Raw genomic sequence first — 1,153,433 nt, 5'->3', positions numbered from 1 at the left:
ACACGCCTCAGTAAATGTTGGTGTAATAACAGCATGTAAATAGTAATACTTATTTCCAATTTTAAAATCTATGATTATGAAGGCTGTAGAATGATTTAGTACTATGGTTCAGCAGTTAGTGCATGAAATAGGAAGTAATATTATAACTTTTACTTATATACAGGATTCATTCAGATAAATGGGCCAAAATGAGTATGAGAAAATTTTATGTGAATTTCTTTCGACAAAATAATTTTATTATATACAAAACAAACTACTTTTGCTACATTGTCTTTGGTGAACATAAAATACTTAGTGTGTCTTCTTTGCAGTTGCTTAGTTCTCAGGAACCTCACAGTGGCCATTGTATCAGCTACAAAGTGATTAGATTATGTTTAAGGCACTGTTTATTTATGAAAGAAGACCAGATACAAAGATGATCTATAACTCTGCCTGTGTAATGCCATAATGCAAAATTTCTCTCTTTTGGAAGCCACTGAATGCCCAAGAATATTTGACATTCTATCCCATTCTGCTCCCTGAAGGGACTCATTTGTTCTTCCTAGCTTGATTGTTGTCATTTGAGCAAAAGGAATATCACTTTACAAGGCTGGAAATTACCTTTAACAGCCCAATGTTTGTTGAGAACTCCCCTGCCTGGGTTACAGACCCAAAGCTATTTATCATCTGGAAATATTTCACCTTCTATTTAAGAGAGTAGAAATTCATTTCAAAAGGGCCCACACCTCCGCCAAGGTAAGCCAAAGAAGAGCAAAGAAGAACAAAGACTATTTGCAATGCTTGGGAGCAACAAAAGCTGATATGCTTGGATATATTATACATCCCATTAAAGAAAAATATATACTATTCACCCGATGTTCTCTCTCATCTTTCTTTTTCTCCTTGAAGATTGCATGTGTGGTTACATGTGAGGGGCATCCTAACTATTTTTTTAGATTGTCATATTTTATGACTTTACCTTGACCAGATTATATTATATCATTTGAGAGTGTCACATTATATTAATAGGTACTACTGTAAAAGTTTAAGAGGTCATTGGCATGGGCCCTGGATTTGGGAGGAAAAATATGGAGAAGAAGGTTAAAATAATTTCTTTCCTACATTTCCAAAGCTGTAAAACATTTTTCACAAAGCCAGGTTTTAGGTAAAAAAAACATTTCCAGACAATAAACTAGTCATCAAATTGTCAGTAACAGAATCTCTATGTGGAATAAAAGTGAATTTTATGTACGATTTCAAATGTTGTTACTTTTCAGAATACTAGATAGGTTTGTATGATTTATTCTAGATTTAAAAGAAATGCCAAAAGTATACAAAAAATAATGCCAATAATCATGGTTTATTAATAATCATAGTACAGTATTATAGCTAGATATCATTTATTAAGTTATTACTATTTTGTATCTATGTTATTACTTTTATTATTAGCCCTTACTGAATATTAGGCACTGTGTCACACATGTTATAAGCTTTACTTAATTCTCAAAAAAAATGATATGCTACTATTATAAATCTGATAGATAAAATTTTTAAACTAAATTCTAATAGTTCAACATGTAAAATGTAATTTTCAAAAGCTATATGTTCTATCCTAACTTCTTAGTACATGCATCTAATAACTCTAATAAAGCAGACAGACCCAAATCTTAACTCTAATATAAAACATGGATTGATCTAAAATCCATGATTATGAGCATCAAAATTTGGGGTGAGAGTCCCAAACCCATTGGTTCTTACCTGGATGTTACTATGTAAGTTAACAAATTTCTTTGGACTTCAGAATCCTCGTATGTAAAATGTGGATTCTAATATTTGTATCATAAAATATGGAGGATATAGTAGAGAACTTAACTTCATAATGTCCATTTCCCTTCATTTATCTCTATTTACATCCAAACAAGCCCAGGATAGCAATATTTGTTTCCACTTCACTTATATTAATTTATGTAAATAGGTGCAAGAAAACTAATCGGATACAAAATAATGTTAGGAAACCCTATCAAGCTTCTACTTTTAGCTAGACAATTTTCTAATGGCTTTATATACTTTATACACTCTAATACTCAAAACAATCGTATGAGTACAACCCTACTATTATCATCCCCATCTGGTAGATATAGAAATTGAGGCACAGAGAGGCCAAGTTGGCTCGGGACACACACATAGAAAGAAACAAAGCTGAGATTCCAATCAGGTAGTCTAATCCCATGCGACTAGCACTTAAAACCAAAAGAACTTTCTTTTAATTTGGTAAGTATAATACCATTTTCCTTAACTTTCAAAACTGGGTCTCTCTTGAGAGGAAACACACACACACACACACACACACACACACACACATTGAATCATCTTTGGTCAGATAATTAGCTTAGCCACAGATGCTAGCTACCCAAGTATTTTGTGACATCAGTTGGAACAAAACCCAAATGCATTATTATGGATGCATTCCTGAGATTGGCTTCATTCAAAAATGCTTTGGACTGCCCACTAGTGATTGCACTAGGCTCTAGAGAACATCACGTAGTATTTGTTCTTAAGGACACAGGAGTCCAGAGTCCAGTAGGGAACACTATGTGTCATAACAACAAAGATATCCATTGGAAACACTGTTTCTTTTTATAGTTTTCTGCCTCTCAAATCCTAATTTTCTAAAGAAAATGTTTATAAGCATATGCTGTATAATTTAAAAAATGCTATATTTGTGTTTTATTAAAGTACAAAGTGGTATTACATTTATAGTTAGAAATCATATAAATAATATGCTGTGTCAATTATAGATTTGAAACAATTAAGTCAACTAGAAAATTGTGAAAAATATTTATGTTGAAGAGAATATAGTTAACTTTTATATCAGTGAAATTCTTCAATGAAAATTATTTTCCTGAGTTTCTGCCCATGGTTATACTATAATTTGCTTTGAAACATATAAAAATCCATTATGTTAAAGACGAAATGGAGTAACTATTTAATTAGAGAAATAGTCATTAACGCGTGTGGTTTCTTTGTCACAATTTACTAATAACCGCACAAATAGACATGTGAATGTGTGTGAGGATGTTTAGACATGTGTACATGTTGTATGTGAGAGAAAAAAAGAGAGAGAAAGAGATGGTATTTATACATGTTTTCATGTGCTCACACATGCACATTTCTCCGAAATGAATAAAGGTCAAGTAGATGTACATACTCTAAAACAATACTCTAAGAACACAATCTGAAATTATATTATCTGCTTTTTTTCAAGGGTGGTTTGAAGGTGACCCATTTTCTGTAACATGCATTACTGTGGGGGTTGCTTTATGTGTTAAAGCACAAAGCCATCTCATTGAAGTCTTTTATTTCCTTTCCTCACTTTACAGTAACTACTTTAAGTGGATTTTGAAAGTATAATATCACCAATACAAAAAAAAAAAAAAAAATCCAATTACTTAAACAGCTTGCTTTCTTTGTATCATGAGTTAAGCTTTATGTCATATTTACTGTTAAGAATTCATTTCTCTCAGTCTTATATCCTATAACAGTGCCATAAATATTATCTTATCTGCATGATAATTTATACTTTAAATATTATTTTTTGCCAAAAGTATAAAAATGAGTAACCTTAATGTTAAATTTCAATTTGTTAAAGAGAAATAGAGTTACTATTCTGTGTAAGAAAGGCAGTAGGTTACCTCTTGTTTCTAAGTATAGGTTAGCTTTGTTTTTTTTAAAAGCTCTCATTATAAACACATTAAGGAAAGAATCATTCTCAGGATTCACTTCCCACTAGGGCTAATAGGATTCCCTAGAAACCACCAAAGAGATAATAGGTCCAATTTGACTTCAACTTTAAAAGGAAAAAGGAAAGAATAAAAAAAAAAGAAAAATGAGCACAGATTTCACAGATATTAGAACCTCAATTCTGACTGCTTTTTAGCAGATACATAGTATTGGATGCCTGAGTGAAATAAACTGTTTTCAGGCTATTGCATTTTTACAGGTCAAATTTTTTTTAAACAAAGAATTCAGGATTATAAGGGCAGATGTTTAATTTGATATTGATTGAGGCCTTAAATGAATAAATTTCTCAAAGTTTGATTACTTTTCAAAAGAAACTGAGTTGCTTTGTGATTAAAATTTCCTAATAATTCATAGAATCCATGGAATCATGTATGTATGTGTGTTTGTAGCACATGTTCCTGAAACTGACATATGAATACCATAGACTGTATATTTGCATTATTTCCAAAATTAAAAAAATGTATTTTACTGATCTCCTTTCATTGCTTGTTACAATATTTTTCTCTTCATATATCATTGATTGCTGATTAAGGTAAGTTATAGGCAGAATTTCTAAGATCAAGCAGGGTCTGATCATACTTCACTGTATTATTTTAGATCATAAATAATACAGAACTGAATCCAAATCAAGCCTTAATTCTAAATTATGATTGAACTCCAACATATATGGTGTGATAGGCAGGATTCTACTATATTGCCTAAGATTTCTCTCCCCTTGGTGTACATTCCCTGTAAAATTCCCGGCACTGGGAAGACTACGGATTTAACCCTTAAGGTTACTTTATGTTTGGTGAGCCTGATCTAATCACATGCGATCTTTGAAAGCAGAAGGGTTTTTTCCCAGGTGTAGAAAAAGGAAGTCAGAGACACATACTTCAGATGGCTTGGAAGAAAACAAATACCCATGTTGAAAATTGCTAATACAGAAGGGAGTTGAGGGCAGTCCCCACGTCATTGCTAGCAGTATGAAGACACCTCAGTTCTACAATAGCAAGGAGATAAATTCTACCCCGCTGACACCTTGGTTTCAACCTTGTGAGACCCTGAGCAGAGAACCCAGTCATGCTGTGCTAGATTTCTACCTGCAGAATGTGAGTTAATAAATAGGTGTTGTCTTAAGCTGCTAAGTTTGTGGGAATTTGTGATGCAGCAAGAGAAAACCACATGTAGATAATTACAGAAATCAAATATTATTGTTATTTATTTTTAAAAAATAAGTCGTGACTTTCAATTAAAGAGATAATTTTGATTTCTTGGTTATGTGCTCCAATTTTCTAATACATTACTGAATTTGTTTGCTTGTTTAATTTTTCCTACCAATATCTTTATTATTTCTAGTAAACACATTTGCTGCTTCCTTTGTATAAGTGATCCTGTACCAATCCCCTGTGTGAATCTAGTGATGTTGTTAAGTACTGCATTTTGTCCCTTTGGCCATTCTATGGGCAGAGACCTCAGATCTCAGATCTGGTCAATGTTAGTAAGAATCTGCCTTTCCAGTCAAAGAAGTCCCTGCTTGACTATTAGGATAGTCCTCATCTCACTCTACATGCTGGACAACATAATGGAGACACCTCGAAAACAGAAAAAAACAAAGTCTACATACAAAGGCAGACTGAGATGAGAGAAACAAGGAAAGGAGAGAGGGAGTCATTCTGACACCATCGTGTCAATTCCAGGAATCATTCAGACTTTTCCATGTAGAATGAACCTATAAATCTCCTACTCTGAATTTGGTTTTGCCAGGTATTAAAAAAAAAATCCTGTCTAATTGACCCCAAAACAGAACCACCCACTTTCTTTTTCCATACAATAAGCACTTATTGAATACTGACTGTATTCCACAGATCTGGGGGCAAATCCATCAGTAAGTCCCCAAAGATCAACATGGGTAGAGGATCTGATGTTCTACATCAAAGTCAGCAAAAAAACTGAAAAAGATTTTATTGTTGCTAATTCTTCATCCTTTACACGGTTTAAAGTGACTGTTTCTTGTATTAGGTCAGAGTAAAATGTCTGCCAATCTTAACTTTATAATGTGGGAAACGTGGGTAGTTGATCTGGTGTGTGGTGAGCTCAGGACTGACAGAAGAGCTGTCACCATGTAAATCATTGTGTGAAGTCAGATGAGACGTGCTGTCTCATTATGTACAGACACTCACACAGTGGCGAAGGCCTCTGCTCCTCTTGCCATTCAAATAACGACCATTAATTAAACTTTAATCAAATGCTTGGATTCATTAATTTTATCATGTTCTTATGAGTATTCTCTAAGCCAACTGTTCTAAGCATTTATTTTTAATATGGGATTTTTTTTTAAAGAAAGCTTAGCGGCTACATCACTATGCAGAATATGTTGAATGAGACAGGGTCAGGGTCACAGTTTCTCCCCACTTCCTTTCCCTGATCCAGAATCACGCGTACACCTGGAAAACTTGTAACAATGCACAGAAAGCTTCTGCAATTCTCTGCTTGAACTTTTATGATACCACAATTTAGCTGCTGCCCAAGCAGATTCCCCACCATTGTGGGGCAGGAAACACTTTGTGTTGAACGTAATGTTTCTTTAATTCCAAGTTTTGATTCTGTTCACATAAAAATACAAATAATGATGTATTTTGGTTTAAAATAGGCTCAATTCATTGCCTTCTTAAACACTGAGTCCTTCGCTTCTGTGGTCCTTCTATGCTTGCAGATATGACAAAGTTGCCACTCATTTTATATCCTGACGCCTTCTCTGAGAACTCGGCGTATCATTTGTTGGTTTTGAGTACACCACTGCTGCTAATGATGCTTGAAACTTATTGGCCCTGTTCATAGAAAGAAGAATAAAAAGGCCTTTGAGCAGTCAGCTCAGATATATAGATATAGATATATAGATATCAGTTCACATACAAATTTTTAAAAAAGGCATTCTACTTGAGGTTTAAGCTTTGTCTTTCATGTTCTAGAACTATTTCTACCATGACTCTTGAACTCAGTCCAAACCACTGCATAATTTCTTGACTGGAGAAACCAACCACTCTGGCTGTCTCCCAGCTGTGTTCATCATAGGCAACTCTTAAACTAAATAATACTTGGGATCAGCTATTCCAAAAATATTTAGTGTAATTTCAATTGGTGAAAAAGGAGACATAGCTTTAAAAAGAAAAGAAAACAAATAGCCTCAATGCATGGCTCTGTCACAACATAAAATCAGGCCTCTGGAACTGGAAAGCACCTTAGAGAACGTTGTTTCAATTACTTCATTTCACAGTTGAGGAAATTGAGATTCAGAAAGGCTAAGTGATTTCCTCAATATCATGGAGTTAGTTAATTACAGAAATCAGAATAGAATCTGGGTTATCCAACTCTCTGCCCAGTGTTTTTTTTCATTACACCAAGTGAAATTATCTGCCACTATTTTGGGGCCAGATGACTCATGAAAGCAGCCTAATAATACTTAATAAACCAAAATATTATGTGCCTATAAAATTTAACACACAAGTAAAAGAGCCTTAATTTCCTGATGGTTTCAGATAAGATAAATTACATTAAATGTATTTCATTATAATTGCATATATAAATGTGTTAGTGAATTTATATGAAGAAAAAGTCAGTACCAACAAAAATGATCAGGGACTGAGACTAGATCTATGTTGAAATTCAAAAGGACTACATCAATTTCAAGCTCCATTAGCAACACAGGAAAAATAACATGGAGTGAAATTAGTAGACATAAGCTTTATTATCAGACTTGGGTATGTGTGTAGAGAACAATATAAATCAAAGGAAATGGGATCTTTTGATTATTAATAATTACATTAATGTTATCTATTTGAGTAATTTATATAAATATACTAATTATTTTATAGATATTGTTTTCTTTGACATCATTAATAATCTTTTCCTCCTTTGTGATGAGAATGAGGCGCCTGAGGTTTGGGATATTAAAATATTTGTTCCATATTTTGCAGCTCGACAGTTGAGAGGCTGGAAACAAAACTCAGGTATCCTGACTTAGTCTAATATTGCACATGCTCTCTTATTTTTAATTTTACTCTAATCTATTTTGGAAGTTTTTCAACAACAACAACAAAAAACATTTTCCCCCAAGATTTTACCCTATTTTAAAGGCCCATAACTTGTGGTCACAAAGAAGTAGTTAATGGTGAGTATTTTCTGCACTTCACATTATATATTGTGGAACATAAAATTTTATGAAATTATAGTTACATGCTTGAAATGGATGTCAAATCTCTTCATCTTCTATGTCACAAGTGAGAGCTGTAAACCTGAAAAATTAAAGCTACAATATAATTTATCTTACCCATAAATAGTCTACTATACGTTATACGCTTTTGAAGTAAATAATGATGGATAAGTCTAAAAATGATATTTCTCCATGGAACACTATGTGACAAATAGCTAGAAATGCCATGATATAACTGGAATTATGTCACCTGCATATAGAAAGAAGACGCTCAGCTCCTTTTCCCTACACTTTTACACACAAGAAATAGTTGAGTATAATTGGTTCAATGAGTAAAATTTTATTTTCTTTTTTTATGTGGACAAGAATCTCTCTTTCTCATGACAGTTACGAAAATGTCAGTAATACATGTATTTTTAATAGTTGTTTCTTTTTTCCCTGCAACTAGGTAAACCAAATAAATCTATATATTCCAAAGCAAATAGACTATATATTAAGTAATGTACCTGTTATTTAAAAATATTCATGAAGTCTACAGTAATTTCACACCTTGCAATATAGTTTTCAATTTTAGGATAAGAGTTTTAAAAGTTATTACATGATATGAAGTGATTTGAGGGCTGTGGATATACTTCCTTAGCAGGAAAGGTTGCCATAAAAATGTTTTTAAAAAGACTGCTCTTGTTTTTGACTCTTTCAATCTGGTAGACTGAGGTTATAATATAAAGCCAAGAATTATGTGTGAAGTAGACAAAAAGGAACTTCAGTATTGAGGTATAAATTCTCCCTTCTCCTTACTTTCTTCTTAGTACCCTATAGAACTGTTAATTTTCCTCCTCAGTGACCTATGCATTTAATTAGAATAAGCACTACCTACATACACAGCAAAAACAAAAACAAAACATTTAGTGATATAGAGCAACAACAGTCAGTAAAGGAAAGAAGAACAAAGCTGCAGAGTATCTGTTTTAGAAAATCTGGAGTAAATTTAAGCTTTCAAAATTTTTATGTATATATATATATATACACATACATCCCAATGATACTGCAATTCTAGACCATCCCCCATAAATCATGGGTAGTTTTTACTATTAGTACCAACATTAATATTCTCTTGCATATTATATCTCAAGTTGATTTTATGTAGTACATAGGACACAGATTATTTCCTGCTTAAAATAAGACCTAATAATTTTGTGTCATTAATAACTTTAGCATCAAGTCATACATTAATTATTTTTAAAGTATTTCTTCAAAATATCAGGAAAACCAGCTTACTTAGTATTTGCAATTTTCTGAGTAAAATTTCATTGATATTAAGTCTTTACAAAATATATCCAGGGTCAGCATTTCAAGAAGACTAGTAGTAAAATGGTTTCTTACATAAAAGAAAATTTAAACATATAAGAACCATCTATTCTCTTGTGACATTGCAATGAATAGCCTCGGTGAACCACTGTTGGTCTCCTGAGAAGTTAATCCACCCTTTAGTACATTACCCAGCCCAATAGCCTCTGCCTTTTCTTGTTCTTTTCCCTCTTATGGGAAGTTAAAAGATTTCTTCCTTCAAAATATGACACATATAAAGAAGAATCTGATTTTCACTACATTTAACACACACCTAAAACGTTGTTGGAAGCACCACACCTAGTCAATTAAATACTGAAACAATCTTAAAAAGGGTCTTAAGGGTCCTCTAGTTCCCTTCAAGGTGCTCAGATTTGAAGTGCTTCTCCCATTTACACTTTGCAGCAGGATACTTGCAGGGAATCCTTTATTAAAGCAATAGCAGTCATTGATTTCTTTCTTTTTTATTTTATTTTTTTACAAACTAGCTTTTATTTACTATGTTTTCTTAGCTGAGATTCATCAGTTCTTCAAATATCAATTAATGTCGACATATTGTTCCACCACGAGAAAATTGTTCAATAACTTCTAGATGCTTTTTTTTGTCACATACTTTTATCCTGGTCTTAAAAATGAAGCATGGACATTTAAAAGGCAAACTTGAGGCAGTCTCTTCTAACTTTCCCAATGCATCTAATATTATTTGATTCAAAACCCGAGTCTAAGAGCAAATAAAATTGACTTCTTTTTTTCATTTCAGAATACGAACTCATTGAACTATCCCTTCAGGTTTATGCTCCATCAGTTAACGCTACTCTATTTTCACAAGAAATATGATTTGATCTGAGAAGAACTGCAGCAGCCAGAAACATATATTTCCAGAACGTGTCTCTAAGAATACTGTAGCCATTAAATGTCTTCCATAATGTCTGTGATAAATTTTACTATTAGTGAACAGTATCAGTTAAAGGCATCTCTTTGGAACCGCTAGTCTAGCCTATAGGTGCCCACCTGCTATGTAATTTTCCAGTCATAAACGTGGATAGGTCAATCTATCAGTGTTTCTCTCAAAGCAGTAACCTCAGCAATAGTTGAAGGCCTCCATTTTAATTTAATTGTTTTATTTGTTTGCTACTTTTAGGTAGATATAACATAGACTATCCTTTAAAAGCACAGACTTTGGAACTTAATTGCCTAAGTTTGGTGCTATGACCTTGGGCAAAATAGTTAATTTCTTTTGTGTAAGATGGGAATAATAGTGGCGGTTGTGATGATTAGATAAGATAGTAAAAGAAAAGAGTTTATTACAGTATAAAAAGTAAGCACTCCTAAGGGTTAGCTATTATTTCCTTCCAACCCCTTGTGCCTACATTCTTGCCTCTAGTTTTGTTGGAGCCAGTATGCTCTGAATATTCCTGAGGTTTAATCATGGTTAAACTCTTGCCTTCTGCCTCTTCTTATGCCTAATGTTCTTCTGTGCTTATATGCTCATATTTGATAGGCTAAGCCAACATCTATGTGTACTCTATAAAAGACACATGGAATACTGGGACTTGGATCTGTCTGAGATCAAATTATCTCTGCAAAACAAAATAGATCAAGGGGTATGTATAAGTCCCAGAGAGAGCTAGAAAACTAGACATGGGCGGTCACTTTACCTGGTTAACCTAGACCAAAAAGCAATGAGCTGGACTAAACCTCTTGATTTCTGCTATAGCAACTCAGAATCAGTCTGTCTCCATGATTGTTTCCAGATGTAAGGTGACACAATTATTGCTGATTCATTCTCCAATTATAATGTGATAGCTGTTACTGATAATATTGCAGCATCCAGAAGGATGCTCACATCTTTGCCATGTAAAAGAAACAAAGAATACTGCATTCAATCTTCAAGTGATGGCTGGAATAATACAAAAATGTTTTACTTGCCATACATACCAACACAGTCAATATGCAATTTGTTTCACTATATTCTTCAGCTATAAAAGTATATTTACATACACTCTATTGAATATTTACTCTACTTAAAGCCTGCAGTAGTTCTTAAAATCAATGAATTGTTCACTTTCAATTGTTTACTTACATTATCAGTAATACTGATAAATAAAATAAAAAGAAGTAATCAAGGAAAATTCATCAACAGTTTTCCTTTTTCCTGAATATTTTATTCGGTCATTAAAAATCATTATTGATTACATGAATTTTGAAAAAAATGGGAAGTCATACGACAATTGTTTCTACTCTATGCAAAATAATGTGCTCACTTGAAAATTTCTCGCATCGTATAAATTAAAAAAAATCACTGCCGAGACATATTGAATAACCATAGCTAGAAGATAGGGAGTAAAAAGGCAGGTGTAAGTCACTCCACACTCTGCATTTCCCACCTTTACTTGCTGCAGCTTTCAGTAAATAATTACTACAGAACATTAAATCATAAAAGACAGTGAGATCTGCTACCTTTGATTCCACTGAAGTACTTGAACTTCTATTTTTAGCGATCTCTGTCTTTGTTAGCCTTTTGGGATCTGGTTGCAAAGTCGATAATGAGTATGGCAGTCACTGCTAGTAGCCTATCCAATATCCATTTCCTCTTTCTTCTTATTAATAGAATCATTCCATATTAATAGAATCTATTATCAATGAGCTGTATCTTGGCTAGCAGTATGCCTAATTAAAATGCTCACCTCCCCAAAATATCTTGGAGACAAGGTAGACTTGGGATTCCATTTGACTAATAAGATAAACCTGGAAGAAACCTTTTGGAGCTTTTAGGAGAACTTTTTTAAATGGATGGACTCATCTGGTATGTACTTTTTGCTGATTTTCTTTCATCTCTCCCATTTTAGTTCCCTTCATCTTTTCCACGTCTTGCTGACATAATGACTAGACACACAGAAGCCACTTTATGAGGATAGAGAAGAAAGAAAGCTTAAGATGATGCATTGGAAAATAAAAGGCCATTTTTGATGTTATCTTGGAGTTGCTGTACCAAACCCAGGATGTTTATTTCTGGACTTCTTTTACACAAGAAAAATAAATTTCAACTTGTTGAAGAGGTTATAGCTGGATTTCTATTCTATGCAGCTGAAACCAATTCTGACTTAGTAGATTTTTTCTTTGTGCAACAGTATTTGTAAAAATTACTTACAATTTGTAGTAATAAGTACATATATGTAAAACACATGTAAAAAAAGAGAATATTAAAGTCATATATTCAATTGATAAATGTAACAAAAAATAGACTAAACAGTTTTGTTTTTTTTAAATAATTTTTTTGATGTGGACCACAGTTAAGGTCTTTATTGAATTTGTTAAAATACTGCTCCTGTTTTATGTTTTGTGTTTTTTTTGGCCGTGAGGCATGTGGGACCTTAGCTCCCCGATCAGGGATCAAACACGCACCCCCTTCATTGGAAGGCAAAGTCTTAACCACTGGACCACCAGAGAAGTCCCTAGACTAAACAGTTTTTTTTAAAATAGATATTAATTGGAGTATAATTGCTTCACAATACTGTGTTAGTCTCTGTTGCACAACAAGGCGAATCAGCCATATGCATACATGTCCCCATATCCCCTCCCTCTTAAGTCTCTCTCCCATCCTCCCTAACCCACCCCTCTAGGTCATTGCAAAGCGCCGAGCTGATCTCCCTGTGCTATGCTGTTGCTTCCCACCAGCCAACTATTTTACATTCAGTAGTGTATATATGTCGTTGTTACTCTCACTTTGCCCCAGCTTCTCCCTCCCACCCCATGTCCTCAAGTCCATTTTCTATGTCTACATCTTTATTCCTGCCCTGCAACTAGGTTCATCAGTACCTTTTTTTAAAATTTTACATTCCATATATATGTGTTAGCATATGGTATTTGTTTTTCTCTTACCGATTTACTTCACTCTGTATGACAGACTTTAAATCCATCCACCTCACTACAAATAACTCAATTTCGTTCCTTTTTATGGCTGTGTAATATTCCATTGTATATATGTGCCACTTCTTCTTTATCCATTCATCTGTCAATGGACACTTAGGTTGGTTCCATGTCCTGGCTATTGTAAATAGTGCTGCAATGAACATTGTGGTACATGTTTCTTTTTGAATTATGGTTTTCTCAGGATATATGCCCAGTAGTGGGATTGCTGGGTTATATGGTAGTTCTATTTTTAGTTTTTTAAGGAACCTCCATACTGTTTTCCATAGTGGTTGTATCAATTTACATTCCCACCAACAGTGCAGGAGGGTTCACTTTTCACCACACCCTTTCCAGCATTTATTGTTTCTAGATTTTTTAATAATGGTCATTCTGACCAGTGTGAGGTGATACTTCATTGTAGTTTTGATTTGTGCTTCTCTAATGATTAGTGATGTTGAGCATCTTTTCATGTGCCTCTTGGCCATCTGTATGTCTTCCTTGGTGAAATGTTTGTTTAGGTCTTCTGCCCATTTTTTAACTGAATTGTTTGTTTTTTTGATATTGAGCTCCATGAGCTGTTTGTATATTTTGGAGAGTAATCCTTGGTCTGTTGTTTCATCTGCAAATATCTTCTCCCATTCTGAGGGTTGTCTTTTTGTCTTGTTTATGGTTTCCTTTGCTATGCAAAAGCTTTTAAGTCCCATTTGTTTATTTTTGTTTTTATTTCCATTACTCTAGGAGGTGGGTCAAAAAGATCTTCCTGTGGTTTATGTCAAAGAATGCTTTACCTATGTTTTCCTCTAAAAGTTTTATAGTGTCTGGTTTTACATTTAAAGTCTTAAATTAAGACTTATTTAAGTCTTTAATCCATTTGGAGTTTTTTTGTGTGTATGGTGTTAGGTAGTGTTCTAATTTCATTCTTTTACATGTAGCTGTACAGTTTTCCCAGCACCACTTATTGAAGAGGTTGTCTTTTCTCCATTGTATGTTTTTGCCTCCTTTGTCGTAAATTAGGCGCCCATATGTGTGTGGGTTTATCTCTGGGCATTCTATCTTGTACCATTGATCTATATTTCTGTTTTTGTGCCAGTACCATACTGTCTTGATTACTGTAGCTTTGTAGCATAGTGTGAGGTCAGGGAGCCTGATTCCTCCAACTCTATTTTTCTTTCTCAAGATTGCTTTGGGTATTCAGGGTCTTTTGTGTTTCCATACGAATTGTAAGATTTTTTGTTCTAATTCTGTGAAGAATACCATTGGTAGTTTAATAGGGATTGCACTGAATCTGTAGATTGCTTTGGGTAGTAGAGTCATTTTCACAATATTGATTCTTCCAATCCAAGAACATGGTACATTTCTCCATCTGTTTATGTCATCTTTGGTTTCTCTCAATAGTGCTTTAGTTTTCTGAGTACAAGTCTTTTGCCTCCTTAGGCAGGTTTATTCCTAGGTATTTTATTCTTTTTGTTGCAATGGTAAATGGGAGTGTTTCCTTAATTTCTCTTTCTGATTTTTCATTGTTGCTGTATAGGAATGCCAGAGATTTCTGTGCATTAATTTTGTATCCTGCAACCTTACCAAATTCATTGATTAGTTCTAGTAGTTTTCTGGTGGCATCTTTAGGATTTTCTATGTATAGTATCATGTCATCGTCAAACAGTGACAATTTTACTTCTTCTTTTCCAATTTGTATTCCTTTTATTTTTTTTCTTCTCTGATTGCTGTGGCTAGGACTTCCAAAACTATGTTGATTAAGAGTGGTGAGAGTGGACATCCTTGTCTTGTTCCTGATCTTAGTGGAAATGCTTTCAGTTTTTCACACTTTAGTATGATGCTTGCTGTGGGTTTGTCATATATGGCCTTTATTATGTTGAGGTAGCTTCCCTCTATGCCCATTTTCTAGAGAGTTTTTTTTATCATAAATGGGTGTTGAATTTTGTCAAAAGCCTTTTCTGCATCTATTGAGATGATCATATGGTTCTTATTCCTTAATTTGTTGATTGATTTGCATATATTGAAGAATCCTTGCATCCCTGGGATAAATCCCACTTGATCATGGTGTATGATGCTTTTAATGTGCTGTTGGATTCTGTTTGCTAGTATTTTGTTCAGGATGTTTGCATCTATGTTTATCAGTGATATTGGTCTATAATTTTCTTTTTTGCGATATCTTTTTCTTGTTTTGGTATCAGGGTGATGGTGGCTTCGTAGAATGAATTTGGGAATGTTTCTCCCTATGCATTTTTTGGAAGAGTTTGAGAAGGATCAGTGTTAGCTCTTCTCTAAATGTTTGATAGAATTCACCTGTGGAGCCATCTAGTCCTAGACTTTTGTTTGTTGGAAGATTTTAAATTATGTTTCAATTTCATTACTTGTGATAGGTCTGTTTATATTTTCTAATTCTTCCTGGTTCAGTATTGGAAAATTTTGCCTTTCCAAGAATTTGTCCATTTCTTCGTGGTTGTCCATTTTATTGGCATATAGTTGTTTGTAGTAGTCTCTTATAATCCCTTGTATTTCTGCAGTGTCAGTTGTGATTTCTCCTTTTACATTTCTAATTTTATTGATTTGTGCCCTCTCCCTTTTTTTCTTGATGAGTCTAGCTAAGGGCTTATCAATTTTGTTTATCTTCTCAAAGAACCAGCTTTTAGTTTTATTGATTTTTGTTATTGTTTTCTTTGTTTCTATTTCATTTATTTCTGCTCTGATCTTTATGATTTCTTTCCTTCTACTGACTTTGGGTTTTCTTAGTTCTTCTTTCTCTAGTTTTTTAAGTGTAGGGTTAGATTGTTTATTTGAGATTTTTCTTGCTTCTTGAGGTGAGATTGTATGTCTATAAAACTCCTCTTAGAACTGCTTTTGCTGTCTCCCATAGGATTTTTTTTTAAACATCTTTATTGGTGTATAATTCCTTACAATGGTGTGTTAGTTTCTGTTTATAACAAAGTGAATCAGCTATACATATACATATATCCCCTTATCGCTTCCCTCTTGCATCTCCCTCCCTCCCACCCTCCCTATCCCACCTTGCTAGGTGGTCACAAAGCACCGAGCTGATCTCCCTGTGCTATGCGGCTGCTTCCCACTAGCTATCGGTTTTACACATGGTAGTGTATATATGTCCATGCCACTCTCTCACTTTGTCCCAGCTTACCCTTCCCCCTCCCCTTGTCCTCAAGTCCATTCTCTAGTAGGTCTGTGTGTTTATTCTCATCCTGCCCCTAGGTTCTTCATGACCATTTTTTTTTTTATTCCATATATATGTGTTAGCATACGGTATTTGTTTTTCTCTTTCTGACTTACTTCACTCTGTATGACAGACTCTAGATCCATCCACCTCACTACAAATAACTCAATTTCCTTTCTTTTTATGGCTGAGTAATATTCCATTGTATATATGTGCCACATCTTCTTTATCCATTCATCTGTCGATGCCCCTTATGTTGCTTCCATGTCCTGGCTATTGTAAATAGAGCTGCAATGAACACTGTGGTACATGACTCTTTTTGAATTACAGTTTTCTCAGGGCATATGCTCAGTAGTGGCATTGCTGGGTCGTTTGGGTCACCGTGTTTTCATTGCCATTTGTTTCTATGTATTTTTTTATTTCTTTTTTGATTTCTTCAGTGATCTCTTGGTTACTTAGTAGTGCACTGTTTAGCCTCCATGTATTTATGTTTTTTACAGTTTTTTTCCTGTAATTGATTTCCAGTCTCACAGTGTTGTGGTCAGAAAAGATGCTTGATACAATTTCAATTTTCTTAAATTTTCTGAGGCATGATTTGTGACCCAAGATGTGATCTATCCTGGAGAATGTTCCATGTGCACTTGAGAAGTGTATTCTGTCACTTTTGGGTGGAATGTTCTATAAGTATCAATTAGATCTATCTGGTCTATTGTGTCATTTAAAGCTTGTGTTTCCTTATTTATTTTCTGTTTGGATGATTTGTCCATTGGTGTAAGTGGGTATTAAAGTCCCCTACTATTATTGTGTTACTGTCGATTTCTCCTTTCATGGTTGTTAGCATTTGCCTTATGTATTGAGGTGCTCCTATGTTGGGTGCATAAACATTTATAATTGTTATATCTTCTTCTTGGACTGATCCTTTGATCATTATGTAGTGTCCCTCCTTATCTCTTGTAACAGTCTTTATTTTAAAGTCTATTTTATCTGATACGAGTATTGCTACTCCAGCTTTGATTTCCATTTGCATGGAATATTTTTTCCATCCCTTCACTTTCAGTCTGTATGTGTCCCTAGGTCTGAAGTGGGTCTCTTGTAGACAGCATATATATGGGTCTTGTTTTTGTATCCATTCAGCCAGTCTATGTTTTTTGGTTGGGGCATTTAATCCATTTACATTCAAGGTTATTATCGATAGGTATGTTCCTATTACAATTTTCTTAATTGTTCTGTGTTTGTTTTTGTGGGTCTTTTTCTTCTCTTGTGTTTCCCACTTCGAGAAGTTTCTTTAGGACTTGTTGTAAAGCTGGTTTGGAGGTGCTGAATTCTCTTAGCTTTTGCTTGTCTGAAAAGCTTTTGACTTCTCCATCGAATCTGAATGAGATACTTGCTGGGTAGAGTAATCTTGGTTGTAGGTTTTTCTCTTTCATCACTTTAAGTATATCCTGCCACTCCCTTCTGGCCTGCAGAGTTTCCACTGAAAAATCAGCTGATAACCTTATGGAGATTCCTTTGTATGTTATTTTTTGTTTTTCCCTTGCAGCTTTTAATATTTTTTCTTTGAATTTAATTTTTGTTAATTTGATTAATATGTGTCTTGGTGTGTGTTTCCTAAGGTTTATCCTGTATGGGACCCTGTGTGCTTCCTGGACTTGGTTGACTATTTCCTTTCCCATGTTTGGGAAGTTCTCATCTATAAGCTCTTCAAATATTTTCTCAGACCCTTTCTTTTTCTCCTCTTCTGGGACCCATATAATTCGAATGTTGGTGCATTTAGAGTTTTCCCAGAGGTCTCTGAGATTGTCTTCAATTCTTTTCATTCTCTTTTCTTTATTCTGCTCCTCAGCAGTTACTTCCACCATTTTGTCTCCCAGCTCACTTATTCGTTCTTCTGCCTCAGTTATTCTGTTATTGATTCCTTTTAGTGTATTTTTCATTTCAGTTATTGTGTTGTTCATCTCTGTTTGTGTGCTCTTTAGTTCTTCTAGATCTTTGTTAAATATTTCTTGTATTTTCTCAATCTGTGGCTCCATTCTATTTTTGAGATTCTGGGTCATCTTTACTATATTACTCTGAATTCTTTTTCAGGTAGATTGCCTATTTCCTCTTCATTTATTTGGTATTGCAGGTTTGTACCTTGCTCCTTCTGTGACATATTTTTTTGCTGTCTCATTGTTGGTGTTTTTTTTTTTTTTTATGAGTGGGATTGTGTTCCTGTCTTATTGGTTGTTTGGCCTGAGGCTTCCAACACTGGGGTTTGTAGGCTATTGGGTAGAGCTGGGTCTTGGTGCTGAGATGTGGAACTCTGTGAGACTTCACTCTGATGAATATTCCCTGAGGTCTGAGGTTCTCTGTTAGTCCAGTGGTTTGGACTCAGAGCTCCCACTGCAGGAGCTTTGGCCTGACCCCGTGCTCATGAACCAAGAGCCCGCAAGCTGTCTGGGCAGCAAAAAAAAAAAAAACAACTAAAAAAGTAAAAAATAAAATTAGAGTAGGAAACTAACAGATATGTTAGGAAGAATATAAAAATAAAAATATAGATGAATCGACAACCAGAAGGTACATCAGTACCACAATCGTAAAAAAGAGGAAGGAAAAGAAAAAAAAACTAGACTAAACAGTTTTGATTGAGCCATTTCATGTTGTATTTTCCTAAATAAATACCTTATGCAAAGAAAACATGCCATAAACTCTCTAATAATTAATGAAACAAATGTCTTGTAAAGAATTTTAAAGACAAGAAAATTTAAGGAGAATTACCTTTATGGAAAACACAAACTACCCTCTCTGTTGCAAATCAAAGTTCTATGTACTAATTTGGAGAAACTTGTTTTGAAGTTTGTGTTTTAATAATGCCATTTTCATTGTTTCACTGTATTTTCTAACAAAATAAAAGATATATTTTGAAATAATTATCTTTTCTTTATTGGATTTCTTCTCCATATCCTTTCGGCAGCATAATTAAAATACAATCAAACCAACTGCAAATTGTCTATGTCTAGTTTTAAGTTGTTTGAGCTTCTGTAAATAATGTTTGAGCAAAAGTAAGTAAGTTGTTAAGAAAAGTGCAAATATAGTGATTTTTTTAGGGATGTATAGGTGATTCTTTTAATACAGAATATTATGTACAATTTGATCATAATAGTTCACATATCTCCATTAGCCTGGAGACATATCATGAAGTAAAGTATCTCATTAGCCTGCAGAAACAAGATTTAGTGTGCACAGTAATATTGAAAAAAAATCAATATTATGAATATATTTATAAAGTTAAGATTTCCTGATTAAAGTATGATTCTCTGAAAACTGACTCAAAATGGATACATGTAGAAGTACTTGCTTACTGAGTACTCTAAGAAAAAATTTGGAATGCACTTATAACTGACAGGTATCTGATTGGTCTTGTTTTGAACATTATAAATTGGACTTTTAAAAATGATATAATATAGTTGAAGAAAAATATTTAAACAAAAATGAGCTTTTGATTTAGTGTATTTATGCCTAAAATTTTAATGTTACCTGTGTGGTAACTATATATGTGTGTTAAGGGATCTTACATCCAGTCAGAGAATGGAATTTGCTTCTATAAATTTATTAATGATTCTTGCCTTACATAGTATATAACATTTTTAGGATAATGGATGTATATTATACATGTATAAAAAGAACTGTAATCTTCACATTTTCTCCAAGTATTTATGTGAATTCTGTGTAAGTTGAGGAAAGAATCAGTGTTTATTTAATTGGAATTAGTAAATGCAGTCAGATCTCACAGTTAATTAAAATATGATTATTTTTCTTGCATTGCTGTTCCTTTTCCTTTATCAGAGTAACTTAAACAATCCTAAAAGCAAATCATTAACACTTGAAGTAGATTTTACATTTATAGGTCCAGTTATCTAGAAACTAACAATTTCATTTAATCATGAGTCTGTTAAATAGGAAAGTCAAGTAGAAAATGTCAGAATAAACACTGTTATTGGGAATCAAGTTCTGAAATAACTTCAGTAGCATTCACAGTGGGTTGTCCTTCTGAGTACTAAGGGACAGAATCATTTCATTGAATAATCTCAGTGTTGCATTGGCAGGGCTTACACAAAGTGGGTAATTGGCATATACTTACCTAAGGAAAAATACTTTACTAGGACATGAAAAATCATGTGGAGATGATAAATGAAGAAATAATTTGAAGAGTAAATTATAGAATTACTACTTGACTTTCTAGAAAATTATTTTCCAACCAGCTCAAAATTAGAGCAGTAGGTCTAAGATACAGTAACTTTAGTTCTTCCACACCCACCCAAAGAAATAGAAATTTACTTTAGGTGCAAAAAGTATATAGGTGCAATTTGGATTTTTTTGTTTCTAATAAAAAAGTTTACCCTTACAGAATTCTGTAGATCAGTTTGATTTTATTCTTAACCATTGTTGTGTCTGTGTATTTCAATACAATATATTATAAATAACACATTATCATAGTTATGGCTTCTCTGTTTTGGTTAATATTTACTGAGAACAAAATTAAGAACAATGAGTTGACTGTCATATTGATTTGCCTTTGGTATATGGTCCTGAAAGATGGATTTCCTAATCATAATAATCTAAACAACCTTACGTTACCTGGTAAATCATCATTATCTAATGTGTCCTCTTAGAAGCTATTTCCAGATCTTCTAATGGGCTCCCATGTCTTTATTGTGTTTTTCTCTGTTCATGCACTACTCATGCACAAGGCATTCTTATCCCTGGACTGTGAGCTCTGTAACGCTACTTTTTCTTTACTTCATGTTTTTAATTGAAGTGTAATTGGCCTACAACACTTTGTTAGTTCCTGTTACACAGCATAGCGATTTGATATTTCTATACATTACAAAATGATCACCACAATAAGTCTAGTTACCACCTGTCACCATACAAAGTTATTACAATAATATTGACTATATTTCCCACACGGTACACTTCATCCCCATGACTCATTTATTTTGTAAACGGAAGCTTGTACCTCTTAATCTTCCTCATCTATTTCACTCATCCCCTCCAGCCCCCTCCCCTCTGGTAACCATCTCTTTGTTCTCTGTATCTATGACTCTGTTTCTGTTTTGTTATTTTGTTCATTTGTTTTGTTTTTTTTAGATTCCACATATAAGTAAACTCATATGGTATTTGTCTTTCTTTGTCTGGCTACTTCATTTAGCATAATACCTTCTAGGTCCATCCATGATGTCATAAATGACAAGATTTCATTCCTTCTTATGGCTGAGTAATATTCCATTTTGTGTGTATGTGTGTGTGTGTGTGTGTGTGTGTGTGTGTATATATATACACCTCATCTTTTTTATCCATTCATCCATCTATGGGCCCTTAGGTTGCTTCCACATCTTGCCTATTGTAAACAATGCTGCAATGAATATAGGGGTGCATATATCTTTTCACATTAGTGTTTTTGTTTCCTTTAGGAAAATGCCCAGAACTGGAGTTGCTGAATTATATGGTATTTCTATTTTTATTATTTTGAGGAAACTCCACTCTGTTTTCCAAAGTGGATGTACCAATTTACATCCACATCAGCAGTGCATGAGGATTCCCTTTTTGCCACATCCTCACCAACACTTGCTATTTGTTGTCTTCTTGATAACAGACATTCTGACAGGTGTGAGTTGATATCTCACTGTGGTTTTGATTTGCATTTCCTTGATAATTAGTGACTTTGAGCAACTTTTCATGTGTCTGTTGGCCATCCATACGTCTTCTTAAAGCTTCTTAAAGAAAACATTTCCCAGTGTTTAATTCTTTGTACATAGTGGGTAAATAAAACTTCATTTTCTTTGTTTAGTTTTATAAGTAATAAATGAATGGCCTGTAGGCCAAAAAAAAAGGAAGAAAAAAGATTTAAACTTATTCTAAAGCAAATTCAAGAAGTATAGTATTTAGTTTCTTTTTGAAACATATTATTTAAAACATCATGCTGTATTAAAACATTTTTGATTCAGAATTATCTTTTTTCTCCTCATTGTCCCAGAACCTTGAATTAGTAATTTAGTTCTGGAAATGGAAGTGATTTAAGTAAGGAGAAATAGGATGGCCCAATTTTGGAAAAAAAACCCTCAAATTCTGTATTCAACCTATTTTTTTATCAGTGTTATGAGAACTACAAACATTCTTATAAAATCCCCAGTCCATTTTCCTCTCTTTTCTTCCAACACCACCATCTATTCTTTTCTTCTCTCTGTTCATTATCAAGCTGAGAACATATGGTCCTGAATTTTCATAAGACACTTGTCAAAAGTCAGTTCTTTGGTCACTCTTTGTATAGTAACTGTCAAAACAGATGGTGAAGGCAACTCTCAGTGCATACGATCCACAAACTGAGCACGACTGGAGAAAATCAGGGACTAGCGCACATTGTCAGCAATAGAAATGGCTCTTATTTCACTCAAGAAAGGCTAGATCCTTGCAATGAACTTTAAATCCCTCCATTTTCTGGCCCCCACAGTCCATTCCCATTGTTTCCTTAATCTCTGCTGCTTTTCCTCTCCCGTTGCTCACTGGACTCCATGCACATGGGTCTGCCACCTCATGGAACTTGCATTGCCTGTCTCCTTGCCTAGAGTGCTGTTCCTGGATATCCACATGGCTAATTCGTACTTCCTCTGGTCAATATTATTGCTCAAATATCATCAAAATTAAGTATATTTGCTAACCCTAAGTTAGATTGCAACCCACTCTTACATCTGAACCACTCCTGATCTTTCTAATTCTGGTCTGCTTGTTTTTTAAATAACACTGGTCGCCTTCGAAAGTACTGTGTAACATGTTCTACCTGGCATTCATTGTTTCTTTATCACCCTGCTAGACCTTAATTTCCCAGAGAGCAGGGGATATTGTATGTTTTTACATCCAAATGTGCTCAGCTCCCCAGAACAGTGCCTTGCTCACTGGAATTATTCAATAAATACTTTTTAAATTAATGAATACATTTCTAATCACTACTCCAAACGTATTTTTTTTCCCTAAATTACCTGAAATTGCACATTTACTCAACTTGTTCTCCTGCTGTCTGCAATGGTGATGTCAAACCTATACACCACACTGACAACCTGCAGCCCTATCCCTCCACCTGGGCAGCTTGATAAAGTTATATAGGCTCAGATTGGCTTAATTCAATGGAAAATTTTTCAGTCCTCTCTCTACCCGCCTTTGATGCTATTTACCATTTTCTCCTTGAAATAGTCTTTCTTTGACTTCTAAGACACTACCTTAACTTGATTATCCTTCTACCCATCTGACCCTCTCATCAGTTTTCTTTGCAGGTTTATAGTCCTTTCCCCGCCCACTGGATCTCCACCTGTATGTCCCTGTTTCAGGCCACCTTCTCTCCTTAATTGGAATCCTATCTCAGGAAATGTCATTTACTTTCACAGTTTTAATCCTTGTTAAGACACTCAAACAACCCTCTCATCTAAAGTTGTGCTTCTAAGTTCCATACTGTTGAATATAAATATTCATCACAACTTAAATGTGACAACACCACAGTATTGAATCACATGTCTCAAGGCTTTGGTAGGTTCACCTATAGATGTAATATTTACAAACTAATGAATGACCTTGGGCTTTGAGTCAACTATTGGTGTGAGTTCAGGTTCTCTCCTTTAGAGTCTTCATTAGTTTTCTTATCGTCTCTATTTCCTCATCTGTGTAATATGATCACTAACGGTAACTAGCATGAAGTGTCACTCTGAATATGAAAACATACAAGGCATATAAAGTGTTTACCCAATAACAGGCTTGCATCAATCTCTCAGTAAAGGGTTTTTGTTACTATTACTGAAATTACTATCATCTGTTTTATTCTCTTGCTTATATCATTTTATAAACCTTTAAACTAATATGTCATTTTATTTCATCTTTGAAGAAATTGGGCTATGAACCATAAACAAATCATTTTAAGAATACTGGCCTCCACAACTAGCTGCATTCAAGTTCACTAAATTTGGATTTTAGGAAAATCTCTATTTCTAGATTGATTAGGACATATCTAAGAAGATGAATACATAGAGTTAGATAAGGAAACTAATCATGGTAATCAAAGACAGAACCCGGATTCAGTCTTCTCATGCATTAATATAAAAAGAAAGTGGAGACACTGACCACAACGTATTAATTGTTGTCTCCACTATCCCTACTTTGGAAAAATCAGACATTTCAGTGTTTGTACCAATTAATTTGCAAAATCTAGAGCTGAGGAATTTATCTTGTCTGAATCATAACATTTTCTGGTTTCGCTTAATTCTACTGTTATTGTTGAGAATCCTTAAAGAATGACTTCCTAGAGATACAAATTGAAAATACTAAGGAATAACCAGGCAGCTGGAAGAAAATGACTGGTGAAGTCAGAAATTCTTCCTAGATTTCCTTCATTTATACACAACCACCGAGTAGCCAGGCTACGTAACATGTATTGGCTGATGTTTTCAACGCCTGTTTTACATAGTTTTGTCATGTTGTTGCTGTCTTAGATTTCTATCACTGTTACTGCCATTCTGTTTATTTTTGATTGCCAAGGAAATGATTGTGCACGTGTATGTGTGTGTGTACATGAGTGTGGTGGAGGTAGGGGGAAGAAAGAGAGGACAGAGAAAGAGAGAAACACAGAGACAGAAGGAGATACTAGAGGGGCTAATGTGAAATTTACATTCATCAAAAGGCAAGCACGGGACTTCCCTGGCGGTCCAGTGGTTAAAGACTTCGCCTTCCAATGCAGAGGGTGCAGGTTCGATCCCCGGTCGGGGAGCTAAGATCCCACATGCCTCACGGCCAAAAAACCAAAACATAAAACAGAAGCAATATTGTAACAAATTCAATAAAGACTTTAAAAATGGTCCACATTTAAAAAAAAAAAAAAAAAAAAGGCAAGCACCATGAAGGCAATGGGTTTTCTCTCTTTTCTTCAGGGCTGTATTCCCAACACTGCCGTATCCTTACGGTTCCTTGGCACTTGAAGTGAAACGGAGCAGGACCCTATGGTCCTTCCCCCACCATGTCTCTGCCTGCCTTTTGTCTGTAAAGAAACTTTAGCCGAACAAAAGTTTAATCAGAGAAATGAGAAAATGCAGAAACAAAGGAAAAGCAGTCAAACAGGACAAAACAATACTAGTTTAGTCATTAAGCAAAGTCAAAGAGCTTTAATTCCTCCTCAAGGGCTATAGATAATGTTCTGAACCCTATCCTGTGAGCTGTCCTGTAGCTACTGAGACCCCGACCAGATGGAAGAAGTTAACTACAGGATGACCAGACTGTAGCCATGACATGAGCTGCTGCAATTCCGAGAATTGGCCGCAGAGAAATGGGAACAAACTGACGCCGGAACTGAAGATTAACTGTACCTAAAACAACCAAGATGACACTGGTCAGACCACCGCATGACCAGTTTCGAGATGACGGTCAGGGCTGACCGTGCTGTTTCTGCATGTAGCCCCCTCCCTTCACCTATAAAAGCTCTTGCCCCCTGATTGTCGGTGAGGAGAGTAGTCCTTTGAACACAAGTCTGCCTACCACCCCCCAACCCAGGCTGCCCGCCTCCAAAATAAAGCAAATTTCCCTTTCCACCAACCTTGCCTCTCAAGTATTCGCGTTTGATCGGCAAGCAGCTAGACCTCACTTTCGGTAACAGGAGAACACACGGACATATATTTGTTAACTATGTGGTGGAAGTAGTAACATCTACCTTATGGGATTGTTGTGAGGATGAAATGAGTTACTTACCAAAGCAGTTAGGACTTGGCCTGACATGTAATAATATGCAAGTTTTTTTAATTGTATTTTTATTATTAAAACTCTCAAGTTCCACAACCACTTCAGCTTTGATTATACATTTTGCTTTTTCTGTACACTTGCTTATGGTGACTTGTCTCTTTGTGTGATATGTGATGTTTTTGTTGTGAACTCATTTTGTTGGAATTTTATCTGAGGAAATTTTTGAGATCTGAGTTTAAGGAACATTCCTCAGCAGGTGATTTGGGCTTGCATCTCCTGGGTCTCTGAGATCACTTTTAACCTGAGATTTTTTTTAAACTACATTTTTTGACTTGAAGTTTTTCTGAGACCACTACCCAGTGCCAAGGAAAGCCCATGGATAAGAATTCTCTGGAGAGACTTTTCTTCTCTTTCTCCACTCAAAGCAAATCTGCAGGTTGCAGACCTCTATGACTTGAGCTAGAAGACTCCCCAGCTGCCCAGCCAATGATCCATTTTTCAGAACTGCTCTGTGTCACGTGAGGGTCTTCCTACACATCCTTCCTCCTTTCACAGGTGTCAGACCTGCATCACAATCCAAAGACTGTTTCTGTCTTCTTTTGAACCTTCTGATTGATGCTTCACATGTCTTTTCCCCCAAAAAATCTCTTGCACATGTAATCACAACTTGGTGATTAGAATTGACACAAGTGGCCAACACTATTCTAGGATAAACATAATTCCCTGGAGCAACATTACTTTTTGATTCTCTTTCCCAAGCATTTACCTTATATTAACATCAACTCAACAACTGTACAGTACAAAATAAAATAAATAAAATAAAATAAAATAAAATAAAATAAAATAAATAAAATTTTACTTTTAACACTAGGCCTTCTAGGAGGAAGGTCTTAGTTTCCCCTATTGCCGAAAATGAAGATCAACCCTTTCTTTTCCTCATCAGTTTAAAATAAGGGGCACTTTGGCTAAAAATATTAAATGTATATGCTAAGTTCTTTTTTATCTTAAATATTTCCTTTTTACATTCATCAAACCCTTACTTTACCCTCATATTGGAGGGCATGTCAGTATTGGTCTAACATTTTCTGTAATCTGATGATGTATAAATGTGACTATAGCTTAAGCTAATAAAAGTAATTGTAAAATTTCTCCTCCTCTTCACCCTGTTCCATGACAGTTTTCACATAAACATAAAGATCTTTTAATCCTGTGAGAAGGTTCATTTTTATTTATGGTCCTTAACCCCCATCCTTTTAACCACATGCATTTCATGTGTCTTGGGTTTAACCAGGGTTGACTTAGCAAGGCGTTTATTCTGGGTGAGTGCCTCACTTCACCCGAATCACAAGTGCTCTTTGCTTCATGGAACTCTATTGCTTTTGTTGCCCAGACCCAATTATATATATATATTTTTTTGTTTTGTTTTTATTTATTTATTTTTGGCTGCATTGGGTCTTCGTTGCTGTGCATGGGCTTTCTCTAGTTGCAGCGAGAGGGGCTACTCTTTGTTGTGGTACACAGGCTTCTCATTATGGTGGCTTCTCTCGTTGCAGAGCACGGGCTCTAGGTGCACGGGCTTCAGTAGTTGTGGCATGTGGGCTCAGAAGTTGTGGCTCGTGGGCTCTAGGGTGCAGGCTCAGTAGTTGTGGTGCACGGGCTTAGTTGCTCTGCAGCATGAAGGCTCTTCCCAGACCAGGGCTCGAACCCATGTCCCCTGCATTGGCAGGCGGATTCTTAACCACTGCACCACCAGGGAAGTCCCACCAATTATAGCTTAGCTAATCTCTTGCCCCTTTAATTCTCCTTGATCTTTTTCAGAATGAAATGTGCAAACTGCTAATGCAATATTACTCCCACTTTCCGGTTTATCCACTCTTGGATAAGAACACAGAATTGTCTCCAGCTTATTACAAATTCACTATTCTCAATTGTGTCCAAATACAAGATTTCTCTCGCCCTGGGTCAGCAATATTCTCAGTCATCTCTATTATTTAACTAATTCTTTCTCTATTGTACTGTCTACAACAGATGCATGTTATTTAAAATTATAGACATGTGTATATATGTGTATGTATCCAGCTCCCCACAGGCTTTATATTTTGCATCTTTCTGCTTCAGAATTTGGGGGCTTAATTTCTATTCCTTAGTGTGTTAAAGGATTTTGAGAGGATGTTTGCTGTTGAGGAATCATTGAAGCGTCTCTCTAGCAGAAGTGAACTGACCTTTGTTTCATAAATGTGTCCTTACAAGGCCCTGGATTAGCTTTTAAGTATTTGACTTGCAATTAACGCTCAATAAAGACTTGCTGAATTCTAGTTCCTTTTCAGGGGAAATGACCGTGTACATGCTCCCATTCGGTTCATGTGAAGATAGTAAAGACAAGCAACATTTAGGAAGGATTGTTGGAAGGACAGTAGTCCAACATTTTCTCTCGATATAGGAAATTCTTCCTTAGATTAAGCCAGTCAGATATTTTCTTATCTGACTAAAAGGAAAAATTCATCGTGCTAAGAAAAAAAGATGTGAGTGTGTGTGTGTGTGTGTGTGTGTACATTTAACTTCTGGAAAGTACTATCATGCAACTGTGTCATATTTTCTGTATGCAGATAGACAGAAACAGAGAGCTAAGCACCACATGTGAACCCCACTTCTAGAAAATAATTCTTGCTGGCAAGGACTTTGTATACTAAATTAATCCCACATTTCATAGAATTTTTCTTACTTTAATTTTCTCTCCATTCTTATGTCCTCAGTCAACTAATTTTATTTTATTTTATTCTGTTAAATTATATATAATTAGAAGACATATTAATCCTTTTTGAAAAAAAGCAGAAAACAAGCAAATATGCAAAAAAGATGAATTGCTATAACAGTTCAAATCTCATTCTTCCACATGCTATCAAAGGGCATGCAGTATTTGACATTTCACATATGCCTAGCGCACATTTGTTTTGCAAATAAAGAAAGCTAGAATTTGGAAGGCAAAGCCATTTCTTCAATGTGTTTTGTTTACTTTAAAGAATTAGTAGAGTTTATAATCTTGGCTGGCTTTTATCTCAACAAAGTCAACTCTCTATTACCAAAGTACAGATTAATGTCTTAAAAATTAATTGCATTCAAAATTTACAAATATATTTATATTATTAAAAGACACATTGTATTTTTTAAAGTTATTTTAATTATCAAAAATCAGTCTACACATCTAGAGATATCCAAAAATGCCTGCTGTCAGAGCCTCTGAATACCAGCAATGCCATGCTGGGTCTATAATGAAATGTAAATTTCCTTTTCCATTGTTTGTATTGTATTTTTAAACATCAAGAAAAAGAGAGAGAGAGGAAAAGTTTTTAAGATTTCAATGTAATATAATTTTTCAATAATTGAAAAAGTTGGTAGACTAGAAAACGTGCATTGCTGTAGTGACAAGGAGAATAAATGATTTGTGATATGAAAGAGAAAGAAGATGAATTAATATATTTTGAATTTCAATTCAGTTCTTTAAGCAGAAGGAAAAAGTGCATCAGTGTCTCTCCAACTTACAAGTTAGATTTCTTTTTAAGAGTCAGATTTGCTTGTCTTTCAGTTGATGGCTAGTTATAGGCAAAAAGATTTTACCCTACTGATTTACAGACTTGCTAAAATGTCTATGTGCAATTCCACAGAAAATCATAATAGACCTTAGTAGTATAGAACTATAAAAGATGTCTCTGTACCTTTAATATATTTAATTGGTTGGGTTACATAACTTTCAAAAATGGAGAATTGGAGCCTGAAAACCTTGATTTCAGTTTAGCCTTTGCTACTTACTGGGTATGGGATCTGCAGCAGGTTATTTCATTACTTTCAAACTGTGTTTCCTCTGTGACAATATCTACTCTTCTTTAATGTGGATTATTGTGAGACCAAAATGAATTAATGTATATGAAAGTATAACTATAACTTGGTTTTAAGTTACTTTAAAACTACTTACTAAGTAAAACTTGATCTTATATGAATATAACAAATTTCAACTCTAAATGCAAATGTAGTGTTTTCCTTATTTGATACAGATGAATTCATGTGGAATTTTTTCCGAAATGTATACCAAGTTACAAGGTGTCAGGAGAAGTGACCAAATTACATGGATATGTCAAAATATAGAGTGAAAGATCTAAATGTTTATGAGCTCATATCAGTTCACTCATGCTTCTTCTTAAATGCTAAAACTATAAATAAATACATAGACAATGAATGGGGTGTAAATCCGCATAAACATCTATGAATGTTCCATAACATGTGAGGTTCTTAAGAGTCTCTACTATTAAGTCCACTCACATTGTCTGTGAAATATCATCCATAAAAGGAATGCAGGTTAAGTTCCCATTTCCTAGCTATTTTTAGGATAAGGAACTAAAACAAACAAAAAACCTCAGTGTAAGATCCTAAAATAGAAGGCTTAAAGCTTTCGATTGAGTTTTTCAAAAGCTAATTGATTTTTATATTAAGGAAATAAAGTTATTTTCTTGTTGCTCAGATGCTGTTTGTGAGTCACATTTTTAAGTTTACTTTAATATACTTCTTTTTTCAGCATTAGCTTCTAGAAAGAATCTTGAAGTAAGAAAAGAGAAAGGATTCTACTTCTTGTGAGATGAACTGTCTTAGTAATGTGCAAATAAAACAAGGGAAGAGTTCTGGTTTCATATTGGCTGGGAATATCCCATAACACCATTTATAATACTTGGATAATAAGGAAAGTTCACTAAGTACACGTTCATTTAAATATATGGGTTTTCATGACATACAAACACACACATAATATATCTCAGATATATCAAATGATTTTATATATCCAGAATTTATGTAGGACGTGTGTGCATTTATTCTGCAAACTATGTAAGGAAAGTTGATAGACAGAATCTTCCCTTGATGGTACAGGTTAGGAATAACTGGCTTATTAGGGTAGAGTGGGTTGCACTTGTCCTAGCTACAGATGAATCAGTGTTAAATGTCAGCATGAAATAGAGTCATCCTGCTATGTAACAGAAGCATAGAAAGAAAAGAATTCACTATGTGAGAAAAGTTTAAATCATCATAACATCATCCATTTGCCTCCTAAGTTATTTGGCTTATCTGGTCTGCCATGGAACCACTTAATTAAAAAAAAAAAAAAATACAGTGAACACATCATGAATACACTAAATATTCACTGAATCCACTGAATACAGTGAATACATCATAATCATTTTCAGATTCTTGTAGTACAGCTCCAAAAAGCATGTCAATATTTAACAGTGTTAATTTTCAGCAGAAAAAAATATTTACATATAAGAGGCATGCACTTTAAAATATTTCATATATATGCAGAATATATCAAATTTTAAATATGCATATATAAGACCTAGCTGATGTCACTGAAGCATAAATACTATAAATATAGACTCATTCATGAATATCGTGATAACCTTCCCCTATAAGTATAAAAAGCAAAAATAATGGAAAATTTCCAAAGAATTAAAGCAGGAGATAAAACTGGAAGAATGTTGGCTCAACTATTCATTGTGATCATCTGTTAATTTTCTCACAACTGATTTTATTTAATTAGGAGATGACATTAGCTAACTTTGCAGTTAAACATTATTGCAAAGACAAAAGAGGAAATCTTTAACACACTGTGTCTTTCCTATTAAAAAAATACTTATTCAGTGAGTCTTTAGTATACTTTTCTATGTTGTATGTTATTACTCCTAAAGTAATACTTTTAAATTTCAGAATACAATAGCTATCACAAAATATAGATATACATATTGTACCAATTCCTTTTAAAATTAGTGCTAACATAGCATGAAGGAAATGTAATTCAACTAGAGAAATGAAAATTTACATTTTTTATCTCTGAAACTGAACACTGATTCTCTGAAAATCATTTGCATTAATAAAATCTGTCAAAACGTGTTGAATATATGCAACATTTAGACAAATGTCACCATTCTCTTGCTCAGGCATGGTTTAAGGCCCATGTTCATCATGTCCTTTATTATATCATCCATGCATATTAAGACTACAAATGACTTTCAGCTACTTAAACATATAATCATGATATAATATCCATGGCTTTATAGAGTCCCAGCATAATGTTTCATACTTTCTTCTTTTCAACTTACTTTTTTCTTTCACAGCGAAGTACTTTGACAGATAGTTACACCAGAGATTTCTGAAGCAAATAATTGGTATAAATTCATTTAGCTTACAATAGCATATTGAATGTTCATACATGGTCAAAAAAAGGAAAGCTGACAAACTTAGTTGAAATGGACACTTTGTTTCCAATCATATGCCTGTAATATGTAATTAGTTTTTTAAAGGTAGGTGGAAGGAGGAATTTGCCTGTTATCACCCTACTTGGTAGAAATCTATTATTATCTCATTATGTAGGGCAATGTCACAGTTATATAGTATCCCTTTTAGAATTATATAATGATAATTTGCTATTAAGGTATGGCCACGGGCTTCCCTGGTGGCGCAGTGGTTGAGAATCTGCCTGCCAATGCAGGGAACACGGGTTCGAGCCCTGGTCTGGGAAGATCCCACATGCCGCGGAGCAACTGGGCCCGTGAGCCACAACTACTGAGCCTGCGCGACTGGAGCCTGTGCTCCGCAACAAGAGAGGCCGCGACAGTGAGAGGCCCGCGCACTGTGATGAAGAGTGGCCCCCACTCGCCGCAACTAGAGAAAGCCCTTGCACAGAAACGAAGACCCAACACAGCCAAAAATAAATTAAAAAAAAAAAAAAAAAAAGGGTATGGCCACTGATAATAGCTAAACTAAATCAGAATAATTATGAATGCCATTTTTTTATTATACTTGTTTTATCTGTTGTTTTTAAGAATGAGATAAGCCTGCACAATCACAGAGCTAAGTTACATTAGCATTTCTATAGACCACATTGATTATCACCCTCGATTATACTGAAGTTCTTACTAAAGGACTACAGATTTCTCAAGCTATTAAAGTAATAATAATTACACTTAGTATCTTTCTAGTCATTAGGAGGACATTAAGTGGAAAGCTTTGGGAAGCTTCTATGGAAGCTTTTTCTCTACTGAAGTATGGTTGATTTATAATATTATATTAGTTTCAGATGTATAGCATTGTGAGTCAGTATTTTTACAGATTATACTTCATTAAAAGTTATTACAAGAAAATGGCTATATTTCCCTGTGCTATACTCTGTATCCTTGTTGCTTATCTATTTTACACACAGTAGTTTGTGTCTTTTAATCTCATAACCTTAACCTGCCCCTCCCCCTTCCCTCTCCCCTTTGGTAACCACTAGTTTGTTTCCTATATCTGCAAGCCTGTTTCTGTTTTGCATATACATCAGTTTGTATTATTTTTTTAGATTCCACACTTAAGTGATATCATACAGTGTTTGTCTTTCTCTGACATTTCACTAAGCATAATATTCTCTAGGTCCATTCATGTTACTGCAAATGGCAGAATTTCATTCTTTTTATAGCTAAGTAATATTCCATTGTGTACATATATATGTGTATATATATATAATGTGTGTATATGTATACAACATTACATATATATGTGTGTATATATATATATATGTGTGTGTATATATATACAACATGTGTGTATATATATGTATACTACATCTTTATCCATTCATTTGTTGATGGGTACGTGGGTTGCTTCCATATCTTGACTATTATAAGTAGCACTGCTATAAACATTGGGGTGCATGTATCTTTTTGAATTAATGTTTTCATTTTTTCTGGATATATACCCAGGAGTGGAATTGCTGAATCATACGGTACTTCTATTTTTAGTTTTTTTGAGAAACTTCCATGCTGTTTTCCACAGTGGCTGCACTGAATGTCATTGTTTTGAAATTGCTGTACACTGATATTTTGTGATCACTGAATATATTACCAAATGGAAGAAGCCATGATACTTTCCTCAGATTGTAGCCTGTGATCTTTCTGGGTGGCTGGTAATAATGGAGATGCACTTGTTTTAAAGTGTAAACAGAACACTTCTGTGATACTTGCTAATCTGAATTGAGTGATTGCAGTCAGGTTCATGTAGGCTCATACAAGCCAAATATTTTGCAATTTTATCCTTTTCCCCTTTATAGAGTCATTTGTAGGAGATGTTAAAAGTTCTCCTTTTCAATCTTCACTCAGTGTAGGAATACCTTACACAGCAATAACTGTATTTAACTAGCTCCACTTCAGTAATTTTTACTCCTCTTTGAAGTAAACCTGTTCTCTTATAGACAACTCTGACTGACATATTGTATTAGCCAAAGAAGTCAGTAGTTTCCTTCAGTAACTAGACTTATTGAAACCACATTTATTGACTTTGTTTACTTTCAGTGCTAGACTTCTTCTGTGCCAGCCCATTTCTGTTACTTTAAAAAATGCCTCTGCTTCAACCAAAGGAAGAACCCAGCCTCTCTTTCCACTTTATAACCCACCACCACAACTGAACCTGATTGGATTAAGAGTGGACTCTTGGGTCAATAAGGGCTACAGTATTATTAACTTAGACCTAGATTACCTTGCTATGACACTAGTCTCCTTTCTTTCTTTTTCCTTTCTTTCCTGTCCTCTTTTTCCCTGTCCCTCCTCCTTTATGTTTTTGATTAAACCATGACTATCAGGTAACCCTAATGGCGAATAGCAACAGCTCTAGGAAGAACTGTTCTGAGAGAGTTTGGGCAAGGATTACACCAATGATCCCAAATAAGAAACATCTAAAACTAGAAAAATCCAATTGTTCCAAGCACAAATTTAGTAGCAGTTAAAGATGAAGAAACCACAACCTGGGCTGGACTCTAAGATCACATACCCCTCTCTTCTCCTTGCTCTCTGAAAACTCCAATCCAGCTGCTGAGAGAGTTAGCTGGTGTCCAGATGCTCCTCACTATGCATCAACTGAATTAAGTCTTCAATCTCTATTTGAGCAATAATAACTTTTTCCATTACAGTTCTATTTTCTATGAATTTTTGGACAAGCTCATAAAAAGACTAATCTCAAGAAATGTCCTTCTATTAAATGGAGATGATGTAAACTTTGGGGCCAAGAATGTCATGACCTTAGAGAAGCAAATAAAGGAAAGTGTTAGGGAGAGAAAAAGATTGAGGATGAGTAGATGCAGGGACATGTAGGCTGGTTGGATTTTTTTCAGTGAAGGTCTCTGTTTGCTTTGGCTCTTACCATTATTTAGTCCAGGTTATCTGCTATTTTTTGTATATAAAAAAATTATAGTGTCATTCCAATAAGTATCTTTGTTTTTTTTTGATTAAACTAGTTTGAAGTGCTTCAATTTTTAAAACCAAAAGTAACAATAGACACATTTTGAAAAAACAAATCACCTCCTTCTTCTTTATGGTAAAGATTAATCAGTGCTTACTCTAAAAAAGGCTTATCAGAGCTAACCCTCCCCCCAAAAAACCCACTTTTACACACGTTTATTGCCTTATCATTTTAAAACACTTACTGTTATTAAATCTTAACACAATCTGTAAGAAAGTTTATGTTGTCTTAGTTGTATGGATGATGATTAACTCAGTAAATGTGACTCAAAAAACAATATGAGCTCCATGATGACAGTGATATTCCCTATTTGGTTCTCTGTGAATTGCACACATGTTGGTACTCAATATTATTTGTTGAATAAATGAATGAATAAACAAATATTCAAGGACACGCACAAATATCTTGAGACTAGAAACTAGACTGTCTGAATTGAAGTCAGACTATGCTTCTAACTAGATCCTGGATAAGTAGGCGAGGAACTTTGTTTATGGTTGTTACATGGAAGTCATATTGTTTTAAAATATCTTCTACACAACTAGCATAGAAGATATTTTAAACTAGTACTTTCAAGTGTTAGACTATCAGTGAGTCCGTGGTAACAGTTATCAAAATATGATCTACTGAAGACTAGGGCTAATAGTAGTGTTAAGTACAGAAATATTCCAATGGTCTACTAAAAACAGAAATGTTTCAAATTTTCCTGATTTTATCATTCGGTATTTTATCATTTTATCATTGGGTATTTTATCACTGGGTATTTTATCATTTTATCATTGGGTATTTTATCACTGGGTATTTTATCATTTTATCATTGGGTATTTTATCATTGGGTATATCATTACACATAAGCAACCCTGCCCTGCCACTGGTCCTGTTCTGTATGTTGAAGACAGACCTACAACTAAAGTGATACCTTGACCTTCATGTACCCTCTACTTAGGTGAGGGGTATAGAAGTGAACATATGTCCTAAGGAGTAAAGTTAGGAAATTTAAAGAGTATGTATTAAGAAATGTCTGTGCTGAGTGTCAAAGTGTGTGTCCTTGGCCCATGGCTTTGGTCATTAGAACTGTACCATTTATTGAGCAGAGAAAATGATGCATAGCATTTCAGACAAAAAGTAAAATAAAATAAAGAAAATAGAGAAATCATATACTTAGGAACTTAGGACAGAAAGACTTCAATATTTTTCTGGGAGCCCAAAATAGTTTGTTCTAATGTGAGTTTCAGATATAAGATTTACATTTACATAGATACATTTAAAGATATAAGATTAGTGAAATTATTATAATAATAATTATAATACTGTGGAATTACCACTATATGAGAGGGTGTGCTAGTCTGCTCAGGTTGCCATAACAAAACACAACAGGCTAGGTGGCACATATAACAGAAATTAATTTCTCACAGTTTTGGAGTTTGGGAAGCCCAAGTTCAAGGAGGCAGAAGATTCGGTTTCTAGTTAGAACTCTCTTCCGGTTTGCAGATGGCTTCCTTCTTGCTGTGTCCTCACATGGTCTTTCCTCAGTGTGTGTGCTGGGAAAGAGTCAGAGATTTCTTTCCATTCCTCTCATTATGGCCTCCAGTCCTATGGGATTAGGGCCCCACCCTTACAACCTCATTTAATCCAAATTACCTCCTAAAGGCCTTATCTCCAAATACAGTCACATGAGAGGTTTAGGGCTTTGACATACAAATTTTGGAGACACACAATTCAGTTTATAGCTCAGGGATTCTGGTAAATTCTTTACATGAAATATTTCTTTAAATAATCTTAAAGTTTCTATGTGATGGTTACTATGATTATCCCTATTTTAAGTGCTGTTTTATTATACTAAACCAGGAGGGATGGTATTGCTCTTGGGGAAAGAAATGAGGAAATGAGATTTGTCAGAGAAAAACATATAAATCAATCAGTCAAAGGTGGAAGCAAAGCAGAATGACTTTGAAGTGAAGCCAGTGAAGACTGCTTGAAAAGTGGAAATATATATTGATATTACATGGTATACATTTTTGAAAATGAGACTTTAACAAAGCTTTTAAGAACAGTTGGTATAAACCTCTCCTTGATATATAGGTAGGAAAAGAGCCAGCCACATATTCAGTAGAGAGGTAGAAAGTGGAAATTGAAATCTTTTACCTCAGGATGCCCACTTTTTCCCTATAATCTTCCTAAAACTGCTGATGCAGCCCAGAGAAGCCTGTCTGCAGCAGAAGCCACTAGGCAAAGCTCCTGAACTAATGGCCCAGAGAACTGTGACCAAGGACTTCTCAGTGATCCTTCGTTTTATCAAGAGAGCAAATCACACCATGCCAAGGAAAGAATGTGAGTAAAAAGAGCATCACACTGGGGAAGAGAAAATAAAAATGTCCCTCAAATTGAATATGGTGAGTCAATAGTCACAGATGACTGAAAAAATTGTGTTGACTTGATCAATCCTAAATGTAGCTAGACAATTTGGTTCTGTCATTAGAGCAAGTAATTAGAAGAGGCATGTGGCTATTCACTTCAGACATCCTATTATGAATGGAGTATCTGTTTATCATATCCTGAAGGAAACTGATAGAGCAAAACGTTGGACTTGGTCATTTTGCACTTTTAAATAATCTCTAAGTATTAAAGCCTATATTCCTTCTTTCTAACTCATAGTTCTTTTGGTCATACTACGTAACATTGATTTAAGCTAAAAGCCAAAGTCTAGAAGTCACCTTTGTTTTTTCCCTTCTTTTGATACCCCAAAAATAAATTACTACCAGTACATACTGTTTGATTTGCATACAAATGATACATGGACTTTACTTCCTTGTCTTTATTTCCATGCTCACCATAAACAAAGACTCATTATCTTATATCCAAAGTACTACAAAATAATCCAACTGATCTTCTTCCTTCCATCCTAAACAATCTGCCAGCAATAATTTCAAAGAGCAACTATAAGACCTTAAAAAACTGCAATCAGGTCATATTGTCCCCCTCATTCAATCCATTCTATAGGTTTCAACTATATATAGCACAGCATCCAAATTCCTTGGTCTGCAAGGCCATGCATGATCTACTTGACGTCTATGACTCCATCTTGTTCCATTTTCCCTTATGTCTACCAACCACCCTGAGTATTCACACCCTACCAAAATCAAGATCTCGTCGGACTCAGATCCTCTGTGTATGCTTTTCTACTCTGTAGAACTGCCTCCTTCACATTAATGAACTCTCCGAAGGATGCACTCCCCTCGGGTATCACCTATTTCAACACCCTGTTATTTCATTTTCAATTGTACAGATTATAATTTACTTAATAATTAGCACATGGAAGTAATCAAAAATATGTATTGAATAAATAAGCAAACAGTTTGCTAGTTTGGGGTATACAATCCAATGATTAGGACAGGATCTCTAGCCTCATGAAGCTTTTGTCCTCTAAAGTATGCATAAACAGCTTTCTACAAAGCTAGGTGAAATAAACTAAACACGTACTACACATAAAGCAGACCGCTATGGACGTAGAGGTGGAAAAGATATTCAATGTACCACGGAGATAAAAAATGCTTTCAGGGGCATATTAAAAGAGGCTTGGGTAACCTGTGCTAATAAATTAACTCATAAATATAAAAGGTTTAACACACCAAAGGTTAAATTACCAAGTTGGCCATGTGTTTGGGACATTCTAGGAGGGCATTCTTTCACGCAGTTATTCAAGATGGAACCTAATTTAGCTCTGCACTCTCAACACATGCCTTCCAGGTTACTGATGCAGAGGAAGCAAGATGTGGAGAATTATTGGACAGTCCTTAAATGTATCACTTCCACTCACAGCTCATTGGCCAGAAATAGTCATGTGATCCCATGCAACCGCAAAGGGCCTGGGAGTTGGGTGGGAGCACAGGGGTTGTCCATGATCTACAAAAGTTCCAATCCTCTGGGGAGATGATTGTTTAGTATTGTGGTGAGGTAAATTTATTACCCAAATGAAGGGTCAGCAGTGATTGAGATTTTTGTGAATTGAAAATATAATGCTACTATCTTCAAAACTACACTATGCAGTGGCTACAGATATAGAAGATAACTACCCACTTTCCTTGCATAATACATTATAGTGTTTTGGCCCTTTTTCTTCCTGAATGTTTTACCTAGTATATCACAATAATCCTTTAGGCCTGCAATATAAAAGTGCTTATGCCTCTTTGGCTCCACTTTAGATAAAAATGGCAAACAATAATCTTCAATTTAAGAAATCATTTGCATTTTCTCACTTAAAGGGACACTGAATGGTTTTAAAAGTACAGTGAAAATAAAGCTACTCAACAATATATGTAACTTCAACAATATAAATAACTTTAAAACATCATCATGTATAAAGCATATTTAAATTAGTACACAGAAAATCCAAACGCAAGCACTGCCTTGTGCCACACTACATTATTTTAGATGTTATTTTTTTACTTTTTATTAGACATTTACATCAATTATTTTTTTTTGTCCTTATAAAAATCTCATTAAAAAGTAGAAAGGAACATGTGTGTAGTGAGTAAATAATTTTCAGCAATTGTTCTGCCAATCTGATTCCCAATCTAAAATTAACAACAAAAAACCCATTGACTTAACTATGAATACAGAGAATAAAACATAAACAAAAGCAAAACATCACTGCAATAGATCTGACTGATCATGCATAAATGCAAAGAGGAAGAGAAACAATCGCCAACAATTTTTAAGTATTCATTTCTTTGAATTTGGAATTCTCAGGATCTGCAATTTATAGAATTAATGACACATGGCTGACCTTGGCTAACAGAGAATATAAATTTTCTAATCCAACGAATTTTCTTTCCTGACTTTTATATTTATTAATGAATAAATCTCACAGATAGGAAGATAGATAAATATAAAGAATATATATTATAGATAGATATAAATATTATATATAACAAATATAAACATTATATATAATAATATAATAATGTTTACATATAAACAGTATAATTATGTTTATATAGTAATATATACTATATATGATTTTATATAATATTGATATATTATATAATAATCATATAATTAATTTATATATTACATATAATGTTTATATCTATCTGTATAAAAATATGCATTCTTAGAATTATTGATATGGAGCATAAAATAAATTTCTACAGCTTAAGGAAATGAAAGGATGGCATTACTTCAGCAAATACCTCTTGACTTCCTATTGTATATTAAGAGCAGGGGATTCATTTTGAGAAAGGTGGCCCAGTCCCTTGCTTATCAGGACCTTGCAGCTGAAGGGAAAAATGACAATATATAGAGTAAGGGCTCCCAGCGCAGAGCTGAGAGCAGAAGTTCAAGATGCAATGGGGAACACAGGAGGGGTTCATAGCCTTGCCAAGGTGGGTCAGAGGAGATCAATAAGTCAAGAAAGTAGGGACAGTTTCCCCAAAGTCTTTGTATTGCTAAAATAAATATTCTTACCTCATGTCATGAGACTATATAAACAACTTGCTCCCCATCCCCCCAAAAAAAGAACGGGGCAGGGCTTAGAAACTATTATTTTACATTTTTTAATGACAAAAGAGATGTAATTTTGTAATGAGTATAAACATAGAAATTTTAGAAATGTATTTTTCTTGCCAAATGCACTGGTATACCTGAATCCTGTGAGTGAAAATGTAGCTGTAGTTTATGTGTTCCAGGAAATTTTCTTATGATATGGTCTCAGCATTGCAAAAGTGAAAGAAGCAAGTTTGGAAGTCAAGTCTACTGTTCCCGATGTGGTTTAGGTACATGTTTGAATTCTTCCAAAGCAGTCCACAGTTTTATATTACCTCAATTTTGTTAGAACTGACAAAGACAAAAATCTTCTTCTAAAATATTGCAGAACAGGGTTATTCATAGAGAAGCAAACACTGGTGTTTCAGATGAGTCAATTATATAAAACCTCTTATTTCTGTGTCAGTTTTAGAAGAGATGGGTTCTCTAGAAACAGCAGTTTGGATCTTCCCTGGATAGAAATATCTACTATGATGGTTATTTGAAAAAGAGAAAACACCTCTGCAAGAATTCTAATTCAACAACAACCTTATTATTATTATTATTATTTTAGATATTGCTATTCTTCTACAGGCAAAAATAACAAGGATGGATATTGAAACCTGAGGATAAAGGAAGAGGGGAAACACTTGAATTCAGATAAAATAGTTCTTACATGTCGATAAGACAGCGAGAACCACTGTCAACTTCTTACCCAGTATAAGAGCCCGGTCGTACCCATGCTATTCCTTCTCATAGAGTTTTGGATGTTCCCTCTGTAGTACTCACCACAATTTGTAATTGTAACCTTGTGTGATGGTTTGATTAATACATTCTCCTTCCTAGTGTCTATGAATATAAGGAGCATGAATATTTTTCTACCTGCCTCTCTCATTTTAAGTCTTCAATATATATTTAAATAAAGTTGTTGAAGGAAAGATTAGAAAATGATTCCATGAGTGAAAGAATTCTGATTAATTCTCTAGAGTTAAAGTGGCTCATTTTTTTTTCGGTATCCTAAGGGAAAATGATGTGACACACAGTATGTTTCTAAGCACCTGTGGAAAGAAAATACCATTCGAGGAACCGTGCAGCACGTGTCCTGCAGTAGAGATCCCAGGACAAAATGAAGATTCCTGCTCTCTCTGGCTTCATGTTACACCAAAGACCTTAATTTATAAAGGATAATTTTCTAGCCTCACTATTCTACATAGACAGGACATTATTCACAGACTGGCTGATATAAAGTAAGCTTTATAGAAAATCAAGCTTTCATAGTTGAAAAATATTTTACTGTAACTTTTGAGGAACTGTTCAGGGGAAGATATAAGTCAATTGTCAATTTTCCAAATTAGTAAGAATAATGTGGTATGAAGAATAGAAACAAGTAATTAAAATTATATTGGAGTCTAGGATATCACTCTTGATACAGGTAACTTTAATCATGTAAAACTTGTCAGTGTTCTCGATAAGCAAATGAGACCAGATACTTCATATAAATGTCCCATATCTGCTCATACATAATTATCCACTAGTACTCCAGTCACTGGTTAGACTGTGTTCTGAGTGCTGAAAAGGTCAGGCTTCATTCATGAGTGTTTTGGGTCCTGTGGAAAATTGGAATGACTTGGAGTTGCAGTGTTTTCCTCTCTCCACACAAAGACCTACTCAAGTAGCAGAATAAAATAGAAAGACTGTATTATTAGTCATCAGCAGATCAAAGGGAAAGATCCAGTTTATATACATTATTAGAAGCATTAACCTTGTGTAGGTAAGTTAATTTTTCTGGCCTTAGCCATATTATATGATATAATATTAACTGTTCTACCAGCATCCAGTCTTACGGAGAGCAGTAAAGAACATGAAGTATGCTAACATGCTGTGAAAACTGTAAAGAACTAAATAATGTTTATTGTTTTATTATTTAATACAATGAGAACAGCAAAGGTAATAGGGCTAAAATGTATGTAAAAACTCAATTGCCAACAGAAAATCAGAAAATTAGATAATCAATCATCAGGTGTTCTTGACTTCAGTTTAGAATTGAATATGATGAAGAAAAACAGGTTTAATTTATGAAAAGAGTTAATTTGTTTCCTTTTACATTTCACACACACACACACACACACAACCCAAAAGAAGACTCTAAAAATCTGGTCTTGATTTAATATTATGAAAAACTAAAACCCTCCAAAAATTCTAAAAGGAAACGACCACTGCTTCAACTCTTCGCTATGTTTATGACAGCTGTTAAGCCCTACAAATGCCAGCTGCCAGAATTCATTAGGATTATATGAGAATCCCCTTTGAATCCACAGAAATCCATTGATCGATTCTGAGTATCTACCACTCCTATCAACTAAGGTTAAACTAGAAGCAACTACCTACTGTTGGAGAGAGGCAGCTGGCATTGACATATAAGGGCCATTAACTGGCTTCTATTACACATTTGTGGAAAAAAAAAAAAAAGTACCTTATATCATATGATTGGTGCACTGAACTAATAATGGAAATGCTTTTTCCTCTGGCTTACTGTTAATCAATTGTTGCATGTGCTTGTGCAGGAGGAAAATATCAATTTTTTGAACGTTGGTTGCCTTCTCCACACCTATTGCTTATAATGATTGAACGCTAAGGGACATGTAACATGCTGAAGATGAAAGCAGTGGAGAATTACATATTGGTGTATCCAGGGACTATAGTCACAATTACTGGACGATAACAGAATGCATTCCCAACACGGTATGAAAATGACAATATGATAAGCTGATCCAAGAAAAGAACTTGTCAAACCCAGGAAATGGAGTCTTTTTCAGAAAGCCATAGTTGGAAAACGTTTTCTCTAGTGGATAGTCATTCACAGAAAGACAGAGAGATGGAGTTCTGTCGTTGGGCTCAGTGTAGAGATTTTCTTTTTTTGCCCATAGCTATCTTGGAATAATTACTACATGCAGAGTTTCAGAGCCATGACATTGTTAATGAACCTTATATATACAGGGCATATTTCTTTGTCATCCGGAAAAAGAAATTGTTACTAGCCTTTAGGGCTGTAAAATTTAATCAAGCTTAATTGATGTTTTAAGGTCCTATAAAATTTCCCTTAATCAAGATTTCACATGAAAATATTTTTAATAACAGATCTTTCTAAGCTAGTAGCTGCCAGCCAAAGACACAAAAGGACAGCTTTGAGAAAACTTATTGCTTTGATTTAATACGGTTATTTCTCCTAATCTAAGAGAATTTTATTTTTGATTACTTAGGAAATGAATATTGATTTTTGGGAATATTGGAAGAAAATTTATATTTATTTGTAATCCTCACCTGTAATTTGTGTTAACGAACTCTAAAATTGAGAATGGAGAAGACTGAGTACAAAAATAACTGAATTTGGGAAGCAAGATCAACAAAGGTACAGAGGAATCATATATTATCCCAGACATAAAATATGAAAATTCCTGGAAACCATAACCTTGAAAATCAAAACCCAGTGTAGTAGGCAGAACAGAGTTCTCTCCTTTCTCCTAAAGATGCCCACATCCTAATCTCTGGGATTTGTAAATATATTAACTTATATAGCAAAAGGGATTTTGCAGATTGTGATTAAATTATTTTGAGATGAGGAGATTATCCTAGATTATCAGGATAAACTCGGTGTAATCACAAGTTTCCTTAAGAGAGTCAAAGAAGGAGATCTGACTCTGAATGTGTAGAACCAGAATGATATAACCTGGGAAAAACTTGCAGGTTACTGATGGCTTTGAAGATGGATGGCTGAAACCCTAAACCAAGGAATGGAGGCAGCCCCGACAAGCTGGAAAACACAAGGGAAACAGATGTCTTCTTGGGCCCTGTCCTTCCAGCACCTTAATTGATACTCATGTCAGATTTCATACCTACAAAACTATAAGATACTAAATTTGCATTATTTTAAGCCACTAAATTTGTGGTGATTTGTTACAGCTGCTATAGGAAACTAACACACCCAGCTAATTCATTGGTATTAGAAAGTAGCCTTGCCAATGGAAATATAATGGCATACCCAAATGGAATTACAAAATTATAAGCAATGTTGAGAAAATTATTGGCTTTTTACTTCTTCAAATACTGTAGCTCTTCTGAGTGAATTGATAATCAAACCAACAATCTTGACTATTATAAAAACAAATGGCCACTTGAATGGTTTCACAAGTTTTACAACTAAATACACTATCTATTTAATAAAAATGTTTACTTTACAGCCCCAGGGAAATTTAGCCATAGTTAATTAAAAGTTGCTGCAGTACAGCAGTTCTAATAAAGTAGAAAAAGCCATGAACCCTGAATCCAAAGATTTCCATCCTCATCCTGACAGTTACTAGCTTATAAACTTGGCAAAGTCATTTAACTATCTCAGTTTTAAAAAAAAAATTTTTTTTAATCTGTAGTGTGAGAATATTACCCTGAAGAATCAAAAGCTAAAATATATGTGAAAATCATCATAGTTGAAAAGATGTTGACTACGATAGTCTGAGACATTTTTACACTAAATCTGATTCACAAAACCCTCTGCATACAAAGGCCAGAGATAAACCCACACACATATGGTCACCTCATCTTTGATAAAGGAGGCAAGAATATACAATGGAGAAAAGACAGCCTCTGCAATAAGTGGTGCTGGGAAAACTGGACAGCTACATGTAAAGAATGAAATTAGAACACTCCCTAATACCATACACAGAAATAAACTCAAAATGGATTAAAGACCTAAATGTAAGGCCAGACACTATAAAACTCTTAGAGGAAAACATAGGCAGAACACTCTATGACATAAATCACAGCAAGATCCTTTTTGACCCACCCCTAGAGAAATGGAAATAAAAACAAAAATAAACAAATGGCACCTAATGAAACTTAAAAGCTTTTGCACAGCAAAGGAAAACATAAACAAGACAAAAAGACAACATTCAGAATGGAAGAAAATATTTGCAGATGAAGCAACTGACAAAAGATTAATCTCCAAAATTTACAAGCAGCTCATTCAGCTCAATATCAAAAAAACAAACAACCCAATCCAAAAATGCACAGAAGACCTAAACAGACATTTCTCCAAAGAAGATATACAGATTGCCAACATACACATGAAAGGATGCTCAACATCATTAATCATTAGAGAAATGCAAATCAAAACTACAGTGAGGTATCACCTCACACCAGTCAGAATGGCCATCATCAAAAAATCTACAAACAATAAATGCTGGAGAGGGTGTGGAGAAAAGGAACCTTCTTGCACTGTTGGTGGGAACATAAATTGATACAGCCACTATGGAGAACAGTATGGAGGTTCCTTAAAAAACCAAAAATAAAATTACCATATGACCCAGCAATCCCACTACTGGGCATATACCCTGAGAAAACCATAATTCAAAAAGAGTCATATACCACAATGTTCACTGCAGCACTATTTACAATAGCCAGGACATGATAGCAACCTAAATGTCCATCAACAGATGAATGGATAAAGAAGATGTGGCACATATATACAATGGAATATTACTCAGCCATAAAAAGAAACAAAATTGAGTTACTTGTAGTGAGGTGGATGGACCTAGAGACTGTCATACAGAGTGAAGTAAGTCAGAAAGAGAAAAATAAATATCGTATGCTAACACATACATACGGAATCTAAAAAAAAAAATGGTTCTGAAGAACCTAGGGGCAGGACAGGAATAAAGACGCAGACATAGAGAATGGACTTGAGGATACGGGGAGGGGGAAGGGTAAGCTGGGATGAAGTGAGAGAGTGGCATGGACATATATACACTACCAAATGTAAAACAGATAGCTAGTGGGAAGCAGCCGCATAGCACAGGTATATCAGCTCGATGCTTTGTGACGACCTAGAAGGGTAGGATAGGGAGGGTGGGAGGGAGACGCAAGAGGGAGGAGATATGGGGATATATGTATACGTATAGCTGCTTCACTTTGTTATACAGCAGAACCTAACACACCATGCTAAAGCAATTATACTCCAAAAAAGATGTTAAAAAAAAAAAAAAAAAGGAATTACTGGAGGAAGTAATGGAATGGTAACTCAAGCCCAAGTTAGAATTAATAAAAATGTGAAAGGATTTATACAGATATCCTACTTTCAGGAAACTAAATTGCACAGAGGAATGAACAATTCTGTGGTTCAAATCAAAGTCTTAATATAGCCACTGAAAGTCACTCCAACTCTCTTCTCTCTACCTTAATTTCTCCTTCTGTAAAATGGGGTTAATTGAAGGTTAGGATGTTAGGGACAGAAATAATATAGGGTCAATCATTCATAGACATTCAATAAATCATAGGTTTGTTTAATAATAACAATAGTTACCAATAATTGGGCTCTGACTACACATCCTTAATTATATACTTACTGTGTGTTCTTATTTCCTTCAAATAGCTCATGAGATTGAAATTACTTTCCACATTTAAGACATGGAAATCTACCCTTAGAGATATTAAATATTAAGCAAAATTACCTAACTAGTATGTTGTAGAGCTGCGGTTCAAACACACGTAGTCCAGAAACTCTCCTCTGAAATGCTTTAACTTAGTGCAAACTCATACATCAGAAGGAATGTTTACTTTCATATTTTAATGATTAAATCTTCCTAGCCATAGACTAAAATTAATTTAATATAGAAACCCTGCTAAGGGGTAACTGATTAAAATGGAAGACTGGTGGTTACCATTTTTGATATTGTAATAATGTTCACTCATCTACATGTTTGTGTAGCTCAGTGTAGGTTTTACATCTATGAGGTAAAATTATAATGCCAGTGTAAGTGTTATTTACCAGATCAACTCTGTATATATTAACATCAATTTTGTGAGAGATGTATTACATTTGTGTAAGTTTCTTGTAAATGTAAATAGCATATTTTCCCTTACAGAACATTCATAATCAAATTATTTGTATTCATGATGAAACTCTTGAATTGCAGTGGCTCATACTAGAAAACACAGTTTCTAAAAATAGAGATCTTACCAAGAATAGTCAATAAGACTAATTTTTATTTATTAGTTTATAAAGACAGAAATGAATGTAAAAGTACAGTTACTCAACTTGCTTTCTGTAAGCTTCTACTAGCTTCCAATCTTTTGAATTTAGCATCAGTGATGTCCTACAAATTTTATATTTTAAGAAGTTGCAAAAATGTGGCAAGAGTGGAGGTACTGAAAAAAAGTAGATGTAAAGGTTATTGGAGTATAGAAAATCAAAGAATGGAAGCTGATTATTGCATTATTTTATATGAACATTTGAATTTCATTCATTTCTTCATTCAACTAACTTAGCAGTTAGTTTTCAAACCAATTCTACCTGATGGGCACTGTAATAGATTTGCTGCATTGCGCTAGTCAGATAGGGTCACCTCCTGGAAACAGACTTGTTTCTTGTTCTAAGTGGTCATGGGACAGTGGAAGGACCACTGTCCATTTCATAGATGAAATGACAACTTTGTGGAGAGGCTAAGGGGAAGAGGAATCAAAAATGGAGAACAGTTTGTATTAGACAAGCCTGGGAAGATATGTTGGCAACAAGTAAGTATAGTATAGTATACAGGCAAGTGATTATTTTTTTATTTGTATTGATTGAAGAATCCAAGAATTGTGTATGAAATAAAATATCATCAAGTTTTTAAATAAATTATTTACATATGCTCATTTTGAGATTCCCAGGATGGATTTTTTTTTGGAAGGTGATGGAGGGAACCTGAATTTCAACAAATAATACAGCCAAGATTTACTTAACACTCAACAATTCTGGGTAATTAATCTCAAATCTAGATCTACCTATTCTATCAGGTCTCTTGTCTCACATCTCCAACTGCCTCTAGAATATTTCCACCTAGATGCCTCATAGCCAACATGTCCAAAACTAATCTCAAAACCAGCTTCTTTACAAACCTCTATTTCTGTCAAAAAAAACCCCACTTCAGTCACATAAATTGAAGTTTTAAGGTTCTTTCCACTTTTCAATCACCATACCCATCCAGACAGTACTTCTTACTTATTCTTCATTCGTACAGACTTTTGTATTATATCCCTCTTGAATTTATTTAAATTTCCCAAAAAAAAGTCATGATAGAATTATGAGAAAAAAAATGGGAGAAATTATACAAGACGTTTCTTGAGCATTTATTAATTGCCATGTACCCATGACAATGTCATTTACAACTGTTGACTTAAAATAGTATTTCTGAAGATGTTGATAGAAGACCAATTTTTTATGCTAAATACTTTCTTGAACTTCTAATTTACGATATATTTACACTTACTCTTTATTGGTCAAAATAATTAAACTACAATTAATTGGATGCATACCATGTATTCGATACACACATTTCTCATGTATTTAACAAATTTATAAGAAAGGCATATATAGTGCAGTCAAAGAATGTATAGCTTGCAGAATTTGAACAAACTGCCCAAGATTATATAACTGATACATTTCAAACTAAGTTTTTCCTTATATCAAAACCTGTGCTTTCTACATATAGTAGCATGAATGTCAGGGTGGTTAAACAGGTGTCTACTGCTGGCTCTGTATTAACAGAATGTCTAAATGTTTACGTGCCAAGTGAAAACTCTCATTTCCCATGTCTTCAAAATATGCTCCTCTTTCAATCGTCCTCATATGAGGAAGCTACACAGACATGTACCCAGCTGATCAAATTATATAATTACGAAAATTTGTCCTGATCAATCTATCTACGAAGTCTCCAAATTACCTACTTCTTTCCTCACTGCTAAGACATGAAGCCAAACTCCCATTATTTATCAATTGGACAAATTTATTGCCCTCCTAACTGATCTACAAATATTGTCATTCACCAACAAAATTCATTTGCTCCTATTGGCCAGAGTGATATTTAAATTTATAAATTATATCACATTATTCCTTTGCCTAAAACCCTGTGTAGCCTGACACTGTACTATGAGTGAGATGCTCACATCTTCTTTTGATCTAGTAAACGTTCTGATCCCATTCTGCCCAGTTTCCCCATCCTCACCTGGTACTGCTCTTTTTAGCACCTCAGACGCTCTAGTCTCACATGCTTTCTGGTCTTAGAAATGGACAAGTTCTGCCTTAACCTCATTACATTTGCACTTGCTTTTCATAGGTCTGGAAAATTACTTTCCTAACTTGCTGTGTACAGGTTCTCCCTTAACTTTCGGCTCTCCATACTACTCTGTCATCTTCTCAGAAAGGATTTGCCGGTCTGGCCTTACTAATCATCCCAGAGTTCCACCTGGTTCCTTCCCAGAATATACCTCAATGTGAAATGATCCCTTTGTGTATTTGTTCACTGTCTGTTTTCCCTCCTGATTGAATATGAACCCTAGGTTCAATTCTTAATCACTGGTTCTTGGAGCAGGACCTGACACAAAGTCAGTTATCTATCAATACTTGTGAATGTATGCATGAAAAGTAAATTTCGTCAGAGAATAAGATCTTTTCTACATAGGAAAACACATATATCCAAAAAAATATATACTTACAGAAGTACTGCTACAAATGGAAGTATATATTTTAATTATAACAGTACTGAGTTACTGTTATATAATATTTTCAAATACAGTAACAGACTCATAAATAACTTACAGTAATGAATTATCTAGTTTACCATGTGAAACTTTGTGTGTAATGTTATATTTGAAATCAATATTCCATCTATTAGCCAAGCAAATAACTTAAACTTGTAAAGTTTGGACAAGGGCATATGAAAGTAACAAATGCTTGACAGTTGTGAGCATTTTAAGTTACTTAACATTCACACAGAGTTTTCTGCTATGTGATTCACACCACAGTAATTCCAATGAAATATACCTTCTAAATCTACTCCTAAGAGAAAGGGTCATTTATTTGATTTTTCTAAACCTCACCCAATATCTTTAAATGGTTCCTAGAGGATTTCACAAATTAATATTTTATCATAGGCATACTTTACAATGCCACACAATGACACAGCATAAGAAAAGAGGAATAAAGTCAAAAATTAATCTCAAAGACGTAAAGTACTCAAAATGTAGTAAAAAAAAAACGAGAACAAGAAATGCTATTGAAAAGTCATCATCTATCCAGGAACTACTGTAAAACTGCCTCTCACTGGATGTGTTTTTTGCATTTGTATTACTGTTTTTAATTTCTGAAGTAATAGTAATTACTACTGATGATACACTATAATTTTGTTGAAAAGACTGACTTGAGATTAAAAAAATTCAGCACTTTCTAAACACACACACACACACCCTGTGTATCGTGATCTGAAATTCAGTATATCTTTTTATTGGCATTTGGAGACTTTGTCTAATAAAACTGCTATTATGGACCTGCTTTAAAAATTCCCAGTCAACCTAGATAATTGTTTTATTTTTTATGGCTCCTAAAATAAAATATCTATTAGTTACAAGGCTTCTTCCACCCATTCATGGTTATTATATAGCCTGATGTAATATAAAGACTTATAAAAGAGATAAATAAGAAGTTTCAAGGAGAGTTGCTTTGTAAATAACAGAACATTTTAAAAGGAAAACTATGTTATCAAAGAATAATGAAATATTAATTCATATAAAGAAGAAACAATCAACCAACAAAAAACCCCCAGGGAATCCAATGAAATTAATCATCATAAATTCTAGAACAAGAATCAAGGAGATTGGATCCCCCATTTATTGAAGTTGTCAGAAATGAGAGATGCCACAGTAGTAATCTGAAATTTCTTTTTAAATGATTATTCTGTCAAGTATTTCCTTAAAACTGCTATGAAAATCAGCAAAGAAAAATCTTTTAATGAAGAAGCCAAATGGTCAAGGAGAAAAAGTGAAACAGTACAACTGGTTGTTTAAAAAATATCAATAATAAGAACTATCAAGAATTGGATGAAGTTAAAAAGGGAGCGCTGTTATGGATAAAGCTTCATATACATGTACTGAAGTGTCTTAGGAAGGATTAATGTTATGTCAATGTTTATGGAAAAGCAAGATGGACTTGAGCTTCTTGAAGTGAATAGTGACTTCTATAAGAAACTAAGTCATTTCATCATAAAAGTGAAAAAAGTGAATTTACAAATACATAAATGAATCTGAGTTTTTAATCAGATTTGGTGAAAAACAAGTTGGTCTGATCCATCTCTACGTACAGAGATGAGTTTGTCAGACAATGAAAACACTATATAATTTCACCTTTCTTTTAAGAAATCTTAAGATTTTGCAGTTTCAAAAATATAATGAAGACACATGTTATAATGATGACTTTGGAGGGAAAGAGCAAATTGAAGGGACCACATGTAAAATTAATACAAAGTTCCTATATTCAGAAAGGTCACACCACATATGAAAATCAATCTGAGAGAAAGAAAGGGAGATTAGGATTTCATTTAGGTTATATGTATAAATAGAATAAAACTAAATAGTCACAGACTTTGGTAGTTTATTTAGTCACTAAATTATGTACAAAGAAAAAGGCTGTCGCAAATGAAAATACAACCCCCCAAAAGGCACGGGTAACAGCAGAACACATGGTGTCAATATTCATGTATCAAAGGTTTTTTAAAAAATTGACTCAGAGTCTTGTTAGAAAGTAGTATGATCACAAGGCTCATAGCATGAAAAAAACTTAAAGATAATATAGAGGTATGCCCTGAAATATAAATAAATAATTCTAGGGCTAGCTAAAGGGATTCAGGGTATTTAGTATAGAGGGAGAGGGCACAAAATAGACTGATTAATATTTTTCAATAATGGACACATTATAGTAAAAGGTTACACCTGGGAAAAGCACTGCAGAAGAGAAGAGACATTCAGTTTTATCTGCTAGCTTCCAGGTCACACCTTAAATGAGTTATGAGAAGTGTGTGGATACAAACCATTTTTTTTTTAATATTCAAGGCGTAAATTTATAAACAGCTTGCCTAAAAATAGAGAAATGTATTGAAGAATCATTGTTGTTAGAGATTTTCCTTCCATGCTGTAATTTGCTGATAGTTTGTAAGCCATGATGTATATTTAATAATTTAGCTGTTTTGTTGCTCCAAAATATGTATTATAAATATAATAGGAGAGTTATAGACTTAAATTTTCTTGGCAACAAAGGTCATATTATTTCCCATGTATTTATTTCTCTGGAATTATTTATTAATTCCTTTTTACTCATTGTTAATAGCAAATCTTTGGAAGACAATAAGTTTAGTTCAGCAGATATAGGATATATGGCCCATATAACTATATATATATATATATATATATATATATATATATATATATATATATATATATATATATACACACACACACACACACACACACATATATATACTATTAACACAGATATATGATTCCCAACCATCCATTTCCATCATTTAAAACCTGAATTAGTTAGAATGTATTCCAGAATTAAATAAATGAGGTGAGAACTCATTTTGTTCTTCAGGTCTGACAAACAGAGGAAGGTACTGCTTTAATAAATAAACTTCAGAATGTGCAGATTATTTCTTTTATGAAAAAACCTCTCTGGTCGAAAAAGTTAAAGCTAGAGGTGACAGCAGTAAGCACTGCTTCCTTTATGTCACAAAGTCACACAGAATTCGGGTGCACTGTTGTGTCACCAATCATATTTTATTCCTCAAGATGAGAAAGAAGGGGCGATGCTGAACTCTAATAATCAAAGGACAAGGTAGGGGTATCCAACTTAGAGACAGCTACCAAAGCTCTCCCAGATAATAATAATTATAGAATAACACTAATTATAATAATTACTCCCAGATAATAATAATTATAGAATTATAGTAATTATAGAATAATAGTAATTATTACTATTTAGTAATCAAAGGACAAGGTAGGGGTATCCAACTTAGAGACAGCTACCAAAGCTCTCCCAGATAATAATAATTATAGAATAACACTAATTATAATAATTACTCCCAGATAATAATAATTGTAGAATAATAGTAATCCCAGTGACTTTTAGTAGTTCTGACAACATGCCAGACTCTGTTCTAAGCATTTTTCATGTATGAACACATTCAACCTGATCAACAACCTTATGAGGAGGGTTATCTTATTAGAAGCATTTTATAGAATGAGAGACACAGGGATGTTAAGAATTTTCCATAGATGATGCAGCTAGTGTTCAGTGTCAACCAAAAGAGTTTGACTTAGCCCCTGGGTTGTATCACCTCTTCCTATGTATCTCCTCCTGGGGAGATTCTGTTAAACACATGCACGTGTGCATGTCCACACAAATGTGGAGAGCTACATTTTCCTCTGAATGCACTGGGATGAAGTTACATTTTTTATAGAGAAATTCTGAGTAAAACATTTAGGTGAGTTTTTACCTGGTATTTTTATTCTTATTTAGTCTATGAAAACACAAGAAATATATTCAGAACAAATGAAGATATCGATAATATACTGTATATTTAATAATAGTTAATTGTAAAATGACTTAAGCTTAACTATGTGTACATGTGTACATATATGTGTGCATGCAAATGCACCACATATGTGTTCTCATGGCTTATCCACTTCCATGACTTATATTTTAAATTCACAATTTTAACTGCTTTTATTGTTATTTATATATTGATTTTTCAGAGAAAAAGGTAAGACTCTCGTTTTGAAAAGAGATAATTAAATAAGAACTTTTTTGTGGAACATATGACTTCATTTTACTCAAAAGCAGCAATTACTTTCTCTATTCAATTAGTTTCTTGTGATTTTTGAGTACTCAGAGTAATACTGAACATTAACCAGTATTACATTAAGACAAAAGATTAATACATTAATTAAGTATTAACATTAAGACAGAAGATTATATCAACCTGGAGATACTCACCCCCAATGGCTGCAATTTGTTTAGTTAATCCTAGAACAGTGATGGTGGCAATAAAATCAGTGACTGTCATGTGACTCCTCTGAAGATGGGTTTAGACTGCTTTGGTTGTCAATACACCAAACCTGCGGCCCGCCACACTCCCTCCAACAAGAAGCAAATGGTCAGGAGCATCTCAGAACCTTTTTTACACACTTTTGGTACTTGCTTTTTTTAAAGGCTAAACCCAACTACTAGACATGACAAGAGTTAAGGACTTATTCTGTATAAAATACCTATAGTTAATTCAAAAATAAGCAATAATCCAGCCAGTGGAAAAATCAATGTACTCCATCTTTTATATATATATATATATATATATATATATATATATATATATATATAATTGATACTTAGATGTTAAAGTAGTAAAAAGAAGACAGCTTAACCTTTTGTTTATTCCCTCAGGACACTTTATTGTAAAAACTAGACTGCTTACTGATTAATACTTTCAAAACAAGTCTCAAATAAAATGATTCTTCAATAAAATCTATTACTTGTAGTAACACAGTTTCACAAAACAGAAATAGGATCTTTTGTATTTTGTCCCAGTCTTAGTCATAAACTAAAACCAAAATTACTTTAAATCTCTTTTCCTATGTCATTTAAACAGTCTATAAGAAACTCTTCAATCTTTTCATAGAAATCTCAGACAATTTTATTGTCTCTTTCTAATTTAGTGTACATTAATTTAGAACTATGATAAGTTATTTTAGCATTTTATCTAACAGTAGTCAGTTAAGAAAAATTACCTTTCTTTCTCTACCTAATACATCAATAATTCTGCATGGTTACCAACTGCTTTTCATGAAAAATTATTTAACCCCTAACATTTATCCTATTAATAATTTCCTAGCAATTCATTGTTTTTTGTGTGTGTATGTTTTTAATGAGGCATGATTGCTCTTTCTTTTAAGATGTATTTGCCGGCCAGTACCAGAAAATCCATCAATACTGTCTTCTAAAACACTGATTTTTTTCCCCCTGCATAACAAGGAACCTGGGGCTAGCTGGCAGTGTTTAACATATTATCAAGGAGTCAGACCCTTCTCAGTGATGTGCTGTAGCCACCTCAGGGTCTTCACTTTTGACCCATGCACTGTCATCTGATGGGCACAAGACTGCAGATATAGCTTCATGCCGCATAGCTATCAAGAGGAGCAGCTGAAAGGCTCTCTCACTTCCGCTATTAGACAAGGAACTGCCTTCCCAGAAGCCTCCAACAGAGTCCTCATTGATCCTAATGGGAACACATATCCACCTTTAACTGAAATGGAGGCGGAGAAAGCAATCCCTTGGTTTTATATTTTACATACTTAAGGTGAAAGGAAGCATGGGGAAAGAGATTGAGATATGACTTCTAGATGTCAGCCCTATCACCTACAGTACGATCGTTCCCATAGGAACTGTTTTATTTAGGACTAAGTGCTGAAACGAGCATGAAATACAGAGCACTCCTAGATATTGGATGAAGTTCCGTAAAAGACTATCCTGAGATTTATATCTTTTATTAAAATATTTTTAAAGTATTACTTTTTAAAGATTAAATATTTAAAAGGGACTAAGAGAGACTTTTGGACATTCTAATTGAAAAAAATTGCATAATCATGTGTTACCACAAGGGATCTCACAGATAAGTATACTGGTTCAACATAAAAGTAAAATGTGAACATGTTTTATTAAATCAAACTGAAGTTTAAGCACTAGAATAATGTAAAATAATGAAATAGGGTGAATACAACAAAATAGTGTAGATACATACATACTATATATAATTATATATATATTTATCAAACACAACAAAAACATTGTACTGATATTATTTCAGGCCATTTGCTTTATACCCAACCCCATATATTTAAAAACTTATGTTATCTGTTTTCTATGATCAAAAATTATCAGCTCTATTTTTATGGACAAGTTCAGCATGAAGACATTCTCATAGTAATGATTTATCACTCTACTAGTTTTCCTGTAAAAGATAATCTAATTTTCAAATGTGTGTGGTATTAAAATACTAGAATAAACATAATTCACTGCTTTGTTGGACAATACAATTTTGTTGTTTCAAATTTATTTACAAATTCCAATTATAGCGACATTAATTCACAGAAATGCCCATTAATTACATTTATAGCATAACTAGGGAGGAAATGAACATGAATTATTATGCCCAAATATTTAAGGCACACAGATGCCTTAATCTCTCAGGAATTAAAAATGTATATAGTCATTTTTGTGTGGTATGTAATAAAATAATTATTTCAAATAAAATATGCTTTTAAAATATGTTTAATATATGCTTTAAAAGTTCTTTTACAGATTGTTTAATAATATTCATCTTTACAGCCAACTTTAATTTTATACATATTTAAGTGACACATGGACTAATTTATATTAAATTAATAATGTAAGAAAAATGTGAGTTTTCTATAAAAGATTTTTTAAATTACACATAAAGTTTAGCTTTGAAACCAAATTGATAGTTTTAACATGAGAAAAAACAGTCCCCTTTTCTTTGTACTCACCTTAAAATAAGTCAAAAATGAGAAACCTATACTCCATTTTAATGAAAAGAGGAGACATTCATAACCCCAGTAACATCATATAATGCCTGAGTGCCCTCAGTCATAATATATAATGTCTGAGAGCAGATGGTGAAATAAAAAGTAATGTACCCAGCCAAATGGAGGAAAGTTAACCTTAAGTTCCTGTAGAGGGAGATGTTGAGAGAAACCACCAATTTATTATACCCAGAACCTTTAGAAAGCTCAAGAATCAGGTACCCTCTGAAGCAGAAGTCAGGAGGTTGGTGGGAAGAGTATGTAAGTCTAAAACAAGGCGTTGGTGTGAAAGTTACATTATGAAGCAGTTAGACCTCAAATCTTCACTAGCACCGCTACCCTTCCCTTATCCTGTCTCTAGAAGAGGACGAAGTTACCCAGAAGACGGAGAATTGAATGAGAAAAACTTTGGACTTGGAAACATCAAGCACAGATAAAGGGAGCAGTGATATTCTAAATGAAAACAGAGAGACTGAATGGAAGTCTATATAATGAAGAATGGAACCCTAGCCCCTTTCTCCAGTTTGGCTCTGGAAATCCTATAAGCAGACTTCTACCTACTAAGCTGGCCATTGAATGATCCTTTAATATAAAAGCTCAAACACCTGTGAGGAAAAGCCACCGATAGTGAAAATTGGGGGTTTCCAACAAAAAGCACAGCTTGCCACCTGGTCACCCTATAGGATATTCCACCAATTTACTACCCTTCCTTACTCCCAATAATATCCATATACATCCAGGTACACACTCACACATATACACAACATCAGAGCTTGTAATAAGAATTTTAGGAAGTCTAAATCAAAATACACAAATATCACCAGATATTTTTGAAAATTTCCATCATGAAAGACAATAACCAAAATAAACACAAATTACAATGCAGAAACAATACCAACAATACTGAGAATAGAAGAATCAAAAAAATTATAAATACTACACTCAAAGATATGTGCAAAGATATCACAATCATAAAATAAAAGTAGTAAGGTGTAGAAAACACAGGATCAAAAATTGTCTTAAAATTTTAAAATAATAACAGAAATATGAAAATCAGTAAAGGAATTGGAAGATGACATTAGAGAAAAAAAACGAAGATTATAATAGGCAAGAGATTTTGAAGATCAACCCAGGAGGACTGCAAAAAGGACCAAAAAATAAGAGTTATAGTAAGAGAAAAAAGATGAAACACAGTTCTAAAAAATATATTTTTTTTTAGAATTGAAGATTAAAAATCCCCTGCCTAGTCTTATTACTCTGAAATTTCAGAACTTTATTGACAAAAAGGAAGATTCTGAAAGGCAATTCTGAGAAAAAAAAATATTAGTTCTCATCCAGAAAATCTGGAATAGGAAGTCATATGCTTTTCCATCAGCCACTCTGATGTAAATGTGAAAGAAAGAACAAAGACTTTCAGAGCTAGCTACAGAGTTTCAAATAATCTCTTTGTTCATTTACTAAGAAAAATATTACAAGTTCTGCTCCATCGAAATAAAGAAGTATATCACACATGAGTTCCAGACACTAGAAAAAGCATTAAGAAAGAAGCAGAGGGATTCTCAGCAAATCAGGACCCCAGGACTATAACACGTAGTGGGCAGATTCATCAATCCATCCTGGTCCTGGATGGAGGAGGAAGTAAAAGAGCATAGGAAAGAGGGTCACGTGACACACAGACTTGAGAACTGGACAATGCAGATCATCTGAGAAATTCAACTGTCTAGAAAATTCTTTTGACATGTCCCTTAGTAACTGGAGAGTATGAAGGACTTAGCCTTAGGATAAAAAAAAGTAGATTAAAAACAAAATATAAGGCAAATATTAACTCCAGAAAAAAAATGAAATTTCAAAAAATCTCTAAACCAAAATGATAATGTATACTACAATCTCAACAGTGAAAACATTTCTATAATCATCTAAATTAAAATTTTGAATAATGATTTAACCAAAAATGTATAAGGAGTATATGGGAGCCAGAGATATATATGCTAAGGTAACTAACATCTCCATTTAACACAAGAGGTTGATAAGTAAAACTGACAAGTCAGTGGATAGATCTGATAAATCAATATATAGAATAAATAGTTAAAAGAATTTAAAATAGTTGTTTTTGGTGTGTAGCAATTTGGAGATGGAGTATAAAATTGACTTTTGCTATTGCAATTTAATTCTTACATCTTAGCTGTTACATGTTACATGATACATTACTATAGTACATTGATAAAAAGAAAAATTGATGCAGTCCCTCATATTTAGCTTGAAATTTAGCTTAAGTACAAATATTTTGAATTCTGGTATTTTACACTGTAAAGAAATAATTGGCTTATTTTTATATTTATTTTTAAATAGTTTGATAAAACAGATGGTTTTAGGCTGCTATTTACAAGCATTTTCCTCCAAATAGCACATTTTGCTGTGGATAGACTTTATGCCAAATAGCTGAAAACCCAAATTGGATACAATCATAATTATAATAGTTCTCTTTTTTTGTATTGATTTTTGAAAAACCTACCCATGTCCTACCCAATCATTTTAATCAAATATTAGACAATACATCACGGTGGTGACGAGCTTTGTTTGCTCTGAATTCAGACCATGTCTGTTCAAATTCCAGCTCCCTCCTTCTCTGTGTGACCTTGGCCAGGTTTACATGGCCTCTTTGTGCCTCACTTCTCCGATATTTAATAACACAAAATAAATAGGCCAGAATCATAATGTTTGTGGGAATTAAATTAGATAATTCACAGTAATAAGTTAGAACTGCACTTGGCAGTAGTAACAGCTTTATAATTATTAGCCATGTTACCATTCTCAGGACAAGGTGTTATGAGTCTGGTGAAGAACAACTTGAGAACATTTGAAAAATCATTAGACGTTTTATCCTTTTTGCTTTCTTCCTATATTTTGTCATTCCATCTTTATTTCATTCATCCATTCATTCATAAGTATATGTTAGTATTATTTTTAACAAAATAAAAGTTTTAAAGAGAAACAAGGGTTTTCTTGCATTTTCAATCTTTTCATCAACTGTATCACAATATACTAATGATCCACATATACACATGCACACACACACATACACACACTTGCACGTACACACACACTCACACTTATAAATAAGATTCATTGTAACTTAAAACCATAAAACTCAAAACCATCCCAATTGTAGGTCACTCTGAAGGATTAATTAGCCAATCAATTGAGTCCTAAGTACATTCCCAGGAAATCTACGAACTGTTGTCTGTATTTGCTCTCTAACTCCTGATAGCATCTTCATCATTTCTGTTTTAAAGCAATATATAGAATTTTTATTGTAACATTTTCAAACAAAACTAAAATAAATACCAATATGACTTTTAATATTGTGGATTCCCCAACTCTATAGAATGATAAGCTGGAAACATTTTTTTCAGAGCTTCTAAGAGTGTGGGTTCTTATGAAAATTCTCCTAAGTCTGTGTTCTCATCGAGTTATTCAGTCCTTTTAAACCTCTTCTTGCTGATTCAGACAACAGAGATTCTTACCATAAGTTCTATCTCAACAAACTGGTAAAGTAATTAAATGAGATAGTGCTTGAAATGCTTAAAATAGAGCTCAGAAAAAAGTAGTTATTAATTGGAAGGTTAAATTATAGCAAAACTACAGCAATGAAAACACTTGGTAGGCTTTTAATTATTTTCATGTAATATTCAAGTTTATATTCAGCCAGAAAAAGAAGTTAAATGTCATTACAAATGTTTTGGTACATTCACTAAAAATGATCTTGAACTTGTTATATTTATACTGAATTCGGCAGAGTTACCCAAGGATTTAGAATAATTACACAGTAGAGGAAAAAGTATCTTAGAAAGTATCCAATTTCCTCATTTTACAAGGAAAAATCTCTACAGACAGCCAGGGCAGATAGAATAAACATAGTACATCATATTGCACAATCTATTTTACTTTAAGAAATATTTGGGAACTGGAGAGGAATGTATTGTTTTATTAAAACATATATGATACATTATGTTAAACCTAGAGTTCAAGAAAATTTCCAAATATAATAAGAATGCTATGACTTTCTGTCTTCACCAGAGTCCTACACGTATTCACTCTGTGATGACTAGTACTTGGTGAAATTTTTTGAAAAGAACTGATACGAGTAGTTGGTAAAATTGGTTACACATTAGAAGTACAATGACATCACTTAAAATTCCAATTCTGCCAATTTTCTCCACAGGAGCATTTCCACTTTATTCTTTCTACTGAGTTCTATGCCTGAGTGAGAATAATTATGCCTTTTTCTTAGGTAAGCACATACTGAGAACAGGACAAAATCTGAACATAGTCCTTCTGCGTTGCTACTGCAAATGCAACTGATAATAGAAGAGAAACTGAGCTTAAGAATTGATTTTAAAAATTAAATTATTAAAATTAATCTATGGAACCAACTAAGGAACCTTAGACTTGGCATTGAGCTTAAGGAGCCAAAGTATATGAGGCACCATCTAGGCTTAGAGGATGGTTCCCGATTAATCTGTGGTAGCAAATTCCTAGAAACAACTTCAAGTAAATCAAATTAAAAAATCATAACAATAAAATTTATTATATACTTATATTCTGATGCATATTACCATCCTGGCCTGTTTGGGCAAATTTATGTATACGAAGCTGACAGTATAATACAAAGCATACTGTGATAAGTATAAATAATGTACAAAGAGATTATTGAGAAACTAAAGATGAATTCTGACTAATTTCACTTGAACAGTATTCAGAGAAGAAATAAAATTATGATGAGGCTTGAAGTATTCATAAACTTCAATATGGAATTATGATGGAGAAAGATATCTTGAGCAAGAATAAAGATGCGATAATTAGAAAAATATAGGGTATATGTCAGGAAGAGTAAATGGTCTACCAGCTAAAGAATGTTGCTGGCCATCTGGTTCTACAAAAATGAAGTCACTAGCCCTGCAGCCACTGACCTTCAACACCCCCTGAAAGAAGTCCAGGGTGGAGATCAGGAATGAGGCACTCTGTACTCTGGAAAAAAACTGGCAAAACGGGCCTGCAGATAGTTAGGTATTTTTAGGACAAAATTTGATGAAGCCAATTTCTTGCACCTTCTCATAGCTAGAAACGCACTGAAATCATTGACGGAGACATCTGCTCCTCGTGACTAGCAGCAGCCGTCTATGGAGATGTGGGCTTGACTGCATGTACTCCTTCACCAAAATCACAAATGTGCTGACCTCCCCCGACCTCTTTGTACCAGTTCCTCAGAGCTCTCTGAGAGGCTGTTTCCCTGGCTACAGTCCTCAGTAAGCCCCAAACAAAACTGAACTCAACAGCTCTCATGTTGTGTTTTTTTGTTTTTGTTTTTTTTTCCCCAGTTGACAAGTCCTCTATTTACTGTAAAACATCTAAACTATATCGAAAAGTAGTTTATGAAGATAAAACTGAAATGTTTACAGCAGAATACAAAGAGTCTTGAATGAATGGTGTTATTTTTTTTTTTGTAGTAAAACTAATCATTCCACATTTTAATTGTGACAGAAGAAACGTACCTTGAGGAAAAAGGGTACTTTTAGCACATATGTTCACTCATCATGCGGATCAGATCAACCAGTTCTAGGAATTTACCAGATGACCTTTTTCCTGGCACTGATTTCTTTTTGTGGACAGAAAAATATAGAGGAAAAAATTGGAGAAGAGTATCACTAAAACAAATGACTATAGTGGGCCTGAGATTTTTGATTTTGAATTTCTCTTTAATTTTCATACAATAATTCAGCAAGAAACTGTTTTTTAAAAAAAATCATGGCATATCACTTGGCAAAACTATTCCTCAGTTCCATGCATTTTCTCTTCCATTTCCTTTTGATTTTCTCAAATCATGTAAGTTAAAGAAAAATGTACTAGAATCAAAACTTCAAAAAACTGTTCAGTGTTGTTCTATGGAATATAATCCTCACCTTTGAACATCTACATAACAACAGACACATTTTCAAAGGACGATTTTCATAAAAAATAACAGTTTAAATACCTTTATGAATATTAAACAGATGTTCTAGTATCCTTAATATTTTTCCTTGTTTGTAAATTTCTCAAGAAGGCCCCATCTAACTTTAAAATCATAAAATTTTGACCATGTTCCACCACAAATGGTCAAATAACACAATTTCCATTAAAAGAAAAGTAGGCTTATTTTGTCTAATATTTTATAACATTGTAAAATCCTTACATGTTTGTTTTTGGCTACCTCCACTTTAAGAAAATAACCAACACACAACATTTCTTATAAATTTGAACATATGAAGTTATCTTCCTTCCCTCCCCTGTTTATCTAAAGTAAAATGCCTTGTTCATCATTAGATTGCCAAATGATAATATGACTCAATATGGTTTTAATTAGTAATCCCAAGATCTAGACCTTTGCCGGTTAGCTCTTTTCTATTTCCTTCCTCTTGTTTCTTTTACTGTTGTTCCTCTCACACTTACTATCACTGCCCCATTATTTTTAGGAAGTATATGAATAATATTTGTTAATTCTTCAGAAGTGCTTAGTATTGGTTGTACAAGGTCATGACACAAATCTATTGCCGCTATTTAACCAATCCTACTCTTTCAGGAATAAAAATGTCAGTACGCAGTAACACAATATTTAGTATTTCTTTAGAGGTGCAAATTCATTCATTGAAAGTTGCCACTTTTCTAATTAGAAAACTATCAAATTGTTTTTTACCCAATGTTTTGTGATGCAGAACTTTTATAAGCATAATGGACCACAGAAAAAATATATTATTTGATACTTCATTTGTTGCCTTACTTTTGATTGTTTTTCTCAGATGTAGGGGGGAAAAAGCAAGGAAAGTAATAAGAGAGAATTTCCTTGAAAAGTGCAAGCATTAGTAATTTTCCCACCATCTAGCTGGTAACAAGCAATCCCTCAAAGGGAGCTACACACGTTTTTACTTAGTGGAGATAGAATCTTCTATCATTTCTCAAGGGAGAAGCTTATAAAATATTGATGTTCTGGAGGGAGCGTAAAATAATACAAATGCTCTTCCATTGCTTTGCTGACAGCTCTGCTTCCTTTCTCTGAATGTGTTCTTATCCGATCTCTCTCCTCAAGGGAGACTGTGATATTCTCCTTTGCAGTCTCTGACCCACTCCAGTTTTGATTCAAAGTTCCTGTGGAAGCCTGCCTCTCTGAAAGGCAGAAAAGCCACGCTTTTGCTTCCCAGCACCTCTCCTATCCAGAGGGTCACAACTTAAGGAGAAGGTGGATCAAATAAATTATCACACCCTTTAAATTACTATTTAAGAAAAGAGGTGAGTAGAGACAGAGGGAATAACAGCACTCCCTCATTTTAGAGAGATGAACCCACTATGTATTCTGTTTCCACAGGTTGTAAGAGAAGCACTTATTTCCTGAATCATTAATTTGGTATACTTATTTAGTTCAACCACAGAAATTTCTAAGATAAATGATTAATAATTATCACCAGCCAGGTCTAAGCTGAATGACTTTTGGTATTTTGTTATGTTTGCCCTTTTTCTTCCCTGGTTGTGAAATGTCTTATGAATTTCATAACTACAAGTGGGAGACAAAAGGAGATGTAGCTTTTATGTTTTTCTACCAGAGTGATATGCTGAAGAAAGATTGAGCTATTTGGGACTGCATTTTGAGTAAACTTTAACATGATGGGGTATTTTTGCAGTAACTGTAATATTCATCCAAATATTAAAGGAAATGGTACCATTAGATAACCCTAGATGAGTGTCATTGTATAACAAATGTTTTACTATAATTTTAAATAAAAGCTAATGTATGAAATGTTTATGCCAATACTAGTATCAACTGATTCAGCAGTCATTTAGTAATAGATCTCATTCCAAATGAACCCTTATTTTACAAATATTTTTGATATGAATGTTTCTTATTAAAAACTCAATATTTGTGTCATTTATTTCTCACACAATTTTATTGAAAATCAATGACTTCAAGTATTTAGAATCCCTATGTGGAGGGGCAAAAATAACTAGGGAGGCAAAAATGATGTAAGACTTTTTTTTTCCCCCACCTTCACTGTTTTATTTATTTATTTTTAACATCTTTATTGGAGCACAATTGCACCACAATGGTGTGTTAGTTTCTGCTCTACAACAAAGTGAATCAGCTATACATATATATATATCCCCATATCTCCTCCATCCCACGTCTGCCTCCCACCCTCCCTATCCCACCCCTCCAGGTGGTCACAAAGCACCGAGCTGATCTCCCTGCGCCACGCGGCCGCCCTCCACCAGCCATCTACCTTACATTTGGTAGTGCACACATGTCCATGCCACTCTCTCACCTCGTCCCAGCCCACCCCTCCCCCCTGCCTGTGTCCACAAGTCCATTCTCTACATCTGCAAATGAGCCAGGACAGGAATAAAGTTGCAGACGTAGAGAATGTAGACTTTTTTAAAACACTTTTGTTTGTTTTAGTAAACAAAGGCTGCACAGAATCTATGCAATAAATCAGTTGTAAAATCAAAAGACCAGGTGTTTTAAAAACATAATTTCGCTGAAAATTGAACAGATATTACTTGTGCTCTATGGAGGAAAATAGTACTTAATCCCTGGCATGTTATAGAAGACTCAGTTTATTAGGCACTTCTTCTGTGGCAGCTGTAACATTAAACACATACACACATTGACTCATATACAGTTTTTGCAGCATGAGGTGTGCAACATTGCCATTTCCAGATGGGTAAACAAACTGACATTCACATGACTTAAGTGGATAAGCTGTGGTCATACAACTCTGGGGTCTTTGATTCTAGATTCTAACCCACAGCTGCCATCTCCAAACACCGGTTTCTAAACAAGAGTGCATCATGCTAAGACTCTGAGGCTGAGGAAACATTACTCACGTGTCTTGGCAAGTTTCACCTTTACCCATTCTATGACCTTGTGTAGTTGATGACCACTGATATACTTTGAGCTCCTCAGGTGGAAATATATCACTCTATCACCCTATTTAATTCATACCACATACCTATGAAGAAGCAAGACACTATTTAATTCTTAATATAACTGGAATGAAGAACCTTTGATTTTTTTTTTTTTTATCATTCAGGGTATTAAAAACCAAAGCGAAACAGATGGAGAGCCAGAAGTGAATATAAGATTAACAAATAGACTCAACACCCAAAATATAAATGGAGACCCTCTAGGGATTAAACTCTACTAAGGCAGTCACATTGAGTAATTATTGTTTTCTCTCTTGGTTTCTAACTATTTTAATGTACATTTAAAATTTTTCTGTTTTATAATAACTCAGTGCTTTCAACTAAAAGAAATGTAGTAAGTCTATATTTATAAATAATATATGGAGAAATACTAAATGTTGTAAAACTGTTTTTTCAATGTCAATAAATTTATTTATATATCTATTTCTCCTGGTATGTTCATAGTAATGAATTAAACCTGTTTTAAGGCTTTCTATGTATGCGAGGTACTTCTTCACTTTTATTTTATAGTGAAATCTACTTTCTAACAATTCTTACTGAGTAATGTTTAAAACCAGTTTGGTACAATTCAGTGAGAAAATGGTACCCACAGGACAGTTTCCCACACAACAGGCACTGTGCTAGAAACTTCCAATGACCTGTTTTATTTAATCCTATTACCAACCCTGTGAAGTAATGAAATTTTTCCCATATTTTGAAAAAGAAAATAGATGCTTCCAAAGGCTAACTAAATTGCTCTCAAACTTGTAACCATTAAGTGATAGAGGCTAACTATAAACTAGGTGCAGTGGCTCAAAAATCTTTCTGTGACACCACAGAGTTTTGGGGAATACGTTCTAATTTCATTGTGCACGCATGAGTGTTAGAGTGTTTATGGAACCATGCTGAAAAAAGAATCGGATGGTTATACAAGTAATTAGTTAAGGTGTGAGTCCCTTAATTACTAACACTTAATTTTCCTAAACTACAAATTATTTCCCAGTGTTTGACCTCATTCAGAACCTAATACTAATTTGACATTGAGACCAGGAGATAATTTGATAATCAGATAGGAGAGTTAGGGTAGTTGATGATGGACTTGGGGTGGAGCAGAGGAAAGGCTAGTTAGCAGAATGGATTTAGGTTAAATTTAATTAATATTTGTTGAACTCCTAATAAGTGAATGCCACAGTATTAGTTTGCTAGGGCTGTCATCACAAATATCTCCGACTGGGTAGCTTAACAGAAATGTATTTTCGCACAGTTCTGGAGGCTGGAAGCCAGAGGTCAAAGTGTTTGCAGGTTTCCTTCTGAGGCCTCGCTCCTGGAGTTGCAGACGGCCCCCTCCTCCCTTTCTCTTCACATGGTCTTTCCTCGCTGCTGTCTGTGCCCTTGTCTCCTCTTCTTATGAGGACACCAACCATATTGGATGATGGCCCACACTAAAAACCCTATTTTAACTTAATTACCTCCTTTAAAGCCTAATCTCCAACTATAGTTAGATTCTGAGGTATTGGGGCCTAGGGCTTCAACATATCAGTTTTGGGGGGGTACATAATTCAGCTCATAACTGTTATTATGCTAAGTTCCATGTTAGAAACAAAGATAAAATGAAAAAAAAAAATTGCCTTCAAAAAATTCCCAGGCTAGTAGGAGAAGAATTGTGTCTTGAACTAGTGTCTTATTCTTAAACCAGGTCATCCTATAGATACCACAAAATTGTTTTTCTACAGCACAAATTAATGATGCTTCTTCTTCCCTGAAATATCTTTAGTGTGCTTCTAACATTTAGAGATGAATTTCACACTCCTCAGCATAACGATTAAAGTCCTGGTTCACGAGTCCGTCTTCTCTCAGTACAGTAACATCTTCTCCTGTGGTACCTTCTCAGTTCCCGAAACTTTCTCGATCAGCAACCACCCATAAACATTCTAACAACGCTGACCATGCTCTTATTTCCCTCCTGTGCTAGAATTTCTTTTTCCATTTGAACACATTTCTTTCTACCTTGGAATGCCTCTTTCCATTTCCATCGTAGAGTAGGCTGCTAAGCTGGTATTTACAATTGTAAATCTTTTTTTTTTTTGAGACTATATTGCCCAGATTTTCTTGCAATTATATGTAGACACATTCCTGAATCTAGTCAAGGAAATGAGAGCACAGATGATAAGGGCCATTTCTGTGTCAAGACTTTTTTTGAGGAAATGGTTTGTCCTCTTCTGTCACTCAGATTCAGATAGTATAGACCTGAGGGATGGGCCTGAGTCTCTGAATTACCCAGGGAGAAGTGTCACCTATCCACTTGGATAGCACACAACTATAGCATGATTGAGAAAAATAGTTCCATAGTGGCTGAGACATTATATATCCAGGTCTATATGTTCGTTCATTCTAGCCTATCCAAGCAATATATCTAAATACTGAATTCTTGATTGTATTTCAAAAACCAGCTCAAACATTATTTTCTATCTAATATTTTCTTCCAATTTTCCCCCTTCTGGACCACAAACCCTGTAGATCTAGACCTAGTAGCAAATATAAGACATTGTAAAGAAAGCATCATCAGGATTTAATGATGAATTAGATGGTCTGAGAGGATGAAGAGTAGATGGTGTAGGAATGGAAAAGAAGGTTGGAACATAATTCTAAGTTTAAAGAATAAAGGAGCTATTTGAGGAACAGAGCTAATAACTTCAAGCTTCGATATGTTAGGTTTCAGATGGAACATGAAATTAGATACATCTAACCACTATTTATAAATATAGAAAGGCTGGAAATAAATATATATTTATGAATGATCCTCTAAAATTTGTTTGGCAAGTCTATCTGAGATGAAGTACACAAGGGAGAAGTGTGGAGGAAAAGGCAAAATGACTGAGAATAGAATCCTGAAGATTTTGAACTTTAGAAAGATCAACTTGGAGGTCCTAAGATAGTACTGTGCTATTACAACAGAATAAATAAAAAGACAATTTAGAAAGGAGGAGTCATGTGAAAGTTGAGCAAAAACATGAGAAAAGCTGTAAAAATTCATGGAAGATTAATTTAAATCATTGTGTTACATAATCATTAGTATGAGGATGTAAGCTCTCTGAGAGCAGGATTTTTTTCTTTCCCTTTTTTTTTTTTGCACTTTCATATTCTCAGTACCTAGAATAGTGCCTGACACATAATAAATGGTCAATAAATAAGGTTAAATCAGTGGATTGAAACCTTTGAAGAGAACAGTCTTATTGAATTATTGAACTATTAAAGACAGATACATACTAGATTACAGGACCTTAGAAGAAAAAATTCAGATCAACTTAAGGTGGGAGTCTGAGCATCTGTGAATAGAGAAGGTTTGAAAAAGAGGAGAACATCTTGAAAATAAATTCCCTGTTGGAGGTCTTAACAAGAATAAGTGAAATCATGACTGAATGGACTTCAACAGCAAATTGAATACAACATCTTACGATATATGAGTATCTTGGTAATGTGGAGGGTACACTTGGTAATAAAGCTAGTAGCTAGCAGATCACCTGGAACATAGAGGACATTTAATAAATCATCACTGATTTATGTCATAAGTTAATCAATGGAGTGGTGGAAGAACGATCAATATGTTTTATACGCAGTGACTTAAGACTTCTCTGGTTACTGGGAATAAGCAGATTACCTAGTGAATCCTAAGCAGACCCACTGGCTTGAGACTTTAAGCCAGAGAAGAACCCTATAAATAAAGACAATTTTCATGAAATAAATATACTAGGAAGGGTATCAGTATGTCAGAGCAGCTTCCATAATTCAGGAGAAGCAAGAGTAAAAGTCCCTGTAGAGCATCTATGTACCCATTCCTTACTGAGAAGGACAGGTGTGGGGCTGGAAGCAGTTGGATCCTGTAGGAGGCAGTCCAGAGGGAGGGCCCCCATTGGTCCTGCTGAAGAGCCTCTGCAGGTTGTCTCTGGCTCTCCTGGGGATTCTCCAAACAAGCTAAGGCCCTTTAAGAAAGTCATTTTTTGCTTAAGCCAACTAAAATGGATTCTGTTGTATGCAACTAAGAGTATATTGGCGGTTCAAATAAAAATGTCATTTTTGCCTATTATATTGACATTCATAGTGGCTGAACTTATCATCTGTTCACATATCAGTGCCTGTTTCTTTCAACTGCTCTCCTTTGTATCCCCAAGGCTAAGAACAGTATGTATGTGATATATAAAAAGCAGTTAGTAAATGCATGCCATATGAGTGAAGGAGTTAATGAGTGAATACTTCCAAAACTCATGTCCATAAGGGACATTCGGGCAGAATTAGTTTAATAAAGGAATGTGACTTTTACTGGTTCCCTACCTTCAAGCCTGAAAACCCCTAGTTACCCTGTGTGAACTAGCGAGCTCAAGCATGGCTCAGGAAGAACCTACATCTGATATTATTGCAAAGACTAACAAGTCAGAACCACTCTTACAAACAGGCCAACCACATGGATATTCCAGCTGGGAGAATGTTGATAGAACACCTGGGTATAGCCACGTTCCATGGTGTACCCTTACACAGGGTCATTAGAAGAAGACAGACTCAGCCTGCCACCCCACTCCCATAAGTGCAAATTAAATATCAAGAGTGGGAATCCAGAGAAGAAAAATAAGAAAGACACTTTCTATGGTAATAAAGTATCACAAATATGTATAAATACAATTTTTATGAGTGGTAAAAAAAATTGGTCAAAGACAACATCAAATAGCATATTTATTTGGGAATTGCTGATTTATATAAGTGATAATTTTTGTGAACTATTTTTATCGTCATCATTATTATCATCATTGTTAATACTGCCTTTTAGTTAGGTTTCACCTAAATACCACTATATTTTCAAAGATTCTAGATGAACTATTATGTGTAGAAGCATGCGATCTACAATAGACAAAACAGCTTTTAATCTCATAACCCAAATATTTGATGATATCTGTTTATGGTGCTTAAATCATCATTCCCCATCTTTGATGTACTATTATATACTATTTTATAAACATAAATAACTGTAGGCCAGAGAAAGAGGAAGAAACAGATCCATGTCTTTGCACTTCCAGTAAATGAAGTAACATTTCAAACTGCCAGAAACACTTGTTAATTGCTTCCACTGATTATTCCATTCCGTTGTGGGAATCCAGCTTGCCTTCCCATCTCCTCTGCATTGTAAAGTGAGGTATTATTTGATTCGTGATTTCTTAAATTGAAACTGAAACAAAACTTCCCTCTATTACACCCCTGTGTATACCCAAAAGCTTACCTCTTCTTAGCCTATCTTTATTCAGCTTCCTTCCACTGTTTCAATTCAAAGAAATGTGGCTATTATCTTTAAACATAACTGGTTGGTAAAACTGACACGACACACTGTAGATCTTTCATTATATTCTTTTTGATCCTGAACACAAATGCCCAAAGTAAAATAAACTGATATTTAATACAGGTATTCATTTAAAAATATATATGTATATGTGTGTGAATGTTATTATATACTGAATATATATGTACATATATTGATATATATACATATATATTTATTTTTGACACAAACTTGCTTGGATTTTTTTCTTCTAATTTTTTTGTGACTTTAAAATGTAAACAGATTTTTTTCTTTTGTTTGTTTCTAAGAATGTAATGCCAAGGAACAGAGGGGCAACTTAATCTCCAAAATATGTCACTAAGGAAGGTGACTATACCCTTATAGGAATTTAAAATACTATATTACTCCATAAGAAATACTTAATTTTGAATTAAAATAATAATTTTTGAATTCTAACACAATGATAATGATTTAAACAGGAAATAAACCTAAACACAGAGTAGCAAAAAAAAAAATAGATGAAGAAAATTAAATACTTTCTGCTGATACAAAATCTATTTTTAGTCCATTGCTAATAAATTCCTAGATAAACAAAGAGGGTTACTTGTTTATATGTGTACTACACAAAGACATCAAAACATTCTAGTAGAAAATCATGTATACAAATAAAAGACTCAAGGTTAAATAGTTGAACTAAAGGTGACATGACAATGAAGATATTTTTATGTAATATAAAGACTAGATTGTCTTGCATTAGATACCTTTTTGTAATCCCATATCTTCCTGCTCACAGCCTTAAAGAATTAGTTCTTAATTAGTATATGTGACTTAATACAGTAAAATAATCTTTTTCTCTTAAAAAATTTATCACATAATATAGAAAAATATTAATAATAACATTCCTTTTGTACTATAAATTGTTTCATGTTCTAAGAGGGAAAGTTGCTAAATAAATAATTTATGGCTAGAGCAATTAATGTTTTTATGTATGGGTAGGGTGACTTTGTACCTCAGAAAAGATGGAATAATAGAGTTTCTTCCCTGTGTTTTCTATGAGTGGTCCCCTAGTTATAATGGAAACTGATATTGCCAGTTTCATCAAGATTAAACTAACTTTAAAATGTAGTCATTTGAATCCAATGTTCTGTAACTGAATAAGCTTAAAATAAATGAATGTTTTGCCAAAGGCAATGAAATTCAAAGCTAGTTTGGTTGTCTTTTATGTACATAAAAATAACTTTACTAATTTGTTTTTTTGAATAAAGATGAGTTTTATTCACACTCCATGAAAAAGGATTAATAGAATAGACAAAATTATAGTCTTACAGGAAAACATATCAATTACTTGCAGGTGAAACTGACATATATTTGAAAAATTCCTGTGTACATAATAAATACACTCACACAATGAAATGTTCTTATTGTGCTGCAGTGTCAATCTACTTAAAGATAATATACTATAAAAATTTTAAGAGATGCTAAGGTGAAAGGCAAATATAAATCTCACTTGAAATATAAGTAGATTTAAAAGGTATTTCTTGACATTATAAAATGAATATAAACATTTATCTGCAGTGACATTTAAAATTGCTGTTAATTCCATTGTCACGGTATTGACACAATAACAAGTCAAATAGGCTAAAAGCGCATGTTGGTATATAGTCCTTGTACATGAATTAAGTACTTTCCTTTTTCACATGGATCAAGGAATAAATTTTATTATCAGATTTTCATAGGCTGAAAAAAAAAACCATGCCTGAGTTCTTTTCTATCTGTGGAACACGAACTACTCTTTGAAAATGGAAGAAATGAGTAGCAGACTTAGATAGGAAATAATTCATCAAGTGCCTACACATCCACAAGAAACTTCTTTGGAGACAGATACCTAATATTCTTCTCAAGTAGGGCTAGTTATTGTAGTTTGTTTTTAAACTGGTATAAATTGTGGGATCCATTCATGAATTCAACATCGCTCTACCTTAAACCCTCTTTTAGACCTGGGCAAGATGATAATAATAAATCTATACTTATGTAAATATATTACACACCAACAAGGAGAGGTTAAGGAAACTAATTAACCAGTAAAGAATCGGAGAGTTGAAACAAGGTGGGAGTCAATGTAATGTCAATACAAGAGATGAAAAGAGTATAGCTCAAGTTTCATTTTTTAATAATTGTCCTGAATTCCGGTCAGAGACTGACGTGAATAGTAAGCTGTTACAGTGTATCTTCTATTGCTCTAGTCTGATTCTCTTCTGCCTATTTAGCAGTGCTTTTTATCCAGGTCTATTTCTGTTTCTGCCACTAGCATTGTCTTTCTAGAGCAACCTGATTCCTTCAATCAGAGTTACTGAACCTCCTCTGTGTTAAGGGTTGTATGTGTGGAAGTACTGAAAAACAAAATATACAAAATGATTTGTAAAATGAAAGTAGTGAAATACATTTCAGTTTCCTTTCTCATTTAAAAATATTCAATTTTTCCAAAATTAATTAATAGTATTCAACTAATGGTGATAAAACATCAAAACTCTTGGTTGCATATGTTTCTGTTTTTTCCAGTTAATGAACCACAACACTCAATCTTCTTTTTAGTATGTGTCTCCTAAATTTTAGCAATACATACATACTTGATCAAAACGGGACTTAGGTAAGTTATTGATAGGTCGATATAACCTATCAGCACTATCACATCAAACTAAATACCTGTAATATTTGTTGGTAGTCAACAACTTCACATCAACAAATCTCATCTTCCTGATAGGAAAGCAAAGGCATGCTGTGGGAAAGTATGTGTTTTGGAAGATTCTTGCAAACTACTTAATAACAACATACTCTTCATAAATTCTGGACTCCTGTTTTGAAAGGATTTTAGAGCCCCTCTGAATCAAGAGTCTTCAGACTCGTTTGCTCAGAAACCACAGTAAAATTTAGATGTATAGCACACACACACACACTCAGAACAAAATTTCATAATGTAATGTGCAATGCACTGTTATTTTAAGCTTACTTCTTGTCATTTCTAGTTTATCAAAAGTGCATTAGTATAGAGTCATTAAATTGATTTTATAGGCTTAATCAATTGAAGCCAACAATTTGAAAATATTGTGATAGATCCAACTCCATTTTACGTATGATTTAACTTTGCATCAACAATTGTGACACTGTTAAGGTGGTATTGCTAAAATATCATCTGAGGTAAAATGTACACTTTGAAAATAATGTGATTCCTAAACTAATCCATCTACATATCTTATTTACTCTACTCCGAATATTTGCAATGTTAAAGCTTCAACACGTTATCCCCAGCCTTGCATATAATTAAAAATAACATGGGAAATTATACTTGAAAATTAGCATATGCCTTTTGAAATATTTCCAAAATTAGGGCACTGTCTATTGAAAAAGGAATAGAGTAAATAGTGTCAAAATTTTCAAAGGTGTTGTATCTACTCAGTAGTGCTCTTATATTGCTAAAATACATATAAGACTTTGTTTCTCTGTTTCATATTCCTCATTAATTATATTCTAGTAGAAAAAATGATGAATTTCTAAATACATAATATGAAAAGAAATCAATCATCCATATTCATATTCTCGAATTCAATTATTCATTCATTAAAAAGGACTGTAGGATATTCATTCAAAAAATGTGTTTAGAGAATTCGGTCAGAATTCAGTACTGAATCAGACACAGCATTAGATCCTAGGGAGTGTAAGATTAATGTGACATGATCTGAGCTTGAGAGTATCAGCTTTGGGGAAAGATAGTAGAATAAATTGTTAGAAACTGATCTAATAGAGAGTCCATCTGGAGTATGTAGAACGTACAACAGCTAAGACAGGGACTATATGGTAAAAGGTAAGCGGTATGGGTTGAGCGATCAGCACATCCGGGGTCATGTCTTAAGAGACTTAGTTAGAATGTTTACCTGTGAGGAACAAGATACATTTCAGAGGTTCTGCCTAAAATGGATGTGATATCTCCTTCCTATGATGAAACATAAAAACGAAAGCAAAGACGGATCTAATGAGAATCATTACCAGGCAGACATTCTACAGGATCTTTCTCTGGCTTGGCAGAACTGAGGAATAAATCTTCAGGCTGGAGTCAACAACAGGCTAGCCCAACCTATCTAAACCTATGGCTGAGAACTACTAATTTTCAATAATACTCTGATGTTTTCCAATGTATTGGCCTCCAAAATTTGGGAGAAGCAAGCATACTGTTTTCTGAAAAATCAGGTATTTCTGTTTACAGATTTCATGAGGTCTTATTTAGTTAAAACTTCATTGAGTAGACATCAGCCTAGCTAAACATCCTTCCATGCATGTGCAGAGAAAACATAACTTCAGAGTCACAGGGTTTTAGGAAGTCATGCAGAGGATAGCAGCTAAAATGAAATTAAGGCCTGAGAAAGAGAGTCTAGGCAAAGAACACAAATGTTCAAGGACACAGAGTCCTGAAAGAGTTTGGTATATCTGAGGCATCTCCAGAGTGTCATTTTGCAGGAAATGGAGAGGGAAGCAGACTGGAAAGTTAGACCGGGCATATCAAAAAATATCACCCATGCCAAGCCTCTGAGTCTTAACAATGGAGATCCCTAAAAGACAAAAATAGGGGTCTGACAAGGCTAGACTTTCTTTCCTTTCTTTTTTTTTTTTTACAAATTTGTTTCTCTGTGTAAATATATAGACCAGAATGTACCATTTTCTCAATTTACAAAGCCAAAAGAAACTTTTGATAACTTTAAAAGTAGGTACAGTCATTTTTGTGGAAAATAGTTGATGAAATTAACATGGAAATAGCAACCAAGCCACAACTAATTGATTTCACATTCATATTGACTTAAGAAGCACCAGAACCAGTATCTAAAGTGTCACTATCATTGTGTGTCTGCATGCTGTGTGCTTTCTTTGCTTTCTTGTATGTGTAAAATGGCATAGGGATCATATGTGTTTGCATCTATATTTGTGTGCATGTGTATTTAGTTCCAAAGATGGCATTAGTTATAAACAGAGAAAGCAATCAAAATAAATCATCTCATCTTGATATGAAAGAATACAATATACCTTTCATATGAAAAAAAAAGCTAAACTGTTACACATTGATTCCAACTTGACGGTTACTGATTCTAAACTCATAACCTGTATAATAGAGTCCAGATAATTCTCTAAGAGTACTGAATTCTCTTTTTTCAGTTTCAAAATATCAAGGACTATTTTTATCATTATTATTTTGATTTCAGGGAATCACAAATTGCAAATCAGAAAACTAAAGATAAAAGGATTATTTAGATCAATAGCAAATCCAGAATTGCAAGTATTTAGATTTCCAAACTTAAATTATCATCAGTACGGTTCAATCAAGTGATGTTTTTCTGGGGCTTTCTAAATGCATAACATCAATAAAAATGATTAAAACAAATGTCTTAGGTGCAATAAATAAGGTTTTCACATCCAGAGGAATAGAAACAGTCGATGTAAAATCTTAGCAGAGCTGAATATTAGCTCCATGAATGCAGAAACTGTATCTATCTTGTTAATTGCTATGCTGCCAATACCTAGAACAGTGACTGCATCATAGGGCTCCATGGTACTTGTTGAGTGAAAGAGTATATGCAGTAGCCCAGGTAACATGGTTGGTTCATCACTGCAAAACATTGTTATGGCATCCGAGAAACCAATATCACGGATACCCAGGAGAGGAACCTAGCCATAAACTAGCTTGGCTATTTGGCACCAATAATTTTGTACTACAGAATTAAAACTTTCAAACATAGAATCAAATGAGGTGTATATATTGACATATGTTGATACTAAGTGCAAGCAGATGGTATTAACAGGACATAGCTCTCTAATACCTTATCTAATACAAGAATCATAGAAATTATATTCTCTTAGATGGAAGATACTGGAAATCTGCAGCTCAAATAGAGAATTATTTGTGGACATAAGTTACTCTTGTATCCAGTGCCACATTAAATGGCATAATCTGATGGCAGACGGTCCTGGGAGGCTCAATTATGCTGAAAGGCAAGTTATGCCATAAAAATAACTGTCACCTCCTCTGAAAGTGTCATTTCTCATAAACTGCTGAATAAGAGAAAAACAAAACAAGCACAACTAAACTAAGCAAAATGCACTTGCTGCCTACCTAGATTTAATTGGTCTAGCCGTTATTGACTGTTGCCGGAAAGAGGTCTCCAACCAACAGCTTGCTGCGCTTCTGACAATGCAGGTCGTAGGAGAAATAATGATGATGCCAAGTAAAAGTGCCAGCAATTGACGAACTGGCAGAGGAGTGTGGGCAAATATTCAGATTCAATGGATCAAATATTCAGACGCCGCCAAAAGGTAACTTAGGGGTTCTTTTTTTAAGTTACCTTCCAAATGAGTGTTAATCCAAATGTATATATATTTTTTGCAAATAAGAGTGTCTAAGGAACTAAGGGGAAAAGGGCCAGTTAAAAATATTTTAGGTCCCTACTTTAAGAGGAACAACCATCATAAATGGTAGAACTATATTTTTGGTATCCGCAAATTACATTTAACAGGATACAATGACAATTTAAACCGTCAGTGATGTTTAGTCATGACATACTCCTTGGCCGCAGATTGTACAAAGCCTCTACTTGACCTCACTGTAACATGTCCTAGGACCACTTCAAGCATGTTTGCTTATTGTTTGTTTGTTTGTTTATTTATTTATTTAAGATTCCAAGGGCATTTAACTGAGAATGAATGACAAACGTCTATGGATTGTTCTCCTTGGGACAGTGGTTGGTGTCCATATTTGCACAGGCACACATTAGCTTGCTCTTTAGAAACCACTCATAGCAGGAACTCAGAATAATGCATCTAAAATTATGGGTCTCGCCTTTCAGCTCAGCTCTTAAATATTACCTCCTCCGTATCATTCTGTGCTTTTATACTATCTGTCTGTTTCCCTCATGTTTTAGGTAATTGTGTATTCATTTCTCTATCTCTAGTTGGTAGATACATTTTAATCAGGAAATTCTATTGTTGATCTTGAGGTCCTGAAGCGTTCTCAAAAAAGATTAGAATCAGATAGTCTTTCTCTGTCTCTGTCTCTGTCTCTCTCTCTCTTTCTTTCTGTATCCCTCTCTCTCTCCCATAAATGTAAATGCTCGAATTATATGTTGAATTGCGAGAAGGATGGGATTTTTAACTCCCAACCTAAGCACTAAATGATATTAACTTTCTACAAAATGAAAAATATATTTGGGAATGGGGAGAATTTAGTTCTAATCTTGTTTCTTTCTCCAATTAATCTCTCTAATCATCAATTTTCTTATCTGCAACAGGAGAGATTTGGATTATAATTTATATAAAACCCTTTCTAATTCTAATAATATAGTATTCTTGCTCTATTGCTAGGCCTTATAAATCAAGGAAAGAACTTCTAATTGTATAATAGACACTTGAGGAGTTCCTATCCAGTATTACATTTGACCATGTCTATTGGTGATGTGGGTAATAACACTGAATATGTTAGTATCGGGAACAAGTCCTGTTATAATGTCAAATGTATTTTAAGAATCTCATGAATTACTTTAGCTGCTTAATAAAAACCACCTATTTGTTCAGAAACCAAATTTTGAAAGGTGTGAAGAATCTTTGTCAGAAAATCATGTAATGTTTGTTTAAGTAAGTGAGTGGCATGGCTTTTCTTGTGTGAACTATTCAATAGGGAACCTTAAATGAATCGCTTAAACACACATCTAACACAAAATGCTTCAAGCATTTTTGAAATCCTTCATAAACATTTTACATGTTTTGCTTTTATCTTCTTGAATAGAAATGAGACACAAATCTCAAAAAGACTAATATCCTTATCTGTGATGGTCAAGAGATAAAGAAAAGTGGGTTAAAAGTTTTGGAACTTAAATACATCTTAAGTTAAACATTAAATAATACTATGTTTTGCAAGGAGCCTACATGTAGTAGATTTAAATATTTTCATCATTTAATTAAAAAGACCAAGAAAATACTGATCTGTGTTGCCACAGCGTTTGTGTACAGCACTTTGTTTTGTTGTTACAAGGGCTTCCAAATTGTGTAACATGCAGGAAACAAATTCTCAGGATTCAGTTTGAATTAGAGATTTAAGCAAAATCTGCACCTGGGAGCAATCACATAATTAATTTTAATAAGGGCTTCCCCGGTGGCGCAGTGGTTAAGAATCCGCCTGCCAATGCAGGGGACATGGGTTCAAGCCCTGGTCTGGGAAGATCCCACATGCCGTGGAGCAACTAAGCTCGTGTGCCACAACTACGGATCCTGTGCTCTAGAGCCCGTGAGCCACAACTACCGAGCCCGCGTGCTGCAACTACTGAAGCCCACGCGCCTAGAGCCCGTGCTCCACAATGAGAAGCCACTGCAATGAGAAGCCCGCACACCGCAACAAAGAGTAGCCCCCGCTCGCCGCAACTAGAGAAAGCCCACGTGCAGCAACGAAGACCCAACACAGCCAAAAATAAATAAATAAATAAAATAAATCAAAAAAAAAAAAAGCCATCTCCATAAAATGTTACAAAAAAAATTTTTTTAATGAAAAGGAAAAGGCATACATGATCGGAGGTTTAAGATAGGATGAAATTTTTGGATACAAGGGTAAGATCCTTTGGGAGAAAAAAACAAGATACAAACAGCCTTAAGAAAAGAATCCAAATAGCATTAAATGTCTCTTGAAGGGACCACATCTGAAATAGTAGATATGAAAATCTTCCTGCACTCATAAGGTCCTTCAACTTAAAGGAAGTTGGTAGACATTTACAAGTACCAAGAAACTCATTTCAAGTACTGTGCTGACAGGCTTGAGCACAGATGAATAAATAAAGCTGGTGGAGTAGAACTGCATAGCAACTATCAAACTCAATTCCTGTAAGAGTATTAATCTAATTAAGCATAAGTGAAGCAGTGTCATATTTTTATTTTTTATGAAGTTCATATTTTCAAATTGGAGATATACATTTGAGAAGGCCTTCATTCCTTAAGAATAAAATAGGATTATTTTCAAATAAAACACATTCATCAACTCTTCATTTACTAAGATTGGGAACCTCACTAAGTAAATTGAGCTGGTGTTCATTTCAATCTTTTTTTCTAGTTGACGGAGGTACTATAATTTACCTTATTCATTCCTACAGAGTGCCTAGCACTTGCCAGGCATGTATAAATGTATGTGAATAAATAAATCAATAAATAGAAGTTTATTCTCTGATCAGAGTGTTTAAGAAACATTAGAGTTGGGGGAAATATCACCTCATTTCTTCTGCACACATTTATACCTTCCAACAAGATTCCCTCTAAGTTATACCTGAAGTAAGTGGTGAGATTCAAAAATCGTCTAAGGTTGGCAGTGAGGTGACATGGGATCCACTGGAGTTCTCTTCCTCACCGTCAACAGTTAAGTCTATGGTTGGCTCATCGGAATCGGATATGGCCATTTAAGCCTTTTTTGGCCATTGCTTTATTTGATATGAAAAAAAAAAAATCCCAAAGTAGAGACGCAGCCAGTCTGGCAGTCAAGTAAAACCTGAACTTTTCATTTGTTTGTTAACAAATACATCAGCAAAAAGCTAGCATTGGTTGTAAAAGATGTATTATTCATTTATGTATAATTGTCATTTGCAGACAGAGCCACAAATATTAAGCTTTGTTGAACATCTAAGGTTTCTCTCCAAGGTAAATCAAATCGGTGTAATCCTCGTGCTTTTATACACTGCTTTTAATATAGTAACATTTTCTTCCTTCACATTAGTGATTTCTGCTGTTCCTGACTTTTAAACAGTCTCAAATTAAAAGTAATGGAGAAAATGACTTCTGGGTTACAGAAATCACTGTTACAAGGACTAAACGTTAGAACATCATTTAGAGTTTCTTTCTTTACTTAACAACTTTGATTATCTGGTTTCTTAAACACTACAGATTAGAAAAAGAAAATTAAAAGGAAGGAGGCTGTAAGGAACATGCAGAGCCAGTTCCCTAGAACTAGCTCTGCAGAGAAACAGTATATGTGACAGATACAAATGGACACTAAATAATATTTGGTCTCCATAATGATTTGGAGTGTAGAAGGAAAATTATCCTTCCATTTGTTAAAAATGTCAAGGAAGACTTTATTAAAGACTATTTTAATGGAGCTCAAGACTACTGAAATAGGGAGAGAGATTGAACTCACCTACAAATACAACAAGGACAACTGGTGATTGACAGCCAACAAACAGAGTAAGAGGGTAGATAGAAAATTACTAAGAGCAACTTGGTTAGTATGAAGGATGGGGGAAGAGGAGTGTGGCTGGATATCAAGGGTGGGAGGATTCTCCATAAACTGGTTTAGCAGGATTCTTTGCCAGAATTGGACAAGGTCATGGGGCTAAGACAAGGGAGGCGGGGCAAGAATGAGGCTTAGTAGAAAAGTGGGCTCAGGGGAACCTGAAAATAGAGTTTGGTCAAGGCGGGAGTTTTTGTCCATAGTCACCAAGAAAAGGTTCATTTAGGCTTTGTACTTTAAAAGAAGTTGGAGAATCCCACGCAGCCTTCGAGATAAACGTTTACTAAAAATGCTTATTTTCCCCCCAATATTCCAAACGAATAGCAGTCTCCCACTATGTACAAAATGCACTAATCCAGAGCACTTCAGTTCCTAGCAATGCTTTTCATATTGATTAATACCACAGACAAAATAACTGTCCTTGACTTTTCCAAAATTTAAAAAGGCACATGAAAGAAGGATTAAAATGTCTGGGTGAATTGTGCAATAACCGTTATTTGCCCTTCTATGAACAAGGTCACCAATATTTTATGATGGTTTAAATGTGATCAGCAGTAAATTAACAAGAAGGAGGTAAATTAACATTTGCCTACAATGCAGCCTTTTGTATATCACCTTAAGAAAACAGAAGAAATTCCCTGCCTGTAACTGAAGATTTTTAAAAGTTCTACAACTTGTTTTATAGCGATGGCTTAATCTCCTAGTTGAAAATAGGCCAATAGGTTGATATTTTGGAAGTTCCTTCTAGCTTTTAACTTTGTTATCCCGAAATGCTTTTCCTTCCAATTCTTTTTCTTCTTTCATTTTCTTTCTATTTACACTTTTTTCTTTCCTTTTAAAATTTCTTCTTTCCTCCTCCATCCCTTCGTTCCTTGTATGTGTGTTTCGATGCCCTGTTTTTTTTGTCTCCATCTTACGTATAAATATTTTAATGGTGATTCTTTCTCCCCCATCCCAACCTCACTCATTCCTTAGGACTTTCCTCGATCTTGAACTGACTCTCTTTCAATTTTATATACAGATATCCTTTAAAAGATGCATTAACTTTATTTTAAGGTATACCACTCGTCTCTAAATTGACGCATCTATGCTCTACTTTACGTGGTTGGAATTCTGAAAACTCTATTTCTCATTGTTTCACATGGTTGCCAGGTAAGCTCCACCAATATGGAGTGCTAGATTAAAGCTGGAAGGCAAGGGAGAGCGAGTTGAAAACGTTTGTTCCTTCCTGTTGGCCTGTTCTTCCCGTCAGCATCACTCCATTCTCTCTCCAGCAGTGATCTTTCGCCAAGCAGCAGCAGTCATCCCCAGTTTCCAGCAGCTTTGGTTCCCCAGTAACAAACATCACTGTCTCCCTTCAGAGGTTCTAGCACTCGCTAGGGGACGGCCCATTCCTAGAGGTCTGGACCCAAACTCTTTGGGGTCCAACCTGTGATCTCCTGAGGTACTAAGAGTAGCCAAGCAGTGCCTCCTCTTCAAAGTCTGGAGCCTAGCTCTGAAAACCCCCATCTCTAAGCTCCTGTGCTATTAGCTGCATCTGTATGACACCCACTTCTTAGAGAGCTGAGTCTCAACTCTCTAGGGCATCTTCTCTAAGTTTCCATATTCTGAAAGCTCCATGATCTTCCCTTTGTGCCTTAAGCCTTAGGGGTGTAACTCTGTTGTACCTTAGTGTTCTCTTTTGATCTTTCTATTTTCCAACACCTCTTTATCCAATTCTATATACTAAATTCTTTCTGTTGCCATATTTAGAATGACTTATCTCTTCCTAACTGGACCCTGAGTTTGATACTATATTGGTACCAAGTATATTCCCAGGGAAAAAACCTCATAAATAAGATTCATGAATTGGTTAGTTGTATCCTCGACCTCAAAAAATGTGCTGAGCTCCTTATCAATGGGAAATAAGAAATCAGTAAATCTTGGCATTCCATGCATCATGATTAATTAAATTGTCACCTGTGATCAAATGTCTAAAGACACTGTGGAACCGAGTACCTACTCTTGATGCACATGGGCTAGGATATCTTCTTACTGTACTGAGAGCAGGAAGAAAACAAATGACAAGCTCAAGGCTTTACAATCTTAGCTCCACTGACAGATAAAGAACAAGAGATTTTCTACATGTCTCTAGAAGAATTTCTTATTTCACTGAAAATAAAAATTCAATTGTCTAAGCTGTAGAAATAAAGACGAAGTCAAACTGACAAATTCCCAGGGCTGGACAACCCAAGGAAAGCAGTATTATAGCATGCCTAGAGGTCATCTTATTTCTTTAGTTTTAATACTCCTGTATCTGCGACTCACAAAACATCATAATAAGCAGAAGTGAACAATATAATGATCCTGTTGTACTTTCCAGAAAGGTGATATTTCCTTGAAGTCTATACATAGAGATGGTAGAAGACACAATGGACATGGTTACAATTGTTCAGGATGAGTTGACTAAATGAGAAGAGATCTTCCAGCAGCCCTAGGAAGCTGATAATAAATCCATTTCACCTGACCTGAGAAAATAATTATGAAAACTTGTGAAGGGAGCTGATAGGCCTTTGAAGAGTGGGACAGGTGGATGGGTGTACTGCAGATTATGGCCCTGTAAGTAGGTCCTATTTGATTTTCTTTTGTTGGGTCTCTTCACTGGAATTGGCTCACTGATCAAAGAGTAGGGTCCAGTATTCATTGTTCATCAATGTCCTCTTTTACTTCTTCTTTCTTCATTCAACAAAGTTATCAACACAACTCTCCCCACCAACACTGTTGGTACTCCAGGTCCTTTTATTTTATTTCGTTTTTATCAAGTTTAATTTCCCTGAAAAAACATGACTAAAAGAACAAAAAGTATTGTACAATACCATTTAAAAATGTATTCCTTCTGTTCATTCACATGTTATTTCGAAAGTAAACATGAGTGTTTGAGGGTTTTTTCAAGTCTACTTTAAGCTTTATGTTTGAAATATCTTACTTTAAAATATCTATATATCAAAGAAAATGTACCAAATATAAATTTGTACATACAACTGCACTGTCCTTTAAGCATGCTTAAAGGACAAATATGCTTTCTTTAATTTATGCAAACATATGGAAAGTTAATTTTCTTTAATTTTATTTTAATTTTTAATATCTTTATTGGAATATAATTGCTTTACAATGTTGTGTTACTTTCTGTTGTACAACAAAGTGAATCAGCTATAAGTATACATGTATCCCCATAAACCCTCCCTCTTGAGCCTCCCACTCATCCTCCCTATCCCACCCCCCTAGGTTGTCACAAAGCGTCGAGTTGATCTCCCTGTGCGATGCAGCAGCTTCCCACTGGCCATCCATTCTACATTTGGTAGTGTATATATGTCAACGCTACTCTCTCACTTCGTCCCAGCTTCCCCTTCCCCTTATGTCCTCAAGTCCATCCTCTAAGTCTGTATCTCTATTCCTGCCCTGCCAGTAGGTCCATCAGTACCGTTTTTTTTTAGGTTCCATATGTGTGCGTTAGCATACGGTATTTGTTTTTCTCTTTCTGACTTACTTCACTCTCTATGACAGACTCTAGGTCCATCCACCTCATAACAAAAAATTCAATCTGTTCCTTTTTTATGGCTGAGTAATATTCCATTGTGTATATGTGCCACATCCATTCATCCGTCGATGGACATTTAGGTTGGTTCTATGTCCTGGCAATTGTAAATAGTGCTGCAATGAACACTGTGGTACATGTATTTTTTGAATTATGTTTTTCTTAGCGTATATGCCCAGTAGTGGGATTGCTGGGTCATATGGTAGTTCTATTTTTAGTTTTTTAAGGAACCTCCATACTGTTCTCCATAGTGGCTGTATCAATTTACATTCCCACCAACAGTGCAGGAGGGTTCCCTTTTCTCCACACCATCTCCAGCATTTATTGTTTCTAGATTTTTTGATGATGGTCATTCTGACTGGTGTGAGGTGATACCACATTGTGGTTTTGATTTGCATTTCTCTAATGTTTAGTGATGTTGAGCATCTTTTCATGTGTTTGCTGGCAATCTGTATGTCTTCTTTGGAGAAATGTCTATTTAGGTCTTCCACCCATTTTTGAATTGGGTTTTTTTTTTTTTGATATTGTGCTGAATGAGCTGTTTGTATATTTTGGAGATTAATCCTTGTCAGTTGCTTCGTTTGCAAATATTTTCTCCCATTCTGAGGGTTGTCTTTCATCTTGTTTATGGTTTCCTTTGCTTTGCAAAAGCTTTTAAGTTTCATTAGGTCCCATCTGTTTATTTTTTATTTTATTTCCATTTCTCTAGGAGGTGGGTCAAAAAAGATCTTGCTGTGATTTATGTCATAGCGTGTTCTGCCTATGTTTTCCTCTAAGAGTTTTATAGAATCTGGCCTTACATTTAGGTCTTTAAGAAGTTTTTAATTTATTTTTGTGTATGGTGTTAGGGAGTGATCTGATTTCATTATTTTACATGTAGCTGTCCAGTTTTCCCAGCTCCACTTATTGAAGAGGCTGTCTTCTCCATTGCATATCCTTGCCTACTTTGTCAAAGATAAGGTGACGATATGTGTGTGGGTTCATCTCTGGGCTGTCTATCCTATAGTTCCATTGATCTATGTTTCTATTTTTGTGCCAGTACCATACTGTCTTGATTACTGTAGCTTTGTAGTGTAGTCTGAAGTCAGGGAGCCTGATTCCTCCAGCTCCATTTTTGTTTCTCAAGATTGCTTTAGCTATTCGGGGTCTTGTGTTTCCATACAAATTGTAAAATTTTTTGTTCTAGTTCTGTGAAAAATGCCATTGGTAATTTGATAGGGACTGCACTGAATCTGTAGATTGCTTTGGGTAGTATAGTCATTTTCACAATGTTGATTCTTTGAATCCAAGAACATGGTATATGTTTCCATCTGTTTTTATCGCCTTTGATTTCTTTCATCAGTGTCTTATAATTTTCTGCATACAGGTCTTTTGTCTCCTTAGGTAGGTTTATTCCTAGGTATTTTATTCTTTTTTTTGCAATGGTAAGTGGGAGCATTTCCTTGATTTTTCTTTCTGATTTTTCTTTGTTAGTGTAGAGGAATGCAAGAGATTTCTATGCATTAATCTTGTATCCTGCTACTTTACCAGATTCATTGATTAGCTCTAGTAGATTTCTGGTGGCATCTTTAGGATCTTCTATATATACTATCATGTCATCTTCAAACAGTGGCAGTTTTACTACTTCTTTTCCACTTTGGACCCCTTTTATTTCTTTTTCTTCTCTGATTGCTATGGCTAAAACTTCCAAAACTATGCTGAAAAATAGTGGTGAGAGTGGGCAACCTTGTCTTGTTCCTGATCTTAGAGGAAACGGTTTCACTTTTTCACCATTGAGAATGATGTTGGCTGTGAGTTTGTCATAGATGGCTTTTATTATGTTGAGGTAAGTTCCCTCTATGCCTACTTTCTGGAGAGTTTTTATCATAAATGGGTGTTGAATTTTTCAAAAGCTTTTTCTGCATCTTTTGAGATGATCATATCGTTTTTATCCTTCAATTTGTTAATATGGTGTATCACATTGATTGATTTCCACATATTGAAGAATCCTTGCATTCCTGGGATAAACCCCATTTGATCATGGTGCATGATCCTTTTAATGTGCTGTTGGATTGTTTGCTAGTATTTTGTTGAGGATTTTTGCATCTATGTTCATCAGTGATATTGGCCTGTAGTTTCCATTTTTTGTGACACCTTTGTCTGGTTTTGGTATTAGGGTGATGGTGGCCTCGTAGAATGAGTTTGGGAGTGTTCCTCCCTCAGTTATATTTTGGAAGAGTTTGAGAAGGATAGGTGTTAGCTCTTCTCTAAATGTCTGACAGAATTCACCTGTGAAGCCATCTTGCCCTTGGCTTTTGTTTGTTGGAAGATTTTTAATCACAGTTTCAATTTCAGTGCTTGTGATTGGTCTGTTTATATTTTCAATTGCTTCCTGGTTCCGTCTCGGAAGGTTGTGCTTTTCTAAGAATTTGTCCATTGCTTCCAGGTTGTCCATTTATTGGCATATAGTTGCTTGTATTAGTCTCTCATGATCCTTTGTATTTCTGTGGTGTCAGTTGTTACTTCTCCTTCTTCATTTCTAGTTCTGTTGACTTGAGTCTTCTCCCTTTTTTTCCTGATGAGTCTGGCTAATGGTTTACCTATTTTGTTGATCTTCTCAAAGAACCAGCTTTTAGTTTTATTGATCTTTGCTATCATTTTCTTCATTTCTTTTTCATTTATTTCTGATCTGATCCTTATGATTTCTTTCCTTCTGCTAACTTTGGGGGGTTTTTTTGGTTCTTCTTTCTCTAATTGCTATATGTGTAAGGTTAGGTTGTTTATTTTTGTTGTTTCTTGAGGTAGGATTTTATTGCTATAAACTCCCCCTTAGAACTGCTTTTGCTGCAACCCATAGGTTTTGGGTCATCGTGTTTTCATTGTCATTTGTTTCTAGGTATTTTTTTATTTCCTTTTTGACTTCTTCAGTGATCTCTTGGTTGTTTAGTAGTGTATTGTTTAGCCTCCATGTGTTTGTATTTTTTACAGTTTTTTCCTATAATTGACATGTAGTCTCATAGTATTGTGGTCGGAAAAGATGCTTGATACGATTTCAATTTTTTAAACTTACCGAGGCTTGAGATGTGATCTATCCTGGAGAATGTTCCGTGTGCACTTGAGAAGAAAGTGTATTCTGTTGTTTTTCAATAGAATGTCCTATAAATATCAATTAAGTCCATTTGGTCTAATGTGTCACTTAAAGCTTGTGTTTCCTTATTTATTTTCTGTTTGGCTGATCTGTCCATTGGTGTAACTGGGGTGTTAAAGTCCCCTATTATTATTGTGTTACTGTCGATTTCCCCTTTTATGGCTGTAAGTATTTGCCTTATGTATTGAGGTGCTTCTATGTTGGGTGCATAAATATTTACAATTTTTATATCTTCTTTTTGGATTGATCCCTTGATCATTATGTAGTGTCCTTCCTTGTCTCTTGTAATAGTCTTCATTTTAAAGTCTATTTTGTCTGATATGAATTTTCTTTAATTTTATAAAAAGTTATTAGCTACAGCCAAGGAAATTATTTTGCTTAAAAGAAGAATGAATTGTGACTGAAACCCATCTTTACCCAGAGAGTTATGCATCTCAGATCATAAAAAAATTTTTTTAAATGTTTACCACCGAATATTTCTGTTGGGATCCTGCCTGATACTTATCAGACTCTGGTTATACCCAAACATTTGCTCCTCTTCTTCCTCACTGATGCTGGGAAGACAAATACACTACTTATTTTTATAGACTCCTTAATAGCTAGAAAAGGCATGTGGTCCATTTCTAGAGAGTATAAGCAGAAATTTGCAGGGGATAGAAGGGAGAGAGTCACAGGGGAGAACTTATGAAAAGCTTTTACTTTTCTAATTAATCAAACTTCAATCACAAAAATGAAAAATGAACAGGTGCAGCCAGTAAAGCCCTTCCTATTTATTGCCCTACACTTAGGTCTGATACCTGGCACTGAGACAGCTCTCTTGAACACATGAATAACAAGCATGTGGGAAAGGCCAAGGAGAGTTTCTGGCTACATGGAACTAAAAGAATACCTAATGTTTACTGAGAGAAATTATGGATGATTTTCAGGTCACTACTTCATGGGCTTGAGTAGACTGGAGTAAATTTATGATACCATGAATTCTTTTGCATATTAAAATCTTGATAAAACATACCTTCTTTTGTTAACTTGATTTATCAATTTAGTTGCTAACTTATGTCTCATGCCTGGCTTATATATCCTCCCTGAAATAAAAATCTAATTTCTATCATTAGCAGCATCTCATTTTATACAGTACCTTTTTTTTTTTTTTTTTTTTGGAAGCAAATATCAGGTAGAACTTTTTCCTTGGAAACAGAGATTTTTAGAATCTGGGAAAGAATTCTTGAGCTATTGGACACAAAACTTAATAACTAAAATTTATAATAGACAATAAAATTATTTTAGACTTGTAAAATTTCAAATTGAGATAACAAATAGATAAAAACATTTTAGGAAACTTTTCTTCATACTTTCTAAGTATTGATCAGCAAATGTTCTATACATTGGTCATGAAGATTTTGTCATTGTCCTTTTTATGTTTTGGTAAGAATGTGGTCTAAAGAAAGGTTAAAAGAGATGCTAAAACAACTTCTCAAATGATATTTTTAAAAGGTATTTTTGGCTTGCAAATATTTGAATAAGTCCATACACACTTAAAGACTGGAATTTAGGGCAGTGACATCATCAGAATAGCAGTATAGGCATTTCCTACCATATTCCCCACAAAGGACACAAATTTTGACAATCATCCATGGATGAGTGGGCTGTTGTGGAAGTTTGGGAGTTCAGCAGAGAAGTTCTAGCACATCACTGGAGCAAATAGATCCAAACTGGATGCATTGAAGAGGGTAAGTGGAACAGTTTCAATTTACCTGTGTCACCCCAAGGTGACACCACCCAGTGCCAGGAGAGAACGTCTCAGACTGCGAGTTTTTCCACTAGAGTAAGTGAGAGCGTGTAGGTGAGCACCCAGTTTCCCCAGCCACGCAGGATGCTGCCTTAGAGACCCACTGCTTTCTCGCTTCATCCCGAATTCTGAGTCCTGAACTACGCAACTGGTGGGAGGTGAGTGACTGGGAGAAGGGCAGCCAGGGCTCAGAACAGAATGTGTCAAAGCGAGTGAATCAAATCATGATGTCTTGGTCTCCAATAGGAAGCCTGCTCACAAGCTGCTCAGAACACCTTGACTGTGGATCCACCTCACTGGTCCACAGGCATCCTACACACACCCCCACTCTGTGGAGGCCCCTGACAGCAGGGAGAGAAAGCACCTACAGATGGCTAAGGAGCACATTCATAAAGCCGAACCACCTTGTAGGGTTAGGAGAAACAGCACTAACTTGGGCAGTCAGCACTGCCCTGGGGAAAACAAATAAGAAACTATCAGTACCTGACCTGGTTTTGCAGGCATACAATCTTAAGAATTAATGGGAATGGACGTTAATTGTTAGAGAAATGCAAATCAAAACTACAATGAGGTACCATCTCACACCGGTCAGAACAGCCATCTTCAAAAAGTCTACAAATAACAAATGCTGGAGAGGGTGTGGAGAAAAGGGAACCCTCCTACACTGTTGGTGGGAATGTAAATTGGTGCAGCCACTATGGAAAACAGTATGGGGGTTCCTTAAAGAACTAAAAATAGAGTTGCCATATGATCCAGCAACCCCACTTCTGGGCATATATCCAGAGAAAACTCTAATTCAAAAAGATACATGCACCCCTATGTTCATAGCAGCTCTATTCACAATAGCAAAGACATGGAAAAATCCTAAATGTCCATTGACAGACGAATGGATAAAGAAGATGTGATACATATATACAATGGAATACTACTCAGCCATAAAAAAAAATGAAATAATGCCGTTTGCAGCAACATGGATGGACCTAGAGATTATCATACTAAGTGAAGTAAGTCAGAAAGAAAAAGACAAATACCATACGATATCACTTATATGTGGAATCTAAAATATGATACAAATGAACTTATCTATGAAACAGAAGCAGACTCACAGGCATAGAGAACAGACGGTGGTTGCCAAGGGGTGGGGGAGGGATGGATTGGAAGTTTGGGATTAGCAGATGCAAACTATTATATAGAGAATGGATAAACAACAAGGTCCTACTGTATAGCACAGGGGACTATATTCAATATCCTGTGATAAACCATAATGGAAAAGAATATGAAAAAGAATATATATATAACTGAATAACTTTGTTTTACAGCAGAAATTAACATAACATTGTAAATCAACTATACCTCAATAAAATAAATTTTAAAAAAAGAATGAATGGGAATGTAAATTGGTGCATCCACTATAGAAAACAGTATGGAGATTCCTCAAAATATTAAAAATAGAACTACCATATGATCAAAAACTCCCACTTCTAGGTATTTATCCAAAGGAAATAAAAGACATACACCTCCATGCTCACTGCTGCATTGTTTTCAATAGCCAAGACATGCAAATAACCTAAGTGTTTATTGATGAATGTAGGGATGAAGAAAATGTGGCATATATACACACACACATATACAGTGGAATATTATTCAGCCATAAAAAGGAAAGCCTACCATTTGGGACAACATGGATGGGCCTTGAGTCATTATGCAAACTGTAATAAGTCAGACAGAGAAAGACAAATACTCTAAGATCTTAATTATATGTGAAATATTAAAAAAAGTTGAACTCATAGAAACAGAGTACAATGGTAGTTTCCAGGGACTGCAGGTAGGGTGGGTAAATGGAAAGATATTAGTTAAAGTGTACAAACTTCCAGTTTTAAGATCTAGGGCTCTCGTATACAGGATGGAGACTATAATTAACAATACTGTATTATATACTTGAAAGTTGCTAAATGAGTAGCTCTTAAAATTCTCACCACATACACACATACACACACATGCATAGACACACACAGGATTAATTATGTGAGTTGATGGATATATTAACTAACTTTATTTTGGTAGTCATTTTGCAATATATACATGTAGCAAATCATCATGTTGTACACTTTAAGGTTATATATGCCAATTATATCTCAATAAAGCTGGGAAAAATTAAAATTTTAATTTACTATATTTCAAAGTATATGAATTCAAGTTTAAATTTGCCCTTTTATTTTCAATTCATTTCAAACTGAACTCATTATAAGGTAAGTTAATATCACTGCAAATTGGGTCAATGAAGATGAACATTTTATAACACACAGAATAAATTATAGCTATGAAAATCTATATCACCAGAAAAACATAATTGATTAGAAGAGCTACTATGCTTCCAACTTATTTCTATACATAGTCCCCTAAGAAACCTATGGAAAGAAATGTATCAGCTCTATTTCATTAATGATATTCAATTTGTAGTGCTTTCAAAGACAAAGACTTAATTGTGTGGATAGCTAGAAATCATCTGGAATCCCTGGAGAAAGATATTTCACAGAGTTTGAGACAGCAGGTGTTCTTTAAAACATGTAAAAATATATATAATTAACATATAAATGTTTCCAAAAATAATGGATATTATCATGGGATTATTCTTGTTAAAAATGTGAGGCATGTTAGACAGGGTTGTAATATGCATTTTCTGTATTATTTTGGAATATTCAATTCTTCCACAGAGAAAAGGCAACAAACAGGTGGGATAAGACTCAAAAGAAAAGTTGAACGTATATAGAAATTAATCTAGTAGTTTACAAGAGACAGTCAAAATGCATCAGGTATGTTAATTGTATAAAATGTCTAAGCAAGGAGCTTGTGAAACTTGGGTGGTATTTATATGACTTATTAAATTTATATAGTAAGTTAGTATAGTAATAGTAATCTGTGAAATACACTGAAGATTTGGTGAAAAGAATTACAGTGTAATGAAGGACATGACTGGAAATATCAAGTCATGATGACACCACAGCTGGGCTGTTAGCTGTGTTATCCTAAGTCAGCCACGCATTTGATGAAACCAGCTGTGGTTGGGTGTACTTGTGTCTGTATCTTACCATTAAGGCAAGTGTGTGTCACTGGTTGCCCTCACTTTGCTTACAGTCGTAAGCACACTGCCAGTGTGGAAGGTTGATGCGGTACAGTGAAGCAGGAGGCATCAGCATCGTGTAGCCCAGACTCAGGGAGTGTTGCCTTTCTACTCGCACCCTGTCCTAAGTACCTTAACCTACCCCACCTCTTCTTTCCAACTGTGTTTGAAACTGATGTGATCTGAGCATCATAATTTGATCTGTGAGCCTTCTGTTCTATGATCTTTGGGATGACTTGCCTGGTGGTATCTTTTAGAGGCTATAAATCCATCCAAGTAATTCAAGATCTGCTTTAATTTTTCACCTTCATTTCCCATTTAAGAAATGTTGAAAAATTTTCATACAGCAAATAAGCTAGAAGGAGATTATCTCATGCTTTGGTTAGTTTTAGTGCAGAAGAAAATAAAAGTGCATATTAGGCTTACTTGTGATCAGCATTTCAACTAGAAAACCCCCTTTTTTTTGTTTGCTTTCTGTTTCTGTTTCTTGGGTTTTGTTGTTTTTTTTTTTAATGGAATGATTTATTTATTTATTTATTTTTGGCTGCGTTGGGTCTTCGTTTCTGTGCGAGGGTTTCTCTAGTTGTGGCGAGCGGGGGCCACTCTTCATCGCGGTGCGCGGGCCTCTCACTATCGCGGCCTCTCTTGTTGCGGAGCACAGGCTCCAGACGCGCAGGCTCAGTAGTTGTGGCTCACGGGCCTAGTCGCTCCGCGGCATGTGGGATCTTTCCAGATCAGGGCTCGAACCCGTGTCCCCTGCATTGGCGGGCAGACTCTCAACCACTGCGCCACCAGGGAAGCCCTCTGTTTCTTGGGGTTTTTTCCCCACAATATACGGGAGAGAGAAACTCAGTTGTGTGGTTAGGCGCTCTGATCCTGCTCAGCTTGCCTGTGTTAAAGTCCCAGCTCTTTGGTCACCAGGTTCTGTCTCCTCGGTCAAATTAATATTCTCTTTGAACCTCAATTTCCTCATTTAAAAACTAGAGGTAATAATAGATCCTACTTTCACAGCAATTGTAAAGATTTAATGAGAAAATACTTGTAAAATGCTTAGAAAACAGCCTGATACCTGGCAGCACCCAATAACGGCTGTTATCTAAGGGAGAAAAAAATTAATCCTTTTTAAATGTGGCAAGTAATTCAGACAACTATCACAGAAAGTACCATGTTCTTCTGAAGCAGAATAAATATGATAAATAATAAATAAGATAAAATGTGTCAGGCAGTTAACTGGGCCTGTAGAAAAGGAATGTGTCCTTTGGCTTCTAAAACTGCAGCTCTCTTATGTACCTAGTCCATGGGCAATTTTACTGTTTATTAGAGTTTCTGTTTTTGATTTGTCTTCAGTCGGGTAAGGACGGTTGACAATAACAAGCTTATTTCAGGCTGCTGCCTTATCAATAGGTTTAACTTTGTTTTAAATTCGTAGTCTACTTTTTATTTACTTATTGTCATTCTCATAAAGATAGAACCGGGTTGCATTCACATTACTTTCATTTGGGGGAAAATTTATATGAAATAAAGATTACAGAAGTAATTAAGTATCCTGCAGGTAATCTACAATATTCATATTTTTAAAGATTGTTGTATAGAATATGGTTCAGAAACAGATATCAAAAATTACTTATGTATTGTCAAATAAGTTTCAGAAATAAGCTCGGGGTATACTGTTTTACTCCAAGCATAGGAAGAACACAAGAATAAAGAGGAAATAACTCTCAAGAACTGTGCAGGGCTTGGGACTTCATGTTCCTTACTAGCTAATAATCTACCTACTAGTGTTTTACACATGTCGGCAGAAAACATGAGATTCCTGGATCAGAGACAATGTACTTCATTGCAGGCAGCAAAAGCTGTAGCCAGAGATTCCAGTACATATGTGCTCTTTTTCCCTTGTGCCCATGGGAGTAATGCAGGGCCTATGATAGAGGATTGTTGCCTTCATCAGTTTGAGCTGCTATAACAAAATGCCATAGACTGGGTGGCTTAAACAAGACTTTTATTTTCTCACAGTTCTGCAGGCTGAGAAGTCCACGATCAAGGTGCCTGCAGACTTGGCTCTTGGTGAGGGCTCTCCTCCTGGCTTGTAGATAGCCCCCCTCTCAGGGTGTGTTCATATGCCTTTCCTCGGTGCAGAGAGAAAAATTTCTGATGTCTCTTCCTCTTCTTAAAAGGCACCAATTCTGGGACTTCCCTGGTGGTGCAGTGGTTGGGAATCCGCCTGCCAATGCAGGGGACATGGGTTCCGGCCCTGGTCTGGGAAGATACCACATGCCAAGGAGCAACTAAGCCTGTGTGCCACAACTACTGAGCCTGCGCTCTACAGCCCGTGAGCCACAAATTTAAAAAAAAAAAAAAAAAAAAAAAAAAAAAGCACCAATTCTGCCACGGGGTTCTACTCTCATGACCTCATGTAACCTAATTAATTACCTCCCAAAGGCTCCACCTCCAAATACCATCACATTGGAGATTAGGACTTCAACATAGGAACTTTGAGAAGACACACACATTCAGTTCATGACAACAGTACATCCACTGGGTTGTGTTACTGAAGAGGAACTTGAGCTTAGGGAATTCACTGCTACTAGAGCAAACAGAAGCAAGACTATATTTTGTCAAGGGGAAGCATTTCCATCATCCTTCATGTTTGCTTCCTGCAAGCATGCCCTGATAAATGACCCAGGTAAAGAGTAGTCAGAGTAATGCATTCTTGTTCTACCCACAAAGAACATGCAGGGACACTGATGGCCCATTGTGAACTGACTCTCCTAATACTAGTGAACACTTAGAGCCTGAAGAAAACTGTAAGCAGAAAAGAAATCCGTATACTCCTCTATTTCAACAGAAACGATGACTGGCACATAGTGAGCTCAATAAATATTGATTACTATAGCTGAATAATTGACGAAAGCCATTGGACTTTGCCTTTTGAGCAACAGGAGGGGATTACATATGGCCACCTACGCCCCGTTAGGGAGTTTGGACTTAGCTGAGAAATCACTGAAGTTGACTATAAGGAAGCGGCATGGGCAGATTTACATTTTGGAGCAACCACTTTGACCTCGGTAGAATGATGGATTTAAGGAGAGCAAGACAAAGACAGGGAGACAAATTAAGGAGCTATTGCAGTAGAAGGAAAAGATGGTGATAAGGGTCTAAGTTAGAGAATCACTGCACAGGACAACACTGAGAGTGATTTTAACAATATTTAAAGAACAATCAGCAAGACTTAATGCTTGATAGAATGAGAGGAGAGGGGTAGAGACCGAGAAGATGCCTGGTATCCTCACTTGAGTCTGGGGGAATGTGCCTTAAGCAGGAATCAGGAATTCAGAAGGAGTAGTGGAGCTTCTATCATTAGATCCATTCAAATGAAACTATTTGATAAAACAATTTCTATTTTAGTTTTCTGATTTCAAAGGTATGTAATTTTCCACATCCACATACATACATACAAAATTAAAAATTTAAATATTATCATTATAAATGCCTTTTTAGATAGGAACATTTATATTTTCTTAGACCATCCAAATACATAATTAAAAGTGAATTCTCTTTTCTAAACAGATACTTTCTTTTCTCATCTGTTTCATGCCCCACACAAATTTCTGTGATCATATAAGTAAAGATACTGTTCATCTATATGACTTACCTCTTAAAAGGTTTACAATTTAATCTTTTGTGATTATATGCCTGGTAACCTTGGTTTTGATGAATTACTTTTTGGCTTATATTTCTTAAGCCAGCAACTTTCTTATATTTGGTTAAAAAGACAAATCGAATTTCACCAATAGCTATAAATAAAGCCATTGATTTGAACTAGGAAGCTCAGTAGCTTCCTTCACCAAAACCTGGTAAAATTTTAGCATAAAAGATGGCATTTAAATGGAAAAGTATGTATGTATGTAGAAAATATAAATATTTGCATGATTCTGAACTTTTAATAAATGGACTTTCCATATATTTTTAAATGTGTGAAGAAATTAATGTGTCCCATTTTACACACCTCACTATATTCTAACATTAATCCAAGTAAGTATATTTAATGGAATTAACCTCCCCATATTTGTAGTGGTTTAAAAGAAAATCATACTGATTTGTTATTCTATACAAAGTTATTTATTTTATTGTAAAAGAATTGCCCTATTTATTTTTAGCAAAGCAGGGATAGGATTGGCTAGGGAGGTAGGGTTCTGGTTTCAATGTAATCCTCTCAGTATTTCTTAAAACCCTGAAAGGAAGATATTATGAGTCTCATTTTAGGCTCCACTGGGTAAAATATCTTACTAAAGCCATATAACAGTTTGTGGCTAAACTGAGAGGCAAGTCTTAAGATTTAAACCTAAGTTTTTCTACCATCTGACCATCAACTGTAAGCAAATAATCTTTCCAAATTATACATTTTTAAAATATAGGATTACCTATGGCAATATGTACATCTTTAGTAAACCCTTGTTCTGAAATGAATTTTAACTGAGAAATTCTGAGTCAGGGGAAGTGACTTCTAACCAGATTTAAATAATAATGGATTTTGTTAGGTGAGGAATAGTGGATCAACAGGATCTCAAACTTATAATTGAATTAATATAATTCCTTGGCTCTGTGTAAACATCTAAACTGGTTTGTTTTTGTCTTGAACGAACACTGTGGACTGACTGTAAACATCCATCACACTTTTTTTTTTTGAGAAATTCTGAGTCGGGGAAGTGAATTTTAACCAGATTTAAATATTCATGGATTTTATTAGGTTAGGGGGAGAGAAGTTTAATTTAGAAATAAGCTTCGGAAAGCCTCCTGATCAGAAGGGAGCCTAAGGGCCTACCCACCCCACCCACCCTTGGAGAGAAAGGCCATTATGACGGGTAAGGCCCCCGAAGGGGAGGGGACCGCATGGGACCTGGTGCAGGAGCTCCACGAAGCTGGTCCTGGGCTCGGCAGGTACTGGCAGAGCCTAGAGTGAGGAGTGGACCGGCTTTCTCAGGTAAGGGGCCCTGCTTCTGACTGCGTTTGCATTTGCACTTGCCACTCAGGACGAGCAAGATTTCAGGGATACACAGGAGCACTGCACAGATCATCCCGCCCAGCTGCAGGCCTTCCCAGTCTTAGTAGAAGGGACTGTCTTTATCAAGCAGGTCACTGGCTTCCAAGACAGGCAAGCCTGCGGCAGGAGGAGGACAGCCCAGGTCACTCCGTCTACGACACAGCTGCAGGACAGGGCCTTCTCCTAAGCGCACCTGAGGGCCCAGTGCAGGGAGCAGGTCTGAGGAGGCAGCTGGTGCTGCCCAGTCAAACGTCTCGCATCAAGACAAGTCCAAGCTGTTCAGAGAAACCCAAACTCTTATTCTCAATGCAAACAGAACCACTTAGACTCACCATGCAATGGCTTTAGATAATAGCTTATGTTTTGCAGTACAAAATCTAAAAAAACAAATATTCCCATTTGATAGCACTACGGAGACCTGAAACCACCTTCAGTCACAGTGTTTCATATCTGCATTAGCAAGACTTCACCATTCAACACGACCTTACTCTGCCTGATAATTATTCTCCAGGATGAGGAAGAAAAGACATTTTAAAACAAGATGCTTCTTAATAATGCTGCTTTCTAAGAAGAAATCTTTTAAAATGTATTTAGTTTTCTTTTTATGGACATAATAGACATTTGTTGTAAGGCATCTGAAGAACACACAATAACTTTAAGAAAAGCGTAAAAACCACCTAGTAAGTCACATGTACTTGCCAATAACATTTTGCTTAACATTCTACATTATATGCATAAAAATATTTGCTAAGAGGGAATTTCTGATTTTTCTGCCCAGAACTCCTAGAATAAACTTAATCCTATTTTCCCCTGAGATATACGCCCACTCATCACAAAAAGGAAAAGAAAAAGAGATGCACATCATATACACATACTATGTGTGTACAAAGTACAGTCACATGGTACAAAATCCAAAACATTTCAGCTGAGCGGGGGTGGGGATAGTGGGTAGCAGCTCCTTGAAAGCGTTGTTAGGAATCCCTGTTCTTCCAAGGAGAATCGGTGCATACAAAAACAAATACCTATATCTATCTCAGTGATTCTCAAACTTGGCTGTATGTTACAATCATTAGAGTAGATTTTAAAATATATATATCGACGCCTGGGCCCCATCCTCAAAGATTCCAACTTAATTAATCTTGGATGTAACTGGGATATTGTAATTTAAAAGCTCTCTAGGTAATGCTTTTGTGTAAAGTTGAGAAACCCCGTCTCTGCTATAACGTAATTTGCCATTTTTTATATAAAAAAGGACATTTGAGATCTCTCCAAATTTCCATTTCTTAAGACCATATATTGAGGTATGGGTGACATACAAAAAGCTGTATATATTTAACATACAACAATTTAATGAGTTTAGAGATAATCATACACCCCGAAACCATCACCAAAATCAATGCCATAAACATATCTATCACCTTGAAAAGTTTCTTCTCACCTTTCTTTCTTCCTTCCTTCCTTTCTTTCTTTCTTTCTTATTTCAAATAAGAACATTTAACATAAGATCTACCCTCTTAGCAAAATTTTAAGTATACATTATTGTTAACTATATAGGCACTATATAGCACATCTCTAGGAATTACTCTTCATAACTGAAACTTTGTAACCTTTGACCACTGGTAACCACCATTCTACTCTCTGTTTCTGTAAGTTTGACTATTTTAGAGTCTTCATATAAGTGGGATCATATAGTATTTGTTCTTCCCTGTGTTAGTAATGTCCTCCAGGTTCACCTATGCTGTCACAAATGGCAGAATTTTCTTTTTTTAAAGGTTGACTAATATTTCACTGCATATTAATACCTCATTTTCTTTAGCCACTCATCCTCCGATGGAGATTTAGGTTGCTTTTATGTCTTGAGTATGTGGTAATGCTACTATGAACATGGGAATGCAGATATCTCTTCAAGATCCTGATTTTAATTCTTTGGATATATACTCAGAAGTTAGATTGCTGGATTGCATGATTTGATCATATGATTCTATTTTTAATATTTTAGAAATCTCCATACCATTTTCCATAGTGGCTGGCACCAATCTGTATTACCACCAACAGTGTACAAGGGCTCCCTTTTCTCCCTTGCTGATACTTTTTATCTTTTGTTTTTTACTTTATAATAGCCATCCATTTTTCCAAAAATAATACATAATTCTCCATTGTTTGGATGTACCATAATTTGTTCAACCAGTGTCCTAGATTAGGGCACTTTATTTTATTTAATAGTTTTTTAAAATTTCATAGTGTTGTTTTGGAACATATTGTTTGATATATGGATAATATTACTAGAAGATATATTCTTAGAACCATAATATCTGCATCAAATTGCATGAGAATTAGATAATTCTGTGAATATTCTGAAATTGCCTTTTAAAATTTGCCCTACTACTTGCATTATAGTATAATACCTGTTTTCCCACAATCTACCAAGGTTCCTCAGGCTCTAATTTGCACATGAATCACCTGGGGATTTTGTTCAAATGCAGATTATGTAAATCCAGAATAGGCCCTGAGATTCTGCATTTTGAACATTTCTTCATTTTATGGTTACTTAAGGTGGCATATTGGGATGTTTACTTGAGATTTTTCTTCTTCTTCCTGCAGGTATTAATATCTGTAAATTTCTCTCTAAAAACCTTTCTAACTGTATCTCATAAATTGTGTTTCTTCTTTATTCATCTTGATGTATTTCATTACCTTGTGATTTCTTCTTTGGTCATTGGTTATTGAAGGGTAGCTAATTTGTGAATTTCCCAGTAACTGATTTCTTACTTAGCTCCATTTTTGTTAGAGAACATACTATGCTGATGTATGATTTCATTTTTTTTTTAATTTATTGCTTATTTTATGTTCTAACATATGGTCTTTCCTGGACAATGTTCCATGTATGCTTGAGAAGAACATGCATTCTACAGGTGTCATTCTACTTGGTTTAGTAAGTATATAGCATTGTTCAAGTCTATTTTCTTTTTGATCCTCTCCCTAGGTGTTCCATCAATTACTGGCAGAGGAATCCTAACTATTATAATCGAATCGCCCATTTCCACTTCAATTATTTTCATTTTTGCTTTATGTATTTTGAGGCTTTGTTGTTAGATGAACAATTGCTATGTCTTCCTTTCAGATTTATCATTTTATCATTGTAAAATGCCCCTTTGTTTCTAGTAACAACCTTGGTCTTAAGTACTATTTTGTCTAATATTAATCTATTTGCCTAATATTGTCTATTTTATCTAATATTAGTATAGCCACTCCAACTCTCTTTTGGTTCTTGCTTGTATAGCATTTTCCATCTTTTAACTTTCAAACTATTTGTGTCTTTGAATCTAAAGTGTAAGTCTTGTAGACATCTTAAATTAAAACAACAAAATTTGGATTGAAATTAATACCAACTTAATTTCAATAGTAGATAAAACTACTCTGATATAACTCTCTTCTCTGTCTCCTCCTCTGTGCTATTATTGTCGTACAAATGGCATCTCTGTAAATCGAAAGCCCACCATCATAGTTTTATATTTATTATGCAGTTGTTTAAGTTACTCAGGTTAAGACTAGTCAGAAATAAAAATACATTTATATTATACTTCATGTTATATTTACATATAGTTGGCTTTGCTGGTGCTCTGCATTTCTTCATTTGGATTTGAATTACTGTCTAGGGTACTTTGATTTCAGCCTGAAATAACCTCCTTTATGTTTTTGTTTGCTTGTTTTTGGTTTTGGTTTTGTTGTTGCTGTTGCTGTTGTCATTTTAATAAAGAAGGATTGCCATCCTAGAAATGTTTTTCCTCATCAGCTTTATAATGAGAGTTGCGGATATTTATATTTGTCCATTATATATTTTTTTAACATTTTGATATTTTGGTACTCAAATTAATTATTCTTTCTTTTTATTGTCACATTCCTAAAAGCTGGAGGGGAAATTTAGAGAATCTTTCTCTCTCCAGCCTCATCACTTTCTTTCTCTTAAATTTTACCCTTTACCTTACTTCTATGTCATTGAATAGTCATGTCCTCTTTTGCCTCCTGGTCATTTTAATACTGTATCTTCTCACTGGAGTCCTTTTCCTACCACATCCTACCCTTGGTAAACTTCTCTCCATGTTTCAGACTTTAGGTTAGTTACATGATCCAGAAAGCTTTACCTAGGCCTTCCAAGTATGAACGACCTGCTTCTCCTATATATTCCCTACACATCACACCTGTTTACTTCTTGGTGACCCACAAGAATAATTAAGAATGAGGAGGATCATGCCTGTTCAGATCACTATTAGCTTCAATATGTGGCACACAATAGGTAGTAACAAACATATAAATAGATTTCTGCAATTGAAATAAGTTTGATTTATGTATTTAGCTATGTTCACACATGAAAAAAAGTTGTAAGCCATATTTATTGCAGGTAACTAGATTAAATCAGCTTACCTGTTGCTAGTACAAATTATATTATAATGCAAAGGTGAATTTACTGAAAACCTAATAAAACTTAAGCTTCAGGCTCCCTTGGTTGTCTTAATTTATTACAAGGTCATGCTTTTAAATTTTACATTCTTTTTATTTAATATGCAGCTAGGGTTGCCAGATTTAGCAAAGGAAAATACAAGATACTCAGTTGCATTTGAATTTCACGTAAATAGCACATAAATTTTGAGTGTAAGTGTAATCTACACAATATTGGGACATACTTGTGATGAAAAAAGTTGTTATCTGAAATTCAAATGTAACTAGGCTTCTGATTTTTTTTACTGGCAGCCTACAATAAAACCACACCCCAACACCACCACCAAACTATACAAGCTGCAGCCCATACAAACCCTGAGTCTGCCTCTCTTCTGTCGCTGTGATAGAAATTTGAGTTATCCAATGGCCAACTTTGGAGCTGAGCTTTAATATTTCCATTGCACTTTAACCAACAAATGTATATCTTTTGAAAACTTAAATGGATACTTGTCCCTACTGCATTTTTCATATTATATATCTTATATAATTAAATACATTATATTGGTTAAACTTTGATAAAAAGACATACCATCATCAAAATTGCCAGACTGTCCGTGAGCATCATGTAGATGAGTATTTTCAGTTAGTTACTGCACACTGAACCCTACTGTGCTCCATGAACTGCACAAGACTTTCAGATGCAAGATAAAGAAAACACAGTCCTGATCATTTTAAGTGTCTGGAAAGATTCTATAGTAATGTCACACCTTAGACACATCAATCTACAATTGTAATATAAAGTTACTCTCGTTAAATACCAGCAAAAGACCATCAGGTTCCCATTCAATAGCCAAAGAAGTTTGATTGTTTTGGGAAGATATGGACATATAATTTTTGCCAAGCAATACATAAATATATGTATCATTCTGCTATATGTTTTCTTCAAATAAAGGTGTCATAATTTTCTCCTATTTCCAGGCTTTTCTGCTTTCAAAAGTCCTCCTAAATGATAAGTTTCAGAGAGGTATGAGACTGCAATTTGATATACACATTGAAAAATATAGAAGGATTGTAGATTGTTTTAGATGTTTCGAGCAACCCAGTAGTACTGTGATATTTGCAAAAGAGCATCTCTATTATAGCTCAAAATGTCATGGAAAAGGATTCCAAACACCCAATATTCAGAATATTTGTCCAATAAGTAAAAAGCCTTAGCATTTATTAGGGCCTGACATATAATCTCAAAAATAAATAAATCTCCAAGTATGAAAATCTAATGATAGTCCCTATATATGGTTAATTAGTATAATAATAGTTCTACCAAACTATTGAATAAGTCTTGGCAATAGACTACGAAAAGTGACTTGTTCATTTACTACAGGCATGTTAGTAAGAGCCCTGACTTAGCAACAATCAGATGGCACACTCAAATTAGGATAACTTGAGAAAAGTTTAATAAAAGGACTATTTACAAAAGTGTGGGAAGGGGTAGTGTAGTATCCTGCAACTAGTAATAAACAAGTTTTTACCATCTTAACTCCAAAGAACAAAGGGGAATAGTTACCGGAACTCAGAAAAGAGATTTGGATATAGAGATGTTTGCAGTAACCTTTTGTCATGGGACACAGCTAGCCTGTGTTGACCTTAATGGGAAAGAACCCAGGTAATAAATATATCAATCTCATTCTACTCCCTCCTTTTGACCTTTTGTAGCTCCCTTTTGGCCAAACCCAATCTGAAACAAATTCAAGCGTTCCTACTGATGTTATCAATATAGAACAGGCTCCAAGGGCAGAGAGGAGAGAGGTGGGGTAGAGAGCAGATCTGGAAGGACAAATGGAAAATGTACAAACTAGAAATCACCAAGGAAAAGCAACCATTCAGCGGCTATCATTTTGCTTTACTTACTACTTCATCCATGTAAATATGATTAGGTTCTCCTCTTTCTGATACCTGATTCTGATACTTGGACAAGTTTGGACTAATTTGCCCCCAAAATTTGGAGCAATATAAGGAATGGCCTGATGTAAAATACTGAATATAAGATACACATAAAATTCATGTTGGGGTGACTGCAGACCATCTATAAATACAGTCACCCTCAGAGGAGCTGAATTTAAGGTATAATGAGGGCTTTGGGTGACTGCTGTTTAGGGCAGAAGTTCCAATCACATTAGGACATCATAGGCCAAAGAGCAAGCAAGCAACCAAGCAACAAAGATCATCTCAAATATAAGAACCAAATTAAAACTCACAAGAATAAATGCTCTTCGTGGTCGACTGTGACAAACACTCTTCTACTAAAATGGGGTAGGCTCGTATAGCATGCTTGTGATCTTTTGTTATAGGTTATCACAGTTCATATTAGCACAAATGTAAAATCTCAGAGAAATAAAATTGGCAGAAAAATCTAAAATTCAATAAATCTCTCAAGAGGAAAAATGGTATATGTGGAGGTTTAATAATGAATTTTATGTCTATCATTTCTTGAATTATTTAAGAGACTAGAAAGATATATATCAATATTTAAGGAAACACTTTCAACACATACAAAATGGCATAAATACCATATTATTTTACCATTATAATACATGTATTTGCAGATAATGCCTCGGCAATACCAAACTGAATGTCTAATGAAGAATGAAGCTGCTAAGATTTTCTCTAGTAGAGAAGGCAGTAAAGGGAACTGCTGTAGCTTTTATTATGAATTAGAGGAGAATCCTTCATGAGACAACTGAGTTTTCATGAATGTCAGGTTGACCCTGGCAAAATTGATATGTCTTGACATTTAGATGAGTTCTACAGAATGACGTGTACATGTTCTGTCATTATGCACACAATACATTTGTAATGTTTAAAGCACTTAAAATAATATTACTGTTGTAAGAGAGTAAGAACAAGTCTACTTTTAAGTACAAGCAGATTTCAGACTTGAAAAATGAAACAATGACATCTGATTTAAAAGTTGGATCTCAAAGCAAAACAGATCAAAAAGTCAAGCTATTGGAATAGTGTTACATGTTCTTATTTTGTAAAAGAACACTTTAAAGTTTTGACTTTCAGGGTAGAAGAAAGGCAATGTGCCATGTTAAAAAGAAGATAGACAATTTTCATGTTGAGCCCTAAAAAACTGCTGATATCCAAACATTTTAACTTGCAAAGGAGACAAATTGCAAATGATATTCATTGAGTGCTTTCTATGTGCCAAGCACTGTTCTCAGACCTTCACATGTTTCCACTCATTCAGTGCTCCCCAAATCCCAAAAGGCTGGTACCGATAGTATTCCCATTTTACAGATGAGAAAATGAACACAAAGAAATTAAATAACTCACCCAGTGCTGCACAGGTAGTTAATGACAAAGGTTATACCTGAAGCCAGCTTGTGCGGATACAGAGCTGTGCTTTTAACCACTATGTCATTCTGTTTCAAAAGATGGAGTATGGGCTGGATGTGGACTCATTTAAACATCACTGGGTTTATGGTTTGTGATGCTTTGAAATGCTCTTCTTGCCCTTTTTTAAGAGTTTGAGGGGTCTCCAAGTCTAAGAAATGTGACAGCAAGCCAGTAATTCATCAGTTTACTATAAGCAATGCCTTAAGATGATTAATTCAGAGGCAGTGTGAATGCAAGACAACGGTGGACAAAAGACTGGAAACCAACAGGCTGGTTAACAATTTTTAGGAAATGTAGGCTTTTCCTAGCACAGTGACAATGGGAAATGGGAAGGGAGTTTACAGAGGAAACATTGCAAAAGGAACATACAGCTTCTGATTGGATATAATAGAGAAAGGAAGAAAGAAAGAAAAGAAATGCCCACCTTTCCATCCCAGTTAACTGAGAAAATTACCTTAAAATTGTTACGAATAGAAAATTTAAAAAGTCATGTTGAAAAGTATCTTAAAATTGAAGTTACAAGGAAAAAGTTATGTGTTTTATATGCTAACATACCCTATAGTAGTTTTTAAGTTTTTTATAAGAAATGAAATAATGTAAGTATGTATTTAATAAGTGCTTAATAAATGGTGGCTTCTATTATTATTTTATGAATTTTATTATTTATTTACAAATTCATTTCAGAAGCTGAATGTGACTATTTGAACTCTGAATAAATAGTATGACTATTCTTCTACATTCACCTAAATTTCTATTTCAAAGAGAATATATTTTTGGAAATATTTAATTTTGATTTTTACAAGGAATTCCTCTGCAATATTTGGGAGAGGAAAAATGTAAATACTAATAGCTTGTTCTCAAAATTGTTAATTAATATTATAACACATTCCTCCCAAAAATATCAATATAAATATTGTTCTCAATTTTGCATAAGGTTTAAAAAGTGAAATGTGGTGATTTTACTTTCAAAATGATGTCTATAGTCACATAAATATGTACGTGTGTGTGTGTGTATGTAAAACATCTGAGGGACTCTACATTGTTCCTACTGTTGATTTCAGAAAATTCAATTCACTAAAAGTAAGTTTATACATTTGAGCACATGCCTGCAATGATACTTAAACAAAACAAATAAACTAAACACATGATAACAGGAACCTTGTCACATTCATGTATATGTTTTCCAAGGCCAGGCAGAGTGTCTTGCACTTGAAGGTGATGGATAAATGCTTCTGGAAAACAAGGGAATTCAGTTGATCCATGAGGTAGGTTTGCTCAAGATAGGCCTTTCACACTCATAGGAGAGTTTCCTGTACTAAAGGTTTTTAGCGGGTATACCTTTGTTTTCATTTTCATTGTTACCTTCCACAACAGGAAATATAGTTCCTTGAAAATAGTAAGTATCTGTAATATCATATGACACACAAGAATCTACATGTCTCCTCTCTTTTTCTCTAGAGGAGGGAGCACTCTCTGCTCTCCAGAAGAAGGAAGAGCAGCAAATCTGACAGGTGAGAGCCTGGAATTCACTGGGCTACACTGCACGAGTGGAGAGAGCTATCCATCCCTCCACCATGACGAGGCCTCATCTTCTTTTCCTGCATTTCACATGGGGAACATCCTTGCCCTGTCCTAAGCTTCCTGCCTTTAAGCCCTGAGCATTCATGTACGGATAGGTTCTGGGCATGATTTCCATAGGCAGGAAACTGTTAGTGTGAACAGTTTGGTGACTGAGGAAGTTGACATGAGGGTTCTGAAATGGAGACCTGCTATATTCCATTTAGAGGTGACTGATGGGCAAAATACAAGAATAAGAGAGTTACTTTGGCACTAGTTCTAAGACGTTATTAAGTTGAGCTTTAACTGAGAATTCTCATCATCAGGGGTTTGGGGTCACCTTCTAGCAGTTAAATATTTTGAGACTTTAGTTAAATATCTTGTGGGTGTATTCTCTACTTCACTTGTGCCTCAGAAGGGAGAAGGAGACAACCTCAGTCTTCCCTCATCACCCAGGTCCCTGGTCCTTTAGAATGAACCAGCGTGTTATTCTCTAAAATATTAATCTTGAATACATTGACTACCATGTGGAATAAAACATAGTATGTGGAGAGATCAAGGCACCACGCGAACGTGGCACATGTGCATACTGACAGCCAACATTTTGGTTGCACATGACTTTGTAGGCAGATTATACTCTTTGATTATATGAAAAAGAATATATTTTGATTATAGTCAGGTTTCATTCTAAATAGGAAGACCTATATTTGATATTTTAGACGTCCATGATTGAAACCTTCATTAGGCAGGGAAAAGAGAGAGAGGGTTGTGCTAGGCTATTAACCATAGTATGCATTATCTATTCTACGTATACCTCAGTGCTCAGCCCTCTAAATTTTATTCTTGAGATCTGAAGTCTGGTTTTTGTAATTCCAAGGAAAATCTTTTCTCTAGCAACAGAATTCAGCCTTTGCAAATCAATTAACTCTGGCTTTTAGAGTATTTCCCAGGAGTGGATATAATAATAACAATCGGGCTTCCCTGGTGGCGCAGTGGTTGAGAGTCTGCCTGCCAGTGCGGAGGACACGGGCTCGAGCCCTGGTCTGGGAGGATCCCACATGCCGCGGAGCAACTGGGCCCGTGAGCCACAATTACTGAGCCTGCGCGTCTGGAGCCTGTGCTCCGCGACGGGAGAGGCCGCGATGGTGAGAGGCCCGCGCAACGCGATGAAGAGTGGCCCCCACTTGCCACAACTAGAGAAAGCCCTCGCACGGAAACGAAGACCCAACGCATCAATCAATCAATCAATCAATCAATCAATCAATCAATACAATCAAAATAATGGTCATGGTTTTGTGAATGTTACCTGTCACTGTTCAAGGGTTTTGTTTGCATTAATCAATCATCATAATAATGCTCTGCAGTATACACTATAATAATCCTGTTGGGTTGCAACCTCGAGACTTTCCCAGGTGAAAACTGAAGCTAACCTCCATACACAGAAGGCAAGGAGAGACCTACGAAAGAGGCAGACCACTCCAGATTTGTACATGGCATGTTTACTAAGCAAGGGAACTGACATAAGAGGCTTGTCTTGAGCGGCTGCAAGACGAGTAGATCTCTGTCCCTGTCCACCAGAATCTTAAAGCCTTTATAGAGACCTCACCTGGGCTCAGTCGCTATCAAGATGGTCTCAACAACACCTTACTCTCTCAAGGCTTTGTCCTTGGAACAGATCCTGTGGTAGGACCAGGGGGCAGAGCATACGATCCAAGGACAGGGGAATGGGTGAGTAGCTTGTGATTGCCGAGGTCCACCTCGCCGGTCAGCTGGTGGTCACATCCTCTCAACTACCTCCTCCAACAAATCCATGTTGCATTGATGAGGAAACTGAGACACAGGAGAGAAAGTGACTTGTACAAGTAAAAGGATGTAACCAAGATTTGAACTAAGTGTTCTGGTTCCATGTAAATTGTTTTGAAGAATATGACTACATTGTTTCTGCCCAAAACTCTATTTGAAGCTTAAGGATGGCCTCATTTTCATTTCCACAAGATCATCTTCCCATGGAGTCACATGCTCCAGAGCAAAACTACAAGAGTATGTACAGTGTTTAAAACATAGCAGAGTTAACACCTCCTTCGTTTAACACGTCCAAATATTTTCTGCAGTATTGGTTTTTGCCCCAAAAAACCTGTTCATGATCAGACTGCATCCTGATTTTGTCTCCTGCTTTTGTGAACACGATAGACAAAGCAATGGCTACTTTCCAGGTCATGAGATTAAACAGCAAAAAACATTGCACAGCAAAAAAACAAGTAAGCAAACAAAAAACTCAAACAGAGTTTAATTTAATTACTATCTTTCACAGGAATGAGTTAAACCCAGTGGTGATGCTTATAGGTATAAAGGGAGGAATCAATTAAGGGAAGACTGAGGATAAAATGAAGAAGGGATGACCAGTACATTCTGGAGACTACAGAAGAATTCAGAAGGAAGCAATAACGGCTGTGGATCATAACAACTGCATAATCAACATCAAGAATGACGTTTACAAACAACCACCTCCATCAACAACAAAAATTGTCTTATGTCCCCTTGTCTTTCTTTTACAGAAGACTGCAAATATGTGTAATAATGCAAAAATATTGTATTCCAGAATGGTGTATAAGCATAGAACTCTGTTGTCAAAGAAAGAAATTGAATTGAAATTTTAAGAGTAAATGACATTTCAAGTTATATTATTAAAATTTTATATTAACACCTATATTAAATATAGAGAAATTTTTAAAAATCATAATACTGATTAATGTGATTGATTAGTGTGAAATACTTTTATAGACTCTTATGACTAAATGAAATATTATAAGGGCTCTTTCAATAAATTTATTTCAATAAACATTTTAATACTGTTCTACTAACATACCAAATTATGGCTACTGTTATGTTTAAGCAATCTGAGTAAACATAATGTTGATATTCGGATCATAATTATTTTTCTCTGAGAAACTATTATACTGTATTAGGTTTTAATGCCTTGAATTATATTTTAGTTCCAATATTGCATTAACGTAAATTCAAATACAGTCTTTACAAGTCTCATATAATATAAAGTGCAGAATACAATGTACTTGAGGAATTAAAGCTTGAAGCAATAATTTAAAAAATCAATTGTTAATTAAGGTGGCAAATTTATTTTATTATGCACTTTTAATTTTAAATCTGTAATTGTGTTTCCACACCTGCTAATAAAGATGTAAGAAAGCAGTGGTTTCAATCACATTTGCAGGGATGTTAAATCACTGCCCTTGAGAGGTCTGATTTTCTGGTTTCTAATACATGTCTGGATTGATCATCCTGAAGGGAAGGCAGCTTTCCCATTTTCTAATCATGCTTAGAAATCTATAAACATTTAAAAATCTTCAAATTAGACATTATTGGTTTCTCTGCCATTTTTATTTTCAGTGACTAACGAACGTCAAGAATAGGGAGATCATTTCCAAGCAGTTACTGAAAGTAAACTGATTTATTACGCCATGACCTATAATACAGGAATACAAGGTACATTATACGATTTCTATTGTTATATGAAATTGGGAAGTTCTTTTCAGAAAAATCAATAAAATTTTGCACACTTGCAGTGCTATTAGAATCTGAGTTCTCTGTTGCTATATAAATTATGTTTTAGATATCATAAAATTATTCCTCAGATAATGTTTATATCCAACAACTCTTTTCCATACTTTTAAATAAATACATACAGGCTAAGGATTAGTAATTACATTATATTTCAGAATTTCATTGTTCCTCCAATCACTAAAACTGTCTTTGTATTAAGCTCTTAGCAGAGATTATGAGTAACAGCCACATTTTACTATTTCTCTAGTCCTAGCTATGCACAGGCACTCTGATTGTTACAAGTTGTCCTTTCATTACAAGGAGCAATGCATCATCAGTGACTCTAAGCTTAATAGAATTCTTTTCCTTGATTACATCCCGTGTGAGGCATGGAGTTTGAGTTTTTTAGGAGAATGTGCATCTTTGTTCTGCTCTTTCATCCTGTTTGTCCTCATAGACAGATAATGAACCAGGCCTATTATTTTAGCAAACTTAAAATCCTAATGGTAACTTGAGAAAGAGGAATGTGTTCTACTTTGCTAACTCTCCTAAAATAATCCATAAATATCATAATAAATATTCTGAAATCATGGTTGGGGAATAAAGGTAATGTTGCCTTGCTGCAAGGAAAAGACAGGGATAATGTGAAATGGATAATGTCAAAATTACAGATAGCCTGGAAATGTTTTATGGATTCAAAAATATACAAAATTGAGTGTTGTTCATCAAAAATAATGGAAAATAGGATCAGTTTACCTAAAGATTATTTCAGTTAAGGATTATGTAAGTCAATCTGGCTACTGTGCATAAGGTAGCAGTGGTTACCAACATTTTCCATCTCCAATTCCAAGGCTCATCTTTTATTCAGCATACATGTTTTATACAACATCTATAATCTGCTATGATTCTTAAATGTCAGGAATGGCATAAATGGCTGCCTCTACTTAAAAAATATAACAGTAATTAAAAAAAAATCAAGTCATTTATATACACATTTACTATAATGTGTATGGAAACTGAGCACGTTACACTAAGAGAGGTAAGACAAAGGCAAGTACTGTATGATACCACTTATATGTGGAATCTAGCAAAGCCAAACTCATAAAAACAGAGAGTTAGATGGTGATCACCAGGACATGGGGGTTGGGGGAATGGGATGGATATTTTTTGAGGACACAAATTTGCAGCAAGTAACAAATAAGCCCTCTCTAATGCACAGGACAGTGAACATAGACAACAATATTGTATTATAATCACCAAACTTGCTAAGAAACTAAAATTTAATTCTTCCAACCACTAAACAGAAAGGATAATTATGTAACATGATAGGGTGCTAAGTATTGCTATAATTATAATATATATTATAATTATATTATAATATATAAATGCATCAAAGTAACATGTTATATACCTTAAATTTGTAAAATGTTATATGTCACAATTATTTCAATTAAAATATATAAATAAATAAAAACAAAGAAAGATGCTAATTATCTTGTATTTTTTGGTATCTCCATTTCATGTTTTGCTATTTCCCACTCGTTTAGATAATTTCCATTTGGCAAACATCTACATATTTTAAATGTCTCTACTTTCTCTAAAAAGCTTTTTCTCTATTACCCAGAAACGACCGGTCAAGTTTTCTCCCCTGTAAAGGATTTTCTCACAACCTTCATAAATGTAATTTAGAACCTCTGTCGAACCATGATTTTATAAGATAATGGTTCTTTAAACTTAGACTGATTACGTATGTCAGAGGTGAATGAGTAACACAATACAGAGACTGTTGAACTTACTATGCCTTCATAGCAAAACTGTTGGTTAAATGGTCGTGATAAGTAGGGCCCACAGAAAAACTAACTAAAACTGGTAAACGATACAAGTCAGGATGATAAAATCAAAGGGGTAAATGTAAAATACATTATCAATATGCATGAAACTTGTATTGGAATGCTGGATAAAGAATTCACAACTGTTAGAAATTGGTCAACCTAAAGAAGACATTATTATTTTCAAAAGCTACCTATATTTTCCTTGGATAAAGGCAGATCAGCACTACCCTTTTCGATTCTCTTCACAGCACAGTATATAGCAGTGATAGTGGCAGCCATATGGCAGCAGGCAGCAAACTAATGATTTTTACCACCAAACAAAAAGGAAAAGACAGTAATAGGAATGTAGAGTGATAAGAAGGATTGAAGGATCATTACCTTACATGATACCCAATCTGAATTGTACACTGTGAACAATTCACAATTATCACAGATCACAGGCACTGCTGTTCTGCTGTATTTTTCTGGGAAAACTCATTTGTTCTATTCATTTCTGTGTGTACTGACATTTAAAACACATAAAATATTTTTAAAACTAAAACTAAAAAGATGCTACCAAAAAAAAATATTTAATTGAAGTAAAAATTAGAAGACTCTTATCTTTGCCACTGCCCTTCCCAATTCTCCAGAGGTTGCTCCTATTAGATATACTTTTGCAAAAGTAAAGTTTCATCACCACAAAAATCTTTCTTTCTTCAACCTTTTCAGTGAAAGTGCCCTTTACAGTTTTGCTCTAGTGGATGCCTGGATCTCCCCTGAGGACACTACTAACTTCCCCTGCAGGGCTCCAAAGTGGGAGAGGATTTTGGTTATGTTTTATTTTTGCTTCCTCTATATTTCTCTTAGCACTGAGCTTGTTAAGTCAAATGGGGTTTGTATCAATATTTGCACTTCCTTGTTCTTTTCAGTCTATTCTCAGTCTTACACAGAGATTTGAATCCCGTGTTATCAGGTATTATCTCTTAGGACCTCTCATCATTGCATCATCTACAGATACCCTGGGCTCTCACTGATTCTTGATGTCTCTAGTTCCCACTTCACCGTTACTTTGGCTGTCAGAATTTTTAATGATTTTAATCCTCAGAGTGAACAGAAAATCTAACTATACTGTGGCTTCTCAGCTTCCTGAACTATTGTGAAGTTCTTGTCTTGCATACTCCCCAGGCCACTCAGTTCCGTAGTCATGACCTAGTCCTTGGCATTACCTATAATAGCAACTCCTCCATAATCTCAATTTCACGCATCACACTCTGTCAGCTCGACTTCCTGACTTCTTGCTTGTACTCACTGCCTCAAGCAACCCCACTCCAATAAGCCATTATGCCACCGGGACGTATATTTATTGATCCCACATTATTTTCACTTTCCCTCATCAAACTTATATTTTTCTCTTCCATAAAAACCAAGCTTAAATTCCACAGTCAGTTGTTTTAATGACTTCCCTGCATATACCCTCGACTACACTATTCTTCGTCAATTTTGTCATGCAACTTGGCTGTACCCTGACTCTAATTAAATAATTCTTTACTAATCCAGTCCTGAATCTGAGCACTGCCATAACTGGAGAAAAACACATAACTATACTGCCTGATCTCGTTTTACATTCTCCTTAAACCTTAAGGAAATTCAACTTTCTATTCTTTTCTCTCCTACTCTTTTAAATGACTATTCTATACTCTATCTTTCCTGCTCTCCTCAAACATTCATCATCTCCTCCCTCATACGCAAATGAAGTTGATGGACCTGCTTCCTAATTTGCTGAGGAACGAGGTCCAATCGCCTGTCCTCACACCTATGTTCCTGATAGCATTTATACCTGCATACTCTGACTTCACTCCTATTAGTGTGTCTAAGGCCAACACCTCCACTTATGTAACGTTGGCAAAGGCCTCTCTCCAGGGTCTTGATCTCTATATGAGGTCTCTTTGCAAAGAAAAGGGCTCCTCCTCCTCTGAGTGGACTTAGCCCTTTGTTGAGATACAAGCGCTGACAATAAGCCTGAGCTAGATGACAGTTCCCCTCGCCTCCTGAACTCAGTACCCTCACGTGCTACACGATTCTAAGTAGGGAACCGGTCGCGTGCTTACTCAGGAACATCTATCTGGTATTCCTGTACTCTCTGTCTCATGCCATCAATTTCCTCTCTCTACTAGATCACTCCTGTCCTGCTGTTATTTATTCTACCCTAAAAATATAATCTCTCTTGACTCACCCCCCCTCCTTTTGGCTCCCTTACATTTCTATTTTCCCCATTGCAGCTAAAATTATTCTAAGAGTTTTTTATACTCTTTCTAATTCTGCTTTCCCCAATTCTGCTTTCTTAAAACCACTCTAAGTGGCCATTCTCCTTTTCCACTTCACTGAAAATATTTTTTAGTGAGGTCATCAACGTTTTCTACTGATAAAGGTAAGGCTGGTTCTCAGAACTTATGTATATTGGACAAGTCGATAGTTCTCTCTTCCTGTAAACACAGCTTCACAAATAGTACCCTCTGTGTATTTGATCCAATCACTCCTCATTCCTTTTCATTGCTGTCATACCACCATGGTCCAAGCCACCATCCTACTGAACTTGAATTATGGCAGTAGCTTCTTAGCTGGTCTCCCTGTTTCCATCCATGCCACATATCAAGGGTATTCAACATAAATCACAGTAATTATTTTAATATACCCAACCATTAAGTTACTTTTCTGTTCTCAACTCTCAGTTGTTTTCCATGTCACTCAGAGTAAAACACAAAGTCTTTATTTATAATCATTGCAAAGAATTAATAGCTTCATTACCTCTCAGATTTAATTTTCTTTCTCTCAAACGTATCTAACTCTATCTCCTATCATAGGTCTATAATACTGTTTTCTCTAACTTTATTTCTTTGTTTCCAAGATATTTCTAAAATTTCATCCCTCATCTCCTTCAAGCTGTCACTCAAACATCACATTCACAGTGAGGCCTCTTCTGACCAAACTGTGTAGGACTGCATCTCTCTGCAAGGACTCCCACCTGCCTTGCTTTATTTTTCTCCTCAGCACTTACTACTTTTCCCCATATTACATTACATTTATGAACTCTCTTACTTTCTAGAATGTAATTTCATTGAAAGCAGGGAGGTTTTTTCTGTTTTGTTCATTGTTGTACCTTCTCAAGCCCCTAGACTAGTTCTAGGCACATAGTAGATACTCAATAAAAATTCATTAAATTGAATTGGAGTCTGTGTCAGACATTATTCTGGCCCCTGCAACTATAATGTGAACAAGTCATCTTTAATCTAATATCTTCATAATTTTCCTGATGCCCTCTAGTTTATATATTTTAAGATTTTTTTACCTTAAAAAAGAAAACTAGACATATGTTATATGATACCTCAGTAATAAAGACAAAAATCAGCATAACCATCTTTAATGATAAACTTTAAGGGGATGAGTTGTAGAAGTCAGATGATTAGTGTTCAGACATAATTTTTTTTTAATTATTTATATTACACGTACAGTTCATACTAATGAGATTCTGTCTTTGAGTTTTGTCATAAAGTTTCTTATTTGAAAGAAAAAGAGACTAATGTGAACTATGGACTTTGGATGATAATGATATGCCTGTTTAGGTTCATCGATTGTAACACATGTCTGACTCTGGGTAGGGCTTCTACGGGTGGGAACAGGGAGTAATGAGAACTCTGTACTTTCCACTCAGTTTTGCTGTGAGCTCAAAAGTGCTCTAAAAATAAATTTTATTAATTAAAAAAGGAGAGATACAAGTGAATATGATTGTGGATTCAATCTGGAAATGATTACGTTTGGCAGTTATACACCATATTTGACTAAGAATCACCAAAAACTAATAGAAGGTGAGTGTTTGTCCTTGGCAATTAGAAAAGTTTAAACCTCACCTTTGACCCGTGTGTTATGCTTGACTTAACTGTAACGACTGAGTTACTTAACTGTTATTTGAGCTTATCAACATGCAATATTATTTGTACCATTTTATTACATGATGTGGGATTTTTTTGATACACACATATACATACTTGCAGTATACCTAACCAATTTTTCACATCCTGCTCTTCACTTTTTATTATCTGTACCATTTTTTAGAAATGAATTTTTATTTTAAGTAATCTATGTACTATTTTTAAATAGGTAATATCATGTGTGAAACATTTGTTATTTTATAAGACATGGTAATCAGCATATATAAACCCATTTAAGCCACACAATAATTCATACAAGAGTTATGAGTAGGCATCAATACTACAAGCTTATAGTAAAGAAAATAAGCATTAAAATGTTAATTCTCTCAAGCTTCTATATATAATGAGTTGTAAAGATGAGATTCAAACATAAGACTGTCCAATGTTAAAGGATCTTTATGTTCGTAATGTCTTATTATATTTAATACAACTGTATTGAAGTTACTGATTAGAAAACAAAGAAAATACTAAAAAGAAAAAAGTAACCCATGCCGAATAAGGCAAACTGTCGACATTTCAATGTATGTCTTTCAAAATTTGTTTGATTTTGTATAATTTATAATGATAATACTTAAGATATTATTTTATGACAGCACTTTTATAGTTAATATAGGTATTTTCTTATGTCATTCCATTAACTGAATGTGCCATAGCTTCACTAATTCCCTCTTTTTGACATTTTTTTTCCCTATTTTACTATTATAAATAATGCTGTGACTGGTTTTTCTTGTACTTGAAGATAACTTTCTTCACTTCACATGAATTTCTTATCATGTTCTTAGAATAAATTTATACAATTAAAATTCACTTTATTAGTCAATGCATGTCTCTCTGGCTTTCTAAATAAATTCTTAAAGTGTCACCTAAAATGCATCAGTTGCCAGTTTCAAGACCAGTTCACGATTTCTTATTTTCTATAATTTGTCCCACAGCTAGGTATTATTACTTATTTTGGTTGGAATTGTGTTTGTACTTGATAATTTTGATAATAGCATCTCAATATCAGATAAACTTACTTGTTTCAGATCAATAGTGAGAGGAAACATCATGCATAAGATTATATGCCATTTATGTTCTTTCCTGCTTTTGGAATGTGCTATTCCTTTTTTTGTTTTATCTGCCTCAAACTTTGATGATTTGCAAATGCTGTTTAATACTAAGAATATTATCTTTTGGCTTACCACATAATTTGTGAATCTTTTCATCCTCCAAGTTTGTGAAAGCATCATTGTGTTTTCATTGGCACCCATGCCAATTTGTGAAATGGAGAATTTAATTTTTATTTAGCCAGATCTTTTTGGTATCTTATTTTTGTGCTTAGAAACATCTTCTTAATGCTAAAACAAGATTGAAATAACTATATTTCCTTCTAGTATTCTTATGACTTTTACATTTATTTCTTTGTTCCAACCGGAATGTGTTTACCTTTGAAATGTTAGACCAAGAGCTAATATTTTGGATCTAAGTAGGTTTAAGTAACTCTTCCAGCTCCAATTGTTAATACATTTTAGTCACTGTTGGCAATTTTATCTCCACTAGGAATTCCAATCACTTTTTCTAAGCTGATACCCTATTCTTGCTAACTTATTTCTTAGAGATTTAGTTTTCTTTGTCTTTCTGAGAGGGAAGTATACATGGTACCCTGCACCTGGCCTTTGCTGGTCAATCAGTTCTTATTCCTGGAACTTAGGAACTGGCTTTTGGAGACTTAGTCAATTCATTTAATATTGGTCATTGAAACCATAGGACTGGAGAAATCATTTTCTACATGAAGAGGCTGACCTACAGAGAGAGAAATAAAACAATAAAATAAATGCCTAAAAGGAGTGGTGACAGATTTTATGCCTCAAGGAGAAAAAGTAAATCAGGGAAAGCAGCTGCTATGGCTCCTGGTGGATGTTCAGGACATTTGTAAGTTATTGAGAGGAGATGCAGTGTTTGCTGAGAGGTACCCTTTCGTCATTCCAATAAATTCTTCTTTTTCACTGAACACTATGGATTCTTTTGTTTGCAACAAAATTATCTCTGATGAAGACTCAGTCAGTTATACTAAAGTGTATTTTTTTTGGATTTTTATTCCCATTTATTGCTCTCTATTTGTTCTTACAGCAGGACCACATTAGCTTAAGTGGCATAACTTCTCAGTACATCTGAATAGCCAGCATGAGAAGTCATCATCATATTTTCCTATGAATATTCGTATACATATATCTTTATATAATATATAATACATATATATATATTTACAGGAGAACTTCTGTATCATTTTATCTTTTTTGCCAAATTAAAACAAAATCCATGAAGATTCTGATTATACTCTAATGTGTAAAATAATTCAGTAAGACAGAAGATTTTTGCAATATTTTATATTGCATACAAAAAAAGTTCCTGTATTAGATTTTAGATTTTCATTGTGTGAGAATCCATGCCTGTGTCATCAAAGATGCACCAAACATTTACCGAGTTCCTATGATGTGCCAGGCCTTCGCCAGGGTAGTGGATGGCTAGAAACAAGAGCAGGACTGACACACTCCTGGACCACAGGCAGTTGATGTCTAGGAGGAGGACAAGCATTAGACCAGCGGTCCCCAACCTTTTTGGCACCAGGGACCAGTTTCATGGAAGACGATTTTTCCATGAATGGGGGGGTGGGGAGGGATGGTTGAGGCAGGAATGGGAGAGATGGGGAGCGATGGGAGAGGCAGCTGAAGCTTCACTTGCTCGCCCGCCGCTCACCTCCTGCTGTGCGGCCCGGTTCCTAACAGGCTGCGGCCCAGTACCAGTCTGCAGCCCAGGGGTTGGGGACCCCTGCATTAGACAATCACTGATTGAGATGACTCTGGAGGGGAAATAGAGACTAGATGATTCCAGCCTTCATCGGTCAAGATAAGGGTTTCAGTGTTTATAACAGGAGTAAGGAAAGTCATTGATAACAGGCTTTAGGCAGAGAAGTGATATGATCCAATTGGTATAAGATATATTCATGAACACATATTTTGGTAGCTTTTTTGTATTATAATTCCAACTGCTTTACATAGGAAAGCTATTGATTTTGGAGGGTATGTGTGTTGTTTATTTGTCGTAATTGTAAGTTCTAAAAGGTTTACAATTTTCTAATTTGAATAGTCTAGGTAGATAATAATGTAAATTTATATAATAATAATATATATAAGCACAATGAGAATAAACCTCTTTATTTTTCCTAAGATTGCCTCTAGTTTTCCCCTGTTCTAGTGCATATCTTTCGCTTTTGCCTATTACATTATTCAAGGTTCAGACAGGGAAAAAAGAACATGTAATGGGTATTTCAGACAGAAATATATTTAATCCAGAGTATTAGAGGCTTATATAACCATTAGGATGGTTGAAGTACTGAACATCATGTAGACCACTAAGAGAAAATTCAGATGTGTCTGGAGTCATGCAAGTCGTCATAATGATTCCAGCTGTCTGCAAAACACATGTCTCTCAGGAGAATACTTTAGAAGAATACCATGAGAAGTGTCAACTAGTAAGTAATCTCAGCTACTTCCTGCTAACAGAATTCGAAATTTCCTATCGGGAGAAATTCTTGACCCACTTTTAGTCCGTGTAATTTAAACAGACTTGAAATCTCAAATCCTGTTCCTATCAGTAAGGATGTTACTAGTGACTGGCCTTAAAAATTTGCACATTCTACTGGTCACAGTGATTAGCTGAGAGTTCAGCATGTTACCAGGTCAGGTCAATTAGTTCCCACCCTGTAAATTTTACTGAGCTGACCTATGTTCCCTGGACTTATTTATTTAACAGAAGGTGATTTTTAGACTGATGTTGGCCATCATTGTCACCACATGGAAAAACTGCCTGAAAAAACCACCATAAAGGAAAACAGAATATAAAGTAGACCAGTCATATTTTTTAAGACGTTTTTGAACAATTGATTTCAGCAACATTTGGAGCTTAGTTTAGAACTGTATTTCTGGATTATATGATCCAGTTTTGCTTAAACGAATTGACTTGGAGTTCTTCATTTCCAAAGAATGGATTCCAATGATTATAGCTATTAAATGTACTTTTTATATTCTTTTAAGAAGCATTTGACTTTCTATTATTGTAATAAGGATTTCTGCAACCATATTACACATTTAGAATATTCCGTGCTGCCATTTTAAAGTTTCTTATGGTGTTAGAATAATATTACATAAATTGTAAAGTTCTCTTTTTCTCACATTAAAAGCTTCTATTGATTGAGATTTTTTTAATTAAATAACTTTAATGTAAAACTGTCTATTACCAGGCATCTGTCTGCAGAGAAATGCTTTAGCAATTTAAATTTATATTTCAAGATTACCATTCTGTTTAAGTTTTCTATTTCTTAATCACTCTGTTTTTGAAATTCATATCATTCTATTCACAGAGATTTTCAAATATATTAGCTTACGAACAGATTGTTCAACTTTCCCTGTGTTTGCTTCTGCTGTATATTTCATTTTATTGTACTTACAGTAGTTTAGGGATGTTATAGTAGTTTTTCCGCTAGTGTCCAGTGGATTGCTTTATAGAGGGAGGGAGGGTGCAGTTAGAAACCTTAGGGAACAGAATTCCCCTACCGGGAAAAAACAATAAGATAAACCTTTGGAAGGATCAAATGATGGACAGATTTCAAATGGGAGACTGTTGCTAAGGTGTGATTCTGACACATGGCAAACAATCCACTGGAAACTAAAAGGGATAGGTGGAAGGAAATGAGTGTTTCTACCCCCTTGTTAGCAGTATTTGGTCTGTTTCATTCTCTCCTTTATTTCAAGCCTCAGGCACTTTGTGACTCTAGCTGTTAATTTCTATCTCTCTCATTTTCTCTTTCCTGACTCTCTTCTCTCTGTCACTCCTACTATACCAGTGTTTTAAGGTTGACCGGTGGCTTGAGTTAATAAAACTTTTTATTCTGTGGGCTTTCCATTCAAGATGACATGTGTGTAATGATTGCTGGTCATTCAAAGAATTAACTCATTTCTAACAAAAAGGGCAGAAGGCCAGTTATCTTTCCTGAATATGACCCTGGGCACAATTTAAACCCCAATAAGGATGGGAACATAGAAGTGACATTGCATGGAGCCAAAAATGAAGGTCAGTAGATTGCTTAAACCATCACGTAGGCATAGGGCCAAGATCAAAGAGAATGGGTGCCAAAGAGTGTTGACACAGTAAATACTCATTAAACATTAAGGAGGTATATTCAAATACATTTAAATTAATAACAAGTATTTTTATTATTTTGTTATTTAATTAAAATATGCCGTCCTTGGTTTTATCAATTTGAGGACTTAGAGAGTCCACCTTCCTCTACAGAAGGACATTTCAATTATAAACCTTACTAATTGAAAGAAGTGACTCTTTTTTTTTGGCCGCGCCATGTGGCTTGCGGGAACTAGTTCCCTGACCAGGGATTGAACACAGGCCACAGCAGTGAAAGTGTGAGTCCTAACCACTGGATCGCTTTCACTTTTTGTTAATAAAATATCTACTTCTAGAATATATTCTATTCTTAAAATTCACAGTTTCAATATGAAATTAACAAAATCAAGTAATAACTGAAAGCATCCTATCTAATTGATAAGAGGTAAATATTTATATTTTTTGTGCTATAAAACACAATTTCTAATTTCAGAAATCCCAACATACAGAAAGTAATTATGGATTTTCAAATAGATCCAGTCTTTGTTATATCTCTGATCCAATTACTCCACATAACTTATTAGGAAATGCCAAGAACTGTCTGACATCTTGATGACAAAATTACTGTAATGGAATAGCAATACTTTATATTTTAAAAAGAAATTTTAAAAAATGTAAACATGAAGGAACTCATTGTTTATTATCAGAAAATCTTTAAAAATATAGAACATTTTAAAAGATGGGCACCATATGATATTATTTCCACTATGATAACCAAGGTGTTATTTTCTTTGAATTCTCCTAACTCACATATAAACACACTGTTAGTACATGCACAGCATTAGTAGTTTCAAAATCTGGTTCTGTGAGTTTTGAGAGAATGATTATATCAGTTTAAAAATGTTTCTTGATAATGTACTTACTTGTTTCTTCCTTTTAATATTCTCTAAATTATTGCATCAACTGTATCACACCAAGAATCAATGCACATGACTTTGGGTATACATGGCTAATATTTTTGAAGGACAAAATTTATCATACTGGTCAAATTTCTTCTACGTTGGTCAAAGTGAGATTTATAAATTTAAAAAGTTAATCATCTTCATGAATTTGATCTTTCGTGTTTTGTTAGTTCCTAATGCTTATATTTTCATATTTTATTGCAATCTTATTTACTAAATTTTCTTTTCAAACTCACATATACAAATGCTAACACCACACACATATTACCTGAAATTGCTTACTATTTCCATGAATACTGACAATTTGTAGAGTGGGTATTCAAACATTATAGATTAGAATTTCTATTTTAAGTGTTGCTTAGTATGTTAAGTTTCAAGAAACAAGCATCTACCTATAATATATATTTATAGTATCTTTATTACAATGCATTTTAAATTTACCTTAGTGGTAAATACAAAGCTGATCAATGATTTCTTATTACTTCTCATAATGTAACGCAAAGAAATGTGACTTGAATATGATTTACAGTGTTTTTAAAAATACATTATATGGAAGTCCAAAATCTTTTAAAGGATGGTGAAAAATAAACGTGTAAATGGTGTGCATGTGTGTATATAGTGTGTGCATTTAAATGCACGTATTCTTATGTATATACGTTTTTATAAACAAAATAAAGTTCACCCAACTGCTTACTTTCCATTTCAAATCAATTCAACCTCTCAAGTTTTTGGTTTTTTTTTAATTCGTATGCCCCCTCTTTCAATTCTTCTCTCTGTGTCTATCTATAGAAGTAATGTGATATGATACTGAATCTATCCTGCTTTTCAGGCTTATTGATGGAAAAATTTACTTTGCTTTCCGTTTAAATACATCTCTTTATGTTTTCAGAGATTAATTTGAGGATAAGTTGTGGAAACAAAAATGGGATATGTTGTAGGGAAGAGATGCTATTGTTAATATAAGAAATGAAGTAGTAATTTCATGGCACACAGAGAAAGTATATGAATAAAATACTGCTCTATAATGTTTTCTAGTAAGTAGTAAAATACTACTATATTTTAAGTTTTACTGGCAACACACATGAAAGAGTTTTAAGCAAAAGAAGTGATGCAATAGGCTCCACTGGGCCATTCAGAATCCTCTTGCCACTGAACCTACAGACCAAGGGGTTTGCTGTTTTGGCTGAGTGTTCCTGATTATCAAGAGGAAAGTACATTGCCGTACCATAGTGAGTGCAGAGAAGAATGTTCCTGGAACCTATGGGATTGACTCAGGTCTTATTGTAAGTATGAATGGAAAACTAGATAAACCTAAAACAGACAAGACTAGTAAGGACCCTGATCTTCAAGACTGAAGTTCTGGGTCATTTCATCAAGTCAAATATCCTGGAAAAGTTTAATGATATCTAAGAGCAAAAGGAATATGGTATGGAAAGGTGAATAAATAAGTTATAAAGACTAACTCTGGTCTTGTAAACAATGGCTGAAACAAAGACTATACAACAGTATATGCTTCACTTATATATATTAAATATAAATAATATTATATATTACATCTACACATTTACATTTATATTACATAAATTATACTCCATCTTGTTTGCCTTTTGTGAGAGTGAACATCTTTATGATTTAATGTTCAGGTTTATGATTATTAAAGTGGTATGGTGATCAAATTAGAATGAGAATGAATGTTATCTAGAGTTAAAAAAGCAACTGATGGATTTGATATCTTTTTTTTTTTGGACAAGGGATTAGTATGTTCTTATTAACATGCACGAAACTTCATTGCATTAGATGGGAGCGTGTTGTTTTTCCTGTTTCTGTTTTCACATTTAAATATATATCAAAGGGGTGTGTATTGATTCTAATAGTAAAGAGGCGGATTGTACTAGATGTTGTCTACTAGATTTTGGCAACCTTTTCAATCCCTCCTAGTTAACTTTAGTATCTCAGAGACTAGAAAGCTAAGAACTGTACTGCTAGATTCTGTTACTTGGATTGGAGACAAAATGTGTTTTTTCTTCATGAGCTTCATTGACAGGAAACCTGCAGGGACGCCAGGGAGGCAGAGGATGCTTTTCTTGGAGTGGCTGCAGCCAAGGGCCCGGCTGCAACAGACAGGACTCTTCGCGGGGCTCGAACCCACATTCTGACTGTGCAGGCGTTCTGAGCGGCAGGCAGCTGCTGCAGAGGCACCACTGGCTGCAACCACTGCTGTTTTCCAGACCTCTGGATCCTCACTGTGGTAGCAGGGCCCGGAAACCAAGTGTTGCATTCCCATAGCAGGCCTGAGTTTTCTCCTCTAACCCTCCAGGGATGTGGAGGCACCGAATTTCCTGTTTGTTCATCCGTTCTTAAAATAAATGAAAAACTCAGAGTTTTCTGTTTCCTACACTGTGATTCCTGACGCACATACATATTTGTCAACCATATTAATAGGTTTCAGAATTTATTTACAATTTCTTGGGGAGAAATATTGGCATCATAGGACTAGATCAGTAACATTTGTTTTATGGGTGATAAGAAATGTAATTATTTTAGAAAACAAAGTATATATCTCTATATAGATAGATATAGAAATAAATATAGAGATATAGATATAGATATATACTTAGTTATTCTCTCTCCATGTTCATAAAATATTAGATTTTAGCATTTGGAAGTTCACTATGTCTAAGATCACTATGTAGCCACAGGATATCAAAAGGCTTATTTTATTTCAAAGTGTGGAAATATACATCCTAAGGAAACTTGACAATGTTTGCATTATTTGTCTCAATTATATATTAGACAGTTACGAGCATGGAATTATGAATTGTATCCATATATGTATTATTTTATTAAATATTGTGCAATATTTTAAATCACATGACAATATTTCAGATTTTGATAGCGTAAAGATAAATAAAACTTGTTTAATTTTCATAGATTTCTTCAACCTCAATTCAAGATTCTAATGTCAAGCCTGCACATGAGATGCTGTAGCCGTCTACTCAAGCTGTTCAGTGAGTCTGAAGTTGCATTTAGCGATGGCATATCTCTCATGGGCTGATTGGCTGTCCTGCCTGTCATTTCCATGGATGCCATTTCTCTTTTATACCTTGCACTTCCAAAAATGTCATATATTTTGTTTCAGAGAAAAGATCTTTTTATCCTTTTCAAATTTCAACATGTTAGTGTAATTTCAAAAGACATATCCCAGAGCTATAAAATATATTAATGGGATTCTAAACGTTTGATAGACATTGAAAATACTTTTATCTGTATTTAAATACCTATGTACTGCTTAAAATATTGAAGTTTGTAATAGTGTTTTAACTAGGTCTATACATACACATGTACAATAGTACAATCCTGTTAAAAATGCTTTCGCTCGAGGGCTTCCCTGGTGGCGCAGTGGTTGAGAGTCTGCCTGCCAATGCAGGGGACACGGGTTCGAGCCCTGGTCTGGGAAGATCCCACATGCCGCGGAGCGACAAGGCCCGTGAGCCACAACTACTGAGCCTGCGCGTCTGGAGCCTGTGCTCCGCAACAAGAGAGGCCGCGATAGTGAGAGGCCCGCGCACCGCGATGAAGAGTGGCCCCCGCTCGCCGCAACTGGAGAAAGCCCTCGCACAGAGGCGAGGACCCAACACAGCCAAAAATAAATAAAATAAAATAAATTAATTAAAAAAAAATACCTAGCTCCATCATTTAAAAAAAAAAAAAAATGCTTTCGCTCGAGATGAACCACTTGAAGCATTTTCATGTATCCTTTTAAGACATTTCTTCTGACAAGGTGAGCCAGTCTTTCACTATGTTAAGCATGGTGTGACATGCAGGGCATTTGGATCCCTTGAATCTTACTTCATCATGGGAGCTTTCAAAATTTAGAGAAAAGGATGGTATCACAAACATTATGAGATACCTTTCTGATGGCTTGCCATCTATCAAAACTATTTCTTCCCTAAAATACTCAAAACAAACAACATGTACGCTGGATTTAGAATTTAAATGTTTGCTGTTGACAGGATATAGGCAGTCAATATGCTGTGTATGCACGCGTGTACGTTTGAATGTACTTTGTTAAAACTATTACGTGAAAGGGAAATAATAAAATTAGCTCTTCATAGTTTCTAAATAAAAATCACATTTATGTAAATCTAAGACATCACTGAGAGAGGAAGACGTTGTCTGAAAACATGATTTCTCATAGAAATATTTATTAAGTGGCATCTATATGCCAAAGTAATGTAACAAACTAAAAGTAGTTTCAACTTTCATAGTTAATTTCAGTGGCAAACTGTTTTCCATACATTTATATCTCAACATTACCTCTTGAAAGGAAAATTTGAGTTACTAAATACTGACTCCATATCTCCCAAGTTTAGCTAATAGTATTCTACACCTACTCTGGAAAATAAACAAACGACTCTAAAAGATAACATTATATTTATTTTTAAAGATGATGAGATAGCAGATTTTAGTAAATTGGCCATGATCATATGGCTAGTACTGGGTATGGAATGTTTTAACAGTAAAGTAGCAAAACTTCCAAGCATAAGTAAAGAAATTATTTCTACTTAAATGTTTTAGATAGGTAATTGCATCATTAAGAATTCTTTCTTTGTAAAAATAGTCTTTTGTAAGAGCTCAAAGTTTTGGATTGCTGATATTCTATGACCTGTTTGTTGGCTTATGTAATTCACAAATAGCTTGTAATGCGTCCATAATACTAACTATATCCTAGTTCAGGATAAAAAATACTTTCCCACATCCTTCTATGATTCTTATATTTTTACTTGTAGTTATGCCTTAGATTCCAAAAAAAAAAAATCACAGTTTTTCTGAAAGTTAATTGAAGTTCTAAAGCTCTGGGTGGAAATGTCATGGTAATTTGTTTTTGAAATAATATGGAACTCTACAGCTAAAAACAAAGCATTCAAGACAAAACAAACCATGGTTACTGTGGAAATAAAAAATTTTAACTTCTATTTAGGCTTTCTTTAATGCTTTAATGGGTCTTCTTTGTATTCTAACATTCATGTTATCTTCTCCACAAATAGATTCAACGTCTCTAAAATGTCTAAGGAGGATACTAGAATGTTGTTTCCATATGCAAACTGCAAAAGTCTTTTTCTGTATGCTCAAACTTATCTGAGAGAACTTTAAATAAGTAGCGACGCAATAATTACTTCCTGCTAAAGACTGATAGATTGATATTTTTGATAGATAATAATTTGGACTCATAATATGCAAACATCCTCCCAAGCTATTTTTTATGATCAAAAGACTACAAATTAATGGCAATCATTATGGTAGATCACTTCTAGAAATCATAGCACGTTCATGGACCTCAATGGTAATGAATTTTAACTATTTCCTTTTTCTTATAGGTCACAGCCAAAGAGATTACATATGTGAATTTCCAGAATGAGAGACCCAGAAAATGCCATGGTTTAGTTCTCCAACTCCAGGTACAGATTTATTTCAGTTTCACTATTCAACTTTAGTGTAAAGAGTTGAGAACACTTTAGGTAAATAATCAAGTAATGAAGAAAAAGAGAAAATGGAGATATGATAACAAAATACCTTAAAGTCCAAGCAGATGGAGTAAGGCTATCATGAACAAGCTGTATAGAAGTCTAAATATTAGTTCAAGAGGAAGGTAAGTAAGAGCATAGATGCAGACTGCAAGTTACTTAGTGATTAACAGTCTGGAGTTTGAGGTCAAATTCTAAACCTGCAATTCAGTAGCTGCCTGATTCTGGGCAAATTGCTTTACTGTCTATGCTGTGCTTTTCCATATTCATAAAATCATTTAACATTTCTAACTTCATAGAATTCCTGTAAGTGAGGAATGAGAGCACGAAAAAGGCACAGCTCAACACCTTGTACATACTGAGCACTCAATACCTTTCAGCTCTTCTATAATTCAGCTCTTCTCAAAATAAGAATACTTTGGGGACCATAAAATGTTAAGTTATGAGGTACCCTTAACATTTTGAGGTATTTTAATGGAAAGTAAGTAGATCCTTTCACAAAATTATCAAAGGACTTCAAAGTAATATTTATTTTATTTATATGGCATAACTCTTTGTAAATTTAAGTATATACGCAGTTTTAATGTAGACCGAAGGTATACACAATATTTTAATTTTTTCAATACTTCCTGCTGGCTTGGGTTCTACAGAGAATTAACATTATAAAACCTGTCTAATTTTTTCTTATAATACTTAGGTATACTCTGTGCTTTATTTTTAGTCTAAAAAGGTTTTGGTAAACTGAGTATTATTTAAAATTTTCACCATTTTTCATGTATTGATTTCCTGAGCACCAGGAAACTGAAATATGCACGTGATAAGTTTAGTATTTCTAACTTTCACACAGGAAAATTTTAGGTAAGGGGATTCATCTTTGTAACAACTAAGGATGGCTTTTTACTTAAATTTTGGACTCCAGTTATCATAATGTCCAATTGCCCTATTCTTCCTAACTTAATTTCTGCCTAGTTAATCATGTATTTATTTTATTTTATATAATACAATAGTGTCTTATTTTCATATTATTCCAGGTTGGATTTCTTCCTGCTTTGTAGAAAAACCTGAGCATGTTTAGCAAATATTTTTGATAAACAGATCATTTGTATATTCTGAGAGACATACAGCACCCCCCTTTGGGGATTTAGTCTCATCAGTCATAGTAAAGAATAGCCTTAATATTCGCCTAAATAAAACTGTAATAAAATGTAGTGATATATATTACACAATAATATACTCTCCAAAGGTGCATTATAAGTGATTATCTGATTATAGGCTGCTTTGGTTTTCAGTGTCACCTTGACCTTTCTTAGGAAAGATCATTGAAAATTGACTGAATACGGACAAGTTTAGCATTCAAAATTAGCAGCAATTTTAATTGTCTAACTATTGTAAATTAACACATTTTACCACATATTTTGTATTTCTTGAATTTCTCCTAGAAAAATTGTGGAAAGGTTACAAGAAGAACAGAAATCAAGTGTGTACATGAAAAAATATAGTTTTTTGCTTCATGACATCGTAAATGTTATACATGTAAAATATCATTTGTGAAGTTTCATTTTTAGGTTTATGTGGGAATAACTTTGTCTTTAAATTTGACAAGAAAGGTTGCTCTTGGCAAAGTTCTATGTAAATAAGTAAACGGTATAACCACAGAAAAAATTTATAAGTTGTATTTATGTAAGATGCTTCAAGTGCTTGTAGTTGTACAAATAATCACACGTGAACAATATTAGAATATATAAAATAATGTTAAATTAAATTATAAAATACATTAAATATCTTGATCTCTCATTTTTCTTAGAAATATCGTTAAACAGTTTTGCAGTAATATTTTGATAGCTCAGACATGCCTCAGTGAGTCTTTTTGTGCTCATTGCTGAGTACAATTTATTTAGAAGACTAAAGTTTGAAAAGGATAGATGTATACTGACAGCCTCTAAGAAGATAAATCAGCATATGATCAAAGAAAGTTGAAACACACTTAAGTAGGTAATAAAGAATTAAAAACAACTATTTGTGTCATGTACTTGGAGAAGTTCTTCAGTGTCAAGAAACTGTGCAAAACATAGGTTTGTTTTGTTTTTCATTCTCCCTGTTTTCTATTTGTGGAAATAAACAAAGACTACCCCCATAAGAACAAGCAAAGGCTCTTTATTCAGAGCTTGCAACAGAAAGAGAGTCAGCAACCGTCACGTGCTTTTGGCTGGCAGGAGGGATTGAGAGCTTTACAGTGAGGACAGGAAAAGGCTTTGATATGCTCTGAATGGAAGGGGTTGGGAGGGAGAAGCTGGAGGCAGGGTAAATAGAAGTGAGGTATCTTACATGATTGGTCTGGAAGCAGATTTGACCCTCTCTGGTTGGTCCTGAGTTATAAGCAAGGGTAAAAATTGGGAATCTGGCAGTCACTGATCAGGTTCTGACTCTTCTGGGTGAATTGCTGCAAAGATTGTGGGTTGGCTTGTTGGCTGGTGCTGCAGACACTGTAGGTCAGAGTTCTACTGTCATATCTGGTCCAGCCATTATCTGTGTGCATTTTCAGTCTCTCATATTACACCTGACTGGAGACTAGTTATAGATACTATTATTTTTCCCAAATACAATAGCTTCCTCAGAGCTAGATAAATAATTCTAAATCATTTCCAACTTGAAGTGAATGAAATAGATCATACAATGAAAACAAACAAAACACTATCATGACACAAAATGTGAAATACTGCAAACTGAGGACAGATATTAGAAGTATGATGGAAGAGGGTGAAAGTGGAAGAGGAATCAGAGCAGTAGCAGAAGTGGCAATTATCACAGAGAACACTCAGTGTTACTCAAATTTAAAATTATAAAGGGTAGTCGTAAGAGGTAAGATGAAAGAATTGGGAAGGAGACCTTATATAATTTTACAAGAATTCAGTTTCAAGATGGCAGTATACATTTTTTCCCCTTATTCTTTTTTCTTAAAATTGTCTGAGAAAATATAATCACATTGAAAACTAGAGATCAATTTCAATGAAAAAGGAAACTGCTTGTAATACCAAACCACACCATTGAAGCATGCCAGTCAAATATCATCTAGTCTTTGTCAAACCTGGGGAGGGATCCTAAGCTCTTAGATCTCCCCTCATTTAAACTACAGTTTAAATTCTAGACGGCCTTTCCATGACCTCTTTGCTTAGAGCAATGAAGTCCAGGAGGCTGGGTGGGTCTGGAGAAGGAGAATGTTCCTATAGAAAACCAAATCATCACCAAGGAATGACCAACGCAAGAAGCAGAAGGGGAAGCAGGATGACTGGCTATGTTAATGAATCCATAGCCCTGAATCCTGCCCAAAGGAGCCCACAGGGATGCAGTGAGGGGCAGGGAAGGAGGATGCATTTCCACATGTCATTTAGTTTCTGTTAGGTGCCACCCAACTGCTGAGTGCAGATAAGAGAAAATGTGAAAACAGGGCAAAGGTGTAAACATTACAGGTCAAAAGCTTCATGAATATACAACTGTGATCTTCACTTCTCTATAACTTAACATAACTTGACCATCAGATGCACCATGTTTTCTCCATCGTGTGCCTATCTGGCCATTCAAAAACTCTAGTAACTCAGTCTGTTCCAGTTTGGAAATCTCTTTTGGGTAAATCTTCAGATCAGGGTTCTCTCCCACTCTCCTCCTCTTCTCTCATATACTCAGGAGATTATTTGATATTCAGTTATATTGGGTAAATTTTAAACTCCTTTTGACTGTTTCAAACATTTTCTGAGGCAACAAATGTCGATGGTCCAGAGGAGTAGGAGGAAGGAGTGAAAACAATAAAGAATGCTTAAAGGAATACCTGGGTCAGGATTATCCTAACGTCTGCCACAAAAATAAAATGATAATATTGATGAAGTCACACTATTCAATCCAGCTGAGGATGATGACTAATTGCTCACTTTCCCCATTTCTCTCTGATTGTACAATGTTTAACTGCGAGGACCTTCTGCTCATAACACCTACCCACAGAAACAGGAAGAAGTAATAACGCAGAAAAAATTATCCAGGAAACAAAGAAAATATTTACACTAATAGTGCATCAGAGTGGGCACAAATCACGATTGATATCATTTCCATTTAATGAAGGAGATTGCAGAAAAAATATACTGAAGTGTCTAAAAGAAAGATTATGAGACAGATGCAATTTAAAAATTGAGCTTGCAGAACTTAGAAAATAAAATAATGGGAAAATACAATAAAAATAAGGCATATTAGAAACAATAGTCCAGGGCTTCCCTGGTGGCGCAGTGGTTGAGAATCTGCCTGCCAATGCAGGCGACACGGGTTCGAGCCCTGGTCTGGGAAGATCCCACATGCCGCGGAGCAACTGCGCCCGTGAGCCACAATTACTGAGCCTGCGCGTCTGGAGTCTGCGCTCTGCAACAAGAGAGGCCACAATAATGAGAGGCCCGCGCACCATGATGAAGAGTGGCCCCCACTTGCCGCAACTGGAGAAAGCCCTCGCACAGAAACGAAGACCCAACACAGCCATAAATAAATAAATACATAAAATTAAAAAAAAAAAAATGGGGGGAAACTTTATTAAAAAAAAAAAAAACAATAGTCCAGTATAATTAGCAATGCACCTGAAAATTTAGTGAGCATGGAGTAGAAATTGAATAAGTTGCAAAATATAAATATATAAATTGGAAAGGACAAAGAAGTAAATTCAGTATTAGAGAAAATGAGAAATATGTCAAAAGAAGATCCAAATGTGCATAAATAATAATCATGAGATGAGAGAAAAAAATGAGACAGAAAAACATGAAGTGAAAAAAATGAAAGATAATTATTCTAAAATAGATATGAATCTGAAGACTGTAAGAGCACACCTTATACAAAGACAAATTAATGTAGAAAGATTAACACCAAGAATTTTCCTTATGATATTAGTTATCTTAAAGAAGGAATGCATAGCTTCTGGGAAAGAAAAGCAAATTAGTAGAAGAAAAAAAAAATAGGAGAAATGGAGTCCAGTGAAAAATGAGATATTATACATGTAACAAATAAATAAGATCAGACATCAAAAAAAGAAAAGGAGAAACAGTTTGTCTTCAGGTTTTTACAATGAAAAACAAAGAGAGCTAAGCTAAGAGACAGTGCTGCAATAGTCACGTTCTTTTCTTTTTATTTATTTATTTTTTATTGAGGTATAATTGACATAACCACAACTGGTTTTGTTTGTTTGTTTGTTTGTTGGCCGCACTGTGCGGCTTGTGGGATTTCAGTTCCCCGACCAGGGACTGAATCTGGGCCATGGCAGTGAAAGCGCCGAATCCTAACCACTAGACCACCAGGGAACTCCCCACAATGTTTTCTTATAAAGGGCATGACTCCAATATTTTATATCTGACCATACTGTCTTTCTAACACATGAAAAATTAAGTAGATAAAATACGGTAATTTTTTTAGGAGAAAAACTAGTGGACTAAATTCTGCTAACCAAAAAGTAAAGAACTCTAGAATCCAGAATATTTAATTATTTAAAATAAATGATTGATGAAAATTGTTATAAATAGTAAATGTTCTCAAATATACAAATAAGGAAAAATTGTGGGAATTATTATTTCAGAGCAAAAGTTGACAGTAACAGGGGATGAATTATAAGCACCTCCTCACCCTTTGTACTTGTGTGGTATGGGGAAAATTAAGTGTGCTCTTCCATTCACTAACTTAATAAAGGTTAATTAGCACCTGCTATGCAGAAGACCCTGTTTTACAGGGAATACAATTGAGATCATTGACTTCAGGTAGCTTTCATTCTTGTGTTTGGGGGCTGGGAGAGCGGATAAAGACAATGAACATAACAAATAAGTAAATTTTATGGCAGGTTAGAAATGACAGGTTCCCCAGAGTGAAATAGAGGAGAAAAGGCACAAAGGGACTAATTGCAGGTGGTGATGGATGGGTGGGGATGAGAGACTGTTCTGGGTAGCCTCACAGAGAAGGTGCTGACTGAGCAAAGACTTAAAGAAGGAAGAGAGTAAGCCATTCAGAAATTTGAAGGAAAAGCAAACGTCAAAAGGAAAAGCCAAAACAAAAACAGGTGCTCACTGAATTCATGGCATGAAGCTCATGAGGCTGAGGTGGAGAGAGCCAAGAGGGAATAAGTAAGAGAGGGCTCAGGATATTTTGACCCTTATAAGCAAGCCAACGTGAGAGCTTTCACTTTCTCTCATTTTTCTTGATGGGGAATCAACTAGTACTGAGAAAATTTAGAATAAGAGTACAAAAGGAGAAAAACCCATATTGTTTTTTATTAACCACCACCCCATGAAGGTGGATGTTTTAAGAAATAATGCTTTAAAAATGAAAGAAAAAACCCTCATGAGGAAATACTCTATATTATCTGAGAGATCATTCTTTTAAACGTGGGAAAATCTTATTTCCATATTTTGTGGATTAAAGAACACTAGCTTTATACTCATATGACTTGATGGAATTGTCAAGAGAATAAATTATGTTTTGTACCAGCTATCACGACTCTCTCCCTCTCGCGTATATGCATGTTGAAATGTGTTTTTCTGCATCTAAGCTCTTCCTTATATAGGAAAGATAATTAAATTATAGTGATAATTTCCTGTCTGTCTGAAATCCATCTCACATCTATTGTCATTCATCCCATTCTAATTTTCCCTACTCCTGGGAAAATTTCGAGATTACCTGATCATAATTTCTGATATATGAATAGAAATGTTTATTTATTTAAAAACTTTTCATGTTTTATCTTTGATAAGTAGATGACTCTGGAAAGATTAGGGTGATATTAGCTTTAAATTAACTCTATGAGATTTCACTAATTTTATCACCATGCTAATGTAATGTTATCACAATATTTTAGTTAGTTAATAGAAGACTTCGGTTTAACTTCTCGTAATTTATATTTTTAAACTATTCCAGTTCTATGGTGTTAACATTATTTCCAGAGATTATTACAAAAACATCAAATTAGGTTTAACTGACTAAATTTAAAATAATGGATAACTTTTTGAAATGTTTAATACTGTGACTATTCTAAATGCTATACTGAAATTGAATATTTAGATCTTTAGTCAATTAAGACTTTGGACCAATATTAAATCAAGTTAATTAATAAATAATTTGGGGCTTCCCTGGTGGCGCAGTGGTTGAGAATCTGCCTGCCAATGCAGGGGACACGGGTTCGAGCCCTGGTCTGGGAAGATCCCAGATGCCGCGGAGCAACTGGGCCCGTGAGCCACAACTACTGAGCCTGCGCGTCTGGAGCCTGTGCTCCGCAACAAGAGAGGCCGCGATAGTGAGAGGCCCGCGCACCGCGATGAAGAGTGGCCCCCACTCGCCGCAACTGGAGAAAGCCCTCGCACAGAAACGAAGACCCAACACAGCCAAAAATAAAAATAATAAATAAATAATAAATTAAAAAGTTTAAAACAAAACCAAAAACATAAAATCTGGAAATAAATAAATAAATAAATAAATAAATAAATAAATAATTTGGATACCTGGACACTTTCGAAGTAAAATGATAAAAACAATGGTCATTGAACATAGTTTTAAATTAAATTCTCTGTTTCTCATTGTTATGTATAAAACGTCCATAGCTTGGTGGGACTTACACATGTTTTTAAATGTCTGGTTCTGCGGGCTTTTGTACTGAGCATGAGTTTCTGGGTTTAATTGCATATTCTAGGTTCTGGTTTAGAAGTGCATTTCAAACTCCTCATAATCCCCTTATTCTGCTTGCTTCAAGAAATAGCAGCTCCTCAAAGGTAAGTTTATGAACAAACTAAACAATATATTTATAAAAACTAACCGTTTTCTCATCAGGACTTGCTTTAGGGACCTCATCTCATAGTTCCCGCTAATACAGTTACTACATTGTAACATCTACCCAATCCCAACCTGCCCCCTGACTTAAAGGATTCACCTTCGAATTCTGCAGACCCTAAAACTATAAAACTATACTGCCGGGACTTCCCTGGTGGCGCAGTGGTTAAGAATCCGCCTGCCAATGCAGGGGACACGGGTTCGAGGCCTGGGCCGGGAAGATCCCACATGCCGCGGAGCAACTGAGCCCGTGAGCCACAACAACTGAAGCCCATGTGCCTAGAGCCGGTGCTCCGCAACAAGAGAAGCCACCGCAGTGAGAAGCCCGCGCACCGAAAAGAAGAGTAGCCCCCGCTCACCGCAGCTAGAGAAAGCCCCTGAGCAGCAACAAAGACCCAACGCAGCCAAAAATAAATTAAATAATTAAAAAAAAAAAAACTTTACTGCCTTAATGCCTCATTTGAAGCAGTACTCAGACTCTGTCACAGTGTCTGACATTCTTCCTTACAGAGTAAATCTAAGAAATTAGCTTTGCCTGATCAACAGGTTTTATAGTGGGCTTCTAGATGTCAATAGCCACCAAATGCGAAGACAGTTTGGTAAATGAATGCATGAGGTATCTTACACATGTAGCAAATGAATAATTTAAATTTTCTGTACATTAACAAATTGCCATCTCAGAATATATAAATTTATACTTAATACGAGCCATGCCTAATTCGAATAATATATGAGCATGCCTATTCCCCTTGTGCTCACCAAAAATAATGTCATAAATTATTTCAACTGTCACTCCTGTGAGGATATGTAGATTTTCAAGTTGTCACACACACTTATAGATATAAATTGATATGTATGTTTTGAGACTTATACCTGCCTTCTGCCCATGTGTCATCGTATACTTTTTATAAAAAATTTAAAAAATAATTCCTGTGACTTTGTTATGCAGAATATAAACATCTTAATATCAAAGGCTAGAAAATGCCTATAAATATTTTATACAGTGTTATATTCACTCTTAAACAATTAAATTTCAGACGATATTTTTAAAATACATTTAAATAACTTTTTTAAAATACAGTTCATGTATCATTATTCTTATTGAACTGCTTTGGAATCTTAGAAATGTGGTAGCCTCCATTAAGTAGATTATGGTATGAGTTTTCAGAAAATAGAAATAGATTTTTGATGCTCACGTGCAAATGGTTGGCTAACAACGGCCCAGCTCTTCTACTTGCTCGTTCTCCTAACAAATGCTGCGTTTCAAGGAAACAAATTCTAAATGTCAATATACCAACACTCCTGGGCTCAAACAGTAATTATTGGAGTGAATGGGCTAGGGGCACCTGGGGAATTGGGCAACTCATCTCACCTCTAAATTACCTTGAACACCTGGGGAAAAATATAATGGCCTGCAGCTGGTCTGTAGAGGAAACTTGTGATTCATTATCAAAGGAACGGAGAGGTTTACATGTGTTTTGAACATGTGCGGCCCCTTCAGAAGGCACAATGTAAATGGGTTTAAAGCATCATTAGGTACCTACTTTAGCACAGGTAGGAAAACTGACTGCACAGCAACAACTGCCATGAGGTGGGAAAGCACACTGCGGTGCAGTGTCAAAATATGGGCACGGCTGAGGCTACAGATGAAGTGCGGACACATAATTCCAGTGGCATTCATAAGACAGGTGCCTGAAACGTAAACCCAAATTATCATTATGGAGTTTCACCGAGTACAATTTCAATATTAATGCTGACATTACAAAGGAATATTTGGTATTTAATCAGTTAGATCTAGGCTAAGATATAGTTTATATTTTTAATCTTTTTGTTTTAACTTAAGAAGAAGGATTCTGCAGTCCAAATCTAATATCACTAAACTCAAATTGGCCCTGGAGTAATAACTCAACTGCAAGGACACAGAAATTCTAAAGGCTTTGGGCAATTTTAGTCATTCTTTCTCAAATGTGAGTATGACATTATAGAGGAAACTGAAATGTCAACTCTGCCAATACCTAGCTAAGTGACCTTGAGTCATTCCTCTAATATGTTTCTTTATATCTTAAATATAGAATTAAATATCTCAAAATACTCTCCAGCATTACAGACAAGTATAATTCTTAAATGTAAATAATCGAGAGACTGTTGAAAGCAAATATTCACATGTATTTATACTGCCTGATAGATCAATGGAAAACTGTGATACTGTACAAACAGCGCTCTGAAGCTTTTGACCTATATCACTAAACAATCAGTTATTTCTATAACTTATCCTGGTGTTACCAAAACCTACAAATTTAACAATTTATATACATATATATAACTCCTTAGAGATTAAATAAGAGGCTAGAAGCACTTGTGCCTATTTACAAAGGAGTACAAACACAAGTTGAATATTTCTTGTTAGTCCATTATGAAGTTGAACTTCTTTTAAAAATGCATCTCTAAACATACAGATACCATGTCTTATTATTTTAAACAACAAAAAGACTGGATTAAATCATAATGTTAAATAACAAATAATAGTTTGCCGTTAGAAAGTCATACAAACGTATCGTAAAAAAAGAAAACAGAAGGTATATCCCCCAAAGGAAAAACCTCTTTGACACTGTTGTTCAGAAATGAACCTGTCGGGCTATCCCAGATATTACTAAATGTAGTTTTAGAGTAGACCGCTTATCTGGCAAAAACAGAATGTTTAAACAATGACGTTTTGCTTTCTATATTTCACGTCATCCTTCTTAGCACTATTCCAAGGATGACTAGTTTCATTGTCCGTGGACTGTTTTCTAAATCCAGAAGATGGATGCTTTAGGTGAATGTGCATGACACACTCAAACTGTAAACACAAGTAAGGGAAAGTATAACACACTGGTAGAGGTCAAGGTATATTAGCAGCAACTCAAAACCACCTCAAAGTTTGACTTATTTGTCCATTACTTAACGCCTAAAGAAACCCTGTGCTGTCAAGGATGACAGAGCTGCAATCGTTGTCCATGATTCTTCAAGCAGTTAGTGACAATGGGCAGATTAATGAAGTGGGCAAGGAATAACCAGCTGGGGGATTGGTAGAAGTGTTTGCCTCCTATGGACATCTTTTTTTTTTTAAAGTGTAGATGAACCTGCTTCGTAAATGTATTCATTCAAGTACTGGCTTAAAAAACAAATAATGGTGATGTGTTTGAATTTCAATGATACATATGGTCCTGAGTTTGACCTGAGGACAGACAAGGGATATGATAAGGTGAGGAGGTCCTTGGAACAATCTTGGGAAATGACCAAAGCAGATCTGTGAAACAGGTTTCACAACTACCTAAAAGAAACAGGAGAATCAGTCGGGTCTAGTACATCTATAAACTGGAATTGGGCATTTTGATGGGTTGACATTTTTCCTTGACAAGTTCAGAACCTTAAGTGATCTTAGAAATGTCAGAGAGGAGCTTAATAGGCACCTCAAAGAAAACATTAACTATACAATTAAACTTAATGAGAATAAATTCTCCTTTTATGAGAGAAAGGTCAATGCTAGCCTGATCTTGGACAAAAAAGAAAAAGGAGTTCACACACACATGAAGAAAGCCAATTAGAGAACTAAAGTTAATATAGTGCTGCAAAGAGAGAGGTTTTTATCAGCTTTCTCAACTATTACTTTCATATTAATTCAAATTTGTGTTATGAGAAAATACAGTTTAATAATATCTGTAATCTCATAGACAAGCCACAAGGAACTCCAAGGAACTTCAGGATTCTAAACATGTAATAACCTTCTCTTCATATCATTTTTTGCACATATTCCCCACCAATGGCACAATGAAATTTTTAAAACTTTGAAATTATATATAAGTGAAAACCAAGCCCAAAACTAAGTGATTGAGGCTCTTACATGTTTATTTCAAAGTTTACTCCATTATTCATTGACCTTCAAAATAATAAAGGCTAACATTTATTGAGCTCCAACTATGTAATAAACTTTAAATCCTTACAGCAATACTCCTGGATGTGTAATATGATTATTTCATTTTATATACAGGAGATGTGCTTAGTCAATATACTGGTTCACTCAGATAACAAGAAGCAAAAACCAGATTCAATTTATTTCCTGGAATTTCCACAAAATAATTTCAGCTTTTTATTTCTTGTTCATTTCTGTGATTTTTTTTGACAGCTAAAGACCTGTCATATGAAACTCATATAGATATTATAATGTTTAAGTCACATTTCATAAAGTCATATGTGTGTGTATAAAATAATATTGAATAACACAGTTAACAAAAAACTCTGTGATAAATAAATGAAATTATACAAATATTTTGAGTATTTATCTAGAATAAGAGTTTTGCAAAATACTACATTGAAATCAATTTTTTTCTCTCATAAGCAGCTTATGATCTGGAAATATAGAAACTATATCATATATACACAACATAATACAAGAAAGATTGATGCAACTATTATGAGACTAATACTTTACAGTGAAAGGAAGCTCTACCAGAAGCAGAGATCAAAATGATTTTAGGGAAAGCAAGAAACTTTAATGGAAAAGATGAACAGGTACATTAAATTTGAAAGACAGAGACTTAGGAAAAATGGACAGGAAAGGGGATTTTAAGCAAAGATACCAGTAAAAATATAAATCCAGAATATGGGAGGACTATCAGACTGCCTAAGGAAAAGGTACACGTAGGTAAAGAATAGTAGAATAAAGAGAAACATAAAGTAGAGAATATAATATGAAGATTCTAAACAGAAAAGTGACATGATTAGACTTGTTTTTGAAAGTGCCCTTTAGGACAGACTGAAAAAATACTAGAGAGATTTATATGAAGAATATTCATGAGAGAGTTAGAGATCACTATATTGTCCAATTTAACATTTTCTATACATCAGACTAAGATGATACATATTTCAGTAAAGGTGAGAAAGTAACCTCATTCGTTTTGTGGCATTATTTTTCTAAGATAGTATAATGGTATACTGAATTACAAATATTTCATAATTTCAAATTTTCACATACAAAACTACTAACACATTTTCATCCGTTTGGTGTAGTGCCCGCCATCTTATATGTTATATTCACAAGTTATTTAAAACTAATAATTTTCTTTCATATATATATTTTACTAAGGTACCATATAAAGATATACAAAGGAGTAAGTCTGAGATATATTTTTGATTTGAGGTCAAAAACTGGTGGACTGTAACGTAGATGTGACTTAGAGATCCATTTTCTGTACAGTGTTGCAGTAACATTTCAAAATTTCCCATGAAACTAAACAAGTTCAGCTTCTCTTTAAAAACAACAGGTTATCTGGAACACCAAGCCCCAACTTCTGAAAGGAGGCAGTCAGCGAATCTGCAGATAGATTGTACTCTCTCTCCACACTGGGAATACACTCTTCCATTGGCATGTCCCCACCGTTCCTGGAGACCTAACATGTAGGCCACTGCACTCACGTATGTCCCCTGCCTGACATATGTCCCCTGTTGGCCTTTGAATTGCAACCTGTGATTTAGAGAAATAATCATCAGGACATCGCCACTGACTAGACAAGGAGAGTGAAAAGGTGATAAAGGAGTCCAAAAAATATGATTTTAATTTAGTTTGGCACAAATAGGGTCACCAAATTAAAGAGCTTACTGAGGCACTGGGATTCTCACCTAAATCCTACTTGCTGTGGACATACTCTTAAAGTGACCCTCATGATCCCTGTACGTGGTATTCATTCCCTTGTGGGAACTCTCATGCTGAGTGTGTGTGAGAACTCTGACTTGACTTTAAGCTACAGGATACAAAAAAGGTGGTGGGATATATGTGATCATGTGTCCATAATTATGTGGTTAAGTTACATAAGAGCTTAGGGCCCACTTGCCTCCCTGGTCTAAGAATGCAAATAGCTATGCTGTGGAACCCTGCCTGGCTAAGAACTGCAGGTGGCCTGTAGAAGCTGAAGACAAACTTGTAACTGACAGACAGCAAGGAACTGGAGCCCTCAGTCCTACAACCACAAGAAATTGAATCCTGCCAACAGCCCATGAGTGGGGATGCAAATCTACCAGATGAGAACCCAATCCTGACCAACAACTGGATGGTTACCTTGTGAGACCCTAAAAAAAAGGACCTAGGAAAGCCATGCTCAAACTCTGGACCTATGAAAGCCGTGAGCTACTAAATGTATATTGCTGTAAGCTGCTAAGTTTGTGGTAATATTCTTACACAGCGATCAATAACTAATGCAATACAAATTTTCATTTCTTACTTTAAAAAATAATTACTCAGAGATGCCTTCCCATATCTCTAAAACTGTTAGGGTCCCCCTAGTTAATATTTACAAAGATACCAATGTTCCTTATTTACAGAAACCTGCAAACTTGTGAGGATCTGTTTATCACTATTTATAATTATTTACTTGAATCTTCTTGTAATTATTGGCCAGATCCCTACCTCTTCCACATACCAGGAATGATGGATTAAAGGTATCACAAAATTTTTGTTACTTCTGCCACCAACAATTAAGTTTTGTTTTGGATTTTTTTTGTTTGTTTTTTGTTTTCCCATTGCCTGGAATCTGGCTGGGCCTGAGACTGCTTAAACTAATAGAATAGGACTGAAGTGATACAGTATGAAGACAGACCCAGCTCTGAACAGATTGCTATCTTTTGATTCCTCCCTTTGATAGTCCCTCTGTCTTGCTGTAAGGAAGCCCAGGCCGCTTTGTGAAGTGTCTCTTATAGGGAAAAATGTGAACCACGACAACAGCTTTAGCTGAGCCAGCAAGAGTTTTGCCAGCCAAGTAAAAGAGAAGTCTTGAGAATGGCTCCTCCAACCCAATGTTGAGATAGATGACAATGCATAGAACAGAGATGAGCTATCTAAACAGCTACAACCAGATAGGAAACTCATAAACAAGCATACCTTTGCTGAGTTAAGCCTCTACATCTTGTGGTGTTGATTACACAGCAACAGACAATCAAAATATCAGGAACAATGTGTACATTCTCAGTGCTAAAAGTGTAATTGGCATACAGAAGCTCTATCTTTTTGGCAGGGATTAATGTTATATTAAGTCTCTTAAAGGAGATTTACAAAAAGCAATTTAATATGAGGATCTGAAATTTATTAAAAACACTTTGGAATGGAGATGTATTTTTAGATAAAGATTTTCATGAGAAAATATCTGGATTTGGAGATGCAGATCTGCAAAGAGGAAAAAATTTAAATTGTGGGAAGCTTAGATATCACCAAAGTAAAAGAAAATAGCAAAAAAAAGAGGCTTAACAAGATAACTGGTGTTGGCAGAAAGGCAAAGATAATTCTATATCTTAGGTTTATCTTTATTTTTAAAGGACATGTTTTTATTACTGTACTTTCAGTCTCTAACTGAGAAAGATATAACATTCTTTGGAAAGGAAAAACATATTACTCACCTAGTACATTAATGTTATTTCTTTATAAAGGCATTTGAGCATACTCGTTTACGTAACTCTCCTCAACTATATAATTTTAAATAATTACTAAACCTAAACATTTTATTTCTCTCTTTAGACAATACCTAGACATGTAGGTATTTTTGTTACTCACATCTGACAATAGTATACAGCCTCATTATTTACAGTAAGTTCCCTACGTACGAACCTTCAAGTTGTGAACTTTCAAAGAAGCTAACGTGCATTCACATGTCCAATCATGTAAGTCAGTTCACGTGTCTGGCGTACATTGTCACGTGCGTGCATCCTCTACAAGTGGTTGTGCTTTTGTGTACTTTACTGTATAGTTCTGTATAGAGTACAGTACAGACATCACTGGATCGTTTTTTCAAGAGGGTAGATAGAATTGAATCCAGCAAGGAATCAGAAGCTGTGCCATCAATGTCAGGCGTGAGTGAAATTACAGCTTGCCCTCCGTCTCCTCTTCCTGATGATCATTCAGCTCTACCATCTCCCACCTCCTCTCCCTCCTCCAGTCAGTAACTCTTCTTGCCTGTTTGCTCAATGCCAGCCCCTGCATACCAGCTATTGTACTGTACTACTGTACTTTTCAAGGTACTATACTATAAGATTTAAAATGTTTTATTTTTTTTTAATGTATTATTTGTGTGAAAAGTGTTATAAACCTATTACAGCACAGTACTATATAGCCAACTGTGTTAGTTGGGTACCTAGGCTAACTGTGTTGGACTTACAAACAAATTGGACTTATGAAATCACTCTTGGAATGGAACTCATTCGTATGTAGGGGACTTACTGTACTAGGAAACTTCCTCTTGCCATGTGTCTTAATGTTTAAATGCTTTTGATTTATCAAAGAATAAAGCATTAAATGAAATAATGTCACTATGATGAGCATCCTTAGGTTTAGTGAATAGTGGGGAGATAGGAGAGAAATAGAGGGTATCACAAAATTTTGTAAAACTCCTCTGCAAAAGTGGTTATGTAGTCCACTTACATATATCTCCATCTCTGTGAAGATAATAAAACTGTTCCGAAACACTCTACCACTTTAGAATCCAAGGCTCAGAAATTCAACACATGCTAATTAGCTTGATACATGGGGTCTTTCTCTAAATTTGGTATCTAAACCTTATAAAGTTTTAGGAATACGATTATATTTACTTTATCTGGGGAAGTTTTGCTATTAAATTATATTAGTATAATATATCTTTGGGGAAGTCCTGTGGTAATAAAACTGGCTTAATCCAGCATGTCTCAAATATATTTCACTACAGTTGACTTTATTTTAATGGAAGGGCACATTAATCACACAAGGAAATAATGATCTATGATACCACTTTGGGAAATAATATTTTAGGTAAGAGGGACTTCAAAATTCAAAATGAATTGATTGGCATGATCCTCTGGGAAGGAAGTGAGGTTTGTAGGTACAGCTGGCCCTCCATGGTCTCAGGTTCCCACATCCACAGATTCAACCAACCACTGATCACAAATTAAAACAACAAAAAAAATTCAGAACATTTCAAAAAGCAAAACTGTAATTCTTTACATAGCATTAAAAGAATGTATGTATATATATAACTGAATCACTTTGCTGTGCAGCAGAAATTAACACAACATTGTAAATCAACTATACTTCAATAAAATAAATTGAAAAAATAAGTAACTTGGAGATGATTTAGACTATATGGGAGGATGCACATAGGTGGTATGAAAATACTAAGCCATTTTATCCAAGGAACTTGAGCATAGGATTTTGGTGTCCATGGGGGTCCTGGAACCAATCCCCCATGGATACTGAGGGATGACTGTATAAAAAAGCTAGTTTTATATAAAACTCATCTATTGTGATCCTAGGGGAAACTGTTAGTTTCTAGAAGCTCCAGATCCTTTGTTAGTAAGATCATATTACTTTGACAATTCAAAAAGATAATCCTAAAGAAATTTTTTTATGAACTAAAACACAGTATATGAATTTTCATAAGTATCATCTCAGTCATCACATCATACAATCTCTGCCTGAATAACAGAAATATAACTATGTAAAAAATGTCGGCTGAGGTGAAGCGATTTCCTGCCTTATCTAAGGGTTGGAGGCAGAAGCTCTGGCTGGCTCTTTCTGCTGCCCTAATAAATAAGAGGTAGCGGTTCATATGGGCACCAAGTCCGTGGTTTCCCACTAGGTTTTTCAAGCAAGTTAGGCACTGTTAAGAAAAGCAGAACAAGCAAGACAGGAACACAAAACCACCCATCAGCACACAGACTACCTAAAGTCATACTAAGATCACAGACACCCCAAAACACACCACCTGGCACTGCTCTGCTCATCAGAGGGAAAAGACTCAGCTCTACCCAACAGAATGCAGGCACCAGTCCCTCCCATCAGGAAGCCTACACAAGCCACTGGACCAACCTCACCACTGGAGGCAGAGATCAGAAGCAAGAAGAACTAAGACCCTGCAGTCTAGGGAAAGGAGACCTCAAATACTGTAAATTAGACAAAATGAGAAGACAGAGAAAGATCTTGCACACAAAGGAGCAAGATAAAAAACCCACCAGACCAAATACATGAAGAGGAAACCAGCAAACTACCTGAAGAAGAATTCAGAGTAATGATAGTAAAGATGTCCAAAATCTCAGAAATAGAATGGAGAAAATACAAGAAACGTTTAACAAGGACCTTGAAGAACTAAAGAGCAAACAAACAGTAATGAACAACACGATAACTGAAATTAAAAATAATCTAGAAGGATTCATAGCAGAATAACTGAGGCAGAAAAACAGATAAGTGAGCTGGAAGACAGAATGGTGGAAATAACAGCCACAGAGTAGAATAAAGAAAAAAGAATGAAAAGAATTGAGGACAGTCTCAGAGACCTCGGCAGCAACATTAAGTGCACCAACATTTGAATTATAGGCGTCCCAGAAGAAGAAGAAAAAAAGAAAGGGTCTGAGAAAATATCTGAAGAGATTATAGTCAAAAACTTTCCCAGCATGGGAAAGGAAATAGTCAGTCAAGCCCAGGAAGCACAGAGAGTCCCATACAGGCTAAACCCAAGGAGAAACACGCCAAGACACATATTAATCAAATTAACAAAATTTAAATAGAAAGAAAAAAGATTAAAAGCTGCAAGGGAAAAGCAACAAATAACACACAGGGGAATCCCCATAAGGTTAACAGCTGAACTTTCAGCAGAAACTCTGCAGACCAGAAAGGAGTGGGAGGATATATTTAAAGTGATGAAAGGGAAAAACCTACAACCAAGATTACTCTACCCAGCAAGGATCTCATTCATACTTGATGGGGAAATTAAAACCTTTACAGACAAGCAAAAGCTAAGAGCAACTACATGCCAATAAAATGGACAACCTGGAAGAAAAGGACAAATTCCTAGAAAAGTACAACCTCCCAGGACTGAACCAGGAAGAAATAGAAAACATGAACAGACTTACAACAAGCACCAAAATTGAAACTGTAATTAAAAAACTTCCAACAAACAGAAGTCGAGGACCAGATGGCTTCACAGGTGAATTCTATCAAACATTTAGAGAAGAGCTAACACCTATCCTTCTCAAACTCTTCCAAAATATAGCAGAGGGAGGAACACTCCCAAACTCATTCTATGAGGCTACCATCACCCTGATTCCAAAACCAGACAAAGATATCACAAAAAAAATTACAGGCCAATATCACTGATGAACATAGATGCAAAAATCCTCAACACAATACTAGCAAACAGAATCCAACAGCACATTTAAAGGATCATACACCATGATCAAGTGGGGTTTACCCCAGGAATGCAAGGATTCTTCAATATACGCAAATCAATCAACGTGATACACCATATTAACAAACTGAAAGATAAAAACCATATGATAGTCTCAATAGATGCAGGAAAAGCTTTCAACAAAATTCCAAACCCATTTATGATCAAAACTCTCCAGAAAGTAGGCATAGGGGGAACCTACCTCAACTTAATAAAGGCCATATATGACAAACCTACAGCCAACATCGTTCTCAATGGTGAAAAACTGAAAGTATTTCCTCTAAGATCAGGAATAAGACAAGGGTGCCCACTCTCACTACTATTATTCAACATAGTTTTGGAAGTTTTAGCCACAGCAATCAGAGAAGACAAAGAAATAGAAGAATCCAAATCGGAGATGAAGAAGTAAAACTGTCACTGTTTGAAGATGACATGATACTATACATAGAGAATCCTAAAGATGCCACCAGAAAACTACTAGAGCTAATCAATGAATTTGGTAAAGTAGCAGGATACAAAGTTAATGCACAGAAATCTCTTGCATTCCTATACACTAATGATGAAAAATCTGAAAGTGAAATTTAAGAAACACTCCCATTTACCATTGCAACAAGAATAATATACGTTGGAATAAACCTACCTAAGTAGGCAAAAGACCTGTATGCAGAAAGCTATAAGACACTAATGAAAGAAATTAAAGATGATACAATCAGATGGAGAGATATACCACATTCTTTGATTGAAGGAATCAACATTGTGAAAATGACTATACTACCCAAAGCAATCTACAGATGCAATGCAATTCCTATCAAACTACCAATGGCATTTTTCACAGAACTAGAGCAAAGAATTTCACAAGTTGTATGGAAACATAAAAGACCCCAAATAGCCAAAGCAATCTTGAGATAGAAAAATGGAGCTGGAGGAATCAGGATCCCTGACTTCAGGCTACACTACAAAGCTACAGTAATCAAGACAGTATGGTACTGGCACAAAAACAGAAACAGATCAGTGGAATACGATAGAAAGCCCATAGATAAACCCACATACATATGGTCACCTTATCTTTGACAAAGGAGTCAAGGATATACAATGGAGAAAAGACAACCTCTTCAATAAGTGATGCTGGGAAAACTGGACAGCTACATGTAAAAGAATGAAATTAGAATACTTCCTAACACCATACACAAAAATAAACTCAAAATGGATTAAAGACCTAAATGTAAGGCCAGACACTAAAACTCTTAGAGGAAAACATAGGCAGAACACTCTATGACATAAATCACAGCAAGATCCTTTTTGACCCACCTCCTAGAGAAATGGAAATAAAAACAAAAATAAACAAATGGGACCTAATGAAACTTAAAAGCTTTTGCACAGCAACAGAAACCATAAACAAGACGAAAAGACAACCATCAGAATGGGAGAAAATATTTGCAAACAAAGCAACTGATGAAGGATTAATCTCCAAAATATACAAGCAGCTCATGTAGCTCAAGATAAAAAAACAAACAACCCAATCAAAAAATGGGCGGAAGACCTAAATAGACATTTCTCCAAAGAAGATATACAGATTGCCAGCAAACACATGCTCAACATCACTAATCATTAGAGAAATGCAAATCAAAACCACAATGAGGTATTACCTCACACCGGTCAGAATGGCCATCATGAAAAAAAACTACAAACAGTAAATGCTGGAGATGGTGTGGAGAAAAGGGAACCCTCTTGCACTGTTGGCGGGAATGTAAATTGATACAGCCACTATGGATAACAGTATGGAGGTTTCTTAAAAAACTAAAAATAGAACTACCATATGATCCAGCAATCCCACTACTGGGCATATACCCTGAGAAAACCATAATTCAAAAATAGTCATGTACCACAATGTTCATTGTAACACTATTTACAATAGGCAGGACATGGAAGCAACCTAGGTGTTCATCAACAGATGAATGGATAAAGAACGTGTGGCACATATATACGATGGAATATTACTCAGCTATAAAAAGGAACACTATTGAGTTATTTGTAGTGAGGTGGATGGACCTAGAGTCTCTCATACAGAGTCAAGTAAGTCAGAAAGAGGAAAACAAATACTGTATGCTATCTCATATAAATGGAATCTAAAAAAAATGGTACTGATGAACCTAGCGGCAGGGCAAGAATAAAGACACAGACATAGAGAACAGACTTGAGGACACAGGGGGAAGGGGAAGGTGGGACGGAGTGAAAGAGTAGCATTGCCAAGTATACACTACCAAAGGTAAAATAGGTAACTAGTGGGAAGCTGCTGCATAGCACAGGGAGATCAGCTCGATGCTTTATGATGACCTAGAGGGGTGGGATAGGGAGGATGGGAGAGAGGCTCAAGAGGGAAGGGGTATGGGGATATATGTATACATATATCTGATTCACTTTGTTGTACAGCAGAAACTAGCACAACACTGTAAAGTAATTATACTCTAATAAAGATGTAAAAAAAAAAAAATGTCACACATTCTCCCTAAGTGATTCTAATTGTTTGAATCTCTTCTTCACAGTGATGGAAATTCTAATTCCCATAATATTTACTTATCTAATTCTACCTGCTGCACAAAAGTTTTGTCTTGAACAACTGCTGGGTTACACCATGTTCTCAGATAGGAAGACTCAAAATTATAACAGTGGCATTTCTCCCTAAGTTAATTTATAAACTGAATGCAATTTTAATAAAAGCACCACCAGGATTTATTTATTGGAGCTATACAAAGTTGACTAAAAACTTCCTCTCTTCTAGAAGGTTAGACAAGCAAGAATAGCTAAGAAACTTGAGGGGGAAAAAAGGCATGTAAAGGTGATGGCTAGTAATTGAAGATGTTAAAACCGTGTAGTATGTCGTTAGAATAGACAGATAATCCAATAAAACAAAATAGAAAATCTAAAAGTATACACAAGTGCATGGCGAAATTAAATATGAGATTTAAAAATGGTATCTCAAATTAGTAGCACTAAAATTATTTAATAAGTTGTAATGGGATAATTGGATAGCCACATGAACAAAGATATGGCGAATATATCCTTACGTCAGTATAAATTCTAAATGAATCCAATCTAAATTTAAAGGGGAGGTGGGGCAGACTATGGTGAATTCCAGGTATGACTCACAATCCAGAAGAAAAGATTAGACTATGTAGTTGTAATATAGGGAGTATGCAAGGAAAATACCATAATCAAGTTGTAATAAATGACAAAAAGGAAAAGAATACTTTCATTTTATATTAAGTTACAGCAAAGGATCAACATGAATTAGATAAAGCTTCCAAAAGTAGAGACAATACTGACAATCCATAATGGGACAAATGTATGGCCAGATAGTTACGAGGAAATAAATGCAAACTGTCCTTACATATAAGAGAGTTAGCTTTTCTCATAATAAAGGCAATGTTAATAAAAGCTACCAGATAAGGCTTTTTTTTCTTTCTTTTTTTTTTTTTTACCTACAACACTGGAAAAAAATGTTGACAATATAGTCCACTGTCGAAACTATAGGAGGCACACGCACATTTACATTTTTTTTTTCACATTTACATTTGATGTACTTTAAAATGGTATCAGCCCTCTGAGTGGTGAATAAAATTATATTCATAATTGCCAATCTTGCTAAAATTTCTTGTTAAATTTAATATAATCACATCACTTGCAAATAAGTTTTTTTTTTAATTTTCTCACACTCAAGCTTCATACGTGCAGTCTATCCACTCAGGATTTCTCATACAACATTGAATAGAACTGATGATTGTGGACTTCTTGTCTCATTTGTGATTTAATGAGCATGCATTTACCATTTCACTATTAAATGTGCTCATTTCTATAAGGTGTTTTGTTTTAAACTTTTTATTTTGTTTGCTGATGAGTTTATTTTATTTTGATTATTGGATACTAATTATCATCTTTTGATGGTTAAGAATTTTTATATATTAAAGAAATTATCAATTATTTTGTCAGCCTATTTTAATCTCTAATTTTTTGATGATTTATATTAAATTTCTTAAAATAATTTTCACACTTATAATTTTCATGCAATTTGTTGTTGCCTTACATTTGTTTACATTTTAAAAATATTTTTGTATCTATATTCATGATTGAAGTTGATCGTTTTTTAATTTTGCATGTTAAAAAATGGATAATTGATGTTATAATCATGTATTAACATGACATAGTCCATATGACTGTAAGTTATGTGAAAGTAAAACCCATGGTGTATTTCTATTCATCTTTGTATTTTCTCCTTCCATCCTCATATAACTTGCAAACTAAGGTGTTCTAAAAGCTTAAAAAGTGACCTAACGTGGATGTTTCTCCTCTAAGAAGTCTCGGTCTAGATTTTTTTCTACATCTGCTCTTCAGTCACAAATGATTTCTCCTTCTAAAAAGACCCAGAGCTGTTGAAACTTTATTGGATTCTTTATTTTCTTTCTTGAACTGGGCACAATAATTCCATGTAGATTTTCTCAAATGTTTGATAGAGTTAGTAAATAAATGAATATCATAGACAGCAAAAAATATACATGTTGCCATTAAGAAGTAAGCTCAGAAATAAGTCGTCTCTCTGTAAATGCTAATAAAATGGAAAGGACAAAAAAATAAATAAAATCTTAAGAGGAACAGTTAGTTTCATAATTATGATGCAAGGGAGTTCCACTTTCTGTAGAAATGCTCTTCTAAGACTCACCATGGTAAATTCTCTCCTAAACCCATTTATATTTTCCCATGAGGAAAATTGTAGCTTGGAGTTTTGACCAGTGGCCAAAGTTTTGCATCAAATCAATTGTAGGAATGATAAACAATGCATCATAAGCACAGATATTCAAGTAACTGTTTTAATATTACAATGTAAATGCATGTTTCAAATCTTGAGTAGGCAGAAATGTCCACATTGATCAAATAAAGGTCTCAAAAATACTAGGAATGTATATACAGATATATAAAATGCTTCCTTGTAACTTTTCTGTCCTAATGCTCATAGAGATATCATTACAAACATCCATTAGCTCAGCACACAAATGTCCTCTTTTTTTTTTCCTTTAAGATATTTAGAAGAATTTGGAGAGTTAATTTGGATGTTATGTATCTCTTCTAAAAATTGTACAGCAAATTGGCCTGACCATTTTAATCTTCTAAAAAAAATGTCTGCAGCAAAGAAAGAAATTTTTAAAAATCTATGCAGTTTCTAATTAAAGAATACTTTACATCTAGCCATTCAGTATACAATTATATATAGGAGGCATTCATGATGATGATAATGATTAAATTTACATAGCATTTATTATACTGCTTCACCCTTCAGGATGCACTTTCACAAATGTTAATGTAAAACTTCTTTCAATACCATAAGGTAGGTAGAATGGCTATTATATTCACTTTGCAGTTAAAATTATTCTCCTTTATACATGTCCAAACCTCTCCAATGTTAAAACAAATTTCTTCCCTTACCCCACTGTATTTTCTAGCTACTTTCCTATATATCTCATCCTTTCCATTTCCAAAATGTTTGACCAAGGTATTTCTTTCCATAAATATTTCTTGACAGGCTGACTTAAACATTAGCAAACTGAGTCTGACAGAGGGAATGGTACACCTGGAATCATATGACAAGTGAGTAACAGAACCTTTGTTATAATGACTCAGCATAGAGGAAGTACTAGCGTCCTGGATCAGGTTGCTAGTTTATATCCTTTCATTGTTATCATACCAATATCAAGCACAGTCATCATGATTTCTTCTTTATGTCAAAATCTTACCCCGTCTTCAGTAAGAAGACGTTTAGAGAGCAGGACTTCAGGCCTTTGTTTTGATGATAGTTGACTAGGGTGATTTTGGTGGCAAATGACATATCTGTGAGCTGACTGCATGAGCACAAGCTCTTTGTATGTGTCTGTGTATAATTAACACAAGTTTATTGTACTACCTCTTAGGCCCCACCACATAACATCATTGGATTGATGCTGAGATGGTAAGATGATACACTGCTCAATAAAGCAGGGAATTAATAAACATTAAGCAACTTGAAAGTGACAAGTGAAAAGAATAAAATATTTCGGTTATTTAAATTGTGTTTTCTGGTGTCTTTTCACTAAAATTCTTTGGCTATCCTGTACTGTAAAGTTTCTCACTGGCAATTTGGGATTAACTGTACATTGTCCTCCTGCACTAGCTCATACTTCATGGATACTTCCTCCTAAACAATCTTCTTAAAGATGACTACATGCCAGTGAAGCAATAATATTAATTGTGGGGAGTGAAAAATTACACACAAAAAAAAAACACACTAAGAAAATACCAACATAAAAGATGAAAGAGACAGCAGTGGAAAGGTAGGTAAGCTCTGAGTCTAACATATCGTGTGGCATACGTATGTGTCCAATATATACTTTTTGACTGAATATTAATAAGACAAAATGGTAAACTGAATAGATACTTGTTTGAAAAGGGGAATGAATGAATTAGTCAAATGTGCAATAGTATTCGGTATGAACTAGAATCTAAATCTTAACAGCGGCAATGTTTGATAGGGGATGAAGGGGAAAGAGAGTGAGAGTGACAAATTAAAAAAAAAAAAGAAAAGAAAACGAAAGTCATGACCACTTCTTCCTATGGGCTACTGAGAATGAATGTTTAAGTAGTTTATTAGTCTCGTGCCAAGGAAGCATGCTTACCACGTCGGCGGTTGGTCATCTGTCCACTAAGTGCTGTTGCCCAAGATTTCATTTCCATTTGTCTTTGCATTAGACACATACAATTTAAATTCCAGCTAGACAGCCATTTTTGTCTGCTACTGATATGTTCCATTCTCCTGAATAAGATCCAACAATTTCCATTTGGCAGTTTTTCAATCAAAACAAATTCAATGCCTTACACTAGACTTACGTAGCTAATGAAACCCATCTTAAATGTTGGCTGATAGTGTATTACAGAATATTCACCTTGGAACGTCTTTTCACATATAGTTTAGAAACAACAACTAGCTAATTGACTTAACAGCAAAGTTTGCAATTTCCCCAAAGTATATGGGAATTCTGTCTTAGAAACTAATGATAATTCCATGTTTTCCTTTGATGGGTGTTGGCAGACTTCTCACTTCCTCATGTATAAACGTTTACAGTTCTATAATCAGCAGAGCCAGGAAATAGATGAAGCTAAGTTGCTTGACTAATTGACTGGCATTAACGTAATTAAACATTAACGTAATTAAACATATTAAGATCCAGATTGATAGCCACCGAGTGACTTTAACGACTAGCATGTTCGTTTCAGTTAATTTGTCATTAGCCCTTTAACATGAGGGGCTCAACAGAACACAAAGTTATTAGTATCAAAACTTTTGACATATGAGATATCATTATTAATATCACCATAAAATTACATATTTAACAGCGAATGATAATTTTAAGAGGTTTGCAATAATCATAATGGTGGCTGTGTTATATTGAAATTCTTTCATTTAGTAGAACATTAATGAAATGTAGGATTAGCTGTGGAGAAATTCACTGTTGGCAACTTTTCATTAACACATTAATTCATCTCTTAATGACCTTCTATATGCACAGAAGTGCAACAGGCTTCAAGAAACCCTGAAGTGTTGAGAAAGTAGTTGGGAAAAGGTTTTATAATCTTATAAGGAACACATAAAACACAGCTAAAAATCAAGTGGAAAATACAGTGAGATAGTTTCCTGAAAACAATATACACGTTTCTGAGGGAATGTAAACAAAATCATCAACAGGGTAGAAGAGAGGTACTAAGAAAAATTATTTTAATAAAAGTAACTTTGGGCTCACTTTTTGAATTAGACCGTTGTCATTCACTGGGAAATAGAAAGTGATGAAAACATCAGGGTTTTGTGCGTAGCACCTAGGCAAAGAAGGCAGCATGGAGAGGATGGAGAAATTAGGCAATGCTGAGAAACCTTATATTATATTAAGAACCGATTATAGGTTATATTTTCTCTAACTTGTCTGTTTGTCTCTCATTAGCTTGCTATGAAATCATGAACTGATATGGAATGTATAACACTGTGGCTTATATGAATACTTATAATAATTTGTATGTGTTGAGGTAATATCTTGCTTCCTTTTCAGTTTCCCATAAGGACTTCTTAACTCTGTAGAGACAGAAAACAGAGTTTACAACTTTGTTCATTCCAAAAGGTGCTGAGGAATTATTTGCTTATATAATAAGCAAACTTTAAATGATAAAAACTGTTTAAGTGTGATTATTCTTTCTCTAGAAAGTTAATCAACTAGAGTACAGTACAATGCGTAGCAGATAATCTTGCACAGAGTAGAAATTTAACAAAAATGAATGAAACTTAAAGCACATTTTGTATTCTTGAGGTAAGAAAGGAGAATTATGTATATTTCAGTGTAATTCTAGGAACAATGTCTAATCCTAATGATGTCTAATAATCCTAATTAGGATTATTGTTTACTCATTGATGATTGTTACATGCTTCTGAACTAACTAGCATCTATATTCTAATATATATTTCACTTATTAATAACAGTTTGTTATAAAACTACTAAGTTTTAAGTCATGAATATAGAGAGGAAGCATAAATTTTTTTTTATTACAAAATTTTATTTATTTTTATTTAAAAAATGACACGGCCCGAAAGTCTTAGCCATTTTTATTGCTACTATTTGTGAATTTAAGAGTTCTGCTTTCTTCAAACCAACTGACTTTTAGTCAATTAGCTTTCCTTTGGCGTTTTCTGGTAAAAATTATTGAAAAAATATTTTTATTAGAAAATATTCAAATATATTTACAATTATATAACAAAGAGGTTTGCATCAACAACTCAGTTCTAGTAAATATCTTCCACATTTACTTTAGTTCTTTTTCTTTAATACATGTTGCACCCCTCCTTAATCCTGTCACTCCCTTCATAAAATTTTTAAAATTATGTATTTGTTTATATATACTTTCCTTTCTGTAAAAGGTCATGATGGCATCAGATAAAAATGGGTACAGTGAATAATCAAGCAGAATAAACCAATTAATATTATTCCTAAAGGCATATGTTATAATAGATGGAATAAATTTACTTAATGGACATTTACAGTGAGTATATTAATATTCTACATAAAACAAATAAGCTGATTTTCAATCAAAACTTCACTTAACTTCCTTGACCAATGATTATTATTAGCAAGTGATTTGAAGTGCAAAGCAGGCAAATAATTCAAATCTGACAACCTGAATATTGTTCAATAAATGTTGGTTCCTTTCATTTAACTAACCTTGCATTCATGCTGAGGTTATATAAATAGTTAAAGTATAATGCCTGCTGATAATGTTCTTATAAGGTTCTTGCACTTTTTAGGAAGGTACTGCATGTACAAAAATATAAATATCTCAGATCTGTAAAAGTAAGAGCTAAAAAGTTAAAAACTTGTTTAGGGCTTCCCTGGTGGCACAATGGTTGAGAATCTGCCTGCCAATGCAGGGCACACGGGTTCGAGCCCTGGTCTGGGAGGATCCCACATGCCGCGGAGCACCTGGGCCCGTGAGCCACGATTGTTGAGCCTGCGCATCTGGAGCCTGTGCTCCACAACAAGAGAGGCCGCGACGGTGAGAGGCCTGCGCACCGCAATGAAGAGCGGCCCCCGCTTGCCGCAGCTAGAGAAGGCCCTCGCACAGAGACGAAGACCCAACACAGCCAAAAATAAATAAATTAAAAAAAAAAAAAAATCTTGTTTAAAAAAACATCTAGGGAATCTGAGAGAAGATCATTTCTGGAGCAAGGTCCTTGTGTTGGCAAGTGTGGACAGGATTTAGTATAAGTTACTGACATACACAGACACACCATGCTCATTTCTTTTTAATTTTAATAAAATTGAATTTTTGGACAATGATACTAATTAAGAAAAGCTGGAAAGAAACATTTTTTGTATAAACAACTGTATTCAATGTGGTCGAATCTTACTATGAACAATTAAGGTGTGTTATGGGATGAACTATGTCCCCCTTGAAATTCCTATGTTGAATTCCTGACCCCCAAGTATATCAATATTTGACCATTTTTGGAGACAAGGTCTTTTAAAGAAGTGACTAAGTTAAATGAGGTCTTTATGGTGAGCCCCAATCCAGTATGACTAGTGTTCTTATAAGAGGAGGACATTTGTACAGGTAAAGAGAGACACCAGAAACATGCACGGACTGAGGGATGACCATATGAGGACACAGAGAAAAGGCAGCCATCCATCTGCACAATAAGAAGACAGGCCTCAGGAGAAACCAAACCCGCCAAAACCCTGATCTTAAACTTCCATCCTCCAGGGAGAGACCTTCAAGATGGCGGAAGAGTAAGACGCGGAGATCACCTTCCTCCCAACAAATACATCAGAAATACATCTACCTGTGGAACACCTCCTAAAGAACACCTACTGAACGCTGGCAGAAGACCTCAGACTTCCCAAAAGGCAAGAAACTCCCCCACGTACCTGGGTAGGGCAAAAGAAAAAAGAAAAAACAGAGACAAAAGAATAGGGACGGGACCTGCACCAGTGGGAGGGAGCCGTGAAGGAGGAAAGGTCTCCACACACTAGGAGCCCCTTCGTGGGCGGAGACTGCGGGTGGCGGAGGGGGGAAGCTTTGGAGCCACGGAGGAGAGCGCAGCCACAGGGGTTCGGAGGGCAAAGCGGAGAGATTCCCGCACAGAGGCTCGACGCCGAGCAGCACTCACCAGCCTGAGAGGCTTGTCTGCTCACCCGCTGGGGCGGGCGGGGGCTGGGAGCTGAGGCTCGGGCTTTGGTCGGATCGCAGGGAGAGGACTGGGGTTGGCGGCGTGAACACAGCCTGAAGGGGGCTAGTGTGCCACAGCTAGCCGGGAGGGAGTCCGGGAAAAGGTCTGGAGCTGCCGAGGAGGCAAGAGACTTTTTTTTGCCTCTTTGTTTCCTGGTGCGCGAGGAGAGGGGATTCAGAGTGCCGCCTAAACGAGCTCCAGAGACGGGCGCGAGCCGCGGCTATCAGCGTGGACCCCATAGACGGGCATGGGACGCTAAGGCTGCTGCTGCGGCCACCAAGAAGCCTGTGTGCGAGCCCAGGTCACTATCCACACCTCCCCTCCCGGAAGCCTGTGCAGCCCGCCACTGCCAGGGTCCTGTGATCCAGGGACAACTTCCCCAGGAGAACGCGTGGCGCGTCTCAGGCTGCTGCAAAGTCACGCCGGCCTCTGCCGCCGCAGGCTCGCCCCGCATCCATACCCCTCCCTCCCCCCGGCCTGAGTGAGGCAGAGACCCCGAATCAGCTGCTCCTTTAACCCCGTCCTGTGTGAGCGAAGAACAGATGCCCTCAGGCAACCTACACGCAGAGGTGGGTCCAAATCCAAAGCTGAACCCCGGGAGCTGTGCAAACAAAGAAGAGAAAGAGAAATCTCTCCCAGCAGCCTCAGAAGCAGCGGATTAAAGCTCCACAAACAACTTGATGTACCTACATCTGTGGAATACCTGAACAGACAACGAATCATCCCAAATTGAGGAGGTGGACATTGGGAGCAACGATATTTTTTTTTTTTCCCTTTTTCTCTTTATGTGAATGTGTACGTGTATGCTTGTGTGTGTGATTTTGTCTGTACAGCTTTGCTTTTACCATTTGTCCTACAGTTCTGTCTGTCCTTTTTTTTTTTCTTCTTTTTTAGTATAGTTTTTAGCACTTGTTATCATTGTTGGATTGTTTATTGGTTGGTCTCTTCCTTCTTTTATTTTTTTTATTGAAAAAAATTTTTTTAATAATTATTTTTTTATTTTTTCTTTTAATAACTTTATTTTACTTTATTTTATTTTATTTTCTTCTTTCTTTCCTTCTTTTTTCTCTCCCTCTCATTCTGAGCCGCGTGAATGACAGGCTGCAGGTACTCCAGCCAGGTGTCAGGGCTGTGCCTCTGAGGTGAGAGAGCCAAGTTCAGGACATTGGTCCACAAGAGACCTCCCAGCTCCACATAATATCAAACGGCAAAAATCTCCCACAGATCTCCCTCTCAACGCCAAGACGCAGCTCCACTCAACGATCAGCAAGCTGGAGTGCAGGACACCCCATGCCAAACAACTAGCAAGACAGGAACACAACCCCACCCACTAGCAGAGAGGCTGCCTAAAATCATAACAAGGCCACAGACAACCAAAAGCACACCACCAGACGTGGACCTGCCCACCAGAAAGACAAGATACAGCCTCATCCACCAGAACACAGGCACTAGTCCCCTCCACCAGGAAGCCTACACAACCCACTGAACCAACCTTAGCCACTGGGGGCAGATACCAAAAACAATGGGAACTACGAACCTGCAGCCTGGGAAAAGGAGACCCCAAACACAGTAAGTTAAGAAAAATGAGAAGACAGAGAAACACATAGCAGATGAAGGAGCAAGGTAAAAACCCACGAGACCTAACAAATGAAGACGAAATAGGCAGTTTACCTGAAAAAGAATTCAGAATAATGATAGTAAACATGATCCAAAATCTTGGAAATAGAATGGAGAAAATACAAGAAACGTTTCACAAGGACCTAGAAGAACTAAAGAGCAAACAAACAGTGATGAACAACATAATAAATGAAATTAAAAATTCTCTAGAAGGGATCAATAGCAGAATAATTGAGGCAGAAGAACGGATAAGTGACCTGGAAGATAAATAGTGGAAATAACTACTGCAGAGCAGAACACAGAAAAAAAAAAAAAAATGAAAAGACTTGAGGACAGTCTCAGAGAACTCTGGGACAACATTAAACATACCAACATTCGAATTATAGGGGCCCCAGAAGATGAAGAGAAAAAGAAAGGGACTCAGAAAATATTTGAAGAGATTATAGTTGAAAACTTCCCTAATATGGCAAAGGAAATAGTTAATCAAGTCCAGGAAGCACAGAGAGTCCCATACAGGATAAATCTAAGGAGAAACACGCCAAGACACATATTAATCAAACTATCAAAAATTAAATACAAAGAAAAAATATTAAAAGCAGCAAGGGAAAAACAACAAGTAACACATAAGGGAATCCCCACAAGGTTAACAGCTGATCTTTCAGCAGAAACTCTGCAAGCCAGAAGGGAGTGTCAGGACATATTTAAAGTGATGAAACAGAAAAACCTACAACCAAGATTACTCTACCCAGCAAGGATCTCATTCAAATTTGACAGATAAATTAAAAGCTTTACAGACAAGCAAAAGCTAAGAGAATTCAGTGCCACCAAACCAGCTTTACAACACATGCTAAAGGAACTTCTCTAGGCAGGAAACACAAGAGAAGGAAAAGACCTACAATAACAAACCCAAAACAATTAAGAAAATGGTAATAGGAACATACATATCGATAATTACCTAAAATGTAAGTGGATTAAATGCTCCAACCAAAAGACACAGACTGGCTGAATGGATACAAAAACAAGACCCATATATATGCTGTCTACAAGAGACCCACTTCAGACCTAGGGACACATACAGACTGAAAGTGAGGGGATGGAAAAAGATATTCCATGCAAATGGAAATCAAAAGAAAGCTGGAGTAGCAATTCTCCTATCAGACAAAATAGACTTTAAAACAAAGACTATTATAAGAGACAAAGAAGGACACTACATAATGATCAAGGGATCGAACCAAGAAGAAGATACAACAATTGTAAATATTTACACACCCAACATAGGAGCACCTCAATACATAAGGCAAATACTAACACCCATAAAAGGGGAAATCGACAGTAAGATAAACATGATAGGGTACTTTAACACCCCACTTTCACCAAAGGACAGATAATCCAAAATGAAAATAAATAAGGAAACACAAGCTTTAAATGACACATTAAACAAGATGGACTTAATTGATATTTATAGGACATGCCACCCAGAAACAACAGAACACACTTTCTTCTCAACTGCTCATGGAACATTCTCCAGGATAGATCATATCTTGGGTCACAAATGAAACCTTGGTAAATTTAAGAAAATTGAAATCGTATCAAGTATCTTTTCTGACCACAACGTTATGAGACTAGATATCAATTACAGGAAAAAAATCTGTAAAAAATACAAACACATGGAGGCTAAACAATACACTAGTTAATAACCAAGAGATCACTGAAGAAATCAAAAAATACCTAGAAACAAATGACAATGAAAACACGACAACCCAAAACCTACGGGATGCAACAAAAGCAGTTCTAAGAGGTAAGTTTATAGCAATACAGTCCTACCTCAAGAAACAAGAAACACCTCAAATAAACAACCTAACCTTACACCTAAAGCAATTAGGAAAGCAGAACAAAAAAACCCCAAAGTTAGCAGAAGGAAAGAAATCATAAAGATCAGATCAGAAATAAATGAAAAAGAAATGAAGGAAACCATAGCAAAGATCAATAAAACTAAAAGCTGGTTCTTTCAGAAGATAAACAAAATTGATAAACCATTAGCCAGGCTCATCAAGAAAAAAGGGGAGAAGACTCAAATCAATGGAATTAGAAATGAAAAAGGAGAAGTAACAACTGACACTGCAGACATACAAAGGATCATGAGAGATTACTACAAACAACTATATGCCAATAAAATGGACAACCTGGAAGAAATGGACAGATTCTTAGAAATGCACAACCCTCCGAGACTGAACCAGGAAGAAATAGAGAATATGAACAGACCAATCACAAGCACTGAATTTGAAACTGTGATTAAAAATCTTCCAACACACCAAAGTCCAGGACCAGCTGGCTTCACAAGCGAATTCTATCAAACATTTAGAGAAGAGCCAACACCTATCCTTCTCAAACTCTTCCAAAATATAGCAGAGGGAAGAACATACCCAAACTCATTCTACGAGGCCACCATCACCCTAATACCAAAACCAGACAAAGACGTCACAAAAAATGCAAACTACAGGCCAATATCACTGACGAACATAGATTCAAAATCCTCAACAAAATACTAGCAAACAGGATCCAACAGCACATTAAAAGGATCCTACACCATGATCAAGAGGGGTTTATCCAAGGAATGCAAGGATTCTTCAGTATATGGAAATCAAACAATGTGATACACCATATTAACAAACTGAAGGAGAAAAACCATATGATCAACTCAATAGATGCAGAGAAAGCTTTTGACAAAATTCAACATCCATTTATGATAAAAACCCTCCAGAAAGTAGGCATAGAGAGAACTTACCTCAACACAATAAAGGCCATATATTACAAACCCACAGCCAATATCACTCTCAATGGTGAAAAACTGAAAACATTTCCTCTAAGATCAGGAACAGGACAAGGTTGTCCACTCTCACCAGTATTATTCAACATAGTTTTGGAAGTTTTAGCCACAGCAATGAGAAAAGTAAAAGAAATAAAAGGAATCCAAGTCGGAAGAGAAGAAGTAAAACTGTCACTGTTTGCAGATGACATGATACTGTACATAGAGAATCCTAAAGAGGCTACCAGAAAACTACTAGAGCTAATCAATGAATTTGGTAAAGTAGCAGGATACAAAATTAATGAACAGACATCTCTTGCATTCCTATACACTAATGATGAAAAATCTGAAAGTGAAATTAAGAAAACACTCCCATTTACCACTGCAACAAAAAGAATAAAATATCTAGGAATAAACCTACCTGAGGAGACAAAAGACCTGTATGCAGAAAATTATAAGACACTGTTGAAAGAAATTAAAGATGATACAAATAGATGGAGAGATATACCATGTTCTTGGATTGGAGGAATCAACATTGTGAAAATGACTCTACTACCTAAAGCAATCTACAGATTCAATGCAATCCCTATCAAACTACCACTGGCATTTTTCACAGAACTAGAACAAAAAATTTCACAATTTGTATGGAAACACAAAAGACCCTGAATTGCCAAAGCAATCTTGAGAAAGAAAAACGGAGCTGGAGCAATCAGGCTCCGGAGTTCAGACTATACTACAAAGCTACAGTAATGAAGACAGTATGGTACTGGCACAAAAACAGAAATACAGATCAGTGGAACAGGATAGAAAGCCCAGAGATAAATCCAAGCACATATGGTCACCTTATCTTTGATAGAGGAGGCAAGAATATACAGTGGAGCAAAGACAGCCTCTTCAATAAGTGGTGCTGGGAAAACTGGCCAGCTACATGTAAAAGAATGAAATTAGAACACTCCCTAACACCATACGCAAAAATAAACTCAAAATGGATTAAAGACCTAAATGTAAGACCAGACACTATTAAACTCTTAGAGGAAAACATAGGCAGAACACTCCATGACATAAATCACAGCAAGATCCTTTTTGACCCAGCTCCTAGAGAAATGGAAATAAAAACAAAAATAAACAAATGGGACCTAATGAAACTTAAAAGCTTTTGCACAGCAAAGGAAACCTTAAACAAGATGAAAAGACAACCCTCAGAATGGGAGTAAATATTTGCAAATGAAGCAACTGACAAAGGATTAATCTCCAAAATTTACAATTAGCTCATGCAGCTCAATATCAAAAAAACAAACAACCCAATCCAAAAATGGGCAGAAGACCTAAATAGACATTTCTCCAAAGATATATAGATTGCCGACAAACACATGAAAGAACATTCAACATCACTAATCATTAGAGAAATGCAAATCAAAACCACAATGAAGTATCATCTCACACCGGTCAGAATGGACATCATCCAAAAATCTACGAACTATAAATGCTGGAGAGGGTGTGGAGAAAAGGGAACCCTTTTGTACTGTTGGTGGGAATGTAAATTGATACAGCCACTATGGATAACAGTATGGAGGTTTCTTAAAAAACTAAAACTAGAACTACCATATGATCCAGCAATCCCACTACTGGGCATATACCCTGAGAAAACCATAATTCAAAGGAAACATATACCTCAATGTTCATTGCAGCACTATTTACAATAGCCAGGACATGGAACCAACCTAAATGTCCATCGACAGATGAATGGATAAAGAAGATGTGGCAGATATTTACAATGGAATACTACTCAGCCACAAAAAGAAGTGAAATTGAGTTATTTGTAGTCAGGTGGATGGACCTAGAGTCTGTCATACAGAGTGAAGTAAGTCAGAAAGAGAAAAACAAACACCGTATGCTAACACATATTATGGAATCTAAAAAAAAAAAAAAGTTTCTGAAGAACCTAGGGGCAGGACAGGAATCAAGATGCAGACGTAGAGAATGGACTTGAGGACACAGGGAGGTGGAAGGGTAAGCTGGGACAAAGTGAGAGAGTGGCATGGACTTATATATACTACCAATTGTAAAATAGATAGCTAGTGGGAAGCAGCTGCATAGCACAGGGAGATCAGCTTGGTGCTTTGTGACCACCTAGAGGGGTGGGATAGGGAGGGTGGGAGGGAGACACAAAAGGGAGGAGATATGGGGATATATGTATATTTATAGCTGATTCACTTTGTTATAAAGCAGAAACTAACACAGCATTGTAAAGAAATTATACTCCAATAAAGATGTTAAATAAATAAATAACAAATTAATTAATTAAAAAAAAAAACTTCCATCCTCCAGAACTGTGAGAAAATAAATTTCTGTTTCGTAAGCCAGCCAGTCTGCAGTGTTTTGTTATAGCAGCCCTAGCAAAGTAGTAAAGGATAGAAGCCATTTGACTTCAACAACCAGGTGTTATGCTCCTTTTCAGTTTGCTCAGCAATTACTATCAAAGGAACTCAATAAATATTTGCTGATATGATTTAAGTGATACAGATAAAAATAACTGGTTAAAACTACAGTTTATGTGCATTGTCTTTAATTTTAGTTCACTGCTCCTGAATATATTTCTTGAGCAACAATGCACTTCCATATTTATGTTAGTGAGGATAATACATGGATTATCCAAAGGGAACCACATGGAATTTCTTTTCATTTGAAAGTCGAATAATATTAATTTGAGGCAGCATAAGGTGAATCTGAAATGTTATATCCTTCCCTAAAGGCAAGAGTGCACCTTATTTGCTATTTCCAGAACATTTCAGGACCAATAAATTTATACTGAAAAAAAAATCTCTGAACAGATGTTCTCAGATAAGTCTACAACTTTTCATGAAGTGTTTTTCATTACAGACATGATTCAAGTTTTAAAAGAATCTTATTTCTAATTTATGTGTGCACACCTGTAACTCTTCTAAAAAGCATGTTGAGGAATAAAAATTAAATCACTCAGAGCCATATCAGTAATTCTGTTGAGTATGACTTCTAACTGAATAGTGATTAATATGCAACCAATGAATCAAAGTTCTTGAGTTTTACCTTCTTGGAAGTGACAATTTGCCTTATTTCCGTGCTAGTCATGGAACCGCAAGATGCAGGAACTTAACTGAGAACATTCTTAAAATTCTTCATTTTAATACACTGAAGTTCATTTATCTGCAGTTACTTAACACTGTGCCTCTTTGTGCAAGATAGTCACTGCCTTTGCAACCTCATTTCAATCACTTTGCAAGTGGTATGTTGCTAAAAACTTTAATTTTTACTAATGTCAAAAAAATTTTTGCTGAAAGCAGTTTTGCTCATGCATTCCTTTTGCAAATGTCTTATTCTTTGCCATCAGCTGAACTGACATTTTGATCGGTTTGTAAATCTGGGAAGAATGCTGGCTGAGAAATAAACATGTTCTCAAGCACTTCTGTCCTTCTGGTAACAGGCTGCGTGCTGACCCTCTACAAGTCTGAATTTAGCTGAATCCATGTTTGGATCCTTTACATCATAATTATTATAGTGATCAATGGAACCACAGTTTACTATTAAATGTAAACTAAACAGGGTAATTAATTTGTACAAAATATTTTTTCATATCACAGAATATTATAATGGAAATATACACAGGTACATAATTCAAATACTGGATATTTCTATACTTAAAAAAAAGCTGTGTGTGCATGTACATGAGAGAGACAGAGGAAGGAAGGGAGGGAGGGAATGATGAAGAGAAGTAACATTTGTTTGTCCAAACAGGCTAAGCTGAGGTAAATTTATATAGTTTTACTTGGGAATTCATCTTCTTTGTATTAAAGTTTTATGAATTATTACTATATTCCACCTATGTGAAATGAGCTTTTCTTATCTGTCCAATGAAGTTGAGAAAATTTGATCATAAGCAATGTTATTCTGGCTCATACAGAATATCCTATTTAACTTCACTGAAGTGTATATATATATATACATAAATATACATATGTGTGTGTGTGTGTGTGTGTGTGTGTGTGTATGGGACTGGTCCTTGTCAGATTTTTTAACATATTATAATGTAGCTGATTAAAAGCTTGTAATAAAAGGAAAGTTGTCTGTTTTTACTTTTCTTACTTGCCTTATTATATCTTTAAAGTTTCTTTGCAAGAATCCTTTAAAGCTGCTATTAATTTTATAACATTTACATTAGCTTAATCAATCTGGACAAAATCATCATAAATCCACATACCATAGAATATACAGCTTTATTTCACCCAGTATGTTGCAGGGAAATGAACGAGAAAGGGGATCTGCAAACCACTCTTGGTGGAGCCCCCTCCTTTTCTAGAATCCTGAAGTAGTGTTCAGAAAGTGTGACCACGGGAGCTACAGGCGCAAGGGGGGCACCAATGGTAATCTCAACAAATTCAGTTCTAATTTCTCCAAGTTCTTAAGATAAAAATAAGGAGCAGTAGAAGCACTAATATCTCTCTTCACCACCACAGATTCAGTTCATGTAAATGTTAGAGATAACATCCAAGATTATCTTCTTTTTTTCTTTTATTTATCTAGGGTAAGTGATGACCTGAGAAATTCTTCTTCTTTTCTTTTAAGATAGATCAAAATAAGCCATTTCACTGACCTAGTTTTTAAATTAAATGCAAAATAGGATGCTGGATAAGTAAAACAAATAGCAAGTTAAAGGGTGCTTGATCCATAAAGTGGCTAATAAATTGGGAGGATTAAGAGAGGGGATTGAGTAACACAGGGAGGTGGAGAATGGTGGCTTTGGAGAACTTGGGGTGCATCCTCGGGTTTAAATTTTACTTTGAAATGTTGCTTAATAGTCCTATCTTTACTAAGAAGCCTTTTTCTATATTTAAAAAAAATTAAGTTGCATTTCTCAAATTATATTTTCCCCTGAATTAAAAAAATCACACTTGAAATAATCATTTATAATTACTTAAGAGTGGCTATCAGTTTTCATAGCTAGGCATCTGAATGCCCTTATGTTTTCAAACTTTGACAAATCATTTTTATGTGTTTGTTTGCTAGAGAGTTCATTAATAGCAATATGTGCTCTCATGTGTTAAATGCCTATGCTGAAGGAGAGTGTGCCAGAAATCTTACATGTTACAGAGTTAATATTAACATAGTCCCTCAGGGTAAATACACATATGTCCACTGAACAGGTGAAGAAATGGACAGAAGACTCTAAGTTAAATATCACATTCAAAAAGATAGTTAAGTGACCAAGCCCTGGACTGCCTAAATCTTAAGTCATTGTTCTTTTTATCATGTTTCCCTACATTGTCATTATTTCACACTACATGAAGATTATATAATTTTTCAAACCTTTCAAAAATAAATTGTTATCTAGCAATTGAGCACAGGAACTAATGAATGCATGCAACACTGATTTCTGCAGATGAAGAGTGAAAGCTTCATTTGTAAGCCTGGAGATCTCCAAACTGATTTTATAAAGAAAGGACCATTGTTCTAATAAAAACTAAATATCCATTACCCCCTACCTGTACCTAACCTATGTCTATATAACATGTGTTGTGAGCTTTGTTTTGTTTTGTTTTGTGTGTGGATTGATTACTCTAGAATTGGCATTTGGTTCCTTCCTTTGTATAACTGCATTTCTCAAAAGAACACTGGCTCCAGAGCTAATTTTCTTGTTGTAGGAGAAGGAGGAAGTGACGCTTGGTGGTTATTTGAGACTTCCATGGTTCAACATATGATCAGCTGAACGTAACATAAATTTTCTGACTTGACATTTGTGTTTTTTGTGACTGATCAGACTGACTTTAAAGATATGGCTTTCATTAATCTCTGCAGTGATCCAGAATTTGATGATTGTATTTTCGGATGCCACACATTTGGTAAGTTTTCACTTTGTATATGTAGCATTATCTATAGATGGGTGAAAAATTTAAATGAAGTTGCCTTTCTTTTTATTCTTCCACAGCATGGAACTATCCCTCTTTGTTTCAGATGGCTGGAGAGATCAGTAGTGACTCTGGCATCTTAGAGAACTCCCAAGAGTAAAAATCTGGTAAAATTCACGTTTAGTGTTTTGAGAAACCTCCTTACTGTTTTCCACAGTACCCGCACCAATTTATATCCCCACCAACAGTGCACAACATCCTCACCAGCATTTGTTATTTGTGTTCTTTTTGATGACAGCCATTCTGACTGGTGTGAGATGATACTTCATTGTGGTTTTGATTTGCATTTCCCTAATGATTAGTGATGTTGAGCATCTTTTCATGTGCCTGTTGGCCGTCTGCATTTCCTCTTTAGGAAAATGTCTATTCAGTTCTTCTGCCCATTTTTTAACAGTTATGTTTTGGTTTTATTTTTTTGATGTTGAGTTGTATGAGCTGTTTATATATGTTGGATATTAACCCCTTATTAGTCATATAATTTGACCCAGAAATTCCACTCCTGTGTATATATCCAAAAAAAACCCTAAAATACTAATTTGAAAAGAACCATGCACCCCAATGTTCATAGCAGCATTATTTACAATTGCCAAGATATGGAAGCAATCTAAGTGTCCATCAAGAGAGGAATGGATAAAAAAGATGTGGTATATATGTACACAATGGAATACTACTCAGCCATAAAAAATAATGAAATTTTGTCATTTGCAGCAATATGGATGGATTTGGAAGGCATTATGCTAAGTGAAATAAGTCAGACAGAGAAAGACAAATACTGTATGAGATCACTTATATGTGGAATCTAAAAAATACAACAAACTAGTGAATATAACAAAAAAGAAGCAGATTCACAGATGTAGAGAACAAACTATTGGTTGCCAGTGGGGAGAGGGAAGGGGGACGGGGCAATATAGGGGTAGGGGACTAAAAGGTGCAAACTTTTAGGTAAAATAAGCTACAAGGACACATTATACAACACAGGAATATACCCAATACTTAATTATAAATGAGTATAACTTTTAAAAATTGTGAATCATTATATTGTACACCTGTAACATATAATATTATACGTCAACTATACTTCAATAAAAAACTATATTGTTGGGGCTTCCCTGGTGGCGCCAATGCAGGGGACGCGGGTTCGCGCCCTGGTCTGGGAGGCTCCCATATGCCGTGGAGCAACTGGGCCTGTGAGCCACAACTACTGAGCCTGCGCGTCTGGAGCCTGTGCCCCGCAACAAGAGAGGCCGCGATGGTGAAAGGCCCGCGCACCGCGATGAAGAGTAGCCCCGCTTGCCGCAACTAGAGAAAGCCCTCACACAGAAACAAAGACCCAACACAGCCAAAAATAAATAAATAAATAAAAATAAAAATAAAAAATTATATTGTTTAAAAAAAAGGAAAATTTTAAAAGCTGGTAAAGTTCAGCTTTGACATGAAAACTAGGATTTGACAGCAAGATACCAGGTGTGAGAAACAAGTGCTGTTGAGAGAGAAAGGATTTTCCAGGTTCCTTTGTGACTCTTTGGGCTATCAACAACCAAGCCTGGAGGTCTCAAGTCTGCATGTTTATGCGTGAGAAACATAGAGCTCCTTGTTAATCAGCAATGGCCTGAAGTTCCAAGCAAGAAAGAAGTCCTGGAAGTGATGGGAAGGAGACGCAAAGAGGAAGAGAAGACAGCAAAGTTTTCAGAGCTAGGTGGATTCTCCTCTAGGCCCTTGCCTGGGGAGAAGGTGGCCATGTTCCTAAGATGACGGAAGGTGCCCTGAGTGTTGCTGTGGTTAAGGAACCTATTTCCTGTTGGGAATTTGAAAGCAACAATGTGAGGAGTCACAAAACTAATAATGCTGTATAATCACACCAAGACTCTGTGGTTTTAGCTCTTTAACTTTATATACATACTCATATTCTTGGAGGAATCCCAGGTACCTGAGACAATGTCTGGGAAACTTGCCAGACAGGTTCATCAGAGAAAGAGTGACACGTCTTTTTAGGAAATGCTGCTAAATGAACCAGAACATGGCGGGCCCAATGGTCATCAGAGCCAGACCTCTAGGGGCCTACAATGTCAGCAGTGCTGAGAGGAATCCAATTCAAGGCAGAACCCCATGAATCTTTCCACACAGGACGGACACTAGCCACAGAATTTAGCCACAATACCTGTAGGCAGAGAGAAGTATCCTGGGGACTAGAGAGGGCCGATGACCTCATGGCCCGGCAGCCCCACTCCTCTAGGTACCACCCATAAACATGCTTCTCTCTCCATCCTTCTCCTACTCATGGCAAGAACAACGGAAAGAAGCAAGGAGCTAGCTAGCTAGCCCATCACCTGGGAGATGGAGTTTCTTATTCATATTAGCACCAAAGATGACTATTTAAATTAGTTTATCTTACTAAACTTAAATTGAGTTGACAAAATTATTTCTCCAATTAATCAACATGTGGGTTTTGGAAAGAAAATCAAATCAGCAAAAGGTAAAATAATTGTATTATAACTGCTCATCTAAGATAAGGTGTAGGTCTACACCCCAATTGTTATGCATATCCACACTACACACACACTCACACACTCACATACAAATATATACTGAGATAAGATCTTAAGTGGTTCATCCATCCACTCATATTTAGGTTATTTTATGACTCAGAGCTTTTCAAACTCAGAATTTATCTTTCTCTGAATTTAAAGAAGGGAGTCTCTTGTGTGACAGTGAGAATGGCAAGAGGCAATATTTGTCAGTTAAGAATGTTATAATTCATTCAATTTCTTCTAGGTCCAAATTATAGAATGGTCCTAAATGTACTGCCTAAATATATGTATATACTGGTATATGTGTATCTCTGTGTGTGTATACACACATACTATATGTTAAATATTTTTATTAAGGCATTTAATAAATAAACTTAAAATTTTACACTGGAAATTTAATAGGAAAAAAAGGACATAAAAATGGGTACTACTTCTTACTCTCTCACTGATAATCAACGTAGAGAAGGAAACTAAAAGTTGAGTAAAGGTTCTCCATAAAATAGTGTGATTTCTCTAGAGTATCCAATGCATGTGTGTTTTCGTGTGTGTATGTGTATTTACCTACACATACAAATACCCACCCTACCTCCAACCCATTTCAGGTTTCAGATTTTAAGTCCTGCTGATTGTAAACTATTGTCAATCTATCTATAGCCACTTTTTACTTTCTTATACTTACTAAACTGTAACCAACAAGTGTTTGCTATCTATCATTGCTTAAGTTCTCTCAGTTTCTCTTTTTTTTCTTGTACATAATGTTATAACTTCCCACAAACATTTTTATTATATTGCTCTTCAACTCAGGTGACTTCTTATACTACAGTATTTCACTCATAACTCCCAAGCTCACATGACCTCCCCAACTGATCTCTCCATAGTTCTATGACCTGCAACATTATTTCTGAAGCCAAGTACAGTCTGAGATCTAAGATGATCTGCATGTTTTTTATCCCACTTCTTGTTGTTTCTTACCTAAGAATGCTTCAGTATGTCCATGATATTTCTTCCTAAGTCTTTTTTCTGCCAATACATTTTTTGACAGTTCATTACCAGGAACTCTTTCAACAAATTAACTAAAAATCTCAAGCTTTCTAGGGAGTCTAATAGTCTTTTGCAGTATTTCCGTTTAGTTTACAATTCAATCATCTTACTCAATATTCAATTTGTTCTGTATTATTGTGTAGATTCTTGTACAGCTTTGCAATATTTTAATATTATTTCATAAACAATCTTTTCCATCAGAGACTTGAAACTCTCTCTTAAGGGTTAAATTGCCGCCCACCGCCCACCCCCAAGTTCACATGTTGAAGTGCTAACCCCAGTATCTCAGACCATAATCTTATTCGGAGATAGGATATTCACAGGGATATTCACAGAGGTAATCAAGTTAAAATGAGGTCATTAGATCCGGCCCTGATCCAATATGACTAGTGTTCTTCAAAAAAAGGGAAAATTTGGAAGTAGACATGCACACATGGGGAAATCCATGTGAAGAAGAAGGCAAAGATCGGCACGATGTTTCTACCAGCCAGGAACTCCTAACATTGCCAGCAAACCACTAAAAGCTATGTGAGAAGCATGGAGCAGATTCCCTCACAGTCCTCAGAAGGAACCAACTCTGCCAACAGATTAATCTTGAACTTCTATCCTCCAGAACTGTGAGACAACACATTTCTACTGTTTCAGCACCCCAGTTTGTGGATTATGGTAGCTCTAGCAAGTTAATATACTCCTCAAAGGAGGAAAAAACATCTCACTACATCTGAAAATCAGGCTGCTTGTACAAGGCAAGCAGTAGGCATGCAAAAAAATGAGGGGTTTTGACCTATTTAAGTATTTAAATATGCTGAGCCTTAATTTTATTTGAGTAAATACATAGCATAAAATTTCCTGATTTTAGATTTGTAAATCAAGTGAGTAGAAAAATATTTTAAATGTGCTACATTGAAACAAAGTCTAAATAGATGTATAGTCTTCTCTTTCTGGCTATAAACAAATCATCAACATTATCAGCATTTTCATGGCATTCATTAAGTTAAGTAGATCTCTTTACTGAGATATTTAATTTATTATCCTTTTAACTTTGCAAAAGAAGATACAAATATCTTATGTCCTTCATGTAAATAGGCATGCCATTTTCTTTTGTATGAGCTCCTCTGATTTTTGTTTCTTTATTCTTTGAATTTTTTTCACTTCACTATTGTTGTAAGAGTTGATACAATAAAAAGTGTTTAATCAGAACTTCATATTAATCAAAAATTTAAATTGCTGATGTTAGCAATCTCCATAGAAAGACTTACAGTACCCATATTTTGCCTTAAAATGGCACAGATTTTCACATAAAAAAATGTTTTTTGAGGGTCTAAATAAAGTTTAAAATGTTTAAATGGTATTATCCATGTCTCTCCCTGTCACACACACACATGCAAACATACACACAATCTTAATTCCTTTTTGATGTTTCAACATTTTCATAAGAAAAACATCTTGAATATGTGAAGTACATTAGAGGTTAAGACATTGTATGAAATGATTTATTCTCCATTGGGTTGTAAAAATTACAGCACTCACTTTGTAAATAGTAATTACAAATATAAATAATAATTGAAAAAACTTTGACATTGAATAAATTTTATGAGTTAATACTAGCTTTTGGAAGCTATGACAATCTTTTAGTGTATGTAGCAAATTGCAATGTAAGTAGATACTTCTCTAGTTAAAAAATTGTCTGATGAAATATGACTTGATAGTCAAAGATACTAATTTAATGCTTTGATATTACATAAAGAGAAACAATCAAGTAATACATATTTTTAAAATGAAATGAGTATGTTGATCTCTACATAGATATGGTGCAAAACACACAGACAGCATACAATTTTATTTGTCAGTTTTCATGGGGGCAGTAGTTAAACCATTTGTGAGTACAGAAAGGTGATTTTTTTTCCTTGTCTGTCTCTTTAAAAAATCCAAAGTTTTCCTCATGACTGAAAACTAAACTTTTTGGTCACTCAGGTGACTTTGATCTGAACAGATCTGCCTTTAATTTAATATGATACTCTTTGTACCTGCCAGTCGAGGATTGCTTTTAGCTTTTAGAAGCCATTTTCATTCCTTGATTCACGCATGGACCCCTTGCTTCATCTTCAAAGCCAACAAGGGCAGGTCAAAGCCACACATGCTTCACATCTCTCTGGCTTTTCCCCTCTGCTGCCACATTTCTCTGACTGATGGTTCTGCCTTCCTCTTCCACTTTTAAGAACCAAGAGATTACATCTGGCCCAACTGGATAATCCAGGATAATCTCTCTATTTTAAACTCTATAATCTAGATTCCACCTGTAATGTCCCTTTTGCCATGTAACACAATCAACACCAAGGATCAGGGTGTGAAGATTACATTCCTTGAGGGGGACAGACAGTATTAGTCTGCCTACCACATAAAGCCCTTCTGAGGAGTCTCGCCAATGCCCCATGTAACTGATGTCTCTCTCTTCTGACTACTGGGATTATAAACTATTCCCAGCTCCGGGGAATGTTTTGCCTACTGAGTATTAATGATTCTTTCCTTACCCTTCTTTCATTTCCTCTCAGGCAGAAGTGCATATTTTTGGAGGTCTCCGTGCAGTGTCTCCCTCTGGAGGTCTGAGCCATAATTTCTAGCCATCTTTACCTCACCAAATTCTAGCCTCTAGCTCTTTAGCTCAGTCAGATGATTGGGGTGTACTTTGCTTTCAACTTCCTACGCTGTGTCCTGGAAAATACCTCACCTCATTTATTTCCTTTTTCTCAGGGACCACAGTTCTGTGGTGCTTATTGTGCAAAGTCTAAAATCATTGTTTCCTATAGTCTTTTATATGAAAACTAGTCTAGTCTTCTAGTTTTAATTTTCTACCTCGAGGATAATTTTTGTAGCAGTTAATATTTATGAGCAGAAACGGATGTCCTTCAATATATGCTGATTAAAGAAATTTTTCCTACAGCAATTTTTATACTACATTTTTTAATAATGTAAAAACCAGTGGATTAGTTGGTGAATGTAATTTATATTAGTCTGAATTTTTTAACTGATTATAAAATCTAAAGAATTGTGGACCAGTTTGGGTTTAGAGGGGAAAAAAATGCTTAGGCAAAAAATAGCTCCCAGTTTGAATGGCATTCTTCTGTTTTCATAAAAAATAGGTGGTGAGGATCTCAATACTGAGTATGTCAAAGACCTGTAATACTAGTGAGAAAAAAATTTTAAGACCCTCACAGTTTTTAATAAAGGAAATACTTGCTCAAAAATTGGATTTGCACAATGATGTTTAGGTTTTAAACTATGTATTTGCAGTTTGGAAAATCCTTTGTAATTGAAACCCTTTCAGGAAAATATACATTGTGAATTTGATGTTACCAAGTACCTAATTCCTTTTCTCTTGTAGTGAAGCATGCTATTTCAGGATACCCACTTGTCCTTTCATAAGTTAAAAGGGTGTATTTCAAAGAAGACAGACCTGTCCTATACGAAAATGGGCACAGCTCATTTTTTACATGGATTCTGGATTGACAGATATCAATAATCTTGATGGAGGATATAATTCAGCATTAATTTGCACATTTTTCCAAACACTGAAACATGGAGGGATCGTCACAGATATTATTCATTATTGGAGGAATAAAGCTAACCACCAATTTATTGTAGAGAGGTGATTTTGTCTGTATCATTCACAAAGAGAGACTTTCTTACTCATAACACAATGTTTTTCAACCCTGCTTGTATTTTAGAACCACTTGCAAATCTTAAAGAAATACTGATATCTAATCTAATCAGAATAAACAATGTGAATAAACAAATAAAAACTTTCTGCATGATGCTAATACATGCCTAGTGTTATAAACCACTTCTTGCGTGGAAGGAATTAGTTAAGCAAAAAGGCAAGGAAATAGGAAATTAGTATCAAAAATCCTAAATATCTATATAAGTTTTATTTATCCACACGTAGCTGAGGCCCCTTCACAAATCCTGTTGCTTTGTTTAAAGAATCGATTTTTTTTTTTTTTGCAGAGACCATGAACACTATCTGAGCTTATTTTCTCCTATGATTTTATTCTTCAATACGATAATATAAATCTAACTTCCTTTAAATGGGCATCTGTTTATTATAATATACATGACTTCCTTTTCATTAAAAGACACAATAAATTTTAAACAGTTTTTAGAATGTTACACTATTCCTGGATATAACATTACCAACTTCTCTTAAGTATTAATTTCAATGAGGAAAAAGGAAAACATAAATCTAATTACCAAAAAAAAATCAATAGAGGTTAAATTATATTTTTAACTGCAAAATATTTGGCAAATTCCTAATCTTCTCTTCTGCCACTAAAAATAGCTAAAACTGTTGGTAGTCAAATCACCCTCAGAAAGAACCCCATGCCACCAGTTCTCTGCTTTCCCTTATATTTCACCACTGCCAGCAAAGTCCTTCTATCCACTTATTCAATATTTAATGAACATATTCATTGTTCCCCCAAAGAGTCTGGAATTCAGTGAATAACAATGAGGAAACAGCTAAAAGAAAACAGCAAGAAAAGTGTTTTGGCAAGACTAAATCTTCCTAATATTTCTGAGTATGTAGGCGTGACTGGCCCCTGGGAATTAGAACTGGTGCTTCAAAGTGCTTCTTATCAGCAGGCAAGAAATGGTTATAAATGGGAGTTCCAGGAGGAGCTTGATAAAAATGAGTTAGTCTAGCACACTACAAGTTATTACTGTATGTAACATGTTTCAGAGAAGACTTTCTACTTAGAGGAAGTTGACAGGGCAGGACACTCAAAGTGGTAAGAGAGTCTCTTGGATTGTTATAATTTAACTCTTCAGGAAACTCTAGTGGTTCTGCCTTCATTTAGCTTTAAATGAATACAGTACTTTTGATCGTTAGGGTTATGGAAGATATTGGGAAGGGGGAGCATGATGATGGAAAAGCTTTGTTCTGCATAAAAACAGCCAGTTGGAGCCTTGGGTGGTCTAAATGGGTGTAAATCTGCAAGTAACAGTCTCTGAATTGAGGAGATCCGCTTACCTCTCCATTCTCAACAGTGACACTCTATGTGGGAGGGTGGGCTTGCTAACCCCCTCTTTTCCTTTGCCACAGGTCTCTCTCAGAACCTGCTGTACACCAGGCTTTAGCCCATCTCACGGATTTCTCTTTCTGTCACAATCTTATAGTACACGATACAGTGTTGAAAATTTATATGTATAATTTTGCTCAAAAGTGCCTAATTTCTTCATACACGTATTTTATGTTATAGCTGCAAATTCTCAGAAGAGAACAAGATGATGTGATGTTTCCTTTTCCATCTCACCACCTAACTCACTGCATTGGAACACCTAGTTTGTTTCTTGCGGATCATTTAGCAAATGACTCACCCACTCACCTACCTGTACTGCACCCTCAGCCTTTGCATGCTACCACCCCTAGAGCCTTCATACTCCATCTTCCCCCAGGGATCCAGCCATGCACTGTCTCACTCATGGGATGTGAACACTACACGTATGACCAACTACTGAATTTCTAATAAATTAAAATTTGTGTTGGGAATGAATGAATGGTGGAGAAAAAGGAAGAAGTTGCATGAGATTTACCCATACCCTGATTTTTGGTCAGAGAAGGGAGGGAAATTACACACAGAATAAAATTAAAGTGTGCCCACTCCAATCACAATTATATTTCTCTCTAACAGAGGTTTAAAATAGAATTGAAAGAATACTCCATACCTCATTTAATCACTCAAGAATTTCACAAGAGGCTAGTAATTGTCTAGTAACTAGCCCAATTAGTTATCAGATAATAATGTTTTCTTCAACATACTTAACTTTTTGAATGCCTTTTTTATCTGTATTTTTCTGATTTGTTTTGGAGTGCATTTATGGGCATGTGTGTGTAAGCATTTACATGTGTGTAGGTGTTCATACAAATATAATTCTACTGGGAAGCTACTGGTAAATATTTAACTAAAATTATAATAATATTCCTCGACAAATATGAAATCAAGCCCTTACAGCAAATATGAACACTGAAAAATGTTCCATTCTACAGTCAATGTTTGCTTTCTATTTTTTTTTTTTTTAATTTTATAGCTACTTTATTTATTTATTTATTATTTATTTTTGGCTGTGTTGGGTCTTCGGTTCGTGCGAGGGCTTTCTCTAGTTGCGGCAAGCGGGGGCCACTCTTCATCGCGGTGCGGGGACCGCTCTTCATCGCGGTGCGCGGGCCTTTCACTATCGCGGCCCCTCCCGTTGCCGTTGCGGGGCACAGGCTCCAGACGCGCAGGCTCAGTAGTTGTGGCTCACGGGCCCAGCTGCTCCGCAGCACATGGGATCTTCCCAGATCAGGGCTCGAACCCGTGTCCCCTGCATTAACAGGCAGATTCTCAACCACTGCGCCACCAGGGAAGCCCGCTTTCTATTTTTTTTAATCAGCACATAGTAGCTCCATTTCTGAGATCACGTAGTAGTACGCAAAGATCTTTCCCACCATTTACCTTAGCCTAGTTTGAATTGCAAAGCCCTATGGAATGATCCTTTGGATTATATTTACAAAAGACCATTATATTTACAAATATTTTGAATACATTAGAAATTATATCATGAAGTCAACTCCAAGTATTCAGACTCTGAAACTTCTCAGTTTGAATTTTCACTTAAGTTATGAGCATTACTTCTCCCTTAGGATAAGTAGTAATGTTTCCCATGCGTCATTCAATTATCCTAGTTCTCAGTTTGTTTCTCATTACTAGAAAATTTGGGACTAAAGTAATAGGGAGTTAAATATTTGTTTCCAAAAATGTATGCATTTATATTAAATTGCAACAGAATATGTATGATTACAACATAATAATGGTTATGGAACAGAGGTATTAATATATTCATAAGTATATTATTAATTCTTATAACAATGTTAACATCCCTTCAAGAACTGATTTCTTAAAATGGTGGAAAGCACTGAAATCTATTAACTTTTAAGTTACTAATTTTACATGTAATGAAACTATATTGTTCTATAAGAATTAGCAGTACTTTGACATATTTTAAAATATTTGATAAAATATGTATTCCTATAAATTATGATTTTATAAAAACACACTAAACCGGAACTAAAAGAAATAGAAAACTTACTGATGCAACATGGAGGGTTAAGATCTTAAGGTGTAAAAGATATTAGAGCTGTAATTCATGAAGAATCAAATGCCTTATAATTCAAATACTGAGCATCTAGAATTAAACTAGCACCAGAGCCAACAGGCAAAATGAAACCAATGCCATATACTCTTTTAAGTGTATGGAAAAAACTTTAGAGAAAAAATAATTTTTTGAAGAATGAAAGCCTATGAGAAAATCTGTTCAAAGTTTCTAGTTTTGTGAAATATTATTTATTCTTCTGTGGCATCAGAATCTGGCTACATTGCGCTACAGCAACTTAAAGTTGTGCTATCCTAGCCCCCATACCCTATACATCTGAGAAATATGAAGTTAATATTTAGTGAAAATCCGTTTGGGGAATTTGGAAAAGTTTAAGAGCAGGCTTTTTAAAATTTGTATGTCCAAATAGAGCATAGAAATTAATCTTCTCTTTGTGTTTTACAGAATTTAATTTGAGGACCATTTTATTTTGTAACAGAAAATACAGCTTCTCTTTTGAATGATAAACTCAGAATTACGATGACTTGCCAACGGAAAGAGAAAAGTACAGAGACACTGAAGACTAAATGCCCCATTTTCCTAAAATATAGAATAAGTGGAAACGTAAGAAATGGGCAGAAATTCAAAATCTGCAATTCACAAAGCAGAATGATGGAAAGAGAATGGGAGGAGGTGTAGGGGTGAAAGCTGGTTTCAAAACTACTCCTAATTAAACTGATCAAAGCCAGTTGTCCAGTGTATTCATCATGTGGATAAGCTGGATGCTATAAAGGAAATGGTTCCTTCATCTCTTGATTTTAATCTATTATCCTTCACGATAGACTCTACTGTATAACCTAATATATCCATGTTAATACTTTAATTATATGATTTCAATGGTTTTTGCTGGGAGTACACATTCTAGAATGAGGGAATATCAAGCGACTAAGTAGCTTGACCTTTTGGTCTCGTCTGGCTTTGTGGCTGAAAGCATATATGGCTCTAGTAGCATCTCATGCAGAATAATGACAGAATAATCACTGGGGCATGAAACTACAACCTGCAGGCAGTTAATCATGACCATTAATCTCCGCCACATTCTTCTAGTCTTTGAGGATGGGAGCAGTGACAGATTTCATTTTGTTTACTGAATGTAAATGAATTCCAAATCAGCTTCTCAGCTTCTTGGTAGAAATGAAAAAGAAAACAATATTACAAGTTAACTAATTTGAAATTGCATATTGTGTAAAATTGAGACTCACTTCTGTTGGGGGATATTTGATCTTTTACTGTAGTTGTGTCTCATGCGAGGACTCAGAGGATACATATCTACATTGTCAAGTTCTTATAATCAAAGTTCTCAGGCACAGACATCTGAGAGAAGTTTATGGAAAATAAACTTTCCTGACATCCTCATTTGAAATAAATTATAGTCATGAAACTAAAAAAAAACAGATTCCTTTTTTGAACTTTTTACACTGCCTTTCTAGTATTGTCTTAACCATGATTACTGCCTATACTTATACAGAATTAATGTCAGCTTGCAGCTTCTAAAATTCCACTGATAATATTTCTTGCAAACAACCCAAAAGAGCTTTGTAGACTGAAACCAGGAATCATAAGACCTTATAAGAATGTGTTTTTCATAATAAAGCAATGAGAAATTTGTCTGATATTTGAAGGTAGTGGAAGTTGGTAGATAGGGCTTTTGAGCATTTGGGAAAGAGGTCAAAATACATTAAAAAAAAAAAACCTTAGCAAAGAGTTTGACTCTGTGTCTAACTTAAAGATTTGTGTTAGGTACAACAGTTTTTTTAAAAAAAAAACTATGTAATATGCATTACTCACTACCACCATTACCATGCGCACGCACACACACACACACACACACACACACACACACACAGCCCCACAGAGGAAAATAATAAACACAATGAGGAAGAAATTTGTTGCAGAAAGAAGACTGAATTTAGCTTGAAAATTTCCTGATTGGAGACCTGACTTTGTCTCTCATAACTTATGTGAACTTGGACAAATTAAACTATCTAAGTCTCAGTTTCCTTACCTCAAATGTGAAATAACTGAGCAAGCTATTTTAATGGATAAACTGTCAAAATGTTATTTGTTTAATAAAACCAATTACCTAAATGTTTATGTCTAAATTTTAATGTCTGAACTAGCTATATTAGTGTCTATTTCTACCCCAAAATAGTATGCACAAATCCATCTGATTTCACTAAAGCTTTAGTATCGTCCAACATTGTTTTGAATATATCAGGTAGTAGACACGTCAGAGAGGCTCTCAGTGCTTCAATGGTAACCTGAGAAAGTATACAGACTTGTGTCTTCTAAAAGTACACATATTTAGGCCTCATTGCGCCTATTGTTTTTCCTAACTTGCAATTAAGTCTATCAGTATTACTCATCAAATTTCAGGTAATAGTAAATTACAAGAAAAAGCTTTAAAAAAAAGAAAAAAATGCAGAATAAACTCAACAACTTGGCAATCATAATTACATGTCAATACAAACTAAGTAAGGGTCAATGTAATAATAATAATAATCCTCCTCTTCATCATCATAGCTATTTATTATTGAACCCTTTGCACTAGGCACAGTTTTAAGAGAAATATATCATGTCATGAAATTCTGTATTAGTCCAACAATTTTGATATATTTGTCCCAATATAGTAATTACATTTTGAAATAATAATCTGTCTCCATGAGTTAAATATTTGGGATTGGGGAAATATTGATTATTACTTATATTTTATAGACAAGTAAGACTCTTAGGCTGGTATGAGAAAATAAAATCAGGTAAAACTACTAAGAAAAAAAAATCTTACGCCATGTATAAAATTTTTGAGCAACTGCAAAAAAGGGGAAAATATTCTGTAAGTGTGTTACCGTTATGCTCAACCTGACATCTGGGAGCACACCTAAATGTAGCACAGTATCCGTTGTCAGCAATGAACACTTAGGATCACGAGTAAGAATCAATTCCAGAGTTGCTTCTAGCAGGAAGTAAACCATCAAATCATTCAGCAAAATTTTAGACCTATTTTCAGTCTGAGGATAACCTCAATATCAGAGCTGATGACCTTGGTCAAATACATACCAATAAAAGTGATTGATGGTGGAAAATATGGTGCTTGAATGTCCGAGTAGATGGCTCATCAGAGGCTCCTTATAAAAGTTTCTAATAGTTAAAGACATGAGTGGTGATAGAGTGAGATCTCTTCTCACATTCTTGATTCCAACTTAGAACCATTTGGAGAAGGTCTTTGTGTCATCTGGTACATGGCACATGATAATCTCTCTACTGGATTAAATTCTATCCTCTTGAAAGAAGTTCAGAACCAGAAATGAAAGTCTATTTGAGGTCACAATAGGTAGGAAATTTATAAATAAGCTAGTGAAGATTTCAACAGTACTATATCAAAGAACCTAATAAAATTTTCGGAGCCTTGAGTTTCATTTGTTACTGAAAAAGCTACTGAACCTCCCCTTAACATGTTTCCACCACCCTGGAAACATTTTTTCTGTGTTTCAGACACTGCTACATTGGTTTAATACTAAATGCTTGAGACATTGAATTGTATCATTAAAATTATTAAAAGTCTGCTGGTAAAATAGGTTAACAGGCAAAACAGAGTGACAGATAATGACAAGATAAATGCCAGTCTTTGGATGAATCTATTTACAGCTTTGCCTTTTACACAATGAAGTTGAGGCAAGTTACAAAAAAATACAAAAAATGTTTTAATAATTAAATGTCTACATATAATAGTAACTAAAAATATAATTAGGATCAAGCGAATATGACACATATACGCCAGGGCAGGTGACTGGTAGATCTTGCTCTTTGCATCTCATCACAGCCAAGCAAAGGACACACAACAAAAAGTAATACGGTTGTAATTGGGTGTGAGTTACAGAGTGAATCAGGACATTAATTAAAATTTTACATGTCGCTTCAGCATTCTGCTCCTTCGGCAAATATGATTTCTTCCTCTACAATATGTTTTGAGAAAGAGTGAGTGGCACCCAGTTATACCTCGTACTCTGACTCAAGGTCCCAGAACACTAGGATGGCATGTAGAATATTAAATGCAGATTCACATCCTTAGAAAATCACAGAAAAGATAGCAGGGAGAAAATATTTTTTAAAGTATGAATAGTGATTTGCTGGGATGGATTGCCATTTTCCGTTATTTGTAAATTTGGGGGCATCATATACTTGTTTGAGCCTCTACTAAAAATAAACAGTCCTATCTTCTACAGACTACACTAATGCTGGATTATATATGTATGATATATATGCCTTAGAAATGAAGGATAAAACAAATTCTGAATACATATGACTTTGAATATTTGATGTATATTTTTGAGTGAATTACCAAATTTGACTAGCCGGTAAGTTTGATGTTAAGAATAATTGATTTAGAGTATTGGTTAAGTAAGAAACATGTGTCTCTCAAAACGAGACAAGATATCCTCATTGACCCAATACATTTGATTCAACTAAGCACCTCCTCTTTGGAATGAGTTTTAAGAGGAAACAAGCCAGTGAGGAATATATGTTTCACCATACTGTAACATTCTCCAAAAGATAAATAAGCAGGGAACTGTTATATCATATCTTATAGGAGAATCATGTGAGAGAGTACTGTGGAATGATTAAGTGCAGTGTCAATATATTAGTTTCGAGTTTTCAAAGTTAAACCCAACGTTTAACATTTATTAGTCTTGTATCCCTTAACAGGTTATTGGATATCTCAAAACCCAGTTTTCATAGTATCTACTGCACTGTTTATTGTAATGAATTTAGCAAAGGCTAGTTAAATAGTGTCAAATAACATCGATTATTATTATTAACATTAGTAGCAGCAGTAGCAGCAGTAGTAGTAGTAGTAATAGTAGCAATAAATAGTAAATACTAAATAAACATTAATTATTATTGTTATTTTTATATGAGATGGGAAGAAAATGGGGCAAGTATTTATAAAGGATCCACATTACGGTCTTGTGGTGAGAATTGTTCTAGCATTATAATTTATATAAGTATATATCATATAAAATTATAGTTGCCTTTTTATGCAAATATTTTATCCAGCTGGATTTAAACCTTGTATATGGTGTAGGGTCAGGATTTAACTTTTTTATTTTCCAGAGGAGACTCTTTCCTTCTACCAAATAGTTCATGTTTTCCTCATTGATTTATGATGCCACCAATATCATATCACGATTTTATATTTCCATGGTTCTAGTTCAGAGCTCCTCAATTTGTTCCATTGGTTTATTTAAACATTCTTATGCCAATTCCACAACCTTCTTAATAGTGTAAACTCGGAGTCTCTCTTAATATCTGTTAAAATCTACATTCTTTGCTCTATTTTAGATGCATTTCTTAGTTTCAAAATCATACTTGTGGCACTCCCTCATTTGGTGAATAAAAGTTATTTGGTGAAAGATAATTTAACATTTTTTTGGCCTTTCAAGGATTCATTCACACATGGAAATATAGGTTTATTTGCTGGCAAAACACTGTCATTTATTTGTTTTAATATCCTAAACTCTTTTGATAATGTAAATAATTGTACAAGATCATTGGGTATAGCACAAGTTGTTACAGAAATAAAACAATCTACATATCTTGTTGTTAAATACATATTACATAAACATCTGTCAAGGCAATTACACTGTACTTAATAGTTCTTATAACAAAAGTAGTAGATAAAACAATTAACTGATTAACACTTTTATTCTGTATTTCATGTTATTATTAAAAGTTTAAATTTTACACATTTGCAATTTTTTCTTATAATTCTAACAGTGTCTTCCCAATTCAATATCAATATTTTCAGTTTTATGTCAGTTATGTGGCAATATTTATAACTATAAAAACAATTTTTGTGCTAAACTGTAAATTATTTTCACATACCTCCTCCAGTATTTTCTCTTATTTTGCCATTGCTTCTCTCAAATCATGAATTTAAAGCTGCTAATACAAATTTTCTTTCATGCCTTTGATATGAAAACTGAGTTTTTCCAGAAAAGAAAGATTTTATATTGCTTTCAATTAGAATGGCAGTTGTATAACGCTGCCTAGAGATGCGAGATTCATATTTTACCCTTACCACAGTTCCTATTCTGGATGACGATGTCTTGGTCTCTACTACGTGTGTAGAATTACACGTGGGAATTACAAGAAATGTCTTCCATAAAACCTACCCTCTGATAACTTTGATCTTTCTACTCTTCTTGGCTCAGTTTATTATTTATCACTTCAGAAATAAAAATATAACAACTAAATTCAACTCACTGTATACAGACAAGTGCAATTTTATATTTTAAATATTTGCCATGATTCTATTATGTGTATTCTGGCTGAGTAACTACAAAAAATAGAAAATAGAACCTGATTATAACAAAAGTTTTTCAGAGGGAACTATTATTCTTGGAATGTGAAATCTAGTTTCTATTTTTAATTTTTCTGTAAATACTCTAGGAACATAGAACATGCTTTTCTTTTCTTTCAAATGTTTATGAAATGAGTTCTTGACTTTTTTCATTATTAATACTTCATTCTCAATGATCAAGATCAAACATGTGCAAGGCTTTTCAGTTCACAGGTGATTAGGTTTACTGCTGAATCTATTTCCCTCTTTGTCTTGCCAGATTTGACCGTGGCCAAACATATTACAAAGAGAGAGATGCTAATTCAAAGAGACTTTTACAGCTGTTGCTTTAGGAGAACTGCATGGACTTCAGTGTCTGTGGAATATTCAGAGACACACTTGAGAAAGATTGGAGATAGTAGGTTACAGAGGTAACCATGGGCCAAATAAGAGAATCTTATATTTAAAATTAAGGAGTTTGTACTTTATCTTGATTCTATGGGAAAACATTACAGAATTTTAAGCAAGAAAATGAGCAGATTAAATGTGTTACTTTGAAGTATTATCTTAGCTACCATAAAGAAGGAAGTGTTGTGAGGCAAGACTGAATGAGATGTGGGAAGTAGTAAAATGGACTGCTACAGTAATTCAGGAGGCAGTTGCAGTTGTTTTACTCTAAGACAGTAGCAGTGACGATGGAGAGTTATAGTGATCTTATAGGATCTGAGGGTACATAAAAAGAAGTGTGTAGAAGAGTCTCCTAAGTTTTCTTATGTATTTATTATACTCCAGCATATTTATCATATGTGATGAATTCTTATTCAAAGAAAAGTAGCAATACAAATTTTTTTTCAACACATATACTGGAGGTGAAGATAAAATATCAATGATATTTTTTAGTGCATCTTCAATGTAAAATTTTTCTAATGCATCCTAAATCTTTGAAATGACATTTTTCTCTATTTAAAGTGCCCTTTACAGTCTATCAACTAATCCAAATATCTAAAAGACAGTGATTATCTCATATAAAATGGTTTGTTTCATTTTGAGATTTATCATACTCATCATGTTTAAAGACTGAACACTAGGTATCATTAAGTTTAGGTAGAAAGATGTGACTAATGTTACTTTGCAAGATAACTGTAAACAGTTATACTAATACAACACTAATAAAACCAATGCTGGGCATATTGGAGAAACTTCTAGTGCATGTTGATGTTCTGTTGAAAACATCAGCTTAAAGATCTAGTGTCTTACCATCTATGCAAAGTGACTTAAAGTCACAGTTATTACTTTAAAACTACTTGGCAGCTTGGATTGCAATCCACAGAATTTTAATAATGCAAGTAGCTGGAGGTTAAAATAATAAATGAAAGTTAAATATTTTTTAAAGTAATAGTGTGGCCAATAGCATTGTCTTTCTCTACATCTGAATTTTAATTTTGATTTAATCAATACCTCTAGCTAATAGTAATGTTATCCATCAAAGAAATATCTATGGAGCACATGCAATGCACACACTGTGCTAGAAATTGAATGGAATTTTGAAAGAAGAATCTGTCACCACAAAGTATATTATTGAGTGCACTAATAAGAAATATTAGAATCATTTGAGTGGTGCTTAATAAATATACTGTTTACAAAGTCATGGACAAGGTAGAGCAGAACTAGGCAAGGCTAGTAATGGTAAAGTCATTGCCTCCCACAGGCTTGAAGAGATGAGAAGAGGGATCTGTTACTGCAACCCTGTACGAGAGTTCTGGAGATAGAGCCGCGCTGAGAGGGAGAGTGCCTTTTGTCAAGAGGCACTTACAGCCCAAGGTACCTTACAAAAAAGAACAAGAGAAAAAATAATATCGAATTCCATCACTTCCGCCTCTCTGCTCTTGTACTGGGGCTTCAAATTGGCCAAACCCAAATGGAGAGCAGAGCGTAAGGGGCCTGTTGATGACATTCATCCTCACTGACATTCCATGGAAGAGAGAAGGGCAGAGTGTGTGGAGAAAATTCTCAATGAGCGAATGGACAACACCCAGAAGTTACAGAATCTAGTAGGCAGGTGATCACAGTGCTTGGATGTGCCTGCTCTGATAGCAGTGAATAATTCCACTTGTGCTTAATTCTGTTCTGCTGAGGTCCTCGAAAGCAACACACAGCAAGAAATTCCTATTATGAGACACTAAGAATGAGATGGAATTAGCCAGGCAAAGAGAGTAGTCTCATCCTAGACTCATATTTCTCACACTTTTGTACAATCATTCACAGATCCATTTTAGGAGGGAAATAAAAATATAAAAACCCATAGGTTCTAAAATTGGCTTAAATTATTTAAATATAACGACTATGTTCAACTATAAAGCTAAATATAAACATATATGTAGCTTATCGCATACGCTGCAGTATAAAGTCTCAACAAAACAAGTTTCTTAAAAACAACAATATAAAACAAAATTTAAATTAATATTGATGTAATTGAAGAATGAAATTTTGTGGAAATAAAGTTGCTTATTGTGGAATATAAAGCAAATATAAATATAAGAAACTGTTGTAGAGAGCATGCATATACAACCAAAGTTGAGAACTAGCTCAATTTTCTTTCCTCTTGAAACATTCAAGCCACTGGGGAGTCTTCATTCACAGTTAGTTATTTTATGCGTGTTTGTTTTTTCTTCTCACCTTACAATAATGCGTCTTTTACATATCAAGGTTATCTTCATTCCTACTTTATCTAATCATGAAAATCAGAGTAGCTCGTCCTATGGCCAGTACTGTGGAGAATACAAGGAAGTATGAACACTGTCTTAGTCAGTTAGGGCCACCGTAAGGAAGTACCATAGAATGAGTCGCTTGAAAACAGCAGAAGTTTGTTTCTCACAGTTCTGGAAGCTGGAAGTCTGAGATCAGGGTGCCGGCATGGTTGAGTTTGGGGAGAGCCTTCCTCTGGGTTGCAGAATGCCAACTTCCCTTTGCATCACCACACCCCTCCCCTTGGAGAAAGAGAACCAGCTAGCTCCCTGACCTTTTCTTATAAGGGCACTAATCTCATTTCTGAGAGCTTCATCCTCATGACATAATTACCTCCCAAATGCCCCACCTCCTAATACCATCACATTGGGATTAGATTTCAACACATGAATTTTGCAAGGACACAAACATTCAGTCCATAACGAACAATTTACATGGTAGTTCTGGCACTTAGATTGTCTTGTTTCAGAATGTGCTCATATTAGTCTTCTTTAGGCCATCATAAACATAAACACAAAAGTATATGTCTGTTCACAAGTATGTATCTGTCCTCAAATTAAGGAACTGTGCATTGCTCAAATTCTTATTGCAATCATGCAAATATTTTGTGGATTTCGGAAATTTGCCTTATGTTACACCAGTGTTTCTAAAACTTATAGTGAAACAAATCCCTTGGAGAGTTTCCTAAAAATGTGATATTTCAATCCAATTCTAAATATTGATTGGCTGGGGTTATATACTTTAACAGGCATCCCAGATGATTTTGATGGAGATGATTCACTGCTGAGATTTTAGAAAACATTGATTTAAAGGTTCCATTAGAGTCTGTTAAAAATGTCTCAAATTCTTATTTAAAATATTGGGAAAGCAGTGATTAAGTGAATTTGATTAGGATTTATTTATGGTTAGAATTTTTTAGACTAGATTAACACATTAACACAGAATCTTATTGTGTATTATTTCTTAAAAAATATGTCTTTATTAAAAAATACCAGGTTGCATGCACACCAGATCGAATAACTTTCAAGATGCCTCCTGCCACCTGCTGGGACTTTGAACTTATTGTCCTTTCTGACCTGCAGCTTCTTCCTCTTACTGTCAGGTTTTCAATTCTTAAACTTTTAGTCATCCTTTGGTCCCAGCTCAAAAAAAAAAAAAAAAAAAAATCACTCATCAGGGAAGCTTCCCGTTAGGCAAACTCCCCTGAAAAATCCTCTTTTAGCAGCATGGACCTTCCCTCTTAAGTACTTGTTCACATCTATTTATTAACTCTTTACGATGGACTCCAAATATCCTAGTTCTCTTCCCAGAGACCCAGTAGGATCTTTCCTGTCAAGCTGAAGTTAAGTTTGGATGTGTGACATGGGTAATCAGTGAAAGGTGAGTGGAAGTGACAGGTATCACTATTACATAGAAGCTTTAAGAGCCAATATGCAATTCTCACGGTTCTCTCTTTCCCAACATGCTCAGGTGGCACCTGCTACTTCAGTATAAATTCCACAGTCAGAACTATATGGAGCAGCCCTTGTTGACAAATTACAATATGTGACATGAGTGAGAAATAAACTTTCCATTTTAAGTCCCTAATATTTAGAGTAGTTTATCAGAGCAAAAAAAACCAGTCTGACATGTCACAGGTGTCATTTTATATTTATGTGACTGATTATCTACCTACCACATCTAATTATGATCCCAGGGATAGTTTTAATTTTCACTGCACATGATTTTTTAAATTTTTATTTTATATGGGAGTATAGCTGAGTAACAATGTTGTGTTAGTTTCAGGTGTACAGCAAAGTGATTCAGTTATACATATATATGTATCTATTCTTTTTCAAACTATTTTCCCATTTAGGTTATTGCAGAATATTGAGCAGAGTTACCTGTGCTATACAGTAGGTCATTGTGGGTTATCTATTTTAAATATAGCAGTGTCTACATGCATATGATATTTTTGATACCTAGCAAATACGTAGTATATAGCAAGCACTTGTGTTGGACAGAATAAGGGTCTCCTAAAGATGTCCAGGTCTGAATGCCTGGAATCTGTGAATATGTTACCTTGAGTGGCAAAAGGTAATTTGCAGATATAATAAAGGTTAAAAATATTAAAAGAAGGAGTTTACCCAATTATCATGGTGGGCTTAATTTAAATCTGTGAGCTCTTAAAAGTTCAAGAGGAAGACAGAAGGGTGAGAGATGTGACAACAAAAGAAGGAGGAGGAGAGATTCACCGTTGTAAAGACCAGACCAGCCATTGGCTGGCTTTGAAAATGGAGGCAGGAGGCCCTGTGAGAAGGCACGTGGGCAGCCTATAAAAGACAGTAACTGCTGTCAGATGACAGACAGAAAAGAACCAGGGGTTCCAGTCCTACAGCCACAAGGAACTGAATTCTGCCAGAAACCTGAATAAGCAAGGAAACAGATTCTCCCCAGAGTCAACAGAAAAGAATGCACCCTGCTGTCACTTTCATTTTAATTTGGTGAGACACATGTTAGTTTTATAAGATTATACATTTGTGCTGTTTTAAGACCCAAAGTTTCTGGTAATGTGTTATAGCAGCAATTGAAAATAATACATGTCTCAACACATTTGTGCTGAAAGAATAAATTATTGAGTGAAAGAAACATTAATAACAGATTTCAATCTCTCACATGAAAATTTAGCAAAGAGATAAAATATTATCTAAAATGTCATTATTTTTAATATGTTCCTGTTTTTCTTATTCCATAAAGATAAATCTTTCATTGTCACTCATTTAAAAGACTTTGGTTAAAAGGTAGTTTGCTCAGGGATGATTTTTGGTGCTTAACCAGCCCCTGATTTTTAGAGAGGTGTCAAAACCTGCTAACTAGGTTTTTACCCCTTCAAAGGGAAGCTCTTAAGTGTCTCCTAACCCCAAATCTTCTAGCTCTGCCAGGGAAAAAATTGGTCTAATTACTCCAAGTTAAGTTTGTAATTGCCTTTCTACATTTTATGCCACGGAGCCCCTGTCTTATTTCCACCCACTGTTAATGAAAACAGAAAGAAAGAGACACTTGCCCTGCTTGCCTCACCAGCTTTCTTTAACACTGATTGTTGCCTCTAACCTGCAGCGCCTCTGCTTTGACTGTCACAGGAACAGACGCCTCATTGTCTCTTCAGAATGTTACTCCTTATACTGACTATGTTGTAATGGCCAAAGATGGTATCTTCAACAAATTTCCAAACTTCTAATCATTTTAATTTACTAACTTTGCCAATTTTTTTAAGGGGCAATATATGCATAAGTCTAAGAGTCAGTGGAGTTAAATGGGATTTCTTCAAGATATTGAGTCTTCAAGAGGAGATATTATGTCATAATTCAAAGAGGAGTTATCTTGAGCAATGTACCTCAGAGATGAGAAAACAAATTCTTAAAAGGAAACAAGAATATTTCTTTGAAGCTTTAGTGGGGAAGACTATTCATTGGAACTCCTACGTTAAAATAAGAGAAAGACAAAAGAGGCTATTTCAGGAAATTACTAGCATGTATGTTCATATTCCTGGCAGTAGTAGGCACAAAATAAAAACTGGTTATTATCATGAGAAATACTTTACTGGTTTTCTTTGCTTCACATATAATAAGAAACGTTTTATAGAGAATATAAAAATAATATACACCTGAGTTTGGAAGTGAAAATCCAAAACAATGTCAGGCAAACAATCACACCAAGAGAATGGAGAGCAAAATCAAGAGTAAAATAAAATGAATAAGAATTCTTATCATGATAGTTATATAAAAACATGGTAGAGGAGATATATATTAGCAGCAACATATGTGAAGAAAACTCAGATTTTCTCCATGTCAGTAAATTCAATAATTTGCTTTGTAGCTACAAAAAAAAATTGGTATACATCTTCATTAACAGAAGTGCTGTATATAATTAGGGAGATGCTACGTCCTTTATCCTTCACTGATAAAATCAAATATGAAGGACTGTATTCAGTTCTGACCACCATATTTTAATGGCACCATAGGGAAAAAGGTGTAAACGAGAGTGACTACAGTGGTGAAGGTTTATGTGAAGATAGTTCAAAGGAATGAGGAAATAACATGAGAAAGCCCCAGAGGAGCGCTAAAGCCAAGGAATGGGAATCACAGAGACACAGACTTTGGCTTGGTATAAATAATTTTATAACAATCAGACATGTTTATTTCAGTTTTCAGTAACTTGAGCTGCTCAATAAAAAGGAAGGATGACTACTCGGTGGAAGATTTTACACATTTACAATTCAACATAGGCCACGGAGAGGAAAAAATATAGATTGATAGATAGAGATAGATAGATAGAGATATGTATATGTACAGATATATAGAGAGAAATGGAAGTGCCTCCTAAGGAGAGTGTATCTTGTTTTGTAGAAGACTTTTTGGCCTTCTGAAAGCTTTTATGGGTTAGCCTGTAGCTTGAGAGGAGCAGTAAGAAAGAGATGAATAGCTCCAGACTACAAAGTGAAAAGAACTTGAAATTCTTTTGAATAAGTCAGGAAGTAAGGAAAGAGGTAGAGAAATTAGGGAGAAAGAGACAGAACAGCCTCAGAGCAGACATGACCAGGTGCTTCCTATAGCAAAGAGGCCAGAGCAAAATCTCTGGTGGTTTGGTAGTAGAAAACATTAGAGACAGGGGTGTCTGTGATTCCGTGCTTAGTTTGTAGCGTTCCTGTGATGCAGCCATCCATCCCTTCTCCTCTCCTCTCAAGTTTGGATTAAACACTATTGTCCACACAAAGTGACATATGAGAATGTTTTTACATTTTTATTTTATCTGTGGACACTGGGAAGGAGCTAGTTCTCAAAAAGAGATCAAGATTAGGTCCAGACTTATGCAATTCAGAAGGAAAAAAAAGGACCTGAAGACCAGAGAGATTTTTCATAAACTAAGAAGGCCTATATGTGGACCTGATGATTTTCCAGGATTTCATAGCACTCTCAGAGAAAACTTTGGGTATTTCATTGCTTGAAATTGTGGAAAGTGGGCTGACTTGAAATAAATACAACTTTGATAGCTAACAGGAAATCCCAGTTGACAGCTGGTTTATATGAAGTCCATCTGTTCTGCCTGTTACAGCCTTATTGGACCATATTAGCCCTAAACGATCCCTCTCCTCTCTGAACTCAATTCACTTAACATGCACCATGCAATAATTTGGGTTGCACTTTGCTGTTTGGAACACTCATTTAATTAAGGCTGTCCTGTTCGCATTTGCATGGGCTTGTATCGTGCCTCAGGAAGTATTTATAAACTGCCAAAAGGCAGGGTCTGTTTTAGAAAACATTTTGACTTTACACACCACCTACCTCCTGCCTTGTTCAAGTAGGCACTGAACAAATACTCGTTGAGTTGACGAACCTCTGTATGAAGCTAGAAACGTTGTTTATGGGCAGAGTAGATTAATACCCACAAAGGACCCAAACACTTCACTTCTTGTCTCAGAAGTCACTCACAATTATGCCTATGTGAAAAATTATTTGGCAATGTAAATTTTTTTTTAAAAAATAGGATTGCATTAACATGTAGGATTTTCAGGCAGAAAAACTATGTAATTCTGAATATATTTTTCTCTATTCAAAGTTAAAATTAACTGGTAGTTATCCATTCATCACAGTTTGCTAACACCTCCCTCCCCGGTGTTAATATGAAGATTAGTCAGATCATACATGTAAGCAGTTAGCATGTTGCCACATTCTCTGGACTCCAAATATGTTAATGGTTGTTATTTAATAAAGTGTCATTCTTACAATTAAAACACATATATTACAAGTTATTATTCAATTCATACATCAATTTTGAAATATCCTGTGGAATATAATCTAGCAACCATTTAAAACAGTTTAAAAAGTGCTAAAATTTCAGAAATTACATGTTAATTTTATGAAAACCAGTATCTAAATAAATCTCATGTCATTATTTGCTCATAATGTAGTGATTAGAAGCACAGACTTCAATTCTGAGAGATGTATATTCAAGTTTTTAATTGGACCACCTACAAGCTCTACAACCTCCAGAACATCATTTAACCTGTTTATTCACTCAGCTCCCATAAATGTGACTAAATACATCATCTGCTTCATAGTTTCTTGTGAAGGTTAAATGACATAGTATGTGTAAAGCATGTAGCTAATAGCATTTAGTAGGCACTCAGAAAAGAGCAGTTGTTATGATTTTATTGACAGTAATTAATAATGACATTTTTATAATAATTACAAACATATCAGGTTTCTCAGTTTAATCTAATAGGAAAATATTGTATAGAAATGTGAAGGAAATTAAAGATAATACTGAATTTAAAATTGAATCTGATAATATAAAAAGCCAGGAATCACTAAATACTTCCAAGGTCAAGGTTTAAGGTTTTCTGCAGAGGTTGATATCTAACCACTAACATCCCTAATAAAAGAGGAAAGCATTTAAAAGTTTGTTGCATGCTTTCCCCAGAGGTAGTAAAATTAATTAGGGAGATGTGCAGGCTGTTGATTCATTCGATTATATGTTTCTACCTAAAGTGCAAAATTTCCCTGCTAGGTCTGTTGCCTAAAGGAATTTTGGTTGATTCATCACCTCTTTCACTCAGAGGGTTGATCATTGTAAATGACTTTATTGACCCGTGGCTTGGTTCAGCATCATATGCTCCAGTGAACCAAGCAATAAACAGCTGCTAAGTGCAGGTGAGAAGTCATCATGGAAAATTCAAGGACTGAATAAGCATTCTTTCTGTCATCAAGCTCCCGAGCTGTCACAGATTTTTGAATTTCTTGTTTAACAGGCATGATTTTTAAAGGGACTTGCCCTAGAATAATATATTATCCTATGGACTTTCATGACTTTTACATAGTCATAGAGGACACTATTTTCATCATCCATTTTCCAAATTCCTGGATCCATAGCCATAGTTATACTACATTTTTAATGGTTTATTAGGTGTCAGTGGAAATCTCAAGTTAAATACAATTTGATAAAATAACATATAATATTGAAGAGTTGAAATAACATTTTAGAAATCATCTGATGACTTCAAACACTGCAAAAAGAAAGAAAACAAATATCTATTAAAAGAAAAGTCAAAGGTAATTCAATAGCTGAGAGATCCAGAGTAGAGATATCTCAGCTGCCACCAGCTCCTTTTCAACAAGTATCCTCAACAGATTCCCCCAGTTAGAAACAGCCTGATCTTCAGGACAACTCTTTTAGTTAAAGCTGATTTTTTAAAAATCTTAGACCTTTCCATTAGACTAAGTTTGGGATGGATTCAGTTTTATTGTGGTCAAAAGTATACAGTGAATGTTTTTCAAGTAGGTGAATGAATTGAAAAGTAAATTCTAAAATTATATTCAGTATAAAGAGAATTGAAAAACAAGCCACAGCTTGGGAGAAAATATTTACAAAAGACACATCTGATAAAGGATTGTTATCTAAACTATACAAAGAAGTGTTAAAAACTCAACAATTAGAAAACAACCTGATTACAAAATGGGTCAAAGACTCGAACAGACACCTCACCAAAGAAGATACACAGATGGCAAATAAGCATATGAAAAGATGGTTCACGTCATATGTCATTATGGAATTGCAAATTAAAACGAGATACCACTACACACCTATTAGAAAGGCCAAAAGCCAGAACACTGAAAATACCAAATGCTGGAAAGGCTCTGGAGCAACACACACTCTCATCTGTTGATGGGGGCAAAGCAGAAGGGGACAGCCACTTTGGAAGACAGTTTGGAGGGGTCTTATAAAACTAAACTACTCTTACCACACAATCCAGCAAATGAGCTGGAAACGTATGTTTACATATAAACCTGTACCGGGATGTTTATAGCAACTTTATTCATAATTCTCAACACTTGGAAAACACAGAGGTCCTTCAGTAGGTGAATGGATAAATAAATTGGGATATATCCAGAAAATGGAATTATTCAGTGCAGAAAGAAATGGACTACCAAGCTTTGAAAAGATATGGAGGAATCTTCAATGCATACTGCTAAGTGAAAGAAGCCAATATGAAAAGGTTAACTACTATATGATTCCAACTTTGTGACATTTTTGAAAAGGCAAAACTATGGAGACCATAAAAAGATTAGCGGCTGTCATGAGTCGAGGGGAGGGAGGGGTGAATAGGTGGAGCAGAAAGGATTTAAATGGAAAAATATATATATGTGTATATGTAGTAAAAGATAATTCCCTTAATCTAAGTAATTCCAGGTTCACAGTTGAACAAGATTATACATACAACTCATTTAGTCATTCTTATATTGTAATATCTTCATTATTAATCTTTTCAGTTAACAAAAAGTCTAAAACAAAACAACTTCCTGCATTTTATACTTGAAAATATGAATTCTGATACTATGTTAACACTTATACCACAAGTCTCAAATCAAGTTGCCTCTTATACACACAAGGGGATGCAATGATTTTTACAACAATATGCAAAGGTTTTGTGATAAAAATTTAGGTGTTAGAAAATTAATAGAAGACATAGTCTTATAAAAACTAGATATATATAATACAAAAGAAAATAGGTGACCTACTTTGAACATTCACAAATCCGAAGGGTAAAGGAATTTGGTGGGAAATGATTTTTCACTCATAAGAGTTAATATTTGTAATAAACTTTTGAAAGGAGAAAGAGGAATTAGTATCAAGAGTTTTAAAATTGCTTGGGGACAAGAAGCAGGCATATAGCTATCATTTTTCAATAATGCCTGAGGAATCTTCCTAGGATCAGAGTGCGGGAATATTTGAGGAAACACTTTAGAGCAGCCTTATGTACCTCAGTTATTAAGTAAAATGTAAAACAGGGTTATTAATTAACATTTTAATAATATGAAATATATAGAGGAATGGTTACCAAGGATTCAGTCAACTCAGAATACTTTGTACAAAAATATTCAAAGGTATACTAGTACCATCTAATAAAAATAATACAATTAGGTTTAAATCATAGAATAACTAATTTGTTTAGTACTTCTCATTCTTTAATATGTCTGTAAACCACCTGGGGATATTGCTAAAATGCAGATACTAGTTCATTTGACTCTAGTGTATTTCTGCCATTTCTAACAAGCTCCTAGTTAATGTCAGTTCTACTGGTACATGGATCATACCTTGAGTAGGAAAAGTTTTTACCATAATCCACTAATTAACTTAGAATATTCTTTTTACAACACATGGAAAACATAATTCCAAAAGTGGCAAGAGATCTGAATTTACTCTGAGTTGATCATTAGTACAGGACTCTAGCAAGAGAGCAAAAATGCATGTGACTCTACAACAACTAAACTATGTTTTTATTTTCCCAGTACCATCCAGTTGGAAAATAGGGGTCGGGGTAGAATGGGGAAAAGCACAGTGGTATCAGCAGGGAGTGTTTCTCAGGTTAAGTTTGTGACACCATATATATGAAGGTATCCTTTAAACACATTAACAGTCTAAAAGTTACAAGTTAAAATATTCTAGACACACTTTTCCGTGTTTGATCAGCATTTTGGAGCACTGTTTTAATCTTTAACAGAATAGCTATGTTCTTTTATACTTTTTGCATGTATACATAGCCAGGTCTTGAATGTCTCTTTAATATTCCTCCATTTAATTATTGACAATAAGTTCAACTTTTAAAAAATAAATAAATAACATTGAAAAAGGAAACTATTTAAATGCTAGTGAATAGTTTTGTAATAAGTGTTCACTGGGTTTTAAGATCTTTTGCTGCTGCAGTTCAGATACCCAGTCACAAGCTTAAATTGAACAGCTGTTTGTGACAGAGCTAAAGTGTGCTTAGCATGCTTAAAACACTAACTGATATGTTGAGGAAGTCCTACTGCTTTAGGCGACTCATTTATTTATATTAGATCTAGTACAGTAGTGGTCCCAACAGAACTCCTTAAACTCCTGTTATTAGCCAAAACAAAATGGAACCTAACTCAGGTTGCAATAGGAAATGAAAAAGCTAGTAGAGAGGCCTATATCCAATATGTTTGCCCCACATTCTCCAATTGGAGAAAGAACCCAGAGCACATGTATTCTATTATTATTAACACTTAAGATAACAACTTATAATTTTTGGGCAAATTAGATCATATTATCCCATGCACTGAAAATATTTAAAGGCTTCTCCCTGAAGTTTATATTCCTTAATGTCATATATAATATACTTCGGTAATCTGTTTGCCTATTTATCCAGGACCAATAGCCCCTGCATCCTCATAAAGACCCTACATCCCAACCAAGCTGGGCTACCTGCACTTTTCCCAACCTTCCACGGTCACTCGGAATATCCCCCCTTTCCCTCCAGTTCTTTCGGGCAGTTTTATCACCATTTTAGAGACAACTTAAACATCAAGTTCTCTGGAACCCCTTTGCAGATTGAGTGAAAAAAAAAAAAAGTAACTGATTTCTTCTTTATTGTCTCACATTTTGCAAAGCATCTTGCATTAGAAAACTTTTTGTTTAGCCATTATTACATGCTATATTATGTTTGCCATTTTGAGGGGAGAAAATTCCTCCAAAATTTCACTTGCCTCTTCCCTACATAATATTGTCACTTTAAGGGTCAGAAATGTTGCCATCAGCAAATTATTTTTATATTAAGTATACTTTCAGAAATCAGGGAAATAATGACAGAGTGTGTTAACATAACAACTGAGCCCACTGTGATTCAAATGTAGTTCACAATTTCATATATCATCTGACCACCATAATCTCTTACTTTGGTAGATCACCATGTATTTGGGGTCACCAGAAACTAGCAACACTACACAGCCAGAAAGTAACTTTCCAGGGATTGATATTTTCTACTCTTATTTGTATGGTCACCCTAGTAAGTGACCATAGGCTTTTTTGAAGCAGGTATGGAGGGAAATTTACAAAATATACTTGATACAGTGTGGCTGGTCTTTACTCAAGGGAGCCCACCATCCCTGTCAATCAAGCTGTTCCAGATATGTGAACTGGCCTTGTTTGGGGAACTGAGTGAGAGGCTAGGCTTCTCCATTGTGGAAATTTAAGTCACATTTCTGGATATAGACATAAAATGTGTTGTTGTTATTGTATACATCGAATACAGTTTTAGGAACAGCATGATCAACTGGCCAACAGCAAAGATCCCTGAAGGTAAAAATACCCTGATTAGTACTTTGTTGCTGCTGTTTGTTATGTGCATCATCTCAGCCTGGGCAGTTATCTCCTTGGCTTCTGTGACTCTGGATTCTCTCCATCTTATACACTACTATCAGGAAGCTCATCTCAATGGTGACAGATGAAGAATCAATGGTGACATCTCCCACTCTCATGTCTGAACTGCTGTGGCTAGTACCACGAAACTTTGTAAGTGGTACTTGAAATGTCTGGTATCCTCACCTCTTACTGATTTTTTTCACTGCCTTCATGAAGAGAGTATCCTCTAAGTCCTCTAGATGGGAGTGATGTGGAAGAAAGGAGGGAGCCAGCTTGCACATAATAAACCTGCTCTAACATTCCTCTCTCTCTAAGCTTTTGCAGTCTTTCTTTTATGTTATGATAAATAAGTTATGGCATTTCAACCTCCTTCAATTTAGGTCACCAATCAACCTACCAAATAGCTCTTAGTGCTACTTTCAGATGTGCAATCAAATCTATTAAGTATAGAATCCCTGGTAGGTACATTCATATCAATAAATCCAGCACAATCCACTGTTATATTTTGTCATTCTTTGTTTATTTTTCTTAGAATACAGTACCTGATGTAGTCCCTAGCTTTTTGCTGGTATCAATTAGCAAAATCTTGCAATTATTTTGAAGTGTAAGTTAGGTCCTCCTAGGTCAGATTTTCTATGTATCCTTTCAGAGAACATGCTGAACTCTAGAAAGCTCTGACTCTAATTATGGGTCAGGAGATAATAACGGGGAGGTTGAATCTTGAGGAAAGTAAACAACTTTTGCCTGGCAAGTCTATCAGGTGGATTACTGTGGGATCTTCAAGCAAGAGAAAGCTAGTCTCCTCAAACAGAAAAAGAAAGACTTTTTTTTTTTTTTTTTTTTGCTAAAGAGAGAGGCGTAGAGAAACTCAAGAGTTTCATGTTTATCAGCTTAATCCAAACCCACTCAGAATGCTTTAGAAGCTTCCTGATTTTCTTGCAATGTTATGAACTAATAATTTAAAGCCATGAGCTTTTTTGCCTGGTATGTTTGTTTTGTTTGTTTATCTGTAAGCTCTTAAGTACTAAAACAAGTATTCCATCTTATACTCTTGTAATCACCACCAAATAGTGAAGATCAGTTACGACTTGGTTTCTGGAGCTTCGCTTCAGAAGGCCCTTCATCGTAAGTAAAGATGTTTGGTTATTTGGTAAGTCACAGCATGCTATAGGTTTCTAGTATCCTATTTACCATTAGCAAATAGTTCAGTATCATGCCATGGCCAAGGACACGATCAAATCAAATTCCTGGACCTAACATTGTTTTCCTACTCCGTTACTATTTTCAACTCCTCTGGTATCAACTTCTAGTATCAGCTCTTTATTTAGTCAGTACTGATTCAGGAGAACAGAAATCATAATAGTTATGTTAACAGGAAGTTAATACATTCCTTGGAAGACTGAAAATACAAGAAGAAAACAGTGAGTTAAGAAAGAGATAGTAAATGCTGGAAGCAGTTACCACCCTTAAGGCTGGGGGAACAAAGGAGAATTTCTTGGTTCTTTTTCTATGATCTTTCAGATTCAAATAAATGCTTTTTAAAAAGTGATATGAACAAACCTTTAATTTACACTCTCTGTCTTGAAGTATTTTTCCTACCTTTTTAAAAAAAAAAACAAAGGACTTTGAAATATTTTGTTTTCTCAAGGACAACTATTTATTAAAGATATAAGAACCTAAAAGATGGAGAAGGGGCCCCCCGGAGCGAGTGGAAGGGGTCTGCGTGCCTGGCTCCTGGTCCCCCACTGGGAGGGTCACAGTGAAACCAGGTCTGTGAGAACGGGAAGCAGCAGGAAACAGGAAGCAAATGCTGGTTGAGTCAACGGCCAGACTGAGGTGAAGAGCAGTGTGAGGTAAAGCTGACAAAGGCAGCAAACAGAAAGGGAAGGAAGACATTTTCTTGCCTTTTCCTGCCTTCCAACTCCCTCTAGTACCTCCTTAGCAAACCTGATGGGAAGCAAAGCTGGAAAAGAAAAAATGTTGTTTCAACAGCCTCTACCTCCACATTGGAGGACGGGGTGGGGGGGGGGGTGCGGTCACATCTGAGGCTATAAGAACAATAGTTTCATTACTGACATGATTTTATTCCTTGTCTTCCACATGGGGAACCCCTAATATATTCTTTATTCATCTTTATAGCCTCTCAAATAGTTAAGAATAAATTTTCATGCCTATTAGCATCCCAACAATGTTTCTTGAATGACTGAATGAATGATAGTAAGAAGGCATTTTAAATCCATTTTCAAGCACTGTAGATTCAGAAGCATTTAATGTATATCAATCCTGCTGTTGTTTTTATGCCTGTGATTATGGTAGTCACTCTTCTAAGCTTTTTACCCATATGATTTTTATTGAACCCTTGGATCATCTCTATAAGGTTAGTTAATAGCATTATCTTCCTTGTTATAAAGCGGATGAAACTCAGGCTTACAGATATTCAAAACAAAACAAAAAAGCCACAGAAAAACATTTCTCAAGTCTGTGGAGTAAGAGAGGCAATAATATAAACATAGTGTTTTTAAAATGTGCTTCAGAGATGGAAAGACCTGAATTTGAAATTCAGCTTGTTTCTCTTTTTCCTTCTATCAGATGAATTTCAAAATTGGCCTTCAGAAATTTGTTCTAAAAAAACCTCTAGTGTTCTTTCTTGGCGGTGATTTTGTTGCTTTCGGTCAAAGTGTTCTGTCCTCAGCAGATTTAAGGAACAGTTTATCAAGGAGTATTCTTGGCAAAGAATTGGTGAGTTCTCTAGTTGCAAACCAAGAAGTTAAAAAGTTATATTGATTTATGACAGAAGCATTCGATGACTAGATGGTAGAAGTGATACCCTGAGTACCTCTACCAGCCAACAACTAAACTATGAAAAAGAACATTAAAATCACATATAAATTATTAAATGCATGTCAGAAAAGCGCATTTCAGAATATAAGTTAATTTACAAGAAGTAAATATGCCAAGACACATATCCACACACAGAGAAGACAATGGCATTTTAAATACTTTTTCCTATCTGTTCTTTTGCCGGACCTGTAAACATCTTCAGAGACCAGCATTTTTTTATGTTTCAGATAGACCTTGATCTGTGCATTGTTTCAAGAGACCTTCCAAAATTTTATTAGCATGTTAACAAACTAGTTCAATTGCTTGGCTCTACTTTCAATATATTTTAAATTAAAATCAATGCCCCAAAAGAGAGCATAAACAAATCTCTACCTTGTACTCTCTGCCTTAGATTGCTTTCTTTTAGCAAATACCTTAAATTTTGTTTTCTGAGGGGTATCTAATAATACACACTGTATAATGACCCTATATTCACCCACAGAAGTTGTCATCTGTAAGAGACATATACACATTTGCGTAGCTACCATTAATACAAGTGCATGTTGTTCCAGTGGGTAGACAGAAAAGCAGGAGCAGGGCAGCTAAGTGGTGTGAGTACAAGTTTTATAGGTACCTACCTTCATATAACGATTCGCAGATGAGACCTTTCCACCAACTGGAGTGCCCTTCTTTTTTTTAAATCAAAAGAAAAAGGGGAATAAATGCAAGGGTATTGGAGACATGAAAAAATTTTCAAAAATCATTTACAAAGTTTATACTAATAAGAATTAATGTTTTGATATATTCCTTCAACAAATAGGCATTAATAAGTAGGATGAACATTGCATTTTAAGGACTGCAAAAAATAAATACAAAGGATTATCTTTCTTTTTCTTAATCATATAGTTTGCATAGAAGGATGTAATAAAGATACAATCAATGTATCTTTCTTAACAATGTATCTAGTTAACAGTGCAAGGCCTTATGTGATTAATAGTAGAGGAATTCTTAATAAGGATTTATAGAAAGTTTGGTAATATTTGAATTAGTAGAGAATGTAAGGAAGGCAAATCAAATCAGGAAGACTATTCTAAGCAAAAGTTGAAAGCTGAGAGAAAGTACTTTGGGGAAAGGGAAAATATAGCTGAGCTTGAGCTCAGAGTAATCACCAGTGATATCAGAAACTGGTTAGGGCCAGATTATGAAAAATGTCAATCTGCCTGAGGATTTTCTTTTTCTCTCATAAGTAATATGAAGCCAGACATTTCTACCCACAGTAGAAATATGGCTAGAAGTAACAATATGGAAAGGCAAAGAAAGAAGAGGCTTGACAAAAAGAAATCAGATTGGATGCTGTTATAGTTGTTAGGTTTTCGACATACAACAAAGTCTAAGTGATGATAGCTACTAAATTTTATGGGGTTTTATGTCCCTTAATTCAATCACAGTGCTTGAAAAAGAGAAAATTATTATTATCTGATTACTGAGAAATGCAGGATTGAATTATTTGATTGCTCTAACTTATACATTCATTCCACCAGAGCCCTAAATTGTGAAGAGTGAATGTGAGTTACAAATAATGGATGACTCCCTCCTCACCAAACACACACCCTGTCCAACTGATTATGGACATGTTTCCTGAAGACCCATGATGTCCCTTGGACTTATTCTCAACATGGCACAAGCAGATTATTACCAATCAAAAGTATATGTAAAAAACAGCAATGAGATATAGTATATACCTAAAAGAATGACTGAAATCCAAACCACTGACAACACCAAATTCTAGGGAGGATGTGGAGCAACAGGAACCCTCATTCATTGCTGATGGGAAGGCAAATGACACAGTCATTCTGGAAGATCGTTTGACAGCTTCTTTTAAAACTAAACACGCTCTTATTATATGAGTAAGAAATCACACGCACTGTTTTTACCCAATCAATTGAAAAGTTACGTCCACACAAAAAACCTTTCCCTGAATGTTTACGGCAACTTTAATCAGAATTTCCAAAACTTGGAAGCAACCAAGATGCCCCTCAGTAGATAAATGGATTAAAAAAAAAAACATTCTGTGGTTGATCAATGCAATGGAATATTGTTCAGCAATAAAAAGAAATGAGGTCAAGTTTCCAAAAGACATAAACAAACTTAAAATGCATATTGCTAAGTGAAATAAGACAATCTGAAAAGACTGCACACTGTATGATTCCAACTATATGACATTCTCGTAAAGACAAAGCTATGCAGACAGTAAAAAGATCAGAGGTTCAGAGGGAGGGAGGGAGGGAGACATAAATAGGTGGAGCACAGGGAAACTTTAGGGCAGCGGAACTTTTGTTCATGTAACTCTATGGTGGATATATGTCATTATGCATCTGTCATAACCCATAGAATGTACAGTACAAAGACTGAACTCTAATGTAAACTATGGACTTTAGTTAATAATATCTTATCATTTATCATAACAAATGTATCTTGAAAATGTCAGATATTAATAACAGGAGAACTAGCCAGGTTGGGGGAGGAAACTAGTAGGGTAGCAGGGAGATGGAAGTGAGGGAGTATATGGGAAGTCTATGTCATTTCGTCTTATTTTTCAGTAAATGCAAACTAATCTAAAAATTTAACTATTTATTTAAAAAATGGATATCTTATAGATGTTTGAAACCCATTTGCCATGTCTGCTCTAAAATGCTACTTGTTATATACTATGTTTTGCTACTGGACCTTCTCCCACTTTCTTTTTCTGCCAATCACAGGTTAGAATGGATTACTTAACATGAGTGGTATTTGTATATCCTTTAGACAAGTAATAAAGCTCACTCTTATTTCTACCTATACCTTATCCATTCTATGAATTACTAAAATGTATAATACATTATCTTCCATTATTCTCAGTAACCCTGTGGTAAAATCTTATTTACAATTTAGGGTAACTGGAATTTGGTAAACAACAAGATTTAAGGATTCAGTTACATGATTCAAGACACAGTTCTAATGGACATGCAACAATGCCCATTAGAAGAGAAACAACATGGATCAATCTAAGGTTATACGTAAGCAAGTTCTAATATAACATAGCTAGAGGTAATCATATTGGCCGTTTATGTGTGTGTACCAGTGGGGCGGTGGGGGGGATTTGAATACAATGTGGATAACTTATTAAAGTGGAAAATGGAAGCTATAGAACACAAATCATGTTGCATAGTAAAGGTGATTATATTTTTATGTTATTCAAACTCTGTAAAAACTATACCCGTATATCCACACAGATATTTTCACCCAATCATATACACACACAGTTTTACGAAAACAAACAGGCTCAGGAGTGATTTTATAGAAAAGTGCAATTCAGTTCATTGGTAATAGCAACAAAACAAGTATAGACAGATGCATGCTTTCTAATTCTTTATATTATCTTTCTCAATCCATTAGATTAAACTCAATAGGAATAAGCTATCTTGTTTCCTTTGAAAGTCTACTATTAGGCCACCATATTAGTAGCTACCCATACCAGGTACTGATTTTTCTACTCTTCACATCTCTATAGAGATTTGTCCTCATATCATGTGAGGTATAGAAAGTTACATTTCAGTGGTATTTTTACCTCTTTACCATTAAATAGAAAACATGAATATTTAACTTGCATTGTTATATTTAGCTCTTAGTTCTGGGTAAAATTTTGCAATATAAAAAAAAATCAAGTACAGTCACTGCATTTTCATTTCTTTGTCTTATTTTGAAATTTAGCCCTTTTTTCTGTCTCCAACATTGCCCTACTTTAACATAAAAGACAACCTCTTTTTAGAAGAAAAAAGTTAAATTTCTTAAAATATTTTTCATACTGATTACATTGAACTGTAGCATTAGGATGCCCACTCAAGTTTTATTACTCAATAATTCACATAAACAAAATATAATTTTGTGAGAAAGAACTGCATTAGACCATATACCAGCCTATTCCAGATATACTTGGAATGGTTACCACACAACTATGTATATTATACTAGTCGCATTCAAAATTCACTCCTTTCAAGGTATGCATATTTTCAGACAAAGAATAAAACCCTTACATGTCTACTTTCAAAACACCAGTAAAGGAAATGACTGTACCATTTCCATCTTCCCATTTTATTTAAGCAACTACTCTTCTACCCTAATAAGTTAATGAACGTTCAATAAAGGATTGGAATTCCATGATTCATTGCCCAGAATCCCTCCCCTTCCCTCACTTCCCAAAATAAATCTCTCTCAGAAAGTGGATGTCACTTCTTTCTCATTCCCTGGAGTTGCCATCATGGGATGAAAAGCCCAGACCTACTAAATAGATTACTTTTGCACAGAGACATCATTAAGTGTTGACTAATCCCCAAATAAGACCTGCAGTCAGGGGACATCTTTAGCTGTTTTGGAGATGGAGGAATGTGTTTCCATTTATCAGGAAAGTCTGCAGTGTAATTCAACATGCATGGCTTCAGAAGTGATACAGGAAACACACTTCCCCCCATAATCAGCCCTTGCATCACCCTCTGTGTATATGTATGAAACCTTCATACAGTACGATGAAGAATTTGGGGGGGGGGCAGATACTTAAAAATAGAGTTCCTATCTGTATTTGGACACGTGTATGGACATTGACACCATCCTATTATTTTCAATTCTTCCATGTCTATTTTTGTAGAGAACAAGTAATATTCTCTTAGCTGCCTGCTGTTCTCTTCTCCTGAAAGCAAACTGCATGTAAGCCCAGAGTCACTCATTCTGTCTATGTGGTTCACAGATATTTGCAGACAACTGTAAAAGAAGTGTCTTCCCTTTAGTTTTTTCCTTATTTGAACATTTCAGATGCTAGTGGCATAACATATAATCTTTATATTTGTTTAAAATCAGTCACTTTAATATTTGAAGCCTCTGTTATTTTCAAAAATTAAACCTCTTATATACAAGAATATTTGAAAGAGAAAAAATTTAGAAAGCATAAGATAAATTCACTTTCCTGTGAAAATAAAGAATTCTTATTGATCTGAAATGTTTCTTTTTGTGGGGAATAGGAGATACCTACTTCAAGCAGCACTCGACATTTTAAAAACAGGGAAACACTTTAAGAAAGCAGTAGAACCTCTCACAGTGGTTTGCTGAGTAGAACATAGGAAGAAAGAGCCCCCTAACGGTTCAGATATCTACAAAAACAGAATAGGTTGTACTTTCTCAGTTCTTGTTGGTTCACTATGGCTGGAAGACATCTGATACTATGGAAATGAATGGAAAGTTGAATAAAATGTCAAATGGAGCCTTCTCAAAAATGCATAGAAAAGTGAAGATTCCTAAGCTGAACTAAGTAAACGGCTGGATTTGACTCAGACTGTAGTTTATATACATGACTGCTAGGACATGTGTCTTCCTCAGTCATGTTTGCTGAGAAGCACTGATCAGGAATGCAGGAGCCATATTAATTACATAGTTGGGAAGTGTGAAATATTTTTTTAAAAAATAACTTGCTTTTTTTCCCCAATCATGATACCATTTCTATGAAGAATATGGGGAATCCCTCTTAGGAGTAACCACAGAATATGTAAGATAAGAAAAAGAGAGAATCGAAGTAATACTGAGGGTAAGCTAAGAAGATGCCCAAGTACAAGAGGTACATGGATTAAGAAATTATTTTAAAAGTCTTTTTAAAGGAAAAATATGCCTATTCATGGGAAAAAATTAAGTATGGAGATTTACATCTGTCCGTGCTAAAGTATTAACTGTCTCATAAAATCATACAATGCAATTAAGAATTAGTTTTGTTTACTGTGTATACCTCAATAGAACCCATAAATAACTGCTATAAGGAAAATGTACCGTATAAATAGCTCTGACACTAATATTGTTGCAACAAAAGTTACGGAATTTTCAATAATTTTGTGTATTAAATATAGAAATTACCAAATTCGCTAAAACTTAAGTATATCCTTTGTTGAAATCTCATATCATTTGCATAAACAATAAAATGGAAGGATTAAAACACTATTTTGGATAATTTGCACAAAAAGTTAGCATAATATAATACACAAAGCAATAATTAAACAAGATTAAAACTGATTTAAGACAAATGCTGTATGTGGATCCGATACAACAGTGCTAATATATACATAAATGTACGGTCTACAGTGCCTGCCACTTTCCTCAGTCCATAGTTTGGCATTAGTTTCTCAAACATAATACCCAAAAAAGGTGTATATTCTTTTCAAATGACTCAATTCAAAGTTTAAAAATCCAGTATTCTCTAATCCACATTTCTATTCCTTTTGTCAAACTGCAGTTCAAAAAATGTATAACAATGATACAATCATTCCCTTCTGGTATAGCTATTATATATAGAAATATCTGGGTAGCTATAATATTTAATAACAAAACATGAAAATATTATTTCACATTTGGAAGACAAAATAGATATCATGAAAAGCTGTGCTCTTCAAATATGTAGTTAGGTTTAAAATACGAGACAGGGTGAAACACATAAAAATACTGGCGTTCAGAGTATGTAATACGCAGAACTTCAGCTACATTGGCTCCCAAGCGGGTTGGCCATCACATTCTCATTTGAAACATTGTATAACACATTAAAAAGTCTTGCGGACTTATCACAGATGGAACCTTGGTTCCAATTAGAGGAGTGACTCAGCGAACTCCACTTGAAAGGACAATCAGAACAGCTCTTGGGATAAAATATCTCACTTCTTTGATCCAAAAGCAAATCAACCGCCATCAGAAAAACCTCACAAACCATTTTAATTCTAGAAAGGATGAAATAAATCCTTTTTGTCTCATAGTACAATGCCGTCTCTTTAGCAGTTGACATTTGTGACCTATAAACCTAAGGTTAACCAACTACATCAGCACTGCATTGTCCCAGCCTGTTATTCCTATTCCACCCTATCACTTTCCTTACAATCATGAAAACAAATCCCCATTCCCAGCAGAGACTTTAATATGTGCAACGTTCCTATATATATTCCCAGGCACTTTACCAGCACATACCATCACTGACACTTAAATCATTAACTGAGGGAACGGAGGGAACTGCAGCTCTGAGCACTAGCTAAACATCTCCAGAGTCATATTTCTTGGCCTTAGCTCTGTACTTAAGGCCAAACGCTAGTTATCAATAACTTAGCCATAATAAGATGGCAGTCTAATGTCACGTCATTTAAGACACATGATGTTTATGTTGAAGCGTTAAGACTGCAATCAAAAGACATTTAGCGAAAAAAAAAAAATCACCACTGACAATCACTGAAAAGCACCTAGTAGCTTCTATGTCTGCATGAAATGTAATAGTAGACATTTAATTCAGTAATGGTCCTTTCAGGCTTTGCTATTATTGTTCAAAGTTGTTTAACAGCTAAGAACCGTATATGTGAACATATTTCGAGGTTGTCACCAGAAATGCTCTTTTTCGTGAGGACTTTATTTCTCTTCTTCGTGCAGACTATCTGCTCATAAACTTATAATCTAGTGATCTTATAAAACCAACAAAAAACTTATATGTACCTGGAGATAAAATAGCACACATATTCACATAAATATGCATTAACACATTTCTAAATCCACGTGCCTGTGTATTGTATTAACTTTAATACATCACTGCAAACTCAGTTTTTAAAGCATGCAGAGTTCTGCTGTATTTTATCGTGTAGGACTAAAAAGACAACCAGATATAACAATTTAATTTTCTTACCTGGAACAGGAAACTGTTTCTGTTCAATTCTGGAACAAAGTGGGGCTGGAAAGGGGACTTGACTGGGGTTTTCTTTCCAAAATCCTCTTTGATGAAGCAGGAGTGGGTGAACAAATCCAAGGTGAAGTCTGTTATTCCTTGCCGGGGCTCGGAGCTGACATCCTCTTGCAAAAGAAAAGGCACCTCAGAAAGTTGTTGACCGAGGGAGCTGTGGAGCCAGGCGAGGGGCACCAGCGGTCACCCAGGGATGCGACGGAACGCGCCCCGCTGCCCTCCCCCGCCCCGAACCCTGCGTCCCCCTCTCTCTCCTTCTCACCCTGACGCTCACTCCGCTCTGAGTCTCGGCTCTCGCGCTGCTGCTGTATAATCAATCTAGCCCGTCTGAAGCTAATGGTCCTCTATTTAACCAGCCAATCAATAGGAAGGATTCCACTTCTAGTCCCAAGAGTCTTTTTCCAAGTGTGGTACAAACAGGAAGAGTTTTGCCAGCGGTTGAGCCAAGTAGTTTTCATTAATTTATCTCCCGGTAGAGACAGGGCTAGAGAGCGCAGAGGCTCAGAGCAACCTTAGTCTGATGGCAGATGTTTTGCATTTTAAAAATGTACCTCTCCTTATCCAGCTGATACTAATTTATAATTACACACCTGCTATCCATCATCATTTAGGAATTACTACAGAGTTGCATATGTGATTTTTCAAAAGCTTTCTAACTGAAATATATGAGGAAAAAATAGAGGAACAAAATTACACGCACTGACAACTTTTTTTTTTTTTCTGGAAACGACAGTGCCGTTAGGAGCCTAAATGGCTTGGATCAATTAAAGAATACCTCATTATACTTGATGGATGTTCAAAGTTATTCATTTTATTCTAGGAAAATAATGATCTATAGTGTTTCTTTTTCTCAAAAGGAAAGAGAAGCGATGTTTGTAGATTTTATTGAACTAGAGCCTGCGTCAGCCTGTGTAAAATGTTTTTCAATTTTATAGCATAAATCTACAAAAGGATCCCTCCGAATGTATCAGAGCATTTCACAGCTGATTCATCCCTTCAAGGTTAAGAAGATTTTCTTCTTAAAGTGACACATTCACTGCTCATCTGCCGTAACTGACCGTAATAAAGAATCACAAAGTGAACCACTGAAGACTAGACTGACTTTTTATTCCCCAAATACTTCCAAGGGGGAAAAAAACATAAAAATAAAAAGAGCATTTGGGTTCAACTTAGTCTTGGTTCGAAAAGTTGCCCCAGCACACAGAAAGCAAGGAGAGACCTAAGAAAGAGCCAGCTACTCCGGCTGGGCAGGGGGCAGGTTTTAATAAACAGGAGGACTTAATACCAGGCTTCTCTTGGTGGCTGCAGAACCGGGAGATCTCTGTACCCGCCCACAAGATTCTTAAGAATTTATATAGAGGCCTGAACTGGGTTCATGAAGACCATCCAGATGGTCTCAACAGTGCATTTCTCTCTCAATGCTGTGTTCTTGAAAATGGCTCCCACTATGAAAATGTTGGGCAGAACATACATTTGTACCGAGGACGGGAGCGGTGATGAGCCCTTTTTTTCCCCCCGGGGTCCAGATCTCTCGGGTTCAACCAGCAGTCACGTCCTCTCGATGACCTCCTGCAACACTTAGCCAAACCCTAGAAATGCCGCCGTCTCTTTTCATTTCTAATTAGGAGGTTGTTGCTTACCTCAATTTCACACCGCTTGGTCAACCAACCTTTTAGTTACTTTTTCTTGGTAATAATACATTACTGCTCTCATTAAAGTAAATTGTATAGGAATGGTTAACTGCACCACAATTCTCAGCTGGAATTCAAATCCAGTCCCTAGTCCTTGTAGCTACAACTTTCAACATCCTATAATACAAATTAAAGTTTGGAATATTTGCTAAAGTATCTTGTAAATGAAGACCAAAAAGGCCGTAAGATATGTATGGTCATGCAGTTACACTCAGTTAAAGTTCAAATTTTAAAGTGTTGTAACATTTATTAGAGGCAAACTTCCTTGATTTAATTGACTCGATTCAGCAAATATTTATTGAGCAACTCTTTGTATTAGGCCTTGTACTCTCAGTAATGAAAAATAATTAAGTAAAGGAGAGAACAAGCTTCTTTGTATTCTTGCTGTTTTCAGTGCACTTAGTAGGAGTAGTCAATCTTCTAGGAGTTAACAAACTGGCGGGGAGATAAGGAATCCTCAGGTAAAGGAAATACAAGGGAGAGCAATTCATGCCTTCTTTACTAGTAGTTCAGAGGGCAACAAGTACTCAAAAGCAAGATCATCTCTCCTCTAGGAAAACAGAAAGACCCTATAAAAAACATGGCATTTGCAATTATTCTTATTAAAGAAAATAAAATAGATTTTACAGGCAGAAGAAAAAAGTGACAGAGGGGAGAGCAATAACATAAGCAAAACCACAGGGTCAAAGGAAGCAGGAGATGGGGGAGGGGAGTTGGAGGAAGAGCTAAGTGGGAAGGTGGCTGGAACCCATACAGCCTAGAAGGTATAAATATACCAAGAAGGGGGTGATGTGAAGGATCTTGGATGCTAGGCTGAGAGCAACTGGATTATTGGGAGCCTTTCAAAAAAATTTTTTTTTTAGCAGAAAAGTGATATAATTTGAACTGTGCTTTGGGAACTGTTGCCGAAATTTGGCCTCTGTACACCGGTGCCAGATTAAATCTCGGAGACAGAGTTTTGGGTGAAGTAGAAATAAATAGCTTTATTGCTTTGCCAGGCAAAGCAGGGCCACAGTGGGCTAATGCCTTCAAGACTGTGTGTCCCACCCTGGAGGGGGTAGTGAGGAGACTTATAGTGCTCAAGGAGCAGGGCATGATCAGCTGGTGGACATTCTTCTGATTGATTGGTGGTGCGGTAATTGGGAGTCAATATCATCAACCTTCTGGTTCCAACCGGTTTGGGGTCTACCTGCTTGTGGGCAGCATGCAGTTAACTTCTTCCACCTGCTGGGGTTTTCAGTATCTGCAAAACAGCTCAAAGGACATGGCTCAGAACATGATCTATAGCCCTTGAAGAAGAACTAAATGTCCTTGACTTTGTTTAAATGGCTAAAGTGTTATTATTTTGTCTTGCTTGACTGTTTTCCTTTCTTTCTGCATTTTCTCACTTCTCTGATTAAATTTATTCTTTGAATAAAGTTTTTCTACAGACAAAAGGCAGGCAAGGTTGGGGTCTATTCTGGGAATGCCTCATAGGGTCCTGCTCAGGTACAGAACCTCAATCAAACAGAAGGTCGTAGGTTGCATTGGAATGAGACCTTGGTGAGAATGAGGAAGCACTAGGGACCATGGCCAAGGTCTCCCTCAGGAGTAATAGAGGGAGAACCAGTGTGCTCATGGTGGGAATGGGCAGAATGAACTAATACTGAGACACATTCTAAACTAGTGTCTCTACATGATGTCATAACCTACTGAGGAGAGGTGCAGCTTAGGAAGAATTTAAATATTCAGCTAAATGGATGACTAAAAGAAAAAGTGAATTATAAATGGCACACTTATTTCTTCTCATCTGTTGTTTAGTTCCTGTTATGGAATGCAGCCTTCCTTAATTATATATTATTTTTTTGTTACATGAAATTTCCTACAACAATGTAAGCTCCAATGAAAAGAATTGAATTTTTCCAACACTTCTTCCCTCACATTTGTCAGAATTGTTCCTGACATATATTAGTTGTTCAATAAATGATAGTAAAATCATTGCCATTTTTGGAACGACTCATAACAAGCTCTGAGCTAATAATTCTGCAAACATTATCTCATTTAACACTCTATGAAATAGACATTATCCTATTTTATAGCTAAAGAAAGTAAAACTTGAAGGGGCTAATAAGTACCTTGTCCAATGAAATACAACCAGCATCTGTTGAATCTCAAAGCATAAATTCTGAATAGTGTTGAATTTTTAGGAACCAGAAGTATTATAAAAGAAATTAGGGAATTCCCTGTCAGTCCAATGGTTGGGACTCCAAGCTTTCACTGCCCAGGGCCCGGGTTCAATCCCTGGTTGGGGAACTATGATCCCGCAAGCCACGCAGCACAGCCAAGAAAAAAAAGAAAATAATGAGCTGAATACTGATTTGTGGGTCATATAATTGGAACAGGCGGAGGAGGCAAAAATAAATGAAATTAAAACAAGAGGGTCAAAGGGATGTATATGAAGGATAGGAAGCTAAAGATTTCAAGTTGAGTAATCATTAGACTCATGTACTGAGAGTAAAGAAGACTGTTAGGAGGCATTGGCAGGATGGCTAAGTAGCAAGTTGTTTGCGATAGAGATGGCTGCTGAGCTAAATGACAGTGGAGACTTTACTAAGAAGGTTGGCTGAGCTGCTCGGAGGGCCCAGCTGAACCTGCAAGCCATACGTTTCCAGTGGCATCAAGCTGTAAGATTGCACGGATTTCCTGAGATGTGCGCAGCAGCTTGGATATCTGAGAGATTGAAAGGATCATAAGAAAGCAAAAATTTGGTTTCTTTTCTGAGAAATTTGGCAGGAATGGGAAAAGAAAGGAATGAGAAGCAGAGAGGGAGGAAGAAGAGAGCATAATATCTTGCATAGTTTGAGTTGTTTTAATAATTGGTGGTAAAGAGTACATTTCTGTACCTAAGGTACAGTACTGGTTGAAAGAGACAACTTGAGAAAGCAAGTGAGAGAGAGAGATGCTTAATTTGTCAAGGTCACAATAGAAATGGAAATGTGAGGCCAAAAGTTTTCATGGGAGACTTAGTACTGCCAAACAAGAGGGGGTTATTTCTTGGAAGGCAAGAGTAAAGAGATGTGTTTTATACCAAACACTATTCTGCTGAATTAGTTTATTTATTTCAAAAGTAATAACAAACACCTTACAGCTCCAAATAACCTACTAGGAGCTGGGGATTCAAATAGAAAGATAGCATTTCTTCTGTCTTCAAGTCGACTGATTTAATGAAAAGATATATATTTGTAATTACATAAAATGTATATAATTGTAATTATTAATATGAGTAAGTTCTACAATCAAATTGTATGCATAGCACAAAGAATCATGGAAATGGAAAATCTAACAATATTGGAAGATGAGCAGGCAGGTGTGGTAAACAGAATGAAAAATTATATGTCAGAAGATTTTAAAAGGAAGAAGAAAAACTCTTTTAATGAAAAATAAAAAGGGAAAGAATACTTGAGCTTAGTTTGGGGTTCACAAGTTTTTATGAACAGAAAGTAATGTGCTGAAGTGAGCATAAAGGAATGGTTATGAAGGTGGAAAGTGTTGATCAGCAATGACTTTGCTTCTATGTTAAGAAGAGATCAGGAGAGAAAACAGTGAGTTCAAGGTATATTTTATTTCTAATATTATATTGTTTCCCTATAATCTTATAAAAACATTGAAGAAATAAAATCATGAAAATGGTATTATTGTACATTGGAAAAAATCCTTATAGAATGAAGTACTTTTGGAAAGAATGATGTTTTGGAAATACTAATAGTATTAATACTACTACTAATAATGTTTTAGAAAGAATATTCAGTGGCAACAAGATAAGGGGAGATTTTACAGAGGCACTAGCTGTGGGAATAGAGATGAGGGAAAAAGTTTGAGCAGTCTTTAGGTGATAAAATGTGCAGGGCTTTATGAATCTTGAATGTTGGTTCAGGGTTAAGACAAAGATTAATTATGGGTCTATTTTGATGTTGAGTGCGGATAGGGGCAGAAAGGTATATTTTGGTTTTGGAAATGATGATGTTGATATTTATGGTGGATGAATAGGTGTAGAGTCCAGCAAGTATTTAGTAACTGGGTTTCTGATACTTAGGACAGTTATTTAAAAACAGAAGATATAGATATACATAATCATTTATCTTATTCCAGACAATCAAGAAAGAACATCTAGAATAAAGAGATTAAAGGCAGAAACACGGAGAACCCTGACATTTGAAAAGCAATCCACAGAGATAAACCATTGACTGACACTGAGAATTGGCATGAGAAATCCAGAAATCAGAGGTTTAAAGAAACCACAGTGAAAAATGTATCAGGCATTTACTGTTACTTTAAAAGGAGCAGTTTTATGTTTGTACTGTGGTCCATTAGGATCAATTACAGTAACGGAGGCGACTAGTGAAGGAAACATATATAAAAGAACCAGCTCTTTGATTCTTTCCAGTTTTCAACAACTGGTTATTTTCTCACATGTGTTTACTATTCTTTGGATAACTTTATATTGAGTAACTCTACATGCAAAAATCAATGCTAGACATAATGTAGAATGCAAAGCTGACATCAACAATGTCCTAGAACTTAAAGAGCAAATATTATAACATGAAAATGAGATAATCATTTCCTATATAAGAGATAAACAGAATTCTGTCCACACAGATAAGCTTTTTAAACAGTCGATTAGAATGTTGAAAGGATTCAGTCTGTAGTGAATCCAATAGGTATTTAATAATTAGAAATTACACCAAATGCAGAGAAGCAGGAATTTAATCCTTTGAATTTGAATTTTTGACAGTTCATAAAATGTTTAATCTTTGGAATTTTGACAAGTACTTGTTTTATTAGCTACTATGTACTAGTATATTTAAAAGGAATTCATTGCAGGTCTTTATAATGTGTTTACATACTAATCCTCAAACATTATCAATACAACTATTTTATTTTTAAAATTTGCTCCTTCACCTTTGAAATATGATTTGTGCACATCAAACATTAACCTTTGAAGAAAGATTTTCTTGACAAGATACTTTATCAGAAAAATGTCTATACAATGAAAAGCCAAGTTAATAAGTAAATAGATTCCTTTGCTGTTGATAAACCATCATTTTCACTTTCATATTAATATTTTTATTTTATTAAACTCTAGTAGTACATAATATCGCTACCACTCATATTGTTTGGTATTAACTATTACCTATTCCTATAAGTTTACTTGTTCTCATATATATTTTAGCTCTCTGAAAAAACTGCAAGCAATTTTTAAGCAAAAATTATATTTCACGTTTGTCTTCTATAATAACCAATAAGCGGTTTTGAATTATTCAATTATTCAATTATTTTAAATTATGAGATATTATGTCGGTATTGTGAAGAATATCATTACTTTAAGATATGAATACATAATTATTTTCAAGAACTATCTAGTTTTAGGACAGATCTTGCTTTAAGGTGAGCTCTTCTGAGTATATCATGAATGAGCTAGGGTTACCCAAGGAGAGATAGGTAAATAATGGTAAGTAAGAAATGAGTGGGATTTTGAAGGTGTGGTTAGGTGAGGAGTAGAGAAGATAAAAGGGGTTGGGTGGAACAACACGGCATCAGAGACCTGCTGGAAAGAGGAGCTGGGTTAAAGTAGTTCATAATAGCAGAGTTGGCTGAAGCAAAATTTAATCACACAACTCTCCTCCAATACAGCAAAATACCAGAGGAATCTCTACAATACAAACATGTGTGGTATGCATAGTGATTGAGACTTTGATTCAATTCTAGGTCCGCTGAGGGAAGGGAAATTCTCAGAATACAAGTTGAAATAGAGATGAGATATTTATTGGAAACAGGAAATAAAAATAAAGGCTAGCCAAGAGAATTTAACTAGGAATTCACAAAACACTGAGCAGCCATTGACTTTTTCTTAGTTGTGGGATAGTTTAGAGCCAAATTTATTTAAAACTCCAAAGTGTCCATGACAACAGCTGAAATACAGGTAACTGTGGAAGTCACACTCACCACTCTTTTCACAGTCCTTTTCCAGGTCTCCCTGTATTAGAGAGTCCTGAAATCTAAAATCTGCTTTTTTTAGGCTTGCTTTCTCATAAGTCATTGGTGTGTGTCTTTGTATCTGCCAATCAAATGTATCGTCATGAGACTTGAAAGTGGAAATGAGCAAAGTGAGATGGTTATTGACTACAGCTATCTGCTAGTAAGCATGGCAGTGAGTGCATCTGTTTGGGCTGGCGGTGGGGCAAGGTGGGTAAGAGACAGCAGAAGCAGAGTTCTTGGGTCTGTTGCCTATTGTTCTAGGTGACAAGTGACGTACAGTGGTGTTTCCATTAGAAGAATGTCTGCGTTCATCAACTTTTCTCGATTTCCTACCCTGAATATGTAGTTTCTGAGTGTGTAGAATCCCAGCCTGGTTCTCTCCTCTCCTGGTGAATCTGTGACAAAAATAACATCCTTAATAAATTCCTAACTGCTAGAATAGTCAGACTGGTTCTATTACCTGCAACTAAAAGAATCCTATAGGAATAAATATATATGAAAATGTATCATAATAAATCACAGTATAAGTGTTTTCTGGTGTAATTTGAAATAGGAGGTAAGTATGGCATTTTGAATGCCATGAATTCTGGTGTAATATCAAAATGCCATTTACCAAACATCTTCCTAACTCCCTGAGTTACTCCCCCACTACACAATGTCAAAAACCATCTGACCCAATTGAATAAGAAAAACGCCCAAAGCCTCTGTAATGGAATATGGCATTTTTAGCAAAATTTCAGAGATTTTCAGTATATCAAAACTAAAAAGGAAAAAAGAAGTGAGTTTTCCATTCCCAGGGCTTTCCTTCTATAAGAATCAGTTGGGAAAGTAAGAGAGAGTGTATGATTACAAAAGGCCTGTTAAATGTTTCAGTATAGGGCACACAATAACAGTTTCCCCAAAACATAATTGTTAAGCTTTGGTTGTAGGAAAGGGGGGAAAGTTGGCCATAAAAATCTCTTTACATTAGGAATTATGTAAACTCTTAACTATTCTAGATTCAAATAGGGAGCTGAAATGAAACAGAGAATCAGATAGGGAAACTCCTGCAAAGCAGAGGAAGATACGCCAGGTGTTCCTTCCACATAATGGCCTGAGCTCTGCCTAGAGTTTCTGTCTACACAGCTGTAGTCTCGGTATCAGATGGATGTGAACTGACACTACAAGAAAAGGTATGTACATCTGGGGGTGCTTACAGTGCTAAGAAGCATAGTGCTGCTAGACCAGATTACTCCACAGGGGAGCACTGTATAAAGGCTGCAGCTAGCACCAGCTTGAATCGCAGCTGAAGCACCTGGTTATTGGTTTGCACATGTTTTTTCAGTGAGTTGTTCTGTGCATTGCTCATCTTCAGTTGCATTGCTTCTTTCTCTGTAGTCTGTGTTTTTATCGAATTGCTTCAACACTGCTCTTCCTGTTCTGGCCTTTCTGCTCCCAGAAGAAAGAAACATCTTGATGTTGAAATAGATTGATTTGTAGCATTGTACACAGGTAATAGAAAGATCACAGGCTTCAGTGAGACTGTTAAATATCTATGGGAATGCTTATTGACTGCGTGTCATTATATATAAAAAAAGAGAGTATCATGTTGTTATCTTATAGAAAAATGGATAATCGTTCCCCAAAAGGACATGTTTACTCAGATTTTTTTTTGAGTTTAGTTTGCTTTCTGGAGAAGATTACAGTAATTCTGCAGTGAAAAGGTTTTTCTACCACGGGAAGTATCCTGCTTTGAAATAAATAATGGTGCTGCCTAGCTAATCTAATAAATAGTTATGAAGTTTTACAGAACTTAGAGCTGATGTTTCCATTGCCATCATATTCATTTTATTAAGAATCCTTTCAAATACACTCTGAGAGTTTACTCTATATTCCTATTTTCTCTTGAATTATACATAGAGAGGAAAAAAATCACAAGCTTTCAAGATGTAAAATGGGAAAAATAAACTAGAAGTTTAAAGTGATGGTTGGGAGGTGCGAGCGAAAAGAAAGCAAGGAGAAAAATCAATACTATCACAGGAAAGAGAAAGTATCAGTGATATGAACAAGGCTGTCTATCAAACTGTAAAGAAAACAAGAAGTCCAGTGAATTTAGGGAAGTAATATTCTAGGGTTGCTAGGGAAAGAGCCCGAGGAGAAAGATGCACTGAGAGAACACTGGGGCAAGTCTCTTGTAAACTCATCTCTAAGGAACAGACCAAGAAACTCTCAAAAATGTGGGCTCCCTGTGAATTGCTATTATGTATGCATGTATGTATGTATGCATGTATATACACATACATATGTGTATATACATGTATATATATTCATACATACATACGTATGTATGTGCATACTATATATACACACACACACAGAGAAATGGAGTGAATTACGATTTTAAGTGCTTCATTTAAATGGGATAAAAACAAGATGCAATTAAAAATAGAAATGTCACTGTCAACAGTTTTAAAGCTGCAGAGGTTGGTGTTAAAACCTATGAATGGTAGAAACAAAGAGCAGTGGATACGTACACCTGCCTGTAACCAATACTTATACCGTGAAGATACTTTTAGGAGACAAATAAAATGTGACTAGCTTGTGAATTAGTTCTAGAAGAGGTCAAAACGTTCTCTCACTTGGACTTAAAATCCGTGGGTTAAGATTGTGTATCATGATGGATGCTTGTCCTACCAGAGGCTCTGGGGAGGTGGTCAACAAATTTAACAATCTTAAAATAAAGGAAATAAGAAAAAAATAAAGTTGACCAAGTCCAAGGAATGAAATTAACCAACCAGCCAACAAACAAATAGACAAAAGAAACCAAATAAATAAATGGACATTTATGGTGCACAGAAGACTTTGTCCACAAGTTAGAATTGCTTAGGATTAAGGGCCGTTTATTAGCTAAGAATAATAATGGAAATTGAGAGAGATATAAAATTGCTCACTAGAAATTTGAGCCATAATTGTCAAAACATTTTGTTTGCATAACTCTTTGGGAAAAGAAGTGAGGAATTACAGCTGAAGAATAAAATTATATTTTTAATTAAGGATATTTTTCATAGACGTCTCTCCACTTTTCAATTTTTTTACCTCTAATAATCTGTGATCATTCAAAACGTATTTATACTTGCGTTTGGAATGTAGTAAGATTTTTAACTCAATTTAGTTAAGACATTTAAAGTAAATAAAATGTTAATATTAAAATATTTATTGAAAATAAATATTTTATATTTCATAAAAAGTAATTGATATTTCAAAATACAGTTTCTGTCACAGATGTCTTTAAATTTGTTGTCAGAAATCTGGGCTTCTAGGGAGTAAGAGGCCAGAGTATTTAAGTGTATTGACATTGTTACCTCTGGCATATTGTAATGACGCCATCAATTTTATAATTATTTCAGTCATTTTCATTTTACTGTTCTATTTCAGTTAAAAAGGTATCACTCCACAGAGTACCCTTTCTATGAGTGCCCACCTACCAGACCAAAGTTAGCTTCTGATTTTATTGATATTATTGGACACTCCATATTTGTGAGATTATCTTGAATTTTATATAAAATTACCTGTAGGAGAAGCTGAGGAAACTACTGTGACCCAATTCTATGCTATTCCTAAAAATTAGAAATTGTCTTGTCAATTTATGAGTCCTTGCTCTATCCTTCTTGATAGAAAATGTCACAGAAAATAGCAGAAGTCATTAAGTTCCACATTTCACACACCCACATTTAAGAGCAGACACTGAGAACTCAGGGGGAAAAGAGGGAGACTGAGATGGTTGTGAGCTCCTTTTTTTTTTTTTTTTTTTTTTTTTTTTTTTTTTTTTAAAGCACTTTTCTTTTTTTTTTTATAGCTACTTTATTTATTTATTTTATTTTATTTTTGGCTGTGTTGGGTCTTCGGTTCATGCGAGGGCTTTCTCTAGTTGAGGCAAGTGGGGGCCACTCTTCATCGCGGTGCAGGGACCGCTCTTCATCGCGGTGCGCGGGCCTTTCACTATCGCGGCCCCTCCCGTCGCGGGGCACAGGCTCCAGACGCGCAGGCTCAGTAGTTGTGGCTCACGGGCCCAGCTGCTCCGTGGCATGTGGGATCTTCCCAGACCAGGGCTCGAACCCGTGTCCCCTGCATTAGCAGGCAGATTCTCAACCACTGCGCCACCAGGGAAGCCCGTGAGCTCCTTTTAATTGCTGAATGTGTGAGAGAGAGACAGAGAGAGAGAGAGAGTATGAATGACAGAGAATGAGAGTGAGATTGAGAGTCCTAAGATTATAAAAATAAAAGAGAATTACACTGCTAGGATTATAATAATAAAAAAAGAGACTGACATTATAAAAAATTTAAAGTAAAATTAGAAAATTGTTATGGTGGCTTATTCATAACATGACAATGAATTAACTCATAAATAAAGGAGAGTAGAGAAGAGCCTGTGCTCTCAAAAGGAGTGGAAACATCTGTAAGAGTCAGGGTTCTCCAGAAGAAAAGAGGGGAAAAAAAAATACACACACACACACACACACACACACACAAATGAATTGGGGATGGCTCAAAAGTTTGTAGGGGCTGGCAAGCCCAAAATTTGTAGGACGGACCAATAGGCTAAAAAGCTAGCAAGGAGTTTATACTGTAGTTTTGAGAGAAAAGTTTTCCTCTCCAGGAAATCTCAGTTTTTACTCTTAATCCCATCAACTGATTTCAAGAGGCCCACCTACATTATTGAATGTAATTCCTTTACCTAAAATAAGCTGATTTTAGTAGTTAACCACATCCATGAAATACCTTCACAGCAACGCTTACATTAGTGTTTGATTAAATAAGGAAGTATAGGAAAAAAACATAAAAACTAGGTACTATAGCCTAGCCATGTTGAGACATAAACTAATCAACATGATATCCAGGGAGTCTCATGTTTCAAGATTCTTCCAGCCAAGAATTAATAAACACATTTTCTAAAACTTAATGGTACAATACTAAATTCTCATGTCTAAATTATTACGCATTTCTGTGTTGTACTAGAAATTATACTGATGGAAAACAATATGTTAAATTTATAAATTATAGTCTGATTACTTTGTCCTGTTATCATGGTAAAATCCCTTCCTGTTCTGTACACTGTCAGATATAAATGAAAACATTCCAGCTATCTTTTGCCTGGCATTTGTATAGAGCATCTAATTTCATCTTTCTATCTATGTCTTCATTATTTAAAATAGTTATGTTAGGTAGTTAGTCAGACATTAGCAGCAAGGAGGTGACAGTGGCGAAAAGACAAGAAGGGAGTAGTCAAGTTACACCCCAACCCTCTGGGGACCCTCCCCTGACCCCACCCAGCACGGGCACAACTATGGTTTCTATCTGATATCCTGATAAAAAGGGAGCACAGTAACACGAGGGAACTTCCCCCGGGCTGCGTGTGCCCAGACTAGACAGGTGTGTAACCTATAGTAAACCCAAACTCATTATACCATCATTATAATAAAATCTGCATGTGGTTTTGCCCCACCCCCACCATGGGCTTTTCTTAGCAAATCAAGGGTGAGGGCATGTGCAGTAATGAACTTGTTTCATAGCTCAGGACTGTCAATCAATTAATGATCCCCTGTCGCTCACCCACGATCGCACCCCTCCTCCTAGCAGAATGCTCCTTATAAACACGCCTAAGCCTGTACAGGAGCACTGATTTCACTTTGCAGAAACAGCCCGCTCTCCCTCTGAGAGTGTAACGTTGCTTTAATAAACTTTGCTTTGAGCTTAAGCCCAAAGTGGTAGTCTGCAATTCTTTGCTTGCTGTCACAAGGACTGAGATTGCTGGTCCGGGTCTTCCGCTGACCTCGTTTGAAGCTATTTTGACACAATGCATGCCAAGCCAGTAACAGTTTCTTTTAGACAGCCTATGGTTGGATCTTACTTTTTATTCAATCTGGCAAATGTCTGCCTTTAAATTTATTGTAATTATCAATATGGTTGAGTTTAAATCTGCCGTCTTGCATTTGTTTTCAATTTGTAATTTGTCATTTTTCACCTTTTTTCTGCCTTTTTTTTGGCTAATGTAATATTTTTATAGTTCCTTTTTTCTTTATTACTGACTTACTAGGGAATGAGAACAGAATTTGCCACCCCAAAATATGCCTCTTTGGCATAAAGATTATCTTGAAATGGTTATTTTTAAGAAACAGCCAACACAGAAAAAGCTTTGAAAACCTAGAAGGTACACTTTTGTAAGAGACATTAACCTATTTAAGGGAAATCTCTATCTGTAAACATGTCTCCCTCTAGGTGTCAAGAAAAGAAGGATGACTAACTAAATCTAGAAACTCTTGTTAATGGAGAAGGCAGAGACTTAAGCCTGCATAACAACCATACTCTACTTTACTGTGCTTTGCCTGAAAATCTCCTGTATTTGGTGCCCAAACCCCCAACATCTTCTTTTGTTTTTCATTGGAGATTGTATTTAAGGTGTTGGCTTGGGGCATTTCAGAAAGTTACTCAGTTTCCTGGGTCTCCCTTGGACAGGAGGTATGCGTGTTATAAACTGTTTGCTTTTCCCCTGCTAATCTGTCTTCTATTACAGGGTGATCTCAGCCAAGAACATAGAAGAATAGAGAGAAAATTATTTTTTCTCCTCAACATTAGTTATGTCTTTTGTCTTAACTAACTACATTAGCTATGTCTTTTGTTTTCAAGGTATCCAAATTGAAAGAGTGGCATTGGTTCAAGGATCGATCAACGACAGAATGGAGGGACCATTCTTTAGGGAAAGAATAGTCTTTATAATAAATGTTGCTAGGTTAATATTGGAAAACCCATGTAAAAAATGACACAGCATAGAACAATTAAGTTATGATGGATTATAAATATAAATGTTAAAGTTAAAACAACAATGCTTTCACATAAAAACATACAAGAGTATTTTCATAATTTGGGATTGGCAAGAATTCTAAAAATTTACAACAAAAGAATATTAAAACTTTTGAAAACTTAAGAATTGGACTTCATTAAAATTAAGAACTAGTCATTAAGTGATAATATTGAGAAAATTAAAAGGAAATCCACAGATTGAAAAACAAAGTCAGAACTCAATAATATACTTTACCAGAATGTCTACAATTAAAGGTCTGACAATACTCAACATTAGCAAGAATATTAAACAAGCAGAAATTGTTATATTGCTTAGGAATGTAAATTGGCACAGGCATTTTGGACATTTTGGCACTGTCTTCTAAATTAAACATATTAATGCTCTAGGAAGCAGAAATTCTTCAAGCAAGATAAATGAATGCTGATATCTACCAAAAGACATATACGAAAATATCCATAGCAGTGTTATGTTTAAGAGCCAGAAACTGGGAACAACTCAAAATGTCCAGCAGCAAGTGAATATATTACGATACATTTGTACAGTGGAGTATAATACAGCAATAAAAAAGACAAACCACAACTACTCATAACAACATAAATAAAGTATAAGTATAAAGTATAAGTTTACATAAGTATAATGCTAAACAAGCCATTTACAAAAGGTTATAGGCACAACTAATCTCTGGTGCTAGGAATCAGAATAGTGGTTATATTTGGAGTGGTATGGACTCCAGAGAGTCATGAAGGAGTCTACTGGGATACTTGAAATGATTTATATCTTCTCCTGGGGGATGAATAAATAGGGGTACATATAAGTAAAATTCTGACAAGCTATATATAGGCTTAATGTTGTGCCCTTTATTTTGTAACTTACATCTCATTTGAAAAAAAATAAAAATATGAAAAAACAAGAAATATTATGTTTGGGAGAGATTTTCTTAGAACTGTAATTACCTAATAAATTGAGAAATGATAGCTCTCTGATTTGTTCAGAGCTTTACCAAGCATTATTTACTATAGTGCTACCATAGTCTTTGAGACTCCAATACAATGTACTTGAATCCGTTTTTGCTCATCATAATCCTGAGGATTTTTCACTGGGCACAGGAATCTCACTCCTTTATTATATATTATATGCCTATTGTAGTCTATTGTGAAAAATGGAATATATTTCTACGTTAAAATGAAAGCAGCTCTTTTACCCTTTTTCTGTTCACCCATTTCTGTCCCCCTGTAACCTTAAAAGCCTAATTATAGAAATGAGATCACTAAGCAATTGAAACGAACTCCTAACGTACACTTTCCTGAATCCACACCATGCCTTGGCTAACCTGTTGATTCTTTTCCTAGATAAAAAGAAGTAAGAATGAAATAGTTTAAGAATGATTAGCTGCCTACCCCTAACAACCCCCTAAGGAATCCTGCAGGCAAATCAAGCGGGCAAAATAACATCTGAAGAGAGAGTCAGCCAATCTGTGCACAATGGTGATTGATGCAGAAGCCAACCTCCTGCCTCTATGATTCACAGAGATTCTTCCCCTCTATTTTTCTCTTTAAAAACTGTCATGGCTGAGCAGGGTCTTTGGAGTTGGTCTCTAGACATGAGTCCACCATCTCCCCAGATTGCTGGCTTTTCTGATTAAAGCACCTTTCCTTTCTACTGACACTTGCCTTTCGAAATATTGGCTTGTGAGTAGCTGAACCTGAGTTTGGTACCAAAAATACATGTTTTATTACTACTTGTTTTCCTTTTATTTCTCTTTTATATTACAATTTATGCATCATGTTGAATTTTTGAAGTTAGGCATAGGTAACGTATATCATCTATATGTGATATTAGGATTAAGGGGGTTTTTCAATATTTTCTACAACAAAAGTAGTGTAGGGTACAATAGGGATGAGAGCCCACAGGGTAGTCACTGGATATAGTAGAGATAGCAAAAATAATTACTGTTAACATGGAATAAATGTCCAGTGGAAACATAAATAAATAAATATATGTAAATAATAAATTGATCAATCCCAGATAATTCAGATAATCACAAATTTTATTGGTGCTTTGAAATAAACAAGATCATCTGGTCAGTCAGTAATAGAGAGGCCACTTTAGACAAGATGTTCAGAGAAGGCGTCTCTAAAGATGTAATATTTGAGATAAGATATAATGTTTGGGAATGAGTGTACCATGCAAGGGACTGGAGAAGAATGAATTCAATAGCCAGTGGGCAGGAAATAATTGGTATTTTCCAATAACAACAAGAAGACAGTGTGATGGTCAGCAACTGTGGCTCACATTCTAATGGTATAGCTGCTTCTTTAGCAGCTGTTCTAGAGCTGAACTAACTGCCATCTCAGGGATGTCTGGTGCCTGGCATCATGGTCACTAGCTCCACCAATGATCTACCCACATTCCTTGGTGTCTCTCTCTCTCATTTTACCTCCAGTTGACCCTAATCATCAATCCTCCTGAAAGGTTATCTCTGTACCCTTGTGGAATGTCTTCCAATGTCTTCTACCTCTAGTGGACTTATCAATCTTCTGCCATTTCCAAAAGAAGAGTACTTGGAATGAATTTCCCCCATCTGGTTGTGAACAATCATGCTAGGAAAGTCAATTTTTTGAAAAAAAAAAAAAATTACCTGTTGTACAACCTAGCTAGGAATGAATTTCATGTCATCACACATGGCATGAATTAAAGAATAGGCTTTCTTGGGGAAATAAACACAAGTCCAGGGTCAAGAAATGAAGAGATATCAGTTTCCTTCATCCAAGAAAAGGCTTCTCATCCAAAAGAGAACTTTGTTCTGGGAAGAACTCCTTCCCATTTTTCACTCTTCTTATTTTAGCACGAGAAGCATCTTTTAATGAAGGACGAAATAAACTGCCTATGGGTAAAACTGTCTAGACTTGGGATGCGTATGAATCCATCTGCCCAACATCTAGAGCCATAGGGGCCAATGGGAGATTCATAACCCTGCCTGCCTGTCAGGGGAAAATATCCATTGGTTCCCCGGAAATTTGAATTTGGAAACAGCTCCTCTTAGATAGGCGAAGTCTCCTCCCTTCTCTCGCTGTCTTCATACTCTCATCTGGTTTATTTGCTAACAATGCAGGAGGAAATCCCTAGGGTCAACTCCAGACAATCTCCTTGTTGTATCACAAAGATGACTACAAGTAGAGGAAGACACTGAGGTTTACTCTGAAACTCATTAACATCTCTTACATCCTTTCCTCAAGCAGAAACATTTTTCCCAAGAACAACACTGGTAGTATGATGCTAGACACGCAATTTTTGAAACACAGAAAACTTTCATACATAAATAATATTTTAAAACATTGGACATTTAGAAATTGTACTGACTTTGAGATAGTGCTTATCTCGGAGTGTGAGAGGAACAGTAGAGGAGTACAAAGGGACTCTCACTCCATTCATCATGATTCATAGCTAAAAATAAAGAAATGAAGTAAGGCTGATAAAATTTTAGCATTTGTTAAACTATGGCAATAGGTGTTTGTGATATTATTCTAAGAATGTATTTTTCAGTATGTTTAAAATATTCCTATATAATAAAAAGAGATAAATAAGTTCAAGAGATCCTGAATGGTGTCAAAAAATGAAAATATATTGTAATCATACATGTGACAGTTCTATTCATTTTCAATGTCTTCTTCAGATGAAATAAATACATCAGAAAATGCTTGAGAAATATCTAAGCCATAATTTTAAGCTGTTTAATCTTTGGTAAGCATTTGTGCTCAAGCAACTACAATGTCCATTTCAGTGTCTTTCTGCTTCACCTCACTACATGATAAAATTCCTGCCATGCAATTAAAACAAAACAAACAAACAAAAAGTTTCCAGGGAGAAGTCCTAGAAAGTTAGAGGAATGGTTGAGGTGGAGATAAGTAGGAGTGTAGATTCATTCTCTAAACTAAATGTTATTTGACAAAGGTAAGAAGAAATTTATTATGACAAAAAAAAGTGTGTATGGTATTTGAAAGATCAATTTTAGTATGAATATGTGATTTTAAACACATATTCCCATGTATTGCTTTTAGCAGGTAAAATTTTACATCAACTGATACAAGTCAATGTGTTTCCTTTCATTTAGGGAAAGAAGAAATATGCCAGACACTGTTATAAGAATGCTGAAGTACTGACCATGAGCTGCCTTAAAATATAATACAGAAAATATCCTTGAATCTCACTGTAATTCTATCCTATGGTATTATGAGATTATATGGTTAATTTTTTTATATACAGTAAGTCCCCTACATATGAACCTCCCAGTTGTGAACTTTCAAATATGCGAACATACATTTGCATGTCTAATCACGTAAGTTAGTTCACATGTCTGGGCATACACTGTCATGTGTGTGCATCCTCTATAAGTGGTTATGCTTTTGTGTACTTTATAGTACTATATAGAGTACAGTAGATTTTTACTTCAAGCCCAGGATGTCCAGAGGCAAGCTTAAAAGCAGTGGTGATGTAGCTCGTACTGGTATGACGAGAAATAAAGAGCTACTACCCAGACGTCACTGGATTGTTTTTCAAGAGGGTAGATAGAATTGAATCCAGCAAGGGACCAGAAACTGTGCCATCAATGTCAAGTGTGAGTGAAATTGCAGCTTGCCCTCCGTCTCCTCTTCCTGATGATCATTCAGCTCTACCATCTCCCACCTCTTCTCCTCCAGTCAGTAACTCTTCTTGCCTGTTCACTTGATGCCAGCCCCTGTATGCCAGCTGTTGTACTGTACTACTGTACTTTTCAAGGTACTGTACTGTAAGATTAAAAATGTTTTCTTTATTTTTTGTGTTTGCTTTTTATTTATAATGTGTGTGAAAAATATTATAAACCTATTATAGTACAGTCTATATAGAGATAAATAATTTTATACATCCTCATATATCATTATCTGGACATAGGGTAATAAGGTACTAGCTGGAAACAGAATAGTGCTAACACTAGTATTATTATTCTTATTTCACAACAGGCTTGCAATTCAAAATCTATTAAACGTGCATCAATTTGGTAGGCTTTCCATAACAAAATACCACGGACGAGGTGGCTTAAACAACAGAATTTCTTTATCCTTACAATATGGAGTCCAGGAGTCTGAGATTAAGGTGTTGGCAGGGTTGGTTTCTCCTAGGCCTCTCTCCTTGGCTTGCCGATGGCCGTCTTTTCCTTGCTTTGTCTTCACATGGTTGTCTCTGTGCGCACACACGTCTGCTGTCTCTCTCTGTGTCCTAATCTCTTTTTATAACAACACCAGATATATTAGACTAAGGCCTACTTTAATGACCCCATTTAACTTATTTACCTCTTTAAAGACTTCAAATATTGTCACACTCTGAGGCACTGGGAGTCAGGGATTCAACATATGAATTTTATGAGGATACAAATCAGCCCATAACACATTGTTTATTATGCTACCAAATAAAGTATCAATTCAACTTGGAGCCTTCATTTATTTTATGGAAAATCAGCAGAATGGTACTGTATTTATAGAAATGTAAAACAAGTCACCTATTTCTGTCTGCGAGTATTGGTGGACACCTATGCACATGCATATGTGAAAACAAAAGCTATAAAGCCAGCGTATGTCTCAACACATGTGCTCTTGTGTACTTTTATTTTTAAGAGGATTGCCTTTCAAGGAGTTAGAACAGAGTTTCATTGCTTTAATATGGAGTTAGACGAGATGTCTGGTGGCCCACATATAGTGTTATTTAGGATTAATTATTTCAGCCTATGTTCAGTGCTATGATATTGTCTCCCAGACACAGAGGTCTGATAACCCCTGGCAGAGAGGAGAGGGGGTGTGACACTGAAATAAATGGATATTTGTGCTGTCACCCACATTTAGAGTAATGAAGAAGCTTTGAATTTGAGGAAGAGCATATGCTCCCCCATTATTCTTTAAAGAGTTTACTGAGATATAATTGGTATAAAAGAAAAAGTGAACATACTTAATATATACAATTTGATAAGTCTGGAATTATGCATACCCTTGTGAAACCATTACCACAAGCACGGTAATACACAAGATCTTCATTTTAGATATGAGGACATAGATAACTGAAACTGAAGGGATGAATAAAGATATCCCACGCAAATGATAAAAAAGAAAACAGGGGTAGCTATGTTTATATCAGACAAAATAGACTTTAAGTCAAAATCTGTCACTAACGACAAAGAAGGTCCTTATAGAATAATAAAAGGATCTCCCTCATTATTTTTTTTATTGAAGTATAGTTGATTTACAGTGTTGTGTTAGTTTTCCCCCTTATTGCTTAAGCTTTGGGAATCAGGACACAGAAATTAAGAATCTGGTGAATGGAGGACTCAGAGTTCAGTTCAAACCAAAAAGAAATGGATGGATTGTAACTGAGCAGACCTTGAACATATGAAAACTTCCAGGGATCCTGATATTTGTCTTGGACCTTTGGGCCCTGAGAGTAATCACTTTTTTACCGTGGGGAAGCCACTTTCTGTATTGCACTTCACTTCTATCTTAAGCCTCTAGAAAAGTTTTGTTAAAAATTGCAGCCAAGTAAAGGCTAAGTTCTGATCAGTGGCAGAAGTGACTTATGTCCAATTTTGGTGAAAAGTTGGTATGGGGAAACGCAACACAATCTGTGACTCTGTGGAAATATGTATTGACCCCCAATGTGTTAAAGCAGCAATCAAATAAGACTTTCTGGGAGAGGAAACAAACAAACACCTGGATAGACATTATGACTGTGCAAATATCATGCAGGGATTCTCAGAAATGCCTTGCAGAAGAGAATTTAGTTTAAAAAACTGCTAATTGATTATTAGGACTCACATTTGTTGTAATTTGGATACTGCAGTAAATAGATATACACAGAAACGTGAGATTTTCAGACATACCAATACCTGACCAATAACTCCCGAACTACACCCTATAATAATAGCTCTTTTATAAGTGTTTTTACTGCAATAATCAAAAACAATAACACCTCTTTTTATATGTACTTTTAATGTTTCCCCAATGAAGATAAGGGTAAGAGAAAAGAGGAAAGAATCTAGCATGTATAATTTTATTTCCTGTATGAAATCTACTAGCTGATCACATTTACATATGTATGTCTACCAGATTTTTCTCTCTGCGTGTCTCTCTGTGTGTCTCTCTGTCTCTTTCTGTCTTTGTCTCTCTGACACTATGAACACAGAACACCTAATTTTAGAAATGTATTTTATTTTTATCATCATGCCCTAAAAGTAAACATACCATTGGTTACCCAGTCCAGCTCCTATCCATCTCCAAGCCCAGAATCTTCTCCCACCTCAAACAAAAAATAACAAAACAAAAATAAACACATCAATTGTAGCAAATTTCTAGCACTATGTAAAATATGAGCATGTCCCAGAAATAGAACTAGTCCATGCTTTACTAAAAATATATTTCTTCATTAAAAGTGAAATATCAAATGTTACTAGGTCACATTCAAACAAGGCATATTTATATTGCTTCAGTTATAATTATAGTCATTCACAGCTAAAATATCTGGGATTGGTTTATGCAGATATTTATATTAGTCACCAGTTTTTCATTCAGCTTATATTGTTGACTACATTAATGAAAAATATATCAAAAATACTTAATTCTGGCAGGACTCTGAACTTCACTGTTTTCCTGAAAATATAGTTTTGTGGGACAAATTGCCAATAAAAGTTTTCTGGATTTTGGAAGGCATGGCATGGTATCATAGTCAATAGAGAAATGAGGCCTGTGACATTTCCTTCACTATTACAAATATTTTGCATTACAATTATTCTTTTAGTAAATCATTAAATAGGTGTTTCAAATTTTTCTATTATGGTAGAATTGATTTTCACATTGTTTTGATATCCTGTGGACATTACCTCAGAAGTGTAAATGTGACCTTGAGATGCCTCTTCATTTTTATTTAATAAATCGAGACGAAAGCCCCCAGACGCATGCATGAACCCAACACTCTACATTTCAAATGTGTTAGAAGCTCTGTTAAGAAGTAATAAGATTTTAGCCACATTCCCCGCAGCACTTTGGGGTACTGCTGCTTCATGAGATTTTCTCTAAAGTAACCTTTCAAAGTCAGCCACAAAAGCTCTTATTCTAGATCATACTGGCATCTGACCTTTGTAAACTTACACACAAGAAAAAAATAGGAAAAAGGAAGATGCTAAGGGAGACATGGTTATCTATTTCAGACTGCAGTTATACCCACAAGCTACAGAGATATCGTGACCTATAAAGTTCAGAGTTGTGTTGATTCTTCCTAACAATTACCCACAGCTATTATGATTTTTCTCCCATTACTAAATATGTCATTACTGAGATAACTGCTCCAGTTTGAGACGGTAGAAGATTTAACCAGTAACTCATATGTAAAAGATAGGGGGAGGAGGAGAGAAGTGGTTGATTTGATTACTGCCATTTTAAACTGCTAATAGGCCAGTGATAAGATGTCTCATTCTCTCTGAAACTTCATCGTTATTCAGGCACTACTCACAGTGTTTTATTCTCATATATTTCCTTGAGATGTAGTATTTTTTTTCTTCTTTTAAATTGGCTCTGAGATGGCCAATGTCCAATCTAATTATGTGATAATGACAGTATTATCAGACCGTAACTGGGCTTCATTAATGTGTCTCATGATGATTTTCAGTCTCTGGTGGCAGGTTATGAAGGAAGGAACTTGGGTGTTCCAGATTACATCTGAATGTAACAGTTACGATCCACAGCCAGGGGAAAAGAAGGTATCAGAGACACCCTTAAGCTTTTTCTACAGACTTTGCTTCCCCAAACCTAAGCATCCATCAATTCCTTCATAAAATCCACCATAGACCTTCAACATAATGAAAAAAACAAGGTCCTGACTTGACAAAAAAATGTGTAAGATCATTTGAACTGCCAACGTTGATATACTTTGGTAGAAGTATACAGAAGTCCATGTACAGAACACCGCCAGCTTGATTATCCATAAACAGGTTCAAACTGTTTAGACAGAAGAAACACTTAAAAGGTTTGCACATTTTTAACTGTGTTCACCTACACAAGTAGTAATACTCAAATGAGTAGTAATACTCAAATGGGTATTAGCACAGATTACAATTCCCCTGATGTGTCCTGCTTACTTCTTATAGTTTCTATTTAAAATAACTGTGTGTGTGTGTGCGTGTGTGTGTGTGTGTGTGTTTATGTGAAGCATGTATTAGGTTAACAACTAAATTGCTGTAAGTGAGAATCAACTAAAACTTTAAGATTTACTTATGACCAAAAATTGGTCTTATTAATATGACCTAGATTAAAAAATATGGGTAAGACATATCTGTCCCACACTTTTACAATGTAGGAGTTTTGAGAAATAAAGCTTTGTTATGTAAACAAAACACTTTTTTTTTTTTTTTTCCTGAGGGAAAATGAGCCTTGTTGAATAGGCAATTGTAACTGAATCACCAGGGATGTCACAAGGGCTCCACCCTAAATAGGATGTTAAATGGAATATGTTATTATATTTTCAAAGTAGAGACTAGGTTGAGGTTTATATTTGTATTTTTGAATATATGTGATTGCTTTCTTATATCTAATAAAATAAATAAGGCTTGAGCATTCTTAGGGCCCAGGGCAAGAATAATAATCAAGACCCATATAATATATGTTTCAATATTTAAAAGTTATAAATCAAGTTAAACTGTTAAATAAAATATGCTTTGTTCTCCCACTTTGACAAATATGCTGTCTTAATAAAAGCCAGATTTGAACTACAATTCTTGGATCTTCAAAGTTCAACCCCAGATTGTGAGGGCATGAGGCAAGCTGGCCCCCAGACCTTGTCCCATAAGAGGCCTTGTGGGCAGGAGTTCAGCTGACCTGTCCAAGCTCAGTCTACCACCATTCCTCCTGCAGAAAGCTTCTTATTGGCCACTATGGTCTCTAGTTTTGTACATTGTACATGTAGCTCACACAAAAGACAGAGCTGAAGGAGAGGAACGTGGGTCCTGGAAGCAGCCTCAGAGCCCTCTGGGGACAGAATTCTAAGTCTCAATGTACCACAGCATGATCTAAAAGGTGGGGGTAAAGTGGATGTCATCAGCTCCAATTAGCCCCATCCCCTTAGCCTTGTTAAGTTCCTTTTCCTATGGGGAGGAAGATGGCCAGAGCAACAGCCATGGTGAAGCCCTCTAAAGCCCAGGGCCCAAGGCAGGGTATTCTCTGGCTCAAGCTTACAGTATTAGTTTCTTAATATATATTGGTACTTGCGTGTTACCATAGAGTGATTTCAATTTAATACTGCGATAATAGAAAGATAGTGGTCTGCATAATGGAGGGGTCATTTGTTAGCTTATTCAGTAGGAAGACTAACTCTTTTTATAGAAAGTATCTAAAGCCCCCCAAAACCCCCTCTCTATTCACAAAAGAATACTGAATTTCTTCCATGCTAGAAAACAAGAAATATTGTGTAGTGATTAGAAAGAAGACAAATAAAGAAAAATAGCAATAAGGAAGAAAACAGAGAACCCAAACTTCACATACTTCCAGAGACCATTCTAGAGGGAAATGAAGATTTTTATAGAAATAGAAGCTAAGGAACAGATATTTAAGAATGCGCTTGGAACAAGTGTGTGTAAAATAAAGTTTAGTACAAAAGTCCAGGGAAAAATATTTTGTATGAAAATAAGACCTCATTGAATATACGAAAATTGGATGCCAAAAAAAATATTTATTGGACTAATGTCATTTCCTTAGGCACTCTGATTAATACCAGTTCTTTAACTAAAGAAAGCTAGAGATTAACATCAGAAGGCTCAGTATAGCCTTTTTATTTTATTACATCTAATTATTTTGGCCAGCTGTATAACTTTTATTCAGAATACAGGTTCATTTAAATCTCAGTAGATGCATTTTATATGTTTATAACTTTCTGGGTTGAAAAAACAAAACCTCTTCCATCTAGTGCAGTAATTGACTATTTGGACCAGATGATCATTACATGTCTATTGCCAGTAAGATTCTCATGCAAGATTCATCACAATAAGGCAAGTTGCATAGTTGATAATAAAGTTCTCAATGAACACTACTTTTGACTGAGTGTGTTTCTTGTTAACCCAGCAACGCACCATAGAGGTAAGTATTGGGACTTCATATGGACCACTTATAGAAATGTAAATTTGCTACTTCTATATCCAATCCATTTCTAAACATGATATATTTTAGATAAACGTTTACTTTCTGTCTGAATAAAACATTTCTCCCAGGCAAGTGAGATGACTTTATATCATTATTAGCATGCACCAAAGAACATTTTTATGTTTTCCTTATCAATGTATTCTTAATTCCCTGTAAAACATTTTAAGAAAAATAAAAGAGAAATTAAGCTTAGACTATTCCCATGTATAGGCCTGAAGTCCCTTAAGATTCAATAATCACCACATAATTCTGTCCTCTTTTTGCATATAAAGCGTACAATCAAAGTAAATAAATTGAGAGTTAATTATTGGTCTCAAGAAAGTCACACAAATATCATTGCTCACCTTTCTCAAAAAGATATATTTTACTTATTCTTGTATGGAATATGTAATGCTTAGAACTCTCTTGTGAGATATTTATAAAACTTATCTGTTTAATGTTTCAAGTTATTATTAAGGCAGAAGCCATTTCAAAAGCTATAAAAAGATGTCATTACTGCCCATGATTTCTGATCCAGGAACGGTTAGAAACGTGTAGACTGTAGTACTTCTGCAGCATACTGCAGGTAGTAGACAAAACCAGGCGTCACCTGCCCGCCCCCCCCTTAGGTAGGTATCCGAAATTTCACATGGTTACATAAAAAATGTCTCACCTTCCCCAAAAAGACTAAAGTCAGTGTGTTAAAATTACATAATACAAGTATTTTGAATACAGAATAAGCATTTCAATTTTTTTTTAATCTCTCGGTTCCCTAAAATGTATAATTTGTTAATTATTTTCAAAGAACAACAAAAAATAGAAGCTACCTGTGCTTTGGGGAGGTACCTAATATAAATTGTTGAAAAATATAGGGGAAGTCAATGGAGAAAGATCATAAAATTCCATCAACTTGTGGGCACAGAGCACAGGGTCATATTCTTGAGAGCAGGCTGGAGCTCTGGAGGTTATAGGTACAACATTCAGTGAGAGATATACTTACCATTTCTCCAATAGTCAACTCCTATCCACCTCATTTTGCTGATGAAGAGGGTTGAGTTGCATCTCCTCGGGTTCCAGAATGACTTACAGGTAGAGAACTCTGGTCGTGCTTGCCTGCTAGCCCATTCTTCTCCCTCTCCATCACCTCCTGGAGCAAGAAAGAACAGCCTGTGAGACTGAAAAGTTTTGAGTCCTCCCCCTCCTTGCCTTGTAATGGAGCGCAGCACCTCATGGGGGCTTACAGGTAGAGCTGACCCACATTTAAAATTAACAGGACTATGACAGTTTAGTGAAATCAATCAACTTCACTGAAAAGAATTTCTCATGTTGTTCCCTAACAGATTTCTTAGAGCAAAAATTAATTGAGGGAGTCCTCATTTTATCTTAAAAATGAAGACTGCTTAAGATAAAAGAAAAATCCTTATTCAACAGTGTTTTAGGATGTGATGATAGATGAAAAGGGATCTAAAAATTTCACCAACTGTCCAGGGATCTGGCCATCTCTGTACAGAAGTCTTCAAAAATAAACTCATTAATTAAAGGACGGATGATCATAAGGATAACATTTCAAGGCCTGTGCGGGAGTTATTTTACCTGTTAGTAACTCTTTTTTACTGTGGGAGAGTGCCTCTTTCTGACTTGACATTAAAGTGTCCATATTTCTGTAAAAGTGCTTTGACCTTTAGCAGTGTGGTATGATCAAAGGTATTATAAACTGATTTGGGTTTTTTTAAAAATAAAAGACACATGGGCTTTTCAGAGATTTAGAGCTAGGTATCTGTTTGCAAAAACTGCATTCCTATATTTCAAGCACAAAATTTAAAACAATTAATTGAGACATAAGCCTACCCTTTGGAAAGAAATGTAAATGCGCGCACACAAACACACACACACACCTGTATATACACACACATCACACACACACTCCTGATTTTCTGAAGCTTTTCTTTCAAACATGAATGCTTCAGGAGTAAAGTTGTAGGCAGAAAGAGACATGTTTTCAGTATGAAAAAACTCAAAAGTTGTGGCATTTATCAATTTGAAGCTGCTCACTAATTTGACAAAGCCAAAATGTGATTACTGTTTTAAACCAGTAATTTTAAATTTTAGCACTTAAAAGAAAAAAAAAACAAACATGTCTATTCTACTGTCCTGGAAATTGGCAGTACAACAACATAATCACAGAACATATGCCAAGGATATAGATCAGGTATTTAAAACAGATTTTTGGGTATTTAAAACAGATTTTTTTCTGAGAATAAAAAGTTGAAGAGGAAAAAGAACCAGGTTTTAAACTATTTGCATGGTCCCAATTTCTGAGCTGAGATGCAAAAAACTAAAAGACCTTACATATTACGTTTCATATATATGTATGAAATATGTATATGTATGCATTATGCATGTATGTATACGCATTTATGTGTATGTACTTATACTTTTATAAGTATATATATATGCATACATACAGATATATACATATACATGTACATACGACTGTGTATTTGGGAAATTTTGGTTTTCTTAATTTAAAAGAGAAAAAAATGTGAGTTATAGAAGCAGACATTTCAGTATTTTGCTTTATGGTAAATTTCTGCTTGGAATGTTGAAATGTGTTTTTGTAAGATTAAATTACTTAAAATTGCTTATTATTTTCATCAGGGTAATCTTATGGTTACCACAAAAACAAAATAGAGACAACAGTAAGGATACACTTTAATCCTTGCAAAAATTCAAATATTTTCATTACAGGTAAAAATGACCAAAACTTTCATTACTTCAATTTTGAAAATATTATACAGAATAAAATATGTAGTGTAATAAGGTGCATAGTATAAGATAACTACCCAGACTGGGAAAGGAGAAAGTATGGCAACATGGACAAATGGAAATTATTTCAGTCTTTCCTATGCGTGTAGTAAAAAATTTGGCCTTTCTCAAAGAGAGATCTGGCCTTTGCCCTCAGCTTCTGGGAGGTAATCTATGTCATACTTGATAGGAGTTTTATATAGTATCTGAGCATGTCTGAAATCTCAGCAAGAATAGCAATTAACACTGGACGCATGTAAGTGGCCATCCAAACTCATCTCCTACTTAGGGTTTTAAAGCACCTTTTAAAAATAATACAGATTTCTTCACATTTCAGAAATGTCGTTTTAACACTCACTGTTACCAATTAAATAGCTCAAAAGTACTCACTAAATATATGTCAGGAATTTCTACCACTTAAAACTTTTGACATATTTGATATAATTTAACTAAATAATCTGAAAAAAATATCAGGAATGTATATAATATCCCATGCTTTCATCTGGCAACTAGTAGAAGATGATGGAGTTGAGAACCCTGTCATTTTTGCAAAGTTTTATTATGTTCTAAAAGGGTTATATTGTGCAACAGTTAATATCTTGAACTGTAGAATTCGACTATCTGCATCTGAAACCATGCTATGTCACTTTCCAGTGGGGAAACTCCAAAAAATTACTTAATTCCCACGCGCTTAAGTTTTGCCATTATAACACATACATTTGCTGTGAAGCACACAAAAGCTAACATGCAATGCTCTTAGAAGAGTGCCTGGCACATATTAAACAATAAATAAATATCATCTATTTTAATAAAAATATTGAATTACAAAATTAATATTATTATAAATGTGAATATCTGATATGGAAAAATGAAAAATGGATAAAACAAAACAAAAAAAAGCAAAATAATAGTTTTTCTTGAAATATATTTGACCTGTGTACTATACCTAAAGTGCAAGACATTTTAAAAAAAAACCTTTTGAATGATTACATTACACATGGAGATGTATCAAGTAGCTCTCACATTAAACAAAAGGCACGCCTGCATATTTCCAGAGTTAATTTTTCAAGCAATAATCTATATCTATTCCTCACTGGACTGATGGCCAGGTATATTTGGGAGGGGAATTATCATAAGATCTTCCATTATATTCTACTTTTCCTTCCCTTCTTCTCTACACAAATAAGAGAGAGAACAACAGAACAGAATAAAAAGTATATAACTCACAAAGCAGAAATAATATGTTGTGGAAATATTTTAGGTAAAATATTTTAAAATATTATTGTAAATATTCAGCCATCAATGAAGACATGGATTTATATTTCAGCACTAATATATAATAACTGGGTATCACTGGGCAAGTAAATATATAAGCCTCAGAATCTATATCTTATGGAGAATACCTAAGGTCATTAAAGAGGTTAAATTTCACAACCAATCTGAAGCACTTAATAAATTACTTGATGTACAGAAATTGCTCAATGATTTTCCATAGTTATTATTATCCTCCCACAAAAATTATTTTGAAAACCAGATGTGTCTTTTTAAGGAATACTGAATCTGACCGGCAGCTGTCATCAATAGAAGTATCTCTCAATGAAACATTTTGTTTTTGACTATATAGTAATAATTCAATCATCACCAAATTCTTTATCTGTGGTAGTAAAGAGAAAAAATGAACTTGGGTTATAATAAATTATTGGCTGCAATTTTTTATTCTTTTCTCTATGCATGTTCTTTGCCATGAAACTTTGCAGTTCCTTTAGTAATTCAGAAGTAGTGAACTTGCTCTCTCTTGATTTGGGGGCCAGCCATGTGACTTGCTTTGACCAATAAAATGTTAGCAACTGATTCAAGTAGAGACTTGAAATGCGCTTGTGAAGTTTACTGTGCCCACTCCATCTTCTATCATTGCCCTTAGAAAAGCATGCCCACCCTGACTAGCCCCAGCTCATTGGAAAGGGAAAAGATACATAAAGCAGAGCAACGCTTGTCAAAATGGAGGCAGAAGAAGAGCTACACCAGCTGACCTACTGACTAATATAGTAGTTAACAACAGCATTTACCATGACATACATACATATACATATATATAAAATATATTTTAGGCACATTATCATCTTCCTCCTTCTACCTATGCAAATCTTTACAAGTGCAAATCTATTTGTTAAAAAAAAAAAGCAAGCAAGATTATGAAATTAGAGCAGTTGCCTGACATTTATTCCTTTGGACATGTCAATATTAAAATTTAAAATGACAAAAAATTTTCAAATCATCTCCTGAATATGCCTATCTGAAATACACACACACACACACACAGTTATCTCTAAAGCCTGCCTAAAGCATTTATCAGACATTTATTAGAACACAAATAATCACTTAAGGAGATATGGAAGGAGTTCTTGATTTTAATTAATTTTGCCTGAGATTGTTTCAAAGATTTGTAGAATTATTGCCTTTAGTAAAAATTGGGTATATATGGGGATTTAATGAGATTTCCTGAGGCAAGAAGTAGAAACAACATGATCATTCATTTTTCTTTCTGTGTCACATAATCTAAGGATATAAATATTTGAGAAAAAAGAATGTGTTATATATATGACTCACCACCATTTTCCCATCTAAATGCATCCAGTGTTAACTTTCTATGTCACCTTTTTTTCACATTTTCTTTTCTAATATTTACATTTGGCTTTCCACTCTGAAAAAGGTAATTTATAAAAATTTCATCCGACTATAGATGACTATAATTAAAGCAAAGTATCATCAACTAAAATTGACATTCTCTAGTATAAAAATATCAATTCTTGAAATATTATTCTTGAAATATTGATCAAGACTAGAAAAATTTGAATTCCTGAATACTGTAGTTCTGAAACATACATGAGTGTTAACGTAAATATCTAAAGGTGATATGTTGTACCACTTGGCTGCCCACCCTTTATCGTAAAAGTACTGATTTTTGGGGACTTCCCTGGTGGTCCAGTGGTTAATACTCCACGCTTCCATTGCAGGGGGCATGGGTTCAATCCCTGGTTGGGGAACTAAGATCCCACATGCCGCAGGGCACGGCCAATAAGAAAAAAAAAAAAAAGGTACTGATTTTTTAATAGGACCCTCACCTAGGTGGTATGAAAACTAGGACTTATCCATTCCCCAATTTTAATTCAATCCTAATGTTTAGCTTCAGGAAATTATGTGAAAAATGAAAGTACTATGGTAGGCAGAGTAATGCCCTCCTCAAAGGATTCCACCTCAATTCCTAGAACCTGTGAACATGTTACGTTACATGGCATGAGGGGATTAAAGCTGAAAATGAAATTAAGGTTGTAAACCAACTGGCCTTAAAATAGGAGGATTACCTTGGATTATCTGATTGAATACAATGTGATCACAAGAGTTCTCAAAAGATGGACCAGGGAAGTAGGAGAATCAGTATCAAAGTAATGCAATGAGAGAGAGACTTGACCAGCCATTGCTGGCTTTCAAGATGGGAGGGGAGCATGATTCATAGATTCTGGGCAGCCGCTAGAAGCTGGAAAAGGTAAGAAAATGGATTCTCTCCTAGAGCCTCCAAAAATGAATGCAGATTTGAGGACACCTTGGTTTTAGCCAAATAAGACACATTTTGGACATCTGACCTCCAGACCTGTATGGTAATAAATTTGTGTTGTTTTAAGCCATACATTTTATAATAATTTCTTACAGCAGCAATAGAAAATTAAAACAGGTACTGATATAAGGGAGATCTCCCCAAGCACAGTATAAACTAGAGAGTGGCCTGTGTAGGGTTAGAGGAGCAGGCATGGAGAAATTTCTGCGGCACAGTCTCCCTGACATCTCATCTTCAAAACAGTACAGGGTCTGACAAAAAGGGAAAATATTGTCAAATCATTGGGATCATTCTATGCTTTAGAAAGATGTGGCAGCTTTCAATATAGAAGATCAGTGACATTCTAGCATTATAAGGTAGATTAAGATTTCTGCCCTAGGAGAGTAACACTAGGAGACTTTACTCATCAATCAAGTTCTCAGAGCTTGAATTGATTTTTTTTAAAAAGCATATTCTCAATTTAACAATTCTGATGGCATTTAATGTAGGAGATCAAAAGAAGACGTATTATTTCAATTTTTTAAAAAGAGAACATAATAGTGATAAAACTAACACTTTTCTAGGTTTTTTTAAAAGTTTTTTTGTGAGTCAGTGGATTTCACTGTGTGTATTCAAGGGTGTTTGAATGTGTATGTGTGTGTGGGTGAGTGGGCATTGGGGCAGGGGTGCAAACAGGATGATTACAGCCAGAAGTTGTAAATGCCACCAAATGTTAAGAACAGTTCCCCAGTGACAGAGATTAAACAAATCCTTTCAAGAACTGGGAGGCCTGAAAGCATTTACAGAGGAGAATAGAAGAGGCTGAAGATATAAAAGATAATTTCGAACCAGATTGGAACATTTTCCACATTAATGGTAAAAGAACTCCTGGGAAAAAATTAGGGGACTAAAAACATGAGGGTAGTCATTACTTTTTATCTTGCTCTCTAGAAGAAGATGGCTTTCCTGAGGACTTTCAACGACATAGTCCAGCTGCAAGTAGACTCAGCACCAGCTACATAATTTGTGAGGCCCAGTTCAAAATAAAAATGTAAGGCTCCTTATTCAAAAATCATAAAGGATTTCAAGATGGAGACAACAGAACACTAGACCAAGTGAGAGGCTCTTCTGAGCCTGGGACCCCGGGCAACTGCACAGGTGGTACACCCATGAAGCCAGCCTTGAGTGGAATGGTGTGTTAAGAAGGTCTAAGCTGAGGCTGAGAAAGGACTTGAAATAACTGCTTTTTACACCCCTGTTGAGTTTCTTTCTTTCTCCTGTGGGCCCTGGGGGCGAATCCATATGTTCCTGCACACTAGACTGCAGTTTGGAAGGGACTGAGAATGGACAGGTGTCTGTTTTGCTTTCCGAGGGGGTGATAACAGTGTAAAGTGGTTGAAGACATAGCTAATTCGCTGGTATTGAGAGCCCAAGCCACATAAAGGTGTGGGCTGAGTCTCAGCGTGAAAGCGTCAGCAGTGAGCCTGAAGCAGCTGGAGAACAGACTGCCCATCTCAGCCCCTCCCAGTCTCTCTATCCCAGTACAACATCACAGACATCAACAGTGAAGACAGTAGAGAGCCAACCAGGGCCCAGCTGACCTTTTCTGAATACCATAAAATAATGCCTAAGGCCCCGGAATACGGATCTTTTCTAATAGGAAGAGGAAATGAAGAGCAAGTGGGTATGTATGGGCGGGTGTATTAAAAGGTAAACTTGAGGGTGTACACCTCATTGAGGGTGTACTAAAAGGTAAACTTAATTTAAAACCAGAATTGCGTATGTACTTATACATGGAGAAATTGAGTTTTTTGCGACTCTGATATATGGGTAAAAGAATTTTGGTAAAAGAAAATTAAAATTGTATTTTTTTTTCATGAAACTTATAAACCGTAAAATGTATGTTTATGCTGTTTAAAATATAAAATGGAGACTTATAATTACTCTAATACACTTATGAATTAAGTAAATATTACAGATTTTTTAGTTTTACTACTTTACTAAAATAAAATACCAAAAACTAATCATTGACTTAATCATTAATTATTGAAAAGAGAATAACTGGGTAAATATATTTTTTCACATTTTCGAGTATAATATAATCATATAATGACTTACCACACACTATATATTTTAACTATATAACTGCTTTGTTATGCTGATTAATGGAGGATTATATAATTTGAATAAAGCATTGGATAATAAGAAAATCCTCAGACAACAAAACATAAAATGATGGACGTATTACAATAAACATCCTTTTTAAATCAATACTTGGAATTTCAGGAAAGTAATGGAAAAGAGGAGACTGAAAATGAAAGTTGTCTGAAGCTTTGATGCTTTATTTGGAATAGAGTGATCTCCCAGAAATCAACGAATATGGTATTTGTTGCTGTACAGCATGGGAAAGTAGGTACTGAGTTCATACCAACTGGGGCAAATTAGTGTTGAGAATCCCACATAAAGATGGGAACCTTGAGAAGTCATTTCAAAGGTAAACTGGAACGCAGACCTAATAAAAAAGGAGATTCCAAGAAAGTGTGAGTATCTTATTTTTGATGTTTCAGAATTTAAAATCACTCACATAGGCTTGTCGAGAAATATATTCTCCAGCAAGGATGTGGTGTCGTCAAGGTGGAATATTTACATTAAAAGACAGATACTGAGGCAGGATTTCTGGAACGATAGAGTAAGAAGCCTGGTAGACTTTCTCCCCAGCAAAACAACTATTTAGCTAGTTAAAAAATATATTTTTATTACAATGATTTAACTTTCAGGAAATTGACATAAGGGCATGTAGCATATGGAGAAACATTCATTTAAAAAAATCTGCTACATCTTGGTAAGTACAGCCAGTCAGTTGCAACCTGCTTCCTCTCTACTTCCCCATGTCATCCAGCCTCTCCTCCAGGTTCTCTACTGGAGGAGAGTCTGGGTGGCAATGGCCAAGAAGAAGGGGACTCTCTTCCTCTAGTTTCCAGTCTAAGACTAGAGTTTTACCCTTGGAGTGACAGACTGCTCGCACTTCTTAACCCCATCGAATGCCACCCCTCCACTCCAGCCCCTTGTTACAGAAAATCTATCCTGGGTGGACTGGGCTAAAAGATGGAGGCTCCCTTTCCCACTCAGCCCATATTAGCAGAGGAGAAGCTCCATTTCCAAGCACCAAAGGCCAAGAATCCTGGTGACCATGGATCCTACCTCAGCTCACTTACAGGGAGGAGATTTGACGCTGAGAAGGGCAAGCTAAGGAGATGATGGTCTACCCTCCCCCACTCCGAGAGTGCCTGCTCATTAAGCACGGGTGTCTCTCAGGAGAAGTGAGCTGCTGCCCACACTCCCAGCTCCTTTGTTTTGGTGCAGTTTCTTTCCAGGGGAAGAGGCAAGCTAGGAGTACGAAAGTTAGGAGTACAAAGATATCCACTGCTCCGCCAGAGGGGATTTTGTTTGGAACAGAGCATGAAGAACGTTATGCCCAAAGACATTGTCAAAAAGAAACGAGGGCCTGGTGGAGAACAAGTATGAGGATCCTGATAGGTTCATGATGCCAGTGGCAACAAGTGAAAAAACAAAGCAGCTAGAAATTCATCAGAGAGAACCAAGTTGGCCAAGAAAAATAATACTGGGATCCAAGGAGCCTCTGATCCCTGAGGGCTGGGGAAAGCCACACAGCATGGGCTAACCCGCTGAGCAGCAAACAGAGTAGGGCATGAGTTAGTTCAAAAGCATTTCCCAGCCGACACACAGATCCGTCGATGCAGGGAAGAAGCCTCGCAGGCACAAGGACCTTAAGCACAACGTCTAATGAAAACTGGCTGAAGCATGAACTTCTCTTACTCAGGGGCAACAATTACGAAGCCAGAAAAAAATCAAATTGCACACATCCTTGACAGTCTGTAGGACTGTACCTGTTCAAGGATTCACCTTCTCAGGAGTGATCAAAGAGCAAACCTCCAAGCAACTGTCATTGTCTGAATATGAAGCAAAAATATAAACTCCCTGTAGCAGCTTCTAAGTCACACAAATAACCAACAAAGAGGAAAAATCTAACTGGCTAAAGGGGCTTAAGCACAACCTGTGACCAATAAGAGGCATACGCCAACCCAGTGGTGACACCCTAAGTAGCCAGTTTAAAAGATGACAACAGGAAAAATAAATTATCTGAACTGGGACATCAAAGGCAGCACAAAGCAAGGGAATTAGACTTCACAGAGACAGTTTAACCAAGTCACTAAAAAAATAAATAAACAACCAAATAAACAACAACAACATCAAGCAGGGATGTTGTTACTTGAAGCTGACTCTGGAAATAAATGCGTGCTCTGCCAGAGACTGCAGGTCTGTTTCTTTGTGACCTGGAATGGTCAGAGCAGCCCTCACTACCCCCACCCCACACCATTCACAGCACTTTTCCTCATTTAGCAAAAAAAATGTATTTCATGGAAGATATGAGGAGAGAATTGACTTAAAAATATTGTAGATAATTTCAGTGTTTTCTGTAACCACCCCCCAAAACAGCTGTGTCGCTAAAAATGGCTTAATGGCTCCAATTCTGCCATTTGCTCTTCCAAACATTTATACTGTCCATTATTTATAAAGGTGTGTTTGGAGAATTGGAAGAAAAAAAAAAACAGATTTACCAAAAATAAAAATAAATGCAATTATTACCAAAATAAGAAAACTGTATTGAAGAAATTAGACAGTAACTGGAGTCCACATGAAGAATGAAGAGAAACAGAAATGGATAAGAAGAAGGTTAATAAACAACTATAAATTCTCTCTGTCTTTCTACATACACACACACACACACACACACACACACACACACACACACATATATATATTTAGCTTTCCTCTTAGCTTCTGTAAAAGGCATAAGATTATATGAGTGTTAATTATAACAATATGTTGGTGGGTTTGTGACATATATAGATCTGATACTTATGAGAGTATTAGCACACAAGAGGCGGGAGGGAGTGGAGCTGTATAGAAACGGAGTTTCCCTATTTCACTGCATTCAAGTCAGTACAAATGTGAAGCAGATTTTGATGATGTTAATAGCCATTTTTAAGCCATAGAACAACCACTAAAAAAAACTAAACAATAGAATTACACATCACTAAATACTGTACTAGAATATGTTTAAGAAAAAGGGACACAGTATAAAAGGAACAGAGCTACAAAAAGACATGAGCCATATAGAAACAAAAATAAAAATGGTAGCTATAAATCCAACCATATCAATAATAACATTAAATGTGAATGGATTGTATAAAACAATTGAAAGTCAAAGATTGTGAGATTTTATAAAGAAAATCGAGATCCAACTATATGCTGTTTAGAGGGAGACACTTTAGATTCATATATAAAAACATATTGAAAACAAAATACTAGAAAAAGATATGTGAAGAGCAATCATGAGAGCTCAAGTGGCTTTATTAGTATCAGAAAAAATAAACTTTAAAACAAAAAAATGTTACTAGAGATAAAGAGTGACAGTATACAATGTCGAGTCAATTGATCAGGAATATACACAAAAATTAAATATATGTGTTATTCAACAAAGTCCCAAAATGCATTAGGATGAAACTGACAGAATCGAAGGAAAAATAGATAATTCAACAATTATAGTTTTGAGTTTTTAATATTCCTCTTTTAATAAGGATGGAACAACTAGGCAGATTAACAGGGAAACAGGAGGCTATAACAACACTAATAAACCAGCTAAACCAAACAGACATCTACAGAACACTCCACTCAGCAAAAGCAGAGTACATATTCTTTTCAAGTGCACAGGGAACATTCTCCATGATAAATCGTATGTGAGGCCATAAAAAAAGCCTCAATAAAATCAGATTGAAATCATACGAAGTATATTCCCCAACCTCTACAAAATTAGAAGTCTTTATCAGGAGGAAACTTATAAATATATGGAAATTAAACAACATACTCTTAAATGCCAGTGGATCAAATAAGAAATTAAAATGGAAATTTGAAAATATTTAAAGATGAATGAAAATGAAAAAGTTATAGCAAAATTTACATGATATAACTAAAGCAGTTCTCTGATGGAAATTTATAGCTCTAAATAACGGTATTAAAAAAAAGAAGAGATGTCTAAAGTTAACGTTATAAAAGAATATTTCAGGTTCAGCCTGAGAGAAAATTCATAGCAGCAAAAAGGCGTACTTAAGGATTACCACAGAGAGGCAAGGCAAGGGAGAATCTGAAAGAGTTTGAGAGATGTGTATGCAGAATGAGAATGTCTAACACATATCTAGCAAAAGGCTAGGAAGCCATGGAGTGTGAAAGAGGGAATCCTACTTAAGGGATACCAACTGAGATTTTTCCAGAATTGATGAAGGACATGATGTCTTTCCCCAGATTGAGGCAGCATGATTCCAAAACTGTTGCATCCTACAGTCCTAGACGAGTGAGTGACTGGCACTTAGCAGACACTCAATAAACATTTGTTGAATAAATCTAAACACATTCAGGTAAAATTATGAAGAATGAAGTATAAAGAAGAGATTTGAAAATGTAACATTCATTCAGATTTCCTAAGAAATAGCAATTAAATGACAACAGAATTTTCAACAACAAAAATTGAAGCTAGACAACTTCCTAGAAAGAATGCTGGAAGAAAATAATTCTCAGCTTAGAACTGTACACACAACTAACCATAGATCAAACCTGAGGGAAAAATAAAAATATTATTAAATAAACAAGAGCAGAGAACTTAACATTAACAGACTTTCAGTGAAGTTGTTGTATTTTTTTTAAGTGATAGCTTTCAGAAAGTAGGCATAGATCCTATTGTGATATCAGAAATGGTAAAAAAGGGTGGTGAATCTAAAGTGTTAACAATAAACAAATATTTGATGCTGGATATTTGGGGGTTAGAAAAGATGTAATTAAAATACAGACAATGTCATAAATATATATCTTTATAAATTACATATAATTATGTGTGTATATGCATATATGTAAATATATAATTATATATTTTTATCCATCCATGCATATACATATTTAAAACTAGATTTGGCTACCTCAGTTTTTTAAAAGTATGTGTCAATTACAAAAACAATTAAATAGAAAATTATAAGTTGTGAATATATGTAACAAAGTAATAGAAGAAAGATTAATTTTTTAAAAATTTATTTTTGGCTGCATTAGGTCTCTGTTGCTGTGCCCGGGCTTTCTCTAGTTGTGGCGAGTGGGGGCTACTCTTCGTTGTGGTGTGTGGGCTTCTCATCACGGTGGCTTCTCTTTTTGCGGAGCACAGGCTCTAGGCCTGCGAAGCTTCAGTAGTTGTGGCACGTGGGCTCATTAGTTGTGGCTCGTGGGCTTTAGAGCACAGGCTCAGTAGTTGTGGTGCACGGGCTTATTTGCTCCATGGCATGGGGAATCTTCCCGGACCAGGGCTCGAACCCTTGTCGCCTGCATTGGCAGGCGGATTCTTAACCACTGTGCCACCAGGGAAGTCCAGATTAATGTTTTTAATATCTAAAGACTGTAAGCAAATCAATTAAAAGTCTGTTATCCCAACAGAGGGCGGAATGAACGAAAGTAGAAGAACAACAGCCAACAAATTGTAGCAACAGAGAATAAACTGAAGAGATTAGATTGTTATTAAATTTTTTTAAAGTTCTACCCCACTAATTAAATGGAAAAATACCCAACCAGCATAAAGCACTTAATTTAACCCAAAACTAGAACCTATAAAAATGAGTCATTATGCTGCTGTTGTAGTAGACATGAAAATTGAATGCTCAGATTGTGTTGGGAGATTAAATTGGTGCAATTATTTGTTTTTTCTGAGAGCAATTTGTATTTCCTTATAAATATGAATGTCTATTAAATTTTTCAATTGTATTTAAAATTTTTTTCTTAGGGTACATTGGAGCATGAACAAAATTGCTTTAAGAATGACCATCATGGTGACGTCTAAACAGTAAGTTGAAAACCCCCTAAATGCTTAACAAGGACAATAAAAATTTATTATAAAAATGAATGAAATGCATGAAATGCTATATTTTTGTTACCTTTAATCCAATTAAAGAACACTGACATGGAAAAAGAATCAAATTGTTAATAGAAATAAAATTCATGTCATTTAATAATGTTTGTAATACCATAGCAATATTATGAAAAAGGAAAACAAACAAAAACTATATGTGCAAATAATTCCAGAAAGTTATACACCCAAATGCTGATATTAATTCTTCATAGTAAGACTAATAAATAGGTGATTATTTTTCTCATCATTATTTTAAATATAAGTGTATGTATTTTTACTTCTGTGAAGAGAAAAAATAAGCTAAAGTGAGGCACAATGAGATGTGATGTTTCCCATCATAATGACATATGAAAAAAAAGCAGTTCTTTCCTTGTCTCTGAGAGAACACTGAGATTTTATCATGTGCTGCTGATGTGTGGCTATACAGTATCACAACAGATTTTTTTTTAACTCAATTTTACCGTATATAGCAAGAGGTTTGCATTTATTTCACTTCAAGGAATCTGTTTTGAAATAGACTTTTATTGACCGTGTTTATGTCAGATTTATTATATTAATGAAAAATTGGACTTTCACTAATACACTGACAATGGTGAATAGATGAAAGGCATTTTGTATATCCATGTTTGGAGTACATTTTAGCCTCTTTCAGGTGCAGGGAGGAGAACTAAGCTGGGTTACTTGAAACATCATTGAGTCTGAAGATCTACTAGGAAAGGAGGAAGACAGGCCTACTAATAGAGGCTCAGAATGGATTGAAAGTTGATCTAAAACAGGCAAGGAGGCTCCCAAACCTGTAACGTTGACCAAGGTTGTCGAAAATATACAGGGACCATCTGGAGCTATTCTGTAGAGTTCTAAAAAGAGGGGCGCAGCAGGGCAGCAGGCATTGTAAAGCTTCCCAGTAGAGCAGCAGGCATTGTAAAGCTTCCCAGTAGAAGTCTGCATAGTACAGTAGGTAAGGCACTCCCTTGGTCTGGTCAGTAAGGAATTGCATGAGTTGGTTAATGTAAATTAGACCAAGTGTCAGTGTTACATGAAGTCTGCCTCTGTGTGATGTAAAGAGAAAGAAAAAAAAAAAGCCTGATTCTGTTTAGATTGTAAATGATAGTAATAAAAATAGTAGAAAACATTTATGGAACACTTAACTCTATGCCAGGAAATATGCCAACCATTTTCACGTACATCATTTCACTTACTGTCGCATCAATCTGACAAATTTTTGAAATGCTTCTACCCATTTGAAATGAGGCTTATGAGTAACTTGTCCAAAGTCACACATTGGTAAATGGGAGACCCAGGATTCAAACCCAGGCAGTCTGCCTTCAGAAACTGAGCCCTTCACCTTTACATGGTAGATATTATCAACTTAATTTTATTAGTAGTATGATTTAAAAGTAAAGATAGACAAGCTATATCATTTTTCCCATTGTCATTCAGTTTGCAGGGTTTTTTTCTGCCATACTATATTGATATCTGGGAAATATGGATAGGATTTCTTAATTCATCTGTAGCAAATATTCTACGTGAAAAAGTCCTATTAATGTAATGTAGAGCAAATATAATACATAAAAACATATAAATATAGGTAAAGATGCATAGAAAAAAAGATTGGAAGGAATAATGCTACCACATTGACAGTGTTAACCCTGGGTTGTGGATTGATATATTGGGTAATTTTAATGTTCATTATTATGACTTTATTTCAAGTTTTCTAAAATGATAATAAACATCTTTATTATAGAAAAACATGATGTTGATTTCAAGAAAAGAGGCAAATTGCAAAACATCTGGGGAAATATAATATGTATAAAAATAAAAGACTAAATGGCACATGTCACATAAGTTGGTAGTGAAGCTAAATTTTATAGCTTTGGAGACTAAACATTCAGCATCTTTCATAAAATTTTATTTTTTAAAGTGTTGTAAAACTTAAGATAACTGGGAAAATGAATTTAATAGACTAAAATATGAATGTTATTTAGATTAACTTCTTTTTAGAATGATATGATGCATTATCTTTAAAAATAGGATAGAGTTTGACATAGTTTTGTAAATGTTATTTTCACAAAATTAGGAAAATTATTTACTGACTCTGCTATTTCTCTGGGATTTTAAGAATTTCCTTCTTGTATTTATGGTAACTTTCAAAACTGCTAATATACCATAAATTTCAGAATATTATGATAAGAAAAGTAAAGGTAATAGTAACAAAATGAATTAATATATGAAAACCACAAAAACAATGACTGGCATACAGTAAACTACAAACATGTTAGCGATTTTTACAAAAATGATACTAATAATTATGGTAGTTGTATAATTAGTTTTTAGTTTTAGTTTTACTAGTCTTAATAACTATGTTATTATTTTAGTCTCCATGTTAAACATCTTACTTGTATTGATTTATCTTCTCTTTATGACAATGTTCTGAATATATGTTAATATTATTGCCATTTTATTGACTAAAGTCGTTTGCTAAAATTAACAAAGCTGCTTGATTTTGTCACTAGTATTCACAGAAATGAGTCCAATTACAATTTATATGCTTTTAGTTTTTATGTGATACTCTTTTCATATGACAGGCTTTTAAAATTTACCAAAAGGCTATTAAATAAGCGTTTAAATACACCTGTATTTCCTATTTAAAATTTACAAAGTCATTCTATCATTCTTAAAATAGTTTAAAAAAATTTTAGTGATGTAGTATATTTCATGTTATTTAGCTAGCTATGTTGACTGATATAATAGCATAGTTTTCACAATTTAACAGAGCATTTGTTAAAATTATGACCCCTCTGTTATTTTTATATGTTAATAACAATCTCACTTACCTTAATTTTTAAAAAGTAATTTCATGAAAGTACTTAACTAAATGCACCCAATCTTAACTAAATGTACCCAATCTTAATTTTAGAGCATTAAAATTTCATAATCTCCCAGAGCCATTCAGTTTGCAGATCTTTTTCTGCCACACAATATTCACATGTAGAAAACATGAACATGTGCATTTAAGGCATAAAAATGAATTAAACAAATATTAAATTCAATTTTTGATAGCAGAACATAAATGCATATGCTGCCTGCCTTACTGAAACAATTAGTATTTTTCAAAATGAGGCAACGAAGTGGTACCCAAAAGATAACAAGCACATTTTCTTCTGTACAAAATGATAAGTAAATTTACTGAGAACATTACATAAATAAGGACATGGCAAGGCATATACTCCTCAGATTCCCATAGCTCCTTATTGGAACTATCACCTGTGTGTGACTTCATCCAGCCTGAGTAAGGATTTCACTGGAGAGGAAAAGCTCCCTTCCCTTGATTGTGAGAGTTTTCTATCCTTACCCAGCTCTGTCTCACTTTTCTGGAGACTCTGACTTTGTGCTTTACTCCCCTTATAAGGTAAAAGTAACATTTGTGGTACAATTGAACAAAATTCTCAGCACATTTCTGACATAAATGTCCAGTTTTCAGGAGCATCCTTTGACAGGCTCAGTCTTTAGTTCTGTCTGTGGTTCAGTTTTGTCCATCACACATTAATGTCAATGGTTAATATCAATGGAGACTAGCCAAGTTGAACAGTAGGGAAGGATTTAAATGACTAGCTCTGCTCAAATCATATGAAGCTGTCCTTTCATTACGTAACAAGTGAAGCTTTGAATAGTCTTCAAGGTGAGTCTCGCACAGTGTCAACCGTTCTAATTCAATTTTAAGTTCTCTAAAATACGAGGAAATTATCTATGAAATAAAAATTCTCTGTCCTGTCTACTTTAATAAAAAATATTAGAAATAAGTTATTCACAGTTCCTGTATTAATGCATTGTTTTCTCTTTACACCATTGAATATATGTTTTTCCTACACATCTCACACCCTAAGTTTATAAAATATATAATGAAACTCATGGAATTAAAATTCTAAATTGATTTTAACCCTTCCTCAATAACTACTAAGTTTCCGTATTCTTCCTTACCTTCTAAAATTGCTTATTATTGGCAGCATTTCCAAGATGTACACAAATAACTCTCCAATAGGAGAGCTCAGGAACTGTGGGGTCTATCATATATATTAGTTTCCTTAAATTTCCTTTCTCTTGCATGCACTTTTTTAGTAAATTAATGGCAGGGTACAGCTGGATGCTTCTGGAGATGTTAATCTTTGATATCATTGAAGTGTGGACCTAATAAGAAATTAGACCTCTTGACCCAAAATGGGCTTAAGATGTGCATAATTGTAAACATTTGGATGTAATGAGGGGCTGGATTTGGGAGGTGAGCAATAGACCAGAAAGCAGTAAGTATGGCCTTCTGGGGTGAAATAACTGACAAATGATAGATTGGTCTATATTGTGTAACCTAGAGAAAGAGAGCAGAGCAGAGTAACTAGAGCACAGGCTCTGCCTGGAACCAGACAGACTGGATTCAGAGCAAGCTCTAGCATTTATTCAAATTCTGCCCCATAATTTCCTACTGTCTCAGCCTCTGGAGCTGTAATCTCTTCCTCCTTAACTCAGTAAAGTGAGTGGGGTCTGCTCACATTCTTCTGCTTCTGAAAATTGTTCCAGCCAGAAAGTTTAGGTGATTGTAGAGCTAATAATGTTTATTTCCTTTCTGCCAAGGAGTATCACATCACGTTCCCAATGTTTTGGAGTCAATAGTTTGATTTTGCCCAGTTCTCCTGTTGTTTGAAGTCAAAAGTTAAGTCTATTCTTTGTTATTTTATCATGGCTTGAAGAGGAATTCTCTTATTTACTTAAATTTCTATATCACCATTTACAACCTAGCCTACCTAGGCTTACAAGAAAAACCTTACTTCTCTCCTCCACTTATGCTACCCTCTTTTATAATCCTGGTAAGGTTGCCTTTGTCAATCCACAAGATTGATGAATTTGAAATGATAAATAATTAAATCCCAATTTTTAAACCATATTTTCTGTTGTAGTGCTCGAATTCATCCAGTCATAATATCTCACCTCTTGATCTCTTACTGATCACTGGTCATAAACTATATTCACCTGAATTTGGCTTGCCTTCCTTCCTTCTTTCTTTCCTTCCTTTATCTTTCTTTTACTAGGGCCGCCTCCAAATGGCTATCATGAAAGCAAGTCAAACTCAACAGTCCAAAATAAAATTCATCAAATTTCTTCATTAAATCAACTTATTTTATGGTGGTTTTTACTTCATTAAATGGCACCAACAGCTATCCTAAGCATCTTCATCTCTTCCAACATCCATTCACTTACCAATTCCAGTCAACTCCACCTCCTAGATAATTTTGGATTCTATATTTACATTCTACCCAAATTGTCACAATTCCAGGTCAGTTATTCCTCTTAACCTGAATGATTGCAATGACATCTTAATCTGTTTGCCTGTCTACTTCCAATCTATACTGCAGTCAGAATTTAAAATTTATTTTTAAATATAAATCTTAAAAATATAAACCATACTTTATTACCTGTTCAGTGAAAACTCTTAATAGTTTCCCATTTCCCCTAGGGAAGGGAAAGCTACTTAACATTTGGCATTTGAACCCTGTTGACATCTGTAACATTGTATTCTCAGCCTTCCCACTGTTGACAGAAATAATAAAAAATCTATAATAATAATAGAGAAATGTTTTATTCCAGCCAAAATGAGGACTACAGCCTGGAAGACAGCCTCTCAGATAGCTGTGAGGAACTTCTCTATAGAAGCATGGTTTTCAGTATAGTTTTATATCTTGTCAGAACAAAAAAAGCAAGGAAGGTACATTCCTTCCAGGTTTAAGGGGGAAAAAAAAGACAGAATAGTATGTACACAGTGGATCAGTGTGGCCTTGACACCTGGGAAGGGAGTCTTACCATTGAAGGAATAATGGCAATTGCATCCCAGGAATGGAGGCATTTATCTCTATCTTCAAAATAGACGTTCTTTACTTCTGGACAATGCACCCTTTAATGGTTAAAGCCAAAATGACTTCCCTGTACCTTAATAGGTGAAATTTTCTTTCATCATTTCCATGTTTTGATTGCAAATCTTTTGATACAAAGCTTTGATGATCAAAATATTTGTTCCTCGATGCCAGGGTGGTACTACCTGCCTGCAGTGGGTGCATCGTGTCCCTCAGTGACAGGCTTTTTCATACATATATATATATGTATTTTTTCCTAGTTATCCATTTTGGGGGGAAAACTAATCAGATATAGTGAACAAGCACAGAGGTATATGCTGACAGGGAAACATTTTATAGGCTACACATATTATCAGTGATGTCAAACTGTTGAACAAACATTGTATTTGTACTTTTAGCAGTAGATTTAAAGCAAGCAGTGATACATGTCATGCGTAGATTTATAACTAGGAAAAGAATAGTGATACCTACTATGACAATGATAAGCATCTGTAAAGCAGAGTGGGAAAAAATTCTTATTTCTGAGATGAGCCAACTGAACAGATCACTTAGAGTCAGTTTGCCTTACATCTTGTAACCATTTTATCTTTTGGGAATGTTTTTCTAGGTATATCTCTTCTGCAGAGGTATTGATATAAGGGCAACAAGTAGTGTGAGCAGTAGCACAAATACTTCCTTGTTTAGCCAGTGGAAAATCGAAGGCAACCCTGTTATCTTATACTTTTTGTCTGTTCTGAAATGATTTTTAGAGAGCCCTCAGCTATTTGATGGTAGCTGATCGATTTCTGATCATATCTCTGTTTACATATACTCTTGCACTAGGAACCAAGATTCCCAAAAGACTTTGCTACCAAGTATCTTGATATCCTGCTAACATGGATTTATTGCCTCTGTAATAAAGAGAGAAAGAAGGTTCTTCTATTTCCATATGTATAGACAATGGGATAACATAATATCCTAATAAACATAAACCTTCTATTTGCCAGCTATTAAGATATTTCTGTGCACATCCTTGAGAAGGTGGGTCAATTCCAATACTAAGACAAAACCTGGGGGAGCACAAGTGATTCCTCCCAGGGTGCTCTCATTGATAGTCTCATTAACTGGAAGTTTAGTTAACACAATGTTAACCCATGAATCATTTTTCTTGCAGGCTTTCCAAAAGCCATCTGTACTGTATTTAACATATGGGAGTTACTGGCATAACTTACTCATGTTTTTTCTCTTTAAGACATTTGTTCATCAAGTAAGAGATGGGGCAAAGGAGCCTTGGGGTAATCTGTGCTCAGTCTCTAAGAACTGAGGATAGTATCAGACAAGGGATGGATCCATTAATATGTTGAAGAATTTGAACCTGAAGGCCAGACAGAGGTTAGTCTAGTTGAGTGGTAATTTTAGGAACATCTGAAAAGTCGGTGACAGGAATTATGAAGGGCTTGTATCAGTATTTTTATTGACTGAGGAATTTGATGAGAGATCCAACCAATCGGTTAGATTGCCCCCAGTAGCTATACTTTGTGACAACTTTACCAGATAATTTTCTTTCCATAATGAGCATTGAGGCAAAAGTATAGCTAGAAGTAAAACAATAACTTTCATTTAAAAAAAAATAACTTTCAATTTTCATAGTGAGACAGATGTTTAGAAACCAGTTCATTTGAACTAGTAGGATGGGTCATACAGTCCTGGTTCTGATTCTTGGGTCAGCTGTCTACCATTGCTGTCATCTTCTCCTCCTGGTGTGGGTGTTCTTTCTCCTCTGTTTGAGCACTGACTTAAGTCTGAGGTCAGCATTCCTCTCTACAGACCAGTCCAATGCAAAAACCCTTTTTGAAATGAGGGATGTGAATCCATCAGTCTATGGCTTTTAATTTGGCAGTGCATGGATTAGTTAATAATACCTAATAAGGTCCTTTCTGACATGGCTACAAAAAGTCTTTGATTTGATGTGTTTTCTAATTAACAAAATCTCCAGATTGTAATCCATGATCCTCAAGGTCTTTGTTTCTGGGGAGCTCACTGTGAAAGGAATTAGCTACCAACTTTGCATTTCTTTTTAGTGCCTCAATAAGACCCTGAGAACAATGTAATATATCTCCCTTGAGTAAGGTTGGTTCACATATTCCCTCATCTAATTACATAGGGTGTCCTGTTAGTATTTCAAAAGGAGACAGCTGATGTTTAGCAAAATGTATAGACCTACGTTTGAGAAGCACTAGCAGAAGAGCTTTTGCTCATGAGAGATTAAATGCTTCTGAAGGTTTTGCCAATTGAGTTTTGATAGTGACATTAATTCTTTCCACCAGTCCCAAAGATTGGGGGTGATAAGTGCAGTGAAAATGCTGCATTATTGGCCATATGTCACAAATAGATTTAATTATTTGTCCAGTAAAATAATTTCCCTGGTAACTGTGTAACTTGGAAGGAATTCCCCAAACAAGAATTATCCTTTCAAATAGCAATTTAACCTTATAGCCATTGCTCTTCTTCAAGGAAAAGCTTCAACTCAGTGTGAAAACATACAGATCATTACCAAGATATATTTATATTCTTGAGACGGTGACATTCAGACAAAGTCCAATTGCTATACCTCGAAGGGACCCTTAGGAAGAGAAAGTGGCCTTGTGACCCATGAAGTGATTTTCTGGGATTATATTTAGGGTAGATACTAAAACAAGCATATACTTTATGAGCCATCGTGGGAGATATTTTCCAAACATAGTGTTTTCCCCATAAAACCATTTTCTCAGGTGTCCAATGAGTTAAAGAATGTACATGCTGGGGTAATGGCATTTGAGCTCCAACAGGCACTATAGTTTGTTTGTTTGTTTAATTATTTCCAAATTATATTTGTGTGACAGGTCCAAAATTCCCCCTTATTGTTGCCCTATTTATTTCTCTTCTTCAATGGCATATTTCTTGAGCCGGCAGATGGAAATCTTTCACTGGGTTGGCAGGGTTAGCAGAGAGCGCTGACCATTCTCAAGGCTAGACAGCATGGGTATTGAAAGCTACCTGTTTGGCTGCCTCATCAATAAGCTGATTTCCTTTAGCTTCCATACTGTCAGATTTGGAATGCACTGGTATTTTAATAATTGCCAACTGTTTTGGTAGTTGTATACCACTTAATAGTCCTGCAACCTGTTTTCCATTTTTAATATTTTTTAATAAGCTTTCCTGATTATAGCATCAAGCTTTAATAAACCCTTGATGTTTCCGTAGCATTCCAAAGTCATGTGCCACTTCAAAGGCATAATGACTGTCAGCATAAACATTTGCTACCTGACCTTTAGCTCGTTGATGAGTTGATGAGCTCAAGTTAAAGCAATTAATTCTGCTTGTGCTGACTTTGTTTTTTGGTAAAAAAGAACTTTCAGTTATGTCCATTGTGGATGTTTCTGCATATCCATCTTGGTAATGCCCTCAATCATTTTTTAAGTAGGACCCATCTGTAAACCAAAGTAGACCAGCATTATCAATAGAATTTTCTTGTAAATTATTCCTAGGAGTAAGAAGATAATCTGTTTCTAAAATGCAGCTGTGGTCATTTTCTTCTTGTGGTTCTGGAAGCAAAGTTGCAGGGTTAAGGTTATTTTTGTGACATACAACAATTGTAAAATAATAACTAAAATTATGACTAATAACATTAAACCAGAATATATCCAAATTTTAGCAATTTCATATAATCTCTACAACATATGTTTATATCATTTACCCATACTATATAACCTAAGAAGATTTACCATCACTCATTTGACAGTGTTTCCCATGTGATTTAACATACCCAATAAGCCTAAGTTTATTTTTTTAACTTTGTATTTTATATTGGAGTATAGTTGATTAACAATGTTGTGATAGTTTCAGGTGTACAGCAAAGTGATTCAGTTATACATATACATGTATCTATCCTTTTTCAAATTCTTTTCCCATTTAGTTTGTTACATAATATTGAGCAGAGTTCCCTGTGCTATACAGTAGGTCCTTGTTGGTTACTAATATTGGAATGGATTTAATTAAGTTTAATTTCTATCTTTGAGATGCTTCAGGTGCCTTCTGAAGCATCCCAAAGTTACCTAAAGGTCAAAAAACCTTCATTTAGAATTTGATTTGAGGAAGTTTGTCAAAGACATCAAAAGGTTTTAAAAACACTTGGCTAAGTAGGATCATAAGTCAGTATGAAACAATACTTATGCACTCAACCAAAGTGACAATAAATGATTTCAAGGGCAAATACAGAAAGTTACAACAGACTGCTTAAAAAGTAAAGAAACTTTACAATTTGTTATCAAAAGCAGATCAATACCTCAAGAAAACTCTGTCACCTAACAGAGAGAAAATCTAATTCAAACTTTGCACCAACTGACTTTTAATATCAAAATTCACTTAATTAAATCCATTCCAATATTAGTCAGTCCCGAGAACTCTTTTCTCAGGGTTCCTTTTCCACACACCTTCTACAACTTTCTATAGCCACATTAGTTTGTCACTTATTTTCTTTTGAATTTGGAAATAACCAGCTTTGGGACAAAATTATTTTCCCTCACCAAAAATACATTTCCATTCCTCATACCATCTTTTATGGAAAACACACACCCTACTTTCCTTTCATGGAAATATTTCTCTTATTATCTTTAGTAGTTCCAATCACATTCATTAGTCAGAATTCTTAACCCTTGAAACCCCAATCTCTAGCAAAAACCAAGAAGCAAGCAATTGTGAACTGTCTGTCATACCAGCATTTCCTGATTGGTAAATTTATAAGTATATTCCATAACCTCTAGAAACATACATTTTCTAACAACATAATTACTTTCCTCAATGTGGTACAAGATGTGTGTCCAATAAACCAAAGCATCTTTAGTTTTTCTTTAATAAGACAAAATAGGTAAACTTTGACTTACTTAGCAATTAATGTTTCAATATTTCATCTAATTTGAAAATGATCTGGATATTCAATGAATCCCTATCATTTAACTTAACATAGCAAAGCTAAAATTTCAAGTTATCAAAAAGATTTGGAGAAACTAATTGAAGTAGACATACCATAAAACATAATTATTCTTAGAGGTCATCTGAAAGCTTTTATCTCATTTATATTACTTAATTTACAAATAAATCATGATACCCAATTTTGGCTTTCTTGCTGACAAATCTGTAACAGAGATAATGTGAACTTATTTGACGTTTAGTAAACTTAGGTACAATAAAAGTTTTATACTTCAGGTTGTTTACTGTGAAGATAGACCTATTTAATTAAACCAGTAAATGTAAACTTGTTTTCATTCATTAAAGAATAATCTTAGATCACCTGATCCTTTAAAAAATTCAGTTTGGTTTCCATTACATTTAGAAATACTTAATTTTTAAGCACTTATTTTAAGTCAATTAAATAGAGCTCTTTTACAAACTAATTTTGATAAGATCATTTGAAGGTAATGATATATCATGTCTCTAATGTACGCACAGACATGTAAACAGACACAAGCAGAGATCTCATAGCTTCATTTTAAAACTTAGTCGTGAATCAGGTATTACAATGTAAACTCACTAGTTTGTAAATAAAAGTTGGAATAAGTTAAATTTACTTGCTTGAGGTTAAAAATGCCTCTTTCCCACCCCCCACCCCCCTTTGTTTTTTTCAGTTTTGGGTTCTACTGATTGAGCAAAGGATGTAGTCTCAGGCAATGTGGTCTGTGTTTACGTTTCAAGGACATAATAAGAGTTATAACCTGAAGCTTTCTCCTAGGAGTACTTTTGTTCCCTTAGGGTCAGAATTTTGAAAAGATATTTCATCAAGCCAGCTTTTTTTTTTTTTCCTAGCTGTGTATGCAAAAAAAAAAAAAAAAAAAACAGTTTAGGAATGTCAAAAGAGCCCCATCTTGGCCAATTAAGAGTTAAGTTGGGGGCTTCCCTGGTGGCGCAGGGGTTGAGAATCTGCCTGCTAATGCAGGGGACGCGGGTTCGAGCCCTGGTCTGGGAAGATCCCACATGCCACGGAGCAGCTGGGCCCGTGAGCCACAACTACTGAGCCTGCGCGTCTGGAGCCTGTGCCCCGCAGCAAGAGAGGCCGCGATAGTGAGAGGCCCGCGCACCGCGATGAAGAGTGGCCCCCGCTTGCCACAACTAGAGAAAGCCCTCGCACAGAAACGAAGACCAAACACAGCCATAAATAAACAAACAAATAAATAAATAAATAAAATTAAAAAAAAAAAAAAGATGAGCCCCCTGAGAGCCATGGCTCTTGGCCTGTGGCAATTTAAAAAAAAAAAAAAAAAAAAAAAAAAAGTTAAGTTGGGCCCCCCGGCGTCCAGAGCGCGCACGCAGGGCACGCACGGCCGGCGGGGCCGGCGCTCCAGGCTGTTGGTCTCCCCGCCCGGATCGCGAGCGTTGGGAGTCCAGAGCGCGCACGCAGGGCACGCACGGCCGGCGGGGCCGGCGCTCCAAGCCGTTGGTCTCCCCGCCCGGATCGCGAGCGTTGGGAGTCCAGAGCGCGCACGCAGGGCACGCACGGCCGGCGGGGCCGGCGCTCCAAGCCGTTGGTCTCCCCGCCCGGATCGCGAGCGTTGGGAGTCCAGAGCGCGCACGCAGGGCACGCACGGCCGGCGGGGCCGGCGCTCCAGGTCGTTGGTCTCCCCGCCCGGATCGCGAGCGTTGGGAGTAAACACCCCCCATGGAGATCCAGGCGTGTTCGCCGCGGAGGCGCCGTTATCCCGGACCGGGCGGACCCGAGCGTGAGGCCGCCGCAGGTATGTCAGGCGGCCGGCTCCCAGGAGCCGCCGCTTCTCCGTACCCGCGGGGCCGTCCGTGCTCTCCGGCGTGCCCGGCGTGCTCGAGGCCCCGAGGGCGGGGGTCTGCGCTGGCGGGGGCGGCGGGCGGCGGCGTGGCCTCGTTGCGCCCCGGGAACCGCGGGGCGCCGACTGGGCGGTGCGAGGGCGACGGTGCGGGGCGCGGGGAGGACGGGCGGCTTGACGCTCCGGTGCACTGCATGCCTGCCCGTGGGAGCCTCGCGGTCCCCTCCGCTCGCCCCAGACCGGCCCGGCTCCCGGCTGGTGTCCCCGCATGTCCAGATTCAACGGCTTTTTTGTTTAAACTCTATTGTTTTGAAATAACTCTATTTTGACCATAAAGCGATAAACATACACAATATTTATTATTTTATCTTGGAAACGTTAGGGAAAATTTATGTAGGCAACTGAATTATGCAGAAATCTTCACCAATAATTGAAACCCTGCAACTGTGTGGCATTTTCTTCTTTCCACTTATGTGGATTAGAAGGAAGCAACCCATTGTCCAAAAATGCCTTCCCTGACACCCTGTCATCACTTCTTGTATTCACTATGAAAGTGACAACATTAAAAGCAAATAAAATGGAATGCCATATTATTCAATATCAGTTGGAAACATATCTGAAGGAATTAATTTATTGCCTTCCACAGTGACACTTAGATAGACAAAATGTTTAATTAGAAACAGAGAAGTAGACACAAAACATAGGCACTGGTTTTAGTTATCTAAACTATAATTATGTCATAGGTCAGCCGGGGGGCAGAAAAATGCAATAATCCTTAAAAAATGAATTTATTTACTTCCTCACATTTGCCATATTGGAGTTGAGACACTTACACCATAAAATCCACAAAACAGACCCCAAAAATGTTTTAAATAATTCTGAATACATTTATAGACAGAGGATAAGTATCAGGATAATTTATTAATAGGAATAAATAAAAAGTTGGCCTATGTATAAATTTATTTTCTTCTATACTCAGTAGAATTGTATATAGCAATTTATACATTATAAATTATTTCGTACGTATAATATGTTTTAATATACCTAAAGTACTTGTGAGTATGGCATAATTATTTCTCTACTTTTCGATTCTGAAGCAAAGGCTCAGTAAACTGTGCAATAGAGTCAAACAGTCACAAATTTAGTAAATGACAGGACAATATTTCAAATAAAGTTCCTCTGGCTCCAGTACCATACCATGCCCTTGGCACTTGGCACAGAAGGATGTACTAGTCCCTCACAGGAGGGTGAGGGACTGCCAAGAACTGAGAAAACCTCTGACACAGAAGTACAGCAATATCTCAAAATATCTTGAAACACGTTTTCAAGTGCTTCTTTTACCAAATATTGATTTTCTTCTGATTACCTCTTCATTCTCCATTTCCACAGCCATGGTCTTAATTCAGAACCATCAAGTTACACTTTGACTTTAGTGGCAGTTGAATAATGTCTTCCTAGTCTGACACCTATGGTCTTACCCCTTGCTTACTCATAACTTTTCTCCCCCTAGTCACCAAAATTACCTTTCTAGAACAAAAATCTAATAATTCCCTTCCCTTATAAAATTTTAGAGTCTGTACCAAGCTACCATATCCAGTATCAGTGTGTAGTGTATGATTACATTTTCTCAAACCCTATAGTTTATTGTTACCTGAAAACCATGTGCCATTTATACCTTTGTCCCATGACGCACTGTTTCTTGGATCTCCTTTCTCATCCTTTTACCTGATAAGGTTACCATGGGCACTGTACATTTTATTTACTATTTTAAATCACTTGAAGAAAATATTAGGAGAAGGTATATAAACCCAAGAACTTATAACTTCACTAACACAAATGTTTGCTCCTTCCCATCTGGTCAAGGGTTCCATTATCAGTGGAACATAAGCAACACGCAGGCCAGATATTTTTTGTTAGTTTTGTTTTGTTCACTATGTTCCAGCATCTAGAATGATACCTGCCATGTAATTCACACTGGAATATATATTGAATTAATGACCACATGAATAGCAATTTCAAAATAGCAAAAAACAAACCATCTAACAAATGAAAATCTTCTCACAGAAGGATAACATGATTGACAAAAGGCAGATGACTGAGTAAAAAGACCAATAACTGCATAATGCAATGGCTTGCTTATGAGAGGTACTTAATAAGTATTTATAGAATTATTTTTATGTAGAAATTCTTATCCTCAAAGATCCCACTGAAGATTTCTTCCTCTGTATTAGCTCTAACATTTCTCTAGTAAAAGTTACCCTGAACTCCTTTGTATCTCTTTGTATCTTTTACTTATAAATGGTATTCCATGTATCTTTAAAAATGCAAATTTTTCAAGAGCTGTCTAGAGATTTAAAAGTGTTCATTCCTTTTGACCTAGTATTCACAGCATTCTGAAAAAATGAGCAGACGCCTAAATCCCACACACTTGTAATGTCAGTGAATCTTCCTTTTTTCAAGATAGAAAACACACTTAAATGTAACAATAACACGATATTTATTGTGTATAATTACATGATGAAGTTCTTATGCATCAAATTACCGGTATTTTATGAGGATAGTCAATGATTTAAAAACTGCTTATGCCATAATATTAAGTGAAAGCTTTGACATACAGTGTTACAGATTGTGTGTGTGTGTGTGTGTGTGTGTGTGTGTGCGCACGTGCGTATTGATCTGAACGCCAACATAAAGCACTGAAAAAAGACTAAGGAAAATAAGCTGCTGGCATTATATATTTTCTTTCGTCAGTTCATTTATGCTATTCCACACTTTTCACATATTTCTTTAATGAACATGCATTACTTTCATCCTAAAACCAAAACAAAAGTGAAAGCCTGTTTTCTACTCAATATTATACGGATGAAGTAAAAGAAGGCAAATATTGTAACACTTAAAACTCAGAATTTGCAGTGATATAAACTCGTTTTCAATGATATAAACCTATCTTCTGTTGACTGCCAAGTCCTAGCTCTGTGGCGTTGATAAAGACACTTAAGGCTCTTTAACCCCTTCATAATTCTGGATTTATAATTATACTTACTATATTGAGTCATTGCATTGGTTAAATGAGGAAATGCATGCACCTAATGTACTGTTTGGAGCAAAATAATTATTTTATAGATATGAGGAACAGCAACATTATAGTCAGTCTCTTTTATGTAGTTTCATAATCAAATAGTCATTATATATAAATTTAGCTCTCCTGTAATGTTTCATGTATCACTGGTACTCAACACATATTAATAATAAATAAAAATCTTTTAAAAGCACAATTGACCCTGGAAAAGTTCAGTTGATTTGTACTCCTAATTTCTAAATGGCAATCAGGGCAAGACAGAAATTTCAGCTGGCATTTGACATTACCAGATCAATTATATCTCTAAAGTTACTTTTACATTGATTATAAACATTTAAATAAGTGCTCCTTTGCAAATGAAATATTTATTTGACTTATTATTGAGTTCTAGAATGAACATTGTAGAAGGACAATGCTACCAAAAGCAAGTTTCTACATTTGAGAATCTAGAAATTCCTCCTTCATAAGGAGACCACCAAAGGAGTTGGGCTGATGGATTTTGGAAACGGGTGGAACCAAGCAAGCCGTAAGAATGAGGAAATAAATTCTTCTTAGTTGCTCTACGTTAACATTCCGTATACAGGACAGTAGTTTCTCACAAGGGATTGGTTCCAGGACCCCCCTAGGATGCCAAACTCCTCGGATGCCCAAGTTCCTTCTACAAAATGGTGTAGTGTTTTCATATAACTTATGCACATCCTCCTGTATACTTTAAATCATCTCTAGATTACTTATAACACCGAATATAATGTGAGTGATATGTAAATAGTTTCTGTGGGAGGCAACTTTAAGTTTTGCTTTTTGGAATTTCCTGGATTTTTTTGAATAGTTTTGATCTGCAGTTGGTTGAATCTGCAGATCTAGAACTTGCAGATACAGAGGGTTGACTGTAATCTGTTAATGGATAGGGTGAAATTAAACAAATGACTTAATTTGACCAGTCATCTAGGGCCAATGGTAGATACATAGAAGTAGAGGATCAATTCCTGCTCATAAGGATCTAATGATCTACTTAGAGTGATACATACTAAATTATAGAACAATGAATAAAAACACAGTGGCACAGGAATTATCACTTGTACTTAAATTAGAGTCTCTTGAAGTTCAGAAGACGTGTGGCCACTTCAATTTCAAATAGATGAGAGTTCATGGGATAGGACCAGAATTTCGTGGCAGAACAGGGCATTATTGTGACTTTCTCAAACAATTTTTTTATCCCCTTGTGTTCCTGCTTGTTACATGAATAGTGCAGCAAATCATTTTAAAGTTCATTTTTACTATTAAAGAATCATTATTGAAAGCTACTTTTATCCTATTCCAAATGAAATCTTGTTAAACATATTTGAGAGTACAAAGAATGAACACAGCCCTGGAAATAATGCATTCACTGGTTTTGTTGTTGGGGAGGAAGAGGCAGTGGCAGTGTTGTCTGAAATATGAAAGATTTGGGAGATTATCTGATTCTTTTGAATGAATAAATCTCATGAGTATTTGAAAACTCACACCTCCAAAAGTCAGTTTCTATTGTTATTCCCCAATAGAATTTGGAAAATCATACCCGTCATTCCTAGACTTAGGAGAGTATATTACAACCAGTGAAACAGAATTTATTTCTTACACCTTTAAAATCTAATGTGTGATCATTTCTTACACTGTCACTCCTTGGATTTCTAAAATATAACAGTAATAATAATAACAAAACATATTTCTGTACTTCTGTGTACCTGGCTTATTATTGACTGCTTTCTCTGAGCCTTACTCAAATAAGAACATGAAGTAGATACTACTGTTACACAGATTTGCTAGGTTATGTGCAATTCTCCATTACCATCAATATCTTAGTAGCTTACAAAAGGGCGATTGATATTTTGCTCATGTATGTACTGTCTGTGGGTTGGCTGCAGCTCTATTTATCACAACTTCTTAACTCTAAGATTCAGGTTTAAACATCAACTTCCATCTGAAACATGCTGTCCTAGTGCAAGAGTGGGGTAGGTGAAGGCAGAACTTCATGATTCATAAAGCTTCTGCTGTGGAGTGGTGCATTCCACCCATTCACATTTGATTGGCCAAAGGCAAGTCACATGATTAATTCTGATGTCAGTGGTGTAGTGGTGTGTATTCCTCCCACGTGGAGGGGGTCTGAAAGCACTATGACACCAGGAGGTGTTGTATGAGCTTCTTGTGAAAGCAGAAAATAATTTGAAAGAATAATACAATTGACCACAGGCGCTTTTCCTATTTTACTGAAGAGGAGAAAAATAACTTGATCAATGTCACACGGCTAGTTGGTGGCATAGGTAGAGTTCACCTCAAACAATGTGGTTCCAAAGTCTACTTTATTATGTCTGACGCTATTTTGTGTTATGACACTTCTTTATTCAAATACGCATACTCTTATATCCCAGAAACAAGACCCTAATTATGCTCTGTATTTGCATTTAACTAACAAGTGAGCAGAAAGGATCTTGCTTTCTGCTGGTTCAGATTTCCTAAGTGATTCATACTGAATGTACACTTAAGATAAGCAGAGAGTGTCACCAGGCAGATCTGTGAGAGAGTAAGTATCTCCATTTCAAAATACAAGTATTTTATACTTCTGGAGATATCATTCCAAAATCAAATCGCAACAGCTTCACTCCCCAGGAGCAAGTGATGGAGACTCATTTGGTCCTTTGAAGAAGCTTGTAGATAATGAGCTGAAATACAGGGACTGGCAATTTCTGCAGATAGTACACCTATAATTGCTATACTTTTGTATCATCCCATTACTTCAAATCAGCAGGTTGTCTTGAAATAACCTGCTGCTTAACAGAGAATATTAAATATATGCATTAATGTTCTAGCTGTGGCTGTTGTCAGAAGGTAATGAACTCTTATGTGTTTTAAAATATAAAAGGAATGTTCCATTTTATAATGCAATAATCTAAGTCTTTAATGATAATCACATGATAAACCATTTACTGAATGCCTGAGAATAAAATGTAAATAAGACTAACAGCCCACTGAGAAAGCACCATTTCTCTAGAGAAAGCCTATATGTTATGTATCAATAGGAAAATAAAACAATAAAATAGTATCTGCTCTAACATCCCTTAAATGATTTTCAGAATTCTGAAAAATTTGATTATTCTTTAGTTATTTCAATAATTAGGATAAGATTATGCGTTATTAGGAAGGGAAAACTTCTGAAATCTGCAGGGTAATAATAGCAAAATTTTCATGAAATTAAATAAAATGAAACTGCTTTTTGAAAAGCAGTGTTATGTAAAGTATGTATAGTAGACTAAAAAACACTCTTCAAAGGTATCAGATCCTAATGCCTGGAACCTGTAAATGTCAACTTATTTAGGGGAAAAAAAATGGTCTTTTTTACACATGTGTTTAAGTTAAGGATCTTAAGTCATGGATCCCAAATGCAATCACATATATCTTTACAAGAGGGAGGCAGAAGGAGATTTGAAATACACAAGGTACTGTGAAGATGAAGTCAGAGACTAGAGTAATGTAACACAAGCCAAGGAATGCTGGCAGACACTAGAAGCTGGAGGAGGCAAGCAACAGATTTTCCCCTAGAGCTTTGGAGGGAGTGAAGCCCTGCCAACACTTTGATTTTGATCTAGTAACACTGATGCTGGACTTCTGGCCTCCAGAACAATGAGACAATAAAATGTATGTTCTTTTAAGTCACCAAGTTTGTAGTGATTTGTTTAACGACCCTTAGAAAATTACTATAGATTTAGGTACAGGGATATAGGATATTGTGTAATAAATGCCTGAAAATATGGAAGGGGCTTTGGAATCAAATAATGTATAGAGGTTGGAAGAATTTTTTGCCACATTATAGAAAACATCTAGATGCACATAAACAGACTGTTGGTAGAAATGTGGGTTAAAGGAAAGGGCTCAGAAGGAAATAAGGAACATACCACTGGAAACCGAGGGAAAGGCGAATCTTGCTATATAGTGACAGAAATAGCTGAATTGTGTTCTACAACTGTTTGAAGAAGCAAAACTTGTAAGCAAGGAACTTGGATATTTATCTGAGGTTAATTCCAAGCAAAGCATTGAAGGTGTTAACCTGATAATATCAAAATGCAAGCAGACAAATATAAATTAAGAAAAAAAAAAGCTTAAGCAAAAGGGAACCATCACTTGATGATTTGGGAAACAGCCTATCAGATGGCAAAATATGATAAAATTAGGATAGTAACTGTTAGGAAAGTATACTTTGGAGAGAAGGCCCATGGCATGTCTGGATAACCTGCTACTAGTGCTGAAGAGATTACATAAATGGCTCATGAAGTCACTCAACCAGAAGAAGCCTTGAATAAAGATGGGATTATCAAACCAAAGATCTGTGGAGGATGCTGTGGCTAAAGGTGTGAATCCCTGTGATATACCTGGGCAACCTGAAAAGGTTTTTGAGAATGTTGTACCACCATAAACACTACCAGATTGGACTGGAATGGATAACACAGGATAAAATGAAGAAAGGCCTTTGAACTACCAAAACTCTACAGGCAGGCAATTGGGTGATAAAGCTACTGAGAAGCACACATATGTTCCCTCTGAAGTAAAAGGAAAGATGATTCTGAAGGCAGAGACTTGGGCCCAGAGGTCATAGCAATGGGCTCAGAAGAAGAGATGTAAGCCAAAATCACAGCAACAGAAGATGGAGCTGTGTTGCAGATGTTGGAGTCAAGGTACAGAGGGTTGTTCCCAGGTCTTAAAACTTACTGAGAATCTGCCCTTCTTGATTATGAAATTGCTTGGAATTTGTGAATCCTTTCTTCCATTTTCTCCCTTTTGGAATGGGAATGTCTATAAATATTATACTGTGTCTATCCCTCAGTTGTATTTTGGCAGCAGATAACTTTCTAGTTTCACAGTTGTATTTTGCAGCAGATAACTTTCTAGTTTCACAGGTATAGAGATGGAGGAAAATTTTGTCTCAGGATGGATCATACCCAGGGTCTAATACAATCTTAATTTAACTGATTTAGATGATGAGATTTGCAATTTTGGAACTAGTATTTAGGCGACATTTTGGACTTGTGTTGATGCTTTACTGTGTTGAGAATTTTGGGGATCTTGGCATGGGTGAATATATTTTGCATCTGTTATAGATAGACATGAATCATTGGAGGCCAGAGAGAAGACTGTAGTAGGCTGAATTATGCCCACCAAAGATATCAAGATCTAATCCCTTGAGCAAATACTCACAAGGTACTTGTTACTTTATTTGGGAAAAATGAAAAGCTTTTGCAAGGCTTTTGCAGACCTCATTAAAATGTACATGTTGAGATGAGGAGAGTATCCAGATTACATGGGTGATCCCTAAATTTAATCACACATATGCATATAAGAAGGAGACAGAGATGAGACACATGGCAGGAAGGCAGTGTGACTATGGAGGCAAAGATTGGAGTGATCTGGTACAGACCAAGGAATGTTGGCAGTATCAGCTGGAAAAGGCAAGGGGCAGATTCGACCCTGAGTCTTCAGAGGGATCGTGGCCCTGCCAACATTTAGCCCAGTGATACTGATGTCAAACTTTTGGCCTCCTAAACTGTGAAAGAATAAATGTTTATTGTTTAAGCCACCAAGTTTATACTAATTTGTTACAGCGGTCATAGGAAACTCATACAATATGTAAGATGCTATTTCCTATCTGAATTATATTAACACTTCTTAATAAACTTAAGATATTATATAAATTATCCCGATCTAATCTAATGGTGTGAATATCTATTTTATAATTACTTGTGCCTATTTCATTAATGAAATCAAATGCTTATCTGAACAAAATGCTTCATATTAAAAGATGGGCTGTATTATCAAATTTTTAAAAATAAATTTATTTTATTTATTTATTTTTGGCTGCATTGGGTCTTCGTTGCTGCGTGCAGGCTTTCTCTAGTTGCGGCGAGGGGGGCTACTCCTCTCTGAGGTGTGCGGGCCTCTCATTGCGGTGACTTCTCTTGTTGCAGAGCACAGGCTCCAGGCGCGAGGGCTTCAGTAGTTGTGGCTTGCGGGCTCAGTAGTTGTGGCTCACGGGCTCTAGAGCGCAGGCTCAGTAGTTGTGGCTCACGGGCTTAGTTGCTCCGCAGCATGTGGGATCTTCCCAGACCAGGGCTCGAATCCGTGTCCCCTGCGCTGGCAGACTGACTCTTAACCACTGCGCCACCAGGAAAGCCCATTATTATCAAATTTTAAAGAAGCAAAAAAGAAAAAAAAAATAGAGTAGGTAAAGCATATGAATGTATGTAATTTTATAGTTTGGTGCATAATGCATCTATTTACAGGAGTTCTGGTTTCATTTCAAGTCTGTTTTTCCCTGCCTCAGAACAGTTGTGAGGATCAAATAACCTAGCAAATATATATTAATAACTTCAGGTCTAAAGTGGCATGTAAATACAGAACAATGATTATTGATTTTTGCCCCTACTGTTATCTTATTAGAATCTGGTGGACTGTTCTGTAACCTGCACACCTGCATCTCTTATCATATCTTTCTTACTTTTCTAGTCATCTTATTTCACTGAGAATTTCCTACTTTCACCTATTTTTCAAATTGAGCACAACTGCAAATATTTAGAATATGAAAGTTATACTCTTTCTTATGGGGTAGATAAAATATCTTACTTCCAGAATTTATCTATATTTTCATCTCTGATAATTACATTTGATGATTCTTTTGTGGATGGCAGTGATGATTGTGATGTGCGTGTGTGTGTGTGTGTGTTAATGTGTGGTATGCAGGGTGCATAGGGTAATGTAGAATAGCTTATAGCCCTGGGATAGGATGATTTGAAACAAAGACTTTTAGAAATCTCATACTTATGTTAGTTTTAAGATAATATCTAACTCAGATTATATATATTCAACTTATCCATTAGACTGGTGTAACACTAGTAATATAAATTTTTTTTGCTTACATTGCCCCATACTTATTTCTCTAAAGACCAGTCCTTATCTAATGATTTCACTCTTACTCATTCTTGTTATAAATAAGTAAAGATTTTCCATTTTAAATCTCTTTATCAAGGTATTCAAAGCTCCCAGCTCCATATTGCCTTTTCTGCTTTATTTTCCACTCAAGTCACACAGAATATAGTGCTATGACCTGAAGTAATCGTGCTTTTACAGCTCCATGATTTACAAGGTGTGCTCTTTATTCTTTTTTTTTTTTCATAATGTTTCTCTCTTTTTTTTTTTTTAATTTTTTTTTATAGCTACTTTATTTATTTATTTTTGGCTGTGTTGGGTCTTCGGTTCGTGCGAGGGCTTTCTCTAGTTGCGGCAAGCGGGGGCTACTCTTCATCGCAGTGCGGGGACCGCTCTTCATCGCGGTGCGCGGGCCTCTCACTATCGCGGCCCCTCCCGTTGCGGGGCACAGGCTCCAGACGCGCAGGCTCAGTAGTTGTGGCTCACGGGCCCAGCTGCTCCGTGGCATGTGGGATCTTCCCAGACCAGGGCTCGAACCCGTGTCCCCTGCATTAGCAGGCAGGTTCTCAACCACTGCGCCACCAGGGAAGCCCGCTCTTTATTCTTAAAATAAATTTGCACCCTTATCTTTGTATAAAACTTTACATACTTCAAGTTGAAAAATTAACATTGTGTATACAATTCTCTGTCCCACCAGGGAAATATAGCTGCACCGCATGCTGCTTTTCCGCTGCCCTTTGTGTATCTTCATTATGGGATTTACTATGTAAGAGTGCCGTATATTCCAGTGCCTACTTCTGTAGACAAAAACTGCTCAAGGAAAAGTATCTTTAGTAAAATCATTACGTTGCTAAAGCTTTAAAATCATTTTTTGGAACAATGCAATTTATATAATTGTATGTACATGTTTCAGAAAAGATGATATAGGGTGAAAGATACAGTGTTTTGCAGAGAAAATATAAAATTTAATCAAAAAGAAGATACAAACACAGACCCACAAATTAAAATTTGATTTTTAAACTTTTTCACAAGATTATTCTTCCTTTAAAAAATCCAGTAGGCACCAATCTGTTTTTATCCATAGATATAATTTTAACTTGAATAACTCCAAGGGAAGTTTTCTAATTTAAATATAACACAAATTCTTTTCATGACATTAAAACATAATCTCTAAATAAGCCATATATTTTCTTAACATTTTCACAGGAACATTAGAAAATTATGAAATCCCTTAATTTTTATAGACAGGAAATGTGAGACATAGTGGAATTGTCAATATACATGCAGCAGATCATTGTAGATAAATAATAAAGTATACCCTCTATAATCTACCCCCAATTGTGTTTTACTTCTTAATATAGTTTGTTCTGACATTGAACTTCCAAACAACTTGATGTGCTTTGCAAATATTTTCTTCATATTACTTAAAACATCTCTACAAGATTTTGGCTCAAAAGTGTTATTATGTTATAGAGTATTGGCATGGGATATTTCTCTATAGTAACTTTCTTTCTTGATGATGGTACCCTAAAGATTATTAACAGTTGTGAGAAAGAATATTTTCAGGGTTAAATAACAATGCACGTGTTAATTCCGTATTTGGGGTTATTGTATTAAGTATAAAGGCCATCATCCATGCTTTCTTGATAAATGACGAGATCTTTTTTAAAAAAAAAAAAAACACAGAATCTTTATTTATTTATTTATTTTTGGCTGCGTTGGGTCTTTGTTGCTTCGCGTGGGCTTTCTCTAGTTGTGGTGAGTGGGGGCTACTCTTTGCGGTGCGTGGGCTTCTCATTGCGGTGGCTTCTCTTGTTGTGGAGCACAGGCTCTAGGCGTGCAGACTTCAGTAGTTGTGGCACGCGGGCTCAGTGGTTGTGGACCACGGGCTTAGTTGTTCCACGGCATGTGGGATCTTCCTGGACCAGGGCTCAGACCCGTGTCCCCTGCATTGGCAGGTGGATTCTTAACCACTGCGCCACCAGGGAAGTCCTAAATGGTGAGGTCTTAAATATGATTTTCAACATATTTTTTAAACCAAGATACAAAGACAGAGATGTCAAGGTTTCTGAAGCCAGTGAGAAGAGAATGATTGTATTTGCTTCCAGTAATACATAGCATCCTGAAACACATTGGGAGCCCTGCATGTTTCTTAATTTACAAAGCAACACTAAGCCTGAAAATTCTGGTTAATGTTTTGTTAACTGCCTCTCAAGGGAAATATCAGAAAGGTCACAGTGGAAAGAAACAAACGTTTCTCAATATCCACAATACATTCAACAGCCTGATCTGAAACTGGAGAAGATACAGAGATAGAGATCTCAGAACATCCACAATACTGCCTTTTGATGCTACCCAGGAAGGGAAAAATGTCAGGAAACTGAGTGGTTGAAAAGTGTTGGAGTACTGAAATAGGATCTTCTCACCTGATACCATCTCTCAAAAAAAAATGTGGACTCATTTTTTAAATAAAAGGAAGTAGAAGGACTGCACATCTTATAAAATTCTAATGTGCAGGCAAACATAGCCAAAATGCACTCCAGAGAGAGATTATACTTTTTCCCCTAATTCATAATAAGATGCTCACTAAAGTCACAGAAATAATGTTATAATTCTGAATTCTTGAAAACATGACGAGGTGAACCACATTTCAAGTCTAATTTACTATAATTAAGTCCACCTGGCCTCATGTGTCATTTAAGGCCTGTGTTTCCTTATTGGTTTTCTGTCTGGATGATCTGTCCATTGATAGAAGTGGGGTGTTAACGTCCCGCCTATTATTGTGTTACTGTTGATTTCTCCATTCATGGCTGTTTGTATTTGCCTTATGTATTGAGGTGCTCCTATGTTGGGTGCATATATATTTACAGTTGTTACATCTTCCCTCGATCATTATGTAGTATCCTTCTTTGTCTCTTATAACAGTTTTTATTTTAAAGGTCTATTTTGTCTGATATGAGTGTTGCTGCTCTAGCTTTCTTCTGATTTCACTTTGTATGGGGTACAGTCTCCACCCCCTCGCCTTCAGTCGGTATGTGTCCCTAGGTGTGAAGTGGGTCTCTTGCAGACAGCGTATATACGGGTCTTGTGTTTGTACCCATGCAGCCAGGCTGTCTTTTGGTTGGCACGTTTAATCCATTTACATTGAAGGTAATTATCAATATATATGTTCCTGTTGCCATTTTCTTCATTGTTTTGGGTTTGTTTTTGTAGGTCTTTTTTCTTCCTTCCTGTTTTGTTCTCTTGTGACTTGATGACCACCTTTAGTGTTAAGTTTGCGTTGCTTTTGCTTTTTTGTGTGTGTATCTATTGTAGTTTGGGTTTGCTGTTTTTATGAGATTTTGATATAGCAGTCTATGAATGTACAAGCTTGTTTTAAGTTGCTGATCTCTTTCCCGCCTAGAGGAGTTCCTTTAGCATTTGTTGCAAAGCTGGTCTGGTGATGCTTAATTCTTTTAGCTTTTGCTTGTCTGTAACGCTTTTGATTTCTCCATCAAATCTGAATGAGAGCCTTGCTGGGTAGAGTATTCTTGGTTGTAGTTTCTTCCCTTTCATCACTTTAAGTATATCCTGCTGCTCCCTTCTGGCCTGCAGAGTTTCTGCTGATAAATCAGCTGAAAACCTTATGGGAGTTCCCTTGTATGTTATTTGTTGTTTTTCCCTTGTTGCTTTTAATATTTTTTCTTTGTCTTTAATTTTTGCCAATTTGATTACTATGTGTCTTGGCATGTTCCTCCTTGCATTTATCCTGCCTGGGACTCTTCCTGGACTTGGGTGACTATTTCCTTTCCCATGTTAGGGAAGTTTTCAGCTGTTATCTCTTCAAGTATTTTCTCAGGTCCTTTCTCTGTCTCGTCCTTCTGGTACCCTGTAATGCGAATGTTTGTGCATTTAATGTTGTCCCAGAGGTCTCTCAAACTGTCTTCATTTCTTTTCATTATTTTTTCTTTATTCTGTTCTGTGGTAGTGATTTCCACCATTCTGTCTTCCATGTCACTTATGGGTTCTTCTGCCTCAGTTATTCTGCTATTGATTCCTTCTAGTGCGTTTTTCATTTCAGTTATTGTATTGTTCAAGTCTGTTTGTTTTGTTCTTTAATTCTTCTAGGTCTTTGTTGAACATTTCTTGCATCTTCTTAATCCTTGCTTCCACTCTTTTTCTGAGATTCTGGATCATCTTCACTCTCATTATTCTTAATTCTTTTTCCAGAAGGTTGCCTGTCTCTACTTCATTTAGTTGTTTTCTGGGGTTTTATCTTGTTCTTTCACCTAAGACATAATCATCTGCTGTTTCATTTCATCTAACTTTCTGTGATTGTGGTTTTCATTCTACAGGATGCAATATTCTAGTTCTTTTTGCTTCTGCTGTCTTCCCTCTGGTGGATGAGGCTATCTAAGAGTCTTGTGCAATCTTCTTGATGGGAGGGACTTGTAGTGGGTAGAGCTGGATCTTGGGCAGGGCCATGCTCAATAAAAGTTTAATCCGCTTGTCTGCTGATGGGTGGGGCTCTGTTCCCTCCCTGTTGGTTGTTTGGCCTGAGGAGGCTACAGGCTGTTTGGTGGTGCTAATGGCAGCGTTTGGGAGGGCTCACATCAGTGAGTACTTCCCAGAACTGCTGCTGCCAATGTCTTTGTCCCCACAGTGAGGTACAGCCATCCTCTGCCTCTGCAGGGGAACCTCCGGTGTTAGCAGGTAGGTCTGGTCCTGTCTCTTATGGGGTCACTGCTTTTTTCTCCTGGGTCCTGGTGCACACAGATTTTGTGTGTGGCCTCCAAGAGTAGAGTTTCTGTTTCCCCCAGTCTTGTGGAAGTCCTGCAATCAAATCTCTCTCAACTTCAAAGCCGGATTCTCTGGGGACTCTTCCTCCCATTGCTGGACCCCTAGGCTGGGAAGCCTGACATGGGGCTCAGAACTTTCACTCCAGTGGGAGAGCTTCTGTGGTATAATTGTTTTCCAGTTTGTGGGTCGCCCACTTGGTGGGTATGGGATTTGATTTTATTGTGATTGTGCCCCTCCTACCATCTCGTTGTGGCTTCTCCTTTGTCTTTGGATGTAGGGTGTCTTTTTTGGTAGGTTCCAGCATTTTTTTATTGATGGTTGTTCAGCTGTTAGTTGTGATTCCAGTGTTCTCCGTGAATATGTTACTTCTTAAGTTTATCTAAATATTATCTAGACAACACCCTGCAGAATTTATGTATAGGTTTATTTTCACATATTTAAAAGTAAGTGAATTTTATTTATAATAGTCCTTTTTTTTAAGATTTAAACTCCAAAATATATTTATATTAAATTAAAAAAAAAAGGTTACAGGCTTCAGTTAAAGATTAAGAAATTGGAATCTTGAAAATGTCATCAGTGAATAGAAAGCAACAAAGCTTGGGGATTCCCTGGTGGTCCAGCAGTTAGGGATTCATGCTTCCACTGTAGGGGGCATGGGTTCAATCCCTGGTCAGGGAACTAAGATTCCCCAAACTGAGCAGCACAGCCAAAAAACAATAACAACAACAAAGTTTGCTCTAAATGAAATACCAAAGATAAAACAGATACAGTCCTAATAATATAATGGAGTTTCATAAACTTATCAAAAAATACACTTTAATTTTAAAAATTAATATGCTAATGACATGAGACAAGCTTTACAATTTATTGATAATTAAAAATAAGCGAGTATGAAATTTTACATTTATACTGTCTTCAAATGTATCTTAGAATACAGAGAAATTTGCCTATATTCTGTGTTGTATCAGTACAGAGAAAAAGTATTTTAAAAGGTAGTATATTATAGATATCTTCTTAATAGCTGACATAATATTTTCATTACCTTCCACCTCAATAATCCCCAACGTAGAAAGGCAGATTTTTGTTCTTGCCTACCCTTCTTTCTTTAATCTCAGGAAATTTTGAGGGCTATACATTGTTCTCACAAACCAGAGCTCCTCTCCTCTCACAGGATGGCTTGTACCTGACTGGGAGTATGTATTGTAGCTGCCCTGTTCTGACCCTGGATACTGTTGTTCCATTAAAATTGTTTCCTGTACATTTCTCCAGTTTCTGCCAGCCACTGTCCTCATTTTAACAGTGCTCAGCTCTGTGCTTTCAGCAACATCAATTCACAGATGTTTCTGCTGCCTTTTGTCCTGACCAATCCACAAGAAATATATTGACACATTGAACTACAGAAAAAGTTAACGCTGTCCCATAATGAGAGACACCAATAACTAAGGTGATAGACAAAGAAAAGAGGTGAGAAAATCTATGTGACCAATAATTTAATAATTAGTGAAGAGTCAAAAGAATAACAGATGTATAAAGGAAGTTCCTGATAAAGAAGTACCAAAAATTAATGAAAATGAAAACTAGTTCGACTTGAACCTAAAATTCAGGCAATTGAACATAAAAAAAATTGTTCGCAAAATATATTTTCTTATGTTCACAGGTATAGTAAATAATAATTTCATAATGCTCTATGTTAGAAAGGAACAGGAAAAATAATTTCTCTCTTAGTGTTATGAACGGGGGCAATTTAAATTCCTCTCAAAATTAAAATGTTTACACATTGTCTATGTCAAATTTATATCAAACATGTATTTCTTGTTAGAAATCTTTTTAATAGACTGCAAATACATATATAAAGCATGTCCAATGTGGTATTATTGTAAAATAAAAATATTAGAAATAGATCTGATCAATATAAGAAAAGATTATATAAATTATTATGTTTCCAATGTGTAATAGTATATTGACATTTCAGAGAGTGAAGCATATTTCCATGTACTGACAGTTTTTAATGATAGTTTGAGGTAGGTGTGTTTGTGTGTGTTTCCTTTAAGAATTGAAATGTAATTTACTAAAATGTATTTCCTTTTCCTCCCTACTTTTTCGTGTTATTCTTGTCATATATTTAGTCATATATTTTATATCTATACATGCTATAAACTGAACAATTAAAGTGTTACAACTAATGATTTATACAAGTAATTTTTAAAGAAACTTTAAAAAAGACATAGAAAGGTATATGTATGCATCTTTCATACTAACCCACATATTTATCATTTCTGGACTCTTCATGTAATTTTGAGTTATTTTTTGTAGGTATTTTCTTTCCATTTGAAGGATTTCCTATAGCATTTCTTATAAGTTAGATATGCTAGTAACAAATTTTCTCGGTCTTTCCTTTTCTGGGCATGTCTTTATTCACACTGATTTTTGTTTTAATGGATATTTTGCTGCATATAGAATTCTTTGTTGACAAATTTTGTTTGTGTTTTTCCTGTTCTATGAATGCATCATTCACTCCACTGTCCTCTGGCCTCCATAGTTTCTTATGGGAAGTCACATATTTATAGTATTTTTGTTTCCGTATCCAATAAGAGTTTTCTCTTGTTGTTTTCAACACTTTCTATGCTTTAATTTTAGTAGTTAAGTATTATGTATGGGCATCTGTATTAAGTTTATTTGGGGTTCATCAGCATCATGGAACTTATGATTAATATTTTTTATCAAACATTGTTTTATCAAATATTGTTTTAAGCTCTTTTGTCTTTCTTCTCTCTTTTTAGGATATTTTAGGTAGCATATTATAGCAACTCTGAATTCTGAATTAGTTCTTTTTTTTTTTTTTTTGGCCACACCACACAGCATGCAGGATCTTAGCTCCCCAGCCAGGGATCCAACCCATGCCCCCTGCAGTGGAAGCGTGGAGTCCTAACCACTGAACTGCCAGGGAAGTCCCTCTGATTAGGTTTTATTCACTTATTTATTTATATGTTTATAATTTGTCCTAACGTATTCTATAAGAAGTCTCTCTTACTATTTGAGGCTGCTGTTGTTTCTGCTCCATTTTTTGATGTTTATTTTTCTTATTTAATTTTTTAGCTTTGCATCCTAGGAGTTGCCTGTGTTTCTGGTCAGCCAATGATTGGGTAAAAGTCGTGTGTGAATACTGAAAGCACATAAGTCTTCCATCACTGCCAGTGGATCTGACTGTAGCTTGTGTAGAACAAAGCCAGGAGGATTTAAAGTGTGCCTCAAATTTAGCTTTCCTCTGTTCAGTCTTATTTCTCCCTGGTGTATGCTTGTGATTTCCAGTCAGAGATATGTAGAGAACTTTACAAAATCTTCATATCTCTCATCATTTCCAGGATTTCCCCAGTAAATTGCTGGGTAGTCTCCTGCTTGCCCATCTAGGACCCTGAACCCAGGCTTTTAAGGCTTTGTTTTTTCTCCTTTAAGTTCCAACTGAGTTCCTTACTTTTCCTGACAAGGGCAATGGGCATAAGTGGGTTTTTGCCCTTCATTCTTAAGGAAGTCTTCCCTCTATGGAAGCTGAGCTGCTGCATTTCACTGCCCACCCTGGCTTGGCAAGTCAACTACCAATGTTCAAAGAAGAAATTATGAGGTATTTTGCAAAAATTTGAAGTACATGCTAATGAAAACATACCATATCAAAAGAAATTAATGTAATGCAGCCAAAGCTGTGCTAATGGAGAAGTGTATAGTTCTAAATTTTCTTACTTGAAAAGAAGAATTCTTAAACTTTATATTTCCGTTTTTAGAAACTAAAAATAAGTGAACAGATTAAAAACAAGCAAGCACAAAGAAGGAGATATGTATTAAAGCAAAAACAACAACAGTAAGGAATTGGATATCAGATGAAAAACACAAAACAAAATTGCCGAAGTTAGTTTTTTAAATAAATTTGAAGAAATTGTTAGTCTTCTAGACAGACTGGAGGTTTCACAATGTCATTAAATTCTGCAAAAATTAAGATAAGGTGATAATGAAGTAAATTTGGGGTTTATCAAGGCTAATCATGATTTGAAATTGAGGATCAAATGTAAAGCTTAAGGTAAATATCTGGAATAATTTATTTCCATTCTTTTCTAGAACATTTGGAAAATAGTAATCAATGCAATGAAAATGTAAATAATAGATTACAGAATGACTTCTTGGTTAGTGCTCATCAAATGATTTCAATACAAGTGGCTCATCTTATCTGCTGTGACTCTTGTGATGAGTTTAGCTCATTTGAGGAAGAAGGCCAAAAAATGAGTGGAAACTAACTAGTTTAGCATAAGGGAAAATAGTTGGAATTCAGTGAAGCCAAATATCCCTGCATATAAAGTTATGGCTTACATGTAAATTAAACTAATTAGCTAGAAAGACTTAATGCAGCTTCCAAAAGCCCTGTTCTTAATAGTGAAGAACAGTTTATGAATTGAATGAATCGGGTTCATAAAGTCTAAGTCTTAATATAGTCTAATCTCCACTTCTTTCTTTCACAACTTAGAATCTTGAGGCATGGAAAATTTGTAAGAGTTTCCAAAGTTCATACCAGTAGTTAGTAGAATAATTCACCCAATTCAGTGTCCATTCTGCTCCAGCACAACATTTTAAAGCCAGTTTGATATCATTTACTTACTTTACATCAAATGTAAGCATCTTTAATATGAAGTTTAATGTGTAATTTTCTAATGTTAAAAATTGATTGGCTTTTGCACAGTTACTTGTGCTCCATTTATCCCTACCATTTTGCTTTCTCATCTGGGATATATCTGCTTTCTGGGAGAAAATACACATTTTTACTGGTGTTTACAATATTTATCTCTATATAAAGAAATAAAAGTAAAACAGCAACCTATTTCTTTCCTGAACTGTGCATGAAGATTATTACTAAATAATATCATATCTTTTCCAATCTATGTGTGCAAATAATTGATTTGTTTTAAAACAGGCATTTTTTAATGGGATAGTTATAAAATTTATTCTCCTATACTGAAAATATGGCTAAATCTAAAATTTAAGTATAAATATGATGACCACCATAGTAAACACAGTCTCTATTTATAGTTATCATTTGTTCCTGGAAACTATTTTCTGAATGTGTTTCAAAACAAAATTATGACTGTAAAAAGCCTGCTGTTCTATTTATACTCTAACCTTCCATTCATGCATAGATTAAGGTCAGTCTTTGCCTTATAGTCTCACCATTATTTTGTTAATTTTATCATGTGTTTATGACATGCCTAAGTATGCTTGATATTAAGCTAGGACCTGAAGATAAAATGAAGACAAATATAGCTTCATCCTCAAGGATTTATGATCTAGTGGGAAGTATTTTATTTTCTGAATTTCTGTATAAAACATATATTTGACATATGTCACCTTATTTATTCCATTGCCTTTGTCACACATCTACAAATAGATTGTGAGCATTCTCAGCAGAGTAATGATTGGTTATATTCTTATCATTATCGAGAATGTAGTTTAAAAAAAAAAAAAAAAGAACGTAGTTTACTCCTGTGAGTAATATATTTGATGATAATCAATAACTATATTTGGGTAAGATGCTTGTTTTTAATCTAAAAATAATGTTTTCAATTTTGGCAAGAATGGTTTAAAAGTTATGCAGAAACATAAAACATATATAATATAGATAAGTGGATAAATTTTTAAACCAGAAATGTATATATTTAAATTTTGAGATGGGTTGTATAGACTTAAGTTGAGTATAAGTATTCTTTACATTGTTAAGGGTTTATATTATACTATGATTTAAATTAAAATAAAAAGTTAAAGTTGTTCTGACCAAAGACCTAGTTTAACCAATTACTGCAGTGCATCCAAGAGTATGTATTTTATTGTACTTTTCCTTTTAATGGAAATGTTGCTTTCCAGGGAAGGAGATTTTAAATCAGTGAAAAACAAAGAAAAAAACCCGACATTATCCAAGCCATGAAATCTATATGTAAATTTTAATCCCATTAAAGGTTTGGAAATTTAGCATCGTTTGCCGAATTTTTTTTTATTTTGACAAATGTAAAATTGGCAGACTCATACAGCTATAGTAAAAAGTATTGGCTTTCATTTTCTGACACAGAAAGAAAGGAATATATGTTTCTAAAAAGGCGATTAGCTACAAATAGGTATATGTTGTGCCTTAGATTTAATTATGTGCATCAGACTGAAACTTTCCAAGATACGTTGACTTCCATGTGACATATTATTAGAATTTGATAATTAGAGGAGAAATCTTAATGTATTCAACTGGGTATATTATAATAAAAGATTCAAATATTTATTTTGAAAAATTAAAATACTTTTTATGTATGTACAATTGTAAGTTACTTATGAGGACTTCAGGTTTATAGAAATAATTGATTATCAGAATAAAAAGTAAATGAAATGTAAAAACTTAGTGTATCCAAACTTATGGTCCATTCTTTTTGTCTGTTTTTAGTAGATGACTTTATGTCCTACTTCACAAAGCAAAAGGAAGTTGTCAGTCTGTTGAAAACTCATCAAACTTACACACTTATCAGAGATTCTCTTCATTTTATGTGTGTGTATAAATACACAATACATAGGTATTACAAAGAATGTACTCATTGAGTGTTTATGTTATATAAATATAGCCCATGGAGTAGAATATATTTTGAGCAAGATGGAATTATATGAGTAGTGACTTGCGTTTGTTTACATCAAAAATTTCTGTATTATCTATAATATAATGCTTTATTTGGGGCAATGAATTTAAGATATAGATATATATATGTGCATATATATTATATATACATATATATATATCGATGATCTTAGTGAAAAAAAATCTGTCAGCACTACCTAAATGTTTGAAAGACACACATAAATACAATTCATTCTTTAAACATTGTTGTAGGAAATCTTCCTTTCTCCTGGCTTCATATTTTCATGTCAAGGGGGCTCCACTAAATAAATACAGGTGGACCTTGTACCAGAATGGCATCACTGCTCTAAAAGATGAGTTTGTAAGGATAAACTGAGAATGTAGGAATTCCTCCTTCTCTCTTTTGCAAAACCTGGTTGATTGCTAGAGAGGTTCTTTCTGCTACTACTTTTAAAAGCTATTACAGTCTCTTCCTCAGGGAGGGTAACCTGCTGTGGGGTTTGTGAGTGATAACAATGACTGAGTGATTTTTGTTCAATTTTGGGGTGTGGTCATAGGAAGCTCAATATTGTCATACTCTATCACCTTTATCAACATTAAAATTAATTTCATCTTCCTTTGCTTGACTCCTGATGTTCTTTTTTTTTTTCTCCTATGGATCCCAACCTAGAAATATAGTATAATCACTGGAAAAAATCAGTGATTGCACATCAAATTAACAGCATATTCATAGTGCCAAAAATGAAAATCTATCTGAATTATTCTAGACAGTATTTTCTTTATTAACAAAACAGTTAAAGATTTCTTTATCCTGCTATTGAATATTTTTTGTGTGAACCCATACTGCTTAGAACTGTTGCAATCACCTCGCAACCCCTAGTATAGATTCAAAATGCTGAGAATGTTATTTTTTTGTGTATATATACTGCATTTCTTCATCCATTCGTCTGTTGACAAACAGTTACGTTGTTTCCTGCCATTTACAACAAAGTAGATGAAACAGGAGGATATTATGCTAAATGAAAGAAGCCAGATGCAGGAAGACAAATACTATTGATACATCTCCCTTTTACGTGAAATCTAGAATAGCCAAACTCATAGAAGCAAAGAGTAGGGTGGTAGTAGCCAGGGGCTGGGTAGAGGTGGGAATAGAATGTTGATCAAGAAAGCGGGTAGAAAGTTTCACCTATGTAAGATGAATGAATTCCAGAGATCTAACGTACAACAATATAATGATTGCCAATGCTGTATTGTATACTTGAAATCTGCCATGAGGGTAGATTTTAAGTGTTCTCACCACCAAAAAAGAAAAAGAAACCAAAAAAGAAAAAGGTACCTGTGTGAAGTGATGGATATATTAATTACCTTGGTTTTGGTTGTTATTTCACAATGTATACATAAATCAAGTCATCAAAGAACAGAACTCTTTTGTGTAATGCTCCTTCTGAACAGCTTCTTTCCGAAAAGGTCTTATTCTAGTTCACCATAAATCGTGGTTCTAAAAATGTATGTTGGAATAAAGAAACAAACTTTATCCTATAGGTGGTTTTACCATCCATTATATATGACATTGGAAGCATCACACAAATTGGCAACAAACACTCTAACCTCCAGCTATACTGAAATTTTAACTATTTCTTTCTACCTTAACCTTATTTATTTTGCTCTGACTTTGTATATGATACTTCACTTATTTTTTTTATTACCTATTTGAAAAAGACTTATTCATCTTCACCAGCAGGACAAAGAATGCCACGTCTGAAAATTCTTCATGGATTTTTTAGTCTCTAGGCTATTATAGTGCGCAGTGGACATTTTAATAATAACATAGTTTATAGTGCAAGTTTATTATTACTTTCTCTTTCCCACTATATTGTGAGTTCATGTAACAGAAATTATGTCCTGTTTATCAATATGTCCCTCTTCTGGCACCTAGCCATAGCTCAATACATAAAAATAAATTAGTATAATAAAACTTTCAATTTTATATTTATGTACTTAGTACTTGACAAAGAAATAGATATATATTTATGCAGAATTTATATTCAGAATATATGCAGGTAAGGAAGAGAAAGAAGAAAAAAGTAGTGAATTTATAGGAATGAGATAAAAATGGAGCCAGAGTATCAGTAAATACAATGAATATGAATGGTGTTTTTATTACCTTGACACTGGCCATGATAGCAGAAGGAACAGAGTTGGGATAAATAATTTTATAATCGTTTTCTTTTTTAAGTTTAATGATAAATTTAGATTAAAACATATTCTGGAAATGATCTAGAATACAATGAGGGAGAACAAAGTTATCTTTAAACAAGACAACTTTAAAACAGCATATGACTCATAATATGAAAAAATAAGATTAATTTTATGAATGTTAGTTTTATATTTTGTTTTTATTTGGAATATTAATTCTAATGAGTTGTAAAGAGCGCTCAGTCTAAAATTTTTCATTCATTCCCTCATTAACCAAATAACCAAATGAATATTGAAGAGTCACTAAAACCAAAAGTGATAAAACATGTTAAAGCACAATATAAATGGAGACTGTAAAATAGCAAAACCTCAAAAATAGTTTGTAGTTATTTTGGGGGGCAAATCAAACAAGTACAAACAGAGTTTTCTCCTTAAGTTTTTAAAAAATTCAAAAGCTTAGGATTCATAAGACATGCCTTAGCAGCCACAGGTATCAAAAGAGTTGGAAGATTTAAATTTTCCATGACTTAGGTATGAGATATGACATTGATAGTTGTATAATATTAAGAGTTAAAGAGAGGATAAACCTCTCTATTCTGTGGCCTTATAAAACTAGCCCTGAAATATTTATGTTCTGTTTTGTTCACCCAATTGTAACAATAATACCTAGAGCAAATTCATGAAACATCTGTTACCTGTTCTGAAGAAGGAGCCTGAAATTCATGTCTCATTAAAAGTAATTGAAGGAACAAGTAAGTTTAGCCTGCAGAAGAGGAGAGATAGAGTGAACTTAATATTTGAATCAAATGTATTAAAAGCTCCATTTTACAGGATATCATGTATGATATTTCCTAATGCCTTGGGAAAATCAGTTAAAAAATCTTACATTATAAGGACAGCCATTAATAGAATATTCCACACATTCCTTGGGTCTAACAAAGACAATTAAGAACCAGTTCTACACTATTGGTATTCCGGACATTTATTTTAATCTCTTCCTCCAAGTCTCATATCCTGTATATCTGAGATTCATATTCTGTCTTCTTAGTGACTTTTTCTTTAATATGTCTTAATCAAGTTCATCTTTCTAAAATTTCATTTTACTCATAATTTTTCTCCTTCCCCATGACAACGTGCTGCTTTTAATTGGAGCTTTTGTTCCTGTAATTTCTATTTCTTTCCTCCATTTGCCACTTCAAAATTTGAAATGCCAATTTTTAAGATCATCTTGTATCCCATGGTTAATAAGCTCAAATGTTATTTTATTTCTTTGATTGCTTGCAGACTGTGTGTCAATTTTCATATAGTTCATGGTATAATTATCTTTATTTGAACTTTTTCACCTATGTTATCCATTTTTCTTACTTACTATTTTCGTGCAATTAATTTACTTAGGTTCTATGATGACCATTTTCCAGTGATCACTCTGGGGATTAGGTCACGGATGAAAATTTCCTCACCAACACACCACCTCTATATCTAAACCAGCCTATATACTCTAGGTATTGTTCTGAGTAAAGAAACCTTCTTTCCTGCAGCAGATGTATATTTTAGAATGTTTTTATGAACTTATTGCACAGTAACATTTGTTCAGCTAATTAAACCGGCTAGTGACAGGAGTGTAGGCCATAATCTCTGTATCCTGTCTTCTATTTTGCCAAAAAAAAAAAAATTTGTTTGCCTTTTTTTTTTAATCTGGTTCTGCCACTCTTTACAAAATCCCTCAGTAGAGACACATCTGGCCATATGAAGGAAGATTTCTTGACTACCCCTCATGAAACATATTCTATTTCCAGGAACTCTGCACTGAAATAAATTTGTAGGAACATGGGTTCATGCTTTGCTTCAACACAATTTTTACTACATTTCTTCATAGTTTGTGGCTACTGATCATGACTGATTTCTCCTTTCATTGAAGATTTAAGTATATTTGTTGCTATTCCAATTTTTGCTAATATTTTGAAGATTTTATCTTTCTGTCTGAAGTTAAAATACTGACACTTGCAAAAAACACTGATATAATAATGAATAAGGGAACTAAACCAAAGACAGGCCTTGACGTGCCTAATTGCCAAGCCCTAGACATGCCTGATGCAAAACACGGTTGCCTGATCCACTGCTGTCTGAACTTTAGAGAAGGCATGCATCAGGCTCAGAAAAGGCCATTGGGAAACTGAAAGTGGTATGAGAGCTATGGATATAGGAGAATCCAGGAAGCTCAGACCATTCAAATATCCCCACCTTGAGCCCATATCAACTTTCAGGACAGTCACTATAGAGAGCACATAATGTGAGCATTATATTAGACAAAAAGTTTAGCACCACAGGAGGATGAAATAAAGAATTTAGGGGTTAAAGAACCCTCACACTTGGATGGTGTTGGAGAGTATAAGACAAAAAGGAAAAAAGAAAAGCAACAAAGCCTATTGAAAAACACTATATATCCATGGAGGAAAATTTAAATGACAGGGAGAGAGAGAAATCAGAAGACAAACTTAGGGTCTTTAATTTTTCTTTTGAACGTAAATAGTTTCAAAATCCTTTTTTAAGAAGTGTAAAAATAATTAAACTGTGCATTAAAAGAATAATGCAGGGCTTCCCTGGTGGCGCAGTGGCTGGGAATCTGCCTGCTAATGCAGGGAACACGGGTTCGCGCCCTGGTCTGGGAGGATCCCACATGCCCTGGAGCAACTAGGCCCGTGAGCCACAACTACTGAGCCTGCGCGTCTGGAGCCTGTGCTCCGCAACAAGAGAGGCCGCGATAGTGAGAGGCCCACGCACCGCGATAAAGAGTGGCCCCCGCTTGCCACAACTAGAGAAAGCCGTAGCACAGAAACGAAGACCCAACATAGCAATCAATCAATCAATCAATCAATCTTTAAAAAAAAAAAAAATGAAGTGCTGCCTTCTTTCAAGTTTAAAAAAAAAAAAAAGAATAATGCATCATTACTAAATGAGGTTTGTTGCAAGAATACAAGAATAATTAAAGAGTAGAAAACCAATCTGTGCAGTAGTATTATAATCAGAGGATAAAATAATCATATGCATGAATTTTTCATATAATAGTGGTCACATTATAAATATGAGGGAATCATGAATTATGCAAAAAATTGTTTTGGAAAAATGAAAAGCATATTAGTTATTTTATAAATTAGCCTATGTATTCATCAATGAAAATATAATATGTGAAATGTGGTGATTAAAAAAATAATATAAAATAATGAAATAAATGCACCAAATGTATATGTTTGTCTTCATGGATTGATCTCAAGTATAATGTGTACTGACAGTATGGCACTCCTATTTTATATCCATACTTACTTTTGTCTGCTTAATTTATCAAGGCAAATGAGTCAATATTTATTTCGTATATAAAAATTTGTTTTCACAATTGTCAACAATTCTCTATAAAATCAGATGCTTTTTTATTTGGCACATAAGATTCAAGACAATTATATCATTATTTGAAATTATTATTAAAGTAACTCTGGAATTGTCAAATTACTTATTGTGTTCTTAGTAATTTATGACATGATTTCACTTGGATTGAAATTGCCTGTTCTAATTTTACTTTACCCTTTTACCTTCTACAACCCAGAATGATTTCATTTTTGAATTGTTCCCTGTAGAAACTATGGTACAATTTCTTACTAATTCTGAAACTTCATTTATTTAGAGTAACTATATTTTCAATTATGTATACAGAACTGTCTCTGCATTTTTTCTTTGCACTGGCTTTTTCTGTATGTGCTCACTGTGTCCTACTGTAAACCTCTGAAACTCCTGATTGAACGATCTCTTTGAGGTTCAACATGGGTAAAAGCAAAATTGCCAGAGATATAAAGACCCTACAGCAGCGTTCAGCCATGAGCAGAAGAGAGATTTCTTTTCTTTTGCATGGGACAGCTCTTAGACATTGTTTCAAAAGCCTATGTAAACATTTCCATCAGCATTGAGTAGGAAATCTAAAACTCAAGCTCTTGATTTAGCTAAAGATCAGCAGAGAGACACAGAAAATATGTAAGAGATTTAAGAGCTATAAATGATAGAAAGACCTAATCTGCCTAACTAGATGGAGACTGCAGAAATAATGGAGGAGAAGCAAAATTTGAAAAATTGTGATAAATTTCCAAAGTTGAACAAAGACATGAATCCATACGTTAAGGACTCATGATGTATTCCAAGTGGAAAACAAAGCTATAACTCAAAGTAAATGAAAAACACTAGAAATTTAATATCATTAAATTAATATCTTTTAACATCAGCCACAAAGAAGAGAATGAGCATCTAAAAAGGAGGAATCATGAGACTAACCGATTATGTTTTAAAAGAAAAAATGGAAACCAGAAACTAGTAAAATATTTTAAAATAATTGTGAGAAAATGCATACCTAGGAAAAAAATTTATGATTTAATATTTAATATCATAAAATATTATAAAATATTTCCAAGTAAAATAAAGCAGAGAATTTAGTATTAACAGTAGTTCATTAAAGGAAAGTATAAAGGATGTATTTCACGAGGAAATTAGTCACTGAAAGAATTTCAGAGGCAAAATTATGTGTGAACAAATAAAATGCTAAAAATTATTGTTAGAGTGTCATGTGACTCCATCAGATGCATGAAATATATGTGACATGACAGCAGAATATTGGTGAAATTTCCCCTAATCACGTCTTACGGAGTATACACACACACATACCTGTATATGTGTGTGTGTGTAATATATATTATATATGTGAATATGTAACATATATTATATACCTATATTATTTTATATTTATATATATGCTTTTAGGGTTGTAAGTCTTTTTTTTTTAATTACTCTTTTAGCTTCATTCCACAATTTTTAAAATTCTATATACCAGTGAAAAAATATATATATCAATTATGGCACAATTTAAAATGTTTATATTTGCTTAGAGACATTACATTTATTATTTAGTTCATTTTTTTCTCCTTCTATTATTTTATTTTAGTGTTCTGATATAGATACAGATAATTTATTGAGTCTTTTTTTGTGTGTCTTTTGCCTTTTACTTACACATTTTAATTTGCTTTATGTGTTTTGCTGTTATTAAAGTTATTTAGTATGTAACATTTCTTGTCAGTTATATCTGCATTATAGACTCTATTATATAACATTTGAAAGTTTAAGTTTTTATGGGCAAATGTTTCCTCCTTAAATTAATGTGATATAAAATTAATAATCTCCTTTCTTATACGCACATTTTTCTGGCCTTTTTTTTCCATTCATTTACTTTCTTCTGCATGTACATATGGGATATCTAAATATAAGAATTTTTCTATCTAAATGAGTGTATCTCATTAAAATTATTTCTTTAAGATGTATATTCAGTATTATTGCTATTGTCTTATTTTACTCTGTTTTTCTTTTTTTTTCCTTTTTTTTTTTTCTTGGATTGCTACTTTGATATATCCTTCCTATTGTATCATCTTTGGCCATGTGTTCTGCATTTCCTTCGTGTCTTTCTCATCTCACATCCCACTCATGGTGGTTCACTGTGTCTCTTCCCATTCATCCTTCATTTTGCAGGAGAATTACTGGTATCTCTTTTTCTGTTTTCTGGTGGCATTAGAAAGTAGGGCTCAGCTGGGCTGTTGGTAATAGCAATTGTTGGATTTGCCCTCTACATTTTTTCAGTTATTGAATTGAAAGTACTTTGCAAGGATTTATTCTTTTGTATAAAAGGGCACTGAATAATCCTTCAATTCAGGATGCACTCCTGAGCCTCTGCCAATGCTAGAGGCTATTTGATATTTATATCCTCCCATTGCTAACATGTAACCAGAAACTGCTCTTCTCTTCTCACTCATCAAAACAAACACAGATAGAAAAGAAAAAACCCCCAAAAACCTGGTTTTGGTTCTAATGACAGCAGAAGACAATTACATGGAGCTTTTTGAGCAGTTTTCTTTTATTACCATCTTCTCATGAGGATTTGCTGTCCTTTTGTTTGTTTAGTATTTTTATCAATATTTTATATAATTTTATTAGAGAGGATAGAGTAGGCTGTATTATTATAACAAATAAGCTTCAAAATATCGGTGGATTAGCCCAGCAAAGTTTTATTTCCTACTCATATCACAGTCTGGTGCAGGCTGGCCCTTCCTCATTGGTGACTTGGGAATCAGGCCATTCCATCGTGCAGATATAGATCTGGAACACACAGAATCCAAAGTCCCTGCTTAAGGGCAAAAAGGAAGGGTAATGTTGTACAATGGGCCAAATCTAGAAGTGTTTTATATTACATATGCCTATATTCCACTAGTCAGAATTTAATCATATGGTCTCTGACCTAACTGCAAGAAAGATTTGGAAGGTCAGATTGTTGTGTGTCCAAGAAGATAGTAATTTGAATACATCTTATCATCTTTGACAGAACATTTTAGTTACCAGATTATTTTATTCTGCTTTCGCACATGGAACACTCTCACTCTTTCCTGAGAAAGACAACATAAAGTCCCATCTGGTCAGTGATTATTGTTCAGAGTCCCTGTCTCTGCGTGCCATCAGATCCAGATGTGGCTTCCTTTAGTCTGCAGAACTACAAATGTAAACCGCAAATTATCTTCCCTTTCCAGGACAAACACCTAGAATGTAGTGATGGAGCAGGCACTGGGTACACACAATTATGGCTCCCATCTGGAAAGGCAAAGAATGGGAGGCAGACAGTACCAACTGGAAAACAACAATGTAAGCGGGGAAGAGCTTTTAATGAAGCTCCCAGGCACACACGCTGAGGGGGAAAGGAATTACCTTGATTAAACTCTGATTCCCACAATAAGTCTAGTTGTCGTCTGTCACCATACAAAGCTATTACATTATTCTTGACTGTATTTCCCACACTGTACATTTCATAACTATGACTCATTTATTGGGTAACTGAAAGTTTGTACCTCAATCTCCCTCACCTATTTCCTACCCCAGCCCACTTTCCACAGATTAATGATTCAGATGATGACTATATGCTTTTGGCTCATGTACTTTGAAATAATCTTTTTCTAATTATATTTTTAACTAAGAATTATTGTGTAAGTATTTATGTTCAGGAAATTATTAAGTAAATGAGGAAACTGGAAATTTTAAAACCATCAACTAATATCACTGAGAACACTTAAAATAATATGTCATTGATTAAACAATTAAATCAAGTTTTTGCAAAAACCAATTAACCTTATGATAGGGAAAGCAATAATTTAAACAGTTTACCAACTGTAATGTATGCATTTATGTTAAAGAACTACAATGTGTGGAGAATCAAAGTAGATGAAATATAAAAAAGAGAGCTAATACTTCCTCAAAGAATGCAATAAGGAAAAATGCATAAGTGAGGTAGATCCCTTATGAAATTTTCATTGTTAAGATATTTACATATTTTGAATCATAGTTTATGCCAAAACTCTACACACATAAGCAGTATAATTATTTAAACTTTTTGAATAACTGTATTTCTAGATCATATTTATCCAAATACACTTGTGTGTGGAATATAAAGGTAAATAGTTGGGATTTTTTAAAAACCTACAAATAAATTTTGGTCTGTCAAATAAAATGTATACTATCATTGTTATTTGACAGATTGTTAAGTGGCTTTTGAAAGATTACTGACAGTCTTGAAATACTAGTTTTAGAAAAAGGAAAAAGAATGATGTCTGATATTAACGAAACATTCCTTCTTTGAAAGTAGTGATTACCTGTAATATTTTTATATGCTTTACAATTTTTTTCTCTCTTCTACTCTATTTTTCAAGTATTGCCAACTCTAGTTCAGGGATAGAATCTATTTTTAGCTAAAAATGCATAACTAAACAATTTACCTCTGTAAATAACATTCAAATTTGACTGAAGTATTTTTTTCAACTCTCTTAATTCATTGTCATGTCATTATAGGTGCACTAAAATCCGTGGGCGTGAACTTGAGCTTTCTCATTCTATTTGGCTTAATAATGTTTCTTGATTTCCTAGTATTTTCCTTTTCCGAAAAATTGTAATTTCAATGTCTCCATCACCTTTACAGGGATTTTATTTTAAAAAGCTGCTTGCTTTTTTTTTTTTTAAATATAACATGCTGTTTATGAATAAAAAGATTATTCTGAGATAAGAGAAATCAAGATATTTTGAGTTGGTTAGTAATTTTTTCACTGCTATGGATAACAGGGGATTAGATATAGTATTAGGTTTCCATACTGAGGTTTCTGACAATTATATTAAAAGTCATTACATATAATATATCTATTATTGTATCTGATAATTTTGCAACTTGAATAAAGTTTGCATGAAATAGATTATCAATAAAAACCTTTTTTCTCGGAATTTTAATATAATAGAAATGACATCACTGTGTTTTGTTTTAGAAAATGCAACATTGGAGGAGCTGCATGTTGTTTCTCTACTAACGAAATCAATCCTTGACAGTACCTTGTATTTTTTTTTTAATTTGAAACATTTTTATTTCACAGAACACAAGATATCTACTCTTAAGTATAAGTAAAAGTAGTTACTGTCATACTTAATAGCAATATATTTAAATACTATACTAGTACAAGCCTGAAAGTAAGGAAGCTATATACTGTCATATTTTGTATTTTAGAATTCATAAATCTAAGAAAAATTTCCTATAATAGTAGTCATTTTAAAACAAGCCTAATTTTTAAAAAACTTTTTGGCTTATGTGAACTATGAAAAAGTACAATCAATTCAGAATTTGAAATAAGCTACAAAATATATGGTGCAAGAAATAGTTTTGTTCTTATTAGTCTCATCTTTACTATTTCCTTAAAATTCCTTAAACGTATACACATATCAAATTTCCTTTTTCTTTATAAAAGTAAAGTAAATACTTCTCTTCATTCTGAGGTCACCTAACTGTTAACTCCAATTCATAAGTCAGATCATGTGTCTCCAGTGCACAAAGAGCTGAACCCAAAATCAAGTCAATGTCTTTATGGTACCTAGAAGGCTCTAGTAAATATAACCTCCTATTCTCTTTCTGACATCATCTCTTCTATTCTCTTCTATTCTCTGCCTCTGTTCACTTCAGCCTTACTGACCTACTTGCTATTTCTCATGTACAGAGCATCTTTGCACTGGTCTTCCCCTCCATCTGGAGAGTTCCCTACCCCATATCTGCGTGTACACCTCTCTAATCCTTCCAGTTTGTGCTCCATCTTTCTCAAGATATACAGACCAGCCTCTTCAAATTTACAAAGCCTCAGAATTCTTATGCCTTAGTCTATAGTTTCTGTAAAGTGTATTATCTTCTCACATACTTTATACTTTTCTTTGCTGTTTATTGTTTATATCTGACCTCTAGAATGTGAGATTCATTAGATAAAAGATCTTTGACTATTATCTTCTTTGCTCTACTCAAATCACCTTGAACGGTACCTAGCACATGTTTTGCACTCAATAATACTTGTTGTCATTTGTGAATGTTTTCTCAAATGTCCTAGGAGAAATTGTGACACTCAGGGAAAGTTCATGTGTAAGTGCATGTGTTTGTGTATGAGAGAGAGTGTGTGTGTGTACTCATGTGTGTGTGTATGTGTATGAATGTATGTGCATACCTGTGTCTGGAGGAGTAGCTTGGAAGATAGTGGAGAGCAGATACCAGCCTTGGCATGCTGAACACAGGAAAGAATATTCCTCTCAAAAATGATTGTGTTAAAGTCTAGAGAGCAAAAAGGAATTGTGTAGAAGTAAAGATTAAGGATTTTAATGTTTTAGATAATCCACTTTTTGTTGCCAGCAACTGGATTGTAAGGGATGAGATAGATGCAAAGGAAAGCTATAATTGTCCATGTTTGCTGGACACTGAGTATTGAGCTATAATTTATGGACTTCATTCTGCTAATCCCCCTGTATATTTAAGAAGGTAAGTTGAGCAGCAGTTTAATAGAAAGAGATTCCTATCTATTGGTAGAGACTGGGATGGCACAGAAAAAAAACCTCAATTGAATACAAGTAAAGAGGAGGAAATTGTGGTTTGAGGCCTATAGAACAAAATCCTGCTGAACAAAAGAGAAGAATGTGACTTTGAATTATCAAAATAAGAGCAGAACTTTGGAAATATTTTATTAGAGAAATAAGAAGGCATATTTTTGAGAAAAATTCTTTAAATCTTACTAGAAACTTCATAAACTGGATAATGAAAGATAAAATTGAAAGGAAAATTCTGACAATATCAAATGGAAAGGATAGAGATAATAGGATAAGTGCTGACATACTTACGAAAGACAGAAAATGGAGATCCAATCTTAGAATTGCTCATTCCAGAAAAAAATACCAGAATAACTGGAACAGAGGTTATCTAGGGATATAAGTAAAATGTTCCAGCCCTTATAGGAGACTGAATAACATAGACCAAAATTCTCATTAGCTTTGAGAAAAAATAAAAGTCATTCACATGTATTAATTCTGATAATAATTTGTAAAATTATCAATAACTAAAAATACTTCAATTATTGAAAGGGAAAATATTTAAAAAGAAAGGGCTTTTGAATAAAGAAATAAACAAATATAAGCAAATCATAAATCAAAAAAGACCATAGCTTTTCCTTCTGAGACACTATGGTTTAGAAAGTGTTCCCTGGTTACAAGTAACAGAAACTGATAGTTGGAAACAGGATTGTTCTGAGGACCAACATGAGGAATGAAAAAGGTGAAGATAATGAGGGCAAATTCATATGAATCACAATGGCTGAAACACAGAATATGAGAGAAACAGGGATGAGCTGAATTTGATGGTGTGGTAAAGACTGCTAACAATCCTCGAATATCCATTTTCTGCTTCTTCCTTATAGAGAATTTCCCAGCTGTTAGCTAGACTTTCCATTTACACACTCTATTTCATTGTTTTCATTTCATTTACTATCAGTTGCAGACTAAGTTTGGGTCAATGGAATGTGAAAGGAGAGATGGACAATTTCAGATTGTCCATGGAGAATTTCAGATTGTCCTTAAACCCAAACTTGTTGGCCCTAGAATTCCTTTTCTTCACTTTTCACAGTCTGGAATAGGAACATCTCTCTGAAACTTGCTTGAATCATACAGATAACGGAAAACTTTGAGAAATATTTGGACAGAATAATGAAAGGGACCAAGTTCCCTTAAAAAGGACTAGACCAGAACCTAGTGATATATACTTCTATCTTTTCAACTACTGTTTGTTTTTTTGTTTTGGGGGTCTATTTAATACAGTATCATAGACTCTACCATAATTATTACAAGCAATTCTTACAAGCCTTGGGCTAGACTTTGCAAAGTATAAAGAGATAACCAGAGAAGTAATAATATCAGGTTTTTATTTTAGAAAGATCTCTCTGGCTACAGAGTGGGGATCCAATTAAATTGAATGGTTTACAAAGGAAATTGGTTTGCTAATACAGGCAAGGTAGGTTTATAACTCTACTGAGTAGGGTGGATATGATTTACATAGAAAAGAAACAGTGGAAGAGGAAAAGGTTTGGGAGGGAAAAACATTAAGGTTTTGAGGTCTGTGGGAAATCCATATTTTCCAGTATCATCATGGAAATACAGGTGTGGAGTCTACAATGTTGGAAAGATTGTTAGAAAGATGGTTGAACTAATAAAAATAGAGTTGTGTGTATTCTAGCTATGATTTATTCTAATAGCTTAAAATAGAACTTCAAATGGTACAAATTGGAAAATAAAATTAAGTGGTTTTGCTTTGTTTTGTTTTAGAAATGTCACTATTAAATAACATTAGAAATGACCTGCATTATGTAATTCAGTGGCATAAATATACCAGTTTTTGTTTTTGTTTTATTAAGGATGCTCAGAAAATGATGAGTTAAGGGAAGTCATAAAACACTGTCAACTTTAATAACACTATTATTTTATACCATAATCCAAATTCTATCATTCAAAAGATCATCTTCAGATTAGAATTCTGTGTACATAAGGAAAAAAATTAAAAATACATTAGGTCAGTGTTGAGGGTGAAAATAATAAAACAAATATATGATTGCAGCTACTCCTATTCTTTTTGTGCCCAGCTTACAAGTACATGTGTACAATGTGTATAGATAGAGAAATTTCAAAGGAATGTGATCGCTCTTTTATGTTAGTATGACAAGCTTCTATTTGCATATGTACAGAAATCCATATTCTAATCTGTGATTTACTAGAAACTAGGATTGTCACCAGTGTTTCAAAAATAGAGTGAAAGCATATATGTGCTAAACAAAATTTTTGTTTAGGTGAATCTTTAAAATATTAATATGTTTTGTTCTTGCTCTGGTAAATGTTGAAGAGTGAGAGATGCATTATTCATTTCCCATCTCAAAATTCTAGTGGAGCCTCTGAGTTGTGAGATATGGACCATCGCCCAGGGCAGAGTTGGAATGGGGAATATGAGGTGTTTGTATTTCAGTGATATCCTGAAGAGGAACCATGCGTGTTTAGGCTAATCAAGGGAAAGAGGTTCAAGGGTTTGAAGGAGATAGAGCTGGAATAATTCAAGAGAGAAATATTGAAGTTAGTTGAAGATAGGGAGGGTTTGATGGAAAATCAAGGGTAGAAGTTTGCAACAAGTTTGAGAGTTTGAATGTCTTGATAGGCTGAACTATCTGTCATGGCCAAGGGAAAAAAAAAATCCAGCATTGACGAGGTTGAACCCACTTGTCTTTCAACATATCACTCACATGTCAACGATGAAATCTCAGTAATCATCATAATGGAATGGAAAATATTGTTCCCCTTTCCCAATTTTCTTGTGCCACGTTAGAAAAGGAAACTGACCTCAAAATGTAATAAGTGGGATACTATAACTCTGGATTGGAAGGCCAACAAAATATATCTAAATCAAAATATTAATATTTTGGCACACAAAAAATACATAAATAGAAACATTTATTGTAGCCCTTTCAAGTGTGAGCCTTATTCTTTTAAACTTGAAATTGGAATTTTTAAAGATGGGCGTATATATCATATTCCCAAATCATCAAAAGCTGCTTGTACAATTTGATTACAGTATACCTAGAGGTATAATTATTAAAAATGCGAAGATAATTTCTTATTCATGGTTTATCAGAGACATTTGAACAGAGTTGTAAAACTGAAATACACTTTTCCTACTGTAGAAGATTTTGTATTTGCAGCAACTGGAGTAAGTACCAGAATTCATTCTATTCCAGGGTCCCTCATGCAGCAGTAGGGCTGTGTTCACATAGAAGGAATTTTAATCTGAGTTTAGATGTCTATAGTTCCTTTTTTTTTTTTGATTTTTTGAAGGATACTTGATTTACAATGTTGTGTTAATTACTGCTGTCCTGCTAAGTGATTCAGTTATACATATATATATATATATATATATATATATTTTCTTTTTTTTTAATGTTCTTTTCCATTATGGCTTATCACAGGATATTGAATATAGTTCTCTGTGCTATACAGTAGCACCTTGTTGTTTATGCATTCTATATATAAAAGCTTACATATGCTAACCCCAACCTCCCACTCTATCCCTCCCCCACTCTCCTCTCCCTTGGCAACCACCAGTCTGTTCTCTATGTCTGTGATTCTGTTTCTGTTTCACAGATAGGTTCGTTTGTATCATATTTTAGATTCCACATATAAGTGAAATCATAATGGTATTTGTTTTCCTCTTTCTGACTTACTTCACTTAGTATGATAATCTCCAGTTGCATCTATGTTGCTGCAAATGGCATTATTTCATTCTTTTTTATGGCTGAGTAGTATTCCATTGTATATATGTACCATATCTTCTTTATCCATTCATCTGCCTATGGACATTTAGATTGTTTCCACGTCTTGGCTATTGTGAATAGGGCTGCTATGAACATAGGGTTGCATGTATCTTTTAGATGTCTATAGTTCTTTAATGATTCCTGCCATTTTATAAATCTCTCTTTACAGGTTGGAAACAAACAAAATTTTTTCCAAATCAGATCAGAGAAATAGTATGTTTCACAGTATTCACAACTTCCTTTGGGGGAGAATTTTGCATTCCTGATAAAATGTCTAAGCAATTTTGTGATAAATTTAATGGTATGAAGAAGACTTCTGGGAATCTAGTACCCAACAAACCCAAGTAACTGTCAACCATATGTATTATTATTTTATTCAAACATATTTGCCCCTTGTTTTTAATCTAACAGTCATTATCTAAAGTTTCTCTTTTGTAAACATCCTTATGAAAAAAGAATCTTGTAGTTGACTTCTAGAGTTATCTTTTCGGCAACATGTTTGTAATAAAACTTTGACACTGTTTTTAATTATCCAAAATTTGTTGGTTTTGTTTCATTTGTAACAAATGCAGCATTCACTACAGTTTCAATGAACTGTGACTAAAACTGGAACATGGTGCAACCAGGAAAGAAATATTTGGAAACTTATATACAAATAACTACACTTTCCACTGAGATGATTATGTTGCATTACCTGATTTCTCTAGTGAATTGTGCTACTTCCTAAAAATATTTTAAAAGCATTATATAAAATAATATAAACTGAACTTATGTTAAAATGAGAATATTTAAAATATTTTGGGGGATGTGGCGCTATGTTCTATCTGATACTGTAGTTTTATTGTTTTTAAATTTTAAATAACTGCATGTCAATTTCTTTTTAAATATATATTTTAAAAAATTATGATCATATAGCTTAATCCTAGAATAAAGACCCCAGCTTCTTAAACATTTAGTATCTGTAATAAATAGATGGAAATATTCATTTCAGTAGAGGAAATGCATCACGAATAGTTATGGTAAAGCTGGACCATTAGGGTGAACCTTGGGATTTTGCTGTTGTTATTGTTTGGGAAGGAAGAATTTGGCTATGTTTTCTTGGTCTTTTAGATATAAGTCCTGTTGTTATTTTTGCCTACAGGGTAGCATTTTTCTTAAATACCAAATGACGTTAAATAATTAATCACTTATTATTTTAAAAAAATAAAAGCAAGAAAACAAACACCCTCTCAGATTTATTAAAAGAGACCTTCATAACTGCTGCATCAGAAATTATAGCTTAGAAAAACATCTTGGTAGCTGTATCCTTCCAAAATATTTTATTAAATTCTCCAAAGATTTTAATTATCTCTCTCCATAACTTAAGAAAAACTGCGTAAATGTTTAGCTTCAAGATGCCTGAAGACAGAGCTATATATGGACTCACATTTATTTGAGTGAAAGAAAATGAAGCTGTCATTTTGAAACCGACAGCATATCTTCTCTTAAACGATGATATTCAAACATAGAGTTTTGGTATTTTGAATTTCTTTATATAACCCTAATTTGTTTGTAGGATGAAATAACCATTGTCTTTCCTTTTAGGGTGGGAATAGTCAGAAAAATTGTATAGTATAACTTGGATCCTCCTTTTTCCCTAAGAAGTGTGATGTATGCTCTTGACTGAGCATGGATTAGAAGAAAGCCTTCACCATGTTTTCCCAGATTGTTTTAGTTTTGTTTGGTTTTGTTGTTAATGTCCTTTTCAGTTAGGTTTTTTTTTAAAATTTTCCTTCCAATTGGGAAATTGATTCACAGTTGTAGGCATTCATTGTAATAAAGTACCCAAGATGAGAAAGGGTTATTTAAATTATCATAGGTACCTAGCCAAACTTGTCTCTTGTTATTATTCTTTTATAAAAAGAGTTGTTAGAAAAAACGCTTCTCTTTATGAAAGTTTTGACTATACCTGAAATGTTGGTGAAAGGAGTTGAAGGAAGAATTTTCTCCCTTTGTGTCCAAAAGAAAAAGAAAAGGGTTATGCTGTATATAAACAAATGAGAGGTTAGAAAAATTGCACAGTGCTAATTACATCTTTTTTTCTTTGATTGTAATTTACTTTATCAGTGTTGAATTTCAGGAGATCTCAGTAAGAACAGAAAGCTATATGTAAAATAACATCTACTTAGTATGGAAAACCATTTTGGTCATTGTTTTATTTCTAAAATCAATGTGTATATGTAACATTAAAAATGCTTAAAAATGAAAATAAGCCAGTTTTTAAAAATATGAATGAATATATCTTTCCTTGGAATTTATCACAATATATCGAATAGGAGAAAATTACAGTTTTCTCTGTGGATTCTTTCATAAAACTCAACGCTGTATGTGCTGCCACCTTTTAAAAGTTTATGATTGAAAAGAAAAAGTTAAAGACCTCTTCACAGCTTTGATAAAAATTGCTTTATAAAAGTCTGGCCATAAGGAGATATAAATATCATAAAGAGAGTAAGTCAAATGGTACATTATATAAATAGAACCAACAACATCATACATTTATAGGATACTGCAAATCATCTGGATTTTAGCTCTCAGAGACAATAATCGTTTCAATGTTTCAACTCAGTATTATTCAGTAAAGTAGTTTTGTTGTATTTTTATAATATGCTCCCTCCTGTATACTTGTCAGTTTCATTCAATATTTTCAATGACAGAGTTCGTGCATCCATCTACAGAAGAAAATCATGTTTAAAAATATTTCAGGGATATGACATAAATAAAGGTCATAACATTTCAGTCATTAACATTATTCCCCGATTATTTTCTAGATTAGATACTTAACATTTTAAAAAATGACTCTGAGTTGAAACTTTTTAAAATTATGAATTTTCTATAGTTTGCAATTTATGCAGCTGTGTTAAAACACATCTATTCCTTTGTGTCACTACAATTACCTATAGTTGTTTGTCCCTACTATTAAATGATCATTACTAGGATCATAAATTCAGACTAATCTTGGAATGACCAAAAGCTTATGACAGACAGATCGGCTCTGGGAACTTACAGTCCTGTGATAGAAATATAAGTATAATGAACTTGAATTTAATTAAACACTGGCCAGAAAATACAGCATGAAAAAACCTCCACATTGGTTGGATAGAATTTTATAAGTATTGTGTTTCAATATAATCATTTTAAATGTTTTACGGGTCCATTAAAACTGTCTATTTTGTCTTTACAAGTTACAAAAATCGCACACAATGGTCAGTAATTTTCTAGATTCTTTTTTAATAAATTTATTTATTTATTTATTTATTTTTGGCTGTGTTGGGTCTTCGTTTCTGTGCGAGGGCTTTCTCTAGTTGCGGCAAGCGGGGGCCACTCTTCATCACGGTGCGCGGGCCTCTCACTGTCGCAGCCTCTCCTGTTGCGGAGCACAGGCTCCAGACGCGCAGGCTCAGTAGTTGTGGCTCACGGGCCCAGTTGCTCCGCGGCATGTGGGATCCTTCCAGACCAGGGCTCGAACCCGTGTCCCCTGCATTGGCAGGCAGACTCTCAACCACTGCTCCACCAGGGAAGCCCAAGATGACATTTCTTGATTTGGATGCTGGTTGCACAGAAAGTTTAATTCATGAAATTCATTCATGTAATTCATGTATACGTTTATGATTTATACACATTTTAGCATACATATTACTGTTCTCAAAAGGTTTTGCTTAAATAAAAAAGGAAGACTTCAATATGAATTAAGGTCTAAGTGATCATATTTGATGATCTTACTGGATCCACAGACCATGGATATATTTCCATTAATGGAGCAATAGTCTCCACCCTGTTCAACCTGCTGCAGTGGTTTGGGTTCAGATTTACAATCCATCTCACAGCACAAAACAGGCATCACCCTGTTTTAAGGTGGCTTAGTTTTAAGAACTAAGAAAGAATTCATGACAGGCAACAGTGTAGCATGCAAAGCAACAGCATAACTTAACTTTCGAGACTCTGAGGCACAAATTCCCATTGCCCTAATTTAGCAGTTCAACATGTGGTCATGATGATAATGGTTGAATGTTTACCCACATTTATCAGTGATGACTTGCCAATTTTAAGCTGGTCATATAGCCTGAGACACCAGTTCACCTGGTAACTGTCTTTTAATTTGATCAGACTTTTTCTTCCTCTTAAGGTGCACTGTTTGAACATGGCCAGTTTCCTTGAAAATAGCTCCCTCTTGTGTTCCTATCTAAGTTAACAAGTCCTATCATACCCAAGGTGAGCCTCCAGAAAAATCCTTTCCATGTCCAGTCCATACCAAATCCAGTTTCCAAAGCCCTAAGAACATCTTACTACATTGGGGCAAGTGATAGCTGAGTCATCAAAGTGCTGAGTACTTGTGGTAATGGTGAAATTCAAGTAAATGATATGCACCCTCAACAAATATGTCATCTGGGCAATTGTTAGCTGATCATATTCAGAGATGTGTTTCAAGGTGCATTTCAATCAATATGCAAAAATGACTTTGCATAAATATCTTTTCTGAAGTTTCAGAAACAAATTATCACTGATCTTTAACTGTTACATCACCAACATTCATCATTTCGGACGTTAATGCTGTTTCAATAGCCACTTTTATAATGATCCCTCCATACTCATACGTGGTCTAAGAGCAAAGCAGAATCTGATAGAGGAGCAGGCAGTAAAAATCCCTTTGCTTTGTACCCATGCAGTTGTCTAAAAAAAATGTCATCCTGGTTCACGGCCACATGGTGCACCAGCTGCTCTCTGCCAGGCATAAAGCATACAGTCTAGTCCTAAGGTAGTATTTCTTTTAAGGTTATAAAAGAAACTATATGATAACACAACCAAGGAAGTGCTACAGATGTGATCAATTCAACTGCTGTTAATCAGGATATTCAACAAGAAATACTGGCTGATGTCTTTCCTTCAAACGATTCAAGTTGTTTTGGGGTAAATCTTAGGATTTGGCTTCAGTTACATTCTCCTTTTCAGTGGAAAAGACATCTTGGGCTTCTTCCAACTTTGAACATAAGTCAGCACTACATCAAACAGAAATGGCCAAGAAAATCATTATCTTGCTTTGGGAAGCTAAGTTAGATATGGAGTGATAATTTCCTTTTCTGGTTTCCTTATCCATCTGTAAACTTCCTTTCAATCAATCACAGTTTCTTCCTACCTCCACCCCGGTGTACCATCTGTTAACCTAGATTTTGTATCCCTGATAGTGATAATGAAAACCCACAGGGATAGCCTTAGCATAGCTTGCATTGTACATATTTCCAGGAAGAAGGAATAGATTTAGAATAGATTTAGAATTACAAAAAGGCAATGTGGAATAGTACAAAGAGTTTCCATATACTCCACACCCAGATTCTCCTATTAATGTCTTACATTAGAATAGTCCATGTGTTACCATTAATTAACTAATATTGATATATTATTAACTAAAATTCAGTATTTATTCAGATTGACTTAGTTTTTACTTAATTACCTTTTTCAATTCCAAGAGCCCATCCAAGATACCATATTGAATTTGTAGTCCTGTCTCCCTAGGATCCTCTCGGTTATAATGGTGACAAAGACTTTCACTGTTTTCCTTGACCTTAACAGTTTTCAAGAAAGCTGGTCAGGTATTTTGTGGAGTGGTCCTCAGTTTGGACTTGTTGATGTTTTTCTCATTATAGACTGCAGTTGTGGGTCTTACAGAGGAAAACCACAGAAGTAAATCATCATTGTTTATCACATTATATCAAAGGTATGTATCATAAACATGGCTTATTACCACTGATGTTAACGTGGAGTTTGTCAGGTTTCTCCACTGTTAAATTAATCTTTTTGCCCCCCTCCATACTTTTCATACTCTACTCTTTGGAATAAAGTCATTTTCACAGTCTACACTTAAGGAGTTATGCTTCACCTCCTTGAGAGTGAAGAATTTACACAAATTATTTGGCAATTTTCTATATGGAAAATTTTTTATTGTACCCCATTTATTTATTTATTGAATCATTTATTTATAACACTTAGGACACCTGGGTATATATATTTTATATTAAAGTTTATAATGCAATACTATTTTATTTTGTGGCTCAAAATTTCTGGTTTTAATTATTTGGAACTCTTTTGGTTGGCTTCTCTGTCCCTTTGACATACTGCCATCATTGTTTCTTTTTCGCTTATAAGTACTTCCTTACTTTGGCAATGAAAGATGCTCCAAACTCATTTATTTTCTGCCCCAGTCCTAGAGTCAGCCATTTCTCCAAGGACACTGACTGATTTCTTTTATTGGCGAATGGTACTAGAAACTGGTATCTTCTGCTAAGTGTGCTCATTGATCCTGGGGTGTCACTGCTTCTAGGTTTTCTCAGCCAACAGGGCATAGGAATATATGTATATGTACTAACCTATATACATATACGCTCCCTCTCTCTATCTATCTACACATGTATATGGATTGTTGCATTCCATTTTTTAATACCTTGTTAGAATTTTTTTTTCTTTTAATTTTTGTCTATGTTCCTGACTACTATTGTTCTGAGGGTTTTGTTTTTTTTTTTTTCTTGTAATGTCATTATTGACAAATTACTGAGTCAGAGTGGAGAAAGTGCCTTAGACAAGACACTGTATAAAGTGTTCTCTGAATGGGATTCTTACTCTAGGAATGCTGATATGTGTATGAGCATGGCTGGCCTGAAGGATGTGAGTTCTTGACTGCAACTCCTCCTAGAAACTGCAATGTACTGGTGTGGGAAGGGCAAATTATCTTCCTCCCTTGGCCTTGTGAAGACCATCAGGCAAAATCTTATAATTGCCTATGGTCACATCTGAAAGAGCTAGGATTTGGGGCTAGAACCAGAATTGAAGAGTTGAGGAACTCTAACTCTTGATCCTTTAGGACCTGAGTGAGTAATGTAGGCTACCCATCATGTACTCAAATGACTGCAACATTAAGAGGCTGTGAGAATAACTGGTTAATCTGTCTGAGGCAACAGCAAACCAAGATTATAGTAGAAATTATTCCAAACAGGATGACAGGCTGCCTAGAGAAGTGAACATAGCCAAGAGCCTCAGTCGTTACCAAACCAGGAAAAGATGTCCCATAGGCCAATAAGTTCTTTTCTAGAAGACCCAGGAGGTCTTGTGTTCAAGCCTCTTATGGACTGTCGTACTTTGTCAGTTTCATTGATCCAGATGTAACACTATGAGTTGGCAATGGAACATATTGTTCCAGAACCATTTGTTGAAAATGTTAGGGAATTACCATCCAGTTTCTCACCATTAAGTATCTCATCATTAAGTGATGGTAAATCTCTCAATATTAAGTATCTTACCATTAAGTATCTAAAGTCTCAGATCCAGTTATTCCCTAAGTTTAGTCATCGTACTGGATCCTCTATTACGCCATATTAATTAACCATCCTCAGCTAGTAGTATGTGTATACTTTCACAGTTTTAAATTCTTCTTTGACTCTTTTCTCTGAGAAGAACGGACATGTGGACACAGGGCGGGAAGGGGAGTGTGGGATGAATTGGGAGTTTAGGTTTGACATAAATACACTACCATGTGTAAAGTAGATAGCTAGTGGGAACCTGCTGTATAGCACAGGGAACTCAGCGCGGTGCTCTGTGATGACCTAGATGGGTTGGATGTGGGGGGGTGGGGAGGGAAGTCCAAGAAGGAAGGGATATAGGTATACATATAGCCGATTCACTTTATTGTGTAGTAGAAACTAACACAACATTGTAAAGCAATTTTACTCCAGTAATAAAAAAAAAGAAAGAAATACATCATCCTATTATTTCTGTAATGAATCCATTTTATTTTAATAGGGATGAAATTGAAATTTGGTTTCTGGATTCAATATGCTTGCAAATTCAGATACCCTGCATGAATGGGAGGACGGTGATGTACAGTAGTATAAAAAAGTGAATTTTACTTCATTTCCTTTCAAAGTTAGAATAAAATAGGAAGCATTCACCAAGTTTGTGTGAGAATATCAATTCCTTTAGACTGTGGGACTTCCTGATTAACTTTTATCATGTCTGATACTGTGTAGGGTAAAATGCATGAATTTATTCTAACCACAATAATCAATAGTTACTCTTCTGAGCCATTTAATTTTTCACAGGGCACTCAAGACAGATGTATTGCAACTTGGTGGGGATTAGTGCCCTTTCTTTCAACATTTCTTATGTAAAGCTGATATTTCTTGTCCTTGTAAAATGTGATACTACTTAATATTCACTATAAAGTAAGGTTTTGGGAAGTTTTAAGTATTCTCATGTAGTATGACCAATTAAAACCGGGCAAAGGGGACACTTGCCCAAAATCCAACCATAGGTAATAAATGTCAAAGCCCTCTGCACCTCACTCCTATCCCAATCATGCATTTATGAATGAGTGATGACACTATAAGGTCTACTTTTCTTTCTTGTTTTCCACTTTGTTATTTCACTATAGTCTCAGTGTCCTCCACTACAGCATCACTTCACCCACCAAGATCTACATTTGGCTTACTGATAACCCCCTCACATTCTCCATCAGGTATTGCAGTACATTGTGCACTGGTTGGCAATTATCATTATCCTCGGGTTCATTTAGACAACAGCAAATGCAGCAAATGGTCCCTGATCTCCTGCTGGGTAATAGGCAAAAAGTTTCTAGACCTCAACTCAATCATCTTTCTTCCCACTGCCATAAGAAATTGAATACATTTAATACCCTGCTCTAATACCCGTTTCCCAATTCTATCCACCGTCATTGGACTTATATTGTTTTACCACAATTGCCCTGGTAAGTTTATCAATGACTTCCGTATACTTATTTTTCAATCCTCATATTTCTTTGTTTTTAACATCTTTATTGGAGTATAACTGCTTTACAATGGTGTGTTAGTTTCTGCTTTATAACAAAGTGAATCAGTTATACATATACATATATCCCCATATCTCTTGCCTCTTGCGTCTCTCTCCCTCCCACTCTCCCTATCCCACCCCTCTATTCACCTCATATTTCTTGATTTCAGTCGATCTCTCATTCTTCTTGAAAACTCTGTGTCCATGGACTTTACAGCAGAACACTTCCCTATTTTTTTTTCCTTACAATCTGAATACTTTCTGGATCTTCTGTTTAGATTTCTGTGCCCTCCGCCTTATTTTTAAATGCAGAATATTCTTATCCCTCTAGTCTACACTGTCTTACAGTCTTTTCTTATAACTCTATATTCTCTTGATAATTATGTCGGGGACTCAGCAAACTTTACTCAGTAAAGGACCAGAGAGTAAATATGACCAGAGAGTGAATATGGCTTTGTGGATCATCTGGTCTTTGTCATAATTACTTAGTTCTGTATTGTAGTGTGAAAGTAGCATAGACAATGTGTAAACCAATGGTGTAGCAATTAAAAAGCAGCATTTAATTTACAAAAATAGGTAGTTTGGCCCTTGGACCATACTTGACTGGCCACTGATCTTGTTCAGTATTGTGAATTTTATTTGTCTCTGTACTATTACAATATATGTACTTTCTAGCCAAGAACACTTTTGTTACCGGTAGAGTTTTTGTTTAACCCATTATTTGATATCCCCATTTGGCTGCATCACAGAATCTCAAATTCAGGATTTCAAACTATAGTCATAATTTTCTATTTCAAAAATTTCTTTCATCTCAGAAAATGCCAATATTATGTTAAATCATTCTTTCAAGACAGAAAATTATGAGCTACATTTGACTTCTTCCTTGTCATAATCTCTTACATCAAATCAGTTTTAAACTTGTGTCAATTATTTTACCTAATTATGATATAAATATGCACCTAGATAGTTATCCAAGGGAAAAGAAATCATAGCTATCCAAGAGAAACTAAAACATATGCCCAAATCAAGAACTACACATTAATATTCATAGCAGCATTATTCATGGTAGCCAAAACTTGGAAACAATCAACTACTCATCATTTGGTAAACTGACATACTAATTGTATGTATACTATACATATCCCATAGTGGGTTAATCAGAAAACAAACAAAATTTGGATCCATACTTAAAACAGACTATGTGGAAAACATTTAAATACAATAGACTATGTATAAATTACATGATTCCATTTATATGACATTCTAGGGGGAAAAAAAACCCTATAGTGATAAAACAAAGCAAATGATATAGATGGTTGTGCAGGAATAGAAGAGAAAATTAACCACAAAGGGCCTGGATGGAATTCTTTGGAGTATCTGGTACATTCAATATCTCAATTATGGTGGTGGTTTTATGACTCTATAAAATTGCCAAAACTCATCAAACTGAATACCTTACAGGGAGATTTTTTTGATATGTAAACCATACCTCAACAAAACTGTGAAAACAGACAAAATATAACCAAATAGAAAAAAATCAATCGATTCTGCTCTATTGAAAAACATTTTTCTGACATTTGACTATCATGTAGGTAACATGACCTACACAACTCTTCTTATTTCGACTCCTACCTTTCTATCAGTTTTGTCTCCCACCAGTTGATTCCTGTTTGTCTGCATCAACTGTTTCACTTTAATAAAGGTTTCAGTTTAATAAAGATTCAGTGGTTTCAGTTTAATAAAGACTCAGTGGTTTCTCCTCTGTTCCTCCTTCTCTGCCATCTTCCTTAGCTAGCCCAAACACAACTTTGAATAGATTTGAAATAACTCCATAAGGAAAAACTCTCATGATAAACTTTACTTAGGACTCCTGTTGTCTGTTCTCATAATGAACTGTACAAAAGTTTTTCACACTCATCAAACCTATCATTACATATGCAGTATTAGTTATTCCCACTCTGAGTGTATGTTAAAGTCAGAGATGGTGACTTTCTTGTTTATTGCTTTTATATTGTGGAGAACCTAGTGAAAAGTAGATTCTGAAATATATATTAAATGTATACATTTTTAAATATCAGTTGTAATCTGGTAAATTAGTTTGCTAGGGCTACCATAACAAAATATCACAGACTGGGTGCCATGTACAACAGAAATTTATTTTCTCACAGTTCTGGGGGCTAGAATTTCAAGAAATGGCAGTGTTGGTTTCTCCTAGGGCCATTCTCCTTGATGTGAAGATGTCTGCCTTTCTCTGTGTGTGTGTGTATATCCCTGGTATCTCTTTTGTGTCCAAAATTCCTCTTCTTACAAAGACACCAGTCATAATGGATTAGGGTCCACCCTAGCGGCTTTATTTTAACTTAATCATTTCTTTAAAGACCTTATCAATGTACTAGGTATTAGAGCTTCAACCTATGAATTTGGGAGATGGACACAAGTCAGTCCATAATATCTGAGAAATAAAATCAAATGTAGATGGCAAAGTACACATTGGCTTTTTTTTTGGGAAGGAGTAGTCTAACAATCTCTCTGGAGAGTGAGTTCTCAAGGACAAGGTAATGTGTTATTTTCCTTTCCTTCTCTCTGCACCTAATAGCCTGGCACCTAGTAGAGAATTTAACCAAAAAAAAAAGTTTGTTATATTTAATTTCATTAAACTGAATTAAATACAAGGACACAAAATAAGCTCCTTTACCACTGAGCAATTGATATTCACTTAGCATATACATATTCTTAATGCATTAATTATGTGAAATACACACAGAACTTGAGGGAGAATCTGGATATTTTCAGTGCTGTACTTTTTAATTTTCTAGCTTGGATTCTGCTGCAAAGTAGCGAAGACAGGTGAAACGACCAGTATTGCCACAGAGAGGTAATCAAACCAAGTTTTTTTTAAAAAATAAATTTATTTATTTTATTTACTTATTTTTGGCTGCGTTGGGTCTTCGTTGCTGTGTGAGGGCTTTCTGTAGTTGCAGCGAGTGGGGGCCACTCCTCATTGCGGTGCACAGGCTTCTCATTGCGGTGGCTTCTTGTTGCAGAGCATGGGCTCTAGGCACTTGGGCTTCAGTAGTTGTAGCGTGTGGGCTCAGTAGTTGTGGCTCGCGGGCTCCAGAGCGCAGCCTCAGCAGCTGTGGCGCACTGGCACAGCTGCTCCAGGGCATGTGGGATCTTCCTGGACCAGGGCTCAAACCCGCGTCCCCTGCATTGGCAGGCAGACTCTCAACCACTGCACCACCAGGGAAGCCCCCGACTTTATTTTTTAAGATTAGCTTTTAAGAATTAACCGAGTCTTAGTTAATTCATTGCATGTTTGCTCAGCAAACTAAACTTGGGATTCTTTCTAGCACAACTTACTCATTTTATTATTTCTTTAAAATCATGAATTTATGGCAGATTATTTCAACTGTATGGGAAATAGTTAAAGATGCCTTACATTTGTGGGTTTTATCTATTAGTACTCTTTATGCAAGTTCAAGATGTTTAAGTCGTAGCTACATATACAGGGTGAAATTAATCAGGCTTTCTAGAACATTAACATCTCTCAGAAGTGGAAGGGTGTTTGATCATTTTTGGAATGTAAAATCATGATGAAAGCTGATGTGATATGCTTTCACATAAGTATTTATAGCATGAATAAATCAACTCAAAACGTTTGCTCCAACAATAAATGCTGGAGAGGGTATGGAGAAAAGGGAACCGTCCTGCACTGTTGGTAGGAATGTAAATTGATACAGCCACTATGGAGAGCAGTGTGGAGGTTCCTTTAAAAACTAAAAATGGAACTACCATACGACCCAGCGGGACTACTGGACATATACCCTGAGAAAACCATAATTCAAAAAGAGTCATGTACCACAGTGTTCATTGCAGCTCTATTTACAATAGCCAGGACATGGAGGCAACCTAAGTGTCCATCAACAGATGAATGGATAAAGAAGATGTGGCACATATATACAATGGAATATTACTGAACCATAAAAAGAAACAAAATTGAGTTATTTGTAGTGAGGTGGATGGACCTAGAGTCTGTCATACAGAGTGAAGTAAGTCAGAAAGAGAAAAACAAATATGTATGCTAAAACATATATATGGAATCTAAAAAAAAAAAATAAATGGTTCCAAAGAACCTAGGGGCAGGACAGGAATAAAGACGCAGACATAGAGCATGGACTTGAGGACATGGGGAGGGGGAAGGGTAAGCTGGGACAAAGTGAAAGAGTGGCATGGACATATATACCCTACCAAATGTAAAATAGATAGCCAGTGGGAAGCAGCTGCATAGCACAGGGAGATCAGCTCGGTGCTTTGTGACCACCTAGAGGGGTGGGATAGGGAGGGTGGGAGGGAGACACAAGAGGGAGGAGATATGGAGATATATGTATATGTATAGCTGATTCACTTTGTTATAAAGCAGAAACGAACACACCATTTTAAAGCAATTATATTCCAATAAAGTTAAAAAACAAAACAAAACAAAAAGCATTTGCTACTTCATATGAATCAGGCAACAAATATCACCTTTCATAGCAATTGATTTTTGCCATTAAATATTTTCTGCATATAGTTTTCAAATTAAAACCTTGAGAAGTATACAAATAGTTTTATCTTTTCCAAGTATATGATATATGTCTTTCATAAAAATTGAGAAACAGTTAATGTTCATTTACTTATGGGATAATTACTCATTTGGGGTTCTTTTTTGTGTTTTGGGGCCAAGATTGGTTAAAATTTTTTAACTGCTTTACCATTTCTGTTTAAGCAACTTTTTCTTGAGCCAGAGTTAGTGCACTAATTTTTCTCAGTGAAAATGATTAAAAGATGTCCAACTTAGACTAGAAGGGAAGACCGATTTCACCTAGGGATTAATGATTGTGAGGAGTGCTAAGAAAGGACAACAAAGGATTCTGTGGAAACAGTAAAAAGACATTAATACAAAAGCACCATTTAGAATAAGAAGGAATAGAAAGTGCTTAGATCAGTAAGGATTCCCAGCTCTGGACAGACTTCAGCAACCAGCTCCTCAGTGGTAAAATTGCCACAGGCCAAGAGCCATGGCTCTCAGGGGGCTCATCTTTTTTTTTTTTTTTTTTTTTTTTAAATTTTATTTATTTATTTATTTGTTTGTTTATTTATGGCTGTGTTTGGTCTTCGTTTCTGTGCGAGGGCTTTCTCTAGTTGTGGCAAGCGGGGGCCACTCTTCATCGCGGTGCGCGGGCCTCTCACTATCGCGGCCTCTCTTGCTGCGGGGCACAGGCTCCAGACGCGCAGGCTCAGTAGTTGCGGCTCACGGGCTTAGTTGCTCCGCAGCATGTGGGATCTTCCCAGACCAGGGCTCGAACCCGTGTCCCCTGCATTAGCAGGCAGATTCTCAACCCCTGCGCCACCAGGGAAGCCCGGGGCTCATCTTTTTAATTTTGCTTCTCTCTGGGATTGTAGCCTTGTGATGCCTGCCATTCACTAGCCAGAAACAGTTATTTAATGTATATTATTCATTTAAAAAAAATTATTTATGGTGGTAGGGCTAGTCTGGTATCATTTTCTTTACTTTTACTAGAATTAAAGTGTTTATTTTATTTTAAAATGCTCCTAAAATATATTTTCCAAATGAAAAATGATGCTGAGCAACTTTTCATCTTATAGGGCATTCAAATATTCTCTTTTGTTATTTACCTCTTTAACTTTTATTCATTCCTTTAAGTGATGTTTTAAGCCCCGAGGTTGTCATCTTTTCTATTTTGCAACTCTCTGTACTTTAAGACACCACCATGGTTCCCGCATCACTTGAACTCCTCATTCAAATTATACTAGTCAAACATACCTGCTCCGTCTGCTGAAGTCTTGTTTCTAGTAGGCTACTTTTGTGATAATGTAACTGTTTTGCCATTGTGTGTCATGCACTATTGATTTCCATTTCCAAGAAGACTAGAATCATCTTTGCATTCAAACCCAAACAGTTCAGATAAGCAATCCCAGATTTCCAGTTTTGAGGATCTGTTACTTAACTTTATTGTTAAACATTATGTCTATCACTGTTCAATCCAGGGAAGATAAACTATCTATCTATTTTACCAGAAAGAATTAAGTACAAATATTTAGGTAAATAATCTTAGAAATGGCAGTGTGTTAGTTTGCTAGGGCTGCCACAACAAAAATACCACAAATCCGATGGCTTAAAACACAGATTTATTTTCTCACAGCTCTGGAGTCTTGGAGTCAAGATCAAGTTTCTGGCAGGGTTGGTTTCCTCTGAGGCCTCTTTCCCTGGCTTACAAATGTCTGCCCCCTTGCTGCCTCTTCACATGGTCGTCACTCAGTGCATGTGTGGCGCTGGTGCATTTCTCTATGTACTAATCTCTTCTTATAAGGACAATAGTTAGATTGCATTGGGGCCCAGCCTAATGGCCTCATTTTAAATTAATTACCTCTTAAATACCTTATCTTCAAACATAGTCCCATTCTGTGGTCCCTGGGGTTAGGACTTTGTCATACAAATTTTGGGAGGATGCAATTCAGTCCACAACAGGTAGGATACACCAGCTCTAGGTTGTAAATCTAGAAATGGCTTCCAGAAAACCACAAAACTGCCTCTCTAGGGATTTAGGAACACAACTGGAACCAAGGAATTCAAGTACACACTATTAAAACTGGCCTCAAAGTGTTACCGAACTCAGGAGGTTTGGCTCCTTACCACTCATAAGCCAATAATTCAAGAGGCAAGTCTCAATAGAAAGGAAAGCTGCTTTAGTTAGGAAATCCAGCAATCTGGGGAGATGTTGGACTTGTGTCTAGGGACCAACTCCAAAGATTCTGCTCAACCATGACAATTCTTAAAGGAAAAAATGGGGGGAAGAATCTCAGTGAATTATCCAGGCAGGAGGTTGGGTTCTGCAGCAATCTCCATTGCATGCAGACTGGTTGACTCTCTCTTCAGATGTTATCTTGCCCTCATGATCTGCCTGCAGGATTGCTTAGGGGGCTGTTGGGGATAGAGAGCTAATTATTCTTTACTTAATTCTTCATTCTTACTTTTTATCTAGGAAAAGAATCAACAGGTTAGACAAGGCATGGTGTGCATTCAGGAGAGCATAAATCAGGAGTTAGGTTAAATTGCCCAGTGATCTCATTCCTATAATTAGGTTATTTTAAGGTTAGAGGGGAACAGAAGTGGGCAAACAGGAAAGGGGCAAAAGATCTGCTTTCAAAAGGATCAGGAAATGACTGAGAAATGCACTGCATTGCTTGTCTGATACCCTACTCAGAACTGGTTAAAATACTTTAAATCCTCATCTCTTTTTAAAATGCCTTTAAAAAAAAATCTTTAGCCTAATTAAATTTCTGATTGCTTCAATTTTCTTGATTCTTTGAGTACAGATAGACAGGTATTATGATTTTGTTTGGTTTTGTCTGGGTGGACATGGCGTTGTAACAAAACAGCTTCAACCGAGGAGGTCAACGGAAGACCCTCACCAGCAATCGGTTCCAAGATAGTAAGCAAAGAATTGCAAACTACCATGTTAAGCTTAAGCACAAAGCAAAGTTTATCGAAGCAGAGGTACACTCTCAGAGCGGGAGAGAGAGAAAGAGAGCGGGCTATGTCAGCGAAGTGAAGCAAGCCCAAAGCAAAGTTTATCAAAGCAGAGGTACACTCTCAGAGAGAGAGAGAGCGCGCGGGCTGTTTCTGCGAATTGAAAGCAGCATTCCCGTACAGGCTTAAGGGCACCTTTCAGGAGCATTTTGCAGGGAGGAGGGGTTGAGTGACAAGGGATCATTATTTGATTGACAGTCGCGAGCTATGTAACAAGTTTACTGCTGCGCATGCTCTCACCCTTGAATCGCTAAGAAACGCCCACTCGGGGGCAAAACCACATGTAGGTTTTATTATAATTATGATGAGTTTGGGTTTACTATAGGTTATACGCCTGTCTGGTCTGGGCATGCGCAGCCCGGGGATGTCCCCTCATGTTACTGTGCTCACTCTTTATCAGGATAAACTGCCCACCACACAACCATAGTTTCGCCCATTCTGGGTGTGGTCAAGGGAGAGTTCCCAGATGGCTGGGTGTGAATCGATTTCTTCTTGTCTTTCTCGCCACTGTCTCCTCTTTGCTGCTAATGACTACCTACCAGTTTAATTATTGTCATTAATTGTGTACATATCTTTCTCAATAGATCACCATTTTTCCCATTGACAATTGCATTAGTCATCAATTGTTAGGCTTCACCTTTCAAATGTTCATTTTGCAATTATATTTATTGGGCATGTTAAATATTGTGCATTTGTAAAACACATTTCCCATATTGAAATAAAGTAGGTTTGGCTCAGAACACCTTCGTTTTGTTTATTATGCTGACATTTTGAATCTGTAACTAGGTTTAATTTTAGCTTTATAATACTCCTTCTCAGGTTCACTGTCATTCATTCTATAGATGAATGTCTTAGTTGGAATATTTGTATGAGACATATTCAGATGGAAGTTTAAACATGAGACAGGTTGAGGATGGAAACTGTAAAGTATATTTTATAACAGATTAAATATGAGTATGGAGGAAACATAGAAATCCAGCAGTATAATTTATATATTTATGGATGATCCTTTCAGTTTTTCATTAATTTTGCTACAAGTAATTATACATGTTAATTCCCAAAGTTATGAAAAATAGATTTTACTTAAATACAGTGACTGTTTCACTGAATTCCCTTTTGTTGCTTTGGATTGTTTACCTGAGTGGAATCTATATTGATTGCATTTCTCGTTACTATGTTGGTAGAGACTTAGAAGGAAAAACAGATGAATTTGGGATTAAAAAAAGAAACTAAATTGCCTTTGCATAGCTGATTGTGGTGTTAAAAAGCGTTAACCTAACAAATATGTCTATCTCTGTGTCTCCGTATCCACTTTCTATTTCCCTGTTTCATTACACCTTCAACCCAGAAAAGAGGCAAAGTCCACCTAAGTGAGGAGATTCCTGACCCTGATTGGATCATGTTTATCAAGGTACAGTTCTCTGTGTTGAAAAGTCAAGGGCTTTCTTTTGTCCCTTCGAATTTATGCTTCTTAAGCAATGATATAAAATATAAGGCTATTCCTGGATCTATATGGTAAATTAGTATTCTTGCTTACTTCCTTTTTTTTTCTTCTACAAGATATTACGTACTTTGATAGTCTATTCACTTTGGGTTCGTGACCAACTGAAAATTAGAGAGTATTAGAAATTAGGAATATGTCAACTCTTAGAGGAAAACATAGGCAGAAACTCTCTGGCATAAACTGTAGCAAGATCTTTTTTGGTCTACCTCCCAGAGTAATAAAAATAAAAACAAACAAAAAAAACAAACAAGACATAATAAAACTTAAAAGCCTTTGCACAACAAAGGGAACCATAAACAAACAAAAAGACAGCCCACAGAATGGGAGAAAATATTTGCAAATGAAGCAACTGACAAGGAATTAATCTTCAAAACATACAAACAGCTCATGCAGCTCAATATCAAAAAAACAAACAACACAATCAAAAAATGGGTGGAAGATCTAAATAGATGTTTCTCCAAAGAAGACATACAGATGGCCAAGAGGCACATGAAAAGATGCTCAACATCACTAATTATTAGAAAAATTCAAATCAAAACTACAGTGAGGTATCACCTCACACCAGTCAGAATGGCCATCATCAAAAAGTCTGCAAACAATAAATGCTAGAGAGGGTGTGGAGAAAAGGGAACCCTCCTACACTGCTGGTGGGAATGTAAATCGGTATAGCCACTTCGGAGAACAGTATGGAGGTTCCTTAGAAAACTAAAAATAGAGCTACCATATGATCCATCAGTCCCACCCCTGGGCATATATCTGGAGAAAACCATAATTCGAAAAGATACATGCACCCCAATGTTCATTGCAGCACTATTTACAATAGCCAGGACATGGAAGCAACCTAATGTCCATCAACAGAGGAATGGATAAAGAAGAGGTGGCACATATATACAATGGAATATTACTCAACCATAAAAAAGAACAAAATAATGCCATTTGCAGCAACATGGATGGACCTAGAGACTGTCACACTGAGTGAAGTAAGTCGGACAGAGAAAGACAAATATCATATGATATTGCTTACATGTGGAATTTAAAAAAAATGGTACAAATGAACTTATTTACAAAACTGAAATAGAGTCACAGGTATAGAAAACAAACTTATGGTTACCAAGGGGGAAAAGGGGGGAGGGATAAATTGGGATTGACATATACACTCTACTGTATTTAAAATAGATAACTAATAAGAACCTACTGTATAGCACAGGGAACTCTACTCAATACTCTGTAATGACCTGTATGGAAAAAGAATCTTAAAAAAGAGTGGATATATGTATATGTATAACTGATTCACTTTGCTGTACAGTAGAAACTAACACAACATTGTAAATCAACTTTACTCCAATAAAAATTAATTTAAAAAAAAGGAATATGTCAAGGTCTTGGCTGAAATTTTTGCAGAGCTTAGCACTGACACCTGCAGAAAGATATGAGATATATACCTTCTAGATAATAATTCAATATTTCATGTTCCTTCAAGCATCTTACAGAAGAACAGGTGATAGTTCAGGAAGAATTCCTGTATTTCTTATCATTTTTGTCAAATTCATATTGAAACCCTATCCTTATCAAATATATCTGTACTGTCAGAGCAGAAAAACGAATATGTGACAGGACAAGAATCTGGAGATTCGAGTATCATTTTGGTATAAATAGCTCTAGAATTGGTAACATACTTTCCCTAATAATTGGAAATTTCCATTATGCCACAGACACTAGCAAGAAACGGGTTAACTCTTGGAGTTAGAAAAGATCACCTGGATAACAAAAGTAGAGAGCAGCTATTTTTTTTTTAAATACTGTTCTTGCACTCAGAGGATCATTTTGTCACCACACCATGCAGAAGAGGCCACTGCACTTCTTAGGAGTAGGATTCCATCATGTGGTAGATAGTTGCCACATCTTGCTTTCTCAAAATTGAAACTACGTTTTTAGCAAGTCCTCCATGTTGTAAGTCTGGTGAAATCTCTAAGGAGGGAAACTGTCTTTCTCTCCACTTGTCTTAGTTAGTTCTCAGACATGGTCCTGATGAATCATCACACCTCTCAATACTCACATCTTAGTGTAGCCCCCTCACCTATTAAATTAGTCAGGCCCTGTGATTCACTTTAAATGTGGCAGAGGCAACCTTGTGCCAGTTGCACAGTTTGCCTTATGAAGCCATAATAGTTTCCACTTTTCACTCCTGGAAACCCTGAGTTATTATATAAAAATTAAGAAACACTACTGGGAGAACACATGGCAAGGCCCCAGAAAGAGGCCATCTGGACACAGCAAAGCTGCACTGAGACTGGGACTCAGGAATTCAGTGTCTTACTGAGCCCCAAAACCAGCCTTCCCCAGCAACACAAGATACATACACGAAGCCATCTTGGAGCAACCATCTGACCTTAGTTACATAAGAGACTCCAAACAGAAGGGCATAAGGACACCCAGTTGGGCCCCAGTCAAACAACAGAATTATAAGGAATAATGTAATTATGGTTTTTATTAAGCCACTAAGTTCTAGAAAAGTAGGTAACACAATAATAGATCACCAAAAAACTACAGGCTGGCAACTAAGGCCTAGGTACATGACCAATCTTGGCCAGTTGTTTGCTGTCACTGGGAGAAACCTGTCCTTGTTTAACTGGGTTAATTGAAAGTGACAGCACTGAAAATTCAATTCATATTTAGGTATGGGACTTCAGTATCCCACAAAAAACACTGGCAAAGGAAATATTTTTATTATTACTTGGAGACACCTGGAATGTTGTAACATGCAGTGCAGTGAAAGCAGGTTTTTGCAGGAAGCTTTTTTTATTTTCACTTAAAGGACGGTAGAAATGCAAGAGCTTTGTGGGTATACTGGCTACTTCATTAAGTGAATTAACAAACAAACCTGAAAGCACAAAGTTTTCCCACCAAGAGAATTATAGTATTTAGATAAAAATACTGGGAGTGGGGATCTGGAAAATGTGTGGTACTAGATACCATATTAACAGATCCTGAGGGTGGTCCACTAAAAAGTAAAGAACATGAATATACATGAAAAAACTTATTTAAATATGTACAAGCAACTAGATACAGTGTGGTAGGTCTAGCAGCTTTGAATGGTTTTAATTATTTCTTAGGCTAATTGACTAAGACCTGGCCTCAATAGCTATACATAATAAATTAAGTGGCAATGCTGGAAATTCTTTAGTACAATTTAGATGAAGAAACTGTAAGCCTTTTGGGGATTTTACTTCTTGAGTGACATTTACTTGTTATATATAGCCAATATTACTACTCAAAAGATATTTCTGCTGATAAAGTTCAGAGGCTAGAGGAGCCTAAGGAAACATGACAAGGCGATGTAATGAGGTATACTCATTGGCATCCTGGAACAGAAATAAAAAAGGATATAAATAAAAACTAGTGATATACAAATAAATTAAGGACTCTAATAATAATGATGCATCAATATTGGTTCATTAGTTGTTATAAACGTACCATAGTAATGTAAGATATTAACAATAAGGGAAACTGGGTATAGGGTATTGCAAAAAGCAAGGCTAGATTTTCTTGAAGAGAACCATACAAATATTAGATGTATATCTTCCTTTTAGCTTTCTCTCAAGGGAATTTCAGTCCATGGTAGCTTTGCACTAAAACAAAAGGATCTGACCTGGCCATAGAATTATAGGACATTATTTGTGAAGTGACGTTAATACCTGTGGACTCAATAAGTCACCTGATATATTGGTGAGAGGTGGGGTTTATAGTGGACTGATTACATAGACGGTTTTGACATGAATATGTCCCAAAGAAAGCCTAGGGAAAAAAAAGACTGCATCTTGTGCTTACTTTCTTTGTAATTGAGTTTATACTCAGAATAGTGATGCTTACCAATTGGCAAAACCACTACGTTGGATCACTGAATAAATGGGCAATGTATATTTAGATAAGCACATCCAAATAGATGACTTTAAGCTACTGGAGATCTCCCACTCCATCTTAAGAATGTATCCAAAGGCATCTCCTGCTAGGAATCAAAGTTAAAATCCTGCACTACCAAAAATAAAACAAAACAATACCTCACCACAGAAATAACAGTTACACAAGCAGTAGTGGATGAATACAAAAATATAAAAGAACATGGAAAATTTGCAGGTAAGGAAAACTAGTCCCACCTTCTAATCTCTACAAATGTTGCTCCCAAGCAGGTGAAAATTGTCAAAAATATCAATATTGATTGAAAGAATTTTTTGTAAAAAAAGTAAGAATGGTCTCAAAACAGATATAAAAGACTCCTGATTGACAACAGAAGAGGGTGAAAAATAAGCTAACAAAGTTCAAGAAATATATAGAAGAGAAGTGGAAATGATTATAGAAAATGACCCCATGTAAGAGGCAATACATAGGAAAACAGACACTGCTGAAAATAGAGTAACATAAAAACTAAAACTGAGAAACACAATATTCTATTTTTTAAAGATCAGAACTTAAAAATAATTGAGATTATAAATTGACCAGGGTCTATATGTTTATCTAAAATAGACCAGAGTCAATTTATAAGAAATTGGCATATATGATGATATATCATATATAATTATGATATATGATATCATTATTATAATAATTATAAAGCAAAATTTTTAAATCTAATATTTGGACACAGTGACTGTATTTTCAGTTGGCCAGAGCCTTGGATTATGTGGGAAGTCCCTAAAGCAGTAAGTGAGTTAACATTGAAGTAAGAAGGGACAGATCTTACTCAGGGGGAAACCACTTGAAACTGTTTGGAAGATGCACTCATGGTCCTAAATGCATGTCCTGTATCCAATATCTCAAACTCAGATTGCTCAAGATGGTAATCTCTGGATTGATAACAACTCTCTAGTAACTGTTATCATCAGACCATATTATTTGACTACAAAACAGTTGAGAAATCAATAAGTAAAACAAAAACATGAAAACTTTAAAAATTTAAGAATACATCAACTTTTAAAATTAATAAAAGTAATTTTAATAATTCATGAGACAATTAGATCATAATGAAGACCTGAACACCCACAGAAAATAATAATGTAATTCTAGATAACAAAATGTCTAGAATTAAGTCAAAACACATTCATGGATATTGATAGCCTTACATTCTGCATCAGACAGGGTAACAATAATAAGTTCAACATCAAATTTATAAATTAGAAAAAAAATAAACCTAAATCACTTGAAAGGGAAGATTTAAAGTTAAAAATAGCAATTAGTAAATAAAGAAAAGAACTTTTAAAATGGTGAAGTTAAAGCTACTCTAACCTATTTTGTACAGAATAATAGACATATAGAAAAAAATACTGAAAGCACAAACAATTCATAAATGTAAAGGGAATACAATGACATTTACATCAGCAATGAACATATCAGAGAAAAATTATAAACTACTATAAACTTACAGATTTGAAAACTTATTTGAAATCATCAATTTAGACAAATTCCTAGAAAAATATTACTTACTAAAATTAGCCCAGGGCATTAGTTAAGCTTGAATATTTGGGGGAAATTTTAAAAAATTAAATCAACAATAATAACTTTTATAAAACCAAAACACTTAAGGAAGATAGTATTATGAACATATTTTATAATATAATAATTCTGGCCAATTTTTTTCTATTCTGTAAAGTGGGTAATGCAAAGCACCTGTGAACAATTCACAGAATGTAAAAAGATAAATGGTTCTATTTTTGACTTTCTGGAATAGGCAAAACTAATCTGCAGTGAAAAAAATTGGATTAGTGGTTGCCTTTGAGGAAATAGGGTCAAGGAGCCTGGGAAAGAGATTGAAGGAACTTTCCAAGGAAATGGTAATGATTTATCATGATAGAAGTTTCAATTATATAATATATGCATTTCTCAAACCTCTCATGAAGAGTATACCCAAGATTTGTACATATCTCTGTGTATAAAGTTTACCTAAAAACAGATGAAAAAACATGTAAACAAATATTGAATTCTAGTTACTTTTGTGCATGCTGAACTCTTTAGGGTTGAAATGGATTATGTCTGCACCTTCATTTGAAATGCATCAGAAAACTGAGATAGATTGACAAATGAACAGAAGTATTAGTGGACAGATAGACAGATGATAAAATTATATGTTCATTCTAGAATCAAGGAGCTACATATATAGGTGCATTATTTCACCTTCTCTGTATGGTTACAGTTTTTCATAAGAAAATATTTTAAAACTGTAATGACATATGTTTTATTTATTCGTATGGGTTTTTCCCCCCTCTCTCCCATCAGAGAAATGTATCACCTTAACTCGCTTTCTTAGGCATTAATAACATTATCTAGTTAATCTACTGGTAGATTTATCTTCTTAATTTGTAACACTTTTCCCTTCTCCTTCCTCTCTTCCATTTTGAATGAAGTTGGAAAAATAAGGCAAGATTGATAGAATAAATATAGTAAGCAGTTAACGTAAGTGTGTAAAAATCAGACAGGAAACCGTCCATAGTAGAGGTGAAAGCGCATATTTGGTCCAGGAGTTTGTGAAAAGCAAAATGAAATGAGTCCCAGTGAAACCTAGCGTGAGGCTTAGTAGACCTGGTGTTTATTTTTTCATTAGAGATTGGAAGAACACACTCCTGGGAATAGAGTGTTTTAAAGGAAGGTCCTTGTTTTCATGTTAATTAAAAATCAGAACTAACCTCAGACTGAGTAAAGAAATAGCAATTGCTTTTTTAACATGGGCAAAGCACCAGAAAGAGCTTCATGGCATTTAATTGCTATGTGTGAACTTGAAGTTAATAGTATTTCACTCTAATAATTTATCACTCTGTACTAAAAAAGCCTCATAAGCATTTATTGCCTGCTGGGCTTGGGTATCCAAATGATTCTCTGGGTCACAAATTTTGGTTATGATTTTGTGTTTTCTTTATTAACTGTAAATAAAATAATAAAACACATTTTTCTAAACATGATGGTTCAAACTTATATAAACAAGTCCTTTCCAAAATTGTAAATAAATCAATTTTGTCTACTTAAAATTTTTATTTCTTTTCATACAGAAACCTTTATTTTGCCATTGAAATTATAGAATCCATTGCAATGCATTTTCAAATAGGGATCAAAAAATAATTTAAATATATCCTTTTCTGAGAATAATGTGGCTGCATTGCAAACTTTGAAAAAAATAAAAATAAAACTTTAATATAAAAGTATTTTGTTATATCTTTTTTCAAATAATTTGTAAGAATCATATAAGTAAACTGTGTAGAGGACAAATCCAATAAATTTCCAATCTAAAACCAGAATGTTTTACAGAACTTTGATTTAATGCATGGTAGTCTACTAAATATTTTAGATTAAGAATCATATATTTTAAAAATTATTACAAAAAGTAAAGCAATCTGAAAGATTTTAAAAAATATTACAGACTCATAAAATTTTCTTTTTTTTTTTTGAAAAATAAAATTTATTATGTATTCATTATAAAAGTAATATGTGCTCATTATAGAAAAAGTTAAAACATAGAGAAAAGTAATGATGAAAATAAAAATCAAGTATAATACTACCATCCAAAAATAACCACAGTTTACAGTTTGATGTTGGTTCTTCTATTCTTATCTTCATATTTGTAGTTACTAAATTGGTATTATACTCTATACACATTTTTTTTCCACTTGTTCTGTGTCATTAACTGGTCTTCAGAACCTTGATATTAATAATTACAGACTATTCCATTATGTAGCTATACTATTGTTTATTTAACTACTCATTTATTATTAGATATTTATAGAGGGAGGGGTTCCCTAAGGTTTGTCTCTAAAAATAAATGACAGTCATGTTTGTTTTGGGAATCCCAAACCCCCTGGCATTCAAAGCCCTTCACAATTTAACTCCACCCTGTCTTTCCATCCTCAGCTGCCTAAGTCTCCGGTGCAGGGCAGATGTTTAGCCTGTGTGCACGGATGGAGCTGTCCTGTTTGTAAAAATACTAAAATACTTCAGCAGAGGGTTAAATTGCTAGGAAGCCATCTCCGACTGCTGTCCTGAGCAGCAAAATGCTTATACCTCTAGATTAAGGGAGGAAGGCATTGGGTGAATGAATAAAATCACTTCTAGGGTCCTGTTGTCTGTTCCAGAAACAAAACAAGAGAATTTCAAAGCAACAAACTAAAGTAGAGTCTATAAAATATATTTCAGAAACAATAACTGACTTTCAGACTAGAGGTTTATAAAATTAGACATTTTTACAGATGCCATCTTTGCTGAAGTATTAATTATAAAAACCATATGGAAAACATGTATTAAAAACTGGTTTGCCCTTATGTATAGCACTTAAAACAGTATAAACTCCTAAATTTAAGACTTCAGTTTTAAAGGCCAAGGTACTAAAATGTGACTATGCTTTGATACAGCAAAATTTGCATAAGGATAACTTTATTGAGCTTTATTGAAGAACTAATGAAATTTGAAGTTTCTATGCCCCAAAATATGATTATGTTACGAATGCTAAAATAAAAAATTATTATCATTTTAAGTAATAACATAATTGCTGTATCAATTTATACAAAATCAAAGAAAATTTAAAAATAAAAAAAATTACAAAGCCCCAAGGGCTAGGGAGAAATCTTATAATAGTGAAATAGTCTACAGATTCCAACAGTGTTCCATTCCGAGAGACAGTGCATAAAAATAGAGAATAAAAAAATTATAATACCCTACAGCATGCATGTCTCTTCAACAAAATATGCCTAAATTATTGAAATTCAATTTTTATAATACAATTTTTCCGTATGCAATGTAGGTCAAATTTTACCAGTGTGGTAACATTTTTATACCCTGATCCAAATTTAAAATTAATAAAAGATCTACAACCCAGAAGAATATGGGCTCAATATATGCACAATAGCTCACAGAGAAATATACACAATTGCCTTTTAAATGAATGAAAGTATGTTCAGATTTCTTATAAAACTGAGACTGTAAATCAAAATTACAGTGAGATATATTTTCACACTTTACAGGTTGAAAAAATCTGTAATTTTAAAACCCTTCTGTTGTGAAGAAAGAGCCAATTATTGTTGAAAATACAAAATGGTACAATTTCTATGGAAAAAAATTGTAACACCTTTGACTTTCAATTTTGGGATTTTTAGAAAACAATTCCTGAAGTAAAGATAAGTGCTCATTCTTATTTGGTGAGGACAAACCCAAGACACTGAGAATGAGGACAAAAAAGGGGAAAAATAGAGAAAGAAGGAGATCTGTTGGATGCTGGGATAGACTCTCCCTGCACAGAAGAGCAAGGTATTCTAGGCTATTCAGCCAAGTAAGATGTTATCAAACAATTTGATTCATAATCTATACCTCAGATCAGTTCACAGGTGGTAGAAAAGAGAAGGGATTTATTAACCGAGTTCTTTCCTCTCTCCTAATTCTCATGGTCAAGATTCATCTTATGGACTGACAGCTTTACTGCGATTTAAAGTCTTATTGTTTGGCTCCTCTCCTTACCAGGCAGGAAGTCAGTTTCCATCTCCTTTATTGTTTCCTTTGGAAAACAAAGACTCTGGGCATTGGTTGGTCATCTGGCTGCACCTGAGAAGCAGGGTTCAGCACCAGTGGGCAAGCAGAGTCCATCAGCTGTGAAATCACCTGAGGCACAGTAGGCAGCTGAGGGTTTACTGGAGGGACCTCGGCAATCTGAAGAGGCTGATAATATGTACTGTTTGTACCACTCAGATCCGATTGTTTGTCTGCATTATAACAAGCTTCCACAGTACAACTTAGTGTCACTAGTTTTTGTCAGTACAAAATATACTCAATTTTCCTAAGAGGATAGATCACAGAGTCTCTTTCAAGGTGGTTCTAAGTCACAATCCCCTGTAAAATTTAAGGATACAGAAAAACAAAAGCACAGTCCCTGCTGACTCAGCTGGTCTCAAGGTTACGTAACAGATACGTATCATCTTTCTTCCGCCAAACCGTTCTAAATATCCCTCACCTCCTGCCAACGCTGTGACTGGTTTAGTTTGCTTACCTGTTGGAGAGACTGAGGTCTTCAATCTCCAAAGTGTCTGAACTTTTTAATTCCTGCTAGTGTCTGGATTTTTATAGTGCCCAGGGACAGTTACTACTTGACTGGGAGACACAAAAAGACATCTAAGTAAATTCTCTGGATTCCAGAGTGGTCCTTCTTACCCTCATTATGTGGTAGTAACCTTAGTTTCTCGTGGTAATGAGGATTGATTGTTTTAGCAAGTAATTTTTTTTTCCTTTGCTTATCCACTATCATGAGGAACCCAAAGTAGCAGAGTACCGCACATATTCCAGATCAATGAATCACTTGCCAGTCCTCTTATGAGGTGTTGCCTCCCCTCCATGAACAGTTTTTGTAACCCAACAGACCCAAGTTCTTAAGAATGGAGAGCACAAATGCCAGACATGGAAAACTGAGTTTGACAGTGAGATAAGCTAATCATTCTTACACTCTTTGGTCTAGAAAACCATGTGTAATAGCAGTTGGAGACACAATCTAATTTATTGTTTGTTTTAGTTCAGTGCATCTATCTCATTCTATATAAAAGACTGCACATGTTTCAACTCCTTAAGATACTCTTCATCTGAGTCTTCCTCTATCTAGCCAAATGTTTCCCTATTGGTATGCATTGAAAGTTAACTCTATAGTTAGAAGTCTATTGTTACTGCTCCTTTAATATAAAATTTTCTTTTGTTCTGAGAAAATTGTATAGCATACCATGCTGGTATTTAAGGCATTTTGTAGGACTCCAGATTTTAGTGTTGGTAAACTATATATATATGTATATATATACACACACACACACACACACACACACACACACACACACACACATAGGCAATGGCAATAGGTAGATCAAGCTCAGTGAAACGGAGCCTGTGTGCTTGAACCCACGCAGACCCCTTGCCCACTTACCCGAAACACTCTATCTTTGGCTTGTAGAGCACGCACAGGTATAGGCAAGAAGAGAGGCTGGCTTGCTGGTTTAACCCTGCTTGGTGTGTGCAGCCTCTGCAGGGCATACTCTCTAGTGGGCTTAGACTTGAGCCATAAAGATCATCACTCATTATATACACCCTGAGAGCTCTATCCATGTATCTTTTCCCCACAACTCCTTGGTTGTAGCTAGATCACTCTTGATGAGAGGAAGTCCATATGGTTTACTCCTACCATTTGCTTCTTGGAATTTTGAGAAGTGATGTTTTGGCATCTGTTTTGTTTTGTTTTGGTTGTGCCACTAGATGGCAATCTTGCATTTCTGCCATGCCATATGGTGCAGACACCTGGGGGTTTGATGATCCAAAATATCTTGTATAACAAACTGTGTGCAATATAATTACCATGGACAAGGATCTCATGCGATATCAGAAATTAGCTACAAAAATTCCAACATCACATATTATCACAACTCTATAACTAATTCTCAGCATAGACATAGTTTTTAAAAAATTTTCCTGCTTATATAATGTTTTAGCTATAAAATTGTATAATTGTTACAAAATTCTAATGTTTCCATTGAAAGAATTTGTAACATGATGGTGATATAAAGGTTCAATTTGAATTAACTTTTATGAGTTTTGAGTCAATAATATTTCTAAAGTTGAGGTTTGCTAACTGCTTTTGAGTACCTGTCATATACTCCTAATGAATATCTTCATGGTTATAAGACATAAATCAATTACATTTTAGTAAAGGGATGTTTTCATTTTGATTATAATGTATCACCACATGTAGTAGATTAAATTATTGTTCTTAATTTCAATCCACTGCAGTAATATTCTGCACTGATTATGGCATCCTAGTGAATGGGATTTTATTTGCTGCCTTTGAAATTAATATTTTTCCAAAACACACACTTACATATGTGTGTGTATGTGTATATAAATATATATACACACATATAAAAAAATCTTAAGATTTTAAGACTTTATTTTTTAGAGCAGGTTTAGATTCACCAGAGTGGTACATTTGTTACAGTTGATGAACCTACATTAATACATCTCTATCACCCAAAGTCCATAGTTTACATTAGGGTTTACTCTTGGTGTTGTACATTCTATGGATTTGGACAAATGTGTAATTAATGACATGTATTCATCATTATAACATTATGAACACTGTTTTCACCGCTCTGAAAATCCTCTGTGCTCCACTTATTCATCTCTCTCTCCCCTCACACCCTGGGAACCACTAAACTTTTTACTGTCTCCAATGTTTTGCCTTTGCCAGTATGTTATATAGTTGGAATCATACAGTATGTAACCTTTTCAGAATGACTTCTTTCTTAATAATATTCATTTAAATTTCCTCTGTCTTCCAGTGGTTGGATAGTGCCTTTTTCAGTGCTGAGTAATATTCTAATGGGTGGATGTATCACAGTTTATTTATCTATTCACCTATTGAAGAGCACCTTCATTGCTTTCAAATTTTGATAATTAAGAATAAAGCTGTTATAAACATTCATATGCAGATTTTTGTAAGGATATAAGTTTTTAACTTTTGGAGTTATTGCTGGATTGTATGGTAAGAGTGTGTTTATTTTGTAAGAATTGTCTTCCAAAGTAGCTGTACAATTTTACATTCCCATGAGCAATAAATGAGAGTTCCTATTGCTCCATATTCTAACCAGCATTTGGTGTTGTCAGTGTTTGGGATTTTTGGTTATTCTAATAGATGTATAACGTTATCTCATTGTTGACTTAATTTGCATTTTCATGATGACGTGTGATGTGGAACCCCTTAGATATTTTTATAATGCAATCAAATATAACAGAAATGTGATTTCAGTGGTTTACTAAAAAGAATCTTCGTAGGAAAAAATTGTAAATGTCTTAAAACACATGAGCTTTAATGGGTTCATGGAATGGCTCTCAGACCTAAACTCACCCACAAATAATACACGATATTCACAAAACAAACTCAAAATCACTGGGCAGCCCTGGCAGCTTATAAGAAAGGGTGGACCCCTTTCTTTTAAGAAAAGACCTATATAAATTTATATGCCAGCTTAATTAAAATCAAATTACCTAATTTGTTTTTTAAGCCAAAAACTGGTACTTATTAGATGATTTCAGTCATAAAAAGTTATAAAAAGTACTGGAGTATGTTTACTATATTTCTCTAAGCGTAAAAATACTGTTCTTTTAAATTTTAACATTGTGAACATAAATATCAATTACAGCATAAGCTTTAGCACATAAAGAATTACTTTTAGCTTGCCATCTAATTTATCTATATGAAATAAAAAATTATCTGATGATACCAGAAAAATAAAAATACCTATACTTAACTCATCATGATATTGATAAAAAGTAATGATGTTAAACAGAAATAAATGAATTTAATATTACACACCACACAAAATTTTACATTCATTAGTGTTAATAATTTTATAACTTAGAGTTGTACCATAAATACTAGAACCGAAATCTTTGACTGTCAAGTTTTAAATTATATTTGTTATTCACATGGTTTCAAGTCAAAATATTACAAATACTTGAGTGATTTGCATTTGACCAGTATAGGAATGCACATAAGTCTTTCTAAGGAAATAAATTAAAAATTAATTTATAGCAATTCAAAGTAGAGACCACATAAAATCAAAATGAGCCCAGAAACACTGCTGATCCAAAATGATAGATTATAATACATCCACCTGACAGTGCAGAAACCAAGCCATCATGAGTAAATATAAGAAGAGCCTTGAACAGCTTAATAAATTCCTGTAAATCACTGCCTCAACTCCATTTACTGTGTCAGCAGCAACAAAGATACACACATTGGTAAATATGATGGAACTTAAATTCTGATGATGAGGAAAAGATTGAATCAGATTAGCAACCATAGTACATAGACTTCTTTGTGAAAAATTTTGGAGCCATACTTATGTATAGAAATAATTATTTCTTCTCTTTATAATATGTGTGTAAATTTTGACATTCAGATGTTTATTATTTTGAAAATATTTTCATCAGAATGTCTAACTATGTGTGTGCGTGTGTGTGTGTGTGTGTGTGTGTGTGTCCAATCTGTCAAGAACTTAAATGTTCATTCACATATGAGTCTGAAAACCAAATTTCTAATTAGTTTAAATGCCCAGGGATTGTGAACCTAAAATAGTGTTGAGCAGTGAGGAAGACTACAATAAAACGTGTGAATTTGTGGAATAAAAGTTTGAATTAGTGACAATAAGTTAATAAATATATAAAAGAAATTATTTTTCAGACACTTTCAACTCTAATTTTTTTTTTTTTAAATTTTATAGCTACTTTTATTTTTATTTATTTATTTATTTTTGGCTGTGCTGGGTCTTCGGTTCGTGCGAGGGCTTTCTCTAGTTGCGGCAAGTGGGGGCCACTCTTCATCGCGGTGCGGGGACCGCTCTTCATCGCGGTGCGCGGGCCTTTCACTATCGCGGCCCCTCCCGTTGCAGGGCACAGGCTCCAGACGCGCAGGCTCAGTAGTTGTGGCTCACGGGCCCAGCTGCTCCGTGGCATGTGGGATCTTCCCAGACCAGGGCTCGAACCCGTGTCCCCTGCATTAGCAGGCAGATTCTCAACCGCTGCACCACCAGGGAAGCCCTCAACTCTAATTTTTAAAGCTTGTGTAATTCAGAAATTTTGAAAACTATATTAATACACAATTACTTAGTTTTGCTTCCTTTTTTTCCCCTCTTTTTAAGCCCATTGATTTAAACGGCCTTCTCAGAGATTCTAGACATAGAAGTAAGGTGGCACCCAGGTCTCCTCCTCATCCTTATTTTAACCAGAATGTCTTCCTAAAATACTCCATTTGAGGAAATCCCTAAACTATTTAATTTTAAAAGCTGTTTTTCCCTTTCAGCGCTAAAAAGAAATGAGCTATCAAGCCATGAGGATACATGAAGTAATCTTACATGCACATTACTAAGTGAAAGAAGCCACTCTAAAAAGGCTACCTACGGTATGATCCAACTCTGTGACACACTGGACAGGCAAAACTATGGAGACAGTAAAAAGATCAGTGATTGCCAGGGCCTGGGGAGAAGGGAAGGATGAATAGGTGGAGGACAGAGGATTTTAGAGTAGTGAAAATAGTCTGTACCATAGTATAATGATGGACACATATCATTATACCTTTGTCCTAACCCATAGAATGTACAGCAGCAAGAGTGAAAGGTAATGTAAACTATGGACTTTGAGTGATAATGATGTGCCAAGGTAGAGTCATCAGTTGTAACAAATGTATAAATCTGGTGGGGAATGTTGATAATGTGAGAAGCTATACATGAGTGAGGGTAGGGGTGGTTAGGAATCCTGTGCTTTCCCCTCAGTTTTGTTGTGAACATAATACTGGTAAAAAAGAAACTCTATTAAAATAATAATACTGTACAGAAATTTTCCTTTATTTAAAAAAGAGTTTCTATTAGATTTTGAATTTGCTTTTAATGTATTCATTTCTCAGTTTAGTGTTTCTCTATTCTGGATAGCTCTCTGTTCTTTTTTGCAGTAAATGTCAATATTGAAGATGAGGTATAATTTTTGTCATCTTTATATTTCATACTTCAGTAGATTTTTTAAAAAATAAGTATTTACTTCCTGCAATTCTCTGGCATAATGTATTCTTTCACTTGTAATGTTCACTTTAGTAACAGATTGTTTGTATGTTTATTTTTCCTTTTTTATCCTACATTAAGGTAAATGTTTCAAACTTTTTATTTAGTCTTCAGACATAATTCACACATTTCTCTTAGCTCTTCTCACTGTACACCACAGACATAATTTACATGATATCTTTAGCTTTCCTCATTGTATACCTGGATGAATTTCAGGTTTTTTTAAAAAAAATCAGGTTTAGATATTGAGTGAAGATAGATATGCCCATCTCAGACCAATATCTCATGTTCATCATAAATGTTAGTATTCTTCAGACCTCAATCATCAGTCACCTTATCTTTTCAACTTTTTTTTTTTTTTTTGGTCCTCCCAGGCTGATTTCATCCACATAATTTTTGTTTCAACAGTACCCATAAGCTGATAAAATGTACACATATATTTCTATTTAATTCCTTTTAGTTTTTCCTGAGTTCTAAACCACATATAATTGCCTAAATATATCTCAATTTGGATGTCTCTTGAGCAAGCCAACAATTTCAGCATGCCAAAATATTAGCTCATTTTCCATCTACATAAGAACTTCTTTTCATTTAATCAATATTTATCAGTCTGCTCCTTTACCCTCCTTCTAAATACAAACTGGTTTATCAGTTATCACTTCTTAATGAAAATTTGACAAATTCCTGACTTTGCCTTGGATCTTTTGACTATTCAAATCATTTCCAAAATTCTGGAAACTGGGGTTTCTAAGTCACAATAATTTTTCTGTTGTTAACATTCTTTTCTAAAGCAAATAATATTCTCTTTGATATAGTTTGATTTTCCTCGATTCACTCTAGAAGTCTCTGTCTCCCATCAATTTACTTTCTCTCTAAACCTTCCTTAACTATATCTTCACCAAGAGCTCCTACTACATGAAATAAATTCATGTTCTTCTAGAGCCATTTCCTCTTATGCCTCAACATCTGTAAATGGCACAGTTTCTGACATTTCTTTACATTTACCCCAAATTAAACTCTTCATCCTCTTGGAAGTATTTTCTAAATCTTATCTTTCTTTCCTATATCTGGAGAGAGAGAGATATATATTATACACACATATAGATATGCATATATATCTGGCTATATATATACATAAATATGCATAAATTATATGCGTATATATAAATTATAATGTAGCTGATATTTACTTGTTTTCTCTGCCACTACCTGGAAGATAGATAATGTGTTTTTAAATCCTGGATTCCTAGCATTTAGCACAAGTGTGGCTGGAGACACATCATACTTTTTATAAGGGAGTTTAATAATTGAATGCTTAAATTTCTAATATATGTATGATATATAGATGATATTAACAAATAATTAGTAACTTATCTGATATTTTTTAACCTTAAAGTGAGATAAAAATGTAAAGTGCATAACTTTGTATAATTTATATTAAATCTCTTAGATGACCTCACATCTCTGCCTACAAAAACTCATCCACCAAAACCAAAAAATTATGTATAGTGTGTAGATAGTGGGTTTTGTTTCAAATTAAATATTAAAATTAATCATAATTTTATGTTGTAATAGAACAAAGCTAGACAAATGTTTTTATATTTAACTTGTCTTAAGACTCAACTATTGAGTCAATAGGATTTTTTATTTTTCTCATTTCTGGTTGCATAATGAAAAGAACATTTATGTTACTGAGTCCAAGCTCATACTACTCATGGCATGACAGGCCAATAAACTGAGAGACGAGGTGTTGAGGTAAGGAATAGCGACTTTATTTGGAAAGCCAGCAGACCAAGAAGATGGTGGACTAGTGTCCCAAAGAACTGTCTCACCAGAGTTAGAATTCAGGCTGCTTTTACACTAAAAGGGGAGGGAGTGTGGCTGGTCCTTGCAGACTTCTTGGTGCCGGCCAGGTCCTGGAGTGGATCTGATAATCCTTTGTTCTTGCAGCTGCCCATGTAGAGCTGGTCATCATGTTTCTGTAAACCTCCAACAAGACAAATGTTATTTTCTGTTCTGCCACTTTTTATCTCTATAGGAATGAAACGTTTTATGGCTTTAAAGGTCAAGCCTGGGAGGCAGAGCCTTGAGAAAGGGCTATTATGTATCCTTCAGGCTATAGGCAATATTCTTTGACTGATTGAAGAGACCAAGGTGCTGAGCCTGCATGACTAATCACAGGCAACAGAGCACAAAGGTTAGAGCTAAAGTAATAGATCCAATATGGAGTCAGGTTTGTTCTTCTCTGTTGTATTGAGACTGGAAGTTGCAACTTCTACTAATGATATAAAAGACTTCCATATAATGGACTAGTGAGCAGCTGGTTGTGATTTGACTGAATACATTTGATGTGTTTAGCAATTAAATAAACAACCAGATACCTGAACTAAGGTTGCATCAGCTGTAATTGCAGTCATCAAAGTTATGATGATGGCTGAGATCCTATATTACTTTTCTGGTTCTTAGACTGGGGAAGATAGTAGATTATCTATGATACAGGGAAGCTTGGAAGAATAAAAATATTATGCACAAAGAACAAGGTGTGAGAATTTGGGGTGGGCACACCGAATGATAGAAATCAATTGAAAATATTTTTATTCAATTATTTGTTGATTCATTCTCATTTCAGTTATTCAATAACTGTAAATTAGAAAACTATAACAGATGTTCAAGTTTAAGAAAATATCAGTGTCTTAGTGTTTATTGACCATGCATATATTCAATACATTAAAAAAACCCACTTGGAATACACTGAAAAGAAAAAACAACTTAAATATAGTCTCCTTGAGTTTAAAACATTCTTAACATATGATATTTGCATTTAGTAGTTAAAAAAAATTATAAAAATTTTATCAGGTAGTCAGATTTCTACCTCTTAAAAAGGTAGGAAACTTATTGCTGCTTTTTCTCTTCCACAGTCCAATATTTGAAGATGTCATAGGCGCCAAAAAGCAACTAATATGAGAGCTTAGTTTAACCAAAAAGAAAAAAGAAAAAGAAAGAAAGGAGGGACGGAGGAAGGAAAGAAGAAAGAAAGAGAGAGACAGGGAGGGAAAGAAGGGGGTGGGAGAGAGACAGAGGTGGGGGTGAAGGAAGGAAACAAGGAAGGAAGGAAAGAAAGTCAGATCCCATTATGAGACTCCATGATCTGTTGCTCAAAGTGTAAGAGGAAAAGCTCCCAATGATAAGAAATTAAGAGAAATATTTTAGTTACATATTTTATTTTCTCTACATTGTGCTTCTACCCCATCACTACTGCAAAGCAGAAATGCAGCAGCAACAGTATGTGATGGAGTGGAATCGTCACACCAAGCCAACTCACAAAGCATGGCAGGCGTGGGAGCTGATAAGAGACACAGGCCCACTGCTCAGCCCAAATGCATTTTCTCCTTACCTCTAGGGTACTGCAGCTCAAGAGAACTTTTGGAAAGAGCAATTCCTCTCACAGAGCACAGGGAGAGTTTATTCTTTGGTTTGTGGGTGGGAGGAAAAACAGCAAGTGGTTGAGCCAGACTATAAAATAAGAGCAGCTAAACCAAGCTAAAACCCACAAAAGTATTCTCTGCTCTGTCAGCAGCTATACTAACCAGGACCTGAGCTCTAGGCCCTCATACATAACCCACTGAGAGAGCATATAGCCCCGGAGTAATACGAGTCTAATGGTTAAAAATACCAAGGAACTCAACTGGCCTAAAAGAAACATCACAAATGAAACAACCTATAGCAAATGAAGCAGAATCATGTACCCAGGACAAGTTAGTATTGCGAACAAATTTTCATATATTCCCAGAGTTTAGAAAAATTAGAAAGTAGGATTAGAACATCCAAAAGATGAAGGAGAAAGTACTGGATAAGAAACGAAAAAAGTGAAGTCAAAGAATTACCAAAGAAGGTAATGGGTGGGTTCAATATCAGAATAGACACACAGAATAAAGGAATGAAGTGGAATAATAGTCCGAAGACCTATCCTAGAAAGTATAAGGGAGAGAAAAAGAGAGGCAATATGCATCAGAACGCTTAGGTGACTGGAGTTTAGATTTAACATTAATATATGGTAAAATATTAATGACAGAGAAGAAATAATTGAAGAAATGACTAAAAATTGCCTATACTTAGTAAAGATATTAGCCCTCAAAATGAAAGAGCTAATGTATTTCTAGTAGGTAATAATAAAACATCACTGAACCACACTACAGTGAAAATTAATAATAAAAAAATTGGAGAAAAATCACTAAGCCTCTAAAGAAAAAATAGATCATATAAAGTAAATAGAATCAGATTAAAATAAGATTAATCAACTGCAAAAATGGATATAAGATGACAGTAGACTAGTAATTTCAAAGTAATACTGGAAAACATCTTCAATTTTATATCATGCAAAATAATTATTTAAATCTGAAAATAATATAAAGATATTCTAAGTCACACAAGATCCTCTTGAAAATAGAAAAGCTTGGAGAAAATCAGTCATAAAAGAAATGCATTTACAAGAATGCAGTTGTGAGAAAAGTAAATAATTGATTCATTTTCCAGTCACAAAAGTAAAATAAAATAACAAGAATATTTATAAACACACGCACACGTTGATAATATTAAGACATTTAAAGAGTAACTTTTCAAAACCCAGCCTCTCCTCTTGATTTTTTAAAGTACCATTTTATAGAATATAGATGACTAAAAATGCTTGCCTATGCAGACTTACCTACCTGGGTGGGAGGGGGAGAGGGGGTAGCTGGAAAACATGTCTGACCATTGAGTTGAAAGGTGAGGTTTATCCAGAAAGATCCTTACTTTGCTAATAGAGTAACCCCTGCCTGATTCAAATGTTCTGTTTTCACCTGAAATGTAGGCAAATTGGGAAAATTTCGCCAGTCGTATTAAGACTAGGGAGCAACAAAGAGTTGGACTTGTGAGATGTACTCACAAGTACGACATAATTAAAATATGGCAAGTGTCTGGGTTCTGCTATTATCACTGAACTATTCTGTTTTCTTCCCTTCAGTTTTACTATTACATGATGAACATAAATTCCTCTCTGTTTATGCCACTGTAGCAGAGATTTTTAAAAATTTTCAGCTAAATGCATTTTACATTTTAAAAATATCAATGTATCTAAGCCAGAAAATAAGACAATAAATACTATTTTTTAAAAAAGATAATAAAGAGAACCATGAAATAAAATGGCAGATACACCCTCATTATAATACTTAACACAATAATAAATGTGCTTAACCCACATACCCAACAATATAGGTGAAGGTTCTATAATTAACAAACAAATATAAACAAAACCAAAAAATAACTTTTAAAACTTACAAACATGATCTGCAATTTATTTTCTATGAAACACTTTAATGGTTACATGTGGAAATATAGAATGGCAAAATATTTAGAGAACTGGAAAAAGATGCAGTAGATAAAGATGACTGCAAAGAAGAGCAACTTTAATCAAATTTAAAGCTAAATATCTTAATTGACAAAGAGGAACATTTATAGATATATTCAAACTTTCATCCAACTTTTATTTTTTCACTTCATGTAGTCCTGACTTGTTTGAAAACTTGAAGACACAGAGGCCATAATGTAAGCTACCATCCCCATTAAATTTGCATCTGATGGTATTCCTAGCTATGACTGGGTGTAATCATAATACATGGAATATTTACTTGAGCACTGGTCCCATTCCATCCAAAGGGCTTTTCTCCTGCAGTTGTCTCTTCACTCTTCATTTCTTCCCTTTCTATAAAATAATTATCCTAGAAACTCCATGAAATATTGCAGTGCATATGGTAAATGACTGAGGTAGCACTCAGAATCAATCTTTACCTCCTTCTAGTGTAAATTCCAAAACTAGAGAGGCTGAGATACTAAACATTTTATTTCCCAGAGCCCTTGTAATGAGTGTTTTGGATATCAGGTAGGTTCTACCACCTTGCTGCATCATGAGAGATTCGGAAGCAGCACTGGGATAAGAGTGTGTCTTCTAGCTCTTTTACTGTCAGGCAAGCAAAGTCATAGAAAAATTGGAGGTATTTGACAGCAAAGTGTCCACCATGTCATTAGCTTAGTCTGGAGACTAGCTTCATTGCTGTTACGTGGTGATTGCAAGAGTGGTGGTTGCTTCGTAATCGTTAAATACCAGCTACCTTGAAGTCAGTAGTTCCAATGAAGGACTTAGGATTCCCTGCATTTAGGGAGGGGACTGTCTGGGAAGAAAATTCACCCCAAATATTTCAAATGAACAACTGTAAATGGATTAATAACAGAGGTGTGGGCAGGGGTAAGGGAGCACAGAAGGGATATTGATGCGCCCAGCATTAGTTATGTCACTTGAGCTGAGGAGGCAAGGTGAATACAAAGTGTTACTGTAGCCCTGGGAGAGCTCCACCCCGGGGAAGCTCTGCTCGGCAAGAGCTGATGTCTTCTACTAGATTGATGTTGTTGTTTCAATATCTAATTACATGTCTCTTTAGTCTTAAAATCATTGTGTAGTGTTTCTATTTCCTGCCACAAAATCCTAAACCCCTAATTATAAAATTGCTGTCTTGATTCCACATCCTTACTGCATCATTTCTATGCAACTCTTTACTGCAGCTGAAAAGTTTACACACTCCCTGTCTCCATTTCTTCTCTAATTTTCTATTTGGCCCAATCCACAACGAGTCATCCCTACTCTTTCGCCCTCACCTTTCTTCAGATCAGGTTCTTGTCAAAGTCACTAGTGGCTTTCATTTGCCAGAAACAATGATGAAATTTTAGTTCTCATCTCTCTGAACCCTTGAGTAGAAACTTTCTGTAACACTCTGTTGTTTCCTCCACTCTTCATGAATTCACATAATCCATCACTGAATAACTTTCATCATCGCAATCTCTACATATCTGAGACCTTCCCGGTTGCAGTTCTCAGACCTCTTCTCTTCCTTGTCTTTGCTTGCTCTTCAGCTAATCTCATTTAGTCCCATGGTTTTAAACACAATCTCTATTCTGATGATTCACGAATTTATATCTCCAAACCTTCTTCCCCTTACATTTAAGACTTATATAGAAATGTCTCCTCAACATCTATATTTGTATATCTAATGATTATTTCAAATGTATTGGGCTTGAAGCAACTTGATCTTTCCACAACTAACCAACTTTCTAAATGGTATTTCCACATTTTCTCATGTTCAGGCAAAAATATTTGGAGTCATCCTTGATCTCTTTCTCTCTCATACTTAATAGAAAATATGCCAGGAAAGGCTGCTGGATCTATGTTTAAATTCATTCGGAGGCTCTCCACCTGTCACTATAATCACAGCTAGCAATTTGACCCAAGTAATCATAATAACTTTGCCTGGATTACCAAGACAATTTCCTATACTGTCTCCCCATGTTTTACCAATTTTACCCTTTATTCTTCATACAGAATTCAAAATGGGCCTTAAAAGCTGTAGGTTAGGTTGCGTTATTCCTCTGCAAACAAACACTCTAAACGGTTCATATCTCACTCAGAGGAGCAGCCAAGTCATTCATTCCACAGACTAAAAGCCCTACATGAACAGCCAGCTATTTCTTTTCATATTTCCCTACCTTATCCTGCCCCAGCCAGGAGGGGCTTCTTTATTTTCCTTGAATACCGAACTTGCATTTATCTCATGCACTTAGTACTTGCTATTCTCTCTGCTGGGCTATTCTCCTAGAATATGTCTGGTTCACTTCTTCACATTTTTTCTCAATATCCTATGTCAAATACCATTTTGCTTTTGATCTCCATTTCTTAAATTGCCTGTATGGTCACTTGGTATATTGTTGTTCTTGTGTGTTTGTGTGTGTGCATGTATGTATATATATATTTCTTTGATGCCTCTCCTCCAGCAGTAAAATGCAAACTCCATGAAAACAAACACTGTAATTCAGGGCTCCTGGTAGGCAGAATTCTAAGATGGCTCCCACTGATACCCACCTCTTTGTTTCCATGTCCTGTATAATCCCTTCTCATTAGTGCAAACTGGGCCTAGTGACTTGCTTGTAATGAATAGAGTGTAACAAGAGTTATGGGATGTTACTTCTGAGATTAGGTTGCAAAAGACAGTTGATTTCCACATTGCTCTCTCTCTCTGTCTTTCTGTTTCTTTCTGTCTCTGGTTCTTCTTGGGTACTTGCTCTAGTAGAGCAAACTGGAGGGACCCATATGGCAAGGAACTGAGGATGGCCTCTAGCCAATCACTAATAAGAAACTGAGAGTTTTGTTCAACAACCATTGAGGGACTGAATCCTGAATCACATGAATGTGCTTAAAATTGGATCCTTTCCTAGTGAAGTCATCAAAAGAGACCAAAGACCTGGCTGACATTTAAAAAAATTTTTTATTGGAGTATAGTTGATTTACAATGTTGTGTTAGTTTCAGGTGTACAGCAAAGTGAATCAGTTATACATATACATATATCCACTCTTTTTTAGATTCTTTTCTCATATAGGCCATTATAGAGTATCGAGTAGAGTTCCCTGTGCTATATAGCAGGTTCTTATTAGTTATCTCTTTTATATATAGTAGTGTGTATATGTCAGTCCCAATCTCGCAATCAAAGCTATTATGAGGTATCACCTCACAGTGGTCAGAATGGCCATCATCAAAAAATCTACAGACAATAAATGCTGGAGAGGGTGTGGAGAAAAGGGAACCCTCGTACACTGCTGGTGGGAATGTAAGTTGGTACAGCCACTATGGAGAACAGTATGGATTTTCCTTAAAAAAACAGAAAAAGAACTACCATGTGACCCAGCAATCCCACTCCTGGGCATATACCCAGAGAAAACCATAATTCAAAAAGATACATGCACCCCAATATTCATTGCAGCACTATTTACAATAGCCAGGACATTGAAGCAACATAAATGTCCATCAACAGAGGAATGGGTAAGGAAGATGTGGTACATATATACAATGGAATATTACTCAGCCATAAAAAAGAACAAAATAATGACATTTGCAGAAACATGGATGGACCTAGAGATTGTCATATTGAGTGAAGTAAGTCAGACACAGAAAGACAATATCATATGATATCGCTTATATGTGGAATCTAAAAAAATGGTACAAGTGAACTTATTTACACAACAGAAGTAGAGTCACAGTTGTACAGATGTAGAAAAGAAACTTATGGTTACCTGGTTGACATTCTGATTGTAGCCTGTGTGAGATTCTGAAGTAGAGGACCTGGTTAAGCCATGCTAAGACCCTTGACTCTCAGAAAATGTGAGAAAAATGTTGTTTTGCTCCAATAAATTTTGTAGTATTTGTACACAGAGCATAAATAATGAAGTGCTATATCCCCTCCGTAGAGGAAATACTCAGCAAATACTAGGAAAATCATATTAAATTGTCATTTTTAAGGTAAAAAATGTTCAAATGTCAATATTTTCATAAACTTTAACATACATTTGTTGAATGGAGTAATGAAGAACTTGCAGAAATGCAAACAGGAACATAAAAGTATAAAGTTCCTTAAAGAACTTAAATAATTTAAAGTAGTACTTAACTCATTTAAAGTAATTAAGAGGTAACCAGTATAACTTAGTGGAAAAAAAACAGTGGTTTTGAATGTCATTTTTCCAGTTTCTGGCAATGAGATATTTGGTAAATTATCCTCAAATATTTTTTAATGGATAATATTAAAGGTCATGAAGAACCTAGTGGCAAGACGGGAATAAAGACACAGACCTACTAGAGAATGGACTTGAGGATATGGAGAGGGGGAAGGGTAAGATGTGACAAAGTGAGAGAGTGGCATGGACATACATACACTACCAAACGTAAAATAGATAGCTAGTGGGAAGCAACGTCATAGCACAGGGAGATCAGCTCTGTGCTTCGTGACCACCTAGAGGGGTGGGATAGGGAGGGTGGGAGGGAGGGAGATGCAAGAGGGAAGAGATATGGGAACATATGTATATTTATAACTGATTCACTTTGTTATAAAGCAGAAACTAATACACCATTGTAAAGCGATTATACTCCAATAAAGATGTTAAAAAAAAAAGACAAAAAAAAGTTATTTTGGAGTATTGTTATGAAGATGAAGTAATAAAAACTAGAGAGCATAACTAGTTTACTGTTTGACATAGTGAGTTTTTAAAAAATAAGTACTGTTCAAGAAAAAATATTGCTTTATTTTACTATATGTCAATATAAATTTGGGGGGGGGGGTTTACCGTAATATGAGGAAACTGAAAAATAAAGAAAGCCAGCTAAATATTTGGTATAAAAATATTGGGCATAAATAATCTTTCTTTACACAATCCACTTTCTAACATTAATCATTTATAATTTTATTTGGAATATTTATTTCTATAGAATCAAGATAAAGCTCTTAGAAGTTATTTAATCAATTAGATTTAAGGTCAATATTCTCAGATAGCATCATAGTTCAAAAGGAAATGATTATCTTAGTTTGAATCAAAGCCATATATTTAGGTTCAGAATTAGACTTTTCAGTAACAGCTTCTATAAAATATTCAAAAGCTAGAAGACATTTATCTTAAATGTCAAGTAAGGGACACACATTTTAGAAGCAAATCTTGGTGATTTATGTCTGATGTTTTTCTATTTTTTGTTAATACAGATATATTAGTAAGTTAAAACTTTAACAAAGGATAAAGAAAAATGGTGGAAGAAATCTCTTTATATTTAAGAAAGCTATGAGAAATATTTTCATGATGGTTGTCCAAATAGAAAGAAAAACAATACTAATTTGGGGAGCATATCCTTATGTCCGGAAAACATAGGAAATATGTATGTATAGTATATGTCTGTCTCATTTGAGGAAGACGGTGAACATTAACTGCTAATGATCTCACCTTATATTCACAAATTTTGTTAAAACAGTTTGTTCTCCGTTATAAATATTTATATACTATGTTTTGCATTTTAAAATTATGTGAAACGCCAAAATATTTTATTCAATTTGTATGATTCCAGATATGCCTTTCTTTCAGTAGACATTTGAAATATACAGAGTATGGTTTCACATAGATAAGAAATGTAAACTATTGCCTGAATTCAATTCAATTATAACTAAACACAACTATTTATGAAATTGAAGAGCATATTATGATTATGAACTAAATATATTAGTATGGTATGGACATTGGTGACATATAAAGAATGAAAAAATATGAATAAATATGTAAATGGCACAATCATCTTAGAATGCTAGAAAATATTAATATTATTATGGACTTTTATGCATTTGTAATTTTTTTGCTTTAGTTGTAAAAAATGTAAGCCTATTGACAAAATTTGTATTTTTATTTATAAAACATTAGGTTGATTGTAAAATATGTATGTGTGTACACACATGCACAGAGTACACATATACATATATACATATATGTAAACATATTAAGACATGTATACATACATAAAGTGGACAGTACATTATAAAATCACACTTGCATAAAATATCACCAAGAATGACACAAGAAATTTAATAACTGGATTGACTTTGAGTAAATAAAGTGGGTGACTGAAGTAACAATACTGTGATATAGAATGTTTCCTGTCTAACTGTATCAGTCATTCCTTACACTACAATTTAAGTTCTTGAGCTCTCACTGGTGCAGTCTCAGCTTGAACTCGAACTGGCTTCAACTGGTAAAATACAAAATGCTTCTGCCTTATGTTCATAACCCCCCCGCATTTGGCCCTCTCACTGGTGCTTCTCTGTAGATTTGAGATGCGAGATCCCCTGGGATCCACCCATAACTGCACAACCAAAACTATAGGTGAGTTATTAACCATGCGGTGAACTCTTGATAAATGAGAATTGGAGACAAGCAAATTAATTCTTTGCTTTTCTTTTGGCTCTCCTACTTCCCTTGCCTCACTGGCTTTTTTTCACCTTAACTCTATTCCCTGGAATTATAGTTCCTAATAGAATGGTAGTATATAAACTTTTACTGTGATTTCTGCTTGTTGGGGGGCATAGGCCAAGACAGTTGGTTCCAGGAGTGTTCTTAAAACCAAACCCTCAGGATGGAATTTTGGAACTACATTACTCATGGTCCTGATGGCAACAAGTTGGTCTTAGTTAACCCCTGGCATCTGTGGAGTCATGATGATTATCATTCTCAACTATTATTAATTGAGATCAGTACATTTGGCAAATGACCTGTTGACATATGCAGTAACTGTGGGGCTTGAAGAGTAACCGACTCAGTGATAAGAAACATTGTCCAAACCAGAGGCACAAGGATTTTCTCAGTTTCTTGTATCTTTTCTTATAGGGGTTTTATAAGTTTTAGCTTTTACATTCACATTATAATCCATTTTGAGTTTTATTTGTTTGTTTTATGGTGTGATTATTGGGTTGAGGTTTAGTGTTTTCCCATCAAGTTGTTAAGGCAATATTCTTTTAGAAGACTAATCATTCCCAATTATATTGTATGGTAGCATTTGTTGAAAACAAGTTGACCAGATATATGTGGATCTGTTTTGGCCTCTCTGTTCCTCTCTGTGTACCTTTATGTCCATCCTAATACACCCCATCCCCCTACCCCTAACAAAATCACCATCTTGATTAATGGAGATTTTTATTAAATAGCAATTTGATAATATAAGTTCTTCTACTGGGTTTTTCCTAATGAAAATGTTATTAACTATTCAAGGTCCTTTGCATCGTCAAATAAATTTTAGAATCACATATATGTGTGTGTGTGTGTGTGTGCGTGCGTGCACATGTACACACACACACATAAAGTGGGTGGTGTTTAAATAGAAAATGCAAGGAGTTTATAGATCCACTTGGGGAGAATTGAAGTCTTACTATGCTGAGTCTTCCAATCTATGAACACAGTACATGTCTCCATTTATTTGGGTCCTGTTAATTTTTTCTCAGGATGGTTTTGTAATTTGCAGTGTACATATTTATACATATTTGTTAAATCTGTTAATACATTTTCATCTTTTTCGATATTATTGTGGGTTTGAATCAAATTATACTCACCATAAAGCTAATGTTGGTAGAATTTTTATTTGTCATAAGTGATCCATTTATTCTCCACAGAAAATTTTAGTGTTCTTTTTTGTTTTTGTTTTGTTTATTTTGTTTTCTTTATAACATTCCTTTGTGTGGGTTGTTCCTTAGATTTTTTTTTTTTAATGGTCTATGGGCCCTTTAATTCTAACAGCTACTTTTAAAAAATTATGTAATTAATCCCCATCTTTTCTTCAAATATTTTCTTGTCTGTCTTAAATTTTACTTCTTTTGAGTTTCCTGGTTTGTTCTTCTGTGCTTCATTCTGGGTGGTTTCCTCAATCTTGTGTTCTTATTCACTTATATCTTAACTCTGTTTGCTATATAGACAACTTATTGTGTTCTCTACCTCTCCAATTATGTATTCTAAAGCTAATTATTTGCTAATTTCTAACTATTGGCTGACTAATTCTAATGTTGCTACAGCTGATGAAATAGATAATCTAGAATACTGTGTTAGACACTGCTCTGTCAACAACATACAGGAAGGAAAGCTATCGTACTGTTCATAGCATCCCCAGAAAGCTGTCTGTAGTAAAGTAGATGAGTCTTTGGGTGGAAGATACATAAAATTGAAGAGGAAATCACAGTTAATTAGATCTCAATTCATAAAACAACTTAAATTCAGAATTTCTCCCTGCACCCCAAAGTTAGACAGTTTATGAGGTGAAACTTACTAAATGGCAGTTGACCATGATTGGACTATAAGGGTGACTGCTAGTTATCACTTTGTCCACACATATTTGTCTCACTTCTAGTATACCTGGACTATGTTCTGAGTTGGGGGCGAGGTCTGTGGTTTTAAACAATGATGGAGAGGAAGCAAGGGCAGAACTCAACAATTCCTTTCCTATTTTGTCTTCTTACAACTACTGTTTCATTTTTATCTTTGTACATATAAAAAGGTGGCTATTTTACACTTCACTTTTATTTCTTCTATATTTAGCTAACTTTTTCATTGTACTTCCTTAATTTTAAAAAAGTGTATTTAGCTATTTTTGTGGGTTTGAATTCGTATTCTTTTTTCCAACTACAAATTTTTAAATAGGATTTTATTTCCATTTAATAAAAATTACCTTATTTTTCATTTTATCAGAGCTTCATTATTCAATAAATCCAATAATCTCCACATTGCACTGTAGATCACTCTGATCCAGTATTTTAATTCTACCCTTTTTTTAACCCCACAAATTATTATCTGTGCTATTACTGGTGATTTTATTTTTATTTCAATATAAATATTTATTAATATTTATTACATACTACCTATTCTTTTGCTTACTATTTATTCTCACATCTCCAGAATTCCTTCTGAGTTCATTTCCTTCTTCTTTCTGGATTCTGTCCTTTAGGACTTCCCGAGCATTGTGGAGATATTTGTATTTTTGTACTCTCTCTTTTTTGATCTCCCTGACTCTCTTTCTCCTTTGTCTTTTTTTTTTCTTTCTTGAGAAAACTGATTACTGATTCATTGGTACATAACTCTAGGTTAATCGTTATTTCCTCTCAGGATTGCAAAATATATTTCATCTGTTCTCTGTGATAATTATAGGTTTAATTTTTAAAATATATTTCCACTCATATGTTCTTTTGCTGCAAGTGTGTAACCTGTTTTATAGATATCTTTCACCAATTCTAGACACTTCTTAGCCACTTTCACTTCACATACTGTTGCTCACTTCTATATTTTCTACATTCCCTCCTTCTGTAGTTTGAACTAGATATTTTGGACCTCACTTTGCCCTCTTTTCCTTTTATTCCATTTCTAAACTTTCTTCCCTATTTTCTTTATCTACTTGGCATTCAGTAATTTTTCAGATATATCTTCCAGTTTAACTATTCTCTATTCAGCTATCATTCACCTGAGTTATTTAAACAACTTAAATATTGTCTTATTTTTAAAATCTCCTGGATTATTTTTGATTGTATCTTATTCTTTGAGCAATATTTTAATTATATTTTATCTTTCTGAAAATCCATAATTATTACTCTCAATTCTATAATAATAATTTCATTTTTTATTTCTTTTTCTGCTATCACTTCTTTTGTGTTGTTTCTCTCTGTGTTGCTGACTTTCACTGGAGAACTTATATTTGCTTGAATTTACTTTGTGAAAGCTTGGAAAAAACTAAGTAAGGATGTTGTTTTTGCCCTAGTTTGAATTTGAAGTTGCTTCTTTATAACTAAAGTGTTCTACTCATCTCTGTTCACTGATTTATGGTTTCTAATATAGACTAGTTTTTCTCTCCCACCTCATCTTCATTGCCACTTATAATATTGATATTTGCATTTTCTTCAAAATTAACACCACATGTTTTAGCTCACCTTTTATTTCTTACCAGATTTGCAATAAGGCAACATTATGTACTATTTAGGACTTAGTGTTCAAAAGCAGAATATTTTATCAAAGTATCTGTTCTGCCAGATATAGTACCAAACCCATTTAATTATCTTTGTATGTGGCCAACTGCCTACTAGCAAACAAAATATGTTAGATAATATTAGGAGTGATTAGGATTAATATTAGTGTGATTACCATATATAAAAAGATCTACATATTTATTTGAAGCAATATAAATTCTGATATTTAAAAAATTTTTCCTGTAAAATAAAACACCACTTATCATTAAAATTCAAACATAAGCTAATGAAATATTTTCAACTTTTTAGAACTCATACAATCGGATTTTAAAGCAGCACTTAATTTTTAATGTACACTCTTCCAAAGAAATGTGTTAGTTTGTACTTATTTGTATGTTTTGTTCATCTAGCGTGTATTGTAATGTATTCTAAAAGTGTGTCCTTAGAATCTCAGATTAGTTTATAAATTTGTCAATAGAAAGGACATATTTCTTTCCAAATTTGGAATTACCTTATGGTATGTAGCATTCAATTTGGTAAAAAAAAAAAAAAAAAATGTGATTTTGCAATTCTTTTTCATTTTAATCATTTGAAATTTGGTTATTAAAATATGCAATATTTGGTGGCAGACATAAGCAAAGTAGCTGTGAATCATAAAATCTCAACTTCACAATTCAAAAAAAATAGAAAAATAGGCAAAATCCTCAGAAAAATTATGAAAAGGTAAAGAGTATATGTTAGTGAATTTTTCTACAGTAGCGAGTAATTCCCCCCAAATCCCATATCTTACAAGAAACATCCATACATTGTTCTCATTATATGCCAAGGTTGTGTACTACCTGTTGTAGCATTTTCTACTGTTTTGACCTTCCAGGATAGAAGTTAAAGTGATCCCCTACTTGAGATGTATCATTCTTTTTGTAGAGGAAAAGAGCATGAAAGCTGGCAAGATTTGCAATAAGTTAAACCTTTAGTTCAGAATTGTCCCATGGCATGCCTACTCAAAGCTCTTTGGTCAAAGCAAGTCACATGCCCAAGGCCCTACCTCAAAGAACATGTTTTCAAATTGCAATAGATAAGGAGATATAATCCTACTTCACAAAAGAGACGAGCAAGTATTGGATAAAATATAAATACTGACTGTAATAAGAGAAAACACACACACAAAAACAAAGAATAGATTTGTTTGTACTACTTTTAAAAGAATAGGTATAGTAACTCTTTGTGATGAGAATGCTTGAGATCTTCTCTCAGCAAATTTGAAGTATACAATACAGTATTATTAACTATAATTACCATGCTGTACCTTGGAGCCCCAGAACTTTTTAATCTTATAACTGAAATTTGTACCTATTGTCAATTATGCCTCAATAAAACTGAAAAAGAAAGAAAAAAAAGGAATATATGCAGTTCTATAGCTGAACAATAATGCTCTGTTTTCTTTTATAAACTATATTTATTGAATTGAAAGGATATGTATGTCACGCAGCCTCTACTCCATCCTCCATAGAAAAGCCTTTTGTTAAAGACTACTATAATTATTTAAATTCTGTTACCTAGAATTTAAGTGCGTGATTTGAACATTTACAGAATGTAGATCTTATAGGACTAAATTATTTTTAGTTAACGTAAGATGACTGGCACATAAGAGTGAAATGAAAGAAATCTATTTAACTTTGTTTTGTTTCCTAAGTCTAGGAATGTTTGAATTCCATAGCTTTCCCATGGAGAGAGATGACAACTGTCATCCCCTAGTATTGAAATGTGTAGCTTATGTTTTGTGTCTTTTTTCCTTCAAGATTCTGTCATGGTAGATCAGTAGAGTTATCAGCTTTCATTGTGCAAGAATATATAAAAATAACAGAGGGATAGCTAATAGTAAACTGTTTCAATATTTTCCAAATTTGAAACAATAACCATATGATATTGTTAGTATTACTTTGTTAACCTAATATGTCAAAAAGCTACACATTGTATCTATACAGAAATGTGGGACTCAGACTAACTAAATTCAGGTCAGTGATAACACAATTATAAACTAATTTCTAAAATTTAATTTTAGAAATTAAATTTTAGAAACTAAAAATTTCTAGAAAAATTTAAAAATTTTTAGAAATTAAATTTTACTAATTTATGTATATAAAAAATTATAATGTACAAGTTATTCTTCATAGCAAACAGTGGTTTTTCAACAATTTTGTTAAGTTCAGCAGAAAATCTAGAATTAAAATATTCATTTATAAATAACCAAATTTCAAACTCCAAAACTACGGTTTTGGTGGCATTGCTGATGATTTCACTATTTCCTTTATGTCATTCTATTTCCTGTTTCTAGATCTTGCTCACAATTCTATGGGAAGAGCTATATATATTCCTCAGAATTATATGTTTTAAATAATACTCCGAAAGGATATTTATTAGTGTTTCAACAATATCATGGTCATGAAAATTCTCAGATCTCTTGCTGTGGGTTCACACTTCTGGAAGCATTACCATACCCATGTCTAGGATGTGCTTCCCAGACTGGCCACCAATCAATGACTGAGGATGGTAGATACAGCAGAGCCAAGACACTCCTGACTCTAAAAAGCATGGTTTGAGATTTCCCATGGACCTGGCCAAAGCTTCCTCAAATCTAAACTACAGTCTGAGCCACATCCTGCCCAACTCCCCTTATTTCTCTGTCTCATTTTAAGGGTTTCATCCCTGCATGAAAGCCTGGAGCCTCTCCTTGCCTGCTCCTGCCTCTTCGCCTTTATCTTTTGCAGGTATCTCCTCAATAAAACCACATTTAATTCCCTTTAGAAGAGCTTAACTGACTTAGGTAGCAGGAAATGGTTCAAGAAAAAGGTGGTAGATTATTCTTGGGTTCCTTACTTACTGCCTGGCAAGCTGGGGAAATGTCACTTTGTGTGGTAAGTGGGCTATGGATTGTCTCCAGTATAAGATGGAGTCCCACATGCGCATGATTTCACTTGTGGCGACTGGAGAAAATGGTCCAGTGAAGAGGACTGCCATTACACTTACAGTGATTCAGGCTTTTGAAAGATTTGGGGGAGAATACTGCCTTTAAGGAATGAGGAGTTGACTGGTTTTTGATGACCTGTATTGATGTCCAGCAGAGAGATTATAGGAGACTAGGGCCATTGTTGGTAAAATCTGGGATGCTGAATTGGGGGATGGGGATATCTGGATAGATTCTCTAGAGAGATGATCCTGAAGAAGTTGTCTGTGCTGGAGCCCTGGAATCCTCAGAGTTCACAGAGGTGACTCACCAGTCCTTCCTAGTGAAAGCTAACAGTTTATGCCTGACAGAGAACACTGTAGTAGCCTCTCTCACAAGGGCAACAGGTGACCACCTTTCCTCAAGAGATTCATTTCTTCTCCCGTGGGTCACAGGCTGGGAATTAACATTAAATTGCAACCTAATCCAACTGGAATGTGTTGATAAGAAAGAGCATATACACTTATAGAGGAGATATAAGAATTAGCTTATATTAGCAGGAGTTGAAGGAATGACCCAGGGATTGCACTTTGGGGGTACTTGCTGAGTAGGCCAGAATATAAGACTGCATAAGCAAGAATTCTCAGGACATGAGGATTTAACACTCAGGCAAGGGCCCCAGAAAATAGAGATATCTCCACACTCTAGAAGAATGAAGAAAGAAATGTCCCATGTTGAGCAACAGACATAGCTGAGTTGCCATGACAGAATAAAGAGGCTACAGGAGGAGAGAAAGCTGGATAGAATAAATTACGTGAGTCCAGAAAACCTACCAGAGGAGAGGTTTTCAGGAGGAGCCAGAATACATACCACTCGCCAGGGCCATCCAAACTGCATTGATGAGCGGCATCGGCAACACAACAGGTTAAGTGGTAGCGCTCTTCCGTAAGGCTGAGTTGATGACAAGGGAGGCAGTAACAAACTTGGAATTGTTCATCTATGGATCTCAAAATAACAGGAGTGACCTCCAATGTCAGAAAAGCAGCTAAGGTTCATGTGACCTAAAGGTGGTGGTAAAGATAGTGAGCATAGTGTTCCAAAGGGCAAAAGAGACAGGCAGCCAGCTTGGGTGCTGTTAACGTCTACAGCAAGAAAATGGCACGCATGGCGGAGCAGAAAGAGAACAGTAGTCACTCCGGTAAAAAGTCATAATTCTCTCCTCAGTTTCTGGAACTGTGTCTATTTGAAGATCCATAGCTCATTTATTGGTGAAGAGCCAGATAGCTAGAACAAAGGGTTTTTTGCAACAATGCAGTCAGTACATAGGACAAGGATTTCTTCAGTTCTTCCGCAAAGAGACATATGGCCTTTTCCTTAGGTGACAGTAAATTAAGGAGAGAGCTACAGTTTGATTCTGAAGGCTGTCTGCTGGCAGAATTCCCTTAAGAGGCTAATTAGCTATGGCCCACCCATATTATAGAGGGTAATCTGTTTTACTCAAAGTTTACCGATTTAAATGTTAATCTCATCTAAAAAATACCCTCACAGAAACACCTAGAATAATATTTGACCAAATATCTGGTTGCCATGGCCTAACTAACTTGATACAGAAAAGTAACTATTCCTTTATGTAATATTTTTTCTGTCTTCATTTTCTCCTTCCTCTTCTCTCTGTTCTCTTCTTTCTCCTTCTCCTTCTTCTTAATATCCTTATGCCTTTGTTTGTGTAGAAAGGAGATTAAGAGGTAATAACCAAGAAAGATACATGCAAACACTAGTCAACTGCATTCTTATGGTAACCTATAAAGATCAAACTGTGAGAAATCATGATTATTATAAAATAGTGTTATTAATCATGACACAGAGGTTTTGTGTGAAATGAATATTTTGATTTTATATTTTTCACCTGCTGATTCTTAATTTACTTCCCAATTAACTTACAAAGTTTTTCAGTTTTTGACGGCAACAATGATTTTTTTTAAAAAAAGTGTTACTCATAGTTTTCCTGACAGCAATATGCAAGAAAAATGCTATGTTTGATAAGTCTGAAACTTACTTAAAAGATTGCAATCTTTACTTCTGTGTTCTCTGTTAAATGTCAGCTATGTTTGGCCATTTACTTAGAGCTAAAATGAGTAGTCAGTTAACCTGATAAGATAGAATTCACAGTGCATTTTTCAAGATGCTCTGAGGGAGAGTCAGGTGAGGTCCCCAAAGCAAGTTGTACATTCCATCCTGTTGTTTCATATACTGAGAACTGTTGTTTCGTGAAGAAAAATTCAATCTACGCTTTTTATTATTTATTTTTCTGTTATGTAAAGACATGCAATAATATTTAGAAAGGGCTAATTTCTACTTCATGCACTTTGGAAAAGAAGAAGTATGGAATGACAAAACCCTAAACTTTTAGCTAGTTGGCTTAACTTACTGACGGGAACATTTTGATACATTCATTTAACTAAGAAGTATTTTTTGTGTATACTGTATCAGGTCAGGCACTGTGCTATACAATGAAATTATTATGGTAAATATAAGGTACATTGTGTGCTTCCTCTTAAAGCTTGTAGACTATGGAAAAGAGATAGAAATAAAAATGTCAAAACCATTATTATAGAATGGGAAGTACAGGGTGTTATTCCCTGGGCCCCTAATTAAGAGTCAGGGAGCTTGATTTATTCAAGTATAGTGGAATACTTAGAAGACAGGAAGAAGTATTCCTGTATCAATTGGTAGAGAAGTCACTAGTATTTTTGTGTCTAGGAGAAAATGCAAACTATCTTTTGGATTACCATTCTTTTTCAGACTTTTCCATGGCCTGGCCCCTTCTCAGTGATGCTGACTGAAAGGGATTAGGGATCTTTTTGCCCCAGAAAAAGTTACAACAGTGGTGGCAATAGCTAGAACAGATAGTGTTGCATCCTGTTGCAGATACTCCTTGAGAGGAGGGGATGATGTTATCACAGATTATGAACCTGGTATCTTCTCTTTGGACGAAAAACATGATTAGAACCTCTTTATAGATTGTCCAGAATGAAGTCCGCTCACATTAAAGGCTCCAAAGACCTCAGAGGGGAACTCACGAGGAAGCAAGAGGGCATCTTTATTTGAGATCCAGAAATATCTCCAGGACCTGTTGGTTTGTCTAGATTATTCCTCTGTGGTTATGTTTTGAGTCTTTGCAGCACCAGCCACCCAGGCACAGTGGCAGACCCTCAAAACAGAGACTGGATGTGACTGTGCATAAGAGTTCTAGCCTTGGACAATAAGCATGAGCCTTTGTGGGACCCTAGAGAATCTTTCCAGGAATATGACTCACTAGATGAATCATCAAAATAGAGACCAAGATTCACTAGAGTGTGCTAGACATTTTTTTTCCAGTTAAGGTTTATTGGAACTCTGTGGTCTAATTTACAATGCTCAAATCTTCCAGCAGTCAAGGAAAATCTTTGCAACTGATATTTTTGTAATTTGGAGCTTCCGGCAAAGGGAGGCAGCTTCCATCCAGACGTGCCCCTTGGGGTTTTGGACTCCCTGGGGTTTTAATGACCCTGACATAACTAGTAGGTACATTGCTTTTATTTTTTGTTTTGTTTCTGTTTTTTTGGTTGTTGTTTTGTGTTGAAGACAAGGTGTTAGAAACCACAAACATTTTTTTGTTTAATTTTTGTTGAAAGAGGGTAAGATTTAACTGGGTTGGAGATATACACTATCCATTGGGGTGGGAAAAATTACTTTAAAGTTTTTTAATATAATATATATATATATATATATATATATATATATATATGTATAGATATATAGAGACATATATACTACTGTATTTGAGGAAGATCTGATTATTGTTATAGTAACCTCTAAATACCTGATCAAGTATTTCAAAATGATTTGCTCAGTGGTCTGTTTAAAATTGTAATTTGAGTTTTTCTTTATAATGAAAATTCCCTGTAAATATTTCCTCTATGTCTGTATTTAGAAAGTGTTATTTTTGAAAATTAATTATACACGAGTAGACCTGTATGTTTATGTTACCTGAAAGATTGATTATAGTAGGTCTATTTATACATTAGACTAAGCATTGAGGGGATGAATATCCTTGTCTGAAGTTTCCAAATCACATCAAAGAAATAGAGCAAAAAATATATATGTAATTAACAATGATACAAAAATATTGGTCACTTTTTACATTTCATAAAGAATCATGGCTACAGATTTTTTTAAAGTATTATTACTATTTTTAATTTCAGGCAGTTTTTTTTTATTGGAGTATAGTTAATTTACAGTGTTGTGTGAGTTACAAGTGTAGCAGAGTAACATTTTTTTGGTAATACAGTTTATTACAAAATATTGAGTATCGTTCTTTGTACTATACATAGGTCCTTGTTGTTTATCTATTTTATATATAGTAGTATGTATATGTTACTCCCAACTTCATAATTTATTCCTCCCCCCCACATTTCCCCTTTGGTAACCATAAGTTTGTTTTCCCCTTTGGTAACCATAAGTTTGTTTTCTTTATCTGTGAGTTGGTTTCTGTTTGGTAAATAAGTTCATGTGTATCATTTTTTCTTTTTTTAAGTTCCACACTCTAGTGATATCATATGGTATTTGTCTTTCTCTGTCTGACTTAACTTTACTTAGTATGATTAACTCTAGTTCCATCCATGTTGCTGAAAATGGCATTATTTCATCTTTTTCATGTCTGAGTAGTGTTCCGTTTTATTTATTTATATATATATATATATATATATATATATATATATATATATATATATATATATATATATATATATATACCACATCTTCTTTGTCCATTCATCTGTCGATAGATATTCAGGCTGCTTCCATGTCCTGGCTATTGTAAATAGTGCTGCAGTGAACACTGGGGTGCATGCATCTTTTTGAATTATGGTTTTCTCCAGATATGTGCCCAGAAGTGGGATTGCTGGATCATATGGTAGTTCTATTTTTAGTTGTTTAAGGAACCTCCATACTGTTCTGCATAGTGGCTGTACCATTTTACATTCCCACCAACCGTGTAAGAGGGTTCCCTTTTCTCCACACCCTCTCCAGCATGTATTGTTTGTAGACCTTTTGATTATGGCCATTCTCACTGGTGCGAGGTGGTTCCTCATTGTAGTTTTGATTTACCTTTCTCTAATAATTAGCGATTTGAGCATCCTTTCATGTGCCTGTTGGCCATCTCTATGTCTTCTTGGGAGAAATGTCTATTTAGATCTTCTGCAATTTTTTTCATTGAGTTTTTCTTTTTATATTGAGCTGTGTGAGCTGTTTGTATATTTTAGAGTTTAATCCCTCATGGGTTCCATCGTTTGCAAATATTTTTTCCCATTCTGTAGGCTCTTTTCGTTTTGTTTATGGTTTCCTTTGCTGTGCAAAAGATTTTCAGTTTAACTAAGTCCCATTTGTTAATTTTTGTTTCCATTTTCATTGCTCTAGGAGGTGGTTCCAAAAAGATTTTGCTACAATTTATGTCAAAGTGTCTTCTGCCTATGTTTTCCTCTAGGAGTTTTATAGTATCCATTCTTACATTTAGGTCTTTAACTCATTTTAAGATTATTTTTGCGTATGATGTTAAAGAATGTTCAATTTCATTCTTTTACATGTAGCTGTCCAGTTTTCCCAGCACCACGTATTGAAGAGGCTGTCTTTTCTCTACTGCATATTCTTGCCTTTGTTGTCATAGATTAATTGACCATAGGTGGTTGGGTCTACTTCGGGGCTCTCTTTCCTGTTCCATTGATCTATATTTCTGTTTTGTGCCAGTACTATGTTGTTTTCATGACTGTAACTTTGTAGTATGGTCTGAAGTCAGGAAGTCTGTTACCTCCAGCTCGGTTTTTCTTTCTTAAAGTTGGTGTGGCTAATAGGGGTCTTTGTGTTTTCATACAAATTAAAAATTTTTTTGTTCTAGTTCTGTGAAAAATGCCATTGGTCATTTGATAGGGATTGCGTCGAATCTGTGGATTGTCTTGGGTTATATGATCATTTTAACAATATTGATTCTTCCAGTCCAAGAACATGGTATATCATTCCAACTGTTTGTGTCATGTTTAATTTCTTTAATCAGCATCTTATGGTGTTCAGAGTACAGTTCTTTTGTCTCCTTAGGTAAGTTTGTTCTTAGGTATTTTATTTCTTTTGATGTGATGGTAAATAGGATTGTTTCCTTAATTTTTCTTTCTGATCTTTTGTTGGCTTTAAGTGGGCTTTAAGGCTTCAGTTCCCCCCTATACTCCTGGTCTAACCACACACCTGGGGGGGCCTTCAGGCAGATTTTTTTAAAGCTATTTGAATGTATGTTCAAGGGCAGCAACAAATCTCTCATCCTTGGATTTAATACATCTTTTTATTGCATTATAGATGAATTTACTTTATAAGATAGTTACTTACCTTTGCTGTGATAGGTTCACCAGTTCTTTTATAATAAGTTTGGTTCAGCTCAGCATCTAAATTCTACAAAATTAGTCTTGCTCATTTCCATTTAGATGAGCGCCTGATTAAAGTACAATGGCACTCTGACTTCTTAATATAAACCTTTACATTTTTTTATAGGAAAGTTTTACACAGTTTAACACAATAAAATTTGATGCCATTCAAGCACTATATATTTGTCTTAGTTCATGTTTTCATTATGATGTGCTTGAGTTCTAAGGTTTGTGTAAGTGTATAAAGATTTCTAGTAACATTTTCCCCAGAATAGTATTTTAATTTTTATCAGGAACTTGAACATTAATAGTTAGTATATGAGGAGAAACATGTGAAGAATAAAGAGGTGAATAAAGATGAAAAATTAAAAATTGAGGATAATAATGAGGATGTGAACTAAAACCCTGGCTGCATTGTCTTCTATGAATAATTTTCCAGACTTTACTGAGTATATCCATGTTTTCTCATTCTTCTCAAACATTGGAAGGGCTTTCTTTCTTTTAAATCTCTCAGTAATTATTCTTGTTATCCTCTACTAGTGACTTATGAAAGAAGTTTCTCCTGCCGTTACTTGATTTTCTCTGTTTCATTAATCTCTTCCTGTGTATTGGATCATCACATCAACATTCAAATATGCTCTAGAATCTCTTACCTCAAATAGAAAAAAAAAAAAAAAAGACAGTAAAAATATTAGTTAGATCTCTGAAATAAATGTCTGGTCCAGAAAATAACTTAATGATATGAATTCTGGCACAGACATCACCTTCTTAAGTCCAGAGAAATGTCTTTCTTTGATTTTTTCCTCCTCTAACACATTACTGTGCATTGTCTTATTGGAACAAGCTACTAAATCTCTCCAACCCTTCAACGTGTCATTGAATTCATATTCTGCAACTTCCTGTCCCAATAATGTTAATCTCACCATTTCTTTTATCCCTTGTTTGATTATATAGAAAGTAAAGATAATATCTGTAGCAGACATAAGTGGTTGCCTACCTCACTTTCAATCTCCCTACTTGGTTATTTTGTTCATGTTTTTAATTCTCTCCCATAGGACTCACTGTTAAATCCTGCGTACTCTAAGCTGATCATTAAAATCTTTTTCTCTTTGCCAGTGATAGATCTAGGGATGATTATGAAACTTTGATCCTACCCTAAAGATAAAAAATATATTTTAATCATGGTTAAATTTGTATTCATCTTCATTTACATTTGGAGAAGTCTGCTGGAAAGAGTCTGGGGAAAGTTTCCCCTTTAAAAAAGAAAACTCACACAAGAAGAGTTACCCACATTTTCTACTACACGTTCTCATGTTTACGCACAGAGTCATAACCATTTTACTCTCATGAAGGGAGGAAGGCTGAGAACAAAGGTGCTGAGGAGGGCAGGTCAGAAAATAACGCAAAAAGCTGGGTTCTTGATGACATCATTCAGCCACTGAATTAAACAACCCTGGGGGTGCCTGACCTTTAGAGTCTTTGCTATATGAGGTAATAAATTTTTCTTACTGAATTGGGATTTTCTATTTTTTTCAGGCAAAAGAATCTTATATAGTGTAGTACTTACCCACAAGTCTGGTGAGATGATTTAATAAGTTAATTCACATATACCACATAGCAGAGAGCTTGGGACATAAAATACTTAAAAATGGAAATTATTACAATTGAATTTTCCCCTCTTCCTCTCCTTCTTCTCCTTCTTCTTCTCATAGTATTAGTATTAGTAATAATTAGTACTGTTTTATTTTACGATTTCATGCGGTCTAAGTAAATTTAATTTCCCCAATAGCAGTACCATGCATCTTTATGAAAGAAAACAAGAAACAATATCCAGCAATTAGATAAACACATAACATTTTCTGTAGTTTAAGAATCATCTTTTGGCTTACAAGATTTTCAGATGTAGGGGATTTTAAATGCCTACTCCGTTCTTCATTACCTGCTGAGTTATCCATGACCTAAATATATGCCTCATCCTTATATTTTTATCGTTAGACTCATATGCCTCCTTCAGGGGTGATGCATTCTACTCAATAATGACAGATAATGATATAAAATTTAAGCAAATAGTAATGTTATAAATGGACCTTAATCATTTCAAATCTTATGTTTCTCACTCAGAAAGGACCAAGCTTTCCAAAATAGTAGTGGACCAGATGGAAGAAATGTAATATTCAAAGGCAAATCTATATATGTTACTTCAGATATATCAAGTAAAGGTAAAAATGGATATTTGTTTCTAAAGAGAGATAAAAGACCTTGCTAATTTTCATTAAGTACTTAGTCTTAATGAATTTCACTTAAATCCTAAGTAATTTTTAAATAGATCTTTATTGGAGTATACTTGCTTCACAATACTGTGTTAGTTTCTGCTGTACAACAAAGTGAATCAGCCATATGCATACATATATCCCCATATCCCTCTTGAGCCTCCCTCCCATCCTCCCTATCCCACCCCTCTAGGTCATCGCAAAGCACCGAGCTGATCTCCCTGTGCTGTGCTGCTTCTTCCCGCTAGCTAACTGTTTTACATTTGGTAATGTATGTATGTCAATGCTACTCTCAGTTCGCCCCAGCTTTCCCTTCCCACCCAATATCCTCAAGTCCATTCTCTATGTCTACATCTTTATTCCTGCCCTGCCACTAGGTTCATCAGTACCATTTTTTTTTTTTTTAGATTGCATATATGGAATCTATTCCATATATATGCGTTAGCATACGTATTTGTTTTTCTTTTTCTGACTTACTTCACTCTGTATGACAGACTCTAGGTCCATCCACCTCACTACAAATAACTCAGTTTCGTTTCTTTTTATGACTGAGTAATATTCCATTGTATATAGGTGCCACATCTTCTTTATCCATCTAGGTTAGTTCTATGTCCTGGTTATTGTAAATAGTGCTGCAGTGAACACTGTGGTACATGTCTCTTTTTTGAATTATGCTTTTCTCAGGGTATATGCCCAGTAGTGGGATTGCTGGGTCATATGGTAGTTGTAGTTTTAGTTTTTTAAGGAACCTCCACACTGTTCTCCATAGTTGTATCAACGTACATTCCCACCAACAGTGCAGGAGGGTTCCCTTTTCACCACACCCTTTCCAGCATTTATTGTTTCTAGATTTTTTGATAATGGCCATTCTGACCGGTGTGAGGTATCACCTCACTGTAGTTTTGACTTGCATTTCTCTAATAATTAGTGATGTTGAGCATCTTTTTGTGTGCCTCTTGGCCATCTGTATGTCTTCTGGGACCTAATTAAACTTAAAAGCTTTTGCACAGCAAAGGAAACCATAAATAAGATGAAAAGACAACCCTCAGAATGGGAGAAAATATTTGCCAGTGAAACAATAGATAAAGGATCAATCTCCTAAATATACAAACAGCTCGTGCAGCTCAATATCAAAAAAAAACAAACAATCCAATTAAAAAATGGGCGGAAGACGTAAATAGACATTTCACCAAAGACATAAGTAATTTTTTGATTGACTTGAATGCCAGCTTTATATTCAGAGTGGTCAAGTTCAAATAATTTTTGGGAGAACTGAGCACACATGCAACAAAATGTGAGGACATTAATCGAAATTTAAGGACTATAAACTTTCCAAATAACTCTAACATAAAATCAGTGAAAAAATTTAAGCAATATATAATAGTGACATAACTGTTGCTTCAGTCTTCTTGTAAATTAAATATAAATAACACCGATAAGTAAATTTTCTTATATGGGTTTAATAAAAAATGGTTCTTGAAAATTAAAAAAGAGAAAAATTAAGTACATAATTACATTGGAGTCAAAGTACATTTTATTGTTGTTGTTGTGATAACAGTTGCTAATTTTCAACAATACAGGACTTGTTGCCTAACTATAATTTTCTTTGTTCCAAATAGATTTTTCAAAGCAAAAATATGACATAAATTTTGCCCATAAGATGATTAGACAAAACTGGCATTGGGATGGAAAATCATGTGTTTCAAGACCCTTCACACCAAGAGATATTTAGGCATTATTACTTAGATTAATTGAGCTTTTATTAAAGCTAATTTTCTAGTATTCACACTTCAAAATACAGATGGAAATAAAATATATAGTTCTCAATTTGGCAGGAGTGTACTATACAATTTATAATAAAGTTGATTTATATTAATTGCTAGAAAATTTATGGGCAACAGATTTATTTTAATGGAGTCATTTATTGTCCTAATTTGTTTTATTGATATTAGGATCCGGACATCTTGCTGTTTTAAAAGGATACTCAAGCACAGGGAGATCAGCTCCGTGCTTTGTGACCACCTAGAGGGGTGGGATAGGGACGGGGGAAGGGAGAGGCAAGAGGGAGGGCATCTGGGGCTATATGTATATGTATAGCTGATTCACTTTGATATACAGCAGAAACTAACACAACACTGTAAAGGAATTATACTCCAATAAAGATGTTAAAAAAAAAAAAGTTAACAAACAGCAAATTAAAAATGGATGATTTTTTAATCCATTTACAATCAATTAAATAGTACATTTTGTTTTCTTTTCTTTTTTCTCCTTATGATTGTTGTTTTTCATTGTCGCCCCTATGTCCTTATGCTAATAAATAAAGTTGGTTTCTGCTAAATACAGTATTGAAAATCAAGAAGGAAATACACTATTCTCTTATTCTCCTTTAATTTGAAAATATGTGTATTGGCACCACTATATTGCTTTCAGTTAACGTTAATTTGTGTGTACTTTACATTTTTTTATCAGTCTTGCTAAGGGTTTCTCTTAGTTTCCTGTTGCTGCTGTAACAAATTAACACAATCTTAGTGACTTAAAACACCACAAATTTATTATTTTACAGTTCTGGAGATCACAGTTCAAAATAGGTCCAACTAAGCTACAGTTAAAATGTTTACAGGACCCCATTCCTTCTGCACATTCTGGGAATCCATTTTCTTGCCTTTCTCAGCTTCTAGAGGCTCTCCCCAATCCTCAGCTACTGGCCCCCTTCCATACTTACAGCCTGAAATGAAATCATTCTCACTTTGCTTCCACTGTCACATCTCCTTTTCTGACTCCGACACTTCTGCTTCCCTCGTCTACTCTTTTTCAAAATAAGGACCTTTGTGATTACACTGGCTCACCAGGGTAATTCAGGAAACGCTATGGAGATCCTAACTTAACTGCATCTGCAATGTCTCTTTGCCATGTAAGGGAACATATTCCCAGGTTCTGGGAAATAACACTTTTACAACTTGGGAGGGGGTATTATTCTACTACTACAGAGTTTATCAATTTTATTAAACTTTCAAAGATTAAAGCTTATGGCTTTGTTATTTTTCTCTATTTTATATCTTTGATCTTTGTTCTCATCATTCTACTTTTTATCCTTCTTCTTCCTCTGGGTTTTAAATTTTCCTTTTTCCTTTTTAGAATCTTGAGATGGAGGCTTAGCTTATTGATTTTTTAAACTTTCATATTTAAATGATAAAGTATATCCAAAGACTGTTTTGCCTCAATCATATAAGTTTTGATAAGGGAAATTTCTATTTCCATACTGTCAATAATATATTTTAAATTCCCATTGCATTTTTTTAAAGAAGTGTTAATTTAGACACGTACTGCTAATTCTCAAACACATAAGATTATCTCATTATTCTTCGCGAAAACATTTATTCATTTATGTATGTTCACAGAACATATGATCCTTTGTGACTTATTGAGACTTGTTTTATAGCCCCAAAGACTATGTATTTTAGCTGCCAGATGTAGTATTCTATAAATTTCTGTTAGGTAAGTTAGATAATAATATAGTTTAAAACTTTTATATCTAGAACAGATATAGCAGAGGAGAAAGGGTTGAGAGGTGGGCAAAATGGGTAAAAGGGATCGACTCTGTGGTGATGGATGATAACTACACTTTTGATGATGATCCCGTTGTGTATTGAATTACAGTGTTGCACACCGGAAACTTTTATAATGGTATACATCAATTTTACTTCAATAAAAAATAAAGCTTTTATAGCATTACTGATTTTTTTGTTTTTAATTATGAGAAAATCCTATTTGAAATAGCTGTGGTTCATTGTATATTTTTCTGTAGCTCCTGTTAATTCTGTCAATGTTTTAAATGTATGTTGCTTTGTGTTATTACTGGTTATTTTCTAAATTCAGCTTTTTAATCTTTCACTTTTCAAAGTGACTTAAATTATGCCCATTAGCCATTATTGTAAGTAAAATACCATGTATTGTTGTTTTGTCCTTTGTACTTTAGTTGTCACTCATTCTCCTTCTATTATGTGTTATGTATCCGCAGTGTAGTTTTTTCTTTAAAGAGTTAGTAACTATTTAATATATTTTATAAATATTATTTTATAGTTAAATTCACAATTTCCCTTTCCGGTGATCTTCATTTCTTCCTGCAGATACGTACATCAGTAAATTTGTGCTCATTTTTGTTTGTTTGTTTTGGTTTGGTTTGGTTTTCTTTGTCTTATCTGAAGCGCTATCAACAGTATTCCTTGCAGTCTGGTTCAGCTAGCAACAAATTCTGCCTGTTCTTGTTTATTTGAAAATTTCATTATTTAACCTTAATTTTGGGACAAAATTATTAGTAGATATAAAATTTGGGGGTTACACATTTTTCCTATAATTTCATTAAATATATGATTTTATTATCTCTGGCTTCACTTGTTTCTGATGATGTTAGCTCTCATTCTTCTTATTGTTGTGCCAGAATATAATGTATCTTTTTATTTTCTGGTTAAATATTATTTTCATTTATGATGTTTGACTATGATGTGACTTTCTTTGAATGTATTCTATTTGTGTCTTGCAGAATTTTTTAAAAATAAGTTTTTGTTTTTAGAAAAGATTTTAGATTTATAGAAAAATTGAAAGGGTAATACAGAGAGTTCCCATATACCCAGCCCCGAGTTACATTCTGCACCCATCCTGGATTCCCCTGACCTCTTAAATGATTTTTTTAAATTTGTTTATATTAATATTTACTATTTGAGCTGTAAAGCTCTATGGAATTTTACAAATGCTTAGTGTCATGTATCTGCAATGAAAGTATACAGCATTGTTTTGAAACGCTGAACATATTCCCTGTGTTTCATCATCATTTCTAGCCCTTCTTTAATCTACTGGCCATTCCTGATTTACCATGCCTATAGGTTCTGTCATTTCCAGATGTCATATAAGTGGAATAATTCAGTATGTAGACTTTTGCTACTGGCTTCTTTCATTTTACCCTATACATTTAATATTCATCCATATCCTTTCATGGCATTTCAGTTCATTTATTTTTCTTCATTGAATAATATTGCACTGTTTGAATGTACCACATTTTGTTTATCCATTCATCTATTTCTCTCTTGATTGTCTTTGTCCCTTGTGAAATACCAGTTGACTGCATTTCTGTGCATCTCCTTCTGGGCTGTTTATATGGTTTAATTGATCTATGTGTCTATTCTTGAGCCAATATCATGCTCTCTTGATTACTGTAGCTTTATAGTAATTCTTGAAATCAGGAATTGTTAGCACTACAGCTATGCTGTTAATCTTCTATTATTGTTTTGGCAATTTTAGGTCTTTCTCCTTTCCACATTAACTTGATATTAGTGTGTCAATATCAAGAAAATAGCTCACTGGAATTTTGATTGGAATTGCATGGAATATATAGATACAGTTAAGAAGAATAAACATCTTAATAATATTGATTTTTCCAGTCAGTATACACAGAATAACTCTTGATTTATTTAATCTTTGGTTTCTTTTATCAGCATTTTATAGTTTTGCACATATAGTTCCTATACATATTTTGTTAGATTTATATTTAAGTACTTCATCTTTATGGTACAATATACATGGTATGTTTTTTTTTGTTTTTAATATTAACTAGAAATTTATTTTATTTATTTATTTTATTTATTTTTGGCTGTGGTGGGTTTTTGTTTCTGTGCGAGGGCTTTCTCTAGTTGCGGCAAGCGGGGGCCACTCTTCATCGCGGTGCGCGGGCCTCTCACTATCGCGGCCTCTCTTGTTGCAGGGCACAGGCTCCAGACGCGCAGGCTCAGTAGTTGTGGCTCACGGGCCCAGTTGCTCCGCGGCACGTGGGATCTTCCCAGACCAGGGCTCGAACCCGTGTCCCCTGCATTGGCAGGCAGATTCTCAACCACTGCACCACCAGGGAAGCCCAACATGGTATGATTTAATTTCAAATTTCATTGACTTATTAAATGTATGTGTGTTTATATTTATATGTACGGTATATATACAAAATACATATATATGTATGTATAGCATATACACAAGAATATATACTAAACCATGAATCCTGTGACCTTGTTATAGTCCTTTGTTATTTCCATAATTTTCCAAAATTGTATTTTTCTGCAGAGACAATCATGTCTTCTGCAAGTATAGACAGCTTTATTTAATCCTTTCCAAGCCAAATACTTTCTCTTTTTTTTTCTTTCTTGTTTTAATGTACTAGCTAAAAATCTCAGTAAAACGGAGAGTAGGAAGAGTAAAAGAGAATATCTTTCGTTTTTTCTGGATTTTAGTGAGAAAGTTTTCAACTTCTTAACATGATATATAAATATTTTTATTTCACGTAATGCTTGTGTCTGGTTTTGGTATTATGGTAATGCTGACCTCATAGAATGAGTTTCCTCAGCTTCTGTTTTCTGGAAGGGAATGTGGTAATTGGCACCATTTCTTTTGATTTGGTAAAATTCACCGGTGACTATCTGAACTGAAGGTTTCTTTTTTGGAAGGTTTTTGATTATTGATACAATTTTTTTTTAATAGATATGGGCCTGATCAGATGACCTGTCTCTCCTTGTGTAAGTTTTAAGCATTTGTGTCTGTGAAGAAATCATTCTGTTTCATCTAAATTATAGAGTTCTGCTTGTTGTTCTTTACTGCCTTTTTAACATTCATGAAACAGGTCAGGATGACGTCTCTTTAATTTCTGATATTGGTAATTATTTTTTCTTTTCTTTTCTTTTTCTGTTAACCTGGCTAGAGGTTTATCAGTTTTGCTGGTCTTTTCAAAGAAGTTTTTGGTTTCATTGATTTTCTCTACTAAAGTTTTCAGTTTCAATAACTTATGCTCACGTATGTATTATTTCTTTTTACTTTCTGCTTACACTAATATTAAATTGTTCTTCATTCTCTAGTTTCCTGAGGTGGAGCTCAGATTACTGATTATAGATCTTTCTTCTTTCTGAATATATGCACTTAATTTTCCTCTCAGCACTGCTTTCTCTGTATCTACAATTTTTTTTAAATTTTTATTTCTATATAATTGCTTTTTAAAATTCCTCTTGAGACTCTTCTCTGTGATCCACATGAGCTTGAGAAAAATGTATATTTTATTGTTGTTGAGTGGAGTATTCTATAAATGCCAATTATATTAGTTTGATTGCTATTACTGTCCAGGTCAAGTCTATCCTTACTGATTCTGTACCTACTTGATCTATCAGTTTTTGCTTCACATATATTGAAAGCTTGATGTCAGATTCCACAACTTTAGGATTTTTATGTCTTTTTGGAGAATTGATACTTTTATTAATATGTAATGTCCCACCTTTTCCTTGGTATTTTTAATTAAAAAAAATTTTTTTTTAACATCTTTATTGGAGTATAATTGCTCTACAATGTTGTTTTAGTTTCTGCTGTATAACAAAGTGAATCAGCTACATGTATACATATATCCCCATATCTCCTCCCTCTTGCATCTCCCTCCCACCCTCCCTATCCCACCCCTCTAGGTGGTCACAAAGCACCGAGCTGATCTCCCTGTGCTATGTGGCTGCTTCCCACCAGCTATCTATTTTACATTTGGTAGTGTCTATATGTCAATGACACTCTCTCACTTCGTCTCAGCTTACCCCCACTGGAATGGTTTTGACCCAGAAAGAATGTCACCTATAAACAGTCTCAGTGTGAAACAAGATAGAGAACAACCCCTCAGGGAGCTCACTGTAAGGCTGGAGGCAAAGCCCCTCCTACACTTTTCTTCACTCCCACATGGAGCAAAAGACTCAGTTATGTGTTTAGTCCAAATCTTGTAAAGCAGCACTGGCTGTAGGGGCTAACCCTGCCCTTTGTTTCCAGGTGTCCCAAGCTGATTCTTAAATCAGCCTTGTTGAAATTAATATGCCTACTCCAAAGTTTTTAGTTTAGTATTAACTTAATATGCCTTTCTTATTCTCTTTACATTTTTTGAATTATTGGAATTTATTTTTAGAATAGTTTTGAGCTTGCAGAAAACTTGAGCAGCATGTTCAGAGTTCCCATATACTCCCCCTCCCACTCCTTCCCTTGCCCTCATTATTAACATCTTGCCTTGGTGTGGTAAGCACGTTAAAATTGAACCTACATTGATACATTGTTATAAAATAAAGTCAGTTATTTTAAGGGCTCACATTCTTTGTGATCTACAGTTCTGTGGGTTTTGTCAAAGGCATGATGTTATGTACCCACCATTACCACCACATCATGTGGAATAGTTTTACTGCCCTAAAAATCCTGTCTGCTCTAGCTGTTCATCCTTCCCTCCTCCCCTCCCCAATCCCTGGCAGATTGTTCTTTTTTTCACTGTGAATATGATAAATTCCAGATTTTCTCCAAATATATTATGGCAAATTATACTCCAACACATGGAAGGGAAGTATTATCACAGTAGTTTTTTTTCAAATATAATCAGACTGGGTTTATGCCTCTCCTACAAAGATTGATAATAATAAAGTATATTGTCTCTAACACTTGTTCACCTGAGTTTGGATTATATAAGAACTACTGAAATAGGCCACCAATCTTCCAACTCTTGTGCTAGAAAGAGCCTCTTTTTTTTTTTTTTTTTTGTCTAAACCATACTAGCCTCTAATGAATTCAGCCAATTAAAGGAACTAAAGGTTTCTTTTCTCATTGTTCCTATGATCTATATACTCTGTGTGCCTACAAGATGCCAGTATTAAGAGTTCATTCCTTGCATATTCTCTGTCCATCACCACTGCCCTATGCTATGAGGAAGTGCTTCTTCTCCACCCCTCACTTGGGTTACAGAAGGATTAGTCTGTATAACCACTTACTCTAGGCTAAGTGAGGTCTTTGAGTGCCTCATAAGGCCTCTTTAGCCATAGTTCTTGATGCTCTGGACTTATTGGCATGTTCATAGGAGTTTTTGTGGAAATGTAGTTACCTGGAAGTGCTGAGGTGTTTGTTCGCTTGTTTGAAACTTGAGTAACGTAAACACCTTGTTCTTCTGCTTAATCCCCAAGGATTGACATGGGGATGGTTCAATTTCTCCTTTTAGTATATTCAGTAGACTAACACAGCAATGTGCTGTGTTCTCCTTCAATAGTCCTTGTTACTCCCATTTACTACCCACATGGTAAGAAAGCTGTCCTACATGTTTATCTCAAACTTACATGGAGAAATTTGAGAAGAGTCAATTAGTAGAACCATCCATAATGTCAACTACTCGTAAGGGTCTATAGAGGCAAACATAGATACATATATCCATGTCTGTCTGTCTATCTATCTATCTATCTATCTATATCTCCTCTGGAAATTTTTTTCCGTGATACATTAGTTGGTGGGAACGAATTTTTCATAGAATATGTAAAGGCCATTTCATAGAATATGTAAAGGCCATAGAATATGTAAAGGCCATATATACAAACACATGTTTGTATATATTTCATAATTTTCTATGTATATGCAGATAGAAATCTACACACCAAAGTTCTACTTCATTTATGTAGTTATTAAGGTTATTTTTATAATGAAATGTTAAGATTTCAAAGAATTTTTATCTCCTAATTTTCTCCCAAATATTAATTGAATTACATAGGGGAACATGTAATCTAAATTCCTAAATAGTTATATCAATATTGATGCTAATTTTCAACGCTTTTTTCATCAAGTGTATATATTAATAAGATGTGTGAAATTTTTTAATTCTAGTAATAGCTTTAGGTATAGATATTTTTTTTTGATTTGTATGTGTGTGGTGTGTTTTATTATATATTAGTCTCTTAAATCAAATAGAAAACAAAAAGTGGAGCTACAAACCAAAGTTACAACAGGATTAGCTTTTCTCATCGCCCGTCTATCTACTTTTGTCAGAGGTCTTTATTTCTTCATAAGGCTTTGAGCTACTGTGCAGGGTCCTTGACTCCAACCTGAAGAACTCCCTGTGGCAGGCGGGTCTGGTGGTTAAGAACTCTTGATTAACTGGGAATGTCTTGATTTCTCCCTCATTTTCGAAGGAAAGTTTTGCTAGATATAGGATTCTTGGTTGATGGTTTCTTTCCTTCAACACTTGAAGTACATTGAGCCATGCCATCTGGCCTCCGAGGCTCCTGATGAGAAATCTGCTCTTGACCTTCCTGGCAAATCTTCTCTCAGCTTCATAGAACTTTCATAATGTACCTTATCGTGTCTTATGCAGCAGAACATTTTGTATAGTATCGTGAAGTCAGTTAAGTTGTAACATTATTTTGAGACCAGAATTTAAGGAAAAGGAATTGAATATTTCAAGTGTAGACATTATGAGGTCTTTAAAATTATTACAGATTTTCAAACTAGAAATAAAAAGGCCACTGGAAGTATCCTACAGATTTTAATTTATAACAAAGTGAATACCAATATCTAATAACACACGTAAAGAAAAATTTCTTTGGGATCCTTTTTCCTAAGTGTAAAGGGGCCTTGAACTCAAGAAGTGAGAAAACCCCTGTGGTTTACCCCCAGCTGTGATGCGTCCATTTCTTGCTCTGACCTCAGAGTGCACCACTGTGATGTACTTCACAGAGCCCTGTAACAGGGGCAGCTGGGCTCAGGTTTTTGGTCCTTAGAGCCCAGGAAGCTGCTTTTGGTGACCTGACGGCCTTGGACCTACAGTTAGCTTGTTTTTTCCTTGTTTCTGCCATTTTGTTGATTTATTTTTCTCTTTTCTCTACTCTTTTTTATCTTTCTCATTTTTCTTTCTTCTTTGCCTTTTTCCATTTTTCTCTCTTTATCATTTTAGTTTTAAATTTTTTCTTCTCAATTTTTTGGTGTTTCTTTTCCATTTCTTCTGCTTTCTTTTCTTCCTTTGTTCTTTTTCTCATTTGTATCTTAATTTTAGTTAGTATTGCTAGATTAGTACAGTTAGCATAGTCAGTACTGTTGGTATAGTTAGCATAGCTGGTGTAGTTAATACTTGATTAGCATAGTTAGTGTAGTTAGTGCTAGTTAGCACTGTTGGTACAGTTAGCGTAGTTAGCGCTGTTAGTAGAGACAGCACACTTAGCACTGTTAGTACAGTTAGCATTGTTAGTTAGCGTAGTTAGTGTTGCTAGGTAGTGCTGTCAGTCAGTGTAGTTAGCAGGTCACCATGATGCAGGGCCTCACAGCCAACTCTGCTGACAAGGAGGCTCATATTGATGGCTTTGAGATCCTCCGCACCATTGGTGAAGGCACCTTCAGTAAAGTAAAGTTGGCGCGGCACATTCTGACCGGGACACAGGTGGCTCTCAAGGTGATTAAAAAAAGGCATCAGAGCGTCGCAAGTGTCCAGGCAGTTTTCCAGGAAGTGTGCAGTATGAAGCTCCTGAATCACCCCAATATTGTAAAACTGCTGGGGGCGATTAACACAGAGGAGGCATTTATTCTGGTGATGGAGTACCTCAGTGGGGGGGACATGTGCCACTATTTGAAGATCCATGACCGTATGACAGAGGCGGAGGCCCGAGGCCCGTTCCGGCAGCTGCTCTCCGCCCTGCAGCACTGCCACCAGAGGGGCATCGTGCATCGGGACCTGAAGCCAGAGAACATCCTCTTTGATTCCAACATGAATATCAAACTTACAGACTTTGGCTTCAGCAACAAGTGTGATGACTCTGGACAAATGGACACAATCTGCGGCACACCCCCTTACTTTGCCCCGGAAATCTTCCTGGGGCAGAGCTACGGCCCTGCGGTGGACGTGTGGAGCCTGGGAGTAGTGCTCTACGCCATGGTAACTGGGTGCCAGCCCTTTTGGGGAAAAGACTACCAGGAGCTGCGGAAGCAAGTCCTACAAGGGAAATACCACATCCCACCTTATCTGTCTTTGGAGATAAGGGTTCTATTACAAAAAATGATTGCCCTCAACCCCAGTGACAGAGGCACCTTACCTGACCTCATGAGTCATGCTTGGTTAAACATGGGCCAGAAGGAGCCACTCCAGCCACCCTGTGAAGAGGACCTGAAGGTGACAACGGTGACGACTCCGGGCTTGACTTGCGACCAGATCCAGGATGCTGGAACAGGCAGTGTGAGCGCCAAGAAACCCCAGGTAGGGGCCTCCATCGTAACTGTGAGGCCCTTCTGTCGCGGGGACCTCAGCGGCAGTGAACTTGAGCCTTCTCAAAGCCCTGTGGTGTCCCCCCTGAAAAGCAGGTGGCTCTACCAGGGAGAAAACGTGCAGCTGCAGGAAGACCAGCAGGCGGAGCAGAAGACCGGTGAGTCTGCCTGTCCCCCACCCAGCCTGGAGGCAAGGACTGCCACCCCCAGCCCAGCCCCCCAGTGTGGCACTGGGACATCCCCCTCCACCAGCAGCAGGATTGGAGCCCCAGAGGGAACCAGCTGCCCCCCGGGTGTGTCCAACACTGGAGGGTCCTCCCACACTGGGCAGCCTGAGAGTGTGTCCTCATCCACTCCCTCTGGCCACAGCCAGAAAAAGCAAGGGGTGGCTAGGAGAATCTGGAACTTTGTTTTGAAACATCTTTGTTGCAAGCTGCCCAGCAAGAGGCGTCATAATAAAGTGAGCCCATGTGAACCCCATGCATGACCGAGGCAGGAAGGTCAGGCCGCCGCGCTCCCTGGGGCCCGGTCCAGTGGAAGATGAGGGTGTTCTCTGCGCGGCCTTCAGAAGCATCGTATCCAAGACCCTGGCCAGCTCAGAGGATGGTCCGGAGCAGCCCGGGCGACCGAAAGCGAGGCCACCGTGGCTGCAGGTCTGCCCCTCAACCCCCACCTGGGTGAAACTTCAGAGACTGGACTGTCATTCCTGGGTCACGTCTCCCCTCCCCCACTCTTCTGTCTTCCGTGTTGGTGGGGGAGGGGGATAGTTCTTGTTCCAAGGACTCCTTGGTTCTTCCAATTCTAGTTAATAAACTTGATGCTCGGGCTTCCCTGGTGGCGCAGTGGTTGAGAATCTGCCCGCCAATGCAGGGGACACGGGTTCGAGCCCTGGTCTGGGAAGATCCCATGTGCCGCGGAGCAGCTGGGCCCGTGAGCCACAATTACTGAGCCTGTGCATCTGGAGCCTGTGCTCCGCAACAAGAGAGGCCGCGACAGTGAGAGGCCCGCGCACCACGATGAAGAGTGGCCCCCGCTTGCCACAACTAGAGAAAGCCCTAGCACAGAAACTAAGACCCAACACAGCCATAAATAAATAAATAAATACTTTAAAAAAAAAACACAAAAAACTTGATGCTCCAGAAAGATGTATCACACCCTGCTTTGCATCTGCTGTGGTGTATAGTGCTCAAGGAGACACCTAGAAAGACAGAAGCTGAGAGATTGGAGTGTGGATGCACAAATAGAGTTACTAGGAATGGGAGAAGTACAATTTAAACTCAGTTACTGGGGCGCACACTTCCACTCCAGCACAACGCAGTGCTTTACATGTTTACATGGCCCCAAGGTATTATAGGACACATTCCCATTAGCTCTGTTGCTTCTGGGCCGTGCTCAGGAACTAGGTCAATACAGATGCTCCTGGGTGGGGATCCAGCGTCCACACTGCTCAGTTCCATCCTTTTCCATAAGCCCGAGCTCACCCCCAGCCTCCTCCCCACAAACAGGTGGAGGTCAGCTCATGACTCTCACAATCCTCAGGTTCTTCCAACCTGCTTTCATCCTTGGGGAAAACCAGCCAATTGTTGGCTTGTTTTTCCCAAAGTTATCATCCTCTTTATTTCTAATGTGGAACACCTACCCCTTTATTCAATTTCAGATTTTATAAAATACTGGAAAAGTCTTTGGCTTTAAGCTGCTTTTTTCTGCTTTCCTACAACAAATGTCCACTGAGAAAGAAAACAGAAAACCATTATCTAATTGAAATTGTAGGAGCAAATATATGTAGAAAAAATATATATACCTTGATACTGTCCCATTTGTATACGTATTTCTGATCAGTGCCATTTGTATAGCTTCACTATTAATTGTCAATTCCTTTGGGGTAACCTGGAGTCCCTACTGACATGCAAACATTCTCTGAGAAAACAGCACTGCTATTACCACTTAACTATGCTTTAAGGTAAATTAATTTGTCAGCTTTGTTGGTATGACCACTGACAGTCACTAGACTGCAGCTCGTTAAGATTGGTTATAAAATGTGTTTTGCTGGAGGGCGGGGGAGAGGAAGTTTCTGAGCCCAGTTGATATTCTCAGACTAATTCACAGTGTGGTCTTGGGGGCTGTTCCTGTCTCTGGAATAGAAGCGGCCAGAGAGTGAAGAATTACAAGAACATTTACTTCCTTCATTTCCTCTTTAGTTCTAAATATATCTCAATGTCCAAAAATAAAAGGCTATGTAATATATTTCCAGTTTTTCTTTATGAATAGGATCAGTAAATAATTAATAAAAGCAAATTAAAAGTGAACTTGTCACAAAGGGAACAATCCTTTGTCTGACATTAGTGAACAGCCTGGTTTTTAATATAAAATATTTTATAAAAGAAAATTATGCTGAGTTGCACTCAGGGTAATTAACTTTTCAGATGCAATAGCTTTAAACTATTTATGTTGCTTGAAAATAATTACTTGTAAGCAATTTGTTTCAATTTTATAAACTAGGGCCAGTTATTATAGGTATTACAGAAGCAGTAATTGCTATTCAGCAGGGTGACGCTTTGCTCTGTCCTCTCAGCGACTCCTGGTTGGAGATACGGGGCCACAGGACGGTAGGGAATTTGTAGCTGCTTTGCTTTTAACATCATTGTGTTAAGGCTGCAAGAGACTAGCTTATAAACTATGAGAGTCAGGCAAAGAGTTTGAACCTACACTATAAAATCCTGTAGTTCTACCCTCTTTACAATATCTGGCAAATCATTCATTTCACTAGGTTTATAGAGAGCCATTTAGTAAAATGAAATGGGTATCCTATGGGTAAAGATTTAATGTCTAGTGCAACCTAGGGCATTATAGTGCTACCTTCCAGCTCTTCTCTCCCAGTGTCTTATACTGGAGTTAGTGATGTGCACATATCTATTCATAGTTCCTCATTCCAATGAACTGTAAGGTCTTGAAATTGAAGGCATGACTTAGCAAAACTTTTTTCAAGGAGCAGGCACACAGAATATGAGTGCTGATTACATTTCATAATTAAATTCATTTTTTTTCTAATATAAACATTGAATTTCTCCTTAGCTTTCATACTAAGAAGACCTTGCAACTCACAAGATTTGACAAATAACTCACCTCTTTGATTACATGTTTATTTGCATATTACTTTTTACCTGATATGAGAAAGAACACAGCTAAATACAGTTGTAGTGGGAGTTTTGTACACATGTGGAGGGATGAGAGAGAAAGGGTGTCGCTAACAATGGATTCTGACAGCAAGAGGGAGGCAGGAGGTCCTTAAGGACAATCCCTATTATTAGTTAGTGGTGGAGCTGAGGGGGGTCTGTATTCCAGTGATGTTTGTTTTAGTTCTGTTTTTATCCTCATAAGTGTGTATCTGAGCAGCAACCCCCTGATTGGTTTTGTATTGGTTATTAATTATTTACTAATTATTAATTATTAATACAACCTCTGTATATATTTTGTAAAATTTATCTATATTTTATAAAACATATTTTATGTTATTTATTAGATAAAACTTTTTGTAATCTTGTAAAAAACATTAGCAAGGGTTAAAATGATCATCCAATTTTTTTTCTCTATAGTAAATATAACAGGGACTTTTGGAAGAAAGAACCATTTTAATGTGTGTAATCTTCCTAAACTGTATATGTGGGAATCCATATGAAAATGCCAGGCTGGCCAAACCTACTAGATACATAAGTACATACTCGTTAAAATGTTGAATGATGGTTCAAAATCATGGCTCAGTTTGGAACCATGACTAGAAAGAGCTAGGAGAATGGCAGTTAGATAAATACTTAGTATTTCTAAAGGGATGTGGGACACAGTACCTCTTAAACATGGCATGCCCAAGAGTCACATGAAAAGGAATTGTAGTAAAGGGGTTTTGACTTTTCAATTCTCATTCAAGATTATAAACCAACTCTGGAATCATATGTGAACCATACCTAATCCTTGCTTGTTGCTCAACCTATTGTGTCTAACTCTGAGAAGCAGATTTCAGAGGGACAAAGGGAAAGAAGTTTGCAACACTAGGCCTATGAATTAAGCCCTGCTTAGTTCTCCTCTTTGATTTTACTGTGTACTGATATAGTATACGTCAAAGCATTTTATATAATCTGCACACCAAAGAATTCACACTGAAATGTGGTTATGGCACTAAAACTATCTTGCCAAAAGCCATTCTCCACAGAAGAGGAGTGAATGTGTGTTCCCAAACTTAACTTAAAGTGATAACTTGATAAAATCCTTTGAATATCGGATGTGACTGGTGTGTAAACTAGATAGTGTCCTATTCAAAGATGCTTCAGGGTGTTTCCTGAAATAGATGTACTTATTTGGATTGGCTATATTTTCTGTCACTCCCTGTCTGAATTACAGGAAGCGCCTCATCATTAGGTGACCTGATTTGACCCCAGTTCCTCTCCCACAACTTCTCTATATGGTAGCCAGAATTGTCATTAACAAACAGAAGTTCAGTCTTTCTAAATTAGCTCCCATTTCACTCTGAATATAAACCAAACTCTTCAAAATGACTTAAAAGCCCCACATGATTACCCCTCCCTTAGTTCTCAGACATCTCACATCACTGAGATGCAGCAGGAGCTCCGGTTCACCTTCTGCTTCTCCGGTGACACTAGCTTCATAGCTTTCTCCAAACATACCAGACAAGTTCCACATTTAGGATTTTGCTCTGACTCTGAATGGGTCAATTTTCCCCAAATAGCTTCATGGGTGAAGTCCCTCACTTCTTCAAATTTTTGGCTCAACTATCACCAAAAGGAGGTCTACCCATACCAGCCTAAGTAAAAGTAGAATCCACCCCCAGGCCCCGCCTACAATTGAAAACCCTTTCCTTGTTCTTTCATTCCATAAGGCTCATGGCCTTTTAATGTAAAATATCATTTATGTGTCCATGTTTATCATTATCTGCTGCCCCATCGCTTCTAGAATATAAGCTCTACAAAGGCAGGCATCTTTGTTTGATTCACTAAAGTATCTTTGGAAAGTGAAATAAAACCTGGCTCATTGTGGGCCATCAATACATTTTTTTTTTTTTAAGTTGAATTAAATGAAAAGGAGACAGGAACAAATCATGTTTTGGCCTACATGTAAATGATAGCATTAAATTGTCAATTGTCCTTGGAAACAATTGGAGAAAAGTTAGAAAATCTTTTTTTTCCCCCCTTTAAAAATCAGCAAATTGTATAGAATTGAGAATTTACCTTGGAGCAATTTAGAATCCATGTGTTGTTTGAATTTTGACTAAGCAATGTCTTTAAGTTCACCAAATTAATCAAGCAAACAAACCTGAGTCTAAATGCAGACTTCCTTACGAAGTACATATTAAATGATCTTACAAGTATAGGAGGGAACTGCTCCCAGGAGTGGGGTTGACCGGTGTCAGAAGCTAATAAAGGTTTGAATATTAAAATAAATAGAATTAAATTAAATTAAGCCTTAATGATCATGAACAATGAAGTAAGTTTCCAATGCTATATATCAGAAAGACCTTCCTAAGAAAAAATGTCATTTGATTAGTTTCAATAAGCTTTATTATGCTCAACAAATCAAGGGATGATCTACTTAATTTTTCATATTAAAAGTTTGCTCTCCAATAGGAGAGCTCAGGAATTGTGGGGTCTATCATATATATTAGTTTCCTTAAATTTCCTTTCTCTTGCACACACTTTTTTAGTAAATTAATGGCAGGGTACAGCTGGATGCTTCTGGAGATGTTAATCTTTGATATCATTGAAGTGTGGACCTAATAAGAAATTAGATCTCTTGACCCAAAATGGGCTTAAGATGTGCATAATTGTAAACATTTGGATGTAATGAGGGGCTGTATTTGGGAGGTGAGCAATAGACCAGAAAGCAGTAAGTATGGCCTTCTGTGGTGAAATAACTGACAAATGATAGATTGGTCTATATTGTGTAACCTAGAGAAAGAGAGCAGAGCAGAGTAACTAGAGCACAGGCTCTGCCTGGAACCAGACAGACTGGATTCAGAGCAAGCTCTAGCATTTATTCAAATTCTGCCCCATAATTTCCTACTGTCTCAGCCTCTGGAGCTGTAATCTCTTCCTCCTTAACTCAGTAAAGTGAGTGGGTCTGCTCACATTCTTCTGCTTCTGAAAATTGTTCCAGCCAGAAAGTTTAGGTGATTGTAGAGCTAATAATGTTTATTTCCTTTCTGCCAAGGAGTATCACATCACGTTCCCAATGTTTTGGAGTCAATAGTTTGATTTTGCCCAGTTCTCCTGTTGTTTGAAGTCAAAAGTTAAGTCTATTCTTTGTTATTTTATCATGGCTTGAAGAGGAATTCTCTTATTTACTTAAATTTCTATATCACCATTTACAATCTAGCCTACCTAGGCTTACAAGAAAAACCTTACTTCTCTCCTCCACTTATGCTACCCTCTTTTATAATCCTGGTAAGGTTGCCTTTGTCAATCCACAAGATTGATGAATTTGAAATGATAAATAATTAAATCCCAATTTTTAAACCATATTTTCTGTTGTAGTGCTCGAATTCATCCAGTCATAATATCTCACCTCTTGATCTCTTACTGATCACTGGTCATAAACTATATTCACCTGAATTTGGCTTGCCTTCCTTCCTTCTTTCTTTCCTCCCTTTATCTTTCTTTTACTAGGGCCGCCTCCAAATGGCTATCATGAAAGCAAGTCAAACTCAACAGTCCAAAATAAAATTCATCAAATTTCTTCATTAAATCAACTTATTTTATGGTGGTTTTTACTTTATTAAATGGCACCAACAGCTATTCTAAGCATCTTCATCTCTTCCAACATCCATTCACTTACCAATTCCAGTCAACTCCACCTCCTAGATAATTTTGGATTCTATATTTACATTCTACCCAAATTGTCACAATTCCAGGTCAGTTATTCCTCTTAACCTGAATGATTGCAATGACATCTTAATCTGTTTGCCTGTCTACTTCCAATCTATATTGCAGTCAAAATTTAAAATTTATTTTTAAATATAAATCTTAAAAATATAAACCATACTTTATTACCTGTTCAGTGAAAACTCTTAATAGTTTCCCATTTCCCTTAGGGAAGGGAAAGCTACTTAACATTTGGCATTTGAACCCTGTTGACATCTGTAACATTGTATTCTCAGCCTTCCCACTGTTGACAGAAATAATAAAAAATCTATAATAATAATAGAGAAATGTTTTATTCCAGCCAAAATGAGGACTACAGCCTGGAAGACAGCCTCTCAGATAGCTGTGAGGAACTTCTCTATAGAAGCATGGTTTTCAGTATAGTTTTATATCTTGTCAGAACAAAAAAAGCAAGGAAGGTACATTCCTTCCAGGTTTAAGGGGGAAAAAAAAGACAGAATAGTATGTACACAGTGGATCAGTGTGGCCTTGACACCTGGGAAGGGAGTCTTACCATTGAAGGAATAATGGCAATTGCATCCCAGGAATGGAGGCATTTATCTCTATCTTCAAAATAGACGTTCTTTACTTCTGGACAATGCACCCTTTAATGGTTAAAGCCAAAATGACTTCCCTGTACCTTAATAGGTGAAATTTTCTTTCATTATTTCCATGTTTTGATTGCAAATCTTTTGATATAAAGCTTTGATGATCAAAATATTTGTTCCTCGATGCCAGGGTGGTACTACCTGCCTGCAGTGGGTGCATCGTGTCCCTCAGTGACAGGCTTTTTCATACATATATATATATGTATTTTTTCCTAGTTATCCATTTTGGGGGGAAAACTAATCAGATATAGTGAACAAGCACAGAGGTATATGCTGACAGGGAAACATTTTATAGGCTACACATATTATCAGTGATGTCAAACTGTTGAACAAACATTGTATTTGTACTTTCAGCAGTAGATTTAAAGCAAGCGTGATACATGTCACGCGTAGATTTATAACTAGGAAAAGAATAGTGATACCTACTATGACAATGATAAGCATCTGTAAAGCAGAGTGGGAAAAAATTCTTATTTCTGAGATGAGCCAACTGAACAGATCACTTAGAGTCAGTTTGCCTTACATCTTGTAACCATTTTATCTTTTGGGAATGTTTTTCTAGGTATATCTCTTCTGCAGAGGTGTTGATATAAGGGCAACAAGTAGTGTGAGCAGTAGCACAAATACTTCCTTGTTTAGCCAGTGGAAAATCTAAGGCAACCCTGTTATCTTATACTTTTTGTCTGTTCTGAAATGATTTTTAGAGAGCCCTCAGCTATTTGATGGTAGCTGATCGATTTCTGATCATATCTCTGTTTACATATACTCTTGCACTAGGAACCAAGATTCCCAAAAGACTTTGCTACCAAGTATCTTGATATCCTGCTAACATGGATTTATTGCCTCTGTAATAAAGAGAGAAAGAAGGTTCTTCTATTTCCATATGTATAGACAATGGGATAACATAATATCCTAATAAACATAAACCTTCTATTTGCCAGCTATTAAGATATTTCTGTGCACATCCTTGAGAAGGTGGGTCAATTCCAATACTAAGACAAAACCTGGGGGAGCACAAGTGATTCCTCCCAGGGTGCTCTCATTGATAGTCTCATTAACTGGAAGTTTAGTTAACACAATGTTAACCCATGAATCATTTTTCTTGCAGGCTTTCCAAAAGCCATCTGTACTGTATTTAACATATGGGAGTTACTGGCATAACTTACTCATGTTTTTTCTCTTTAAGACATTTGTTCATCAAGTAAGAGATGGGGCAAAGGAGCCTTGGGGTAATCTGTGCTCAGTCTCTAAGAACTGAGGATAGTATCAGACAAGGGATGGATCCATTAATATGTTGAAGAATTTGAACCTGAAGGCCAGACAGAGGTTAGTCTAGTTGAGTGGTAATTTTAGGAACATCTGAAAAGTCGGTGACAGGAATTATGAAGGGCTTATATCAGTATTTTTATTGACTGAGGAATTTGATGAGAGATCCAACCAATCGGTTACATTGCCCCCAGTAGCTATACTTTGTGACAACTTTACCAGATAATTTTCTTTCCATAATGAGCATTGAGGCAAAAGTATAGCTAGAAGTAAAACAATAACTTTCATTTAAAAAAAAATAACTTTCAATTTTCATAGTGAGACAGATGTTTAGAAACCAGTTCATTTGAACTAGTAGGATGGGTCATACAGTCCTGGTTCTGATTCTTGGGTCAGCTGTCTACCACTGCTGTCATCTTTTCCTCCTGGTGTGGGTGTTCTTTCTCCTCTGTTTGAGCACTGACTTAAGTCTGAGGTCAGCATTCCTCTCTACAGACCAGTCCAATGCGAAAACCCTTTTTGAAATGAGGGATGTGAATCCATCAGTCTATGGCTTTTAATTTGGCAGTGCATGGATTAGTTAATAATACCTAATAAGGTCCTTTCTGACATGGCTACAAAAAGTCTTTGATTTGATGTGTTTTCTAATTAACAAAATCTCCAGATTGTAATCCATGATCCTCAAGGTCTTTGTTTCTGGGGAGCTCACTGTGAAAGGAATTAGCTACCAACTTTGCATTTCTTTTAAGTGCCTCAATAAGACCCTGACAACAATGTAATATATCTCCCTTGAGTAAGGTTTGTGCACATATTCCCTCATCTAATTACACAGGGTGTCCTGTTAGTATTTCAAAAGGAGACAGCTGATGTTTAGCAAAATGTATAGACCTAAGTTTGAGAAGCACTAGCAGAAGAGCTTTTGCCCATGAGAGATTAAATGCTTCTGAAGGTTTTGCCAATTGAGTTTTGATAGTGACATTAATTCTTTCCACCAGTCCCAAAGATTGGGGGTGATAAGTGCAGTGAAAATGCTGCATTATTGGCCATATGTCACAAATAGATTTAATTATTTGTCCAGTAAAATAATTTCCCTGGTAACTGTGTAACTTGGAAGGAATTCCCCAAACAAGAATTATCCTTTCAGATAGCAATTTAACCTTATAGCCATTGCTCTTCTTCAAGGAAAAGCTTCAACTCAGTGTGAAAACATACAGATCATTACCAAGATATATTTATATTCTTGAGACGGTGACATTCAGACAAAGTCCAATTGCTATACCTCGAAGGGACCCTTAGGAAGAGAAAGTGGCCTTGTGACCCATGAAGTGATTTTCTGGGATTATATTTAGGGTAGATACTAAAACAAGCATATACTTTATGAGCCATCGTGGGAGATATTTTCCAAACATAGTGTTTTCCCCATAAAACCATTTTCTCAGGTGTCCAATGAGTTAAAGAATGTACATGCTGGGGTAATGGCATTTGAGCTCCAACAGGCACTATAGTTTGTTTGTTTGTTTAATTATTTCCAAATTATATTTGTGTGACAGGTCCAAAATTCCCCCTTATTGTTGCCCTATTTATTTCTCTTCTTCAATGGCATATTTCTTGAGCCGGCAGATGGAAATCTTTCACTGGGTTGGCAGGGTTAGCAGAGAGCGCTGACCATTCTCAAGGCTAGACAGAATGGGTATTGAAAGCTACCTGTTTGGCTGCCTCATCAATAAGCTGATTTCCTTTAGCTTCCATACTGTCAGATTTGGAATGCACTGGTATTTTAATAATTGCCAACTGTTTTGGTAGTTGTATACCACTTAATAGTCCTGCAACCTGTTTTCCATTTTTAATATTTTTTAATAAGCTTTCCTGATTATAGCATCAAGCTTTAATAAACCCTTGATGTTTCCGTAGCATTCCAAAGTCATGTGCCACTTCAAAGGCATAATGACTGTCAGCATAAACATTTGCTACCTGACCTTTAGCTCGTTGATGAGTTGATGAGCTCAAGTTAAAGCAATTAATTCTGCTTGTGCTGACTTTGTTTTTTGGTAAAAAAGAACTTTCAGTTATGTCCATTGTGGATGTTTCTGCATATCCATCTTGGTAATGCCCTCAATCATTTTTTAAGTAGGACCCATCTGTAAACCAAAGTAGACCAGCATTATCAATAGAATTTTCTTGCAAATTATTCCTAGGAGTAAGAAGATAATCTGTTTCTAAAATGCAGCTGTGGTCATTTTCTTCTTGTGGTTCTGGAAGCAAAGTTGCAGGGTTAAGGTTATTTTTGTGACATACAACAATTGTAAAATAATAACTAAAATTATGACTAATAACATTAAACCAGAATATATCCAAATTTTAGCAATTTCATATAATCTCTACAACATATGTTTATATCATTTACCCATACTATATAACCTAAGAAGATTTACCATCACTCATTTGACAGTGTTTCCCATGTGATTTAACATACCCAATAAGCCTAACTAAGTTTATTTTTTTAACTTTGTATTTTATATTGGAGTATAGTTGATTAACAATGTTGTGATAGTTTCAGGCGTACAGCAAAGTGATTCAGTTATACATATACATGTATCTATCCTTTTTCAAATTCTTTTCCCATTTAGTTTGTTACATAATATTGAGCAGAGTTCCCTGTGCTATACAGTAGGTCCTTGTTGGTTACTAATATTGGAATGGATTTAATTAAGTTTAATTTCTATCTTTGAGATGCTTCAGGTGCCTTCTGAAGCATCCCAAAGTTACCTAAAGGTCAAAAAACCTTCATTTAGAATTTGATTTGAGGAAGTTTGTCAAAGACATCAAAAGGTTTTAAAAACACTTGGCTAAGTAGGATCATAAGTCAGTATGAAACAATACTTATGCACTCAACCAAAGTGACAATAAATGATTTCAAGGGCAAATACAGAAAGTTACAACAGACTGCTTAAAAAGTAAAGAAACTTTACAATTTGTTACCAAAAGCAGATCAATACCTCAAGAAAACTCTGTCACCTAACAGAGAGAAAATCTAATTCAAACTTTGCACCAACTGACTTTTAATATCAAAATTCACTTAATTAAATCCATTCCAATATTAGTCAGTCCCGAGAACTGTTTTCTCAGGGTTCCTTTTCCACAAACCTTCTACAACTTTCTATAGCCACATTAGTTTGTCACTTATTTTCTTTTGAATTTGGAAATAACCAGCTTTGGGACAAAATTACTTTATTTTCCCTCACCAAAAATACATTTCCATTCCTCATACCATCTTTTATGGAAAACACACACCCTACTTTCCTTTCATGGAAATATTTCTCTTATTATCTTTAGTAGTTCCAATCACATTCATTAGTCAGAATTCTTAACCCTTGAAACCCCAATCTCTAGCAAAAACCAAGAAGCAAGCAATTGTGAACTGTCTGTCATACCAGCATGTCCTGATTGGTAAATTTATAAGTATATTCCATAACCTCTAGAAACATACATTTTCTAACAACATAATTACTTTCCTCAATGTGGTACAAGATGTGTGTCCAATAAACCAAAACATCTTTAGTTTTTCTTTAATAAGACAAAATAGGTAAACTTTGACTTACTTAGCAATTAATGTTTCAATATTTCATCTAATTTGAAAATGATCTGGATATTCAATGAATCCCTATCATTTAACTTAACATAGCAAAGCTAAAATTTCAAGTTATCAAAAAGATTTGGAGAAACTAATTGAAGTAGACATACCATAAAACATAATTATTCTTAGAGTTCATCTGAAAGCTTTTATCTCATTTATATTACTTAATTTACAAATAAATCATTATACCCAATTTTGGCTTTCTTGCTGACAAATCTGTAACAGAGATAATGTGAACTTATTTGACGTTTAGTAAACTTAGGTACAATAAAAGTTTTATACTTCAGGTTGTTAACTGTGAAGATAGACCTATTTAATTAAACCAGTAAATGTAAACTTGTTTTCATTCATTAAAGTATAGTCTTAGATCACCTGATCCTTTAAAAAATTCAGTTTGGTTTCCATTACATTTAGAAATACTTAATTTTTAAGCACTTATTTTAAGTCAATTAAATAGAGCTCTTTTACAAACTAATTTTGATAAGATCATTTGAAGGTAATGATATATCATGTCTCTAATGTACGCACAGACATGTAAACAGACACAAGCAGAGATCTCATAGCTTCATTTTAAAACTTAGTCGTGAATCAGGTATTACAATGTAAACTCACTAGTTTGTAAATAAAAGTTGGAATAAGTTAAATTTACTTGCTTGAGGTTAAAAATGCCTCTTTCCCACCCCCCACCCCCCTTTGTTTTTTTCAGTTTTGGGTTCTACTGATTGAGCAAAGGATGTAGTCTCAGGCAATGTGGTCTGTGTTTACGTTTCAAGGACATAATAAGAGTTATAACCTTAAGCTTTCTCCTAGGAGTACTTTTGTTCCCTTAGGGTCAGAATTTTGAAAAGATATTTCATCAAGCCAGCTTTTTTTTTTTCCTAGCTGTGTATGCAAAAAAAAAAAAAAAAAAAACTGTTTAGGAATGTCAAAAGAGCCCCATCTTGGCCAATTAAGAGTTAAGTTGGGCCCCCGGCGTCCAGAGCGCGCACGCAGGGCACGCACGGCCGGCGGGGCTGGCGCTCCAGGCCGTTGGTCTCCCCGCCCGGATCGCGCAGTATCGCGAGCGTTGGGAGCAAACACCCCGCATGGAGATCCAGGCGTGTTCGCCGCGGAGGCGCCGTTATCCCGGACCAGGCGGACCCGAGCGTGAGGCCGCCGCAGGTACGTCAGGCGGCCGGCTCCCAGGAGCCGCCGCTTCTCTGTACCCGCGGGGCCGTCCGTGCTCTCCGGCGTGCCCGGCGTGCTCAAGGCCCTGAGGGCGCGGGTCTGCGCTGGCGGGGGCGGCGGGCGGCGGCGTGGCCTCGTTGCGCCCCGGGAACCGCGGGGCGCCGACTGGGCGGTGCGAGGGCGACGGTGCGGGGCGCGGGGAGGACGGGCGGCTTGACGCTCCGGTGCACTGCATGCCTGCCCGTGGGAGCCTCGCGGTCCCCTCCGCTCGCCCCAGACCGGCCCGGCTCCCGGCTGGTGTCCCCGCGTGGCCCTCTTTGCGTGTTGACACGCTTCGGTAGCTTGCTCCATTTCACCGTTTTCTTTATCTGAAATACACTTTAACGGAGTCAAACCATATGCCTGGCCCTGGCCCTGGCCCTGGCCCTCCGCCTCCGAACAGACCGCAGTTCTCGGTCTGCTCCCAGAGGGAGCTGGTATCAGATCTTAAGGGACCTCGGTTCTCTGCCCCGTCTCGGTCTGTACGCACTGCTCCACTGATTTTTCAAAAATGCGGGGTAAGAAGCTCGTCGGCAAGTTGGGTCCGGGAGGCTCTGGTTGACTCTCAGAACCAGAATGCCTTTCAGACCTGTAGGATCTTAAAATCTTGCCTTGCCCTGTCCTGAATGTGCTGCCTGAGACTGTTATACACCGTCTACATATGTTCATTAAGATGTGTACCCCTTGTTTGGGTTAGATCTCCTGAGACTTTTGGCCTGTTTGCCTATGCAGATTAAGTTAAATATTTACAAGTTACTTTAGATTCTGAAGGACACTTCCAAGTGTCCTTTGAGAGTGGCTTAAGATTTGAGTTGAACTGGAGAATTTCGTTTCCTGTGGCCCTTTAGTCTTGATTGTGCTGGTAAGTAGCGCTCTCACTTAAAGGTCTCAGTCTGCCTGAGTATAAAAATGAGGGGTTTGGAGAACAGTGACTCTTCCCACCCTTTAATCTGCAGCACCCATTTTATATATATATTTTTTAACGTGAGAGCTTTGTTAAGGTAAAGTTACATACCATAAAATTCACCTGCTTTAAGTGTACTTATTCAGTATTTGTTGGTAGTTGTTGTTTTAGTAAATTTGCAGAGTTCTGCAACCACCATGACCCATTTTAAGATGACATCCCCAAAAGATGGCTGGTGCCCATCTGCAGTAACTGCCTGTTTCTAAGCCCAGCTCCAGGCAACCACTAATCTGTTTTCTGTCTCCTTAGATTTGTCTTTTCTGAATATTTCGTGTATTCAGGTGAGATCGTATGTGGCCATTGTGTCTGGCTTCTTTTGTTTCGCATACTCTTTTCAAAGTTCATGTACATTGTACCCTGTATCAGTAAGTCATTCCTTTTTTTTTAGTTGAAGTAGAGTTGATTTACAATGTTGTATTGGTTTCAGGTGCACAGCAGAGTGATTCATTTATACATATATATTCTTTTTCAGGTTCCTTTCCATTACAGGTTATTCCAGGATATTGAGTATAGTTCCCTGTGCTATACAATGGGTCCTTGTTTATCTATTTTATATATAGTAGAGTGTATCTGATAATCCTAAACTCCTAGTTTGTGCCTTCCCCCAATACTTCATTCTTCATTCCTTCTTATGGCCCAATAATATCCCAGTGTATGGATATAACACATTTTGTTTATCCATTCATGCAGGACACTTTTTTGGGGGGGGGGGGGTGGGGCTGTGTGGCATGTGGGATCTTAGTTCCCCGACCAGGGATCTTACCCGAGCCCCGTGCAGTGGAAGTGTGGAGTCTTAACCACTGGACGGCCAGAGCAGTCCCCTGGACACTTTTCTCAAATAAAATGTTACGTTTCCATGTATGATGCAGATGGCCAGAGCCCTTTTTGTTAGAGGTGGCGGCAGGGGTGGCGGGTGGGACCCTTGCCCATAAGCTGTCTCCGTTGTGCTCCCCAAGTATCCCTAAAAAAAAAAAAAAAAAAGGAGTTAAGTTATCTTTTGTTGTATCTTCCTATTTTGTCAAATACTTGTAATTATCAGCTCCGTATTGTACATGAGGCTACCTGGAGTTCCAGTGGGTGGCTGCCCGCCCAGAAGCTGGTCAGATTTAGAAGCACAATTTCCCATTATCTTTTAGTTTCATTTTATTTTAAAGTCTGAACAATTTCTGAGGACAATGTAGTGGGTCAGAAGTATGCTGCTTGCCAGCTTAGCTCCTCAAGGGGTCACCCTTGACTCAGTTCAGCTCTTTTGTGTCTCAGTTTTTCCTGCCAGGAGTCTAAAACCACCCTGGGGGTTCAGAGCAGTGGATGGCCAGTCCTTGTGTGTGTGTGTCCCAGGACAGGCCATAAATTACTTAAAGTGTCATGATGAGGTTCCCTGTGGAACTACTACACATCACTAGGATCAAGCCTCAGACACTTCTGCTAGGTTCCTAGTTATCTTAGAATGCCTTGTGGCTGGAAGGAGCTAGTGTCCCTTTTCTTTAGAACTAAAGAGATTTAGTCTCTCATTTTGCTATCAAACAGTTTTTTCAGACCATAAATATACAAATTTTTCCAATTTTAAGCCAGATTTTAAAGGTCAGCCAACCCAGTTTACTCCAAAGTTCCTTTTAGGCTTTTCCTGCCTAGAAATTCTCCTAAGTCCCAGCCTAGGAACTTCCTCTTAGGTCTCTTTTACCTAGGAAAGGTAACGGTATACCCTTAAGACTCCAAGTCTTAAGATAACAGCTCAAATAAAAATTATGGACCATCTGCTTAAGATAATGAGGTCCTGATATCAGAAAGAATTTACCAAAGCACCTGAAGAGTGCTGTGAAGCTGGGGGGCGGGAGTGGTGTAGTGCTCAAGGGACCCATGCTTCTTAGTACAGGGTGCCCGTCCAAAGTAGACCCCAAGTGACCTCAGGTAGGTTTTTTTGACATCCTGCTGACTACATCGAGCAATGTTGATAAAAACAATCAATAAAAAAATTCTAATAAGAATAGAGAAGAATTTTATTAGAGCCAAACTGAGGACTATAGTCTGGGAGACAGCCACTCAGATAGCTCTGAGGAACTACTTTGGAGAATTATGGTTTTCAGCACAGTTTTATAGTGTAGCCATGGCACCTGGGAAGGGAGCCTTATCATTGAAGGAGTAAATATTGGGATCCCAGGAATGGAAGTGTTTATCCCTATCTTCAAAACATACATTCTTTACTTCTGGACAATGTACCATTTTCTTTCATGATTAAAGCAAATGTATAATGTGTGTTTGATAGACCATGAGACAGACTGTTCTAGTTAGCATAAAGTTCAAGCCAAATCATGTATAAGCCAGAATTACCCTAATATGTGAAAATTTCTTCCATCACAACTAATCCTATTTTTCTCTGGTTAGTCTAGTATACGTTAAGCTTTGGCATCTATGGACTAACTTATAATTAGCTTATAGCGCACACATAGACAGGCAGTATTGTGAATAAGGAACAGACTACTTAAGAAATGCCAAAACATGAGACTTATTTGGTCAACAACTGACATTTTTTTAAGTTGGAATTTATGGCTGTTTATCTTCTATTCCTTGGATCTGTTCACTCAAATTGTTGTGGAATTATTCTTGGTTTTTGTGACAAAGGACCCTTCAAATACAGATGTTATCTGCGCTCTTTTCTTGATTTCTTGGATACATATGGTTAATTAAGCTTCCACTTTAGCTTTGAGACATTAATTTTCTTTCATCTCCATGCTTATCCGTATTTATCTTACGAGCCAAGAGACAATTTGAGTTCTTCTGCAACTCCCAAAACTAATGAAAATGTGCAAATTTTATTCATGTCTGTCACTACTGCAGTTTGCTCATTCATTCAGTAAATGTTGATTGGGTGTTTTCTATCTACCAAACATTATTACAGGTGCTGGGAAGAGAACAATAAATGATTCTAACTTTCTAATGTCTTTGAGTATGCACTGGAAGAGTGAGATATGCAATGAACAAATAAGCAAAAATATATTTTTTCAGATAATAAAAAATACAATGAAAAAAAAATAAGACTAATACAAATTTAGATAAGATGGCCTGTCTGGGGGAGTCTCTGAAGATTTGAGATATGAGTGAAAACCACCCACTACACATCATGCATTTAACTAACATGTCAACATGAATCTCTTTTTTCTCTATTTCTTTCCACTTAAATCTCTCTATACAACTCTTAGATACAACCTGCACATGACTGTAATCCTTTCCATTTTCCTTTTAAGAACTTCTTTGATTAATAATTCTGAAAAAAATAACATAATGAGATTTCTGCTAGATTAAGAATTTTCTATGTACTACCCATTTCTGGAGAACTGCCCTAATTGGCTTTTAATTCATTAAGCTCTGCCATGAAGAAAATTTCTGCAAATACCTGTTCATCAGCATAATTCTTTATATCTTTTCTTTACCTAACTCTCATATACATATATACATATATATATATATGTTTTAGACAAAAAATAAAAGAAAAACATATTGTAATATCTCTAATATCCTAAGATACACAACATCTAACATTCATTTACACATGATCTGTGTAATCTGTTGAACCAACATTTTTAAAAAGTCACAGAAGGTAGGAATTAGGAAAAAAAAAAAGCTACTGGAAATCACAAATGCAAGCAGAAAATTAACATTTATATTATCTCTGTGTTCCAAAAAGCATTCATAAGACTTGTCCTATTTTAATTATTTTTCTTAGTGTTTTGCTGTTCTCCACATGGGTACAAAGACATTCTATTCAGTTTACCTTTCACAAAACACAAAGGGATTCTAGGTGTTAAATAATTCACAGTGAAGCCTGGAGCTCACAGCTGTACTACCAGAAGCCTTGCCAAAAACAGATATGGTCATTTTTGAAATCAGAAATCAATCTTATTGGGTTTTCTCCAGCAGATAGTAGTCACAGCATTTAGATGTGTTCCTGTGGCACAGATTAGTATGTTAAAATATATATTTTACCGTTGGATGGCTCCATCCTATTGCAGCAGAACTGGTGCTAAGTAAGCAAAATTGAAAAATAGGAGAGGCTGTACCTCGTGATTACATCTAATGGCCTTTTGGGGGCTCTCTTTTGAAAACCACAGTCTTTTGGAAGGAGGCTTTCTCAGCATCTTTGTTGGTAGATTGCTGCCTCCTTGATTAACAATGTTAACTACTTCATGAGGCCAAGACAGGTAAGGACCAAATATGGCCATTAAATTTGAAAATAAAGATATCTCTGGTGATATTTTCCAAAGTATATTTGATGAAATGAGGGAAATAAAATTAACCTGAGGAAAATTAAGATGAGAATATGTACAGAGAAGTATTGCATGGAAGTAAGGCTATGATTATATTAAGTTTTTTAAAGCAAGAACAGATCTTAATGGTGAGATTTATAAGCAAGCTAAGAGGGATGTGGTCACTGTGAATAGATGGTAAATGAGATACTTCGGGAAGTTGGGACACTAAAACATTTCAAAAGTTAGATTGCAGCTGTGGCTGGCCACAGTAACAATTTCCACAGTAACCTGAGTAAAACAATTATTTCCATAGTGCAAGAATATAAAAAATAATTACATTCAGCTAATTAATTTTCAAATTAATTATTAATTTTCAAATTAATTTTCCTGATAAATGAATATTGGTGTAACTATGTGTTCAAATAATATTTGCATATAGCACAGAGACTAATAATGCCAGTATATCAGAAAAACTTACAAATAAGAATTTCTAAAACTTGAATATATGATAGTCTACATAATTTTTTCCTCAAATGTAGTTTAACTAACAGATTGGTGACTAAACACATTGTTTTCATTTATGTCCAAGGCTCAGTGAAAAACAACAAAAACAAAAGGTCTCATTCTGAGGAAATCAGTGGGAAAAAGTGTTAGCATGCAAGCAAATGAGACATAGTATTTTTAATAGAGTTTTACTACCATATCCCTGAGGAGACACTCTTGAAACAGTAGTAAACTGATAAAACTAATATGTTACTTGCTGAATTCCTGCTTTCAGACCTGAAATAGGTAAACCTTGCTGTAGGCTCCAGTAGTCACTCTACTAAAACAAAAAAGTCAATTTTGTAAAACTACAGCACTCCAGGTCAGTGAGAACTAACACAATTCGCAAATTTGATAAGATTGGGCTGAGTTATATGATTTCATAGGCTGGAGATTTTGAGAATCACAGGTTATGGGAGAAAGTGATTAGTGAGCATAACTTAGAATTAATTTTCTCCCAAAGAAGGGTGAAATATATTGGAAAAATACTTGTACAAGTTGTTAAATATTTTATAAGTTATATATCAAAGGGCGTAGTTAGAGAAGCAGATGAATATATTAATAAACTTAAGATTTGACGAGCATGCATTTTTCCCATGTCTCATATGGTACCACGAATATGGTATTTAATTTTTCTCTACAACAATGCAACTATTTGGGAAATTGCTCTAATTATATCAGATATCCTCAAAGAGATATGTTAAACTTGTTTCTAAAGTTTTCCCTGAATAATTTGAAGAAGAAAATCTAAAAGACAGATGCAAATATGGTGATTTAAAATCAAAGCAAATATTGAGTAGTGATTATGATTTATGGCAAAAGCCATTGTCCATGGGACTATAAGTAATTTGTTTCTGTCCTCAAGGATTTTACTAACTACTAGTCTTAGATTATCAGGCTGTTGATCACCTATGTCCCTCATCTTTTTTTGTGCATCTTGTATTCCTAATGTTTTCAATTGAATAAAGTTTCGAAAGCATAATTCTTCAGGTCAAGAAGATAGATTGAGATTAAATATTGAGTGGTGATCTTCCCATAGTATAAAGTACACAAGAAATTACTACAAAATCTAATCCTATGGATGCATTTGTCAGTTGAACCAGGGTTATTCATTTATATTCAACACGTTATAAATTTGTATGAATAAAAAATGCTATGCTCCTAAAATGGGACATTGTGCCTTTAAATTAATGTTACAGAATAAAGTTCCCTGTCATCTTAAAAGAAACAGAAGTTTCCAAATCAGTTTATGTAGTAGGAACTAATTTTACTATCAGATGCATCAAATAAAGATTAAGTGGTTATTCAGTGATAGGAGGTACAACACATTTAGAAAAATTTCATGAAATAACAAGCATTAAAAAAATCTAAATCCATAAGATCATTTTTTAAAAGAAGACAGAAATAGTCTTCCTTAGAGTTTGAAGCGTTTATAGATAATAGGGGAAAAAAGAGTTATGGATCCAAGAAGATGGAAAAACAAAACAAACAAAACAATGACCAAAAAAGCAAATCACATCCCAGCTAAGGAGGTGAAGACTGTTGTGGATGTCAGAGACATTCAGAAGAGCTCTGAGGTGATGACAACAGTCTTACAAAGTAGGTGGGGCCCTCTGTACAGCTCAGCTCAGGGTGGTTAATCGTGGAACTGCATTAGGTCCACCTGTCAGTCACATCTGCTCTCTCTCCTGCTTCAACACTCAGGGTGCTCACAGGCCAAGGCAGGGCAGACCACTGTTGGGCTATGTGGAAGCTGCAGCTCTCCCAAAACTGTATATGATTTCCTTTTCTGTGCAAAAGCTTTTAAGTTTCATTAGATCCCATTTGTTTATTTTGTTTCTTTTTCCATTTCTCTAGGAGGTGGGTCAAAAAGGATCTTGCTATGATTTATGTCATAGAGCGTTCTGCCTATGTTATCCTCTAAGAGTTTGAGAGTGTCTGGCCTTACATTTAGGTCTTTAATCCATTTTGAGTTTATTTTTGTGCATGGTGTTAGGAAGTGTTCTAATTTCATTCTTTTACATGTAGCTGTGCAGTTATTCCAGCACCACTTATTGAAGAGGCTGTCTATTCTCCATTATATATTCCTGCCTTCTTTATCGAAGAGAAGGTGACCATATGTGCATGGGTTTATCTCTGGGCTTTCTATCCTGTTGCATTGATCTATATTTCTGTTTTTCTGCCAGTACCATACTGGCTTGATTACTGTAGGTTTGTAGTATGGTCTGAAGTTAGGGAACCCGATTCCTCCAGCTCCATTTTTCCTTCTCAAGATTGCTTTGGCTGTTCGGGGTCTATTTTGTTTCCATACAAATTGTGAAATGTATGGTTCTAATTCTGTGAAAAATGCCATTGATAGTTTGATAGGGATTGCATTGAATCTGTAGATTGCTTTGGGTAGTATAGTCATTTTCACAGTATTGATTCTTCCAATCCAATCCAATCCTACCTCAAGAAACAAGAATAATCTCAAGTAAACAACCTAACCTTACACCTAAACAATTAGAGAAAGAAGACCAAAAAAACCCCAAAGTTAGCAGAAGGAAAGAAATCATAAAGATCAGATCAGAAATAAATGAAAAAGAAATGAAGGAAATGATAGCAAAGATCAATAAAACTAAAAGCTAGTTCTTTGAGAAGATAAACAAAATTGATAAACCATTAACCAGACTAATCAAGAAAAAAGGGAGAAGACTCAAATCAACAGAATTGGAAATGAAAAAGAAGTAACAACTGACACTGCAGAAATACAAAGGATCATGGGAGACTACTGCAAGCAACTATATGCCAATAAAATGGACAACATGGGAGAAATGGATGAATTCTTAGAAAAGTACAACCTTCCAGGACTGAACCAGGAAGAAATAGAAAATATGAACAGACCAATCACAAGCACTGAAATTGAAACTGTGACTAAAAATCTTCCAAGAAACAATAGCCCAGGACCAGATGGATTCACAGGCGAATTCTATCAGACATTTAGAGAAGCGCTAACTATCCTTCCCAAACCCTCCCAAAGTATAGCACAGGGAGGAGCACTCCCAAACTCGTTCTACGAGGCCACCATCACCCTCATACCAAAACCAAACAAAGATGTCACAAAAAAAGAAAACTACAGGCCAATATCACTGATGAACATAGATGCAAAAATCCTCAACAGAATAACAAATAGAATCCAAAAGCACATTAAAAGGATCATACGCCATGATCAAGTGGGGTTTATCCCAGGAATGCAAGGATTCTTCAATATACACAAATCAATCAATGTGATACACCATATTAACAAGTTGAAGGATAGAAACCATATGATAATCTCAATAGATGCAGAAAAATCTTTCAACAAAATTCAACACCTATTTATGATAAAAACTCTCCAGAAAGTGGGCATAGAGGGAACCTACCTCAACATAATGAAGGCCATACATGACAAACCCACAGCCAACATCGTTCTCAGTGGTGAATAACTGAAACCATTTCCTCTAAGATCGGGAACAAGACAAGTTGCCTACTCTCACTGCTATTATTCAACATAGTTTTGGAAGATTTAGCCACGACAATCAGAGAAAAACTGGAAATAAAAGCAATCCAAATCGGAAAAGAAGTAAAACTGTTTGCAGATGGCATGATACTATACGTAGAGAATCCTAAAGATGCTACCAGAAAACTACTAGAGCTAATCAATGACTCTGGTAAAGTAGCAGGATACAAAATTAATGCACAGAAATCTCTTGCATTCCTATACACTAATGATGAAAAATCTGAAAGAGAAATTAAGGAAACACCGCCATTGTCCATTGCAACAAACGAATAAAATACCTAGGAATAAACCTACCTAAGGAGACAAAAGGCCTGTATGCAGAAAACTATAGGACACTGATGAAAGAAATTAAAGACGATACAAACAGATGGAGAGATACACCATGTTGTTGGATTGGAAGAAACGCACTTATTGTTGATACTTTCAAGAGTATTTACTTCTTTCATTCCCTTTGCTTTACTTTGGGTGTCATGGCCTCTTCCTCAGTTTCTTCAGGGGTCCTGGGGCCCTACCCCAGTGTTCAACCTGCACAACCTCGCCCCATAGCCAGTTCACTAGAGCCCTTCCACAGGAACACTACTCCCTGAACCTCTGTGTTTTTTTAATTTAGAAAATTTAGTGATATACTTGTATAAACATGGGAATTTTTGAGTTCTGTGTATTTAGAAACTTATTTATTCTCTATTGTTCTTTATATCTTTTTGTTTCAATCTGTAAAACTATCTTTTAGCATTTCTTGGTAGTACAATTTTGCCGGCGATGAATTTTTTAAGATTTGTTTCTGTCCTTTTATCTCTACTATGTTTTCACAGGAAATAGACTTCTAGACTTTTTTTTTAGCTCTTTAAAGATTTAATGTCATTGTCTTCTGAATTCCATTGTTTCTATGAGAATTCAGCTATAATTTTACTATCAATTCATTCTATGTCTTTGTTTTCTCTGGCTTCTTTCATAAATTTCCTTTGTCTTTCGTTTTCAGTAGTTTTATTATGAGGTGTAGTTGGCTGCGTTTTTATTTGCATTTCTCACACTTCAGGTTTCTCTGAACTTCTTGGATCTGTGGGAGGTTTTGTTTGTTTGTTTTTAAACATTTAAAAAATTCTCAACCTTAATCTCTTAAAATATTTCTTGTGACCAATTCTCTCTTTCCTTCTTCTCTTCCTGGGTTTCCAGTACTTGTATATTTGAATGTTTTCATCTTGTCCCATGGTTTTCACTTATCTATTCCATTTTTTCTCTGTCTTATTTTTGTGCTCTAGGTAAGATAATTTCTATTGTCACATCTTCAAGTTCAAAATTATTTCCTTTGTTTTGTCTATTCTGAATGTACCATCTCAATCTAGCTTGTAGTTCAGTGGGGTTAGGGACTCTTGCTTATTTATTTATATTCAGTACCCCATGAATTTGAAAATCCTCTAGTGATAGACAGCTGCTGCTTTTTGCTTAGCGTGAGGCCTGGAATGATTGAGGCTCTCTCTCTGGGTGTTACTGTTCCACCTTCTGCTTTCAGCAGGCCCAGGAAGACTTTACTAAAGATGGGTTTCTCCCTGTGCTTTGCTCCTCTCTCAGCAGTAGGGCATTGCTTGCTACCCAATGTAAGACTTATCCAGTGGGGAAAAGATTTTTCAGTTTCCTTGCTACCAGTGCAACCTGAAACAGGCCCTGTTTCCTTGAGCCTCATGTCTTAGGCTTTCTCAGCATTCCTACTCTTCCACAGCGAACAACCACTTCCTCCTATTCAGTGCAAAGTCCTGAACCCAAAGAGATTTCCTGGTACTCTCTCAGCTGTAGCAAGTGTTTGCCTCATACTGATGCACTGTCAGAGATGGGTGTGTGTCCTGCTCAGCCTTTAGGGGCAGATGGCTTAATGCCATGAATTTAAAGAGGCTGTGGTAGGTAAGTGTTCTGTACCTCCCATAGCATCAGAGAGCTTTGCCTTTTAGGTCAATGCAGAGTCTTTCTGGCCCCCTCCCAGTGGTAGTCAGTCTTGGCCTTGTATTGATGTATGGGGTTGGGGAATATTGGTCATATTTCTGTCTTTCCCCCAGTGACAGATATTTTCTGCTTCAGGCAGTGAAAGATCTGGGGCAGATGGTGTTCACTTTCCTTCCTTTCCCCCGTAGCAGAGAGCTGCATCTTTCATCACATCAAGATCCAGGCTGAGTGTGGATGGTTTTCCTGCACACTGCTCAGGGTGGCCAATCCTTACCTTGCAGTCATGCAGGATTGGTGAACAGGCAGGTTGCTTTAGGCTCTCCTTCTTCAGCCCCAAACATCAGCAAGCCATGCATCCTGTGAAGTTGGTATGTCTACCCTCCCTGTTCTCAGTCCCTCTCATGAGCAATTGACCTATGAAAAGGGTTGACGAGGGAAGGCAGTCTCCTCCTATGTCTGGGGCTTTCAGGTATTCCAAGTTAGCGTGCTAGCCCTTACTTGGCATTTAATAAGTCATCAAATTTAAGCTGTTTTGATCCAACTTAATTTTATAGTAGCTGAGTCTATTTCCCATTGTTATGTCTTAGATGAAACACTTTATGTGTCTTATCCTTTCTCAGAAATGCATGTCACCCATTGGAATTTTTTTTTTTCATTACATAGCCTTTTGATCTTACTATTTTGTTGAAGGGCAGGCCTGCTCTCATTTTTAAGGGGATAGTAAAGTTGGTTTTTTGGTTTTTTGTTTGGTTGTTTGTTTGTTGCTGCTTTCCATGTTTTATGCAAAAAACAGAAAAAATAAATCTCACTCTTCAATTTTAAAACATAATTTTGGAAAGAAATGAAGTGTTAGCATATAACATTTGCCTGGTTTACACTTTTACTAATGGGCATGTTAGCCACATTTTTTTTGTCATTCTACCTCTCATAGTCCTTTAAAAGTATAGATGTTTGACTCAGTTTCATGGTAAAAAATAAGAATTTGATAAATTAGAAGCCCATTTTATTTAGTATGTGACTATTATTAAGTCCATCAGGTTATATATTTCTAAAGAGCTACAATATAAAGAGAAAGAAGAACAAACTTTGGATTTTTTATTGTCTGCTGAAGCATTTCTTATAGGCATGTACAAACAGGCACACTGATGTACAAACAGATCCATCTAGAGTCTTCATTTCTACATCTTTACTGTCATCACCTGTTTACAGAGAGACTCTTTTGTGACTTCACATATTTTTCTCCTAGAATTTTCTAGTTAACCTCCGATATTGCATGGGCTCGAGGACAGTCTGTTGGTACAATGATATTTGTTCTGTAATAACATGGGGTTATTACAAGTCTTTATGAGAGGACTTTAGCCTAGTTTTTTTCAGATCCTACAACATGTCTTTTTCATTATTTTTAAACTGGATGGTTAGAGTGTGTGGATCATTAAACTTTGCATTCACAGTAAAGAACAGAAATAGTGTAGGTTTTAAATAAGAGAGAGTACTAGGGCACTAAGGAAGAGAGTGTCCTTTCTGACTTTGCAGAGGTGAAATCCTTGACTAAATGGCTGATAAACAGATCACTTTGAATATTTATAATAGTTTTGCAAAAAACTCCAAAGCAGTCATGCTACCTGTAATAATGAAAGTGAAAATCTTTTCAGCTACAGACTTATTTCAAATAATAGTAATTTGTATATGTTCTTCCAAGGAGAACTAATAATTATATTTTCATTTTTTTAGATATGCAGAGGTAGTAGCAAGTTTTTCATGGATTTTAATGAATCATGCATATTTTCAATCTATGCTTAGCAGTTCTAGACTTACCACTATATCCTATTTAGCTTCTTAGGGCTTCTCAGCATATTTACCAAGTTATTTTTGAATACAAAAAATTTTATTAAGTTCATAACCTAAGTCCAGAATGGTACACAATCATATTTGTATTAGTGATGCATTTACAGAAAGTAAACACACACGTTTTTTCTTCTTATAGGAAGAAACAGAGTATTACCAGATCCCTCAAATCCTCCTTCACAACCTCTTTTTTTTGGTGACTACAACTGCCCCTCCCCCCAAAGTGAATAACAACAGTGCTGACATCTAAAATAATATATTGTTTTTGCACTTAATATAAAAGGGATCATCCATTATGTACTATGTCTGTCTAGCTTATTTTCATCGATATTTTGCATATGACATTCACCCATATTGCTACATTTGGTTGTAGTTTATTCATCTCATTAATGAGTAGTCCATTTTATGAATGTATCACAATTCATTAATTGGTTTTGCTGTAAATAGACATTTGACTCCTTTCCAGATGTTAGCTAGTACAAATGTTGCTGCTATGAATGGTCTTTTTCATATATTTAGCTGAACATATGTGGTGGGGAGATACACACAAGTGAAGTTACTTGCTCGAAGTATAAGTAGGTTAGCTATAGTAAATACTACCAACCACCTTTGTAAAGTGATTTCATTAATTTAAATTCTTAACAACAGTATATGAAAGCTCCAGTTGCTCCATGTTCTCCCAAAACATGAAATTGTCTATTATTTTTATTTACCCTGCTGGTGAGATTATATTCCTGTTTTAATTTGCGTTTATACTTTATGATGAATGAAATAGAGAACTTTTTCATGTGCCTTATGTCCAGTTGAACATTATCTTTTGTGAATACCTTGTTTGAATCTTTTGCCAATTGTTCCATTAGGGTATCTTGCTTTTTATTGATTTATGAATGCTTTTTATATATTCCAGACACATCCATTATTATATACATACATATATTAATGTACATATATTTTATATCTACTTTGTAGATATACAAAGCCCAGAACATATTTCTCTATATTTATGCATTTATGTTAATCCTAGAGAAATACTAAGAGTTGAAGAGGATGGAAGACACAGACTATTAAAAATTGACGGTCATCTTGAGGCTATGTCCTTGAAATCTCTCTTATGACATGAAGATATAACATTAACTGAAGATCTTGGGGGCAAAATGACATGTTAACAAACATTTTCCCACCAAAATCCACTCTTACTTTGACCATGAACTCTTACCTCATGTTCTGAATTTGATCTTCAAAGGCCACTAAACTCAATCTCTCATATTCTTCTTTTCATCATAGTTTATAAGTCTTTTTCTTGAAGTGTTCTAGAACTCATTATTTTCATGGTTGTCTTACCTGTTTTTTCTCCCAGGCCTCTGGGATCTGCCTTACAGTTATCTTAATAGAGATCATGTGTATTATTATTTTTTCCTTTGGCTAGTATGACATCAAACAATAGCATTAAATTTTATCTCTGATAGAGCTGTATGAGTTATTCATTTCTCCTTTTACCCATTTCTACCTAATTTATCACCTCATACCTGCATGATTTCATTTGCTTGCTGACTGATCCTCATGGCTTTTGTCTACCTCCCTTCCAAGTCATTCTATACAAGGATAACAGATATATATATTTAAAAGTTAAAACTCTTTATGAGACTAACCCACTTAAAATCATTTAATGGTAAAGTCTTAGCATGCAGACAGAGTCTTCCAATATTTGATTGCGCCTTACCTTATTAACTTATGCTCTAATAGATTTGTGTAATTGGGACGTGACATTGAATTACTTAATATTCTTATGGCAGTAAGGAAGAATTCTGTTTAAATCATTGTCCCATACCTACATTCTATTAAATAAGCAAGCATCTTCATTTTAATAAACATATAAGTTATTTTTCTGTAGAATTCAACTTGTAACTGTTTTCATTTTTTCTTTCATTTTATTGCAAGTCTTTTGAAAACTTTTATAGGACATGATTAAGTTATGATAATAACTAAACTTAAAATAGTGCATTCTTCAGTCATTGTCAGTGTTCTAATATATGTCTTGTTCTTTCAGAAGTAATTTAAAAATTCACATTTTTCAAAAAATCATTTGAGATTAGTTTAGGGTAGACTTAGATAGGCAACAGGGATTTTACTTCAGTATTGATATTCCACAAAAATTTGCTCAGATTCCCATATGATCGTACCATATTGCTTACAGCACAGCCCAGAAGGTTAGTATTAAATATCAGTCTTAATAAGACCCCAGGGGATTTAAGTACATCTTGGAGTCATTTCTCTCTGATTTCTCTTGAGTTATCTACTGTGGAACATGAAACAATTTTATTTTACTTAAAAAGCTCAGGTCTAAAGAAAAGATGGTTGTTTCTTCCAAAGGAAAATATTTTTATACGAAATTTCAGTTAAAAATATTTCAGGGTATTTCTGTCTTTGTAATGAACCCTTTCAAGTGAATCAGTTTATTTTGAGTCATTCTTTTAAATTGTAGAGAACATTATACATACCATATTTATTTTGTATCTAATTTTTGTTCTTATTATTCACTGTTTTATTCCTCAAAAGATTAGCTGGCATAGAGTAGGTACTGAACAAATATTGTTTTAATGAAATTAGCAGGTCCACTGTGTACTATTATTTACCTTTGAGCACACTAATCTAATCTCCCAATTTCTTGGCCTTTTTCTGTAAAGTGTCAGTAATAAAGTAAGTATGTATTTCACAAGGTTGTTATTAAGATTAAGTGAGATATTGAACATAAAGCAAAGTATAGTGCTTAGCACATTGTAAGCTCTCAATAAGTATCAGCTTTTCTTATTTTCTTATTAAAATATTTTCAGGACTTTCTTAAGGAAAAATCTTAAGTAGTATAAGTGACTATATTCAGTTTTAACTATTTAATAGATCGAATCCAGCATGAAAACACAAAGACATTCCTAGTGTAGAGAATGTTACTGAGAACATACTGCTGCCTGAGGCAGTTTCTCAGGGAAGTCTCAAAATTGTTTGAGTAATGACAACGGTGTGATAGTAAGTGTACGTAATAGTTTCCCAGAGCTTCCATAACAAATTACCACAAACCTGATGTCTTAAAATAACAAAAATGTTGTTCTGTCCCCGTTCAGGAGACTAGAGTCTGAAATCAAAGTTCAGCAGGATTGTTTCCTTCCGGAGGCTTGAGAGAGAATCTGTTCTATGTGTCTCTCCTAGCTTCTGATGGTTGCAGATAATTATTGGCATTCTATGGCTTGTAGCTTTATCAGTCCAAACTCAGTTTCCATCATCATATTTCTCTGTGTGTCTCTGTGTCCTCTGTCAAAGACACCAGCCTTTGGATAGGACCACACTAATCCAGGATGACCTCATCTTAATTTGTTTACATCTTCAAAAATCCTATTTCCAAAAATAAGGTCACATTTACAGGTTCCAGAGGATAGGGTTTGAATTTATCTTTTTAGGGAGAACACAGTTCAAGTCACAACGATGTATATAATATGCTTTTTTTTTTTTTTTTTTAAATAATCAGGCACTTCTCTTGTCTGACTTTATTTTTATTTATTTATTTATGGCTGTGTTGGGTCTTCGTTTCTGCGCGAGGGCTTTCTCTAGGTTGTGGCAAGTGGGGGCCACTCTTCATCGCGGTGCGCGGGCCTCTCACTATCGCGGCCTCTCTTGTTGCGGAGCACAGGCTCCAGACGCGCAGGCTCAGTAGTTGTGGCTCACGGGCCTAGTTGCTCCGCGGCATGTGGGATCTTCCCAGACCAGGGCTCGAACCCGTGTTCCCTGCATTGGCGGGCAGATTCTCAACCACTGCGCCACCAGGGAAGCCCCCTAATATGCTTTTTTATATACACAACTCAGTTAACATTTCAAAGATAAACATATCTTGGGGGAAGATATGTCCTAAAATAATGTTACATCATTTTAACTAATTAATTTTACAGCCTGAATATTAATAATCTGCATAATCAGTTAGACGGGAATTTTTAGTGAGTGCACGCACATGTACCATTATTAACTGGCCCCCAAATAATACAGAACATTTCAGCCAAACTTCAAAGTCACACAGGCCAATTTGCAGTCAATTTCTCCCCAACGTCCAGCCCCTGGTAACTACTAATCTGATTTCTGTCTCCACAATTTTTCTTTTTCTTAACTTTCAAATAAGTAGTATCTTAAAGTATATAGTCTTTTGTGCCTGCCTTCTTCACCTTGTCATCGTGATTTGAGGTACAAGGCTTGTCACATGAATCAGTAGCCCATTAATTTTTATTGCGAAGTAATATGCTATTTTATGGATGCAACACAATGGCTTTATGCATTCTTGTATTGATGAATACATTGGTTGTTTCATGTTTGAAAACAGGAATTATTATGAGTAAATCTATATACAAGCTTTTGTATAGACCCATATTTCTGTTTGTCCTGGGTAATAGCTAGGAATGGAAATGGTGAATAACATAGTAAGTGAATCTTTAACTATATAAAGCAACTGCCAAATTTTTGCAGAGTGGCTATACCATTTTATATTCCCACCAGCAATAAGTTCTAGTTGTTTTACATACTCTAAAATTCTTGGTACTGTCAGTCTTTTTAATGTTAGTAATTTTGTTTGAATTTTAATAAATTCTTATTATGATTTTAATTTCTATTTCCTTGACGAAAATTATGTTGAACAACTTTTCATATGCCTCTTTGCAATGTGCATATCTTCTTTGGTGGAGTGTTTGCTTACGTGTTGTCCATTAATTTTATCAGGTTGTTTGTGTGCTTATTTTTGATCTATAAGAATTCTTTATATAGTCTACAATAAAGTCCTTGTCAGAAATACATTTTGCATGTATTCTCCATCTGAGTCTTGCTTTTTAAATTTTTTGAAATGTCTTATGGTGATCAGAAGTTTTATTTTTAATTTAAAATTAATTTTTCAATTTTTCTCCTTATGATTGTTGCTATTATGTCATATCTAAGAAATCTTTGCCTAACCGGTGATCACAAATATTTTCCATTAACATTTATTTCTACAAGTTTACTTTTATCTTTAATTTTAGGTCTCCACATTTAGGGCTATAATCCATCTGGAATTAATTTTTATGTATGGTGGGAGTTTTTTTTAATATATATTCTTTTTTTTTATTTTTAATAAACTTTATTTTTTAGAGCAGTTTAGGTTCATAACAAAATTGAATGAAAGATATATATTTTCCATTGTAATGAATTTCCAGTTGTACTAGAGGAATTTGCTGCAAAGATTCTCTTTTCCACATTTAAATAGCCTTGTACTTTTTCATAACTCAATTGATTTTGTATGTATGCATCTATTTCTCTTCTCTCTTCTTGACTCAGTTGATATATATGTGTGTATACACACACACACACACACACACACACACACATTTTTTCTTCTCATACTAGCCTGTGTTGTTTATTGTGACTATAATATCTCTTGAAGGCAGGCCATTTAAACCCTCAAACTATATTCATCTTTTACAAACTTATGTTGTCTCTTTTAATCCTTTTGTCATTTGTTTTGCTATTATTCTGTAAAATTCCATATTTAGATTCTTTGTGGCTGACGTATAAAAATATTATATATATATAAATATGTTTCCCATTTAACCTACAGCCATGCTAAAGATACATATAAATCTATTATATTTTTGTTTATTTCTTCAGGATTTATGTATACACAATAGTTCCTTTTGCAAATAAAGATGGACTTTCTACTTCCCTTACAGTATGTCTATTTTTATTTCCTTGTCTGCCTTTCTTATACTGCCTAGGACCTTCGGTAAAATGTTTTCTTTTTTTTTTAATGTTCTTTAGTTTTTAACTTATTGTGTCTTGTTATTTAATGTGGGATATCTGTAAGGTGAATATTTTGATCTCGCTCTATCATCTAGCTTTATACTCTGTGAGCTTGCCTTAACTCATAGTGATTAGATCATTCTTGTTTCTTGTAATTTTTGTTACGGTTTAAGTCTGACATCTTGCTGTTTGTTTTCTCTTTTCCCGTCTGTTCTCTGTGTGTTTTTTTTTTTAATGTTTCATGCCTTATCTCGATTTTTTAAATGTCATTACATCTTAGCTATATATTTTTGTTCTATTATTCTTTTTCAATGATCGCTCTATGGTATGAAATAGACACTTTTTAACATCACATTCTACCTTCAGATTACATGTACTACTTAACTTACAATGTAAGAATAGTACAAAAGTGCACCTTTTTTTTCATTTCTATTACTGTATTACCAGTTCTATTATTGTATTAGTAAATGTAACTTGCACACAAATCTCACAGAGCATTGTTATTGTTTTCTTTAGAGAGTAAATTATCTTTTAAAGATAATTAAAACAAGATAAAAAGCATTATCTTCTATACCTACACATGCATTTACTTTTGCTGACACTTTTCATTCATTTTTGTCTGGTGTAATTTTATTCTACCTGTAGGACTTACTTTTACATATCTTTGGGGCAGGTTCATGGACAATGGGTTCTGAACTTTTCTGCCTGAAAAACTATTTCCCCTTTATTATTACAATACATTTTCTCTGTGTTTAGAATCCTTGGCTGACATGTTTTTCTTACATTTGTTGTCTGACATGAGTTTGTGATAAGAAGTTTATTGTTTTGCTTATTTTCTTTCCTCTGTACACATTGTGTCTTTTTCTCTAGTTTCTTTTAAGAGTTTATCTTTACCACTAGATAAGCCTTATGATGGGTGTCTTTATGTCTATTGTGATTGCGATTCATTTAATTTCTTGGACTTAACGGGTGTGTGAGTTGAACCAAATTTTGTATTAATTCCTGTAATCGTCGCAGGTCCAATAAAGTTGTGTCCCATTATCCTATTGTCAACCATGTTAAACTGGGAACTAAATTTTCCAGAATCCAATTTCCTGTCAAGTCTTAGGTTAGAGTTGGTCAGGAACTTTCACAAGGTGTGGAATGAAGAAGTGTGGCATTGGCCATCACTCAGTGAATGTTGCTGTGGTTAGATGCTGAAGTACCCAGAATTTTCCAGCTTGTCCTACTGCCCTCTCAACTCATTGTCCAGATCTTCTGCCAGTGGGCTTTTTGTGTAGATTCACAGAGGCAATAGGCTGACACTCCTATTCTAGTAGCTCCCTCTTTGCACTTGCCCTTCTGTAGCTGAATATGTGCTTGGCTTCTCAGATTGACAAGGTGGTGATACAGCTGAATCTCTCTTACCTGTGTTTGGACATTCATTTTTCTGTCTTTGTGCAAGCTTTAATTCCTAGAGTAAATCACATTCCTACTATTATTGCGTTTCCATTTTCATCAATCAACCTTTGCTGATACAGTAGGTATTATGATGATCTCTATTTTTTAAATAAGTAAAATAAGAAATGGAAATAATTAGTAATTTTTTTAATATTAAAAAGCAAATGAGCAGTTGAGCTAGGATTTAAATATGTGAAGCCTGTTTAACCACCTTGCCATATTGCGGTAATACAATATATTTTATTTTAAAATGCGATATTTTTATGACTATATGTGTTGAAACATTTGGAGATGTTTATTTATTTGCTAGAACTCTTTGCCAACTCTCACATTCATGTAGTAACTACAGAGTATTAAAATTAAGTTCAAGAATAGATTTTGTTTTTGTGTTTTATGTCAGGGATGATACATACAAGAAGAAGCATTCTGTGAATAAAAGTATCAAGAAACAATATCTCAAAAATATATTTGACTAAGAAATAATAAGTACTGATATAAATATAAATTTTAAAAGTTCAAACAAATTTACATTACCTAGATTTTCTTATATTTATTCTGCCATAATTATGCCATGAATTCTTTTTTTCACTGGCATTTATTTTTAAATAGCCATACTCATTATGCATTGCCTATGGACGAGTAAAGACTAATTAATAAATATTGATTTCAAATGCCTGGAAACATATATTATTTCAATAAACACACTCATAATGAAACAAATTAAAATGAATAATGTATGCTTACATTTGTGTATTTACTAAAATGTGAATAAAATATCTTTTATTAACACATAATTCTGGTTCCTGAACACAAAATAATTTTTTAAAAGGAGAAAATATTTTATTTATTACTTCATTTACTTATTCAAGATATACGTAATCACTTCTATGTTCCAGGCACCGAAATTTTATAAGCAACTCTTTTCAGTAGTGTTGATTGTGCTATTAAATGCCAGATTATGTATTATATACAATTCAAACCAGTAGGTAGGTAGCTGTGTGGATAATGTTTACATAGCTTTAACTGAATTTGCAAGTATTATCATAATATTAGATTAAAATATGTTGTCACTTGTCAATTAGATAATCAGCAAAGTGCCTAGTTCAAACAATAGAATACCAAAAAAATAGAGTAGTACTTTTGTTTATTTGTAAAATGGTCTACATTTTATGTTCAAATGAATAAACTTAGCTTTTGTTTGCATTTGCAAAAGACTGTATAGTTGTTTCATATACACATTTAATTTTAAGTTAGCAATGATTTAGAAATTTTTAAAGTGCATAAAATAATACATAACAAATACTACAAAAACACAGTGTAGTGTAAGAATACCAGGTTACCTCTCCTGGATCTATAAATCAATTTATAAATGATTTTGAACCACTGGTTCCTCGTCTATATAACATAAAGGAAGAGAATGGCATAATCTTTTCCAGCTATGTGAGGTGATCTAAGTAGTTAACATTTTGAAATTTTCCCAATGTATTTTTACTGCCTAGTTGGTCATATTTACTCTGAAAATTGCTACCAATGGAGTAAGACATGAGGATAAATCTCATTGCTTCAAAGAAATATAAATGTTGCTGTAAGTAAAATGCATCACATAAATTTAACTTTTGGGGTACAACCTTGAAGAGACTCACAGCCAAAATATTAGCCTGAGTGCAAAGGATGTTCAGTTACTAAGGCTAATAAATAAGTTGGTTTAGTTTTGAATTTGAAAGCCTTTTCTTGGAAGATCGTGGTTATATTATTTAAATTATTTCTCTGTGGGTAAGCAACCGATAATGACAAATTCCAGCAGTATCCAGGTTCTAAACCTACTTTGGTGGTGTAAAATTAATGTTTGATTTTTGTGTGTAACTCTTGATAGTTATGTTAGTTATTTTGGGCTGTCATAATAAAATAGCATAAACTAGGTGGCTTAAACAACAGACATTTATTTCCTCACGGTTCTAACACCAAGATCAAGTTTCCAGCATGGTCAGTTTCTGGTGAGACTTCTCTTCCTGGCTTTCAGATGCTGCCTTCTTGGTGTGTCTTCCCATGGTGAGGAGTGAGTGGAAAGCAAGTTCTCTGGCATCTCTTCTTCTAAGGGCACTGATTTCATCATGAAAGCCCCACCTTCATGACCTCATCTAAGCCTAGTTATCTCCCAAAGGTCTCACCTTTAATTATCATCACATTTGCTTAAACATATGAGTTTTAGGGGACACACAATTCAGTCCATAATAGTAGTGCTTGTATATTTTCATGTTCACACTTCATACACTTTCAATTTTATTTTTGTCTCAGACAATTTGCCTTCACTCCCTGGGAAATACATCTTTATTTCTCAATGGAGTGTCTGTCTCACTACCTACTGGGAAGTTGGGTGTTACATGAACAAATTTTCCATGTGTATTTATATGTTTCACCTTGCTGCCTTTTCCCAACCTTTCAATCTGCTAATATTTTGCCTTATGTGTATGAGCTGCTATATATTTCATTTTTGTTATTCTATTTGAATCCTGCCAATTCCTAGACGTTTCCCCAATAATAAAATTTTAATGATTCAAAAGAATATTAGAGTTAAAGTGAAAAATATTAATAAAAACAATGTATATTCATTTCAGAAAATTAGTTATATTTTCCAAAATATCTTTTCAAAGAAGAGGATTTTTAAGTGTGTGTTCAGTTGAAAGAAGGAATTACTTTTTCAGTTATAAATATCATGAAAATTACATAATTTATAAGTAGATACTGACTTTCTAAAATGAACATCAAAATTTATTGAACACCATGTGTATCTTTATCCAGGCAACTTGAGAAATAATTAATCTTGATATTCATAGAAAATGGAAATCAATAACTAAAATGTGAGAAACATTAACTAGCATGTTGTAAATTCTGTAAATTCCATTGATGTTTTAAGGATTTAATCTAAGTCTTTGATTCTAAAGAGTAGCATCACTTAAAGTAATTTAGCCTAACTAAAGAATGACTTATGTAATATTCCAAGATTACAACCATGTAGAGAAGTATTAGGCAACTGGCCAAATCAGAGCCTAATAGATGACAATATATTTAGAATTTTTTCATTTAATCAAAAAATAAATTTTAATAACTAACAAATCATGATGGCCATCTACTCCTAATGTTCACATCTGCTTAAAGTTGCGTTTTAAATAATAGAGTCTGTCCATTATATTGCCAACAAATTTTCATGCAAGGTTGAACTATGTCATGTAATGGGATGAGGTGACATGGATTTTGATACTTGCCTTTCCTCTGTGACCTTGGGCATTCCAACTTAATAAAAAATAAATAAATAATTGACTTCAACCATCAAAGCACTGAGTCAGATGTCACAGGGATAGAAACCAAAAGGAAACACTGTCCTCGCACTGGAGGAGTACACAATTCCCTTGGGGACAAAAGTATGAAAAGTATACAAGTTTCTATAATTCAACGTAGGCTTTAAGTGCCTTTGAAGAGGGACTCTGGGAGGGATCACGCCAAGAAGTACTTTCCAGAACTTCTGCTGCCAGTGTCCTTGTCCTCACGGTGAGCCACAGCCACCCCTGCCTCTGCAGGAGACCCTCCAACACTAGCAGCTGTGCCCGGTCTCAGTTGCGGCACCTGGGATCTTTGTTGTCGTGTGCTGGATCTTTGTTGCGGCATGCAGGATCTTTGGTTGCAGCATGTGAACACTTAGTTGCGGCATGTGGGATCTAGTTCCCTGACCAGGGATTGAACCTGGGCCTCCTGCATTGGGGGAGCAGAGTCTTAGCCACTGGACCACCAGGGAAGTCCCTAGTGCTACTCCACTGGTGGTTGTGCTCCAGTTTCTTTCCCATTTACCTGATGGGCTTTGCAGTTATTTCCAGTCTTGGGCTACTTTGACTGTTTTGGTGATCAACAAAGGGACCCAAAGCAGACTTCTCTCCTTCGCCTGAACACTACAATGAGCCAGAGCCGTGGTACCAGCAGAGGCCTCTGGTGCCCATCCACCTCCTTGGAGAATCCAGACAAATTTGGATGAATCTCTTCTGGTTCTCAGATTTCTCATATTGGTTGATGATCCTGAGTTTTATTTGGCAGTATATATCAGCCATGTGGCTGACAAGGTCTTGGTGCTCTGGCCGGGTGTCAGGCCTGTGCCTCTGAGGTGGCAGAGCCGAGTTCGGGACATTGCTCCACCAGAGACCTCCCAGCTCCATGTAATATCAAACGGCAAGAGCTCTCCCAGAGATCTCCATCTCAATGCTAAGACCCAGCTCCACTCAATGACAGCAAGCTACAGTGCTGGACACCCTATGCCAAACAACTAGCAAGACAAGAACACAACCCCACCCGTTAGCAGAGAGGCTGCCTAAAATCATAATAAGGTCACAGACACCCCAAAACACACCACTGGACGCGGTCCTGCCCACCATAAAGACAAGATCCAGCCTCATCCACCAGAACACAGGCACTAGTCCCCTCCACCAGGAAACCTACACAACCCACTGAACCAACCTTAGTCACTGGGGACACACACCAAAAACAACAGGAACTATGAACCTGCAGCCTGTGAAAAGGAGACCCCAAAACAGTAAGTTAAGCAAAATGAGAAGACAGAGAAATAAGCAGCAGATGAAGGAGCAAGGTAAAAACACACCAGACCTAACAAATGAAGAGGAAATAGGCAGTCTACCTGGAAAAGAATTCAGAGTAATGATAGTAAAGATGATCCAAAATCTTGGAAATAGACTGGAGAAAATACAAGAAATGTTTAACAAGGGCCTAGAAGAACTAAAGAGCAAACAAAAAATGATGAACAACACAATAAATGAAATTAAAAATTCTCTAGAAGGAATCAATAGCAGAATAACTGAGGCAGAAGAACGGATAAGTGACCTGCCTGGAAGATAAAATAGTGGAAATAACTACTGCAGAGCAGAATAAGGAAAAAAGAATGAAAAGAACTGAGGACAGTCTCAGAGACCTCTGGGACAACGTTAAATGCACCAACATTCGAATTATAGGGGTCCCAGAAGAAGAAGAGAAAAAGAAAGGGACTGAGAAAATATTTGAAGAGATTATAGTTGTAAACTTCCCTCATATGGGAAAGGAAATAGTCACTCAAGTCCAGGAAGCACAGAGAGTCCCATACAAGATAAATCCAAGGAGAAACACGCCAAGACACATATTAATCAAACTATCAAATATTAAATACAAAGAAAAAATATTAAAAGCCTCAAGGGAAAAACAACAAATAACATACAAGGGAATTCCCATAAGGTTAACTGCTGATCTGTCAGCAGAAACTCTGCAAGCCAGAAGGGAGTGGCAGGACATACTTAAAGTGATGAAAGGGAAAAACCTACAACCAAGATTACTCTACCCAGCAGGGATCTCATTCAGATTTGACAGAAAAATTAAAACCTTTACAGACAAGCAAAAGCTGAGAGGATTCAGCACCACCAAACTAGCTTTACAACAAATGCTAAAGGAACTTCTCTAGGCAGGAAACACAAGGGAAGGAAAACCTACAATAGCACACCCAAAACAATTAAGAAGATGGTAATAGGAACATACATATTGATAATTACCTTAAGTGTAAATGGATGAAATGCTCCAACCAAAAGACATAGACTGGCTGAATGGATACAAAAACAAGACCCATAAATATGCTGTCTACAAGAGACCCACTTCAGGCAATAAAAATAAAGTTAAAAATGAGAAAAAAAAGTGACTTTGAAGAGATTTTTTAAAATCTGGAAACTAAAAGGAAGTAAATATTATAATGATGAGATAACATTCAAGGTGGGCTTTCAAATATGTGTACTATTTCAGAAGAGAAATGGAGAATTGGATGAGAGAGCAGTGCAGTCAGAGAAAAGAGCATGAAATCTTGGGAAAAATGTGTAAAAGTAAGAAACATCTTCAGAAAGAGCAAGTCATAAAGTGTTATTTTAGAGTGAGCAAATGTAGAGGAATGATAGTATATAAAGCCAGAAAAGTAGTTTAAAATCATATTATAGAGGAATTTAATTGAGAGAATTTAACTGATTAACTCTACAAATAATTTTTTGGGGCTACAATTCCAGAGACCATGTTACACACTAAAAATCCATACTTCACATTATAAGAAACACCAGGTCTTGAGACTATATAGAGTAAAGGAAAATAGGAACAAATGACATAATTACATAACAATATCTGAAACTACAATTATATGATTCTGAAGGTTGTGATAGACAGTTGCACAGTTCTAGAAAATACATGATATGAACTATGACTTCATCAGATAGATGAATGGAGAATTCCCTGAAGAAAAAAAAAAATGAGTTCAGAGGACAGAGGTGAAAGGAGGACAAAAGAGTATTACATGCATGTGAGAAAGTGTGTATGAAATGTAAGGCCAGTGTGGCTGCAGTACAGGGAGCCAGGTGTTCTCCAGTTGTAGGGGAAATAGGAAACACAAGACAGTCCCAGATGTTGCAGGGTTTTTAAAAGTCAGTTTGTTCTTTATCCTAAAAGTAATGGGTAATTATTTAAGTGAATAATAAGAGAAAATGTTGTTTTATTATTATCAGAACTAAAACACTCACTGTTGAGTGAAGAAAAGTTGGAGGGGCAAAAGGGTTGGAAGGAAGGAGATGAAAATGTTGCTACAGTGGACCAGTTGAGAGCTAATGATTGCTCCAAATAAGTGCTTTGGAGATAGATATCTGTACGAATTTAAGAAATATTTAAGATGTAAAATGGAAAGTACATTGTGGAGAATTAGAAATTAAAGGGACAGAGTTATCCAAGGTTACTCTTTGTCGCTGGATTGTGATATTTAATTGAATAATGGTTTTATTCACAGTGATAGAGAATTTAGGCAAGACTGGGAAATAAAATTCTTTAAAGGAGGGAGACTACAAACTCATTTTAAGTACCTATGGGGTTCCTTTGAAGTAGATGTCAAAGCAGTGATGCAGATTTACAATTTCAAAGAGTGAGGCTAGACTGGATTATTGATGTAGGAGCAGTAATGGGGCTTTGCTAGGGAGCAATGAAAAAGTAATAATGCACCCCAAAATACTGACCAAGTAGCATGGGATAAGACTGAAAGATGAAGAAAGAATAAATGAGTGTTAAGAGAAAGCCTAGAGTGTGACATCACGGAACTGTTTTAAGAAAGAGGGCAGCAAATGCTGAGACAGCAAGTAAAAGGATATTGACCACTAGCTTTCCAGGTGGAGAAATCAATGAAGATTTTAGAAGTGTTATTTCAGAGAGGTTATGGAAAGAAAACAGATTTTTCTGCATTAAAGAGAGAAAGGTAGTGAGGAAATAGAGCCAGTGTTCAAAGGTAAATATTTTAAGAAATGGTTTGTACAGGTAGGTGACAGGGCCACAGTTGAAGAAGCATACAATTAAATTGAAGGATTAAAAAAAAAAATGGAATACTGAATATATTCAATGGAAAAATACAGTCGAAGAGAAATGGGATTATACTACATTTGGTACCTGGCATAAATCATTGATTTTTTCCTAATAGAAATGACAAGATAGAAAACTTTATTTCTTGAAAATTAATACAGCTAAGGTAAAATGATGACTTGAAGCTAAGTCCCTCTTGAAGGAGATAAGAAAAAAATGCAAGGGCTGATATAAACGTGTATAACTGAACTTTTGGACTTGAGGTACATTAATGGCAGAGAGATTGGAATAGAAAAATAAGGAAACTGATGTGATAGTTCTGAAAAGGTAGAATCTATTGCAACTGGTAAATGGTTTTACCAAGAAATTAGAGCTACTTATGGTGAACCAGAGGCAAATGTCCAGGATATAATTATTGGCTTTTGAAAGCATCTGAGGAAATGATTTACAGGAAGGATGAGGTATTTCCTCTACATTGCTAAGTCCAATGATCAGTTTCCTGACTTCATTTTGCTTGAGCTGGTAGCAACGTTTAGTAAAGGTTATCAGTACCTTAAAATTCTTTATTCATTTGGCTTTAAGAAAACAAACACTCCTGATTTTGTCCAAAAGTACTGGAATTCTTTTTTGATTTCTTGGAAAAAATCTGGAGAGATCCAGGGATCAGTTCTTGGAATTCTTCATTTTACTGATTTTCTGCATGGTATTTTCCATTAAATAGCTTGAGGTGCTTTTGATAGGCTAGCAAGTCCTACATTTTTATCTCAGTCCTGAACTCTAATAATATATCTTTAACACTATTTGACTTCTTTGCTTGGATCTCAAGTAGGTCTTTTAAAATTAACAGGACCCAAACCCATATCCTAATTGGAGCTCCTCCAGTAAGAGCCTGCTAATCTTGCAATCTCCCTCCCTTAAATTAATAAGTACCCTACCCTTCTTGTTCTTCAGGCCATGATCTTGAAGTTGTTAGCCACACCTCACATCCATTCCATCAACATACGTTGTTGGCTCATTGTTCAGGATATATTCTATATCTGAACACTTCTCACTGTTGCTACTGCCACAAAGCGTCTTCCTTACTTCTCCTATTATTATTGTTCTTCAGACACACAAGATTCCATGCTCTTTTTGGTATAAATTAAGCATGCTTATATTTTAGAACCTTTAAATTGGCTAATCTGTCTGCTTGCAATACCCTTTTTCATCATATCTGCATAGCTTGCTCTCTCATCTTTAAGTCTCTACACAAATATATTTTTTAACAAAATTCTCCCTGAATACCATTATAAAAGAGATTATACCTCACTCCCACACTTTCCATAATTTTCCCATGCTTTATTTTTCCCCATGGTAGTGTACCATGCAGTGTACAGTTTAATTTTCACTAGTTTATTTATTTATTGGTTACTTCTGGCTTGAGCAGTACTATCCAATGGAACTTTCTGCATTATGGAAATACTCTGTATCTGGCCTTTCCAAATTGGAAGCTGCTACCACGTGTGAATTTTGATAACATGAAATATAGATAGAGTGACTAAGAAAATGGATCATGATTTTATTTAACTTACTTTAAGTTGTAATTTAAATAGCCACACATGGCCAGTGGCTATCATCTTAGACAGTGCAAAGCTAAAATGTTAAACTGTAATGGCAAGGATTGTTCTCTGTTTTCTCTACTTCTTTCATTATTCTGTATAGACTGTCTAAAGCACAGTAAGTGCCCAATACATACATGCGTTAATGAATGAATGAAAGTAGAAGTCCAGTAGTTAGTTGATAATATTAATTTTGGGTCATGGAAGACCAATAATTAATTAAGATCAAACTGGAAGTTCATTAAAGAGATTTTTTAAAATTTGAATTTAGAAAGAAAATAAAGAATAAGCAAACCGTGATATTTCAAAAAAGATATTTCAAGGAGAGATTTGCAATTTATAAAGATTTTGAGGAGAATGAAAAGCATGAAAATAACGTCCTTGAAATTTGAAAAAATGGTAGTCATAAGTAACCACAGATAGAGAAGAATCAGTGCTTTGGTGAAGGAATGTCAAGAAGCTAACCCAGGCTTCAAAGTTTAGGGTGGGGTTGGACTAGAGAGAGTTGGGTAAATTAGGCAAATTGGCACATTAGCCATTTATTAAAGACTAGAAGAAAAAGGTAAGTTATAACAGTGGAGAAATACTTTAGTCTGTATTTGTTTGTTTTTAGTTTAATAACAATTGACCAGTTGTTTTGTGACTGTTGGTACAAAAACAATGAGAGGTATTTTAAGAAGCAGAACATAATTGGTAGACTAGGCTCTTAGAGGAGATGCCTTTGGATTGACTCAGGTTAATACAGATTTTAATTGGAAAGAAAAAGATTCTCTGTCTCTGCTTCTCTCTCTTTCTTTCTCTCTCTCTCTCTCTCTCTGCTTCTCTCTCTCTCTCTCTGGAGGAAGAAAGGAAATGTTAGAGAAGAGATAAGCAGAAAGTTTAAGGTTAAGAAATGCCTTTTCAGTGTTTCCAAATCATAACAGAATGGAGGGAAAGTACTTAGTTAAGCAGAGGATAACACTGCTCTGGAAGATATGATAGGAATTAATAAAGTGTTGTTGAGCAACAATGCAGGTCCAGCTGAGGTTAGAAAACATGAACAAATCATGTTTTCGCGAATATTGCCAATCATATTTGACAGCTCTGGTGTTAGAAGACACAAAAAGGCAGGGAAAAACAAGAGAAGTTTTAACTCTGCAATTTCATATATAATGTTAAAAAATTCATCTGTGCCAAGATGACAAAGAATCAGGAATCCAATACATAGCAAGAAAGATAAATATGTTGTGATGATTGAACTTTCTGGAAGAGGTGGTGTATCATAATATAACATGCCTGAAAGACCTTCCCAAAGTGCTGCAGTGTAAAACAAGACTGATGATATAGCTACATTTATTCCTGTCCATTGACAGATTTAAACGTGGAAGTAAATTTAGCTATTGCACTTGTAACGTAATTACTTTAAATTAAAAAAAAAAAGTGAATACCCATAATAATACTGATGACAATAAGGTATTAACTTGCTAATATATATTTCACACTGTCTACAATGACATAGAATTTTTAGATAGTATCTATCTCTTCTATTATTAATTTTTTCAGGGCATTGAGAACAGTTCCTTATTCAGAGAACAAATTCCTTTCCTTAATCAGTGACTATAATTTAATTTCTCAGTACTGATTTTCACATATTAGAATGTAAACTTCACCGCTTAACCCCAGACTACATTCTGTGCACATTTGAGAGCATCTTCCTGGTGTTTGAACTCCTCTGCCTGTCCTGAGTGTGTGCATGCTGTCAGCTGCAGGACCTGGCTTAATCCTCCCTTTAGCTTTGGAGGGTTGTTCTGGCCGTTTATCATCCAGTCCTTCTGACTGTGACACTTAAGGCTAAGTTTAAGTTAAAAAATTCACTCAGGTAGTTTGTGGTAGCACCAAGATTAGCATCATGACTTCTGTACTGCTGTCTGATGTACTCTTTTTGAATTTCTCTGCATTCAAAATGGTAAATCTCAGCTTTCTGATTTGACATTTCAGACCACTCAGGAACTCTTCCCTACATAGATTGGTGCTTTTTACTTCCCAGCATCAAATTATCAGGCCAGTTTGAATGCTTTCTTCCTGGGTCTCATATGTTCTTCCTTCTTGGTTCACTAATTAATTTTGCTGCAACCCATCTGCAGTGGACTGAATGCTTCTGTCCTCTGTGCCGCCACACCCACAATTCATATGTTGAAATCCTAACCTTCATTGTCATGGTGTTAGGAGGTGGGGTCTTTGGGAGTTGATGAGAATTAGATGAAGTCATGAGGATGGAGTTCTCATGAATGGAATTAGGGTCCTTATAAAAGAAAAATGATAGAGATCCCGGGGCTCCTTCTGCCACATGAAGTTACAGTGTGAAGAGGGCTGTCAATGAGGAAATGGGTCCTCACCAGACACCAGATCTGTTGGTGTCTTGATATTGGACTTCCTAGCCTCCAGAACTGTGAGAAATAAAGGTTTGTTATTTATAAGCCACGCTGTTTACAGTATTTTTTTTTATAGGAACCTGAATGCATTTCAGTTAGCCAGCCCAAAGCAAGATCTTACTGATATATTTTTTAATGTTTGCATATCTGAAAATGTCTTTATTCCACCTTCACATTTGATTTGTGGTTTGGTTGGATGCCTGTTTTAAATTCTGTTAACTTTGTTAGTTGAAAACACTCTTTCCATACTCAGTGTTCTGGATGGGAGTTTGGTGCCCATCTTTATTGTCCCTGATTTATGACATGTTTATTTGATTTTATTTCCTACCATCTATTTAATTTTTTCCTCAAGTTTTCAAAATCTTATTTAAATTTAAAAGAGCTTTTAATTTTATTGGTTTTGGTCACAGATGCCTTTTTTTAATAGGTGCAATTTCTTCTTGAAGAAGGCTTCCTTCATCAGTTGGTAAAAACAATATGTCTCTATGGTTGATTTCAATTAATTTCTGGGGAACCATGATGTCTAATGGCATTGCCACTTTTGCTGACTGGAATTTTGTTTTTAATTACTTGGACAGTTCTGGGTAGACAAAAAGAGTCTGGCAAAAGATAATTAAGAAATAGATACCTAGAAACTAATTAGATGTTGGTAAATTCCTCATCCTTTCTATACATTGGTTTAATTTCTATATGTATTCTCTACACTCTCTTGGTCCTTTCAGGCTGCTGTAACAAAATACCATAGACTGGGTGGCATATAAAAAACATAAACTTATTTCTCACAGTTCTGGAAGCTGGAAATCCAAGATCCGAGTGCCAGCATGGTCAAGTTCTGGTAAGGGCGCTCTTCCAAGTGGCAGACTGCTGACTTCTTGTATCCTCACAGGGTGAACAGCAGAGAGCAGTAATCTCTCTGGTAGCTCCTATAAAGCCATTAACCCTGTCACCTCCCAAAGGCCCCACCTCCTGACACCATCACACTGTGGGGGTGGGGTTTCAGCATATGAATTTAGGAGGAACAATAACCCACACATGAAAGAGAGAGCAAGGAGAAAAAAAAGGAGAAAGAGATTTCTGGACGTTGGAAAAGATCAGTAAAGAAAAATGAGAACCATAGATTTTGAATATATTTATTTTTCTATAACTAGACTCTGTGCAATCACTGCTTCATTCTAGAAAAACTTGTTTGATTAGTCGTTTTGTCATAAAACTTTTGAGTCCTGTTTATAGCAACTCATTCTGTTATATCTATCCTCTAATACAACTCTATTTATACAAATGAGACCTTTGTTTGCTGTATTGCCTTGGGCTTACCTTCAAATGTTCTCATTCTTTATAATTTTGTTTCAAAAATTTCATACCTTATGTTTCAAAGGGGAAGTTGCAGGCTGTGAAGCTGTATTCTGATTTATGATTTATATTTTATTGCTTTGTTATCTATCTATCCCTCAAAAGTAAAAACATGCTATATAATTGTGAGAGTGTGTACATGGATGTGTTTAATTTTGGTGCTGTATGTTTCCTATAGCACCCAAATTAAACACACACATTGTTAGAAAATATTTTAAAAAGAAATAATATAATTATATGACATCCTTTAGATTTCCAGAAACTCACAATTCTTCTGGAATGATTATGAGTTTATTTGCAAAAATTACTTTTATAATTTCACTTGCTGCTCAAGGAAATTTTGGTTATTGGCCTTATTAATATATATATTTTTTTCTATCAGAAAAAATGAGATTAATGAAATGTAATGATTTGCTAGCTTGGTGTTGGAAAGTTCTGTTTGTCCCATTAGAAGAGAGAAGTTACACATTTACAACAAGATAGTAAAATGATATCATGTAATATTTTGTGAAATCTTACATTTTTAAATGACTGTCCAGGAAATATGTCCTGGTTATTTTTCATTTACTGCTACATTTCTTTCCCTGGCCCTGAGGTCAGTCCAGGAGGCTGACCTTAACAGAATCATTATCTAAGTCTCCATTGTCATCTTGCTTTCAGTGGGCTTGGGAGGAGAGACAGTTTGGGTCCATGTTCTTGTTCTGACCTCAGTCAGCACTATTCTACACACAATGTCCATTATTCAATAAAAAGTGACAAAAAACAATATCAAGCAACTAGATAAACACATAACATTTTCTGTAGTTTAAGAATCATCTTTTGGCTTACAAGATTTTCAAATGTAGGGGATTTTAAATGCCTACTCCGTTCTTCATTACCTGCTGAGTTATCCATGACCTAAATATATGCCTCATCCTTATATTTTTACCGTTAGACTCATATGCCTCCTTCAGGGGTGATGCATTCTACTCAATAATGACAGATAATGATATAAAATTTAAGCAAATAGTAATGTTATAAATGGACCTTAATCATTTCAAATCTTATGTTTCTCACTCAGAAAGGGCCAAGCTTTCCAAAATAGTAGTGGACCAGATGGAAGAAATGTAATATTCAAAGGCAAATCTATATATGTTACTTCAGATATATCAAGTAAAGGTAAAAATGGATATTTGTTTCTAAAGAGAGATAAAAGACCTTGCTAATTTTCATTAAGTACTTAGTCTTAATGAATTTCACTTAAATCCTAAGTAATTTTTAAATAGATCTTTATTGGAGTATAATTGCTTCACAATACTGTGTTAGTTTCTGCTGTACAACAAAGTGAATCAGCCATATGCATACATATATCCCCATATCCCTCTTGAGCCTCCCTCCCATCCTCCCTATCCCACCCCTGTAGGTCATCGCAAAGCACCGAGCTGATCTCCCTGTGCTGTGCTGCTTCTTCCCACTAGCTAACTGTTTTACATTTGGTAGTGTATGTATGTCAATGCTACTCTCAGTTCGCCCCAGCTTTCCCTTCCCACCCAATATCCTCAAGTCCATTCTCTATGTCTACATCTTTATTCCTGCCCTGCCACTAGCTTCATCAGTACCTTTTTTTTTTTTTTTTTTTTTAGATTGCATATATGGAATCTATTCCATATATGCGTTAGCATACGTATTTGTTTTTCTTTTTCTGACTTACTTCACTCTGTATGACAGACTCTAGGTCCATCCACCTCACTACAAATAACTCAGTTTCGTTTCTTTTTATGACTGAGTAATATTCCATTGTATATAGGTGCCACATCTTCTTTATCCATCTAGGTTAGTTCTATGTCCTGGTTATTGTAAATAGTGCTGCAGTGAACACTGTGGTACATGTCTCTTTTTTGAATTATGCTTTTCTCAGGGTATATGCCCAGTAGTGGGATTGCTGGGTCATATGGTAGTTCTAGTTTTAGTTTTTTAAGGAACCTCCACACTGTTCTCCATAGTTGTATCAACGTACATTCCCACCAACAGTGCAGGAGGGTTCCCTTTTCACCACACCCTTTCCAGCATTTATTGTTTCTAGATTTTTTGATAATGGCCATTCTGACCGGTGTGAGGTATCACCTCACTGTAGTTTTGACTTGCATTTCTCTAATAATTAGTGATGTTGAGCATCTTTTTGTGTGCCTCTTGGCCATCTGTATGTCTTCCGGGACCTAATTAAACTTAAAAGCTTTTGCACAGCAAAGGAAACCATAAATAAGATGAAAAGACAACCCTCAGAATGGGAGAAAATGTTTGCCAGTGAAACAATAGATAAAGGATCAATCTCCGAAATATACAAACAGCTCGTGCAGCTCAATATCAAAAAAAACAAACAATCCAATTAAAAAATGGGCGGAAGACGTAAATAGACATTTCACCAGAGACATAAGTAATTTTTTGATTGACTTGAATGCCAGCTTTATATTCAGAGTGGTCAAGTTCAAATAATTTTTGGGAGAACTGAGCACACATGCAACAAAATGTGAGGACATTAATCGAAATTTAAGGACTATAAACTTTCCAAATAACTCTAACATAAAATCAGTGAAAAAATTTAAGCAATATATAATAGTGACATAACTGTTGCTTCAGTCTTCTTGTAAATTAAATATAAATAACACCGATAAGTAAATTTTCTTATATGGGTTTAATAAAAAATGGTTCTTGAAAATTAAGAGAAAAATTAAGTACAAAATTACATTGGAGTCAAAGTACATTTTATTGTTGTTGTTGTGATAACAGTTGCTAATTTTCAACAATACAGGAATTGTTGCCTAACTATAGTTTTCTTTGTTCCAAATAGATTTTTCAAAGCAAAAATATGACATAAATTTTGCCCATAAGATGATTAGACAAAACTGGCATTGGGATGGAAAATCATGTGTTTCAAGACCCTTCACACCAAGAGATATTTAGGCATTATTACTTAGATTAATTGAGCTTTTATTAAAGCTAATTTTCTAGTATTCACACTTCAAAATACAGATGGAAATAAAATATATAGTTCTCAATTTGGCAGGAGTGTACTATACAATTTATAATAAAGTTGATTTATATTAATTGCTAGAAAATTTATGGGCAACAGATTTATTTTAATGGAGTCATTTATTGTCCTAATTTGTTTTATTGATATTAGGATCCGGACATCTTGCTGTTTTAAAAGGATACTCAAGCACAGGGAGATCAGCTCCGTGCTTTGTGACCACCTAGAGGGGTGGGATAGGGACGGGGGAAGGGAGAGGCAAGAGGGAGGGCATCTGGGGCTATATGTATATGTATAGCTGATTCACTTTGATATACAGCAGAAACTAACACAACACTGTAAAGGAATTATACTCCAATAAAGCTGTTAAAAAAAAAAAGTTAACAAACAGCAAATTAAAAATGGATGATTTTTTTAATCCATTTACAATTAATTAAATAGTACATTTTGTTTTCTTTTCTTTTTTCTCCTTATGATTGTTGTTTTTCATTGTCGCCCCTATGTCCTTATGCTAATAAATAAAGTTGGTTTCTGCTAAATACAGTATTGAAAATCAAGAAGGAAATACACTATTCTCTTATTCTCCTTTAATTTGAAAATATGTGTATTGGCACCACTATATTGCTTTCAGTTAACGTTAATTTGTGTGTACTTTACATTTTTTATCAGTCTTGCTAAGGGTTTCTCTTAGTTTCCTGTTGCTGCTGTAACAAATTAACACAATCTTAGTGACTTAAAACACCACAAATTTATTATTTTACAGTTCTGGAGATCACAGTTCAAAATAGGTCTAACTAAGCTACAGTTAAAATGTTTACAGGACCCCATTCCTTCTGCACATTCTGGGAATCCATTTTCTTGCCTTTCTCAGCTTCTAGAGGCTCTCCCCAATCCTCAGCTACTGGCCCCCTTCCATACTTACAGCCTGAAATGAAATCATTCTCACTTTGCTTCCACTGTCACATCTCCTTTTCTGACTCCGACACTTCTGCTTCCCTCGTCTACTCTTTTTCAAAATAAGGACCTTTGTGATTACACTGGCTCACCAGGGTAATTCAGGAAACGCTATGGAGATCCTAACTTAACTGCATCTGCAATGTCTCTTTGCCATGTAAGGGAACATATTCCCAGGTTCTGGGAAATAACACTTTTACAACTTGGGAGGGGGTATTATTCTACTACTACAGAGTTTATCAATTTTGTTAAACTTTCAAAGATTAAAGCTTATGGCTTTGTTATTTTTCTCTATTTTATATCTTTGATCTTTGTTCTCATCATTCTACTTTTTATCCTTCTTCTTCCTCTGGGTTTTAAATTTTCCTTTTTCCTTTTTAGAATCTTGAGATGGAGGCTTAGCTTATTGATTTTTTAAACTTTCATATTTAAATGATAAAGTATATCCAAAGACTGTTTTGCCTCAATCATATAAGTTTTGATAAGGGAAATTTCTATTTCCATACTGTCAATAATATATTTTAAATTCCCATTGCATTTTTTTAAAGAAGTGTTAATTTAGACACGTACTGCTAATTCTCAAACACATAAGATTATCTCATTATTCTTCGCGAAAACACTTATTCATTTATGTATGTTCACAGAACATATGATCCTTTGTGACTTATTGAGACTTGTTTTATAGCCCCAAAGACTATGTATTTTAGCTGCCAGATGTAGTATTCTATAAATTTCTGTTAGGTAAGTTAGATAATAATATAGTTTAAAACTTTTATATCTAGAACAGATATAGCAGAGGAGAAGGGGTTGAGAGGTGGGCAAAATGGGTAAAAGGGATCGACTCTGTGGTGATGGATGATAACTACACTTTTGATGATGATCCCGTTGTGTATTGAATTACAGTGTTGCACACCGGAAACTTTTATAATGGTATACATCAATTTTACTTCAATAAAAAATAAAGCTTTTATAGCATTACTGATTTTTTTGTTTTTAATTATGAGAAAATCCTATTTGAAATAGCTGTGGTTCATTGTATATTTTTCTGTAGCTCCTGTTAATTCTGTCAATGTTTTAAATGTATGTTGCTTTGTGTTATTACTGGTTATTTTCTAAATTCAGCTTTTTAATCTTTCACTTTTCAAAGTGACTTAAATTATGCCCATTAGCCATTATTGTAAGTAAAATACCATGTATTGTTGTTTTGTCCTTTGTACTTTAGTTGTCACTCATTCTCCTTCTATTATGTGTTATGTATCCGCAGTGTAGTTTTTTCTTCAAAGAGTTAGTAACTATTTAATATATTTTATAAATATTATTTTATAGTTAAATTCACAATTTCCCTTTCCGGTGATCTTCATTTCTTCCTGCAGATACGTACATCAGTAAATTTGTGCTCATTTTTGTTTGTTTGTTTTGGTTTGGTTTGGTTTTCTTTGTCTTATCTGAAGCGCTATCAACAGTATTCCTTGCAGTCTGGTTCAGCTAGCAACAAATTCTGCCTGTTCTTGTTTATTTGAAAATTTCATTATTTAACCTTAATTTTGGGACAAAATTATTAGTAGATATAAAATTTGGGGGTTACACATTTTTCCTATAATTTCATTAAATATATGATTTTATTATCTCTGGCTTCACTTGTTTCTGATGATGTTAGCTCTCATTCTTCTTATTGTTGTGCCAGAATATAATGTATCTTTTTATTTTCTGGTTAAATATTATTTTCATTTATGATGTTTGACTATGATGTGACTTTCTTTGAATGTATTCTATTTGTGTCTTGCAGAATTTTTTAAAAATAAGTTTTTGTTTTTAGAAAAGATTTTAGATTTATAGAAAAATTGAAAGGGTAATACAGACAGTTCCCATATACCCAGCCCCGAGTTACATTCTGCACCCATCCTGGATTCCCCTGACCTCTTAAATGATTTTTTTAAATTTGTTTATATTAATATTTACTATTTGAGCTGTAAAGCTCTATGGAATTTTACAAATGCTTAGTGTCATGTATCTGCAATGAAAGTATACAGCATTGTTTTGAAACGCTGAACATATTCCCTGTGTTTCATCATCATTTCTAGCCCTTCTTTAATCTACTGGCCATTACTGATTTACCATGCCTATAGGTTCTGTCATTTCCAGATGTCATATAAGTGGAATAATTCAGTATGTAGACTTTTGCTACTGGCTTCTTTCATTTTACCCTATACATTTAATATTCATCCATATCCTTTCATGGCATTTTAGTTCATTTATTTTTCTTCATTGAATAATATTGCACTGTTTGAATGTACCACACTTTGTTTATCCATTCATCTATTTCTCTCTTGATTGTCTTTGTCCCTTGTGAAATACCAGTTGACTGCATTTCTGTGCATCTCCTTCTGGGCTGTTTATATGGTTTAATTGATCTATGTGTCTATTCTTGAGCCAATATCATGCTCTCTTGATTACTGTAGCTTTATAGTAATTCTTGAAATCAGGAATTGTTAGCACTACAGCTATGCTGTTAATCTTCTATTATTGTTTTGGCTCTTTTAGGTCTTTCTCCTTTCCACATTAACTTGATATTAGTGTGTCAATATCAAGAAAATAGCTCACTGGAATTTTGATTGGAATTGCATGGAATATATAGATACAGTTAAGAAGAATAAACATCTTAATAATATTGATTTTTCCAGTCAGTATACACAGAATAACTCTTGATTTATTTAATCTTTGGTTTCTTTTATCAGCATTTTATAGTTTTGCACATATAGTTCCTATACATATTTTGTTAGATTTATATTTAAGTACTTCATCTTTATGGTACAATATACATGGTATGTTTTTTTTTGTTTTTAATATTAACTAGAAATTTATTTTATTTATTTATTTTATTTATTTTTGGCTGTGGTGGGTTTTTGTTTCTGTGCGAGGGCTTTCTCTAGTTGCGGCAAGCGGGGGCCACTCTTCATCGCGGTGCGCGGGCCTCTCACTATCGCGGCCTCTCTTGTTGCAGGGCACAGGCTCCAGACGCGCAGGCTCAGTAGTTGTGGCTCATGGGCCCAGTTGCTCCGCGGCACGTGGGATCTTCCCAGAGCAGGGCTCGAACCCGTGTCCCCTGCATTGGCAGGCAGATTCTCAACCACTGCACCACCAGGGAAGCCCAACATGGTATGTTTTAATTTCAAATTTCATTGACTTATTAAATGTATGTGTGTTTATATTTATATGTACGGTATATATACAAAATACATATATATGTATGTATAGCATATACACAAGAATATATACTAAACCATGAATCCTGTGACCTTGTTATAGTCCTTTATTATTTCCATAATTTTCCAAAATTATATTTTTCTGCAGAGACAATCATGTCATCTGCAAGTATAGACAGCTTTATTTAATCCTTTCCAAGCCAAATACTTTCTCTTTTTTTTTCTTTCTTGTTTTAACGTACTAGCTAAAAATCTCAGTAAAACGGAGAGTAGGAAGAGTAAAAGAGAATATCTTTCCTTTTTTCTGGATTTTAGTGAGAAAGTTTTCAACTTCTTAACATGATATATAAATATTTTTATTTCACGTAATGCTTGTGTCTGGTTTTGGTATTATTGTAATGCTGACCTCATAGAATGAGTTTCCTCAGCTTCTGTTTTCTGGAAGGGATTGTGGTAATTGGCACCATTTCTTTTGATTTGGTAAAATTCACCGGTGACTATCTGAACTGAAGGTTTCTTTTTTGGAAGGTTTTTGATTATTGATACAATTTTTTTTTAATAGATATGGGCCTGATCAGATGACCTGTCTCTCCTTGTGTAAGTTTTAAGCATTTGTGTCTGTGAAAAAATCATTCTGTTTCATCTAAATTATAGAGTTCTGCTTGTTGTTCTTTACTGCCTTTTTAACATTCATGAAACAGGTCAGGATGACGTCTCTTTAATTTCTGATATTGGTAATTATTTTTTCTTTTCTTTTCTTTTTCTGTTAACCTGGCTAGAGGTTTATCAGTTTTGCTGGTCTTTTCAAAGAAGTTTTTGGTTTCATTGATTTTCTCTACTAAAGTTTTCAGTTTCAATAACTTATGCTCACATATGTATTATTTCTTTTTACTTTCTGCTTACACTAATATTAAATTGTTCTTCATTCTCTAGTTTCCTGAGGTGGAGCTCAGATTACTGATTATAGATCTTTCTTCTTTCTGAATATATGCACTTAATTTTCCTCTCAGCACTGCTTTCTCTGTATCTACAATTTTTTTTAAATTTTTATTTCTATATAATTGCTTTTTAAAATTCCTCTTGAGACTCTTCTCTGTGATCCACATGAGTTTGAGAAAAATGTATATTTTATTGTTGTTGAGTGGAGTATTCTATAAATGCCAATTATATTAGTTTGATTGCTATTACTGTCCAGGTCAAGTCTATCCTTACTGATTCTGTACCTACTTGATCTATCAGTTTTTGCTTCACATATATTGAAAGCTTGATGTCAGATTCCACAACTTTAGGAGTTTTATGTCTTTTTGGAGAATTGATACTTTTATTAATATGTAATGTCCCACCTTTTCCTTGGTATTTTTAATTAAAAAAAATTTTTTTTAACATCTTTTTTTTTTTTTTTTAAACATCTTTATTGAAGTATAATTGCCTTACAATACTGTGTTAGCTTCTGCTTTATAACAAAGTGAATCAGTTATACATATACAATATGTTCCCATTTCTCTTCCCTCTTGCATCTCCCTCCCTCCCACCCTCCCCATCCCACCCCTCTAGGTGGTCACAAAGCACCGAGCTGATCTCCCTGTGCTATGCGGCTGCTTCCCACCAGCTATCTATTTTACATTTGGTAGTGTCTATATGTCAATGACACTCTCTCACTTGTCTCAGCTTACCCCCACTGGAATGGTTTTGACCCAGAAAGAATGTCACCAATAAACAGTCTCAGTGTGAAACAAGATAGAGAACAACCCCTCAGGGAGCTCACTGTAAGGCTGGAGGCAAGGCCCCTCCTACACTTTTCTTCACTCCCACATGGAGCAAAAGACTCAGTTATGTGTTTAGTCCAAATCTTGTAAAGCAGCACTGGCTGTAGGGGCTAACCGTGCCCTTTGTTTCCAGGTGTCCCAAGCTGATTCTTAAATCAGCTTTGTTGAAATTAATATGCCTACTCCAAAGTTTTTAGTTTAGTATTAACTTAATATGCCTTTCTTATTCCCTTTACATTTTTTGAATTATTGGAATTTATTTTTAGAATAGTTTTGAGCTTGCAGAAAACTTGAGCAGCATGTTCAGAGTTCCCATATACTCCCCCTCCCACTCCTTCCCTTGCCCTCATTATTAACATCTTGCCTTGGTGTGGTAAGCACGTTAAAATTGAACCTACATTGATACATTGTTATAAAATAAAGTCAGTTATTTTAAGGGCTCACATTCTTTGTGATCTACAGTTCTGTGGGTTTTGTCAAAGGCATGATGTTATGTACCCACCATTACCACCACATCATGTGGAATAGTTTTACTGCCCTAAAAATCCTGTCTGCTCTAGCTGTTCATCCTTCCCTCCTCCCCTCCCCAATCCCTGGCAGATTGTTCTTTTTTTCACTGTGAATATGATAAATTCCAGATTTTCTCCAAATATATTATGGCAGATTATACTCCAACACATGGAAGGGAAGTATTATCACAGTAGTTTTTTTTCAAATATAATCAGACTGGGTTTATGCCTCTCCTACAAAGATTGATAATAATAAAAGTATATTGTCTCTAACACTTGTTCACCTGAGTTTGGATTATATAAGAACTACTGAAATAGGCCACCAATCTTCCAACTCTTGTGCTAGAAAGAGCCTCTTTTTTTTTTTTTTTTTTTGTCTAAACCATACTAGCCTCTAATGAATTCAGCCAATTAAAGGAACTAAAGGTTTCTTTTCTCATTGTTCCTATGATCTATGTACTCTGTGTGCCTACAAGATGCCAGTATTAAGAGTTCATTCCTTGCATATTCTCTGTCCATCACCACTGCCGTATGCTATGAGGAAGTGCTTCTTCTCCACCCCTCACTTGGGTTACAGAAGGATTAGTCTGTATAACCACTTACTCTAGGCTAAGTGAGGTCTTTGAGTGCCTCATAAGGCCTCTTTAGCCATAGTTCTTGATGCTCTGGACTTATTGGCATGTTCATAGGAGTTTTTGTGGAAATGTAGTTACCTGGAAGTGCTGAGGTGTTTGTTCGCTTGTTTGAAACTTGAGTAACGTAAACACCTTGTTCTTCTGCTTAATCCCCAAGGATTGACATGGGGATGGTTCAATTTCTCCTTTTAGTATATTCAGTAGACTAACGCAGCAATGTGCTGTGTTCTCCTTCAATAGTCCTTGTTGCTCCCATTTACTACCCACATGGTAAGAAAGCTGTCCTACATGTTTATCTCAAACTTACATGGAGAAATTTGAGAAGAGTCAATTAGTAGAACCATCCATAATGTCAACTACTCGTAAGGGTCTATAGAGGCAAACATAGATACATATATCCATGTCTGTCTGTCTGTCTATCTATCTATCTATCTATATCTCCTCTGGAAATTTTTTTCCGTGATACATTAGTTGGTGGGAACGAATTTTTCATAGAATATGTAAAGGCCATTCTGTGTGTACATGTTTGTATATATTTCATAATTTTCCATGTATATGTAGATAGAAATCTACACACCAAAGTTCTACTTCATTTATGTAATTATTAAGGTTATTTTTTATAATGAAATGTTAAGATTTCAAAGAATTTTTATCTCCTAATTTTCTCCCAAATATTAATTGAATTACATAGGGGAACATGTAATCTAAATTCCTAAATAGTTATATCAATATTGATGCTGATTTTCAACGCTTTTTTCATCAAGTGTATATATTAATAAGATGTGTGAAATTTTTTAATTCTAGTAATAGCTTTAGGTATAGATTTTTTTTTTTGATCTCTATGTGTGTGGTGTGTTTTATTATATATTAGTCTCTTAAATCAAATAGAAAACAAAAAGTGGAGCTACAAACCAAAGTTACAACAGGATTAGCTTTTCTCATCGCCCGTCTATCTACTTTTGCCAGAGGTCTTTATTTCTTCATAAGGCTTTGAGCTACTGTGCAGGGTCCTTGACTCCAACCTGAAGAACTCCCTGTGGCAGGCGGGTCTGGTGGTTAAGAACTCTTGATTAACTGGGAATGTCTTGATTTCTCCCTCATTTTCGAAGGAAAGTTTTGCTAGATATAGGATTCTTGGTTGATGGTTTCTTTCCTTCAACACTTGAAGTACATTGAGCCATGCCATCTGGCCTCCGAGGCTCCTGATGAGAAATCTGCTCAAGACCTTCCTGGCAAATCTTCTCTCAGCTTCATAGAACTTTCATAATGTACCTTATCGTGTCTTATGCAGCAGAACATTTTGTATAGTATCGTGAAGTCAGTTAAGTTGTAACATTATTTTGAGACCAGAATTTAAGGAAAAGGAATTGAATATTTCAAGTGTAGACATTATGAGGTCTTTAAAATTATTACAGATTTTCAAACGAGAAATAAAAAGGCCACTGAAGTATCCTACAGATTTTAATTTATAACAAAGTGAATACCAATATCTAATAACACACGTAAAGAAAAATTTCTTTGGGATCCTTTTTCCTAAGTGTAAAGGGGCCTTGAACTCAAGAAGTGAGAAAACCCCTGTGGTTTACCCCCAGCTGTGATGCGTCCATTTCTTGCTCTGACCTCAGAGTGCACCACTGTGATGTACTTCACAGAGCCCTGTAAAAGGGGCAGCTGGGCCCAGGTTTTTGGTCCTTAGAGCCCAGGAAGCTGCTTTTGGTGACCTGACGGCCTTGGACCTACAGTTAGCTTGTTTTTTCCTTGTTTCTGCCATTTTGTTGATTTATTTTTCTCTTTTCTCTACTCTTTTTTATCTTTCTCATTTTTCTTTCTTCTTTGCCTTTTTCTCATTTTTCTCTCTTTATCATTTCTTTTAGTTTTAAATTTTTTCTTCTCAATTTTTTGGTGTTTCTTTTCCATTTCTTCTGCTTTCTTTTCTTCCTTTCTTCTTTTTCTCATTTGTATCTTAATTTTAGTTAGTATTGCTAGATTAGTACAGTTAGCATAGTCAGTACTGTTGGTATAGTTAGCATAGCTGGTGTAGTTAATACTTGATTAGCATAGTTAGTGTAGTTAGTGCTAGTTAGCGCTGTTGGTACAGTTAGCGTAGTTAGCGTTGTTAGTAGAGACAGCACACTTAGCACTGTTAGTACAGTTAGCATTGTTAGTTAGCGTAGTTAGCGTTCTAGGTAGTGCTGTCAGTCAGTGTAGTTAGCAGGTCACCATGATGCAGGGCCTCACAGCCAACTCTGCTGACAAGGAGGCTCATACTGATGGCTTTGAGATCCTCCGCACCATTGGTGAAGGCACCTTCGGTAAAGTGAAGTTGGCGCGGCACATTCTGACTGGGACACAGGTGGCTCTCAAGGTGATTAAGAAAAGGCGTCAGAGCGTCACAAGTGTCCAGGCACTTTTCCGGGAAGTGTGCGGTATGAAGCTCCTGAATCACCCCAATATTGTAAAACTGCTGGGGGCGATTAACACAGAGGAGGCATTTATTCTGGTGATGGAGTACCTCAGTGGGGGGGACATGTACCACTATTTGAAGATCCATGGCCGTATGACAGAGGTGGAGGCCCGAGGCCCATTCCAGCAGCTGCTCTCCGCCCTGCAGCACTGCCACCAGAGGGGCATCGTGCATCGGGACCTGAAGCCAGAGAACATCCTCTTTGATTCCAAGATGAATATCAAACTTACAGACTTTGGCCTCAGCAACAAGTGTGATGACTCTGGACAAATGGACACAATCTGCGGCACACCCCCTTACTTTGCCCCGGAAATCTTCCTGGGGCAGAGCTACAGCGGCCCTGCGGTGGACGTGTGGAGCCTGGGAGTAGTGCTCTACGCCATGGTAACTGGGTGCCAGCCCTTTTGGGGAAAAGACTACCAGGAGCTGCGGAAGCAAGTCCTAAAAGGGAAATACCACATCCCACCTTATCTGTCTTTGGAGATAAGGGATCTATTACAAAAAATGATTGCCCTCAACCCCAGTGACAGAGGCACCTTACCTGACCTCATGAGTCATGCTTGGTTAAACATGGGCCAGAAGGAGCCACTCCAGCCACCCTGTGAAGAGGACCTGAAGGTGACAACGGTGACGACTCCGGGCTTGACTTGCGACCAGATCCAGGATGCTGGAACAGGCAGTGTGAGCGCCAAGAAACCCCAGGTAGGGGCCTCCATCGTAACTGTGAGGCCCTTCTGTCGCGGGGACCTCAGCGGCAGTGAACTTGAGCCTTCTCAAAGCCCTGTGGTGTCCCCCCTGAAAAGCAGGTGGCTCTACCAGGGAGAAAACGTGCAGCTGCAGGAAGACCAGCAGGCGGAGCAGAAGACCGGTGAGTCTGCCTGTCCCCCACCCAGCCTGGAGGCGAGGACTGCCACCCCCAGCCCAGCCCCCCAGTGTGGCACTGGGACATCCCCCTCCACCAGCAGCAGGATTGGAGCCCCAGAGGGAACCAGCTGCCCCCCGGGTGTGTCCAACACTGGAGGGTCCTCCCACACTGGGCAGCCTGAGAGTGTGTCCTCATCCACTCCCTCTGGCCACAGCCAGAAAAAGCAAGGGGTGGCTAGGAGAATCTGGAACTTTGTTTTGAAACATCTTTGTTGCAAGCTGCCCAGCAAGAGGCGTCATAATAAAATGAGCCCATGTGAACCCCATGCATGACCGAGGCAGGAAGGTCAGGCCGCCGTGCTCCCTGGGGCCCGGTCCAGTGGAAGATGAGGGTGTTCTCTGCGCGGCCTTCAGAAGCATCGTATCCAAGACCCTGGCCAGCTCAGAGGATGGTCCGGAGCAGCCCGGGCGACCGAAAGCGAGGCCACCGTGGCTGCAGGTCTGCCCCTCAACCCCCACCTGGGTGAAACTTCAGAGACTGGACTGTCATTCCTGGGTCACGTCTCCCCTCCCCCACTCTTCTGTCTTCCGTGTTGGTGGGGGAGGGGGATAGTTCTTGTTCCAAGGACTCCTTGGTTCTTCCAATTCTAGTTAATAAACTTGATGCTCGGGCTTCCCTGGTGGCGCAGTGGTTGAGAATCTGCCCGCCAATGCAGGGGACACGGGTTCGAGCCCTGGTCTGGGAAGATCCCATGTGCCGCGGAGCAGCTGGGCCCGTGAGCCACAATTACTGAGCCTGTGCATCTGGAGCCTGTGCTCCGCAACAAGAGAGGCCGCGACAGTGAGAGGCCCGCGCACCGCGATGAAGAGTGGCCCCCGCTTGCCACAACTAGAGAAAGCCCTAGCACAGAAACTAAGACCCAACACAGCCATAAATAGATAAATAAATACTTTTAAAAAAAAACAAAAAAAACTTGATGCTCCAGAAAGATGTATCACACCCTGCTTTGCATCTGCTGTGATGTATAGTGCTCAAGGAGACACCTAGAAAGACAGAAGCTGAGAGATTGGAGTGTGGATGCACAAATAGAGTTACTAGGAATGGGAGAAGTACAATTTAAACTCAGTTACTGGGGCGCACACTTCCACTCCAGCACAACGCAGTGCTTTACATGTTTACATGGCCCCAAGGTATTATAGGACACATTCCCATTAGCTCTGTTGCTTCTGGGCCGTGCTCAGGAACTAGGTCAATACAGATGCTCCTGGGTGGGGATCCAGCGTCCACACTGCTCAGTTCCATCCTTTTCCATAAGCCCGAGCTCACCCCCAGCCTCCTCCCCACAAACAGGTGGAGGTCAGCTCATGACTCTCACAATCCTCAGGTTCTTCCAACCTGCTTTCATCCTTGGGGAAAACCAGCCAATTGTTGGCTTGTCTTTCCCAAAGTTATCATCCTCTTTATTTCTAATGTGGAACACCTACCTCTTTATTCAATTTCAGATTTTATAAAATACTGGAAAAGTCTTTGGCTTTAAGCTGCTTTTTTCTGCTTTCCTACAACAAATGTCCATTGAGAAAGAAAACAGAAAATCATTATCTAATTGAAATTGTAGGAGCAAATATATGTAGAAAAAATATATATACCTTAATACTGTCCCATTTGTATACGTATTTCTGATCAGTGCCATTTGTATAGCTTCACTATTAATTGTCAATTCCTTTGGGGTAACCTGGAGTCCCTACTGACATGCAAACATTCTCTGAGAAAACAGCACTGCTATTACCACTTAACTATGCTTTAAGGTAAATTAATTTGTCCACTGACAGTCACTAGACTGCAGTGGTTGGTATGACCACTGACAGTCACTAGACTGCAGCTCGTTAAGATTGGTTATAAAATGTGTTTTGCTGGAGGGTGGGGGAGAGGAAGTTTCTGAGCCCAGTTGATATTCTCAGACTAATTCACAGTGTGGTCTTGGGGGCTGTTCCTGTCTCTGGAATAGAAGCGGCCAGAGAGTGAAGAATTACAAGAACATTTACTTCCTTCATTTCCTCTTTAGTTCTAAATATATCTCAATGTCCAAAAATAAAAGGCTATGTAATATATTTCCAGTTTTTCTTTATGAATAGGATCAGTAAATAATTAATAAAAGCAAATTAAAAGTGAACTTGTCACAAAGGGAACAATCCTTTGTCTGACATTAGTGAACAGCCTGGTTTTTAATATAAAATATTTTATAAAAGAAAATTATGCTGAGTTGCACTCAGGGTAATTAACTTTTCAGATGCAATAGCTTTAAACTATTTATGTTGCTTGAGAATAATTACTTGTAAGCAATTTGTTTCAATTTTATAAACTAGGGCCAGTTATTATAGGTATTACAGAAGCAGTAATTGCTATTCAGCAGGGTGACGCTTTGCTCTGTCCTCTCAGCGACTCCTGGTTGGAGATACGGGGGCACAGGACGGTAGGGAATTTGTAGCTGCTTTGCTTTTAACATCATTGTGTTAAGGCTGCAAGAGACTAGCTTATAAAGTATGAGAGTCAGGCAAAGAGTTTGAACCTACACTATAAAATCCTGTAGTTCTACCCTCTTTACAATATCTGGCAAATCATTCATTTCACTAGGTTTATAGAGAGCCATTTAGTAAAATGAAATGGGTATCCTATGGGTAAAGATCTAATGTCTAGTGCAATCTAGGGCATTATAGTGCTACCTTCCAGCTCTTCTCTCCCAGTGTCTTATACTGGAGTTAGTGATGTGCACATATCTATTCATAGTTCCTCATTCCAATGAACTGTAAGGTCTTGAAATTGAAGGCATGACTTAGCAAAACTTTTTTCAAGGAGCAGGCACACAGAATATGAGTGCTGATTACATTTCATAATTAAATTCATTTTTTTTCTAATATAAACATTGAATTTCTCCTTAGCTTTCATACTAAGAAGACCTTGCAACTCACAAGATTTGACAAATAACTCACCTCTTTGATTACATGTTTATTTGCATATTACTTTTTACCTGATATGAGAAAGAACACAGCTAAATACAGTTGTACTGGGAGTTTTGTACACGTGTGGAGGGATGAGAGAGAAAGGGTGTCGCTAACAATGGATTCTGACAGCAAGAGGGAGGCAGGAGGTCCTTAAGGACAATCCCTACTATTAGTTAGTGGTGGAGCTGAGGGGGGTCTGTATTCCAGTGATGTTTGTTTTGGTTCTGTTTTTATCCTCATAATTGTGTATCTGAGCAGCAACCCCCTGATTGGTTTTGTATTGGTTATTAATTATTTACTAATTATTAATTACTAATACAACCTCTGTATATATTTTGTAAAATTTATCTATATTTTATAAAACATATTTTATGTTATTTATTAGATAAAACTTTTTGTAATCTTGTAAAAAACATTAGCAAGGGTTAAAATGATCATCCAATTTTTTTTCTCTATAGTAAATATAACAGGGACTTTTGGAAGGAAGAACCATTTTAATGTGTGTAATCTTCCTAAACTGTATATGTGGGAATCCATATGAAAATGCCAGGCTGGCCAAACCTACTAGATACATAAATACATACTCGTTAAAATGTTGAATGATGGTTCAAAATCATGGCTCAGTTTGGAACCATGACTAGAAAGAGCTAGGAGAATGGCAGTTAGATAAATACTTAGTATTTCTAAAGGGATGTGGGACACAGTACCTCTTAAACATGGCATGCCCAAGAGTCACATGAAAAGGAATTGTAGTAAAGGGGTTTTGACTTTTCAATTCTCATTCAAGATTATAAACCAACTCTGGAATCATATGTGAACCATACCTAATCCTTGCTTGTTGCTCAACCTATTGTGTCTAACTCTGAGAAGCAGATTTCAGAGGGACAAAGGGAAAGAAGTTTGCAACACTAGGCCTATGAATTAAGCCCTGCTTAGTTCTCCTCTTTGATTTTACTGTGTACTGATATAGTATACGTCAAAGCATTTTATATAATCTGCACACCAAAGAATTCACACTGAAATGTGGTTATGGCACTAAAACTATCTTGCCAAAAGCCATTCTCCACAGAAGAGGAGTGAATGTGTGTTCCCAAACTTAACTTAAAGTGATAACTTGATAAAATCCTTTGAATATCGGATGTGACTGGTGTGTAAACTAGATAGTGTCCTATTCAAAGATGCTTCAGGGTGTTTCCTGAAATAGATGTACTTATTTGGATTGGCTATATTTTCTGTCACTCCCTGTCTGAATTACAGGAAGCGCCTCATCATTAGGTGACCTGATTTGACCCCAGTTCCTCTCCCACAACTTCTCTATATGGTAGCCAGAATTGTCATTAACAAACAGAAGTTCAGTCTTTTTCTAAATTAGCTCCCATTTCACTCTGAATATAAACCAAACTCTTCAAAATGACTTAAAAGCCCCACATGATTACCCCTCCCTTAGTTCTCAGACATCTCACATCACTGAGCTGCAGCAGGAGCTCCGGTTCACCTTCTGCTTCTCCGGTGACACTAGCTTCATAGCTTTCTCCAAACATACCAGACAAGTTCCACATTTAGGATTTTGCTCTGACTCTGAATGGGTCAATTTTCCCCAAATATCTTCATGGGTGAAGTCCCTCACTTCTTCAAATTTTTGGCTCAACTATCACCAAAAGGAGGTCTACCCATACCAGCCTAAGTAAAAGTAGAATCCACCCCCAGGCCCCGCCTACAATTGAAAACCCTTTCCTTGTTCTTTCATTCCATAAGGCTCATGGCCTTTTAATGTAAAATATCATTTATGTGTCCATGTTTATCATTATCTGCTGCCCCATCGCTTCTAGAATATAAGCTCCACAAAGGCAGGCATCTTTGTTTGATTCACTAAAGTATCTTTGGAAAGTGAAATAAAACCTGGCTCATTGTGGGCCATCAATACATTTTTTTTTTTTTAAGTTGAATTAAATGAAAAGGAGACAGGAACAAATCATGTTTTGGCCTACATGTAAATGATAGCATTAAATTGTCAATTGTCCTTGGAAACAATTGGAGAAAAGTTAGAAAATCTTTTTTTTCCCCCCTTTAAAAATCAGCAAATTGTATAGAATTGAGAATTTACCTTGGAGCAATTTAGAATCCATGTGTTGTTTGAATTTTGACTAAGCAATGTCTTTAAGTTCACCAAATTAATCAAGCAAACAAACCTGAGTCTAAATGCAGACTTCCTTACGAAGTACATATTAAATGATCTTACAAGTATAGGAGGGAACTGCTCCCAGGAGTGGGGTTGACCGGTGTCAGAAGCTAATAAAGGTTTGAATATTAAAATAAATAGAATTAAATTAAATTAAGCCTTAATGATCATGAACAATGAAGTAAGTTTCCAATGCTATATATCAGAAAGACCTTCCTAAGAAAAAATGTCATTTGATTAGTTTCAATAAGCTTTATTATGCTCAACAAATCAAGGGATGATCTACTTAATTTTTCATATTAAAAGTTTGTAATTTTCATCTAGTTTAATGTTCACAGGCTTTCAGAATTTTTGTTCACTTGATATTTTTTAATTAAATCCTTAGGTTGTGAAGTTTTTCCCTTAAAGTAAAATCTTCCTTGCATTTTACAAATAAAAGTTACCTGTTGCAGTATTCAAATAACATATATTATGCCTCTGCTCCATCAGCATATTGACAGATTTGCTGCTGAGACATAATGGGTTGTTCTCTTGGTTAAGTCTTAAACTATACTGAGTATTACCTATCAAAAACTGCGAGTAGTGATTTGATAGAATGTCCTCACCTTCTTTTTCCTGTCCTTTATGTTTCATTATGAGGAATTGAAATATAACCCTAAGCAAGACCCCGTTGCAAAATCATTCCTTTCCCTTTTGAGTAATGATTTTCTGGTAGTGAAAATGTGAAATAATGAAAAGGTTAGAATATGCTTTAATTCATTCTTGCAAAGGTTATGATGACATCATTATTTGGGTCAAAATCAAATCATTGCTTCCATTCTTCATATGTTAGACAGATTAGTGTCAGATAAATACAGCATAGTATTTGTGTCAACACTTAAGGATAATATGTTATTGTAAACCTTTATTAATCTTAATGACTTTCAAATGTACCTCGTGCTTGAATATTTATTTCTTTAAATGTCAACTCACCTTTTAAGCTATTGCTCATGTAAAACAAAAAGCAATCTACCTAGACTCAGGAAATGTTTCTCATGCGGCTGTTTAAACATAGCAACCAGGATGTAAAGAGTTTGAAAATCAATTACATGCTTTCAGAATCTAATCAGCAACACTTGATTGGAAGTATCAACCCACAAGTACAGAAAAAGGAAATCGCTTCAATAAACGTCACTGATATTTCCTAGCATTTTGTACTTCGGTACCAACAGGAAACTAAGAAATGTTGCTAGGATGTTAGCGTCAAATGTTTCAGCCTTCATGACCATTCATTTTAAATATATTTAATTCATTCAAACAAGTAAGGATTAGCATCATAGTAAACTGTCACCAGTCTATGAATAAGCAAGTACACCTATGTCTCTTACCCCCCTGGGACAATTAAACCCTCTACATGGGTCTGTATTATTATCTCTGAAACTTTCCAGTTGCATTACTGTCACCCATGTGCTTGAAAATCCAGGTTTACTGTCAAACCATAATAATACAAAGAGATTTAATCTTTTGAACTGTAAAATATATTAAATCTAGTAATAGGCATGAAGAAAAAAATCCACACCACATGTCAATTAAAACTTCCTAATTTGAACATATGTATGGTACATTTCTATTAAATTTTTGTTTGTTTTCTCAAAGGATTATTATGTTCTGTGTACTTAAATCTAAAATGTTGCTATCTCACAGTCTTAATAAATAATACTCTATGGCTCCTTATTCACTTTAAATGATTTTTAAATTTTAAAACAGATTAAATGTTTAATTTTATTTTTATTACTATTTTTTATCCTGGAGGAACACTTGAGAAACTGGTCAAGTCTCAGAAAATCTCTATGTTAAAAAAAAAATCTCTATAGAACACTATACCTAAGAATGATTAGTAATTGTAGATATCATAGCCTGCAAATAATTTTCAATGATCTTTTAATTAGACAACATTTTCCTCTAGGTCTGTTTATTTTGGCCAATGCATAAATTCTAGTTTTATATTTAGTTTTCTCTTGTCTTCCCACAAAGAACACCGACTCTAATGAACATTATTAATGTAGGAATAGGAAATTGCAGCTTCTTCCTCCCTTTTTTCGTTAAAAAAGTTCTGCTCGATACTGTTTCTTTATCTAACTAGGCCTAAATATAACAAATCACTACTATACAATATTCTAGTGAGGTATGTTTTCTGGCATATAACGTGTAAAATATTAGGGCTTTTTGGCTTGATGTAGTTCAGTGATTTAAGTTGAATAAAGAAAAGGTGGATATATTTTCTGGAAAAATAAATATATAAAAAGCAGATACTAGAGGGGAGTTAACACCTAGAAACAGAGAAGACCACAGGGTAAAAGGTGAGTTTCTCGTTTGTTTTGCTTTTAGCCTGAGACTACTCCAGAGTTACATCTGACAGGGAGGCTAAAGCTTCAATAGAAATCAGCCTCATTCTTGTGGAGAACTAGGAGACACAGTTCAGGGCAGTCATAGTTTCTGGAATCTGAAGGTGAAAATGGCAGAAAGTACAGAGTTAGGGAGGAGAAGCCCCAAACTCTGTGTATCAATTTTACCCAAATATCTGACTGACCCCTGAACCAGACAAGCATGGGACTGACTTCAAAAAAGCCAGCTACAGCTCAAAGAATAGAACGTAAATTTAGCTGCCTCCCATTTCAAAGCAACCATTCAAAGCAAATGGATTTCAAAGCAACCATTTTAACTACTCATCACAATATTCTTCTTCTTCTCTCAAAGTCAAATTTTGAGGCTGAGAAGATTCGGAGAAAGGAACCCTTCTTAATCATATACTTGTATTTAAAGGAAGGGGGAAAAAACTGCACAATTTTGTTGCTCAGATCTTCCAGTTGGCTTACAATAAGTCTTAAGACTTATTGATATTCACTCTATCTCTGATTCCCAAACAGCAGTAGGAGGATTTCAAGATTTCATTTTGCAGCATGATTTTTGTATTTAGTTTCTGTAAACTCCAAAAATCTTATGCTTGAAGAAAAAATATTTTCTCCAGGGTCTGGTGGAGACTTGTGCCACTGGATAATGTCATGACAAATGACTGTTAAGTGGACTAGTTTCTGTAACCCTTTTTCATCTTCAAAGCACTCAGCAAAATCTGCTTATTTTTAGTGGCTTAAAAAAATAATATTTATCTTACAGTTCTGAAGGTCTTGAAATCCCGCTGGACTAAAATCAGCAGAAAATCAGCAGGGCTACATTCTTTTTGGGGTCTGTAGGGGAAAATTCTTTCCTTGCATTTTCCAGCTTTTAGGGACTGCCCCTGTTCCTGAGCTATGGTCCTCTTCCACTATCTTCAAAGCCAGCAATGGAGGGTTAAGCCCTTCTGATGTCACATCAAGCTGAAAATGTCCTCACATTTTTTTTTTCTGACTCTTCTTTTATGCCTACTTCTTCCATTTGCAAGAAGCTTTGTGATTCTATTGGGACCACACAGGTAATCCAGGATAATTTCCCTATTTTACAGTCAGGTGATTAGCAAACTTAATTCCCTCTGCACCCTTAGTTTCTCTTAGCCATGTAACCTTACATATTCTCAAATTCTGAGGATTAGGATGTGGACATCTTTGGAGGGCAATTATTTGGTTTACCACAGCACATATACTATATTTGGGGAAATAAATCTATAAATTTTCTCTTGTTGAAATTCTAAGAACATAGGGAAATTACCAATGTATATACTTTTACAGGATGTTGGAGTTTATTCTTATTCAAGCAAACATTGTCCTAAACCTGCATAATATTAAAAACCATAAAGTCGAATCATTGAAAAAACGTGTGAATTATGAGAAGAAATATCTCTAAAGCTCATGTCAAACTTACTAGACTGCTATGTATTTATGAGAAACATTTGTAAACTGTGAATAATAACATCTCTTTTACATTCTTCTAAATCTTCAAAAGTCATATACGTGTACACATGTACATATAGTCACACACGAACATAATGCACAAACATGTTTACATACATACGTGTGTGAATACTCATATACACTATATATATTTTCAATCCTCTTTTTTCCTCAGATTCCGTATTTACAAGTTTGCCTACTTGCTCCCAAATCAGTACTTGCAGCACTTTCATCATCCTTCAAGGACACGTGCAGAGCAGCAAAAAAATTGAGTTGCCTGACTCAACTCAATGAGTTGAACAAGGCAACACTCAGCTTTCTTGTTTCAGCTTTTGTACTGAAAATAAACGTCTCTTTTTTGTGGCCTATTCAGTGCCACATTTTTTGCAGTGTTCTGCTTTTTGTTGTTTAAAATGGCCCCTTAATGTAGTGCTAAAGAGCTGTCTAGAGTTTCTAAGTGCAGGAAAGCTGTGATGTGCCTTACACAGAAAACAGGTGTGTTCAGTTATAAGTTATAGTGCTGTTGGTGGTGAATTCAATGTTAATGAATAAACAGTATATGTTGATCCCGGTGTCATTAAATAGAAACACACATAAAACAAGGTTATGTATTAATCAGTTGATGAAAATGTTGTGACCAGTGGCTCACAGGAACCTAATCTTATATTTCCCCTAGAAGCAATAGTTCAATGTTGTCTAATTTAGTATTTACGCAGACTTCATAGAATGTAACTACCATAAATAATGTGAATTAAATCTCTTTACACACACACACACACAACGCACACACACACACAGAATCAATAGAATAATTGATGGTTTAAAATTTGGTAACATGATTGGTACACTCGATTTTCTAAAACAAATATAAATCATAGCTAATTACCAAGTATATAGAAGAATGAAAGGGCTTGGCAATTAAGGATGACACCAGTGAGTCTATCTTCAATCCTTTACTTCAGTTTTTTGCACCATCTAGAGGGAGGTTTGTGAGTAGATAAACTCATATGGATTAGAAAAGTACATGGTAAACTTTTACATCAGATGTAAGAGAAGAAACTTTCCCAATACGTGTATTCTGAAAGAGTATTTCCTATTTTTCTGGTTTCAGTAAACAGACTAATTTCTTTTAAAAAAATCATTTATAGCCATTGTCAATAGTATAAATAAGAAGACCAAATCTAAACCTCATGTCCTCTTTCAATTTCAACAATGACTTATTGATACAAAAACTACACACGTGGAAGGGGACAGCAACAGATAAAATCAATGCTAAAATGTAATTAATCTGTAATCTGCTTTATTTAACCTCATAAATCAGAAATCAACTGCTAAATATATTTAGAATTCTCATTTACATTTGAATTGTGTTCCCATAACCTTTTAATCTAACATGTATTTTAAAAATAGAAATTGCTGTTTATTAAGAGGACTTTACTCTTAGGTACATCATCACAAGAAAAGAACAAACATTAAACAAAACAAAGTTAATTTCTCATTCTTAGGGATTTCACAAGAAGTAAAAAGAGTTAGACTAAAGAAAAATGTGAACACAAGTTTTGTTTCATTTTGGTTATTTTTCTGCCTTGGGCTAATGTAGGCTTCAAGTTCCATTTCAGAGTGAGTTTGATGATTCTATTTGAGAAAAAAGAGCTTCAGGAACCAACTAAAAATCCAGTTCGGGGACTTATTCCAGCCTGAGGAAATGAAGCAATTTAAAGTTAATTAAAGCTACTCCTCCTTTAAAAGTAGAAATCTGTCTCCTAGGGAATGGGTTTATTGTTTTGCATTGGTTATATTTAATTTTCCCAAAGACTGGGAATTCACCAAAATTTCAAAGACTTATATTAATTAATCTTTTTTTCATGAACATTTTTGTTACAGGGAATATTATATCCCAAACTGAAACATGTCTATAAGATTTTACGACCATATACAATCATATGATTCTACTTCATAGAGTATGTTAGCAACAGGAATATCAGAGACCTCCATTCATTAAAGGTGGCCCATGAATTGCCTTTTCAGTAACAGACCGAAAAGAGAATGAGAGAGTGTGGGATATTGTCTTTTATCTGCACACAGCAATATATAAATTCTCAGAAGTGAGAATAAATGAATTCTGTATGAATGAGAGTGAGCTTTCCTAAAGTATGGCATACTAAGTAATGATTTATTGGTAGAGCCATTGATAGTCAGTACAGTTGTCCTAAATAAGAAGTGATACATTGAAATTATGCTTAAAATAAATGTTGTTTCTGAAAACTGCATTAAATTTTGAGGCCTTGGGAAAACAAAGTGAATATTTTAAATTGAAAATGCTCAATTCTTGAGTGGAATAATGACTGGCAACACAGAGTCATAAATATTTGTCGTCTAATTTTATTGAACACTAGGTCCTCTGTTGGCCACTGAAAAGCAATTAAGTGGGTGATGCCATGCACTGGAAACACAAATCAGTGTAATGTGACCATTGCTGTGATAAAGACATGAAAAAGGAACTAGTGAGGTACAAATGTGATAACATATAGACTGATTGAGAATTTCAGACATGGCTTCTTGGTGGAAAGAGATTCTCTTGCGGCTTGAAAAATAAGCAGAGCTGGACATTCTAAAGAGCAGGAAAGGATATTTCAGAGAATGGAGAAACAGGAACAAGGGAACATGGGCTGGAGGGAAGTTACAGCTGTCAAATTTGTGACAAAACAAAACAAAACAAAAGTGGTAGATAGAGATGTAGTCAGAAACAGGGGAAAAAAGTAAGAGGTTGTTTTCTAGATGAGACTAGAGGCTTTATTTTCTCCCTCTACACTGTAGTTGGATCATTAAATGATAGGTTCAATACAGATTTTTAAAATATGTAAATAATTTTGATATTTAACTAGTTAAGCTGATTATCCAAGTGAAGTTGTAACATAGGAAAGAGCTGAAAATTTTAATTTGGGTAATACAGAGATGCAAATGATCACTGAAGCAATGAGATCTAATTAAGTCTTCAAGAAAAGAGGAAAAAAGAACAAGGACATAGCTTGGGAGACTGTAGGAAACAGTCATTATGTCCCATCTTGGGCAAGCAGGTAGCATTTGGAACTGGCAGAAGTTATTAAAAGTGGGTGAAAATTAAAATGTGAAAAATGTATTTTATTCAAATGAATGTACATCTAAGTAATTTTCATAAATGTTTATAGGAACTCTTAAGTTAAATGAAATCACTCATTTCATTTCCTATAAAACTGAACTACATTAAGTTTTCCATCCATTTCATCATGTAATGCTCATAAGGGAAATATTCTGAATAAATGTAGTAAGGTACACGATTTAGATATATTTGAAAAGCAAAGAATCAGATACATCATCCAATTCTACTTTAATCCATTCTGTACTCCTAAATTTTAGACAAGCGGTTATAAATCACAGAGGTCATAGCAATAAAGAAAAGAAAAAAGGGAAATGTGAGTAATCAAATCCCAATTTTTGCACAGAACAATTCCTCAAGGTAATTAGTTCCAGCAAACTGCTCTTCTATTCCTTTACGGTCCTTAGTCATAACCTTGACTGTCTCAAATTCTTAATAACTATGCAGTGTTTTAAAAAAGATATTGAATATGCAACTTGTCATATTATTAAGTAAACTGGTCATGTTCATTATATTATTTTAAACCATTCTTTGATAATTTGGAAAAGAAGTCATAGTTCGTATCTATCTAAATAACGAATTAATATTTTATGAAATATAGTAAAACTATAAGAAAAATGTCTTTTGATGATCATATCTTACATCATTATACTCCTCAGTTTAATTTTTTATATTTATTTTACTTTTAATTCAATTACCTCATTGGTTGTGTTTTAGTTGTATAAAATTGGACATCTGTAGGCCTTTTGTTTGTTTAATTTATTTTGGTGGAGGGAACAGAGATAATGGCAATACAGATTATATTAGTTTAATAAAAAAAAAGACAATGCAGAAAGCATTCCACAAATTTAGTGGCTTTGTACCTTTATTCTACAATAGATATAACTCATGTAATCAGTAAAAAAATCTGTCAACATTCTTATATGTACCATGTTAAATTATACAGTATACATTAAAATCAGTCTGTCATCATAATTATTGTTATATTTTTGAACAGAATTTTATGACATCCTACTTTTAACTAAAACCTTTTTTTTCACAAGGCTTCACATTGATGCAAATAAAGGTAATTTTTATTTCAGATGATTGATTAAACTAAAAGGCTTTAGTAAGTTACAAATAGCTAAAACATATAATACTTTCTATGTTCATAATGCTACTGTATTCACTCCATTTAATCCTCACAATGACCCTTTGAGGTGTGTACTCTTACTACACCATTTACAGATGGGGAAACTGAGGCCCAGTTGGGACACTTTTCAAAGTCACAAAGATCTTAAGTGATAAGGAAGGGGTTTTAACCCAGGTGATCTGGCTCCAAAGCTATTGCTTTTATCCAGTACACAATATGGCAGATTTGATAGCAAGATATTTTTTGTACTTCACCCTGGATGTCGAGAATCCAAACAAAGAAGATATGTGATTAATAATAGACTGATGAATATTGTCAAATATAATCTTTTTTGAGACTTTTTTCAATCTGACTATTAAGCACTTATGTACTTTTGTTTTATTATTTACACATTTTTTTTACTTATTCAGCTAATACTTTTTAATTAGAGATGCAGATTTTTTTATATTTTCCTTCTTAAGAATGGACTCCATAGTTCTATCATAACCTAGCAACTCCCACGTACTAACTATTTGTAATGCAAAAAGTATTCTGACCTTGGAGAACTAGACCTGCACATAATATTTAGTCACAAATAACCATTTTTATGATGTCGAGGGAATAATGGGTGAACTTTCTAATCATGAGTAACCATGTGCATCCTAATGTAATTATTTGTTGTGAAATTATTTCCAATTTCAGATCCACATAGTATCACAACAATTTTTAAAAAAATTTTATTGGAGTGTAGTTGATTTACAATGTTGTGTTATTTTCAGGTTACAGCAAAGTGAACCAGTTATGCATATACATATATCCCCTCTTTTTTAGATTCTTCTCCCATTTTTTGTTGGCATTTAAAAACATCTTTTATTTGTTCTCAATTGAGGGTTTCCTTAAGAATAACATATTTTTTTAAAAAAATGGAAATCAAATCTCTATTTAGAGTAAACTGGAATCTATTGTAATATATAACATATTGAAACATAGTTATGTTTGTGATCCCTGAAAAAAAGACAAGATAACAAAAACAGTGATTTTAAATAGCAAGTTTAATTACAAACTGGACTTTATATCTTAAAGTGGCTTTCTTTTACCATGCAAAGTTTTACTAATATTGTCACATACACATTTTAAAAAGAGGGATAAAACAAACAAAAAGTGTTCAGTAGATATTTTCCTCTTACAATTTTATATTCACTGTCTGTATAGCAAAGAGAGTAGAAGAGGTCAAAAGGATCATTTTAAAACACAGGAGTTTTTAAAAATCTATTTTATTATCTTATATACATATTTTTAAGGCAATTTATATAACATAACCAAACAGCTTTATATTGCAGATATAAACACAAGCTAAAATTTGAAAAGCTGTAGCAAAAAATAAAAACAAATTACATTACATTAAACTAACTTAATAAACATGAATGTACATTCTGACTGTGACCATAATTAGTACTTACAACGATTATATTACACCCTCAGAGTAGTTGTTATTTCAGTGGCCTATATTTTGAGCAAGTCTGAAACATGGTAATAGGTTACTAGGACAGACTTTGAAATGTGGCTTAATGTTCAAATCATTCAGGAAACGCTGCAGAAAACAATTCACAAATAGGGGAAAGGTGTGTGGTTCTACCAGATGATTCAATGTTGCTTTAAGTCTAGAGAATTTATAAGTTCAAAATAAGCACTTTGTATGTGGTTATCACTGAAAAAGTAAGTTATGCAATCCAATTATATGATAGGTCAAAAGTAAAATAAAAACCAACAAAACAAGCAAAGCCAAAAGTGTTTTGTGTCTCATTTCCTATCACATAAAAATCACTTGAGCTGAAGCCCATGGCTCTACATGGTGCAGAGTTAGACTCTTGAATCAATTTCAGAGGTTATTGGACAATAAAAGCTGAAATATCAATTTTAGAGCATTGATTTTCTAAATGTCCTGGAAAGACTCAGAGTGGGTGTCTTGGGGATGAGAAATACTTAAAAAGTTTTATTTAACATGTTTTCCCTTATATCAATGCTTAAGAGAGTAGAAACTAAAGTCAAATTCCATCCTTTCCACTATGGAAACACATAACTTCACTAGCAATCAAAGGCACATTCTTTGAATAGAACAGAACTGAAAACATGCAGAATTTTTTCCTGATATATTATTCGATCCATACGATGGACGTTGAGGAATGGTTTCAATATTCCAGCCACGGTATCCAAAGTGATTTGACTAATATTTTTGACACAAAATAAAGAATATACAAATGCGACCAGTACTGAGTTTCTAATGAGGGCAAATCTAATAAACAAGCAAAGCAAACATTATTACATGTGTTCAGATGAATTTCTATTGCTTATTATGAAAATCTATTTTATTGTCAGCAAAGCTACTAGAAGCAGCGTTATCAAACATTGGATAGGAATTAAGCCTTGATTTTCTGAATATATAAAGTCAATATATGAAAGGAATGCAGTAGCTTCAACTATGCTTTTGCAATTTTGAATATTTTTTTCTGAAATTTCTAGAAAAACTTTCAACAGTGTCTACTAATACATCATATTGGACAATTTAGTCTCACTGATTTATTATCAGAGTGTAAAGGGTAAATCAAAATCATTGAAAATGTATGCATCCTTGCTTACATATATAAAATCTTAAAAGCAATAAATTCTTAAAAAGAATTAATTCAGACATTGCCTATTCTCTTTTTAAAATATTACTTTACAAATAAGTAAAGTCCTTTTTTTTTTTTTTTGGCAAACACATAGCATGTTTTTTCAGGTTCCACAAAAATAAACCATTTAATTACAATCTACTATTTAACAAGCGCATCTTCTAGAAATAGAAGCACACAAATAATGTACAACCAGGGCATTACTTTTTTTTTCGGTTTGAGAGGTAGATTTTTGATGAAACAGACAACAAAAACAATGCTAATGCATTCCAGATGTCATATAAAAATGTATAAGGGTACAGAATTAGGGCAAAGGAAAGAATGTTTGGAAATTCAAGTAAGGGTTGACTATAGAGGTGATACCTATTAAGTGGATGTTGTAATGTTAGTGTGCTTGTTTGACAATAAAAAAGGACACTCCGGGAATATCCATAGGCAGAGAAAAAGTTTGTGCAAAGAACATGACAGTTAGAATCTATTTGGAAATGTAAGATTGTGGCAATCATGAATGATGTAAAACAAGTTTGCATACAACATTCAGGAACTTATGTCATTTTTGGAAGTATTGAATGATATTAAACAAGGAAATATGGGTAGAATGGGTAATGCATGTTGTAAGGGATTAGCTTGGGAGCCAGTTGACCTATAAAGGTAAGGTTGAAATACAGTAAAACAGTTTAATGAGGTCTATTACCAAGTCTATGTTAAAGATTATAGTAAAGCCTATATTAAAATGACATAGATGTGAATAAAAGTATTAATAAATATAAAATAGATACGTAAAATTTTAAAAACCTCAATCTCAACTTCACTCAAACTCAGCATCCATAATGTCCTGTCATTTCTGTCTCTAAACTATAATTTGCCTCTTTCCAGGAATCTTTGCATCGTCATAATTTTGTCAAAGCTGCAATCATCTCTTACCTGGAATCCTGCCCCAAGTACTTTATTGTAGCTCCATTGGCTTCTTCTGAGCTTGTTTTTTTTTAGTGCTAATAAAGTACTTTGTACAGAACACGAGTGTGATCATTGACGCAATTGGAATTGTGCACCAGTGAAGACCAAGTTCCTGAATATGTCCACAACAGCCCTTCATGGTCTGGCTCCCTCCTTTTCCCCCAAATCATCTGCCACATTGCTTGCTCCTCTTCAGCCACACTACCATTCTCTCTCTTCCTCATAGGGTCTTTGCTCTTTCCTAGGAGGACCAAGCTGTACCTTATTGTTTCGTCAAGTGTTCATTTGGTCTTCAGTTATTAGTAGAAGCATGGCTCCTTCAAGGAATGATTACTGATGTCCTTAAGTTGATTACTTCTATTTCACATTCTCATGCAATTAATTCTTCTTCTTTGCAACACCTCTCAACTCCAGAACTTTACATGCATTGATGATTGTTTGATTGATATTTTACTTTTTCATTAGATTTAAATGACATGAAAGAGGGAATTGTTATGATTTTGCTTACCAGACCCTACCCCATACTTGGCATATAATGGGTGTGTATTAATTATTATTGAGTGAATAAATCTTCTAAGGCTTTAGTATAGAAGTTCATAATTAGTAGACTGAGAGACTTCTTTTTTAAATAAAAATGAGGAGTGGCTAAAAGTTTTTGAGCAGGGGAGTTTAAGTGATGAAAAATGCATTGTAAGACAATCTGAAATCAATATGGAAGATGGATTGAGGTAGAAGAGACAGAAGATCCAGAGAGCAGAAAGGGCAGTGAATAAAGACAGGTTAAACTAGGATGGTGCCTGTTGAAGGGAAAATGTGGAGACCAAGGGAAAAATCAACTGTAAAATATGACAATTTTAATTCAAATGAAAGGCACAGATGAAAATAGGCATGACAAAGGGGAAGTGCAAATGTTGCAAATCTTATGAAAAAAATTAATGAATATTATTAACTTTCTATAGTATATTTGAAAACTTAAATAAATAAAATTACTAGATAAACAGAACTTACCAAGACAAAATCAAGATGAAATTAAGCTTTATTTGTTTAAAAATAATTTAATATTTTAGTAGTTAAATATCTCCTCACAGGGAAATGCTTGGAAATGCCATTGGCTGAGGGTCCCTACATGAGAAGGGCTCAGAGTGGAGTTGGGCTAAGAAGGCAGATCCATGTGCAAGCATGGCCATAGCATGGTCTGGCTCCTTCCTGTCCCCCACTATGGATGTGGGCCTGAGTCTTAAGTGTAACTCCCCTTCAGAAGCTGCAGTGCGTTGGCGCAGAACCAAGCCTGCCATGTGGAGAGCAACTCTCCTCCGTGAGACCTGCCAGGTCAAGCCTTTAGAGTCTACACTTGGAGTCTTGCACTTGGAGTCTATAAAGCAGTTTCATCTTGTGGGTATATTTTTTTGGCCAGAAAAAATTTTGTTTTGTTTTGTTTCTTTACAATTCAATGTAATTTCAATGTTCTGAGACAGGTTGTGCACGTCTGACTTGTGCCTCGTCCCCCGCCCAGCTGCCGTTCATACTATACTTGCCTGGATTCAAAGTTATAAGCACTTCCTCCAAACAATAGCGTTCTAAACTTTTCCTTATCTAGTGTCTGTAACCAACTGTCAAATATTGGAAATGTCGCCACATAAATATTCATAACGTTAGGGTTTTCACATATCTTTCCTGTACATTTGGAAAAAAATTTCACATACTGAGTCATGGAGATTTCTCCATGTCTGTATACCCACTGTCAGATCAAAATGTCAGATGCAATTTTAGGTCACTTCAATTAACAGGACCAACGTTCACAGTAGCTTTTTAACTCACAGGGCCATCAAAATTGACATCACATAATTTGACCAACTGTATTTTTAATTTTCTGAGATTTTCTTTTGCAATATATTTTGATTTTTCAGATATTACATGCTATTTACCTGAGATAAGCCATTTTTATTAAAAACCAACTATACATCAAAAAGAAAAAGAAAGGAAGCAATGGACCACTTTTGAGTAACTGATTAGAATGAGATAAATCCCAGAAGCTAAAAGACTAATAACACTTAACAGGACAAAAAAATTATTCAATTCTAATTAGTAATTATTGCAAACAAAGGAAAAACAACAGGATATTTTATAGCATGTGGGTACGTAAAATATTTTACTATATGGGTACATTCTTACCTAGAAATGCAGGTGGATCTATGACTGTGATTGAAATGAGTTCTTCACTTTGTTTGAAGTGAATTCTCTGGACAAGTTCCATAGATCATAAGTATTATACCTTTCAATTAAGCCTAAAATGACATTTAAAAATAAATTCATCTATTTAGTTAATTGCTCTAAGCCAACCTACATTTGGATAAAAGTTATATTAAAAGTAATAGTTGATAGTAAGTAATTAATAGTAATCTCCTATTTGCTTTTTAGCTCAAGTATGGTCTAATTTCATAGCTCAGATTGAATTGATATTTGTCCATTTATTATACATTTGTAATTTGCATATTCTCCCACAGATTCCATTAAAATAATTTGTACAGACTCACAGAGATAGAAAACAAACTAGTGGTTACCAGTGGGGAGAGGAAATAGGGGGGGGATAAAATGAGGTTAGGGGATTAAGAGGTACAAAGTACTATGTATAAAATAATTAATCTACAAGAAAATATGGTACAGCACAGGGAATATAGCCCATATTTTATAATAACTATAAATGGAGTATAACCTAATTGTATGTAGTGAATATGAATCACTATATTGTACACCTGAAACTTGTACAATATTGTACATCAACCAAACATAAGTTTAACAGAAAAGACTTAGGAAGCAAATTTTTTCAGAAAAAAAGCTGTTGGTTAATTTCTGTTGGACAACAATGACACATCTTGCTGGGTCTCACACCTAATTGTCCTCCCAAGAGGAAACTTATAATTAAGCACTACAGCAAATATGTCAGCAGAAATAACAGTAGAAAGACTGTATTTGCGTGATGCAATCCATGGAACAAGAGGTTGGTTGAACTGTGGCCTCCTCAGTATGAGCAAAACTCAAGACAATAATAAACGACTTCCAAACAGTATTTACAAATTGAGTAAAAAATATAAATTGCCTGCAATATAGGGTTTTACTGATTCTAGAACTAGAAGGAGCTCTGCCCACAGTGGCTTAAGGGGTAGACAGGGATGACAAGAAGTCAATGAAGGGGAAATTGCCTCAGTTTTGAGTAAATGAAAATTTAAGAGCAATATATCTAACATCAAAATGCATGGAAAGTATGACAGCTTGAAATAGCAGCCCCAGTTTTTCAAACGTAACCTGTATCAGTTTTTTTCCACATGAAGCTTCCCAGTTCCTCCCAGTCTACTAATGAAGTAGTAAAGGTGGAGTTTACTTTCCTACCACTCACACTTTAGCCTGGCATGTCTTGCTTTGGCTGATGGGATATTAGCATTTGTCATGCAACAAAGGCATGAAATGTACTTATGTGGTGTGTCTTTAGCTCTTTCCCTTCTGCTATTAGTGTGAAAAGCACCTGCCCTGCTAGCCTACCTGTCCAACGAGGATGAGAGACATGTAGAGCAGACGAAGATTCTTATATGCTGGACCAGAAGCTGAAAGTGTGGGACCTCATTTCACCTCTGCAGCAAGTGCTCACATTGAAAGATACATCTGATTAAGTGACTCTATTCACTGATGTAGCTGGAGATCTTGGGGTCATCCAGCAGCCAGAGGGAAGCTAGTGAATTTGAGAGGTGGTACGTTATGCAGAATTATTGTGGCAATAAGTAAAACATCAAGTAATGGACAGTTTATTCTGTTTTCATTTTTACACACTCACACACACAAACATTAATAGCAAAAAGTAATTTCAGTAAACAGTGTTGAGAAAACTAGAGTCAGATTCTAAATATAAGCAGAAAAATAGGGTTGTATTTTATGTGATGGATAGAAGAAGCTTGAGTTAATGAAAAGAGATGGAAGAAGAGAAGATTAGTAAGTAGGAAAGGAATGAAAGAATTTTAGAGATGAAGGAGTCTTGGGGATATCTCATTTCAACTATTTAATTCCTCATAGAAGGAAATTAATGTCCAGTTATTCTAAAACATTGCTATTTAATGTCATGCCTGAGTCTGATATACATATTATATGACTTTTATTCGTGGGTTTATTTTCATGTATTATGTTCTCTGTTAGAGGTAAGCCCAGTAATATCAATTATTTGTTATTATATTTAGTCATATTATAGAGTTGCAATAACTGATAGTGCTATTTTAAAGCAATGATGATTTTAATAAAAGGAAACAAATATTAAATTATTCCCTGAGTGTCATGCCAATTAAAAAAGATCATCCAACAAATATCTATTTACTCTTTTTATTGGAAATTTGGATTAAAATTTCAGTTATAGATCAAGACAACTCTAGAGAATAGATACAGTCTCCTCTACTTTGAAAAATAAAATGAATGAAACATAATATTCACCAACCAGAAAAAGCCCACTAATCTCAGGAATATAAAAATAATTTAAAATTTCTTCAAATTTATTTATTTATTTATTTATTTTAACATCTTTATTGGAGTATAATTGCTTTACAATGGTGTGTTAGTTTCTGCTGTGTAAAAAAGTGAATCAGCTATACATATATATACATCCCAATATCTCCTCCCTCTTGCATCTTTCTCCCAGACACCCTATCCCACCACTCTAGGTGGACACAAAGCAATGAGCTGATCTCCCTGTGCTATGCGGCTGTTTCCTACTAGCTATCTATTTTACATTTGGTAGTGTATATATGTCCATGCCACTCTCTCACTTCATCCCAGCTTAACCTTCCCCCTCCCTGTGTCCTCAAGTCCATTCTCTATGTCTGCGTCTTTATTCCTGTCCTGCTCCTAGGTTATTCAGAACTATTTTTTATTTTTTTTTAGATTCTATACATATGTGTTAGCATATGGTATTTGTTTTTCTCTCTCACATACTTCACTCTGTATGACAGTCTCTAGGTCCATCGAACTCACTAAAAATAACTCAATTTCGTTTCTTTTTATGGCTGAGTAATATTCCATTGCAGATATGTGCCACATCTTCTTTATCCATTCATCTGTCAATGGACACTTAAGTTGCTTCCATGTCCTGACTATTGTAAGTAGAGCTCCAATGAACATTGTGGTACATGACTCTTTTTGAATTATGGTTTTCTCAGGGCATTTGCCCAGTAGTGGGATTGCTGCATCATATGGTAGTTTTTTTTTAGTTTTTTGAGGAACATCCATACTCTTCTCCATAGTGGCTGTATCAGTTTAATTCCCACCAACAGTGCAAGAGGGTTCCCTTTTCTCCACACCCTCTCCAGCATTTATTGTTTGTAGAATTTTTGATGATGGCCATTCTGACAAGTGTGAGGTGATACCTCATTGTAGTTTTGATTTACATTTCTCTAATGATTAGTGATGTTGAGCATCCTTTCATGAGTTTGTTGGCAATCTGTATACCTTCTTTGGAGAAATGTCTGTTTAGGTCTTTTGCCCATTTTTGGATTGGGTTCTTTGTTTTTTTGATATTGAGCTGCATGAGCTGCTTGTATATTTTGAAATTAATCCTTTGTCAGTTGCTTCATTTGCAAATATTTTCTCCCATTATGAGGGTGGTCTTTTCATCTTGTTTATGGTTTCCTTTGCTGTGCAAAAGCTTTTAAGTTTCATTAGGTCCCATTTGTTTATTTTTGTTCTTATTTCCATTTCTCTAGGAGGTGGGTCAAAAAGGATCTTGCTGTAATTTATGTCATAGAGTGTTCTGCCTATGTTTTCCTCTAAGAGTTTAATCATGTCTGGCCTTACATTTAGGTCTTTAATCCATTTTGAGTTTATTTTTGTGTATGGTGTTAGGGAGTGTTCTAATTTCATTCTTTTACACGTAGCTGTCCAGTTTTCCCAGCACCACTTATTGAAGAGGCTGTCTTTTCTACACTGTATATTCTTGCCTCCTTTATCAAAAATAAGGTGACCATATGTGTGTGGGTTTACCTCTGGGCTTTCTATCCTGTTCCATTGATCTATATTTCTGTTTTTGTGCCAGTACCATACTGTAGGTTTGTAGTATAGTCTGAAGTCTGAAAGCCTGATTCCTCCAGCTCTGTTTTTCTTTCTCAAGATTTCTTTGGCTGTTCAGGGTCTTTTGTGATTCCGTACAAATTGTGAAATTTTTTGTTCTAGTTCTGTGAAAAATGCTATTGGTAGTTTCATAGGGATTGCGTTGAATCTGTAGATTGCTTTGGGTAGTATAGTCATTGTCACAATGTTGATTCTTCCAATTCAAGAACATGGTATATCTCTCCATCTGTTTGTATCATCTTTAATTTCTTTCATCGGTGTCTTATAGTTTTCTGCATACAGGTCTTTTGTCTCCTTAGGTAGATTTATTCCTAGGTATTTTATTCATTTTGTTGCAGTGGTAAATGGGTGTGTTTCCTTAATTTCTCTTTTAGATTTTTCATCATTAGTGTATAGGAATGCAAGAGATTTCTCTGCATTAAGTTTGTATCCTGTTACTTTACCAAATTCATTGATTAGCTCTAGTAGTTTTCTGGTAGCATCTTTAGGATTATCTATGTATAGTATCATGTCATCTGCAAACAGTGACAGTTTTACTTCTTCTTTTCCAGTTTGGATTCCTTTTATTTCTTTTTCTTCTCTGATTGCTGTGGCTAAAACTTCCAAAACTATGTTGAATAATAGTGGTGTGAGTGGGCAACCTTGTCTTGTTCCTGATCTCAGTGGAAATGGTTTCAGTTTTTCACCATTGAGAATGATGTTGGCTGTGGTTTTGTCATATATGGCTGAGGTAAGTTCCCTCTATGCCTACTTTCTGGAGGGTTTTTACCATAAATGGTTGTTGAATTTTTTCGACAGCTCTTTCTGCATCTACTGAGATGCTCATATGGTTTTTCTCCTTCAGTTTGTCAATATGGTTTATCACATTGATTGATTTGAGTATATTGAAGAATCCTTGCATTCCTGGGATAAAGCCCACTTGATCATGGTGTATGATCCTTTTAATGTGCTGTTGGATTCTGTTTGCTAGTATTTAGTTGAGGATATTTGCATCTATGTTCATCAGTGATATTGGCCTGTAGTTTTCTTGTTTTGTGTCATCTTTGTCTGGTTTTGGTATCAGGGTGATGGTGACCTCATAGAATGAGTTTGGGAATGTTCCTCCCTCTGCTATATTTTCGAAGAATTTGAGAATGATAGGTGTTAGCTCTTCTCTAAATGTTTGATAGAATTTGCCTGTGAAGCCATCTGGTCCTTGGCTTTTTGTTTGTTGGAAGATTCTTAATCACAGTTTCAATTTCAGTGCTTGTGATTGGTCTGTTCATATTTTCTATTACTTCCAGGTACAGTCTCGGAAGTTGTGCTTTTCTAAGAATGTGTCCATTTCTTCCAGGTTGTCCATTTTTTTGGCATATAGTTGCTTGTAGTAATCTCTCATGATCTTTTGTGTGTCTGCAGTGTCAGTTGATACTTCTCCTTTTTCACTTCTGATTCTATTGATTTGAGTCTTCTCCCTTTTTTTCTTGATGAGTCTGGCTAATGATTTATCAATTTTGTTTATCTTCTCAAAGAAACAACTTGTAGTTTTATTGATCTTTGTTATTGTTTCCTTCATTTCTTTTTCATTTATTTCTGATCTGATCTTTATGATTTCTTTCCTTCTGCTAACTTTGGGGTTTTTTTGTTCTTCTTTCTCTAATTGCTTTATGTGTAAGTTTAGGTTGTTTATTTGAGATGTTTCTTGTTTCTTGAGGTAGGATTGTATTGCTATAAACTTCCCTCTTAGAACTGCTTTTGCTGTATCCCATAGGTTTTGGGTCATTGTGTTTTCATCGTCATTTGTTCCTAGGTATTTTTTGATCTCCTCCTTAAGTTCTTCAGTGATCTCTTAGTTATCTACTAGTGCATTGTTTAACCTCCATGTGTTTGTAGTTTTTACAGATTTTTTCCTGTAATTGATATCTAGTCTCATAGCGTTGTGGTCAGAAAAGATATCTGATACGATTTCAGTTTCTTTAATTTACCAAGGCTTGATTTGCAATCCAAGATATGGAGAATGTTTCATGAGCACTTAAGAAGAAAGTGTAACCTGCTGTTTTTGGATGGAATGTTCTGTAAATATCAGTTAACTTCATGTTTAATTTATCATTTAAAGCTTGTGTGTCCTTATTTATTTTCATTTTGGAGGGTCTGTCCATTGGTGAAAGTGGGATGTTAAAGTCCCCTACTATGATTGTGTTACTGTCGATTTCCCCTTATATGGCTGTTAATATTTGCCTTATGTATTGATGTGCTCCTATGTTGGGTGCGTAAATCTTTACAGTTGTTATATCTTCATCTTGGATTGATCCCTTGATCATTATGTTGTCTGTATTTGTCTCTTGTAATAGTCTTTATTTTAAAGTCTATTTTGTCTGGTATGAGAATGGCTACTCCAGCTTTCTTTTGATTTCCATTTACATGGAGTATCTTTTCCCATCCCTTCACTTTCAGTCTGTATGTGTCCCTAGTTCTGAAGTGGGTCTCTTGTAGACAGCATATGTATGGGTCTTGTTTTTGTATCCATTCAGCAAGTCTGTGTCTTTTGATTGGAACATTCAATCCCTTTACATTTAAGGTAGTTATTGATATGTATGTTCCTATTACTATTTTCTTAATTGTTTTGGGTTTGTTATTGTAAGTCTTTTCCTTCTCTTGTGTTTCCTGCCTATAGAGATTCCTTTAGCATTTGTTGTAGAGCTGGTTTAGTGGTGCTGAATTCCCTTACCTTTTCCTTATTTGTAAAGGTTTTTATTTCCCATTGAATCTGAATGAGATCCTTGCTGGGTAGAGTAATCTTGGTTGTAGTTTGTTTCCCTTGCATCACTTTAAATATGTCCTGCCACTCCCTTCTGGCTTGCATAGTTTCTTCTGAAAGATCAGCTGTTAACCTAATGGGGATTCCCTTTTATGTTATTTGTTGCTTTTCCCTTCTGCTTTTAATATTTTTTCCTTGTACTTAATTTTTGATAGTTTGATTAATATGTGTCTTGGCATGTTTCTCCTTGGATTTATCCTGTATGGGACTCTCTGCACTTACTGGACTTAAGTGAGTATTTCCTTCCCCATATTAGGGAAGTTTTCAACTATAATCTCTTCAAACATTTTCTCAGTCACTTTTTTTTCTCTTCTTCCTCTGGTGCCCCTATAATTTGAATGTTGGTGCATTTAATGTTGTCCCAGAGGTCTCTGAGATTGTTCTCAATTCTTTTCATTCTTTTTTCTTTATTCTGCTCTGTGGTAGTTATTTCCACTCTTTTGTGTTCCTGGTCACTTATTCATTCTTCTGCCTCAGTTTTTCTGCTATTGATTCCTTCTAGAGAATTTTTAATTTCATTTATTGTGGTGTTCATCATTGGTTGTTTGCTCTTTAGTTCTTCTAGGTCTATGTTAAACGTTTCTTGTATTTTCTCCATTCTATTCCCAAGATTTTGGATCATCTTTACTATCATTACTCTGAATTCTTTTTCAGGTAGGCTGCGTATTTCCTCTTCATTTGTTTGGTCTGGTGGGTTTTTACCTTGCTCCTTCATCTGCTGTGCATTTCTCTGTCTTCTCATTTTGCCTACTGACTGTGTTTGGGGTTTCTGTTTCACAGGCTGCAGGTTCGTAGTTCCCGTTGTTTTTGGTGTCTGTCCCCAGTGGGTGAGGTTGGTTCAGTGGGTTGTGTAGGCTTCCTGGTGAGCGAACTGGTGCCTGTGTCCTGGTGGATGAGGCTGCATCTTGTCTTTCTGGTGGGCAGGACCATGTCCGATGGTGTTTTTTGGGGGTGTCTGTGAACTTATTATGATTTTAGGCAGCCTCTCTGCTCATGGTTGGGTTTGTGTTTCTGTCTTGCTAGTTATTTGGCATAGTGTGTCCAGCACCGTAGCTTGCTGGTTGTTTAGTGGATGTGGGTCTTAGCATTGAGATGGAGATCTCTGGGAGAGCTTTCCCCATTTGCTATTACATGGGGCCTGGAGCTCTTTGGTGGACCAATGTCCTGATCTTAGCTCCCCCAACTCTGAGGCTCAGGCCTGACACCTGGACGGAGTTCCAAGACCCTGTCAGCCACACAGCTCAGAAGAAACAGGAGAAAAGAAAGAAAGATGGAAAGAAAGAAAGAAAGAAAGAAAGAAAGAAAGAAAGAAAGAAAGAAAGAAAGAAAGAAAGAAAGAAAAGAAAGAGAAAAGAAAGAAAGAAAGAAGAAAGGAAGGAAGAAAGGAAAGAAAGAGAAAAGAAAGGAAGGAAGAAAGAAAAGAAAGGAAGGAAGGAAGAAAAAAAGAAAGAAAAGAAAGAAAGAAAGAACGGGAGGAAGGAAGGAGGAAGGAAAGAAAGAAAGAAAGAAGGAAAGAAAAATAGAAAAAGAAATTTAAAAAAGAAAGAGAGAAAGAAAGAAGATAGCAACCAAACCATAAAACAAATCCACCAATGATAACAAGCGCTAAAAATTATACTTTTGGGAAGTCTGAGGTCTTCTTTCAGCATTCAGTAGGTGTTCTGTAGGGGTTGTTCGTCATGTAGATATAGTTTTGAAGTATTTGTGGGGAGGAAGGTGATCTCCATGTCTTACTCCTCCACCATCTTGAATGTGCCCCCTAAGATTTCTTCAAATTTAAATGATGTGGTTACTTAATAGGCCATGTTCATATTGCACATATTTATAATATTGAAATGAGTTTTAAAAACAACCAAACAAAAAAAATCCCAGATAAAACCAGTGCATTCCTTAGCTAGAATGACATACAAATAAAAGTGTTAATGATTTTAGAACATTTGAATGATAATACCTATTCTTGTGACAACTCAGTCCAGAAGAACATTGAAGAGTTAAAACTGATAGTGATTCTTTAACATGAAAATAGAAATTCACCATTCACTTGGTTCATGAGATCATTAAAAGATTCATGGAGTTTATTTTGTATATATATACATATATATACATATAAAAGATTTTAAATAGCATTACTTTTCTAACTTTCTTATTCTGGCAAGTATTGACAACTAGGAATTCTTAGACTGAATTGAGATAAAGGAATGGCCATAAAGAATGAGTGTCCTTCTATCTCTCTTGTTTCTCTCTCTCTCTCTCTCTCTCTCTCTTCCTCTTTCTCTCTCCCTCCCATTGCTCATATATGTCTTGGAAAACTTCTATAGGATATCTTCTTTATTTTTTGCCAGTATATGCTTGCCTATATGACTCTTTGTCTGACTCTTTTGTCCCCTCAGTCTACTACTAAATAATATTTCTTTTCTTGATCCTGTGTTACTCTGATTAATATTGTTGACTTAAGGTTATATGTACATTCCATTAACTGATCAAATTTTTTACCCTCCACCCTGGATGCCAGGAGTTCCCACTGGCATAAATAGCCTATGTAATTAATCATGGGAATAGTCATCAATAAAACAAATCATTAAACAGAAAACAAAATGTCAACACATGTGCAATCAATTAAATGAAGAATGAATACCTAATATTTACATATGTCAGCCTAGTTCCAATGATTGCAACTGCTTTGTTCTTACAGCTAGCTATTACCACTTTTTAGTCATCTAAAAATCAAGAATACTTTTGAAGCTCAAAAATCAAAATCTTGATTTTTATCTACTCCTCTTCATCATTCCCTTTCCTTTCCTTCTGAAACAATTTAGTTCAAAAACTACTATGGGTGACTGAGCAAAGTAGGTAAGTATCTGCATGAAAAGGAGGGATGAGAATCTCCAGCAGCCTAGTAAGAGTTTAGAGTTCAAGTTGAGTAAGGAGGATTCTGCCTGGAAAGCTGACCTAATGGGTGTGATGTCCAGCGTCATAGGGAGAAAGGAGGGCATCCTTGCGGCGGGGAGGTTGAAAGTGGTTGTTGGGGTGTTGGAGCATGAATGGAGTCAGCAGGGAATTTGCAGGAGGTAGATTGTTGGTGTCAGCTACAAGAGGAGATTGGTTGCATTCAGCAGAATTAGTCAAATAAGCCAATAAATGAACATACGTGATTTTTTTTTGGTAATGTTCACATTTCCAATTGATTGAACTTGCTTTTTATTTATAAACAACCTGCAGTCATATATCTGCCGGGTTGAATTATCTTGGCTCTCACTTGGGACTCCCTGCTCATCTTTACTTCCATTTAGAGAATAAATTCTGCTCAGACCTGCTTTTCTGGCCATTTACACCCATATAAAGATGGTAAAAAATCCTCTCCTAACAACACTGCACCTGTATAGTGGTGAGCGTGAAGGGTCTCCTCCCACTCTCCCACTAAAACAGCCCTCCAGCATTTTTCAAGTAGATCATTTCCAAGTCACAGAACTGCTGAGCGAGTGCAAAAACTTCACAGTATACAATTTCAGTGTTGAGAAATTGAAGAAACCTGCACACAGGAAAAAATTGGGAGTTAAAAATTTTCAGTTAAAAAAATGGTTTCTTAATATCAATACTTTCAGTAGAATAGAATAATAACCTTTTAAAAGCCCTTCTCAATAAGCTGTTATGCAACGCTGCACAAGCACTACTTTCCTCTTACCATCCATCTCATCTTTGTCACTTTATTGACTCTCTCCTTCCAAATGTCTTAAATATTGAATTCCTACTTCCTCCTTAAAGACGAATTTCTTATGAAGATGTGGAAACAGTTACACAATGGTTGTTTGGGGAAAATTCATTACAGTCCGTTACTGAAGTCACAATGTAGGTACAAGCACTTTTGGATCAGACAAGAAGGTCTATTGAGTAAGTTGCTGCCATAGTTCCTATGTGGGAAGTTTCTAAATAAAAGTTATATTTCTGGGTAGCATGTTTTGGTATGATATACTGAAATGTTGCCAATGGTTTTTTGTTTCTTTGTGTGTTATAACGCATGTATGAACCTTATTTTACAGAATTCATCCTGCTCACGTCACCAAAACAGAGGATGGTGGCTTTGAGAAGTGGAAAAGCAAGTAGGCACAGAATGTATCTTATTTGCTATGTATTCAGTGTCTGCCAAGAGAATGTTAAGACCTATATGGTCTACAGTTTTAGCTTTTTAAAATTCCTTGAGGTACGTAAATTTACTTCCTAAAATATTGTCCTCAGTTTATGCTATTGAATAAAGAGAAGAAATAGGTCCATGCATATTTCCTGTTGTTTTCTTTCCCCTAAAGATTGGCTTTGCTCAGGGTAAGGGTAAGCTAGGACGAAGTAAGAGGGTGGCATGGACATATATACACTACCAAATGTAAAATAGATAGCTAGTGGGAAGCAGCCGCATAGCACAGGGAGATCAGTTTGGTGCTTTGTGACCACCTAGAGGGGTGGGATAGGGAGGGTGAGAGGGAGACGCAAGAGGAAGGAGATATGGGGACATATGTTTATGTATAGCTGATTCACTTTGTTATAAAGCAGAAACTAACACACCATTGTAAAGCAATTATACTCCAATAAAGACGTTAAGAAAGAAAGAAAGAAAGAAAGAAAGAAAGAAAGAAAGAAAGAAAGAAAGAAAGAAAGAAAGAAGAAAGAAATTTTAAAAAGCAAAAAACAAACAAAAAAATACATTCTGGTGTGCCATAACTCGAAAAGAAAAGGGAAAGCCTCATGATTCCCGTGACTGAAGGTAGTTGGAAGACAGATGTTACTTATCCAGGATGACTAGAGAAAACTTTTCTGAAAGGAAATTTTTGAGCTGTTAATTAACTAAATGGTGAGACAATCCATCTATGATTAGACCTGGATGAAGAGCATTCTAAGTCAAACTAACAGTAAATGCAGGGATTTTTCCCTCACCACGGTGTGTCAGAGCTTGAATTTTTCTCGCTGTTTCTTGGCTCTATAGTTCTTCCAGGCTACTTTGTAGCAGTCTGAGTCTAAACCATCACCTTCCACTAGAATCCAAAAATCTAGGAGGAGCTTCAAGCTGTGACTAGACTCCAATGGATTCATCAGAAGTTAACCCAACCTGGACCCTGGAGTCTCCTCAAATGTCCATCGATGAAAATTCCCAGGCAATTCTAGCTGCCTCTCAATCTATCTCTGCAGTGTTCATAAAGAACCTCAGTAACTTGACTCTCAACCCTAGTAGCAAGTTGCTATCCACTCTACCAGAATATTCACCTCAACAGACTGGACGGAGACTTAATCTACAGGAGGAGAGGGGGGAGGACATTGTTAATTGCTTGGAGAGAAAGGATGGAAAGGGTGATTCAATATATTAAAAATTGCTATGGCAAATGACTTCCTCTGTCTGAGTCTCAAAGAGAACCTCAGCAGAAGGATGTTGAGACTCAATCGAGAATGGAAAGATTTAGATGTAGCTGTCATTATTGCCTGTATCATAGAGATCCTTCTGAGGATAATTATGAGAATAATTACAACAACAGTTATGACAGTAGTTATGATACAGGGTCGGATGAGCCATAAACTTTATTCTTGTACTATTTTTTCCTGCTAGTAATTTTAGGATCATTATGAAGCAGCTTGGGAAAGCTACTCTACACTAGGGCAGATTGGGTACCAATATTTTGATGACCTATATTATAAGTTCTGTGATGTCTTTTTTTCTTGCATCTCTTTTCTACCTTAATACAAGTAACTTATAAGGAATCTATGTAACTTGCATCTGAATGACTTGAATATACTTTAGTTCCACTTTGATCTGACACAAAGAAGCACTAGTAGGTCTTAGGTACTGCCTGTTTTAGAAGCCTGAAGTCCCTGTAAAATGAAACCCAATACTGAGAATTTGAAACAAATTAACTTGTGTGGAAGGAATGTAAAGAAAATGTTGGGTGGCTTGGCCAGAGCACTGTTAGAGCAGCGTGTTGAATTGTAATAAAAATTTTCAGTAGCAGATAAATGTGTGTATAGAGGATCTTATTAAAATTTGAGACATATTTGAGTACCTTTAAAAAAAATTCTTGTTCTTATAGTAGACTTGTTTTTGTTAGCTATGTTTTAAATGAATAACACTTGCCCCCATCACATTCTCAGGATGTAAATATCTGGCTTTCTATTTTTGTGTGTGTGATATTGTCCTCTTGGAAGGGAAGTTTTATATACATTTGGGTAAGGTTAGAAAACAAGGGCACAGATATTTGCACATATTAACCTCTTGGAAGAGATGTCAAAATGGAGGGAAGTAGAAGGGAAGTTAAGAGGTTGGTGATGATTGGAGGGAATTGAAAGAATGGTAGTGGTATGTAAATACTAAGGGAAGATACAATTCAATGGTGTTTTACTTCAGTTATTTTCTTTCATGGCCCTTGTGTACACAGGCCTGGATTTCTTTGTGGGATACAAGAGATATATAAAATTAGTCTTCTGCCCTCCAACTATGTTTAGTTCACTTTAAAAAGATATTAAAGAATTGGGTACCTAAGCAAAGCAGCTGGAGACCTGGGGTAAAGAATAAAAGCCATCCTTATAAGGTAGTTAGGTAAGGAACAACAACCTGTTGGTATTCAGAATGCAGTAGAAGCAGAAACAGCCCAAACCTGGAGGTTTGGGCAAAGAAGTTCAACAGTAACATTAAATATTAATATTAATATCTACCAAACTAGGTCTTCAGAGGTTCTTCTATTTATAACTACCCAAACCATCATGGTCTACAGCATGGGTGAATGTGGGGTCATCTGGAGGTTTCGTTAAACTTGCAAGTTGTTCCCAGATGCAGGGTCATCTTGACTAGTGTATGCATTTGAAAATCATTGACTAGTGAAAAGAACGAACTTATTTCTGTTGCAATCATTTTAAATTTATAAGCTTATGAGATCTAATAATCTAAGAACATGGTTGAACAAAACAAAACAAAACAAAAATCAGTAAATGCAAACTGTATGAAACAGACACAGAAGAAAGTAAGGATATTAGTTCCCTATGGATGCTGTAACAAATGATCACAAACAATGTTTTAAAACAACAGAAATGTATTCTCTCGTAGTTCTGAAGGCTGGAAATCCAAAGTCACTGGGCTAAAATCAGGATGCCAAGTGGGCTGCCCTCCCTCCAGAGGCTGTAAGCCAGAGTCTGTTTCTTGCCCTTGCCCTGGCCTCTTCCAGCTCTGACGGCGGCCAGCGTTCCTTGGCTTGTTGCCACAGCACTCTAGTTTTTGCCTCCACAATCATATTGCACCTTCTCTTCTGAGTCTAATCTGCTTCCGCCTCCGTTTTATAAAGGGCATTTGTGACTGCATTTATGGCCCATTTGGATAATCCAGAATAATCTTCCCATCTCAAGATCCTCAACTTAATCACAGCTACAGAGTTATTTTTTTCATGTAGGGTAACATTCACAGTTATGGGGATCAAGAGAGGCCTATTTGGGGTCGATTATGCATCATACCATAGCAAATGTGGCTGAGACAGAGGGATAGAATGAAAAGGCGTGGCAACTGAGCCCCAATAAATAGCAATGAGTCAGATTATTTACTTCTTTTAAATCGAGATTTAAAATCTGCATTCTCTTCAGCCTGGCTACAGAAAGATGATTCAGAAATTTGTTGCTGTAGTCCAGAGGCAAGTGTACTGTGACACAGACTAGCATTTTAGCAGTAGAGGTGGTACAGTCCTCCTATCTGGAATATCTCCTAGGATTTATTGAATAACTGCATATTAGATGTGAAGGAATAAAACAAACACAAATCAACAGATCACGTTTAGATTTTTAGTTTGAGCAACTGAGTGGATGATAAGGCTACCTACTAAGAAGTAGAAGGCTGGTGAGGAATAGGTAGGTGTGTGGAAGGTGAGTGCAAGTCTGATTTGGGCATTTGAAGAGTGATTTGCTTATTAAACATCCAAGGAGCAATTATAGAAAGTATAATAAAATGTTAAAGTTTTACAAAAAATCTTAGGGTTGCAGATATAGGTATGGAGGCATCAGCATCCAATCAGGATACAGACTAGTTGACGATTCAAAAGAAAATGAGTGATTGGATGTCCAAAGCATGAAGTGGGACGAGTCAAGAAGACCTCAAGCTTTCTGGCTTCAAAAATTTGGTGGATTTTGATACTTTTTATTAAAATAGAGACTATTGGAGCAGAGGAATGGTTCATAGCTTGACAGCAACAAGCTAGGTCCACTACAGACATGTGGGGTTTCACATACCTCTGAGATATTTCCAAAAGACATAGTAGAAATGAAAATGAAGTTCCTTTAAAGAAGAATCAGAAATCAGGGCTGAAAATATATATTTGAGATTTATTAGCTCTACTGTTTTCTCTATCATATAGATTTTAAATGGCAAAACAAGAGGCTGGAGAATTATTAGATACAATTAGATGTGAATAATTAAATGTGAAGAGTGTAGGAAAGGAAACACAAAGATAATCACAATTCCATTAAGAATGCATGATTACTCATTATTAGTCATAAATACGCAATATTCTTAGGTAATGTAAACTAATAAGATCCTGGTGAGACACAGAAGAGTATTGACAAAAAGCCTGGCAGAAACAATACTAAGTACTTCCTAAAGCTTTATCATAATGAGTTCTTATTTAAATATAAGTAAAATATACTTTCCTGATTTTATAAAATTTTACAATATGGTTTTTATGGACTATACATTTTCTTACCTGCTTCTTCCCATCACCCTGCTCTTTCCCATCACCCTTGCCATTTTTTCTTGCTTTGTCTTTTTTTATGTTCAACTTTTCAGAACACCATATTAATAGTAGAAATTACACACACACACACATATGTATATCCAATTAAGTCAATATGATTTTTTTCCCTAGTAGTTCCAAGTGTATTTACTCAATCCCTCAGGTTTAGTTCTTTAAGGAGAGGAAAAGAGTATTTCATAAACAATTTCTATTTTGAGCATTTTTAAATCTTAAAAAATTCCAATATCATAGATTTTAAAATGATTTAAAATGTACTTAATACAGGTAAATGGTAACATATGTTCTATTATAACAGTTAGTCTAAAAACACTTAGACTTCTTATTGATGTAAACCTTGGTTTGTTTATGGAATTAATGACTCTAAGTGTTATTTTAGAGGCTACCTTATTCACTGTACCATGCAATACATAATCCTCAGCTGATACTAGAAATCTCCTCTTCCTTACAATTAACTCATTGTGTGCAGTTCTGCTGATTTCATCTGAGGTCAGTATTCTTTATTTCCTACCTCCTGTCTGTGACATTCAGATTCCAGCAAGTGATAACACAGGAGAGTCTCTGCATAAATTACTTCCTTTACCTACTGCAGGGAGTAAGTTTTAAGATGACCCCTCATGGTCTCTGCATCCTGGTATTCATGCTCTTGTGTAATCTCCTCCATTTGAGCATAGGTGAGATCTTTGACTTGCTTTTAACCAAAAGGATATGTCAAATGTGATGAGATGCCAATCCATGTCTATGTGATATTATTATAAACACGACAGCTTGTGTAACAGACTATTTAGGTTGCCTGCTAGCCTTGCATGCTTTAATGAAGCAAGAAGCCATGTTGGGGAGGACCACTGGCAAAAAAAACTGGAAAAGAGTGCAGCCTATTTCCAACAGGTGGCTAGGGATTAGGGGTGACCTCTGGCTGACAGCCCCCAAGAAGCTGAAGCCCTGAAGCTAACAACCCACAAGGGACTGAATGTGGCCAACGACCACATGAGCTTGGAAGCAGATTCTTTTCCATTTAAGCCTCAAATGAGAACATAACCCTGGCCAAAAACTTTATTTCAACCGTGTGAGAGACCTTGAAGCAGTGGACCAGCTAAGCTCAGTTTGGACCACTTGACCACTGAAACTGTGAGATAATACATGGTACTGTTTTTAGCTGCTAAGTTTTCTGAAATGTGTTAGGTAGCAATAGATAACTACTATATTTCTGATCATAGTTTCTTTCCTCAAGTCTGGCAAATTTCATATACATCCTAGGTTTTGGTTCTATCATGTATATATGAACTTCCCTAATCCTTTTACTCACTCTCAGCCCTAGTTTTTTGGAATTACAAAAGTATAAGTCTTTAAAACAGAAAAAAATCTTAAAATGTCTTCATTCTAAGCATAGAATTCTTACCAAAAAAATTCTTATATGTTTAATGAGTTATGGGATCTTTATATTTTTAAAAGTGTAAAACAGGCACTACTGACATTTTGACTTTGAGAAATTTTCTTGTTGTTGGGGGCTGTCTTATATCTATATAATGTAGATATATCATATATAGCTTATACATATATACCCACGTAAACATGTTTTTGTGTATATTTTATACATACACACTCATATATTTTATTTTTTGTATATATACATATATATACATGTGTGTGTTTTTATACACTTCTACCTATATAAAATTATCTATTCATGATAAATATATGCTAAAAATGCTGTATTAAAGTATAAACCACAGCCATGAACTTGTTATATGATTTAGTATTGCAAATACCAATAAAAGTCAGTCTTAGTGGACATTTTATAATCCATGCCCCCAAAGAAAATTATGTTTCTATTTCAAGTATGACATATGGTACTAACCTTTGTGTGACAATCTTGCTCACATTCAGCATTTGTGACACCAGATTGCCACTTTCTCTGGAATTTGAGTTGACATGAATAGTAATTTTGAATTAAATAAGTCAGCAGGCTGTCAATTCTGGGTAGGCCTTTTATTCACCTGCTTGAAAGTCCAGATGTCAATGCCATGATGTTTAATCCCTTTTTGTAGATTGGGATGGAAGCCTTTTTTTTTTTTTTCCTTTCTCTCCTTTTCAAATTTTAATAGCTCTAGGGAAACTCAGAAGTAGTAATTCATGAGTTTCATGGAATGTTTCAGCAGATAGCTCTGTCATTTTCAAGCTTCTAAAATACCACTTTTTGGCTAAAGACTAAAATAGCTATGTTTATGATTTGGCCCTACCTCCTTCATTCAAAATATTAGAAGGAAGTAATGCTTAATTGTAAGTGTATGTGTGTTTATGTATATGTGTGTATACACAAAAGTGTGTATATGCATTTTTTCCCCAAAGAATCTCTCAGAGACTAATGTAGAACATTGAATGTAATAAAATGTAATGTAAATGTCTACCTTCAGATTTATGGGTGTGAGGATTTGAGTAAATTGAAAAAGCTCTTTGGTGGGATATTACAAAAATATACTTTAGATTCTCAATGTGAAATATTCAAATGTAAAATTTTTGGCAAACTTCAAGAAACTCTAAACAAACAACTTGTAGACAATATTAACAACCAGAAGGCAGTTTCTGGTCTGTGTTCCTACAAAGCTTTGGGGAAGAATATTTCCCATATTTTTAAAATAAGATTTTCTAGCAAAGGTTGAAAACAAATACACTGAGTGTGCATATACCGTCCAGCTGGATTTAAGAATTTTAATAATTTTCTGCGTGTACTTGATCTTTTGTATTGATCTATACATCATCTGTTTTGCTATACCTTCTGAAAATTGTCCACCCAACAATATTTCAGCATGTTCTAAGAAAAAACAATCTCCCACATAATTTACAAACCACATACAACACCTATACAAGTAAACAAAAATTCCATAATGTCGTTTCATATTCAGAAAACATTTACATTTCCCTAATTCCCACAACATTCTCTTAAACTACTTTTGTTTTCTCTGCATTAAGATCTAACTGAGATTGACACATGACATTTGGTGATTGTGTCATTTTAGAACCAGGACCTCTAATGAACCAACTATGAGAAATGTCAACTGTCAGTGCCTCAAATAACTATCAAAAAACCCACTTGTTGAAGCAAAGATAGTTTTTTAGGTTTATTGCAGTAATAAGCCACCTTGGCAGACATTGGTATTGTTTTAAAATAGGACAATTAGGGAAGGATATTTGTGGGTTTTTAGGGCCTCTTTGAAAATCAGGGAACTGGATGGGAGTAGGCAGTTGATGGCGTGAATGCTTTGAACTGGTTTGGCCCAAAGAGAGAAGGTCCTGAAGTGAGCCTTGGTGAGCAAGATGCTAGTCTTGAAAGGTAAGCTATTTGGTTCACAGTCTTACCTTCCAAGAGCTAGTATTTCCTGGAGCAAACAGCTGACCTTTTTTTTTTCTTTTCTTTTTTTTATTACCTGGACCCAGAATTGTTTCGCACAAAAACAGGAAAATGTGCTGGCTTCAATTCTCAGTGAAGTCCAGAGGACAATGAATCTGGTATGCAGATTCTGGTATGAAGATTCAAAAAGTTCTTTTTTTTTTTTTTTAGTAAATTTATTTATTTATTTATTTATTTATTTAGGGCTGGGTCAGATCTTTGTTGCTGCACATGGGCTTTCTTTAGTTGCATTGAGCCGGGCTACTCTTGGTTACGGTACGCAGGCTTCTCATTGCAGTGGCTTGTCTTGTTGCGGAGCATGGGCTCTAGGCGCATGGGCTTCAGTAGTTGTGGCACGCTGGCTCAGTAGTTGTGGCTCACAGGCTCTAGAGCACAGGCTCAGTTGTTGTGGTGCATGCTCTTAGTTGCTCCGGGACATATGGGATCTTCCCGGACCAGGGCTCGAGCTTGTGTCCCCTGTATTGGCAGGCAAATTCTTAACCACTGCACCACCAGGGAAGTCCCAAAAAGTTTTTTTTTTCTTTTTGACTTTTATTTTATTTATTTTTTTATACAGCAGGTTCTTGTTAGTTATCCATTTTATACATTTTAGTGTATATATGTCAATCCCAATCTCCCAATTCATCACACCACCACCATCCCCCCGCCACTAACCCCCCTTGGTGTCCATACATTTGTTCTCTACATCTGTGTCTCTATTTCTGCCCTGCAAACCCGTTCATCTGTACCATTTTTCTAGGTTCAACATATATGCGTTAATATATGATATTTGTTTTTCTCTTTCTGACTTACCTTGCTCTGTATGACAGTCTCTAGGTCCATCCAAGTCTCCACAAATGACCCAATTTCATTCCTTTTTATGGCTGAGTAATATTCCACTGTATATATGTACCACATCTTCTTTATCCATTCATCTGTTGATGGGCATTTAGGTTGCTTCCATGACTTGGCTACTGTAAATAGTGCTGCAATGAACATTGGGGTGCATGTGTCTTTTTTTTTTTTTTTTTAAGAGTTTTTTTTTTTTTTTTTAATAATTTATTTTATTTATGGCTGTGTTGGGTCTGCGTTTCTGTGCAAGGGCTTTCTCTAGTTGCGGCAAGTGGGGCCACTCTTCATCGCGGTGCGCGGGCCTCTCATTATCGCGGCCTCTCTTGTTGCGGAGCACAGGCTCCAGACGTGCAGGCTCAGTAATTGTGGCTCACGGGCCTAGTTGCTCCGCGGCATGTGGGATCTTCCCAAATCAGGGCTCGAACCCGTGTTCCCTGCATTGGCAGGCAGATTCTCAACCACTGCGCCACCAGGGAAGCCCACATGTGTCTTTTTGAATTATAATTTTCTCTGGGTATATGCCCAGTAGTGGGATTGCTGCGTCATATGGTAATTCTATTTTTAGTTTTTTAAGGAACCGCCATACTGTTCTCCATAGTGGCTGTATCAATTTACATTCCCACCAACAGTGCAAGAGAGTACCCTGTTCTCCACACTCTCTCCAGCATTTGTTGTTTGTAGATTTTCTTATGATGCCCATTCTAACTGGTGTGAAGTGATACCTCATTGTAGTTTTGATTTGCATTTCTCTAATAATTAGTGATATTGAGCTGCTTTCCATGTGCTTCCATCTGTATGTCTTCTATGGAGAAATGTCTGTTTAGGTCTTCTGCCCATTTTTGGATTGGGTTGTTTGTTTCTTTAGTATTGAGCTGCATGAGCTGTTTATATATTTTAGAGATTAATCCTTTGTTGGTTCGTTTGCACATATTTTCTCCCATTCTGAGGGTTGTCTTTTTGCCTTGTTTGTAGTTTCCTTTGCTTTGCAAAAGCTTTTAAGTTTCATTAGTTCTCATTTGTTTATTTTTATTTTTACTTCCATTACTCTAGGAGGTGGATCAAAAAAAAACTTACTGTGATTTATGTCAAAGAATGTTCTTACTATGTTTTCCTCTAAGAGTTTTATAGTGTCCAGTCTTACATTCAGGTCTCTTATCCATTTTGAGTTTATTTTTGTGTATGGTGTTAGGGAGTGTTCTAATTTCATTCTTTTACATGTAGGTGTCCAGTTTTCCCAGCATCACTTATTGAAGAGACTGTCTTTTCTCCATTGTATATCCTTGCCTCCTCCAAAAAGTTCTTGTTAGGACAAGTTTCCCCAAATTTTTAAATTACATATATTTTCAAACGTAAAAAATATAGAATGGTACAGTTGTCATTCGTCACCACATAGATTCAAAAATGTTTCAATATTGTTAATTTTACATATTTTGTTGATCTACCTCAGCATATCCTAAGAAAAAGCATATCTCTTTGGATCACCAAGCTAAAATCACACCTAAGAAAATCAACAGAATCCATAATATCATCCAGCATTCACTGTAAATTGAAATGTTCTTTGTAGTCTAAAAATAAATCAAAAGCTTTGTTAATTTTCTCTTGACTAAGACCTGATTTTAGTTCTTGCATATTATGTAGGGTTGTTTCCCTTTAGATTCTTTTACTCTAGAACAACCTTTCAACTTGGGTGAAAAATTTGCTGTAATAAAGTGTTGGAATCATCTGATGGCATCCTGATATTTACATGGAATTCTATGTAAATTCTCATTTTTTTCTAAGACAATTTTTAGAATAGGTGTTAAAAAATGGATTTCTGAATGTAGCATTATTAGGACACACTGAAAGATCATTTGAGACTGTCTAAGCCAGAAAATTAAACACAAATTTCCTCTAATAATATTTCTAGAATAAGTGTTAAAAAATGCATTTCTGAATATAGCATTATTAGGACACACTGAAGGGTTATTTGAGACTGTCTCAACCAGAAAATTATTAACTTGGTAACAAAAAATTGATTAAGATCATTAATACAGATTTCACCTTGCAATTTGTCTTCCTTAGAAGTACATGTTTTACTAAATTTATTTTAAGAAATAACATTTTCTTTAATGGAATTGTATTTTATATCCTAGGTGTCTGTAAAACCACCTAGAATCTATCTGTCATCCAATTTATTTCTTGAGGAAACAACACCCAGGTTATGGTTGGTATGAATGAAAGAGCGTATAAAGCCATCTCTGTAATTTCCAAGCAATATCTATACCATCTAATAGGTGTTTATTGGGACTTCCCTGACAGTCCAGTGGTTAAGACTTCGCCTTCCAATACAGGGGGTGCGTGTTCGATCCCTTGTTGGGAAGCTAGGATACCACATGCCTCACAGCCAAAAAACCAAAACGTTTAAAAAAAAAAAAAAAAAGAAGCAATATTGGAACAAATTCAATAAAGACTTTAAAAATGGTCCACATCAAAAAAATCTTAAGAAAAACAGGTATTTTTAAATGCCTGACATAGAAAGGTCACTGTTAAGGCACTAGAAACAAACAGTAGAGATGACCTCTAATTGGTTTGGTCTGAGAAAGTTTTCATTCCCCTCTCCCAGGGACAGAATTTTCTTGTTTGTTTGCTTGTTTAATTTTCCCTTACTTTTGTTCCAATAGGTCTTCACCTGCATCATGATAATACAGGGTTTACTGGCCTTCACCCAGCAGCTTAACATTTTTTTGTTGTTTGTTGGTTTGCTTGTTTGTTTTTTCCCCAGCAGAGAAGGATCCCTGAGCTGGGCTCTCGGGGTATACTCTTTCCCGTGCCTGGAACACTGATGGTGTTTCTCTCTGCTTTGAATCTTTCTCAGGCCCAGTGAAATTCTACTGAGATGAACCTGAAAGTGAGTGCGGTCAATTTTGTGTCTGTACTCACCACGGCTTATATATCACTACCCCCACCGCCCACTCAGCCTTCAGCAATTCCTTAGAAAACTTCATCTGAAAGCTCCTTACCTTGTCCTACGGTCACCGACTTCCTCCCATCCTCTGACCCAGGTGAGTCAGTGCTCACGTCCTGTCTCTCCTTGAAGTTACTTTTATCATTAGTTTTCAGGCTAATTAGGAGCTTTGAGAATTCAGCTCTCTGCTAGGTCTAAGAAAATTATAATTTTATAAATGGGCCTCTTTTTAGTTTTTGTTAGTGTGGAATTTACATTCTTTTCAGATTTTTATATTCTAGGCAGTAGCTGGAAGTTCATGATGTTTTAATTGTGTTGTTTGCCTTCCTACTGAGTTATGAGTTTGTTTGTTTTAATGTATTCTGGAAACAAATCCTTTGTAGGGCATGTAGATTTTAAACATTATCCAAATTTGGTGTCTTGCTTTGTCATTTATCATTTTTCTAAATTGTGTCCTGAAAAAAGCAGAATTTTTAAATTTCATGGAAGTAAAGTTAAATTTATTCCTTTAGAGTGTGTGTTTTTTATATCCTAGCTAAGAAAGTTTTGCTTACGTCAAAGTAACAAAGATTACATCCTATTGCTTATTCTAGAGTCTTTGTAACTTTACCTTAAATGCTTAAGTCCCCTATCCATTTCAATAATTTTATTTATTATGTGAGGTAAGCATGAGAATTTTATATATAAATATAAATATACATATATATATCTATATCCAGTTTTTCCAGCACCATTTGTTGAAATGACCTTCACTCCCCATTGTATTAGTTTCCTGGGGCTGCAGAAACAAAGTACCACAAACTGGGCAGTTTAAACAATAGAATTGTTTCTTGGTTCTGGAGGAAAGATGTCTGAAATCAAGGTATCAGCACGGTTGGTTCTTTTTGAGCGCTGTGAGCGTGAATCCATTCCACGTCTGTCTGCTAGCTTCTGGTAGGCACAGCCGTTCTCCCTGTGTCTTCCCATTGTCTCCCCTCCATGTATTTCTATGTCTGTGTGTATGTTTCCTCTTTTTTATCAAAACACAGTCATATTGGACTAGGACTCATCCTAATGACTTCATCTTAACTTGCCTATCTCTAAACACCATATTTCCAAATAAGATCCCATTCCCAGGTACTGGGGGTTACGACTTCAACATCTTTTGGGGGGACACGATTCAACCCATAATGCTATATTTGCGTTGGTTTATTTTTGGTTTCCTTAATCAGTTTTATTGCTCTATATATTTATCCTTACACCAAAAGTACAATGTCTTTATTCCTGTAACTTCTAAGTAAGTACTGATATTAGCTGTGCATTTTAGAATCATATTGTCAAAATTTTCACCCCCATACACATACTCACAACCTTGCTGGACTTTCATCATGACTATATTTAGAGTATAGATAAATTCAGAGAGAATTGATAAAAATGATCCAGTCAGTGGGCACGCCGTATTTCCTGATTTATTTGTTTATTTTAAAAAATTTTCTCTCAAATGTTTTGCAGTTTCCAATGTACAGTGGTTTTAACATATGTCCACAAATGTTTTGCCACTCCTTCCTTCAAAAGGTGGAAACTAATTCTCCTCCCCTTATTCTGTGTGCCTCTCAATCTCTTGGATCTCTCATTCTAGAGGAAGCCAGCTGCCATGCTATCCGCTACCACACCATGGAGATTATAGAGAGCCTAGGGGTGGAGGAACTAAGACTTCCTGCTAACACATCATACCAATTAGTCAATCATGGAATACATGAATAAGCAAAGGATTATTGAATTTTATAGTTACTAAGTTTTAAAGGGTTTTGTCACACAGAAATGGATATCTAATACACAGGTCTTACAGATAGTTCATTAAGTGTGTGCCTAAATTTTTATAAAATATAATATTTGATGCTGATGTAACTGAGATTTTGTTTTTCAGTTTTAACTGTTCACACTTTGTCAAGTAGCATTGTGTCTATGTATATGAAGAATATTTTTTGGTAGATTTCTTTCCTCTTTGTTAATACAGCACACATAGAATTTGGTTTGATGTGACAGAAAATTCAACACAAATATTAGTCTACAATGCATAAAATAATTGCATTTATATAGTGAAAAGATATTTTATTTTTTGAAATCACAATAGAATTTTCACAACAATATAGCCCAGTATGTATTAGTAATGAGTTTACTATGTGTTCTGTACTTATGTTACCTCATTCATTTCTCTCAAATATCCCATGCTTAAATGTTTAAAAATATCCATGAAATAGGAAATATTATGCCATTTTACTGATAACAAAACTAAAGCAGAGAAAGTCTATGACATTCCTCCAAGTTACAGGGCTGGTAATTGTAGAGACAATATTTATATGCAGAATTAGCTAAATCCAGAATCTACATCTTTAACCAATGCATTAGAATGCATTATATATTTCATAAAAAAAGAATATGCAGAAATAAAATCGTAAATATTGTTTTTTAACATCTGTATTGGAGTATAATTGCTTTACAATGGTGTGTTAGTTTCTGCTTTATAACAAAGTGAATCAGTTATACGTATACATATGTTCCCATATCGCTTCCCTCTTGCATCTCCCTCCCTCCCACCCTCCCCGTAAATATTCTTTGATAGGGGAGTTAAAAAGGAACTGTTTCCTTGATATCTTTTTGTAATATAACGACTTAGAAACAACAATGCTATAGTATTTGGTACTTTTAAGTATCTGCATCGAGAAATGTTTTTATTTATTTCTTTATATTTTCAGTTCCTTTAAGTAGCTTCATTAGTGACAAAAGAAGATAGTGTGTTGTATGTGTGATATTTCTTTTTGTTCTAAATAGGAAATAGAATACCATTTCTCTCATTCTGAATCATCGCAATAGAAGCTGGTTCATTGAAAATTTTTTAAAAAATTGTGTATTCAACTAATATTGGATACTGACATATATATGAGTTGTTTAAATATATATATATTTATTTTATATATCCTTTATGCATGTTTAAATGTGTATTTTATATATTGTTTATGAATTGTTTAAATCTATATATTATATATTGTATAAATCTATATATTTAAAGATATTTTTTATATTATACATATATTTGTCTAATATATATATATGTAATCTCAGCATCCAATATTAGCCATAAACAACTCACAGTTATTTGTTTCTATTGGGTAGTAGTAATTCAAGTTGACTGTATGAGCTGTATTACTGGCTTGATTTTGGCCAAAAAGTGGATAAATTTTGAATTTTAAAATGAGATAAGGAATCAGTTATTTTCCAATATAAAAAAATGACATCAAATAAACCTTATGATCAAGATATTTAATTCATAGACAATACCTGCAAACAGACTAATAAGAGCAGGTCATGATCATATAACCACAGGCACTTATAGATAGCCTTTTACAGCTTCCAAAATTATTTTAAGTCCTTAATCTCATTTATCCCTCAGACTCTTTAGGTGAGATTGAGATTTTTTACATTGGGCTTCTTAAATATTGCTGAGTCACACGTGAATGTGAGATCTGGCACGTTCACTCGTGAATCTAGGCAAAGGCTTTAGCACAAAGGTGTCCACTAATAACTGTTTGTATTAGCTTGTCATCCAAGGTTCTCCAGGGGATGCTGAGAGCACAGGATAAAATATTTAAGATGACAATCTGTCACCGTGAAGCGTGGTAACAAAAATCATGAAGTTTAAATGTGAAACCAATCAGCACATGCTTAAGTGAAAATAACTGAACAAGACTTCCAACTTCAGGTAAAAACACTGCCAGCGTCAAGCCTCCTGCTAAAGAGAACTTGCTGATGGAAGCCTCAGACTCTGTTTTAGAGGATCAGGTATTTCACAGAAAGAGAATTAGAGCTCTAAGGAGTAAACCAGAGTCATATATGCCCTGTTGGCATTTATTATAAAAAGAAAAACAAAAAGGAAGTCTCCAGTGAGGTAGGCTGGCAGGGTAGAGACTCTGGCTAAGTAAACCACTTATTTGGGCTTGGACCTCAAAGAGAATTTCCCCTGAGACCCTCCACAGGTTTAAGAAAAGGGAATGAGAGAAGAGGTAAGGCGGACTCCTTAGCCTGCATCAATGCTGTTTAACTCCTTCCAAAGGCAGAAATCCCAGAGGAACAGCACCTGCTCTGGCCCCCTACTCTGAAAGGCTGCATGCAGGGAAGTTGTTATATTTTCTCAGAGTGGATGTTTTTTTCCCTTGACCTCTGCCAATTACCCCAAGGTACTACCACTGTGGAACAAATGTTTAAGTTTATTCTGTGGCCATAGTAGATTATCAAAGGTCTCACAATTATTTTCAATATTAACTTTTAAATACATGATTGAACAAAAAGTTGAGAATTATGAAGTGCACAATGCAAAAAGCAGGAATCAACGTGAATGTAAGATAAGGAGAATAGACCCCAAAGAGGTCCTTGTTATTAGATTATGGAACACAAATTGTAATAGGACATATTAATGTTGTAGGTAAGAGAGAAAGTTTGAATTTACTTAAGGCACTGAAGACTGTAACTAATGAGATTGCAGATTTGTAATGGAATCAACAATAGTAATAGAAAAGCAAAATACAAATTTAAAACTTAGTAGATAATTTAATATCAAATTAAACACAGATAAAGAGAGAATTACTGTGTGTATAGGTCAGAAGTAGAGTGAGGGGAGCTCTTCAGAATGGAACGACAGAAGGGAGAATGAGACAAAGAAAATGTGTGTAGTGGTAATGACCAAGAGTTCCCAAGAACTGCTGAAAGACACCTATCATCTGAATCAGAAAGTCAGAGAAGCTCAGGAAAAATAAGTGGATATAAATCCATAAGCAGGACCCATCAGGGTGAAAGTGCAGACAATGAAAGACAATGTACCCTTAAAGAGATAATTAGATTTACATGAACTTTCATCAAAAACATTGGAAACCATACAACAGTGGAAAGATATCTTCAAGATCATGAAAGAAAATCACTGACAACTAACTACTTACAATTTTCTGCACTACCAAAATATTCTTCAAGAATGAAGCTGTTTGTTTTTTTCGGAGAAATTTTCAGACAAAATAATCACTGACAGAATTCACCAATTCTAAGCCTCCACCAAATGTAATTATAAAAGGGATCCTTCAGACATAGGAAACTCACTAAATGCAATTATAAAAGATATCTTTCAGAAATAGAAAAATTATTTCAGTTTCAGTTACATGTTGATTAAGTATGCAGGCATCTGATGGTTTGGCTGGACTGACATTTGATGATGCTTACCTATCAGATGGGAGCCCAGCTGGGGTCGTTGGCCAGTCACTTTTCTAGGTTGGTAGACTTAGGGTAGTTGTGACTAACTTCCCGAAGAGCAAGCACCCTAAGATCACCAGGAGGAAGTTGCATGGCCTGTTGTCTTAGCCTCAAATATCAAACAGTGTCACTTTGGCTGCATTCCATTGATTATAGGCAAGTCACTAATGTCAGCACAGATTTAAAGGAAGGATGTATAAACCAAATTTCTTGAAGGGAGGATTATTAAATAATTTGTAGATACCACATAATTAATTCCTAAAAGAACAGAAAGAGATGCTGTAAAACAAATTGATATAGGGTAATGGCACCAAGATAGATAAGATTTGAAGAATCCAAAAGAAGACAGGAAAACAAAAAGGAAAAAAAATAACATAGAACAAGTCAGAAAAGAAAGCATTTAACCCCTAAATGTTCCAGTAGTGATATTAAATCAAATGGACAGAATGACCCAGTTTAAACAGAATTTGAGTATGCATAAGAAAAAGCATGGCTAAGAATATGCTTTTACAAGAAACACATCTAAAAATGCTCACAGAAAAAGATTTTAAATAAAAGATAGCAATATGTAGAGCGTGCAATGGGAAAGTAAAGTAAAGCCGTGATAACTATGATTAGTATTGGTTAGAGGAGGCTCCAAAGCAGAGAGCATTACAATAGAATACAAGATCTCAGTGAAAAAAGATTCAACTCACAAAGAAGACATAATTTTCACTATGTTCGTATTCCATAAATTTTTATGGCTTCAAGATCAGGAATAGATTCAGGTTTTATGGGATCTGAACCTTACGCAATTTGTAAAATTTGATGAAACCGCTTTAAGAATAAAATACACAAAGTTTTGAACACAAAACTACGTCCAACTTTTTTTTGAATAAAGAAAAAATCACAACCAATATATTTTTTAAGACAACTGATAAATACTCCAAATTTAGTCAATAATGTAAAGGTTTTGTAGATTATCTGCTTATAGTATTTTCCTATATTCTTCCATTAAACTTTTTGAAAATTTCTTTATATAAAAGCAATTTTTTAGTATTGTTTCCCCAATTCAAGATTTCCACTAGCATAATTGGTTAATATTTGTTTGTTTCTTTGGAGTTGTTACTGGGAATAAGGAATTTATGATGACATAATTATGTGGTTGCTACAGTATTATTATTGTATGTTTAAACCCTCAATCAGAGATTCTCATAACTTCCATTTTACATTACGCCTACAAAATAGTGTATTAGGTATTTTATATGGTATATCATTACATCTTTTTGACAAGGTGGAAAGTTAGTTTTTACTAGATGTCCATGAGAACCAAATTCTTCACTTTAAATTTTGTACTACTAGTGATCAGAAGCATTTTCCAAAGACTACATGTAAATCCTTGTTTCTTTTCTACTACCCAAGTACTTGTAGTGCTATGCGTTCTATGACCCAGTCATATCCCAGTAAGGCTTGGTATCAGGATACTAAGTTGACAAAATGTGCAGCTGGAGAAGTCAGGGAAATCATTTTTACCCTAGACAGCCTACAGTAACTTCACTAAATGCTGAATTAATGGAAAGCCACACACCACTACACAAACTCTACCCAGCCCTATTTCTCTTTCTCAAGAACCTAAAATTGCCTAGACCATTCCAATGCCACTTGTAGTGAAGGGAAATTCAACGGGAACAGCAGAAAAAGGAACGGAAAGAGTAAAAAGGAAGCATTCTTTAAAATTTTGGCTACTTTAAAAATTGATCTGAGTACTCCCATGTCAAAGAAATTGAATCAATAATTAATAACTTTCCAATAAAGAAATAATCAGAAACCATATGTTTTCACTGATGAATATTAAAAAAAAAAAAAAAAAAAAACCTTTATGTAAGAAATTATACCAGTCCTCTAAAATGTCTTCTGGAAAATGGAAGCAGAGGAGGAATTTCCTAACTTATTTTATGAGGCAGCATTTTCCTAACACCAAAACCTACAAAAGACATTACAAGAAAGGAAACTATGGCCCAATATATCTCACAAACATTGGTGTAAAAAGCTTCAACAAAATATTAACAAATAAAATTCATCAACTTATATAAAGAATTATTCACTACAACTAAGTGGAATTTATTCCTGCTATACAAAGCAGATTAAAATGCAAAAATCAATTAATGCAATATAGCACATCAACAGGCTACAGAAGAAAACATATGATCATACCAATAGATGCAGAAAAAGCATTTGACAAAAACCAACACCCATTCATGATAGAAAATACTCTTAGCGATCTACAAATAGAGGAGAACTTCCTCAACTCAGTAAGGAGCAGCATCAGAAAACGTATAGCTAACATGCTGAATAGAGAGAGACTTGATGCTTTCCCCGTAAGATCAGGAACAATGTAAGGACAGCCCCTCTTAACACTCCTATTCCACGTTATACTGAAAGACCTAGCAAATGCATTTAGAAATTATGATTTTGGTACCTCATGTCAAAGTGGGGGGGGCATTTTCATCCCCACACTGCTTCACACCATCAAGCAGTTCTCAAACACCCTCTGGGTGTCCTACAATTCAATTTAATTCTGATACCACCTACCTGGAGATAGCATCAGATCCGTAGGTTAAGGGCTCTGTCCCACAAGCCTGCTCCTCCCTCCAATTTCAGAGGCCAGCCACAAGACCAGGTTCCCAGAATCTTCTCCTCGGATTTGATTAATTTGCTAGAGCAGCTTACAGAACTCAGAGATATATTTTATTATAAAAACATATAACTCAGGAACTTCAAATATAAAAAAATACGTAGAGCAAGGTACGTGGGAAGGGGTGTGGAGATTCTGTGCCCTCTCCTGGTGCACTGTTCTCCTTGCATCTTCATGTTTACCAAATCAGAAGCTCTGCAAACCCCATCCTGTTGGATTTTTATGGAGGCTTTATTACATAGGCATGATTGATTAAATCACTGGCCATTGGTGATTGAACTCAGTCTCCTGCCTCTTTCCCCTCCTAGGTCTGAGGTGGGACTGAAAAGTCCAATTCTCTAATCACACAGTTGGCTCCACAAACAACCAGCCCCCATTCTTAGTGCTTTCCCCAAATCACCTCATTAACCTAAGAAAAGGCACCTTTGTTTCTCACGTGAAAACGCAAGGGTTTTGGGAGCGCTGTACCAGAATCTGGGACAAAGACTATACATATATACATATGTATTTATTATAAATCACCATATCACAGAAAAGAAGTACACAGATTGGGGAAGAAGAACTAAAATTGTCTTTGTTCACAGATATCGTATTTATTTACGTAGAAAACCTTAAAGAATCAGAAAAAAACCTTCTGGAACAAATAAACAAAGAAAGGTTGTAGGATACAAGGTTAGTATACGAAAGTCAACTGCTATCTTATATGCCAAAAATAAACAATTAAAATTTGAAATTAGAGAAACACCATTTATATTAGCACTGAAAATAGAAAAATAAAATACTTATGTATAAGTCAAATTATGTACAAGATGTATATGTAGAAAACTATAAAACTCAGATGAAAGAAATCAAAGAAAATCTAAATAAACAGAGACATATTCCATGTTATTGTAGAGAAGAACTCAAGATTGTTAAGATGTCAGTTATTTCCAGTTTGATCTATAGATTCAGTGCAATCCCAACCAAAGTCCCCAAAAGTTTTTTTTTTAGATATCAACAAACTGACACTAAAGTTTATATGAAAAGGCAAAATCCAGAATAGCCAATAGTGAAGAACAAAGTTGGAAGACTGATACAACCTGATTTCAAGACTTATTTTAAAGCTGCAGTATTCAAGACAGTGCGGTATTGGCAAAAGAATAAATTGATATATGAATGTAGCTGAATACCGAACCCAGAAATAGACCCACTCAAATATAGTCAAGCAGTCTTTGAAAAAGGAGCAAAGCCAATTCAATGGAGTAAGTATAGTATATTCAAAATATCATGCTAGAACAATCAGATATCTACATAAAAAAAAAAAAAAAAAAGAATCTAAACACCAACCTTACTCGGTTCAAAAACATTAACCCAAATTGGATCTTAGGTCTAAATGTAAAATGCAAATCTTTTATAAAATTTCTGGAAGCTAGCATAAGAAAAAATCTAGATGACTTTGAATTTGATGATTAGTTTTAGGTAAAATACCAAAAGCAGGATCCATGAAAGAAAAAAAAAATTATAACTTGGAACTGATTAAAACTAAAAATTTCTGCTCTATAAAAAATATTGTTAATGAAATAAAAAGACAAGTCACAGACTGGGAGAAAATATTTGCAGAAACAAATATCTGATAAAGGATTGATATCTAAAATATACAAAGCATATTTACAATTTACCAATAGAAAAATAACCTAACTAAAATATGGACAAAAGATATGAATAGACACCTCACCAAAGAAGATATACAGATGAAAAGTAAACATATGAAAAGATATTCAACATTATATGCCATTAGGGAATTGCAAACTAAAACCAGCTACCACTATTCATGTATTAGAATGGATTAAAAAGAAAAAAAAAAAAAAAACAAATAATACCAAATCCTAGTGAAGATGCAGAACAACAGGAATTCTCAGTCATAGCTAGTGGGAACACCAATGGTACAGCCACTTAGGAAGATAATCTGGCAATTTCTTACAAAGTTAAACATAGCCTTACCATATGATACAGCTTTCACACTCCTACATATTTACCCAAATGGGTTAAAAACTTATGTCCATACAAAACCTGCACGTGAAAGTCTATAGCATTTTTATTCACGATTGCCAAAAACTGAAAGCAGCCAAGATGTCTTTCAAAATGTGAATGGATAAACTGTAGTACATAACTGACAATGAAATATTATTCAGCAATAAAAAGAAATTGGATATTAAGCCACAAAGGACATGGAGGGATATTAAATGCATATTACTAAGAAACCAGTCTACAAATGTTACAAATGGTAAGATTCCAACTGTATGATGTTGTTGAAAAAGCAAAAGTTTAGAGACTAAAAAAGATCAGTGGTTGCTAGACGTTCAGAGGAGATGGGGAGAGGGATGAATAGATAAAGCCCAGAGGATTTTTAGGGCTGTGAAACTATTCTGTACAACACTGTAATAGTGTATACATGATATGCATTAGTCAAAATCTGTACAGCTGTACAGCAAAAAGAGTAAACCCTAACATAAACTATGGACTTCAGTTAATTATAATGTATCAATATTGATTCATCAATTATAACAAATATACCACACTAATGCAAGATATTTATAATACCTTAACTCTATTGGTGGAGGGTGGGTGAGGAGGGAGTATATGGGAACTCTTTACTATCTGTTGAATTTCTCTATAAACCTAAAACTGCTCCAAAAAATAAAATCTGTTAATTAATTTTGTAAAAATTAGAATCACCAGTCCATGTGAACGCATTGTTTAGGGCCCTCCTAAGGCTTTGAAAGGGGCAGTGCTGTGAAGTGCAATACAGGTAGAAATCTTCCAGCTCCACCTACTAAATCTTGATAGCATTCAAGGCGATTCCAAGATGGGCCATATATATTGCGCTTCTGTCTCATCACTGGAAGCTGGCAATAACTCAGGAAATATACGCCAAAAAGATGATTGGAAGAATAAAGGACTGATTAAATGAGTGAAAAGAAACTAAATCAAATGTTAGAGCTGTTTACTTTTTCTTTCCTTTGTGGCAACAATAATCTTGTCTTCTTTCCATATACTCAATGCCGCTGTTGTACCAAATTACTCATAACTTTCTATTCTCAGCCTTATTACTTCCTCAGTAATCCCCCCACTGTCCTTCTTGTCTGAGCTGTTTAGTTTCTCGTTCCTCAATCTCACCTCACGTATCAGTTTTTTGCAATTTCTCCCTGATTGCTGCTTCCTTGGTATGTTGTAATCGTTCCCAGTTCTACCGAATCTTTTTAGCAATGTATTGTAATTCTTTTAGAATCCCTTTCTCTTACAGAAGTGTGAGCTAATCAAGGCCAATACAAGGCCTTTCTTATTTATTATGGTTTACCTAACTCTTGCAGTATTGGTACTGTGAATAAACTAATGAATGTTGCTACCTTTGCATGAATCATGTCATAGAAAATCTCTGCCTACCCATTTTAATAAATGTAGTCAATTGCAGAAAAGCCTAAAGCGGTAGGCAGGATTTGTAGTGGAGTAAACAAGACATAATTGCCAGAAGGCAAAATCGTGTAATTGAATGTGCATAGACTTTATATTAAAAAAAAAATCTCACTTTGGTTGTACAATTAAGTACCTTATGACCTTGGAAAATGTGTATAATCACTTTCCATTTTCCCTATGAAGGAGAATAACACATTTTTTGTTTAGTTCTTGTGAGAATAAGTGAGGTAACCGGATGTAAAAGACTCTAACAATGCCTGGCACATAGGAATCATTCAAAGGAGGTTATGTCCACTTTCTTTAACTTTTCTGCAGAGACTTGGAAACCTTGGGCCTGATCTCAGCTCTGCCATTTACAAGTGGTTGACCTTGACTGAGTTTTATAAAATCCTGGATTCTTAGTTTTTATCATCTACAAAAGAATCATAATGGCATCATATGGATGTTGTGGACATTAAATTCTATAGCATATGTAAAGTGCTTAGTTGAATTCCTTTTATATATAATAGGTGAACCAAGAATTCACCAGTTTAATAGAAAAAAATGTTAACCAAAAACTTGTTGGGCTGTGGCCCCAAAGTCGGAGAACAATTAAATAGGTACCAAGTACCCCAGAATCTTAAACTCTTTTGCTAAACCAGCTTCTAAGGCTGCTTTGTGCTTTGTGGAGTTGATCTGGCCAGCATTAGTCTATCTCCTACATGAACCATATAAGAGTTAGTGTTAAAGATTCCAGGAAGAGGATTTTATTGTAGAGATTTTCAGTCTGTCTGCATTACTCTCCAGTCCTTGGAGGTGGGGAGAACAGAAATGGATCCCTAATATTGAACTTTAAATCAGAGAAGAGGCGCTCAAAAAGACTATTTGGAGAGGTTGCCATGGGTGCTCTGGAGACTAACGGATGCAGGGCACCGTACCTGACCCCTAATCTGATAAATCTAAGGGTAGAGGGAGCAAAGTGTCAGCTTCATTAGAAGGGCACTGTGCTTCCACTGATGGATGGGCAAAGCTTTGTGCCTTTGGAAACCAAGTGTATACTAAGAAAAAACAGAGAGAGAAATGAACACAGCCTCAGAAGACAGCCTGGAGACAGTACATGATACATCTGTTAGAGGGGACCTCAAAAACCATGAGAAGTAAGCAGGAAGGTCCTCAGGTGCTAGTTTGAAGCATTGCTAGAACCAAAAGAACTGTGTTAAAGGATATTCTTCCATGGATTGTCCAAGGAGTCTTTTAAATGCCAGCTTTGGCTCCCAAAATTATAAGAAAACAAGTCGCATAAGATTGTACCCATCTCCCTCACCTCCCTGCTCCCTCCCTCAAACTTACAAAATTGGATCAGGCCTTAGTTGGATAGAGTTTATATAGTCAATATTTACAATGCAATGAACTGGATTTCTTAATTAAGACTAGTATTAACTTGTTTAAAACCAAACAAATAGAACATTTATGTAATCATTGCAAATAATGGATATTTAAGGTTCCTTTTTTCTGTTTCTTCCAAAAGTGTAAAAAGAACAAATTAGAAAAGTAGAAACAATAAAAATTAGTTATTAAATTTACATACTATCAAATCCGTTTCATTCAATGAACTAATTATTTGTGTTAATGATGTATCATAGTTGTTGTATACAACAATAAATGCTTCTTTTGAGTTTTAGTCCTATAAAGAGAGTACTTAATAACTATTCTTAATTCTGGCTGTCTCAATATACTTCTGCTGTATTTTTCTTGTGGAAATTATCAGTGTTTTACTATGATTGGGAGAGTTGTGCAATTATTGGAATCACAAACCATGTAGTGATGGAGACAATCAACCCTTGAGTGGTTACATCTGCACCAAGAAGATGGTCATTACAAAGACATTAGATCATATGACCCTATTTTGGTATAATTAAAAAGAAATGGATGTTCCATTTGCAAATATTTTCTCCATTCTGAGGGTTGTCTTTTCATTTATGGTTTCCTTTTCTGTGCAAAAGCTTTTAAGTTTAAGTTTAATTAGGTCGCATTTGTTTATTTTTGTTTTTATTTTCATTACTCTAGGAGATGGATTGAAAAAGATCTTGCTGCAATTTATATCACAGAGTGTTCTGCCTATGTTTTCCTCCAGAGTTTTATAGTATCTGACCTTACATTTAGGTCTTTAATCCATTTTGAGTTTGCTTTTGTGTATAGTGTTAGGAAGTGTTCTAATTTCATTCTTCTACATGTAGCTGTCCAGTTTTCCCAGCACCACTTATTGAAGAGACTGTATTTTCTCCATTGTTTATTCTTACCTACTTTGTCATAGATTAGGTGACCATAGATGCAGGGGTTTATTTATGGACTTTCTATCCTGTTCCATTGATCTATATCTTTGTTTTTGAGCCAGTACCATACAGTTTTGCTCACTGTAGCTTTGTAGTATAGTCTGAAGTCAGGGAGTCTGATTCCTGCAGCTCCATTCTTCTTTCTCAAGATTGCTTTGGCTATTTTGGGTCTTCTGTGTTTCCATACAAAGTGTAAAAATTTCTAATTCTGTGAAAAATGCCATTGGTAATTTGATAGGGATTGCATCGAATCTGTAGATTGCTTTGGGTAGTATATTCATTTTCACAATATTGAGTCTTCCAATCCAAGAACATGGTATATCTCTCCATCTGTTTGTGTCATCTTTGATTTCTTTCATCAGTATCTTATAGTTTTCTGATTACAGGTCTTTTGCCTCCTTAGGTAGGTTTATTCCTAGGTATTTTATTCTTTTTGATGCAGTGGTAAATGGGATTGTTTCCTTAATTTCTCTTTCTGATCTTTCATTGTTAGTGTATAGGAATGCAAGAGATTTTTGTGTATTAACTGTGTATCCTGCAACTTTACCAAATTGAATGATGAGTTCTAGTAGTTTTCTGGTCGCATCTTTAGGATTTTCTATGTATAGTAACATTTCATCTGCAGAGAGTGACAGTTTTACTTCTTCTTTTTCAATTTGGATTCCTTTTATTTCTTTTTCTTCTCCGATTGCCGCGGCTAGGACTTCCAAAACTATGTTGAATAAAAGTGGTGAGAGTGGGGCTTCCCTGGTGGCGCAGTGGTTGAGAATCTGCCTGCCAATGCAGGGGACACGGGTTCAAGCCCTGGTCTGGGAAGATCCCACATGCCGTGGAGCAACTGAGCCCATGTGCCACAACTACGGAGCCTGCGCATCTGGAGCCTGTGCTCTGCAACAAGAGAGGCCGCAATAGTGAGAGGCCCGTGCACCGCGATGAAGAGTGGCCCCGCTTGCCGCAACTAGAGAAAGCCCTCGCACAGAAACAAAGACCCAACACAGCCAAAAATTAATTAATTAATTAATTAATTTTTAAAAAAAAGTGGTGAGAGTGGACGTCCTTGTCTTGTTCTTGATCTTAGAGGAAATGCTTGTAGTTTTTCACCATTGACGATGTTTTCTGTGGGTTTGTCGTATATGGTCTTTATTATGTTGAGGTAGGTTCCCTCTATGCCCACTTTCTGGAGAGTGTTTATCATAAATAGATTACGACTTTTGTCAAAAGCTTTTTCTGCATCTATTTTGATGATTATATATATATGGTTTTTATTCTTCAATTAGTTGATGTGGTGTATCACACTGATTGATTTGAAAATATTGAAAAATCTTTGCATCCCTGAGATAAATCTCAATTGATCATGGTGTATGATCCTTTTAATGTGCTGTTGGACTCTATTTGCTAGTATTTTGTTGAACAGCTCATGCAGTTCAATATCAAAAAAAACCAAAACAAAAAACCGAACAACCCAATCAAAAAATGGGCAGAATGTCTAAATAGACATTTCTCCAAAGAAGACATACAGTTGGCCAAGAGGCACATGAAAAGATGCTCAGTATTACTAACTATTAGAGAAATGCAAATCAAAACTATAATGAGGTATCACCTCACACAAGTCAGAATGGCCATCATCAAAAAATCTAGAAGAAATAAATGCTGGAGAGGGTGTGGTGAAAAGGGAACCCTCCTACACTGTTGCTGGAAATGTAAACTGGTACTGCCACTATGGAGAGGCACTATGGACAGTATGGGGAGGTTCCTTAAAAAACTAAAAATAGAGCTACCATATGACCCAGCAATCCCACTATTGGGCATATATCAGGAGAAAACTCTAATTCGAGAAGATACATGCTCCCCAATGTTCACTGCAGCACTATTTACAATAGCCAGGACATGGAAGCAACTGAAATATCCATCAACAGAGGAATGGATAAAGAAGTTGTGGTACATATATACAATGGAATATTACTCAGCCATAAAAAAAGAATGAAATAATGCCATTTGCAGCAACATGGGTGCACCCAGAGATTGTCATACTGAGTGAAGTAAGTCAGACAGAGAAAGAAAAATATCATATGAAGAATCCTAAAAAAGGGTACAAATGAACTTATCTACAAAACAGAAATAGAGTTACAGATGTAGAAAACAAACTTATGGTTACCAGGGTGTAAGGGGGGGGAGGGAAAAATTGGAAGATTGAGATTGACATATACACACTACTATATATAAAATAGATAACTAATAATGACCTATTGTATAGCACAGGGAACTCTATTCAATACTCTGTAATGATCTACATGGGAATAGAATCTAAAAAAGAGTGGATATATGTATATGTATAACAGATTCACTTTGCTGTACACCTTGAAACTAACACAACATTGTATATCAGCTATACTCCATTAAAATTTTTTTAAAAAAATAAAAATGAAAAGAAAGGGAGAAAGAGATATAAAGATGGGGAGAGGGGAGAGGGAGGAATATAATAAGGTTAGGTGGTTTGACAAAAATGCAGACCCTCGATGGCATAAAATCTGAATGGTTTTATTGTTTTTAGAACCTCGATTGCCTTTGCATCTTGTTTTCTTGTGTACACTGACAGATCTCTTACTTTCTCAAGGATTTGTGTATTCATTGACGGGGATGTATGTCAATACAGATTTGTATTTATTTATTTACATATTTATTGATATTTATTGATATTTCTCATTCCTAATTCTTGCTCTTGGTGGTGGGTGGTGGAGTGTTTGTGTGGTGTGTATGTTTGTTTGTGTTTGTGTTTGAGTTTGGATTTTTTTTCTGGTATTATAAAGGGAGGTATTCATTTCACTGAGTTTTTGACATGTAGATATGAGATAAACTTCTCCTAAGTTTAATCAAATAGCATCTGGTACCGGTGGCTATTTAGGAAAGTTCGCCTGCTCCATAGGAAAAGAGACATTCATTTTAAAAAGTGAGTCATGGAGCTATTCCTAGTCCTTTTATTTGCTTTTAGAATCCAAACCACCGTTGAGACATGTCACAGGAAAAGAATTATCATTGCCTATAATTAGACATTGAATATACTGACTCATGAGAAGTTTTTGGGCGTCCAAGGCATCAATAAGTCAATTATGTTTCTAATCTTTATAACTCTACTGAAACAGTGCTGCTGAGAGTCATTACTCTTGACTAATAGCAAAGCATAATTATTAGAAGAAAAAGCATGTATTTCTATTTGATTTCTAACTGCATGCACGTATGCCAATTGCCATAGAGTCTATTCAGCTGGACATCTGGGACATGGGGCTGCATTTTTACAGCTGCTCCAGACAGAAAATCTTCTCCATGTCAATATATTCAGTACAGCCAAGCTACAAAGATGACCATTTTCATTTGGCAGACCTCTGAACTTTCCTTCCTTCCTTGTGCCTTAATGAAATGATAGATCTTAGTGGAATCTATACCACCAGCAGTTTCAGTTCCCATAAATAAGCCTTTCAGTATGAAATTGCTTTTATTTTGATTTCAAGCTTCACCTTTTCTACATCCAGAAATTTGCCAAAATAAACTTTGAAAAATTGTGACTCTCTACCGTATTTTCTCCGTCCCCCAAACTGATGACATTTAGTTTATACTGCATCCTCCTATTCTCATTTGTATTGAAATGCTCTACTACTTACTTCGTAATAGCAAATGAGGCTTGCAGAAAACTCCATCCAGAGAGTCATGTTCTTCTATAAATGTGATAATTGCCCCCATTTGACTACTGATTCATTTGGCCTTCATATGGGTAATTAAGAACCACAGAGCTGTGGTAATCATCTGACCACATGGTATTCTGAACATTTGCAACATCCTATTTAAAACATACCAATTAAATACATACTGCAAAAGATTTTTTTAAGTCAAAATGTGATCATTATTTTTTTAAAAATTTACACTTGAAGGTTGAAACTAGCTACCATACTGTTCCTTAGTCTGATATTATAATCAGTCATAATGTATTGTTTTGCTAATTAATTAATAGCTGTGTTTCATTTTACTATAATGTGTGTGAGAATTTTTGCTGGTTCCTTATGTAAAAAACAGAGGATTTCAGTTGTAGATCTTTATTTTAATACACTACAAAGAAGTTTTTATTTTATATTAGATGCTTGTTTTATATGGCTGAAAGAAAAGGAAAAAGACTTTGTTCATAAAATATAGAATGAACAAAGAGTTCAGTTGTTGTAGGTAATGTTACTTTTCTCAGCGATTCTGTTTGATTAGTTGGTTAAATTGATTTTTGATTATGTTTCAGTTTTCATTTATGTTAGAAAAATTCAACATAACCTAAAGTCGAATTATATTAATGATATGCATTTGCATGAAAATATTTGCAGACTTCAGCATTTCACTTCATCCATAAATTAATAATATGACACTTATTCCAAAAACTTAAATCTCCATTGTAAGAAGGCAAATGAATGGGGGTTGGGAAGGAAAAGATTACTTGACAAGCATTATTTAATCTCTTAACTTTTTTGCCAAAGTATCTCTGACTTTTTTCCCCTTTTCAACAATGAGCCCAGGAATGATGGTTTCCTCCAACAGTTCCAGGGGATAAATTCTGATGGTTTTCAGAGTTTAATTCCACTCTGCTTTATTTGTTATTAGCTTAGGGTTGGGAGGATGACCAAATAAGACATCAGAAGACATCTGACATGAGACTTCTGGGAAAGATTATACTAACATATTTAAGTAAAAGTGGAGAAACCTAAAATACCACTTACTTGCTTTGGGGTAATGGATGCTGTCAAAAGAAGACTTGGAACAGGGGCAGCTCTATTGGAACCATGTTAACTTAAGAGAGTCAACCCAAGAGAATCAAAGGAATGTAGATTTTGCTATTTTTAAGCTATGGACTTAAATACTCTGTAACCACCTTCCTCCAGAACTTTTATTCAGTGGGATGATCAACAACTTAATGATTAACACATTTTCTATTTTTTGTAGACAAAAGTGATAAAAAGTCAGAGATATCACAGAAATATTGGACATAGTCTGGTTTATAGAGAATTTTCTCTGATTATGCCCCTAGGCTCTCTCTGCCCCTGAGAGAGGGCAGTGACTTATCTAATTGATACATTTTGGGAAAAAGTAACTACAGATATCAATTGAGCTTTATCTTTTTCCTCTTTGGAAGAAGGTGCCATCCTGCCATTGGGTGGGTGAGTCTGTCTAATCCTAGGGTTCGGGGTCAGGAAGTGATTTTAGGCTTGCATTCTCTAATTAGGCACTGTTTATTTACTGTTAGATATTTTGATCTTCATCTAAACCTCCTTCTTTTGTCTGTCAATTAGTTCAAAACCTGGGTGGAGAAACAATGTTTTTATTGGTGCCTTGTTAGTAGCAACAATAGATTGAGTTAATGATTAAAACACAAATGAATTTTTCAGATGATTTTTTGTAATCTACTTTGAACATACAGATGGATTACTTAAATGATGGCATTTTGAAGGCAAGAAACAATTTCTCCCTAATAGCCAATCTCCCACTCAAGTTCAGGTGTAAAAAGAGATTTTTTTCATTAATCAGGCTTGATTCTTCAGATTCATTTTTTTCTGTTCCCTCTCCATAGGGCACAAAGCCTTGTCTCTTTTATCTGTAGAATGTTCTTTGAGGATTTCTTTCTCCTTTGCCACTTAAACTACTTTTCTCCGGCTTTATCATGTAAACCACTGTAACAAACTTCTAAGTCCATAAAAATTAATACATAAGAAATCTTGGATTTAAATTCATAAGAAGTGACTACTAATTTTTATTGTACCAATAACTAGCTGTATGACTTTGATGTCAAAGCCCATGATTTCTCTGCCTCAGATACCATTTCTAATCCTACCAATTCTACCAATTCAGTTCTTTTTTTTTTTTTTTTGGTTGCGCCATGAGGCATGAAGGATCTTAGTTCCCTGACCAGGGATCAAACCCATGCCCCCTGCATTGGGAGCACGGAGTCTTAATCACTGGACCACCAGGGAAGTCCCTACCAATTCAGTTCTTAGATATGAATTCTATCCTGCAATTTTCCTCCAATAGCACCTGCACTGAATACTGTTAGTACTTTGATATAACCTGCTACACTTAAATGGAATTTTATTTTAATAAAATTTGACTCTTAATGATATGGATCACATATTATTTGACCTTGTATTCCCAGTATGTACTGCAGTGTTCAACAAATAGTTTCTGAATTAATACATAAAATTTTAATCTTTACTATTCTCATATATCTATTAATAAAAAAGAATATCAATATCTTGTCTACTTACTATTGCCATGACATTCAAAATTATATAATTCAAGGGTGAAATAGACAACAAAGACAAAATCAGGCATCATAATTGGGGGCATCATTTCTAATATGAGAAAGAAAGGGATTATATATAGATCTTGTTTGACTTACAATGGGGTTACATCCTGATAAACCCATCGTAAGTTGAAAATATTGGTAAGTCAAAATGCATTTAATACACCTAACCTACCAAACATAGCTTATCCTAGACAAACTCACACTCAGAACACATACATTAGCCTACAGTTAGGCAAAATCTTCTGACACAAAGCCTACTTTATATATAATAAAGTGCCGAACATCCCATGTAATTTATTGAATGCTTAAACTGGATAGTGAAAAACAGAATGGGTGTATCGGTACAGAATGGCTGTAAATGTATCAAGTGTATTAGTTGTTTGCCCTCGGGATGGTGAGGCCGACTGGGAGGTGTGGCTTACTACCATTGCCCAGCATCGTGAAAGGGCCTTGTTTACCACATATCAGTAGCCCAGGAAAAGATCAAAATTCGAAATTTGAAGTACAGTTTCTACTGAATGTGTGTTGCTTTCACACCATTGTAAAGTTGAAAAATCTTAAGTCGGGGCTTCCCTGGTGGCGCAGTGGTTGAGAATCTGCCTGCTAATGCAGGGGACACGGGTTCGAGCCCTGGTCTGGGACGATCCCACATGCCACGGAGCAACTGGGCCCGTGAGCCACAATTACTGAGCCTGCGCATCTGGAGCCTGTGCCCCACAACGGGAGGGGCCGCGATAGTGAGAGGCCCGCGCACCGCGATGAAGAGTGGCCCCCGCACCACGATGAAGAGTGGCCCCCGCTTGCCGCAACTAGAGAAAGCCCTCGCACGAAACAAAGACCCAACACAGTTTTAAAAATAAATAAATAAATAAAGTAGTTATTAATTAAAAAAAAAAAAAAGTTGTAACTCTTGGGAAGAAACAGAGACAGATCGCTTTAAAAAAAAAAATCTTAAGTCGAACCATCATAAGTCAGGGACCGTCTACATATAAATGTAGACAGAAATAAATGCTCCACGGGTCATTTCTATGATCCTTTTTTTTTTTTCTGCAATAGAATGCCAAATGTTAAGTAGGATATGGAGCTGAAAAAAGGATCACGGAATAAGCCAAATAAGCTTGTCACAAATCTGTCATTAGCTCTGCAGATTGGTTGAAACAGAAACCTCATATTTATTTATTATTAATATATTTTGAGTTTTACTATACCTCAAAATGTTTTACAGAATTGCTTAGGGTAGGGATCACAGATCTCATTATTTTTTTGTTCCCATGGTGATTTTGATGTGCTCTGAGGTAAGACTCTGGCACCACTCTTCCCATCAATTGAATACTCACATTTTTATTTTAGTACATTTCAGGTAAACAGGGAATGGCAAAGCTCCAAATCCCAATAAAGCTCAATTTTATTTAAAATATATCATCCTTTGGAACCATCAGTGGTAGTAGGCGGGAGAATTGTAATAAAAAAGTCAGAATCCTGATTAGCTCTTTTTCCTAGTCACTATTCCCATTTCTCTAATAGGACTGGTCTGAGGAGCCAATGAGATAATTTGACAATACTTTTTACATTCTGAACTGTTATTGCTACTTTATTAATATTTCAAAATAATGCTTCCAGTCTAATCTTATTTCATTTTTCAAGTCCTCACTCCTGCCAATTATAGTTTAGAGCTAAAGTGTATAAAATTTGGACCCAAGATTCAGGAAACTGTACCTTTTCCAGATCTAGGACCTGGGGAAAGTCACTTTGCCTCTATGAATGTCAACTTTTTTGTCTATACAAGAAATATAAAACCAAACATAGGACTATCATTGTAAAAATGGCATAATATATTAACTCAATACCTGATAATAATAATAAGTACACATAATTAGTAGGTATTATTTTTTAAAGGCTGATAATGCTGGTTAATCCTCTCAGGCATGTTTTAAAATCCTCCTGCTCTGCTTTACCTATTTGTTTTGTGCCAGTCTCAACTTAAACATAACCAGTGTTACGGCCGGATTGGCCCTTGTGGTTCTTATTATGATTGCAAGATGCCCTTTGCAATAACCATCAGGAAACTCTGAAAGAAAAAAGTTTATGACTTACAAGTCCTGGAAATTACATGACACATCTGGACCACACAGTGAGGTCACAGGGAGAGACAGAGAGAGAGAGTAGGCTGTGGGGTTCTGCTTCTGTTGGAGGTGAGGGTGGTGGCCTACAGTTTCTTGGGCTCATTTTTCTTGGTGAACTTCAAACACAAGCATGGGTATTTAAAGAGGGAAGAGAAAAAACAAGTGTTCCAAGTAGTCAGTTATAAAAATCAACCAAGATCTCTAAAACAAAGGAGCTTGAAAGGGCTGGCCTGGCTCTTCATCTGCTAATGTGGCTGCAAGGTGTTTATTCAGACAACCCATCTTTGAAGTGGATGTCTCTGCAATCAAAACTTAGATCAGGCACTTGCATTACAAAAAAGAGCAAACCCAACTGTCAGAGCATACACTGTGCTATCCAAACTCATCTCCTAAAAATTCCCAGCAGTCATCTTAAATTTTAGCCTGTTAAATATCTTCATCAACCATACTGATGGACACATTCATTTGGATCCTAATCTTTTTTATGCTAAGCTGTTTTCGTTTCACCACTACATAAAATTAACAACCAAGTGCTCTACAACCTACCTGCTAAATATTTAATCCATTCATTCCTTCTTTATTTATTAAATATTTATTGAATAAGTATTATGTGTCCGCTTTTCTGTAATAAGCACTGGAAATAAAGCAGTTAATAAAACAGGTGTTGTAGGTATCTTCACTTTAAAGTAGAAGAAAAAAGTAATTGCACAAAATCACAGATACAAAAAGAAGGGGGGTGAAGGAGTGGGGAATACAGGTATGTGCGTGAGTAGGTGGGAGGGTGCTAATCTTTATATGCGGGCAGGGATAAGCGTTCTGAGAACTGAATACAGAAGAGAGTCAGCCACGTACAGTAAAGGAAATGGTGCTTCTGGTGAAGGGAAAAGAACATGCAAAGACAAAGTTACGGAATCAGTTTGTGACTGAAGGAGTAAATCAAATAGAAGAAGGGCAGCGCGGCCAAGCAGAAAGTGGGGCTGCAGAAACAAGCAGGGGAAGCTCGATCCTGTTAAGGATGTTACATGTAAGGACTCACAATATCTTCTTTAATTAAATGGGAAGTCATTGATAAGTTGAAGTATTGCAGAGACCAGTTCGGAGGATGATGCGTTCATCCATATGATAGAGGGACATGGAGAGAAGTGCATACACTGTAGCTATATTGGTATTCCTGGCTGTCTGAACTCTGATGCTCTGAATATTCCCTGTAACAAATTTGAAACAATGGTAGTTCAAATTCACAATAGCTGTTGAGAAAGGACTAGACTGAATTTGAATTTGCAGGTGTGGACTGCATGTTTGTATTCCCCCCAAGTTTATATGTTGAAGTCCCAACCCTAACGTTGATTCAGGGGTCAGCAGGACTGCCACTCGGACCACAGGCCCAGGCACCGATGCTGTTTCCCCTTCAGCTTCAAGTGATGGGGTCTCCTCTCCCATTTCAGTGCCCCAGGATGATCCTGCCAGTGTAGACAGGTGGCTCTCACACTTTTTAGTTTTTGGTAGTGTGGAATCTACATTCTTTTCAGATTTTTATATTCTAGACAGTAGCTGGAAGTTCATGAGGTTTTAATTGTGCTGTTTGCCTTCTTACTGAGTTATGAGTTGTGTGTCTGTTTTAATGTATTCTGGTTACAAATCCTTTGTAGGGCATGTAGATTTTAAATATTATCCAAATTTGGCATCTTGCTTTGTCATTTATCATTTTTCTAAATTGTGTCCTTCAAAAAGCAGAAGACGAAAAGACAACCCTCAGAATGGGAAAAAAATATTTGCAAATGCAGCAATGGGCAAAGGATTAATCTCCAAAATATACAACAGCTCATGCAGCTCAATATCAAAAAAACAAACAACCCAACCAAAAAATGGGCAGAAGATCTAACTAGACATTTCACCAAAGAAGACATACAGATGGCCAAGAGACACAGGAAAAGATGCTCAACATCACTAATTATTAGAGAAATGCAAATCAAAACTACAATGAGGTATCACCTCACACTAGTCAGAATGGCCATCATCAAAAAATCTACAAAAAATAAATGCTGGAGAGGGTGTGGAGAAAAGGGAACCCTCTTGCACTGTTGGTGGGTTTGTAAATTGATACAGCCACTATGGAGAACAGTATGGAGGTTCCTTAAAAAACCCAAAATAGAACTACCATATGACCCAGCAATCCCACTACGGGACTTATATGCTGAGAAAACCATAATTCAAAAAGAGTCATGTACCAAAATGTTCATTGCAGCTCTATTTACAATAGCCAGGACATGGAAGCAACCTAAGTGTCCATCAACAGATGAATGGATAAAGAAGATGTGGCACATATGTACAATGGAATATTACTCAGCCATAAAAAGAAATGAAATTGAGTTATTTGTAGTGAGGTGGATGGACCTAGAGTCTGTCATACAGAATGAAGTAAGTCAGAAAGAGAAAAACAAATACCGTATGCTAACACATATATATGGAATCGAAAAAAAAAAAATGGTCATGAAGAACCTAGGGACAAGACAGGAATAAAAACACAGACCTACTAGAGAATGGACTTGAGGATACGGGGAAGGGGAAGGGGAAGCTGTGACAAAGTGAGAGAGTGGCATGGACATATATACACTACCAAACGTAAAATAGATAGCTAGTGGGAAGCAGCCGCATAGCACAGGGAGATCAGCTCGGTGCCTTGTGACCACCTAGAGGGGTGGGATAGGGAGGGTGGGAGGGAGGGAGATGCAAGAGGGAAGAGATATGGGAACATATGTATATGTATAACTGATTCACTTTGTTATAAAGCAGAAACTAACACACCATTGTACAGCAATTATACGCCAATACAGATGTTTAAAAAAAAGAAAAGATGTGGTACATATATACAATGGAATATTACTCAGCCATAAAAAGAAATGAAATTGGGTCATTTGTAGAGATGTGGATGAACCTAGAGTCTGTCATACAGAGTGAAAAAAGTCAGAAAGAGAAAAACAAATATCATATATTAACACATGTATGTGGAATCTAGAAAAATGGTACAGATGAACCTATTTTCAGGGCAAGAATAGAAATGCAGATGTAGAGAATGGATGTGTGGACACAGGGTAGGGGAAGGGGAGGGTGGGATGAACTGGGAGATTAGTTTTGACATAAATACACTACCATGTGTAAAATAGACAGCTAGTGGAACCTGCTGTATAGCACAGGGAGCTCAGCTCCGAGCTCTGTGATGACCTAGATGGGTGGGATGGGGGGGAGGGAGGTCCAAGAGGGAGGGGATATATGTATACATATAGCTGATTAACTTCATTGTACAGCAGAAACTAACACAACATTGTAAAGCAACTATACTCCAATAAAAAATAAAATAAAATAACACAAAAAAAAGCAGAAGTTTTAAATTTCATGGAAGTGAAGTTAAATTTATCCTTTTATAGTGTGTGTTTTTTATATCCTTACCTAAGAAAGCTTTGCTTACATCAAAGTAACAAAGATTACACCCTGTTACTTCTTCTGGAGTCTTTGTAACTTTACCTTTACCTTTAACTTTACCACTTCAATAATTTTATTTATTGTGCGAGGTAAGCATGATAATTTTATATGTAAATATATAAATATGAATATATATAAATATACATATATATAAAAATATATCCAGTTGTTCTAGCACCATTTGTTGAAATGACCTTCATTCCCCATTGAATTCCTTTGATACATCAATTTGCCATTGTATTTGTTTCCTGGGGCTACAGAAGCAAATCAGGCAGCATCATGAGCAAAACCCTTGCAGAGAGCTGAAGGGGCAGGGCCACCAGGCTGAGCTGGGAGGGTAAGGCTGCCGCCCCAGTCGGTTTGCCTGGAGGGCAGATCATCAGACAAAAGAGGACCATTCCCCAACCTTAAGATCCAGTGGAATTTGCCTTACTCATTTTTGGAGTTTTGGGGGACATGTCACCCTTTTTTTCTTTCTAAGTTCTTCCATTTGAAATGGGTAGATCTATCCTATTCCCGTGCCCCCATTGTATTATAGAAGCATCTTACTTTTCTGGGTTCAGAGTTTTGCAGCTATACAGGAATTTAGACTCTGGATGAGTCAGACCTCGACCCTCTCCCATGTCTGATTTAGATGGCATTTAGATGAGACTTCAGAGTTTAAACTTTAAAGTTGTTGCTGAAATGAGGTAGACTTTTGGGTCTGTTGGGATAGAATGAATGTATTTTATATCTGAGAAGGACACGCGTTTTGCTGAGCCAGGGGCAAAAAGTTATAGACAAAATGTTTGTGTCTCTCAAAGTTTATATGTTGAATCCTTAACCTCCAGGTGACTGTATTTGGAGCTGGGGCCTTTGTGGAGGTATTAAGGTTAATTGACGTTATGAGGGTGGATCCCTAATCTAAAGGCACTGGAGTCCTTATAAGAAGAAGAAGAGAAACCAGGGCTTGCTCTGTCTCCCCTTGTACACAGAAGAAATGTCACGTGAGGATACAGTGAGAAGGTGGCCACCTCGAAGCCAGGAAGAGGGCTCTCCCCAGAAACCGAGCATGCCAGCACCCTGATCTCAGCAGCCTTCAGAACTGTAAGAAATTTCTCTCGTTGTGCCACCCAGTCTAGGATCATCAAAGCGTCGGACTGCGAACGTCTTTGGGGGTAGTATGGAGATGCCCTACACACAGAGTGCCGCTGTCCCACCCATCGAAATTAGTCTTGTGCTTGATTCTTCAAATACGTTGTTCATTAATAAAATGTAAAACAATCTTTTAGGCACTTTCAAAAGTCAGCGAAGAAAACAAGACTAAAAGCCACAGAAAGGCTCACACATTAGGAGAAAGTTTGACAGGATAAAATACAGCTTAAACCTAAAAATCTAAGCATGGGAGTGGACTGATCCCAATCTATCATGAATGCAATGTTTCCCTGTGTACAAAAGAAAGGAAATGTGTTCAATATTTATCATAGAATAATCGTTATATGGATATTTTCAGGTGTTTTGCTGGCAAAATCAGTTGGGGTCTTGGGATAAGTTGGCCCTGCATCATTATTTCCCTTTTAAAAATGATTAAACAGAATATAAGCCCTCACAATCCAAAATTCAACTATTCAACTCTTTGTCAAGGATGCTTTTGACTCATATAATGTGGGAAGCCTATATTTTGGAAATACAGTATTAAAGACTTGCTGGTGGAATGCATGAGGAAGAGTTATCAATGAGAAGAATTAAGAAAGACTTAGAATATTCTCGTTTGTGTGATTAATTTTCTATTTGGATTAAACAAATAGATGGTGCTCTAGGCTGAAACTCAGAGTTCTGTGGGAAAAAAAAGTTTGGTGTGTGGTTAAGTATCACGTCATTGGGTGTCACATTTAATATACTTTTATCTTCTTCTCCATTGCTACTGCCATCATTTAGGAATTTAATATATCTCATAGCTATATACTACTACTTTAGTCACAGGCGCAGATGTTTTGAATACTAAGCCTCAATTCTCATGTCATATTTTTTGTGTCAGAAAGGTATTTGAATTCAGATCTAAAACTTAATACCTATGTGAATGGAGACAGCCACTTAACCCCACTGAAATTTAGTTTCTTTCCACGAGATGGAATAATAATAGCCACTTTGCAGAGTTGTTAGAAGAGAATATATATAAAAGCACCAATTCTAATACCTGATGAATATTTGCAGAATTGGTTTCCATGGGGAATAAATTTTTCAGTCACCCATATCCATCCTGACCTTACAAATCCTTCAAATTTTGCTTTCTTATTTAGATCACCCTCAAGATCTCTAATTTGTAACAATTTACTTTTGAAAGATTATATAGTATTTATTAACCAAATGATTCGATTTGGCATTTTGGCACATACTTCCCTAGATTTTTACTTGACTGGAATATAAAGTTGCACCCATGTATTAGGCTGGGGTTCAGTTAGAAGCCAGTATTTTCCTGTCACATATGCAGTTTGGAAATAACTTCTCTTAAAGGAATATTTACAACCTCAAATGACCAGAAGAGATGCATCACTTTATTTTCCAATACATACACAGAAAAATAATAGCGACATCAATAAAATTGTTTCCAGCCCCCAAGGGAGAGCTGAGGTAGATACTGTGATTTCTTTAGAGGTCCAAACCTTCTTCACAAATTGTTAAGCATGGATAAAGCATGTGTGTCTGTGAATTAGGGACCTAGTCCTAAGGCAAATACCACAGAGACTACACAATAAAAAAAATAATAATAAATGTGGGGAACAAAAAAGGAGATGATATGACTGGGGAGAACTGGGGAGAGTCCTGGCATTTCCCACTTACTAATACTGTTTGGTTTGAAGCAAATTCGTAACCTCCATTCCTCTGAGCCTTCAAGTAGCATAAAGTTTAGGTGAAGAAATAAAAGTGGCACACACTGAAAATTAAACAAAAGGGTATTCCAAATGCAGAGCTTGGAGTATCTCACAGAAACTAAAGGCATGCCATTCTTCATCAATAGCTTGTTACTGTTATCCATAAAAGAAAACAGAAAACAAGCAACAACAAAAAAAAACCTCCTGGTGTCTTAGTAACGTATATCACTAGTAGATCTACATTTCCAGGAGCCTATTAATTGGAATACAAAACAAAAACTAGGGGAGAAGAAAAGATCTATAACTTATGACTTTGTCACATTTATTTTCCCATGATAATTATAGGAATTTTAGAAATGCAAAACAATATGAATATTTCCTCTAGCAGAAGACAACCACTGTTAACATTTTTGTGTTTCTATCTGGGCTTTTTTTTAAAGCATATAATTTATATTTAATGGAACCCTAAAACAATATATGTTTGCTTTTCCATTTTTTTTTCAGATTTCTTATGCAATTTTAATAATATTACTTTCCATGTGTTTCTATCCTTTTATAAGCATTATATAAGAAGTTCATAACAAAATATAAATCCCAGTCTCCAATAAAATTATAAACATCTCTAGCAATTTCAGAATAGTTTTTGAAATACTGTTGACCCATGAACAACACAGGATTGAAGTGCATGGGCCAACTTAGATGCAAATTTTTTTCAATAAATACATATATGTACTGTAAATGTATTTTCTCTTCCCTATTTAGAGACATATGGATGGTAGACTTTATCCTGATTTGTACTTTATTTATTTATTCTTTAACATCTTTATTGGAGTATAATTGCTTTACAATGGTGTGTTAATTTCTGATTTATAACAGTGAATCAGCTATACATATATATATATATCCCCATATCTCCTCCTGCTTGTGTCTCCCTCCCACTCTCCCTATCCCACCCTTCTAAGTGGTCAGAAAGCACTGAGCTGATCACCCTGTGTGATGCAGCTGCTTCCCACTAGCTATCTATTTTACATTTGGTAGTGTATATATGTCCATGCCACTCACTCAGTTCATCCCAGCTACCCTTCCCCCTCCAAGTGTCCTCAAGTCCATTCTCTACGTCTGCATCTTTATGCCTGTCCTGCCCCTAGGGTCTTCAGAACCTTTTTTTTTTTTTTTTTTTTTTAGATTCCATATAAATGTGTTAGCATACGGTATTTGTTTTTCTTTTTCTGACTTACTTCACTCTGTATGACAGACTCTAGGTTCATCCACCTCACTACAAATAACTCAATTTCGTTTCTTTTTATGGCTGAGTAATATTCCATTGTGTATATGTGCCATATCTTCTTTATCCATTCATCTGTCAGAGGACACTTAGGTTACTTCCATGTCCTGGCTATTGTAAATAGAGCTACGATGAACATTGTGGTACATGACACTTTTTGAATTATGGTTTTCTCAGGGTATATGGCCCACAGAGGAATTGCTGTGTCATATGGTAGTTCTATTTTTAGTTTTTTAAAGAACCTCCATACTGTTCTCTGTAGTGGCTGTATCAATTTACATTCCCATCAACAGTGCAAGAGGGTTCCCTTTTCTCTACACCTTCTGTAACATTTATTGTTTGTACATTTTTTGATGATGGCCATTCTGACTAGTGTGAGGTGATACCTCATTGTAGTTTTGATTTGCATTTCTCTAATGATTAGTGAAGTTGAGCATTCTTTCATGTGTTTGTTGGCAATCTGTATATCTTCTTTGGAGAAATATCTATTTAGGTCTTCTGCCCTTTTTTGGATTGGGTTTTTTGTTTTTTGGATATTGAGCTGCATGAGCTGTTGTATATTTTGGAGATTAAAGCTTTAGTCAGTTGCTTCATTGGCAAATACTTTCTCCCATTCTGAGGGTTTTCTTTTCATCTTGTTTATGGTTTCCTTTGCTGTGCAAAAGCTTTTAAGTATCATTAGGTCCAATTTGTTGTTTTGTTTTTTTGTTTTTTTCCATTTCTCTAGGAGGTGGGTCAAAAAGGATCTTGCTGTGATTTATGTCATAGTGTGTTCTGCATATGTTTCCCTCTTAGAGTTTAATCGTGTCTGGCCTTACATTTAGGTCTTTAATCCATTTTGAGTGTCTTTTTGTGTGTGGTATTAGGGAGTGTTCTAATTTCATTCTTTTACATGTAGCTGTCCAGTTTTCCCAGCACCACTTACTGAAGAGGCTGTCTTTTCTCAATTTTATATTCTTGCCCCCTTTATCAAAAATAAGGTGACCACATGTGCATGGGTTTATCTCTGGGTTTTCTATCCTGTTCCATTGATCTATATTTCTGTTTTTGTGCCAGTACCATACTGTCTTGTTTACTGTAGCTTTGTAGTATAGTCTGAAATCAGGGAGCCTGATTCCTCCAGCTCCGTTTTTATTTCTCAAGGTTGCTTTGGCTATTAGGGGTCTTTTGTTTTTCCATACAAATTTTGAAATTTTTTGTTCTAGTTCTGTGAAAAATGCCATCGGTAGTTTGATAGAGATTGCGTTGAATCTGTAGATTGCTTTGGGTAGTATAGTCATTGTCACAATGTTGATTCTTCCAATCCAAGAACATGGTATATCTCTCCATCTGTCTGTATCATCTTTAACTTCTTTCATCAGTGTCTTATACTTTTCTGCATACAGGTCTTTTGTCTCCTTAGGTAGGTTTATTCCTGGGTATTTTATTCTTTTTGTTGCAAAGGTAAATGGGAGTGCTTCCTTAATTTCTCTTTCACATTTTTCATCATTAGTGTGTAGGAATGCAAGAGATTTCTGTGCATTAATGTTGTATCCTGCTACTTTACCAAATTCATTGATTAGGTTTAGTAGTTTTCTGGTAACATCTTTAGGATTCGCTATGTATATATAGTATCATGTCATCTGCAAACAGTGACAGCTTTACTTCTTCTTTTCCAATTTGGATTCCTTTTATTTCTTTTTCTTCTCTGATTGCTGTGGCTAAAACTTCCAAAACTATGTTGAATAGAGTGGGCAACCTTGTCTTGTTCCTGATCTTAGAGGAAATGATTTCAATTTTTCACCATTGAGAATGATGTTGGTTGTGGGTTTGTCATATATGGCCTTTATTATGTTGAGGTAAGTTCCCTCTATGCCTACTTTTTGCAGGGCTTTCATCATAAATGGGTGTTGAATTTTGTCAAAAGATTTTTCTGCATCTATTGAAATGATCATAGGCTTTTTCTCCTTCAATTTGTTAATATGGTTTAACACATTGATTGATTTGCGTATATTGAAGAATCCTTGCATTCCTGAGATAAACCCCACTTGATCATGGTGTATGATCCTTTTAATGTGCTGTTGGATTCTGTTTGCTAGTATTTTGTTGAGGATTTTTGCATCTATGTTCATCAGTGATATTGGCCTGTAGTTTTCTTTCTTTGTGATATCTTTGTCTGGTTTTGGTATCAGGGTGATGGTGGCCTTGTATTATGAGTTTGAGAGTGTTCCTCTCTCTGCTATGTTTTGGAAGAGTTTGAGAAGGATAGGTGTTAAGTCTTCTCTAAATGTTTGATAGAATTCATCTGTGAAGCCATCTGCTCCTGGGCTTTTGTTTGTTTGAAGATTTTTAATCACAGTCTCAATTTCAGTGCTTGTGATTGGTCTGTTTATATTTTCTATTTCTTCCTGCTTCAGTCTTGGCAGGTTGTGCTTTTCTAAGAATGTGTCCACTTCTTCCAGGTTGTCCGTTTTATTTGCATAGAGTTGCTTGTAGTAATCTCTCATGATCCTTTGTATTTCTGCAGTGTCAGTTGTTACTTCTCCTTTTTCGTTTCTAATTCTATTGATTTGAGTCTTCCCTGTTTTTTTCTTGATGAGTCTGGCTAATGGTTTATCAATTTGTTTACCTTCTCAAAGAACAAGCTTTGAGTTTTATTAATCTTTGCTATTGTTTCCTTCATTTCTTCTTCATTTATTTCTGATCTGATCGTTATGATGTCTTTCCTTCTACTAACTTTGGGGTTTTTTTGTTCTTCTTTCTCTAATTGCTTTAGGTGTAAGGTTAGGTTGTTTACTTGAGATGTTTCTTGTTTCTTAAGGTAGGATTGTATTGCTATAAACTTCCCTCTTAGAAATGCTTTTGCTGCATCCCATAGGTTTTGGGTCATCGTGTTTTCATTGTCATTTGTTTCTAGGTATTTTTTGATTTCCTCTTTGATTTCTTCAGTGATCTCTTGGTTATTTAGTAGTGTATTATTTAGCCTCCATGTGTTTGTATTTTTTACAGATTTTTCCTGTAAATGATATCTAGTCTCATAGCATTGTGGTGAGAAAAGATACTTGATACAGTTTCAATTTTCGTTAATTTACCAAGGCTTGATTTGTGACCCAAGATATGATCTATCCTGGAGAATCTTCCATGAGCACTTGAAAAAAAAGTGTATTCGGTGTTTCTGGATGGAACGTCCTATAAATATCAATTAAGTCCATCTTCGCTAATGTGTCATTTACAGCTTGTGTTTCCTTATTTATTTTCATTTTCGATGATCTGTTCATTGGTGAAAGTGGGGTATTAAAGTCCCCTAATATGATTGTGTTATTGACGATTTCCCCTTTTATGGCTGTTAGCGTTTGTCTTATGTATTGAGGTGCTCGTATGTTGGGTGCATAAATATTTACAATTGTTATATCTTCTTCTTGGATTGATCCCTTGATCTTTATGTAATGACCTTCTTGGTCTCATGTAATAGTCTTTATTTTAAAGTCTATTTTGTCTGATATGAGAATTGCTACTCCAGCTTTCTTTGATTTCCATTTGCATGGAATATCTTTTTCCATCCCCTTACTTTCAGTCTGTATGTGTCCCTAGGTCTGAAATGGGTCTCTTGTAGACAGCATATGTATGGTTCCTGTTTTTCTATCCATTCAGCCAGTCTATGTCTTTTGTTGGAGTATTTAATCCATTTACATTTAAGGTAGTTATCGATATGTTTGTTCCTATTACCTTTTTCTTAATTGTTTGCGGTTTGTTATTATAGGTCTTTTCCTTGTCTTGTGTTTCCTGCCTAGAGAAGTTCCCTTAGCATTTGTTGTAAAGGTGGTTTGGTGGTGCTAAATTCTCGTAGCTTGTGGTTGTCTGTAAAGGTTTTAATTTCCCGTCAAATCTGAATGTGATCCTTGCTGGGTAGAGTAATCTTGGTTGTAGGTTTTTCCCTTTCATCACTTTAAATATGTCCTGCCACCCCCTTCTGGCTTGCAGAGTTTCTGCTGAAAGATCAGCTGTTAACCTTATGGAGATTCCTTTGTATGTTATTTGTTGTTTTTCCCTTGTGGCTTTTAATATTTTTTCTTTGTATTTAATTTTTGATAGTTTGATTAATATGTGTCTTCATGAGTTTCTCCTTGGATTTTTCCTGTATGGGACTGTCTGCACTTCCTGAACTTGATTGACTATTTTCTTTCCCATATTAGGGAAGTTTTCATCTATAATCTCTTCAAATATTTTCTCAGTCCCTTTCTTTTTTTCTTCTTATTCTGGGACCCCTATAATTTGAATGTTGGTGCATTTAATGTTTTCCCAGAGGTCTCTGATATTGTCCTCAATTCTTTTCATTCTTTCTTCTTTATTCTGCTCTGTGGTAGTTATTTCCACTATGTTATCTTCCAGGTCACTTATCCATTCTTCTGCCTCTGTTATTCTGCTATTGATTCCTTATAGAGAATTTTTAATTTCATTTATTGTGTTGTTCATCATTGGTTGTTTGCTCTTTAGTTCTTCTAGGTCTATGTTAAACGTTTCTTGTATTTTCTCCATTCTATTTCCAAGATTTTGGATCCTCTTTACTATCATTACTCTGAATTCTCTTTCAGGTAGACTGCCTATTTCCTCTTCATTTGTTTGGTCTGGTGGGTTTTTAGCTTGCTCCTTCATCTGCTGTATGTTTCTTTGTCTTCTCATTTTCTTAACTTACTGTCTTTGGGGTCACCTTTTCTCAGCTGCAGGTTCATAGTTCCCATTGTTTTTGGTGTCTGCCCCTAGTGGGTGAGATTGGTTCAGTGGGTTGCGTAGGCCTCCTGGTGGAGGGGACTGGTGCCTGTTTTCTGGTGGATGAGGCTGGATCTTGTCTTTCTGGTGGGCAGGACCGCGTCTGGTGGTGTGTTTTGGGGTTTCTGTGACCTTATTATGATTTTAGGCAGTCTTCCTGCTAATGGGTGGGTTTGTGTTTTGTTCTTGCTATTTGTTTGGCATAGGGTGTCTGCACTGTAGCTTGCTGGTCGTTTAGTGGAGCTCGGTCTTAGCGTTGAGATAGAGATCTCTGGGAGAGCTTTTGCCATTTGATATTACATGGAGCTGGGAGGTTTCTGGTGGACCAATGTCCTGAACTCGGCTCTCCCTCCTCAGAGGCTCAGGCCTGACACCCGGCTGGAGCACCGAGACCCTGTTAGCCACATGGCTCTGAAGAAAAGGGTGAAAAAGAAGAATGAAAAAAGAAAAAAATAAAGTAAAATAAAGTTATTAAAAGAAAAAAGAAAAAAAAAATTTAAATAAAAAGAATTAAAAAGTAATAAAAAAGAAAGAAAGAAAGAAGGAGCAAGCAAACCAAAAAACAAATCCACCAATGATAACAAGTGCTAAAAACTATAGTATAAGAAAAATAACAAACAGGAAAAAATGGACAGACAGAAGCCTAGGACAAATGGTAAAAGCAAAGCTTTACAGACAAAATCACACAAAGAGGCATACACATACACACTCACAAAAAGAGAAAAAAGAAAAAAAATATATCTATATGTTAAAAAAGAAAGGAAGAGAACAACCAAATCAATAAACAAATCTACTATTGATAATAAAGTCTGAATACTAAACTAAGATAAACATAAGACCAGAAACAAATTTGATGCTGAAAGCAAACCCCAAGTCTACAGTTGCTCCCAAAGTCCACTGCCTCAATATTGGTATGATTCATTGTCTATTCAGCTATTCCAGAGATTCAGGGTAGATCGAGTGGATTTTGGAGATGTAATCCGCTGTGCCTGAGGATGCTGGGAGAAATTTCCCTTTCTCTTCTTTGTTCGCACAGCTTCTGGGGTTCAGCTTTGGATTTGGCCCCGCCTCTGCGTGTAGGTCACCTGAGGGCGTCTGTTCTTTGCTCAGACAGGACGGGGTTAAAGGAGCAGCTGATTAGGGGGCTCTGGCTCATTCAGGCTGAGGGGAGGGAGGGGTATGGAATGCGGGGCGAGTCTGCGGCGGCAGAGGCCAGCGGGACGTTGCAACAGCCTGAGGCGCGCCGTGCGTTCTCCCGGGGAAGTTGTCCCTGGATCACGGGACCCTGGCAGTGGCAGGCTGCGCCTGCTCCCAGGAGGGGCGGTGTGGAGAGTGACCTGTGCTTGCACACAGGCTTCTTGTTGGCTGCAGCAGCAGTGTTTCACGCCTGTCTCTCGGGTCCGCGCTGATAGCCACAGCTCGAGCCCGTCTCTGGAGCTCGTTTAGGTGGTGCTCTGAATCCCCTCTCCTCGCACCCTGAAACAATGGTCTCTTGCCACTTAGGCAGGTCCAGACTTTTTCCCAGACTCCCTCCTAGCTAGCTGTGGTGCACTAGCCCCCTTCAGGCTGTGTTCACGCAGCCAACCCCAGTCCTCTCCCTGGGATCTGACCTCCGAAGCCCGAGCCTCAGCTCCCAGCCCCCGCCTGCTCCGGCCGGTGAGCAGACAAGCATCTCGAGCTGGTGAGTGCTGGTCGGCACCGATCCTCTGTGCAGGAATCTCTCTGCTTTGCCCTCTGAACCCCTGTTGCTGCGCTCTCCTCTGTGGCTCTGAAGCTTTCCCCCCGCCACCCCCTGTCTCTGCCAGTGAACGGGCTTCCTATTGTGTGGAAACATTTCCTCCTTCACAGCTCCCTCCCAGAGGTGCAGGTCCCTTCCCTATTCTTTTGTCTCTGTTTTTCCTTTTTCCTTTTGCCCTACCCAGGGCAAAGGAGTTTCTTGCCTCTTGGGAAGTCTGAGGTCTTCTGCCAGTGTTCAGTAGGTGTTCTGTAGGAGTTGTTCCACATGTAGATGTATTTCTGATGTATTTGTGGGGAGGAAGGTGACCTCCATGTCTTACTCCTCCACCATGTTGAAAGTCTCCTCCCGATTTGTACTTTATATTTATCTGCCTTAATGGAATTTTGGATGACTACTACATTAAGAGCAGCTGGGCCAATTTAAAAGCCACTAATATACCAGGTGGGTATGAACGGTTCCAGACAGAAGAGGGAAAGGATTCCCTTGGAGGGAATCTAACCACAGGATTCAGCAACACTGATGGGTAACTTGTGATAATGTTTTTCAAACACTCGACAGATACCGAGATAGAATCTCTAGTTCCTCAGAGGACATGGCTAAGCAAGCTTTATGTTTATATAAAAAGTCAGTTTTTATAGTTTTAAGTTTCTACTTCCTGAGATTTGTTTTACCTTATAGTTATGGGCTAAATTGTGTCTTCCCAAAATTCATATGTTGAAGTCCCAATCCCTGGTACCTCAAAATGTAACTGTGGTGGTCAACTTTACATGTCAACTTGACTGGGGTAAGGGATGCCCAGAAAGTGGATAAAACATTATTTCTGATTTTTTCTGTGTGTGTTTTCAAAGGAGATTAGCACTCAACTTGGTAGGCTGAGTAAAGAAGATCACCCTCACCAATACATGTGGGCATCATCTGATCCACTGATGGCCTGACTAGAACAAAAAGGCAGAGGAAAGGAGAATTTGCTCTCTGTATGAGCTGGGAAATCCATTTTCTTCTGCGCTCAACATCAGTGTTCCTGGTTTTTGTGACTTGAGACTCTGACTAAATTACACCACTAGCTTTCCTTGGTCAGGCTTGTAGATGGCAGATCGTGGGATTTCTCAGCCTCCATAATCACATGAGCCAATCCTTCATAATCTCTTTCTATAAATTTATATATTGATATATCCTATTGCTCTGATTCTCTGGAGAACCCCTGACTAATACAGTGACCATATTAGGAGATGAGGTCTTTAAGAAGATAATTAAGTTAAAATGAGGCCATTAAGGTGGAGCCCAATTCCAATATGACAGGTGTCCTAATAGAAGAGTATGAGAAAGACACCAGGGAGGTGCTAACACAGAGAAGACCATGTTAAGAGACCAGAGGGTTGCCATCTGCAAGCCAGGGAGAGAGACCTCAAAGAACCCAACCCTGCTAGCTCCTTGATCTTTGACTTCCAGTTTCCAAAACTGTGAAAAAATAAAGTTCTGTTCTTTAAGCTACTTTGTCTGTGGTATTTTTTTTATGACAGTCCTAGAAAATCAGTGAACCCATTAATGGAGTTAAAGTTACTTGAGGAAGCTTTTTCTTTTCCTATGCCGTATAGAACATGACATTGGACTAAGAACACACTGTATATACTAGTTGATTAAATTCAGTTCCAGAGGCATAGTTCTCAAAGTGAGATCTCCAGACCATCAGTATTAGCATCACCTAGACACTTTTTTAGAAATGTACATTTTTGAGCCCCAGGCACTACTGAAACAAACTCCGGGGATGGGATAGAGCAATCTGTTTCAGCAAGTCCTCCAGGTGATCTGATTCACATTAAATTTTGAGAACAAGTGTTTCAGATGTACTGAACTAGGGACTGGGCAGCTGACATGCATAAGTGATGCAGCCCAGGTGTAAGTCAACAGCAAATTCTGGCATCTTGGCAAATTAGAGAAGGCACACATCTCCTTTGGGGTCAAGGCCAGCCAATACAGCTGGTTAATGTGGAATGGTCTTTATTTTTTAGAGTAAGCAAGCAGAATAGATTCATAGATGGCTATTTCATGACTTTTAAATGTTGGTAGCAAATTCTGATAATCGTTGGCCAACCAAATAAAACATGTTTGCAGGACAATTCCATCCTGTGTAAGCTCTAATTAATAATAAGGGAGTTTGGAGGAGGGCAGTATGATAGATTTGTGATTTCCCTTTTTATGTGTATGATTTCTTGCTACTATATTCAAAGAGAAGGAAATGAAATTGAGGAAATTACCTTGCTTTTTTCTCTTCTTCGTGGTGATTTTTATATATGTTGGACTAGAGATTTAAATACACTCTGTGCATATAACTCCTCACTCTGAAAACGTACAGTTTTAGAATGTATACTCTTCGTTATTCAGTGTTGTTATTATCCTAAGGCAGCGTTTGGATTTTGGTTCATTTACAAACAAGGCAAGCATGTCTTTAATGGCCTGTCTCAGGTGGACAGAGGTCTGTTTTCAGAGCCCTTGCTGCACCAAGCCACGCTTCCACCGCCATCTGTGACTTTGTATGTGGGGATGTGCTGACTGGGACAGTTTCTTCTTCACTGACCATCTGCCACAGGTGCTGGAAACAGTGCCTGTAGTATTCAATCTTCAGATGAAAGGTTGAATTATCTGCCATGAGTTTCTTACTAAGTTGTTATGCCCACAGTTTGAATGCCATGTTCTATGGCGGAATCTAACCTGGTTTTATGGCTGCTTTTGTTTGCTTATTTGAGGGAATTTTTTTGCACCGTTTAAAAATGAATACAGAGAGGAAAGGAAATAAACATTTTTATTAAGTTCTTGATGGTTATAAAGTAGGAACGTTTGCCGGTGTCCTAAACAGCTGGTCTCTCCCTCCGCCCTCACCTCTACCCTTATTCCCACCCCAGGACTATAGCCAAGACCTTAAAGATGATATTTTCTGCCAGCAACACTACCATAAATAAGGACTACTGTTGGAAGAGCATGAAATGAAGTCACTTCAAGTAAAGGATAAGAAGTACAGCTTAACAACTAAAGCTGTAAAAATAATTAACAGAATCCCTACATATTTAAAGGAGAAGGATTGAAATGTGACAATTTACTTAAATCAGTTAAATCATATATCCAGTCCTTCATTTTGGGAAAACGAATTTTATTTTATAATCTAAGTGATTGATTATATTTAGAAATGTGATTATATTTAGAAACAATCTTAAATTAATTAAAGTAGACACAGGGAAAGGAATTATGACCTTTATAATACAGATGTAAATATTAGCTTAGAGAGGCTAAATCTCAGATCAAAATATGATAGAGTTAGAAGGCAAATTCTATCCTGTCTTAATCCAAATAAAAATTAATAATACTTATAAGAGTCTTTTTCCCACATAATCAACTCATACATTCCTGAACACAAAAATCCCACGAGTCAGATAACTTTGGATCAGCTATAACTTTATCAGTTCATTCCCTAATTCATCAATAGACTCAAGATTCTAAAGGCTATAAACACTTCTCACTTAATTAGGAGGGAAATTGTGCCTCTTTGGATGGTTTATCATTTCTCCCCTCCTCCAAATTCTAATATTCTTTTTAAACTAAAGTACCTTCCCTTATTTTCTTCACAGCGCTCAGACTTGGTTGTTAAGTATTCTGTTTCATTTTCGTCAGATTTTCTATTCAATGTAAGGATGAGGTTAAGATTAACATCCTGGGCATGTAGTAGATGAGAGAGAAAACAGTTCCTCAATTTAACAGAGCCTCATACTATAACCTCTACAAGAAAATAAAACCCTCTACTCTTAAGTTTGACAGCACGTTTTCTTTAAATTTTTATCTTATAAGAAATTGTCTCTTTCTATGACACTTGTATTTTCAAAGTTTCCATTATTCTCTCAGTTCCTGTTAGTGAGATCAGCGTGTGCCAACCTGAAAAAGAAGAATGCGTTCAGCTGAGTCCCCAAAAGAGCTGAAATTGGAGGAGGAATATATATATATTTAAATAACCTCACACTGTATGGTTAGAGGACCTATCCCAATTCTTTTTCACATCAAACTACAAAGAATTAAATATTGTAGTCTAAGATCAGCTCTGCATCTACACAGACATTCAGTGACACTTCGCAAAGATGTGCACTTCTCTAAAATGGCCCCAATGTTCTTTGAAAGAAAAAGAAAAAAAAAATCAGATTGTGGCATAAAACAATTACTATAACAGATACATGTTTTGTCACAACTTTTTTGAACAAATTTCCATCCATATGCAAGACAGAACTACATATCGAAATAACTAATTTTGAGTCTTTTGGGGTGGCATCCTCCTGCAACTTAATCTCAAGTAAAGCAATCTCTACCACTGCATTCAGTTCTCAAGAGGGCGGGTTCTGACTTAGGTCAAGCCTACTTTTGAAGAAAACAAGCAGTACTGTTTTATGTCTTTTGCTCATTTTCACAATAATGTGATAAGTATTTGTTGGGCTGACTCTTAAAGACACAGATGACTACTACATGAGCTCCAAACCTAAATTCAACTAGGAAATTCTAATTGTGACTGTAATATGGATTTATTTTCGTTTTCAATGGTATGAAACTAGTTCAGTTGATTTATTTGTATCCCAGCTGGAATGAAACTTGTTCAGTTATAGATACCTTGACCAAAAAAAAAAAAGAAAAATACAACTTACATTATGGGTTAGGCTAACTATATTATTGATCAAAATATTCTGCCTCCAGAGAGTACAAATTGACCTTCCTTAACTCCATCTGCTTTTATAACCTGAGATTTTTAAAATGCCTGAAACTATCTTCATCAGATCTATACCAATCACTAGATCAGATTTCACTTGGAATGCATCAGTCAGAAAATCTCAGCTATATTATCTACCCACAGTGTGACTGAATCATCATTACTTTTCATCAATGACTATAATTTATGTCTTTATTATTTTCCTTCACACTAAATGCTGGCAAAAACACACAAGACTCCTACATTCTAAGTTGATTTAAAAAATCCTATAAGGACATGTTTGGTTACACCAGAGAAACAGTGCATAGTGTAGCGTGACAAGCTCTAGGGATGTGACGATCTGGGTGGTGCCATCAGTGGACATGCTTGACCTTATTTCTAATCGTTAGTGCTTTTTAAGGCCATGGAGGCAATAGTCACATGGGAATGTGCCCCATACCCAGTATCCTACCTACCTTCTATCCTTCTCTTTTAGGTGGATCTCATTTAGACACTGCTCTCATTCCCAGACCCCTCCATCAAATTATCACAATGAAAATGAGGACTTAGTCTACCGTCTCCTGTGTTCATTAGACTTCATACTAATAATTGGGGTATTGATGTGACTATAGACCAAAAAGGAAAACTGGATCTTGTTTTCCATCTCCACAATAATCCAAGATGCACCAGTACTTTCCATTGTTGAGAGAGAAGAATTCTGAAGAGGAACTCAGTCTCTAAAATCAGCAGAATCACATGTTATATATTCTAAACTTTTCTATCTCAGGCAACAAAAAGATACTTTTTATTGCACTTTTCCAGACACAGTGGTAATTGAATAGATCATCAATGTCTAATCCTCAGCAAAAAGAAGGATAATACTTTCATGTAGCATATATTGGGGTTTTTTCTGTATAAAATCTATGATCTTCAAATATAGGTTTTCAGTATTCCTTTAAGCAGTCTTTTTGAAGTTGACCAATTTATGACTATTCTGACTTCTCTCTTCTCCTTCAGGTCATGAAATTTCATCTTTCTCAATTCAGGGTCACTGGAGAATACTCAGCAGTTCTTAGAAAAGGTTTATGGTTTACTAATGTAGAAAACAAGTGCTTAGATTTTGATGTTTTAAGAGGCTATGTGGCAGCCTCTGTCTCTGGCTTCTCTCAAAGGAGTCATTATAAAAAGCAAATTCAAATTTATAAAATGTGAGCCTTAGCCTTTTTGTCACCACAATTCCCTGCACCCACTCTTCTTCTGGGAGAATGACCTAGGAGATGTAGAACCCTCTCCTTCCATGGGCATATCTCATACATTCTGGATTATAAAACTAAAGTGGAAACACTGCCTGCTGTTTTGGCTAGTAGCTAAGTACATTCACCTCTATTTCATCCCAATTGATTTTGATCTCACTCCCTTATATTCAAAATATTGGCCTTACTAGATGTGTTGGTCTTTTGAGGTATTAATTTGGCTAGGATACAGTACCCAGTTGTGCAAACACTAATCTGGGTTTTCCTGTGAGCATATTTTGCAGATATGAGTAAAGCACATAATCATTAACTTTAAGAAAGGAAGATTATGCTAGATAATTCCGATAGTCCTGTTCCAACCGGTTGAAGGGCCTTAAGAGCAAATCTGGAGCTTCCCTGATTAAGAAATATTGTCTGTGGACAATACCTTCAGCCTATCGTCTAGAGTTCTAGTTGACCCTTCCTGAAGGCCTGTCCTACAAATTTCAGACTTGACTAGCCTGACATTCGCATAACCCAATTTCTTGCAGTAGAAAACTAATATAAGTGTTTATTTTTTAAATAAAAGAAGCAACATTATAATCAATAAAGTGGAATTTCTTTTCTCCACGGTGTTTAAAATATAACAGGAGAGAAAATATTAAACACACTCTTGCTACCCATGTTTCTATTAGTTTTCTATTACTCTTTTAACAAATTACCGCAAAATTAGTGGCTAAAAACAAATTTACAGTCTTCCAGTTTTGAAAGTCAGAAGTCCAAAATAGGTCTTACTGAGCTAACATCAGGGTGTCCACATGGCTGAGTTTCCTCTGGAGTCTCTAGGAGAAAATCCATTTTCTTGCTTTTCCCAGATATTACAGGCTTCCTGATTTCCTTGGCTTGGGACCCCTTCCTCCATCTTCAAAGCCAGCAGTGTACCATCTTCAAATCATTCTCTGACTATGATTCTTTGCCTCACTCTTCCTTTCAAGGATACTTGTGATTACATTGTGTCCATCCAGATAATCCAGGATAATCTTCCCATCTCAAAGTTAGCTTATTAGCAAACTTATTTCCTTCTGCTACCTTAATTCCCCTTTACCATAAAACCTAAAATATTCAAAGATTCCTGCGATTAGAACACAGACACCTTTGAGGGGTCATTATTCTTTCTACAGCACCATATATTGCACTTGAATCCCTATTACTAATATTGAATTCTTTCGTGCTTCTATCTGTCCTGAGCCTTCTAATGCAGGCTCTCCTCTTTCCATAAATGTAAACTCCTTGATCCAGAGTCTAATTGTTGTTATTGTTGTTGTTTTCCCAACACCTATCCAAGTGGTGATTAGACTTAAATTCATACCTTGGTGAGTCTACCAATTTAATACCAACTTTGAAGTCCATCTCTTTTTTACCTTGAATCCATACTTTCCCCAAAACCTGTCTTAAAATCTTCTTTTTTCCCTTTTCTCCTCCCTTTTCAAAAACTGCTCATCATTGTTTAAACATGCTTACCCTGCCTAGCTTAAAAAGCACCCCTTTGATCCAGGCCATTTTCCTTTCTTCTATAAATTTCTTATACATTATTTCTACTTCTTCAGTCCATTTCTTTTGAATTTTTATTTACATTTCGACTCTGTAATCTTTCTGAAACTACTGTTGTTAAGTCTTCAGAAGACCAAAAGGACAGAAAGCAAAAAAGGAAAAAAACAGAAAGAGCAAATTCTGAGTGATTTACCTGTCTGTTGGTTACCTAGTCTCTACAGATGTTCAGATACACATCAGCTCTATGTGTTCCCTTGAAGACTAGGAGGACATCTAGCTGAACTGTCTCAGGAGCTATTCAAGCAATGAAACAGTAAAGAATACTAGAAAGAATTTTGGACTAAGATTTGACTTATTTTCCCTGCCTCTTCTACTTAAAGTTGAATTCTTTGGAGGATATTGTCCTTGCCTACTTCAAAGAGTTGCTTTGGGAACCTATAGCGCTAAATACTTTAAAGTATTAACTTATCTATTTACATAAATAAAATACATGCAATTACTATTGGAAATAACAGATAATCACTATAAAATATAAATGATGATCAGAGGTATAAATACTCCTTTTGAATCTTCAATAAATTAAATTTTATAAGGACTCCATTGTAAAAAAAATGAAGCTGTGAGGTACAGAGGTTCTGAGGAATACATTTTGGAAATAATCCATGTGTTTATTATTGTTTGAATACAAGTAATTGAAAATTTCAGGAATTTCAAATAAAATCAATCTGCTTTTCATTTTCCTGTGTGGAGGAGCAGTTACTTTTTTTTCTAAGTTTGAATTTTCAAATTATAGAAAAAAATAGCTCTTTTCAGATTTGACGTTTGACCCAATTACCATACTCTTTTCAAGTATGACATTTACTTACTTATTCATTCCATGAAAATAAAATCCTATAAATATAACTTTATATACAGACTGAAAATGATTAAGCAGATTGTAAAGCTCTTTTTTTTTTTTTTTAAAGTTTTTATTTATTTATTTATTTATTTATTTATGGCTGTGTTGGGTCTTCGTTTCTGTGCGAGGGCTTTCTCTAGTTGCGGCGAGCGGGGGCCACTCTTCATCGCGGTGCGTGGGCCTCTCACTATCGCGGCCTCTCTTGTTGCGGAGCACAGGCTCCAGACGCGCAGGCTCAGTGGTTGTGGCTCACGGGCCTAGTTGCTCTGCGGCTTGTGGGATCTTCCCAGACCAGGGCTCGAACCCGTGTCCCCTGCATTGGCAGGCAGATTCTCAACCACTGCGCCACCAGGGAAGCCCCAAATTGTAAAGCTCTTTATGTTTGAAAGGAAATTCGACATAGATTGAAGATTGCCATTCAGGAAATTACCTTCTTAATTGTCTGCTCCTTAATACTAGTATTCAGAAAACTAATAGTTACACTTTCTTATACAGTCTGACATTGAATATGAATATGAGTCTGAGTAGCTTCTGAATATGCACTAGATGAAGACTATTGAATGAGACCAGATGCCATTAATTTTGAGGGGTCTTTCATGCATGTGATTCTATATGTTTGGACAAATGTAACATTTGCCATTTACTACAAAGTTCTAGGGATATTATAAAAGATAAATAAAACTAGAAACAACACTCTAGGTTATGTTATGGCCTTATTTTTGTGGAAGCTAAAGGCAAGAGAGTCAGTGCTTAGGAAATCGTTGATTAAGTGAAATAAACTCGTGTCCTTTCAATATATGCCCCTATAGGCTTACTTTAGCTGGTTTAAATTAAAATTAAAATAGAATAGCAGAGGTAGGAAGCATGAATTGATGGCATTAAACTATAAGTTTCATTCATAAAAATTACTTTCCAATTTTAATAGAAGATGTAGTTTCAGTTTAATTTTGAAAGTATATTTTAACCCACTCTCTAATCTACATATTTTAAATAATTCAAAATGGAAAGTACGACATATGGCATAATGTTAATGATTTATTTTCTAAAAAAATGTTTTATTTATGACACTAAGAGAATGTTTAATACCCAAAAAGGGAATCTCAGAGTTGTTCATGATTCAAGTAAATTGCTTTCCCATGTTTTCTGTATTTTGCCTTAATAACAAATGATCTCTAAATTAAAATTTACTACCCTTTGAAATAATGTAAAATTTAGAAATTTTTCTGGACTTTAGCTATTTAGTTTTATTTTAGTGGAAGTGTGTTAAACATTCACTAATGTAGTATTTAGTTTGCTAAATGTGTGACTATATTAAATAATAACTAGGCATTTCTAGATATTGTACATACCTCAACTCTTTCCCAGGGTAGATAATTGGGATGGGTTTCCATGTTTTCTGAAACTTTATTTAGTTTTTACATTACTTTTCTTCAATAGTAGACAATTGTGTTTATTATTCCAATAGTATAGCAAAGACTATAGAAAATTGTTGATTTTTATAATTCATTTTACTATAATTTTTAAATTACTTTCATGAAGAGTTTAATGTGATGAAATTTTTTTTCTTAAGGACTAGGTGTTCAAAGTTATCTAAAAACATATCAACACTAATTTTTTTTTTAATTTTGGCAAATTTAACTGCCCCCAAACTAAAATAAATTCATTTTTTCAATCAATCAATATTTATTTATTTTTCATAATATGAATATTTCTACTATGTCCTAGCTGTAGGAACAGTAATTGAAAAAGACAAAGTCCTTGCTTACATGAAGTTCTCATTTCAAAAGGGGAAATACACACAAATATATAAACAAATACATAAACAAAACTTCTGACTTTTTTCTCAGGCTACTGCACTTCTTGGGCACTGCCTTTCAAGGCACAGTTGGTGTTCTTGTATTCTTGGCAAATTTGAAGCTTATTCTATGCTAAGGAATTTTTCATTGATTCGTTACATGGAACCATGTACTTTCCATGAAACACTCCTACAAATTCAAATATTGGGATCACAGCTTAAATGACACTTTCTCAGAGAGGTCTTCCCAGTTTTCTAACTACCCCCTCCAAGACTCTTACTTATTACTTTTTTATTTTCTTCAGGGCATGGGACACAAACATATTATGTACATAGAACTTATAAAAATAATTTCTATACACACATATTTGATGTGTTTATAATATTTATATGCAATTGTGTTTCAGGGTCTTTATTTCCTTATTCATATATTTGCTAATTTCCATATTTTCTGCTCAGTAGATCATAGACTTCTGGAGAGGTGGCACAATTTATCAACCTTGTTTATCATTAGGAACAATTCTTGAGTCATAACAGGACTTGAAATCCTTGCTAAATGAATGCATCAATGAATGAGGGTCACGGATAACTATTTCAATAGATGGTAGAAGCCATTGAAAGGGCTTAAATCACAGAGGTAGAGCATCTGATTCACATATTAGAAAGATCACTCTGGTTTTTGCCTGAAGACTCAGTAGTTTTATTTCCTATGGGTATTGTGCCCTTATTGTAGTTCACAAACTCATTATGAGTGTCCATAAGGACATAGATTTCATGAATGCAAAGACTATAACTTTTATCTTTGAATTTTTATGCCTAATGGAAAGCCAAGTACTATTTGTACATTCAGAAATATCTGTTGAATAATAAAATGACTTGTGAGTTGTAGGCATTCAGTTAAGCACAATGAATAAGCTGATTATTAGGCTCAAGTCCTGACTTCAAATATTCAATTTCTAATTTCAAAGATCCAATTGGCTAGTAATAAAGGCATGCTTGCTAGCAAATGACTGAATACAAAGTTCTATAGAGTAAAATAAATTGGCAACTGGATATTGGTCTATTGCTCTGATATGGAAGACCAGAGATTAAAAAAAACAAAAACAATGTTTTTATTAAAGTTGGTCTTGGAAAATTTTTATTGTTTGTTTTGTGCTCATGTTTATTTCATCTTACAGCTTACATCTATGAGTTTATAACTTACATTAAATGTATAACATTAGATAAAATCTAGTGTATACATGTGATGATAGTTTCTGAAACCATGTTGTTGACCACATTTTTAATATAATTTAATGAAAACGATTTTATAAAACATAAAAAGAACCTGAGTTTGTATCGAGATAAACCTGATTTCAATCCTTAATCCACTGTGTATTACCAGATGATTGATTAATATTCACCACAGGATCTGATATAGTGAATATTAGCTTTTTTTTTTTCTTCCCAACTATGAATTAAGCTGGTCTCACTAACTTAGTGAGATCTTCCGCAAAGCCAATTGTTCTCAATGTATAGTACATATACTGAGGGTGGTAACTGTGGTGCCTTTTGATGAGATGGCTAATAATAGGTGGAATAAAACATTCTCTCTTCAGCACAAGGGCAGGGCAAAGGGTTGGAGCAAAGGAAACAACATACATCAAGACTACTAGGACTAATAGAGCTCCTTCCTCTGGTGGCATTGGGTGGCAGGATAGATGGTTTATTGGGAAGACTGGGTCACAGGGTGAGGTCAGCTCAGCAGGAATGAGTATTCTTCAAGAATTTGCCACAATGTCGAGCAATCCAAGGCTCAAGTGTTGGAGGAGATCATTAGAGAGGATGTGCTTACCAACTGACCCTTGAGCTGGACCCAGGCAATAGGGGATCCTCACAACGCCCCTGTCCTTGGAATGAATGTTCAAGTTCCCCCCACCTTTCCCACACTAGGAGCTGTTTCAAGGACATATCTTAGAGAGAGTCAGGTGTTGTTGAGACCATCTGAACTGAATATGGGACTGAACACACTTTTGGCCTCTATATAAACTTTTTAAAGATTCTGGCAAGCAGCTGCAGAGATCTACTCATCTTGCAGCCACCCAAGACAAGCTTAGTATGTAAGTTCCCTGGCTTATTAAACCTGCCACCCATCAATCTGGAGTTGTGTGCTTCTTTCTTTGGTGTCCCCTTCCCCTGGGTGTATGGGGACCAGTTTCAGGTTTCACTCAGGAAGCTCCCAAGGTTTGCAAACCAACACTCAGTGGCTGCAGTAGGTAGAATTTTGGCCTCCACGACATTCAGCCACTAGTGTTACTCCTGTGAATGTGTTACACTGCATGGCAAGAATAACTTTACAGATGAGATTAAAATAAGAAGTTTACCTTGTATTATCCAAGGGGCTCCAACATAATAACATGAGCTCTTAAAAGTAGAAGAGGAAGGCAGAAGCACAAGTCAGAGAAACAAGGCAGAAAGAGAAGTCAGATATCCAAGCATGAGAAGGCTTTGATTTATGTGACTGGCTTGAAGATAGATCTAGGGGACCTTGTGGAAACAATGAAAGGAAATGAATGCATCCAATATCCTGAGTAAGCCTAGAAGATTCTTTCTCAGAGCCTCCAGGTAAGATCACCTGTCAGCCAACAACTTAGCTACTTCCTCGTGAGGCCTTAAGCAGTGTACCCAGTAGAGCCTGCTGGATTTCTGATCTGTACAACTGGAAGATAATAAATGGTTGTTATTTTAATTGACAATATTTGTGGAAGTCAGTTACGGCAACAATGGAACACTAATAAAATGACTGAGCTGAACAAACTTCAGCCCAAGAGAGAGACTTGATGGAATCCAGGAGCCAGTGATCTTCCCCAACCTCTGGCACAATTAAGCACATCCTGAGGCTGAAAACTTGACCCTGGGTAAGTCAGACCTGAGGTCCAGTCTTGGCTGCCCTTTTTATTAAGTATCTCTGCCACTCATTTCTCTAAGTCTTAGTTTACTCAGGACAACAACATCTGTCTACCTCAGTGGGTTGTTGTAAGAATTGTATTTGATTTTACATATAAAATTCTTGCTGGAAACATAGTAAGGGATTCAGAAATGGTATTTACTTTTACCATTAATATTACTTATCAGGCATAGCACCCAACGGTCCTTGAGAAGATTTTGTTGCATTAATCTATGGCTGCATAAAGACTTAACCCAAAATGACATGAGTTTCATTTCTCCGTAATTCCATGGATTAGGAGTTCAGATAAGGCAGAACACAAAGGCTTGTGTCTCTCTACAGTAGCAGAGGCCTTGATAGGGACCACCGGAATGGCCCCTAGCAGCTAGGATGACTTAACTGGTGTCTTATGTCAGAGTCTCAGTTCTTACCAGGCTCCTCAGCTGTCTTCCATGTCTCATTTCAGTCTAGCTTTCTTAAGCTTCCTCACAACATAGTTGCCCAGGGAAAGTGGGATTTTCTACGTGGTGAATGGCTTTCCCCAGAGATTATGCAGAATCTGCCAGCTTTCTTAAATTTAAACTTAAACTACTGTACCTGAAGTAACATTGTTTAAGGGTGCAAACTTACAACTAGAAGACAAATAAGTCCTGGAGATCTAATACATGCCACAGTGAATATAAACAAGATTGTGCTATAATAATCAAACTTGGTAAGGGGCTAGATCTTACTTATACCCACCACAAAAAAGAAATAATAATTACGTGATGTGATAGAGGTGCTAACTATCACTACAATGGCAATCATATTACAAAATATAAATACATCAAACTACATGTTGTACATCTTAAATTTATACAATAAGTCAAATATATTTCAGTTACAAATAAATAAATAAACTACCAGACTTGACATTTGCACAGTATCACTGCCTCTCATTTTACTGAACAAACCAAGTTACAAGGTCATCCCAGATTCAAGAGGAAGTAAAACAGGCTCTTTTCTTTGGGGAGAATTTCACTTATGTACAGGATGGGAAGGAACTGATGGTGGATATCTTTGATAATCTCTCCCACAGATTGCTAAACTTAATCATTTGGTCAATAACTAACAAAAAGCAAAATTCTTTATATTATCTGAAAAAACTTACTAATTCATTTGAACATCACACTGAAGCTATTTTAGAAATTATAAAAAAATACATTGTTTTCCCAAAGAGACAACAGTGATGAGTAAAGAAGATATTTTGCATCATACAGCAGGCATCTAGAAATAATATAACACAACCAGAAGGAGACATTGAGCAGATTCACTTTAAAGAATTTCTTCAAAGAAAACTTTTTGAACAAAATATATACTGCATTTTATTTAGAAATATATTCTATATATTCTCAGTTGCCAACTTAGTTGGTAAAAATAGCACCTTTACCTCTTCCACCTTTATTCAAAAATTAGTGTTATATTGAAATAATAAAATGTTTTTATTTTTTATAGAAACTTGTACTTGTGTTAATCTAAACTACATTGATAATATTTTCAGTATTCTTATTGAGGAACATATTAACAGTTATCTTTGTTTTGTAAATAGAAAAATATATTTCATTTATTTTATAATGGAGTTTCTCTCTCTCTCTCTCTCTCTCTCTCTATATATATATATATATATATATATATTTAACTTAGAAAATTGATATGTAAGTCACTCAGCCAAAAAAAAAGAAGACAAAATAAAATATGAATGTCACAAGTGATTCCTCTCCTTGTCTCCTTTCAGGAATGAACATAAAATGGGTGAAAGGGACACATATCTGATGTTCCCCCATCTAATCTCAAATCCACTCTGGCTTTTGTTATATGAGCATCTCATCCATCTGAGTGTGAGTCTATTGTTGAAGGGTATATATTTTTAATGGAATACTGGTTCTAAAAGTAAGACAATGGCTTAACTGATGCTTACCTAAAGGAAAAATATTCCAGCATAGAAAGAAAGATACATTTTAATAGACATATTAAGAACAGTATAGCAATTTCTATGAGACATAGTTCAAGGAGATTTGAAGAGTGATTTTGACCACTCTTTATTTATTAGCCAAGTTTAGAAACCAATTCTCATATAAAAGATGAGCTAAAGGAATTAGTAGGCTTAACTGCATGAATAGAAGATTTTTAAAGTGCATTTTTAAAATCACACAGAGAAATATGTGATTCTTTATTTTTGAAAAGATATAGCCATAGAAAATTAGGCTATTTAGATTTTATTTTATGTTAATTTTAAATAATAGATGAAATTTTATATCTGAACTCAAGGAACATTAGCCAAGTAAGAGAAAATCAGTTGAGTGTATAAAATCTGTTATAATTTGGTAAATTATAAAGATGCAGAATAAACATCCCCAAGTATTAAAATAAGGTTTAGCAATATAGAATAGATTTATTTGCATTTAACAAAGATCTCATGGCTGTTGCTGAAGAAATACTAAAATACAAACAGGCCTTTATCCTGGAACTTTTGTATGTCAGTTGAATAGCAGTCAATCCCACATGAGTTAAAACTCATCTGCTCAAAAAGCACAAAACTTGTTGAGAATATAATAAATTTGATTATACCAAATTGAGGCAAACAATTTTTTTCAGGGAAAATATTTTACCATAGCAACCATATAATTGTGTGTGTGAGAGAGTGTGTGTGTGTGTGTGTGTGTGTGGACATGTGTGTGTGTTTGAAGAAGGAATGTGTAAAGTGATAAAAGTAATATTTACAATTTCAACTTCTGAAACATAATCAGCCCTGGGTAATGGCAAGCACAACAACTAAATGACAGCACGTGTTTTGCAAGATGGTATCACTGTCTGTATCTGTACCTAGGTATCTAAAGTGTCACCTATTTTAAAATTAGAACTTTAAAACTATGAATGCTTATAATTTTAACTTTGATCAGACCAAAAGTTAATATTTGTGACCATAATTTAATACTAGTGCATTAATTTCTCTCCTCAGTTTGGAAGAGCCACATCTACGAAGGCACTGACAACTTGAAGAGAGGAGTTTTGCAGTCCAAGGGGACGCCGGCAAGGTATATACAGTTCAAATGCACGCCTGTTGTTTGAAAAGTGCCCGTTGTCCAAAGGAAGACACACTGCTACCATGGAACAGTAAAGATATTGACATTCCAAACTAACACCTATTTTTATAATCTACTCACTCAAAATAGGTGAGTATAAAAATGCCACAGCACATTCAAGATACGGGATAAAATTAATTTTCTGTTTTAAAAGGTTACCTTTATAACAAATTCAGTGTAATATAACAGTGCTCTTTCTGTTGTATTATTTTACTGATCTCTAATACCTAGGAGTATTAAATTTACACAAATTAAAAAAAATAAAAGAAAAAGTTTTGTAAATGTGACTCCTAGGATAAAGGAGACCTACACTGTAAAGTAGAATTAGTACTCTAATAAAGAGTTTCCTTAGCTTCTGCATCAGACAATATATCTTGTGAGATTAAGAATAAATTGATTTCTGTGATGAGGAATATCAAAATGTTAGATTCAAAAAAAATCTGAAGAAATCCAACTCAGTTATAAAACAGGGAAATTCACAAGGGAAGGAGACAAAGAATGGTAGGAATTTTCCAAGCTCTTGTCTGTTACACTGTTTCTTATAGTGTGGAATGATTTATTATCTATCAATCTAGTCTCATTATAAAATAACAACATTTCAAAACTATCACAGTTTAATATTGATTCCCACCACTTTGAATGACCTAAAGCCAGAATATCTGAATAAAAATCATTGATCTAATCTTCACAAATTAGCAATGTTCAATATTTCTTTTAAAATTATAAAGTGTCAGTTACATAACAACCAAATATCTACAGGAAATGGTTAAAGAAGGTGACAGAACCAGGATTCAAACCTAGAGCTATTTATATTCACAATCCTTCCTCTTAGCTGTATGCCACATAGCTTTCTTTCTCTACAATCTAATACACTGAAGCTTTGTACAGGGGCAGTATAAGCATAGCCAATGAGGTTTACCTGAGGTGTGATTATTGCTAATTGAAAACAAGTGCATTGATATAACAGTGGTACACATCAATATCCAATGTTTCACTGCCTTAAAAACGACAGTCGATCCTTCCACACAGCTATACTAAATAAAAATGAACACAGGAATAGTATGACGCATTAAGTGCTCTCAGTCAATGAAATAACTACGAGAAATATAGAACTACAGACAATGCTTTTCAATTTTTGTTTAAAAAGACACTCAAAATCTCATGGAAGAAGGCATCTCTATTAAAATGTGAACGTCTACAATGTCAGCTTCAGACAACTTTCAAAATCTTTCCGTTGGAAAGATGAAAAGAGGACATTTTAAAATAAAACCACTGCCCAGTTAATCATTTATGAAAGCAAGTGAAGTTTCCAAGAGAAGGACCCTCAAAAAAAGATATCTAGAAGATGCTGTCTGCATTGATGACACTTGGATTCTTACCCTCTGCATCTACAAGTGGTGGTTCTTGCCATCTCAGCGTTTTCACAGTACTTCATTACTGATAGGGGTGAGGTAAATGCACATGAAACCATCAACACTGAGGGAGTCTGTCACTATCCTCAGGATATAGGAAAGCTGGCAACTTGGGTATTAAGAGTTATGAAGTTTCTTCACAATGCTCAAGGGCAAAAATGCCACATTCACTTACTTTCCTAAATAAACATTAAATGTGGCTCTGTTCCTGCCTGAATTATTTTGTGGAAAAATCAAGTATCTGTTATTTTAAAGGTCCCTCTACCTTTCTTCAGTAATTATAAAACCCTAGAGGTTTGGAATTCAGAGAAATGGAAGGGACTTTTGTTTCTGATATAGTGCTGCCATCTTTGAGATGGCCAGCACTCAAGCCTTCCTGGGCCACTTAAATCAAACGGCTCCAGAGTTCATGGCACTGCTTTCCCTGCAGAATGGTTACCAATCGTATTTACTGATTTAGTGCTTGAAAGCCATGTATTGATCACATGGACAAAAAAATAATAATTTTAATTTTCAGTTGCTGTATAGTTTTATGTGTTTTTAAAATTATTATTTTAATTATTATTTGTTAAAAATAAAACTAAATTTACATTTTGGTTTAATTTTTAACAAGTAATAATTTGGTAGTTTTTGAAATGCAATTATTTTTAAAAGCATTCTTGGGAAAATGCATCTCTTAATAAATTTTTTATTATAAATTCATTTATCCATAGATAAATCTTGCTTACTGTTAGAAGGTGACCATCAGATTCTATATTTCTATATTCTCATTTTTAGAGATTTAAGCTCTGAGAAATCTTATTCTCAGAAATAAGGAGATGAGAGAAGAGGCTTTTTTATGTCACTCAGTTCTTTGAATTCCTTCAAAGAACTATGACAAAAATTGCAGAGTAATTTATCATAAAAACTGATTTATAATCATGTGTCCACTGACAACTCAATTAGATATTTCTTCAAGTTTTTGAAAGAATTCAATATAAAAACATAAAAAATTTATTTGTCAAAGGTTTTGTTATCTAGCTATTGGAGTCATCTACTTTTTAAAATAGCGGTGAATGTTTTGAATTGTCCCCTTTGTTTTGCATCCTGGAGATTTCAACACCCAAAGACAAAGCATCAGAGTCAAGTTCAAGAAGGTTGAGAAGTACACTTCTCTTTTGAAAATGAAACCTTGTGGGAGAAAGGTTTTTTTTTAAAAGGAAAAAATGGAAAGAGGAACAACAAGAATTAGGAAACAGTTATTCGAATGTGACACCTGAAAACTGGTTAAAATTATTTGCTTGGTCAGAATGCTCTTCATAGTTTTCTCTTAATCCCAGGGGTTAGCAGACCTCAGATTGAAATTAGGAGCCTAAATGGCAAATAAAACCATTCAACCAACCAAGTCAGTTTTATTTTCTGTAAAGTAAAATCTCCAAATTCATTTTAAAATTCAATTTAATGTCTTTTGAAGTGTCCCTATAGCAATCATCTCAATTTAATGCATTTTGAAGTGTCCTTATAACAATCATCTCAACTCTGAATTCTAATTTTAAGATAGATATGTAGATAGTCACATTAAGAGATAGTTACATCAATCTCTGGGTTGCATTGTAGTAACTGAACACATCACTGAAGACTTGACTAGTGGTGGAACTAGGTCCCATCTCACAGGTCACCCAGAAACAATTTCATAAAGGAAAGCCTATGGGGGAAAAGAAATACATAAGGGAAGCATTGCAGACCAAGGGAGATGGAGTCCTTCTGAAAGGTCAAGTAATTTTTGTCTTAATACACAATTTAATTTCTCTACCTTTTCTATACTTTGCAGGCTATAAGGACAATCATTCTTCAGAGCAGAGGACAACCATGCAAAATCATTAAAGTGATATGCTTGTGAGGTAAGTCCTTCCTCACTTGATATGGTTAGTAGGTACTAAAAAAAAAAGTCCCTTCTATTCTAATACTATTCTAATACTATCTCTATAAATGCCCATTTTTTCTCTGTTGTGCTCTCTCTAGCTCTTTTGTTTCTCTCTTTTTCTGCCTCAGGCTAGGATGCATGTTCCAGTTATAAGAATTAACTCAACAATCCAGGCAGATTGAGTGTTCCGAAGTAATAGCGTATCCAAAACAAGATTACCTTTCTTTTTTCCAAGGTAGAAACTATTAATTAAAAGTGTGCCACTTAAGACAGGTCTGACTGGACAAGATGAGAGTTTGAATCACTATCAGATATATGTTTGGTTGTATTTCAACCTTGAGGGAGAAAAAAAAAAATCAGGTTAAGATTAATGCATCTTTGCTAATAATATGACATGTAAATCACAAAACAACCTCATAAGTAGTAATAGCATGGGTTTAAATATACTCTGTCACCTTGGAGAAATAATGTTTTTATCATATAGGGAACCCATAAGATAGTACAAAATGGAAAAGGACAATAAATAAGCAAAGCAGAAGCCTCTACTAATTTAGTAGCGACCACAGGTTTTCAACACAAAGGGGGCATTCTTTGGTAACATGGTTCAAAATAATTTTTATTTAGGTAGAAAATAAAAGCTTCGCATAATTAGGTGCATTTAGTTTAACGGTTGTTGCAAAGTCTCCTTTTTTTTTTTTTTAAATGAAACCTTCTTTATTTATTTATTTATTTATTTTTGGCTGTGTTGGGTCTTCGTTTCTGTGCGAGGGCTTTCTCTAGTTGTGGCGAGCGGGGGCCACTCTTCATCGCGGTGCTCGGGCCTCTCACTGTCGCAGCCTCTCTCGTTGCGGAGCACAGGCTCCAGACGCGCAGGCTCAGTAGTTGTGGCTCACGGGCCCAGTTGCTCCGCGGCGTGTGGGATCTTCCCAGACCAGGGCTCGAACCCATGTGCCCTGCATTGGCAGGCAGATTCTCAACCACTGCGCCACCAGGGAAGCCCGCAAAGTCTCCTTAATGGCGGTGAAAATAAAGAAAACCTCCCAAATGAGAACAAGTAAAAGATATTTATCAGAGTTTGATATAGCAAGAGAATAGCCACCAACACTTGCATTTCACAGAGACTACATGGCAGGCAGAGAGTGGAAAATGTTTATAGTGGAAAGAAAAGAAAGCTTCACATGTGACCTGATTGGAGATGTTGGCACAGGGAATCTGGGGGTGGGCTGACCAGAGTGGGGCATCCTGCGTGACTGTTTAGGGCTCATAATTGGCTTTTTGTGGTTGGGCCTAAGTTGGAGCTGGAGGGCAAAGATCAGGGAAGCTGTCAGTTATCAACTAGTTCCTTACTATTTGGGGCCAAATGCTGCAGAGGTTGTGGTTTAAACTGATTGCTGCAGAGGTTCTGTGTCAGTGTTCTATTTTTACACATGAGATGGCCATTGTCCATTCATACAGTCACTGTTATAGTATAAGAGCAGAAACTACTTCAGGGTTCCAGGTAATAAGGATTTAGTAAGTTGTACAGTGCTTAACCTCTGCTTTCTGGATGTGGTGATTGGCCTAAATAAGCGTTTTGCATTCAAGTTCAAGCTGTGTGGAACATATTATTCCAACTCCGAGGAGGCTAAACTGGGAACCAGAGTCCTTCAATAATGTATTTGAACTTACAACGAAGAGAGAGCAAGACTCAATTGGGAATATAGGGAATGTACAACTTGGACTTGACAACAATTCCACCTCTACAGCTGTGCCAGAGACCAGTCTGAGAAATAAGGTGGAGAACCAGGGGAGGGTAGAGATGGGAAATCAGTAGGAGTATATAAAAATGGAAAAGTCTACGTTTCTGAAACATAAAGTCAAGCAGTACCCCTGCCTTTCTTGAAATTTTGCACAAGAACTAGTTAATTCCCTTGTTTGCCAAAGTGTTTTTGTGTCATCTTTTGCAGTCTAATGAATCTTGATTATTACTCGTTAAGAGTTTATGAAATTCCTGTTATGGATGAGGCACTGTGGCCCACAGTACTGTGTTCTCTGATATTTGGCTCTTTTCTCTTCGAGGCACATGGAGACTGTACTTCCGACACCACCAATTCCTTGCGCACTTAGGAAGAATCACGTGGCTCTGGGGCAATGACATATTATTAGAAGCGACAGATGTCACTTCTGAGCTTAGATATTTAAATGCTGAAGGAATTATTTCATCTCTTCTCTGTCTTCTGACACTGGATATTATGGAAGTGGCCTCATGTCACCTAAGTGACACTGGGTGATTGATCAGTAATGAAGCTGAAAGGTCACCAAACACTGTAAGTGAAGACAGATTAGAGTTTGGACTTTATCCTGGGGGCATGCAATATTCAACAGGTATTTCTGATTATATATTCTGTTCAAAGCAATGTGCTAGTGAGAATAGAAAGTAATTACACTCTTGTAAGCAGGGAGTTGACATGGTCAAATGTGTGTTTGTGAAGGATCACCCTGGCTGCCTTGTGCAAAATAGATCAGAGAGGAAAGTGAGTGCAAAGGAGAGACCAGTTAAAGAGCTCAGTCTTTGCATGAGACAGAAGAAGTGGGTGTACTTCCCTTAACTACATTTTCATACAAAACAACCGAATATTCCCTGGGTTTTGATATGTGGAGGAGTGAAAGAGAAAAAGAATACTGGTCCCTAAAAATCAGGAAGTTTATAATTTAAAGAATAGCTATGTGCCAGCTGCTTATAATTTATTTTCATGCTTGAGAATGCCTTCCATAATAAGCACATTCTGGCAAAGCATAAAATAAATAAACTGAAATAGAATAAAACCTATTAGATGTTAGAATTGTAGCACCAGATAATCACATCACTACAAAATATGAATATACAATTTTATATATACAAACACATTAAGTTGAAAGAAACTTTAACTGAATTTCGGTAAATTAATCAATAAAACATGTTTTTGTATACAGCATTTTTTTGGCATACTGAGTGTTCTTAATCTTTAAAGCACATGAGTATAATACCTCAGGAAAGACCTGTTCTCCACACATTTCCTGTATAAAGTACAGAAGAAATAATAAAGAGCCAGTGTGTCTTTCTCTGCCGTGTGATGTTGGCATACATAAATAAGCTTCTTTGTGCATAAAATAAAAGGAGTGGGACCAAAGTTTCTGATTTTTACAGTGTTTTATTCTTTCTTTAAAAAAATAGCCAGATCGAGGGGAAAGCCATTTAGGAGAAATAATTGTCTTCTAACAGCCAGCTTGCAGAAACTAAAACACATAGCAATGATGTAAAAAAAAGTTGTTTTGACACTTTGGTAAATGAAAGTGTAAGATACATAGGAATATATTAGAGGTGCATGCATATCTGTGGCCCGTGAAAATTGCTGATTATAAAGGAGAGGGTTAATGATCTCTAATTGTGCTGTAATCTGAGTGCAGTATAATAGTAATGAAGATAACAGATTTGTGTGTTAACATGAAAAATATTAGAGGGGTGGATCCACAATGTTTGGGGTAATTAATTCTACCCTTCACTCCCTATAAACATATCCATATATAAACTGAATTAGATTCGAAAGAGAATCCAAAGAACCAAAAATAGTCTCTGAACAAGCTTAATATTGTATGGGAGATTAAATTACTATTTTTGATGTTCTCTGTGACTGTCTCATTTAGTTTCTATTGTGTTTGCTTTTTATTCTAAGGTGTTTTTTTTAAATGAATTGAATAATGCATAAAAATCTGCAGACCTACGCAGAAAGTTTGGATGCAGTGCCATTTAGAGTTTGATCTCACAGCAAATCCTAATAGATTTCTGGTGGTATCTGTATCTATATCTATATCTCTATATATTTTGTTGTTGTTGTTGTTGCTGTTTAGAGCTCTGAGTGTGTGTGTGTGTGTGTGCATTAATCTTAGTCTTTCCACTTCAAGGAAAAATATTAGACAATTGACATAGTAGATATTTTGCATCTAGTGTCAACCTGCTTCTATTTAAACTAAAAGAGAAATCAAATTGCTTGTGAGAATGGTAGAAGCATGTTGTTTAAGGGCAAGCTACTAAGAAATGGATAAAGGCATTTAGAGGTGAATAATAGAACTGTAAATTAAGAAGTAGAAGATAAAATTATTCACCTCTGTTTCTAAAAGCAGATGATGCCCTTTTCACAGTTCTAAAACCCTTCAAAGCAGCAATGATCTCATTGTTTGTCTTATTATTCACTATCAACATACTTAGATTACTGTTCTGCAAAATTATTTTGCTTGGGCGACTTTAACAAGTACCAGAAACTTACAGTTCACCTCTATAATTATCACAGCATTCCCGGGAATCATTACAAACCAAACCAAAAAAAAGTTAAACTTGAAACGTTGTTTGTGAAAGGACTTTAAATTTTATTTGCTTTTAATGCAAGGCATGGTGGTCTGTCTCTGCCTGTGTGTGTCCTCTGTACTTACCAATGTCAACAGTATGTCCAAATTTGTGGAGAGACCAGACACTGATACCACCTGGGCAAAACAAGTAATTCTTAGTTATTCAAATTTACAGAAGAAAAGAAGCACATACATGTTCATGGCAAAACGATGAATGTTTCAAGGACCTGGATACCAGTATCCTTCTCAGGGGATCCCCCAAGGCAGATTGTAATTTCTGAGGAAGGGAGGGGTTCCTCACACCTCAGGAAGCTCCATACCCCAATCAAAGTGCATCTTTCCACTCATGGCTTGAACGACTCTTCTTTTAGTCTCGTCTGGACATATGCCAGAGACTAGCTTATCTAGGCCTGGTGCACTTCACTTATCATGATTATGCAATATGCGATTTGTCTAAAGGGTACAGTATAGGTCAGTGCTTTTAGGCGTAACGGAAGGTTTTATTAATCATCCTCAGCCCCTATGGGATAAGTCATTCTCCCTGAAGTTTATATGTGTACTTAGAGCTAGAACAGAACTTCGAAACTAGAATAAGGGTCACTTAGCCCGATGTCTTTGGAAGCTCATGAGATCAACTCTGAATGCTACACTGCGCCCCTTGGAATAGCTTTATACATCAGTAAGGTCAGAGTTTACCACCACCGGTTCCACTCCCACGCCTCTTCCTTTCATTCTGAATTTGAATAGAGGAAAATGTAGAGTTATTTGTTAGTCTCCTGTAAAAGCTTGGGTAACATTAGTTGCTTTAACACATGATCCTCAAGGTTAAATAAGATTAAAGGTTAAACTTGATTTCTTGACAGCATTGAAATGAAGATATTCCCGGTCAGTGGGTGGCTTTCTTCACATGGTAGTTCAGGAACTCAAGGTCTCCTTTCTTATAGCTCCAGTGATCTGTAGTGTCTTGGATCTCTCTATTTTCAAAAGACAAATGTGAAAAGAACTGGAGGATCAGGGTGAGATTTATATGGTCCAGCCCTGGAAGTGGTGCATGTTAATTTGGACTCAGTCATATGGGAATGTAGTCAAGCTATGTACCCAGGAAAAAGAATTTTAGTGAACAGCTATGAACCTCTGCCTCAGCTTTTCAAATCCAGCTTTGTGGAATGTAGACCTAGTGGGAGACAACATAGACCTTATTCTCTATATTGTATTGTGTAAAGGGTCTCACAATACAGTTTTTGTTGTTGTTATTAACATATGTGACTTTGCCTATTACAATGTCCCATATACTTGTAGGTTTCTTGGACCAATGATCTTCAAAATGGGGGTGGAATTGGGGGCGGGAGGAAGTGATTACAAACATATCCAGAAAAACTCAGACTTAAGTCTTCTAATAAAGTATGCTTACATGAATATGAAGAAGAGATGGTAACAGGCCCTTAGGACCTATAAGACACTTTCTATAATCCATCTCCCTACCTGTGTTTACTATCCTTACCCATCTCTCTCTATATCAATTTTATCTTATATTAGGTGTTCTCATATACAAAGAAATACTACAAAATGTTCAATTATCTAACAAAAATTATAGAACCTACAAAATATCTACATCTGATTAATATGTTATTTCCCATTTAAAAATTAATCATATTATTTTATCAAGATTTATTAAATGAGTCAGTATTAATTCTATTTTTTTCCCTTTCTATTTGCCATCTTCCCCTAGTCATTGTTTACCATGCTTACCATGTTGTGTAGTGGCTAGAGTTCACTTTCCCATTATAGACTCTACTATTTATCAGTGTTCTATAATTTCATTAAATATCATTCATGTAAATCATGAGCCTATAATTACAACTTGTTCTTTTCTGTTTGTTAAAGCTAAAGGGTGATGCACAAATAACAGAGATCTAGATGATAATTTCCCAATTCTTCCTGAGTGTTTCTTTCTTGTTTGATATGTTATACATCACTTGTTACTAGGAGTGTACTTTGGGAATGTACACTAGGAGTGTACATAGGGAATGAATTTTATAAAAACAGTGCCCTCTTGGAGTTGAGTAATGTGAGAGACTTGTACATTGCTATAAGAAAATACACTAAAATGCAGTAGCTTATATAAAATTGTTAATTTCTCTTTACTTAGGTAGTCAACTGGTAAGAAGTATACTCTTATATGGCTGTCCTCCTAAAAATGTATATTTTCATCCTTGGTCCTTCGATACTTAGGATATTGGCCACAGCTGCACGGCCAAAAATTGACAATTTTTTTCTGTAAGATCTCTATTCTATTTTACTCATGACAGAAACTACAGTTCATCTGAGGAAAAAATGACAGTACTGAGATAGGAGGCTCATTTCCAATTGAACGAGTTTTTGATCCCACCCCTGGATTATTTTTACATTATGAATTAGCAAACCCAAACCAATGAGTTATATAAAATATGGGCAGAGCTATATTAACCTGGAGAATTTTAGCACTTATAAAATAACATATCAGTTCCTATTATAATGTCCCAACCTGTTCTATATGCCCTAAAGTGTGTCCAGATGCATACTTTTCTCACATGTGATTGTAAAATCTCTAGCCCTTGACTTCACCCAGTGACCCATGTAGTGAGAAGTTTGGAAATTAGCATTTAGTTGTATAAGAACTATATGAAATAACTGTGGCTGAACAGTCTTGCTGTAGACTGTATACAGTGTAGCCTAAATGTATTTGCTGCAAAGGACCCGTCATTTCTTGCATGATATAAATCTAAAATTATTTATTTATTTTGCTGTTTAATAATGCTTTTTTTTTTTAATTTTTTTTATTGATATATTTATTTTTGGCTGTGTTGGGTCTTCGTTTCTGTGCGAGGGCTTTCTCTAGTTGTGGCGAGCGGGGGCCACTCTTCATCGCGGTGCGCGGGCCTCTCACTATCGCGGCCTCTCTTGCTGCAGGGCACAGGCTCTAGACGCCCAGGCTCAGTAATTGTGGCTCACGGGCCTAGTTGCTTCGCGGCATGTGGGATCTTCCCGGACCAGGGCTCGAACCCGTGTCCCCTGCATTGTCAGGCAGACTCTCAACCACTGCGCCACCAGGGAAGCCCCAATAATGCTTTAAAAAAAAAAAGAAAAAAAAAAAAAGAAATAAACCTTCGGCAGTAATGAGTTTAAAATGTGATTTTAATAAAAAATTACCTCAATGTTGATAAGAAGTCTGTAATTTGCAAAGCCTGAGGGCTGTATGTAGTGTTGTCACAAATCCTATGGAGTTAGATGCATCAACATCTTTTAAAAAAAGAAAGAAAAGAGAGAAAAAGGAATGGCATGAAGCCCAGAGAAAAGATGTTTCCAACAGTCCCATGATTATATTCAGAGGACAGAGCATCTACCCCAAACAAAGGTAATATTGGCTAGTTTCAGGAGACCGAAGAGAAGGAGTGCAGTTTTCCCCAGACACCCCATCATAAATCAATTTTGTGTTCAATGTTCACCTCACAGTTTCACAAAGATCATCACCATCATCAGAATTCCAAGGATCTCTACCCTCCATGGGGGATGGTTCTTACCCCTTAGATACTACTGAGAAACTTAAGAGACAGAGAAGAGAGGGAGAGTAAGATACAATTAAACTCCTTTGTTTAGAGGAGCCTAGGTTCTGACTTTGATTTTGCTGCTAAAATAGCCCTGGGGAAAAATTTCTTGAAAGAATAAAAATGATCAATTTTGGTTTCAAATTTTGTAACTCGCAATAAATCTATTTTCTTGTCTCACTTCTGGTATTTTTCACAATCAAGGTATAAAACACATTAATGTTTTATCACAAATAATGACTGTGAGATTATGTTTGAGTTTGGGGATTTCAAAGTCATTTTATAAGAATTAGTTCAGTTGTTACACATTTTGTCTGGAAAGTCTAAGTAATATCATTAAAAGGCCAGTTTAACTGCTTTGAAAAAATGTGTTTGATATGATATTCAATCTTTCCGACTTCACATTTCATTCTCTGTACATCATCTTCTACAATGACCCACTTCTTTCTTTCTGAATTCCCTCCCTTAGATTCCAGAGCATCAAGACTTTGACCCTTTAAAATCTATGGGTAGCATGTAATTACCTATACAGTCATGAAAATATATTAAATGTCTAACTGGAATCTAACTTAATCTTGAAAACACATATAAGCCCTATCAGGAATAGGTTCTGAATTTGGAGGACAACAGTAAAACAAGCAAAGAAACACTGACTAAGAGGTTCTTGCTAGTCCTAGAATTATGGCAGAGATCAGGAATGCTGAGGGCCAAAGAAAGCTTGAGAAAAGTGATTTTTGAACTGAGTCTTGAAGACTGATGAGATTATGGTCAGGCAGTTATGAAAACCACCCTTTTATGTTGAACTGTTCCCTTAACTCCTGGGTTATAAATGCTGTTTTTTACTACCTCCAACATTTCCATTCCAGCTGTAATAGGTACATACTAATAGCATGCAAAATGCTAAGGAAAAGGGTCCATGATGTCTTAGAGTTGAGAATTAGGGGTATAAGACTTGAGGGAGGGCTTCCCTGGTGGCGCAGTGGTTGAGAATCTGCCTGCTAATGCAGGGGACACGGGTTCGAGCCCTGGTCTGGGAGGATCCCACATGCCGCGGAGCAACTAGGCCCGTGAGCCACGATTACTGAGCCTGCGCGTCTGGAGCCTGTGCTCCGCAACAAGAGAGGCCGCGATGGTGAGAGACCCGCGCACCGCGATGAAGAGTGGCCCCCGCTTGCCACAACGAGAAGAAAGCCCTCGCATAGAAACGAAGACCCAACACAGCCATAAATAAATAAATAAATAAATAAATTAAAAAAAAAAAAAAAAAAAAGACTTGAGGGAGGGATCACTGAATAGAATTTTGTCCACCAATCTGATATTTTTTATGTTTTAGGAAAAGTTGGATGTACTTTACCACAACTATTGGTGGGTCATTTGAAAAGGCAAACGAAGGCAATTAAATGTTGTTTATGTGACAGCTCCCAAGTATGCAGGCAATATACCTGCCAGTTTTTCTCCTGTCTGGAGGAAGTGTTCAATGGGGACTTGGTTATGGGGGATGGCATAACTTATATGGGTTCGTATGAGAGCTCCACAGTCTAAGTACTACTCTGTTGGCTTCCCTTTAAATTGATTTCTCTTACATCAAAATAATGTAAATATGGGGAACTACTCTCAAAGTTAGAAGGTACTTGCAACCCTCTTCTTGGATCCTGCACAGGGAGGGGAGTTCTCCGGGGAGCTGTGAAAGTAGCCTGTGGTACTCCTTAAGGGAGCAGATCAGACTAAATCTTACAATTTCCAGAAATATATTGTTAAATGAATAGTAAATCAGAAACTTTGCTAAAACAATTGATAGCTCCATTAAAAGTGAAGAGGATTTTTTAAAAAAATATGTATTCTAAATAATCATGCAGGGAGTTAGTGGTATTTCTTTAAAAATAATCATGGGCATTAGAACTGTTAGATCCCAAATTGAAAGAATTTTAATCTATATGGAAATAGATGGAACACAAATGCTGCACGCTACTTTCGTTATCATCGGTACATATCACTAAAAGAAATAAAACATCACACTAAAACAATTCACAGAATATTAAATGGGGGGTTAATAATTGCTATTTTTTAATATAGAGGAAGAGAAATGTTTAATAATTAGTCAAAATTTAGTGATGAGCTAAATGGTGAAAAATCAAGGACAGACAGAATATATGACTTATATAAAATAATAAAGGGCAGAGGTTTTTTTGGTAGTGCCTTGTTTATTTCCTTTATCAGTGCATTTTAAATGAAATTATTAAAAATAAGGACTATAACTGAGATTGTTTTCAAAACCTAATTATACCAGAAATATAATTGGTAACAGAGAAATTGAATGTATAAAGAGTGAATTCGGGGCTTCCCTGGTGGCGCAGTGGTTGAGAATCTGCCTGACAATGCAGGGGACACGGGTTCGAGCCCTGGTCTGGGAAGATCCCACATGCCACGGAGCGACTAGGCCCGTGAGCCACAATTGCTGAGCCTGCGCGTCTGGAGCCTGTGCTCCGCAACAAGAGAGGCCGCGATAGTGAGAGGCCCGTGCACCGCGATGAAGAGTGGCCCCCGCTTGCCACAACTGGAGAAAGCCCTCGCACAGAAACTAAGACCCAACACAGCCATAAATAAATAAATAAATAAATAAATAAATAAATAAATAAAATTAAAAAAAAAAGAAAAGGAGACATAAATTAAAAAAAAAGAGTGAATTCTGTGAATATATAGAGGGTGAATTCTATACTGTCTTGTTATTAATACTGAGGAAATAATGGACATTTTCTGTGATGATTTGGCTAGACAAGAAAGTGTCATCATTTTGAAAATGTATACACATTGTTTATAGAAGCCTAGAATATAAAGACAGCGGCCTCAATATATATCTGATTGCAATGAACCATAAAATCCAATAGTAACCTTGTTAAAAAGCCTGTGGATTCAATTCAGTTTTGCTAGATTGTGAGTCAAGTAGTAAGGGAGAGAGATTTTATTAAATATCCCTCAATATAAAATAAAACTTCATTACCTCATAAAACACTGTATTTAGTTTCATTCCCATTTTTATAATAAAACACGTGATGTGTCTCCTTTCACAGGTAAAATCTAATGAATGACAATGAAAAAGTATTAACTTGAGTCATGGTAAAAGTAGAAGTGCCACGGATACTATATTATCTGAATTAAAAGAATTCCAATTTGTTTATTTTTGTGTGCCTATATATATATAGTGAATTTTTAATATAGCAAGAAAATGGAACCACTTATTTACACTGGATCATCAGAGGAGTTAAGCTAAGGATCTGAGATGTAATAGATAAAAAGTTTTCCAAAAGTTAGGAATTATAAAATAGTTGAATGCCTTTCATCTGAAAACGTTTCAAAATAACTTGTAAAGACCGAGAACGAATTTCAACTCACAATCTATTGAATAGAGTAAAGCCAATATGAAAGTTAAAGAAGAAACCTGTTTCCCCTTCTTAGCATTAGATCATGAGTTATTGCAAACTGAATCTTGATTATCAATTATTGATCAAAAATACTGAAGATCCAGAGTTCATATATTATCAAGTTATTTGAATGCTATGAATATCTTCACAATGAAAAGATTACTTACGTTATTTATGTGAATTTAAATATTCTTCCACATAAATAATGTATTCTCTCAGTGAAGAACAGTGAACTACTGCTTTTGGTTTTGTGTATGAATTAAAGCTTAAGAAATTTTCATGAAACACTGTACTATGTAACAATGCAACATTATATAATTTCTGTTCTTTCTTTGCCTTTCAGTTTAACTATCATTGCTGCATTGTTCTTTACTGATTATATTATTTTATCAACTAAATGACCTAGTTTATTGAAACCTAGAAGAATATTGAACAACTGTTAACTTAACCTCTCTAGGTCATTTCACAGGCATTAGCTTCTAACCTATTTGTTTCTGCATACTCTACATATTTAATATCTATGAATTTCCTTCTCATAATATTTGTTCACTCATCCACATCATTAATAATGTTATTAAGTGAGGACAAACCCAACACCAGTACTCCCTTCCACCTTGAAATATCCTGCTGATGTAGAGGTTGTGTGTGATTGAATTCTTGTTAGTTCTTTAAGGATTATTAATGTGGGATTAGCCTTTCAACAATAGTACATATTTAAGAAAAACTGGGTTAATGCACAATAGGGAAATGGTTTTCAAAAAAGTACCTGAAAAAAGCAGGTTTGGGTCCAGAGTGGGCACACTGCAGGAGGGTTTTAGTTTTTTAGATGAGGGGAAAGAATACTAGTGAAAGCTGAAGCAAGAGGGACAAAAACAAAACAGAACAAAACCCTCTGTCTTTGCAGATTTATTAAGAATCACTTCTGAGGCATTTTCAGTTTTTTAGGCTCTAAAATGATGCTTCCTTGAGCTTTGTTTAAATTGATAATAGGTCAGTTTCCTTTCAAGTACAGGAATAGGAATCTTTCATTTGAAAGAGATATTTTAATTTATAATCTATTTTCTAACAGGAAATCAATTTTCCCATCATTGAAGTCAGTATATACAATTTGTAAGCAAAATTTTTTAGTTTATTTTTCTATTCTTCTTAAATCTGGTCTATTTAAAATTGCTTAGGTATATGTTTTTCATACTAATAGTGCAATGGAAACTAGTGCAAATTAAACAAGGGATTTTACTTTTTCTGCATTTAAATTAAAATGAAGACAAAAGTCTGGCATTTATTTTTAGGGAATATGATAAGCTTCATAAAACACAGTCTATTTCAATAAAAATATTATCCCCAAGCAACAAGAATAAGCAAGGAATAATATACACTCTTTAAATATAATGGAAAACAAAGGCACAAACTTTAAGAGATTACCTTATTTTTCTTTCTAGCAAGAATTTTTCAAAAAACATCCATTAGTCTAAAAAGGGTACTATTTACAAAAAATCAGTTTCCCTATATTTTGTTATTAAATTATCCTCTACTCTTTCTAGCCATTTGCTAAGCATGCAAAACTGACAAAACAGAAGAGTAGTAGGACATGGATAACTCAAAACAAATCAACTACATAGCAACTAAGAAATAGTAACATCTAATGACAGAAACCACTACTCAACTGACAGTTAAAAAGGAAACTAAGGGAAACTATGTTTTAAATAAAAGGAGTATTCATACAAATACATATGTATTCTTTATGTTTTTTATGAAAATGATCAAATTGAAGAATTTGGTTAATAACTTATTGATTAAAATATCTATGTTTTCCATTTCACTTTGTTTCAAGGTTTCATCCAGCTATAAGCCTTATAATTAAAGTCCAGTTTTCCATGCCAGTATGCCACTTTTCTGCAAAAGTGTGTGTTCCTCTTTTTTAAACAGATTTATCTGCTTGGTTTTTATAGATAAATGTTAGAAAGAAGAAGAAATATTTTGAAAAATCAAGATTGAGAGACATGTGAGGGATTTATACATAGTATTTATATCAAAGATCTAGCATTCAAGATTATAAACCCAGCCTTTTTTTAAATTGAAAGTTCTCTACTTACGATGTATTGTATAATGTACTGAGGTAAGTTTCATTCACTACCATAAGTTAAATTCATTACGATGCATATTGTAATTCCTATATAAAATACAGATTTGTAAAATAAAAACCACAAAACAAAACAAAACCCAGCTATGAATAATAAGACAGTAGTGGATATTAAATAGAATTATAAAGATAATTACTACAAATGAAGAGAGAAAAAGAATAATAGAAGAAAAATTGGATGGGGTAAAAAGAAAATAACAAGATGATAGATTTTACTCCATTCATATCTATAAATACATTAAATTCTAATAATAAGCAGAGCATTTCAAAGACAGAAATTGTCATGTTGTATTAAAAGAAAGAACCAACTATATGTTATGTATAAGAAACATAATTTTAAAATATATAACAAAATAAAAGAATAGAATATAATAAAAGGATGGAAACATTAGTCAAAATAAACTAGCAGCCAATCACCCCAGGGCAAAGCAAACTCTAAAAGGAGCTTTCTTTGACTTACAAGAAATTAGTGAGCTCTATATTTACTCAGAAAATTTCCTTGATGACTCTTTTTGGAGCAGAAAGGACCTGAGAGTGATATGACCCGCCCTTCTGGCAAGGGAAGAATTTCTCTTTGTGCCAAGATAAGAGGAGGGGGAAGAGGAGGGGGATGGTGAGATGGGTTTACTTATTACCACTAGCACAAGTGATGATACACGGACCTCCCCTGGGCATCCCCACGTCTTCCCTAACTCCCACCGGTAGCTAGCATGAGATGCTGGGAGTGTGTTGCCAGAGGAGGGACCGATTTGTGCAGGGCGAATGCAGAACAGAATAGGCGGTGGGTCTGTGCAGAAGCAGAGAGAAACAGGAGGAAGTGGTCTCTAGAATTCTCAGAAATCAAGGGGAGAACTTTGGGTTATCATAGCTTATGGTTCTGGGAATCCATCTACATTGAAACAAATCCCTGGGAAGGGGGCAGGGAGACACCAGCCCATGTTTGGGTTATGTCAATTGTTAAATTCATGGTTATTTTGAAGCATGGTAGGCAGGTAAATTATATACAGTTAGGGATCTGACCCAGTTTAGGGGTGGAGATCAGAAAAGGCTTTAGCCGAAATGCAATGAAGGGAGTAAGAGCTGAATCAGGGCAGGACCAGGGAGAGGTGATCAAAGCAGAGGGGGCACATGCAGATCCCAGTGCAGTGGAGGTAGGAAGAGAAAGGTCCATTCTAAGAACTCTGAACATAAACACAGAAACGTACAGCTTGCCTCTTCGCCTACACACATCTCCTCCCGTTGTACAAATCAGGTTAGATGGAAGGACAGATACATCTGTCCTCAAGCTGGGGGTTATGTTAATAAAAGATGAAATAGATTTCAGAACAAGGAAAATTACTAATAGGGATAAAAGGATATATTTCATAATTATAAAGTGGTCAATTCATTGGAAATATACCTCGATTCTAAATGTGTATGCATCTAACAATAATCCATAAAATGCAATAAGAAAAACCTGTTAGACATGAAAAAAACATAGAAAAATTCACAATTGTAATAGAAAAATTCAAAACACTTCTCTCAGTAATTGACAAAAATGTAGAACAAATATCTGTAATTAAATAAATTTGGACAATATTCTCAAATAATTTATCTAATCAAAATTTATACAGTATTCCAGCTAACAGCAGAGTACATATTATTTTAAAGTGCACATAAAAGTTTTTCCAAGATAAATCACATTCTGAGCCATAAAACAAACCTAAGATAAATAAAGAAATAAAAATATTTAAAATCATACAAAGGGTATTCCCTGACTGTAGTGGTATCAAAATAGAAAAAAATAAGACAAATACTGAGAAAATATTCAAATGTTTGGAAATTAAATGAAGCACTTTTAAATACAGTAATGCATAGGTTCAAGAAGAAATCCAGCAGGACATTTGAAATTGTTGTGAATTAAATAAATGTTAAACCACAACATGTAGAAATGCATGGGCTGAAGCTAAATCTATAATCACATAAGAATTTTAAGATCAAATGCTCATATTAAAAGAGTAAAAATATTGCAAATCAATGTTCTAGTTATCCACCTACAGAACCTATGAAAACAAGTTCAAATAGAAGTGAAAGCAAGGGTATGTAGCCAAAAGAATTTGAAGCAAGATCTCAAAGAGATATTTGCATATCCCCATCTTCTTATTGAATGAAATTGTTTCATTAGCTGATTTTTCTTGTTCGTTTAGCCCAATGGCCTTTTTGCTCAACAAAATTCCCAGGCTTACTCGTGCCTCACACGCTTTGTACTGCTACTTCCTTTTATTTAAAGATTGCACCCACATATTCATTCTGCTGACAACATTCCCAACTCCATATTCAGGGGTATCACGTTAATATCTTGAAATCAGCCATGGTGGGAGTATTGGAAATCAGCAAAGACTATACATCAATGCTTTGTTATTTGGAGCACTAGTTTACAACACCCCTGCCTAGTAACTATCACTTAGCCTGGTTTATCAAATCACTTGTGAAAATACAGAATTACATTGCTTATTATTTTTAAATCAGGGCATGTATTTTTTAAAACCTTCTCTATTTAGATAAATCTTTGGGATAATTTTATGTGTATCCCAAGCAAGCCAAAACAATAGAGCATAGCATTTAATAGCTAATTTTGAGGTGACAGGGATGACCTCTTGTGGAGACATATTGGAGTTCTCAGAACAATGAGATTCGAATTGGATCGTAGATTAAACAATTTTTAAAACACCTCTCAACAGGAGGTGAATTTTCCTATATTGCTTTTGGCCTTAAAATATGCATTAAGCTTTAGCTTTCTGGCTTTTGTTATTGTTTTTCATAAATGTAGCTCTAAAAATGGCAAACTCTTGATCAATATACTAGGGTGTTTGAGGTCATATTTTAATTGCTTACCCCGGTTAATTTCTTGAATCCTTAGTGTCTGAAATCTTGATGTTGTAATAAAGTCACACATCTAATGATTTAAACAACTCAAGTTTTAAATAGAAATTTCTTTTAATTTTAGATTTTTTTCTATCTTATGGTGATAAAGTAATTACTGGAAAATCGTGTTCCAAAAATATCATTCAGTCCAGATTCCTGATCGAAACTATTGTAAAAGGGAAATTTTCTTAGCTGTGTCAATGTAAAAAGTAGTCTTCCCACACACAATGATGGACATTCCATTTTCCTGAGATAGCTAATTTATACTAATGTAACCCAAGAATAAAATCTTATGTAGAATACATACCTGCAAGCAGCACATGAAATATGTGGTATGCTGAGACAGACAGACACTCCTATAAGACATTGATTTATTGCTGGGAAAATGTCTATCTGGTATTTAGTTACACAGAGCTGAACATAACTGATTATTTGGTTAACTGTACAAGTTTTGGTGTCAGTAAAAGTGGAATTTCAAACCGTATCTTACTAACAGCTTGATTTGGGGCAAGATGATAATCTTTGAGTCATGGTTTCCTCATTAGAAAATCAGAGATCACAGTAGTAATTTAGGGTATTTTTGTGACGTTTATATTATTGAATTAAGCATTTTATAAACTTGCCAAGAAGCTCTTCAGGCCTTAAAAAATAGTACTTATGTGTGATTTTACTTTCTGAAACAAAAAACTTAAAGACACAACTTTTGATTTTCTTGTTTTTTGTATTAATTTGATGGGAACAAATTAGCTATCATTTCATTTGAATTACAGCACATGCTAATTTAAAAGTTTCAGGCCTCATAATAATTAGAATTTAATTCAAAAAGGCATTCTTAATATTAAAATTTGATGAAAAACAATAATAATAGTATTTATTTAAAGGAAAGGCATATGTTTTAATCCTCTGTGATAAAGACTCATAAACTTGTAGTTATTTTTTTTTCACTTTGTAAGGTTTCCATATAACAAAGTATCAGAAACCAAAGCACCCACGTAGCATGAATATGAATAGAAAACATCTTTCCTGAACAAGTGCAAGCTTTACAATTTAATTGCGTTTACACTGATGAGTGTACACAAAGAAAAATCAATTTGTGGGAGTTTATTTCATTGGTATTGAAATTGTATCTATCTTCCCTGATAAGCTAGGCACAAAGGTCTAGTTAGTCTTCTAAGTTCATTAAATTATTCTTTTGCTGTATTCTGTGGTGTTACTTAGTTTTATACGGGTTTGCTAGTTAGATGTTCAAAATTGTTTATCCAAACTAAGAATGTTAACTTCCAATATTTACCAAAAAAACTTCTCATTTATTATAAAGTCACAATAAAAAGGCATAAAATGAATATAAATATACCATTTATTTAAGGTTCTTCTGGAATCATTCTGAAAGTATTAAAAGAATAGGCTGAAATGTGGGTTTATTACATTGGTTATTTTCTCTACCAAATTAATACCATTAAAGCTTGCCCAGTATGCTTTCGGAAATAAGTAAAAATATATATTTAACCTTAACTATATTGCAGGAAATCTGGAAGGAAAGAGAACATTTTCATTGTACTCAGCCAAACAAGACAAAATATCGCCTGCATGCCTCCAAATTGATCAATCAATCATCAGTCAAGAGAGGTGCCTGCCACGCATTCCCTCTCTACTGCACAAATGCTTCCACCATCACCTTGGTTGTGCCTTGAGTGTACCCCCCCTCTGGAGGAAGCTCTTCATCTTTCCCATGCCTCACATATCAGAATCCAGGGTTTTTATGGTTTGAATGACTTAACATTTTGTTGACATTCTTCTTCTCTCCACATAAAGACACATGTTTTGTGAAAGAGAAATTTTACACTAAACACTTGTTAGAAACAGCAAGAAAGACTTTATTCAGGTCTATTGCAATATGGGAAAGACTATTGCAATAGGAGAGAGAAGTTGAATTCGACTCTAGGTACAGCAAAGACAACTGGGGATGTACAGCCAAAGTGCAGAACAGAGTGAGGGGCTCAGTGGAAGAAAATTAATTAGATATCAAGGGTAGAGCCATTCTTGTTAAAATGGATTTTTGCTAAAGTCAGGCCAAGGTCAGATATCAAGGGTGAGGGAATTCTAGATAAATTGGCTCACCAAAGCTTGTTGCTAAAACTGGACTTGAAAAGAAGGCCCAGAGTGGCCTGTCTAAACTTTGGTCAAGGAGGGAGTCTTTCTCCGATTCAGGGTTTTCTGGTCTAAGTGGCTACAGTGCTGGAGACCTTATTAAGACACATGCATTCTAGAAGACTTTTCATAAACCCTACTAAGATTCATGAGCCTTCTAGGCTCCAAATTTATATCATCCAAATTAAAATTGTATTACTTGCTTCTCTTAACACAAATGCGACTTACTTTTTGTACTTTTATCACAAAGAGGAAATAAAATGTCTAGTGCAACTCTTCCTGTGATGACTAAAATATTAAAATATGTTGTAAACACTCTAGTGGCAGTTTTTGGTTTTTAAACTATGCTTATAATTTCTAAAAATTGAATATATTTTAATATATTACATTAATATATAATGTACATTAATTACATTATATATTATATTATTACATTATATAGGTATATAAACATATATATGCACATATATAAACATAAAATTTATATATATATATATGCTTTATTAAGTGAGCTCTACATCCTGAGTTTTATTTCAATTAAAAAAAAATGGGTGGCCACATTGTATCAGTACATTCCTCATTATGTTGTAATGACCAATTTGAAATATTCAAATGAAATGTATTTACGCCTTTTCTCTTTATCTGATATTTTAAAATGAGGACTAAATAATTATATATTTAAATATTACAATTATCCTGGATGTGACAAGACACAGATGTGATAATTCAGCTTGCTACAGTGTTCTATTGGTGACTTGAATAACTTCAGTAATTTGGCTTTTGCTACGTAATTTTTGTATATGTTGAAAACTCTTGGAAGTTTTTAGATTAAAAAAGGTACATTGTTCCTTTAATTTACACAGTAATTGCATTCTTGAAAATTTTACTTTATATCAAAATCTCAAAGTGTTTACATGTAAAATATTTAGTATCTTGACTAGATAATTACAGATTGTCACCCATGTGGCTATTCACTGTAGCATTTGATGGGGAGCACTTTTTGCAATGTAGGCTTACAGGACATCTGGCATTGCTGGCCGCCATGTGTGAAATGCCATTAGTGCCTTCTAGTCATTTTGACAATGAAACACCCAGATATTTCTAAACAGAGAAAGCTGGTACCATCATTCTTGAGGACCTATACCTCAGGAAGGCATATAAAGATTTCAATAAGCTGTTAGACAACTACAAAAAACCATAAAAATAAATTCAGTTATTCTGTATATACTAAGATCCAAGTATAAACTATATTATAGCTGCAGATATTTAGTATGATATTTAAACGTTCAGTTGATATTTTCATTTTCTATCTAGGTGTTTTATCTACTGCCAGGCTCTTTTCTGGCTCTTTTCATAATAACTCATGAAAAAAACTTTTTTAGGCTCTTACTCAATGATTTTCTCTATTAATGTGTGATAGTTAAAATAAGAAAGGAGGTATGAGGGAAAATAGCATAGTTGTACATATATTTTATGGTAGATATGGTAGTAAGCTCTATTTCATATAAATTTTCTCATTAAATCTATAGTAAAATCTTATGTTTTATATTTTTTGTGAAAAATGTGAGGTCGATAGGGGTTAACTAACTCAAGAGTTTCCAGTTATAAGATAAATAATGTGAATTTTCATACTTTTTGACATGAAACTTTTAACTTACGTTTTGACACACACCTGAATATATTTCAGTAGGTGTAAATAAGTATATTTAAATCACTATTTTGATCTTAAAATAAAAATTACTTATAATATGTAAAATATAAATGTTCACAAGCTATTAATTTCTTCTTTTTGAAGATTATTTTCATTTTTAAAGGTAACACAGCACATTTTATAAATCCTCCCACAATTAGTACTCAAATTTTAAATTAAAAGATTTTAATGAATTAACAACAGTAATAAAAATATCCTACCATTTACCAAGACCATATTTAATTTATAATTCATATACCTAAATAATGTGTTTTATGGAAATTCATTCTAATATAGTATGAATATTTATATAAGTAGACTTAATATAGGCCTATGTGCAATCTCTAATTACTATGTTTACTAACTTCATTTTGATTGCTTTCAAAAATTATATAAAATCATATTATGCATAGTAACATTCAATTATTAAAACTCCACAGAAATTGTCTTGATCATTTATTTTGGTCACAAGTTTACCATAAAATCTACATACAATCAGTCATCCTCCAATGTAATATATATGCTCCTAAAAATAATTCTGCCATGCAAAATTGTGCAATAAAAAACACAGAACTCATGGGAAGAATGACACACACAGAAACTTGGTCAGTGACACTGAAAAAAAATAAGGCCAAAAAAAATATGGTAGTACAGTTTTACACATAGTAAAAGGTTCATGCATAAATATTACATTGAATATGGCAATTTACCTTCAAACTTATTTGAAATTTGCTTGCGGAAGTAGATATTGGAGGGGTTACAGCCTATGAGTTATTATGAAGTAGTAAAAGGAGGGTTCTCTGTAATTGGAAGGAAAACTGTAAGACCTGAGGTGGATAAACATGGCTCACGGCAAGTGCATAGTTAACTGAGGTAGCTGGTAGATACCTGAGGTGTGTCCATGTTTACATTTTGTGTGTTTCTAAGTACACAACTCATCTGGGTGCATTTTCCTACATTCACCTAGTATTTCATTAGATCAAAATCTCACATAAAGACCCATTTTCACATTATGTCTTAATTGTTCCCAAATATATCCACCCTTTTGGAACAAATTCATATTTTCAAAACAGGTATTGTAATAGAGCTACTGTAGTAAAAACTATTTTTGTTTCAGTAACTAAAATTTTCATTTCATATTGTTTAACTTTTAAATATTTTTTGTCTACCATTAATTTTTAAGGAAAGAAATATTTTCAAATTGATTTGTTGGTGCAGACATTTCAGAGACTAAATCAATACATCTTATTTCAATAATTAACAACAGAGTATATCTTTCTTAAAAACAGAGTGGGTAGAATCACGCGCTTGGCTTCCTGAGGCACCACTTTCCCCTCCGCGAGTAGATCCTGGGTACAGAATGTCACCATCCTTTGCCTGATTTCATCAAACAAACCTTCTGACAGGTCTCCCATCCTCTAGCTTTCTCCTGGCTTCAGTCCATCTTCTCCAGGATGACACAGCTGTGTGGCTGACAGGGTCTTGGTGCTCCAGCCAAGTGTCACACCTGAGCCTCTGAAGTGAGAGAGACGAGTTCAGAACACTGGTCCACCAGAGACCTCCCAGCCCCTCGTAATAACAATCGGAGAGAGCTCTCCCAGAGATCTCCATCTCAACGCTAAAACCCAGCTCCACTCAGCGACCAGCAGGCTACAGTGCTGGACACCCCATGCCAAACAACTAGCAAGACAGGAACACAACCCCAATCATTAGCAGAGAGGCTGCCTAAAATCATAATAAGGTAAAAGACACCCCAAAACACATCATCGGACAAAGTCCTGCCCACCAGAAAGACAAGATCCAGCCTCATCCACCAGAACACAACAACCAGTCTCCTCCACCAGGAAACCTACACAACCCACTGAACCAACCTTACACACTGGGAGCAGACACCAAAAACAATGGGAAATACGAACCTGCAGCCTGTGAACAGGAGACCCCAAACACAATAAGTTAAGCAAAATGAGAAGACAGACAAATACACAGCACATGAAGGAGCAAGGTAAAAATCCACCAGACCAAACAATTGAAGAGGAAACATGCAGTCTTCCCGAAAAAGGATTCAGAGTAATGATAATAAATATTATCCAAAGTCTTCGAAATAGAACGGAGAAAATACAAGAAACGTTTAATAAAGACTTAGAAGGGGGCTTCCCTGGTGGTGCAGTGGTTGAGAATCTGCCTGCCAATGCAGGGGACACGGGTTCGAGCCCTGGTCTGGGAAGATCCCACATGCCACGGAGCAACTGGGCCCGTGAGCCACAATTACTGAGCCTGCGCGTCTGGAGCCTGTGCTCCGCAACAAGAGAGGCCGCGATGGTGAGAGGCCTGCGCACCGCGATGAAGAGTGGTCCCCACTTGCCGCAACTAGAGAAAGCCCTCGCACAGAAACGAAGACTCAACACAGTCATAAATAAATAAATAAAAGAACGTGAATTTCTTAAAAAAAAAAGACTTAGAAGAACTAAAGAGCAAACAAACAGTGATGAACAACAGAATAAATGAAATTAAAAATTCTCTAGAAGGAATCAATAGCAGAATAACTGAGGCAGAAGAACAGATAAGTGACCTGGAAGTTAAAATAGTGTAAATAACTACCGCAGAGCACAATAAAGAAAAAAGAATGAAAAGAATTAAGGACAGTTTCAGAGACCTCTGGGACAACATTAAAGACACCAACATTCGAATTATAGGGGTCCCAGAAGAAGAAGAGAAAAAGAAAGGGACTGAGAAAATATTTGAAGATATTATAGTTGAAAACTTCCCTAATATGGGAAAGGAAATAGTCAATCAAGTCCAGGAAGTGCAGAGAGTCCCATACAGGATAAATCCAAGGAGAAACATGCCAAGACACATATTAATCAAACTATCAGAAGTTAAATACAAAGAAAAAATATTAAAAGCAGCAAGGGAAAAACAACAAATAATATACAAGTGAATCCCCATAAGGTTAACATCTGATCTTTCAGCAGAAACTCTGCAAGACAGAAGTGTGTGGCAGAACATATTTAAAGTGCTGATAGGGAAAAACCTACAAGCAAGATTACTCTAACTAGCAAGAATCTCATTCAGATTTGACGGAGAAATTAAAACCTTTACAGACAAGCAAAAGCTGAGAGAACTCAGCACCACCAAACCAGCTTTACAACAAATTTTAAAGGAACTACTCTAGGCAGGAAACACAAGAGAATGAAAAGACCTACAATAACAAACCCAAAACAATTACGAAAGTGGTAATAGGAACATACATATTGATAATTACCTAAAATGTAAGTGGATTAAATGCTCCAACGAAGAGACATAGACTGGCTGAATGAATACAAAAACAAGACCCATAAATATGCTGTCTACAAGAGACCCAGTTCAGACATAGGGACACGTACAGACTGAAAGTGAGGGGATGGAAGAAGATATTCCATGCAAATGAAAATCAAAAGAAAGCTGAAGTAGCAATTCTCATATCAGACAAAATAGACTTTAAAAATAAAGACTATTACATGAGACCAAGAAGGTCATTACATAATGATCAAGGGATCAATAAAGAAGAAGATATAAAAATTGTAAATATTTATGCACCCAACATAGGAGCACCTCAATACATAAGGCAAATGCTTACAACCATAAAAGGGAAACTTGACAGCAACACAATCATAGTAGGGGTCTTTAACACCCCACATTCAACAATGGACACATCCAAAATGAGAATAAACAAGGAAACACCAGCTTTAATTGACACATTAAACAAGATGGACTTAAATGATATTTATAGGACATTCCAACCAAAAACAACAGAATACACTTTCTTCTCAAGTGCTCATGGAACATTCTCCAGGATATATCATATCTTGGGTCACAGATCAAGTACTGGCAAATTTAAGAAAAATGAAATCCTATCAAGTATCATTTGCAGGCACAACACTATGAGACTAGATACCAATTACCAGGAAAAAAACTGCAAAAAATACAAACACATGGAGGCTAAACAATACACTACTAAATAACCAAGAGATCACTGAAGAAATCAAATAGAAAATCAAAAAATACCTAGAAACAAATGACAACGAAAGCACGACGACCCAAAACCTATGGGATGCAGCAAAAGCAGTTCTAAGAGGGAAGTTTAAAGCAGTACAATCCTACCTCAAGAAACAAGAAAAATCTCAAATAAACAACCTAACCTTACACCTAAAGCAATTAGAGAAAGAATAACAATAAAACCCCAAAGTTAGCAGAAGGAAAAAAACCATAAAGATCAGATTAGAAATAAATGAAAAAGAAATCAGGGAAACAATAGCAAAGATCAATAAAACTAAAAGCTGGTTCTTTGAGAAGATGAACAAAATTGATAAACTGTTATCCATACTAATCAGAAAAAAAAGGGAAAGTAACAACTGACGCTGCAGAAATACAAAGGATCATGAGAGATTACTACAAGCAAAAATATGCCAATAAAGTGGACAACCTGGAAAAAATGGACAAACTCGTAGAAAAGCACTTTACGAGGCTGAACCAGGAAGAAATAGAAAATATAAACAGACCAATCAGAAGCACTGAAATTGAAACTGTGATTAAATTCTTTCAACAAACAAAAACCCAGGACTAGATGGCTTCACAGGCAAATTCTATCAAACATTTAGAGAAGAGGTAACACCTATCCTTCTCAAACTCTTCCAAAATATAGCAGAGGGAAGAACACACCCAAACTCATTCTACGAGGCCACCATCACCCTGATACCAAAACCAGACAAAGATGTCACAAAGAAAGAAAACTACAGGCCAATATCACTGATGAACATAGATGCAAAAAAACGCAACAAAATACTAGCAAACAGAATCCAACAGCGCATTAAAAGGATCATACACCATGATCAAGTGGGCTTTATCCCAGGAATGCAAGGATTCTTCAATATAAGCAAATCAATCAATGTGATACACCATATTAACAAATTGAAGGATAAAACTATATGATAATCTCAATAGATGCAGAAAAAGCTTTTGACAAAATTCAACGCCCATTTATGATAAAAACCATCTAGAAAGTAAGCATAGAGGGAACTTACCTCAACGTAATAAAGACCATATATGACAAACCCACAGCCAACATTGTTCTCCATGGTGAAAAACTGAAACCATTTCCACTAAAATCAGGAACAAGACAAGGTTACCCACTCTCACCACTATTATTCAACATAGTTTTGGAAGTTTTAGCCACAGCAATCAGAGAAGAAAAAGAAATAAAAGGAATCCAAACTGGAAAAGAAGAATTAAAACAGTCACTGTTTACAGATGACATGTTACTAAATATAGAGAATCCTAAAGAGGCTACCAGAAAACTACTAGAGCAAATCAATGAATTTGGTAAACTAGAAGGATACAAAATTAGTGCACAGAAATCTCTTGCATTCCTATACACTAATGATGAAAAATCTGAAAAAGAAATTATGGAATCACTCCCACTTACCATTGCAACAAAAAGAATAAAATACCTAGGAATAAACCTACCTAAGGAGACAAAAGACCTGTATGCAGAAAATTATAAGACACTGATGAAAGAAATTAAAGATGATACAAACAGATGGAGAGATATACCATGTTCTTGAATTGGATGAATCAATATTGTGAAAATGACTCTACCACCCAAAGCAATCTACAGATTCAATGCAATCCCTATCAAACTACCAATAGCATTTTTCACAGAACTAGAACAAAAAATTTCATAATTTGTATGGAAACACAAAAGACCCCAAACAGCCAAATAAATCTTGAGAAAGAAAAACGGAACTGGAAGAATCAGGCTCCCTGACTTCATACTATACTCCAAATCTTAATCAAGACAGTATGGTACTGGCACAAAAACAGAAATATAGATCAATGTAACAGGACAGAAAGCCCAGAGATAAACCCATGCACATATGGTCACCTTATTTTTGATAAAGGAGGCAAGAATATACAATGGAGAAAAGACAGCCTCTTCAGTAAGTGGTCCTGGGAAAACTAGACAGCTACATATAAAAGAATGAAATTAGAACATTCCCTAACACCATACACAAAAATAAACTCAAAATGGATTAAAGACCTAAATGTAAGGCCAGACACTATAAAACTCTTAAAGGAAAACATAGGCAGAATACTCTATGACATAAATCACAGCGAGATCCTTTTTGACCCACCTCCTAGACAAAGGGAAATAAAAACAAAAATAAATAAATGGGACCTAATGAAACTTAAAAGCTTTTGCACAACAAAGGAAACCATAAACGAAAAGGCAGCCCTCATAATGGGAAAAAATATTTGCAAATGAAGCAACTGATGAAGGATTAATCTCCCAAATATAGAAGCAGCTCATGCAGCTTGATATCAAAAAAACAAACAACCCAATCCAATAGTGGGCAGAAGGCCTAAATAGACATTTCTCCAAAGAAGATATACAGATTGCCAACAAACACATGAAAGGATGCTCAGCATCACTAATCACTAGAGAAATGCAAATCAGAACTACAATGAGGTATCACCCCACACCGAGAGGTGTGAGAATGGCCACGGAGTATGGCCATCATCAAAAAATCTACAAACAATAAATGCTGGAGAGGGTGTGGAGAAAAGGGAACCCTCTTGTACTGTTGATGGGAATGTAAATTGATACAGCCACTACAGAGAACAGTATGGAGGTTCCTTTAAAAACTAAAAATAGAACTACCATATGATCCAGCAATCCCACTACTAGACATATACCCTGAGAAAACCGTAATTCAAAAAGAGTCATGTACGACAATATTCATTGCAACACTATTTACAATAGCCAGGACATGGAAGCCACCTAAGTATCCATCAACAGATGAATGGATAAAGAAGATGTGGCACATATATACAATGGAATATTACTCAGCCATAAAAAGAAATGAAATGGAGGTATTTGTAATGAGGTGGATGGAGTTAGAGTCTGTCATACAGAGTGAAGTAAGTCAGAAAGAGAAAAACAAATACAGTATGCTAACACATATATACAGAATCTAAGGGGAAAAAAAAAAAAAAAAGGCCATGAAGAACCTAGTGGCAAGACGGGAATAAAGACACAGACCTACTAGAGAATGGACTTGAGGATATGGGGAGGGGGTGGGGTGAGATGTGACAGGGTAAGAGAGTGTCATGGACATATATACACTACCAAATGTAAAATAGATAGCTAGTGGGAAGCAGTCGCATAGCACAGGAAGATCAGCTCGGTGCTTTGTGACCACCTAGAGGGGTGGGATGGGGAGGGTGGGAGGGAGGGAGATGCAAGAGGGAAGAGAAATGGGAACATATTGTATATGTATAACTGATTCACTTTGTTATAAAGCAGAAGCTAACACACCATTGTAAGGCAATTATACTTCAATAAAGATGTTTAAAAAAAAAAAAAAGATGTGGCACATATATACAATGGAATATTAGCCATAAAAGGAAATGAAATTGAGGTATTTGTAGTGGATGGATCTAGAGTCAGTCTTACAGAGTGAATTATGTCAGAAAGAGAAAAACAAATACGGTATGCTAACACATATATATGGAATCTAAAAAAAAAAAAGTTTCTGAAGAACCTAGGGGCAGGACAGGAATAAAGACTCAGACATAGAGAAAGGACTTGAGGACATGGTGGTGGGGAAGGGTGAGCTGGGACGAAGTGAGAGAGTGGCATTGACATATACACAGTACCAAATGTAAAATAGGTAGCTAGTGGGAAATAGCTGCATAGCACTGGGAGATCAGCTCGGTGCTTTGTGATCAACTAGAGGGGTGGGATAGGGAGGGTTGGAGGGAGATGCAAGAGGGAGGAGATATGGGGATACATGTCTACTTTGTGGTACAGCAGAAACTAACACACCATTGCAAAGCAATTAAACTCCAATAAAGATGTTAAAAAAAAACAGCAAATATTTCAAATACATTTATAATTACTAATATTGTAGAAATAAATACAAGAGAGCTAGAAATGTTTTGCTTTTCTCAAGTTAAAAAAATATACAGATATCTTTTATTTATTCACCACTACATTTCTACATTATTTTCAAGAAACTCTTTTATAAGAAATTTCAGGGAATATATGCTGGAATTTTTCTTTTTTTTCTTGTCAATGGACATTAATCAAATGTATTAATGCTGTGTTGCATATAATTAATTTAGTGACTAAATGAGTAGGCTATTCAATAGATTTAATGAGATAGGAATACAAGTTGTTTTAGTCTATAAAATCATATCTAAAATTTTATTATAAAAGCTGAGTCATCTAAAAAACTCTGTCTAATGATAGTTACAGCAATTAAGAAAAGTAACATTCCTTTCAGTTAGTGAGTCCATATGTCCATTTCTTTTTATATTGAACCCAGTCACTGAAGTCTTTGCTGTAAGTAGTTAATGAACCTTTAGTCAGTTATTACCTAAGGAAAAAAAAAATTCTCAGTATTGTAAGAGATATAAAAGGGATAATTAAGCTCAAGTTCTGGATAAAAATAATATATTGTTTCCATGATCAAACTTTCTTCCTCTTTTGAACTGTATGGCACTTTGCAACTTCTAGTAGACCCAAGTTGAAGTAACTTCTTAGCTCACAACAATTATATTCCCAGTATCAACAATGGCCACAGATCCATGATTCTCAGACTCCCCTGATGCCATACCACCTTCTCCTACAGGGCCCAGGCTGAGCCAATCTTTGTAGCATGCCCAGGGCAGTTTAGTCAGATTCATTCTTTATAGTTTTAGTCGTGAGGCTAAGGAATAAAAAGAATGCCCTCACTGCCTCCCACACTTTGGTTACAGGTGAGTTTTCCTGCTCTTAACGGAGAAAAAATAAACACATCTACAACAGGAGAGAATGACGTTGCACCCATATGGAAGCAGACCTGAAAAAGAGAGCGCTGGTCATAGTGGAGCCCTGTTCCCGATCACAGTGCCCAGGACTCTCGCGCTGCCCTGCCTCCGAGAAAGTTTACATGGAGCCCCTGGTATCTCCAGTATCTTCCAAAGGAGTCTTCTTTTAGCTTAAAGGTAGAGTTTAGTTAGAGGAGTTTATAAGTGAAAGAGCCCTGACTATAGATGCTGCTCTATCAAACCAGTTGCTTTTATTTTAATTTTAATACAGATGGTGTAATTACATAGTAGGTCTAATGATTCTAGAAGTGTAGTGAATAAGCATCAGATTATGACATAAAATCAAAGCATCATCCTACAGGTTACTTATAAATTGCAAAAGAAAATTGTAAGTTTATAATATTTTAACCACAAATGTAATCCAACATCAATGATGATGCTTTGGTAATTCCCTGGCAGTCCAGTGGTTAGGACTCGGGGCTTTCACTGCCCTGGGACCTGTTAGATACCTGGTCAGGGAACTAAGATCCTGCAAACCACGTGACATAGCCAAAAAAATAATTATGACACTTCATTTCCAATGAAGTTAATATTTAGATATCTAAATGGCTGTGTCCTGAGCACTTTTAACAATACAATTGATTTGGCGTTCGCTTTTTATGCTGCATACTTAGAAAAATCTAGCCAGATCAAAGTGATGTTTAGAAAATGAAATATACTAAGAATCATCTTGATAGGTTAGGTCTAAAGAAAAAAAATCAATATAATGATGTCCACAAAATGTCCTTGCCCCTGAAACATGAGCAAAATATATGTTTGTGTACAGATGAGTCTGAGCAAAATGACAGAAAAAGAAAACCTTACAAAATGGACTACAGACTGTGCATCTGGAGAAAATATTATTTGCAGAAGACATTAAAACTGAAAAGGGATAAAAATCTTGTTTCCCAAAAAGAGCAAGTTAACTATTCTTCCCTGTACTGAAACTCATAAAAATGTTCCTTATATTACTATAAAAATTCACACTGTAAGTGAAATATATTTCTTTTAATATATAAAATAGCTTTAATACATAATACTCTAAGACAAAACTGGAAATTCCCATCTTCATGCAATTATATATTAAGTAATTTATGAAAGTCCTCTTTTACAAGAAAAATAATAAAAGCAGGAATCTCAAGTTGTAATTTAAAATGAAAGTTTTAGAAGAGTACATATCAGGGGAAGATTGTAATTCAATGCACACTCTATCAAAATGTAAGCACTAATTCATTAAATCTTTGTATTCATTCATTAGTAAATATTCAATGAATACCTCTCTCCTACCAGGCACTGAGCTGGCATCAGATACAACTGAGGGAAGAAATAAATAACAACATCTAATTGAACTTAGAGAAAAAATAAAAAGACATAAATCACAATATTTCTAGTTGTAAAAAAATGGTTCACAGAAAACAAAACCAAAAAAAAAAACCTGGCCACAGAAAATAAACAGAGACGACCCACTTAGAAAGAATAGAATAGAGAAGGCTTCACTGAGGCAGTGCCATTTGAGCAGAAACCTGAATTATGAGAAGGACTTAGTAAAGAGAACATGGAGAAAAGACTTTGATGAGCATGTGCAAGTAAGAGCATCTGCACAATTCTTGAAATTGGATAAAGCTTGAAATATTTGAAAATTAAGAGCAGTTTTGCCTCACCATAATGAGCTAGTGATTCAAGAAAATTAAAACATACAAATAGATCAAATTATGCATAGCCTTGTAGACTGAGATGGAGAGTTTGATTGTATTTGAAGTGACATAGGGATCCATTGAATAATTGAAAAATAGAAATGACATGGCCAAATTTCCACTGCAGTTGGATCTGCTAGAAGGAGAATGAACAAGGGTTGGGAAAGGTAGAGGCAGAGAGAATATTTCTGGAGTTGATTTTCCTGACAACAGTTACTAACCTTCCCCAAGTTTTCTCATTTCAGTAAGGATGGTGTCATTCCCAATCACCAAAGCCAGGAATCCTAGAATCATCATTTTCTCCCTCTTGTGAATTAAGCTGATGGTAACAGAGATAGAGAAAAGTAGGCATGTTGTATAGTATGTAGGAGATTAAATCAATAGACCTCAAATGGATAAGACATCAGCCCACAAGAAAGTGAAGAATCAAAAATGGACTCTAAATGTCTGGCTTGAGTAAGTGAGCAGGTAATGACATCATCCCTGGGACAGGGTAGATTATTACTAACGCAAGCTTTAAAATATAATAGCCACACAAAACTGAGAATAACTAGAATATATTTTAAAAACATAATAATGACATCTGGTTAATAGGCAGCTTGCTCTTTGAAATATTTGTTAGTAAAGAGAATCTCTAGATATTCAGTATGTGTGGTCTTCAGTAGACCATATGATATTCACCTCAAATATGCCCATTTAGATTCAGAATGTGCCCGGAAAAAGAATGAAAAGAAGAGAAATGAAAGGCAAGGCAGGACAAAGAAAGAAAGAAAAAAAAACAGAACAGAAAACAATGTTTAAAAAGGAAAGGAAAGACAAAATAAGACATGATAAGGCAAAAATTGGAAGCAAAAGAGAAATAGAAACAGCAATAACAGTACATGTGATCATTTTAAAGTAATTTTAAATCTCAAAAATTATTTATCCTTGACTTGATTCTTTTAATCAAGGAAACTCTGGCAATCTATTAGTGTGAAAATGATGGCTAAGTTATAAAATAAAAAAGCTATTGGACTACAATGTACACCATAGGGAATATAGTCAATAATATTGTAATAACTTTGTATGGTGACGGATGGTAACTAGACTTATCATGGTCATAATGTATAAAAATATTGAATCATTATGTTATACTCTCAAAACTAATATAATACTGCAAATCAATAATAATTCAATAATTAAGAATATACAAAATAAAATATTCTAAATTATACAAAATAATTGCTAAGATTTAAAATGAATTTTAAATACACTGCAATTTTGAAAAGACCAAACTGCTGAAGAGATATTCAAACTTGGCCAATGGTTTTTCTTTTTCATTTTCCCCTCACATCCTGTGACTGTACTATTTCTTTAAAAAGAACTAACTGCTTTTTCTGCCAATGGCATGTCAAGAAGAGCTGTGAACTTCTAGGCACAATAATTATTATACCAGTGTTGCCACTACCTTAATTCATATTTTTTCCCAACTACTCAAGGGTGTTAAAGATTCCTATGTGCTGTGCTACAGAGTCACATTAGTTTTGTCTGGTATTATATATGTATTTATTCACGCACTGACTGAATTTCCAAATAGAATGTATTTGCCCAGAGTTTTAGCCTTTTGATCCTCAACACCTAAAAGTAATCAATACCTATTTGTTGGATGTATTATATACTATATAAATACTATGATAAAATATTATAAAAGAACTTTTAAAAGTTAAAAAAAAGTAGAGGTGTCACAATGGAAACAAAATTTCACTTCCTTTTTTTTTTCTCTGATTTTAAGTGGGTCTCACAAGTCAAAGGTGACATAACGCACAATAGCTTATAAGGATATGTAGATCTCAATTATGGAGTTACACGGGAAAATCACCTATACTTATAAGTTAGATATAATAGTTAATTCACTTAATTCTAGATGTTTGCTAAAAAGAGGCTGTCAGAAGTGGTATAGGACACTAAAACCTCCAATCTAGTAAGAAAGGACTGTCTTTGGGGGAAACATTTTCATTGGCCTAAATTTTGTAATGATTCAAATTTATATTTCACCAGATGAGCTTTTCCATTAGAACTTGCTTGTAAGACATGAGTTCCATTTGCATTTTCTCCTATGGGTTTTCCAGCAAGTATTTAAAATCCTTTAGCTATGTTACAACAAGCATTATAATGAATAATAATTTCACCCCTTAAGTTGATATACAACAAAACTCACGATAATATTTTCAAGCTATCCTGAAGAAAATATAAATATTACCTTTGCATTTATGTGTTATCCCAAAGGTACATATGATGACTTTGATATTTTACATATATTGACTGTAAAGATTTGCTGAATGCTCTAAAACTATAGAGAAGAACAGCAACTTATATATTTTAGGTGTTGAAGTTAACATTCTTTCTCTGCAGCCTTTGCTATCCATCAGATTCTCTTACTTTTACATTAGTACGGACTCTGAGCACAAGAGATACCAGTCATGAGCCTTTAGTAATATATATATAATTGACTATCACAAAATAATTGGATAGTCTGCTATTTTTTTCATAAGTAGCAAAAGGTGGAATGTTTATATGCCTGCCCATGATTTTTATACAGGTTATAAATATGTCTAACACTATGCCTGCATTTTGCAAATTAAGTCCATAGATATAAAACATTTGTATAAATTATAGTCAAGTTGTCTGAAATAAAAATACTGGTATTTTGCACTTTAGGACATATAATTCTAAAGATATATATCTCCATCATGTCAAATTTTGAGCAAACTGCAACAAGGAGATATTCCAATATGATTAAGAAATATTTAAGATAAAGGTAATTAGAAATAAGTAAAGAATGCATCACAGTATTACAAACCAAAGAGTTTACCTTTTTTATAACTTGTCAAAATAATTGAATTTTGAAAAGTCCCAGAAAAGTTGAGAAATTGATGCCTTTCTAGACAATACAGTGCTATGGAAATTTAGAAATTTAGGACTGAAATATACCTTAAACATACTTTCTTTTTTTTTTTTTTGACCCTGCATGTTTTTTCACTTTATTTTTTATTTTTTAACATCTTTATTTGGAGTATAATTGCTTTACAATGGTGTGTTAGATTCTGCTTTATAACAAAGTGAATCAGTTATACATATACATATGTTCCCATATCTCTTCCCTCTTGCATCTCCCTCCCTCCCACCCTCCCTATCCCACCCCTCTAGGTGGTCACAAAGCACCGAGCTGATCTCCCTGTGCTATGCAGCTGCTTCTCACTAGCTATCTATTTTACGTTTGGTAGTGCATATATGTCCATGCCACTCTCTCACTTTGTCACAGCTTACCCTTCCCCCTCCCCATATCCTCAAGTCCATTCTCTAGTAGGTCTGTGTCTTTATTTCCGTCTTACCACTAGGTTCTTCATGACCTTTCTTTTTTTTCCCTTAGATTCCATATATATGTGTTAGCATACTGTATTTGTTCTTCTCTTTCTGACTTACTTCACTCTGTATGACAGACTCTAACTCCATCCACCTCACTACAAATAACTCAATTTCGTTTCTTTTTATGGCTGAGTAATATTCCATTGTATATATGTGCCACATCTTCTTTATCCATTCATCCAATGATGGACACTTAGGTTGCCTCCATGACAAAATAGACTTTAAAATAAAGACTATTAAAAGAGACAAACCGGACACTACATTATGATCAAGGGATCAATCCAAGAAGGAGATATAACAATTGTAAATATTTTTGCACCCAACATAGGAGCACTGTAATACATAAGGCAAATGCTAAAAAAAAAAAAAAGGGAGAAGACTCAAATCAACAGAATTAGACATGAAAAAGGAAAAGTAATAATCGACCCTGCAGAAATACAAAGAATCATAAGGGATTACTACAAGCAACTATATGCCAATAAATTGGACAACCTGGAAGAAATGGACAAAATCTTAGGAAAGCACAACCTTCCGAGACTGAACCAGGAAGAAATAGAAAATATAAACAGACCAATTACAAGCAGTGAAATTGAAACTGTGATTAAAAATCTTTCAATAAACAAAAGCTCAGGACCAAATAGCTTCACAGGAGAATTCTATCAAACATTTAGAGAAGAGCTAACACCTACCCTTCCCAAACTCTTCACAAAATAACAGAGGGAGGAACACTCTCAAACGCATTCTACAAGGCCACCATCACCCTGATACCAAAACCAGACCAAGATGTCACAGAAAAGCTACAGACCAATATCACTGATGAATATAGATGCAAAATTCCTCAACAAAATATTAGCAAACAGAATCCAACAGCACATTAAAAGGATCATACGTGATGATCATGTGGGGTTTATCCCAGGAATGCAAGGATTCTTCAATATAAGCAAATCAATCAATGTGATACACCATATTAACAAACTGAAGCATAAAAACCATATGATCATCTCAATAGATGCAGAAAAAGCTTTTGGCAAAATTCAACACCAATTTATGATAAAAACTCTCAAGAAAGTAGGCATAGCGGGAACTTACCTCAACATAATAAAGGCCATATATGACAAACCCACAGTGAACATCGTTCTCAATGGTGAAAAACTGAAACCATTTCCTCTAAAATCAGGACAAAGACAAGGATGCCCACTTTCACCACTATTATTCAACATAGTTTTGGAAGTTTTAGCCACAGCAATCAGAGAAGAAAAATATATAAAAGGAATCCAAATCAGAAAAGAAGAAATAAAGCTGTCACTGTTTACAGATGACATGATACTCTACAGAGAATCCTAAAGATGCTACCTGAAAACTACTAGAGCCAATCAATGAATTTGGTAAAGTAGCAGGATACAGGATTAATGCACAGAAATCTCTTGCATTCCTATACACTAATGATGAAAAATCTGAAAGAGAAATTATAGAATCACTCTCACTTACCATTGCAACAAAAAATAATAAAATACCTAGGAATAAACCTGCCTAAGGAGACAAAAGACCTGTATGCAGAAAACTATAAGACACTGAGGAAAGAAATTAAAGATGATACAAACGGATGGAGAGATATACCATGTTCTTAGATTGGAAGAATCAGCATTGTGAAAATGACTATACTACCCAAAGCAACCTACAGATTGAATGCAATCCCTATCAAACTACCAGTGGCATTTTTCACAGAACTAGAACAAAAAAGAGCACAATTTGTATGGAAACACAGAAGATCCCGAAATGCCAAAGCAATCTTGAGAAAGAAAAACAGAGCTGGAGGAATCAGGCTCCCTGACTTCAGACTCTACCTCAAAGCTACAGTAATCAAGACAGTATGGTACTGGCACAAAAACAGACATATAGATCAATGGAACAGGATAGAAAACCCAGAGATAAACCCATGCACATATGGTCACCTTATCTTTGATAAAGGAGGCAAGAATATACACTGGAGAAAAGACAGTCTCTTCAATAAGTGGTGCTGGGAAAACTGGACAGCTACATGTAAAAGAATGAAATTAGACCACTTCCTAACACCATACACAAAAATAAACTAAAAATGGATTAAAGACCTAAATGTAGGCCAGACACTATCAAACTCTTAGAGGAAAACATAGGAAGAACATTCTTTGACATAAATCACAGTAAGATCCTTTTTGGCCCACCTCTTAGAGAAATGGAAATAAAAACAAAAATAAACAAATGGGACCTAATGAAACTTAAAAGCTTTTGCACAGCCAAGGAAACCATAAACAAGATGAAAAGACAACCCTCAGAATGTGAGAAAATATTTGCAAATGAAGCAACTAACAAAGGATTAATCTCCAAAATTTATAAGCAGCTCATGCAGCTCAAAATCCAAAAACAAACAACCCAATCCAAAAATGGGCAGAAGATCTAAACAGACATTTCTCCATAGAAGATATACAGATTGCCAACAAACACATGAAAAGATGCTCAACATCACTAATCATTAGAGAAGTGCAAATCAAAACTACAATGACGTATCACCCCACACCAGTCAGAATGGCCATCATCAAAAAATGTACAAATAATAAATGCTACAGAGGGTGTAGAGAAAAGGGAACCCTCTTGCACTGTTGATGGGAATGTAAATTGATACAGCCACTATGGAGAACAGTATGGAGGTTCCTTAAAAAACTAAAAATAGAACTACCATATGACACAGCAATTCCACTCCTGGGCATATACCCTGAGAAAACCATAATTCAAAATGTGTCATGTACCATATTGTTCATTGCAGCACTATTTACAATAACCAGGACATGGAAGCAACCTAAGTGTCCATCAGCAGATGAATGCATAAAGAAGATGTGGCACATATATACAATGGAATAAAATTCAGCCATAAAAAGAAACACAATTTAGTTATTTGTAGTGAGGTAGATGGACCTAGAGTCTGTCATACAGGGTGAAGTAAGTCAGAAAGAGAAAACAAATACCATATGCTAACACATAAATGTGGAATCTAAAAAAAAAAAGTTTCTGGTGAACCTAGGGGCAGGACAGGAATAAAGACGCATACATAGAGAATGGACTTGAGGACACAGGGACAGGGAAGGGTAAGCTGGGATGAAGTGATAGAGTAGAATTGACATTTATACACTACCAAATGTAAAATAGATAAGTAGTGGGAAGCAACTACATAGCACAGGGAGATCAGCTTGGTGCTTTGTGACCACCTAGAGGGGTGGGATAAGAGGGTGGGAGGGAGGGAGATGCAAGAGGGAAGAGATATGGGAACATATGTATATGTATAACTGATTCACTTTGTTATAAAGCAGAAACTAACACACCATTGTAAAGCAATTATACTCCAATAAAGATGTTTAAATAAAATAAAAAAGAATGTTATGGGGGCTTCCATGGTGGCGCAGTGGTTGAGAATCTGCCTGCCAATGCAGGGGAAACGGGTTCGAGCCCCGGTCTGGGAAGATCCCACGTGCCGCGGAGCAACTGGGCCCGTGAGCCACAACTACTGAGCCTGCACGTCTGGAGCCTGTGCTCCGCAACAAGAGAGGCCGTGACAGTGAGAGGCCCGCGGACTGTGATGAAGAGTGGCCCCCGCTCGCCGCAACTAGAGAAAGCCCTCGCACAGAAACGAAGACCCAACACAGCCAAAAAATAAAATAAATAAATAAATAAAAATTAAAAAAAAAAAAAATGTTATGACAGTACATCTTGTCATACTGACTGCTACCTTTCCTTGTAATAGTCATCTGCCAAACCCTGGTATTGTTCCTTGAATGTCTTAGAAACTAGATTATAGTCACCTTTTTCAGTGCTACCCCAGTTGTAATTCTTGGTGATTTTTATAACTCATTTAGACGATTTCTCCAGCATATTGGCATCTAAGTTTCCAGACTTTGTGTACTGCAATGGTCTCAATTTCCCCCCTATTTCAGTAACTCACAATTATCGTTTCACAATAGACTCTACTGTTATCAATAAATATAACTAATTTCAGTTTTTTATTGTACAACTCACAAAAAAAATAGATAAAGGATGAAAGATAATTAACTGGATAGAAATTTCAAATATTAGAAAATATATCATGAGAAAATACATAATACAAGCAATAATTTTATTTGACAATAATAACAAAAACACAAACACAAATATCTAATTGTGGGATTAAGCAAAACAACATAAATATAAATAATAAATTAGTAATGCCAATTTTTAAAAGTGATTGCAGCTACAAAGGTCTAAATCTTTGTATTTTTAGGGGTGTTGATAAACTTTATATTTCAAGTTAGAATGCTTGTTAAAATATTAAAACTGCCTAAGAAAAGAAAAAGTATAATATTTATAATTTGCAAGATAAAATCTAAAAAATATTCAGTAAAAAATTCAAAGGAAGCCAAGGAAGAATAAAAGTTTTTTCTAAAATCAGAATGAAACTGCAGAAATGAATAAAAAGAAGAAAATATGACTCTAGAGAGAAAAGATAAATGAAAGTCTATAATGAATACCTTATTTGTCAAAACAAAATGATTTTCATGACAGAATAAAATTTGTTAAAGGCTTTATTCAGCTGGTGAGCATCGGGGCTACTGGAAGACCAGATGATTCCGGCATTGAAGTAGGATCAGGCTTTTTATAGGACAAGGGAAAGTAGAGCAAGGGAGGTTTTGGCTTGGCAGAAATTTTTTTTTTTTTTTTTAATAATAAAATTCACTTTATTTTTCAATTTTATCAAGTATTCCTGAAAAATCAGGGGATTAACTGATCTTTTAGAACTCCTAGGAAAGAGGTCACATAAACATTCAGCAATTCAGAAAAGTACAGCTGACTCTTGAACAACACAAGGTTTGAACTTCAAGGTCCACTTAAACGTGGATTATTTTTTCCAGTAGTAAATACTACAGTACTGTATGATCTGAGGACGCAGAACAGCTTTATGGAGGGCTGAATGGTAAAGTTACTTTGCCTGGGCAGAGGGCCGGTGCCCCCTAACTCCACATCGTTAAAGGGCCAATTGTATTTCAACTACTTCATTCCATGTCCATCGTTAAAGGGCCAACTGTATTTCAATGACTTCATTCCGTGTCCAGGTGCCCCTTTTCTTGAACTGCAGCTACTTAAATGCTAAACCTTGAAGACTTCTTCAAAATCAGTGGAGTGACTGGTTTTGAAAACCGGAGGGAGACCACCTAGCAGTTGTTGAAATGGCGCGATAAAGATGTCCTTTAGGACAGGGCAAAAGGCTGTAGCAAGTGAAACTCAGGAGGCCGAAACCCTCCTGATGTCAAACAGCTGGCCCACAGTGAGGTGGAGACTCTCTGACCCCCAAACTCTCCTTAGTCACTATATCAAACCGCCCCTTAGAGAACAAATCCAATCCCACACTGGAAGTATAAAATCAGAATCCTAAGAGGGTTCCAAGACAGGCTAAATAGAAACGATCATTTAACTCCTTTTACTTAAAACAAATATACAAACTTTTAGTAGGAGCAGAGGCCCATAAAGAAGCTCAAACTGAAGAATTTCCTTAGAAAGGAAATTGCTATCACTCTATCAACAAAAGTATAACAGAAGTACATCACACCTATTATCCCTGCACATACATGGCTAAAGACCTGGTATGCTGTACATAAAAAGAAAAAATCTTTTTTGTCTTAAGCTTCATCCTCGTATTCAAAACCTAATGGTGTTCATGGCATTAAGAACCTAAGGATTTAAAAGTCTCTTTACTGCTTATTACTGGGAAATGCAATGTGAAAAGGCAAGTTTCCTATCATTCCTTGCTCTCAGAAATACAGGTTCAGCAGAGTGAAGAAAGTTTATACGATGCCAGAGGATGGAATGACAAAACTTTCCCAATCAGCTGTTTTCTTCTTTCTTTTTGTCAGGCAAGGCTATAGGTCAACTACACAGACGCACAGGATAGTTCCTACAAACACATGCAATTCTGAGACATGGCTAAGGGGCCTATTGAAAACTGTAATTTGAAGAGAATGGACTTACGTAATTGCAACATTGCTCCCATCTATAACAATGTGCTTCAAATCCGTTCTCCCTGGTTCATTTTTTAATTCCAGCTTGTAGGGTACTTTCAGAGTATCGCGAAATCTTTGAACCCCAGTAACTGAGGAATCGATATGCTCAGAAGGTCCTGCCAACCTTGCATCGGTAACTGAAGGCAACAGCTGGGGCAGCGGCACTGGTGGAGAAAGGGGTGGACAATTTGGTTTAGACTGAGGAGAGGTACAACACCTCGAGCGGTTTTCACAGGCAGACTTCATATTATTTGGAAGCAAGGGTTCTGCTTGCTGCTGCACACCATTTTCAGGAAAAACTGGAATTCTGGGCTGGTGACTTGAAGCTCCTCTTGAAACAAAATTGACAATTTCTTTGGGACTTGAAGGGGCTAGAGAGGGTAAAAGGCCATCAGTTTCAAGGGCTATATTACAAATGTAGTTCTGATTTGAACTCCAGATTTCTTGTTTCTGTTCTATTGGCACTGTTCTGAAAGTATTAATTTTGCAATTTGAGGTACATGGTTTCGATTCTACTTTGAATGGTAACTGAGAAAAATTTTCTACCATATTTTGCTGTGTGTGAGTCTGTGTTTTCTTTGGAGTGGAATCTGCTGTAAGCTCATTTATGCTGCTACAAACACCTTTATTTTTGGTTCTGTTGGTCTCTGGATACACAGTACCAGGTGGAAATTCTCTGTCTTCTTGGAATCTTTTATTTTCCTTTTCAATTTCCTCCAAGAGTAATAATGGTTCAGTAGATGGCCCATACTCCCTAATGACCTTTTCTACAATTTCTTGGGAATAGCCCATGGTTTTAAAAAAGTTTACAAGGATGTTGTGTTCCATTTCCTCAGTAGTGTCTTTTACATCTGGACTTAAATTTTCGGCATCAGTAGAAGAATCAGATAGGTCAATGATTACACTTCCAGCTAATGTCTTACCATCATGTAAAAGCTCTCCCTCTTGAACATTTTCCAAAGAAAACTGTTTCTTGGTACGCCTTTCTTCAGAATCAGAAAACCTCCTCTTGTGACAAACTCTGTCTTTGGAAAGCGCCTCTTCATCTGGCGTTACACCATTTATTGGAACAAAAAGTACATCTTGTGAACTAGAAAAGACTGTGTCCATTTGTTTTGTAAGCTCAGAAACAGGAGCCCCAGCTTTATTTCTTGCCTCTTCCTGCAAAACAATTTCATCTCTGGAAATATTCAGCCCTGTGGCAGCATTCTGTGTAAACTCTGTTTGTTTAGAATCTCTAATTTCAATTACATCATCATCTCCTGTTTCAAATAGATTCTCCTCACCTTGGGTGAGTGCCAAAAGTTCTTTTTTCAAGGAAGTGGGTAAAATCAACAAGTCCATTGTGTAACTGTCTGCACGAGCTTCAACAAATTGTTTAAATTCCCTTCTTACCTCTGATTCTTTTTGGCTGTTGGGTAGGTTCTCATTATTCTCGAAGAGCTTTACAAACTGCTGAATGTGACTCCTAGCCATGGCCACAGCTTCGGCACTTCCTCTGATGCCAAGAAGACCAATGTCGAGAATGCAGAGATCGGCACAGGTGTCCTGAATCAAGCTCTTCAGAAACCGGCTCTGTGCCCCAACAAAAGTGCAGTGCATGGCCTTGGGGTAACATTCTCTTTCTTCTAGTTCGGGTTCACAGATTCCTTTAATATATTCCTTGGCGCTGTGCACCGCCTCCTGCGCCCCGCGGAGCTGCAGCCAGATGCGCGCAGGGAGCGGTTCCTCAGCCCCGAGCGCGCCGAGCACGGCCAGGCTCACACCGAACAGGCCCTCGATGCGGCCGCGGCTCCGTTCCAGCAGCGCCGCCTTCTCGGCGGGCGCCGTGAACTCGTCCAGTACCGCCCGGGCCGCCATGGCGGGCGCGGCCTCCCGCGGCGGCGCCGGGGGCCGGCGGCGGCGACGCCCCCTCAGCGTGCTGCCCCTGTACCCGAGCCCATCAGGCGGCGTCGGCCCTCCAGGCCGCCTTGCCCCGGCCCGAGCCCCGCCGCCTTGCCGGAGACCCGGCTACACCATCCCGCCGCGGCAGCCGCAGCTGGGTAACTACGGGTAAAAAGCCCCTTCGCCGCCGCCGCCGCCGCCGCCGCCGCCGCCGCGGGCCGGCAGAAATTTTTAACTTTAACTGAAAGTTAAGGTTGGCATTTGTTTGTTTTGTTTTGTGCTTCTTTGTCACTTGCTCAGAATTCCATTATTCATCAGAACTCCATTTTCCGAAAATTGTTTTTGCAAACTTTGCAGATGATGGGGTGACTAAAGTCCATGAGATGAGGCAGGTAGGTAGCAAAAAGAAAGAAATGATGCACAAGTAGAAGAAAAGGGGGAATAGCCCTCTATCACGTTCGTTTTCATCATTTTACACAGTTACCATTAATTTTTCAAATGTACCAAACATTTAATGTGATTCAGATCATGAAATGAACTCATTCATTTCATAATTCGATGATATAATTTTTGAGTGCCAACTCTTTACAAGATACTGACTAGATATTGGAAGCCAAAAGTGAACCGTAAATGAGGACCCTGTCCCCTGATTTTACATTCAGAAGGTATAGAAAACTAAAATTAAAGAAAGAAGTTTATATTATGTTCAGTAAGAACTTATTTATATATAATTTTGCTAATCCTATAATATTAAGGACCTCTATGTTATAAATATGTATATATAAATGTATATATTTTCATGGAAAATATAAAAGAACGCAAAAAATGTATGAATAATTTGAAGAGAATTCTAATGGGCATTCTGTAGTATCCAAAAGCAGAGTCAACTTGTGTCTTCAGATGATCCTTAGTAACTTTGATATGAGTTAATATTTCTTAAATATGAGTTAATATTTGTTAAAACATATCCCATGGATATTTTTAATTAAAAAATAATTTATCAGATAAGATAGTGGGTCTCAAGAGTCAAAAAGTGAATGTTGTGTTTTCGTTAGTGAACTTAAAGACACTTGACCAAAATATATTAGTTTTTAAATACAAATCGTTATTCAAATGGTTTGTTTATCTACTTCATAAAATATTAGAAAGACATGTAGATTGATAATTTGATGATTCTATCCATCCAGTAAGTTAAATAAATTACTGATCTCACCAAAAATGTTTCTGAGAACCTATCCTTGTGCACAAAGATGATGACTAGCATTTGACTTTGACATCATGTAACTTTGATGTAAATCTATATATAGGACTTCTGTAAATTTGCATAGGAGAATTGAATCACTTGCACACTTCCACTTAACAGCAAGAAAAGAAGTTGCATCTCCAGATAACAGCATTTTGAGTCATTATTGAGTCTACCAGATTCATACTTGGCAAGTGTTGGTTGATGCTCTATGAGGGACATATCCACTTCATAACTCCTGCTCTAAGCAGCTTTTTGAACTATTTAGGATTTTGTATTAGTTGACCCAATTGCTGGGCAGATCTCCTCTTAAGTAAACTCTTATTTGTGTAGTATTCAACTTTCTATTTTGATATTTTAAGGAGACCACCAAATTTGGGTATTTCAGAAATGTCATAACCATTTGCCAAATAGACATGGAAGTTCTGTACCCTCAAATTCTCTGAAACTCTAAACTAAATGATCGGATCTATACTGGTGTTTTTGATAAGACTGCAAGATGAAGGAAACAATGGAACTTGCCCTAATGTAAAGAAAATATCACTATTTCTCCCTTGACACTTTGGATGATGGGAGAGGTGTATCACCATTTAACTAAAGAGAAAACCCTTCCAGAGCCACCCTAAAGTGTTTTAAGAGATAGAGTTGCTGAGGAAAAAGATTGAAAACAATTGGCTTAAGTGTTCAGAAAGTGGAGAGACTGAAAGAGTTATCTGTCATTCTGTGGGGAGACAAGTGGCCAGAAAATTGGATAAATTGGAAATCACTGGAAGGCAGCTATTTCGTCCTTAGGTGCATTAGATATCTTGGGAAAATGTTATTAAACGGTGAACAATTGCTACTCAAAAATTTCTAGCTGTTTGGAATACAGAGTTACAGAAAGTAAAAAGATTCCATTTTTATTCTAATAATAGATCAATCTAAACCTAAAGAAGTGGTCTTTATACAATATATTAATTTTTATTTTTACTAGAGTGATATTTTAAATAATATGGAATTTGCCTGTGCTTACTAAAGTAACCAAAAACTTCTTTTCTCCTCTTCATTGTTAATTTAATCCAGTAGAAATTAAGAATATTGGGCCCTATTCCAGCTGTACTAAATCTACATTTTAATAAGATCAGATCTATGAAATTTTTTAAATGCTAAATTCCTTGCTTTGTACATTTATTATTTTTACTTATTTGCACTGTGAATGAAAAATTATCTATTGAAATGCTTAAAAGAAAGCAAAATATTGCAGCTCTATTTTATTTTGAAAATAGTTACAAAAAAAAAAGCAGCTGTTGTAAACACAAAAGAATATATTAAGATATTGCTTGGAAGCCAAAAACCAGAAAAGCTCTGTCATATCTAACAGTAAATGCAATCCATCTAATTTTCCTTTAAGAGGTGGAAATCAAAATTTAACAAGGAAAAGATTATTCTTAAACTCTATGATGTACACTGCTGAAAAATCAAAGGTTAGTTGAAGATACACTGGGATATATTTTAGAGAAAAGAAAGTGAAAAGGAAGCAGAACTGATAATGTGTGAAGCAGAGCTTATAGCAATATTGTATTAAGCATGCTTCAATGTATAGATTAAAGCCTGAGAGGATGCTGTGATGAATTGTTTAATTATTACTGACATATTAATGATAAAATATGAAATATATAAATTAGGGAATTTATAATAAAGAAGAGAAACTGGCAGGCAAGAATTGAAACAAAATGCAAAACTTTCAATAGCAGAATCCTAAGTTGCTCATGCTTTTCTAGTGACCTATTTAGCTATGATGTGCAGGACAGTGTGTCTGGATTTTAGTTATGGATGAACACAGATATTGAATCAGATCCCACAGTGACCAGTTGAGTGGAAATAGGCCATAGACCAGGTAGTCCATTCTCTGGCTGATAAAATTCTAGTCCCCTTGGAAATATGACCACCATTAAAAGTAATAAAAAGATTACATTAAGCAAAAAGTAAACTCACCATGTGAAACTAAATAAATGTCATTCACCAAATTAATAAAATAAAAGAACAAAAATTAATATGATCATGTACCTATAGGAGGAAAAGTATTTGACTAAATTCATCTTTATAAGAATTCTCAGCAAAGTAGGAATAGAAAATAACTTAATCTGGTAAAAGGCATCTGTAAAAACTTACAATTAACATTGTAGACCATGATATGTTAAATACTCCTTAAGATCAAGGATAAGGCAAAAATTATTTCTCACTACTCTATTATTCTACTTCTCATTATTTCTATTCAGCATTGTAATGGAGGTGCTATCCAGTGATAGACCAGTGGGGAATAGTTCATTTGGCATGCACCATCAGAAGTAGGACTTGACTAATTTTGACCAATAACCAGAAATAACAGAAACAACAAGACATGAAGTCAAGGAAAAGAGAAATAGGAACGCAGTAACGGTATATTCTATTTCTTTTTTTCTAGGGAAAAAATTAAAGGTATTCTTGTGCTTAGATGTCAGTGGTCAATGAAATCCACTCTTGAACAACATACCTTAATTGGTTCAGGCTGGTGATTCCATTTGGTCATCTGGGTGGAACAAGCTACACAATAAAGTATAATTTTAAGATACTCTCACTCAAATGTAAGTAAGTTTATGTGTCAAAGATTTATCAATTCATTAGTGAGTGAAACAGTAAGATGGTGGTATGGTTTGAATTGTGTCACCCCAAAATTCATACACTGAAGTCCTAACATTCAGTTGTCATGAATTTGACAGTTTTTGGAAATAGAGTCTTTGCAGATCTAATCAGGATAAGATGATATCATAGGATGGGACCTAATACAATATGACTGTTGTTTTTACAAAAGGAGAAGAGACACAGATATACAGAGGAGAAAGCCACATGAAGATGCAGACAAACAAGGAGATGGCCATGTGAAAACAGAAACAGAGAGATTAGAGGGATGCATTTACCAACCAGGGATCACCAAGGCTTGCTGGCAACACCAACCAAGAGAACAAGACATGGAAATGATTTCCCTCAGAGCCTTCAGAGAGAGCATTGTCCTGAGAATACCTTGTCTCAGACTTCTGTTTATTTATTCCTCTAAGTCCATTTCAGTCAACTTATCTAAACTCCAGAAAAATAAGCCCCAGAAAACACTATTTTGTAATAACATAAAAGGTAAAATTTTACTTAAGGGGAACCAATACATTTATGATTTTGAGTCTTTTCCGAGAATATGATATCTCTTTCCATATATTCAAGTCTAAATTTACTATTCAGGAGACTTTTTAAACTTCCTTCATTATATTATATTGATATAATATTTATATACAATATTTTAATATTATATTATATAAAATGTCAGATATGAGTGTGTGTACACCATTGCTATTTAATTTTCTTTGGATATGAAATATTATTCCTTAGGTTCAATCAAATATGATCTTATTCAATCATATATTAGTCAAAAGCACAACATTTTTGTAATTCTGAGAAATATATTTACTTTAGAATGTGTTATTACCTCACTTCAAATGAAGAAATCAAAATTTCTGGCAGACAAGTGCACTCCAGTCTGAATTAAAAACATGCAATGGGTTTCCCTGGTGGTGCAGTGGTTGAGAATCTGCCTGCCAATGCAGGGGACACGGGTTCGAGCCCTGGTCTGGGAGGATCCCACATGCCCTGGAGCAACTAGGCCCGTGAGCCACAACTACTGAGCCTGCGCGTCTGGAGCCTGTGCTCCGCAACAAGAGAGGCCACGACAGTGAGAGGCCCGCGCACCGCGATGAAGAGTGGCCCCCACTTGCCGCAACTAGAGAAAGCCCTCACACAGAAACAAAGACCCAACACAGCCATAAATAAATAAATAAATAAAAATTAAAAAAAAAAAAAAAAAAACATGCAATGGTGAGCGTAACAGAAGGCACATTGCTCACATATGGAATCAACATGGAACTATATCAATATTTGTAAAAAAAAAAAAAAATTATGTATTGCTTTTAATTCCCTGGAGAGAAGTACAAAATTCAAGCAACACTTTCTTTTTTATTTTCCGATTTGTAACTAAGAACCTCTAGCAATTTGTTTTTATTTTTCTCCATCTAAGCAGCTTTACCTGAAGCTTTGGAGAACCCTGTGAAGAATATGTAATAATGTTCATTTTGCTTACTTCCACACCAACAAACGAAATTTATACTTTTATGCCCTGAAGAATTGATTCTTTTCTGTAAATGACATATGGTGGTGAATCCTTTTTGAAAATAAATACTCCTGCTTTCTTGCTGAACAGCTTTTTCATTTAAATTCATGACAACATGTCAAAAACTTTGCCATAAAAATACAGGACAATCAATTGAAGTAATATAGGACTTGAGTAATAAAGGATTTAAACAATTTAATACTTCTTCCATTCATTTTAAATTGAAATTTTAGAGACGATATCTTGGAATATGCTGACAGAGTATGCACACACACACACATCCAGCTTAAGAAAATTGTCTCAGCTGCAATGATTTCATTAAAGATAAGAAATTAAAGTTTTTTTTCGACTTTCAGCTGAAGCTCATCGCAAATAAAGGTAGTATGATCTTTGCTGGATATTATTAATCAACCGTACACAGAAACTTTAGACTATCTGTATTTACGTAGCTTAACTGTCAGAAATGAAACCTGAGGCCATCCGTGTCAATATGATTTAAAAATTTATTTCAGAAAATTATTTTTCAGGAAGGTAAGGCTGTAAATCCATAAATAACATCATTGTTTGCTTCGGGAAATTCCTGCAAACCAATTTGTGTGAGCAAACAACTCTCCTCTCAGACAATAGATTGCTCACCTGGGCAGAGAGCTGTTTATTAAACAGCAGTTTATTTATGAAGACTCATTTCAAGGCTCTCTACTCACTGTTCCTCCATCCTAAATGCTTATGTCATGAACTTCATCTCTTCTAATCTGTTACTGGCCTTGAAAGGCCCACCTTAACCACTTGAGCCCAGATTTCAATAGCTATAAATATCATCTCATTATCTACTCATCTAAGAACACCTTGTCAAAGAGGTATTCTCCATTATAGCCATACTTCTATTTCACTTAGCTTTGCTTAGTCAACATGTGTTAGTTGGTCTGTTGGGGAGACAATAGGCAATATCTGTAGGTTCCACAAGAACCAGCCAAGATACCCTTCCCATTATGGTTCAAGATCTTGGAGTTTCCCTGAGGCTGCTTGAACCATTCCCTTGGGGGCTTCCCTGGTCACAGTAATGAAATACATTTTGTGTTGAATCTGAAATCTAAATTATTTTCATTAGATTCTCAGATCTCTATTTACTTTGATTTCTAGAAATGATGAATGCTTTTAAGGAATACTTTGATCATTTGATCACATTTTATCCATTATAAAATCCTGCCATAGTACTTGCTGACTTTCTTTCTGTATTTTCTTATCATATTTTTATGATCTTATAAAATGAAGTTCATAGAACAAAGAACAAGCTTAATCTAATAAGTTTGTTTTGCCATTTGACTTCAGGACTAATGAGTTCAGAAGATCTCAGAGATCAGCATACTTATAGAACACATTTTGCTTTGGGTCACCTATCAGAATTTTATAAAAGCTTATCTTAGTCTTGTCATGTTTTACCTGTGAGAGTCTATTCCTGAAAGAGATCTTAACTCCAAATGTTCTGCTTGCTTGGGATTTCAGATTTATTGGCCCTCAATTAAAGAGATCCAAACGATGTAACCTACAAGGGATTAAACTCCAAAATTTATAAACAGTTCATGTAGTTCAATATTAAAAAAAACGAACAACCCCATCAAAAAATGGGCAGACGATCTAAATAGACATTTCTCCAAAGAAGACATACAGATGGCCAAGAGGCACATGGAAAGACGCTCAACATCACTAATTATGAGAGAAATGCAAATCAAAACTACAATGAGGTACCACCTCACATATGTCAGAATGGCCATCATCAGAAAATCTACAAAGAATAAATGCTGGAGAGGATGTGGAGAAAAGGGAACCCTCTTGCACTGTTGGTGGGAATGTAAATTGGTATAGCCACTATGGAGAACAGTATGGACATTCCTTAAGAAATTAAAAATAGAGCTACCTTATGATCCAGCAACCCCACTCCTGGGCATATAGCTGGAGAAAAACATGGTTTGAAAGGATACATGCACCCCAATGTTCATTGCAGAGCTGTTTATAATAGCCAAGACACGGAAGCAATGTAAATGTCCATCGATGGATGAATGGATAAAGAAGATGCGGTACATATATGCAATGGAATATTTCTTAACCATAAAAGGAATGAAATAATGCCGTTTGCAGCAACATGGTTGGACCTGGAGATTATCATACTAAGTGAAGTAAGTCAGACAGAGAAAGACAAATATCACATGATATCGCTTATATGTGGAATCTAAAAAAAATGATACAAATGAACTTATTTACAAAACAGAAATAGACTCACAGACTTAGAGGACAAACTTTGGTTACCGGGGGGAAGGGTGGGGAGGAAGGACAGATTGGGAGTTTGGGATTGACAAGTACACACCGCTATATTTAAAATAGATAACCAACAAGGACCTACTGTATAGCACAGGGAACTCTGCTCAATACTCTGTAATAACTTAAATGGGAAAAGAATTTGGAAAAGAATATAAAAATAAATAAATAAAGAGATCCAAATACCATACTAGGGTCCCATGACAAATTTCAAAAGCAAATTCTTCACTCACTCATCACCAAACTCTTAATGGGTTCAACTTAATTTAGATTCACAACTTCTATAGGCAGACTCCTGCTTCTTACATAGGTTCACACAATAATTCTGTTTTGTATGCTTATTAAAGAACACATGTCACCGAGCATCATTTAAAGTTACAGTCATCTCTTTGGAAACCCTTTTACAGGGTAAATATGTTTAACAAGTTACTTAGAATGATAATGGATAAAGTCCTGAAAATGTTTATTGTTATGTAAAAACTTCCAAAAGAAATTCAGATTCCAAAAGTGTTCTTTTATTTTTAAATTTTTATTTACTTTAATTAATTAGTTAATTAATTAATTAATTTTTGGCTGCATTGGGTTTTCGTTGCTGTGCACGGGCTTCTCTATTCAGTGGCTTCTCTTGTTGCAGAGCACAGGCTCTAGGTGCACGGGCTTCAGTAGTTATGGCACGTGGGCTCAGTAGTTGTGGTCCGCGGGCTCTAGAGCGCAGGCTCGGTAGCTTTGGCACATGGGCTTAGTTGCTCCACGACATGTGGACATCATTACTCTGAATTCTTTTTCCGGTAGACTACCTATTTCCTCTTCATTTGTTTGCTCTGGTGGGTTTTTACCTTGCTCCTTCATCTGCTGCATATTTCTCTGTCTTCCCATTTTGTGTAACTTAGTACGTTTTGGGCTTTCCTTTTTTTAGGCACAGGTTGGTAGTTCCCATTGTTTTTGGTGTCTGCCCCCAGTGGGTAAGGTTGTTTCAGTGGCTTGTGTTCCCTTCCTGGTGGAGGGGACTGGTGCCTGTGTTTCGGGTGGATGAGGTTGAATCTTGTCTTTCTGGTGGGCAGGACTACGTCCAGTGGTGTGTTTTTGGATGTCTGTGAACTTATTATGATTTTAGGCAGCCTCTCTGCTAATGGGTGGGGTTGTGCTCCTGTCTTGCTAGTTGTTTGGCATGGGGTGTCCAGCACTGGAGCTTGCTGGTCATTGAGTGGAGCTGGGTCTTAGCGTTGAGGCAGTGATCTCTGGGAGATCTCTTGCCAATTGATATTACGTGTGGCCAGGAGGTCTCTGGTGGACCAGTGTCCTGAACTCAGCTCTCCCATCTCAGAGGTTCAGACCTGCCACCCAGCGGAAGCACCAAGACCCTGTCAGCCACTCAGCATAGACAACTGTTGTAAAAATCTGACTGGTGTCTTGGATTTTTCTTCGCTGGGCGATTTATCTGAGCCAGGTTCCCTTTGTCAGAAACACAGCAAGCCAAGACGCTGAGACATCCGAGGTTTGCAGCGAAGACAGAGCCATTCTGCGCAGGTGTAACTAAGCTACAGGCCTCTAGTTTCAAAAATTCAGGCGCTTCACAGGATCTGAGGGTGGAGTTTTCAACCCTCTGATGTCAAAAGTTCCCACATTGGTGTTTATCTTTTATTTTCATGCCTTCTTTTGCTGTATAGAAATCTCCAAAAATGGCTTCCAACCTCAGATGATTTCATGGGTGCATTACTTCGAACTTGCACAGAACAAATAATTTCTGTGTAACATAAATCCCTCGACCCCTGTAATAGCCTCTTTGCTTGCCCTGCCTCCATCTTTGCCATCTTCCAGACTGTCCTCAATTTAGCAGCCAGAAGGAATCTTCTGCAGTAGCCCGAGTCAAATCACATCACCTCTCACTGAAAACCCTCCATTGGCTCCCATCTCAGAGAAAAGCAAAGCCCATTAAAGGTTTATAAGACTGTGATATGGTGACTTATAAGAAAAGTATATATTTGATTATTCAGAAGACCAAAATATACGTCTCATATATATTTAGTCTTTGTTCACAGTTCCTGACTCACAGCTCCCCAAACTCTTGGAATTTCCTAAGTCTGAATGTGTAATTATTATTGCACACTGTCAATACTGTTTATGTTTAAAATCAAATATACTGATACTTTTGGATTTTTGAAGAAATTTTATTGGAGTAGAGTTGATTTACAAGTTGTGTTAGTTTCAGGTGTACAGCAATGTGAATCAGTTATACATATGCATATATCCACCGTTTTTTAGATTCCTTTCCCATATAGGTTATTACAGAATATTGACTAGAGTTCCCTGTGCTATACAGTAGGTTCTTGCTTGTTATCTATTTTATATATAGTAGTATGTTAATCTCAAACTCTTAATTTATCCCTTCCCCCCACCATATTTCACCTTTGGTAACCATATGTTTGTTTTCCAAATCTGTGAGTCTGTTTCTGTTTTGTAAATAATTTCATTTATATCATTTTAAAAATTAGATTCCACATATGAGTGATATCATATGATATTTGTCTTTCTCTGTCTTATTTACAAATATCATTGGTAGTTAAATGTCACAGTAAGTCCCATGTTGTCTTATCTGGTCAAAGGACCATCTCCCTTAAAGCTATCGTCCTCAGATGCTTCTCTTATTTAAAAGGTCCTAGTACTACTAACAACTGGAAATGCATTGTAACGGAAGAAAACATTGTCAGCCCACTGACAGCTGACAATTATTTTAGGAATCCTGACAGGCAAATTGTTGCATAAAAAATAAAAATTTGCTACAAATGAACTTTAGAGTTTAGCAGCAGTCAAATAAACAGACCATACAATTATTATTAAAGCCATACACATTTTTATAAGAGATTGTTCTTTGACATCCTCATTTTATCTCTCTAGGCATTTTATCAAAAACGAATGATAGATGAATACAAACACTTAATTTCAAGCAGAATTAAGATTAAATTTTAGCCACCGAGGGTCTGGATGGGAATCAGGGCATCAAGGGATACTTATGGTTCAATCCCCAAAGTTACTGCACCTCAAATTTCAGCAAACTTTCTGCTAATTTCTGATGGTTAGATGTTTAAACCTTGTGCCTTCTGTAAGCCAAGGTCAGGTTACGTAAACTTACATAGACCCAAAGAGGTTGTAAAAATTTATAATAAATTTTGGAAAAAAATTTAGATGTGATATGGCATGAATCTTCTCATAAAGCAACAGATCAGACCCTTGAATGTTGAAAATACTCTTGCATTCTACCTCCAGATCCCTTTCAAAACTATAAAAAGATCACAGGCCTGGGGATCTGGGCTCCTAGGAACTAGTAGCTTCTATAATGCACATGGTTGCTGTGACCATGAAAGATGGACAAGACTCTGAGTGGGCAAGGATGCTGAATCCAGTCAGATCTGTGACTTATTTGGAATATGACCTTTCGGCACCCTAAATGCTGATCTGGATGAATATCAACAAAAACTAAGCTTAATGTGTTTGATATCTCATTCTTTTCTAACTTTAAATTTGAGTATCGTTTTGTGATGTGGCCAAGCTCAGGATTCCGACAAGCCTGTTCACCACTGTGGTCTCTACAGTGATCCCCTCCTATTCTATCGTCTATATCCCCCCTTCTCACTCTCAAGCTGTATGGATAAAAAATAATCATCTACAGGACTGTGATATTGCCAAAGAAGGTCACAAAATGTAATGAGCAAACAGGTTTAGAGGTGACACTCACCTTCTAACACCATCAATATCACCCTCTATTTAAGTATCTCTATTTTTCCTTTAAAATTTAGGAAATATCTTTCTCACTCCTTTTGTTGTGTGCTAGAGGAGGACATACCTTTCAGTCCTGCTGTTGAGAAAAGCACAGCACAATATTCCACTCCATCAGCAGGTAAATTCAATATGGGTGACTGTCTTTTAATCTATACATGTGTTGTGTTGCAGCTGTCAGGTATGAAGTGTTATATAATACTTTAAAGGACTCCTTTGACTTGGGTGTTTCTTATAAGCATTTTGAAAGAATTTTTTCCCTTGGTGTATGACTTATAGATGTGTCCTGATATTTCCCCTTTGACTAGATCTATGTAGTATAACTCAGGTATAACTACCTAAATAGTTCTACATGATAGGGTGACCTTGTTTCCATTCAATATATTCAAAATATCAAAGCAGAGGTTCTCAACCTAACATCTAGAGTAAGGTCTTCTTATCCCCTTTTATATTAAAGAATAGTTTTAGAAACAACTATTACTAAATTTTTCAATATTTTAGAAATGTGTGTCCTCAAAAATATACACTTCCATGTATGTAATACAGTGTTGCAACATATTATCAAGTCAAAGATGTCTAGGCCTGAATGACCACCGTAAATAGGCTTTCCTATTCCAAAAGTTTTCTTGCAGAGGTAATGGGTTGCTATTTGCATCATGTGCTGCTTTGCTAATCAAATTAGCTAAAACTTTGGTGATAATAAAAGTGTAACTCAAGAGATATGTTTTGTGAAATGTAATCCAAAAATTTCAGACATTTATAATGAAAAGATAAATTGTTGTTACTCTCATCTATATACAGTGTTAGGAGGCACAATTCATTTATACATACAAAACTCTTATAACAGTTTTTGTGTCCATGTAAATTATAGTCATGACAAAAAGAATTAAGAGGTATCATGTAATAACCCGTAAAGGAGAAAAATCTGAAAAAGAACATATATATTATGAGATATTGGATCTACATGATACCTCATTTTTTTTTTTTTTTGCTTTTGTTTCTATTATTTTATTTAAGTATAGTTGATTTACAATCTCATGTTAGTTTCAGGTGTACAGCACAGTAATTCAGTGATATATATATAAATGAGGGACCATGTAAATCCAGTATCTTATAATGATTTGCAATTTATAAGTGTTTCCATGGATAGACTATTTATCATGGATTAACCTCCTAAAGTACTATTCCAGTAAATTATGATTATTATATTGGTGAATACATCCGAAGAAAACAAAAACACTAATTCAAAAAGATACATGTGCCCCAATGTTCAGAGAAGCATTATCTACAATAGCAAAGATATTGAAGCAACTTGTGTCCATCACAGATGAATGGATAAAGAAAATGTGGTATTAGTAATCTATTTTATACATATTAGTGTATATATGTCAATCCCAATCTCCCAACTAATAGGAACCTGATGTATAAAAATAAATTAATTAAATAAATTAAAAAAAAGAAAATGTGTGTGTGTGTGTGTGTGTGTGTGTATATATATATATATATATATGTGTATATATATATATATATACACACACACACACACACACACACAATGGGATACTACTCAGCCATAAAAAAAAAATGATGAAATTTTGCCCTTTGCAACAACATGGATGGACCTGGAGGGTATTATGCTTAGTGAAATAATTCAGACAGAGAAAGACAAATACTGTATAATTTCATTTATATATGGAATATAAAAATATAAAACAAACTAGTGAATATAACAAAAATAAACAGACTCACAGATATAGAGAACAAAATAGTAGTTACCAGTGCGGACACAGAAGGGGTGAAAGGCAATGCAGGAGTAGGGTTTAAGAGGGGCAAACTATGTATAAAATAAAAAAGCTATAAGGATATATTGCACAGGGAATATAGCCAATATTTTATAATAACTATAAATTGAGTATAATCTTTAAAAATTGTGAAACAGTATGTTGTATACCTGAAACATAATATAAATCAACTATGCCTCAATAAATAAAAATAAATAAATAAATTGATGAGTAAATTTCTAATACCTATTTAATTTGTGGGCATGTTTATCAGTTAGAAATAGCATTTGGAGATCCAAATATAGAAGCTTTAAAAAAATGGAGGTTTGCTTTTTACTCTGACATATAAGAAGTTTGCAAATTGGTGGTCTATTGCTAGAATGCAAGCTTCATGTTGTCATCAGGAACCTGAGACTGTACTTCTCTTTCACTAATTTCAGCACATGGCTTCTGTCTGAAAGCTTACCTAATGCTTCTAGCCATTACATCTGCATTCCAGGCCAGCTGCAAAATGTATACAAAGATTTAAAATAGGGCATATCTTGTATATGTATAACTGATTCACTTTGTTATAAAGCAGAAAGTAACACACCATTGTAAAGCAATTATACTCCAATAAAGATGTTAAATAAATAAATAAATAAATAAATAAAATAGGGCATATCTGACTACGACAACTCTACTCAACATTTTGTAATGACCTATATGGGAATAGAATACAAAAAAGAGTAGATATATGTATATGTATAAATGATTTACTTTGCTGTACAGCAGAAACTAACACATCATTATAAATCAACTGTACTCCAATAAAAAATTAATTAAAAAAGTAAAAAGGGCATATGTACCTGCTGAGTCAACTGCAATTAATGAGCCATCTCAGAAGTTCCAAACAACTTGCCTTAGTATGGTTGCATTAAGACATAAAGGAAGGTGGAAAATGGTACATTGCGTTCAGCTAAACTGGGATTCTGTGACTAAGAATGGGGTCATGAATATTGAAAGGTCAATAGCAATCTCCAATGGCATATATAATAATGACTTTAAATTAAATCTTCAAGCAATGCTATACACACATGGAATATTAACAGGGAAAAATAGCAAAAGTAAAAACATCAGTAAAGAAATAACATACAACTTGTTAGCAGATGTTTTGTGTGTGTCAAAGCAGGCAAAAAATGACCAAGTTTCCTAATAGTGACCAAATGTACAAATTAAATAAAAATACACAAGAGGGCTATCAACACCCCATTTTGGAGAGCCATTCTCTAAGATTCTAAGTTTAGGAACAAAAATTTATATTTCTATTAACTTATGTTTTGAAGATATTCAGAGTCTGATAATATAAATGATATTAGGATAAAGACAAACTAATAATAAATAACAGTAAAAACAAGTTTAAAAAACCATTATTTTAAGAGTATAGGGATATAATAATGCATTTGATATATAGTGTATTTATCGTTTATATTTGATAACATAGGGATTTACTGCTCCATTCATTGTTACAATCTATAGTATTACAAAAGCAGTGATTAAACAGATTAAGATAAAAATATCAGCTCTATTACTTATTGTTTGAAAAAGTACCTCTAAGGCTGGTCCTATCAGGTTGTTCGTATTTATCACCTGATGTAAGCTTTCCTAGGAAGCGGCCAGACCTTACCAAAGGACAAGAGCTTGCTCCCCAATCTGACTGTGTGGTGTAGAATGCAGACCACAGCAACTGCTCTCAACAAGGAGACAGAGCACGAATGACTGAGAAACACAGGCCCAGACTTTCCTCTAGAACACTCACCAGTCTTGTAACTAATACCTCTCCCCAAGCAGTAAATGGGTGAGGAGTAGAGAGAATCTGTAAGGGTTATTCTTAGGAAAGACTTCTGGGGCAAAAGAGGAGACTTTTGTAAATGATTTTGTAGAATTCACTCTTGAGTTATCAGTTACATGTATGCACTGATAATAAGAATTTACAAAATTCTCTCTAGAAGTCGATGTCATTGAGATATTTCACTGCACTTGCTGTGTGATCTTCAGATCCTTTCTGCCTAGACTGTAACTATACTTTCTGAATTAGAAAGAATTACTATACTACATTTACGTTAAGAAAAAAAGTACCCTTATTATGCAGGATCAAGTAACACCACTAAAACTCATGTTTAGGGAAAAAAAAAATACAGATAATTATGTTTTATTATGTGTGTTCTAAAGAGAAAAATAATTGTGTTCCGCAATGTAATTTTATACCGTACTCTTCTAAATACTTTCGTTTAAACAAGATCTTTATAAAAAATGTTTTCTGCACAGAAATTTTTGAATACTTTTAAAAACGATCACAACACATATGGGCTCCGAATGTGTTGAATTATTTTAATACTTTCACTGTAACTGGAATTCTTGAAGAGAATATGCATTTGCATAATGCTGATAATACTTTTTCATTTCTTTTTGTGCTTCAGCTGTTATAATATCCACTTATAATGGTAATTGTATGTGTTTATTATCCATGATTATCTCTAGATATATGTGCATTTTCTTTAATTACACTATAAACTCTAAATGGAAAATCAAAATGAAGTCACCTCTTGTCTCAGTTAGGATATTAAATTCTCTTCCTTATATCTAGAGTTTCCCAAATGCCCACTGCAAAATTTTATTTGGGGAGTAGAGAGTGGAAAATCAATATAGTAAATGACATTACAGGGAAGGGGATATATAGAGGCCAGCTCTTCATTATCCCTCTTCTCACCCCTGAAAGCTACACATTCATTAATGCCAGCACTCACATAAACAAGCACTTTTCAAGTGCATAGTATACTGTGATAAGACAACTTTGTCAAACACTTAATTAATATAAAAGTCAGAACTAATACCACTGTTTTTTAATTTCACGTATAAGGTAAAAAATTCTTCAGACACAAAGTTACTTTGAATGATTTTCTCTATTATTAAACAGTTATTTTGGTAGAAGAATCATACAAACAATATAATATCCAGGGCCAGATGTGGGCATGGATTCCCTCTACTAAGGTTAAAATTTTGGCTTCTCTTTAAAATAAGAGCCATTCATTCAACAAATAATGTTTAAGTACTTGATATATACTAGACACAGGGGATGTACTAGTAAGAATGAACTAACTGACAAGAAAACTTCCCCTCATGGAACTTAAATTCTATTTGGATAAACAGAAGGCAAAAAATATAAGTACATAGTGTGTTAGTTACAAGTGTTTGCTAAGGTGAATTAAAGACTGGTAAGGTCTTGAGAAAAGGGGATTAATGACAAATGTCACCTCCAGTTCAGTTTACTAGAACAATTTGGTCTTAACTTCTTTCAAAGCAAAAATAGTCCTGTAGTTAAACAGATCCGTTACACAAAGCAAGCAGCTTATAATATGCATTTATTCCCTTCTATTACAATTTAATTTTTTAAATGGCTCCACAAAGATACAATAAGTCAAAATGTATTATTGACAATAAATCCATATTAATAAATCATTATAAACTGTTTCTAAGGTAATAAATAGAGTTATTAATTTCACATAAATAACTTTAAAAAGGTAGCAAATGTAAAAATATATTTAGGTCATGGAGATGTCTGTTACAATAATAAAACTAATGAAACGCCAAAGTAACAGGCTTCATGTGTCAATATGAGTCCTCCACTATTCAACCCAATTCCAGACATACTCTTCAGAATCTCCTTATATTGAGATCCAGTAAAATCTACAATGATTTCAGTAGACACAGACACACACACACACACACACACACACACACACACATACACAAACATGTAATATTGAAATACTGGGCTCAAAGGAAGGAGTGTAGTGTACATGCAATTTGTATATTTGCTAAATATGGGAAGACATTATTTAACAGAAGCTTATACTTCCTTTTACTTTCCATCATTGTTTCCCTCTCCTCAAATACTTACCTAAACAACCAATAATTATATATGTTTTTTATGAATTTTTGAAATAATTCCCAGAAACAGGATTTACATGGCTGCCTCTGTATTTAACGTGTGTGTTAAATGTACCACACCTTCTTTATTCATTCCTCTGTTGATGGACATTTAATTTGCTTCCATGTCCTGGCTATTGTAAATAGTGCTGCAATGAACATTGGGGTGCATGTATCTTTTCAAATTATGGTTTTCTCCAGGTACATAAATACAATGGAATATTACTCAGCCATAAAGAAGAATGAAATACTGCCATTTGCAGCGATGTGGATGGACCTAGAGACTGTCATGCTGAGTGAAGTAAGTCAGACAGAGAAAGACAAATATCATATGATATCACTTCTATGTGGAATCTAAAAAATGATACAAATGAACTTATTTACAAAACAGAAACAGACTCACAGACTTAGAAAACTTATGGTTACCAGGGGGTAAGGGGGAGGGATAAATTGGGAGATTGGGACTGACATATACATACTACTATATATAAAATAGATAACTAATAAAGACCTGCTGTACAGCACAGGGGACTCTACTTGATACTCTGTAATGGCTTATATGGGAAAAGAATCTAAAAAAGAGTGGATATATGTATATGTATAACTGATTCACTTTGCTATACACTTGAAACTAACACAACATTGTAAATCAACTGTATCCCAATAAAAATTTAAGAAACTAAAGTGTGTGTTATGGATTCTGAGAGAGAATCTGATATTTGGCAGTTTTATTAAGTATCACCCATGGGAACCCCATCTGTAGACGCAGGAGTGGAAGAGGAAGAATGTGAACCATGGGTTTCTCTGGAACTGGAAGGAACTGTCAGGGTCATCCCAGGTTGGGTCAAAATGCTCAGGCTTTTATACCACTGTCTCCATCAGTGTTTGGATACCATGTGCTCCAGGAAGGACTGAATGTTGGGTCAGATAACTCTTGCAGCTGAGGCAGTCCTTGAAGGAGCTGGCAGCTGAAGTCTTTCCTATTATATTGCTCCCAGCAGCTGGGGCAAATCCATCCTTGAAGTGGTGAGTGTGTCCAATCACAGTTCTTGCCTTTTAGTTCTTGTGAAACCTAAATTGTTTGCTTTATAATTTTTTTAAATGCTTCCTTATAAATCCTCAATACCAAGATATCATAAATCCAGGAATTAAGAAAACAATGTTTCTATTTATGGAATTTCATAAATTCCTCTGTACAGAAATCAGGACTAAAACATGCCTTTGATAACTAACAAATTGTCTGGTCTGGGAACCAAATCTGTCGCATAAATGTAAATTGCATTTAGTTTATACTTATGCTCTAAGGGATTATTGCCAAATCAGTTAGTTTCACTGCGTGTCCCAATATTCAGGTTGATGCATAAGTTTAAATAGAAAAATATATATATTTGATATTGAAATGCGCTTTTTAAAGGGAGAAAAGGTAAATGTTTAAAGTTGAACTGAAGGACACACCGTTCTAAATGATTTATTGGCTGTCTACCATTCTCAAATGCCTGCCAATCAATGTTACACGTGGCATCTTTCAGATGATGTGGGCTATTTCAAGGAAGTGCTTTTGCTTTTCATGATAAAAATACAACTGAAGGACCATGAAGAGAAAAGTGTAGTGTTTATCTAAATTGGCTGAAACACTGATTTCAAAGGCTAAAATCATTCTGAAAGATAGTCTCAAATCTGGTATTTCAATACTGTGGTTCCCTTAGATTTTAATCTTGAGAGATAGTGCTTCACTCTCATCTAATCATGCTGGATTTCAAAATCCTTTCATAGTTTAGTGTTGAAGTTACTGGCAGGACTTGGCAATTAAAAGCAGAGGAGAGCTTTCACAAAGGAGCTTGTCATTGTTCTTGACTTCCCTGATTTCATGCTCATCAATACAGCATTTCTCAAGGGCTGAGGAAAAGCAGTACATGATTCTAAACGCCAATGCTAGAGACGATATTCAGGGAAATGAAAAGTTCTGTTTCCTGTGCTGGTTCTGATTCATCTTGAATCAAGTTATTGTCTTACCATCATCATAGATATCTTCAAGGACCCCATGAAAGAAGGCTGTGCCGCATGCCTAGTGCAGGGGCTTAAACGTCTCACAGCGTTGCCCTGAGTCCCTACGTGTGGCAACGATATTTGTATTTCAAGTTGTCATAAACTTTCAAAATACTTGAAAATAATTGCCCGCACATGATAAAGGCAAATTTTTCATTCCTGCTTCTGCTTCTGCTTTTTTCTTTGGGTGGTAAATCCTCTAAGTACAAACAGCAGCCTCCTTACATAAATAAAATAGGATAGTGAATGTCATTTTCAGTCCAAAGTTCTGTCCAGGCAATGACAATGAGGTACACAGGAGGCAAAGTAGTTGTGCAAGAACTTGATCTGTTGGCTCTACTTTTGATTCAACCAGTGAGAAAAGTTACATTGTGTATCAAGAAGCTATTTTCTCCCCTTCTCTCTCATCTATCTATCTATCTATCTATCCACCTACCTATAAATTTTATGTAAATACTTCCTTAATCATCTCAAGTTCAGACAGCTGCATCAATTCCTCTAAAATTACTCCCAGCATTCTTCCAGGTGATATATTTAGGCCAAATGCACTTCTGTCTCTATATACTATTTATTTCATTTAAATTTGTCATTTTTCATATTGCATCATGACCATAAAATGGGACCACCATTATCAACCTAACCAAAGTTTCATCAAGTTCTGCTTATTCTCTGGTAACCCTTCTACTCCATGTGATTAACCCCAGAGTCTCACTCACTTAAATTTCTTGGTGGCATGAAAGCAAATGTTTTGTAATTTCCTCTACCCTCTTTTGTCTATTTCTCCACAAGATCCCATTGATTTATATGCATTTTAAAATTATAAATATTAACTAACTTAATTTCTACTAAATTTCTATTTTTCTCTTTTCTCCTGTAATGCAATACATTCTTTAGTACAAAACTGCCAAACCAAACTTTAAGGTCATTCTGACATAAGCAAGTGATATAACAGGGAATAAAAACCACCCCCTTATAATTGTGGGGCAAAAAAAGTGGGGGTGGAAGGAAGGGATACAATCAGAGGGTAGAAATATTTCCTCACTCAACTTCCATTCACTAAATACCTCACTCATATTTCCATCCTTAACACGGTTCTCGTTCCATGATATTCAGTCATCCATCAGATACATATTGATTCTTTGCTATGTGCCAAGTTCTGCTTTTGGCTGTAGAAATTAAGTAGTAAGCAATATAGAGAACCCCTGATCTTAGGGATCTTATATTAAAAGATGTGTTAAAGAAGTGTGTGAAAGAGTGAATGCACTTACATTAAGTGTGAGCAGTTTTAATTTAAGTGTAGTAATATGGTGTCACCAGAGTTGTCATATCTCATTGCATGGTAAGTAACAGAAATCCAACTACAGAGAGAATAGGTAAGGGAAAATGTACTAGACATTTACTGGGCCGTGTGATATAATCTGAGGGAAGTTTAGATGAGCAAAGGCCAAAGTACATGGATAAAACTGGCCCTAAAAGACAATGGTCGTAAAAGACATTGCCATTCTCTTGGGAGGGTTTCTGATGATATTTCCTGATCCTTATGTGGCATGATTTATCTGTATGGAAGATGCAAAGTGTGGAAATTCTAGCTGATATTTGAATAAATTCTTCCACAGACTTGATAGTCACTGAGGCCTTGCATTCTGGAACAAAATGGGCAAGAGGGAAGCTTCCCAACATAAGAAACTATACTTTTTGTGAATCTGTCCAATAAAAGGTATTTTTATTTGCTTTAAATTCAAAAACAAAGAAAACCTAGAAACTAAATATATGTGAACTTATGTTTATTTCAAACTAGGGGAGGAAATTGTTTTACATTTTTAATATTTCTTAAGCTTTCCTTTTCTCCTTATGTAAATCTGTTACTAAATCAGTGCTTCTAAGTGAAAATCACAGTATCTTACAATTTGGAATGAATAGTGCATGAAAGCAAAAACCTTTTCTGATGCATTTCTGGTACCCAGAATAGTGCCTGATAAGTACAAAATAAATATTTGTTGCATATATATATATATATAGCATTGTAACAAATCATAGTGAAGAAATGTAATTTGTTACCGGCGGTAAAAGTAATATAATTTTTGTACATATTGTATATCTGGCACTGTTCTAAGTGTTTCTGATATATTATTTCATTATCTCTGTTCTTCCTACCACCTGATAATGAGTTACTATTTTTCATATTATACATACAAGAATACTGATCCTTAAAAAGGCTTATCCACTGGGGTATGATATTGAGAAATTGACAGAAATGGACTTGATCACAAATAAACCTAGTTTCAAAGCTGTGTTTTTATATTGCAACATGCAAAAGCCATCTAGTCTACTTCACTATCTTGACATTGCATCAATTTCAGAAATGAATGTCGGCTTCAATTATAATACAACGAAATTAAAGAAACCAAGATATCCAAGTGCAACCTCTTGAAATCTTTCGATTAAAATGTGTAAAGCAGGTATTTTTACTACATAATGAATGACATATACTATCCATGAAAATGTTCTAGAAGCTTATGTGCATTTTGTATTAGAGAAAGTCCATATCAGTTTCCTCCTTTCAATCAAACCAGTTCATAAGCATTCCTCTAAATGCTTCTAAGAGTAACGTATCAGGTAGGAAGAGAATTTTCCATACAGGTTTGTATTTTTCTGTGATTTACTTCTCATGTCTCAACTATGCCACTTCTCTGAAAACCACACTTGTTTTGGGGTGAACTTTTGGAATCGAATGGAATGCCAGATGCTTTGCTTCCGGTCCCCTTGCTGCTCCCCTTCTTTTCCTTTGAATGAGAATTCTTATCTGCTTTGGGTCAGCATTTTAGCTTTGAAAGTTTGGACTTAGATTTTAGTGCATTTATCATTCTTTTTTCACAGGAAATCAGGAACAGATTTTAGCTTTTAACCTCCAGGACCCTCAAAATATTCTGATAATTTTTAATGAAGCAATAATCAATTTCATGACTAGTTGTGTCACTTTAATTGTGTTAAGATATAGACTGATGTTCCAAAATTTCAGCATAACAAGAAGATTTAGGTACTCAGGCTAATTTAAACATGGAGGCATCATTAGAAATAGAGACCATAATAAAATAGAGTATTGGGGATTTTTAAAATTAAGGTTATTTAATCCAAATCACATTTAGGGTATATGTATTTGTACCAGTTATCAAACTTGGTGTCACAAATAAATTGAACACTAGGTTGACAAAATGTAAAAGATACAGATTAGATTCTAATGTGGATTCTACAGGCTATTAATCCACATACTTTAGGCAAAATATATATATATAAAATTACAAAAATTTTTCTTTTTTCCTGAATTGATTTTTAGAGATAGCTATGTAATTGACACTCACAAAATAATCAAAAAGTTCTATAACTCCAGTGGATAATTTTGAGGGTAGAAATATTCACTATATTATATTTTAAGGAATACAACTAATTAAAAAATAATTAATTTTGTCTTACTTTTTCCCATTGCTCGTAATGGAAAGTGACATGTAAATACACTTGTCTCTTTCCTCATTGGCACTTACCTACATATCTTTAATAGCTTTATTGTTTTAGCTCTGCCAAGAGATTAGTTAGTAAATTAAGGCAAAACAAATCCTGTGAACAGCTAGAAACTACAATATTAATTTTAGTCAATGTAACTCTAAATAATTTTACACTAACAATGGACCAAACAGAACAAATAAAATATTATTGCAAAAGTAAATAAATAAATAAAGTAGCCTAGGTCAAGTTGTCCTAATGTCCCTAAATAAAGTAATTGACAAAATTAAAGTCTATGATATAGTAAGTCACATAACATATCGTGTATGTGATATCATAATAATATTTCTTCCTTTCCTTCCTCTAGTTACTGAACCCCCTAATTATCTCATTATTTGATCACTTAAAAGTTATTCAACAGATGATTAACATCAGAAACGGAAAGTTCACTGTCTAAAATGATTCAAAATACCACTTTCAATTTTTACTTGTAAATTTAATTTACTTTATAAAAGATGGACTCTCTTTTCAAGAATAACATAAAAATCAATTCATTCTTCTGTATATTAATATTATGTCATTTGTAGTTTAAACTTTTCATCTAATATCAGATTACATGCAGGAGTCTATAATTACTCTGACAGATGTGCTTTAGAAAATGCAAAAATAAAATGTGGAGATTAATATCGACAAATTTACTATTGGGATCAAATGTTTTATTAAGTAAAACGTTTTGTTTAAAATCCTTAGCTTAGTGCAATTTGATAGAAATTCCTGAATATCAGAGCATTTAAAATAGATTCTTAATTTAAACTTGGCATATTTCTTGTAAGATATAATATAATCGAATTGAACATGGCTGTCTGTAAAACTATAAATATGATCAGAAGAGACTCAAACTAAATTAAATTTTAGCAGCCGTCAATTTATTCTAAGATGACACTGACATAAAAACTGGCTTATTGAGATTTGTAAATCTTATTCTGTAAGTTCTTGCTAGAGAGAGTCTAGAAGTTTTCTGCTCAGACTATGTAGATCAAGACAAAGTTCTTTTATTAGTAACACTATTCAGAAGATGATTTTCTTTTGAATCTATAAATGTAAAATTCTCAAAGTATTTCCAACATGATCTCCCATCTCTAACTTGATTTTATTTCTAAATAAATGTAATTACTTTAAATGTCTAAACTATGTAGTTGAGTCTTATCTAATTCTTTAGTTCCCAGATAGATAGGAGTTAAACAATGGCATCCAAGGCCACTAGGCTTTGCTCTCTATTCTGCCACTGCCAAACTATGTGTCCTGACCTAGGTGTGAGACTCTCATAATAGATGCACTTTTTCATAATTCAGCTTCTCATATAGAGTACCATTTGCAGTTTATATACTGATGCCTTACATACCAGAAGATACATTTCTGAAACCACTGAGAGCATGAAGAAGAGCCATAACAGAAATAACAGAATACACATAAAAACTCTTTAATTTTCAATGCACTCCTTCCCAAATTGGAATAATATGTAAATTCAAATATTCTGAGCACTTCCTTACTTTCTGGCACTACAAGGTGCTCCACGTTCATCCCGTGTATTTCTTTTCCCCATTCTTAGATTGGCCTTTTTTCCAAAGAGCCCAGGTTTCTTTATAAAAAATCCATATCTAAATGCTAGGTGTGCTTCAAGCTAAGGTGGTGTAATTTCTTTAAGGACTTCTCGTCTGACAAGCAAAGAAAAATATGTGCATATGTATGTATGTATTCTTTCCCATGTATATAAATATCTATAAATAGTTCTATATGCAACCATCTGTGTCTATATTAAGATCTACATGAGTTCTTACTTATGTCTCCAACTCTAATCTATTGATACATGATCACTCTAGCCTTCTCCCCCTACCTGTAAACTCTCACTCCAACAATGAAAAACCTGACTTCCACCATCTGACATCTATTATTTAAATGTTCAATTCCATTATATGTGTATAGAGGTAAAATAATTGATAAAGTGTACCTCACAGAGAAACATCTGTATCAATTAAAGTAAAATACATATGTACAGATTTTTTGCTTTTAGTCTTAGAGACTCCATTTATTTTCAAAGTCACCTTGGTCAGCACCCTTTCTCTCCACTCCCTTCAATGAAGTTATTTTATATGTTTGTTTGTAATATAGGTGGAGTTTTTAACATTCTACATTCTATCCTGGGATCTCATAACCTCCTAATTGATATTCTTCATTGCATATATAAAGATTTACTATTCGTGTTTTAAACTCTGGATTTTGACAAATAGGTATTCTGCTGTTGGATGGAGTGTTCTATAAACGTTAGTGAGATCAAGTTCAGTGATAGTGCTGTTCGGGTCAACTAATGATTTTATTGTTGGCTTGATGCATCAATTATTGAAAGAAGAGTGTGGAAATTTCAACTATAATACTGAAATTATCTACTTTTTTGCTTTCAGTTTTTACAAGAAATAATTAAATAATTAAGTTTCTGAATCAGTTGGTTTTAAGAAAAATAAAGTATTCTTGATGGGACCGACCTAATCAGGAGGGCCCTAATATGGATGGATGATTTTACAACTTTAAAGATGGATGTTTATTTTCAAGTCATTGGATTCATTCATTCATGCCTTTATTCATTCAATATTTATCAATATTTATTCTGTACCTACATAAACCTGACTGCAAAATTGGCTAGAGATTGACACTGTTCTAAAAAAAAAAGGTTTAATTATGAAGATTGATGCTAATGATTTTTTGTAACTTATGTTCAAAAGGTTATGAAGGAGAATTCTCTGGCAACTGAGGTGATAGCAGATGAATTTTGAAAAATGTGATAATTGCCATATTATTTGCCTAAGCTTACATATATGGCAGAAAATTTGTGGAGGAACGTTAGCTGCATGCAAATCAGAAGTTAGGGCTATACAGTTGATTATTCATTCATTCAGTATTTAAATAATTCAAAATATATTTATTGAGAACCTAATATTTGGAAGACCTTATCATAGATGAAAGTATTACATAGATGGATAATGCCCAGGAGATCTCAGAGTATGTTGGGGAAGACAGTTGCACAGTTGTAGTACTATGGGAAGTAAGGGAAGCGATATTAGGTTTCAAAGTGAATCTGCATTATTTTGCTGATGTTTCTGGGAAAACATTTATGGAAGATGTGTGGTAGTTTGTGTGTACAGGTTTTTTTTTTCAGCACTCATTCCTCTCTCCTTAAAGTTAAAGCATTTAGAAAGCTAAAGCAAAACCAAACAAGCAATGAAACTCCCTTTGAGCCAGTGTTCTGGATACAGCTTAGACCACTTTCCCATTGTATGCAAGTGTATCAGCTTAGAAGGTTAATAAGTCAGAGCCCATCCTGCTATTGTTAATTCTGGCAGCAACTAAAGCCACAGAGATGGCAGTTTTAGAAGTAGTGGAAGTGACAGGACATCATGTTCTCGTGTCTAAGCACCAATCTGTGGACGTGAGAAGCTTAAAGCTTTGGTAATAGGAGCATCTCCCGGAACCAAGGTTGTAGGAATTTTTCTGTGTCTTTAAATTCAATAACCCCAGACTTTCCTCCATGCCTTCAGACACAAGCACACTTCAGCTATTCCAGCTTTTCTGTGTATGTTTCAGTGTAATTTCTGCTTGAGATACCCACTGTGGTTCCTTTTTCCTTCTCAAAACCCTGAAAAATGTGGTAATTAATTGTTTTGAAGAAAGTCACTAGGCCAACAAAACTGGAGTAAAGAGTCAACATTCTCTGCCCATCCCACCCCTACCAAAGGTTATGAGTAGAAGTGTAAAGAGTACACAAATTTAAGCATAATCTAAGTTTTATTCGTCTGGAACACAGAGTGGTTATGGAACAAATCAGGGCCCTATGGGGCCTTCCTGGGACAGACCCCCCTGCCCATGTCCTCTGCCTGCCTCTGTAGAGAAGCTGTAGTTTCCCAGGCCTCTCCTGAGTCACAAAAGCCTGACTCAAGAATTCATGATTAAAAGGATGTAGTGACAGGGCTTCTTCCCTGGTGGCGCAGTGGCTGAGAATCCGCCTGCCAATGCAGGGGACACGGGTTCGAGCCCTGATCCGGGAAGATCCCACATGCTGTGGAACAACTAAGCCCGTGAGCCGCAACTAAGCCCATGAGCCACAACTACTGAGCCCGCGTGCCACAACTACTGAAGCCCGCACGCCTAGAGCCCGTGCTCCGCAACAAGAAAAGCCACCGCAATGAGAAGCCTGCCCACTGCAACGAAAGAGTAGCTCCCGCTCGCCGCAACTAGAGAAAGCCTGCGCCCAGCAACGAAGACCCAACACAGCCAAAAATAAATAAATAAATTAATTAATTAAAAAAAAAAAAAAGGATGTAGTGACAAAAATAGCAGTTGGGCCAGGAGAACTGGTAAGAATTTAAGCAGTAAATCAGCCATAAGGCAGTTACAGAGTCTTTGGTTTTTCTCTGAAGTACCTAGGTGACGGTATCTGATACATGTTTCGTGTGTTGTTTGGCAGATGCTACAACCCACACCAAATGGAGGAAGTTAACTACTTGATGACCAGGAGCACATAGCTCGCACACCTACTAGAGCCTAAGGACTGATAAGGTTAACCCTTGTGACACCCCTCTGTTACCTCACCTTCAACCAATCAGAGAATTGTGCACAAGCTGATCATATACCCTCCAACTCCCCTCCCTCACCTGACCTTTAAAAATGCTCTTCTGAAACCCATTGAGAGTTTAGGTTTTTTGAGTATTAGCTGCCCTGGACTTCTTGTATGGCACCTTACAATAAACACTGCACTTTCCTTCACCACAACCCATTGTCAGTAGATTGACTTTACTGTGCGTGGGTGAGTGGACCCAAGCTTGGTTAGGTAACAGTTAAGTGAGCATAACAGGAGCATGTGATTGCAGAGTTAAATAGTAACCAAAAGACTGAAATGTTTATGCATCATACAAAGGAATTTTGACTTTATATTTCAGCAGTACACCTGGAATCAAACGGTACTGCCATTGAGAATGTGTTCCCCGTGATGCAGAGTCTCGGGGAACAAGGTGCAGGCAGATCAGAAACACTTTATAAAGAACGTGGCGGGAGGGGTTGCTTCCACGTCTGCCCAGCCCACTGACTTGCCAGCCCAATGTGCCGACATTTACAGCGCCGTTTGTCTCAAACCTTGTTTTTCTTTTCTAATCCTGAAATAAAGTTCAGGAAGAATAAAAATACAAGCCTGCTCCTCATTTATTAATTCTAAAACTATGTTTTGAATGTCTTTGTACTACGCTAGATATGGAAGATAGATGACTAAGATAGATAACATCCCTGACTTCATAGAGTTTACTGTCATTAAGTAAGAGAACTTTTATGAATATCATCAGGCAAATGAATAACAATTATAAACAATAAAATATGCAATACCATATGAGTAATATAAGCAAACATAAGGGTGTGATGTTATGTTTTGTGTTGGTCATGTAATTTGGCTTTAAGGTGAGGTATTTCTAAGACATTCCTGAGGAAAAGGCAATTCAGCTGAGAACTGATGAATGGCTCTGAAATCACCATCCAAAGACCAAGGAAAACCAGTTCTAGGTAGAAAAAATGGCATGTGTAAGGACCCTAAACTAAGATAGAGCTTAGCTTTCAGATGAACTGAACATAAGGTCCTGGTGGTTAGAATATAGAGATTGAGGGGAAGTAAGCAGAATAAATATGGAATGGCAAGTAAAGATTTACAGGCCAGGTTAAGAGTTTTGCATTTTATTCTAAATGTACTGAAAAGGTTCTCAATGTATGTTAAGCATGGGAATTCACTGATCAGAGTTATTGAAAATTTTTTCATTACAATTTCAAGAGTAAATTGGGTAGAATTACCAGGGATTGAACTGTCCAAAGCAAAACGAGACAGCTAATTAAAAAAAATACTGCAATAATTCAGGTGAAATTGATCACAGTGGCTCAAACTACTGTTTGTAATAAGGGAAAATAAAACGGGTGCAGTTATATATTGATAAGAGTAAATTGACAAGACTACATGATAGATTGGATGTGCAGAGTAACAGAAGTGAAGTGCCAAAACAGCTTTCTGGAAAAAACGTGTTTAAAAAAGAACCTCATCCTGAGCTAGGTTATATAATTGTGAGCAGATGGGAATGTAGTTGGTTCAATAAGGTAAGTTTGGAATGACTAAAGTAGATCTGTTCTGGAGATATACACTTTGGGGCCTCTAAGTATAAATGAGATTTAAAGCCATGGGAGAGAATGTATTTTCCTAGGGAGAAAGTTGGCATAAGAAGAAAAGAAGACATAAGATTAAATGCATAGGAAATTCAAATTTATTGACACTTGTACAGAGATGAGATAACAAAGGAGACTGAAAATGAGTCACCAGAGAGAGAGAGAAGTAAGAGTAGAATGTGACAGAAGGCAAGGAACTGGGCTGCTTCAGGAATGGGGAAATGGGAAAGAAAGAACAGTAACCAGAGATTACAGCAATATGGAGATACTCTACTCAGATTAGGTTAGGTTGCTTACTGCTTTATAATGAAAATCTTTTACAGGAAGTAATAAAACTGAGAAGTAAGGTTATAGAAAAGCACATGATTTAACAAACAAAGTAAAATAAAATTAATAAAACAAAATAAAGAAGTTTAGGAAATGGAGAACAAATATTTTTAAAGATGATGATATATCTTCTCAAGGTACAATCTTTGTCTCTCTTTTATTATTTTTTAAGTTTTCAGATTTAAAAGTAATGAGTTCTCACTTTCCTAAATTATTTTATCATTTGTTACATAAGAAGTAATTCCTCATTATTCAATCCGCAGGGTGTCACATAACTGTTAAAACATTATTAAAATTATTGGAACTATTAATCCAATGACCTGATCCACTTACCTGTCTACACTGATTATTATCAGTTAAAAAAATGTCTATTAAATGATGATTACTTGTAGAGGAGTGGTTTTATCCTTCACATTTACATACACATAATAATATGAATTAGTTTTATTAGCAAAACAAACAAGAAAACACAATGAAGAATAATATAAAAAGCAAGATTTACAAGTGACATATAGAAAAATGCATGCCTCTAACAATTTGGGGTACTTGTGCTATAGTAGTCTCTTAATTGATATAATTCATTTTTTCATCCTGGAGTTACTTAGATTAAATTGCTATCTAAAGCATTATAATGAAATGTATGATTAAGTTTAAAAACATGATGAATTTATTTTTAATTGACCCACTTCAATAGTGTCAGAAAGCAGTAGAGTGAAGTAAATTCTTCTGGGAATTCACCCGTTTACCGCCTGAGACCATCTCTCCTGATCGCAAATCAATATTTCTTTCACTCATCAGTGATCATAAAACTTTTCAATAATTCTAATTTTAAAGAATGATTACAGTGAGTATATAGTCATTGATATCTTAAAGGTTACAGCTAAAATGAACACAAAGTTCATTTTATCTTTAATGAGTGAGCCTTTTTGAAAAGTCAAGCAGTTTTCCTCTGACAAAACTTTATGCATTAAGGTTATATATTTGACTGACCATAAAAACTCTACTAAAATAATTTGTATCTTCTATGAATCTAGTGATATACCAAGATGAGATAGTCTCTTAGGTTTCCACTGGGGGCTTCAATAATCAGTATACGTGCCAGAGGATGAGGTTAATCATTTACAAAAGAGAAGAAGTGACAAATTACAGGGTTCTGAGATATATTTACAAAAAGGAATCATATACTGTGCACGGGGGGGCAGTGAGGGTTTATGGGTCCCCGATACTTGAAGAGAAGCAGTTAGGAAGCAAATTGAAGAGACTGAATTAGGAAGGGACCTGTCAGACAATGCTGAAGTCCTCGGTGGGTTTTACATCCACGGATTTATGGTGGTTCAAATATGCCCTATCTTGTTCTTCCTGAGTTTTGTCGTTATTGTTGTTGCTGTGTTTGAGGGAAGTTAGATGCAGAATATGGGCAAATGAAGTGTTACTGAAATGATGAAAAAATTAAATAAACAATCACCTAAAGGAACAAAAAGACTGATAGCTTGGAGGAAAGTAGAGGTATAAATGACTTTGAAGTTGGATTAAAGCTGAAGAACAAATTTAGAAGTTTAACCAACTTATTAGAAGAAGAAGATTTAAAGTGAAAAAGCTTCAGTTAATCTAACAGTTACTTGAAATGAAATGGGAAAATATGTAACGGCAGGTATGAGTGGTTGAAGTTAATGTGGGAGAAGCTCAGTAAATGTGAGGTGGTGAAGAACCTAAAAGACTAAGATGTTGGAGGGGCCATTCTCACTGACATTAAAACCAACCTCATATTGAAATGTCTTGGAATGTAGAAATAAGACCTCAAGAGAGGGGCCAAGTCTCCTATGAAGTGGAAAGATTGACTCAGATTTCCTGGGATTACAGAAATGAAGGTGAAGGTGATGATAGTAGGGGAATGCTACAGGTCTTCAAATTTTTTCTTCTTGTACCTATTGTTTCTTTATATTTTTATTTGGTTTTATAAGAGGTTGTGGGAACTAATGGTATGGGAAAAGTCAAACAAACAAAACAAAAAACAATACTGAGGAATGAGGGCATCGCATCACTTCCTAAACTGAGACACACTAAAGACATTGATGTCTTTGTGGGAGATCCAGAATGAAGTTGTGGAAGCAGGGGAAATGCCTGGACAGTTTCACAGCATAGAAGGATGTCATTAGAAAATGATAGCTTCAGGAAGTACACTGAGAATTAGGGAAGCTGGGAGTTATGAGTATCGAGATGCTGATGTACAGAACACCAAACAACTGGGGAGAACTTACTGTGTGCCAGGATGGATGAAAATATCAAAGACAGGAATGACGAATGTAGGAAAAATTGCACAGTTGCATTGTTGGGCTATAAAGGAAATGTGAGAAAAAGTACAAGAGACATCTTGGTCAGTTTTTTCTTAAGTAATTACACAGTTGGGAGGAAAAATATTAGGCTCCCTGAAAAGAGAGGATGTCTCAAGGAATACAGGACAGGAGAATTTATTGGCAAAACTGCATGTTAAGTTTATAAATTAGAACAGAGGAAACGATCAGGATCAGCCCTTGTAAAATATTTAATTTCTTACTAAGAAAGGTGATCATTAGCTGTTTGAGTAAATGCAGCTTCACATGAGATTATGTTGTTGCTTTAGCTTAACTACAACTCTCAAACAGAGGCATTTGCATTTTCATGGAAAGCTTATGAAGAAAAAAGATTTTAAGAAAGAAGTAGGGATGAAAGAAAGGAAAAGGGGAGAAGTATCCAAAGTAGAACTTAAATCACAAAAACATCCAGCAATTTTTAAACAATGAATGAGTTGAGCCAAATATAGGTAGCTATCTCTCATAGCTAAGAAAATCACTGAGGAAAAATCCAGCCACAGTTTTAAAGACTCTCAGTTTATTAACTATTTTGTTCTCTGTGTTCCACAACAACATTATATGCTTTCATTGTAATTCAAAAGGGTGTGGGAATTGGACATAAAAAAAAAAAAAAAAAAGATTTGTGCAGTGGAAATCATAGTATGGCATGCAAACCACACAAAAATGTTTCAACATGAATTGTAAATATCTGCACATCCCCTATCCCAGTGTACAGTCCTCTCCTCTCTAAAGAGTCCCTAACATCTTTCAAACTGAATTGATTCCTTAATTCTCTATATTCCCCTAGTTCATTTTGGGGGTTAACAAAAAATTTTTTAAGATTGAAATAAATTATTGGAGAGAGAATATTGGGAGATGAAAAATTCTTCTTTTCCCTTTATTGAGACATTTACTGGTTGATAAAGCCTAAGTAACAAATTCTGTATCTAGTCAACTATTAAACCCTATGGTACAATGAAAATGGAAACAGATCTTGCTTTCTCTTTTTGTTGCTGTACAGGCCAAGCTGAGGAAACTAATGAAAAACTGTTTTTCTACCAACTTAGGATGGTATTACACTGACTGCTTCATTTCTCCAACTCTGATCAGCTCTGCTCCCATTCATGGCTTTTTATGGTCAACAGTGCTTGCTGGGGGCAATACTGCCACTAAGGACTATGGAAAGCATCTACCTGCCTCCTCTTCCAACCTAAACTTAATGTTTGTGAATATCTACACCATATCCTGGAGATGACCCTGTTACTGAAGGAAACTCTGGTTCACTGGCTAGATGCACAGCAAAGCCAATCTACTGATGCTGAGTTTGTGGTGAAGGAAAGTATAGAGTTTCTTTGCAGGGCACTAAGCAAGAACAGTGGGTAGCTCATTCTCAAAAGACCTGAAATCCCCAAGGCTTTTAGGCAAGGGTCTTTAAAGACAGTGTTAGGGGAGAGGGTCATAGGAAGCCTAATCATCTCGTGAACCTTCTTCTGATTAGTTGGTGGTGAAGTAGCAGGGTAATGTTTCTGGAATCTCAATCATCAACCTACTGTGTCCAACCAGTTTGGGGTCTCCGTGCTTGCGTTCAGCATATAGTCACCATCCTCTGCTGGGTGAGGGGTTTTAGTTTCTGCAGAACAACTCAAAGATATGCATCAGATTGTTATCTACGTCACTTCCGGGGGAACTAGGAGTCCTGTGACTCTACTATTCTAATCATTAACTGTTTGAGTCTGCTCTGCAGAACTCCACAAAGGCCTAGGACACTAAAGCCTTCTTTCTACAAGCAAGAAACAGGAGTCACAGAGGGGCTTCCATACCCAGGAGGGCTCTGTAGGGTCCTACTTGGTTTCAACCCTCCCGCCTTTTCTTTGATACTCCTCAGTCTTAAAGGGAACAAAGGTGGGACGAGAAAGGGAATAAAGTTTTGGATAGAGAGATTAACCATAAACTCGGCATGGGAACTCAGTTTTAGGGTGTGAAATAAAATTTATATTTTATGGCAAGGCAAGAAAAATTTAAACATAAAAATTCTTCTCTGCCCTTTGGCTTCCCTCTAGCCCTCACTGTGCATTGTGTACTTGCATTTATGCATCAACCAAATCCTCTCCCATCGGCAGGAATACCTGCTCAACCATAAAGAGCAACATTCTCCTAGCATTAACAGGACAACTCCTTACAGATAACATTCCTTCTAGATAAGGTGTCACATGGCGCTTAGATCTGGATTATTTAAACGGTCAATAATATATCATTTAACGTACAGCCCTCTGTCTCAAAAAATTATATAACTGTGCCTTGACTTCCAACAGGTGGAACAGTTCTCAGCTTTCTGAGATGCTCTTCCCATGTTACAATCTTCAAATTTGGCTTGAATAAAAGTTTCCATTTCTTTCTTAGATGGACTGATTAATTTTTCATCCACGGGGGACTCAGTTTCAATTCATTACACCCTCCTTTTGATGCCAAAAGCTCTTCTTCTGTGCACTGGTGCCGAATCAAATCTTGAAGAAAGAGTTTTGGATGAAGTAGAAAAGAATAGCTTTATTGCTTTGCCAGGAAAAGCAGGACACAGCAGCCTCCTGCCCTTCAAAAAACTATGTGACCCAACCCAGGACAGTTTGGTGAGGAGTTTTATAGCAATGTTTCAACGGTGGAGTTGCTGATAGAATTTGGGTGTGTGTAGGGCATGCACACCTTTAATCTGGTCTCAGGTAATCTTTTGATGAGCTTCTCTGGTTCCTTTAATCTGGCCTCAGGTGGTCTTCTCTGGAATGAAGAATGCTGACATCTTCCATTTGTTGGGGGTTTTGGTTCTATAAGGAGCTTAAAGATATCATTATGTGTATCCCTTGAGGCTGAACCAGGACCTGCCCCAAGGCTGCACCATTGTCTCTTGGCTGTTCCTCCCTGTCTCTGCATTCCCTCCATTCCCTGATTAGCAACTGTTTAAATCTGCCCTTAGGAACTCAGGGAAGGTCATGGAGGCTGAAAAGAAAGGCTCTTATGCCCAGGAGTTTGGTTTCGCTTTCTTGCAATTGACAAATAAGGAGGGGAAACCACACCACAAAACATGTAAAAATAAGCAATTAACAACTAATCTGGAGACACATTTATTTCCTGGAGGCTAAAGACACCAAAAAATGCAGTGGCTTTAGTGTCACGGGTTTTCTAGTGCTACTTTGCAACATCAACCCTGACTTTTCTCTGAAAGTGGAAGTGATCTAACTGGATCGACCTCTGTATACATGTTTAAACTCTAACCAGTACCCCCTTTCCATTGTGATTATCAATCTACCCATGAGAGGAAAAAAAGTGTTGATTCTGAGTACCTCGGGGATAATTACTTTGCAATTAAGCATTTAATAACAGATTGTATGTGGTTGCAGAAATATAACTGAAAACAAAATTTCCTGCCAACCTAGAAAACCTCTCCACAAAGGTAGAAGAGAAACAATTTAATTAGTGAATAATCATTAAACCAGAATGTGATGTGTATCACAAGCAATCCACCAAAGAGATTGCAAATTCAGAAAGAAATCTCACCTTATTAGATGGCGAAGCAGATAAAATCTATCTCGTCTATGTTCTCAAGATACAAACTACAGCTGATCCTCAAGTAGAGGACGAGAGGACTTGACAGCTCTATTTGTCGCATAAAATTCACCTAACATTCACTTGTTAATTGGGGTGACCATCTGTGTCTAATGGCTTTCTCTAATGGAAAAATAAACTTCTCATAGTTTTACAGTTTGGAACTAGGCACCACAGGAGTTAGACTCCTCCCCCACAGATGCTGGGGGGGCGGAGGCAACATATGTCTCGATGTTTGCATTTCAAAGGAATGGCTTCCAAGGATTTGAGAAACACATTCCTGGATTTTTAAGCTGTCAAGAGGCTTATTTATCCTTTAAAAAATTGACTTACATTTCAGGGACTTCCTTGGTGGTGCAGTGGTTAAGAATCCGCCTGCCCATGCAGGGGACACGGGTTCGATCCCTGGTCCGGGGAGATCCCACACGCTGTGGCGCGACTAACCCTGTGGACCACAACTACTGAGCCTGCGCTCTAGAGCCCGCGAGCCACAACTACTGAGCCCGCATGCCATAGCTACTGAGGCCCGCACGCCTAGAGCCCATGCTCCGCCACAAGAGAAGCCACCGCAATGAGAAGCCCGTGCACCGCAATGAAGAGTAACCCCTGCTCCCCACAACTAGAGAAAGCCGCATGCAGCAACGAAGAACCAACGCAGCCAAAAATAAAATAAATAAATTTAAAAAATAATTGACTTAGATTTCAAAGAGAGAGAGAACGTAATTACACATTTTCTAAAGTAAATGCTCTAAGAAAAGGGAGGGGTGTCTCCTTTATTTTTAGCAGGGAGAATTAAGTCTATTAATTTTATTATGTATTTGCCTTCACAACATATATATTCTTTACCCACCCAAAAAACAAAACTTTCCAAAATTACATTTTTGACTTCTCTACCAGGTCTGTCCTCCCAGGAAGATAGAAATATCCTGAGCCCATTAGGCCATGGCCTTCTTGTAGCAGACGCCACTGGTGCCCGAGCACTTTCCCTCGTTTGCTGTGATTACACTCGCCGTGCAGCAGACGGTCTGTGTAACTTGAGACTCACTTCACAAGGATACCTCTCATCTCTTTCTGCTTTCTGCTCCCTCTCACAGCTGGAGCCCATTCAGCCTCATTCAAGCAGAGCATAAAAGCAGGGAAGTTGTTATCAACCCCAGGAAAAGCCTTCAGTGAGGTGCAAGGACTGAAGGATAAATTTGTCAACCTTCAACTTGCAGTGGCTTTAGGTAAGCCTCTCAGGAGTCCTTAGCAGAACTGAGAACCTACTGCCCTCAGCATCACCCACAATAATGCATCTTATATTGGCTTTGCATATTTATGTCTCTTATTTCCCGCCCCCCCCCCCCGCCCCGCTACCTTACTCTGGCTCTCTCTAGGCACAGCCCTGAAAGATCCTCTAGTTTTGAAAACTCAAGTGTTTAAATTGGGCCCACCTACATAATCCATGATAATCTTCCCATCTCAAGGTTCATAACATTAATAACATCGGCAAAGCTTCATTTGTCAAGAGGTAACATATTCTCAGGTTCTGGAGATTAGGGTGTAATCATCTTTGAGGGACCATTATTTCGTCTACCTTAATACGTACAGGCAAGTTCTGTCCATTTATCTGTACATTTCCTCTGAGTAACAGAAAGTGATGCATATGGTAGGGTTCAAAAATATTTGTTGAGTTAGAGATAGATAAGGGAGGATATAATATTTAATTTTCATAAAGCATAAAAGCAATAAAAAATAAGATACTCTTAGAAAATTTCAGATATTGAAGGGATTAGAAAATAACTCCCTTATTAGTCAAGAAGGGGTACAGAGCATCTGAAACTTAGGCAAAAGTAATATTGAAAGGTCCTAGGTCTAAATCAGCTATCTATTAAAAGATTTTGCTTACCACCTTTATATTAACAATTGACTAATAGCTTACAGGCTGCTTAGGAAAATTTGTCATTACCACCACAGTAGCTAAAACATTACCTAGGACTTTTGATGAAAAGATCACCTTATTACAATCTGAAGTTCCCCATATCCATGAAAGTTTTATGTAAGGGGTATGTTCAAAATAAAGAAAAGTGGGTTTGTAGGAAAAAATACAAAAGAAAATGGGGTAATGGAAGTGGAATTATAAGAAAATGAGAATTATTGTTTCCAAATAAAGAGATTGTAATTCAGTTATTCTCAACTATTTTCCCTTCCTACTATGTGTCAAGCTCTGGAATATATACAATTTAGGTCTTTGTAACATTGTAGGTAGGGGTATCTTCTCATTGTCTTCAAGTTATTTCTTAGAGCTTCCTGATTTTTGAAACATCTGATCCCCAAATCTCAGCTTTACCCTCAAACATGTTTAACTTAAAGATAAAAGGAAGGAAGGGAATGCAATGTTTCTATTTTTATGCTTTTCTGCAACATAAATTCAGAAATGGGAAAAAGATAAATTTGTCATCAGATAATAGATGCAGAAATTTATCACCAGGAAATCACAGCGTCACTGTCACTCTGTTCTACTTAACCATGTGTTAGGTTCAGGACATAATGTGGTAATTGCCACCTTACTCCTAAAGATAGCTGTGCCACCACTGTATTTTATGTTTCCTAATAAACATGCCAGCCTTCTCAAGCTTACATTTTAAATCTCTTTAGCTCGTGTATTTCTACTAGATTCTCAAGGCCAAAGTTGATTTTTTTTTTTTTTTGAGAAAGTGTTTAATGTGTGAGAAAATGTCCATTCTAGCATTTGCAGTCCCCGCAGGAGTCACAGAATAACAGCACTTTGACTGTTCTAACAGTGACAGCTCTACATCCATTTACTAGAGAGCAGTATTTCTGCTAAGGCTCCCCAGATTAACTCCCCCTTCTCACCCTTCTCATCTGTGACCTTTTGATGATGAATGTGTCACTAATACAAACATTTATCAGCTTTTAAAAGAAGAATCCCTGTCACTACTTGGGAACAGGGCTTGTTTTCCTGTAATATCTGAAATAGATTTATAATATTAAAGTATGATTGAGAATGGTGAAAAATGGTAAGTTTTAATGAGACTGAGCTTTCATTAACCTGAAAACACATGCCTATCAGGGAACTGCCACAGAAACACTTAAATCTCATAAATCAGAGGTTTAATGCCTTGTGGTCAGCAGAATTACATGATAAGCTTTTAAAACTATAGATTATCAAATTCTGCAATATTCAAGGAGCATAATCAAGAATTTGTGTGTTTAACATTTTACCCCACATGGGTCTACTGATAGATAGATAATAGAGGCCAGTGATTAAGAGTTTGGTCTCTGCAGTCAGAATATCAGCATTTAAATCCCAGTTCCACCTCTTACTAACCATCTAATTTCAGCAAGTTCCTTAAACTGTAAGAATGAGTTTCCATAGCTGTAGAATATGGAAAATAATTGTACCTATCTCATAGGATTAAATAAGGCAATACATGCCAAATGGCCTACAGTCAGTCCTGAGAAACATTATTTATTATCATCGTTTGCTGCCTGCAAAATTAAAATACAATAAACCTGTCCTTTCAAAACACACCATCTGTACATAGGCAAGCTAGCTACAAGTAGATCTTTTCTAGTGATTTATTTAGATTGCCCAAAATATTATAGTAAGATTTTCACATCGTGGTTGGTATATACTCAACAGGAACACTGTTATCTTGTTATAATGGCTTAATTGTAACAACAATTCTGTGACTCCTGGAAACCCACAGAGGAAAACTTTTACATTCTACAAAATATATGACAAAGTCTAGGCTAAGAGAGGACATATTTGAGATAAAATCCATATTAAACTACTGACACTCTGGATCTGAGGCTCTATGATTCTTATTATTTGGACAGCCTGAGAAGGCAGGTCAAACAAGATGAGAAGCATGTGGGGAGAAAGTCTGCATGACTTTTTGTAACAGAGAAGGGAGTTAGCAGCTACAGAGTCTTTGTCCTGTGCACCTTAGATCTCCTAAACTAAGACAAAACAAGATAGACAGAGGCTTTCTACTACTAAATTATATGCCGATTTATAGAGCAAAGGCCAAGATCTAGCAATAGGATAAAGCCCAGGGGCTTCAAACTCAGTAGTAAAGTCAAACCTTATGAACAGAAGTAGAATAAAAGGTTGTATTGTCTTCTTATTTAATACTGTTCAAAAATGAATTTCTATTGCTTACCCTCAGATCAGAAGGATATTTCACAAACTATTAAGATTTGTTTAAAATGAAGAATTGAACAGAACATCTGACACTCTTGAGGGGAAAATGTAGTCCATGTGGGTACACATCTTAGCCTCAAAGGAATACAAGTTAGAGCAAATACCTGAATTACAGGTATTAAGTCACCAAAAAGAAAACTGCCTTCTGAGTGTGGACTAGGAGAGTAGTGGAAGATGATTACTTTAAGGCCTAGTATGTGTCTCCACTGTGTTAGAAACTGATCTATGATATCACCTTGAATTTGTGGTTGCAATCCCTGAGAGGTGGCTTCTGAGAGCCCTGTGTAAGCAACTCCATGGCAATGATCAGACCTTCCTGGATAAAAAGTTGGTGAATGTGAACAACCCTCCCTGGCTGAGCTGGAGTGGCCGACCATGAGCACCAGAAGATTCATGAGGCTTAGTGACTGCTGTCAACTGAATTATGACCCCCAAAACTCATGTGTTGAAGCCCCAATCCTCAATATGATAGGTTTTGGAGATGGGACCTTTGGGAATTAATTCCATTTAGATGAGTTCATGAGGGTGGGGCCCTCTTGAAAGAATTAGTGTCCTTATCAGAAGAGACACAAGAGAGCTTGTTCTCTATCTTTTTCTGCCACATGAAGACATGGAAAGAAGGCAGCTATTTGTAAGCCAGGAAGAGGGTTCTCACCAGAATCCTATCATGTTGACACTCTGACCTTGGACTTCACAGTCTCCTGAACTATGAGAAATAAATTTCTATTGCTTAGGATACCCAGGTTGTGGTGTACATATGACATCCTGGGCTGGCTAAGACAGTGACTAAATGATCCTATGTGAAATATCAGGAAGCTCAATCACCATAGTGGGTTTCCAAATCAAGGGCATTACAGTGTGAGTCATACCCACCCTGCTATGCCACTTGGTCTTTAACATGGGTCCTAACAGAGGCTGGTGGTGACCTTCCCATGATTCCCATGTCTTGACAAACTCAGAGCTCCAGAAATTTGTAGTTGGTCTGGATTTACCATCTTCCCAGTGTTGGACTTGAGAGGGAAAGTCATAGCCCTTCAAGCTCTCATTAGAAAGATTATGAATTCACTATTGCCGTATTTAAAGTGGAGATCTGGGTACACAGATCTATGAAGAGTTTTTTAAAGGTGATTCTAAGGTGGTAATCAGCGAACAAGAGTAACGAGAATCAGTAGAAAGGTGATGACATAATAGCCAGATTTCCTAGGTAAAATTTTTGACCTGCCACTAATTTGCATAACAAGATTCTTAACTGCCCTGTGCCTTAAGAAAATGCACCTTTTAGAATATGCAGGGCATGCCATAATGTTGTTTTTAGGATGAAATAATACATGCAAAGGACTTAGCTTAATGCCTGGCACATAGTAGTTACTATAGAAATGTCAGCTGCTAATACTGACTTGAGATTTCGCGATAAATCCTAAGGTAGAGAATGCCTCGTGTTGTCAAATTGACTGATGAGATGCCCCTGCAAGATGTAGACAGTTGTGGGTGGAATATCCCCTTTCACATTATCAAGACTTTTCTGGAAACCCAGGACCACATGGGATTTTTCCCTTTAGGGATTATTTGTGTTAACTGAGGCCTTCTTTAAAGGGGATGTCTTAACAAAGTAAACTTTGAGGACAAGACAATGTCTTAGGTGTCCAAGAGCTATTCTATTGCTGGACAGCCAGTGTTTGCTGGTTTGATGACATCTGTCAAGGGGACAACATCTGAGAGAAGTGATTTATTTATCTCTCATGCAATTATAAAAGCTGCTCATCTGTATTTATTTATTAATTATGAAGTAATTTTCCTCTATGGAAACTTACAGGAGAAAGGACGATAAGCATCTATATATTTAACACCCAGATCTATCAAATCCTCATGCTCTTTCATAATTAAGTGGACATTGTTGAAGACCCCATAGACCAATCTCTAATCCCATCTTCATCTGTTCCCATCAGACGTAACCACTATCCAAAGATGCTGTTCATCATCTGCAGAATTTTCTATTTCACTTGACTACATATGTGTTTATATATAACAAATATATGGTATTTTTAATTTTCATGACATTTTATATAACAGTATTTGATAGCCAGCCTCAAAGATGGACTCTAGTTATCTTTGCCTACTAGTAAACCTGCCCTTGAGTAGTTTCTTCCATTACTGAATAGTAATGTGTAAGTAATGACTAGTCTGTGTAAGCAGTAGACTCTGGGGGAGGTGACAGTTGTGACACCTGAGGTGAGATTATAGAGCCATTACAGCTCTGTCTTGGCCTCTTGTATATATCTTTCTCAAGTGAACCTTCTACCATGTCCTGAGGACACACAGATTGCCATTTGGGGAAGCCCATGTAAGGAGGAACTGAGGCCTCCTACCAACAAACAATGGCACCTTGCTAGCTATGTGAGCAAGCCACCTTGGAATAGGGTGATCAATCACTAAAAGCCAATAGATGATGGTAACCTGAACCAGTACCTGTCTACAATCTCATTCAGACCCTGAGCCAGAACAGCACAGAAACGTCACTCCTGTGTTCCTGACCCACAGAAACTGTGAGAAATGATACAAACATTTTGTTCTTTCAAGCCACTAAATTTTGTAGTTATAGGTTGTACAGAAATAGGTTGATATTGATATTACATGGAATCATGTTGTATATATCTCTTTACATGTTGATCTTTTTTTCACTCAACATTGTCTCTGTTTTAGATTTATTTTGGTTGATGCTTTTATTGCTGTATCATTCATTTCAACTATTTTATTGTATTAGAGCATGATATAACTTTTCTTTGTATTAAAGTATAGAGAGGGAGTTCCCTGGTGGCCTAGTGGTTAGGAGTCTGGGCTTTCACTGCCGTATCCAGGGTTCAATCCCTGGTTAGGGAACTGAGATCCCACAAGCCATGCAGCATGACCAAAAATAAATAAATACATTTTTAAAAAAATGAAGTGTAGAGAAGCGTAAATTGCTTTGAATTATACACTGTAGAATAATTGTCCAATAAAACTCTTGAAACATCTTTCTCTTTAGTGTATATTCAAGATTCTATACGTTATTAACTTAGTAGTGGGATTTATTCTTTGTGACCAGTTACATGTGTCTTACAATTGGCTAGATATTATCAAGTTATTCTGCAAAATATTTGTACAAATATTTATTTGTACAAATTCCTCAAACAATGTATGAGTGTCGCCACGCATCTACATTCCCACCAATAATTGGTGACACTAGACTTTAGTCTTTGCTAATCTGATGTTCTTTTACAATTTTTTAAATGTATATTTTATTGATCACTAGTGCATTTAAATTCCCTGCTTTATCATAGTAAAGCATGCTAAATATGAGGAAAAAATGCAAGCCAATATCCTACTTCTTATTATTTCAAAAAGGAAAAAATTTTAAGCTATACATACCACTGCAAACACACAAATAACATCCCTAGTACACCTATACATTTAACATGCTGTTATAATGTTATAGTGCATTGCAAAATATTAGAAACATTGTTTACTGTTCACCAGTTTCTTTGAGTGTAATATCTGAGATAAAGTTGTCTTTTACTGACACATGATGTGCTTTTCCCAACACCTGTATTTGATTTAGACATTCTACAGTGAGAATCAGAATACCCCAATATTGTCAAATGAACTCACTGGAAATCTTGGCAGAAAAATCTAAGAACAACTAAGATTGGAAAGAATTTTTCTGGGCTTCAATTCCCACATAATTGCAAGGAGACTTTGGTAAAAAAGTAATGGCATTAGGATGGTTTGATTACTGTAAATCACTCAAAACTAACCAACCTAAGCACCCATCCAGGAAAAGACCATCGTTGCTGAGGACACTAGGGACAATGCAGAAAGAAAATTTCAGATTAAGATATGGAAAGAGAAAAACATGCTAGAGGAAGCTCTAGAGCCATTGGTCTAGAAGAGATGATAGGGCCAAGCCTCTACCTCTTAATATATGATAAGATAAATTTGAGATCAAAAGTCAACAAATAGTTACAGAAGGAATTTTGCAATGCTAAAGTCTACAATTAAACCCTTTCCATTATAATAGTTATTATATGTATGCACCTGAGAGTGTAAGAACAACTTCCATAGAGACTACCGAATGTGAAAGGAGAACTGGAAACACACTTTCTCAGTCCAAGGCAGATTAAATCTCCCAAAACTAGTAAGGAAAAATATGCAGTTAGATGGTATAGTCTCTATCACACACTGTTATCTATAAAAAAATACATACTTTTCCTTCCAGTTTTATTGAGATATAAGTGACATGCAGCACTGTATAAATTTAAGGTGTACAGCATAAAGATTTGACTTACAAACATCATGACATGATCATCACAATAAGTTTGGTGAATATCCATCATCTCATATAGATACAAAATAGAAGAAAAAAAATTTTCCTTGTGATGAGAACTCTTGGGATTTACTATCTTAACAATGTTTATATATAACATACAGCAGTGCTAATTATATTTACCATGTTGTACATTCCACCCCTAGTACTTTTATACCTTATAACTGGAAGTTTGTACCTTTTGACTACATTCATCCAATTGCCCCTCTCCCACTCCCCCTCCTCTGTTAACCACAAATCTGATCTCCTTTTATATGAGTTTGTTTGTTGTTTTTGAAGTATACTTGACCCAGAACACTATGTTAGTTCCTGGTGTACAAAATAGTGATTTTGTATTTCTATACATTTCAAAACGATCACCATGTTAAATCTAGTTACCATCCGTCACCATACAAAGATATTACATTGTTATTGACTATATTCCCCATACTGTACATAGCTGTGACTCATGCATTTTGTAACTGGAAGTTTATACCTCTTAATCTCCCTCACCTATTTCTCTCATCCCCCTAACCCATTCCTCCTCCTCTGGAAACCACCAGTTTGTTCTCTGTATCCATGGCTCTGTTTCTGTTTTGTTATGTTTGCTCATTTGTTTTGTTTTTATGATTCCACATAGAGGTGAAGTCATTCAGTACTTACCTTTCTCTGTCTGACTTATTTCATTTAGCATAATACTCTCTAGGTCCATCCATGTTGTTGCAAATGGCAAGATTTCTTTTTTAAATGGCTGAGTAATATTCTATTTTGTATATTTACCTGATCTTCTTTATCCATTCATTTATCAGTGGACTCGTAGGTTCCTTTCATATTTTGGCTATTGTAAATAATGCTGCTATAATCATTGGGGTGCCTATTATCTTTTCAAATAAGTGTTTTCATTTTCTTTGGGTAAATAACAAAGAGTGGAATTACTGGATTGTGTGGTAGTTGTATTTTTAATTTTTTGAGGAACTTCCATACGTTTGCACAGTGGCTGCACCAATTTACATTCCCACCAGCAGCGTACAAGAGTATCCTTTTCTCCACATCCTTGCCAACATTTGTTGTTTTCTTTTTTTTTTTTTTTTTATATAATGATGTATTTTTTAATTAATTAATTTATTTATTTATTTATGGCTGTGTTGGGTCTTCGTTCCTCTGCGAGGGCTGTCTCTAGTTGCGGCAAGCGGGGGCCACTCTTCATCGCGGTGCGCGGGCCTCTCACTATCGTGGCCTCTCTTGTTGCGGAGCACAGGCTCCAGACGCGCAGGCTCAGTAGTCGTGGCTCACGGGCCTAGCCGCTCTGCGGCATGTGGTATCTTCCCAGACCAGGGCTCGAACCCATGTCCCCTGCACTGGCAGGCAGACTCTCAACCACTGCGCCACCAGGGAAGCCCTGTTTTCTTTTTGATAATAGCCATTCTGACAGGTATGAGGCAATTGTGGTTTTGATTTGCATTTCTCTGATGATTAGTGTTGTTGAGCATCTTTTCATGTGCCTGTTGCCTATCTGCATATCTTCTTTGGAAAAATGTCTATTTAGGTCCTCTGTCCATTTTTTAATCAGGTTGTTTGGTTTTTTGATGTTGAGTTGCATGAGTTCTATGACATTGGGCATTAAAACCAAGTGATGTCTACCAGGAAAGCATTATAAGTTTCATGTAGTTTCATATAGTTTTAAACCACTTGAGATTTCTCTTCTGTGAATAGCCTATTCAGATTGGTTTCAATTTTTCTTTTAATGTGTTGGGGTTTAAAAAATGTTTTGTGTGTTATTACACAGTTTGATTCTAATTAGAAGTAACTGAATTATGCTAAATTTTGATATAGTATATGACTAAATTATATTATGATGAAAAAATAAAACCAGAAAAAAACAAATGTTTAGATGTTACTCATGATACAAATTCGCTGTGAGTCAGCTGGGCCCTTGCTTTCCATCATCCTCCCTCTGGGAGCCATTGCTGAGCAACCACTGTGTGGTCTAGGATACTTCTGTTCCCCAGAGACAAGAGAAAGAGAAAGGAAGCAAATTGAGAAATGGCTGTTAAAGCTCTGACCCAGAAATGACACTGTGGCACATGTCACTTTGCAGAGTTTATTGATCAAAACAAATCAATGACCACACAAGTTCTAAGTAGGCAGTAGGCAAGGAAAGTAATTATCATTACATGTCTGGTTGGAAAAATAGAATAGTTGCTAAGCAGAACTGTAGGAATATAATCATAGTTACAGGACAAATATTTTCTCTCTATCACTTTTATCACTTTGTTTGTTGGGTAATTTGTGGACCAAAGATTTTAATGATAAACTTGTACAATTTATTAAATTTTCTTGTTAGTTTTTTTCTTGAGTGTTTGTAAAGGCATATTTTTCTACCCTGAATTCATACAGCATTCTATTCTATATTTAAAAAGTTTATAGGGGCTTCCCTGGTGGCGCAGTGGTTGAGAATCTGCCTGCCAATGCAGGGGACACGGGTTCGAGCCCTGGTCTGGGAGGATCCCACATGCCGCGGAGCAACTGGGCCCGTGAGCCACAACTACTGAGCCTGCGTGTCTGGAGCCTGTGCTCCGCAACAAGAGAGGCCGCGATAGTGAGAGGCCCGTGCACCGTGATGAAGAGTGGCCCCCGCTCGCCGCAACTGGAGAAAGCCCTCGCACAGAAACGAAGACCCAACACAGCCATAAATAAAATAAATAAATAAATAAATAATTTAAAAAAATGTTTATAAAGCTTGATTTTTCATATGTACACCTTTAAATTATCAGGAATTATTTTTTCCCAAATATAAAATCATTAAAATTATAGCTATTTTTCAATTATATAATATATAATATATAAATAAATATACAATATATTTTATATTCAACATTGTGTAAGTTTAAGCTGTACATGTTGCTTTGATACTCTGCTGCATGATTTCCATTGTAGCATTAGCTAGCACCTCTCTCATGTCACATAATTACCATGTCTTTTTTGTGGTTAGAATAACGGAGATCTAATTTCTTAGCAAATTTGACATTATAATACAATATAGTTGTCTATAATCACTATACTGTGCATTAGGTCTCTAGGACTGATCTATCTACTAGTTGCAAGTTTGTACTGTTAAACATCTCTTCTATCCCCCCACCCCTTAGCCCCTTGTAACCTCCATTTTACTCTCTGGTTTTAGGAGCCTGGCTTTTTTAAGATTCCATATGTAAGTGATATCACACAGTATTTGTCTTTCTCCTTCTGACTTATCTCATTTAGCATAACGTCCTCAAGTTTCATCCATGTCGTCACAAATGGCAGAATTTCCTCCATTCTCATGATTGAATAATATTTCTCTTTATCCATTCATTTGTTGACTGGCACTTAGGTTGTTTCTGTATCTTGGCTATTGTGAATAATGTTACAATTACCATATGATTGTATATACCTCTTTGAAATCCTGTTTTTATTTCCTTTGGATATATAAAAGGAAGTGGAGTCGCTGGGTCATATGTTAGTTCTATTTTAACTTTTTAAATAATCTCCATACTGTTTTCCATAGTGACTTGCATTTCCCTGATGATTAATGATATTGAGAATCTTTTCATGTGCCTGTTGGCCATCTGGATGTCTTCTTTGGAAAAATGTCTATTTGGTTTCTCTGCCTATTTTTAAATTGGATTGTTTGTTTCTTTCATTATTGAGTTGTTTGAATCCTTTGTATATTTTGGATGATAACCTCTTACCCAGTATATGGTTTACAGATATTTTCTCCCATTCTGTAGGTTGCCTTTTTATTTTGTTGATTATTTCTTTGCTGTGTAGAAGCTTTTTAGTTTGATATTGTCACACATTGATTTTTGCTTTTGTTGTTTGTACTTTTGGCATCATATCTAAAAGAACCATTGCTGAGACCAATGTCAAAGAACTTCTTACTTAAGTTTTCTTCTAGGAATTATTAGGTGTCAGGTCTTACGTTTAAGTCTTTGATCCATTGCAAGTTAATTTTTGTAAGGGTGTCAGATGGGGTCCAATTTCCTTTTTCTTCATGTGTTTATCCAGTTTTCCTAGAACCATTTGTTGAAGAGGTTATCCTTTTCCCACTTGGCTCCTTGTCAAATATTAGTGGACTGTATATCTGGGGGTTTAATTCTGAGCTCTTGATTCTACTCCATTGGTCTGTCTGCCTGTTTTTATGCCAGTAGCATATTTTTAACTACTATAGATTTGTAGTATAGCTTGAAATCAGGAAGTGTGATGCCTCTTGCTTCGTTCTTTCTCATGATTTCTTTGACTGTTCAGGGTCTTTTGTGGTGCTATACAAATTTTGGATTTTATGAAATTAAGAATATGTCCTAATGTATTGAATAATTTTAAAATTAAATTTATAAAATTTAACAATTTAGTTGATTTTTAAATTTCACATTTTATTATTTCATATGTATTTCATAATTTTTTGTTTATAATTTTAATTAATGTCTCCATCTTCTTGAGCAGTCTAAATATTTGTTTTTTATATAATTTCATAAAAATAATTTTAACCTGTATACTTTACCGTCTCCTTGTTGATTTTGTGGTTATTATTTCAACTGTAAATTTTCACAGGGAAGAATTTACATGTACATGCTCATTTTGAATAAGAACAGTTTATGTTTGTGTGTGCGTGCACGTGTATGTTTTAGTGTTTTCTTCTTTCTCACTCTGTGGCCATCGCTCTTTGTCAAATTGGTTTAAAATTACCCATATTAACAACCCCCAAACTTAGTAGAACACTAGGTCTGATAATGTATTTCAAAGTTCCTTTTCCAGGACATAGTGGTGCTATTCAGGTACACTCACTGAGTACTGTATGTATGGCTCAGGTCGTAAACAAAGTTTTAGATTTTGGCAGTTTTCTGCCTCTGCCCTCAACCTTTTAATCAAGGGAGCCCAACACCAGACTCTAGTTTTAAGTAGTGACACTTGTTCTAAGACATTACTAATGTGGAGGAATTGTAGTCCGTTATTTTGTGAAAGGCAACCTATTGACCATTACTGATGCCTTTGAGATATGGAAGACCAAATGCCATGGCTTACACGTATTCATAACTGTGTGTGTGTATATTAAAAGGTTTCATCTTATTTTTAATTTTCATTACGTGATGGTGATTTTCTATTTTTACATTTTTCTAAAATTACTATGCATTTTGAATGAGAGTTTTGTGTCAAATCTCCAACATCTTGATAGAAAAACATAATTCCTTTTATTTGTATTTATTAGGGGTAAGCCAAACTTAGGTATGTTCCACTTCTCAGGGCTAGATCAAACTTTAATTATTTAATCATAGTTAAACAAAAATAACAGGACCCTAAGTGATAGAGACCTGGTAAAGATTTTCTCTCAATTCCCTGTTATTTTCTGATTCCCTATAAATTTCAATGCAAAGCAAGAGCTAGACACTACCAACGATACTGTCAAGTGTTGCCAAAAGTAGGATTCTTTGCTGTTGCAAACAATTGTGCACAGTGATATTCAAGTTGCTTTTCATTTTAATGGAAGCCAATCCCTTTCACAAATAAAGACAAGCTAAGGAAGTTTCTTGTATCACAGAGCAAAAGGAATTTCTTAGATCACTCAGCGGATCTAGAAAAAAAATAATTGTTTAAAAAGGTTTCTTTTTACTAAAACTAATGATTCTCTTCAAAGAAAAAGTATAAAATGAATATTGGAAACAGAAAGTCCAAAATTTAAAAAACGTTGTTTATAAAATGCTGAGTTCACTCAAAACTGTTAAAAATGTATCAGTAGAGTTTTGGCTGTTTAATAATACATCCTAGGCATAGCAAGACAAGAACATGTATGGTATGATAAGACAAATTAGATGGGTAGTAGACCCTGTAAGACAATTAAAATTTTTACCAATTAATCTGCATCTCTTTTTTTTTTTTTCTGCATCTCTTTTTATCTTCTACAGTTTCTTTCCAGATCCTGAGTCAGTCTGTTCATATCAACCATGATAGATTAAAAACAAACCAACAAACACAAACATGTGTTTGATTCTTTTAGCTCTGCAGCATCTGTGCTTTGGGACCTGAGCTGGAACTAACCATTTTTCTTTTCAGATGGAAAATTTTGCAACAAGCTCCCTTGTGCTCTAAACCGTGTCCCATATTTCAGGAGGAGACCTGGTTACCAGTAAGAACAACTTTCAGGTTGTGGAAAATAGAAGGAGAAATTTAGGTTATATTGAAAAGAAGCATCTAAAAAATGTAAATGTAAAAATGTAAAAATTACAATGGCTGACTTTGGACATAGTGAATTTCCTGCTATTAAGGAAGTCAGCCATGGTTTAGAATAGGGGAGAATATGTTTGGTTATAGAGGGCATTCAAACATAAGATGTGTCACTTTCTAGAGCTTTATCTGGCATAAAAATTTTAATAGTTTCAGAATAATTTATACAATTTAATATTCCTATTTCAAAGTTGGAGTAAAGAAAAACAATGGATAAAAAGTGTCCTGTTCCGTTGTTCTTACTTATTACTAACTGGTGTGTTCAAGAAAATGTTATAACTTGAAAGAATAAGGATAAGCTTCAACCAAGGAAGAAGTCCTTATAATTATTTTTTTTAATACAATAGAGTAATCCATACATTAGACATGTTTTTATTTTCCATTTTGTCACGTAACCACTTACAAATAACCTTAAAGTAAACCCAGGTTAGTAATAGAAACTTCCTTAACAATTTCAGTACCATAAGAACTAAGATAAAGGAACAATTATCTTTACACTAATTAACCTGTCAATGATTGATAAGCCATACAGTTTTAACTATCTTCTGTTACCAGCAAATTTAGCATTACTAAAATAAACAAATAATTAACCTTAGTTTTTCACTTCAAAGTGTGAACTATGAACTGCTTCAGATAGTCATCTGGAAATCTTTATAATTTGATTCAGTTAAAAAAAAAAAGAGAGAGAGATTACACCCAAATTACAGCACTTTATAGATCTTTTCTTCCTTTCTCCTTGTTACTTCTCCCAGGTTTGCCTTTATCTTCCTCCTCTCCTCTCTCCCATCCTCTTTCTCTTCTTTTTTCTTTCCCTCCCCCTTTCCACTTATGTTTATTTAGCACTCCTGACTGTCAGACACTGTCTCTATTCATCATATACAAAGATAAAACCTAGACACTTACCTTCAGTTTATTAAGACACTGACCTTCAAATAAATAATTACAGCATAATATGAATATTGCTCTATTTAATTTTTCATACATTAAAAAAAATAATTAGCTTGCTTTATCCCTAGGAAGGTTTGTGATATCACTTTTGTAAACTTTACTTGTATAGCATTTATTCTAAGGAATGGATGAAATATTTATCATAAGTTATGTGTATTGCTTCATTATTAAACCTGAAGTAAAGGCTGTTTTTCCTTGAATTTTTTCCCCCATCTTTCCTGGGTAAAATAAATTAGGCCGAATCTATATCTTTATTATATGCAACCCATAATGCACAAATAAAAGCCTACTACTGCTGGCACTAATTATGTCAAAGTACATTTGGTTTCATTGTATGATGGAATGCCAACTTCCCATTAAAAGGCAAATCTTGTATTTCAAAAGGTTAAATAGGATGATATTTAAATAGTATCCTAGCAGGTCCAATTTAGAATGCAAAATATATTCAATAGAACACCAATCTCTAGCCCTGTTAAATTATACTTAAAGAGAAATTAGGCACAGTTTTAGTCACTTTAAGTTCCTAAATTGCTCTACCTTTGCAATTTGTGAATTCACACAGACTTTTATTAAAAAATGTTCTTAAAAAGGCATAGTGATAATGAACTTTTATACAAGCACTAAAAATGAAGCAATATGATAGTATATTGGCAGGAAAAATGGTAAATAAAAAAGTAGGTCTTAAAGTAGTAACTATAGAGTGAACATATATGCAGATGGTTATACATGAATGCTTACCCCTCAGTTTGCAGATAAAAATAAAGTTACATTAAAAGAAATATTCAGGTTTCATTGGCTTATTCTGCCACTTGCATAATGTGTAAACTCATCTTTTACATCTTGTAAGGTGGCCCAGAAGAAAGTTTTCTAGTGTCTTCTATTGACATGCATGTGAAAGCTGCTTCCTGCAACCGTTCTCAGCTCATTAGTCCAGGTGGAAAAATAACAATAACCAACCTGTGTTGTACTGCTCTTAACTGGCTCTCACAACATGTCGTATAAAACATCTCAGGAAAATGAATACTGACACTGCTGGCGTACTGACTCATCTTCCAGGGCAATGAATGTTTAAAATTTTAAGCTCTAAACAAGTCTACTGTTTCCATGTATGTTTATGAATAGGAAACAGTTGAAGAAATATACAGCAGGTTATGAACAGCAATTACTTCTGAGTACAAATTATTCCTTTTTCTTTTATTTATTTGTTTTTCTATATTTTCTACAATGAACACATTTTTTAAAGAAAAGTATAAAAATAAAATCAATTTATGAATTTAAAGTGCATAAAACCCAGCAATGCCTAATAATAAAATGATATTTTTTTAGGTTATTGAGCATTAGCCAAAGACCTACTACATTAGCTCAAATTCTAATACTGATGGGGAGTAAAAAAGAATCTAAATAAAATCAATCCTTTATTCTTTAAGTTAAGCATTGAAACATTAGACAATTCACTAATTCTATTTTTTGAATTACATAGGTCTACTATTCTAAGGCATGGCTTGTTGTGAAAATGTAAATTATTCAGATTTTATATATTAATAAGAAAAAGATAATTGTTAACATATGTGTTTTCATGTGGATCAAGGGATAGAAATATATTACTAAACACAACTGCCATAAAGTATGATGAGTGTTGTGATTGACTGGCATTAAGAGAACATAGAAAAGGACCTAAATATTTAGGGGGTCTAAGAAGGTCTCCTAAGAAAGTAAAATTAAACTGAGATCTAAAATGTGAAAAGGAGTTAGTCTGGATTAAAGAGAAAGGGAGCAATTTGGAAAGGAAAATGATACTATTACATTAGCCTTGAAGAAAAAAAAAATAGTAAAAGGGGAGAATATTCTTTCTTATATACATTTATTTATATAAATAAATATGTATAATTCTATACATTATATAAACATGTATTGTACAATTATGTGTTATATATTAAACATATATATATATATAATATATAAAGAAACAAACTCAGCTGAAATAGAGGGTTAGAAGTATTTCCTGAAGGGAATATATTACTCATAATTGAGGACATCTCAGTAACTTTATTCAACTAATATTCAATAATTTATATATACCATATGCCTTTGCAAGGTAGTATAATAGTCCTATTGCTTATAGAAAATATTTTCATATTATGTTTCTTCTTCCCTAATTGCCATAAGATCTGCACTATATGCTTGTAACTCTATTTAAGGATGTATTTGTGTGTGTGCTTGGGTTCGTATGGATATGTTATAAGTAGGAAGGCTTTTTCGCTTACTTCTTCACTCCTCATTTCTCAAGGTCCTTTATTGTGTGAGTAAATATTTCTCACCTGAAAAATATATTAGCTGTACCTAGTGTGTCATTTCTTTCTTTGTATGTGGCAATGTTAAACAGTATAATATTTAAGGCAAAGTGATATTAGTTCCTATTGTTTCTGTTTTCTGTTGAGGCAAAATTATGTGAACGTTAGCCACAAAAAGATTATTTACTACTACCTGCCAACTCCTACCAAATGACAAAGTGTTTACAAATAGTAACTGTGGGGATTTGGCTAATCACTCATTACTAGCCCTGCGTTCCCAGGAAACAAATGGAACTTGCTCTTATTTTGCATTCTTCTGCTTCTACAACTACTAGAGGCAAATTTATCCTGATAGTAGCAAAGATGGAACTAGACAAGGGGGATGATATTTCTTAAAAGGTTTCCCTGTGAATGATGGAACAAAAACAAGTCATCCATTTCACTTGCCTGAAATACTTCTATTTTTTAAAGAACCCTATAAACCTAAAGAAATGAAACTATATGCGAATAAGGTATTGTTTAAATTTTTAAAAATGACATGTTGTTAATTTTTAAAAATTCATATGGTACTTCCCCAATGTAGGATGTATTAACTCTTTAATACATTAGGGAAACATCTAATGTACTGAAGAACTTAATTTAATAGGACCCTAGGAGGCTGAAAGCAACTTAGTGGGAGAATCTGGCTCATTAATTTCAGTGATGCAGCACCCAAAGGTATTGAATTTTAAATGAATTCACAAACCTAATAAATCATCCTGGCTGTCAAGTGAAAATTAATTTGTGAAAAATTTATTACCCATGATTATCATGTATTAATCATAAGGTTTAAAATCTAAGCAAATGTTATACTCCTAGTTGGATAAATACTCTAGATTGCAAGGAGTATTTAATGCATTTTGACATCAAGCCGGTCATGGCAGAATTTATATTTCTTTTTTTTTTTTTTTTTTTTTTTTTTTTGGCTGTGTTGGGCCTTCGTTTCTGTGCGAGGGCTTTCTCTAGTTGTGGCAAGTGGGGGCCACTCTTCATCGCGGTGCGTGGGCCTCTCACTATTGCGGCCTCTCTTGTTGCGGAGCACAGGCTCCAGACACGCAGGCTCAGTAGTTGTGGCTCACGGGCCTAGTTGCTCCGCGGCATGTGGGATCTTCCCAGACCAGGGCTCGAACTCGTGTCCCCTGCATTAGCAGGCAGACTCTCAACCACTGCGCCACCAGGGAAGCCCAGAATTTATATTTCTAATGAACATCGTCTTAGTCTTTGATAGCTCATCCTTTTCTTGTCAAAGTACTGAACCCATCTGTAATAATGTCACATATATCCTTGTACTTTGGCTTCTAAATCCATGCATTCATCTCTTTCTGAATGCCCATATATCTCTCATGCTTGATCCAATGCCTCAGTATCATTTTGGAAGGGGTGACAAACAACATAGACTCTGCAGGAATGGTTTGTGGCTGAAAAAAGCCCCCTGAAGTCTCTAAAATCAGCTTTGTGGTTTATGGCTGCCTTTCATTGCAGCCGTACAACTCAACGAAACATTCATTTTTTAACCTCTGTCTTGACCAAGAGAGGTTGTTCCCATGTGTGAAAGCAGACATTATCTATATCTTCATTCATTTTCATGCATGGCAAAGAATGTCAACATTCACAAAAATCAAACCCTAATTTCTTGGACTTATTGTCAACTCAATGGCCTCATGAAATTCCTCAAGCAATGATTCTTCCTACTGAGATTTGTATTTGATTGATACAAAAGTTGATAAGCATTTATTCTGCAGTACTCTATAAAACCATACTAAATATAATTTACATCTTGGCTGCAGCAAATTAGAGAGGAGGGATTCATATTTATATCTCAAACATCAGAAGATAAAAATTCTGAGAAACCTTTCATCATCTGTCCAAGCTGTAATTTCTAGCAATCTGTATATAATTGTTTAAAATTATGTAAGTAGTTCAAGCATAATGCCTTAAATGATTGAGTCTATTTGTAAATTTATTATAGAGAAATGTCAAGTTCCTTTTTGGGGAAAGTATGAAACTCATTTATATTATAAATAATACATAAATAAATATATAGTAGATATACAAATATGCCAATAGTTATATGCTTTAGAAAGTTTACACATATAATTCCTAAGGAGTTTTGTTTTGGTTCTATACTTTATTTGAATGCTAAATTAATATTGCATACATTAATTCATTTATAAACATATTCAAAATGTATTTTAAGCTCCTACTTGTGCACTATTAAATGGCAATGATAAATTAAATGCCGTTTTTCTTATGATCCTTACAATCTAGTTGGAGGACTAGAAAAAAAGAAATAAATATTTACATCTTAGGTGGTAATAAGATCCATGAATACACACCACTGTATATAAAATAAACAACAAGGATTTACTGTATAGCAGAGGGAACTATATTCAATATCTTGTAATAATCTATCATGGAAAAGAGTCTGAAAAAATATATATACATGTATGACTGAATGACTTTGCTATCCACCTGAAGCTAACATAATCTTGTAAATCAACTATGCTTCAATTAAAAGAAAAAGCATGACTAGGTATTAGGAGGTATGAAAATATGTGGAAAGAGACCTTCTGCAAAGGAGAAAGAGCAGATGCAAAGGCCAAGAGGTGGGAATGTCCTTTACCCATTCAAGAACAGCAAGGACACTGGTATTTATGAGCAGGGTGGGTGAAAAGGTCTGAGGAGACGTGATCCAAGTGACATGTGGCTGGGGGTCAGAGCTCACAGGGCCTTTTGTTGGACTTGTTAAGGACTTTGCCTTTTATTCTGAGTGAAATGTGAAACCATCTAAGGATTTGTGACAAGAGCCAAATTCTGGTTTATCATTTTTAAAGGCTGAAGTTTAGAAAATCTGCAGACAGGAGGGAGAATCTCATGTAATCCATTTGGTGGCTATGTCAATGATCTAGGCCAAGAGTTTTTCATGAATATAAGACACAGGAAGGCAGGTGTTTGTTTTTGTTTTTCCTACTGCTGTATCCACAACAGAACAGTGACAGAGATGTGGTAATTACTCAGTAAATATTGCCTAATGAGTGCATAGTAAATTGGATGAGGGTAACAATGGACATGGTGAGATGATGGAGTTCTAAATACAGTCTGAAGGTAGAGCTAATAGATTAGTTGATGGATTGGACATAGGATGTGAGAGAAAATAAATTAAAGATGAATCTTTTGGAATATTCTGGAATAATGTATTTGCCAGTTCGTGAGATAAAAATAAAAGGGTGGGGAATGAGTTTAGGAGCAGAATGAAGGAACGGATCTTGGAATTAATCAATTTGATATGCTTCAGAAATTTCTGGATGACAATATCAGCTAGATGGTTGCATATATGAAAATGATTATACGTGAGATTCTCTATTTTTTTCATAATCACAATGCAATGATTTTACATTGACCTCAGTTCTTATGATGGCTTCAGGTTAAGTTTTTATTTTTCTTGGTAAATCTAGCAAAAGTTAGAATTAATACTTATTTAAACGTCAGGTAGGGTTTCGGTATGTTTTATTATCTGTATTTATTGCAAGCCTCAAGCAGTTTATGAATGGTTTATGGGAGAAAAGCACATTTTGTGACCACTGGGGGAAAGAGGCCTAGAAGATGTATGGACAATCTAGGCACTGCTGACAGTGTATGATTAAGAAAACCCATGTTCAGGGAAAGTTTAGCTGATTTGACTGTGTTTTAAGAGTCATCAAAGCCTCTCAAAATTTAGCATAATCGTGCAAATGGGTGATTGAATAACGATGACTTTAGTCAAATTACTACTCTATTTTCAATATTTAAGAAAACAAAAGTAGCAAATTGAGGGAAGAAATGTGTACATAGGAGTAAACCTGTATGTTTTTGTGATTCATTTCAAAAATCCCAGTGTGTAAACTCAGGCAACAATTCATTTAAAATTCAGTTAATCAACTAATATCTATAACACTATCCTACAAAAATTATGGTCAGCTCTGTATACAGAGACCTTTAATTATTATATGTGTTAGAAATAACATTTCCTTTATACAGGGTCCAAAGAAATCCTGGTGACAGGGACAAGGTGCAAAATTACTCCATCCTAACATACCAAAAATTGCTGTTTTGGTCTGGATCTTAACGGAAACATGCCAGCTGGAAGACTTTGAGGTTTAAAACTATCTCAGTGACATAGAACAGTTATACTAGTAATTATAAGTAAATCTCTATTTGGGAAATCTTAACTTCCCATAAGGAGACAAACTCCTCAGCTACCAATGCATACTCCTGGCTAAAGTATAATGCAAATTACATGTAAATTTCCCAATCTGGCAAAATGTGCTGGTGAAGACCCTGACTTGGAGTTTTGTTGTTGTTCCTTTACCTCCTTATTTTCAAAATAAGTGTAAACTGACAGAGAAAGTAATGAAACAGAATGGGAAAGACCCCCAGATCTGCCCAATAATGGTCTCTTAATAATTTGATATATTGATTCTATGTATAACTACTACATACATTTAAAACCATGCTTCACATGACTTGAGATAATTATAATTGACACTGTACATTACAATGCCTGACATTTCAAGTTACATATGGCCCTCTGTATTCAAGGGTTCTGTATTCTCGGAAGCAATCAACCAAGAATGGAAAATATTTTTAAAAAATTCCAGAAAATTTCAAAAAGGAAAACCTGAATTTGCCTCATGCTGGCAACTATTTATGTAGCATTTATATTGCATTAACAACTATTTAGATATAATTTACATTGTATTAGGGTATTATAAGTAATCTAGAGATGATTTAAAGTATATGGGAGATGTGCCTGGGTTATTTGCAAATATTATGCCATTTTACATAAGGGACTTGAGCATTTTCAGATTTTAGTGTCTGCTGGGATTCCCGGAACTGAGGGACTACTTAGTGTACTTTGAAAGTCACACACAAAAAAGCTGCTTCATAAATGTTTGTTCCCTGATCCTTTTTTCATCAATATAGTTATTTGTAACCAAAGTCTCCCTATTTGCATAAGTTACTATAAAAGGGAGCTAAAACTACCCTAAACATTTCACCTAACATAACATGTTATTGTAGACTAATAATTTATTTCATAAAATCAATACTAGAAATTACGCCTCCCACTAAACTATGTTCTTATACTAACATATGTTATTTATCTTAGAGTTCATAAAAACTTTCCACAGTAAATATTAAAAAGGACTTGAGTTATCAATAATACTATTGTGATGTGATCATTTCATAAAATGTTAGAGATATATGGTATGCTTTTAATTGGATTTTTATAATACATCTTTAAAGCTAACATTTGCCTGTTTAAGAGCAATAGATTAGATGTTATGAATGACCATCTGAAAGCCAGGAAAACGTTAATAATAAGGGACGATTTGGTAATAATAATCCATTCAGTTCTTCTGCTTAGCATATAAATTAAATAACATGGATCAAAGTGATTACTATAAATTGATTAGCTCTCTGCAGAGTGGTAATGCTACTTTGCTAGGCTAACATTAGCATCTGTTATACAAAAATATTTCATAAAATCCTTGTATTTATTTATAATGATTTTTAGCTGAGATCATATCAAACTATACATTCAATATATTTTAATTTTTTTCCAATAACACCAAAAAGCAGGAATAAAATAGCATCTAAGATATTCATTGAAGGAAGCTATACATACAATTACTTTACATAATTTAGAATATATTTGCAATGTACATTCTTAATACAAATCTTAAAACCTTAAGAAAGAGGACTTTAATTAATCACATAAGTCAGGAATTTTATTATTAAATGTACTACACTTTTGTGAATATTTTTAATTAATATAACTACTAACCATTATAATTTTTAAAACATTTTTTCTGCCATAGATATTGAGAAAAATATATTTTACCATCAAATGCATTGTAAACTAAAATAGATCACCTGCATGTCTTTGATCTAGAATTTTGATTCAAACTTTGAATTTATCCATGATTTTATGAGCTCTCATCATTTGAATGAGCAGTTAATTTGCAAATAATTTTTTGTCACCAAATTTATCTAAGTTCCTTGTAACCTTTAAATGTCTTTTCTTTGCTCATTCCCTCAAATTCTACCCACCATCCACTCTAAGAAAATCATTCATTTTCTGCTGTACTTCATGTTTAAAGATATACAGTAAGTTCCCTACATACAAACCTTCAAGTTATGAACTTTCAAAAATGCAAATGTGCATTTGTATATCCAATCATGTAAGTTAGTTCACGTGTCTGATGTACATTGTCTACATTGTCACGTGTGTGCATCCTCTACTAGTGGTTGTGCAGCTTGCCCTCCATCTCCTATTGCTGACGAAAATCCTTCAGCTCTACCATCTCCCACCTTCTCTCCCTCCTCCAATCAGTAACTCTTCTTGCCTGTTCACTCGATGCCAGCCCCTGTATGCCAACTTTGTACTGTACCACTGTACTTTTCCAGGTACTGGACTGTAAGAATAAAAATGTTTTCTTTATTTTTTGTGGGGTTTTTTTGGGTCTTTTTATGTATTATTTGTGTAAAAATTATTATAAACCTATTACAGTACAGTACTATATAGCCGATTGTGTTAGTTGGGTACCTAGGCTAACTTTGTTGGACTTACAAATGAATTGGAGTTACAAATGTGCTCTCAGAATGGAACTCATTCATATGTCGGGGACTTACTGTATATTAATGAGTTATTATAAGGCAAATCCTCTGTATCACCAGTCATTCCAAGAAATTGATCTTTGCCAACCACAGCAGAAGCTTTTGCCCCAACCTTGACCCCAATCTCAACTCTCTTCTTTCCTCCAAAATGATCAAATTTACTTAATTTTGTAATAATAAATTCTTTTTTTCACATTCTTTTTTTTGTAATAATAATTTCTTTGCATTACTTTATAGTTTTGTTTTCCAAATGACCATCCCCAAGCATTTTAGTTTGGTCCATTAATTTTTTAAATTAATTTAAATTTATTTTTAAATATTGTAATTTTTAGAGTAGTTTTAGGCTCACAGCAAAATTGAAGGGAAGGCACAAAGATTTCTCATATACCCTCGTCTCCACCCATGTATAACTTCTATTTTCAACATCCTCCAACAGAGTGGTATATTTGTTATGATTGATTGTAATGTAATGGCACATCATAATCACTCAAAGTCCATAGTTTATACTAGGGCTCATTTTGGTGTTGTATATTCTATGTGTTTGGACAAATATAATGACATGTATCCATCATTATGGTATCATCCAGAGTATTTTCACTGCCCTAAGAATCCTCTGTGCTACTCCTATTCATAGCGCCCCCCAACCCCCATCACAATTCCTATCAACCACTGATCTTTTTACTGTCTCCATAATTTTGACATTTCCACAACGTCTAATAGTTGGAATCAGTCTTCTTTCATTTATTAATACATATTTAAGTTTCCTCCATGTCTCTTCATGGCTTGGTAGAGCATTTCTTTTTAGTGAAGAATAATATTTCATTGTCTAGATGTACAACAGTTTAGTTATCCATTCACCTACTGAAGAACAATTTAGTTCCAAGTTTGGCGATTATGAATAAAGCTGTTATAGAAATCTGTGTGCAGGTTTTTGTGTGGACATAGTTTTCCACTCCTTTGGGTAAATACCAAGGAGAGTTATCGGTGGATGGATCACATGGTAAGAGTATGTTCTGTTTTGTAAGAAAGTAACGGACTGTCTTCCAAGGTGACTGTGCCATTTTGCATTCCCACAAGCAATGAATGAAAGTTCCTGTTGCTCCACGTCCTTGCGAGCATTTGGTATTGTTAGTGTTTCAGATTTTGTCTTTTCATAGGTGTGTAGTGGTAATCTCATTGTTTTAACTTTCATTTCTCTGATAACATATGATGTGGAATATCTTTTCATATGCTTATTAACCATCTGTGTATCTTCTTTGGTGATGTGTCTGTTGAGATCTGTGGCCTATTTTTTAATTAGGTTGTTTGTTTTCTTACTGTTGAGTTTTAAGTGTTCCTTGTATATTTTGGATTACAGTCCTTTACCTGATGTCTTTTGCAAATATTTATTCCAAGCCTGTGTTGTCTTCTCATACTTTTGACATTGTCTTTCCTAGATGTTGGAGAATGGAGGGAACAAAAAGTGCCCACTGAACTGAGAAGGCATCTTGAGACCAAAAAATGAGGCAGGCAGATCCATATAATCAATGGATCTTACTCACAGGGTGGGGTCAGAATTGGGCAATGATCCTTAAACATTCACAGCTGCACTGTGACCACTGAGGGGCCACTGGGACAATTTTATAATTAGCCTATGGTATGAGAGTAGGTGCTTGGAAACAGGAAGTTCATTCCTAAGTCAACATTCAAGAATGGGTAACCAAGTCTCATGGGTGTTAGGAATAAGTCCCTGAAGGTTTTTATCATTGTTTGGGAACTAACAGAACATGGAGACCACCTGATCCTAATGATTCTTTAAAAAAATACCTATTAACTACAAAGCCTTTGACAACAGAGAAGTGATTTTCTGCAAAGTACAATCCTGGGTGGGGTCAGTAGAATGATAGGAGAAACCATAAGGCCCAAGACGGCATGAGTTATGCTAAGAGCCATACACCAGAGAAGTTTTTAAAATTTTAATGAAGTTCCATTTATCAATTGTTACTTTCATGAATCATGCCTTTGATATTGCATCTAAAAAAGTCATTGCCATACCCAAGGTCATCAGGATTTTTTCCCTATGTTATATGCTAGGAGTTTTATAACTTTGTGTTTTACATTTAGGTCTATGATCCATTTTGAGCTAATTTTTGTGAACGATGTAAGGTCTGTGGCTAGGTTCATTTGTTTGTATGTGTATGTCCAATTATTCCAGCACCATTTGTTGAAGAAATTATCTTTGTTCCATTGTTTTGCCTTTGCTCCTTTGTCAAAGATCAGTTGACTATAGACCCACATATGTGGGTCTATTTCTGGGCTCACTATTCTGTTGCATTTATCTATTCATCTATTCTTTTGCCAATACACTGTCTTGATTACTGTAGCTTTATAGTAAGTCTTAAATTGGAAAGTGTAAATTCTAACTTTATTCTTCTCTTTCAATATTGTTTTGGATATTCTAGGTCATTTCCCTCTCCATATAAACTTTAGATTCTATTTGTCCATATCTACAGAGTAACTGTCTGGAATGGTCCATTTTTAAAAATCTTAAATTCTAGATTACTTTCTCCATTTTTTTTTTCTTCTGAAGAATCTGGGACATCTGGTAGATTTTTCTGTGTGTTAGATTTTGTTGATTGCATACTCGTGGTGAAATTAAAAATGTTCTGATCTCGATATTTCCTGCAAATTGGCAGCTGGAGCCAGAGTCTTGATAAGACTGTAGTTTACATTTTTGGTAAGACTATACGTAGTTTGTGATTTCATTAGGAAACATGTAATATCTGTTCCTTCTTTCTTTCTATTTTTTTTTGTATGGTAGTAACTGTTCATACATTGAAAATGAGGTTGCAGAATATACACTAAAATCTCTAATTCAAGAAAATGTCTCTGATTTTTTAAAATTGTAAATAATAACAAACATATTATATGCAACTAAATGTTGAATCTTCGCTTACTGCCAATAGTTATTATATTTTAATTTTATTAAATTTTTTATTTCTTTGAGTTTTTAAAACTCTTCCTTTTTAAACCTGTTTTTCATGGACTCTATTGCATTTATTCACTCTTGTGTTCCTTCTAGTTCAGTGTTCATCTCTGAATTTAATTTTTCTTGTGTTACTAATTATTTCTTGGATTTTGTTCATTTATTTCTGAGTTTTTAAAATTCCAATTTATGTGGCTCTTTTGTGCTTTGTAATATTTTCTTAACGTCCTTTCCTTGTATTAAATAGAAAGCTCAGTTTATCTGTTCTACGGACATAACTATGACAAGATTTAATTGTCTGTAGACACGTTATTCTGCTTCTTTTTGTCTTCTTTTTCTTATAACAACTTTTCTGTTGATCATTATTATATCAAATCAGTTTACCTGAACTTTTTGAAGAATTTGTGGCTTATAGAATTTTTCATAAGTTCATAAAGCTCCCACATCTTCCACTTCTTTTTTATGTGTGATTGTGTGTACGTACATGGGTGTGCACACACGTGTGTGCATGTTTAGTGTTTAAATATGAAAGCTAGACTTCTGGGATGTCCTGGTAATGTTCCCATCTATCATTTTTATGTGGACCTTCTTTTTCTGTCCTTCCTATTATTCCTCATATTTCTAATTCATTCTCAGAAATTTCTTCTCAGTTTGGGACCCTGTATTGAAGGGATCTCTGTATCTCTGGAAGCTCACTTTCTAAGGTTCAAAGAACTAATCCACTCCAGTCCCTCTAAATTACCATTGGCCTTCAACTTGCCTTCAACTTCCTTTAAAAAGTGTAAAACCTCTTCCATTTCATCTACTAATCCTAATTTGCCCTGTGGCTCTCCAGTGAATACCAGATGGCTATTTTGGGGATCTCTTGCTCTTACATTTCTCAGCTAACCCACTACTTTCTATACCTTTTCCCCACAAGAGTCATATACTATGCTGTTTTTTTGAATATTGACAATTTGTCCCCACCCACTTCTATTTTGGATTTTGTGGGGATACCTTCTTACCTAGATTTGTTGAAAAGTTTGTTATTTAGATCTTGCTGTTACTATGCACTTGTTATGTTTTTATGAAGAGACTCAAATATTAGTAACTATGGTACTATTGTATTTATCTGAACAGGATCATTTGTTTAATGTACATTATAATAATAACAAACAAGGAAAATATACTTTATCTCCATAGATATATGAAAGCTTAAACTAAATAATAATAAAAGCTGAATGTTAATTTATTTGTATTTATGTCCAATTGAAATTTTAATTTCTTTTTGAGTGTGAGATAATAAACTAACTTAAGAGATTATTATTAGATTAGATTTACTTCAACTCATGATAATAGGATACATGAAATTTAAAAGATTATCCTTGCAGCATCACTGTCTTCAAGTAGTTTAGAATGTGAATAAATTGGGAGATGTTTACAGATATTATAAAGTACTAATAATATGTGCAATACAGCCGTTAATTCCTTTGCTACTTTCTGTTTCTTACAAAATGAAGTCAATATTTTAATCACCATTATCATGTAAATTTAGTTCCATTTAAAAATATTTTCTAGCTTTAAAAGTATATTTCCACTTATTCTGAAGCTATTATTTCTGGAAGTTTTCTCACAATATGCACCAAATATAAAATATTAATTTTTCTCATTCAACTTTGCACCTTATATCAGATCAGCTAACTGCATCAGGCCCTGTTCTGTACATAATTTCAAGCAGCTCCTTCTCTCTCCACTTGACTATGACAAGAACCACATTTTTTACTATACATGATGATGATACAAAAAAAAGAAAGAAACAAAATAAGGTTTATAAAATATCAGACCAGAGTTTACTCACATGCCATTTATATTCCTGGTTATGCATGAATCTTCTGTCTCACAAATGGGAAAGAAGAAGGCTATTGAACTTGGAGATAATGGCCATGATATCATGGTATCATGATATCCTGATATCATGAAGGAGAAGAAAATTTTAGTTTTTAAATGCGATGAAGGGAAATAAAAAATAATATAAAGTGTTAAATACACTTTTGCGGCTAACAGTGATATTAGAAACTTATATTTTAAAATTCATAGATATTACTATATGAGAGGAATGAAGAGTTCACATGAATACATCTTTCAGGCATTGTATAAATATGTAAAGGATGATTTCTATGTGTCATGCTCTCCACTTGGTACAGGGAATACCAAAATAATATGAAAATACCTGTCTTCAAAGAACTCACAGTCTAGATGTGGAGACATAAAAGTAAGTAAGCAATAATATGATATGAAAAGCAAAAATAAAAGAAGCACATAGCATAAAGGAAAAACCACCAAACCCTTCCTGTGAATATAAGAAAATGTAGATAAGTATTCACAGAGGATGTGAAACTTAAACATAAGTAGAACTTAATTCATTTATTAATGGGGCACCAGGTCTAAGAGACAGCTAGCTTTATTGCCCAACTTCTAGTTTAAAAGAAAAATGCTCCAACTATCATCAGTCTGGCTGGAGCAGGAGTGAGAAAGCACCTTGTGTATCCATTTTATGGATTTGCTGTGGATGGGACACAGAATTGTTGTGGAGGCTTGAAGGAAGATGCATATAGAGAATTAGAGAGTAATCACACGATGAATGTTTCTTATGACCCCACAGAGAGTTGTAAGTCTGTCCAACAAGCAAAGATCTACATCATTTATTCAGTTGGCAAATATTTATTGAATACCTGTGCTGTATGCTTCTAGGTCTTCACTTTATACCAGAGAAAGAAAGAGAAGACAAAGATCTGCATTCTCATGGAGCTTACATTTATGGGCAAATATACAATAATCATTAAAAATAATAAATAAGTAAATATCTGGCATAATAGGAAATGATAAGTGCTGTAGGAAAGAAAAAATGTAGAGCAGAGTAAGGGAGGTCAGGAGTGTGCAATTGGAATCGGAATCGGTGGCAGTATTAAATATGACTGGTCAAATGTAAAAGGTAAAATTCCAGCAAAGATTTAAAGAAGGTGAAAGAGCTTGGCAAACTGATATCCCATCACTTTAGGCAAAGAGAACAGCTAGGAGAGTATGGCTAGAGTGAACCCTGGTGTGTTGAAACAAATGCAGTCCATTGAAATATTTAATGTAGATATTATATCATGGTTCATATGTGTATACAAATACATTATTAATTGATTCTTCTCATGTGGTTTATATTTAGAGATGAACACATTATTTTTTTCACAAAGGGGATATGTATCTACAGATAACCAATGAAATTGTGGGATTTTTTCAAGGCAATTTTTAAGAGCAGTTTTAAATTAAGAGCAAAATGGAAAGGAGGTTATAAAAATTTCCCATATCCCTTCTCTTCCCTCATATGATCCACATCCCCCACCAGAGTGGTACATTTTTTACAATGGATGGACCTACAGTGACACAGCATGATCACCCAAAGTCCAGTCTTTACCTTAGGCAGGGTAGTTTTTTTTAAAGGAGATTAAAATAACCTACAGGTGCAAGTCTCTGTGGATCTCTCAAACTAGTAAATATTGTTCATTTTTTTTCTAAAGTCACATAACTCTAAATAGCTTCATATCACAGAATTGTTAAGGCAATAACACAACACACACATACGTTTCCAAAGTTGATGCTATTTGGAGGCAGGAGATACAGTAGCTTTCTGGTTTTATAACAGAAACTATAAAATGAATAAGAAAAGTATAATGATTAAATTCACTTTAATGCTACTCTGTAGTCAAGGCTAAGTATTTCCTAGTCTATCCTCATCATGAATTATTCTTAGCTATTTTGTCCAATTTACCTTAAAGCTTCACAATGAGATCAAATGTCAATACTTAAATAGTTTAATAATAAAAGGCCAACATTCAGGTATCCTGAATTTGATTATAAATATCCTCCTCTTATCAAATTACCAAGCAGAAATCAAATATAAAATTCATGTTGTGAGTTAAAATCCAAAAAAGAGATGTAAATTAAAATGCTTAAATAGTAATATATACCAATCAAAGTCCAAAATAAAATATGTTTTCCTTGTGACTTAAATAAATGTCAAAGAAATTAATGTCCAAAATTAATCCTCCCCAGAATTATAGTCTGATTAATCTAAGCTAGAGGGGTTCTCAGTGTCTAAGTTGATTTGTTTCTTTCAGAAAGCCTGAATTGTCTTCCAATGAAGTGCCTGTGATGTTTCTGGGGTTCCAGGAGCTCTATCATTTCAATGCCAAGGCTCTTCAGTATTTCATTTTTTTAAAGAGTCCAAAGTAATAATAGGATATATAAAAGGGTAACAAGGTGCCTACACAACCAAATTTAGAAAACAGGCAATGCCAAGTATTTTAAAACAGCCATTTCAAGCTTTTTCAGGATTGAGTACCTAGAGGTACCAAAGATGATAGCAGACGTTCAGCAGCAGATGATGGGAAAAGGATTGATGGAGAAAATCATGGTCACACATCCATGGTGATGTTCCACCTCTGCTGTTTCAAGAGTTCATTACTTTGAACCACACCTTATTTAGGAGAAATTTTCCATTGCACAGTGGAACTATGATGACAATAGCTAGAGGTTCATCTCAAAGGGTGGTGTCTAAAAAATGGCATCTGAGAAATGTAGGCCTTCTTGCAAACTTAATTGGCCATGGCAGTCACTTGAGATGACTTTCTTTTCTATTTATGCAACCCAACCCTCTTAATTTCCAGGTTTCCTTTGTATTTCTTGTTTAAAATGCCCCAATACTCAATTAATCATGGGTCCTCTCTGGTGTCAGCATCAGAACACACTTGTAAGCATTCATTTTCATTTCTAGGACACGATTCTGTTTCTATTGTGAGGTGAGCCTTCTTAGGACATTTTCTCCATCACCTCAACTTTGTTTCAGTTGGAGAAAGACCCTCAACAGTCTCATAATCTGATACAACTGTTGATGCCTCTGGGTCAGGTGAAGACTGAGGGCTTTGTGGTCAGACACTGTCTCTCCTCAGATTTTAATATTCTAGGCTTTGAGTTTGTTTCATTCTGCTTTATTTTCTTTGCTATAATTTTTTGTTTGTTTGTTACATCTTTCTTCCATATCCACTTTCTAGTGCTTCTCTTACCCTTCAGGAGGGCTCAGATGTGGTACAATATAACCAGTTTATCTCAGTCCCTGTCATTCTCTGACATATATAAATAGGGCTGATATCATTTGCTTAATTAGGATGCCTTCTTTCCCTGTACTTTTTCTTTTCTCCCTGGCTTAGACATTCATTTATCTACATTTTCCTCAATCAACAATTTCGGGGATTGCAAAATTATCCGTTCTTCAAACAAATTTTATTGATACACATTTTCCTGAATTGGATAAACCCATTCAGGCGGTATTTCCCCACCAAACCAACTTCTTAACCGTATTGGAACAACATCTGTTGTTATCCTGCTCAGATGTCCTTTACTGTGTAGCTAGCATCATTCTTAAATGCTAATTGATAATGTATATAGTAGATTCAGCTATGTACATACATGTTCACATGTTTAGCTTTACGTGTTCATGCAAATACAACTAATATATTCAGTATCAATGTCTGAATCATTTAGTTCATTAGTGAAATATTAAGTATCTGAATCGTTCTTTAATTTTTATTGGAGTATATTCTGCTTGTTTTGTTTCACAGCTGAAGCATTATTGGTCTGCAGTTATTCCAAAACAGAATATTTACATTCTCATTATTTGACAAGAACATTACTCACTGTTTCTCAATAACCTTAAAAGCCCAATGGTGACAAATGATCATTGGGGAGTTAAGGGTGTTGCAGGACAGAAAATCTGGGAAGAAGTGGAACTAGAGGAGAGGAAATTGTAACAGACAAGGGGGCCCTGCTGTCCCTTCCCAGTGCTTCCATCCCCAAGGGAGGGTCAAGGGGGATGGAGCTGCCATATGCTTTTGATTTTTGTTTTGTTTTTTATCTGTAGGGTATGATGAGAAAATTACATAGGTGTGAGGACAGAAAGTCCAGGTGTGAGGATGGAGTGACTCCAGGAAAGGAGAGAATTTGGAGGAAAACATTATTACCAAAGTAAGGTTGAACATTATAAACCAATGAGCTGTGCAGGCCCTGGTCTCAACCTACTGCCCTGCCAGGGCAGGGAAACTAATTCATAGCCCTATCTCCTGCTGAATATGGTACCGGGTCCCAACCATCTAGGAAGCTTGACCAGAGACTGCAGGCAAGCTCAGAGCCCATCCTCCAGACTCACCGGAGTGGGGAACTAAGCCAGCAGTCCTGTCATCTGTTCGCAGCCAGGGGCATACCAACCCAGCTGACTTTTAATGTGTTTAAGAAATGTATGTAAACACTATAGTCTATATTATTTTACTGGCTTGTTACTTTCAATGAAAGTTTATATGAGATTCATTCTATAGCTCACCCTCTAAGATTTTAAGTTTAAGATGTATTTTACGAATGCTCCATTGGTCCTTTGATAAAAAATCATCACCTTTGACCTAAGCAAGGAGTAAATTTTCAATATAACAGGCTGAAAATTGGATTCAAATTTTAAGACTTAAGGGACAATTACATATGAGAGATTCAGATTCTTGAAATCAATTACAAAGTCAGTGTGACATTAAAGAAACACATTGATATGGAAACTGCATTTTGTGATAATATACACTTTATATTTGGTATTTCAAATGGAGAATCAGACCTTAGTGGTCTTATATGAGGTTAATAAATTAGGAAGTCTGAAAACTCTCATGACTTTTCAAATTGGAGTTGGACTTCTTATGGACTTTTCATGGACTTTTCCCACCAATCTAAGTTGTGTGTGTGTGTGTGTGTGTTTGTATTAAGTATCCATGCCTTTTATACCTGTGCAAGTCTCACAGAGGAGCTGTTTGGGGACAGTGGAGTTCACATATGACCATAACTTTTCTCTTTTCCAGAGGCCAGCAAACATTTTATGTGTCTGTCACTGTAACAAGCACTTTAGTAAAGGGAGTTATTTATGGTTATTGATTTAGCTAACCAGGCCCTAACTGAAAGAATACCTCTCCAGAATATTCTGGTGTTTCTGTTACCACCAGGAGGAGGATGCTGTTAGCACACATCAGCTGTGCCACCAAATGGTGGGAGTTTGACAAGGCTGTTGACGTCCAGTCTACAGAGACTAGATTTTCTTGGAAATGAATTTTGTGATGGGGCCTTTGATTACTCAGATTTCAGACGATCTCCATGGGTACAGGCTATTTATTGTCATCCTGAAAAATTTATAGGCAAAGAATGTCAGGGATTGGGATAAATGATATTATCATAGTTACATTACAGAAATGCATCAATGTTTAGCAGCTTCAACCCTGGGTGGAATGGGTCTTGGTGGTTGGAAGGTCTTTCAGCTACAGCTACTGGTGATGCTTTTTGATATGTCCAAGGGTGTTAAGATGGAGGATAAAATTGTGAGGACTGGAGACCAAGAATTTCTGGAATACTTTAGTTCAGCACACACCGGGGGAAAAAAAGGAGACTTTAAAAAGTAGGGCTGAGTGTTACAAATTGCATTGATTTTAATTTTCTTCAGGAGATTTGTTTTTTCATCTGCTTTGCTTTTTGGACTGGCCTTTCCATGAATGTAACACCATGGTGATAATGAGCTACATGTGACCTCAGATTTAATTTAAGCTACAGACAATTGGCAATTTCATGAAGAATATGCAATTTATCCATTTATTAGATGTTCAAAATACATATTCGAGTTTATCCAGATAATCAGAAAACTATTAACTTCAATCACATTGTTAGGCCAAACACAGAAGTATTTTTATTAAGCTATAATTAGTGTCATGGGCCAAATTTGAAGGATTTTAAAAGAATAGACCCATGATGCTTATATTTACTTATGAAATGTTGTTGACCTTACTGTTTACTAATTTATTGTTAAACTAATTATTATTTAATAATTAACACCATTTATTTTTGTGAGAATTTATGGGAGATAGTTTTCAATGACTCTGTAGTAGGAGTAATTGTATCTCTTATTTACCAAAACAGTTTTTTATGTTTGAATGTTGGAAATCATGCTCCTAATCATTTCCCATTTTCCATGAACAACCAGGAACCCCAGCGTCAAATCAATGGTCTACATCTCTGATGTGTACCTCACCTTTCCTAACCTGATCTGCAAATTCACACCCAAAATCATCATTACCATTTTTATTATCACTGCAAAATTAGTAGAAAGAGTGAGAGTGATAGTATTAGTTACATTAGTAGCAACTGACACTAATAAATCCCTTACTATATATCAAGCGATGTCCTAAGCTGCTATCATACTTATAATTTTGGCTCTAGTTATACATTATCTTACAATTAATCATTTTTTTCATATCATTATTTAAACAACGGGAAAGTCCCTGAAAAAGAAAGAAAATTGAAACACATTGTTTTTCAGATATTAATACTGGCATTTAAAAAATCATCCTATGTAATCAAGAAAAATAATATTGTTTCTATATGCAGACATCGGTTTTTACTTATAATGACTAATTGCTAATTATTGGGTTGGCCAAAAGATTCGTTGGGTTTTTTCCGTAAGATGGCTCCAGTAGTGCTTAGTTGTCTTTAATTTCATTCGAAACAATTTTGTTACATTGTACTATGACAGCTGTCATATCAACGTGCATTTTTTAAAAAGATCAAAATTGGTGAATTTTTGTGTAACCATTTTAATATTGAATATGGAAGATAAAAAGCAACATTTCTGGCATATTGTGCTTTATTATTTCAAGAAAGGTAAAAGTATTGCTGAAACACAGAAAAAGATTTGTGCAGTGTATGGAGAAGGGGCTGTGACTGATCGAACGTGTCAAAAGTGGTTTGTGAAGTTTCGTGCTGAAGATTTCTCACTGGACAATGCTCCACAGTTGGGTAGACCAGTTGAAGTTGATAGTGATCAAACAGAGACATTAACTGAGAACAATCAATGTTATACCACGCGGGAGATAGCCGACATACACAAAATATCAAAATCAAGCGTTGAAAATCATTTACACCAACTTGTTTATGTTAATCACTTTGGTGTTTGGATTCCACACAAGTTAAGCAACAAAAAAAAACTTCTTAACTGTATTTCCTCATGTGATTCTCTACTTAAACATAATGAAAACGTTCCGTTTTTCAAACAAATTGTGATGGGTGATGTAAAGTGGATACTGTACAATAAGGTGGAATGGAAGAGATCCTCGGGCAAGCAAAATGTACCACCACCAACCACACCAAAGGCTGGTCTTTATCCAAAGAAGGTGATGTTGTGTATATGGTGGGATTGGAAGGGAGTGCTCTATTATGAGATTTTTTCCAGAGAACCAAACAATTAATTCCAGCAAGTACTGCTCCCAATTAGACCAACTGAAAGCAGCGCTCAACGAAAAGCGTCTGAAAGTAGTCAACAGAAAACGCATAATCTTCCATCAGGATAACGCAAGGCTGCATGCTTATTTGATGACCAGGCAAAAACTGTTACAGCTTGGCTGGGAAGTTCTGATTCATCCGCTGTATTCACCAGACATTGCACCTTCAGATTTCCATTTATTTCAGCCTTTACAAAATGCTCTTAATGGAAAAAAAATTTCAATTCCCTGGAAGAATGTAGAAGACACCTGGAACAGTTCTTTGTTCAAAAAGATACAAAGTTTTGGGAAGATAGAATTATGAAATTGCCTGAAAAATGGCAGAAGGTAGTGGAACAAAAGGGTGAGTACGTTGTTCAATAAAGTTCTTGGTGAAAATGAAAAATGTGTCCTTTATTTTTACTTTAAAAACCAAAGGAAATTTTTGGCCATCCCAATACTGCAAAGGTAAATTCTAACTAAAGATTTTATATACCATTGCTTATGTGGTTATAGTAAAACTTATGACCCACTTAAAGGCAATTTGTTTTTGTCTTAACAGTGGTTCTCATGTTGATTTGCACAAGGGGCTGGTTATCGCTTCATGGATTTAATTAAATGAGTGAATGGGTGATAGCATTTTAGGCCAGCTAAAAGTAAAAGTTTATTCATAGGATTGGAAACTGATGAAAAGGGGCACACTGAGAAACCCAAACAACAAAAATTAGTTTTCTCGAAATGAAAGCACAAGGGTCCATAGGAAAGCATGGTCTTATTAATTCCACTTAAGTCTCTTTTAGGCAGAAGTCATTTTAATCTGTCATGTTCAGTAATGTTTTATTTAACTGCCTCCAATAGAGTTCTTTTGATGAAAAGCTGAAGTGCCTGAGATCCCCAGCAGTTATGCCTGCTGTGTTATTCCCCAGAAGGTCACCACAATGCCAGGGCACCCCTGACATACACTCTTGTCTGTTGCTATAAACATCTCACTTGCAGCTGAAGAAGGTAATTAGGTTTCTATGACAAGGATGTGCCTGCTTGGAGATGAGGTCTGAGTCTGCACTGCTGAAGGATTTATGAATTAAATTTGCCCACTGAGCTGCAGCTAAGGTGATGGCATCGCCAGTATACAACCGTGTTTTTAATTTAGACACGTTTTGCGTGGCCAGAAACAACAGTCATTTCCTTTTTACAAGCCTTATTACTTATAAATCATGACAGCAGCATAGCTGCATTAATTTGAAGGGATGAATAGATAACAGTACCAAAACTGCCAAATTAAAAAAAAAAAAAAAATCCTCATTCCCCAAAGAAGAAGTAAACAAAAGAGCATTTTCTATTTTTTCACATAAAAGTATATGGTGAGGTTGAAATATTTAGGGGGAATTATATTGATGCCACAATTTACTTTGAATGACATCCCAAATTAAGAACGGGTGATTGATGGGTAGAAAGAGGGACAGATAAAGCCAATGTAGGAAAATGTTAGTGCTAGTATCTAGATGGCAGATTTATGGAAGGTTACTGTAAAATTCGATCAAATTTTCTCTGGAAATTTTCATAAGAAAATGTTGGGAAATATAGGTTGAAAGTGATTATTATGATCTTAAGAGTAATATGAAAAGAGTATAGAGATATATTTCACTGTTGACAATTATCCTTTAAAAACTGAAAGCAAATTGGGTTAATTGCCAACAAGCTTTCTATATGTCACTAAGTATCTGGAAATTGGAACTCCTTATGCATTTGAGTTTGGCTCTGAATTTTTGTTCTCTGTAGTGCTAACCAATTTTACCCAGGAGAGGAAAATTGAACTTCAGGCAGCGTATCTGATCCATTTATTTAATGATCTTCCAAGTGAATGACTGAATCTCAGTGTAATCTATTACATTCTAATCAATCACAGTGATGAGTAATTCACAACTGCTTTCCTTTGAGTACTGATTGATTACTAAAAGCTGCTGATGACCACACACTGACTGGCATTTTGCTCCTACATTTTTACTCTCTTGTGAGAGTACACATTAGTCTCTGTAAAGGATATCACTACAGGCTTTTCAACAAATTCTAGTTAGTATAACATATCAAAAGGGATGTATCAAATATCTGGAAGTGGTTTGAATTTCCATTAACAGATAATACATGGAATCTACTAAGATGATATTCTATTTAGGACTGAGAAATATTGAATAATAATGCTCTGGGAGCCCTGAGCTCTGCACAGCACATGTTTTGGGAAAGGTCGATACTTTTATTAATACTAAACTGCAATTTAAAAAGAAAAAGTATACCAAGTGTTTCAGGAAACAGGGTGAAATTTGCATAAGTTGAGGCAAATAGTGCGATCTTTAAGCACGGGGACCTTGGGGATAGGGAGCCTGGATATATAGCCCTCTTGTAGCTCAGGAGTTCTGTGACCACCGGCAAGTCCCACAGTATCTCTAAGCCTCAGCTTTCTCATCTACAGTATTGAGATAATAGTATTTTTCTATTTCTCAGGCTTCTTGTGAGTTATCAAAAGAAATTATACATGCTGACCCACATTCCATAATGCTTGGAAAATAGTATGTAATCAATGAATGATGATCATTGTTAACACCGTCCTTCAGTAATTAATAAAGATGAGTACTCATAACCAGTTGTTGTTTGTTTAAAAGTAAGCACAGCAAGCATCATTTTGCATTTGGAGTGTAATAACACTATGTAAATTCAGATTATTTTGTAAAAACTATATTTTTATAGCTGAAAGGTTGGAAAATCTGATGGATTTGTGCAGAGAGCTGTCTTAAAAATAATAGATACTACAAAGAATGCAGCATTTCATTCTTCTGGGAGGTAACATTCTTGAGAAAACTTGTTGATTAAAAAAGCATAGGTTGCTGAATTTATATTTAAAAATATATTTTCCTCGGGAACCATGTTATTTTTGTTAAAAAGAAGATAATACTTTTATAAACAAAATAACAGAGCAATTATACTGTATGCTTCCAAGAGTTACCTGTAGAGAAATACAAATGCTTTTTAAAAAGTCAATGAAAATACACATTCATATTATAAATAGTTACTTCTGAGGACGGTATGGAATAATAAAACAGTGTTATAAGTGTAGTGTAGACTGACATCCAATGTCTTAACAAGAAGAAGATATTTAACCAAGGTACTTATTGCCCTTGGAAGGGAGCCTTTTAAAGAGCAAATATGTGTCTCACATGCACACAATTCGTTTGTAATACTATATTCACATGTAGTATTAGTAGGCAGTAAAGTTCAGTAGGATTTCATAGAGTATCATTTGTTAAAGCACCATAATTGATAGAATATTTATTCATCTTAAATCATTCTTAAGGATATTTTTAATGATAATTTATATGCCATTTTTTTCATGAACCAAAATAAAATAAATGCCAGGAAAATAGTTTTAAACACAAATAATATAGGCATTAGAATACATTACATATTTTTAAAGTTGGTGTATGTTAGATACTAGAAAAGTATAATTTATTCTTACATGTAAGGAGGAAGAGAAATAGTATAAAACTGAACAGAATATATACTGTTGTGTTTTTTCTCCTCATAATTAGAATCTATATGAATGGAAGGAATAAATAATAAAAATTGCCTGGCAGTAGGGGCTTGAAAGAAGTGAAATACTTTGTAAAATTAATTGAGATAAACAATATTTAAAATACATTTGTCTCATGGGTATTAATTTGGAAGAAATGTTTTCTGTTATACAAGCCATACTGCTTTCATTTTTTATTCTGCATGTGTTACTTCACTCATTCATTCATCATCCTAGAAGCACATACTGAGGGTTTGCAAGATATCTGCCATTCTGCCCTGACCCAAGGAATCTACATGATGAGAACACTGAGAAACACTGACAACTATAATCTTACTTGTGGGTTTTGGTATTTTTGACTTTTCTGGAAAAATTATCCATTTCATCTGTCTCTTCCAAAGTTTCAACACAGAGTAGTGTGATGTAATGAATCATAATAAGAGCCTGCATAATGTTTAATAAACCCTCCATTTACTCAAAAAGCTAAATTGATCACATTTTAACATTTTTCATAAACGGGTATATTTAAATCCTAGAATTTTTATTCAGGAGTTTCCCATCTATATCCCTAATTATGGTTAATCTGAAGTACACATTGTCGCATTAGTTTTATTAGACTTTGGTCATGTAATTATTCTAGATTATTCTAGATTAAATAAAATGGAAAGCATTTCATCATCTATGTAATTATTTTTAATAATATGATAATTATAATATATAAATATATAAAATTTAAAAAACATACAATAATATATGAAATATAAATGTATATATAATACTATATAAATATATACAATAATATATAAATATATATAAATTGTTTCTTTAGACTCTAAAGCTCTTTGACCCTGACAACATTTTTAAAGTTAGTATTTCACATTCAAAATTTTTCCCATTGATATCTACCTGTCTTTTTTTGTTAGAAAAATTCACATTTCTTTAAATAATTTTCACTTTTATCTCCATTTTGAAAACATTTACATAAAGTGGAGCATATTATTCTTTATTATTCTTTAAAAAATCTACACAATCATCATTACGTTGCCTATCTAATTTCTTATTTTTCTGTGTTTCAGATTTTTCTTTTTTATTGGAGAAAGTCCTGAAATACTATGTTGATAACAATAATTTATTAAATTTACTATTAATTTGCCTTATTTTAAATGTTTTCTACATATGTTTACAATTGTTTTTTCTAAGTTTGGCTGTATGTGTTAGATCTTCTAGATTAATTTAATTATATTTCCCTAACACTATAAATATATTTTTCATAGTTCACATGTGTATTTCAACTTAAAGCCCATGTTTTATGTCATATTTACAGGAGAGAGCTATTTAGTGAAAAAATCCAAAATCTTTTTTTCCAGCTTTATCAAGATTTAATTGACATATAACATTGATTAAGATAAGTTATATAACATCATGATTTAATACATTATTTCTATATTGTGAAATGACTACCACAGTAGGTTTAGTCACCTCATATACCATTGTCACCTCATGTAATTACCATTTCCTTTTTGTGGTGAGAACATTTAAGATAAATATATATTACATCTTCTTCATTCATCTGTAGGTGGACACTTAGGTTGTTTCCGTATTTTCATATTGTGGCTATTGTGACTAATGTTGCAGTGAACTTGAGAGTGCAGATGACTCTTCAAGATCTTGATTTCATTACCATTGGATAGATGCTTCAAAGTAGGATTGCTGGAATATATGGTTCTATTTTTATAGTTAGCTTTAAATTTTTGAGGAAACTCTCCAATATTTTCCATAGTGGTTGTATCAATTTACATTTTCACACACAGTGCACAAGGGTACTCTTTTCTCCAGAACCTCACCAACACTTTTGGTCTCTTGTCATTTTGGTAATAGCCATCCCAACAGGTGTGAAATAATATCTCGTTGTGCTTTGGATTTACATTTCCCTAATGATTAGTGACGCTGAGCACCTTTACATGTACATGTTGTTCCCTTAACCACTCTTCTTATTTTTCACTCTTGCTAACAGATTTTGTTCTCCCAAATAAATTGTTAACGCAAAAGGCCTCTGCCTCAGATTTGCTTTGTAGAGAATTCAAGTTATCATAATCTCCAATATTAGAGCAAGAATTTTGAGGCATTAAAACTTAGAAGAGTATTCTATGAAATTGTACTGGAGTCATTACAATAAGATACTGTCTTGGGTGTCTAGTCCCTAACAAGACCACTTCCTGAAGTTAATCTTTCCATTCAGATGCACGAAATTGATTAATTTAAACTTGAGATTGTACCACTAAGAGTTTGTAGCAGCATTTAATAAAGCCTATTAAATCGTATAAATTATGTCTCTAAGTATTGTCACTTGGACACAAACCAAATTAATAAGGGATAATTTAACATCTATAAATTTGCAAGATGAACAGTTATATTAAAAAGAGTTAACATTACAATATTTTAATTCAGAAACTATTCTACAGTGAAAAGGACTTCTGAAAATTCCTACATATTTTCAAGTTAAAGCAATGGTTCTCTAGATCAAAATAAGAAATATCATGTTCTAAACATGTTAAGCTAAAACATTTTTAAACTGTGACGAATTTAACTCAGTAGAAATACTTAAACATGTCATGTATAACTTCAATTTTCATTTGAACTAATTATTAAGTTTATGGAAAAGTGAGATTGGCAGTTGCTAAAAAAATCTCCTTTCTCTGTCTCAATATTTGAAGTATGATGCTTTGCTGGCTTGGCATGTTTATTGGATGCACTTAGAGTATATCTTATTATTCTTTGGCTGCCCTATGAACTTTGATGGAAAAACAGATCACTCCGCCACTGCAGTTAAATCAATCTTAAAAGACCTTTATCTGCTGACTACAGTTTGATGGAGCTATAAACAAGGTTTTTGCTTAATATACACCTATTAAAACTTAATATTTGGAAAAATGATCTTTAGTTGAGAGTATCATATAACAAACATACTGGAAGAATTTAAATTTTTATTCATTACGTTTAATTTAATTAAATTTTGTCTCAATACAATAACATTAACAAGTACTTTTCCCTGTCAGGATGGAGTATTTCCAGTCAGTCAGAGATATTAGGTGTTGGTTTTCCCTAAAACACATGTAGGCATTTAAGAGCAGTATTTTACAAGTTTATTGTCAATTACTAATACTGCCAACAAAATTGCATATTGAAGACACCTTGTATACACGAGCCTCGATTTAAAAAATGCTCACTGTTATTGAATATTGATGTTATCTAAGTTTCAGCTCTTAAGCTACTGGCCTACTTTTCCAGTTGATTTCATAAACTTTAATGATTTGAGATAACATCTTTAAAATGATGTATCCTTAATGTATTAATTATTTATTATATATAAATATATATTATATTGAAGTTTTAGGTGATAGAACATCATGGCAAGATTGTTATTAGATCTTTAAAAAGCAAGAAAATAATATTTTTGAAGTTCGGTATATAAGTGATAAAATTTGAAGATCAAATAACATACTATGCAATTTGCATTGTAATATAAATTCAGTTTAAAGGGTGTGTGTGTTTATATGTGTGCAACTGCTGTGCAGTATCTTTAACTATGCTAATGGAAAAGCTTTCCAAGTGTTAAAGTTAACCATTGGCATGAATTGCATCAGATATGTCATCTATTCTACTGATCTATAGTTAATGATTTTGATTGGGTAAGATTTAATTTAAAATATCCAACCATCCTGTAAATATATATTATTCTCTGGTTCCTTTTTATTTGATTTCCCAGAAACTTCATGCAGAATGTCAACTTTAATTTTATTTGTATTTATTAGGCTAGATCAGTTTTAAAGCATGCAGTTAATTGCCTGCTTATTTCACGGCTGTACTTTTTAAACAACTGATTTCTTGAGTTGCATGTGACTAACATGTTTACCTTCAGAAGTGTCTTTTTTTCCTGTAATACTGGGTGTGATTGTTTTGCTTAACTTTATAACAACCCCATATCATGTTTTTGAGTTCTATTTTTCAAAATATTTTGAGCCCTTTAAAAATGTAATGTGGGCATTTCAGAATATGGTATGCTGATCCAACTTTGATAGAAGTGATATATTTTTATTCTAAGTCTGTCCAAATGATGTATTCCATAAGCAATGGAGAAGATGAGTCAGCATAAATGCAACAATCAATTGAAAGTATTCAGTTTCGTTAGCTTTACAATCTTATTAAAACCAAGGTCATTAACAGAATCTTTAATATTTGTTCAGATACTAAAATGTTATAATGGCTTTTTAGAATCTTCAAGACACGTATTTAGGTTATACAAGCTACCATCCAAATTAGATTTGCAAGGTTCAGCAAAATACAGGTTGCCCAGTATTAAACAACAAATAATTATTTTGTACTATAAGTATGTCTTATGTGATACTTTACATATATTTATATTAAAAAGTTATTTGTTGTTTATCTGAAATTCAAGTTTAACTGGGCATCCTGTATTTTATTTGGCAAGCTTAATCTAAAAAATGATGTTGAATAATTTGAAACTTTCAATTTTTTATACTAGTTTCCTTTTCCTCTAAAATGTTAGGCGGTATACTGTATTTAAGAATATATCTATATTTAGTTAATTCTACTTATCTATATTTATATTTATATCTGTATCCATCTAGCTCTATCTACCTATTTTTCTATCTATCTATTCTACAGATTTTGACAAGTGTAGAGTGATATGTATCCATAATTCCAGTATCAGAAAAAACAGTTTTACCACCCGAAACATCCCCAGTGCACCACCTATTCATGCCTCCTTCCCTTACCCAAGAATGCCTAGCGACCACTGATCTTTTGACTGTCTCTTCCAGAAAGTTGTGTAGTTAGAATCATACAGAATGTAGTCTTGTAGTCTTTTCAGATTGATTTCTTTCACTTTGCAACATACATTTTTTATGGTTTGAGTGCTCCTGTTTTTTTCTTTGGTTTTTATTTTGTCTTTTTTTTTTTTTTTTTGTACTGAGTACTGTTTCATCGTATGAATTACCCATAATCAGGTTATCCATTCATTGATTGAAAGAAATTTTGATTGCTCCCAGGTTTGGGATATTGTGAAGAAATCTGCTCTAAATATTTGTGTGCAGGTTTTTGTGTAAACCTAAATTTTAAAGTCATCTGAGTAATGACTTTATACTAAGGAGCCCAATTGTTAGAGAGTATATTAAGAATATGTTTAGTTTTGTAAGAAATTGCCAGCTGTCTTCCAAAGTACCTGTGCCATTTTGTGATCGGCTTATTTTTTAAGTCTGATTGAAAATATTTTCTTGACATGGATTGAACTGAAAAGTAATAAATAGGAAGAAGAGATGGTCAAAAATAACCAAGCCACTAGCCCATATGGCAACATTTTAAGTTAATCTTCACCAGTCCCAGCATTTTGACAGACGTTTACCATTCACTAGCTGTCACCGTGGATAAGATTATTTAACTTTTCAGAATCTCTGTTTCCTCACCTGGAAAGCAGTAACTTTAAAACCTACCAAATTTCTGGGGTGAGGTACTTTCACCAGGGCCACACTTACCTCCTCTTGCTCCCTACCCCCAACACCAAATAGAGAACCTTGAATAACAAAGCATTCTCTCCTCCACTGTAGCTTGAAAAAGGACACAAGGTCATTTATTTTACAGTATTATCACTATTTTACAGTAAAGTTTATCCACAACGATTTGATTAAAAAATATGTATACTGTACTTATGTCTTTATAACTTTTAAACTACATATTTAAGCCTTTGGCTCTTAAGATGGTATGTCCTACACTGGTGTAATATATTATCAGTGCCTAATTTACCATTATTTACATGAGTAGAACATGACTGAATAACAGTCATCTTTTTTCCCACTCTTCTCGGAGTTTTCAGTATATGAAAAATAAAATTTAATTAACTATGAAATACTATATCATTCACAACCAAAATTAAGTGTGAACTTTGTGTTGGACTCATTTATTTTCCTTTCTCAACCTAAACCAGGAATATTAAATATGAGCATAAACTCAGAAAATAAGTCATTTCCCTGCCGTTGGTCCTGGTGTCCCTTAGCCTTGTATATGGCATTTTCTTGGTTTTCCTGCTGTTTCATAGGCTGCCTTTACCATGAGCACTTTTGTCCCCGTATGTTGGATCAACTTGCTTTTTGTCCCTCTTTTATTGACAATTAACTGGGAATTCTTAATTCAGATGTGACCCCTGCCTCCATAACAGGACATAAGTTATAAATAAAGGGAAAACTACTTAAGGATTCAAACATTGATGCCCTTTGTAAAGCAGTCCTCATTCAAAACCCCCATTTGGAGAAGTAGGATTGGACACTACAGAGAGCAAATGTAGACACTGAGAATTCCTACATGACCAAATCTGTAAAGCACATCCGTATCAAGTGAACGCTAATAGCTTTTTCCTTTCTTCGCTGTACATGAGAAACTTTCTACACCCTACCATCTAGCTTTCCCCATGCTCTGCAGATTATTTGGACTGTATATTGTATAATGAAGCAAACCAGGAAATAATACACCCAAGTAAATTTTTTGCTATTCCCTGGAATCCATGGAATATACCATGCAGTAGAGTAATGTCTGGTTGCTCATTATTTCTCTCTCCTTATGGCTCCAGATTTTATAAAAGACCTGCAGAATCTTCAGAGGAGGAGGAGAATTCAGAAGAATCCAGGGTAACTTTTTATTGTTTTCTTTGTAGAAGTTGATATACTTGTTACTGTATTCCTTATTATTCCATTTCTCCACAGAAGTTCATGCAATCAAGATTATCTATCTATTTATCATCTATCTATCTATCTACCTATCTATCTAGATATCTAGACATATATATATATATTTCAAAAGGAAGGAATTTGATCAAAGGCAAACTGCTTGATTTGTATAATTACCCAAGGAAAAGTTTTCAGGACTTTCAAATGTTAACTGTTTTTCTGCCCCATCTATAAAGCTCAAATTAGTTATGAATGACTTATACATTATGTTTTGAACACCTAAAAGACGCTCTTAAGATATTTATATTGCCATATTCTTAATTTAATGCTTTGAATGACTATATCCAATTCTGCACCTATACCCTCTGGTAATCTGGTATTGATTGCTTTTTAACCTTTATGGAATCCATTTTCTAACAAATAAAAACATTTTTAGATCTGAGAGCTGATTGTGTGTGTGTGTGTGTGTGTGTGTGTGTGTGTGTGTGTGTGACCAGAACATCTTTCTAGGATCTCTGGGCTCTTCAGAAATTTAGGGAGTGGGGCTGGAATAAATTGCATTTGGCTTGCCTTTTATTACTACAGATTATTTGATGTTGCTGATTGTAGGTCGTCATTTTTCTTAGATGATATATTCCCTGATGACAACAACTGTGTGTTCACTTATATTATCTCATGTGGAGAAAGTATATGAGATATTAGTTACTTCATTGAATGGAGCTCACTAAAGATGTCTAAACTCTGACTCAAGGGGTAGAGATTAATAGTTTGACATTGTTAATTAGGTAATTAATTAGTGAAGCCCATAAACAAAATGAATAATGAGAGTTACTTCACATATTATATTTGTTAAGCAAAACTTCTTTAAAATATCAGCCGAAATTACTTTTAATTTCCTTTTCTGGTGGTAAGAGACATGATGAACTTAATTGAATTTTTTCAATTTGTTTCCAGAGATAAGAAAACTCTAACCAAAGAGTGTAATGTAAGTGGACCAGAAGCCTGGGCTTAATAGGTATAAATGCCTATAGTCACCTCCTGAAAATGAAAGGATTTTGAAGAAAATAATTTATATGCTTGGGAATGTATGAAATTTTACCTTCAGCATTTATTGCTTGATTATCCCTTGAATATAAACCTCACATTCAAATCTCCAGAAAGGAAAACATACCCAGGCATCAGAAACTTGAAAATATCACTGCCAAACTAAAATTTGGAAATACAAGGCAAGCAAATCCATCTCATCTGCTGTTTCCATTTCTGTCTTTCATCATTTGTTCTTCACAGACTTATAAACAGGTTGTTAAAACATACCCATACTTGTTATACATCTGTTGAAAAATCAAGGAAGGGCTTGTTTTTATTAATAATAAAAATGAAATAAAACATCTAAGCTACAGGTACTTACATGCCTTCAATCTATTTATATTTAACATAATTCAAAACCACCTGCTTATTGGATAACCGTGAGTTTTTATTTTTATAAATATGTTCTTTTCTCTTTGTAGAAAAATGTGTTAGATAATCTCTGAGGCCCTTATTTCAAAGTATAAAAGTGGCCTTAAATTATCAAACTTAACTAATTAATCTCTACAATTTAATCATCTATTGCTGGCCCTTCAGGTCAACTTGAAAGAAATGCATTGTTTTTAAAAGAAGAAGATTTCTTTAAAATATGTCTGTTGCTATTAACATGATCTAGTTAAAATATTAAATCTCCATATTTTAGAGTATTACAAAATGCAGAAGGTATGTTAGATATTTCACAATTAACCTGCACCAAATCCCAAACCATATCATTTACTTTCTTCTTTCCCTGATATTGCTATTTGTTTCTCTGTACTAAAAGCCTATATGTTAGGGGTGTTAAAGAAATCATTGATTTTTTTTTTGAGGTCAGATCTGTCTGTTATTTTTGTTTTGTTTCTAAATGTTTGTAGATATACATTTATATACTACTGAGAAAGTTTACTATCTGGAAAAGTTAGTAAATTGTAAATAGAAAGTAGTTACTAGTAACAGTATATTTTCACTCTATCATTGTAGCTGAAACAATCTTTGATCATTTCCTATTATGTTCTATACCATAATAGCATACTTTGTGTTACATATTGGTTAACTGGCAGTTAAGATTAAACTGAGATTTGGGACTTTATTTTTTCATGGAAATAATAAAACCTTAGCAAAGTAAACTTGACAGAACAGGTAGTATGCTGGAGTCAATGTTTACTCAAAGCAGACACTATTTTATTTTCTAATAAAAATATAGGAAAGTATACTGACATTGATTAGATGCAGATTAGGAAAATAGACAAATGCTATTAAAAGTTCCTATTGTTTTAACTTATTTTAAAGTTAAATTTATTAGAAACTTATTATAAAGTTACAGGCTTTGTTAAGAAAGTACTGTATTTGATTAAATGTGTAGACACTTTTAAGTGTAATAAGGTTTTTCCATTTCCATGTGTAATTTCCAGACCAGAACAGTGGACCAATACAAGTTAGTAGATAAAATCTGGGCTGCTTGGGTGAATTTGAATTTTAATTAAATATTACACTTTTTAAGTATAAGTATATCCCAAATATTGCTTGTGACATGGTAACAATAGATAATTGTTCATGATTTGGTGAACATCTGTGTAAATATTTGGGATGTACTTCTATTTTAAAATTACATGTCCAACATTCACATTTAACTGGGCATCTAGGATCATTATTTGTTAAATCCTGAAACTCAAAGCACATGAAAATAAGGTGCATGTGTATGTAAGAAGACAATAACAGGAATACAAGTGTATCAAAATCAAAATCTCTCTCTATTCAGTTCTTAATTTATATTGATCCTGTGGCTGAAAGTGGTAGCTGGGATTTTTCAAGACTTGAAGAATAGAAACAGGAAAAACTGTTATCTCAAAGCTGTAATCAATTTTCTTTCTCCTAAGAGAAGAAAAGTGATTTTATATCTGAGGTAGTTTCCTTTTTTTCTTCCTTCCAATCTGTGTAAATCACACTGTCTATCCAAAACTCAATCACTTACTCATTGGTCTTGAGGAAATTGCAGGAATTACCATTATTCTGAGTGTTGATGTTAAATTACAGTTTAAGTATTCTGGTCATTTAAATTGGTATATTCATTAATATTCAGAGCAAAAACTACTCAATAGGATAAATGTAGGGACATTTTAATGTAAAATACCTCTCACAATTCCTAAACAATGGGCTCTGGGTAGGAGGGACGTTCTTTTCCCCTGGCTTCATATTTCTGTGTAGATGGAGGTTCTCTAGAGAATCACTTCTGGTTTCAAGCCCCATTATCCTTCCTGGTGGTTGATTTGGGGAGAAGAGAATTAGTATGCATAATTTAGTATACATCTTCTCCCATTTCTTTGGAGATCTCTTACCTGCAGAGAGAATGTTTTCTGACCTGCTTGTGGTGATGTGTGACCTTAAGGGCAAAGGCCCTAGCCTCTGGGTAAAAATGATTTACCCTTATATCAATTTCATCAGTAAAAATAGCCACTTATTCCTCTATTAGTCAGACTCCTATGTTTGTGTCCCAGGCGGCTTAAAGAAGTGTTTTTACTGAGTCCTTTAAAAATTCAAGAGATCTCAATAGTTTATTTATTTCCCTTGTATGCATATTATGGCCAATGACATGACAATTTAAGTAAATTTTGATATGTCTGTGATGGGTTAATTTGTAGTTATTAAAACTATATTATGAAAAAGTTTTAAAATACTTTTAAGTGGAAAAGTAAGTTGAAAAATGTTACTATAAATTTATAGTCAACAAAATTGATTGAAGTGATAAATAAAGTAAAGGTTAAATGTATATGCTAGGTCAACAGGAAGATAGAGAAAACCCAGATGGTAAAAGGCAGAAGTTCTGAAAGCAAGGCTGGTGAGCAAGAGCTGAGCCCACATGGCTCATGGTGAAATCTTACAGCTACACCCACCACATCTGGATAATTTTGAGGAGACTATGTCAAATTCTTGCTGGTTTGAGTGCTACGACTGAGCTACCTGAATTCAGTATTAAATAGCTTCCGATAAAGACACAAGGAAAGCAGCAAGGAAGCTACATGTGACTTGACTGTGTTCCACTTCAGGCTTGTTCCCTGGGTCAAGGCCTTTGCGCTTTCTGTGCCCTTTGATTGGGCACCTTACCTCGCATATCTCTTGCCTTAGCAAGAAGAGTAGGTCTTTCCTAAAACATTATATTTTCAGTGTAGTGTCTTAGCCACCCTACTTAAATTTGGAGCCCCCAATGCCATAATAGACACTTCTTATCTCCTTTCCCTGAATTATTTTTCCACTTATTTTTTATTATGATCAGGCATATTCTATTTTTTCATTGCCCATGTCATTTCTTGTCTGTTTTCTACACTGGAACACAAGTTCATAGGAGCAAAGATTTTTGATTTGGTTGACTGCACATAAGAGCAGTGCCCGACCCAGAGGAGGTATTCAGTGAACATTGATATTGTGGTTAATTCTGTAATCAAGCAAATCACTGAAACCACAGAACAATAAGGTGAGGCAATGTACAGAATGAGTATGTGTAAAATACATTTAAACGTCTTTGAAAAGAGATAAAAAAATCTGCAAAAGTCAATATTTTGATAAATAGCCTCTGAGTTTTTATTTCTAGAATAGCAATGTAACTAAAGACAAAATGGATGTAAAATAGTGATAGGGATGATAATTCATTAAAGTAAAGAATAGAGAATACAACAATCATAAACCTGTATATATACCTAGTAACATAGTATATATACATTTATGTTTATAAAACATAAATCAGAACCTTGTATAATTGCTTAAAAATATTCATATTCATAGAAAATTTTAATCTGGGTAGAATTGGATAGGAAATAATAAATTTAAAATACACTAAAATAGGTAAAGACATTTTAAAAAACATATTCATAAGCTTGATTGAATAAATATTTAAATAAACTGTTCACCCAAAAAAGAGAAAATATTCTATTTAAAAACACTTCTTATATTTATGAAACTTTATACAAAAATTCTTATTTAATTCCAAAAATAAATGTTATATAAAATATTCTGTATAAATCCAATAAATTGAATTATTAATAAATTTTTGAATCAATAATTGTGAACAATGCAGAAATTAATTAGAAATATAAAAACTGAAACACTATAAGCTAAAACTCAAATTATTTACAAAACTTCCAAAACCATAAATTAATGTAAGCACTATCTATTAAAATTAGTAGTATAGCTAATGAAAAATTTAGATAAAAATATATGGCATTAAACCTTCATGTTAGGAAACAGCAAAGAGTAAAATTTTTAAATCTCAGAGTTTAAAACAATAATTTTGTAAATAAAATGTTAACGAGATAATCATTAATTTGGTTTGGGTTTATCATTACCATGTTCCTTTTATGTTTACTTTTTAAGTATAACATTGGCATGATTTCAAACTTTATATATATATATATAGTTTTATATATTCTATCCTTTTGTGACTTCCTCTTTTTTTGTCAACAATATATTTTCTTTAAGATTTATTTATGTTGATTTAGGGGAATTTAGCTTATTCATCTTATCTACCCTATAATCTTCTAGTTCAAGCATGAACCTCTATTTATTTATCCATTCAATTTGTTGAGGAGCATTTGGGTTGTTTTTAATTTGAGGAGAAGAAAATATGTACTACATTAACATTCTGGCTCTAGTAATTCATAGTTCTTGATCTTTTTCTCATTGCATGTATTTTCTTTCAGTTTGTGAAAAATCAGTGAACTGCGCTCTGTGACATGAATATTTTTCTTACTGTGTGTCAGTCCTCAATGAAAAGTTGAAAAAAATAAGTGGGTAAAGGACTATTCTATGAATTGTACTTAGGTAACAGGTTATCCATATAAAAATAAAGTACCGTATTTATTTCCCTCTTATAATATTCAATTCTAGGTAGATTATCCTCATAAATGTTAAAATTTTTTAGAGTTTAAAATTATCCTCATAAAAAGTGAAAAAAACTAAACATTTTAGAAGAGGCATAAGAGAATATCATAAGGTTGGATATTCTATGTGTAGATCTAGAGCTCCAAAGAACTATGTGTGGTGAGGTTTAAATTTGGACATGATTGAATTTTAGTGTCAGTTGGTGTCATCAGTTTTGGACAACAATTCAGGGAGGAATATTTAGTGCAAGAAGAGATGGACCTCCTGGGCATATATCCAGAGAAAACCATAATGCAAAAAGACACATGCACTCCAATGTTCATTGCAGCACTATTTACAATAGCCAGGTCATGAAAGCAACCTAAATGCCCATCAACAGACGAATGGATAAAGAAGATGTGGTACATATATACAATGGAATATTACTCAGCCATAAAAAGGGTCGAAATTGGGTCATTTGTAGAGACGTGGATGGATCTAGAGACTGTCATACAGAGTGAAGGAAGTCAGAAAGAGAAAAACAAATATCGTATATTAACGCATATATGTGGAACCTCGAAAAATGGTACAGATGAACTGGTTTGCAGGGCAGAAATAGAGAACAAACATAGGGACAGAAAGGGGGAAAGTGGGGGTGGTGGTGGTGGGATGAATTGGGACATTGGGATTGACACATATACACTAATATGTATAAAATAGATAACTAATAAGAAACTGCTGTATAAAAAATAAATTAAAAAAAAGAAAGAAGAGGTGGACCTCAAAATTAGAGTTCTGGTGAATTCTCACTTGTACAAGCAGATGTAGGAAAGAAAACTGAAAAAAAAATTGTTAAAAAGTTAGAAGAAAAACAGAGTGTGAGGGCAAAGAATTCAAGAGAGCAGAAAGCTTCCAGAAAGAAAGAGTCAAGTTGTAAAAAACAGAGACATATGGTAAGCAAAAGAAGATTTGTATATACAGGATTTGGCAATTAGAAAGTAATATTTGCCAGAGTATTTACAATGGGATAGGATTATCTATAACTGTGTAAGTAGAGAACTAGAAGGCTGAAGGAAATATTTCCTCATGGTCATAATTTTCTCCATGAATTGTGAAGAAGGGCTTTTGTTGAGAATGAAAAGAAAGCTCAGGAGGGAGGGAGACTCATGCCAAAGGTTTGGGCTAGCTACAAGGGTCATGAAAAAGGGACTTGTCAAGGATTTATCAATCTTTAACTTTCATATGAATTTGGATACTACCTTGTATCATATACAGGTTGCTTGTTTTTGAATCTCTTATTTTCATTGCTAACATTGTTTTTCTATATCTGCTCTTTTGCTTATTTCTAACTATTGAATCTTATCTATAGATGTGCCTTGCTTTCCTTCAAACAATCTTTCTGATTCCCTCCCAATAAGGTGAGATATCACCTTCTTTGAACTATAATTACAGTAATTTCTATTTTTGGCTCTCTTTATACCCCTGAAAAATTTCAAGTAACAAAGTAGATATACTATTAGTTTCTTATCTTTCCATGTTCTTGGCACTGGAAGCAATGAAATCTTTAAGAAATGTTCCCCCACCTTCATCCATTGAAACAATCCAGAATGCAAATCATGAAAATGTGAAATTCTGTCATTGCTTATTAGTCATCACATACCTGACCATGACTAAAATGTAGGAGCAAAGATCAGCAAAGTGTATATTCTTGAGATCAAAGGAGTAAAAGGAGGAAAGATGTGAAGGAAATGCAATGAGGAAAGGGAAAGAAATGTGAATACTATTGAACACTATGCATTTACCTATTTCATTTTAAAAACTCTCCTGTAGGTTCTATCATTATGTTTGTAATTAGGAGAAAAAAATAGAACCCAAAACTTGGGAATATTCTCTGAAACTGAAAAGCATATAGATATAGATATATAATATAATCTTTTACTAATATAATATAATATAATATAATATAATATAATATAATATAATATAATATAAACTTTGACTTACAGGACCACATGGTACTTGGATATGTATTGCTTAGAAATTTGATACATACAGAATTTATTTAAAAAATACAATTATAAAACTTTTACAGTTTATTTAATTGTTAAGTTTATAGAACAGAATACTAATCTTTTGATTTAGAATGTCTCTTTCATTGGTCTGTGCAAAATTTAAGTCGAGGTTGCAATAAGAACTAAATGGCTTTCAGCTGAATGATTAGAGACAAGAGGAGTTGAGGGTAGAGTTTGGTATCTGAGGATAAAGACAAAATATTTATCTAGTACACATTTCTTTTTTTTTTTTCTAGTACACATTTCAAGTTGTAGCACGGCTGAAGGGTTTTCAGGCATGGTAATAGCTAACACTTATTAAAAAGGCTCATAAAACACACCATAATGCAAGCTGTGAGACTATCTAATACTGTCTCTTAAGGTGTCCCTGCTCTACACGGCATTGCTTTCTTGATACGTTCTACAGAATCTTAAGCAAAAGTCACCAATACACAGCCTTCTGCAGTATAATGGGAACTTAGAAGTGACAGGAGAGTAAAGGTAAATACGGTCATCACAACATATGCCTCCTCGGTGCCTGCACGGGGCAGTGAGATTATCTGGAGAGAGAAATGAAGTCTTGAGCCCCAGGAGACCGGCAACAACAGAGCAGCCGAGGCCCATGGCCTAGTATGGAGAATCACGTGTGAGGCAGGCTATGGATCACAATAGCCACACACACTGTTTTCTAAATTCAAGGTGATTCTTGATAGGAGAAGAGGCATATTCTAGGGTTTTCAAGAGCTAAAAAATGATAGTACTAGGCTTTTCAGTGGCTGTATTATTTATTTTATTGCTACATTACCACAAACCCAGTGACTTAAAACAACATAAATTTATTATCTTATAATTCTTGCAGTCAGAGTCTGAATAGTTCTCACTGGTTAAAATAAAAGTGTGGGCAAGGCCGCATTCCTTTATGAAGTATCTTTTTCCTTGACTTTTCTAATATCTAGAAGTGGTTTTAATTCCTTGACTCATGGACTGCTCCCTCCTTCTTAAAAGCCAACAGTGCAGTATCTCTCTGATCATGCTTTCCTTGTCTTCTCAGAATAGAGCTGGGAAACACTACTTAAATAATCCAGAATAATCTCCCATCTCAAAGTTCATAACCTTAATCACATCTGCAAAGCCCTTTTTGTCAAGCAAATTTAAAGTCACAGGTTCAAGACATTAGGACATGGACATTTTTCAGGGAACATTATTCTACCTACCACAGTGATATAGAAGGTGGAGTTTTGGATGAGAAAGTTCACATTATGGGTTGAAAAATAAAGACCCAGATTTATTGATCTGAACTTTTAAATTGATTACAAGAATCATATATCCAAATGATTATATAAACTGAGAAAACTTTGAATATTACTTTATTATTCCGAGTTACAGGGACTTGTGGAATTCATAGTTAATGACAAACAGTTGAATAGTCAAAGAAATTATAAATATAATTAAACATATAGGAAAATTAAATAGTCAATAAATATTATAGTAGGAGTTATTACAAAAAGCTTGATATTTGCCCTTACAGAATAAGAGGTAAAATAAAGATATATAGTAAAAATAGAAATATAGCATTGTTCTCTGAGTTCTTAATGCATCAAAGACTCACTGGCTTATAACAGTATATTTCTAAAATTTCAATTTGTTGAACGTTCTGTATCATTCTCCATTAAAAACTTTTTATGAAAGTAATACTGAACTATTTTAATCAGGAGATAAGTTTCTTTCATGTTACACCTGAGTTGCACTTGTGAAAAAGAATTAAAATTTCCGTAGGAATCAGGATATTTTTTCCTGTGGTATATTAGAAAAAATGGGCTTTCAAGCCAAGGAGAACCAAATTCGAACTCCAGACTTGGGAATTGCAATTATAGAATTGGAAAATTCTACAATTTCCTAGCTGAATGAATCTGTACACCAAGTTATTTAGCATCTATGAGATTATTTGCTAATGTTAAAATGGGAAAAATGTTATCAACTTGTGCAGTTGTTCAAATTAGATATCATAAAGTCACCATTATAAATAATACGCTCTCTCCAATAATGGTAAATATTATTCCATTTACCTTAGATTTATCTTTAATCAATCTCTAATATGGTGCTCATCACAGACATAATTATATTCCTAAGCCTTTTGACCATCATAGTTATAACCTTCTGAATAAACATTAGCACATTTAGGATAAAGTTATTTTCACTAATGTTTATTACTGTCCTACTTTATTAAAAATCAGAATTAATTCATTTTAATTAAATATAAGTCCATCACTACTAGGAAGCTCACTTATCAGGTCCCTAACTTTGAAGGCAGTCTCACGGAGCACTTGCTGTTCTGACTTGGATGAAACCCAGCTTTCCCGGGAGGACACATGCAAACTTCCTGAAAAGGTAAAACATTTTCGACAATCTTCTGTCTCTCCCTACCACATAACTTGACGACTCTACTTTGCAAACTTGTGACATGCCATGGCTGGTCATTGTTTTCATCTTCCACAGTACATTCCTTTTTTCTTCTTCTTCTTCAAAATCAATCTCACTGACAAATAGTACACATTTGCCACTCCACTCTTCTCTCTTGACTCCTCTCTTTCTTGGTTTTCCTCTTAAAGTTCTGTTTTCTTTGCAGGTTTTCTTTTCTGCAATTTTCATGTGGATGTCTCCTAGAGCTCTGTTTTGGCCGCTCCATTTCTCCCAGATACTGGATATGAACTGTCTATCTCAGAGGGCACTAACATGGGATTTGCATAAGACAGATCTGGACTTGAGTTGAAGTTCTGACATTTACTACTTCACTTTGTAACTCTGGAGGAAATTTTGAGAAACAATCTTTATACCCATGTCCCTCTGAGAGTTCATTCCTAAAATGGGATATTAGAATTCAACATATGAGAGTGTTTGGAAGATTAAAAGAAATACTGTGAATAAAATTATTACCACAGCAGGGCACTCAGACAACAATAATTACCGCCATAACTCCCAACTCTATCTCCAGGCCTGATTTCCGCTACACATTTGTCAACTACAACCTGATCACATAGAATCTCTCATTCAACAAGTTCAAAGCCAAAGTCATAATGATTTCTCTATCTTCCTTCCTCCCTACTACAGTAATATTGGTTTCTCTTTAAACATTCCTAGTTGAGGATATTTGGGCTAATGACAATGTAGTAAGTCCAGTTTTACCCAAAAAGTGAGAGTTATTCTAGAAAATTTCTCCCTAAACGTATATCCAGTCATCACTGTCATATTAAAGGTCCTACATCTTTTTATTTATTTATTTATTTGGTTGCACCGGGTCTTATTTATTTATTTATTTTTATATTTTTATTTTTGGCTGTGTTGGGTCTTCGTTTTTGTGCGAGGGCTTTCTCCAGTTGCGGCAAGTGGGGACCACTCTTCATCGCGGCGCGCGGGCCTCTCACTATCGCGGCCTCTGTTGTTGCGGAGCACAGGCTCCAGACGCGCAGGCTCAGTAGCTGTGGCTCACGGGCTTAGTTGCCCCGCGGCATGTGGGATCCTCCCAGACCAGGGCTCGAACCCGTGTCCCCTGCAGTAGCAGGCAGATTCTCAACCACTGCGCCACCAGGGAAGCCCCTAAAGGTCCTACAATCTTAATGTATTATATACTAAGCCATTGTATTCTAAATCCACTGTCGCTGCAGTGTCTTTATTCAGGCTTATATTGTATCTAGACTCAAAAATTATAATACTCTACTCTCCTCCTAGAAACTCACTCACGCTTGCACTAGGATAGAGACATTTTTTCTAATATGCAAATTTCAAAATCATCCAATATCATAGTTTCACTTACAGCAAAATTCAATGATTTTTTGATTATATGTTAATATAATTTCTTAGGAATTTTAAAAATATTCTGTCACCAGTTTTACATAAAATATGATATTTTAGAACACAATTTAATATTAGCATATTACAAAATACTACTTTATGGTTTCCTAATTCTGCAATGTTATAATATGTAAGAAAATTTAAACTTTTTAATTTAACATTTATTTCATACTATTTAATTTACTTTGAATTTCTTAGATGAGTAAAATCAATCTTTTTATACTTAGTAAATAGACCAAATGAAAATTAAAATTGAGATTATGTATCAGATATATAGCTTGGAAAAATATATTACATAAACTGCTTTCCAGAACTGAAGTTGAAAATTGCACCTGTGACTTAAAAATCTGTTTCTTTATTAAAATATCAGAATAAGAGAAATTAAGGCTGTTCTCTGTAAGCATGTTTCCTACAAACAGCATCTGAAAATAATTATTATGACATGTTAATTATCCCAATAAATGAAAGCTAAATGCTTTATAATGTTATTACAGTCCTTACAAATATGGTTTAAACACTAAAGAAAACAATTTACTACAAAATGACTTTTTTTCCACAAAGAGAATGCAAATATTGAATCCAGTGAAACATTCTGAGGTAAATTTGAAAACTTATTTTAATTTTTCATTTTTAGATATATGGAATTAGGACTCAAGGCAGAAAAATTCACCCTGCTTTTTAAATGAGCAACTAGAAAGATATTATTGGACTTTAGGACAATGATCAGATTAGAGAGAAAGTTTAAGGTTTCCCTGAAATTAGAGTGAAGTCATGGGAAAATAAAACAAAGCAATGCACTGCAGAAAGAAAGAGTTGACTGGGGATGCGTTTTTGAACTGAATGCTTTTTACTTGCCCATCCTTAAAACTGGTTACAGAGGACAAGTTCTCCAATACCCAATAAATGAACTGGGTGTATATTCATCATTTTTCCCCAGGTTTGAAGGATAAACCCTTTGGATACTTCTTAGCCATTTCCCCCTGATAAGCATAACCACTAAATGTCAGCCAAGCCCTTTGAGATCCACGTCTGTATTTGATGTTGTCCATAGTCCTCACATATATAAGATCACACCCACACCCACACACCCACACACAAGCACACAAAAAAACTCAAGTCCCTTGTCAGACGATAATCCTCCTGATAGCTTCCAATGAGTTACTATGTTTGGAAATTGGAAAAAAATTGTAATGCTCTAGTCCATCTCATTTCTTCTCTCATGAAGGGAGTGAGAGATTGAACCCAGAGAGAACTTGTTTGTTCAAGTCTCTTCTCTTATTCTAGCTACTAAAAATGCAATTATACGTAGACAAAACCATTGCAATAATAATGTTTACTTCTAACTTGTAAGCAGTTTAGTCATCACATGTTTTTCACTAGCAGATTCCCATCAAAGGCTCCCTCTTATTATAATGTAAGCTGATTCCAGTACTACCCGCAGCCTTCCAACCAGGAAGTCCACGGCATTCTCATGCACCTGTTTTGCTTTTTGGAGTATTATGATCCCTATGTTTACTAAAATGGGTATAATTCCAACATCTCATTTATTCTCTCTTTAAACTTCTATTCCTAATATTGAAATGGTATGTGAAATATCTTATCCCTCTTTTCTTTGTTTGTTTTCTTCTTAGCAATATTTTCTCAATAAAAAGTTCAGATCTTTGTGCCTATTTCTCACTCTATCTTTTCCTCTTGTAGCTTAAAGCTACATCATAAATGGTGCCAACACTAGATGTCTTCTAAACTGTATTTAATCAAGATTTCTAGAGTGTGAAACACACATACACCATCTGGTAAAAACTGAGGAATAAATACCTCGGTGTGATTGTTTGATGTGATTAATACATGAATATTATAAAGGGAATAAAACCATAACCTAGAAGCAAATTCAAGGGTGCCATGACCAGATTAAAGTGAAATTTATCGTACAAAATAGCTAAAAATTAAACCCAAATGAGTATAATATCTATTAAGTAATGCTTCCTATTCGAGTTCTAAATATCTGATTATTAGTTTTTAAATTATTATTTTTCAGTTTCCTAACATCGCCACAGAATCTCTGTTAATAACATCTATTTATCAGTGGAACAGAGGCTGCCAGGACTAAGGAAGTTTAGATGACTGAAGCTGCCTTCTTATATCACCTTATACAACCAGCCTATGCTTGTAACATGATACATCTCTGTCGACAGATGATCTAGGTGTTCTTTTAATTTATTTAGAAGTTTTATTTTTTTCACTGTTAGGTTTTATATTGAAATCTTGTATAGGAGTCACTGTCAAGGTATTTGATGTTTTAATCTGAGATTGCCAGTATCTTAGTCAAATTGAACAGCATATGCGTTTTCCTCTGCAACTACCAAAACACAGTCATCGTTATAAGGTGATTGGGGTGCAGTTGAAAAAACTGTGGTGAAACCAGAATCCAAATTTCTTTTGCACAGGAACCAAATGACTGCTCCCAAAACTGTTAAAATTACTGTGCTAGCAGTCACCAAAGCTGATATTAAAATATGGTTATCTGATAAATATTTCTTTTCGTATGGGATAGCTGCTTTACAAAGGGTTCCTTCCACAGAAGAAACTTCACAATTTCCTTTTTTCCAGTCACCTGTCTTGGTGTGCAAAAAGGCACAGGTGTCAGCTAAATCCTCGCCATTTTAATTTTTCTTAACCCAATCTATGTAAAGATAGTTGTATAACATTTTATTTAACAGAATAATCTTGTTATATTTTCACTGTACCTTAAATAACTTAAGTAATGGACATGGAAAAGAATATGTAGATGCCCATTTAACTAACGGGCCTCAAAATGCCATCACAAGTTAAAGTACATCAATCCTAACCTTTATTGAAGAAGGAAGAATTTTACATTTGAAAACTCAAATCTCCTCAAGCTAAAGTGAGAGTGTCAAAGTTTCCTAGAATATCATCTCCCCCAGTTACTTCTGTATTTTAGAAAGAGATGGATGCTGAGCTTATTTCAACTCTATATCGTCTTTGTTATATACGTTTTCATTGAAAACTGTGGATGATATTTCCAATCATCCTCCAAAACTGAGACTATTTTTCTTATTTTTAGTGAAATAGTGAGAGATCCATTGAGTTTTTGCTGAGCTCATGATTACCCAGTTACAGATGAATATTTTCAGTGAGGATTTAGTTTGATCTAGATTAAGATAAAGTGTAGACAAAACAGATCCATGGCTGTCATTACATAAATTCCATCCCTTTATAGGAACCAATATGCATATAATCTCTATCACACATGGTTGAATTCAGTGTTACCAGGTGAACAGTAAATTTTTCCATTTTCCCATAAAATAATATATTTTTCTGGTTGTCTCCAACATGCTAGTGGTGAGGGTTGTTTGGGTTAGGCAAATTCATAACTTATGATTTAAATCTTAAGATGTACTTCACTCTGTATGACAATCTCTAGGTCCATCCATGTCACTGGAAATGGCATTATTTTGTTCTTTTTTATGGCTCAGTAATATTCCATTTTATATATGTCAGAAAGAGAAAGACAAATATCATACGATATTGCTTATATGTGGAATCTAAAAAAAATGGTACAAAAGATACTATTTACAAAACAGAAATAGTCACAGTTGTAGAAAACAAACTTATGGGTACCAAGGGGGAAAGGGGGGGAGTGATAAATTGGTAGATTGGGATTGACATATGACCACTACTGTATATAAAATGGATAACTAATAAGAACCAACTGTACAGCACAGGGAACTCTACTCAACACTCTGTAATGACCTATATGGGAAAAGAATCTAAAAAGGAGTGGATATATGTATATATATAACTGATTCAACTTGCTGTACAGGAGAAACTAACATAAAATTATAAATCAACTATACTTCCATGAAAATTAATTAAAAAAATAAATAAATCTTAAGACATGACATCAACCTATTTGAAACACATGATGTAAATCAGAAGTAGAAAAACCAAATTGATGCTTCCAAATATTTATGTAATATTAATTATTTTCCTAAAAATGTAGGCCCTTATGAAGGTGTGGGTGCCAGGCGACTCAACCAACTATGGACCAGAACAAGAAAATTGCAACTCTGTTGCCATCTTCCATGGTCCCTTAGGACTAGAGTTATTGTTCAATGCAGAAATTTCTAAATTAAATTTTAAAGATACTGGACAACAGTTCTTCCTCCAAACACAGTCCATTGATACACACATTGGACTGTGTCTGGGGTTTCGGCTACTCATAAAATGCTTTCAACCTTGTCAGAGTATCAACAAATATTGATTTATTATGAAGTTTTACCAGAAGTTACATGAGAATCTACAGAAGAACCAAAGATTTCAACTTTGTCATAATCTCAACTATGTGAGCCTGGAAGGGGCTGTTCACAGAGATTTGGGTCTGTCATTCCAATTATTGAAAGGCCACTGGCCTGAACAATTAGATAATTCATTTGCCACAGTCTAGAAATATGTATCAATAAATATTATTAAGAAGCACTTTGGAATGTATATACGTGTTATAAAACCTATTTTTAATTCTACCAAGGCTGATTCATTATCTCCCATGATCTGAGAAGCAATATTAGTAAAGCAGTCCATAAGCTTGAGAATATTTTTAAGGAGTGACTACAAAGATTTTAGAATATCAAGAGGCAGCAACTTAAGACTTCTGCCAATGTTGTACCATTGAACTCCATTAACATTGGAGTTCTCATTTTCTGGTCACCCCATGCTCTTCAATCTGACCACTCTGACCACTGCAATACTCTGCTGAAGTATTATCTTGTCAGTGTAGTCATTCCTGATCACCCCATATTAAAAAAAAAGTCTCTTTCCTATTATTTTCTAATTCATTACCCTGCTTAATTTTTCTCTGTAGTATTTATTAAGGTCTGATATATGATGCTTTTATACTTTTAAAAAATGTGTTGTCTGTCTTCAATTAGAATATAATCTCTTTGAGGATATTAATTGTTCATAATTGTGGTCTTAGTTTCTAGAAAAGTGCTTGGGGTATAGTGAGTGCTTTATACTTGTTGAATGAGTGAGTAAATGAGACCAGAAGATGGGAGGCATGGTTAGGCTTTAAGATACCACATTGTTCAGGATTTATATTCCTTCTGACACATTTTCTTAATATGATGATATGATGAAAGGGAACAATCATAGTAGATGTGAGATACGCCATTTCCAGAAATAAAATAAGCAAACTGCTTTCTAAGTATTATTTTGATGTTTAGGGGACTAAAGAATAAAAGTCTTTATTTGGTCTTGAGCATGTTTGTCCCATATTACTGGAGCTATATTGTCTGGAATGACCTCTAACTTACTTTCTACATAATATCCTATCCTTTTCTGCAATAAAATCAATGAAGAAAGACAGAGCTTCAAACACAATTATTTCACAATTACTTTTAGCTAAAATGGCATCAGTATAATGAGTAAATTTAGCATTTGAATTAGATTTAGGCCACTTGTTTAAAGCCTACCTTACTGAATTATGATATCATGGCAGATAATTTAAATACCCAGGTGGCTGGAGAAACAGTAAATCAAACTGCTGGCCCTGCAAGAAAAAAAGCAAATTACTCTTGCTATCCAGAACTAACAGTGACTCCTAACATCACATAAGCCAAATCAATGACTGCATATGAATCAGGAGTGATTAAGAATCATCTTTCAATGTAAAAATATGGTCAGTCACAGTTCTAACTGCGGCCACCTTGTTTTAATCTATATATAGTTCCAATTATATTCTATAAATAATGACCGAAATGTTTCTGATTTCTGTATAGCTAAATTGAGATCATAATTAGAAGAGTGTTGCCTTTGGACATAACCTACTTTTCTGATTTACACATCAGAATTAAAACTTTACTTATCCCCTCAAAAATATGGCAACCACGACTTCATATTTATCACTTTCTTGTGGCAGGAAGTCTTTGGGGACTGCCATTTTGCACTTGCAATGAAAAGGTTGCTGCACTGTTTTTCTTCATTCTTTCAAGTGAGAACACTTATTTTTTCCCTAGAATCACAATAAACCAATCCTACTATCAGTTTGAAGAATGGGGAAAACCTATACAGAAACTCACCTTGGTTCTCCATGTCCCAACTTAGAAACTTAGTAAAATTCTGCCACCAAAAATTCTCTCTTCAGTATCCCCAACCATAAATATAATCTCTGTTTCCAAAGCTCCCTAGTTTTTGAATGCCAGTGTCTGTCAGAAACAAAGAATTTATGGTCTCTACTGAGAGATTTTATGTCATTGATCTGAAAGAGTAGACATAGGGGTAAATCCAACGAGGAGCTTTGAGGCAATTCCAGTTTTGTTTTTTTTTTTGTTTTTTTAAAAAATTAATTAATTTATTTATTTATTTTTGGCTGCGTTGGGTCTTCGTTTCTGCGCGAGGGCTTTCTCCAGTTGCGGAGAGCGGGGGCCACTCTTCATTGCGGTGCGCGGGCCTCTAACTATCGCGGCCTCTCTTGTTGCGGAGCACGGGCTCCAGACGCGCAGGCTCAGTAGTTGTGGCTCACGGGCCCAGTTGCTCCGCGGCATGTGGGATCCTCCCGGACCAGGGCTCGAACCCGTGTCCCCTGCATTGGCAGGCAGACTCCCAACCACTGCGCCACCAGGGAAGCCCAGTTTTGCTGTGTTTGTTGTTGCTGCAGTCCTTGTTATGTAGGTTGTGTATGTGTGCTGTTGCTGTTGCTGTTGTCATTGTTGACAGGCAGGGAGTGACCTTTGTATTAGTTTCCTAGGGCTGCCTTAACAAGTACCACAAACTCGCTGGCTTTAAACAACAAAAATTTGTTGTCTCACAGTTTTGGATATTAGAAGTCCAAAATCATGGGGTCTACAGGGACATGCTCCTTCTGAAACCTATAAAGGAATCCTTCCTGGCTTATGGTGCTTTGCCAGCAACACCTGGAGTCACCTGGTTTGTAGATCCACCGCGCTAATCCACAGTCCTCACATGACGTTCTTCCTGTGTTTCTGTCTTCATACGGCCATATTATAAGGGCATCAGTCTTAAAGGACTAGGGGCCCACCCTACAGTAGTATAATCTCATCTTAATTTAACTAATTATGTCTTCAATGACATGACTTTATTTCCAAAAAAAATAATAACATTATTTCTCATGATTCTGTGAGTTTTCTCCTGCTCGGCTGTGCAGTTCTTCTGGTCTCGCTTGGAGTCTCTTACAAGGCTGCGTTCAGCTGAAAGATGGTTTGAGATATGGTACTTCATTCTCAATGTACCCTCCTGGCTTCCGTGCAGTACGGCTACTGGATTCCACAACAGCATATCTCTTCTGCCCCATTTCATCTGTCAAAGCAAGACACACGGGCTGGTCCAAAGTCAAGGGGAATATGAATAGACTCGTCTCTTATGTGAAGACTGGCATGCACGTACACATTGGGAGGAATCGTTAGCAGCCATAGCTGGAGACTACTTAGTATCAAATACTACCTGCCAGTGTTGTCACTAATTCTAGTTCTCACTTTTAATAAATCATGATATTCTACTCTATCAATAAGGGTCCAATCAGGAGAGTAAAACCACAGGATAATTTGCACAGGGGGAGTTTTATATTAAAACGTTGAACTACAATAGGGGGTTGGAGTAATGAGGGATTAGCTGTGAGGAAGACAACTGTAAAAAATAGAGGAGTAGCAGATACAAGGAACACTGTATACCTTTAGATCTGAATAAAGGTACCCAAGTAAAAGATACCCTGCAACCAGGGAAACTGAAAATGATGACAGATTCAAAATAAAGAGGTGTTCTATTTTTAACCACTTCCACTCAGGCAGAAATTATGCACAGTGATGGTATATAATTGCAACATGATATTTTCTTTGTTCAAGTCACTGAGAAATGTTTTTTTCCTATTAAAAAACTAGAAATATGAAAATAGCAAAAAAGATTAATAAGTTTTGGAGATCTAAAGTACAGCATGGTGATTATAGTTAATCATACTGTATTATATACTTGGCCTTGCTAAGAGAGTAGATGTTAAATGTCCTCACCACACATACAGAAAAAATGGTAATTATGTGACCTGATAGAGGTGTTAGCTAACATTATGGTGGTGATCATTTTGCAATATGTAAGAGTGTCAAATCAACACGTTGTACACCTTAAACTTGCATAATGTATATACCAATTATATGTCAATAAAGCTGGGGGGAGAAGGAATTTAAAAAATAGCAAGTATGATTATGTTTTATTAGGATAAAGAACATTACTAAGCAGTACAGATTTTTATTTATTTTACTTTATTGAAAAGTGTACAAAATATTTCCGTGATTTAAATATCTAGAAATCTTTTCAGTATCTTGTGTTAAGAAAGATGCCAAGTTTCATGCCATTTTTCCTAGAAGAAGGGAAAATTATCAGATGGCCAATTTTCTGAGCTTCTTGGCTTAAAAAATAGTATTTTCTAAGCATGTCCTAAAAATGTTTAGGCCCTGTTAATTCATAGTTGTCTTGAAAAAATGTTGAATAAAAATCAGTGAGTAGTTTTTTCATGTAGGTTTAAGAGGCTTAAAGATAGCATCTCTAGCAAATTCAAAAAATATATATAAAATGTTTTTGAAGACATACATTTGCTTTAAATATCCTTACTAAAACGAATAATAACCTCCATTGTTAGTTTAAAAAAAGTCCTCTGGTTTTCATAACTTTAGATTACAAATAATATCTTAACCTCTTTATTTTGACCTAAAGGACATTTAGGCATCGTTGTCTGACCCTAACAACTTTATCTTTCTTCTGCTAATTATATGGACCATTAAACTAAAATATGCAAATAATCACAATTATACTGAAGACTTAAATGGGCATTGAAATTAGTAAATAGAAAACACCAATTATAGATTATCTCGTGGGAAAAAGCTAAACTATTCCTTAGTTAATAGTTAGGAAATAATAACTAACTCGCTTCATGTATATACTTTATAGCAAAAATTACGTCTGGACCACATTACCACAAACAACATTATCAATTACTAAAATACACACACATTAATAATTACTAACCACCACCACAATAAACTAATTGAGGAAGCCCACTTAGCTTGAAAATATCAAAAATAAATTATATAAATGCTACAGAGCAGTAGAGAAAAATAATACTTATTAAAAAACTCAGCTGATTGTACCTGGTATACAGCAATGTAATGAAACTGGGGCGGGGGGTGTCAGTTATCTGGAAAAATATACATGGTACACCAAAAAGAATAAAAACAAATATTATTTAAACATTTTAAATTGCATTTGAAAAATACCGTATTATTCAAAACTAATGATAGAATAAAATATCTTTGGCAAGATATAAATCTGCCAATGGTTTTACCTGCAGCTTTGCTAGCATGAAAGAAAAATCAAGATGACGTCGGTATTGCTAAGAGAGCTCTTTTAAATGGAGCCGGGAATCCACTGAGAACGTGGGACTTACGTAGGTCTCAGCCTGATAGAATCTAAACTTTTGATCACTTATAGTCTTAATGCAGCCATTCAGAAATTCCACACAGTATTCCAGAAACTCAAGATACTTATCGGACCCTTACCCTAAATAACTGGTTATAGCCTATCCCTTAAGGACAAATATTTCCTTTTTGCATCAGAGCCAATCATAATTCTTGCAAGAAAAGTTTAACAACCTTGTGGCTTTTGCCTTTATAAGCTCCTGACTCTTTCCCTTTCCTAGAATACTCTAGGTTTTACCTGAATCTGTGTTTCCTGAATCGCAGTTCCTAAGACCCCAAATAAAGCTCATTATTCTTTGCAGCTTCAATACTAATTATTGTTCAACAGTAGAAATAACATCAGAATAGCAAACTCACTATAACTTATGTATAATTGTCAAGTTTCATGTGGAGTAAAACAGATGAATCAAATAACAATTATAAAATTTTCAATATCCTGAGAAAAATTATATGTAAAATATAAATTAAACAGGAAAAGTAAATAGAAATGTTTTAAATACAGTGCAACAAAAATTGATAGAAGAATTAAACTGGCATAACACAGTCTGCCCCAGAAAAATATTTTCTATGAAGATTCATCCATTTTATGGAAAATAATGGAAAGATTTGATTTCATAAGCAGACAGTCAAAATCATCATGACAAAAACATCAAGATTGAAATGTCCATGTCTGGTGGTGAGAAAAGGATAGGATTTAAGTAGCAGAATCTACATTTCCTTTGCCCAGATAGAAAGATGCTGTTCAGGGGACACGTTTAGTCTCTAACCAGCCAAAGAGAAACCAGGATGTTAAATTTGGCTGTGCTTGCAAAGAAATATAAAATAAAGGAAAATAAAGAAACAGGAAAATAAAGAAGCAATTACTGGTGAGCTAAGTTTCAGGCTTCTTTTGCTCACTGTTTTTGTATTCATATAATGAATGAACAGCCTTGTCAAGAACACTTTAAAGTGCCTTAGGATAGGACTGGCATCCAGCCAGGAAATTCTTCAAATGCAATTCTGAGGGGAATAAAAAAGAAATATAGAAACACAGAGTAGGAGTTGTATTTTGAATTGCTTTTGTCTTTTTTTGTACAGTCTCAGAATACTTTTGCAAATCAGTTTCTGCAGCAATGGGACTCAAATTCTGGATTTCCTCTTGAAAAGAACATAGAACTACTGACGTTACGGTTAGAGGATGACCTCCAGCGGCTGGTATAAAATGCACAGAACAGCCCGTAAATTACATTTGTCCCAGATCTGACAACTCCATAGAATTAGACTGGAACAGAACTAACTAGTACAAAGCTCATTTCAAAGATATTTCTTATTCCCCAAATAAAGTAACCTAATTATGATAGTATTATAATCACCATAGACGACAACTTACTGAAATTTTCTGGTGGATCTTATTCACTCCTTGAGAGTATAGATATACATATGTATATATATGTGTATATGTATATATATATGGTCTTAGAATTGACCACACAGATCAAAGCAGTGTCTATGTTGTCAATGGAGCAAAAGCTAGAGGACAGGCCAAGATATCCAGAGCTCAGAAGTCCATAGACAAAGAGGCAGGCAGAAGAAAAGAGCAGGTGAGTGCATTCTTTGGGTTAAAGCTGAACTATCTGGTGATGCAAGGAGAAACTTCAATCTAAACAGAATGCATTTCGTATGAGTTTGAGGAGCCGAATTAATACATGTGGATCCTTGTATAAAAGTCAGCCATTCTGTTTGGTAAGTGGCAAAGTTAAGATGGGGCACAGCACTTAGGATAAGCTGAAACTTCCTAGAACGTACATAATACCTGATGGCACGTGTGTTTCATTTTGTCAAATATCCTGTTCCTCCTGAGACTGTTTCTGCTCTGAAGCAAGGCCTCTTTGGAGCACATTGTACTTTGATAAAACACTTCATTCCAGAGACAGAGGGAATAAGCTGGGAAACACAGGCTCTGAATATGCTCAATATTAGCTTATCAAAAAATGTAAATTTCTGCCAAGGTCTGGAAAGGGAATTATAGATATAACGTACTGGGAGGAAATCATCTGAAGTTGAAAGTCCTTGAACAGTTGCAGCCAAGCATAACTAACATTTTTACACAGGAAAGATAATGCAGGGTATGTTTTTGTATAAGTTCATTTTCAAACTGGGAAGGAAAATTCTCAAGATTCTCCTGGCCAAAAAAAAGAAAAAATTCAAGCAGAATAAATTATTCATCATACCAAGTGGCTTGCCCTAAAAACAAAAGAAAAGGTCATACCACCACCAGGACAGAATTATAGCAAGAGCCTAAAGCAGCAAGTATGTAGAGGAGAAAAAAAAAAATCCATTCTCTGATAAGTAACTCAAAAGTGCTGGAAGAGAAGTAAAACAAAACAAAACAAAGTAAAACAAAAAACTCACTTTACGTTGAAAAAAAAATACAGCGATCAACAGAACTTTGAACAGTAAACTCTTGAACGCAATTCAGAACATAAAAGAGGAATAGAGTCTTCTGAAGCAGTCTAGATGCTGCCTGCCTAGAACGGTTTCCTGCAGACCTAGTGGGAAAGAGGGTAAAATATGCAAAATCGTTCTGTCCCCTAAAGTCTGCAAGATCTCTATGTGAAAATGCTCTTCTCTATGCTAGATCAGAAAACATAACTTCGTCTGTGAGCTAATTGGCCTTTCTAACTCCTTATCTCTCCATTTACCAGTTACTCTTCTTTACCTGGAAGAGTCCATCTGTGTCTGCAAACTCATTTACCCAGGTTGAAAACTACAACTGCCACAAGGGAGGAGAGGAAAGGAGGAGGAGACTGAATGCCCAACACTCAGGTCATTGGATTAGCTCTCCTACTGTCTATAGGACACAACACTCTTGGATGGGAGTATGGAGTGAGGTAAGTAGCCAGGAGAGTTTAAGGAAATTTCTACTCATAGAAATAAGGAAGTGAGGAGGATTATTTTATGACATTGTATAAAGCTGAGTAAACTGCTATTAAACAAGTTTTAAAGTGGTGATTTAGATTCCTCTGCTCAAATCTTTTTTAAGAGTCTAACCTAGGTATTAGATGTTGACATTAATATGTACTCATCTCATTTCTGCCTTCCATGATGACAAAGTTGTGGATATTCCATTTAAAGTGAGGCTTTGAGGTTCAGCTGCCTGATGCTCGGTTCACCACTATCTAGCTATGGGTCCTTGGGAGACAATGAATAATTATACTAAATACATCATGTGTTTATCGTGGGACTGAAATAGTAAATAAATATGAAGTGTTATTGGAAGATATAGTTTTAATACTTTTCACTAAGAATTCATTATTATTGTGTTATTTGACTGTTATTAACATTACATTGTGATAGAAAGCACCTTAAAACATATTTGTAGAACAAGGAAAGATATAAATAAGCAGTACACCAAAATGAAACATGAAATTCAACTTTTTGACAGATATTATCCTAAGTTCTTAAGATAAATTTACTTAAAAAGTGGTCATCACTAACATTTTAGCACATTTTTTCTATTTTTTTCTATGAATTTCTACATGTGACTTTATTCATATAACAAAATGTATTAAATGCTAGTAAATGGAAAAGTGATTCCTTTTTGAGATGTAAAATATTTGTGTTCCTAGCTATTTTCAATCATATGGATTTTTCTTATCGGTATGTTAATGCAAAATATATATTTAATTAAATCTTAGCAAACAATTAAAAAATTATGCATTTTAGCTCCTGACATTTACATGAAAGTTCTCTTAGGGAAAAAAAAAAAGCTTCTTCACTTTAAACAGGTCACTAAAACTACTATTAAGATTTATACTCTTTGTACAAAGTAACTACAAAAGTTCAACATGAATTAAATTTAGAAAATAAGACAGGAATGTCTCCAAGCTATTGATGTTTAATTTCAATTCTGCAAAGTGGATTTTGAAATAGTACTCCCTTCCACATTATGTTACACAGATCGATTTATGCTTTGTTGATACTGTGACATTCTATGTTACTATCTCTCACTGTTTAAAGATAATTGATAAACATTAGAACTGAAAAAAATGTTTTTTACACATAACAATGTAAATCTTAAAGGTAAATTGAGGGATTTAGTTGACGAGAAGATGCATAAACCATGAGATTCCAATTGCAATTTACTTATCTCAATATTTGGAAATACAATTATGAACGTGCTATTCTAGCTAAGCAGAGAAATGTTTTATCTCACATGCATCTCCTCTGATTTCGCACTGAAGTAGAAGGAAAATCAGTCTATGTGTATTCACCTACTGATGAACATGAAACTGACTTTGTGAATGGTGCATTGCCCACAAACTGGGTACAGAGTGTCATTAATGGAAATAAGTGGAGGTGGGGGTAGTGGGACTCTGCAGAGATTTTTCTTTAAAACATTTTGCAGTAAATATCCACCTGCAAAAACTCTCACTATGCAAATTTATGCCAATGAATAATGAATCCTTGGAAATGCCAGTGTGCTGCTACTTCTCACAAGGCTATAAAAAGGACATAAGGTTGATAAAATATTTTTGTCGTCAAGATTGTCATAATTGGAAATAAAACTATTAACTTTACCTGATTTAGATCCATTTTCAGATACCCACACCACTTATCACTGTTATAAATAATTTTGTCAACTATTCTGAATTATTACCGATTCCTTTATCGTGGCCTGAGATATTCATGTCCAAAGTGACATAAAGAAAACTGCAATTCCTTGATGGATTTCAACTTGATTTGGGGGAAACATTGCCCATCAAAGTATCACCGAATAATCATTAAAATCAAGAAATAATTACAAAAGAAATAAATACAAAGATTTGTAAAAGAATAGTATGAACAGCTATACACCAATAAATTAGACAAGCTAGAAGAAATGGATAAATTCTTGGAATCATACAAACCTTCCAAGACTGAATCAGGAAGAAATAGAATATCTGAATAGAGTGATCAATAGTACAAAGATTGAAACAGTAATCAAAAACCTTCCAAAAAACGAAAGTCCAGGGCTAGACAGTTTCACAGATGAATTCCACCAAATATTCAAAGAAGATTTAATACCTACTATTCTCAAACTGTTGCAGAACACTGAAGAAAAGAGAACACTTGCTAACTCATTTTATGAGGCCAACATCACATGATACCAAAGCCAGACAAAGACAAAACACAAAAAAGAAAACTACAGGTGAATATCTCTGATGAACATAGATGCAAAAATTTTTAACAAATATTAGCAAACTGAATTCAACAACACATCGAAAAGATCATACACCATGATCAAGTGGGATTTATTTCAGTCACGCAAGAATGGTTGATTCCTTATATTTCCTTGTCTTATTCATTCCTTATATTTGTAATTGAATTTACCAGTGCATCCACCGAGGTTTGAAGTTTTCTTTATAGGAAGGTTTTCAATGAAAAATTGTGTCCCTTTGCTAGAAGTAGGATGATTCAGGTTTTGTATTTTTTAAATCAGTTTTGATCATTCATGTCTTTCAAGATATTGCCAATTTCATCTTAGTGTTTTAGTTTTGGTAGAATAAGGTTGTTTAATAATATTCCTTTAATATCCACTACTTGTTAGATATATAGTAGAGTCTACTCTTTTTCTTACAACCTAGTTATTTTTAAATCAAATTTAATAATTTGTTTAAAGTAACAGCTTTCAGATTTGTCAATTTCCTTATTATTGGTTTATTTTTTCTTTCAGGGATGCCTGTTCTAATCTTCTGTTTTAGTATGTAACCTTAGTATGCTTTTGCTTAGTATGTAACCTCTTCTTTTCCTAGCTTTTTTATAGTAGACACTGTAAAGATTGATTTTCAATTCTTTTTCTTCTTGTCTGTTATTAGCATTTACAGTTGTGAATTTTCTATGAACCACTCTTTTGCTTGCACCCCACAAATATCAAAGTTTTAAATTTCATTTGGTTCAAATATTCCCTAATTTACCTTTTAATTAGTTTAAACACTGGACTGAAGGTTTTAGCCAGTAAAGCAATGAAAGCATGGGAGGGGGAAAGGAGAGGGAAGGAAAGAAAAAAAAAAAGATATATAAAAAATGGAAAATAGAACTGTGACTATTTACAAATGAATGATTTCATGTGTAGAAAATCCAATATAATCTAAGTTATTAGTATTGTAAAGTGACTATAGTAAATTGCAAGCTAACAAATCAATATATAAACTGAATTCTGGGAAATTTCTGGGGTGAGCTTCAGCATGTAAAATATTTGGGGGTCATCACTCCCATAACAATAAGAAAAAGATAAATAAACTAAAAATCATCAACATTTGTTGATCCACCAGAGAACTAAAATTTCAGAGCATGCCAACTACCCTCAAATCTGGATATAGTTTCATCCAGAGAAATATAGTACCTGAGATCTGCTTACTTGGCTCTACATAAATAAATAAGCAGAATTCAACAAGAAAGAAAGAAAGAAAAAAAGAAAGAAAGAGAGAAAAAGAGGAAGGAAGGAAGGAAGTTAAAATAAAAATATTTTATTTTTATTCTTAATTGATCTAAGTAAAGTAATATTAACAATATATCAGGTAATTATAGTAGATTACAGTAATGTCGCATGGTGCAAGAGGGAGAAATTGAGTATACTTATATGATGTCTGTACTACAAGGGAAGTGGTAATTTTAAAAGCAGTTAAGGGACTTCCCTGGTGGTGCAGTGGTTAAGAATCTGCCTGCCATTGCTGGGGACACGAGTTCAAGCCCTGGTTGGGGAAGATCCCCACATGACACAGAGCAACTAAGTCCGTGCACCACAACTACTGAGCCTGTGCTCTAGAGCCTGCAAGCCACAACTACTGAGTCCCCCGTGCCACAACTACTGAAGCCCATGCGCCTAGACCCCGTGCTCCACAACAAGCGAAGCCACCACAACGAGAAGCCCGCGCACTGCAAGAAAGAGTAGCCTCAGCTCACCGTGACAAGAGAAAGTCCATGTGCAGCAACAAAGACCCAACGCAGCCAAAAATAAATAAATACATTTATTAAAAAATTCTTTTAAAAAAGCAGTTAAAAAGTTAGTTTACAATATTTGTTGTAGAAGCAAGGGCAAATATTAAAACTTTTACAAAAGAAGTATAGTTGATATGCTAACTGAGCATATAAAATGGAATTATGGAACTTCAATTAAAACCAGAGGAGGCAGCAAAAGAGGGACAAACAAGAAATGAAGAACAAGGGCAATGAATAGAAAACAGTTATAAACATGGTAGATATTAACCCAACTATACTGATAATCACTTTAAGTGAAAATGGCCTAAATACACCAATTAAAAGACAGAGATTTTATGATTTCTGTTCACTGAAATTTGTTAAGGCATGTTTTGTGGCTCAGAATGTAGTTTATCTTAGTAAATTTTCTATGTGAGCTCATCAGATTGTTAAAAACTTAGTAATTACACACCACTGGAATGGTTACAATTAAAAAGGCTAACATACCAGTGTTAAGCAAAGTTTTAGAGGAAAGACGATTTTCATACACTCGTGATCAGACTGCAAATTGGTATAACTACATTGGAAAAAGTTTGGCCTTTTCTACACAATTTGAGCATAAACATTCCCTTTGAGTCAACAATTTCACTCCTTGATATATAATCAAACTGTGTGACTATTGCACCAAAGTTTTATTAACATGATTATAAACACATTAGCCATAATATCTAATTCATATAAATAATCTAATGGGAGGGAAGTCCAAAAGAGAGGGGATATCTGTATGTGTATAGCTGATTCATTTTGTTGTGCAGTGGAGGCTAACACAACATTGTAAAGCAACCATACTCCAATAAAAATTAATAAATACATTCTCTTCATGCATATGTGGAATGTTTATAAATATCAACCATTCTATCACATAAAAGAAGACTCAAAAAATAACAAAGACACACTATCTAAAAGACCTCATGAAATTAGAATTTAATAATAAAAGGCTAGCCAGAATGGGAAAGCATCCCTAAATAACTAATGGATTAAAGAAGAGATTATAACATGAATTACAAATATTTATAACTGAACAATTAAAACTCTACATGTCAAAAGTTGTGGGTTTCCCTGGTGGTGCAGTGGTTGGGAGTCTGCCTGCCGGTGCGGGGGGCATGGGTTCGGGCCCTGGTCTGGGGGGATCCCGCGTGCCGCGGAGCGGCTGGGCCCGTGGGCCGCGGCTGCTGGGCCTGCGCGTCTGGAGCCTGTGCTCCGCGGCGGGGGAGGCCGCGGTGGTGAGGGGCCCGCGCGCCGTGGTGGGGAGTGGCCCCCGCTCGCTGAAACTGGAGGGAGCCCTCGCGCAGAGGCGGGGACCCAACACAGCCAAAATAATAATAATAATAATAATAATAAATAAATGAATAAAATTTATTTAAAAAAAAAAAAGTTGTGGGTTGCTGCCAAAGTGGAACTTTAAAAATTATAGCCTTAAAATAACTTTATTAGAAAAACCAAAATGACTAAAAATAATTGAACCACATTTTTAATTCAAGAAGATAGAAAAGTGAACTAGAAGATAAAAGAAGCAACAGAAATTAGCAACAAAATCAAAAGTTAATTCTTTAAAAAGACTAATAAAATAGACAACTTCTGGCAAGGTTGATGAAGGGAAAAAAGAATTTTTTTAAAGGGACATAAGTACAGACACTGTAGAGATGAAAAGGGTCACAAGGGAATACTTTCAATGCCTCTATGCTAATGCATTTAGAAACTTATATGACATAAATACATTGTTTAGAAATCTAAAAAATGATCAGCTTCAGAAAAAAGTAGAAAACTCAAATAGACCTATAACCATTTTAGAATCTGACCTACAATGAAAAACATAAGAATTTGGATATTTTTCAGGTGAATTTTACCAAAATTTCAATGAATAAGTAAGTGCTGTCTTATTTAAGCTGTTGCATGAATAGAAAGAAACAAATCCTCACCTCCATCTCTTTTCTTGTGACTGAGATAACCATGATACCAGAATTGGAAAAAACAGTGTGAGAAAGAAAAATGGTAGACCAATCTCATTTAGGAACACAAATACAAAATTCCTTTTTTTTTTTTTGTAAGTATTTTTATTTATTTATTTATTTGTGGCTGTGTTGGGTCTTCGTTTCTGTGCGAGGGCTTTCTCTGGTTGTGGCGAGCGGGGGCCACTCTTCATCGCGGTGCGTGGGCCTCTCACTATCGCGGCCTCTCGTTGCGGAGCACAGGCTCCGGACGCGCACGCTCAGTGGTTGTGGCTCGCGGGCCTAGTTGTTCCGCGGCGTGTGGGGTCCTCCCGGACCAGGGCTCGGGCCCGTGTCCCGCGCATTGGCGGGCGGGCTCTCGACCGCTGTGCCACCAGGGAAGCCCCAAAATTCCTTTTAAAATGGCAAAATGCATCTTAAATTTCGTACTAAAAATACACCAAGACTAAGTTGAATTTATCTCAGGAAAACAAAGATGGCTTAATATTAGTAAATCTATTGGTGCAAGTCACCACGTTAATAGATTAAAAAATAAGATCATTTTAAATCTCAATAGATGAGAAATAAAAATAAAATATTTAAACTCTTAGAAAACTATGAATATAAAAAAACTTTTAAACCTGATATAGTGAACTTGCCAGAAATCTACAAAGATTATAAGTGGTGAAACATTAGAAGCGATCCCTTTGATTTTATACTGAAAAGAAATATGTGCAACACCAAAGACATGATGGAAATAATTGATAAGCTGGATTTCATTAAAACTGAAAACTTTTGCTCTGTGAAGAAAATATCAAGAGAATTAGAAGACAAGCCACAGACTGGGAGAAGATATTTGCAAAAGATACAGCTGATAAAGGACTATTATCCAAAAATATACAAAGAACTCTTTAATATTCAAAAATAAGAAAACAACTTGATTTTAAAAATGGGCAAAAGACCTTAATAGAGACCTCCCCAAAGAAGATATACACATGGCCAATCAGCATATGAAAAGATGTTCCACATCATATGTCACTGGGAAAATACAAAAAAAAAAAAAAAAAAAAAAAATTAATAAAAAAAAAATCTATCACGAGTAGAATGGATATTTTGTGGTAACTTTAACTGATGATTTATTATACAATTGTGCAACTGGATGAACTACAACTATATATTTGAACATCAAGGAATCCAACAAACATAATTTTGAATAAATTATGTAAGGCATAAAGAATACAAGTCATATATATAATATATATGTCATATATATATAATTAATTTATGGGTTTGGAAGTCAAGACAGTCATTTCCTTTGGGGAAGAGAGGGGTCAGGAGGAAATATGAGAGGGTTTGAAGTGCTGGTGCGGTTCTGTATCTTGATATAGGTGGTAGTTACCAGGGTGAGATCAATTTATGGTACACTTTAGATATGTCATTTAAAAAATTTATTGTAGAGTTAAATTTAAAAAAAAATCCTCTTATAATTTCCTAAATACACTAAGTGATTCATTTCACAATTCTCCTAGATAGCTTTAAGTAGTGCAGAGTGTTTTACTGAGCGTGGTTGACATGAATTCTCATTCTAACACTTTCAGCAATGCTATATTCCTCCGTAAATAATATAGCCCCTCTGCACCTCATTTTTTTATCTATAATATGAAATAAAGTTCTTCTTATATCCAAAATTTCATGATAATAACACTTGCCTAAAGATTCTCAAATGTCTTGTAAAAATCTTCATTTTTAAACTGCATTCCTAAAAATGAATATAGACATTGTTCTGAAAAAATACATTTTAAAATAACCCTACTAAGTACGAAGAGAACCACTGAGGAATCAAGCCACTGGCCAGTATCAGGATCTAATGTTATACCCAAAGCCATGCAGTAGACACAATCATTAAAAGATTCACAGTATGAGACCTTTTCTACTTTATCAAGTGTCTTTACATGTACAAAATAGTATCAGGTAAGCTGAGGAGAAAGTTGCCTAAGTGGGCATGGTTATATGATGATGTCTCAACAAGCCACCTGGTTCCCCATGGGGCTAATCCAGCTTCTCCTCATATTCAATGGCTAATTAACACATTTTAAGATTTTAAAAATATTCATTATTATGGTGACTGGATGCATTTGATTATCTAGTATCACATAAGTTCAATTATCTATCATCTCTAAATGACAGGCATGGCTCAGTTCAGCCAGCAAAGTATTCTACTTCCAAGATATTGACTTGCGATTAATCCTATTATCTCCTCTGCTATAAGGAGAAAAGATTATACTGGATGGCTTTGTTTCCTGCAGCAAAGTAATTTTCTGCATGACCAGCAATAATGTAATGTGGGATATTTTAATAAGAGGGAATTATTTTTAAAATTAAACCTTAAACAGAATGAAGATTGTAATAATACGGCAGAGATGTGCACAAAATTATGAGTCATTTTTAAAAACTGTTAACCCTGCAATATGCTCTAGTATAAAATAGTGCAATAAAGAAAACATACCTGCAACAGAAAAGATTTCTAAATCTCCTAGAAATGCATATACAATGCTGAAACTGACAAGGTAACACTCTCTTTTTATGGTATTCCATACTTTAATGGAATTGCTTTCATCTTTGAAATTAATAGTCTTTTATTAACACAAGGAAATGTTTATGAAAAGGACACATGATAATAATGATTCTCTTACCAAAGAGAAAATGTTAATATTTAAGAGTGGAAAATGATCAATGATAAAATGTGAGTTTTAGCAAAATTAAGTCATTGAGTGTGCTACAGAAAAATAGAGTCTCTGGATCTCCCTGTCATGGTATATAAATAGAGAAGATGAACAATGATGATCTCTGGAGGATCTCTGGGATCCGGTGTCCCCCTCTTTTTATTTTCAAATGTCCCACTTTATAGACAGAAAGCTACCACCAAAGGGAGGCCATGTATATTCTTCTTTTACAAGTTCATCCTCTTTTGAAATTAAATTTTATATTTGAGGCTATTTGAGGTGAGATTTTGAAAACAGAATAGATATAGCATCTAGAAAGAGATGAGAGAGAGGAAGAACACAAAAAATGTTTGATCTGAGCAGAAAATTTATCTATTTACATCTGAAATATTTCCCATGAGTCCCATTGTTGTTTATTTTATTCCTTTATTTCCTTATCCCACAATTTCTTCCATGGCTCTATTGTCTTCAAAGAATACTTCAAAAGAGTTGAAATAAATAAAAGTAAAATACTGTCATTTTAAAATGCTTCATTCGTACTTGTAAATATCCATATTATATCAAATTCAAAAACCCCTTAAATGATTTTCCAATTAAATAATCCCTTAAATAGTAATAAAATTAAAAAGTTTTGAATTTTTATAATGTGGTGGGTCTTCTCAGTATTTTATATAAAGGACCACTGTGGTGTCTATCTTTACTAGTTGACAGATCTTTTTTTCCAAGTGTCGCTTATTCTGACATTTCCAGTCATTTCTTCTAAAATTAAAATATCCTAACAGATCAATGAAAACTAATGTAAAATGATAAGAAAATACTATTTATTATATAAACTGGCTAAGCCTTCATTATAAGCCATTTGATTTTAATTTGTAGTTCACACTATCTTTCATTTAGAAGGAAAATAGCAGTTCAGAAGGATCGTGGTTTAAAAACACAACAGTCATGTTTGTTTCCTACCTCAGCTGTATGATCATTGAAATGATTCAAGTTACCATTAGTCCTAGTAACAGGAGAATTGCTGGCATGTTGTTTCTAAACTAATCGTTATCGAAATGTAGTGGAGATTATACAGAGTTCAATTACAACAGCCATCTACCTTCTTCCTCCCCTGATAAAAGTATTTGATCCTATAAAACAACAACAGCAGTAAATAAAGATCTGTGTCCCACCTCAACACAGTTTTAGAATTTAACTCTTTACAACATCAGTGAGCTTTGGGTATCCTCAGATACTTTTTGCACTGAAAAAATTTTTCCCTAACATAGCTGAAAGTTTCGTGCCAGGCACAAAGTAGGAAGAGGAAGAGGAAGTTGAAGATGAAGATGACCAGGAAGACAAAGTAGAAGAAGAAGTGGGATAAGGATAAACGGAGGAGGAGAAGAAAGGATGGCCTAGTAGCACTCTCTCTGCTGGCTTCAGGGACTAGGTTGGATGATAAAGACAGAGGTTAAGTCTAGGTGTTGGAAGAACTGTGTATATGCAGCCTATGTTTTCTTGGTGTAGGCAGTTTATTTCAAATACAAATAAAATATATAATTTGTTAGATGTTGACAAGTGCTATGGAGTAACTTTATCTTTTTAAACGAATATGTAGAGAGTGGTTGAATTGAGGTTTGCTATTTAAAGTTGGGTTACACTTTGTTATCTGTTACCAAATTTTCCAGTGTTTGCCCATCATTTAGGTTTTAAAAGAACTGTATCTCATTACAGTATTTATTTGCATCTATGTTATAAGGAATGGTCTTAAATATCTTTTTATATGCTGAAGACACATTTATGTTTCTTTTTTCCATAAAGTCCTCATACCCTTCACCAATTTTGTAATTCAGTAACATTCTTTTTCTCAATAACGTGTAGAAATTTTATATATATACTAGAGAAATTTTCCCTGTTCTATGATTTAATTGTAAATATTTTTTCCAGCCCATCATTTGTGCTTTGACTTTATTAGTGGTATCTACTTTCCCTAATGCGATCCTTTTCAGTTTCCCGAAAAGGTCAACCTTAACCTTCAGCTCTGCCTTCCAGGCTCCCTGGTCTGACTTTCTTTTTGATGTCAGTGAATTCCTTGGTCCCCTAACTTCCCTATACTGATTGTTAAGCTTCAATTCCTGTAGGAGAATTATATTTTTTCCTGTTTTCTAAAGTTCTGGACTTATTTTTAGCAGGGTTTAAGATTTGGAAAAACATATCAGTTTTCCCAGAAATGCCAGGAAGGAATTCCCTCATGGAAACAGTATGTGAAATTCTAAAGATTTCATGCACTTTAAGTATAAGAGGACTTTTTAAAGACACTGTTTGAGGAGAGGTGAAGGGGGGAAATGCTGCGAAATAAAAAAGCTATGAGAATTATACAAAGGAAAATAAATGTATGAAAAGAGGCAAATAACTGTTCCCATAACAGTTTTATTTTTATTTTTATTTTTTAATTCCAGGATGCTCAGTTAAATTTGAATTGCAGACAATGAGTATATTTTTTTAAAGGGAATAGTTTTTTTTGTTTGTTTGTTTGTTTTAAATTTTATTTATTTATTTATTTTTGGCTGTGTTGAGTCTTCGTTTCTGTGCGAGGGCTTTCTCTAGTTGTGGCAAGCGGGGGCCACTCTTCATCGCGGTGCGCGGGCCTCTCACTATCGCGGCCTCTCTCGTTGCGGAGCACAGGCTTCAGACGCGCAGGCTCAGTAATTGTGGCTCACGGGCCCAGCTGCTCCGCGGCACGTGGGATCTTCCCAGACCAGGGCTCGAACCCGTGTCCCCTGCATTGGCAGGCAGATTCTCAACCACTGTGCCACCAGGGAAGCCCAACAGTTATTTTTATATGTGCACATATAAAATAATATTCTATTTTACAATATGTAGAGAATATATTGTCTAATATTTCTGTTTACTGACTTCTGCCTCTTAGGAACTGGTGTTTATAAAGAGGGAAGTTGACTTTCTCCACAACAATATACAAAGTCAGTTTATACTATTAATTGTTTCCTCAAATTTAAACTGTCTTCTCCATATATTTACATTTTCTAAGCCTTCATATCACCTGCTGATATTCCATTTCTGAATCTACTTCTGGGTTTCCATACCACATTGGTAATCCACATCCCCAAAGGAAGCTGGATGATAATTGTTTCCTTAGAATTTGCTCTTCCTCCTCCATTTTATCTCTCAAGAAATGACATAAAGCCCAAGACACTGCCACTGCTCCTTTTTTGCTTTATCCAATGAGTCACTACATCACCTCTAAATTATATCGCAAGTTTACCTTCTCTTTTTCACCTGAAGCATCATAGTCTAAAATCACAGTCATCTTACTCCCCCACTCAATCACTGATCTAGCAATGAATGGATCTCCCTACCTCCAGGATCATCCTGGTTCAGTAAAAATTTCCAACCCTCTGACAGTGACTTTCAAACCTGTAGTTATGACTCAGTCACTCTCCTGCTCAATATACTTCAATGACTTTCAACCACATTCAAAATAAAGTTTGTATAGGAGGAAGATATTAAATCAGAATAATTTTGTTCCAGGTGATTTCTAGATCCTACCTGATTTAAGGCTTCTTTAGCCAGAAAGTGAAATGTACTCCATGCTTTACAAGGAAGACAGAATCTGGCTGAAAATGAGGAGGCCGTTGCTTTGCTGTGGATATCAAGATAGTGCTAAAGTTGTGTAATAAAAGTCCAGGTGAGAAAACAAGCTAAAAGCAAATGCTTTTTATGTTTCAGTTTTCCTTGGAGGAGAGAGGAAGAAGATTTCTCAAAATTCCCAAGGTGGAATTTTTATATGTTAGGATCCAAGCTTGGTTGTCTCAGTTCAGAGAATTTTGTTGTTGATATTTGTTTTGTTTTTTCATTGCTTTTTTAGTCTATAAGGTAACTGAAAAATTAGAGAGCATTACAGTGTTATATAGAAAGAGAAGAGATAAACGAATATCGTTTTTGTTGGTAAAAGCTGATGAGATAAGTAGAGGAAAAGAAAAGGCAAATTTTAGATATGAATCCTGTCTTTGTTTTCTGGATCTAGACAAGGGTTAGATTGAAAGGCGTTTGGTTGTTAAGACTAGGCGGTTGATATCTGATGTCTTTTTTCCATCCCTGCGATGCTGAAAGACTGTACTTGCCTCAGAGAATCCTAATATTAAGTCAAAAATGATGCCTGAGGGTAAGAATGTAGATGCTGAGGAAAATACTTATGTAGAGGGGCCTGAGGTAGTTCCCTTGCTTCTCCTCAGACAACACACAATATATAGACAATCAAAACTTTCCCGTGTGCCCCCGTGAGGCAAAATCAATAGAGCTGAGGATGTTGAGCGGAAGGGGTGGGGTGAGTAGGTAGCCATATGGACAAACGAGGGCCACCGCTAGGCTGTACAAGCAGAGCTGCACTCACAGCAGACACAGTGAGTCACCACAAGGAAACCATTAGGCTCTTCTGCTGTGATCACAGAGAGACACTGGGGACAGTGTGAAATACAGTGTGGCACTTCCCCAATGGAATGAGAAAAACCAGAGCTCCAGGTGCCATTTTGGAAGTTGGATCACTAGAGAAGGAGTCCTCAGAAGTAACAAACCTTAGAATATCGAGTAATTTATAACCTTGACTCTTTTAACTGTATATCACTGAGAAACTTTTTCATTGGCAAGATCAAATGTATTCACCATCATTGAGGAAAGATATCTACTATAGGAAATATCACACTTTTTTGTACATCTGACGTACACTATAAATACTTTGACCCCACTCCAATCTCAAATTAATTACAAGTCATCTCAATCATGAAAATAATCTTAACTGATGCCTTGTGCCAGATGCTGGGGATAAAACAGTGAGCAAAATGGCACTGATCTTCATCCACACTGGGTTTACGGAAAATCAGAAGAGACAGAAAAATAAACAGTTAAATAAAATAAGGTGTGAAAATTGTGTATGAGAGCCCAAGCAGAGGCACCTAGTCAGATCAAAAAAAGGTACAAATTACACCTAATTACTTGTTATTTTTCTGCATGCATCCAAGGCTCTAGCTACACTGCGTTTCTTGACATATCCTGATATGACTAAGGTCTCAAACTTTCATGCATTTGTATAAGTCATTCTCTGTATTAGTTTTTGATTACTGCTATAGCATTACCATAAATTTTGTAGCTTAAAACAAAACAAATGTATTGCACAATCATTCTGGAGGTCAGAAGTCTTAAAATCAAGGTGTTGGAGGACTGAGCTCCTACTGGAGGGTTTAGGAGACAATGTTTCCTTGCCTTTTCCAACTTCCGGAGGCCATTTGCCTTCTTTGTCCTGTGAGTCTTCCTCGTATAATCTAACCTCTGCTCTGTCATTACATCTCTTTCTCTCTGATTTGATCCTCTTGCCTCCCTCTTACACAAACCCTTGTGACTACACTGGGCCTACTTCGATAACCAAGGATAACAGTCCCATCTCATGATCCCTACCTTAATCACATCTACAAAGTCCCATTTAACATTTAAGGTAAACATATTACCTGGTTTCAGTGGTGGTGGTTTTCTTTCACTGGGCTAGAAGAAAGATTCATTCAACATACCACTCTCCGCAAGATTTTCTATTAGATCTTTTTAGATTTTATTTTTTCATTCTTGTTTTTTTTTAATTCTTGGTGATAGAAGAAAAAAAGGAACAGAAGCAGTAGGGAATAAGCAAAGGAAAGAGAACTAGAAGGAAAGCAAGAAAGAAGGGAGGAGGGAGAAAAGACAGGAAGCAAGCAAGCCAAGCTCAAATTACAATAGTTTAAAAAAATTATGTTTTTTGGTGAACTGTTAAAAATAAGACTGTGGGAGAGCTCATGTTATACTATTTTGAAAGGGAGATTTCAAATGACCACTCCAACATATATTCATTTACATGTGTGAGGATATTAACATTAATATATTTGAATGTTAGCAAAGGAACTAGATCCTCTTAGCCTCTTACTTCATGATATGGAATGGTTTTAAAATCTTTCAAAAGTAGTCACACGTTATCTTTAACTACATGTCTAAAACATACTTTTGCTTTTTTAGCACAAAAACTATAATGTTTTCAGCTGGATCTCAGAAAATGAGAAATGCAGGATGCTCTGTTGGGTGTTCTTAGTTCTGTAATACTATCCCTCAGTTTGTCCTATGGAGTGAGAATTACTGACCCTCAGGGCATGGGGAGAGATTTATTATTTTAACAATTTTTGTAAAGCATGGTCTAATAAGTAAACTCCATCTGCTAACATAAAAGCAGTTCCTTGTTAGACCTGGATATAATGTCTGCTTACAGGAGATTATCCAAAGCATGATTATGGTTAAATAAAAAGCCATTTGCATCTGTTTATTTTAACTCAAAATGCATATACAGTCTCTGGCACTAAGTAGGAAAGTAATAGGTTCTTATAGCATGTGATATTTAATTTATCTTTCCTTTTAAAAGTTCATGCCATGTAGGTACTCCATCAGAGTTTATATGGATACAATTTTCTCCTAAAATACAGTTTTTATAAGAAGTCATCTACTGTTGAGCTTATATATGTCTCTGATATAGCTTTCTTTTAGTGCCTCATAGAAAAAGTAGCCCTTCATTTTGTTTTATTATTGAAGGAGAATCCAGCAAATACCTTAGGCTGATTCATCTTAGAAATATCTGTTCTCTCATCTGCTGTGTAGCAAACCTCCCACACAGTCTAATTTGTTCTAATGCTCTTCCCTTTACAGTTGCAGCAGTATTTTCAATTACTTTTAAAGCAGTATTTTCTGGGAAAGAATTGCATTTTACTTTATTGCCATATAGTTTTCTAGATATTTTTGCTTTCCACCATGGGAGGAAAATCAAGTTCTTCCTGGATGAAATAGGATATTTTGCATTTTGCTATTACATAAAGCATTAAACAGGAAGTCTGAGTCCTTTTTTATACCACTAATAAGATAACGTGGCTACAAAGGCTTTCAGAGTCACTCTTCAATTCTTTCCAAAGCATTGTCAAAGTTTTTGTAATTTTTGTAAATTTTTTAACACATCAATATTATTAACCACATCAGTGCCAGCCTTTCAAGTCCCTACACAAACCTTCAGTGACTTTTCACTCAGATTTAATTTAAAATCCTTTGAATTAGAGGATACAGAGCTCAAAATAATCTGACTCTCCATTCCCAATTCCCTGAACTAAGCTCTCACCACCTCGACTCTGCGTCCATCAGCCGTTTTGGACAACTTTCTTTCCAAATAAGTGTATCTTGCTCTTACCTCTGAGCGCTTGCACTTTGCCTGGAACACCGTTCCTCAGCCTCAGGTAGGAGCGAGCTCCCCCTCTTACCTGCTTCCTATGTCACTCTCCCTGACCACGCTTTTGAATATTGCAAGTCTCTCCTCACTTTTATCCCCTCTAGCGCTCATCACCACCTAATATGTTATACAACTCACTTATTTCACGTTTTGTATATAAATGTCTAGTGGAAACCAAGCACTCTGAAAATACCAATTGCTTTTATTTGTTTTCTGTTTGTATTTAACTTGAGCATCCCCAAAACCTAGAACCGTGCTTACCACAGAGGTCGTCAATAAGTCTTGTTACTATAGACAGTAACTTTCAAGATAAATTTACACTGATTATTTTCCTTCCTGATGTGCTATTCATATTTAGTTTTTCTGAGAAGCCCAACTTGTTACTCTCCTGAGAATGGTCAATGGAAAATCATAAAGTTCCTTATTTAATATTAGAATTTCTTTACAAGTTTATATCAATAAAAATTTTTAAATATATACTTGATCAAAAGAACAACAGTGAATAATTTAAAACAGCTTACTTCTACAGGCCCACCTCAAAGATATTCCATGTTTCGTTCCAGACCACTGCAGTAAAGTGAATATTGCAATAAAGTGAGTCACATGAAGTTTTTGGTGTCCCTGTGCATACAAAAGTTATGTTTAAACTATACTGTAGTTTATTAAGTGCGCAATGGCATTATATCTAATCAAACATGTACATGCCCTTAATTAAAAAATACTATATTACTTAAAAAATGCTAACCATGATCTGAGCCTTCAGTGAGCTGTAATCTTTCTGCAATAGTAACATCAGAGATCACTGATCACAGATCACCGTAACAAATTAAATAATAATGAAAAAGTTTGAAATGTGAGAATCACCAAAAGACGTGAAGTGAACAAAGGCAGTTGGTAAAATAGCGCTGATAGACTTGCCCGATGCAGGGTTGCCACAGACCTTCAATTTGTAAAAAGCATAATCTCTGTGAAGCACAGTAAAGTAAAGAATAATAAAAGAAGGTATGCTCGAATAGCTTAGAATAATAGTTAACATTTATGAGCTGTAAGGGAGTCTGGGATTTTTGACCTATTCACTTTACATATGAGGAAACCAATAACTGAGAGGTTAAGTGACATGTTAAAATTTACCATCATAAACCAACACAGGCAGAGCAATTCTGATTTAGAAGTGCAATCCTGTAACCTAATATTATATCTCACTACTTTCCCCAATTCTAAATCAAATTTGAAGTTATTTAAAACAGCTCATATAAAGTAATACTTTTTTCTTTTATTTCCACGTAATCATAGCATGGAATGGTTTTAAAATATTTACAATGATAGAGTTAAGTAAAAACTAATAGATACACTATTGGTGCCTTTCAGAGTAACACTATCTAATTGGATATTACATCCTCATTAAGATTTTGTGAGTAATTATTTATTTAACGATAGATATTGAAGGTAAAACCATCACTTGTATAAGTTAGTGAATATTGTAATCCCTCCTACATTAATAATTCTAGGAAAATGCTATTTCATATACTTTGTATTTTCTGCATTTTATAATTTTATTTTCACTTGCTAATAATGAAAGCATAAAGGAAATACCTAGACATTTTTTGTTTAATTGACTCTTTTAGAAATTTGACTCCTTTCTTGTTCCAAATAGTGATCTTCACATATATATTCATCCTCTTCTTCAAATGTTAAATAAAATGAATAATCAGTTGATTTATTTTGTCCAGTCTACCCTCCATATTTCATCATGGCCCTTACCTTCATCTTCCATGTCAAGTCTAAAGGGCGCTGTAAAATGAACCAGGTAGTTAATGATTCTTAAAATTTTATTTCAAATCTCTAAGTTCACATTTTTAAGAAAACATATTGCAATTGAGCACCTTTGATTTTTCTAAATTTCTACCCTGTTTTAAAAGTAAACTTCTAAATAGCTCTTTTGCTTTGGATACGAGAAACACCAGAGTACAAGAATTCATAGGTGAAATTTCTCAGAGAAATAATATGAGTGAATGTGTCTCAATGCTTGAAGGCAGACAGATCATGACAGTGGGCTGCTGAAAAAATTACTTTATAATGACTATAGAGGGCCACAAGCAGAGGAAGAAGAAAGCAGTGTACCAAGTGCTGATTCAAAAAAAATCTGAAGAATACTTGGGATTTGATAAGTTATAGTCAACAGAGTTGGGATGGTAAGAAAGGCTGCTTAGGACTTCTTTGAAAGAAAGCTTATTATGAAATTATTTTTGGCAAGGCATATACTTCTGTCTCTTTCTTACTGAATTTAATCTCATGATTTAGATTCTTCTTGGTGTATTTCTATCATTCTCAAGTACAGTTAACCCTCCTCACATGCTGAATTACATGGAATTGCTGATAATTGAAAATTTTTGACATAAAAAGAACAATTTTATATGATTCAGTCTACAGTAATAAACTCACTCGTATTTCCACATTTATTACTATATAAAAATTCATCTTCATTCTCTTTGTTTATTCTCTGTTAATGAATAATCATATTCTCATGGCAAACAACTGATAGGTCGATCTAAAAATGTTTCAGCTGAAAAATAAAATGACTAACGTTTAGAAGAAACAGAAAAGGCAATCTTATTAACATATTTTAGTAATAAGTGAACCAAAAAACCTTGGTTGAATGAAATCCCTGTTGTGCTGACATGCGGATTAACTGAGACTCTCAAAGTGTTTCTGTTTCAACACTGTGTGTGTATGTGTGTGTGTGTGTTGTGTGTTTAACTAGTACTTTAACAATAATTGCTCTTAGTGACACTTTGGAAACTGTGTTTAACATTTATATTCAATTGCCTTCCACAATCATTTTTATTATACATTCTATTTCTAGTTTATAGTTTTCTTATCCTCATTCTGCAAATTTCCTGTCCCCTTTCCCCTTAAATAATTTCTAAGCCTTTCATATTTCTCTTCCTTAGCTCCCAGTGGAATTTCTTTCATTAAAACTGCTAGATTGACATCCTTAGTGAGATACACTTCTAGTTTTTCCTCCACATGCCCAGCATGTCTGAGACTATTCAAATTGTGATAGCACCAGTTGCACCAAAAGAGATACATTTGGGCCTAATTAACTTCTTTTCATTAAAAATGACCTTGTTACAGTGAAACAGGCATTAGGCAGCCTCAGCCCTCCCAGAGATACATTTAGAAACATAGCAAAAAAGGAAGAGATCTTTTGGACACTTTATTTATTTATTTATTTATTTATTTATTTATTTATTTATTTATTTATTTATTTATTTATTTATTTATTTATTTATTTATTTATTTATTTATTTATTTATTTATTTATTTATTTATGGCTGCGTTGGGTCTTAGTTTCTGTGCGAGGACTTTCTCTAGTTGTGGCAAGCGGGGGCCACTCTTCATCGCGGTGCACGGCCCTCTCACTATCGCGGCCTCTCTTGTTGCAGAGCACAGGCTCCAGACGCGCAGGCTCAGTAGTTGTGGCTCACGGGCCCAGCTGCTCTGCGGCATGTGGGATCTTCCCAGACCAGGGCTCGAACCCGTTTCCCCTGCATTGGCAGGCAGACTCTCAACCACTGCGCCACCAGGGAAGCCCCCTTTTGGGCACTTCTGAGTCTTCCAGTCATATGACTTAGATAACATTAGCTGCGGATGGTGTTATTAACACTATCATCTTTAATAAGATGATTCCTTTGTCCAACGATGCAAATGGCTGCTTTTCCCCAGTGAGCACTTTAATATGAGCAGAGATATTCACTATCCTGTGATGTCAATGTCTTTACTCCTTCTAGTGACAAATATGTGCATCAGTAGGACATGTGGAAAACACAAAGCTCCATGATAATATGATATACTGAATGATACTGTATTGAATTGCAGTATGTCCTCCTTTTGAAAGAGAAAGAAAAATTTTGAAAATAATAAATTAATTGTGGGTTCTTGTATTTAATCCCCTTTTTTTTTCTTATGTTTCCATAGGTCAAATACATGACCTATTTTTTAAGTTTTTTGCTTTACTTATATTGTAACTCTATCAAGAGCAGGATTTGGCAAAATCTATTCAAAATACTTTAACTCACCACCAATTACAGCTCTGTTAGCCTATAAAAGGTTAGTTTACAAAGACAATACGTGTTCCTTCCAGACTCCCTCTCAATATTTACTTAGATTCATTTCCTACAAACACTTCTGTATATACGTTTCATTCAAAATCACACAAGGTTGACCGTAACTTCACATTTGCAAACAATCCTCTTCACCCTTTTTGCTTTCTGCTTTTTTTACTTGTCCTCTTCACACTCTTCATCATATGTAAAAGAAATGTTAACAGACCTCCTTATAAACTTTCTCTGTTATTAGGTGGGTACACAATTGATCAATAGGTATAATAATCAAATCCTGGTTTATATCTAGTGGAAAAAATGAATATATATGACATCATTATATTACCTTAGATATGAAATTATTTTTATTTTGAACTTAGTATTTCTGAGATGATATTTACTAGTTCAAATTACAGATATCTATGTAAAAGGTAAAATAAGAAAGCATATCGTTAGCAGTACTGTGAGCTTGAATTTAAACTTCAAGGTGATACTTGCTGATATGTATGAATAAAGTTGTAGATAAAATAATGCCAATTAAGAGGAGGCATTTCTTACTCTATTAGAAGAAATATTACGCTGTGGAACTGGGTGGGTTTCACTAATAATTATACTGATTTCCTTGGTCACCTTGGGTAAATCATTCTACTTCTCTGGGCCTCAGTTCCCACCTTCATTAAATAAAGGAATTAAACTAGAATCAAGGTTCTTAAACTTGAATGTATGTTAAAGTAAACCTGGGAGATTTAAAAAAATATATTTATGCCCAAGTCCAATGACCAGAATTTGTCTGGGGTGGGTTTGGGCATCACTATATTTTAAAGTCCCCAGAAATTTTATAAAACTTGATTAGATGATCTTTAATGTTTCTCGCAGTTCAAAGAAGTCTGAAAAGAGTTGAATAAACTAGATGTTGATATGACAAAGCATTTAGAAACCAGTGAACCTAAAATATACCCTTATGGAAAACTTGAAATGCATGTGCTATATAAAAAAATGATAATTCCTATTCATTTCTTACGATTATGTAGCACTGTCTGGGAGCATCAGCATGTGTTTCTAGGAATAGATTCTTCCTGGAGATTTTAGTGACTGAAGCATCCCACACTTGCCATTCATCAGAAAAACATGCCCTGTGGGTTATTACTATACAGTCTGCCTTCTTCAGAAAAGTAACAGCAATTTGCTAAAGCAGTACAGTGAGTGCTACAGAACATAAGCTTATTGTTCCAATTACTCTTCAGTTCTTGGAAGGGAACTAGTGAGAATAAAATCTGGCTTTAGGTTTCTGTTTCAAAGACATTTCTCTGCCAAACAAAGGTATATGTTTTAGAAGATGAAACCAAGAACTTAAAGGAATCTACAAGATTCAACTTCTTCCAGTGCATATATTTAGCTACAAAGAATACGGCAATACTAAGTTTAATATGGCTGTAACTTGAAAAAGTATAGAGTTAAAATAAGGAAAACAATCTTCTTGATAAGTGCAAAAGAATTCAGTACATTTTCTTCTTCATAAGCTTTAAATAAGTTTTCAATGAGTGTCAGAATATTTTTCTTATTTAGCGAGCAAGAAGTAAGTTAAATATATATTATATATGATAAGATATAGTTATTGTATACAGTATAATTATATATAAAATTTATATAATATACACAATTATGTTAGATTAAAATATTATATTTTCTTAATTTTAATACATGGCTTTGTTACCCATTATAAATTATAATCTAATATATTTATATATTAGGAATTTATCAATCAGCTGCTATTGAAAACAACCTGAACACCAACTGGTTTATGCAAAGAATTTACTTCTCACTCATAAACGTGTGGGTCAACTCAGGATCTGCTGAGCTCAACTCAAATCAGCTAATTGACTCTAAGCTGTGGGTTGGGTTCAAGTCTACTCTATATGTATTCACATTCGGGGACTATATTTCCTTAACCATAGCCAGTCTTATAACAAAGGGTAGATTGACAATTTGCAAATAATATTTCATTCTACTACATTAGTTTATTCATCCATTTATTCAACTATCCATTCAATCATCCTATTAAAAAAATGTATACTGAGAGCTATTATATGATTGGTACAATATAAAGCACTAAAAATACAAAGTGAGAAAAATAAACATGGTGTCTTCTTTCATGGAGTCAAAAGTCCAGTGGAGCAGTGAGTGCTACTAATCAAGCAATTGCACAAACACACCTATAAGTAAACAATTTTTTAAATGCAATTAAATGCAAATACTAAGTGGTATAAGCTATGCAATGGCGTAACACTAGAATTCAAGAAATCTTCATGCAGAAAACAACAAACGAGCTGAGAACTAGGTATTATTCTATGTAGCCGAACGTGTTGTGGCAGAGAGAAGAGTGTTTGAGGCAAATGAAAGAGTATGTGCAAATGTTTTGTAATGACAGAGATCATGTTTGTTTGAAGGAAATTTTTCAAAGAGAGATAAGAGAGGTGAAGGAGGATGGCACGGGTGAGAACTATAAAGAGAGTTGGGGTCATACTATTGAAGACCTCATAGACCATGGCAAAGATTTTGAACATTTACCTAAGAGCAATAAGAAGTTGGTGAATGCTTTTGAGCAAAAAGCCTGATGTGAAATATTTATATTTCCATTTTAAAATATCGCAATGGATTCGTTAAAGATATTGGAAGGAGACAAGAGTGGATATGGAGCTTTTCATCCAAAAGACATTTTAGCCAGTTATAGTTTGATAATATAGAGGCAGATGCATTGGAGAGAAATTTTGAAGATAAAACTCAAAGTACTCTGAAAATTTAATTGCAGAGCATAAGGGAGGAAGAAGTTTCAAGACTCACTCCTACAGTTCAGGCTTGTGACACTGAGCATATCGTATACTCTTCGAAGATCATTCTCTTGGCTCATTTTCCTCTTTATCTTCCCCAAGTATTTTAGGTCTGTCTTTACCTGTCCATGAAACTGCATATTCAGTTATGCTACGATAAGGTATTTTCTTGTCTGCACATCAGAAATGAACTAGAATGTTGTTTAAGCAGAAAGAGTAAAATCCATCTCAAATGCCACATGTGATCGTTAAAATCATGTCAAGATAAGGAAGCAATTCTTACTATAAATCAAACATTATTGCTAATATTCTTAAAGTAATCACAAGCTTAATTAGCTAAAAAATCACTGCAAATGATTAAAAGGATCAGTATGTATGAACCATTTGATGCTCCTCATATCAAATAATAGTCGAATAGAGGTTATTTTTGAGGAAAAAAAGGGACAGGCATTAATCCTCAATTTTATGTCACAATGCTAGTTACAAAGGAGTGACATTATTTTCCACTTCATGCTAATCACTACCTGGGCAAAGGATTACATATTTGCTTCCTAACATATATCATTTTTTCCTGAAATACACGACTATCCAAGTACATGGGGAAAAAAGCTACTCATTAATTATTTGGATAGTTATCCACACCAGCCATTCTCCTGAAAATCTTTCCCCTCAGTAATTTTATAGCTAAAATAATTTATCTGAGAATACTTCAAACTTGATGATATTATAATATTACAGAGAACATAATTAGTAAATTATGGCTATGATAATGACCTTGCTAATGTCTATCATCAATCTGATGGTCTAGCAATACATATGAATTATTATATTGCCAAAATTAATGTATTATCTTGAGTCCAAATTTACTTTGCCGTATTTATTGAGTTTCTAATATATGTCATGGCTTGTGTTGGCCTTGGTAATACATTAGCCCCATCCTCAGGACTTTAAAATCCAACACATAGAAAACTCTAAACACTTTTCATGTGTATAGGATACATTTCATCTTTTAATCCAAAAAGTTAGGATTACAAATATTGATTGATTCTACCCTGGACTATAGAGCTGTATTATGTCCTGTTGACTATTATTCTTTTATTTATGACAATCTTTAAACAGTAAATCATAATTTCAGAGTACGAAATCAGATTAAAGAAACAGATGAGAGATTCTCTGAGCTAAGCAATAAAGAATGAAAGCTTTGGAAGTAAATTCATTGAAATCCAACCGGACTGTGATACAAGCTTTGAAACTTCATAAATATCTTCATTCCTCCAAACTCCATTTTTATTTTAAAATAACAATTGTGCCAAAGCTGACATTTTTGAGTGTTCATATATTTTAGGCTATGAATTAGGGCATTAAATAAATTGTCTCATTACTGAAAACCCTACATTATAGTCAGCACTATTATTATCCATCACATTTTACAGAAGAGGAAACAAACTTAAAATTCACAAATTTAGTAAGGGATAGAGCCAAAATTTAACTCATACTAAATTTAGACCCCATGACCTAAACACTATAACAAGATATTAGTATAAGATATTAACCTCAGAAGGCTCTTTGGGGTTTCCAAAGAGGTTGAATATAAAGCAGGTAGGTCTCAGTTGGGGGGCAAAATACGCTGATACTTGCTCTTCCTTCTCTTAAGAATACAATAAGGAGGTCCCTGAGACCAACACTTCCTAAACGAAAAAAGAGTAAACATATATGTTAGCCATTAATCTAAGACTAAAATGTCAAGCAAAATGTCCTTAAATGTTTCTTTTTTAACCTGGTACCGATTCTGACAAGGAGATGCACATGCATAGCCCATCCACTCCCGTCAGCTAACACTACATAGCAGGGGTTACTAAATGGGTCAATATGAGAAGGTGTAGAAATAGCCCCTAAAATTATGCCAGTGAAAGCTTCAGCTTTTTCCTTTCTGATCCTTACTAATCCCTGACAAAAGAGCATGCCAGGTTGCTTATGTGGGTACCAGACACACCAGATCACACATTCTTTGATGAGTACAGGAGCTGTACCTTAACTTTCCATTCCTGTGCTCACTTTAGTGTCTGGCACAGAGTAGAGCGCAGACTTTTGAATAAATGGATGAATTATTCTAGTGATAATACCAAATTTGTACTTGACAATCTTCTTAGAGTAAATGAGAAATTAAGCAGATGTGTCACTTTAAGAAAGACGTAGCTTCTACCTATAGTTTATAGTGTATATGTGATACCTATGCATTAAGGGTACAGATCAGGGCAAAAGTTATACCCGTGTCTACTTGTTTATGAACATATAGAAAGATGTCAGAATTAAGCCATTCTATTAGGAGCTAAGAAACTAACCAGAGGTGGTTTTTATTTACATAGGCAAACTGTGTGTGTGTGTGTGTGTGTATATATATATATATATATATATATATATATATATATATATATATATATATATATAAAATTCTGTGTGTGTGTATATATATATATATATATATATAAATTATCTATAAATATATAATGTGAATTTGCTGGACAAGGCCTCATAACAGGCACATGGGTTCACTAGTGAATGGTATCTAAAGTTATTACCAAATGATTTCACAGGCCTTTTGTCAGATGGACACAAAATGAGAAAATAAATGTCCCAGCAGCATTAGGAAGTCAGAGGTTAAAGAAACCTTAATCACATTTTGTTAGCAAAGATTGTTTTAAGGATATTTAGGTTTGAAATGCATTGATCTTTACCCAGGCTTTTAAATATCAGTCAAAGGGAGACTAAGAAATGAAGTAGCAAGGAAATAAATACCTAAAGGAGAAGAAGAAAGAAAAAAAGAGATGAGTATAGGTTTTGAAATATTTCAGAGACTAACTCAAGATGGTTTATATGTTCTCACTTTCTCTGGATATTTTTTATGTTTGAAGAGAATTCCCTGTTCTCATAGAGAGAACTACTAAGAAAATTAAGTGTGACAGTTAGAAAAGAGTCCTTTTTATACTAATATTTTTTTCATGTATTTATACTTACCTTTTAAATCAGTATTTTTCAGAATAGGGTATAACTGTATCTAATTCGTTTTTAATTATCAAATAATATAATGGAACATTTCTAATCCACAAGGTTTGTTTCAGGTTTCTTGAGATATAATTGTTTAAGTTTAACATGTACAATGCGATGACTTGATATACATATATATTGTGAAATAATTGCCATAATTAATAAAGTTAGTTAATACATCCATCACCTCACATAGTATTTTTTGTCTGTGTGGTGTGTACATTTAAGATCTACTCTCTGCAAATTTCAAGTATACAGTACAGAATTATTAACTATAGTCACTATGCTGTACATTAGATCCCCCGAACTTATTCATCTTAAAACTGAAAGTTTGTACTCTTTGACCAGCATCCTCCATTTTTACCACCTACAATTTTAAGTCAACTACTATTAATGAGTGTCCATTAAAGATCTCATTCTATGTGAGTGTAGGAGGTTGTTACATAAAAATTATTCTTTTCCACCAAGACTTTACTAAATTTGGGAAACACATCACTTATAGATATTTGAAAATCAAGTGATGATATTTCAGTATACGAGTAACCACTAAATTGTGTAGTGTAATGAGTGTGCTTTTCCCATGCCCAGCCCCACTACCTTCCAAAGCTCATTCTACTGCAGTCCCTTTAGAAGTCAAGGACTCTCTGTGCTTTGGTGATGCTTACAAAGTCCTTGGCTGTGGCAAAGAGTTATCTGCTCACAAGGTAGTTTTGATGAAAACTCAAAAGTGCATAGCATGGGAGGGCATCCATCTGTTGAAAGAGTCTCTGGTGTTATATAGGCAATGACTGATAGAAAGAATTCTTCTGTAGGAAGGTAACACCCAACTGGCCTCTGTTCAGGGGAAGTAAGCTGCTCGCTTGACATCATGACGAGTTAATATTTTCAGCTGTTGTCTTGTCCTCTACTTGACAGCCTACATAAGTTGCTCCTGCCTTTTGATGACCTCATCCAAATCCCCCAGGTTATATCCTTCTGTTTTGACATGGGCTTCCATTTTGGCCATGGTCCACTGTCTTCTCTACCCCATTTACATCCCATAAGACTATCTTTTACTCTTACATGGACCACTGATGTTGCTTTCTATTCCTCTCTATATGCTTTCTAAAGTTTTCCGTGGGATCAATTTGATATTTACATCCTCTCTGTACTATCTGGACATTAGGATCCTGGTCACAATTTATTTATATAGTAGTAGTTGTGCCTTTTCCTCTGCACTTCTGCTACAACAACTCTAGGCATTTTTAAGTTACTTCTTTCCCTTCAAATGAAAAGAGAAGGGACAGGGTGTAAAGAAAGTACAATAATTAATATTTTAAGATCTTTTCTCTTTAAAGTAACACTACAAAATCTACAGGTTAACTCTTTCTCATACTTTTTTCTTACATTTCCAGTGATCTGCTGATCATATTTTAGCATCTGTTCTACATACATGTAAACCAAAAAATGTTTACCCTGATCCTTCAAACTTGCTGTTCTTACTGAACACTATTTCTTCTTGTCCTGCTCCTGTTGTCTCAGTCACTCAGTCTTGAAAATTGATAATGATACTCTCCATTCCCATTGCCACCATAATTAGTTGGCTGAACTTTCAGTGATGTTGTAATTTTTCATCAATTTGCATCTTTTCCCCCACTCATCTCTTTATTGGATTAATTGTCGCTATTGGAATAATAAGTCCCTTGATTTAAATATTATCATTGGAATGCAGACACATAATAAAATAATAATATAAGGCTCTAGACTTGCAGTTATGTGGGAGAATAAGCACATTTGATCCACATATCTGTTACTTGCACCTGAAAGTAGAACTGATACACAAGGAAAAGAGGCAAAAGCAAAACTGTAAAAAAGAAAGTCAGAACACAAGAAGGAGATGAAAAAAAAGGATTTAGGACAGAAAATAAGAAGGAAAAAGAGTAAAGAAGGAACAGAAAAGAAAAAAAGAAAGAAAAAGAAAAAAGAAACGAGAAGAAAAGAAAAGAAGAGCTACGAGAGAGCCAATACACTAGCAAAGTATTCTGAGAAGTTGTCACAAATGTCTAGAAGTAGTTTAGTCCCCAGTTCACTGCTTTTAGTTTTCTTTCCTAATTCTAGATTATGTAGAACATGTAGAAGAAGGTAAATAATTTAATGTTAATAAAATTCAAGCAGCAATGTCTTGTGACAAGAAAAAAGGGAACACTAAAGATTTTTAAGTAAAGCTTGTATGTTTACTAAAACTATTTTCAGGGCTATGGAAGTGAAAGTTCTAGGGAAACTGAGAGAACTCTTTCTCTTTCCCTACCTCCATTCCAGCAATAAAAGTTTTTTTCTTTGCTTTCTTGTTTACTTTTTAAGGAGACATAAATCTACCACCCAGCCCGAATACTGGAACACTACCAATAACCTACAGCTATATCCTCGTCTATTTATCTCCATAAAAAGCCCTAAGAGCTCTTTATACATATTCATACATGTATTTTTCCTTTAGGTTCTATAATTCCACTGTTAGGAGTCTGTATAGAAAAATACATGCTTGTAGATGTTCATCACCACATTTCAAAATTATGCAATATCATAGGAAAATGTTTACATTAAGTGTATTTTGATGTGTGCATGTGTGTCTATGAATAAATGTGTATTTTGTATGTATATATTAAAAATAAAGAATATGCATGTAAAAATTAAAATATTACAGAGGTGCTTACGATAAGAGAGACTACTATTTTTTCCATATCCTGTTCCCAGTTCAACTTCTCAAACTTAGCTGTATTTATTCAGACATACCTCCTTATGTGGAAATTACACACTTTACTTAAATTGCTTAAATAATCTTTTCTAATTTATCAACTTAACATCTTATCTCTTAATGCTCTTCTAAGAAGGATGGTGATTTAGTTCACAGATATTCAACTTCATCTCTTTTCCTCCTCTCAATCAATGAAATTATTATTTTAATCCTTTTATCATTTTGCTTTTAAAATATGCGTTGAATTTGAGGAAGAATTTCACTCACACCTCCTGTTTTAGCATCCCTTTTCCTTCTCTCCTACTGTAGTTCCTTTCTGTTTTATTTTTAATACCTCTCTTTATTGCTTTTCTTTTCATCAGTACTGGTTCTCATATACTTTGTGGTTTGCAGCAGTTGGTACAAATGTCTTTTTTTTCACTGAAGGTTTTCTCTCATTCTTTTTTGCTGTTATAAGATTCTTTACTTAATATAGTTTTATTGGTGCTTTGGAAAAGAGCAGAGCAAAAGCTTGAACTTAATTAGCCATCTTGGACGATGAACAATTGTATTATACTAAACTCTCTAATGTATTTTTTGGGCGTCAAACGTTCTATAATCCCCTGGGTTTCAATTGACTGCAACTGTGGAAAATCAGGTCCCCAAGAAATCTGACTCTGAGATGTGGATTAGCATGCATTAGGTTTATTAGGGAGTGCTCCCAAATAAACACCTGCAGGAGAAGGGAAGTCAGCAGGACTGGGCAGATTAAGTTATGTTGTGATGCATTCACAGCAGCTGAGTTAACTCATCAGCTTTATCCTGAATTGTGGTAAAGTGTCCAAATCTTTACAGCCAAATCCACCAGTCACTGGACTGCCCCTGGGAAGGAGCTTGATGGATGAGTGCTGTCTGCCACCAGCACCTCCAGCAGATGGAAACTTAATTCTCATTCCTATTGGTGAGTCTGAACTGCTCAGCACAATATCAGCTACAACTACAAAATCTAAAATCAAAGCCTGGAATTCAAAACTGTGTCCAGTCTATCCTTAACCTGTTTATATACTTTTATTTCCCACAACTCCCCAGTCTCCCCAGTATGAATCTAAGTATTCTAGTAAAACTAAGTACACCCCATTGTTTCATAATCCTTCTTTCTTTCCTGCCTTAGACAACATCTGAGCTCAGCTTTGATATCATTTCACATATAAAGCTATTTCTGATCAGACAAGTTGAAATGACCTTTCCTGCTTCTGAATTCTTTTAGAATTTTTTATCTTAGCCGAATGAATTTATGGCATTTCCCTGTATTATAGTTATTAGAATGTGAATCTTATCTCTTCACTAGATTGTGACTTAAGGTGCTCCATAATAGTTATTAAAATAGTAATTAAATGATTATTAAAATGAGAAATGTTGAAAGCAGAGTGAAAAACTGAACCATGTAGACAAGGCCACAGACAAGGAAATCAGATTTGAGCTGGGTTTTCAAGTCTTAGTGAGTAAACATGGCTTTCTTCATCTCCTGGGAATTCTCAGGTTATAGGAAGACTCGTTTTGTGATTTACTGGTTATGAGGCTCAAATCACTTGTTCCAATATTTAATTGCTGTGTGACCTTGCATGTGTTACTTACCTTTCTGAACATCAGTTCAGGATATTGATACCTTTTTGAGATTCTGATTCAGAGGTTTTGGGTATATACCCAGAAATGATATTGCTGGGTCAAATGGTATTTTAATTTTCAATTTTTTGAGGAACTTCCATACTGTTTTCCATAATAGTTACACCTATTTTGTATTCTCAACAACATTGTACAAGGGTTCCAATATCTCCACATCCTTACCAACACTTATCACTTTTAAAAGTAATAATAATAATAGCCACTCTAGTAGGTGTGAGGTAATTCTTCATTGTGGTTTTTATTTTCATTTTTCTAATGATTTGTGAGGTTGAAATATTTTTATATACCTATTGGCTATGTGTAAGCTTCTTAGAGAAATGTCTTTTCATATTTTTTGCCCACTTTGTAATTAAGTTATTTTATTTTATTTTTTTACTATTTTGTTGTAGGAATTCCTTGAGTATTTCATATATTAACCCTTTGTCAGTTTGAAAATATTTTTCCCATATTATAGGTTGCCTTTTCATTTTGTTGGTTATTTCCTTTGCTATGCAGAAATTTTTAGTTTAATGTAGTCCCATTTGTCTATTTTTTTCTTTTGCTATCCATGCTTATGGTGTCATATCCAAGAAATTATTGCCAAGACAAATATTATCAAGATTTTCACCTATGTTTTCTTCTAGAAGTGTTAGAGTTTTACATCTTACACATAAGTCTTTAATCCATTTTGACTTGATTTTGTGTATGATGTAAGGTAAAGGACCAATTCTATTTTTTTTTTCCTTACGCCTATCCAGTTTTCCCATAACCATTTGCTGAAGAGACTATTGTTTCCTCATTGTGCACACTTGACATACTTGTTGACTATCATTTGACATTTAAGTATGGGTTTATTTGTTGGCTTTCTATTTTGCTCCACTGGTCTATGTCTGGATCTATGCCAGTGCCATACTGTTTTGATTGCTGTAGATTTGTAATATTTTTGAAAATCAGGCAATGTCAGGAGGTTCCATCTTTGTTCTTCTTTCTCAAAGTTGTTTTCAACATTCAGGGCCCTTTGTGGTTCCATATTAATTTTAGTATTGGGGTGTCTTTCCAACTATTTATGTCTCCTTTAATTTCTTGTAGTTTTCATTGTACATCTTTCAACTGCTAGGTTGTTTATTTCAAAGTATTATATTATATTCATTTTATATTATATTTATATTATATATTTATATTATATTATATTTATATTATATTATTATATATAGATTATATATATTATATTATTTTATATTATATTCATTTTAGTCAAAGTATTATGCTATTTTATGCTATTTTAAATGGGACTGTTTTGTTAATTCCTTTTTGGATAGTTTGTTGTTAGTCTACAGAGACACGACTGACTTTTGTATTTCAATTTTTAGCACCCTGTAACTTTGCTGAATTTGTTTATTAGTTTTAACAATTCTGTGTGTGTGTATGTGTTTACCATGAGGCTTACATAAAACCTCTTAGAGTTATAAAGTCTATTTTAAGCTGACTACAACTTAACTTCAATCAAATACAAAATTCTACCTTTTTACTTCTCTTCCTTACACACGTTTTATATTATTAATACCAAATTTATATATTTTTATATTGTATATTGATTAACATTTTTGTCATTATAATTATTTTTCATGCTTTTGTGTTTTAACATTTATAGTACAATTAAAACCACCACTACAGTATTATGATAGTCTGTATTTGTCTATATGTTTGCCTTTACCAGAGAGTTTTATTGTTGCTCTTTATTTAAGATGTTCTTAGTCCCATAAAACCCTTAGGATTTCTTGATTCTCTTTCATTTTTTTTTTTTTTTTTTTTTCTCCTCTGAGTGGATAACTAATGACCTGTCTTTGTATTCTCTCATTCTTTCTTCTGCTTGCTTATGTCTGGTGTTGAACTCCTGTAGTGAATTTTTCAGTTCAATTATTGTATTCTTCAGATCTAAAATTTCTGTTTAGGTCTTTTTTTTTAATAGTATCTATTTCTTCTGTTGATCTCATTCTGTTCATGTATTGTTTTCTGATTTTTAGTTGTCTATCTGCGATCTCTTGAATTTTTAAAATATAATCTATAGATCTCCATTTTCTTAGGGTTGATCACTGGAGATTTATTTTGAGTATTTTAATGAGTCATGTTGTTGCCCTAATTCTTTGTATTCCTTGTAGATTTACATCAGTAGCTGTGTATTTGAAGACACAACTCTCCTAGTCTTTACAGAATGGCTTCATGAGGGAATGACCTTCACCAATCAGCCCAGCTGGAGTTTCTGGGGGCTTCTCAAACCTCTTCTATGGACTTGTGCATTTTTATTACTAATCAGACATAGTTTTTTTTATCCAAGAGCCTGTAATCACTTGCACTCTCTGGTTACTGACTGTTTTACCACAAGCTTGGATATTGGAGGAGGCTCTATTTCTTTTCCTCCAATTTGAGAGAGAGATCAGCCTCAGGGTCTGTGCCTTCTCCCAGTCTCACACAGCTGTGCCAGCTGCAACAAGCTGCCCTCTGCTTTCCTTTGTTCTTAGCTGGCCAGGCATCCAAACTATGCCCATTCTGTCAGCACTCTAGGTGAGGCTAAACAAAAATCGGTTTTTTAGGCAGCCCCAGGAGACTGGAGTCACTCTCCATACGCTTTTCCCTCAAGGGAAAAGTCACAGTCAGTGGTGATTTCTCTTAGCCCTGAGTTGAGCCAGTTTGGGGTAGGGACTGAACTAATGTAGGTAAAGTGAAACTATTCTCCTTACCTCTTTAAATGTGACTATTCACGGTCAGTTTCGTGCTCAGCTGGGGTGCTACAACCTCTTGACAGGGATCTGAATTTCTCCTAAAGCTCTTTTGGTCTGTGTACTGTTAAATCACTGCTTCTGTGAGAAAAAGAAGTCTAAGACTTACTCTTCCACCATCTCGTTGCCATTACTCTTTGCACAAAAACTGCCTTTGAGTTATTATCTTCATTGTCCGTATACAGTGTAGTTTATGAAAATAATCTTTAGAGAAAAAGACAGCAAATAACTTACATCCCATTTACCATTCCAGTCAGTAGCAGTTGCCTCGTGCAGCAGGAAGAGAAAGATCATAGCAAAGGAGCAACAGCAGTCGTGGTCATAGAATAGGGGCATTGTAGCGTGTATGTCTGGTATTTGCTACTTATCTGAAAAGAATGCTGCCTATAAGTGTGTCTTGCTAAAATAACAATGAGTACAACAATCATACCATCATAGTAATAACTGGCTGATACCAAATACTTTCTGTGTTGAAAAGCACTAAAATAAGGATTAAGCTAAGTACTTTACATGTAGTACTGCCACATTTACTTCTCATTATGCGTTGGGAACTATTACACTCATTTACCCTTGAGATAGCTAAAGTTTAGAAAGATTAAGTAATTATAAAGTCGCAAACCTAGCAAGATTCAAATCCAGGTTAGTTTTTTAATATGTACTCTATCACCTGCCAGATAAGAGCATGCTCCTAAATGGTGTTCTAAGGTTTTTAAAGTACTTCTTCCATAATCCACCTCATTTATCATGTGAGAACTGTAATGGGGTTGTAGTTGACAGGACAGATGATAACACTCATCTGACTTGTCAAAGGACATCCAGGGCTTTCCTTCAATTGATATGCATACTGGCTGAGCTAGAAGCAAGCTGATAGAATGGAAAGACTCAGAAGTCAGACACATTATTAATTTACACATTCATTCATCTTCCATGCAGATATGCATTGAATGTCTTCTGTGTCACAGGCACTGAGCTCTAATTCTCCTTTTGCCTCTTTTTATCTAGGATGGTGGGTAGTTTAGTGCCTCATGATTTTACAGTATAAGAGCCAGGATACCTGTTTAAACAAATCCAGATGCAAATCCTAACTAATGCATGATTTGCGCATTAGAAAAATATCCTACACAGTTGCCATAAACCTTCTAATAGTCTTTTTATTTCAAAGGTGTGGACTAAACACCCCACACTATTTAGGTCTCAATATTTTCTAGGTAGTAAAATAAGCACTTTAGTTATAAGGACATATCTAATCCCCATAATAACTCTATAATGTAGTTACTACCAATATCATCTTCATTTTTTTCTTTTTGTAGTTTTACAACTGAAGCACAGAGAAGTTAAGTGATTTTCCCAAGATTACACAGCCTAGAAGTGGTAGAGTTTTTATTCTAACCCAGAGATTCTATTTCTAATGTATCCTTGTATCCACAATTTATGATACATCATAATGTTGTTCTGAGGGTCAAATTAAACTGGATAATAAATGCAACATACCTAATAAAAAGTCTGAGACACAGTATATATTCAATAAATGTTAATATCCTTCCCTTGTGAGCCTAGGTTTTATTATTGCAAAGCGGTGCTACTTTCACTATGCCACTCTGCTCAATAAATAGTGACAGGCAGGAATGCTGTGTCAGAGGGACACTAAACAAAGATCATGCAATTCATATCACAAAAACAGTTGAGAGAATGTGGCTTCCTGTAAGAAAACAATTCCCCTATAGCCATTTTTTTTCCCCTCTTCAGCCTGCATTTTTATACTATCAGGTCATTAAGTGTGATTTCAGGGACCTGTGTTCATATAAAACTTCAAATCTAGATAGTTAATGAAATAATAAATTATTTAACTGGAAAGGAAAAACAATATATATTCTCATTCTACATTGAAGTGTCTTAGAAATGAGGTAAATTTGATATAGAATTCAAGTCTTTTCACTTACGGTTAATTGACTCTTCAGAAGGTTTTTGCGTTCAGGATGTACACAAAAACACGTATGCATAGTACCATAGTCCTCGTGCTTTGAAGATCAGGATAATTCACCCTTTCTTTCTATTTATTTATTTTTGGAATTATATGTTTGGTTGTTGTCTACTTTCTTCACTACTGTTTGCCAAAGATCCATTTCCTTAGGAAATGAGAAGCTGACAACTGTAACATAATTCCAAGAGCCCTAGAATATTCTCATACTGTTCCAAGATAAACCACATTTAGTAACGCAATAGAGACCAGATCACTTCAGTAAAGTCAGCAAGAAGCAATATTTCTTTTTCTAGTATGTTGTTTAACTGTGTAACAAGTTAAAGATACCACGTCATCCATGAAAATGGCATCAGAGACAACTTAATTCTTCTGAAACATATTTTGAAAGAACCATAATGCTTCATTTCTCTGATTTTCTCTACCAAATAATAAATTACAAATACTGTTCTGCTCTATACAAGCTAAAAGCTCCCCCTACTGTCTGTTAAAGAAACTATTAAGAAAACATCTTCCAATTTTAGCTTCTTGATCAAATCAGATAGTCAGTTCTTTGTTCCACTGGAAGGAGTAAAACAGGGAAGGGGAGGGAGATAAAGTAAGGGGTTCAACCTGTTATGGTCCCTCAAGGATTATATGAACTGAATATGAGAAGCGTGCTCTAACATTTTGTTCCCTCGGTCTGCCTTATTTCATACATATTCTGAAAGTGTGAACACTTCACCACACTAAATGGGATCCCAAATTTTAAAGATACCTCTTTTTTATAATATATCTCTGCAGCGAAATTCAATTAGGTCCTCTGATGCTGAACACAAGAATTAAACAATCTGTTCTAAATGCCAGAGGAGAAGGCATATTTTGGACATAATGAGGAAAGGTACATATAAATGAGACACAATATGTAACTTACAGGTAAGGTTTGGATTATCCTGAGGACAAATAGCGTAAGTGGAAAACAGTGGAACCGTTTAAGAAGGATTTATGGGACCGCCTTGATTCTTAGTTTGGTTTCCTTCGGAAGTAGATGCTAAGATAATAATTGGTGTACAAATAATTTATTTGAGAAGAATCAGGAAGCAATAGATGAGAGTGGAAAATGAGATAAGATAGGAAGAAAGCCAATAAAATGTGCCTTATTAACATCTTATTGCTGTCGGTGAATGAGGCTTTTCATGCTTCCAAGCTCAGAGAGATGTAGCACACACCTCAGAGTTACCCTCTTGGGGGCAACGGAGCCAGCTCTCTCTCTGCCATGGATTGATGGTTCCTACATGACTCAGGTCATTAATTCTATGATCCTCCAAGCTTGCCTGGAGTGGGGCACTGAGCTCCATCAGGGGGGCCCGTGATTCGGCCCATCACGCCCACGTGAGGAAGCCCCAGTAAAAACTCCGGATGCACGGGCTCAGCGGGTGAACACGTGAACTGTGGAGGGCGACAGGCCCTGACTCCAGGGCCGAGAGGAAGCGCCGAGTCCCCGGGACCCTCCCGACCTCACCCTGCGCCCCTCTTCCCTGGCCGGCTCTCCTGAGCTCTGTGAGCTGCTCCAGCAAGGGATCAGGCCTTGGGGCCCCAGCAACCGCTGCCTTGATCACTGATGGGTCACAAGTGCGGGCGGCCTGGGGGCCACGGGCGTGCGGCTGGCACCTCCTGGAGAACTGAGCCGGCACGGGGGTCTGGCGCTCACCCTGGCAGGGAGTAGCAGAAGTGTGCTGCGGGGCGCCCACGCGGCACTTGGTGTACGAGCAGAGGACTTCCTCCAGCATTAAACGACCCTGAAGGTTCAGATCCAGTCAGACATCAGGGCAGGGGCCCAACTGCGCATACGTTCCCCCCAGGTCACTCCTCCAAGGCTAGTTCAACACCCAGGCCAGGCCGCGGGGTCGCTAGCTTGTTATATAGGAAGAAGGGGGGTGGCGGTGACGGCGGGTCAGACCCTACAGGCTGCCACCCGTTTGTAAAGTGGGCAGTACACCCCCGGGAGGAGGTCACACCAGGCACACCTGGCCTTGGGGACAGGGACACCACCACACTCTCAGGACCCCAGCATAAACACGAGAGCGGGATGGAATGAAGCTTCCCAGCAGGTTGTAAGGAAACAGCGTTCATCTGACACCACCCACACCATCTTTCCATCCCTGGAGAGGTGTCAAGGTCTATGTTTTCGACAGTAACATCATTCAAAATACGAGTTCTTCCGGAGCGACACAGAACTGAAGCGACGAGCTATGAAGTCATGCTCCCTTCACAGGTGTGCTCACGAGCACCTCAACACACACCCCAAACTGGGGCTGTTTCCACGCAGTGCAGGAGACGGAGCCCACATCGCGGGGCACCGACCGCTCCACAAGCCACATGAGGGCTCCCTGCCCCCAGCCCTGGCCACGCCCAGAGAAGAGAGGAAGTGGGTGCGACGCCAGATCCGGCGGATGGGTCTCGGCTCCATGCCCCCCACACCCGTACAAGGTTCTAGAGGGGACACAGGGCGGGGCTGGTGAGGCGTGCAGATCTCAACGAGCTGCACTGTGGACAGATCTCAGCTCGCTGTGGGCAGGCGGCCAGCCCTGACACCACCCAAGTCTGCAATGAAACTGAAGACGTACAGCTTTCCCAGAAGTCTTCCCTCTCTCCTGATGCACTTTAAGACTGAGAATACGCCACAAAAAACATGTGTCTGAGTCTGACATCGATTTGAGACTCCCCACGCCTGGTACTGGCTGGTCCGTGCCTCCCCACATTCAAGACTCAGCTCAAGCATCACTGCCCTTTTGAAGCCTTTTCTGACCTCTCTCCACCCTGGAGCTGAGCCCCCTTCCTCAGTGCCCTCACCTCGACTCCTAGAGAGTGCCTGTGACACTTTGGTGGCCCTGAGGTTTGCATGGCTGGGTGCTCTCTGCACACACGCAGCCGCTCCTGGCCTGGCCCTCGGGATGAGTGAATGGTGGGGCTCCTCCCCCCAGAGGACACCTGCATAAACTAAAGACTCAACAGTGGGTGCCATGAAGGCAGCTTCCCCAAACATCCACCTGGGGCTCCTCAGGCGCGAGCCGGCCAGCCAGGTGACCACGGTGCGGAGCGGGGGACCTGGGGCATGAATACCGGGCATCTGCCCGCCAGGAGGCCAGCACCCACACCAGGGTCTGGGCTGCCCTGACCAGGCTGGCTGACAGGCCAGCAAGTGCTCAGGGGGCCTCTCCGAAGGCCCCCCCAGGGCTCCCAGTGCTAAGACAGAGGGGGTGCACCAGGGTTTCGGGCACCAGCACGCAAGTGCACACAGTGTTAATGAGCCGGCAAAGCCCCATGCTACCGGGAAGGGCTGGGCTCTTGCGAAGCAGGGAAGGACCGAACCAGGGAGACGGGTGTTTGAGACTCTCCTGGCGGCCCTAGTTCAACCCTCAGCTGCTCGGCCAGCCCGGGGGCATCTGAAGTGAGGAGGGCTCAGCGGAGGCTCGGGAGGCCAGGCGGGGCTCTGCAGGTGCCTGAGTGGCAGATAAGCAGAGGCCGCTCTCCACCAGGGGACGAGCAGGAGGAAGACAACGGCCTTCGGCTGACCCTGCTCGCCTACAACCGAGACCCACAGCACGTTCCAGGGGCCGGGCTGCTCCCGGGAAGGAGCCAGCCCTCCCCGCCCCCATCCTACCTGCTGAGACCCCCCAGCATGGCTGGATTTCCTGTCCCAGCCGCTCTTCCCAGCCCTGGCTCTCCCGCTGCTGTTGTCAGCAAGCAAACGACGCAGAACAGCCCAGACGGGTGGTGCCGCGGGAAACCTTGCTCACCCGGAACGCCTGTACACGTGTGGTCGCAGGCCAGGATGCCGTTCCTGCTGGAGCGCTTTCCACACCCGGGGACGGTGTGAAGACAGTGAGCATAAGGGCGCCAGGAGGGAATTGCAGGTCTCCTTGCCATCAGGAGGGAGGCATCCAAGTGTAAGAAGGAGGTGGGCCACGGTGTCCGCACACCCCGGCAAGGCACCCATTTAACATGGAGCTAAAAGCATTCGTTGTCCTCAGGCTGCTTGGCGCAGATCAAAGGAAGAGACACCTTCCCCACGCAGCTGACAATGTGAGGATACCCAAAGTGACCCCCTCCAGGCTCCCCAGGTGCCACGTGGGGACCCGCACCCCTCAGCCCTGAGTCCCGTCGCACGGTGTCATTTCCCAGGTACACACGACGGGCAGCTCTGTGACAACGGCTCTCTGTGCCCGTCTCGCCCCAGCCCCTAACCGCCTGCTGGTCTCCGGTGCCCCCCAGGTGCCAGCTGCAGAGGACAGCCGCAGGTCCGCGTTCTCACCGCCCGGTGCCAGCGTGTCCCCACGCGCCAGAGAGCCGGCTGCATGAGTGTCCAGCTCAGGGCCCTTGGCTGCCACGCACTGGGGAAGATGGGGGGAGTGGGTCTCCTTGTCGCTGTCACGGGTTCCAAGGAGGGGTGCTAAGAGCCCCCTCGGCAGGGCGCCAACCAGAGACTGGAACGGTCACACGCACACGTGGACACACGCACACGCAGGGACACACTAGGGGCCCTCAGGAGCCCGGGCCGAGGGGCGACAAGCATGGGCTCCAGGGTCAATAGACACTTCATCAGAGTGGACGGAGGGACACTGCATCTGTGTGACCTGAGCAGAACGCTCCTGGCGGCCTCAGTCCCCGTGTGTCAGGTGCAGATCCCATCAGCCCTGACCTCACCAGCCGTGGGGACGCGTGACGCACCGAGTGCCTGCTGCGGGCAGAGCATCACGGGCTGAGTGCCCAGCGCCCCAGCGCTCCCACCGCTGTTGGCTGCGGGGCTGTTCCCAGGCAACGCCCGGCGGAGACCACTGGCACCCCCTATCCGGGATCCCAGCCTGGACCAGGGCGGCTTGAGAGGCCGTTAGAGGGGCTTCTGACACCTGTGCGCACCTCTCCTCCTTCCCGGCACCCCGCACAGCGACAGGAGGGGGCAAACACTCGAGGGCCAGAGAAAGGCAGAGAGACAGAGACAGACGGACAAGAGGGCTCCCCCGATGGCCTGGCCAGCTTCAGCCTGCGCCCAGGCCACGCGGAGCCAAGAGGCGAGCCCACAGCCCTGGGCCCTGGAGAGAGGCGAGGAGGGGGTGCTGGGACAGAGTGGGGGGCTTCGAGAAGCAGCTGGACAGCCTGTGCCCGCACCCCGGCCCTCCCCATCCTGCCCACCCCCCAGAACACAGGAGGGCTACCACCGCAGACGTGACACCAGGGCTCTCTGTGGGGGGGGACCCGGGCCCGGCAGAGCACGGAGGACTGCACTGTCCCCTGCGCGGTGATGGGGGCGTGTGTGCAGGGCGGAGCTGGTGCTCGGATGGGCCAGGGAAAGCACTCTGAGGGTGGGCCCGCCAGGGACCACAGCCTGAGGTACGGGGGGCCCCGAGGGCCCATCTCAGGTCTCCCTTCACAGAAACAGCACGTGCCTCCTCTGCCTTCTTGAAAGGGCTTATTACTGTGGAAAGGAGTCTGACCCCCGTGCAATAAACTGTCCTCCTTCCACCAAGCCCCGCGTGGAAAAGCCCGGCTGCCGGGGTGGCCTCCCTTCCTGATTTCAGAGGGACGTTGGTTCTTTACAGTAAGGGAGATAAAGCCACCCACACTCTCTCCAGCAGCTTGTAACCATGAACAAAATGGCTTCGGGGAATCATTTCAAAAGCAGACTTGATGGCCTACATTCAAAACCAAGACAACTTTTTCTTCTTAAAGTCAAGGAGAATCGCTTTATTTGGAAGTCTCTACTCACAATTTAATTAACTCGTCTCGGTTTGGCAATAAACCTCGGACATCAATCTCGGGTGGAGGGTCACAAAGATAGCATCACTAAGGAGAAAGGCGGCTAATTCACTGCTCGGGAGGCCTCGCGTGCTCGCCTTTCCCTACCCACTGGGTGGTCATCACCGCATCCCAGGTAAACAGGCCCCCACTCGAGCAGCCGAAGGCGAACAAGTAATCCCCACGTGGCCTTCCGTGCCGGCACCTCCGGGTGGTTCCGGGAAGAAGGGCTGGCCAAGACACAGGTGCAGCATCTCTAACACAAGCACCGACCCGCCTCCCCGTCCCACCCCAGCCCACCTTCACCCACTTCCTGGGGCCGTAAAGCGGGCTGGGTGGTGGTGGCCCGGCCATCTCGAGGGCCCCGCCTGTGAACGGGGAGTCTTTTACGAGCCGGTGCTAAGTGCGGGCCTGGAAGGAAGAACTCCCGGAGCAACTGTTAACCTTCTGTCTGCTCGTACAGGACAGAACGTCCTCAATGGTCAAAGCCACCGACGCCTCAGCTCCAGGTCTTAAAAACCCCGCTCTGTCCTGGGGGGCATGTCAGTGCAGTCCCACCTGCCGGCCGCCAGCCCCAAGACCCTCCCGGGACCCTGCCAGCCCAGACATGGGAGGAGAGTTGCCCCTTGATTTTAAGGAAACAGATCCCTCTCCACCTGCTCGGGGGGTGGGAGGAAAACACAAAGGTCTGGGAGACAGGGAGGCCTAGAAAGGAGGGAGTGGGGAACCAGAGAGGGTCAGGCAGGGTCCCAGGTGGCAGGGCCCAGCCCGACTCCCCCACACACCACTCAGGCTCTGGAGGCAGCTACAGGCCTGACCCCAGGCCCTAGGACGACGGTGGGGAGGCCTCTGGGACCGGGCTCCTGCAGCGAAGGCTGGCAGGGGCAGGGACGGAGGGCGGAGGGCGGGGCCGTCCAGCACGGCTACAGGGGTGCTAAGCCCGGGGGCCCCTGAGCCACTGACCCTTCACGTCGGGCCGGTACAGCCCCTCAAGCACAGTGGAGCCGAGTCCTTCCGAGCTCTCTGGCAGGCATCGCCCCTTCCCCCGATGACGCGACACCCCTGGGGGTGGTGGGAAATGTCTGTGAAGATGGTCACTTGGGATCAAGGCTCTTGCACAGAGAAAGCGCTGTCTCTACAGCAGCACAGAGGTCAGTTAGCAGGAGAAGCCAGCAAGTCCGAGAGGCCCTCGGGTCCCAGCGAGGAAGGCCCAGCTCGGCCAGCGGTGGGGTTGGCGGGGGAGGGTGGGAGTGGGGACTCACTTTGAGGCGGACAGTTCTCAGACGGCCACGAGAGGGTCGGCTCTCAGCGACTCAGCCAGGAATTGCTCGTCTGTCCTGCATATGCAGCATTTTTCTGTCCCTTTTACAAATGATGTAGCCGCAGCTGGGGCTACACTGGCACATATTACGAGCTTTCCCAGGCATCCGACCGCCCATCCTACGGACTGAAGGGCAGGAGGAGGGGGACCTGAGAGTCTCAGGCAAAACAAAAGCCTCCAAGGAAACCTATGCGGTGCAACAAACATCTAGAGACTAGAATAACCAACACAGAAACTGCTTTAACACCCACCCACACCTGCACTTTGTACACAGGGAGCTTCATCTTCAAACTCTACGGAAGCAACTCGAAGCCACGGACGCTGAGGGCGCCCCCTTGTGCAGGAAGCACGGCAAACACCTGACTGTTAACCCACCAACGGGCGCGGAGCACACCCTGCACACACGGGGCGCGAGATGCGGCCAGGAGTCCCCAGAGGGGCGGAGCATGGGGGGTCTGGTGGTGGGCACAGCCACGGTGCGGCCACGGTGCGGCCACAGGCTGCTGCTCCCCAAGGAAATCTGGGGCGCAGGAGGGGACGAGCGTGACTCAGAGCCCGAGGATACCACCGGGTCCCCCGCACGGTTGGGAGACAGCTCAGTGGGCTCTCCCATGTTCAGTACCAATGCAGGGTGGGCAGAGCTGGAGGCCACATGGAGATCATCCGGCCTGAGGGGAAACTGAGGCCAGAGAAGGGGCAGGGCTCTCAAAATGGGGATGGTCACTCACCACTTCATAGGGGCGCTGTGAAAAGCCAGCACAGTGATGCAAAGAAAGAGCCGAGAACAGTGCCTTGTACGCTGGCACCGAATGGATGCCAGCTGCCATTATTATTATCATTATTATTATTAGCAGCAGCAGCAACCAAGTTCAGAGTCGGTGATGGAGGCTGAACTAGACCCAGGGGTTTATTCATAATACGTTATTTTTTAGATTACGGGAAACTTCCTCTCCTTCTTTGATTTTTTTGGCCTGAGTAATAGATCCCTCTTCCCAAAAATGCAACCAAATAGCCATGTGGGTTTTCAGTTGAAGGCACATTAAATCAGCCGGACACGCCCTGGGAGAGTGAGAACCCATGGGCCACCTGCTGTCCAAAGGCCTCAGGCAGGCACAGCACGGAGCCACCGGAATAAGGACGCTGGCCGTGGGGGAAAAGCCCTGGCCCGAGACAGGGAGACGGGCTGGTGAGGGACACACAGAGGAGTCGCCGCGCCCACGTGACTTCCCGTGCCTGACAGCACTGCCGTCACGCGGGTGCTCTGCCCGCCACCAGGGCCCCGCGCCTCAAAGGAAACATCGCCATCCTTCCCGGCTCCCATCAGCCACTCCGGGGCCTAATGAAGATGCAAGCGGGGGAGGGGAGCTTGTTATTTCTCACTGTCACGCACTGAATATTCCATGGGCCAGGGCCCCTCCGCTGATTTATCCTCTGCTCTCCGACGGCTTACACTGTAGCAGTAATAAAAATATTTTCACTTGGATGGTAATAAAGCTGAATCTAGTTTACTAGCTGTAACTGAATTCTATCTTGAAAGAATAAGTCAATTTTAACCTTACAATGTAGTCGAGACAGCTTTCAGAGAAATTTCATTAAAATCGCATTTAACCTAAATTTAAAAACACAGGGAAGGGAAAATGTACACGCAGATTAAGCCTTTAACACACTGAGATAAAACTATTCTCCAGGAGTGCATTCGGGCATTTCTTCCCCGAAGGGTGAGAGTGTAAATTTTAATAATAATGACAGCCGGCACTCCCCTTGGCCCCCCTGCGTTGGGTCAGTATCGGCCACGCTAACGGGCATCCGGGGGTGGACAGAGGCGCCTGCCCAGGGAGCAGAGGCCCCAGACTAATCCCACCAAAGGAGTGCTAGCCCACCCACGGCTACCCGCCTGCTACGCAGGTGATAAAAATGATGGTGAGATGATACAGGTACAAAGTTGGCTGGGCTCACGACGGGCCAGGCACCGTCCTAAGCATCTTCCCTGCGCTGACTCTCATTCCCAGGGAAACCACGGCCACCGCGGGGCCATCACTCCCCACCCACACCCACCGCTGGGGCAACAGAACCAGAATCTGAACGCACGCCAGCCTCCAGAGTCCTGCCCTGTGCTGAGTGGTGGTTCAGGACAAGCCAGAAACGTTCAGGAATGGTTTCCAAGGAGCCCAAAGCAGGGCCCACCTTCTCTCCTCGGCTGCTTAGCCTGCCTCCCGTGTCTGCTCGTGGACCAGCAGCCCCTGTCACCAGGGGACGGAAACTCTAGCGTCTAATTTCCTTCTGACCCCCTAGTGGGAGGTCAACCCGTCCCTCAGGTTCCCACCAGCTTACAGGCCCCCAGCTTGTTACTACTGCTCTTTAGCACCCAGGACGACCCCCCAAGGGAAGGGTTTCCACGGCCTCAGAGGAAGGATGGGAAACACAGGAGCACGGGGCCGGGGTGGGGGCGGGCAGGCTGCCGTCTACATCCAGGCCTGCAGACCGCACACCGGCCCCCACCCCACCCAGCGCACCACGGACGCCCTGCGGAGGGATGCACACACGCTCCGGGCCCCCAGCAGCCCTGTCACAGCGGACTGGCTGTGGAATATTTGGTGGTGGCCCCAAACCATGAAGGACATCTCAGAGGAAAACTACAGGGCCCCAGGGGCTTGGTGCCACCTTAGGCCAGGGTGACAGTGACATCTTCCTGGGACTGTCAACGGCACCTCCCGGGCTACGGCCTAAAGAAGGGCGTCCCGTAGACCCTCTACGGCAGCAGGCCCACCGGGTGGGCGAGCACGGGGCCACTGAGCTTCCCCAGGCTGCGTCAGCATGTCCTGGTCCTGCGGCGGGTCTCCTCCTCCGCCGTGGGCTCCCTGAAGGCCAAAGTCACATCTGTCACTTACCCCACCTGCCTGCCCTCCCTCCACCCGTCAAACCCCGCCCCAGCCTGGAGCACTGCCCTGTTCTGCCACGCACAGCAAATGGGGAGGGGGGGAGCCTAACTGCCTGTGGGGGGTGGCCGCGGCGTTCCAGGCAAAGGAAACAACATGAACAGGGATCCCAGCACGGCTGAGGTCACATGTCGTGCTTAAGGAAAAATAAACAGCCCCAGGCTTCAGCACGGCCTAAAGCTGGCTGCAGGATGAAGGGGTGTGGGATCAAACCGCGAAGGGCCTTGGCGGCCACCGCACCGCAAGTTCCGAGGTCCAACTGCCGTCACATCAGCAGCAGCGTGGAGGGTGGACCAGAGAGGAGGAAGACGCGGATCTTGTTAGGAGGCGGAAGGCAGGAACCTCCTACAAGCCCGCCTGCACTCATGGGCAGGGATCAACCAGGTGAGTGTCCCGGGTGGCACGGGCAGCCCCGCGCGGCTGTGCGCGAGGACTTGAGTGACACTCAACACATCTCCGAAGGTCATCATCCAAGGTCAGCGCAAAAAAATCCAACCATCCCCAGGGCGACTGTGAATATATTCACCAGACGGTCGAGGGGCCCTAAGCCAGCCTTTCAGAGCATAATGATTAATAAGTCAGAAACTGATCCAACCAAATGAAGAGGAGTAACTTCACTTAAAAAAATCACTTGGTGACCAGCCTCATCACAATGTTTGCACTGAGGAAAGTCAAATGAGCTCAGCTGGTGTACAGGTCAATCCAAGCCTTTGGCATAAACAAGAAGCCCTCCCGGGAGACAGGCTGCCCCTCTGTGGACATGTCGGGTGGCCGGAATGTGTAACGAGGTCAGTCTGCCCCTCAGCAGAATGGGAAAGTAACTAACCTCAAGCACGGCAGCCCCGCCCAGAAAATGAACCACATCTAAAGTGGGCACGTATGAGCGCAGAGGGGTGTGTGCACATTGGTGCGTGCGTGTGTTGGTGTGTATGTGTGTGTCGGTGTGTGTGTGCATGTATGTGTGTATTGGTGTGGGGGAGTGTGTATACTGATGCGTGTGTGTGCATATACGTGTAAGGGTGTGTGTGTGTCTACTGGCGTGTATATGTGTGTGCACATGTGTATACTTTAATTTCAAATGACCCATCATGTGTGAGCCGTATTTTCATCGCCACCTGTAACCTCTAGGAGAAGAGGGCAGCCTCAAGCTTAGGACTAAGTTTAAATTCCAACTTGACGCAACTTTGAACTCTCCCTTTGTGGAGTTGCCAGATAAAACACAGGAGGCTCAGTGAACTCTGGATTTCAGTACGTACCCAATATTGCATCCAACGAACAAAAAATGGTTCATTATTGATCTGAAATTCAAATTTAACTGAGTGTTCCATATTTTTATTTGCTAAATCTGACACTGCTAAGATTAGGTAGGAAGGATTTGTCCCCATTTTTCCTCCAGGAAAGGGAAAGCAGAGCTTGGATGAGCCTGAGAAGGCGCATTTCTGCTGGTGGTTCTGGCCTCCCCAGGCAGCCCTAGGACAGTTTAGAGTGTGGAGAGAACTCCCTCTGGGCTATGCTCACTGGCCATCCGGTCCAGGCCGGCTGACTAATGACCAGGTCTCTCCACCTCCCCCCGGCCCACCGGGCCTCAGCTTTCTGGTCCCTCCACAGCTGAGGGCAGACCCCAGCAGGCCTTGGCCTGCAAAGGAGTCACGGGCCTTTAGGGGGTGGGCGCGCCTGTCTCCTCCCGCTTCCCCTCCGCTGGGCCTGCCCCACCAGGAACTATGCACCGAAGTCCCTTTCTGTGTCTGTTTCCTTCCCCACGGGAAAACTCACTAGTCTGTGAAGCAGTTCTTTAAGATCTGATTTTAAGTGTTCTGAGAAAAACCAAGCACAGATATAACCAGATTTACATGTCTGCTGAGGCTGAGTATCTTCAAATGTTCCTTTTTAAAACTGAAATAGGGGAGGTGGAGTCAAGAGGGCGGTGTGGGAAGACACGGAGTTAGCGTCTCTCCACAACTAGGGCACCTGCCAGCCGCTGGTGGGGGACTCTGGTGCCCAAGGAGATGGGAGGAACCCACAAGTGAACCAGTAGGACGTAGGGGGACTGAGGGGGGAGGAGAAGTGGAGGCCAGACAGGATCAGCGCCCCTGAGGCCGGGGAGATCAGGAGAGGCAGGAGGGAGGAGCCATCCAGGAGGAGCAGGAGAGAAGCGGAGGGTGATTGCCCCGCCCACTCGAGCCCAGGAAGCCTGCTGGGCTCCCAGGTGAGGTCCCTGCCCCATGAGACCAGGGGTGGGGGGCACGCCTGGGCCCCTTCTGTTCCTTGAGCCTAAGCCCATCCCCCCACCCACAGTCCCCAGGGCCTTTTCCAGCCCTGTGGGTCCTGAGCATTGGCCCCGCCCACCACCCAAACCTCGCCCTTGCTTAGGCCCTGCCCTCCACAGCCAAGGCCTTTCCCCCCCACACCTTTTTTTTCTTTTCCCTTCTCCTCTTTTTTACTATTGTGGTACTGATGTACCTTCCAGTTGTTGATTCATCTATATTTTTACTTTTATATTCTTCCTAACATATCTGTTAGTTTCCCAGTCTAATTTTATTTTTTATTTTGTGCTTTTTTTCTTTTTTGCCACCCCAGGCGGCTTGCAGGATCTTGGCTCACAAGCCCAGGGTTGGGCCGAAGCTCCTGTGGTGGGAGCTCCGAGTCCAAACCACTGGACTAACAGAGACCCTCAGACCCCAGGGAATATTCATCGGAGTGAGGTCTCATGGAGTTCCTCATCTCACTACCAAGACCCAGGTCTACCAAATAGCCTACAAACCCCAGTGTTGGAAGCCTCAGGCCAAAGAAACAGTAAGACAGGAACACAATCCCACTCATAAAAGATAAATAAAACAGCAAAAAAATATGTCACAGATGAAGGAGCAAGGTGAAAACCTGCAAGACCAAATAAATGAAGAGGAAATAGCAATCTACCTGAAAAAGAATTCAGAGTAATGATAGTAAAGATGATCCAGAATCTCAGAAATAGAACGGAGGCACGGATTGAGAAAATACAAGAAATGTTTAACAAAGATCTAGAAGAACTAAAGGACAAACAAACAGAGATGAACAACACAATAACTGAAATGAAAAATACACTAGAAGGAATCAATAACAGAATAACTGAGGCAGAAGAACGAATAGGTGAGCTGGAAGACAAAATGGTGGAAATAACTGCCGAGGAGAAAAATAAAGAAAAAAGAATTAAAAGAACTGAAGACAATGTCAGAGACCTCTGGGACAACACTAAACGCACAAACATTCGAATTATAGGGGTCCCAGAAGAAGAAGGGAAAAAGAAAGGGTCTGAGAACATATTTGAAGAGATTATAGTTGAAAACTTCCTTAACATGGGAAAGGAAACAGTCACCCAAGTCCAGGAAGCACAGAGAGTCCCATACAGGATAAACCCAAGGAGAAACACGCCAAGACACATAGTAATCAAACTAACAAAAATTAAATTCAAAGAAAAAATATTAAAAGCAGCGAGGAAAAACCAAAAAATAACATACAAAGGAATGCTCACAAGGTTATCAGCTGAATTTTCAGCAGAAACTCTGCAGGCCAGAAGGGAGTGGCAGGATATACTTAAAGTGATGAGAGAGAAAAATCTACAACCAAGATTACTCTACCCAGCAAGGATCTCATTCAGATTCGATGGAGAAATCAAAAGCTTTTCAGACAAGCAAAAGCTAAGACAATTCAGCACCGCCAAGCCAGCTTTACAATAAATGTTAAAGAAACTTCTCTAAGTGGTAAACACAAGAGAAGAAAAAGACCCACAAAACAAACCCAAAACAATTAAGAAAATGGTAATAGGAACATACATATCAATAATAACCTTGAATGTAAATGGATTAAATTCCCCAACCGAAAGACACAGACTGGTTGAATGGATACAAAAACAAGACCCATATATATGCTGTCTACAGGAGACCCACTTCAGACCTAGGGACCCATACAGACTGAAAGTGAAGGGATGGAAAAAGATATTCCATGCAAATACAAATCAAAAGAAAGCTGGAGTAGCAACACTCATATCAGATAAAATAGACTTTAAAATAAAGATTGTTATAAGAGATAAGGAGGGACACTACATAATGATCAAAGGATCAATCCAAGAAGAAGATATAACAATTATAAATGTTTATGTGCCCAACATAGGAGCACCTCAATACATAAGGCAAATATTAACAACCATGAAAGGAGAAATAGACAGTAACACAATAATAGTGGGGGACTTTAACACCGCACTTACACCAATGGACAGATCATCCAAACAGAAAATAAATAAGGAAACACAAACTTTAAATGACACAACAGACCAGATAGATCTAATTGATATTTACAGAACATCCCGCCCAAAAGTGGCAGAATACACTTTCTTCTAAAGTGCACATGGAACATTCTCCAGGATAGATCACATCCTGGGTCACAAATCAAGCCTCAGTAAATTTAAGAAAATTGAAAGTCATATCAAGCATCTTTTCTGACCACAACACTATGAGATTGGAAATCAATTACAAGAAAAAACTATAAAAAACACGAATACATGGAGGCTAAACAGTGCGCTACTAAATACCCAAGAGATCACTGGAGAAATCAAAGAAGAAATAAAAAAGTACATAGAAACAAATGACAATGAAAACAGGATGATCCAAAACATATGGAAGGCAGCAAAAGCAGTTCTAAGAGGGAAGTTTATAGCAATACAATCTCACCTCAAGAAACAAGAAAAATCTCAAATAAAAAATCTAACCCTACACTTAAAACAACCAGAGAAAGAAGAACAAAGAAAACCCAAAGTCAGTAGAAGGAAAGAAATCATAAAGATCAGAGCAGAAATAAATGAAATAGAAACGAAGAAAACAATAGCAAAGATCAATAAAACTAAAAGCTGGTTCTTTGAGAAGATAAACAAAATTGATAAACCCTTAGCCAGACTCATCAAGAAAAAAAGGGAGAGGATGCAAATCAATACAATTACAAATGAAAAAGGAGAAATCACAACTGACACTGCAGAAATACAAAGGATTATAAGAGACTACTACAAACAACTATTTGCCAATAAAATGGACAACCACGAAGAAATGGACAAATTCTTGGAAAGTTACAACTTTCCAAGACTGAACCAGAAAGAATTAGAAAATATAAACAGACCCATCACAAGTAATGGAATAGAAACCGTAATTAAAAATCTTCCAATAAACAAAAGTCCAGGACCAGATGGCTTCACAGGTGAATTCTATCAAGCATTTAGAGAAGAGCTAACACCGATCCTTCTCAAACTCTTCCAAAAATTGCAGAGGAAGGAACACTCCCAAATTCATTCTACAAAGCCACCATCACCCTGATACCAAAACCAGAAAAAGGTATCACAAAAAAAGAAAATTATAGACCAATATCACTGATGAACATAGATGCAAAAATCCAGAACAAAATAGTAGCAAACAGAATCCAACAGCACATTAAAAGGACCATACACCATGATCAAGTGGGATTTATCCCAGTGATGCAAGGATTCTTCAATATATGCAGATCAATCAATGTGATACACCACATTAACAAATTAAGGAATAAAAACCATATGATCAACTCAATAGATGCAGAAAAAGCTTTTGACAAAATTCAACACCCATTTATGATAAAACTCTCCAGAAAATGGGCACAGAGGGAACCTACCTCAACATAAGAAAGGCCATATATGACAAACCCACAGCAAGCATCATACTCAATGGTGAAAAACTGAAAGCGTTTCCTCTAAGATCAAGAACAAGACAAGGATGTCCACTCTTGTCACTATTATTCAACATAGTTTTGGAAGTCCTAGCCACAGCAATCAGAGAAGAAAAAGAAATAAAAGGAATACAAATTGGAAAAGAGGAAGTAAAACTGTCACTGTTTGCCAATGACATGATACTATATATAGAAAATCCTAAAGATGCCACCAGAAAACTATTAGAACTAATCAATGAATTTGGTAAGGTTGCAGGACACAAAATTAATGCACAGAAATCTCTGGCATTCCTGTACACCAACAACAAGAAATCAGAAAGAGAAATTAAGGAAACACTCCTATTTACCACTGCAACAAAAAGAATAAAATAGCTAGGAATAAACCTGCCTAACGAGGAGAAAGACTTGTACTCAGAAAACTATAAAACACTGAAGAAAGAAATCAAAGATGACACAAACAGATGGAGAAATATACCATATTCTTGGATTGGAAGAATCAATATTGTGAAAACGACTATACTACCCAAAGCAATCTACAGGTTCAGTGCAATCCCTATCAAACTCCCAATGGCATTCTTCACAGAATTTGAACAAAAACTTTTACAATTCGTATGGAAACACAAAAGACCCCGAATAGCCAAAGCAATCTTGAGAAAGAAAAACAGAGCTGGAGGAATCAGGCTCCCTGACTTCAAACTATACCACAAAGCTACAGTAATCAAGACAGTATGTACTGGCACAAAAACAGAAATATAGATTAATGGTACAGGATAGAATGCCCAGAGATAAACCCGTGCACATACGGGCACCTAATTTACAACAAAGGAAGCAAGAACATACAATGGAGAAAAGACAGCCTCTTCAATAAGTGGTGCTGGGAAATCTAGACAGCTACATGTAAAAGAATGAAATTAGAACACTACCTAACACCATACACAAAAATAAACTCCAAACGGATTAAAGACTTAAATGTAAGACCAAACACTATAAAACTCTTAGAGGAAAACATAGGAAAAACGCCCTTTGACACAAACCACAGCAAGATCTTTTTTGACCCACCTCCTAGAGTAATGGAAATAAAAACAAAAATAAACAAATGGGACCTAATGAAACTTAAAAGCTTTTGCACAGCAAAGGAAACCATAAACAAGATGAAAAGACAACCCTCAGAATGGGAGAAAATATTTGCAGATGAAACAACAAAGGGTTAATCTCCGAAATATACAAACAGCTCATGGAGCTCAATATCAAAAAAAACAAACAATCCAATTAAAAAATGGGTGGAAGACCTAAATAGACATTTCACCAAGGAAGACATACAGATGGCCAAGAGGCACATGAAAAGCTGCTCAACATCACTAATGATTAGAGAAATGCAAATCAAAACTACAATGAGGTATCACCTCACGCCAGTCAGAATGGCCATTATCAAAAAATCTAGAAACAATAAATGCTGGAAAGGGTGTGGAGAAAAGGGAACCCTCCTGCACTGTTGGTGGGAATGTAAACTGATACAACCACTATGGAAAACAGTATGGAGGTTCCTTGAAAAATGAAAAATAGTACTACCATATGACACAGCAATCCCACTACTGGGCAAATACCCTGAGAAAACCATAATTCAAAAAGAGTCATGTACCACAATGTTCACTGCAGTACTATTTACAATAGCCAGGACATGGAAGCAACCTAAGTGTCCATCGACAGATGAACGGAGAAACAAGATGTGGCACATATATACAATGGAATATTACTCAGCCATAAAAAGAAATGAAATTGAGTTACTTGTAGTGAGGTGGATGGACCTAGAGTCTGTCATACAGAGTGAAGTAAGTCAGAAAGAGAAAAACAAATACCGTATGCTAACACATATATATGGAATCTAAAAAAAAAAAAAAAAAAAAAATTGGTACTGATGAACCTAGTTGCAGGGCAGGAATAAAGAGGTAGACATAGAAAATGGACTTGAGGACATGGGGTGGGAGGGCGAAGCTGGGGCAAAGTGAGACTAGCATCGACATATATACACTACCGAATGTAAAACAGTTGGCTGGTGGGAAGCAGCAGCATAGCACAGGGAGATCGGCTCAGTGCTTTGTGATGACCTAGAGGGGTGGGATAGTGAGGATGGGAGGGAGGCTCAAGAGGGAGGGGATATGGGGACATGTGTATGCATATGGCTGATTTGCTTTGTTGTGTAACATCAACTAACACAGTATCATGAAGCAATTATACTCCAATAAGGATCTATTAAAAAAAAAAACTGAAACAGGTTCTCACGGTGTTTTCAATCAAAAGATAGCAAAAATATTCTGGGCTTCCCTGGTGGCGCAGTGGTTGAGAGTCTGCCTGCCGATGCAGGGGACGCGGGTTCGAGCCCTGGTCTGGGAAGATCCCACGTGCGGCGGAGCAACTGGGCCCATGAGCCACAACTACTGAGCCGGCGCATCTGGAGCCTGTGCTCCACAACAAGAGAGGCCGCGATAGTGAGAGGCCCGTGCACCGCGATGAAGAGTGGCCCCCGCTCGCCGCAACTAGAGAAAGCCCTCGCACAGAAACGAAGACCCAACACAGCTAAAAATAAAAAAAATAAAAAAGATAGCAAAAATATTCCATTTACATTATCTTATGTCACAAAAGATGCATGAGCATAGACTCCAAGGTGAGGCTGCCCCACAGGGGGCCCAGCCCCCGGATTCAGTCACAGGGGCTCTGACTGCAGCCTCTCGAAGAGCCCAAGGGCTGAACTTGGGGGCAACTAGGGATCGTGCAACCTCAAAGATTGACATCAGATGTAACAGACATAAGGACAATAAAGGTACAAGGTGTGTCACTCGGATACACGGCAAAAATGTGAAATCTCACTTTCAAATATGTGTAAACATTCCAGGTGTAATCTGGAGTGAAAATCTCCTCCAGTACTCTGTACGTTGAAATTCTATCAGCCCATGGTGTGTTAACGTATATTTATTATTGAAGCAGTAAATTACTCAATGATTGGCATGAACTGTTAATCTTATGTACAAAAATTGTTTCATAAGTAGGGAACAAACTGATTTAACAGAAATGCTGAGAGCACCCGCTCTTACCTCTGAACTTCTCTCTATGCCTCACCCATTACTCTGTCCCCAGTCTCGGGGCCAAACGGGATTTACTGAAAAGCCCAGATCCGGTTGGGATTCCTGTGGTTGCTTCTGCTGTTCTTTTAAACCATCATCCAGCAAACCTGTGATGTGCTTCTTCTAAACCACAGCACCAGAGAAAATCAACTCAACTATTTCCCAGACTGCAACCCTGGAACAAATAAGCACCAACCGCAACTTTCCAACCTCCACAAAAATACAAAATCTGCCTTCTAAGAGACACAGGAGGAAAAGAAGAACTGCTAAGGAAGTGTAATTCACAGCTCCTGCAAATCGTATTTCAAAGAACAAAACGAGGCTGGGGGAAAGGTGTGAAACTGCTAGCAGGGAAAAAACCCAAGAGCGTCCAACAAAGATCTCACCATGAAGTTAAGCATAAATGTACATAAATGCAGTTACATAAGCCAAAAACAGTACTTTGAATAGGTAGCTGCAAAGCAACTAAATATACTGAATCAAAGTATTAGTGGAAGAACTGTGTAGAACTTCATAATATGGAAATTAGGTAATAACCATTAGATACAACTGAAAATCAGGTTCAATCAAGGAACAGAATGGAGTTGATAATTTGTATGATTCCATTTTATAATGTCATTCCATCATTTCCCAAACCAAGTGCCTTTCTTGGGAAGATGATTACCGATATACTTTCTACTGCTGAAGGTACAGCAAGGGGAAGAGACGCCGGGATATGCCTGTCCTTGGAAGGCAGCCCTGGAACACGGGCGGCGTGTCTACGTTTTAAGCAAAGTACGATTTCTCTGCAGGTTCAGTGAAGTCACCCACCAAGCTCACACAGGGCTCCTGATGGCACAGCCTGTGTCTTCTCTGCACATCACCACTGACCAGCCAGCTGGTGTCACAAATCCATGCCCAGGTCTGCTTGGTATCCCTCTGTTAATGCTCTGTTCATTAATTTAACAAACTATCAGGAGAGTATGCTTGAAATGGGCAGCATTATCTCTCAACTTTAATTAAACTCTGCTATTGCAATATGACAGTCAGCACATCATAGGGGGAATTATTTTAAGGATGAGGGGAGAAAGTATTTCAAAGCCCCCACTTAAACATGAAAGCATAATCTAAAATGGCCGAGCACATACTATAATTTTTCTGTAATATTAAAGATGCTATTTTCAGACTCGGTAATTAATTGGATTCCGTGGAGAAATTATGCCAGCATCCTTGATAGCAAAATGTGTGCAGAGGCAGGAACAGTGTGCCAGAGGACGGCCATAAACAACCCGGCTGTCACCCAGATTATGACAATCACCAGGCTTAATAAGGAGTAAGAGCTGCCTGCTTCTAGGACGCACTCATTACTTCCTGCAAAGTGACGGCACTGAATTCTGATTATATCGCCTTCGTAAAAGGAATGGCAGCGGCTCCTGCTCTAGCGGCGGGTGGCCTCAGAAGGATGCGTGGAAGGCGCAAGCCAGGGGCCACGGGCTGGGCGAGGACGGCATCCTGTCAGCTGATGGCCGGCGAGTCCTGAGCCTTCCACCACCTTCTCCCCCGCCCCGCAGGGAAAGGGGAGCCCAGGAAGCTGGCTTACCATTGATCCGGCTCACGAGTTCTTCCAAGATTTTCACTTTCATTTGAATCCCAGGTTGAGCAAACGTGTAGTTGTCCTAAGGGAAAAATAACAACGAATATCATATGCATGGAAAATAAAACCCGCTTTCCAAAGGGGAAAAAGGCAGCGGGAACAAAGGTGAACAGTTTCACAACATAACAGATTCACAAAGTGATCAACGCACAAGGCATTAGGCTGCGTTACACCACCAGTGTGCAGCACGAACCAGAAGGTGAAGTCCGACACCCCCTGATGTCACAGGGGAACACACCAATCTCAGGAACGTTTAATGGGGCGTGTCTATATGTAAATGCAGACATTTACATTTAAATTGAACAGACAGCCCACTGAGGGCCAGAGCCGGCCGGAAGTTCTTCTGACTGGCACAGGGGCAAAGCCCTCAGCGCTGCAGGGGGGCCGACCTGTAACAGCGACCTGGCAGTACCAGCGTCACGCCGGCCGTCCCAGGGCCAAGGACGTGGTCACTGCGTGAGCGCAGAGTGAACATGGGACTTCAGTCTCAGTGAACTCAGGTGAAGAAGTTCATAAACTAAGACAGGAAAACCAGTGTGGGCACTGGGCGGGGGGAGGGGGGTCTCCAGTCAGGCAGACCTGGAACGAGAGCCCAGCTCTATCACGTAGATGCTGTGTGACGCTGGCAAGTAACACCACCCCTCTGGGCTGCAGTTTCATTATCTGTAAAGTGAGAATGACAGTGCCGACGTGTAGGGCTGCTCTGAGGCTTCCGGAAGCACTGTGAGTGGCAGGTGCATGAAGGCTCAGGGACAGGAGGCCGGGTGCCCACTGCCATCACCTGAGAACACAAACCAGCCGGAGGAGAAGGTGGCGCCCTCTGTGTCCCGCCCCAGGGCATCCCCACAGAACTGCCCTCAGGAGCCTCTGCCGGCGCTCAGGGACCATTTGCAGAATGAGGGTTTCAACTGGACTCCTGCAGTGATGCACTTACACTGCAGGTAAGATGTAAGATGCATGTGAGATGTCCAGGGCACATTCCTGGAGCCAGGCAAGGGGGACAAAGATTGCTAAGCAAGGGACTGAACCCGGGAAAGCATCCTGGATGGCCCAGGTGGGCCCAGTGTGACCCGGGGCCCTTGAAGGTGGAGGAGGAGACAGGAGAGTCAGAGTCAGAGCTGCGAGGACGCTTGACTCGCCACCGCGGACATGGAAGGCGGGCAAAGGCGCCACCACCCAAGCAACACAGGCTCGAAAGAGACCAAGGAGCGAATTATTCCCTGAAGCCCCAGAAGGGACGCAGCCCTGCCCACGCCTTGATCTACACCTTGATCCAGCACCCCAGGTGCATGGCAGCCTTCTGGCCTCCAGGACGATGAGGTAACAAACGTGTGTTGTTTCAAGCCACGACGCGCTGCGCCTGCGGGTCCTTGAACTCGAGTGAGCGCGTGGGGCCTCGGGCCCCGGCGGTTCAGGGGAGCTCCTGCTGGGCCGGTGTTGGGAGAGGATGGCTTGTCCTCAGGGAGGCACGGGGGAGGCCCCAGGGACGTGGGAACAGCACTCCCGGTGCCACCCGCCCCAGGACCTGCGAGGGGGTCTCCAACGACACAGCATGGGGGAGAGGAGGACCTTCACACCAGCAGCAGCGCCTAAGGCTGAGCAGTCAGACGTGGGGGGCTCCGATCCCGGCACGGTCGGCGCTCTCTGGGTTTAACACGCGTGCGCACACACGCACACACACCCCTCCTGCTAGAGCAGGAGTGGCAGCACGATGACACAGAACTTAAAACTCCTACAAGGCGACAAGGACCTCCTTCCCGCAGAAACAGAAAACGAGCAGACTCACACCTAACTTCTTGCTGAGGTTTCCCCCAAGTCGATTTCAAGCGACAGCCTCTGGATCCAACTGTCACATCCCCGCGAGGGCAAAACCGAGGACAGCTCCGTGCGGTGCCCCGACCCAGAGCAACGCTGAGGCCCCACATGCGCCCTGCTCTGCGCAGGGGGACGGTGCTCCCGGGGCGGCTGCCACAGGGGCCCGGCGTGATGTGTCCTCTAGACACGGCGACAAGCTCGTGGGTTTTGCCACACTTTGAAGTCTTGTGACGCGAGGGCTTTCACAGACTGGCGCTCAATGGACAGGACCTCTGGGCCCTGAAAGGCCCGTGCGTGTCCCGGTGAGACACCGGGCGCCCCTCCGGCCGAGACAGGGCAGCACCACAAGGTAAGCACAAGCCGTGAGCTTTCACAGACTTAGACATTAATGGGCAACGGAAATTCTGGCTTTGGACTTGAACTTACAAGGGTTGGTCTTTAAGACAATTTCTCTCTGAAACTGGGTAACACAAGGAGATTTATACTCAAATTCGGGGCATGCTGTGTAGTTGGAAGCTTATACACTGGCATTTCACCTCATGGTGGAATTTCTGATGAGCCAGGTGGAACAGTCAAGCAGGACATAATTAAGGATGAGAAATAAACTAAGAGTGGTTTTGCAGCCTTAGGTAGAGGCCTTGCAGGTTATCGAATTAATGTTCAATTCTGACACGTTTCAAAGCCATCAGGACCAGGCTCTAATGCCCTCTCCCCGGCGTCCCAAGAGAATCCTCAAAGGAGCGGGGGTTCCACTGGGGGCTGGCCTGTCCCGATGGGCTGTGGGCTCCAAGGCGGGCCACACCCCTGGCCGAGAAGGGACCTAATGGTTACGCAAACAGCCAGCTGAAGGAAGCACTCTCAAACCCGGGGTCTGCTTCCCAGTGGAGGGAACTCAGTTGGTGCCTCTCCTGCACTATCTCCATCCCCAGAAATACTCACCCCAAGAAGGCAACTTCAACTGCTAAGCCTGGGAGACTAAACAGCCAGTAGGTTCAGCCCTCCTTCCAGCTCTCAGAATCGGCTGATCCCCCAGGAAGGCTGCTCCCCCGGGGGAAGGCTGCTCCCCACAGAAAGACTGTTCCCCCAAGAAAGCTGCTCCCCCAGGGAAGGCTGCTCCCCTTGGGAAGGTTGCTCCCCTTTGGAAGGCTGCTCCCCCCAGGAAGGTTGCTCCCCCAAGAAAACCGCTCCCCTGGGGAAGGCTGCTCCCCCAGGGAAGGCTGCTCCCACCCCAGGAAGGCTGCTCCCACCCCAGGAAGGCTGCTCCCCCAGGGAAGGTTGCTCCCCCTGGGGAGGCTGCTCCCCCTGGGAAGGCTGCTCCCTCTGGGAAGGTTGCTCCCCCTGGGAAGATTGCTTCCCTAGGGAGGCTGCTCCCCCAGGGAAGGCTGCTCCCACCCCAGGAAGGCTGCTCCCCCTGGGAAGGTTGCTCCCCCTGGGAAGGTTGCTCCCCTAGGGAGGCTGCTCCCCCTGGGAAGGCTGCTCCCACCCCAGGAAGCCTGCTCCCCCTGGGAAGGCTGCTCCCTCTGGGAAGGTTGCTTCCCTAGGGAGGCTGCTCCTCCAGGAAGTCTGCTCCCCCAGGAAGGCTGCTCCCACCCCGGGAAGGCTGCTCCCCCAAGAAGACTGCTCCCCCTAACCCCCAGAAGGCTGCTTCCTGGTACAGCTCTGATGCACGTGAGGGGGTCCTGCCCAGGCCCAGCACTGGCTCTGACAGGGTGGGTCAGCCTGAATGATCCTGGGATTCAGTCAGCCAGGTTATTTGGCTCTCACACTAAGACAGGATTTCAAGCTTCTCATTTAAAAGAAATAAAAGTTATTCTTTGACCATCTGCCACTATTTTATTTCTCAGTTTGTTCAAAACCCAGATAGGGGAGATGAGTTCTCTTGAAAATCCAAATAATAAGAAAAGAATGACACCCGAGAGTATAAAAAAAAAAATCTGTATTGTGAAAGGACCTGAGAAGATTGACAGGTGTGGCCTTGGCATCTGGATTTAGGCAGGGAGCGGGGGGCAGAGAAGACCAGCCTTCAGAAGGGGCACAGCGTGGTCGGCTGAGGACGGCCCCGCTTAGCAGCCAGGAAGCCTTTGAAGGGCACACCAAGGACATTCCAGAGCCAGAGGCTGAGATGGAAGGTGTGAGGGGAAAAGAATGTTCTGTGGCCTCAGGAGAGGCACTTGGCACTCAGGCTGCCCAGCAGGGCTCCACCAGCGCCCCTGATGAGACCGTGGGTTCTGCCCACTTCAGGCAGGGGCGCCGCCCCAGCATGCCATCCAAACCCGCGCCAGCAACACACCTGGCACAGAAAACATCTGCTGAATAGATGTATGACTAGGCAGGCAAAATAGGAAGTAAATAAGAATGTGGTATATTTACAGAAATAGTAACAGTCATAATATTAACAATACTCCATGAAAAGTAAACATGCTTATCCTTTCAAACTGAGATTTGATTTTGTGTCTTTAAGAAACGATAGAATATGTAAAACTTACGGGTCAGAGGGAAGGAAGGAAGGTCTGAAGAATACAACGACCTTCTGGGAAATGTTTTACAGAAAGTGAAGTCCGTAGCAGACGGACTTTACCTTTCTGCTTACCTTTTCACAGAAAAAAATCAAAAAATGCACACCAGGCTTGCCTCGCACATGCTGCTGTTCCCGCCTCACCCTCCAGCAATACCGAACAGCATTTTCCGCGCTCTTCAGCTGACAAGCAGAATCAACTCTTCTGAAGGAGCATTTCAGAGAAGAGCTGGAAGATACACTCATATCGGCTTAGCCGGAAGGACCCCAGCACCTGCCTATTAAAACTCCCAGCTCCCAGAGAACTGAGACTCCCTCTTACCTCTGACAAGGGGCTGTGCCCCCAGACCAGAGATGCAAGCCCTCAGCAAGTCCCACACCCCTTTCCTGGCCAGTCTCACTCCGAGAAAGCTGCCTTCTTAGGCTCAAACCACACTGGCCTCCCTCACCTGCCCTGGACCTGCGTCTGGAACAACTCAGCGGTACGAGGCCCCATTTCAGGCACCCTGATGACCCAATCCATGCAACTGATGCATCAGCAGAACCACAGCAGACCGGGAGCTCTTCCCTCTGTGCAGTGAACACTGCCTGCGTGCCTCGTGCGTGAGACAATACCCCGAGGCCGGAGCAGAGACGGTGCGGAAAAGCAGGCCGGAGACCGCCATCCTGAGACAGGCCGGTTTGCCAGGTCGGCCCTCCCTCAGCCAGCGCCTGGGACCGGGGATTTCGGGTTTTCCCACCTCTCCCGCACCAGCAGGAATGGCTCGCTGGCCTCAGCTGAGCGCTGTGGTTTACGCCGAGCTCCTGCTTTCCTGCCGGTCTGTGCCAGGCAGAGGTACCTATGTGAAGAGCCTCGGTACAGACCCCGGGCACAGAGCCTCTACCGAGCTCCTGGCAGACGGTGCCAACTCGTCGCTGGGGAGTTAGGCGTCTCCTGCGACTCCACCAGGGCAGGACTCCGGGCAGCTGGCGCCTGGGTCCCCCTGGGCCTTCTCCCTTGGCCGCTGCCGCCTCACACGACCGCGCTGGGAGGAATCACGGCCGGGAGCACAGCTACATGCTGGGAGTCACGGGGCCCGGGGGCAGTCCTAGGCCTCCCAACACAGCTGGGCAGGAGAACAGCACGGGCCTTCTGTCCAGAGATGACGGTCTGGTCGTTAAGCAAACGTTCATCACGCAGGCCACGCAAATGCGCATGGGGGCTCGCTGTGCCCTGGGGAGCACAGCCGTCACGGCACAGAACGGGGGCCTGACCTGAGGACCTGACCTGACCTCTGCGTGCAGAGGACGTGAGGCCCGGGCCTAGACGCAGGGAGAAGGAAGCTAGGCACACTCCAGGCGTGAATGAAGGCCAGTGCGGCGGGAGGGGCCGCAAGGAAGCTGGGGCTGACGGGAGAAGACCATTCGGAGGCTGGAAGGCCACGTGGGGAGCGAAGGGTGAGACCCCAGCAAAGCTACAGAAGGAAGCTACTGACACGGAAATGGGGAGCCACCACGGTTACGAGATTTGCATTTGGAAAAGATGACTCTGGCCGCAAGGTGGGGCGTAACAGAAGGGGCCAGCGAGGATGCGAGAGGTCAGCTACAAGACCAAAGCTAGAATCTGGGCACGAGAGCCATGAGAGCATCCCACTGGCGACGCAGTCAACCCAGGCTGTCCAGGCTGCATTCAACGAACTGTACTGCTTGGTTTTGTGAACTTGAACGTAGGGCTTCTCACTTATTCCTGTGAGCTCGTTTGTTTGATTGGCTCTCAGCCGGAACTGCAGTCAGTGGAACTCATTCTGCACCTTGATCGTGTCATCGATCACATTAGCTGTCCTTCCAAGCTGAGAGGCAGTGGGTAAACTCACACCCTCCACGTCTTCGCCACGGTCTCTGGGAAGAGGGGAGAAGGACGAGGACAAGGACAGAGCTCCGTGGCATGTTTCGCAGATGGAAGAGCATTGTAAAAATCTATCAAGCCAACTCTTTTCCCACCCGCGAGCCGAGTTTCTCTGATCTTCTGTTTCCTCATCTGTAAAATGGTGAGGAACGGCTCCTTCCCAAGGCGCTGGAGGTGTGAAGTGAGTTGTTATCTCTCAAGGAGCCCAGACAGCGTCCACACCAAAGGTGAGCCCGCCCGCCCACCGACCCACCCCTTCCCCAGCTTCTCCGGTGACATCGGACATGGGACGTGGTGAAGGCTGAAGGCTCCCCCAGCCCTGGCACAGCGGCCAGTGCTCCTCCTGTAAACCGCGGGGGAAACGGGAAATGCTGAATGCCTGCGTTCAGACACGGGCCTGCCAGCAGCAGAAGGTGGTGTACCAGTGAGGTAGAGGTAGATGGGCCCCTGGGCTGGACAGCTGGAGTCTGACAAGCGGAGTAAATTGGAGCTTTGTTTCCCCAGACACTCCAAGGCCAAAGTTAATAGCAGGAGCTGAGGTCTGCCGGAGTAAAGAGATAAGATGACCATTCCTGAGGTCAAGGAAACCTCCCCGATTGCACACGCGCAGTAAGCCTCCTTGGGGGTCAAAAAGGAGGGGGCACCACCCCATAACAGGTGATGCTAAGGCCGTCCCACAGGCCTCTGGGCTGAAACCCCATCTTGGAAAAAAGTTGCGCACGCATGCTGGGGAGGGGCCTACGGCAGGTCACGTGTGGAAGAAGAAACCAGATGATTGGCCAAAGGTAAACAAAGACCCGGAAGAACTGCCCTATATGAATGACTTCACCGCCTCTTTATTGGGCTCCTCCTCATTATGGGGGGGCGCCCACACCCTTTCTCTCCCCGTGTGCATCTCTGCCCTGCTTCTGTCTTAACTAAGCAACTGTTTCTCTGTGTGCTCTCCCACTTGTTGTGCTGTGTCTCTAATAATTAACTTTGTACCTGTTTTTACAGTTTTTGCCTCCGTGAGAAATGCATTTTTCAACGGGGGCAAACGCCACGGCAGCTTTGCTTCTAGCCTCTAGCCCTAGCTGGTCTAGTGGCTGGGGTTCCTGGTTTTCACCCAGGCTCCCCAGGTTCACTTCCTGGGCAGGGAACTAAGATCTCGCTTCAAGCCACCACTCACTGCTGTCTCACCAAGATCAACAGTATTTGAAGGGAGTCTAGGTAAGTTATAAATACGTGCTATAAAAAGTAACCACTAACTGAAAGAAAGGTGGGGAGAGGAGAGATGGCCCATAAGCCAGAGTGAAAACTAACAAGAATAATAAGAAAGTCTCCCTGAGTGAAAAGAGCCGATCTGAAAAGACTACACACTGTGTGGTTCCACGGAAATGACATTCTGGAAGAGGCAAAACCATGGAGACAGTGAAAAGACCAGTGGTTGTCAAGGGTTCAGGGAGAGGGAGGGATGAACAGGTGGAGCACAGAAGATTTTTAGGGCAGTGAAACTACTCTGTGTGATACCATAATGGTGGATACATGTCATTATACATTTGTCCAAACCCACAGAATGTACAGCACAGAGAGGGAACCCCAATGTCAACTATGGACTTTAGTTAATAATGACATATGGATATTGGCTCATCAACTGTAACAAAGGCACCACACGAACACAAGATGTCAATAACAGGAGAAACCTTGTGTGTGTGAAGAGGTGGCAACAGAGTATATCAAACTCTCTGTACTTCCTGCTCAATATTTCTGTAAACCTGAAACTGCCCTAAAAGACAGGGTCCATTAATTTAAAAAGTACCCAATGCATGCAAAAGAAGGGAGGAAAAAGGGAGGAAATAAGATGAAATGAATAGAAAATAAATAGCAAAATGGCAGTGTAAACCCCAGACATATAAATAATTACTGAATGTAAATGAACTAAACACACACTAAAAGGGTAGGAAAGCAAAATCCAACTATAAGCTGTCTACAAGAAAAGTGCTTTAAATAAGAAGACACAAACAGATTAAAAGCAAAGGGATGGAAAAGACATACCAAGGAAATACTAATCATAAGGAAGATGGAACGGCTATATTAATATCAGAGGAACTGGAATTGAGGACAGGGGATATAACCAGAAATAGAGGAATATTTCATAACAATAAGCATATAAATTCATCAATAAAACATAATCATCTTACATGTGTGTGTATCTAATAACCAAGATTCAAACAACATGAAGCAAAACCTCACAAAACTAAAAGAAGAGACAAATCAACCATTATAGTTGGAAATTCCAGAAGTCCTCACTCAGCAGTTGATAGAAAAAGCAGATGGAAAATCAGTAAGGGTAGAGAACACAGGAAAAACACTACATATCAACCAACATGACCTAACTGATATTTACAGAAACTTCCCCAACAACGCAGAACACACATTCTTCTCAAGGACACATGAAACATTCATCAAGATAGACTATGTGACAGATCTCAAGACACATATCAATTAGTTTAATTACCAATTTTAGGAATTGAAGACATCACTTTAGTCCTTACAGACATTAAAAGAATTAGGGAATATTGTAAACAACAGTATGTCAATAAATTACAATTGTTTAAAATGACCAAATTCTTTAAAATACACAAATTATCAAAACTGACAAGAAAAGAAATAGAAAATCTGGAGCCCTACCCAGAGCAGAAACTGAATTTGTACTTAAAACTTTCCCACAAAGAAAGTTCCAGGCCAAGATGGCTTCACTGTTGAATTCTATCAAGTATTTAAGAAAAACACAATACCAATCTTGCACAAACTCTTTCAGAAATCACAGGAGCATTTTATGAAATCACCATTTCCCTAATGCCAAAACAGAAAAAGAGAATACACAGAAGAAAAGAAAATGGAAGACAATACTGTCATCCCTTGGTATACAAAGGGGGTTGGTTCCAAGAGCCCCCATGGATACCAAAATCCATAGATGCTCAAGTCGCATAGTCAGCCCTCTGTATCTGCAGTGCTATATCTGTGGATTCAGCAAACCCTGGATCATGCAGTACTACCCGTATTTAATTGAGGAAAAAAAAAAGCACGTGTAAGTGGACCTGCACAGTTCAAACCTGTGTTGTTCAAGGGTCAATTGTATTCCTCATGAACAGAGATATAAAACTCTTTTAAAATATATTACATACAATACAATAAAATAAAATATCAAAGAGAATCCTGAAACATATAAAAAGACTAACATCTCACGACAAAGTGGGACTTATCTCAGGAATGCAAGCTGGCTTAACATTAAAAATTAATCAATGTCCTTCAGTACATTAATAGAGTAAGTCAGAAAAATCATATGACCATCCATCTCAACACAAGAAAAAGCATTTGGCAAAATACTGATTCATAATTATTTAAAAGTCTCAGCAAACTATGATCTGTCTTCCAGCTCTTCTTCCACCAAGTCTTACAAATTCTATCCTCAATCTCTTTGCCCTTTATATACTGGTATTCCTCAAATGTAAAGAAAAAGACCTACCAAAATAAGGCAGAATGTTTATTAAAAATACAGACTCCTTGTCTGTGGAATTTGCACTGTCAAAACCACCCTGATAAAGGGCATCTACGAAAAGTCAACAGCTAACATCAAAGTTAATGGTGAGCACCTAAATGTTTCACCCTCTCCACCAATACCTGGAAGGAGGTAAAAATGTCTGCTCTCATCACTTCCGTTCAACATTGTACTTGAGGTCCTTGACAATGCAATAAGGCAAGAAGAGGAAATAAAAGCCACACATATTACCTAGAAAGAAGTAAAATTCTGTTTATTTGTAGGTGACATGATTATGCACATAGAAAATCCTAAAGCATCTACCCAAAAGCTCCTAAAACTAATAAGTGAATTTAGCAAGATTACAAGAAACGAGGCATGGCATATATTTTCCACAACAATATCTCTTATCCCATATATTCTTTTATGTGACCAGGGCACTCCTGCATCAAGAGATGGAGTCTAATTTCCCTCTCTTTAAAGTAGGCTTATGACTTCTTTACCCAAAAGAGTAGAGTGGAAGTGATATTATGCGACTTCTGAGGTTCAGTCATGAAAAAATGCAACTAACAGCTTGCTTTCTGGAAGTCTTACTGGGAGCCTTGAACCATTATGTCAGAAGTCTGACTTTCCTAAGGCCACTGTGCCATGAGGATGTTAAGCCACATGGAGAGGCCATGTGTGGGCAGCTCAATCTACAGTCTCAGTCTTAGAGTCGTCCAAGCCCAGGCACCACACACGTAAAAGAGTGAGATTGCAGATGATTCCAGTCCCTAGGCATCAACTTGTGCCAGATTTCAAGCCGTCTCACCAAGGCGCCAGACACCGTGGTGCACAGACAGAGATTCGTGGTGTGTCCTGACTGAAGTCCTGACCAACAGGATCTGTGAGAATGATAAAACAGTTGTTCTAAGTCAGGAAGTTTTGGAGTAATTTGTTACACAACAATAGGAACTGAAAAACTGTCAGTTTACAAAACTCAATTGTATTTGTACAAACTATCAGTAAAAATCAAAAAAACAAAATTTACCAAGAAAGCTATACCATTTAAAGGAGCATCAAAAAAAAAAAAAAATCTAGAAATAAATTTAACAAAAGATGAGCAAAACCCATACACTGAAAACTACAAAATGTTTATTAGGGTAAGTTAAAGAACATTTAAATAAATTTAAAACTATACCATGCTTACAGATTAGAATAAATTAACACTGTTAATACTGTTAATTCTGGGACAACTGACACATAGATTCAAAATATAATTCCATTCTTTTTTTTTTTTTTTTAAAGCTACTTGCCTTTCTTTTTTATTTATTTATTTATTTTTATTTATTTATGGCTGTGTTGGGTCTTCGTTTCTGTGCGAGGGCTTTCTCTAGTTGCGGCAAGCGGGGGCCACTCTTCATCGCGGTGCGCGGGCCTCTCACTATCGCGGCCTCTCTTGTTGCGGAGCACAGGCTCCAGACGCACAGGCTCAGTAATTGTGGCTCACAGGCCCAGTTGCTCCACGGCATGTGGGATCTTCCCAGACCAGGGCTCGAACCCGTGTCCCCTGCATTAGCAGGCAGATTCTCAACGACTGCGCCACCAGGGAAGCCCTATAATTCCATTCTAAATCCCAGGCCGTAAGGCTTTTTTGGTAGGAAATGGCTAATGATAAACTTTATATAAAAATGCAAAGGACCAAAAATACTCAAGATAATTTTTTTTTTAAAAAGAACACACTTGGAGGACTTTACCGAACTCCAAGAAAAGCTACAGTAGTGAAGACAGTACGTACTGGTATAACAACCCATTAATAGATTAATGGAACATGATAGAGTGTCCAGAAATGGACACACATGTATACAGTCATTTGATTTTCAGAAAAGGTGCCAAAGCAATCTACTCTGGAAACATAACAAAACTGTTTTCAACAAATGGTGCTGTGTTAACTAGGAAATCTATATTTTAAAAAAGAACCATGGGGCCTTCCTCACACCATACAGAAAAATTAAGTCAAGCTAGATGACAGACCTAAAAGTAAAAACTAAAATTATAGTTTCTAGAAGAAAAACATAGGAGAATACCCTGGTATGCTGGGTGTAGGAAAAGGCTTTTTGATTAGGACACAGACAACCATTACCACAAAAAATAATAAATTAGAATTCATCAAAATTAAAATTTTCTGCTCAGCAGAAGACATTTTTTAAAAGTAAATTGAGGGACTTCCTTGGTGGCGCAGTGGTTAAGAGTCCGTCTGCCAACACAGGGGACACAGGTTCTAGCCCTTGTCCGGGAAGATCCCACATTCCGCGGAGCAACTAAGCCCATGCGCCACAACTACTGAGCCTGCGCTCTAGAGCGCGCGAGCCACAACTACTGAGCCCACGTGCCACAACTACTGAAGCCCACACGCCTAGAGCCTGTGCTCCGCAACAAGAGAAGCCACTGCAATGAGAAGCCCGCGCACCACAACGAAGAGTAGTCCCCGCTCGCCACAACTAGAGAAAGCCTGCGTGCAGCAACGAAGACCCAATGCAGCCAAAAATAAATAAATAAATAAATAAATAAATAAATAAATAAAATTTTTTTTTAAAGTGTAAATTGACAAGCCACAAACTTGGGAAAAAATATTCTCATTCCCTCTCTCGATATGGATATAGATATACAGATATAGATATCTAGACACCGTATGGTCAGGCCACTCAGGATGGCTGTTCTCTTGCTCTCTGTACATCCCTGCTGGACCAGCGCCTGCTTCACCTACACCTGCTCATGTGACTGACCTTCCTTCATACTTGCCCCAGGCCCCAGCTAGTGACTGTTCTTATCAAAGGGGCCATGAGGGGCATGCCTCTCTGCTGGTTTCCCTGGTAACTGACAAGCCCACCTGAGGTCAATTCCCCCTAAAACTGGCAACGGCCCCTTCTCCCGGGAGTGAAGACAGCTGCTATGTCCTGCCCACCGCCCGCCGCACGTGGTGAGGCATTGCTCCAGGAGCTAAGCTCCCCCGTCCATTAAACCGCTGATGTCTCTGTTGCTGACTCCAGGCTCTTTCTTCACTCTTAAAGCTGGGCAAGTAAAGGCCTTGCAAGCCTGTGGAGTGTAGCCCAACAATACAGATACATAGATACACACGCATGCGCGCGCGCACGCGCACACACACACACACACACACACACACACACACACACACAACTGCTAACCAGCAGAGATGAAAACAGGGCTGTGCAACGCTGGTGAGGACGTGGAGCAACCAGACCTCACTGCTGACGGGCTTATGAAATAGCGTAACCAATTCGGGGAGAAGATCTGGATGTTTTTCATAAAAACTAAGTATAGCCCTACGCCATCACCCAGCAAGTCCACTCCTACGTATTGACCCAAGAGACAAGAAATACACGTCAACAAGAGGACGACTACATGAGTGCTCACGGAAACTTCACTCCTAACGGCCGAAGACTGGAAACAGCCTTGGCTTCCACCAGCTGGAGGATGTTTAACCAAACTGTGACAGAGTCACACGATGGAGCACTGCTTTGTAATTAAGAGGAATGAACGATTCATCCAGGCAATGACATGGATTTCACTGTTTTCAATGCTACTGTAAATTGAATTTTTTTTAATCTTCATTTTTACACTGGCGCACAATAACTCACTCTTAATGAATCTTCTGCTTCAGCCCAGTAACCCACACATTCTTGTCTATTTAATAAACGTTTCTAAAATGTTGCCAAGAGTCCTCACTGTTATCGACTGGAGCTCTAACATCACAGCTCTGAAGGTGCTTCCACCCCGCGCGTGACACATCTGGACGTGAGACGGGAAAGCGCCACGTGGAGCGGGCGCTCCGGCCATCCACCGTCCACCCGCGGGCTGGGCACGAGGTCTGGCTCTGCGCCCTCCTCCTGCTGCTCCGCTGCCCTTTCCAGGTGGAGACTCCTGATGCAAACAACAAAAGCCACGTCAAGGCCACGTACGCATCCTCTCCACCACCTTCCCAAGCAACGCACCGGCCCTCTGTTCTCTTTCCTTGGAGTTTGGTTGAGAGGTGGCAACAGATCGAGGTTCTGGCTCCTTCTGAAGATCCTGGGCCACCTTCTGAGCGTGCCTCGGGCCGCTCTCCTTTTAGGAGCAGAACCTTCTCCAAGGGCTCCCTGTGCAGGCTCTGGTTCCCTGTGATACGTCGTCCCTTTTCTCCCCCTGGCTAACTCACAGCAGCTGTATTTGAGGGACCACCCCGCCCCCCGCAAGACAGTGTCCCCTCCAGCCCCCAGTCACAGGTCTGGTCGTTCCCGGCCTTTCTCTGCCAGTCACTACACCACCACATTTCCAGCCTTTTCTCTGGCAAGTTCCAAGATAATATCGTCACTTTCCCCAGTATTCCCATCCCTTCCACACCAGCAACCAGTTCTTAGAATTGAGTCATTCTTCCCCAAGGAAAGAAAACGTAAATGACTAATTATAAAAGGCAACAGTTCTTTTCTACTCAAAGAGGCTGTCCTGCTAAGTAATGAATCTGAGAGTAACAGTACGACTGCAGGGCGGGCAAGTATGGAAGCCGTAACTCAAGAGGTGAGAGCTCCCCGACAACCCTGGCGTCATGTCGTTGGTGAAATGAGAAGGCGGGCAAAGGCCCAAGAATAATCCCCAAGAAGCCAGAGAAGGGCTCGCCCACCTGGACTGGGACCTGGGCCTGCCCTGCCCGGCGCCGCAGCAGAGCCTTCGAGCAGCTTCCTTCCTCAGAAAGTCCACGGGCACTCTCCTCCTCGGCCCCAAGGCCCAGGTCCTGCTGGCCTGTCGCAAGGCGGTCCTTTGTAAAGCAGCAGCCCATCAGCTGGACTGGCCTTTGGTGACCTAACCAAAAATCACCTCCAAAGGCGGCATTAGAAAGACACAATCCGTGAAACCACTGGAAGAAATAATGGCCCACCAAATTTTTTTTTTTTTGGCCACGCTGCGTGGCTTGTGGGATCTTAGTTTCCCGACCAGGGATTGAACCCAGGCCCATGGCAGCGAATGTGCCAAGTCCTAACCACTGGACCACCAGGGAATTCCCCCTTAAGTCTTTGGCTGGACTCCTCACGTCATACCTGAGGACAATCGACCTCATTATGAGACCCGAGTGTGGCTCTATCCTTTCAACGAGACGGGAAAGCCCACGTCAGGGCCCTCCACCTCACGTTCCCAATGGCCCCTGGACATGCAGTCAACTCAAGATGCCCAGGATCCAAGGAGCAGGACACGGGCAGAAAGATCCACTGTTGTAGGATCCCAAGTCCCCGGGCACAGCTCCCCCAGTCCCAGTGCCAGCCGACGTTCACTCGTGGCGCACTTTCTCCGTCTTGTACTTTTCCTCTTGTGAGCTCACCCTGGGGGCCTCTCCCTGCGAGCATCTCTCCCTGCGGGGCTGCAGCGCCCACGGTGCTCAGCCAACCGCTGGGCTCCCTGGGATCCTTTCAAGCAGCCTGTGAGGTCCAAACTGCATTCATAATGAGACTGGGGCATCATCTACCTCTGTCGCCGTGTTGGCATTTGCTGTCATGCTACAGAAGTGGTGGCAAGTAGAAGTGCTGGCTCGCGGCACGGACCAAGGCAGCATTCACAACCGTATTCAACGCCACACATTCGTGGTTTAAAAAGAGAGAGTTTCACTTCACTTAAGGATGTCCTGGGTGACACAGGAAAAGTTCCTAATCTTATGATTAGTATTGGGTTAAATCTTGACCCTTGATAAACATCTTTTCAGTATTCTATGGGAAAAATGGGAAGAACATGTAAAGCTCTGGAGACGTGAACCCAAAAACATTGATTTCTTCCAGAAAAGCAATTTTTGGTGCAATTCTCTGAGCTGAGAGCAGAACTGGATACATTTTCCAAGAGAAAACGTACTTGAAAGAATGACCAACAGGCAAACTGGTTATTCAAACTTGGGTATCTGGCAGAAATTTTCTCAAAAATGAACAAAGTTACCCTGTCACCTCAAGGGAACCAATTCACAGTGTTTGCTGCCAATAATAATATTTGCACTTTTAAGCCAAAATCTGAATTTTAGAGAACTTTTATCCACCACTCTGGGCTTGACAGTTCCTTATGAGAATGGTGGTAACACTCACAAAGGTGATTTTTTGATACTGTACGATGAAACGCTCCAATGTTTAGATGATCTACATACCTCAGGCATCCAGGATTTTCCAATGACCAGTGTCTGATGTGACAGAACCATGCATTTGTAAAAGATCTATTCCAAGTACAAGACAGGTCAATGGATTTTACTGTGACTGAGCACAAAATGTTCACTGCTACGGCTTCACATTCACACTGCAAGTGACCTTTAAGAAACTACCATCTGTTCGGCTGTGGTACAGCATTAAAGGGAAAACATCCACAATCATCTGAAAGGGCTGTTAAAATACTTCTCCCTTTTCCAACTACATACCTGTGAGAGGCTGGGTTTTCTTCATATACTTCAACCAAAAAAACATATTACAACAGGTTGACTGGGGAAACACATATGAGAATTCAGCTGTCTTCTGTCAAGGCACGTAAAGTAAAACCATGCCTTTCTTCTCACTAAACATTTTTGTTTTGGAAAATATTCATTTATCATAAAAATATGTTATTTATAATAGCATACAATGGGTTTATGACACCTGGTCCATGTTTCCTCTTGATTTTAAGTCAGTTCATATCCTCACACTTATCCAAACTACAATGGCGACAGTACTTGCACACGCTGAAAAGTCCCCCACGGAGCTCGCACAGGGTCACGGGGGATGGCCTCATCTAAGGGAATTACAGAAGAGCCCCCCCAGACTCCCTGGATGCTGGTAATGGGCATCGCTGAACGCTTGCTCACGTGAGGATCACGTGGAATCAGTCGTGAGCATGTGACAGAAAGACAGACGGCTGCCGTTGGCCTGGCGTGCGTGGTAATCACACACACACACACACGCCAGAGAAGCATTATGCCTTCCACGCAGCACCCCTGTCAAGAAACCATTTCATCAGACAACAAATCTCGGGTGAAAAATGAAAAGCCAGCATCAGTTTCATTGTACAGCTGATTTTATTTACAAATAGAAGCCGGACAATCTTGTATTTAAATAGCAGAAGTTCCATCACTCATGATCAGAAAAGTGACATCTGAAATTTATAAAAAGTTTCAGATTATGATTCAATCTCCTTTCCAAGGAGGAAAAGAGTCTTAAGTTTTGGGAGAAAGACTGAAAAATATGAAAACATTAGCAGAGTAGGGAAATGATGAATTGATGCTGGGGCCAAAATCTGTCGCCAGCAGGCACATTTTTCTTTACAAGATACAAAATCAGTAAGGAGGCGTTCTGATGGGCTCTCAGATACAAGCTTTCTATTATTCAACTCCAGAAAGGGCTTCTGCGTTCTCTTTGTCAATTCCTAAGTTATCAAGGGGAATGAGAACCCACACAGTTTTCTTCAACAGAATCGTCCTAGCTGATTTATTCAAATTAAACCTCAGGGCCTCAGTCAGTCTTTAGATGACATCTTAGAAAAGCCTTGCTTGGACCATTTCCAATCAGGCAGCTTAGCTGAGGCCTCTCCAGTGGGCGGCATCAGGAATGCCTGCTATGACAACAGCTCAGGAAAAGCCAAAGCTGGCGGGAAACGCCTGTGACGAGTGCATCCGCAACGCCAGTCCTCTCTCTTCAGGGGGAAGGGCCCTCCTTACCTGGGACAAAGGGATCCTGGCAGAACCCAAGGCCCCCGCACAGCCTCCGTCCTGTGGCGGCCGTCTTTGGACCGTCCTCCCGTGAGTGACCAGAACGAACCTCAGACCAAAACCCTGCCCCGGGCTCTTCCCCTCCTCTGTTGGCAAATTCACGGTCCCCCTCCAGGGCCCAGTCTGCCCCGCAGGCGTGTCGGCGGAGCGTGGTTTATGCCTTGTGCCGCAGCGCTCACACCTCTCCCCTTCACCCCGCGGTGAGCCCGGGAGCTCGGCCCTAAATCCCTTCTCCCGCCCCAGAGCGGGTGCAGCCCCGGCCCCAGGCCAGCGTCTGGGAAAGCTGTGTGGGCACCAGACAAGCCTAAAATGGCCCACAGCTGGCTCGAGGGCCGTCTACCTACCGCGGCCACTTCCCGCCACACGCAAGGCTCCAGCCCGTCCTCCTGCTCTTGACCTGCCAACGTCTTCCTCCCCAGGCACTGTGTTTGAGTTTCCCCCTGATTTAGGGGAATGGATGATGCCATAAGACCATCCCAGGCCCCGGAAGACTCTGGCTTTCCAGGGAGAATCCCAGCCAGGGGCCCAGCTGACACCAGGTCCAGCAGAAGCCCCACCCACGGGGGGCAGGATGCCCCCCAGCTCACGCTTCCCTCTGGGACCCGGCAGCGTCACTGGTCCTCGAGCGCCGAGATCCCTGACCCGAGGCGGGCGGGGATGGTGGGGCTGGCGGCTGGCGGCTGACGGGCCCCGGTGTCACGGATGCGGAGCCAAGGCCTTGAATCTGATGCCCTTTTTTTTTTTTTAAAGACCCCAATTGTACTTGAACATTTGTTACTTTTTTTTTTTTTTTTTTTTATGGCTGTGTTGGGTCTTCGTTTCTGTGCGAGGGCTTTCTCTACTTGCGGCGAGCTGGGGCCACTCTTCATCGCGGTGCGCGGGCCTCTCACTATCGCGGCCTCTCTTGTTGCGGAGCACAGGCTCCAGACGCGCATGCTCAGTAGTTGCGGCTCACGGGCCCAGTTGCTCCGCGGCATGTGGGATCTTCCCAGACCAGGGCTCGAACCCGTGTCCCCTGCATTGGCAGGCAGGCTCCCAACCACTGCGCCACCAGGGAAGCCCCAAATCTGATGCCCTTTAAGAGGCGGGTTCCTCTGAACACAGTTCACGCAGACAGTGAAGCGGCCCGTCAACGACCCCCCGTGCTGGGGGGGCAGAACCACAGTCACCGGCGGCCGAGTGGAGCTGGGGGGGGGGGCAGGGGGGTGGAATACCCGCGGGGATCGGACTCTGCAGGGGGGGGCCTGGTCCCTCCGAGCCCCGCACTGTGCCCCCCAACCGGCTCCAGAGGCGCGTGTGCGCCCGCAGACACACAGTCACCCTGAGGAGCATGAACTCCGCCCGAGGGACGCCGCGGGGCGGGGCGGCGCTGCCTCCGGGCGCTCACCTGGATGCCGTCCAGCAGCCGGCTCATGCACCAGTACGTGTCGGCCTCCACGTTGCGCAGCGCGTCTGCAGGCACGCAGGAGACGTCGGCGGTGTCCACGTCCTCGTCATCTGTGCCGCGGGGCGGGGGGAAGACAGGGAGCCGTTAGCCCACGGGGCGAACGAGGAAGTGCGCTCTGCGTGCGCTCTGCGGGCAGGACCCACCTCCCCGCCCCCGCCCCCGCCCCGTTCTCCTCGCTCCAGCTAGATGACTTGGCATCTTCCACCGCATCATTTAATGGGTCTCCATTTTGATACCTAATTAGTTGCAGATAATTAATATTCTGAATCCTCTCCAATTAACATAATTAACATATTGTAAATCATTGCTTCTCAGGCATTTCACATCCTCATAAGAGAGGACCTAAAATATCAATTTATTACTTATTCCTAACTGAGGTCTGAACGTTTTTTCCTAAGATTTCTAAAATTCTGCTTCTCATATATTCACATATTCATTCAGTAATAACCCCTCTAAAAACCCGTTTCCAAGGTGAGAGTTCCCAAAACCACACTGCGTAAATACTTCTATGCTATGAGCAAATACCAAGAAAGCAAAAACACAGATGTGTTTGAAAGAAAGAATAGACAATGGTGCTCTAAATAATTTCCTCCTCCAAGCATAAAAAATCTAATGAGAAAGCATAACTTAAAAGCTTTAAAATGCAAAACAGATGCCTAATTGAAATGGCTTATCAGACATTTGAAGAAATTAACTTTAGATCCTTATAAAAATTGCTATCATCCAGCATAACACTCATAAATGTTTTAAAAATTGTGCATCGTATTCTTTTAATTTTATTTACTTTTGTTGTATTTTGCAAAGGTGCATGGTAACTTTGCAAGGAAAATGTTCTTTACGAAAAGAAACATTTCAGCCCGGAATATATTTAGAAAGTTTTAAGCAGGTAAAAATGACAATAATCATAACAATGATAACTGCTAACATTTACTGAGTGGTTATTAGATGCCAGGCACTCTTCTTCATGTTTTAAATGCATTAACTCTATTGCGGCCACCGTTGCGCCCCTTGGGAAATGGGGTACAGAGGAACAACGAGCCGGCCCGGTGACGGCCTGGTAAGGAGTGGGGTCAGGGTATGGACCCGCCATCCGTCCCGGAGCCCGGGCTCGTAACCGCTCCCACAGAGCAGGCCAGCCCTCCACACCTGCGCACACCTCACACCCGGGCTTCGATCGCCTCCCCAGCAGCAGCCCGACACGGCCTGACTCCCACCAGGTGCTGGGCTGGGAGAGCCGCCCGGGGAACACCCTCCCACTCCGTCCTCCCTTCACAGCGGAAATCAGAAAGTAAAAACAGGGAGGGTCCTTCCAGGCCAGCACCCCGTGAGGGAACCAACCAGCTGGGGCCTCTGTGGGGGGCCTCAGGAGCCCAGAGAGGAGGCCACGGCCCCGGACACACATCCAACCGGGCACAGCCTCACGGCCGTGCAGACCACACAGCAGATCCAACTCCTAATCACCGCGTCTCCCTGGAGGCACGTCTGTCCTTCTGGGCAAAGGAAACCAGCACTCTTACCTGCCTTCCTTCATCTCCTCCCTCATTCACGCAACGAGTTTCTGATGGTTTGGTTTGGTTTGGAGGGTTATTTTATTGAGATACAATGCACATACCGTAAAACTCACCCTTTTAAAGTGTACCATTCAGTGGGCTTTAGTGTATTCACAGGGTTGGGTAACCATCACCACGATCTAATTCCAGAACATTTTCATCACCCCAAACAAACCCTGGCCTCATTAGCAGTCACTCCCCATTCCCCTGCCCCTTCCAGCCCCCAGCAGCCGCCAGGCTGCGTCCTGCCCCCGTGGACGTGCCTATGTGGACATCTCACCTCAGTGGCATCACAGGACACGTGGCCTTTCGTGTCTGGCTTCTCTCACTGAGCACGATGTTTCCAAGGGTCACCGTGTCATAGCCTGTGACAGTGCTTCCCTCCTTTTTATGGTATAATAACTTTCCACTGTATGGACGGGCCACACTGTGTTTATCCCCCGCCCCTCGGTGGTCACTGGGTCATCCCCACGTCGGGGCAAAGTGACGAGAGGCAGCAGGCCCTCCCTGTGTCCCTAAACTCCGGACCCTTGGGCACAGAGATGAGGAGGAACAAACGCCCCCAAGAAGCTGGTGGGTTAAAGGGGAAAACACCTTATAAATGGAAAACGAAAACATTTAGGTTCCAGACAGTCACCCAGATGATGGGGGAGGGGTGGGTTACTCGGACCCAGGCTGTGTGCTCAGCCAAGGCCCTGGCAGGCAGACCCAGGCGGCCCTGTCCCCTTCCCTGTGACATGGGACTGGGATGAAGAGTGCACCGGGGCCAGCCCTGAGCTCCCCTCTGCCCGAGTGCGCCCATGAACCTGCACCAGCCCAGCTGCCCCACTCCGGGGCTGGGGGCCTCCCTCCTGCACTGGGCACCGCTCTGCCCGCCGGGCTGGCCCAGCAAGGCGCCCGGCCTCGGAACTCTGCGGTCCCAGCAGGCACCCTAGGCCCACACGCCCTGAGCACACTCTGGGATGGAGGCCCACCTGATTCTGCGGATGGCCTGTCTGGCTCCGGAATTTCTCGTGGCAGCCGAGGCGGGAGGTGTCATCGCCGCCAGTTCACAGATGGGGAAACCACATCTCCCCGGGGTTCACTGCCCTGCGCTGTAAGGGCCGCCCAGCACCGGGTCCCGCCCGTCACGACGCCCTTCCTGCTGCAAGATCAAGTTCGCAGACAGGAGTGCAAGTCACCTCGTCAGGGCGGAGACCTCCTCGCTGGGAAACTCGATTCAGCATCCCCCCCAAACTAGAGCAGAGCTGGACTGATTTTCCGTTCTCAGGGAACCGAGTCAGTCAACAATAATCAGAGGGCTCCTCTGGAGGTCTTCCATCCACGCACTCTCTTTCAAGGGCCTTCAAAGCACTGAGATAACTTCCTCAGCTATAAGAAAAGGCAAGCAGGGGACTAAAGCCCTCCCCAGACCTCAGGCTCCTCTCCTGGGTCACGAGCAGCGGGGCTGCCTCAGCCCAGGTCCGCAGGGTGCGAGCTGCCGCGGGCTGTGGGCAGGAGACTGGGTGAGTTTTCTTCGTCTGTTTAGCTGGCTTATTATTTTATCCCAGGAAATATCGGTGTCATTTCTCACAATGGGCCATTTGGTACTCTTGGATGTAACGAAGTAATGGCATTTAACTCAGAGAGCCCCTATGCTAATCTGTCTTCGAAAAGCCAAGAGAATCGGAATGACCCTTATTGTCAGAATGAGATAAATACCCCCCGTGGTTTTTTTAGGGGAGTACAGAGGGCAGCACAGTCAGAGCCGAGGGACGGGCCCAAGAGCAGGAAACACGGTGACTGCCCCTGGCGGGGGGCACTGGTGGCTCCGAGGGGGCCCAGCTGGACCAAACCACGAACAAAAGGGCAGGTGTGGTACAGGCTCGGTCTGATAGAGGCTAAGCTACTAACCCCCCAGAGAGCCCACACCACGGGGCAGGGACGAGCTCTCGGGGTCAAGACCCTCTGGCCCAAGGGTGCACACCTGCCACCAGAGCTCACTCACTGCCTGGGACAGCCCGGGGGTCAGGGTGGGGGGGCGACCAGGAGGGGAGGAAACCCAAACACGGAGCCGCCCCACTCTGCACAGGCCCCAGGAGTCTGGGCTTCAGGCCGGCGGCCATGGAGCCCACGCCAGGTGGGACTCAGTGACAGCGGAGAGGCCGGAAGAAAGGCCGTCAGCCAAGACCACTGAGAGAGACCCACGGAAGTGAGGCTTCCCGGGCCATCCCAGGGTTCAAAGGAAGAAACATGACCCAAAGGGAAAAAATGATCCATTGACAGGTACAGGAGAGCAGACAGATCCAGGCCAGCAGCAGACGGAGGTGAGGCCTAAATAACAACGTGGCTGTGGCTGTGGCCGCGGCAGTGGCTCTGCAGCACCCTGGGACCTGGGGGGTGGGCCCATTCTGACACAACCCGTGAAGATGCTCCAGGCGGGAGGGCGGCGCAGCACAGGGCCCCCCAGGGCGGGGCAGGGCCCACACAGCCTCCCCCCCCCCCCACCCTGCAGGGTTGGGAGCCAGGACCGCTGGGGACTCACCATGGCAACATTTAAATGTTATTTAAAATAACGGAATGTAAACCAAACTGTTTCATCAAAAACCGGACTAGATTCTCTGTCTTGCGTTTATCTTCTAATCACAAACAAACAGTAACGCTGGCACGAGTAACACTGCACCCAGCCCTCCTCCCCACGTTATCCACGACACCTCCCTTCAGGGGCCAGGCCCTGTACCCCGGGGACACCACGTTGAGGAAGGTGACCCCAGAGAGCCCTCAGAGTGCCAGGGAGGACGACAAGTGCACAGGCTAACCCAAGGGGCGCCTGGGGGGGGGGGGCAGAAAAGGCGCTGACCACCACAGCCCCGGCCAGTAGATCAGGAGTCCCAAGTAGACCACAACCAAATATAAAGGCACAGGACGTAAAAGCAGACATTTAATTAAAAATAATCTCACTTGTTTTCTTAGATCATAGAAAAGCTTTAGGGGATGATTTAAATAAGTTCTTTGAAAATGCTGTTCTGCCATATGACTGTTTAAAAAGCAATTTGTAAAACAATCCCATCTTTACCAACAACTCCATTTATAAGGAAAACTCCACCGCGGCACGTCTGTGTAGACCTGCACACAGAGAACACTGCTCAGAGGAGAACCGTGAATGCCCCGGGGTGTGATTGGTGGGGTAGGAAGCTGTCACTCTTTATTCTCCATGGAAAGGTACAGGGTAAAAAGGGAACATCCATTTTCACAATGCAGTTATTTTAGCAATAGGGGAAAAAATGTTGGTTAAGCCATTGGGATAGTTTAACTAAAGTCTGTCTTTTCCACAGGTAAATAACCCTAGAGAAAAAGTGCCCAACGGTGGTGGTACTGTAAATGGTTTGAGAAGCTTGCAGGGTGTTTGGGGGTCAGAATGATTAGAGTGAGGGGACCCGCTGGCATTCAGTGGGTGGGGCCAGTGCTAGCCAGCCTCTGCCAGACTGGGCAGGTGGGCAGGTGGGCGGATGGGCAGATACAGGAAACTATTAAAAGAATGGAAGGGGCTTCCCTGGTGGCGCAGTGGTTGAGAATCTGCCTGCCAATGCAGGGGACACGGGTTTAAGCCCTGGTCTGGGAAGATCCCACATGCCGCGGAGCAACTGGGCCCGTGCGCCACAACTGCTGAGCCTGCGCGTCTGCAGCCTGTGCTCCGCAACAAGAGAGGCCGCGATAATGAGAGGCCCGCGCACCGCGATGAAGAGTGGCCCCCACTTGCCGCAACTAGAGAAAGCCCTCGCACGGAAATGAAGACCCAACACAGCCATAAATAAAAAGAAATAAATAAACTTAAAAAGAATGGAAGGTACTCAGCCTGGTCAGGAGAAAACCACACAGGGATATAACTGCTGCTGTGAAATATCCCAAAACCTGTCTGAGGCAAATAGAGAGCAGAAAATGTCCTGCCCGTGTTTCCGTGTGCAGGAGACAGAGAGCATCAGTGGATAAAGGAACAGGCAGGCTGATGAGCGCAAAACCCTAGGACACTGTGAGGACGCGGGTGCCCACCAGGCAGTCGGGACACCGCCCCCATCGACGGACGGACGGACCCAGTGTCGCTCCTGAGTTTCCACGGCGCGTCCTCTGGTGCCGGGGCCGTTTCATCTGAAAACAGCCCGCTGAGGAGAACACGTCCACCCGACAGACACGGGGCCTGCGGGCAGAGGGCGGGCCGGGAAGGGCAGGGCCCAGAGGCTGTGCTGGTCCCCTCGGTGTCGCCGCCGCTCTGGACGGGCCGGGCACCGGGGCCTCTGACTGCATGTGGAGAGGAGGGAGGAACCCTGGTCCCTAACCTCCCTGCACGGCAACAGCTCTAGAAAAGCAGGACCTCGTGCGTAAGAAATACTCCCCTGTCCCCGGCCCCGTGGGACTGCCGCACAAGCTCACCGAGTTTTCCGTCTGCTGGGGGCGGGATTCCCACGGCCTCCTCGCTAACTGGAAAGGGGAAATTGCTCAGTTTAAACAGCGCTGGGACCATCACGGGATTCCAGGATCGCCAGCGCGGGCTGGACGGTGGCCTCACTCAGCACGAGGTGTGGGGAAGAGCGCCGGCCCTGCTGGGGAACGGCGAGGGCAGGGAGGGGACCAACACTGCGGTTACGACTACGTCCATCACCCACTGGGCACGCGCCCTGCGATAAACCCCTTCACGTAATTAGAAGCTTAGCTGGTAATCAAAAATAGTCCCTTCTGTATGAGCAAACTGGAACCGTTCTACTGTCTAATCTGCTGCATCGCTCAACTTGGGAGTTTTAAATTTGAAACCCTGACACTTTGGTGATGGAGACTCCATTACATAGATTTGGGCTCCAATGTAGGGAAAAATCCTGCTTTGGCCAGAGAAGTGTCACAACTCAAGACTGTAAATTCACGAAACTCCTCGGCCCGGCAAAAAGAACGAATGCTATGATCAGACTGGCTGAGCAGTAGGAATGTTTAATTCTAATATAAACAATGTTCAATGCAAGGTCACGGACTACACCCTGTCAGAGTGCCCAATTCTGTGACGCGGTTGAAGACCCGCAGCCCACAGCCCCGGGCACACGTGGGTGGATGGGCTGTCAGCAGACAAGGGTAACAGATCAAGGACAAAGCAAGGACCGCGCGCTGCCCCCTGGTCAGGCAAGACGGCACCACTGGGCCACGCTCAACTGTCAACCTCCGGCCCTGAGAGGGACCCCAGTGACACGGATCGACCTTCTCTCGGCAGCAACAGGCTCTGTTTCCGTCCCACCCCACCCCAAGCACACCCCCAATCAGGGCTTCCAGTCTCACAGACGTGCACCCCCAGGCGGAAGGCACGCTCTTGGGAACAGGACAGCGGGGGGGCCGGGCAGCTACTGGTCTCTTCCTGTAACAACGCGGGTCTCTGATCCCCAGGGGAAAGGGCCTGTCGGCAACACGGGAAAACGGCAGTGGTGGTGTGGGTAAGGAGCCCAAGAGTGAACGGAAATTTCTGTATCTTTAGTGACCCTTGTTTTCATAATGTCCTTTTGGCAAAAGAAAAATTTTCAATCTCATAACATTCTTTTAGCTTGAAGGGATCTTTGATTTTTTTCATAATTCTGTGAGTAGGAGTTTTTGGTAACAGAAACGCTACTGGTGGAAATACCAATTGATTGTATTAACTTGTACTGAGCACTTGTACACGCAGGAAAACGTGGGGATGGCTGGCAGGTGAAGACGAAACCAAGAACCACCCGCAGAGTCTGGAGGGAGAGGGCGCCGATGCACTCGTCCACGGATGCGCTGACTCACTCATTCTGTTTATCGACCTTGTTCATTGATAACATTTGTTGACCTGATTTATCTCCAGGGAGATGCAATTCACATGGCGGTGCCTGTGAACAAAGAACCGGCCAGCTGGAGAGTAAGCAGGGACAAGGGGCAGACACAGAAGGTTCAGAAGAGCACAGGGTCCCTGACCCCCGGGGAGGCGTGAGCAGGGGAGACGTGGCATCCCAACTGGGCCTGGGAAGACGCAGAACAGAGCACACGGTGACGGGAAAGCAGGCGACGTGAGGGAGGGGCCTCAGGAGGCAGAGCCGGGAAGCGGCACGGGCGTCTGCACAAGAGGCGGTGAGGACCCTGATTCCGTGGCCCCGGCGACAGGCTCCAGAGCTGGACTTCCTTAGCGGGAAGGGGAGCCGTGGAGACAGCTGTGCATCGGCGTCTCACGCAGGGGGGTGGGGGGCGCAGGGACCCGACGGAGGGACAGCACCGTGGACAGGAAGAGAAGGCCAGAGGCGGGGGAGATGCTCCCAAACAGGGCGTGTGCACCTCAGCTGCCACGGAGGCTCACGTGAGATCCCGGGCCGCGCCACTCACGTCCCCACGCTGGTAAAGTCACGGCCAGAGAACAGATCAACTCCACACCGTGAAATGCCAGGCGCTGGACCACCTGCTGCGGAGGACAGGTGGCAGGCCAGGACACGGCAACGCCCCGCGGCATTTCCTCCATGGCGCGTGTCACGAGCTGTGTCACCCCCTACTGCTTTACTTGTGTGCTCTGTCCCCCCACTGCAGTAAGAGCCCCTGGAGAGCAGGGCCATACCCATCCCGCCCTCCGTGTCCCCAGGCCCTCCACCCACACACAGCAGACGCCCCCAAAACACCCGCCAAGTGAATGAACAGCCTGCCACCAAAGAGCCGACAGCCTAGGAGGGAGGAGTAACTACATCAACAACTGGACCTAGAACACAGTAAAAGTTATGCCAACGCACTCTATGAAGAATGAAAAAAGACTGTACCCCAATGGCTCTGGTTAAGGGAAATATCCAAATTATTGCTGAATTTAAGATTATACATAAAATCTAACTTGCCTCCACTAATGCAAACAACAAGTCAACCAAGGAGAATTCCTTCAAACTGAAGGAGGCATTCTTCCAAACGATGTCACGTACAGCCTGCGCTAACAGCCTCCTTTCCGCAGAAGCTCAGGGGGCTCTGAGAAGGCCAAGCTCCCTCTGATCTTGAGGCCCCCTTGAAAGGCCGCAGCTCAGGCTGAGCTCGCCTTTGAGAATCGCAGGCACACTTTCTCGGGAAAACAGGGCCCCAGGTTCACGGGCTCCCGCTCATCTGAAATGAAATAAAGCCATCAGAGAGCCACACGTGTCTGCAGTAAGTGGCTTTGTGGTACATAGACTTGAGTTTGAGGGGGATGCAGCCGCAACAATGCCAGCTACCCCAGTTAAAAAGACACATAACAAATTGTTGAAAGGCTCTTTTATTCATTCTACACAGAATCATACTTATCATGGCAACTTTGAGTTTTTAACAGTTTGTTCACCCGAATTTGGGGGTTCTCAGTGCATTAGCACATGGGCAGTGAGCCTTCTCAGGAAGCACCGTGGGTTGTGCATTGGGACACATGGGGACTCAGTAAAGCAAAGAAAGGACACCATGAAATATTATGTAGAGACACCAGCCAGAGGACTATTTTGTTGTTCTCATGCAGTTGTCATCTTGGTTTTTGTATCTGGAGGTTAATTGTTTACATACACCTACCTGGCCACGGATGAACTGAAGAGATTGAGCCTGTGGACATTTCAGCTACACAAACAACTCTAACAAAGGTAAAATTTCCACTTGAACTTGTCTGTAGGCTCTAACAATATTTCACTCTACTTGAAATTAAAGAGAAGAAAATAGCCCCTGTAAATGAGGCATACCTGCTTCTCCAGTAACTCCTTAAAATTTTTCTTCAGGGAGAGTTTGACATTGAACATAAGAAGGGTTGCTGTCATTGTCTATTATGAATTATAATAGGTCATCTCTACTTTATTCTAAATTCGACCTTCACTAAGGCTTTATTTAACATGTAATAGAAAGCTTTTTATTGACATCTGCTAGGGAACAAATAGCTCAGTGACAGCAATTTTATTTTAAGCTCTGTATCTTATACCGTAATAGGCTATTTTAAATAGAATAAACGGTACAATTTTGTCTAGTACATAAACTTTGTAAGTTATTATATATGTTATCCATTATATATATATATTTGAAAATATATGGGAACTTCAAATATTCTTTGTGGATCCTTGAATACAATATTCTAATCCTAGAAATAAGACTTACTTGAGCTTTAATGAGCCTAGGGTTGAGTTTAGTTCACCAGCTTAAAAATAGTATATTTAAAGGGATTAATTATATAGGAACTAGATTTGGAAAATACTATGTATTTTTCATTGAAATTATTCAACTTCCAATTCCAATTCTGATGAAGGGAGAGGAGTCAGAAGTCTCCATACCACCAAGCAATTCTCTGACACCAGCCGAGTGTCCTATGATTCAACTCAGTTCTGACACTAACTATCCGGACAGTGTCAGATCCCACAGGTTAAGGGCTCAGTCCCACAAAGAATGGCCCCTCACACACACACATCAGATGCCAATTCTGATCCAGATGGTTACCTGTGCTTCTGCCCAACCAGTTACAGACTGAAGGTTCTAAAGACCCATCCTTTGTTCATTTTGCTTGGGGGGCTCAGAGAACTGAGAGAAACCTTTTACTTACTAGATCACTGGTTTATTGTAAAAGGATATAATTCAGGAACAGCCAGATGGAAGAGAAGCTCAAGGCAGGGCATGAGGAGAAGGCAAGGAGCCTCCAAATCCACTTCTAACTCACTGCTCTCCCAAATCTCCACTTATTCATCAACTAGGAGGCTCTCCAAACTTGTCCCTTTGGATTTTTATGGAAGTTTCATTACACAGGCATGACTGATTAAACCATTAGCCACTGGTGATCGATGAAACCTCCACTCCCTCTCCTCTCGCAGGAGGTCAGGGGGATGGGACCGAAAGTGCCAACCCTCTAATCACATGGGTGGTTCTCCCAGCAGCCAGGCCCCATCCTTAGGTAAGGTGACGTAATCCTCTTCTCTCTGCAGTCTTGAGTAATGTAGAAGCACAAAAGCCCTCTGCTTCATATTCTGTTCTTTGAAGAATTTGGTATACGAAAAAGAGCATTTATAAACTTTATGAGCAGTAGTTTATAAATATTGCCAATATTTTTCTTAGTACATGTTTATATTTATGTGACCTAATAATACAGGGCAAATGAAATAAAACACAAGCATTTTGAGGGTGGTGGAGTGAAAAGAGATATGAAATTTTCAATCATAACTCTACCATATACTAGCTGTGTAATACTGGAAAAAAAATTAACCTTTGAGTCACAGTTCTCAGCTATATAAGATGGAATTGATAATCAACAGGTTTCAGACATAGCTGGTTATCCAACAAAAATTTATGATTTTCCTTCCATAGTGTGTAGTTGTTGATGGGAATCAGCTGCCCACCAGGGCCTATATTTCTTAGGCCTCATTAAACCTAGGTACAGCCAAGTGACTTGTTTCTTTCCACTCTGAATGGAACTGTATGACACTCTTAGACAAGAGTTTATTGAAGAAGGGCATCTGCACCATCACTTTCAGTTACAATTAGCTGGGTGCTATGGACCCAGTGACTACCAAATATAAAATAGATATCTAGTGGGAAACAGCTGCATAGCACAGGGAGATCAGCTTGGTGCTTTGTGACCACCTAGAGGGGTGGGATAAGGAGGGTGGGAGGGAGACGCAAGAGGAAGGGCATATGGGGATATATGTATAAATATAGCTGATTCACTTTGTTATACAGCAGAAACTAACACAACATTGTAAAGCAATTATACTCCAATAAAGATGTTAAAAAAAAAAACGAAGTAGAAGGAGCCTGGGAACCTGAATCACCATGTGGAAAAAAGACTCACTAACCAAGAATACATGCATGGAAGAATTATATGAGCTAAAAAGTAACATGTCTATGTAAAACTTCTGTAATTTAGGATTTCATTTATATAGCTTCTCTAATATACAGTAATCTTTAATTTTTTTTCATCTCAAGCACATTGCAAATTTCATTTTGTGAAATTCTGAAGAAGAAAGTTGGCTTGAAAATTGTATCATTACAAAATGACCTTGGTCAGGCTACTATATATGTTATGTACCAGAATAGGGCACCAGATTTTTTCCAAAGGTGGGTTGAGGTGGTGTTATATTACCTACCCTTTGGCATGAGAGGAGTGAGATGTGTGAACCTTATCCTGGGAAAGATACTGCCTCATTTCTGGGATACTAGCTGATTGCTGGCCATGTTAACCACCTTTAAATGACCAGCCAATTCCCTTCATTCTTATTCCACTCTGTCCAAATAAAATTCTGCTTATAATTTGGCCTCCTTTTTAGAATGCCACGTTTATAAGTAGGATCTACTAAGCAGGTTTTCAGGACCCTTACCGAGGCCTGCTAGTCAAGTACATATGCCAATACTAGTGTCCAGACTTTTGTTTGAAGTCCATGATGTATTGATCATTAACAGTGATTTAAACAACCCTATTTATCATTTTAATTATGTTTTTTTTTGTACCATACTCTCTGAATCTGGTTAATAGGAATCTAATTTACAAAGAAGAAGATACCACAGCAGTCTTCTAAAAATGCAGGGTAGATTCTGATTTGGAAAATTAACTATGGGAAATAAAATAGTATATACCACTTAAAAAACAAAATGAACTGACATTGTAAACTCATTTATGACTTTGAACTATATAATAGTAATAAATGGCTTAAATTTAAAATATATTCACCACTTCGAAGTCTGTAATTAGAGAATTAGAAAATCTTAGAATTGCAAAATGTCTTTAGAGATCATATCATATTCTAAATCCTTCAATTATTTTTTTCCTCACATTTATACCACTCCATGAATACTTTCAAAGATCATATAAATTACCTCTTGGATATTTTTATGATTTTTTTTTTTGTACCCTGCAATTATTCAAAAGACAATATTTGACTGATACTTATTTCCTAATCCCTCAAGAATAATGCAGGCAGCAAAATAATTAGAATTGCTTAACATTTATTTTGATTTTATAATGGAAGATAAGCATAAAAATATTAGAATAAGTCAGTGTTCACTATACAAATGTGTATATATATTTGTATATATAGACCACTTCTATCTCAAATATTCTTTATTAATAATTTATTGAACTTTAAATCTATGATATAGGCTTTAACAAAATTTTATATCAATTTCCATTTTGAAAGTATGAATATTACAGTGTGATTTGCCTCAGATGCTTCTTCTAGGGATGCTTTTACACAGGTCAACTTTGTATTAATATAGTAAAAAATAATTTTCTGTATGAAAGTTTGGAAAACAAAGAAACATATGTTAATCAAATATCAAAGAGTGATAATAAATAATTTTTAAAATATTAGAAAAATAGAAAATTATTTTAAAAAGGGATAACTTGAACAAAATATTCCTGTTTGATGGTATTTTATTACTTATTATCTAGAATTCAAAAATTGCTACTTTTATTTTGGGTATTTTCCTCCACATTTACTGATTTAGGGCAAAATTAGCATATTCAACTGTGGATTTTTTCCTATTAGGCATGTAAATTGCATATTCTTTAGCATGTTTGAATAGGTGGCGTTCTACATATTTTATTCAGGTAAAAAATAACTCTTAGCTCTTCTTCCCTTATCAATTTAGATTGAGAGGTTTGAAATTGTAACTCAGATCCAACTTAAATCCAAATCGTAGAGTTATATAAGAAGATGCCATGCAGTAAGAACAGGGAAGGGGAAAACAGTTACTGGTAATCTGATGATGTTCCACTAAAGCAGTTAAGAGTATTTATAGAGTTACATTCTAAGACTAAATTCTTAGAATGTAAGAAACTATGGGAACTATTACATTGAAAAAATTTCAGATGTCCTACCTCCATGTTTTATTTTTAAAGAATAACGTATAAGGTAAATATAATTTTTAACTATTTCAGTACCAAAGTATATATGTAACAGGGAACCAATATGTAAGTTTTGGCTGAAATATTAAGTTGAATGATATTAGATACCAAAAGTGAGCAAAGAGATTATCACAAAGAAATTTCAAATTAAGTAAATTTTGTTTAGATGATTAACCCACATCAGGAGTGTAAAAAGATCAAACTTATGGAAATTAATAGAGTTTTTAGGAAAAAAATATTACTTTAGAGAATCCCACTACAGTACCCCACAGTCAGGGGATACAGAAATGAAAGGGAGGAAGTTAGATTATAGATTCTGGTATTGAATTAGAATTGGAATTAGAGGTACTAGTGTTGAACTCATGGTTTTCAACAGATAGATGAGAAAAACAACTGTAATGTGTGTGTGTGTGTGTGTGTGTGTGTGTGTGTGTGTGTGTGTGTGTGCTTTAGCTATGTCCTTTGAAAAAGTGAGAGCTGGGAACATAACTAGCACTGAAAACTTGGGCTCTAATTACATTCACCACTAAAAAAATCAAGGCTCCTTCAGAGCGGTTATATGTACTTATAATGATACAATAAATAAATCCATGAATAGGGAGAAAAGGGGGCTCTTTCTTACAGTAAAAGGACAAATCATAAATGTAAGTCAAATGTTGGAATTAGAAAACCGCCATATGGCAACTATGACACAATGATTAATTTTGGCATAAAATATAAACGGATGCATAAACTGTGGGAAAAAGTTCCATGAAAAATGAAAAATTGCATGATATCAGAATAGCTCCCCACAAAATGCACTTGCTAATCACAAAGGGGCAAACAGTTACTTTCCAGTGGAGAAACTTGGCTGACTTCAACAAATCATGCAATCAAAATTAGTTCGAAATTGTGCCATTTGCAGAGACGTGGATGGACCTAAAGACTGTCATACAGAGTGAAGTAAGTCAGAAAGAGAAAAACAAATACTGTATATTAACACATATATATAGAATCTAGAAAAATGGTACAGATGAACTTATTTTCAAAGCATAAAGAGAGACACAGATGTAGAGAACAAACGTATGAACACCAAGGAGGGAAAGGGGGGTGGGATGAATTGGGAGATTGGGATTGACATACATACACTACTATGTATAAAACAGATAACTAATGAGAACCTACTGTATAGCACAGGGAACTCTACTCAGTGCTCTGTGGTGACTTAAATGGGAAGGAAATCCAAAAAGGAGGCGATATATGTATACGTATAGCTGATTCACTTTGCCGCACAGCAGAAACTAACACAAAGTTGTAAAGCAACTATACTCCAATAAAAATTTAAAAAAAAATTAGTTCATCACTAATGTGACAACTCAAAATTTTGTACCACTTGAAAGGATGCAACGGTATTCTTGACCAAAAAAAAATGTATAATCTGTATCTAATTAGGATAAACATTAGATAGAACAAAACTTGCCAGTAACTTTAAAAGTCACAACATTGTAAAAATCAAAGAAAGTCTTAGGATTTTTTTTTTCATGTTGAACAAGTCAACATGAAAATTATATGGAACTCACTATCCTCTATTGTTTAGAAGCAAGCCACATACCTCACTCACACTCAATTGGAGGAGGTCACACAATTGCATAAGAACCATGAGACTGAGGTCATGCGGGACCTCCTGTGTGTCTACCTGCCACACTAACCTTTGATTCTTGCATCTTTGTTCCCCTTTATATACCCTTATTTTCTTGATGGAGCACATATTTGTAATATGTAATATTACATGTTTGCAAAATGACAAAAATGTCCTTGGAAACTCTTGGAGGAAAATTTGTTTCCAAAAAAAATTTCATTTTGCTTGTATATAGCTGCAGAGGCTATGTATTTCTAGGATCACTGGAGACTGCAGCTTTTTATTGGGGCAGCTATTTGGGGCTCTATTATGAATTATGCCTGGAAATTCAGTTTACAGCCTATTTCAGTAGGTCTTCCAGTAATTTGATATGTTTTCTTTAATAATTTTCTTCATGCTTAACTTAGAGTGGATTTTGCTGTCTTCAGCTAAACTCCCTGAACAATACTTTACCCCATACCTAGCAAAATGGATTTATCTGGATGCTTTTTATTACATTTTTCTTTAATTATCCTAACTTAAACTTCCAGTACAATGTTTATAGGAGTGGCAAGAGAGGGAATTCTGTCTTATTCCAGATGGTAGGAGGAAAGTATTCAGTCTTACTCCATTAAGTATGATGTTGTCTATGTGTTTATTGCATTCATAATTGCTCTATTTCTTCTTGAGGTACTTGTGGTAGTTTGTGTTTTCTAGGAATTGTCTAATTTGTGGTAGACAGTTGTTTTTAGTATCTCTTTGTAATCTTTTTTAAATCTCTGTAAAGTAGGTTGTAATTTTCTCTCTAACTGCTGACTTTTGTAATTCAATCTTCCCTATTTTTCCATTGAAAGCTTTCAATTTTGAAAGCTTTTACATTTTGTTGATCTTTTCTAAAACAACCCAGCTTTTGATTAAAGTGAATTCATTTTAAAATTTAAGTATTATGTGTTTATACATAACACCTGATCCATTGGGTAGAAAATAAACCAAAAATTTTTTCTGAGAAAATTTAGGATTATAATTTTCTAAAACGTAAACACATTCTTTGGTATATATTTGCAAACGGGCAAAGACACTATTAAGTTTTATTTTTCCCATCACATTAATTACTTTCACATAAAAGTCACAATAGATTAAATGATGCTCCCATTGTCCCAAAAGTGCTTACTTGTTCATAAATTTTCTGTTAACATGGCAAATTGTTATTTTCAGTCTTAGACAAAATGAGAGTCAACATAACCTGAAAAACATGTGGTGCAGATTGCAATAACTGAATAAATGCAAATAAATTTCTGATAGTCTTATGATCATATATATATATATATATATATATATATATATATATATGATCTTAGGAAAACCTTCATTACATTAAATTTTGTTTAAACATAAATACATGACATGTGATTACCTCAAGGTTTCTACTATTCTATCAGAAAAATAAACTAAATATTTTTACAAAGTAGTCTTTTTTTTCATTATTTTTTAAAGAAAAGTTGTAATTTTACATGTGTGCTTTTACTTAATATTTTACTTATTCCATTAGAACTTTACAATTTGTAATTCTGGATTAATAATTCACTTGAAACTAAGTTTAGAAGTAGTGAGGTATAAATAATAAATGAATGGATGTTAGTGGATAAATTACAAATATTGAACAAAAATAGTGAATGGTTAACTGTATAGCCACAATTTCAACACTCCTCTCAGGTGAGAAATTTACAGAGTGCCAAAGTAATGATATGCTGTAACATGCCATAAAATATATTTGTTCAATTACAACCTGGAATGGAAAAAAATGAAGTGAATTATCCCCACCTTGGTGGAAATAAACAATGGAAAAACTGCTGAAAGACAGTAGATGATTTTAAATCATTAATGAATGCGGCGGAGTTTGCAAATAGAACATTTCAATTTGGATGAATCACTGCTCTGAAATGCCAAAACTCTTTTATCCAAACACCAAATGTATTACTTTAGAAATGCCTTCCCTGGTCGATGTTGCAGTCCAGGGGAGAAAACTTAAATTATTGATTAGATTACTATGAGGCTGTCATTTACAGTAGTATCAACTACAGGTAAGCTGTAGTGCTGCAGTGGGAGAGCTTCAAATCTCATCTTTAATGCTGTCAGAACAGAGTGCACTTAGGATTCTCACTGCACTCAACCTCAAAGATTGATGAGCTTCCAACCCAAATGCAGCATTTTGCTTTGAGTATCATGAGAAATGAATCAAGCAGTCAACATCGTTTACCTGGTGTGGCATTGGCACTGATCCACAGGTGAATAATTGGACCCACTGAAGTGAAAACATAGCAAGAAACAGACCTTTTAAGTTTTCAACATGTGAGTATGAGTCCACTACCTGGAGGAGAAAAATAATTTCAAAAATGTTTTTAGAATTAAATTTTTTATTTTTTGAATAAATATAAGTTTGTGGTCTAGTAATATTTGTATAAATCTATACTATGCTTTAATTAAAAATGGTTGAAAATAAAATAAAACAGTACACTTTGGTGAGAATAAGACAAAAAATGTGTATTCCTGTCATTCTAGCAGGTGATGAATGTGCCAATTAACTGGATTGCAGGGGGGATCCTTTCACTATAAATATATATATCAAATCACCACAATGTACTCTTTAAATATCTTTCAATTTTATATGTCAATTATACCTCAATAAAGCTGAAATTTAACAAAAAATTACAAGAGGGTTAATTATATGTTCTGTTGATATAACAGCTTCCTAAGCATAAAATATAATTTACCAGGTGAATTAATTATGCAAATATTTCTAACAACAGATAGTTATTATAGTGGCTTTTACTACCAACTTGCCAAGAAGAATTAATAATATGAATTTTACATTCCAAGAGAAATGAGAAATAGTTTGGCTCAACTGAGTGTATATGTGATTTAATAATCATTACAAAAGATTGATTGATATTTCAGTCTTGGTGTTGAAAATGGGAATTCAATGACAGTGTTAGTTTATGGTTTGAGCTTTGTGAGTCGTTGATACTGATGAAAATTTAATTTATTTTTGAGACATTATTTCGTTGTGAAAACTTGATTATAAAAATCTTCTTTTTTCAGGCTGTACTCAAAGCTGAATCTGAAGGCAAATGAAGTGTATTTAAATGTGTATAGATAAAAGTATTCCTAAGTCTATGTTAGAGTTCCATGTAAAGAAATAACAATAAACTAATTTAGATTCTGTATACTCTCTGACATTCTGCAAGTATTTTAAAAATTATAGAAAGATCATTGTTTGTGGGGTATTGATAGTGCTACAAGTTCTTTGGTATTTTTTTCCATTGAGCAGTGGTGTTTATTTCCTCTCTTTTGAATGTAAACTGGCCACTGACTGCTCTGACCAGTAGAGTGTGGCAGTATGACTCTCTGCCTGTCCTGGGGCTAGCATTTAAGAGGACTAGCAATTTCTGCCTTGGAATCTTGGAGTCTTAAGTACACAGGTAAAATGTCTGATAACCCTAAAGGACAGATGGCAGGGGATGCTCTGGTTAGAAAGGAGAGGAAGGCCCAGCTGAGCCCACCCTTCTGGTCATCCTGCAAAGGTCCTGGGCTTATGAATCATATCATCTTGGACATTCCTGACCAGAGATGCTGCCAGCTGAACATTACCTAGAATCCTAGTTTACCCCAGGGGGAACTGAACAATCACACAGTTGAAATTCTGACACACAAAATCTTCAAACATAGCAATACAGTATCGTTTAATTCACCAATTTGTATGATAGGTTTTTACATAGTTCTAGATAACTGGAGTACTGTTTCACCTATCTTATGATATAAACTGATTTTCTACTTAGGATTTTATTCAGCTACATCTCCACAAAATATCACAAAGCATACTCAACATTACATAAATGTGCAAATTTGCAGACTTGAAGAAAAACAAAAACTCAAACACCTCCACAAAGTAAAACAAATTTTAGTTCAATATTGAATCCTATAGGTGCATGTGTCTAGTCACAGAGTGCTTTTGTGGTCAAGAGAGGGGAAAGTCCTTATTACTAAACCAAACGCTTTTTTAAACCTAGCTCAGAAGAATTCTCTACAATCTCAGCTGACTGAACTATAAAACAGTTACTTCAAACATACATTTTTTTTTTTTTTTGGTGAAGGAAAGCATTTGGCAGAAGTTCAGCTAGCAATCAAATACTGCTCCTAGACAACCAGTTGACAAGATGAAATTTTCCTGTTAGCCAGAGACGAAATAAATATTGCAAAACTCAGAGTAAACCATATGATGCATGATATATTGGAACTAAAAATTGCCTCTTCTGTCTTTATAAAATATATCTCATTGGTTGACTTCAGAGCCTTCATTATTAGTGAGTAAAAGAAGTTTCTGTTTGGACTGGAGATAGAAAGCTTTTTCTTACAGATGTGTAACCAATGCAGAATGGCCATTTTGCTTCTATGACAAATTGTTCCCTGGACATAAGTGACATGTATTGTATTTGTTGGTTCACTCTGTGATACAAATTGAATCATCTTCTGCATCCTCAGTGTAGCTAGAGAGTTATTGGGATGGTGATTCAGACCTTGGCATTCAGAGCCTGACTGTTTGAGTTAGTATCTCAGCTACAATTTTTAGCTATGTGTCCTTAGAGAATTTATTTAATTTTTCTGTGCCTCAGTTTTCTCCTCTGTAAAATACTTATCTTACTGTGTAAGGGTAGGGGGAGATAGAAGTGTATGATTTAGTACATGTTAAGTATTTGCAGAAGTGTTTGATACAAAGTCAGTACTCAGCAAATACTATCATTATCATCGTTATTATTTTCATGTATTTTCTATTCACAAAATATCATATTTTTCACTTAAATGCATCTGATAATGTCTCATTTTTTTAATGGCTAATTCTATCATTAATATATCCTGTGGATATATATCTGAGGTTTTTTTTTTTTTTTTAATTTGAAAATATATATCCAGTATCACTTTTCAAATAATTTTCTTAATATAAATTCTTATAATTTGGATTTTGGTGTCAAAGGGCATGCATAGTTTAAATGACTTTGGTACACATGGAAAATACACCCTCTAGAAAATGTGCAATATTTATATTTTCAGCAATGTATGAGAATATTTCCCAGAGCAGTTTCTACAACTGGATAATAGCAGGCTTGCTATTCTTTTAATAGGAACAACTAACAACAGATACTTTATTTTTGCATGTAAAACCAGAAATTTGCAGTGAGACTGATGTATGTTTATTAAAGATTTGAATTTGCTGATTTTTGAACCAACAGATCATATATTTTTTCCCATTTTTCTCTTTGGGTTTTGGTAAATTTCCAATTATTTTTAAGTTAACCAATTGAATGTGCCCTCAAAATTTAAAAAAAACTTCCTATAAATGGAACAGCAGTTGATTGCATTTTAAGAATTCTACCATTTTTTATTTTTACCAACTTACATGGAAACCGATTTACATGCAACAGTTTGTGAGAATAAGAAGGTGTTAATATTATAGGTGAAAATTAAGCATATTAATACCAAAACATTTGTTATCTGTTATCAGAGTTTCCTCAAATAATATTTTCTAAATAACTGAGAGCTTTTCTCTCACCTACTAGAACCTTGAAAACTAGGAGGTGGCCGTGGTATCAACACTGTGCAGCCTTTTCCTTTTCTCCAGCCAACAGTCCTCTCAGGGTGCTGCTGCTACCTGGCGTCTTCTACTTCCCACCACTGCTTCCCTACATGTTCTTCTGAAAACTGTATTTCCCTGGATCAGTACAAGACACACCTGTATTAATCACTTGTGTGAGTCAAAGTAATGTTCTAACAATGAAAGTCAGATGAAATGGTCTGAATTTTTTTTCAGGAAGTCTCATTTATTTTATTTTAAAATGAACTTTGCACTTTAGCACAGATTTAGATTTAGAGAGTCATTACAAAAATAATGTAAGAGTTCCCATATACCACACACCCAGTTTCTCGAATTATTATCTGACATTAGTATGGTACATTGGTTCCAATTAAGTATTATTAATACAACCAAGTCACCAATATTGATGCATTAATATTAAAGTCCATATTTTATTCAAATTTCCTTACTTTTTATCTGTTGTCCTTTTTCTGTTCCAAGATACCATATTATACTTAGCCATTGTGTCAACGGGGCTTTTCTTGGCTGTGACAGTGAACATTTTTAAATAATGTAGCAAATCTGGAAATCAGATTCTACTCCACACCAGGGCTTCTTTATTGTTGTTGCTTGTTATTGCTGTTTGTTTAGCTTCTTTTCTGAAATAATTATGTGATGTCTGTTTTATTTATCTTGTGTGGCTGTTGACAACCTTGCTGGTCAAGCTTAGTGGTCAGACTGAACACAGATCTCCTTAAATTCCTGACACTAACAAGTGTCTCAGTCTTTGCTGGGTGATTCAACATGCATGTTGGTACCCACCTTCGACGCTCATGGGGCAGTGTTCCACTACACCTTCGTCTTCACCTTCTACTTGCACAGAGCTTCCAGGTTGGGTTAAGGTAAGAGCTTAGGGCTTCTCAGTTCTTCCCTGTGCATGGACACAAGTTTGCGTATAGGCACAGCCCTAATTGTTCATGTGGTATCTTAGATTTCCAGGAATATGTTAGAGCCTTTCAAAGTCCTCTATGGACATCTTTTTTTAGCGTTCACTGTAAGCTTTTTCTTTAGCCTTTTGTTTTCCCAAACCATTATTCACCTCCCCAGGCAGTCACAATATTAAACTGTTGCCTCTGATTGTTCTTGAAAACCCACCCCCGGAAAAGTTTGTTCTCCTTAGATAAGCTTTGAGTCAAATATAATAATGACAACTTTGTAAGTGGTGTCTGGGAAACCACCAGACAGCTCAAACAATGGCAGTGCTCATATAAAGAATCTCGGCCCCAACCCTACTCTCTTCTTCCAGTGGCTGCCAGGCTGCTGATTTTCACCATGTTTACAGGTGGTTGTTTTTCAAGGTTACTGTAGAGAGGGAACAGGGAATGAAAATAAGGACTAGTAAAAACACCTCAAAGCTTGCTGTTGTTACCAAAATTCAGCCATTTTTAAAAAATAAGGGCCCCCTGAATTGCTGCAATGATTTAGTTAAGTTCTAGAGTTCTGAAAAAGTAGATTCTAACCAAAGCCTTGCCAGTGTTCTCATTGAGTTTAAGAAGGAGAGGATTTTTGAAGATCCTCCTTCTATCATTTTCAATTACATCATCTGTCTTGATTTTTAAAGCTAAGTAAGCTTGGTATTGGTGAAGCCTCTTTCAGCTTGTTTGTTCATCTGTAAATCTGAACTCTATACAACCGAAGCTGGTGGGAAACAGTGGGCACTGCAGTCACAGACTCTGTAAGAGCTCCACGTCTCTACCTAGTCGTCAGTATAGCTTTTTGCTTCCATCATCCTTTCCCTCTTATCCTTATCTCCCGCTGTACCTCAGTCCAGTGATAGTCTTTTTTTGGATCGCTATAGCTTTCTATAGACCTGAACTCTCTGGGAAAAAGTTATTTCATTGAATGTCCTGATTTCCAGAAATATTCTTCCTTGTTCCCCTTTTGTAATAGCGACTTAATTTCCTCCAAAATAATCAGAATCAATTACCCTTTGGACCAACCCCCTAGGACTCCATGTTACCAGTTAAATTATCTTGTTTTTCCAAGCCCTTGTCCAGTCATCTGTACCATCAATCACTGACCTTGTGTTAAGACCCAAACCTCAGGCCACATTCTCTTCCACACCGTGTGAACAGCATAGTGTATTATTTGAAACACAGGTGTTTCTGTCCTTTGGGAGGATTTCGCCTCTCCCATGTCTTCAGTCACCCCTCCGTAGGGCTCGGAAAACATAAGTGTTCACATGTATACGGTGCAGCAGGCTTAGCCAACCCAAACATCATCCAGACCCATGCATTTTGTTTTTTCTCTCTCCTCTGTTGTCTGATTGTGGAGACTTCATCATGAAGCTTGAGACAGGAACTGAAGGAAATGCAGGCAATCAGGTTCATGTATACCATTCCCATTTAAAAATAGATTCCTACTGTATGTGTCCAAATCCATGATGTGGCAGATACTATATTAACAAGTTCATGATGAGCAGTTAAAGTCTCTGGGGTTTCAAGAATTAGACATTAGTTCCTATGATGTCTTAGTATCAAGCCATGAACTGCTTTTCAAAATAGATCAATGCAATGTAGCCCTATGTGGTATATATTGTCTCTAAAATTCAAAGAGGCGCGCTAAGAGTTGTGCCATATAACTTTGCGGTGGGTAGTACAAGTTACAGGAATGCATCTTTCAATTTAGAGGAAAAATTCAATATGCCTGTTCCAGTAATTTATTGTTGCATAAACAGCCGCCTCAAGACCTCATGACTTAAAGGAGCAAAAGTAAGTTATTTTGCTTATGAATATGCAATCTAGATAAAACTCAAAGGGTGTAGAGAGTGGCTTATCACTAACCCACATAGTATGAGATGGAGTGGCTCAACTGGGGCAGAAGGAACCACTTTGAAGATGGTTCACACATATTACAGGCAGGTTGGTGCTGGCTAGAGCTGGGAACTCAGACATGACCCCTCAAGGGGTTGCTTGGGCTTCCTCAAAAAAATGGGGATTGCCAAAAAAAAAAAAAAACATTAAATTTGGGAATTCCGTGGTGGTCCAGTGGTTAGGACCATGCTCTCACTGCCAAGGGCCCGGGTTCAATCCCTGGTTGGGGAACTAAGATCCCACAAGCTGCACAGCACGGCCAAAAAAACCAGAAAGTCCACTAAAAAATGGGGACTGCCCACCAGATAGAATTTCTCTCCTCCATATATTATCTTAGTATGACCAACCTATTTCATTCCCGGTTACCCAGTGATTAGTTAGACATATTTACAGATCTTTGAATAATACAACACTCCTACTAAGAGTCTCTTTCTGTGATTTATTGTGATAATTGCACCAAGATTTTTTCTGATGGTTAATTACTGCCACTTTGCCTCTACATCTCCTGAATCCCATTATTTCCATGGAAATCAGGGAAAAAATTTAATTGCAGCATCCATCACCATTAACTTGAATCTACAAAGGACAAGCACCATAAATTATTTGAAGGATACTAGTGTCTTCTCACTAATCAACTTTTAATGTCTTACTTCAAGAACCGACTCCAGATCTTCCTGGGTGGTATGGGTAAGAAGTGACTGAACAAACTTTAAAAAAAGATCCATTATTATATGATCATTCCCAAAGACTTTAAAACCATAGTTTGGAGGGAAGTTCTGGCATTTCAACTTAATGAATAGTCATTTTTAGGTCCAGGCTTTAATTAGCCAACTTAGTAGACTGTAAACAACACTTCCAGCTCCTTCAGCCATCACATGAAATCCTCAATCCAAAGTGATGTTAACTGTAAGAGCATTTGGCCCAATTCACCGTTATGTTTTATTCTCCTGGACCTAACACCGTGGGAATTCCCAGACTTCTACCAATAAAGGAAAAGGAGAACCTGAAATACTTTTAGTGATAAGCAAGCTATATGCTCACATAAAAAGACTTTTACTTTGCCATCTGAATTTTGTGTGTTTAGTTTTTATAGGTCTGGAAGCAATGAGGGATCCTGAGGTTTAGTCTCAAGAAGAGTTTTAAGGATCAGTCAGTATTTATTTTTAATTATGTTTACTATTTTATTATTTTTTTATTTTTTGGCTGCGCTGCTTAGCTCCTCGACCAGGAGTCTAACCCGTGCCCCCTGCAGTGAAAGATTGGAGTCCTAACAACTGGACTGCCAGGGAATTCCCTCAGTAGTTTATTTTTTAATGCATGTGAAGGCTAATTACCTTGGAAAGAAAGGCATTGAGCTTTCTGCAAAACAAGGGAGTTTCAGGAGAATTTAATTATTCAGATTTCTCAACCTCTATTATGTATGTCTAAATATCCCAATCTTGTATCTCAAGGTTCTACTCTTTCCCCTTTAGTACCTTTTCCTTAGCCTAAGAGACTTGTTAATATAGAACATTTAATGAAATTACAACTCTGCAATCCATAAAATCAAGCTCTGGGCTTGATTATTAGTCATGTCTACCCGGAGGGAAATACAATTTGGTCAGGTGAAATTTCTAAAACTGAAAAAAAATGACTGAGTTTTACCACAAATCCCTTGAATTCATTTTAGGTACCTTGAGAAAGAAATTTCTCTGCCCCAACTATATAACTGGTTTATATTTATAAAAGTGATGTGTCAAGTGTATAAAAACAATCTATACCTAATAATGAATTTTGTATAATAGAGCCAGATGATAATAACTTCTGTGAAAATATTCCATTTTAAAATTTTTAAAAAATTTTGAATAATGTAGAATTCTAAGACTTTGGTTGTTTATTTGCTATCCTTTTAAACAATTATGGTCTAGCTTATTTGGAAAACATTTGCCATTCTTGGGTAAGAATGACTGTTCAAATGAAGGAAGATGGCTGCTTCTTTTCAGAAATAGCAACTTTTTTGGTAAATCATTTATGTACAGTAAACTTCACCTATTTAAAGTGCACAGTTTAATGGATTTTGACATCTTTGTACACCCATGACATCACTACCACAACCAAGAGGTGAAAAAAAACCAACCCAAAAATTTGCTACGTCTCTTTGCACTTCATCCCATCCGGTACCCCTGCTCCAGGAAACCTGGATCTACTTGATTCACTAAAGATGTGTTTACATTCCATAGCATTTTATGGAAATAGAATCACATGTTAGCTTCTTTGAGCATAATAATTTTGAAATGTATTCATGTTCTTACATAGATGCAGTAGTTTATTCCTTTTTATTGTTGAGTAGCCTTCCATTGTATGGCTATACAACATTTTGTTTATCCATTCACCTGCTGATAAACATTTGGCTTCTTTCCAGTTTGAGACTATTAGAAATGCAGCTGCTATGAATATTCATGTGCAGATTTGTGTATGAAAATGAATAAAATGACTGGTAGCATAGTTACTTCTCAGTTGGGAGAAATAAACTCTGTAAGATATTTTCTCTGATTTACAAAGCACTTAAAAATTTTTTTTTAAGGTGCATATTTTTTTAACCTCTTTATTGGAATATAATTGCTTTATAATGGTGTGTTAGTTTCTGCTTTATAACAAAGTGAATCAGCTATACATATGCATATATCTTCATATCTCCTCCCTCTTGCATCTCCCTCCCACCGTCCCTATCCCACCCCTCTAGGTGGTCACAAAGCACTGAGCTGATCTCCCTGTGCTATGCAGCTGCTTCCCACTAGCTATCTATTTTACATTTGGTAGTATATATAAGTCCATGCCACTGTCTCACTTTGTCCCAGCTTACCCTTCCCCCTCCCCGTGTATTCAAGTCCATTCTCTACGTCTGCATCTACAAAGCACTTTTTTAAAAAACCCCAATCAGTGTTTTCCAATGTGCTGTCCTGGGCCATAGACATTAGACTTATCCCGTTAGTTATTGAAAAATCTTGGATTAAAAATCAAACCCAATAAGCAGAATTATGATTGGAACTTGTAGAAGAATCTGCACTTTAAAAACCTTTCAAGTGAATCTAACTTACCCTAAAACTTTAGAACTATTAATAGAGACATTCTAAATCTTACTGTTAAATCATGTTGATCAGCACACAGCAGCACAAGTGGCTTGTTCCTACATAGAGCTGCTTTCTAGAAATACATTTTGTAGTTGTGCAATTGAACTCATTTAGCAATATTATAACTATACATTGAAAACTTTATTGTGTTTACTGTAAGAATGTTGTTGAACATGTCATATAAAATTACAAGAATCATTTAATTTATTAAGGGAGTTTCCAGGATTAACTTTCTCAGATGTCAGTAAGAGATAAAAATTTTACTTTTCTGAAAATAAAAAACCCCTGCAATATGTAATTTATACATACAACTGAAATTACTTATATACAAGAAAAAATTAATCACACATAAACTGTCAGCAGAGGGAAGTCTTATGAATTTCAAAAAATGGAGAAACTCAATGAAAAGAGAAACGTGTAAGAATTTGTTGTTTTATTTTCCTCTCCCTCGGCAAGCTGATTTGCTGAAAACTATCAAAGAGGAGCAGTTTTCCTTGGAGCAAAATGACTCAGTTATAAGGGAAAGTAATTTCAGTTATTTATAGGTTTCACAGAAACCTTGTGAATTCTATACTGTCTTGTTTTTCTCTGGGTAATGGTGTTGTTTTTCCTTCTGCTGGCATCTTCACCTCACTTAAGCCAGAACTGCACCATTTCCCCTGTTAGAATTTCTTAGTGGACTGGTGTATTAATTTTATAAACAAGTTATGAATTTTGAAACTTGTTCATCTAACTAACATACCAGTTACAAGTTTTGAAAGTTGTAACTGAGCATAATTCTCTTTGTGCTTTCGCTGCCAGAAAGCTACAAGCTAATTTTGTCATTCAAATTAGAAAACTGCACCGAATTTATTGCACACATTTCTATTTTCAGGCTCTTACAAGTTTAATAGTACTCTATTGTTTCCATCCTGCCAATCTCTATGTTCCTATACTAGACGTATTTTGTAGTCCACCACAAATTCTTTTGGAAAAATGGGAAACATTTTTTAAATGTTTGTTAACTCAAAATTTATAATTTATTAGTATTTTCTCTCTAATGGGCTTTTCCTTCAACAAGGTGCATATATGACAGTAAATATCTTGGCCTTACATGCTTAATTCTGTGTGCCTGACATAAATGAGATAAAGATATCGAAGAATTCTCTGCTTTTTAAATAATAAAAACATCACTGAAATAGAGAAGCATAGGAAACGTCAAAATGTAGATCATTCTTATAGAGAAAACATTCTAAAATTAAACAGAATATACCGTACAAACAATAATTTTGAAATTTTCAATAAATCCTTAGTGCTATCCACTTATTCCAAGCCCAGTCTTAAGAAAAGCTTTGATTAAAATTTTCCCAACTTACTTTGAAATCTAATATGTAATCAAAATTCATCCTGAAGGCCTACAATTTGCTTTGAAGATTCCAGAGAGCTTGCCAAAACATTCTTATAACTCCTCTTGTGCACTAGTTATAAATATTTCAATTTAAAGAATAACACATCTCTTCTTTCAGTGTTTGGTACTGAAGTATTTCCCTGCATGTCTTTTGGAATCTCTCTCTCTCTCTTTCTCTCTCTCTCGGTACCTGAAGCAGAAAAAGAAAGTACATAGAAAGCATCCTTTTGTTGACAGAATAAGATCATTTTTTATTTATATCTCTCAGCCAAAGGACAGGATTGTGTATTATAGTGCTTACTACATTCAGAAAGAAGAAGTTTTTTTGCCAAAAACTGAAAATATTTTATATAACCATTTGTCTCTGGTTAATCTATATTCCTGCTAAGCAAAAGGAGGATAATTAGATCCCACTGTTTTTAAGGGAATGAGATCTATAAACATAATTCATTTCTGGTCTGCCAACCATAGATTCATGTTAACACCCTAATATATGTATATATCTTTTACAACATCCTAGATAGACTGTCCTAAAAGCTTATGGTAGAACACCTTAAAGCTGCTTTTTGAGAGCCCCTGGTAAACTCACTACTTCATGAGGTTACCCATTCTCGTGTCTGGTTTCAAAGGCAAATTGTGCATTTCTATTTTTCACATGCTACGAAAAGGTCTAACAATGACTAATAAGGCAGAATTATCATTTGCAGTGTATTTCAAAGAGCTTTCCAAATTGGTCACCAAATGAAATCGGACATATTATTTCATTTAGATTTTCAGATGGGATTTGAATTATTCCCTTTATTATTCAATGTATGAACTGCATTTATTTCCAAGGGGACAATTGCAATGCAAATATGCGCTTCATCTTCCTTTTAGTGCCATCTTATGTGACATTAATTGATGTGATTTTAGTCATATTTAAAGTCATATTTAAAGTTTTTTAAATCAATTTTGAAAAAAATTAAATGTCTTAATTGTGATTACTAGTCTTTAATTGCATCCCCAGACAAGATACTGAAATGCATATAATTTTTAATAACTTTGGAGAGACAAGAGATAGTTTCCACAGTAATGTAATATTCATGGTAGATAAAGGATAAATGCATTACAAAATTATTTCATTGACAAATGTTTTTCATTAATAACTTGCAGACTTGAGTCAAACCTGGATCTATTCATTCTGTCTTTAATTATTAGACATCACTTAGCATATGCATATTTATGTATTTATGTAGATGTACAAATACACATATATACATATATGCATACATACATATGCAACAATAATAAACACTTCACATATCAATTAAAGCTAAATTTTTAAAACAATTGAATTGAGTGGGTAGAAATTTAACTAACATTTTCCAGTATTATATCATTGTTGATTCTATCCCTGTTAGAATGCCATGTTTTTCAAAGCATGTTAAATTGTGTGAAGCTACATTAAAATGTTGTAATTTATCAAAATACATCACGGTTTTATTCTGCATATTTGAGTTGTAGAGCAATTACTACTGATGTCTTAAAACCATTAGCTATTTTTCTTTTTCACATTCGCTATTCCTAAATTGAAGTCAACTTTTAAAATGTTAATCTGTTATCTAATAAAGCATGTATTTAATTATAAAACAGTATTCAGATATTAAATAAAATTTGCAGATTATTTCTCATGCTAACATTATCTGTAATATCATATAAAATGCTTTCTTTCAAATATGTAGCACACTATACTTTTTATTATATGAGTTAATCAGGCAACAAAACAATAAAGGTAATTTTGTAGCTTTATATACTATTAAGTTGACAAATTATTTTTATGACAAAAACAGGAAAAATTCATATTTTAAGGAACACTCACATTCTAAAAGGACAAAATGCTCAAATATTAACTACATGAGTTTTCCTGGGCTGCTATAACAAAGTACCACAGATTAGGTAGCTTACAAACAAAAATTTATTTCCTCACAGTTTTGGAAGCTGGGAAGTCCAAGATAAAAGTGTCAGCAAGATTGCTTTCTTCTGAGACCTCTGTCCATGGCTTGTCGATGGCATTAATCCCGTGAGTCTTCACATGGTCTACCCTCCGTACCCGTCTGTGTCCTAATTTCCTTTTCTTATAAGGACACCAGTCAAATCAGATTACCGTCCACCCTAATAAACTTATTTCAACATAGCTGCCTCCTTAAGGAACCTATCTCCAAATACAGTTACATTATGTGGTACTGGGGGTTAGAGTTTCAACATATATTAATATTTGGGGAACATAATTCAGCCCATAACATTAACAATGAGACTCATATACTGATCCAAAGTAGGTTTATGCACAGGCTTAATTATTTATTTATTTATTTTCTGATTTATTTATTTATTTTTTAACTTTTTATTTTATATTGGCGTATAGTTGATTAACAATGTTGTGTTAGTTTTAGGTGTACAACAAAGTGACTCAGTTATACATATACATGTATCTATTCTTTTTCAAATTCTTTTCCCAATTAGGTTGTTACAGAATATTGAGCAGAGTTCCCTGTGCTATACAGTAGGCCCTTGTTGGTTATCCATTTGAAATATAACAGTGTGTACATGTCAATCCCAAACTCCCTAACTACCCCTCCCCCCCACTCTTCCCCCCAGTAACCATAAGTTTGTTCTCTAAGTCTGTGAGTCTGTTTCTGTTTTGTAAATAAGTTCATTTGTTTCCCTTTTTTTTAGATTCCACATATAAGCAATATCATAGGATACTTCTCTTTCTCTGTCTGACTTACTTCACTCAGTATGACAATCTCTAGGTCCATCCATGTTGCTGCAAATGGCATTGTTTCATTCTTTTTAATGGCTGAGTAAAATTCCATTGTATATATGTACCACATCTTCTTTATCCGTTCCTCTATGGATGGACATTTAGGGTGCTTCCATATCTTGGCCATTGTAAACAGCCCTGAAATGAACATTGGAGTGCATGTATCCTTTCAGACCATGTTTTTCTCCGGGTATATGCCCAGGAGTGGGATTGCAGGATCGTATGGTAGCTCTGTTTTTAGTTTCTTAAGGAACCTCCATACTGTTCCTCATAGTGGAGCACCAATTTGCATTCCCACCAACAGTGCAAGAGGGTTCCCTTCTCTCCACACCCTCTCCAGCATTTATTGTTTGTGGATTTTTTGATGATAGCCATTCTGACTGGTGTGATATAGATCAATGGAACAGGATAAAAAGCCCAGAAATAAACCCATGTACCTAATGTCAATTAATCTACGACAAAGGAAGCAAGACTATACAATGGAGGAAAGAGTCTCATAATAAATGGTGCTGGGAAAACTGGACAGCTACATGTAAAAGAATGAAATCAGAGCATTCTCTAACACCATACACAAAAATAAACTCAAAATGGAATAAAGACCAAAATGTGAGACCGGACACTATAAAACTCTTTGAGGAAAACATTGGCAGAATACTCTCTGGCATAAATCGCAGCAATGTCTTTTTCGATCTGCTTTCCCGCGTAATGAAAAGAAAAACAAAAATAAACAAATGGGGCCTAATTAAACTCAAAAGCTTTTGCACAGCAAAGGAAACCATAAACAAAACAAAAAGACAACCCACAGAATGGGAGAAAATATTTGCAAATGATGTGACTGACAAGGGATTAGTCACCAAAATTTACAAACAGCCCATGTGGCTTAATATCATCAAAACAAACAACCTGATCAAAAAATGGGCAGAAGATCTAAATAGACATTTCTCCAAAGAAGACATACAGATGGGCAAGGGGCACGTGAAAAGATGTTCAGCATCGCTAATTATTAGAGAAATGCAAATCAAAACTGCAGGCTTAATTTTTAATCACTTTTTCAATACAGCCTATGAGCACTGATTTTCCTGATTTGACTTTTGCTCATCTCTTCTTAGTAGATCAAAGAGTAGTAAAACTCTTCAATAGTTTATTTGATGAAATTCCTGGTTCCAGAGTGAGATATCTGGGATAGTTAGTGGGCAAATTAAATCACCTAATAGCTGAAAAATTGTATTTTAGTTACCTCTTAAAGTATCAAGTTCTTATGGTCCCATTATTATATTGTTCTTTTATCTTTTACTTCTTATGAATTATAAATACCTATATATATAGTGTGTATATCTATAATGCATATATATACATATTAATGCACATCATTATATATGTATAATGTATACATGAACATATGATTATGCATATCTTGCATGCATATGTATATATGTATAATGTGTAAATTACCACTAGGACATAATTCTACTTTGCTTTTCTTACTAAGAATTTTTTAAAACAAAGCAATATATGTATTTCTTTTTTTTTAATTTTTTTTTATTTTTGGCTGTGTTGGGTCTTCATTTCTGTGTGAGGGCTTTCTCCAGTTGTGGCGAGCGGGGGCCACCCTTCATCGCGGTGCGAGGGCCTCTCACTATCGCGGCCTCTCCCGTTGCGGAGCACAGGCTCCAGACGTGCAGGCTCAGTAATTGTGGCTCACGGGCTCAGTTGCTCCGCGGCATGTGGGATCTTCCCAGACCAGGGCTCGAACCCGTGTCCCCTGCATTGGCAGGCAGATTCTCAACCACTGAGCCACCAGGGAAGCCCCAATATATGTATTTCTAAAATGAGGTGCTATATTCATTAGAACATATTAGAGCAAAATATCACAAAAATGAATGCACTTTTTATTTTGAATACATAGCAAAGTACTTGAGATTAGTCGATACTTCATAAACACTTAATATATGGCTATGTATTACATGGATAAATCACTAAATGAAGTAATAGAGAACCATTATTTTCCAATAGGAAAAAAATGCTCTCTGGATCCTGAAGTGAGGAGACAGAGAAAAAGCCCATAGCCTTACCTAGCAAATCTTTCAGATTTCGGTGTTTATAGCAGTGACAGAATTAAGCTATCTTTATAAATAAAAGAACTAAATTAGGGAAAAGTAGTTGTTATTCACATAACCTTATGTTAAGCCAGCACTTATTTCCCTAGAAGTTACTTTTTTGCCCTTAGAGACATGTCAAATGATTATTTGATAAAATCAACACATTTCTATAGATATTGGTGAGTGGGATAGGGTAGAATACAAAAAAGACCTGTTCGACAGAGTTGAAAAGTAGAGAAGATAAAAACATAACTGTGCCAAAGGGTGAAGTGAAATAAAGCAAAGATCATGGGCTAAAACACAGGAGTTTTATTACTTAATATGCCATGTTTTCTAACAATCACAAAGTATGAGGGAAGATAGAACCCCAGGGCCAAAAAAGGTTCAGATTTGCTGAGAATAGCAAATTATATTTTTCTTAACTTTCCTATATCTCATTAGCCTCATGAGTAAAATAAATCAAACATTCCTTTCACAGAGTGTTCTGAGGTTTATTCCTGACAATGTGTATAAAATGCCGAGGACATTTTAGATATTCAGTGAAGCTAAGTTTTATCTTGGATAAGGTTTATAGAATTAAGGAATATTCAGAACAATTCTAAAATAATTGAGCCAAATATAAATATTACATGAATATTTAAATAGGAAATCCCAGTGGAAGGGTAATTCTTCAATGGATGGATGATGGTAGAATAAAAAGGACACTTCACTTTTCTCTATGTGTATAATTTGGACAACAGTCATAAAAATAACACCAAACACTGCTTTTATTCTCAGTGGATATAAATAAATACTTATTTTTTGAAGATTGTCAGATAATCACCTGTGTTAAAACAAAGGTTAACTGTCAAATGAGATTCACAGACATTATCACACCAAACTTCACTGATGATTCAAATGAAACAGGTAAACAACAAACACAGAGGAAATTTTCTTTCTCTGGAGGAATTAAAAATGTCTGATGCAACTTCTAAGAATGTCTCTTATGCCCCATTGAAACAGACCGTGATTTCCTATTAATGTAAGACTTTTTTAAGCAACTGTACACAAGAAAAGAAGCTGTTTTGATTTCAAAACTTCTTTTCTGTATACTCATTTCATTAAATAGAACATGCTTATATTACTGCGCTCCAGTCTCCGGTCAGCCATGCCTCATAAATCCATAACTTCTAGGTTTACATTAAACAATATATATGAATAAATATATTCTGCTAAAAGAATCTTTTAGATAGGAGCTTCCAGTACTTTCTAATAGTAAATGCCACTAACATTTTTATAAGGAGATCTAGTTAAGATTATTCGTCACCTCCATCTAACTAGTAAACAGGGAGTGTTACAGACCTACTGTGAAAACTCTCTTTCTATCAATGTTTCAACTGTAATAAAGCCAGTTCAATAAATGGTTATCAAGTCAGTCCAATGTGTCAAGCATCTTTGACTTTCCCTTACCCTATTCTAGCATTTCATGAAATTGCTAGGGAATGTTCAGGGAAATGTATGCTTCTAGTAATTCATTTTATCCAACTTCAACTAGTCCTTCGTTTGTATTGAGTGATCCTATGTTGACACTTGATTCCATGTCTAAATGGCAACAGTGATTTTCTAATTTACAACTAAAATAGGTTTTTCTGAGTTGTTATTCTTCCCAACCTTGTTACTGAAAAAATTTTGTCTTGGTTTATTGCGGCTTAATGCACACCATGTTTGCCCTGCGACTAATTCTGTCTTAATGCCAGACTTCTACTTTTCACATCTTCCCATTCTGTGTTTTCAGGAGGTTTACTACTATTTGCTTCTTATGCCCTATAACCTCCCATCCTTACCCACCCCCAACACACTGGAGAAAGATTTACTAGCCGTGGATCATGATACAATCCCCAGTTCTATAATGTTTCATTATTATTGTCCCTGTGCAATTATTTAAAACTCAAAAACTTTATTCTCTCTCTTTCCTGGCCTCGTTTTCTAAAGGAGGTCCTTTCATTCACTTGGTTAGTTCTAGGAATCCAAGCACTGGTTCTCTCCCCATTCACTCACATTGCTTTGCAGTGCAGTGTAATAGAGGGAAGGCGGGCTTTGGAGTCAACATTTTCTTAGCTCATATGCCAGACCTTCCACTTATTACTATGTGACCTTTATCCTAAGATGTTCAATAACTGTCATTTCCCAACCTTCCGGAAACATTCCAGTGACCTGATCAAGACTCCACTTTCTCCCCATGTGCACTTAATAATATGCATATCTCTTAATGAGGTATTCATTACCTGCCTGGAATTATCTTTCTACCTTAATATTTTCTTACTTCTTTATATTTAACATAAACTTCAGCCATTTCGTTTTATTCACCTTTCCTGAAACACTCCTCACTTAAAACAATTAAGCTCTGCTTATATTTGCTCATTTTCAAAAAACAATTACATGAAGCTTTCCAAAAGAAGGTTTTGTTATTATTTCAGTTATTTCCATTAATCAAACCTTTTACAATGTAATAAACATAACACTTTTATGATAACTAGCCAAATAAGGTAAATATTTTTAATAAAGAGAAAACATTTTGTAATAAATTAATGCACTTTATTAAGCAGAAGAGATTGAAGTAAATGTTTCTTTCCCTTAAAACAAAGGTAATTACTTTAAGATGTTTTTTCATTGATATTCTCATTGGTGTTTTTATGAACAAAGATAATATTTTTCCATTGTCTTCAACTGTAAGTTTTCTAACACTTTCTAATAAGCCATTCTAATATTGTGTAAATATATATTGAGAGATATACATGTTGGTATTCGATCATCCTAGCTAGGTTTGATATTTTTAAACACATGTTCAAATTTTCTGAAAAGCAAATGTAGGCCCTCTATATTTACTTTGATTACTAAGACTGATGCTTTAAGAATTTGGTGCTGTACTACTAATAAAAATGTCATTTAATTACCTATTTTCTCAGTTATAAGGTTTTAAACAATAGCTCATGAAATTAGAGAAATCTTCCTTCTTTGTTCAAATCTGCTGATATTTGTAACTATTTCACTAATTGATTGTAAAATAGAGCAATTACATTCTCCAATAGCAAACCAAATTAAAACATGTTAGTAGTTTGTGAATAAATTATTTTCAATTCTGAAAAAAAAAAATAGCATTTTTGCCTGAAGTGCATACCAAATGATGCTGGATACTTTTTGTATTAATAGTGTCAAATAGATCATAGTTCATAAAAGCATTAGTGAGGTTTATGTTGAGCTTTCTCATTGTTCTTTGTTTGGTATTCTTACCTACAGCAAATTTTAAGAATGGTTTTCAATTGATTTTAAATAGAAACTTTTATTTGTTTACTATAAAATGAAATATTTGAAAGTAAGTAAACATAATGTTCATATTGAGGTTACTACATAACGTCTCACATAATGAATCATGTAAAATATTTTAAAATAGTTGACTTTTAATTCACAGTCTGGGAATTAACATATTAACAATATGCAATATACAAATGTAGGTTATATCAGAAAAATGCATATGATATGTTATTAATAATTAGATGTGTTTTATACTATGTTATATAGATTTGTCTTATATCATTATTGAAGAGAATATTGAACACATATATTCTATGATTATATTTTAAAATTAATATAAATACATGAGCTTATATTTAAAAGATTAGGATGTTCTAGTTATTGTTTGGTTGTACATATACTTTCTTATTTATTTCTGTGCTATATGGTAAGAGCTAACTTTACCTCTCTTTTTCAAAGGAGGAAAATCAGAGATAGGAAGTAAAAGAACTGACCCATGTTCCTGCAACAACAACAATAACAGAAAGTAAATTCCCACTTTTAACCCTAGGAATCTGATCCCAAAACCTATTATATAGGGAGACGTATAGATGGATACCAGAGATGTCATCTATAAACTAAACATGTCATTTTATAAATAAAATCTTGATGTGAAGAATAGCAAGTAAATTATCTAATGTTACTAAACAGTTATAGGACTAAAAACTACTTTTCCTTATTACTAGACCAATGGTAGATAAACTTTTAGAAAGATGGTTATTTCCGGAATAAGTTTCAATTTAAGATAAGGAACCCTGGGTTCCATTGGAATGAAGAAAAGTCCACCCCACACCAACCAGGACAATCCTAATGTGCAGAGAAGGTTGAGAGCTCTTGTTTTTGGGTCTTCACTTTTATTTTCCTCCTCAAACTTCTTTTCCATTTAAAAAACAAATTCCCTCTTCAGCACCAGTTTTCCATTTACTGCATCTTCCATAGTATTTAGATTCCTACCTCTTACCAGTGGTTTATTGAAGTCAGCATGTTTTCTTTCAAGATTAACATTTTTCACACGGAATGTGGCTTCTTTCTGGGCACATTGTACTTGAAGCTTACTTGTAACCTTGGCTAGGACTCCCCTGCCCAGGCAAGTACTGAATGCTAGGATCATGGTCAGTACCCTCAATCTTTTACTCCACAAAGGTAATTTGCTCTACTACACAGGCAAAATCTTTACTAGCAAACTGAAATCAATCAAAGGGAAAACTATCCCCAAAGACATCTTCTAAGTTTTCTCTTCATCACCATTAGTCACATGGTCACCATGTTCTGATTCTCCATCTTCCCTCTGGCCATCTCGTCTCCACTCCCTTCCTCTTGACTTTCCTATTGGTCTGTTTGGAATCATCAGTATCCTGAACTTGCTCAACTGGCCTCACCCTTTTGCAATCCCAAGACATCTGCTATCTCTATCTCACCTTCCTTCCTTGCCTTTCAAATGAGCCATATCCATTGGCTTCCATGATCTAATGTGGCTACTTTGTCATCAATCACTCAAATATGTTGAACCTCTGTCTCAGTAACTCAAGACCTTCTCCAACAAGGGCTGACGTGATACAAGGTAATAGTGGCCATAGACAGTGGCTTCAGTGATGGGGCCAAGAGAAGAACAGCCAAGGAAATGGCACTCCAGGCTTTGGGTATTGACAGTGAAAATCACTTTGTAAGATGGTGAGAATTAATTATGCCTGGATCTACACTGCCACAGTTATTTTAGATGTACATGTGTATTGATGGAAAAGCTGGAAAATGTTCACTAGGTTATCAAGGTCTTTACCACCTATGCTAGACCTTTGCATAGACCTGTGAATTCACTTTAATTCCCACATGGACAATGTGTCAAAGAGGAATAGTCTATAGGAATTGATTAGAGACAGATATGTTCTGGCTTGACGTATCTCTACAATGTGGATGTTCCTAAATTAAGCCTACCATAAATTATATAACCAGTTGAGTCAAAAAACTTGCCAGGTAAATTATGATTTTGCTTCACCATGATTCTAAGTTTGTAGCTTATGAATATACACCTCCATCTGAAATTTGCTGTATTTACTGAAATATGGAGGTTGCATCAACCAGTGGAAAAAGAGCTAAATAAAGATCCAGAAGAACTTCATACATAAACTACAGTTGACCCTTGAATAATATCGAGGGGTTAGGGGTGCCAACCTCCCCCTCAGTGGAAAATCTACGTATAACTTACAGTTGTCCTCCATATACATGGTTCCCATTCTGGGATTCAACCAACCACACTGTAGTCCTATAGTATTTATTATTGAAAAAATCTGTGTATAAGTGGACCTGCACAGTTCAAACTGTGTTGTTCAAGGGTCATCTGCATTCTGATTCTAAGAATGACTTCACCTGTGCAATAAGAAATTGAAAACTATTGTGAATATTTTTCATACAGTAGTTATAAGGGATTCAAAGTGTTTTAGTATTTTTAATGAGCTTTATTAAATAATTTTAGTAATTATTTATGATAAACCTTATTATCAGTGTGCAGTCACCACACACGGTAGACTGTTGTGTTTTAAAAAAAGTTAATGAGCTTTGTTTCTATCAGGCTATATGAAAGGAAAGAAAGGAACTACATTTTGTTAAACGTTGCATTTGATTTCTTTTGGTATTTAACAAATCATCAAAAATTTAGTGGTTTAAAACAATATCCATCCAAATCATCAAAAATTCAGTGGTCTAAAACAATATCCACATCACAGTTCTATATAGTTTGTAAGTCTGGGTAGGTACCACTGGGTCCTTTGTTTAGTGTCAAACAAACTAGAGATCTAGGGGGAAGAATCCACTTCCAAGCTTATTTTCAGGGTGTTTTAGCCAAATTTGTGATTTGGCTACTGTGATTTCTGGACTGAGAGCCTATCTTCCGTGATGGCTATTGTCTGGGAACCGCTCTCCTCTCTAGAGACCGCCTGATTCCTTGTCCTGTGGCCCCTCCATCTTCAAGGCAGTGACAGTGCATCAAATCCCTCCTGTACTTTGAATCTCTGATGGTCCCTCTTGCTACCAGCTAAAGCAAATTCTATTTTAAAAATAATTTACCTAATTGAGTCAGGACCACCCAGATAATCTGAGTACTTATAGGTCAAGTGTCTTGTGTCTTTATTTACATCTGTAAAATCATTTTATAGCAGCACTTAGTTTCATGCTTGAGTCAATAAACAAGTGGCAGGAATCTTGGGAGGTGGGGCTCTTCTTTAGAAATCTGCCTGAATGTTCTACCCTAAGCATTTACTATTTGGAAAACTATGAAATAAATACATATTTCAACCCCTAAAAATAAAAAGACAGTGCAAAGTAAATGTTATTTCAGGAGATGAGAAAATTGAGGCTTATTGATTTTTTTTTTTTTTTTTTTTTTGCCTCGGATTAGTCCATTTAGCTGAATCTGAATTTAATCCCAGACGTAAAGTTCCAAGCTAAATCAAAGCACAGGTATTGGCAAATAAACACAGGTATTTAAGAGGTAAAGCTAAAATATTTTTACTCAGCTGCATATTATGTCTATATTAAAAATGATTCATTCTAAACATATTTTTATGACAGAAAAGTGAAGAGACCCAAGAGCTGAAAGACTTTCTTTTCTGGTTGGGCTCTTCCAATTGCCTGCCAGTTTTGTAACCTGATAACATTTGTTAAAACGCTTAAGCCTTGCTTCTAAATCTTTGATTTTCTTAATTGTGTTTCCTCTCCATGGGCATGGGTTTTATGTTATACAGGACTAGTTTCAATTTACTGGTTTGTGGCATTTTCAGATTTCAAGCACCCAGTCAGTATTGAAGGATTAGAAATTTAAGCTTCTTAATGTGTTTCCTGAAAAAGCTTCTCTTAGAAGGAAGCTGGGAAGCCTATTTCAAATTGTTTTTTAGAGTGTATGACCTTTAGGTTCTTCTAATGTGTATCAGTGGGTTTTTATTTCCATACCGAAATTTTTAGTATCTGTCCTTTAAAATCATTTAAAATCCTTTAAATAAAATAAAATCACTTAAAATATCTTAATACTGTATCCTTTCTTCTTACTTAGACCAACTGTATTTGATAAATTCATACAAATATATGAACCAGAGAGGGAGGAAAGGAAGGAGAAAGAATGAACTACAAACCTTAATTATACCTCTAAATTTAGTATTTAGTAGGTTTTGTTGACTACTTTGATCAAAATTTTATCTTGCCTTGTATGTGATGCATTGTTCTTTGTTCTGTATCCCTAAAATTTTCTGATGTCTTTGTTTTCAGTCAATCTCAGTTCCTATACCCAGTGCCAGGCAACCAGGCAACTACTGATTGTTTTATCTACTGATCATTATATATATGATATATATGTTTATCAAATGTATATGAATGTGTATATATATTGTATAAGAATGTGTATATGCTATATATACACACACTTTTTGTTTTTTCTAGAAATTTTATTTAAATGGAATAATGTAATACATAGTTATTTCAGTTTGAGTTTTTCAGTTAACGAGGTTTTTGAGATTTATCCATTTGTTAGAGTTGTTAGATGTATTTATGGTTTGTTCCTTTTTATTGCTGAGTAGTATACCATTGTATTGATGCACTTTATTTTGTTTCTCCATTTACCAGTTGATGACTATTTAGATGTTTCTAGTTTGTTCCTATGAATGATTACTACAGGTCTTTGTGTGGATATGGGTTTTAATTTTGCTTGGGTAGATACCTAGGAGTAGAATCCTGGATCACATGCAACTTTTTAAAGATACTGTCAAAATGTTTTCCAAAGGGCCTGTACATTTTGTATTTTTATCAGCAATGTATAGGAGTTTTGGTTTCTAACACTGCATATTAACCGTGTTTTGGATTATAGCCCTTCTTCTCAATGATAGTGCTATCTCATTTTGGTTTTAATTTGCATTTACCCAATGACTAATGATGTTGAACATCTCTTCATGGGAATAGACATTTTTGTGTTTTCTTTGGTGAAATGTCTACATAAATATTTGCCCATCTCTTACTTGGTTTGTTTTCCTCTTATTTTCCAGGAGGGTGCCCAATGTAATCTCAAGTGTCCTTAATAGAAAAAGGCAGGAAAGTCAGTGAGAGGAGAAGAGGTGATGAAGGAAGCAGTAGCCTGAATGATTCCATTGCTGGAAGGGGACAGAGAGCCAAGGAATGTGGGCTGCCTCTAAAAGCTGTTTTTCCCATAGCATTGTTTCCCAAACAGTGTCCATCAGGCATTTGCATCAAAGTCACCTGTAATTCTTATTTTAAAATGAACTGAGATCACAGCTGTAAGATTTATCAATGGGTTTGGGTGAGGATTTCAAATTGTACTTTTCAAAAGCACCCCATGTGATTCTCATGTATGCTTAAGTTTGGTACCTGCTCTTTTACAGGAAGCTCAGTCTTAATATCTACATTCAACATGGACCCAACTTCCAGTCTTGTTTGTACCACTAGGCTGGTCAGAGAAGCCAGCAACAAAGGGTCATCCTTGGCTCTCTTCTCTCAAATCTTAGTAATCCTAACTTTTTTTTTTTTAAGTTAATCTAACATTGTCATATCTGATGTCTGCACATAAATTCAGGCTTCCATTTTGAATACTAATGAGTCTACTTATATTCAGTCCAGTTTTGGCAGTGCTGCCATAGATTTTTAAAAGCATGATAGGATGATCATTGGTAGTATTAACAGATAATGTTTTTCTCCCTACATCGCTGTCTTAGTCTGTTTGGGCTACTATAACAAATTACCATAGACTGGGTGGCTTAAACAATAGTAATTTATTTCTCACAGTTCAGTGGGCTGGGAGCTTCAAGATCAAGTTGACAGCAGATTCTGTGTCTGCTGAGGGCCCACTTCCTAGTTTATAGACCGTCGTCTTCTCACTGCTTCCTCACATGGCAGAAGGGGCAAGGGAACTCTCTGTGGCCTCTTTTATAAGGGCACTAATCCCAGTTATGGGGGTTCCACCCTCATAACCTAATGACCTGCCAACGGACTCACCTACTAATGCTATCCCATTGGAAATTAGGATTTCAACATATGAACTTTGTGGGAAACAAATATTTAACAACTGAGCTCTCTTTTATTCTTTAATCTATCCTCATTTGGTCTAATGGACATGAATCCTTAGTACTTTAGAGAAAGTTTCTAAAAATGCAGTCCTTGGATCTGTTTATTGGGATCAACTGGGAACAAGTCTGATTCCTATGCCCCACTCAGACTTGCTAAATCTGAAACTCTAGGTCTGGGGTCCAGCAATCAGTTCTTTTACAAGCCCTCTATGTGCTGCATACTCCAGTTTGAGAACCACTGCTGTGTAGGAAATTGGACATGACCAAACCACAAGACAAGCTCATTTAGTTTTTGGATTTTAATTATTTAACTAAAAATTCCAACTGCATAATACCTATGACCTCAAGGAAAGCTCAATTTCACTTTGGCTTTCTAGTTTTACTTCTCTTATTAGCTTTACGGACTACTGAGAATTTCAAGGGAAAGAGAAAAATGTGAACTGCTTCTCCTTCAGATTAGCCATTTCCTAGCAGTTAGAATGTGGAGACTCAGTTCTATATCACTTTATGAAATATTCTTCTCTATCAAAGTAGCAGGTGTAATTTTGTTTAACCTTTCAAGCCTAGTCATGTGTTGGGAACTTTTTCCTCAGGCACTGAACCTAAGTTTTCTGACTGACAATCTCAGTGACTCCTTCTTGAATGAAATATTCAGAAAAGTGAAAGCATATAGGGTCTTATTCACAATGCTCAAGGAATGAGTCCATAAATAGGGACAATAGAAGATAGAAGAGACAATTTAATTTTATGCCCATTAAAAACTATTACTCTAAAATTCATTGATAAATGTAACAAGTGAGCAGGGCATGATCTTATACAAAATTCTGCATTACTTAGGATTAAGCTTGCCTGTGAGAGATAATCAAAATATCCTCATTTTAAACAACATAGAAGTTTCTCTGCCACATAGAACAACCTGGAAGTAGATAATCTAGGGATGACAGGGTGTGGAATCTTGTTTTTCCCACTCAGTTCTATATATCCTTCCAACTGGAGTTTCAAGAAAGCTTATTGAACTTCAACCACTAAGTCTAGCAGGAGGAGAAAAGGACCAAAAAAAGCCATTTCTCTTCCCTTTTTTAAAAAAAAAATTTATTTATTTATTTATTTTTGGCTGTGTTGGGTCTTTGTTTCTGTGCGAGGGCTTTCTCTAGTTGCGGCGAGCGGGGGCCACTCTTCATCACGGTGCGCGGGCCTCTCACTATCGCGGCCTCTCTTGTTGCGGAGCACAGGCTCCAGACGCGCAGGCTCAGTAGTTGTGGCTCACGGGCCTAGTCGCTCCGCGGCATGTGGGATCTTCCCAGACCAGGGCTCGAATCCGTGTCCCGTGCATTGGCAGGCAGACTCTCAACCACTGCGCCACCAGGGAAGCCCCTCTTCCCTTTGAGAACAAGTTTTTCGCACCACTTCTGCTAAGATTTCCTTGACCAGAACTTAACCACATTTGTGAAAAATGAGGGCTCCGCCCACTTCAATATGCAGCCATTTATCCACAAAATAATTGAAGTTTCTACGAGGAAGAAGAAAAAAATGGAGATGGGGACATAACTATGAGTGTCTATAAAAACTGTGGTCTTACCATCTTTGCTATTTAAACTTTCTGCTTTATTGCCATTCGATTTACCTAAACTGAAAATATATGTGATTAATTTGTGGTATGTAACGACATTATAACATTGGCCATGCAGTTTCATCTTTGGCCTATTTTATTACTTAGCTTTCACTTCAGTACAGCATCCTTATATTTCTTATTTTTAAAATGTAGCATGGAGTTATAAAACTCCAACAGAGTAAATTGGTTTCCATTTCAACCTGCATTGCTAACTCAGTCAGATAAAATGTTTTTAAAATGTCAATTATGCCCTCTATGAAGTAGGTACTTCCCAGTGGTTCTCGTAGTTATCTTCATAAAAATCAAGAAGGTTTGCATTCTTTGAATTAGAGTCACTTTGTCAGCCTGTGTGCTCAAGGATTCCTAAGGCAATCATCTTCAAAGTCTTTTCTCAGCTGGTGGATTGTCTGCACTTCATAGAGCCTGTGCTCATTCATTCTACATGGACCTAGTAAAGTTCTTTCTGCAATTACCGTGTAGATAGCCTGAAGTCAGGCAGTGGCTTTCTATTTCAAACCTACTGGAAGTTGAATCTCCATTTAACAACACATCAACTTAATCTGAAACCTACAATACTATAACCAAAAGAAGAAAAATAAATCACCTTCTAAAGAAACTGGCAGAATAAATCTTATATTTCTGATGAGAGAGAAATAATAATCATAATATATCACTAAGTCAAACAATCATAATAAAATATAAATCTCTTGTTTTTCCTGATTTTTGATGGAAGAATTTCTAGTCTTTGACCAAATTTCTAATAAAGCCACCTTCAATACCTCACTGTTGAAAACTGGTTTTCAATCAAATGCTATTTTTATGCTCTTAATACAAAGCTGTAAACATTAATAAATTACCTTTAAAAATGAATACAGTTTTGATACAAAAGATATGTCAACTTAAAAATATTCACCTAATTTAAAGCACATTAGTTTATTTTTTTAAGGTGACATAAATTCAGGGACTACCCTTACATATAGCCTGCATATTAAATGCTCAATAAATGGTTGTTAAATAAAAAGCAAATTAATGGATATCATATTAAAATTCATAATTTTTACATAAGACATTCTCTAAAGTGATAACTGCTTGTGAATTTCAGTCTAAACACATTTTTTACATTTAATTTCTAAATTTTTAAAAAAGTTTGTGTTTGACTTCTATAATTAATTATGATACTAATTTCACTTAACTTAAATAATTTGTTTTCCACAAACACTATGTATTCTTTAGGTATTCACAAACACTTTTATGAATATAAATATTTCTATCGTGTTTTCATATTACCTCAGGATTAGAAAATACAGTGGAAAAATGAATATGTGACAGAATGACATTTGATGTTTCCTATCTTTCCCAACCCTTTGCCTTCTTTGAGAACTTAAATGATAGTGAATAATTAGATGGAGACTTGAGACATGGCCAATATAAACTTGACAAAGTTTTGTTTTTCATTTAGATTATTTTATCTTAAGAATCTGAAGGAATACAAGCTGACTTGTGGGACCCACAGTATAGGAAATTCTTACTTTCCTCATCCAGGATAGGGCTGAGAAATAGGACAGAAATGAGACAGAAGGTGAGAGAGCAGAACTGAGTGGGTGGAGTCAGGAGGAGAAAAAGAACCTGGAGGATCATGGGAGAAGAGAGTTGGAAAAAGGACTAAAGAAAGAGGAGGAAGCCAGAGAACTATCTGAGGTGAAAACACTGTATGACATAATGGAAATAGGACAAACGTTGTAATCTCCTCTGGATACATATTTATACTCAATCTCTCATATAGTAAAATTTCTGGTATTTCAATAGTTAAATATCTTCTTAGATATTATGACATTATTAAGGAACTTTGGGAGAAGTGCCTTAATATCTGGGAATGTTGAACCTCGGCACTGTAGCAAGTTATACTGAAATTAAAGCCTTTTGTGGAACAAAGTGAAGGGTTCCTCTAAGTCAGCCAACTCTAGAGGGAATGGTGCTGAGGATGTAAATAGAGTACAAGCAGTAATGGTGCTTAGATTATTACTCGCTCAAGAAGACAGGTGTGCTGAGACAGTTGGAATCACAGCTCTGCAGCCAGTAGGAAAAACATATGTATCAGGAAGAGTTGATCCAACTAGAAAGTTGGGACTGTGCTTTTTTTTGGGTAATTTTATTACACTGATCCTTTCAGGAAATTTCTTGTACAATATATTGTTGGAAGGAACCCACAGAGGGTAGTTTGTATAACTGAATTATCCAACATTAATTCTTGAAGCTCTCTGAATTGTTTTTGGAGAGGGGCAGTCTGTGGCTTGTCCCAGGCTGCTCAAGCACTAACAATACCCAAAGAAGAGAGATTGGAACCAGAAAAGGAGGCAAGGGAGGTGGCCCAGGCTATACACAAGATTTTTGTGAGGGAGATAGAGCATATTTCAGAAAACAGAGTGAATACGTTTTGGACTGAGAATACTAGGAAATGTTATACAAATGTCTGTCTAGGAAACTGAGCAAATAATGTATATTATGGAAAGATTTGTGATGTTTGCTTGAAGAGAAAATTGCAGAAGATAAAGATAATGAAGGAAAGGGAACCAGGCACAAATTAAACTATGTAAGTTATAAGGAAATTAGGAGAGAGAAGGAAATTCATAATTATTCATAAACAATATATATATACCGAAGAAACTGGACAATGGCAGATGAAAGCAATGGCAATCTGGCTCTTGAAAACCTGTTAGAATTTGACCTCAGAGGTCTGTGAGTACGGAGTTTACCAATACCTCTGACACCCTGTCATAAATCCTGGAAGTTCCAAGGAAGGCTATGGACCTTTGAAAAACTGGTAAATTTTCTAACAGTGGAGTATTTAGACATCATTTGATTGATGATCTGTTTGTAGCAAACTTTATCCTCTGCCAGACCTTAGTCCATTGTTGTCTAGACTAGATAGGAAATGAAATGAAATCACATTCTCCCTACATGCTCTGAGCTGATAAATAACAGCAAATTCCAGAGGTCCCAGTAAGTAGCTTCCCACTTCATTCTGCCATTTGAGAATCAGGGAGGTGGAGGCAGATAAAACAGTCGGTTTCAAATTTAGGAATTCTTGATGAGACCACAGATGAATGGAAAATGTAGTTGGGAAGAAGCCGTCAGTAAGAAGCTGGTTTCTCTCTCTCCATGAATGGGATAGGGAATTTTAAATGGGAATAGCATCTAATAGAATTACAGGAGTCTTAATAATTTAGAGAAATATTTATGAGCTCCCTTAGGGAGATGACTGCTTAAATGCACTCAAGTTTTAAACGAATGACATTAGCCCATATAAATATGCAATCAAAGCTGTATATAAAAAGACTGTTAAAGAACACATGAACAAAATAAATGAGTGCTGGGCTTCCCTGGTGGCTCAGTGGTTAAGAATCCACCTGCCAATGCAGGGGACACAGGTTCGAGCCCTGGTCCGGGAAGATCCCACATGCTACTGAGCAACTAAGCCCGTGCGCCACAACTACTGAAGTCCATGCGCCTAGAGCCCATGCTCCGCAACAAGAGAAGCCACCGCAATGAGAAGCCCGCGCACTGCCACGAAGAGTAGCCCCTGCTCACCCCAACTAGAGAAAGCCCGCGTGCAGCAACGAAGACCCAACAAAGCCAAAAATAAATAAATTAATTAATTAATTAAAATAAATAAATTAGTGCCTTGGCTCTTCAGTTCAAGATGAATTTTTTAAAAAGGTAGAAAAGCAATGTACTTAGTATTAGATTTAAGAAACTGGCATATTAGTTACAGAGAAGAAATCTTTCTTTTGACTGGAGCAAGGGTGAGGGTTCAACTTTGAGCTGCCCCATGTCCTTGGTACTCTAATCGCCATGCCTCCTGGCACATTCTTCCTCCTAACCCCAGACCCCACATTCATCAATTACTGAGATTGTACCTTCTTGAATTCATTGTTATTCATCTGTAAAACCCTCTCTATCTCTATTTCTTCGTTTTATGCTATTAACTGTCTCATCAACTTCTAGTAAAACCCTGATCTTCTTTAAGGAATATGCTACCTCCTCTGCCCTCTTGACACGTAGCTGTGCATTGATCTCACACTCTTCATATACCTGTGCCAGGAGATGGGAAACGTGTTCTTTTCCTCCTCATTGTTGCTTTCACACAGTTTTCCCTTTCTTCCCCATCCTCTTGATCTTATTCTCCACTGTGCCTCAGACACTCACTCATACTAATTCTAGACTCACTCATTACCAATCACAACAATGCCAGGGCAATCTCAGTTTCAAGTATCTCCCTTTTTACAACATCTCCTTCCTCAGCAAGCCGCATAATATGTACTGGTAGAAAGAAAGGAGCATAGCAAATCTTACACAAAGCAAATCTTCTCCTGAGTGTGAACTCTGGGAAGTTCTCACAAGCCCACCTTAAGTAAAGAGCATTTAGGAATTATGCAGTGTCTTAACCAACAATCTTATTTCAAATTTAGTGACAAGCTTCACCTGGAAGTTTCTAATAAAACCAACTCATTAAAGATAAGATTAATATGCTCAAAGTGATTGTCACTTATTAGTCCTGTATAATTTCAGGATAAAATTTAAAGTACTGTATCTCATGAATAGGATGTGAAAATCACTTCAGCAACTTTTCATGTCTTATTAGAATTTGAGTTACATATCACTGATGAATCCACACTAGTAATTGGATTGGAAGCAACATTTTTAGCATCATAGATACTCTCTGTTCATTGTAGATATGCAGCATATTGTGAACTGAGCTAATGAGACAGGTTTTTTTTCACAATTTTATTGAGATATATCTTGCAGAACATTTTCACTTGTTTTAATGTGCAATTCAATGAAGTATAGACAGTAATATATTGCAGTATGTCATTAAAGTTTTAGAGAAAGTCTCAATATCTGATAATTTATAAGAAAAGTAGAACGATAATTTAATTGCACATGTAAAATTTTCTTCCTCTTCTCTGAAATAAAGGCAACAGCCATCCTAACGCATTTTAAAACCTGGCACAGGGTTTATTTGTTGTTGTTGATGTTATTTAAGGGAGCTTAATGAGAATTCTAAATTGTTCTCTCTACAGGCAGGGTATGTAACGGTTCATGATTTTACCCTCTGGTCAGCGGGGCCCTGTTATGCTGTTATTGTGTATTGTTTGTTGAGTGCAGAAATATCTGTTTTAAACAGCAGAAAAATAAATGTTAAGGTTAAAATTCTTTTATAAAACTGGAAAAGCTAAAAAAGGATTCTTGGCTGGATGAAAATTATCCCACTAGAAAATGATGATGGGGCAGAGTTAAGGAAAGCCTGCAATCATTTCACTCATGAGGAATTCATGTAAATAATTTTAAAATGAAATTTAGGCTACATATACTGTTGTGAAATATTATATTTGGATTTGTTTGTGTATGTGTGTGTGCATGTCCATCTTCTAAGAAAAGATGAATAAGCTATTCTTGCATCAAAGCTAAGTGGAAATGTATACATGGTAGGAATTAGTTAATTCACTCTTTCTGAAATTTGAAACAGAATATATATAAAATATATACATGTAATATTATATATTCAAGGTTAATCTGAAGCTTCAATATGTCCCTGGTTGGAATTCACTCTGAAGTTTAACCATGTGTTTTCCCAAGTCCCAAAGAAGTGTGACAATGAAAGGAACACTGAGAAGCACACCCAAAATAATCAGCGTTATGTATACTTATAAATTCTTGATCTTTTAGCAACATGACCATGTTTCTTAAGAATAATATCACTGATATTCATATGGTCTTAAAACATACCATTTTTCAAATTAAATTTACTTCAATCTACTTCATAGTATCATTTAGAATTGTTTTACAAATAAATCACATGGATAATTGCAGTTTGTTGTTTAAAATGAATTAATTTATTTCAGTTATTATAGTGATGATACAGACATAGCTTTTCAGAGACTCAACTCTAGATGGATGTATTTTTTTTTAACCTAAGAATACTTATTTGTGTTATAAAAATTATCTTGGATTTGATTTCTTACTCTAATTCAAAATAACTATGTAAACTCTTTTCTGTATTTGTATGCTATATAAAAGATAAGTCATAATTACTTTTGGACATATATTTAAAATATATTTCTCTGTTTTTTGTTACCCCTGCCTGAGTAGGAATGACAAAGATTGAATTTTTTAAAAATTTTTTTAAATTAATTAATTAATTAATTTATTCACTTTTGGCTGTGTTGGGTCTTCGTTTCTGTGTGAGGGCTTTCTCTAGTTGTGGCAAGTGGGGGCCACTCTTCATCGTGGTGTGCGAGCCTCTATCGCGGCCTCTCTTGTTGCGGAGCACAGGCTCCAGACGCACAGGCTCAGCAATTGTGGCTCACGGGCCCAGCTGTTCCGTGGCATGTGGGATCTTCCCAGACCAGGGCTTGGACGCGTATCCCCTGCATTGGCAGGCAGATTCTCAACCACTGCGCCACCAGGGAAGCCCAGATTGAAGTTTTATAGTCTACTATTCTACCTTTCATTTACCTTCTATTCATCATCTACCAGTCCAAATATTTTTACTAACAATTTTAGTGACACTTCTGAATTACAAGTTGCATTAAACATTAATTTTTAAAATTATGTGTTATGATTAAATTATTACAATTTTTCTTGGTGATTCCATAAGCATCTACCAGTTTGATGATATGCTAGGACTAACATAACTCAACATAAACTTATACTAATAGACAAGATTTATCACAATGAAATTTACAATATAGAAACTGCGGTTAAAAGGTATACATAGCCTATGGCCATATGTATGCATAATACAGGCTTTAGGTCCTCACTCTGCAGTAATTGCAATGATGTATCTTCCTCTTTAGTTTCAAAGCACAGGGACATGTGTGAGAAGAACCTGCCAGGGAAAGGCTATTTGAGTTTTGGAGTCCAAAACTTGTAAAGGGAGCTGGTCGCACCTGCCACGTGGCCAGCTATTTTGTGGACCCCAAACTAGTCACCAGGCACTGTGAGTTTTCATGCTTTCTGTAAACATGCTGACAAACCTAGTTCATCTTGACCCACTATCTTAGGAGCATAGTATAGCACCATTGCCAGGTAACTTTGTCAACATTCCAGTTATTTAGTTCTGAGTTACTCCAAGGATCATCAATGGCTTTAGAGTAAATGAAGAACTGACTGAAACACATCAGATATGTTAACTCTTTCCTTGAATATATTAATATTTTGGAAGTGTTTTACCTTCAGTTTTCACTATAAATTAGCATTATACTGTATATTGGAACCACCTCTCAAATAAATCCTTGTCTTTGGGTTAGCTCCCTGATTTATTGAAGATTGGGTTATCTGACCTTCCTTTGTGTCTGTGTGCCCATGATATTTCTTCCTTATCCCTCACTAATAGATTTGTGAGCCATGTCAGTTTTTTCCTTACCATTGCATTCTCATAGTTAGGTTTACTACGTGGCAAATAATATCAACCAAAAAATATTTGATGAATGGTTGGATAAGTAAATGAATAAATGAATGTATGAATAATTAATAAAAAAAAAATAAGGCATAAAGTCAGCCCCAGAAAAAATGAGTGTTTATTCAAGTTCCAACTGTGTCTAAACTGATGACAGTTTTGCCTAATTCTTACACTTGTCTATGGATTTCGCTTTTATCTTCTTTTCATATCACTGGTTTTGAGGTTTATACTTTGTTTTCCAGGTTCTTACTCTGTTCTCCTTTAAGGGCTTATGCACATATTTGATTTTCTAGATTGTCCTACTTTATCTAGTTCTGTTAGGATGTTTTACCACAGTCATTCTCAGAAACCACCCTCTGTGTATGGCCTTCCGATTGGCTCTTCATCCAAGACTTCCTGGTCTTCCGGATGTTCGATCCTATAGGCACTATGTATTTAATTACTTCCCTTCCCACTTGACACTTTCATCTGTGCAAGATTCTTAACAATAGAGAAATTGGCAGTGATGCTTCCTTTGTTTTGATGTAAAAACTTCAAGTAAAATATTATAACTAAAAAAATCAGATATTTTTTAATGTATCAACATTCCGGTGTTGATGACACACATTGGAACAGGTGACACACTGTGATTTAAAAAATAATAATAAATAAATAAATAATATGTGAAAGGTGTATTTCCAAAGGGACTGCCTACTTACTTACTTATTAAGTTTGACTGTAGGAGGACCCTAAGGGATGACAGTGTGTGATCCCAGACCTAGCAACAGTGTCTATCAATCAGTATCCCTAGACTCAAAAAGTCAAAGGCTGGGAGAGATTATCAGAACTGGAAAGGAGAAAAAGTCCTGTAAAGTCTTATCTACTGAGAGGAGCAGAGGTGATCTAGGGAAAGAACATGGTTATCTTGGGGTCACCTCACCTAGAAAGAACCAGGACTACAAGTACCTTCTCCTTTTTTTGACTTCTCTCTGGGGCTCCTCATTGGCCAACACCAACCAGAAGCCAGAAAACACAGTTTATTATTATAATCTCTGCAAATTGTCCCAGGACAGTGACTAAGGTAGGCACAGTAACAGGGTAGATCTGGAATGGAACGTGGAAGACACTCTTTTCTATAGAATACTTATCTATAGAAAAGACAAAATACTATTGGTTCCTATTTAGACAAATTCTAAATTTTATGTCCTCAGTAGCTCTTAAATGGAAGTATTTTTATGTGACATCTTAATATTTGGAGATAAAGATATAAACATCATTCAGGATAAGAAAGAATCTGAAAAAGAATATATACTTTTTCAGAGATTACCAGTGGGGATGGTATATATATAATATATACCATATATTGTATATATTATATATATATATATACATATATGGCTGAATCACTTTGCTGTACATCTGAAACTAACACAACATTGTAAACCAACTATAATTCAATTAAGAAAAAGATGATGAATGGATTTGGATTGCTCTTACCAATGGGGGATGCATTTATTTTTCCAGAAACGGTGTTCTCAATTCCTGACAGAAAATCAATCACCAATTTGCTTCCAGTTGAATTTAAAATAAATGAAAAATCCATTGAAAATAGAAACAGATGGGTTTGCATCTGTTAGGTGAAATTTGATTTCCTCATTTAACTTTTTTCTTTCGCCATACAAGTGGGGAGTGGACTCATTGACTACATTTCTGTGTCTATTAACTTGTATCAGTTAATTTGGTTATACTGTATTCAAAATAATTTAGAACATTATATAGTCCTCAAGTATTAGTCTTCCCTCATTAAACTTCATGTTATATAGATATTTTGTTTATCTATGTGCTATGATATAAAAGCAATTAAGACTTCATTCCCAGAAAAAAGGTATAGATGCTCCTATTATTGAACAATAGGGTCGTCTGCCTTGGGTGTTGTGAAGCATAGAGGCTGAAAAAATTTTATCTTCATTAACTTCAAAGTCATCTTCAATTATAGTAAATACAAATTTTTTTTTAAAATCTGGATATCATTCAAGGTTTGTGGAATATGTTGTCTCTAGAGAGAACCCAGCATCTGAAATCTAGCAAGGCCTTCCTTGGGCAAAGAGATAAATTGTGCTTAATGAATAAAATAAAGCACACAATTTCATGTGACAAAATCATTTCAGTTTTTGCTTTTTCTCAAGGTTGTCCACATGTTGGTATAAAACTGAGACTAACTTGTTTTCCGGAATGTGAGTTTATGAGTTTTTATTATATTTTTGTATTGAATTTTTGGGGTATACTTTTGGATTGAATATTGGAAATGCATTGTGTCACTTTTTAAAAAAGAAATCTGCATGTTCTTCAAAAAAGTATAGCAATCTCTTTGCTTTGTCCACCTAATATTGATTTTTTTTAAATTATAGTAATTTTGGAAATGCACATCTTCTGAAGGGATTAAATTGAAAGGTTAATTTCTACATTCAGACATGGTAGAGGGGAGATTTAGGACGTGCTTATATGTTATCCTAAGAGTCCTATATGATAATGATATAGGACAATTTAAAAAAAAATTATAAAATTTTTAAAGGTTACTTTCCATTTAGTTATTACAAAATATTCTCCTTATTGCACAATACATCCTTGAGCCTATATTATAACGGACTCATCGCTAAATAAACGTTAGAGTAAAACAATCATATCTGATGTTTTAACAACACCTAGGCTGAAATTTTCCAATCCGGGGCCATCACCTGTTCAAATATTAAATATTTTTTGCTAGATTTCAAGTTGATAAATACATTTTCTCTAGTTATTTTCTTTTTCAAATCCTGGTTGCATGACTTTTTTTACAATTTAAAAAAAATTTATAAAATTTTTAAAGGTTACTTTCCATTTGGTTATTACAAAACATTCCCCTTATTGCACAATACATCCTTGAGCCTATATTACACCCAATAGTTTGTACCTCCCACTCCCCCACAACTATATTGCTTCTCCCCCTTTCCCCCATCCCCACCCGTAACCACTAGTTTGTTCTCAATATCTGTGAGTCTGCTTCTTTTATGTTATATTTACTAGTTTGTTGTATTTTTTAGATTCGACATGTAAGTGGTATGATACAGTATTTGTCTTTCTCTGTCTGACTTACTTCACTTAGCATAGTGCACTCCAAGTCCATTCATGTTGCTGCAAATGGCAAAATTTCATTCTTTTTCACGGCAAAGTAGTATTACATTGTGTATATATATGTACCATGTCTTCTTTATCCATTCATCTGCTGATGGACACTTATGTTGCCTCCATATCTTGGCAACATTGGGTACATGTATCTTTTCAAATTATTCACTAGTAATTTAAAATATTTTGACAGACTACTAAAATTTCTTCAATTTCAGAAAATAACTAAATTCTCTTAAATATACTTTTTGTAAAATATAATCTGAGATTTATTTTCATTGATTATAGTTTTTGACTAAAAGGTTTAAGAAAATTTATTAAAAATCAATGTTTAACAAATAAAACAAATAAGAATATAATATCATGAGGAGATAAAAACAGAAAAATTACATCTAAAAGATATTAAACATGTATTATATTAAACATGTTAGCAGTTGGGTTCTGTTCCTACAGAGTAAGGGAAACAAATAATAAATTTTGATAAATTACACACAATGTGGTAAACACGGCACAAGGAAGAAATGAATCTGATTTCTCTAGATGATGCAGATCCATGAGCTATTTCCAGACACAGTCATTCTTCCTCCTCGTCCTAATAACCTGAGGCATCTCAGCCCTCCTCAACCTGATTGAAAGTGTACCAGATCTGTCATGAAAACTTTGCTTTTTCTAGGCCTTTCCCCAGCAATTTTAACTATCACCAACCCAACATGGAGAAAAGAAATCAGTGACTTGGGTGAAAGTGGGGGAAATAGTCTGAAGGGTCATATCACAGTAAAGTTGTAAACAGTGTGATTATTTCTCCTCTTCTTCTTATCTTGTGCTATTCACTGCTTTCTCAAGAGAGAACTTAGATCACTCTGTAATTCTTTCTAGCCCTTTCTTCTCTGTTGTTTCATCCTTTTACCCAACAAGTCTTAATTAGTAAGGTATGAGCTAATTTGCAATGATGATAGTGATGGCAACAACAGAGAAATGATTCTCTCTTTGAGAAAATTGTATAAATCAGAAATACGAGTATCCCTTTGAGAAGTCTCAGCTCTAATTAAAGAAAAACTATTAATTAGTACTTTGCTTAGTATTAATATTAGTATATTAGATAGTATATGTAAATTATATATTATTCAGTATATATAATTGATTACATAATACATTAATTATAGTATACATTCATATAAATAAGTACTTTGTTTATTCAGGTCTTGCATTGTAAGTTTGTCCTATATGCAGATAAGAAAACTAAACTGTAAACACTTTTGAACCCAACAAAGATTATGGCTGGCTGTTGAATCAGACTGTTGCAAAACTTATCCATGCTCTGGTGTTTATCACTAACATTCAAATTTTTGTTAATAGGTTTTTCTTCCCTTTAGTGTAGAGATAATTGTGCCCTTGCTATAAAAATTGTTTTATTATAAGATCCTGTCTCTTCCCAACTGAAATTTAATACCTCTATTCATTAAAAATGTTTTAGTAATTATGGAAATGATAAGCAATGTTTATTTCTAAATTGGAACTACACACTTATAACATAATTTGTAAGAAACCTTAGGAATATTATCATTTAAAAAACTCTCACACATTTGAATCTTCTCCAAAATACTTATAATAAAAGTAAAAGCCCTGAACATTTAAAGAAAATAAAAGAGCTTTAGACACTTTTGAAAACTAAACACAACATAGAGCTTTGCCCATCCTTAAATGGCACCATTCTTTCCCATCCTATGGTTTCCCAACCATATTTTTGGATGCCAGTCAAGAAGGGTCATGGACTGCCAGGATTTCCCATCTCTCAGAGTTCAATTTAATCTTTTCTTTTGTGTCCTTTGCCACAGGAAATGATGGTGGATTAAATATTTTACTAATTCAATTGAAGTTAGGAACTATATTGTATAATTTTCAAAGTGCACCGACTATAGAACCATGCTTTGGCCATGAAAGGTTTTAATAAATATTTTAATTATATTTTCTAAAGTGGGGATTTCTCATTTTAGTAATTACATGGTGATGGCAAGACAGAGGTCATTAGGAAAGTTGAAGCTATCAAAGGTAGACTGAATTAATCCCTCAAATTATTATAGTGCTGCACTTCCTACAAGGAAAAAAAATACCCTTGACTTTTACTCTCTTTGTAGTGGAAATCAGGCTTCAACCACTAAGGTGTAATCTTTACTTTCAAAATGTTCCTTACATCAAGAGTTTCTTTAGAAGTTACTATTACAAATGATATGTTGTATATGTAGGTTAGTTTTGCATTAAGTAGGCGTTCATTTTGATGTTGTGCTTTTCTTCTTAGCAATCATAATGTCATGAATTATATTATTTTTAGAATATTAATGTGTACATAAGCCTACGGTCCCTGTTTTGGAGAAGTTTTTTCCTGATCTCTCTGGCTCAAAGATTACTTGGGGCTAGTCTTGCTTCTTCTTCAGGCCTACTTGGCTGGCATTCCTTGATGAGTAAGCAAGCTCTGGACCTGTCCTCAGTGTCACCTTGACACGCAAAAAACAGGCTGATCACATATCTAATGGAGGCTTAAATAGATCATTGTTGAAAGGTTAAATTGTCCAAATATTATGACATATGAGGACTAGGAATCAAGATGATACCTAATTAAAAAATCCTGTTGAACCATAAAAGAAAAAGAAGGTCAGCCTCACAATTTATGCCTTTGGAGGATCTTTCATTTACATACTTCCTCACATTCAATCATTCTTAAACTTTTTAATATCTCAGAGTTTGCTTTTTTCCCAAAGTTGTACTTTAAACCTTCCTTCTTTCTTCCAGTTGACCTATTTCCTTTCTCAGGAACTTCCAATCCATTCTTTTTCAATAGAGAAGAAATCAGTCCTCAGTTCCTCCCTTGTGTCTTGCAAATTCTGGCTTCTCTTTTTTTTTTCTTTTTTCTTTTTTTTTTACAATTTTTTAAACATCTTTGTTGGAGTATAATTGCTTTACAATGTTGTGTTAGTTTCTGCTGTATAACAAAGTGAATCGGCTATATGTATACATATATCCCCATATCCTGTCCCTCTTGCGTCTCCCTCCCACCCTCCCTATCCCACCCCTCTAGGTGGTCACAAAGCACCGAGCTGATCTCCCTGTGCTATGCGGCTGCTTCCCACTAGCTATCTATTTTACATTTGGTAGTGTATATATGTCAGTGCTACTCTCTCACTTCATCCTAGCTTCCCCTTACCCCACCTCCCATGTCCTCAAGTCCATTCTCTACGTCTGTGTCTTTATTGCTGTCCTGCCCCTAGGCTCATCAGGACCATTTTTTTTAGATTCCATATTTATGTGTTAGCATACAGTATTTGTTTTTCTCTTTCTGACTTCACTCTGTATAACAGACTCTAGGTCCATCCACCTCACTACAAATAACTCAATTTCATTTCTTTTTATGGCTGAGTAATATTCCACTGTATATATGTACCACATCTTCTTTATCCATTCATCTGTCAGTGGACACTTAGGTTGCTTCCGTGTCCTGGCTTGCACAGCAGAGGAAACAATAAACAAGAAGAAAAGACATCCCTCAGCATGGGAGAAAATATTTGCAAATGAAGCAACTGACAAAGGATTAATCTCCAAAGTATACAAGCAGCTCATGCAGCTCAATATCAAAAAAAACAAACAACCCAATCCAAAAATGGGCAGAAGACCTAAATAGACATTTCTCCAAAGAAGTTATACAGATTGCCAACAAACACATGAAAGGATGCTCAACATCACTAATCATTAGAAAAATGCAAATCAAAACCACAATGAGGTATCACCTCACACTGGTTAGAATGGCCATCATCAAAAAATCTAGAAACAATAAATGCTGGAGAGGGTGTGGAGAAAAGAGAACCCTCTTGCATTTCTGGTGGGAATGTAAATTGAAACAGCCACTATGGAGAAGAGTATGGAGGTTCCTTAAAAACTAAAAATACCATATGACCCAGCAATCCCACTACTGGGCATATACCCTGAGAAAAGCATAATTCAAAAAGAGACATGTACCACAATGTTCATTCTGGCTTCTCTTAATATACTAATGAAGCTTTCCTGACCTAGGTAGACTTCAAAATGAAAATAAGTTCATCTTCCCAGAATTCAGCCACTCTCTCTTCCTTTCATTCCTTCGAACTTGATTTTCAATGTAAATTAAAAGCATCCAAAGGAAAACTCTGCCACTTGATCATGAACTCAATAATCAATGATGCTTAGATTTCAAGCATTTTAATCCTTCACAAGTCCATAAGATTGGTAACCAAGAAAATTGGCAACTACATCAATTCAATTTCCTTGCAGAATTAATTCTACAAAATTCTAATTTAGCTTGTAAATTCTATTTATCCTGACATTTACATTTTGTGCCATATTGTATTTTATAATATTGCAACATTGCTATATTACATAATTTTCCAATACCTAAAGAAATGCTTTATGTTCTTTTTATGCTATAAAGATAATACCTTATTTATATCACATTTTTTCCTGAAATGAAAAATGATGGTGATATTCAAAACAGACAAAATAATTATCTAAGTTATGATTAAATACAGAACAAGAGACATCTTATACAAGAGTGAAACTGGGAAATTTAACTCTTATTCTGTTCCTTCTCAGAATATATTCCAATTATTATTAAATTAATTTCAAATGATGAACATGTCACTATGGTACATTGTCTCTGAAAATTTTGCCTCAGTTAATCAATGTAAAAATTTTAGAGATTCAGAGTACTGCTATGAATAAAAAGAAATGGTTATGTTCAGAAATCATTTTATACTTTTCACTATTTTATATGATATTCAGGAAAAATATCTAGAAAGGTAATGTGTCTCTTCAGCCTACTAAGTACATTCAGGGAAATAATTTGAATATTATGGAGGAAAGTAACATTCTGCATGAGACACTGAGTGGTAGCAAGGTGAGACTGGTGAAATATAGATTCTATACTTGTACCTCTACTTCTGTATAAAAATTGTAGTGTGCATGCTATTGAAAATTGTATTTGCATATATTTTATGTGATGGATGTTTGTTAAGAATGTTGGGAATATTGGGAATATCCAGAGATGAAATAAATTTGGGAGGATTTAACCCTAGGAATGCAAGGTTGATTTATGTTCTAAAATTAATGGATTTAATACCACATATTAAAAAATAAAATAAAATGTAATTCATGATAATTCATGATGAAAAATATCAACAGGTACTTTCAAAATCCCAAATAAATTATTGTCATGACATTTTATAAGGAAAGATTTTAAAGAGTACTAATTATAAAGAAACTATTTGGAGAGATTTGCTATTAATGATGAAACATTATGTCACAATTTGTTCAAGAACAACCTCTGAAAGAATAGTTGATCTTCCCCAAAAAGTCGAGGAACCTGGTAACCATTATGAAATACAGGGAGTTCATAGTCACTAAGTGAGGTTAATGCCAAGGAACAAGGAAATATGTGTTTGTGATATTGTTCCCAATTCACACAAAATGAGAGTGAACTATTTATTGCATCTGTGTTTAAAATACATGATTTCTTTTGCAAATCTAATTGAGGTTAGCAAATAGTTATCTTTTTTTTAAAAAAAGAGTTATATAAATATATAATAGCTGAACCCAATAAAGGGGGGGGGGGATGATGGCAACATCCAAGGATGAATCATTCATCTGAGAAGTAAAGTTTTAAAGAAATGAGAGAAATGGAAATAACAAAGTGTACAAATGGTAAACAGACATCAAGTAGCCCATGGAGGAAAACGTTCATCTTCTTATCAAGTCAATTCTAACTGCTGCCACTATCTTCAGTTCCTTCTACTGATCTCTAATTACTCACTAAGAAACCATAACTCTTATGTGCTCTAGCCTCTTTAAATTGTGGATTCTAGTATTGGTATTGCAATGCTATGTGGCAAAGCTAGTATGAAAATTTTGCATAAAATGGCTACATTGAATCTTGAATAAAAGGAACAATTCTTATTCTATACTCATGGGACTCTTCCCCCAGTTGAGCATTACATTTTGTTGCATCCAAGATTCAAACAGAAATCCTCACAAAGACAGATATAATTTTATCATAAATATTTACACGTTTCAAATTGATGGACATTAGCCACTCCATTTATCTTGCAGTTTCCTTGTAAATGAAGTCCATCCAGTGTGTATATCTTATTGAGAAAAATCTGTGAAGCTAATGCAGAAAGAAGAATCCAAATAAGCCAAAATAAATGTTCCCATCCTGAGCCAAGAAAAAAAAAAAAAACAAAGAAACCATAACTTCCTTTCTCAGCTGGATTCTAAGCTTCTTATGTGCCTTTTTCATGGTAGGTCTTCTGGATTGTAAAACAACAGTTTGTAAATAAAAACAAAACAAAACAAAGACCTCCACAAGAGTATCAAATTTTCTATTCATATGCAGTTTTAATCTTCAGGAAAGAAAGAATTACATTTTACTAATATTTAGTATTTAACTTTAATTCAAGTTTATAATTTATAAATGAATGCATGCTATTCATTTATTTAAATTTTAATGTGTGCATCGTATACATAGCCTTTGAATGCTTTCCAATTTGTATAATTACTTTGTCTATGTTACAGTACTAAAATTATTTTGAAGAATAGCTTTCTGAATGTTTTTACAATATAATTTACTGATGACAAATTCTTCAGCATGATATTCAATTGTGAACAATGAATAGAAAAATTTAACAGGAATCAGACTTAATATTCTTAGTGCTTAACTGAACTTTGGAGTACGATGTGCTGATTTTCTTATGTCGTAACTCCTGAAAGCCTGTTTAACACTGCTAATGTCAAATGCAGATTATGTCTACTATCAAAATAATATCAATTCATTCATATTTCTCTTTAATTTAAACGTTTGGTTCTGGCATGTACGTAAGCAAATACCAAATTATCTTCATGCAGAGTTTATAAAGGGAACAGAAATAAATTGACAAAATAGACTGACAAAAAAGTCAGTCATTAAGTCATATATTGTAGTAAATATCTTTCTTTTTTTTAATTAATTAATTTATTATTTATTTATTTATGTATTTATTTTTTGGGCTTCTTTGGGTCTTCCTTGCTGTGCACGGGCTTTCTCTAGTTGCACCTAGCAGGGGCTACTCTTCCTTGCGGTATGCGGATTTCTTATTGTGGTGGCTCCTTTTGTTGCAGAGCACGGGCTCTAGGCACACCGGCTTCAGTAGTTGTGGTGCACGGACTTAGCTGCTCCATGGCATATGGGATCTTCCCGGATCAAGGATCGAACCCGTGTCCCCTGCATTGGCAGGCAGATTCTTAACCACTGTGCCACCAGGGAAGTCCAGTAAGTATCTTTCATAGTCCTTCAATGTAGGTAATTTTCATACTCCTTTAATGTCTGAATGTAAACTATTTTCAGCTAAATGATATTCTACCTGTAAATGAACTAACAAATAACACTGATGTAAGGTAGAACCAGTTAACATTTTTAGTATATGAAACTTGAATCAAATATTTGAAACTTTTGACAAAATTGGAAACTAGGCAAAAATGGATCTGTTAGTATCAATGCTTCCATTATTAAAAGTATTTGGTTTCCATTGTAAGTAAAAATGAGTGTTGTTGAGCGGATTACTAGCAGTACACCCAAGGTTGAGGCTTGTGCTTATTTATCTCTCTCAGATTCCCCAGGCCAACACAGCCAAGTTCATGCTTATTTGTGAACTTGGATGTATAGAATTATTAACAAAGTTTATTTCCTAAACTTCTTTGGAATTATTGCTGAAAAACCTTCAGAATGCACCTCACAACACTGGTAGTATTTAATAGCATGATAAATTATCTCCATTTCTCCTGAAACTGTCTTTCAAATGATTATGAGTTCTACTGAATAAAAACTGTCTTATTTATTTACCTCATCAAATACAACCACATAAGTGATCTCAACTTCATATTATACCATGGAATCTCAATATTTTTCTTACAGTTCCTCACTTGTATACCTGTTTTTCCCAGCTGGAATCTAAGCTTTGTATGTACTTTTCCATGGTAGGTCCTCTGGATTCTAGAACAATGGTCTATGAATAAAAAACTATTAGTTCTTCTATTCATATGTCATTTTACTTGTAAGGAAAGAAAGAATTAAGTTTTACTAATATTTACTAATATTTCATATATAAATTAACTGCAAGTTTATAATTTATAAATCGATGTATACTATTTATTTTTATTTATAAAACAGAAAAATAAAATTTTACTATGTAATTCATGATTTAAAAACTTTGGAAAATACTGTTATGGAACACAAGACACTTGAAAATATGTTGTATTTATCTTGAAACATGGATGTTTAGTTAAGTGTTTGACATAGTAGGTCTATAATAAATATCTGTTGAATAAATTCAATTTATTGTGATGTTACTTCAAAAATATAAAGATGGCTGTTCTCAAATAAATTACTTGCTTTCCTCTTTTATTTTGATTACTTTTATTATAAAATAAATATAGAAAACATTAAATGAAATTTTAAAACAAGAAATAAAATCATCCAAACAAAGCCAATCCTTTCATTTTTGTTTTTGCTGCAGTCCTAGTGTATGTACTTTAAACACAGTTGTAATCAAATTGTACATATAATTTAGTGTTCTGCTTAATATCCATTTTCTATACCACAGCAGGTCTCTTTTGTTGTTGTTATTTCCCTACAGTTTATATCAATATAATATAATGCCACAATCTCCCCCTGTGAATTTTTCTGTTCACATCACTTATTGTCAAATATGTCTAATTTTCTAAACTGTACACAGCTTTGCACCAGTGCCATTTATGTCTATCACATAATTAGACCACTGCAGCCACAATGTATACTATTAAACACATAGTTTTAATGTTGAAAGTTGCTCTAACTCTAGCTCTTGGACTATAGTTTTGCAACCAAGTGCCTGACTCTTGTATTCATGAAGAACACTATTCATATTCATCAATGCATTTCTGAGAGATCACAAGTCCAAATGTCCCAGTGTCTGGGGAATAAAATAAATTAGTGAAATATTCAAGCTCGACAAAGACCACTATTCACACCCTATTAATAATCAGCATGTTCAAAAAATATGAGTCTGTGAAAACTGTGGCTCAGAGCGGGCCCTAACTAAATGGTGTATCTGCTGTGCAGCTTCAGTGACTCTTTCCCATATGGTCAGGCTGGCCAGTGCGGCCAGATCTTCCGCGTTTTTATATATTATTATTTGTTTTGTTATGCAGTACAGAATTCCAAATTCTATGTGAATTCTCCAAATTGTTAAATGTTGGCAAAGACTTATTAAAGCCCTATATCACAGACCAAATAAAGTATGTTCAGTTTTTGAGAGATCTGATATAGGCTAATAGTTTGTTGCAAAGGTACACATGTTGTTAAATAAATTCAAAAAATAAAAATAATAAAATTACACATGTTGTTAATAACATACTGGTTTTAATGCTAAACTTAGTAAAACTGAAAATTCTATTATAGGTAATCTGATCAGTCTCTCTTTTTTTTTTATAGACTTTTACTTTAAGTATTTATTTATTTATTTATGGCTGTGTTGGGTCTTCGTTTCTGTGCGAGGGCTTTTTCTCGTTGCGGCGAGCGGGGGCCACTCTTCATCGCGGTGCGCGGGCCTCTCACTATCGCGGCCTCTCTTGTTGCGGAGCACAGGCTCCAGATGCGCAGGCTCAGTAGTTGTGGCTCACGGGCCAAGCTGCTCCGTGGCACGTGGGATCTTCCCAGACCAGGGCTCGAACCCGTGTCCCCTGCATTGGCAGGCAGACTCTCAACCACTGCGCCACCAGGGAAGCCCCTGCTCAGACTCTTTTATTTTACATATATATATGGAAATCCAAAAATTTTAGCTGATTTACCTCAAGGTGACAGGACTAGGTAACAACAGCTATCATCAGTACCAAGAACACTTTCTCTCTCTCTCTCTTTCTCTAATTTGGTTAAAATGTTGAACAATTTCAAAGGATTAAAAAAAATTTCACTTTGTATTATATTAGTAACTATAGTAAAATGAAATTTAGATTCCATGTAACTTTATTCCAAATCACATGAAATTTCAAATTAACCAATTAACAAGAGAAAATGAAATAAATAATACTAGATTTCATAAAACAACTTTATGACTGTATCAGTAGTTTAATGTAGAGTTGACAGAATCCCTTTCAACACTCACAAATATATGCATCTATTAATGCAGCTAAAACGAATATAATCATGAACTGAGAAAGCTCTAAAGAGGCACAGGAAGTTGGATTTAAACTCTGTATTTCCCTGTTTGACCAAGGACAAATCATTTACCTTGGCTAATCTAAAATTTCTTCATGCATAGGAAAGTCCTAAAAACCCAATTTATACTCTTTTTAGAGAAATCAGAAATTCATAGGCTCTTAAGAAAATAAATAATCCAAAGCTATTACTGGCTTCTGATAAATCTAGAAACCCAAAAAATGTCATCAAAATTCAACTGTGCTTCCCCATCTCTCTGCTTGGCTTTCTTTGTTGGTTCTGTGGGTAGATCCCATGCTTCATTATGACCACAGGACTGCTTCCAGGTTTACAATACATAAAACCCAAGAGTAAAATTTTTTTCAAAAATTCTAACAAAAGTCCTAGAATAGCTTTGTTCATGGCTTTAGTTTTGTTCCCACTCTACAACCAATCTCCATGGGAGTGTGATCTCCCCAGCTGGGTACAGCTGGAAGGTATGGCCATCAGTGAAATGGGATGTCAGCAACACCTGAACCAGTGAGCAAAGAGTGTGGACAGAGTAATTCATAATCAAAGCCCAGCAAATTCTTGAAAAGAGGAAATGGATATGAGACAAGAAAACCAACATACAAACTCTTCAACATTAAACATTGTTTTGAAAATATTACGTAAGTAAAGTTATATATAGTATGAAGAAAATAGTCATTCCTCTTTAAATAGTAAGTAATTCTGAATGTGAGATTACTTCTATATTATCAACAGCAAGAACAGATGTACATGTGTGCATCTATACATAAGTGAAGTAAAAAATGATACAAGGATATATATTCAGCATTTGCTTAATAGCAACTGAAAATGAAAATATTTTTGTCATTTTTTTAAACTAAACTTGATGCTTAAATTGATTTTGTTGGGCAGAAAGACATTTATGACAAGAAGCAATTCTTTACAACCAAATTGATGTCAGTGGATAAAAAAGAGAAAAGATATAAATATGTAACATTTCTATCACACATAAAAAAGTGGCCTATCAAATAAATATCTACATGATACATTTCCTCTGTAATGTACCTACTCATTTTGGGTTTCAATTTTAATTTAGGCAATTATAATAGGTATTTATGTTTGACTATTTTGTTATGTAGTTGCTTAAACAAAATTTAGAACTTTAATGAAAACGTCAGTCTTTAATTATTACCTAATAAATCCCTACCATTTCTCCAGATGTACTGGTCTTTGATTAGATATTTTACTCCTGACTTGCTTTTAAATAAGTTGATTGTAAATAAAGAGAAAAATATAATCAGTTATCTGCAAATAATGATCAAAATTAAAAGCATGGTATATTAATGTAGTATTATTTGTTTGTAAGATGTTAAAATTTATACAATGCTCTAAGCTAAATAATTCATCAGTATTTTAAAGAGAATAAATGAAAGTTAAGTAATCAGATTATTTTGTGCAAAGATCACTTTTAATCAGCATCAATTGCATTCTTTAGCAGTTACATTATATATATATAAAATCATTGCATTATTATAATATATATATAATTATATATTATATGTAATTCAAATAATGCATGTATTTGGGGTCCAAACTCCTACTCAAGTAAAATCACATTATTACCATTTTTTGAAAATCAAATTATCTACTTATATAGTATGTGATTTTATAATTATCACAAATTATCTAAATGGAAATGTAATTTGAAAGATGCAAAATTACCTGTGAAATATATTACTTCTTTGATAAATTATTGTGATTAACTGTGATTATTTTCTTAACTCTTCAGCTGCTCTATGTTATCCTAATTCATTATACAGAAATTAACTTATATAAATTTCTTGAAAATTTTCAGTAAAAATCAATATTATTATTATCATCTCTGTACATTTTTCTAGTTTCATAGTTTCTTAAACTAATGGTTAGAATTTAATATACTCCATAAGATATTATTCTAAATTCCTTAATATTTTTCTTTCTCTATTTCATAACTATTTATTGGAAAATTGTTATATACCACATATAATTCTGCTTTAAAAAAACTTCCCTTTGTGAACTAAAATAAGACCTAGATAAGCACATGTCTAATTGCCATATCCCCTACATTTTCATCTGTCTTGTCCTTGAATTTTTAGGCAGTGATAAATTAGGTGTGTGACTCAGATGGAGTCCATCACATTCAGTTAGTAATAATCTATCACAGAGCTCAAGTAACAAGAAACATGTGGAAATAATTCTGATCATTAATGTCAATTTACAGGGCTTTACTTTGTAAACATGGAAAGATAATTTAATTTCTACCTCTCTCAATGTTATTTGAAAGTTATAGTCTAATCAGTTTGTTGGTCTCTAATGATATATAGACATAGATTTTACGTATTGCTACCATATATATATATATATATACACACACACAATTTCTAATATATTATGTGTCTTTATATCTTTGTGTATGTGTCTGTTTAATAGGTGGATTTGCAAAATAAAAGTAGACTATTTTATCCTAAATCTATAGGAAGAGATGATTTACTCTGCCACCAATCAATGAAGAAAAAAGTAAAGAAATATCATAGAACATATTGGAAGAAACTTTGCTTTTTGCTTTTCATGTGTACAGCCAAAATTGAAAGTTACTATTTAAGATTCACCTTTAAAGTGATATTTTTTTAATGGTGTTACAAATTTAATTTTAGTGATAATGCAATATGGACTGATGTGTGTGTCCCCCTACAATTCATATATTGAAGCCTTAACCCCCAGAGTGGCTGTATTTGGAGATGGGACTCTAATGAAGTAATTAAGGTTAAATGAGATCTTAAGGGTGGGGTCCTCATCTGATGGATTAGTCTCCTTATAAGATGGCATGCCAGAGAGCTTGCCCTCCTCCCTCTCATTCTCTCTCTCTCTCTCTGAACACAGGCACTGAGGAAAGTATATGTGAGGACATAGCCAGAAGTACAAGCCAGGAAGAGAGCCCTCACAAAACACTAAATTGGCTGGATTCTATCTTCCAGAACTGTGAGTAAATAGATTTCTGTTGTTTAAGCCATCCAGTTTGTGATATTTTGTTATGGCATGCTGAGCAGACTAATATATAGTTTTAATGCCATTATGTTTTAGCAATATTTTCTGTTAGTGTAATATTAAGTCAATGATACATTGAGATTTTATTACATATAATCTAGCCAAGATGTAATGAGAGCCTGTGCTAAAACAGTTCAGTGGAAAGCAGATGAAGGGGCAGATATATTAAGAACATAGATATCTACAAAATCTGTTTCTGGATTTGGAATGGAAGGCAAAAGATTATAAAATGGTAGAAGATTAGGTTTGTTATTAGAATGCACGTTGTTATAAAATCATATACTACCCACCCCCAAAACGAAGAAAAGACAGAGAAGGATTATAAGAAAACATATGTTTATTGTGTAAATGTTCAAGTTTTCTGGATTAACCTTTCTGGATCCTCTTTAAGGCTAACCCCTTCACCATGCACAGGTTTCATTGAAAATTATAAACATAAAAAAGAGAATAATTAGAAAGAGAAAGGAAACAAGGAATAAATGAAATTCACAGTGAATAATGTGATTCACTGAATAATTTTAAAATTTACTGAAGTTTCTTGAGAGCAGAATTAGGCCTTGAAGAAAACTTCAGGCACAATAGATTATATGTTGAATAACTTTAAACACTAAAGATCAATAAACTTGAAATCAGAGTAAAAGTGACCATCCAAACTGATGTACAGATTGAAAAAACCTGAAACTGAAAAGGAACAGACCTCCTGTGACCTGTAGGACAAAAATGTTTTGCGTATTAAATTTGTAATTGAAGTCTCAGAAAAAGAAGGAAGGGAGAGTAAGAAGAGTATAAAATAATACTTTGGATATTTGTTTAGGAGTTTCTCCTATGCACTAACCTTATGACTCAGTATTACCATTTCTGGTTATTAACCCATGAGAAATGAAAAGAACACCAGTGGGTTCTTAAATAATGTTCATAACAGCTTTATTAATAGCCCTCAACTAGAAATCACCCAAATTTTCAACAACTGGAAATGAATACTAATTATGGTGTATCCATTAAATGTAACAGCATTCCTTACTTGGTCTACAGTAACAATCTTGTAATCATTTTCCCTTATTCCAATCTTTCCTTATATTTTCCTTAGGTGCCAATCAGAGTAAAGTGTCCACATGTAAATGAAATATGTCAATTCTCCAGTGAAAACTTTCCATTTTATTTTTGCTTCTCATCACACTGAAAATACCACTGAAAATCTATAGTCATAATGCAGTGGTTGTAATTGATTTGGCCCTGGGATCACCAATCTGAATGTGTCCCCTACTCATCATTTATTGTTGATCAGGCATTGAAATGGAACCTAAGACATCAAATACATTTTCCTTATAGGTGCTAAAACAATAGTGATTAATCCAAGTTATTACCTTTTTCGTGTTCACAAGCTATTATTTATTTACCTTATGATTCATTAGTTTTATTCATTTTGGAAATTTTTTAAAATGTAAATTTTAAAGATATTTTCAAATTCAATTTGCTATTTTAATAGAGCATAACTCTGTTGGTTTTCTATATCTGTTAAAACAAATTAACCAGATTTGGTGGGTTCAAACAACAGTAATTTATGCTTCAGAGTTCTTGAGGCCAGAAGCCCAAAATTAGTTTCCCTTGGCCAAAATTAAGGTGTAGGCACTCCCTCCAGAGACTTTAGCAGATAATTTGATTTTTTCCTCTTCCGAATTCTGGCTGCTGGTGGAATTCCTTTGCTTGTGGCTCTATCATCCCAATCTTCAAGGCTGGCACCTTCAACTCTCACTCTACTCTGTCTTCACACAGCCTTCTCCTCTGTGTTTTTCAGATCTTCAACTGTCTCTCTTTCATAAAGATATATATCATTGCATTTAGGGCCCACTCAGATAATCTAGAATAATCTTCCCACCTCAAGATCCTTAACTTAATCATATCTGCAAGACCTTTTTTTTTCCAAATAAGGTGACATTCATGGGTTCCACAGATTAGTCTACGAATATCTTTGGGGGGGGATTTTTTTTAGTTTACCACAATAAATAATCATTAATTTATCAAATATCTTAGTATTGACATCTGTAAATATATGTGGTGTGTACATTAAAATACCCAGAAGATTGTTTTTTACTACCACAATAAACACAAACACTATTCTACAACTTTCAAATCATTGCCAAAAAGGAGAAATATATTTATTTTTATTGACGTTTAGCATATATTTTTTATTCTGCTGAGTGGTCCATTAAGTTATTTTTATATCTTTTTTATGCACTGTACTTAGTTACTTAGAACCACATTGTGGCAGGAAACAAATGAACAAAAAAGTCCAATGAGAATTTAGAAGATCTTGGGACCAAATAAAACAATTACTGTGAAGACGTGTTATACATAAAGTACTATGCAGATGCTATTTATTATTACATTTACCCAATAATAGCCACCTTGGACTTGTGACTAGATCACTCTAAATATGAGTTTTTACATTACTTTGCTACATAACAAACCTCTGAAATGTAATGACGTATAACAACATTTTATCTTCTCACAATTTGTGGTTATCAGTTTGGCCTGGGCCTAGTTGGGTGGTTCTTCAGCGGGTCTCCTGTGGTCACTCACGAAACTACAATCACTAGGAGGCTCAACTTGGGCTGGATGGTAATGATGGCCTTACTTATAGTACTGGTGATTTTGCTACTGGCCAAATGTTTTCAGGAGACCAACCCAGGCATCTTCATATGGTGGCCAGATTCAAAAAGCAACAGGAAAAAAGGACATGTCCCACTGTGCAGGCACTTTTCAAGCCACAGCTCACATTATATATTTCAACTCCCAAATGGTGAAATCATATCACATGGTTTCGACCATAGTCAATGTCCAGGCATTGTATCTAGGGATGCAGACATCCTTGGGTATCATTACTGATACAGTTCTCCCAATTCATCCATTACAAAATTTTATGCAGAGTGAGTATAAGTACTTTTTTATTATATATCAGTGATCAAGGAGAATCATTTCTTGTTATTAAGGAAAAGATTTTAAGTCTTTCAAAATACCCAGCATACTAGTGTCTACAACTCCATAACTAAAACTTTATTACTTTGTCTTAAGCTAAACAGGTGCGTTATCGACCTCTTTAAAATTCAAACTGTCACTGAACAAAATAACGTTTTCAATAAAAAATATTTCCACTATGAAAGAGTTTCTCAGACAATCTTCTTGACACACAAGTAAAGAAACACACAACATAGGTGTATAAGACTAAAGAGTTGCAATGCTATCAGCTATCATGCTCTCTTCATAGACTAACCAAGCAATTTCTTGTCTGAATATTCTTGTCGAAATGCACTGCTTTGTTTACTTTTCTTCCAACTTATTGAAACTTTGATTTAAGGACAAAGACAAAGGTCAGACAGTTGGCTATTTTATTTATTCTTCTAAAATTTGATTTATTTTTTTATTAGTAGATATAACGCTGAGATTGTAACAGAAAGAACAAACCTGACTCCATATTGGATCTATTCCTTTAGCTCCAACCTTTGTGCTCTGTTGCCTGTGCTTAGTCAAGCTGCCTCTGCACCTTTGTCTCGTCAATCAGTAAATAGCCTGAAATATACAAGATAGCCCTTTCTCAATGTTCTGCCTCTCGGGCTTGACATTTAAAGTATAATACTTTTCCTTAATATAGAGATAGAAAGTTGCAGCACAGAAAATAACTTTTGTCTTGTTGAAGGTTTACAGGAACATTGTGACCAGACATATGTGGACAATTGCAAGAACAAAGGATTATCACATCCTCTCCAGGATCTGGCTGGCATGGAAATGACTGAGACAACCAGTCACACACACACACCCCCCATTAGTATAAAAGAAGCCTGAATTTTAACTCTGGTAGGAGGGTTCTTTGGAACATCAGTCCACCATCTTCTCAGTCTGCTTGCTTTCCAAATAAAGTCACCATTCTGTGTCCCAACACCTCCTCTCTCAACTTATTGCCCTGTCCTGAGGTGAGCAGTACCAGCTTGGACTCAGTAACAAGACGCTACTATTCATATCATATTCTGAATGGAAGGCTCACAGAAACTATATGTAATAAGGTAAAAAAAAAAAAAAAAAAGGTGCAGAGCTAAAATTTAACTGAAAGTAGAAGCCCATTAATTGTACAACTATATAATTTATAAATAATAATTTTGTTGCATGAGGCTTACAATTTACTTTCTACAGAGTCTAAGGAGATGTACTATGCACAGGGGAAGACATACAATTGATCAATTCATCCTAAGATAAAGCATTGATAGGCATTCTCCCTCTCTGAAGTCTCCAAACTTAGGGAGTACCAGTTTTATATATTTATTTGACATGTATATATATTTGATTATATATTTATAAATTTGACTTAATTTTCCAGAAATCAGGGAATGTGAATGCTTTGATAACCTTTATTTCTCCAGTGTGTAGCATGATGTCTAGCCAGAGTACATAATCCATAAATATTTGCTCTATGAATAAATGAATTCTGAATAATAAGAAAAATAAAGATGTCACCTAATTTGATAATATGTTGAAAAACTGTGAAAATTGAAAAAAATTATTAAATTGAAACATTATTGCACTGCTATAGATTATTTTTAAATGATTGCTATAGATTATTTTAAATTATAGATTATTTTGAAATGAACTTGGCATCTGGTTAGATAAGCAAGTTCCTCGTTTTATACAACTACTATGAAAAGCCAATTTGCTGATGCAGACTGTAACAATTTACTATGAATCCCAGAATAAAGTTGTTTTTAAATGTTCTAGTGACATGTATTAAGTAATCAAAAGACCAGACCCTGATAGTGGGGAAAAGGAAGAGGATTATATTAAAACATGCTTTAATGCCACATTTTCCCCTTTGTGGTAAGTTAAAGGAAAAGCACTTGGGCCTATATTAATTATGATGTTTTTGGTGGAGGTGTGAGTACTTTTAAAACTATAGGCAATATTTTTTCAAAATTACTTATAATCTATCTGTTCTGTTCATATAAACCCATATGAAAACAAATATAAGCATAAATTTCTCCCACATAGGTTTTTTACTGAATGGTGCAAATTAGATACCCAATTAATAATATTTCTTGAAAGGATAAATGAATGACAGCTAAAGCACCCTATAGAATACAATCAAGTATTATTATTGCTCAGAGTTACTAGAAAATCTTGGCAACTTGATAATAAGCAAAAGAAAACAAAAGATAAATAAATCAGTTTGTATGAAGTAAAAGTATTATAAAAAGTATAGTAACCTGGCACTGTACAATTGACACTACTGAAAATTGCGTAAATACTTCCTAAAAGATAAGAGACAAGGGAAGAAAAGTGGGTGAGAGTCTGTAAAACAAAGATCATTAATAGTTACTTTATAAATAAATAAGCAACAAAGATATATTGTACAGCACAGGGAAATATAGCCATTATTTTGTAATAACTTTAAATGGACTATAATCTGTAAAAATATTGAATCACTATGTTGTAAACCTGAAACCAATGTAATATTGTAAATCAAGTATACTTCAATAAAACAAAATAGTTACACTATAAAATTGGAAACTTGATTTTCTTCTGAGATATGTAGGGGAAAGTGTGGTGTGTGGCAGTGTTTGGAAACGAACCTGGCAGATAACTTTAAAACAACTTCCATACGGAATGGAAAACGAAATAGTCTAGAGATAAGCCAAAGATTATCGAGCTTAGGTATGTCAAGGGGAGACAAAGAAATGATATGGAAAGAGCTTAACCATTGAAGTCAGTCTAACAAAATGTCCATATCAGGGTTCTGAAATTATTAGCTTTGAGACAATGGGAAATTATATAACTTCTCAGTGCCTCAGTTTTCACATTTGAAAAAAATTAAAGGTTCAAGTGTTATTACTAGGAAATTGATGAAAATGCATTTTCCTTTTGAGTGAGCTTCAAGGTGAATCATGATGTGTGTGTTGCAATAAGAAAAAGGTTTACTTTTCCAATATTCTGATCTTCTTTAAAATCTTTTACTTTTCTAATATTCTGATTTTCTTTAATATTAGAATTCTTTTGAGAGAATGGTCCATTCAGAAGTCAGGCATCTTTGATACTGAAATGAACAGATATAAGAGCATATACATTTCTTTACACTTTTGTAGAAATACTTCTTTGCAAGGTATAAAATTGGATGGTTTTGTAATTATCATTGTTTTTTGTTGCTGCTATTTTTACTTGTTTTTACTTCTCTCCCCAGAACTGTCACTTAAGAGCAAAGTGACTGTAGGTGTGTTATTTAATCAGGTTGAGAATTTGTATTTGCATTGTGAAATGATGGGTAATAATTTCACAGGGATTCTGCAGATGAAATGAAAGATAGGAAAGCATATAGCTGTGACTGAAACACATTATATTATTACTAAATGTTTATTCAAAGCTTCTTCTAGTATTAAAAATTATAAGCCTATATATCTGAAAATAAGAATAGGACTAATCTCTAAATATATTTTCTTAATTTAAAAGCTGTACTATTGTTTCTATATAAGGTTTCCCTAACCTTGGTAAATTACTCATATTATTTGAATGTATGCAAGCTATCATTTCTAAGAGAGCAAATGCTCTGCACCAAAATGTAACATCCTTATAATAACAAAAGATTTAAGTATATCTGTAATATGCCTTCTGAACATAGTTTTATTTTACCTAGCTAGTTTACAGATGCCACAATAAACCTAGATTTTAAGGGTAATTATTGCACATTTCCCTCCATTTCTGTGTCTACAGTGGGAACATTCATATGCTCAGCACCTGAAGTATTTTTATCATCTTATTTTGCATATGACCTTTTCACTGTTTCAAGAATTTAAGAGATGTTATAATAAATGCTTACTATAAACTATAATGAGGAAAGGCTGGAATTTTGCTCTGCTCATTCCTTGTGTCCATCAGTTTAATGATTTGGAAAAAAATTAGTTTTCTCACATGACCTTCCTAAATAGGAACTTGGCACACCATATTGTAGTTGTAGTTGAACAAATGTGTATATAGCAGTTGTAAAACATCAAATTCTACCTTCATTTAATAATGTTGTTGGATTTAAGAAATGATAGATCCAGCATATATAATGTTTTGAGCGATATACATGTATGTAAGTATGCATACACACACGCAAGCAATCATGTTTAAAAATTAATGTGGAAATAACACTAGAATGGAATGTTTAGCGTATTTCATTTTTTTTTAGAGACTCTTCAATTAAATTTTATTCTAGTTTATTTCTATTCAGTGAAAATTTGGCTCTCTATATTAACTACATTTTTATATGAAGAAAATTATGGCATTAATATATAAGTGCATATATTAGCATGGAATGAGGATTTTCTCATGCAGCACATTTTTAAAAACTTTAAAAAATAGATTGGAAAACACTGAAGAGAGCAGAGATAAGGTGATTTTTTTTTTTTTTAAACACTGTAACTCTGGACAAATACTTCTGAAAGTCACAGACTTGAGACACAGTCTTACTAAAACATTGAGATTTAATCAGAAGATTATAGAGCTTTCCCCCTTTTCAAACCTTCCCACTACACAGAAGGACTCCAGTACAATGTTCTAAAAACACCAATTAAAAGTCAGAAATTATCAGACAAGATTAAGAACACACACAATGATATTTTGTATATACATGGAAAGAACTTTAAATCATAAAGATGCCGTAAGTCAAAAAGTAAAGGGATAGATAAAAGTATCCATGCTAATAATAATCAAAAGAAAGCAAGAGTACCTATACTAATTTCAGACAAAGCAGACTTCAGAACAGAGCAGAAGCAAGATTATTAGAGATAAAAAAGGGAATTTACCAGGCATAAAGAAGAAATCAACTCTCCAAGAAGACCTATAACCTTAAATAGGTATATAAGGCAAAAACTGATAGAAATTAAAGGAGAGATAGAAAAAGCCATTCTTTTTATAGGATACTTCAACATCTCTTGTCAGTAGCTGGTAGATAAAGGAGGAGAAATATCCGTAAAATATACATCCTCTGAATGGCGCTATCAATCAACATTATCTAATTAACATTTATAGAATACTCCATCAAAAGACAGTAGAATAAACATTCTTGAACAATTACCAAGATGGACCTTATTCTGTGCTATAAAACGCACCTTAATAAAGTTTTAAAAATCACACAGACTGTTCTCAACTCACAATAGAATTAGAGTAGGAATCAGAAAGAGAAATATAACCAAAAAAATCCTTAAATGTTTAGAAATTAAGCAACACTTTTCTAAATAACACATGGATTTAAGGAGTTTCCAAATAAATTAAAAATATATTTTGGACTAAATGGAAATGAAAATACAGCTCTTTAAATTTTGAGAGATGAAGGGAAACTAGTGTGTACAGGGAAATATAATATATGGCCTTAAGTGGATATATAATATTAGAAAAAACAAAGATCTAAAATAAATAACCTAAGGCTCTATCTTGGAGAACTATGGAAAGAAGAAAAATTTAAGGTTAAAATAATTAAAATAAAATAATTAAAATTAGAACAGAAATCAATAAAATTTGAAATGAGAATTAGAAAAGTCAATAAAAACAAAGCCTGGTTCTTTGAAAAAAATCAGTGAAATTGACAAAATTCCAACCAGCCTAACCAGGAAAAAATCAGGTGAGAAGACACAAGTGAATAATATAAGAAATGAAAGAAGGGGGGCCATCACTATAGATCTACAGATCTCAAAATGATAATAATATTAACACTGTGAACAAATCTATGCCCACAAAGTTGATAACTTAGTTATAATGGATCAACTCCTTGAAGAAACAAACTCCCAAAACTCACACAAGGAGAAATAAATAACTTGGATAACCCTGTATCCATTAAATAAATTCATAATTAATAAGCTTTCAATAAGAAATGTACCAGGCCCAAATTATATCACTGGGTGATTCTACCAAACAGTTAAGGAAGAAATAATACCAATTGCACATAATATTTTCCAGAATATACAATGAGAAGTAATAATACCACATTCATTTTATGAGGTCAACATTACCTCAATATCAAAACTAGAAATCACTTTAAAATAAGGGAAAATAAAGACTACTATATTTTAAATGTAATTGCATTTGGCATGCTACCATTTATAGAGGATTTTTATGTTTTTCATTTCTTTCAATGACATTTCTGGTTTTGATATTAAGGTGATGTATGTATACCACAAACAAGTATGATTCATTCAAAGTCAAGGCCATTTTACCATTCAAAAATTAATCACTGTAATCCACCATTTCAATAGGCTAACAAAGAAAAATCATTTGATTGTAATATTTAACACAGAAAATAATTGACAAAATTTAACAGCCATTCATAATTTTTAAAATCTCAGCAAATTAGAAATAAGCATTCACACTTGATTTTTAAATATCTAAATATATATATATATTTTTTTTGGCTGTGCCATGTGGCTTGTGGGATCTTAGCTCCCTGACCAAGGATTAAACTCATGCCCATGGCACTGAAAGCACAGAGTCCTAATCACTGGACCGCCAGGGAATTTCCTAAAACTATATATATCATATACTGATTAGGAACTCTATAACACCTCTAAATTTGGAAGCATGACAAAGATGTCTGCTATAACCATTGCTGTTTGACATTATAGTGAAATTCTTAGCTGGTACAATAAGAAAAGAAAAAGAAATAAAAGGAATATATTGACTGGAATGGAAAAAAAATTTTTAATTCTTTATTTGAATATGATATGAATGTTTATGTATAAAAGTCATATCATCTCCAAAAAAATATCCTGAAATAGTAAGCAAATATAGCAAGATGGCAGAATACAAATTCAATTTAAACAAAAGTCAGTGCTTTCCTATATATCAGCAATAATGATGAGAATTTAAAATTTTAAAAATACCATTTATAATACACACCAAAAAATATCTAGGTATAAATCTAATAAACCAAGTGTAAGAGCCATATGCAGAAAACTGCAAAATATTAAGCAAGAAATCAAAGAACATATAAATTAGAGATAGTCTGTATTTATGGATTAGAAGACTCAATATCGTTAGGATATTAATGCTTCCAATTTTATCTATAGATTCTATGCAATTACTATAAAAATCCCAACAAGCTACCTTATAGGTATAAACAAATGGGTTCTAAATTTCATATAGAAAAACAAAAACCTAGAATAGTCAACAAAACATTGAAGAACAAAGATGGAGTACTCACATTCCCAGATTTCAAGACTTACATAAAGTAACAGTAATTAAAACAGCTTGATTTTGAAAAGAGAATAGTCACAAAGATCAATGGAACTGAATAGCAAGTCCATAATAAACCCAAAAAAATATGTTCATCTAATTTACGACAAAGGTCCAAAGACAATTCAACAGAGAATGGATAGTTCTTTTAACAAAGTATGCTGGAAAAACTGAATGTCCATATGCAAAAATAAAATGTGCTCAACACACACAATATAGTTTTCATAAAGTAACTCAAAATGGATTATGGATCTAAAATTAAAATGCAGAATTATTAAATTTCTTTGGAAGAAATTGGAGACAATCTAACTGACTTTGGGTTTGGTGATGACTTTGAGATACAATCAAAAAAACATGATCCATGAAATAAATAATATATTAATTAGACTTTATTAAAATTAAAAATGTCTGCTCTGTAAAAGATACTTAAGAGAATTAAAAGACAAGCTGCAGACTTGGAGAAAATATTAGCAAAGCGTATATCTCATAAAAAATTAGCTCCAAAATATAAAAAATCTCTTAAAACCAAACAATAGGAAGATAAAAACAATGAAAAATATAGACATAGAGCTGAACGATACCTTAACAAAGAAGATATATAGATGGCATGACACATAAAGATATAAAAAGATGCTAAACATAATTTGTCACTAGGAAATGTAAATTTAAAAAAAATCGGTGAGATACCACTTCACACCTATCAAAATAGCTAAAATCTATACTAACAATACCAGAATTGGTGAGAATGAATAACAGTGAAGCTCTCATTCATTGCTGGTGGAAATGCCAAATAGCACAGCCACTTTGGAAGACACTGGTAGTTTCATTCAAAAGAAAACATAGTCTTACCATACAATCCAATAACTGGGCTCTTAAGTATTTACCCAAATGATTTGAAAACTTCTGTTCATATAAAAACCTGTACACAAATATTTATAGCAGCTTTACTCATAATTGCAAAAAAAACTCGAAGCAACCAAAATGTCCCTCAGTATGTGAATAGATAAACAAACGGTGGTACATCCATACAATGGAATGATAGGGATAAAAAGAAATGGGCTATTCCACCACAGAAAGACATAGATGTGTCTTAAATTTGTACTGCTAGCGTGAAAAGACTATGTACTGGATGATTTCATTTCTATGATAATCTGGAAAAGACACAACTATAAATAGAGTACACATATGAGTGGTTACCAGGAATCAGGGAGTATTTGAAACACAAAGAATTTTTTTTAAAGCAGTGAAACTATTTTATATGGGACTGTAATGGTGGATACACAACACCATGAATTTGTCAAAATCTATAGTAATTTACAACACATATAAAAATTTTAAACATATATTTTAAAGAGGTTAGAGGGTCCAAGAATTCAATGAAGAATGTGACAAAATAATCTGATTGTTAAACAAATGAATGAAACAATTTCACTGAGGTAAAAAGGTTGTGACCTAAGTCTTTGGAAGTGAGTGGGGTCCGTACGACTAAAGGTGATACAACTCAAAGTTGTTTTGAGTGAGAGTATGGATTAACAATTCTGATATACTATGCATATGTCCCAGAATTGAACAATTAAGTAAATAAATAGCAAATGTTGAGACGTAGGATTTTCAGTGTTGTACTGTGAGGTTGCATATAAGTGAGACAGAAGGCGATATATTATGATCCATGTGGTAATGGATTAGACTCTGAGATATCAGTATGAACTCACTTTTAGTTTAATAAAGGTACAGATGGCTACATATAGAGGCATATATATGTACTTATATATATGAGTGTGTGTATGCATGTACTCTAGTTGTTATACACATACATAGTCTCTCGTTCTGTCATTTGAGAGGACCCAGAAATACAAACACCTCAGTAGCAAGGAGCACACTTAATATCCAGATCTTTGTAATATTATTTTGCCAATAAAAGAAAGCAAGGCTTTTTGGAGGAATGCCTGATTCGAGAGAACCAGGGCAGGAAATATACAAAAGGAGCATGGAGCTTATAGTGGCAGAATGTAAGAAAGTGCTCAAGACATACAAACCAACCAACCAACAAACCAAAACACAAACTAGGCAGTAATGAGGGTTTGTTAAGTAGCACAGTCACCAACTGAAATAGCTTTATAAATATAGTAGTGTTAGATTATGAACAAAAGTATTAAATCTCTATGCATCCCTACTCAAATAAATAAATGATTGAATAAGTAAATGGAGAACAAACTCCTAATATTTTATGAGAACTCCAAATATTTTATGTTGATACTTTGCCCTCAAGAGGTGAGGTATAATGCTGCACTCCTTAATTGTATGCTATACATAGTGACATTCTTCCAAGGAGTACAGTTTGGAATTAGGGAAAAATAAATAATTTACAGTGAAGAAACTGCACAAATGACAGCCAGATGATCGACAGTAATAAGTTATTTCCTTAGGATGTTCCTTTGATATAATATGATGAGCTTGACACTTTACCTCTGTGATCTTCCTCCCAAAACCCAATGTAACCAGTCTAATCATGAGACCAAAAAATCAGACAAATATCAGTTAAGGAATATTCTACAAATTACTTGACAAGTAATTCTCAAGATTGTAAAAGTTTTTTAAAACAAGGAAAGTCTGAGAAACTATCATAACCATGAAAAACCTAAGAAGACTTGATGACTAAATGTAATGTTCTATCAAGTATGGAACCCTGGAACAGAAAAAGTCCATTAGGGAAAAATAAAGAAATCTGAACAAAATGTGGACTTCAGTTAATAAAAAGATGTAAATATTGGTTCATTAATTGTAACAAATGCACCAAACTAATATGATTTTGTATGGTTGGGTGTGGAAAATACAAAAATTTTCTGTAGTGCCTTAGACACTTTAAAAAATTAGGTTTATTTCAATAGTAAAATAGCAATGTATTTTGAAAGAGTATATGTATATATAGAGAGAGAGAAAGAGAGAGAGACAGACAGACAGACAGACAGACAGAAGAATAGAAGGAAAGTTCAGAGCCCAAGTAACAACACAAATACTGAACTCTGAAAGAGAAAGGTATAGACTTGGATCTAATGAATTTGAAGCTAATAGATTGGCCAGGTATATGTGTTCAGAAAGTATAAATATACGCAAGTAAAACTTCCTCATCTTGCTTAGAGAGAAAATGTATAAATAGCGATTTAACGATTCATTGAATATTATGAAAAATCATGATTATAGCAAGAGATCTCCAAATCTCAATGGTATAAAAAAGAAATGAAAACAGATGGGAAGACTCCGTGGGATTATTTATGTAGACTGTCTGAGGGGTATACGAAGCATTAACAGAAGAAAGAAAAAATCAATGAACCAAGAGGTGGAAGTAGAAATTGAAGGTGAGATATGAAGGTATGCTTAACTCTATAGAAATTGCAGAAAGGTAAAAGGAAGAATCATTGGGGCTTTTCAACTATAAAGTTACTAGTGAACTTCAAAGGAACACAGTAGGAACAGAGACCAGAATTCAGGTTTTTAAATGGTTGGTTATAAGTGAGAGAGGTGAAAGTGCAGTATATTGTATCTCATGGGGTAAGGGCTGGATCGGGCATATGATAATTGTGTTAGGGCCCTGGTTTTGTCACTTGCTAAATATGTCTAAGTAAACAGGTTACTTCAAATGTCTAAGCCTAGTTTACTCATGTATGAAATACAGATAATAATAATAATGTAACTCATCAAATTATTGTTAGCATTAAATGTTTGCAGCATATTTTTTGCAAAGTATATGCTCAGTGATGAGTAGCTCTTTTATTACTGTTGTCACATTTTTAAAAATGTTGACAGAGCAGAAGAGGAGAACGGGAGAATTGTTTGTCTCAGGTAATTTTTGGTGGCAACATATTGGAAATTTCAATCATGGCAAATACCATATTCAGTGGATGATGGATTGAGAGAGACATAAGATAAGTAAATTGAACTTAGAAATTGGAGATTTAAGTGATAATAAGGGCTAAAGTATATTTGTACCCATGGGAAGTTAAAAAGAAGGGGAAATAGACATAATTGGATTGAAAATTCAGGAGAGTTAAGGTCAGGATAATATATATACATCATTAATGTGAATGTTTAAAAGAATGTGCAACTGATATAGTTTCAAATTCATTGATTCTTGGTAATATGGAGATCAGTATTTTCAGTTGTATAATCAAGTTTTTATTTGTCTTGTAGGCAACTGCTGTGTCTTAAAATCTTGCTTACTGGGTAAGATACTGATAACAGAATCAATGATGTTTAGATTATTTTCTCTTTTAAGGAAGTACCATATTGTGTTGTAGTATGACCCGGAATTCCCAGGAGTTTGCATTAATTACACTCGTTGTTGCAATGTAATATATAACAGTGTAGAAGTTGGAAAAATTATGGGAAGAACCCAGAAAGGAAGTTGAAAAATAAATGTACTCAAACTCTTCACAATTGAAGGGCTTTGCCATCTATTAGTTTATTATTTATTGGTTCTGCACAAGTTGTTTGGACACTCTACCTTCTATTTATTCATCTTAAAGTGGGGGCAATTAAAAAAAATTCCTAATAAAGTTTAACTCCTTTTTGAAAAATTTAGTGACTGACTGATAGTTATGAAAATCCATTACACTAAGAAATATAAAGGACTTGAATAAAAGAATTAAGTGACAATCCAAAACTTGCTGCAAATTGGAATGATCAAACATTTAATTGCATATGTATGTGTGTATATGTGTGTATACTGTTTTGTAACAATGGATGTAAGAGAAGAAATGATCAGATTCTTGGAAAAATAATTCCAAGTGGTAATTGTGTACTTAGCTAAACTATACATCAGATGAGGAGGCAAGAGAAATTTTCAAACATGGAGACATTTACAAAATTATCTCCCTCCCACTCTTCTCTTAGGAAGTAAACTGATGTTTTTACTGACATTTTATTAATTCTTTTCAGACCTCGCCATATTTTGGGACTCACTTCAAATATAGTAACTGCATATTTACATCTGCTTTTAGGAATTCCTGTTTTAATACAACAGTTACTGACACTTTTCCAAGGACTTCTAAAATGTCCTCCTCCTAAAGATAAGGAATAACACATCCCTTCTAACGTTTTCTTCATATCACTTGCTTTTCCTCTTTGGCTCAAGATTAGGGCTCTATTTTTAACATTTCTTTCTCTCTCTTCCTATGCACTTCTCTACCATTCCATCTTGATGAAGAATTTTGACAGTTTTTACTTAAGAAGTATTTGTCTGGCTCTCCTGATGTGGAACGTGGTGTGTCAATGTGTAATCAATCACATCCGTACTTCAAAGAATTTTGTGATTCATATTTTGTTTTAAAGATCTCTATGATTCTCATAATTTTATGTAATCAATATGTAAATGAATTAATGGACTTCATGTAAATGTAACTAGAACTTAAGAGTCAATAAATTTCAGAGGAAACTTAGATAACAACAAGAGCAACAGATTCATTTTACCAAAGAGAATAGATGACAGGAAGCATATTGACATTTCCAGTTAGTGATAGAATTTGGCTCCATATGACGTTTCCAGTTAGTGATAGAATTTGGTATAAAAGCAATTTTAGATTATTTCTAGTGTATCACACCACTAGTTCACTCTTTTGTGTTGATCTAATACTTCTTTGAACACAAAAGTTACATTTTTAAAAAACATATAACATACATATGTTACATAGAATATGTCCACATATATTTCTGTAAAGGTAAACATGCAACGTAATTAAAAAGTTATGCATGATTATTATTAATAGTCAAAATCCCCCATGTAAATTCTAAGGAATTTTTATATTGCTTAACTCTTGAATGAAGGCCAGTTACTGTGATGTTATAAATAAAAAAGAATCTCAAGTTATTTATAAGTATTGAAATATTAGGCCTACTGCTTTCAGTAGTGTGAAAGATATCCCATAATATTTCCAATATATGAGCACCAAAAGACCTCTTTTCACCTTGTCACTTTTGTGGTTTCCCGTTGTACATGAAATTATTTCCATTCATGGTTTTTGTTTTGCTTTGTTTTGTTTTTTTCACATTGTTTGTTTGATGTAAATCAAACACTTTTTTGTTTTTTTTTTTCTGTTAACATCTGTGTGGTTGTTATGGGCTGAATTGTGTCCCCTAAAATTCATATTTTGAAGTCTTGACCAGCAGTACCTCAGAATATGACTATATTTGGAGATAAGGCCTTTAAATAGTTAATTAAGATAAAAAGAGGTCATATGAGTGGACTCAGTATGATTGGTGTCCTTAGAAGAAGAGGAATTAGCCCAGGGGAAAGACCACATGAAGACATGGAGAAATGAGAGCCATGGACAAGCCAAGGACAGAGGCCCTTGGAAGAAACCAACTCTGCAGACTCTTATCTTAGACTTCTAGATTCCAGAACTGCAAGGAAATAAATTTCTGTTTTTTTAAGCCACCCACTCTGGTGGTGCTTTGTTATGGCAGCCATAACAAACTAATGCAGTGGTGTAACAAACATAAAAGATAGAGGTACTAAAAAAAGATGATTAGTGTGGAGAAAGTAAGATCCACCAATTTCATGTACTTGCTTAGTATCTCAGCTGTGTGGTTTGAAATGACCTGCCTCTCCCAAGTTTTCTTTGTGCTGTCATTGCTTCTGATATGTGAATGCATGCAGAGGCACTCAGATTCTCTAGCAAGGTGCAACATGCAGTAATTCCTGACAAGAATCATTTGGTCAGCTGGAAGTGATTTGCATATTAACCTTCTTCAAAGGGCCTCACATCATGGCATACCCAGTCATATTGCTGGGGAAAACCTAGATGTTGACTTAATTTTTGCTCCAGAGTGGTTATGACATCGTCAGCTTTTTAAAAATTACATAAATATTTCCCAAAGCAAATTATACTGCAAATTATCACACTACATCAAGATTCTATTGAAGTTCCCAGGGATGAGACAAAGGTGAAGTCGAAGTCCTGAGAGGAGGAAAAGGAATTCAACAGTTGTTCTTGGTAAGGATGACAAGGAGAATCTGCAATTATGAGACATAAAAAGAGCGATGGGAAATGCAGATTCAAATGGCCTAATTGCCACAACATAATTATCAGTTATATATTTTGAAGTAAGCATTTAATAATAAATAGGACTGAATATAATTTGCCTATATTATTTATATTTCTAACTGTTTTCCCCATGTGTGAATTTTTGCTTTCACACTTTGCAATACAAATATAATTATAAATATTTCATAAACACAGGTATTGATGATGTCTGCAGAATGGATCTATAAATAACTTTTATTTTTCCTATATATTGTTTTAATATTTCAGTAGTCACTTGTATATTTATAATATTAAGAAAATATATTATTACCTTATAGTTAGTTACCTGTTTTGTTAAGTGTATTTCTGGATAGTGTAAAGTTCATTTAAAAGTAATGTAATGAGTGTAGCTTACCTGTCTGCTTATAAAATCTAGTATTTCTAGTATTAGAAATCTCATCAAATTAAAAAGTAAAAGTTTTTACAGAGGAGGTTTATGGTATTGTTTATATTAGAATTATTGTAGATGATGCGTAAAGAAGCCACTCTGAGCTCCAATATAATAACGATATTCACAAAGTTGAAATCCATGTTAATAAAATAAATCAACTACCAGATTTTGCATTTGTGTTCACTTTAAGAGTTAGTATTTGGTTTGAATTTTCTGAAGTCCCTGATCTTTCATTTGTTTGGTACTGCTTAATAAATATTTTTAGACATGCTATAAATCCATTCTGTATTATTTGATAAATATTTTATTTTCTTTGTTCATGAAAGAATCACTAGACTGTAAGAAACTCTGAGAAGCTGTATATCAATTTCTCTTCCCCTGTTTAAATCAATGACATTTTTTTTTCCCCAAAAAATGTTTCATGAAAACACAACTTAAATTTTATCTATGACTGAAGACTGCAATGATCTGGTGATTTGCTAAAACCAACCTTCCACCCTTCCACACCCTGGCACAATATTAAAACAAAACTAATATTTACTTTAATGTGGAGCTTCAGCCCTGAGGCCTCTCTTTATAAAGAGGATTTTTTAAAATTTTCTTTTTAAAAATTTTATTTCTTTGGAAAACAATGAATATTTTCATGAACACCTTTAATAGGAACCAATATTAAGATCAAACATTGCTTTTAAAATTTGGGACTTACATATTGAATTTGATATTATCGCATTTATTTCACTTTTCTCAGAGAGTAGGAAAAACAAATGCGTTTTGGCATACAGTTTAAAAAAGAAAAAAAAGAGCATTTTCATTATAAGAAGATGGAGTTCAGAAAGTATTCTTCTTTTTTCCTTAAAAGGAATGAGAAGTCTGCGTGTTGCTATTGCTCCTTGACATAAAGCCAGTGTCTTTGTTTTATGTCCTCTGTGTCTGAATCCCGCAAAGCCATCACAGCAGAGTGTACTCTACACGACTTTAAATAATAAGAGTTTCAATAGGCACTTTAGTGGAATTAAGAAAAATCTAACACTCTTCCACCATGATGCCACATAGCTATCTTCGTTCTAGGTTGTCACGTCAGTAAATTATATTTAATAGGCCTGAGCTTGTCTCAGTGTGTTTCCAAAATAACAGAACAAAACCAAGCAAGTACACATTTTAGGAATTACCTTGTGTTGGCAGAGTAAACCAAAACTGACAATATGATAAATATAGCAACTTGCTAGAAACCAAATAATCAAAGGAATCTTGTCCTAGAAAGCCTGGTATGTGTGTTTGTGTGTGTGGTGTGTGTGTGGTGTGTGTGTAGAAGTGTGATTTCTATTTATGTTCCTTTCTCTTAAATTTCTTTTGTTGGTTGTGTTTTAGCCTTTGCTTCTCCCCTAAGTGACTTTATCAGTGTTATAACTCTCTTCTTCACCAAACATGTCTGCCAAGACTTTAAAGTGCGGTCCCCAGTCTGTTAGATAGGTGTAGTCCTGGTCCGCTTCCATGGTCAGAGACTCTATGGAACTAAGAGAGTCGGCTACTGATCCATCGCCTTCATAGGCATATGTCGCCAATGAATCGTATGGTGGGGCGGTGGGGTCCACATCATTTTCCTGTAGCCTTTGATTAATGAAATCCCTTATGTCTGCGTTATCTTCCACTGGTGGTCTCTGACGAGGCAAACAGAGAGAGTCTGGTTTTATATCCCTGCGAATTTTGTTATCTTCAATCACTTTTGGGTTTCTCAGAGCACCAATGTCGAAAGCCTGGGTGTCCTCCTCCCCACCTCCTTCATCATCATAATGGATAACATTGTCTCTGATGTCTTCTTTAGAGGTCATCAGGGTGTCTTTCTTCTTCTGCCTTCGCAGAGCTACATACAGCACAACTATGGCTAGAACAAGACAAAAATTGCGATATGAGAATATGTCAGCCCATCTCTCCATAAAAAATAAAATTGATCAGGGCTGGCTGAGTGTTTTTAATGGTACCCCATTATTTTCAAAGTAAACATACTGTAATCTATAAGGGTCATATCTATGTTGACTTTTTTTCATTGTTTAAATTCAACTTCATTTTGAAATTGTAGCTAATATGAAACCATAGCAAAATTATTCACAAAAATCAAACAATTGTAGCCTTATATTTAACATGCATTGTATTTAAATATCTCAGTGTCATGTAAAAAGTGTGCGTTACAAAATTTAAAAAGAAAGAAAAGAATGGTTGTTCCAATCATACAGAGAACTGTATAGTATTGAAGTAATAAAACTTGAATATTGTTTGCCCATAGCTAACACTTAGATATTATTCATACCTATATTTCTCAGTTGTTAACATTACTGTATTTATAATGAAATAAACACAAATTACGTGACACTTTTAAATACAATAAACAAGAAAGAGAGAGAGAGAATATAGAATATAAGGGCCTTAGCTTTTCAAATTATGTCAGCTAAGACCACAAATTATTTAAATTTCTGTGTCCTACCATATTGAGATATTTTCCAAACCAAAAGTCTAGTATTCAGGTTACCTTCTTGAAGCAAGATAATATTTTGAAATAGTTAATTTATAGACCCTCATTATTGAATATCTCTTTGTTCCCCATTAACTCACAGCCGTCATTACATCAACAGTGTTTATTTTTTTTCTGGGAGTAAATAAGCACAGGTTCACACCATGAAGTCAGTGCTCAACTTTGCCCGGCATAATACTCCCCCCCTCTCCTCCATAGTGGTGGCAATAGATTGAAAGCCAAAGTGTTTGATTTACCATAACAGAGTCTGGAAGAAAGACTCTTGTCATAGGATTAGAAAGTAGGAGACTGCATGATGATAAAAGCCCATTTATTCCCTCTTCTTCCAAAATTAAGGAGGAAGACAGAGGAGATATAGGTAGAGCTTCTGTACAATGGGCCTTGCAGAGATGTTTAGCACTCTGCACCCCTTCCAGGCTTTAGGCAAATCTCAGAACTAAAAGCACTATTGTTTGTTCACCCAGAGAGTGTGTGAGAGACTGTAAACCTCACAGAGAAACCCTGCATATGTATAAAATGGCTTTAGAGTATCTATGGCTGAGAAAGAGACTAGTTAGATGTGCTTGAGGGTCAAATAGAAGTTCCCAAGCACCACAAGATTCTCATGCTACCTCTCACCCTAAAAAAGACATTAAAATGGCTAAGAATCTACTGGAATATCTAAAGGAGTATGAGATTGGCTAAGGAGATCAAAGAATAGATGGATTTGTAAGCAGACCCCATGGCAAGACTAAGAGTGTCAACATTCGCAGCTGTGTACTAGCAATCCACAACTAGGAGCAGGGTGGACACTTGGTAAATGTTTGGATGAATGAGTGGCAGATGACAGTATGTGATAATGCTAACCTAAGCAACATGAATTGTTACACTGTAAGAGGGCCAAAGAGGACAAAGACCAGCATCCACAATATGCCAAATCATGCTAGGTGGACACGGAAATACTCTGGGACTCAGACAGCCCCCAAGAGTATGAAAAAGAAGCGCTTGTTTTGAAGTTAAACACCTAATTGATCTTGCTCAACTTCAGGTGTGAGAACACTATTTTGCATCTTCCCTTTTAAAGGGGTTTATATCATCAGCACAAACAGATGTCAGATATAATTTATAATTCTAAATTTTAAGGACATAAAGAATACTTTGTTCTACACATCAAGGTTATTTGCGTGGAATTAATATCTGCATCATGCAAATTGGACCAGAACTCTACCCTCCAAACCAAAATGAGCTTCTGACTCAGAGAATGTTCTTCACAAATTAGTATATAATGCCTTGTACCATGCTTTACACCCTAGTAAGTTTTTAAAATTCTATTTTCTATCCTAGAGATAAAGGTAGGTATGTGCATTTGTCAGAATATTTTGGTTAAATAATAAGCATGAATATATAAGCTGATCCCACAGTGCCCAACTGTACTTCTGTTGCAATTTTAATTTAAAGGAATGCTTAGAAAAATAGAAAATCTGTCTTTGCTTTTGTGAATCTGGCAGCGAATGAATAAATGAAATACAGTCAGCTGAACAGAGCTGATGGAAGAGGGAAGCCCCTAAAGTAGGTTTTCATTCTCACAGAGATGTTACAGAATACATTTACTTCAATCCTTTCCCTTTGCTGCACTTCTTGATATTTCACTGTGTTCTGTTCTGTTCTAGTGGGAATGGTTAGAGTTTTTGATGTGAGGAGATCTGAGAAAAGTGGAATAAGAATTGTGTCTGGCCAGCACTTTAGACAGGAAAAAAAATTTGGAGGTGCTTTTACCTTCTACTTCTTTCCTGTTCTTTCTCTTTTCTTTATTTCTTTATCAAACTGGTACTTGACAACTACTGTTCATCTAGTATAATTTTAAAGGTTATACAACACTTTATTAGGCAGCAATAATTACTAGGATGTAAAAAATGAATTTAAAACCGTTGCTGCAAATGAGATATTTGTCATAAAAAAGTTCATCGCAGCAAGTGCCACAAACTGTTATTACTTGAAAATTCCCTAGGGCTTGAACATACTTTTATATTTTTGATGATGTTATTGATTTATTTCTATTGGTATATTTCCATGTGGAATAAAATAGAAAATTAACACTCATAATATAATTAACTTTAATAATAATTATATAATTCAGTATAGATAGATAGTCTTCCTTCTATCCAAATGTAGCATCTCAATGAAGAAAAACTGATTTACATGCTAAAATGAGGAGTGAGATACACAAAGAAGGGAGGGGGAGAGAGAGAGGGAGAATATGTGATTAATATTGAAACCAACCTAAGAGTATAACAATGCACAGTAGGATTGCAATCAAAGCCCCGGTGCTAAGTCCTACAGGAAGAAAAATTGCTTCCACGTTACAAGACAGGATGGTACCATCAGAGTCACATCTACAAACTCGAATAGTCATTGTGTTTGTGCTGCTCTGGACAGGATAACTGCTGTCTTCTATTACAACAGGGAGGAAATACAACTCTTGCTGCCTGCGGCTGTATCCATTTCTTCGGGTTTCAATGCCAGCTGTGTTGTCTACAAAACATGACATTTATGATAAGATGGTTACCATGAGCATCACTTCAGATCTTCAAGTTGGTATCTGTTAAACAGTAGGAAGCTCTTCTTGAGTCAGCAAAATACATCCATATTTTAATTCTTTCTTTTATCATTATGAAAGCTGCCAAAATGTAATCAAATGTATTCAAAACAATCCTTAGGAAAAGAAGAGACATTAATCTTGTCTGGTGTACGAATTAAATTTTCTATTCAGAAAGAATAGAAAATTGTTTACAAGACAAGAGTATGTTGTGTTGACAGACTATTTTTTATGACATCAAAATCTCACAGAGAAAAAATACTTCAGCGGATGTTTTCTTACATGATTAGAAGAGCCAAGATTACAAAGGATGAGTCAGTATAACATCTTACCTAAGAACCTGTTCTTTAAAATTGACAAATATCAATATAATATTTCAGATAAAGCTTGATTTTTGATTTTTCCCTAATCCATATCTATAATACATATATATGTATATGTGTGAATATATATATATGTTTTTTTCACTTTTGCAAAACATCGTAAGAAACATGGAAAGGAAAATAAAATGTGTGAAAAACATCGATTCATTAAAATATTTAAATATCATGAATTATAATAATCATCACTTTAATATAATCACAAAAGTACTTCATTTTAATTTTGATACAATGAATGATACAACATTTACTTGGAATAATCCAAGGCAATAAGAATTTAAGATTTTATATTAGTACAACTAATATTTCTATTGAAAGTGTTATTTTGCATGCACTTGTTCTTTACTTCTTTTATTTCTGTACAGAAAAGTGGAATTTTTGTTTTATTCATAACACTATTTCATTTTTGGAGTCTATTGAAGTCACTCCCAGAAACATTTTGCTGTTTTTTAGAAATGTACTAATATTTAGTCCACTGTAGCCATACATGATACCCACTTTGGAATCAGGTAAAATAATTTTAGAAAGATATAGTACTCATTAAAATACAAGTATGTCAGAAAAATGTTACTATATCAGTAATATTCCATTCATTCTATTTGTAGATTCTAATTTCAACAATGAAAAATTAAGCACCTTCTCTATACCCATTTCAGTAGGAAGCACAAAACTGAGAAAAGTTTATGTGATAAGATAGAATTTGGCAGGGGAATATCAATTTGTCATTACACAGAGGATATTTTTAAATTGAGAAACAAAATATAAACCTGCCAAATGTCTATTATAATATTCCCACTAAGAGTCAGTGGTGTTAGGCACTTGTGTTGACGGTAGGAATAGAAAAATGGGGACTAGTTGAATCAATATTGAAATCTTCAGCCATTGATGGTTGTATACTTGAGTCTGGGGAAAGGAACAGTCAAGGATTAAAGCCTGAAACCTGGGTGAAAGTGATTAATAAAAATAGGAAGTCAGAGACTCCGGTATATTTGCACTTAGGGAGCTAAGGGTTTGATATTCTTGAACATGTTATGTCAAAAGGCAGTCTCCCCTTTTTTAAAGATTTATTTTCAACCCAGTATTATTATTGATATGTGACCATATAGAATTCATTATGCTGTCCATGGTGGGAAGAAAAAAGACATATTAAAGCTCATTATCACCCGTAAAATGGTTTCCATCGATTGACAGATAAAGAAAATGCGATATATATTGTATATACACACAATGGAATATTATCCAGCCATAAGAAAGAAGGAAACCCTGCCATTTGTGACTACATGGATGAAGCTGGAGGGTATTATGCTAGTGAAATAGACCAGACAAAGACAAATACTGCATGGTAACACTTATATGCGGAATGTAAGAAAAAAAAAAAAAGCAGAACTCATAGAAATAGAAAGTAGAAAAATGGTTGCCAGGGCCTGGGGGTGGGAGAAATAGGGAGAGGTTGATAAAAGGGTACAAACTATCAGCTATAAGATGAATAAAGTCTGAGGATCTGACATATAGCATGGTGACTGTAATTGATAACACTGCACAGTATAATTGAAATTTGCTAAAAGAATAGAACTTAAATGTTCTCACAAGAAAAAAAAAAAGGTGAAAAAAAGTGTCTATCCATTTAAACAAAAAAACTTAAAATTACACTTAAAATATATCAAGATAAAACAGGGGCTATGGTAAATGGCATGAGTGGCAAATACATGTTCAGATCATGACAAAATACTATACTTTGAGGCAAGATGATCTGATTCATATTATTATGATTAATCATATATAGATTCTCCAGCAAAGATAAAATGGTGGAAAATAGTCAATACTTTCGTTCCTGAATGATGTGACCATCTACTTAGTTACCCAAGCCCAAGATCTAGAAGTCGTATTAGTCTTCTTCTTCATCATATTTACATACGGAATCTAGGAGATCTAGAATGAAGCTCTATGTATTCTATCTCCAACCACTCACCTCTATCCTCACAGCCATTACCTTAATCCATTGGATTATCCTAATCCAAGATTCTCTCATCCATTTTCTACAATAGTATCAGAAGTAGTCTTGTATCCTTCTATTGTCTTTTCCAAACTGCATCCAGACTGATTTGCTAAAGTGCCAATCTGAATATGTTAAACTCTTGTGTAAACCTTTCAAAGACTTCTCAGGTCATTGGATTTAAGTTATACACTCTTTAAATGACTTGTAGACAGGTTGACCGTATGGTCCAGTTTGACTTGGACAGCCCTATTCTAGGTGTGCTGCTCTAATTAAAATTACAAACACTGTCCACTGCTATTCTCAAACATACTCCAGTTTTCATGATAAAACATGTGGTATCCCTACCTATTAGGCCTTTCATAATTGGGACCTTGTTTCATTCCCAGCCATTCCTCACATTACGTTATTAGATGGCGTAAATCTTATTGAATTTCCTTCTGTGACTCTAATTTCCTTCCCCCAAGTATTTGAAGAAAACTAACTTTCACTTTCTCAGAGCATCCTTTGATTCCTATCAATCATCACCATCATTATATCATCCATCTTATCACTTGTTCATTTGTTCCATAAGCATAGAATCTAGCAAGAATTAGCTTTTTTCTACCCAATATTATGAACTCAGGAGTTTTTATTCCCTATATTATGTCTACAGAAACTTAGAAGAGATAAAATATCCAAAGTCACAGAACAAATAAAGTCAGAGCAACTGATCAGTACTTAGCCTTATTATATCTAATCCAGGGTCCTTTATATTTTTGTAGATTGTAGTAGCAGCAGATGTGATAATATTAGTATTAGTGATAGTAATGGTAGTAGCAGTGGTGGTAGAAATTTAAGTGTAGTTATGATGGCAGAGGTGGTAGCTAAAATTACCTTAAAGGTAATAGGTTTTAGGCATTGTGTTAAAGGATTTGCATACACTATTTTATTTAATAAATAAACCCTGAGGTTAATTTATTTTAACTATGAGGTTGAAATTCTTTAGTATAATTTAATATATCGATAATCTGCCATTAGGTAGTAATGCAGTGGGAGTGAAAACCTATATCATTCTCATTACAAAGCCTGTATTCTTGACCTGCGCCATACCATGTGTTATTCAAAAAAACAGTTACTTGTATGTACAAGCAGTGCATGTAGAACAAATGATATATTTAAAACATGAAAAGTATTCAATTTCCCAGATAACCTATTGTTTGTTTGACTCATTAAGGGAATGTCCACATTATAAATGGAAGTAATTTGCCTCATTAGATATAGTCTATATAGGTTAACATTTAGCTTACTGCTAGCCATAAAATTTTGTATTTCTTATATATGGATTTCTATATTTTTATGAGCTTGAGTGCTTTTAGGAAGAGCATGGATTTCTACATTTGTGTCCTTTTACAAAGTTGCATGATAAAAGGTAAATTTTTATGTGGTTAAACTTACTTCTGAAGTCCGGAACTGTAAAATTTGGTTTGATGGCAGCTTCAGGTGATAATTTAAAGGAGAATTGCTGCCCAGCAGGTGAAAGATCTCGGTCTGCAGCGCTGACTATCTGAATTATCTGAAACAAAGTTGGGATGAGACTTGAAATCAGTCATCAGTTTCAAAGGGAACTCTACACACCAGGCTAATAAGTTTTTTTAATGAAACATGCAAGTAAACAGAAATGACATTTTTCGAATTCATATCAGTAGGCCAATTATTTACAAATATTTTAATAAACAAATAGCTAAATATTTACAGTTAATAATGGCAGGTACAAGTATAGGGTATGGGCTACTTCCAAATCGATATCTACATAACTAAAAAGGTTAATGACATTGAAAATTCTCACTAATAAGCAAAATAAAATTAAAATGTACTTGCTTGCATTTTAAGTTACATGAAATAAATGCTTTCTAACCTGATTATTTAAAAGTCCTTGCAAAGCAAAATTTTAGTATCTTCATGTTTGTGAGAATGAGTTTTATTTTCATAACTAAGTAAAATGATGAGAAAGAGATACACAGGATGTAGATCTGTTTTTGTTGTTATGTTTCTTTTCCCCCAGTGGATAAGATACAAATTGTGTTTTCATAGAATATTTTTTCTTAAGAAGTAAGTATGACCAATCTTGTTTCAAAATTTTTCCTAAATTGTTCCCATAAGTGTGTAATCTAAGTAGTTAAAATTCTGATACTTCAATGAGATGCCCTGAAGAATTTGGAGGTTAACTTCCAAGAGCCAAACTATGAAACTGATAATTCACTATATACGTAAGCAAATCAGAATGGCTTTGAGGTATTTATTAACATATCCAATGGTTTTGCATCAGGAAGAATTTCAGGAAGTGTGTGCCAAAGAGGATAAAAGCAGTGTGCTGCTCAGGTGACCACACTCTTAGACTAAGTTTGAATGTGCCAGAGGAAGACCTTAGATTTCAAGTATGACATCCTGCTCCCAGTGGGCAAAGCCTGCATCCTGTGCTCTTAGATTGATGCCATTAAACATGTCAGTTATTTATCCCTTTTTGTTTTTATTCCATGGTTGAAACCCAGTCTTATGACTATGATCTACCTTCCCATATAGCTGTGTGTGCTCGTAGGCACACACAGAAACACACAGGAACTCACAAATGTATACACTGGGGCTTCTAGTGTCTAGTGCAGTACTAGTACTTTGTATTTTGACAATGGGTCCTCTAATGAGAAATTCAGTTCCCTATTTTAGTGTAAATCAGTCACACAGGATCTATTTAGCCTTTAGAATTGTCATGGATTCAACACCGAAGGCTAAATATGGCAATTTAGTCAAATAATTACCATACAGACCCTGTAAAACTTCAACTTTCCTTCACATGTGCTCAGATTACTATATCTCACCCATAAAATTTCTTTAAATTATGTGGGGATTAATTTGTGAAGTTCTGTTTTGTTTTGCCTTTGCTATCAACTAGCACAATTATTTACTAAATTAACATCAAAACTTATCAAGAACATAACTTTACAATGGAGAAACATCCTTTAAAACAGCATACGGAGATGAAATTTTTGGTATAAACTGGTACTTATCTGTAATTGACACTTGAGAGTTATTGCCCTAAGTAAAACAACTCCCTTACTTCATTGGTTCATCATGTAAATCACTATGGATTTATATAGCATCATCTTTCTTTTCTCTTACTTCTTTTGAATATAGATAGACACATAGATACATAGCTAATAAGGCATACGTACATATATACATGCATGCATATTCAATTATAGTCCAGAAGAGATAGATAGTTCCTATGCATAGTTTCTAGACAAGGGTCAGGATGGCTGGGGTCAAAAGCAGAAAATGCTCATATACTACATTTCAGACATTTCAGGGTTATGTTTTGTATGGAAATGTGGCCCAAGAGGACACAGAATACCCCACAGGTATTTATTAGAAAAAAAGAGCTTCCAATGTCCACACAGATTCCTTACCACTTTGTCTAAATATAAGAAAATCAAGTTATCTCTAATAACTTCTACTATTCCCAACTTTTTAAACTCTTTAATTTACTGGAAAAACATAGAAGCATTAAATAGAGTTCTATTTCCAAAAGGCTTTCACTTAGTGCATTACAAAATTCTGATTGCTGTGAAATAATTAATGTTCCTAAATTACCTAAAAATAAAGGATTGGATTTTTGGGGTGGCAGTAGAAGGCTCTGAAAAGTGGAGAATAGCTAAGTTGTAGAATTTTGGTAAACCTCTTATAACTCTGCAAACAACCAATTCAGGTTATTTATTTATGTAGACATTTATGCAGCATCTACTATTTCAGACAATAAATCAGGCACTAGGTTCACCCCATGTAAATTTTGGATGCATTTAAAGTGATAAAGTGTTAAAACTTTAAAAAAATTTATTTCTGTGTCTATTCAAAATTAACGATCCAAATTTATCACTTGGGAAAATATGACTAAGTCATACTGTAATAAAGTTAATACTTTCCCCAAATTATCAAAAGCAGTAATAAAGCAGCACGGTCCACTAGAAGTTCCTGTACTGATGGAAATACTGTAGATCTAAACTAATAAAAATGGTAGCCACTCGTCTCATACAGCTACTGAGCACTTGAAGTGGGGCATGTGTGAATGAGAACATTTACTTTAACTTGTATTTAATATTAATTTAATACCTATAAGGCTAGTGAACATCACAGGATTAGAACTATGGGACAAATATTCTATGAAGCAGTAGAAAACATTCAAATTGAAACAAATACTAGATATTAAAAAAGGACCTTTTTCAATAAAGATACCGTTCTAAATATTGAGATATTTCTTCAAGTAAGAATTAAAACTTCAAATTTACTTAAATGAGTAGTTATGCTATTTAAAGGTAATTGAAATAGACAGCAAAGCAAAGCATACTGATGTATTTTTCTTTTGGAACCTAGGTATACAATTTTGGATTAATTATATTCTTGTTTCATATCACACTCTTACCATTTGCTCATGACTGGTTCCTATCATATTATATTATGTTATATTACATTATATTATATTATATCATATCATATTATATATTCACTCATTCATTTATAATAGTGTAGAAAAAAGCTAGCTACCCACCATGGTCCACATAAACTCTAGGATTTTGACGACAACTTTCATCAACTATATGGTTCTTCCTCATATCCTCTCCCCACCAGAACCTCCCTCCAGAGCAATACGTAATAAGAAAATGTAATTCAGATATCTTGAATAACCCAGATGCTCTACTCAAGGCCACCAGAGAAAGCTTTCCATTTTTCAAGGGCTTAAGAATTGTTATGCACCCTTTCATAAAAGCATGTGAGCAAAGCAAGAAATACTATAGAAGAATGTAGTCTAAAGTTGCTTGCTTCCTGGATTTAGAGTCACAAGTTCTTTAGAAATTCCACAGTATACAAATGGAAAACAGCAGAATCTGCAATCCTAGAACTTTTAGTTATACAAAGAATATTCACTAGGCCATCATCACTTTATCCCCTGTGGTATTAACTCCACATCCAAAACATACCATTAATTCAAAAGAATTTACTATCTTTTATGGTTTCTTTTATGAAGACATAAGATCCATGTGTGTATATTCATGCAAGGTCATATAACCTAAAACACATGCATATAGTGGGTGTTTATACACTCTTAATTAACAATATTGATAAGATACCTGTCCTGGTTTGGCATTTTCACACACAGCTGTCTCATATGGCACAGATATTTCTGGAGGAAATTCATTGACATCTAGGACATTAATTAATATGTTGACTCTGCTGGTTAATAATGGGTTACCTGTTAAAAATATAAAAGGAGAAAAGATGATTACAAAATCTGATCAGTTATTGCTCTTATAGTAAATAGCATTAACATTTAAAAAAATCAGCATTCATATGGAATCCAAAGGACCTTTCCTTTATGGGAAGCTGAGGCATTGTGCCAAATATAAATGATAAAAAGATGGATTTATATGCAGACACTGCTATATTTAAAACAGATAACCAACAAGGACCTACTGTATAGCACAGGGACCTCTGCTCAATATTCTGTAATAATCTAAATGGTAAAAAAATTTGAAAAAGAATAGATACATGTATATGTATAACTGAATCACTTTGCTGTACACCTGAAACTAACACAACATTGTTAATCAAATATACTCCAGTAAAAACATTTTTTTTTTAATTATAATAAAAAGAGATGAATACTGGCGCTATCAATGTCACGCTGTCAGAGCACCAGCAGTGCACTATACCAGTATTTATCCCTGAAAATCAACACCAAAGTTAAGGTCAAACATTTAGCTGGTATTTCATCACAAGTGTAGCCATCATACCAGGGTTAGTTCACAGGATCAATCTTCACTAATAGTGATATTTTTCACTGGATAAAACATATGCTTTTCTATGTTGTGTCTATAACTTTATTGGGTAGTATCATCTACATATTTAAATAACTCTCTCAAAATGATTCCTCCAAAAAAGGATGATAAACTCCAAGAATGGAGAGACTGCTTTGCATAGACGAAAATTAAAATAAATTTAAGGAAGTAGAAATAAGAGAGAGATTGTGGAAAACTATGACGCACCCTGAAATTACTTGCTGGTGATAAGAAAGGAAAGAATAAACAGCCTTTCCTTCTTGAAGTACCAAAAAAATTAGTTTGAAAAATTATCTCTGCCAAAATTCCATCACAATTTTTAGCCCCAGCTTGTGATATATTACCGGCCTCTCTGTCATTTGCTGAAGAAAACCAGAAATAATTAAACTAATAAGGCATAACATAATGCACATCTTTCAACTTATTTATTTTACCTAATGAAGTTTTACAGATGGATAAAGTGCCCCCAATTGTCGAAGGATCTTGTCCAAAGTCACACATCTAGAGGGATGGGGAGTTAATATTCAAACCCAGGACTATGGAAATCCAAATATTATGTTCATTCCACCAGACCTTTTTAAATGATTGGTTATTGTGTTAGATTCTTCATCTGCAGTGCCACTGAAGATTCATAATGTTAGTATTCTTATAGATCTCTATCTGGATGCTTTTAAAGAATGCATACAAATCTCACCACATGACTGATTCTGACAAGCCTACAATATTCTGCTGTGCTAAAATTTATCTAAAAAAAAAAAAAAGCACCATCAGCCGTAGCTTAAGAAATGTTCACATATTCATATATGACACAGTGAAATCCAACATTGTGTACCAGTGCAGGCACAGATAACATAAAGGGAAGAGAAATGGTATATTTTGTAATATGGGTTGTGTTTATAGAAGGTGTATTGGTAATCTTGGAGAAGGATGCAAAAAATATCTATTTATTCAAAAATTAATATTGGTTACATGGCATTATCTTATCTGGTAGAAAAGGTCTGGTTCAGTTTTTACAAGTTATTTAATCTTTCTGCAGCTCGTGGTATTAATAGGTGCTAATTCATAAGTTTTTAAGTTTGTTGTATTAAATGAGTGTTCTACAGAATGTTAGATTAGTTTTGGTAAATTATCATTACTCTTATCACCAACTGTCATTTGTGGAGATGATCTAGCTCATCTTCTGTTATTGTTATTAAGTATTCATATATCATAAAATACAGATAAAATCAACAGTTTGGTTAAATTAGGTTCACTTTCCTAAACAAACTGTAAATTATCAAAAACTACAGCAAAATCAATGCCTAATACTTCATAATACTTACAATGTACCCATATTCTAAGACACATTTCACAAGTAAGCTCATTTAGGTTTCACAGGCACCTCTAATATAGAGACCATTATTATCCCTTATTGTAGGGGCTTCCCTGGTAGCACAGTGGTTGAGAATCTGCCTGCCAATGCAGGGGACACGGGTTCGAGCCCTGGTCTGGGAAGATCCCACATGCCGCGGAGCAACTAGGCCCATGAGCCACAATTACTGAGCCTGCGCGTCTGGAGCCTGTGCTCCGCAACAAGAGAGGCCGCGATAGTGAGAGGCCCGCGCACCGCGATGAAGAGCGGCCCCCGCTCGCCGCAACTAGAGAAAGCCCTCGCACAGAAACGAAGACCCAACACAGCCAAAAATAAATAAATAAATTTATATTATCCCTTATTGTATATGGAACTCTGAAGAACGGAGGGGGAATGTAACTCTTCCAAAAATTCCAAGTTAAAAGTGGTAAGATGGGTTTTGAATCCAAGTGTCCTAGTTTCAAGTCCATGCTCTTAAACTCTAATATATATTAACCTATTCAACTTCTGTACAATGTACAAATCAGCCACTACTTCCTATTTTACTTGGTACATAATTTACAAGTCCCAAGGACATATGAAGAAGAAAGTGTTTTTTTTTCCCTCAGGATTATAGTTTTATTTTAAGTTAGTGTGAGGATGGGGCAAGACTTCTCTCACAATTATGTTTATAGTACAGATTTAATTTTATAATGTATAAATAAGTTATTAATTCAAGCTTATTTTTACCCATGAAAAATTCCCTTTTGGTAGTTTTAAATATAAATCTGCAATATAAATTTGAACATCTGTCCCAATGAGTACTATGGCTCAAAATATGATCAGTATTGTAACATCTTATTATTAAAAGTGTTTCTCAAAGGTGTGCTTTTGGTATTTTAGCTAAGACAAATATTTTGTTGTGTGAGATTTTCCTGTGCACTGTAGGATTTGTAGAAATACTGAATTTTAAATGTCACTAGTCATCACTGTGGAAATTACAAAATAAATGCCCAAACAAGAATAGAGGAAAAACTATAATAACAACAAAGACAAGCTATTCATACTGTCAAAAATGAGTGATGGGTTTATGGGTTTCATTATATAATTCTCTCTTCTACTGCATATTTGTAAAACTTTTTATAGTTAAATGTTTAAAAATGTCACCTTATATTTGTAAATCTGTCTGGGTACATAGTAACATTTCTGTTTGAGAACTACTATACTCAAGTAAGAATTGATCTTTTCCCAAAGTAATATATTTATTAAAGTAATATATATATATATATATAAATGTTTTCATTTATAATTCATTAAATGATGTGAAAAAGTAATGACTTATTTCCTTTCTGACTCATCTAATCTTTGAAACAGCAATGATGAAATTTGTTTAAACTTGATTTGGCATGAGCATTATTATCCGAATCTTTGCCAAATTAGAAACTAGTTATCATTGAATACTTAGAAAGTAAATTCAATTATGAACTTTGTAAATATTAAATAACTAAAATCTTACACAATTAATTGCTGTGTTCTTAGTAGTCAAGCCATTTAAACTCCAATTTTCACTGACCCATGTTGCTTATATTGCATAACTAGCTTATTAATAGTTTTGGGCTCAGATAAAATTATCGATAATTAATTCTATTTTTGTCCCTCATGGCTTCAAGAATGTTTTGTTAGATCTTCTTTCTTTATCCTTGGTGATATCTCAATCAAATCCCATAACTTTTTGAGTCAATTTGAGTTAGAACTGCCTTATTAGTAGTATTTTAAAGTATGGCTTAAACTAAGAAAATAAAAAAGATTAAGGCGAAATTATGAAAATCAATAACAAAGGAGCAGTGAAATACCATAAGTGAAATACATATTATAAAATAATATTATAAATTTATGTCAAAATTTTAGTTAACATAGATGAACTGGACAGATTCCTAGGAAGACATAAATTGTCATAACTGACTGCAAAATTAAAGAGAAAATCTTAATAGACCTAAAACAAGTGGAAAAAATTAAGCTGTAATTAAAAATCTCCCCACCAAGAAAAAGTCATGCCCTCATGGCTTCACTGAGAAAGTCTATCAACTACTTATAGACCACATAATATCAATTCTTTGCAAACCCTCTCAGAAAATAGAGAAAATAGAGGAGAAAACACCAGCTTATTTGTTGTTTCTTAATACCAAAAGTCAATTTAAAACATCAGAAAAAAACCAAAGCATGGACTAATATCACTCATGAAAATAGGTACAAAAATTCCTTAACAAAATATTAGCAAGTTGATGCCAGAAGCTTATTAGAAAACTAATGTATAATGACCAAATAGCATTTATCCTATGGATGAAAGGTTAGTTTAACATCTAATAATAGTCAATGTGATATATCATATTAACAGAAGAAAGAACAAAAAAATCACATAGCCATCTCAATAGACTCAGCATTAGCATTTGACAAAATTTATCCATTCATGATTTTACTAAAAATTCTCAACAAATAATGAATAGAAGGCAACATCTTCAACCTGACATAGTCCATCTATAAGAAAACCATAGCCAGTATCATACTCAATGGTGAAAGACTAAATATTTTCTCTTTAATATTGAGCACATGGCAAGAATGTCTGCTCTGACCACATATTGACCATTGCACTTAAGGGTTTATCCAGTGCAAACAAATAAAAATAAAAATTTAAAAAGTATTCAGATGGAAAAGAAAACGTATTTTTATCAAAAAATGACCAGACCCTGTAGGTAGGAAACCCTAAAGAATCCACAAAACACTTATAGATCAAATCAAGTATATTAAGGCTGTGGGATAAGAGAGCAATATAAAAAATGGCCATTTTATACCTAATATACTAGCAAAGAAGAAACTGACACAGAACTGAGAAAAATTCAATTCACAATAGAATCAAAGATAATAAAATATTTAGGAATAAATTTAGCAAAATAAAGGTAGGACTTATACACTGAAATTCACAAATCATAGGTGAGAGAAATAAAATGGATTGCTGATGGAAAGGATCACTGTCAGAAATACAAAGTTGTATAGTCATTTTGGAAAATACATTGGAATTTTCTTTAAACCTTAAACGTGAACTTATAAGCCAACAACTCCACTCCTAGGTCTCTCCGCAAGAGAATGAAATGAATGGCCACAAAAAGCCTGTCTGCATATGTGCATGGAAATATTATGCGTATAGTCCCAAACTGGGAACAATTCAAATGTCTATCTTTTGGTGAATAGATAAACCGTGGCATATCCATACAATAAAATTCTTCAACAGTAAAAAGGAACAAAACAGTGATACGTGCTACAACAACATGACTGAACCTCAATTATATTATGCTTCATTGATAAGAAAAGAAGACTGACATCACTCCTTACCTGGAGTTTAATTAGCTGCAGAAAGCAAAAAGTTTCAGTGCCTTTGGGTTTCTGAAGTACAAGAGCTATCCGAAGATTCCAGCCCCCAGCTGTCAAGTCTTCCAGACTTCCTGGGGCAGATATTAAGATGAATCCTTTTAGGATTCCTGACCCAGGGCTTCCCTGGTGGCGCAGTAGTTAAGAATCCGCCTGCCAACGCAGGGGACATGGGTTCCAGACTGGGTCTGGGAAGATCTCACATGCTGCGGAGCAACTAAGCCCGTGAGCCGCAACTACTGAGCCTGCGCTCTATAGCCCGCAAGCCACAACTACTGAGCCTGTGTGCCACAACTACTGAAGCCCACGTGCCCTAGAGCCCGTGCTCCACAACAAGAGAAGCCACTACAATGAGAAGCCTGTGCACCGCAACGAAGAGTAGCCCCCACTCGCCACAACTAGAGAAAGCGCGCACGCGGCAACAAAGACCCAACGCAGCCAGAAATAAAAAAAAATAAAATAAATAAATTTATTAAAAAAGAAAAAAAAGAATTCCTGACCCAAAGAAACTCCATTGTAATTTGTTATGCAGCAATAGATAACTAATCCCTGGTGATAAGAAATATTAAAATATATATTAAAAGGAAAGAAGGATTCCAACCATGGGGCTGCAGCTGCGGTGGGCTCCGCGGGGCACATCGCCGTTGTGCCAGGAACAGCATTCATTGCCAGGGGCCACGCAGGAACTTTGCCCCAGGGGCCTGTTGCTGGGGGTGCAGCTCCCACTTGCCTCCAGGTCTGCACTTCCAGCAAGGCTTCTACTTCCAAGGAGACTGATGCAGCTATCAGCTCCCACAGTCCCCAGGCCTCCTGGAATGGCGTCACCGCCCTTTGGAACCACATGTCACCCTGTCCTGACTCACAGGGCCTCTGAGCCCGCCTACCTGCCCTCTGTGGCTGTGGGTTGGGACTGGGTTGGGGTCTTCTGGGACAGGGAGCCTGGCCTGGGGGGACTGACTAGCAAGTCCAAGGAGGTTGCTGGCACTTTCTGGAAGTCCCTTTCCCCATCATCGGCAGATGGAGATCACAGCTACTCCCAGGAGTCTCAGCCCAAGTCAGCCCCTGCCTGGGAGCTCCTGACCCCACTTCAAAGCCTGGACCTTGAGAGGGAGCAGGACAGCCGGGGCGTTGTCGGTGGCATCTGCATGGACAAGGTGCGGTCAAGACAGAGGCCGCGTGGGTCTTCGACATCCTGCTCCCCTGCACACAGGCCCACTGCCTGGGGTGCTGGTGCCTTAGCAGAAGGGCTGACAGGTCTTCCCTCTGGACTTCATTAAGCCTGTTCCAGCGTCCAGTCCATTCCAGCTACATCATACCCCACATATACCGGGTGAGCACAGAGGCTGAGAAGAGGCAACTTACCAGGAACTCCAAGACCCAAATCAGCAGGATGGGATGCTTATCAAGCTACTCACAATTTATTCATTAACTATGTACATATCTATGTGTTCCAGAGAGTATAATAAACCATAGGCATCAAAGAGGTGTAAGATAAAGTCCCTGATACTAAGAAGTTCACACCTGAGAGGATCCCTATACAAATAGATGAAATACAATATAGTCCATGATGTCAGTAAAATAACATTTTCAATGTAAAAATATTTCTTCTTTTTGAATTCCAATTTTGATATGTGATACTAAAATTTTCTGTACATATCTAAAATATAATTTTTATCCAAATTTCAACCATTAGGTGAGAAGCTCATCAAGTGGTTTTAATTTCTGGAGAAAAATCAGATACTAATTAAGGAGAAAAAAAAAAAGCCTGACATCGTTTTGTATGTGATTTTGATAGAGCAATTTTACTGGTTTAAACTACTCCTAAATAGTTTGATTATGATAGTGTACCCATAAGCAGTTGAAAGTTTAAAATAAAATATAAACTATAACAACAAACTTGGATTCTATTATATTTACACATCATATAATAGTGAGAAAAATGGTATCATTTCTAAATTAAGTCCATGAGTATAGTGGTGTTAATGATTATTATTTCCATGTATACAACACATTGAAGGCTTTATGAAATGGTTGAATATTTATAAGTGATTCTTTCTTCAAAGTATGTATTACTTTTCTGTATTACAAGTACTAGTAAAATGTTGCCAATACTAGTATAAATCAAAGTTACCTTTCTTTGAGAATACAAAATATTGATAGTTTCATATAGTTATTCAGGGAAAAAAAAAAAGGGAAATATTAAATGGTAGATAAACTACCTAGTCTCATACATGCAAAGTAATGTATTCATGAAGTGTAAGAGAAAGGCAATTATTTGAGAAAAAATAGGAAAAAATAATGGCTTCAATCCAGAATTGAAACCAATGGTTTTATTTAGTCCTCAGAAGTCAACTACACTCTCTGAGTATGTACATGTCTTCATAGCAACATTAAGCTGTTTTATTTCCACAAATCCATGCTAATATTTAGAGAATTTAGCACACTGGTTCCAACATCAGTATCCATTAGATGACCTGTATCTTGTTTAAAATGGAGATTTCTTGGCAGTAATCCCAGAAATTCTGATTCAGTTATGTCTTGAATGGGGTCCAGGAATACTGTCCCAGGTGATTCTGATTCAGGTAACGATAAAGAAGTTGAAGAACAGTAGTAAAAAAGAAAGGGCCAACCGGCATGCCTATTCTCAGTACATGTGCAGATGACTTACAGTGCCCTTTTGAAAAAAGACTGGCCAAATTAGAAAGAAATGTCTACGGCTCAAACACTGCAGAAAATCCAGACTCACCCTTGTCTCTTGATCCTGATGAGGTTAATCTCGGTCACCCAGATGGATACAATGTAACCCAGCCAGTGCAGGTTTACAGGAATGCAGGTCCCTTGCATAACTGCCTTCCAGACTCACCAGATGGGGAAAGTTGGAGAAGTGATATATGTCTCTTTGGACATATGTTGAGCTAGGGACATATAGTAGAAACAGCAGAAATGAGGATGGGCTCAAAAACCCACTTAAAAAACTTTGTAATTTCTCCATGTGGTATTTAAGGTTCTGTTTGATAAGGCCTCAGGCTTCCTTTCTTTTCTTTCTTTCTTAAAAATGGAGATATAATTGACATACAACATTATATTAATTTAGGTGTACAACACAATGATCTGATATTTGTGTCGATCTTGAAATGGTTGCCTGAAGCAGGGGTGCGAGGTGTGCAAAAAGTAAATGTGATCAAAGTGTACAGACTTCCAATTATAAAATAAATAAGTCCTAGGGATGTACTGTACAGTATGGTGACTGTACCTAACAATACTGTATTCTAGATGAGAATAGAGAGGAGATCTCATGCTCCCTTTCTGAATGCATTTTCTTTACCCTTCCCTACACATTCTGGGCACCAATTGTACCACCTTACTTGTAATTTCTCATCTTGACATGAGCTTTAATACCTCTCTGCCTTTGCTTAAGATGTTTCCTCAACCTAGAATACCCTCCTTTCCTCCTTTTCAATATCTTCTTCATCTTTTAAAGACTCAGCTCAAATGATAATTCCTGTGTGACATACTATGCTTATGCCTTCAAAAATAATTATTTTAATTATTTTCTCTCTTACAGCACTTTGTATTTTGGTTGCATACTTATGAATTCAACCAGATTGTTGTCTTTCTCACAAAATTTTCAGGCTTAGTGGTTAAGTAATATGGTCTCTAGACTTTCTTCACTTTTAGAGAGACTCGTCTAGTTGCCAAGAAACACATCAGGTAGGCAACTTTCTAAAATGGCTCCCAAGAATCCCCACTCCCTGATACCCACATGAGTTACCTCCATGTAATTCTTTGCCCTTAAGTGTGGTCTGGATCTAGTGACTTGCTTCTACTAAACAGAATGGGGGATCGGTGATACCACTGATGTCAGAAATGACATCTTATCACTTTTGCAGGGGAGCAGAACTCTTCTTCAACACGATAAACCCAGGGAGTCATCTGACTCCTCCAACGCCTTCTTCTTCCTGTCTTTTTTCTCTGCTGATGCCAAGGCTGAAGCAGCAGCAGGAGCTGCAGACCTGCCCTCCGGAGGTGGGCGCGCTGGCCAGATCGCTGATACCCTGAGCAGTGACTGATGTCTTCAGGGATTTTTCCTTTCAGCTCACTGGTGACCTTGTTGAGCCAGGTTGTCACCCACCTCCTTGATGCCCACACGGTCCAGGATCTTCTTTATGTCCTTGGCACTGGCAAAGGCATTGCCACTAAGGGCAGCCAGCAGGGAGGAGGCCATGCAGTGTAGGTAGGCAAGAATCTTTCCATATACAGGGAAGTTATCAGAAAGGATCCTTCACAATAAAATCATTAGGAACTCCTGTAGCTTGAGTCTTATCTAGTAATTAACACTTATTGGATAGAGATAGCAATCTACCTACCTACAACCCTGGCACACACATAATATTGCACACATATTTCCTTATTCTCATACTTTGAGTCTGTATTTTATTTCTAAAATGCAAATCCACTATAGATTTCTAATAGCTAAGCAGTCCAACGAGCTTAAATGTAGGTGGATAGATAGATAGATAGATAGGTGATAGATAGATGCCAAGGCTAACAATAATTTCAGCTTAATTATATGTACAATGCAAATGTACATAAAATTTTTTACTATAGTTTACTTTAACTATTTATGTATGTAAAAATCACCTTGACTAATTTTACTATTAACTTATTTAAAAATGAAGCATAAGGAGGTGAATATGTGTCCCTGTGAAATTGTGTTTTGGAGTGTGAGTCCTGGGCTCCTGTCTTAGCTTGGTCATCATTTGCTGTGTGACAAATGGAAATAAATCTTAGCCTCTATTTCTTCACTTACAATGTGGACAGTAATAAATTGAGTGAATGTATATAAAGCTACTATAATAGTTTGGTTTACTAATTTATAATATTATCACTTACAATTATTATAGAAACATTAGGTACTTTCTTCTCATTTGGTCTGAGAACACCATTTCATGGCTAACTATTTGGCACACAGGCGGAAGAAACCCTTTAAAAACTTCTACCAAAAAACCTATTTATTTTTGTTTAAATCCTTCATTACTTAATGACCACAGTTTGGTCAGTATAAACCTTTGGCAACTTTCCCTTGGAGGCTATATGAGAGCGCACTTAAGTCTGAAGTCCCTGGAATTCAGCATAATTTGCATAGTTATAACTAACTAAAATAATTTTGGGGGTCAGTTTCTATTCCTAAACTGTCCTTAAGAACAGACTTCAGTCTTAGTTTTAACCCACAACCATTAATACTTTGCATGTATATAATGTTCTATACAATTTATAAAAAATTAGATGAAGTTATGTTGAGCCTAAATTATAGACAATAATCTCAGTTTGATTTTCTGTATATATGAAGATGATACTACTTACATTATGTTGAAGCAAAAAAAGTTAAAGCAAAGTAGCTCTAATGCTACATAACCTTAAAAATTACTCAACAATTTAATCCCAACTCATAATGGTATACTTAAACATAACATTTTCCCCAAATATAGCACGCAGTAAGTCTATCACTGATTTTTGAACTCTTCCACAATAGAAACAATCTATTGCCATCTGGATAATTAACATGACCAAGAAAAGAAGAATTGTCTTTGGTATTATCCATTTATTTTATAATTATATAAAAGTTCTAAGGCTTTAATGTAGTTATCTTTGCCTAATGATATGTGTTATAATAACACCAAAACAAAAAACAAAAAAAAATTAGAAACATTTGCCCATTGGAAGTTTCTGATAATTTGAATGAAGTGATTTTTGGAGGCTTGCGTTTTTTTAATTCTCAAGATTAGTATAAAAACATCAAAGCAATAATGCATAAAATAATTATTAGTAGTCTAATAAAACTATTTGGACCTTGGACTATAGCAACTCTGATTAATGACTGCTTTTTAATTAATTGGAAGTTGTTCAATCATTGTACCATTTCATTGCATCTGAGAGTTTTTATAGAAGGGTCAGGGCCAAAACATATGCTAATTCAATCTGCAGTAAGGTACACTTACACAATTTTGTTCCACTTGGCAGGGCAAGTGTGGGCTATTTATTTCTCAGTCATTCACCATAATGAGAGTTTCCTGCTGAGGCTGGCTAATTTGATCATTGAAAGCAGCCTTATGTATTAAAATATAAATAAAGTTTACTTTCAAACTCTGTGAACTCAAACAAAATATGGCCCACAACAATCTATTCTTATTGCAGAATCTTTAATGACCATGTGATATATACTTAGCCTCTTTCTTTTTCATGCAGGTGTATAGTGTTCATCTCACCAGACTTCCCTGAGGGTTCTAAATTCCACACAGTAGTCTTTGAATAGACAGTGGAATGGACGAGGGGTAGATATTTTAGAAATATTAGCTTGGCAGCCCTTTCACATTGTGTGTATGTATGGATTATGAGTCTAAGTCTCAGTTCTGCATATGTCCAAGTGAGAGCCAACATAACTTATGGGAATCCACACAATGGGGTTTCCTAATTTGGATTTAGGTAAACACTACATCCAGCAGGTCAGAGAGGAGCCAGCATGTGCCCTAATTCTATTAATAATTAACAAAATACAGTTTTCTAAGTTTGAAAAATCTAAGCTTTTAAGGAACAATGACACTCGTTTGCACAGTATGGATGCATACTCCTCTTCCATTTTCCAAGTGGTTGGAGCTCAGGCTCTGACTGCAGGTACCAGACCTGCTATGATGGGTGCCCTCACACCATGATGATGGTTTTGTAGCTATAGTAGCCGCTGGGGAGAAAGAGACCTTTTAGAGTTACAGTACAGGTGAGTGAAGAACTAGCTGCAGACTTTCATCTTGAGTTAAGATACTGGACCTAATACTCCTCCTTCTAAAAATATGCACATGTTTTGCATGTGCATTAATAGAAAGGGTAGGTCGCACAAGATAGTTTTCGAATGAAAAATATTCTATTGTGGACAATATATTTTTGATAAATAGACGTTTTTTGAATAGGCTACCTCTGGTCAGTTATCACTTACTATATCCAAGCCATTGAGAGTGACTATAATATAGTCGATAGAGGTCTTATAACCCATAACTTAGACATCTCATTTTTACTCTATTTGTCAAAGATCTTAGAATACTAAAGTTTATTTTCTAACTATATTATAGTTAAGCTTTCCTCAGTGTTATGGATGAAGGAAATCATTCAAAGTTGAAATAACTGAAAGCATGAAAAGAATGATGAATAACATATGTAACTGTAAGAGGATGTGATATGGGAGAGAAGAAAGGTGTCTAGCATGAAAGGAAACTTCAGGAAAACAAGTTAAAGAGAACTGGGAGACTGGCATTTGGTTCTGTTCTCCTGATAGAATGTCTTCTCAGGCAGCTGACTGGATGATCAGCTCTCAGAGCCTAACAGAGCAAGGAGGGCAGATTTGAAAGGAGACAGCATGACAGAGAAAGCATATGGTAGAGGGGCAGGCTGTAATGTACCTGTTCAGCATGACCAGGATGTGTGAATTTCCTCAGGGTCAAGTGGACAAAACAGAAAGCTGGAGTTGAGCAATCATGCTATTAATTCACCCAAGAAAGCCGTCTGCTACACAAGGGGACCTGGAATTAAGAAGCTGTAAGGTCTACCACTGGGTACCCATATCAAGTTCATGGGCAAATGGGATGCTCAGAGACCCCAATACCAAATAACTCAAAAATCACATGAAGAGAGTTAGTATTTGGGCAGTCCATTTAGCCAGTCAATTTTAATCCTAGAAGCAGTGGCAACCAGGGGAGCACTCTCTGGGGGGCAGATAAGAGAGATTTATGTGAAATAATGCCACTTGCAGCAACATGGATGGATCTAGAGATTATCAAATTAAGTAAACTAAGTCAGAGAGAGAAAGACAAATATGAGATATCACTTATATGTGGGATCTAAAAAAACTATACAAATGAACTTATTTACAAGACAGAAATAGACTCACAGACATAGAAAATAAACTTATGGTTACCAAAGGGGAAAGAGGGTGAAGGGATAAATTAGGAGTTTAGGATTAAAATATACATGCTACTATATATAAAACAGATAACCAACAAGGACCTACTGTATAGCACAGGGAATTATACTCAACATCTTGTAATAACCTACAATGGAAGAGAATGTAAAAAAACGAATATATATTTATACATATACATGTATAATTGAATCATTTTGCTGTACATGTTAAATGATCACAACATTGCAAATCAACTATATCTCAAAAAAAAAATCTTTAAAAGAGAGATTTATGCATTTTTACTTCTCTCTCTCCTTTCTAGTCCAGCTGGAGAATCTTTACCCCCACTACCAAGGAATCAAAGCTCCAACTTATGGTGTCATTGAGTTCTTCAGTTATCTATTGTTGTACAACAACAAATGACCACAAAAATATAGTTGCTTGAAATAATTACAATTTCAGTATTTCTCCCAATTTTGTGCATCAGAATCTGGGCAAGATTTGGCTGAGTATATATTCCATTTCACATGGTAATGACGGAGGTTACATTGTGGTATTCAGCTAGCAAGCAGCCTGGCTAGAGGTTGCAAGATGGTTTTACTTACATATCCAGCGCTCTGGCAGGTATGGTTAGAAGGCTGAGCTGAGCTGGGATTGTCAACCTGACCACCAACATGTGACCTCTCTAGTATGGCAGCCTCAGAGCAGTCGTCTTCTAACATAACAGAGAAGTAGTCCAACAAACAAGACAGAAGCTGCATGTTCTTTTATGCTAAATTTACCTTTAATAATCAGAATAACGTAAAAGTAACGAAATCAGCTAAAGGCATCATTAAGGCCCGGGAATAGGTGTCTGATTATGCATGTTTGGAAGCAGTTGTTGAAGATTAACAAAACTGTTTCCCATGTACACCCACTGAGTTGAGACTGACCCAAAACCCCTCAACAGAAATGTTCACGGTTAGCTTCTCCCTGCACTGAAAGGTGACATTAGCTGTCAGAGTACTTGTACCAGATGCACGAAAGAAAATAGGAGGAAAACAGAATGAAAGATACTCAGAAGGGATTTCCTCAAATCTTTCAAGAGAACCCAAGCAGAAGGACTTGTACGATGCACTTCTGTTACAGACAAGTATGTTGCTAGCCAAGGTCTCCACTCCCACCCTCATCTGTTACCTTTGGAAGTTGTGATAATATCCTGAATTGTCCAGCCAAACACATAAGACCTATAATCACTCTCAGTCTAAAGGATTCTCTTCTGGACCAAGCAGAAACCAACACAAGGAGTAATTGCTAACGATCCTATAGATTCTGAGTGAAGAATTGCACTTGAAGAATTGCACTTAAAACTCCTGTATATTTCACAATGATGTTCATAACAAAATACATTTTAATGAAAGGAGAAAGAAGAGGGGTGAATTTAAAAATGCTGTCTTCAATTTCAGAAAATATTTCAGAAAAGATGATTTCATGTGATGGTTATTTCCTCCTGCAGGGTGGAAAAGGATGAGATCTCACCATGAAATGCACTGCTAGATATTCATGCAGTCCTGCAAACAGGGCTCATTGGCAGCTGTCACAGTTTTTCTGGACTTAATGCTATGAGCAAAAGGAGCAGGTTTCTGAGTTTCCCCAAGAGACCACTTGGCTGTCAGTCCAAAAATGAAAACACCTCAGCAGGGACTCATTTAAGAGTGTGAAATCCAAAGAATTGCAGTATAACATTGATTCCGTCCACGCCATACTTACTAACTTTACTCGCAATTATGGAGAAATTATACTGCGCGGTGCTTTCTCTGTCTAGTAATTCACTAGTAGCGATGGTTCCTTCAGTTGCATCTATTGTAAAGTAGCTGTCTCCATCACTCTTCCAATCTATGAAGTACCTGTATATAAAAAAGAGTAGATGCAAATGTGCAATGATTACACATTAATCATGATGGCAGTCAGGCTAACTTGACACAGTTCCTTATTTTTCTTCCTGTAGCTATTATCTACCTTGCAATAAAGAAGAGTATAAATGACAGCTTCTTTATTGCAAAGTCAGTATGCTCAAGGGAAAACTGGAAATAATGAAAGATTTAGTACTCCTGCTGTTCGTATTATTTTAGGGCCTTGACACCTTGAAAGCTCAGCAGAGACTAAAATTCTAAAGCTGACCATGGATTTCCTTAACCTGCTGAATATTAAAACTTTTTCAAGCAGTGAAAGATTCCTTAATGGTGACTGTGGGAAGAGCTGGGGGTGGGAGAGGCATCTGGAAATAGCTACAAAGAACTGAGGTCAGAACACAGGTAGAGTCTTCGTTTCCATGGACAGAAAAAAAAAACAAAACAAAAACATGTTAGGGAAACTAAGGGGAAAATTTTTAACTGACAATGGGATAATTGTACAGAAATATTTCCCTCAAACACATAAAAAAGGGCCATGGTTGTTTTATTACTCTAAATGTCAGGACAACTTTCTTAAAAAATAAACCAAAAAACAGTGATCTTGGCTAATAATGTCTCTTTATCTTCTGTATTAGCCAACCTTCTTGATAGTAACAGACGTTGCCTTCTTTATGTGAAGCAGCTGGACTATGAAATGCAAGAAAATGAATAAAAGACATATTGCGTTTGTATAAACCTTTATGTAACAGTGGACATATAGAGTGATATATGTAAAATTATTTTCAAACATATTTTCAATCATCATATTAACGGACATTTTGAAATCTTTCCACATGCCAGGTATTGTTCTAAATATTTATATATGTTAACAAATTCCCAGAACAACCTTAAAAAATGAGTATTATTAATCTCCCCATTTTACATATGAGTAACAAAACATATGCTGAAGTTCACAAAGTTAGAAAGTTTTAGAGCTGATATTTGAACCAGGTCATCAATGTTTTCCATATAATTATCATAAGATAGTCTTACCAATTTTAAATGGATCATTTTTAAGTGGAAAAGGGCTCTGCTAATCAAAAGACTGAATGCACAATATGTTTATCACCATTTTTCTGGCCAGGGAATCAAGGTGAAGTCCTTACAAACAGTGGCTGAAACAGATGACATCATAGTAGTCAGCACATCTAAATCCCCAGGCCGTCATGAAAAGTTAGTTAAGAAATGTGTTTCAAACTTGCAAGTTATAATTTTGACAAACTGGTTACCTAAAACTGGAGCAGTTTGCATATCATTTTGGCGCTAGATCAAAACTAGTTTGCCTTTATAGGTGAGATTTATAACTTGTCAATATTTGTTAGTAACTGATAAGATCAGAGTATGAACCAAGGTTTTTATCTGCCTCTGATATTTCTGTTGTTGATTTATGATAATGCATGCCTTATGAGTTCGATGTAACATGTTATCTCATAGAAATGCTCTCAAAAATTATAAATGAACTTAAGGCACATTTAAAACTCAAGGAGTACAAGATATAATGAGCTTAATTCGCTCTATTGCCTGATGTCCTTTTCTGAACAAAAAAGCATCTTCTCACAATACCCCTTTTCAGCACCTTTATTCAACTTGAGCACATGCCTAATTTAAGAAGCAAATTGTTACTGAACCTTCTTCGTGACTATAGCATTTCTAAAGAATTGTTGGTGTAGACTAACAATGGTTGGTGTTTAATTGTAGCATTCACTAAATATTTGCGGAGTGCCCACTATGCACTAGACATTGTACTAGGGTTGAAACACATAAAAAGTAGTAAAGTAAGATGCCCACTGATAAAGAGTCTAGTTGGGGGAACACAGATAAACAGATGATTTTTATGCCTGGTAGAAAGACAGAAAAAACACTACAGGAGTGCAAAGAAAAGATGTCTATGCCTGGTTCAACACCTATTGATTCAGGCAAACCTTCCTGCACACGGTGTTTGGCTGACATTAGAAGGCTATAAAGGAATTATTCACGAGAAGAGAGAGGCAGACAAAGTGAGGAGAGGAGGAAAGGTATTTCAGGAAGCTGCAACAGCAGTAGCAAAACCGTAGAGTTTGTGTGGGAAACTATAAGCTGTTGGGAAATATGGGAAAATATCTGAAAGGCACAATAACATGAAAAAAGATAAGTGATTTAGGTCAAGGAGGGTCTCGTAAATTCTATTAAGGAGGTGGGACATGATCTTGTGGGTAATGAACACTTCGAAAGGTGTAATTAGGGTATATGTTAAGAGTTCATCACTTTTAAGGCACAGGGTAGATGTATTTGAAGGGGACAAGGCTGTAAGCATTTCCTGTAGACCAGAATCTTGCCAAGAGACAAAGATAAGAGGCTGGGAAGATATTTGATTCAATGGGTTGTGAGTAGTTGAAATAATTAGGGCTATGCAGGCTGAAGGAAAGAAGACATAAAACATGCTAGCCGCCTTTAATTTGATCAGGACACTCATGTGAAGCAGGTGTTAGATTTACTTGTTATGTTTCAGTGGGATACAGATAGGACAGGAAAATGGAATCCATAGAAATTAAGATTTTGGATAAGTATATCAAAGACTTTTTGATGTCAGAGCTGCACAGGGTCATAACGGGTTTCCTCAGAAAACCATAAGCACCAGGAGTAGTCAAATATTGACGTCGAAATATTTGGTGCAGATGTGGTAGAACAAATTTATGCGTGATTGGAGAGTCTGAATGTACCTTGCAAGGCTGAGATTCTATTACTATTTTCCATATAGAATGAAATCTATTTCTCTTACTTTGCATGGAACATAATACTTTTTTTTTTTTAATCAGTCATCAATTTTATACTCATCACTGTATACATGTCAATCCCAATCGCCCAATTCAGCACACCACCATCCCTACCCCACCGCAGTTTTCCCCCCTTGGTGTCCATACGTTTGTTCTCTACATCTGTGTCTCAACTTCTGCCCTGCAAACCGGCTCATCTGTACCATTTTTCTAGGTTCCACATACATGCATTAATATACGATATTTGTATAATACAAATATGTATAATACATAATACTTTCTAATTTTTGTTTCCTACTAGTACTCTGTTCTAACCTTAACATATCCTACTCTGAGCTCTGCAATAAAGCCTCACTTTTCAAACATACGCTTACTTTTTTCCTAAGCCTTATTTTTAATAATAGCTTCATTCACATACTATACAATTTCCCAATTTAAAATGAACAATTCAATCATTTTCATATATTCAAGTTGTGCAGTAGGTGGTAGGTTTTAAAACATTTTAAACTTATTAGTTCAAAACTTTTTCCTGTAATTCATTAATTGGGATAAGCTCCAATTATCTGGAAATTTCACTTCTATAGGATAAAAATTGTGAGGGTGCAAGGTTTCTGGATTTCTCCTCTGCTACTTTCTTTCCCATGAAGTGTATATTTTCTAGTGGAATGTTAATTCTTTTAATAATGTTATACCACATTTTTGAGTTATTTTCTTATTATCTGCTCTAGATGTTACCATATGCAGCTTAACTTAGATTCAAATTTATATTAACGTAATTCTAATAAAATATAGAAATGTTACTCCTAGGTAGCCATGTGCTATTATATATCTATACATATATGTAATACATATATTGTTATCTATAGTACACTGATACAGTAAAACATACAATAAAACATTGTTAATTAGTACTTTTATTATTTTATGTCTCTTAAAACTGAAAAAAATAAAGGAACATATTTTGGGAAGAGCTAAAGTTCTCCAATCCTACGGGCTCTCTTACCCTGGGAAATTCTCTGCATCCCTGCTGCCGGCGGCGTGATGGTCTTCTCATTTTGACTCTCTGGGAGTGGAACAAGCAACATGAGACAAGTGATTGGGCTGCATATTATCAGCCTGCCTGCGGTAGGGCCTCTGCCCTGTGAGAGGAGTGGAGCGAGTGGAGGAAACAAACTGCCAATCTCAACCACACTCACCAGGCCGCTTCTGAAAACTCAAGAGTTGGAGAAGATGAGAAACGCTGGCATCCTGCCCCTCCTGGTAAGATACTATATCCCATGATTGAGAGCTGAGGAGAGAGGAGCCCTGTTTCCTCAGCCATTCCATGCAGAGTCCAGAGAGAATTCTCTATCAGGCTGAGCTGGGAGATGGGAGTGGAAGGGAAGAAACAGGTCTGGGGTCAAGTGCCACAGTCTCTGGATGTTCTTATCGTGTTTTAATAGATCTTCTTGAATAAATGTTTCTTCATTTGCTATATGCTCTTAGGAAATTTTCCAGAGACCATATATGATTGTAATTTTTAAAAAATAATTTTCACCGTTTATGCTGTTTCACTGGGAGCATGTCTGCAGAGCTTCTCACGCTGCCATTCCTTAAGTAGAACCTCCATCAGTTTTTGGAATTCCTTTCTTCTTTTCTCATTTACTCCAATTAAACTGCATGATATTATTTAAAGCTCTTCTGCACGTATTTGCATTGTTGCAAATCTCTGCAATGAATAGGTCCTTTTCTGATGCTCCTAGCACTCAATTGTTTTGCAGATTTTGGCAAACATAAGACAGATTATATACATTTTGTGCCTGTGATTGTCTTCCTTACTCAAGGCCCTTTAAATTATTTGAGGCCACTTTATTCATCTCTGTGTTGCCAGGGACCTGGGATGTTATTTGCACATAGCATCTGCAACTTAAACACTATATTGAATCAATGCACAGATCCTATTCTTACTACCTATATAATAGTTAAATATTTCTACTTCAAACCCTATTTAGGGTTTTAGGAATGTCTTATTTAGGACAACACAATCTTTCTGGTTTGCTGAGGACTTTCTCAGTACTAGTGCTGAATATCCTGGGATCCTAAAAACTCCTTGGTCCCAGAAAAAACTGGGACAATTGATCACTTTACTTCTAGTTAATTCTTACAGCATATTTTACAGTTTAGAAAGCTGAGTCAAACAGAATCTATGTACAATGAACCATTACACACCCACAGTTCATTTTAAATTTAGGTCTATCTGGTAATGTGTTTAAAAATTCAAGAACTTACTTATTGCATACATAAAATAATGTGCCTATCTCTGTTTTACCTTTCTATCTATCTATCAACCAAAATCCAATATCTTAGAAGGTGAGTAAGCAAATTTCATTTATTTAGTCATTTCAGTCTAACACTGACATACAGAGTTTGCATTCCATAAATCAACCACCCCTGAGAGGCAAAGAAATAGGTATAGAATTAAGAACATGAACTTTTTGGAGAAACAACTAGGGTGATATACTGGTTCCTTCACTTACCTTGTGCAGTTAGGTTAGGAATCTTTCTCCCTAATGCCTGTTCTCCTTGTCTTCTGTAAAATTTGGGAAAATAATACCTACCTAGCAATATAAAAGTAAATGTGGTATAGACAAAATGAGATAAGATATATGTACCTAGGTATGGAATCATTCATGTGGGGTGTGTACATGTATGTACGTGTGTGTACATATCCTTACCTCCCTCTCTCTTTCCACATTATTATTTTGTGTTATTTTTCAATTTAAAAAAAACCTCTTCCTATCACACAAATGTATGCTTTGTTCTAGAACAAAGTTGTCACATATGTAGCCTTCAAATTTAAAACACCTGAACTACGAAGCCCCCCAACCCCAAACACCTGAAGTACAAACCATGGGCACAATAGCCAGGCCTTATTTCTTACAATGGTGCTTTGGTTCTCATTCACTATTTTCTGGCATCTAGTTTTTATCTCCATCACCTTGTGATGTTTGATACCCCTTCCTCTGGATGTTATCCTCTTAGAAAGCTTACTGCCTTCTTAGCTGAACATTTTCTACTCAGTAAAACATCTTCAGCATCTTCCCATAGCCGGTTAGACTCTTAACACTAGGTCCTGGCATTTTCCTAAGGTCCTACCTTTGTGTTACTGGCCGATCCCTGTGCCTGACTGAATGATAAACATTGGACAATAGCCATTTTCTACTGTGGTATTTTGCCCGCTATAGCAATTAGGAGACATAGATAAGATGTGGCCATCAATGAACTGGCAATGAAAACACTCCTACATTTCCTGGATATTTTCAGAGAAGACATGACCCGGTTATAAAGTGTCTAGATCAGTTTCAGGAGAATCACCGTCCCAGAGTTAGCCATGACTGGTTTACTTTGGGTTTACTACAGTCCACATTCAATCTAAGGGTAGACTGATATCTTAATTGCAACTAATCACATAACGAAGCACGACCCTATGAGGATTTCCCAAGATAGACTCCCACCCATGTCCTCCAGCTGCCTTTTGTCTGGAGAAACACTTTACTCAAAGAATAAATTTAATTAGAGAAGTGAGAAAATACAGAAAGAAAGGAAAACAGTCAAGCAAGACAAAGTAATAATAATACTTTGGTTATTAAACAAAGTCAAGGATATTCTGAGCCATGTCCTTTAAGCTGTTTTGCAGAGACTGAAACCCCCAGCAGGTGGAAGAAATTAACTGCATGCTGCCCACAAGCACGTAGACCCCAGACTGGTTGGAACCAGAGGGTTGATGATGCTGACTCCCGATTACGTCACCACCAACCAATCAGAAAAACGTCCAAGAGCTAATCACACACCCCGCAACCCCATTCCCTCACCCTGTCTATAAAAACCCTTCCCCTGAAAGCCTTCCGGGAGTTTGGGTCTTTTAAGCACTGGTTGCCCTGTACTCCTTGCTTGGCTCCCTGCAATAAAGCTATTCTTTTCTACTTCACCCAAAAATCTGTCTTGGAGATTCAATTTGGTGCTGGTGTACAGAGGCCGGGTTTCAGCAAAAATCACAATATAATATAAACTGTCTAATTTGGCCCAACTCACCAGTTTAAATGAGTAAAACTTTTAGGTACATATTGTGTTTGAGTCATGTTATACTTACTTGGTGAGTAGATGAAATTCAAATTTAAAAAAGATGCTTAGGATAGATATATGATACAAATCTATAGTTTATAGAAGTATGCACAGGGACTGCTGATAAGAAACCTGTTTTAACAATTCAATGGAAATCAAAAATTAATGCATTAACTTAATCTGTGCAGACCACTCGACAGAGAACAATTTTATTATTTTTCTGAAAATGAGTTTTCAGAAATGCCTTAAAGTTTTGTTCTCTTCATTAGGTAAACACTCCCCTTAAAATTGTTTCTTTTAATTTGCCTAATAGCTTTCTCACAGTTAATGGAAAAACCATCTTTGACCCTGTCCCAATTCTCAAACACATTTTGTAAAAAAAGTACTTGATGATACAGAGTACTTTAAAAGTATTACATCTCGGGCTTCCCTGGTGGCGCAGTGGTTGAGAATCTGCCTGGGGACGCGAGTTCCAGCCCTGGTCTGGGCGGATCCCACATGCCGCGGAGCAACTAGGCCCGTGAGCCACAACTACTGAGCCTGCGCGTCTGGAGCCTGTGCTCCGCAACAAGAGAGGCCGCGATAGTGAGAGGCCCGCGCACCGCGATGAAGAGTGGCCCCTGCTTGCCACAACTAGAGAAAGCCCTCGCACAGAAACGAGGACCCAACACAGCCAAAAATAAAAAAATAAATAAAATTTAAAAAGTATTACATCTCACTTTTTAAGCAATAAAGATGTTAAGAGTAATGACTCAGGTCAAGGTAGGAAATATTTTGTCCAGGTACTAATAATAGATCAAAATCTCTTTACTCTTCACTCTTTGCTAACGTTTGTTTTTTAAATTTTTTTTTGGTCTGGTGGCAGATAGCTAAATGAAAATAAATTCAGTTCAATTTATTTCTATAAACACTTTACTAAGAATTTAAGCCACATACAACACTTAGATTGTAATTGCTTCATCAACACTGCAATTAAATTGTTTTCTGAGGAATCCCAATATGTTTCTCTCAAACTTCCTTAAATAGTAGTTGCTAATTTCCTACTAGTTCCTTTTAGGTTTTTGGGGTTTTTTTTCCTAATCCTCCTCCTCATTCTTATTTTCCTGATTGCAGATTACATCTTAGTTTAGATAGCTCCCCTTGTTTGGTTTAAATGTTTGATGAGAAGTTAAACACTAGATCAAATTATTAAATTAATAAAGGCAGAACTGTCATAATAGGCATAATAAAGGCATATTCTGTCCTTAAATTCTATTTGGAAGCACGTGATACGAATAAAATAGCTCTCTAAAGAAAAAGAAATACACTATAATCTACATAGTATTAAAATCATAGCTGTTATACTTTTCCTCAATGTTGCTTACACTTTCCTCATTCTGGGAGTCTTTTTTTAGTTATTTTTTAATAGTCATATGTGGTCTGCTGACTGTGCACGATCCTCGTCTGCCCCCAAAGCTTTACACCTGGCCTTTGGTTTATTTTTCGGAGACCTCAAAGCAGCTTCCTCTAATGGAAAGAAAATAAAGTTTAGGCAAATATTGATTAAATATGGGCTCTGCACAGGGAGATCAGCTCGGTGCTTTGTGACCACCTAGAGGGGTGGGGTAGGGAGGGTGCGAGGGAGGGAGATGCAAGAGGGAAGAGATATGGGGACATATGTATATGTATAACTGATTCACTTTGTTATAAAGCAGAAAATGACACACCATTGTAAAGCAATTATACTCTAATAACAATGTTAAAAATATATATACATATATTTAAAAAAATGGGCTCTGCACTTAAGAGCTTAGATAGCAAGCATGTCATGGCAGTTTTCTCATTATTAAAAATATGGACAATAATACCTGGGTAAATAAGTAAAGAATGTGATTATGCCTTTGCTCAAGGTCTTCCCATGAAGCCTTGCCAAATTCTTCTAGGAAGCATTTATTGCTTCCTTATTACAAAATTCTATATTCTTACTTCTTTCATCTTATTTACCTATTTCGATTTGTATTAACAGTCTTTCTCAAATGAGAAGAGCAAAATAATTGTATTTTGTTTTCATGATTATACAGAAAGTTTCTTTAGAGTAGGATTAAATTTATTGTTCTATCCATTTCTTGTACTTGCATGTATGCATTTAATTATTTTATAAGGATATCTGACTTTTCCTCTTAATAATGACCTGATCACATTCACACATGGAAATATTTGTTTTATATATTTTGAGTATTTAGACATATTTATTCTGAAGTCTTTTTATATAGCTTTATCACAACTGTTCCCTTGAACTGAATCAAATGCCTGTCGTTCCTAATCAAGTTGGATTTATTTACTGTCACTGGATGCCATGGCCAAATGTCTCTGAAGAAAGATGCCATCTTAACCAGAGTCATTTACCATTTGATACCCAAATATGGACACCATATTTGAAAGAAAGCTTTTATTTACTGTTTTGTTTTGTTTTTTTTTTTTTTTTTCTGGTAACTGATCTTTCATTTCCTCCTGTGATTATCTACTCTTTAGCTCATTTCTCTCTGAAAATTACTCACATTCTCTTATTAAATAATCTGGGGCAGCTTATAAACTGGATCCTGATTATTACAATATTTTCCATGGAGAAGGATTTATATCTATTTATGATATATTTAAAGTAACTAATCTTTAAAAAATCAAAATAATTAAAACATTTCAAACAACTGTGAGAAAAGGGCTATTCTCTAAGAGCATGTATATAAATTATAGAGAGAAGGGAAAGAGCTATGAAATTTGCACTTACATAGAGCACTCAGCACTTTGAGAGAAAGCAAAGAAACTGAACCTCTAGCAGGTAAAATGTAAACCCAAAACATTTAAGTCAGTAATAAAGATCACAGACTTGGACATTCCTTCATTCTTAGGAGTTATGTGAAGCATAACAAGATAGCCTCAAAAACAGTTCACCATCCTAATATCTGGACATGCAGCCACTGTATCATTAGAATACTATAAAATGTCTTAAAACAAAAGCAAATTCGTCATTGGCTACCAAGATCCAATCCTCATAAAAATTAGAGCTGTAGATCTGTATCACAAATCCACTGAATTTTGTCAATAAATTCTTAGTTATGTCTAAATCTTATAATGACTTTGTAGTTGTCTAGAAAAATAAAAAGTAATAAGTAATAAGATTTTTTTCCATATGTACAAAAAATGTCAACAAAAGAACTGTACATTTTGTTTCTATATTTCCAGCCTGAACAAGGTCAATTTTCTCATAGTTGAATTAAACATTTTTCAGATTTAGTTAAAGTTATTGTCAGGTTTAAACCAGGGAAACCTATGTAAGTGTATAGAATTCTTGCAGGTATATAACAAGGCCCATAGTTATCATATCTTAAAGAATCAAATATTGTACATTTTTTACTGACTTGTTTTGAATTTCTGTCTATTTTGTATAAGAAGCTACTAAAAACTATGAAATTTATTTGTATTTTCAACAATCCTAGAATTACAAAGCAACTCAAAAACCTAGATAAATATTTAGATTAACCTTTAGCAGTAGAGCAATTAGTATTTTGACCTTTAGAATCTGGCTGCTTATGTTCAAATTATTTTCCCATCTTTACTGAAGACATGATTGGGTCTTCCTGGGCCTCAGTTTATACCGCTGTAAAATAATAGCTGTGATGTTTAAAGAACTGTGACCAAAGGGCTCAGCCCAAAGACACATACAAATAAGTTATTACAATGTCACTATATGTTGTTAGTTAATTGCCACTGAAGCAAACAAGAGTAAACTTGTTCATCTTGGTACATGTTCTTTGCAACAGCTCCTCTTATGTTGATCGTCAATGAATACATCATTTGAAGGGGAAAACAAGTTTATTCACAAAGGAATTTCTCATTCTCCACAATTAAGTTAAATTCTCCATCAACAACTTCTCAAATGAGTTACTCTTAAACATTCAGTTGGTATAAATGTACAGAGAATGCTCTTTTCTCCAGTGCAAACAAAATAAGCAGAGTATACTAGTAAAGGTACTTCCTTTCTTTAATATTGTCAACTGCAAATGCAATCCCATCGTAAGAAGGAGATTCTGATGGATGAATAATTTGATAAGCACCTGTAGGAAGCTTACATATAGTCAATTGTTTCACTGGAGGTGGCTTCTGCTGAGTTTCTGGGCAATGGTTAAGCAGGAAGATTAAGGAGAGATTACAGATATGCAAATCAAGTCACTGATAAATTAAACAACTCAGAACTAGCATTAAAAAAAATCTGAAAATGAGGTTTACCAAATCTCAACTTTTTTCTTTACCTTTGTGCAACAATTCTATTCCCTCCAATTAAAATAGTTTCTTACCCTCTATTTCATCTCCTTCATCTTAGACTTTTAAGAATGTATATTTTGGAGAAAAGTCCTTTACCAGATGTGTCTCTTGCAAATATGTTAATATTCACAATGTGAATGTTAACTGAAAGAGATAAGGTAAGCAGTACTCAAAAAGGATTAACAATTTTATCTTAATACTTATATAACCTTATGGGTAAAATGTTTTTTCCCAATTGCTATCAGAACTTTCAGTATTTTTTAAGAGAACAGGGCATAAAAATAAATTATTTTGCTCTCTGTTAAACAATAGAAACTAGAATATGAAAGAGTAATTAGAGTTATACCAAACAAGTAACTGGACTCTGCATAAGAAAGCATTTTTAAAGCTCACCTTACAAAAAGCGTGTTAGTCTCTTTATCAGAAACTTTCATGAATTACTTAATTAATTCTAAGTGGGGATAACAACTGGCATTTAACAACAGCTAGGACTAAATACCACTGAAAGAAATATTGTAAATTTTTAGATCATTTGAAAGTGTATAGAGAACGTAAGTGGATAAAAAATGCAAAAATGTAAAATAAAAAGAATAGAGATATTGTGTACAAATGGTAGACATGGAAAGAAAAAGCAGATAGAAACTTATATTATAAAATATTTCAAAGAAACTACAGGAAAAAAATAAAAAGGAGTGTGGAATTTAGACATTGCAGTAGTAGCTAAACATGTTAACATGTGGGGAGTTTGCCCTATTTGACTTTTTCACAACTGTGCTACACTTAGTGTTTAGGACTCGAGAGAGAGAGAGAATTATTTTTTGAAGTTGAATTTTGTATAATGTCTACTTGCAAATGCACTGATAGCATTTAGCTTCCATTAATTCTATTTATAGAAGCTAAGGAAACAAAAAGCCATTTTACCAAAAAAAAAGAAAAAAAGAAAAAGTATATTCTTGACTACATTGTGATAAAATAGCAGAAATTAAGACCTATAAAGATTATATCCAAACACCCTGGTCTACAGACCCTTACAAAATAAAAAGACCTATTATATTTATATATCTAGGTCTAGATCTAGATCTGCTTATAATCAATTAAAAATTATAAATGCACACATATACATACATAAACATTCTACATTTCATTAACTGGTTGCTTTATATATTAGGATAAATACATCAAGAAAATTTTAAAATTAAATTAATTTTGCATATAGTATTTGAAAGAACAAGGAAATATTCTTAACTCTCCAGCGCCCTTTCATTTTCTGCGTTTTGAAGATGGTGGTTAAAAAAGTAAATATATATTTATGCAATAAGCTAAAAATGACAAATACCATGGTAGAGTTATATAGTGTCTTTAGTGAATATGAAAGATGTGTAAAAGACAACAATGATAAGAAGAAAGAGAAGTGAGTTAGAATAGCAGTGAGGATGCACATGGTTTTGCCACCTAAAATGGCAGAAGTCTAGGATGAAGGCCATGAAATAGAGGGCAAGATACTGTTTTAATTGGACGGAATTTAGTTGTGTGAACAAAGGTAAAGAGAAAAGTGGAGTTTTGATGACCCTCATTTTCAGATTTCTTAATTCTTGTCCTGAGTTTTATAATATTTCAGGTTTGCATATCTGTAATCTCTCCTTGTCATCCACAGGTAGCCATTGCCCAGAAACTCAGCGCAAGTTAGACTCAGTGAGACAACTGAGTATGTATAAGCTTCATACATGCTCTTAACAAGTAATGCATCCATCATAATCTCTCTTTTGCAATGAGATTGTATCTGTGGTTGAGAATATTAAAGAAAGGCAAACCTTTTGTTGCTTATTTTTGTATGCACTGGAAAAAAATAGCATTCTTAAAACTGAACAATATGAAAACAAACAACCCAGTTAAAAATGTGTCGAAGACCTTAACAAACATCTTACCAAAGAAGATATATTGATCCAAATGGCAAATAAGCACATGAAAAGATGCTCCACATCGTATGTTACCCAGGAAATGCAAATTGAAACAACGATAAGGTACCACTACACACTTAATAGAAAGGCCAAAATCCAGAACACCAGCAACACCAAATGCTGGCAAGGATGTGGAGCAACAGGCCTTCTCATTCATTGATGGTGAGAGTGCAAAGTGACACAGCCACCTTGGAAGACAGTTTGGTGGTCTCTTACAGATCTCAACATACTCTTGCCATCTGATCCAGTAATTGCACTCCTTGGTATTGACACACAGGAGCTGACAATTTATGTCCATGTTAAAAACTTGTAGATGGATATTTATACAGCTTTATTAGTAATTCCTAGGACTTAAAGAACACTCAAGATGTTCAGTAGGTGAGTGGATACATAAACTGTGGTACATGCTGACAACAGAATACTTTTTAGCACTAAAAAGAAATGAGCTATCAAACTTTTACAAGATATGGAGAAAGCTTTATGTAAATAGTAAGAGAAAGATGCCCATCTGAAAAGGCTACATACTGTATGACTCCAACTATATGACATTCTGGAAAGGCTAAACTATGGAGACAGTGAAAAGGTCAGGGATTGGTGTGGGGAGGGATAAACAGAGCTCAGAGGATTTTTAGGGAAGTGAAAATACTCTGTATGATATTACAATGATGGATACATGTCATAATAAATATATTCACAGACTGTACAACACCAGGAGTGAATCCTAAAGTTAACTATAGACTTTGAATGATTATGATGTCAATGTAGGTTCATCACTGCAATAAATGTATCCCTCCAGTGGGGGATGCTGATAAAGGGGGAGGCTATGTATGCGTGGTGGCAACGGGCATATGAGAAATCTCTGTATCTTCTCTCAATTTTGCTGTGAACCTAATCTTATCTTAAAAATATACAATCTATAAACCATTTTAAAAATAAAACATTATATACCGATACCTCATTTAATTCTTAAAAAAATCTTGTTAAATAGGAGAAAAATAGAGAGCCAGCAAGTTTTCAAGTTTTTAATTTTTACCATTTCATTAATTAATATTTAAAGTAAATTATGTATGTTGCTCTAGGATTTCACTTGATAAGTGGGGCCTCTGTTTCTTCTCATTCTCTAAGCTTGTTTTGTATTTGAGCTTAGGTTTTTGCCCACAAAACAAGATTTCTAGTGTATTGGAAAGGGCCCTCAAATGAAAATCGCCTACTCTGATAGCCTCCTAATCCATGATGAAAAAATCAATTTCAAGTGATACAAAAATGTTTCCAAAAGTGCATTGAACAGACCAGATACGGAATATAAGATAATTTTAAGTGGGACTCATTTAGACATTTATGTTTTAACAACCAGTTATTAATTATTTTATGTATTACTTTTTACTTATGATACTTGATAATGGTTTTCTATTTATTAACCAATTTCACTACTTGATTTTATGCGATGGGTTTTTGTTGGACATATCATCAAACAAAAGGAGGTAACTTGAAAAATAAATCATTCAATTGTTCTACTAAATACTATAATAATTTACACATGGACGTTTATATACATAAAATAGATTTTAGTTTACATTATCAGTATCTTATCCAACCCATCTTACAAGGAGTGGGTTTAGAATGGAATTGTCCATTTTCTCATTTTATACAGAAAAATACTTTGATTAAATTTTATTTTGAAATTCATTCATAGGATAACTAAGATTTTTAAATGTTTGGAACAAAAGAAAGATAGCACATACTGAGCAGAATCATCCACTGAAATCTCTCTGTAACTTAAATCACTTATATCCAAAACAAATATTAATTTCCGATGTAACTGCATAGTCACCTGTTTTAAATTTCATTTCTTAAGAGACTGTCCCCACCTCACTAATAGTAGGTACACTCATTACACTCCTATTGGACTCACTAGAAATCATTCCCATAAACTATATAATAAGAGTGTCAAAGGATATAGAATATTAGAGACAGGAAATCAGTTCATCTAAAGGCAAAGGCTAGAAGAGCAAAGGAAACAATAACTAGAAATTAAGCTCAGGACAAGAGGGGACAGGATATGGTATATTTGGGGGCATTACACCTAACTGAACCTTTCTTCTAAGGTTTTGCAATCCCCGGTTAATGTCATTGCTTTGTGACTCTTTGCTGTGCTCAGTGATGATGAAGTAATAATATTTATAAAATACCCAGTGGTGTGGAATAACCTAATCTTAAATTAATACCTTCCACAATAACCCTATGAAAAGGGTAATGCAAAGCAGTAAATGCAGTAAAGCAAAGGAAAACAAACAGAGCATACCTACACATGCCAAGTAATTTGTCATTTTGATGCTTATTTTTTATAACATATTTTTACTATCATTCTTAAGTGAGCGAACATGATTTCAGACCAAGAAGAGATGACCCACACCCCACATTCCTCACCTGACACGATTCAAGTTTATTGTTTACTCCAAGAACATGAAAGTAAGACAACTTTCATGTTGATTCAAAAGCTCCTCTGTCTTTTGACAACCCCTCACGGGGATCAATTAAATCCATCTCTGTCTACAGCTTCAGTGAGTCAGGCTGCTGCCCATTAGAAAAAAGACTGGGGATACTATTTCATGTCACATAAAGTAGCACCTGTCAGACACTAGTTTCTGTGACATCAAAAACAAACAAACAAACAGATAAAGAAAATAGGCTTGTAGCTGGAGAATTTCTCTAAAATGTAGGCTTCCTTTATTCTTCACACCAGGGTCTTGATCTAATCATTTTCTTATACTTAGAAGTTTGTAATTCTCACCTTACCTTTACCAGGTGGTATTTTTTTACTTGTCAACTCTCCGATTTTTTGGTTTTAAAGTATTTCATTAAAATAATATTTTATTCATATCTCGACCTCATCATGCTATTATCAGTATTCAAAATAGAACATATGGACTTCCCTGGTGGTTAAGAATCTGCCTGAGTTCAGGGGACACAGGTTTGAGCCCTGGTCCAAGAAAATCCCACACGCAGCCGAGCAACTAAGCCCGTCTGCCGCAACTACTGAGCCTGCGCTCTAGAACCCATGAGTCACAACTACTGAGCCCTCATGCCACAACTACTGAGCTTGCGCTCTAGAGCCCGCAAGCCACAATTACTGCAGCCCGCATGCCTAGAGCCCGGGCTTTGCAACAAGAGAAGCCACTGCAATGAGAAGCCCGCGCACTGCAATGAAGAGTAGCCCCTGCTCGCCACAACTAGGGAAAGCCCACGCGCAGCAACGAAGACCCAATGCAGTCAAAAAAATAAAATGAAATAAAAATAAAGTAAAATAAAAAAATAGTACATATAGTAAATTAAACAACTTAGCATGTTCCCTAAGATATTGTGTCCCACTATGTCCCACAATTCTCATCTATTGAACAGTAGAGAATTTCAATCCATGTTTATTTACCTTTTTATTACTTTTTTACAACCTTCAATATTTCTTCCATTCTGTTTACATTCTTGAAATTACCTGTGAATCCACTCAGCAGGCATTTTCCACTTTCACAGTGACCAGCAGCACACTCAGGGTGTTCAGGAACAAGATTGATGGATGATGACAGATTAATGTATAACAACTACTAACGTAGCAGATTCTTGAGCATGCCCCTGTGAACACTGGTAATAAATAGACTTCTCTGGAGTTTAACTGACAGTGAATCATGCCGTAATATGAGCATGTAGAACAACTTGAACCCAATGAGGAAATGAGCCAGCATTCAACCTGACGTGTAGGGGCACTCAATAATTGCTCTTTTTCTTCCCTTTCCCAAGACAAATGTGCTTTTTTAGTTCTCTCTTGATCACAGACATCCTTCAAGAAGGAAAGTGTTCAGGCGACTTTGGGGGGTGGATGCAGACAAGTACAAAGAGCAGAGCTTTCATGCTCGCAGCCATATCCTGAAATTTTTCTCTGTGCTATGAATGTGTTGAGGCTACCGCCGAAAGGATGATGCTTTTTTTTTTTTTTTTATCATTAATTACCCCATGGCTTAAAATCTTGTGCGATATATGTCTATGTATTTTTCCTATGTCGACAGAGTGGTGTTTTGCTTTAAAAGCCTACTTAATGTGTTCTTTGGTGTGGATTTTGCATACTATAAGCTTCAACCCTTTGGAGTTAGAAGATTCGGAACAGATCACACGTTTCTCTCTCTCTCCTTTTAGTTTGAACCTGCTAATCCCAGATCCCAGTCCTCCCCTCCCCCACCCCTCCCCATCAGCAATCGCAACGTCTGTCTGTTCCTGTTTCGTACATATGTTCATTTCTTCCTTTTTTTTCTTTCCACCCCCCCCACCCCCAGTTCTTGTAGGCACGTGGGCACCTGAACAAGTCTCAAAATACGTTGTAGGATCGATTTATAAGGGAGGAAAAGGGAATCCCACCACGTTTCAGCAATGCAAGTGGCATTTATTGGGGGGGGGGTGTATTTTCTTACTCTTTCTTGTTCCATCGATTGCTTTGTTGACTCACTACCAAGCAGCCTTATGCCAGTAAGGAACTCCTTGCCAAGTCTGGGCTTTGAGCAACTCCACAATGCCTCTTACCTTAAGACTGACTCTAATTGTGCTTCCATCAGCATATACAACTGCCACAGTGAAAAAATGAGCTGCAAATTTAAAATGGTAAAACAATCTTTTTCAAGCAGTAACTTTGGGTAAGAGACAGAGATTTTAGAATAATTGAAAAATGTATTATATATCTATGATATTTCAGGCACCGTGAAAGTATCTTAATATCGTTATTCATGAGAATCATCCTCTTAGGCTTACTATTAAATCCCTTTTGTGGATAAAAAAATTGAGGTTGACCAGCATGAGTGACAAGCCCAACATCAGGCCACTACTAAACCCTGTTACAGGGATTGATACCAGATGTTTTTGTTCAAATGCTATGTTTTTTCTTCTATTCTTATACTTACTATGTACAGTGATTCCATTTTCAAGCACTGTATTCTCTAAATAATTCATGCAAGCCTGGTCAGAGTGTTGTTTTATTTTCTTTCTCTTTCTGACACAGAAAAGAAAACGTTTCTTTTTCTTACCTTACGGCACTGCTGCCGACATCGAGGTCTTGGGCAGTGACGGCGCCAATGATGGTCCCAACTGGAGTGTCTTCGTAAACCTCCATGGTGTAGAGGGGCTTGCTGAAAACCGGCGGCTCGTCCACATCCAGCACGCTGACCTTCACTGTGGCAGTGTCCTTAAAAGGGCCCGCAGAGTGAAACCGGTGGTCAAGGTGCAGGTTGGAGGCCTCTACTTTAAAAGTATAAGCCTTCTTTGTCTCAAAATCCAATGGCTGTAGCGAGGACAAATCAAAAGTGAGGAGATACATTCATACAGGATGTGGCAACGATGGTGGACAGAGTAATTTGCAAGTTAATATCAAATGGTCATTTTCCTTTAATAATTAGTGGGTAAGGGAAGTACGAGTTAAACATTTTAAGAAAAGAGTCGACCAGTTGTAGAAGTGTCTGGGTAACTTGTAAATGTCATCAGCTGCATACATTAAAATGACATATGCACACATATGTGCTAGATAGGGCTTATTCCTTTCACGTGAGTGGTTACAACTGCAGGAGATCAAGTACCTATTAAGGATGCTCTTATCCAGTACTGACATCTAGTGGAATCAAGCAGTAATTAAAAATACAACAAAATTGAAATGATACTTTTAGATTCCAGCTAAAAATTTGGTGTAGCAAACTATGTTTTTTTCTTGGACAATTTTTATTATTTTGACAATAGTATCCTTTTCTATTGAATACTTTTGAATGTCTAGGTATTTTTGCTGCCAAGGACTATATCCAGAGTTTTGGTCCTTTGTGTTGTCAGCATTACACATAGAATTAGTAGGCACGGTGATGCATGATCAGGATATATGACCAAGAATTAAGGCTTTGAACATATAGGATTAAAGAACAACATGAGACAAAATATTTGGATGTAATTTGTCAATGGAGTCACTGATCCTTGATTTTTCACTTTACACTGCTTATATTTACCTTTTTCTGAATATTAGTTTTATGTTCCCAATAACTGGAAATATTATATTATAGAAATATGATGTTGCTGTAGTGCTTTATTAAAACGAATACTTTACGGTCACTGGCTGTGACTTCTAATCACCTATGACAAACTAAGACATGAAATGAACATTAACATAGTTAATTAACATAGTGATTTTCTGGGACCTTTAGAAGTTTCTGTTTTCTAAATTAATCCCCTCTGGTATGACTCCCATGATGTGTTAATTGCTGTGTCAACACATCTCTTTTTTGCCTCAGTACACCTGGGGGAAATAAAGTGGGTATATTTCTCTCTTTTAAGGACAAGATTGCTGTTTTATGCTTTTCCTGTGAAGAAGGGAAAAGAAAAGAAAGAAAATCACCGTGAAATCCTTAAAAACTCACAAATCTATAAGTTTATTATAGCAAACAGTAACACTTATTGGACTTGACATTAAGTCTCTTTCACAGTAATTTTCACTCAGGGGGATCTATGTTTATCTTCCCTGTAATCATTCCCCTTATTTTGTTTAATTCGTCCAAGTTTTATTCATGTATTTCTTTGCCTTGGACTCAATGCTTTCTTTTAGTTTTTATATTTTTATTTATTCAGCTCATACCTGTTTACATATAATACTGATTTTCTTCAATTTCTGTCTTCTTGCTAAGACTTTTCATTTGTCTTAAAGCAATATAAGTTATTGGCTAATATGCCAGGGTTGATATTGGGGCTGTTGATTACACAGATAGAAACATAATATCTGGAAAAAGAGATTATGATGCTACGGTTTTGATCAGCCCACAGTTTGACTACAGGGTTTTGTTAAAGGATCAGGCTCAAGAAAAGACAACCAATTGCCAGAATAGGGTAACAAAATATTATTCAAACCCAACATACAAAACTGTTACAATTACTGGGAATGTTTATCCTGGAATGAAGAAGACAAGAGACAAAAAAGGATACACCTTTTCAAATATTGAATATCAGTTAGGGTTATTCTATAAGTCTCTCAATAGGGAATTAACAATAATTTAAATTATTAAACATGGCAACTTTAAGCTAAAAAAAGAAGAAATCTCTAACAAACAAAACCATTCAAAACTAAACTAATTTTAAAAAGTGTTGATTGCCTACATGGTGGTAAGACCTGGGATACATTCCAGGAGGACAGAAAGAGGCAAAGATAAATAAGGTTTGCCATCTTGTTTAATGACTGAGTTGTTTGAAGAAGTAGTAAGTCTCCCATCATTTGATGTATTCAAGAGAAATCGTATGCCATAAGAGATACCTGAGTGATGTATAATTTATAAGCTGTACAAGCTAGTTTAAGTTAAAGAATATATAGAAATATACTTCGTGTTTTGTAAACTCTAAGTGCTCGATGAATGTTAAACAATATAATTTTTTATCATAGTTACCCCTAACTTCTAGTGTAAGACGATTTTGACTTTATCACCTCGGGTCCTTTTGCCTAGAAGGCTAGTTGAGCTGCTCTGGCTGATACTTACCCCCTTCTTTGGCCCAGAATTAACTTCTCTTAAAATGTAGAAATTAGTACCAATTGTTCTTCCTTTCCCTCTCTACTTCTCCTAGACATCGGAATGCTTCTGATTGTCTGTAGGATTAGGCAAATTCTTTCTAGACAAGATCTCAATTTTATTTACCTAGTTAATTAACATGTCACTGCTATCTGATCGACTTGACTCCCCACTTTGGAGTCCATTTCAAACCCAGGAATGAAGCGAGAATCTAAAACCTTTTCTACATTTTGTTTTAGGAGATTAGACATAATCTATGCCTTTTAAGAACTCCTGACCTGTCACAGCAGACAAGTATTTAGTGGGCAGGGTGATAAAGAGTGAGATGAAAGAAACTTTCTGTACATACAGATATTCTTTTATGACTGAAAACTTATCTCCTGCAGTGATCAAACAACTGAAGAAAATTGTAGGAGAAATGCCACAATAATATCCTAGAGGACCTTACCTCTTCGTGACCCTGGCCCTTAGGCAATGCCATTGCATACAACTGGATAGCTCAGAAAGAGCAAAAAAAAAAATCAATACCAATCTCTCTCTAGTTGACTTTATCCAACTCATCTGACAGACTACCCTCCACCCTTTGTGGAGGGGGTGGGGTGAGATGGTGCCGAGGAATGAAATTCATCTAACTTTGCAATCAACAAAAATCCTATTATTTGAAACAAGTATAGAAAAAAAAGGATTTTTTATTATTGTTAGGAAATGAATCATATTCCATAACAGAAATCCATTATTATGAAGTGGAACTAATTTAGCTCTCGCACAATAAATAGAAAACTTTGTAGTACTGCTTGGGGTGCATTCAATTTTATGAACCTTTCTAGAAAAGTAAGAAAATGATTGATTAAATAGAATTTAGTTGAGTAGTTCCTTTCTCCTCAGGATGTTTCGATAAAGGAAGGTTAGTGAAACCAGAATTTTCAGGAAACAATTCATATCGTAGGGAGTTGTACGGTAAGAAACCTAAACTGTGAAGAAATGGAGGGACTTCCCTGGTGGCGCAGTGATTAAGACTCTGTGCTCCCAGTGCAGGGGGTCCAGGTTCAATCCCTGGTCAGGGAACTAGACCACATGCATCCTACCACTAAGAGTTCACATGCTGCCACTAAGAGTTCGCATGCTGCAACTAAGGAGCCCAACTGCTGCAACTAAGGAGCTGGTGAGCCTCAACTAAGACCTGGCGCAACCAAATAAATAAAAATAAATGAATAAATTAAAAAAAGAAATGGAGTAGGATATATTTAATTGTTCATTAGAATATAAAAGAAAAAATTGGGCAAGATATAATCTTTTTGATTCTTTGTTTTTAGCCACTTTCTCTGCTTTTACTTTGCTGAGGTCCAGGTCATGAAAAACTACATAAAATATTAATGTACCAAAAGATTTTCTCATTTCAAAGAGGGATGAGCAATTTTTGACATAAAATACAAAAGAATAATTCCCTGGGCTCTTCCAGGCCTCATCACGTTTCCAGATAATGTTGAGTGAAAATGGATAGCTAGAGTTATATTTTGAGGAATTTGAAAAGCAGCTTTGGTAGACAGAATTCCCAAGGTGTCCCCAAGATTCTTACCCCCAAGGACAAGATAACCTCTTCTATAATCTCTTGTAAAATTTGCTGCCCTTGAGTGTGTGACGGGCCTCTGAACTGAATGGGGTATCATCCCATGAATTTGTTAAGTTTTATGGAAAAATAAATTATTGAAATATAATCAAGGTCTTTAATCACTTATCATTCAGTTAATTACAAGGGAGATTTTGCTTGAAGGGTCTGATGTAATCACGTGAGCGTTAGTAGAAGGAGGTGCTACAGATGATCTCCTCCTGGCCTTGAAGAAGTAAATTTGTGATGTAGGAGCCCACCTGACAAGTGCCTGGGGTGCCTCTGGGAACTGAGACTGGATCTTGACCAACAGCCAGCAAAAAAGTAGGGTCCGCAGTCATAAAGCCATAAAGAAATGAGTTCTGCCAAAAGAAGTAATCTTGGAAAAAAACTCTATGCCTCAGATCAGTCGCAGCAGTGGCCTACACCTTGATTTCAGCCTGGAAGACCCTGAGCAGAAAACTCACTTATACTATACTCTGACCCACAATTGCTTGTGCTTTCATCGCTCTTTACTTTCTGCTCTCTCTACTGGTTCATTTTTTATGATGAACATGTACCATTTTCACCATCACAGTAGAGTCCTCACTCTTAATAAAATGTATCCTTTAGAAATGACTCTACTCTCTCAGTCATATCATAGGTCTTAACAGTCAATGGAAAGGAAAATTGTCAATGAACCCAAATAACTGAAGGCTGTAAATGTATCTGAAAGAGAAGATGCTTTTCAAGACAAGCAACAAGAAAGCAGATTTATACCAGGCTGAACAAAGATAAAAAGACACTAGGAACAAGCTCTTGTAAGGGAGGTTTATGATACGAGGCTGAACTATAAAGATAAGACTTTCAGATCAAGCATCATTTTAAAGGAAAATCAAGTTCCTCAAACTTAATTTTTTTAACAATACAGGAGTCAATTTATTTATTCCTTGCTAGACTTTCCTATTAGCTAATAAATTAGTCTAAAACTCTACCACTACTCAAGTCTCATATTAAATCATCCATAGATGATGTCTGTACCTACTTCTTTAATTGATTTATTCAAGTTAATTTAAATCTGCATAAATTGAATCAAATATTTGATTAGATTTTATTTTGTCACAGTAGGAATTGAGGATATCTTGGTTCATGAGTTAAATTAAGTCCATTTTTTTTAATAGAGAGGGAGAGCCAGAACGAATAATAAGTAAATAATACTTTTCAGTTAGTGGTAAGATTTATGAGGAAAATAGTGTAATGGGACAGAAAAACAATGGTGGAGACATTCCATAGAGCAGATAAGATGTGCTTCTCTGAGGATGTAATACTGGAAATGAGATGCAAAGAAACAGGCGTGGGGAAATCAGAGGGAAATAAGCCTGAGGGAAGAAAGTAAGCACAAAATTCCTGAGGCATTTTATTCCTATTTTTAACAAATATTTCTTAAATATCCTACTGTGTGCTAGACATCATTATAGATGTCAGAACTGGACAAAGCAGACAAAAATCCCCCATGGAGCTTGCTCTCTTCTAGGGTTTGATGGACAACAATAAGATAAATAAGCAAATGGTAGCATCCCAAGTGGTAATAAGTGCTATGGAAAAATCCAAAACTTGGAAGACAGATGTATTGTGTGTGTCAGGGGTAGATGGGGAAGAATGCGTGCGTGTTTATGTGAGAGGGAGCTATGGGAGGGTCTGGTATATCCCGTCATCACTGAGGAAGAAATTCAACTCAGTTTCACACATACAAAAAATGTCAAGCAGTTATTTGATGGATAAAAGTTGTCACATTATCAGATGAGAATGCCCCTATCATAAAGGGGAAACAGTGAAATGTGGCCATTTTTAAAACGTAGATTTTAGTTTTGACAAATTTTAACAGTATTTCAGTTCTAAAATTTTTAAAAGCTTAAAAGAACAATAGAATTACCAGACAAAAAGTGTCTGTCAAGTAAAAATATTAAAATGAAGAAACATATAATTAATATACCTTATCTCAAAATATTTTTACAGAACTATTTACTAGAAACGAATTTAATTTTTCTGTGGGCAAGTTATCAACTCTAGGTTTTTGTGCAGAACTGCAAATTTTTGATAATTTTAATGAATTAACTTAAGAATCATGGCATCGTTTCTAAGCCATATTTCAGTGACAATTTTTGGAACAAATTCAGTAACTAAGATAAAACAAAATAAAAAAGAATTGGAAGAACATCTAGTGCTTTTATTTGAGGGCTTGTGGTGATATTTTCCCTAAGAAAGAAATGATTTCATCAACTGTTACAAATGCCTAAGCAAGATATCTGTTTTATAGGCACATGCAGTATAAGCCATGACCATCGGGGGAGGGGGAATTCTTTTTAACTTGTTGAATGTCCACTCTCACATTTTACCTTTAATATATACAGTTCTTCACAATAGTTGAAAGTATATGCTTTTCAAATATGTTCTATAATTTACTGCAAGTTGTGTAGTCCTGAAAATTTTACTTTCGTCCAATGAGCTTCATATTTCTCATTTATGTAATCAGTAAAGCAATATTTTTCTAAATACTTTAAAAACATGTTGAACTCTGCATGGTTTGTGAATACTAAGAAAAGTATTGCATCTGAAATTAAAACAATAAACCAACATGAGATTTTTTTTTTAAAGAAATTTAAACACCCTGTATATTTTAAGCATTTCCTTTATCATGGCGACAGAGATATAGATATGACAAAGTGTCTTTAGGGGCTTAAACTATAGTAGAAAAATCAGATGCATTTAGAATTTGAGCACCTTTAAGTCTCATAGGTGCTTGGACAGAAATGGTAACATTTGGTGAAGAAAGTAAGGAGGGATCAACTTTGCCTGAGGGACTCAAGGAATTCTTTGGTGAGGGACATGAGTGACAGCCATATTAAAGAACAGGAAAAAATTAATAGAAATGCTCATGTAGGGTGGTACCTTCTATGCAGAAGGAAGAATAACACAGCATCTTCAGTAGAAATTGCAATGAGTTTGGTGTGGTTGGAATGTAGCAGGTGAATGTGTGTGTGTGCGTATGGGTGTGTGTGTGTGTGTGTGTGTGTGTGTATGAAGGAGATGATAATAGAAAATATATCATTTGCTCTTTATCTTACTAGTGATAGGAGTCAGAAACAGATTAGGAGTGAGAGTAAAATAAACAGATTTAGGTTTCAGCGATTCACTCATAAAGTAAATGGATGAACATAAGGTGCGTGGCTCAGAAAATAGCCATTGCAGTGGTGGAAAAGAGTAACAAGGATGGTTGTAAGTCAACCCATGAAGAGGAGAAAGAGGGAAATTTTAATCCAAGCTCAGAAGGAATCAGTGATCAAGCTTCCCGTCCTATTCAGAAAGGGGAATTCATGGTAATGGAAGCAGCATAAGAATAAGCCTAGATTTCTGCTTTAAGGAACTGGAGAGGAAGTAGGGCCTTATCCAGGAAGGAGAAAATGTGAGCAGGCACACTTTGGTTGGGAGAAGACAAGGAATTCAGCTTTGGACATTTTGAGTGTGAAAAGACTAACACACACAAGTTAGAAATGTCTACAAGGCAGTAAACAATGTTCATTGGTTATGTCAACTTGGGGGCTAGTTGAGAGTTGATGAGACTAGGGAAGTTAGATGTTTAAAAAGAAGATGAAGATAAATATTTACAAAAACAGGAGCATGATATTTACAGAAACAAACACCACTTATTTTTCTTTGAAATTTTCATATTTGTATGGCAAAAACAGGAATATTTTAAACAATAAATTGAGGTGTATGCTTGGTTATATAAAACAAGGTATTGCTAATTTTATTTTTATTTTTTCTAAGAGTTATTCAAAAATTAACCACATGATGGTGCTATGCTACCAAATCATTTGATGTGAATTCACTCCCCTGCCATTTGAGATGTCAAAAAGAAAGTGAGTTTTAGTGACTAATGGGGCATAAATAAAATTGTCCAATGAGACCAGTTGAGAGTTTATTTATTTAAAATTCTGGTGAAGAATAAAATATTTTATCTCTTCTGTTTTTAAGGAAAAAGAAAATAATTCACCTTGGATTCACTGTGATCACAGTTATGGTTATTTGAAATGAAATAATATTGCCAAGTAACAGCAAAATAGTAAGGATTTTTTTAATTCCAAAAAAGTTTTACTTATTTTAAAATAAATAGGAAATCACTTCACCATTCTTTATTTTAAATAGATGTTATCATTACTTGTTAGCTCCAGATAGATATTCTGTAGAAATAGTACAGAACTGGCTTAGAAATTATTCAAGACATTAAAATTGTTCTTTTGTACAATTTAAGTATTCATCCTGCTATTTAATTGCCTAAATTTCTTAATCAGTAACAAGAAAACCACAGCATGCCTGTAAATAAACATGTATTTTCCGTTCTTGAATGTTTTTAACTCATGTAACTTTATACTTACATCCAATAAGTATATATTTATTCTCACTTATCCAGTAGGAAATAAAAACTACTGACTAAAAATGTATTTCATTTAGCTTTTCACTTAAGAATGAAATTGCTGAATTTAAAATACCTTATTCTCTTATTTTAAATGTAACCTATCGCCTAATTTTTAGATGTGACAAAAATTGTTTTTAAGTTATATTACCCTGATTTTGTTATTGTTTCTATTGCTATAATACTTAACAATATATAGGGCACTTTTTATTTGTTCATTCTTTCCTCAGTGCAATAGGACGTAAGTATAAAGTAAGAATAGTTTGTTTCTTTTTAAAAAAAAAAACAATATCTTGTGCCTTGCAGAGATATATAAAGTTGCATAATGTTATTCTGAATTCAAAGTGACACAGTGAAATGGCATTCTGTCACAGTGCTCATAAACTGAATCCAAGTTGAGGTTTAAAAGAAATAAAATAAAAATGCCTATTTTTCATTCTTCTCAGCTCATGCAAACATGACCATCATTTTTATCCATGTACACCCTCCCTCCATGGAGAAAGAAGAGAGAGGGGGGAAATGGTAAAGGGAAAGTAAATAAAAATTTTGGAAATAAAACTATAATGAGAATATGTGCTTCAGAGAATATTAAGCATTTTCATTTATTTTTTAAGTGAGCTTAAAAAAGAAAAATGCTCTGAAAACAAAGAATATCATTATATTCAAAAACAGACACATATTCAAATGTAGAGTATATATTTTTAGACTTTCTAGATGCATGTAATATACTTAAAAACATAATTTCTGTATTAATTTGGTTTTACATCAAAACTCTTCATTGCAATTCTATGCTGAGATATTGCAGGGAGAAATTTCCAAAGAGTAATTTTAAGATCATTATGGAACCGAAATACTGCTGTTGATATTTACATACATATTTATGATTTTACATCTACTTCTTCTGGGACTCTGAATAAGTTCAAGATAAAGTCTTCTGAGAACTCTCTGAACATACGCATAAATAGCCCTATAATACAGTGTTTGATCAAAAAAAATCTAAAGAACTGTAGGTCAACAGGTACATGAAAAGATGCTCAGCATCACTAATCATCAGAGAAATGTTAATCAAAACCACAGTGAGACATCACCTCATATATGCTACATTGGCTATTATCAAAAAGACAAAAAATGAGTGTTGGAGAGGATGTGAGGAAAAAGGAATCTTTGTGCACTGTTGGCGGAAGTTTAAATTGGTGTAGCTATTATGAAAAACAGTATGGAGGTTCCTCAGAAAGTTAAAAATAGAACTGCTGTATGATCCAGCAATTTCATTTCTGGGTATTTCTCCAAAGAAAACAAAAAAACACTAACTTAAAAAGACATATGCAACCCCATGTTCGTTGCAGCATTATTTACAACAGCCAAGATATGGAAGCAGAGCTTCCCTGGTGGCGCAGGGGTTGAGAATCTGCCTGCCAATGCAGGGGACACGGGTTCGAGCCCTGGTCTGGGAAGATCCCACGTGCCGCGGAGCAACTGGGCCCGTGAGCCACAACTACTGAGCCTGCGCGTCTGGAGCCTGTGCTCCGCAACAAGAGAGGCCGCGACAGTGAAAGACCCGCGCACCGCGATGAAGAGTGGCCCCCGCTTGCCGCAACTAGAGAAAGCCCTCGCACAGAAACGAAGACCCAACACAGCCAAAAATAAATAAATAAATAAATAAATAAATAAATAAATAAATAAAATAAAATAAAATAAAAGATATGGAAGCAACCCAAATGTCCGTTGAGAGATGAATGGATAAAGAAAATGTGGTATATACAGTCATCCTTTGGTATCCAGGGGAGATTGGCTCCAGGACCCCTGCAGATACCAAAATCCAAGCATGCTCAAATTCCTTATATAAAATGAAGTGGTATTTGCATATAACCTATGCACAGCCTTCTATATATTTTAAATATTCTCTAGATTACTTGTAATACTTAATACAAGTAAATGCTATGTAAATAGTTGCCAGTGTGCAGCAACTTCAAGTTTTGCCTTTTGGAAATTTCTGAAATTTTTTTTCCCCAATATTTTCCATCCACAGTTGATTGAATCCTTGGATGTGGAACCTGGAGATATAGAGATACAGAATAAAATCTTGCCACTTATGACAACATGGATTGACCTTGAAGGCATTATGCTAAGTGAAATAAGTCAGACAGGGAAAGACAAATATCATATGATTTCATTTACATATGAAATCTAAAACAAAAGACAAAAAAATACAAAAAAAAAAAATAACAAAAAAAACAGGCTCATAGATTACAGAGAATAGATTGGTGGTTGCCAGAAGTGGGGGTTGGGTGGTGGGTGAAATGAGTGAAGAGAGTCAACAGGTACAAACTTAGTTATAAAGTAAATAAGTCACGGGGATGTAAGATACTATATGGGGACTACAAGTTAATAATACTGTATTGCATATCTGAATGTTGCAAAAAGAGTAAATCTTAGAAATTCTCATCACAAGAAAAAATTTGTAACTATGTATGGTGATGGATGTTAACTAGACCTATTGTGGTGATCTTCTGCAATATATAAAATTTTGAATTATTATGTTGCACCTGAAACTCATATAATTTTGTGTGTCAATTATACCTCAATAAAAAATACAGAAGTTACATTATTTAAATTATTTTGAGTTTTCATGGGCTTTATTGAACAGAATATTTCCTCATTGTTTTATTTTTAGAAAAACATACTGCCATATTTATTCAAGTCATATATCTATATATGTATGTGAGCACGTGCACACACACACACACACACACACACACATTTACTCAAAATAATACATACACCAGATACGTAGATAGGTAGGTAGGTAGATAGATAAATAGATAATTTCAAAATTTTGTTACAAAAATGTTCCCCTGAGTTACTTTTTAAAGATTTATAAATGTAGTCTGTAGGTTGTAATTTTCTTTTCCAGCAGAATAAGAGGTTAGCTGGTATTGATTGCCTCTGGTGTCTCCTTATTTAGAGAGTAAAACAAATTAGAATGCTAAAAACAAATCTATTCAAATGTTTGATGTAATTTACCCGATGTTAAGAATATTTATAAAAATATGCTTGGGCCGTTCCTTTAAAATCTAGCCAGAATCTCACCGTTTCTCACAATTTTCATTGCTATAAAGATCAGGGACTATATCTCCATCATTGGTTTCCTGGATTAATTCTATAGTCTCTTAACTGGTCTATTTCTGTCCTTACTCCCTAGTCATTATTTGCCTCAGAAAAGTCAGTGTATCCTGGCTTTACCAAGGGTAATGGTAATTTAGATAGAAATTTGCCACTGTCTTCTCGTATCATGATTTAATTCAAGTCCTTTGCCTGACCTGCAAGGATCTCCATGATGGGACATTCGCCGGCATATTTGACCTCATCTCCAGCTATGGGCCCCTCCATTCACTGTACTCAGTCCCACTGGCCTCCTTGCCCGGTACACTCCCATTTCAGGGATTTTGCAATTGCTGCTCAATCTTTCTGGAACACACATCACTCAGATACCATATGGCTCATCTTTTGCATCCTTCAGGTCTCTGCTGAAATTTCATCCTAACAGAGAAGTCTTTTCTGACTGCCTCACTGTAGGATAGCCACCGTCCTCTAAATTGCTTATTTTTACCCTGCTTTGTGTTTTTCAAACTTAAATTTAACACTGACAGTGCTTTTAAATTTACTTATTGTCTAACTTCCCCAGTTGAACAGTAGCTGCTTGAGCAGAGTGAATGTGTCTGTTTCCTTCACTGCCCCTCAGAGCCCAGAATGGGTTAGGATTTAGTGGTTGTCACATCAATGTTTGGTGAATGAAGGAGTGAATTTTAGTTATGGACCCTGAGCTTTATTTAGATAACAAATTTTATGCCAGCAAAATGGGCAACGGTTATTTATCCACTGCAGGAAGAAAAATATATGTATTTATAAACATACATATATATATATTTACTTCCAGATATACTTTCCAGACTATTTTATACATTATGTAAATCCATTTTAATAAAGGTATGCTATAATTTCACAAATCTCACTTTTAATCTAGTTAAAAACTAGAAAATTTTCAAAAAATAAACAAAATGAATACAAAATAAATAAGACTCTTTCACTCTTTATGACATCTCCATACACTAAAAAGGCAGAAGATATATTATTCTTGCTTTAATGAATATGCATAATAAGTATTTACAAAAAGTTGATTTATATAACTAAGTCATTACTTTCAATGATTAATCCACTTTGACATAGTAATATAAAGGTTTATTGTTAGCACACAACTCCCTTTTCAATTGTGGTAAAAAGTAAAAAAGAATGTCATACATTTTCCCAGATTGACACTTAAACATTGATTATTTATTGGCATAGATGGTAAATAAGTGTAAATCAATACAAAATATAAAATCCTATGTGTAGGACTTCCCTGGTGGCACAGTGGTTAAGAATCCGCCTGCCAATGCAGGGGACACGGGTTCGAGCCCTAGTGCAGGAAGATCCCACATGCCGCGGAGCAATTAAGCCCGTTTGCCACAACTACTGAAGCCCGGGCACCTAGAGCTCGTGCTCCGCAACAAGAGAAGCCACTGCAATGAAAAGCCTGCACACGAAGAGTAGCCCCACTCGCCACAACTAGAGAAAGCCTGCGCGCAGCAATGAAGACCCAGCACAGCCAAAAAAAATAAATATAATTAATTAATTAAAAAAAAAATCCTATGTGTAAATATAAAATACATTCATTGTATCTCTGTAAATATAAATTAATATAAATATATATATTATACACAATGTAACTCTTTTGTGCCTCAATTTCACTTTGTAAATATATTTAATTTCAAACTTGTTTTATGAATCATTGATATAAAATATTTTCTATTATTTCTCATATTACTAAGAGAATTTATATTTGTTTAATATGAATTAATATCTTTACACCTTTTAAGCATTGTTATATATTGAGATCATTTAAAAAAAATTGTGACAAGATTTTAAGGGATTTGTTACTGAATAGAAAAAAGAAAAACAAGCAAAACCACAACAAAATAATAATGGAATAAAAATTTGACACAAATTTTTTTTCTAGCTATACTCTGAAAATTTAGCATAAATGAAAAATTTTGCTGAATGGGACCATGTGATTAAATTAATTTCTAGACAAAGCACAATTTTCTTGCAATAGTAGGAATTAAAAGATGATAAATCATCTATATGAAAACTGTTTCTTTTCAGGATTATTTTTATTACCACATATGTTGTTTCTTTGATAAAATTCAGAGTTCCTGAACAAATATGGAAACAGCAGCATGATTAATGGGACTGAATGTAAAAATACTTCTTGCAGGTTAAAATAATCACAAGTATCAAAATTAAATGTGTATGGTATACCGCCTTTTGGGATAAATAGAGTGCACTTTCCTATAATAGGGAGAGGGGAAAACTGTACTCAATTAAATGAAGTTCACTTTTTTGCCTGTGCTGTATTATTGGAAATTCCTATAATTTACCTCATTGTTATAGAAATAATCTACACACCCCAAATACAGTCATGATTTTTCTCTTTCTCACATTTACATTCTCCTTCTTCATGCCCCTACCTGACAAAAAACAAACTACATACACTGAGATAGGGATTCATTTCCAATATTTTGAATTTTGCTCTCCATCCTCTTTTATATAAAACAATTTAACATTACTCGAGGGCTTCCCACCGCATTCCACCTTTTTGTCCTCTCCCTCCTTCTCGTTAATTTTTCTGTTCACTTCCCTTGTCATAGCCCCTCAGACCCAGCGCTACCCATTCTCATTTCGTCCGCTTGCCAGTAGCAGCTCTCGCCCATATCAGAATTCCTCCAGTCTGAGGTCCAGGCTCACAAACAATGTGTGAATTAGATATTTATATTCTCAGAAAAGTAATAAAAGGGGCAAGAACAAGCCTGGTGTGCATAGAATTTACTTCTACATCTCATTTTTAAATTAACCTTTTCGTCTGAGTTGATAACATTAAAAAATTAAATTAAAATTTGACTCTGGTAAGAATTTTTTAAGGATTTAAGCAAATTAATAGGCCTAATTGTTTCAACATAAAATATATACCTGGTGAATCACAGAATAAAAGTGTCTCTGGGAGTGAATACTTCATAGTCACCTGGTCTTTTTTTATTTTAAAATATTGCTCATTGAAGGAAAATTAAAATTTCTGTCATTTTCAAGTTTTAGTCTTTCTGTTCATTAATTTTTATTGGGTAATCTACTTCGAAAAACGTGTCTATGGGGCTTCCCTGGTGGCGCAGTGGTTGAGAGTCTGCCTGCCGATGCAGAGGACGCGGGTTCGAGCCCTGGTCTGGGAGGATCCCACGTGCCGCGGAGCAGCTGGGCCCGTGAGCCACAATTACTGAACCTGCGCGTCTGGAGCCTGTGCTCCGCAACGGGAGAGGCCGCGATAGGGAGAGGCCCGTGCACCGCGATGAAGAGTGGCTCCAGCCCGCCGCAACTAGAGAAAGCCCTTGCACAGAAACGAAGACACAACACAGCCATAAATAAATAAATAAATAAATAAAAATTAAAAAAAAAAAAGTGTCTATGTACCTTTTTCAATTTGAGGACTCCTTCTTGTGTATTCTCATCTGTGACAATGTCAAACAAATTTCCCCCATCTCCTGGAACAACACTATATTCAATTTCCGCATTTTGTCCAAAATCAGGGTCCACAGCTCTTATTCTTCCAATAGCTGAGCCAATAGGGGAAGACTCAGGAACTTTCAGGTGGAAAATGCCTGATAAGATATATATAATTTTTGTATACAGTTGAGTTAGTAAAGTACATAATAAGATTACCAGCCTTGAAAATATAGTCTACAGAAAATAAATCAACTCTAAAACATAATAGTGCAAAATTGAAAGGCAATTTGCTGTCCAGTTAAAGATTATAATTAGGAGTAATAATTTCACTTTTCACTTCAATAGATTCTGTTGTAGAATTTCAAGGGGTCATTATAAATAGTAGAAAGTGTTAAATTAAAATTACTGTGAAGAAATAGTTTACATACTAGCACTATCTAAGTGTAACCAGTATCAAATGTGAAGGTGGGAATACTCATGAAATAAACGGATACTAATGCAAAAGAATCCAGGATACAAGACATAGATTAAAAAGATACATAGATAGATGATAGATAGAAGACAGATATTTAGATATTTATAGAAAAATAAGGCTATGTGTCCTAACATACATAAATATAAAACATATATGTAAATGAATATAATAATAGATGAACTATTTCCTCAATAAGTATAAATCATTAAACTAAAAATTACTTGTAAAATAATAAGTGTATATATATATTTATATCTATGTATTAAATATATGTACATATATTTAATCTATAATAAATTTAAGTATAGTATACTACAGACTAATATTCAACTTATACTTAGTAAATTTTTAGTAGATTCCCTTCCAGGTACTTCTACACACTTTTAAAGTCAGGATATAAAATTCTATCTCCCAATTTTTTAACGTTAAGGAAAAGAGAAAAGTAAAATGCTTATTGTTTACCACCAGGTGGAGCACCAACATTACTATAAATTTGACAGTCAGAAAAACCTATAAAAATCTCTATCTATATAAAATATAATAGAATCAAGAAAAATTATGGTATCCCACAAAAATGAAAATATATACATTGTTTAAAAGAGTTTACAAAATCTTGTAAGGTATAACGTGAAGAAAAAAATATGGGCTATTTTACTGATATCTCACCTCTATTAAATGCAAACAGAAGAATAGCAGGAATTTATGAGACAAGAGGAAAGCTGTGTGAGTGAAATGGTTTGATTTGTTTGGAGGAAGTACTTGCCCCAGAAGACAACAAGGCAGTTCACATTATTGAGTAGAGCAGTTCTACAGTGTGTTCCTTCGTAACAGTCCCATCCAAGAATTTTAGTGGCAGAGAGAGCTATTATTCAGTTCCTATTATTTTCAGGTATCATGTTAGATTTTTATATATTAATTTCTTTAAACCATACACAGCCCAGTTATGTATTCCCATTTTACAATGAGAAAATGGGGGAAATACATGCTTTCTAGTGTCAAATCACTTGCCTATCGTCATCCAGGTGGAAATTAGTGGAACTAGTATTGTCTTAAACTAATGCCAATCTCTTTTCACATAAAATATAGGTTCCACAAATGATTTCTAAAATAAAATTAATTAGAAAAAGACAAATGACCCAACATACAAAATATACTGTATATATGAATAGGCAAAGATTTCAGTTTTCAGTAATGCATGGATAAGTTATTTGAACTATACCTCCCGCTGAAAACAGTCCAAAATACCACTTACGGTACATTTTTAAACACTTTTTAAAAAGCATTGAGAGTTGGGGCTTCCCTGGTGGCGCAGTGGTTGAGAGTCTGCCTGCCAATGCAGGGGACACGGGTTCGAGCCCTGGTCTGGAAGGATCCCACATGCCGTGGAGCAACTAGGCCCGTGAGCCACAACTACTGAGCCTGCGCGTCTGGAGCCTGTGCTCCACAACAAGAGAGGCCGCGATAGTGAGAGGCCCGCGCACCGCGATGAAGAGTGGCCCCCACTTGCCGCAACTAGAGAAAGCCCTCGCACAGAAACGAAGACCCAACACAGCCATAAATAAATAAAATTAAAAAATAAAAATAAAAAATAAAAATGGAAATATGTTTTCTCCTCTTATAGTGAAGTTTCTACTAAATTCTCATAACAATGTTTTTACAATAAATCATTTCACTGTCAAACAGCATATACTTGATTAAACATAGGGAAAAAGAGAAGAAAAAGGCATGAAACAAAACCTCTCAATAGTCAGGCTGCCACCAATTGCTTTCTTGTTTAATTTGAATTGTTCAGTAGCTAATCATAGTTTGGCACTTTCTTGCCATCAAAGCATTTCATGAAATTATCCCATTACAATGTTTTTCTCAGAAGCAAAATTAACATGGCTGACAGTTTAATTGACGTTTCTTTTTCTTCTAGTGCCATTGCCAACTAAACAAATTGTACCATATTTTGATATTCATTTTTGTTAATTATTTATACAATTGTAGTCACTGATATTTTTGTTGTTTTTAAGTTTCAGTTTCTTTGTCAGAAATGAAAATAGTGCCAACCTTGATCAACTCACCAACCTTACTTTCTAAGGAAGTTTCCTCTAACACTTACTGGGTAGTAATTGTTAATACTGGCTGTTGTTTTCAAATTTGGTTTCAGTAATTTTCAACTTTCCTAGTGAGGCAAAGAACTTAAGAATCCTGAGAAAACATTGGGGAAAGAATGTTTCAACCTAATCTAGAGTTTCTCTTCTTTCAAACATCTTAGTTTCAGTTTTAATATTTTTTAATTTAAAAATACGGTTATGTAATTGAAATAAGAATTGTTTTGCAGAAAAATTAATACTTTATCATGAAATTTTAATACTTTAAGACAGTGCTTATATAATTATAATAAATTCAAAACACTCCTTTCAGCACCAGCTAATTACCCTCTGGTCCTGCCATTGTCTTTTTTTTTTCTTTCTTTCTTTCTTTTTTACTTTTTGAGGAAGTTTTTTCTATAGTAAGCACTCTCCTTCTTCATACATCTATTTAAAATGTTGACCTTACCTTAACCTACTCTGATAATCCACCAACACATGGCCCAACAAACTAAGGATCAAACTATATATATTTTAGTCTTTGCAGGCCATTTGGCCTCTGTGGCCAACTCTGCCATTGTAGTGTGAAATCAGCCACAGATAACACATACATGAACAAGTGTGACTGTATCCCAATAAAAACAGATGATGTGCCAGAAGCCCACAGGGTGTAGTTTGCTGCCCCCTGCACTAGACCTTTGGAACGAAAGCTTTCTGAAGGTAGAGGTTTTGTCTGTTTTTCTCACGGTTCTAACCATAATTCCCCAAAGTGTCTGGTACTTAATAGGTGTCCCATAAATTTTTGAATCTGTTGAACATACACATAGAATAAAACATTTAGCAAAATAAAATATATGATTTGGAAAACACTTGGATTCTGTACAAATAAAAGCTTTTCTGAGTATTTATTTGGCTTGATGAATTACTCTGCCTGGAATAATAGAGCAGATTCATATTTTCAATTGAATCAGTGCCACTCTTGATTTTATTGTGAATTCGGTTAAAATAAACAGATTTTCTTTGTTAATTCCTAGAAAGACTTTTATATAGTGACATGCTCTTTACCACCTTTGAATTGCATGCTGTTGTCACGCTGAGTTATTTCCAGACATAGATTTCAAGTCCTTCATCATGTTTGGGTTAGAGATCTCATTAACTTAGTAGTCTTGCCATTTTGTCTGTCTTTGAGTCTGTTCTTTTGATGGAATATTTTCACCTTGATCAACGAGTGTAATCCATCAGTGTCTGGTTGCTTGAAGTTATTTTCCTTAATACCAAGCTTAATTTATACCCATCTTCATACCTCAACACATTGCACAATGGAAAGCAGAAACAAAAATCATTTTGGAAAATGGAGCTGACATCTATGTAGAATACCCAGGACAAGCAATTGAACCTCAGAGAACTCTCCGTTGCCTGCAGGGGCTTATATAGGTGCAACCGCTCTCCCATGATCACTTATCATACAAGAGACAATTGGGCCAAGGTAGCTTCCTGCCTGCCTTTGTGTACAAAAAATAAATAGAATAGAGCAAATAAGGTAAAAAAAGAAACAAACAAAAAATGAAACAAACAAACAAAAAACCAGTACCACAGCTGGAAGCCAACTCTAAAGAAAAATGATGTTGATAGCTCTCCTGCCAGTAGCTGGACTTGCTACATCCTGGCAAAGCAGTTTTTATAAAACATATTTAAGGTTTATAACCACTTGGAGGCTGGAAAAAGAGTAATACATTGAAAATATGTTTAATGTTTTGAACCACTCGGTGGCCAAGAAGCAGCTTCTGCTAACATTTATTTAACGCTTAGAGTCATTTGGTGGTTAGGAAAAAAAAAAAAAAAGAACGTCTTGTTAATTTTTAACATTTATGGCTGATCAGTGGCTGCTAAAGCAACTATCAATGCAGAACGGTTTATGTTTCGGGACACATTGTGCTGCTACTAAAACAATTCATACGCTTCTCTCAAGGCCACACAAACATTGTCAATAGTGTTACCTTTGCAATTGCACCACTAATAAAAACATAGGTATCAAACAGAGGGATAAAACGCTCCTGGAACACATAGTCATAACATTCGATTGCCCTGAAAATGGTTCTGCTGTTCTGTGTGCTGTGGACACTTTGCAGCTGACACCAGAGGGATCACCAGGCCTTGCTCAATTTCATCAAATGTGTGAAAGTCACTCAGCAGATTGCAAAGCAAAAGTGTCATCTGATAATTGGTGTTTCTTACAAATCAACAGCTTGTCTCTATACATTAAGAGAAAAGAGTACTCTACACCAAAGTAAATGTAAATTGGGATAGAAAGTCTATTAGGTTCTTATATGGACTTGGCATAGTTTGAAAAAAAACAATAGTAAATATTGAGCTCGTGTGTCACAGGGAGGGATGATATAGACAAAAGGGGTAAGATAATTAGCTGGGATGTCTACAGGTTAGGCATTCTCCTGCTAGTTTCCTGACAATGAGAGCCAAATTATTAACAGGATCTTCCCCCATTTAGTGATTGCATTTTTTTTCAGACATTGGGATCAGTGCTAGTTATACATTTTCTCCTTTACTACTTGCAGTATACCTCTGGGAATAAGGTATTTTTATTCCTCATTTATAAGTAAGAAAACCAAAGCACAATGAGGTCAAATAACTTACGCAAATCCTCACAACTAGGAAATGGTAGAGCATGGATTTGGACTCTTAAGTTCAGTGCCCACACAGCGTGTGGCTAGAACATGTTACAACAGAGATTTGTCCTCTGTCTCTCTGTAGAAATCTTTTTTCATTGACTATGAATAGAAAAGATATGTCCCAATATGGAAAAAAAATTGTTTTGAAAAACCAGTATATTTATTTCTGCTTCTGGCCTTATCAACTACTTCCTAGGTCATTTTTGGCCTCTCATATCAAAATTTGGCCTCAGCTCAGCAAATTATGGAGGAAATTCAAAACGAATGAAGGGCCCCTGATTTAAACATTGTTAATGCATGTGGAGAATACAACTCGGAGGTAAGCACTTCTAGAAACACCCTAAGTCCCTCTAAGAATCAAAGAAAGCCATTTCCTCTTGGCTTATCTTCTAGAATAATTCAGTCCTAAAGCCTAGCTGAACTTTTGTGCTGGCAGAGATAGGCAATTGGAGGAGTTGGGAAGAAGCTGCAATAGACCAAATCAAGGTACTGAAGCAGAGTGAGGGAGGTGTCCACATAGAAGGGTTGGCAAGGGGTATCAGAGATTGAGTCTCATGAGGAAGTCACCTATGTGGGGGAAATATGGCCTTGTGTATGGATTTAGAGCTGTAATGAGGTGAGCAAAACTTCCATCTACAGTGGAGAAGAGAAACAGCCAGTGCAGATTTTCAAAGTTGGAATGGAGTCATTAGGGCACCTGCAAGGGGTCTGCAGGGGTAGTGGCAATGAAAGATTAGGCTTGATCAAATAAGAAAATATATTAAGGACAACAAGAGCTGGATTTCTCACTCTTGGAAAAGAAAGTTATAAATTATACAAGGATTAAAAAAAAACAAGCAAACAAACCTGAAATGAATGGCTGTGTTAGACTGGAGTTGAAGGTATTGGTACAAAATCGTGGTTTTCAAAATATGTAGAAGGATGCAGAAATAAATATTATGTATGTACATGTCCATAGATCTATTCTTTAGCTGTACCCACTGAGAGGGGCTGGGAGCAATGATTCTCCAATAACAAAGAGCAAGCTGCAGCCAGATTCTGGGCTTCTAAACATTATTCTCTGTAAGGGTGAGGAGAGAGCTCCTTGGAGAAATAGCTTTCTTCTGGGCTGAGGCAGCAAATAAGCGAGACAAGTCCCAAACATATTTTTGAGCCAGAGAGTAAGGGAGTATTCAACTAATTAAGGGTAATATTAAAAGGACATAAAAATCAGCTTAAAGAAGCTTTCATTGGCCAAATTTAAAATAATTCCAATATTAAAATAATGATATCAATTGTGAAATAAAACTCATGTTTTATGGCAAGACAAGAAAAATTTAAACATAAAAATTCTTCTCTGCTCTTTGGCCTACCCTCTCCCCTCACTGTGCATTGTGTATCTGCATTATGCATTGACCTAACTTCCCCCATCAGCAGGAATACCTGCTCAACAATGAAGAGCAGGCACCAGCAAGACAACTCCTTAAAAGATAACATTCCTTCTTTTTTTTTTTAGATTCCATATATATGTGTTAGCATACGGTATTTGTTTTTCTCTTTCTGACTTACTTCACTCTGTATGACAGTCTCTAGGTCCATCCACCTCACTACAAATAACTCAGTTTCATTCCTTTTTATGGCTGAGTAATATTCCATTGTATATATGTGCCACATCTTCTTTATCCATTCATCTGTTGATGGACACTTAGGTTGCTTCCATGTCCTGGCTATTGTAAATAGAGCTTCAATGAACATTTTGGTACATTACTCTTTTTGAATTATGGTTTTCTCAGGGTATATGCCCAGGAGTGGGATTGCTGGGTCGTATGGTAGTTCTATTTTTAGTTTTTTAAGGAACCTCCATATTGTTCTCCATAGTGGCTGTATCCATTAACATTCCCACCAACAGTACAAGAGGGTTCCCTTTTCTCCACACCCTCTCCAGCATTTACTGTTTGTAGATTTTTTGATGATGGCCATTCTGACCGGTGTGAGATGATGTCTCATTGTAATTTTGATTTGCATTTCTCTAATGATTAGTGTTGTTGAGCATTCTTTCACGTGTTTGTTGGCAATCTGTATATCTTCTTTGGAGAAATGTCTGTTTAGGTCTTCTGCCCATTTTTAGATTGGGTTGTTTGTTGTTTTTGATATTGAGCTGCATGAGTTGCTTGTATGTTTTGTAGATTAATCTTTTGTCAGTTGCTTCATTTGCAAATATTTTCTCCCATTCTGAGGGTCGTCTTTTTGTCTTGTTTATGGTTTCCTTTGCTGTGCAAAAGCTTTTAAGTTTCATTAGGTCCCATTTGTTTATTTTTGTCTTTATTTCCATTTCTCTAGGAGGTGGGTCAAAAAGGATCTTGCTGTGATTTATGTCATAGAGTGTTCTGCCTATGTTTTCCTCTAAGAGTTTGATGGTGTCTGGCCTTACATTTAGATCTTTAATCCATTTTGAGTTTATTTTTGTGTATGGTGTTAAGGAGTGTTCTAATTTCATTCTTTTACAAGATAACATTCCTTCTTGATCTTGTAAAGGGTCACATGACTCACCACATTGGCACTTAAATCTGGATTATGTAAACTGTCAATAATACATCATTTAATGCACAGCCCTCTATCCCAAAAAAGTTATATAAACTGTGTCTTGACTTCTAAAGGGCAGAACAGTTCTCAGAGCTTTCTGAGATGCTCTTCCCAGGTTATAATCCTCAAATTTGGCTCAAATAAAATTTTCCAATTCTTTCTTAGATCAACTGATTAATTTTTTGTTGATACAATCGATTAGAATCAATTTAATGGAAAACAAAACCTGGAGACCACACAGATATAAATTAATAAATGGATAATTTGAAAATGTGATGAGAGCTAAGTTATTCCTCCAGTTTTAAAATACCTTTTGACAAAATATGTGATACCTACAGAAAAGATAAAGAGTAAGTTTACAGTAGAATCATCACCTAATATAGACAATCTCTAAGATGGACCTCATTATGACTGCCTTCAGTATTCACACCTTTGTCTAACAAATATGTAGAATATGGCAGAAGTGAAAGGATGTCGATTCCAAGATAACAACCGCATGAGTGGCTTGGAACTGCTTCCTCCCACAGGTGAATCTTCAGATGAGACCATATTCCTGATAGCCAGCTTAACTCGAAATCCATAACTCTGAAGCAGAGATACTCAGACAAACCAAGAGATAACACATATTTAAAATTTTGAACCTCTAAATCATGGAGTAATTTGTTATATAGTACTAGATAATACCAATTTCATACCTGGTAGTGGGGTGCTGCCATAACAAATACTTAAAATATGGGAATGGTTGCACTGTCAGGCAGTAGTGCCTTGAACACACTGTTGATTGAATCAACACTCACTTGGAAGGGCTGTAGGTGAGGGCTTGCAACAAAGTAAGAATATCTTATTGGGAACTAGAGGAAAAGACATCATTGTTATGCAATGACAGAAATTTAGCAAAACTGTTGCCTATATTTATTTGGACAATGGAAAATGGACCTAGTGACTTTTAAACAAAAAGGGTCCAGGTCTTGCTGCTTTTGAAGATTCCTGATCTTTCCAGATGGCATGTGATGTTAAAATTAAGAAATGACTTTTAAGAAAAGCTTAAGTCCAGGACATAGAGAGCATGGTCAAAAGATAAAGCCATGAGAGTGACTATAAAATGTTTTGTTAGGACCTTAGTAAGATCAAGCATGGTCTTTGTGGCTTCATGTCTAGTCAGAAAAAATTCCCTCTTAAGAGCTTAATGGTATGTGTGACTCAAAGATTCTTTCCAGCAAACAATAAGGATTCTAATTCATGTAAGGGCTTTGTCTTTCAGGCATCTCCAACAGGGCCAAGGTAGAGAAGAATTTATGTTGAAGAGTTTTTTTTTTTTTGTCCAATTCAGTGAACCCCATGAGGACTCCTGGGATAGCCACAGCACCTACAAAGTTCTTAAAAAGAGTTCTACATGTAGAAACATCACAAGAGTGGACTGAAGAAGGAGAGTTGGAGATTGTACAGTGAGGAAAGGTCTTTAGACCCCTTGAATTCAATTGGCAGGAAGCCAACAAAGAGAGTTCCTTAGTTTCAGGTACATGCTATATTTCATGAAAAAGAAAGGGTAACTCAGAATGGAGAACCAAGAGCCCAGATGGTGGAACTGAGATCTGTGGCCAAATATTCCCAGCCCTTGTACCTAATCAAAGAGCATTCAGCATTTACCAGCTAGATTTCAGAAATGTCATGGCCCAGTAACTCTTTTTTATTCTGTGCCTTTTCCCCCTTTTTTAACAGAAATGTCTACAGAAGTTATCCTATGCCTATCTCACCATTGTATGTTGGGTGTATGTAGGATAAGCAACTGGTCACTTTAGCATCACAAGTCTACAGATCAAGAGGAAATAAGTCTAAGGAACCTCATTTGCACTTGGACTTGAGTTATATGATTTTCTGGAATATGAACTAATACAATAGGGGAAAACATTTTAGGGTACTAGAAAGGGGCTGAGTATATGTTGTATGACATACCTTTGAGGACAGTGGTGCACTGTGGTAGGTAGAGAGGGCCCTCAGAGATTCCAGCTTCCATGTATTCATGCTCTTGTGTAATTCCATTCTCTGAATGTGGATTGGACTTACTTCTAACAATTAGAATACGGCAGAAATGATAGGATATCACTTTCAAGACTAGATTATAAATAGGCTGTGGCGGGGCTTCCCTGGTGGCGCAGTGGTTGAGAATCTGCCTGCCAATGCAGGGGACACGGGTTCGAGCCCTGGTCCGGGAAGATGTCACATGCCGCGGAGCAACCAGGCCCATGAGCCACAATTACTGAGCCTGCGCGTCTGGAGCATGTGCTCTGCAACAAGAGAGGCCACGATAGTGAGAGGCCAGCGCACCGCAATGAAGAGTGGCCCCCGCTTGCCACAACTAGAGAAAGCCCTCGCACAGAAACGAAGACCCAACACAGCCAATAAATAAATAAATAAATAAAATTTAAAATAAATAAATAAATAAATAGGCTGTGGCTTTGATCATAGCTGTTCTCTCTCTCTAGCTCTCTCTTAGATAGCTCATCCTGGAGCCAGGCAGATGCCATATTGCGAAGTAGCTCTGTGGTGAGGTCCATGCAAGGGACTGAGGAGTGCCAACAACCGCATGAATAAATATGGAAGCAATTTCCTACCTCCCCCCAGTTAAGACCATAGCCCCAGCCAACAGAGTGGGTGTAATTTCTTGAGAGACCTTGAGTCAAAGGTACCCAGCTAAGCCACTCCTGGCTATCCATGCTCCTGTGAGACAATAAATGCTTGTTATTTTACATTGCCAAGTATTTAGTCAATGTATTAGGCAGCAATAGATAAGTAATATGCAACCTTTGTGAAGTAATAAAAATGAACGTCATTAGTAGTAGGACAAATTGAAACTATGTTCTACCTGATAGAATGCAACAAGAAGAATACAGCATCTCCTCCGTGATATACCTAACAAAGATGCATACGCTGAATTTTCACATGATGAAACATCAGACAAACCCAATATGAGGGACATTCTAAAAAATAACTGGTCAGGAAAAACATGTTAGAGTTATGGAAGTCAAGAAAAGTCAAGAACTGTTCCAGATTGAAGGAAACTAAAGAGATCTGGCATTTAAATGCAGTGGGTGATTTTGACCTTGAACATTTTATTATATAAGATACTATGGAGACAATTGATGAAGCTTGAACAGAGTCTAAGGATTGGATTGTAATAATGCATTAGTGTTAATTTCCTGATTTTAATAAATGTATTTTGGTTGTATAAGGAGAATGTCTTTATTTGTAGAAAACAGCCAACATTCTTTCTCCAGTCTCCTAACAAGGACTATGCTTATGGGGCACAGATAGAAACCAATGATAGTTTGCCTGTTCATTCTATATTACTTGAGCTGCTCTATGTGGCCATGGCTGGCTTGTATGATAAGGTGTTTTCTTTATCATTTTTTGGTTTCACTTTCTATAACACTTCCGTGAAAGCAAGGAAGTGTGGAGATTTACATATGTTTCAAAATCATAATAAAGGTATAATAAATTAATATTAAGTAGAGTCACAGTCTTCACTATTTCCTTCTTGGAGTTGGACTGTTTAAGTGTGACCATGTAGAAAATATTCTCTGTTTAATAACCTACCAAAAACTCCACCAACAATTTCATCTTGGAATATATCCCCAAACTCTATGTAAATCAAAATACAATTCAGAGAAAAAAGCAAGGGGGTACATGTTATTTACTTTTCTATGAAACCAGCAGTATAATTTCCTTTAGGTATATCCTGTTTTATTTAAATTTTTCTAAACATTTTTTTAAATCAGTGGATAAGAGATATATTCCTCAGATTTTTTGTTTTAAGCATGGACCCCCATCCTCAAATTATAGTATAATACAATAATATAATATGAATTCCAAAGTCTTTACAAGTTCATCTGAGATTACAAAATAAATTTAAAGCTCCCAAAGAAATTTTAGAAGCCACTAACCCTAGAAAAAGGGTACAACTGATTGCAATTAACTTTGTTCTAAAGAGCCTGGGAGTAATTCCTACTTTCTGATCCATAGGAATTTTCATAGAAAAATAAAGATCAAATAGTAAACAACACTGCACGGAGTTATTGTAATGGTTAAATAAAACAAGGAATGCAAATCTCTATTAGGTCACCTGGTCCCTACCTATTGCTCAGGAAATGGTAGGTCTTACTTAATAAATTATGATTCACAATTGACATCTATAAAATGTGTCATAGGGACCTGGTTACGAATAACCAAATCAGCAGCCTAAAACTGGTTTAGCTTGGGCTGAGGAAGACAATGCAGGTATGAATATGGATTTAAAGATGTTAAACATGTCAGCACTCTAGGAAAAGTAACTTAAACTGCACACCCTACTGATGCAAAATCATCAGATATTAAAGAAGGCACATTACTGTAATTCACTGTTACTCTAGTGATCTTACAGAATTAAGACCACATTCATAACGTCCAAATTTGCCTCCAAGGAGAAACTTTGAGTTGGGGAATATCTGGATCATTAAGTAATTTCCTTAGGTCAGAGTAAAAGCACTTTATCTGTGAATATCAATTACTTCCATGGCATATTAGATGTAGCACAAGTGACAAAGTGACCTTTCTCTTAAACAATTCATAGATTCACTAGAATTTTCTTCAACTTTTGGGAACTGAATATATTCCATAGTCTTATAATCTTAAATATTGATTTTCCTCTAAAATCTCCACCCACCCTGCTCACCACCATCCTCCCTTTGTAGAGTTATGTTTTTTATAATTTTCCTGTTAGTTTTTTTGTATTCCTGGTTTAATCGTTCATCATATTTTCAGATGTACAATCCATTATCGCTAAACTGACATTTGCCTAATAGACTATTTCGTGACCTTTTGTATTACACAATAAGCTATTTTACTATATTCTTTTTAAATTGGTTGAGTCTTTTATTAAAAGTGAAATAAGAACATTCTCAGTTATTGGGAAAGGACAGTCATCTCCTAGAGGATACCTCAAGCACAGATATACAAAGCCAACAGTGAGATTTGCCGCAATAGTTATATTGCCCAATACACCATGGCTAGTTCTATCTGGTGTTGACTAAGCATTATTTTAATATTCCAAGGAAAATGATGCAGAAGCAGGAATTGCCTAGAAGGAATGTGGAAAAAGAAAATAAAGGAAAGAATAATCATTAGATAAAGTGACTTAGAGCAGTAAACCATTTCCATATGGTAAGAAGGGTGTGCTTGGGAATGGAGTTCAGGAGCTCTACGGACATAAATGTTATGTCTGGACACACAGCAGCTTCTGGCTAGCTTTAAGCTGCTCAGGTAAAAGCCAAAACAAGAAATACCACAAATCTAACTGGGTCTCTAACGGGTGTATTTGGTTATAGGTGTATAGGCAGGATTCCAGAGGATGGCAAAAGTAGTGCCTGATAGGTATCTCATTTCTAATACTGAATTTGCAAGCGCTGTTTCTACTTCTTAGTATTTATTTGAAAAGGGCATATTATGTTAATATAGTCCAAGAATACCTGGGTGAACTCATAACATATGTTATGTTTCCACATTCAAAAGAAATACTGTTCTGTTATTAAAAAAAAAAAGGGGGGGCTTCCCTGGTGGCGCATTGGTTGAGAGTCTGCCTGCCAATGCAGGGGACACGGGTTCGAGCCCTGGTCTGGGAAGATCCCACATGCCGCAGAGCAGCTGGGCCCGTGAGCCACAATTACTGAGCCTGCGCGTCTGGAGCCTGTGCTCCGCAACAAGAGAGGCCGCGATAGTGAGAGGCCCGCGCACCGCGATGAAGAGCGTCCCCCACTTGCCGTAACTAGAGAAAGCCCTCGCACAGAAACGAAGACCCAACACAGCCATAAATAAGTAAATAAATAAATGGATCATCACGTTTTCAAAAAAAAAAAAAAATTAAAAGGGATGGTGCATTGAAAATCAGTTTAGGTATTTACTAAGGTCTCTTGAATAATCAATGAGAAATTTCAGTTATGGTACATGGGAAAACATTTTAAAGAACCTATTCTTGCATAGATCTTTCTGATGACTCGTGGCAGCACAGCAAATTCTGTCTCACCCCAGTACCAAAGCTGGGCCCACTTTGTTCTCTCACTCACCTACCCTTTGCCTGATTTTCCAGATTTATTTCTCTCTTCAGGCACTAGCTGCAAACTCCTTATATAAGGGCTCAGCTCTGCGACCCTATCCTTTATCCTAATTGGCACCACAAAAAACCTAATTGTTTATCTAATAAGACAGAACTTTCTAATACTGTAGAGGGATGTGTGTGTTTGCTTTAAGGATGCTGTTTCAGTAATAAAGTGTCACTAAAGGCCATAAATTCGTGTAAATATTTCCAATTTACATGAAATAAGCACCAGGTTAAAGAATTTATGTACTGGATTGCATTGTCTTCTTAAAGGTCATACTTTTCCTCAAAGTACTGCCTTCATTTTTCTGCCCGTGTAAAACCAAGACACAGTTTTAAAAACAGCTGTCCCCATTTTCAGGGACTAGTTTCTAATACATTTTCCCAGTTGTATTTCTAAATCCGTAGCAATCATAGCACCGTGTAAAAGAGGCAGCTCAAAAAAAAAAAAAAAAAAAGCAGAAACTGAATAAAAGATTTGCAGCCCTGAATATGCATACAAAAATTTTAAATCGAAGTGAACTCCTCTGAGCTGATTTCTTAGGTGAAGGAGAGAATATGGTCTTTGAATGCCTGATAAGGTCACAGACACAATTTCAAGTGCATTTATGGTAAATCCATGTGACAACTCCTACAGCCACTAACCTGTGTCTGCCCTCAGAGTAGTCTGTGCAATCTTCCTTGCATGTCTGGGATGGTTGTGGGGACAGCAGAAGCCCTCCGAGAAATGTCACACATGGGAAATAGTAACAATGGCTCATATACGAGAGTTTCAAATTGAAACCTAGAAGTGATGAGTAGCTTTATCTTACACATGTGCTAGAAACCAGAAGTTACTATGAAATAAATTGAGCGATTGGCAGTGGTGACTAAGGAATAAAATTTATAATTAAAACTTGTCAGTAAAGCTAGAATCCTTAACTCATTGACCTTAAAATACATATTATAGGACTTTGAGAATTGAAGTTGTTGAATTTATATTTTATTTGAATTATTAAGAATGATGATGATACTATAGCTTAATTGTAAATTTATTCTAGTAATGACTTCATAATGATATTTGCTTCCTAGTTTGATGGAATAACTACTGTAGGTTACTTATAGCCACAAAGGGTACAATACCTTTTCTCAGAGTCTCTATGGATAGCTACAAAGAATGCAACACATCCCTTTCTGAACCACTTTGAGACTCAGATGCAATACATACTTTGGATAATTTATTTTGAGTGAAGAATGACTATCTGGTATTTGGTGTTACCTCCAGCACTGTGTAGGCATCTGAATTTGCAATGACAATCAATTACGGTACAAAGTGAGTTATGTACTTAAAGTACAAAGGAATTCCATGAATTCAGGGAAATGCAAAGACTGTAAAATAGTGAAGAATGTTATATATCCTAGATATTTATGTATCTATTCATACATTTAGAATAGAGCAGGAGGAAAAAATAGTTAAGTAGAAAAAAAAGTAAATGAAATTAATTGTATCCTCTACAGTGCAGGAATACTCTTCTGAGTTACAAACAAGACATTTCCATCAACCTGGAGAAAATAAATGTTGAAAAGGCCTCGTCTCATCTGACAGAATTTTGATTCGCTTACTCACCCACAGGAGACATTTCTGGGACACTAGCAATATAAGGTCCATCCAAAAACTTTGGCTCATTATCATTAATATCCTGCACTTTGATGATGAATTCTGATTCAGGCTCTAGGGGCTTCCTGGTTTCTATGTCCACAGCCTGAGCACGAAGTGTGTAGAAAGGTTTTTCTTCTCTATCCAGGCTCCTTATTGCATGAATGTCCCCTGTAGTTTCATCAATGGTAAAAACGGTGCCAGCGCCATCTCCTGAGAGGGTGTATTTAACAGCGCCCTCTCCCTTATCTAAGTCAGAATGGAGCTTTAGGGAGAGAGAGAGAGAGAGAGAAAGAGAGACAGAGAAACACCATTAAAGGGATGGTCCCATGTTAAAAAGCCATACTTGCAGTATAATTTTTCACCAGAGAAGTTAAACCAAAATCTTATGGTTTTTTTTCCTTTTTTTTCCACCAACTTTTTTATTATAAGCATTTTTAACACACAAAAAAAGCTGAAAAAATCTATGGTGGACACCTATATATACCTATATATATCTCAGAGATTCCACTGTTTACCTTCCAATTTAATCATATAGGCTTTTGACTTATCACATAGATAGATCATATCCCTATCCTTTCACTCTCCTGTCAATCCATCTTATTTTTATTTCTCCATGCATTACAGAGGTTAGAAGTACAGCCCCAAATCCATCAACATGCATAAATACAACTATTTTGAACATTTATTTCTTTTATATACTTTGGGGGATAAAATTTTCATAAAATGAAATGCACAACTCTTAAGTGTACTTAGAGTTTCATTTTAAATGATTGTTGTATTAAAATAAATTAGCTCATATATATTAAATCATACAACTTCCAAATACCCTGAGGATAGAAATCAGTGACGTGAATCCAGTGAGAGATATGGTAAAAAAAAAAAAAAATCAGAAAACACTGAGCCTTTTCATTTGAAAGGAGAGGAGAGTTTTGGCATACCAGGTCAATTTCAGATATGTACGATGGAGTATCTCATTTTAACAGACTGACTCTCAATGAGTTATTCAATATTACTCAACCAAGCAATGGGTAGAATAACTGATTATCCTTTCACAGGCAAATGGTTAGCCCTAATCCATTCTATATATTTGAAATGTTATAATATAGAACATTTTTAATTTCTGCTAAGTTCTTTTGAAAGTCAACACATGTATAATTCACTATAATACAGTATGGAATAAGACACACATCAATGTAATAGGGGAGAGGACCAAAGAGAAGAGAAATTATTATTGTGATACTGTAAATCAGTGTTTTTCAATATGGAGTCCAAGAATTAATGATAGATGGACATAGTCTTGGAGATCTATAAATTATCCAAGAATAAATTTATATAGATAAATAATATGATATAAATATTTCATTATATATAATTCTCTAAGAATATGTGTACTCATATATTTCATAAATAATATAAATTTACATTCTACTTAAATTAAAAAGGATACATATTCTTATAAATAATATTATTTTGTATCCAAATGCTGATCTAAAATGTTTCAAACTATTCTCACTCATTTAGGTACAGCCATCTGATTTCAATGTTCAAATTTTTATTTTTAAAAGCTCATTCCAGTCAACGGATCAGTCAAAGAAAAAATGTTAAACTTTTAAAGTGACCATAGCCATTTGGGCTGTGCTTTAAAATTTTCACACAAGTATAGGTGTCTTGCAAAATTTGGGGTAAAAATGAGTTGTTTTTCTTAATGTTTCAACACAACATAAAAGCTTTGAAAATATTTTAAATTATATAGTTATCCTTTGCAAATATGCGTTCTGTGTATTCGTATTAGTAATACCAAAACACAAAAACTCAACTTGGCTACATCTTTGCTCTTAAACTCAACATTCTGCTTTAGCTTCAGTAAAATATCATCATCCTTCATATTCATGTTACTAAAATGACTTTATTCATTTTGTGAATTTGTATTTACTTCAAATTGCTCTGAAAGTATGTTTGCATAAGAGCATAAGCAAAGGATTTGGACTGGGTAAATGATATAATTTAAACAATGAGAAAACTATAAGGGGGAACCAGGTTTTGATTTTTCTTTAAAAGTTTCGGTATATTTTACTCAAGTCTAAGGAAAATTGCAAAGAATGACAGGAGGTTTTTTCCTCCTAATATTTTATGAACTGCTATGAAGCATAGGAAGTTTCAAGTGTAAAATCAAGCTGTAGATACATGTTCTTTGAACTTAGGAATTTCAAATTACAAATTTCATCCATACTATTAAAGATATTCAGCACATGAACATTTACTTTTACTTTCAAATTTATCTAAAGATATGAGACAAGCAAAAGCCCAATGCAAAAGCAATGTCTTTATAAACTGGATCCATTTTGCCAATGGCTCCAAAGAATATGTGGTAATATTGTGGAAGCAAGTGAAAATTCTAAGTAGGTTTTTACAATGTGATCCAAGTAGAGTCACCAAAAAAAATTTTCATTTAGCCAAAATCAGAACTGTTTTCTCTTCAAACTGACCTAAGAATAAAAAAGCAAATGTTTTTTCAGCTCTATTCAAGATCCAAATTAAATTCAGTTGCTGCTACTCTATACACTTCCACCTTTTCCTTCTAATTTAAATTTGGGTTTTGCAGAGATTAAAGTTTCAGAAGAAATATGTGAAAATACGTTAAATTTGAACTGAAAATGAGATGGATGAATGTAAAATTCTTGAGAGGATTAGAATGGTTACAGCAGTTCATTGTATGTTAATACCTTAAAGAAGATCACCTGCAGTACCCAGCATTGATAGGCAATGTTTAAAATTATTCAGTACCACATGTAAAATGGATGGTTAGTGGGAAGCTGCTGCATAGCAACGGGAGATCAGCTTGATGCTCTGTGATCACCTAGGGGGGTGGGATAGGGAAGGTGTGAGGGAGGCTCAAGAGGGACAGGATATGGGGATATATGTATATGTATAGCTGATTCACTCTGTTGTACAACAGAAACTAACACAACGTTGTAAAGCAATTATACTCCAATAAAGATATTTTTAAAAATAAATAAATAAATAAAATAAAATTAGTTATTCAGTATTGATTCAGTCCAGTACATGGGTGACTAGGTAAAAGTATTGGTATTTTTGCAACGTCAATTCTAATGTTAAATAAATGATGTTGGCCTGATGTTGGGTATTGTAGAATTTGCTTTGTATCACATATAAAATAATTTGAATAGAGAACATATATAACATAATAGTTTATGTTGTAAACTAACATAAAAATCCCTATCACCCTCTTACTTAGAGATAACTTCTTTTATCATTTTATACACTTTCCATTACATATACACATATATTCATATATAAATGAAAGGGTATACATATAGAAATATGTTTGTATATGTTTTATATGTATATATAATATTATCTGATTATAAATGCATATATACATGATATAAAAATGACAAACGAGTCAACATTTTCAATAACAATATACCATAATCATTTTCAGTATAATTTGAAACTTTTCAGAATTATTTTTTAATATCTGTATTATGTTCGTTCAAAGGAAATTGAATGATTCAATGGGTTTTGCTTATCCTTTCATAAACAATGTGATGAATATGTGTGTGTTGTCTTAATTCCTTAAATAAACAGATAAATAGAAGGGTAATTATAAAGACCAAAAATATAACTTTTATGAATCAAAAAATTGTGAATCTTGAATGATTCCAGAACTTGATGTCTACAGATGAGGCTGGTTTCTTAAATTTTTAGCAATGCAACTCAGGCTTAGCTTACATTATGAAGCTACTTCTCAGTTTTATTTGCATTTAACAGGAGGGAGGGTTACAGAAGGATTCACTTGCTGAATCTTTGGGTTGTGTTAACTATGAACAATCACATGATGCCATTTTACACAGTGGCTTTAAGCTCCATGTAAGATAATAATTCCACAAGGATAAAATTATTTTCCTTTATAGTGATTTAAAAATAACACAAAAAATATTTCTTATTCTGATTATTTTTTTTAAAAAGCTGTTTCTGAGTAGGCGCTGACTATATTTACTGACTGAAGCAGCCAAATCCAATAATATCGTCTTTTAGTATTGACACTTAAAATACAATTTCTCCCAGAGAGTTCCATAAATGATAGCTATAGAAATATGCACTGTCCAGGCAGTTGTTTTGTGGAAGTGGTGTTGTTATTTTCTGATGTTTTCCAAGTCATCTCAGGTGGAGCGTGAAAATGAGATGCCAAGAGAGGCTTAAAAAAAGATACCGAGAAAAAAAAAAAAAAAGATACCGAGGACTAGCTTTGGAGTGTAAGCAAATCTGAACTCCAGTGTCTAAAAGTTTTGAGAAAGCTAATCTAAAGTTAAGTGTTTACTAGCATCTCTCAGATTATATTTTACAAACTGCTGCAGAAAAAAAGAAATTTATTCTTATTTTCTCCGGGTTGAAAAGTGCACATAAAATGGGAAATACTTTTTATATCACTATACCCAGCAGTGATTTTTATTTCCATTTGCTATTTGTCAGGATAAGGGTGGTTACAGGCATGAGGAGGGCATGGAGGATGTTGGGAGAAATGTATGATTCTGAAAAGTTTTTGCTAGAAAATCAAAAACTGTGCTCAACAGGTATTTCATTTGATGTATATACCTGCAAATTACTTTATTAATTATATGTCTATAGGTTTTATGGTACACTACATACTGTTTTATGGTACACTACATACTATTTTATAACCTGAATTTTAGATGGATTATATAACAATTTTCTTTATCAATAAGTATGAATTTATTACATCTATTTAAGTTAATCACAGGTATTTTAATCAAAGTACTACATTGAAATGGCTAAAATCAGAGTATGGAAGAGCTTGTAATGCACAATTTTACCCTCCTTTTCTCAGTCTCATTCACCAGGGAAATCACGTTTTAACTGTTTCTGTTGAATTCTTATTTAAAAAAAAAACATATGTGGATATTTCTTAAATAAAAAATGTTATAATAGTATTTCTTTTATCAATTTGAATAATACTTATTGACTTGCAAACCCGAGGCCACCTCTTTTTTTCCAATAGTGTTGTAATATCATTTATTTTACTTGTTATCAATGAAACACTGGTCTGAATAGTATATGTGTACTTTGGGTCTGAATTCAGTTCAATCATACAATGTAACTGTGGTTCTCTATTTTCTACTATTATAACATTAACACTTTTACAGTCCCCCTTAAACTCCTTCCCTTTCTCATCCCTGAATTCCACTGTCTGTATTATACAGAATTAAGCGTAAAGATTTTGTCAATTTGGTCTATTTATATATTTATGTATTTATTTATTTATTGGTCTCTTTTTTATTTTTTATTTTTTTTTTATTTTTAATGTCTGAAACATTTATATTAACATATTTCCATACAAATAACCCAATGAAAGTTTAGTATTAGTTGTTTTGTTTGTTTTTTTATACTGCAGGTTCTTATTAGGCATCAGTTTTATACACATCAGTGTATACATGTCAATCCCAATCGCCCAATTCAGCACACCACCATCCCCACCCCACCGCAGTTTTCCCCCCTTGGTGTCCATATGTCCATTCTCTACATCTGTGTCTCAACTTCTACCCTGCAAACTGGCTCATCTGTACCATTTTTCTAGGTTCCGCATACATGCATTAATATATGATATTTGTTTTTCTCTTTCTGACTTACTTCACTCTGTATGACAGTCTCTAGATCCATCCACGTCTCAACAAATGACTCAATTTCGTTCCTTTTTATGGCTGAGTAATATTCCATTGTATATATGTACCACATCTTCTTTATCCATTCGTCTGTTGATGGGCATTTAGGTTGCTTCCATGACCTGGCTATTGTAAATAGTGCTGCAATGAACATTCGGGTGCATGTGTCTTTTTGAATTACGGTTTTCTCTGGGTATATGCCCAGTAGTGGGATTGCTGGGTCATATGGTAATTCTATTTTTAGTTTTTTAAGGAACCTCCATATTGTTCTCCATAGTGGCTGTATCAATTTACATTCCCACCAACAGTGCAAGAGGGTTCCCTTTTCACCACACCCTCTCCAGCATTTGTTGTTCGTAGATTTTCTGATGATGCCCATTCTAACAGGAGTGAGGTGATACCTCATTGTAGTTTTGATTTGCATTTCTCTAATAATTAGTGATGTTGAGCATCTTTTCATGTGCTTCGTGGCCATCTGTATGTCTTCTTTGGAGAAATGTCTATTTAGGTCTTCTGCCCATTTTTGGATTGGGGTGTTTGTTTCTTTGATATTGAGCTGAATGAGCTGTTTATATATTTTGGAGATTAATCCTTTGTCCGTTGATTCATTTGCAAATATTTTCTCCCATTCTGAGGGTTGTCTTTTCGTCTTGTTTATGGTTTCCTTTGCTGTGCAAAAGCTTTGAAGTTTCATTAGGTCCCACTTGTTTATTTTTGTTTTTATTTCCATTACTCTAGGAGGTGGATCAAAAAAGATCTTGCTGTGATTTATGTCAAAGAGTGTTCTTCCTATGTTTTCCTCTAAGAGTTTTATAGTGTCCAGTCTTATATTTAGGTCTCTAATCCATTTTGAGTTTATTTTTGTGTATGGTGTTAGGGAGTATTCTAATTTCATTCTTTTACATGTAGCTGTCCAGTTTTCCCAGCACCACTTATTGAAGAGACTGTCTTTTCTCCATTGTATATCTTTGCCTCCTTTGTCATAGATTAGTTGACCATAGGTGCGTGGGTTAATGTCTGGGCTTTCTATCTTGTTCCATTGATCTATATTTCTGATTTTGTGCCAGTACCATATTGTCTTGATTACTGTAGCTTTGTAGTATAGTCTGAAGTCAGGGAGTCTGATTCCTCCAGCTCCATTTTTTTGCCTCAAGACTGCTTTGCCTATTCGGGGTCTTTTGTGTCTCCATACAAATTTTAAGATGATTTGTTCTAGCTCAGTAAAAAATGCCATTGGTAATTTGATAGGGATTGCATTGAATCTGTAGATTGCTTTGGGTAGTATACTCATTTTCACAGTGTTGTTTCTTCCAATCCAAGAACATGGTATATCTCTCCATCTGTTGTTATCATCTTTTATTTCTTTCATCAGTGTCTTATAGTTTTCTGCATACAGGTCTTTTGTCTCCCTAGGTAGGTTTATTCCTAGGTATTTTATTCTTTTTGTTGCAATGGTAAATGGGAGTGTTTCCATAATTTCTCTTTCAGATTTTTCATCATTAGTGTATAGGAATGCAAGAGATTTCTGTGCATTAATTTTGTATCCTGCAACTTTACCATATTCATTAATTAGCTCTAGCAGTTTTCTGGTGGCAGTTTTAGGATTCTCTATGTATAGTATCATGTCATCCTCAAACAGTGACAGTTTTACTTCTTCTTTTCCAATTTGTATTCCTTTTATTTCTTTTTCTTCTCTGATTGCCGTGGCTAGGACTTCCAAAACTATGTTGAATAATAGTGGTGAGAGTGGACATCCTTGTCTCGTTCCTGATCTTAGAGGAAATGCTTTCAGTTTTTCACCATTGAGAATGATGTTTGCTGTGGGTTTGTCATATATGGCCTTTATTATGTTGAGGTAGGTTCCCTCTATGCCCACTTTCTGGAGAGTTTTTATCAGAAATGGGTGTTGAATTTTGTCAAAAGCTTTTTCTGCATCTATTGAGATGATCATATGGTTTTTATTCTTCAATTTGTTAATATGGTGTATCACATTGATTGATTTGCGTATATTGAAGAATCCTTGCATCCCTGGGATAAATCCCACTTGATCGTGGTGTATGATCCTTTTAATGTGTTGTTGGATTCTGTTTGCTAGTATTTTGTTGAGGATTTTTGCATCTATATTCATCAGTGATATTGGTCTGTAATTTTCTTTTTTTGTAGTGTCTTTGTCTGGTTTTGGTATCAGGGTGATGGTGGCCTCATAGAATGAGTTTGGGAGTGTTCCTTCCTCTGCAATTTTTTGGAAGAGTTTGAGAAGGATGGGTGTTAGCTCTTCTCTAAATGTTTGATAGAATTCACCTGTGAAGCCATCTGGTCCTGGACTTTTGTTTGTTGGAAGATTTTTAATCACAGTTTCAATTTCATTACTTGTGATTGGTCTGTTCATATTTTCTATTTCTTCCTGGTTCAGTCTTGGAAGGTTATACCTTTCTAAGAATTTGTCCATTTCTTCCAGGTTGTCCATTTTATTGGCATAAAGTTGCTTGTAGTAGTCTCTTAGGATGCTTTGTATTTCTGCAGTGTCTGTTGTAACTTCTTCTTTTTCATTTCTGATTTTATTGATTTGAGTCCTCTCCCTCTTTTTCTTGATGAGTCTGGCTAATGGCTTATCAATTTTGTTTATCTTCTCAAAGAACCAACTTTTAGTTTTATTGATCTTTGCTATTGTTTTCTTTGTTTCTATTTCATTTATTTCTGCTCTGATCTTTATGATTTCTTTCCTTCTGCTAACTTTGGGTTTTGTTTGTTCTTCTTTCTCTAGTTTCTTTAGGTGTAAGGTTAGATTGTTTACTTGAGCTTTTTCTTGTTTCTTTAGGTAGGCTTGTATAGCTATAAACTTCCCTCTTAGAACTGCTTTTGCTGCATCCCATAGGTTTTGGGTCGTCGTGTTTTCATTGTCATTTGTCTCTAGGTATTTTTTGATTTCCTCTTTGATTTCTTCAGTGATCTCTTGGTTATTTAGTAATGTATTGTTTAGCCTCCATGTGTTTGTCCTTTTTACGTTTTTTTCCCTGTAATTCATTTCTAATCTCATAGCGTTGTGGTCAGAAAAGATGCTTGATATGATTTCAATTTTCTTAAATTTTCTGAGGCTTGATTTGTGACCCAAGATGTGATCTATCTTGGAGAATGTTCCGTGCGCACTTGAGAAGAACGTGTAATCTGCTGTTTTTGGATGGAATGTCCGATATATATCAATTAAATCTATCTGGTCTATTGTGTCATTTAAAGCTTCTGTTTCCTTATTTATTTTCATTTTGGATGATCTGTCCATTGGTGTAAGTGAGGTGTTAAAGTCCCCCACTATTATTGTGTTACTGTCGATTTCCTCTTTTATAGCTGTTAGCAGTTGCCTTATGTATTGAGGTGCTCCTATGTTGGGTGCATATATATTTATAATTGTTATATCTTCTTCTTGGATTGATCCCTGGATCATTATGTAGTGTCCTTCCTTGTCTCTTGTAACATTCTTTATTTTAAAGTCTATTTTATCTGATATGAGTATAGCTACTCCAGCTTTCTTTTGATTTCCATTTGCATGGAATATCTTTTTCCATCCCCTCACTTTCAGTCTGTATGTGTCCCTAGGTCTAAAGTGGGTCTCTTGTAGACAGCATATATATGGGTCTTGTTTTTGTATCCATTCAGCCAGTCTATGTCTTTTGGTTGGGGCATTTAATCCATTCACGTTTAAGGTAATAATCGATATGTATGTTCCTATGACCATTTTCTTAATTGTTTTGGGTTTGTTTTTGTAGGTCCTTTTCTTCTCTTGTGTTTCCCACTTAGAGAAGTTCCTTTAGCATTTGTTGTAGAGCTGGTTTGGTGGTGCTGAATTCTCTTAGCTTTTGCTTGTCTGTAAAGCTTTTGATTTCTCCATCAAATCTAAATGAGATCCTTGCCGGGTAGAGTAATCTTGGTTGTAGGTTCTTCCCTTTCATCACTTTAAGTATATCATGCCACTCCCTTCTGGCTTGCAGAGTTTCTGCTGAGAAATCAGCTGTTAACCTTATGGGAGTTCCCTTGTATGTTATTTGTCGTTTTTCCCTTGCTGCTTTCAATAATTTTTCTTTGTCTTTAATTTTTGCCACTTTGATTACTATGTGTCTCGGCGTGTTTCTCCTTGGGTTTATCCTGTATGGGACTCTCTGTGCTTCCTGGACTTGGGTGGCTATTTCCTTTCCCATGTTAGGGAAGTTTTCGACTATAATCTCTTCAAATATTTTCTCTGGTCCTTTCTCTCTCTCTTCTCCTTCTGGGACCCCTATAATGCGAATGTTGTTGCGTTTAATGTTGTCCCAGAGGTCTCTTAGGCTGTCTTCATTTCTTTTCATTCTTTTTTCTTTAGTCTGTTCCGCAGCAGTGAATTCCATCATTCTGTCTTCCAGGTCACTTATCCGTTCTTCTGCCTCAGTTATTCTGCTATTGATTCCTTCTAGTGTAGTTTTCATTTCAGTTATTGTATTGGTCATCTCTGTTTGTTTGTTCTTTAATTCTTCTAGGTCTTTGTTAATCATTTCTTGCATCTTCTCAATCTTTGCCTCCATTCTTATTCCAAGGTCCTGGATCATCTTCACTATCATTATTCTGAATTCTTTTTCTGGAAGGTTGCCTATCTCCACTTCATTTAGTTGTTTTTCTGGGGTTTTATCTTGTTCCTTCATCTGGGACATAGCCCTCTGCCTTTTCATCTTCTCTATCTTTCTGTAACTGTGGTTTTTGGTCCACAGGCTGCAGGATTATAGTTTTTCTTGCTTCTGTTGTCTGCCCTCTGGTGGTTGAGGCTATCTAAGAGGCTTGATGGGAGGCTCTGGTGGTGGGTAGAGCTGACTGTTGCTGTGGCGGTCAGAGCTCAGTAAAACCTTAATCCACTTGACTGTTGATGGGTGGGGCTGGGTTCCCTCCCTGTTGCTGTGGCGGTCAGAGCTCAGTAAAACCTTAATCCACTTGACTGTTGATGGGTGGGGCTGGGTTCCCTCCCTGTTGGCTGTTTTGCCTGAGGCAACCCAACACTGGAGCCTACCCGTGCTCTTTGGTGGGGTTAATGGCAGACTCTGGGAGGGCTCATGCCACGGAGAACTTCCCAGAACCTCTGCTGCCAGTGTCCTTATCCCCACGGTGAAACAGAGCCACCACTCGCCTCTGCAGGAGACCCCCCAACACCAGGAGGTAGGTATGGTTCAGTCTCCCCCAGGCTCACTGCTCCTTCCCCTGGGTCCTGATGCACACATTACTTTGTGTGTGCCCTCCAAGAGTGGGATCTCTGTTTCCCCCAGTCCCGTCAAAGTCCTGCAATCCAATTCCCACTAGCCTTCAAAGTCTGATTCTCTAGGAATTCCTCCTCCCGTTGCCTGACCCCCAGGTTGGGAAGCCTGACGTGGGGCTCAGAACCTTTACTCCAGTGGGTGGACTTCTGTGGTATAAGTGTTCGCCAGTCTGTGAGTCACCCACCCAGCAGTTATGGGGTTTGATTTTACTCTGATTGCGCCCCTCCTACCGTCTCACTGTGGCTTCTCCTCTGTCCTTGGACGTGGGGTATCCTCCTTGGTGAAGTCCAGGGTCTTCCTGTCAATGATTGTCCAGCAGCCAGTTGTGATTCTGGTGCTCTCGCAAGAGGGAGTGACAGCACGTCCTTCTACTCCGCCATCTTGGTTAATCTCCTCCTTGGTCTCTTTTTTAAAAGTAAGCTCTAATGGTTAATTTTATGTATTAGTTTGACTGGGCCACAGGATGCCCAGACATTTGGTCACAGACTATTCTTGGTATATCAGTGAGGATATTCCTGGATTAGAATAACATTTGAATCAATAGACAAAGTAAAGCAGACTGTGGTCCCTTATGTGGGTGTGCCTCATCCAATCAACTGAAGACCTGAATAGAACAAAAAAGCTGACCCTTCCATAAGTAAGAGGGAACTCCTCCTGCCTGACTGCCTTCAAGCTGTGACACTGGTTTTTATTCTGCCTCCAGACTTGAACTGAAACATCAGTTCTTCTGAGTTGAGCCTGTTGGTCTTTGCAATAGAAATATACCATGTGTTCTCCGGGGTTTCCAACTTGCTGACTGCAAATCCTGGGATTTGTCAGCCTCCGTAATTGTACAAGCCAATTCTTGATAATAAATAAATATATATCCTATTGACTATTTCTCTGGAGGACCCTGATTAATACATAAGCCTTCAAAGCCCTCTCCATCAGTTGCTGCTAAAACATAAAATAAAGCTAAACAAAACACAAACTCGTTTGATAATTATAATAATGTACATATTTTTGTTCCATAGCCAAATAACATACAGTGCCTATATGATTTCAATATTTTCATTTTGCATATGGAGTTTTTTGAGATATCTTTTTGTTTGTATTATTTGCTTTTCTCATATCTTTAAGCTCACCTCATTTCTCAGGGCCAACATCAAATCTCCTTTTCAAAACATTCGTTGTTCAGGGACTCCTCTTTCTTCCTACTCCAAACTAGAGCATTTGCACGATTTTCAACCTGGAATTTTTCTTTATTAATCTCCTGGTTTGAAACACTATTTCTTGGATTTTATATTTTCTTCTATATTAGTTGACTAATTTGTTTGTTGCCGCCAATCTCCTATAACTTCTTGAGAATGTGTCTGTGAGAGGTAAGTTTCTTTAGTCTTTGGATGTTAGAAATGCCTTTATTTCAGGCTTTATTTCTTTACCTACACATATACTTAATTATTGTCTGGGCATATAGTTCTAGATTGGAAATAATTTTCCCTTCACACATTTAAAGGCATGTATCTATATTCTTCTAGAAACCAATGGTAAAACTGATGTCCGTCTGATTATATTTCCATTGCAAGTAAGAAGCCTCTTTTTTCTCCCCATTTTATTTTACTCTAAAATTACAATCTTATTTTTATTTTGGTATTCTAATTATTTAGAACACTGTCTCCAAGTGTCTGTTTATGTGTGCTTGTGTTTTGAACATTGTCTCCAGATGTGAGTTGATATGTGTTTGTGTTTCTTTCTTTGGGTCAGGCACTTAGTAAGTTCCTTCGATTCAAAAACTATTTTCCTTCAGCACTGAAGGAAATTTCCTTTTATGATTATTTCCATGATCATGTTCTATCCTCCATGTTTCCCATTGTCTTTCTGGAATTCATATGTTCAATGTTAGATCTCATGGACCTTCTGTAAATAATATACTTTTTCTACAGTCATTCATTTCTATATCTTTTGGCCTATTTTGTGAAAAAATTAAAAGTTATCTTAAAATTATTTATTGATTATTTTCAGCATTTTCAAAGTCAATACACATACCCATGTGTGCACACACACATATGACAGGCATATTAATTTCCAAGATTCTTTTCCTTTACTATGAATGTCCCCTTTTAATAGAATTGTGCTCTTATTTTGTGGACACGGGGAATTGTTGAATCTTTTTGAGGATTCTAATTGTGTGTGTGTGTGTGTGTGTGTGTGTGTGTGTGTGCGTGAAGACTCTCATTTGTCTGTTCATATTTAAGGATGGAGTTTTGAACTTGTGGGTTGAATTTATTGATTACAGTTTTGCCCTAGGTTGAATGGAAAGAGAATCAACCATTCCTTTTAATTTCAGATATTTGGTTGGGGACATTCTAACCACAATGGAGTTCCATCATTGCCCTAATTATTTCCAGATTCTCTACAGAAGAACTTCTTTTTTCAAAATTTCTTTATTGTTTACATTCTGCTCATTTATGTTTGGATTCCATGCATTATCATGTAGGTGGAAGGAATTCTGTATACAGACTATCAGTTAATCTCTATGTTTTACCCTGCATGTCTTTCTCCTTTTCTCTTGATCATTGGCATTTCTGAGTCTTTTTCAGAACTGTCCCTCCTTGGTCAGAGCCCTCTCAATATAAATGCTTGTAAGTAGCTTTGAACTTACTTGACCAGTCACCAATCCTTCACGCACTTATCAGTTTATAGAAATGGGCTAAACTGTCTGATGCCCGCCACACCACCCCGTTAGCATTATGCCCATCATCACCTAATAACCAGCCATATTCAATTTTCTCCTCTTGTCTCTCCAAATACTTTTTTTTAGTTCTTTATTTTTTTTGAACATATATCCAAGAAAGTTTCAATCATTGCATTTGGATTTTGTGTCTTTGTTTTCTTTAAGTTTAAAAGAATCATGCCTATTTATATTAATTATTTTCTCATCATTATCTTTCTCAGGAAACTAGGCCCCATTCTGAATGTCTGCTAGAACACGAAACTTCCCGATGTGTTTTTAAATCTTTACTATTCTATCTTAGAATACCTCTTCAGCTTTTAAGTATGTAAGAGCCAATGTGGTGCCATAACAGAATGCCCTACTTAATACTGAGATCCTTGTAATACAAATTACAGACATCTTCCACCAGCCATCTCCATAAATACATTCAGTCTAGGGGAAAGCTTCCCAGTACAGGACACGCCTCAGTAAATGTTGGTGTAATAACAGCATGTAAATAGTAATACTTATTTCCAATTTTAAAATCTATGATTATGAAGGCTGTAGAATGATTTAGTACTATGGTTCAGCAGTTAGTGCATGAAATAGGAAGTAATATTATAACTTTTACTTATATACAGGATTCATTCAGATAAATGGGCCAAAATGAGTAAGAGAAAATTTTATGTGAATTTCTTTCGACAAAATAATTTTATTATATACAAAACAAACTACTTTTGCTACATTGTCTTTGGTGAACATAAAATACTTAGTGTGTCTTCTTTGCAGTTGCTTAGTTCTCAGGAACCTCACAGTGGCCATTGTATCAGCTACAAAGTGATTAGATTATGTTTAAGGCACTGTTTATTTATGAAAGAAGACCAGATACAAAGATGATCTATAACTCTGCCTGTGTAATGCCATAATGCAAAATTTCTCTCTTTTGGAAGCCACTGAATGCCCAAGAATATTTGACATTCTATCCCATTCTGCTCCCTGAAGGGACTCATTTGTTCTTCCTAGCTTGATTGTTGTCATTTGAGCAAAAGGAATATCACTTTACAAGGCTGGAAATTACCTTTAACAGCCCAATGTTAGTTGAGAACTCCCCTGCCTGGGTTACAGACCCAAAGCTATTTATCATCTGGAAATATTTCACCTTCTATTTAAGAGAGTAGAAATTCATTTCAAAAGGGCCCACACCTCCGCCAAGGTAAGCCAAAGAAGAGCAAAGAAGAACAAAGACTATTTGCAATGCTTGGGAGCAACAAAAGCTGATATGCTTGGATATATTATACATCCCATTAAAGAAAAATATATACTATTCACCCGATGTTCTCTCTCATCTTTCTTTTTCTCCTTGAAGATTGCATGTGTGGTTACATGTGAGGGGCATCCTAACTATTTTTTTAGATTGTCATATTTTATGACTTTACCTTGACCAGATTATATTATATCATTTGAGAGTGTCACATTATATTAATAGGTACTTCTGTAAAAGTTTAAGAGGTCATTGGCATGGGCCCTGGATTTGGGAGGAAAAATATGGAGAAGAAGGTTAAAATAATTTCTTTCCTACATTTCCAAAGCTGTAAAACATTTTTCACAAAGCCAGGTTTTAGCTAAAAAAAACATTTCCAGACAATAAACTAGTCATCAAATTGTCAGTAACAGAATCTCTATGTGGAATAAAAGTGAATTTTATGTACGATTTCAAATGTTGTTACTTTTCAGAATACTAGATAGGTTTGTATGATTTATTCTAGATTTAAAAGAAATGCCAAAAGTATACAAAAAATAATGCCAATAATCATGGTTTATTAATAATCATAGTACAGTATTATAGCTAGATATCATTTATTAAGTTATTACTATTTTGTATCTATGTTATTACTTTTATTATTAGCCCTTACTGAATATTAGGCACTGTGTCACACATGTTATAAGCTTTACTTAATTCTCAAAAAAAATGATATGCTACTATTATAAATCTGATAGATAAAATTTTTAAACTAAATTCTAATAGTTCAACATGTAAAATGTAATTTTCAAAAGCTATATGTTCTATCCTAACTTCTTAGTACATGCATCTAATAACTCTAATAAAGCAGACAGACCCAAATCTTAACTCTAATATAAAACATGGATTGATCTAAAATCCATGATTATGAGCATCAAAATTTGGGGTGAGAGTCCCAAACCCATTGGTTCTTACCTGGATGTTACTATGTAAGTTAACAAATTTCTTTGGACTTCAGAATCCTCATATGTAAAATGTGGATTCTAATATTTGTATCATAAAATATGGAGGATATAGTAGAGAACTTAACTTCATAATGTCCATTTCCCTTCATTTATCTCTATTTACATCCAAACAAGCCCAGGATAGCAATATTTGTTTCCACTTCACTTATATTAATTTATGTAAATAGGTGCAAGAAAACTAATCGGATACAAAATAATGTTAGGAAACCCTATCAAGCTTCTACTTTTAGCTAGACAATTTTCTAATGGCTTTATATACTTTATACACTCTAATACTCAAAACAATCGTATGAGTACAACCCTACTATTATCATCCCCATCTGGTAGATATAGAAATTGAGGCACAGAGAGGCCAAGTTGGCTCGGGACACACACATAGAAAGAAACAAAGCTGAGATTCCAATCAGGTAGTCTAATCCCATGCGACTAGCACTTAAAACCAAAAGAACTTTCTTTTAATTTGGTAAGTATAATACCATTTTCCTTAACTTTCAAAACTGGGTCTCTCTTGAGAGGAAACACACACACACACACACACACACACACACACACACACACATTGAATCATCTTTGGTCAGATAATTAGCTTAGCCACAGATGCTAGCTACCCAAGTATTTTGTGACATCAGTTGGAACAAAACCCAATTGCATTATTATGGATGCATTCCTGAGATTGGCTTCATTCAAAAATGCTTTGGACTGCCCACTAGTGATTGCACTAGGCTCTAGAGAACATCACATAGTATTTGTTCTTAAGGACACAGGAGTCCAGAGTCCAGTAGGGAACACTATGTGTCATAACAACAAAGATATCCATTGGAAACACTGTTTCTTTTTATAGTTTTCTGCCTCTCAAATCCTAATTTTCTATAGAAAATGTTTATAAGCATATGCTGTATAATTTAAAAAATGCTATATTTGTGTTTTATTAAAGTACAAAGTGGTATTACATTTATAGTTAGAAATCATATAAATAATATGCTGTGTCAATTATAGATTTGAAACAATTAAGTCAACTAGAAAATTGTGAAAAATATTTATGTTGAAGAGAATATAGTTAACTTTTGTATCAGTGAAATTCTTCAATGAAAATTATTTTCCTGAGTTTCTGCCCATGGTTATACTATAATTTGCTTTGAAACATATAAAAATCCATTATGTTAAAGACGAAATGGAGTAACTATTTAATTAGAGAAATAGTCATTAACGCGTGTGGTTTCTTTGTCACAATTTACTAATAACCACACAAATAGACATGTGAATGTGTGTGAGGATGTTTAGACATGTGTACATGTTGTATGTGAGAGAAAAAAAGAGAGAGAAAGAGATGGTATTTATACATGTTTTCATGTGCTCACACATGCACATTTCTGCAAAATGAATAAAGGTCAAGTAGATGTACATACTCTAAAACAATACTCTAAGAACACAATCTGAAATTATATTATCTGCTTTTTTTCAAGGGTGGTTTGAAGGTGACCCATTTTCTGTAACATGCATTACTGTGGGGGTTGCTTTATGTGTTAAAGCACAAAGCCATCTCATTGAAGTCTTTTATTTCCTTTCCTCACCTTACAGTAACTACTTTAAGTGGATTTTGAAAGTATAATATCACCAATACAAAAAAAAAAAAAAAAATCCAATTACTTAAACAGCTTGCTTTCTTTGTATCATGAGTTAAGCTTTATGTCATATTTACTGTTAAGAATTCATTTCTCTCAGTCTTATATCCTATAACAGTGCCATAAATATTATCTTATCTGCATGATAATTTATAGTTTAAATATTATTTTTTGCCAAAAGTATAAAAATGAGTAACCTTAATGTTAAATTTCAATTTGTTAAAGAGAAATAGAGTTACTATTCTGTGTAAGAAAGGCAGTAGGTTACCTCTTGTTTCTAAGTATAGGTTAGCTTTGTTTTTTTTAAAAGCTCTCATTATAAACACATTAAGGAAAGAATCATTCTCAGGATTCACTTCCCACTAGGGCTAATAGGATTCCCTAGAAACCACCAAAGAGATAATAGGTCCAATTTGACTTCAACTTTAAAAGGAAAAAGGAAAGAATAAAAAAAAAAGAAAAATGAGCACAGATTTCACAGATATTAGAACCTCAATTCTGACTGCTTTTTAGCAGATACATAGTATTGGATGCCTGAGTGAAATAAACTGTTTTCAGGCTATTGCATTTTTACAGGTCAAATTTTTTTTAAACAAAGAATTCAGGATTATAAGGGCAGATGTTTAATTTGATATTGATTGAGGCCTTAAATGAATAAATTTCTCAAAGTTTGATTACTTTTCAAAAGAAACTGAGTTGCTTTGTGATTAAAATTTCCTAATAATTCATAGAATCCATGGAATCATGTATGTATGTGTGTTTGTAGCACATGTTCCTGAAACTGACATATGAATACCATAGACTGTATATTTGCATTATTTCCAAAATTAAAAAAATGTATTTTACTGATCTCCTTTCATTGCTTGTTACAATATTTTTCTCTTCATATATCATTGATTGCTGATTAAGGTAAGTTATAGGCAGAATTTCTAAGATCAAGCAGGGTCTGATCATACTTCACTGTATTATTTTAGATCATAAATAATACAGAACTGAATCCAAATCAAGCCTTAATTCTAAATTATGATTGAACTCCAACATATATGGTGTGATAGGCAGGATTCTACTATATTGCCTAAGATTTCTCTCCCCTTGGTGTACATTCCCTGTAAAATTCCCGGCACTGGGAAGACTACGGATTTAACCCTTAAGGTTACTTTATGTTTGGTGAGCCTGATCTAATCACATGCGATCTTTGAAAGCAGAAGGGTTTTTTCCCAGGTGTAGAAAAAGGAAGTCAGAGACACATACTTCAGATGGCTTGGAAGAAAACAAATACCCATGTTGAAAATTGCTAATACAGAAGGGAGTTGAGGGCAGTCCCCACATCATTGCTAGCAGTATGAAGACACCTCAGTTCTACAATAGCAAGGAGATAAATTCTACCCCGCTGACACCTTGGTTTCAACCTTGTGAGACCCTGAGCAGAGAACCCAGTCATGCTGTGCTAGATTTCTACCTGCAGAATGTGAGTTAATAAATAGGTGTTGTCTTAAGCTGCTAAGTTTGTGGGAATTTGTGATGCAGCAAGAGAAAACCACATGTAGATAATTACAGAAATCAAATATTATTGTTATTTATTTTTAAAAAATAAGTCGTGACTTTCAATTAAAGAGATAATTTTGATTTCTTGGTTATGTGCTCCAATTTTCTAATACATTATTGAATTTGTTTGCTTGTTTAATTTTTCCTACCAATATCTTTATTATTTCTAGTAAACACATTTGCTGCTTCCTTTGTATAAGTGATCCTGTACCAATCCCCTGTGTGAATCTAGTGATGTTGTTAAGTACTGCATTTTGTCCCTTTGGCCATTCTATGGGCAGAGACCTCAGATCTCAGATCTGGTCAATGTTAGTAAGAATCTGCCTTTCCAGTCAAAGAAGTCCCTGCTTGACTATTAGGATAGTCCTCATCTCACTCTACATGCTGGACAACATAATGGAGACACCTCGAAAACAGAAAAAAACAAAGTCTACATACAAAGGCAGACTGAGATGAGAGAAACAAGGAAAGGAGAGAGGGAGTCATTCTGACACCATCGTGTCAATTCCAGGAATCATTCAGACTTTTCCATGTAGAATGAACCTATAAATCTCCTACTCTGAATTTGGTTTTGCCAGGTATTAAAAAAAAAATCCTGTCTAATTGACCCCAAAACAGAACCACCCACTTTCTTTTTCCATACAATAAGCACTTATTGAATACTGACTGTATTCCACAGATCTGGGGGCAAATCCATCAGTAAGTCCCCAAAGATCAACATGGGTAGAGGATCTGATGTTCTACATCAAAGTCAGCAAAAAAACTGAAAAAGATTTTATTGTTGCTAATTCTTCATCCTTTACACGGTTTAAAGTGACTGTTTCTTGTATTAGGTCAGAGTAAAATGTCTGCCAATCTTAACTTTATAATGTGGGAAACCTGGGTAGTTGATCTGGTGTGTGGTGAGCTCAGGACTGACAGAAGAGCTGTCACCATGTAAATCATTGTGTGAAGTCAGATGAGACGTGCTGTCTCATTATGTACAGACACTCACACAGTGGCGAAGGCCTCTGCTCCTCTTGCCATTCAAATAACGACCATTAATTAAACTTTAATCAAATGCTTGGATTCATTAATTTTATCATGTTCTTATGAGTATTCTCTAAGCCAACTGTTCTAAGCATTTATTTTTAATATGGGATTTTTTTTTAAAGAAAGCTTAGCGGCTACATCACTATGCAGAATATGTTGAATGAGACAGGGTCAGGGTCACAGTTTCTCCCCACTTCCTTTCCCTGATCCAGAATCACGCGTACACCTGGAAAACTTGTAACAATGCACAGAAAGCTTCTGCAATTCTCTGCTTGAACTTTTATGATACCACAATTTAGCTGCTGCCCAAGCAGATTCCCCACCATTGTGGGGCAGGAAACACTTTGTGTTGAACGTAATGTTTCTTTAATTCCAAGTTTTGATTCTGTTCACATAAAAATACAAATAATGATGTATTTTGGTTTAAAATAGGCTCAATTCATTGCCTTCTTAAACACTGAGTCCTTCGCTTCTGTGGTCCTTCTATGCTTGCAGATATGACAAAGTTGCCACTCATTTTATATCCTGACGCCTTCTCTGAGAACTCGGCGTATCATTTGTTGGTTTTGAGTACACCACTGCTGCTAATGATGCTTGAAACTTATTGGCCCTGTTCATAGAAAGAAGAATAAAAAGGCCTTTGAGCAGTCAGCTCAGATATATAGATATAGATATATAGATATCAGTTCACATACAAATTTTTAAAAAAGGCATTCTACTTGAGGTTTAAGCTTTGTCTTTCATGTTCTAGAACTATTTCTACCATGACTCTTGAACTCAGTCCAAACCACTGCATAATTTCTTGACTGGAGAAACCAACCACTCTGGCTGTCTCCCAGCTGTGTTCATCATAGGCAACTCTTAAACTAAATAATACTTGGGATCAGCTATTCCAAAAATATTTAGTGTAATTTCAATTGGTGAAAAAGGAGACATAGCTTTAAAAAGAAAAGAAAACAAATAGCCTCAATGCATGGCTCTGTCACAACATAAAATCAGGCCTCTGGAACTGGAAAGCACCTTAGAGAACGTTGTTTCAATTACTTCATTTCACAGTTGAGGAAATTGAGATTCAGAAAGGCTAAGTGATTTCCTCAATATCATGGAGTTAGTTAATTACAGAAATCAGAATAGAATCTGGGTTATCCAACTCTCTGCCCAGTGTTTTTTTTCATTACACCAAGTGAAATTATCTGCCACTATTTTGGGGCCAGATGACTCATGAAAGCAGCCTAATAATACTTAATAAACCAAAATATTATGTGCCTATAAAATTTAACACACAAGTAAAAGAGCCTTAATTTCCTGATGGTTTCAGATAAGATAAATTACATTAAATGTATTTCATTATAATTGCATATATAAATGTGTTAGTGAATTTATATGAAGAAAAAGTCAGTACCAACAAAAATGATCAGGGACTGAGACTAGATCTATGTTGAAATTCAAAAGGACTACATCAATTTCAAGCTCCATTAGCAACACAGGAAAAATAACATGGAGTGAAATTAGTAGACATAAGCTTTATTATCAGACTTGGGTATGTGTGTAGAGAACAATATAAATCAAAGGAAATGGGATCTTTTGATTATTAATAATTACATTAATGTTATCTATTTGAGTAATTTATATAAATATACTAATTATTTTATAGATATTGTTTTCTTTGACATCATTAATAATCTTTTCCTCCTTTGTGATGAGAATGAGGCGCCTGAGGTTTGGGATATTAAAATATTTGTTCCATATTTTGCAGCTCGACAGTTGAGAGGCTGGAAACAAAACTCAGGTATCCTGACTTAGTCTAATATTGCACATGCTCTCTTATTTTTAATTTTACTCTAATCTGTTTTGGAAGTTTTTCAACAACAACAACAAAAAACATTTTCCCCCAAGATTTTACCCTATTTTAAAGGCCCATAACTTGTGGTCACAAAGAAGTAGTTAATGGTGAGTATTTTCTGCACTTCACATTATATATTGTGGAACATAAAATTTTATGAAATTATAGTTACATGCTTGAAATGGATGTCAAATCTCTTCATCTTCTACGTCACAAGTGAGAGCTGTAAACCTGAAAAATTAAAGCTACAATATAATTTATCTTACCCATAAATAGTCTACTATACGTTATACGCTTTTGAAGTAAATAATGATGGATAAGTCTAAAAATGATATTTCTCCATGGAACACTATGTGACAAATAGCTAGAAATGCCATGATATAACTGGAATTATGTCACCTGCATATAGAAAGAAGACGCTCAGCTCCTTTTCCCTACACTTTTACACACAAGAAATAGTTGAGTATAATTGGTTCAATGAGTAAAATTTTATTTTCTTTTTTTATGTGGACAAGAATCTCTCTTTCTCATGACAGTTATGAAAATGTCAGTAATACATGTATTTTTAATAGTTGTTTCTTTTTTCCCTGCAACTAGGTAAACCAAATAAATCTATATATTCCAAAGCAAATAGACTATATATTAAGTAATGTACCTGTTATTTAAAAATATTCATGAAGTCTACAGTAATTTCACACCTTGCAATATAGTTTTCAATTTTAGGATAAGAGTTTTAAAAGTTATTACATGATATGAAGTGATTTGAGGGCTGTGGATATACTTCCTTAGCAGGAAAGGTTGCCATAAAAATGTTTTTAAAAAGACTGCTCTTGTTTTTGACTCTTTCAATCTGGTAGACTGAGGTTATAATATAAAGCCAAGAATTATGTGTGAAGTAGACAAAAAGGAACTTCAGTATTGAGGTATAAATTCTCCCTTCTCCTTACTTTCTTCTTAGTACCCTATAGAACTGTTAATTTTCCTCCTCAGTGACCTATGCATTTAATTAGAATAAGCACTACCTACATACACAGCAAAAACAAAAACAAAACATTTAGTGATATAGAGCAACAACAGTCAGTAAAGGAAAGAAGAACAAAGCTGCAGAGTATCTGTTTTAGAAAATCTGGAGTAAATTTAAGCTTTCAAAATTTTTATGTATATATATATATATATATATATATATATATATATATATATATATATACATCCCAATGATACTGCAATTCTAGACCATCCCCCATAAATCATGGGTAGTTTTTACTATTAGTACCAACATTAATATTCTCTTGCATATTATATCTCAAGTTGATTTTATGTAGTACATAGGACACAAATTATTTCCTGCTTAAAATAAGACCTAATAATTTTGTGTCATTAATAACTTTAGCATCAAGTCATACATTAATTATTTTTAAAGTATTTCTTCAAAATATCAGGAAAACCAGCTTACTTAGTATTTGCAATTTTCTGAGTAAAATTTCATTGATATTAAGTCTTTACAAAATATATCCAGGGTCAGCATTTCAAGAAGACTAGTAGTAAAATGGTTTCTTACATAAAAGAAAATTTAAACATATAAGAACCATCTATTCTCTTGTGACATTGCAATGAATAGCCTCGGTGAACCACTGTTGGTCTCCTGAGAAGTTAATCCACCCTTTAGTACATTACCCAGCCCAATAGCCTCTGCCTTTTCTTGTTCTTTTCCCTCTTATGGGAAGTTAAAAGATTTCTTCCTTCAAAATATGACACATATAAAGAAGAATCTGATTTTCACTACATTTAACACACACCTAAAACGTTGTTGGAAGCACCACACCTAGTCAATTAAATACTGAAACAATCTTAAAAAGGGTCTTAAGGGTCCTCTAGTTCCCTTCAAGGTGCTCAGATTTGAAGTGCTTCTCCCATTTACACTTTGCAGCAGGATACTTGCAGGGAATCCTTTATTAAAGCAATAGCAGTCATTGATTTCTTTCTTTTTTATTTTATTTTTTTACAAACTAGCTTTTATTTACTATGTTTTCTTAGCTGAGATTCATCAGTTCTTCAAATATCAATTAATGTCGACATATTGTTCCACCACGAGAAAATTGTTCAATAACTTCTAGATGCTTTTTTTTGTCACATACTTTTATCCTGGTCTTAAAAATGAAGCATGGACATTTAAAAGGCAAACTTGAGGCAGTCTCTTCTAACTTTCCCAATGCATCTAATATTATTTGATTCAAAACCCGAGTCTAAGAGCAAATAAAATTGACTTCTTTTTTTCATTTCAGAATACGAACTCATTGAACTATCCCTTCAGGTTTATGCTCCATCAGTTAACACTACTCTATTTTCACAAGAAATATGATTTGATCTGAGAAGAACTGCAGCAGCCAGAAACATATATTTCCAGAACGTGTCTCTAAGAATACTGTAGCCATTAAATGTCTTCCATAATGTCTGTGATAAATTTTACTATTAGTGAACAGTATCAGTTAAAGGCATCTCTTTGGAACCGCTAGTCTAGCCTATAGGTGCCCACCTGCTATGTAATTTTCCAGTCATAAACGTGGATAGGTCAATCTATCAGTGTTTCTGTCAAAGCAGTAACCTCAGCAATAGTTGAAGGCCTCCATTTTAATTTAATTGTTTTATTTGTTTGCTACTTTTAGGTAGATATAACATAGAATATCCTTTAAAAGCACAGACTTTGGAACTTAATTGCCTAAGTTTGGTGCTATGACCTTGGGCAAAATAGTTAATTTCTTTTGTGTAAGATGGGAATAATAGTGGCGGTTGTGATGATTAGATAAGATAGTAAAAGAAAAGAGTTTATTACAGTATAAAAAGTAAGCACTCCTAAGGGTTAGCTATTATTTCCTTCCAACCCCTTGTGCCTACATTCTTGCCTCTAGTTTTGTTGGAGCCAGTATGCTCTGAATATTCCTGAGGTTTAATCATGGTTAAACTCTTGCCTTCTGCCTCTTCTTATGCCTAATGTTCTTCTGTGCTTATATGCTCATATTTGATAGGCTAAGCCAACATCTATGTGTACTCTATAAAAGGCACATGGAATACTGGGACTTGGATCTGTCTGAGATCAAATTATCTCTGCAAAACAAAATAGATCAAGGGGTATGTATAAGTCCCAGAGAGAGCTAGAAAACTAGACATGGGCGGTCACTTTACCTGGTTAACCTAGACCAAAAAGCAATGAGCTGGACTAAACCTCTTGATTTCTGCTATAGCAACTCAGAATCAGTCTGTCTCCATGATTGTTTCCAGGTGTAAGGTGACACAATTATTGCTGATTCATTCTCCAATTATAATGTGATAGCTGTTACTGATAATATTGCAGCATCCAGAAGGATGCTCACATCTTTGCCATGTAAAAGAAACAAAGAATACTGCATTCAATCTTCAAGTGATGGCTGGAATAATACAAAAATGTTTTACCTGCCATACATACCAACACAGTCAATATGCAATTTGTTTCACTATATTCTTCAGCTATAAAAGTATATTTACATACACTCTATTGAATATTTACTCTACTTAAAGCCTGCAGTAGTTCTTAAAATCAATGAATTGTTCACTTTCAATTGTTTACTTACATTATCAGTAATACTGATAAATAAAATAAAAAGAAGTAATCAAGGAAAATTCATCAACAGTTTTCCTTTTTCCTGAATATTTTATTCAGTCATTAAAAATCATTATTGATTACATGAATTTTGAAAAAAATGGGAAGTCATACGACAATTGTTTCTACTCTATGCAAAATAATGTGCTCACTTGAAAATTTCTCGCATCGTATAAATTAAAAAAAATCACTGCCGAGACATATTGAATAACCATAGCTAGAAGATAGGGAGTAAAAAGGCAGGTGTAAGTGACTCCACACTCTGCATTTCCCACCTTTACTTGCTGCAGCTTTCAGTAAATAATTACTACAGAACATTAAATCATAAAAGACAGTGAGATCTGCTACCTTTGATTCCACTGAAGTACTTGAACTTCTATTTTTAGCGATCTCTATCTTTGTTAGCCTTTTGGGATCTGGTTGCAAAGTCGATAATGAGTATGGCAGCCACTGCTAGTAGCCTATCCAATATCCATTTCCTCTTTCTTCTTATTAATAGAATCATTCCATATTAATAGAATCTATTATCAATGAGCTGTATCTTGGCTAGCAGTATGCCTAATTAAAATGCTCACCTCCCCAAAATATCTTGGAGACAAGGGAGACTTGGGATTCCATTTGACTAATAAGATAAACCTGGAAGAAACCTTTTGGCGCTTTTAGGAGAACTTTTTTAAATGGACAGACTCATCTGGTATATACTTTTTGCTGATTTTCTTTCATCTCTCCCATTTTTTTTTTCCTTCATCTTTTCCATGTCTTGCTGACATAATGACTAGACACACAGAAGCCACTTTATGAGGATACAGAAGAAAGAAAGCTTAAGATGATGCATTGGAAAAGTAAAAGGCCATTTTTGATGTTATCTTGGAGTTGCTGTACCAAACCCAGGATGTTTATCTCTGGACTTCTTTTACACAAGAAAAATAAATTTCAACTTGTTGAAGAGGTTATAGCTGGATTTCTATTCTATGCAGCTGAAACCAATTCTGACTTAGTAGATTTTTTCTTTGTGCAACAGTATTTGTAAAAATTACTTACAATTTGTAGTAATAAGTACGTATATGTAAAACACATGTAAAAAAAGAGAATATTAAAGTCATATATTCAATTGATAAATGTAACAAAAAATAGACTAAACAGTTTTTTTTTTTAAATAATTTTTTTGATGTGGACCATAGTTAAGGTCTCTATTGAATTTGTTAAAATACTGCTCCTGTTTTATGTTTTGTGTTTTTTTGGCTGTGAGGCATGTGGGACCTTAGCTCCCCGATCAGGTATCAAACACGCACCCCCTTCATTGGAAGGCAAAGTCTTAACCACCGGACCACCAGAGAAGTCCCTAGACTAAACAGTTTTTTAAAAAAAAAAAGATATTAATTGGAGTATAATTGCTTCACAATTCTGTGTTAGTTTCTGTTGCACAACAAGGAGAATCAGCCATACGCATACATGTCCCCATATCCCCTCCCTCTGAACTCTCCCTCCCATCCTCCCTATCCCACCCCTCTAGGTCATTGCAAAGAGCCGAGCTGATCTCCCTGTGCTATGCTGCTGCTTCCCACCAGCCAACTATTTTACATTCGGTAGTGTACATATGTCGTTGTTACTCTCACTTTGCCCCAGCTTCTCCCTCCCACCCCATGTCCTCAAGTCCACTTTCTATGTCTACATCTTTATTCCTGCCCTGCAACTAGGTTCATCAGTACCTTTTTTTAAAATTTTACATTCCATATATATGTGTTAGCATATGGTATTTGTTTTTCTCTTCCTGATTTACTTCACTCTGTATGACAGACTTTAAATCCATCCACCTCACTACAAATAACTCAATTTCGTTCCTTTTTATGGCTGTGTAATATTCCATTGTATATATGTGCCACATCTTCTTTATCCATTCATCTGTCAATGGACACTTAAGTTGCTTCCATGTCCTGACTATTGTAAGTAGTGCTGCAATGAACATTGTGGTACATGTTTCTTTTTGAATTATGGTTTTCTCAGGATATATGCCCAGTAGTGGGATTGCTGGGTTATATGGTAGTTCTATTTTTAGTTTTTTAAGGAACCTCCATACTGTTTTCCATAGTGGTTGTATCAATTTACATTCCCACCAACAGTGCAGGAGGGTTCACTTTTCACCACACCCTTTCCAGCATTTATTGTTTCTAGATTTTTTAATAATGGTCATTCTGACCAGTGTGAGGTGATACTTCATTGTAGTTTTGATTTGTGCTTCTCTAATGATTAGTGATGTTGAGCATCTTTTCATGTGCCTCTTGGCCATCTGTATGTCTTCCTTGGTGAAATGTTTGTTTAGGTCTTCTGCCCATTTTTTAACTGAATTGTTTGTTTTTTTGATATTGAGCTCCATGAGCTGTTTGTATATTTTGGAGAGTAATCCTTGGTCTGTTGTTTCATCTGCAAATATCTTCTCCCATTCTGAGGGTTGTCTTTTTGTCTTGTTTATGGTTTCCTTTGCTATGCAAAAGCTTTTAAGTCCCATTTGTTTATTTTTGTTTTTATTTCCATTACTCTAGGAGGTGGGTCAAAAAGATCTTCCTGTGGTTTATGTCAAAGAATGCTTTACCTATGTTTTCCTCTAAAAGTTTTATAGTGTCTGGTTTTACATTTAAAGTCTTAAATTAAGACTTATTTAAGTCTTTAATCCATTTGGAGTTTTTTGTGTGTATGGTGTTAGGTAGTGTTCTAATTTCATTCTTTTACATGTAGCTGTACAGTTTTCCCAGCACCACTTATTAAAGAGGTTGTCTTTTCTCCATTGTATGTTTTTGCCTCCTTTGTCGTAAATTAGGTGCCCGTATGTGTGTGGGTTTATCTCTGGGCATTCTATCTTGTACCATTGATCTATATTTCTGTTTTTGTGCCAGTACCATACTGTCTTGATTACTGTAGCTTTGTAGCATAGTGTGAGGTCAGGGAGCCTGATTCCTCCAACTCTATTTTTCTTTCTCAAGATTGCTTTGGGTATTCAGGGTCTTTTGTGTTTCCATACGAATTGTAAGATTTTTTGTTCTAATTCTGTGAAGAATACCATTGGTAGTTTAATAGGGATTGCACTGAATCTGTAGATTGCTTTGGGTAGTATAGTCATTTTCACAATATTGATTCTTCCAATCCAAGAACATGGTACATTTCTCCATCTGTTTATGTCATCTTTGGTTTCTCTCAATAGTGCTTTAGTTTTCTGAGTACAAGTCTTTTGCCTCCTTAGGCAGGTTTATTCCTAGGTATTTTATTCTTTTTGTTGCAATGGTAAATGGGAGTGTTTCCTTAATTTCTCTTTCTGATTCTTCATTGTTGCTGTATAGGAATGCCAGAGATTTCTGTGCATTAATTTTGTATCCTGCAACCTTACCAAATTCATTGATTAGTTCTAGTAGTTTTCTGGTGGCATCTTTAGGATTTTCTATGTATAGTATCATGTCATTGTCAAACAGTGACAATTTTACTTCTTCTTTTCCAATTTGTATTCCTTTTATTTTTTTTCTTCTCTGATTGCTGTGGCTAGGACTTCCAAAACTATGTTGATTAAGAGTGGTGAGAGTGGACATCCTTGTCTTGTTCCTGATCTTAGTGGAAATGCTTTCAGTTTTTCACACTTTAGTATGATGCTTGCTGTGGGTTTGTCATATATGGCCTTTATTATGTTGAGGTAGCTTCCCTCTATGCCCATTTTCTAGAGAGTTTTTTTTATCATAAATGGGTGTTGAATTTTGTCAAAAGCCTTTTCTGCATCTATTGAGATGATCATATGGTTCTTATTCCTTAATTTGTTGATTGATTTGCATATATTGAAGAATCCTTGCATCCCTGGGATAAATCCCACTTGATCATGGTGTATGATGCTTTTAATGTGCTGTTGGATTCTGTTTGCTAGTATTTTGTTCAGGATTTTTGCATCTATGTTTATCAGTGATATTGGTCTATAATTTTCTTTTTTGCGATATCTTTTTCTTGTTTTGGTATCAGGGTGATGGTGGCTTCGTAGAATGAATTTGGGAATGTTTCTCCCTATGCATTTTTTGGAAGAGTTTGAGAAGGATCAGTGTTAGCTCTTCTCTAAATGTTTGATAGAATTCACCTGTGGAGCCATCTAGTCCTATACTTTTGTTTGTTGGAAGATTTTAAATTATGTTTCAATTTCATTACTTGTGATAGGTCTGTTTATATTTTCTAATTCTTCCTGGTTCAGTATTGGAAAATTTTGCCTTTCCAAGAATTTGTCCATTTCTTCGTGGTTGTCCATTTTATTGGCATATAGTTGTTTGTAGTAGTCTCTTATAATCCCTTGTATTTCTGCAGTGTCAGTTGTGATTTCTCCTTTTACATTTCTAATTTTATTGATTTGTGCCCTCTCCCTTTTTTTCTTGATGAGTCTAGCTAAGGGCTTATCAATTTTGTTTATCTTCTCAAAGAACCAGCTTTTAGTTTTATTGATTTTTGTTATTGTTTTCTTTGTTTCTATTTCATTTATTTCTGCTCTGATCTTTATGATTTCTTTCCTTCTACTGACTTTGGGTTTTCTTAGTTCTTCTTTCTCTAGTTTTTTAAGTGTAGGGTTAGATTGTTTATTTGAGATTTTTCTTGCTTCTTGAGGTGAGATTGTATGTCTATAAAACTCCTCTTAGAACTGCTTTTGCTGTCTCCCATAGGATTTTTTTTTAAACATCTTTATTGGTGTATAATTCCTTACAATGGTGTGTTACTTTCTGTTTATAACAAAGTGAATCAGCTATACATATACATATATCCCCTTATCGCTTCCCTCTTGCATCTCCCTCCCTCCCACCCTCCCTATCCCACCTTGCTAGGTGGTCACAAAGCACCGAGCTGATCTCCCTGTGCTATGCGGCTGCTTCCCACTAGCTATCGGTTTTACACATGGTAGTGTATATATGTCCATGCCACTCTCTCACTTTGTCCCAGCTTACCCTTCCCCCTCCCCTTGTCCTCAAGTCCATTCTCTAGTAGGTCTGTGTGTTTATTCTCATCCTGCCCCTAGGTTCTTCATGACCATTTTTTTTTTATTCCATATATATGTGTTAGCATACGGTATTTGTTTTTCTCTTTCTGACTTACTTCACTCTGTATGACAGACTCTAGATCCATCCACCTCACTACAAATAACTCAATTTCCTTTCTTTTTATGGCTGAGTAATATTCCATTGTATATATGTGCCACATCTTCTTTATCCATTCATCTGTCGATGCCCCTTATGTTGCTTCCATGTCCTGGCTATTGTAAATAGAGCTGCAATGAACACTGTGGTACATGACTCTTTTTGAATTACAGTTTTCTCAGGGCATATGCTCAGTAGTGGCATTGCTGGGTCGTTTGGGTCATCGTGTTTTCATTGCCATTTGTTTCTATGTATTTTTTTATTTCTTTTTTGATTTCTTCAGTGATCTCTTGGTTACTTAGTAGCGCACTGTTTAGCCTCCATGTATTTATGTTTTTTACAGTTTTTTTCCTGTAATTGATTTCCAGTCTCACAGTGTTGTGGTCAGAAAAGATGCTTGATACAATTTCAATTTTCTTAAATTTTCTGAGGCATGATTTGTGACCCAAGATGTGATCTATCCTGGAGAATGTTCCATGTGCACTTGAGAAGTGTATTCTGTCACTTTTGGGTGGAATGTTCTATAAGTATCAATTAGATCTATCTGGTCTATTGTGTCATTTAAAGCTTGTGTTTCCTTATTTATTTTCTGTTTGGATGATTTGTCCATTGGTGTAAGTGGGTATTAAAGTCCCCTACTATTATTGTGTTACTGTCGATTTCTCCTTTCATGGTTGTTAGCATTTGCCTTATGTATTGAGGTGCTCCTATGTTGGGTGCATAAACATTTATAATTGTTATATCTTCTTCTTGGACTGATCCTTTGATCATTATGTAGTGTCCCTCCTTATCTCTTATAACAGTCTTTATTTTAAAGTCTATTTTATCTGATACGAGTATTGCTACTCCAGCTTTCTTTTGATTTCCATTTGCATGGAATATTTTTTCCATCCCTTCACTTTCAGTCTGTATGTGTCCCTAGGTCTGAAGTGGGTCTCTTGTAGACAGCATATATATGGGTCTTGTTTTTGTATCCATTCAGCCAGTCTATGTTTTTTGGTTGGGGCATTTAATCCATTTACATTCAAGGTTATTATCGATAGGTATGTTCCTATTACAATTTTCTTAATTGTTCTGTGTTTGTTTTTGTGGGTCTTTTTCTTCTCTTGTGTTTCCCACTTCGAGAAGTTTCTTTAGGACTTGTTGTAAAGCTGGTTTGGAGGTGCTGAATTCTCTTAGCTTTTGCTTGTCTGAAAAGCTTTTGACTTCTCCATCGAATCTGAATGAGATACTTGCTGGGTAGAGTAATCTTGGTTGTAGGTTTTTCTCTTTCATCACTTTAAGTATATCCTGCCACTCCCTTCTGGCCTGCAGAGTTTCCACTGAAAAATCAGCTGATAACCTTATGGAGATTCCTTTGTATGTTATTTTTTGTTTTTCCCTTGCAGCTTTTAATATTTTTTCTTTGAATTTAATTTTTGTTAATTTGATTAATATGTGTCTTGGTGTGTGTTTCCTAAGGTTTATCCTGTATGGGACCCTGTGTGCTTCCTGGACTTGGTTGACTATTTCCTTTCCCATGTTTGGGAAGTTCTCATCTATAAGCTCTTCAAATATTTTCTCAGACCCTTTCTTTTTCTCCTCTTCTGGGACCCATATAATTCGAATGTTGGTGCATTTAGAGTTTTCCCAGAGGTGTCTGAGATTGTCTTCAATTCTTTTCATTCTCTTTTCTTTATTCTGCTCCTCAGCAGTTACTTCCACCATTTTGTCTCCCAGCTCACTTATTCGTTCTTCTGCCTCAGTTATTCTGTTATTGATTCCTTTTAGTGTATTTTTCATTTCAGTTATTGTGTTGTTCATCTCTGTTTGTGTGCTCTTTAGTTCTTCTAGATCTTTGTTAAATATTTCTTGTATTTTCTCAATCTGTGGCTCCATTCTATGTTTGAGATTCTGGGTCATCTTTACTATATTACTCTGAATTCTTTTTCAGGTAGATTGCCTATTTCCTCTTCATTTATTTGGTATTGCAGGTTTGTACCTTGCTCCTTCTGTGACATATTTTTTTGCTGTCTCATTGTTGGTGTTTTTTTTTTTTTTTTTATGAGTGGGATTGTGTTCCTGTCTTATTGGTTGTTTGGCCTGAGGCTTCCAACACTGGGGTTTGTAGGCTATTGGGTAGAGCTGGGTCTTGGTGCTGAGATGTGGAACTCTGTGAGACTTCACTCTGATGAATATTCCCTGAGGTCTGAGGTTCTCTGTTAGTCCAGTGGTTTGGACTCAGAGCTCCCACTGCAGGAGCTTTGGCCTGACCCCGTGCTCATGAACCAAGAGCCCGCAAGCTGTCTGGGCAGCAAAAAAAAAAAAAAACAACTAAAAAAGTAAAAAATAAAATTAGAGTAGGAAACTAACAGATATGTTAGGAAGAATATAAAAATAAAAATATAGATGAATCGACAACCAGAAGGTACATCAGTACCACAATCGTAAAAAAGAGGAAGGAAAAGAAAAAAAAACTAGACTAAACAGTTTTGATTGAGCCATTTCATGTTGTATTTTCCTAAATAAATACCTTATGCAAAGAAAACATGCCATAAACTCTCTAATAATTAATGAAACAAATGTCTTGTAAAGAATTTTAAAGACAAGAAAATTTAAGGAGAATTACCTTTATGGAAAACACAAACTACCCTCTCTGTTGCAAATCAAAGTTCTATGTACTAATTTGGAGAAACTTGTTTTGAAGTTTGTGTTTTAATAATGCCATTTTCATTGTTTCACTGTATTTTCTAACAAAATAAAAGATATATTTTGAAATAATTATCTTTTCTTTATTGGATTTCTTCTCCATATCCTTTCGGCAGCATAATTAAAATACAATCAAACCAACTGCAAATTGTCTATGTCTAGTTTTAAGTTGTTTGAGCTTCTGTAAATAATGTTTGAGCAAAAGTAAGTAAGTTGTTAAGAAAAGTGCAAATATAGTGATTTTTTTAGGGATGTATAGGTGATTCTTTTAATACAGAATATTATGTATAATTTGATCATAATAGTTCACATATCTCCATTAGCCTGGAGACATATCATGAAGTAAAGTATCTCATTAGCCTGCAGAAACAAGATTTAGTGTGCACAGTAATATTGAAAAAAAATCAATATTATGAATATATTTATAAAGTTACGATTTCCTGATTAAAGTATGATTCTCTGAAAACTGACTCAAAATGGATACATGTAGAAGTACTTGCTTACTGAGTACTCTAAGAAAAAATTTGGAATGCACTTATAACTGACAGGTATCTGATTGGTCTTGTTTTGAACATTATAAATTGGACTTTTAAAAATGATATAATATAGTTGAAGAAAAATATTTAAACAAAAATGAGCTTTTGATTTAGTGTATTTATGCCTAAAATTTTAATGTTACCTGTGTGGTAACTATATATGTGTGTTAAGGGATCTTACATCCAGTCAGAGAATGGAATTTGCTTCTATAAATTTATTAATGATTCTTGCCTTATATAGTATATAACATTTTTAGGATAATGGATGTATATTATACATGTATAAAAAGAACTGTAATCTTCACATTTTCTCCAAGTATTTATGTGAATTCTGTGTAAGTTGAGGAAAGAATCAGTGTTTATTTAATTGGAATTAGTAAATGCAGTCAGATCTCACAGTTAATTAAAATATGATTATTTTTCTTGCATTGCTGTTCCTTTTCCTTTATCAGAGTAACTTAAACAATCCTAAAAGCAAATCATTAACACTTGAAGTAGATTTTACATTTATAGGTCCAGTTATCTAGAAACTAACAATTTCATTTAATCATGAGTCTGTTAAATAGGAAAGTCAAGTAGAAAATGTCAGAATAAACACTGTTATTGGGAATCAAGTTCTGAAATAACTTCAGTAGCATTCACAGTGGGTTGTCCTTCTGAGTACTAAGGGACAGAATCATTTCATTGAATAATCTCAGTGTTGCATTGGCAGGGCTTACACAAAGTGGGTAATTGGCATATACTTACCTAAGGAAAAATACTTTACTAGGACATGAAAAATCATGTGGAGATGATAAATGAAGAAATAATTTGAAGAGTAAATTATAGAATTACTACTTGACTTTCTAGAAAATTATTTTCCAACCAGCTCAAAATTAGAGCAGTAGGTCTAAGATACAGTAACTTTAGTTCTTCCACACCCACCCAAAGAAATAGAAATTTACTTTAGGTGCAAAAAGTATATAGGTGCAATTTGGATTTTTTTGTTTCTAATAAAAAAGTTTACCCTTACAGAATTCTGTAGATCAGTTTGATTTTATTCTTAACCATTGTTGTGTCTGTGTATTTCAATACAATATATTATAAATAACACATTATCATAGTTATGGCTTCTCTGTTTTGGTTAATATTTACTGAGAACAAAATTAAGAACAATGAGTTGACTGTCATATTGATTTGCCTTTGGTATATGGTCCTGAAAGATGGATTTCCTAATCATAATAATCTAAACAACCTTACGTTACCTGGTAAATCATCATTATCTAATGTGTCCTCTTAGAAGCTATTTCCAGATCTTCTAATGGGCTCCCATGTCTTTATTGTGTTTTTCTCTGTTCATGCACTACTCATGCACAAGGCATTCTTATCCCTGGACTGTGAGCTCTGTAACGCTACTTTTTCTTTACTTCATGTTTTTAATTGAAGTGTAATTGGCCTACAACACTTTGTTAGTTCCTGTTACACAGCATAGCGATTTGATATTTCTATACATTACAAAATGATCACCACAATAAGTCTAGTTACCACCTGTCACCATACAAAGTTATTACAATAATATTGACTATATTTCCCACACGGTACACTTCATCCCCATGACTCATTTATTTTGTAAACGGAAGCTTGTACCTCTTAATCTTCCTCATCTATTTCACTCATCCCCTCCAGCCCCCTCCCCTCTGGTAACCATCTCTTTGTTCTCTGTATCTATGACTCTGTTTCTGTTTTGTTATTTTGTTCATTTGTTTTGTTTTTTTTAGATTCCACATATAAGTAAACTCATATGGTATTTGTCTTTCTTTGTCTGACTACTTCATTTAGCATAATACCTTCTAGGTCCATCCATGATGTCATAAATGACAAGATTTCATTCCTTCTTATGGCTGAGTAATATTCCATTTTGTGTGTATGTGTGTGTGTGTGTGTGTGTGTGTGTGTGTGTGTATATATATACACCTCATCTTTTTTATCCATTCATCCATCTATGGGCCCTTAGGTTGCTTCCACATCTTGCCTATTGTAAACAATGCTGCAATGAATATAGGGGTGCATATATCTTTTCACATTAGTGTTTTTGTTTCCTTTAGGAAAATGCCCAGAACTGGAGTTGCTGAATTATATGGTATTTCTATTTTTATTATTTTGAGGAAACTCCACTCTGTTTTCCAAAGTGGATGTACCAATTTACATCCACATCAGCAGTGCATGAGGATTCCCTTTTTGCCACATCCTCACCAACACTTGCTATTTGTTGTCTTCTTGATAACAGACATTCTGACAGGTGTGAGTTGATATCTCACTGTGGTTTTGATTTGCATTTCCTTGATAATTAGTGACTTTGAGCAACTTTTCATGTGTCTGTTGGCCATCCATACGTCTTCTTAAAGCTTCTTAAAGAAAACATTTCCCAGTGTTTAATTCTTTGTACATAGTGGGTAAATAAAACTTCATTTTCTTTGTTTAGTTTTATAAGTAATAAATGAATGGCCTGTAGGCCAAAAAAAAAGGAAGAAAAAAGATTTAAACTTATTCTAAAGCAAATTCAAGAAGTATAGTATTTAGTTTCTTTTTGAAACATATTATTTAAAACATCATGCTGTATTAAAACATTTTTGATTCAGAATTATCTTTTTTCTCCTCATTGTCCCAGAACCTTGAATTAGTAATTTAGTTCTGGAAATGGAAGTGATTTAAGTAAGGAGAAATAGGATGGCCCAATTTTGGAAAAAAAACCCTCAAATTCTGTATTCAACCTATTTTTTTATCAGTGTTATGAGAACTACAAACATTCTTATAAAATCCCCAGTCCATTTTCCTCTCTTTTCTTCCAACACCACCATCTATTCTTTTCTTCTCTCTGTTCATTATCAAGCTGAGAACATATGGTCCTGAATTTTCATAAGACACTTGTCAAAAGTCAGTTCTTTGGTCACTCTTTGTATAGTAACTGTCAAAACAGATGGTGAAGGCAACTCTCAGTGCATACGATCCACAAACTGAGCACGACTGGAGAAAATCAGGGACTAGCGCACATTGTCAGCAATAGAAATGGCTCTTATTTCACTCAAGAAAGGCTAGATCCTTGCAATGAACTTTAAATCCCTCCATTTTCTGGCCCCCACAGTCCATTCCCATTGTTTCCTTAATCTCTGCTGCTTTTCCTCTCCCGTTGCTCACTGGACTCCATGCACATGGGTCTGCCACCTCATGGAACTTGCATTGCCTGTCTCCTTGCCTAGAGTGCTGTTCCTGGATATCCACATGGCTAATTCGTACTTCCTCTGGTCAATATTATTGCTCAAATATCATCAAAATTAAGTATATTTGCTAACCCTAAGTTAGATTGCAACCCACTCTTACATCTGAACCACTCCTGATCTTTCTAATTCTGGTCTGCTTGTTTTTTAAATAACACTGGTCGCCTTCGAAAGTACTGTGTAACATGTTCTACCTGGCATTCATTGTTTCTTTATCACCCTGCTAGACCTTAATTTCCCAGAGAGCAGGGGATATTGTATGTTTTTACATCCAAATGTGCTCAGCTCCCCAGAACAGTGCCTTGCTCACTGGAATTATTCAATAAATACTTTTTAAATTAATGAATACATTTCTAATCACTACTCCAAACGTATTTTTTTTCCCTAAATTACCTGAAATTGCACATTTACTCAACTTGTTCTCCTGCTGTCTGCAATGGTGATGTCAAACCTATACACCACACTGACAACCTGCAGCCCTATCCCTCCACCTGGGCAGCTTGATAAAGTTATCTATAGGCTCAGATTGGCTTAATTCAATGGAAAATTTTTCAGTCCTCTCTCTACCAGCCTTTGATGCTATTTACCATTTTCTCCTTGAAATAGTCTTTCTTTGACTTCTAAGACACTACCTTAACTTGATTATCCTTCTACCCATCTGACCCTCTCATCAGTTTTCTTTGCAGGTTTATAGTCCTTTCCCCGCCTACTGGATCTCCACCTGTATGTCCCTGTTTCAGGCCACCTTCTCTCCTTAATTGGAATCCTATCTCAGGAAATGTCATTTACTTTCACAGTTTTAATCCTTGTTAAGACACTCAAACAACCCTCTCATCTAAAGTTGTGCTTCTAAGTTCCATACTGTTGAATATAAATATTCATCACAACTTAAATGTGACAACACCACAGTATTGAATCACATGTCTCAAGGCTTTGGTAGGTTCACCTATAGATGTAATATTTACAAACTAATGAATGACCTTGGGCTTTGAGTCAACTATTGGTGTGAGTTCAGGTTCTCTCCTTTAGAGTCTTCATTAGTTTTCTTATCGTCTCTATTTCCTCATCTGTGTAATATGATCACTAACGGTAATTAGCATGAAGTGTCACTCTGAATATGAAAACATACAAGGCATATAGAGTGTTTACCCAATAACAGGCTTGCATCAATCTCTCAGTAAAGGGTTTTTGTTACTATTACTGAAATTACTATCATCTGTTTTATTCTCTTGCTTATATCATTTTATAAACCTTTAAACTAATATGTCATTTTATTTCATCTTTGAAGAAATTGGGCTATGAACCATAAACAAATCATTTTAAGAATATTGGCCTCCACAACTAGCTGCATTCAAGTTCACTAAATTTGGATTTTAGGAAAATCTCTATTTCTAGATTGATTAGGACATATCTAAGAAGATGAATACATAGAGTTAGATAAGGAAACTAATCATGGTAATCAAAGACAGAACCCGGATTCAGTCTTCTCATGCATTAATATAAAAAGAAAGTGGAGACACTGACCACAACGTATTAATTGTTGTCTCCACTATCCCTACTTTGGAAAAATCAGACATTTCAGTGTTTGTACCAATTAATTTGCAAAATCTAGAGCTGAGGAATTTATCTTGTCTGAATCATAACATTTTCTGGTTTCGCTTAATTCTACTGTTATTGTTGAGAATCCTTAAAGAATGACTTCCTAGAGATACAAATTGAAAATACTAAGGAATAACCAGGCAGCTGGAAGAAAATGACTGGTGAAGTCAGAAATTCTTCCTAGATTTCCTTCATTTATACACAATCACCGAGTAGCCAGGCTACGTAACATGTATTGGCTGATGTTTTCAACGCCTGTTTTACATAGTTTTGTCATGTTGTTGCTGTCTTAGATTTCTATCACTGTTACTGCCATTCTGTTTATTTTTGATTGCCAAGGAAATGATTGTGCACGTGTATGTGTGTGTGTACATGAGTGTGGTGGAGGTAGGGGGAAGAAAGAGAGGACAGAGAAAGAGAGAAACACAGAGACAGAAGGAGATACTAGAGGGGCTAATGTGAAATTTACATTCATCAAAAGGCAAGCACGGGACTTCCCTGGCGGTCCAGTGGTTAAAGACTTCGCCTTCCAATGCAGAGGGTGCAGGTTCAATCCCTGGTCGGGGAGCTAAGATCCCACATGCCTCACGGCCAAAAAACCAAAACATAAAACAGAAGCAATATTGTAACAAATTCAATAAAGACTTTAAAAATGGTCCACATTTAAAAAAAAAAAAAAAAAGGCAAGCACCATGAAGGCAATGGGTTTTCTCTCTTTTCTTCAGGGCTGTATTCCCAACACTGCCGTATCCTTACGGTTCCTTGGCACTTGAAGTGAAACGGAGCAGGACCCTATGGTCCTTCCCCCACCATGTCTCTGCCTGCCTTTTGTCTGTAAAGAAACTTTAGCCGAACAAAAGTTTAATCAGAGAAATGAGAAAATGCAGAAACAAAGGAAAAGCAGTCAAACAGGACAAAATAATACTAGTTTAGTCATTAAGCAAAGTCAAAGAGCTTTAATTCCTCCTCAAGGGCTATAGATAATGTTCTGAACCCTATCCTGTGAGCTGTCCTGTAGCTACTGAGACCCCGACCAGATGGAAGAAGTTAACTACAGGATGACCAGACTGTAGCCATGACATGAGCTGCTGCAATTCCGAGAATTGGCCGCAGAGAAATGGGAACAAACTGACGCCGGAACTGAAGATTAACTGTACCTAAAACAACCAAGATGACACTGGTCAGACCACCGCATGACCAGTTTCGAGATGACGGTCAGGGCTGACCGTGCTGTTTCTGCATGTAGCCCCCTCCCTTCACCTATAAAAGCTCTTGCCCCCTGATTGTCGGTGAGGAGAGTAGTCCTTTGAACACAGGTCTGCCTACCACCCCCCAACCCAGGCTGCCCGCCTCCAAAATAAAGCAAATTTCCCTTTCCACCAACCTTGTCTCTCAAGTATTCGCGTTTGATCGGCAAGCAGCTAGACCTCACTTTCGGTAACAGGAGGACACACGGACATATATTTGTTAACTATGTGGTGGAAGTAGTAACATCTACCTTATGGGATTGTTGTGAGGATGAAATGAGTTACTTACCAAAGCAGTTAGGACTTGGCCTGACATGTAATAATATGCAAGTTTTTTTAATTGTATTTTTATTATTAAAACTCTCAAGTTCCACAACCACTTCAGCTTTGATTATACATTTTGCTTTTTCTGTACACTTGCTTATGGTGACTTGTCTCTTTGTGTGATATGTGATGTTTTTGTTGTGAACTCATTTTGTTGGAATTTTATCTGAGGAAATTTTTGAGATCTGAGTTTAAGGAACATTCCTCAGCAGGTGATTTGGGCTTGCATCTCCTGGGTCTCTGAGATCACTTTTAACCTGAGATTTTTTTTTAACTACATTTTTTGACTTGAAGTTTTTCTGAGACCACTACCCAGTGCCAAGGAAAGCCCATGGATAAGAATTCTCTGGAGAGACTTTTCTTCTCTTTCTCCACTCAAAGCAAATCTGCAGGTTGCAGACCTCTATGACTTGAGCTAGAAGACTCCCCAGCTGCCCAGCCAATGATCCATTTTTCAGAACTGCTCTGTGTCACGTGAGGGTCTTCCTACACATCCTTCCTCCTTTCACAGGTGTCAGACCTGCATCACAATCCAAAGACTGTTTCTGTCTTCTTTTGAACCTTCTGATTGATGCTTCACATGTCTTTTCCCCCAAAAAATCTCTTGCACATGTAATCACAACTTGGTGATTAGAATTGACACAAGTGGCCAACACTATTCTAGGATAAACATAATTCCCTGGAGCAACATTACTTTTTGATTCTCTTTCCCAAGCATTTACCTTATATTAACATCAACTCAACAACTGTGCAGTACAAAATAAATAAAATAAAATAAAATAAAATAAAATAAAATAAAATAAAATAAATAAAATTTTACTTTTAACACTAGGCCTTCTAGGAGGAAGGTCTTAGTTTCCCCTATTGCCGAAAATGAAGATCAACCCTTTCTTTTCCTCATCAGTTTAAAATAAGGGGCACTTTGGCTAAAAATATTAAATGTATTAGTGAGAAATGTATATGCTAAGTTCTTTTTTATCTTAAATATTTCCTTTTTACATTCATCAAACCCTTACTTTACCCTCATATTGGAGGGCATGTCAGTATTGGTCTAACATTTTCTGTAATCTGATGATGTATAAATGTGACTATAGCTTAAGCTAATAAAAGTAATTGTAAAATTTCTCCTCCTCTTCACCCTGTTCCATGACAGTTTTCACATAAACATAAAGATCTTTTAATCCTGTGAGAAGGTTCATTTTTATTTATGGTCCTTAACCCCCATCCTTTTAACCACATGCATTTCATGTGTCTTGGGTTTAACCAGGGTTGACTTAGCAAGGCGTTTATTGTGGGTGAGTGCCTCACTTCACCCGAATCACAAGTGCTCTTTGCTTCATGGAACTCTATTGCTTTTGTTGCCCAGACCCAATTATATATACATATTTTTTTGTTTTGTTTTTATTTATTTATTTTTGGCTGCATTGGGTCTTCGTTGCTGTGCATGGGCTTTCTCTAGTTGCAGCGAGAGGGGCTACTCTTTGTTGTGGTACACAGGCTTCTCATTATGGTGGCTTCTCTCGTTGCAGAGCACGGGCTCTAGGTGCACGGGCTTCAGTAGTTGTGGCATGTGGGCTCAGAAGTTGTGGCTCGTGGGCTCTAGGGTGCAGGCTCAGTAGTTGTGGTGCACGGGCTTAGTTGCTCTGCAGCATGAAGGCTCTTCCCAGACCAGGGCTCGAACCCATGTCCCCTGCATTGGCAGGCGGATTCTTAACCACTGCACCACCAGGGAAGTCCCACCAATTATAGCTTAGCTAATCTCTTGCCCCTTTAATTCTCCTTGATCTTTTTCAGAATGAAATGTGCAAACTGCTAATGCAATATTACTCCCACTTTCCGGTTTATCCACTCTTGGATAAGAACACAGAATTGTCTCCAGCTTATTACAAATTCACTATTCTCAATTGTGTCCAAATACAAGATTTCTCTCGCCCTGGGTCAGCAATATTCTCAGTCATCTCTATTATTTAACTAATTCTTTCTCTATTGTACTGTCTACAACAGATGTATGTCATTTAAAATTATAGACATGTGTATATATGTATATGTATCCAGCTCCCCACAGGCTTTATATTTTGCATCTTTCTGCTTCAGAATTTGGGGGCTTAATTTCTATTCCTTAGTGTGTTAAAGGATTTTGAGAGGATGTTTGCTGTTGAGGAATCATTGAAGCGTCTCTCTAGCAGAAGTGAACTGACCTTTGTTTCATAAATGTGTCCTTACAAGGCCCTGGATTAGCTTTTAAGTATTTGACTTGCAATTAACGCTCAATAAAGACTTGCTGAATTCTAGTTCCTTTTCAGGGGAAATGACCGTGTACATGCTCCCATTCGGTTCATGTGAAGATAGTAAAGACAAGCAACATTTAGGAAGGATTGTTGGAAGGACAGTAGCCCAACATTTTCTCTCGATATAGGAAATTCTTCCTTAGATTAAGCCAGTCAGATATTTTCTTATCTGACTAAAAGGAAAAATTCATCGTGCTAAGAAAAAAAGATGTGAGTGTGTGTGTGTGTGTGTACATTTAACTTCTGGAAAGTACTATCATGCAACTGTGTCATATTTTCTGTATGCAGATAGACAGAAACAGAGAGCTAAGCACCACATGTGAACCCCACTTCTAGAAAATAATTCTTGCTGGCAAGGACTTTGTATTCTAAATTAATCCCACATTTCATAGAATTTTTCTTACTTTAATTTTCTCTCCATTCTTATGTCCTCAGTCAACTAATTTTATTTTATTTTATTCTGTTAAATTATATATAATTAGAAGACATATTAATCCTTTTTGAAAAAAAGCAGAAAACAAGCAAATATGCAAAAAAGATGAATTGCTATAACAGTTCAAATCTCATTCTTCCACATGCTATCAAAGGGCATGCAGTATTTGACATTTCACATATGCCTAGCGCACATTTGTTTTGCAAATAAAGAAAGCTAGAATTTGGAAGGCAAAGCCATTTCTTCAATGTGTTTTGTTTACTTTAAAGAATTAGTAGAGTTTATAATCTTGGCTGGCTTTTATCTCAACAAAGTCAACTCTCTATTACCAAAGTACAGATTAATGTCTTAAAAATTAATTGCATTCAAAATTTACAAATATATTTATATTATTAAAAGACACATTGTATTTTTTCAAGTTATTTTAATTATCAAAAATCAGTCTACACATCTAGAGATATCCAAAAATGCCTGCTGTCAGAGCCTCTGAATACCAGCAATGCCATGCTGGGTCTATAATGAAATGTAAATTTCCTTTTCCATTGTTTGTATTGTATTTTTAAACATCAAGAAAAAGAGAGAGAGAGGAAAAGTTTTTAAGATTTCAATGTAATATAATTTTTCAATAATTGAAAAAGTTGGTAGACTAGAAAACGTGCATTGCTGTAGTGACAAGGAGAATAAATGATTTGTGATATGAAAGAGAAAGAAGATGAATTAATATATTTTGAATTTCAATTCAGTTCTTTAAGCAGAAGGAAAAAGTGCATCAGTGTCTCTCCAACTTACAAGTTAGATTTCTTTTTAAGAGTCAGATTTGCTTGTCTTTCAGTTGATGGCTAGTTATAGGCAAAAAGATTTTACCCTACTGATTTACAGACTTGCTAAAATGTCTATGTGCAATTCCATAGAAAATCATAATAGACCTTAGTAGTATAGAACTATAAAAGATGTCTCTGTACCTTTAATATATTTAATTGGTTGGGTTACATAACTTTCAAAAATGGAGAATTGGAGCCTGAAAACCTTGATTTCAGTTTAGCCTTTGCTACTTACTGGGTATGGGATCTGCAGCAGGTTATTTCATTACTTTCAAACTGTGTTTCCTCTGTGACAATATCTACTCTTCTTTAATGTGGATTATTGTGAGACCAAAATGAATTAATGTATATGAAAGTATAACTATAACTTGGTTTTAAGTTACTTTAAAACTACTTACTAAGTAAAACTTGATCTTATATGAATATAACAAATTTCAACTCTAAATGCAAATGTAGTGTTTTCCTTATTTGATACAGATGAATTCATGTGGAATTTTTTCCGAAATGTATACCAAGTTACAAGGTGTCAGGAGAAGTGACCAAATTACATGGATATGTCAAAATATAGAGTGAAAGATCTAAATGTTTATGAGCTCATATCAGTTCACTCATGCTTCTTCTTAAATGCTAAAACTATAAATAAATACATAGACAATGAATGGGGTGTAAATCCGCATAAACATCTATGCAATGTTCCATAACATGTGAGGTTCTTAAGAGTCTCTACTATTAAGTCCACTCACATTGTCTGTGAAATATCATCCATAAAAGGAATGCAGGTTAAGTTCCCATTTCCTAGCTATTTTTAGGATAAGGAACTAAAACAAACAAAAAACCTCAGTGTAAGATCCTAAAATAGAAGGCTTAAAGCTTTCGATTGAGTTTTTCAAAAGCTAATTGATTTTTATATTAAGGAAATAAAGTTATTTTCTTGTTGCTCAGATGCTGTTTGTGAGTCACATTTTTAAGTTTACTTTAATATACTTCTTTTTTCAGCATTAGCTTCTAGAAAGAATCTTGAAGTAAGAAAAGAGAAAGGATTCTATTTCTTGTGAGATGAACTGTCTTAGTAATGTGCAAATAAAATAAGGGAAGAGTTCTGGTTTCATATTGGCTGGGAATATCCCATAACACCATTTATAATACTTGGATAATAAGGAAAGTTCACTAAGTACACGTTCATTTAAATATATGGGTTTTCATGACATACAAACACACACATAATATATCTCAGATATATCAAATGATTTTATATATCCAGAATTTATGTAGGACGTGTGTGCATTTATTCTGCAAACTATGTAAGGAAAGTTGATAGACAGAATCTTCCCTTGATGGTACAGGTTAGGAATAACTGGCTTATTAGGGTAGAGTGGGTTGCACTTGTGCTAGCTACAGATGAATCAGTGTTAAATGTCAGCATGAAATAGAGTCATCCTGCTATGTAACAGAAGCATAGAAAGAAAAGAATTCACTATGTGAGAAAAGTTTAAATCATCATAACATCATCCATTTGCCTCCTAAGTTATTTGGCTTATCTGGTCTGCCATGGAACCACTTAATTAAAAAAAAAAAAATACAGTGAACACATCATGAATACACTAAATATTCACTGAATCCACTGAATACAGTGAATACATCATAATCATTTTCAGATTCTTGTAGTACAGCTCCAAAAAGCATGTCAATATTTAAGTGTTAATTTTCAGCAGAAAAAAATATTTACATATAAGAGGCATGCACTTTAAAATATTTCATATATATGCAGAATATATCAAATTTTAAATATGCATATATAAGACCTAGCTGATGTCACTGAAGCATAAATACTATAAATATAGGCTCATTCATGAATATCGTGATAACCTTCCCCTATAAGTATAAAAAGCAAAAATAATGGAAAATTTCCAAAGAATTAAAGCAGGAGATAAAACTGGAAGAATGTTGGCTCAACTATTCATTGTGATCATCTGTTAATTTTCTCACAACTGATTTTATTTAATTAGGAGATGACATTAGCTAACTTTGCAGTTAAACATTATTGCAAAGACAAAAGAGGAAATCTTTAACACACTGTGTCTTTCCTATTAAAAAAATACTTATTCAGTGAGTCTTTAGTACACTTTTCTATGTTGTATGTTATTACTCCTAAAGTAATACTTTTAAATTTCAGAATACAATAGCTATCACAAAATATAGATATACATATTGTACCAATTCCTTTTAAAATTAGTGCTAACATAGCATGAAGGAAATGTAATTCAACTAGAGAAATGAAAATTTACATTTTTTATCTCTGAAACTGAACACTGATTCTCTGAAAATCATTTGCATTAATAAAATCTGTCAAAACGTGTTGAATATATGCAACATTTAGACAAATGTCACCATTCTCTTGCTCAGGCATGGTTTAAGGCCCATGTTCATCATGTCCTTTATTATATCATCCATGCATATTAAGACTACAAATGACTTTCAGCTACTTAAACATATAATCATGATATAATATCCATGGCTTTATAGAGTCCCAGCATAATGTTTCATACTTTCTTCTTTTCAACTTACTTTTTTCTTTCACAGCGAAGTACTTTGACAGATAGTTACACCAGAGATTTCTGAAGCAAATAATTGGTATAAATTCATTTAGCTTACAATAGCATATTGAATGTTCATACATGGTCAAAAAAAGGAAAGCTGACAAACTTAGTTGAAATGGACACTTTGTTTCCAATCATATGCCTGTAATATGTAATTAGTTTTTTAAAGGTAGGTGGAAGGAGGAATTTGCCTGTTATCACCCTACTTGGTAGAAATCTATTATTATCTCATTATGTAGGGCAATGTCACAGTTATATAGTATCCCTTTTAGAATTATATAATGATAATTTGCTATTAAGGTATGGCCACGGGCTTCCCTGGTGGCGCAGTGGTTGAGAATCTGCCTGCCAATGCAGGGAACACGGGTTCGAGCCCTGGTCTGGGAAGATCCCACATGCCGCGGAGCAACTGGGCCCGTGAGCCACAACTACTGAGCCTGCGCGACTGGAGCCTGTGCTCCGCAACAAGAGAGGCCGCGACAGTGAGAGGCCCGCGCACTGTGATGAAGAGTGGCCCCCACTCGCCGCAACTAGAGAAAGCCCTTGCACAGAAACGAAGACCCAACACAGCCAAAAATAAATTAAAAAAAAAAAAAAAAAAAAGGGTATGGCCACTGATAATAGCTAAACTAAATCAGAATAATTATGAATGCCATTTTTTTATTATACTTGTTTTATCTGTTGTTTTTAAGAATGAGATAAGCCTGCACAATCACAGAGCTAAGTTACATTAGCATTTCTATAGACCACATTGATTATCACCCTCGATTATACTGAAGTTCTTACTAAAGGACTACAGATTTCTCAAGCTATTAAAGTAATAATAATTACACTTAGTATCTTTCTAGTCATTAGGAGGACATTAAGTGGAAAGCTTTGGGAAGCTTCTATGGAAGCTTTTTCTCTACTGAAGTATGGTTGATTTATAATATTATATTAGTTTCAGATGTATAGCATTGTGAGTCAGTATTTTTACAGATTATACTTCATTAAAAGTTATTACAAGAAAATGGCTATATTTCCCTGTGCTATACTCTGTATCCTTGTTGCTTATCTATTTTACACACAGTAGTTTGTGTCTTTTAATCTCATAACCTTAACCTGCCCCTCCCCCTTCCCTCTCCCCTTTGGTAACCACTAGTTTGTTTCCTATATCTGCAAGCCTGTTTCTGTTTTGCATATACATCAGTTTGTATTATTTTTTTAGATTCCACACTTAAGTGATATCATACAGTGTTTGTCTTTCTCTGACATTTCACTAAGCATAATATTCTCTAGGTCCATTCATGTTACTGCAAATGGCAGAATTTCATTCTTTTTATAGCTAAGTAATATTCCATTGTGTACATATATATGTGTATATATATATAATGTGTGTATATGTATACAACATTACATATATATGTGTGTATATATATATATATGTGTGTGTATATATATACAACATGTGTGTATATATATGTATACTACATCTTTATCCATTCATTTGTTGATGGGTACGTGGGTTGCTTCCATATCTTGACTATTATAAGTAGCACTGCTATAAACATTGGGGTGCATGTATCTTTTTGAATTAATGTTTTCATTTTTTCTGGATATATACCCAGGAGTGGAATTGCTGAATCATACGGTACTTCTATTTTTAGTTTTTTTGAGAAACTTCCATGCTGTTTTCCACAGTGGCTGCACTGAATGTCATTGTTTTGAAATTGCTGTACACTGATATTTTGTGATCACTGAATATATTACCAAATGGAAGAAGCCATGATACTTTCCTCAGATTGTAGCCTGTGATCTTTCTGGGTGGCTGGTAATAATGGAGATGCACTTGTTTTAAAGTGTAAACAGAACACTTCTGTGATACTTGCTAATCTGAATTGAGTGATTGCAGTCAGGTTCATGTAGGCTCATACAAGCCAAATATTTTGCAATTTTATCCTTTTCCCCTTTATAGAGTCATTTGTAGGAGATGTTAAAAGTTCTCCTTTTCAATCTTCACTCAGTGTAGGAATACCTTACACAGCAATAACTGTATTTAACTAGCTCCACTTCAGTAATTTTTACTCCTCTTTGAAGTAAACCTGTTCTCTTATAGACAACTCTGACTGACATATTGTATTAGCCAAAGAAGTCAGTAGTTTCCTTCAGTAACTAGACTTATTGAAACCACATTTATTGACTTTGTTTACTTTCAGTGCTAGACTTCTTCTGTGCCAGCCCATTTCTGTTACTTTAAAAAATGCCTCTGCTTCAACCAAAGGAAGAACCCAGCCTCTCTTTCCACTTTATAACCCACCACCACAACTGAACCTGATTGGATTAAGAGTGGACTCTTGGGTCAATAAGGGCTACAGTATTATTAACTTAGACCTAGATTACCTTGCTATGACACTAGTCTCCTTTCTTTCTTTTTCCTTTCTTTCCTGTCCTCTTTTTCCCTGTCCCTCCTCCTTTATGTTTTTGATTAAACCATGACTATCAGGTAACCCTAATGGCGAATAGCAACAGCTCTAGGAAGAACTGTTCTGAGAGAGTTTGGGCAAGGATTACACCAATGATCCCAAATAAGAAACATCTAAAACTAGAAAAATCCAATTGTTCCAAGCACAAATTTAGTAGCAGTTAAAGATGAAGAAACCACAACCTGGGCTGGACTCTAAGATCACATACCCCTCTCTTCTCCTTGCTCTCTGAAAACTCCAATCCAGCTGCTGAGAGAGTTAGCTGGTGTCCAGATGCTCCTCACTATGCATCAACTGAATTAAGTCTTCAATCTCTATTTGAGCAATAATAACTTTTTCCATTACAGTTCTATTTTCTATGAATTTTTGGACAAGCTCATAAAAAGACTAATCTCAAGAAATGTCCTTCTATTAAATGGAGATGATGTAAACTTTGGGGCCAAGAATGTCATGACCTTAGAGAAGCAAATAAAGGAAAGTGTTAGGGAGAGAAAAAGATTGAGGATGAGTAGATGCAGGGACATGTAGGCTGGTTGGATTTTTTTCAGTGAAGGTCTCTGTTTGCTTTGGCTCTTACCATTATTTAGTCCAGGTTATCTGCTATTTTTTGTATATAAAAAAATTATAGTGTCATTCCAATAAGTATCTTTGTTTTTTTTTGATTAAACTAGTTTGAAGTGCTTCAATTTTTAAAACCAAAAGTAACAATAGACACATTTTGAAAAAACAAATCACCTCCTTCTTCTTTATGGTAAAGATTAATCAGTGCTTACTCTAAAAAAGGCTTATCAGAGCTAACCCTCCCCCCAAAAAACCCACTTTTACACACGTTTATTGCCTTATCATTTTAAAACACTTACTGTTATTAAATCTTAACACAATCTGTAAGAAAGTTTATGTTGTCTTAGTTGTATTGATGATGATTAACTCAGTAAATGTGACTCAAAAAACAATATGAGCTCCATGATGACAGTGATATTCCCTATTTGGTTCTCTGTGAATTGCACACATGTTGGTACTCAATATTATTTGTTGAATAAATGAATGAATAAACAAATATTCAAGGACACGCACAAATATCTTGAGACTAGAAACTAGACTGTCTGAATTGAAGTCAGACTATGCTTCTAACTAGATCCTGGATAAGTAGGCGAGGAACTTTGTTTATGGTTGTTACATGGAAGTCATATTGTTTTAAAATATCTTCTACACAACTAGCATAGAAGATATTTTAAACTAGTACTTTCAAGTGTTAGACTATCAGTGAGTCCGTGGTAACAGTTATCAAAATATGATCTACTGAAGACTAGGGCTAATAGTAGTGTTAAGTACAGAAATATTCCAATGGTCTACTAAAAACAGAAATGTTTCAAATTTTCCTGATTTTATCATTCGGTATTTTATCATTTTATCATTGGGTATTTTATCACTGGGTATTTTATCATTTTATCATTGGGTATTTTATCACTGGGTATTTTATCATTTTATCATTGGGTATTTTATCATTGGGTATATCATTACACATAAGCAACCCTGCCCTGCCACTGGTCCTGTTCTGTATGTTGAAGACAGACCTACAACTAAAGTGATACCTTGACCTTCATGTACCCTCTACTTAGGTGAGGGGTATAGAAGTGAACATATGTCCTAAGGAGTAAAGTTAGGAAATTTAAAGAGTATGTATTAAGAAATGTCTGTGCTGAGTGTCAAAGTGTGTGTCCTTGGCCCATGGCTTTGGTCATTAGAACTGTACCATTTATTGAGCAGAGAAAATGATGCATAGCATTTCAGACAAAAAGTAAAATAAAATAAAGAAAATAGAGAAATCATATACTTAGGAACTTAGGACAGAAAGACTTCAATATTTTTCTGGGAGCCCAAAATAGTTTGTTCTAATGTGAGTTTCAGATATAAGATTTACATTTACATAGATACATTTAAAGATATAAGATTAGTGAAATTATTATAATAATAATTATAATACTGTGGAATTACCACTATATGAGAGGGTGTGCTAGTCTGCTCAGGTTGCCATAACAAAACACAACAGGCTAGGTGGCACATATAACAGAAATTAATTTCTCACAGTTTTGGAGTTTGGGAAGCCCAAGTTCAAGGAGGCAGAAGATTCGGTTTCTAGTTAGAACTCTCTTCCGGTTTGCAGATGGCTTCCTTCTTGCTGTGTCCTCACATGGTCTTTCCTCAGTGTGTGTGCTGGGAAAGAGTCAGAGATTTCTTTCCATTCCTCTCATTATGGCCTCCAGTCCTATGGGATTAGGGCCCCACCCTTACAACCTCATTTAATCCAAATTACCTCCTAAAGGCCTTATCTCCAAATACAGTCACATGAGAGGTTTAGGGCTTTGACATACAAATTTTGGAGACACACAATTCAGTTTATAGCTCAGGGATTCTGGTAAATTCTTTACATGAAATATTTCTTTAAATAATCTTAAAGTTTCTATGTGATGGTTACTATGATTATCCCTATTTTAAGTGCTGTTTTATTATACTAAACCAGGAGGGATGGTATTGCTCTTGGGGAAAGAAATGAGGAAATGAGATTTGTCAGAGAAAAACATATAAATCAATCAGTCAAAGGTGGAAGCAAAGCAGAATGACTTTGAAGTGAAGCCAGTGAAGACTGCTTGAAAAGTGGAAATATATATTGATATTACATGGTATACATTTTTGAAAATGAGACTTTAACAAAGCTTTTAAGAACAGTTGGTATAAACCTCTCCTTGATATATAGGTAGGAAAAGAGCCAGCCACATATTCAGTAGAGAGGTAGAAAGTGGAAATTGAAATCTTTTACCTCAGGATGCCCACTTTTTCCCTATAATCTTCCTAAAACTGCTGATGCAGCCCAGAGAAGCCTGTCTGCAGCAGAAGCCACTAGGCAAAGCTCCTGAACTAATGGCCCAGAGAACTGTGACCAAGGACTTCTCAGTGATCCTTCGTTTTATCAAGAGAGCAAATCACACCATGCCAAGGAAAGAATGTGAGTAAAAAGAGCATCACACTGGGGAAGAGAAAATAAAAATGTCCCTCAAATTGAATATGGTGAGTCAATAGTCACAGATGACTGAAAAAATTGTGTTGACTTGATCAATCCTAAATGTAGCTAGACAATTTGGTTCTGTCATTAGAGCAAGTAATTAGAAGAGGCATGTGGCTATTCACTTCAGACATCCTATTATGAATGGAGTATCTGTTTATCATATCCTGAAGGAAACTGATAGAGCAAAACGTTGGACTTGGTCATTTTGCACTTTTAAATAATCTCTAAGTATTAAAGCCTATATTCCTTCTTTCTAACTCATAGTTCTTTTGGTCATACTACGTAACATTGATTTAAGCTAAAAGCCAAAGTCTAGAAGTCACCTTTGTTTTTTCCCTTCTTTTGATACCCCAAAAATAAATTACTACCAGTACATACTGTTTGATTTGCATACAAATGATACATGGACTTTACTTCCTTGTCTTTATTTCCATGCTCACCATAAACAAAGACTCATTATCTTATATCCAAAGTACTACAAAATAATCCAACTGATCTTCTTCCTTCCATCCTAAACAATCTGCCAGCAATAATTTCAAAGAGCAACTATAAGACCTTAAAAAACTGCAATCAGGTCATATTGTCCCCCTCATTCAATCCATTCTATAGGTTTCAACTATATATAGCACAGCATCCAAATTCCTTGGTCTGCAAGGCCATGCATGATCTACTTGACGTCTATGACTCCATCTTGTTCCATTTTCCCTTATGTCTACCAACCACCCTGAGTATTCACACCCTACCAAAATCAAGATCTCGTCGGACTCAGATCCTCTGTGTATGCTTTTCTACTCTGTAGAACTGCCTCCTTCACATTAATGAACTCTCCGAAGGATGCACTCCCCTCGGGTATCACCTATTTCAACACCCTGTTATTTCATTTTCAATTGTACAGATTATAATTTACTTAATAATTAGCACATGGAAGTAATCAAAAATATGTATTGAATAAATAAGCAAACAGTTTGCTAGTTTGGGGTATACAATCCAATGATTAGGACAGGATCTCTAGCCTCATGAAGCTTTTGTCCTCTAAAGTATGCATAAACAGCTTTCTACAAAGCTAGGTGAAATAAACTAAACACGTACTACACATAAAGCAGACCGCTATGGACGTAGAGGTGGAAAAGATATTCAATGTACCACGGAGATAAAAAATGCTTTCAGGGGCATATTAAAAGAGGCTTGGGTAACCTGTGCTAATAAATTAACTCATAAATATAAAAGGTTTAACACACCAAAGGTTAAATTACCAAGTTGGCCATGTGTTTGGGACATTCTAGGAGGGCATTCTTTCACGCAGTTATTCAAGATGGAACCTAATTTAGCTCTGCACTCTCAACACATGCCTTCCAGGTTACTGATGCAGAGGAAGCAAGATGTGGAGAATTATTGGACAGTCCTTAAATGTATCACTTCCACTCACAGCTCATTGGCCAGAAATAGTCATGTGATCCCATGCAACCGCAAAGGGCCTGGGAGTTGGGTGGGAGCACAGGGGTTGTCCATGATCTACAAAAGTTCCAATCCTCTGGGGAGATGATTGTTTAGTATTGTGGTGAGGTAAATTTATTACCCAAATGAAGGGTCAGCAGTGATTGAGATTTTTGTGAATTGAAAATATAATGCTACTATCTTCAAAACTACACTATGCAGTGGCTACAGATATAGAAGATAACTACCCACTTTCCTTGCATAATACATTATAGTGTTTTGGCCCTTTTTCTTCCTGAATGTTTTACCTAGTATATCACAATAATCCTTTAGGCCTGCAATATAAAAGTGCTTATGCCTCTTTGGCTCCACTTTAGATAAAAATGGCAAACAATAATCTTCAATTTAAGAAATCATTTGCATTTTCTCACTTAAAGGGACACTGAATGGTTTTAAAAGTACAGTGAAAATAAAGCTACTCAACAATATATGTAACTTCAACAATATAAATAACTTTAAAACATCATCATGTATAAAGCATATTTAAATTAGTACACAGAAAATCCAAACGCAAGCACTGCCTTGTGCCACACTACATTATTTTAGATGTTATTTTTTTACTTTTTATTAGACATTTACATCAATTATTTTTTTTTTGTCCTTATAAAAATCTCACTAAAAAGTAGAAAGGAACATGTGTGTAGTGAGTAAATAATTTTCAGCAATTGTTCTGCCAATCTGATTCCCAATCTAAAATTAACAACAAAAAACCCATTGACTTAACTATGAATACAGAGAATAAAACATAAACAAAAGCAAAACATCACTGCAATAGATCTGACTGATCATGCATAAATGCAAAGAGGAAGAGAAACAATCGCCACCAATTTTTAAGTATTCATTTCTTTGAATTTGGAATTCTCAGGATCTGCAATTTATAGAATTAATGACACATGGCTGACCTTGGCTAACCGACAATATAAATTTTCTAATCCAACGAATTTTCTTTCCTGACTTTTATATTTATTAATGAATAAATCTCACAGATAGGAAGATAGATAAATATAAAGAATATATATTATAGATAGATATAAATATTATATATAACAAATATAAACATTATATATAATAATATAATAATGTTTACATATAAACAGTATAATTATGTTTATATAGTCATATATACTATATATGATTTTATATAATATTGATATATTATATAATAATCATATAATTAATTTATATATTACATATAATGTTTATATCTATCTGTATAAAAATATGCATTCTTAGAATTATTGATATGGAGCATAAAATAAATTTCTACAGCTTAAGGAAATGAAAGGATGGCATTACTTCAGCAAATACCTCTTGACTTCCTATTGTATATTAAGAGCAGGGGATTCATTTTGAGAAAGGTGGCCCAGTCCCTTGCTTATCAGGACCTTGCAGCTGAAGGGAAAAATGACAATATATAGAGTAAGGGCTCCCAGCGCAGAGCTGAGAGCAGAAGTTCAAGATGCAATGGGGAACACAGGAGGGGTTCATAGCCTTGCCAAGGTGGGTCAGAGGAGATCAATAAGTCAAGAAAGTAGGGACAGTTTCCCCAAAGTCTTTGTATTGCTAAAATAAATATTCTTACCTCATGTCATGAGACTATATAAACAACTTGCTCCCCATCCCCCCAAAAAAAGAACGGGGCAGGGCTTAGAAACTATTATTTTACATTTTTTAATGACAAAAGAGATGTAATTTTGTAATGAGTATAAACATAGAAATTTTAGAAATGTATTTTTCTTGCCAAATGCACTGGTATACCTGAATCCTGTGAGTGAAAATGTAGCTGTAGTTTATGTGTTCCAGGAAATTTTCTTATGATATGGTCTCAGCATTGCAAAAGTGAAAGAAGCAAGTTTGGAAGTCAAGTCTACTGTTCCCGATGTGGTTTAGGTACATGTTTGAATTCTTCCAAAGCAGTCCACAGTTTTATATTACCTCAATTTTGTTAGAACTGACAAAGACAAAAATCTTCTTCTAAAATATTGCAGAACAGGGTTATTCATAGAGAAGCAAACACTGGTGTTTCAGATGAGTCAATTATATAAAACCTCTTATTTCTGTGTCAGTTTTAGAAGAGATGGGTTCTCTATAAACAGCAGTTTGGATCTTCCCTGGATAGAAATATCTACTATGATGGTTATTTGAAAAAGAGAAAACACCTCTGCAAGAATTCTAATTCAACAACAACCTTATTATTATTATTATTTTAGATATTGCTATTCTTCTACAGGCAAAAATAACAAGGATGGATATTGAAACCTGAGGATAAAGGAAGAGGGGAAACACTTGAATTCAGATAAAATAGTTCTTACATGTCGATAAGACAGCGAGAACCACTGTCAACTTCTTACCCAGTATAAGAGCCCGGTCGTACCCATGCTATTCCTTCTCATAGAGCTTTGGATGTTCCCTCTGTAGTACTCACCACAATTTGTAATTGTAACCTTGTGTGATGGTTTGATTAATACATTCTCCTTCCTAGTGTCTATGAATATAAGGAGCATGAATATTTTTCTACCTGCCTCTCTCATTTTAAGTCTTCAATATATATTTAAATAAAGTTGTTGAAGGAAAGATTAGAAAATGATTCCATGAGTGAAAGAATTCTGATTAATTCTCTAGAGTTAAAGTGGCTCATTTTTTTTTCGGTATCCTAAGGGAAAATGATGTGACACACAGTATGTTTCTAAGCACCTGTGGAAAGAAAATACCATTCGAGGAACCGTGCAGCACGTGTCCTGCAGTAGAGATCCCAGGACAAAATGAAGATTCCTGCTCTCTCTGGCTTCATGTTACACCAAAGACCTTAATTTATAAAGGATAATTTTCTAGCCTCACTATTCTACATAGACAGGACATTATTCACAGACTGGCTGATATAAAGTAAGCTTTATAGAAAATCAAGCTTTCATAGTTGAAAAATATTTTACTGTAACTTTTGAGGAACTGTTCAGGGGAAGATATAAGTCAATTGTCAATTTTCCAAATTAGTAAGAATAATGTGGTATGAAGAATAGAAACAAGTAATTAAAATTATATTGGAGTCTAGGATATCACTCTTGATACAGGTAACTTTAATCATGTAAAACTTGTCAGTGTTCTCGATAAGCAAATGAGACCAGATACTTCATATAAATGTCCCATATCTGCTCATACATAATTATCCACTAGTACTCCAGTCACTGGTTAGACTGTGTTCTGAGTGCTGAAAAGGTCAGGCTTCATTCATGAGTGTTTTGGGTCCTGTGGAAAATTGGAATGACTTGGAGTTGCAGTGTTTTCCTCTCTCCATACAAAGACCTACTCAAGTAGCAGAATAAAATAGAAAGACTGTATTATTAGTCATCAGCAGATCAAAGGGAAAGATCCAGTTTATATACATTATTAGAAGCATTAACCTTGTGTAGGTAAGTTAATTTTTCTGGCCTTAGCCATATTATATGATATAATATTAACTGTTCTACCAGCATCCAGTCTTACGGAGAGCAGTAAAGAACATGAAGTATGCTAACATGCTGTGAAAACTGTAAAGAACTAAATAATGTTTATTGTTTTATTATTTAATACAATGAGAACAGCAAAGGTAATAGGGCTAAAATGTATGTAAAAACTCAATTGCCAACAGAAAATCAGAAAATTAGATAATCAATCATCAGGTGTTCTTGACTTGACTTCAGTTTAGAATTGAATATGATGAAGAAAAACAGGTTTAATTTATGAAAAGAGTTAATTTGTTTCCTTTTACATTTCACACACGCACACACACACACACACACACACAACCCAAAAGAAGACTCTAAAAATCTGGTCTTGATTTAATATTATGAAAAACTAAAACCCTCCAAAAATTCTAAAAGGAAACGACCACTGCTTCAACTCTTCGCTATGTTTATGACAGCTGTTAAGTCCTACAAATGCCACCTGCCAGAATTCATTAGGATTATATGAGAATCCCCTTTGAATCCACAGAAATCCATTGATCGATTCTGAGTATCTACCACTCCTATCAACTAAGGTTAAACTAGAAGCAACTACCTACTGTTGGAGAGAGGCAGCTGGCACTGACATATAAGGGCCATTAACTGGCTTCTATTACACATTTGTGGAAAAAAAAAAAAAGTACCTTATATCATATGATTGGTGCACTGAACTAATAATGGAAATGCTTTTTCCTCTGGCTTACTGTTAATCAATTGTTGCATGTGCTTGTGCAGGAGGAAAATATCAATTTTTTGAACGTTGGTTGCCTTCTCCACACCTATTGCTTATAATGATTGAACGCTAAGGGACATGTAACATGCTGAAGATGAAAGCAGTGGAGAATTACATATTGGTGTATCCAGGGACTATAGTCACAATTACTGGACGATAACAGAATGCATTCCCAACACGGCATGAAAATGACAATATGATAAGCTGATCCAAGAAAAGAACTTGTCAAACCCAGGAAATGGAGTCTTTTTCAGAAAGCCATAGTTGGAAAACGTTTTCTCTAGTGGATAGTCATTCACAGAAAGACAGAGAGATGGAGTTCTGTCGTTGGGCTCAGTACAGAGATTTTCTTTTTTTGCCCATAGCTATCTTGGAATAATTACTACATGCAGAGTTTCAGAGCCATGACATTGTTAATGAACCTTATATATACAGGGCATATTTCTTTGTCATCCGGAAAAAGAAATTGTTACTAGCCTTTAGGGCTGTAAAATTTAATCAAGCTTAATTGATGTTTTAAGGTCCTATAAAATTTCCCTTAATCAAGATTTCACATGAAAATATTTTTAATAACAGATCTTTCTAAGCTAGTAGCTGCCAGCCAAAGACACAAAAGGACAGCTTTGAGAAAACTTATTGCTTTGATTTAATACGGTTATTTCTCCTAATCTAAGAGAATTTTATTTTTGATTACTTAGGAAATGAATATTGATTTTTGGGAATATTGGAAGAAAATTTATATTTATTTGTAATCCTCACCTGTAATTTGTGTTAACGAACTCTAAAATTGAGAATGGAGAAGACTGAGTACAAAAATAACTGAATTTGGGAAGCAAGATCAACAAAGGTACAGAAAAATCATATATTATCCCAGACATAAAATATGAAAATTCCTGGAAACCATAACCTTGAAAATCAAAACCCAGTGTAGTAGGCAGAACAGAGTTCTCTCCTTTCTCCTAAAGATGCCCACATCCTAATCTCTGGGATTTGTAAATATATTAACTTATATAGCAAAAGGGATTTTGCAGATTGTGATTAAATTATTTTGAGATGAGGAGATTATCCTAGATTATCAGGATAAACTCGGTGTAATCACAAGTTTCCTTAAGAGAGTCAAAGAAGGAGATCTGACTCTGAATGTGTAGAACCAGAATGATATAACCTGGGAAAAACTTGCAGGTTACTGATGGCTTTGAAGATGGATGGCTGAAACCCTAAACCAAGGAATGGAGGCAGCCCCGACAAGCTGGAAAACACAAGGGAAACAGATGTCCTCTTGAGCCCTGTCCTTCCAGCACCTTAATTGATACTCATGTCAGATTTCATACCTACAAAACTATAAGATACTAAATTTGCATTATTTTAAGCCACTAAATTTGTGGTGATTTGTTACAGCTGCTATAGGAAACTAACACACCCAGCTAATTCATTGGTATTAGAAAGTAGCCTTGCCAATGGAAATATAATGGCATACCCAAATGGAATTACAAAATTATAAGCAATGTTGAGAAAATTATTGGCTTTTTACTTCTTCAAATACTGTAGCTCTTCTGAGTGAATTGATAATCAAACCAACAATCTTGACTATTATAAAAACAAATGGCCATTTGAATGGTTTCACAAGTTTTACAACTAAATACATTATCTATTTAATAAAAATGTTTACTTTACAGCCCCAGGGAAATTTAGCCATAGTTAATTAAAAGTTGCTGCAGTACAGCAGTTCTAATAAAGTAGAAAAAGCCATGAACCCTGAATCCAAAGATTTCCATCCTCATCCTGACAGTTACTAGCTTATAAACTTGGCAAAGTCATTTAACTATCTCAGTTTTTAAAAAAAAATTTTTTTTAATCTGTAGTGTGAGAATATTACCCTGAAGAATCAAAAGCTAAAATATATGTGAAAATCATCATAGTTGAAAAGATGTTGACTACTATAGTCTGAGACATTTTTACACTAAATCTGATTCACAAAACCCTCTGCATACAAAGGCCAGAGATAAACCCACACACATATGGTCACCTCATCTTTGATAAAGGAGGCAAGAATATACAATGGAGAAAAGACAGCCTCTGCAATAAGTGGTGCTGGGAAAACTGGACAGCTACATGTAAAAGAATGAAATTAGAACACTCCCTAATACCATACACAAAAATAAACTCCAAATGGATTAAAGACCTAAATGTAAGGCCAGACACTATAAAACTCTTAGAGGAAAACATAGGCAGAACACTCTATGACATAAATCACAGCAAGATCCTTTTTGACCCACCCCTAGAGAAATGGAAATAAAAACAAAAATAAACAAATGGCACCTAATGAAACTTAAAAGCTTTTGCACAGCAAAGGAAAACATAAACAAGACAAAAAGACAACATTCAGAATGGAAGAAAAACAGATGAAGCAACTGACAAAAGATTAATCTCCAAAATTTACAAGCAGCTCATTCAGCTCAATATCAAAAAAACAAACAACCCAATCCAAAAATGCACAGAAGACCTAAACAGACATTTCTCCAAAGAAGATATACAGATTGCCAACATACACATGAAAGGATGCTCAACATCATTAATCATTAGAGAAATGCAAATCAAAACTACAGTGAGGTATCACCTCACACCAGTCAGAATGGCCATCATCAAAAAATCTACAAACAATAAATGCTGGAGAGGGTGTGGAGAAAAGGAACCTTCTTGCACTGTTGGTGGGAACATAAATTGATACAGCCACTATGGAGAACAGTATGGAGGTTCCTGAAAAAACCAAAAATAAAATTACCATATGACCCAGCAATCCCACTACTGGGCATATACCCTGAGAAAACCATAATTCAAAAAGAGTCATATACCACAATGTTCACTGCAGCACTATTTACAATAGCCAGGACATGATAGCAACCTAAATGTCCATCAACAGATGAATGGATAAAGAAGATGTGGCACATATATACAATGGAATATTACTCAGCCATAAAAAGAAACAAAATTGAGTTACTTGTAGTGAGGTGGATGGACCTAGAGACTGTCATACAGAGTGAAGTAAGTCAGAAAGAGAAAAATAAATATCGTATGCTAACACATACATACGGAATCTAAAAAAAAAAATGGTTCTGAAGAACCTAGGGGCAGGACAGGAATAAAGACGCAGACATAGAGAATGGACTTGAGGATACGGGGAGGGGGAAGGGTAAGCTGGGATGAAGTGAGAGAGTGGCATGGACATATATACACTACCAAATGTAAAACAGATAGCTAGTGGGAAGCAGCCGCATAGCACAGGTATATCAGCTCGATGCTTTGTGACGACCTAGAAGGGTAGGATAGGGAGGGTGGGAGGGAGACACAAGAGGGAGGAGATATGGGGATATATGTATACGTATAGCTGCTTCACTTTGTTATACAGCAGAACCTAACACACCATGCTAAAGCAATTATACTCCAAAAAAGATGTTAAAAAAAAAAAAAAGGAATTACTGGAGGAAGTAATGGAATGGTAACTCAAGCCCAAGTTAGAATTAATAAAAATGTGAAAGGATTTATACAGATATCCTACTTTCAGGAAACTAAATTGCACAGAGGAATGAACAATTCTGTGGTTCAAATCAAAGTTTTAATATAGCCACTGAAAGTCACTCCAACTCTCTTCTCTCTACCTTAATTTCTCCTTCTGTAAAATGGGGTTAATTGAAGGTTAGGATGTTAGGGACAGAAATAATATAGGGTCAATCATTCATAGACATTCAATAAATCATAGGTTTGTTTAATAATAACAATAGTTACCAATAATTGGGCTCTGACTACACATCCTTAATTATATACTTACTGTGTGTTCTTATGTCCTTCAAATAGCTCATGAGATTGAAATTACTTTCCACATTTAAGACATGGAAATCTACCCTTAGAGATATTAAATATTAAGCAAAATTACCTAACTAGTATGTTGTAGAGCTGCGGTTCAAACACACGTAGTCCAGAAACTCTCCTCTGAAATGCTTTAACTTAGTGCAAACTCATACATCAGAAGGAATGTTTACTTTCATATTTTAATGATTAAATCTTCCTAGCCATAGACTAAAATTAATTTAATATAGAAACCCTGCTAAGGGGTAACTGATTAAAATGGAAGACTGGTGGTTACCATTTTTGATATTGTAATAATGTTCACTCATCTACATGTTTGTGTAGCTCAGTGTAGGTTTTACATCTATGAGGTAAAATTATAATGCCAGTGTAAGTGTTATTTACCAGATCAACTCTGTATATATTAACATCAATTTTGTGAGAGATGTATTACATTTGTGTAAGTTTCTTGTAAATGTAAATAGCATATTTTCCCTTACAGAACATTCATAATCAAATTATTTGTATTCATGATGAAACTCTTGAATTGCAGTGGCTCATACTAGAAAACACAGTTTCTAAAAATAGAGATCTTACCAAGAATAGTCAATAAGACTAATTTTTATTTATTAGTTTATAAAGACAGAAATGAATGTAAAAGTACAGTTACTCAACTTGCTTTCTGTAAGCTTCTACTAGCTTCCAATCTTTTGAATTTAGCATCAGTGATGTCCTACAAATTTTATATTTTAAGAAGTTGCAAAAATGTGGCAAGAGTGGAGGTACTGAAAAAAAGTAGATGTAAAGGTTATTGGAGTATAGAAAATCAAAGAATGGAAGCTGATTATTGCATTATTTTATATGAACATTTGAATTTCATTCATTTCTTCATTCAACTAACTTAGCAGTTAGTTTTCAAACCAATTCTACCTGATGGGCACTGTAATAGATTTGCTGCATTGCGCTAGTCAGATAGGGTCACCTCCTGGAAACAGACTTGTTTCTTGTTCTAAGTGGTCATGGGACAGTGGAAGGACCACTGTCCATTTCATAGATGAAATGACAACTTTGTGGAGAGGCTAAGGGGAAGAGGAATCAAAAATGGAGAACAGTTTGTATTAGACAAGCCTGGGAAGATATGTTGGCAACAAGTAAGTATAGTATAGTATACAGGCAAGTGATTATTTTTTTATTTGTATTGATTGAAGAATCCAAGAATTGTGTATGAAATAAAATATCATCAAGTTTTTAAATAAATTATTTACATATGCTCATTTTGAGATTCCCAGGATGGATTTTTTTTTGGAAGGTGATGGAGGGAACCTGAATTTCAACAAATAATACAGCCAAGATTTACTTAACACTCAACAATTCTGGGTAATTAATCTCAAATCTAGATCTACCTATTCTATCAGGTCTCTTGTCTCACATCTCCAACTGCCTCTAGAATATTTCCACCTAGATGCCTCATAGCCAACATGTCCAAAACTAATCTCAAAACCAGCTTCTTTACAAACCTCTATTTCTGTCAAAAAAAACCCCACTTCAGTCACATAAATTGAAGTTTTAAGGTTCTTTCCACTTTTCAATCACCATACCCATCCAGACAGTACTTCTTACTTATTCTTCATTCATACAGACTTTTGTATTATATCCCTCTTGAATTTATTTAAATTTCCCAAAAAAAAGTCATGATAGAATTATGAGAAAAAAAATGGGAGAAATTATACAAGACGTTTCTTGAGCATTTATTAATTGCCATGTACCCATGACAATGTCATTTACAACTGTTGACTTAAAATAGTATTTCTGAAGATGTTGATAGAAGACCAATTTTTTATGCTAAATACTTTCTTGAACTTCTAATTTACGATATATTTACACTTACTTTTTATTGGTCAAAATAATTAAACTACAATTAATTGGATGCATACCATGTATTCGATACACACATTTCTCATGTATTTAACAAATTTATAAGAAAGGCATATATAGTGCAGTCAAAGAATGTATAGCTTGCAGAATTTGAACAAACTGCCCAAGATTATATAACTGATACATTTCAAACTAAGTTTTTCCTTATATCAAAACCTGTGCTTTCTACATATAGTAGCATGAATGTCAGGGTGGTTAAACAGGTGTCTACTGCTGGCTCTGTATTAACAGAATGTCTAAATGTTTACGTGCCAAGTGAAAACTCTCATTTCCCATGTCTTCAAAATATGCTCCTCTTTCAATCGTCCTCATATGAGGAAGCTACACAGACATGTACCCAGCTGATCAAATTATATAATTACGAAAATTTGTCCTGATCAATCTATCTACGAAGTCTCCAAATTACCTACTTCTTTCCTCACTGCTAAGACATGAAGCCAAACTCCCATTATTTATCAATTGGACAAATTTATTGCCCTCCTAACTGATCTACAAATATTGTCATTCACCAACAAAATTCATTTGCTCCTATTGGCCAGAGTGATATTTAAATTTATAAATTATATCACATTATTCCTTTGCCTAAAACCCTGTGTGGCCTGACACTGTACTATGAGTGAGATGCTCACATCTTCTTTTGATCTAGTAAACGTTCTGATCCCATTCTGCCCAGTTTCCCCATCCTCACCTGGTACTGCTCTTTTTAGCACCTCAGACGCTCTATTCTCACATGCTTTCTGGTCTTAGAAATGGACAAGTTCTGCCTTAACCTCATTACATTTGCACTTGCTTTTCATAGGTCTGGAAAATTACTTTCCTAACTTGCTGTGTACAGGTTCTCCCTTAACTTTCGGCTCTCCATACTACTCTGTCATCTTCTCAGAAAGGATTTGCCGGTCTGGCCTTACTAATCATCCCAGAGTTCCACCTGGTTCCTTCCCAGAATATACCTCAATGTGAAATGATCCCTTTGTGTATTTGTTCACTGTCTGTTTTCCCTCCTGATTGAATATGAACCCTAGGTTCAATTCTTAATCACTGGTTCTTGGAGCAGGACCTGACACAAAGTCAGTTATCTATCAATACTTGTGAATGTATGCATGAAAAGTAAATTTCGTCAGAGAATAAGATCTTTTCTACATAGGAAAACACATATATCCAAAAAAATATATACTTACAGAAGTACTGCTACAAATGGAAGTATATATTTTAATTATAACAGTACTGAGTTACTGTTATATAATATTTTCAAATACAGTAACAGACTCATAAATAACTTACAGTAATGAATTATCTAGTTTACCATGTGAAACTTTGTGTGTAATGTTATATTTGAAATCAATATTCCATCTATTAGCCAAGCAAATAACTTAAACTTGTAAAGTTTGGACAAGGGCATATGAAAGTAACAAATGCTTGACAGTTGTGAGCATTTTAAGTTACTTAACATTCACACAGAGTTTTCTGCTATGTGATTCACACCACAGTAATTCCAATGAAATATACCTTCTAAATCTACTCCTAAGAGAAAGGGTCATTTATTTGATTTTTCTAAACCTCACCCAATATCTTTAAATGGTTCCTAGAGGATTTCACAAATTAATATTTTATCATAGGCATACTTTACAATGCCACACAATGACACAGCATAAGAAAAGAGGAATAAAGTCAAAAATTAATCTCAAAGACGTAAAGTACTCAAAATGTAGTAAAAAAAAACGAGAACAAGAAATGATATTGAAAAGTCATCATCTATCCAGGAACTACTATAAAACTGTCTCTCACTGGATGTGTTTTTTGCATTTGTATTACTGTTTTTAATTTCTGAAGTAATAGTAATTACTACTGATGATACACTATAATTTTGTTGAAAAGACTGACTTGAGATTAAAAAAATTCAGCACTTTCTAAACACACACACACACCCTGTGTATAGTGATCTGAAATTCAGTATATCTTTTTATTGGCATTTGGAGACTTTGTCTAATAAAACTGCTATTATGGACCTGCTTTAAAAATTCCCAGTCAACCTAGATAATTGTTTTATTTTTTATGGCTCCTAAAATAAAATATCTATTAGTTACAAGGCTTCTTCCACCCATTCATGGTTATTATATAGCCTGATGTAATATAAAGACTTATAAAAGAGATAAATAAGAAGTTTCAAGGAGAGTTGCTTTGTAAATAACAGAACATTTTAAAAGGAAAACTATGTTGTCAAAGAATAATGAAATATTAATTCATATAAAGAAGAAACAATCAACCAACAAAAAACCCCCAGGGAATCCAATGAAATTAATCATCATAAATTCTAGAACAAGAATCAAGGAGATTGGATCCCCCATTTATTGAAGTTGTCAGAAATGAGAGATGCCACAGTAGTAATCTGAAATTTCTTTTTAAATGATTATTCTGTCAAGTATTTCCTTAAAACTGCTATGAAAATCAGCAAAGAAAAATCTTTTAATGAAGAAGTCAAATGGTCAAGGAGAAAAAGTGAAACAGTACAACTGGTTGTTTAAAAAATATCAATAATAAGAACTATCAAGAATTGGATGAAGTTAAAAAGGGAGCGCTGTTATGGATAAAGCTTCATATACATGTACTGAAGTGTCTTAGGAAGGATTAATGTTATGTCAATGTTTATGGAAAAGCAAGATGGACTTGAGCTTTTTGAAGTGAATAGTGACTTCTATAAGAAACTAAGTCATTTCATCATAAAAGTGAAAAAAGTGAATTTACAAATACATAAATGAATCTGAGTTTTTAATCAGATTTGGTGAAAAACAAGTTGGTCTGATCCATCTCTACGTACAGAGATGAGTTTGTCAGACAATGAAAACACTATATAATTTCACCTTTCTTTTAAGAAATCTTAAGATTTTGCAGTTTCAAAAATATAATGAAGACACATGTTATAATGATGACTTTGGAGGGAAAGAGCAAATTGAAGGGACCACATGTAAAATTAATACAAAGTTCCTATATTCAGAAAGGTCACACCACATATGAAAATCAATCTGAGAGAAAGAAAGGGAGATTAGGATTTCATTTAGGTTATATGTATAAATAGAATAAAACTAAATAGTCACAGACTTTGGTAGTTTATTTAGTCACTAAATTATGTACAAAGAAAAAGGCTGTCGCAAATGAAAATACAACCCCCCAAAAGGCACGGGTAACAGCAGAACACATGGTGTCAATATTCATGTATCAAAGGTTTTTTAAAAAATTGACTCAGAGTCTTGTTAGAAAGTAGTATGATCACAAGGCTCATAGCATGAAAAAAACTTAAAGATAATATAGAGGTATGCCCTGAAATATAAATAAATAATTCTAGGGCTAGCTAAAGGGATTCAGGGTATTTAGTATAGAGGGAGAGGGCACAAAATAGACTGATTAATATTTTTCAATAATGGACACATTATAGTAAAAGGTTACACCTGGGAAAAGCACTGCAGAAGAGAAGAGACATTCAGTTTTATCTGCTAGCTTCCAGGTCACACCTTAAATGAGTTATGAGAAGTGTGTGGATACAAACCATTTTTTTTTAATATTCAAGGCGTAAATTTATAAACAGCTTGCCTAAAAATAGAGAAATGTATTGAAGAATCATTGTTGTTAGAGATTTTCCTTCCATGCTGTAATTTGCTGATAGTTTGTAAGCCATGATGTATATTTAATAATTTAGCTGTTTTGTTGCTCCAAAATATGTATTATAAATATAATAGGAGAGTTATAGACTTAAATTTTCTTGGCAACAAAGGTCATATTATTTCCCATGTATTTATTTCTCTGGAATTATTTATTAATTCCTTTTTACTCATTGTTAATAGCAAATCTTTGGAAGACAATAAGTTTAGTTCAGCAGATATAGGGGAAGACAATAAGTTTAGTTCAGCAGATATAGGGGAAGACAATAAGTTTAGTTCAGCAGATATAGGATATATGGCCCATATAACTATATATATATATATATATATATATATATATATATATATATATATATATATATATATATATACACATACACACACACACACACACACACACACACACACATATTTATATACTATTAACACAGATATATGATTCCCAACCATCCATTTCCATCATTTAAAACCTGAATTAGTTAGAATGTATTCCAGAATTAAATAAATGAGGTGAGAACTCATTTTGTTCTTCAGGTCTGACAAACAGAGGAAGGTACTGCTTTAATAAATAAACTTCAGAATGTGCAGATTATTTCTTTTATGAAAAAACCTCTCTGGTCGAAAAAGTTAAAGCTAGAGGTGACAGCAGTAAGCACTGCTTCCTTTATGTCACAAAGTCACACAGAATTCGGGTGCACTGTTGTGTCACCAATCATATTTTATTCCTCAAGATGAGAAAGAAGGGGCGATGCTGAACTCTAATAATCAAAGGACAAGGTAGGGGTATCCAACTTAGAGACAGCTACCAAAGCTCTCCCAGATAATAATAATTATAGAATAACACTAATTATAATAATTACTCCCAGATAATAATAATTATAGAATTATAGTAATTATAGAATAATAGTAATTATTACTATTTAGTAATCAAAGGACAAGGTAGGGGTATCCAACTTAGAGACAGCTACCAAAGCTCTCCCAGATAATAATAATTATAGAATAATAGTAATTATAATAATTACTCCCAGATAATAATAATTGTAGAATAATAGTAATCCCAGTGACTTTTAGTAGTTCTGACAACATGCCAGACTCTGTTCTAAGCATTTTTCATGTATGAACACATTCAACCTGATCAACAACCTTATGAGGAGGGTTATCTTATTAGAAGCATTTTATAGAATGAGAGACACAGGGATGTTAAGAATTTTCCATAGATGATGCAGCTAGTGTTCAGTGTCAACCAAAAGAGTTTGACTTAGCCCCTGGGTTGTATCACCTCTTCCTATGTATCTCCTCCTGGGGAGATTCTGTTAAACACATGCACGTGTGCATGTCCACACAAATGTGGAGAGCTACATTTTCCTCTGAATGCACTGGGATGAAGTTACATTTTTTATAGAGAAATTCTGAGTAAAACATTTAGGTGAGTTTTTACCTGGTATTTTTATTCTTATTTAGTCTATGAAAACACAAGAAATATATTCAGAACAAATGAAGATATCGATAATATACTGTATATTTAATAATAGTTAATTGTAAAATGACTTAAGCTTAACTATGTGTACATGTGTACATATGTGTGCATGCAAATGCACCATATATGTGTTCTCATGGCTTATCCACTTCCATGACTTATATTTTAAATTCACAATTTTAACTGCTTTTATTGTTATTTATATATTGATTTTTCAGAGAAAAAGGTAAGACTCTCGTTTTGAAAAGAGATAATTAAATAAGAACTTTTTTGTGGAACATATGACTTCATTTTACTCAAAAGCAGCAATTACTTTCTCTATTCAATTAGTTTCTTGTGATTTTTGAGTACTCAGAGTAATACTGAACATTAACCAGTATTACATTAAGACAAAAGATTAATACATTAATTAAGTATTAACATTAAGACAGAAGATTATATCAACCTGGAGATACTCACCCCCAATGGCTGCAATTTGTTTAGTTAATCCTAGAACAGTGATGGTGGCAATAAAATCAGTGACTGTCATGTGACTCCTCTGAAGATGGGTTTAGACTGCTTTGGTTGTCAATACACCAAACCTGCGGCCCGCCACACTCCCTCCAACAAGAAGCAAATGGTCAGGAGCATCTCAGAACCTTTTTTACACACTTTTGGTACTTGCTTTTTTTAAAGGCTAAACCCAACTACTAGACATGACAAGAGTTAAGGACTTATTCTGTATAAAATACCTATAGTTAATTCAAAAATAAGCAATAATCCAGCCAGTGGAAAAATCAATGTACTCCATCTTTTTATATATATATATATATATATATATATATATATATATATATATAATTGATACTTAGATGTTAAAGTAGTAAAAAGAAGACAACTTAACCTTTTGTTTATTCCCTCAGGACACTTTATTGTAAAAACTAGACTGCTTACTGATTAATACTTTCAAAACAAGTCTCAAATAAAATGATTCTTCAATAAAATCTATTACTTGTAGTAACACAGTTTCACAAAACAGAAATAGGATCTTTTGTATTTTGTCCCAGTCTTAGTCATAAACTAAAGCCAAAATTACTTTAAATCTCTTTTCCTATGTCATTTAAACAGTCTATAAGAAACTCTTCAATCTTCTCATAGAAATCTCAGACAATTTTATTGTCTCTTTCTAATTTAGTGTACATTAATTTAGAGCTATGATAAGTTATTTTAGCATTTTATCTAACAGTAGTCAGTTAAGAAAAATTACCTTTCTTTCTCTACCTAATACATCAATAATTCTGCATGGTTACCAACTGCTTTTCATGAAAAATTATTTAACCCCTAACATTTATCCTATTAATAATTTCCTAGCAATTCATTGTTTTTTGTGTGTGTATGTTTTTAATGAGGCATGATTGCTCTTTCTTTTAAGATGTATTTGCCGGCCAGTACCAGAAAATCCATCAATACTGTCTTCTAAAACACTGATTTTTTTCCCCCTGCATAACAAGGAACCTGGGGCTAGCTGGCAGTGTTTAACATATTATCAAGGAGTCAGACCCTTCTCAGTGATGTGCTGTAGCCACCTCAGGGTCTTCACTTTTGACCCATGCACTGTCATCTGATGGGCACAAGACTGCAGATATAGCTTCATGCCGCATAGCTATCAAGAGGAGCAGCTGAAAGGCTCTCTCACTTCCGCTATTAGACAAGGAACTGCCTTCCCAGAAGCCTCCAACAGAGTCCTCATTGATCCTAATGGGAACACATATCCACCTTTAACTGAAATGGAGGCGGAGAAAGCAATCCCTTGGTTTTATATTTTACATACTTAAGGTGAAAGGAAGCATGGGGAAAGAGATTGAGATATGACTTCTAGATGTCAGCCCTATCACCTACAGTACGATCGTTCCCATAGGAACTGTTTTATTTAGGACTAAGTGCTGAAACGAGCATGAAATACAGAGCACTCCTAGATATTGGATGAAGTTCCGTAAAAGACTATCCTGAGATTTATATCTTTTATTAAAATATTTTTAAAGTATTACTTTTTAAAGATTAAATATTTAAAAGGGACTAAGAGAGACTTTTGGACATTCTAATTGAAAAAAATTGCATAATCATGTGTTACCACAAGGGATCTCACAGATAAGTATACTGGTTCAACATAAAAGTAAAATGTGAACATGTTTTATTAAATCAAACTGAAGTTTAAGCACTAGAATAATGTAAAATAATGAAATAGGGTGAATACAACAAAATAGTGTAGATACATACATACTATATATAATTATATATATATTTATCAAACACAACAAAAACATTGTACTGATATTATTTCAGGCCATTTGCTTTATACCCAACCCCATATATTTAAAAACTTATGTTATCTGTTTTCTATGATCAAAAATTATCAGCTCTATTTTTATGGACAAGTTCAGCATGAAGACATTCTCATAGTAATGATTTATCACTCTACTAGTTTTCCTGTAAAAGATAATCTAATTTTCAAATGTGTGTGGTATTAAAATACTAGAATAAACATAATTCACTGCTTTGTTGGACAATACAATTTTGTTGTTTCAAATTTATTTACAAATTCCAATTATAGCGACATTAATTCACAGAAATGCCCATTAATTACATTTATAGCATAACTAGGGAGGAAATGAACATGAATTATTATGCCCAAATATTTAAGGCACACAGATGCCTTAATCTCTCAGGAATTAAAAATGTATATAGTCATTTTTGTGTGGTATGTAATAAAATAATTATTTCAAATAAAATATGCTTTTAAAATATGTTTAATATATGCTTTAAAAGTTCTTTTACAGATTGTTTAATAATATTCATCTTTACAGCCAACTTTAATTTTATACATATTTAAGTGACACATGGACTAATTTATATTAAATTAATAATGTAAGAAAAATGTGAGTTTTCTATAAAAGATTTTTTAAATTACACATAAAGTTTAGCTTTGAAACCAAATTGATAGTTTTAACATGAGAAAAAACAGTCCCCTTTTCTTTGTACTCACCTTAAAATAAGTCAAAAATGAGAAACCTATACTCCATTTTAATGAAAAGAGGAGACATTCATAACCCCAGTAACATCATATAATGCCTGAGTGCCCTCAGTCATAATATATAATGTCTGAGAGCAGATGGTGAAATAAAAAGTAATGTACCCAGCCAAATGGAGGAAAGTTAACCTTAAGTTCCTGTAGAGGGAGATGTTGAGAGAAACCACCAATTTATTATACCCAGAACCTTTAGAAAGCTCAAGAATCAGGTACCCTCTGAAGCAGAAGTCAGGAGGTTGGTGGGAAGAGTATGTAAGTCTAAAACAAGGCGTTGGTGTGAAAGTTACATTATGAAGCAGTTAGACCTCAAATCTTCACTAGCACCGCTACCCTTCCCTTATCCTGTCTCTAGAAGAGGACGAAGTTATCCAGAAGACGGAGAATTGAATGAGAAAAACTTTGGACTTGGAAACATCAAGCACAGATAAAGGGAGCAGTGATATTCTAAATGAAAACAGAGAGACTGAATGGAAGTCTATATAATGAAGAATGGAACCCTAGCCCCTTTCTCCAGTTTGGCTCTGGAAATCCTATAAGCAGACTTCTACCTACTAAGCTGGCCATTGAATGATCCTTTAATATAGAAGCTCAAACACCTGTGAGGAAAAGCCACCGATAGTGAAAATTGGGGGTTTCCAACAAAAAGCACAGCTTGCCACCTGGTCACCCTATAGGATATTCCACCAATTTACTACCCTTCCTTACTCCCAATAATATCCATATACATCCAGGTACACACTCACACATATACACAACATCAGAGCTTGTAATAAGAATTTTAGGAAGTCTAAATCAAAATACACAAATATCACCAGATATTTTTGAAAATTTCCATCATGAAAGACAATAACCAAAATAAACACAAATTACAATGCAGAAACAATACCAACAATACTGAGAATAGAAGAATCAAAAAAATTATAAATACTACACTCAAAGATATGTGCAAAGATATCACAATCATAAAATAAAAGTAGTAAGGTGTAGAAAACACAGGATCAAAAATTGTCTTAAAATTTTAAAATAATAACAGAAATATGAAAATCAGTAAAGGAATTGGAAGATGACATTAGAGAAAAAAAATGAAGATTATAATAGGCAAGAGATTTTGAAGATCAACCCAGGAGGACTGCAAAAAGGACCAAAAAATAAGAGTTATAGTAAGAGAAAAAAGATGAAACACAGTTCTAAAAAATATATTTTTTTTTAGAATTGAAGATTAAAAATCCCCTGCCTAGTCTTATTATTCTGAAATTTCAGAACTTTATTGACAAAAAGGAAGATTCTGAAAGGCAATTCTGAGAAAAAAAAATATTAGTTCTCATCCAGAAAATCTGGAATAGGAAGTCATATGCTTTTCCATCAGCCACTCTGATGTAAATGTGAAAGAAAGAACAAAGACTTTCAGAGCTAGCTACAGAGTTTCAAATAATCTCTTTGTTCATTTACTAAGAAAAATATTACAAGTTCTGCTCCATTGAAATAAAGAAGTATATCACACATGAGTTCCAGACACTAGAAAAAGCATTAAGAAAGAAGCAGAGGGATTCTTAGCAAATCAGGACCCCAGGACTATAACACGTAGTGGGCAGATTCATCAATCCATCCTGGTCCTGGATGGAGGAGGAAGTAAAAGAGCATAGGAAAGAGGGTCACGTGACACACAGACTTGAGAACTGGACAATGCAGATCATCTGAGAAATTCAACTGTCTAGAAAATTCTTTTGACATGTCCCTTAGTAACTGGAGAGTATGAAGGACTTAGCCTTAGGATAAAAAAAAGTAGATTAAAAACAAAATATAAGGCAAATATTAACTCCAGAAAAAAAATGAAATTTCAAAAAATCTCTAAACCAAAATGATAATGTATACTACAATCTCAACAGTGAAAACATTTCTATAATCATCTAAATTAAAATTTTGAATAATGATTTAACCAAAAATGTATAAGGAGTATATGGGAGCCAGAGATATATATGCTAAGGTAACTAACATCTCCATTTAACACAAGAGGTTGATAAGTAAAACTGACAAGTCAGTGGATAGATCTGATAAATCAATATATAGAATAAATAGTTAAAAGAATTTAAAATAGTTGTTTTTGGTGTGTAGCAATTTGGAGATGGAGTATAAAATTGACTTTTGCTATTGCAATTTAATTCTTACATCTTAGCTGTTACATGTTACATGATACATTACTATAGTACATTGATAAAAAGAAAAATTGATGCAGTCCCTCATATTTAGCTTGAAATTTAGCTTAAGTACAAATATTTTGAATTCTGGTATTTTACACTGTAAAGAAATAATTGGCTTATTTTTATATTTATTTTTAAATAGTTTGATAAAACAGATGGTTTTAGGCTGCTATTTACAAGCATTTTCCTCCAAATAGCACATTTTGCTGTGGACAGACTTTATGCCAAATAGCTGAAAACCCAAATTGGATACAATCATAATTATAATAGTTCTCTTTTTTTGTATTGATTTTTGAAAAACCTACCCATGTCCTACCCAATCATTTTAATCAAATATTAGACAATACATCACGGTGGTGACGAGCTTTGTTTGCTCTGAATTCAGACCATGTCTGTTCAAATTCCAGCTCCCTCCTTCTCTGTGTGACCTTGGCCAGGTTTACATGGCCTCTTTGTGCCTCACTTCTCCGATATTTAATAACACAAAATAAATAGGCCAGAATCATAATGTTTGTGGGAATTAAATTAGATAATTCACAGTAATAAGTTAGAACTGCACTTGGCAGTAGTAACAGCTTTATAATTATTAGCCATGTTACCATTCTCAGGACAAGGTGTTATGAGTCTGGTGAAGAACAACTTGAGAACATTTGAAAAATCATTAGACGTTTTATCCTTTTTGCTTTCTTCCTATATTTTGTCATTCCATCTTTATTTCATTCATCCATTCATTCATAAGTATATGTTAGTATTATTTTTAACAAAATAAAAGTTTTAAAGAGAAACAAGGGTTTTCTTGCATTTTCAATCTTTTCATCAACTGTATCACAATATACTAATGATCCACATATACACACGCACACACACACATACACACATACACACACTTGCACGTACACACACACTCACACTTATAAATAAGATTCATTGTAACTTAAAACCATAAAACTCAAAACCATCCCAATTGTAGGTCACTCTGAAGGATTAATTAGCCAATCAATTGAGTCCTAAGTACATTCCCAGGAAATCTACGAACTGTTGTCTGTATTTGCTCTCTAACTCCTGATAGCATCTTCATCATTTCTGTTTTAAAGCAATATATAGAATTTTTATTGTAACATTTTCAAACAAAACTAAAATAAATACCAATATGACTTTTAATATTGTGGATTCCCCAACTCTATAGAATGATAAGCTGGAAACATTTTTTTCAGAGCTTCTAAGAGTGTGGGTTCTTATGAAAATTCTCCTAAGTCTGTGTTCTCATCGAGTTATTCAGTCCTTTTAAACCTCTTCTTGCTGATTCAGACAACAGAGATTCTTACCATAAGTTCTATCTCAACAAACTGGTAAAGTAATTAAATGAGATAGTGCTTGAAATGCTTAAAATAGAGCTCAGAAAAAAGTAGTTATTAATTGGAAGGTTAAATTATAGCAAAACTACAGCAATGAAAACACTTGGTAGGCTTTTAATTATTTTCATGTAATATTCAAGTTTATATTCAGCCAGAAAAAGAAGTTAAATGTCATTACAAATGTTTTGGTACATTCACTAAAAATGATCTTGAACTTGTTATATTTATACTGAATTCGGCAGAGTTACCCAAGGATTTAGAATAATTACACAGTAGAGAAAAAAGTATCTTAGAAAGTATCCAATTTCCTCATTTTACAAGGAAAAATCTCTACAGACAGCCAGGGCAGATAGAATAAACATAGTACATCATATTGCACAATCTATTTTACTTTAAGAAATATTTGGGAACTGGAGAGGAATGTATTGTTTTATTAAAACATATATGATACATTATGTTAAACCTAGAGTTCAAGAAAATTTCCAAATATAATAAGAACGCTATGACTTTCTGTCTTCACCAGAGTCCTACACGTATTCACTCTGTGATGACTAGTACTTGGTGAAATTTTTTGAAAAGAACTGATACGAGTAGTTGGTAAAATTGGTTACACATTAGAAGTACAATGACATCACTTAAAATTCCAATTCTGCCAATTTTCTCCACAGGAGCATTTCCACTTTATTCTTTCTACTGAGTTCTATGCCTGAGTGAGAATAATTATGCCTTTTTCTTAGGTAAGCACATACTGAGAACAGGACAAAATCTGAACATAGTCCTTCTGCGTTGCTACTGCAAATGCAACTGATAATAGAAGAGAAACTGAGCTTAAGAATTGATTTTAAAAATTAAATTATTAAAATTAATCTATGGAACCAACTAAGGAACCTTAGACTTGGCATTGAGCTTAAGGAGCCAAAGTATATGAGGCACCATCTAGGCTTAGAGGATGGTTCCCGATTAATCTGTGGTAGCAAATTCCTAGAAACAACTTCAAGTAAATCAAATTAAAAAATCATAACAATAAAATTTATTATATACTTATATTCTGATGCATATTACCATCCTGGCCTGTTTGGGCAAATTTATGTATACGAAGCTGACAGTATAATACAAAGCATACTGTGATAAGTATAAATAATGTACAAAGAGAAACTAAAGATGAATTCTGACTAATTTCACTTGAACAGTATTCAGAGAAGAAATAAAATTATGATGAGGCTTGAAGTATTCATAAACTTCAATATGGAATTATGATGGAGAAAGATATCTTGAGCAAGAATAAAGATGCGATAATTAGAAAAATATAGGGTATATGTCAGGAAGAGTAAATGGTCTACCAGCTAAAGAATGTTGCTGGCCATCTGGTTCTACAAAAATGAAGTCACTAGCCCTGCAGCCACTGACCTTCAACACCCCCTGAAAGAAGTCCAGGGTGGAGATCAGGAATGAGGCACTCTGTACTCTGGAAAAAACTGGCAAAACGGGCCTGCAGATAGTTAGGTATTTTTAGGACAAAATTTGATGAAGCCAATTTCTTGCACCTTCTCATAGCTAGAAACGCACTGAAATCATTGACGGAGACATCTGCTCCTCGTGACTAGCAGCAGCCGTCTATGGAGATGTGGGCTTGACTGCATGTACTCCTTCACCAAAATCACAAATGTGCTGACCTCCCCCGACCTCTTTGTACCAGTTCCTCAGAGCTCTCTGAGAGGCTGTTTCCCTGGCTACAGTCCTCAGTAAGCCCCAAATAAAACTGAACTCAACAGCTCTCATGTTGTGTTTTTTTGTTTTTGTTTTTTTTTCCCCAGTTGACAAGTCCTCTATTTACTGTAAAACATCTAAACTATATCGAAAAGTAGTTTATGGAGATAAAACTGAAATGTTTACAGCAGAATACAAAGAGTCTTGAATGAATGGTGTTATTTTTTTTTTTGTAGTAAAACTAATCATTCCACATTTTAATTGTGACAGAAGAAACGTACCTTGAGGAAAAAGGGTACTTTTAGCACATATGTTCACTCATCATGCGGATCAGATCAACCAGTTCTAGGAATTTACCAGATGACCTTTTTCCTGGCACTGATTTCTTTTTGTGGGCAGAAAAATATAGAGGAAAAAATTGGAGAAGAGTATCACTAAAACAAATGACTATAGTGGGCCTGAGATTTTTGATTTTGAATTTCTCTTTAATTTTCATACAATAACTCAGCAAGAAACTGTTTTTTAAAAAAAATCATGGCATATCACTTGGCAAAACTATTCCTCAGTTCCATGCATTTTCTCTTCCATTTCCTTTTGATTTTCTCAAATCATGTAAGTTAAAGAAAAATGTACTAGAATCAAAACTTCAAAAAATTGTTCAGTGTTGTTCTATGGAATATAATCCTCACCTTTGAACATCTACATAACAACAGACACATTTTCAAAGGACGATTTTCATAAAAAATAACAGTTTAAATACCTTTATGAATATTAAACAGATGTTCTAGTATCCTTAATATTTTTCCTTGTTTGTAAATTTCTCAAGAAGGCCCCATCTAACTTTAAAATCATAAAATTTTGACCATGTTCCACCACAAATGGTCAAATAACACAATTTCCATTAAAAGAAAAGTAGGCTTATATCTAATATTTTATAACATTGTAAAATCCTTACATGTTTGTTTTTGGCTACCTCCACTTTAAGAAAATAACCAACACACAACATTTCTTATAAATTTGAACATATGAAGTTATCTTCCTTCCCTCCCCTGTTTATCTAAAGTAAAATGCCTTGTTCATCATTAGATTGCCAAATGATAATATGACTCAATATGGTTTTAATTAGTAATCCCAAGATCTAGACCTTTGCCGGTTAGCTCTTTTCTATTTCCTTCCTCTTGTTTCTTTTACTGTTGTTCCTCTCACACTTACTATCACTGCCCCATTATTTTTAGGAAGTATATGAATAATATTTGTTAATTCTTCAGAAGTGCTTAGTATTGGTTGTACAAGGTCATGACACAAATCTATTGCCGCTATTTAACCAATCCTACTCTTTCAGGAATAAAAATGTCAGTACGCAGTAACACAATATTTAGTATTTCTTTAGAGGTGCAAATTCATTCATTGAAAGTTGCCACTTTTCTAATTAGAAAACTATCAAATTGTTTTTTACCCAATGTTTTGTGATGCAGAACTTTTATAAGCATAATGGACCACAGAAAAAATATATTATTTGATACTTCATTTGTTGCCTTACTTTTGATTGTTTTTCTCAGATGTAGGGGGGAAAAAGCAAGGAAAGTAATAAGAGAGAATTTCCTTGAAAAGTGCAAGCATTAGTAATTTTCCCACCATCTAGCTGGTAACAGGCAATCCCTCAAAGGGAGCTACACACGTTTTTACTTAGTGGAGATAGAATCTTCTATCATTTCTCAAGGGAGAAGCTTATAAAATATTGATGTTCTGGAGGGAGCGTAAAATAACACAAATGCTCTTCCATTGCTTTGCTGACAGCTCTGCTTCCTTTCTCTGAATGTGTTCTTATCCGATCTCTCTCCTCAAGGGAGACTGTGATAGTCTCCTTTGCAGTCTCTGACCCACCCCAGTTTTGATTCAAAGTTCCTGTGGAAGCCTGCCTCTCTGAAAGGCAGAAAAGCCACGCTTTTGCTTCCCAGCACCTCTCCTATCCAGAGGGTCACAACTTAAGGAGAAGGTGGATCAAATAAATTATCACACCCTTTAAATTACTATTTAAGAAAAGAGGTGAGTAGAGACAGAGGGAATAACAGCACTCCCTCATTTTAGAGAGATGAACCCACTATGTATTCTGTTTCCACAGGTTGTAAGAGAAGCACTTATTTCCTGAATCATTAATTTGGTATACTTATTTAGTTCAACCACAGAAATTTCTAAGATAAATGATTAATAATTATCACCAGCCAGGTCTAAGCTGAATGACTTTTGGTATTTTGTTATGTTTGCCCTTTTTCTTCCCTGGTTGTGAAATGTCTTATGAATTTCATAACTACAAGTGGGAGACAAAAGGAGATGTAGCTTTTATGTTTTTCTACCAGAGTGATATGCTGAAGAAAGATTGAGCTATTTGGGACTGCATTTTGAGTAAACTTTAACATGATGGGGTATTTTTGCAGTAACTGTAATATTTATCCAAATATTAAAGGAAATGGTACCATTAGATAGCCCTAGATGAGTGTCATTGTATAACAAATGTTTTACTATAATTTTAAATAAAAGCTAATGTATGAAATGTTTATGCCAATACTAGTATCAACTGATTCAGCAGTCATTTAGTAATAGATCTCATTCCAAATGAACCCTTATTTTACAAATATTTTTGATATGAATGTTTCTTATTAAAAACTCAATATTTGTGTCATTTATTTCTCACACAATTTTATTAAAAATCAATGACTTCAAGTATTTAGAATCCCTATGTGGAGGGGCAAAAATAACTAGGGAGGCAAAAATGATGTAAGACTTTTTTTTTCCCCCACCTTCACTGTTTTATTTATTTATTTTTAACATCTTTATTGGAGCACAATTGCACCACAATGGTGTGTTAGTTTCTGCTCTACAACAAAGTGAATCAGCTATACATATATATATATCCCCATATCTCCTCCATCCCACGTCTCCCTCCCACCCTCCCTATCCCACCCCTCCAGGTGGTCACAAAGCACCGAGCTGATCTCCCTGCGCCACGCGGCCGCCCTCCACCAGCCATCTACCTTACATTTGGTAGTGCACACATGTCCATGCCACTCTCTCACCTCGTCCCAGTCCACCCCTCCCCCTGCCTGTGTCCACAAGTCCATTCTCTACATCTGCAAATGAGCCAGGACAGGAATAAAGTTGCATACGTAGAGAATGTAGACTTTTTTAAAACACTTTTGTTTGTTTTAGTAAACAAAGGCTGCACAGAATCTATGCAATAAATCAGTTGTAAAATCAAAAGATCAGGTGTTTTAAAAACATAATTTCGCTGAAAATTGAACAGATATTACTTGTGCTCTATGGAGGAAAATAGTACTTAATCCCTGGCATGTTATAGAAGACTCAGTTTATTAGGCACTTCTTCTGTGGCAGCTGTAACATTAAACACATACACACATTGACTCATATACAGTTTTTGCAGCATGAGGTGTGCAACATTGCCATTTCCAGATGGGTAAACAAACTGACATTCACATGACTTAAGTGGATAAGCTGTGGTCATACAACTCTGGGGTCTTTGATTCTAGATTCTCACCCACAGCTGCCATCTCCAAACACCGGTTTCTAAACAAGACTGCATCATGCTAAGACTCTGAGGCTGAGGAAACATTACTCACGTGTCTTGGCAAGTTTCACCTTTACCCATTCTATGACCTTGTGTAGTTGATTACCACTGATATACTTTGAGCTCCTCAGGTGGAAATATATCACTCTATCACCCTATTTAATTCATACCACATACCTATGAAGAAGCAAGACACTATTTAATTCTTAATATAACTGGAATGAAGAACCTTTGATTTTTTTTTTTTTATCATTCAGGGTATTAAAAACCAAAGCGAAACAGATGGAGAGCCAGAAGTGAATATAAGATTAACAAATAGACTCAACACCCAAAATATAAATGGAGACCCGCTAGGGATTAAACTCTACTAAGGCAGTCACATTGAGTAATTATTGTTTTCTCTCTTGGTTTCTAACTATTTTAATGTACATTTAAAATTTTTCTATTTTATAATAACTCAGTGCTTTCAACTAAAAGAAATGTAGTAAGTCTATATTTATAAATAATATATGGAGAAATACTAAATGTTGTAAAACTGTTTTTTCAATGTCAATAAATTTATTTATATATCTATTTCTCCTGGTATGTTCATAGTAATGAATTAAACCTGTTTTAAGGCTTTCTATGTAAGCGAGGTACTTCTTCACTTTTATTTTATAGTGAAATCTACTTTCTAACAATTCTTATTGAGTAATGTTTAAAACCAGTTTGGTACAATTCAGTGAGAAAATGGTACCCACAGGACAGTTTCCCACACAACAGGCACTGTGCTAGAAACTTCCAATGACCTGTTTTATTTAATCCTATTACCAACCCTGTGAAGTAATGAAATTTTTCCCATATTTTGAAAAAGAAAATAGATGCTTCCAAAGGCTAACTAAATTGCTCTCAAACTTGTAACCATTAAGTGATAGAGGCTAACTATAAACTAGGTGCAGTGGCTCAAAAATCTTTCTGTGACACCACAGAGTTTTGGGGAATACGTTCTAATTTCACTGTGCACGCATGAGTGTTAGAGTGTTTACAGAACCATGCTGAAAAAAGAATCGGATGGTTATACAAGTAATTAGTTAAGGTGTGAGTCCCTTAATTACTAACACTTAATTTTCCTAAACTACAAATTATTTCCCAGTGTTTGACCTCATTCAGAACCTAATACTAATTTGACATTGAGACCAGGAGATAATTTGATAATCAGATAGGAGAGTTAGGGTAGTTGATGATGGACTTGGGGTGGAGCAGAGGAAAGGCTAGTTAGCAGAATGGATTTAGGTTAAATTTAATTAATATTTGTTGAACTCCTAATAAGTGAATGCCACAGTATTAGTTTGCTAGGGCTGTCATCACAAATATCTCCGACTGGGTAGCTTAACAGAAATGTATTTTCGCACAGTTCTGGAGGCTGGAAGCCAGAGGTCAAAGTGTTTGCAGGTTTCCTTCTGAGGCCTCGCTCCTGGAGTTGCAGACGGCCCCCTCCTCCCTTTCTCTTCACATGGTCTTTCCTCGCTGCTGTCTGTGCCCTTGTCTCCTCTTCTTATGAGGACACCAACCATATTGGATGATGGCCCACACTAAAAACCCTATTTTAACTTAATTACCTCCTTTAAAGCCTAATCGCCAACTATAGTTAGATTCTGAGGTATTGGGGCCTAGGGCTTCAACATATCAGTTTTGGGGGGGTACATAATTCAGCTCATAACTGTTATTATGCTAAGTTCCATGTTAGAAACAAAGATAAAATGAAAAAAAAAATTGCCTTCAAAAAATTCCCAGGCTAGTAGGAGAATAATTGTGTCTTGAACTAGTGTCTTATTCTTAAACCAGGTCATCCTATAGATACCACAAAATTGTTTTTCTACAGCACAAATTAATGATGCTTCTTCTTCCCTGAAATATCTTTAGTGTGCTTCTAACATTTAGAGATGAATTTCACACTCCTCAGCATAACGATTAAAGTCCTGGTTCACGAGTCCGTCTTCTCTCAGTACAGTAACATCTTCTCCTGTGGTACCTTCTCAGTTCCCGAAACTTTCTCGATCAGCAACCACCCATAAACATTCTAACAACGCTGACCATGCTCTTATTTCCCTCCTGTGCTAGAATTTCTTTTTCCATTTGAACACATTTCTTTCTACCTTGGAATGCCTCTTTCCATTTCCATCGTAGAGTAGGCTGCTAAGCTGGTATTTACAATTGTAAATCTTTTTTTTTTTTGAGACTATATTGCCCAGATTTTCTTGCAATTATATGTAGACACATTCCTGAATCTAGTCAAGGAAATGAGAGCACAGATGATAAGGGCCATTTCTGTGTCAAGACTTTTTTTGAGGAAATGGTTTGTCCTCTTCTGTCACTCAGATTCAGATAGTATAGACCTGAGGGATGGGCCTGAGTCTCTGAATTACCCAGGGAGAAGTGTCACCTATCCACTTGGATAGCACACAACTATAGCATGATTGAGAAAAATAGTTCCATAGTGGCTGAGACATTATATATCCAGGTCTATATGTTCGTTCATTCTAGCCTATCCAAGCAATATATCTAAATACTGAATTCTTGATTGTATTTCAAAAACCAGCTCAAACATTATTTTCTATCTAATATTTTCTTCCAATTTTCCCCCTTCTGGACCACAAACCCTGTAGATCTAGACCTAGTAGCAAATATAAGACATTGTAAAGAAAGCATCATCAGGATTTAATGATGAATTAGATGGTCTGAGAGGATGAAGAGTAGATGGTGTAGGAATGGAAAAGGTTGGAACATAATTCTAAGTTTAAAGAATAAAGGAGCTATTTGAGGAACAGAGCTAATAACTTCAAGCTTCGATATGTTAGGTTTCGGATGGAACATGAAATTAGATACATCTAACCACTATTTATAAATATAGAAAGGCTGGAAATAAATATATATTTATGAATGATCCTCTAAAATTTGTTTGGCAAGTCTATCTGAGATGAAGTACACAAGGGAGAAGTGTGGAGGAAAAGGCAAAATGACTGAGAATAGAATCCTGAAGATTTTGAACTTTAGAAAGACCAACTTGGAGGTCCTAAGATAGTACTGTGCTATTACAACAGAATAAATAAAAAGACAATTTAGAAAGGAGGAGTCATGTGAAAGTTGAGCAAAAACATGAGAAAAGCTGTAAAAATTCATGGAAGATTAATTTAAATCATTGTGTTACATAATCATTAGTATGAGGATGTAAGCTCTCTGAGAGCAGGATTTTTTTCTTTCCCTTTTTTTTTTTTGCACTTTCATATTCTCAGTACCTAGAATAGTGACTGACACATAATAAATGGTCAATAAATAAGGTTAAATCAGTGGATTGAAACCTTTGAAGAGAACAGTCTTATTGAATTATTGAACTATTAAAGACAGATACATACTAGATTACAGGACCTTAGAAGAAAAAATTCAGATCAACTTAAGGTGGGAGTCTGAGCATCTGTGAATAGAGAAGGTTTGAAAAAGAGGAGAACATCTTGAAAATAAATTCCCTGTTGGAGGCCTTAACAAGAATAAGTGAAATCATGACTGAATGGACTTCAACAGCAAATTGAATACAACATCTTACGATATATGAGTATCTTGGTAATGTGGAGGGTACACTTGGTAATAAAGCTAGTAGCTAGCAGATCACCTGGAACATAGAGGACATTTAATAAATCATCACTGATTTATGTCATAAGTTAATCAATGGTGTGGTGGAAGAACCATCAATATGTTTTATACGCAGTGACTTAAGACTTCTCTGGTTACTGGGAATAAGCAGATTACCTAGTGACTCCTAAGCAGACCCACTGGCTTGAGACTTTAAGCCAGAGAAGAACCCTATGAATAAAGACAATTTTCATGAAATAAATATACTAGGAAGGGTATCAGTATGTCAGAGCAGCCTCCATAATTCAGGAGAAGCAAGAGTAAAAGTCCCTGTAGAGCATCTATGTACCCATTCCTTACTGAGAAGGACAGGTGTGGGGCTGGAAGCAGTTGGATCCTGTAGGAGGCAGTCCAGAGGGAGGGCCCCCATTGGTCCTGCTGAAGAGCCTCTGCAGGTTGTCTCTGGCTCTCCTGGGGATTCTCCAAGCAAGCTAAGGCCCTTTAAGAAAGTCATTTTTTGCTTAAGCCAACTAAAATGGAGTCTGTTGTATGCAACTAAGAGTATATTGGCGGTTCAAATAAAAATGTCATTTTTGCCTATTATATTGACATTCATAGCGGCTGAACTTATCATCTGTTCACATATCAGTGCCTGTTTCTTTCAACTGCTCTCCTTTGTATCCCCAAGGCTAAGAACAGTATGTATGTGATATATAAAAAGCAGTTAGTAAATGCATGCTATACAAGTGAAGGAGTTAATGAGTGAATACTTCCAAAACTCATGTCCATCAGGGACATTCGGGCAGAATTAGTTTAATAAAGGAATGTGACTTTTACTGGTTCCCTACCTTCAAGCCTGAAAACCCCTAGTTACCCTGTGTGAACTAGCAAGCTCAAGCATGGCTCAGGAAGAACCTACATCTGATATTGTTGCAAAGACTAACAAGTCAGAACCACTCTTACAAACAGGCCAACCACATGGATATTCCAGCTGGGAGAATGTTGATAGAACACCTGGGTATAGCCACGTTCCATGGTGTACCCTTACACAGGGTCATTAGAAGAAGACAGACTCAGCCTGCCACCCCACTCCCATAAGTGCAAATTAAATATCAAGAGTGGGAATCCAGAGAAGAAAAATAAGAAAGACACTTTCTATGGTAATAAAGTACCACAAATATGTATAAATACAATTTTTATGAGTGGTAAAAAAAATTGGTCAAAGACAACATCAAATAGCATATTTATTTGGGAATTGCTTATTTATATGTGATAATTTTTGTGAACTATTTTTATCGTCATCATTATTATCATCATTGTTAATACTGCCTTTTAGTTAGGTTTCACCTAAATACCACTATATTTTCAAAGATTCTAGATGAACTATTATGTGTAGAAGCATGTGATCTACAATAGACAAAACAGCTTTTAATCTCATAACCCAAATATTTGATGATATCTGTTTATGGTGCTTAAATCATCATTCCCCATCTTTGATGTACTATTATATACTATTTTATAAACATAAATAACTGTAGGCCAGAGAAAGAGGAAGAAACAGATCCATGTCTTTGCACTTCCAGTAAATGAAGTAACATTTCAAACTGCCAGAAACACTTGTTAATTGCTTCCACTGATTATTCCATTCCGTTGTGGGAATCCAGCTTGCCTTCCCATCTCCTCTGCATTGTAAAGTGAGGTATTATTTGATTCGTGATTTCTTAAATTGAAACTGAAACAAAACTTCCCTCTATTACACCCCTGTGTATACCCAAAAGCTTACCTCTTCTTAGCCTATCTTTATTCAGCTTCCTTCCACTGTTTCAATTCAAAGAAATGTGGCTATTATCTTTAAACATAACTGGTTGGTAAAACTGACACGACACACTGTAGATCTTTCATTATATTCTTTTTGATCCTGAACACAAATGCCCAAAGTAAAATAAACTGATATTTAATACAGGTATTCATTTAAAAATATATATGTATATGTGTGTGAATGTTATTATATACTGAATATATATGTACATATATTGATATATATACATATATATTTATTTTTGACACAAACTTGCTTGGATTTTTTTCTTCTAATTTTTTTGTGACTTTAAAATGTAAACAGATTTTTTTCTTTTGTTTGTTTCTAAGAATGTAATGCCAAGGAACAGAGGGGCAACTTAATCTCCAAAATATGTCACTAAGGAAGGTGACTATACCCTTATAGGAATTTAAAATACTATATTACTCCATAAGAAATACTTAATTTTGAATTAAAATAATAATTTTTGAATTCTAACACAATGATAATGATTTAAACAGGAAATAAACCTAAACACAGAGTAGCAAAAAAAAAATAGATGAAGAAAATTAAATACTTTCTGCTGATACAAAATCTATTTTTAGTCCATTGCTAATAAATTCCTAGATAAACAAAGAGGGTTACTTGTTTATATGTGTACTACACCAAGACATCAAAACATTCTAGTAGAAAATCATGTATACAAATAAAAGACTCAAGGTTAAATAGTTGAACTAAAGGTGACAGGACAATGAAGATATTTTTATGTAATATAAAGACTAGATTGTCTTGCATTAGATACCTTTTTGTAATCCCATATCTTCCTGCTCACAGCCTTAAAGAATTAGTTCTTAATTAGTATATGTGACTTAATACAGTAAAATAATCTTTTTCTCTTAAAAAATTTATCACATAATATAGAAAAATATTAATAATAACATTCCTTTTGTACTATAAATTGTTTCATGTTCTAAGAGGGAAAGTTGCTAAATAAATAATTTATGGCTAGAGCAATTAATGTTTTTATGTATGGGTAGGGTGACTTTGTACCTCAGAAAAGATGGAATAATAGAGTTTCTTCCCTGTGTTTTCTATGAGTGGTCCCCTAGTTATAATGGAAACTGATATTGCCAGTTTCATCAAGATTAAACTAACTTTAAAATGTAGTCATTTGAATCCAATGTTCTGTAACTGAATAAGCTTAAAATAAATGAATGTTTTGCCAAAGGCAATGAAATTCAAAGCTAGTTTGGTTGTCTTTTATGTATATAAAAATAACTTTACTAATTTGTTTTTTTGAATAAAGATGAGTTTTATTCACACTCCATGAAAAAGGATTAATAGAATAGACAAAATTATAGTCTTACAGGAAAACATATCAATTACTTGCAGGTGAAACTGACATATATTTGAAAAATTCCTGTGTAAATAATAAATACACTCACACAATGAAATGTTCTTATTGTGCTGCAGTGTCAATCTGCTTAAAGATAATATACTATAAAAATTTTAAGAGATGCTAAGGTGAAAGGCAAATATAAATCTCACTTGAAATATAAGTAGATTTAAAAGGTATTTCTTGACATTATAAAATGAATATAAACATTTATCTGCAGTGACATTTAAAATTGCTGTTAATTCCATTGTCACGGTATTGACACAATAACAAGTCAAATAGGCTAAAAGCGCATATTGGTATATAGTCCTTGTACATGAATTAAGTACTTTCCTTTTTCACATGGATCAAGGAATAAATTTTATTATCAGATTTTCATAGGCTGAAAAAAAAAACCATGCCTGAGTTCTTTTCTATCTATGGAACACGAACTACTCTTTGAAAATGGAAGAAATGAGTAGCAGACTTAGATAGGAAATAATTCATCAAGTGCCTACACATCCACAAGAAACTTCTTTGGAGACAGATACCTAATATTCTTCTCAAGTAGGGCTAGTTATTGTAGTTTGTTTTTAAACTGGTATAAATTGTGGGATCCATTCATGAATTCAACATCACTCTACCTTAAACCCTCTTTTAGACCTGGGCAAGATGATAATAATAAATCCATACTTATGTAAATATATTACACACCAACAAGGAGAGGTTAAGGAAACTAATTAACCAGTAAAGAATCAGAGAGTTGAAACAAGGTGGGAGTCAATGTAATGTCAATACAAGAGATGAAAAGAGTATAGCTCAAGTTTCATTTTTTAATAATTGTCCTGAATTCCGATCAGAGACTGACGTGAATAGTAAGCTGTTACAGTATATCTTCTATTGCTCTAGTCTGATTCTCTTCTGCCTATTTAGCAGTGCTTTTTATCCAGGTCTATTTCTGTTTCTGCCACTAGCATTGTCTTTCTAGAGCAACCTGATTCCTTCAATCAGAGTTACTGAACCTCCTCTGTGTTAAGGGTTGTATGTGTGGAAGTACTGAAAAACAAAATATACAAAATGATTTGTAAAATGAAAGTAGTGAAATACATTTCAGTTTCCTTTCTCATTTAAAAATATTCAATTTTTCCAAAATTAATTAATAGTATTCAACTAATGGTGATAAAACATCAAAACTCTTGGTTGCATATGTTTCTGTTTTTTCCAGTTAATGAACCACAACACTCAATCTTCTTTTTAGTATGTGTCTCCTAAATTTTAGCAATACATACATACTTGATCAAAACGGGACTTAGGTAAGTTATTGATAGGTCGATATAACCTATCAGCACTATCACATCAAACTAAATACCTGTAATATTTGTTGGTAGTCAACAACTTCACATCAACAAATCTCATCTTCCTGATAGGAAAGCAAAGGCATGCTGTGGGAAAGTATGTGTTTTGGAAGATTCTTGCAAACTACTTAATAATAACATACTCTTCATAAATTCTGGACTCCTGTTTTGAAAGGATTTTAGAGCCCCTCTGAATCAAGAGTCTTCAGACTCGTTTGCTCAGAAACCACAGTAAAATTTAGATGTATAGCACACACACACACACTCAGAACAAAATTTCATAATGTAATGTGCAATGCACTGTTATTTTAAGCTTACTTCTTGTCATTTCTAGTTTATCAAAAGTGCATTAGTATAGAGTCATTAAATTGATTTTATAGGCTTAATGAATTGAAGCCAACAATTTGAAAATATTGTGATAGATCCAACTCCATTTTATGTATGATTTAACTTTGCATCAACAATTGTGACACTGTTAAGGTGGTATTGCTAAAATATCATCTGAGGTAAAATGTACACTTTTAAAATAATGTGATTCCTAAACTAATCCATCTACATATCTTATTTACTCTACTCCGAATATTTGCAATGTTAAAGCTTCAACACGTTATCCCCAGCCTTGCATATAATTAAAAATAACATGGGAAATTATACTTGAAAATTAGCATATGCCTTTTGAAATATTTCCAAAATTAGGGCACTGTCTATTGAAAAAGGAATAGAGTAAATAGTGTCAAAATTTTCAAAGGTGTTGTATCTACTCAGTAGTGCTCTTATATTGCTAAAATACATATAAGACTTTGTTTCTCTGTTTCATATTCCTCATTAATTATATTCTATTAGAAAAAATGATGAATTTCTAAATACATAATATGAAAAGAAATCAATCATCCATATTCATATTCTCAAATTCAATTATTCATTCATTAAAAAGGACTGTAGGATATTCATTCAAAAAATGTGTTTAGAGAATTCGGTCAGAATTCAGTACTGAATCAGACACAGCATTAGATCCTAGGGGGTGTAAGATTAATGTGACATGATCTGAGCTTGAGAGTATCAGCTTTGGGGAAAGATAGTAGAATAAATTGTTAGAAACTGATCTAATAGAGAGTCCATCTGGAGTATGTAGAACGTACAACAGCTAAGACAGGGACTATATGGTAAAAGGTAAGCGGTATGGGTTGAGCGATCAGCACATCCGGGGTCATGTCTTAAGAGACTTAGTTAGAATGTTTACCTGTGAGGAACAAGATACATTTCAGAGGTTCTGCCTAAAATGGATGTGATATCTCCTTCCTATGATGAAACATAAAAACGAAAGCAAAGACGGATCTAATGAGAATCATTACCAGGCAGACATTCTACAGGATCTTTCTCTGGCTTGGCAGAACTGAGGAATAAATCTTCAGGCTGGAGTCAACAACAGGCTAGCCCAACCTATCTAAACCTATGGCTGAGAACTACTAATTTTCAATAATACTCTGATGTTTTCCAATGTATTGGCCTCCAAAATTTGGGAGAAGCAAGCATACTGTTTTCTGAAAAATCAGGTATTTCTGTTTACAGATTTCATGAGGTCTTATTTAGTTAAAACTTCATTGAGTAGACATCAGCCTAGCTAAACATCCTTCCATGCATGTGCAGAGAAAACATAACTTCAGAGTCACAGGGTTTTAGGAAGTCATGCAGAGGATAGCAGCTAAAATGAAATTAAGGCCTGAGAAAGAGAGTCTAGGCAAAGAACACAAATGTTCAAGGACACAGAGTCCTGAAAGAGTTTGGTATATCTGAGGCATCTCCAGAGTGTCATTTTGCAGGAAATGGAGAGGGAAGCAGACTGGAAAGTTAGACCGGGCATATCAAAAAATATCACCCATGCCAAGCCTCTGAGTCTTAACAATGGAGATCCCTAAAAGACAAAAATAGGGGTCTGACAAGGCTAGACTTTCTTTCCTTTCTTTTTTTTTTTTTACAAATTTGTTTCTCTGTGTAAATATATAGACCAGAATGTACCATTTTCTCAATTTACAAAGCCAAAAGAAACTTTTGATAACTTTAAAAGTAGGTACAGTCATTTGTGTGGAAAATAGTTGATGAAATTAACATTGAAATAGCAACAAAGCCACAACTAATTGATTTCACGTTCATATTGACTTAAGAAGCACCAGAACCAGTATCTAAAGTGTCACTATCATTGTGTGTCTGCATGCTGTGTGCTTTCTTTACTTTCTTGTATGTGTAAAATGGCATAGGGATCATATGTGTTTGCATCTATATTTGTGTGCATGTGTTTTTAGTTCCAAAGATGGCATTAGTTATAAACAGAGAAAGCAATCAAAATAAATCATCTCATCTTGATATGAAAGAACACAATATACCTTTCATATGAAAAAAAAAGCTAAACTGTTACACATTGATTCCAAATTGATGGTTATTGATTCTAAACTCATAACCTGTATAATAGAGTCCAGATAATTCTCTAAGAGTACTGAATTCTCTTTTTTCGGTTTCAAAATATCAAGGACTATTTTTATCATTACTATTTTGATTTTAGGGAATCACAAATTGCAAATCAGAAAACTAAAGATAAAAGGATTATTTAGATTAATAGCAAATCCAGAATTGCAAGTATTTAGATTTCCAAACTTAAATTATCATCAGTACTGTTCAATCAAGTGATGTTTTTCTGGGGCTTTCTAAATGCATAACATCAATAAAAATGATTAAAACAAATGTCTTAGGTGCAATAAATAAGGTTTTCACATCCAGAGGAATAGAAACAGTCGATGTAAAATCTTAGCAGAGCTGAATATTAGCTCCATGAATGCAGAAACTGTATCTATCTTGTTAATTGCTATGCTGCCAATACCTAGAACAGTGACTGCATCATAGGGCTCCATGGTACTTGTTGAGTGAAAGAGTATATGCAGTAGCCCAGGTAACATGGTTGGTTCATCACTGCAAAACATTGTTATGGCATCCGAGAAACCAATATCACGGATACCCAGGAGAGGAACCTAGCCATAAACTAGCTTGGCTATTTAGCACCAATAATTTTGTACTACAGAATTAAAACTTTCAAACATAGAATCAAATGAGGTGTATATATTGACATATGTTGCTACTAAGTGCAAGCAGACGGTATTAACAGGACATAGCTCTCTAATACCTTATCTAATACAAGAATCATAGAAATTATATTCTCTTAGATGGAAGATACTGGAAATCTGCAGCTCAAATAGAGAATTATTTGTGGACATAAGTTACTCTTGTATCCAGTGCCACATTAAATGGCATAATCTGATGGCAGATGGTCCTGGGAGGCTCAATTATGCTGAAAGGCAAGTTATGTCATAAAAATAACTGTCACCTCCTCTGAAAATGTCATTTCTCATAAACTGCTGAATAAGAGAAAAACAAAACAGGCACAACTAAACTAAGCAAAATGCACTTGCTGCCTACCTAGATTTAATTGGTCTAGCCGTTATTGACTGTTGCCGGAAAGAGGCCTCCAACCAACAGCTTGCTGCGCTTCTGACAATGCAGGTCATAGGAGGAATAATGATGATGCCAAGTAAAAGTGCCAGCAATTGACGAACTGGCAGAGGAGTGGGCAAATATTCAGATTCAACGGATCAAATATTCAGACGCCGCCAAAAGGTAACTTAGGGGTTCTTTTTTTAAGTTACCTTCCAAATGAGTGTTAATCCAAATGTATATATATTTTTTGCAAATAAGAGTGTCTAAGGAACTAAGGGGAAAAGGGCCAGTTAAAAATATTTTAGGCCCCTGCTTTAAGAGGAACAACCATCATAAATGGTAGAACTGTATTTTTGGTATCCGCAAATTACATTTAACAGGATACAATGACAATTTAAACCGTCAGTGATGTTTAGTCATGACATACTCCTTGGCCGCAGATTGTACAAAGCCTCTACTTGACCTCACTGTAACATGTCCTAGGACCACTTCAAGCATGTTTGCTTATTGTTTGTTTGTTTGTTTATTTCTTTATTTAAGATTCCAAGGGCATTTAACTGAGAATGAATGACAAACGTCTATGGATTGTTCTCCTTGGGACAGTGGTTGGTGTCCATATTTGCACAGGCACACATTAGCTTGCTCTTTAGAAACCACTCATAGCAGGAACTCAGAATAATCCATCTAAAATTATGGGTCTCGCCTTTCAGCTCAGCTCTTAAATATTACCTCCTCCGTATCATTCTGTGCTTTTATACTATCTGTCTGTTTCCCTCATGTTTTAGGTAATTGTGTATTCATTTCTCTATCTCTAGTTGGTAGATACATTTTAATCAGGAAATTCTATTGTTGATCTTGAGGTCCTGAAGCGTTCTCAAAAAAGATTAGAATCAGATAGTCTTTCTCTGTCTCTGTCTCTGTCTCCGTCTCTCTCTCTCTCTTTCTTTCTGTATCCCTCTCTCTCTCCCATAAATGTAAATGCTCGAATTATATGTTGAATTGCGAGAAGGATGGGATTTTTAACTCCCAACCTAAGCACTAAATGATATTAACTTTCTACAAAATGAAAAATATATTTGGGAATGGGGAGAATTTAGTTCTAATCTTGTTTCTTTCTCCAATTAATCTCTCTAATCATCAATTTTCTTATCTGCAACAGGAGAGATTTGGATTATAATTTATATAAAACCCTTTCTAATTCTAATAATATAGTATTCTTGCTCTATTGCTAGGCCTTATAAATCAAGGAAAGAACTTCTAATTGTATAATAGACACTTGAGGAGTTCCTATCCAGTATTACATTTGACCATGTCTATTGGTGATATGGGTAATAACACTGAATATGTTAGTATCGGGAACAAGTCCTGTTATAATGTCAAATGTATTTTAAGAATCTCATGAATTACTTTAGCTGCTTAATAAAAACCACCTATTTGTTCAGAAACCAAATTTTGAAAGGTGTGAAGAATCTTTGTCAGAAAATCATGTAATGTTTGTTTAAGTAAGTGAGTGGCATGGCTTTTCTTGTGTGAACTATTCAATAGGGAACCTTAAATGAATCGCTTAAACACACATCTAACACAAAATGCTTCAAGCATTTTTGAAATCCTTCATAAACATTTTACATGTTTTGCTTTTATCTTCTTGAATAGAAATGAGACACAAATCTCAAAAAGACTAATATCCTTATCTGTGATGGTCAAGAGATAAAGAAAAGTGGGTTAAAAGTTTTGGAACTTAAATACATCTTAAGTTAAACATTAAATAATACTATGTTTTGCAAGGAGCCTACATGTAGTAGATTTAAATATTTTCATCATTTAATTAAAAAGACCAAGAAAATACTGATCTGTGTTGCCACAGCGTTTGTGTACAGCACTTTGTTTTGTTGTTACAAGGGCTTCCAAATTGTGTAACATGCAGGAAACAAATTCTCAGGATTCAGTTTGAATTAGAGATTTAAGCAAAATCTGCACCTGGGAGCAATCACATAATTAATTTTAATAAGGGCTTCCCCGGTGGCGCAGTGGTTAAGAATCCGCCTGCCAATGCAGGGGACATGGGTTCAAGCCCTGGTCTGGGAAGATCCCACATGCCGTGGAGCAACTAAGCTCGTGTGCCACAACTACGGATCCTGTGCTCTAGAGCCCGTGAGCCACAACTACCGAGCCCGCGTGCTGCAACTACTGAAGCCCACGCGCCTAGAGCCCGTGCTCCACAATGAGAAGCCACTGCAATGAGAAGCCCGCACACCGCAACAAAGAGTAGCCCCCGCTCGCCGCAACTAGAGAAAGCCCACGTGCAGCAACGAAGACCCAACACAGCCAAAAATAAATAAATAAATAAAATAAATCAAAAAAAAAAAAAGCCATCTCCATAAAATGTTACAAAAAAAATTTTTTTAATGAAAAGGAAAAGGCATACATGATCGGAGGTTTAAGATAGGATGAAATTTTTGGATACAAGGGTAAGATCCTTTGGGAGAAAAAAACAAGATACAAACAGCCTTAAGAAAAGAATCCAAATAGCATTAAATGTCTCTTGAAGGGACCACATCTGAAATAGTAGATATGAAAATCTTCCTGCACTCATAAGGTCCTTCAACTTAAAGGAAGTTGGTAGACATTTACAAGTACCAAGAAACTCATTTCAAGTACTGTGCTGACAGGCTTGAGCACAGATGAATAAATAAAGCTGGTGGAGTAGAACTGCATAGCAACTATCAAACTCAATTCCTGTAAGAGTATTAATCTAATTAAGCATAAGTGAAGCAGTGTCATATTTTTATTTTTTATGAAGTTCATATTTTCAAATTGGAGATATACATTTGAGAAGGCCTTCATTCCTTAAGAATAAAATAGGATTATTTTCAAATAAAACACATTCATCAACTCTTCATTTACTAAGATTGGGAACCTCACTAAGTAAATTGAGCTGGTGTTCATTTCAATCTTTTTTTCTAGTTGACGGAGGTACTATAATTTACCTTATTCATTCCTACAGAGTGCCTAGCACTTGCCAGGCATGTATAAATGTATGTGAATAAATAAATCAATAAATAGAAGTTTATTCTCTGATCAGAGTGTTTAAGAAACATTAGAGTTGGGGGAAATATCACCTCATTTCTTCTGCACACATTTATACCTTCCAACAAGATTCCCTCTAAGTTATACCTGAAGTAAGTGGTGAGATTCAAAAATCGTCTAAGGTTGGCAGTGAGGTGACATGGGATCCACTGGAGTTCTCTTCCTCACCGTCAACAGTTAAGTCTATGGTTGGCTCATCGGAATCGGATATGGCCATTTAAGCCTTTTTTGGCCATTGCTTTATTTGATATGAAAAAAAAAAAATCCCAAAGTAGAGACGCAGCCAGTCTGGCAGTCAAGTAAAACCTGAACTTTTCATTTGTTTGTTAACAAATACATCAGCAAAAAGCTAGCATTGGTTGTAAAAGATGTATTATTCATTTATGTATAATTGTCATTTGCAGACAGAGCCACAAATATTAAGCTTTGTTGAACATCTAAGGTTTCTCTCCAAGGTAAATCAAATCGGTGTAATCCTCGTGCTTTTATACACTGCTTTTAATATAGTAACATTTTCTTCCTTCACATTAGTGATTTCTGCTGTTCCTGACTTTTAAACAGTCTCAAATTAAAAGTAATGGAGAAAATGACTTCTGGGTTACAGAAATCACTGTTACAAGGACTAAACGTTAGAACATCATTTAGAGTTTCTTTCTTTACTTAACAACTTTGATTATCTGGTTTCTTAAACACTACAGATTAGAAAAAGAAAATTAAAAGGAAGGAGGCTGTAAGGAACATGCAGAGCCAGTTCCCTAGAACTAGCTCTGCAGAGAAACAGTATATGTGACAGATACAAATGGACACTAAATAATATTTGGTCTCCATAATGATTTGGAGTGTAGAAGGAAAATTATCCTTCCATTTGTTAAAAATGTCAAGGAAGACTTTATTAAAGACTATTTTAATGGAGCTCAAGACTACTGAAATAGGGAGAGAGATTGAACTCACCTACAAATACAACAAGGACAACTGGTGATTGACAGCCAACAAACAGAGTAAGAGGGTAGATAGAAAATTACTAAGAGCAACTTGGTTAGTATGAAGGATGGGGGAAGAGGAGTGTGGCTGGATATCAAGGGTGGGAGGATTCTCCATAAACTGGTTTAGCAGGATTCTTTGCCAGAATTGGACAAGGTCATGGGGCTAAGACAAGGGAGGCGGGGCAAGAATGAGGCTTAGTAGAAAAGTGGGCTCAGGGGAACCTGAAAATAGAGTTTGGTCAAGGCGGGAGTTTTTGTCCATAGTCACCAAGAAAAGGTTCATTTAGGCTTTGTACTTTAAAAGAAGTTGGAGAATCCCACGCAGCCTTCGAGATAAACGTTTACTAAAAATGCTTATTTTCCCCCCAATATTCCAAACGAATAGCAGTCTCCCACTATGTACAAAATGCACTAATCCAGAGCACTTCAGTTCCTAGCAATGCTTTTCATATTGATTAATACCACAGACAAAATAACTGTCCTTGACTTTTCCAAAATTTAAAAAGGCACATGAAAGAAGGATTAAAATGTCTGGGTGAATTGTGCAATAACCGTTATTTGCCCTTCTATGAACAAGGTCACCAATATTTTATGATGGTTTAAATGTGATCAGCAGTAAATTAACAAGAAGGAGGTAAATTAACATTTGCCTACAATGCAGCCTTTTGTATATCACCTTAAGAAAACAGAAGAAATTCCCTGCCTGTAACTGAAGATTTTTAAAAGTTCTACAACTTGTTTTATAGCGATGGCTTAATCTCCTAGTTGAAAATAGGCCAATAGGTTGATATTTTGGAAGTTCCTTCTAGCTTTTAACTTTGTTATCCCGAAATGCTTTTCCTTCCAATTCTTTTTCTTCTTTCATTTTCTTTCTATTTACACTTTTTTCTTTCCTTTTAAAATTTCTTCTTTCCTCCTCCATCCCTTCGTTCCTTGTATGTGTGTTTCGATGCCCTGTTTTTTTTGTCTCCATCTTACGTATAAATATTTTAATGGTGATTCTTTCTCCCCCATCCCAACCTCACTCATTCCTTAGGACTTTCCTCGATCTTGAACTGACTCTCTTTCAATTTTATATACAGATATCCTTTAAAAGATGCATTAACTTTATTTTAAGGTATACCACTCGTCTCTAAATTGACGCATCTATGCTCTACTTTACGTGGTTGGAATTCTGAAAACTCTATTTCTCATTGTTTCACATGGTTGCCAGGTAAGCTCCACCAATATGGAGTGCTAGATTAAAGCTGGAAGGCAAGGGAGAGCGAGTTGAAAACGTTTGTTCCTTCCTGTTGGCCTGTTCTTCCCGTCAGCATCACTCCATTCTCTCTCCAGCAGTGATCTTTCGCCAAGCAGCAGCAGTCATCCCCAGTTTCCAGCAGCTTTGGTTCCCCAGTAACAAACATCACTGTCTCCCTTCAGAGGTTCTAGCACTCGCTAGGGGACGGCCCATTCCTAGAGGTCTGGACCCAAACTCTTTGGGGTCCAACCTGTGATCTCCTGAGGTACTAAGAGTAGCCAAGCAGTGCCTCCTCTTCAAAGTCTGGAGCCTAGCTCTGAAAACCCCCATCTCTAAGCTCCTGTGCTATTAGCTGCATCTGTATGACACCCACTTCTTAGAGAGCTGAGTCTCAACTCTCTAGGGCATCTTCTCTAAGTTTCCATATTCTGAAAGCTCCATGATCTTCCCTTTGTGCCTTAAGCCTTAGGGGTGTAACTCTGTTGTACCTTAGTGTTCTCTTTTGATCTTTCTATTTTCCAACACCTCTTTATCCAATTCTATATACTAAATTCTTTCTGTTGCCATATTTAGAATGACTTAGCTCTTCCTAACTGGACCCTGAGTTTGATACTATATTGGTACCAAGTATATTCCCAGGGAAAAAACCTCATAAATAAGATTCATGAATTGGTTAGTTGTATCCTCGACCTCAAAAAATGTGCTGAGCTCCTTATCAATGGGAAATAAGAAATCAGTAAATCTTGGCATTCCATGCATCATGATTAATTAAATTGTCACCTGTGATCAAATGTCTAAAGACACTGTGGAACCGAGTACCTACTCTTGATGCACATGGGCTAGGATATCTTCTTACTGTACTGAGAGCAGGAAGAAAACAAATGACAAGCTCAAGGCTTTACAATCTTAGCTCCACTGACAGATAAAGAACAAGAGATTTTCTACATGTCTCTAGAAGAATTTCTTATTTCACTGAAAATAAAAATTCAATTGTCTAAGCTGTAGAAATAAAGACGAAGTCAAACTGACAAATTCCCAGGGCTGGACAACCCAAGGAAAGCAGTATTATAGCATGCCTAGAGGTCATCTTATTTCTTTAGTTTTAATACTCCTGTATCTGCGACTCACAAAACATCATAATAAGCAGAAGTGAACAATATAATGATCCTATTGTACTTTCCAGAAAGGTGATATTTCCTTGAAGTCTATACATAGAGATGGTAGAAGACACAATGGACATGGTTACAATTGTTCAGGATGAGTTGACTAAATGAGAAGAGATCTTCCAGCAGCCCTAGGAAGCTGATAATAAATCCATTTCACCTGACCTGAGAAAATAATTATGAAAACTTGTGAAGGGAGCTGATAGGCCTTTGAAGAGTGGGACAGGTGGATGGGTGTACTGCAGATTATGGCCCTGTAAGTAGGTCCTATTTGATTTTCTTTTGTTGGGTCTCTTCACTGGAATTGGCTCACTGATCAAAGAAGTAGGGTCCAGTATTCATTGTTCATCAATGTCCTCTTTTACTTCTTCTTTCTTCATTCAACAAAGTTATCAACACAACTCTCCCCACCAACACTGTTGGTACTCCAGGTCCTTTTATTTTATTTCGTTTTTATCAAGTTTAATTTCCCTGAAAAAACATGACTAAAAGAACAAAAAGTATTGTACAATACCATTTAAAAATGTATTCCTTCTGTTCATTCACATGTTATTTCGAAAGTAAACATGAGTGTTTGAGGGTTTTTTCAAGTCTACTTTAAGCTTTATGTTTGAAATATCTTACTTTAAAATATCTATATATCAAAGAAAATGTACCAAATATAAATTTGTACATACAACTGCACTGTCCTTTAAGCATGCTTAAAGGACAAATATGCTTTCTTTAATTTATGCAAACATATGGAAAGTTAATTTTCTTTAATTTTATTTTAATTTTTAATATCTTTATTGGAATATAATTGCTTTACAATGTTGTGTTACTTTCTGTTGTACAACAAAGTGAATCAGCTATAAGTATACATGTATCCCCATAAACCCTCCCTCTTGAGCCTCCCACTCATCCTCCCTATCCCACCCCCCTAGGTTGTCACAAAGCGTCGAGTTGATCTCCCTGTGCGATGCAGCAGCTTCCCACTGGCCATCCATTCTACATTTGGTAGTGTATATATGTCAACGCTACTCTCTCACTTCGTCCCAGCTTCCCCTTCCCCTTATGTCCTCAAGTCCATCCTCTAAGTCTGTATCTCTATTCCTGCCCTGCCAGTAGGTCCATCAGTACCGTTTTTTTTTAGGTTCCATATGTGTGCGTTAGCATACGGTATTTGTTTTTCTCTTTCTGACTTACTTCACTCTCTATGACAGACTCTAGGTCCATCCACCTCATAACAAAAAATTCAATCTGTTCCTTTTTTATGGCTGAGTAATATTCCATTGTGTATATGTGCCACATCCATTCATCCGTCGATGGACATTTAGGTTGGTTCTATGTCCTGGCAATTGTAAATAGTGCTGCAATGAACACTGTGGTACATGTATTTTTTGAATTATGTTTTTCTTAGCGTATATGCCCAGTAGTGGGATTGCTGGGTCATATGGTAGTTCTATTTTTAGTTTTTTAAGGAACCTCCATACTGTTCTCCATAGTGGCTGTATCAATTTACATTCCCACCAACAGTGCAGGAGGGTTCCCTTTTCTCCACACCATCTCCAGCATTTATTGTTTCTAGATTTTTTGATGATGGTCATTCTGACTGGTGTGAGGTGATACCACATTGTGGTTTTGATTTGCATTTCTCTAATGTTTAGTGATGTTGAGCATCTTTTCATGTGTTTGCTGGCAATCTGTATGTCTTCTTTGGAGAAATGTCTATTTAGGTCTTCCACCCATTTTTGAATTGGGTTTTTTTTTTTTTGATATTGTGCTGAATGAGCTGTTTGTATATTTTGGAGATTAATCCTTGTCAGTTGCTTCGTTTGCAAATATTTTCTCCCATTCTGAGGGTTGTCTTTCATCTTGTTTATGGTTTCCTTTGCTTTGCAAAAGCTTTTAAGTTTCATTAGGTCCCATCTGTTTATTTTTTATTTTATTTCCATTTCTCTAGGAGGTGGGTCAAAAAAGATCTTGCTGTGATTTATGTCATAGCGTGTTCTGCCTATGTTTTCCTCTAAGAGTTTTATAGAATCTGGCCTTACATTTAGGTCTTTAAGAAGTTTTTAATTTATTTTTGTGTATGGTGTTAGGGAGTGATCTGATTTCATTATTTTACATGTAGCTGTCCAGTTTTCCCAGCTCCACTTATTGAAGAGGCTGTCTTCTCCATTGCATATCCTTGCCTACTTTGTCAAAGATAAGGTGACGATATGTGTGTGGGTTCATCTCTGGGCTGTCTATCCTATAGTTCCATTGATCTATGTTTCTATTTTTGTGCCAGTACCATACTGTCTTGATTACTGTAGCTTTGTAGTGTAGTCTGAAGTCAGGGAGCCTGATTCCTCCAGCTCCATTTTTGTTTCTCAAGATTGCTTTAGCTATTCGGGGTCTTGTGTTTCCATACAAATTGTAAAATTTTTTGTTCTAGTTCTGTGAAAAATGCCATTGGTAATTTGATAGGGACTGCACTGAATCTGTAGATTGCTTTGGGTAGTATAGTCATTTTCACAATGTTGATTCTTTGAATCCAAGAACATGGTATATGTTTCCATCTGTTTTTATCGCCTTTGATTTCTTTCATCAGTGTCTTATAATTTTCTGCATACAGGTCTTTTGTCTCCTTAGGTAGGTTTATTCCTAGGTATTTTATTCTTTTTTTTGCAATGGTAAGTGGGAGCATTTCCTTGATTTTTCTTTCTGATTTTTCTTTGTTAGTGTAGAGGAATGCAAGAGATTTCTATGCATTAATCTTGTATCCTGCTACTTTACCAGATTCATTGATTAGCTCTAGTAGATTTCTGGTGGCATCTTTAGGATCTTCTATATATACTATCATGTCATCTTCAAACAGTGGCAGTTTTACTACTTCTTTTCCACTTTGGACCCCTTTTATTTCTTTTTCTTCTCTGATTGCTATGGCTAAAACTTCCAAAACTATGCTGAAAAATAGTGGTGAGAGTGGGCAACCTTGTCTTGTTCCTGATCTTAGAGGAAACGGTTTCACTTTTTCACCATTGAGAATGATGTTGGCTGTGAGTTTGTCATAGATGGCTTTTATTATGTTGAGGTAAGTTCCCTCTATGCCTACTTTCTGGAGAGTTTTTATCATAAATGGGTGTTGAATTTTTCAAAAGCTTTTTCTGCATCTTTTGAGATGATCATATCGTTTTTATCCTTCAATTTGTTAATATGGTGTATCACATTGATTGATTTCCACATATTGAAGAATCCTTGCATTCCTGGGATAAACCCCATTTGATCATGGTGCATGATCCTTTTAATGTGCTGTTGGATTGTTTGCTAGTATTTTGTTGAGGATTTTTGCATCTATGTTCATCAGTGATATTGGCCTGTAGTTTCCATTTTTTGTGACACCTTTGTCTGGTTTTGGTATTAGGGTGATGGTGGCCTCGTAGAATGAGTTTGGGAGTGTTCCTCCCTCAGTTATATTTTGGAAGAGTTTGAGAAGGATAGGTGTTAGCTCTTCTCTAAATGTCTGACAGAATTCACCTGTGAAGCCATCTTGCCCTTGGCTTTTGTTTGTTGGAAGATTTTTAATCACAGTTTCAATTTCAGTGCTTGTGATTGGTCTGTTTATATTTTCAATTGCTTCCTGGTTCCGTCTCGGAAGGTTGTGCTTTTCTAAGAATTTGTCCATTGCTTCCAGGTTGTCCATTTATTGGCATATAGTTGCTTGTATTAGTCTCTCATGATCCTTTGTATTTCTGTGGTGTCAGTTGTTACTTCTCCTTCATTTCTAGTTCTGTTGACTTGAGTCTTCTCCCTTTTTTTCCTGATGAGTCTGGCTAATGGTTTACCTATTTTGTTGATCTTCTCAAAGAACCAGCTTTTAGTTTTATTGATCTTTGCTATCATTTTCTTCATTTCTTTTTCATTTATTTCTGATCTGATCCTTATGATTTCTTTCCTTCTGCTAACTTTGGGGGGTTTTTTTGGTTCTTCTTTCTCTAATTGCTATATGTGTAAGGTTAGGTTGTTTATTTTTGTTGTTTCTTGAGGTAGGATTTTATTGCTATAAACTCCCCCTTAGAACTGCTTTTGCTGCAACCCATAGGTTTTGGGTCATCGTGTTTTCATTGTCATTTGTTTCTAGGTATTTTTTTATTTCCTTTTTGACTTCTTCAGTGATCTCTTGGTTGTTTAGTAGTGTATTGTTTAGCCTCCATGTGTTTGTATTTTTTACAGTTTTTTCCTATAATTGACATGTAGTCTCATAGTATTGTGGTCGGAAAAGATGCTTGATACGATTTCAATTTTTTAAACTTACCGAGGCTTGAGATGTGATCTATCCTGGAGAATGTTCCGTGTGCACTTGAGAAGAAAGTGTATTCTGTTGTTTTTCAATAGAATGTCCTATAAATATCAATTAAGTCCATCTGGTCTAATGTGTCACTTAAAGCTTGTGTTTCCTTATTTATTTTCTGTTTGGCTGATCTGTCCATTGGTGTAACTGGGGTGTTAAAGTCCCCTATTATTATTGTGTTACTGTCGATTTCCCCTTTTATGGCTGTAAGTATTTGCCTTATGTATTGAGGTGCTTCTATGTTGGGTGCATAAATATTTACAATTTTTATATCTTCTTTTTGGATTGATCCCTTGATCATTATGTAGTGTCCTTCCTTGTCTCTTGTAATAGTCTTCATTTTAAAGTCTATTTTGTCTGATATGAATTTTCTTTAATTTTATAAAAAGTTATTAGCTACAGCCAAGGAAATTATTTTGCTTAAAAGAAGAATGAATTGTGACTGAAACCCATCTTTACCCAGAGAGTTATGCATCTCAGATCATAAAAAAATTTTTTTAAATGTTTACCACCGAATATTTCTGTTGGGATCCTGCCTGATACTTATCAGACTCTGGTTATACCCAAACATTTGCTCCTCTTCTTCCTCACTGATGCTGGGAAGACAAATACACTACTTATTTTTATAGACTCCTTAATAGCTAGAAAAGGCATGTGGTCCATTTCTAGAGAGTATAAGCAGAAATTTGCAGGGGATAGAAGGGAGAGAGTCACAGGGGAGAACTTATGAAAAGCTTTTACTTTTCTAATTAATCAAACTTCAATCACAAAAATGAAAAATGAACAGGTGCAGCCAGTAAAGCCCTTCCTATTTATTGCCCTACACTTAGGTCTGATACCTGGCACTGAGACAGCTCTCTTGAACACATGAATAACAAGCATGTGGGAAAGGCCAAGGAGAGTTTCTGGCTACATGGAACTAAAAGAATACCTAATGTTTACTGAGAGAAATTATGGATGATTTTCAGGTCACTACTTCATGGGCTTGAGTAGACTGGAGTAAATTTATGATACCATGAATTCTTTTGCATATTAAAATCTTGATAAAACATACCTTCTTTTGTTAACTTGATTTATCAATTTAGTTGCTAACTTATGTCTCATGCCTGGCTTATATATCCTCCCTGAAATAAAAATCTAATTTCTATCATTAGCAGCATCTCATTTTATACAGTACCTTTTTTTTTTTTTTTTTTTTGGAAGCAAATATCAGGTAGAACTTTTTCCTTGGAAACAGAGATTTTTAGAATCTGGGAAAGAATTCTTGAGCTATTGGACACAAAACTTAATAACTAAAATTTATAATAGACAATAAAATTATTTTAGACTTGTAAAATTTCAAATTGAGATAACAAATAGATAAAAACATTTTAGGAAACTTTTCTTCATACTTTCTAAGTATTGATCAGCAAATGTTCTATACATTGGTCATGAAGATTTTGTCATTGTCCTTTTTATGTTTTGGTAAGAATGTGGTCTAAAGAAAGGTTAAAAGAGATGCTAAAACAACTTCTCAAATGATATTTTTAAAAGGTATTTTTGGCTTGCAAATATTTGAATAAGTCCATACACACTTAAAGACTGGAATTTAGGGCAGTGACATCATCAGAATAGCAGTATAGGCATTTCCTACCATATTCCCCACAAAGGACACAAATTTTGACAATCATCCATGGATGAGTGGGCTGTTGTGGAAGTTTGGGAGTTCAGCAGAGAAGTTCTAGCACATTACTGGAGCAAATAGATCCAAACTGGATGCATTGAAGAGGGTAAGTGGAACAGTTTCAATTTACCTGTGTCACCCCAAGGTGACACCACCCAGTGCCAGGAGAGAACGTCTCAGACTGCGAGTTTTTCCACTAGAGTAAGTGAGAGCGTGTAGGTGAGCACCCAGTTTCCCCAGCCACGCAGGATGCTGCCTTAGAGACCCACTGCTTTCTCGCTTCATCCCGAATTCTGAGTCCTGAACTACGCAACTGGTGGGAGGTGAGTGACTGGGAGAAGGGCAGCCAGGGCTCAGAACAGAATGTGTCAAAGCGAGTGAATCAAATCATGATGTCTTGGTCTCCAATAGGAAGCCTGCTCACAAGCTGCTCAGAACACCTTGACTGTGGATCCACCTCACTGGTCCACAGGCATCCTACACACACCCCCACTCTGTGGAGGCCCCTGACAGCAGGGAGAGAAAGCACCTACAGATGGCTAAGGAGCACATTCATAAAGCCGAACCACCTTGTAGGGTTAGGAGAAACAGCACTAACTTGGGCAGTCAGCACTGCCCTGGGGAAAACAAATAAGAAACTATCAGTACCTGACCTGGTTTTGCAGGCATACAATCTTAAGAATTAATGGGAATGGACGTTAATTGTTAGAGAAATGCAAATCAAAACTACAATGAGGTACCATCTCACACCGGTCAGAACAGCCATCTTCAAAAAGTCTACAAATAACAAATGCTGGAGAGGGTGTGGAGAAAAGGGAACCCTCCTACACTGTTGGTGGGAATGTAAATTGGTGCAGCCACTATGGAAAACAGTATGGGGGTTCCTTAAAGAACTAAAAATAGAGTTGCCATATGATCCAGCAACCCCACTTCTGGGCATATATCCAGAGAAAACTCTAATTCAAAAAGATACATGCACCCCTATGTTCATAGCAGCTCTATTCACAATAGCAAAGACATGGAAAAATCCTAAATGTCCATTGACAGACGAATGGATAAAGAAGATGTGATACATATATACAATGGAATACTACTCAGCCATAAAAAAAAATGAAATAATGCCGTTTGCAGCAACATGGATGGACCTAGAGATTATCATACTAAGTGAAGTAAGTCAGAAAGAAAAAGACAAATACCATACGATATCACTTATATGTGGAATCTAAAATATGATACAAATGAACTTATCTATGAAACAGAAGCAGACTCACAGGCATAGAGAACAGACGGTGGTTGCCAAGGGGTGGGGGAGGGATGGATTGGAAGTTTGGGATTAGCAGATGCAAACTATTATATAGAGAATGGATAAACAACAAGGTCCTACTGTATAGCACAGGGGACTATATTCAATATCCTGTGATAAACCATAATGGAAAAGAATATGAAAAAGAATATATATATAACTGAATAACTTTGTTTTACAGCAGAAATTAACATAACATTGTAAATCAACTATACCTCAATAAAATAAATTTTAAAAAAAGAATGAATGGGAATGTAAATTGGTGCATCCACTATAGAAAACAGTATGGAGATTCCTCAAAATATTAAAAATAGAACTACCATATGATCAAAAACTCCCACTTCTAGGTATTTATCCAAAGGAAATAAAAGACATACACCTCCATGCTCACTGCTGCATTGTTTTCAATAGCCAAGACATGCAAATAACCTAAGTGTTTATTGATGAATGTAGGGATGAAGAAAATGTGGCATATATACACACACACATATACAGTGGAATATTATTCAGCCATAAAAAGGAAAGCCTACCATTTGGGACAACATGGATGGGCCTTGAGTCATTATGCAAACTGTAATAAGTCAGACAGAGAAAGACAAATACTCTAAGATCTTAATTATATGTGAAATATTAAAAAAAGTTGAACTCATAGAAACAGAGTACAATGGTAGTTTCCAGGGACTGCAGGTAGGGTGGGTAAATGGAAAGATATTAGTTAAAGTGTACAAACTTCCAGTTTTAAGATCTAGGGCTCTCGTATACAGGATGGAGACTATAATTAACAATACTGTATTATATACTTGAAAGTTGCTAAATGAGTAGCTCTTAAAATTCTCACCACATACACACATACACACACATGCATAGACACACACAGGATTAATTATGTGAGTTGATGGATATATTAACTAACTTTATTTTGGTAGTCATTTTGCAATATATACATGTAGCAAATCATCATGTTGTACACTTTAAGGTTATATATGCCAATTATATCTCAATAAAGCTGGGAAAAATTAAAATTTTAATTTACTATATTTCAAAGTATATGAATTCAAGTTTAAATTTGCCCTTTTATTTTCAATTCATTTCAAACTGAACTCATTATAAGGTAAGTTAATATCACTGCAAATTGGGTCAATGAAGATGAACATTTTATAACACACAGAATAAATTATAGCTATGAAAATCTATATCACCAGAAAAACATAATTGATTAGAAGAGCTACTATGCTTCCAACTTATTTCTATACATAGTCCCCTAAGAAACCTATGGAAAGAAATGTATCAGCTCTATTTCATTAATGATATTCAATTTGTAGTGCTTTCAAAGACAAAGACTTAATTGTGTGGATAGCTAGAAATCATCTGGAATCCCTGGAGAAAGATATTTCACAGAGTTTGAGACAGCAGGTGTTCTTTAAAACATGTAAAAATATATATAATTAACATATAAATGTTTCCAAAAATAATGGATATTATCATGGGATTATTCTTGTTAAAAATGTGAGGCATGTTAGACAGGGTTGTAATATGCATTTTCTGTATTATTTTGGAATATTCAATTCTTCCACAGAGAAAAGGCAACAAACAGGTGGGATAAGACTCAAAAGAAAAGTTGAACGTATATAGAAATTAATCTAGTAGTTTACAAGAGACAGTCAAAATGCATCAGGTATGTTAATTGTATAAAATGTCTAAGCAAGGAGCTTGTGAAACTTGGGTGGTATTTATATGACTTATTAAATTTATATAGTAAGTTAGTATAGTAATAGTAATCTGTGAAATACACTGAAGATTTGGTGAAAAGAATTACAGTGTAATGAAGGACATGACTGGAAATATCAAGTCATGATGACACCACAGCTGGGCTGTTAGCTGTGTTATCCTAAGTCAGCCACGCATTTGATGAAACCAGCTGTGGTTGGGTGTACTTGTGTCTGTATCTTACCATTAAGGCAAGTGTGTGTCACTGGTTGCCCTCACTTTGCTTACAGTCGTAAGCACACTGCCAGTGTGGAAGGTTGATGCGGTACAGTGAAGCAGGAGGCATCAGCATCGTGTAGCCCAGACTCAGGGAGTGTTGCCTTTCTACTCGCACCCTGTCCTAAGTACCTTAACCTACCCCACCTCTTCTTTCCAACTGTGTTTGAAACTGATGTGATCTGAGCATCATAATTTGATCTGTGAGCCTTCTGTTCTATGATCTTTGGGATGACTTGCCTGGTGGTATCTTTTAGAGGCTATAAATCCATCCAAGTAATTCAAGATCTGCTTTAATTTTTCACCTTCATTTCCCATTTAAGAAATGTTGAAAAATTTTCATACAGCAAATAAGCTAGAAGGAGATTATCTCATGCTTTGGTTAGTTTTAGTGCAGAAGAAAATAAAAGTGCATATTAGGCTTACTTGTGATCAGCATTTCAACTAGAAAACCCCCTTTTTTTTGTTTGCTTTCTGTTTCTGTTTCTTGGGTTTTGTTGTTTTTTTTTTTAATGGAATGATTTATTTATTTATTTATTTTTGGCTGCGTTGGGTCTTCATTTCTGTGCGAGGGTTTCTCTAGTTGTGGCGAGCGGGGGCCACTCTTCATCGCGGTGCGCGGGCCTCTCACTATCGCGGCCTCTCTTGTTGCGGAGCACAGGCTCCAGACGCGCAGGCTCAGTAGTTGTGGCTCACGGGCCTAGTCGCTCCGTGGCGTGTCGGGTCCTCCCAGACCAGGGCTCGAACCCGTGTCCCCTGCATTGGCAGGCAGACTCTCAACCACTGCGCCACCAGGGAAGCCCTCTGTTTCTTGGGGTTTTTTCCCCACAATATACGGGAGAGAGAAACTCAGTTGTGTGGTTACGCGCTCTGATCCTTCTCAGCTTGCCTGTGTTAAAGTCCCAGCTCTTTGGTCACCAGGTTCTGTCTCCTCGGTCAAATTAATATTCTCTTTGAACCTCAATTTCCTCATTTAAAAACTAGAGGTAATAATAGATCCTACTTTCACAGCAATTGTAAAGATTTAATGAGAAAATACTTGTAAAATGCTTAGAAAACAGCCTGATACCTGGCAGCACCCAATAACGGCTGTTATCTAAGGGAGAAAAAAATTAATCCTTTTTAAATGTGGCAAGTAATTCAGACAACTATCACAGAAAGTACCATGTTCTTCTGAAGCAGAATAAATATGATAAATAATAAATAAGATAAAATGTGTCAGGCAGTTAACTGGGCCTGTAGAAAAGGAATGTGTCCTTTGGCTTCTAAAACTGCAGCTCTCTTATGTACCTAGTCCATGGGCAATTTTACTGTTTATTAGAGTTTCTGTTTTTGATTTGTCTTCAGTCGGGTAAGGACGGTTGACAATAACAAGCTTATTTCAGGCTGCTGCCTTATCAATAGGTTTAACTTTGTTTTAAATTCGTAGTCTACTTTTTATTTACTTATTGTCATTCTCATAAAGATAGAACCGGGTTGCATTCACATTACTTTCATTTGGGGGAAAATTTATATGAAATAAAGATTACAGAAGTAATTAAGTATCCTGCAGGTAATCTACAATATTCATATTTTTAAAGATTGTTGTATAGAATATGGTTCAGAAACAGATATCAAAAATTACTTATGTATTGTCAAATAAGTTTCAGAAATAAGCTCGGGGTATACTGTTTTACTCCAAGCATAGGAAGAACACAAGAATAAAGAGGAAATAACTCTCAAGAACTGTGCAGGGCTTGGGACTTCATGTTCCTTACTAGCTAATAATCTACCTACTAGTGTTTTACACATGTCGGCAGAAAACATGAGATTCCTGGATCAGAGACAATGTACTTCATTGCAGGCAGCAAAAGCTGTAGCCAGAGATTCCAGTACATATGTGCTCTTTTTCCCTTGTGCCCATGGGAGTAATGCAGGGCCTATGATAGAGGATTGTTGCCTTCATCAGTTTGAGCTGCTATAACAAAATGCCATAGACTGGGTGGCTTAAACAAGACTTTTATTTTCTCACAGTTCTGCAGGCTGAGAAGTCCACGATCAAGGTGCCTGCAGACTTGGCTCTTGGTGAGGGCTCTCCTCCTGGCTTGTAGATAGCCCCCCTCTCAGGGTGTGTTCATATGCCTTTCCTCGGTGCAGAGAGAAAAATTTCTGATGTCTCTTCCTCTTCTTAAAAGGCACCAATTCTGGGACTTCCCTGGTGGTGCAGTGGTTGGGAATCCGCCTGCCAATGCAGGGGACATGGGTTCCGGCCCTGGTCTGGGAAGATACCACATGCCAAGGAGCAACTAAGCCTGTGTGCCACAACTACTGAGCCTGCGCTCTACAGCCCGTGAGCCACAAATTTAAAAAAAAAAAAAAAAAAAAAAAAAAAAAAGCACCAATTCTGCCACGGGGTTCTACTCTCATGACCTCATGTAACCTAATTAATTACCTCCCAAAGGCTCCACCTCCAAATACCATCACATTGGAGATTAGGACTTCAACATAGGAACTTTGAGAAGACACACACATTCAGTTCATGACAACAGTACATCCACTGGGTTGTGTTACTGAAGAGGAACTTGAGCTTAGGGAATTCACTGCTACTAGAGCAAACAGAAGCAAGACTATATTTTGTCAAGGGGAAGCATTTCCATCATCCTTCATGTTTGCTTCCTGCAAGCATGCCCTGATAAATGACCCAGGTAAAGAGTAGTCAGAGTAATGCATTCTTGTTCTACCCACAAAGAACATGCAGGGACACTGATGGCCCATTGTGAACTGACTCTCCTAATACTAGTGAACACTTAGAGCCTGAAGAAAACTGTAAGCAGAAAAGAAATCCGTATACTCCTCTATTTCAACAGAAACGATGACTGGCACATAGTGAGCTCAATAAATATTGATTACTATAGCTGAATAATTGACGAAAGCCATTGGACTTTGCCTTTTGAGCAACAGGAGGGGATTACATATGGCCACCTACGCCCCGTTAGGGAGTTTGGACTTAGCTGAGAAATCACTGAAGTTGACTATAAGGAAGCGGCATGGGCAGATTTACATTTTGGAGCAACCACTTTGACCTCGGTAGAATGATGGATTTAAGGAGAGCAAGACAAAGACAGGGAGACAAATTAAGGAGCTATTGCAGTAGAAGGAAAAGATGGTGATAAGGGTCTAAGTTAGAGAATCACTGCACAGGACAACACTGAGAGTGATTTTAACAATATTTAAAGAACAATCAGCAAGACTTAATGCTTGATAGAATGAGAGGAGAGGGGTAGAGACCGAGAAGATGCCTGGTATCCTCACTTGAGTCTGGGGGAATGTGCCTTAAGCAGGAATCAGGAATTCAGAAGGAGTAGTGGAGCTTCTATCATTAGATCCATTCAAATGAAACTATTTGATAAAACAATTTCTATTTTAGTTTTCTGATTTCAAAGGTATGTAATTTTCCACATCCACATACATACATACAAAATTAAAAATTTAAATATTATCATTATAAATGCCTTTTTAGATAGGAACATTTATATTTTCTTAGACCATCCAAATACATAATTAAAAGTGAATTCTCTTTTCTAAACAGATACTTTCTTTTCTCATCTGTTTCATGCCCCACACAAATTTCTGTGATCATATAAGTAAAGATACTGTTCATCTATATGACTTACCTCTTAAAAGGTTTACAATTTAATCTTTTGTGATTATATGCCTGGTAACCTCGGTTTTGATGAATTACTTTTTGGCTTATATTTCTTAAGCCAGCAACTTTCTTATATTTGGTTAAAAAGACAAATCGAATTTCACCAATAGCTATAAATAAAGCCATTGATTTGAACTAGGAAGCTCAGTAGCTTCCTTCACCAAAACCTGGTAAAATTTTAGCATAAAAGATGGCATTTAAATGGAAAAGTATGTATGTATGTAGAAAATATAAATATTTGCATGATTCTGAACTTTTAATAAATGGACTTTCCATATATTTTTAAATGTGTGAAGAAATTAATGTGTCCCATTTTACACACCTCACTATATTCTAACATTAATCCAAGTAAGTATATTTAATGGAATTAACCTCCCCATATTTGTAGTGGTTTAAAAGAAAATCATACTGATTTGTTATTCTATACAAAGTTATTTATTTTATTGTAAAAGAATTGCCCTATTTATTTTTAGCAAAGCAGGGATAGGATTGGCTAGGGAGGTAGGGTTCTGGTTTCAATGTAATCCTCTCAGTATTTCTTAAAACCCTGAAAGGAAGATATTATGAGTCTCATTTTAGGCTCCACTGGGTAAAATATCTTACTAAAGCCATATAACAGTTTGTGGCTAAACTGAGAGGCAAGTCTTAAGATTTAAACCTAAGTTTTTCTACCATCTGACCATCAACTGTAAGCAAATAATCTTTCCAAATTATACATTTTTAAAATATAGGATTACCTATGGCAATATGTACATCTTTAGTAAACCCTTGTTCTGAAATGAATTTTAACTGAGAAATTCTGAGTCAGGGGAAGTGACTTCTAACCAGATTTAAATAATAATGGATTTTGTTAGGTGAGGAATAGTGGATCAACAGGATCTCAAACTTATAATTGAATTAATATAATTCCTTGGCTCTGTGTAAACATCTAAACTGGTTTGTTTTTGTCTTGAACGAACACTGTGGACTGACTGTAAACATCCATCACACTTTTTTTTTTTGAGAAATTCTGAGTCGGGGAAGTGAATTTTAACCAGATTTAAATATTCATGGATTTTATTAGGTTAGGGGGAGAGAAGTTTAATTTAGAAATAAGCTTCGGAAAGCCTCCTGATCAGAAGGGAGCCTAAGGGCCTACCCACCCCACCCACCCTTGGAGAGAAAGGCCATTATGACGGGTAAGGCCCCCGAAGGGGAGGGGACCGCATGGGACCTGGTGCAGGAGCTCCACGAAGCTGGTCCTGGGCTCGGCAGGTACTGGCAGAGCCTAGAGTGAGGAGTGGACCGGCTTTCTCAGGTAAGGGGCCCTGCTTCTGACTGCGTTTGCATTTGCACTTGCCACTCAGGACGAGCAAGATTTCAGGGATACACAGGAGCACTGCACAGATCATCCCGCCCAGCTGCAGGCCTTCCCAGTCTTAGTAGAAGGGACTGTCTTTATCAAGCAGGTCACTGGCTTCCAAGACAGGCAAGCCTGCGGCAGGAGGAGGACAGCCCAGGTCACTCCGTCTACGACACAGCTGCAGGACAGGGCCTTCTCCTAAGCGCACCTGAGGGCCCAGTGCAGGGAGCAGGTCTGAGGAGGCAGCTGGTGCTGCCCAGTCAAACGTCTCGCATCAAGACAAGTCCAAGCTGTTCAGAGAAACCCAAACTCTTATTCTCAATGCAAACAGAACCACTTAGACTCACCATGCAATGGCTTTAGATAATAGCTTATGTTTTGCAGTACAAAATCTAAAAAAACAAATATTCCCATTTGATAGCACTATGGAGACCTGAAACCACCTTCAGTCACAGTGTTTCATATCTGCATTAGCAAGACTTCACCATTCAACACGACCTTACTCTGCCTGATAATTATTCTCCAGGATGAGGAAGAAAAGACATTTTAAAACAAGATGCTTCTTAATAATGCTGCTTTCTAAGAAGAAATCTTTTAAAATGTATTTAGTTTTCTTTTTATGGACATAATAGACATTTGTTGTAAGGCATCTGAAGAACACACAATAACTTTAAGAAAAGCGTAAAAACCACCTAGTAAGTCACATGTACTTGCCAATAACATTTTGCTTAACATTCTACATTATATGCATAAAAATATTTGCTAAGAGGGAATTTCTGATTTTTCTGCCCAGAACTCCTAGAATAAACTTAATCCTATTTTCCCCTGAGATATACGCCCACTCATCACAAAAAGGAAAAGAAAAAGAGATGCACATCATATACACATACTATGTGTGTACAAAGTACAGTCACATGGTACAAAATCCAAAACATTTCAGCTGAGCGGGGGTGGGGATAGTGGGTAGCAGCTCCTTGAAAGCGTTGTTAGGAATCCCTGTTCTTCCAAGGAGAATCGGTGCATACAAAAACAAATACCTATATCTATCTCAGTGATTCTCAAACTTGGCTGTATGTTACAATCATTAGAGTAGATTTTAAAATATATATATCGACGCCTGGGCCCCATCCTCAAAGATTCCAACTTAATTAATCTTGGATGTAACTGGGATATTGTAATTTAAAAGCTCTCTAGGTAATGCTTTTGTGTAAAGTTGAGAAACCCCGTCTCTGCTATAACGTAATTTGCCATTTTTTATATAAAAAAGGACATTTGAGATCTCTCCAAATTTCCATTTCTTAAGACCATATATTGAGGTATGGGTGACATACAAAAAGCTGTATATATTTAACATACAACAATTTAATGAGTTTAGAGATAATCATACACCCCGAAACCATCACCAAAATCAATGCCATAAACATATCTATCACCTTGAAAAGTTTCTTCTCACCTTTCTTTCTTCCTTCCTTCCTTTCTTTCTTTCTTTCTTATTTCAAATAAGAACATTTAACATAAGATCTACCCTCTTAGCAAAATTTTAAGTATACATTATTGTTAACTATATAGGCACTATATAGCACATCTCTAGGAATTACTCTTCATAACTGAAACTTTGTAACCTTTGACCACTGGTAACCACCATTCTACTCTCTGTTTCTGTAAGTTTGACTATTTTAGAGTCTTCATATAAGTGGGATCATATAGTATTTGTTCTTCCCTGTGTTAGTAATGTCCTCCAGGTTCACCTATGCTGTCACAAATGGCAGAATTTTCTTTTTTTAAAGGTTGACTAATATTTCACTGCATATTAATACCTCATTTTCTTTAGCCACTCATCCTCCGATGGAGATTTAGGTTGCTTTTATGTCTTGAGTATGTGGTAATGCTACTATGAACATGGGAATGCAGATATCTCTTCAAGATCCTGATTTTAATTCTTTGGATATATACTCAGAAGTTAGATTGCTGGATTGCATGATTTGATCATATGATTCTATTTTTAATATTTTAGAAATCTCCATACCATTTTCCATAGTGGCTGGCACCAATCTGTATTACCACCAACAGTGTACAAGGGCTCCCTTTTCTCCCTTGCTGATACTTTTTATCTTTTGTTTTTTACTTTATAATAGCCATCCATTTTTCCAAAAATAATACATAATTCTCCATTGTTTGGATGTACCATAATTTGTTCAACCAGTGTCCTAGATTAGGGCACTTTATTTTATTTAATAGTTTTTTAAAATTTCATAGTGTTGTTTTGGAACATATTGTTTGATATATGGATAATATTACTAGAAGATATATTCTTAGAACCATAATATCTGCATCAAATTGCATGAGAATTAGATAATTCTGTGAATATTCTGAAATTGCCTTTTAAAATTTGCCCTACTACTTGCATTATAGTATAATACCTGTTTTCCCACAATCTACCAAGGTTCCTCAGGCTCTAATTTGCACATGAATCACCTGGGGATTTTGTTCAAATGCAGATTATGTAAATCCAGAATAGGCCCTGAGATTCTGCATTTTGAACATTTCTTCATTTTATGGTTACTTAAGGTGGCATATTGGGATGTTTACTTGAGATTTTTCTTCTTCTTCCTGCAGGTATTAATATCTGTAAATTTCTCTCTAAAAACCTTTCTAACTGTATCTCATAAATTGTGTTTCTTCTTTATTCATCTTGATGTATTTCATTACCTTGTGATTTCTTCTTTGGTCATTGGTTATTGAAGGGTAGCTAATTTGTGAATTTCCCAGTAACTGATTTCTTACTTAGCTCCATTTTTGTTAGAGAACATACTATGCTGATGTATGATTTCATTTTTTTTTTAATTTATTGCTTATTTTAGGTTCTAACATATGGTCTTTCCTGGACAATGTTCCATGTATGCTTGAGAAGAACATGCATTCTACAGGTGTCATTCTACTTGGTTTAGTAAGTATATAGCATTGTTCAAGTCTATTTTCTTTTTGATCCTCTCCCTAGGTGTTCCATCAATTACTGGCAGAGGAATCCTAACTATTATAATCGAATCGTCCATTTCCACTTCAATTATTTTCATTTTTGCTTTATGTATTTTGAGGCTTTGTTGTTAGATGAACAATTGCTATGTCTTCCTTTCAGATTTATCATTTTATCATTGTAAAATGCCCCTTTGTTTCTAGTAACAACCTTGGTCTTAAGTACTATTTTGTCTAATATTAATCTATTTGCCTAATATTGTCTATTTTATCTAATATTAGTATAGCCACTCCAACTCTCTTTTGGTTCTTGCTTGTATAGCATTTTCCATCTTTTAACTTTCAAACTATTTGTGTCTTTGAATCTAAAGTGTAAGTCTTGTAGACATCTTAAATTAAAACAACAAAATTTGGATTGAAATTAATACCAACTTAATTTCAATAGTAGATAAAACTACTCTGATATAACTCTCTTCTCTGTCTCCTCCTCTGTGCTATTATTGTCGTACAAATGGCATCTCTGTAAATCGAAAGCCCACCATCATAGTTTTATATTTATTATGCAGTTGTTTAAGTTACTCAGGTTAAGACTAGTCAGAAATAAAAATACATTTATATTATACTTCATGTTATATTTACATATAGTTGGCTTTGCTGGTGCTCTGCATTTCTTCATTTGGATTTGAATTACTGTCTAGGGTACTTTGATTTCAGCCTGAAATAACCTCCTTTATGTTTTTGTTTGCTTGTTTTTGGTTTTGGTTTTGTTGTTGCTGTTGCTGTTGTCATTTTAATAAAGAAGGATTGCCATCCTAGAAATGTTTTTCCTCATCAGCTTTATAATGAGAGTTGCGGATATTTATATTTGTCCATTATATATTTTTTTAACATTTTGATATTTTGGTACTCAAATTAATTATTCTTTCTTTTTATTGTCACATTCCTAAAAGCTGGAGGGGAAATTTAGAGAATCTTTCTCTCTCCAGCCTCATCACTTTCTTTCTCTTAAATTTTACCCTTTACCTTACTTCTATGTCATTGAATAGTCATGTCCTCTTTTGCCTCCTGGTCATTTTAATACTGTATCTTCTCACTGGAGTCCTTTTCCTACCACATCCTACCCTTGGTAAACTTCTCTCCATGTTTCAGACTTTAGGTTAGTTACATGATCCAGAAAGCTTTACCTAGGCCTTCCAAGTATGAACGACCTGCTTCTCCTATATATTCCCTACACATCACACCTGTTTACTTCTTGGTGACCCACAAGAATAATTAAGAATGAGGAGGATCATGCCTGTTCAGATCACTATTAGCTTCAATATGTGGCACACAATAGGTAGTAACAAACATATAAATAGATTTCTGCAATTGAAATAAGTTTGATTTATGTATTTAGCTATGTTCACACATGAAAAAAAGTTGTAAGCCATATTTATTGCAGGTAACTAGATTAAATCAGCTTACCTGTTGCTAGTACAAATTATATTATAATGCAAAGGTGAATTTACTGAAAACCTAATAAAACTTAAGCTTCAGGCTCCCTTGGTTGTCTTAATTTATTACAAGGTCATGCTTTTAAATTTTACATTCTTTTTATTTAATATGCAGCTAGGGTTGCCAGATTTAGCAAAGGAAAATACAAGATACTCAGTTGCATTTGAATTTCACGTAAATAGCACATAAATTTTGAGTGTAAGTGTAATCTACACAATATTGGGACATACTTGTGATGAAAAAAGTTGTTATCTGAAATTCAAATGTAACTAGGCTTCTGATTTTTTTTACTGGCAGCCTACAATAAAACCACACCCCAACACCACCACCAAACTATACAAGCTGCAGCCCATACAAACCCTGAGTCTGCCTCTCTTCTGTCGCTGTGATAGAAATTTGAGTTATCCAATGGCCAACTTTGGAGCTGAGCTTTAATATTTCCATTGCACTTTAACCAACAAATGTATATCTTTTGAAAACTTAAATGGATACTTGTCCCTACTGCATTTTTCATATTATATATCTTATATAATTAAATACATTATATTGGTTAAACTTTGATAAAAAGACATACCGTCATCAAAATTGCCAGACTGTCCGTGAGCATCATGTAGATGAGTATTTTCAGTTAGTTACTGCACACTGAACCCTACTGTGCTCCATGAACTGCACAAGACTTTCAGATGCAAGATAAAGAAAACACAGTCCTGATCATTTTAAGTGTCTGGAAAGATTCTATAGTAATGTCACACCTTAGACACATCAATCTACAATTGTAATATAAAGTTACTCTCGTTAAATACCAGCAAAAGACCATCAGGTTCCCATTCGATAGCCAAAGAAGTTTGATTGTTTTGGGAAGATATGGACATATAATTTTTGCCAAGCAATACATAAATATATGTATCATTCTGCTATATGTTTTCTTCAAATAAAGGTGTCATAATTTTCTCCTATTTCCAGGCTTTTCTGCTTTCAAAAGTCCTCCTAAATGATAAGTTTCAGAGAGGTATGAGACTGCAATTTGATATACACATTGAAAAATATAGAAGGATTGTAGATTGTTTTAGATGTTTCGAGCAACCCAGTAGTACTGTGATATTTGCAAAAGAGCATCTCTATTATAGCTCAAAATGTCATGGAAAAGGATTCCAAACACCCAATATTCAGAATATTTGTCCAATAAGTAAAAAGCCTTAGCATTTATTAGGGCCTGACATATAATCTCAAAAATAAATAAATCTCCAAGTATGAAAATCTAATGATAGTCCCTATATATGGTTAATTAGTATAATAATAGTTCTACCAAACTATTGAATAAGTCTTGGCAATAGACTACGAAAAGTGACTTGTTCATTTACTACAGGCATGTTAGTAAGAGCCCTGACTTAGCAACAATCAGATGGCACACTCAAATTAGGATAACTTGAGAAAAGTTTAATAAAAGGACTATTTACAAAAGTGTGGGAAGGGGTAGTGTAGTATCCTGCAACTAGTAATAAACAAGTTTTTACCATCTTAACTCCAAAGAACAAAGGGGAATAGTTACCGGAACTCAGAAAAGAGATTTGGATATAGAGATGTTTGCAGTAACCTTTTGTCATGGGACACAGCTAGCCTGTGTTGACCTTAATGGGAAAGAACCCAGGTAATAAATATATCAATCTCATTCTACTCCCTCCTTTTGACCTTTTGTAGCTCCCTTTTGGCCAAACCCAATCTGAAACAAATTCAAGCGCTCCTACTGATGTTATCAATATAGAACAGGCTCCAAGGGCAGAGAGGAGAGAGGTGGGGTAGAGAGCAGATCTGGAAGGACAAATGGAAAATGTACAAACTAGAAATCACCAAGGAAAAGCAACCATTCAGCGGCTATCATTTTGCTTTACTTACTACTTCATCCATGTAAATATGATTAGGTTCTCCTCTTTCTGATACCTGATTCTGATACTTGGACAAGTTTGGACTAATTTGCCCCCAAAATTTGGAGCAATATAAGGAATGGCCTGATGTAAAATACTGAATATAAGATACACATAAAATTCATGTTGGGGTGACTGCAGACCATCTATAAATACAGTCACCCTCAGAGGAGCTGAATTTAAGGTATAATGAGGGCTTTGGGTGACTGCTGTTTAGGGCAGAAGTTCCAATCACATTAGGACATCATAGGCCAAAGAGCAAGCAAGCAACCAAGCAACAAAGATCATCTCAAATATAAGAACCAAATTAAAACTCACAAGAATAAATGCTCTTCGTGGTCGACTGTGACAAACACTCTTCTACTAAAATGGGGTAGGCTCGTATAGCATGCTTGTGATCTTTTGTTATAGGTTATCACAGTTCATATTAGCACAAATGTAAAATCTCAGAGAAATAAAATTGGCAGAAAAATCTAAAATTCAATAAATCTCTCAAGAGGAAAAATGGTATATGTGGAGGTTTAATAATGAATTTTATGTCTATCATTTCTTGAATTATTTAAGAGACTAGAAAGATATATATCAATATTTAAGGAAACACTTTCAACACATACAAAATGGCATAAATACCATATTATTTTACCATTATAATACATGTATTTGCAGATAATGCCTCGGCAATACCAAACTGAATGTCTAATGAAGAATGAAGCTGCTAAGATTTTCTCTAGTAGAGAAGGCAGTAAAGGGAACTGCTGTAGCTTTTATTATGAATTAGAGGAGAATCCTTCATGAGACAACTGAGTTTTCATGAATGTCAGGTTGACCCTGGCAAAATTGATATGTCTTGACATTTAGATGAGTTCTACAGAATGACGTGTACATGTTCTGTCATTATGCACACAATACATTTGTAATGTTTAAAGCACTTAAAATAATATTACTGTTGTAAGAGAGTAAGAACAAGTCTACTTTTAAGTACAAGCAGATTTCAGACTTGAAAAATGAAACAATGACATCTGATTTAAAAGTTGGATCTCAAAGCAAAACAGATCAAAAAGTCAAGCTATTGGAATAGTGTTACATGTTCTTATTTTGTAAAAGAACACTTTAAAGTTTTGACTTTCAGGGTAGAAGAAAGGCAATGTGCCATGTTAAAAAGAAGATAGACAATTTTCATGTTGAGCCCTAAAAAACTGCTGATATCCAAACATTTTAACTTGCAAAGGAGACAAATTGCAAATGATATTCATTGAGTGCTTTCTATGTGCCAAGCACTGTTCTCAGACCTTCACATGTTTCCACTCATTCAGTGCTCCCCAAATCCCAAAAGGCTGGTACCGATAGTATTCCCATTTTACAGATGAGAAAATGAACACAAAGAAATTAAATAACTCACCCAGTGCTGCACAGGTAGTTAATGACAAAGGTTATACCTGAAGCCAGCTTTTGCGGATACAGAGCTGTGCTTTTAACCACTATGTCATTCTGTTTCAAAAGATGGAGTATGGGCTGGATGTGGACTCATTTAAACATCACTGGGTTTATGGTTTGTGATGCTTTGAAATGCTCTTCTTGCCCTTTTTTAAGAGTTTGAGGGGTCTCCAAGTCTAAGAAATGTGACAGCAAGCCAGTAATTCATCAGTTTACTATAAGCAATGCCTTAAGATGATTAATTCAGAGGCAGTGTGAATGCAAGACAACGGTGGACAAAAGACTGGAAACCAACAGGCTGGTTAACAATTTTTAGGAAATGTAGGCTTTTCCTAGCACAGTGACAATGGGAAATGGGAAGGGAGTTTACAGAGGAAACATTGCAAAAGGAACATACAGCTTCTGATTGGATATAATAGAGAAAGGAAGAAAGAAAGAAAAGAAATGCCCACCTTTCCATCCCAGTTAACTGAGAAAATTACCTTAAAATTGTTACGAATAGAAAATTTAAAAAGTCATGTTGAAAAGTATCTTAAAATTGAAGTTACAAGGAAAAAGTTATGTGTTTTATATGCTAACATACCCGATAGTAGTTTTTAAGTTTTTTATAAGAAATGAAATAATGTAAGTATGTATTTAATAAGTGCTTAATAAATGGTGGCTTCTATTATTATTTTATGAATTTTATTATTTATTTACAAATTCATTTCAGAAGCTGAATGTGACTATTTGAACTCTGAATAAATAGTATGACTATTCTTCTACATTCACCTAAATTTCTATTTCAAAGAGAATATATTTTTGGAAATATTTAATTTTGATTTTTACAAGGAATTCCTCTGCAATATTTGGGAGAGGAAAAATGTAAATACTAATAGCTTGTTCTCAAAATTGTTAATTAATATTATAACACATTCCTCCCAAAAATATCAATATAAATATTGTTCTCAATTTTGCATAAGGTTTAAAAAGTGAAATGTGGTGATTTTACTTTCAAAATGATGTCTATAGTCACATAAATATGTACGTGTGTGTGTGTGTATGTAAAACATCTGAGGGACTCTACATTGTTCCTACTGTTGATTTCAGAAAATTCAATTCACTAAAAGTAAGTTTATACATTTGAGCACATGCCTGCAATGATACTTAAACAAAACAAATAAACTAAACACATGATAACAGGAACCTTGTCACATTCATGTATATGTTTTCCAAGGCCAGGCAGAGTGTCTTGCACTTGAAGGTGATGGATAAATGCTTCTGGAAAACAAGGGAATTCAGTTGATCCATGAGGTAGGTTTGCTCAAGATAGGCCTTTCACACTCATAGGAGAGTTTCCTGTACTAAAGGTTTTTAGCGGGTATACCTTTGTTTTCATTTTCATTGTTACCTTCCACAACAGGAAATATAGTTCCTTGAAAATAGTAAGTATCTGTAATATCATATGACACACAAGAATCTACATGTCTCCTCTCTTTTTCTCTAGAGGAGGGAGCACTCTCTGCTCTCCAGAAGAAGGAAGAGCAGCAAATCTGACAGGTGAGAGCCTGGAATTCACTGGGCTACACTGCACGAGTGGAGAGAGCTATCCATCCCTCCACCATGACGAGGCCTCATCTTCTTTTCCTGCATTTCACATGGGGAACATCCTTGCCCTGTCCTAAGCTTCCTGCCTTTAAGCCCTGAGCATTCATGTACGGATAGGTTCTGGGCATGATTTCCATAGGCAGGAAACTGTTAGTGTGAACAGTTTGGTGACTGAGGAAGTTGACATGAGGGTTCTGAAATGGAGACCTGCTATATTCCATTTAGAGGTGACTGATGGGCAAAATACAAGAATAAGAGAGTTACTTTGGCACTAGTTCTAAGACGTTATTAAGTTGAGCTTTAACTGAGAATTCTCATCATCAGGGGTTTGGGGTCACCTTCTAGCAGTTAAATATTTTGAGACTTTAGTTAAATATCTTGTGGGTGTATTCTCTACTTCACTTGTGCCTCAGAAGGGAGAAGGAGACAACCTCAGTCTTCCCTCATCACCCAGGTCCCTGGTCCTTTAGAATGAACCAGCGTGTTATTCTCTAAAATATTAATCTTGAATACATTGACTACCATGTGGAATAAAACATAGTATGTGGAGAGATCAAGGCACCACGCGAACGTGGCACATGTGCATACTGACAGCCAACATTTTGGTTGCACATGACTTTGTAGGCAGATTATACTCTTTGATTATATGAAAAAGAATATATTTTGATTATAGTCAGGTTTCATTCTAAATAGGAAGACCTATATTTGATATTTTAGACGTCCATGATTGAAACCTTCATTAGGCAGGGAAAAGAGAGAGAGGGTTGTGCTAGGCTATTAACCATAGTATGCATTATCTATTCTACGTATACCTCAGTGCTCAGCCCTCTAAATTTTATTCTTGAGATCTGAAGTCTGGTTTTTGTAATTCCAAGGAAAATCTTTTCTCTAGCAACAGAATTCAGCCTTTGCAAATCAATTAACTCTGGCTTTTAGAGTATTTCCCAGGAGTGGATATAATAATAACAATCGGGCTTCCCTGGTGGCGCAGTGGTTGAGAGTCTGCCTGCCAGTGCGGAGGACACGGGTTCGAGCCCTGGTCTGGGAGGATCCCACATGCCGCGGAGCAACTGGGCCCGTGAGCCACAATTACTGAGCCTGCGCGTCTGGAGCCTGTGCTCCGCGACGGGAGAGGCCGCGATGGTGAGAGGCCCGCGCAACGCGATGAAGAGTGGCCCCCACTTGCCACAACTAGAGAAAGCCCTCGCACGGAAACGAAGACCCAACGCATCAATCAATCAATCAATCAATCAATCAATCAATACAATCAAAATAATGGTCATGGTTTTGTGAATGTTACCTGTCACTGTTCAAGGGTTTTGTTTGCATTAATCAATCATCATAATAATGCTCTGCAGTATACACTATAATAATCCTGTTGGGTTGCAACCTCGAGACTTTCCCAGGTGAAAACTGAAGCTAACCTCCATACACAGAAGGCAAGGAGAGACCTACGAAAGAGGCAGACCACTCCAGATTTGTACATGGCATGTTTACTAAGCAAGGGAACTGACATAAGAGGCTTGTCTTGAGCGGCTGCAAGACGAGTAGATCTCTGTCCCTGTCCACCAGAATCTTAAAGCCTTTATAGAGACCTCACCTGGGCTCAGTCGCTATCAAGATGGTCTCAACAACACCTTACTCTCTCAAGGCTTTGTCCTTGGAACAGATCCTGTGGTAGGACCAGGGGGCAGAGCATACGATCCAAGGACAGGGGAATGGGTGAGTAGCTTGTGATTGCCGAGGTCCACCTCGCCGGTCAGCTGGTGGTCACATCCTCTCAACTACCTCCTCCAACAAATCCATGTTGCATTGATGAGGAAACTGAGACACAGGAGAGAAAGTGACTTGTACAAGTAAAAGGATGTAACCAAGATTTGAACTAAGTGTTCTGGTTCCATGTAAATTGTTTTGAAGAATATGACTACATTGTTTCTGCCCAAAACTCTATTTGAAGCTTAAGGATGGCCTCATTTTCATTTCCACAAGATCATCTTCCCATGGAGTCACATGCTCCAGAGCAAAACTACAAGAGTATGTACAGTGTTTAAAACATAGCAGAGTTAACAACTCCTTCGTTTAACACGTCCAAATATTTTCTGCAGTATTGGTTTTTGCCCCAAAAAACCTGTTCATGATCAGACTGCATCCTGATTTTGTCTCCTGCTTTTGTGAACACGATAGACAAAGCAATGGCTACTTTCCAGGTCATGAGATTAAACAGCAAAAAACATTGCACAGCAAAAAAACAAGTAAGCAAACAAAAAACTCAAACAGAGTTTAATTTAATTACTATCTTTCACAGGAATGAGTTAAACCCAGTGGTGATGCTTATAGGTATAAAGGGAGGAATCAATTAAGGGAAGACTGAGGATAAAATGAAGAAGGGATGACCAGTACATTCTGGAGACTACAGAAGAATTCAGAAGGAAGCAATAACGGCTGTGGATCATAACAACTGCATAATCAACATCAAGAATGACGTTTACAAACAACCACCTCCATCAACAACAAAAATTGTCTTATGTCCCCTTGTCTTTCTTTTACAGAAGACTGCAAATATGTGTAATAATGCAAAAATATTGTATTCCAGAATGGTGTATAAGCATAGAACTCTGTTGTCAAAGAAAGAAATTGAATTGAAATTTTAAGAGTAAATGACATTTCAAGTTATATTATTAAAATTTTATATTAACACCTATATTAAATATAGAGAAATTTTTAAAAATCATAATACTGATTAATGTGATTGATTAGTGTGAAATACTTTTATAGACTCTTATGACTAAATGAAATATTATAAGGGCTCTTTCAATAAATTTATTTCAATAAACATTTTAATACTGTTCTACTAACATACCAAATTATGGCTACTGTTATGTTTAAGCAATCTGAGTAAACATAATGTTGATATTCGGATCATAATTATTTTTCTCTGAGAAACTATTATACTGTATTAGGTTTTAATGCCTTGAATTATATTTTAGTTCCAATATTGCATTAACGTAAATTCAAATACAGTCTTTACAAGTCTCATATAATATAAAGTGCAGAATACAATGTACTTGAGGAATTAAAGCTTGAAGCAATAATTTAAAAAATCAATTGTTAATTAAGGTGGCAAATTTATTTTATTATGCACTTTTAATTTTAAATCTGTAATTGTGTTTCCACACCTGCTAATAAAGATGTAAGAAAGCAGTGGTTTCAATCACATTTGCAGGGATGTTAAATCACTGCCCTTGAGAGGTCTGATTTTCTGGTTTCTAATACATGTCTGGATTGATCATCCTGAAGGGAAGGCAGCTTTCCCATTTTCTAATCATGCTTAGAAATCTATAAACATTTAAAAATCTTCAAATTAGACATTATTGGTTTCTCTGCCATTTTTATTTTCAGTGACTAACGAACGTCAAGAATAGGGAGATCATTTCCAAGCAGTTACTGAAAGTAAACTGATTTATTACGCCATGACCTATAATACAGGAATACAAGGTACATTATACGATTTCTATTGTTATATGAAATTGGGAAGTTCTTTTCAGAAAAATCAATAAAATTTTGCACACTTGCAGTGCTATTAGAATCTGAGTTCTCTGTTGCTATATAAATTATGTTTTAGATATCATAAAATTATTCCTCAGATAATGTTTATATCCAACAACTCTTTTCCATACTTTTAAATAAATACATACAGGCTAAGGATTAGTAATTACATTATATTTCAGAATTTCATTGTTCCTCCAATCACTAAAACTGTCTTTGTATTAAGCTCTTAGCAGAGATTATGAGTAACAGCCACATTTTACTATTTCTCTAGTCCTAGCTATGCACAGGCACTCTGATTGTTACAAGTTGTCCTTTCATTACAAGGAGCAATGCATCATCAGTGACTCTAAGCTTAATAGAATTCTTTTCCTTGATTACATCCCGTGTGAGGCATGGAGTTTGAGTTTTTTAGGAGAATGTGCATCTTTGTTCTGCTCTTTCATCCTGTTTGTCCTCATAGACAGATAATGAACCAGGCCTATTATTTTAGCAAACTTAAAATCCTAATGGTAACTTGAGAAAGAGGAATGTGTTCTACTTTGCTAACTCTCCTAAAATAATCCATAAATATCATAATAAATATTCTGAAATCATGGTTGGGGAATAAAGGTAATGTTGCCTTGCTGCAAGGAAAAGACAGGGATAATGTGAAATGGATAATGTCAAAATTACAGATAGCCTGGAAATGTTTTATGGATTCAAAAATATACAAAATTGAGTGTTGTTCATCAAAAATAATGGAAAATAGGATCAGTTTACCTAAAGATTATTTCAGTTAAGGATTATGTAAGTCAATCTGGCTACTGTGCATAAGGTAGCAGTGGTTACCAACATTTTCCATCTCCAATTCCAAGGCTCATCTTTTATTCAGCATACATGTTTTATACAACATCTATAATCTGCTATGATTCTTAAATGTCAGGAATGGCATAAATGGCTGCCTCTACTTAAAAAATATAACAGTAATTAAAAAAAAATCAAGTCATTTATATACACATTTACTATAATGTGTATGGAAACTGAGCACGTTACACTAAGAGAGGTAAGACAAAGGCAAGTACTGTATGATACCACTTATATGTGGAATCTAGCAAAGCCAAACTCATAAAAACAGAGAGTTAGATGGTGATCACCAGGACATGGGGGTTGGGGGAATGGGATGGATATTTTTTGAGGACACAAATTTGCAGCAAGTAACAAATAAGCCCTCTCTAATGCACAGGACAGTGAACATAGACAACAATATTGTATTATAATCACCAAACTTGCTAAGAAACTAAAATTTAATTCTTCCAACCACTAAACAGAAAGGATAATTATGTAACATGATAGGGTGCTAAGTATTGCTATAATTATAATATATATTATAATTATATTATAATATATAAATGCATCAAAGTAACATGTTATATACCTTAAATTTGTAAAATGTTATATGTCACAATTATTTCAATTAAAATATATAAATAAATAAAAACAAAGAAAGATGCTAATTATCTTGTATTTTTTGGTATCTCCATTTCATGTTTTGCTATTTCCCACTCGTTTAGATAATTTCCATTTGGCAAACATCTACATATTTTAAATGTCTCTACTTTCTCTAAAAAGCTTTTTCTCTATTACCCAGAAACGACCGGTCAAGTTTTCTCCCCTGTAAAGGATTTTCTCACAACCTTCATAAATGTAATTTAGAACCTCTGTCGAACCATGATTTTATAAGATAATGGTTCTTTAAACTTAGACTGATTACGTATGTCAGAGGTGAATGAGTAACACAATACAGAGACTGTTGAACTTACTATGCCTTCATAGCAAAACTGTTGGTTAAATGGTCGTGATAAGTAGGGCCCACAGAAAAACTAACTAAAACTGGTAAACGATACAAGTCAGGATGATAAAATCAAAGGGGTAAATGTAAAATACATTATCAATATGCATGAAACTTGTATTGGAATGCTGGATAAAGAATTCACAACTGTTAGAAATTGGTCAACCTAAAGAAGACATTATTATTTTCAAAAGCTACCTATATTTTCCTTGGATAAAGGCAGATCAGCACTACCCTTTTCGATTCTCTTCACAACACAGTATATAGCAGTGATAGTGGCAGCCATATGGCAGCAGGCAGCAAACTAATGATTTTTACCACCAAACAAAAAGGAAAAGACAGTAATAGGAATGTAGAGTGATAAGAAGGATTGAAGGATCATTACCTTACATGATACCCAATCTGAATTGTACACTGTGAACAATTCACAATTATCACAGATCACAGGCACTGCTGTTCTGCTGTATTTTTCTGGGAAAACTCATTTGTTCTATTCATTTCTGTGTGTACTGACATTTAAAACACATAAAATATTTTTAAAACTAAAACTAAAAAGATGCTACCAAAAAAAAATATTTAATTGAAGTAAAAATTAGAAGACTCTTATCTTCTTTCTTCAACCTTTTCAGTGAAAGTGCCCTTTACAGTTTTGCTCTAGTGGATGCCTGGATCTCCCCTGAGGACACTACTAACTTCCCCTGCAGGGCTCCAAAGTGGGAGAGGATTTTGGTTATGTTTTATTTTTGCTTCCTCTATATTTCTCTTAGCACTGAGCTTGTTAAGTCAAATGGGGTTTGTATCAATATTTGCACTTCCTTGTTCTTTTCAGTCTATTCTCAGTCTTACACAGAGATTTGAATCCCGTGTTATCAGGTATTATCTCTTAGGACCTCTCATCATTGCATCATCTACAGATACCCTGGGCTCTCACTGATTCTTGATGTCTCTAGTTCCCACTTCACCGTTACTTTGGCTGTCAGAATTTTTAATGATTTTAATCCTCAGAGTGAACAGAAAATCTAACTATACTGTGGCTTCTCAGCTTCCTGAACTATTGTGAAGTTCTTGTCTTGCATACTCCCCAGGCCACTCAGTTCCGTAGTCATGACCTAGTCCTTGGCATTACCTATAATAGCAACTCCTCCATAATCTCAATTTCACGCATCACACTCTGTCAGCTCGACTTCCTGACTTCTTGCTTGTACTCACTGCCTCAAGCAACCCCACTCCAATAAGCCATTATGCCACCGGGACGTATATTTATTGATCCCACATTATTTTCACTTTCCCTCATCAAACTTATATTTTTCTCTTCCATAAAAACCAAGCTTAAATTCCACAGTCAGTTGTTTTAATGACTTCCCTGCATATACCCTCGACTACACTATTCTTCGTCAATTTTGTCATGCAACTTGGCTGTACCCTGACTCTAATTAAATAATTCTTTACTAATCCAGTCCTGAATCTGAGCACTGCCATAACTGGAGAAAAACACATAACTATACTGCCTGATCTCGTTTTACATTCTCCTTAAACCTTAAGGAAATTCAACTTTCTATTCTTTTCTCTCCTACTCTTTTAAATGACTATTCTATACTCTATCTTTCCTGCTCTCCTCAAACATTCATCATCTCCTCCCTCATACGCAAATGAAGTTGATGGACCTGCTTCCTAATTTGCTGAGGAACGAGGTCCAATCGCCTGTCCTCACACCTATGTTCCTGATAGCATTTATACCTGCATACTCTGACTTCACTCCTATTAGTGTGTCTAAGGCCAACACCTCCACTTATGTAACGTTGGCAAAGGCCTCTCTCCAGGGTCTTGATCTCTATATGAGGTCTCTTTGCAAAGAAAAGGGCTCCTCCTCCTCTGAGTGGACTTAGCCCTTTGTTGAGATACAAGCGCTGACAATAAGCCTGAGCTAGATGACAGTTCCCCTCGCCTCCTGAACTCAGTACCCTCACGTGCTACACGATTCTAAGTAGGGAACCGGTCGCGTGCTTACTCAGGAACATCTATCTGGTATTCCTGTACTCTCTGTCTCATGCCATCAATTTCCTCTCTCTACTAGATCACTCCTGTCCTGCTGTTATTTATTCTACCCTAAAAATATAATCTCTCTTGACTCACCCCCCCTCCTTTTGGCTCCCTTACATTTCTATTTTCCCCATTGCAGCTAAAATTATTCTAAGAGTTTTTTATACTCTTTCTAATTCTGCTTTCCCCAATTCTGCTTTCTTAAAACCACTCTAAGTGGCCATTCTCCTTTTCCACTTCACTGAAAATATTTTTTAGTGAGGTCATCAACGTTTTCTACTGATAAAGGTAAGGCTGGTTCTCAGAACTTATGTATATTGGACAAGTCGATAGTTCTCTCTTCCTGTAAACACAGCTTCACAAATAGTACCCTCTGTGTATTTGATCCAATCACTCCTCATTCCTTTTCATTGCTGTCATACCACCATGGTCCAAGCCACCATCCTACTGAACTTGAATTATGGCAGTAGCTTCTTAGCTGGTCTCCCTGTTTCCATCCATGCCACATATCAAGGGTATTCAACATAAATCACAGTAATTATTTTAATATACCCAACCATTAAGTTACTTTTCTGTTCTCAACTCTCAGTTGTTTTCCATGTCACTCAGAGTAAAACACAAAGTCTTTATTTATAATCATTGCAAAGAATTAATAGCTTCATTACCTCTCAGATTTAATTTTCTTTCTCTCAAACGTATCTAACTCTATCTCCTATCATAGGTCTATAATACTGTTTTCTCTAACTTTATTTCTTTGTTTCCAAGATATTTCTAAAATTTCATCCCTCATCTCCTTCAAGCTGTCACTCAAACATCACATTCACAGTGAGGCCTCTTCTGACCAAACTGTGTAGGACTGCATCTCTCTGCAAGGACTCCCACCTGCCTTGCTTTATTTTTCTCCTCAGCACTTACTACTTTTCCCCATATTACATTACATTTATGAACTCTCTTACTTTCTAGAATGTAATTTCATTGAAAGCAGGGAGGTTTTTTCTGTTTTGTTCATTGTTGTACCTTCTCAAGCCCCTAGACTAGTTCTAGGCACATAGTAGATACTCAATAAAAATTCATTAAATTGAATTGGAGTCTGTGTCAGACATTATTCTGGCCCCTGCAACTATAATGTGAACAAGTCATCTTTAATCTAATATCTTCATAATTTTCCTGATGCCCTCTAGTTTATATATTTTAAGATTTTTTTACCTTAAAAAAGAAAACTAGACATATGTTATATGATACCTCAGTAATAAAGACAAAAATCAGCATAACCATCTTTAATGATAAACTTTAAGGGGATGAGTTGTAGAAGTCAGATGATTAGTGTTCAGACATAATTTTTTTTTAATTATTTATATTACACGTACAGTTCATACTAATGAGATTCTGTCTTTGAGTTTTGTCATAAAGTTTCTTATTTGAAAGAAAAAGAGACTAATGTAAACTATGGACTTTGGATGATAATGATATGCCTGTTTAGGTTCATCGATTGTAACACATGTCTGACTCTGGGTAGGGCTTCTACGGGTGGGAACAGGGAGTAATGAGAACTCTGTACTTTCCACTCAGTTTTGCTGTGAGCTCAAAAGTGCTCTAAAAATAAATTTTATTAATTAAAAAAGGAGAGATACAAGTGAATATGATTGTGGATTCAATCTGGAAATGATTACGTTTGGCAGTTATACACCATATTTGACTAAGAATCACCAAAAACTAATAGAAGGTGAGTGTTTGTCCTTGGCAATTAGAAAAGTTTAAACCTCACCTTTGACCCGTGTGTTATGCTTGACTTAACTGTAACGACTGAGTTACTTAACTGTTATTTGAGCTTATCAACATGCAATATTATTTGTACCATTTTATTACATGATGTGGGATTTTTTTGATACACACATATACATACTTGCAGTATACCTAACCAATTTTTCACATCCTGCTCTTCACTTTTTATTATCTGTACCATTTTTTAGAAATGAATTTTTATTTTAAGTAATCTATGTACTATTTTTAAATAGGTAATATCATGTGTGAAACATTTGTTATTTTATAAGACATGGTAATCAGCATATATAAACCCATTTAAGCCACACAATAATTCATACAAGAGTTATGAGTAGGCATCAATACTACAAGCTTATAGTAAAGAAAATAAGCATTAAAATGTTAATTCTCTCAAGCTTCTATATATAATGAGTTGTAAAGATGAGATTCAAACATAAGACTGTCCAATGTTAAAGGATCTTTATGTTCGTAATGTCTTATTATATTTAATACAACTGTATTGAAGTTACTGATTAGAAAACAAAGAAAATACTAAAAAGAAAAAAGTAACCCATGCCGAATAAGGCAAACTGTCGACATTTCAATGTATGTCTTTCAAAATTTGTTTGATTTTGTATAATTTATAATGATAATACTTAAGATATTATTTTATGACAGCACTTTTATAGTTAATATAGGTATTTTCTTATGTCATTCCATTAACTGAATGTGCCATAGCTTCACTAATTCCCTCTTTTTGACATTTTTTTTCCCTATTTTACTATTATAAATAATGCTGTGACTGGTTTTTCTTGTACTTGAAGATAACTTTCTTCACTTCACATGAATTTCTTATCATGTTCTTAGAATAAATTTATACAATTAAAATTCACTTTATTAGTCAATGCATGTCTCTCTGGCTTTCTAAATAAATTCTTAAAGTGTCACCTAAAATGCATCAGTTGCCAGTTTCAAGACCAGTTCACGATTTCTTATTTTCTATAATTTGTCCCACAGCTAGGTATTATTACTTATTTTGGTTGGAATTGTGTTTGTACTTGATAATTTTGATAATAGCATCTCAATATCAGATAAACTTACTTGTTTCAGATCAACAGTGAGAGGAAACATCATGCATAAGATTATATGCCATTTATGTTCTTTCCTGCTTTTGGAATGTGCTATTCCTTTTTTTGTTTTATCTGCCTCAAACTTTGATGATTTGCAAATGCTGTTTAATACTAAGAATATTATCTTTTGGCTTACCACATAATTTGTGAATCTTTTCATCCTCCAAGTTTGTGAAAGCATCATTGTGTTTTCATTGGCACCCATGCCAATTTGTGAAATGGAGAATTTAATTTTTATTTAGCCAGATCTTTTTGGTATCTTATTTTTGTGCTTAGAAACATCTTCTTAATGCTAAAACAAGATTGAAATAACTATATTTCCTTCTAGTATTCTTATGACTTTTACATTTATTTCTTTGTTCCAACCGGAATGTGTTTACCTTTGAAATGTTAGACCAAGAGCTAATATTTTGGATCTAAGTAGGTTTAAGTAACTCTTCCAGCTCCAATTGTTAATACATTTTAGTCACTGTTGGCAATTTTATCTCCACTAGGAATTCCAATCACTTTTTCTAAGCTGATACCCTATTCTTGCTAACTTATTTCTTAGAGATTTAGTTTTCTTTGTCTTTCTGAGAGGGAAGTATACATGGTACCCTGCACCTGGCCTTTGCTGGTCAATCAGTTCTTATTCCTGGAACTTAGGAACTGGCTTTTGGAGACTTAGTCAATTCATTTAATATTGGTCATTGAAACCATAGGACTGGAGAAATCATTTTCTACATGAAGAGGCTGACCTACAGAGAGAGAAATAAAACAATAAAATAAATGCCTAAAAGGAGTGGTGACAGATTTTATGCCTCAAGGAGAAAAAGTAAATCAGGGAAAGCAGCTGCTATGGCTCCTGGTGGATGTTCAGGACATTTGTAAGTTATTGAGAGGAGATGCAGTGTTTGCTGAGAGGTACCCTTTCGTCATTCCAATAAATTCTTCTTTTTCACTGAACACTATGGATTCTTTTGTTTGCAACAAAATTATCTCTGATGAAGACTCAGTCAGTTATACTAAAGTGTATTTTTTTTGGATTTTTATTCCCATTTATTGCTCTCTATTTGTTCTTACAGCAGGACCACATTAGCTTAAGTGGCATAACTTCTCAGTACATCTGAATAGCCAGCATGAGAAGTCATCATCATATTTTCCTATGAATATTCGTATACATATATCTTTATATAATATATAATACATATATATATATTTACAGGAGAACTTCTGTATCATTTTATCTTTTTTGCCAAATTAAAACAAAATCCATGAAGATTCTGATTATACTCTAATGTGTAAAATAATTCAGTAAGACTGAAGATTTTTGCAATATTTTATATTGCATACAAAAAAAGTTCCTGTATTAGATTTTAGATTTTCATTGTGTGAGAATCCATGCCTGTGTCATCAAAGATGCACCAAACATTTACCGAGTTCCTATGATGTGCCAGGCCTTCGCCAGGGTAGTGGATGGCTAGAAACAAGAGCAGGACTGACACACTCCTGGACCACAGGCAGTTGATGTCTAGGAGGAGGACAAGCATTAGACCAGCGGTCCCCAACCTTTTTGGCACCAGGGACCAGTTTCATGGAAGACGATTTTTCCATGAATGGGGGGGTGGGGAGGGATGGTTGAGGCAGGAATGGGAGAGATGGGGAGCGATGGGAGAGGCAGCTGAAGCTTCACTTGCTCGCCCGCCGCTCACCTCCTGCTGTGCGGCCCGGTTCCTAACAGGCTGCGGCCCAGTACCAGTCTGCAGCCCAGGGGTTGGGGACCCCTGCATTAGACAATCACTGATTGAGATGACTCTGGAGGGGAAATAGAGACTAGATGATTCCAGCCTTCATCGGTCAAGATAAGGGTTTCAGTGTTTATAACAGGAGTAAGGAAAGTCATTGATAACAGGCTTTAGGCAGAGAAGTGATATGATCCAATTGGTATAAGATATATTCATGAACACATATTTTGGTAGCTTTTTTGTATTATAATTCCAACTGCTTTACATAGGAAAGCTATTGATTTTGGAGGGTATGTGTGTTGTTTATTTGTCGTAATTGTAAGTTCTAAAAGGTTTACAATTTTCTAATTTGAATAGTCTAGGTAGATAATAATGTAAATTTATATAATAATAATATATATAAGCACAATGAGAATAAACCTCTTTATTTTTCCTAAGATTGCCTCTAGTTTTCCCCTGTTCTAGTGCATATCTTTCGCTTTTGCCTATTACATTATTCAAGGTTCAGACAGGGAAAAAAGAACATGTAATGGGTATTTCAGACAGAAATATATTTAATCCAGAGTATTAGAGGCTTATATAACCATTAGGATGGTTGAAGTACTGAACATCATGTAGACCACTAAGAGAAAATTCAGATGTGTCTGGAGTCATGCAAGTCGTCATAATGATTCCAGCTGTCTGCAAAACACATGTCTCTCAGGAGAATACTTTAGAAGAATACCATGAGAAGTGTCAACTAGTAAGTAATCTCAGCTACTTCCTGCTAACAGAATTCGAAATTTCCTATCGGGAGAAATTCTTGACCCACTTTTAGTCCGTGTAATTTAAACAGACTTGAAATCTCAAATCCTGTTCCTATCAGTAAGGATGTTACTAGTGACTGGCCTTAAAAATTTGCACATTCTACTGGTCACAGTGATTAGCTGAGAGTTCAGCATGTTACCAGGTCAGGTCAATTAGTTCCCACCCTGTAAATTTTACTGAGCTGACCTATGTTCCCTGGACTTATTTATTTAACAGAAGGTGATTTTTAGACTGATGTTGGCCATCATTGTCACCACATGGAAAAACTGCCTGAAAAAACCACCATAAAGGAAAACAGAATATAAAGTAGACCAGTCATATTTTTTAAGACGTTTTTGAACAATTGATTTCAGCAACATTTGGAGCTTAGTTTAGAACTGTATTTCTGGATTATATGATCCAGTTTTGCTTAAACGAATTGACTTGGAGTTCTTCATTTCCAAAGAATGGATTCCAATGATTATAGCTATTAAATGTACTTTTTATATTCTTTTAAGAAGCATTTGACTTTCTATTATTGTAATAAGGATTTCTGCAACCATATTACACATTTAGAATATTCCGTGCTGCCATTTTAAAGTTTCTTATGGTGTTAGAATAATATTACATAAATTGTAAAGTTCTCTTTTTCTCACATTAAAAGCTTCTATTGATTGAGATTTTTTTAATTAAATAACTTTAATGTAAAACTGTCTATTACCAGGCATCTGTCTGCAGAGAAATGCTTTAGCAATTTAAATTTATATTTCAAGATTACCATTCTGTTTAAGTTTTCTATTTCTTAATCACTCTGTTTTTGAAATTCATATCATTCTATTCACAGAGATTTTCAAATATATTAGCTTACGAACAGATTGTTCAACTTTCCCTGTGTTTGCTTCTGCTGTATATTTCATTTTATTGTACTTACAGTAGTTTAGGGATGTTATAGTAGTTTTTCCGCGAGTGTCCAGTGGATTGCTTTATAGAGGGAGGGAGGGTGCAGTTAGAAACCTTAGGGAACAGAATTCCCCTACCGGGAAAAAACAATAAGATAAACCTTTGGAAGGATCAAATGATGGACAGATTTCAAATGGGAGACTGTTGCTAAGGTGTGATTCTGACACATGGCAAACAATCCACTGGAAACTAAAAGGGATAGGTGGAAGGAAATGAGTGTTTCTACCCCCTTGTTAGCAGTATTTGGTCTGTTTCATTCTCTCCTTTATTTCAAGCCTCAGGCACTTTGTGACTCTAGCTGTTAATTTCTATCTCTCTCATTTTCTCTTTCCTGACTCTCTTCTCTCTGTCACTACTACTATACCAGTGTTTTAAGGTTGACCGGTGGCTTGAGTTAATAAAACTTTTTATTCTGTGGGCTTTCCATTCAAGATGACATGTGTGTAATGATTGCTGGTCATTCAAAGAATTAACTCATTTCTAACAAAAAGGGCAGAAGGCCAGTTATCTTTCCTGAATATGACCCTGGGCACAATTTAAACCCCAATAAGGATGGGAACATAGAAGTGACATTGCATGGAGCCAAAAATGAAGGTCAGTAGATTGCTTAAACCATCACGTAGGCATAGGGCCAAGATCAAAGAGAATGGGTGCCAAAGAGTGTTGACACAGTAAATACTCATTAAACATTAAGGAGGTATATTCAAATACATTTAAATTAATAACAAGTATTTTTATTATTTTGTTATTTAATTAAAATATGCCGTCCTTGGTTTTATCAATTTGAGGACTTAGAGAGTCCACCTTCCTCTACAGAAGGACATTTCAATTATAAACCTTACTAATTGAAAGAAGTGACTCTTTTTTTGGCCGCGCCATGTGGCTTGCGGGAACTAGTTCCCTGACCAGGGATTGAACACAGGCCACAGCAGTGAAAGTGTGAGTCCTAACCACTGGATCGCTTTCACTTTTTGTTAATAAAATATCTACTTCTAGAATATATTCTATTCTTAAAATTCACAGTTTCAATATGAAATTAACAAAATCAAATAATAACTGAAAGCATCCTATCTAATTGATAAGAGGTAAATATTTATATTTTTTGTGCTATAAAACACAATTTCTAATTTCAGAAATCCCAACATACAGAAAGTAATTATGGATTTTCAAATAGATCCAGTCTTTGTTATATCTCTGATCCAATTACTCCACATAACTTATTAGGAAATGCCAAGAACTGTCTGACATCTTGATGACAAAATTACTGTAATGGAATAGCAATACTTTATATTTTAAAAAGAAATTTTAAAAAATGTAAACATGAAGGAACTCATTGTTTATTATCAGAAAATCTTTAAAAATATAGAACATTTTAAAAGATGGGCACCATATGATATTATTTCCACTATGATAACCAAGGTTTTATTTTCTTTGAATTCTCCTAACTCACATATAAACACACTCTTAGTACATGCACAGCATTAGTAGTTTCAAAATCTGGTTCTGTGAGTTTTGAGAGAATGATTATATCAGTTTAAAAATGTTTCTTGATAATGTACTTACTTGTTTCTTCCTTTTAATATTCTCTAAATTATTGCATCAACTGTATCACACCAAGAATCAATGCACATGACTTTGGGTATACATGGCTAATATTTTTGAAGGACAAAATTTATCATACTGGTCAAATTTCTTCTACGTTGGTCAAAGTGAGATTTATAAATTTAAAAAGTTAATCATCTTCATGAATTTGATCTTTCGTGTTTTGTTAGTTCCTAATGCTTATATTTTCATATTTTATTGCAATCTTATTTACTAAATTTTCTTTTCAAACTCACATATACAAATGCTAACACCACACACATATTACCTGAAATTGCTTACTATTTCCATGAATACTGACAATTTGTAGAGTGGGTATTCAAACATTATAGATTAGAATTTCTATTTTAAGTGTTGCTTAGTATGTTAAGTTTCAAGAAACAAGCATCTACCTATAATATATATTTATAATATCTTTATTACAATGCATTTTAAATTTACCTTAGTGGTAAATACAAAGCTGATCAATGATTTCTTATTACTTCTCATAATGTAACGCAAAGAAATGTGACTTGAATATGATTTACAGTGTTTTTAAAAATACATTATATGGAAGTCCAAAATCTTTTAAAGGATGGTGAAAAATAAACGTGTAAATGGTGTGCATGTGTGTATATAGTGTGTGCATTTAAATGCACGTATTCTTATGTATATACGTTTTTATAAACAAAATAAAGTTCACCCAACTGCTTACTTTCCATTTCAAATCAATTCAACCTCTCAAGTTTTTGGTTTTTTTTTAATTCGTATGCCCCCTCTTTCAATTCTTCTCTCTGTGTCTATCTATAGAAGTAATGTGATATGATACTGAATCTATCCTGCTTTTCAGGCTTATTGATGGAAAAATTTACTTTGCTTTCCGTTTAAATACATCTCTTTATGTTTTCAGAGATTAATTTGAGGATAAGTTGTGGAAACAAAAATGGGATATGTTGTAGGGAAGAGATGCTATTGTTAATATAAGAAATGAAGTAGTAATTTCATGGCACACAGAGAAAGTATATGAATAAAATACTGCTCTATAATGTTTTCTAGTAAGTAGTAAAATACTACTATATTTTAAGTTTTACTGGCAATACACATGAAAGAGTTTTAAGCAAAAGAAGTGATGCAATAGGCTCCACTGGGCCATTCAGAATCCTCTTGCCACTGAACCTACAGACCAAGGGGTTTGCTGTTTTGGCTGAGTGTTCCTGATTATCAAGAGGAAAGTACATTGCCGTACCATAGTGAGTGCAGAGAAGAATGTTCCTGGAACCTATGGGATTGACTCAGGTCTTATTGTAAGTATGAATGGAAAACTAGATAAACCTAAAACAGACAAGACTAGTAAGGACCCTGATCTTCAAGACTGAAGTTCTGGGTCATTTCATCAAGTCAAATATCCTGGAAAAGTTTAATGATATCTAAGAGCAAAAGGAATATGGTATGGAAAGGTGAATAAATAAGTTATAAAGACTAACTCTGGTCTTGTAAACAATGGCTGAAACAAAGACTATACAACAGTATATGCTTCACTTATATATATTAAATATAAATAATATTATATATTACATCTACACATTTACATTTATATTACATAAATTATACTCCATCTTGTTTGCCTTTTGTGAGAGTGAACATCTTTATGATTTAATGTTCAGGTTTATGATTATTAAAGTGGTATGGTGATCAAATTAGAATGAGAATGAATGTTATCTAGAGTTAAAAAAGCAACTGATGGATTTGATATCTTTTTTTTTTTGGACAAGGGATTAGTATGTTCTTATTAACATGCACGAAACTTCATTGCATTAGATGGGAGCGTGTTGTTTTTCCTGTTTCTGTTTTCACATTTAAATATATATCAAAGGGGTGTGTATTGATTCTAATAGTAAAGAGGCGGATTGTACTAGATGTTGTCTACTAGATTTTGGCAACCTTTTCAATCCCTCCTAGTTAACTTTAGTATCTCAGAGACTAGAAAGCTAAGAACTGTACTGCTAGATTCTGTTACTTGGATTGGAGACAAAATGTGTTTTTTCTTCATGAGCTTCATTGACAGGAAACCTGCAGGGACGCCAGGGAGGCAGAGGATGCTTTTCTTGGAGTGGCTGCAGCCAAGGGCCCGGCTGCAACAGACAGGACTCTTCGCGGGGCTCGAACCCACATTCTGACTGTGCAGGCGTTCTGAGCGGCAGGCAGCTGCTGCAGAGGCACCACTGGCTGCAACCACTGCTGTTTTCCAGACCTCTGGATCCTCACTGTGGTAGCAGGGCCCGGAAACCAAGTGTTGCATTCCCATAGCAGGCCTGAGTTTTCTCCTCTAACCCTCCAGGGATGTGGAGGCACCGAATTTCCTGTTTGTTCATCCGTTCTTAAAATAAATGAAAAACTCAGAGTTTTCTGTTTCCTACACTGTGATTCCTGACGCACATACATATTTGTCAACCATATTAATAGGTTTCAGAATTTATTTACAATTTCTTGGGGAGAAATATTGGCATCATAGGACTAGATCAGTAACATTTGTTTTATGGGTGATAAGAAATGTAATTATTTTAGAAAACAAAGTATATATCTCTATATAGATAGATATAGAAATAAATATAGAGATATAGATATAGATATATACTTAGTTATTCTCTCTCCATGTTCATAAAATATTAGATTTTAGCATTTGGAAGTTCACTATGTCTAAGATCACTATGTAGCCACAGGATATCAAAAGGCTTATTTTATTTCAAAGTGTGGAAATATACATCCTAAGGAAACTTGACAATGTTTGCATTATTTGTCTCAATTATATATTAGACAGTTACGAGCATGGAATTATGAATTGTATCCATATATGTATTATTTTATTAAATATTGTGCAATATTTTAAATCACATGACAATATTTCAGATTTTGATAGCGTAAAGATAAATAAAACTTGTTTAATTTTCATAGATTTCTTCAACCTCAATTCAAGATTCTAATGTCAAGCCTGCACATGAGATGCTGTAGCCGTCTACTCAAGCTGTTCAGTGAGTCTGAAGTTGCATTTAGCGATGGCATATCTCTCATGGGCTGATTGGCTGTCCTGCCTGTCATTTCCATGGATGCCATTTCTCTTTTATACCTTGCACTTCCAAAAATGTCATATATTTTGTTTCAGAGAAAAGATCTTTTTATCCTTTTCAAATTTCAACATGTTAGTGTAATTTCAAAAGACATATCCCAGAGCTATAAAATATATTAATGGGATTCTAAACGTTTGATAGACATTGAAAATACTTTTATCTGTATTTAAATACCTATGTACTGCTTAAAATATTTAAGTTTGTAATAGTGTTTTAACTAGGTCTATACATACACATGTACAATAGTACAATCCTGTTAAAAATGCTTTCGCTCGAGGGCTTCCCTGGTGGCGCAGTGGTTGAGAGTCTGCCTGCCAATGCAGGGGACACGGGTTCGAGCCCTGGTCTGGGAAGATCCCACATGCCGCGGAGCGACAAGGCCCGTGAGCCACAACTACTGAGCCTGCGCGTCTGGAGCCTGTGCTCCGCAACAAGAGAGGCCGCGATAGTGAGAGGCCCGCGCACCGCGATGAAGAGTGGCCCCCGCTCGCCGCAACTGGAGAAAGCCCTCGCACAGAGGCGAGGACCCAACACAGCCAAAAATAAATAAAATAAAATAAATTAATTAAAAAAAAATACCTAGCTCCATCATTTAAAAAAAAAAAAAAATGCTTTCGCTCGAGATGAACCACTTGAAGCATTTTCATGTATCCTTTTAAGACATTTCTTCTGACAAGGTGAGCCAGTCTTTCACTATGTTAAGCATGGTGTGACATGCAGGGCATTTGGATCCCTTGAATCTTACTTCATCATGGGAGCTTTCAAAATTTAGAGAAAAGGATGGTATCACAAACATTATGAGATACCTTTCTGATGGCTTGCCATCTATCAAAACTATTTCTTCCCTAAAATACTCAAAACAAACAACATGTACGCTGGATTTAGAATTTAAATGTTTGCTGTTGACAGGATATAGGCAGTCAATATGCTGTGTATGCACGCGTGTACGTTTGAATGTACTTTGTTAAAACTATTACGTGAAAGGGAAATAATAAAATTAGCTCTTCATAGTTTCTAAATAAAAATCACATTTATGTAAATCTAAGACATCACTGAGAGAGGAAGACGTTGTCTGAAAACATGATTTCTCATAGAAATATTTATTAAGTGGCATCTATATGCCAAAGTAATGTAACAAACTAAAAGTAGTTTCAACTTTCATAGTTAATTTCAGTGGCAAACTGTTTTCCATACATTTATATCTCAACATTACCTCTTGAAAGGAAAATTTGAGTTACTAAATACTGACTCCATATCTCCCAAGTTTAGCTAATAGTATTCTACACCTACTCTGGAAAATAAACAAACGACTCTAAAAGATAACATTATATTTATTTTTAAAGATGATGAGATAGCAGATTTTAGTAAATTGGCCATGATCATATGGCTAGTACTGGGTATGGAATGTTTTAACAGTAAAGTAGCAAAACTTCCAAGCATAAGTAAAGAAATTATTTCTACTTAAATGTTTTAGATAGGTAATTGCATCATTAAGAATTCTTTCTTTGTAAAAATAGTCTTTTGTAAGAGCTCAAAGTTTTGGATTGCTGATATTCTATGACCTGTTTGTTGGCTTATGTAATTCACAAATAGCTTGTAATGCGTCCATAATACTAACTATATCCTAGTTCAGGATAAAAAATACTTTCCCACATCCTTCTATGATTCTTATATTTTTACTTGTAGTTATGCCTTAGATTCCAAAAAAAAAAAATCACAGTTTTTCTGAAAGTTAATTGAAGTTCTAAAGCTCTGGGTGGAAATGTCATGGTAATTTGTTTTTGAAATAATATGGAACTCTACAGCTAAAAACAAAGCATTCAAGACAAAACAAACCATGGTTACTGTGGAAATAAAAAATTTTAACTTCTATTTAGGCTTTCTTTAATGCTTTAATGGGTCTTCTTTGTATTCTAACATTCATGTTATCTTCTCCACAAATAGATTCAACGTCTCTAAAATGTCTAAGGAGGATACTAGAATGTTGTTTCCATATGCAAACTGCAAAAGTCTTTTTCTGTATGCTCAAACTTATCTGAGAGAACTTTAAATAAGTAGCGACGCAATAATTACTTCCTGCTAAAGACTGATAGATTGATATTTTTGATAGATAATAATTTGGACTCATAATATGCAAACATCCTCCCAAGCTATTTTTTATGATCAAAAGACTACAAATTAATGGCAATCATTATGGTAGATCACTTCTAGAAATCATAGCACGTTCATGGACCTCAATGGTAATGAATTTTAACTATTTCCTTTTTCTTATAGGTCACAGCCAAAGAGATTACATATGTGAATTTCCAGAATGAGAGACCCAGAAAATGCCATGGTTTAGTTCTCCAACTCCAGGTACAGATTTATTTCAGTTTCACTATTCAACTTTAGTGTAAAGAGTTGAGAACACTTTAGGTAAATAATCAAGTAATGAAGAAAAAGAGAAAATGGAGATATGATAACAAAATACCTTAAAGTCCAAGCAGATGGAGTAAGGCTATCATGAACAAGCTGTATAGAAGTCTAAATATTAGTTCAAGAGGAAGGTAAGTAAGAGCATAGATGCAGACTGCAAGTTACTTAGTGATTAACAGTCTGGAGTTTGAGGTCAAATTCTAAACCTGCAATTCAGTAGCTGCCTGATTCTGGGCAAATTGCTTTACTGTCTATGCTGTGCTTTTCCATATTCATAAAATCATTTAACATTTCTAACTTCATAGAATTCCTGTAAGTGAGGAATGAGAGCACGAAAAAGGCACAGCTCAACACCTTGTACATACTGAGCACTCAATACCTTTCAGCTCTTCTATAATTCAGCTCTTCTCAAAATAAGAATACTTTGGGGACCATAAAATGTTAAGTTATGAGGTACCCTTAACATTTTGAGGTATTTTAATGGAAAGTAAGTAGATCCTTTCACAAAATTATCAAAGGACTTCAAAGTAATATTTATTTTATTTATATGGCATAACTCTTTGTAAATTTAAGTATATACGCAGTTTTAATGTAGACCGAAGGTATACACAATATTTTAATTTTTTCAATACTTCCTGCTGGCTTGGGTTCTACAGAGAATTAACATTATAAAACCTGTCTAATTTTTTCTTATAATACTTAGGTATACTCTGTGCTTTATTTTTAGTCTAAAAAGGTTTTGGTAAACTGAGTATTATTTAAAATTTTCACCATTTTTCATGTATTGATTTCCTGAGCACCAGGAAACTGAAATATGCACGTGATAAGTTTAGTATTTCTAACTTTCACACAGGAAAATTTTAGGTAAGGGGATTCATCTTTGTAACAACTAAGGATGGCTTTTTACTTAAATTTTGGACTCCAGTTATCATAATGTCCAATTGCCCTATTCTTCCTAACTTAATTTCTGCCTAGTTAATCATGTATTTATTTTATTTTATATAATACAATAGTGTCTTATTTTCATATTATTCCAGGTTGGATTTCTTCCTGCTTTGTAGAAAAACCTGAGCATGTTTAGCAAATATTTTTGATAAACAGATCATTTGTATATTCTGAGAGACATACAGCACCCCCCTTTGGGGATTTAGTCTCATCAGTCATAGTAAAGAATAGCCTTAATATTCGCCTAAATAAAACTGTAATAAAATGTAGTGATATATATTACACAATAATATACTCTCCAAAGGTGCATTATAAGTGATTATCTGATTATAGGCTGCTTTGGTTTTCAGTGTCACCTTGACCTTTCTTAGGAAAGATCATTGAAAATTGACTGAATACGGACAAGTTTAGCATTCAAAATTAGCAGCAATTTTAATTGTCTAACTATTGTAAATTAACACATTTTACCACATATTTTGTATTTCTTGAATTTCTCCTAGAAAAATTGTGGAAAGGTTACAAGAAGAACAGAAATCAAGTGTGTACATGAAAAAATATAGTTTTTTGCTTCATGACATCGTAAATGTTATACATGTAAAATATCATTTGTGAAGTTTCATTTTTAGGTTTATGTGGGAATAACTTTGTCTTTAAATTTGACAAGAAAGGTTGCTCTTGGCAAAGTTCTATGTAAATAAGTAAACGGTATAACCACAGAAAAAATTTATAAGTTGTATTTATGTAAGATGCTTCAAGTGCTTGTAGTTGTACAAATAATCACACGTGAACAATATTAGAATATATAAAATAATGTTAAATTAAATTATAAAATACATTAAATATCTTGATCTCTCATTTTTCTTAGAAATATCGTTAAACAGTTTTGCAGTAATATTTTGATAGCTCACACATGCCTCAGTGAGTCTTTTTGTGCTCATTGCTGAGTACAATTTATTTAGAAGACTAAAGTTTGAAAAGGATAGATGTATACTGACAGCCTCTAAGAAGATAAATCAGCATATGATCAAAGAAAGTTGAAACACACTTAAGTAGGTAATAAAGAATTAAAAACAACTATTTGTGTCATGTACTTGGAGAAGTTCTTCAGTGTCAAGAAACTGTGCAAAACATAGGTTTGTTTTGTTTTTCATTCTCCCTGTTTTCTATTTGTGGAAATAAACAAAGACTACCCCCATAAGAACAAGCAAAGGCTCTTTATTCAGAGCTTGCAACAGAAAGAGAGTCAGCAACCGTCACGTGCTTTTGGCTGGCAGGAGGGATTGAGAGCTTTACAGTGAGGACAGGAAAAGGCTTTGATATGCTCTGAATGGAAGGGGTTGGGAGGGAGAAGCTGGAGGCAGGGTAAATAGAAGTGAGGTATCTTACATGATTGGTCTGGAAGCAGATTTGACCCTCTCTGGTTGGTCCTGAGTTATAAGCAAGGGTAAAAATTGGGAATGTGGCAGTCACTGATCAGGTTCTGACTCTTCTGGGTGAATTGCTGCAAAGATTGTGGGTTGGCTTGTTGGCTGGTGCTGCAGACACTGTAGGTCAGAGTTCTACTGTCATATCTGGTCCAGCCATTATCTGTGTGCATTTTCAGTCTCTCATATTACACCTGACTGGAGACTAGTTATAGATACTATTATTTTTCCCAAATACAATAGCTTCCTCAGAGCTAGATAAATAATTCTAAATCATTTCCAACTTGAAGTGAATGAAATAGATCATACAATGAAAACAAACAAAACACTATCATGACACAAAATGTGAAATACTGCAAACTGAGGACAGATATTAGAAGTATGATGGAAGAGGGTGAAAGTGGAAGAGGAATCAGAGCAGTAGCAGAAGTGGCAATTATCACAGAGAACACTCAGTGTTACTCAAATTTAAAATTATAAAGTAGTCGTAAGAGGTAAGATGAAAGAATTGGGAAGGAGACCTTATATAATTTTACAAGAATTCAGTTTCAAGATGGCAGTATACATTTTTTCCCCTTATTCTTTTTTCTTAAAATTGTCTGAGAAAATATAATCACATTGAAAACTAGAGATCAATTTCAATGAAAAAGGAAACTGCTTGTAATACCAAACCACACCATTGAAGCATGCCAGTCAAATATCATCTAGTCTTTGTCAAACCTGGGGAGGGATCCTAAGCTCTTAGATCTCCCCTCATTTAAACTACAGTTTAAATTCTAGACGGCCTTTCCATGACCTCTTTGCTTAGAGCAATGAAGTCCAGGAGGCTGGGTGGGTCTGGAGAAGGAGAATGTTCCTATAGAAAACCAAATCATCACCAAGGAATGACCAACGCAAGAAGCAGAAGGGGAAGCAGGATGACTGGCTATGTTAATGAATCCATAGCCCTGAATCCTGCCCAAAGGAGCCCACAGGGATGCAGTGAGGGGCAGGGAAGGAGGATGCATTTCCACATGTCATTTAGTTTCTGTTAGGTGCCACCCAACTGCTGAGTGCAGATAAGAGAAAATGTGAAAACAGGGCAAAGGTGTAAACATTACAGGTCAAAAGCTTCATGAATATACAACTGTGATCTTCACTTCTCTATAACTTAACATAACTTGACCATCAGATGCACCATGTTTTCTCCATCGTGTGCCTATCTGGCCATTCAAAAACTCTAGTAACTCAGTCTGTTCCAGTTTGGAAATCTCTTTTGGGTAAATCTTCAGATCAGGGTTCTCTCCCACTCTCCTCCTCTTCTCTCATATACTCAGGAGATTATTTGATATTCAGTTATATTGGGTAAATTTTAAACTCCTTTTGACTGTTTCAAACATTTTCTGAGGCAACAAATGTTGATGGTCCAGAGGAGTAGGAGGAAGGAGTGAAAACAATAAAGAATGCTTAAAGGAATACCTGGGTCAGGATTATCCTAACGTCTGCCACAAAAATAAAATGATAATATTGATGAAGTCACACTATTCAATCCAGCTGAGGATGATGACTAATTGCTCACTTTCCCCATTTCTCTCTGATTGTACAATGTTTAACTGCGAGGACCTTCTGCTCATAACACCTACCCACAGAAACAGGAAGAAGTAATAACGCAGAAAAAATTATCCAGGAAACAAAGAAAATATTTACACTAATAGTGCATCAGAGTGGGCACAAATCACGATTGATATCATTTCCATTTAATGAAGGAGATTGCAGAAAAAATATACTGAAGTGTCTAAAAGAAAGATTATGAGACAGATGCAATTTAAAAATTGAGCTTGCAGAACTTAGAAAATAAAATAATGGGAAAATACAATAAAAATAAGGCATATTAGAAACAATAGTCCAGGGCTTCCCTGGTGGCGCAGTGGTTGAGAATCTGCCTGCCAATGCAGGCGACACGGGTTCGAGCCCTGGTCTGGGAAGATCCCACATGCCGCGGAGCAACTAAGCCCGTGAGCCACAATTACTGAGCCTGCGCGTCTGGAGTCTGCGCTCTGCAACAAGAGAGGCCACGATAATGAGAGGCCCGCGCACCATGATGAAGAGTGGCCCCCACTTGCCGCAACTGGAGAAAGCCCTCGCACAGAAACGAAGACCCAACACAGCCATAAATAAATAAATACATAAAATTAAAAAAAAAAAAATGGGGGGAAACTTTATTAAAAAAAAAAAAAAAACAATAGTCCAGTATAATTAGCAATGCACCTGAAAATTTAGTGAGCATGGAGTAGAAATTGAATAAGTTGCAAAATATAAATATATAAATTGGAAAGGACAAAGAAGTAAATTCAGTATTAGAGAAAATGAGAAATATGTCAAAAGAAGATCCAAATGTGCATAAATAATAATCATGAGATGAGAGAAAAAAATGAGACAGAAAAACATGAAGTGAAAAAAATGAAAGATAATTATTCTAAAATAGATATGAATCTGAAGACTGTAAGAGCACACCTTATACAAAGACAAATTAATGTAGAAAGATTAACACCAAGAATTTTCCTTATGATATTAGTTATCTTAAAGAAGGAATGCATAGCTTCTGGGAAAGAAAAGCAAATTAGTAGAAGAAAAAAAAAATAGGAGAAATGGAGTCCAGTGAAAAATGAGATATTATACATGTAACAAATAAATAAGATCAGACATCAAAAAAAGAAAAGGAGAAACAGTTTGTCTTCAGGTTTTTACAATGAAAAACAAAGAGAGCTAAGCTAAGAGACAGTGCTGCAATAGTCACGTTCTTTTCTTTTTATTTATTTATTTTTTATTGAGGTATAATTGACATAACCACAACTGGTTTTGTTTGTTTGTTTGTTTGTTGGCCGCACTGTGCGGCTTGTGGGATTTCAGTTCCCCGACCAGGGACTGAATCTGGGCCATGGCAGTGAAAGCGCCGAATCCTAACCACTAGACCACCAGGGAACTCCCCACAATGTTTTCTTATAAAGGGCATGACTCCAATATTTTATATCTGACCATACTGTCTTTCTAACACATGAAAAATTAAGTAGATAAAATACGGTAATTTTTTTAGGAGAAAAACTAGTGGACTAAATTCTGCTAACCAAAAAGTAAAGAACTCTAGAATCCAGAGTATTTAATTATTTAAAATAAATGATTGATGAAAATTGTTATAAATAGTAAATGTTCTCAAATATACAAATAAGGAAAAATTGTGGGAATTATTATTTCAGAGCAAAAGTTGACAGTAACAGGGGATGAATTATAAGCACCTCCTCACCCTTTGTACTTGTGTGGTATGGGGAAAATTAAGTGTGCTCTTCCATTCACTAACTTAATAAAGGTTAATTAGCACCTGCTATGCAGAAGACCCTGTTTTACAGGGAATACAATTGAGATCATTGACTTCAGGTAGCTTTCATTCTTGTGTTTGGGGGCTGGGAGAGCGGATAAAGACAATGAACATAACAAATAAGTAAATTTTATGGCAGGTTAGAAATGACAGGTTCCCCAGAGTGAAATAGAGGAGAAAAGGCACAAAGGGACTAATTGCAGGTGGTGATGGATGGGTGGGGATGAGAGACTGTTCTGGGTAGCCTCACAGAGAAGGTGCTGACTGAGCAAAGACTTAAAGAAGGAAGAGAGTAAGCCATTCAGAAATTTGAAGGAAAAGCAAACGTCAAAAGGAAAAGCCAAAACAAAAACAGGTGCTCACTGAATTCATGGCATGAAGCTCATGAGGCTGAGGTGGAGAGAGCCAAGAGGGAATAAGTAAGAGAGGGCTCAGGATATTTTGACCCTTATAAGCAAGCCAACGTGAGAGCTTTCACTTTCTCTCATTTTTCTTGATGGGGAATCAACTAGTACTGAGAAAATTTAGAATAAGAGTACAAAAGGAGAAAAACCCATATTGTTTTTTATTAACCACCACCCCATGAAGGTGGATGTTTTAAGAAATAATGCTTTAAAAATGAAAGAAAAAACCCTCATGAGGAAATACTCTATATTATCTGAGAGATCATTCTTTTAAACGTGGGAAAATCTTATTTCCATATTTTGTGGATTAAAGAACACTAGCTTTATACTCATATGACTTGATGGAATTGTCAAGAGAATAAATTATGTTTTGTACCAGCTCTCACGACTCTCTCCCTCTCGCGTATATGCATGTTGAAATGTGTTTTTCTGCATCTAAGCTCTTCCTTATATAGGAAAGATAATTAAATTATAGTGATAATTTCCTGTCTGTCTGAAATCCATCTCACATCTATTGTCATTCATCCCATTCTAATTTTCCCTACTCCTGGGAAAATTTCGAGATTACCTGATCATAATTTCTGATATATGAATAGAAATGTTTATTTATTTAAAAACTTTTCATGTTTTATCTTTGATAAGTAGATGACTCTGGAAAGATTAGGGTGATATTAGCTTTAAATTAACTCTATGAGATTTCACTAATTTTATCACCATGCTAATGTAATGTTATCACAATATTTTAGTTAGTTAATAGAAGACTTCGGTTTAACTTCTCGTAATTTATATTTTTAAACTATTCCAGTTCTATGGTGTTAACATTATTTCCAGAGATTATTACAAAAACATCAAATTAGGTTTAACTGACTAAATTTAAAATAATGGATAACTTTTTGAAATGTTTAATACTGTGACTATTCTAAATGCTATACTGAAATTGAATATTTAGATCTTTAGTCAATTAAGACTTTGGACCAATATTAAATCAAGTTAATTAATAAATAATTTGGGGCTTCCCTGGTGGCGCAGTGGTTGAGAATCTGCCTGCCAATGCAGGGGACACGGGTTCGAGCCCTGGTCTGGGAAGATCCCAGATGCCGCGGAGCAACTGGGCCCGTGAGCCACAACTACTGAGCCTGCGCGTCTGGAGCCTGTGCTCCGCAACAAGAGAGGCCGCGATAGTGAGAGGCCCGCGCACCGCGATGAAGAGTGGCCCCCACTCGCCGCAACTGGAGAAAGCCCTCGCACAGAAACGAAGACCCAACACAGCCAAAAATAAAAATAATAAATAAATAATAAATTAAAAAGTTTAAAACAAAACCAAAAACATAAAATCTGGAAATAAATAAATAGATAAATAAATAAATAAATAAATAAATAATTTGGATACCTGGACACTTTCGAAGTAAAATGATAAAAACAATGGTCATTGAACATAGTTTTAAATTAAATTCTCTGTTTCTCATTGTTATGTATAAAATGTCCATAGCTTGGTGGGACTTACACATGTTTTTAAATGTCTGCTTCTGCGGGCTTTTGTACTGAGCATGAGTTTCTGGGTTTAATTGCATATTCTAGGTTCTGGTTTAGAAGTGCATTTCAAACTCCTCATAATCCCCTTATTCTGCTTGCTTCAAGAAATAGCAGCTCCTCAAAGGTAAGTTTATGAACAAACTAAACAATATATTTATAAAAACTAACCGTTTGCTCATCAGGACTTGCTTTAGGGACCTCATCTCATAGTTCCCGCTAATACAGTTACTACATTGTAACATCTACCCAATCCCAACCTGCCCCCTGACTTAAAGGATTCACCTTCGAATTCTGCAGACCCTAAAACTATAAAACTATACTGCCGGGACTTCCCTGGTGGCGCAGTGGTTAAGAATCCGCCTGCCAATGCAGGGGACACGGGTTCGAGGCCTGGGCCGGGAAGATCCCACATGCCGCGGAGCAACTGAGCCCGTGAGCCACAACAACTGAAGCCCATGTGCCTAGAGCCGGTGCTCCGCAACAAGAGAAGCCACCGCAGTGAGAAGCCCGCGCACCGAAAAGAAGAGTAGCCCCCGCTCACCGCAGCTAGAGAAAGCCCCTGAGCAGCAACAAAGACCCAACGCAGCCAAAAATAAATTAAATAATTAAAAAAAAAAAAACTTTACTGCCTTAATGCCTCATTTGAAGCAGTACTCAGACTCTGTCACAGTGTCTGACATTCTTCCTTACAGAGTAAATCTAAGAAATTAGCTTTGCCTGATCAACAGGTTTTATAGTGGGCTTCTAGATGTCAATAGCCACCAAATGCGAAGACAGTTTGGTAAATGAATGCATGAGGTATCTTACACATGTAGCAAATGAATAATTTAAATTTTCTGTACATTAACAAATTGCCATCTCAGAATATATAAATTTATACTTAATACGAGCCATGCCTAATTCGAATAATATATGAGCATGCCTATTCCCCTTGTGCTCACCAAAAATAATGTCATAAATTATTTCAACTGTCACTCCTGTGAGGATATGTAGATTTTCAAGTTGTCACACACACTTATAGATATAAATTGATATGTATGTTTTGAGACTTATACCTGCCTTCTGCCCATGTGTCATCGTATACTTTTTATAAAAAATTTAAAAAATAATTCCTGTGACTTTGTTATGCAGAATATAAACATCTTAATATCAAAGGCTAGAAAATGCCTATAAATATTTTATACAGTGTTATATTCACTCTTAAACAATTAAATTTCAGACGATATTTTTAAAATACATTTAAATAACTTTTTTAAAATACAGTTCATGTATCATTATTCTTATTGAGCTGCTTTGGAATCTTAGAAATGTGGTAGCCTCCATTAAGTAGATTATGGTATGAGTTTTCAGAAAATAGAAATAGATTTTTGATGCTCACGTGCAAATGGTTGGCTAACAACGGCCCAGCTCTTCTACTTGCTCGTTCTCCTAACAAATGCTGCGTTTCAAGGAAACAAATTCTAAATGTCAATATACCAACACTCCTGGGCTCAAACAGTAATTATTGGAGTGAATGGGCTAGGGGCACCTGGGGAATTGGGCAACTCATCTCACCTCTAAATTACCTTGAACACCTGGGGAAAAATATAATGGCCTGCAGCTGGTCTGTAGAGGAAACTTGTGATTCATTATCAAAGGAACGGAGAGGTTTACATGTGTTTTGAACATGTGCGGCCCCTTCAGAAGGCACAATGTAAATGGGTTTAAAGCATCATTAGGTACCTACTTTAGCACAGGTAGGAAAACTGACTGCACAGCAACAACTGCCATGAGGTGGGAAAGCACACTGCGGTGCAGTGTCAAAATATGGGCACGGCTGAGGCTACAGATGAAGTGCGGACACATAATTCCAGTGGCATTCATAAGACAGGTGCCTGAAACGTAAACCCAAATTATCATTATGGAGTTTCACCGAGTACAATTTAAATATTAATGCTGACATTACAAAGGAATATTTGGTATTTAATCAGTTAGATCTAGGCTAAGATATAGTTTATATTTTTAATCTTTTTGTTTTAACTTAAGAAGAAGGATTCTGCAGTCCAAATCTAATATCACTAAACTCAAATTGGCCCTGGAGTAATAACTCAACTGCAAGGACACAGAAATTCTAAAGGCTTTGGGCAATTTTAGTCATTCTTTCTCAAATGTGAGTATGACATTATAGAGGAAACTGAAATGTCAACTCTGCCAATACCTAGCTAAGTGACCTTGAGTCATTCCTCTAATATGTTTCTTTATATCTTAAATATAGAATTAAATATCTCAAAATACTCTCCAGCATTACAGACAAGTATAATTCTTAAATGTAAATAATCGAGAGACTGTTGAAAGCAAATATTCACATGTATTTATACTGCCTGATAGATCAATGGAAAACTGTGATACTGTACAAACAGCGCTCTGAAGCTTTTGACCTATATCACTAAACAATCAGTTATTTCTATAACTTATCCTGGTGTTACCAAAACCTACAAATTTAACAATTTATATACATATATATAACTCCTTAGAGATTAAATAAGAGGCTAGAAGCACTTGTGCCTATTTACAAAGGAGTACAAACACAAGTTGAATATTTCTTGTTAGTCCATTATGAAGTTGAACTTCTTTTAAAAATGCATCTCTAAACATACAGATACCATGTCTTATTATTTTAAACAACAAAAAGACTGGATTAAATCATAATGTTAAATAACAAATAATAGTTTGCCGTTAGAAAGTCATACAAACGTATCGTAAAAAAAGAAAACAGAAGGTATATCCCCCAAAGGAAAAACCTCTTTGACACTGTTGTTCAGAAATGAACCTGTCGGGCTATCCCAGATATTACTAAATGTAGTTTTAGAGTAGACCGCTTATCTGGCAAAAACAGAATGTTTAAACAATGACGTTTTGCTTTCTATATTTCACGTCATCCTTCTTAGCACTATTCCAAGGATGACTAGTTTCATTGTCCGTGGACTGTTTTCTAAATCCAGAAGATGGATGCTTTAGGTGAATGTGCATGACACACTCAAACTGTAAACACAAGTAAGGGAAAGTATAACACACTGGTAGAGGTCAAGGTATATTAGCAGCAACTCAAAACCACCTCAAAGTTTGACTTATTTGTCCATTACTTAACGCCTAAAGAAACCCTGTGCTGTCAAGGATGACAGAGCTGCAATCGTTGTCCATGATTCTTCAAGCAGTTAGTGACAATGGGCAGATTAATGAAGTGGGCAAGGAATAACCAGCTGGGGGATTGGTAGAAGTGTTTGCCTCCTATGGACATCTTTTTTTTTTTAAAGTGTAGATGAACCTGCTTCGTAAATGTATTCATTCAAGTACTGGCTTAAAAAACAAATAATGGTGATGTGTTTGAATTTCAATGATACATATGGTCCTGAGTTTGACCTGAGGACAGACAAGGGATATGATAAGGTGAGGAGGTCCTTGGAACAATCTTGGGAAATGACCAAAGCAGATCTGTGAAACAGGTTTCACAACTACCTAAAAGAAACAGGAGAATCAGTCGGGTCTAGTACATCTATAAACTGGAATTGGGCATTTTGATGGGTTGACATTTTTCCTTGACAAGTTCAGAACCTTAAGTGATCTTAGAAATGTCAGAGAGGAGCTTAATAGGCACCTCAAAGAAAACATTAACTATACAATTGAACTTAATGAGAATAAATTCTCCTTTTATGAGAGAAAGGTCAATGCTAGCCTGATCTTGGACAAAAAAGAAAAAGGAGTTCACACACACATGAAGAAAGCCAATTAGAGAACTAAAGTTAATATAGTGCTGCAAAGAGAGAGGTTTTTATCAGCTTTCTCAACTATTACTTTCATATTAATTCAAATTTGTGTTATGAGAAAATACAGTTTAATAATATCTGTAATCTCATAGACAAGCCACAAGGAACTCCAAGGAACTTCAGGATTCTAAACATGTAATAACCTTCTCTTCATATCATTTTTTGCACATATTCCCCACCAATGGCACAATGAAATTTTTAAAACTTTGAAATTATATATAAGTGAAAACCAAGCCCAAAACTAAGTGATTGAGGCTCTTACATGTTTATTTCAAAGTTTACTCCATTATTCATTGACCTTCAAAATAATAAAGGCTAACATTTATTGAGCTCCAACTATGTAATAAACTTTAAATCCTTACAGCAATACTCCTGGATGTGTAATATGATTATTTCATTTTATATACAGGAGATGTGCTTAGTCAATATACTGGTTCACTCAGATAACAAGAAGCAAAAACCAGATTCAATTTATTTCCTGGAATTTCCACAAAATAATTTCAGCTTTTTATTTCTTGTTCATTTCTGTGATTTTTTTTGACAGCTAAAGACCTGTCATATGAAACTCATATAGATATTATAATGTTTAAGTCACATTTCATAAAGTCATATGTGTGTGTATAAAATAATATTGAATAACACAGTTAACAAAAAACTCTGTGATAAATAAATGAAATTATACAAATATTTTGAGTATTTATCTAGAATAAGAGTTTTGCAAAATACTACATTGAAATCAATTTTTTTCTCTCATAAGCAGCTTATGATCTGGAAATATAGAAACTATATCATATATACACAACATAATACAAGAAAGATTGATGCAACTATTATGAGACTAATACTTTACAGTGAAAGGAAGCTCTACCAGAAGCAGAGATCAAAATGATTTTAGGGAAAGCAAGAAACTTTAATGGAAAAGATGAACAGGTACATTAAATTTGAAAGACAGAGACTTAGGAAAAATGGACAGGAAAGGGGATTTTAAGCAAAGATACCAGTAAAAATATAAATCCAGAATATGGGAGGACTATCAGACTGCCTAAGGAAAAGGTACACGTAGGTAAAGAATAGTAGAATAAAGAGAAACATAAAGTAGAGAATATAATATGAAGATTCTAAACAGAAAAGTGACATGATTAGACTTGTTTTTGAAAGTGCCCTTTAGGACAGACTGAAAAAATACTAGAGAGATTTATATGAAGAATATTCATGAGAGAGTTAGAGATCACTATATTGTCCAATTTAACATTTTCTATACATCAGACTAAGATGATACATATTTCAGTAAAGGTGAGAAAGTAACCTCATTCGTTTTGTGGCATTATTTTTCTAAGATAGTATAATGGTATACTGAATTACAAATATTTCATAATTTCAAATTTTCACATACAAAACTACTAACACATTTTCATCCGTTTGGTGTAGTGCCCGCCATCTTATATGTTATATTCACAAGTTATTTAAAACTAATAATTTTCTTTCATATATATATTTTACTAAGGTACCATATAAAGATATACAAAGGAGTAAGTCTGAGATATATTTTTGATTTGAGGTCAAAAACTGGTGGACTGTAACGTAGATGTGACTTAGAGATCCATTTTCTGTACAGTGTTGCAGTAACATTTCAAAATTTCCCATGAAACTAAACAAGTTCAGCTTCTCTTTAAAAACAACAGGTTATCTGGAACACCAAGCCCCAACTTCTGAAAGGAGGCAGTCAGCGAATCTGCAGATAGATTGTACTCTCTCTCCACACTGGGAATACACTCTTCCATTGGCATGTCCCCACCGTTCCTGGAGACCTAACATGTAGGCCACTGCACTCACGTATGTCCCCTGCCTGACATATGTCCCCTGTTGGCCTTTGAATTGCAACCTGTGATTTAGAGAAATAATCATCAGGACATCGCCACTGACTAGACAAGGAGAGTGAAAAGGTGATAAAGGAGTCCAAAAAATATGATTTTAATTTAGTTTGGCACAAATAGGGTCACCAAATTAAAGAGCTTACTGAGGCACTGGGATTCTCACCTAAATCCTACTTGCTGTGGACATACTCTTAAAGTGACCCTCATGATCCCTGTACGTGGTATTCATTCCCTTGTGGGAACTCTCATGCTGAGTGTGTGTGAGAACTCTGACTTGACTTTAAGCTACAGGATACAAAAAAGGTGGTGGGATATATGTGATCATGTGTCCATAATTATGTGGTTAAGTTACATAAGAGCTTAGGGCCCACTTGCCTCCCTGGTCTAAGAATGCAAATAGCTATGCTGTGGAACCCTGCCTGGCTAAGAACTGCAGGTGGCCTGTAGAAGCTGAAGACAAACTTGTAACTGACAGACAGCAAGGAACTGGAGCCCTCAGTCCTACAACCACAAGAAATTGAATCCTGCCAACAGCCCATGAGTGGGGATGCAAATCTACCAGATGAGAACCCAATCCTGACCAACAACTGGATGGTTACCTTGTGAGACCCTAAAAAAAAGGACCTAGGAAAGCCATGCTCAAACTCTGGACCTATGAAAGCCGTGAGCTACTAAATGTATATTGCTGTAAGCTGCTAAGTTTGTGGTAATATTCTTACACAGCGATCAATAACTAATGCAATACAAATTTTCATTTCTTACTTTAAAAAATAATTACTCAGAGATGCCTTCCCATATCTCTAAAACTGTTAGGGTCCCCCTAGTTAATATTTACAAAGATACCAATGTTCCTTATTTACAGAAACCTGCAAACTTGTGAGGATCTGTTTATCACTATTTATAATTATTTACTTGAATCTTCTTGTAATTATTGGCCAGATCCCTACCTCTTCCACATACCAGGAATGATGGATTAAAGGTATCACAAAATTTTTGTTACTTCTGCCACCAACAATTAAGTTTTGTTTTGGATTTTTTTTGTTTGTTTTTTGTTTTCCCATTGCCTGGAATCTGGCTGGGCCTGAGACTGCTTAAACTAATAGAATAGGACTGAAGTGATACAGTATGAAGACAGACCCAGCTCTGAACAGATTGCTATCTTTTGATTCCTCCCTTTGATAGTCCCTCTGTCTTGCTGTAAGGAAGCCCAGGCCGCTTTGTGAAGTGTCTCTTATAGGGAAAAATGTGAACCACGACAACAGCTTTAGCTGAGCCAGCAAGAGTTTTGCCAGCCAAGTAAAAGAGAAGTCTTGAGAATGGCTCCTCCAACCCAATGTTGAGATAGATGACAATGCATAGAACAGAGATGAGCTATCTAAACAGCTACAACCAGATAGGAAACTCATAAACAAGCATACCTTTGCTGAGTTAAGCCTCTACATCTTGTGGTGTTGATTACACAGCAACAGACAATCAAAATATCAGGAACAATGTGTACATTCTCAGTGCTAAAAGTGTAATTGGCATACAGAAGCTCTATCTTTTTGGCAGGGATTAATGTTATATTAAGTCTCTTAAAGGAGATTTACAAAAAGCAATTTAATATGAGGATCTGAAATTTATTAAAAACACTTTGGAATGGAGATGTATTTTTAGATAAAGATTTTCATGAGAAAATATCTGGATTTGGAGATGCAGATCTGCAAAGAGGAAAAAATTTAAATTGTGGGAAGCTTAGATATCACCAAAGTAAAAGAAAATAGCAAAAAAAAGAGGCTTAACAAGATAACTGGTGTTGGCAGAAAGGCAAAGATAATTCTATATCTTAGGTTTATCTTTATTTTTAAAGGACATGTTTTTATTACTGTACTTTCAGTCTCTAACTGAGAAAGATATAACATTCTTTGGAAAGGAAAAACATATTACTCACCTAGTACATTAATGTTATTTCTTTATAAAGGCATTTGAGCATACTCGTTTACGTAACTCTCCTCAACTATATAATTTTAAATAATTACTAAACCTAAACATTTTATTTCTCTCTTTAGACAATACCTAGACATGTAGGTATTTTTGTTACTCACATCTGACAATAGTATACAGCCTCATTATTTACAGTAAGTTCCCTACGTACGAACCTTCAAGTTGTGAACTTTCAAAGAAGCTAACGTGCATTCACATGTCCAATCATGTAAGTCAGTTCACGTGTCTGGCGTACATTGTCACGTGCGTGCATCCTCTACAAGTGGTTGTGCTTTTGTGTACTTTACTGTATAGTTCTGTATAGAGTACAGTACAGACATCACTGGATCGTTTTTTCAAGAGGGTAGATAGAATTGAATCCAGCAAGGAATCAGAAGCTGTGCCATCAATGTCAGGCGTGAGTGAAATTACAGCTTGCCCTCCGTCTCCTCTTCCTGATGATCATTCAGCTCTACCATCTCCCACCTCCTCTCCCTCCTCCAGTCAGTAACTCTTCTTGCCTGGTTGCTCAATGCCAGCCCCTGCATACCAGCTATTGTACTGTACTACTGTACTTTTCAAGGTACTATACTATAAGATTTAAAATGTTTTATTTTTTTTTAATGTATTATTTGTGTGAAAAGTGTTATAAACCTATTACAGCACAGTACTATATAGCCAACTGTGTTAGTTGGGTACCTAGGCTAACTGTGTTGGACTTACAAACAAATTGGACTTATGAAATCACTCTTGGAATGGAACTCATTCGTATGTAGGGGACTTACTGTACTAGGAAACTTCCTCTTGCCATGTGTCTTAATGTTTAAATGCTTTTGATTTATCAAAGAATAAAGCATTAAATGAAATAATGTCACTATGATGAGCATCCTTAGGTTTAGTGAATAGTGGGGAGATAGGAGAGAAATAGAGGGTATCACAAAATTTTGTAAAACTCCTCTGCAAAAGTGGTTATGTAGTCCACTTACATATATCTCCATCTCTGTGAAGATAATAAAACTGTTCCGAAACACTCTACCACTTTAGAATCCAAGGCTCAGAAATTCAACACATGCTAATTAGCTTGATACATGGGGTCTTTCTCTAAATTTGGTATCTAAACCTTATAAAGTTTTAGGAATACGATTATATTTACTTTATCTGGGGAAGTTTTGCTATTAAATTATATTAGTATAATATATCTTTGGGGAAGTCCTGTGGTAATAAAACTGGCTTAATCCAGCATGTCTCAAATATATTTCACTACAGTTGACTTTATTTTAATGGAAGGGCACATTAATCACACAAGGAAATAATGATCTATGATACCACTTTGGGAAATAATATTTTAGGTAAGAGGGACTTCAAAATTCAAAATGAATTGATTGGCATGATCCTCTGGGAAGGAAGTGAGGTTTGTAGGTACAGCTGGCCCTCCATGGTCTCAGGTTCCCACATCCACAGATTCAACCAACCACTGATCACAAATTAAAACAACAAAAAAAATTCAGAACATTTCAAAAAGCAAAACTGTAATTCTTTACATAGCATTAAAAGAATGTATGTATATATATAACTGAATCACTTTGCTGTGCAGCAGAAATTAACACAACATTGTAAATCAACTATACTTCAATAAAATAAATTGAAAAAATAAGTAACTTGGAGATGATTTAGACTATATGGGAGGATGCACATAGGTGGTATGAAAATACTAAGCCATTTTATCCAAGGAACTTGAGCATAGGATTTTGGTGTCCATGGGGGTCCTGGAACCAATCCCCCATGGATACTGAGGGATGACTGTATAAAAAAGCTAGTTTTATATAAAACTCATCTATTGTGATCCTAGGGGAAACAGTTTCTAGAAGCTCCAGATCCTTTGTTAGTAAGATCATATTACTTTGACAATTCAAAAAGATAATCCTAAAGAAATTTTTTTATGAACTAAAACACAGTATATGAATTTTCATAAGTATCATCTCAGTTATCACATCATACAATCTCTGCCTGAATAACAGAAATATAACTATGTAAAAAATGTCGGCTGAGGTGAAGCAATTTCCTGCCTTATCTAAGGGTTGGAGGCAGAAGCTCTGGCTGGCTCTTTCTGCTGCCCTAATAAATAAGAGGTAGCGGTTCATATGGGCACCAAGTCCGTGGTTTCCCACTAGGTTTTTCAAGCAAGTTAGGCACTGTTAAGAAAAGCAGAACAAGCAAGACAGGAACACAAAACCACCCATCAGCACACAGACTACCTAAAGTCATACTAAGATCACAGACACCCCAAAACACACCACCTGGCACTGCTCTGCTCATCAGAGGGAAAAGACTCAGCTCTACCCAACAGAATGCAGGCACCAGTCCCTCCCATCAGGAAGCCTACACAAGCCACTGGACCAACCTCACCACTGGAGGCAGAGATCAGAAGCAAGAAGAACTAAGACCCTGCAGTCTAGGGAAAGGAGACCTCAAATACTGTAAATTAGACAAAATGAGAAGACAGAGAAATATCTTGCACACAAAGGAGCAAGATAAAAAACCCACCAGACCAAATACATGAAGAGGAAACCAGCAAACTACCTGAAGAAGAATTCAGAGTAATGATAGTAAAGATGTCCAAAATCTCAGAAATAGAATGGAGAAAATACAAGAAACGTTTAACAAGGACCTTGAAGAACTAAAGAGCAAACAAACAGTAATGAACAACACGATAACTGAAATTAAAAATAATCTAGAAGGATTCATAGCAGAATAACTGAGGCAGAAAAACAGATAAGTGAGCTGGAAGACAGAATGGTGGAAATAACAGCCACAGAGTAGAATAAAGAAAAAAGAATGAAAAGAATTGAGGACAGTCTCAGAGACCTCGGCAGCAACATTAAGTGCACCAACATTTGAATTATAGGCGTCCCAGAAGAAGAAGAAAAAAAGAAAGGGTCTGAGAAAATATCTGAAGAGATTATAGTCAAAAACTTTCCCAGCATGGGAAAGGAAATAGTCAGTCAAGCCCAGGAAGCACAGAGAGTCCCATACAGGCTAAACCCAAGGAGAAACACGCCAAGACACATATTAATCAAATTAACAAAATTTAAATAGAAAGAAAAAAGATTAAAAGCTGCAAGGGAAAAGCAACAAATAACACACAGGGGAATCCCCATAAGGTTAACAGCTGAACTTTCAGCAGAAACTCTGCAGACCAGAAGGGAGTGGGAGGATATATTTAAAGTGATGAAAGGGAAAAACCTACAACCAAGATTACTCTACCCAGCAAGGATCTCATTCATACTTGATGGGGAAATTAAAACCTTTACAGACAAGCAAAAGCTAAGAGCAACTACATGCCAATAAAATGGACAACCTGGAAGAAAAGGACAAATTCCTAGAAAAGTACAACCTCCCAGGACTGAACCAGGAAGAAATAGAAAACATGAACAGACTTACAACAAGCACCAAAATTGAAACTGTAATTAAAAAACTTCCAACAAACAGAAGTCGAGGACCAGATGGCTTCACAGGTGAATTCTATCAAACATTTAGAGAAGAGCTAACACCTATCCTTCTCAAACTCTTCCAAAATATAGCAGAGGGAGGAACACTCCCAAACTCATTCTATGAGGCTACCATCACCCTGATTCCAAAACCAGACAAAGATATCACAAAAAAAATTACAGGCCAATATCACTGATGAACATAGATGCAAAAATCCTCAACACAATACTAGCAAACAGAATCCAACAGCACATTTAAAGGATCATACACCATGATCAAGTGGGGTTTACCCCAGGAATGCAAGGATTCTTCAATATACGCAAATCAATCAACGTGATACACCATATTAACAAACTGAAAGATAAAAACCATATGATAGTCTCAATAGATGCAGGAAAAGCTTTCAACAAAATTCCAAACCCATTTATGATCAAAACTCTCCAGAAAGTAGGCATAGGGGGAACCTACCTCAACTTAATAAAGGCCATATATGACAAACCTACAGCCAACATCGTTCTCAATGGTGAAAAACTGAAAGTATTTCCTCTAAGATCAGGAATAAGACAAGGGTGCCCACTCTCACTACTATTATTCAACATAGTTTTGGAAGTTTTAGCCACAGCAATCAGAGAAGACAAAGAAATAGAAGAATCCAAATCGGAGATGAAGAAGTAAAACTGTCACTGTTTGAAGATGACATGATACTATACATAGAGAATCCTAAAGATGCCACCAGAAAACTACTAGAGCTAATCAATGAATTTGGTAAAGTAGCAGGATACAAAGTTAATGCACAGAAATCTCTTGCATTCCTATACACTAATGATGAAAAATCTGAAAGTGAAATTTAAGAAACACTCCCATTTACCATTGCAACAAGAATAATATACGTTGGAATAAACCTACCTAAGTAGGCAAAAGACCTGTATGCAGAAAGCTATAAGACACTAATGAAAGAAATTAAAGATGATACAATCAGATGGAGAGATATACCACATTCTTTGATTGAAGGAATCAACATTGTGAAAATGACTATACTACCCAAAGCAATCTACAGATGCAATGCAATTCCTATCAAACTACCAATGGCATTTTTCACAGAACTAGAGCAAAGAATTTCACAAGTTGTATGGAAACATAAAAGACCCCAAATAGCCAAAGCAATCTTGAGATAGAAAAATGGAGCTGGAGGAATCAGGATCCCTGACTTCAGGCTACACTACAAAGCTACAGTAATCAAGACAGTATGGTACTGGCACAAAAACAGAAACAGATCAGTGGAATACGATAGAAAGCCCATAGATAAACCCACATACATATGGTCACCTTATCTTTGACAAAGGAGTCAAGGATATACAATGGAGAAAAGACAACCTCTTCAATAAGTGATGCTGGGAAAACTGGACAGCTACATGTAAAAGAATGAAATTAGAATACTTCCTAACACCATACACAAAAATAAACTCAAAATGGATTAAAGACCTAAATGTAAGGCCAGACACTAAAACTCTTAGAGGAAAACATAGGCAGAACACTCTATGACATAAATCACAGCAAGATCCTTTTTGACCCACCTCCTAGAGAAATGGAAATAAAAACAAAAATAAACAAATGGGACCTAATGAAACTTAAAAGCTTTTGCACAGCAACAGAAACCATAAACAAGACGAAAAGACAACCATCAGAATGGGAGAAAATATTTGCAAACAAAGCAACTGATGAAGGATTAATCTCCAAAATATACAAGCAGCTCATGTAGCTCAAGATAAAAAAACAAACAACCCAATCAAAAAATGGGCGGAAGACCTAAATAGACATTTCTCCAAAGAAGATATACAGATTGCCAGCAAACACATGCTCAACATCACTAATCATTAGAGAAATGCAAATCAAAACCACAATGAGGTATTACCTCACACCGGTCAGAATGGCCATCATGAAAAAAAACTACAAACAGTAAATGCTGGAGATGGTGTGGAGAAAAGGGAACCCTCTTGCACTGTTGGCGGGAATGTAAATTGATACAGCCACTATGGATAACAGTATGGAGGTTTCTTAAAAAACTAAAAATAGAACTACCATATGATCCAGCAATCCCACTACTGGGCATATACCCTGAGAAAACCATAATTCAAAAATAGTCATGTACCACAATGTTCATTGTAACACTATTTACAATAGGCAGGACATGGAAGCAACCTAGGTGTTCATCAACAGATGAATGGATAAAGAACGTGTGGCACATATATACGATGGAATATTACTCAGCTATAAAAAGGAACACTATTGAGTTATTTGTAGTGAGGTGGATGGACCTAGAGTCTCTCATACAGAGTCAAGTAAGTCAGAAAGAGGAAAACAAATACTGTATGCTATCTCATATAAATGGAATCTAAAAAAAATGGTACTGATGAACCTAGCGGCAGGGCAAGAATAAAGACACAGACATAGAGAACAGACTTGAGGACACAGGGGGAAGGGGAAGGTGGGACGGAGTGAAAGAGTAGCATTGCCAAGTATACACTACCAAAGGTAAAATAGGTAACTAGTGGGAAGCTGCTGCATAGCACAGGGAGATCAGCTCGATGCTTTATGATGACCTAGAGGGGTGGGATAGGGAGGATGGGAGAGAGGCTCAAGAGGGAAGGGGTATGGGGATATATGTATACATATATCTGATTCACTTTGTTGTACAGCAGAAACTAGCACAACACTGTAAAGTAATTATACTCTAATAAAGATGTAAAAAAAAAAAAATGTCACACATTCTCCCTAAGTGATTCTAATTGTTTGAATCTCTTCTTCACAGTGATGGAAATTCTAATTCCCATAATATTTACTTATCTAATTCTACCTGCTGCACAAAAGTTTTGTCTTGAACAACTGCTGGGTTACACCATGTTCTCAGATAGGAAGACTCAAAATTATAACAGTGGCATTTCTCCCTAAGTTAATTTATAAACTGAATGCAATTTTAATAAAAGCACCACCAGGATTTATTTATTGGAGCTATACAAAGTTGACTAAAAACTTCCTCTCTTCTAGAAGGTTAGACAAGCAAGAATAGCTAAGAAACTTGAGGGGGAAAAAAGGCATGTAAAGGTGATGGCTAGTAATTGAAGATGTTAAAACCGTGTAGTATGTCGTTAGAATAGACAGATAATCCAATAAAACAAAATAGAAAATCTAAAAGTATACACAAGTGCATGGCGAAATTAAATATGAGATTTAAAAATGGTATCTCAAATTAGTAGCACTAAAATTATTTAATAAGTTGTAATGGGATAATTGGATAGCCACATGAACAAAGATATGGCGAATATATCCTTACGTCAGTATAAATTCTAAATGAATCCAATCTAAATTTAAAGGGGAGGTGGGGCAGACTATGGTGAATTCCAGGTATGACTCACAATCCAGAAGAAAAGATTAGACTATGTAGTTGTAATATAGGGAGTATGCAAGGAAAATACCATAATCAAGTTGTAATAAATGACAAAAAGGAAAAGAATACTTTCATTTTATATTAAGTTACAGCAAAGGATCAACATGAATTAGATAAAGCTTCCAAAAGTAGAGACAATACTGACAATCCATAATGGGACAAATGTATGGCCAGATAGTTACGAGGAAATAAATGCAAACTGTCCTTACATATAAGAGAGTTAGCTTTTCTCATAATAAAGGCAATGTTAATAAAAGCTACCAGATAAGGCTTTTTTTTCTTTCTTTTTTTTTTTTTTACCTACAACACTGGAAAAAAATGTTGACAATATAGTCCACTGTCGAAACTATAGGAGGCACACGCACATTTACATTTTTTTTTTCACATTTACATTTGATGTACTTTAAAATGGTATCAGCCCTCTGAGTGGTGAATAAAATTATATTCATAATTGCCAATCTTGCTAAAATTTCTTGTTAAATTTAATATAATCACATCACTTGCAAATAAGTTTTTTTTTTAATTTTCTCACACTCAAGCTTCATACGTGCAGTCTATCCACTCAGGATTTCTCATACAACATTGAATAGAACTGATGATTGTGGACTTCTTGTCTCATTTGTGATTTAATGAGCATGCATTTACCATTTCACTATTAAATGTGCTCATTTCTATAAGGTGTTTTGTTTTAAACTTTTTATTTTGTTTGCTGATGAGTTTATTTTATTTTGATTATTGGATACTAATTATCATCTTTTGATGGTTAAGAATTTTTATATATTAAAGAAATTATCAATTATTTTGTCAGCCTATTTTAATCTCTAATTTTTTGATGATTTATATTAAATTTCTTAAAATAATTTTCACACTTATAATTTTCATGCAATTTGTTGTTGCCTTACATTTGTTTACATTTTAAAAATATTTTTGTATCTATATTCATGATTGAATTTGATCGTTTTTTAATTTTGCATGTTAAAAAATGGATAATTGATGTTATAATCATGTATTAACATGACATAGTCCATATGACTGTAAGTTATGTGAAAGTAAAACCCATGGTGTATTTCTATTCATCTTTGTATTTTCTCCTTCCATCCTCATATAACTTGCAAACTAAGGTGTTCTAAAAGCTTAAAAAGTGACCTAACGTGGATGTTTCTCCTCTAAGAAGTCTCGGTCTAGATTTTTTTCTACATCTGCTCTTCAGTCACAAATGATTTCTCCTTCTAAAAAGACCCAGAGCTGTTGAAACTTTATTGGATTCTTTATTTTCTTTCTTGAACTGGGCACAATAATTCCATGTAGATTTTCTCAAATGTTTGATAGAGTTAGTAAATAAATGAATATCATAGACAGCAAAAAATATACATGTTGCCATTAAGAAGTAAGCTCAGAAATAAGTCGTCTCTCTGTAAATGCTAATAAAATGGAAAGGACAAAAAAATAAATAAAATCTTAAGAGGAACAGTTAGTTTCATAATTATGATGCAAGGGAGTTCCACTTTCTGTAGAAATGCTCTTCTAAGACTCACCATGGTAAATTCTCTCCTAAACCCATTTATATTTTCCCATGAGGAAAATTGTAGCTTGGAGTTTTGACCAGTGGCCAAAGTTTTGCATCAAATCAATTGTAGGAATGATAAACAATGCATCATAAGCACAGATATTCAAGTAACTGTTTTAATATTACAATGTAAATGCATGTTTCAAATCTTGAGTAGGCAGAAATGTCCACATTGATCAAATAAAGGTCTCAAAAATACTAGGAATGTATATACAGATATATAAAATGCTTCCTTGTAACTTTTCTGTCCTAATGCTCATAGAGATATCATTACAAACATCCATTAGCTCAGCACACAAATGTCCTCTTTTTTTTTTCCTTTAAGATATTTAGAAGAATTTGGAGAGTTAATTTGGATGTTATGTATCTCTTCTAAAAATTGTACAGCAAATTGGCCTGACCATTTTAATCTTCTAAAAAAAATGTCTGCAGCAAAGAAAGAAATTTTTAAAAATCTATGCAGTTTCTAATTAAAGAATACTTTACATCTAGCCATTCAGTATACAATTATATATAGGAGGCATTCATGATGATGATAATGATTAAATTTACATAGCATTTATTATACTGCTTCACCCTTCAGGATGCACTTTCACAAATGTTAATGTAAAACTTCTTTCAATACCATAAGGTAGGTAGAATGGCTATTATATTCACTTTGCAGTTAAAATTATTCTCCTTTATACATGTCCAAACCTCTCCAATGTTAAAACAAATTTCTTCCCTTACCCCACTGTATTTTCTAGCTACTTTCCTATATATCTCATCCTTTCCATTTCCAAAATGTTTGACCAAGGTATTTCTTTCCATAAATATTTCTTGACAGGCTGACTTAAACATTAGCAAACTGAGTCTGACAGAGGGAATGGTACACCTGGAATCATATGACAAGTGAGTAACAGAACCTTTGTTATAATGACTCAGCATAGAGGAAGTACTAGCGTCCTGGATCAGGTTGCTAGTTTATATCCTTTCATTGTTATCATACCAATATCAAGCACAGTCATCATGATTTCTTCTTTATGTCAAAATCTTACCCCGTCTTCAGTAAGAAGACGTTTAGAGAGCAGGACTTCAGGCCTTTGTTTTGATGATAGTTGACTAGGGTGATTTTGGTGGCAAATGACATATCTGTGAGCTGACTGCATGAGCACAAGCTCTTTGTATGTGTCTGTGTATAATTAACACAAGTTTATTGTACTACCTCTTAGGCCCCACCACATAACATCATTGGATTGATGCTGAGATGGTAAGATGATACACTGCTCAATAAAGCAGGGAATTAATAAACATTAAGCAACTTGAAAGTGACAAGTGAAAAGAATAAAATATTTCGGTTATTTAAATTGTGTTTTCTGGTGTCTTTTCACTAAAATTCTTTGGCTATCCTGTACTGTAAAGTTTCTCACTGGCAATTTGGGATTAACTGTACATTCTCCTCCTGCACTAGCTCATACTTCATGGATACTTCCTCCTAAACAATCTTCTTAAAGATGACTACATGCCAGTGAAGCAATAATATTAATTGTGGGGAGTGAAAAATTACACACAAAAAAAAAACACACTAAGAAAATACCAACATAAAAGATGAAAGAGACAGCAGTGGAAAGGTAGGTAAGCTCTGAGTCTAACATATCGTGTGGCATACGTATGTGTCCAATATATACTTTTTGACTGAATATTAATAAGACAAAATGGTAAACTGAATAGATACTTGTTTGAAAAGGGGAATGAATGAATTAGTCAAATGTGCAATAGTATTCGGTATGAACTAGAATCTAAATCTTAACAGCGGCAATGTTTGATAGGGGATGAAGGGGAAAGAGAGTGAGAGTGACAAATTAAAAAAAAAAAAGAAAAGAAAACGAAAGTCATGACCACTTCTTCCTATGGGCTACTGAGAATGAATGTTTAAGTAGTTTATTAGTCTCGTGCCAAGGAAGCATGCTTACCACGTCGGCGGTTGGTCATCTGTCCACTAAGTGCTGTTGCCCAAGATTTCATTTCCATTTGTCTTTGCATTAGACACATACAATTTAAATTCCAGCTAGACAGCCATTTTTGTCTGCTACTGATATGTTCCATTCTCCTGAATAAGATCCAACAATTTCCATTTGGCAGTTTTTCAATCAAAACAAATTCAATGCCTTACACTAGACTTACGTAGCTAATGAAACCCATCTTAAATGTTGGCTGATAGTGTATTACAGAATATTCACCTTGGAACGTCTTTTCACATATAGTTTAGAAACAACAACTAGCTAATTGACTTAACAGCAAAGTTTGCAATTTCCCCAAAGTATATGGGAATTCTGTCTTAGAAACTAATGATAATTCCATGTTTTCCTTTGATGGGTGTTGGCAGACTTCTCACTTCCTCATGTATAAACGTTTACAGTTCTATAATCAGCAGAGCCAGGAAATAGATGAAGCTAAGTTGCTTGACTAATTGACTGGCATTAACGTAATTAAACATTAACGTAATTAAACATATTAAGATCCAGATTGATAGCCACCGAGTGACTTTAACGACTAGCATGTTCGTTTCAGTTAATTTGTCATTAGCCCTTTAACATGAGGGGCTCAACAGAACACAAAGTTATTAGTATCAAAACTTTTGACATATGAGATATCATTATTAATATCACCATAAAATTACATATTTAACAGCGAATGATAATTTTAAGAGGTTTGCAATAATCATAATGGTGGCTGTGTTATATTGAAATTCTTTCATTTAGTAGAACATTAATGAAATGTAGGATTAGCTGTGGAGAAATTCACTGTTGGCAACTTTTCATTAACACATTAATTCATCTCTTAATGACCTTCTATATGCACAGAAGTGCAACAGGCTTCAAGAAACCCTGAAGTGTTGAGAAAGTAGTTGGGAAAAGGTTTTATAATCTTATAAGGAACACATAAAACACAGCTAAAAATCAAGTGGAAAATACAGTGAGATAGTTTCCTGAAAACAATATACACGTTTCTGAGGGAATGTAAACAAAATCATCAACAGGGTAGAAGAGAGGTACTAAGAAAAATTATTTTAATAAAAGTAACTTTGGGCTCACTTTTTGAATTAGACCGTTGTCATTCACTGGGAAATAGAAAGTGATGAAAAACATCAGGGTTTTGTGCGTAGCACCTAGGCAAAGAAGGCAGCATGGAGAGGATGGAGAAATTAGGCAATGCTGAGAAACCTTATATTATATTAAGAACCGATTATAGGTTATATTTTCTCTAACTTGTCTGTTTGTCTCTCATTAGCTTGCTATGAAATCATGAACTGATATGGAATGTATAACACTGTGGCTTATATGAATACTTATAATAATTTGTATGTGTTGAGGTAATATCTTGCTTCCTTTTCAGTTTCCCATAAGGACTTCTTAACTCTGTAGAGACAGAAAACAGAGTTTACAACTTTGTTCATTCCAAAAGGTGCTGAGGAATTATTTGCTTATATAATAAGCAAACTTTAAATGATAAAAACTGTTTAAGTGTGATTATTCTTTCTCTAGAAAGTTAATCAACTAGAGTACAGTACAATGCGTAGCAGATAATCTTGCACAGAGTAGAAATTTAACAAAAATGAATGAAACTTAAAGCACATTTTGTATTCTTGAGGTAAGAAAGGAGAATTATGTATATTTCAGTGTAATTCTAGGAACAATGTCTAATCCTAATGATGTCTAATAATCCTAATTAGGATTATTGTTTACTCATTGATGATTGTTACATGCTTCTGAACTAACTAGCATCTATATTCTAATATATATTTCACTTATTAATAACAGTTTGTTATAAAACTACTAAGTTTTAAGTCATGAATATAGAGAGGAAGCATAAATTTTTTTTTATTACAAAATTTTATTTATTTTTATTTAAAAAATGACACGGCCCGAAAGTCTTAGCCATTTTTATTGCTACTATTTGTGAATTTAAGAGTTCTGCTTTCTTCAAACCAACTGACTTTTAGTCAATTAGCTTTCCTTTGGCGTTTTCTGGTAAAAATTATTGAAAAAATATTTTTATTAGAAAATATTCAAATATATTTACAATTATATAACAAAGAGGTTTGCATCAACAACTCAGTTCTAGTAAATATCTTCCACATTTACTTTAGTTCTTTTTCTTTAATACATGTTGCACCCCTCCTTAATCCTGTCACTCCCTTCATAAAATTTTTAAAATTATGTATTTGTTTATATATACTTTCCTTTCTGTAAAAGGTCATGATGGCATCAGATAAAAATGGGTACAGTGAATAATCAAGCAGAATAAACCAATTAATATTATTCCTAAAGGCATATGTTATAATAGATGGAATAAATTTACTTAATGGACATTTACAGTGAGTATATTAATATTCTACATAAAACAAATAAGCTGATTTTCAATCAAAACTTCACTTAACTTCCTTGACCAATGATTATTATTAGCAAGTGATTTGAAGTGCAAAGCAGGCAAATAATTCAAATCTGACAACCTGAATATTGTTCAATAAATGTTGGTTCCTTTCATTTAACTAACCTTGCATTCATGCTGAGGTTATATAAATAGTTAAAGTATAATGCCTGCTGATAATGTTCTTATAAGGTTCTTGCACTTTTTAGGAAGGTACTGCATGTACAAAAATATAAATATCTCAGATCTGTAAAAGTAAGAGCTAAAAAGTTAAAAACTTGTTTAGGGCTTCCCTGGTGGCACAATGGTTGAGAATCTGCCTGCCAATGCAGGGCACACGGGTTCGAGCCCTGGTCTGGGAGGATCCCACATGCCGCGGAGCACCTGGGCCCGTGAGCCACGATTGTTGAGCCTGCGCATCTGGAGCCTGTGCTCCACAACAAGAGAGGCCGCGACGGTGAGAGGCCTGCGCACCGCAATGAAGAGCGGCCCCCGCTTGCCGCAGCTAGAGAAGGCCCTCGCACAGAGACGAAGACCCAACACAGCCAAAAATAAATAAATTAAAAAAAAAAAAAAATCTTGTTTAAAAAAACATCTAGGGAATCTGAGAGAAGATCATTTCTGGAGCAAGGTCCTTGTGTTGGCAAGTGTGGACAGGATTTAGTATAAGTTACTGACATACACAGACACACCATGCTCATTTCTTTTTAATTTTAATAAAATTGAATTTTTGGACAATGATACTAATTAAGAAAAGCTGGAAAGAAACATTTTTTGTATAAACAACTGTATTCAATGTGGTCGAATCTTACTATGAACAATTAAGGTGTGTTATGGGATGAACTATGTCCCCCTTGAAATTCCTATGTTGAATTCCTGACCCCCAAGTATATCAATATTTGACCATTTTTGGAGACAAGGTCTTTTAAAGAAGTGACTAAGTTAAATGAGGTCTTTATGGTGAGCCCCAATCCAGTATGACTAGTGTTCTTATAAGAGGAGGACATTTGTACAGGTAAAGAGAGACACCAGAAACATGCACGGACTGAGGGATGACCATATGAGGACACAGAGAAAAGGCAGCCATCCATCTGCACAATAAGAAGACAGGCCTCAGGAGAAACCAAACCCGCCAAAACCCTGATCTTAAACTTCCATCCTCCAGGGAGAGACCTTCAAGATGGCGGAAGAGTAAGACGCGGAGATCACCTTCCTCCCAACAAATACATCAGAAATACATCTACCTGTGGAACACCTCCTAAAGAACACCTACTGAACGCTGGCAGAAGACCTCAGACTTCCCAAAAGGCAAGAAACTCCCCCACGTACCTGGGTAGGGCAAAAGAAAAAAGAAAAAACAGAGACAAAAGAATAGGGACGGGACCTGCACCAGTGGGAGGGAGCCGTGAAGGAGGAAAGGTCTCCACACACTAGGAGCCCCTTCGTGGGCGGAGACTGCGGGTGGCGGAGGGGGGAAGCTTTGGAGCCACGGAGGAGAGCGCAGCCACAGGGGTTCGGAGGGCAAAGCGGAGAGATTCCCGCACAGAGGCTCGACGCCGAGCAGCACTCACCAGCCTGAGAGGCTTGTCTGCTCACCCGCTGGGGCGGGCGGGGGCTGGGAGCTGAGGCTCGGGCTTTGGTCGGATCGCAGGGAGAGGACTGGGGTTGGCGGCGTGAACACAGCCTGAAGGGGGCTAGTGTGCCACAGCTAGCCGGGAGGGAGTCCGGGAAAAGGTCTGGAGCTGCCGAGGAGGCAAGAGACTTTTTTTTGCCTCTTTGTTTCCTGGTGCGCGAGGAGAGGGGATTCAGAGTGCCGCCTAAACGAGCTCCAGAGACGGGCGCGAGCCGCGGCTATCAGCGTGGACCCCATAGACGGGCATGGGACGCTAAGGCTGCTGCTGCGGCCACCAAGAAGCCTGTGTGCGAGCCCAGGTCACTATCCACACCTCCCCTCCCGGAAGCCTGTGCAGCCCGCCACTGCCAGGGTCCTGTGATCCAGGGACAACTTCCCCAGGAGAACGCGTGGCGCGTCTCAGGCTGCTGCAAAGTCACGCCGGCCTCTGCCGCCGCAGGCTCGCCCCGCATCCATACCCCTCCCTCCCCCCGGCCTGAGTGAGGCAGAGACCCCGAATCAGCTGCTCCTTTAACCCCGTCCTGTGTGAGCGAAGAACAGATGCCCTCAGGCAACCTACACGCAGAGGTGGGTCCAAATCCAAAGCTGAACCCCGGGAGCTGTGCAAACAAAGAAGAGAAAGAGAAATCTCTCCCAGCAGCCTCAGAAGCAGCGGATTAAAGCTCCACAAACAATTTGATGTACCTACATCTGTGGAATACCTGAACAGACAACGAATCATCCCAAATTGAGGAGGTGGACATTGGGAGCAACGATATTTTTTTTTTTTCCCTTTTTCTCTTTATGTGAATGTGTACGTGTATGCTTGTGTGTGTGATTTTGTCTGTACAGCTTTGCTTTTACCATTTGTCCTACAGTTCTGTCTGTCCTTTTTTTTTTTCTTCTTTTTTAGTATAGTTTTTAGCACTTGTTATCATTGTTGGATTGTTTATTGGTTGGTCTCTTCCTTCTTTTATTTTTTTTATTGAAAAAAATTTTTTTAATAATTATTTTTTTATTTTTTCTTTTAATAACTTTATTTTACTTTATTTTATTTTATTTTCTTCTTTCTTTCCTTCTTTTTTCTCTCCCTCTCATTCTGAGCCGCGTGAATGACAGGCTGCAGGTACTCCAGCCAGGTGTCAGGGCTGTGCCTCTGAGGTGAGAGAGCCAAGTTCAGGACATTGGTCCACAAGAGACCTCCCAGCTCCACATAATATCAAACGGCAAAAATCTCCCACAGATCTCCCTCTCAACGCCAAGACGCAGCTCCACTCAACGATCAGCAAGCTGGAGTGCAGGACACCCCATGCCAAACAACTAGCAAGACAGGAACACAACCCCACCCACTAGCAGAGAGGCTGCCTAAAATCATAACAAGGCCACAGACAACCAAAAGCACACCACCAGACGTGGACCTGCCCACCAGAAAGACAAGATACAGCCTCATCCACCAGAACACAGGCACTAGTCCCCTCCACCAGGAAGCCTACACAACCCACTGAACCAACCTTAGCCACTGGGGGCAGATACCAAAAACAATGGGAACTACGAACCTGCAGCCTGGGAAAAGGAGACCCCAAACACAGTAAGTTAAGAAAAATGAGAAGACAGAGAAACACATAGCAGATGAAGGAGCAAGGTAAAAACCCACGAGACCTAACAAATGAAGACGAAATAGGCAGTTTACCTGAAAAAGAATTCAGAATAATGATAGTAAACATGATCCAAAATCTTGGAAATAGAATGGAGAAAATACAAGAAACGTTTCACAAGGACCTAGAAGAACTAAAGAGCAAACAAACAGTGATGAACAACATAATAAATGAAATTAAAAATTCTCTAGAAGGGATCAATAGCAGAATAATTGAGGCAGAAGAACGGATAAGTGACCTGGAAGATAAATAGTGGAAATAACTACTGCAGAGCAGAACACAGAAAAAAAAAAAAAAATGAAAAGACTTGAGGACAGTCTCAGAGAACTCTGGGACAACATTAAACATACCAACATTCGAATTATAGGGGCCCCAGAAGATGAAGAGAAAAAGAAAGGGACTCAGAAAATATTTGAAGAGATTATAGTTGAAAACTTCCCTAATATGGCAAAGGAAATAGTTAATCAAGTCCAGGAAGCACAGAGAGTCCCATACAGGATAAATCTAAGGAGAAACACGCCAAGACACATATTAATCAAACTATCAAAAATTAAATACAAAGAAAAAATATTAAAAGCAGCAAGGGAAAAACAACAAGTAACACATAAGGGAATCCCCACAAGGTTAACAGCTGATCTTTCAGCAGAAACTCTGCAAGCCAGAAGGGAGTGTCAGGACATATTTAAAGTGATGAAACAGAAAAACCTACAACCAAGATTACTCTACCCAGCAAGGATCTCATTCAAATTTGACAGATAAATTAAAAGCTTTACAGACAAGCAAAAGCTAAGAGAATTCAGTGCCACCAAACCAGCTTTACAACACATGCTAAAGGAACTTCTCTAGGCAGGAAACACAAGAGAAGGAAAAGACCTACAATAACAAACCCAAAACAATTAAGAAAATGGTAATAGGAACATACATATCGATAATTACCTAAAATGTAAGTGGATTAAATGCTCCAACCAAAAGACACAGACTGGCTGAATGGATACAAAAACAAGACCCATATATATGCTGTCTACAAGAGACCCACTTCAGACCTAGGGACACATACAGACTGAAAGTGAGGGGATGGAAAAAGATATTCCATGCAAATGGAAATCAAAAGAAAGCTGGAGTAGCAATTCTCCTATCAGACAAAATAGACTTTAAAACAAAGACTATTATAAGAGACAAAGAAGGACACTACATAATGATCAAGGGATCGAACCAAGAAGAAGATACAACAATTGTAAATATTTACGCACCCAACATAGGAGCACCTCAATACATAAGGCAAATACTAACACCCATAAAAGGGGAAATCGACAGTAAGATAAACATGATAGGGTACTTTAACACCCCACTTTCACCAAAGGACAGATAATCCAAAATGAAAATAAATAAGGAAACACAAGCTTTAAATGACACATTAAACAAGATGGACTTAATTGATATTTATAGGACATGCCACCCAGAAACAACAGAACACACTTTCTTCTCAACTGCTCATGGAACATTCTCCAGGATAGATCATATCTTGGGTCACAAATGAAACCTTGGTAAATTTAAGAAAATTGAAATCGTATCAAGTATCTTTTCTGACCACAACGTTATGAGACTAGATATCAATTACAGGAAAAAAATCTGTAAAAAATACAAACACATGGAGGCTAAACAATACACTAGTTAATAACCAAGAGATCACTGAAGAAATCAAAGAGGAAATCAAAAAATACCTAGAAACAAATGACAATGAAAACACGACAACCCAAAACCTACGGGATGCAACAAAAGCAGTTCTAAGAGGTAAGTTTATAGCAATACAGTCCTACCTCAAGAAACAAGAAACACCTCAAATAAACAACCTAACCTTACACCTAAAGCAATTAGGAAAGCAGAACAAAAAAACCCCAAAGTTAGCAGAAGGAAAGAAATCATAAAGATCAGATCAGAAATAAATGAAAAAGAAATGAAGGAAACCATAGCAAAGATCAATAAAACTAAAAGCTGGTTCTTTCAGAAGATAAACAAAATTGATAAACCATTAGCCAGGCTCATCAAGAAAAAAGGGGAGAAGACTCAAATCAATGGAATTAGAAATGAAAAAGGAGAAGTAACAACTGACACTGCAGACATACAAAGGATCATGAGAGATTACTACAAACAACTATATGCCAATAAAATGGACAACCTGGAAGAAATGGACAGATTCTTAGAAATGCACAACCCTCCGAGACTGAACCAGGAAGAAATAGAGAATATGAACAGACCAATCACAAGCACTGAATTTGAAACTGTGATTAAAAATCTTCCAACACACCAAAGTCCAGGACCAGCTGGCTTCACAAGCGAATTCTATCAAACATTTAGAGAAGAGCCAACACCTATCCTTCTCAAACTCTTCCAAAATATAGCAGAGGGAAGAACATACCCAAACTCATTCTACGAGGCCACCATCACCCTAATACCAAAACCAGACAAAGACGTCACAAAAAATGCAAACTACAGGCCAATATCACTGACGAACATAGATTCAAAATCCTCAACAAAATACTAGCAAACAGGATCCAACAGCACATTAAAAGGATCCTACACCATGATCAAGAGGGGTTTATCCAAGGAATGCAAGGATTCTTCAGTATATGGAAATCAAACAATGTGATACACCATATTAACAAACTGAAGGAGAAAAACCATATGATCAACTCAATAGATGCAGAGAAAGCTTTTGACAAAATTCAACATCCATTTATGATAAAAACCCTCCAGAAAGTAGGCATAGAGAGAACTTACCTCAACACAATAAAGGCCATATATTACAAACCCACAGCCAATATCACTCTCAATGGTGAAAAACTGAAAACATTTCCTCTAAGATCAGGAACAGGACAAGGTTGTCCACTCTCACCAGTATTATTCAACATAGTTTTGGAAGTTTTAGCCACAGCAATGAGAAAAGTAAAAGAAATAAAAGGAATCCAAGTCGGAAGAGAAGAAGTAAAACTGTCACTGTTTGCAGATGACATGATACTGTACATAGAGAATCCTAAAGAGGCTACCAGAAAACTACTAGAGCTAATCAATGAATTTGGTAAAGTAGCAGGATACAAAATTAATGAACAGACATCTCTTGCATTCCTATACACTAATGATGAAAAATCTGAAAGTGAAATTAAGAAAACACTCCCATTTACCACTGCAACAAAAAGAATAAAATATCTAGGAATAAACCTACCTGAGGAGACAAAAGACCTGTATGCAGAAAATTATAAGACACTGTTGAAAGAAATTAAAGATGATACAAATAGATGGAGAGATATACCATGTTCTTGGATTGGAGGAATCAACATTGTGAAAATGACTCTACTACCTAAAGCAATCTACAGATTCAATGCAATCCCTATCAAACTACCACTGGCATTTTTCACAGAACTAGAACAAAAAATTTCACAATTTGTATGGAAACACAAAAGACCCTGAATTGCCAAAGCAATCTTGAGAAAGAAAAACGGAGCTGGAGCAATCAGGCTCCGGAGTTCAGACTATACTACAAAGCTACAGTAATGAAGACAGTATGGTACTGGCACAAAAACAGAAATACAGATCAGTGGAACAGGATAGAAAGCCCAGAGATAAATCCAAGCACATATGGTCACCTTATCTTTGATAGAGGAGGCAAGAATATACAGTGGAGCAAAGACAGCCTCTTCAATAAGTGGTGCTGGGAAAACTGGCCAGCTACATGTAAAAGAATGAAATTAGAACACTCCCTAACACCATACGCAAAAATAAACTCAAAATGGATTAAAGACCTAAATGTAAGACCAGACACTATTAAACTCTTAGAGGAAAACATAGGCAGAACACTCCATGACATAAATCACAGCAAGATCCTTTTTGACCCAGCTCCTAGAGAAATGGAAATAAAAACAAAAATAAACAAATGGGACCTAATGAAACTTAAAAGCTTTTGCACAGCAAAGGAAACCTTAAACAAGATGAAAAGACAACCCTCAGAATGGGAGTAAATATTTGCAAATGAAGCAACTGACAAAGGATTAATCTCCAAAATTTACAATTAGCTCATGCAGCTCAATATCAAAAAAACAAACAACCCAATCCAAAAATGGGCAGAAGACCTAAATAGACATTTCTCCAAAGATATATAGATTGCCGACAAACACATGAAAGAACATTCAACATCACTAATCATTAGAGAAATGCAAATCAAAACCACAATGAAGTATCATCTCACACCGGTCAGAATGGACATCATCCAAAAATCTACGAACAATAAATGCTGGAGAGGGTGTGGAGAAAAGGGAACCCTTTTGTACTGTTGGTGGGAATGTAAATTGATACAGCCACTATGGATAACAGTATGGAGGTTTCTTAAAAAACTAAAACTAGAACTACCATATGATCCAGCAATCCCACTACTGGGCATATACCCTGAGAAAACCATAATTCAAAGGAAACATATACCTCAATGTTCATTGCAGCACTATTTACAATAGCCAGGACATGGAACCAACCTAAATGTCCATCGACAGATGAATGGATAAAGAAGATGTGGCAGATATTTACAATGGAATACTACTCAGCCACAAAAAGAAGTGAAATTGAGTTATTTGTAGTCAGGTGGATGGACCTAGAGTCTGTCATACAGAGTGAAGTAAGTCAGAAAGAGAAAAACAAACACCGTATGCTAACACATATTATGGAATCTAAAAAAAAAAAAAAGTTTCTGAAGAACCTAGGGGCAGGACAGGAATCAAGATGCAGACGTAGAGAATGGACTTGAGGACACAGGGAGGTGGAAGGGTAAGCTGGGACAAAGTGAGAGAGTGGCATGGACTTATATATACTACCAATTGTAAAATAGATAGCTAGTGGGAAGCAGCTGCATAGCACAGGGAGATCAGCTTGGTGCTTTGTGACCACCTAGAGGGGTGGGATAGGGAGGGTGGGAGGGAGACGCAAAAGGGAGGAGATATGGGGATATATGTATATTTATAGCTGATTCACTTTGTTATAAAGCAGAAACTAACACAGCATTGTAAAGAAATTATACTCCAATAAAGATGTTAAATAAATAAATAACAAATTAATTAATTAAAAAAAAAAACTTCCATCCTCCAGAACTGTGAGAAAATAAATTTCTGTTTCGTAAGCCAGCCAGTCTGCAGTGTTTTGTTATAGCAGCCCTAGCAAAGTAGTAAAGGATAGAAGCCATTTGACTTCAACAACCAGGTGTTATGCTCCTTTTCAGTTTGCTCAGCAATTACTATCAAAGGAACTCAATAAATATTTGCTGATATGATTTAAGTGATACAGATAAAAATAACTGGTTAAAACTACAGTTTATGTGCATTGTCTTTAATTTTAGTTCACTGCTCCTGAATATATTTCTTGAGCAACAATGCACTTCCATATTTATGTTAGTGAGGATAATACATGGATTATCCAAAGGGAACCACATGGAATTTCTTTTCATTTGAAAGTCGAATAATATTAATTTGAGGCAGCATAAGGTGAATCTGAAATGTTATATCCTTCCCTAAAGGCAAGAGTGCACCTTATTTGCTATTTCCAGAACATTTCAGGACCAATAAATTTATACTGAAAAAAAAATCTCTGAACAGATGTTCTCAGATAAGTCTACAACTTTTCATGAAGTGTTTTTCATTACAGACATGATTCAAGTTTTAAAAGAATCTTATTTCTAATTTATGTGTGCACACCTGTAACTCTTCTAAAAAGCATGTTGAGGAATAAAAATTAAATCACTCAGAGCCATATCAGTAATTCTGTTGAGTATGACTTCTAACTGAATAGTGATTAATATGCAACCAATGAATCAAAGTTCTTGAGTTTTACCTTCTTGGAAGTGACAATTTGCCTTATTTCCGTGCTAGTCATGGAACCGCAAGATGCAGGAACTTAACTGAGAACATTCTTAAAATTCTTCATTTTAATACACTGAAGTTCATTTATCTGCAGTTACTTAACACTGTGCCTCTTTGTGCAAGATAGTCACTGCCTTTGCAACCTCATTTCAATCACTTTGCAAGTGGTATGTTGCTAAAAACTTTAATTTTTACTAATGTCAAAAAAATTTTTGCTGAAAGCAGTTTTGCTCATGCATTCCTTTTGCAAATGTCTTATTCTTTGCCATCAGCTGAACTGACATTTTGATCGGTTTGTAAATCTGGGAAGAATGCTGGCTGAGAAATAAACATGTTCTCAAGCACTTCTGTCCTTCTGGTAACAGGCTGCGTGCTGACCCTCTACAAGTCTGAATTTAGCTGAATCCATGTTTGGATCCTTTACATCATAATTATTATAGTGATCAATGGAACCACAGTTTACTATTAAATGTAAACTAAACAGGGTAATTAATTTGTACAAAATATTTTTTCATATCACAGAATATTATAATGGAAATATACACAGGTACATAATTCAAATACTGGATATTTCTATACTTAAAAAAAAGCTGTGTGTGCATGTACATGAGAGAGACAGAGGAAGGAAGGGAGGGAGGGAATGATGAAGAGAAGTAACATTTGTTTGTCCAAACAGGCTAAGCTGAGGTAAATTTATATAGTTTTACTTGGGAATTCATCTTCTTTGTATTAAAGTTTTATGAATTATTACTATATTCCACCTATGTGAAATGAGCTTTTCTTATCTGTCCAATGAAGTTGAGAAAATTTGATCATAAGCAATGTTATTCTGGCTCATACAGAATATCCTATTTAACTTCACTGAAGTGTATATATATATATACATAAATATACATATGTGTGTGTGTGTGTGTGTGTGTGTGTGTATGGGACTGGTCCTTGTCAGATTTTTTAACATATTATAATGTAGCTGATTAAAAGCTTGTAATAAAAGGAAAGTTGTCTGTTTTTACTTTTCTTACTTGCCTTATTATATCTTTAAAGTTTCTTTGCAAGAATCCTTTAAAGCTGCTATTAATTTTATAACATTTACATTAGCTTAATCAATCTGGACAAAATCATCATAAATCCACATACCATAGAATATACAGCTTTATTTCACCCAGTATGTTGCAGGGAAATGAACGAGAAAGGGGATCTGCAAACCACTCTTGGTGGAGCCCCCTCCTTTTCTAGAATCCTGAAGTAGTGTTCAGAAAGTGTGACCACGGGAGCTACAGGCGCAAGGGGGGCACCAATGGTAATCTCAACAAATTCAGTTCTAATTTCTCCAAGTTCTTAAGATAAAAATAAGGAGCAGTAGAAGCACTAATATCTCTCTTCACCACCACAGATTCAGTTCATGTAAATGTTAGAGATAACATCCAAGATTATCTTCTTTTTTTCTTTTATTTATCTAGGGTAAGTGATGACCTGAGAAATTCTTCTTCTTTTCTTTTAAGATAGATCAAAATAAGCCATTTCACTGACCTAGTTTTTAAATTAAATGCAAAATAGGATGCTGGATAAGTAAAACAAATAGCAAGTTAAAGGGTGCTTGATCCATAAAGTGGCTAATAAATTGGGAGGATTAAGAGAGGGGATTGAGTAACACAGGGAGGTGGAGAATGGTGGCTTTGGAGAACTTGGGGTGCATCCTCGGGTTTAAATTTTACTTTGAAATGTTGCTTAATAGTCCTATCTTTACTAAGAAGCCTTTTTCTATATTTAAAAAAAATTAAGTTGCATTTCTCAAATTATATTTTCCCCTGAATTAAAAAAATCACACTTGAAATAATCATTTATAATTACTTAAGAGTGGCTATCAGTTTTCATAGCTAGGCATCTGAATGCCCTTATGTTTTCAAACTTTGACAAATCATTTTTATGTGTTTGTTTGCTAGAGAGTTCATTAATAGCAATATGTGCTCTCATGTGTTAAATGCCTATGCTGAAGGAGAGTGTGCCAGAAATCTTACATGTTACAGAGTTAATATTAACATAGTCCCTCAGGGTAAATACACATATGTCCACTGAACAGGTGAAGAAATGGACAGAAGACTCTAAGTTAAATATCACATTCAAAAAGATAGTTAAGTGACCAAGCCCTGGACTGCCTAAATCTTAAGTCATTGTTCTTTTTATCATGTTTCCCTACATTGTCATTATTTCACACTACATGAAGATTATATAATTTTTCAAACCTTTCAAAAATAAATTGTTATCTAGCAATTGAGCACAGGAACTAATGAATGCATGCAACACTGATTTCTGCAGATGAAGAGTGAAAGCTTCATTTGTAAGCCTGGAGATCTCCAAACTGATTTTATAAAGAAAGGACCATTGTTCTAATAAAAACTAAATATCCATTACCCCCTACCTGTACCTAACCTATGTCTATATAACATGTGTTGTGAGCTTTGTTTTGTTTTGTTTTGTGTGTGGATTGATTACTCTAGAATTGGCATTTGGTTCCTTCCTTTGTATAACTGCATTTCTCAAAAGAACACTGGCTCCAGAGCTAATTTTCTTGTTGTAGGAGAAGGAGGAAGTGACGCTTGGTGGTTATTTGAGACTTCCATGGTTCAACATATGATCAGCTGAACGTAACATAAATTTTCTGACTTGACATTTGTGTTTTTTGTGACTGATCAGACTGACTTTAAAGATATGGCTTTCATTAATCTCTGCAGTGATCCAGAATTTGATGATTGTATTTTCGGATGCCACACATTTGGTAAGTTTTCACTTTGTATATGTAGCATTATCTATAGATGGGTGAAAAATTTAAATGAAGTTGCCTTTCTTTTTATTCTTCCACAGCATGGAACTATCCCTCTTTGTTTCAGATGGCTGGAGAGATCAGTAGTGACTCTGGCATCTTAGAGAACTCCCAAGAGTAAAAATCTGGTAAAATTCACGTTTAGTGTTTTGAGAAACCTCCTTACTGTTTTCCACAGTACCCGCACCAATTTATATCCCCACCAACAGTGCACAACATCCTCACCAGCATTTGTTATTTGTGTTCTTTTTGATGACAGCCATTCTGACTGGTGTGAGATGATACTTCATTGTGGTTTTGATTTGCATTTCCCTAATGATTAGTGATGTTGAGCATCTTTTCATGTGCCTGTTGGCCGTCTGCATTTCCTCTTTAGGAAAATGTCTATTCAGTTCTTCTGCCCATTTTTTAACAGTTATGTTTTGGTTTTATTTTTTTGATGTTGAGTTGTATGAGCTGTTTATATATGTTGGATATTAACCCCTTATTAGTCATATAATTTGACCCAGAAATTCCACTCCTGTGTATATATCCAAAAAAAACCCTAAAATACTAATTTGAAAAGAACCATGCACCCCAATGTTCATAGCAGCATTATTTACAATTGCCAAGATATGGAAGCAATCTAAGTGTCCATCAAGAGAGGAATGGATAAAAAAGATGTGGTATATATGTACACAATGGAATACTACTCAGCCATAAAAAATAATGAAATTTTGTCATTTGCAGCAATATGGATGGATTTGGAAGGCATTATGCTAAGTGAAATAAGTCAGACAGAGAAAGACAAATACTGTATGAGATCACTTATATGTGGAATCTAAAAAATACAACAAACTAGTGAATATAACAAAAAAGAAGCAGATTCACAGATGTAGAGAACAAACTATTGGTTGCCAGTGGGGAGAGGGAAGGGGGACGGGGCAATATAGGGGTAGGGGACTAAAAGGTGCAAACTTTTAGGTAAAATAAGCTACAAGGACACATTATACAACACAGGAATATACCCAATACTTAATTATAAATGAGTATAACTTTTAAAAATTGTGAATCATTATATTGTACACCTGTAACATATAATATTATACGTCAACTATACTTCAATAAAAAACTATATTGTTGGGGCTTCCCTGGTGGCGCCAATGCAGGGGACGCGGGTTCGCGCCCTGGTCTGGGAGGCTCCCATATGCCGTGGAGCAACTGGGCCTGTGAGCCACAACTACTGAGCCTGCGCGTCTGGAGCCTGTGCCCCGCAACAAGAGAGGCCGCGATGGTGAAAGGCCCGCGCACCGCGATGAAGAGTAGCCCCGCTTGCCGCAACTAGAGAAAGCCCTCACACAGAAACAAAGACCCAACACAGCCAAAAATAAATAAATAAATAAAAATAAAAATAAAAAATTATATTGTTTAAAAAAAAGGAAAATTTTAAAAGCTGGTAAAGTTCAGCTTTGACATGAAAACTAGGATTTGACAGCAAGATACCAGGTGTGAGAAACAAGTGCTGTTGAGAGAGAAAGGATTTTCCAGGTTCCTTTGTGACTCTTTGGGCTATCAACAACCAAGCCTGGAGGTCTCAAGTCTGCATGTTTATGCGTGAGAAACATAGAGCTCCTTGTTAATCAGCAATGGCCTGAAGTTCCAAGCAAGAAAGAAGTCCTGGAAGTGATGGGAAGGAGACGCAAAGAGGAAGAGAAGACAGCAAAGTTTTCAGAGCTAGGTGGATTCTCCTCTAGGCCCTTGCCTGGGGAGAAGGTGGCCATGTTCCTAAGATGACGGAAGGTGCCCTGAGTGTTGCTGTGGTTAAGGAACCTATTTCCTGTTGGGAATTTGAAAGCAACAATGTGAGGAGTCACAAAACTAATAATGCTGTATAATCACACCAAGACTCTGTGGTTTTAGCTCTTTAACTTTATATACATACTCATATTCTTGGAGGAATCCCAGGTACCTGAGACAATGTCTGGGAAACTTGCCAGACAGGTTCATCAGAGAAAGAGTGACACGTCTTTTTAGGAAATGCTGCTAAATGAACCAGAACATGGCGGGCCCAATGGTCATCAGAGCCAGACCTCTAGGGGCCTACAATGTCAGCAGTGCTGAGAGGAATCCAATTCAAGGCAGAACCCCATGAATCTTTCCACACAGGACGGACACTAGCCACAGAATTTAGCCACAATACCTGTAGGCAGAGAGAAGTATCCTGGGGACTAGAGAGGGCCGATGACCTCATGGCCCGGCAGCCCCACTCCTCTAGGTACCACCCATAAACATGCTTCTCTCTCCATCCTTCTCCTACTCATGGCAAGAACAACGGAAAGAAGCAAGGAGCTAGCTAGCTAGCCCATCACCTGGGAGATGGAGTTTCTTATTCATATTAGGACCAAAGATGACTATTTAAATTAGTTTATCTTACTAAACTTAAATTGAGTTGACAAAATTATTTCTCCAATTAATCAACATGTGGGTTTTGGAAAGAAAATCAAATCAGCAAAAGGTAAAATAATTGTATTATAACTGCTCATCTAAGATAAGGTGTAGGTCTACACCCCAATTGTTATGCATATCCACACTACACACACACTCACACACTCACATACAAATATATACTGAGATAAGATCTTAAGTGGTTCATCCATCCACTCATATTTAGGTTATTTTATGACTCAGAGCTTTTCAAACTCAGAATTTATCTTTCTCTGAATTTAAAGAAGGGAGTCTCTTGTGTGACAGTGAGAATGGCAAGAGGCAATATTTGTCAGTTAAGAATGTTATAATTCATTCAATTTCTTCTAGGTCCAAATTATAGAATGGTCCTAAATGTACTGCCTAAATATATGTATATACTGGTATATGTGTATCTCTGTGTGTGTATACACACATACTATATGTTAAATATTTTTATTAAGGCATTTAATAAATAAACTTAAAATTTTACACTGGAAATTTAATAGGAAAACAAGGACATAAAAATGGGTACTACTTCTTACTCTCTCACTGATAATCAACGTAGAGAAGGAAACTAAAAGTTGAGTAAAGGTTCTCCATAAAATAGTGTGATTTCTCTAGAGTATCCAATGCATGTGTGTTTTCGTGTGTGTATGTGTATTTACCTACACATACAAATACCCACCCTACCTCCAACCCATTTCAGGTTTCAGATTTTAAGTCCTGCTGATTGTAAACTATTGTCAATCTATCTATAGCCACTTTTTACTTTCTTATACTTACTAAACTGTAACCAACAAGTGTTTGCTATCTATCATTGCTTAAGTTCTCTCAGTTTCTCTTTTTTTTCTTGTACATAATGTTATAACTTCCCACAAACATTTTTATTATATTGCTCTTCAACTCAGGTGACTTCTTATACTACAGTATTTCACTCATAACTCCCAAGCTCACATGACCTCCCCAACTGATCTCTCCATAGTTCTATGACCTGCAACATTATTTCTGAAGCCAAGTACAGTCTGAGATCTAAGATGATCTGCATGTTTTTTATCCCACTTCTTGTTGTTTCTTACCTAAGAATGCTTCAGTATGTCCATGATATTTCTTCCTAAGTCTTTTTTCTGCCAATACATTTTTTGACAGTTCATTACCAGGAACTCTTTCAACAAATTAACTAAAAATCTCAAGCTTTCTAGGGAGTCTAATAGTCTTTTGCAGTATTTCCGTTTAGTTTACAATTCAATCATCTTACTCAATATTCAATTTGTTCTGTATTATTGTGTAGATTCTTGTACAGCTTTGCAATATTTTAATATTATTTCATAAACAATCTTTTCCATCAGAGACTTGAAACTCTCTCTTAAGGGTTAAATTGCCGCCCACCGCCCACCCCCAAGTTCACATGTTGAAGTGCTAACCCCAGTATCTCAGACCATAATCTTATTCGGAGATAGGATATTCACAGGGATATTCACAGAGGTAATCAAGTTAAAATGAGGTCATTAGATCCGGCCCTGATCCAATATGACTAGTGTTCTTCAAAAAAAGGGAAAATTTGGAAGTAGACATGCACACATGGGGAAATCCATGTGAAGAAGAAGGCAAAGATCGGCACGATGTTTCTACCAGCCAGGAACTCCTAACATTGCCAGCAAACCACTAAAAGCTATGTGAGAAGCATGGAGCAGATTCCCTCACAGTCCTCAGAAGGAACCAACTCTGCCAACAGATTAATCTTGAACTTCTATCCTCCAGAACTGTGAGACAACACATTTCTACTGTTTCAGCACCCCAGTTTGTGGATTATGGTAGCTCTAGCAAGTTAATATACTCCTCAAAGGAGGAAAAAACATCTCACTACATCTGAAAATCAGGCTGCTTGTACAAGGCAAGCAGTAGGCATGCAAAAAAATGAGGGGTTTTGACCTATTTAAGTATTTAAATATGCTGAGCCTTAATTTTATTTGAGTAAATACATAGCATAAAATTTCCTGATTTTAGATTTGTAAATCAAGTGAGTAGAAAAATATTTTAAATGTGCTACATTGAAACAAAGTCTAAATAGATGTATAGTCTTCTCTTTCTGGCTATAAACAAATCATCAACATTATCAGCATTTTCATGGCATTCATTAAGTTAAGTAGATCTCTTTACTGAGATATTTAATTTATTATCCTTTTAACTTTGCAAAAGAAGATACAAATATCTTATGTCCTTCATGTAAATAGGCATGCCATTTTCTTTTGTATGAGCTCCTCTGATTTTTGTTTCTTTATTCTTTGAATTTTTTTCACTTCACTATTGTTGTAAGAGTTGATACAATAAAAAGTGTTTAATCAGAACTTCATATTAATCAAAAATTTAAATTGCTGATGTTAGCAATCTCCATAGAAAGACTTACAGTACCCATATTTTGCCTTAAAATGGCACAGATTTTCACATAAAAAAATGTTTTTTGAGGGTCTAAATAAAGTTTAAAATGTTTAAATGGTATTATCCATGTCTCTCCCTGTCACACACACACATGCAAACATACACACAATCTTAATTCCTTTTTGATGTTTCAACATTTTCATAAGAAAAACATCTTGAATATGTGAAGTACATTAGAGGTTAAGACATTGTATGAAATGATTTATTCTCCATTGGGTTGTAAAAATTACAGCACTCACTTTGTAAATAGTAATTACAAATATAAATAATAATTGAAAAAACTTTGACATTGAATAAATTTTATGAGTTAATACTAGCTTTTGGAAGCTATGACAATCTTTTAGTGTATGTAGCAAATTGCAATGTAAGTAGATACTTCTCTAGTTAAAAAATTGTCTGATGAAATATGACTTGATAGTCAAAGATACTAATTTAATGCTTTGATATTACATAAAGAGAAACAATCAAGTAATACATATTTTTAAAATGAAATGAGTATGTTGATCTCTACATAGATATGGTGCAAAACACACAGACAGCATACAATTTTATTTGTCAGTTTTCATGGGGGCAGTAGTTAAACCATTTGTGAGTACAGAAAGGTGATTTTTTTTCCTTGTCTGTCTCTTTAAAAAATCCAAAGTTTTCCTCATGACTGAAAACTAAACTTTTTGGTCACTCAGGTGACTTTGATCTGAACAGATCTGCCTTTAATTTAATATGATACTCTTTGTACCTGCCAGTCGAGGATTGCTTTTAGCTTTTAGAAGCCATTTTCATTCCTTGATTCACGCATGGACCCCTTGCTTCATCTTCAAAGCCAACAAGGGCAGGTCAAAGCCACACATGCTTCACATCTCTCTGGCTTTTCCCCTCTGCTGCCACATTTCTCTGACTGATGGTTCTGCCTTCCTCTTCCACTTTTAAGAACCAAGAGATTACATCTGGCCCAACTGGATAATCCAGGATAATCTCTCTATTTTAAACTCTATAATCTAGATTCCACCTGTAATGTCCCTTTTGCCATGTAACACAATCAACACCAAGGATCAGGGTGTGAAGATTACATTCCTTGAGGGGGACAGACAGTATTAGTCTGCCTACCACATAAAGCCCTTCTGAGGAGTCTCGCCAATGCCCCATGTAACTGATGTCTCTCTCTTCTGACTACTGGGATTATAAACTATTCCCAGCTCCGGGGAATGTTTTGCCTACTGAGTATTAATGATTCTTTCCTTACCCTTCTTTCATTTCCTCTCAGGCAGAAGTGCATATTTTTGGAGGTCTCCGTGCAGTGTCTCCCTCTGGAGGTCTGAGCCATAATTTCTAGCCATCTTTACCTCACCAAATTCTAGCCTCTAGCTCTTTAGCTCAGTCAGATGATTGGGGTGTACTTTGCTTTCAACTTCCTACGCTGTGTCCTGGAAAATACCTCACCTCATTTATTTCCTTTTTCTCAGGGACCACAGTTCTGTGGTGCTTATTGTGCAAAGTCTAAAATCATTGTTTCCTATAGTCTTTTATATGAAAACTAGTCTAGTCTTCTAGTTTTAATTTTCTACCTCGAGGATAATTTTTGTAGCAGTTAATATTTATGAGCAGAAACGGATGTCCTTCAATATATGCTGATTAAAGAAATTTTTCCTACAGCAATTTTTATACTACATTTTTTAATAATGTAAAAACCAGTGGATTAGTTGGTGAATGTAATTTATATTAGTCTGAATTTTTTAACTGATTATAAAATCTAAAGAATTGTGGACCAGTTTGGGTTTAGAGGGGAAAAAAATGCTTAGGCAAAAAATAGCTCCCAGTTTGAATGGCATTCTTCTGTTTTCATAAAAAATAGGTGGTGAGGATCTCAATACTGAGTATGTCAAAGACCTGTAATACTAGTGAGAAAAAAATTTTAAGACCCTCACAGTTTTTAATAAAGGAAATACTTGCTCAAAAATTGGATTTGCACAATGATGTTTAGGTTTTAAACTATGTATTTGCAGTTTGGAAAATCCTTTGTAATTGAAACCCTTTCAGGAAAATATACATTGTGAATTTGATGTTACCAAGTACCTAATTCCTTTTCTCTTGTAGTGAAGCATGCTATTTCAGGATACCCACTTGTCCTTTCATAAGTTAAAAGGGTGTATTTCAAAGAAGACAGACCTGTCCTATACGAAAATGGGCACAGCTCATTTTTTACATGGATTCTGGATTGACAGATATCAATAATCTTGATGGAGGATATAATTCAGCATTAATTTGCACATTTTTCCAAACACTGAAACATGGAGGGATCGTCACAGATATTATTCATTATTGGAGGAATAAAGCTAACCACCAATTTATTGTAGAGAGGTGATTTTGTCTGTATCATTCACAAAGAGAGACTTTCTTACTCATAACACAATGTTTTTCAACCCTGCTTGTATTTTAGAACCACTTGCAAATCTTAAAGAAATACTGATATCTAATCTAATCAGAATAAACAATGTGAATAAACAAATAAAAACTTTCTGCATGATGCTAATACATGCCTAGTGTTATAAACCACTTCTTGCGTGGAAGGAATTAGTTAAGCAAAAAGGCAAGGAAATAGGAAATTAGTATCAAAAATCCTAAATATCTATATAAGTTTTATTTATCCACACGTAGCTGAGGCCCCTTCACAAATCCTGTTGCTTTGTTTAAAGAATCGATTTTTTTTTTTTTTGCAGAGACCATGAACACTATCTGAGCTTATTTTCTCCTATGATTTTATTCTTCAATACGATAATATAAATCTAACTTCCTTTAAATGGGCATCTGTTTATTATAATATACATGACTTCCTTTTCATTAAAAGACACAATAAATTTTAAACAGTTTTTAGAATGTTACACTATTCCTGGATATAACATTACCAACTTCTCTTAAGTATTAATTTCAATGAGGAAAAAGGAAAACATAAATCTAATTACCAAAAAAAAATCAATAGAGGTTAAATTATATTTTTAACTGCAAAATATTTGGCAAATTCCTAATCTTCTCTTCTGCCACTAAAAATAGCTAAAACTGTTGGTAGTCAAATCACCCTCAGAAAGAACCCCATGCCACCAGTTCTCTGCTTTCCCTTATATTTCACCACTGCCAGCAAAGTCCTTCTATCCACTTATTCAATATTTAATGAACATATTCATTGTTCCCCCAAAGAGTCTGGAATTCAGTGAATAACAATGAGGAAACAGCTAAAAGAAAACAGCAAGAAAAGTGTTTTGGCAAGACTAAATCTTCCTAATATTTCTGAGTATGTAGGCGTGACTGGCCCCTGGGAATTAGAACTGGTGCTTCAAAGTGCTTCTTATCAGCGGGCAAGAAATGGTTATAAATGGGAGTTCCAGGAGGAACTTGATAAAAATGAGTTAGTCTAGCACACTACAAGTTATTACTGTATGTAACATGTTTCAGAGAAGACTTTCTACTTAGAGGAAGTTGACAGGGCAGGACACTCAAAGTGGTAAGAGAGTCTCTTGGATTGTTATAATTTAACTCTTCAGGAAACTCTAGTGGTTCTGCCTTCATTTAGCTTTAAATGAATACAGTACTTTTGATCGTTAGGGTTATGGAAGATATTGGGAAGGGGGAGCATGATGATGGAAAAGCTTTGTTCTGCATAAAAACAGCCAGTTGGAGCCTTGGGTGGTCTAAATGGGTGTAAATCTGCAAGTAACAGTCTCTGAATTGAGGAGATCCGCTTACCTCTCCATTCTCAACAGTGACACTCTATGTGGGAGGGTGGGCTTGCTAACCCCCTCTTTTCCTTTGCCACAGGTCTCTCTCAGAACCTGCTGTACACCAGGCTTTAGCCCATCTCACGGATTTCTCTTTCTGTCACAATCTTATAGTACACGATACAGTGTTGAAAATTTATATGTATAATTTTGCTCAAAAGTGCCTAATTTCTTCATACACGTATTTTATGTTATAGCTGCAAATTCTCAGAAGAGAACAAGATGATGTGATGTTTCCTTTTCCATCTCACCACCTAACTCACTGCATTGGAACACCTAGTTTGTTTCTTGCGGATCATTTAGCAAATGACTCACCCACTCACCTACCTGTACTGCACCCTCAGCCTTTGCATGCTACCACCCCTAGAGCCTTCATACTCCATCTTCCCCCAGGGATCCAGCCATGCACTGTCTCACTCATGGGATGTGAACACTACACGTATGACCAACTACTGAATTTCTAATAAATTAAAATTTGTGTTGGGAATGAATGAATGGTGGAGAAAAAGGAAGAAGTTGCATGAGATTTACCCATACCCTGATTTTTGGTCAGAGAAGGGAGGGAAATTACACACAGAATAAAATTAAAGTGTGCCCACTCCAATCACAATTATATTTCTCTCTAACAGAGGTTTAAAATAGAATTGAAAGAATACTCCATACCTCATTTAATCACTCAAGAATTTCACAAGAGGCTAGTAATTGTCTAGTAACTAGCCCAATTAGTTATCAGATAATAATGTTTTTTTCAACATACTTAACTTTTTGAATGCCTTTTTTATCTGTATTTTTCTGATTTGTTTTGGAGTGCATTTATGGGCATGTGTGTGTAAGCATTTACATGTGTGTAGGTGTTCATACAAATATAATTCTACTGGGAAGCTACTGGTAAATATTTAACTAAAATTATAATAATATTCCTCGACAAATATGAAATCAAGCCCTTACAGCAAATATGAACACTGAAAAATGTTCCATTCTACAGTCAATGTTTGCTTTCTATTTTTTTTTTTTTTAATTTTATAGCTACTTTATTTATTTATTTATTATTTATTTTTGGCTGTGTTGGGTCTTCGGTTCGTGCGAGGGCTTTCTCTAGTTGCGGCAAGCGGGGGCCACTCTTCATCGCGGTGCGCGGGCCTTTCACTATCGCGGCCCCTCCCGTTGCCGTTGCGGGGCACAGGCTCCAGACGCGCAGGCTCAGTAGTTGTGGCTCACGGGCCCAGCTGCTCCGCAGCACATGGGATCTTCCCAGATCAGGGCTCGAACCCGTGTCCCCTGCATTAACAGGCAGATTCTCAACCACTGCGCCACCAGGGAAGCCCGCTTTCTATTTTTTTTAATCAGCACATAGTAGCTCCATTTCTGAGATCACGTAGTAGTACGCAAAGATCTTTCCCACCATTTACCTTAGCCTAGTTTGAATTGCAAAGCCCTATGGAATGATCCTTTGGATTATATTTACAAAAGACCATTATATTTACAAATATTTTGAATACATTAGAAATTATATCATGAAGTCAACTCCAAGTATTCAGACTCTGAAACTTCTCAGTTTGAATTTTCACTTAAGTTATGAGCATTACTTCTCCCTTAGGATAAGTAGTAATGTTTCCCATGCGTCATTCAATTATCCTAGTTCTCAGTTTGTTTCTCATTACTAGAAAATTTGGGACTAAAGTAATAGGGAGTTAAATATTTGTTTCCAAAAATGTATGCATTTATATTAAATTGCAACAGAATATGTATGATTACAACATAATAATGGTTATGGAACAGAGGTATTAATATATTCATAAGTATATTATTAATTCTTATAACAATGTTAACATCCCTTCAAGAACTGATTTCTTAAAATGGTGGAAAGCACTGAAATCTATTAACTTTTAAGTTACTAATTTTACATGTAATGAAACTATATTGTTCTATAAGAATTAGCAGTACTTTGACATATTTTAAAATATTTGATAAAATATGTATTCCTATAAATTATGATTTTATAAAAACACACTAAACCGGAACTAAAAGAAATAGAAAACTTACTGATGCAACATGGAGGGTTAAGATCTTAAGGTGTAAAAGATATTAGAGCTGTAATTCATGAAGAATCAAATGCCTTATAATTCAAATACTGAGCATCTAGAATTAAACTAGCACCAGAGCCAACAGGCAAAATGAAACCAATGCCATATACTCTTTTAAGTGTATGGAAAAAACTTTAGAGAAAAAATAATTTTTTGAAGAATGAAAGCCTATGAGAAAATCTGTTCAAAGTTTCTAGTTTTGTGAAATATTATTTATTCTTCTGTGGCATCAGAATCTGGCTACATTGCGCTGCAGCAACTTAAAGTTGTGCTATCCTAGCCCCCATACCCTATACATCTGAGAAATATGAAGTTAATATTTAGTGAAAATCCGTTTGGGGAATTTGGAAAAGTTTAAGAGCAGGCTTTTTAAAATTTGTATGTCCAAATAGAGCATAGAAATTAATCTTCTCTTTGTGTTTTACAGAATTTAATTTGAGGACCATTTTATTTTGTAACAGAAAATACAGCTTCTCTTTTGAATGATAAACTCAGAATTACGATGACTTGCCAACGGAAAGAGAAAAGTACAGAGACACTGAAGACTAAATGCCCCATTTTCCTAAAATATAGAATAAGTGGAAACGTAAGAAATGGGCAGAAATTCAAAATCTGCAATTCACAAAGCAGAATGATGGAAAGAGAATGGGAGGAGGTGTAGGGGTGAAAGCTGGTTTCAAAACTACTCCTAATTAAACTGATCAAAGCCAGTTGTCCAGTGTATTCATCATGTGGATAAGCTGGATGCTATAAAGGAAATGGTTCCTTCATCTCTTGATTTTAATCTATTATCCTTCACGATAGACTCTACTGTATAACCTAATATATCCATGTTAATACTTTAATTATATGATTTCAATGGTTTTTGCTGGGAGTACACATTCTAGAATGAGGGAATATCAAGCGACTAAGTAGCTTGACCTTTTGGTCTCGTCTGGCTTTGTGGCTGAAAGCATATATGGCTCTAGTAGCATCTCATGCAGAATAATGACAGAATAATCACTGGGGCATGAAACTACAACCTGCAGGCAGTTAATCATGACCATTAATCTCCGCCACATTCTTCTAGTCTTTGAGGATGGGAGCAGTGACAGATTTCATTTTGTTTACTGAATGTAAATGAATTCCAAATCAGCTTCTCAGCTTCTTGGTAGAAATGAAAAAGAAAACAATATTACAAGTTAACTAATTTGAAATTGCATATTGTGTAAAATTGAGACTCACTTCTGTTGGGGGATATTTGATCTTTTACTGTAGTTGTGTCTCATGCGAGGACTCAGAGGATACATATCTACATTGTCAAGTTCTTATAATCAAAGTTCTCAGGCACAGACATCTGAGAGAAGTTTATGGAAAATAAACTTTCCTGACATCCTCATTTGAAATAAATTATAGTCATGAAACTAAAAAAAAACAGATTCCTTTTTTGAACTTTTTACACTGCCTTTCTAGTATTGTCTTAACCATGATTACTGCCTATACTTATACAGAATTAATGTCAGCTTGCAGCTTCTAAAATTCCACTGATAATATTTCTTGCAAACAACCCAAAAGAGCTTTGTAGACTGAAACCAGGAATCATAAGACCTTATAAGAATGTGTTTTTCATAATAAAGCAATGAGAAATTTGTCTGATATTTGAAGGTAGTGGAAGTTGGTAGATAGGGCTTTTGAGCATTTGGGAAAGAGGTCAAAATACATTAAAAAAAAAAAACCTTAGCAAAGAGTTTGACTCTGTGTCTAACTTAAAGATTTGTGTTAGGTACAACAGTTTTTTTTTACAAAAAACTATGTAATATGCATTACTCACTACCACCATTACCATGCGCACACACACACACACACACACAGACACACACACACACACAGCCCCACAGAGGAAAATAATAAACACAATGAGGAAGAAATTTGTTGCAGAAAGAAGACTGAATTTAGCTTGAAAATTTCCTGATTGGAGACCTGACTTTGTCTCTCATAACTTATGTGAACTTGGACAAATTAAACTATATAAGTCTCAGTTTCCTTACCTCAAATGTGAAATAACTGAGCAAGCTATTTTAATGGATAAACTGTCAAAATGTTATTTGTTTAATAAAACCAATTACCTAAATGTTTATGTCTAAATTTTAATGTCTGAACTAGCTATATTAGTGTCTATTTCTACCCCAAAATAGTATGCACAAATCCATCTGATTTCACTAAAGCTTTAGTATCGTCCAACATTGTTTTGAATATATCAGGTAGTAGACACGTCAGAGAGGCTCTCAGTGCTTCAATGGTAACCTGAGAAAGTATACAGACTTGTGTCTTCTAAAAGTACACATATTTAGGCCTCATTGCGCCTATTGTTTTTCCTAACTTGCAATTAAGTCTATCAGTATTACTCATCAAATTTCAGGTAATAGTAAATTACAAGAAAAAGCTTTAAAAAAAAGAAAAAAATGCAGAATAAACTCAACAACTTGGCAATCATAATTACATGTCAATACAAACTAAGTAAGGGTCAATGTAATAATAATAATAATCCTCCTCTTCATCATCATAGCTATTTATTATTGAACCCTTTGCACTAGGCACAGTTTTAAGAGAAATATATCATGTCATGAAATTCTGTATTAGTCCAACAATTTTGATATATTTGTCCCAATATAGTAATTACATTTTGAAATAATAATCTGTCTCCATGAGTTAAATATTTGGGATTGGGGAAATATTGATTATTACTTATATTTTATAGACAAGTAAGACTCTTAGGCTGGTATGAGAAAATAAAATCAGGTAAAACTACTAAGAAAAAAAAATCTTACGCCATGTATAAAATTTTTGAGCAACTGCAAAAAAGGGGAAAATATTCTGTAAGTGTGTTACGGTTATGCTCAACCTGACATCTGGGAGCACACCTAAATGTAGCACAGTATCCGTTGTCAGCAATGAACACTTAGGATCACGAGTAAGAATCAATTCCAGAGTTGCTTCTAGCAGGAAGTAAACCATCAAATCATTCAGCAAAATTTTAGACCTATTTTCAGTCTGAGGATAACCTCAATATCAGAGCTGATGACCTTGGTCAAATACATACCAATAAAAGTGATTGATGGTGGAAAATATGGTGCTTGAATGTCCGAGTAGATGGCTCATCAGAGGCTCCTTATAAAAGTTTCTAATAGTTAAAGACATGAGTGGTGATAGGGTGAGATCTCTTCTCACATTCTTGATTCCAACTTAGAACCATTTGGAGAAGGTCTTTGTGTCATCTGGTACATGGCACATGATAATCTCTCTACTGGATTAAATTCTATCCTCTTGAAAGAAGTTCAGAACCAGAAATGAAAGTCTATTTGAGGTCACAATAGGTAGGAAATTTATAAATAAGCTAGTGAAGATTTCAACAGTACTATATCAAAGAACCTAATAAAATTTTTGGAGCCTTGAGTTTCATTTGTTACTGAAAAAGCTACTGAACCTCCCCTTAACATGTCTCCACCACCCTGGAAACATTTTTCCTCTGTGTTTCAGACACTGCTACATTGATTTAATACTAAATGCTTGAGACATTAAATTGTATCATTAAAATTATTAAAAGTCTGCTGGTAAAATAGGTTAACAGGCAAAACCGAGTGACAGATAATGACAAGATAAATGCCAGTCTTTGGATGAATCTATTTACAGCTTTGCCTTTTACACAATGAAGTTGAGGCAAGTTACAAAAAAATACAAAAAATGTTTTAATAATTAAATGTCTACATATAATAGTAACTAAAAATATAATTAGGATCAAGCGAATATGACACATATACGCCAGTGCAGGTGACTGGTAGATCTTGCTCTTTGCATCTCATCACAGCCAAGCAAAGGAAACACAACAAAAAGTAATATGGTTGTAATTGGGTGTGAGTTACAGAGTGAATCAGGACATTAATTAAAATTTTACATGTCGCTTCAGCATTCTGCTCCTTCGGCAAATATGATTTCTTCCTCTACAATATGTTTTGAGAAAGAGTGAGTGGCACCCAGTTATACCTCGTACTCTGACTCAAGGTCCCAGAACACTAGGATGGCATGTAGAATATTAAATGCAGATGCACATCCTTAGAAAATCACAGAAAAGATAGCAGGGAGAAAATATTTTTTAAAGTATGAATAGTGATTTGCTGGGATGGATTGCCATTTTCCGTTATTTGTAAATTTGGGGGCATCATATACTTGTTTGAGCCTCTACTAAAAATAAACAGTCCTATCTTCTACAGACTACACTAATGCTGGATTATATATGTATGATATATATGCCTTAGAAATGAAGGATAAAACAAATTCTGAATACATATGACTTTGAATATTTGATGTATATTTTTGAGTGAATTACCAAATTTGACTAGCCGGTAAGTTTGATGTTAAGAATAATTGATTTAGAGTGTTGGTTAAGTAAGAAACATGTGTCTCTCAAAACGAGACAAGATATCCTCATTGAGCCAATACATTTGATTCAACTAAGCACCTCCTCTTTGGAATGAGTTTTAAGAGGAAACAAGCCAGTGAGGAACATGTGTTTCACCCTACTGTAACATTCTCCAAAAGATAAATAAGCAGGGAACTGTTATATCATATCTTATAGGAGAATCATGTGAGAGAGTACTGTGGAATGATTAAGTGCAGAGTCAATATATTAGTTTCGAGTTTTCAAAGTTAAACCCAACGTTTAACATTTATTAGTCTTGTATCCCTTAACAGGTTATTGGATATCTCAAAACCCAGTTTTCATAGTATCTACTGCACTGTTTATTGTAATGAATTTAGCAAAGGCTAGCTAAATAGTGTCAAATAACATCGATTATTATTATTAACATTAGTAGCAGCAGTAGCAACAGCAGTAGTAGTAATAGTAGCAATAAATAGTAAATACTAAATAAACATTAATTATTATTGTTATTTTTATATGAGATGGGAAGAAAATGGGGCAAGTATTTATAAAGGATCCACATTATGGTCTTGTGGTGAGAATTGTTCTAGCATTATAATTTATATAAGTATATATCATATAAAATTATAGTTGCCTTTTTATGCAAATATTTTATCCAGCTGGATTTAAACCTTATATATGGTGTAGGGTCAGGATTTAACTTTTTTATTTTCCAGAGGAGACTGTTCCCTTCTACCAAATAGTTCATGTTTTCCTCATTGATTTATGACGCCACCAATATCATATCACGATTTTATATTTCCATGGTTCTAGTTCAGAGCTCCTCAATTTGTTCCATTGGTTTATTTAAACATTCTTATGCCAATTCCACAACCTTCTTAATAGTGTAAACTCGGAGTCTCTCTTAATATCTGTTAAAATCTACATTCTTTGCTCTATTTTAGATGCATTTCTTAGTTTCAAAATCATACTTGTGGCACTCCCTCATTTGGTGAATAAAAGTTATTTGGTGAAAGATAATTTAACATTTTTTTGGCCTTTCAAGGATTCATTCACACATGGAAATATAGGTTTATTTGCTGGCAAAACACTGTCATTTATTTGTTTTAATATCCTAAACTCTTTTGATAATGTAAATAATTGTACAAGATCATTGGGTATAGCACAAGTTGCTACAGAAATAAAACAATCTACATATCTTGTTGTTAAATACATATTACATAAACATCTGTCAAGGCAATTACACTGTACTTAATAGTTCTTATAACAGAGTAGTAGATAAAACAATTAACTGATTAACACTTTTATTCTGTATTTCATGTTATTATTAAAAGTTTAAATTTTATACATTTGCAATTTTTTCTCATAATTCTAAGTGTCTTCCCAATTCAATATCAATATTTTCAGTTTTATGTCAGTTATGTGGCAATATTTATAACTATAAAAACAATTTTTGTGCTAAACTGTAAATTATTTTCACATACCTCCTCCAGTGTTTTCTCTTATTTTGCCATTGCTTCTCTCAAATCATGAATTTAAAGCTGCTAATACAAATTTTCTTTCATGCCTTTGATATGAAAACTGAGTTTTTCCAGAAAAGAAAGATTTTATACTGCTTTCAATTAGAATGGCAGTTGTATAAAGCTGCCTAGAGATGCGAGATTCATATTTTACCCTTACCACAGTTCCTATTCTGGATGACGATGTCTTGGTCTCTACTACGTGTGTAGAATTACAAGAAATGTCTTCCATAAAACCAACCCTCTGATAACTTTGATCTTTCTACTCTTCTTGGCTCAGTTTATTATTTATCACTTCAGAAATAAAAATATAACAACTAAATTCAACTCACTGTATACAGACAAGTGCAATATTATATTTTAAATATTTGCCATGATTCTATTATGTGTATTCTGGCTGAATAACTACAAAAAATAGAAAATAGAACCTGATTATAACAAAAGTTTTTCAGAGGGAACTATTATTCTTGGAATGTGAAATCTAGTTTCTATTTTTAATTTTTCTGTAAATACTCTAGGGACATAGAACATGCTTTTCTTTTCTTTCAAATGTTTATGAAATGAGTTCTTGACTTTTTTCATTATTAATACTTCATTCTCAATGATCAAGATCAAACATGTGCAAGGCTTTTCAGTTCACAGGTGATTAGGTTTACTGCTGAATCTATTTCCCTCTTTGTCTTGCCAGATTTGACCGTGGCCAAACATATTACAAAGACAGAGATGCTAATTCAAAGAGACTTTTACAGCTGTTGCTTTAGGAGAACTGCATGGACTTCAGTGTCTGTGGAATATTCAGAGAAACACTTGAGAAAGACTGGAGATAGTAGGTTACAGACGTAACCATGGGCCAAATAACAGAGAATCTTATACTTAAAATTAAGGAGTTTGTACTTTATCTTGATTCCATGGGAAAACATTACAGAATTTTAAGCAAGAAAGTGAGCAGATTAAATGTGTTACTTTGAAGTATTATCTTAGCTACCATAAAGAAGGAAGTGTTGTGAGGCAAGACTGAATGAGATGTGAGAAGTAGTAAAATGGACTGCTACAGTAATTCAGGAGGCAGTTGCAGTTGTTTTACTCTAAGACAGTAGCAGTGACGATGGAGAGCTATAGTGATCTTATAGGATCTGAGGGTACATAAAAAGAAGTGTGTAGAAGAGACTCCTAAGTTTTCTTATGTATTTATTATACTCCAGCATATTTATCATATATGATGAATTCTTATTCAAAGAAAAGTAGCAATACAAATTTTTTTTCAACACATATACTGGAGGTGAAGATAAAACATCAATGATATTTTTTAGTGCATCTTCAATGTAAAATTTTTCTAATGCATCCTAAATCTTTGAAATGACATTTTTCTCTATTTAAAGTGCCCTTTACAGTCTATCAACTAATCCAAATATCTAAAAGACAGTGATTATCTCATACAAAATGGTTTGTTTAATTTTGAGATTTATTATACTCATCATGTTTAAAGACTGAACACTAGGTATCACTAAGTTTAGGTAGAAAGATGTGACTAATGTTACTTTGCAAGATAACTGTAAACAGTTATATTAATACAACACTAATAAAACCAATGCTGGGCATATTGGAGAAACTTCTAGTGCATGTTGATGTTCTGTTGAAAACATCAGCTTAAAGAACTAGTGTCCTACCATCTATGCAAAGTGATCTAAAGTCACAGTTATTACTTTAAAACTACTTGGCAGCTTGGATTGCAATCCACAGAATTTTAATAATACAAGTAGCTGGAGGTTAGAATAATAAATGAAAGTTAAATATTTTTTAAAGTAATAGTGTGGCCAATAGCATTGTCTTTCTCTACATCTGAATTTTAATTTTGATTTAATCAATACCTCTAGCTAATAGTAATGTTATCCATCAAAGAAATATCTATGGAACGCATGCATTGCACACACTGTGCTAGAAATTGAATGGAATTTTGAAAGAAGCATCTGTCACCACAAAGTATATTATTGAGTGCACTAATAAGAAATATTAGAATCATTTGAGTGGTGCTTAATAAATATACTGTTTACAAAGTCATGGACAAGGTAGAGCAGAACTAGGCAAGGCTAGTAATGGTAAAGTCATTGCCTCCCACAGGCTTGAAGAGATGAGAAGAGGGATCTGTCACTGCAACCCTGTACGAGAGTTCTGGAGATAGAGCCGCGCTGAGAGGGGCAGTGCCTTTTGTCAAGAGACACTTACAGCCCAAGGTACCTTACAAAAAAGAACAAGAGAAAAAATAATATCGAATTCCATCACTTCCGCCTCTCTGCTCTTGTACTGGGGCTTCAAATTGGCCAAACCCAAATGGAGAGCAGAGCGTAGGGGGCCCGTTGATGACACTCATCCTCACTGACATTCCATGGAAGAGAGGAGGGCAGAGTGTGTGGAGAAAATTCTCAATGAGCGAATGGACAACACCCAGAAGTTACAGAATCTAGTAGGCAGGTGATCACAGTGCTTGAATGTGCCTGCTCTGATAGCAGTGAATAACTCCACTTGTGCTTAATTCTGTTCTGCTGAGGTCCTCGAAAGCAACACACAGCAAGAAATTCCTATTATGAGATACTAAGAATGAGATGGAATTAGCCAGGCAAAGAGAGTAGTCTCATATCCTAGACCCATACTTCTCACACTTTTGTACAATCATTCACAGACCCATTTTAGGAGGGAAAGAAAAATATAAAAACCCATAGGCTCTAAAATCGGCTTAAATTATTTAAATATAACTTGACTATGTTCAACTATAAAGCTAAATATAAACATATATGTAGCTTATCGCATACGCTGCAGTATAAAGTCTCAACAAAACAAGTTTCTTAATAACAACAATATAAAACAAAATTTAAATTAATATTGATGTAATTGAAGAATGAAATTTTGTGGAAATAAAGTTGCTTATTGTGGAATATAAAGCAAATATAAATATAAGGAACTGCTGTAGAGAGCATGCACATACAACCAAGTTGAATACTAGCTCAATTTTCTTTCCTCTTGAAACATTCAAGCCACTGGGGAGTCTTCATTCACAGTTAGTTATTTTATGCATGTTTGTTTTTTCCCCTCACCTTACAATAATGCGTCTTTTACATATCAAGGTGATCTTCATTCCTACTTTATCTAATCATGAAAATCAGAGTAGCTCATCCTATGGCCAGTACTGTGGAGAATACAAGGAAGTACGAACACTGTCTTAGTCAGTTAGGGCCACCGTAAGGAACTACCATAGAATGAGTTGCTTGAAAACAGCAGAAATTTGTTTCTCACAGTTCTGGAAGCTGGAAGTCTGAGATCAGGGTGCCGGCATGGCTGAGTTTGGGGAGAGCCTTCCTCTGGGTTGCAGAATGCCAACTTCCCTTTGCATCACCACACCCCTCCCCTTGGAGAAAGAGAACCAGCTAGCTCCCTGACCTTTTCTTCTAAGGGCACTAATCTCATTCCTGAGAGCTTCATCCTCATGACCTAATTACCTCCCAAATGCCCCACCTCCTAATACCATCACATTGGGATTAGATTTCAACACATGAATTTTGCAAGGACACAAACATTCAGTCCATAACAAACAATTTACATGGTAGTTCTGGCACTTAGATTGTCTTGTTTCAGAATGTGCTCATATTAGTCTTCTTTAGGCCATCATAAATATAAACACAAAAGTATATGTCTGTTCACAAGTATGTATCTGTCCTCAAATTAAGAAACTGTGCATTGCTCAAATTCTTATTGCAATCATGCAAATATTTTGTGGATTTCGGAAATTTGCCTTATGTTACACCAGTGTTTCTAAAACTTATAGTGAAACAAATCCCTTGGAGAGCTTCCTAAAAATGTGATATCTCAATCCAATTCTAAATATTGATTGGCTGGGGTTATATACTTTAACAGGCATCCCAGATGATTTTGATGGAGATGATTCACTGCTGAGATATTAGAAAACATTGATTTAAAGGTTCCATCTGTTAAAAATGTCTCAAATTCTTATTTAAAATATTGGGAAAGCAGTGATTAAGTGAATTTGATTAGGATTTATTTATGGTTAGAATTTTTTAGACTAGATTAACACATTAACACAGAATCTTATTGTGTAGTATTTCTTAAAAAAATATGTCTTTATTAAAAAATACCAAGTTGCATGCACACCAGATCGAATAACTTTCAAGATGCCTCCTGCCACCTGCTGGGACTTTGAACTTATTGTCCTTTCTGACCTGCAGCTTCTTCCTCTTACTGTCAGGTTTTCAATTCTTAAACTTTTAGTCATCCTTTGGTCCCAGCTCAAAAAAAATCACTCATCAGGGAAGCTTCCCGTTAGGCAAACTCCCCTGAAAAATCCTCCTTTAGCAGCATGGACCTTCCCTCTTAAGTACTTGTTCACATCTATTTATTAACACTTTACGATGGACTCCAAATAGCCTAGTTCTCTTCCCAGAGACCCAGTAGGATCTTTCCTGTCAAGCTGAAGTTAAGTTTGGATGTGTGACATGGTTAATCAGTGAAAGGTGAGTGGAAGTGACAGGTATCACTATTACATAGAAGCTTTAAGAGCCAATATGCAATTCTCACGGCTCTCTCTTTCCCTCAGGTGGCACCTGCTACTTCAGTATAAATTCCAGTCAGAACTATATGGAGCAGCCCTTGTTGACAAATTAAAAAATGTGACATGAGTGAGAAATAAACTTTTCATTTTAAGTCCCTAATATTTAGAGTAGTTTATTAGAGCAAAAAAAACCTGTCTGACATGTCACAGGTGTCACTTTACATTTATGTGACTGATTATCTACCTACCACATCTAATTATGATCCCAGGGATAGTTTTAATTTTCACTGCACATGATTTTTTAAATTTTTATTTTATATTGGAGTATAGTTGAGTAACAATGTTGTGTTAGTTTCAGGTGTAGAGCAAAGTGATTCAGTTACACATACATATGTATCTATTCTTTTTCAAACTATTTTCCCATTTAGGTTATTGCAGAATATTGAGCAGAGTTACCTGTGCTATACAGTAGGTCTTTGTGGGTTATCTATTTTAAATATAGCAGTGTCTACATGCATATGATATTTTTGATACCTAGCAAATACGTAGTATATAGCAAGCACTTGTGTTGAACAGAAAAGGGGTCTCCTAAAGATGTCCAGGTCTGAATGCCTGGAATCTGTGAATATGTTACCTTGAGTGGCAAAAGGTAATTTGCAGATATAATAAAGGTTAAACATATTAAAAGAAGGAGTTTACCCAATTATCATGGTGGGCTTAATTTAAATCCGTGAGCTCTTAAAAGTTCAAGAGGAAGACAGAAGTGTGAGAGATGTGACAACAAAAGAAGAAGGAGGAGAGATTCACAGTTGTAAAGACCAGACCAGCCACTGGCTGGCTTTGAAAATGGAGGCAGGAGGCCCTGTGAGAAGGCACGTGGGCAGCCTATAAAAGACAGTAACTGCTGTCAGATGACAGACAGAAAAGAACCAGGGGTTCCAGTCCTACAGCCACAAGGAACTGAATTCTGCCAGAAACCTGAATAAGCAAGGAAACAGATTCTCCACAGAGTCAACAGAGAGGAATGCACCCTGCTGTCACTTTCATTTTAATTTGGTGAGACACATGTTAGTTTTATAAGATTATACATTTGTGCTGTTTTAAGACCCAAAGTTTCTGGTAATGTGTTATAGCAGCAATTGAAAATAATACATGTCTCAACACATTTGTGCTGAAAGAATAAATTATTGAGTGAAAGAAACATTAATAACAGATTTCAATCTCTCACATGAAAATTTAGCAAAGAGATAAAATATTATCTAAAATGTCATTATTTTTAATATGTTCCTGTTTTTCTTATTCCATAAAGATAAATCTTTCATTGTCACTCATTTAAAAGACTTTGGTTAAAAGGTAGTTTGCTCAGGGATGATTTTTGGTGCTTAACCAGCCCCTGATTTTTAGAGAGGTGTCAAAACCTGCTAACTAGGTTTTTACCCCTTCAAAGGGAAGCTCTTAAGTGTCTAACCCCAAATCTTCTAGCTCTGCCAGGGAAAAAATTGGTCTAATTACTCCAAGTTAAGTTTGTAATTGCCTTTCTACATTTTATGCCACGGAGCCCCTGTCTTATTTCCACCCACTGTTAATGAAAACAGAAAGAAAGAGACACTTGCCCTGCTTGCCTCACCAGCTTTCTTTAACACTGATTGTTGCCTCTAACCTGCAGCGCCTCTGCTTTGACTGTCACAGGAACAGACGCCTCATTGTCTCTTCAGAATGTTACTCCTTATACTGACTATGTTGTAATGGCCAAAGATGGTATCTTCAACAAATTTCCAAACTTCTAATCATTTTAATTTACTAACTTTGCCAATTTTTTTAAGGGGCAATATATGCATAAGTCTAAGAGTCAGTGGAGTTAAATGGGATTTCTTCAAGATATTGAGTCTTCAAGAGGAGATATTATGTCATAATTCAAAGAGGAGTTATCTTAAGCAATGTACCTCAGAGATGAGAAAACAAATTCTTAAAAGGAAACAAGAATATTTCTTTGAAGCTTTAGTGGGGAAGAATATTCATTGGAACTCCTACGTTAAAATAAGAGAAAGACAAAAGAGGCTATTTCAGGAAATTACTAGCATGTATGTTCATATTCCTGGCAGTAGTAGGCACAAAATAAAAACTGGTTATTATCATGAGAAATACTTTACTGGTTTTCTTTGCTTCACATATAATAAGAAACGTTTTATAGAGAATATAAAAATAATATACACCTGAGTTTGGAAGTGAAAATCCAAAACAATGTCAGGCAAACAATCACACCAAGAGAATGGAGAGCAAAATCAAGAGTAAAATAAAATGAATAAGAATTCTTATCATGATAGTTATATAAAAACATGGTAGAGGAGATATATATTAGCAGCAACATATGTGAAGAAAACTCAGATTTTCTCCATGTCAGTAAATTCAATAATTTGCTTTGTAGCTACAAAAAAAAATTGGTATACATCTTCATTAACAGAAGTGCTGTATATAATTAGGGAGATGCTACGTCCTTTATCCTTCACTGATAAAATCAAATATGAAGGACTGTATTCAGTTCTGACCACCATATTTTAATGGCACCATAGGGAAAAAGGTGTAAACGAGAGTGACTACAGTGGTGAAGGTTTATGTGAAGATAGTTCAAAGGAATGAGGAAATAACATGAGAAAGCCCCAGAGGAGCGCTAAAGCCAAGGAATGGGAATCACAGAGACACAGACTTTGGCTTGGTATAAATAATTTTATAACAATCAGACATGTTTATTTCAGTTTTCAGTAACTTGAGCTGCTCAATAAAAAGGAAGGATGACTACTCGGTGGAAGATTTTACACATTTACAATTCAACATAGGCCACGGAGAGGAAAAAATATAGATTGATAGATAGAGATAGATAGATAGAGATATGTATATGTACAGATATATAGAGAGAAATGGAAGTGCCTCCTAAGGAGAGTGTATCTTGTTTTGTAGAAGACTTTTTGGCCTTCTGAAAGCTTTTATGGGTTAGCCTGTAGCTTGAGAGGAGCAGTAAGAAAGAGATGAATAGCTCCAGACTACAAAGTGAAAAGAACTTGAAATTCTTTTGAATAAGTCAGGAAGTAAGGAAAGAGGTAGAGAAATTAGGGAGAAAGAGACAGAACAGCCTCAGAGCAGACATGACCAGGTGCTTCCTATAGCAAAGAGGCCAGAGCAAAATCTCTGGTGGTTTGGTAGTAGAAAACATTAGAGACAGGGGTGTCTGTGATTCCGTGCTTAGTTTGTAGCGTTCCTGTGATGCAGCCATCCATCCCTTCTCCTCTCCTCTCAAGTTTGGATTAAACACTATTGTCCACACAAAGTGACATATGAGAATGTTTTTACATTTTTATTTTATCTGTGGACACTGGGAAGGAGCTAGTTCTCAAAAAGAGATCAAGATTAGGTCCAGACTTATGCAATTCAGAAGGAAAAAAAAGGACCTGAAGACCAGAGAGATTTTTCATAAACTAAGAAGGCCTATATGTGGACCTGATGATTTTCCAGGATTTCATAGCACTCTCAGAGAAAACTTTGGGTATTTCATTGCTTGAAATTGTGGAAAGTGGGCTGACTTGAAATAAATACAACTTTGATAGCTAACAGGAAATCCCAGTTGACAGCTGGTTTATATGAAGTCCATCTGTTCTGCCTGTTACAGCCTTATTGGACCATATTAGCCCTAAACGATCCCTCTCCTCTCTGAACTCAATTCACTTAACATGCACCATGCAATAATTTGGGTTGCACTTTGCTGTTTGGAACACTCATTTAATTAAGGCTGTCCTGTTCGCATTTGCATGTGCTTGTATCGTGCCTCAGGAAGTATTTATAAACTGCCAAAAGGCAGGGTCTGTTTTAGAAAACATTTTGACTTTACACACCACCTACCTCCTGCCTTGTTCAAGTAGGCACTGAACAAATACTCGTTGAGTTGACGAACCTCTGTATGAAGCTAGAAACGTTGTTTATGGGCAGAGTAGATTAATACCCACAAAGGACCCAAACACTTCACTTCTTGTCTCAGAAGTCACTCACAATTATGCCTATGTGAAAAATTATTTGGCAATGTAAATTTTTTTTTAAAAAATAGGATTGCATTAACATGTAGGATTTTCAGGCAGAAAAACTATGTAATTCTGAATATATTTTTCTCTATTCAAAGTTAAAATTAACTGGTAGTTATCCATTCATCACAGTTTGCTAACACCTCCCTCCCCGGTGTTAATATGAAGATTAGTCAGATCATACATGTAAGCAGTTAGCATGTTGCCACATTCTCTGGACTCCAAATATGTTAATGGTTGTTATTTAATAAAGTGTCATTCTTACAATTAAAACACATATATTACAAGTTATTATTCAATTCATACATCAATTTTGAAATATCCTGTGGAATATAATCTAGCAACCATTTAAAACAGTTTAAAAAGTGCTAAAATTTCAGAAATTACATGTTAATTTTATGAAAACCAGTATCTAAATAAATCTCATGTCATTATTTGCTCATAATGTAGTGATTAGAAGCACAGACTTCAATTCTGAGAGATGTATATTCAAGTTTTTAATTGGACCACCTACAAGCTCTACAACCTCCAGAACATCATTTAACCTGTTTATTCACTCAGCTCCCATAAATGTGACTAAATACATCATCTGCTTCATAGTTTCTTGTGAAGGTTAAATGACATAGTATGTGTAAAGCATGTAGCTAATAGCATTTAGTAGGCACTCAGAAAAGAGCAGTTGTTATGATTTTATTGACAGTAATTAATAATGACATTTTTATAATAATTACAAACATATCAGGTTTCTCAGTTTAATCTAATAGGAAAATATTGTATAGAAATGTGAAGGAAATTAAAGATAATACTGAATTTAAAATTGAATCTGATAATATAAAAAGCCAGGAATCACTAAATACTTCCAAGGTCAAGGTTTAAGGTTTTCTGCAGAGGTTGATATCTAACCACTAACATCCCTAATAAAAGAGGAAAGCATTTAAAAGTTTGTTGCATGCTTTCCCCAGAGGTAGTAAAATTAATTAGGGAGATGTGCAGGCTGTTGATTCATTCGATTATATGTTTCTACCTAAAGTGCAAAATTTCCCTGCTAGGTCTGTTGCCTAAAGGAATTTTGGTTGATTCATCACCTCTTTCACTCAGAGGGTTGATCATTGTAAATGACATTATTGACCCGTGGCTTGGTTCAGCATCATATGCTCCAGTGAACCAAGCAATAAACAGCTGCTAAGTGCAGGTGAGAAGTCATCATGGAAAATTCAAGGACTGAATAAGCATTCTTTCTGTCATCAAGCTCCCGAGCTGTCACAGATTTTTGAATTTCTTGTTTAACAGGCATGATTTTTAAAGGGACTTGCCCTAGAATAATATATTATCCTATGGACTTTCATGACTTTTACATAGTCATAGAGGACACTATTTTCATCATCCATTTTCCAAATTCCTGGATCCATAGCCATAGTTATACTACATTTTTAATGGTTTATTAGGTGTCAGTGGAAATCTCAAGTTAAATACAATTTGATAAAATAACATATAATATTGAAGAGTTGAAATAACATTTTAGAAATCATCTGATGACTTCAAACACTGCAAAAAGAAAGAAAACAAATATCTATTAAAAGAAAAGTCAAAGGTAATTCAATAGCTGAGAGATCCAGAGTAGAGATATCTCAGCTGCCACCAGCTCCTTTTCAACAAGTATCCTCAACAGATTCCCCCAGTTAGAAACAGCCTGATCTTCAGGACAACTCTTTTAGTTAAAGCTGATTTTTTAAAAATCTTAGACCTTTCCATTAGACTAAGTTTGGGATGGATTCAGTTTTATTGTGGTCAAAAGTATACAGTGAATGTTTTTCAAGTAGGTGAATGAATTGAAAAGTAAATTCTAAAATTATATTCAGTATAAAGAGAATTGAAAAACAAGCCACAGCTTGGGAGAAAATATTTACAAAAGACACATCTGATAAAGGATTGTTATCTAAACTATACAAAGAAGTGTTAAAAACTCAACAATTAGAAAACAACCTGATTACAAAATGGGTCAAAGACTCGAACAGACACCTCACCAAAGAAGATACACAGATGGCAAATAAGCATATGAAAAGATGGTTCACGTCATATGTCATTATGGAATTGCAAATTAAAACGAGATACCACTACACACCTATTAGAAAGGCCAAAAGCCAGAACACTGAAAATACCAAATGCTGGAAAGGCTCTGGAGCAACACACACTCTCATCTGTTGATGGGGGCAAAGCAGAAGGGGACAGCCACTTTGGAAGACAGTTTGGAGGGGTCTTATAAAACTAAACTACTCTTACCACACAATCCAGCAAATGAGCTGGAAACGTATGTTTACATATAAACCTGTACCGGGATGTTTATAGCAACTTTATTCATAATTCTCAACACTTGGAAAACACAGAGGTCCTTCAGTAGGTGAATGGATAAATAAATTGGGATATATCCAGAAAATGGAATTATTCAGTGCAGAAAGAAATGGACTACCAAGCTTTGAAAAGATATGGAGGAATCTTCAATGCATACTGCTAAGTGAAAGAAGCCAATATGAAAAGGTTAACTACTATATGATTCCAACTTTGTGACATTTTTGAAAAGGCAAAACTATGGAGACCATAAAAAGATTAGCGGCTGTCATGAGTCGAGGGGAGGGAGGGGTGAATAGGTGGAGCAGAAAGGATTTAAATGGAAAAATATATATATGTGTATATGTAGTAAAAGATAATTCCCTTAATCTAAGTAATTCCAGGTTCACAGTTGAACAAGATTATACATACAACTCATTTAGTCATTCTTATATTGTAATATCTTCATTATTAATCTTTTCAGTTAACAAAAAGTCTAAAACAAAACAACTTCCTGCATTTTATACTTGAAAATATGAATTCTGATACTATGTTAACACTTATACCACAAGTCTCAAATCAAGTTGCCTCTTATACACACAAGGGGATGCAATGATTTTTACAACAATATGCAAAGGTTTTGTGATAAAAATTTAGGTGTTAGAAAATTAATAGAAGACATAGTCTTATAAAAACTAGATATATATAATACAAAAGAAAATAGGTGACCTACTTTGAACATTCACAAATCCGAAGGGTAAAGGAATTTGGTGGGAAATGATTTTTCACTCATAAGAGTTAATATTTGTAATAAACTTTTGAAAGGAGAAAGAGGAATTAGTATCAAGAGTTTTAAAATTGCTTGGGGACAAGAAGCAGGCATATAGCTATCATTTTTCAATAATGCCTGAGGAATCTTCCTAGGATCAGAGTGCGGGAATATTTGAGGAAACACTTTAGAGCAGCCTTATGTACCTCAGTTATTAAGTAAAATGTAAAACAGGGTTATTAATTAACATTTTAATAATATGAAATATATAGAGGAATGGTTACCAAGGATTCAGTCAACTCAGAATACTTTGTACAAAAATATTCAAAGGTATACTAGTACCATCTAATAAAAATAATACAATTAGGTTTAAATCATAGAATAACTAATTTGTTTAGTACTTCTCATTCTTTAATATGTCTGTAAACCACCTGGGGATATTGCTAAAATGCAGATACTAGTTCATTTGACTCTAGTGTATTTCTGCCATTTCTAACAAGCTCCTAGTTAATGTCAGTTCTACTGGTACATGGATCATACCTTGAGTAGGAAAAGTTTTTACCATAATCCACTAATTAACTTAGAATATTCTTTTTACAACACATGGAAAACATAATTCCAAAAGTGGCAAGAGATCTGAATTTACTCTGAGTTGATCATTAGTACAGGACTCTAGCAAGAGAGCAAAAATGCATGTGACTCTACAACAACTAAACTATGTTTTTATTTTCCCAGTACCATCCAGTTGGAAAATAGGGGTCGGGGTAGAATGGGGAAAAGCACAGTGGTATCAGCAGGGAGTGTTTCTCAGGTTAAGTTTGTGACACCATATATATGAAGGTATCCTTTAAACACATTAACAGTCTAAAAGTTACAAGTTAAAATATTCTAGACACACTTTTCCGTGTTTGATCAGCATTTTGGAGCACTGTTTTAATCTTTAACAGAATAGCTATGTTCTTTTATACTTTTTGCATGTATACATAGCCAGGTCTTGAATGTCTCTTTAATATTCCTCCATTTAATTATTGACAATAAGTTCAACTTTTAAAAAATAAATAAATAACATTGAAAAAGGAAACTATTTAAATGCTAGTGAATAGTTTTGTAATAAGTGTTCACTGGGTTTTAAGATCTTTTGCTGCTGCAGTTCAGATACCCAGTCACAAGCTTAAATTGAACAGCTGTTTGTGACAGAGCTAAAGTGTGCTTAGCATGCTTAAAACACTAACTGATATGTTGAGGAAGTCCTACTGCTTTAGGCGACTCATTTATTTATATTAGATCTAGTACAGTAGTGGTCCCAACAGAACTCCTTAAACTCCTGTTATTAGCCAAAACAAAATGGAACCTAACTCAGGTTGCAATAGGAAATGAAAAAGCTAGTAGAGAGGCCTATATCCAATATGTTTGCCCCACATTCTCCAATTGGAGAAAGAACCCAGAGCACATGTATTCTATTATTATTAACACTTAAGATAACAACTTATAATTTTTGGGCAAATTAGATCATATTATCCCATGCACTGAAAATATTTAAAGGCTTCTCCCTGAAGTTTATATTCCTTAATGTCATATATAATATACTTCGGTAATCTGTTTGCCTATTTATCCAGGACCAATAGCCCCTGCATCCTCATAAAGACCCTACATCCCAACCAAGCTGGGCTACCTGCACTTTTCCCAACCTTCCACGGTCACTCGGAATATCCCCCCTTTCCCTCCAGTTCTTTCGGGCAGTTTTATCACCATTTTAGAGACAACTTAAACATCAAGTTCTCTGGAACCCCTTTGCAGATTGAGTGAAAAAAAAAAAAAGTAACTGATTTCTTCTTTATTGTCTCACATTTTGCAAAGCATCTTGCATTAGAAAACTTTTTGTTTAGCCATTATTACATGCTATATTATGTTTGCCATTTTGAGGGGAGAAAATTCCTCCAAAATTTCACTTGCCTCTTCCCTACATAATATTGTCACTTTAAGGGTCAGAAATGTTGCCATCAGCAAATTATTTTTATATTAAGTATACTTTCAGAAATCAGGGAAATAATGACAGAGTGTGTTAACATAACAACTGAGCCCACTGTGATTCAAATGTAGTTCACAATTTCATATATCATCTGACCACCATAATCTCTTACTTTGGTAGATCACCATGTATTTGGGGTCACCAGAAACTAGCAACACTACACAGCCAGAAAGTAACTTTCCAGGGATTGATATTTTCTACTCTTATTTGTATGGTCACCCTAGTAAGTGACCATAGGCTTTTTTGAAGCAGGTATGGAGGGAAATTTACAAAATATACTTGATACAGTGTGGCTGGTCTTTACTCAAGGGAGCCCACCATCCCTGTCAATCAAGCTGTTCCAGATATGTGAACTGGCCTTGTTTGGGGAACTGAGTGAGAGGCTAGGCTTCTCCATTGTGGAAATTTAAGTCACATTTCTGGATATAGACATAAAATGTGTTGTTGTTATTGTATACATCGAATACAGTTTTAGGAACAGCATGATCAACTGGCCAACAGCAAAGATCCCTGAAGGTAAAAATACCCTGATTAGTACTTTGTTGCTGCTGTTTGTTATGTGCATCATCTCAGCCTGGGCAGTTATCTCCTTGGCTTCTGTGACTCTGGATTCTCTCCATCTTATACACTACTATCAGGAAGCTCATCTCAATGGTGACAGATGAAGAATCAATGGTGACATCTCCCACTCTCATGTCTGAACTGCTGTGGCTAGTACCACGAAACTTTTTAAGTGGTACTTGAAATGTCTGGTATCCTCACCTCTTACTGATTTTTTTCACTGCCTTCATGAAGAGAGTATCCTCTAAGTCCTCTAGATGGGAGTGATGTGGAAGAAAGGAGGGAGCCAGCTTGCACATAATAAACCTGCTCTAACATCCCTCTCTCTCTAAGCTTTTGCAGTCTTTCTTTTATGTTATGATAAATAAGTTATGGCATTTCAACCTCCTTCAATTTAGGTCACCAATCAACCTACCAAATAGCTCTTAGTGCTACTTTCAGATGTGCAATCAAATCTATTAAGTATAGAATCCCTGGTAGGTACATTCATATCAATAAATCCAGCACAATCCACTGTTATATTTTGTCATTCTTTGTTTATTTTTCTTAGAATACAGTACCTGATGTAGTCCCTAGCTTTTTGCTGGTATCAATTAGCAAAATCTTGCAATTATTTTGAAGTGTAAGTTAGGTCCTCCTAGGTCAGATTTTCTATGTATCCTTTCAGAGAACATGCTGAACTCTAGAAAGCTCTGACTCTAATTATGGGTCAGGAGATAATAACGGGGAGGTTGAATCTTGAGGAAAGTAAACAACTTTTGCCTGGCAAGTCTATCAGGTGGATTACTGTGGGATCTTCAAGCAAGAGAAAGCTAGTCTCCTCAAACAGAAAAAGAAAGACTTTTTTTTTTTTTTTTTTTTGCTAAAGAGAGAGGCGTAGAGAAACTCAAGAGTTTCATGTTTATCAGCTTAATCCAAACCCACTCAGAATGCTTTAGAAGCTTCCTGATTTTCTTGCAATGTTATGAACTAATAATTTAAAGCCATGAGCTTTTTTGCCTGGTATGTTTGTTTTGTTTGTTTATCTGTAAGCTCTTAAGTACTAAAACAAGTATTCCATCTTATACTCTTGTAATCACCACCAAATAGTGAAGATCAGTTACGACTTGGTTTCTGGAGCTTCGCTTCAGAAGGCCCTTCATCGTAAGTAAAGATGTTTGGTTATTTGGTAAGTCACAGCATGCTATAGGTTTCTAGTATCCTATTTACCATTAGCAAATAGTTCAGTATCATGCCATGGCCAAGGACACGATCAAATCAAATTCCTGGACCTAACATTGTTTTCCTACTCCGTTACTATTTTCAACTCCTCTGGTATCAACTTCTAGTATCAGCTCTTTATTTAGTCAGTACTGATTCAGGAGAACAGAAATCATAATAGTTATGTTAACAGGAAGTTAATACATTCCTTGGAAGACTGAAAATACAAGAAGAAAACAGTGAGTTAAGAAAGAGATAGTAAATGCTGGAAGCAGTTACCACCCTTAAGGCTGGGGGAACAAAGGAGAATTTCTTGGTTCTTTTTCTATGATCTTTCAGATTCAAATAAATGCTTTTTAAAAAGTGATATGAACAAACCTTTAATTTACACTCTCTGTCTTGAAGTATTTTTCCTACCTTTTTAAAAAAAAAAACAAAGGACTTTGAAATATTTTGTTTTCTCAAGGACAACTATTTATTAAAGATATAAGAACCTAAAAGATGGAGAAGGGGCCCCCCGGAGCGAGTGGAAGGGGTCTGCGTGCCTGGCTCCTGGTCCCCCACTGGGAGGGTCACAGTGAAACCAGGTCTGTGAGAACGGGAAGCAGCAGGAAACAGGAAGCAAATGCTGGTTGAGTCAACGGCCAGACTGAGGTGAAGAGCAGTGTGAGGTAAAGCTGACAAAGGCAGCAAACAGAAAGGGAAGGAAGACATTTTCTTGCCTTTTCCTGCCTTCCAACTCCCTCTAGTACCTCCTTAGCAAACCTGATGGGAAGCAAAGCTGGAAAAGAAAAAATGTTGTTTCAACAGCCTCTACCTCCACATTGGAGGACGGGGTGGGGGGGGGGGGTGCGGTCACATCTGAGGCTATAAGAACAATAGTTTCATTACTGACATGATTTTATTCCTTGTCTTCCACATGGGGAACCCCTAATATATTCTTTATTCATCTTTATAGCCTCTCAAATAGTTAAGAATAAATTTTCATGCCTATTAGCATCCCAACAATGTTTCTTGAATGACTGAATGAATGATAGTAAGAAGGCATTTTAAATCCATTTTCAAGCACTGTAGATTCAGAAGCATTTAATGTATATCAATCCTGCTGTTGTTTTTATGCCTGTGATTATGGTAGTCACTCTTCTAAGCTTTTTACCCATATGATTTTTATTGAACCCTTGGATCATCTCTATAAGGTTAGTTAATAGCATTATCTTCCTTGTTATAAAGCGGATGAAACTCAGGCTTACAGATATTCAAAACAAAACAAAAAAGCCACAGAAAAACATTTCTCAAGTCTGTGGAGTAAGAGAGGCAATAATATAAACATAGTGTTTTTAAAATGTGCTTCAGAGATGGAAAGACCTGAATTTGAAATTCAGCTTGTTTCTCTTTTTCCTTCTATCAGATGAATTTCAAAATTGGCCTTCAGAAATTTGTTCTAAAAAAACCTCTAGTGTTCTTTCTTGGCGGTGATTTTGTTGCTTTCGGTCAAAGTGTTCTGTCCTCAGCAGATTTAAGGAACAGTTTATCAAGGAGTATTCTTGGCAAAGAATTGGTGAGTTCTCTAGTTGCAAACCAAGAAGTTAAAAAGTTATATTGATTTATGACAGAAGCATTCGATGACTAGATGGTAGAAGTGATACCCTGAGTACCTCTACCAGCCAACAACTAAACTATGAAAAAGAACATTAAAATCACATATAAATTATTAAATGCATGTCAGAAAAGCGCATTTCAGAATATAAGTTAATTTACAAGAAGTAAATATGCCAAGACACATATCCACACACAGAGAAGACAATGGCATTTTAAATACTTTTTCCTATCTGTTCTTTTGCCGGACCTGTAAACATCTTCAGAGACCAGCATTTTTTTATGTTTCAGATAGACCTTGATCTGTGCATTGTTTCAAGAGACCTTCCAAAATTTTATTAGCATGTTAACAAACTAGTTCAATTGCTTGGCTCTACTTTCAATATATTTTAAATTAAAATCAATGCCCCAAAAGAGAGCATAAACAAATCTCTACCTTGTACTCTCTGCCTTAGATTGCTTTCTTTTAGCAAATACCTTAAATTTTGTTTTCTGAGGGGTATCTAATAATACACACTGTATAATGACCCTATATTCACCCACAGAAGTTGTCATCTGTAAGAGACATATACACATTTGCGTAGCTACCATTAATACAACTGCATGTTGTTCCAGTGGGTAGACAGAAAAGCAGGAGCAGGGCAGCTAAGTGGTGTGAGTACAAGTTTTATAGGTACCTACCTTCATATAACGATTCGCAGATGAGACCTTTCCACCAACTGGAGTGCCCTTCTTTTTTTTAAATCAAAAGAAAAAGGGGAATAAATGCAAGGGTATTGGAGACATGAAAAAATTTTCAAAAATCATTTACAAAGTTTATACTAATAAGAATTAATGTTTTGATATATTCCTTCAACAAATAGGCATTAATAAGTAGGATGAACATTGCATTTTAAGGACTGCAAAAAATAAATACAAAGGATTATCTTTCTTTTTCTTAATCATATAGTTTGCATAGAAGGATGTAATAAAGATACAATCAATGTATCTTTCTTAACAATGTATCTAGTTAACAGTGCAAGGCCTTATGTGATTAATAGTAGAGGAATTCTTAATAAGGATTTATAGAAAGTTTGGTAATATTTGAATTAGTAGAGAATGTAAGGAAGGCAAATCAAATCAGGAAGACTATTCTAAGCAAAAGTTGAAAGCTGAGAGAAAGTACTTTGGGGAAAGGGAAAATATAGCTGAGCTTGAGCTCAGAGTAATCACCAGTGATATCAGAAACTGGTTAGGGCCAGATTATGAAAAATGTCAATCTGCCTGAGGATTTTCTTTTTCTCTCATAAGTAATATGAAGCCAGACATTTCTACCCACAGTAGAAATATGGCTAGAAGTAACAATATGGAAAGGCAAAGAAAGAAGAGGCTTGACAAAAAGAAATCAGATTGGATGCTGTTATAGTTGTTAGGTTTTCGACATACAACAAAGTCTAAGTGATGATAGCTACTAAATTTTATGGGGTTTTATGTCCCTTAATTCAATCACAGTGCTTGAAAAAGAGAAAATTATTATTATCTGATTACTGAGAAATGCAGGATTGAATTATTTGATTGCTCTAACTTATACATTCATTCCACCAGAGCCCTAAATTGTGAAGAGTGAATGTGAGTTACAAATAATGGATGACTCCCTCCTCACCAAACACACACCCTGTCCAACTGATTATGGACATGTTTCCTGAAGACCCATGATGTCCCTTGGACTTATTCTCAACATGGCACAAGCAGATTATTACCAATCAAAAGTATATGTAAAAAACAGCAATGAGATATAGTATATACCTAAAAGAATGACTGAAATCCAAACCACTGACAACACCAAATTCTAGGGAGGATGTGGAGCAACAGGAACCCTCATTCATTGCTGATGGGAAGGCAAATGACACAGTCATTCTGGAAGATCGTTTGACAGCTTCTTTTAAAACTAAACACGCTCTTATTATATGAGTAAGAAATCACACGCACTGTTTTTACCCAATCAATTGAAAAGTTACGTCCACACAAAAAACCTTTCCCTGAATGTTTACGGCAACTTTAATCAGAATTTCCAAAACTTGGAAGCAACCAAGATGCCCCTCAGTAGATAAATGGATTAAAAAAAAAAACATTCTGTGGTTGATCAATGCAATGGAATATTGTTCAGCAATAAAAAGAAATGAGGTCAAGTTTCCAAAAGACATAAACAAACTTAAAATGCATATTGCTAAGTGAAATAAGACAATCTGAAAAGACTGCACACTGTATGATTCCAACTATATGACATTCTCGTAAAGACAAAGCTATGCAGACAGTAAAAAGATCAGAGGTTCAGAGGGAGGGAGGGAGGGAGACATAAATAGGTGGAGCACAGGGAAACTTTAGGGCAGCGGAACTTTTGTTCATGTAACTCTATGGTGGATATATGTCATTATGCATCTGTCATAACCCATAGAATGTACAGTACAAAGACTGAACTCTAATGTAAACTATGGACTTTAGTTAATAATATCTTATCATTTATCATAACAAATGTATCTTGAAAATGTCAGATATTAATAACAGGAGAACTAGCCAGGTTGGGGGAGGAAACTAGTAGGGTAGCAGGGAGATGGAAGTGAGGGAGTATATGGGAAGTCTATGTCATTTCGTCTTATTTTTCAGTAAATGCAAACTAATCTAAAAATTTAACTATTTATTTAAAAAATGGATATCTTATAGATGTTTGAAACCCATTTGCCATGTCTGCTCTAAAATGCTACTTGTTATATACTATGTTTTGCTACTGGACCTTCTCCCACTTTCTTTTTCTGCCAATCACAGGTTAGAATGGATTACTTAACATGAGTGGTATTTGTATATCCTTTAGACAAGTAATAAAGCTCACTCTTATTTCTACCTATACCTTATCCATTCTATGAATTACTAAAATGTATAATACATTATCTTCCATTATTCTCAGTAACCCTGTGGTAAAATCTTATTTACAATTTAGGGTAACTGGAATTTGGTAAACAACAAGATTTAAGGATTCAGTTACATGATTCAAGACACAGTTCTAATGGACATGCAACAATGCCCATTAGAAGAGAAACAACATGGATCAATCTAAGGTTATACGTAAGCAAGTTCTAATATAACATAGCTAGAGGTAATCATATTGGCCGTTTATGTGTGTGTACCAGTGGGGCGGTGGGGGGGATTTGAATACAATGTGGATAACTTATTAAAGTGGAAAATGGAAGCTATAGAACACAAATCATGTTGCATAGTAAAGGTGATTATATTTTTATGTTATTCAAACTCTGTAAAAACTATACCCGTATATCCACACAGATATTTTCACCCAATCATATACACACACAGTTTTACGAAAACAAACAGGCTCAGGAGTGATTTTATAGAAAAGTGCAATTCAGTTCATTGGTAATAGCAACAAAACAAGTATAGACAGATGCATGCTTTCTAATTCTTTATATTATCTTTCTCAATCCATTAGATTAAACTCAATAGGAATAAGCTATCTTGTTTCCTTTGAAAGTCTACTATTAGGCCACCATATTAGTAGCTACCCATACCAGGTACTGATTTTTCTACTCTTCACATCTCTATAGAGATTTGTCCTCATATCATGTGAGGTATAGAAAGTTACATTTCAGTGGTATTTTTACCTCTTTACCATTAAATAGAAAACATGAATATTTAACTTGCATTGTTATATTTAGCTCTTAGTTCTGGGTAAAATTTTGCAATATAAAAAAAAATCAAGTACAGTCACTGCATTTTCATTTCTTTGTCTTATTTTGAAATTTAGCCCTTTTTTCTGTCTCCAACATTGCCCTACTTTAACATAAAAGACAACCTCTTTTTAGAAGAAAAAAGTTAAATTTCTTAAAATATTTTTCATACTGATTACATTGAACTGTAGCATTAGGATGCCCACTCAAGTTTTATTACTCAATAATTCACATAAACAAAATATAATTTTGTGAGAAAGAACTGCATTAGACCATATACCAGCCTATTCCAGATATACTTGGAATGGTTACCACACAACTATGTATATTATGCTAGTCGCATTCAAAATTCACTCCTTTCAAGGTATGCATATTTTCAGACAAAGAATAAAACCCTTACATGTCTACTTTCAAAACACCAGTAAAGGAAATGACTGTACCATTTCCATCTTCCCATTTTATTTAAGCAACTACTCTTCTACCCTAATAAGTTAATGAACGTTCAATAAAGGATTGGAATTCCATGATTCATTGCCCAGAATCCCTCCCCTTCCCTCACTTCCCAAAATAAATCTCTCTCAGAAAGTGGATGTCACTTCTTTCTCATTCCCTGGAGTTGCCATCATGGGATGAAAAGCCCAGACCTACTAAATAGATTACTTTTGCACAGAGACATCATTAAGTGTTGACTAATCCCCAAATAAGACCTGCAGTCAGGGGACATCTTTAGCTGTTTTGGAGATGGAGGAATGTGTTTCCATTTATCAGGAAAGTCTGCAGTGTAATTCAACATGCATGGCTTCAGAAGTGATACAGGAAACACACTTCCCCCCATAATCAGCCCTTGCATCACCCTCTGTGTATATGTATGAAACCTTCATACAGTACGATGAAGAATTTGGGGGGGGGGCAGATACTTAAAAATAGAGTTCCTATCTGTATTTGGACACGTGTATGGACAGTGACACCATCCTATTATTTTCAATTCTTCCATGTCTATTTTTGTAGAGAACAAGTAATATTCTCTTAGCTGCCTGCTGTTCTCTTCTCCTGAAAGCAAACTGCATGTAAGCCCAGAGTCACTCATTCTGTCTATGTGGTTCACAGATATTTGCAGACAATTGTAAAAGAAGTGTCTTCCCTTTAGTTTTTTCCTTATTTGAACATTTCAGATGCTAGTGGCATAACATATAATCTTTATATTTGTTTAAAATCAGTCACTTTAATATTTGAAGCCTCTGTTATTTTCAAAAATTAAACCTCTTATATACAAGAATATTTGAAAGAGAAAAAATTTAGAAAGCATAAGATAAATTCACTTTCCTGTGAAAATAAAGAATTCTTATTGATCTGAAATGTTTCTTTTTGTGGGGAATAGGAGATACCTACTTCAAGCAGCACTCGACATTTTAAAAACAGGGAAACACTTTAAGAAAGCAGTAGAACCTCTCACAGTGGTTTGCTGAGTAGAACATAGGAAGAAAGAGCCCCCTAACGGTTCAGATATCTACAAAAACAGAATAGGTTGTACTTTCTCAGTTCTTGTTGGTTCACTATGGCTGGAAGACATCTGATACTATGGAAATGAATGGAAAGTTGAATAAAATGTCAAATGGAGCCTTCTCAAAAATGCATAGAAAAGTGAAGATTCCTAAGCTGAACTAAGTAAACGGCTGGATTTGACTCAGACTGTAGTTTATATACATGACTGCTAGGACATGTGTCTTCCTCAGTCATGTTTGCTGAGAAGCACTGATCAGGAATGCAGGAGCCATATTAATTACATAGTTGGGAAGTGTGAAATATTTTTTTAAAAAATAACTTGCTTTTTTTCCCCAATCATGATACCATTTCTATGAAGAATATGGGGAATCCCTCTTAGGAGTAACCACAGAATATGTAAGATAAGAAAAAGAGAGAATCGAAGTAATACTGAGGGTAAGCTAAGAAGATGCCCAAGTACAAGAGGTACATGGATTAAGAAATTATTTTAAAAGTCTTTTTAAAGGAAAAATATGCCTATTCATGGGAAAAAATTAAGTATGGAGATTTACATCTGTCCGTGCTAAAGTATTAACTGTCTCATAAAATCATACAATGCAATTAAGAATTAGTTTTGTTTACTGTGTATACCTCAATAGAACCCATAAATAACTGCTATAAGGAAAATGTACCGTATAAATAGCTCTGACACTAATATTGTTGCAACAAAAGTTACGGAATTTTCAATAATTTTGTGTATTAAATATAGAAATTACCAAATTCGCTAAAACTTAAGTATATCCTTTGTTGAAATCTCATATCATTTGCATAAACAATAAAATGGAAGGATTAAAACACTATTTTGGATAATTTGCACAAAAAGTTAGCATAATATAATACACAAAGCAATAATTAAACAAGATTAAAACTGATTTAAGACAAATGCTGTATGTGGATCCGATACAACAGTGCTAATATATACATAAATGTACGGTCTACAGTGCCTGCCACTTTCCTCAGTCCATAGTTTGGCATTAGTTTCTCAAACATAATACCCAAAAAAGGTGTATATTCTTTTCAAATGACTCAATTCAAAGTTTAAAAATCCAGTATTCTCTAATCCACATTTCTATTCCTTTTGTCAAACTGCAGTTCAAAAAATGTATAACAATGATACAATCATTCCCTTCTGGTATAGCTATTATATATAGAAATATCTGGGTAGCTATAATATTTAATAACAAAACATGAAAATATTATTTCACATTTGGAAGACAAAATAGATATCATGAAAAGCTGTGCTCTTCAAATATGTAGTTAGGTTTAAAATACGAGACAGGGTGAAACACATAAAAATACTGGCGTTCAGAGTATGTAATACGCAGAACTTCAGCTACATTGGCTCCCAAGAGGGTTGGCCATCACATTCTCATTTGAAACATTGTATAACACATTAAAAAGTCTTGCGGACTTATCACAGATGGAACCTTGGTTCCAATTAGAGGAGTGACTCAGCGAACTCCACTTGAAAGGACAATCAGAACAGCTCTTGGGATAAAATATCTCACTTCTTTGATCCAAAAGCAAATCAACCGCCATCAGAAAAACCTCACAAACCATTTTAATTCTAGAAAGGATGAAATAAATCCTTTTTGTCTCATAGTACAATGCCGTCTCTTTAGCAGTTGACATTTGTGACCTATAAACCTAAGGTTAACCAACTACATCAGCACTGCATTGTCCCAGCCTGTTATTCCTATTCCACCCTATCACTTTCCTTACAATCATGAAAACAAATCCCCATTCCCAGCAGAGACTTTAATATGTGCAACGTTCCTATATATATTCCCAGGCACTTTACCAGCACATACCATCACTGACACTTAAATCATTAACTGAGGGAACGGAGGGAACTGCAGCTCTGAGCACTAGCTAAACATCTCCAGAGTCATATTTCTTGGCCTTAGCTCTGTACTTAAGGCCAAACGCTAGTTATCAATAACTTAGCCATAATAAGATGGCAGTCTAATGTCACGTCATTTAAGACACATGATGTTTATGTTGAAGCGTTAAGACTGCAATCAAAAGACATTTAGCGAAAAAAAAAAAATCACCACTGACAATCACTGAAAAGCACCTAGTAGCTTCTATGTCTGCATGAAATGTAATAGTAGACATTTAATTCAGTAATGGTCCTTTCAGGCTTTGCTATTATTGTTCAAAGTTGTTTAACAGCTAAGAACCGTATATGTGAACATATTTCGAGGTTGTCACCAGAAATGCTCTTTTTCGTGAGGACTTTATTTCTCTTCTTCGTGCAGACTATCTGCTCATAAACTTATAATCTAGTGATCTTATAAAACCAACAAAAAACTTATATGTACCTGGAGATAAAATAGCACACATATTCACATAAATATGCATTAACACATTTCTAAATCCACGTGCCTGTGTATTGTATTAACTTTAATACATCACTGCAAACTCAGTTTTTAAAGCATGCAGAGTTCTGCTGTATTTTATCGTGTAGGACTAAAAAGACAACCAGATATAACAATTTAATTTTCTTACCTGGAACAGGAAACTGTTTCTGTTCAATTCTGGAACAAAGTGGGGCTGGAAAGGGGACTTGACTGGGGTTTTCTTTCCAAAATCCTCTTTGATGAAGCAGGAGTGGGTGAACAAATCCAAGGTGAAGTCTGTTATTCCTTGCCGGGGCTCGGAGCTGACATCCTCTTGCAAAAGAAAAGGCACCTCAGAAAGTTGTTGACCGAGGGAGCTGTGGAGCCAGGCGAGGGGCACCAGCGGTCACCCAGGGATGCGACGGAACGCGCCCCGCTGCCCTCCCCCGCCCCGAACCCTGCGTTCCCCTCTCTCTCCTTCTCACCCTGACGCTCACTCCGCTCTGAGTCTCGGCTCTCGCGCTGCTGCTGTATAATCAATCTAGCCCGTCTGAAGCTAATGGTCCTCTATTTAACCAGCCAATCAATAGGAAGGATTCCACTTCTAGTCCCAAGAGTCTTTTTCCAAGTGTGGTACAAACAGGAAGAGTTTTGCCAGCGGTTGAGCCAAGTAGTTTTCATTAATTTATCTCCCGGTAGAGACAGGGCTAGAGAGCGCAGAGGCTCAGAGCAACCTTAGTCTGATGGCAGATGTTTTGCATTTTAAAAATGTACCTCTCCTTATCCAGCTGATACTAATTTATAATTACACACCTGCTATCCATCATCATTTAGGAATTACTACAGAGTTGCATATGTGATTTTTCAAAAGCTTTCTAACTGAAATATATGAGGAAAAAATAGAGGAACAAAATTACACGCACTGACAACTTTTTTTTTTTTTCTGGAAACGACAGTGCCGTTAGGAGCCTAAATGGCTTGGATCAATTAAAGAATACCTCATTATACTTGATGGATGTTCAAAGTTATTCATTTTATTCTAGGAAAATAATGATCTATAGTGTTTCTTTTTCTCAAAAGGAAAGAGAAGCGATGTTTGTAGATTTTATTGAACTAGAGCCTGCGTCAGCCTGTGTAAAATGTTTTTCAATTTTATAGCATAAATCTACAAAAGGATCCCTCCGAATGTATCAGAGCATTTCACAGCTGATTCATCCCTTCAAGGTTAAGAAGATTTTCTTCTTAAAGTGACACATTCACTGCTCATCTGCCGTAACTGACCGTAATAAAGAATCACAAAGTGAACCACTGAAGACTAGACTGACTTTTTATTCCCCAAATACTTCCAAGGGGGAAAAAAACATAAAAATAAAAAGAGCATTTGGGTTCAACTTAGTCTTGGTTCGAAAAGTTGCCCCAGCACACAGAAAGCAAGGAGAGACCTAAGAAAGAGCCAGCTACTCCGGCTGGGCAGGGGGCAGGTTTTAATAAACAGGAGGACTTAATACCAGGCTTCTCTTGGTGGCTGCAGAACCGGGAGATCTCTGTACCCGCCCACAAGATTCTTAAGAATTTATATAGAGGCCTGAACTGGGTTCATGAAGACCATCCAGATGGTCTCAACAGTGCATTTCTCTCTCAATGCTGTGTTCTTGAAAATGGCTCCCACTATGAAAATGTTGGGCAGAACATACATTTGTACCGAGGACGGGAGCGGTGATGAGCCCTTTTTTTCCCCCCGGGGTCCAGATCTCTCGGGTTCAACCAGCAGTCACGTCCTCTCGATGACCTCCTGCAACACTTAGCCAAACCCTAGAAATGCCGCCGTCTCTTTTCATTTCTAATTAGGAGGTTGTTGCTTACCTCAATTTCACACCGCTTGGTCAACCAACCTTTTAGTTACTTTTTCTTGGTAATAATACATTACTGCTCTCATTAAAGTAAATTGTATAGGAATGGTTAACTGCACCACAATTCTCAGCTGGAATTCAAATCCAGTCCCTAGTCCTTGTAGCTACAACTTTCAACATCCTATAATACAAATTAAAGTTTGGAATATTTGCTAAAGTATCTTGTAAATGAAGACCAAAAAGGCCGTAAGATATGTATGGTCATGCAGTTACACTCAGTTAAAGTTCAAATTTTAAAGTGTTGTAACATTTATTAGAGGCAAACTTCCTTGATTTAATTGACTCGATTCAGCAAATATTTATTGAGCAACTCTTTGTATTAGGCCTTGTACTCTCAGTAATGAAAAATAATTAAGTAAAGGAGAGAACAAGCTTCTTTGTATTCTTGCTGTTTTCAGTGCACTTAGTAGGAGTAGTCAATCTTCTAGGAGTTAACAAACTGGCGGGGAGATAAGGAATCCTCAGGTAAAGGAAATACAAGGGAGAGCAATTCATGCCTTCTTTACTAGTAGTTCAGAGGGCAACAAGTACTCAAAAGCAAGATCATCTCTCCTCTAGGAAAACAGAAAGACCCTATAAAAAACATGGCATTTGCAATTATTCTTATTAAAGAAAATAAAATAGATTTTACAGGCAGAAGAAAAAAGTGACAGAGGGGAGAGCAATAACATAAGCAAAACCACAGGGTCAAAGGAAGCAGGAGATGGGGGAGGGGAGTTGGAGGAAGAGCTAAGTGGGAAGGTGGCTGGAACCCATACAGCCTAGAAGGTATAAATATACCAAGAAGGGGGTGATGTGAAGGATCTTGGATGCTAGGCTGAGAGCAACTGGATTATTGGGAGCCTTTCAAAAAAATTTTTTTTTTAGCAGAAAAGTGATATAATTTGAACTGTGCTTTGGGAACTGTTGCCGAAATTTGGCCTCTGTACACCGGTGCCAGATTAAATCTCGGAGACAGAGTTTTGGGTGAAGTAGAAATAAATAGCTTTATTGCTTTGCCAGGCAAAGCAGGGCCACAGTGGGCTAATGCCTTCAAGACTGTGTGTCCCACCCTGGAGGGGGTAGTGAGGAGACTTATAGTGCTCAAGGAGCAGGGCATGATCAGCTGGTGGACATTCTTCTGATTGATTGGTGGTGCGGTAATTGGGAGTCAATATCATCAACCTTCTGGTTCCAACCGGTTTGGGGTCTACCTGCTTGTGGGCAGCATGCAGTTAACTTCTTCCACCTGCTGGGGTTTTCAGTATCTGCAAAACAGCTCAAAGGACATGGCTCAGAACATGATCTATAGCCCTTGAAGAAGAACTAAATGTCCTTGACTTTGTTTAAATGGCTGAAGTGTTATTATTTTGTCTTGCTTGACTGTTTTCCTTTCTTTCTGCATTTTCTCACTTCTCTGATTAAATTTATTCTTTGAATAAAGTTTTTCTACAGACAAAAGGCAGGCAAGGTTGGGGTCTATTCTGGGAATGCCTCATAGGGTCCTGCTCAGGTACAGAACCTCAATCAAACAGAAGGTCGTAGGTTGCATTGGAATGAGACCTTGGTGAGAATGAGGAAGCACTAGGGACCATGGCCAAGGTCTCCCTCAGGAGTAATAGAGGGAGAACCAGTGTGCTCATGGTGGGAATGGGCAGAATGAACTAATACTGAGACACATTCTAAACTAGTGTCTCTACATGATGTCATAACCTACTGAGGAGAGGTGCAGCTTAGGAAGAATTTAAATATTCAGCTAAATGGATGACTAAAAGAAAAAGTGAATTATAAATGGCACACTTATTTCTTCTCATCTGTTGTTTAGTTCCTGTTATGGAATGCAGCCTTCCTTAATTATATATTATTTTTTTGTTACATGAAATTTCCTACAACAATGTAAGCTCCAATGAAAAGAATTGAATTTTTCCAACACTTCTTCCCTCACATTTGTCAGAATTGTTCCTGACATATATTAGTTGTTCAATAAATGATAGTAAAATCATTGCCATTTTTGGAACGACTCATAACAAGCTCTGAGCTAATAATTCTGCAAACATTATCTCATTTAACACTCTATGAAATAGACATTATCCTATTTTAGAGCTAAAGAAAGTAAAACTTGAAGGGGCTAATAAGTACCTTGTCCAATGAAATACAACCAGCATCTGTTGAATCTCAAAGCATAAATTCTGAATAGTGTTGAATTTTTAGGAACCAGAAGTATTATAAAAGAAATTAGGGAATTCCCTGTCAGTCCAATGGTTGGGACTCCAAGCTTTCACTGCCCAGGGCCCGGGTTCAATCCCTGGTTGGGGAACTATGATCCCGCAAGCCACGCAGCACAACCAAGAAAAAAAAGAAAATAATGAGCTGAATACTGATTTGTGGGTCATATAATTGGAACAGGCGGAGGAGGCAAAAATAAATGAAATTAAAACAAGAGGGTCAAAGGGATGTATATGAAGGATAGGAAGCTAAAGATTTCAAGTTGAGTAATCATTAGACTCATGTACTGAGAGTAAAGAAGACTGTTAGGAGGCATTGGCAGGATGGCTAAGTAGCAAGTTGTTTGCGATAGAGATGGCTGCTGAGCTAAATGACAGTGGAGACTTTACTAAGAAGGTTGGCTGAGCTGCTCGGAGGGCCCAGCTGAACCTGCAAGCCATACGTTTCCAGTGGCATCAAGCTGTAAGATTGCACGGATTTCCTGAGATGTGCGCAGCAGCTTGGATATCTGAGAGATTGAAAGGATCATAAGAAAGCAAAAATTTGGTTTCTTTTCTGAGAAATTTGGCAGGAATGGGAAAAGAAAGGAATGAGAAGCAGAGAGGGAGGAAGAAGAGAGCATAATATCTTGCATAGTTTGAGTTGTTTTAATAATTGGTGGTAAAGAGTACATTTCTGTACCTAAGGTACAGTACTGGTTGAAAGAGACAACTTGAGAAAGCAAGTGAGAGAGAGAGATGCTTAATTTGTCAAGGTCACAATAGAAATGGAAATGTGAGGCCAAAAGTTTTCATGGGAGACTTAGTACTGCCAAACAAGAGGGGGTTATTTCTTGGAAGGCAAGAGTAAAGAGATGTGTTTTATACCAAACACTATTCTGCTGAATTAGTTTATTTATTTCAAAAGTAATAACAAACACCTTACAGCTCCAAATAACCTACTAGGAGCTGGGGATTCAAATAGAAAGATAGCATTTCTTCTGTCTTCAAGTCGACTGATTTAATGAAAAGATATATATTTGTAATTACATAAAATGTATATAATTGTAATTATTAATATGAGTAAGTTCTACAATCAAATTGTATGCATAGCACAAAGAATCATGGAAATGGAAAATCTAACAATATTGGAAGATGAGCAGGCAGGTGTGGTAAACAGAATGAAAAATTATATGTCAGAAGATTTTAAAAGGAAGAAGAAAAACTCTTTTAATGAAAAATAAAAAGGGAAAGAATACTTGAGCTTAGTTTGGGGTTCACAAGTTTTTATGAACAGAAAGTAATGTGCTGAAGTGAGCATAAAGGAATGGTTATGAAGGTGGAAAGTGTTGATCAGCAATGACTTTGCTTCTATGTTAAGAAGAGATCAGGAGAGAAAACAGTGAGTTCAAGGTATATTTTATTTCTAATATTATATTGTTTCCCTATAATCTTATAAAAACATTGAAGAAATAAAATCATGAAAATGGTATTATTGTACATTGGAAAAAATCCTTATAGAATGAAGTACTTTTGGAAAGAATGATGTTTTGGAAATACTAATAGTATTAATACTACTACTAATAATGTTTTAGAAAGAATATTCAGTGGCAACAAGATAAGGGGAGATTTTACAGAGGCACTAGCTGTGGGAATAGAGATGAGGGAAAAAGTTTGAGCAGTCTTTAGGTGATAAAATGTGCAGGGCTTTATGAATCTTGAATGTTGGTTCAGGGTTAAGACAAAGATTAATTATGGGTCTATTTTGATGTTGAGTGCGGATAGGGGCAGAAAGGTATATTTTGGTTTTGGAAATGATGATGTTGATATTTATGGTGGATGAATAGGTGTAGAGTCCAGCAAGTATTTAGTAACTGGGTTTCTGATACTTAGGACAGTTATTTAAAAACAGAAGATATAGATATACATAATCATTTATCTTATTCCAGACAATCAAGAAAGAACATCTAGAATAAAGAGATTAAAGGCAGAAACACGGAGAACCCTGACATTTGAAAAGCAATCCACAGAGATAAACCATTGACTGACACTGAGAATTGGCATGAGAAATCCAGAAATCAGAGGTTTAAAGAAACCACAGTGAAAAATGTATCAGGCATTTACTGTTACTTTAAAAGGAGCAGTTTTATGTTTGTACTGTGGTCCATTAGGATCAATTACAGTAACGGAGGCGACTAGTGAATGAAACATATATAAAAGAACCAGCTCTTTGATTCTTTCCAGTTTTCAACAACTGGTTATTTTCTCACATGTGTTTACTATTCTTTGGATAACTTTATATTGAGTAACTCTACATGCAAAAATCAATGCTAGACATAATGTAGAATGCAAAGCTGACATCAACAATGTCCTAGAACTTAAAGAGCAAATATTATAACATGAAAATGAGATAATCATTTCCTATATAAGAGATAAACAGAATTCTGTACACACAGATAAGCTTTTTAAACAGTCGATTAGAATGTTGAAAGGATTCAGTCTGTAGTGAATCCAATAGGTATTTAATAATTAGAAATTACACCAAATGCAGAGAAGCAGGAATTTAATCCTTTGAATTTGAATTTTTGACAGTTCATAAAATGTTTAATCTTTGGAATTTTGACAAGTACTTGTTTTATTAGCTACTATGTACTAGTATATTTAAAAGGAATTCATTGCAGGTCTTTATAATGTGTTTACATACTAATCCTCAAACATTATCAATACAACTATTTTATTTTTAAAATTTGCTCCTTCACCTTTGAAATATGATTTGTGCACATCAAACATTAACCTTTGAAGAAAGATTTTCTTGACAAGATACTTTATCAGAAAAATGTCTATACAATGAAAAGCCAAGTTAATAAGTAAATAGATTCCTTTGCTGTTGATAAACCATCATTTTCACTTTCATATTAATATTTTTATTTTATTAAACTCTAGTAGTACATAATATCGCTACCACTCATATTGTTTGGTATTAACTATTACCTATTCCTATAAGTGTACTTGTTCTCATATATATTTTAGCTCTCTGAAAAAACTGCAAGCAATTTTTAAGCAAAAATTATATTTCACGTTTGTCTTCTATAATAACCAATAAGCGGTTTTGAATTATTCAATTATTCAATTATTTTAAATTATGAGATATTATGTCGGTATTGTGAAGAATATCATTACTTTAAGATATGAATACATAATTATTTTCAAGAACGATCTAGTTTTAGGACAGATCTTGCTTTAAGGTGAGCTCTTCTGAGTATATCATGAATGAGCTAGGGTTACCCAAGGAAAGATAGGTAAATAATGGTAAGTAAGAAATGAGTGGGATTTTGAAGGTGTGGTTAGGTGAGGAGTAGAGAAGATAAAAGGGGTTGGGTGGAACAACACGGCATCAGAGACCTGCTGGAAAGAGGAGCTGGGTTAAAGTAATTCATAATAGCAGAGTTGGCTGAAGCAAAATTTAATCACACAACTCTCCTCCAATACAGCAAAATACCAGAGGAATCTCTACAATACAAACATGTGTGGTATGCATAGTGATTGAGACTTTGATTCAATTCTAGGTCCGCTGAGGGAAGGGAAATTCTCAGAATACAAGTTGAAATAGAGATGAGATATTTATTGGAAACAGGAAATAAAAATAAAGGCTAGCCAAGAGAATTTAACTAGGAATTCACAAAACACTGAGCAGCCATTGACTTTTTCTTAGTTGTGGGATAGTTTAGAGCCAAATTTATTTAAAACTCCAAAGTGTCCATGACAACAGCTGAAATACAGGTAACTGTGGAAGTCACACTCACCACTCTTTTCACAGTCCTTTTCCAGGTCTCCCTGTATTAGAGAGTCCTGAAATCTAAAATCTGCTTTTTTTAGGCTTGCTTTCTCATAAGTCATTGGTGTGTGTCTTTGTATCTGCCAATCAAATGTATCGTCATGAGACTTGAAAGTGGAAATGAGCAAAGTGAGATGGTTATTGACTACAGCTATCTGCTAGTAAGCATGGCAGTGAGTGCATCTGTTTGGGCTGGCGGTGGGGCAAGGTGGGTAAGAGACAGCAGAAGCAGAGTTCTTGGGTCTGTTGCCTATTGTTCTAGGTGACAAGTGACGTACAGTGGTGTTTCCATTAGAAGAATGTCTGCGTTCATCAACTTTTCTCGATTTCCTACCCTGAATATGTAGTTTCTGAGTGTGTAGAATCCCAGCCTGGTTCTCTCCTCTCCTGGTGAATCTGTGACAAAAATAACATCCTTAATAAATTCCTAACTGCTAGAATAGTCAGACTGGTTCTATTACCTGCAACTAAAAGAATCCTATAGGAATAAATATATATGAAAATGTATCATAATAAATCACAGTATAAGTGTTTTCTGGTGTAATTTGAAATAGGAGGTAAGTATGGCATTTTGAATGCCATGAATTCTGGTGTAATATCAAAATGCCATTTACCAAACATCTTCCTAACTCCCTGAGTTACTCCCCCACTACACAATGTCAAAAACCATCTGACCCAATTGAATAAGAAAAACGCCCAAAGCCTCTGTAATGGAATATGGCATTTTTAGCAAAATTTCAGAGATTTTCAGTATATCAAAACTAAAAAGGAAAAAAGAAGTGAGTTTTCCATTCCCAGGGCTTTCCTTCTATAAGAATCAGTTGGGAAAGTAAGAGATAGTGTATGATTACAAAAGGCCTGTTAAATGTTTCAGTATAGGGCACACAATAACAGTTTCCCCAAAACATAATTGTTAAGCTTTGGTTGTAGGAAAGGGGGGAAAGTTGGCCATAAAAATCTCTTTACATTAGGAATTATGTAAACTCTTAACTATTCTAGATTCAAATAGGGAGCTGAAATGAAACAGAGAATCAGATAGGGAAACTCCTGCAAAGCAGAGGAAGATACGCCAGGTGTTCCTTCCACATAATGGCCTGAGCTCTGCCTAGAGTTTCTGTCTACACAGCTGTAGTCTCGGTATCAGATGGATGTGAACTGACACTACAAGAAAAGGTATGTACATCTGGGGGTGCTTACGGTGCTAAGAAGCATAGTGCTGCTAGACCAGATTACTCCACAGGGGAGCATTGTATAAAGGCTGCAGCTAGCACCAGCTTGAATCGCAGCTGAAGCACCTGGTTATTGGTTTGCACATGTTTTTTCAGTGAGTTGTTCTGTGCATTGCTCATCTTCAGTTGCATTGCTTCTTTCTCTGTAGTCTGTGTTTTTATCGAATTGCTTCAACACTGCTCTTCCTGTTCTGGCCTTTCTGCTCCCAGAAGAAAGAAACATCTTGATGTTGAAATAGATTGATTTGTAGCATTGTACACAGGTAATAGAAAGATCACAGGCTTCAGTGAGACTGTTAAATATCTATGGGAATGCTTATTGACTGCGTGTCATTATATATAAAAAAAGAGAGTATCATGTTGTTATCTTATAGAAAAATGGATAATCGTTCCCCAAAAGGACATGTTTACTCAGATTTTTTTTTGAGTTTAGTTTGCTTTCTGGAGAAGATTACAGTAATTCTGCAGTGAAAAGGTTTTTCTACCACGGGAAGTATCCTGCTTTGAAATAAATAATGGTGCTGCCTAGCTAATCTAATAAATAGTTATGAAGTTTTACAGAACTTAGAGCTGATGTTTCCATTGCCATCATATTCATTTTATTAAGAATCCTTTCAAATACACTCTGAGAGTTTACTCTATATTCCTATTTTCTCTTGAATTATACATAGAGAGGAAAAAAATCACAAGCTTTCAAGATGTAAAATGGGAAAAATAAACTAGAAGTTTAAAGTGATGGTTGGGAGGTGCGAGCGAAAAGAAAGCAAGGAGAAAAATCAATACTATCACAGGAAAGAGAAAGTATCAGTGATATGAACAAGGCTGTCTATCAAACTGTAAAGAAAACAAGAAGTCCAGTGAATTTAGGGAAGTAATATTCTAGGGTTGCTAGGGAAAGAGCCCGAGGAGAAAGATGCACTGAGAGAACACTGGGGCAAGTCTCTTGTAAACTCATCTCTAAGGAACAGACCAAGAAACTCTCAAAAATGTGGGCTCCCTGTGAATTGCTATTATGTATGCACGTATGTATGTATGCATGTATATACACATACATATGTGTATATACATGTATATATATTCATACATACATACGTATGTATGTGCATACTATATATACACACACACACAGAGAAATGGAGTGAATTACGATTTTAAGTGCTTCATTTAAATGGGATAAAAACAAGATGCAATTAAAAATAGAAATGTCACTGTCAACAGTTTTAAAGCTGCAGAGGTTGGTGTTAAAACCTATGAATGGTAGAAACAAAGAGCAGTGGATACGTACACCTGCCTGTAACCAATACTTATACCGTGAAGATACTTTTAGGAGACAAATAAAATGTGACTAGCTTGTGAATTAGTTCTAGAAGAGGTCAAAACGTTCTCTCACTTGGACTTAAAATCCGTGGGTTAAGATTGTGTATCATGATGGATGCTTGTCCTACCAGAGGCTCTGGGGAGGTGGTCAACAAATTTAACAATCTTAAAATAAAGGAAATAAGAAAAAAATAAAGTTGACCAAGTCCAAGGAATGAAATTAACCAACCAGCCAACAAACAAATAGACAAAAGAAACCAAATAAATAAATGGACATTTATGGTGCACAGAAGACTTTGTCCACAAGTTAGAATTGCTTACGATTAAGGGCCGTTTATTAGCTAAGAATAATAATGGAAATTGAGAGAGATATAAAATTGCTCACTAGAAATTTGAGCCATAATTGTCAAAACATTTTGTTTGCATAACTCTTTGGGAAAAGAAGTGAGGAATTACAGCTGAAGAATAAAATTATATTTTTAATTAAGGATATTTTTCATAGACGTCTCTCCACTTTTCAATTTTTTTACCTCTAATAATCTGTGATCATTCAAAACGTATTTATACTTGCGTTTGGAATGTAGTAAGATTTTTAACTCAATTTAGTTAAGACATTTAAAGTAAATAAAATGTTAATATTAAAATATTTATTGAA

At 35.8% G+C, this 1,153,433-nt stretch overlaps 2 protein-coding genes, 5 long non-coding RNA genes and 2 pseudogenes across 23 annotated transcripts; 6 read left to right on the top strand and 3 right to left on the bottom strand.

Moving 5' to 3' along the window:
* Positions 1-100,922: 100,922 nt before the first annotated feature.
* On the top strand, positions 100,923-113,732 carry LOC309623720. Its single transcript, XR_014241498.1, has 3 exons — positions 100,923-101,644; positions 108,007-108,059; positions 110,417-113,732. It is a non-coding gene; the product is annotated as an uncharacterized lncRNA (long non-coding RNA).
* A 10,267-nt stretch (positions 113,733-123,999) lies between these two features.
* LOC309623722 lies at positions 124,000-132,834 on the top strand. The gene is made up of 3 exons (XR_014241500.1): positions 124,000-126,587; positions 128,958-129,038; positions 130,544-132,834. It is a non-coding gene; the product is annotated as an uncharacterized lncRNA (long non-coding RNA).
* Positions 132,835-169,061: 36,227 nt separating this feature from the next.
* On the top strand, positions 169,062-170,398 carry LOC309623727. The gene is made up of 2 exons (XR_014241504.1): positions 169,062-169,232; positions 169,319-170,398. It is a non-coding gene; the product is annotated as an uncharacterized lncRNA (long non-coding RNA).
* A 93,198-nt stretch (positions 170,399-263,596) lies between these two features.
* On the top strand, positions 263,597-714,929 carry LOC309623716 (uncharacterized protein). 14 transcript variants are annotated; one of them, XR_014241492.1, is made up of 12 exons: positions 263,597-263,729; positions 306,858-306,928; positions 312,846-312,904; positions 318,969-319,031; positions 367,523-367,677; positions 368,287-368,321; positions 427,483-427,637; positions 475,587-475,773; positions 526,835-526,937; positions 528,059-528,134; positions 531,405-531,474; positions 549,430-550,369. XR_014241492.1 is itself a non-coding variant. In XM_082380838.1 (9 exons), exons 5-9 carry the CDS (start codon positions 531,464-531,466, stop codon positions 713,084-713,086), a joined length of 375 nt encoding a protein of 124 aa, XP_082236964.1. In that variant the 5' UTR covers positions 427,490-427,637; positions 475,587-475,773; positions 526,835-526,937; positions 528,059-528,134; positions 531,405-531,463; the 3' UTR covers positions 713,087-714,929. The 14 variants fall into 14 exon arrangements, 5 of the variants coding, with proteins under 5 accessions (XP_082236963.1, XP_082236962.1, XP_082236964.1 ...); XR_014241484.1 differs by lacking the exons at positions 263,597-263,729; positions 306,858-306,928; positions 312,846-312,904; ... (3 more) ...; positions 427,483-427,637; positions 549,430-550,369 and adding exons at positions 387,227-387,410; positions 471,928-471,999; positions 591,128-591,952; positions 594,589-594,689; positions 600,987-601,291; XR_014241485.1 differs by lacking the exons at positions 263,597-263,729; positions 306,858-306,928; positions 312,846-312,904; ... (3 more) ...; positions 427,483-427,637; positions 549,430-550,369 and adding exons at positions 387,227-387,410; positions 471,928-472,013; positions 591,128-591,952; positions 594,589-594,689; positions 600,987-601,291.
* On the top strand, positions 372,523-436,093 carry LOC309623710 (serine/threonine-protein kinase MARK2 pseudogene; annotated as a pseudogene). Its single transcript has 2 exons — positions 372,523-372,803; positions 432,697-436,093. The product of its transcript is annotated as a serine/threonine-protein kinase MARK2 pseudogene (transcript).
* Positions 552,188-755,211, bottom strand: LOC309623719. Of its 2 annotated transcripts, none has more exons than XR_014241497.1 (3): positions 755,031-755,210; positions 736,117-736,192; positions 552,188-553,259 (listed from the first exon to the last, which is right to left on the bottom strand). It is a non-coding gene; the product is annotated as an uncharacterized lncRNA (long non-coding RNA). The 2 variants fall into 2 exon arrangements; XR_014241496.1 differs by lacking the exon at positions 552,188-553,259 and adding an exon at positions 699,853-700,453 and having other exon boundaries at positions 755,031-755,211.
* LOC309623709 (NEDD4-binding protein 1 pseudogene) lies at positions 570,281-574,632 on the bottom strand (annotated as a pseudogene). The gene has a single exon. The product of its transcript is annotated as an NEDD4-binding protein 1 pseudogene (transcript).
* Positions 755,212-816,621: 61,410 nt separating the features above from the next.
* On the top strand, positions 816,622-827,797 carry LOC309623721. The gene is made up of 3 exons (XR_014241499.1): positions 816,622-816,890; positions 822,720-822,818; positions 826,579-827,797. It is a non-coding gene; the product is annotated as an uncharacterized lncRNA (long non-coding RNA).
* A 13,532-nt stretch (positions 827,798-841,329) lies between these two features.
* LOC309623105 (cadherin-12-like) lies at positions 841,330-1,142,779 on the bottom strand. Its single transcript, XM_082379619.1, has 12 exons — positions 1,142,474-1,142,779; positions 1,087,871-1,087,936; positions 1,087,613-1,087,686; positions 917,432-917,726; positions 911,652-911,764; positions 901,867-902,133; positions 886,748-887,001; positions 868,392-868,528; positions 853,234-853,355; positions 849,512-849,629; positions 845,386-845,637; positions 841,330-842,481 (listed from the first exon to the last, which is right to left on the bottom strand). Exons 3-12 carry the CDS (start codon positions 1,087,664-1,087,666, stop codon positions 841,982-841,984), a joined length of 2,112 nt encoding a protein of 703 aa, XP_082235745.1. The 5' UTR covers positions 1,087,667-1,087,686; positions 1,087,871-1,087,936; positions 1,142,474-1,142,779; the 3' UTR covers positions 841,330-841,981.
* Positions 1,142,780-1,153,433: the final 10,654 nt, after the last annotated feature.

The sequence above is a fragment of the Balaenoptera borealis genome, assembly GCF_965194805.1.
Source record: "Balaenoptera borealis genome assembly, chromosome: 2".
NCBI classification, from domain to species: Eukaryota; Metazoa; Chordata; class Mammalia; order Artiodactyla; family Balaenopteridae; genus Balaenoptera; species Balaenoptera borealis.
Note: the sequence above shows the minus strand (reverse complement) of the source record. Positions and strands in the feature narration are given on the sequence as shown.

What these genes read in the sequence shown, in the direction of transcription:
- LOC309623716 (XM_082380837.1), top strand. An exon ending in AGAATTCAGAAGAATCCAGG is followed by an intron (nt 656,285 to 680,320) that starts GTAACTTTTTAT and finishes TCCATTTACCAG; the next exon opens with TTACTCTTCTTTACCTGGAA. An exon ending in GGATGGGAGTATGGAGTGAG is followed by an intron (nt 680,507 to 710,106) that starts GTAAGTAGCCAG and finishes AAATCTTTACAG; the next exon opens with CCAAATCCACCAGTCACTGG.
- LOC309623105 (XM_082379619.1), bottom strand. Translation starts at nt 1,087,666, where the DNA reads ATGTTTTTCATCACTTTCTATTTCCCAGTGAATGACAACGGTCTAATT. An exon ending in CATAATTGCGAGTAAAGTTA is followed by an intron (nt 853,356 to 868,391) that starts GTAAGTATGGCG and finishes TATTTTTAACAG; the next exon opens with GTAACCCATTATTAACCAGC. An exon ending in AAAATGCCAAACCAGGACAG is followed by an intron (nt 849,630 to 853,233) that starts GTATCTTATCAA and finishes ACTTTGTTTCAG; the next exon opens with ATAATTCAGATAGTCAGCGC.